General features: G+C 44.5%; 4 protein-coding genes, 1 non-coding gene and 1 pseudogene across 8 annotated transcripts in view; 5 read left to right on the forward strand and 1 right to left on the reverse strand.

Moving 5' to 3' along the window:
* Positions 1-27,148: 27,148 nt before the first annotated feature.
* Positions 27,149-27,637, forward strand: LOC121490365 (annotated as a pseudogene).
* A 53,450-nt stretch (positions 27,638-81,087) lies between these two features.
* On the forward strand, positions 81,088-604,002 carry LARGE1 (LARGE xylosyl- and glucuronyltransferase 1). 3 transcript variants are annotated; one of them, XM_041755794.1, is made up of 15 exons: positions 81,088-81,250; positions 216,772-216,959; positions 314,980-315,281; positions 330,045-330,127; positions 346,182-346,305; positions 379,555-379,726; positions 487,421-487,525; positions 520,498-520,610; positions 522,447-522,572; positions 548,511-548,666; positions 564,773-564,936; positions 574,872-575,150; positions 594,179-594,325; positions 599,897-600,092; positions 602,467-604,002. In XM_041755794.1, exons 2-15 carry the CDS (start codon positions 216,854-216,856, stop codon positions 602,662-602,664), a joined length of 2,271 nt encoding a protein of 756 aa, XP_041611728.1. In that variant the 5' UTR covers positions 81,088-81,250; positions 216,772-216,853; the 3' UTR covers positions 602,665-604,002. The 3 variants fall into 3 exon arrangements, with proteins under 3 accessions (XP_041611728.1, XP_041611727.1, XP_041611726.1); XM_041755793.1 differs by lacking the exon at positions 81,088-81,250 and adding an exon at positions 83,659-83,773; XM_041755792.1 differs by lacking the exon at positions 81,088-81,250 and adding an exon at positions 124,577-124,796.
* Positions 263,478-263,615, forward strand: LOC121492299. The gene has a single exon (XR_005988194.1). It is a non-coding gene; the product is annotated as a small nucleolar RNA SNORA76 (small nucleolar RNA).
* A 117,081-nt stretch (positions 604,003-721,083) lies between the features above and the next one.
* Positions 721,084-1,153,433, forward strand: part of SYN3 (synapsin III) — a 456,205-nt gene continuing 23,855 nt past the window's right edge. The window contains exons 1-10 of one of the 2 annotated variants that reach the window (XM_041755595.1): positions 721,084-721,215; positions 740,088-740,249; positions 757,272-757,732; positions 777,621-777,678; positions 807,983-808,074; positions 866,470-866,626; positions 870,209-870,298; positions 1,100,510-1,100,572; positions 1,147,774-1,147,916; positions 1,152,951-1,153,025. In XM_041755595.1, coding sequence (XP_041611529.1) covers positions 757,422-757,732; positions 777,621-777,678; positions 807,983-808,074; positions 866,470-866,626; positions 870,209-870,298; positions 1,100,510-1,100,572; positions 1,147,774-1,147,916; positions 1,152,951-1,153,025 — 989 coding nt within the window. In that variant the 5' untranslated portion in view covers positions 721,084-721,215; positions 740,088-740,249; positions 757,272-757,421. The remainder of the gene's footprint in view (positions 721,216-740,087; positions 740,250-757,271; positions 757,733-777,620; positions 777,679-807,982; positions 808,075-866,469; positions 866,627-870,208; positions 870,299-1,100,509; positions 1,100,573-1,147,773; positions 1,147,917-1,152,950; positions 1,153,026-1,153,433) is intronic. The other variant, XM_041755596.1, reaches the window with a different exon arrangement.
* LOC121491129 (non-histone chromosomal protein HMG-17-like) lies at positions 729,748-730,020 on the forward strand. Its single transcript, XM_041755604.1, has one exon. The coding sequence runs from the start codon at positions 729,748-729,750 to the stop codon at positions 730,018-730,020; it is 273 nt and encodes a 90-aa protein (XP_041611538.1).
* On the reverse strand, positions 872,188-930,118 carry TIMP3 (TIMP metallopeptidase inhibitor 3). The gene is made up of 5 exons (XM_041755603.1): positions 929,677-930,118; positions 885,698-885,780; positions 877,982-878,093; positions 877,183-877,304; positions 872,188-876,102 (listed from the first exon to the last, which is right to left on the reverse strand). The coding sequence occupies exons 1-5, from the start codon at positions 929,795-929,797 to the stop codon at positions 875,905-875,907; spliced, it is 636 nt and encodes a 211-aa protein (XP_041611537.1). The 5' UTR covers positions 929,798-930,118; the 3' UTR covers positions 872,188-875,904.

Consider the following 1,153,433-nt stretch of genomic DNA (forward strand, 5'->3'; position numbering starts at 1 on the left):
TGGGTGTAGCTTGTCCTTTGCTAAATCATCTGCAAATGTCTCTTATTTCCCAACCAATAGCTATTGGCCACCGTTGCCTCTCTGTCCTAGTGTCCCCTGAAAGAACAAAAGCCAATTTAAATCCTAGCCCTAGGAAATCATAATTAGGAAGCTAGGGCTCTGTTCTCTTCTTCCCTGCTCTGACAGATTCCACAACTGAAGGCCCAGCCTCAGCACAGTGTCAGGAAGGTGGAGACACTAACCAGCGTTTAGATGTTTCAGCCTGGAATAGACACTGAAGGTGGCAGGATGCAGCTTCCGACTCGTCTGAGAGTTGTCAGCACCTCAACCTAGCTTATCATCCCCACGTTGGGCTCAACTCCAGAGTTTAAGAGCAGCGTGACTAAAACATTTGAGGAACCCCTCTGTCCACGGTTCTAAAAATTAACACCTTGGAAGCATCCTTCTTGCTTTCTTTAAATACCATTGACTTCTGTCCAATCTCTGTGAGGAACGCAGAATCCAGTGCCTTGCCTTGCCTATCTTATAAACATTTCTGATAAGGGGGAAGCTTGGTGTAGAAATGCAATAATTTGACCCATGCTGAACAAAATTTACATCAGAATGCAAAATATCCAGTTATTTTAAAGTAAATTATTCTTTTATATTTTTTTATATTTGATGATAAGTTTCTAATTGCTAGCCCATAGGAGATACATATTTAAATGTCAATATTTATAATTTGCTGAAAATAACATCCCTGGCAATTGTTTAAACTTCAGATGAGAATTTTAGATGTCAATTCAAAAACTTCTGATCACATTATTTTCCAAAATTATTTTCAGAGATACTAAGCAAACACATCTGGAGACTGCTGTTAAGCCAAAAAAGAGATATGATAGAGAAAAAAAACATGGAGGTGCAAAAATTCAAATAATTTTTTTAGGTCTATGCTAACTTTTAAGTACCTGTCTCTCCCCAACTACTGTGCAAGTTTGTTCATGGCTGAAACTAATCTGCAGTAGGTATGGATGGTACCCGCCATGTAAGCAGGTGCACAAACATGGAGTCTTCATGTAGACATGACAACTTCTCAAAGCTCAGGGACTACCCATCACCTTCATCTCTTTCCTCTGGCTCCCTCCTCCAGGTCTGTAGACTGCTAGATACTGTTCCATGAGGCAGGAAAGTTTCAGTAGGAAGGCAGTGGTTAACAGAGATTCCTTTGCTCATACCCTAATTAAAACATATTTATTGATAACCTCGATCTAAATATGTTCTAAGAGGTGAGGAAGGCTATGCTGTGGAAGAGTCATTTCAGCCCAGACCTAAATGATTCCAAGGAGCTACTGGTGGGAAAGTCCAGGAAAAAGCATCCCAGGCAGGGTGGAGTGCCGGAATACATTCCTAACACCTGAACATCTTTGACAAAGAAAAGGAAGACCAACATGGCCAAAGCACAGTAAGTGAAAGGAAGAGAGGTATGGAAATAGATGAGAAATGTACTAGGTGGTATAATGCCATGAAAAGGAATTGTAATTAATCCTAAATATTAAAAAAAGCCATTTGAAGGGACGCCTGGGTGGCTTAGCAGTTGAGCGTCTGCCTTTGGTTCAGGGTGAGGGTGGTTCAGCCTGGAGTCCCAGGATCAAATCCCACATCGTGCTTGCTGCAGGGAGCCTGCTTCTCCCTCTGCCTATGTCTCTGCCTCTGTGTGTGTGTGTGTGTGTCTCATGAATAAACAAATAAAATATTTAAATAAATAAATAAATAAATAAATAAATAAATAAATAAAAGAAACCATTTGATTTATATTTTTGGAAGCTCATCCAGATTTCCATGTGAAAATATGTAGACTTAATATAGTATAAGGGCTTTGGGTAAGGTCAATAGGTTACACACACACACACACACGTGCATGTTTTCTTTCCCATTGACACTCTGCTACACTTACAGTGAAGATATTTTGTTTTAAGGCATACACTCAAAATATTGGGGAGAACAAGGGAATAAAAACTTTGAAAGTTGGGGGACACATAAATAACTGACAAATAACTTACAAGATCTAAGATATCAACTCATCTTCTAGAGTAAGGAAATCTGAGGACCAACTTAACTTGAGTAATAGAATCCTCAGAAGGCTTTAGAAACTTTACAAGTAGGAGACAAGGAGATCAAAGAATGAAAGACTAAAAAAAATCTGCTTCAGTTTTTGGATATCCAGATCCCCTTCCCCACTCCACAGGTAAGTGATTGCCACCACCTTGAAAAAGACAAGAAGTTTCATTCTCTACAGAGAGTAGAATAGAGGATCTGCAGTCTTGGAGACATCAGATCCATCTGAGGGCGAGATGTCAAATGAGAAGATTAAGTGAACTTATGTATTTTAGATGCTGAAAACCCCAAGCATGTTTTCTTCTTTTAATTCCAGAATACTAAAAAATAATAATAATAATAATAATAATAATAATAATAATAATAATTCCAGAATACTGGCATTCATATCTTTTAGAAGATTCTTTTAAGAGGAAAATGGGAAAGAAAAGGTTAAAAATGTTTAAGTATCAGTCCTGAATATTCCACAGTGAGATAATACATGTTGTGAAAAAAAAGAGAGAGAGAACAAAGACAATTAAAGAAGGGGAAATATAAAAAAATAGTTTAAGAATATATAAACATAGGGCAGCCCTGGTGGCACAGCAGTTTACTGCTGCCTGCAGCCCGGGGCGTGATCCTGGAGACCCGGGGTCAAGTCCCACATCAGGCTCACTGCATGGAGCCTGATTCTCCCTCTGCCTGTGTCTCTGCTTCTCTCTATCTCTGTGTGTGTGTGTGTGTGTGTGTGTGTGTGTGTGTGTCTATGAATACATAAATAAAGCCTTAAAAAAAAAGGAATTGACAAAGATTGATTAACATTTAAAAAAAGAATATATAAACATAATATTATTTTCCACATTTAAAAATTTACTGAATGCTCAGCATAATGGAAAAAAAATAAACCCAAATCCAATGGCATTATTATGAATGTTCAGAACACCAGGGATAAAAAGATTCTTAAAGATCTAACAACAACAAAAACAACAACCAAGAAAATTCACATACAAAGGCTAAGCAATCAAAAAGTCTTCATACTTTTTAATAGCAATACTGGATACTAGAAGGCAGGGAGTAGGGGGAAGAGACACCCTTAAAATTCATAAGGAAGTTTATTTCCAAGCTAGATTTTTATACCTAGCTAAACTCTCAATCAACAGCCAGCATGGAATTAACCATTTTTTTCAGACATGCAAAGAATTTTTTATCCCCTTCTATGACTTCTTTTTAGAGAAACTACTGAAGAGTAGGAATCACAAAATGGATGGAGAAAATCAACAAAGTAGTTGTGGGATATTAGAAATAGGAGACATGGCTTGAGACAGAGGTGCAAAGAATCCCCAGAATAAATGATAAGGAGGATTCCTGGATGAAAGCTGTGCCCTGGGCATCAAAAAGGCTAGTGGTCCAGGGTGATCAGAGCTAAAGACTAAGAGTATTATTAACAAAGATTAAATAGATTGGAAATACCTAGAATGTCTGTATATCTTGAGAAAAAGGAGATTTGGACAAATGGAAAAGACACAGGATTGAATTACAGATTAGAACATAGAAGGCTATGGAAACAATATCAGTAGTAGCTCTGGGGGAAAATGTTGTACAGAGAAGGAAAAGTAATCCTAACTTAGTACATGGCACATATATGAATAGCATTCACATAGCATGATAACATCATCATGGAAGATTGATCTAACCAAAATTGTAGTGGTTAGAATGGTTGGGGGACAGGAAGATGGCAGGAATACACATGTATGGCGGGACCAATGGGAATTCTTAAACAATGTCTAAAAAAGAAATAAATCAACAGTTAGTATCCAGCTGGTTATTTAGAAACAGAAATAAAAATAAGCATCAAAATTATCTAAAATTTTAATTATTGCTTGTGGGGAAAGGAAAATTGAACAAGAGAGACAGAGAATTTATTTTTTTAAGATTTTGTTTATTTTTTTTTTTTGAGAGAAAGAGAGAGTGAGAGAGAGAAGGAGCAGGGAGAGGGACAGAAGATGGAGGGAGAAGCAGACTCCTCACTGAGCAAAGTTCCCAATCCAGGGCTTGATCCTGGGACTCCAGGATCATGACCTGAGCCAAAGGCAGACATTTGACTAACTGAGCCACCCAGGCTCCTTGAGAACAGATGTCTTATGTAAAAACTTGGTACAACTATTTTACCCTTCAAATAATATACATGAATAATAATGTTTAATGACAGCCAAATGTAAGGTGTACTTAGGTCGAGCTGTATACACATGTTATATACTCATTTAATTTTCACAGCAAATCTAGAAGTTTGGCCTTATTTTTACTTCCATTTTCAGATGAGACCACTAAGACTCAGGGGAGTTAAATAATTACTGTATGATTACAGGGCTCGTAAGCAGCAGAGCTGGGATATAATTCAAGCAAACTGGTTCAAGAGTGACCACTCTTGAATGCTCTACCAAGGGTTCTTAAACTTGTGTAAGCCAGTGACCTCTTTGGCATTCTGGTGAAGCCCAGGGACACCTTAAATGTTCCAGCCAGAAGCAGCAGCATGTGCAAAGGTGCACAGACGTGAGCTGCAGCAGTGTATCCATAGGACCACAATTGTTCAATATTGTTAGAAAGATGCATTTTCCCTTCTCCTAATGTCTTCCCCATGGCCTCTTTCCACCCTTTTACTCACTCTATCCTGGGGGAAGTGAAGTGATCTATCTGATTAGTAAGTTTGGAAAGAATAAAGCAGACCTCCCTATATCTCCTTGCAGGCAAATTATATGCAAAGAGCAGGAGTTCTGTATCTCTCCATATCATGCATTTTACACTTGCTGGTTTAAGACTCCCTGAGCCAGGATTGTCTGTGGCTGGATGGGTAACTTGCCTGGTTCAAGGCAATCAGTTAGTAGGCCCATTCCACACACACAAGCTGTGTCATCTAACTTAGTTCTGATCAGACTGAGAGGTGATATTTTGGTATCCTGGGTTCTTTGAGTTATTTTTCTTGACTTAATTCAAAACCCAGATGAATAAGAATAATACTATGCCCCTCAGAAACTCCAAAAACCATAGCTCAATTAAAAAATATTTTATTTATCTGTTTATTTGAGAGAGAGAGTGAGCATGGGCATATAGGAAAGTGAGGAGCAGAGGGAGAGGGATAAGCAGACTCCTGCTGAGCACAGAGCCTGACTTGGGGCTCAATTTCACGACCCTGAGATCATGACCTAAGCTAAAATGAGGAGTTGGATGCTTAACCAACTGAGCCACTCAGCCACTCACACACAACCCCCTCCCCCCAGCTCAATCTTAAGTAATGATGGGAGATTCAGGCACATATAAAACTAGGGTGGAAAACAGGAAAGATACTGAACAGGGATCTTGTGGTGATTCATGCTTTGGAATTCTGATTTTAACTTGAGGGCAGTGGGAGGCCACCAAAGGATTTAAAGTAAGGGAGTAACATGGCCAGATCAACATGTCGGAAAAAATCATTTGATAGAAGAATGGATTGGAGCCAAGGCAAGACTGGTAAAAGGAAAAGAATTTGAAATCTATAACAATCTGTCCAGAAGTCAGGCTGAGGAAGTAGACACGGAAGGGTAGTTATGGATTCTAGAGATACTGAAGGAATTTCTTTATGAGACTTCCTCATAAAGAGGAATTCCCCCACTCTGCTACACCTGCAGGTGAAAAATAAGCTCTATTCTCCAAATTCCATTTTCTTTGGTTCCTAACTCCCTTATGGTCTTTGTATTTTCACTCTTCATCATAGTTATCTACCTGTGTTTTACTTAACCAACCAGATTGTCACTTCATGACAATGGAGAGTTTTATGATTCATCTTTATTACCCTCACTGACCCTGGTCAGAGTTAGCCACAAACAAATTCATGGAATGGATTCGCCTTTATAATTAGGAAAGAAAGATTCTGGCAAAATCAGTGAAAGGTGAAACTGAAAAAAAGCAGCAATTAGTTATTGCAGCATAACAAACCATTCCCAAAACATAGGAACTCAAAACAGCAACCATATTTTTAGTGCCCACTAATTCGCAGGTCTGATGTGTGGTTCTGCTGACCAGCACCAGGGAGAGACTTACTGGCTGGCCTCAGTCATGTGTCTGTGGTCATCTGATGGGTGGCCGAAAACTAACCAAGCAAGGATGGCTGTCAGCTGGTGGGATGAGGACTCCTGGACCACACACTTCTCATTATCCAGTGCACTAGTCTGGACTCGTCATGGTGGCAAGCCAAATTTCCAAGAGAGCAAACAGAAGGATTCAAGGCCACTTGAAGTGGAATGATAGTGCTTCCTCCGCATTCTCTTGGTCAAACACCAAGTCACAAAACCAGCCGGAATTTGAGAGATAGGCAAGCAGAGATGGGAAGAACTCCAAAACCACACAGTCAAGGGCAAAGATCAGGGAGGGACGGAGAACAGGGAACATTTCTGCAAACATTATACTAGAGGGAATTTTGAGGTACAGCTCTGGCTGCAGTGAAATAATCCCCTTACCAGCAGCAACCATGAGAAAGATTTGCTTGAAGATCATGGAGGAGGAGGAGGAGGAGGAGGAGAAAGAACACTGCAAGTCCTATTCACAATAAATCCAGCTATTGTAATCCCCATTTTACAGGTATGAAAATTTCATCTTCATTCAGGGAGGTACTTTACTCCAGGTTAACTATGAGGTGATAAGTAGCAAGCCTAGAAACATAAGAAGTCACCATATGGAATGGGGGACAGCCAGCTGGGGCCCAACTGCATGGAAAATTTGCCAGAAGTTTCCCTCCTTGTTTGAGAGCTGCAGGAGACTTTTCATATAGGCTCATTTTCCCTGTTGCATCTTTCTCTGTTCATCTCTCTTGATTATCCCTATCCTGGTTAAGTCTATTTCTCAGATTTAGTTTATAATGTTTTATCATAAAAGATCTTTTTTTTTCACTGCTTTATAGAGACATGGAGAGGATTAACAATTAATTTAGTGTTTGCAAAATGCCTCGAGCACCTTGGAATTAAACATGTCATGTGCAAATAAATAAATAAAGGCTTTTGAGTATAGAGACATTGGTCTTCTCTGAGATACATACTCAGGGTATCTACATGCATGCATGCACACTGAAAATCGGCTGATTCCACTAGACAGGGACCAGGTGACCCCAGAATTTGCTCTTCCATGGGTGTGGTATTAGAAGGGAGAGATGAAAGCCAAGATTCCACCATCCACTACATTTTCTATCTGTATGTGAGGGATATGAAAATCAATAGAAATGTTCAATGTTTGATAACCCAAGTATCCCCCACCACACACACGCACGCACGTGCACACACACACACGCTGCTTTCCAGGATCCAATGAAGCTGAGAGGTGGCTGAGCAATGAGGAGGAAGAGAAAGATATGCTTCAAAGTAGAGACAGCAAGAAGTTTGAAGCTTACATAGTGACAATGAACAGTTCATGAACATATTTTGTTTTTGTCTTTTATTTTATTTATTTTTTAGTAGGCTCCATGCCCAACGTGAGGCTCAAACTCACGACTCTAAGATCAAGAGCCAGCCAGGCACCCTTATGAACATGTTTGTTTGTTTGTTTGTTTGTTTGTTTGTTTGTTTAGAGATTTTATTTCTTTATTCATGAGAGACACAAAGAGAGGCAGAGACACAGGCAGAGGGAGAAGCAAGCTCCCTGCTGAGCAGAGAGCCTGATGCACAGGATTTAATGCCAGGACACCAGGATCACAACCTGAGTCAAAGGCAGATACTCAACCACTGAACCACCCAGGTGCCCCTATGAACATATTTTTATGTTGATAGGTAGTTTCTTGGCACTTCCCTCTCCAGCTACTGTGGATAGGACCTCCACCCTGCTACCAGTCCTAGCTTCTTGAATTTCAGCTAAGTGTAGGATCTCCTGAGAACACAGCATTCATAGTAGCCTGAGGTTCAGGGAACCCCTGGAACTCATAATTTACCTGAAATAGGTACATATTTATATTCTGTATGAGCTGCCCTGAAACTATTTAAAATGTATTCTCTTTGTAAAACCCCTTTCAAGTCCTAAACAACTATTGTATGAATGAATTCTTAGAGTAAAACTTATGATTGCCAGGTTTGTGGATTTATAATCAGATAAAGCAGACCAGATGAGAAAAGTCTTTAATTTTTCAACCCACCCCTTCAAACACAGTGCAGTTTTAAATTTTTTCTTTTAGAGAGAGAGAGAGAGTGAGAGTGGGAGAGAGCACAAGCAGGGAGGGGCAGAGGGAGAGAGAGAATCCCAAGCAGGCTCCACACCCAGTGGAGAACCCAATGTGGGGCTTGATCCCATGACCCTGAGATCACAACTTAAGCCAAAGTCAAAAGTCAGATGCTTAACTGACTGTGCCATGCAGGCACCCCAGTACATTTTTAAATAGACTTCCTATTTATTAGAGCAGTTGTAGGTTCACAGCAAAATTAAGAGGAAGATACAGAGATTTCCTATATACTCTCTACCCCCACACATGGGTACCTACCCATTATCAACACCACTCAGGATACATTTGTCACAATCACTGAACCTACATGGGTAAGTTTTACCCAAAGCCCATAGTTTACATTGGGGTTCACTCTTAGCGCTGTATATTCTGTGGGTTTTGAAAATTTATGACGTATATCCATCAGTGTAGTATCACTCATGGTAGTTTTGCTGCCCCAAATCATGGCACATTTTTGGTGAATGATTTTCCCTTCAAGGCTGCTCTTGATTTCACTTTGACCAGATTAGAGGAACAGGAGGATAACGCAGCCTATGAGTAGCCCTAACTTCTAAACGTTAGAAGAAACAAGGGATGGAAGGTGGACAAAGAAACCAACATATGCTGGGCATCTCTAGACACTGGTTAAGTTCTGTTTTCCTGCATTATCTCACTTTAGTCCCCCAGACCCTTTGGGGTAGATGTCTTCACCTACATTTTCTTTATGAAGTCGATGAGGCTAAGTATCTCATATAGCTCTTAAATGGATTATAAACTCCTTGAGGAGAGGACAGTATCTTACTCATCTTCATACCTTCCCATACTTATCACAGGAACTGGAAGAAAGTAGGCACTTGGTACATATGTGCTAAAGGAAAATTAAGGAAAAGGCAGAGGTGGAATTCAAATCCATCCCTATAGGTCTCCAAAATCTGTGCAAGTTTCTAAGAACCAATTTCATGTGTGTGTGTGAGTGTGTATGTGCGCACACATGTGTATTTGTAAGACCATAGAATTTTCATTCTGGCACAGGAAATGCCCAAATATGAAAATCTGCTCAGCTATTTGCCTGTTCCTCCCTTCCTTCCTGAAAATTATCAAGTGAGATGCATCTTCTTTGACTGTATTAGGATTTTTTTTTTATTCCTCTTACACACTTATATTCTCCTTGCCTTTTCTTACTTTCAGAAATCAGCCCTCATCTACAGAAACTGCCAAGAGATCCATTCATGCTTTTTATGGAAAGACTTTTGAGTAAGACCCTTGAATTCTTGGCAAACTACCTGTTTAGATTTGAGAACTATATACAGATAGGAAATTCTCATTTTATGACTAATTAGGACTTTGAACCCAATCCTACAAATCCAACATGACCTTGCCCCATGGCAGCACCTAGCCCTACCTTTCTATCCTCTCTTCCTTATCCTTACTCCCTGGGTTCCTGATACAATGGCCTCCTTGGTGCTCAAAAACTGCACACAACTCTCACCACAGGACTTTTGCACTTGCTATTCCCTCTGCCTGGATCTCTCTACCGTAAAAACCTTCCTTCATGTCACTGCATAAATGTCACTGCATCAAGATCCCATTTCTAACGACGTTATCACAAATCCCTGCCTCTACCCCATCATTTTCTATGCCTGTTTATTTTATTCACTGTCTTAAGACTCCCTGACATATGGCAGGTGGATTTGTTCATTGTCTCTCTTTCTCCCACTAGGATGCAAGAGCTTGATTTGCTCACACTTCTACCTTCAGTGCCTAGAACAAAGCCTGGAAATATGGGAACTCAATATCTTCTGAATAAATGAATGGAATGCCCATGATGGATGGCAAACATGTGTGCCTTCACTCCCCTCTTCTGTGTCCATTTCAGACCTCGCTAACTACTGTAGTGACCATTCCTACTAAATCAGGATAGAGCCTCAGAATCCTCTCTAGGCAACAGCTACCAACCTACTGAAGTGGGCACTTGCAAAGAAAATAATGTGCCTTTCTGAGGCCAGTGTGGTCTTCTGCCCTGGTGACATGAACTGGGCCACAGACCAAGCAGGAGGACCTTCATCTGTCCCTCTAGCTTCAGACCAAGGCCAGACCTAGCCAAGTGGCTCATTCCTCTGTCCTTTTTTCCACTAAGTCCATAACCTAGTCCTCTGACTTGGCCCAGGTGTGTACGGGAGCTGGCTTAGATGGCTCATGAGTGCAAATTACTCCCATCTTCTCCCAGTCTGTGTTCCATGACTTCATTTGTAGCTTAAAATCAGCCATAGTGGCAATCAGCAAGTAGTACAAATAGGGCTTTTTCTTTTCTTTTTGAGAGGGAGCTGTGAAACCAGCACACCACTTCCTAGACCCTGTGAGGTCCAGTAACCAGGGAAACAAGTGCTGTGTTTCTTTCCTTACCTAGAGTGGGAATGTCCCAAGCCACTCATGGGAGACTTCTGTCCCAGGGCCCTAGTCTCCTTTCTGTTTGGTCTTATGAGGAATCTGGAGGTGAGGGAAGATAGGACTTCCAGTAGGAAGCAGACTGGGTCACCAGAGGGCAGAAAGGACAGCAGCTTGCCCCCTGAGAGAAAGCACTTTTTGCCTCTTTGTTCCTTCCATGGAAACCCCTAAGTGGCTGGGACATTCTTTTTTCTTGTTAAGATATATCTATTTTAGAGAGAGTGAGGGACCATGAAGGGTAGGAGCAGAGGGAGAAAGAAAGAGAGAGAGAAACTCAAGCAGACTCCTTGCTGAGTACAAAGCCAAACATGGAGCTCAATCCCATGACCCTGAGATCACAACTCCAGTGGAAACCAAGAGTTGGATTCTCAACCACCTGCACCACCCAAGCATCCCTTGGCTGGGGACACAGATCCCTCCTTCCAAGTAGGGAAGTAAGGTCTGAGAGAGGAAGGGACTTAGAGGGACTCTGAAGAGCAGCATCTGAGTCTGGTTTTTATATGGCCTGCCTCAGAATCCCAAAATTTTCACTACTATAGCAGCAGCCCTCATGTGCTGATCAAACTCAGAAAATGGGATTTAGAAAAATGCATTTCCATGAGCACAACAAAATGATTCATGAGCACAAGTGATTATTAGACTTGCTAACATAAATCAGACTTTCTTGGAAAGAGCATTTAAAATGCACACTCCTGAGTCTCATGTTGGAAGATTCTGATTCGGTAAGTCTAGGGTAGGGCCCTATGTTTTGTGGCTGGATAAAGCTTCCTAGGTGATTTCGATGATATTCCAAGTTAGACTTGGCAGTAAACACGGATTTATCTTTCCTTTTTGTTTTTACTTCGCAAAATGAGCTTTTTTAAAAAATTCCTTACTTTTTGCAAGAGAACACAAGTACTTTTATCAGATAAACACATATTGAACATATAACATGAGCAAACATGATGCTGCACTCATGAAATGGATACTTTTATTGCAGAGGTAGATGCTACTATAGTTCCCATCTTAGACATCAGGAAACTGAGGCATGGAAGAATGAAGTCATCTGTGCAAGGCCACAGAGCTAATGAGGCAAAGCTGGAATTTACACCCAAGGTTATTTGATACTAGAACCTACACCCTTAATCACCAAGCTTACTGACTCCCGAAGACTTCCAGAAATAAAAAGACAAAAAAATTAATTGGAAAATCTCATTGAGCAAAAGGATTTTTAAAAAAATAATAACGAATCTTAAACATTTCACTAACATGTCAAATTCCATTTTTCTGGGTTTTTCTCATAAAGAACTCTGGATGGTTGAAATAGATTTCTATGGGTGGAAAGCAATCAGAATAATTGGTTTGAGTAGAGCAAAGTAACCAATAAATTAGCTTGAACATGACCTTTCAGAGGCGGCCTCTATTTTGTTTCTATTCTCTGGCCCTGAATTGTCGCTTGTTAATTGGTGGTTTGTTCTGCAGTCAGGCTGCCTGTTTCTGACACTGGGTAATGCATTATGAGATAATCTACTTTCTGTGACTTCACACAGTTCCCATGGCAACCGTCAATGCCATTTCCCTGCAGAGTGGCTGCTTCGTTTGTTCCAAATGTTGCAGGAATGTAAACATCTTCAATAAAAATGTCCAGTAACATGACAGTCCAAGCAAAGAATGACATTTATATAATTACAAATGGGAAATGATCTATAATTATCCCAACTTTTCCCCTTGGACTAAACCAGGAGAGATGTAGGGTGGTTTTGCTGTTGTTATTCTAACTTCTGTTTGAAGGAGGAAAAAATAGGGAAAAGGTTTGTTTAACAAGACTTACTTGAAGAGATACAGTACTTCTTTGAAAAGACCTTGTTCATTAAAGCTTTGGTTCATTAGAACCAAGCTGGCAACATTTCTGGAAGGAAAGAACCATATCCATCAACCCAACTATCACAACTATGAGTCGAGTACTCACTGGGAGCCTCAGATGACCTAGATGTCCCGATGTTCAAAACTAATAATCTGAAATTCTCTTGGCTGACAGAGAGAGTTCTTTATTTTTAACTCTTGCTGGCTGGCTAGCTATGTCCTCAAAGTGAGCTCTCCTAAGGAAATTTCTCCCATCAAACACTTTCAGACACAATCCCAAAGTGAAGGAATTCAATGTCTGGAATTTTTTTTCAGCTTTATTGAGATATAATTTATAAATAAAATTTTGCACATATTCAATGTATACAATTTGATGAGTTCGGACATAGTATCTGGATCTTGATAGCACTTTTCAGTGCCTTCTTTCTCTTTGTACATGCTGTTCCTTCTGCCTTGCATACTCTTCCCACCTTCTAGTTCAGTTCATTCCACTTGTTTTTTTTTAATAATAAATTTATTTTTTATTGGTGTTCAATTTGCCAACATACAGAATTACACCCGGTGCTCATCCTGTCAAGTACCCCCTTCAGTGCCCGCCACCAGTCACCTCCACCCCCCGCCCTCCTCCCCTTCCACCACCCCTAGTTCGTTTCCCAGAGTTAGGAGTCTTCAATATTCTGTCTCCCTTTCTGATATTTCCTACCCATTTCTTCTCCTTCCCCTCTATTCCCTTTCACTATTATTTATATTCCCCAAATGAATGAGACCATATAATGCTTGTCCTTCTCCGATTGACTTATTTCACTCAGTATAATACCACTTGTTTTTTAAATCCATGTTCAAATGTCACCTACTCTGGCAAATTGTAGTAGGCAGAATTTCAATATGGCCCCCAAGATTCCCACCCCCTGGTATATTCCCACCCCTGGTGTATGTACTGCATGCAGTCTCCTCCCTTGAGTGTGGGTGATACCTATAAACATGTGGAATTTCTTTCCTACGATTAAATGAATCAAAAGGGAGTTTATCCTAAATGCCTGACCTAATTCGGTTCATGCCTTAAAAAAAAAGTCAATAAAGGACCATCAGTTTCAACTTGGACATGTAAAGAGCTTGGAAATTGACATTCCCATCCTTACACCAAGAAAAAAATTGGACAACATGAAAAATCAATGAATTTTTTGGAACTGTGAGATAACTGAAGGTGTAAGAGAAACTGCCACTCTAAAATCCAGAAAGACAGTCCTTTCTAGAGAGCACAAGTGAGATTTGCTTACCTGAGGCAGAAACCTCTAGGCTCATAAACTGGTAGGAAGACTTAGAAGGTGATTTTGACAAATTGCTGAAGGCTCAGTGTGGACTCGCATGAGAGTAAGAAACTCCTTGGGGCACAGTCTTAAGAGGACCCACACTTTTGTGAGGTTTACATCCAGGAACCCTTCCAGGTTCCAAGATCCCTTCTTGGCTCTGCAAGCAGGAGAGTACAAATTAATCATTTGGAGATATACCAGGAGCCTACTGCATTACAAAGGCCTCCCCTTCAGAAGAGCTTTGCCAGAGCTATCCAACTGAAGGTAAGGGAATCCTACCTACTCCAACCTGCTTCAACATTCCTAGCTCACCGACAGGGAGGAAAAACATAGTCAACAAGGATAAATCCTTCAAGGAAACAGATAGAAAACACTATAGCCAGTGAAAGTTGGGGGAGACAGAGAAGGGTAAAAGCTCTATCACTGGAGAAATACTTGTGAAAGTCACAGCCCCAAGACACAAACCCAGAGAAAGACTGAGATTTAATGGGAAGGTTTAAAATGTTCTCCATTCCTCATACCTTTCCACCACTCCAACAGGGCTCTGGTAAAACAACAGTGGATTTTGGCCAAAACAATGGCAAGGGGCAGACTCTGGGGAGGGTACTGAGGAAAGTCACACAAAAAAAGACATAAGTAAAGGCATTGAGGAGTGGGCAACCTCTGGCACCTGTAGCTATAGCAAACATTAACACAGCATGTCTTCCAGAGAGATTAACCTAAGTCCTTCCACTAAAGGCCTACTTACCTGACCCCCTATTACCTGATACAACATGTCTGGCTTTCAACAAAAAATTACAAGTTTAGTCAAAAGGCAAGAAAAACAGTCCAAAGAGACAAAGTAATCGTCAGAGCTAGACTCAGATATGACACAGATGTCAAAATTATCTGACAGAGTTTAAAATAGCCATAATTAATATATTAAGAGATGTAATGGAAAAAGAACAGATAAGTATTCAAGAACAGATAGGTACTGTAAGCAGAAAGGTGGAAACTCCAGGAAACCATCAAGTGAAGCTAAAAATCGAAACACAGGACAGACATGAAGGATGCCTTCAGAGAGTTCATCAGTTCACTTGGCACAGTCAAGGAATGGTCCACTGAGCTTGAAGATAGGTCAAAAGAAATATCCCAAGAAGAAAATTCAAAGAGGGTGGGAGCCTGGGTGGCTTAGTCAGCTGGGTGTCTGCCTTTGGACGTGATCCCAGGGTCCAGGGATTGAGCCCCACATTGGGCTCCATACTCAGTGGGGAGCCTGCTTCTCCCTCTGCCTCTACTCCTCCCCCTGCTTGTGTGCTCTCTGTCTCTCTGTCTCTCTCTCTCTCTCTCTCAAATAAATAAATAAAATCTTTTTAAAAAGAAAATTCAAAGGGAAAAAAACAAATGGGGAAAAAAAAAACAAGATAGAGCATCCAAAAATTGTGTGACAACATCAAAAGAGATAACATACACGTGACTGAAACACTGTCAGAAGAGAGAGTGAAGCAAGAGAAATGTTTGAAGTAATAATAGCTGTGAATTTTCCAGAATCAACAACACCAAATCATGGATCCAGAGAACATCAATGAGGTTAAAGGAAAACAAATCCCAAAATATCAAAACATTCATATTCAAACTGTGGAAAACCAAAGACAAATAGGAAATCTTAAAAGAAGCCACAAGAAAAATACACCTTAGCTATAGAAGAACAATCATAAGAACCATGGGGATCTTTGTGGGTTTTTGTTTTGTTTTGTTTAAAGATTCATTTATTTATTTGAGAGAGAAAGGGAGTGGGGTGTGGGGGGCAGCAGAGAGAGGAATCTCAAGCAGATACCCCACTCAGCTTGGAGCCTTGATGCAAGGCTCAGTCCCACAACCCTGAGACCACAACCTGACCTAAAATAAAGAGTTGGGTGCCCAACTGAAGTGAGCCACCCAGGCGTCCCAGGACCACAAGAAACCTTGTATCAGAAGCCATGTAAGAAGAGAATTAAGTGAAATATTTAAAATTTGAAAAAAAATTGAAAGAAAAAGCTCACCAACCTAGAAATTTATATCCAGCATAATTTTTCAAAGGGAAGGAAACATAAAGACTTCTCAGACAAGTAAAATCAGAGAAGCTTGATTACCAACAGATCTATCTTGCAATAAATGTTAAAATAAATTCTTCAGGATAAAGGAAAATTATACAGGTCTGAAACTTGCATTATGTAAAGTCTGAAACTTGCATTATGTAAAGAAAAGACGGTTGTTGTAGAAGGAATAAATGCAGGTAAAATAAAATATTTTATTTTCTTAATTCTCATTGACTTAGAATATAACTTATTGTTTAATGCAATAATGGTAACAATGTACTAGATGTTTGTATAATATGGATAAGCAAAGTGAATAACAGCAATATTGCATGGATGGGAAAGAAGAATAACGAATTCTCTGTTCCAAGACACCTGCTCAAGCTTTGAAGTGGTGTCATGTTTTTTGAAACCAGACTCAGGCTGTTTGTAAATGTAGATTGCAAACTATAAATGGAATGTGGGATCCTAAGTGGGATCTTGGAATGGAAAATAATATTGGGAAAACATAAGGAAATCTGAATAAAATATGAATTTTAGTTAATAATGGTTCATTATTGGTTCATTAATGGTGATAAATATGCCATACTCATGTAAGATGTTTACCATAGGAGAAAGTATGTGTGGGATAAATGGGAACTCTCCATCCTATCTTGTGACTTTTCATAAATCTGAAACTATTCTAAAGTTAAAGGGAAAAAAGTGATACTCAAAGAGATTATCCTGCTAGCGTCAAGAAGGAAGAAGCAAAGCTGCCTCAGAGAAGGGCAGGATCTAGTTGCAAGAGCTTTGGTCCTACAACCGCAAGTCACTCAATTTTGCCAACAATCAAAATGAGCTTGGAAGAGGACCCCAGCTGAGAACCATATGTGGCCAGTGCCTTGACTACATGCAGCCTGATGAGACAACCTGATGAGACAGAGGATCCATCTGAGCTGTGTCTGGATTCCTGACCCACAAAAACTGTGAAATAATGAATTTCTGTTGTTTTAAGCTACTACATTTGAGGTCATTTGTTATGCATCAACAGGATACTAATGCACAAGACTTTTCTGACTATTGTCAGGTGTATATGTTTCCCCAAGGAGTACTCATCCCTTTTATTCATTCACTCAACTTATACATATTGAGACCTACTATGTGTCACACACTATAATAGATAATAGAGGGGGTAAGCGGGGTATACTTCTTTTCTTCTCGGAGCTTGGGGTGTGGTGGAAGACGCAAACAAATACCATTGTAGATGCTTAATTTACAAACTATGGTAAGTTCTATAAAGGGGAAAAATAGGGCAGGAGAAGCAGTATTTAAATACTGGAAGATTGTAATACTGGAAGTCTTCTCTGAGGAAATTGCAATTAAGCTGAGACCTGAAAGATATGGGTACTCTGGCCAGACAGTAAGTGGGAGCAGAGAAGGTTGCATGTGCTAAGGTTCTGAAAAGGAATGAATTGGGATATTTGAAGGACTAGGAAATCACCAGCATGATAGAAAACCAAAGACAAAGAGAAAATCTTGAGGGAAGCCCGGGGCAATGGCTAGCATGGCTATCATGAGTGACCACAGGGGAGGGACAGGAGGTACATGTGGGGAGGTGAGCAGTGATGGTCTGGAAGGGGTCTCAAAGGTGGTAGAACAGATGCTAGGATTTCGTGTGGAGGCCTACGAAGCCCTTGAAGGGTTTGAGCAGGAGAGCACTCAGATTGCTGTGTGGGCTTGAGCAGAACATTGAGATGGGAGACTAGGTGGGCAAGAAGGATTACTAGAGATGTGGAAAAAAGAAGGCCTGAGAGTAACTCAAGAGCTGGGGTATCTAGAAATAAGTGGAGTTGATGAGGTAGGAAGGAAGCAGCAAGGCCAAGGAGGATTCCAAGGTTTCCAGCATCCTGGATAAAGGTGAAGAGGGCTAGGGGAGGTACCCACTGTTCTCTGTCTCATATGCCCTTCCCAGTCATCTTGGCCTAGCCAGCTTCTACTCTACCTTCAGAAGCCAGCTCAGTGTCACTTCTAGGAAGATTCCCCTGACCACTCAGCCCCGAGGCTCTTCCTCTTGTCCCCAAGCATCTGGGGACCTTTCTCACAGCATAGAGTGCTCTGTGGCATAAGTGACCAGATACCCCTTTTTCCCACAGAAGCAGGAGCTCTTTAGAGGGAAAATGGTACTTCAAAACTCTCTATTTCCAACTAGAACATGTCTGGCACACAATAATGGTTTGCTGCATGAGCAAATGCAGTAAAAACAAGAACGATTCAACATTGGGAAACACTGCTCCTCAGCACACGGTCCAAATGTGAGTAGTAAAAAAAGCCCTCTGAAACATGAAAGCAAGTGCCTTTACAGGCAAGCCGCAAAGTTCATGTTCTCCCCTCCAAGATGGGACACCCTTGGCCAAACTGAGAGCCAATTCACAATTTTAAGGAATTCAAGTTATCTGGTTTCTTAGTCCAGAACAGATTAGATGAAATTTATGGGAGTTTGTCGCCCTAACAACGAACACAGAGCAGGAAAATAAAATGCACTTGACTGTAGAAATTGGGGCATTTTGCTGCAAAAATGCAGCAAGTAGGTGTCTGAACTCCAATCTGTAGCAACATAATGATGACGAATTTAAAAATAAAGCAGTTGTACTAATGGGCACCTGCATTGTGCTGTCCACAGACAAGGTTCATTCGATCTTCTTAGCAAATGTATGAGAAATTAAGATGCTTGCTTGCAAGGAATTTAAAAAGTAAAATGTAGGAAGTGATGGGGTGGGGGATGGCACAGAGTAAAGAGCGGGGGGAATGTGAAATGGAAGAGGATTTACTGGGGTCTTCAGAGGTAGTAGTGATGGCCTCGTGTAGCAGAAGCATCCAGGGAGACATAAGTATCCTTCTTGGTTAGTGCCACAAAGTTCAATAATAATAATGTCATTGTTATGATTTACCCTTATAGTCTTTGCAGGCATGGATGGGTGTTGGTCTATGCTATGTCTGATTTTATACAGAGAAAATCACTCAGTTGCCTCCCAACTGCCCTGCAGGACAAGTCACACTGTTCCTATTAAACAGGAAACAAGATTCAGGTGAAACAACTCATAAACTAGACAGGATTGAATCCCCGTCTACCTGATTCCAAAATGTCATTCTAGCCACCAGCCTCTTACTGGAAGGCGGGCCCCCACCCTCCATCTCTCATTCGTGTTTTTTAGCAGGAAAGGGTAAGGAAAGCGGGATCACTTAGACCCTGCCTTGGCAAGGTGACCCTTCGTGCTCACACAGGGATAATGAGAGTGATGGTCAGGGCTCCCCTTCAGCCAGTTTCTCTCACAAGCCTACTTCCTCACCACGGAGTTCAGGGGAGAGGCTCAGCGTGTGGCTCAGATGTGAGGTGTAAACATCCTACTGCCTTCTGATGCTAAGGGGTGAACATGTTCAAATAGGCATGCAGCAAGAACGATGGATAGACAGACAGACAGATGAGACGTGATTCCTCAAGAGGCCCCCTGAGCTCACCCAGTCACACAGCCACCTGGATAAGGGGTGGGATGTTGGGGTTCATGCCTCTATGTCTCCTTACTCCATAGATACCTACCACCGCAGCCTTCCTGAACTCCCATCCCTGTTTCTCCATCTCAGCAAGGCCACCATGCAGTGCTGTCAGGATAGTGTTCCCAAGCAGAGAGCTGGGATGATGGAAGGGAGCACACCTTTGTTTTGCTTCTGTCAGGGAGACAAGGTCCCACACTGTGCACTGTCCTGGACATTATCCTGTCTCCAGTAATGTACACTGGGAGGGCAGGTCCAGTCCCAGCTATTCCATCATGACCAGAAACAGTAGTCTGGTCCCTTTATAAACTAATCCTAGGCATAAAATTCACTTTTTTGAATGAAATCTGTCATATACACAGGATATATACTATTATATAGTGTGAAAGATTTGGGATTTCCCTGAATTCAAATCCATGCTATTGGACACAATTCTTTCCTTATAACCTATAAGAGCTGCTTTGTAAACATTAAGTTTAAAAATCATTGTCTATATCAGTCTCCAAACCTCTAGACCAACAAAGGGTCAAAGTGATCCACAGAGGTGTCAGAAAAAAAAAATACTAGAATTAACTTTTATTTTTAACTTCTATTTTGGGTGTTTTATGGTGAAAAAATATATTAGAATGGTAGTACATTTAAATATTTTATAAATAAACAAATCTACATATGTAGTTCAAACGATGTGGGCTTTTTGTTTTTTGGTTTTTTACTAATAGGAATACACAATCAAAATAGCTTAAGGGTCTCTGAACTAGATAGGGGTCAGTAAACTTTTCCTGTAAAGAGCCAAACAGTAAAATATTTCGGCTTTGGAGGCCATATGGTCTCTGTCAAAACTACTAAAGTCAGCTTTTGTAGCATGGAAACAGTCATAGACTATATGTAAATAAATGAGCAAGAATGTGTCCCAACAAAATTCTATTTGCAAAGACAGGTGGTGGCTGGATTTGGCCTACAAGCTGTAGTTTGCTGACCCATGGCTTTGGTGATCTTTTTTTGTTTTTTTTTTTAAGATTTTATTTATGTATTTGAGAGAAAGCCAGAGACAGAGCATGAGCAGAGGAGGAACGCCAGAGGGAGAGGGAGAAGCAGACTCCCCACTAAGCAGGAAGCCTGATCTGAGGCTCAATCCCAGAACCCTGGGATCATGATCTGAGCCAAAGGCAGACGCTTAACCAACTGAGCCACCCAGGTGCCCCCACCCTGGTGATTTCTGAAGATGCTTTCAGCAGGAGAGTCTTTAGGCTCAATTTCAATCTACAAACTGTAGTGGGCCAAAGTGAAGTGTCTCTGGCATCACCAGCTCCTGTATGTTCTTAAAAGGGTGACTATCACTCATACTGCTCAATCCTAACCCTCCACCTGCATACGCAACCCCTTCTTTAACAGCACTGAAATATAAAACAAAATCTCTCCAGCAGTTACAAGGTGATTAAAACTCAGGCATTGGAATTAAACAGAAGCTAAAATCCAAAGTCCACTATATAGAGCTGGGCTCAGGTTAATTACTTCTGGGGCCTCCATCCCCATCACATGCAAAACCCAGACTCTACTAGCTACCCAGTGAGTGTGCCGCACTGATTGAAAGGGATAAGAGGATCAGAAAGTGCCTGGCATGGATCCGAGACATAGCAGGTACTCGGTAAATGCTGAATTCCAAGCCTGTCTTTGCTCTGGGCCCTTTTTGCCCTCCAAACCAAAAAATGGAAAGAAAAATCAGAGTAAGAGCAAAAGGAAAAAGAAAGAGAGAACAATAGTAAAGAAAGAAGGTTTGGTTATTCCTTTGCTCCTTCTCCCACAGGTTTCGCTTCTTCTGCTGGGAAAGCTGTAACTCCTACTTTTGTCGCAAACCAAGGCACCTCCCTCAAGGACATGGGGCAGGGGTAGGAAGATGGGTGGTGGCTGCACAGTTTGTCATGTATCCTTTCCATTAGTGGTCCCCAAAAGGAGGTGTCTCCACCAGGGGTTTTATGTGATCCATTTGGGCAGAGGGAGGAAGTGTTAGAACTTCATTTCATATTTATTTTTCATCTCGTCTTTTCTAAATTTCTACTTTTGATATGCATCTTATGGATTTAATATATTACACCATAATACATGCTTGTAGTCTATCAATAGTTACATAAAGTAAAGAATAGGCTCAAACAAATGTCCTGATTGTGGTACATGATCAAGGAGATAAAAAAACTCAGCAGTTTTTGGCTCAGCAGTTTAGTGCCACCTTCAGCCCAGGGCCTGATCCTGGGATCAAGTCCCCCATTGGGCTCCCTGCGTGGAGCCTGCTTCTCCCTCTGCCTGTGTCTCTGCCTCTCTCTCTGTGTGTCTCTGATGAATGAATAAATAAAATCTTTAAAAATGAAAAAAAACTGGGGAGATCTCTGCTTTAGGGCTTGACGGAGATATTTAGACATCCTATATGTCAGAGGATGCAGGTAAATTTTCTGTGTCTTCTGGGAGTATCCATGTTGTACAAAGATTTTTCCAGTATCATTAATGCAAACACATTTTGAAGTTGAATGCCAAATTCCACTTGATTTTTTTTTAAGTTTAAAGTTCAACATAAGACTTCTAAGAAACTGTAAAAGAGTGATTGTTCCTTCCTTCAGGTACACCCCAGACTACTCAAGAATATGTGTTTACACTATTCCATCTGGAAAGTGAGAGCCAGAGAGACAATGTTATTGGCAAAGGACCTACTTGAATGAAGTTCCTCTTGGTTGTCTGAATCCAACTCATCCCAAAGTACAGTGCGGGGAATATTCTGGAGGCATGCCCTAGAGACTCACATGTGGCTCTTACAATAATATAAATAATCATTTGTTTTACATTTATTACTTATTCCATGACAGGTATTTAATCTGTATCATGTCACATAATCCTCATAACAACATTACAAAGTAGATGTTTGTATACAACATCATGTCGATGTTTTTCATGTAGAAAAAGTATACAAAATGAAACTCTTTTTCTACAGCTAAAGAGCTGCAGTGGGAGGATTCTGAAATGACCCTTCATGACCCCTACTTTTGTATAACCTCGTGTCCTGGAGTGTGAACAAGACCAATAGTTATGATGGGATGTCAGTCCTGTGGTTGTGTTATATTATATGGCAAAGTAGATTTTTGTAGATGTGATTAAGATTCTTAATCAGTTGAGCTCCTCAAAAGGGAGATCACCCTGGGTGGGCCTGACCTTATCAGGTGTGCTCTTAGGGGGTCCAGCAGTCACAAACTAAAGAGATGAGAGAGATGTGCTTCTGCTGGCCCCAGAAGAAAATAATGTGTTCTGCCATGAGCTGCCTATGGCAGTTACATGTTAAGAAACTGCAGGTGGCATTTAGGTTCTGAGTGTGTTCCATGGCCACAGCCAGGAGCAAAACAGGGACATCAGTCCTACTACCACAGGGAAACAAATTCTGCCAATGATCCATTAGCTTGGAAGAGGAGCTCAAATCTCAGGTGAGAATAGCAGCGCCAGCCAGCACCCTGATTTCAGCCCAGTGGGACCCTAAGTGGATTCTTACATCATGGAAACTGTCTGTACCATTTTAAGAAAATGTATTATTTTAAGCCACTAAGTTTGTAGCAATTTGTTACACATCATGGAAAATGAATACAGGAAAACTAATATGGCTAACCAGAGGTGGTACCAGAAATGCAAACCCAGGCAGTCTTGGTGCATTCATTCATTCATTCATTCACTCATTCAACTCTGCTCCGGTTCTGGAAGTAACAGCGGTGAATCATAGGTGTTCCTGCTGTCATAAAGATGCCAGTCTAGGGCAGCCCCGGTGGCTCAGCGGTTTAGCGCCGCCTTCAGCTCAGGGCCTGATCCTGGAGACCAGAGATTGAGTCCCACATCAGGCTCCTTGCATGGAGCCTGCTTCTCCCTCTGCCTGTGTCTCTGCCTCTCTCTCTCTCTCTTCTCTCTCTCTCTCTCTCTCTCTCTCTCTCTCTCTCCTCTTCATGAGTAAATAAATAAAATCTTTAAAAAGAAAAGAATTAAAAAAAAAGATGCCAGTCTAGTGTCTCCAGAACCCTAGTTTTCAGTGCTGTGCCATACTGCCTCCCTATAAGTCAAAGGGGTAAGAGACACAGGTTAGTCTCGCCAAGGAGGAGAGGGATTTCAGGTCCTTGTCTGCAACTTCTCAGGAGAGGGTGGTTTTTTCCAAATAAAAGAATGGGACTGCAAGCCAAGATGAGGTCATGACACCCATAGCAATGGCCACATAGCTCACTTTGCTTTAACTTTTTTCTGGGACTCAGGGAGTCTTTCCTTTATAGACCAAAGAAAGTCCATGCAGGGGGCTTCTGTCAAAATATGTTTACTTATATATTTAATCTTCTCTAATCTGATTTGTTTCTGTGGCTTTTTGTTTTCCTAATCAGTTTGCTATTCTTTTAAAGATATTCAAGATAACTAATAAATCTTCCAATATGGTTTTATTTACTTTTTTTAGTAGATTCACTATTTTGATGCCAGTGCCTGGAGAGAAAGGACTGGAAGGTTGCCATTCGTCTGGGAGGGCTTTCGTCAAATCATGTCTAGGTGTTTAGTGCGTGTCTCCCGCACACCAGAGGCCGGCAACGCAGCAAATGAGAAGAAAGTCTGTTGCCTGCCTGTGTCCTTAGAGACTGGACAGAAAAACACAGAAGTATGAAAACCTAACAGTAGAAACCTCCACAGATGCAGCCATCAAGGCACACCCAGCAAAGCCCATGGGCTTTGGAGCCACCCAGACCTGGGTTTGAATCCCTGCTCTGCACCTCTCTCTACCTCTGTAGATGTAATCATAATGATAGCTACAGCAACAATTTTATTAAATGCCTGCTGTATACCAGGCACAATGCTGAGCCCTATATGCATGTAACTGCATGAATCTGAAACGTACAGTATGTTCTTCATCTTAGAGATGAGGCCATAAAGCACAGACAAGTTAAGCAACATGCCCCCCATTAGCCAGCTAAATCGTGGAGGGGGTAAGATTTCTGTTGAACCCTCTAACCTAAACTCTGGGCTTCCATTTCCTCATTTACAAAATGAGTTTAATCATATCCACTTCACAAGGTTGTATGGAGGAATACGTGAGATAATGCCTGTACTACACTTGCTTAAAGGCAGTCACTTGGGACACATTAGCTTGCCTGTGGAAGCAGCTCGTAGGCTAGAGGGGTGCCAGCAGGCTTCCTGGAGGAGGTGTGGCCTGGGGAGGGTAGATTATGCTCAGAGACTGAGTTCAGAGACTATGTTTTGAGTTCAACGTCATCAGCGCTACCTCCAGTCTGCTCTGTAGGCAGGCTGTGGGCTCCATGCAGAAATGAGAGAGCTCGCCTGATTTAGTGAACAGTGATTCATTCTCTTTCTCCTCCAGGTAAATATGCCTGGTGAACCTGGGATTCCACTCTCTTGGTGCACATGGCTCGGTGCTGGGCACACACCAGCATGCTCAGTCCCTCTGCTTTGCAGAGGAGCAAGAGCACAAATGTGACCTCAAAATATGCCACTTTGGCATGTGGATTCTTTTGAGCTGAAGGGCCATCAAGACCCAGCAGATCCAAGAACAACTTTTCTCTAAAAGAATTTACATAGGGAGCCTAGCACAGAGAGAGAGCTATTACCAGGCATAACTTTTTATCTGAAATGACCTATCTGAATGGCAGGGCAAACATCTAATTACCAAACATCTGCTCTTCTTATTGTTCTATGAATCACCCGCCCCCACTTGGAAGCCCCAGGCCCCTATCCCATTCCTTAGCTCAGGATGGCATATTGGCCACAATTGTCAGACTTGTCCTTGGGTGTCATATTTTTTACAGGGCTCCAGTATGTACGTAATTAAATTTGTTTCTCTCCTCTTAAACTGTCTTATGTCAATTTAATTATTAGAGCAACCGGAGAACCGGAAGGGCAGAAGGGAAATGTTTCCCTGTCTACACAAAACCGCTGCGTTAGGAGGCAACAGGGCCCATCTTGAAAAGCCATAAGCTCTTTTCCGTTTGAATTGACAGAGAAATATTTATCCAGGGTTGCAAAAATCCTCCAGGAGGGCATTACATTCAAAAAGAGAGAGAGAGAGAAGAGGAAAAAAAAAGAAAGAAATTTCTTACTGTATTGGAGAAGCAGTGCTCCCCTTTTGACATTTCATAAGGCATAAATTTAATAGCAACAGAAACCCCAGAGACATGCTGTTAGCTAAACTGCAGGTGAAGGCATATTGCTGAGAACCTCGGGGAGCGCCCTGTCCTTGCCTTTGTTATCCTGAGCACACTTGTCTACAGTGTCTCTGGGGTAGTCTTTCTCCAAGGTTAACCCACCAGGCACTCAAGCTTCCAGTTTCACTTCTTAAAAATGCGTATTTTAATCCACGCCCCTGGCTCCCTTGCAGAACCCATCCTGATAGGCAACACTCCAGGATCTGAATTTAAGAAATCTGGCAGAGCTGTCTGGACCCTTGCAAGAGTCTGTTCCTATTGTTTCTGGCAGCTCCCCCTTGCTCTTTGGTGAGGGGGGCAGTGACGGCCACTGCTATTCAGGTGGTGACATTAGGACCAAGGGGAGGTTTTGAACCAGAGTCCACCATTCCCTTGGTGCTACCAGTACCTCATGGTGGGTTTCAAGGGGGCATCTGCTGTATCAGCTTTAAAAAACAATTTTTAAAAAAACGATTGGGTAGGGTTTGGAATCTGACCCTCTGTGAGATGAATTTAGGGATCTCCTCAGTCATATAGAAGGCGCGGACTTGCTATGTGACTTGAACTTTAGTGTACAAGTGATTTACCTGCTTGGGGGTTTTTGTTTTGTTTTGTATAAAAGTTGAACTTGATTTCTCGTACTAACGTCTGTTTAATTTTTTATACAAAAGACAGCTTGTTTTTTGGACACTGTAGATTCCTAGCCACCAAACCGGGAAAGTCTGATTCAATAGGGAGGGACCCTTGACTTGAATTTCACAAGCCTTAGGTGTGATTTTTTTTTTAATATTTTACTTTTAAGCAATCTCTACACCCAATATGGGCTCAAACTTACAACCCCAAGGTCAAGAGTCACATACAATGTTTTCAGCAGCAGTGCCCACAATAGCCAAACTATGGAAAGAGCCCAGATGTCCATCGACAGATGAGTGGTTAAAGAAGATGTGGTATATATATATTGTATATATATATAAATGGAATATTACTCAGCCATCATAAAAATGAAATCTTACCATTTGCAAAGACGTGGATGGAAGTTGAGGGTAGTTATGCTAAACAAAATAAGTCAGTCAGAGAAAGATAAATACCATAGAAGTTCACTCATATGTGGAATTTAAGAAACAAATCAGATGAACATGGGGGAAAGGAAGGACAAATGCAATAAAGTGAATCAGAGAAGGAGACAAACCATAAAGGACTCTTAACTATAGGGAACAAACTGACGGTCATTGGAAGTGGGGGGATGGGGTCATGGGGTGATGGGCATTAAAGAGGGCACGTGATGGGATGAGCACTGGGTGTTCTATGCAACTGATGAATTACTAAACTACCTCGGAAACGAATAATACACTACATGTTAATTGATTGATTTTAAATTGAGAAAAATGAAAAAAAAAAAAAAAAAAGAGTCACATACTCCACCAACTGAGCCAGCCAAATTCCCCAAAACTTAGATGTGATTTTGATGCAAATGGCTCTGGAGTCACCGAGATGTTGATGCCCAAGAAGAACCAAATCGCCATTTATGAACTCCTTTTCAAGGAGGGGGTGATAGTGGCCAAGAACCTGCCCAAACACCCTGAATTAGCCGACAAGAATGTGCCCAACCTTCACATCATGAAGGCCATGCAGTCTCTCAAATCCCGACACTACGTAAAGGAACAGTTCACCTGGAGACATTTCTTCTGGTACCTTACCAACGAGAGTGTCCAGTATCTCCATGATTACCTCCACCTACCCCCCGAGACTGTGCCTGCCACTCTGCACCGCAGCAGACCTGGGACTGGCAGGCCACCGCCCAAAGGTCTGGAGGGAGAGCGACATGCAAGACTCACAGGAGGGGAAGCTGACAGAGACACCAACAGATGAAGCGCTGTACCCCCTGGGGCCGACAAGAAAGCTGAGGCCAGGACTGGGTCAGCAACCGAGTTCCAGTTTGGAGGTGGATTTGGTGGTGGACGTGGTCAGCCACCTCAGTAAAGTTGGAGATTGTTTTGTGCTGAATAAATCTGTAGCCAGAAAAAAAAAAAAATGGCTCTGGAAGCTGGGATTAAATGTAAAGAGAAAGGACTCTGCAGTCTCTGGGTTAGATTCAAATTCCAACTAGGTCATTTACTTGCTGTGTGACTTTAGCCACATGACTTAACCTTTCTGGGCTTTGGTTTCATCTATTAAAAAATAAAAAACAACAACAACCACAAAAAAACCCTCTGTCTCAAGATGTCTGTCACCATTTAGAATCCTAAACTACCAAATCTTTGGGTGGAAAAGGAAAAGGGACAAGACCCAGCATTTGATGGAGCCCCAGTGATATGCCAGGTGTGTGATTACACCTCCTCTAGGACTCCTTCAGCTCAGCTTTTTCTCCATCCCAAGTCAAAGAGCCTATGATAATCTGTTTGGGCTTCTGAAACGTGCCTACAGGGTAGTGGTTTCTGATTCATATTCTGACACAAAATGTGCATGGTGGATTAATTTTGTTCAACACACCTTGGTGGTTTTGTAAAAGGAAAATCTGTGCAACTGAGTTCATTCATTCTACTGTGTTCCAGACACTGTGGGAGACGCTGGGGACCTCATGGTGGGCTGCCTTTGTGGAGCTGGGCACACTGGCACCTCGATGCCTGACCCTGTGAACCAATTCAAAAGCAGCGGGACTGTCCCATTCAGCCCAGGTTAGGTGAGGCTGAAGGGAAACCGTGAGAGCCTGCTCTGGGAGCTGAGCCGAGCCGAATCCCAGCTTGGCTGCTCGAAAATGAAAGGCCAGCTGAATTCAAAACACCTGCCCACAATAAATAGCAAAATAATAATAACGTGGTATTTAAATGCTGGCATCCAGACTTCTTATCTGCTGTGCAGGCTTGTCGGGAGAAGGCTAAAACAATGGAGGGACCACAGGCACCCCCTAAAACAGAAATACTGAGATACAAGCAAGTAGGTTTTCTCAGATTGTGGTCCCTGGGCCACCGGCCACACAACCAGCTCAGGGAGCTTGTGTTGAATTCATAGTCTGGTCCCCTTTCCCAATGCACTGACTCAGAACTCCAAGAGGGAGGGCTTGTGAGCTGCATCCTTTACAAGACCTGTAAGCCTCCCCCCTCCTCCCACAGTGAGCCTACAGCCAATCTGAGAATCACTATGATCTTGTTGCATTTAATGTAAACAACTTTTATAGTAGACGTGTCTCTCTCTTTTCTGATATTAATGATAATAAAACCAATAATTGGTAATGTGTACTGTGCACTCTCTATCTGCCAAGGAGTGGTATGGATCAGGCATTTTACTTATGACTCATTTATATGCCCAAAAACTGTGTCTTGGTTCTATTGTCATCCCCATTTTACAGGTGGGGAGACCGAGGCATGCAGTTTGGTGACTTGCCCAAGGTCTTACTTATTAGGAATACAGCCAAGATTCAAACTCAGACCCACAGATCATGCAAGAAAGGATCTCACTTCTTGCAAACATGAAACAAAATAAAAGCAAGATGCTGAGGGCAGCGGTTTTTGGGTGATGAAAATACAGAGAGGACACTGCCCTTTGCCAGGGCGGGGCGGGCCAGTGTGTCGCAATTAGATATTTCAGTCCTCTGGAATCAAATCAGCTTGTCACTGGCATCATGTTCTCTCCAGCACGCATAGCACCGCTGGCTTGCTTTCTCGGTGTTGAATCCAAACACCACAGTTTTAGAAACTGCCCTCTTTCCAAGCACCTTATTAATCCTCAAAACATTTGTGAGCTTTAAAAAATTGTGCTAGCAGCATGTGACATGTGCGACAGACAGGCCACAGCTTGCACTCCCCATTTTCCAGACCAGGAAAACTGGGCCGGCAAGCCAAGTTTCTGGGCCAGCAGCACAGTTGGAGGGTCTTATCCCCTCCCTAAAGCCCACCACCTCTTTGGGACTGTGTTCTCACAAAAGGGAAACCAAAACATGGAAACTACAAAGACATCTCCCCTGTCCTCCTTCCGCATGAGTTTGAACGATGCAGTCTGGAAAGTGTCTACAAATATGACTTAGGTTCAAGACCCAGAATCCTAGATGAGAGCTAGTGACACCAGGGACAGGTCAGTGTTTTTATCCAATGAGATCTTTGAAAATAACAAGAATGACTCCGATCTGGGCTGGTTGCAAAGGACTTTTGGTGCTCTCAGGGGTTGTCAAATGCCAGGCAAGCCGGGTTTTGCAGAACAGGCTCCTAAGAAACACCCAAGCCAATTAAAAATGCCTATTTCTAGGCCCTCAGCTAGACCTGGAGAATCAGAATTTCCCGAGTTGGATCAGGAAATCTTTATTTTTAACACACCCCTCCACTGCTCCTGATGCCCAGGCAGGTTTAGAAGGCCTTGAGTCCTTGTCATTATGAATCTATTTATATCCTAAAATGGCAAAGCTGGCAGGGACTTGAGATGCTTTAGTACAACCCCTCATTTTACAGATAAGGGAACGAAGTCTGGGAGGGAGGTGGCCTGTCCAAGTTCCGAGACCCAGGCTGAGTTAACTGCGGCCCATTTAACTTTGAGTTCTGGAAGCAGATCTAATTTCAGGATCAAATTGGCACCACAAAAATACACTTGAATATTAACTTTTTTTAATGGCTAAAAACCTGAGCCAGGTTTCTCATTTAGATTCTTCTATCCAGTAAAGTAGGTAATTTAAGTCATAAGAATAGGTATCCTCACGCCCCATAAAACTCAATAAAGTGATTTCCATCTTAAATGGGTCGGGGGAAGGGGGCCCGTGGAGGATACACCCTGTGAACCTTTCTATTTTTTGCATTGGTCTTCAAGTCCTGAGCAGTATTCACCCAGAAATCAGATCTCTAGCTCCTTACGCAGCTTCCAGGAACTAGCGCTGGCCGTCCTCTGCTGGCCCACTCAATGGGATGGACACCTGTGGCTGGTGTGAGGCTTTCAAACACTGAGTGATCAGATGACCTCCTGAGCCAGGCCTCAAAAGCCACTCACCTGCAACAAACAAAATGCAAATGCATTGTGTGTGCTTTCTTCCTGTGGGAGGTTTGCAAACAGAGGTTGTGCATCTGGTGTGGGGCCTGGGGAGAACACCTGCCCCTAGCCCAGGGAACAGAGTGACTGACAGGAGAGTCAACATGCCATCCTAGGTAGCGTAAGAGCCAACCAGGAGGGCAGCTGCTGCTGTTACTGCCTCAAGTCCCTACCAAGTCCCCTCAGATTTGTCACAACTGTCTTTGCTGGAGCTGTGCAGTCCAGGCCTTGTGTACCTTGCTACTGGCGAGCTGGGTTCTTTCCTGGACACCTGCCTCCTTAAGCCCACCTGAGCCTGCTGGGAGCCTTGAGCCCAGCACGGTGCCTGGAACCTGGTGAACACTCACAAAAATATTTGCAGGACTTTTGAACTAGACTTCCCCTGTCTCATATCTACATGCTTCTTGGGCTGCTTCCAACCGAATAGCTGATGCCAAAGTGAATTCAATTGGATTTTTATCCGACAAGCTTTGAGTACCTGTTGTTTGCCGAAGTGGTATTAAGATCAGTGAAACGGAGGCCCTCCGCGCCAAGAGGGTGTAACTGAGAAGAAAATGCGCGCATGCGTTCATGTCCTCCTTGCACAAGGCAGCCTATGATGAATGCAACTCAGAGAAGTGCAAAGAGGCAGACAGCACAGTGGGAAGATTCCTGCTTGACTTTCTCCTCTTTATAAGTATTTTTTAACAGCTTTATTGAGATATCACTGACATGAAAACTTGTATATATTTAAGATGTGCAACCTGATGTTTTCATATTCATATACATTGCAAAATGATCACCACCATCCAGCTAACTCACAGATTTATCACCATCACGCAGTCACCCTTTGTGTCTGTTGAGATTTAAGATCTATCCTTGGCAAACTATACATTAGATCTCCAGACCTCCTTTATCTTGCACAACTGAAGTTTTGTGCCCTTTGACCAATATTGTTCCACTTCCCCTCCCCCCAGACCCCCTCTCTCCTCCCAGTCGGCAACCCCCATCCTACTCTCTGTTTCTAGAGTTTGACTATTTTGGATTGCACACGTAAGTGAGATCATGCAGTACTTCTCTTGCTGTGTTTTCCTTGGTTTCCTTTGCAGAATGCCTTCGAGATCCAAACATGTTGCAAGGGGCAGGATTTCTCTCTTCGTTCGTGCTAAGTGATATTTCATTATATATATATATATACACACACATACATATCCCATCTTCTCTATCCATTCATCTGCTCGAGGACACTTCAGTTGTTTGCACATTTCGGTAATTGTGAATAATGAGGCAACAAACTTGGGGTACAAACAACCTCCTAACCCACTCCAGGCTGTTTATTGCCTTTTACTAGCTCTCCAGATAGTAAACTCAGCAAGGGTAGGGATCTTGGTTTCTGCTCACAGATCTTGCCAAGTGCCTAAAACGGTAACCAGCATGTAGTAGGTGATTTACAAATATTTCTGACTTATTTTGATTCAGATGGGGTCTGGATTCCAATCCTTTTTCTGCCAAGTATCAGCCACATGACCTAAGGCAATGCTTTTTTTTTTTTTTAACTTTAACTTCCTTATCAATGAATCTGGAATAATGGCAGCTGTGAGGATCAGAGTTTATAAAACAAGTGGTTTTCAACCAATGGCATTAATGTTACTGTGATTATCATATTATCTTAGTGATAAATTTTTGAAAGGCACAGTATCTTGGAAGAGAAGATTATAACTGGCACACTAATTCTACCTTTTAACTATCTATTAGGTTATATCAGCCAGAAGTCACAGAAAACCAACTTATACTGGCTGGATTTTTTTTATTCCTCATGTAACAAGAAGTCTAGAAGTGAATTCATATCAAGGCTGGCGTCTCTATAGTTCTCGTGATGGGGACAAAGGGTAGCCCACCCATAGGTGAAATCAGGCTTGCCCACTGTTTCTTCAAATAAATTTTTATTGAAATATAATTACATTCACTTGTTTATATATTATCTGTGGCTGTTTCTGCACCACAAGGGCAGAGTTGAGCAGTTGTAACAGAGACAATACAGCCTGAAAAACCTAAAATATTTGCTATTTGGCCTTTATAGAAAAAGTTTTCTGAAGCCTGCTCTTGACCATTTTTTAATGTGTTCCAGGTAGCAATTTGCTTTCAAGACAAGGGAGGGAAAGGTGGCATAAGCCAAGCTTGTCCCTTTAGAGAAGAGCAACAGTTTTCCCAGATGGTCCTGTCTAACTTCCTTTTTCACTTCGTTGGTCAGAACGGGGTCACATGATCACCTTTGGCCAAACAGGAACCTGGAAAAGTAGGAGATGGCTGGTTACAACTGCCTAGACCTGAGCTGTCCAATAATGGAGCCACTTGCTGTGCGTGTAGCTGTATACATCCAATAGAGACGTGCTGTAAGTGTAAAACATGCATCAGATTTCAGACTTGATGCAAAAAATAAACTAGCTCATTAATAATTTTTTATTGATTACATGCTAAAATGCTAATATTTTGGACATGTCAAGTTAAAATACACATCAAAATAAGTTTTACAAAAATTGAAATATGCTAAAAAAACATGCTATCAAAATAAATTTTACAAAAGTTACAATATACTACGAAAATGAATTTCTTAAAAAAAAAGAAAAGAAAATGAATTTCTTTCTGCTTTTTAAAATGTGTTTACTAGAAAAATCTTAAATTATATAAGTGCCCTCACAGTTGTGGCCCTCATTCTGTTTCCCTTGGATGGCACTGTGCTAGGCTAATTGTGATCCATTGCCTGAGGCTGGGAAAATTGCTACCTTAACTACAGGGGCACTCTGTCAGCAAGCAGAAAGGGGGAGGAGTGGGGAGGCAGACATTGTTACTAACAGGGTTTGCCATATTTATTTATTGAACAAAAAAAGAAAAGAAATGAGCACCCAAACCATGCCAAGCACTATGAGAGATGATTGGAATAGGACAGAGCAACACAGACATGATCCTGCCATCGTGGAACTTAAAAATCTTCCCGGAGAAGGTAATACTAGACCTGGGTCGCAGAATGGATTGAACTTGGGTAGACAGTGGCAGGCAGTGTTGGCTGGGATGAGTGGGAGGGCATTCCAGAGTGAGGGCAGAGAATATAAAGATGATTGAGGAGGATGGGGATAGGGATCTGGATGAGGAGGAAGGTTTTTACCCCAACCCATTGCCTTTCTCTTCCTGCTGCACAGTAATCCAGGCAAAATCACCTTGTTTTCATTTCCCAGACATAGCATGCACATTCCCACCCCTGAGACTGAGATGTCCTTCCTCATTTTCCTCTCCTCTGTGTTGGCTCAGTGAAATACTTTATTCTTTGAGGCTCAACATGTGCATTCCCCCTCTATGAAAACTTCCTTGATCCCCAGTCCCAGAAATTAAGCTCTACTTTCTTTGTGCTCTAATAAAAATAATAGACTTAGAGTAATAGTCATAAATATCTGTTGAACACTTACTATGTATCTGGCATCATGGTTTTAATTAGATTATTTGAGTGTCATGACCACCTTATTAGGTAAAAATGTTATCCCATTTTACAGATGGGACCACACAGATCAAACCCATGTTGTTCAAGGATCAACTTTGTAGAGGAAGTAATAATAAAATTAATGAGAAGACATTTCCCAGAGTTAAAGAAAGCAAGACTTCAGACTCAAGGGGCAGAAGAACACTGAGCAATTTGAAGGAAAAGACAATCTGCTGATGTTACGAATTTGGGTACCTAGCGCACGAGGTGCTCAGAGGTAACTGGGTCCCCCACTCTTTTCCCATTGTACTACGTGTATTACTATATGAAGGCTGTCTCCTTGCTCTCTTGCCTTCAATGGAACTTCTCCACTATCTGAAATGCAATAAAAGCATCAGTTCAGAATTCATCCTTGATTCTGGGCCAATATTTGTGGTGTATGGAATTGGATGTGCCCATTTCAGAAGATGCCTGTGGTATAATTAGAGTTTATTAGCCTCCGTAGTGTGTGTTCATCAGAAGTTCATCCCATTTGACACAGTTTGGGCCTGTGACAGGCAGCAGCTTTTTAATCCCTGCCAAATTGGAGGGGGAATCAAAATAAGAATCTATCTCAAAGATCCATTATTGCATATAAAATGGGCAAAATGCTAAAAAAAATGTCATGTAACAATCTGTTTGGGTAATATTTGAATGTATTTATTGAAGATGTTGACATTTAAGCAAGAAAATTAGTGTTCATAAAATAGAGTGGACTGGGGATTATAAGAATCTCTGACCAAATAACAAAAATATAGGACTACATAAACCAATCAATTTAAAATTTTAAATTAAAACAGCATTAATCTGGGGTGTGAGATATTAATTTTGTAAGCATGGTTCAGGGCTGGCACTTGGTAAAGTCCAATGCCTCTTAAAGAGTAAACAGTTCACAGGATCATTTGGTTAATCAACTCTTGGGAGATGAAACTGAACAAAACCATTTTACTAGTAAATGAAACATATTTAATTTGGTGTCTCATTCTATGCCAGTCTGTCATTAGAGGGACCTACATCAAAACTTATAACAACAGCTTTCCATCAATAAATGTTTGACAGTTACAATGCTATTGGGTCCACCTTTCAAATTTTCAATTAGGAAGACTTGGCAGATGGGACATATTGATCAATAACATAGTCAATTTTATATTATGGAAATAAATTGATATTTCCACTGTAAAAAAAAAATTTATTTCAGTACCTCAGAATAACACAATTTATTTCCAGCAAGGTAACTGAGAGGAAGTATAAATGTTAAGACAAATAATAGTAGGCACTTACCAGTCCTTTGAACTATACTCCATTTTCAACATCCCTATGAGACATCAGATTTGCTTAGCAACTTCCTTGCAAGAAATTTGTTTTCAGATTTCTGCCTTATGACAGGAGAACTGGATCCAACACTGATCATACTGTTCATCCAACCAGGACCACTGTTGTTGGAGATGGAGCTGGCGTTGGTGGGAGATGTGATACAGAGGAATACAGACACAGAGCACAAATCAGATCCAGAATCAGATCCGGGTATAAATTTTAGCCTTGAACTTGAACACATTGCTGGCTCTCTCTGAAACATATATTCTTCACCTATAAAAGTTGGAATCAACTAGATCTAAATTCAAATCATTTCCCTCCTGCTTACTAACTAGCTAAGAAGCCTTTTTATTGGACCTCTCTCACCTGCTTTCTTCAGTGGACTGCATGGGAGTGAAATGACATGATGTATCTAGGTATCACAGCACCAAGGGCATGCCCTCACAGATTTTAGTTCCTTTCCTCTTCCCTGTGATATGACCAATGGACAAGCAATGCACCAAGTTATAGAAATTTGAGATCTGGATGTGCAAATTGCTCAGTCCTCTTTTTTTTTTTAAATGTAGCACCTCACCTGGATGGGTCTGGAGTCTTAGAAACTTGACTACCCTACATTCTTCTATAAATGGACCTCAAGAGCTTATTTGTAGGTTCTAGCAGGGGAGCACAGCTACCCATATACCCTTGACCAAAGAACAATCCTCCAATATCAGGGAAGGCCATCCACTTTGACTGAGTGCAGGCTTGGGAAGGACACATAAGGAGCAGAGAGGGAGGAAGGGGACATGACCTAGCCAGCCAGATTAACAGAATCAATTCTGTCAACTAATGGGGTGATGGGTGTTGCAGCCAAATCACTCTCACATCCTTCTCAGTCCTTTTAGATGTAGTTTCTTCTAAGAATCTCAGTGTAGACTCAGATATGGAACCATATTAATGTACCAGCTTGCTTCATCAATTATTCATGGCATCTACTTGGTCATTTCAATCTCAGATGTTTGATGAGAAGCAATACACAAGGCATGAGAGGACCATGTAATGACTTCCAACATCAAGAGGGTTAAATCCAACTGGGAAGTCCCTACACAAACTGAGATCACCTAGTCACAACAATCATGCTAATGTGTCCTAGGGGTAAGGGGAGCCAGACTGTTAGGATGTCAGGAATTCTCACCAGTACTCAAGTTCTGCCAAAGTATGTTAGAGAACATTATGTCAGAGTCCCCTTTCCTGTAGTCTCTCTTGCCCATTATGAATCGAGCCACGTTGCGGAGGAGGGAGTGGTAAAGTCCTCCTTCAATTACTGACAGTCTTGTCACCTCTGTAGCCCACCTCAGGCTGAGCTCACCTGTTCTCTCCATTATGGCCACTTGATATTGAAGAATGCTCAGGATCAGAAGAAAGTTTGGCTAATTCCTTGGGACTTGGTTCTTAGAAACCATCTCAAGATGGTCAAGGACATTGGTAGTACAAGGAAGACTAGGAAAAGGACAGGTGAGCTTGTTTGGGAGGGATAGTAGAATGGGGAATCAAGAGTTCTATTTCGGACATGTTAAATTTTCATTCCTACTCAACACGTATAGGGAGATGTCAAGTAGCATTTTAGATACACAAATCGGGAACTCAAAGGAGATCTCTGAAATGGCAAACTGCTGTTATAAATTGGGGAATCATTATTACCAAGAGATAAGGTGAATCTTGGAATTACTCTACATGTCCCAGAGAGTATAGAGACAGAAAAGTAACAAACTCAGGGGAAGGCCTCCAGGAGAGATGGCATGGAAGGATCAACAATATTGAGATGGATGAAGAGAGAGATGGCCCCAGGTAGATTCAGAGATGTGGCCCCAGGTAGATTCAGAGACGTGAAAAACACTATAGGCAAAATATGATGTCTTGTTTGGCAGCTAATGAAAACACTATTGGAAAAAAAAAGAAAGAAAGAAAACACTATTGGGTTTTCAAATGGTATCCCCATGGAACTCCTGGGTTCCCCAAATCTTTCAGAGGCTGTCATTTGGGGTCCAAAGGAAGTTCAGCCATGGGGTCTCAAGTCCCCCTTCCCTGCCTCAACCATAACAGCTCCTTTATTGTCTCTTCTATATTTTTTAACAGAAGATTTTCTGCAAAGATAAAACTTTAAGGCCTTTTAGAGAAGTTGGCTTTGTGATAGGATCATAGGTCCTAGAGTCCTAAGAAATATCTTATGATCTAGATTCTGGCCCTTTGTATCATGTGACCTTAATCAGGTTGCCTCTGGTACAAAAAGAGGCTACCAACACCTCCAATTTGTGACTCCATTGAGAGAATTAAATAAAATTTATATAAGGTACCTAATGGAGTACCTGACACCTAGTAGATCCTCAACCCTTACTGGTTTCCTTCCGTTTTCAAGGGAGTCCTGACTGGGAAAATTCATTCCACCAGACTCACTGTTCTACAGAGTTCTCTGGCATTGCTAGCCTGACCCAAGTGCTTTTTCATCTCTTGGAGAGTTTTCACTCTCCCAGCCTCAGCCTCAGCAACCCTGACACACACATGCTCACATGCATACATGCACACACAGGTGCACACACATGTCCATAGTTTTATTTCCTTCCCAGAGTGTTAAATCTTTGTTTTATTTTAGCCTCCCCCGCTCCCAGTGCAGGCTCCCTCTCACTCCCATAAATTCCCGCAGGTCAGCTGTGTTGGATCAAGGCTTCCCCAGGACCAGTGGGCTCCCAGGAGCTGGACAAAGCCTCCAGAGTCCTCTCTGGGAACCTACCCCTCATAGGAGCCAGGCTCAGATGGGAGGGTTCCAGTGTTCATGAGCTCACTGCAGTCCCCTGGGGGCCAGAAGGAAGGTGCCCAGACAGGAAACCAGGGACCTGGAGAATGAAAGACAGACATTATACAGGCTTAGTAGAAAAGCTATAAGTTGCTGTTTCCTCCCCCGGCAACTTATATTTTCCAAGATGGCTGCAACATTCTCTCCCATCTTGTCTGCTCTTCTACAATTTAACCTTGACCCTCCTCCCTGAGATGTGGGATCTAATTCTCCTGCCCTTGAAATCTGAGCTCATCTCCTGATTTGTTTATTCCCAGTAGAATGTAGCAGAAATGGACTCTGTGACCTTCAAGGCTAGGTCAGAAAAGGCTATGCAGCTCTCACCTGGCTCTCGTGGAATGCTCACTGCAGGCACACTGCCTCCAGGAAACCAGGCCCCACTCTGCGGAAAGGCCATGCCACATGGAGAAGCCACCTAGAGGGGCTCCGGGTGAGTCATACCAACCCAAGTAGCAGGCAAGACCTCCAAATGCTCCCAGCCCCAGGGGTCTGAGTCACCACCAGCCCCCTGAGTCTCTGCAAGTGAATGCTCAATATTGTGGAACAGGCCCAAGCTATCATTCCCTTTGCTCCCTGCCTGAATTCCTGACCCTCACTATCTGTGACCTGAGCAAAATGGCCATCACTCAGTTTTTACATCAGTCTGTTGTGGGTGATTTGTTACACAGAGTTAGTGATGGGAACACAATCCCAAAACATATAACAAGTAAGTGCACACATACACACACACGTGCATGCACACACGCGTGCTCACCCTTGTTTAAAGAAGAAAGAGTAGCCCACTAACTCTATGACTCAGTTTCCCCATCTGTCAGGTGACAGACAGGTGAAGCTCTAGGCCCCAAAGGCCTTTCCTGCGCTGACATTCTGCTTCTGTGACCTTCCCTCCCTTCCCTTTTGTCAAAGCCTTGTCTGAAACTCTTCTATTTCTCTGCGGTGTACAGGCCTGAAGTCTCCCCGGCTGTAGCTGCGTTTTAGACAGCATGAAAGCCTACTGGGAAAGAAACCAAGCTTTGATGGTGGGATTTCAGAGCCAGGAGCTGTTTTTTTGGGGGGGTGGGGGAGAGTGGTTATCCTACGTCTTGGAATTATGGCAGTATTTGTGTATCACTGTTACATAATGAATTATTTATACACAATAACTGTGATTACATGAGGTGTTAGCACGTGCAGATGCTGACTGTATGCTGAGCGTTCTTCTAGGCACACAGCATGTCTTGTCCTTCTAGCCCCTCATGGCGGGAGATGGTCCCACTTCAACGAGCGCTCCCTGCTCTGATACCATGTTAGGGAGCACATGTCACGTGGGGAGATGAACCTACCTGAGAATTCCATACTAAAAGTCGGTCTGTCCAGCCCAGGGGTTTTCAAAGCTTGCTGCAGTGAAACACATTTTATACCCTGACTCATGGTGTTCCTCTGATAAAATTGAATGATGTTAATGTCTTCATTTGCAGGGGAAATATGTTAATGAAGAGGATTTTTTATTTTCTTCCAATTCCTTTTTAAACCTTTGGCATTCACTGCCACTTGCTGACTAAGAAAACCAGCTCAAGCTCAAAGGAGAGGAAAATATTGGGGCAATGAGGAGAATGGGCTCTGGAGTCAGAAAAAAAATGAACAAAGTGAACCAGCCCTTATAGCTGTGTGGCCTTGGCCAAGTCACTAATCTAATGCTTAATCTTGTCATCTGTTACAGGGCAACTACAGTTCCTCCCTCATAGAGTTGTGTCAGGATTAAGGGAGATTATGTATTAAGTACAGTGCCCACCACGTATAAATAGCTAATACAAGTTCGCTGCTTTTATTAATAAACCATTCTTAGATTACTGCAGGCAAATTCAAGATAGAAGGTAATTTTCAAGGTGATTTGGGCCTACTAGAAAAAGTCTCAGGACTAAGGGAATGTACGTTTGTTCATGCATGCACATCTGTATTTTACGAATTAGATAAAGTCTTACAATAAAAACTTCCAAGTTAGTTATTGAATTTTCCACTCTTGTGATGCAAAAATACTCTACTGAAAAATAATATACTGAAGCAGGAAATGCATGGCCATTGGAGCAGAACAAAAGTAGATTCTAATCCTGGATTAGTTACTTATCTTCTCTGAATCTTGGTACAGACACGATGTATTAAGTGCTCAATAAATATTTGTGTCACAAAATTCTAAAAATTATTATACTAATATCTACCTTTTTCTTTTTTTAGGTTTAAATGAGATATAAAGTAAAAGTGCCTAGCTCACAGTTGCGAGTTGGCAAATGTTCATGTTCTTTATCCATAAACTCCTTTTAAGTGCCTGGCATATTTTTATTAAGAAACTCCAAATTTGATCAGTTCTTTTCATTCTGATGAATTTTAATTCCTTTATTCATGCAGATAACGGCTGCTTTAGCTACTAAGATGGTTTTACTGAATATACTCTCTATTCCATCCTAGAGATTAATAACAACAGGCTGTGTGGATAAAGTAATGGTGCTTCTCAGATGAACTCAAGAAGCTATACATATATTAATCCTCCTCCTTGTAAAGGAGTTAAGAAACACCTCATTTTTCATTAACTTAAGAGATAGCTAAGTTTGCTTTTACATGGGCATACACACATGCACACACACACACATACCTTGAATACAGTCTCTTTAGAACCATGGAATCTCAGATGGTCATAGAATCATTAGACTCCCTTCCTCTGGATATAAATTTAGATCTCAAAAAAAAAAAAAAATTTAGATCTCTGTGACTTCCTGAAAGAAGATCATTTGTTTCATCTTCAAAATTAAGGAGTAGTGGGGGAAAGTTCCGGTGATTCTTTTTTAATGCTCAGCAATTTCTAGTCTTCCACTTAGAAGCAACTAAATTCACATCACGTGACTCACCTTCCTGCCATAAATCTGGTGATCAATCTAAAAGCTCCAGTCTGCCAGCCATTTCCTAGGTAACCAACCCCAAGTGACTAATGGACAGCCCATAACAGACAGTAACCAGCAAGAGAAAGGAAAAATCTGTCAGTTTGTACTTTTTTCTCAATACATTTAAATAATTAAAAACACCATCAAGCAACTAATCCATAGGCACAGTGGTGTGTAAAATATGATTGCATAGTGCTTTGCTCCCTTCATTGATTCATTGGAGAGGGGGAAAGAACCATTTCCTCAAGACTTTACTTGTCCCAAAAGGAGTTTCTGCCAACCTTTGCTAACTTTGAAATGAAGTTAGTTATCAGGCCAAGCCTTGTTGAGTGGCTGCATGACAAATGGGCATAAGCTAAGTATTTATGGCATGATCTCGAAGTTTCCTTTCAACCTGGAAGTATCATAAATGGATGATTTCTGGAATATATATTGGATTACATTCAATGATTCAAGAGGCAGGTCTCTCCCACCTAGCCCAGCCTTCAGGTCACGGCTGCCCTCATCGCCATCCTGATTGTCATCCCATGGGTTGCCCTGAGCAACAACCACCAGCTCAACCATTCCTGGGGGTCCTACCCCTCAGACTATGTGAGATGGTAAGCTTGTTGTTCTAAGCTGCTAAGCTTAGGGTAATTGGCTCCACAGCAACAGACATATTCCTAAGTGAACAAGTGAGGGGCACACCATTAGGCACACAATGATTCTTTTTGTTTGTTTAAAGTCTATCTCTGCCTGTGCCGAAAAAAATCACAGATATTGCTATCTCTAGGTGGAGAGATGACTTGCATTTTTCCTTCCAACTTCTCTTTGTTTTCCTACTTTTCTACAGTGAATCATTTCTGTAATAAAAAACAAATGAAGTTAAAAATTTTTAGTAATTCAACAAAGCTTAAAGGTTAAAGCATCCATTGGGGAATCAGTCCTCAGTGAATCCTGGATGCAACATATATCAGTGCATGACCTTTGGAAAAGATATATAATCTTTCTGAGTCCCTATTTTTTCATTTGTAAAATGTTGGTAATGAAAATAATTGTATCTCATTAGGTTTAGGGGATGCTTAAAGCAGATAATGCAGGTAAAGCTCCATCAGTGGAGCAGGTGCTATCTCCACCAGGACCACGTGTGTTGGGCTATTTCAGGAAAGGGAAACTGGGCACCAAAATGTCGAGTGCCCACCCTCATTGGAATAATGATATGAAACATCGCACACTCATTATAAGGATGAAGGAACTACATAAACTCTTTAACGTGCATATCACAATACCTGGCATATAGTTGGCACGCAAAAACTGTAAGCTGTTATTATTAGACAATCAAAATGTAGCCTTTGAGCTACAGAGCAGACTCTAACTGACCACCTACTCAGCACCTGGCCCCATGCTAGGCTGAAGATAGACCAGTTATAATATCACTTAATACAGTGTTGCATCTGCTTATAATGAGATTACAGGATAATGGGAGAGGCAGAGAAATAAAAAATAATAATAGAAATTTGAAATCATTGTGATGAGGACCAGAGCTCTGGGAAGTAGTAAAGTGCTCTCTGCATTCTCAGAGGAGGGAACCATTCACTCTGTCTTGGGTGGCTGGAGAAAACGGAAAGAAAAAGGAAGTCCTTGCTGAAAGGACGGCATTTGAATCAGGAAGATACTCTCCTGCCCATCTGTCCCGACCCTGCACATTCCCCAAGGTGCTTCTTCTGATAAAACAGACTTGCTACTCCATCCAAAATGCAGATTGAGGAATTTGAATAAAGAAAAGTTCTAAACGAAACCTTCCAGGTGGGCAAGTGGTTGCCAAGCAAAGGTATTCTTCAGTTCTTTTTTATTTTTTCTTATCTTCCATCGTCATCCCTACATCATGCCCAGGGAACAGTTTTCCTTCCTAATTAATGGTCTGTCTAAAAGCAAAGGTTTTTCTCTCATTTGCTCATTTGTCATTTCAATAGATAGCCAACACTTATCCTTATCCAGGTGGTAACCCAGGCAGTACTTTCTGGTGGTTGAGCACCTAGGTTGTAAAATCAAGCAGACCTGGTCAGATCCTACTTTTGCCCTTCCTCTCCAGGTGACCTTGGGCAACAAACTCACCGTGTTTAAACATGTGTAAACCAGGGACAAGCACAGTAAACATGATTCTCAGAGTTGGGACACCACATTGGTATACCCTTGCAGAGAGACAGACGTTCAACAAATGTTACCTATATTGTTACTATAAGTGGGATGTGGGTTAGCTGTGCTACTATTCAAAGGGCAGTGTGCATCACCAGCAAAGAGGAGACAGGCTGGAATTTTCAAAAGCCTTTGTTAAATACTAGCAGAGACAGGAAGGAAATACAGAAAATTTGAGAAATACAATAGTTTGACATAATCAAGGACAGCTTCACTAGCCTATTCCATTACTGTTTCTTCAAGTCCTATAATAGTGGCTGGTCCTGTGAAGGTGTTCTATAAATATTTAGTGAGTTACTTAATTAATAATGTGTGTTTATTCAGTGACCATTACCTTCTACAACTCCAAGGGTTATTTACATATGACACACATAGATGACATTGTGCTTCAGAGCAGTAGTTCTCAAACTCAGCTGGACTTTGGAATTACCTGGAAACATTTCAAAAAGACTGAGGGCCTGGGTCTCACCCCTAGAGACTCTGGTTTAATCAGTATGGGATGTGATCTGGGCATCAGGATCTTTTAAAGCTCCCAGGAGAGAATAATGTGCAGCAAAGTGTAAGAACCAATTCTCCAAGTATTCTGCATGAGTTTTGACCTCTGGATTGTGCACCAGGGTCATCCTGTTATTAATAGCTCAAATCCCTGTTCTCTAAGGTATACAGTGAGAGGGGAAACGGGCAGGTCTGCCTGCAGTGGTAATTTATTATGGCTAGAGAGTAGAGAATTGAGATCAGATGGACCCAGATTTAAGCATAGGCCAAATTATTACTAAATCGTGTAACCCAAAGCAATTTACTTTGGCGGGAAGGGTCTCAAAATTCAGAGAGCCGTGACCCAGAGTGCCCAGCAGAGGGTCAGCCTTGAATAACAGCTGTTCATAACTCAGACCTCTCTGACTGTTCCACATGGATCACTTCTTCTGCAGCCTTCTCTCATGTTCAGTCTAAACAAGGAATTAGCAAAGTACTACCAGTGGATGAAAAAAGATTCGGCCACCTATGTTTGTAAATAAAGTTTTATTAGAACACAGCCATGCTCCTTCCTTTATCCTCTGTGGCTGCTTTCAACCTCAACAGCTGAGAGACTCTATAACCCACACAGCCTAGAACATTTACTCTCTGGCCTTTCCCAGAAAAGGTTTGCCTGGCCCTGGTCTAATCACCAATGAAATACATTTTCTGTGCTGTTTATGATAATGAGGATCTACTGTTATTTGAAACCCCACCCCCACATTACGATTTAGGTTCTTTGAAGCCAGACCAGCTCATGTCATTTTTCTCTGATAATTCTATTTCATATTCACTTCTTGCTTGCCAAAGAACTTTGATGTGTGAGCTGTCATTTCCCACAGAGTCTAGCATAGTGTTGAGCAAACAGAAGACACTTGAAAAATATTTGACTGATTGATTGCCTTTCTCTGATTTATTTCAAGCTCTGAGCAATTGGGCCAATGGTTATTTTTGTCGCTGACGTGATAGGTCATGAAGACCATCACAAAACCCTATATCAAATGGGGACAGAATATTTCAAACCATTGTATGAAGTGGCTTTTTTGTAACCTTTCTGATTGTCACTAGTTTCCATCCATTTCTTTATAAGCATTATGTGATTCTTCTCACAAGAGACAGTGCTGTTTCTGTAGAAAAGGACAATATTTAGGCTTGAGCTAAAACCCCAGCTTGGCCATTTCCTAGCTCTGAGGCCTCGGCCACATGGCTTGTGATTCATATCATTTAGAATCTAGATGAGTCAGAAACATGCTTTTCCCTTCACTCGTATGTCTTGGTCTCACTTCTCTACCAGTTCATGGGAAATCATATCGGTGAATTGTCTTTTACGACTGCAGACAAGGGCACAGATCAATCTAAAGTCAAGCAAGTTTGCTAAGAAAAACAGCGATGAGAAGCAAATGTTCAAGGAAGAAGATAAGAGATGTCATGAAATGCACATGCCTATCTGTGAAGCTCTGGAGTGATGTGACATTTCTTGTCATTGATTTGACCTACTTCCAGCTCTCCTATATAATAAATAGCAGGGCATTCAACACTATTAGCTATTCTATTTCTATACATTGTATAGTTAGTTCTAATGATGTTTTCTAGTTATTTTGTGCTTGTTATCATACCAAGAGGACCCACTTTAAAAAATAATAATAATTGACTTTACCAAGGAGATTTCATTAAAAAACAGGCTGAACATGGTCCAACTACTGAATACTGTGGCTAAATGTGAACCTGATGTTGAAGTTTTTAAAGGGGTTTATGTAATTATTTTGAGTTAATACTGTCTTTGTTCCAGATATTGGATGGTCTTTTGTTGGAATTTTATGTGTATTGGATGCTTTTCTCCTGGATAATTTATAAAAGAGCCCTCTGAAGGAGATAATGTAGCCAGAAAGCAAGACCAGGTGTGAAAGAGATATTTTTCAGCTCTGTAAGAAGATGACACTGTCACTAAGAGTTCTGCACACTATTGCAGGTATGAATTGTCTTCCCTACAATCATATATTTCACCACAAAATGAATTTTTAAATTTATATTGGAGTATGGAAAGGTCTTATATTATGGGAATTCACTTCAAATTAAATAATGAACCATGAAAAATTAAACCTGAGAACTCTTCTGAACTTTGATAATGTAAGTCTTGACTAATAAATAACAATAATCTTTCCATGGTACTTACTTGATAATCACAATGATCCTACAAGGTAGGCATGTCAGGTATTAAAAATCCTATTAAATCGAGAAAGAAAGCCTCAGGGAAAGCAGAATCCAGGCATACAACTGGGTTTTAAACCCGTATCTGACTTCACATCCTTTGGGGTTTTCAATCGTTTAGAAATAAGCTATATTCTGCTCCCCAGGAGTCCCGTGTTCTTCTTTCCAACAGTCTATCCAGTTTCTGACTTTTCCCTTGGTTTTGTCCCTCAGCTCTAATCTGTACCCTCCCCTTGGGAAGCATTACAGAATTTAACTTCCCTCTTCATGGCCAGGTATTTTGGCTCCTCACTGTTTTAGGGTAACTGTCCAGCCCTACCCAACTCTGCTGCAAGACCTGAGTCTATTCCTCTCTGCAGGTGTCTGCTCTGATGAAGTGTTTTGGCTGGCAGAGAGAGAGGTGGTGCATTCCATTTCCTCCAGGAGCTTCTGTTCAGAGACGAGTGGTAGAGATCAGAATTCTGGCTGGAGGCTGGAGACACAGAGGGGATTGAGATTACAAAGGGGATATTCTCCATCTGGCAGGTCATGGGAGCCAGTTTTGGTCATTATGGCTAGAGGAATAAGACAGGATTGTTTTCGTGAGAAACTATGTGAGACTGAGCAAAATCAAAACTGCTTTAGAGCCTCGTATTTTCATTCATTCAACAAATATTTAATAAGCAACTACTATGCCCCACACTGTTGATAGACACTGAAGATACATCAAGGAATGAAATAGGAAAGAACTCCTGATCTCATAAAGCTTACATTCTAGTTGGAGGAGCAGGCAATATACATATAAACAAAAATATGTATATTTTAGTCTTCTAACCCTTGAACATGGTATATGTTTCTATTTAGCTATTTTATTTCTCTCAGCAATGTTTTGTTATTTTTAGTGTACAGATCTTGATTTTGTCATATTTAGTTCTAAGTATTTTGTGGTTTTTGCAGCTAGTAAAAATAGAATTTTTACATTTCATTTTCTAATTGTTTACTGCCAACATATACAACACAGTTGATTTTTTTATATTAACCTTGTACCATGCAACCTCATTAATTTCACTTATTATTTCTAGTCATTGTTTTGTAGATTGCTTAGACTTTTCTATGTAAATAACCAAGACATCTGCAAGTAGAGACAATTTTACTTTTTCCTTTCTGATCCTTATGCCTTTTCTTTATCTTGTCTTATGACAAAAGCTAAGATATCTTGTGCACTATTAAAAAGTGTGGTGACAGTGGACATCCTTGCCTTATTCTTACTCTTGGGTGAAATAATTCAATATTTCACTATTAATTATGATACTGTTTATAAATTGTTTATATATGTCCTTTAACATACTGAAGAAGTTCCCTTTTATTCTTGGTTTGCAGGAGATTTTATCATGACTAGGTATTGACTTTTGTCAGATGTGGTTTTGCACCATGTGGCTTTTCTTATTTATTCTGTTAATATTATTAACATATAAATATAATATTATGAATATTATATATGGCATAGATAAGATATAATTATAACATACATAATATGTAATGTTATGAATTATATAAAGATTTAATTAAAAAGTTTTAGTATAAATGCTGTAAAAATTAACAAGTTATACTCCACATATGAGTGAAATCATATGGTATTTGTCTTCTCTGACTTATTTCACTTAGCATAATATTTTCTAGTTCCACTCATGTTGTTGCAAATGGCAAGATTTCATTCTTTTTTATGGCTGAAAACTTTTCTATTGTTTATATATACTACCTCTTCTATATCTATTCATCATGTGGAATTAAACAAAACAAATGAGCAAAGGAAACAGAACCAAAAAAAGATAGAGAAAAAGACAAACCAAGAAACAGACTCTTAACTACATAGAACAAACTGATGGTTACCAGAGGGGAAGTGGGGAGGGGGGGATGGGTAAAGTAGGTGATGGGGATTCAGGAATACACTTGCTGTGAGTAACGAATGTACAAAATGGTTGAATCACTATATTGTATGCCTGGAACTAACATAATGCTGTATATTAACAATACTTGAATTAAGATTTTAAAATTTAATAAAAAATAAACAATTTAGAGAGACTAAGAGTAACAGGAAGACTGTTTCAAACAGTGGGCAAGGAAGGCCTATCTGAAGAGATCAATTTTGAATAAAGACAAAGAAAGTGGAAAAGCAAACTGAGCAAAAGGTTTGAGGAACTATCATCCCAGGCATCAAGTAGTAGAAGATGGATTTGAAGAGATAACCAGGGATTATTTATATCAGCCCTTGAACCCATTGTAAAGAGTTTGGGATTTTATTCTGAGTCCCCTGAGGAACCATTAGAAGGTTTTTAGCAAGACAGCACCATGAACTGATTTATGGCTTTTAAAGATCCTTCCAGCCGTTGTGGAGAATTCGATGCAGGTGTCAAGAGTGGGTGGGGTGTCAGTCGGGACTGTTTTACCAGGCTACCAGGGACACTGGCACCCTGGATTAGAATGGTAACAGATGAGGTGGTAGGAAGTGACCTGTCTGGGGTTTGTTATTGGATTGAATCCAGACTACGAAAAGTCAGGATTCAAGCTGGGTGCATGGCGGTGCCACTTACTGTCAGGACAGAAGAGGATTGGGAGATAGAATCAAGAGGCCTGCTATTGCCATGTAGACATTCACCTCTTTCAGTGAATCCAAAATAAATAACTGGACATACAGTTCCGGAACTCAGGGAAGAGGTAAGAGTAGAGAAACAAAACTGGAAGCCTCAAGAATGTAGATGACACTTAATTCCATGCAGCAAGGTGAGTTCACAGAGGAAAGGAGAATAAACAGAACTGTGTGCTGGGGGATTCCAACACATGTAGAATCAGGAAGAGGAGGAAAGGCTCACAAAGGAAGTGGAGAAGGAGCAGCCAGTGGGTAAGCGGAAAACAGGAGGAGTGGGGTGGCTCAGAAGCCAAGAAAAGAAAGGGCTTTGTGGGAGAGTGGTCCACTGTGTCCAGGGCTCCTGAGAGGCTAGGTGAGATAAAGATAAAAAATTGACCATGGACTTTCAGGAAGTCTTTGGTAACAGAAAAGAACAGTCTCACTACAGTGAGTGGAGGGGAGAACCTAAATGAAGAAGGTTGAAAGACAGAGCTTTATACTGGCTAGGTTGAGGGGCTTGGAGACAGCATGTATAGACAAAGTTTTTTTAAGTCTCACTTCAAAGAAGAGCAAAGAAATTACTTAGTCCTGAGATGGGAAATGAAGCCCAAGGAAGGCTTGTTTAGTTTTGCTTAAACATCACAAGTATTTCCCACATGCTTATAAACTGATGGGAATGTGTCATACAAAGGGAGAAGCTGTTGGTACAAGAAATAGATGGGATCATTGAAAAAGCAGCAGTTTGTCACTAATAGGACAGAATGAGGTCCAATCACAACCCCAGGGACTGGCCTGACCCAGGAACAGGACCAATTCTCCACAGAGGGAAGGCAGGAAAGGGGAAAGTGATGAAGATTGATGGGTAGGTCAGGTAGATGCAGCTCTCTTCCTCCAGATTCCATCATCAGTGGCAATGAAAGAAGAGATGGAGGCATCTGCTGAGTGATGAGGCTGGAGCAGAACTGGAAGTGTGGGGAGGGATGAGATATGATGACACAGTAGCCCAACAGGTAAGAGAGTAAGGGATCAGTGCAGTCCCACTGAACAGCCAGGCAGTGCCAAAGTCTACCTGTGACTGATCATAATTTGAAGTGAGGTCCATCAGCAGAGATGTGCATCCAGGTTCTGCTACTTGGGCTAAGAGGCAGATGGAAAGCTATGTTGGGGGTCTACTGTGCTGGTTGAGCAGTGGAGACTCATAGAAGCTACTGATTGCAGAGGTGGACCGTGTTATCTAGGCTGAGTTAAAAGAGAAGAGATAAATAGTAAAATGGTGTTAGGGTCAGTGGAGGTCTTAATGAGGTGAGGAAAGTCTGTTTGTGGAGAGGGGGTGGGGACACTACCCACATAAACAAGCTGAAAAAGCAGAAACTGGTGGTCAAAGAGTAAGATGCTTAATCAAGAATTGGAAGATGGTTCAGCTATTGCCAATGACAATGTCAGGGGGAACCTCATGTGACAAGATGCTTGGAATTTGGTGGAGAAATAGAGTGAGAAGGGTATGGGAGTGCAGGATAGAGGTCTGAATGTCAGATGGATGGAACTTTTAGCTAGATGTTGTCCTTGATGCCTGCACATTGTCCCTCGGATAGCCATATAGTTCACTGCCCATCACATACACTCTCTCCTAAGTCCTAGCATCACTGCTTCTCCCCCATTCCTGCACTTTATTTTTCTATCATATTTATGGCCAGTCAACATGTTTCATAGGTATTTATTATTTGTTGCCAAGGTAAGGATCATATCTGCTTTGGTTCACAGCTGTAACTTCAGAGTGGAGGGACAGTGGGTCTGAAAGAGACAATGAGAAGCCCCAAGGACATATTTCTTGTCCTCTAGCCTGGTAATCCTTGCAGGTGAGAATTACAACCAACACTTGAGAGGGCCACCCAGAAGGTGGTGTTCTCAGGGGAGTTTTAGCAATGAGAAGAGGGGGACACACAAAAAAGGGGTGACAGGTATAGATGTTTTCTTTTTTCTTTTTTTGGAACACAGGAGGTAAGAGTGAAAGGGACCAGGAAATGAATGGGAAATTGGGTCAAGTTCGTGATGTGGAGGACAATGTGGGGTGTGTCCAAGGGACTGGCCAGAAAGGCTTGGGAGTGTTATGGGTACTGAGGTAACAAGGCGTGGAACACATAATGGGATCAGTGCTGAGGTCTTGGAGAAGGTGAGCTATTGATTTTCATTATGGGGTCCCTTTAGAGTTTAGCTTAGTCAATAGTTGTTATGAGAAATAGATTGTAATGGTCTTGTCAAGCGCCCAGAGATTTCTGGTGGCCTTACTCTGGTGGATTACATCATGACATGTCTCTCCCACCTCTGCACAGAAGCTGACACCCAAGTCCTGGCAGTTTGGAAAGGACTGAGTGGCCCTGCCCTGCATGGGCCTTGGTATCCTCACAAGGGGCATGTGGAGCAGTGACAACTGTAGGGAACCTCCCAGCAGATTGCAGTGTGGTAGAGCAGACTGATGGGAGCTGGAGCAGAAGAGGGTTTCCCCCAATGGCCTACATTCCTGCATGAGAAGATATGGGCTGGAAAGCATCAGAGTCACTGTAATTTGGGCACGAGTGCAAAGTGACCCTATCCCATAAGCACAGGTGGAGGAAGCTAGTGGCCACAGAAGTTACATGCCACAGTCTCCATATGTAGCCTCTTTGCCACACCTTTCCCTAACAACTCACTTCTTGCTCTGGCTCTTAAAAAAAAAATTTAAAAAGGTAAAATTTATGTTTTTAAAAAGCTTCCCTAGAGCAGAGGTGGTTCTTAAGCACTGACATTTCAAAAGATAGGCCAGAAAGGCTTGGAAGTGTTAGGGTACTCAGTTTGTAGAGCTATCCAAAGTTGAGATGTCAACAGAGGAAGTTAGAAAGTGGAGAGCCCAGGCTGCCACTCAAGAGTTGAGCAAGTTTGGCACCAGGATGCCCAGAACAAGGAACACCATTGACTAATTTGAACAAAGGCACCTTATGGGCAAATGGCAGTCCCGAATCAATGAACTTGAAAGCAAACCCCCAGAGCGTATGTCCAAGAGAAAACAGAGTACTCTTCATCTGTATGAAGTGGGAAGGCATTGACATCATTTATAGGATGAAGGATTCAGGTGAAAGGTGAAGAGAGATGCAGGTATTTGAGTGGTTCCAAGGAGTCTCAGAGAACAGCCTTTCGAGCAAGTCTTCCTCAAAAAGGCAATGCATAATATTTTCAATATGTTTACTTTATGTTTCCCTTCACTTTCCAGGGGTGAGGGTTCTAGTCTAATCGATCTTTTCATTCCCAGGACTTGGCCAAGACTGGACACTCAGAATATGCTCGCTGAGCAAAACTGGACGACATGCTGTATGTCATAATGTGAAGTTTCAGTTCTAAGGCAATCCTGAGCTCAAAATTTTATTTTTTTTCAAAATTTTAATATTATAAACTCAGAATGGGTACTAGAAATAACTAACTTTTATTGAGAGAGCCATATGATTTAATCCCCACAGCATAGTCTACGAGGTAGGTGCTGTTAGTACTTTTATAAAGAAGGAGAAGGTGGAGGTGGGGGAGGAGGAGAAGGAGAAGAGGAAGAGATACATACATAGTATTTAGTATGTGACAAGCCCTGCCCTAAGCACTTTTACTTATATTAATTAATTAAATCCTGCTAATAAAACTTTGGGGTGCCTACTATCATCATCCTCATGTTATTGACAGCAAAACTAAGTTGCAGTAGCACATTTAGTAGGTAGCCGAACCTGGAAACCTCCCTGACTCCAGGATCCATGTGATTAACCAAAGTTATCCCCAAATAAATCCTCAAATTCCCCACCCAAAATAATAAACATCCCAGGATCTTCCAAAACATCTATATTGATCTTGTCCAAAAATCATTACCATTCTGAACTCTGAGTCCAAAAGATTCTGTCTTCTTAGGAGAGAAGAGGGTAATAAGAAATAGGAACACGCATTAATGGGAGAAAAAAAATCAAGAGTTTTAGAACTGCTATTTCAAAGGCTGACAGCACCCTTTCAAGGATCCGTGTGCCACCCTCACAGCAAGTGGCTCAAGTATAGATTTCCCATTTGGTCATTAACACCCATTATCTCACTCCCCCCACAGACGCGCCAAATTTACTTTTAACTGCTCTCAGCACTGAGACAGGGGGGCAGGATAATGAGTCTCCACAATGTATAATTATTATAAATGAGCAGAGATAAACTACACCTGTCAAAATAAATGATCGGCATCTTAAAACTGCTGGTTTCTCCATTCACTGTTTTGTAAACTTGAGTTACCCGTCCTTGCTAATTTTTCCTGCTGCTGTTCCCAGGATTTTATTTTTTATTTTTCTGATTTAAGCCCCTAGAGTTAGCTCAGAAGGTGCTCGTCACCTGCAAATTCTTCTGAGGATAAGAGAAAAGCTTGAAGTAAATTGTTCTGCAGGGAATGAATTACTATACAACTAGAGCTCCCTGAAAAGATGTCAGACATGGGCTGGCTCATTGTGACTCTGTCTATCAATGTTCAGCCTTTCAATAATACCCCAATTTCGTTCTTTTTTCCTAAGGTTTCTGCCAAAGTGACAAAAAGACAATGGCAACACAGCATAGAAGTCAAGCTAATTTTAAGTATAACTATATTTAAGGAATGTTCAGCCGACAGTATTTGGGATGCAGAAATACTTATTTCCATAATCTCTGAAGTTCAAATCCAACTAACAAAACTACTGACTCGTCTATACCAGTGTAAAATAACTGTCCATGTGGTTTTTAATGATTGTATACTTGCGTCTTTCTCTTGCAAAATATTTTCCTTACTATCTTGGGTGTATTAGGATTCTCGGAATGTGAGTAACAGAAATAAGGAAGGGACCTTTAGTAGAAGGACAATGAGGTCACTTAGCAAGTCAGAGATAGAACTGAACAATTGGACAGGAAGCAGGGCAACTCAGAGCATTTCAGGAACAGAGACACAGTACTTCCCAGGGAGACTGAATCAGATTCATTCTAGCACCAAGCATTCCTTTGAGAGAAGATCTCATTGACCTCGATAGAGCCATGTGTCCAACTGCAAAGGTAAATGAGCAGGATACGGTGAGAAGTGAGCCTATAACCAGAAGAAGGGAAAATAAAAACAAAAATAAAAGCAAATGGAGTTCCTACCCTGTTTGTTTTGTTACTCCATACAGGAAATGCTTTCCAGAATTAATTCTGGAAATTAGTTCCAACACATTCTGGTTGGTCCAAGATACAAATCTGTTTCCTTTGAGTTCTAAGGTGACAAGAAGCTAGCTCTAAGAAACAAAGGGCCTGTGGTGGTCAGTACATGAAGTTTTTCCAATGACTCTGAGTCCACAGAGATGCTCTCTGTTGGACGGGTCTGGAGATTCAGAGTGTCGGGAGAATAAAGACTTGGTAGCTGGTCTCAATTTACCAAACACCCATAAAACTTTTTTTTTTTAAGATTTTATTTATTTTTTCGTGAAAGAGAGAGAAAGAGGCAGAGACACAGGCAGAGGGAGAAGCAGGCTCCCTGCTGGGAGCCTGATATGGGACTCGATGCCATGACCCTAAGATCACGCCCCGAGCTGAATGCAGATGCTCAACCACTGAGTTACCCAGGCATCCCCACCCATAAAACTTTTAAAAAATATCTCTCACACACCCTCAATCCACTGCTGATCCTGTGGTTGGCTTTACCTTGGGGATGAATACACCCAAGGACGAGATTCAAAACCTAGAATAACCTGTGTGGCACAGCCTTCCCTTCCCCCCAGAACAGATCCCGACCTGCTGTGCCAGGAATTACTTCTTCAGTTGCTGGATCATGGGAGGTCCAGGGGATATATCCCAGCACCAACCAGAAGCTTGCCCTTCATCCCTGGTGAGAGTCAGCCCAGCCTTAGGGACCCTGCCTTCTTGCCCATGGCTGCAGCCTCTTGAGGTACACCTGCAACCTATGTCTCAGAAGCCCTCTGGGAGCTGTAGTCAGAGACTTGGCATCAAGCCATTTTGCTGTACATCTGAATCTGAGTTTTTCTGTTGACTATCTGGGTTCCAGTCCTATTCTTAAGCTATAGTCCCCATGGAGCATCCTGATATTGAGTACAACAGCCACCCTTTGTCCCTGTAACCAGCTTCTATTCCAATAATATGCCAGCTATTGCACTTCCAACCTATGACTGGAGCATAGCCTGTTATGCACCATGTCCCTTGCCATTCATCTATTTGTCTGTTCACAAACATTCCCTGGGGATACTGAGATGAATTAAACCCAACCCTTGTCTTTGAAGAACAAACAACTCTACTCTTGAGCCCCACTTTGTGCCAGGGCGTTGACTACCAGCTCATGGACCTCCTAGAAAGCAACAGCCTGCTTGGACATGTGGGTGTTGCTGTGTTTAGAATGACTATAGTTAGGGGTGCCTGGGTAGCTCAGTCAGTTAAGCATCTGACTTTTGATTTGGGCTCAGGTTGTGATCTCAGGGTCATGGGATTGAGCCCCATGTTATACTCAGTGTAGAGACTGCTTGAGATTCTCCCTCTCTCTCTGTGCCTTCTAAATACATAAATAAATACATAAATAAATACATAAATACATAAATAGATAAATTTTAAAAATCTTTTAAAAAAACCAAAATTACTGAAGCTACACACTACCCATTTGTTGGAAAATCTGAGTACTGGTCACTGTGGGTAGAGAACTTGGATATTAGGACCAGTCCTTCCTTCAGCATCAGGAGATGCTCCATTCCCACCCTACCCCCTAGCTCAAACGAAATTAATTTAGCTCTCTGAGCCACCTCTCACCTTCTTTGGTCTTATGAAATAACCAGGAACATCTAGCCACACCCCCACATATAGCATCCTGAACTCTCCCTGAATTCGTGCTCCATCATCATCATGGGGTTTCTTGTGTTTTCCCTGTTCCTTGGGAACTTCAAGGCTAAGGGTTGTATTAGTCTGTACAAAATGTACATGTTCAGCTTTCCCCAAAGACTCTGCTTTAATATAAAAAGTATGATATTAGCTTAGAGATGTCACCATAAAAAAACCATCACCCAAAATAGGTTATTAATTCAGAAATGCCTGATTTTGAGATGTCCTACTTTGTTACCCTAAATTTCAGACTTTGCTACGTCCATGTCTGGCTGCTAGAAAGCTATCATAGTGTTTGCAGAATACAGAAAATTGGGAGAATTGGCCAAAATGTTTTTGAGGATATGTTTATTTGTCATTCAGATAGAAAGTAACCCCAACAGGCAACATGTCATTTGTGGGTATCAGGCAAATTTTTGGTTTAATTCCAAAGGCATCCAGGACATATAACTGAGCAGCCATCAGATTGTCTTTTTCCTTTGGTTCTGTAGTGAAGGGAAACCTGGAAAGGTGAGTGAGCAACGTTGGGTTGGATGCATCTTATCAATGCATCTAATTAGTGTGCTAAGATGCAAAGAAAAAGCATTTGTAGGAGCAAGTGGCCATTTGTATTCAGTCCTGCAAAGGCCCATCTCCCTGATTCATCAATCTGGACCTTCTACACCCAGTGTCACCTGGTTCTGCCCCACCCTACCCTCCAGGTGCATTCAATCTTAATCCCCCAGGTTTCCAACCCCATCACTCTTTTTCCTGTGGATGGCCATGGTTCATCTCTAAGGCCTACTGTTCATCCCTCTTTTCAAACTATGACCTTCACTGACACTCAGAAGCCATCTCCAGGTACTTTGCCTCTGGATTCTCGGGGTGACTACTTTTCCCAATTCATTTTGGCCACTGGGCCCTAGAATGGTGCTTCCATAAAAAGAATTGATAGTCAAGCATAGTTGTTCTCTAAAATAAGCTAACATTTATCTTTCCCATAAAGACTGGCAATGGCATCAAGCCATTCCCTTCAAAAGAAGCTGTGAAGTCTATTGCCTTTGTTTCTATCTGAGATTTCATGAGGTTTTGTGCAACACAACAACAACAACAATAGCAAAAACCTGATTTGCTGCCGAAGTGGTGAATTTGGAAGGTACGTGGACATTGTGGCTTACCTTTGGTTAGAGCAGCAGGGCCTCCCAGCTGGGTCTTTTGGCCCAGTTCTTGGCTGTTGAAGCCAGCTCTACAAAAAATCCTTGCTGCTTTTGGCTATTTGGTACATTGTAATAATTAGTTGGCAGTTCGTGTGATTGATAATGGAGCTTTTAAAACAGATTTTTTCCCCCATCCCCTTGTAAAAAATTCAGGGCTTAATTGTTCTTTCAGAGCACTATTGGAAGAATTGGGGTCGGGTGTGAAACTCAAAACAAGACTGTTGCCTGTGTGAGAGCTTTTCTGAAAACATTCCATCGTGCACCTGCTTGCTGGGGAATGGAATTTTAGGGGAAGAATGTTTGAAAAGGAAAAGTGATTCCTAGAGTGCTCCTGGACTTAGCTGTTTATAAAAGCAAAGAAGCAAAAGTGGCTTTCGGTTACTTCTTCAGAAAACCTAAACATGATAGGGGGCGCCTGGGTGGCTCAGTCGGTTAAACATCTGCCTTCAGCTCAGGTCATGACTCCGGGACCCTGGGAATGAGCCCCACGTTGGGCTCCCTGCTCAGCGGGGAGCCTGCTTCTCCTTCTCCTGCTTACCCTCCCCTGCTTGTGTGCTCTTTCTCTTTCTCTGTCAAATAAATAATAAAATCTTAAAAAAAAATGTAAACATGATATACCCCAGTCTCACTATGTAAAGCTCTATCAAAGTATGTTTTAGTAGCAAGAACTCTGGACTCTGAATTCTAGACCTGACTGCCCCAAAGACATCATGTGACACAGAATGCATATTCGTTCACTTATTTACAGTCATTTATTGAGTACCTACTATGTGTCAGAATTCTTTGGTAAGTACAATAGACCCCATCTCTGCTCTTAAGAGGTCATATGAACTAAGAATTGGATCCAGCAAGATGGAGACCAATGGTGACCTTAGTAAGAGATATTTTCTATGAAGTAATAGCATCAGAAGCTTTACTGGGAGGCAAGGAGGGGACAATGCTGAAGAGTGACTGTTGGGACGTGAGTTGTAGATAGCAAGGACCAATACACATTTCCAAAATTTCAAGAAGGCAAACCTTTCTGAATTGCTGACTTTTAGAGAAGAGATGTGAAGTGCAGGCCAGTCCCCCTCTCCCAGATACAGCAAATGGATAAGGACAAAATTAACTGCTTGTCGGGAAATTTTTCTCAATGGAGTTTAAGTTCAGGATGATTTAGACTCCACTGTCCTGGAGCAGAATGATTATAATCTTAGTGAAACTTCACCAAAGAAGATTTACCCTCCATTGTCTACCCTTTTGTACTCAGGTACCACTGATTCTCTGCAATGGATCTTGGCAACTACAATGCTCACAATGTAGGCCCTTAAAACACAATCATGCTTGGAGTAGATGCTCCAAGGGCTGAGGATCAGCAGTTTTAACATTTGTGGATGTTGGGCTAGTGTTGGGAAAAATCTTATGAATAGTATTGATAAAATCCTTCCTTGACTCTCAAGCTACTGCTCTACTTCTCTCTCTTTTAACAGCAAAACTTCTCAAACACAAGATATAAAGCACCTAGAACAGTACTTGGAACATAGCAGACATTTGTTGTTAGTATTTTTGTCCCCCAGAATTTAATCCCCCTGCTTCTCTAGTTAAGACTTCAGTGATGGGTGTTCACATTATCACAAGTAATTTTGAATGCTAGACAGGTGTTTACAGAAAGCTAATAAACAGAAATATTTTTTAAAAAGATTTTATTTATTTATTTGAGAGAGAGAAAGAGAGCTCACTAGCGGGGGTAGGGAACAAAGGGGAGGGAAAAGCAGATTCCCCCCCAAGGAGGGAGCCCCATGCAGGGCTCCATCTCAAGACCCTGAGGTCATGACCTGTGTCATGACCTGAGCTGAGCCAAAGGCAGACACTTAACCAACTGAGCCATCCACGTGCCCCTAAACAGAAACACTCTTATACATAGTAGAATTTGAAAAACTATTAAGTTGATCATTACAACTCAGTTTTGCTGGAAGGGGGGGGGCATGAGTGAAAGGCTCTTAAGAGACATGTGTTGGGATACATTCAGCTTCAAGTAACAGATAACATTGACTAACGAATCTAAACAATGAGGACATTTAAAAATTTCAAGTGCAAGGATTCTGAGACAAGGTGGCTTCTGAATTAGTTCAAGGTTCACTGACATTAAGGATCCATATTTCTTCTAATTTTCAACTGTACCGTGGTGCTAGCTTTGTCCATGGTGAGATTGTGGCCTTAGGATGTGCTGCTGCCATTCTGAGCCTTACATGCAAACACAGCAACGTTCCAAAGAAGAAAAGGGATCACTTCTTCCTCTTTTTGTCAGTAAGAAGCCCCCATCCCAAACCTTCAGCATATCCTTCATATCTCATTGGCCAGAACTGCTTTAAGTCATACCCCTAAATCAATTTCTGGCAAGAGGACCATGCCTCAACGGTAGATGTAGACTAATTCGGATCTGCCTCCACAGTTGCGGCTTTGTCTGCAAGGATGAAGGGAGAATGACTCTAACAGTAGGCTCTGCATGCCTTGAAATTCCTGCACCACCAGCTTTGAGACGTTTGCAGAATGGCTACTTTGCTTTAGGGAATCAAAAAATAATCCAACCTCCCGAGATTCCTTTTGGGAGAAAGATACACAGAGTAGCCTAGGAGTGTTTTATAAATAAATATTTAACAAAAAGCTGGTGTTCTGGGCCAGGGTGATAAGGGAGCCGGCTTGGAAATGCTGCCTCAGGCGATTTCCTGCTGGACAAGCCTTTATGGCCAGTGACCAAAAACTTTCCATGGACAATGGACACTCCAAACTTTCCATAAGACCCCCTGGCTAGAAGAATCAGTTCCACTACAAATTTAGTGAAGTCAGACAATATGATATTGTGGTTTATAAAAAGAAATATGGTCTTTTTCCAGTTTCTGGCACAGAGCTCCTAAAACTCTTGGAATTTCCTTAGAAATGAGTGAGATAAAAAAGTGTCTTTTGTTATGTTAATTACATGACTTTTGGGCCTAACCTAAGGATGAGGCTGGTTGCCAAGAGAACCAACCCTGTGGTTAGAGGGTTGTAACTTTCAGAGGGATCTCCTATCCTCCCCCCCAGGGCTCCCAACTTCCAGGGAGGGCAGAGGAGCTGGTGATTGAATCTACAGCCAAAGGCCAATCATTTAACCAATCATGACAATGTAATTGATGTAGGAATGAGTTAGGGGCAGATGGGGCTAGGCAGGGAAGATAAAGGAAAAGGATCCCTGGGTGGTGCAGCGATTTGGCGCCTGCCTTTGGCCCAGGGCGGGATCCTGGAGACCGGGATCGAATCCCACATCGGGCTCCCGGTGCATGGCGCCTGCTTCTCCCTCTGCCTGTGTCTCTGTCTCTCTCTCTCTGTGTGACTATCATAAGTAAATAAAAATTTAAAACCTTTAAAAAAAAAAAAAAGGAAAAGCCTAGAGTCAGGCTCCCATAAATCTGGGGGCTCCCATAAATCCCAAAGACTCCAAATGGTCCAGAGTCAGGCTTCTACCCATCCCAAGGAAACAGAGATAAGACAGTAAAAATGGAAAAAAATAAATAGATCAGGCTCCCTAGATCCAAAGTGTTAGGGAGTATCCCCCTTTGGTGGTTACCAGACAATCACAGAGATTCACCAGACCCCCTAACAGCCATATGTCAATCACTTGAGACAGCACAAAGAAATCTCAAGGCTTTGGGCTCCCTGGTTAGGTTCCCAATAAAAGGCCAGCCAAAAAGCCCTCAGTGGCAACCCTGTTGGGACCATCTCACTTCTGAGAGCTTTTTCTGTATCTTTACTTAATAAACTTTTATCCCTTTACTCACTTTCCTGTGTTGGCAAGATTCATTCTTCAACTCGGTGAGATAAGAACCAAGCTCTCCCATGTTATAATGAAGCCTTCACTAAAACCCAAAAGGTCCGTGTTGGGAGAGCTTCAGATTTGGTAAAGAAGTGGAGATGTGGGGGAAAGTGGTATGATCAGAGAACATGGAAGCTCTGAGTCTTTTCCCCACACCTTGTCTTATGTATCTCTTCCACCTGGCTGTTCCTAAATTGTATCTCTTCACAGTAAACCAGTGATGTAGTAAGTAAAATGTTTCTCTGAGTTCTGTGAGCCAGTCGAGAAAAATTAATCAAACAAGGAGGGGCACCTGGGTGGCTCGGTTGGTTGGGCTTTTGACTCTTGGTTTCAGCTCAGGTCATGATCTTAGGATCATGAGATTGAGCCCTATGTGGGGCTCTGTGCTAGGCATGGCGTCTGCTTGGGATTCACTCTCTGCCCTCCCCCCCCCAAACCCTGTGTTTGCTCTCTCTCTCAAATAAATACAAATAAAATCTAAAAAAAACAAAAACAAAAACAAAACACACACATACACACAAGGAGGAGGTTATGGGGACCTCTAATATCTATCTTCTGTTCAGAAGCAGAGGTGACAATCTGGGCTTGCAAATGGCATCTGAAGTGGTTGGGGGGAGGGCAGTGGTGTAGGAATGAGCCCTTCACCTCCAAGATTTGATGTTGTCTCTGGATAGATAGTATTGTAATTGAACTGAAATCTCAGATGCCTCAAGTACCACCCTCCTCCACTCCACCTCCACAACTGAAATTGGGTGTAGGAACCCAAAGTAGAGAGTGAAACCATTAAGTCTTTCATGAAAATAAACCCCAAATAAATGAAACTTTTACCAAAAACTGGGTTTGCCTTTTGGTGGGTGTCCAGCCAAAAGACACAACCAAGCCAAAGAGTAGGAATAGAAGGGTTTCACTTGCAAAAAGTGAAAGACAGGGATATGTCCCAGAGCAGTGTTTCCTTGAACAATAAAACTGGGAAAATTTGAAGCTAAGAGTGCACACATATTCACAAAGGGGCTTGTGCCATGGGGCATTCAACATGGAATTGGGGCAAAAGTCGTCTTAAGGAGACAGATTCCAGGTCTCACTTGATCGAAGTCACCAGGACTGGCAAGGGTGAGTATCATCGGTTCTCTGGCTCCAATTGGCCCTCTGTTTGATTGTTCAAAGGGGTTTAAATTCCTGCAAAGATAACTCAAGGATATGCATTGTCAGGCCAATCTTTACTTTTGAACCAGGACTGGGAGTTTTATCACTGATTTATTGTTCCCTATATGATTAGGGTAACTCTTGCCCCCCAATAGTGGCTATTTGTTCTTATATTCTTTTGTTCCCTTAAAATCATTAACCACTAGATCTAGTCTTCAGTCTTTTGCAATTTCATCATATCCCAGGAAGTTTTGTGAGGAATGTGCTCTGGGCAAGTAGTGCCATCAGGCAAAAGATCACAAGATGGCAGGGTGGTGGTGGGGGCTCCAATGACTTTTCTTATGTCAAGAAAGTTGTCTCTTCCTTCTTTTTCTGGGAATCCCTAGCTCTTTCTGCTTGCACAATCACTACAACAGTAAGGGCACTGACTTTTTTTCTCCCTAACTGATCCCCCAAGAAATGGAGTGGTAAGAGGTTGCCTGGGAAAGGAAACAGGTCAAGTCAAGGTTTTTCCAAGATGCAGAAAAGACCAGAGGAGAGAATTGGAGAGCTAGAGATATAGCTGAAAATCTGCATCATGCTTTAAAAAACCAAGAAAGAAGGAACTTCCTGCCCAGATCAATTCTGTATTGTACAATAGTAGCATGTCTGTTGCCAGCTAGACTATATAGGTTTTTTTTTTAGGGAACTTATAACCATGTTAGGCATTTGGATCAACATTGGTTTTTTTCTGTGAATGATCACTGAAGTTTTCAAGTCAGGTTTTGTTCACATAATGTAAGCAACATCTCTCCCTTAAACAATGATTTTTATATACTTTTAGACTAATCACTACTCTTCTGAGTTAGTTTTCATAAATTAACGAGTTAAGTACGCTTAAATCTTTAACATAGAAAATAAGATGTCATGTGAATTTTAAAAATATTATTTTTTTATAAATTTATTTTTTATTGGTGTTCAATAAAAAATATTCCTTAGAGTTTTAATGGAAATGACTAAAAAAATTTTTTAAATGACTTTTAAAATTTTAAGTAGAATATCTGGATGTTAAAGCTATAGGTAGATCAGTTTACACCATCCAGCCAAATATCTGTAGTCAAAATATCAATAATATCAGTAGCAATTTCTGAGTAGTCCTGAAACCTTACATTTCACTAGAAAGAATAACCACGTAATTTTGTTAATATCACACACTGACAGAGAGGAGCAAGAAAGCTTCTAGAGAGAAACCACCAGAATTACTAAGTAGGTGAAGGGATTATTCCAGAACAGACTAAACGTAAATTGTACTCTAGCAAAAGAGCCTTAGAGGACTTTTGATATCAATTAATTAAATCATAAAGGTTGTTAACGAAGACAATAGTCACTACCACTTACTGGTCATCTGGTGTGTACCAAGCATCCTGCTGTGAGCACCTACACCAGGCCGGGCTTAGGCTCCATTTCTGGTTAAGATAAGCAGAAATGGACATTTTGGGAAGGAACTCTGTCATGGTGTCCAGAAGGCTAATGAGACAGGGAAACTGAAGGGAGCCCATTTTAGAGAAGCTCCCTCTCTGCTGTTTCTCTGCTATGCCCTACTGACTTATGTTCTATATTTCCCCTCGCGTCTGAGTTAACCAAAGAAGCTCTGTTTCCACTCCAAGGGGGATGCAAGAAAGTTAATCATTCTCCAAGTTTCATCCTAGGCCCCCATATACCTGTTAATATCTACAAAGAATTGGATCCTGAGTATGTTTCAGGACATTAGCTTCAAACCTTGGTCAACACTGACATCAATACCCCCTACCTTTGGTGATTTATGGAATATTACTTATGTTCACCTGACACTCATCTTTCATGGGATCCTATCCTAGATTCAAGCACCCCGGGCTCCTTTTCAATAGAAGACTCTAACCTCAAGTAAGGGGAAAGACTCACTTTTCTGAGTCTCCCAGACATTCTGTCCATTACTTATGCTCTTCAATAAACTCTGCTCTCACTTCCTCTCAGCTGGTATTTGATTTCTACCCCACAGGAAGCCAAGGACCCCTGTGGCTCTTCCTGTGGAATCCCCCTCTGGGTCCTCTTTACTTCACTGGTGAACTGAAACTAAAAAGTGGCAGCAGGAGGCATGGGGGTTGTCTGGCTGGCTCAGCTGGAAGAGCATGCAACTCTTGATTTTGGGGTTTGAGCCCCTTGTTGGTTGTAGAGATTACTTGATAGATGATAGATAGATAGATAGATAGATAGATAGATAGATAGATAGATAGATAATTTTTTTTTAAAAATCCAAAACCAAACCAAAGACTGGAGGAAAAGAAAGGGGACTAAGTAGCTGAGATCACATGACATATTTCAGGTGAGTCCTCTGGATTCAGCAGTTTATAATTGGTCAAGCTGGATCAAGTGGCCACATCTTAGCTGTCAGAGGGAAGGAACACCTGCTCCTATCAATTTCCTTATTGATAGGGGGTGGGGCCATATCCAAGCAAGGATCTTACAGTGGGGAATTTCACCTAATAGGGATATTTAGGTACTGGGCAACCACAAAGATAAGAGTTCCTTTTTTAAAAAAAATTTATTTATTTATTTATTTATTAATGAGAGATACAGAGAGAGAAAGAGGCAGAGACACAGGCAGAAGGACAAGCAAACTCCATGCAGGGAGCCCGATACGGGACTCAATCCTGAGACTCCAGGATCACGCCCGGGCAGAAAGCAGGCGCTAAACATTGAGCCACCCAGGGATCCCCTAAGATAAGAGTTCCTGAAGTCTGCGCCTTCAAGCACCCAATAACCTCATAACACTCCATCTGATATTAAAAAAATAAAATTCTGTTTCCCATCAAAATAGTATCAACTAATCCCTCATACAACTGAAAATGGTCTATGAACTACTCAAAGCCCCATTCATGGTAATGCAGCTCCCTCACTATCCTACAGGACCACCCATGAGTCACCACAATGGTACGTTAAAATAGAAAGAAGCTCAATTCGAAGTCTTTGCCCTGCCTAGCCAGCAAACCAAGGCTTAATTACAGTTTCAGCTTATCCCAGGAATGTGAGCTTTTAACTGTCAACCGGAAATTTCCAGATTGGCCCTAGCGAGGTCATCTGCATGCATGCATGATAAAAACTCTGCCTTTGCTTCCTCTCCAAAAAAAAAAAAAAAAAAAAGATGGCCTGACCTGAAGCAATCTTTTTTTTTTTTTTTGGCTAATAATGTCCTTGCCCCCCTATAAAAACTTGCCTATAAAAACCTTCCATTTTGTACAGCTCTAAGGAGCATCTCGTTACCTGCTATCTGTGGTGCAGCTGGCCTCACGGATTGCCTAATAAAGCCAATTAGACCTTCAGATTTACTCAGTTATATTTTGTTTTTGAGCAGGTATCTTCCTGGCCTATGCACACCAAGCAAACCTGCAGTCTGCCAAACTCAAATTGTTTCCTCTATCACGAAAATCTCATGACTTCATAAATCTGAGGCTTAGATGAGCAGCCAAATAAAAAAAGGCAAGTATCCTTGGAGGCTGGGCAGTGTTAATTGTAATTTATTCGTACCTTCAAGACCATTTGGGGGCTTGTCTGTGTGTGCGTGTGCGTGCGCGCACGCAAGCATTTCAGCCAACCAACCAAGCCATTGATTAGAACTAATCCCACTTGTTTGAGTTTACACACTGAATTCAGAATCTCCGGCATGTAAACCCATATCAAAATTATTTTGTGACTCCTCCTTTCCTCCTCAAGGCTTAAGTTTTAAATTGGACTTCCAGCTCAAGGAATACTGGGACCTGAGTAGTCCTAGGTATGGAGACTGCATAGAAGTATCCATCAAACTTGGGGGTGGGGGCTGCTTTTTCTGGGGTTTAGTGGGAGAATTACTGAGGGTTGGGAGCTCCCAGTGCTCTAAATTCCCTCCATAGCCCCCTTCTAACTCTTGGGGGCCCACTCTTCATAGTAATTTACCTTGTACAAAAGACTTGAGGATGCTGTGAATTCAACAAACACTGCTTTGGTAATCCACAGGATCAAAGTCCGAGCTTGGTTTTCAGCTGCAATTGATAAGAGATTACTTAGCTGCACTCATTGAAAGTCCCCAATTTTTGATTTTTGAGTTTTGAGCCAAAATGGGAAGATTTGAGGAGGTAATTCTGTTTCTTCACATGACCTCCCCTCGTCCATGCATCCCTCATGCTTTTGTAAAGACAAAATTTGACGTGTTCCTATAATAATTGTTAAACATTTCTTTCTGGCCTTTTCCTCTTCCATATCTTTAGCTTTAAGCTTCTTGGCCCATTCCCCCCCCCCCCCCCCCCACTGCTAACTGATGTAATTTCATTGCTTAGCTTGAAACCGCAGGCCCTTCTAACCTCTGATGAAAGAAATCTCAAGAAAAATAAGGAGATAAACGTTCACCTTTTTTGCTTCAGCTGTAGAAAAGCGGATAGGATTTTGTACAATGATGCTGTATGTGCAAATATATTTTCTTAACAAAGGAGTCTTTATAAAACTCAGACTTGAGATGGCTTCCGCAGGCTGGGTCTTACCTTTCACTTCTAAAGAAGCCGGAATTGTCTTTGTCACTTTAATTATTTGCTGCCTGAATAGAATATATAGCATCTAATCTTATAAAGGCTACAAATACTTGTGAAGTTTCTTTGATAAACCAGAAGAGGTACTGATACTTCTCTCTTTATCCTACATGCATGGATGCAAAAAAAAATTAATAAATAAAACTTTTGACTCTGTTGGAGTTCTTATTTAAACAACATTTCCAGACTATTTCAATAAAAGAGTTTCATTGTCCCGTAGCAGTGAACACTCACTAGTCCTTCAGTGGGCACTGCACTGATGGAATTAATTCTATGACTAATTGACATGGTAACATCTGAACATAAATATGTTTGGTCCACACCCCTTTTCTGGCACAGGGCTCCTAAAACCCCTGGAATTTCCTAAGCAAGGAGAGAGGTCCAGGTGTCTTTTGTTATGTTAATAGGCAACTTTTGGTCACCTAAAGATGGGGCTGGTTGCCCAGAGAACCCACCCGAATGTTAGGGGTTGGAACTTTCAGGGGAGGGGTGCAGGGCCGCAGGTTGAATCACTTGCCAATGGCCAATGCTTTAATCAAGCATGCCTTTATAGTGACACCTCTATAGAAATCCAAAAAGATGGGGTTCAGAGAGCTTCCAGGTGAGGGAGCACTTGGAGGTGCGGGGAGAGCAGTGTCCCTGAAGAGGGCATGGAAGCTTCCCGCTCTTTTCCCAGACTTCGCCCTCTGTATCTCCTCATTCTGTTACTGAGTCAGATCCTTTTATGATAAACTAGTGCGTTGAGTGGTTTCTCTGAGTTCCGTGAGCTACTCTAGCAAATTAACCAAACCTGAGGAGGAGGTCGTGGGCACTTCTGATTTACAGGAGTTGGTCAGAAGAACAATCTGAGCTTGGGGGTGGGGGGAGCCCGCATCCAAAGAGGGGGGGGCAGTCTTGTGGGCCTAAGCCCTTACCTGTGGGGTCTCCAGGTAGCTAGTGTCAAAATTGAGGTGGGTTGTAGGATACCCATTCATTTTTAAAGATTTTTAATTTATTCATTTGAGAGAGAGCACGTGAGAGCATGAATCGGGGAGGGGCAGCGGGAGAGGGAGAAGCAGACTGCCTGCTGAGCAGGGAGCCAACGTGGGACTCCATCCCAGGACTCCAGGGTCATGACCGAGCTGGAGGCAGATGCTTAATGAATTGAGCCGCCCAGGCAGCCCTAGGATACTCATTTAGTGTCACAGACTTGCTCTGTGGTGTGGTGGAGTCCGGTGTAGGGGCCAAGGACAGGCTGCCCCCAAATGTGTCACTTTAGCATATTGATTATTTTAAATTAGACGTTATTTAAGAATCAGCCAGTGTAAGGAGAATACCCTGACCTTCCTTTGTCCCCAGGAAGTAGGAAATAAATCTCCCATGTGAAAGGTTACCTTCCTCATACCAGGAGGTGAAGAGACATCCCCATCACCAGAGAGAGAATTTAGAGCCAAGAGGCTGTATAGATAAACCTTGTTACTTTTTACTAATTTACTATCCCAGCCCAAAAACTGTTTAGAATTCCTTCCTAATTGAAATTCCCAAATGTAAGTTTCCTTTGTCCTGTCAATTCCTCACAAATTTATTGTCTCTTTGTCTAAAAAAAATATAAAAACTGCTTGCCTTGGTCGTTGTTTTAGGTCATAATTTTTTTAAATATTTTTTTAAAATTTATTCATGACAGAGAGAGAGAGGCAGAGACAAAGACAGAGGGAGAAGCAGGCTTCTCACAGGAAGCTGGATACGGGACTGGATCCCGGGACTCCGGAATCACGCCCTAGGCCGAAGACAGACGCTCAACCACTGAACCACCCAGGCGTCCCATAGGTCATAATTTCATTATTGGGCCTCCGTGCACATGTAATTACACTCCCCCACCTCCTGTTAATCTGTCTCGTGTCAATTTAATTCTTAGGCCAGCTAGAAGATGGAAGGATAGAAGAAAGTCGTTCTTCCCCAACACCCTCACATGTTGGAATCAGGTCCAGAAACCTAAAAGACTACCATATACCTTAATCTGCTGGAATCCCACAGCCCCAGTTAGCCCAGAAACAATCACAGATTATTCTCTTTACCCTATTGGTCTCCAATTGTCTACTCAACTAGTACCAGCTTCTGTACCAGTGAGTATTGCCAACATTAGATAAGACATTATTTTATTGGAAGGTTATTGCATAGCTCACAGAACTGATGGAAACGATGGAAAAGCAGACTCAGAACAAATGTGGAAATTAAAGGAAATTATGAAGGTAAACCATAATCAAGGCCATGTCAGAAAGAATCTGGTTCGGATGCCACTGTGGGTACTGTCACCCCTAGAAAGCCATTGGTGCTGCTCCCAATTTTCAATTCTACGGTGACCACCAGGAGCAATCTCCAATGGACCTGGGTGTCTGCTTTGCTCTCAAAGGTAAAGTCCTTGATGGGGACATTTGATTAGCTCAACCTTGGTCAGATGCTCTTGCCTTAGCTGCCAGAGAGCATGGAGAGGGAATATCATCCCTGTGATAGATATTTGGATATTTCTTATGTTTCTGGGCTGATCACCCTGTAATCTCTGGGTAATCCACCTCCACCTCTCATCTTCCCAAAGTAGAAATCAGAAAAATTATTTCTTCAGGTTCCTTTGCAGCCTTGGCCTACATATGACCTCAGCCTACCCATCAGTAGGGGACAAAAGGAGGAAAAGGTTTTGTGTGGAGTGTTCTTCATTTTGTGGGGTTGCTGGTTGCAGGGTCAAGTTCCCCATGCAGAAGTGGCATATGAGTCAAAGGAAAAAAGTTGAGTCCCTAATGAGGTGCAAACTCTAACTCTCCAACTTAGTGACAGAACAGCAGTTTCCTCACGAGGCCAGCTCCCCAGCATGGTTTTGGTATCATTCTTAATCTCTTTAGATCATTGGTTCAGCACTCCAATAATCTGTAAATTATCCCTCTTCTGTTTTGTCATCCAGGGTCACTTAGTGTTGATCACAATCAGGATCCCTAGTTGATAATGTATCCCTCTTTATTTTCCACATCAAAAGTGGGGACCCCACTCTTACCAAGACTAAAATAATGGGGATTTCCCTCCAATTAAGAATGGTATTCTGGGGTGCTTGGCTGGCTCAGTCAGTAGAACATGCAACTCTTGATCTTAGGGTTGGGAGTTTGAGTTGCACATTGGGCGTAGAGCTCACTTTAAAAAAAAAAAGTAGCATTCTGACTCTGGTAAGCAAAAGAGAAAAAAAAGACATTAATACTCCAACACTCACAGCTCCCTACATTTGCTATTACTACGCCCATTTTGGAAATGAAATAAATGAAGTCTCAGATCAAACAACTTATGTGAAGCCACACAAGCCACAATTTGTGTGAAGCTGTGTAGTAGAGCTGTAGCTGAATCCATCAGGCTCTTGTGGCCAATGAGCATTCTATACCAGAGCTTTCTAATTCCTGTCTGCTATTCTGCTATTTTCCACTATGACACATCTTTTTGTTAACAGTAAAACACAACACACAGAAGTCAACAACAAATCCTCTCCTCCAGAGAAAGTGCATTATACCTAGTAGTACAGTCTGAAATTTTTAGACAGAGGCATTCTATCAGAAGATTCCAGAAGGTAACCAGACTGCGTCCTTACCAAGAGTTTCATAGCAAACAGAGGTGGGTTTTATTCAGCTTGTTCTTGAGCCAGTATAGCATATTGGCATCCTGGGCAAGTCCCTTAACCTCTCAGGGCTTCATTTTGGTCATCTGAGCAGTGGGGATAAATAGAACCACTTCCTTTGTTCTGAGGGTTGAAAGATGAAATGCATCTAAAGCACTTATGGAGCACAATACTGATGTACATTAAATACTCAACAAGTGTTGGCTATTATCCTTGGGTGACCTTTGATAAAAGCGGAGGCACCGCACAGAGAAACGTGTCAGCTAAGGGTTCGGAGGGAGACCAGGGATGTGGTCGAAGCCTCGTGTTGGTCCAGCCTGCTCCTGAATGTCTACCAGAGTGAATCAAGGCTGTGTTTTGTTTTATTTTTTCCCCAGGGAGATAATAACATCCACCCTCCCTAATTCACAGAGTCATTAAGCGGACAAAATAAGATAATGTATGTACAAAAAAAGAAGCACTGGGAAAGAAAGTTAAGTGCCATAAAGTTGCAAGGTATTGTTGTCCTTGAGGCTGTTAGTGTTTTTGGAAAGCTTTTACCCTGGTAAATAATAAGACATGCCCTTGAAAGCCCTTTAAATATGTAGTCTAAGTATGTTACAAAAAAAAAAAAAATTAAGGGATTGAAATTAGCCTGGGAAAAGGAGGGCTGAAGAGGGTGATATAATTGTTCTTTGTAACTTGAATATTGCCTCCACAAAGAGAGCTGTGATCAAATCGTTTGGTTTCTACCAAGGTCTACACAATAGGAAATTAGTGTCAGGTGCTACTGGAAGAGACCAGGTTTTTTACTCTAAGAAACACTTCCAGAGATCGCATTGGAAGGATTAAAGATGTCATGTCCTATGTAAATGCTACCAGTGTAACAGTTGGGGTCTTCCAGAAGGAGGAGGCCAGTTGGATGCTCTGAACAAAAAAAGATCTAGTGGCTTATAAAACAAGATCCTGACTTTTAGTCTAAAGGTAAGGTGGAAGGGATACAAGTTCCTCAAAATGGAAACCAGTGCCAAGCAACTGATTGGAGGTGGTCCCATAAGGCACCATTATTGAAAGGTCATCCCATTCCCATTGGGAGGGGGATGAAAGGTGATGGGATGAGAGGGAATATTGGAAACCTACACAAAGAAAAATTAAGTTTCCAAATAATCTCCCTGCTTAGTTAGGACAAGGTGTTTCTAGAATGTGGTTGTAGAATTGGCTGCATTAGAAGGTTAAGTAGGCCTTCTAGTATGGAGTAGAGAATGCAGGGATCAAGGGACCAGGTAGACCATCACAAAGGATGAAGCTAGGTTACCTCGCATCTCCTCAACACAGACAAAACTGGGAGACAGACAGAGTGATAGAATATTGTTCGAGAAAATCCCAGAATGTTGTTGAGTTGGATCAGCACTGATTCATGCTAAGTAAGTTCAAGGGACCACACTGCTACTCCATTTGTTCATCTCTGTTGATTCTTTTTTTTTTTTTTTTTAAGATTTTATTTATTTATTCATGAGAGACACAGAAGAGAGAGAGGCAGAGACACAGGCAGAGGGAGAAGCAGGCTCCATGCAGGGAGCCCGATGTGAGACTTGATCCCCAGTCTCCAGGATCACACCCGGGCTGAAGGCAGTGCTAAACCGCTGAGCCACCCGGGCTGCCCTGATGATTCTCCTAAATGCCCTCAACAGCTGTTCATGTCCTGTTCTTCTCTTCAAGAATGTCCTTCCTGCTCAACAAGCTGCAGCCATGCCAGCCAGCCTTCTCTCATGCCAAGTCTTCTTGCTTCATTGTTTTGCACATGCTGTTCCTTCTACCTGGAATATTCTTTTTTTTTTTTCTTTTAAACATAGAATACTGTTTCTATGAGTCCTAATGAGTCCTCACTCATTGCTTGAATTACTCCTACTTCAGATCCCCTTAAATATTCCTTCTTTGGAAAGGCCCACCTGAGCTACAGCTTTGATCCTTTTCCCACTGAACCTCCTCCAGGTTCTCTGTAGCATTTCCCCCAATTAACAATTATGTATGTGTTTGTGTTTGTCTGCTTAATGTTTGTCTCTCCAACTAGATCGTAGCTTCCACAAGAGAAGGAACACGTCTATTCTGCTCACCTTTGGCACCAGGCTAGAAAAGCAGGCCCTCAAAATATCCTGGTTGAACTCATGAGTGTTAGAATAAACTAAAATGTCCCCACTAGAGACACTTTCCATCAGCTTTCAGCATGTCATTTATTTATGTTGGGCAGGGAAGAGTTAATTCATTAGTATTAATGAGAACATGAGTCTAAAGCAACAATTTGGTTAGGTTAATCTGGCTGCCTTTGGTTTGGCCAACCTGCTCAACAAATATGTCCTTTTATGCTCGGTTGAAGTGGACAGTTGTTCCCAGAAGAAGCAGTAGCTAAATTCCCCACTCTCACTTAACTACAGCCGACTTCCACTGGGAGACCAAAGTATATACTTTTCACTAAAATTCTAACGTTTAAGAAATCCTTCAGAAGGTAGTGCTCATAAACAAAGGCCCTGTAACCAAACACAAGAAAATGGTAAGTTGTGATTCTCCTCATGAGCACGAAAAAGCTTTGGCTGATCATACATTGCCTTTCACAACTTTTTACAACACAATAACATGGAAAGGTGGACTTGTCAGTTGAGTTATTATTTATACCAGCCACATGGCTGCTGATAGAGATGAAGAAGCTCAGTCACGAGCCACCTTCATTGGGCCAATAGAAGCAGCAGGAGTTTAAAAGGCAGAGATAGAGCCTTCAGCATAATCCCCCATCCCTTGTCTTCTGATTGAGAAGCTCTAAGTCTCAACTAACCAGAGTCTGGAAGGTAGAGTCCTCACGGACAAAGCAGGATAGGGAAGCAGAGTGAGAAGAACTGGGCATTCTAGTTTTGAGTATCAGAGAGCCTTGTGGCAGGGAGGGACAAGATTCATCTTTAAATGAGCAAGCCACCTAAGATACAAGTCAACTGTGAGGTCAGTGGGGCAGGGAGACTTTGGGTCAGGAATTGTTTGCGCATATCAATCTCTATCTAGCTGTGGATCTGGAAAACAGTTCAAAGCCACCACTCTGAGAATTGAGCTAAGGAAAATCCATCACCAGTGTATTGGTAAACACTGGGTATCGATGGGCTTGTTCTTACTTGAGGATAAATGAGTAGAAAACAAGAACCATATGAGGCCGGTGAAAAATACTGCCGAATAAGAGAAAGGGAAGAATATCCTAAAGACCTAAGGAAAGACGAATTCTCTCAAAATGATTTACTATAGGAAATAAAGTAATACTTTAGAGTCTGCTTAACATCTATAAAACTAGAGCAGAAAGGCCAAGATGTCAAGACAAAGAAAATTAAATTAAAAGGGAGACAGGTGATATAAATAAGAATTGTAAGGAGAGGGGGATCCCTGGGTGGCTCAGCAGTTTAGCCTTTGCCTTTGGCCCAGGGCGCGATCCCAGAATCCCGGGATCAAGTCCCACATCAGTCTCCCTGCATGAGCGTGCTTCTCCCTCTGCCTGTGTCTCTGCTCTCTCTCTCTATGTCTATCATGAATAAATAAATAAATAAATAAATAAATAAATAAATAAATAAATAAATAAAATAAATAAAAACAACGAGATGGTAAATGGCATCTCTATTAAATGACATGTAAAGGCAACAAAATATAGGGAACTAACCTGCATCTTTGCCCACTCCCTCCCCAGCTCTTAGCCCACTTTGTGAACAAGCTTTAAAAAGCTCCTGTACCGGGACACCTGGGTGACTCAGTGGTTGAGCATCTGTCTTGGATGCAGGTTGTGATCCTGGGGTCCTGGGATGGAGTCCTACATTGGGCTCCCCACAAGAAGCCTGCTTCTCCCTCTGCCTATGTCTCTGCCTCTCTATCTGTCTCTCAATGAATAATATCTTTTTAAAAAGCCCCTGTACCCTTGTTCTAGGGCTCAGAGATGTGTCCCCACGTTCATCTCTTAGCCTTTGTTATGACCTCCTTAATTTGTCCTAGTGCTAACACTTTGCAGAGGCAATATGGCACCATAGTTAAGAGCTCATACTCTAGAAATAAACTGCCTGTGTCTGGAATCCAATCCTAATGTTACTGTGCAAATTTTGTAACTTACCTGATTCCTTATGTCCTCATTATCTCATCTGCAAAATGGCCACAAGGATGATAATAATAGTAATTACCTCAGAGGGTTTAGTATAACTATGTGAGCTAATGCACAAAAGTGTTTTGAACAGTGCTAAGTGGATTACAGATCCATGGTAAAGTGATATTCAAATCTTTTGTATTTTCTCTGGTTTCTTTCTCTCTATTGAAAGCGATGGATACTTCCGGATTGATATTTCATTTGAGAATTTTAAGGGATGCTCTAGACTTTGGGTTTTCCCTTGGCTCTACCCTTGACAGCCCATGGAGCTTTTGGATACTTCCTAAACCCTAGTCTGGGCCTAGTATTCCAGATCCCCACCTAAGGGAGTCAAAGTAGAATTATAGATATTTTGGGGAAGGAACTAGAATACATAAGACAGATGTAAACATAAGTTATTAAGAAGCATGCTCAGATTTACTTTGTGGAGGTAATTTGGTTAGCATATAAGAATGGGGAAAGGCTAGTTTAAGGAAGCTGGAGATAATTGGGAGATAATATTTGCAATATTCCAGGTGAAAGAGAAAGGTCTGAGCTAAGGGTATAAGTAAGTTTGGCTGAAGCATTGGAAGGATGCTCTCAGGATAGGATGAACAAGAGTCTGTGACTGAGGATAAACAGTGGATGAAATATAAGTCAAAGTTAAGCATTTCACCCAGCACCCTTTAATATGTTTCTTTCCTCTGTCCACTTGGCTGTGGGCCATGAAAAGAATAAGACCTGTCTTTATTAAAATTCTCAATGGTCAGCATAGTAACTGACACACAGCAGGGATTCAGATACTATTTGTCAAATAATTCTAGACCCAAATTAGCTTTCCAGTCTCTGATCCTTTATATGATTGTGTCACGTTAACCAATCACACCTTCTGTTGAACAGCTTAGTTGTTTCTCATAGCTTCCCTTCACATATGGCCAAACCTTGCCAAACCTGCATTGTCCAACAAGATCCTCCTGCTTTTAGAAGTCTTCCAAAGACCAGATGGAGCATGGCAATCTCTCTCTTCCAGATTCATAGCACTGTTTGTCCTTACTGTATCTTTTAAGAACACTCAAGGGCAATTCTTCGGATTTATCTCATTTTTGCAAAGTCATTTAACTCTTCAAAGTAAATGCTTTGTTCCCTGAATTGGATTTGGAGATTCTCAAGTGTAGGAACACATCTACATTCCCTTTTGCTTGCTCTCCTCACTATGCCCACACCATAGTGTGCCTAGCACAGTAGTAATGTGTAGGTAGTAGCTACACAATAAACCATGAGGCACATGATTCTGAACACTCAGATTGTGTTTTTTAATCTTCTTAAGCAAGTAATTTTTAAAACTACTGTTTAAGATGAGAAATTCTTGACTCTCTACAGGACTGGGTAAAATAATAACAGAAACAGCTCTTCCCTGGCTTCCAGACATGCCTTATTCTGCTACGAGAGAGACTAATTTGAGGCTTGGGTCCGAGAGTTTAACTGGGACACCATGACTTGTCCTGTCCACACAGAGGTTATCAATTCAAATCCATGTGTTCTGTGACTACAGCATATTCAAGCCCAAACATACAGAAATAAAAGCCAAAGGTCCAATTGTCATGGTGGAGAATGGAGCTGTCATGGGAACTTTCAGCCATCATCACTTCTCGAGTGAGGTTCTTTGCCAGAATGTAGAAATGCCAAAGTCAAAGCAAAGGTTCTAGAGGTAGGCTCCAGCTCCCATGATAAAAATGCTGGCAGAAACTATGGGGTAGGGGCAAAAATGGTGAAAGAGCTAACCGAGCAGGCTGAATCTCCACTCCAGACTCTGCAGGAGATTGGAATGATAAATAGATCCTTGTGCAAAGGGTAGTTGTAGTTGCGCAGACCAGCCACATGTGATAGATGGTGGGTAGAATGTGGGAACTGCAGGATCTAGGTCTGTTCACACCAAGTATAAAATAGCAAATGATTTCCAAATGAAATTTCACTCTCTGGAGGAGAGGGAGCTCCTTGTACCCTTGTAGGATCAGTTGTTGTCATATCCAGGAACGGGGAGGATGAGAATTTTTAAGTCTGAGTCTTTGGGAAGCAGCCCCTTTTACATGTATTGGTTAAGATGATTTGGATGTAAAAGAAACCTAAACAAAAACTTACACAATAGGTGGATTTATTGGTTCATGTAAATGAGGGATTCATTGGTAAGTTCTTATTTGGTGCCATCAAGGATCCTAGAGAAGGCCCTATTAATTGATATCCAAAGGTCACTTTCTCCCCTTCTTTTTTGCTAACAAGCTCAGCGGTGTTCCATCTTCAGAAGGGGAATCGTGACTAGCCCAAGACAATCCTAAGGGAGAAATCTAAGAAAAGACAAAGCACTTTCTGCCTGTCTTTTTCTTACTGCTTTGGATGCTGGTTTGATAAAATGATGTTTTAGAGCAACCACAGCCACCCTGTGAACATGAGGCAACACGTAAAACCAACCCATGGAGGATGGTAGAATGATAGACTAGAGGGAAAGATCTTAGGTCCTTGATGAAATCATCGAGCTGCTGTATCACACGTGGACCTGCCTACCTTGAGATTTCCCATTATGGGAGATTATTATTTAAGGTCTTATTACCTGGGTATTTTGTTACTTGCAGCTCAAAGCAATCCTGATTGATATGGATTGATTTTTTTTTTTTTCTCACTCCATGCTCTGATATTCTTGGTATTGCTGTTATGTGTTGTGGCAGCACAATGGCTGCAGCAGTACCAAAGTTTGTATCAGTAGACCTCACAGGCCAGAGGTGATGGAACACTTAGTAGTCCAGCATCTCAAATATGCGTCCCGAGAGTCAACTTGATTGGACTAGCTGAGGTTGTCTACTCATCCTTGAGGTGGTCAGGATATGGAATACATTGATTAGCTTTTGGTATTCATGTCTGCTTTTGGAACTGGAGATAGGTCAGGTTCAAAATAAAATCTGGGTTCTTTTAGCAAATATGCCTTGCTCAGATCCCCAAGGTGATCACCTCCATCTTTGATGGACAGTTTCCATATCAGTGAAGGTTTCCTACCTTAAGCACCTGTACCTCTCTGCTGTGGATATTGTCTGGCCGTGGGAGCGTGGTAGATGTGCTGGAACTGACTAAGGTCCAGGAGCAATGTTCAACAGATGAAGGGATTTTGTGGATAATGACTTCTCTAGGCTTCCTGACCCTTGGGGGGACAATCCTGAGGTATATTCTACATCTTCGCTTGTCCCACACAGTAGCTAAAAGCCAGGTGCAACTATTGACATTTAAATCAATTAACATTATGTAAAATTAAAAATTCATTTCCTAAGTCAGACCAGCCTCATTTCAAGTATGCAATAGCCACTAGTGGCTACTATATTGAGACGGTGCAAATATATAACATTTCTATCACCCAGGTCTTCTGGACGATGCTCTTCTACACATTCTCTCAGAGTGTCCTTATCACAACTAAGCACCCATTGAGCACTGATTAATTTACCCCTGATTGGTCTCTTCCCCTTTCTTATTTTATTCCCACACATCTTCTTTGGGCTTCTTGGAATCAATTTCCAGATAAGCTTCTCGCTCTCAAGTCTTTGTCTCAGCATTTACTTTCTGGGGAACCCTACTTGCATCACACTCTCAGGCATAGGAAAGGGAGGATAGGATATTGTTGGTTACTGACAAATGTCCTTTACACCCTGGCTACTCAAAGTGTGGTCCCTGGATATTGTTAGAAAAGCAGAATTTCACGCTCTGTCCCAGGCCTACTGACTCAGTACCTGCATTTTAAGAAGATTCCCAGGTGACATGTATGCACATGAGGTTTGAGACGTGCTGCTCTATGGGTTCCTTAGATAGAGAGAAGGTGGAAAAAGCAGAGCTAAGAAAATTTCCCCACACAACTATGACTGCCATTTAAACAGTTGTTTTCTTGTCTAGAGCTCCAAAAGATATATTTCATCATCTTTTATTTCAATACTTTGAGGACCTTATCAATGTTTGAATTTATTTGTTTAGTTATTATATACCATTATATTACATTATTATATTATATTATTATGTTATTATATATATTTTTTCATTTTTGTCTTGGTCTGCTCGCCCAATAACTTGAGATCTCCTTTCCTTCCAGGGTGCCAGGACCTCAGGATGAAATCTCACCTTGACCTTTGAATTGACCTCTTCCGCACTGATTTTCCCTTCCTGTCTCCACAAGGCTGTTACATTGCCAGTTAAGCACTTCATCATAAGGTGATCAGGGAGCTATTTACCTGACAAGGTTTTTACTCTGATGGACTTTCACATTCAGTGAGTGAATAAAACCTTCCTTCTAAAGACAATGGGATTCTCTATGTAGAGCCAAGTTTGTTCTAATTAGCTGGCTCTGAGGTTTGCAGTGGCAAGTCTTCCGGAAGTTAATACTGCTATTTTGAGAATACCTGTATGTTGTCTGCTTAATGAACATGATGATGGGAATATAAACTATTTTTCATTCCACTAAGAAAGACTTTATCCTTATTCCCCATCTCACATCTCAATTCTAGACTTGCTTTGTTTTTAGTTAAATTATGTTCAAATCACACTTTCATTAGTGTTAATTTGGCGGTTTTTGCAATGTTCTTTAATTCTTCAGCTAGCAAGTGGCATGTTTCCTGCTTAGATCTGATGGAGGCATTTTATTTTACTCATTTTGATTATTGGCCTGAATGACAGAGGGATGTTTCACATCATGCATTTATACTTTCAGTTGAAATGCGTCTGTATAGAACACCTTTTGCAGATATTTCTCCAGCATTGGTTGAAGGATAACTAGTCGGTTTTATATCTGTGCACCCTGAGTGTTGTTTGATTCTTGATCCTTACAAGGACACTATAACCTTATTTACTGGCAAGATGTGGGAAAAACATGTGTGGCTGCTAAGTATTCTGAAACCTTGAAAATTTGATTGCTAGATATTGAAGTCTACAGAATGATTTGGGCAGCTTTACATATGATCAGGCCTGATACTGCAGTTGTTTGGCAAATGTAACATTATTATTAAAATATTGAAATCCTTCCATAGTGGCTGTTAAGAGCCCCCTGAAATAGGTTCCCTACTTCTCTACCTCAGCTGACATAGCCGTCTCCCAAAATCATACCTTTCTCCCACCACCATTTCTCCAGAACCCAACATCAAAGAATTAGTACTTGGCCTACCAGGCCCCCCAGATTCTGCTCTAAGCGTGGATGCCCCAAGGCTGACCTGACTCCCCATAAGTTGACTGGCAGGTGCCCTGCTGTTATAGGTTGTATAGTTTTCACATCACTCCTTTAAGGATTCATTGGTTTCTCTACCTAGCACTTGAATACCTTTCAAAACATTCAGAAAACAGCTCTGAAATCTTAGAAATGAGTTCTATTTGGAATAGTAAAAGTAATTGGGTTGACTTTAAGATGGTAAAATTATCAGGCCACCTTCATTTGGATGAGTGCAATATTCTTTATGATGATGATGATTTTTTGGAGGCAAGATAAGAATTGGGAAAACGAGACTGGCCTTATATTTTAAAATAATTTTTAATATTTTATTTTACTTTTTTTTGGGGGGGGAGACTCTGGTCTTTTAAGATGTAAAACCCAATCTGCCTCCAGACTTTGCATCATATTCTTATTCCATTCCAGTTCCTTGAGGTTCACAGAAAATGAAACCAGGAAAAGCGGAGGTGACAGCAGGTCTCCCGACTTCCTCTTTGAGATGCCTTTAGGGCCCCCTAGTGGCTATTTTAAGACAGGTTTTTTTCCTTCTTTTTTCTTTTTTTTAAAATTAGGATTAGGTCTCCTTGACCCTGATTTTTTTTTTTTTTAAGACCTTTCTGAATCTCTCCTGTGACAGGTGCAATAACTGTGTGGAGAAAAATATATAACAGTTGGTTTAGAGGGCTCAATATTTTTCACTTCTCAGTTCTTAGCAAAAGCAGTGCAGAATCTTTAGAAATAACAGATATATCACCTTACATATTTTATTCTGCATTCCTCATACTATATTATGTCATAGCTGAAATCCTTTAAGACATTTATATCCTGGTTTGTGTCAAAGGGCTATGCTATAATTCATAGGTAAGTACATTCTCCCTTAGGTTTAACACACACATACACACACTAACACACCTATCCATCCCATTGGTGGGCAAAGGTATTCTTTTAAGGTGAGGCTTCACATAATATGAACTAACAGAAAGGCTCAGTTTGTGGAATATTTCACTCTGACAGCATTCCTATCATTTAGAACATTAGAAATGCCACCGAGTTCAAAACACTGCAACACTGAACAGATAGAGCCAAGCTTTTGTGCATTTAAGGTGCCTATTGACTGATGCAAGTAATTTTTGTGAAATCCTCTAATAATGAAATATGTCTTCAATGTGTTTTATTGACCAGAGTGAATATTGCTCCCTCTCTCTCTATGGTGATATTTTTCTTTCTAAAATCCAATCTAGAGAATGCACTATACTTGGGTGATTATAATGGAGACGTTTCTTTACCACATGCTTATCTTTTAGCTCAGTTCCTGATATTATTCCTTTATTTCTCCATCGCTTGTAAATTTCAGGTCTCCCTCTCCTTCCCGGGTAGGGTACTGACTGTCTCAGTCACGTTACCCTTATTAATATGCTAATCTATTATAATAATGCATTTTACACCACTAATGAAGCGAGGCAAAGCAATGAATAAAAAGCAAGCCCAAATTCTTGCTTTAACTTTACCCGGTTCCAGGGCGGGGGCTGGAGTAGGGGAGAAGGAGAGTGGGAAGGACGGCCGACCCGCAAAAAAATAAAAATGATCCCGTTGTTTTCAGCGCGTTCTAGGACAGAGCTGTACGTCCGAGGAAGAACCGAGCAGCATTCGAGCTAAGAGGACTGGCATTAAACTTTGACACTTTAATGGTCTCGAGGATATCAGAAAATATTTTATCATATAACCGTGTTCTTCTCCGACACGGTTGTGACACTGGCATCAAAACCAGATACGATCTCCTATCGGTGCAAACGTGCAGGGTGAGGCTCGTCCCCGCCGAGATAAGGCAGCAGGACCCCAGCTTCGCAGGGAACTTCTGAAGCTCCGAGAGCAAACGTTTCTTACTTCTTCGCCGGGGACGCTGCTGGGTAACCGCTACCTTCTTTTTGCATTTTCTCCTCGGCTCGGTCTGCCGCTGAGAATAGGTAAACAGCACTCCAGAGCTGGGGGAGAGCCGGGGGAGAGCCGGGGGTGGTGCTCGGGGGTGGGGGGGGGGTGTGGGGGGCGCTGGGGCGGGGGGGGTCGTGCCTGAAGAGGCTGGAGCGAAGGGAGGGGACGGCGGAAGGGTCCCGGCTGGGTCGAGCTGCAGGCCGAGAGCGGGTTACTTGGCGGCAGCCGGGTCCCGAGCGGACCGAGAGCCAAACCTCCGAAACCCTTGGGCCCCCAGCTGAGCCCTGGGGAGCGCGGTCGGTACCGCAGTCCGAGCTCCGCGTCCTTTCCGTATGCACCCCCGCCCCGCACTTTATCTCTGCTTTTGCATCCTTCTCCTGCCCCTTCCCAGAGTAAGGTGGGCTTCCCGCGGCCTCATCTAAGCCCTGGGGCGGGGAGACCGAGGCGCGCAGTGGCGGGGCTGGGACCCGGCGCCCGCCGGGTTGGGGAGGGGTGGGGACCCGGTGGGGGGGGGGGGGAAGGGGACCCCAGAAGCCCTGGGACGAGCTGAGGAAAAACCCGGGAGCTGGATCGCACGCCGGAGCTCCGGTCTCCCAGGCAGAGTTGCCCATCCCTCTGCGTCCTCCCCCTCTCCCGGCCTGCTGCCTCCTCCTTCGGGTTTTCTCTCCAGGCCTCCCCCCGCCCCTCCGCCCCGACGCTTTCCCCCACTCCTCCCGTAGCCTCGGAGCTTCGGAGGACTCTCGGCGCCCCACTCTGGGCTTCAGGGCCGGGAGGCTGGAAGTCCATTCAGGGGGATGTCGCGCGCGGGGTTCTTGTGCCCGGAGGGAGAGCAAGAATGAAATCAGGACCGGGAGGGGCGGGCTGTGCGTGCAAGGGTGTGTGTGTGGGGGGGGCAGAGAAATGCAGTTTCCCCGAAAGAACAGGGAGCCCTGGATCGGATTCTCGGATACAGAGCCCCCGGTCACGCTGTCAAAGCCCTTCCTCGAGGCTCCTCGCCGCCTCCGGCTGCCCCGTACCCCGGCAGCCCTGCTGGGAAGCGGCGACCCGAGTAGAAGCGGAGGCGGGGAAACTTCCCACTTCCCACGACGGCCGCTTCGTACCAGGGGGACTGGACCGGCTGCACGGCCCTGCGAGCCCGCCGGCGTCTCGACAGCGGCAGCTGCGGACCCGTGGCTCTTCCCTTCCCCCTCTTTCCGCCAGGCTGGCCAAGCCCGAGGCGGCCGGGAGCGGCCGGGGCGGGGGGAGAAGGGCGGGGAGCTCCCAGCTTGCACCCTTTCTCCCCGACCCCGGCCGGGATCCCGGCTCCGGGTGTTGCTTCCACCCGCGTGCGAGCGAGCTGGGGAAGCGGGAGGGCGGAGCCTCGCGCGGGGGGCGGAGCCGGGCGGGGGCGGGCGCTCGGGCCGCGCGGCTGCGGAGCCCGCCATTGGCCGGCCGCGCCGTCACGGGGTGGGGGCGGCGCCGAGGCGCGCGCGGCCCCGCCCCCGCCCGGAGCCCGGCCCGGGCTCGCGGTCCCCCCCAGCTGCACAGACATGACACAGACACACAGTCACTGCAGCTGCTGAGCGAGCCCGGCGCTCTGGGCACGCGGCGGCGGGGCCAGCCCGAGCCCGGACCCCGGACCCCAGCGCCCGCCCGCTCGCCCCCCCCGCCGGCCTCCGCGCGGCGGCCCCCGCCTGGCCGGGCGCGGGAGGCGGGGATCGCGCGCCGGCTCCGGCCAGCGGCGCCCGGCTGCCCGCGGCGGCTGCAGCGGCCGCCCAGCTCCGAGCGCCGGGCGCTCGGGGAAGCCGGCGCGTCTCGGAGGCGGCGGCGGCCGAGGCCGGGGAGCGCTCCCGGCGGCAGCGGGGCCGCCCGCCGCGGCTCCCCGCACCCACCGCGCTGCGCCCCGCCTCCGCTCCGGTGACCTTCCCGGGGCGCCTCCCCCGGCCCCGCGCCCCCGGCCCCGCGCCCCAGGCCGGGGCGAGGCCCTCTCCAGCGCCGCCTCCCCGCGGAGCCGCGGGCGGGCGGCGCAGGCCCGGGGGGAGGGGGCGCCGCGGCCGGCTGCAGCCTCCGCCGCCGCGCTCGGCGCCCGGCCCGGTCCGACCGCCGCTGCCCGCCGCCGCGCGGAGCCGGGGCGCCTGACGCCGGGGGCGCGGCCGCGCTCGCCTGGCGGGGCCGGGAGCGGGCAGGCCCTGCCCTGAAGGGGCGCAGCGGCGGGGAGCGCGGGGGGTGGAGCCGGCCCGGCGGCCGCCCCGCGGCTCTCCCCAGCGCCCCCTCCCCGGACCCAGCCCCAGGCAGACGCAGGCCCCTGCCCGCGCGGGGCGCCCCCGGCTCGGGAGAGTCCTCGGGGCGGGGAGCAGCTCCAGGCAGCGGCGCCGGAGGGCGAGCAGGGGGGGACGGCGTCGGTCGGCGCGGCCCGGACCCTCCCCGCCGCCGCTGCCGCCGCGGGCCGCCCGAAGTCCGCGCTTGGCCCCGCCGCCTGAACTGGGGAGCGCCGCGGGGACCCCGACCCGGACGCCCCGCGGCCCCGCGCGCCCCGCTCTTCCGCGGCCTCCCGGTGCTCGGCGGCGGCCACGGCCAAGGTAAGACCCGGGGGTGGGGGGGGGGGCGGAGAGCCGCCGCGGGGGCGCCCTGCTGAGCGGCGCCCAAGTTCCCCGGACCTGTGGCTGCTCCCCCGCGAGGCGCCCCTCGGCCGCCCGGGCCCGCGGCCCCGCTCCTAGGCACACGGCTGCCGCCCGAGCGCGCAGGGAGGACTCTCCCGGCCGCCCCGGGAGGTGGTGCGCCCGGTCTCGCACCCTCCTCGCCCGGGTGCCCGCAGCTTCTCAGCTGTGGGCATCTGTACTTGGGGCGGGGGGGGCGACCTGCTGTCCCTTCTGCTGTCCCTTCTGCTGTCCCCCTTGGGTGATCCCCGCCTGCCTCTCCTGGTGTGATGCTCAGAAGAACTTTTCTTTGCTCCGTTGTAGAGAGTCGAGGCGATTGCGGGCGAGCAGCCGCGGCTTCCAGGTCCCTCTCTGGGACAGAGCAGTTGGGTGGCAGCGATATCTGTAGAGGGAACCTAAGCCGAGTGGCCGTCCTGTTAGACAAAGCTGCTTAGGATGAGTGATGAGTGTGCCGCGGTCCAGCCATTCCCGTGAACGCCTCTGCCGCTCAGGGCTGGTGGCTGACTCCAAAGTTGGAGCATCCCTAAGTTATGTTGTTTATTACCTTCTTTAATATCTTCCTTTTAAAGACTCTCAGTCCTACAAGGCTGTCCTTGCCACTTTGAAATTTATTGAACCTATGAGATTTCCCTGGAACAATCTGATTTTAAATGGGTCACTTAGGAGGGAACAGATTGTCTCTCCTACACTGAATCCATCCCCCGGGTGACCCTGTTTAATGGGGATGGATTTTTTTTCTCGTCCCCGAGCTGGTGTACCTCGGATGAGCAGGTTTCTGTTGAATTCCGAATCCGTGAATTTTGTCACTCAGTCCATTAAAATGATCTCCTGAGGGAGCAGAATAGCAGCTTACATTTTCCGTGAATGTCACAGGAAGTTTTACAGGGTCTTATGTAAGTTCCCCAAGAGAGCACTCAGGCTCCCGCTTTCTTCTTGGGGGATGAGGTGGGGTGGCAGGTGCGGAGGTCACCTCACCAAAATGTGGCTCGGTCCCCTCTCTGACACAGGTGGAAACCCAAAGTGCTTATTCACTCCGTGGATGCAGTCACTTCAGGCTCATTTTTCTCCTTACCTCTCTCGCCTTGCCTCCCCAGGAGTCAGCTTCGGTAGACTTAAGACAAGGGAAGGTTCTAAATTAGGAAAGGAATAAGTGGCGTTTTCTTTTCTCATCTCTCACAAATGGGTGACATGAATGAATTACTCACCGGCATGAGTCCTCACTGGGGATTTAAAAAAAAAAAAACAAAACACCTGGCTTTAAGGTTTCACACATCTTAGTGTACCTTTATATTTCAAGAGTGTTTCACTTCAGTGAAAATTGTTTGAGGAGAACACACATTTATCGAGCCTGGCCCTGTTAATTCCATACCAGGAAGAAAACTAATTGGAGCAGAGAGGCAGAAGTCGTCAAGATTTAGATGTTAGTGGGTTTTCAAGTAGTGGCAAGGACAGGAAACAAATCCACCTAGTAAGATAGGTTTTCAGAGCAAAGATTGGATCACTCTGGAGAGGGCAGTCGTCCACTAACCAGCGTGGGTCCTTTTTCTTCACGTAGTGAAGCGTGTTGGCTTGTGGGTTAACTTTTTCCGTGTGAGGTAGTGCAGATCACATTGTCTTTTAAACCAGAACTATAAGGGCCTTGGAAATGAAAGCACAAGGTTTTCGTCTCCTCGTAGGTCCTGGAGGGCTTGCATCTCGACAGGATGTGGAGGTTCCTTGGGTTCTGGGTTTCTGAGCTGTGCTTTAATGTGGATGCGGAATGCAGGAGTGTCTCCATCCTTCAGCCACCTACAGTGGGACGACACTAGGGGGACTAGTTTTTCTCTTCCACCACCAAGGAAGAAAACACAAGGACCCATGTTACAATAGGCCGTGGTTTATCTTTAGGGCTCATGAGCTTGACTATTTGGTACCCACTGTATGCTTGCATGAATGAGTGGATCCCAGATGCTTGAATGATGGGCCTGATCACATCTAAAGTGTCATTCGGGCAAATCAGGACTGGCTAACTGCAAAGTTCTGAGTAAATGAGGGCTAGACATTTCAGGGGGACAGAACCTCCTGCAGGCTCCATCCTTTGGGCATGTAGGCCATGCTAACTTCTCCCCCAGATGTTTGTAATCAGAACTGCCTTTTTTTGGTTTTGGACTGCACATCACCTGCAGTCTTCATAAAATCACATATAATCATCCATTCTAAATGGAGTCTAGAACCAACTCCGTCAAACTCCAAATTTCTCACCGTCATCCCTTAAAAACACATACGTTGTATTTACACACAGCTAACATTTGACGGTGTGGTTTGCACTTTTGTCTCAGATGCTCTCTGCACTTCTAACAGCATTAAGTCATTAACGTCTAGGTTTCTTCCAGTTGAATTGGAAGATAATTCTATTTTGCTGGAAAAAAAAAAAAAAAAAGCCCCATTGCCCAGGCTTTCCTTACCTAGGTGGTGTGTGTCTTATCATAGCCAACTCCAGCGGCGGGGCAGACAGAAAAGGTGAGAGGCAGAGTCCAAGAAGAGGTTACCCGGTTCAGAATACTGGCACCAAAAAAGGGCAGATGTCCCCAAGATTTAAGTCTCACTGGATTCTAAAAGCCCCAGTTCAACATATGGAATTAGATTCGGTGTTTGGAACCTGTGAACCTGCGTGAGTTATTACATTTTCCTGAACTCAGGGTCTGGTAGGACCTGCATTTTTTATCTTTTACCCATATGTGTAGTGCATATTTAGGTAGTTTGAAGGGAGCTATTGTTGTGGTCTAAGGAGAATGGTCAGTATAAAGCTTTATTTCTGCTATTAAAGCTTTATAGATTGATTCTCATAGGCACAGTATAGCCAAGGGGTAAGAGATTGGAGCAGGAAAATACTATTAAATTTGCCACTGAGCATCAACTTGTGAAAACTGGTTCCAGAAAAGATATATACTGTGGTCCTAAGGCATGAATGAAGTCTTGCGAATGTCAGGGACACCAGGTGGCAGAGGGAGAATAAGAAGTTGAGGTGGAATACTGTTCTACCGTAGGGTCTGTGAATGATGGGAAGGCATCTTGGAGCCAGAGTCGTCAGAGAGTAGGGAGCATGCAAGGTTGGGGGGAGGGATGAGTCAGTCGCAGGGGACTGCAAGCCCCAGGCCACCCTGCCACTGACACACTTGAGTCATACAGCCACCTCACAGAACCTGCTAGTGCTGTTGAGGCTTTGCTACTGTCTTCCAGAACATTTGACATTGAGAGGTACTCGGGTGCTCTGTTCCTCGCTGACCACATTGGCATTTGGGGGGCAGTAGGCAGCTCCATCATAAGTTAAATGTATTTCAGAAGATGTTCCTCCTTTTAACTCAACGAATAATAATTGAACATCTATTATGTGGCAGATGCCATGCTCTGCATGGGAGGCTACAAGAGGTTTCACATTTAGTTCAGGGAAGCAGAAGTCCAGAGAACCTTTCTCATGAGCAAAGTGCTGTTGTGTAGGTTGGTGCAAAGGATGGGTGTTTGCCAGAGGAGTAGAAGGAAGAGAGTCCCAGGTAGCAAGAATAGCGTGGAAACCTTGAAATCTGTCCTGTGTATGGAGAACAGTCATTAGTTAAGGTGGCCGGAAGATGTTCTGGGAGAGGGGAAGCCTGGTGGGAGAAGGGAGATAATTGAATAGGATTCTGAGCTGGGGACTAACTTCCTGCTACATGTCTTCAGATGGTGACAAGAATGGTGTCTGGATAAGATCCGAGAGTACTAGTTGATTATTCCACATTGTTAACAAAAACGGAAAAAGGGGTTTTCTGTTTTGTCCTTTATCCTTCTACATATAGCACTTTGCTTGTTCTTAAAAAAAAAAAAAAAAAAAAACGGTTAGCAATGCAAATAAAGAAAGGGTCCCTTATCAACCATATAAGTCTGCCCTCTTGCGTACGAGAATTCCATCTGGGGCTTTCATTATGTGATCATGCAGCAGTGGGAGAAGTGACAGTGTTAGATGAGAGATGATATAGTATGGGGGAGCAAAGTCCTTCTCTGGGAGAACACATTCCATTTTGTCAGATCGGATTCTGGGTAGAGTTATGGCCACGTTTACACTAGAACAAGGTTCTCGTATTTGAGTCATTTCAGTTCTGGCCTTAACGTTCTTTGCTTTTGCAAAAGGAAGAGTTTAATAATGAGAATGAGTGTGTGTATGTGTGCCTGTGTGTACGTGTGTGTATGTGTGTGTGCATTGTGGGATGAAGAGACTGTATAGTGAAGAAAAAAGCAATGATGTAACTGTTGGAGGATGATAGGGAGAAAGGAAAATCAGAGTTGCGGCAGTGAGTGAGCCCCAGGGGAAAATATATTTAGTTTTTTTCAGAAATAGGAGCCAGACAGTGGAGGAAAAAGAAGGCTCTGTGTGCGTGTGTTCCTTGTATCATCTTTACCTGCATTAAGTGGGAAGCAGGGTGATTTAAGTAAAATCAGGAGATCTGGGCCTAGTCTTGCATCATCTGTTGCTAACTTGCTGTGTGACATTGGAATATTGCATGACCTTTCTGGGCTGCAAGTGTTGTCTCTATACATGAGTTCTTTACCTTGCAACTGGGAATTTAGGGCCCAGAGAGGGAATGGGTTTGCCTGAGTTAGTGGCCAAGCTCTGACTACTTAGGATTTCTAGCTCTGAAATGGGAAGAGGCCTGACCGGTTCAAAGGTATACTCTACCTTGAAATATAAAACACAGGTAGGCAATGCTGAAGAAAAGAAGCACGAAGTCTTGGCTGTGTTGCTTGTATTTCTCTGATCTCTCTCTAATATGTTGGGCTATTCACGCATAAGCAGCCAAACTTGCCCGCTAACTTCTTAAATAATAGGAAAACAAGTTGGTTTTGATGTTACCTATTCTTTGAGAACTACTTGAGAACTAAGTATGTTGTGATAAAAAGCAATGCTGAAAATTTTGATTTTTTTTTTTTTTTCTTCCAGTTGTCTCTTGGGGATTTGGCAAAGCCTGTACTCTAACGTGGAAAAGGGAATCCTTTCATTTGGTCCAGGGTTGGGGAGCAGTTTACCTCGTAGGGCAAGCTCTTGGGTGAGTCTGAACGGAGGGATGTTTGGAAGAAAAATGAATGCAGGAAAGCAATCCTGTAGATGTATAAGTTGGGGGAAAAAGAAAATCAATTTAATTTTATGCCTGCACATCTGTGTTCTAGGAAGAAGGGTGCTCACTACTCAGGCATTGATCTGGCTATAGAGGGCAGTGCTTATTGGAAAGAGGAGATCTGAAGTGAGTGCAACGTAAATATGAGGGTTTATTTATTTATTTATTTATTTATTTATTTATTTTTACATTTACTTCAGTATGGAAGTTAAGTCTAGAAGTGCTCTATTTTAGCAGAATTTAGCTTATAAAATCTGATTTTAAAGGCAAACACGTTAAGTAATTGGGATACAAAGGTTTTTATTTTACAAAAGGGATTCATAAAAGGACCTTTTTAAATTGCTAGCTCCTTTATTGTATTTCAGATTATTTGGTTAAGACAATCATGATGGATGCTTTTGGGAGCCTCATCTGTCACGTGAAACCAAGGATGTTTTTTAATACAAACTTTTCAAATGTTTTAACAAATAATTCCACAGGTTAACCTGCCAAGGACCCTAATATGGAACTGTATTACTGAAAGAAGTCTGGTAGTTGTATCACCTTTCATAACCGCTAACCAGCAGCGGTGTTCTCTCACTCACCCACTTACTTGGGGCAGATTTACTTGTTTGACTGCTCTTCTTCTGGAGATAGCAGTCGTAATGACCCACCTGCCTGAGTTCCTCAGCCTCCTGCATTGAGGTTCTACCTCTGAGACTATATCAAGAACAGAGGTGGTTTAAAAAGTAAATTAGGTCATGGGATGCCTGAGTGGCTCAATTGGTTAAGCATCTGCCTTCAGCTCAGGTCCTGATCTCAGGGTCCTGAGATCGAATCCCAAGTCTCTTGGGCTTCCTGCTCAGCAGAGGGTCTGCTTCTCCCTCTGCCCCTCCCCACCGCTCCTGCTCTCTCTCTCTCTCAAATGAATAAAGAAAATCTTTTAAAAAAACATTTAAAAAAAAGTAAATTTGGTGAGAGCTTCTAGGATTCTGAGTTTTCATTATTGCAGACATGGAATTAATTGGCTTCTGCCTAGGTATACGGGAGAGGTGATAAACATAGGAAATGTATAGAATCATGCTTGCCTCCTGGCTCTTGCTTTGCAGCAACTGCGATATCTTAGGGCTTTTGGGGTTTTTGTTCCTTTATCTCTTATGAAAGTTTCTGGAAAGGAACTTGTTCTAGGAATGAAATAAAATGTAAGGTGTTTGAGGCTCCAGAGGTAATTTGGGGGCATCCTGGCATTGTAGATAATCACAGGCCGGGGCTAGACTGGAAAGTGCCGTATCCCGGGTAATTTTAGCCTCTCTTGTCACATTATGGGGCTGTGCTCTGGACGGGTGGCAAATGAAGATGGAGATGGAGCCCTGACTACCGGGAGAGGTCTGCTCATCACAGAGTCATTTTTTGAAGTACCAAGGCCAATTGGGAAGACAGGGCTTGCTGATCTTTCCACAGAAGCAGTAGAATTTGGGAGGATTTACGGCATAAGTTGGCATGTGGGAATTTCTTTCTTCTTTTTTTAAATTAAAATTCAGCAGGGAATCCTGGGCTCTCCAGTGTGATTCTGTGATTAGGGATTTCCTGGGATACCTTGGTCACCTATTTATTATTGAGTAAGGTTAATGTGTCGATGGCTCCTGGGGAAAACCCGCTCGCCCCTTCTGCTCCTAGAACAGTTTTGTAGACCCTTGATATGCCAGCACTGTGTGTGCACCAGCCTCCTTGACTGTTGTCAGCTCTCATCTGGGAGGAATGGCATTTCCTGGTTGTCTCAGGAGCCAAGAGGGGTGCAGGCAGAGTGATCAGCAAGGTAGGGCTTTTCCCCTCCTGCAGGCCTGGTGCCCAGAGCTTAGTAGTTCTGCACGAAATGAGTAGTGTGTCCTGTGTCCGCATGGAACAATTTGTTTGATGAGTGAACAAGCGGTCATGTTTTCAGTGCTGCAGGGGGAGGTGCCAGGGAAGGAGGGCGAGTGAATACCAGCAGACGCACAGACTCGAGGCCTCTCCAGGAAGATGTTATTTTAAAAATGTGAAGGACATTTCAGGTCAGCAAAATGAATTCTCTTAGGGGTCATTGTTGTGGTTCAAACACTGCTGGCTTTGTAACAAGGCAAGGGGAGTGCAGTACCGGAATGTGTGGCGGCTTTCCTTTGCTCTCACTTTGTGGGGATTTTGACTTTTCTGGCACCAGACGAATGGGCGTGCCCTAAAGCCTGTCAAATGCACATGCCAGGTGGCCTGGAAAATGCTGGAGAAGCGTGGATTGTTGCTGATGCTGTTTCCAGTGCTGGGGAGGGAATTATGGAGTGTGTGGGGTGTGGAGCTGGGGGGTGTGGCTCCCTCTGAGGAGGAGGAGTGGGGGGCACTTGGGACAGCTGGGGAAGGCTGGAGCCCTCTGTCTCCATGGGAAGACCTCTCCACTGCCATCTTGGTATCTCTTTGCCTTTCTCTGTTTTCATGAATCACTCCCTGCTCGGCTTTTCCATGTCGGAAGTTCCCTGCACCAGGAGCAGAGCTTCAGGGTGGGGACCCCACCAGGGTGGGGAAAGACCTTGGACCCCATCCGACCAACACCTTCCTTTCATAGCTGTGGCTGCTAAGGCCAGAGAGATAAAGAGAATGATCCTGAGGGGAGGCAGGACCAGAACCCCAGCTTTCTGGCCTCCCCAGTGGCCCTTGGCTCTGTCCTCTCACACCTGTGACTTCTAGGTGTCTGTCTTCAGCCCCTTCCCTTTGTCGTTCTGCATCATCTGTTCCACACCCAAAAGCGTGTTCCTCAAGTGCCTCCTTGGTGCCAGGCTCCCTTTCATTGGATCTTTCCGTGTCATTTCAGCCTGACAGCAGCCTATATGTGGTGGGCACTCTTACCCACTTGGGGTGTGGAAACTGAGGTTGCTCAGGTCACACAGCTGTGAAGCCTAGGGTCAGGACTCAGCTCAGCCTGCTGTCTCAGTGCTTACCTTGTCCTGGCTTCCCCGCCTGTCTACACTCGCCGTTTGCCCTGGGACTTTGCAGGTCTTCTCTAGTCCTGGCCTATTGGCTGTTGCCTAAAAATGCCCCTTGTTTTCCCCACTTGGGCCTACTACTGCTTCTCCCTTTGCTGGATCAGACTCCTCCTTCCTCCCTCCTTTCTCTGTCTGGTCAAAATCTTTCCTGCCTATAGGCCCCGGGCGGGCACCCTGTCTATCCTTGATGGCATTCCCTTCACTCATTCGACGTCCACTCACTGCCTGAGCCAACACTCCTCAGACAGCGTTCACTAAACACCTGTGATGTGCAGGTCTTGGCTTGACATTGGGAGACGGAGGTGAGATCACCTGCTATCATCAGTAGCCTTGTCTTGGTGAGGGAGGCAAGTGGTAATGAAAGCGCGAACGAAGGACAGTGGGCACAGTGTGCTGGGTAGCATTATATTATGCTTGAGAGAATCAAAGAAGAGAGTATTTGATCTGGGTCTTGGTGAATAGGAGATGGAAGAATGGCGTGGGAGGAGGCATTGCTCCCAAACGCCGACAACTGTGCGTGGCCTCTTCTGCTTGGCCTCGTCCGTGTCCAGATACTTTCCTTATTCCCCCACTTGAGTGTCAGCTCCTTAGGCACTGTGGCCTGGTTAGCGCATCCACATACCTATGGGTATGTCTTGCTAGCACTTAGGAATCCTAAACAATCATTTATGAAATTAAATTGAAAGCCTGCTGTCCTTGCCCTTGAGAAACATAGTTGGAGAGATTTAAAGAATGTGTAATAAGTTAAGCAACAATAGAAGATTCAAACGGCCGGTTGAGAGCAAGAATAGAAACTGCAGCAGTACATACAGTTAATGGTTGTGGATTATTGAAGCTGGATGGGAACTCAGAGGTGGGAGTTTACTTTAGCTGCTTAAACTCAGGAGGTGGGGTTTGAGCTGGGTCTTTGGATGCAGGATAGTTATAAATCTGAATAGAAGAATTACAGGGAGGTCAAGGGGCCAGGTTAGGTCCACAGGTACATATTTCTGGGTTACAGGATAAGCCAGCTTGGGTTTCTGTTAGCAGGGAGCCGGAGATGAGCTTGGCAAGCTGGGTTGGGGGCCATGGGCTCTCAGAAGGCAGGGTGGCTTTTGATCAGGAGACTGATGTATTAAAAGCTCTGTTTTAGGAAGATGAGCCCAGGAACAGGATTGGGGTCACTTTGGAGTAGGGAGAGAGGACGCTGGGAGGCCACTGAACAGGCTTTTGCCATAGTTCATACATGGAGTTTTGGAGACCACAGGGCTAGAGCTGGTACGGTTGGGGATGGAAGCCAAGAGGAGCTTTTGAGCTTTTCTCCGATCCCAATCATTGGTACCGAAGTCTGAGATGGTTTTCTCTGCCCACTGGAAAGCAGCCTTGTTGGAATAAAGTTTACTTGTGAAAGTAACAGCAATTCTTAAAGTAGCGCTTTCTTCCTCAGCTGGGTAGAGCACGGGGATGGGGCTTGGGTGAAAATGTGCTCCCCAGCGCTTCTTGTATTGTTTGTTTGTTTTTTTTTTTTCCACATGAGCCCAGGGTTATAGAACAACCTTATTCCTAGCCTTGGATGACACCCAATAACAGAGAATTCTTTTCCTCATAAGTGGATCCTAAAGCAGCTGTCGTGGGCCGAGAGGAAAACGACTGGAGCTCTGACATCTGGGCTCCCAATCTACCGTAAAAGTGAAGCTGTGCTGTGCTTCCCTCACCACTGGTGTGTTTCTGTGCCTGAGGAAGGCCTTGCTGGGAGATGACAAGAATTGCAGAGGTTTCAGAATTTCAGAGGAGGCCATTCTGGATAACAGAGTTTTTCAAATAGGCTCGCAAGGCTCTCTCATAGATAAGAGAGCCTTTATTTTTAATCTGTAAAGAAAAGGGCTTTTCTTGAATGTTCTGTGTATTTACCCTCACAGGCTTACTCTTGGCCACTGGAAAACTTCCAATTTTCTTATCAGGACCCATAAAGCTTGTTAGGAACTGGCCCCTGCCTCTCTGCAGCCACATCTCCCCCTCCCTCTGCTTCATGCATCTGCAGCCCCTACCTCTTTCCCCTCCCCGCCCCCACCCCCCACACCTGCCAACCTGTGCACAGAGCTCTCCTGCATGATGGGCTCTCTCTCTATCTGCTTAGGACCCTTCTGTTTCTCCCTGAGTGCCTCACTGCCACTTCCCTTGCTGGCCTCTGCTCCTGCACTTTCTGTGCTGTGTTCCCAGGTCTCCAAGCTGGCTGCCTGGCCAGAGTGTGCGAGCCTTTCAGTAAAGAGCACGTCTGAGGACTGGAGGATCCTCAGTGCTTTACCACGTTGCCTGGACCTTGCTGTGTGTTCCATGCGGTGGCAGTGCTGGTTATTTTGGATTTCATTTGCCGTCCAGGCGTAATAACAGCTCTTTCTTGCTGAACGTTGAGGATTCCAGAGTGCGTGTGTGTGTGTGCACACACACGCGTGTGCACATGGGCTTCTCGAGGTATTCTTGAAGGACCTGCATGTCCCTGCTGCTTCCCTTGTCCTGTTGGGTGTAGCTGTGTTGCCACCACCCTCACCACACCCTCTTCTCTCTGCTGCCCTAACTTTGCATTTCTCTGCTTTCCCCATTTTCTCTGATCTTCAGCCTCCTCTTTCTTCTCCTCTTGGGCGTTTTAAAACCCTGACGGAGAAGGTCAGCTCTTTTCCGCAAGCCGCAGGAGGCCTTGTCTTCAAGTGTTTGATTCTTTCTGGCTGTGCTGTTGGTCCCGAGGTGCGGGATGGAGTCTTTGACCATGGTTTCTGTTTACCAGGCTTAACACCATCTGACGTCCTTTGTAGAGAACCAGTTGCAGAGTGGCACTTGTGGTTGATTGAGAGATTATGAGATAGTGATGGGGGAGTGGCTGCGGAGGTTGGATGAACTTGTGGGGAAGCTCAGCCCCAGTGCTCAAAGACGCTTCCCTGGATAACCAGCGTGTTTCTGTTGGCTATCTAGGATTGCTGCTAGTATTTGTGAGGTCCATCTGGGTTTTTATCACGCTGCCCTTGTAAGCCAGACACTGGTGCTGCACAAATAGGTTTGCTTAGCGAATCACAGAAGAGTGATAGATGAACCCTGGGCTTATCAGAGGGCGTGTGTGATCCAGGCCCCAACAACATTTTATAAACTTGCAGTTGGCACGGCATTGGTTTCATGGTCCATGAAGCCCTGCTGCTTTTCCAGTGGTAGTCTGACTTAATACACACCGAGGGATGCTTTCTCTGGCTCTTACTTATTGACATTTTCCTTTTTCTTCTGCTTGGATTTATCCATAACTCCTGTTGAAACAGCATTTTTGAGCTCATTAAATCTGTTAATGTGTGTGTAATGCTTAGGACAGAGCTATACACAGAAAGCGCTCGGTAAGTATTAGCTATTGTAATTGTGTTATTATTTAGAGCTTACCCACATTTTCTCTCCTCTCCCTCACTCCGGGCTCCTCACCCCTGGCTTCTGGTGGTTGCACTTAGTAAACTAAGGAGACCAATGGCTCTAGGGGCAGAGGAGGAGGCTACAGGCTTTGTCTTTGCAGCCCTGTCCAGAGATCTCAGAAAGCTTACAGAGGCCCTGAAGGTAACCACCAACCCTCTCATCACCTGAGGCCATTTTCCCTGAACTCTCTGCCCACCTGGCTCCTTTCTCTCATTGGAAATTTGTGCTCTGATTGGAAAAGGAGATGGGAGCCAATGAATGGTGTAGGGGAGGATTCTTAGCAAGTTGTGCTTCAGAGTATATAAAGTAACAGTAACAGTAATAATGGTGATAACAAATGATAGCAACCATCCTTGAGTGCCTCTTCTGTGCTTAGGAGATATGCTTTCCAATGCATGATGCCTTCTGATTCTCCCTGCAACCCTCTCCTCTGTGTAGTTCATATTACCTATGGGGAACCTGAGGTGCAGAGATGTGGTTTTTGCCCAAGTGCAAAGCCAGAGACTGAATACCAGGTCTGCCCATAGAATATTTCCTCTTAATCTCTGTCCTGTGATCCACTAGCCCAGGTGCCTTGACACTGGGATGTACATACCCCTGGGGATACATGAATGAAGCCTTTCCATAGAGTGTGCAGGTGTGGATGGTTTTAAGGGAATAAATTTTCAGATTTTTCAGCCTTGCATACGGACTCTTCCCTAAAATTAATTGGACTGAGACCATTCCTCCCAGGTCCATGGATCATCCTTCCATTTTCCCAGGCACCCCCATCCCCCTTTATAAAGGCACATTTCTCACCCAACACCAATCTCCCTCTGATGCACTGCTCTTGAGTATCAAACCTATCAAGGGGCCCCAAACAGAGTAACTGTTGGAAGTGGGTGGGTGGGAACCTTCTGCTAATGTGCGCATTTTGCCACAGGGTGCCCCTTTGTACCTTCTCTTGCCTGTTTACACTTGGAGTTAGAAACAGGACATCTGGGCCCCTTTGTGCTAAGGAATAATATAAGGAATGATAGTGCTAAGGAATGATATAAATTTTTCAGATCTCAAAAAAATGTAATTTGCTCCTGAATTTTTAAAATGAATGATAGGTCTCAGATGGTTAGATTCTGTTTAAAAATGTGATGGGAAAGTTTTATTTTAAAGTGTTACTGTTTATAATGTGCTGGGAATTCTGTCCTTAGAAATGAGTTTATGATGAAAACTTCAGACGTCAGCCTAAAAATAGGCAAAGTGGTGCAAGTTTTTCAAATTTCAAGAATTCAGAAAAAGCGCAATAATTGTACTCTACTTCCCCCTAAGATACTGAAGTTTGGAGCGGACTGTCCTTTGGTTAGTTTCTGCCATGGACCCTTAGGCACCTAAATATTATATTTTTTTTTTCCTTAGAATTTCAGGGACATCAGTATCTCTGAAAGCTCATATTTGCAGTCCTGATTAGGCACCCTTGAAATTATATGGGTTTTAGTCAAATGTAACCACACTTGAAATTTTGATGAAACTTTCATATGTGGAGTGAGACATCTGGTTGTATATAGCAGAGTGCCCCAGTGAGGACTGTTTCTCCTCCTGGGGTAGAAACCTCATTCACACTGATGTTAAGGGGTGGGGGAGAAGAGGACTTTTGCTGCTCAAGTAACTGAAAAATAGAGGGAAGCATCAGGTGGTGCTGGATCCAGTCCTCGAGAAGTCATTGATCTGTCCCTTGGCTCTGTTCTCTTGGGTGTCAGCTTCATTCTCAAGCAGTGTCCGCACTGGGGGGGGGGGGGGGCAGGACAGTCCTCAGCCTTACTTCCTACCCACCACCTCATTGCCTCTGAGGGAGAGCATCTCTTCCCTGGTAGAATTGGTGGCAGTCTTGGTCATCCTCTGGTTAGAAGGGTTGAGACCACAGTCCTGGAGCGGGTTGGGGACAAAGCAATGAGTTCTGTTTGAAATGCTCCGAGAGTGGGGAGGGAGTGGTTCCCAAGAGAAGCTGGGCAGACAGAGATCCTCAAATGCTCAGTGGGAAGATTAGCCTGAAGATCTTGTGATGCTGTCAAACTGACCACAAATGCCTTCACCAAAACCCCTTTATTCTCCTGGGTAGGCTTCCCACTGGCCAACACTTTGATATTCAGATACTCATCTGCCCAGTGACACAGTGACAATTAGTGGTACCTTCTCTCCCTGCTTTGGTGATTTTAGGACATCTAAGGATGAAGAACCCCCCCACCCCCACCCCCACCCCCACCCCCCCGTGAGTGGGACCAGGCCTAACCCTGAGGCAGCCCATCCAGGCGCCTCCCATGAATTCAAGCAACAAAAACATTGTGTTTTTCCGAGATAAGAAAACTATCCCCCCCTCGCCCTGACTGGAAAAGTCCCTGAACATGGTCGTGTTGACCTTCAAAGAAATCAATCATGTCATAACCCAAATGCTATGCTACTCCCGCGGTTTTTTGCCTTTAAAAGATGCCTGTAATTGCTAATCGGGGCTCTGCCACCTCGGAGAGCCCGTTTGCGCAAACGTCCAATAAACCCTCTTGCTTGTTGCATCTGCCTGTCTGGGGTCTGAGTCTCTGGGGCGTCCACCGGGACACGTTGGCACCCGTGAGCCAGGGTCCAACAAGGAAATGGTCCCAAATCCCCGATGTAGTGTATTTTGTGATTTATTTTTAATGACCATTACTTCTGTGTTTGGGCTGCTATAACGAAGGACCACAGATGCGGGTGTGTGTGTGTGTGTGGTGGGGTTTACACAACACATTTATTACCCCACAGGTCTAGAGGCTAAGCGTCCAAGATCAAGGTCTCAGCAGGGTTGTTTCTTGAGAGGCTTCGTTCCGATGGTTGTTGTTTCCCTGTGTCTTCACATGGTCCCTATTTGTATGTGTTGTCCCAGTCTCCTCTTAAAAGGACACCAGTCCTACTGGATTAGGGCCCCGCCCTCCCTAATCACCTCATTTTACCTTATCATCTCTTTAAAACCCTGTTTCCAAATACAGCCACATTCTGGGGTATCGGAGGTTAAGACTTAAACCTATGAATTTGGTGGGTTGAGAGGGAGACACAGTTCAGCCCATAACACCGTCAGTTGCTGCAACTCTGTGAATGGGTTCTATTTCGAAAAATAATATTAATGTACCCACCTTGTTTAAAACACAGATTAGTAACAGGTTCACCTATGCGAATGCAGACTCACCATGGCAGGGTGGTAAGTTTGACTCATTTTGCTATTTGGGTATGCTTTTCCCATTAATAGGTGTGGAGAGAAGGCACCTTATAGGTGAGAACTGGCCGTGGGTTTGTCAAAAATGCTTGGGATCTGGTGATGGGATCTGGGCCTTTGGCTTCCTTCACTCCAGCTGCCACTGTTGTTCTGGTTCCAGTAACAACTTCCTGGACATTCCCCGAGGGTGGACTTTGGTTGTGAAATAAGTTTTAGGAATTTTTAGGGAGTGGGCAGGAGGCTGCCCTGAGGCAGGATTTTTCCATTAGCCCAATAGCTGGTGGTCAAAGCCAGTTTCCTTTTACTCTTTCCCTTGGAGCTGGTGGATTATTTGACCTTGATCCCTGTTGGTGTCCGGCCTGTGTGTAGAAGAGAATCTCAACATCCCATATTTTGTGTCTGAGGACACAAGGTTCACAAGTGAGGGGTTTTATGAGTCAACTTGCCCAGGTCCCTAAAGGGCTGCTGTTGTAACAGAAATTGCTTTGCATCCCCACGCAGGGCTCATCTTTAAACTCCGCAGATGACAAGCCTGCCTCAGATTCTCCTTGCTGAGCGGTTGTCACTGTTCTCCCTCCTGCGCTAATTACTGTTTTAACACGGCTCGGGTGTTCGTTGTCTGGTCTGCCTGCGTTTGTAGTGGAACATCCCTGCTGAAAGATGTGGGGAGGAGGCAGCCGCTTGTCAAATTGTAGTTTCTTGGTGTCCAAATCCCAAAAATGCCCCACTGAGACTTTGCTTACCTACCATCCTGAGCTCTCCCTCCTGAGTGCTTTGGAAAGCCCTCTGCTGTGGGATGTGGTCGAAGCATAGGTATGTCCCTGGGAGGAGGGTGAAGTTTTGAAAAATCCATCCGCAGGGTAGCACCCCTTCGTATGCCAGTGTGGATTGCCGTAACTGATTTTGAGATTGCCTTTATGGGAAGCAGATCACAGTCCCCAAGAGACAAGGACCCAGGAGGTGGAAGTTTTGACTGACAGCCCGGTTTCTTGTTGGATGTGCTTTGGCTAGCTCAGCCTTGGGTAAGCGGCCTACTGTCTCCATACGGGCTTTCTGTCACTGCGGTCACAAAGTACCAGCTGGCTGGCCTCAAGCAATGGGAGTATATTGTTGCCCAGTTCTGGAGGCTTCACGTCCAGAGTCCAGCCATCTCAGGGTGTCAGCTGGGCCAGGCTCTCTCTGATGACTCTAGGGGAGAGTCTTTCCTTGCCTCTTCCACCTTCTGGGTTTTGCCTGGACAGTTAGTTACTGGGCAGTCCTTGGCTGTTGCCACTCTGTCCACACGGCGGCCTGCTCTCTGTGTGTTGACACATCGTCTGCCCTCTGTGCATAGCTCAGTGTCCAAATTTCCCGTTTTGTAAGGACACCAGTCATATTGCACTGGGGCTCACCCTTGTGACCTCATTTTAACTGGAATATTCTCTAAAGACCCTGTTTCCAAATATAGTCACATTCTGAGGTCCCAGGGGTTGGGACTTCAACTTCTCTTTTTGGGAGGATACAACTCAGCCCCCAACTCCCTGAGCTTTAGTTTTCCTCCTTACAAGTTCTGTTAACTGTTCCCACTTGTAGCATAAGGTTCAAACATGATCACATCAGAGAGCTCTCTAGAAAATATATCCCCTGAGTGATGGAGGCAGAATGCCTATTGGATGTTAGATGTGTTTTATTCTTAGTTTCTGGTACCTACTGAGCATTTGGACCTGGCACATGACATGCTCTGTGTGATTTTTCAATTAAAAGTCTTTGGGAAGTGTGAATGTGTGATCCGAGCTGCGCATTTGCTGAAACCTGGAGCAGGTTGGCAGTGGACTCGTGAGGGGAGCGCTGCCCCAAGGGTGAAGCAGCCTCAGAGACTGCTATCACCTGCCTTGTCCTGACGCACTGGCCACTCGGCTACTCGCTGCTGCCCTGTGGGACAGTTTGGGTATAAATCCTCAGATTCCCATCCCAGCTCTTGAATCTTCCATGGAGTGCATGGGAATGTGTGGTAGCTTTATTGGTTTGTTTTCATAAGTTGTATTTTGATATTCAAAAGAGGTTCACTGGGGCAGAGGCTAAGAATGTTTTCAGAGTGTTGCTCTTTTGCCTTGTCTTAGTAACTTCCAGTGGTAAGAAAAACAAAAGCTACAAAACAAACACACTAAAGACAACCTTGAAAACCCTCACCTCCCAGAAATTGAAAGGATTTGGAGTCTTTAACTCCTTTTTGTATAGGCTTATGTGTATATGTTGCTGTCTGAAGGCATGTACATCCAGATAATTCCTTGGAGGTGCTCAAGCTGGGCTGAGATCTCACTTCTCCATTAACTAAGTCTTGACGTTGTTCCCATGAACTGGATGGGTGTTTCCAGGGGCTGCCGGTCAGCAATGTGGCTTTGCTGTGTTTCCATCTTCCTTCCTTCCGTCCTTCCTTCCTTCCTTCCTTCCTTCCTTCCTTTTGCTTTCCTTTCTCCATCATGCAGGGAACATGCATCATCTGTGTGTCAGGCACTGTGCTGGGCACGGTTTTGAGGAGGACGAGACGTGAGGCCCTGCTCGCATGGAGGCTCGTTCTGGATGGCCTGTGCTTCCTTGAGCCTGGGATGCATCGTCTCCCTGCTCTCTGTCCTCTTTGCACGCAGAGCGACTTCCTTTGACACTTGGCACCTGCATTTGAGGCTAAAAGCTACCATATATCTAACTCCACTTGGTATTTATTGGGTTGTTACACCAAATTTTGCAAAGCCAGAGGCACCGCTTGGTTAGAAGGAATCCTCTCTCTCAGTCCCAGGAGGCTGCTCATTGGGCTTTGATGATCCGTAAAACCCAGCTCCGTTTCTAACAACGAGAGAGCTTGTAACTTTTTTGCCTTTTCTGAATTTGAGTCCTTTATAGAGTATTCTGAGAGTTGGGCACTGTCAGGCAGATTTTATGTCATGACTCTCGGATGGGTGACGATGTCCTGGGATTAATTTTGTTATATGGCTGTCTTCATGTAGTGCCACCCTCGGAAGCATTAGATTGTGAGAAGTGTTCTTTTCATGGCAATATTTAGATGTGGTCATTGAAATGGAAATTCCTGGAAGGACCCTTGGCGTCCCCACGCTGTGTGCAGGGGTTGACAGCCATCTTGCAGAAGAGTCGAGAGCATTTGTTGCCTTGTTCTCTTCCGATGGGGAAGACCATAAATAGGTCCTGCTGTGGGGAGCTGGCCCAGCCACTTTTATCTTCCCGGCCTCCTATCCACTTCCTGCTGGACAGAATCGAGAGAGGACTTACTTGTTTAAGGGATCTGCAGTGAACTGTCCTGGAAAATAACTCCTCAGAGAAGAGGTGCAGGAGGAAAGGTTTCTACGTGGATGGGAGAAGAAACCAACCAGTGGGAGGTATCTCGGAGAGTTGCACAGTGGGTTGGTTTTATCTTAAGATGACTCTTGTAATGATCTTGTCAAGACAGAGGAGGAATTAAATATAACTACTATTATCTGGCTTAAAGTTCTTCACCATCCCTCTGTGTCTTATAGAGATGCAGACTCTTTTGGGCTCCAGAAGAGTAGACTAACTGGTTTATTTGGCAGATGATGAGACTTCAGCCTGGGAGGTCAAAGGGACCTGTCCAAGGTCACACCAACTTGATGGTGAAACCCTGGTCCCCTGACTTCCATCCTCTTTGGCTGCCTCCCCCCAGCCCAGGCTACCTTCCACAGGATTCGATGGCTTTTTAAAAAGGCAAAGGCTGTTATTGGTCAAGTGCCCGCGCCCCCCCCCCCCCCATCTGCCAGAGAACTGGCCTGGCCCTCCTGGTAATGGTTGGGTACCTTTTGGGTTGTAACGGCCGTGGCCACATCGATGCTGGAAGGAATAATAGCAGGGCTGGGTCTTGTTTTATTTATTTTTTTTAAGCGGGGTCTCATTGCTACGATTATTGAATGCATCTTTTAAAGATGAATATAAAACAGCTACCCTCCCAAGCAAATCATAAAACAAATTATGCCCTTGCCACCCAGAACTACAGAGAAACAGCAGGCTCTTGGTGGCACAGAGAGTAATGGCTGCAATATTAAAACAATGATGAGAAAACCAGGATCCGATAGCTGGAAGGCAGGGAGGAGAACAGTCCCTTAATCCCCCAGGGATAATGGGTCTCAACGACAGGTCCCTGTGATTTATTGTGCTTAATGGACTTGTTTTTATTTGTCCCCTTCAACACAGAGCTTTGTCACTGAAGAGATTTGATAATGGCCTGTTTGCAGTCACTTAGACTCTGTAATAAAGCGCTACATTTTTGGCTGTCTGGAGATCCACTGCTTCATTGGCATTCCCCCTCTGTTTTCACCTTCCCTGGGATGGAGTGAGATAAGGACTTCTTTGCAGCCCTTGTGCATTCCCATCATGCCCCCCAGGATGCTTGGTGGCCCAGCAGGCCTGGCCTGGCCTGCCTTCTGCTCTCTTCTCGTGCTACTTTGGGGCAGCAGGAAGGAACCCTTTATTCTGCCCATAATAACAAATCCTGAGGACTTTGTTTTCATGAACCATCAATGAGAATTTACTGCTTGCAGCTTTTGGGGCAAGCAAAAAAAAAAAAAAAAAAAGTAGATGTGGAAGGTTTTTGGAAAGAACAGGCTTGACCTAAAGGTTGCAGGTGTTTTGATCGAGGTGTCCTGCCGCTTTGCAAAGATGTGTCTCATTCATTCGTTTTGCGTAAGTCACCCTGAAGTTTCATTTCAGCTTCCTCCTGGGTTCTGGGGAAAGGGAGCTCCTCAAAGGACTGGCCTCCTTCCTGCAAAACTGCCCCTCACCTGCTAAGGTTTGGGCAGAGAATTCCCAAAGCAGGAGATAGAGGGAAATGCCTAGAAAAGAGACTCCCAAGTCTCTTCCAATCCTGAGTTTCCTCTCTTGGAGGACCTTTCCTGGTGCCCTGTTAACAGGTCTGGTCAGTGGGGAAGGCGCTCTGCTGTGTGGCAGCCACACTTGGCCTCTAGGGCAGTGTTGGGAGAGACTCTCTTTCACTGTGAGCATTTCTGAACACCAGGTGGGACCAAGTATCTAATTATAGGAAGCTCAAACAGAAAAAGACTCCTTTAATATGCAGAATGATCTGCAAGAGTCAGGAGTACAGAAGGTTGGGTACAGGGATGGTCAGCATCCTGGGCACCTCTGGGTGGGGTGCTCCCCTGTAGGGGGGGTGCTGCAAAAACACAGTTTAGTTTGCACATTCTAGCAGGGTGACCACATCATTGAGGGTGAAGTGGTGCTGACAGTGTTATGTTGCTCTTGGGTATTTAGGATTCCACTCATATGAGGTACCTGGGGGAGTCACATTCATAGATAGAAAGCATAGTGGTTGCTGGGGCCTGGGGAGAGAGGTGAAGGGGTAGTTAGTCCTCAATGGTTGCAGAGTTCCAGTTTGGGAAGATGAAAAAAGCTCTGGAGATAGATGGTATTGACGGTGGCCCAACAGTGGGGATGTATTTAATTTCACCAAACTTTACCCTTAAACATGGCTGCAGTGGTCAATTTTATCAGGTGCATTTTACCACAGTGGAAGAAAAAAGGGTTTCTCTTTGACCCCACCTGCCGACATTCATGCTCTTGTATGGCCCCTTGCGCACCGTGTGGATGGGGCCTGGGTCTTGTTGTAAGCCACAGAATACAGCAGGGGTGATGGGGTGTTGCTTCTGTGATTAGGTTCGCCCGCTGACTTGCTGTGGAGGTGCTCCTGGCTGGCTTGGTGAAGTCAGCATGCTGGGGAAACCTACGTGGCCAGGAGCTGTGGGGTGACCCTTAGCACACAGCCAGCAAGGAGCCTAGCCCTAACAGTCCTACTGCAGAAGGACTCAGGTGAGCCTGGAGGGAGGTCTCCCCCAGAGCCTCCACAGGAGGACACTCCATGGATAACTTGACTGTAGCCTTGCCTGTCTCTAAGCAGAGGACCCAGCTAAGCCATGGTCAGACTCCTGAGCCGCAGGGACCATGAGATAATAAGTGTGTGCTGTTTCAAGCCCCCAACCAGGTGGTAATTTGTTGCACTGCACTAGATAACTAACACAGAGCCTCATGGGAGACTTTAGATTTATCCCATTCTGGTTTTCCCTCCACCCTGGTCAACTTCAGGCCTCCATCTTCCCTTCCTGTCCACTGGGATTGTGCAGACTGTCTGTCTTGTTTGTGTTCAGTTATATTCATTGTTAGAACCCCTTCATCCTTCTGCTTCCTTCCTACTCTCCTCCGGTTTGTGGTTTCAGGGGTGGGACACATTCCCAGTTGGCGAGAAGAAGAGTAGTTTTCAGGGTGATGATGGACTTCATCAGAGACTCAGGTGTACTAACTCACCCACCTGTACGGGTGGGCCCTTCTCCTCATCCCTCACCTGCTTGCTCACTGGCAGTAGCTTAGCTGGATCTTGCCTCACTCAGGTACTGTGCTCATTTTACAAAATGCAGTTAATCAGATTTTCTAAGGTGGCTCTGATTTCAAATATTCTGCCCCCATTCATTGTGCCCCATAAACCATGAAACTGTCCCAGAGACTCTGCTTTGGCATCTCAACTCGTTTTGGACTGGCTCCCTTGCAGTAAATTAGTAAGAGCCACTGCTGTTTTTTGAGCACCTGCTGTATGTCAGACCCTTGATTGATGATTCCCCTTGTGTCTTTCCGTCAGCCCTGGGGAGGTGGCCGTCATGATGCCTGATTTACACAGAAGCACGCCGAGATGCAGTGGGGTTTATTTTCCTGTCCAAGGTCACATGGAGAGCATGTGTGGCCAAACCAGGATTAGAACTCCGAAACTGTCCTCTGTCCTCTCACTCGTCTGGGCTCACTGCCTCGGAAGAGGACTGGAGGTATTCCTGCCAGGTCCTGTGTCCCAGTTTTGCTTGGAAAATAGGGTTGCTGCACACAGGCCACCTGGAGGTTCCTGATAATTTCTTCCTGGTGGACCGCAGTGGGACAATGTGGGGTAGAGGGCACAGCTGAACCCTCAAGCTCAGATAGGGAGGGAGACCAGGTGGTCAGGCGTGGAGGTTCCAGTTGGGCTTGGCAGCCCTGGTGGGCAGAATGAGGAGTCCAATGTGGTTCCCAGCCTTGGCTGTAAGTTACAGTCATCTGGGCTGTAAGTTAGATAACATCTACTGATGCCTGGGCCCCACCTCCAGAAACTTTGATTCAACTGGTTTGGGGTGCCACTTGGGCATGGGGGCATCTAAAACTCCCCAGGAGATTAGCACATGGAGGGCCTCCATGTAGCAGGACGTCAAGTGGACAGAAGCTAAGGGTGGGGGCATAACCCAAACACCACCATACTCGCCCCTCCCCATTTAGTGACAGACTCTGTTTATGGCCTTGGCCTTGTGGAGTCCAGGCCCACGGGATTGGCTTCTAGGAGCCCAGTTTGAGACCCAGTGAGGCAGGCTCATAGTTTGCTATGGATTCCATGGGTCTTAGCACCATACTGCATCTTTAGTGCCATCAACTCATTCCTACTCAATGCACAGTGAAGGGGACAGAAAGGTTGGGATCCACACCCCAAAGGCCTTATGAAGTCAGCTTCTGTGCCTGCATGGACTGCTTCTTGTTCTTGCCTAGAATGAGTGGTTAAAGCTGGGCTGTGCCATTTCCCCCTGTAGCTGGTGTGCCTTTTGATGAGCGGTAGTAAGATTGTAGTCATTTTGTGGATAGGACCTGAGGTTTGGTCTGCTGGAGCGAGTGGCGTGATGAGTTACCCATCGTGGGTGCTGTGTACAGACAGCTTCAGCTGGCGATTGCTTCAAAAGGCTTTTGAGGATGCCTGGGTGGCTCATCAGTTGAGCATCTGCCTTTGGCCCAGAGCGTGATCCTGGGGTCCTGGTATTGAGTCCCACATTGGGCTCCCTGCAGGGAGCCTGCTTCTCCCTCTGCCTGTGTCTCTGCCTCTCTCTATGTGTCTCTCATGAATAAATAAATAAAAACTTAAAAAAAAAAAAAGCTTTTGAGAGTTGAAGCCCAGAGAGCCTGAGGTCTGTTGTGTAAGTGACACCCTTGGTGATTTTTGCCCTGTATTTGTAACTGGTGTCAACAGCACCCCACTGCTTTCTGTACCCCGCTCTGTTTTTTCTTACGTGTGGTGTCACTGTTGTTAATACACTGTGTGATGTACTTGAATATAAGCTGACGGAGGCAGGCATTTCTCTCCCTTATGTCTTGCATGCAAAAGGCTCTTGATAAGTATTTGCTGAATGTGGGAACAAACGGTGGCTTGTAGCCATTGTAGTCATTGGGACCCAGAGGGGGAAATGGACTCATCTAAGCCATTGTAGTCATTGGGACCCAGAGGGGGAAATGGACTCATCTAAGACTTTTTCCCCCCTTGGTTGAACTCTGGGAGGAAACTGCAGGCTTTCATAGGGCAGGAGGAATGGAGAGCTATGGGTTAATTTTCTTTTACCAACCCTCTTGGAGCTGGTGTCTTCTTTCTTAATTAAAATGTATTTTTTTTTTTTTAACAGTTACCTTGTAATGGAAAATGACAGTTCTGTAGGCTTTAGTCTTTTATGTCTTCTAAACCGAGCCCTTTCCCCTGCTGTGGCTTCAATAATGCATCATTTCATAAGTTCACGGACTTTAATGTGCTTCTGCAGAGCCTCTAGTCTCTGGTAGGTAGTTAAATGAAAATTAACCACCGTAGGTTTGATTCAAAGTCACCTCCTCACCTTCTCCTTTTGTATCCCCTCCCTCATCTCATGTATGCAAAACACTGTCACGTTTTTCTTCTTCTAGTGAGAGGGCGTGATGTGTGTGTGCACCTGGGCTCTCATGTGTGATGGATATATCGATTTATTTCATAATCTGAGATCCATGAAAAAAATAACAATGTGTACATACAAGGTTTTGAAATTTTGCCTCTTGAGCTAAAGTACAGGGGAGCCTAGGGACCTGGAACAGACTAATATTTAATGAGAGTGTTGCTGTCTTACCAGGCTGAGGACTCAGAGTGGCTGCCGGTAAATTGTCATGTGTCTTCACAAGGCTCCAAAAGCTACTCAGGTTTCATTCATTCACTTATTCATTCATTCATTCATTCATTCATTCATTCATTCATTCACTCAGTGCCCGAGGATGATTTTTTTTCATGTAGGAAGGCGCCTGGGTGGTGGATGTGATGTGCCCTTTGCATTAATGGTTTCAATTCTTCATACCTTTCTGAATTCTTGGAATTCCTACCTAAAGATTATAGTGTATTTCTGCAGCTTTTGAGTTTGGACTCAACTGTGTGACTTGCTGTGACCGGAAGGGATGATACAGAAGTGACGGTATGTGAGTTCTGACCCCAGGCCTTATAAGACTGGGCATGTTTCCGCTTTTCTTTCCAACTCTGTGCCTTTACCACGAGAATGGCATTCCCTGGTAGCCTGCTTTTCTGAGGAGAAGCAGATGAGAGGCACTTGGAGCAGAGCTTCCCAGCTGACCTGGAAGCCTGCAGTGAGAAGCCAAGCCCACCCTAGATCTGCTGGGTTCCAGCTGGCCTGCAGATGCTCAAGTGAAGATAAATGATGGCTGTCTCAAGACACTGCTTTTTGGGATGGTTTGTTACACAGCGTTATGATGTGACAGGTGGCTGATAGAGGGATATTAATATGACTCAGACATGGATCTTCAAGTTTGGAGTTTGGGGATGGTGGTGGTGAGGCCAGGACAAGATCAGTAGCTCCCACAGGGCAAAGAAGGGGCTTGAGTGCCCTAAGAAAGGACTCAGTAAAGGTAGTTCAAGGAAGGAGAGTCTACTGGGTGAGTTACCAGGGAAGCCCTAACCACCAAAAGACCATCGAGAAAGGGTTGGTCTTTGAAAAAGTGTTCTTTGACAATGTAATCAAAGTTCAGAATAGAGGACCATTGACCGGGTTTCTGAGTTTAGAATAAGTGATGTTTCAAAATTGATTTCTCATCACAGCTAATTGCATTGATGCCAATTTCCCATTAAATATCTTATGACTTTGCTCTCATTGGACCAGAGAAGACTCAAGACTTAAAGTCATATTGGTGTCAGAGAGCAGCATCTCCCTTTGATGACAGCCAATATTTATAAGGCTTGTCACAAAGAACTGCCCAGCATGTATTTGGCATACCTACTGAGTGCCAGGGAGGTGACTGCTCAGCACTTTATAGGGATGAGCTCATGTAAGCCTCATCATCACCTGCAGAGGCAGTGATAGCTACTAATGTTAATTCCATTTTCTAGGTAAATTAATCAAGCCAGAGAGGGTAGGTAACTTGCTAAGCCATGCAGGAACATTCTCCTCCCTGTACTTGTCTCTCCCATGAGACGGTCATCCTCTCCATTCATTCGTTTTTGTACGACTAGCACGTAGAATGATGTTTTGCACACAGTAGGTACTCATATGGCATCTGTTAAAGGGAAAAAAATGAATAAATCTTTTCAGAATGAAGTGTCTGTATGGAAATCGTAGTTGGTAAGGAAACCGGTTTCTGGGGATTGATTCTTATAAAACAATGAGGCCAGGTCAGTGGTAGAGATCCTGGAAATATTTACAGGTATTTGGGAGAGCACAGAAAGGAAAGGTAGCACCTTCTGGAAGTGATGAACTCTGAGATGAGTCTCAGATGAGTCTGAATTCGACAAGGGAGAAGCAAGGGGCTCACCTGCAGAGGAGCCATGCATTTACAGAAACTGTACACACATCCCCCGGTGCCCAGCGCAGCTTCTGGGACATGGCAGGTGCTTGGTTATAAATGTTTGTTGAGTGAGGGAGGTGCTGGCGATGAACCTTCTAAGCTCTTGTGACCAACACAGCTGTGAAAACTTGAGTCTCTTTATCTCATAACCTTTTTGTTTCCAGCTTCCCTGATGCTTGTCACTTTAGGGAAACTGAGGCAGCACAACAAAAAGCACCAGGACCCATTTTGTCTTAAAAATTTGAGGGATTGTTGCCTGGTCAGGCTGGTTTATCAGATAATGATTCTCTTGAACAAAGCGAGGAATTCTGCAGATATTGAATAAATTTGGAATAGCACATGCTAGTTCAAACCTTTACAGACTTGCACCCAATGACTCTCAGATTTTGAAACTATTTACTGATGACCCTCAAGTCGACCCATATCTGAATCCTGGCCCCAGTATTTACCTGTGTGAATTTGGTGACATTCCTTAATAGCTTTCTGAGCCTCTGTTTCTTCATCTGTGAAATAGAGATAAAATCCACATCCTGGAGTTATACAGGTTAATTAAAAGAAAACAAAAAAAGCTTGGATTTTCTTTTTCTTTTCTTTTTTTTCTTTTTTTCTTCTTTTTTCTTTTTTTTAGTATCAGCTACACACCAGGCATTCTTTTTAACCTCTGTGTGAATGGATTCATCCGGCATTTTGAATCCTCACAGAAAACCCTAAGATGGTATAAATAGGATGATGATCCCCACCTTACAAATGAAGTTTGTTCATAGCTGTTCATAGCTGCAGGGCTATTGAGGGGAGAAGGAGGATTTGAACCATCCCCCCACAAAGTTATACTCCTAACCCTTCAGCTGTACTGTGTTCTTTTTTTTTTTTTTTTTTTAAGATTTTTATTTATTTATCCATAGACACAGAGAGAGAGGCAGAGACACAAGGAGAGGGAGAAGCAGGCTCCATGCAGGGAGCCTGATGTGGGACTTGATCCCGTGTCTCCAGGATCACACCACAGGCTGCAGGCGGCGCCAAACTGCTGCGCCACCAGGGCTGCCCTATACCGTGTTCTTAAAAATTAGCAGGTACCCACAGATCTTCAGTTTTCCATCCCCTTCTCTTTGCAGACCTGACCACTAATGTTCTTTGCCAGGCCTGAGGAACCAGTGTGTCGGCCAGGCTGGGAAGGCTTGGCAGGCCCCAGTTTACATATGGCAGACACTTGGGGGGGCCTCCCTTTCAGTGCTGACATCTCTGGTTATTTGGTTTTGCCTACGTGTTTATCATTGCTTATCCCGTGGGGTGGTGTGCTCCACGAGGGGCAGGGACCCTGCCTATTTTCCTGTATTTTTGGCACAGAGCTTAGGACCTTTCCCACTTTGTGAGCACTCTTTATTTGTTTTATTTTTATTTTTTAAGGATTTTATTTATTTATTCATGAGAGACAAAGAGAGGCAGAGACATAGGCAGAGGGAGAAGCAGGCTCCTCGCAGGGAGCCCCATGTGGGACTCGATCCCAGGATCCCGGGATTACACCCTGAGCCAAAAGCAGATGCTCAGCCACTGAGCTACCCAGGTGTCCTTGTGAGCACTCTTTAAATGTCAAATGAGGGAAGCCCGGTGGCGGTGGCACAGCGGTTTAGTGCCACCTGCAACCCAGGGTGTGATCCTGGAGACCCAGGATCAAGTCCCATGTCAGGCTTCTTGCATGGAACCTGCTTCTCCCTCTGCCCGTGTCTCTGCCTCTCTCTCTCTCTCTCTGTGTCTCTCATGAATAATAATAATAATAATAATAATAATAATAATAATAAATCAAATGAGTGAATTGAATTCTGTTCACTTCTCTTCCCTGTTTTCTGATCACTCAAGACCACTCACCATTTTAGACCTAGTTCAAATGATCCCATCCGCTTACAGTGAAACGAGCAGCTTGAGCCTGTATATGTGACGCTGACATTTTATGTGGGTACTTTGGTGAGCACTGGCGGGGTCTCCTTTCTTTCCTGCTGGTGAGTGCCCGTGGGCCCCCCAGAAAATAGCAGACTCAGAGCCCACCTGCCCAGATCAGATATTCTCAGTAAGCACTATTGACATGAGTTGATTGAACAGAGGCCCTCTTTGACTTTTGCCTCTGTTAGAACTTCCAAGGTGACTGAGAGGGGAAAAAAAGAAGTTTATTTAAGGAAACTATTTTGCATAGTTTCCAAATAAGTATTATTCCAGCTCAAACTTATGAATGGATGGACTCCAAACAATATTTTCTTTTCTCCCACTGAGAAAGATGTCCTAGATGGTGCTAAGGAATGCTGGTCTAGGCACAAAAGTCCACCTGGCCCAGGAGGGAGTTAAACTCTGGGACCTTTGCCACAAAGTTGTCAGACGGCTGCACTTGCAAATCTCAGGATTAAAACGGGAAGGCAATACAATTGAATCGGAATGTTTTTCATTTATATTGAATGAAGAGGCTTGAGGACAAGCTCATGTAATTAAAAGGAAAACCTTGATGCTTCTGAAGGGCCCTGGGTAAGAATTCTGGAGGTACTTGTCATTTACAATTCAACGAGTAGGTTTTCTTTGGGGAAATGAGGTAAGGGGCTGCACTGAGCCCAAGCCCTAGGATCCTGCAGGCCTTGATTAAATCCGGAGCTTGACTAAGTGTGTTAATTGACTTTAAGTAAGCTACTAAAAACACTCCTGGCTTTCTTATCTCTGAAATGGGTGAGGTATTTTATGAAACTGACTGGGTGTAAGGACGTATTTGGAGGTGCTCTTTAGGTAGGAGGACCTCCGTGAATGTTAACCCCTTTCTCACCCCTGTGTGTGATAGAAGTACGGTCCATCCATCCCAAACATCATTACTGCATTTATCCACAATACACACACCACATCTGAGAATGGAAGCAAAGTGGAGAGAGAGTTGAAATTGCAATGGGGAGGGATTTCCCTTGAGGGTATGGAGATTTTTGACACATGGAAGGGAAGAGGCTAACTCACTAGGTACTTTGTTTCTCCAAGTGTTCCTCCATGGGGTTTGCAGGTGTTCTCCTGGAGAACATTTAAAATTTTTTTAAATTTTTTTTCCCCATTTAAAATTTCATAAATTGACATTTTGATGTCATCTCAAATTAATGTAAGCATCTTCGGGGTCATCTGCATGACTACCTATAATCAGACTTGCACCAATGAGCCGTTGATTTGGCACCAAGTGATTCCTGTTCAACTGAGTGAAGCTCAGGAAGGAAGGATGGGGATGCTTACTGTGAAGGAGGCCTCTGGGCCATTCGACAGTGTTTCCAGCATCAAGAAGGCACAAGGCTTGAGGCACTAATCTCAGAAGAATCTGATCCACCTGAGCTGAGCAAACCTTCCTCCCTTGGGAGAGTGCTGGTTTAGGTTCAGTGTTGACTGTCACGTTGAGTTAATGTAAACTTACACTGATACTGGACTTTAAAAAAGGCCCAACGACCAGGTACCTTGTGAATTTACTGCCTTCAAAGTTGTGTTAGAGCCACAGGTCCTGGGTGTGTGGCCCTGGCCCTCTGCTCTCTACCTGGCAATCTGCTGTCATCTACCACCACTGCCTTGGAACTCCCCAACCTCAATTTACTTACCAATCCTCATTCTCTCACACTGGCTCATTCAAGCCAAAACTTGCCTTCTCTGTGTGTAGTTTTTTATTTATCTATTTAGAGAGAGAGTGCATGCTTGCAAGCGGCAGAAGGAAGAGGGAGAGAGAGAGAATCTCAATCAGATCCTGTGCTGAACACAGAGCTCCATGTGGGGCTTGATCTCATGACCTGAAATCATGACCTGAGCCAAAATCAAGAGTCAGACACTCAACCAACTGAGCCCCCAGGTGCCCCAACCCTCTGTGTTTTTAAAAGAGCTTTGAGACAGTTTTCTCAAGTTGGTTTTTACAGTTTTGGTGGGATGTTTTGGTTCATTTCTTTCTTGGGTGAATTGCTGGAATGGAAGCTTCCTGAGGGCCTTGGGGTACTTGTTACTATATCTGTAGTACTCAGGACAGTGCCTCGCACTTAACACTCTATAAATAGGTATTTAAATCATTAAAAAAATTAATATTTAACATTTTAATGCTGAAATAACACTGGAATAAAAACTAAGCCAAAACAAGGGTTCCTTGCCAACTTCTTTGCCATACAAGTGGCCCCTGGTAACTCAGTTTGGGGGAACATTGTGTTAGATGGATTGCCTAAGAGAGAATGGCCATACTCTAGGTGGAGGTGGAGGAAGAGGGGACATAGGATCGTATTGGATCCATGTGTACCTGCTGGCACCAGGGAACAGGGCTGCCCTGGGTCCATGTCTGGGGGGTCCAAGAAGAGGGACTTGGTGGCCTGTAGTTCACCTTGGCTGCTTACCTGCCTGCAGCTCACCTTGGCTGCTTACTTGGGATGCTGACTGGGGGAAGTTTGTAATGTAAGCGTACCCTTTCTGGATTGAGTGTCTCCTGGAAGGCCAGAAGAAGGGCAGTAGAAGGGCATTCTTGTCCTTTATGGAGTTTGGAGAGACTCAGGCTTGAGTGGGAAGTGAGTAGGAAATTGTAGCTCAGGTGAACCCACGCGTACCTCTGGAGGGTAGCTGAGCTGTTTATGCCTAATATTCAACTTCTTAATGGGTGTTACTCACTGGATTTCATCATAATTATAACTTTGTTCTAACTGCCTTTTACAGGTCGTAGAGCACACAAACAAGCCTTTTATTGCTCTGTCAATAAATATTATGAGGTCCTTACTACAGCCATGGGAGGTGGATATGGGATAAACATTCCTGTTCTGCAGGTAAACAGACTGAGGCTTAGAGGGATTGATTTGAACTTGGGTCTTAGGACTTTGAGGTTCTGTTACCTCCATGTGTCATTTGGCCATCTAAAGGAAGGGGTGCTTCTGGATTTAAGTCTGGAGTTTCCCCTGCTTGCCCCACTGCTGAGGGTCACCAGCTGGTGATAGGATGACCCAGTAGCACCTTCATTATATTTTAAGCAACCAAGAAAGGGATAGATCCACTTGACTTCATGACAGGCGGTGTTGCAAGTGAGACCCACACCCTTGTGCCATACAAACTAGGTTTGAAAGCAAGCTCTGTCACGTTCTGGCTGGAGTGGATTACTTCTTACCATCCGAGCCTCAGTTTCTTTGTGGATAAGATTGGGGATGCTAATGTTTAATCAGGGCATTAGGATGAGAAGTGTCATCATTTGCAAACTGCCTAATTCAGTGCTCATATACTTAGCAGTTATTTCTATTTCCCGAGGTTCTTAGCCGGCCTTTTATGTAAAAAATTGTGTTGTTTGTTTGTTAGTTTGTTTCTGGTAGAAAGCCTCACAAATGCATGTGTTCTTGGTAGCTTCAGAGAACAGGAACCTAGAGATGCTCCTGTCATTGCACCTCGGAGTCCCCACGTGTGTGATTTGCAGGAGAGGAGAGGCCTCCCTTCCCTGCCCAGGCAGATGAAAGGCTGGGTTGCCAGCCCTCAGCGGTGGAAGCAGTGACCTCAAGAATCTGGCAGCCCTGCAGGACGGTGGCATCTGGCCTTGCAGGGCCTCCCCCATCTGGCCTGGCCCGGTCTCCCACCGATTGATTCCTTGCTTAGTTGTGACATTCCAGCCAAACTCACAGTCGCTTGGATGTGGCACGTGCCTTCTCATGTCACATGCGTTGCTTGTGCTGGCGCCGTGTTAGGGCCTCAGAATAGATGTGGGGTTTGATAAGTGGGCAGCCTCTCCTGGGCTGACTCACCCCAAGCCATTGCTATGTGTGAAGAGTACACTCTTTAATGCCATCAGAGGAAAGAGGTCCTGCAGATGGTGACCCAAGACCACGGTGTTCGCAAATACACAAGTGCTTTGAAGGGAGGTGTTCCCAGCAGCCTGGTCGAAGAGCTCAGCAGTGACTAGTAAATGGTAGTAAGTGGAAGAAGTCGATGTTGGCCGAGACCCAGCGGGGGAGCTGCCTTCCTGCCCTGCTAGGAGCTTCTGCTCTGCACTCGGCCCCAGGCCCACAGTGAGAGGGGTGGTGTGCTGAGGTGTTTACAGCCTAATCATTTTTTTATTCATCATCCAAATATTTACTGAGTACTGCCACGTATGGCACGGCTGTGAAGTGCAGTGGGGCTCTCAGACAACTGAGTGTCCTCAGGAACCTTACATTCCATTGAGGGAGACAGACCAACACAAGTAAAATATATCAAGCCTTCTGTGGTGACAAAAGTCCCAGAGAAGTAAAAGACATTGTAGATGGGAGAGGGAGGGTTGGGGGGAGAGTTTGCAAGTTTAAGTTGCTCAAGTGGGGGTTCTTACAGGTGATTTGAACAAACATCTGAAGAGGTAAAGACATGAGTCATGGAAATATTGGGAGAAAGAGTGGAGAGCAAGTGCAAGGGCTCTGAGGCCATTTTTGAGTTGAGAGACCACAGGAGGTCCATGCATAGAAGGGAGGGAACCTTTTTTTCTTTTAGGGATACAGGGACACAGGATGTTGCATTCTTTCCCTGAGCTGATGCAGACCTGGATTTAATATCATGGAGGCTGCTGAGATTTTCTCACAGACGAAGAATGAGAATCTCCCCCTGCCTCCAAGTGGAGCCTGGTTAGCTCCTGAATCCATAGATGTCCTTGATGTATCATCCAGTGAAGCCAGTCTTGGTCTTCTGCTCCAGCTTGTCCTCAAGGGGTGGGAAAGCCACATGTTGAGGGTCAAGTCAAAGAACAGAGGCTTGCAGGGGATAGGTTGGAATCCTGGTGGGAGGTGCGTGATGTTGGCTTGCTTGGTGACAAGGGAAGGGTCCAGGCAGAAGGTCTCAAACTGTTCGACCAGAGGCTTGTTCAGGTGGTGGGCGCAGGCCACCCCTTTCTCTGCATCACGTAGGACCCTCCTCTGTTGAGGATCATCCATAGGGGGCAAAGATGGATGCATCCCTTCATGCAATCCCTAATTAGACATCCCTAATTCAGGGAGGAGGTGACCGTGACTTGGGCCAGGGGGCACTGCCCGCCCTCCTCATAGCTGGCGTTGGAGGCTGTGTGCTATCTTCTGTCATGTCACAAGGGAAGGGGCTTAGATGCTGACTGAGGCTGAAACAGGCTTCTGGCAACTTTTGCTGCATGATCTCTTCTGGGGTTGGTGTCCCAGCAGGTTGGTAGGGATGTTCTCACCCAACCTTTGTGTCTTACTGATTCCGAAGCTGGTGCACAGTGACGAGTCTTCCCACTGTGCACGTAACTCATCCAGCTGGGTGTCATGTCTCATGGCTTCCCTGGATTTGTGGAGAGGCAGGGTGAGTTGTGGTCCATCGTGAGGAAAATTGGGAGTATGGAGCAATAAATTGAAAGAGGCCTCCATCAGTCTGTTGAAATCCCTGTCATTTTGGGCTCCAGTTCAAGGTAATCCCAGGATAGAAAATAGAACGACAGAAGAAAATAAAAATTGGGACTAGTTTTGAAAGGAAGGAGGGCATATGTACCTGTTGTTGCAAGATGCAATCTCAGGAGTTTACTGGAAGTGCTGTAGCGAGGTCATTAAGGGCATTTCACTGCTCCGTGGGATGTATGGAACTTTTATTTGCCACATGCATTGTTTATCATCATTAGTTCTTTTCTATGACAAAGGTTAGCATTGCTGTTCCATTTTTCCTGATGAGATAGCCTTTGCTTTCCTGGCTGAATTTCATCCTGGCTGAAATTTCAATCTTTCCCCAAGGTTTAACAGTGTTTCCTACTGGCCTGTCTCCTGGTCCCCTTCTGACTGCTGTGTGGGGGGTGAAGTGGTAGCCACTCTGCAAATTCTGGACACAAGTTAGATGGCATTAAACGGATTTCCTTGGCCCTGGCTCACTGGCCTTTTTCATCAAGCAGAAGGACAAGGCGTGTGGAAGAATGGAGGCAGTTTTGCTGGAGTGGGAAGGGTCTTAGCACCCACTCTGGGCCTGTGTCTGGGAGACTTTTCTTCCCTGTCCTGTGTTGCTCCTGGTTGTTGCTGCCTTGGGGAGTTTTGCAGCTCAGCCTCCTGTCCTGGAGCATAAGTCCCACATGTCATTGTCAACCTGTTCATACACAGGTGAGGCTCCTCGTAACCGTTTCCCTAACCCTTAAGGCTCAGCCTTGGTGAAACAGACTCGCAAGTGGGTCTTTGTCGAAATGAGATCCACGGGTCTTTATTCTGTATGTCCTGGAAGAGGGACCTGCTAATTCAACCAAACTTTTTAAACAAGGCGTTTATATTTTGAGGGTAAACTAAACAAACAAACAAACAAACAAAAATAGCCATGAATCTTTGCTGTGATCTTTTGCAGTTGACACATATTTTCATAAAATAGGACCTGAGCTTTTGAACCAGCCTCCCCCTCCCCTTTGAAAGAGGTCAGTTTATTACCTCTGTTTGGGAAACTTGATTATAATTTTCTACCTTCCATTTCCTAGGTTCCTCCCTAGGCAGAGAGGCTTAGATCAGCCTTCCCCTCCAGTTCTCCACCTGCCCGCCCTGGGAGCAGGAGGTGACCTCGCCCGGCGACCTAGCGCAACGACCCGTAGGGGCCCCCGGGCCCACTGCAGGCTTCGCGTGGTTTGCTCGCCAAGCTGGAGAGGAAGTGGGCAGCATGTTGTGTGCGCAGGACTCCTTTCTTGGCCCCAGGGGTGCTCGTAACTATGCTTTTGGAAACCTGGTACATGGCAAGGCATCTGGAATGTTAGACTCTCCATATGGAAGCCTGTTAGGGAGTGTCACCGCGGGTTGGCCTCATGGCCTGTGTGGCATCTTTATTGAGCACGTGCGCACGTGCGCGTGCACACACACACACAGCTGCTTTTTATAAAGTAGAAGGGGATAGTTTGGAAGGGTGACATGATTGTTTGCCATCAGAAGCCTAAAAAGTACACAAACACCTACAGTAAATCTCTTTGTTCGTTCCCCCCTGCTCCTGTGTTTACTGCTCACAAAATGGAGCAGAGACGGGCACCTGTTCAGGAGAGGAGCGTGCCTCCGTCAACACCTGTGTCTCAAGCAAGAGAAGTAGAGGGAATGAAAATGTCAGTATGGAAACCTGTTCTAGAATTTGAAAGCAAGATTTAGCTGAAGGTTGAGATGAAAACATCCTCACCTTTTACATCTGGGAGGGATGGGAGGAGCGCACCCGGAACAAAGAAAACTTGAATCACGTGGGACAGCCCCTGCTTTGATGAAGCCATCAGAGCGAGGCAGGGAGGTCGGGGAGAGTGGGCTGGGCTCAAGGAGGAGGCAGGAGTGTGGTCCTCGGGTCTTGGATGGCGGGGCCTAGGTTGGCCTCATGCAGTGATGCTCATTCTGTGCTCCTGGGCAAGTCTGTGGTCTATGTCTCAGCCGAGCCTCATTGTTCTTACCTGAAAGCTTGGCTTAACACCAGCAATGTCACAGCGTCATGAGGGCGCTCAAATGAGAACGTGCATCAGAGGTCGCTCTGATACCTACCTGCTGTGAAAAAGCCTTGGATGGCTGAGATTTTGGTCAAGACTATCGTTCTTCCATCTGATGTGACTTGGACCCACAGAGCCTGAGAAATATGGCAGCCATGCAGGGTGGAAAAGGCTCTGAGAGTCTGTCTTTTGCTTCAGCTTAAACCTATTTCCTTGGTCATCCAGAGATGCTTTCATGTTAGCGTGGGTGGGCACAATTTGGAGTGCTTGATTAACCCAGCAATTAATAAAAGCGGAGAGGTGACAATTGGTGTTACCAAGCTACAATTGAAAGCGATGCATTTGGCTTCTCTCCATGCAAACAGATTGGTGGAGAAGCCACCCATGGGGAGGAACATCGGAATGCAGAAAAAGGAAGCTGGTTGGAAAAAGTATGCTGAGCAAAATACGGTGTCAAGATGGGTTGCTTGGTTGGTGATTTCTTTCAGTCAACAGATATTTATTGAGTAATTCCTATGTGCCTGATTCTGTGCTAGGAACTGAAGAGACATTTGTGGATAAAGCGTAACTTCTCCTGTGAGGAGCCTCAGACTGGTGATAAGAATGACTTCTAACACTTTGTAGGAAGTACAAGATTGAGGGTGTTTAAAGTTCATGGGGATCAAGGGAAGGAGTGGCTGGTTTTATGAAAAGAGAGAGCAGTATTGACTTTACAGAATAGTGGGTTAAAAGGGTGTTTTCACACAAGGGACTATAGGAGCAAGGGCTCGGAGGCATAAAATGAATGGTGGATTTGTAGTCGATGAGCAGGGCCTGGTTTGAAGGCTAGCTGGGGGACTTGGCACATCACCGAGCCTTTGCATGAGTCAGTTTCCTCATCTGTCAATTGGGCATAAAGACTACACGTCTCAAGGGGTCTTGGGAAGATTCTTCTCTACTTCATGCAAGACACAGCATGCTTGGCCCGTGGTGATCCCTCCTGCAGCAGTGAGCTCCGAGATATGCCCGGTTCCGTGGATGTGCCCAGTGGAAGCAGGACCTGAGACTGGAAATGTCACATAGGGCCTGCTGGGTCAGAATATCACACGTCCTGATTTTACCTCTGCAGACATTAACTGACACCTTATTGGAGCCTTGTCTCCCCTTGAGGTACCAAACCATCTTACCCTATAAAACATGGCCACCTGTTGATGACCCTGGGTGGCAAGGGATCGCCTATTACATTTTCCTTCTCGCCTGGAGGTGATGGCGTGGCATAGCCTTGGAGACATAAATGAGGTGGCAGCAAGCTCGGCTCAGCATCTGGTTGGACATGGGACCTGGTTCTGGCCCCATCACTTGTCAAGTGCGTGACCTCAGGCAGTCTCATGTCCTCCCTCCTGGGTGGAGTTTCTGCACCTGTGGCATTTTGTCTAACTTGTATTTACATATTGAGTGAAACTTTGATCTCAAGAACTAGGATGAAAACAGCCTTTGAAGGAGGGAACTGCCTTGTGGTGGGGAAAGACCTTGATAGGCTACAGTAGTATCGTCCAGTAGAAATAGAGACCACAGGGGCACCTGGGTGGCTCAGTGGTTGTGTCTGCCTTCGGCTCACATCATGGTCCCGGGGTCCTGGGATCGAGTCCCTCATCTTCCTCTGCCTATGTCTCTGCCTCTCTCTGTGTCTCTCATGAATAAATAAAATTCTTAAAAAAAAAAAAAAAGAAATAGAAACCACATATGTGATTTAAAGCTTTCCAGTAGCCACGATAATAAAAAATTAGAAGGTAAAAAGAAATAGGTGAAACAAATTGCAGTCATCGGTTGTATTTAGGTCAGTATAACCGAAGTGCAAACGCAAGTTATTGTGCGATGTTACCTTCTTTATTTCACACCAACTCTGTGAAACCTGGTGCCTGGCTTTCAGTTAGAGCGTGGCTGGGTTTAGACCTGCCCAGGGCTAGTGTGGCTCAGGGCTCTGGCTGCGGAGTCCTGGGAGGAGCCAGAGCCACAATGCAGTGGCTCTTCCTCTCTCTCTCCATCTGTGTCTCTCTCTGCATCTCTCTCTTTCTCTCTGTGCTTCCCCTCCCGGAGAGGGACTAGAAGATAAATGAGCAGTGGAGACCACAGTGGATGCTTTGTGTGATAGGATTTTTGTGGAAAATGAGGACTGGGATAAGTTTCACGGAAGGACACAGAGAAAGGCAGTGCACCAGGAGTGTGCAGAAAGCACGCACATCACAGCAGTAGCAGCTCTGTGTCAAGCACTGTTCTAAGCATCTCACTGGCTCCTCTCATTTCAATCCTCAGGGGACCCTAATCATTTCTCCTATTTTGAGAATGGCAGAATTGACACAGAGAACTTAAGAAACCTACCCAGAGTCACACAGCTGAGGTTTGAACTCAGATGAGCTGTCTCTGGAGCCCTGCTTGTGCTAGTTAATTCAAAAAAAATCTTGGAGGGAGCATCTGGGTGGCTCAGTCGGTTAAGTGTCTGACTCTTGATTGCAGCTCAGGTCATGACCTCAGGGTTGGGAGATCGAGCCCTGTGTTGGCCTCAGGGATTGTGTAAAATCCCCCCCTCCCCCTGCTCTATCCCCTTCTCTCTCAAAAAAAAAAAATCTTGGAGGAACTCAATCTTACAGAAGACTTTGGGCTTCCCTTTGGACTGAGTAGTTTACACCAGAGGTTTAGGGGCAGGAAGGCCCTGAGGATCATCTGGATGAGCCTGAACTTTGCAAGAGTGTTAGGTTTACATCACATGTCAAGTGTGCTGCCCCGAGCACCATTACTATACACAACAGGGCTTCAGTAAATGCTGCTCCTTCCTTTCTTCCCTCAGCCCCCCAAGATAAGCCTGTTTAAAGAAGGGGCTTTCTACAGTTTGCTCACACTAGACCCAAGCCTGGTGCATAGCAGCTGCGTGGTAAATATCTGTGGAAGTCAGTGGGGATGCGTTGGCATCACTGGGTATGATCGTCGAGCCCACCAAGAGCTTGCAGGGGCAGCTGTGCCATGACATATGGGATGGCCTCATAAATACAGCCCTGGGTGAAGAGGGCTCATGTGGAAAGATGACCAGCCTGTTCATATCTAGAGTTCTCACTTCGAGCTGAGGACAAAGGCCAGTTTATGCATCTCATGCCAAAACTTATATATAGAATATAGCATATTCTATAAGCAGCAAAGTTCAGAAAACAAAGTGTTTAGCTTGATATACTTCTTACAAGGGTAGTCCCCCTGTATAACCAGTTCCCAGATCGAGAAATAGGACATTACCAGTATCCCAAAGACCGCCCCCCCCCCCCCCCAGAGTGTCTGCTCTCCTAATGTCTGACTTCATGGACTACCTTCGTGTGTCCATGCTTTTGAGAAATCCTGATGACCAGAGATGTGCAGGGTCAGTTTGTTTCTGTCTTGCAACTCTGATCTTCTCCAGGGTTGGAGTTCTTTTTTTTTTTTTTTTTTTTTTTTTTTTTTTTTTTTTTTTTTTTCAGGGTTGGAGTTCTAACCTGGTTCTTGTGTCTATTGCATGGATGAGACACTAGGCTCACAGAGGTCATCTAGGTCTCATGGTTGAGCATAGATCAGCGACTCAGACCTGTAGTGCTCCAAAGCTTGTGTTCTTGACCATCCCATATCCATAGGTTTCCTTCTATGACATTTTGTCTAAGATCCCAAGGTTGGGATGTTCAGGTTGAGATTTCTGGACTGAGCAATATCTGGGGTGCCTGCTGTGATGCTGCAGAGGAGAGACCAGCCGTCCCGGCTCAGAGCCTGGGATGCTGGATTTATCCCAGAGGCCACACCTTCCAGAGTGCCTTGGCTGGCAGAGTCCATTCTGGGTGAGGTGGCAGGGTGCTTCAGAGGAGTTTCTCATTGCCCCGTGCTTCCCATGCCTGCTTATTGCTGACAAGTATGCTCAGGCTCTGTTGGGGGAAGCGTTTAATTAAATAAAGTCAAATGGCTCACTCCCACCTAAGTCCAAGGTCTCTGTGCCACCAGGTATACTGGTCTCCTGCTCTGGGAGCATGGGCTCTGGGAACATGGTGAAGGCTGCTTGGGGGAGGAAGCTGGAGTGGCAGGCTGGGGAGGGCAGCCCCTGCCTGGCCTGGAGGCCCCTTAGATGGTTGGAAGTGGGCACACGTATTTCAGGCTGGGGAGCATTGCTCTCTCTGTTGCACTGCCCTCTGCCCCCACCGTTCTCCAGCAAGAGGGACAGGTGGTAGCTGTCATTCTGCAGTTGGCCCTGGCCACAGAGAGATTTGCCAACAGTTCTGGAATGGAGATACCCCCCCCAGCCTGTTTGGCCCAGAGAATGCAGCTTGACCCATAAAACTTCAAGCAGGCAGTCCCCTCGGCCTGGCTTTCTCTCCGCTCTGATGGGAGTGGATAGCAGGCAGAAATAGAAGCCATTACGCTAGGCTTGGTGCCCCTCAGACTGAAATTTAATTCAAAAAGGCAAAATAAAATCATCCCTCTGAGGCAATAGTTCTTATAAAAATAAAGCCAATATTATTATAATAATCCTAGCGAGTGAGTTGCTGAATGGTTTACTCTTTGCTGGCTACTGGGTCTAACGTCCGAGATTGAATGGCATAGCTCTGGAGCCAGGCTGTCTGGGGCTGAATTCTGTATCCTCTACTTAGCTGTGTGACCTTGGGGGAGTTACTTGACCTCTCTGTCCATCAGTCAAATAGAGATCTCAATGGTCTGTACCTGTCAGAGTTGTTGTGTTAATGAATTGATTCATGTAAAGCACTTAGATTACTGCCTGACCTGCTAAAGGCCCAATGAACTTCCATGTGGTGATGATGATGGGGATGATGAAGATGTGCATAGAGTTAGTTCTAGTCTCTGGGCAGTATGGTGTGCTAGATAGCTTAGTATTCCTAGTTTACTGACAGAGAAACTGAGGCACTGCAAGCTGCCAAGGTGGAATGTGAACCCAGAGCAGCCCATTGCAGGCTGTCCAGCTAATGGGGTTATTTAATCCCTGAAAAATTAAATATATTTCACAATGCCACCCCATAACTAATGTCTGTTGAGTGAAACACCCCATTTCAGCTGCTACGTTTCCGTTGCCTTAGTGTGTGGGTTGTGTCTTGAGACCTTTGTGGAAGAGCTCTGAGGTCCGGTGAGACTAGAGCCCTGCGGGTGAGATGTGTTTGTGAGACGGGGATGCCTCGGTGTGTGAAGACAGTAGCAGTGGGGTCTTAGCAGTGAAGGCCCGCTGTCCCATCTGTGCCTGTGCGGGGCGTCACTCTGGCTGGCTGGACCCTTCTGGCCTTCAGTCCCTTGTAGGACTCGTCCTCGGAATCTGTACCAGCTCTAGCCAGGTTTGACAGACATGGGAAAGCACTGGGCAGTCTGGGGAAAGAAGGAACCGTTTTCTCACGAAGTTCCCTGAGCGGAGGCAGGAAACCAGGAGCAGAGGGGAGGCAGGAGGGAGGGAGGGGGAGAGAAAAATGCAGTAGGGGTGCAGGATGAGAGGCTCAGGAGGAGGGAAGTGAAATCCTTGAGTATTTGGATTTTTATGGCTTGAGAAGGGCAGGGCAAGCCTAGGGTGGGAGGCAGATCTGGGCCTGGTGGGGAGCGGATGGACTGGGTGCAGGGATATGAGGTGCTGGCAGGGGGCCGCAGGCATGGGAGGGTGGAGAGGGGCCCAGAAAGAGAAGGGATCCTGAGTAGAGTACAGGTGGGGTGCCGGTGGCCATGGGGCCGGAGTCTGCTCTTGGGCTGGGCCCTGTGGGTCACCACCTGCTGCAGAGTTTCTGAGGAGGGCTGCCCCGCCCCCACCGCCCTGGGGGTGAGGTGGGGGGGTGTACCCAGGCCTCCGTGCAGGGCGGGAGCAGGCGGGCAGCACCCCACACCCTTCAGAAGAGGCTACACAGATAAACACGGTGTGTCTCATGAGTCCAGGAACAGCTTGAGCTAATCGAGGCGTGCCTCTGCCGTGTGCCGCTCATGCCAGGGGGGTTAAAAAAAGACAGACTCACGCCGATCCCAGCAAGGGCTTTTTGTGGCGGTGCAGAGATAATAAACCCAAACCCAGAGGCGAGCCGTTCCGGGAGCGAGGCGGGCGCCGGCGCACGGGGAGATCCTGCCAGCTTCTGCGGGCCCCGGGGAGCCGAGCCGTCGCACGCGGCCCCTGTCTTCCAGGGCAGAGGTGAGTGGGCACGCTTCCTGGCGGGGCGATCCCAGTTTAGTGTTGGTCTGCCCGGCGAGGTCAGTCCCGTGCCCCCCCGTGGCTGTGCCTTCGGGCCAGCGTGAGCCGGCCCGCCTTGCCCGGTGCCCAGTCCTGGCAGCCCGGGAGAACTTGCTCCTCGGACGTGGGAGTTCAGGTCCAGAGACGTAAATGGCTCGTCCCGGGCTCATACGCAGCCCTGGTGGCAGCGATGGCCACGCCAAAGGACTAGCGTAGCTGCTAGCTGTGTGCCTGGGCGCCGTGGCACGTTCTTTGGCAGTGAGGACGGTGTTCCTGACGGTCATGGGTGGCATTGACCCTGTGTTGACTCCACGCCTCACCTTCCTCTTTGAAATGGGATAGCTTCGTGGGGTTGTGCTGGGGTTGGGGTCTTCGCGGGGATCCCACAGGTTCACGTGTGTAAGGCATTTAGTGCCGTGTTGGTATTCGTTACCAGTATTAGGTGCCATTGATTAAGCCACTGGAAGGGCACTTGACCTGAGAGCCACTGTTTGCCCTTTATAAAGGGGCGAGTCTGAACCTTCATTCTTTCTGCCAAGCCACACGCTGCATGATGACCTGCCAGCTTGCGGTGTGGAGAGACCCTGCAGTGGGTGAGTGACTGGCCAAAAGTTTGGTGACAGGACACATCTCTGTTGTAGATTCTTTTTCCTTGGCTCCCAGGACGCCCCCCGCCCCTGGCTCTCTCCCTCTCTCTCCCCTTTTCCTAGTTTCCACATCCGTTGATAAAGAATACAGTAGCCCGTTTCTCTGTGAACACGTGAGGGCTACTTTAGCTGAATTAACACTGGCAGCCATCACTGGTTGTCTGTTAACTTTAGGTTCGCAGGGCTCTGACTCCTTCCCCAAAACTTTTTTTCCCAAAAGTAAACAATCCACTCTCTTCCCTCCGCTGGGGATTAGGGATTGTGGAAATTGAACGTTGCTAAATGTGCACCAGGGTGGCTCATGTAGTGAGAAAAATCTGTTTCTGGGAAAAGTTGCAGAGAGAGAAAAAGGGGAGGGAAGAGGAAAGGAAGAGGTATGTTTGCGCAGGGGGGCCTTGAAACAAGCAGGACGCTGAAACTGAAGGTTCAGTTCAGATGTCACCTGTCCCAGAGCCGGTGCTGTGCACTCGGGCAGATTTAGGAACCTCTGCCCTGTCCTCCAGTGGCACCTGTGCTCTGACTTCCCTCTTGGCGCTTGCCAGGATTTATGGCCGTTTGACCACCGCCGTGTCCTTGCTGGGCTGGAGCTGTGACTTTTGTATTCCCCTTACCTGACACCATGCTGGCACATAGTAGGTGCCCAGTAAACGTTTATGGAAACGACTTAGTGTAAAAGCTTGGCAAATGAGGAGCTTTTAGTTCACTCTGCCCACTTAGTCCTGGAGGTACCCTAATTGCTTCTTTCCTGTTTTCTGTTGCCCATATGGACCTGGGTCAGTTTTAACTGCTAAAATGAACTAATTTGAATTTAATTTGAATTAATGGGATGTATGTAAGCCACTGCTCATTTAATTAATTTGTTTATGTCATCAAATGAGCACTTTGAAGGCCCCTAAGTGCAGAGCATTCTGTTTGGCAGGTGGAATAACAAAATTGAGATAGATGCCAAGGATGTGGGCTTTGAAGCTGGACCACCTGAGTTTATGTCCTGGTTAGACACCCTCTTCTGGCTTCAGGGGGTTATAGTGGGTAAAAAGCCCAGATTTCTGGGTCTGAATTTGAATCCTCACCCCACCACTTATGAGCTGTGTGACCTCAGGCAAATTACTTAACCTTTCTATGCCTCCCTTTCTTCTTTAAAATGGGATGACTTCATGGGGTTGTTGTGGGTTAGGGTCTTTGTGGGGATTACACAAGTTAATATACGTAAAGCACTTAGTACCTGGTTGGTATTTGTTCCCAGTATTCGTTGCTATTAGTTAAGCTTCCGTACCGTCATGTGTAAATCTGGACTGTTAGTACCTAAGTCTTCATGGAATTGTGCTGAGAAATGTATGGGTTTCCTGTGGCTGCCGTAACAAAATGCCACACACAGGGCAGCTCAAAAGAAGAGACATCTGGAAGCTGGAATTTCGAAGTCAAGGTGTATCAGCAGGGCCACACTCCCTCTGAAATCCATTGGATGATCCTTCCTTCCTCCTCCTGGCTTCTCGTGATTGCCAGCAGACCTTGGTGGTCTTGGCTTGTAGACGCCTCGCTCTTGTCCTCTGTATCATATGATGTTTTTTCCATTTGTCTTCACATAGTCCTCTTACAAGGACACCAGTCATACTGGCCTCAAGGACCCACCCTATTCCATTATGACCTCATCTTAACTTAATTATATCAACAGTGACTGTTTCCAAATAAGGTTACATTCTGAGTTGCTGGGGGTTAGACTTGAGCATATCTTTTTTTAGGAGTACACATTCAACCCATAACAAGGATGGAATGAGAATCCAGAGAAGCGCTGGACGTAGAACCTAGAACAAAACAGTGCCAGCAAGCTTTAGTTGTGCCTGTCATTACTGTTACTCTGTCGTCATCAACACAACAGCCCTTTGCTGGGTGGCCATGGGAGGTTCTTTGAACATCTTTGAACCTCATGTTTTAACTGTGTTAGTTAAAATACGAGGTTTCCTGTGTATTATCTGTGAATGGTGTGGCCCATCTTACAGGGCCAGCCAGTGTCTCCGAGGTGGGAGGAAGTAGGACCACTTCCTGGAGGGGACCCTGTCATGATGAAGTGAGGCTGAGTTTGTTGGTGGCCCAGACACACGGTGTTTCCCAGGCTTGCTGTCCTTCCTTTGTGGTGGGTACCTGGTAGCCCACTGAAGACAAAGCCCAGTGTGTACCACTGCACAGACCAGGGAAGTCTCCTCTTCCCTCCCTGGGGTCAGGAAGGCTCAGAGGCATGTCCAGACATTAGCCAGCTTGGATTTTCCAGATCCCCGGTTCCTTTTGCAGATAGAATGGGATTTTTTTTTTTTTCTCCACTTGGGAGCCGAACAGATTTGCTACAGAGAAGTCTAGATATCTATGGAAACAGTCCTAATTTTAGCCTTGCCACGCTTAATGCCAACTTGGAGAGTGCTGTCTTGGGTCAGGGCCCAGAGAATGGGGAAGGTAAGCAGGCCTGAAAGGGTCAGAACAAGCGCAGAGTAGCCAGCTGACCGGCCAAAAATGGGAAGGTGCTCCAGAAGTCTCAGGGGTCACAGAGGGACTGGCTCCAAGGAGAGAATGGGTCTGGAGAGAGGGGCTTTGAGAGATGCAAAAGTATCAGAAATTAGTCTTTAGAACCAAGGGATCTCTTTCACCTCCCTGTCTTGTGCTCCCTGTTGAAATTCTGCTCATTTTCAGCCCATGCCAAGACCCTTACTCCACTTGCCCACTTTTGGAATCAGCCTCTAGCTGCCCTGAATTCTACTGCCTTCTTTAATTCTGCTAAAGCGCTTCTGGCAGCCAGTTTTGTTTTAAGGTTAGTCTGCATACCCTGCCAGCCTCTGTTTGTTTTTTCGCCCCTCGAGGTCAGCTGTGGTCACTGTCATGTCCGTGTGCTGAGCCTGCCATGGGGTGGACCTGCAGAAAACGTGAAACGAGTGGAATTAGACATGACGTGGTCTCCGGTTGGCCACACCAGGGCCGGGGCAGCCTGGAAAAGGGCACTGAGTGAATGAGAATATTTAATAGAGTATACAGAGCCCCCTTAAATGGGAAGAATCCCCATGCATGGGAATGGAAATCACTTGTCATTCCATGAGGGACATGCTGGGGAGCATGACAGGCAAGAGGCCCTGCTTGGGGTGCTGGGTGTTTCCTATGATGGGGTGAGGGCAGAAATGGACAGACATCATTTTAGGCCACGTAGGGGACATGGGAGCGTCAGCCCCGTCCACCCAGCCAGCTCAACTCCTGGCAGAAATCATTGTAGAATATCAAACACAGCCGACCCTCAGACATCAGACCTATAATGAGCAAACGTCCGTTGTAACGGTTTGGAAGTAAGGCTTAGGCAGATGGAAGAAGTCCCTGATGTGAATTCTTGTGCTGCATTTACAGATACCTTGTGTTCTTTTCATCAAGATGAAAAGCAACACGATTGTGGTAAAACAAAGAAGGTCATGTGCAAGCGATTGCACGGATCCAGTTCACCTTCCCCTTGAGAGTGGTAAGGAGGTGGGCGAGGCACAGGTTGGCATGCTGACCCGGATGGTGTCAGCACGAGCGGCTTAGACCGCATCTCTCATTGTCTCCCCATCTTGATGTGCTAGACAGAATGTAAACCAGGTCCTACTGAATACTTGGGCACTTATTTAAATGATCTCATTTAATCCCACTAACAACATCGTGTAGCAAGCAGTGTTTCTCTTCACTGTGCAACCAACGGGAGGCTGAGACCTAAGGATTTGAAGTAGCTTGCTGAGGCCCGCCCCACCAGTAAGACAGCCAATGATTCAACATAGCCCCCTTCCGTGACGTTTAGCTGTGTCAGGGAGCTGCAAACCTACCAAAATGAGCTTTTCGGATTTTGTAAGTGGAAACACAGGCAGAGAGGTATGGTGCCATTTGCCACCTCTTGGGAAAGCTCTGCCTAGTGAGTAGTAGAACTGGGGCCAGCGTGCAAGTTGGACCGGCCTGCAGGCGAGTCTGAGGGCTGGGCAGGCATTTGCTGGGCAATGGGATCCCTGCCTCTTGGGTGGCTGCTTGTCCGGCACCAGTGAAAGGCTGTTTGCCTGGTGGGAGAGATGGGTGGGAGACGTGGGTGCGGGCTCCCTGATTGGTTCATCCTCCCAGCCCCCACCCCGGTACTGCGGAGAGGAGTGAGCCGCCCCAGCTGGCAGGGTGAGTCAGAGCGGAGCCCAGAATAGAAGCCAGAGGGCACGTATGTGAAGGCCATCTCTATCCCAGTCATTTGGGTTTTAAAATTCCCGTTAAAGATGATTAAGCTTTTATGCATCACAGTTTGCACACTGCTGTGGGATCATTTATTAGTGTTGCCTGGCAACAGCTCTCTGAGTTAGCCACACCCTCTGGAGGGTAATTAACTGGGTCACCCAGGGCCCAGCTCAGTATTTATGCATTTTTTAAAAAAAGATTTATTTATTTATTTGAGAGAGAGTGCGCACACACGCACTTGCACACGTGGGGGCAGAGGGAGAGAGAATCCCAAGCAGACTCTGTGTGGAACATGGAGCTTAATGCAGGGCTCCATCTCATGACCCTGAGATCTCCACCTGAGCCAAAACCAAGAGTCAGATGCCCAACTGACTACGCCATCCAGGTGCCCCTTACTTGTGCGTTATTGAGCCTTCTCCTAACTCCCTTCATGCTGCATCCTTCCTTCCATCCATCCATCCATCCATCCGTCCGAAGAGCACTTTTCTTAGGCACCTCTTTGGGGGTAGCTTTATATTTGGCAGCATTTTCTCTTCGTTGCCAGAAATCATTGTGATAAACTGGAAATGTTGGTCTTCCTGTTTGTATCGGCACAGTAGCGCCCCCATTTGCTGAGACCCTAAGCTCCAGGAGGGCAGGGACTTTGCTCATTTCTACGCCTCTCATGCCTGGAAGAATGCCCAGCACGTAGGACCTGCTCTGTGAACATTTGTTGAAAAACAGAGTGAATGAACCGAGTGTCTGCTATGTGTTTGACCCTGTGGGAGGTCCTTTACAGATTTTTTCTTCCTTTTTGATTCTCTCAGTAAACCATCTTGCACCATGCCTGTGGCTGCCCCTGTTGTAGGGTGCTAGCTGGCGAGCGCTTACTTTTATCGTAAGCCTTATTATCAGCACTTGCATAGCAGACAATCATCCCTGAAGACTGCCGCTGCTGTTATGCCCATTTTACAGATGAGGAAGTGATGCAGAGGTTAAGTAACTTGCCCAAGTTCACACAGACCCTCTCGCTTCAAGCTGTGTTCCTTTTCCTCCTCACCAGGGCCGGCCGGTAGAACTTTGTAGGTGACAAAGTGTTCCGTACCTGTGCCGTCCAACACAGCAGCCACCAGCCGCAGGTAGTTCCTGAGCACCTGACATGTGTTTAGTGTTACTGGGAGACTGAATTTTTAGTTTGATTTAATTTTAATTTCATGCGGCTAGCGACCTCGCACACCGCATAGCACATAGTTCTTTCCTTTCCTGTCCAATCTGTGCCTATTGTAACAGTTTACCTTAATTGTTTATTACGTGCTGCTGTTTTTTTCAAATGCTTTACAATCGGGAAGTTATTTAAGTTAATCCTCACAACCATAAATGAGCTCTCGGAGGTCAGAGGTCAAGCGCTTCCTCCCACCCCCAGGATTTTTCCGCAAGAAAGTGGTGTAGCTGGATTCTACCCCTGGGAGAAACTGTCTGACGCCAGCGTTTTAAAGGATCTCCCTCTTTGCCTCCTTACTTCCCACATGTCTAGCAATGGATATTGCCGTGAAAAAACGAGGTCTTGTTGTTCTACGTGTTTTTTTTTTTTTTTTTTCTACGTGGTTTTTAATCCCAGACACAATGCTGCCCTCTTCCCCAGCTTTGGAAAGGGGTCAGCCCATATGCAGGTGAACTCGCTGTTCCCACCAAATGACTCATTTAGGTCGAAAACATTTATTTACCTGAAGTGGAGTTGTGTCATTGTCACTCAGAAGAAAAACAAGATGCCAATATTCCTTGCCAGGATGTTCTTTAATGAAAACAAACAGACCAAACCAAACCTACTCCTTGGAGTCCCGGTGACAATATTTCTAGGTCGGGTTTGGAAGGAGAGAAAAAAAATCAAACTGAAATTCTCTGCAGTCCTGCTGGGTGGAGCAAGTGTCTGCGGCCTGTGGGCAGAGTGATGGGACTCTTCTGTTCCTGGCTGCACCTTCCCATCTTGAGGATGCATGAGAGGGCTCTGGGTCAGGGGCCAGGTGGCAGAGGTCGCTGAGTTTTGCTCCCTGGTAGAGGTCGGCATGTTTTGGGATAAAGGTTCATCTGAATGTGTCGTGCATGCTGGGCCAGGGCTGCCATCCATGCCTGTGGCTTTTCCAGAAACCGTGAACAGAATCGGAGGCCGGGCCAGGAATTGAGAGCAGAGCTGGGGCATAGGTGATTGGGGAGAGACGGGCCCGAAGGATGAGGCCACATCAGGACCACAGTTCCAGTACAGCCAGTGGTTGTGGAACCCAAGGGGCCACAGGTCAACAGCCCCTTGGGTTCTGAGTTGTGGGACCAGGAGAGAGGTGGCTGCTGGCCTCCAGGGAAAGCCGTGTTTGAGGGCTTCGACTGACCAGTTACATCTGTGTTCATCTTGTTGCTGCCTCGAGGCGGGCACACAACCTCCTTGACCAGCCCTGTCTCTCTGCTTGCCCACCCATCTGTCCATCCACCCAACTAAAAAAAAAAAAAAAAAAGGGATCCCTGGGTGGTGCAGTGGTTTGGCGCCTGCCTTTGGCCCGGGGCGTGATCCTGGAGACCTGGGATCGAATCCCACATCGGGCTCCCGGTGCATGGAGCCTGCTTCTCCCTCTGCCTATGTCTCTGCCTCTCTCTCTCTCTGTGACTATCATAAATTAAAAAGAAAAAAGAACTGTCCCCTCTGACCTCTGGGTGGTCCTGCTGCCCACCTGACAGATGAGGACCAGAGAGACTTTTCCCCAGGCTACACCTGCTATTGACTAGAGGAACCAGTTCTACACCAGGACATTCTGACTTGGGAGTCCCTAACTGCTGTGATTTCTCTTCCAGGTGCTTAACTTCTCCAGTCACAGCTTAAAAAATTGTTTTTAGGTCTTTTTTTTTTTTTTAAAGATTTAATTTCTTTACTCATGAGCAACACAGAGAGAGGCAGAGACATAGGCAGAGAGAGAAGAGGGAGAGGCAGGCTCCCTGCGGGGACCCCGATGTGGGACTCGATCCTGGAACTCCAGGATCATGACCTGAGCCAAAGGCAGACGCTCAGCCACTGAGCCACCATGCGCTCCTGTTTTTAAGTCTTTATTATGATACAATATACATTACATAAGATTGACCATCTTAACCATGTAAAATGTAGTTTAGTCATATCTGTACATCTGCATGGTTGTATGACCAGTCCCCAGAACTCTCTTCATCCTGCGAAACTGAAACTGTACCCATTGAACAGCAATTCCCCTTTCTGGCCACCCTGGCAGCCACCATTTCACTGTTCATCCCCAAAACTGGGCTGCTCTAGGTACCTTGTGTGTGTGGAATCATGTAGTACTTGTCCTGCTATGTGTGGCTTATTTCATTTAGCATAATGTCCTCAAAGTTCATCCAGGTTATAGCATTGCTTTTGACTGAATGATATAGCCTGTTGTGTATACATCACATTATGTCCACCAATGGGTAGGTGGATTGCGTTCACCTTTTGACTACATTTTGTTGTTTTTATCAATCAGACCAAGGTCACACTTCAGGCTTTGAGCCCAAGTTTCCCTTTGATACTGGACTACTGACTTCTTTTACTTAGAAGCTCTAGGAGTTGAAAAGAATTTTGACACACAAAAGAATGGTATTTTTTGTAAAAGGGCCAGTGAAAAAAGTTCTAGAAATGTTCCCCAAGGCTCTTCAAGGCTCTTCCTGGAAAGTGGCTGCTGGGACTGCTTTCTTTTCTATTTGAGCTTCTGCTGGGGCTTAGGAGGTGGTTCGGAGCAGTCCCAGAAAGTGTGAGGGAGGACGTGGATCAGAAGAACAGTTCTGGTCCAGCCTCCCTGGACAAGTCTGGCTCAGTTCACCAGCTGCAGAAAGCAGCTCTGGATGACCTCAAATCCCATGTACCTGGAGGTTTCAGATGGCCTCAGACATCTGGCTCTGTCTGCATCACTGTTCAAGAAGTACGTTCAACTTTAGTAAGCCTCAGATGGCGTTGGACCATTCAGGTGGTGTGAGATCCTTCTTCTGAGTCCCCACTCAGATAGCACTTCTCCCAGAAGCCTTGTGGGGACCCAGTTACATCACCAGAAACCAGAGGAAGGATTTTTGTTTCTGTTTTGTGTCCCTTTTCTCCGAAAGTGTACTTTTGACCCCCACTTTGTTGGGTTCCTTGTAAAGCTCTTGTCTTAGGTTTATATTAAGACAGTCTTGATGGGCACCTCGTGGCTCAGCGGTTGAGCATCCACCTTTGGGTCAGGGCGTGATCCTGGGGTCTTGGGATCAAGTCCAGCATCAGGGGCCCCACAGGGAGCTTACTTCTCCCTTTGCCTGTGTGTCTGCTTCTTTCTCTGTGTCTCTCAGGAGTAAATAGATAAAATCTTAAAAAAAAAAAAAAAGACTGTCTTGAGATACTATTCTGAAATTAATTAAGTATATTGATCTAACATTATTATCATGACATGGATTTGCAGTCGTAGCTCCTTTGAAGGGGTTAGATTTTTCTTCAAGCCCAGGGCCTGAGAATGGATAGCGTAGCTGTGGGGGTGTCTGGTGGCACAGGCAAGGTCTCCCGTGGACTAAGCCATGATTGCTGTCCAGTCCAGTGTGTCATCAGTTTCTACTTAAAATAAGGGTTTTGTTTTACTGGGAGAGCATTAGTTACTAACTGTTACTGTTGATTTACCAACAACCAGAAGAAAGGTTTAAATACAAGTGTTTTCTTAGCATCTTCCTTGAGAAACTATCTGCAATGGGATGCTTAATTTAGCTTCACCTTTCTCTGACCACATCATTTCTTACGGTTGCGTGTCCAATGGGAATATTTATTGGCACGCATCTATTGAACTGTAGCATTTTTGGGGCTGTTGGAGTAGCAAAAGCTCGTAATGGATTTTTCTCCTGCCCTTGAGGAGAGTCTCTTTCTTTCCATTTCCAGTTTGGAGCCAAGAAGGCAACGTGTGGGTGATGAGGTGCGCTCCCAGACATTGCCAAGCTCTGTCTGCCCCACAAACTTTGACTTTAGATGCTATTTTAGCCTTTTCTTCTTGCTCATGGCAAAACACAAATTGGAAGAAAAAGATGACGACAGGTTCATCCAACAGCTAACCTTAGGAGGGGTCTTGTCTGGTTTTTAGAACCTATGTTGAAAACAAATTCAGATGCATTGGCTATTTGTAGCACACCTGTCACATGCCAGGTAAGACATAGAGTGGTTTCTTTCTTTCTTTTTTTTTATTAAAGAATTTATTTATTTATTCCTGAGAGACACAGAGAGAGTACAGAGACACAGGCAGAGGGAGAAGCAGGTTCCCTGTGGGGAGCCCGATGTGGGACTCGATCCCAGGACCCCGGGGTCACACCCTGAGCTGAAGGCAGATGACTGAGCCACCTAGGCATCCCAAGTGTTTTCAGAGCTGTCTTATTAAATCCTTTCAGATCTCAGTTTTGCAGTCGCATGAGCATCCACCTGTCACAGGGCTGTCCGTGGAGGGGCCAGCAGCCTGGTGCGTGCCTTCTCTGAGGTCAAGGCTCTGTTCTGGTTCTCCCTGCTGCAGACGACACAGTGGCTTTCTCACATGGACCCAGACAGGATTCTGAGTCCCTGTGCCAGAGGAGTTCTGCCTCTGTGTCTTGCTGTCTTTGCCCACGCTCCATGGGTTTCATTATTAACTCCCAGTTAGCTGCAGAGACCTCCGAGGTCTTCGTTGAGGCCCTGAGAGAGGAGTAGCTGCAGAGACCCTTCACACACGTAGGTCCTGGCCACCTTCTGTGTGGAGGGTCGTGTGGCTGCGTGGAGAACATTTCCAGAGGGACCCGGCCACCCAAGAGCTGTGACAGCCATGAATCAGCACTTACTCTGGTTGGACTCTGCATATGGAACCTCCTGGAATCTCTTTAGTGGAAGTCTGGCGTGGGGTTCTCTTCCACCCCCCCGCTTCCTGCTCTGTCATGGGCCGTTCCTCTGCACACCCAAGGGCTGGTCTATAGGAGGCCCTCAGGAAACAGCCTGAGGTAGACGGTGCTTCTCAGAGGGCTGAGGCCGAATCCTCTCACTGTGTCACTTATTACTTGTGTTCTCTTAATCTTTTTTGCCTCAGTTTCCTTGTCTTGGGGTGAGAGTAACACCTCGTGGTATTGCTCCTAGGACTCAGTGAGCAAAAATGTTGAGTGAGAGCCAGGTATTTTTGTTTTATTCACCACTGTATTGCCGGGTAGGTGCTCAGGAAATATGTGTTGAACAACAGAAGGAATAAGGAGTCCGTCTCTAAGCTCATTTCCCCCACTTTGGAAAAGGAGATAAGGGTGTTGATCAGTGGTTCTTAAGGAGGGCTCCTTCCCAGAAATTTCTTGGGGGCCTTTCCTTTAAGCACACAACCAAGCCCTGCTCCTGAAATTCCGACTCCCTACATCTTGGCCTGAGCTTGCCACGTGCATTCTGGAAACAAGGGGTCTAGGTGATTCTCCTGTGCAGCCCTGGTGAAGAATGAGGGGCTCGCTGGCTGCTGGTATCTCTCACCTGATTCTGCATTGGACAGGTAGGGGGCAGGTCATCAGGGTCTCTCTCGGTGCTCACCCCAGCCCCCCACCTTTCACACCCATCCATCGAGACTCAGCTTCAGTGTCACTTCAAGGAAGACTCCCCTATCTTCCTCGGATCCAAAGCACCCCTCTGTGTTCGGTCTCCATGGTCCTGCTCCTGGCATCTGTAATGCCACCATCAGCTAAAATGAGTTTTTTTTGTTTTTTTCTTAAGATTTTATTCATTTATTCATGAGAGACACACAGAGAGAGAGGCAGAGACACTGGCAGAGTGAGAAGCAGCCTCGCAGGGAGCCCGACGTGGGATTTGATTCCAGGACCCTGGGATCACGCCCTGAGCCCAAGGCAGATGCTTAGTCGCTGAGCCTCCCAGGTGCCCCGAGGTGTGTCTTCTTTATGAGGCGGCGGGCTAGTGGAGGGCACAGTCTTGCCTGATTCAACGTGCAGCCTGCCCCCTGCCCCCAGCACCGTCCCCCAGCCTCTTGGACCTATTTGGTACATCATGTGTATTTAAATGTGTCACTGATAAATACATGAATTTTTCAAAAGCTAATTTTACATGTATAAGTCATAACGGTCTCCCTTGAGACTCCTGTCTTATTCAGACCAGTAACAAAGGACATCGTTGTTAGATTTTTTTTTTTTCCTACTAAACCAGGGACATTTAGGGGGAAAAAAGCAATACTCTTCCTTTGTAATTAACCTTGATGATTAGACTATCTTTTCCATTATGTTTTATTTTTACTCTGCCGGAATTTATCAAGTGGCCTCTTTTCTGTGAAGGTTACCCTTCAGAGGAGCAAGGGAGCTTGATTAGAGCACTGGGGGATTTACTTTGTGTTTTTTTAAAAAATATGGAGCATGGTGGAGAGGGCTGATGTGAGCCTATGGTGAAAGGTCAGCGCTTGAGCCATAAAAAGGGACCTTCACAGGGAGAAACTGAAGCCCGGGCTCCCAGGACAGGATTTTTTTTTTCTACCACCAACATCTCAAGTAATTAATAGTCACTTTTATTTTTGAATTTGTTTTATATGTGGCAGAGCTTCCCGACCAATCCCTCATGGCCTGTCATCTGTGCTGAGGGCAAGTTCCTTTTTTTTTTTTTAAAGCACATTAATAATTGCATTCATCAACTGTGACTTTCTGTTAGCTATTTGAGTGTGAGGTTTTATTGCATTTTTTGGATACAAATGGATTTCAGAGTCAATTGCTCAGTGCCTTGGTAAGCTACTTAATCCCTAAAAGGCACGTTAATTTTTTTTGTCCAGCATCTAAAAAGAGTGCCTGGTGAGCCCGGGGTGTGTGTGTGTGCAGCTGGCTACCTTCCTGCCTGTCTGGTTGGGACTCCTCTGAGGACATGCTGAAAATAGTTTCATTTCACACTTGCTTTCTCTTGTCCAAAGATGAACTGAGAGGTGTTCTTGGGGGTAGAGGGGTCCCTGGTGTGTTGTGGCCAAAGAGCAGAAGAAGTTTGTTTTTCTCCATTTGTCCAGTGAATATTTAGTGCCTGCTTCAAGGCAGGTTCTGAGGATACAGAGGACAAAACAAAGTCCTGTTCTCATGAACTTGCTCTTTTCAGCTCAACTTCTTTGGGAAGGTAGGCGTTCTTGCTGCCTTGGGCATACTTACATAGGTTTGACCACTCTGCAAGTAGATGTTATTAGGGATTTTACACACACACACAGATCTGTAAACATGATTCTGGCATGTGGCATTTTGCAAAACAGTTAAGCTGTGGAATTATGCGTTCTGGGTTTGAAAGTAAACCCTGCCTCTTACCAGCTCTTTGGTATTAGACAACTCTGGGACTTCGGTGTTCAGACCTTTGTGTCCTCCTCTATCAAATATGGTTGGATGTACCTCTCTGGATCACCATGATGACCTGTGAGGGGCATAGCAGAGGCCCAAATGCTCAGGGACGGCCCATAGTAGTAGGTTGGTGTGGCAGCAGGGAGGACAAATTTCCCGCTACCCTCTAAGATTCAATGACCAGACCTGCGAAATAAGCTGATAGAATACAAATTAATGGGAGAAAAGTGTACAGATTTTATTGGATGTTGAAAGTTTTACAGGGTATGGGGGTGGGGAGAGGAGGCTTCAGAGAAAGAAGAGAAAACCCCTAAAGAAGCAGCTAGAAAGGGGTTTGGGGACCTTTCAGGGGTGGTGAATTGTGAGAAGGTCACTCTATGGGGGCAGAAAAGGGTTTTCGAGCAGGATCTGCTGGTGTAGATTCCTCTCAGTGCCGTCTGCGTCTCTGATGATAAAGTTGCTCTCTCTTCCTGGTGTGGGAAGAAAGGGCACCTTTGCAGGGAATTTATGCCCTTCTTCCAGGTGGGTAGGGAGAGGGCCTGGGTCTGCTTTTTCTCAGTGCTATCTGCTCAAATAGTCCTTATAAGCCAGAGGAGCATATCTTGGGTGGCATATTCTGACCCTGGTGGTTTAGATACACTGACGTGTTGTCAGCCTCGCTAGGAGTGAGAAGGTGAGACTCTGGTTTCCGAGGTCTGGAGTCCTTCCTGGAACCAGGCTTGCACCAGGATGACCTTAGTTAGATCCAGTTTGTGTTCAGAAAGGTCGCATGTGGCAGAGGATCCTGAGGCCCTCGGGGCTCCCTGGTTGTACCATGTAGTTGCAAGGTGGTCTTGGACGTGTTCCCCACTGCTGCAAATGTCACTTTTCTCATTTCTGAACTGGGACAAGGCTCCTAACTTTTCTGGTCACCTCCTCATCTTCCCTCAAGTCTCTGTTTAAATTTCACATGGAGGAGGCTGCCTCTGGCCACCTGCTTGTCACTGGTGTCCTTCGCTGGTGTGCCCAGTTCCCTTTGCCCTGCTCTGCCTTTTCTTTCTTTCCAAAGCACTTATTGCTTCTAACGCACTGTAGGATGTTTCTTTTTTAATGTATTAGGTTTATTTTATTTATTTATTTTTAAGATTTTTATTTATGAGAGAGAGAGAGAGAGAGACAGAGAAAGAGAGAGAGAGAGAGAGACGGAGACACAGGAGGAGGGAGAAGCAGGCTCCATACAGGCAGCCTGACATGGGACTCAATCCTGGGACTCCAGGATCACGCCCTGGGCCAAAGGCAGGCGCTAAACTGATGAGCCACCCAGGGATCCCGTATTTGGTTTATTTTTAATTAATTCTTTATCCCTTTGCAATGTAACCTCATCAAGGGTCAGGGTCTTTATTTATTTTGTACCTCTGTTGTCTTGATGTTGCCTGATGTAAACAGATGCTGTGAATAGTTGAACACATTATAGAGAAAAGAAAAGAAAAAAGAAAAAAATCCCTAGGAGCTCTGACTGCTGTCTGCGTGGGTCTGGCCTGGCTCCAAAGGCAAGGCCCTGGTGTTTTCCTACTGGACATGAAGAATGTCACAGCACCTTGATATGTGGCAAGGCCACTGGGTGATGGTGGTAGATCCTAGGAGGAAGGTAAGACCACTTATGACTAGGACTGATTGCAGATGAGATGGGATCACAGTGCATTCCACAAAACTGGCCAAATGCTCTTCCTCCCCAGATCATGCAAACGACTGCTATTTATCTTTTTTCTTTTCCTTTTTCTTTCTTCTTTTTTTTTAGATTTTATTAATTTATTTGAGAGGGGGGAGGGAAAGAGTTGTGCACGCAAGAGTGGAGGGGAGAGGCAGAGGGGGGAGGGAGAAGCAGGCTTCCCCCTGAGCAGGGAGCCTGAAGGTAGGCTCAATCCCAGGACCCCAGATTATGACCTGAACTGAAGGCATCCACTTAACTGACTGAGCCACTCAGGTGCCCTGACTACTGTTTCTTTACCAATTACAGCTATAGTCCTACTCTGTTCTTCCTGCTTCTCAGATAAACATTACAAGGGTACATAGTCACAGAATTCCTGCTTTATGACAGCCCCCACCAGAGAGGAAAACCATGCATTTTCAAACCTTCCCCTAAATCATGAGCAAGCCCAAGTTGTATAATGAGTACCTCCTAACATCCTTGTACTGAGACACCCATCATTCTCCAGGATGACTTCCTTGTTTGACTTCAGGTGTGTTCCTGGTAGTCTCTGGCTGGAGGCTTCAGCATCTGAGTGGCCTGGAGAATGAAACTCAGTCACTAGTTATCACTATACCAATTGCGTAGGTTATCATTCATAGATAAAGGGTATTGAACAGATATGATATCTGCTGGTCCTGAGTTTTCTAATTGGCAAAGTGAGAGGATTGACCAGATGGCTCACTAGGTTTTCTTATAGTTGTCACATTCTGTTAACTCCTGAGTATTACTAAGCACTCAGTGTGTGTTGTGCATTGTGGGGACGAGGAAAGAGATAGAAATAGGAGGTTTTGGAATTCCTGCCTGGGTTGTAGCACTTGCAGTCTGGCCCAGTGCAAGATATAGAGCCTCAGATTTCAGTTTTATTAACTGAAAGGTGGTGATGGTGTTGATTCATAATAATATTGATAAATAATGATAATAATAGCATAAAATTCCTAAGAGCCTACTCTGTGTTATCTGAATCAAGGTCCCATGAATTCTCACAATAACCATGTGAGGAAAGTGCTGTTACTACATTAAACATACGAGGTCAGGAAGTCACAGAGAAGTGAAGTCATTTTCCTAAAGATCACGCAGCAAACAGTGTGAGAACTGGGATCGAATCCTAGGTCTCTGTCATTGTTAAGTCACATATTTTGACTTCTAGGCTCAGACTCTTCATCACGACACCGAGGTGAACTAATGTGATGGCTGGATGTTCCGTGGCATGCAGCATGAACAGTGCGTTATATAGTGCATGGTTTACGTGGAGGGCTAGGTCATGCACACCTTCAGTGGTTGGGATGTTAATGCAGGGGTTGTAGGATGCACACCTCAAGGCATGGATGTTGAGAGAGAGGGAAAGCCTGGTGGATGGGGCTGAGGGGGAGAAGGAGGCACCACTCCACAAGACACCGCAGATCTTGAGAAGTCCACAGGATTGGGAGTCAAAGTGACGTAGGTCTTATCCTGATTTTACCACATATGAGCTCTTGACGACTTTTAGCGGCTAGATTTTTAATTAATAAAAAAAAAAAAAAAAGAGGGTCAGTAATTTCTCCCTGCCTCACAGAGGAGGTAACACCTGTGGAAGCACTTTATAAATGGTCCAGTGCTGTATAAGCATAAGTCCTCTCTACTTATGGAGGGGGAAAAAAAAATCCCACAACTCATGTGGTTTCAAGGCATTTCTTGGAACATAAGCCAGGTGCTAAGTGATCCCTCTTCCAACTACCCAAACTTTAGAAAGGAGTGTTGCCATAGGAACCTTGTCATTATTATTCAGCAGATGTAGACTTGTAAGGGTAGAGTATTTTTGAAAGGCCCTTTAGGTTACTTGTAGGGTCTTGGAGGCAGGAGTTGGGTGGGAGGGTTTGCTGTAGGCAGATGGAATTAAATAATGAGGGAAGCCCACAGGGCCCCTCCTTCAGGTGAGGGCCCTGGGATTAAAGGGGCTGCTGCTACCTTGAACCATCTGCCCTATCTCCTCCACTCTGAGTCAGCCTTAATTGTTCAGGGATTTGAATTGGAAAATGTGTTAGCCACATTATTCTTCCAAATAAGGTTATAATGTCTACCTGTGTTAAGGGAAGAGTTCCTTTGGAATTTCAGATCAGGATGATGATAATGGTGATGGTGATGATAGTTAGAATCCTACCACTATCTAGCAGTTATCAGGTGCTGTATTCCAGACACTGTATTGGGTGTGTGTGTTGCATTACCTTATTTAGCACTTACAACACATTCATTGTTACCCCCTTTGTAAATGAGGAAGCAGGCACAGAAAGACTGAATTACCTACCCTGAGTTACCAGCCAGTGGGTCTCATGGCCTAGGTTGGAATGAGGCCCTTCTGAAACCTCAACTTCTAACGTCTTAAGACCCTGCTCCCTGGTGTCCTCCCAGAGAATCCTAGGATGAGAGCTGCTAATCTGGGAGCATTGACTTTGAGACAGGAAAAGGGGGTTTGGAAGAGGTGAGGTCCCTGTTTGAAGGCATGATGCTAGCCTGGGGCGAAGCCTGGATCAGGGCCTTCATCTCTTCCTTGATCTAGAGCAATAATATGCTTGATTTTTCTCCTGATGGATTTCTCCTGGTGTGGTTTCTCAGACACAAGTGTGGGCCCATTTGGTTTAACTGGAAATGACCTAAGCCAAAAGAGCCAAACTACCTGGGTTCCCATCCTACCTCTTCCCCTAGCCGACCATATGACATGGGACTTGTTTTGTGATCTCTGTGTGCCTTTCTGTTTCCTCATGTGGAAAATCCGCTAACAACCGTACTTACACCAGAGGGATGTGATAAAAACGAAAGGAATGAATGTCTTTGAAACTCTTAGGGCAGTGCATGGTGCACTCTGAGTTGTCAGTAAGTGCTACCTGTTCCATGGCTTATAGTCTTAATTTGAGTCTGTTCCAGTGTACTGGACTTCCTGTCCTTACCCCCCAGGATCCGCAACCCCCTGAAAGTATGGATGCTGGTGAAGATGTGGTGAAGTTGGTGGGTGCCGGACAGTGGGGGGGAGAGTTGCTGGTTCACAAGAGACATTTGCATTACCACACACCCCCTCCCAGGTGGTTGGGTGTTCTGTGGAGTGAACCTTCGTGTGTGTGTGTGTGTGTGTGTGTGTGTGTGTGTCTGTGTGTCTGTCTACTGGATTCGGTGTAAGGAGACAGGTTTATTTTAATCAGCATCCTGTCCTGGGGTGACTCAGGAGAAGTCATGTGGCCCAGTGGGGTTTGTAAGTGATGACACAGCATCACCCCCAGCCAGAAGTGGCGCAGGGGCATGGAGGTCATATCCTATGCATCTTTATTTTATGCAGGAGATATGAAGTAGGTAGGGTAAGCAGATGAAGAACACGGACACAGGGTGGGTGGAACAGCGAAGAAAAGGATTGATCATGCAGTTAAGTCCTTTTAATCCTTTTAGATACTCCAGAAGGCAGTGAAGATGGCTCTCTGGCTTGGAGACCGGAGAGGAGAGGTGTTTCAGATGAGTTATTTCTTCAGAGCCAGTTAGGTGTGGATCAAGGACGTGAATCCAGGTTCCTTTGCCTCAGAGTCACTCTGGGATGGACCCGAGGGACTTGCCTCAAGGAATTAGTAGAATACCAGTTTATGCAGAGCAAGAACTCTGGGGCTGCAGGTGGGCAAGCCTTTGGTGAAGCCCCGGGATTTAAGAGCCCGTGCCTGGCAGGGTGCCAGGAGTCCAAGGCTCCTCTGTCTCCATATGGTTCCAGGAGGAGTTCCCTCTCCTCTCTGGCTGAGGCAGAACCTGGGTAGGCTGGGGATGAGCTGCTGGCTTGGGAACAGCTGATAAAGGGCACCTCTTCCCTTTTCTTCATGAATTCTGGAGGGAATGATTATTAACTCTGAGTTATTTAGTGGCCCTTGGGAGGTAGGGAATAGAGCTGCTGGCCAAAAAACTCTTAATGCCTGCTCTTTCTTACCCACTGCCTGTTTGGGCCTGTGAGCCTGGTTTAAAAACCACTTACCCCTCATCCTGTTTCCATCCCTATACACTACATACTTGAGATGCGTAAATACATTTGCCACAAGTGGTATTGGGGGGGCTGATGAATTTATACATAGTCTTTTCCTCATAGGCACTCATTTGTTTATACTATGAACTTCCACAGCAGATACAAATAGTTTCCTGCAGGTAAAAAAAAAACAGACCCCACAGAGGGCTTAACAAAATCTGTGTTCCTGATTTACTTTTGATTGATTATATCTCTGGCTTCTTTCATGGGGCTATTAATTGACTATGGGGAGTGGCTGCTTTTCACCACCATTAAGTCGCTAGTCAGGAGTAGAACAGAGACATGGATTGTTTTGAGGTCCTTCAGATTGTGCCACATAGAAACAGGCTGTTAATTTTGTAACCACCAGTTAGCATTAGTAGGGATGGCTTGAGTTTCTCATTTGATTATGGATCAGGGGCTATGGCTTAGAGTCTCTTTGGGGTAAGGTAAACTGATGAGTGAGTTGAGGCAGCGAAAGATGGAGTCATGCTGGGTTTTTCAAGCAGTTGTTTATAAAAGAATATGTGAAGTGGTGGAAAACAGAATTTGCTTGGCTTTTCCTAGTTTATCACCTGAGAAGGTGTTTGAGACTTTTTAGCAGACTTAGATCTATCACAGAGTGTATCTAGGGGAGCCCTTGTGCAGGTTAGTTGATAACATACAATACTTTAAGAAGTCCAGTGAATTTCAGGGCACCTGGCTGACTCAGTTGGAAGAGCATGTGACCCTCGATCTCAGGGTTGTGAGTTCAACCCCCACGTTGGGTGTAAAGAGTACTAAAAACAATAAATAAAATCTTAAAAAAAGAAAGTCCAGTGGATTTAATAGTGTTGCTTATTTATCGAGGGACTATTTATCAGTCACTTATGCTGCATAAATTACTATCCTAGACAAAGGACAGAATTTTAACTATAAATTGTTATAATGTAAACTGTATCCAATATTGTTACCATGTTAACTGTATCTTATTGTAGTCTGATCTTTAAAATAATATTTATTTACTTGAGCATAGAGTGAGAGAGCATAAGCAGCAGGGAGCAGGAGAAGGCTTGATCCCAGGACCCCAGGATCATGACCTGAGCCAAGGGCAGATGCTTAACCACCTGAGCCACCCAGTCACCCCTGAAGTCTTGATTTTTAAAAAAATGCATAATGTCACATTGTTGAGCAGAAAGTTTCAGGTCAACAACAGGATTTAATACACTCTAGGTAAAAAAAAAAAAAAGGTATAACTTTATGCTTTTGTACATGTGTGAAACATTTTGGAAGATCCACAAGAAACTGAAAAATAGTCTAATATGGAATGTCATAATTAATGGCTGCCAACGTAGAAAACAACCAGATGTTATGTGTTTCCTGATGGAGCTGGAATCTGGTTGAGACTCTGGATCTAACTGGGAAATCAGCAGAAATATGAGAGGCAAAGACATGTGTAAACTGACGGGGGGCAGATATGAAAATCCAGGCAGTGGGAAACTGTAGAAAAACAACTCAGTCCTTCAACAGATTAATTGTAAGGGGGAAAAATGATGGAGCAGTGACTTGGATGTCAGATGGTATTGAGGAATTAAATGTTTTTATTTTCTTAGGTAATGAAACCGAGGTCTAGATTTTCAGAATCTCTTTTAGATGAACATGATGAAATATTTTTGAGTAGATAACAATATATTTGGAGATAGTTTTCAAAATAACCTCAGGGGCATGGGAATGGATAGGGTGGAGCCCAGATGAGACTGGGCATGACTTAGTAATGGTACACACCTGGGTCATATTAATGCAAGGATTCTCTCTAGTTGTGAATATTTGACATTTTCCATCATAAAATTTTTAATGAAGTAATCGTCAAACTAGTCTATTTCCCCTCCACTCCATGTGGAGAGGCGTAGTGAGGTTCATGGTAAGTAACATCCCTGAAATGTTCCAAGTTGGAATGATCTTAGAAAGATGAGCTCGTTTGCTGGCACTGTGCCCTGGGTGTCCAGGGGCTGGGAGGCAGGGAGAGACTCCGTCGGTGGGGCTTTGTGAATCCCACACGTGCACTTTGACCACAGCTGTTCCACTTGTATATTTTATTTCTTGGAGTTTCCCATAAGATTTCACTTGGGACAAAAAGACTTTTTGCTGCTTTAAAAAAAGACAAAGGTTTGGCAACCACTCCCTAACATTCTATTTAATCAGGAAACCGAAGCCCAGAGAGGGAAGGTGATGTACGCAGGCTCACACCGAAGGTGCATAGCCCCAGACCTCTTGGTAGATGTTCTTTGCACTACTCAGTCATGCTGCTGGTTATTCTTTAAGCCTCTTATGCAGGGCCCCCCAGGAAGGTAGATCACCTGCATTCTGGTTTCAGGTCCTACACCCCCCTCCCCTGCCTGCAGCAGAAGCTGGGTTGAAGTCATTCTCTGTGTGCAGAGTGCTGGCTCTGGGCTCTGGGCTCAGGCTCCAGGCTCCCTGACTTGCTCTCAGCCTCAGCTCCTGGCCGTGCATCTGTGCCAGGGAGCCCTGCAGCAGGAGGAAGACATTGAATCTGGGAAATGAACAGTCTTGTTGGGACCCTACACGGGCTGAAAAGCCTGTATATTGAACACTTAATCATTTTTAATGCTTGTTTCATCTGCTGCTCATCTTTATTTGCCTTAGTAAAACCTAGGAGCCTCATAGGGCCCCAGAGATGCCCCCCCCCCCCATCAGGGCCTGGTACACACACATGGAGCACAGCTAGAATCCAGGCTTGTGGCAGTATTTCTGTAAAGTGGTGGGTCCCTCCTACCCCATATCCAGATATCAACCTAGGCAAAGAGGGAATGGGTAAACTAAAAGTATGGGCAAGATTGGTAGGAACAGCTTATAGAATCTCTTCTGTTAATGTTAGACCAGTGGCTCTTAAACCACTATTACCGCTCCCCCCCCACACCCTTCCCCCAAAACCGTGAAGGATAAGGCTTAGCTTTTATCGGGAACCTTTTGGTAGAGATTTGGGGATGGAGAGAGGGTCTTAGGATAGTGAGGGACATCCGGGAGGATGGTGGTAGTGACTTTGGGTGCAGTTTGAATAAGCCCCCATACAACTCTCCTACCTATGATCTCACTCCTCTATCCCTGCCAGTCTTGAGATCTCCTGTTTCATCTCAAGACTGTTTAGCTTTACTTAGAGCTGAGCTTATACTTAGAGCTGAGCTCAGGACTGGCATCCATCTGCTGGAGGCATTATTAATAGCAGTCTTTAAGGCATGCCTTGTATGCTTTGACTCTGGGTTACAGGGATGGCTAGGATCTAGTATGTGCTCTAAGATGCATAGTCTAATAAACTAATGAAAAAATAACACATAGAGGCTCAATTTTAGAGTCTTCACTCCTTGCCAGGCACCATGTTAATTTTTTTTAAGATTTATTTATTTATTTATTCATGATAGAGAGAGGCAGGGACACAGGAGGAGGGAGAAGCAGGCTCCATGCCAGGAGCCCGACGCAGGATTCGATCCCAGGAATTCAGGATCGCGCCCTGGGCCAAAGCCAGGCGCCAAACTGCTGAGCCACCCAGGGATCCCCCCATGTTAATGTTTTACCTGTGTTTGGTAATTTAATCCTTGCAGCAACCGTAAAGGAGAGTCACTATTAGTAACCCCACTTACAGAGGGGGCACTGAGTTCAGAGAGGTCCTGTGACTTGCCTGAGGTCCTAGAGCTCAGAGTAAGTGCTTGGAGCAGGATTTGACACTAGGCAGCCATCTCAGAGCCCTCTTAACCACCATGCCCTACTGCTTTCTGCTGTGGCGAGGACATTGCAGTGTGTTGAACACAGGCACAGACATGTGTATGAGCACAGAGGTGATGGAGAAGCAGAGGGGACCCATGCTCATGAGTGGGGAGGAGAGAGGGAAGTCAGGGAAGGCTTTAGAGTAGAGAGACCCAAGTTGGGTTTGGGGGATTAAATGGAGTCTACCCAGAGAAGCCAGGAGTGGAAATTCCATTCAGGAGCCAGAGCAAACAGAAGCCCTGTTTGGAGAGTGGGAGGTGGTTGGCTTGTGCTGGGACAGAAAACTCAAGTGGAAGAGAGAGCAATAGATGGACACACGGGAGAAGTCCTCAAGGACACCACCTGCCCTGTCCTCCAATTCAGTAGCTGCTAGCCACATGTAACTACTTTAAATTAATTAAAATAAAATGAAATAAAAATTCCAGTTCCTCAGATAAGTCTGAATCCATGCAGCTAGTGGCTACCATATCGGATAGCACAGATATAGAACATTTCCATCAGGGGATCCCTGCGTGGCTCAGCGGTTAGCGCCTGCCTTTGCCCTAGGGTGTGATCCTGGAGTCTCGGGATCGAGTCCCGCATCAGGCTTCTGGCATGGAGCCTGCTTCTCCCTCTGCCTGTGTCTCTGCCTCTCTCTCTCTCTCGATCTCTCTCATGAATAAATAAATAAATAATTTTTTTTTTTTTTTAAAAAAAAAGAACATTTCCATCATTGCAGAAAGTTCTGTTGGAGAGTGCTGGGCTAAATCGTTTTCTTATTTGGCACACACCTGCCAGGCCCCACCTGGCTGGTCACCTGCAGGTGTTGGGACAGAGAGTTTGTTTTGGTTTGGTTTTGGTGGAAGAGCTTGGGCTCTCAGTGGAGGGGTAGGGGGATGGTGTGTGCAGTTAGAGCAGAAGCATCGTATAATTGCTTAAGATAGGAATGTTGGTAACTTTTTAAAAAGCACCGCTCAGATCAGTGTATAAAACTCCCAAGAAATATGTCATTTCCCCTCTTAAGCCAGCAGAGCTAACTAGTTTCGTTAAAAAGGCAGTGGCAATCTATTTTTAATTTTATTTTTTATTAAAAAACACCCTACTGCTTGAGATTCTAATCTCTAACTGAATAATAGGTGTCATTTTAGTGTTGCGAATAGCCAGCAAAATAGCATGCATCGAGGGTGCTTAATAAATAGGATTCGGTGCTTTACATTAGCGTAGGGACAAAAATAGGTCAAAAAGCTTTTCCTTTTTCCTTTTGAGTACAGTGTTCTGACTTTCCAGATGGTGAGGAACCATTTAGAGCTATAAAGGGATTTTGATTTAGATAATGGTAACCTTGCCTAATTTCACAAAATTTATGTTTTGTAAAAGGGACTTGGCTTTCTTTGAAGTTCTGTGAGCAGTGGATCAATAGTTTCAAATGTTATTTGTGACCAAGAGATTCAGTTTGAGGACTTTTTGTGATTTACTCCCTGTGTTTTGAAACAATTTGCCACTATTTTTGGAGTACTTGCTTTCAGAAGATTTGTACTTGAGTCCTGATTGTGTCTCTTAGTAGCTGTGTGACTTTGGGCAAGTCACGCAGTCTGTAATGGGCACCTCTTGATTTTCCAACTCAGCATTTATTCGGCCCTCTCAGTCTTTCTTAGGAAATCTAGTGTAGCCCATGAGCTTTGGAGGAGACCCTTTCGTGCCCAACTTCAGGGTGTGACCTATAATACCAATTATACCTCACTACAGTGATTTGGGTGGGCACAATCAGATGCGATGGGACTTTTGTAGTGACTGTTGAGACAGGTGCATGTATTCTTTTCCTTGAACTCTAGAGGCTGTAGCTGTGCACATCTGCCTACTTCCTACCTAGTAGCTCTGCACTGCTTGGCATCTGCAAATGAGGTCAGTGAGGTTAAGAGCAGAGCTGAGAACAGGAGAGAGACCTAGATCACACCTTGCCTGAGGGCAGATCTACTCTTGGACTTTGTAGATTATAAGCCACTAAATTATCTATTTTGTTTACAATAGTTTTTCTATCCCTTAAACTGGAAAAGTCCCCTTACAATCCTTGTGAGACCTTTTTACACATTCATAAAGGAAAAAATCATGAAAGTATTTTCCTACCACCTAGGATTGTTGTAAAGGTGAAGAAAGGTGATATATCCAGAAGCATTTTCAAAAGTAAAAAAATCATGTTCAGATATTAGATATTTGCAAGAAAAAAAGATGTTAGAACGTTTTAAACCAAATTTTGACTTTGTTCTTTTTGGACAAGGAGCAGCAACTTAGTTTCATGGATCAAAGCTAACAGAAGAGATTAGATCATATTATAACATTCTCAGTATTTTCTCAAAGTGAGTTAACCTCCAAAAATAATTTTAAATGAATATATGTAAAAGTAGTTCTTAAGGACTGAGAGTAAGACTGCAAAAGGATTCTTTATTTTTAGGACCATTTTTGTTTTTCTGAACTAGGTCCTTTTTTAGGGTATTAATTTTCTTAGATTTTTAAGTGGGGCTATCTTTTGAGAGGCACCTATATAGTGCTGGGCTAGCTGTTTTGCGTATGATATCATTAAATCAGTCTATGGCCATACCACCCTGAATGCACCCGATCTTGTCTGATATCATTAAATCAGACACTTTTTAAAAAAAGATGTATTTATTTTAAAGAGTGGGGAGGGGCAGAGGGAGAGGGAAAGAATCTTGAGCAAACTCCGTGCTGAGTGTGGAACTGGACACAGGGCTCTATCTCACCACCCTGTGATCAAGATCTGAGCCAAAACCAAGAGTCACATGCTCAACTGGCTGCACCACCCAGGCACCCCATTAAATTGGATATTTTATATTAAGTGTGGGGTAGGCTAGACTGTAAAACCTAGACACTGTGGATGTGTTTTTCACATTATACATTTTCCTATCTTGGTTTGTATTGTCTCTTAACTTCTGCAATTCAGAGGCATTTTAGAGGCATATTCTCTAATGATCTAGCCTGTTGATCATTTAATAATGATTTCATCTTCCACAAGGGACTGGGGTGAGCAGAGTTTTATATCCTAAACAGCAGAAAGTGCATGGGCTTTGAGGCTGGGTGGATGTGGGTATGAATCTAGAGTCCCCACTGTTGGGTCTGGGTGTCTTCATCTGGAAAAGAGAAAAAAAAAAAGGAAGGCTCACAGTTCTCTGTGGTGGGTTTGTTGTGAGGATTGCAGGGGGTGATGCATATGAAAGCACCTCATGCCTAGTAGGTAATCAGTAATCACTTTGCTTATTTTTTTTCTTCATCTAGATGAGATAGTTTCAGGCAGTGAGTCTAGCTCTAGGGAAATTAGGAATTTTATTAAAGAATCAGTTTGTCCCAGTAGCATTCATCTTTTAATTCTTTAGACTACTAAATAATCTTGTTCTCACACAGATGTTCTATATTTTGAGATCTGGGCATGTAGAAAGAGGAGAATGTTCTCCAGGGATGCTAAAATATATTTATTTGTCCATTCACTTATTCATTCAAATTATAATGGGGACCTTCTCTGCCAGGTGTGAGGAAACATCTTTCTTTCACCTCTCCTAGGTCATTTCTTGACTTCCTCGTAGATCTGTGGACTTTGGGGTCATTTCTGAAGCTGATACTTAGATAAAAGTAGACTTTTCTACCAGAATTCCATGTTTGCTCACTCTTGGGACAGATTTTTCGGTCATGGGAGTAGTCCATTTCTTTCATTTTTTACCCCCTTCTCTTGATGTAGATAAAAATTTGGAGAGCTGTTGGGGGAAAATGGACAGGATAAATTCTGCAGACCAAATCTGGAGACCTAAGAGCTCGGGGGAGAGTGACCAGGAGGTGGAGAGCTACCTGGGGCAGGACTTTCAGCACTGGAGCTGTCCACCAGCCAGATGGGCTATTCCCTAAGGCAGGTGAAGATCTACTGCCAGTGGTGTTTCATTAAAGGCCAGAGGACGATTTTTTTTTTAAACGTTTTTTTGAGATCTAGTGGCTCTGTGACTTACTGAAGTTTGAGTAAAGGATATTCCAGCATCCGTATCCCCAACTTAGAATGTCAGGAGAACCTTGACGTTTAGACCATGTGATAAGAGACAGCCACAGAGAATGGTCTAGAGCAGAGACTAGCAAATGACAGCCTACCAACTGAGCCTGTGAAATAAGAATGGATTTTATTATATTTTTCAGTGGCCAAAAAAGAAAAGAAAATACTATGTCACGACATGTGAAAATGGCGTGAAATTTAAATGTCAGGTATCCACAAAGAAGGTTTTGTTGACACACAACCACACCTGTTCCTTCACTGTTGTCTGTGGCTGCTTCCCACCACAAAGGCAGAGTGGAATAGTTGCAACAGAGGCCATATGGCCCAAAGCCTAAAATATTTACTGTCTGACCTTTTACATAAATAGTGTGCTGATCCATGCTCTAGAGCAGAGCTTCCAGACTCTTCTCACCCGAAGTGTCATGGAAAATGATGACGGTTGCTCAGCCAACTGAGATCCATAGGAGGTGCCCTGCTGTCCGAGGGCTGGAGGACCAGAGGCTCAGCCCGCCTGACATCCTGGCTCACAGACCACCCTGGTCAGGGGCTTCAGTCCCACCTGCGGCTGTTTGATACAGACACCCTCACCTGGGCTTGCTCTTCTCCAGCTTTTTATTTTTATTTTATTTTTTTTAGCATTTAATAGATGTTAATGTTTTATTTATTTATTTATTTATTTTATTAATTTTTATTGGTGTTCAATTTACCAACATACAGAAAAACACCCAGTGCTCATCCCGTCAAGTGTCCACCTCAGTGCCCGTCACCCATTCCCCTCCAACACCCGCCCTCCTCCCCTTCCACCACCCCTAGTTCGTTTCCCAGAGTTAGGAGTCTTTATGTTCTGTCTCCCTTCCTGATATTTCCCAACATTTCTTTTCCCTTCCTTTATATTCCCTTTCACTATTATTTATATTCCCCAAATGAATGAGAACATACACTGTTTGTCCTTCTCCGATTGACTTATTTCACTCAGCATAATACCCTCCAGTTCCATCCACGTTGAAGCAAATGGTGGGTATTTGTCGTTTCTAATTGCTGAGTAATATTCCATTGTATACATAGACCACATCTTCTTTATCCATTCATCTTTCAATGGACACTGAGGCTCCTTCCACAGTTTGGCTATTGTGGCCATTGCTGCTAGAAACATCGGGGTGCAGGTGTCCCGATGTTTCATTGCATCTGAATCTTTGGGGTAAATCCCCAACAGTGCAATTGCTGGGTCATAGGGCAGGTCTATTTTTAACTCTTTGAGGAACCTCCACACAGTTTTCCAGAGTGGCTGCACCAGGTCACATTCCCACCAACAGTGTAAGAGGGTTCCCTTTTCTCTGCATCCTCTCCAACATCCTCCAATTTGTTGTTTCCTGCCTTGTTAATTTTCCCCATTCTCACTGGTGTGAGGTGGTATCTCATTGTGGTTTTGATTTGTATTTCCCTGATGGCAAGTGATGCAGAGCATTTTCTCATGTGCATGTTGGCCATGTCCATGTCTTCCTCTGTGAGATTTCTCTTCATGTCTTTTGCCCATTTCATGATTGGATTGTTTGTTTCTTTGGTGTTGAGTTTAATAAGTTCTTTATAGATCTTGGAAACTAGCCCTTTATCTGATATGTCATTTGCAAATATCTTCTCCCATTCTGTAGGTTGTCTTTTAGTTTTGTTGACTGTATCCTTTGCTGTACAAAAGCTTCTTATCTTGATGAAGTCCCAATAGTTCATTTTTGCTTTTGTTTCTTTTGCCTTTGTGGATGTATCTTGCAAGAAGTTACTGTGGCCAAGTTCAAAAAGGGTGTTGCCTGTGTTCTCTTCTATGATTTTGATGGACTCTTGTCTCACATTTAGATCTCTCATCCATTTTGAGTTTATCTTTGTGTATGGTGCAAGAGAGTGGTCCAGTTTCATTCTTCTGCATGTGGATGTCCAATTTTCCCAACACCATTTATTGAAGAGACTGTCTTTCTTCCAATGGATAGTCTTTCCTCCTTTATCGAATATTAGCTGACCATACATTTCAGGGTCCACTTCTGGGTTCTCCATTCTGTTCCATTGATCTATGTGTCTGTTTTTGTGCCAGTACCTTCTCCAGCTTTTTAAAGATGCCCCAGGACTCAGATGTTCCCAGTCATCTGCATTGCTTTTCATGGTGCTCTTGATGTCGCTTGTGCTGCAATCTCTTTTTCTTTGTTCTCAGGCCCTAGGCCTTTCATAATCTGTTTGAATTAGCCCTTCCCAAAGGTGTTAAGGGCAGGTACGAAAGCGTTGTTGTTAAGAATTTCATAATGTGGTTGGAGAAGCAGGACTTCACTTACATATGTGGAATGGAGGGTATTAAAAGGCTGTCTTTGGTGTGGCTATCATGGGATCTGCTGCATCCCAGCACCAGCTGGTAGAAACGGCCTCACCCTTGTTGATAGGACTGCCCTGGGCATCTGTGCCGATTGCTTTAAGGGTGGGCACCTGATATACTGGCCACTCCACAGAGTCTGGGTGGCATTTCTTGTAGTGGATTAGCAGAAGAACCCGAAGCCTGGTGTGATAATGCTGATTAGTTAAGTATATCTTTCAGAGAATCTTAACTAGAAATCCAGAGCAAGGAGCCGCTGGGTAGCAGGAAAAGAAGCAGAGAGAGGGGAATTCATTCCTGTCACAAATACTCACAATGTTTCTCTTAGGGATGAGGTGCTCTTCTCAGGGTGTGGACAAGCAAAGTCCCTTCTTTCTTGGATGTTACATTCCAGGGTAAGAGAATATAGAAAAAATGCTTCTTAAAGAGAAGTGCTATGAAGGAAATAATCCAGATTGATAGGCTAGAGAGTGGATCATAGGAGGGAAGGGTTAGGTATCAGGGGAGGCCTCTTAGGGCGGGGACAGCTGAAGGCTGCGCTAAAGTGGGTCTGCAAAGATAGGTCAGTAGAGCATTCTAGGCAGCGGGATCAGCAAGTGCAAAGGTCCTGAGGTGCAAGTAAACTCGGCTTGTTCATAGGACAGAGAAAAGCCATTGTATCTGAGATGTAACAGTGGGATATGAAGTTGGAGGAGACAGGGCCAGATCTTACAGACACATGGAGCCAGGAATCAGCTCATGGCAGAGCTCATGCTCCCTCAGCTGTGGTCCCTTGTGCTGCCTGGGTTCTAGCAGCCAGTGCTGTGTTGCTTGGTTGTACTGCAGCTGCTGTTCTGGGGCTCATGGGAGGGGCTTTCTCCCTTTTTTTTGTCCAAGTGTTCATGATACATTGTCATTATCTGGGCTGGCCTCATTAAGTCTCTGCTTTTTTGCAATCTCATCTGAACCACAACTAGTATTTACGATATGCCAGACCTGTCTTCATACTTTACATGGATTTACTCACTTTTTTTTCCCAGTGAGGTAGATAACTGTGCTCATCCCCATTTTACAGATTGAGAACCTGAGGCACAGAGAGGTTAGGTTACTGGTCTCAAGCAACCAGTTAGGAAGTAGGAGGCCCGAGGTTTGAGCTCAGGTGGCTGGATTCTGAAGCATGGGCCTTTCCCTCACCACCTTGTGCTCCCCCTTGAAACCCAGGAGTGCAGTGGAGGCACCTGGCTGTGGAGCCAGGCCTAGGTGGAGCTGGGTGGGAATAGAGGGGATGTAGAATTGTGGGTGAGTGTAGCAGATGAGATTCATCCTGGAGCACCTAAGGTGGCAGGAATTCATGATGTGCATGAAGCAGCAAATGGACGGAAAGAAAAGACAAGGCTTGCCCTTGGTCCTGTTGGCTAGGGGAGCTCTTCTGTTTTCCTAGGGGACCATGAATGGGGAGACCGTGAATGGCACCACTGCATGTCAGACATTTGTTATTGTTTTTAACCCCCAAAAAACCTGCAAAGAGGTGTCTTGGAGAGGTAGAGACTTTTGCCATCATCACGGATCCAGGATTTGAACTTTTGAACGATCGGACTACACTGTCTTTCAACTCCATCACCCCCCTCCCTCCCTCTGTCCAGCCCGCAGGAAGTAGGCTGAACAAGAGGAGTGAGCTGCACTTTACATTGGTCATTGTCAATGTCTTCTGGCTGTGGAACCCTCTGGAGTGGCTGTTAAAATGTGGCCTCTCCCCCAAAAGTGCTCGTTTACGCACATTTGCAGACATATGGTGTTGCATGCACATTGAAGGACTTCACTGCATCTCTTGAATGGGTCCAGAGCCCTGTTCCCATCTCTCAAAGTGAGGCTGGACCCGACAGACCAACCCAGTTGAGGGGGAAGAGGAACAGAGTGATTCCTGACCGCTTGCCTTATGTGGATCCAACAAGCTGTGACCTCTTATCTAAATAGCAAAATTTAAGTGCCTACTTATGTGTCAAGTCTGGGACCAAGAGCTCACATGCTTCATTTAATTTCTACATCCCTAGGACCCTATGTTATGGGTATATAATTTCCTCTCCTTCCTTCCTTCCTTCCTTCCTTCCTTCCTTCCTTCCTTCCTTCCTTCCTTCCTTCCTTCCTTCCTATTTTGTTTATTTGAGAGAGAGCACACACAAAAGCAGGGGGGTGGGGGAGAGAGAAAAGCAGACTCCCCACTGACCAGGGAGCTCAACGATGTGGGGCTCGATCCCAGGATCATGAGATCATGATCTGAGCTGAAGGCAGATGCTAAACTGACTAAGCCACCCAGGCACCCCAATTTCCTCTATTTTAAAGATAATAGAACAAAGCATAGAATTTGAGGGATTGATCCATGCCAGATGAGCTGCAGAGCCAGGAATCTAACTTAGCTCTTAGTTATACTGAATTTCCAAGTAGTCAGGCTGCAGCTAGTGCCAACATGTTCTTAGCATGAATAAACAAGTGCTTGTAGGTATTGCCAGGTCCTCAAATGCCATTTCTTACCTGCCTCTGTTAGGCAGCTCAGATCCTGGAGCCTGGGGAATGCTATTGAATTTCTGGTTCTGTCTTGAATGCCATCGATGCATTAATTAACGTGGCTGTGCAAGCACCTGACACTCCTGGAGGGCCACAGGGATGTGGCGTCCTTGCCACTTGTGTTGCACGCAGCAGTGCAGTTAACCCCTGCTGAGACAGCTCCATGCCATCCAGGGGACTGACAATCATAGGGGGTTTGCACAGATTTGCCTGCCACTAAAGACCCCAAGTGCAGAATTGTAAATGAACAAACACTTAAAGATGCCACATATTGGGTAAATGCTTCTCCAGCGGTAAAATATTACACCAACAGAAAACCCTTATAAACATGTAATAATAATTTACGCATAAGTACCAGCTCTAAAGTGAAATTCAGCTCAATCGAGTTTTGCAAGAATTTTCCCTGGTGGAGAGTGCTAGCCATTGTGTGAATTCTCATCTGGGTGAAGAAAAACAAAATCCATTTCCCTGAGCATAGTTATTCTTTGAAATAGCTTTGGCCTCAAACTTTAGAGGGAAAAATTATCCTGCGTGGGAAATGCTAACTGTATCATTTCTAAAGCTGTAGCTTTGTTGCCGAGGCATATTAACACGATAGAAACTTTTACTCAGGGCTTATGACTTGCCCCTGCCTGATGTTTCCATTTACTTAAAGAAGAGTGAAATGAGTGAGCAATGTTCTTTTTTCCCCCAGCACTTTTCCTCTGAATATTCATTTTTATGGTTCAGCCTTTTTTAAAAAGAAAACTTGAATTGTTTGGCTTAAATGTTCTTAAGTGTTCATCAACTAGAGACCAGAATAAGAAAAAAAATCTTGCTCAGATTCCTAGTGCTCTCCAGTTATTTCTGAAGGTGGATAGTATATATATATATATATATATATATATATATATATATATATATATATATATATATAGGATTACGGTGATCACTGACCTTTCCTTCAGTCATAAGCTCCATGAGACAAGGGGCTTTTTGGTGAGTGTAGTATCCTTAGCACCTTAAAAAGCTCTCAGTATGTAGTAGCTACTCCATGAATGTTTTGAAGTCAATGTCAGATCCCTAGGAAGTGGTAGAAGGAGTGAGGCTTTATTCTCTTGAATTCCACTTGGCGTTGGCGGCAAAGTCTGAGAGGTCTAGTGTTCTCATGGTACAATGACAACTATGCACCAAGACTGACCTCCAGGGCGGGGTGGGGGATGCCTGTGTGGCTCAGTAGGTTAAGAGCCTGCCTTCGGCTCAGATCATGATCCCAGGGTCCTGGGTTCGAGCCCCATATCCGGCTCCTTGCTCAGTGGGGAGTCTGCTTCTCACTCTCCCTCTGCCCCTCCCCCTCTCATGCTTGCTCTCTTCTCTCTCAAATAAATAAAGAAATGCATTTCCTCAGGGTCCTGGGGGCTGGGACCTGATCAAGGTGTCTATGGGGTGGTTTCTCCTGAGGCGTCTCCCCTGGGTGCAGACACCATCTTCTCCCTGGGTCCTCATGCTGTCTTTCCTGGGTGCATATCTGTCCTAATCGCCTCTTCTTAGGAGGCCAGGCAGATTGGATCACCCTAGAGACATCGTTTATCCTTCATTACTTTGTTAAAGACCCCGTCTTCAAATACCATCACACTCTGAGGTCCTGGGGGTTGGACGTCAATTCGTGAATTTGAGGGGGGAGGACGAGGAGGGTCATAGTTCAGCCCTGAACAGGGCAGTTGCTGACTTGATTTTAGCACCTTGTCACTGGTGAAGTGCCATTCAGATGTTCAGGTGTTATGAGGACTTTGAATCTAATTGAGGATATAATGAATGACATGAAAGTCAATTCATTGTATGGGCTGGTATCTTCTAAGCACCTTGGCAAGCATAGTGCTTTTGGGGTTCTGGGGGGTGGGCTTCACTCCACCCCCTCTGTGGGACATGGGGGGTTTTCCAGCATGTGTCCTCTCATTGACAGGACACATGTGTCCTGTGGCTTATTGAATCCTGTGGCCTGCCTTTACCCACCTGAGGCGCAGACGCTCCATGGTACCTACAGGGTCCTGTCTGCCTGGTCCACTAACAGTGGCCTAATGATAGCACTCATTGAGTACTTGGTATTTGCTGGGCACAGTTCCAGACAGACTCCTGTCTAGAGTTTTGGTACCCTGCCCCCCGGGATCACAAAGTATGTGCTGGAGTTTGTATTTGAACCAGGGGGTCAGCCCCAGGCTCCATGCTCTTACCTGCTGAGATATATTGCATACCAGTGAGGCTGTTCTCCTGGACACAGGTCTCTAGGTGCTGACCTGGCCGTAGCTGGAGCCACCAGGTGCAGTCTGGGGCTGCTGCTCATCTACCCTGTGCCCTCTGGGTGGAGCCAGCCTGGTCCCATCCCGCTGGGCTTGCCTCAGTGCAAAAGCCCTTCCTGACTTTCATTCTGTAGAGTTCTGAAATGGAGTACAAGCCACAGCTCCCAGGCAGCTTGGAGGCTCTAGGTCCTGGCTCCATCGGCCACTCACCCCACTTTTGGTTAAGGCTTCATTTTGTTTTAGTCCCTCTGATTGCTTTTGGTTGCCGGACCCCCGATCTCCCTGTTGGGTCTATTCCTGATCTATTTTGTTGCTTATGTGGGAGCTCCTGGGCTTGGACTTTGCTGTATGCACTTACATCTGATCTGTGCATGAGGGCAGAAGATGGCTGGGCACCTCCAGGGCCCTCCCCAGCCCTGGTGGAGGCTCCCTGGTCATCTGGTTGACATGGTCAGTGCTGGAACTCATGGTGCTCTAGTTGGGAAAATGCAACATTATGGGACCCTGGTAAAAAAGGGCCACTGACTAGAGGCTCTCTGGGGAGGTGTTTGGCTCCAGAATCTTGAAAACTGATTTGGAATTAGCTAGAAAGAAAGGAGGGGAGGATCTGCTGGTCAGTGGGAGTGGCAGGAGCAGGAAGGTGAGGGACTTTTGAGATGCACAAAGGAGGGCACTGTGGAAATCTGTTAGTACCAGGACCCAGAAGCCTGAGAGTTGGAAAGGTGAAGGGGGAAGACTCTGGGCCAGGTGGGGAGGGGCTTCGTGTGCAAGCCAGGCAGCTCGAATGTTGTCTTCAGGGGCTCAAGTCTTTGTGTGTGTGCATGTGGTGCATATGTGTTGTGAGGACTCCCATCTCCGAGATCCCACTTACAGCGGTGTGCCTATTTCTAAGTGAAAGGGTCCATGGACTTGACTTTGAAGGCTGGAGGGCTGGACAGGAAGCCACTAAGGAGAGAGGCAGACATAGCACTTGAGTTTTCATTCAGGGATCTTTTTTAAAGTCTGAAAAGTACTTTTCTGATAGCTGTTTGCTGGGAGTCATCACCAGCCTGAGTTTACTCCTGTGGGCCCGGGGACCACCCGAGGCCTGAGGCCGGCATTAGGTCTTCATGCAGCTGCTGCTGAGCTTCCCACCTGCTCGCTCAGCAGCTCTTTCCACTCTTGGCAGTGTTTCATCTCTCCAGACCTCCTGTCTCCTCGTCTGCAGGTGTGCTTCTGGAAGAATAGACAGAAAGGAGGAGCAGAGGGATGGTGCTCAACCTGCACCCCACGCAGGATGTAAAGTACTGCATCACATGTAACTCTTCTTTCAGTGAATTTCTTGTCACTCCTTTGCTCTGTAGCCCCAGAATCTCTGCTAACACGGGAGTAGGATCACCGCCACAATTACCATTACCATTACCACCGTCATCATTACCATCACCATCACCATCACCATTATCATTACCATCACCATTATTCCCACCAGCACCAGCACCACCATTACCACCATCATTACCATTATTACCACTACCACATCATCACCACGACTATCATAACCTTTCACCACTGCCGTCATTACCACCCCATTACCACCAGTATCATTACCATGACCACCACTACCTTTACTACCACAACCATTACCACCGTCATTGCTATTACCACTATTACCACCACCATTACCACCAGCAACACCATAACCATAACCAGCACCAACGCCATTACCACTACCATCATTACCACCATTACCACCACTACCATCATTATCACCACTACCACCATTACCACCAGCACCACCACCATCACCCTTCACCCTCACTTTCAATGTATCAGGATTTCTGGCCTCAGGAATACTTGCATCCCCCAGTATCCTTTATGTCAAGCATAAAGGATATGCTTGACCTCATTTAATTTTCCTAGTAACCCTGGCAATTAGTCACTTGTTGACAAATTCATTTTGCTTTTGAGGAAACTGAGGTATGGGGATGTTAAATAAGTTGGCCAAGATCATGCTGCTGACGCGCAACAGAGATAGAATCCAGATGGGCCCTCGGCACCAGGGGGAGCCACTGCCGCCTCTCACGGAGGAGGCCTGGCCTGGTAGCTGGGGAGGGGATCCAGAAGGCCGCCCACTCCCTCTGCCCTGGATCTGCGTGGCGTTACTTCCCTCTGCTCTCCAGATCCCCGAAGTTTTATGTTCTAATCAAGCGTGGTCAGCACTTGCTCATGGAAATTGATGACACAGCACAACCTCTTTCTGTAAACTTCAGAGATGGAGGGTCCTTTGGAGACAGAGTGGCTGTGGGTCTCAGACCTTGAGGGTGGGGGTACGCACCATCGCTTTAATAAATGAGCTGAAAGCCTCATTGGCCTCCAGCCTGAAGGGCCTCGGTGACTGATGGGCAGATGGAACATCACATCTGTCTTTGGGGTGCTGTTCCTCACCTCCCCACCGCCAGGCTCTCACCCCGGCACTTCCTGCTTGGAGTCTCCATCTCTCGTGCCTTCCTGGGACAGGTCACCTGTAATCTCTCAGGCAGGGGCCTTGCCTGCCTCCTGCCTTCACCCTCCGGGAAGGGTGGTTTCTTCTCAGGATGTCTGCAAGCTCCACGGCTTGGGAGGAGTTAAGTCCAGCGAGGCTGCCGCCTGAGAACCTGTCCCCCTGGATCTCTGTTAGTTTTAATCTTCATTATCTTGAATGACAATGCTGTCAGCACCCGGGAGGGATCCTTGAGCAGCCAGATGGTGGCTGGATTTTTCTGCCAGTCATCAGTTTTCATCTGATTGCAGCGCAGGTGCAGGGAGGAGCTGTTTCTCAGCACTCCTTCAGATTGCCGCTGCTTGAGTAGATTCCTCCAGGGACCTTTCCAGGGACTATTAAGGCTGGGAGCAACCCAGAGAGTTGGGAGTTCACCAGAGAGGTGAGGTGGTGGATTCATAAATAGTTATTGATGTCAACTATATGCAAATAAATAATTTTTATACATTTATTGAGCACCTACTATGTGCCAGGAGTTACCCTAGGCCCTGGGGACCTGGGAATGAGCAAAACCAAGCCCCTGGTCCAGTGGCTCTTCGAGGAAACAGACATACATGGGACACATCAAGTGCAGGAGGTGCTGAGAAGGGAAGATAAAGCAAGGTAATAGCATCAAGGGTCAGAGGGTGACTGGGCCATGATGTGGGGTGGGGTGTTGTCTTGAAGAAGTCTGAAGATGGGGGATGTTTGGAACCCGCCTTGGCCTGTGTTCTTCTCCCTCTAGTCTTTCCGTATTGCTCTTAGGTAGTTTTGATAGTCATTGTGTATAAAGGACTTCTTTGCTTTCCGTCATTCTAGCATTATTACGTTTTCTCATTCATTCCTTTACTCCTTCAGTGATCCTTTACTTAGGATGCCACTGGTGTCAGGTACTACTTTCGGGACCAGAAATTTAAAGCAAATATGCTCCCTTGGGGGCAGCCCCTGGGATATGGGGTGCTGGCATTGAAGTCACCCCCCGAGTTGTCACTACTTCATTGCTGCTGATCGCCAGCACCTCGGGCTCTCCCGTGCCTTCTCTGGCTCACCTCATCGACTGCTCTCTCACCCCTCTGGAGAGTGGTCCTTCCCTGAGAAGAGAGAAAACCCTTTCTTTCTCAGCCAGGCTTCCTTCTGGATCCTCCTTCATGGCCAGGCCTCAAAGCAGAGCCTCTGGGCAAGGCTTCCACATTCTCAGTGTGGCCATCAGAACCTGGCTTCCGTCCCCAAGCATCAGGGAGCTGGTTGTTAAGTCTACACCCGTTGCCCTCCACCCATTGTCACTCCCCCTGAATTGGGCCGCACACATCCTCCCGTCTACTACCTCCTGCAGCAGACGCCCTGCTCCAGGTGCTTCCTGGGACTCCCAGGACTCAGCCAGCTCCTTGGGGACTCCCAGCCTGCTGCCTGTGCCAACACCTCTCCCCCTGCCCTTCGGAGATAGGTCGAAGACCCAATTCTTCACCTTCCCTCCTCCCGACAGCTTCCCCTTAGGCTCCCACCGGTGAACATAGTACTTTCATCCCTGTTGTCACGTTACTTCTTCACACTAACCCCAGGAATTCCCGCAGTACCGAGTCCCATGCCCAGCCCTGTTGTTCCTTTTTGACTTTGTGTCTCCCCTCTCCCAGCCCTCGCCACCTGGGTCCTCTGGAGAACAGTGCTCCTGGGAGGAGCCATGGATTGAAGTAGCTTTGGTTTCCCTAGCTGTGTCTTTTGGGTAATTCCAGGCCAAAAGCTTTCACCTCTGGCCTCTTTTCAGTTGGAAGAAGCTGGAATGTGCTGATTCCCAGGATGGCTCGAGCTTTGATATATCTTAGGTTTGTGACCTGTAAGGTAAAATATTTCCTAATTATCTTAAAATTAGGTAAGAAGAGAACTGAAGTAGGTGGAAAAATGTCCTCTGGAGAGAGGAAGGCTTAATCCCCGGAACCTGTAAGTATTACTTTATTTGAAAATTGGGAAAGACCCTTTGCAGGTGTGATGAAGCAAACTTCTCTCAAGATAAGGAGATAATCCTGGATCCTCGGGGGGTGCCCAAAGTGCAGTCACATGCCTACTAGAGGGAGGCAGTGGGAGATGGTCCACAAATAGAAGTGGGGATGATGATGCGAGGGAGAAATTGGAGCCACGAAACACAAGTCAGGCACTGAGAAGGACAAGGAACAAACTCTCTAGACCCCTCCCTGGGGAGAGCACCACCCTGGGACACCTTAATTTAGGACTTCTGGCCTCCAGAGCTCTGAGAGAGCAAGGTTCTGTTGTTGTGAGCCACCAAGTTTGTATTACAGCAGACATAGAGGATTTTACCACAATCAAACCCCCAAAACAGAAACCACTTTTGTAAAAAAAAAAAAAGAGTAATGAGTGTCTTTGTTTGAAATATGTCCCAGGTGGTGGATGTATCTGTTATTGGCACCAGGGTTTCTAGGTGTAGGACTGGTGGGGTTGGTGGCCTCATCCCTGCCACTCCCCAGCCCTCCTTCTCCTCCCTGGCCCTCCTCCTCTCCAGCCCTGCTCCTCCCCAGCCCTTCTCCTCCCTGGTTCTGCTCTGATGATTTCCTAAGCCTTCTGCTCTGCTTCCTCTCCAAGTGGCACTTTGTGTCTTGTTCTGGTGCCTTCCTCCCCTCCTAGCCTCGCCCACATCCACACCTGCTGTTTTGTTTCCCTAATTGCAGCTGGGGCGTTCAGCGGCTTCCAGTCTCTGTTGGAGACTGCGCTATTGGGTGGTGGGGACAGCCAGGTGGGCTTTGTTGCTCTGTCTCTGTCAGCATCCCATATTTGGGCATTTGATAAATATCCCCATCCTGAAATGAAAAGACTGGCCTCTTGAATGTTCCTTTCTGGGGTTTTTGCTGTAGAGTGGCCCAGTCCTTTGGGTTCCCCTACCCAGCTTTCTATAGTGAGGCCAGTGTTGTCTGCACAGTGGACTTGGCGAATTCCCTGGGGTATTCAGTCATTAGGTCGCTCATTTATTAATCAACTACTAGAATCACAGATCAGAACATTTGAAGACTGGTTCCTGGAGATGATCCAACCTTTTTTCCTCATCTCGCATACAAGAAAACAGAGGCCCAAAGTGTTGCCTCTGAGGGTGAGCGATAATACAATATGACATTAGACTTAGTTTGTGTTGTCCACCTGCCTCCATCCCTCTCTCACCCCTCACTGCCCACACACTGTGCTAAAATGTGTTGGTGGGCCACAGCTGTCATTATATTTAATTTTATAAACAGCTGACATTTATTGAAGCCATACTATGTGCGAGGCACAGCTATTAGCACTTCCCTGTATCAGTCCATTTAATTATCATTAAAACCCAAGAGGTAGGTGCTGTTATTAGTAGAAGAGTGTCTAGGCTTTTTCATTACTCAAGCCTTTAAATTCTGGGACCATCGTTTGCTAAATTTAAACCTCATCTATAAAATGGGGGTCATAGTGCCTCAGGCCCTGAGTAGATATTTATAGGTGAAAGGAGCAAGTGGAGGAACATATAAATTATGGACTCAGAAAAATACATGTAATTAAGAAATATCAGTCAATAAAATGTTCACAAAAGCCAGGGTCCTGTGTGTTTAATTTGAGCCTGTGACATGAAACTTTTGGTTCATTCTTTTTCCCCTCTGGAAAACGAGGATAGCAATATTTAGCTTATAAGATTGTTCTAAGGATTGGATGGGAGAGTGGTATAAGCAATGGACCTACCCTAGTGCATAGCACAATGGCATGACATTGGTGATCACCCAATATTGGGTGGCAGCTTTTGTTTGCTGTTGAGATACCTGAAGGGCAAACGAGGAATGCATTGTCATTGGGCTGTGGGGTGCTCTGGGGTAACTGTAAAAGTCCTGTTCCAAGATCTGCCCTTTGAACAGGACAGCCAGCGTGAAGTACAGATGACTCAGTTTGAACAAGGATATCTTGACCCCAAAGGGCAGCAGAAAGAGCTCTATCTACCATCAGCCCCAGCCAGGAAATTCCTCACTGTCTAATGGGAAGGTACAATGGTCAGAAGGAGCCACTGGCTGGGTGCAGATGCATCTGTCCGCAGTCACACTGTCTATGGGCATGAGTCATTGGCTCTGTCCTCAGATGTGGAGGGCAAGGACAGGGAACAGCATGTCATCGGACCTAATTGATGGAGTGAGTGTTGCTGTGCTTTAGAGGGATAGTTGAGCCTAACTCTTTTTCCATTGTAAGCTCTATGTTAAGTTGGGCAAACTCTATTAACTATTTTTTCCAACTTAGAGGAGTATATATTGACTTCTGCTCTGTACCAGGCACTGTATTAGGTTCTGGAAAGACAAGGAAAAGACATGGTTTCTGTCCTTGGGCAGTTTAGAACTCCTAGGAGACATAGGCAAGGAAGCAGCAATAGCAGGTGCAGGCTGGTACTATGAGTGTATTTACATGCACATGTGTGGGCAAGGCTTGGGCCATGGCCTGAGTAGAAGCTCATGAATTTTTCTCATTGGGAGGCCTCTTGACAGATGACTCATGATCTTGTTTCCTTTTTTAATATATCATTTATATTCATCAGGATGAATTAGGTTATGCTATTTATATGAACAATCCCCAAATCTCTATAGTTTTACAAGGATTTATTTCTTATTCCGGTAACAGGTTCATCTTTGGTTGGTATGTGTGTATGTGGAGGCTTTCTGCTCCATGTTACTCATACTCTGGGAGTCAGGCAGGTCCCACTCCTTGGAATGTCCTAGATCACAGCGGCTGGAGGAAGTTGGGACCCGGGGAATCACTTTCTGCCTCTTAACAGACTTTTGCTTACAGTTGGTTGGCTGCAGGCAGTCACACAGTTGCAGTTTGCTTCTAGCAACTGGGGAAGATTAGACCTACCTGGAGAAGAGGAACCACATGATTACCAACAGCCTTGGATTGTTCTGACCAACTTCACATTTGAATTCCTAAGCTAGAGGCTATAAACAAAACAGTGCATTGAAAGAGGAGCTTGAGAAGGTGGCCAGAAACAAAAGGAGGGACACCCTTGCCCCTAGGAAAAGTATAGGAAAGTCCTGTCTACTAGTGGTAAGATCAGATAGAGCCACTGCACAGAGTTGACTGCCTGGACACCTTTGTAGCCTCCAAGGGCATACACTGTGCTGTTGCAGTGTAGTAGAACTTATTGCTACACAGTGCCTTGGCCAGGCACCGTGCCAAGGCGGGGGATACGTAATTACCTGGGATCATGAAGAAAAACTTAGAATATATTTATTTTATTGGTTGTAGGACTAAGGATGTATCTTTTTACTTAGTTAAAACTAAATGTAACAAAAACAGTAAGCCTTTTGTTACCTAAAAAAGTCACTTAGGGGTGCCTGAGTGGCTCAGTTGGTTACGCATCTGACTCTTGGTTTCACTCAGGTCTTGATCTCACGGTCATGAGGTTGAGCCCCACATTGGACTCCATGCTCAGCTCGGAGTCTGCTTGAGATTCTTTCCCTTTCCCTCTGCCCCTCTCCCCCCATTTTCTTTCTCTCTCTCTCTCAAAATTAATAAATAAAATCTTTAAGAAAGATCATTTAAGTGAAACTTGGGTAAATGGAGGCATTGCCATTTATAGTTTTTCATTTCTTCAGGATAGTTTGTAAGTAAGTGCTTGATTGTTTGAGCAGACTCCAGACTATCTCCCATGTTTGTTTTTTGTTTTTTCCTGTTCATCATGCTTATGATTGTTGGGAATTTCCAGTAATGTGCTGAAGATTGAGCTATTTTGTTGTAAGTATATATGTATACATGCACATGCACCTTTCTATTAGGAGAAATATGGGCTTTAGCAAGCAGAAGGTCATTGGTTAGGGTCAGAGAGGACCTAGGACATAATTTTGGAATAGCCTTACCTATTATCCCTGCTCTGTTCTCTTTCTCAGCATGCTCTTTGACATCCTTTATAAGGTGGCTGGGAAGAAAGCTCCTTAAATATCTTTGGCTCACTTTCCTGGAGATCTGTACTAGCTAATCAGTCAAGCAAACATTTATCAAGCATGGTTTATATCCCCCAAGGCATAGTGGAAAAAGAGAAGTATAAGGTCTGGCCCCCCCTCCCCATGCTCGAGGAGTTTACAACTTAGAGATGGGGAGATAAATCAGTATTTGCCAACTATGTGCCACACACTGTTCCAGGCTGGCATCACCTCATTTAACCCTATAGGAGGCTTCAGTAGCTGCCAGGTTTTTTACTTTAGGATGAAGAGATTGAGACCTGGAGAAGAACTCTAACTTTATCATGCTTCCATAGTAAATGGCAGCTTTTGCATGGGAAGCCAAGTGTTCTCTTTTAAGTCCCGTCTGCCCTTGCTCTGCTATCTGCCAGCCAACACAGAGCATTCAGAGATCCCTAAAGCAGAGTGGGATCTCAGGAGGGCAGAGATTTGTGTTCGCTTCAGCTCTTAGGTTCCCAGTGACTACGTGGGAGCCTGGCTTAGATGCAGTTATGAGTAAGGAAGGCTCCTGCCCTCCAGGTGCGAGCAGTCCAGGCCTGTGAAACTGTTGAGAGGTTCAAGTCAGGGCAGGGAGTCTGCTACCAGGGGCACCGGCACAGGCGAGGGTGCTTTGCGTGTAGCTCATGAGAAGTGCTGAGGGCGTTCAGCAGGGGTGGGACCCGGCGTGACTGGTTTTTAGCCAGCCTGCACCCCTTGAGCAGTGGCAGGAGAAGGACAGAAAGGAGCACGCACCTGAGGTGAGGTAGCAAGCCCCATCAAGATGCCTTATGAGCAAGAGGGGGCTGCATGCAGGTGCCAGCAGCGGTGGTGCTAAGCATGAGGAATACAATAGAGGAAGGAGCCTGGGAAGATCTGTTCATTCCTGGCTTGGGCAACTAAGCTGGTGGTGGTGGACGAGGAGGAGGACCAGATTTAGCGGAAAAGATAATTCTATTTCAGACAGGACAAGGATACGGGCTTGGGAGTCAAACCCCTCATTTTCTCTATTAGTTTTTTTGACTCTGGGCAGAATACTTCACCCCCCCAACCCCTCCCCCCCACTTAGATTCCTGTAATGTGAGAAAACAAATTGTACCTCTCCCATAGAGGTTTTATAGGGATGAAATGAAGTCATGCCCATAAAGCACTTAGAGTTTGACATGTAAGTGCTGGCTGCTGATAATTACTAATAACCAGTAGTTACTAACTGATAAAGAAGATGGATAAAATGTAGCTTACTGCAGTGGAGAATTTATTTTATTTATTTGTGGTTTTATGGTTCTATTAACACAAATACGATGGCACACAAGCTGCCTGTTCACTTTCTTTGCTATGCAGCCTGGCAGGCGGATTGGCCAGCGGGGCTGCTCTTTCCATAGTGGCTTTGGAGGAGCTGCCGTGAGTGGCGTCTGCACAGCGAGATTTGTCGCACATCAGCAGCATGGCTAGCTCCTTGACTTTGTGGGCTAGTAACTTCCCGAAGCTACTGGGCAGTGTGAACTTTGTTTTCTTTTTGCTCCCATAACTAATGCTGGGCATCAAGATGTGGCCCTTGAATCTATGTACCCTATTGTCGGTGTCTCTGCCTATCTGCCAGTTGCATTTATTTTTGATGTATTGGCCTGACTAGTGCTGGACGTACTTCTTGATCCTCTTTTCTTAAGGATTTTGGGCTTCATAGGGGTCCGAGTAGGAGATGGCTGTCACCTCCCCAGGCGGTGCCAAGGAGAGTACAGCAGGGAATTTAGTATCTGGTGACCTCTATTCTCATTTTAAAGAGTTGAGGGAAAATGCTATAAGAGCAGATAAAGGAAAAAAAATCAAATATCTGTTATATTGGCAGGCTCTATGCCAGATCCTATGCTGGATGTTTCGGAAATTTTTGTTACTATAACCATCCCATCACGGCAGGCTGAATAGATCTCAGAATGTATGATTCAAGAGGTTTTTATCTCATTCCCCAAAGGAGTAGGCTGGGGAGAGTGAAGGGTGTGTGTGTGTGTGTGTGTGTGTGTGTGTGTGTGTCTGCTCCACACAGTGACTCTGGCCCTAGTCTTCTCTCGAAGCTCTGGAACTGATGTCCAGCCAGCACAGGGCAAGAGCATAAGCCTCCTTGCCGCTCATGTCCCCCTGGTTAAAATTTAGTCCCAGGGTCACACCTCATGGCGAGGAGGCTGCAAACTCTCTCACCCTGTGTGCAGAGCTTGCTGAACAGCTAGCTCTCTCCACAAAGGGCCCAGTTTACAGGTGAAGAAACCGTTTCTGAAAAACAAATAACGTTTCTTTCAGGATGACTGATGGAAGGCAAGATTCATGTGGGAAGCGAAGATGGATAGTGGGGGATAGGTGGGTTAAGTGAAGTGTATTTAGTGGGATTAAATGATGAATAAAGGAGGCATATCTGTGGTTAAGGTAGTTGAGACAACTCCTGGGCGATGTCCCAGGCCGTGAGCTGGTACCAAGGAGGCATGGCGGTGGAGGTTGTTGGCACCAGGAATTACAGACCAGGTAAACGAGTAGGATGGATGACTAGCCGCAGGAGCTGGAGCCGCCCCAGATGGCAGTATAATTAGAAAGGGAGGGAGAAGCTGAGAGAGCGGGAGAAGGACACAGAGTTTGTGACCAGAAGATCTAAACTTCAAAGACATCATCCAGAGCATTGATGTGTGTGGAGTAACTTACTTGTTTTAGCCCTACCACGGACCTGGTAGGATAGTGGACCCGGGGAGAGCTTTGAGCTCGTGTACCCTGTAGGGGGAGATAAAATGAGTTGTGAGGATGGGGTGAACGGAAATCGACTGTCATGATCATTACTTTTGGATTAAAGAGGTTACGGGGGCCTGTGTAGACTTGGAAGTTGTTTGGTATTTGGATCAGGCTGTGGTGAACAGGGTAAGCACAGTTCTCTTCAAATTGGTGGTTTGTGAAGTTGCTTTTGAGCGCGGGGATGAATCAGTCTCGGCACCTATTTATTGAACAAGTACCATGTGCCCAAACATTAGTGACACCAGTTCTCAAGACAGCGATGAGGTATAACCACAGCTTTGCCCGGGGCCTGCTTGTAGAGAGGACACGCTCCTGCAGAGTGGTGGGGGGACGTCTGAGGGAGTCCGTGGTCACTGCCCACAAAGCCCACCTAGGTTCTCACCTGCCCTGAGTTCTGTGAGCCTTTGCCAAGTCACTGGGCTTCCTGGTCTTGGGCATCTCATCTGTTTAAAAATAAACTAAAAAGCATGGGCAAGGCTTCGTTTTCATTATTCAGTAAGTATTTGCTGGGTCCATCTGTTCAGGTCCACGGGGCACAGAGGGTAGGACACAGAGCTGCTGCCCTCAAGAAGCGAAGGAATAATATTAATATATGCGGAGGGAAAAGGTAAGTTTGTACAGGCTGTCGTTGGATATTTATGAGAACCTCTGCCTTACGAGGCGCTGCTCCCAGGACTGCGGCGGTCGGAGCCTGCCTACTTCCCACGTGCTCTCTAGTCCCATACATTCTTGTGCGGCCACCCTGAGCTCCCCCTCCCCTCCTCCCACACTTCCTTCTCCCTTATTCATTCAAAACATATTCACTGAACACCTACAGTTGGTCAGGCTCTGGAGAGACAACCATGAATGAGTTGACAGGGTCCCTGTCCCCATGGAGCAAACATGTCTTTGGAGTGACAGACTGTACACAAGCCAACGAGGCAGTTCCAGATCTCTCCATACATGCTCTGGATAAACTGGAGACAGCAGTGTGGTGGCAGTGACTTGTGGGGTGACGCTGGACAGGAAGGTCTTTGCAGGGGCGACATCGCATTGAGCCCTGTGGAGGCAGAGGACCTGCCCCGTGACTTGGGGAGCAGCATCTACCATGAGGGTCGCAGCGTGGCGGGGGACAGCAGGGACTGAGGGAGCACGGTGGTGGACGTCTCAGAACTCATGATGGGGGCAGAGGGCATGCATATGGAGACACACGTAGGAAATGTTAGGCCCCTTCCTTTACTTGTCCCTGGCACATAGTAGGTTCTCAGTAAATATTTGTGAAAGGGTGAGTGCATGCATACACACCACCTCTTGGAGCCCCCTTCTCTCCCAGCTGGCTCCTCCAACTGTCCAAGGCAAAACGTTCAAAAGATCTCCAGCTTTTCGCATTGAAATGCCTTGGCTTTAGAAGGACTGGTGGTCCATACACGGGAATAAATCTTGTAAGCTGGCATGCCGACCGCACCACCAATATTGGCTGAGGCCCAGGAGCCCCCCCGCTGGCCTCCTGAGCCCCTCAAGCCTCTGTGCTCCACTTACAATAGGAAAGGAAACACTATTTAGCCCTCACAAACTGGCCATGGTGCCATAGGGAGATTTTAATATTTGTGCTCCTGTGAGTAAGTACGGTCATATCCTGTGTTTATAGGGGAGACACTACAGCACAGACTGTCCAAGGTCAGATTCATTGTGCAGCCTGGGGTCTCATCCCGGATCCCCTGCCTGTAGTGGTGTCCCCCTTCCCGCACACCACACCACGCGGCCCCGGTCTCCTGCCCTCCCTCCTTAGCCTCTCCATCTGTCAAATGTGGATAATGATTTTGTCCTATCTTACCACTGACCCCCTTGATAATATTGACCTAGTGGGAAGTTGTAAGGCAGAACCAGTAAAAATGACAATGAAGCATTTTGCCAATAGAAGGTGTGCTGCTGAATGTTAATTCACAGCGGAGCCTGGCCGTGATGTGAGGGCACATTTATTAGGTAGCTATTTAGCCGGCAGGCCTCTTCCTGCCCCCAACTCGATGAGGAAGCCTGGGCTGGCTCCAGCGGCATGAGCTCCGTCCTCTGTATTTTTGCTGTGTGTCCCTTCTGTGATCTCTCTACATGTGGATTTGGTGACCCTGAAAAAGCTTGGAAGCTCTTTGGGGCCATGAATGGGGTTTGGTAGCCACAAGAACAGTGGACACCATGCTGGGTGTCCAACCATGAAGGCCGGAGAGGCTGCCCCAAGGGTCTCCTGGTCTAGAGAGAAGAGAGGGCAGGTGTGTGATCAAGGGCACCAAGCGGTGGGGAGACCTGAGAAAGATGCCCATGCATGGAGCATTGTGGGCAGAGAGGGAGGAGGCAGCCAGGGAGCCTTCCATAAGGAGGGAGTTTGAGAGGCTGGTCTGGCACAGGGGTCAGGTGCTTGCACTCTGGAGCCCACCTGCCACTGTCTGGCTGGGTGACCCTGGGCAGGGTATTCGATCTCTCTCTAGGGCTGTAAAGTGGAGATGGGAAGACTTAGACCTCACAGGGCTGTTTAGGGCATTAAATGAATTAATATATGCACCAGGTGTAGAACAGTATCTGATACATGAGTACTTGAGATGTGGCACACACGTGTATTCTGAGCAGTGGCGTCAACGTGTGGAGGCCTGTGGAGGGAGCAGACCTGTGAAGGGCTGAGGTGGGTGGGGGACAAGATCCTAGGCATGTGCTGGGTGGGGAAGGCACTGTGTGCCTGCTGGAGGCCAGGCTGTGTGGGTGCTGCTGAGTCTCAGTGGCACATCTTTGACACTGTGTGTGTGCGTGTTTATATACTGTATGTGTGGGTGGGTGGGGGGGTCTAGATGTGTATTTACGTAGACATAACACACATCTGACATTTACCACCCAGCGTCTTAGCTCTAGGGACAGACTGAGGAGAATGACTTGAGGGATAGAAGCCATTAGGGGAGAGACTTGTGGGGTGACCAGCCTTTCCAGGAGAGCATTCTGGAATTCGAGATGGTGGAGTGAGAGTAAACTGTGTCATGGAGTAGAGAGTGATTCTAGAGTTCAGACAGACAGACCTGACTTAGAATCTTGCCCTCAACATTATGTATGGGTACACCTACCTACCTACCTACCTGCCTGTGTATATAGGTATGTATCTATCTACCTACCTACTTACCTATGTATGTATCTACTTACCTACCTACCTACCTGTTTGTCTCTCTCCTATTTATCTGTCTCCATCAGCCATCCATCTGTTGGTATCAGTGTCCCTCTGTCTCTATCAGTCCATCAAACCAAATTGCATCTTGAGGGGGAAAGCCTGAGTGCTGCTCCAGCCGCAGCCCTGTGCTGTTCACCATTGGCCCGTGATTTTCACCCCTTTTGTCCACAGGCCACAGGGGGTACATGCTGTCGGGCTGGAGTTTCCATCACCTAGACTCTTTCTATTTGTGAAAACAGTGCAGGCATCCAAACGCCAGGCCACGCTTTGTGTGCTCATTTAATGAGAAAATCGAATGCAAAAGAGGGAATGTTTGGAGATAATTGGACTCAGGAGGGTTGTGGGTTTTTGGAGGTGATGAGCGGTTGATGGTCTCATAAGAAGTGCTTATGATGGTCTACAAATGGCTGAGCAGCCGGATTCCTGCTTCTAAGGCACATCTCCCCAAGGTCTTCCTCACGTGGTGAACCCTCCTGCCCCCCACTGCTGTGTGAGGCAAGCACTGGCAGGGCATCCGGGTGCCTGTGAGCGTGCACACACCTGTAGGGACATTCCTTGTGGAAAAGGCAGGGGACGAGTTCCCATCCTTTGCTGTGGCTCTGTTTTGAAACTTGGTTTTCATGGCCAGCCTCTTCCCTGAAGTTGCACCCAGTACATGGGTCCCTGGGCTGGATTGACAGGCAGGTGCACTGTTAGATTCCCAAGAGTGGGTCTCAGATGAAAAGAGTTCTCTTTCTCTCTCTCTTTCTCTCTCTCTCTCTCTCTCTCTCTCTCGGTCATAGAAGCCATGGTCAAAAGCCAATCACTCACCCACTTGTCGTAGAACAGATGAAGGCAACCCAGGGCTTTTTCTCCGATGGCAAATTCTCCCGGCATGAGGAAAGAAACATAATTGGAAAATGGGCAATATTCACAGAGCAATTACTGTGCCCGTTAATGAGGTTTACATGAAGGCTTCCAGTGAATTAATGAAGAACAGTGATTTTGGCGTTCATGTTGAACAGCTGGACAGCTTGATAAGGGAGCAGACTAGGAGGGCCCAGGGCTCGGCCAAGGTGATAAGGACTGAGGGAAACTCTCTCCCCAGCTGGCCCCTTCCTCAGTTCTCTCTGGTCTCATTACTGTCCTGGGAGAAGTTGATCGTGGTGTCTGGGCCGCCACATTGGACCTGCCCCACCAAGAGGAGAGGAACCAGTTTGTCTAGGCCGTGGGGCCCCATCTTCCCTGGGCTGTGCTCAGAATCTGGCCAGTGGCAAGCTATTAAGTTTCCTTTCCTCAGGCGTTCTGTTTGGGGGTTACATTACAGTGGTTTTTGGGGGACAGTACGTCTTGGAAATCTCATGCCATTTGAATACTGAGGTCTGAGTGATGGCCCTGTCATTCATGCCTGTGTGCTCCTTGGGCACGTTACTTAGCTGCTGGGAGCTGTGGTTTCCTCCTGTGGAAGAGACACACTTAGACATCAGTGACCTGTTGTGAGAATCAAATGGAATAGTTCATACTGAGTCCCATTCTGCATGTGTTATGTGTTGTGTCAGGTGGGGGTTCTCCAGAAAAACAGAGCCAACAGGACATAGAGAGATCTACCATATACCGTAGGCTTTATTTTAAGAAATGGCTCATGTAACTGTGGGAGCTGTGAAATCTGTGGGGCAGACCAGCAGACTGGAAGCTCAGGTGTTGGGAGTCAGGACTACAGTCTTGAGGCAGAAATTCTTCTTGTCTGGGAAACCTTGTTTTTTGCTCTTAAGATCTTCAACTGATTGGACAAGGCCCACTCACATGATTGAGGCTAATCTCCTTTACTTGAAGTCACATGATAGCACAGATTAACCACATCTACAGAATGACATCACAGCAACATGGAGGCTGGTGTCTGATTAAATAACAAGGGACTATAGAACTAGCCAGGTTAACACACAAAACTAATCATCATTGTCATTGTCATTGGGATGTCAGGAACCTTGAATACAGTATTTGCCCCTGTTGGAGACTATTGGAAATGTGTCATTTGCTGACACTCAGTCAGCATCTTAGCTTTAGGGATAGATTGTCAGGTTGAGGAGAATGACTTGAGAGACAGAGGCATTTAGGGAAGAGTGACTGTCTGTCAGACCAACCTTTCCAGGAGAACATTCTGGAATTTGAAATAGTCAAGTGAGAAGATGTCATGGACAGGATAGCAATATTGGAGGCCAAAGAGACCTGATTTAGAATCTCGACCTCAACGTAGCTTCCTTTCCATCCCACATTGTGATAAGTAATTGAACCTGTGATGCTTTTCAAACCTTTTTTGTCCTTTAAAATGGGAAAAAATAATCTTAAAAGATAAGTTTTAATAAGAGTGTGCAGTATGTTTGGCATAATTTAAACAATCAGCAGATAATTATTTCCCTCCCCGTGTATTTGTTCAGTGTTCATGGAGTTGTTATAATGGGGCATTTGTTTTATAATCTAAGGATTTTCCTGTGAGGGCTTTGAAGCTGGGAACATTGCAGAATGCGAGAGTTAAGGAAAGCTGGAAGTATCTGTCAAGATGGGGACAAGTAAGGGGCACCTGGGTGACTCTGTTGGTTAAGCATCCGACTCTTGGCTTTGGCTTAGGTTATGATCTCAGAGTTGTGAGATCGAGCCACGTCGGGCTTCTCGGAGTCTGCATGAGATTTTTTTCTCTCTCTCCCTCTGCCTCTCTGTCTCTCCCCTCTCAAATAAAAGAAAAAATAAAATCTTAAAAAAAAGGGGGGGGCAAGTATGGCATTCAAGAGTGCCTGAGTTTCCTATGTTCACAATGAAAATGCATTTCAACAGGAGATCTTTGAGGGGCAGAAAAGATGGACCCTCCTGAAGTAGTGCTTCCTTATCCGAGCTGAGGGCTGAGCTGGGGTAGAAGTGGAGTGTCATTTCCTGGTGCTTGTGTCCCAGTGGGAATGGCCGCACATCACCATTTCTGAAGATAAGCGATCACCATGGTCAAGCCTATTTCATTTATCCCCTGCCCTGTTGGGCAGAGGGGATCCTAAATGCTAGACACATCTGTCTTTCACCAGATGTTTGTGTGGGACAGTGTGGGCACCTGTTTCATTTCTGGTCCTTGGTATGTGACTGTCAGAAGAAGAACAGAAAATCTGTGTGATGCTGGTGAATTTCCATGAGCTTGGCATTGTCATCCGGGAAAGCTCGTTGCTTCTTAGAATGACACTTCTGCGTGCACTGGGTGTACTTCAGAACAGGACTACACTAGACGTAATGTCTCCTCCCCGTCCCTCCCACCCCTCATTAAAATGTTGAAATCCTACCTTCCAATGTGATGATTTCTGGAAGTGGGGCCTTTGAGAGGTCCTTATGGTTAAATTAGGTCATGAGGCTGGAGTCCCCCAGAGTGACATTAGTGCCCCCATAAGAGTCACCACCAAAAAGCTCTCCCAAGTGTGAAGTCTGCAGCCCTGCAAGAGAACAGTGCTCTCAGCAGAAACCAGCCATGCCAGCCGACTCCCAGCCTCCAGAACCGTGAGGAATAAATTTCTGTTGTTTCCTTACGCCCCCAGTGTATGTATGGTACTTTGTTACAGCCGTTTGAAGTGACTAAGAGAACCACTTAAATCCAGACTATTCCCTTAGCATTGGTTTATGTACTAACTTGGTACCTCCTAATGGGGGGAAAAAAAAAAAGCTAGAAGGCATGCAGAACCGGTTTCATTAAATATATCTGTGTTTTATTTGTCTTTTTCTTTCTTTGTCTCCTTGAGGAAGCTGTGAACTCCTTGAAGGACAGATGGTTTTCTTTTCATCTCAGTGCCTCATTGTCTAGCCTGGGGCCTGGCATGTTGTCAGGGCACAGTGTACATGTTTGGTGGATGAGCAGACAAACTGTGAAGAAGCTTCTTGATCCACATTGTGTGGTTGGCCTGCACAGCTGTTGAGGCTTGACTGTGCGTCTGGAACGTGATATTCCACACAGAGGGAAACTCAGTAACGGACCAGAGTCCCCAGGGAAACATCTCAGAGGGTCTGATAGATGGACAGAACAGCCTGGCGAGGCCTGCACCATCTGTGCCTCTGACCCGGTGGATCGAAGGTGACCGTGTGATGGAGTGAGGTCTTCCCAATGACAACTCACCCTGCTTGGCTCGTACATGCTGGGAGGCTCTGGTCTGAACTCCAGTGTCCCTTGAGACTTGAGTAGACAGAAGTGGCTTCGTGTGTAGAGGGGAGGGAGCCATCACTTGGACTTCTCTGGAACACGGAAACGCAGAGGAAGGCAGGTGTGGTGGTGTGTTTCAGAGCATGTTGGAGCCTTGCGTAGACTTGACCTTGTGGTCTTAGCCCTGTGGGGCCTCTGCTCTTGGAGTTGTTCAAATATTAAGTGCCCCTGAGTGGGAAAAGAAATGAATTTTTAACATCTATATTTGCATGTGTTAATCATCTCCTGCATTTGCCCAACCAGATTCAACCTTTCAAAATAATTTCCAGATGTCTCTCTTAACGACACCACGTCTCCGTGTTCCTCCTCTACTTAGGTCATCCAGCTGAGCAGGGTTTTTATCTCCCCCTGCTACAGGCCTGGATGGTGGGACTCGCTGCTCGCCTGCCCCACTCCTTCCCGTATCTCCTCACCCATTGTTCCCATGTTTTGAAGGACTGTTCTGAAGCTTGGAGCAGCTCGTGGCAGTCCATGTTAGTGCTAAGGCTCTGACAACTCCTCATCACTTCTTCTAGAAAAAGTCCAACAATGCCACATGTGTTCCCAGTTGGGTTCTGGTTTTCCTGGCCTTAGGCCCTACATCTAAGTGCCAGATCTCAACTTGACCACTCTCTGAATCTAACATACTCTTCACATTCCCAAGATTTGTGAATTTGTTTTTCCCGCTTGAAAATCCTGCTGACTCTTTCTGCCTGTCAGACTCTTAGTCATCCTTTAACACTCAAGTTTTTTGGTTTTTGATTTGGTTTGGTTGAATTGAATCGCATGCAAACGAGCACTAGGAAGGTGCTGGAATTGGCACACTTCTCTGCAGTGTTTTGCTTTAGTTTAGTGGAAATTCTCTTCAGCTCAAGCCATGAGTGCTCCACAAGGGAGCCCAGTTTCTTCATGTCTTTACTCGCTCCACTAAATTGTGTTTTATTAATGTGTGTGATTGTACTGATGCTTGGGCCACTGTGCTAATCACTGATAATTGCCTTAATGAGCTATTTGTAAGAAATACAGTAATACCAGTAGGGATGAAACCAGACCCCACCACAGCTGGTGGTGTAATAGCCCTTTCATTGGCTTTGGGGAAGAACAGCCGGCAGGATTCTGGCACTATCAGGAAGAGCTCTGAGTTACCCACTTTCCCCTGAACACCAAAATTACCCATCTTCCACTGCACGTTAACCATGTGCACATCCGTCAGGAGGCTGGGTTATCTGGGCAGCATCCCAGTGACTCACTGAATGAGGTCCCCCCCGCCCCCCACCATGATGCATGTTCATCAGAGGCCACATGTGGCTCTAGCCTATGCTATCTTCACTCTGGGATCCAGGGTGACCTCTCTCAGGACCATTGCTGGTCATCATGCCAAGAGGAGGGCCACACACTGGTTCTTAACGCTTCCTTCCCCTCTGTCGCCTGTGTGCTTATTTCATTGGCCAGAGTGAGCCACATGGTCAAGCAGGGGCAGAGAAGTTCTGTCTTGATGTGCTCAGGGCTGGAGAACTGGTATTTGAGAATCACCCGGAGCCCACCATACCACGTACAGGGGTACATTGCTCTGCCTTGTGTGGTTTGGTTCCAGGGAGTCAGTACAGAGATACTGTGCTGACACAGGCTTGGGATTCAGTAGTCCTTGGTTCAAATCCTGACCACCACTTACTATGTGATGTTGGTCAATGGCTTAATCTCTCTCAAATTCAGTTTCTTTTCTTATTTTTTAAAAGATTTTATTTATTTATTCATGAGAGACACAAAGAGAGAGGCAGAGACACAGGGAGAGGGAGAAGCAGGCTCCACACAGGGAGCCCAATGTGGGACTTGATCCCTGGACTCGGGATCATGCCCAGAGTTGAAGGCAGACACTTAATCCCTGAGCCACTCAGGCATCCCTCAAACTCAGTTTCTTCATCTGCAGCATGAATATAGCAATTCCTGGGGCACCTGGGTGGCTCAGGGGTTGAGCATCTGCTTTTGGCTCAGGGCATGATCCCAGATCCTGGGATCGAGTCCCGCATTGGGCTCCCTGGGGGAGCCAGCTTTTCCCTCTGCCTGTGTCTGTGTCTCTCATGAATAAATAAATAAAATCTTTTTTTTTTTTTTTTTTAAGAGAAAACAGCAATACCTGCCATATAGGACTGATAAGGATCCCATGAGAGAATGGATTGAAGGCCTTTCTAATGGTAATTAGTAAATGGTAGCTGCCCTTGCCATTTCCTCAGGGGAGCCCTGGGAGTGAAAGCACCCACACCTGTCTATTCAGTAGTTGGTATCCAGCTCTCCCTTGTGGTAGCCACACCTTCATGTGTGTCCAGAGCTCTCGAAATGTGCCTAGTGTGACTGAGGAACCGCACTTTGAATTTTATTTAATCTTGATGATTTAAATTTTAAAATAAGCAGTGTAAAAATATTTTCCCTTAATATACAGGCTTATTGTTCTGGAGATGTTTTTTCCTTTAACCACACATGGATAGTGGGTTTGGAAGGACTCCGTTTCACTCAATTATTGAAAATGCAGCATCGAAATTGAGATGTACTGTGAGTGTAAAATATGCACCCAGTTCTGAATATTTACTGTGAAAACAGCATGTAAATTATCACATTAAACATCTTTATATTGACCACATATTGTTGTGATAATGTTTTGGATATATGGGGTTAAATAGATATATTATTAAAAGTAATTAGGAGAAAATTTAAAATTACACATGGGGCTAGCATTCTGTTGGGTGGTGCTGGTTTAGAGATGCAGAGAATGAGGCTCAAGCCTTATTGGGATTTGTCTGATTATCTGTCTGCCCATCTATCCATCCATCTGTCCAATCAGTATGGATTTATAGATAGCCTCCTATGTGTTAACCTCCTATATGTTAAGCTCTTGGTTATCAGTACCAATCAAAACAGATGCATTCTCAGAGCTCATGCTTAGTGAGGTGGGGGGTGGGGGGCCAATGATACAATCACATACATAAGTATAAGCTGTTGTATGGCATGTGGGACAGTCAGGGTGCTAGGAAAGCATATGACATAGGCCCTGCTCTTTTTAGTACATTAGTTGGTTAGGTGGGGTTAGGGAAGAAAGATTTTCTGACATCTAAAATCAGAGAGGGTTTGGGTTGGATGAAGATGGCTCTGGAGTTGGGAGAGGAGTGTTGCAGGCAAAGGGAAAAGTATGCACCCAGGTCCTGGGGCTGAGAGGGAAACAGCATTACAGTCTCACCGAACCTCTCTCCATCTCATCCTTTTAATAGTTAATTTTCATGGGAAAACACAGAATGGATGGTCTTCTGAAAAAGGTATGAAACCCTGAATCCTTCTGCTGCTTCATCTAAGAGGTTCAAGTCCAGCGCACACTATGCTCCTTGTGGAGCCCATCCATTTTCCACATCTGACTGTGTGCATCCTCAGGTTGGAGCACTTCTGAGTCTTACACTGATCCCAGAGCTGAGCAGTGGGCCTTGCAGCTTATAAATACTCCGAAAATATTGATGAGATTTATGCCTTCCCAGAGAAAGCTCATTACCATGTTATCCCCACTTTTTCATGCTTTTGCACCAGGGGCAGAGGAGGGCTGCTTATGCTCCCTTGAGGACTCCTCTCAGCACAATGGCAAGGCTTCATCCTTGTCTTTTCAGATATGGAGATGGAGGAACTTGAAAAGCAAAGACCTGGTTGTAAAAGTGAACGTTCATTGCACACTTACTACATATTGGTCCCTCTTCTAAAGTGCTTCATGTGAATTAACTCATTGACTCCCCAACAGGTTGATGAAGCTGTCATCCTGATGTTGCAGATGATGAAACTGAGCACAGAGTAGCTAAGAAATTTACCCAAGCTCACACAGCTCAGAAGTGGCAGAACTGGGATTTGGATCCCAGCAAGCCATCTCCAAGGCTTTTACTCCTGACGGGCTGCCATATAGTCCCACCTGCTGCACCACACTGCCCATCCGGCTGTGTTTCTGGAAGTCACATGGCTTGAAAGTGCAAGGAAGAGGACTCCAGGTCAGCTCTAAGTCTCATCACTTCTCTCTGAGCTGGGCAGCTGGCATCCCTGAGAACCTAGAAAGGCCCGAACACTGCTCTGAGGCCAGGAATTCAGAGACGAATAAGCTATCTTCTTACTTATAGCTGGGGAGATGTCCTATTGCAGATGATTTCAATATAATGATATAGCCATGTTCCTGGAAAGTGTTCAAGAATTATTTATCCTCTTCCCGGATGTGATTATGTAAAGGGGTGTTTCTGTTGAAGGTCCTGTAAGCCCTGCATCTAGAAAATGTGCCAGGTTCATTTATAAGGAAGGCTCCAGGCTGTCCTGGAGGCTAGACTCCCAGACTATCCTGTCCTAACACTGGATTTGCTGCAGCCACGCCTGGTTCTCAAATCACAGACCTGTCTGACCCTCCCAGCTCCTCCAGAAAATCTTGCAGGGAGCCCCCTTTGCTTCTATTTTCTTTCCTTCTGGATGATAGGGGCCGTTTACTCTCCCATTCCCTCATCCACCTGGCTGCTCATTCATTTACCAAACACTTATATTAGCCGGCTGGTTTTCTTGGGTCAGGTGCTGTTCCTAGACACAAGAAATACAATGGTCAGTAAAACAGATCGCTGCCAGCGCCTGACCTGGCAAGGGGCAGACCCTAAAGGTCACGAACTATAGGATTCCACTTACAGGAAATATCCAGAAGAGGTAATCTTTTGGTCATTACCAGGCCCTGAGGGAGAAGCTGCCCAGTGGGTAGGGAGTTTTATTTTGCAGTGATAGAAATACTTTGGAAGTAGGTAGGCTAGGTGGCACAACATCGCAAATGCTCTCTGCGACAGGAGATCACTGACTTTATACGGTACTTTGTGTTTCACTTTACTGACTTTAAAAAAAAGGAGTAGAAAAAAAATTCTAGTGAGGGAAGATAAGCCCTAAACAAAGAAGTTCATGGGGGTGGTGACAATTTTACAAATGAAAGAGAAGGGAAGGAGCAGGGATAGGGCTGCTGGGTGGAGTGACTGGTATAGACAGGCACCTGTCAGCAGAGGGTTGAGGGAGGCCAAGGGAGGGTGAGAGCATAGCAAGACAAAAAGCTGGAGGAGCATGTCCCTTGTGTTTGGCGAGTGGGGGGTCAGAGCCCGATGGTTCCCCCGCCACCCTCTGAGTGCATGCAGGTAAGGCACTCCTGTCCCTGGAGTACAGGGCTCCCTGGAGGGGTGGCAGGATTGTATCCCTCTCTGTCCAGCTCCCTTGTTCAAGCACGATGTGGGGCTGTCACGTGGTGGCCCCTGCTAAGAACCGTAGGACAAGAAGAATTGCTTTTTTAAAAAACAGATTTTTTTTTTTTTTAAAGCAAAGAGTTGCAGTCTTACTCCCTGGGGGAAATAAAAACTAGGTTGCTCAAGGTATCCAAACCACGCAGATACACAGCTGGCTCTGTGCAGTGTTCTGTGGCAAGCGGTCCCCAGGTGTGCGCGTGTGAAGTGTTTAGTGGGCTGAACAGCAGTGAGGTGGGCTCTGGGTCCTTTATTCTCATATGTTTTTTCTCATATGTTGCCAGCAATGGAGAAGGTATCTGGTCCTCATAAGGTGCCAAATGCTTGTTTGAGGAATGAATGGGTGGATAGTCCTTGAACTCTGAGCTTAAAGACCAAAGTAGGAAGATCCAGTTTTGTTATTTATTGTTAACTCGTGTTTTGTGCCAGAGGCTTGCAAATGCCTTGGTTATTGGAGATACAGTCCCCGTCATGGGTTGAAAAGCCACCGTATTTTGCACAGAGGGCTCTGAAGGCAGATCTCAAAAAAATAAATAAATAAATAAATAAATAAATAAAATCCAAAACACCTGTGGACAAAGGCAGCATTTTAGGAATCAGCAAATGACTTTTCAGGATGATGACTTAGGCCAATATACTTTTGGGTGTTTCGCCCTATGCAGACCAGACTTAACAGACCCAGTTGGTATCTGTAGAAAGGCCTGCTTGCAAAGTTGGCCCTTGGCTGATGTCTGAAAACTTGGATTTTGGGAGGGTGCCCACCATTCCAGAAGCTGGTAAGAGTGCCTCACTGTGCCTCAACTGTTTATGCAAATGATAGAGCTTATGCTGAACACTGCTTCTCCTGGGAGTCCGGAATTTTGGTACATGTTAGGCAAAGGATGCCCACTGACCAGTCTCCAATAAAAACCCTGAGCCCTGAATCTGAACTTCCCTGGTCGAACTTTGTACATGTGTTGCCAAAGCCTGTGCTGGGTGCATTAGGTGCATCTTGGGTGACTCCAGTGGGTGGGGATTCTAAGCTAGCGCTAAGTTCCTTCCAGATTTTACCCATGGGCTTTTATTTTTTGCTGATTTTGTTTGGTGTTTGCTGTAGTAAGTCAAAGCCATGTGCGTGTATGAGTATATGCTGAGTCCTGTGAGTCCTCTTAGAGGATCATGGAACTTGGGTCTGGTCTCCAGGACCTCTGACACCCCTCTGCCTTTGGTTATTGGCTTTATTAAATAATTAGTCATATCACCTTAGAGACCATTGAATGCCATTGGCATTTACTGAGTCCCGTTTGTATACACATCACATCTGTAAAATGTCTGCATCTCCAGGCTCATTTGCCTTTACAAAAATTGGCACCGCGACATGCTTCCATGAGTGACTTGTTGCCAAGACATTTCCACACATAGGGCACTGTCACAGAGATGATTGAGACAGAGAATCTCAATTTGAGGGAGAAAAATGTAAGTTATACGAAAGCAGAACCCCTAGAACTTTGGGGAAATTGAGTGCCCTCCCGTTTCCATGATGTGACAGTAGTTATAAAGGACAGGCTTAATGCCTCTTGCCTTGAGGGAGTCATACAAGTGGCTATAAGATGCTGGTGGAGTTGAGTGGTTTGGAGAAACAACACCTTGCTCTTCCCAGTATCCCTTGCTCTTCTGGCATTTTCATCAGCGTGTTGATGCACCCAGCTTGTTACTCATCCATTTGTGCGTCTGTCTATCCACTCACCCAGCCAGCCCTGCCAGGCAGCTTGGCCTCTTCCTGAGTGCTGATTATGTGTCACACAGTGTGCCGGGCATGGGGTACAGGAATTAGTTGAAGAGGGTCTCTGCCATCCCTGGAGATAGGCATGAAAACAAGAACTTCCAGGGGGAAAGAGCCAAGGCTCTCCAGAGTCACACAGGAACACATGCCTAGTTTATCCTGGTGGGAAGAGAGGTAGGGTGACAACCCCGCTTGGACTGTATGTGGCAAGGAGATTATCTAAATAAGGGGACCAGTGCCCGGGTGGGTGGGTGGGGGTGTCCTCTGTCCTTGTCCTCATGGACATTGAATCAAAGGGCAGGGGAACGCCCTCCTCCTGTGGGAGTTCCCCAGAGGTTAATTTAAAATTATCTTTTCATTTGGCCTTGAGATGAGTCAGAGTTGCCTTGGGCTCAAGGCTGGGGACACAGCCATTCCCAAAGGAAAGTAACAATTCCCCTCCTTCACCTGCCGGTGGTAATCAGAGGAAGACTCCCGAACAAATAGCCTGGAACCCCAAGACAGGTCCAAGGACTCTTCCCGCAATATAATGGGGCCAGAGCCCTGGAGTCTTCTTGGAGGTTCTGTTAGAGAGTCAGCAGTCTTGAGTTGAAGAAGCCAAATTACTGCTTTTATTTTTGGCTTTGCTTGGGGTCAGAAATTCCTTTTGTTTCTGACTTACCTTTTGTTTCAGCAAGTTGGCCTGATTTCCGTGTTTAGAACATTTTTTCATCATCTCGGCCTCTACGACATTGTTCCTTTGCACAGATGCTTCTTAACTCTGCATTTTTTTTTTTTTTCCAGAGTTAATCACCAGGCCTTTTCCTCTCAAGGCTTTCATGAGGCAGGTCGGAATGAAAGCAGGTGTTCCTTAAGTGAGCAGAAATACCCCAAACCGCAAACACTGTGTGTCTGAACTGCTTTATGTGATACTGTTCAGCTCTTAATTCTTACAGTAAGTCAAGAATTAGGTGCGAGGCTTGCCCTCCCCATTTTACAGTTGAGGAGACTGAGTCACAGGAGGGTTAAGACATTTTTGCCCAAGTGCCTCTGCTCATCTTGGATTAAAAAAAAGTGGGACATGTGAAGCCCAAGTCACAAAACAGAATGGATCAGCTGTTCTTCATCACAGGTGAAAATGTTCCGGGGGGTAGTCTGTAAAGAGGAGGGTGAAAGACCAGGAGAAGATTGTGCAGAGCATGTAGCTGACCGCAGACCCATCTCCAGGGTGGATCAGAATCCCTCTAGACTTGACTGGAAAAAGCTGAACCGTGCACTTCTGGGCAACAGGCTTACACAGACACCTCACCAGAGGAGATGTACAGGCGGCAGACAAGCCAGTGGAGAAGGTATTCCACACTGTTGGGGAAATGCACGGTAGAGCCACAATCGGCTCCCACGCCCCACCTGTTACAGTGACAGGAGGAGCCCTTGCTGCTGAGGACGTGCAGAAACCACACCTTCTGTGGGCGTGTGAAGGGCTGCAGCCATTCTCTGAATCTCTTGGGCAGTTTCTGGAACAGTTAAATATATACTTAACCATACGGTCCAATGATCACACTCCTGGGCATGCATCAGAGAGACAGGAGAACTTGTGTTTACACGTACATCCAGACACAAGTGTGTACAGGCGCTTCATTTGCAGTAGCTGCCAACTGGACATGGCCCCCGTGTCCTTCAACAGGAAAATAATAATAATAATCTTTTTATTTGATACCGAATTTTTTGTTTAATTTGGCACATGTGTATGTTTTTGATACAGCTGTATTTTAGGGTATCATTGATATGTAAAAACTGCATGCATTTAGTCTATGCACTTTGATTAGTTTGGACATATGCATATACACCTGTGATACCATCAGCACAATTAGGGTAATGAAACATCTTCGATTTTGGGACCCCTAGGTGGCTCAGTGGTTGAATGTCTGGCTTCGGTTCAGGTCCTGATCCTGGGGTCCTGGGATCGAGTCCCGCATCCGGCCCCCTACAGGGAGCCTGCTTCTCCCTCTGCCTGTGTCTCTGCCTCTCTCTGTGTCTCTCATGAATAAATAAATAAAATCTTAAAAAAAAATCTTCATTTTCAATAGGTGAATTGTTAAAATGTGGTCTCGCCTTACAACAGAATACTGTTTAACAGTAAAAAAAGAATGAACTTTATGTGTGGAACAGCTGAGGTGGTCTTAAGGGCATTATGTATAGTGGAAACTATCTCATAAGGGTTACGTACTGTATAATTGCATTTATATAACGTTCTCTACATGATAAAATTGCAGAGCATAGGAGATGAGTGGTTCCGGGGGCCTAGCAGGGAGCAGGAGCGTGTATGAGTGTAATGGGTGGCTGGAGGGAGTTGGCTTGGGGGTAATGCAGCAGTTCTGCATCTTGATGGTGGCGGTGGTCACACAAATCTTTACGTGCAACAGAATTTCTTGAACTAAACCCAGAGTTCAAAAAATCCCAAACACTAGTACATGCAAAAATTAGTGAAATCCTGAGGAAGATCTATAATCGGATTGATTGTGTTGTGCTGGTGTTAATTTCCTGATTGTGAGAACAATGATACTTAAGCTGTCACTCCTGGGGGAAGCTGGGTGATGGGTACACAGGACCTCTGTGTACTCTTCTGCAACTCTTTGTGAATCTAAAATTATTTCAAAATAAAGATAAGCATGGAGTTAAAAAACAAAACAACAAAAAAAACCCTGAGAGGTAAATATTTTGCAGACAGAGCATTTGATACAATTTTCGCCTGCAAGAGGCTTACTGTCTGGTGAGCAGGGGTTTGGTTTGGCCACACTGAACTTTCCAAACGGAATGAGTCAGGACATAAGAGAAAGCTGAGCTGCATCGAATGGAGTGTCTTAAGAATTCAAACAGGCAGAAAGTGCCCAGGGCAGCTAAGATAGCACTTCTCCCTGCTTTCTGTCTAAGTGCAGCTCCCCCATGTGCAAACACACACACACACACACACACACACACACACACACACACACATTCAGTGAACTCTTGTCTGCATGTGCCACCTCTGCTGCCATGTGGTCTCATCAGTGGCACCCTTTCTGTTTTCCTTTCCTGCACCTCGAGTCTTTCTGTACACCCCCACACTTTCAGCCAGTGACTCCTGCTTTTGTTTATCAGAATGTTCTTCTCTATATCTTTATAAAGACAGGCATCCCTTTTTGCTTGAGTTCGTTGTCTACTGATTTGTTTCTACTGCCCGGATTAAGCCTTTATTTTTACAGCCACAGTGCCAGGCCATAGTGATGCTCTAGAAAGGCTTCTCGGATGAACAAACAGGCAGCTATGTGCCCTTCTCCAATCTTTTTTTTTTTTTTTATGATTTTATTTATTTATTCATGAGAGACACAGAGAGAGAGGCAGAGACACAGGCAGAGGGAGAAGAAGCAGGCCCCCTGCAGGGAGCCCGATGCGGGACTAGATCCCGGAATCTTGGGATCACGCCCTGAGCTGAAGGCAGACGCTCAACCGCTAAGCCCCCCAGGTACCCCTCTGGTCCAGTCTTAACTTCACAGGAGATAGTTGCGTCCTCCCCACGGGATTATGAGTAGAATACTGTACTTGTATACTTGTACAGCATTCTATTACAGACAGTATTTTGCAAGGGCCCAGGCAGATTGCTGGCTCTCCATCCTGATATGGATCTAGGTGTCATCCGCAATTTCTTGGAGAGAAAGAAGGCTCCAGAATCTGGTTGCAGAATATCCAAACCAGTCATATGGACCAGAAGCCAGAATTCACTGCTGTAGGTGCTTGAGGTCTGTATTGTTATTACTTTTAATTGGATGCAATAGTGTTGGATGGGATGTTGAAAGGCCTGACCTTGAAAGTTCCTTCCAACTCAGAGTCTCTTCGGTTCCACTTGAAAGTGGTGTGGAAAACCCACGTGGAGAACTGTTTCTGAGGGAGGATTTAGGAAGAGTGTCATGGTGGCTGCATGTGTCACCTGCGTCATGGGCCAGATGAGGCTGGGCTGGTGCCAGTTTTCCTTTGTGCATATTCCTCCAGTATGTCAGAGAGCTGGGGGTGGCAGGGACCTGAATGATTACATCATCCCCTCCAGATTAGATCTCTGAAAAATGTGTCAAGATCCTGCATCAAGCACATGGAGCAGCAGTTACCAGTGTGGAACATTCCTGACGCAAAAATGCCATGTGTGTGTCTTGGTACAAAGTGAAGGAAGAGGAGGGAGATTGTCGCCGGTGGAGCACTCCTGGTGGTCACCCATTCCATCAGTTTCCCTTTCAAACCTTAGGAGTTAGGAATACCCAGGAGGTTCCGCTTATTCCTTTCCTGCAGTTTTCTTGTATTCTGTTTTCGTGGATGCTTTTTATTCTATACTATGTTAATTTTTTAAAGATAAATGCAGCTTGTGTGTGTGTGTCTTCACATCGATACTCATACTACCTCAGATACTGCTTGGTACTTTGCATTTATTACCTTTTATAATTCATGCAACACCCTAAGCCTCACGTGCACTGTGTTGCATGAATTATAAAAGGCAATAAATGCAAAGTAACGTGAGGCTTAAGATCCCCATTTTATAGACAAGATAAAATGAGAGTGAGGGTGGGGAGGGATGGTCAGGTGACTTCAGGGTCACAGTCGTAAATGGCAAAACTGGGCTAAGACTCAGGTCGGTTTATCCTCAGAACTGGTGTTGACAGTGTATCTTCAGAAGCATTTGACAGATAGAGGAGGGTCCCAAAACTCAAAGCACTGTGTCTGTTCAGATGACTTTGTTGGAAGAAGCAGTATCTACAAACTGACTTAAGTAGTTCAGAGAAGATACTGGAAGTTCCGTGTAGTTGAGAATCCCAGAGGTAGGGCTGAGTTGAGGTGAGACTTTGTCCTCTTCCCTGTGTCACTTTTCCCACAGTCACCACTGGTTCTTTAGTAACTGGAGCCCATCAGATGCATGCCACCTGGAATCCATCACTGTGGCAGTGGGGCTTTGATGACAGCAATTGTGTAGGTTGACTGGACCCAACCTTAACACTTGAGATGGTGGTGATAGGAACAAAGGCAAAAGAAAAATTAAATTTCCTTGCTACCTACAGCCCACTGACAAGTCCTTGAAACAGGCAGAGTGACCTTCCTCTAGGAGCTCAGCTGCCTCGATGTTACTACTTTGCTAAGAGTGAAAAGCAATCTTAGCCCAAACCCAGGATCTTCTAAATCTAACATATAAAAATTCCTTTGGAAATTTCCTTTATTTCTACCCTCCTATATACGGGTTGGCAATCATCCCCCAAGCACATGACCCACCGATATACATCTGAAGGGTCCCATGACTAAGGTTTTACTAGACAGTAATAAATGACCTCCCAATAATTGCTAGCCCCTCAAGGTCCTGGAAACCTTGCTTCCAGAATTCCTTAGAGACTCACGCTCTCCCTAATCCTCCTCCCCACATGAACGTCTGTAATGGGCCACTCCTCATGACCCCAGTGCAGCTCTTCCTGCCCATAGGTCATGTCCCGCTGCTTTAATAAAACCACCTTTTTGCACCAAAGGTGTCTCAAGAATTCTTCCCTGTGGCCGTGGCTCCAAAACCCAACATCTTCCTACATCAGTGGGACTCCTCTCCAAACCCGACGGGCTGGGTATTCTGGTTCCTTTCAGAAGAGGAAAGGGGAGAAAAGGCAGTTCACAGTGTCCCATGGTCTGCATCTGAAATTGTCTGTAGGAGGTGCAGGCTGAGAAAGGTATAGGGCCTGACAGGAAGGGTCTCCTGCCTCCCCTTTGTCATCTGCCCACTTGCGGATTGACTGGAAATCCAGCCACCTAGTCATCCACCCACCACCATCTGTTGCTCCTGTTCCTTGTGGGTTCCCCCTTTATTTATTTATTTATTTATTTATTTATTTATTTATTTATAAGATTTTATTCATGAGAGATGGATTTTCCTGTTTTATTTATTTCATCTTATGGTGTTCTTTGCTGGCATGATCATTTTACAAGAAAGACACTGTTCCCTGGCACCCCTTCTCCCTTGATTTATTATTTTACAGGTTTATTTTGCTTTTCTTATTAAGAGTTTTGGATTGTTTTCGAGGTTTCTCCCCTCTGCCACCAAGTGTGTTAGAGATCACGGCTTTGTCCAGGTCCCTCCCTTCTAATGTTTCAAATTCTTATTTGTTTATCCTTCACTCCCATTGAAATTGGCTCGCAGAAAAGTTTCCAGTGACATGTTAAATGAAATTCGATAATGCGGGCATTAATATTACCTGGGTAATATCTGAGCACTTAATATGTTTTAAGCATTATACATATATTAACTTAGTTAACAGAACCCTTATGAGGTAGGTACAATTTGTATCACATTTTACGGATGAAGAAATGAAGTCCAGAGAGGATGGTTGATTTGCACAAAGCCACACAGCCTGTGGCTGGCAGAGGCAGGATTTGAACCTCGGTCGTCTGGCTCCATAGTTTATACTCTTAATCATTATGTCTATCATTGTATACACATTTATAAAACCCCATATACATATATCCACTAATGTATATGTGGTTATGATTGCTGCAGGAATCAAATTGGTTATATCTATGTAAACATAAACATAAGTAAGCAGCAGTGATTATTATGACTAAGAGTTAATCAGATATATACTCTATGCCGGGCGTTGTGCTAATTGCTTACTTAAATTATTCTGTGCTGAGCTTTCCACAGTCCTACAAACTTGCTACTCTTATCCTGGTTTTTGAGGTGAAGCTACTAGAGGCTGGCAGACTAAGTAATTTCTACCAGGTGACACAGTTTATAAAGATAGAGTCTGAATTTAAACCTTTGGAAACATCCGTCCTCTTAAAATAGGACCAGCAACTCTTACCATTCACTGAGTCCCATTCCCTGCCAAAGACTGAGGGAAACATTACTTACGTTGTCCTATTGGAGCCATCCACTGGTACTTTGGCCTCCTTTTATACGAATACTACTCCCTTTCGCTCCTGAGATTGTTCTGCATTGGGCAGTTGCACCTGTGGATGCTGGACCAAGGAGGAGACTGAGTGGAGAAAATTAGTGTGACTTCTCCAAGGCCCTGCAGCAGTAAGAGGGCAGGTTGGGTTGGGCTCTGATCTACCTGCTTGAGAAGCCAAGGCTTTCAGCTCTTCCAGCCACCTGGCTCCTCTGAGATTTGCTGCCTTTGTGCTGCCCTACAGGTACTAGAGGAAACTAGGTCTGTGGGCAGAGATGCCCCCTACTCCAGCCCCAGCCCTCGAGGTGCACCTGGGGCTGCAAGTGCCTGAGCAGCACCAGGGCTTTGTCCCCCTTCCCTCCCTCCCTGCTTGCTTGCTTGCTTCCTTCCTTCCTAACTTCCTTCCCACCCAGCAGAGAAGAATCACCTGGCCACTCCATCTTCTGTGGTCCAGTATCTGAGAAGACATGCCCCACAGTCTCATCAGCATTTGCAAGTTATTCACCAATTATGTGCACAGACACATGGGGCCCAACCACGTGCTTCACGCACGTCCCACAGTGTGGGTGCTGGGAAGCATGGGGATGCTGTGGGTTTGGGAAGCTGGGTGGGCGTCGCATCGAGCATAAACTTGTCATCTTCATGCTTTCAACCTGGCAACATCTGAGCCAGTTTTCCCCTCAGCATCCCATAAACTTCCTTATTTTCCCTGTAGTTGTAGGAGAGAGGCCCTACAGAAAACTCAGAAACCAAAATATATTCTTTTGCAAAAAAAAAAAAAGTCCCCACAAAAGCTGCCTTTCTCAATTCCATCTATATTAGTGCTGCTTTACTTTTTTTCGTCGGTGGGGGGGAGGGGCATGAAAGCAAGAGATTCTCACACCTCCCCTTCTTTTATGATTGTGACAGAGAGGCAGGGAGAGGACAGATCTTAAGGACACATGAGGGCTTAAGAATAAGCAGAGATCTGCATTGGGGAGCAAATAATGCAGACGTGCTTTGAAGACTTAGGAGATGAGTTGGAAAAAATTTTTTTTAATAAAGATGTTATTTATTCATGAGAGACACAGAGACACAGGCAGAGGGAGAAGCAGGCTCCGTGCAGGGAGCCTGACATGGGACTCGATCCCAGGTCTCCAGGATAAGGCCCTGGGCTGAAGGCAGGGCTAAACCGCTGAGCCACCCGGGCTGCCCCAGTTGAAAAAATTCTATTTAGAGAGGAGGATTTTTGCATGTTCTCGGGGGAGGCAGGAGGGATTCTGATGCCGTCCACATTCTGGAGGCCAAGCCGCCATCCGGGGCAAGCAGCGTTCTTCACTTCTCAGGGCGCTTGCTGGGGCTCCAGGGTTTTGAGCAGAGACTGGGCAGGGGCGCCTTTCAGTTCCATCAATTACATTGTAATAGAACCGGGTTTGTGTCCCAGCTCGAGTCAGTGGAGGGGAGCAGTGGGGGGGGGGGGGGCGGGGTGTGGCTGCTTCTGAACTCGGAGGGGCCTGTTCCTGCTCAGGTTGTGGAGGGCATCGCGGCTGCCAGGCAGGAGCGGAGACTGCCCTTCCTCACGGAAAGGAAACTTGGAAAAAAGTCCAGTATCCATTCTCAGAGGTGGGGGGTTTGGCGGTTTCCTTTTCTCTCCCAGCTGTAATATTTAAAAAATAAAAATAAAAAAAAGGAAAAGCATTGACAGCCTGGTAGCAGTCCAGGATGGTGAGAGAGAAAAGGGAATTTTCAAGTTCCAGAACATGTTCTCCTGCTCCTCTGTGGGTCACTAGCGTGAAGAATGCCACGCTCCTGAGCACCTGTCCTGGGGATGCCTTGAGCGCTTTGTGGGCATCTCACAAATCTCCAGGGCGTTGCCTGCAGGAGCCTGGCCGGTCCTGGAGCTCCCTCCTCCGGACACACCCCGGGGGCTTCTGTTCTGTTGGAAAGCTGTTCGTGGATGTCAAATAAGATCGTACTCAGCACAGACTGGGCGCTCTTCTGACACCCCCCGCCCCCCGCCCAGCCCACCTTTTCTTTCCCTTTGCTCACGGGTGGGGTTCTGGGGGACCCCCTGCACATAGCAGGAAGGGAAGTGTGTTCTCCTGGAAAACTGGAAAGTGCTGGAGAGTGAAGGAGGGGAGAGAGACTTCTGTGGACTGCGGGCTGGGGGGCTTGGGAACGCCTGCGTCTCCCTTGGAGGGAAAGTCTTGTGTTTTTTGTTCATGTGCTTTATTTTTTGCTTTGTTTTTAAGCAGGTGAGTCTACTGATCTGGTTTGTCATGCTTCCCTTAGAGCACAGAAGAGGTTTCTTACTCCTCCATGTACTCCCAAGATCCTGTCCCCTTAGGTCTCTGAGAACAGATTTTCCTGGTCATACCTTTGCCCTTGTCACATTTCTAATTCCAGAATATCTGCAGTCATAGTACGTTCTGTTACAGAGAGGGGAAAAAAAAACCCAAACCCTGGTGTTGGAGTCGATATGTCTGGGTCTGCACATTGGCTCTGCCACTGGCTATCAGAGGCACCGTGCATGCCACCTAGCCCATTCCTCAAATAAAGAAGGGAACAGGTGATAATAAAGTTTAATTAGTGAGGATTGAATGAGATAATGTGATCTGATGCCAATCCTAGCATGTAGCAGGTGTAAAACACACAAAGATTTTCTTTACCCCTAGGTACATATAAGACTTAAAAAGTATTTTCCCTGGAAAAATGGTGATGATTGTTAATAGTGATGGTGGTGGTGGTGGTAGTAATAGTAGTAGTAAGCCTTTGGCTTAGGTTCCATATGAAAGTCCAAAATGATTTCTATATAATCATCTGTCAAATTATTATATGGAAAAATATTGTGCTACTAATATATTTAGTTATAAACTCATAATATATACTAATAATAATGCCACTTAGTAGCATTATTCCTAAAGAAATTCATTCCTCAAACACCCAATAGCCTAATAATAAGTCATTGTTAGCAAGAAAATGTTCCATATAGGTGAATCTCCAAATGAAAGGACACCTTTTGCCCTTAAGCCGCAAAATCTTCCAACCCAAAGAAAGCCAAAATCACATGACAATATTACAGAAAATGTTCTAAACCCCATCTTTCCCTTCTCAAACACAAGGGACCAAGTCTTATTTAAACTTCTCATAACAAGACTCATTTTGCCTTTGCGCCCTCCTGTCATCTACGGGGATTACCGTGTGAAGAACAACAGTTCTTCATTTGGCCCCAACTGTGGTGCTTTTGTGGTTTCCTGACTGCCCCTTGCTAGTGTATTCTTCAGGCCCGTCATCAGTCCACCCCACGCCTAAAGGGAATGCGTGGAGGTGGCTCTGGCTTTCTCAGGACAGAGCTCATCGCAGGCTTTAAATCTGAATTATGTATCTCCTCACTTACGAGCTCTTCTCATTTACTTCTAGGAAAGAGGTTCCTTCTTCATTTAAAAGCCTTGTCTTCATAGCTACCACAAGTTAAAAAACAGCTCTTCTTGCCTTTATGTTTTCTTACAAAAATTTTACTTGCAGTGCGTACAAAGAAAAGTCACTGCGGTGGTTTTGGGCAGAATTTTTACCTGATGTTCACCTTGAGAGGACATGTGCTTGAGGGCATTTTAAAGCAAAAAAGTAAGGATTGAAACTTCTGAAGTCATCTAAATAAATATTCTGGATATGTATTGCTATGGAAAAAAAATTCAAAACAGCTTTTGGAAGTACCTGTCAATTATATTTCCTGTTTTGCTGAACTTAAGCAGTTGGCATGTCAGATAACTAGATTCTCGGGATGTGGAATTTTTTTTAATCATTGTGATGGGCAGGATAAACGTAAACTTCGGTCATCTTCCACAGAACATAGCTTGGTCTTTCATCGTGTTTTTGAAGACAAAAAGATGGATGGAAATCTCTGGGTGGTATGAATTGTTAAGTGATTCTGTTGGGTTATGAATACCTCAAGGAAAAGAACCATCTTAGTTTTCTTTTTATTCATGTAACAAGTATTTACCTGCTTTTGAAGCATCTGGAACAGAGTTCCCAAGTTGAAAATGTTTTGGACTTAGAGCAGGAAGATGTAGTTTAAATCCCCACTGCATCCTTGACCATTTGGCTTACAGCTCCTGAGTCTTGGTTTCCTTCCGCAATAGCCACCGAGTTGTAGCTACGTTCCAGGTGCCAAGTGTGTGGACATGGCTGAGAACCAGGTGGACACTCGGTCCCTGCCCTCATGGAGTTTATAATTGGCCAAGGCTTCGTGAGCTCTGCCATCCTGTGTTCCTGTTCAGTGGTTGTTTCCTCCACCACCACCCCAAGCGAGCACAGGTAGGGGCAGAGGGAGAGGGAGAAGCAGACTCCCTGCTGAGCAGGGAGCCCAATGTAGGGCTTGATCCCAGGACCCTGAGATCATGAACTGAGCTGAAGTCAGACACTAAGGCACCCCTCTCCACCTCTTCTTAACACCTTATTATTTACAAAAAAAAAAAAAAAATACATTGAGGGTAATGAGAAATGTATATCACTGTCCCTAAGCAGGTAACCAAAGGAACCCACGCTGTGTTAAAGGTTGGCTAGATGCTGCTGCCGACCCAAAACCCTCTAAAGGGGACTTCTTATTTCCCTTTGTCAAGTGTTGGAGGGCTGTAAGGATATACTAGCCTTATCCAGAGGGCCGAAAAAGGAGGAAGTAACTTTCTCACTCAGTTCTTTTGAATGAAGATCTGAAGATTTGCAAAAACTGAATTCAGTACTTGATTTTCTCAGTCTGATGGAGCTGACCTCTGCCTGCTGAGGAAGGCTTCCTGGAGGAGGTGGCCTTTGAGTTAGGACCAGATGGACAACTAGCAGTTGAGCTGGCAAATAATTGAGAGGAAGGGCATTCCAGAAGCCTGGTCATAAAATTGCTTTTTATTGGGTTTTTAAAGATACATTATTTTTATATCTGGTGTCAAATGTGGAAGTCTGAAATTCTAGAAATTAAGGGACATTTCAGAAGAATATTGAGACGTCACCATGAAAACTTGTCTTTAGGAAGATCATAGAAACAAAATGCCCTTTGAATCCCCAGCCACCTCACTTCTTGCTGAGGATGAACAACATCACCCAGCCTACTTAGTGCACCTTATTCCCTGAAACTTTGCCTGTCTGGTGCTTTTCCAGAGGTTTGGGTTAACCAGTACATCAGGGATTTCAAAGATCTTCTCTAATTCCTTTTTAAAATTGGGTAAAAAAAAATCCTATCAGCTTTTAGTTGAAAGTAAAGTGTGTTATTTACTTAGAAGCAAGCCCTATACTCATGGAGCGTAAATTCTGGGGGGAAGAGAGTCATTGATAAAATAACCTTGCAAGTAGGTTAAAGGGAATGCCAAGGTGATAAAGGAGAGAAGGGTCTGGACGGGGGAGAATGTTCCCAGACCCTCTAGAAGGAGTGGGAGAGAGTTAGGCCTCCACTCTCTACAGGGCCTCTCTGTAAGGTCCCAGTACAAACTGAAATTCCAAGGGCTGGAACTGACCCAATGTGACTCCTTCCTTGAAGACAAGTGCCCTTTGGCTGCGGAGTCGTGATTTTGAATCTCCCCCTGAGAGCTCACGGTGGGCCAATTTAGAGAGAGATATTCTGCAGGTGTTTTATCATTCCGATTAATACACTTGAATAAGAGCCTCCGTGTTCCTCTGCATTAGAAAATGTTTTCCTAACAAGGTCCTTATTAGAACTTGCAAAAACTGCCTTCCCGGTCTTCTCGGCCTCTTCATAGTGTGCCCCACTTAGACCCAAGAGAACAGGCTTCTTGAAAAATTCATTTCCTAATGATTCTGAGTTTTATTGTTTAAAGGCATGTTTTTGCTATCTACAGGATTTATTAAAAAAAAAAAAGAGGCTTTCAGAGTTGGCCTGCAGGCAATTTAATGCTGCCTGTGGCTTGCAGCAAGGCATATTTTAAAACATTCTCTGCCCTTCTTCCTTCTTTTATTTCGTATGCCACCCTGCCCTGGTTGTACGATGCAATACAGCATGTCTGTAAATATCTACAGTGTGTTTGCACAGAAATAGTGCCCAAATTGAATCAAACAGCATTTCCTTTCTCTCCTGACAGCTTGGATTTTTTTTTTTTTTTTAAGTGGCTTTGACAAGACTCAGGGCCAAATTATTAAATCACCACGGTGACCCTTTGTGTTCATCTGCCGCTAATGAACTTAGAAAATTGGGATCTCATCTGGCAGACAAACTCATTTTGTTTGACAAACAGCTTAAAAGCATTTGTAAACAAGAACAAATTGGGGCTTGTATTTTTTTTCTCCCACCTGGCATGAGTTTTAGAGTTTTTCGTTTTTAGCGTCTCTGAGGTTTGTAGGAATGAAGCTTGCTTCATACTTTTGTGACTTCCATTGTGTTAGTTGTCAGCCCGGCAGACCACACACGTAGCAGCTGTTCTAGAATTCGCTGGCGTGGTGTATGAGAAAGAGCGCTAGGTGTGTGCCTGAGATATAGTTTGACCAGTCACTCATCAAGTGGCTTCGTCAAGTTGTTTAACACCCTGGCATCCCAGTTTACTACTTCGTAAAATGGATAGTAAAGCCAAATGATGAATATATGTAGTGTGTGTGTTTACATAATGTATATATGTGGTATCTATACTGCTGTATCTACGTTATATATAGATACTATATGGATTTTATAGTGAAAGGGAATATAAAGGAAGGGAGAAGAAATGTTGGGAAATATCAGGAAGGGAGACAGAACATAAAGACTCCTAACCCTGGGAAATGAACTAGGGGTGGTGGAAGGGGGGAGGAGGGCGGGTGTTGGAGGGGAATGGGTGACGGGCACTGAGGTGGACACTTGACGGGATGAGCACTGGGTGTTTTTCTGTATGTTGGTAAATTGAACACCAATAAAAATTAATTAAAAAAAGATAAAATAAAAGATTATTTATTCATGAGATACACGGAGAGGGAGAGAGAATGAGGCAGAGACACAGGCAGAGGGAGAAGCAGGCTCCATGCAGGGAGCCCGACGTGGGACTCAATCCCAGGTCTCCAGGATCAGGCCCTGGGCTGAAGGCAGTGCTAAACTGCTGAGCCACCTGGGCTGCCCTGGATTATTTTTTATATGGATTATTTTTATGTGTAAATACATGTGCATGTCTCTGTGTGTATATAATTGTATGTATGCATATATACATAAATGTTTCTATGTATGCACATGCAAATAAAATGGAGTTTCATTGGAGCTTATTAGTACCTGCAACTATCTCCTACAACAGAAGGACAGATTTCTTTGAGAGACGAATGCCACCTTCATTGTAACTTTTCAACATACTATTTAATCATGCATTGGAATACCTAAACCCTGAGGTAGTTTAAGAAGCAAATTTGGACATTAGAAATCTTTACCGTTAATTTGTATTCCTTCAAATTTAGAAGAAAATTCAGAAATTGTATAGTTAACTGCCAGAGATCCAGCTCTGTAAGCAGGAGGTACAGTGGAAAACAGATGTGCAGGAGTCACATTGTTGGGATGACATTCTTGCTCTGTCACTTGCTGTGTGACATAGGACAGATTGCTTAGTTTCCTTTTATTTAAAATGGGGATAGTATTACCTTATTTACAGGGTTGAATTTCAATAAGATACTGCATGCAAAACTCTTAAAGTGCAGTGCTTGGTACAAATATATTGCTTGGAATATGATAGAAAATACTTCTAGTGATATTCATCAGCAATAAAACAGTTGTTGTAATGGCTAAAACAGAGAAAGGATTCTAATTAAACAAAGTATTGGAGGATAGTGGCTCAAAGGAGTGTGGGTCAGCTTCCCCAAAGATGTGACCCATGAAGGATGGATTGGAGGTTGTCAGAGTTGTCACACACAGAAGGAGAAAAAAGGGAGAAGAAAGTGAAAGATTGTCTTAGCAGTTCAGTATTGATTGGTTTTAGCAACTTTGAAGTTCCTTCTGAGTACACAAGTCATTCCTATCATCTACTGATGAAAGAAGACTCTAATCCCCCTCCACCACCCTTTCTTGCCCATGACTTCCTGCAGAGCCTGGTGATCAATAGCCACCAGGGGACTTAGAGCCACTTCTCAATACTGATTGTCAGAGGCAATGGCGCTGATGCTGCTGCTGTTTCCTTGTGTGACCATGCCATTCTCCCCAGCTAGACTGTGAGCGTTTCTCATACCCAAGCAGATTTCCATGGATATTTGCTTGATTAAATTAACAGGAATTAAAACCTATCTGCCTGGAGTACCTCCAGTAGACGCCTCTTCTTCTTTTCATGGAAACTCATTTCTTAACCTTCTCTGTTTTCCATTCCCTGGCCCTGGTCCACCTTCCAGTAAATCTCAAAGTGTACTTCCAGACTTGTTCTTTTCCTGAAAAACATAGTCCTTGCTTAAAGGGATTCATTCTCCAATGAGAGAGATTCAGACGAACTCACTGCAATATATTTTGCTAAGCTCTACGAAAGGAAATAGAGAAGACAGATGGTTGACCTCCTTATATGATATGGAGGAGATCTCTTGACTTTTAAGAGACTTAGTTTTTTATCCAGAATTTGGGGCCAATAGCATTGTGTCACAGGATGATTGTGTAGATCCAGTGAGACAAAGAACTGTCATGTGCTACCTGACATGCTTATGTCTGGGAATTGCTCAGGAAAAATAAGGGTGACCAGTAGACTCTTTTGTTCTTACAACTCCATTCTTTATCTTGGTGGGGGCTCGTCTGTATTATTAAGCCCCGACCTGATGTGACTGGTTATTTTTTCAAATGAGGTGTAACATATATAAGTTCTACCCTGTTAGATTGTACAAGTCCGTGCTTTTAGGGTATTCACAAGATTCTGTGACTGTCACTAGTGTTTAATTCCAGAATACTTCCTTTAGCCCCCAAAGAAACCACATATTCATTAGCTGTCACCCCCTCCCCCTCATCCATGAGCCCCAGGTAGACACTTTCTGTTTCTCCAGGTTTGGGCTGGGAGATTCTTGAAGGGTCTTTCCCTCTGTCCCCCATCTTGAATGCTTGCAAATCATGAAGTTTTCCATATTTAGGTCCTTTAAACATTTCTCTCTCTCTTTTTTAAGATTTTATTTATGTATTCTTAGAGAGAGAGAGAGAGAAACAGACAGAGAGAGAGAGGCAGAGACACAGGCAGAGGGAGAAGCATGCTCCATGCAGGGAGCCCGAAGTGGGACTCGATCCCAGGTCTCCAGGACCACACCCTGGGCTGAAGGCGGCGCTAAACCGCTGAGCCACCCGGGCTTCCCCCTTTAGACATTTTTTTTTTTTAGACGTTTTTTTAAAGATATACTCTGATTTGAAGATGACAAAGAAGATGAAAAGCAATGGGACAAGAAGGCAAGGACTCAGGTTCCAGACTGAACTCTGTCCTTTTCTTCCTGGATAACTTCTGGGCCTGTCTTGTGCGAGCCTCAGTTTCCACACTTAGATGACTGGTAATTGAATGTGAAGAACCACTCCCTCTCTGAATATTCATTTAGCTTAAACTCAGTGATTTTGAGTCTATGCGTGTTCATATTCATTGGTTTTCAACATGTGCTTGTTCTTAAAGTTTCTCCCTGCTTTCTGTTATCTACTGAGCTGGTGGTGTTTTCCTTTTAAAGTTTCAGTGTGCCATGTTGATGTCAAAATATGTAAGTATGTCATGTGTTGTGCACCCATGTATGAAACAGAGGCATTTTTGCAGGCAGCTGTCTTGTGAGGACCGATGAGATCATGCATGTAAATTAGCACAGGATTTGCACTTAGGGTTAGAGAGCAGTTCTTTGATAGGTGAATGATGGGCTCACCAGTTGGTGTTGGTAGACCAGTTGAACACTTGCCCAGATGCAACTTATTAAACCGGTTGTCCCATGTGATCCCAGTTCAAAGCTTTCCTGATCTTGGGATGGGCCCTCTGAGAGCTGCTTCCTTTCCCTCTTTGCCTTCTCTGACGTGCGGAACATGTCAGTGCGAAATTATAGATTTGGAAAAACAAATGCCATGAGAGGAGCAATTTACCTTATCCTGCTCTCTTCAAGTGGCATGGGAAATGAAAAACGTCCAAACTAAGACGAATTTAGTGGATACCAAAACCACCAGGCTATTGATTCTTAAAGCCAGACAGCACGGTTATGAATTGGGTGATAAAAATGGAAAGCATTTAGCTCGACTTCCAAGACGGGGACAGCTTTGTGTGTTATCACTGCGATTAGGTTCTCCTGACAGCCCCACAACTAATGAACTAGCACTCAGTAACTAGCCGGCTCACTTTATGTGCTGCATCTGTCTGACGTGTTGTGTGAGCTACATGGGAATAATTTGATTTTTTTTTTTTTTTATAGAAACTTGGATGCCTGAGATTTAATCTCTAACTTTAAAAGGTGGCAGGACTGCTAGCTGGAAGTTCTTACTGCAGTTAGGACAGTAAGAGGTTAGAAGCTGTGAATAGTTCTGCACCCTTGCAGAGGAGGGGTTTATAGCTCCTGATGGACATAAAACTGAACAAGCAGATGCCTTTTGGGTGTGAGGGATCAGTTATGGAATCTGCATTGATTGTCATTTGATCCTGAGGCCCAGAGAAAGTGAGTTTCCAGTCAAGTCACAGTGTAATTTGCTGGTTGAGCGGGACTGGATTTCCTGCAGCTTCGTTTCATGTCTTTCCTTCACATCATTTAGAAGGTTGAGGCCTGCGGTAGGTCCAGGCCATCCTGTCCTTCCTCCAGTGGCCTTGGGTCAGTTCTGCTGCTCTCTGACAGGTCTGACAGACCTCTCTCTGGAGACAGGATCCCTGACCGTAGAGGACCAAAATGCCTCTTCCCAACTTTCTGCCTTCGTGGTGGTTTCTTTTCTTGACTTTTGTGTGATGGGGTGAGGTTAACTGTTACTAACTGAATTATATTCACCTTCCCTCCCAAATTCATATGCTAAAGTCTTAACCCCCAGTACTTGAGAATATATTCTTATTTGGGAATAGGGTCATTGCAGATATAATTAGTTAGAATGAGATCATCCTGGATTTGGTTGGGCCCTAATCAGGTGGTGTGATTGTTTCCATATAGAAGGGGAAATTTAAGCCCAGATACACACACAGGGAGGATGCCACATGAAGTCTGGGCTTGTGCTGCCCTAAGCCAAAGGACCAGCAAAGGCTCAGGGAGGGGCCTTGGATGCACCCTTCCTTAGTGCCTTCAGAGGGTGTATGCTGTGCTCATGCCACGATCTTGGACTTCTAGCTTCCAGAACTATGAGATGATATAGGTCCCGCAGTCCTAGGAAATGAATATAGCCACCCACCAAGCAGTTCATACTATAAAAGCACAATTAATTATGAGAAGGGGAAAAGTAAGTAATAGATTGTACCTTCCTTCTTACCCTTTGCCACATTCTTTTTAATTTTCATAGGTAGATACTTGTTGAATTAACTGGATATTGATTCATTCATTCATATTCACTCATCAATATTCATTGTATAGTTGCTCTGTGCCAGATAACATGCCGGGCACTCTTCTACTATGTCTCATCCTGCTTCTACCCAAACTGTGTGTGTGATATGTGTGTCTGGTATTTAACCCACACTGAGCCATGATTTTCTCATCCCTATAGTGGACTATTAAGACATTTGAGGGTTGGGCACCTGGGTAGCTCAGTGTGTTGAATGTCTGACTCTTGGTTTTGGCTCAAGTCATGATCTCAAGGTCATGGAATCAAGCCCTGAATTGAGCTCCACACTCAGTGGGGAGTCTGCTTGAGATTCTCTCCCTTTCCCCTATATTTCTCTCTCCCCTGCTTGCGTGTGTGCTCACTCTCTCTAAATAAATATATAAATCTTAAAAAAAAAAAGTGTTGAGGGTCGAGGGGGATGAAAATATGATCGTGTCCCATAGAAACCAGCTTCGTAGTAGATGCTAAATAGCGCTACTACATGAGCTCCCCAAGTACAAGATTCTAGAAATTTAAAATCATTAATAATAGTAGGATTCCTTATGTGCATAGAGCAAAGGGATTTTGATAACCTTAGAAAAGTCATTCTTCTCAAAGAAGTACTGTACATCCACACTTATAGTGGCATGATTCAGAATTACCCAAAGATGGAAACAGCCTGAATGTCTATCAGCCCATCAGCTGATGAATGGATCAACAGTGTGTCCTTCTGTGCAGTGGAGTATTATCCAGCCATAAAAAGAATGACATTGATACATGCAAGAACAGTGATTGAACCACAGAAACATATGCTGAGTTAAAGAAGCCAGATACAAAAGGCTGATATGGTTTCACTTATATGAAATATCCAGAATGGATGAATCCATAGAGACAGAAAACAAAGTGGTGGTTGTTAGGGGCTCAAGGAGGGGAAAATGAGGAGTGACTGCTTAATTGTATGAGATTTTTTTGAGTAATGGAATTTTTTTGGAGTTAGATCAAGGTGCAGTTGTACAATAATGAATGCAGTAGATGCCATTGAATTGGTATGTTGTTAAAATGATTAATTTTAGGGTGCCTGAGTGGCATAGTGGCAGTTAAGCATCTGACTGTTGGTTTTGGCTCAGGTCACGAACTCATGGTTGTGAGATCAAGCCCCGCACTGGGCTTACACTCAGTGTGGAGTCTGCTGGAGATTCTCTCTCCCTCTCCACTAGTCCCTCCCGCTTGTGCTTGCTTATACTCTCTCAAATAAATAAATCTTTAAAAAAAGGTCAGTTTTATGTTTGAGAATTCTACCTCAGTAAAAAGAAAAAAAAAAGTCATTCTTCTTTAGTCACAAGGATATTTCTGTGGCCCTAGGCAGAGGAACACGGAACCAGGTCAGAATGTCACACTTTGGAGCCATCACACAGTATAGCTCAAATATTTTCAAATTGAGAGACATATCATCTTGCCTCTACTTTTCTGTCTGTCTGAAAGAGGAGTTTTCTTCATGACACTTTCCTTTTTGTGGCTTTGGTGACACTGTGACTTGTCATTGCAGTTTCTGAGCAGGACTGGATCATGGGCCATCCCCAAGCCAATCCTGGGCAAAGGAGAACAGCATCGCTCCAGCTCTCTGAGACCGACCCTGACTAATCCTCTGCAGCTGGGGGCCCCATTCCTGAGCATTGTGCTGCCTCCCTGTCCTAGTCCACGAGGGCTGCTGGAACATAGCACCACAGGCCTGGTGGCTATATTGTAGTAAACAATATTTACTATAATATAATATAATAAATAAATAAACAACAGAAGTTTATTTCTCTCAATTCTGGAAGCTGGGAGTCTGGGAGTAGGCTGCTTGCATGGTCAGGTTTTGGTGAGGAGACTCTTCTAGGTTACAGACCACTGGCTTCTTGTGTCTTCATATGATGGAAAGAGTCCCTTTTAATAAAGACATAAATCCCATTCATGGGCTCCACCCTCGTGACCTCAATTCCTCCCAAAAGCCCTATCTCCTAATACCTTCATATTGCAGATTAGGATTTCAACATACAAATTAGAGGGGAACACAAACATTCAGTCTGTTGTACCCACATATGGACCACATCAGCATTGTGGTAAACAGAAAGGTCCTCCAAACAAGGACATGGCTATTGGGATGGCCCCCAGTTGCGTTGGCCACCAGAAGCCTTCAGGTTGGCCTCTAGGATATGCTTTCTTCTTCGCCTATCCCAGAATTCACCTCGCTTGTAGAGATGTTGATTTTCTTAACCACAGATGTTCTAATTCCTGCCCAGCAGCTCCCAACGGACTGTAGGATGAAGTCCAAGTTCTCCTTCACTTATCATTCAAGGCCATCCAGGCTCATTCCCCTCCACCCAGCCTCTTCCTTACCTGACTCTGGAAGGAGTGGTTGGCTGCCATTCCCTGATTCCATGCATGCCCTTGTACTTTCCTGAGTGGCTCCTTCTGTTAGGGATGACTTCTGTTTCCTTACCATCCTTTTGAATTGTGCCATCCTCCCTTGGCTTAGCCCAGATGTTTTCCCCTGCAAGTCACGTTTCCCTGGTTCTGTCTTGTGTCCTGATCATGGTATCTTTGTCCCCTATGTTCTTAACAAGTCTGCTCAAGGGCAGGCTCCCTGTTGTATCCTTCTTTTACCCTCCACCCCAAGCCCCGTGCCCAGAATAGAGTGTATGCCCTGTAAACATGTGCCAGGTGGAATGGGGATGAGTGTTGAGGAATCAAGAGAAGGTAAAGAAATAGCTACCTTCTTATCATTTGCCACAAGAGATATTTACATAAAATCTCCATAGGCCTTGAAACTGAGGGAAAATAGAGACTCTGCAAGTTAGACACATCCTCCTCCAGCAGTTGGGAAGGCTGGAGTGCATTTAGCAGTCTCCGCCCTTGATAAATGCTTATGCGTGTTTGCTTAAGCAGAATGGAAATGGGAAGCATGCCTGCTTAAATCATCCCTTTCTAGAGTGAAAAATCAAAAGAACGAAGACCAAAACACTCCAATGGGTAGCCTTCATGGATATGATTAAGCGCTGATTTAACATTCAGAACAAAAACATAAAAATCAGCCTTCCTGGAGCTGTAGTCTGACCCCAGGAAAAGTGTGTATCTTCAAGAAGGATCAATTTGCATTAAAGATCTGTTTGGCAATGCTTTGTTGAAAGAGGTTAATATCGTAAGTGGAAATTTCTGATTGCTTCTCGATTCTTTTCCTCCTCCTTGCTCCTCCACCTGTGTTATCCCAGAGAGAGCTCCGGGCTAGAAGTGATATTCATGCCACCCGCCTGTCAACATCTCTATGAAATTTGAGTTCCTGCCCTTGGAAAGCAGAATCTGGGTTGATTTAACAGGTTGGAAATTAAGGGCCTGGGATGCAGATCATCAGCTCACCCCCCACCTCCCCAGGTTGAGGGTAGTGGCTTTGGAGGAAGATGACCACAGTGAATGTGCAGTCTTGCCTGGGCCACTAAATGCTAGGAGCACCCCATTCTCTCCGGTCTTGACTATCAAAAATGTCTCTAGACATTGTCAAGTGTCCCTGGGGTGGGGGGCAAAATTACTCCCAATTGAGAACCACTGTCTTAGAGGCTCACCATGCAGATAAGAAAGAGTTAGGCCAGGAGGAAGAAGCCACAGCAGGCAGAAAGGCAGGGAAATGTGAAGGACACAGTGTCCTTCATCCAGGTGCTGTCCTGCATCAGAAGGTATGACACGGGTGGGCTACGGGGCGTGGAGCCCTTTAATGTCATGCTGAGGAAAACACATTGGATTTGAAGTCAGGAGTCTGGGTTAACAGCAGGCAACCACCTACTCTGTTCCCCAAGCTGTGTGACCTGAGTCATTCAACCTCCTGAGTCTTGGTGCCCTTACCTGTAAAGTGGAGGGGCACAGATTGATTATAAAGGCTGAGTGAGTTAAGACCAGGAGGATGTGTCGGTCTGGTGCTGGGCATCCTCATTGACGATTACATGTTGTCTTCCTTCTTGAGAGCTCTCATGTCCAGTGAAATCTAGTTCTCTTTCCACTTCCATCTGGCTCATGCTGTCGTCTCTCCAGCCTGTGCAGAACCTCCTGGTTTCTCTGCTCCAATTCAGCCTCAGGCCTGTAGCCACACTTGCTTCCCCGAGACAGGGTGACATGAAGGCTCAGAAGATACCTGTACTGCTCTGGGGTGCCTGGGGTGGGGTGGGGGTCAGTTGGTGAAGTGTCTCCTTTGGCTCAGGTCATGATCCTGGGGTCCCGGGATCGAACCCTACGCTGGTCTCTGCTCAGTGGGGAGTCTGCTGCTCCCTATGTGCACGCTCTTTCTCTCTCTCTCTCAAATAAATGAACAAGCAATCTTAAAAAGAAAAAGAAGAAGACACCTGTACTGTTCCACACTGTGGCTCTGGAGCATGTATAACATGGCAAGTTCAGATTGAGTGGTGTGGTGTTCCTGTTAGGTGCACTCTGGATTTTGAGACTCAGCCCCAGTAAAAGAATGTGCAAGAGCCCAGTTGTATTTTATATTGGTGACATGATAAAATGCTAGTATTTGTGACATGGTAGGTTAAATAAAATACATTATTAAAGTTAACTTCCCTTATTTCTTTTTGCCTTTTTAAAAGATGGCTATGGAAAACAGGATGCGTTTTATAAGAGTAGCTACAGTCTTGTCCAAGGAAGCATATGGTTTGGTTCTTCACAAGAGAATCATTTCCTGGTGCAGTTTTGAGACAGAATTTGCTTCATGGGGCAGTTCCATTTTAAAGTACAGAAATGGCCCCTTAAAAGTAGTCACTCATTGGCTAACATGTTTAGCACAGTTTGTGTTTCCCCCTGTAGATGTTAGAATTTTTCCTGTTTAATACTACTTCTTTTACAGTATACGCCATCCTGAGGCAGGACCAGGGCATGGCCATATTTATGAGATCTCTCCCCTCCTTAGTTATGGACTGAATGTGTTTTCCTAAAATCCATTTCTGGAAACCTAACCTTCAGTGTGCAATGGTATTAGGAGGTGGGGCCTTTGGGAGGTGATTAGGTCATGAAGGTGGAGCCCTTATGAATGGGACTGGTGCCTTATAAAGGGGACCCCACAAGCTTCCTTGGATTTTCTGCCACGTGCAGATTCGAGCAGCGTGCTCTCATCAGATGCTGAATCAGCTAGAACCTTGGTCTTGGCCTTCCTACCCTCCAGAACTGTGAGAAATAAACATTCGTTGTGTAAACTGTCCAGTCTATGGTATTTTTCCAAACCAGCCCAGATGGATTAAGATGTGTCCTCCTAACTACTTTGTGGGCGGCACAGCAAGGCCTTAGAATTTGATTGGTCAGGCAACTGAAATCCAAATAATTCATTTTTATGTTAATATTACCTCAGCATCTTACGTTGCTGTGTAATCATAGTTTGGAGATCATTTTGATCTCTCTCGATCCTTGCAGCAACCACTAGTGCTTGATATTGCCATGGGCTTTGTTTCGCAAAAAAGGATGGGAGTCTCTGAGATATCAAATAACTTGACAAGATCCTCTGGTCAATGGGCAGAGCTGATACTTGAACCCAAGACCTGACTCCCCATCCTCTGTAAATGCTGGGAGGCCCACCTGAAATGCAGACCACGCCTTGGAGCTTGCTGCCAACATAACAGAGACAAGATGGCGAAACTCTGTGGCTGCAGGTAGCATGTCCTAACTGCAGAGTTGTGTGAAATGTGTGATTGATGACTGGAGTGGGCGGTTGAGACCCTGGTGAGACCTCTGCCCTTGATCTAGCACAGCATGGTGGTTCTAAGAGTAAAAAGGACATGTTTCCCTGCAGCAAGAGGATTTGACTTCACAGTGGTATCAAGACAAACTAAGTTGGCAGAAATGGGCCCTCAGAGTCCTTTAGAACACAGCGAACTCCCAAGTCTCCGATGTTTGTTCCAAAGCACGTTGCATGTGGCTTTTACTCTCGTAGTTCACATGATCAATTTTTAAACAGTGCCTCCAAGGCCAAATGCCATTCTCCGAATGAAGAAAGGAATTGGGAGCATCAGTTTGACAAGCCCAAGGATCATCTCCAGGAGGGACATGCTTTGGGCTCTGATGTGCTGAGAAGAGAGGGGGGAGGGAGCATCCTGGGGTCAGTCTCCAGGAGGGGTGCCCCAGATTCCAAGGGAGAGGGCCCCCCCTTGTGTTTTCTTCCTTGAGGAGCAGAGAAAGGAGAGGTTACCAAAGTGAACTTGGCAAGTGACCTCAGATGTACCAAGGGATCTCTGAGGGATTCACCACAGCCATAGGGACCTCCCTGAGGTGCTGTGTGGATTCTCTTTGTCCTACTACAGACATTATAGAGTCAGGCAGCAAAATGGTAAGCTTTTGTGTAGAAAGGACTTATCCAAGCAATAGGAGAATGACTGCAAGGTATTGGGTGGTTGAGGCTGTCTGGCATGTTCGTTCACTTGCTTCTTCCCCATCCATTTATGGGATGCCTACTCTGTGCCTGGCTGTATGCTGAATGTAAAGCAGTCATGGTCTTTGCCCAAGGGGAGACTGAAATCTAGCAAGAAAGGCAACCATTAAATAAGTAATCCCTCAGATAATTGTATCGTTCCAAAGCTTGATGAGTACAGTGGAGGGAGAAGCCAGAATATGGTGACAGATGACACAAAGAAGAGGCATTTGGGGCATAAGGCTGACCAAGAAGACCTCTCTGAGTTGACTGCATTCAAGGCCTAGGCTTGAAGAACCAGAAGGACTTAGCCCAGCAAAAAGCAGAGTGATAAGCATTCCAGACAGAGGCAGCACACATGCTAAGGCCCCGAGGGGCATTCAGGAAGTGAGAGGGGCAGTACAGCCAGAGGCAAGCAGAACGAAAGTGAGAGTGGCCAGAGGTGAGGACTGAGAGGTAGTTAGAGGTCAAGCCATGTAGATCCTTACAGATACACCATAGAGTTTGGCATTTATTTTAAGAGCTATGGGGAAACACTGAATAATTTCCAGTGTGATCTGAGTTAGGAGGTGACTGCACTAGGTACAATGTGAGACGATGGTGGCTTGGATTTATATAGTGGCAGTAAAACCGGAAAGAAGTGGGTGTTACCATTGGACAGAATACATGTTTTAGAGGTAAAAATGACAGGATTTGAGGATGGCCAGATTTGACAAGGTATGAGGGGTGAGTAAGGAATTGAGAATGGCTCCCAGGTATCTGGCTTGAGCTTTTATATAGATGATGGTGCTCTCTTAAGGAGGTGGAAAGCTCTGGAGAAGAGGAGATGAGGATGGGGGAAATTGGGAATGAGGTCTGAGGCACACATGGAAGGGGAAGATGATTGTACATTTGAGTCTGGAGGTCGGAGGCCAGAGCTAGAGATACAAATGTGGGAGGCATCAGCCCTTTGTCCATCTCACAGGACACTGGAATGGGGCGTCTCCCCTGGGGAGAGAAAACAAGGCGGATTCCACACTGCACCCTGGAACCCTCCTGGAGTCTGCCATTGGGAAAAGAAGAGGCTTGAGGAGAAAAGAAATGTTTGAAATAAACATCTCAGGTACTAGGAAAGTGAGTTTACTCACTTACCAGATCACTTACCAGAGATCGGTGGTAGCATCTAATAGCACTTGACTGCCCATTTGAAACCAGACGTGAGTAAATGGAACAAATCTGCCTGCTTGATAGTGCAGTTTCCTACCCCAACATCTGGCTTCCCAAGTACAGCGGTGGTGAACAAGTATGGTCGTGCTCATCGGAATGAGTGGATTTTTCCAGGCTAGTACGATTGGAGCGAAGGAGGGCCAAGGGGAGGCGTGCATGCTTGCAGGGGGAGGCTCTAAGAATGAATCATGGCCTCTATGCCGAATGAGAGAGAATATAAGGAAAATCTAGGCCTGGATGGGCAGTGATGAAGAAAGCTTGTGGACTGAGGTTCCAGAGGACAGTGAAGAATTTGTGTGATGGCAGCCTGGGAAGGCTAATGCTGACGTTTGAGATTTGGGAGGTTGTGCTGGTTTTGGTGACACCACGTCTTAGAAGGTAAATTTGGTCCATGTGAAGTGGCAGATATTTTGAACTGACCGTTTCTATCATGGAATCGAGGTGGTGGGGGGAAGAGCTTGTGGGGGAAACTGAGGTCTTCAGAGAATGAGAGGAGTAACCAGGGGTTGCCAGATGACAGGGACAAGGATGGAGAGAATGATGGTGGGCCACAGAGGGACAGGGTGCTCCTAAGAGGGAGGGCCGGTAAGAGCTGGCAGACAGCTGGAAGCCAGGAGGACAGAGGCCCACTTCCCAGCCACTTGGTATTTGTGGGAGAGGTAGGGGGAAGGGTTCTCCTTTGGGGAAAGCAGTGACCCTGGGACAGCTGTACTTTCACACAAGCATTGAGCTGGAATGGAGCCAAGGGAAGTTGAGGATAAAGAGGAATTTACTGATGACCTAGTGAAAGTTCCCCAGGATTCCATAGCAGGGCTTGGGAGGAAGGTGTGGGCTGGCACTTGTCAGAGGGAGTAGTTTGCATAATGAATATCCAGGGAGGCTGCTGGCTGTCACTGACATATTCAGTCATTGATCCATTCAATAAATATTTCTTGATCTCCTCCTAAGTGCTAGATACTGTGCTAGCAACAAAGATAACAGCAGTGGCCAAAGTAGACAAAGTGCCTGCCCTTGAGGCCTTGTGCTCCGGCTGGGGAGACAGCCCGGTCGTCACTTGTGTGTTCTTTTGCACAGAACTGATTTTCTCTTTTTTCAGGAAGCGCTGGAATTTGAGTCTCAGGGTTTCCAACAACTAAATCAGTGTCCTTAGCCTCTCTTGGTCTGCGAGGTGGGCATAATAATGCCTCGGTGGGAGGTGGTGGTGCCATTCAGTCATTCAAAGGTATAAGAAGTGTCTCTGTTGGGAGGTCAGGATGGGTCATCAGAGCCACCTCTAGTCCATGAGATGCTTCTGTTTAGTTAGAAAAAGGCACTTTTCCTTCTAGAAACTTTCCTTCCATTTATCAGGGACCTGTAGATAATAGATAATCGACAAAATCCAGGGATGCCTGGGGGGCTCAGTGGTTGAGCATCTGCCTTCAGCTCAGGTCTTGATCCCGGGGTCCTGGGATACAATCCCGCATCGGGCTCCCCTCAGGGAGCCTGCTTCTCCCTCTGCCTATGTCTCTGCCTCACTCTGTGTCTCTCATGAATAAACAAATAAAATCTTAAAAAAAAAAAAAGATAATCAAAGTCCAGGATGTGATGGATTCCCTAGGGCCCTGGAAGCCCCTGCAGGGGTGAGGTGAGGGAGGGGGTTCAGTTGGAGCAGTGGGAGGCCAGCCTTATTTATGAATAACCGGTTAGTTGCTCATTGTTTTAGTGGAACTGGCCTCTCAAACTGCGATGTGCACTCACATCCCCTGCGCTCTTGTTAAAATACAGATTTCAATCCATGGAGCTGGAGGTAGTCGGCGGGGGGGCAGAGGGGCGGGGGGACCGGACAGACTGCATTTCTGACAAGATAGGACCCGCCACCAGCTGCTGCCTCTGCTGGTGGTTCAGGGACCACATTGTGGATGAATATGGCGAAGTATATAAAGTGTCATCTTACTGCTGGTCTCAGGCAGAGGCTTCAAACAAACACTACAGGGCCTGGATCCTTTGCCCTTGAGGGGTTTTGGTGTAGTGAAGAGAGATTAATGCCAGGAAATGATTAGAAGACAGTCATGTGATCAGGAATGTGCTCCTGACAGGCTTTGGAGTTTAGAACAAAGGGAGGGAGCCTCTCCAGGTCTAGACTTGCAGGGAGATGTTCCATGGAAGCAGGAAGAACTTGAAATTCCTCCAGAGGTCCTGCAGAAGTCCTGCAGAGGAGGAGAGACTGGCAGGGTATTGCAGTTCTGTGAGAGGCCTGGGTGAAGGCATGAGGTGGGGATATAACACTCGCCCTAGTACAGATAATGATAGAACAAAGCTAATGTCTCTGAAGGGTCCGTCTGCTGTAGGACCTGTACTAGGAGCTCAGGGAGGGCCAGCCCTGTGCCCTCTCAGGAACTGGGACAGCATCTTGCAAGAAAGGTTCACTTGGGACTCAGACAACAATATGGGACCAGCAGGATTCACCCAATCTTATAGTTACAGTCGGTGACCTGAATTTGTTACCTGCCCATTGGATCAGTTTGGGCTCCTGAGTGATTGTGAATAGTTTTGGCCATTGGGTTCCTTAGACTTTCTGTTTGCTTCTTTTAGAGATTATTTAGATTGTCCATTCCCTCTTCGTGTGCAATATTTTTAGGGAACTCACACATCTTGAACACCCGTGAAAATTCATTTCTAATGATGCTGATTAAAAGACAACCCCTCGGGGCAACTGGCTGGCCCAGTTGGTAGAGCACGTGACTCTTGATCTCGGGGTTGTGAGTTCAGTCCCTACATTGGGCGTAGGAGCCTACTTAAAAATAAATAAATAAATAAAAGATAACCTCCAGTGTTGATCAGATCTGTATTTGGAATATGAGCTTCTGATAATCTTTCAAGTGGTAGCCAGCCATCCCTGGAGGCTGTATTCCCAATGAGGATCCTACAGATCTTAAATCACCACACCTTGCACACAAAGTAAACCTAACATGTATATTCTTCACTGTCTGCATTCAGGTCTTTTGAATCACATGCAATATAACAAGACATGGCAAGTTTTAAAATATTTTTAAGTTATAAAAACACCTATTTTTTTGGATAAAATTTGGGAAAAATACGTATTCATATATGTTTAAATTATCCACATCCTCTACTCACAGATAACCTATAAGTTTTATGCCTTTTTTCATATATATAGTTATATAGGTATTTATACACATGTATGCAATGTGTTACATTTTACTTTCAGCTATGAATGCTGCTTTTGTGGCTTTAATAAATCATAATTTTTCTTGCTCATGCAATGGTTTGCATACGTGTGAATTTCACTGGTTAAGACGGATGGGAGAAGACAGAATAATAGATGTTTAGGAGGAGAAATTGACCAGTTTGGCCAAGGGATTGGGTGTTGGATTTGAGGCAGGGACATTTTTGAGGTGACTGTTGGTGCCACCTTTTTTCCAAGGAGTCTGTCTCCCACTGAGCAGGCAAAACAGGTTCCAGGCTGGTTTTCTCCCAATAATCCATCAACATTTGCACGTGTGTGGGAGGTAATTTCCAGCCCACCCTTGGTTCCTTCCTTCCTTCCTTCTTGTGTTGATTCCTGTATTGACTTCCTGGAGTAACTTCTGATATAAATTGAGATTTTTCTTTAAAATGTGTTTTTAGTGCATAGAGGTGTCATTTAAAAGTCAAATCCATGAAGGAATATTTTTTACCTGCTGGGTTTAATTTCAGATGCCAGTGTTATCATAAAATGCAAACCACCCTAGACTGTTTTAAAACTTTGGGACAAATTGTGCCCGTTGAAATTAACTTTTGCAGATGGAGCGAGGAGAGGAGGAAAATAAGTGTTTTAAAGAGTTTTTAAAAAATGCTTTTAAATATTAATGTTGCTTGAGTTCAGCTCTGTATATATTCCTATAATCCTCTGAAGTCCAAATTCACCTATAACTTTCCAGTTTTTGTTGTGTCCATTGTACTTTTTTTTTTCTTTCTTTGAATGATAGCAAACAGTGGTGATATATTTAACCCTGGGAAGAAAATAATCAGAAGATTCAGTATAAAGGATTGAGGTTAGATGAGAAGGAAAATGATCCCTGGCAAAGGTAGTTAGAATCAATCAGTTCCTTAGGGAGAGGAGAGCCTGAGGAGGTGTCTCTGCCTTAGGTACATGTAACCTTTGGCCAGTTGACCTTTCTAGGCCTGTTTCTCATACATTAAATGAGGTTGAAAACTAGTTCCTATCTCATAGGTTATTTTGAGAATTAAACAGAAGGCACAGAAAAGATCTTGAGACATGATCTGTGTTGCTTACTGCTCGTTGTCATTGCTACTATTATTATAAGGGTCATTCTTTAAAAAGATTTTATTTATTTATTTGAGAGAGAGCACAAGCAGGGGGAGGGGCGGAGGGAGAAGGAGGAGCAGGCTCGCCAGCTGAGCAGGGAGCCTGACAATGGGACTCGACCCAAGGACCCCAAGGACCCCGAGATCATGACCTGAGCTGAAAGCAGATGCCTAACTGAGCCCCCCAGGTGCCCCTCTAAGGGCCCTTTTAACATGATGGCATCTCCTAAAGGAGATTTGAGGAGGGTGCTTCAGGTTGAGATCACCCATTTGGCAGTGACAGCCAGTGCATACTTGTTGGGATCTGTTTTCTCAAGAAGTGGCTGCTCTTTGGCTCTCAGGAAGAGGTGGGGCCCCCTGCCATATGCTCCATCCATCTTTGCTCAACACTTATTCAAGAGCTCTCTCATTTAAGACTCCAACAGAGAGGGCATTGCTTCAAGAGGAGGGAAGTGAAGCTTACCCAGTTGATGGGGGGTTGCCAGTGCCATGGCTAGTCACGTGTGGAACTGGATTTGAATCCAGAGCTAACTGCATAGCCTCTTGTCCCCAACAAGTTTTTCCTGTGAGATTGGCCAGTGTGGGAGCGATCCTCATTCATAGTGACTCACAGAGTTTGTGTGGAGGGTTTGTTGCCCATGCTTCAGAATGAAAACTTTCCATGGGGGACTTTTTTTCAAATCCACATTCTTTGAAGGGATTTTGATGTTTTGGTTTTACCTTGTAGTCCATACCTTCCAGCCCTGTGGTCATTCATCTGTTTCAGAGGAGGGCCACTTAGAAAATCGTGTCAGGGTGGGTATAGAAGAAAGCCTGGTGTTGACAGTTGAGATTGGCTCCATTAGGTGTTCATTGCTAGCAACTTGCTGAACACAGACTCCTGAAGCTGGGGAGGACCGCTTTTGGTTAGAATCTGATTCCATTTATTTGTTCAGTAGACAGTGATCATCTAGCCTGCAGGTGACAGCAGGATGCTCAGGCTTAGGGAAAGCAAGGTGAGCGGACAGGGTGTCGCTCTCTCGGGAACTGCAAGGCTGATGGGGAGGGCAGACATTCAAGACCAAGACCACATCATGTGGGGTTTAAGGCTCATGGCAGAGGGAAGGACATAGTGTGGGAATACCCAAGGGGACACCCACACCAGCTTTTTCATGGACGTCTGTTCTTTGGGGCTGGGAAGCCTGCAGTGGCTGGTTCTGCTCTGGGAGGCTCCCAACACGGGGACTCCTCGCTCCTTCTGCAGCCAGTGTGACATCAGTGCAAGGAGAGAGGTGGAGACAGATGGCATGGCCTCTTGGTTTATAAATTCCTCTATAAGGCACATGACCTGCAGTCAGATATGCAGGTGAGAGGTCATGGCCTGTACTCTGCCTGCGTTGACCTTCTCCCTCTTCTTTGAACATGTCTCAGCAAGTCTTGTAACCTGAGGCCTGGCTTTCTGCAGGCCTGTAACGGGTTATCTGTGTTCCTCTGCTTTTTCTGCACATTTTAATCATTTCCGTGCTTTTCTGGACATCTTTTTCCGTTTTGAAGGCAGAAGCGATTAAGATAGTCCTTGGTGAGTGTTTTCAGGTCATGAGCTGTGATGGGGATGTGGTTCCCTGCAGATGGTGTTGTGGCCGGTTTGGTGTCCTCTCCTCTGAGTGTGCAGACCCTCAGCCGTCAGTGCCTTGCACAGCTCTCCGTCCCCCTCGTCTGGGACTTGGGAACTGTTCTACTTACCTTGACTGCACATGGGTTAGCCGGCGACTTCATCTGTTGTTCCTCTAAGGTCCATGCCCGTCTCATTCGTTGCAGTCTTGGAGCTCCTGTGCATGTTTCATTTCGGCCTCTCTTGTTAGACTATGTCTCCCAAGCCAACCTGTGTTCCGGTCGTTATTGGAAATGTGGCACCTGGTCAGTGCTTGGTATCTACAAGGTGCCAACTAAGTGCATTGTTAGTAAGTATGTTAGTTCAGGCTTTCAGCTAATCTGTACTGTAAAATACGTGTGTGTGCGTGCACGAGGGAAGGAGAGAGTCATGGTTTTTAATCATCTTTTATTTATTTACATTTTAAAGAGCGTCTCTGTTTTGAGAGACTGGAAGACTGTAGAATTGTCTTTGGGATGGAAGGTTAGCAAGAAGTCATGCACAAGCCACATTTCAGGATCTCGGGGCTATCGCTCCTCTGCAATTTGTATCCATCTACGGTGCTGAGAACTCAGCCCTTCCTCTCTGCTCTTCCTTTCAGAAAGTATTATGAAGGAGGCCGAGGACCCCGTGCTCCGGGCAGAGAAGCGGCGCTGGGATTAGGGGTTGCCACTTCTGAGAGGATGCTGGGAATCTGCAGAGGGAGACGGAAATTCCTGGCTGCCTCACTGACTGTTCTCTGCATCCCAGCCATCACCTGGCTTTACCTGTTTGCCGGGAGCTTTGAAGGTAAGGTGGCTTCCTTACAGGGAGAGGGGAGGAGGGAAGCAAAAGGCCCCTGGCTCTCCCAGAGTCCTGGGAAGCCCCTCCAGGTTGTCCAGTCCCAAACTGTCACTTCATGGAGCAGGAGGCACATGGGCAAGGGGCCAGACTTGCCCAGGTTTACACAGGCAGCAGGACCGAGTCCAGAGTGAGGAGGACAAAATAAAAGCAAAAGCAAAATGAAGTGCACCTGAATTCAGTGAAATGGTTGGGGGGGCGGGGGGCAGGGAGTGACACAAGTGTCAGAAACCAGCTCTGCGAGTTGATCATTGTGTCCATAGGGGATGAAAGTTTTGGGCCCTGGAGGGATGACATAACTACTCATGGAGCCAGATGTTTCATTCATTCTTCGGTCTGTTCATTTATTCACACATTTCACATGTTGTTGTTACTGCTGCTGCTGCTCATGTAGAGCATCCACGCTGATCAGGTGCTGGGGAGGTGGTGATCACAGGTCTGGACGTGCGCAGTGAGGTGGAGACGCGCAGGGCGGCACAGGACCACCGCACAGTGTCCGGGCCCGGCCAGCCCAGTGCGCGGTGGGAGGCGGCTGTGGGAGCTGTCAGGCCGGCTGGCCGCACGATGCGATCGGTCACACTGGACGAGGAGATGAGTGCCGCAGAAGAGCTGCCCTCCCCAAACAAATAAAAACAAACGCCAATCCCTGTCACTTTCCAGAAATCAGTAGAGAAGACAAACCCCGCCATTCCTGCAGCCAGCAGTTCTGAGTGCAGCGCGGCATTGCACTGTCAGAGGTGGTTTCCTGAGCTTCAGGGGGGAGGGGATGGCACCATTGAGGAGGACCCTTCCTTTATATTTACCCCCACGGTTGAGTTCCAAAAACATCTCAGGTGAAAATCCGTCTCAAGGAAGTCACTAGTGTGTTTTCTTTTCCTTCCGAGATTTTATTTATTCATTTTTTTTGGGGGGGGGGTGGGAGGAGGGGCAGAGGGGGAGGGAGAGGGACAAGCAGACTCCATGCTGAGTGTGGAGCCTGACGTGGGGCTCGACGCCACAACCCTGAAACCATGACCTGAGCTGAAATCAAGAGTCGGATGCTCAACCGACTGAACCACCCAGGCGCCCCTACCCTCTTTATTTTCAAAGATTTTATTCATTTTTAGAGGAAAGAGTCACTATTGTGTGTTTAAACATTTCCTTTATGCATGATTTTTATTGACACCTCAAGGCTACCTTTTAATTAGGAGTTCCACCTCACTCTCTGAGATTGACTCAACTGAATATAATCGAGGTGGCACCATGTGCCTGCAGTGCAGGGGAGGGCCCAGTGCCACACCCATCCCTTCCCTGTCCCACACGTCCCTGGACTGGAGGAGCTCCTGTCTGAGCAGCTCAATGGGGTAAATTATGCCACAGCAGTGGATGATTAGATTTTGGCAAAGAGATCAGAGGGAGGAAGGGGAGTTGCTGTTGATCCTAGAAGAGACAGAAGGAAGCATTGTGCCAGGGATGTTGGAAGAGCCCTTGTAAAAGAAGGCTGAGAACATGCCGTGCTGGTCCAGGGTTAGTACATCAAAGTGCTGACTTTGCCAGTATAACTGGACCCAGTAATGATACTTATAGTGTAATAATAATAATAACAGTAAAGGGGATGATTATATTTCAGGCATTTTTGCGGTCAGGTGTTATTGCAAGGATGTTGCACGTGTTGTCTGTTTCTCCATCATAACCCCTTGTAGTAGGTACAGAAGAGGAGGACAAGGCAGGAGTCCTTCAGTGATCTGTCCAGGGCCCCAGAGCCAGTCAGGATGGGCCTGGGTTATTGGACTTGAGATCTGGGGTTTCTAACTACAATACCATGGTGTAGATTGGGACCTCAGTGAGGTAGAAGACTTTGGCAAGGGGTTTGTCAAGGTGTCACCTGCCCTTTCTAAGTGCCTGCGAGGGAAATTGCAGAATTTTGATTTGCAGTCATTGTTGGAAACCCAACCCCAAATGATTTTGGCAATAACGGAACTTAGGGGGTAACAAAACCAGTAAGTTCAAAGGTAGGGGGTGCTTTAGGCAGGGTCGGATCCAGGGGCTCAGGTGATATTTTTGCAGCTCAGTCTCCCTCCTTCCCTTTGCTCTACTTTTCTCTGCCTTGGTTTCTTTCAGGGCAGTTTTATGTACACAGAGGAAGCTTTAGCTTACAACTTAACCTCACCGGTGCCTGTAGAAAGAGTTCTTCATCCCCCTAATTCTGCAATATGCCTCTGATTAGATTGCCCCTGGTCAGTTGTGGTCCAGAGACCAATCACTGTGGTTGGGGGAGGCTGGTGAGGCCAGCTCTGTACCCTCTGCTTCATTTTCATCATAGGGTAGAGAGGAGTTCCCTGACACATGTGGAGTCAGAATGGGGGAAGCGTGGCCCCCAAAGGTAAGTGGTGCAATTTCTCAAAGAGGAGACTGGGAGTTGATCTGCGATATGGAGAATTCATAATCGGCTGTGCTTCGTGATAGGTTGATGTCAGCTGGAAGTCTACCTTCCAGCATCATGCTATCTGTGCCCGCCCTGGCTGATGGAGTGACGATGATCCTCAACTTTGAATGATTTTATTAGCCTGGCAGGTAGATGATGGGAAACAGGGGGGATTAAGGAAATAATACTCTGAGGTGAACTGTGGAGACTGGTGGAGGTGCCCTGTTTATCAACATGATGCTTAATCATAAGCCCTCCCCTGGGGACTGAATCACAAACTGCATTAAACAGGGGCTAGATGATGGGAGCACATTAACAAGCATTCTTGCTAGGATGACAAACAATAGGTGTGTTTTACGGGGTATCAATCTGTAGCTGGACCACAGCATTTATTTCTGGGTGTCACAGTTTAAGAATAATCTAGACACGTCAGCACATCAAGGAGAATCTAGGTGAGTGACAGTGCCAATTCAAACCTTGTTACATACACAGTGGTGGAAGGAATGGGGGCTCTTTACCTTGGAGAAGCTGAAACTCCAGGTGTACATGATCAGCTTCAGCAAGCAGTCAAGGGGCTGTCACCCGAAAGAGAGATGGCCCCAGAATATATGGAGGGACATGGCAGGGAGCCAGCTGTCAAGCTCATCATAGTAAAGGATCACTCTGTCCAAGGCTGGAGTGAGCTGCCCTGAGAGGCAGTAAAACACCTAATGTGAGAGGTGTGTACACGGGAGTGCAGTGAGTGGGCGGGCGGCAGCTCGGCATCAGGGCTAGGTGGACAGGATGACCTGCCTGACCTATCCTGACCCAGAGATCCTGAGACTCTAGGAAAGACAGTCTTTACTGGGAGACAGAGGGTACCTCCTTGCAGCCCCTGCCAGTTTACAACAGACATCAGTGGATTTCCAAAAGAGCCCATGGAGACATTCTTTTCTCTGTAGTTAAACATAACAACTTTGCAATCCATTTATTGACACCCTTGAGTTTTCTGTTTCAATGCAGGTGGAGCCATAAATAAAGGACAGGGTTGCTGCCTGCATTCATGAAAATGCTATTTATACTTTATGCGAGTTTATTTATTTTCCAACCCTGTTTAATTTCAGTGGATCTCCTGGAGATACCGATGCCCTCAGCATAATGTTTTGAAGTTAAATGACACACAGGAGCAAGATGCATCGAGAGTGCACTAGAAAGGGGTGGAGAGTGGTCTCAGGCACCACAACCAGCTGAGCCAGAGAAGCTGGGTGATTGGGAGTATGGTCACTGCTCTTTTTAGGCCTTCATCTCCTGCCTGCTGCATGAAATGACATAAAACTGAAGGGGCTGTTGGGGCACTGACATTCTAGAACTTTCCTAAGCATCTGATGTACATGAATTGGAAATGACCAGAATCTGCCCCAGTGAATGGGAAGTGTGCCTGGAAGAGGGAATCGGCTTCTTGTGATTTGCTCCAGAGTGTGGATCCAGGATCAATGTGTAAGAGTTATGGGAAGGCAGGTGTTGTTTTAATATAAGAAGGAACTTGTGTTGTAATAATTAGATTTGCCAGGTGTTGGAGGCCACCATCTGGGAAAGCAGGTGATGAGATCCCCATTCTCAGAGCTGTTTGTCAAAGGCCAAGTGACCGTTGGTTCAGGATGCTACTCGGGATGGTTTTGCTGGTCCTTCATCTCCCCGCCACGGCCCCGTTCCTAAACCCTAATTCCTTCGTTTCTTCTCCAATCCGCCTTTCTTCCCATAGCATCTCAATGACCATTCCCAGCCACCCATCCTTCATGCTCAAAGAGCATATTTTCGCTTCCTTCTTCTTTCCCTGCAGCCCGTGCTTGCCACTTCCTGTTGAACCTGACTGTGGCCTCTTGTGGCCGCGTCTTTGCTTTCTGCCTCTGAGTGGCCGTGACCCTGAACCAGCCAGTCATGCTCCTCCTGTGTGGCCATGACTGGTGCAACGTCCTGCGGCCTCACACCTGTCCTCCACCCCCCGGAGAGCAGTGGAGCCGGGCTCAGTCACTGTGCCACTCTGTCCCTCTTCTGCTGCGCTGCCTCCATCCCCTAGCATCCCCTCCCCAGCCTCCTGGACTCCCTTCGGGTGCGGTGCGCTGTCTGGTGGCCGCTGGCCTTCCCAGGTGCTGTTCCTTTTCCCTGGGACACCGCTACACTTCTTTGCTGGGCTGACTTCGACCCTTGGGGCTCAGCTGAGCCCGATGGCACCTCACCTCTAGCTAGGTTGGCTTCCTCTGCTGCTGTCTCCAAACTATATACTGTCCTTTCTTCACACCTGCTTTACTTTTATTGTTTCTCCTAATCCCGTCTTCACAAGTGAGCACAACCATCAGGAAGGAAGGGAGTGGTTCTGCTCTCCCCCCCACCTCATCCCTAGGGGAGCCAGGAGAACTGGTTGTTGAATGAGTGAATGAGTGAAGAATGCCCTCTTCTGGATTTGAGTGCTGACAATGCTCACCATTGCCTCCTGGGTTCTCTCCAGACTCCTGGTTGTGGTTTGGGGTCTTTCACAGGCACTTTCCCATAGCCTCTGATTTCCGTCAGAGGCTAAGGCAGGCCTTACTTCTCACTCAGGCAGACCCCCTTCTGTTTTCCTACTTCTGTATTTTTGCTCTTTGTTTCTTCTGCCCAGAATACGGTTCTCTGGTTTTGCACCACCCTTCCTCCCAGCCAGCATCTTCAGCGCCCATGTTCAGCGTGTGATCCCATGTGGAAGCTTCTGTGATGGTACTTATCAAGGGGTATTTTGCTTGTTTGGTGTCTTTCTAGCACTTGCTTTTGAGTTTTGTGAGACAGGGGACTGTTTCACTCATCTTTACAGTTTCAGAGTCTGGGCATCACCCTTAGTGGGTCCTGAGTGTGAATGTAGACTGGGAAGGAGTCTGGATGTTGAAGGAAGCAGGAACCACTGGTCTCTTCTGGGGGCTCTGAGCACCTGTGATTTTGAGATTATGGCTCAGAATATGGCTCCAGGAGCCTCACCTCCCTTCTGGATGTGATGTTAGTTCTGGGACTTGAGGAATTCTGCTTAAACACACATTTATTTGAATTTATTTTATTTTTTTAAAAAGATGTTATTTATCTATAAGAGAGAAAGCAGGCGAGCAAGCAACAATGAGAGAGCCATCACAGACGGAGAGGGAGAAATAGGCTCCCCCCTGAGCAGAGAGCCTGATTCAAGGACTGCATCCCAGAACCCTGGGGTCACGACCTGAGCTGAAGGCAGACACCTAACCGACTAAGCCACCCAGGCACCCATTTTTTTTAAGGTTTTATTTATTGAGGAGGGGGGAGAGGCACAGAGGGGGAGGGAGACTTCCTGGAAGTCTGACTCAGGGCTCAATCCCAGGACCTTGAGATCTGACCTGAGCCAAAGGCAAATGCTTAACTAACTGAGCCACCCAGGTGCCCCTGGTGTTTTGTTTTTTTAAAAAAATATTTTATTTACTTATTTGAGAGGGAATGAGAGTACAAGGAGTGGGGCAGAAGGAGAGGCACTCCCCGCCAAGCAGGGAGCCTGATGTGAGGCTCCATCCCAGGACCCCGGGATCATGACCTGAGCTAAAGGCAGACACTTAACTTAACTGAACCATCCAGGCTCCCTGCTCCATTTGAATTTAGATCATGCTGATTATTTTCTTCTAGAGTCACCTCTTCCCGTGGGTATGTGAGTTTTACTTGCCGGGTGTGGTTCTTTCTCCTCTGCCCATCGAGTAGATGATGTTCAGCTGTTAGTGAATTCCCAGCATGTGGGAAAAGCGTGCTTTTCAGCCATTCAGAAGATTGTTCACACATGCTGCCCTCTGATAATTTATAACCAGCTCCATGCAGACGCTTGGTCCAGAAGCTTTCTATGGTCAGGGAAGTAGGCCGATGCAGGTGTGCGTGTTATTTGACAGCACATGTTCTTCGGAGGATGCAAAGTCCTGAACATTTAAAACCCATGTCATGGGCAGCCCTGGTGGTGCAGTGGTTTAGCGCTGCCTGCAGCCCCGGGTGTGATCCTGGAGACCCAGGATCGAGTCCCACATCGGGTTCCTTGCATGGAGCCTGCTTCTCCCTCTGCCTCTCTCTCTCTCTGTGTGTCTCAATAAATAAATAAAATCTTTAAAAAAAATAAAACCCATGTCATGAGAAGGCACAGGATATTGATTTTTGGACTGATTTCAGCCCGCACCCACGTTATTTAGTTCACTGTTCATGCCATCCTTATCAACACAAATTCCTTCTGAAATGAACGGTTTCTTGGGGTCCTGACATTTGACTTGAAGAGTTGCAATAAGAACCAAGGAGTTGTAAGTTAAACTTTTTTTTGCCTTATGACTTTGGGGGATCAGGGGCACAGGAACCATGGATTAAAGGGAGCTGGTGCTGGTGGGGTGTCTGTTATCCAAGCAGAGCTTACCAGACATGACTGATTCCCCAGCCCCATGTCCACTTCCCTCAGCACAGGACTGTGATGGGATGTTGGTGAGTGTGCAGGGGGCTGGTGAATAATCTGCTCAAGGTTTCAGGACGCCCTGGGGCTAGGGTCTGTGGCAGTGGTGATGCGGCTAGGCCATCCTGCTTTCCTGCCAGTGGCCCAAACAGATCCCTTAATGAGGGTTTTACGGGGTGCAAGAACACGCGGTGCTGAATGAAATGGAAGTGAAATGGAAAGCATAATATACTTACTGGCTGTCTTTAGTATGTCGGAAATGAGGGGCTTCCCTGCTTACTAGCTGTAAGCCTCCGAAGCACCTGAGGGAGGCGGCGGTGGGTGGAGGTCATGCCGCAGGCCCCGGGGCTGCACTCATCTGTGCTTCCTACCTTGGGCCCAAAAGCATCTCCTTAAGCTCTTAGACTCCGAGGGTAGTTGAAATCTGTCACAGCTGTGTTCAGCTGTGAGGTGGTTGCTAAGGTGACCTTTGCTTTTCTTGTGCCAGCTTTCCATCATCTAGCATTATCGGTAGTCCTGCTGGGGTGGAGCAAACAGCCCCTATGTGGCCTCAGTTGGCTGCGCCTCCTGCAGGAGCTTGTGGCTAGGACCTTTGTACCAGGTGTTAGGAAAAGCTGGTGTCTACTCATCAGCCACCTTGTATTAGTTTCCTGTGGCTGCAGTGACAGAGTCCCAGATGTTCGGTGCTGAAAGAACCACAAATGTATTGTCCTACGGTTCTGGAGGTCAGAAATCTACAGTCCAGTGTCATTAGGCTAAAGCCAGATGTTGGCAGGGCTGGTTCCTTCTGGAGGCCCCCAGTGAGGATCCATCCCTTGGCTTTTCTCAAGTGCGGAAGTGTAGCTCCTTCAGATTACTCTTTGACTCTGAGCTCTGCTGCTGGAAATGGTCACATCTCCTTCTCTGTCCTGTCCTCTTAATAGGACCCTTGTGATGGATTTCAGTGGGCCCACCTGGATAGTCCAGAATGATCACTTCATCTTACAAGCCTTAATTTAACTATACCTGCAAAGTCCCTTCTGCTATGGAAGGTAACAGATTCACAGATTGTGGGGATTAGGACATGGACATATTTGGGAGTCATTATTTGGCTCTCCATATTGCTAGGTCCTATTCTCAGCATCCCCTCCATCTTGTGACTCTTTAGAGACAAAACAAAGGGGTGTTGTACCATCTCTTCTCTTTTTTAGATATCTTAATCCTGCTCTAGGAGTTTGGAGTTCTATAGTTTTAATACATAGAAACATCGAGCAGGACTTATTGCTCATGAAAAAGGTATTGAATTCAGATGTGTTCAAACCATTTTAAACCATAATATTTTGTCTGTAACAGATGTTTAACCAATAATGACACTTAAGGTTTTTTTGAAAAGGACAGGAACTTCTGCTCTTTGGGGGTGCTGGTCTTAAAGTGATTTTAGTTATTTTTTTATTTCAAATGCCAATTTAACCAAAGAAGGGGGCATTTCATTTAGAGAGGGCTCTTGACGGTCTCTTAATTTTAAGTAAAATATTTTGTATTGCTATTTTGGAATACGATTTGCTGTTATCACCTGAAGCCGAACATACTCCATGTCCCATCAGTTTCTGTCCCTAGTCATATGCCATAGAGAAAATGTACGTACGTACATTTTCAAAAAACACGTACAAGAATGTTCACAGCATTGTTTTTGATAGCACTAAAGAGGAAAATACTGGAATATACACTCACAGTATAATAAACACAAGTAGTGGCATGGTTATATAGTGAAGTACTACAGAGCAATGAAAATCCTCACGGATACCATTGAGCAGAAAAAGCAGACACAAAAGAGTATATGTACTGTTGGATTCCAATTGTATAAATAAAAAAACCAGACAAAAGTTGGTCGAGGTATAGAGACTGTGGCATGGCCAAAGGAAGACTTTGGGACACTGGTCATTAACTTGTTAACCTGTGATTATACGGGTGGGTTCACTTTATGAATATTCACATTTTCATTTTCACATTTTTCATCTGTAATTCACTTTTCTGCATGTGTTTTCTTATTTAAAAACAACTCTATAGGGCAGCCCCGGTGGCTCAGCGGTTTAGCGCTGCCTTCAGCCCAGGGCATGATCCTGGAGACCAGGGATTGAGCCCCATGTCAGGCTCCCTGCATGGAGCCTGCTTCTCGCTCTGCCTGTGTTTCTGCCTCCTTCTCTCTCTCTGTCTGTCATGAATAAATAAATCTTTAAAAAAAATAAAAACAACTCTACAACTCTTGATAGTTAACTGAATTTGAAGAGATTGTGTGGGGTTTGCATTCTTTTCAGATAAAAGAGGCATTTTATTAACCTTTGGGATTTACAAATCTATGTCATTGTTTAACTTTGAAATTCAAATACTTTTTAAGCATGAAACTTTTCTTTTGGGATATATACTTGACACTTCTATTTAACCACATTTCCTTTTTTTTCCCCCTCCTGATCCACCTTACCATTTGGATACACCCCCCCTTCCTGCCCCCCGCACTCCCACCTTCTGAGGGTCTGATCACAGCACTGATTTAAGATCTGAAATTGGCTCCTGAGACCTTAATTCTGAAAGCATGTTTTCATCACTTTGAGACAAGATCAGTGTTCCTGTCGGAACTCTGTCAGGGACCAATTCCAATTAATATTAAAGTGATACTATTTCTTAATATGGATACCAAACCACATTGGATAAAAGCTCCCACTTGCATTAGTCATCTGACCTGCATCGTTATAAAAACCCTTGTGCCTGGAAAAGAAAGACACTTCTTATTGTAAGCAGCATGAAAACATGGAAAGGGTATGTACTATTTAAGCCATAACCACAGTGGAAAGGACAGCAACTGCTATCACTTCGTTAGACAGAAATTGGCTGCATCTGGCCCGAAATTGTGTTGCACTTGGCCAATGCGCTGCTTTTTACCATTGCTGACTTGATTATTGACCATTAACACGTGGGGAGATTGCACATAAAAATCATGATTTCTGGCCTTCCTTAACACAATGGAAAGATCTAGCAAACCAGACGCCCCTTCATCCTAGTGGCCACTGGCTGGAACTGAGTCATCCCTTCACACAGTGCATGAACACGCCAGTTTGTCACAGTGACATCATTCCCGGCTGATCCCTGAGTCGCTCTGTGTGCTTGCTGTTTTCCGCAGACCCCAACTGAGAAGGAAGAGCTCCTGGTATTTCCTGATGTCACTCATTGACCCTGGCTGGCTCAGTTAGACTTTGCATTTGGACGGCTTGGCTTACTCTGTGCCATGTGCCGGGCTGGGGCTGTGACCTGCATTGTCTCCTGTCTCCCCACAAGCAGCATCATGCTCTGCCCATTTGACAGACAGAAGCCGAGGCTCAGGGTGTTGTGCTCCTTGGCCGAGGCCACCAGCTGGTAACCTTGGGAGCGGGCATTCGGACCCTGACCTGGGCTGATAAGGCCCCCTCCTCCCACACACACTGCTCACTCTCAGTGACCTGCAGATATGGAAACATGTGGCAGAGGAGATTGTCAAGTCTGTACGCTCAGGTTTCAGTCAGGGCAAGGCAAAACCCTGTCTTGGTTGAGAAGACAGACCCTTTTCTGTGGCTAGTGGGATTCTGGTCAGCCAGTCTAAGCAGAGAATTTGATTAGTCTTTTAGGGCAGTTTGCATTTTTGCCTCTGCCATAGACGCCTACAATTAAGAGCAGGAGGGCATTTTAGGATTCTTCCAGGCAGCCTTGCAACCTAAGCAGATAAAACCTTTGAAAACCACTTGAGGGCTTCATCCAGGGCGGGGACTGCTGGGGGAGGGGGGTGAACGTGTACCCGAGTGAGCAGGTTGACAGTAGACCTGGTCCTTGACATCACTGCAGGTCCATTTCTCCCCCATGGAAAGGGGTGCATGGTTGCAGCTCCTGCGTGTTGTGAAGGCTGAACATGGTCCTTCTACGGAGTATGGTTGTTTAGGATGGGTTCGTTTTCTTCCCCTTCTGTTTTCCTGGCGTGTTGGAAGGCTATCCTGGGAGAGATGCAAACGATCACCCACTTGGTCTTAACCAGGCCTGCGGAGGCCACTGACGTCACTGAGAACTGTCCAGACTAAGTTCAACGCCTCAGCCGGTGGTGCAGTTGGAACCATCGCTCAGTCTGTAGCACCACAGGACTCGCTACCCACCTCTTCATATCCCTTTTAGAAAAGACAAAAGAGGAAGGTCACACTTGTTCATTTTTGTCAATCTGCTTTCTCGCACATCGGCAGCACTCCCTGTCTGTGTTGGGGGCAGGGGATGGGGACACAGACCTACACCTGTGGTCATAAATGCACCTGCAGCTGCTGGTGGATCCAGGGTCCATGTTTGCAGAAATGAAGCTGTTTCACATGGGTGTCCTATGGTGAGAACGTGAAAGAGTAACAGGAAAGGACCATCCTCTGATGCCACGTTGAATCACCTCTATAATAAGGTTTGTCTTCTAGGGGCTGTAGCTGAGTCAACACCCCTGGCTCTAATTCCCAAACCTCCCCTTAAATGCTGGTGTCCTCAGCTGAGGAATCTAACCTCTCTGAGCCCAAATTGCTGCCTCTAAAATTGGGGTGCTGCTCCCTGTTTTACAGGGCTTTTGTACAGGTGAGAAGGAGTCCATTGTGCCTAATGCAGAGTAGACTCACAGAGTCGTTTGTGTTCAGCTGTGTTTTATATGCTGACTGTGCTCTCTGAAGCAAAAATCACTTAAGGACTCACCGGAATCAAATGTTTAAGGCTGTGGTGTTAGGCAGTCTGGCACCATCGGGATCCTTATCTTTCCAGGGGGGACCCTCCTCCGATAATGAGGATTTGTCAGTTTTGCTCCAGCAGAGGGCACTCCACGCCCCATCTCCTGCCTACCCGTGAATTCTGCTGGAGCAGGTGTGGGGCATTGAAACTTTGCCCTGATGTCCTGGGCAGGAGGCCTCTCCATGGCCCCAGTATGTAGCCATGATGATTCCGTAGCATGGTGCTGCTGAACAGAAGCTTTCTCACGTACATTTAAATAAGCCTCCCACAACTCCAGTAGGGAAGGCGGTATTCTCAGAGATGAGGTAACTGGGCTTCACAGCCATTGGTGGATCATTCGAGGCCATTGATTCATTCAACAGACACAGCCAGGCACTGTAATGCAACACTGGGGATCGGGCTTTCCATCCCAGGAGCCCGTCCTCTTGTGGCCTGGAGCTCCCTTTCTGGTGGAAGGGGAGAAATGATTAACGGGTAGCTTTCTGCTCTGCTGAGTGGTAGCAAATGCTACAAAGAAAAAGATAACATGGTGAGATGATGGTGAGCATGTCAGGGGAGGGGTGGTTGGACAGTCCTTGGGTGATGTTTAAGCAGAGCCAGGTGGAGAGAGAGAGGAGGGACATTCCAGGCAGAAGGAACAGTGGGATGTGGAGAGTGCTTGACGCCTCTCTAGAAGGGCAAGGAGAAATCCGGTGGGCTGGAGAGGGAGTGGGCTATGTCAGGAAGGTAGGTGGGGGCACCACATGGGGGTGGGCCTTGCTGCTCTGTACTCTGATTCCTTCATCATCCTCAGCAAGTTTATTCCTTGGATCTCCCTTTGGCTGCTAACTTCGAGGAACCTTCGAGAGTGTTTCCTCCTCCTGCCTGGGAGCAGGTCCCTTAGATCTCTGTTTCCAGAATGGCCAGATGAGCAGAATCACCTGGGGCATTTGTTTCATGTGTAGACTCCGGGCCTATCGTGGGGCACAGAGGAAAGACCAGTTCCAGGGCTCTGGCCCGGAAATAACCAAATGCGGTGCTACAGCCCCGGTGCCAGTGTTTTTAAATTTTTTTTTTAATTTTTATTTATTTATGATAGTCACACACAGAGAGAGAGAGAGAGGCAGAGACACAGGCAGAGGGAGAAGCAGGCTCCATGCACCGGGAGCCCGACGTGGGATTCGATCCCGGGTCTCCAGGATCGCGCCCCGGGCCAAAGGCAGGCGCCAAACCGCTGCGCCACCCAGGGATCCCCGGTGCCAGTGTTTTCAACAAGTATGTCGAGTGAGCCTTCTCTTCTGGGAAGTTTGACATGATTCTGGATCTTTATAAGTTCCCTTCTTACTATGGGTGGCGGGTCTCAGCCTGTCTCCAAGGTTCATGGGCTCTAGGACTTGGATTTGGTAATGATCAGGTCGGTGATGACAGCATGGCTTGAGTGCCTGCTGTTTATCTTCTGCAGAAGCCCAGCTTTATGCTTTATTTGTGACATTTAAGTCTTCGTCCTCATGCCGGGTTCCCCGGGGAGATAGTACCTTTGGGTAATACACTGTTTGTGCTTCTGTTCGGCCTCTAGTGTTGGATCACACTCCACTTCCCTCCTTTGCAGAGTTGCCGCATAGATGAGAATAATGGTGCACGTTGCTCAGAAGAGTGCCTGGAGTGCTGGGTAACCTGTTCTTGTACTAGTATCCACCCTAATTTTGGCACCCTGCCCTCTGTCGTCATCTCCAAATCCTTAGTGTTTGGCACAGTCCCTGGTGTACAGTCATTGCCCTGCAAGTGTTAAAGTGCCTACACTGGATAGTTCTAGCTCCTGTTTATGGAGGATTTATATGGGTTCTTTACTCATAGTAACTCCTCTGTTTCTCAAAACCAAGAAAGTAAGTACCGCCAACCATCCCATTTTATAGATGGGGAAACAGAGGCACAGGAGCGCTCAGTAGTGTGCTCAAGGCGTGAGAGCTAAGGCGGAGCCCGGGCAGTCGGTGTTTGCCACGGTCTCTCCAAGGTTCCATTTGCCTCTTCCATGGATGTGATTGTAGATCTTTCCCTCTTCTGTCTTAAGTTCCCTCCTTCCCGCTTCATTCTCCGTGGAGACTGGGAAAAGCCAGCCATTTCCCTTGTACGAACAACCCTTCACATGTCCTTGGAAAGTGTCCTAGACCAAGACTTGGAAGGTGGTAGAGTGTCCAGGTGTGTTTACCTCTTTCTTTCCAAGCCCTGGATTTTCTTTGCTCACCCCTTGGGCTTACCTGCCAGTGGTTTCTGCCTCGGTGGTGGTTGGATGCAGGCTTCAGGGACAGATAAGGGTCGGCCTGTTCCGAGCAGTAGAGCTAACTATTAGCCTGTGCTGTCCCCCACCCAGAAACCATGCCTGTGACTTAATGCTTCCTGGCATGCAGGGCCTGGCTCACTCCAGGGAGATGGGTGGGGGGCAGGCTGGGTTCTGAAACTGTTCACATCCATCCAGAAGTGAACATAGGCAGTCCTGTGTGCTACACATGGGAGCCGGTTCTGCGGTGGCAGTGAGTGAGACAGGTCTGGGTAGAGCAGCGTCTCACCTACGGCTGGATTTCATGTTTTGGATAAATACTCCGAGGTGAGGGGCATGAACGAGTGGATAAGTAAGGATCTCAGGGAATATTTATGAAATCTTTGTGTCCCTCTCACCACCTCTCTCTCTCTGTCTCTCTCTCTCTTTTTAAAGATTTTATTTCTTTATTTGAGACAAAGCACAAGCCTGGGGTGTTGTCAGAGGGAGAAGTAGACTCCTCACTGAGCAGGGAACCCGATGCGGGGCTGATCCCAGGACCCCAGGATCATGACCTGAGCCCAAGGCAGACACTTAACCGACTGAGCCACCTCAGTGCCCCATCACCTTCTCTCTTAATAGAGTCCTGCCTAGGTGGCTCTCTGAGTGGAAAGGATCTGCCTTTTCCCTTTGGTCTCCCCTCTGCCCCAAACAGTCTCAGCACTGTTTTTCAGATGCTTTGATGACAGGTGGCAATCAGAAAGAGACCCTTGAGTTGCATGTCTTCTCTGCTCCTTCGCTTGTTCAGTCCTCAGGTGAAATCCCTGGGCTCCTTCAGGTGCTGAGACCATCTCTCCTGTCCGCCCTTACTGCCGGGTGATGACAGTTTGTGCTGGTGAGCACGGGCGCTGTGTGCTGTTCCCAGTGCATGTGTTACTTTTTGCAGCGCTCCTTTCTGGTAGGTCCTATTCTCGTCCTGCTCCTACAGATTAAGTGCAGGGTGCAAGGTGTTGAGAAGCTTGGCTGGGGTTGAGGAGCCAGTGAGTGCAGACCCAGCCGGTGCGGCTCAGGGCCTGTGCTCTTAACCACACACATAGGCACTGCCCTCCCTTCTGTCTTGGTTGGTAGCATGCGTGTGGCTCTTCCTCTGGGCAGAGCACAGGACCAGCCACAGGGGAACAGAGGAGAGTATGATTATTCCAGGGCATGGGGTTGTAGAAATACAGAAGTGCAGATGTGCTGCAGGTGCTGTGAGAATGCAGAGCTCAGTGAGCCATGTGTGGGCTGCGGGTCAGAAAAGGGCTTTACAGGGAAGTGATCCTGGAGCTATGTGTTGAAAGGGCAGTAAATGTGTCCTGGGGATTCATGAGAGCATTTCATCACTTGGGAAGACACAGTGGAGGGAAACCACCAGGACCAGAGGGAGGTGGGAGGTGTCTCCTGCGCCCCATGCTCAGTCACGGCCTATCAGAGGAGCGTGCACCCGGATGTCAGGATGGAAGGGACATCGGGCTTTGCAGACAGAAACCTCTGGGTTTGAAGTCTGCCACGCAGCTGCTGTGTAACCACAGAGAGCATCTTGCCTTGTCTGTGCCTCTGCTTCTCCTGCATAAATGGGAACAGCACTATCGTCCAGATTTACTACGAGAGCTGAGTGTGAAGGTTTAAGTAGGCACCTGATGCATACAGGGCACTCAGTGAATTGCAACTGCTTGTTTTTTTATTTATTTATTTATTTATTTATTTATTTATTGGGGGCTGCACACTCGCATTATTTTATTTTGCTTTTCCAGCCTGTTTTATTTTTGATGAGATCATCTATCGATCAACTTCAGATCTGTAATTGCAAATCAAATATAATCTAAAAAAAATCTCTGGCACATAGTTGTTGCCCAGTAAATATAAATCAAAGGGTGGACTTGTTGCTAGCAGGGCCTAATGGGAGAAAACACAAAATGAGAACACAGGGCAGTCAAGAGGATCGTGCAGGAGGGTCACCTGGCTGGTATAGGGTGGTGTGCACTTTCTAAGGGGCCTCTCCAGCAGCTCCCAGAGTCCGGCTGGGCTAGCATTCTTTCCCTTAGAGAAAATTAAGATCCAGGGAAGCTGAAGTCATTCCAGTCCTTGGCCTCTAGAATGGACCTCATCACCAAATGGCCATGTGGCAGGTCATGGTCAACTCTGTTTCCTGATCTGGACGGAAGTGATGCATATCTGTCCCCCCGACCTCAAGGAGTTGTTGTGGGGATCAGATAAAATAGTCCACAGAGAAGAAAACTAAGAAGTACGTAAAGCTTAGGAATTGTACTACCAGTTCCTGATTTCCCGGGGTGCCCCTTCTGAGTCCATTCCTATTTTCTAGGAATAAGGAAAATGTCTGGAAACTATTTTTTGGTCCACACAAGGATCTTAGCATAGGAGTCAGATAGAGGAGATGCCTCCTCCCTCTGAATACAGCTGAGGTCTGCAGGGTTGAAGGAGGCACTTTGTCCCAGAGGAGAATTTCTGAAATGATTACATTTGCATTGTAGCTTGACCTCCCACCTTTGCTGTCCCAGCTCTCCGCCCCCCCTCCTGCCCCCCCCCCCCCAGCTTCAAGGCTCTGCTGAAAGCCACCCTGTTTTCCCCAGACCTTTCCCCAAAACCTTTTCTTCCCATCCTTTCGTGTTTGGTCCTTCCTGTGCATTCTCTCTGGCTTGGCTGGGCATTTAGAAGCAGGATCTGCAGTCTGGTTTTGCTTTTGTTTTTTTAAAATTTTATTTATTTACTTATGAGAGACAGAGAGAGAGAGAGAGAGAGAGAGAGAGAGGGAGGCACAGGCACAGGCAGAGGGAGAAGTAGGCTCCCTGTGGGGAGCCCGGTGCGGGACTTGATCCCAGGATCACAACCTGAGCCAAAGGCAGACGCTCAACCACTGAGCCACACAGGTGCCCCTGGTTTTGCTTTTATACAGCTTTATCCACTTATAAATTTGGGAAAAATTCATTGAGGGCATATGAGGTCCCAGGCACGCTTCAGGGTACTCCAGAATCCCTCTGGTCCTTGTGGAGCTTCAGTTTGCTAGGGAGATGGTAAGCAAGAAGTTCACAAATGTGATGACACTCTGCGTGCCATTTTGGGTAAGGCGGGCAGGGAAGGACTTTGACGGGGTGACATTTGAACTGATACCTGAAGCATGATTACGAGTCCGCTGTGTAAGGAGAGCTCACCCACAAAGAGACCAGTGGTAACAGCTCAGAGTCTGGAAAGGAGCCTGGTGTGTTGGGGAATGCTGAGGGAGGCCCAGGAGTCATGAATGGAAGGAGCAGAGGATTCATGGTCTGAGATGCAGTAGGGGACTTGGGCAGACCCCGTGTGGACGTGCCCCTGAAAGGACTTGGGATTCTTTTAGGGAGCCGTGTGCTAAGGTCTTGGAAGTCTAGGGCCAGGCTAGCCATGCGGCTGGGTGTATTAGCCTCCTGCTGTAGGAACGGGCGACCACACCAGTAGTGGCTCTAAACAATGCAGATTCATTCTTACAGTTTTGGAAGTCAGAAGTCCCCAGTTGGTCAGTCTCACTGGGCTAGAGTCAGGGTGTCAGCAGGGCTGGTTCCTTCTCGAGGCTCTAGGGGATCCAATTCCTTGCCTTCTTCAGGCTCTAGGGTCTAGAGGCTGCCTGTGTTCCTTTGCTTTTGACCCCTTCCTCTGTTTTCAGAGGCAGTCGTCCTATTCCAGCCTCTGCTTCCTCCATTACTTCTCCTCTCTGACTCTGACTCTGACCCGCCCAGCTTACCCCCCCTTAAGGACTCTTGGGATTGCATTGTGCCCACCTGGGTCAGCAGGATGGTCTTTCCATCTCAAAGTCCTTAATCACTTCTGCAAATTCCCTTAAAGCAACTTTGTCACAGGGTCTCCAGGGATTAGGACATGGATGTTTGTGGGCTGTTGTTCAGGCAACCATATCAAATTTATATTTCAAAACAGTCAGTCTAGGGGTTGGCCTAGAGCGTGATCTCAGGAGATGGGAGCTTAGGCCAGGCCTCCAGCCAGTTGGCTAGTGTGGTGATACCTGTGAGCAGTGAGGTGACCTGAACATGGATGGTGGCCATGAGGTGAAGCAGAAGTGGCTGGCTGGAGCTTTCTCCAGAGTGCCTGCAGGCCGTGGGGATGTTTGGTTCCTGAAGGTGACAGACGCACGACGGGGAGGGGGGTTAAAGTCTGGTGGACTCGGCTGGTTTGGGACATCTCCGTTGCAGAACGAGGATCTGACAGTGAGTACCCTCAGCCTTGGTCACACCTGGGTGTTGAGACCCTGGAACCAGTGACACACAGCAGTGAGGTGAGCTAGGATGCCAAGGTTGACAGTCTTTGCTAGGAAAAAGAGTGTTCTATGGAGACGAAGATTGGGATGGCTCTTTTCATTTCATCATGAAGCAAAGTGTGGTTGGAATAAGGTAGAAGTGCCAGCTGTGGCTCAGTTAGGTGGTGGCGACGCTGAGGTGTGCTAGGGTGGCAGGTGTGTGGCTCTGGTACCCTCAGACTTGGGTTCTAAGTCAGAGCCTGCCGCTCACCGGCAGTCCCGTGCCATTTCGGATCTGCCACTCCTCCTCTAGGGAGTGGTTATGACAGATGAGCTACTACAGGACTGGAGCCTGGCACACGCGGGGCCAGGGATACGGGGTTCTTCAGTAGTCGTGAGCCGCCTTTAAAGGACAAGGAATCATCTCTGTGACTATCATAAAAAATAAAAAAAAAATAAAGGACAAGGAATCAGAAGGAACACAAGTAGTGTTTTTGGGACACTCACATGTGCTCGGCGCTGTTCCCTGTGACTTACACGGATGGTCTTCAGTCCTCACAGCTTCCCTGCGAAGTTGGTCTCCTAAGTATCCCCACTTACAGGTGAGGAAATTGGGGTACAGAGAGGTTAGGTTACTTGTCCAAGGTCACTCTGCTAGGCAGGAAAGGAGCCGTGCTTTCAGTTATGCTGCACGTCTCCAACGGCAACCCTGGGGGAAATTCTGCCAGCCCTGTCTGACGGATGGGGAAACCAAGGCAGCAGGAAATCACATACCCTCCAGAGAGAGCAGGTTTGTGGCACTTGGCACGTTTTTTGTTTGTGGACAGTTAAAGGCTGAAGCTGGTTCTGCTGGGACTCTCAGCAGGAGGAGGAATCTTCGTCCTCACCCAGGGGACAGGGTGGCAGCCTGGGGAGGGGGTGGCAGCATGAAACCAGGCACCCGTCATCCCCAGCCTTGGGCTCCCGCAGGGGGTCGTCTCAGGACAGCACCAAGTGCGCCTTGTCCCTTCCAGCCACACTCGTGCCATTGGTGCTGCTGCCCAACCTCCCTGTTCCCTGCAGCTCCTCCCCTGCCTGTGGCTTAGCGGGAAATCACAGTCCCAGGGGTGTGGGGGGGCATGGGGGTGCTTCCGCTGCAATCGTGCTGCTCTGAGGATGCCGGGCCCGCAGGACTGGGTGTCCTCACTGGCTCCCTGTGTCTGTGCCTGCGTGCAGCACTCTGGTGCATTTAGGAAAGTCTCCTTTCCAGCAGGCAGTTTGCAGCTGCTCAGCCCCAGGCACCTGACATTTGATCTTCCACTTGCAAGTTTTTCTGTGGGTATTTACATTCCCATCAGCCTGGAAGAGGCTTGGGGAGTCAAACTGGCCCTGGGGCCCCCTTTAAATTCCCTGTGTGTCACGTGTCTAGGGGTCACGATCACTAGCTGAGATGATGCTCCTGTATTGGCCACTTTTTAAATGTATCTTTTTTAACCTACTGAGGGAGGCATGTATCACTTTTTTTTCCCCTTTACATCTAAAAGCTGGGGCAAAGCAGCCTCAGTACTGTAATACTGTTAATGTTTGGCCTGTACCTGTGTGCGCTCTGGGTTCCGGTGTGCTGGTGATTATATACATAGAAAACCTAATGCGTTCGGTGGACACCTTTTGATGATGCTTTGACTTCCTCTGTGAATTCCAAGCTAGTCCCCTTCCTTTGAAGGCTTTCATTACCTAATGAAATGGTTCCAGTTCCCTCTGTAAGACGTGGGTGTAAACATTGTTCCGCACAAAGCCTGCCCTTCCGGATTGTCCTCTACCAATTTCACGGTTCCCCAATCCTGAAGCCAGATGTCAGATGGTGTGGCACTTGGGAAGTCAGGAATCCTGAGCTTAGTTGAGATGAAACCTCACCCAGAGTTTGTGTGTGAGGAGGTTTGGTAGGGAGTAGGGGAGACAATGCCCCCTTTACTGCCTTTTTTAATGACAGCCTCCCACCCCCACCCCATACCAGAGGGAGAATCCGGGTACTTCTGAGGAGGAAAGACCTGTATGACTCCTGCTTCTTTGCATGTTTTTTCATGCATGTGGGGGTCTCCTCTGGATGGTCAATGGATTTTAGAGCCTTTGTTTCCTGCTCCTCTGTTTTCCTGTTAGATGATGGAGCAGATGTTTATTAAGTATTGGGTATGTATTTGATCCTGGACCAGGGTCTGAGAAAGACAAAATCAGGCTAAGGCATGACCCTTGCTTGCCGTTAAGAAAACGTGTTCTCTTGTTAGGTGATAATGACCCTTCTGAAGGTGGTCATTCCCTGAGGACAGTGGGTCCTTGGAGGAAACCAGATGAGGTGATGGGACCACTGTGTAGTCAGGGAGGGAGGTTGTAGGATGATCAGAAGTGAAAATTTACATCAAGAGCAGCGGTCTGTTCTGGAGGCGATAACTCCCTAGGTACAATCCAACTTAACTACTGTGTTAGAAGGAAAGACAACGTGACTCTCCGGGGGCATCAAGGAAAGCTTCCTGAGAACCGTGCCTCTTGGGCCGAGTCTTTTTTTTTTTTTTTGAATAATAAATTTATTTTTTATTGGTGTTCAATTTGCCAACATACAGAATAACACCCAGTGCTCATCCCGTCAAGTGCCCCCCTCAGTGCCCTCCTCCCCTTCGACCACCCCTAGTTCGTTTCCCAGAGTTAGGAGTCTTCCATGTTCTGTCTCCCTTTCTGCTATTTCCTACCCATTTCTTCTCCCTCCCTTTCTATTCCCTTTCACTATTACTTATATTCTCTTGGGCTGAGTCTTATAGCATGACAAGGAAGTGTCATGCTACAAGGAGCAAGCCAAGGAAAGTGGAGTTGAAGGCCACAGCTGACCCATCGTTGGCTGGGGTCATGAGATCGTGACTTGATGGTGCTTCTCTGCTGAGACCGTCTAGTGATGCCACATGTGGTCCCTGAGAGCAATGTGTTTAACAAATTGGTCCAGTGGTCTTGGTAGGAAAAGCACAAATCCCACCTGAAACTGTGTGGTATCCTGCATGGCCTCGGCTAACAGATTTCCGTATTAGCTCATGAGCCTTGTGGAAATCCTGTCTTCTGAAGGATCCATGGAGTCCTTCTCTGTACGGTATCTGCAGTGCTATCGCCTCATCCTCTGCCTCCCTCCACGCCCCCATCTTTGGCCCTCAGTGATTCTGTATTAATAGCAGCGATTAAGCTGCCTCATCTCATCAGGGAGGAGATATTAATCTTCATCAGACCCAGGGAGGAGCTGAGTTTTTTTTTTTTTCCCTGCTCTTCCCTTCCCTCCCCCTTCCCATCCCTCCTCCACAGAGCTCGGGGCTGCTCCAGTGTCTGCTCTGGAATCTGCTTCTGCAGATGAGTTCAGGGGGGTCACTTCTTGGCTTCCCTTGCTCAGCCTCCCTGCATCCAGGCATCGCATGCTGCATGCTGTAATTGAAGCCCACTGTCCAGGGACGGAGGGAGGGGAGGTTGCTCCCTCCAGTGGGAACTCCCAGTCTCACTGTCCTCGTTGCTGCTGGGAAGTTAGAACAGGGCAGTACCACAGCTAGAAGCTGGAGGTTTCTTGGTTTATGAAATCCCATTCAACACTTAGAGAAGTACACCAGCACCCTGTTGCCTTTTTCATTCTGTGTTTCTAGGGTCCATGCTGGGCTTGAGGATCCTGGGTGCCAGGGCCAGGGCCGGGAGGCAGAGACCTCAAGAACCAGAGTTAGGATGGAAAGGAACTATGTCCCAGAGCTCTTCTCCATCCCCAGCTGTTCCCACTTCTGTGAACCAGCTGCCAAATATAGCTCATCGTGCACCAAACTTCTGTTATGGGCCAAGCTCAGTGTTGGCACAGTAACTCATTCACACACGAACTTGCCATATGTGTGTTGTTAGTCCATTTTTCAGATGAGGAAACAGGACTGGGAGGTTGAGCGCCTTTGCTGAGGTTGCGTGGCAAGCTGGGAGGAACCAAAATCCATCGTAGGTTTCTTGACTCCTCCTGTTTTGCTCTGCCCACCAGGGATGACCGTAGAATTTCTTGCCAAAACTGGAATGCTTTAAGGACTGGAAGAGGATGCTAAAGCTAAAATAGGTAGGCTGGGCCAAAAGGCATAAATGGCGACTGGTCCAGGTTAACCAAGAGGCATGGTCTCTTGCTTGTACCACAGCTAGAGACACGGGGATGCTTCCGTGCTGTGTCTGGAAGCAGAGATGGCAAGAACAGACCTCATTCTCTCTGCCTCCCTTCCCTCCCAGAGACCTGCTGGCTTAGCCACAGGCCTGGTGCAGGAAAACCTGATTAGTTTGCTTCTAACAATGAAGAATCTGGAATAACCACCATCTCCTCTGCTCAGCATGCAGCCTTCGTACCCAGGCCACCTTGAAGGATCTATTTAACTCCCCTCACTCAGTGGCATTGGCCTTCTTTCAGCCTCTGAGCACACCCCGGTTGGAGGAATGGTAGTCTGCGCCCTGCCCCCCAGGGGCTCTCTTTGCATTCCACCAGCAATCTTCTTACTCAGAGGGATTCCCGAGACATTAAATTAGCAGACAATGACATTAGCTCTAAGAACCAAACTTGATTACTCGAAATATGAGTGTTTATTATTATAAGGAATAAAACAACCTTCTCTTTATCCCCAACTCTTAGATCAATCATATCCTCACACTAAATTGTATTAACACTGGTTTCCTTTTAGTTGGCAGGGTTGTTTTATTTTTGTTTTTTTTTTTTTTTTTTTTTTTTTGTGCAGATTGTCTGAAAGGCAGGGAGTATGTCAGAGTATTACACACCAGCACAGACAGGTTTGCATGTGAGCTTCCCCATGTAATTTGCTGGCTCTCCAGGCTGTGGTCTAGGAGTGTGAATCCTGCTAGCGGCTGCATCCTATCGTGGCCTCATCTCCCTGGACTCTGCCCATCACTCTGTTCCTCTAACTTGACAGATACTCTGATGCCTTTATATTTGCCCATGCTCTGCTTTTTCCCTGAGAAGTTCCATTGTCCACTTCCAACCCCCAATCCTCTGTACTTGAAACTGTCCCCAATGCATCTCTTTGCCCCTACAGCCCTTCTGGGCTCCCCTGTTAGCGTACTTTGGGCAGAATTGGTGCTCAATATGTGCTATTCATGGGGCAGGAATATTGTTACCTTGTGAACTTGCTGTGAGGTTAAATGATACACTTAGAGAGTGCTTTCCTCTGTTCTTTGTGTTCTAATTAATACTAGCAATTATGGTGGTGGTTGGTAAACTTCTGGGAGGTGATTCAATGTCAATATTCAGTATGTGTCTCCACTGACGTGACAGCTACTCTAGGGTAGGGCCGTACGTCGTATTCTATTTTGTATCCCTGACTACAGGGTACCGTGGTAAGTGTTCCATGAATTCAGTTGAGTGAGTAAGATAAAAGCTGACCTGGGGAGGGGAGGTTTTGAGAAAGATCCTTTACTCCCCTGTTACCTGAGGGCCAGTTTGAGGACCTGAGTACAGGATCTGAGATTAATTGGAAGGGTTCTGGGTCCTATAGGAAGCAGGCGAGACCTGTGAACAAGCAAGTCTGTTCAAAGCACGGTGGGTGATTCCAGGCCGCTGCAAAGCTGAATCTGAGTTTTTCCATGGGATGCTACAGCTTCTGTGAAGAGGGAGGAGGATCCTTTCTTACCTACACAATTTACCTGGAGAAGTTTGGCCTCTCCAGTGCTCATGGGGAGCCAGAGTCCTCTTTGGACATTGAGGCAGAGAACCCACATCTGAGTCCAGTCGTGCCTGAAACTCCTCGTGTAGCTGTGGGCAAGTTACTCCTCACTTCTAGGATCTGTAAACAAGGGGCTGGGTGTTGGAAGAGTTAAACTTTATAAGGATTGTTATTCTAGAACTCAGAGGGATAAAAATAAAAATCAACTCAATGGATTGTAGAGCTCAAATAAACTCATAAAAGCAAAGCTGTAAGACTTTTAGAAGCAAACCTAGGGGTAAATCTTTGTGACTTTGGATTAGACTGGTTTCTTAGCTATAACTCCAGAAGCAAAAGCAAAAATAAAAAAAAAAAATAGATTGGACTTCATCAGGATTTAACTCTTCTGTATATCAAAGGGCACCATTTAAGATGAGACAGCCTGCAACATCGGAGAAAATATATGCAGTCTGATAAGGGACTTGTATCTTTAATAAAGAACTCTTCTAGATCAGTGAAAAGACAACTGGATTAAAAAGTGGGCAAAGAACTTGAACAGACATTTCTCCAGAGAAGCTACACAAGTAGCCAATAAGCGCATGAAAAGATGTTCAATGTCATTAGTCATTGGGGACTGTAAATCAGAACCACCACAGGATACCACTTCACACCCACTAGGGTGACTGTTATCAAAAAGATAGAAAAGAATAAGTGTTGGAGAGGATGTGGAGAAATTGGAACCTTTGTACACTGCTGGGAGGAATGCAAAATGGCACAGCCACTTTGAAGAAGTTTGGCAGTTCCTCAGAAAGCTAAACAAGAAGTAGCATATAATTCAGCAACACTACTCCTATGTATATGCCCAAAAGAATAAAAAACAGATACTCAAAAACTTGTACACAATTGTTCCTAGTAGTTTATTCAAAATAAAGTGGAAACTTCCCAAATGTCTGTGAACTGGTGAATGGATAAACCAAACATGGCATATCCACATGGTGGAGTATTATTCAGCCATAAAAAGGAGTGAGGTATTGATACATGCTACAGCATGGAGGAACCTGGAAGACACTACGTGAGAGAGGCCAGACAGGGAAGGCTACGTAGGATTCCATTCATATGAAATGGCAGGATAGGCAATAAGTAGATAAGTGGTTTCTAAAGGTTGGGAGGGGGGGGAGAGTAACTGGCAGAGTACAAGGTTTATTTTGGGGGCTTATGAAGTTCTAGAATTGGACAGTGGTGATGGTTGTACAACTCAATATATGAGAACCTGCTAAATTGTATGCTTTAAAAAGGTGACTTTTTATGGTATGTGGAGTATATCTCAATAAAGGTGTTATTAAAGATGAAAGTGGAAGGGTACCTGGGTAGCTCAGTCGGTTAAGCATTGGCCTTCAGCTCAGGTCCTGGGGTTCTGGAATTGTGCCCTGCATTGGGCTCCCTGCTTTGCAGGGAGTCTGCCTCTTTCTCTCCCTCTGCCCTTCCCTGCCATTCATGCTCACTCTCTCTGATAGATGGATGGATAGATTTGTTTAAAAAAAAAAAAAAAAAAGATGGGGCAGCCCCGGTGGCTCAGTGGTTTAGTGCCACCTACAGCCCAGGACCTGATCCTGGAGACCTGGGATCGAGTCCCACGTCGGGCTCCCTGCATGGAGCCTGCTTCTCCCTCTGCCTGTGTCTCTGCCTCTCTCTCTCTCTCTCTCTCTCTCTCTCTCTCTCTCTGTGTGTCTCTCTTAAGTAAATAAATAAAATCTTAAAAAAAAAAATGGAAGTGGAGCTGCCATATTTATCCTTTAGGGTCTGGGTTTTTACCCCGTTGTGGGTTGAATGGTGTCCCCAGCGCCTCCCAAAGATGTTGCTGTTCTAATTCCTGGTACGTGTGGATGTAACCTGATTTGGAAATAGGGTCTTTGCAGATGATCCTAAATTAAGATGAGGAAATTAGGGTGGGCCCTAATCCAGGTGACTGGTGACCTTCTCCAAAGAGGGCGTTTGGACCCAGAAACTCCCACTGAGAGAAGACGATGTGAAAACACACAGAGAACACCATCTACAAGCTAAGGGTTGCCTGTGGCCACTGGAAGTTAAGAGAACAGGTCCCCCCTCATGGCCCTTGCAAGGAACCAACCAGGCTGATGCCATGACCTTGAACTCCGGCATTGGGAGAAGAAGGAGTTTCTGTCGTTTCAGCCACTTCATTGATAGTACTTCTTTGTGGCAGCCCTCAGAAATGAATATGCAGCATGTCCATGAACACTACGGCCTTTCTGCTTTTTCCACCAAACCATTTACCACTTACTGTGTCCCCTAACACTTCGTCATTTGATTATTATATTTGTCATATTACGTTGTATTTACTTCTGTTTGTCTCTCTAAGTAGACTGTGATGGGAAGGATTATCCTTGTGTGTTCCTACAGCATGCTGATGTACATGTCCTATAGGAAGGATGGATGCATGCAGGCAGGACTCAGAAAATCTGAAGAGAAAAACCACCTTCTTCATATCAAAGCTCAAAGTTTAAAATGCAAATTAACATTTGAAAGAAAGATCTGTGTGTCTTCTCTACTTGAGTCTCCTTGGCACCAGTCCTCAGGCACGCATTTCCCAGTGTAAATAACTTTTGGACGTGTTAAAAAGTTCACCAGTGTTTAAGTTCATTAAATTAATGTTGTCACTTTAAGCTGCTGAGTGTGGTGCAGGCTGTAAACTGTTCATCGTGTTTCTATAATTCTGCAGCAGTTGTGTCCTCAGGAATGGGAGGTGTGTTAAAAATAGAAGAGTTGTTCTATATTAAAGAGTCCTAGACCAGGAATTCAGTGACTCAGGCCTGCCCCTTAATGCTGCATGGATTTACTTTGTTAGACCTTCAGCTAAACTCAAGTAGCAGGTGGGGGAAGCCAGGCAGTATACAGGCAGGTCTAGTAGAGCCTCCTATGGTTCTGAGTAGAGCCATGGCCCGCTGGGGGTGAGATAACATGGCAGTGGGTCTGTCACCCAGTGTCTGATGGTGTGCCTGGCATAAATCCCCTGGAAATGTTTTAATTTGTGGGATAGAGAGTCTCTAGCTGGAGGAATGGTCTATGTGTGTATATGAGAACAGGTGGATGAACTCTGGAAGCAGTAGGGAGCGGGGCTGATGAGGAAGGGTGGGATCACATATGCTGTAGGCAGAGTTGCTGGAGAGCCATTTGCACGGCTTTGAGCGGGCCTTTCTGAATCGGACTAGGAGTTTGATTGAGCTTATTGGGATGGTTGATGTTTGCCGTCAGGCCTTGCGAGCACCAGGCCCATGTGCCCAGCCTCTGGATGTCCCTTACCTGTCCCCAGTCTTTGATCCTGCTCGGGGCTCATCCCTGCTGACCTTCTGTGCTGGCCCCACTCCTACCCATACTTCAAAGTTCAGCTCAAAGCCCACCTCCTCTAAGAAACCTTCCCTAACTCCCCAAGCCCCAGGAATTCCGTCTTTACCTCCTCTCCTGAGCTTCTTTCTTTGCCTTTGCTTTCTGTGTTAATCATTTAGAGAATGGACCTGGGTTGAGGTCCTAGCCTTATTAGTCAGTGGATTTGTGACCTTAGGCATACGATGTGACTTCCTGGGTCTTACCTTCTTTCTCTGTAAAATGGATATGATTATAATTTCCAGACAGAAGGAATAGGTACACCTCATTGTCATCCTCAAACGATGAACTGGGACTTGATCCTGTTACAGGCATTCATGGCGGGTCCTGGGTCAACAAGGCTCTAAATTGCATTTCTCTTTATGTTCTACTGTCCAGCCCCATTCACATTACTGCAGTGGGGTAGAAAAATGTGCCTTACACACTCAGCTTTGAATGCTGGCTCTTTCTCTTTGCTTGGTTGAGCAAAATATTTCTGGGCCCTTGGTTTCTTCATTGTGGTATGTATGGGGTAATACTACTACCCTCTGTAATGTGGAGATTGAACCAGGTGGGGAATGGATCAGTGCCCAGCCCAGAACGGGGATTAATCAGATGACTTAATCAAAACCAGCCCAAGCTTCACTATTTGAGGTCATTTCTTAAGAGCATTCTGAAGTCTCTCGATTCTTAGCAGCCACCTACACCATGGTTGTCATAAGAGATGGAAGATGTCTTTCTTTCTCTTTGGTGGAGCTGATTTTGGGGGCACTCTCATTTGTGAAGCCCTCTTCCCCTCCATCCATAACCATCTTCCACCTTGTTGTGGCTGCCCTATATCACCTTGACTTTCAGAAAGCCTTGGTTTTGCCACCAGCCTGTGCCATCTGCACTTGCCAGGGCAAGCGGACTCTCCCTACATTGCTTCTCCAAATCCTCTCACATCTCTCAAAACTTCTCTCTTTCCTTCACTTATATTGCCTTAATTTCTTGTTCCTCTGCCATTAAGTAGATATTGATTTCTATTAAGATGAACATCAGGATTTATTGAGTGGAGAGGTAAATATTGACAGGCAGGGAGGTGGGGGGTACCCTCCTCATCACCACTCCATCCTGCTTGCTGCTTGGAAGTAGGCAGGCAGGGTCCTAGTGTGGCATCCAATTCTGTTGCAGTAGGAAGATTGCCTGCCTCGGGCCTGGGCAGGTTAAGAACGCTTAACAAATGGACCAGGTGAAGAGAACCCTTGTATTTGCATCTTGTATTTGAATATTCCCAGTCCTGGCACTGTGCTTGATGCAGGGTGGATGTCAATATACAAAAATAATTTTGGAAGGAAGAAAGGGAGGGAGGAGGAGTATCTAGTAAGGCATTTGGCACCTCCTTCCTTCTCTGGGTGAAGGGGGAGGAATTTAGGATTTGTATGGCTAATATTGCTCTGAGTTTCTGAGTGTGCTTCCAAAGGTAATGTTTCTGCTCCGGTGACAAACAAGTCCTAACAATGTTAAGGCTGGAAGTAAGTGATTGTCTACATCTTCTGAATCTTACAGTTGTGGGGACTGGCTTAGCATGGGGAGGGGGAGTCACGGGGCCATATGCCAATTCTTGGCAGAGCTTTGGCTTAGAGATACTTCCAGTCCATTCACTGATCTTGTCTGTATTTCTTGATTTTTTTTCTCCCCTCTATTTTCCCCCCATTTTTGTTTCAGTCTCTCCTCCTCCTCCTCCTCCTCCTCCTCCTCCTCCTCCTCCTCCTCCTCTTCCTCCTCCTCCTCCTCCTCCTCCTCCTCCTCCTCCTCCTCCTCCTCCTCCTCTTCTTCTTCTTCTTCTTCTTCTTCTTCTTCTTCTTCTTCTTCTTCTTCGCCTATTATTCTCTACCAATTTATATTTACCTGTGAGATAATTGAAAATGTATAATTTGGTCTTTGGTCTGGTTCCTGACACAGAGCTTGTAAAACCTTTGGAATTTCCTAAGGGGTGAGAGGAGCTTCTTTTATCATTATAAGTGGCCCCCTTTAAGGCTACCTGAATTGATGCTAATGAGATTATCCTTGGTGTACCCTCAGAGAGCTCTGGATGGGGAGCTCCTTGCTGGGGGCAACACAGTGGAGAAGGAAGAGGGGCTGGACATTGATTAAATCATTGGCCATTGATTGGCCAGCTCCATCATGTCCTCTGAAAGAACTAAGGGGTTTGTAGAGCTTCCTGGTTGGTGGGCGTCTCTAGGTTCTGGGAGGGTGGTGCCCCTTGAAAACATAGAAGCTTCACATTCTTCCCCCTCATACCTTGCCTTCTTTATCTCTTCCATTTGGCTGTTTCTGAGTTACAGCTTTTAGAATAAACCAGTAATAGAGAGTAAAGTGCTTTTCTGAGTTCTGTGAGCCAGTCTAGCAAATTATTGTGCAATTTGTCTATTGGCTTATGTTGCTACCATTTTGTAGTTAAGAACGTTCCTCACGCTGTACTCTTCTGGGTATGTGGACTTCCCAGTGGCCCAGCTGGCTCACCTGGAAAAGAGAGTATTGTGGAGATTAAATGGGCTGAGGTGTCAGGCCTGAGGATTCTTTGTGGAGAGGTGGGGACCGGACCGTCTTCTGCATTGTATGACGGTTAGTGGTTTCCCCAGCCTCTTCTTGCTAGATGCCAATGGCATCCTGTTGCTGCTCCCCACACTCATGGTTATGATCTCAAAAATGTCTCCATTTATTGCTACATGCCCCCTGGGGGGCAAGATCACTCTAAGCTGAGAACTAGTAGCATAGAATGAGAGGACATCATGAGGTGGTATTAGAAACCTCGTCCTTCTTGATGATCATGCGGTCATATGGTTTATCTGGCAAGCATTTATGTGACACCTACTGTGGATATTGCATTGCACAGACACATGAGGAAGGCAAGCCTGTTTTTGCCTTCTAGAAGATTATGATGGGCTTTGAGAATCACACACCTGAGCATGGGCTTCCAGGATTGCTTTAAACGTTTTGTCCTGACCTGCGTACAGTAGAGGGACAATGTCAGGGCAGACTTGAGAGCAGCTTTCCCCACTATTGACCTTTCAGGGTCTTCCTGAGCTTCTCCTCACTGCTGACCTTCTGACCTCACCCCCAATTCCTATCTCTGTTATACCTCCTCACCCCTTAGCCCATTCTACCTCCCACACCCCCCACCCCACCCCTGCAGCTGCTCTCCTTGTTGGGACCACTACTCTGGCCCCTCTGGGAATGCTCTCACTCCATGTCTGTCCTAGCTCAGTCCTTCACTCCCAAGCGTCTCTGTTCATAGTACATCTTGTAAGAGAAGCCTTCTCTCAGGGCCTTTTATGAAGCAGCCCTCCTCCCTGCACTCTCCATATTTTCTTCACAACTCTGATCACAACTCTGTCTCCCACTCGAGTGTTGACACCTGAGGGCAGGCAGTTTGTAGGTCTTGTTCAGTGTCCCAAAGAGTGACCTGGGCACTCAATAATAATCAATGGATGGATAGATGGATGGATGGGTTCCATGTTGAGGTAGACTTAAAATGACTTATGTTAGTACAAGGTCGCTGAGAATGTGCAGAACCTTTGGACCTCTTGGATCATGACCTGGGTCTTGATGGTCAGTATCCGCTTAAAGCTTTGAGTGGTGTTTGATCTGCTTTATGTCAGCCCTTCCCTTATGTATCTCAAGAGGATTCTTTCCAGGTTATGAGCCCACCTGGATGTACAGATGAGGTGTGAAGGGTGACCCGTGTAGAACTGTGGCTGATGGCTCTGGTTCACGTGTTTGACCCACAGCATTGTCAGCTTCAGCAAGAAATGGTGGCACCTTTGTGTCCTGGGACTCCCTGCACTCTCTGCTGTGCTCACCCGCCCCCATAACCACCACCACCCCCCCGCCGCATCCCACCCATCTAATGCAAGCAGAATTTTAACGTGTGTTGTCATTGATACTCCTGTTGTCTTCATGTAGCATCGTGGGCCAGTCCACCTGCCACTCAGGCATGCTCTGTGGCCCATTTGCCTTTGCTCCCCAGCCTGTGTTTCCTTGTACACTTCTACCCTGCTGGCTGTCCCCCCTACCTGTGCACTGATCTGTGCTTTACCCAAGTCTACCTGGTATCAAAGCTGCTTCAGTGTCTAGGATCCTTAGAATCAGCAGCAGCCTTTTTCATCTTTGTTTCCACTTCCCTACATTACAGGATGTCCTAGGTAGTAGGACTTGCAAGAGTGTCTGCAGAAATGAACCGGCTGGTGGTAGAAGAAAGAGCATGGGTGGCGGTCTCCAGAATTTCTTGGCATTGTACCCCTGTCCTGAAGTTCCTACATGTGAGGCATCCAGAGATGGCCTGTCTCCCTTTCTCCCTGGACCTTGGAGGTTGTGTGTCCCTCACCATGAACCCAGTTCTGGCCCCGGTTAGCCTGGAAATGAGGACCCTTCCCCTTTTAGGAGAGCTTTTTAAAGTTCTTTGAAGTGTGAAAACTTTCTTTCTTGTAATTGCCCCTAATGGCTGTCTCTTTGGAAGAAGCCTTCCTTTGCCTTTATCTGACCTGTCCTATGCTGCCTTCTGCCTCCTGGTGTTCCCCTAGTTCCTCAAGATCCCAGAAGAATCCTCCTCAAAGGCTGTGCCACTCCCTGCTGAAGAGCCTTCTGTGGCTCCCTATTGCCAGAAGAGGAGAGCCAGGCCAGAGGTCACGGGCTTCCCCTTCCTGCCCTCAACATCCCGCTCTGACTTCTTTTTCAGCTCTACCAAAGCAGTTTGCCCCCAGCCGTCAATCCCAGCTCCCGCTCATGACCCCAGCCATCCGCTGACCCCTGTGGTAGCCAGCAGAGGTGATTGTGGGTGTGCGTGGCCCTTATCTGGGTGCTGGACCTTGCGTGGAGCCTGCCACCCCCATCCTTGGCCCCCGTCCTTGCTGTTCTTTCCTCCTCCTCGTTGTCCTCCTACTTCCCTCCACAGTCCTGTGCCTTCTGCTCAGACTTGTTTCGTGTGCTTTTAGGGTTTCTTTGTTTTGTTTTGTTTTTTAAAGATTTTACTCGTTTATTCATAAGAGACACAGAGAGAGACAGACACACGCAAAGGGAGAAGCAGGCTCCCCGTGGGGAGCCCGATGCGGGACTCGATCCCAGGATCCCAGGATCATGACCTGAGCCGAAGGCAGACGCTCAACTGCTGAGCCACCCAGACATCCCATCTCATGTGCTTTTGTGTGTATGGTCTGTCCCAAGGGCAGGAGTGAGTGGTGAATCCCATCACATCTGGCTTAGTCCCACACACACCATAAGTCTCCATACGTTGTCATTTTGTCAAAGCACTTTTCACGTGATTGGTGTCACATTTGTCGTTTTCATGATCATCCTCCCCCGTGGTTGTCGTTAATAACTTTATGGTGACTTTGCGCAGCCAGCATTGTGTCGTCCCCAGGCCCGCTGTTGCACTCGTGCTGCTGTGCAGGAACAGGAGCTGAAAGACAGACAAAAAATGCCACATAGTGTCAGGGTGACATACGAGACCCTCGTGTCCCCGGTCAGCTTCCAGAAAGATAGTGCTCAGACCAGAGCACTGGTTCGGGGCGTGAGGTCTGGAGCTCCTAGGAGAAGACTAACTTGTTCAAGGGTGTCACTGACAGGTGGTAGTGGGAAGTCCAGCATCGGTGTGGGTTCAGAGGGGGCACCGCGCATGCTTACTCTGCACTGCTCTGGTTCCCCATATGTCAGGTGGCTGTGCCGCTCTTCATTTGGGAGCTCAGGCTGGACTTGAGAGATGTTGCTAGAAGACCCTTCATGGAAATGTCCAGGATTGCATTTCCTCTTCATGCTCATGGCTTTGTGTCCTTTCTTGTTCTTTGGCCCAGTTCGTCCCAGCTTTTAAGGGTATATGGGGAATTTCAGAGCTAAGTGACTCAGTACCCAGCACCCGTGATTGTTGAATGTTGTACTTAAAAGACTTACATATTTGGATTCCTACATAGTCTTCAAAGCAAGCCTGAGGAAACTGGTATCTTTGTCCACATTCTACTAAGGAGACCATTGCAGCTCAGAAGGAATGAGTGTTTTGCTCTGGTTAGGTAGCTTGCCCATGGTCACATGGCTGGGGAGCTAAGATTTTGATCTGAACCTCAAGTTCAGTTTTTCCCCCTACATGACACCTGATTCTGCAGTTATTTTACGTAGATAATCTGACCTAATCATACCAGAGTTGTGAATGGGAAAGCCCAGTTACACTGCTACTGTGTCCCACCCCCTTCTGCCTCTGTTTTTTGTTTTGTTAAGATTTGATTTCTGCTTTGCATTTGGCTCTCCGGGAATCTTGTGGCCACAGCAGACCAGGCTGTTATTCCAGCAGCCCTCAGCTTTCAGTGGCCCCAGCTTTTTAGCCACTGTCCTTTGCTCAGCAGCCAGATCATTCAAGCCAAGCATTTTTTCTTTCTTTCTTTCTTTCTTTCTTTCTTTCTTTCTTTCTTTCTTTCTTTCTTTCTTTCTTTCTTTCTTTCTTTCTTTTCTTCCTTCCTTCCTTCCTTCCTTCCTTCCTTCCTTCCTTCCTTCCTTCCTTTTTTTTCTTTCTTTCTATTCATGAGAGACACAGAGAGAGGCAGAGACATAAGGCAGAGGGAGAAGCAGACTCCATGCAGGAAGCCTGATGTGGGGCTTGATCCCAGAACCCCGGGATCACGCCCTGAACTGAAGGCAGATGCTCAACCACTGAGCCACCCAGGTGTCCCTCCAGCCAACCATTTCATTCTCTTATTTAAACCCCTCCAGTGGCTTTGGATAGTCTAAATGTCTCACAGTCAACAAGGATGCTTGGTGTGACCTCTGTTCACCTGGCAGCCTTATCTCTAGCTGGTTCCTTCTCTAACGTTCTACATTTCAACCTCCCCTAAACACAAACCACCTTCTCTACCTCTGGATTGTGGACTTCCAGGTGCACACCTGCATATGCTGACTCAGAAAAGAACGAAAAAGCCCTGATCTGCAGTATTTGCCCATTTCTGGGGCATAAATTCTCCCACGAGGAGGAGCCAGCCAGCATACCACAGGGGTCACGTGGCTTGCTCTTCTCTCTTCACCTTGATGATTCTTGGGTGGTGTTGGGGTTTAGTTCAGATATTGCGTCTTCTAGGATGACTTTCTTGACCGCACCCCCCACCGTCCCCTGCCTGGCAGAGGCTCTATGTTTTCACGTGCCTCCTTGCTCACATTGGTTATAAATAACAGTTATCAGAGTGTATCATAATTGTGTGTGCTCAGGGAGATCTCCCTTCTGTTTTCTGTACTCGGTGGGTGACCACCAGCTGTGTTTTGATTCATTTTATCCAAGCCAATACTAAGTACAAGGTCAAAGACATAGGAGACGTCCAACAAAGGTTTGCTGAGTGAAGGCATGTTTTGACCTTAAAAGGACCTTTGTAGTTAGCTCAAGAAGAGTGTTTCATATTGATGGAAGTCTTCCTGCATATTCTAGTTGCAAGACCTACAGATCTGCTTGAGTTTGAAAAAGGTGAAGGTGCTGTTATCTATGAAACATGAGTATGTGCCCAGAAACCTCAGATTGGGAAATATAGCTCAGTTTCTACCTAAAAATTTGGAGATCAAGGCTTTTACTTCCATATAGGAAGCTCTAGGATCTGTCTAGTTCTAAGTCTCCTCTTTGTCTCTCCATCTTTTCCCTCTGATTCTTTGCTTTCTCTCAGGCCCCCACTCCATACACCCTCCTTTTCTGCTTCTCCTTTATTTATCACCGGGTTCTTTTCTTTCTCTCATTCGTTCTCTTTTTTCATACAGTTTAGTATGGTCTTCCATTCCAACTCCTTGTGACCGTCAGCTTAGGCATCTGCCACAAATGAGAACTTCTCTTTGTTTGCCTTATTTAAAATTTCCATGGGAGGGGCACCTGGGTGGCTCAGTTGGTCTGCCTTTGGCTCAGAGTCATGATCCCAGGGTCCTGGGATCAAGCCTCGCATTGGGCTCCCTGCTCAATGGAGGGGGGTGGGGAGCCTGCTTCTCTCTCTCCCTCTGCCTGCCCCTCCCCCTGCTTGTATGCTCTCTCTCTGTGTGTCAAGTAAATAAAATCTTAAAAAAAAATTCTATAAGAAGAACTAGGAGTGGCTCAGCATTTCTGGTTGAAGCCCCCAGTGGCCATCTTGGACTAGGAATCTTTGGCTGGTGTAATCTGTATGGGGGGAAGATAGCGTCAGGCTGGGACACACAGACAGTGACAGACCTGTCAAGGACGTTTGGAAATAACGTGCTTCCCTCTCAATGGTGCCATCCCAGGCTGAGTAGGAGCTAAAAAAAATGATAGTGAATTGGCTTTGGGGGTGGGAGAGCCACTTCCCTCTCATTAAAATAATTGTGGATCAGGATGGAAGGAGTTCAGTCATGTGGCTACGTGGCCAGCCAGCTCTTTGTTGGCTTGTGTTGTTTCCACCCAATAAGAGCCCAGGTCTATTAAAAATAATCATGGCTTCAGATTCTGTGATTGCCTCTGGGAGTCCAGTCAACACATTAATTAATTATCCTCAGTGTGAACAGATTTCCTCTAAAAAGCCTCCTGTTTATTTTCTTAGCCTCATTCTGTGCCTTCCAATTTGTCCAACCCTGTTCCCCTCATAAATTGGTCACTGTCTTAGATTTCTTCCCAGCATCTGGGCTGGCTCTGTGTAGTGTTGTCTTCCGGTGAGCCAGCTGTGGCTCTGATGGACCTCCCTTTGCCAAGAGTCTTCAGAGCAGGAGACTGGGTCTCTGCTTCGGTCTGTCTCTTAGGTCCATACCTAAGGTATTGAGAGCCTTGGACATTTGGTCTCGGGGGCAGCCAATGTGCTATTTAGGGACAATGAGCTGATGACAAATAGCACATTTGGCTTGGTTAGAAGGCAAGTATAGACAGTACCTGGAATTGTCAGCCATGAAACAGGTTATCTACACGGCAGCATTGTGAACCTCTCTTAAATGGTTTATCCCTCAAAGTTATGCAGGAACCTAGAGATTAGACAGAGAAAAGCTTTAGAGATGAGACGAGCAATGAAAACAGAATGACTATTAAAAGGATCTCCCCAAGGTGGAAATAAAGGGTGAATGGAGTGGAGAGGGTGGGAATGGGGATGGACAGCCTGGCCCTTTGGGAAACCTGACTTTGAAGGAATGTGCTTGAAATAAAATTTCAGGACATGATCAGTCAAGTAGTTCCATGTATGGTTTTAGTCATCTTCACCCTTCATGCATTAAGTCTCCTTTTTCATTTGTTGTAGCAGTGAGAGAAGTCAGTGCCAGTTGGTTTCTTCAGTACAGTCATCTGAGCTTGGGATTGTTCACAAAAGAAGGGCGTGTGGGTCACCAGCCGTCGCAGATAACCTGTTGCTAAGAGCCCTCCTGTCCCAGTACAGGTACTTGAGGGTTCTGGAATGGATTTATTTGGTCCTCAAGAGCTCCTCTGTGGTGTTTTTGGATTTCTGTAAGGTTGTTCACTGACCCAAGGAAGTATTGAGTAGGTTGGAAAAACTGGTTCCCGAGAAGAGCTTTACCAACACTGGAAGGAAGACAGCCTTACTCAGTGGTAACAGCTGAGAGCAGATTTACAGAATATTCTTCCAAAAGAGTATTGGAAAGGCCAATACTTCTTCCAAAAGGCCCTTGGGAGAAAACATTGGTGATGGATTCATAGTTGGAGTCACTAATTGAGATATGTCCCCGCAGATTTGAGAGCATTGCACCATTGGATGGCTTGATAGAATTAATGGAAAAAGGCTATACTGTGAGTGGTGAGGAACAGGAAGGAAGGGAGGGAAGCAGAAACCTGCCAACATGACTCCCAAACGGAAACAACTTTTGGTCTCCTTGGGGAGGCAGAGTATAACATCCATAGCTGAGAGGAGTATCTTGTGTATCCATTAGGACTCATTTGGGTACTAGCAATAGAAGAGCCAACCAACAAGTTGAGGCTCAAATAAGAGTGTATTCCTCTTCCCATATGAGAGCTGGGAGGTGGGTGATGGTTGCCCTCAGTTCTGTGGCTCAATAATGTTGGTCCTTTGAATGGGCGTCTCTACAGGTCTTCTGATCTTCTCCTATTTGCAAGATGGTTGCAAGAACTCCAGGCATTAGCAAACACTAAATATTATCCCCTCTACAGCCAGTTTTTAAACATTTACCCACACCCCTGCCTATATATCTTATATTTGTAGCAAGTAACATGTCGTACAAGCTCAATATATATTTTTTGAATGAGTGCACAGGTGCCAGATAAAATACAAGACTGTTAAATTTATACTTCAGATAAACATATAACAATTTTTAGCATAAGCATCGCATGGACATACTTCTGCTAAAACATAATTGGTTTATCGGAAATTCAGCTCTAATTGGGTATACTGTATTTTTTAATGCCCTGAATCTGGCAACCCTAGGACATGGGAGTGACTCTATGGAGCTAGGTTGGAGGGTTTGCCTTTGTTTCCCAAAGTGAGGGCTATGTATCGTGATCCTACTGCAGCATATGGGTTGAGGTGGAGAGTTGAGTGTAGATTGTGCACAGAGTTGGAACAATTTATCTAAAGGGAAACATGAAATTGGAATTAGTAGTTAGTGATGGAGAATTAACTCAAAATTAAATTGTAGATGGTTTGTAACTCCTTGGAGAGATTTCTTAGTATTGGTTTCAGAGCAGTGAAGAGAAAGCCCCCGCCAGCTGGGATTCACAGCATGTCGACGTGGGTCTCTTTCTCCGTGACATCTGTCTGTGATCACATGAGAGATTTGAGCTCTGTTGGAAAGAGTGACAACTTTAGGCTAGCTTGTCCAGTGTCCCCGGAGTTGTAGACAGGGATCTGATCTTTGATCCTTGCCATAGGTCATGTTGCTGGATCGGAGAGCACAGCAGAGAGAATATCTGAATGGGGCACTTGTTTGAAATATGATTTCCTGGGGTCCCACCCCAGACCTACTGCAGGAGATGCCCTGGAGGAATGGGGCTCAGCATTCTGAGCTTTTAACGAGTCCTCAGGTCACTTTGTTGAAGTTTGAGAGCCTCTGTTCTCAACAGTAGAGGAGCTATGGAAGAGTGCTTTGCAGTTTGAGCAAAGGGCTGTCGTGAACACAGCTGGCCGGGGAAACCACTTTGAGACTGGTTAATGGCCAGATGTTACCCCAGCGTTACCAACCTGCCCTTAGGAACATCCGCTTAAAGCGGTAAGATGGCAGGGGTCTGTTGTACCTCCAAGGAGCAGTGGGAGGGCTCAGGGGCTTCGAAGAAGATGGCCTGTTAGTGTTGAAATGTCTCCCATGTGCTGATGCTAAGATGTGGGAGAAGTCTGGTGATAGGGACCCTGGGTTCTAGTAATGACCGGCCCAGGAAGTGGCCCAGTTAACCTTCTACAGCCACTTTCTTTTCTCCAGACCTCAGTGTCTGGTGGTGCCAAATGAGGATTTCAGAGGAGCAGCCTCAGTTCTGATTCTCTGTTTCCAAGCTTCTCACTCAGAAGGTGCAGAATGGAAGCCCAAGGATTCCTGACAGCCGAGCTGGAGTTGGGGTCCCCCATCTCCCACATAGGCTCTTTCCTCTGTTTTGTCGTTTTCCCCACTTCTCTCTCCACTTGCACAGAAGTCCTTCTGACAGCAAGCCTTCAGAGGATGAGAGAGGTCTATCCAGTGATTTGGATTCCAGAGGACAGCCTGGAGGGAGCCAGGAGCATTGGGGGTCCATGAGCTTCTGGGAGACTGCTCCCCGCCCCCCAGCCTCTATGCATCTTTAGAGACCTGCACTCTGTGCATATGAAGTAACCACCGCATGTCCTTCTGGAATCTGTGGTGGCAGATTGGACTTCAGGACTTAGGTTGGACTTCAGGAGGATGTCACAGAGGCCAGAGTGTGCTTGGAGTGGGTCGGACGTCTGTGTGTGGTTGGTCGGTTCCTAGAGAATTTCCCGGGGGGAGTGACAGGCCTATGTGTGAACAAGATGCAAGAGGAGATGCATGTCACAATCCATTTTACCTGGACTTTGTAGGTTACTTTTCTACCCCCCCCCTTTTTTGGATTTGTTTGGTAAATGTGCATTATAGATCTTAATTTAGCATTTACATGATGAAAGCAGTTGCTGCTTGTTTCCCCCAGTATATTGTGTGGTGTCTTGATCTTGCTCATTTAATCTCATAAAGTAGGTATAATTCTTTTCCCCAGTTTACTGATCAGGCCACAGGCTTAGTGAGGGAAGGGGTTTGCCCAAATGTACATAGGGAAAGAAGCCATGATTTGAACCACTTTATCTGACTCTGGAGCTGACACTAATTTTTTCCAGGCAAGGCCGACTTCGTTTCTGGCCTGTCCCCACAGTCGTCGGACCGGAGAACTTTCAGCTGTTGTAGTCAACTGAGTAGAAAGGTAGGAGCCAGTCCCTGGTTTTCTACGCCATCATGCAAGATGATCCAGTTCATGTTACCAACTGGTGGGGGTTCATTTTTAAACACTGAATGTTACAGGGAAAGAGTAAACAGATCTGTGAGTTTTTCCAGAGAAGGGGGTAAAAAAGCCTAAAACAAAACCATCACCTAGAGAATTAAGGAACTATCAGATTGATACAGTGTCACCCTGGTTTGTTATGTCCAGCCATATGTGCTGGCTGGTTGTGTTTAAAAATAAACTACCATTGGACACCTGGCTAGCTCAGTCAGTTAAACATCCCACTGGGTTTCAGCTCAGGTCCAAGATACCAGGATCCTGGGATCGAGCCCCATGCTGGCCTCTGTGCTCAGCAGGGATTCTGCTTAAGGATTCTCTCCTTCTTCCTCTGCCTCTCCTGTGTGCGCACACACACTCTATCAAATAAGTCTTTAAAAAAAACAAACAAACCACCAAACCCACATATACTGGAGTTGACCCCCAAACCGTAATTGATGTGTTTCCAATAGCCAGGGGTGGTGCCCTACATTCGTATACTTGAGGCACAGCAGAGGTGGGGTGGCTCTCAATGAGAGGCTGTTTGGGGATACATTTTAATTTGGTTCCAGAAGGAAGTGGAAATAGCTCTCTCGTTTTTCTTTATCTGATTCAGGGGAAGCAGGGGGAGCTGGAACCTTTTTAAAAACCAACTTCATCCATTTCTTTAATGATTATCTGAACAGCTAAACCTTCTGGGACTATTATATATAATCGTTCTCTGAGCTGTATCCATTCTCCCAGGTCTGTAGATCTATCTATCCCTCTCCTCCTTTTTAAATAAAACTGATTAATTATAAGAAAATAGATGTGAAATGAAGCTTTGAGCTTCTTAGCAAATCTTAGCCCTCAAGTGATATGATTTTGCTCTCAAGATGAAGAGGTTCATAAAGGGGAGATTTCTAGGACAAACAAAACAAATTAGCCACGGGGATAGGCAGTTTTCAGTGGCTGTGACTGAGTAGCAGTCATCGGCACCATAGATGTTTAAGATATACCATCTGTGAGTACACCTGCCATGCAAGGCAAATTCCTGGAGGTGATAGAGTTGGTGCCATAGGAACAAAATTTAATCTTGACTTTGGTAGAGGCTGGTAAGGAATGTGAGGGCCAAGGTTACTGGTCTTTTCCCCCTGTTGTTGTTTCTACTTTTTTTTTTTTTTTTTTTTTTTTAAGACTGAGTATGTTAGTAGCTTTTCTTGCTGGCCTCAGTAGGATGTATGATACCCATGGTGTGTTCTCTCTCTCCCCCTCCCTCCCTCTCTCCATCCTTCTCTCTCAACTGTTGTGGCTCTAAAACCACTCTTGGTTTCCTCCAGTTCTCTACCTGTTCTTTCTATGTCTTGACCACGTTTGGAGCCAAGTCGAAATTTTCTCATAATTTCCCATTGATGATAGAGTGTGGCTCATCTTGTTGCCTAGTGGCTAGACTGTCATTTTGATGTGCTCATAGTTACTGGGTCCCTGGTCTCTAGGAACACTCCTCTCTTGTGCTCTTCTCCTCTTGAGGTCCTCTGGGCTCAAGACTAATCTGATCCTGCGTTCCTCAAGACTGCTTGGATATTCGGGGACGGACCATCTCTCCAATTCAGGTGGCATCCTTACTGGTCCAGTGCCATTTATGTTCACTGGTAGGCATGATATCCAGGTTTCTTGGCTTCCCTACCGAATTAGCATCTGCTATCTTTTTTTTTTTTTTTTTTTAGATTTTATTTTTATTAGAGAGTAGAGGGAGAGGGACAAGTAGACTCCCTGCTGAGCACAGAGCTCAATGTAGAGCTCAAATCCACAACCATGAGATCATGACCTGAGCTGAAATCAAGAGTCATACGCTTAAACGCTTAACCCACGGAGCAACCCAGGCTCCCCAGCACCTGCCATCTTGTTCTTTACTCCACAAAGTTATTGAATAAGACAATGGAAGTGGTTAAAGCTCTCTGGAGTCAAATTACTCCTTGACACATGGTACAGCTTCTGGGCCTGTAATTTTTGCTACTGTTCCTCCTAACTTGCTCAGTACCTGGACAGTTACATAACCATGGTGCTCTGTTAGACCCAGAACTAGCCATTGTGTAGGGCCAAGGGCAAGGATTATGGTTTTAGTCTCCCATTTGATGCTTTGATTTACTGTCTCTCTTCTGAGAATTTTTTGTTCTTTAATATTCTAGCCTTACACTTATTCCTTGGGATTCCTTAAAGGCTTAACACATATTAATACAATTTGTATTACATTATTCTGCATTCTTACATGTTTTTTACCTCCTTGAATTCTTAGAAATGCCTTACTGTCCTGAACTATTGTCTTCTTCTTCTGAAACTGCCCGTGGTAGTTCTTTGCTTATAGAGCTACTCAGATGTTGGTTGAATGGCAGTGACATCCTCCAGATAGGAAACAGGAACGGTAGAATCAGATGATGGTAAAGTTTTCCTTTTTTCCACCTAGAAAGTGTTTGGCAAGAGAAGAAAGTACATCAAAGTAGGTTGGGATTAATTCTAAGGGCAAAGTTTAATTGGTCCTGGTGGTTTCCATCATTCTGTACCTGGACAGAGGCCATTAATTTCAATGGCTGCTTATCACTGTGTTGTTTCCGTAGGTGCTGCTGTCCCCATCTGGGTAGGAGGAAGATGCACTTTAGAGAAGAAAGGTGTGGGTTTAGGTCTCATGTACTCCTCAGCTGTCAAGCAGCTGTCCCAGTGTGTTACTCCCTAGGACAAAATCATGGAGCTTCATTAAAACTGGAAAGGGTCTTTTGACCTTAACTTGACCATTCTGTCCATCCCTCCATACATTCATGCATTCAGCAAATATTGATCAGGAGACTGATCTGCAAGTTTTTTCACAAGGCACCATCAAGAGGCTCTTAGGAAGCATGAAATCCACTTTGGAGAACAGGCATTAATAAACAGGCTGCTGAGAGTTGTGATCCCACAGCTGAATGGCTTGTAATGAAGGTTTTTAAAAATCGGTGCATTGCAATGGAGAATGGGTAGCTGTGCACAGCTCTGGTGTCTAGACAACCCTGAATAGAGGAGAATGAGTCATGATGATAGAAAGTTACTAGCTCAACGACCAGCAACAAAACAGTTTTAATCCTAGAGCAGTCTTGGCGTGCTTGATGCGAATGACTACTTGGGATAAAGTTAGATCTTAGGTACAAGGCCTACGCTCACTCACTCGGTTTAGACCTGTGGCTCTCTGGTAAGCTACCTAACCTTCCTGTGTGTGTCATGTTCCTCAGTGGTATACAGATGATAATGACTGTTAGGGGTTGAATTTTGTTTCTTTCAAAATGCATAGGCTTGAGACATCATACCTGGTACTTCAGAATGGGACTGTATTTGGAGATAAGATCTTTCAAAAGGTATTTGTGGTGAAAGGAAATCACATGGGTGGCCCTAATCCAGCGTTGGTGGATTACAAGGTGGTGTCCTTATAAGAAGAGAAGATTAGGATACAGACACATTCACAGGGAGGACCATGTTTAGAGCCAGGGGAGGATGTCCATCTGCAAGGCCAGGAGAGAGGCCTGAAAAGAAGCCAACCCTGTTGGCACCTTGATCTGGGACTCCAGCTTCCAGAACCTGTGAGAACACATATTTCTGTTATGTAAGCCTCCTAGTCTGGAATACTATCTTATGACTGCACTAGTAACCCAGTACAGTGACAGTCACCTAAAGAGAGGTGCTGTGATTCAAGAAGGTGTGTAATGTCTAGCTTACAGGATATGCACTGGGCAGGGATCCTGACTAGACCGAGTGAGAGGGGTTCAGGTTGGAGTCCCCATCCAGGTCTCCATGTACATGTTTACCACCACGACCACCTTCTCGGGAGGTAGACTCAGTACCTGGTGCACAGTCCCACTAATTACATTCTTGTTCAAATAGCAATGCCTTTTCTTCCATGTGTGGAGGCCAATCATACCACATTGCTGGGCTCTGTTGAAAATACTTTTTCTCCTTCAGACCATGTAGTTGATGAATTCTGAGCCTTTCATCCTAGGAAATGGCCAAGGGGGTTTTTCCTGAGGGTCCTGTGGGGGGTGGTATTTGGGTGCTACATCATTCTCGGCTTCCAGACATCCGGCAGTTTGCTTAGGCACATCTGCCTTCCCATGGCTGAGGCCCAGTCCAGCTGGCATAAGTGCATTGACAGACGTCCATTTGATGGTCTCCACTTGATTCTGTGGACATTTCCCGAGCCAGGTATGCATTGGTTCCCCTCATTTCTATCTCTGGCTCTCTCAGATGTGCTCACTCTTGTGGATTTTTATGGGGGGACTCGCCCCAGGGCCCGCACAGTACTACTAAAATCACAATAGTGACATCAAGCCCTTGGATGTGTGGGTAGCCAGTGGGAGGCAGCTCCATCTGGAAACTAAAAAGGGAAACCACAATCCTCTTCTTTTACTTCTAGATTTTCCTATATCTTTGCAGGTAGACAGGGCCAAGTAGGGAATTTACAAATTGACACTTCTTTTTTCCCCCCAAAGCAGCTTGATTTTTTTTTCTTCTTCTTTTTAAAATTCCTTTGATTCCAAAGAATGGGGAGCAGAGGGTAAGGTTGGCTGGGAAGCCAGAGCAATTGGAAAAAGGAGGGGGGAAATGATGCATATTTGCCTGGAGTCTTGTGTGTTTGGAAAATCTTGGTTGTATACTGCAAATGTAGCCATAAACCCCAGCAAGACGAACCTATAACCATTTCCAGCTGTTAACACCTGGAGATTTTCTAAGTTATGATGAAAAGAGCATCTCCGGTAAAGCCAAACTTGACTTTATGAATTTTGTTATGTGTGGCATGGATGCTTTTCATACTCACCTGAGCATTGCCTGTGTCTTATTGATGGTGGACACATAGTAAAACGGTCGGACTGCTTGTGCCAGGGGGCAGATGTGGTTTCCCTTTAGCAAATGGCAGGATGGCGAGGAAAAAGGCACATCCTTCTAATGCCAGGATGGTAAGGAAGGGAAGCCAGGGTGAGTTTTTCCTTTTCTCCCTCTGGAGCGTTTCGTGATCAGTCATAACATTATTTAGCTGGAATTGGTCTCCTGTGTCAATTCTGGATATCCTGAGATGATAGTATTCGTGATGATGGAGGTAATGATTACTTTTTCAGGCTGCTTTCAACCTGCAGTATCATCAAGATGTGAGCTGATGGGGGTCTGAAAGAATCTAGGATGGTCACTGCCTTAGGGCAGAAAAGGGCCAACCCATGGGTTTCTATTTGTGCATTTTGAGGAAAAGAACTTCTAAGATAGTAAGTTACTTGTGCAAATGATCTGGGACCCAGGTACCCGGTCGTGGTTTGCTGAATCTTTTCCTTTCTTTAAAGCTATTTGGTCAATCTCCCCTGCTGCCTCCAGAGGGGAGTCTGAAATTACATCAAGTTATTTGTTTTATCATTTATTAGGCTTTGTGAGGCCAAGACTGACTTGCCCCAGGTCACACATTGAGTTACTAGCAGAGCTGGGACTTGAACCTGTGACTTCTTTCCCACCCTGATGCTCTTGCCCTTGTAGGGAGCTCCTTCTGCTTTCTAGGAACTGTCACCTTTCTGTTCCATCTGCACTGGGCAGGGTACCCCTAAGAGAGGCCTTTCCTGTTCTCTCCCAGGCTCTGATGAGAAGGCCCCCTCTCAGTCATTAGAGGGACCACTGGAGGCCTGTGTGGGGACGTGGCCTGATCCTTGTGATCCTTGTTCGTGTAGTGGGGAAGCAGCCCTCAGAAGAGGACAGGCATTTGTATGCAGCTAGGCGGACGGCATTGAAATAAACACAGCACTCATCAAACTACACAGCCAGCACATCCCAGGGAAGATGAACCCAAATGGAATGCTGATTTTTCTCACCACCATCTTTAGAAACCAACTTCCTTGGCACCCATCTGGGGGTAGTAACTGTTCGGGGCAGTCTAGCCTTGGAATGAAATGCTTAGGGTTTGGAGACAGTGCTGTGTTCAAATCCATTTGATGGGTAGGTTTATCATTTGTGGAACTGTTGCGGGAAGTCACTTTCCTGTCTTCTATAAACTGGGCCTATTAATGCCTTGCTCAGATTTCAATGGACTCCCTGCCAGTGGGCTTGGGTAGATGTGCTGGTTTACATAACAAAGAAGTACCCAGTCTAGTTCCTGGTCTCTGGTTGCCTTAATAAGGAAAAGCTGTTATAGCAGTGTGGGATAACTCAAAGATCTGAATAATTCAGCAGACGCAGCAGAACTGGGGGATTCAGGGACTCAGAATCTTCTCCCGGGCCTGTCTCAAAAGCACTCAAAATTGTAAGGATGTGTTGGGGCAGGTTGCTTCACTTGACACAACCTCACTATTCTCATCAACCAAATGGGGCGAACTGAGCACTGTGTGCTGTTGAAATGAGAGCTCGGAAGGGGAGGTGGCCAGCCCCGCGTGGAATTAAGGCAGGGCCCCATCAGCTGCTGGATCTGAGTGGCTGGCGATGCCAGCGGTGCTCTCGGGAGAGTAAGCTGCGAGTTCACCATAAGAACTATAAATTGTGCTTTTACCCTTTAACTCAGTGATTCTATTCTTAGGAATGTACCGTCCCCAAATATAGATCCTAAAAGAAAAGGGGGAGCAGGGAAGAGTGGAGCCTGTCAGAGCGGTTCCTAGCAGTGCTGTTTAAAATAGCTCCAAATTGAAAACTCGGCACGTGCCCGACTCTTTGTCCGCCCTCTGCGGTGCCTTAACGCCACGCCGGGAGCCCTCCGGGGCCGGGGAGGGGGTCGGAAGTGTGCAAAGCACGCCTGGCTTTCAATCTGTGGGCTCTCCACGTGGTGAAGTCAACGAACCAGTGTTTTAACTGAAGCCGAGAGAGGACCAGGGATTGTTTGGAATGGGTTCCACAGCCTGCGGGGCCCCCTTCTCTGGGGGTCCACTGCTTTGGAGGCTGCCCAGGTGCTGCCTTGGAACCCCTGTGGTGCCTGGCCCGTGGCCTCAGGGAGCTGGTGGCGGTGCCAGAGCAAACCCAGCTTGTTCAGATCCGGGGCTGCTTACGTGCCACCTAAGCAATCCCTTTGGCAGCGAGTGACGTTCGGCAAAGGGCGCAGCTGATGGAGGCCCCGAAGAGGTATATGTGGGTGAGGGACGTGCTACACACGCGCAGTGGGTGGGAAGGGTGCAGAGCCTGGAGGCTGGCTGCAATTTTACATTTAGAGGCCTCTCCGTGTGCAGGCAGAGACTTGCAGAGATTGGGGGGCGGATGGCGCATGGGGTAATGGATTAGCTCCTCTGCCTGGCTCTCTCTGATGGGCCCTGTGCCTTGTGACCGCAGCGCCCGGGGAATGGCACTCAGTCACTGGAGACTCAGGGCCACCCTGGCACTTAGGGTGCAGCCCAAAAGGGTGATAAGTGTCCTTCTTCAGAGGATCGTGGGGTGGGGGGTGTCTCAGCAAAGGAAATGTTCACAAAGCTTTTGGCCCCAAGTGGGCATTCAATATACATTGGTTGCCTTCCCCATTCTGGAGGCTCAGGCGTGGGGGTAGGGAGGGAGCATTTGAATGGGGTCTTTTTAGGCACAGGGTAATCATCCATTCATCCAGGATTTTGCAGGAGCAGATGAGGGTGGGAACTCTCAAGGCCCAGTCCTGTCCAGCTGTGTGTCTGCACCTGCACACTCCTACCTGATTACAGCCCACCAGTATAGGTGTGTGTTTTCAGAAACATTAGCATGGCCTTTGGGGGGCCGGTAATAGAGTGACATATTCCAGTAGGTTATTCCTTCTTTTCATAATGTCATTACAGTCCATGGTAAAAGAAATGAGTCCATAAAATGGAGAATTAGACATGTGGTAATTCCTGAGATTTAAGATCTAAAAATGTGACGATTCAGTGCTTTAGCACGGGCAATCTTATTATATCATCCCTCTGCTTAATATCCGTTAGCAGCAGCTCCACGTTGAGGATAGAATGGAAACTCAGCCTGGTGCACAGATCCGTTCGTGGTTGGGCCCCTGGCTGTCCCCTTCCTCAGTTTCGTTTCTGGGTCACTTTAGTTTAGCATTCCTGAGGATGCACCTCCCACGGCATATGTGTATTGATTTCCCAGGACTCCTGTAGGGAATTCCTGCAGACGTAGTGGTCTCAAGCACCACAAATGGATTCTTTCGTACCCCTGGAGGTCACATGTCCAGCACCAGTCCCTCTGGACTGAAGTCCAAGTGGCAGCAGGCAGGGCTGGTTCCGTCTGGGGGCTCTGAGGGACCATCCATTTCTTGGCTTTTTCTTGGCTTCAAGTGGTTGCTTGCATTCCTTGGCTTGTGACCCGTTCCTTCCCCTGCAAAGCGTGTTGCTCCCATCTCTGTCTCGGTGGCACGCTGACTCGTCCTCTGATGCCAGCAGTTCCTGCCTGGCTCGTAAAGATCTTGTGATGGCATTGGGCCCAGGAGGTAATGCAGGATAATCTTCCCACCTCAAAGCTCGTTAATCATACCTGCAGAGACTCTTTGGCCTTCTATTGTAGCATCCCTGGCAACCTCGGGATTAGCCTTGGGCATCTTTGGGGGACCGATATTTAGCTTGACCCAGTGTATTTCCTTGGTCCCTGGACCCTGGACCTAGTGTTCTTGCTGCCTGGGACACCTCTTCCTGCTGCCTGGATGAGACTCCTCCCTATTCACCCTCCAGAACCTAGTCCCCGAGAACTACTCCTAGCTTCCATGTAGGCTTATTTGCCTGCCTGTCCTTGGGGACAGGGATTGCATTGTCATCGCCTTCCTGTCCCTACCCTGTGGACCAGTTGACTGTACTTCATGGACACAGGATGATGGATGCCCAAAAAGCAGGGGCCAGGGCGGGACCCATGCTGCCCACCCTGGAGGCATCCAAAGGGAGAAGCCCTTTGTCCCGATTTCCGCACAGCCTCGTTGGCCTGGAATGCATTTCCTCTTGGGAACTGCAGTCCCTTGGGCCTCAGCGTGTCAAGGTCCCATGTTTTCCTGTCCCTTCAGCTGTCTATTTCCCTCTTTGTTGGGCTGCAGTAGATTAGCCTCGGTAAAAGCGAATAGACAATTTCCTATTAACATTTATATTGCTTTTCTTTTCTATTTCTTGGCGAGGCTCTGAGGGCTGGGATGGCTGCGGAAAATGTTCTTTCATCTAAATAATGTCCCTGTTGGGGGCTGGATTCCGGCTTTTCGCTGGGCTGTGGAGAAGAGTGGGTGGGGTGGACTCATGAGCCCAGGAAGAACTAAGGCATGGAAGCCAATCCAGAAACTGCAAGTTAGAGTCTGTGAATGTATGTGGAGCACCCACCAGGGGTCCATTCCCACGCTAGGTCTTGGTATGAAGAATTAGTGCCTAGTGTTTATGAAATGGGTACTATGTGCCACACATTGTTTCAGGTGCTTTAATTTTACCACCTCCTTGGCTTCTTGGAACTCCCTTGTGAAACATGGGTCCTGAGTTTTACAGGTGAAGAAACTGAGGCAGAGAGAGGTTGCATTTTGTGTTCAAGATTACACTCTAGGAAGTGACATGGGCTCCAGAGCTCCCTGTTGTCCACCTCGGTAACAGAGAAGGCCCAGCCCAGTCCCTTCTCCCCCAAAATGCTCATGGTCTGGAGGTGACATCTGAGCTGCCAGTGCACTCAAAGGTTAAGTGGGAGATCTGCAGGGCGTCTGGGGCTTGAAGGGCAGTCCAGGCAGAGGGAATAATGAAAACAAAAGCAGGGAAGTGTGAAAGTAATTATTTCGTTCAGGGAAGAGTGAGTAGCAAGCAATTCAGGGTAGTGTAGGTTGCTTTGAAAGTTGTAGGAAGGGGTGACTCCATGAGACCTGGGAAGGCAGGAACAGGTGCTGAAGAATGTATTTCCCACTCTGCGGTCAGATGATCTCACCTCAGATCAGAGGTGAGAAGGAGGACGTTGACAAGAGTGCCTCTCTAGCTGTCACGGGCATACACATCTCCTGGTCGTAAGCCTCAGGTGGGCCTCAGAGTCGGCTTCTCTGACCGGCTTCTCTGACCGGCTCCCAGGTGATGCGGATGTGGGGCGTACCTGGGCCACACTGCGGGGGTGCAGGTGTGTGGGGGAGTGGGCTGGGTGAGGATACTTGGAAATGAGCCCCGCCTGGTGCTGTCTGGTGAAAGGGTCGGACGGCTCTGTGATAACGTTCTCAAGAAGCGTGGCAGCAGATGGAGAAGCGGATGGGGGCTTGGGGCAAAGGGGTCCCGTGAAGGAGGAGGAGGAACCCCGAGTGCCGCAGATCAAGAGGAGGCTGGTGGAAATAGTGGTGAACTGGGGACAGTGAGGTGCCACAGCATGTGACAACTGTCCCCAGCAACAGTGGCTTAACCCAGAGGGAGGTTGATTTCTCTCCCACATCCACGCAGTCAGGACGTTGGCATCCTTGGTTTGATGGCATCCTTCCCTTCTCGGGACACTCGATTTCGGCTTTGCCATCCTCAGCGGAAGGTCGAGCACCTCAGCATCTGACGTGGTGCTGGAGCAGCAGTGTCCTCCCCGTAGGCCGGCAGCCAAGAAGGGACCGGAGACAGGCTGCCAGGGTGGGCACACGTGGCCCCCGGCAAACTGCCCGTCAGTGGCCTCCCCGAAGTCCCAGCGCCACACTCAGCTCTGTAGAGGCCGTGGGAGCGAGTGTTTTCTCCGGCTGCTTTGCTCTCCTGGATGTAAGCAGGGTTCTGTTCCTGAGCAGGAAAGGGTGAATGGACGTGGAGTGGCAACGTGGCAGTCCTTGCCACAAGCAGAATCCATGACGAGGACTCAAAGGGCGGGAGGTGTCTGTTGAAAGAATCAGGTTCTTAAAGTATGTTGCAGAGTCACGGCCCCTTAGGTTCACAGGACTGTGACTCTTCTTGTGCCCCTTGTGTGTCCTGGTTCCTTAGGGTGAGTGTCATTCTCCTTGTCCTAGAAAACCTGTCCAAACCTTCTTCCCTTAGGAAGGTCAGCTCCACTGCCACCTCCTCCGAGAAGCCCACCAGGACTCTTGAATCAGAATTTATCCTCCATCATCTGAACAGAGCGTGGTGTTAAGCATCTCTGTGAGCCGTCACCTCATTCTGTTTTGTGTTTTACTTAGTCATTTGCACGTGTACCTCTTTAGGATGTGAGGCACATTCAACTCCCAGCACAGGGCCTGGTGCACAACGCATTCCTAGGACATTTTAGTTCAACTTGCATGAGTAGTTAAGCTTGAGTGCTCAAGCTGATGGCACTGCGTGTTTTTCTTAGAGCAGTGCTTTTCAAACTCTAGTATGAATCAGAATCAGCTGGAGGGTGTATTATACCAGCCTCCCCCTTACCCCGTTTCTGATTTAGTAGGTCTTTGGTGGAGAAGTGGGGGCTAAGGATGTGCATTTCCCACTAGTTCCCAGATGACGCTGATGCTGCTGGTCCTGGGACAACCCTTTGAGAACCACTGTCCTTGAGAAACACAGATTTGCTGCTTTCCTCCAGGGGAACCTGCATTGTAAATCAGGCCTGGCAGTAGGACCTGGGCATTAAATACAGATAAAATAAGCCCAGGGATAAACCAGCAGAGAAATATTTGGGGTCAGGGGTGCTTCAGAGCCTTGTTTCCTAATTTTTCCTCAAACTAATTCTGTTTCATCTAAACCTAGATGCTGCCAATTGTAAGATGCACTGTTACTTTATATAAAGCCAAGAAATTAAAAAAGGCTTTTAATTAAACTGCGACACAATGCTTTCTTATCCTGCTCAATCTTTCTTTTGTACTTACTGAAAGGGCCCTTTTAGACCTAATTAGATGGGTTTTTATCATATTTTACTGCTATGCCTACATATAAAGGAAAGTATTGGCAAATATGTTGGTTCTGGTGTTCCTAAAGCTTCTTTACGTTGAGTCTCACTCTTCAGCATGCTTTCTTGGCTCCTTGTCATTGCTGCCTCTGTTTTGCTGCATTGTGTCTTCTCCCTCACCTTTGTGAGCATCAGATTTCCTATGAATGCCCCAGAGACGGCACCTGTGCCCACTTTGCAGCTCTGTCGAGCTAGCCCACTCCTGGCTTCTCTTTCAGGAATGTTAGTAGCATATCTCATTCTCCACCTCCTCCTGCCCGTTCCCACAACCCTTTGGTTCATAGAGTTGAAAGACCGCCCTCTTCCATGGTCTCCAGGATTTTTTTTTAAGGTTTTCTTTATTTACTCATGAGAGGCAGAGACACAGGCAGAGGGAGAAGCAGGCTCCATGCAGGGAGCGTGACGCGGGACTCGATCCTGGGACTCTAGGATCACGCCCTGCTCTGAAGGCAGGTGCTAAACTGCTGAGCCACCCAGGCTGCCGGATTTTTTTTTTTTTTTTTGAGATTTTATTTATTTATTCATGAGAGACAGAGCACAGAGACACAGGCAGAGGAAGAAGCAGTCTCCAGGCAGGGAGCCCAATGTGGGACTTGATCCCAGGACTCCAGGATCATGCCCTGGGCCAAAGGCAGGCTCCAAACCGCTGAGCCATCCAGGGATCCCAGGTCTCCAGGATTTTTACCAAAGCCAGTGACACCCATTTTGCAAGTTCTGTGAATGTTCTAGCAATGGCAGCCATGTTATACCACTGTTCTGTGGTCCTGTTACCACTGGAGGCTTCTTGATGTCAACGATGTTAGAATGTGCAAAATACTTGGTCTTAGACTCCATAGAATTTTTTTTAATGTTCACGTGCTAGGCACAGTTTTTCACAGTCTATGGCTTTTCACATAACTGGTCTGTTAGTTAGTATTTGTGACGGTTGCCCAAGATCAACATCATGACCTTGGGTCTGCCCTAAGCATGCAAACAGGTCATTCACTCAACTATTACTGAGCTTCTCCTCTGTGGCAGTCACTATTGTAGGCCCTGGGAATACTGAAGTGGAAGATTTTCTGGGGGAATAGTCAAGAAATAGATCTGTAAGATTGAATCACTTAAGTGCCATGAGAGTAGTAAGTTGGGGGTATGCTGGCTGTTAGGGAAGGCTTTTGAGTAGACACTAGAGTGAGGTGAAGGTACATGCTATACAGATATTGGAAGGATATAGATTTGAACCAGAGGGAATTTTAAGTGCAAAAGTCCTGTAGCAGGAATGTGTGTGTCTTATTTGAGGAATAGGAAGTCTGCAGTTTGTTTTTCTTTTAAGATTTTTATTTATTTATTAATGAGAGAGAGAGAGAGAGAGAGAAGCAGGCTCCACGCAGGGAGCCCGACTTGGGACTCGATCCCAAGTCTCCAGGATCACGCCCTGGGCTAAAGACAGGTGCCAAACCTCTGAGCCACCCAGGCATCCCAGTTTGTTTTTCTTCTACAACACTTCTGACCTCAAATGCTTGTTTTTTTTTTTTTGTTTGTTTGTTTGTTTTCTTTCCCCTCACCAGTTTTCCATCTCCAGACAACTAGATATCCTACAATTCCATTTGACACTCACTATCCAGAGTTAGTCCAGACCCTAGAGGGCAAGGGCTCTGTCCCGTAAGACTGTTCCTACTTCATACCCTAGTCACAAGGCCCAGGTTGCTGCTTATACTTTTGACCAACCAGCTATAAATTTGGAGGTTCTCACACCCCATTCTGGACCCCAGAAAACTGCTTTACTTACTATCACTGTTTTATTTTGAAAAAAACCTAAATGGAAGAGCTGCATAAGGCAAGGTGTATGGAGGGAACAAAGGTTATGCATGTGCCCGACCCAGGCATGCTGCCCTCCCAGGACCTTGAAGTGTTCAACAACCCTGGCAGGTGTCTGAACCCTGTCATTGAGGTGATTTTTTTTTTTTTTTTTTTTGAGGCTCCGTTACAGAGGCATGCCTGATGAAATCATTGGCTGTTGGGGCTTAATTCAACCTCCAGCCCTTCTTCCCTCCCTGGAGATTGGGAATGGACTGGGCCTGAAAGTTCCAACCCTCTAATTGTGCTGTGCTCTTTCTGGTGACCAGTACCCAGCCCGAAGCTATCTAGGGGTCCCCAGCCACCAGTCCTCTCGTTAGCATACAGAGGACACTCTGGGATGTTAAGAGATTCCAAGAGATTTTAGGAGCTCTGCGCCAGGAACTAGGGACCAAATATATGTTGATCACAGCAAGGAAGCCAGCTGTGCTGGAGCAGTGGCAGCTGGGATGTTGCTGAGCTGAAATTTCTAGATCTTTGAGCTCGAAGTCTGGGGTTTGTCCACATGCAGGTAAATATGAGAAGCCACTGTGGACTATACCTCTCTCTGTTTCATCTTTTAAGAAACAAATGTCTTGGTTGATTGAGCTCCAGTAGTGAGTAGCTGTTCCACAGCAGAAAAGCGGGCTCATCGCTGTCACCCTGTGTGGCCCAGGAAGCGCCCACGGTGGCTGGTTCATGAGCAGAGAGGTCTAACCAACCTGGGTGGAGGTGACTGCATGTGTGGGAAGGTGGGCAAAGGAGGCGATGAGAAAGCAATACAAATATTTCATTCCCAGGGCATGTTCTCAAAATAGAATACAGGACTTTCAACTCTCTTCTTTGAAGAACATAGCACCAGAGAGAGACTCTGGCAGCACATTCCAGAAGAAAGGACAGAGATCAGGGTTTTGATCTCAGCTCTGCCAGTAATTAGCCATGGGACTCTATCTATTAGAGTTCAGTTATGGACAAGAGAATACATGAATTTAAGCAGAAAGGATCTACGGCCGTTATTGGGTGCAGAATTCCAGGAGAAGCTAGATGCACGGGCTCTAAGCTGAGCTGTGAGGAGAGGAAGCAGACCCCCAGGGAGGCTGCAGTTAAGGAGCCACCGGACCCTGCCGCTGCAGACCACACCCTGCGTGCTGGGGTCCGTGTCAGCAGTACGGGTGTCATGTTTTCTTGATACTCATGATGCTCGGGACTGGACTCAGATCTAATCACAGATGCCTTGGGAAAAAGGAACGTTCCTTGCTTATGCTTGCCAGAAAAGAGTAGAAGCATTAGCAGAGCTGCCCCATCTCCCGATGTATGCTTGTGCCTTTCCAGTCTCCCAGGGTCGTGTCTACATGGTGGAAACCAAGTTTCACAATGGATGTCCGGGAGTTAGACAGGAGTTAATAGGTATAAAAGAGCTTAGAAAGTGTCTGATGTGGCTCTTGGTGTATTTAGAAGAAATACTTAAGACAATCCTATTGTAACTGTGAGTGGGCAAAAGGATGCAAACGGCGGAGGTAAGGTTTCCATACTGCACTCAAAGCAGGATATGTTGGCCCTAGGAGAATATAAAATTTGATAATTTGATAAATTATGCAGGTATAACAGAATATTTGGAGAAACCATTAAAAAGGCCAAAGAAGGGGATCCCTGGGTGGCTCAGCAGTTTAGCACCAGCCTTCGATCCAGGACATGATCCTGGAGTCCCAGGATCGAGTCCTGCATTGGGCTCCCTGCATGGAGCCTACTTCTCCCTCTGCCTGTGTCTCTACTTCTCTCTGTGTTTCTCATGACTAAATAAATAAAATCTTAAAAAAAATAAAAATAAAAAGGCCAAAGAAGTACACTAACACCACCACAAGCAAATCAAAATGGAATTCTAAAAACTGTTTTAGGACCCAGCAGAAAGGCAAGAAAAAAAACCCATGAGATGCCATCACAAGCTCACTAGAATGGCTAAAATTAAAAAGACCATCAAATGTTGGCAAGGATGTGGCACAATGTAATTCCCCTACATCATTGGTGGCAGTATAAAATGGTTCATCCATTTTGAAAAGAAGTCTGGAAATTTCTTCTCAAGCTAAACAAACACCCTCTGACCCTTCAGGTTCAGTTGTGGTCATTGCCAAAATGGAAGATGACTCATGTTCATTGATAAGACCATGAATAATATAAAGATAAATTGTAATAATGCAGTGACTTTGTCGCTCATTGAATAGAACAAAACCCACAACTGGAATGCTTAGCAACATGAATGAATCACAGAAATGTTATGCTATGAAAGAAGGCTTAGCCCAAAGTGTATGCTCATGATTCCTAATAGATGTACCTCCTTATAATGGGAATAAATCAGGAAAATGATTGCCTTTGAGGAGTGCAGGCAGAGATTGACTAGGAAGGGGTTTGAGTACATTATTTTCCATCACTCTACTTTGTGTCTTGAGAGGTGTTGGGTTTTACAAACGTATGCAGTTGTCAGAACTCACCCCATGCATTTCATTATAATAAGGTGCTTTTTTTCCTCAAAAAAAAAAAAACATTATTGAACTTAATTAATGTGTCTGTACTCTAGTGCCTAGGGAATAATGTGCTGGTGACTAACTTGCTGTTTTGAAATGCATTTTTTTTAAATGATGGGTTGATGGATAGATAGGATAGAGCAAGCATGGCATAAGATGTTAACATAGAATGTAGATATGGGGATATACATGTCCCCTGTAAAATTCCTTCACCTTTATGGTGTGTTTGAAAATTTCATAAGGAAACATAAAAAAAAAAAAAAATCAGAAAATCAATAGGATATATGGTCCCTTCCTTTCCTACATCAGGCAGCAGTTGCTTGTTGAGAAAGTCACTCCAGCTGCCTGGCAGTACTTTATGGGATGAGATGATTTTTGCTGAACAGCATAGTACAAAGGACTCATAATTTAGGTGACTGAAGTAACTGGGATTGAAGATGTAGCCTGGGTCCACCCATCCACAGAAGAGGCTCAGTAAGTAGGTACGTAGCCTGTTTCTCTTACTCTGTAATGATAGTCCTGAAGTCCGTGCCAGCCATGCAAAGACTGCGCCAGGCATTTCTTTTTTTTTTTTTTAATTAATTTTTATTGGTGTTCATTTATCAACATACAGAAAAACAACCAGTGCTCATCCCGTCAAGTGTCCACCTCAGTGCCCGTCACCCATTCCCCTCCAACACCCGCCCTCCTCCCCTTCCACCACCCCTAGTTTGTTTCCCCGAGTTAGGAGTCTTTATGTTCTGTCTCCCTTCCTGATATTTCCCAACATTTCTTTTCCCTTCCTTTATATTCCCTTTCACTGTTATTCATATTCCCCAAATGAATGAGAACATACACTGTTTGTCCTTCTCCGATTGACTTATTTCACTCAGCATAATACCCTCCAGTTCCATCCACGTTGAAGCAAATGGTGGGTATTTGTCGTTTCTAATGGCTGAGTAATATTCCATTGTATACATAAACCACATCTTCTTTATCCATTCATCTTTCGATGGACACCGAGGCTCCTTCCACAGTTTGGCTATTGTGGTGCGCCAGGCATTTCTGTGCTGAGGGTAAGTGCAAACTTTTGTAGTTAAAAGAGACCCTGGCAAGGGTAGGAGGAACTACCTAATGCTATTTTATTTATTTATTTTTTTGTGTGTGTGTGTGTGAATTTACGGAACTCAATTTGGTCGTTTAAAAATTATAGCTGATTTTGTAGGTGATAGTAGTGGCCAAAAAGTTTGAGTTGGACAAGGGTTATCATCAACCTCCCTACATTCATTAGTTAATATGCACCCAGTGATTCAAGCATCTTTAAAAATACCAATGATGTGTCTGTCCTCTGTCCTTTCAGATGCTCTGGCTACCCTCCTACAGAGAGGATCACAAGAGGCAGGTGTGGCAACATGGCAGGGATCGTGCTGTTGTGGTGGTAGCTGGCGTCAGGCAGATAGCAGCCTTTCCGAACGGTGGCTGGAAACCAGAGTGCTTAGGGATCACCCCTAAGATGCCATTGCTGAGGATAGGCTCTTTCTCTAGATTTGGTGTCTGTTTATGGAAAGGTGGAGAGAATCTCTAAAATGCTTTAGCCTGTCCACATTTCTTGAAAACATTTCACTCATGAGAGCCTTTCCTAAAATTCCACCTGCCATTTAAGAAGCCACTATGTCACCAAGAAAACCCCATTCCAGAATTCACTAGATCTTCACCCTACTTCATGCTTCTGGGAGAATTCTGGTTTGAGTTCCTAGTAGAGTGCATCTTGTTTGTTTAATTATCGTGAAATAAACATGAAACTTACCACTTCACTTTTACTTTCATGACATGAAGTACATTCATGATGTTGGGTAACCATCACCACCATCCACTTCCAGTAGTGCTTTATCATCTTTTTTTCTTTTTAATATATAAGATTTTTTTTTTTTAATTCATGAGAGACACACACAGAGAGGCAGAGATTCAGGCAGAGGGAGAAGAAGCAGGCTCCATGCAGGGAGCCCAATGTGGGACTCGATCCTGGGACTCCAGGATCATGTCCCGGGCCGAAGGCAGGTGCTAAACCGCTGAGCCACCCAGGGATCCCCTGTGCTTTATCATCTTAAATAGAAACTCTATGCTTATCAACCAATGACACCCCATTTCCTGCTCCCCCAGCGCCTGTCAACTTCTATTCTACTTTGTTTCTATGAATGCCCATTCTGCGTACCTCCTATATGTGGGATCATACAACGTTTGTCCTTACGTGACTGGCTTATTTTACTTGGCAGAACATCTTTAAGGTTTGTCTGTGTTGTAACATGTGTCAGAATTTCCTTTTTAAATCTGAATAACATTCCGTTAGATGTACGTGTAGCGCATTTTGTTTATCCCTTCATCTGTTGACAACCGTTGGGATTTTTTTCATCTTTTGGTGATTGTAGATAAGGCTGCTGCCTCTTGTGCTTTTTCTAATACTTAAACTTCATAGAACGTACATGACACTACACCTGTGGGGTGGTATTTACTTAGGAAAATGTATATTTACATTGCAAACACCAATATAACACTTTCGACAAAATAATGTATTATGATAGGCATTGTTATAGACCAGACACAACAGGCAGAAAATTAGAATCCTTTCTAGAGCTTTTAGAAGCCCGTAAGCCTCAACAAGGTGGGGATGTGGGTCTTGGGTGTTGCTGATACTATGAAAGGTCACTCTGCTGTATGCACAGCAACTGTTTGCTGACAGCTGCATGAGTAGTTTCCTGATCAGGAGGCAACATTTTTAAGTATTTCACATCCTTACGAGAGAATGTGTCACTTCTATACAGGTGTTTTATATTTATGATGACTTCGTTTCATTTTAGGGAATTGAGTGGGAGGGAAGGAGGGAGTCGGGTTAACATGTAGTGCATTAGAAGTTTTAATTATCATTTTAATTTATAATTTTAATTATAATGTATCTTATTTAAAATCATGGGAAACTTGTTCCATGTTAGCTTTTTTTGGAACAAAACATTTTACTTTCAGGAATGAGTTATTGAAATAACAAGGGAGAGGCTTGCCTTTTAAGGTAAGTTACAGAGATGCCTGGGTGGCTCAGTGGCTTGGGACATGCCTTCGGCCCAGGGCGTGATCCTGGGTCCTGGGATCGAGTCCCACATTGGGCTCCCTGCATGGAGCCTACTTCTTCCTCCACCTATGTCTCTGCCTTTCTCTCTCTCTCTCTCTCTCTCTCTATGTCTCTCATGAATAAATAAATACATTTTTTTTAAAGGTAAGTTACAGATATGAGTGTGGAGTGGGAAAGAGACCTGGTCCCCTCAGCGTCCTTAGGGTTGCCTAGAGAAGAGTGAGGTCACCCTTTGAGTCTGTAGCTCTTCCTGATTCCTTAGGGGTCTCTCATTGTCTGCATGTCTGAACCATTTAAGGGACTGGCCCAGAAAGTAGGAATAGTCATGGCCTTTGCAAACACTTGGGAGAGAGCCACCATGATGGGCTGGACACACTGGGAAAGTTCTAGGAGATTGTTGGGGCTTGGTCAATTTTAATGTCCAAGTCTGTATGGAGATTTGTGGATGTGAGCAGAGAGGTACATGTTTTGCTTGCTTGCTGACTTGCTTCCTCCTGGCCCGTGAAGAGCCATATTCCAGTGTGGGGCTCACAAGCTTTCTTATCGTGCAGTCAATATTTGTTGGTGAGAAACTAGTCCACCCGTACTGCCACATCCAATGCTCAGCTGATTCTCTCCATGACCAATGTCACGTGCATGGTTTGTGATGGTAGAGCAACGACAAACCCAATTTTCATCCCCTTTCCCCTCTTTTTCTAGAAAATGGGGAAGCCACTCTTCCCCACTAGCAACCTCTTCTCCCTCCTCCCTCCCCCCCTCTGTCTCTCCAAATACCAACTGGATTCACATTTTGCAGTTGTGGCTTAGAGTATGTGGCTGAACTGTGGAAAACAATGTCACAGAGCCTTTGTGGGGTTTCTGTGTTTCCCTTCAGTATTGTCTGGAGCACAAGTATTCCGTTCTCAAGCCAGAGGATGCTTCCAGCAATGGCCAGGGCTATGCACTCAGCCTGGGCTCAGCACTTGTGGAGGGGCTTCCAAACAGGTCCCCGTGAGCTCTGTTCTGTGGAGTGGTTGTGGCTTTGTGATACAGGGAGAGTCCAGGAGAATCTTGAATAGTTGGATGCTGTGTAGGAGAAGAGGCCAAATGGGACTGTGGGGAGGTGGCCATGTGGGATGTCCCTCCCAAGGCTGGCCTTGTTGGCTAGAGGAGACCCCACTATGCCAGACGGAGATGGTCCAAAAACTGACCTCAAACTTGGTTCCCTTTGCCAGGAAAGTCCTAGGATATTTTTCCTTTCTGTTGTTTTCTCTTTGGTCTCTTTGCCTTCTCACCCCAGTCCACTGTGATCTGAAGGGGAAAGGGTGCTTCTCACTCCGTACCTTCCTCTTTTCTCTGCTGTCCTTTGCTCCTTTTTTTTCCTGTGGTCTCTAGAAACAGCATGGAGCCTGTTAGAATCCTGCCTCCTGTGGAGTATGTGTGGGAGCTCGGGCACCGGTGCCTTCAAGGGTTAACTGGGGATGCAGATCCGCGTATCTGGGGTTGTTGGGAGATCTAGGTAATGACTGTGCTCGCTTAGAACTTGTATAGCCCTGACAGCTGTGTATCATCTGCTGATTCTACATGTGTACGCTTGGTCCTCAGGACTACCCATGAGATAGGACTGTGGTCTTCAGGTCACAACTGTGGAAGCCAGGCCTGGAGAGATGAGCCAGTTCACTGATAGTCACACAACTCTTATATGGTGAAGCCAGTGTTTGCACCCAGCCTGCCTGGCTCCACCCTTCACACCGTGGCAACATTACCCATGGAAGCTTTTAGAACATGGGGAAATGAGGGACTAACATTTGACATCTGTGGGTGAAAGTTATATTTTTTTCAGTTTTTAATTTCAGTTAGTTAACATACATTGTTATATTAGTTTCAGGCAAACAACATAATCATCCAGCACTTCCATACAGTACCCAGTGCTCATCACAAGTGCACTCCTTCATCCCCATCCCCCTCTACCTCCCCTCTGGTAACCATCTTTTTGTTCTCCATTAGTTAAGAGTCTATTTCTTGATCTCTCTCTCTCTCTCTCTCTTTTCCATCTTTGCTTGTTTTGTTTCTTAAATTCCACATATGACTGACATGATATGGTATTTGTCTTCCTTTGACTCATTTCATTCTTTTTAATGGCTGAATAGTATTCCATTGTGCATATGTACCACATCTTCTTTATTCATTTATCAATCAGTAGACACTTGAGCTGCTTCCATATCTTGGGTATTGTAAATAATGCTGCTATAAACATAAGGATGTGTGGATGCATCCCTTTGACTTACTGTTTTTGCATCCTTTGGGTAAATACCCGGTAGTATGATTGCTGGATCATAGGGTAGCTCTATTTTTAGTTTTTTGAGGAACCTACATACTGTTTTCCAGAGCAGCTGCACCAGTTTGCATTCTCACTAACAGTGCAAGAACAAGGTTCCTTTTTGTCCACATTCTTACCAACACTTATTGTTTCTTGTGGTGTTGATTTTAGCCATTGTGACAGGTGTGAGGGGATATATCGAGTTATAGTTCTGATTTGCATTTCCTTGATGATGAGTGATGTTGAGCATCTTTTCATGTGTCCATTCGCCTTCAGGGTGTTGTCTTCAGAGAAATGTCTGTACTGTCTTCTGCCCATTTCTTTAATTTGATTTTTTTTGGGAGGAGTGTTGAGTTTTATAAGTTCTTTACTTATTTTGGATACTAACCCTTTGTCAGTTTATGTTATTTGTGAGTACCTTTTCTCATTCCATAGGTTGCCTTTCAGTTTTATTGGTTGTTTCTTTCTCTGTGCAGAAGCTTTTTATTTTGATGTAGTCCCAGTAGTTTATTTTTGCTTATGTTTCCCTTGCCTCAGGGGAAATATCTAGAAGAAAGTTGCTACATCTGATGTCAAAGAAGTTATTGCCTGTGTTCTCTTCTAGGATTTTTTATGGTTTCTGGTCTCACATTTAGGTCTTTAATCCATTTTGAATTTATTTTTATGTATGGTGTAAGAAAGTGGTCCAGTTTCATTCTTTTGCATGTAGCTGTCCAGTTTTTCCAGTATCATTTGTTGAAGGGACTGTCCCTTTCCCATTGGATATATATATTTTTTTGGCTGGAAAAGAGTATGAGCTTTATTCAGAAGACTGGCAGACTCTTGTCCAAAAGCCAACTCCAAGGTTTCTGCCTGGCCCAAAGATTTTTAAAGGAATTTAGGGCAGTTAATCAGTTAAGGGAGTGCAGTGGGCTGTGACAATTCTTGATTATATGCAGTCTCGATGGTGCCAGCTACAGACTTAATCACAGTGCTTGGAGGGTTGTGTAAGGGGATCTGGTTCCTTGATGTCTCGGGTGGTGCAGGAGAGCCTGGTGATGTTGTGAAGGTGCTCTGTTTTTTTCTAGAAAAGAATGCTTGATTTGAAACCACAGGCTGGGGGGCACCTGGGTGGCTCAGTCGGTTAAGTGTCTGCCTTTGGCTCGTCATGATCCCAGGGTTCTGGGATGGAGTACCACTGCTTCGGGCTCCCTGCTTGGTGGGGAGCCTGCTTCTTCCTCTCCTCTGCTACTCCCCATGCTTGTGCTCTCTCCTCACTCTGTCAAATCAATAAGTAAAATATCTTCAAAAAAAAAAAAAAAAGGAAAGAAAAGAAAAGAAAAGAAAAGAAAAGAAAAGAAAAGAAAAGAAAAAAGAAAAGAAAAAAGAAAAAGAAACCATAGGCTGGTTCCCTTGGAGTGGTCTCAGGATTTGGACCCTTCAGGGCTTATTAGGGCCACAGGTGGGGACCTTCTTTCAGGAACTATGGTAGATCACCAAGAGGAGAAAGCAGCAGAGCTCAGCCCCTGAGAGTGTCCAGACCTCCTCCAGGAGGTGCAGGCTGAGTGCCAACTGCATTGATGCCTGGAAGTCTTGCAGACCCTCCCCACTGGCGCCCCCTATGGGCCAACATCGCCACAGGTGCTGTGACTGGGGGTTCCTGCTACTCCCAGGCCACCATTGGATGTTCTTTCCTGCTTTGTGGAAGATTAATTGACCATATTAATTGTGGGATTATTTCTGGGTTTTCTATTCTGTTCCATTGATCCCGTGTTTCTGTGCCAGTACCATACTGTTTTGATGACTAAAGCTTTGAATATAACTTAACGTCAGGAATTGTAATGCCTCCAGCTTTACTGGGCATTTTTTCAAGATTTTTTTCAAGATTGCTTGGGCAATTCGGGGTCTTTGTGGTTCTGTACAGACTTTAGGATTGTTTGTCCTCATTCTGTGAAAAAGGCTGTTAATATTTTGGTAGGGACTGCATGGAATGTGCAGATTGCTTTGGGTAGTATGGACATTTTAACAATATTTGTTCTTCCAGTCCGGACTGGAAGGCATGGATAGAATGTCTTTCCATTTCTTTGTGTCGTCTCCAGTTTCTGGATGGAAGTTCTTCAGCATGCATTGTGAAAGATGCACATTATGAATATTTAAAAGATTATTTATTCATAGCATTTTCTGTCCATTTTAATTGTCCTGTTTTTTTTTCTTTCTTTTTACATTTCTCATGCCCTTCTCAAATCTTGGGGATTTGGCCCAGCTCCCCTTCCTCTTTCTTTTGATCTTTCCTCCTCTGTGGACTCCCCAGTGTACTCTCTGTTACATTTCCCCGAATGTCTCCACCCACCCTCTGTTTCATGCCTGTCCCTGTCTCTCTGCTTTTATCCATCCTCATATTGCCAAGCCAAATTCAGCAGGGATGGAAGTCAGCCCCCGTCTCACAGCGTGGCGGGAGCACCAGGAGTCGTGCTAGCCTAGGGCCTCCCATTCCTGGGAGCATAGAACAGGATGGAGCGTGGCTCCTCAAGCATTCACCGAGGTGTGCTCTGTATTTATTCCTGCCAGAGGAGCTGCACCACAGATGGGGAGATCCCTGTGCAGGACTCTGGCTGAGAATTTAATCTCCCCAAAGTCAGAAAAGTTCTGAGATGGAATTTTTGCATTCTTCATAACTTAGCCAGACACACACACACACACACACACACACACACTAAAGGCAGTGAATTTGTCAGCCTGTACAGTAACACACGGTTCTAAATATGGGCAGGGTAGGAAGAGAAATGGTTACTGTGGGAACTATAATTTTTAATTTACTGGCTTGGAGCTCTAAACCCAGGGCTTGGTGCTTAATGTAGTGTTTTTACATTTGGATATGTGCTCAGAAAAGTCATAAAACCTGGCAAAGCTAGGGCCAGTATAGGGGGTGGGGTGGGAATCATTGAAGGAGGTTGAGGGGGAGGGCTTGAAAAATTAGGGGATGTGGAACGGGGCCAGTTAGTGTGTCCATAACAATCAGAAGGGAAGAAGCAGACAAATCCTGGAGAGCCCAGCTCACCAGCTTGGGGAGGCTTCATGACCAGCAAGGCTGCTTTTCTCAACTTGCAGCTGAGAGCAAGGTGCAGAGAGTAAGGTGATGTGGCTGGGGAAGGAGGCAGAAAAGGAGCACAGCTCTGGGAGCCAGAGGTCTGTGTTCAAATCCATGCAACATGCTAGGGATTTGGACTCTCTCTCTCTCTTTTTTAAAGACTTTATTTATTTATTCATGACAGACACAGAGAGAGAGGCAGAGACAACAGGCAAAGGGAGAAGCAGGTGCCATGCAGGGAGCCCGACGTGGCACTCGATCCCATGTCTCCAGGATCACGCCTCGGGCCAAAGGCGGCGCCAAACTGCTGGGCCATCGGGGCTGCCCGGATTTGGACTCTTAAAATTGGAGCCCGAAGAAACGAGGAGCCCTTGGGTACTGCTTCCTATGTGCCAGGTCCCCTTTCTCAGCAGGCGAGGGCTAGTCATTCATCCTCATGTCCTCGTACTCTTCTTGTCTCCACTGTATAGAGAGACATTGGGGCAGAGACAGCATCATGGCAGAACTCTACCCCATGCAGTCTGGCTGCAGTTTCTACACCTTGTTTGCTACATTTTGCTGCATTTGAATCCCGACCTTACTTCTTATCAGCTGTGTCATCTTGGGCAAGTTTCTTAACCCTTCTCAGCCTTGATTTCTTCCCCAGAAAAATGAGGACAGTAATCCCCTCTGCCTGTGGTTGTGGTGAATCTTGGGACAGAATGATCATATGGAAGTTCTCTGCAGGCGTGATGTTTTCATGTTTACCATCAAGAGAGGCCTGAGTGCAGGCCTTGTTTGAGGAAGATGAGGAGAATTAGTATTGTGGTATTTTTACTTCTTAGCTGGGCAGCACCCGTGTTGGCATGGGGCCCACCTGACAAACAGATCCTCTTCCTACCTCCCACCTCCCCAGCCTCCCTGGAAGAGGGAGCAGCAGCCCCATGTGCCCCCCTCCTCCCCTCCTGCCATGCTTTGCCAGTACAAGATGTGACTGAACCATCAACAACACCTGCTGGGGTATTTGGGCCTGGCACAGCTTCTGGTGGAGCTCTCTTGAGTGGAGTGGAATGTGGTGCCTCCTTGAAGATCTATTCATTCAACAAATGTTTATTTTGTACCTGCTGTATGCCACCTATTGCTCTCAGCTTGAGGAGTATTTATACTCATGACTAAACCAGATGGTCTTTGACCTCCTAGAACTTTCCAGTAAGGGCAGTGGGTGAGAAATAAATTCTATCTGCTAGCAATGAATGTTATAAAGAAAAAAATTAGCAAGGAAAAGAGAGCCTATGGGGAGAGAGTAGGGTCCGATGGGACCTCTGTGAAGAGGTTGTCTCAGAGCAAACAACTGCATAGAATGAGGGGATGGGGCCCACAGAGATCTAAGGGAAGAGTGTCCAGATGGAAGGAGGGATAAGTGTAGTTGTCTTTAGGCTGGACAGGTCTGATGTGCTCCAGGGACAGTAGGAGGAAGAGGTAGGAACAGAGGTAGGCCAGTGCCAATGGTGTGGGGCTCACAGATGGTAGAAAGGAGATTGGTTTCTGTTTCAAGTGCAATAGAAAGCCACTGAGAGCATGTTGCCAGATAAAATACAGGATGGCCAGTTAAAGTTCTTGTGGATAAACCCTGGATAATTGTTTGGTTTGGACATAACTGGGGATCCTGTATTTTTATTTGCTAAATCTGGCAACCTTACATCAGTGGGCTCAGAGCAGGGGCCTGTTGTGTGGAGAATATTGGCTGGAAGGCATTTTGCAATCAGGGGACCTGGGAGGAGGTTGTTATCCCCAAGACAGAAGTAGAGCTGGTCTGGGCCCTGGTGGCCCAAGTGGAGGTGCTGAGAAGTGTGTGGATATAGTAGATGTTTATGGGACTTGGTAACGGATTGGATGTGTCAGGGAAAGAGGGGACTCAGGCCGGGCTGGTACAAAGCTCTAGTTCATGAGAGTCTACAGGGTCAGCTGTAGACCAGGTTGCCTGCTGTTTACCTGAGCTCTTGTTGAGCTAAAGATTCAAGTGCCTCCAGAAAGCAGAGGAGTTTGCCCTGTTTTTCTGCATTTTTTTTTCTGTGCAGTAAATTTCTTTTTTTTTTTTTTTTTTAAATTTTTATTTATATATGTATGATAGTCACAGAGAGAGAGGGGCAGAGACACAGGCAGAGGGAGAAGCAGGCTCCATGCACCGGGAGCCCGATGTGGGATTCGATCCCGGGTCTCCAGGATCGCGCCCTGGGCCAAAGGCAGGCGCTAAACCGCTGCGCCACCCAGGGATCCCCTGTGCAGTAAATTTCTATGCACTCTGCCTAGATAGGTGGGTCGGTAGGTACTATCATAGATGAATGCATCATCTTTTGAGCACTTAACCTGTGCTGGGCCCTCAGCTAATTGCTCTCCACAACTGATTCCCCCACAACCAGGGGTGGGGTTGTGCTGGGATCATCCACAGCTTACAGCCCAGAAGATTGAGGGTCCGAGACAATGTGGCAAGCATGCTACTTGCTTTATTGGTGTCAGGCTTATTTCTCTGTTCCCTACCATGTGGTGGGCATGTGAGTACCAGATCCATAGTTCGCCCTTGGCAGTGATGTTGTTCTGATGAGGGACATCTCCTAAAGCTGTCCCAAGCCTCAGTACCAGAGTTAGAACTCAGCTCCACAACTTTATATATGGCAGTGTTCTCTGTCTTGAGTGGGAATAAAGACCACTTAGGGAGTTTGTCCAAGATGTATATTCCTGAGACCCACACACCTGGGGTTCTGGTTCAATCAGACCGGAGACGTGGCCCAAGAAAGTGCTTTTAGACAAACTTCCCAGTTGAGTTTGATGTCATGATTCGTAGACTTGGAGAAATGCTATATGACTTTGCCTTAATTATGCCAAACAGAAAAAAACCTCTGTTCCCTCAAATGCCCCAATGGGACATGCTTGGATTCCATCATTTGGGTATTAGGGATGCAATTTTGAATATAGTTTAATAGCACGGGTTACTCCTATTCATGTTTTCAGGGATTTCCACATGCTTTTCATAGATGCCTCAGGGATAGATCTGTATTCGGTGTTTCAGGCAGAATGGCTTCAGGTTTCTTTTGTGAGTTGATGCCCCGTTACATTTGCTCAGCACCAACCCTAATCCCAAGGGTTCCAGGTACCTACCCCTAACCCCTGCATCAGGCTGCTTTTGCCCTTCTCAAACATCCAGGACCTGTGCCAGCTGCCCCTCCTGCTTTCCTGAGCCGATGTGCTCTCACCCCTCCCCATGTGCACATATCTTGGTAGACTTTGGATTGAATATAATCTGGTTATGTACTCATCCCAAGGGAAATGTCTGCTGGTAGGAGCTTGGTGAGGCATGGTGGTTCTGCCTCCAGGCACCCGCAGTTCCTCTAAATGGAGGTGATGTGGGGCCTCAGAAGCATCTCATCCAGCACCTTAAAACAGCAAAGTAAAAAGCTCAGAGCCAGGACTTGAGAAAGTGGGAGGGGTTGGGGGAGAATGGGAAGAATGTCACTGTGGGAGGGCAGGTGGGATTGGAGTGGCATCCTGGGTGAGTATAGGGTGCAGGGAAAAGAAGGTAGTGTCATAGAAAGAGATCTGTGTTTCCTAACTACACGTAGTGGGCTCAGCAACATACTTCTTCATCCCTGGGTGTACTAACGAGGACTTAGCATTATATACACAGTGACCCCCAGTGAGCTAGGTCCTGAAATTCGCCAGTTCCTCATGGGGTCCTGTTTAGCCATTATTTGTCCCCAAATGGGCCACTCAAGAGACTAATGAAGTCCCAGAGGAGTCCTCAGAGAGTGCCTTGAGGGGTCCTCCATGGGTTCTTCTCCTGAATACGTCTTGTTTGAGGGGGTAGGTTACGCCCCGTGGGTTCCAGGGACGTGAAGATGAGAACATGGGGCGGGGAGCCCAGGGCCAATCTCTTAGTCTTTGCCCTCTTATTGGCCTGGGTAATAGTATCATGGTTCTATTTGTTGTCACCGTGTCCATGCTGGGGAGCCCGGGCGGAGAAGGCATCGGGTGCCAGAGAGCAGGAATTCTGGAGAGAGGTGCCCTAGAACACTCCTTCCATGAACACATTCCACATTCACTGGGTGTCCCAGCCCGCAGTGATTTCTGACGCTGCTGCTGACTTAAGGGCCAGCGCGTTCGGTCCTAAATCTTGCTTCCTGTCTTATTAAAGAGCTGCTCACCGTAAAACTGTTACTTTGGCTCAGAATGGTCTGCTCTCCACACCTCCCCGCCCTCCTGGCCTCTGTGCCGAGGGACAGCCATCAGCCTAGAGCAGTCCTGATGCTGTCACAGCCTCTCCCACTGCTGCTAGTAACATGGAGCTGGCTGCCACATGCCAGACTTTGGGGGAGCTTTACCTGCCCTGAACCCTCGGTTCTGTTCTGGTGCCTCTGGACCCATGCTTGGGCATTGCATCACGGGCCGCAGAGATGGTCCCCGCTGTCCCAGTGGTTACAGTCCACCTGCTGAGAAGAGAGGCAGGCCTGATAGATGGCTCAAATACCATATCCACTATGTGGGAGCTGTGTGACGTTCTTACTTGCCTGACCACCCTGTTCCTCAGTCTCCTGTCCTCTGGAGATAATAGTAGCATAGGCCTTACGGTGTTATAAGGATAAAATAAAGTAAAAATTCAGAATGCCTAGTACCGTATTGTTACATAGAAGGTTATAACCCTTTCCCTGTTGTCATTTCCATCATTGTCGTGGATACTCTTACATAGTGGGCTGGAGCCAGGAGCCGTGACATTGAACTTGCGGCTCTTCTTCCTGCTGCCCATGTCCCCCTGGGCTGTGGACGGCCCCCTGCGTCCCTGGGAAATCAAACCGGTTTTCCTTCGGGCTTGGGTAACGCAGCAGCAGCAGGCACAGGCACGCAGCAGAGTGTCTGGCCCACAGTGGGTGACGCACTCACTGGCGCGTTGTCTCCGAACTTCTGCTCTGTGCCAGACTGTGTGTTCGTGGCTGGGGATCCAGCGATTCAAAGATGCATGGTCGCTAGTTTGAAGCAGCCTACTGTTCCCTGAGAACACGGATGTGACCAGAGAGGATTTTGTACAAAGAGATAATTGCTGAAGTGGAAGCTTGTGTGAAGGGCAGCAGCAGAACCTGTTGAAGATGAGCTAACTTCTGCCTGTGGGAATCACAAGACTTCCCATGGATGGGTGTGAGAGGGGAATGAGGGGGGAGTAGAAGGTGGAGGCCTGGCGGCAGGGAAGAGCATAGAGAGCTTTGCCGAGTGACAGGGAGGAAGCCTGGGAGCGGGGAGAGGAGTCAGCGCCAGCTCGCAGCCCATTCGTTCTGCATACCTCTTGGCGCTCAGTGTCTTCATCTTGTCATCTCTTTCCCAAGGATCCCTATTTTCACAGCCCCCTGTGTTATGACATTAATAATCTTCCTTATAATATTATTTACATGTGCGGGGCGCCTGGGTGGCTGACTCGGTTAAGTGTCCAACTCTTAATTTTGGCTCAAGTTGTGATCTCAGGGCCATGAGATCGAGGCTTCGCATCAGGCTCTATGCTGAATCTAGAGCCTGCTTAAGATGCTTGCTCTCTCTCCCTCTGCCCCTCCCCCTGCTTACGCACACACTCGCTTGCTCTCAAAAAAAATAAAAATAAAAATACACGTGCAACTCGGTACAACCTCTATGTAGAAGTAGCTTGAATGAACTATATAGAAAGAGCACCAAAGATTTCCAACACAACTGTAACATTAACAAAAATGATCAACCGGACTGCTTATTGTAATATGTCAGGGGATGCGGTGTTCTCTCCCAGCATCACTGTGGCAGGGTGTTTGGGACGCCTGTGTGCCACATGATGGCTCACGTGATGACTCACTTTTGCTGGTTACTTCCTGCCGGGAGAGCCCCAAACGACTTAGCACCTGATTTGTAATCTGCATGTGGTCTAACTGCATCATTTATGTTTCTGGTCTTTTTCTGCCCTGCTCCTTACCCCAAGACAGTTAAGACAGTGGAAATCCATATTCTAGCACATGTTTAAATTGTCCTATATGCCGGGTACCATTCTGAGACCTTTATGTACGTTATGTCATTTAATCTCCACCACACTCCTTTGAGGTATGTATTATTAGTATTCCTATTTGAAAGGAGGAAGATGGAGTGCAGAAAGTTTCCATGTCGGACCTCAGGACACACGTGTAACAAACTGCAGAGCTGGGATTTGAACCTGGGCAGTCTGGTCCTGAACCCTTGGCTCCTAGCAGCTGCAAATTTCAGTGGACATTTCAACTCCTTTAATAGCTAATAACTAATGACCTATTCCTACTAGTTTCTGCATGTGTTTAGGGGTTGACAACTTGCTAAAATTTAATATTCAGAGCAACACTGCCAAATAGCAATGCTATTTGACAACTTCAGATATAAATCTACCTTAAAGATGTACAAGTACAAATTATGCAATTTGACTTTTAAGTGCTTTTCTAGCAATATAAATAATGAAGTGTGTTGGAACTGGCAGGTATAGTACATTAAATTGAGTGCAATTAAAACACTGTGATATTTTTAAATTAACAAGAAAAAAATAAGTGGCAAAATGAAGAAATCCGAATCTGTCTTTGCAGCCTCCACCAGCTGATAACTGGGTGGGTGATTGCAGAGGGTATTAGTAACATTTATGCTCTGGATTTCAAGTGCAATGATACTCACATTTAACACAAAGAACACTTGGATTTCACTTCTGCGTAATAGGCAGATGACATTTCCAACAACATCATCTTTTCAGTCTTTTTTTGAAAGCAGATGACAAGAGGGTATTCTGAGAAGACATCTGAGTTGAAATAATGACTTGCCTTCTGGGTAATGTCTCAATGAGACATCTGAAAGTCAGGATTCTCTTTGCTAGACACCAGAAGAATCTGTATCTTTCACACTCATGGGTGGGCTCTGCCCTTTCCAAAAGCCAAGAGTCTGTTCATTGGGAACCAGGAGGATCGTACAACTGTTCAGATTTTTCATGTCTCCCAAAGACTTGATGGGGTGGGGTGAGAGCTACTCTCAGCCAGTAGTTACTATACAGCCGGATCAATACATGTTTATCAAAGATCTCCTACATCCTCATCCTCAGTTCTGAAGTTACAAAGGTGTAGACAAGACACCATGGGCTTATTTTGTTGTCAACATACCTGTACCTGTGAATTCACCTGTTTCCCCTAGAAGCAGTCCTCTCCCTTCCCTGTCCACTCACTCCTGGTACTTAACCGCCCTTCATCCGGGTTCATAGACTCCATGGAAATCCCAGTTTTTGAAATTAGGTGTGTGGCCTGCAGCACATTTTTACAGGTGGCCCAAATGGGGATGGTGAACAGCTTTAGAGTGGAACATATCTTCCTAAATTTGGGGTCCCAGTATATTCGTTCACTAGGGCTGCCATAAAAAAATAGCACACACCAATTGGCTTAAACCGCAGAAATTTGCCTTAACATTTCTGGAGGCCAGAAGTCCAACACCAGGTTGTTGAAAGGGCCATGTTCCCTCTTGGCTCATGGCAGCATGACTCCAGTCTTTACATGGCATTCTCTTTGTGTATTTCCAAATTTCTCATTTGATGAGAACACCAGTCATACTGGATTCGGGACCCTCTCTGCTCCTGTATGACTCATCTTAACTGATTATTTCCCCAGCTACCCTATTTTCAAATAAGGTCACCTTCTGAGGAACTAGGAGTTAGTACTTTGACGTCCACATTTGGGAGGCAGGACACAGTTTGACCCATACCAGCCTGTAAACCAGTAGAGCAGCTGGCACATAGAAGATTGGTTCATCCATCCATTGTTCATTCATTGAATATTTGACTGCGTACTTGATGTCAGGCACTGTTTTAGACGCTGGAGATAAGACCATGAGCAAAACAGATTGCTGGATCCCAGGAAGCTCCTATCTTAATTGAGGGAGATAAATCTTAAACTAAAAAAGGTCAGGTAATGGTATGTGCTATGAAGAAAAATGGGAAGGCAGATAACCAGTGGTGCCTGGCATGGGCGCCTGTATGGGATGGAGCGGTCAAGGCAGGTGTCTCAGAGCTGGTGGCATTTGGGCCAAAACTTCCCTGAACCATGAGAAGATCTGGAGAAATTGTATCAGTATGGAGGTGAAGTGCTCAACTGGACATGAAATAGGACATGTTGCTAGGGTTCATTTAAGAAGGTATTTGGGGACAGGGCTTATTTTTAAACACCCTGGGCATATTCGGGAGTGAATTCTAATACATAAGAGGAAGGGAGAACATTTGGGAAAAGCAGTTGGATTAAACTCATGATAGAACCCTTAGAATCTTCCATCACAGTTGATCTGAACACTGGCCTGGAAACCATTTCTGAGGTCCCTCTTCCTGTTTGAATCTTAGTTTCATGGGGTTTCCAAGAAACCCCAAGCCTATCTAGATCTTCCTCCCATCTGTTGCAGAAATGAACCTCTTCTTCCAACGTCTCCAGTGGGCTGTGCATTCAGCCCTGTGTTGAGCCTCCCCTTGTATGGATACATTGCCCTTTCTAAGACTCCCTGCTCCATTGCTAGACAAGCAGCTCCTAAACCTAGCTCCTTGGCCCATGGGGAGATACTTTATTCCCCGGCTTTTTCACTTTGCCCAGCTGCCTATATATCCTTCTGCAAGTATTTCATGCCCTAAATCCGAATCCATGGTTCAGAAGATTGGCTGTATGATAGAATATATTTGGAGGGTTCTGTAGAAGGCTGATTCTCAGATTCCAGCCCATACCTATTCAGTTGGTGTTTTTGTGGCAGGTGCCTGGCAAACATTTTTTTTTTTTTTAACACAAAGCTCTAAAGATAATCCTGCTTTTAAGAATCACTGCCCTGAAGCATTGATGCTTTTTTCCCCAGTGGTCAATTCTTTTATTAGAGCAACATCAAGAAAAGGGGTAAATGGGAGGTCACCTCTCTTCCCACTACAGTGTCTTGGGTATCATGAAACAGAACTGTCTCTGGCATGCCTCAACCTCGTGGTAATTGTGAAGGGTTCTGTTGCATGGTGCACTCTGCTCAGATTTGTGAGGATATATCACATAATAACCACGCTCTCCTCAGATCTCAGCACGTCATTAAGAAATGCAGAGAGATCTGGGTCAGCTCGGAGAAGCAGAGAAGAGAATGAGCTGGTTCTAGTGCTGGTGCTAAAAACAGAACTTGAGCTGAAATTTATTTTCTCATTACTTAAGGACCACTCGGATTGAGAAATCAAAGAAAATGAGCTTTCCTGGTAGGGATCTCCATATCAAAATCTTATATAAAGTGAAGAATTATTTGTGATGCCTGTTATCACTCCTCCCCCGAATGCCTTGTGTACACATTCAGGTGATCATTTGTACTGGGCTATGCATATGGATTTTCAGAGACTTCATTGCACCTATTAGCAACTCCTGTTAGAATTTACTGCCAGCTTCTTGAAATCAAACAGGAGGCCCTTATTTCCATTCTTATTGCCCCCAACGCTGCCCTTCATGGGGATGAAAAGCAGCTTTCCACAATTGTTTAATAGTATCCCTTTACATAAAATAAGACCAGCCACTGCCTTTGTGTTTCTGTAGTTCGGCATATTGGGTTTTTCCATCTATAGGATTATTTTTATCACTCTCACTTGGTCTCTCTCCAAGTCCTGCAGATTCTTCCCGAATTGAGTAAACACATCCCACTTCCCTTTAAGTGATTTTTTTTATTCCAGCCTGGCTTTGTGCTCCTCCGATCTGTCTGCTGTTTCTTTCAGATTGTAGATCGCAGTCATCCCTGCTGTGGCGTTAGACATGTTGAGGTGTGTGTGCCAGTTTCTCCAACACCTGGCTTCTACCTGTGGCTCTGGCATTCCCTGTGTGTTTGGGACCTCAGCCCTGCTCCATGCCTGGCCACGGCTGGTTGGAAAAGGAATGCGGTTGTGAACCACTCCCTAGTTAACCCCCACGCTCATGAGTGACCAACCGGATGCTCCTTCCCAAGAATTTGGACAGACAGACCCCAGGCATTAGCTGTGGATATAGAGCAGGAGAGGATGGCATCAGGGTGGTGGTCAGTGGTACTACTCTAGCAGGTGTAGTTGTTCACGGGTCCGCTGGAGATGTGGCTGTGGGCACCTGTGAGCCAGGAGAGGACACCAACAGGTGGAGCAGGGGAACATTACAGACACCCTGAGGAAAGCAGAGCATCTCTGATAGAGATGCAGAGAAATATGGAGAGGGAGGAGGGAAGAAAGAGAGAGGGAGGTGGACAAGGAGAGCCAACTGCCTTGATTTCCAGTGGGTTTCCATTTCCCACAAGTCTCAAGAGTACTGTCTTCCTACACAGTTCCCATGTGTTTCTGGTAAACTCTGGTTTTGCAGTTGGACACGGGTATAGGTGAGTTTTTGTCTTTGCCCCTGAAAGATTGTACACAGGATCCCACTCGGTGTGGTCACATCTTGTGGTCCTAAGGAGGACCATCTCCTTATCTTCCCCGATCCTCTTCACAGCTGGGTTGTTTCTCCGTCCCTAAGCGGTAAGCCACAGGGTACATGTGGTGAAAAGCCCTAGGACACCAGGAGCCCACCACACCTGCCTTCTACGCCTGCCTCTGCCATCTGGGTGGCCCTGTGCAAGTTGTTTCAGGTCTCTGAAGCTCAGTTCCTCCTTTTGAAAAATGGGAGTCAGTGACATTTGAGTCACAGAAGTAGAGTTTGGGGAAAATTAAATAAAACCCTGGGGAACATTTAATTTTAATTTCCCTCCTTGTGTGATATCCAGGCTCTGTGTTGCTGCTTTGACGGTGGGAAAGAAGACCTGTTCTTGACCTTCAGGGATAGGGGTTGGCATGTTGTGGCCTGCAGGTCAAATCTGGTTCACTTGTGTTTCTAAAAATAAAGTTTTATTGGAACACAACTTTATGTACTGTCTGTGGCCACTTCTGAGCCACAATGGCACAGTTAAATAGTTACAACAGGGACCAGGTGGCCCAAAAAACCTAAAATATTTATTGTCTGGACCTTCATATGAAGTTTTCTAACCCTTGTTCAAAGATCTTATGGTCTCCATGGGAATTAAATCAAATGGTTTTCTAATATTCATGTTGTGTATCATAGACATTAGCTTTTTAATTTTAGTATATAGTTCTGGTCTTTGATAAATATTTTGGCTTTTCACTTATCTAGAACATTTTATACTATTTTCCCCTTCTCTTTCATTGTCTTTATTAACCACTTTCAGTTAGCCAGCAATTATTTTCTTGCCTTTGACCTGTAACTATATGATGTACAGATTTTACCCTCTGGACATATTCTTATATGAAAAGAACTGCATATGAGCAGTGACATTTCTCAGAGGATTTTTGCACCTGTAGCTGGCTGGCTTTTGCTCCTCTGGTTTCATCTGTAGGATCAGATTTCTTTTGGGGAACCTCAGAGCTGTGACCTGAGTTTCTCAGCCAGTATTAGTGAACAGTGAATCTTTATGAGCCACTTTTTGATGTTTTATGCAAAAATATCCTTTGTTACCAAAACATCACCCTACAACTTCTACTGCTGGTGTCTGTAAATGCATAAAAACATAAAACTGTCTTTTGGAATAAGAATTTACATAAGCAGGGCAGCCTGGGTGGCTCAGCAGTTTAGCGCTGCCTTTGGCCCAGGGTGTGATCCTGGAGACCCCGATGGAGTCCCACATTGGGTTCCCTGCATGGGGCCTGTTTCTCCCTCTGCCTGTGTCTCTGGCTCTTTCTGTGTATCTCTTGTGAATAAATAAATAAAATCTTTTAAAAAAATAATTTACATAAGCATTAAAGGAAAAAACAATCCTAAGACTCCAGGCTTCCTAAGAGCCATGGTATGATTAAAATCTTATGGATCTTAGAGACAAATCTTTGTCCAAAACTCTGGCCCTTTACCAGCTCAATTCTCTCCAAACCAGAGAGAATATCTACTTCAGAGAGGTGTTAGGAGGATTAATTGAGAGAATGCATATAAGAAATTATAGTTATTGCCCCGCATATAAACCTCGTGTAGGCGGGGGAGGGGAGTGGTTGTGGAGACTTATGTAGATACCGTGCTCATAAGTCCCTCCCAGTATGGTACCATTTATTCTGGAACTTTCTAAGCTCAGAACTCTTCAGAGAGCATATTTGCCAAGGACTTGGGGTCCTGCTGCATCAGACAGCCCAATGCCCTGAAGCCCCTCTTTGCTCATGCTGCCGCACACACCAGGCACTGTCTTGTTTGGTTGTATGTGTTTCCAGTTTCCCAACTCTACCAACCTCTTTCTCACATTCCGGCTTTTACTTCTTGTCCTTCTGTTTTGAATATTCTTCACCCCCACTTTTGCCTGGTTCTTCTTTTTCAGTTCTTGGATCAGACCTTTGTCAGGCATGGCTTCCCCACACTAACCCAAGTCAGGTTCTACTATTGTGTGAATTTGTTAAGCAAGGGAATGAAAATCCTTTCTGAGCCCTTAATAGATGCTAGTAGGTTTGCTAGGTGCTTTGGAGAGAATGGAATAAAAACCATGTAACTTGAGGCTACCTGCTAAGTGAAATAAGCCAGTTCATAAAGAGACAAATTCTAATTCTGTTTGAGGTCCCGGGAGGAGTCCCATTCATGAAGACAAATTGGTGGTGGTGGTGGTGGTGGGGACGGGAGGCTCTTGTGTATGGGGTCACAGTTCCAGTTCTGCAAGAAGAAAAGCGTTCTGGAAACGGTTGGTGGCAGTGGCTGCATAGCAGTCCGAAGCTGTACACTCAGAAATGGCAAAGATAAATTTTGTGTGATGTTTACTTTACCACCACTGAAAGTAACTTTAAAAAAAAAAAAAAAAAAGGACTAGATTCAAGTGGATCTGTTTGGAAGGCTGCTGAAGCCATAGGGGAGAAAACCCAGCCGGAAATCTGGCATGTAGGGTTGTTGGGAGGAATGGAAAGAATGGGATTGGCTGAGGAGGTGCAATGGCTGGACAACAGCTAAGGACCTGGTGACTGGTTAGTGACGGTGTGACTTGGCAGTGGTGGGGGTGTGTGGCAGTGTTGAGCATGGCTAAGGCTCACCCATTGAGTGGGGATGGTTGCCAAGACAGGGAATCTTGGTATGGTCCCTCACAGCACTTTATACTAATCACACTCACAACTAAATAATTAATTGGGCCATCAGCCGTCTTCCTTGGGGACCTAGAAATAGCACCCAAAGAGAGAACATATCTGCTTTCTTCACTCAGTGTCCCCGGCACCTAGCATGAGGTCTCATCCATTATAGGTGCTCCATGTCCTCTTTGTGAAATGCAGATGGTTTGTGGTTTATCAGATCTGACTTTCCATTAACTGACTTGGTTCTTAGGCTTATTTCTTTTTTTTTTTTTTTTATTTTTTTATTTATTCATGAGAGACCCAGAGAGAGAGAGAGAGAGAGAGAGAGAGAGAGAGGCAGAAAAGAGGCAGAGGGAGAAGCAGGCTCCATGCAGAGAGCCCAATGCAGGACTCAATCCCAGGACTCCAGGATCACGCCCTGGGCTGAAGGCAGACGCTAAACCGCTGAGCCACCCAGGGATCCCCTTTAGGCTTATTTATAATGTTAAGGTTTTCGGGATCAATAAATAATACCCCTCTCTTCCATGTCTGAGATGAGAACAGATGGAAAGGTATGGGACCAAGCACAAAGAGATCAGAATATCACTTTTTCTTAAAACCATTTAGAAAATGAGTATGTCTCAACCAGGCTGACTTCCCTCCTCACCCAAATCAAACCATCTTAGCAGCAAAGTAAACCTCAGGTTCTCCCCCTGGGGACCTGTGGCTCGTGCTCTCCACAGGCTGGTGGACCCAGAAAGAGCAGGGTCAGGCTGAGCAGGCACAAGTCCTTGTCGCAGGTGCACAGTCAGATGTAGGCCCCTCTTTCCCAGGAAGGAGGAAGCAGCAGGTGCCATGGGAGACCAGGATTGCTGTTCTGGCTGATCTCAGCCCCCTGCGGACCCTGCACAGTGAGGTGGAGGGGTTAATAAATACAGGATAGCTGTTCTTGCTGCAAGTTTCAGAGCAAGTAGGTTTTTCTGGGGACGATTTTGGAACTGGCCAAAGTCCTGACCCCCGGACTCTTTTCTATCCTATATATAAGAAGATGAGTATGAGATGCCAGTGGGTCCTGTCTCCTCTGCTGGATGCTCATTCTAGGACAGCCTTTACAAAATCTCTCTTCTTCATTGTTCTTTTCTCTTAGACCCAGCAGACACTGTGATTTTTAATTACTTCATACCCTACTGTTTTCTGACTTTGGGAACCATGAGGGACGTTGGATTGACGTGGCCAGTTTAGCTTTTGGTTGACAAAAGTTTCTTAGCCTGGTGAGAAATCTTTCTTAAGCGTGACATTTTAAAGGGAAAGTATCTTCATATGAAATGTTTTAGTAAATTTGTTTACGATATTCTTGGGCTTATTGTAAAATGCATCATACGTGCAGATAGGAATAGTCTGCATTCTTTAACTCTTAGCTAATACTTTAGGGAAATGACAACATACATTGTTTCAGCTCCTGAATGCATCAAACACTTGAAGTTAAGCAGTTCAGCTTTTTACCAGTAGCACTTTCTCTTTGAATCTAAAAGGTGTTTTAGGGATTAGAGGAATAATAAACTTTGGCAACAGTGTAAAATAAGGAGAGAGGAGGTATTAATAGCCTGCCTTGTGAGTAGTTCAGAGAGAACTTAGATTCATTGTAGGTTGATTAATTTTAGAGTATGACACCTACATATAAATGCTAGGTAATGGTAACTTTTGTTTGTCAAGCATTTTACACTTTACAGTGTGATTTTACTTAGGTTCAGTGGATTAGGTGAAATTGCAAGCGCTGCTTGACTTAATGATGGCTTTCATTGGAGTAGCTCTGCTCCTCTGTAGACCTCACTCCTCAGTGTGGGCTCCGCTCTGTGGCACCCACATGACGAGCTCTGAAGTACAGGTGTTCTGAGAACTGGGGAGAGTCTAGGAAAACTCAGGTGGTAAAACTCAGCTTCTGTGCAACGGGGAAGTTTCAAACTCTTGTGGGTCCCACTGGCCTTAGAATGAAGGTCAGGTTCTGTAATGTACCTCCAAGGCCCCCTGTGATCGCCCCATCCATCTTTCTAGCATCTTCTTTCCCCACCCCCCCTCCCCTTGCCCTATGAAAAATCTTTTGTGTTCATTCTAAGCTCCAGTTCCTTTGATCTCTAAACCACAGGTTCCCACATATTCTCATTTTCTGGGGCCCCTGGTATCACCTTGCCCACAGGCCAGATGAAATACCAAATAGTTTATTGTTTATGTCCTAACAATTCAGTAGCTGTTTGAAAAAGGGATACACATAAAGTGAAGGAAAATTTCACTGTCAAATAGTGATTTACTTACGGGATGCATTATTCTCAAACCTTAGAATCTGACTGGACACCCGTTGCACACTGGTTTCCATGCTGTTATTGCTTTTTATCATGGCAAGTTCTGAAAAACCTGACTTTTCCCAAAATATGGAATGTTGTTCAGTCTAGTGAACTAAGTTGAGCTAGTAGTTCAGGCGGTGCCCGGCAGATACTGAGAATTGCTGTGCTTCTCTAGAAATTTTTAAATATCCCAGGGTGCCCCTGTGGGTTTATTGGGGCACCCTGGGGCATCCAGCACACAGTTTGGGAACTGTTGTTCTCAGCTTTTGTATATGTAGTTTCCTCTGCTTGAACATGTCTCCTCTCAATCCAGCTTCTTGGTGTGCCTGTCCTTTAGCTGTCAGCATGGATAGGATGACTCCTGGAAGTTTTCCCTGAACCTCTGAGAGCTGGGAGGTGCCTCTACAGGCATCACCCTTAGCACACTGTCCTTAATCCTATGGCTTTATCTCTTGCAGAGATAAACATCATCTCTGTAGTTTTAGCTTTCCTTATCTTTCCCGCTGGGTTTTGAGTTCCTCCAGGGAAAGGGCTTGTCTAGTGACTATCATATTGCAGATACTTTATAAATGTGTGAATTGAGTGAGTGACTCACTTATTGGATCTTGTTCAGAATGAGCTTGTAGACTGGAGGAGATAACAGTTCCAAACACTTAAGGTTGACAACTACAGGGCTCTTGTCATTTGTTTGAGGATGTCTTACAAAAGCCCGACCTTAGTGACAGACAGTGTCTCTTGCTCTCCATGACCTCATACCCTCCTTGGCCATATACTGCAGCCCTACAAGCACAGGGCTTCATGAATTATAACAACAAATCACAGCGGAGGTCATTTTGATCCTTTTGCATTTATTCATGTTGTGAGACGTTGACCCATATACACAGCTTTTGGGTTCAGAAATTGGAGGTATAACTTGCTTCAAATATGTTTGTTCTCCCCTTTATAGGGAAACAGATTACATTCCCCGATGGCTCTAACTCCCGGCTTACTGTAGCATTATAGGAAATACAGTTGTGCTGCAGTCATTTAGTTTAGAGGTGATGAGGCTTGGGGACAGTGACCCAACTCATATCAGAAGGAGCAGAACATGGGTTTTACACCGGAGCAGGTGGGAAAGGCCTCAGTTAGCAGATGGTGGTCATCCATGTGCACACTGGTCCTGGACGTTTCTGCTGTCTGTTCCTGGCACTAATATGATTAATATGGAGGAAGAAGGATAACCATTTCCTGTACCAGGCTAACGACTCAAGTGGCTTTTGAGAGCCGTGGGCCTTGTTTGTTTTCAGTTTTGTCTTATCCTCAGAATATGAGAACATTAATGCTGTAATCTACCAGGTGGCTGCCTTTACTGCTAAATTAAATGCCATGGTAGGTGGCCGATGTCTAATAACAGGACTAGTGAGCACAGCGAAGTCCTGTGTGTCTTCACTTAGGAATGTCCCGTCCTATTCCCATAAGAGTCCCTGCTTACCTAGGCCTTTCCCACAGGCATTTTCAAAATAGCCCTATCAGGTAGACCGAAAAGTTTTTCTTTTCATTTGAGGCTTACAGGTGTTAAATTGCTTGCCCAAGGTCAGCACAGCTGATAACTCATTTCTCTTCCCTACTCTGTATGGGCTCTGTTGCTGCACCGGGAGACTTTTCTCACTTCTACCATAACCAGGTGGGCCTTTGAAGGTCTTCCAACACAGCCTGAGGCATCAGGACTCAAGGTCTGCTGAACTGTTTCATGTGGAAGGACAAGGTTGACTGAGGGGTCTGCATAGATGCTTCAAGTCTACTCTCTCGTGACCTTTCTTTGTTGCAAGTGAAGATCTGTTTTTGTGCACCTTTTCACTCCTTAAGTTCTGATGCCACTTCCAAAAGTTGTAAAGGTGATACAAGGCAGCAAAATATACACTAGAAGCAATTGCAGGGAATGTGAACCAGTGCCTCTGGTCCTGGTCCTGACATCGCTGGGCACATGCCTGTGAACCTCTGGACCTCACTTGGCTCACTTAGAGTGGCAACAGCCACAATCCCTTCTCTGCCTACATCAGTTCACGTGAAAGATCAAGGCATGACCGAAGATCCACAGATGCTCTGGACTTAGTCTCACAGTACTTTACCAACGTAAAAGAGTAGTATTTTGTACTAGAAGCACATGGGCGGTTATTTCAATGCCTGCACTCATAGTTTAAAGGAAGAGTAACTTGCCCCCGTCAGATAAATAGTAAGAACTTTAACCAAGCACTTATGTCCTACCTTGCCTTGGAAGTGAAGTGCCTCCTGGGAAATTCTCTCATTCTTCCCAGCAGTACCACGAGGCAAGGGCTCAGTGGAAGCTTCTTAATGCATCTCCACTTAAGAACACACCCAGTACCCAAGCATGCCTCCATTCCCTCTTGTTAGGGAACTGTTCATTGCCCACTGCCTGCACAGTATTGGCCTGCTTTCTAGAACTGTTAGGCATTTGACCCCACCAGTTGGATTTCGTGCTTAGCAAAAATCACTGTAATCTATTTCCCAGTGTGTTATGGTGAATCTTTATCATGTTATTAAATGATACAATTGAATTATTACAGAAGGCAGTTAAATATAAGGGCAGGAAGTAACATGTGTGTAGACAACCAGGTTGTATGTTTTAGAACAATGACACAAAGGCAAATTGCTATAAAAGCAGCTGTCAGAAGCAAGACAACTAAAACAACAGGGGGAAAAGATACAAATATGAAAGGAATTCTGTGCTCTGAAGACTTCACAAATGTCTTTTATGTTCCCCCTAAATTTTAAAGATACCCCAGTGGAAAGCTTTTGACAATTGTAATTTTTTTTTTTTTAATTTATGATAGTCACACACAGAGAGAGAGAGGCAGAGACATAGGCAGAGGGAGAAGCAGGCTCCAAGCACCGGGAGCCCGACGTGGGATTCGATCCCAGGTCTCCAGGATCGCGCCCTGGGCCAAAGGCAGGCGCCAAACCGCTGCGCCACCCAGGGATCCCGACAATTGTAATTTAAGCAGCAAAGGGATGGCGCCTTTTCACGCAAGTGGGCATGTTCTTACAGAAAAGGCCTTAGGTCCCCTGTCAAAAGATGGTCAAAATGAGCGGAGCTCAGGTGACTCATTTGAGTGTCTGCCTTTGGCTCAGGTCATGATTCCGAGGTCCTGGGATCGAGCCCCACATCTGGCTCCCCGCTTGGTGAGGAGCCTGCTTCTCCTTCTGCCTCTCACGTTCTCCCTCTCAAAATCTTGAAAGAAAAAAAAAAGGTCAAATGAATGAATGTTCACAGTAGGTACAGAACCCCGATGATGCTGGGTAAAAGGATTCCTGCAGAATCTTTACTCCCATTTTACAGATGAGGATATCCAGGTGCCAGGAGGGTCACAGGCTTAACCAAGGATGAAGAAACCCAGAGTCGATCATTTATACAGTTTTTTTTTTTATCCTGTTGTCTATTTCTGCCTTTAGAATGTCATGGGTGTAATTTTAGACACCCTGTAAATTTAGCCAGCCCCAGCGGCATCCTTATTACAATCAAGTCGTGACACCTAGAAATGGCATTGGTATTTTCAAGTCCCTGATTTTTCAAGCCAAGTTAAGGACCCTGTCCTCACTATGCTCCTGGGACCCATGGCTTTTCTCTGTATGGCATCCTTCTCTATGGGAGGAGAGACGTGGTAACTTTCCTCCCCTGCAAGCCAAGACAAATGTAACAGAGATACGCAATCAGAGACGTGGAGTTTGATGCTGTTTGCCTTTACTTCTCGCTTCTTCAGGGCTGACGCTTCTTAACCGACAGGTGCAAAGATTGAAAAGTGTCAGGAATACATGAGGAAGATAGAGGCTCTGCTTTTGGAGAAACTAATAACCATTCCAGCCAGTAAAACAACCCAGGTGTGTGCAGGCAAGCCCATGTGCACCCGGCGGGGTAATCAACATTCCTTATAGACGTGTTTCTTGGTAGAATGCATCCTTCTCGGATCTGGAGAAAAGAGGTCTCTTATTTGAGCTCTGGATTTTGACAAATGGCGTATTTTGGGATGTGGGGTTTATTTCTGCTGAATATCTGGCTTGATGAGTGTGGAGAAGCACATGCAAAGCAGGCTGGAGCCCCACCCCACCCAAACCTCCCAGTGCTGCACAATCAGGAAGCGCATTCTCCCTCCCATTGTGGCTTCAGAGGGAAGTGTGCTTTACATATGCAAATGCAGGCCCCAAGTTTCACTTAATAATTATCAGCTGGAGATTCTATTGATGAGCAGCTGAAGCTACTCATCAGGAGAGAAACTGTGAGTTAACCCTTCCTAGTCTGTCCCGGATACTGCAGCCTACCCCCCACCCCACCCCCCAGCCTCTGAATACTCCGGTGATTGCTGACAAAGGTTCTGATTTTCCCCATTCTTCACTCCTCCTGTCTGGCCGGAGTCTGGCAGTCGAGTCTTCCTGACCCCTTGTGTTAACATGCGTGCATCTTTTCCCCTGCCCCCACCTCCTTTCTGTTTTATAGGCTACAGAAGGCAGGATAGATCCATAGCTATTTGCGTGGCAAGACCGCTGGCAGCTCTAGAAATAATGGCCTCTCCCCGCAGCCACTCTCCCGCTTAGGCAACCAGCAGCATCCTTTTCAAAGGACACAGGGTGGCCTGGAGGCAGGGTACCCGGGATGTCTAGTCCAGGATACCAGAAACTTTCTTCTTTCTGCTTTTCCTTTTCCTCTCTGTGTGCTTGTCCTCTGGGATGTCCAGATGTGTACTTGGGCTGCTTTGTACTTGTCACTTGTTCTCGCTGTGGCTTGGCAGCGTTCTCTGGGCTGGTACAAATGGTTTTCCTTGGATTCCCTGAGTGTTCTTTCTGCAGGAAGTTCCTTACTTTCTTGATGTTTGTTGTTACTGTCTTGCCTCTTGTCTGTCTCGTGTGTCTCATGACACCAAAATGCAACTTTCATTTTTTGGAAAGAGAGCTATTTCAGGGTAGAAGGTGGCATGAAAAGATTTCTTTTTTTTCCTTTGGGGTGGGTGTCCATTAGACTTTTGTTCAATCTGGTCATTTTACTTTTGCTGTAAGTCTTGGCAGGTTACTTATACTCAATGAACCTGACTCTTCCACCTTAAAATGGGGACAATAAAACCTACCGCATAGGATTGGCACTTCAGTAAGACAGTGGGTAAGATCCATTCGACTGAAGCAGGTGGTCAGTGAGTGGGTGGTAATCACTATTCTCTTTTGAAAACAAGTTCCCATCCCTGGACTGTTCTAGTCATTGCCTGTATCTATTGATTTCATCATTTGAGACATTTATTGAGTGTCTTCCATGTGCTCAGCTCTAGGCCTTGCATGTATAACAGTGGATAAGACCCATCCACAGAAGACCTCTCCAACATTGAACTTGTATTCTAGGGATGGAGACAAGCAAACAGGAAAGAAAACAAATTTATACTTGGGGGAATTCTGTGATGTGTGCAATGGGGAAGGGGTAGGAGAGAGATTTGGACTGAAGGGTGGGGTGGCCAGAGTTTTCTCCGAGGAGTGGTATTTAAGCAGATTTCCTAATTAAGAGGGTGAAAACCAACAGGAAGGATAGAGGCCCCAAGGTCGGAGAATGCTTGGTATATTCAAGAAGCATCTAAAAGACCAGTGCAGCAGGCACCAAGAAAGCAGAGGAGTAGGTTACTGTCAGAAAGATGGCTGATGAATGTTTTGTGATCTATTGTAGGGTATTCGGGCTTTAAGTCTACAGGGAAGCCATACGAGGAGCAGTTTGAGCAAGATAGCGATGGGACCTGAGAAATATTTTTACATGTCGTCTGGCTGCTGAGTGGCAGGTAGATTGTCTGAAGTAGGGTGGCTGGTTAGGTGGCCCTCGCATGAGTCCAGGTGAGAAGAGGTGGGATCTCACCATCAGTGGTGGTACAGAAGTCTGCACTGGGGGCATAGTTTCAAAGTAGAGCCCACATTCAAATACACTGGTAATGTGGTGTGTGTGGAACTTGGGAGGAAGTTGTTCATGAATGAGCCCTACATGTGTGTCTACATATTGGGGACAACAGTGGTCCCTGGGACAGGGAGCAGGAGGTATTGAGGTGGGAACCCAGGGCTATCATTTGGATATGGGGACATGGGGGACTCCTGAGTCCCTGTCTGTTTCCACAGGGGGTAGCAGGCATAGAAGAAGGCCCACTGTTTGCAGACATTGGCAGGAGACATTTGGGAGGCAAAAGGGGAGTCAGCGTGGCCTTGGCTTTCACCAGCACAGTGTCTGCCCTGAGCACCTGTTGAGGGCATGGAAAGTCACAGCGTGAGGCATGTTACATAAACAGGTATTGCAAGTATGATAAGAGCCATTACCTTAGCCGTTACCCTATTGTCACAGGTTGCAGGAAATCCCATAACAGTAAGAAGGGTGGAGCGACTGGGTCACCCTGGGCCAATGGGAGAAGGGTTCCTAGGAAGGATTCCTCAGGTAATGGGAGAGTCCATGGTAACTCACCACATGACATGGTCCGCAAAGGAAATAGCACGGATCCTTAATACTTGTTCCAGTTGCTGGTCCTATTGCCTAAACTTAGAACAGGGCCTGTGCATGAGAGGCTTTGGGAATACAGGAAGATCGCTGGTTCTCCCAGGTACCCTTCAAGGCCAGAAGATGGAGTCATAAGGTATAGGAAGTTTCCACAGCAATTCCAGGAGGTCCAGAAAGGCTTGTACCAGCTTTCCTCTTGTTATACCCACTCCATTATCTCTGTCTGGACATGGCCTCTGAGGTCACTCCCTTTGGTAAGCCTCTGCTGGATTCTGTAAGGGGCTCATTGCTTTGGGGGCCAGGAATTGAGGTCTTGTCCTAGCCCCATCAAGGCAAGTTCTGGGGCCTCTGTGTCAGGTAGTGCTCCCCACGTCTAAGGCCAGCTTCCTCTCAACTTGCTGAGGCATTGCCTGCCATTGCTTCACAGCTGAGTTGAACTGAGAGTCCTTGGTTTTCTTCTTGCTTTTCTGCTACCGTTGGAATTGCCTTATAAAAAGTCACTGTCATCCCAGGAATAGGACTTGGAAGTAAATAACAAGCCATCAGAAGTAGAGATGGCAGGTTTTGCTTATTAGGTATTAGCACAATATTTTACCCAAACATCTATCACGCCCTTGGTAATGTCTTATCTTTGCCAAGTGCCCATCCTGATAAAGTGTTATTTCTGTCAAGCTGAGCTTCTGATAAAATCGTCTATCTCCCCCTCCCCCCACCTATCCTTATAAAACCTCATACTTCATTTCTGAATTCCTCCTGAGGGATGGTTTGGATTTGTCAGGAATGAGTGAAAAAAGGGATGATGAGGATTTTCCTTCTTTTTTTTTTTCTTGCCCTTTGTTTCCATATAGATACTCATGAGAATTGGAATATAAGTAAGTCAAACTGATAAAGGGGGGTTGGAGACTCTGAAGAAGGGAACAGAAGATTGAGGAAAGGAAGGCAGTCATTTATAGGCAAGGGGACATTCAGGCAGGCTTTTGCTTGTTTTCTCTTGTTTTTAATTTACAATTGAGCTGAGGATGATGGCATTGATTTAGGTGATGAGACAGTTTGCAGGAAAGGGATGCGATTGAGGGGATCAGTTACATTCACAAAAACACTTGCTTCCTTTTCTTTTTGGAATGTGTTAGAATATTCTTCATGGCAGCTACTTGTGCTCTTGGTGGGCTCCGTGGCCATTGCTAACTTTAGCCCATGCAAGTGTGCCTTTACCCACAGGCAGTTGGGTAAGGTTTGCGTGAAGGGCAGCGACTTTGTCTCAAAGTCAGTTGACTATACAGGAAATGAGTTTGTTGGAGGGTCCAGAGAGTATGGTGCAGATCAAGCCAGTCTTCACACTAGACCTGAAATACCAGACACGGGAGTGAGGTGTTTTCTTCTATGTTAATCCTCATTTCTGAGCAACATGGAGGAAGAGAGTCTTTGCTCAGATTTGGCCTGTGCCTGATTTCAGGTAGGCAAACTGAGCGCCATCACAGACATCGGGCATGAAGAGCATTCTAGACTTTGAATGCTATTTTGCATTTAGTTTTCCTCTTCTGGACCCCGGGCATTCCTGAGAGTTACTGTCCTCCAAACACAGAGAATAGCGAAGTCTGAGTGTGCTGGTCGCCTGTCTCTCTCCCTAGGAGAGCAGAGCACCGTAGTTCAAGTCTGATGCAGTTTGATTAAAGGTACACTCATGATATAAAGCAGTCATTCTTTTGGATCTTTGTACAAGAGTCCCTATTCTTCCCCATAGATCTGACTTTCACTGTGATACTCCACCCCTTAAGTAAGATGACCTAGAAGCACTGGGGGAGGATAAAGGAGCAGGAATGGATGGGGCCAGGGTTTTGCTGATTGTGTGGAGTCCTTCCTGAAACAAACACCTATTGCCTGCCAGTGAAATCTTTATCCCTCTGCAATCCAAACCAGATACTCCTGTCAACCCTCCCCATTAAAAAAAAAAAAAAAAATCCTTTTTGGTAAATTAATATGGCTACCAAGAATGACAGTTTTATGGTGAGCGTGGATTCACATATTTAGAAAAGGATAGCTTTCAACATCCTTAGTGTGACAAATGGAAAAATTTTAAAACCTTGCTAGAAAGTCATCCCATGTGGCTCTCTTGATTTGAACAAGATTTTAGTTGAAAAAAATCAAACCTCATTCAAAATTTTTACAATAAAATATTCTCCCCAGCCCATATGATTTGCCACTCTTGGAACGTATTAGTAGGATTTTATGAGGGCTATGAATATTTCATATAAAATAACACATTTATTGCTAGGATTTAAAAAAAATTAGATCAGTGGAAAAATACTTAGGAGATCTTTCATCTTGAGTACTGCCAAGGAGAAAATAAAAAAGAAATTTTGGAATCTTTGTGGGTTAGGGACCATGTTGATGATTCTGGTGAGGATGGCCAGTTCATGCTTTGCAAAGGATAAAGTCATGCTAGTTTTGCTTATAGTTTTGATAACGATCCTACTGAAGGAGATTGTGTTCAACTGTTGCACGCTTACAAAATGTCACTCAAGATACTATGGAAGGGGACACACTGCCTTCCAAACTCAACCACTGGAGACTGCCCCTAAAGCTGGGTGTCTTTGAGGCCATGCTAAAAGCGATCAAAGTCAGGCAGTTAAATGGGTACAGAAGCTAATCAAAGATGTTTGGAATGTGAGTTATGCTCTAACACACTAGTTGGGTTTCCAGATATGGAGTGAATATCTACTTAACATTTTCTGGGACACACTGTGTCCAATAGTTGTTTCCTAAACCACCTTGTGATTTAAGAGAAGAACTGGACCCCGCTGTCAAATTGTTCAATTATATCAGAAATCACTACACACATTATCCTTTGCCTTGTTTGGTGATGATTTGAATGCAACTAACAAAGTCCCTTCTGTCCATACTTAGACTCCTTGGATAGCAAAAAGAAATAGGATTGGCCAGAGTTAGAAGTGGAAGGACTCAGTTACTCTGCTATCAGACCAACTGCCTCAAACTTTCAGAACTTAGGATATGTGGCAAGAAAAAAAAAAAGACATATGAAGCTTTGAGGTCCTTGAACCTAAAGTTTCAAGGGACAAAACACTGACATCATTGCTCATTAAGATAAACTTTGTAGGGGATCCTGGGTGGCGCAGCGGTTTAGCGCCTGCCTTTGGCCCAGGGCGTGATCCTGGAGACCCAGGATCGAATCCCGCGTGGGGCTCCCGGTGCATGGAGCCTGCTTCTCCCTCTGCCTGTGTCTCTGCACCGCCTCTCTCTCTCTCTCTCTCTATCATAAATAAATACAAAAAAATTTTAAAAAAAAAGATAAACTTTGTAGATCCCTGGGTGGATCCCTGGGTGGCTCGGCAGATTGGCACCTGCCTTTGGCCCAGGTGTGATCCTGGAGTCCCGGGATCTGGTCCTGCGTTGGGCTCCCTGTGTGGAGCCTGCTTCTCCCTCTGCCTGTGTCTCTGCCTCTCTCTCTCTCTGTGTCTCTCATGAATAAATAAAATAAGATCTTAAAAAAAAAAAGATATAATTTGTAAGTACTTAAGCAAAAGCCCAGCTATGGATACAGCAAATTGGTGCTAGAAATGTCTTCATTTTCTTGACCTACGCTCTTTAGGACATAAGGTTCTGGAAAATACTTTCATGGAGGAGAGAAGTCAAATTGCATCTAGACCATTATGACGAAACAGAGCCAGGCTTCTTTCTGTGGTTTTGTAGTTGCAAATTCTTTTTAGAAGCTTGTGGGGAACAGTTTTCTTAACTGTTGTGCAGTCTTTGCCAGAAGATCTCCAAGGTCTTTGCTGGAACTCAAGTTTGCTTTGGTTGCCAAGACAACTTTCAGAAAATCACTTTGGGGAATTTTTGGGTAAAATGTTCCCTGTTTACCCCATAACAAGTGAGCAGCTTCTGCATGTTACTACTGCCATTTTCTTCTCCGTAGCAGATCTGGTTACACAGTTCTGGAATTAGGAAGATGTCTAAGCTGAGCCCTGTGTCTTACCCTGATTGTAAACTTCCCAGAATTAGTGCCATATCAGATGCAACTGTCACATGGGCATCTAGTGATCAAAATGTTAAAACACACACATACAACTAAATGTGAGACCTTGAAGATTAAACTGAGTTCTGTCAATTTTTCTAAAGTGAGTTTGGCTGCAATATTTATTTTGCAATTTCAAAATATATTAAAGGGGGTGTGTGAGATTTTTATGTTAATTAAAAAGGAGAGCAATTACAAAATGCTTACTTAATGAACGCAGCCTTATATGGAAGGTGAGAAATTGGAGAATTCATTTGGCATGAAGTGACCTGTTGATCAAGAGATGAGAGCTTGGAACCAGGGAAGCTGGAAGATCTGGCAGTTGGAGTGGGGTATAGGGGGACTGCTTTGGAAAGAGCTTCAGAGGAGCTCAGAAAAAGACATTGACAGAATCAAAACAACCCCAAGCTTGAGATAATTAGAACACCAGGCAGCCTAGCTTTTAAGAAATAGGAAGGTCCTGGTTACACAATAGAGCTGTTCTAAGAATACAGTAGAGACTCAGGCCGGGAAACGGGCCTACGGTCAGAGCGGTGCTGGAATTAATGGTAAGATTATTTCCTCTTAGTAATGCTAAGACTTCCTCTGCATCTGAGCAGTTTCTTAAATTTGCCTTCAGGAGCCAACAGGTATGCTTTATAAAGGAAGTTTATGGTGTCTTATATGGAGGATTGAGGGAAATGCCTAAACCAGTGTTTCTCAAACTTGACTATACAGCAGGACGGCTGTGAGGGTAGCTGCTTCTAAAAATGCTAACTAGATCCCCATTTCCAGAGATTCTGAGCTAATTCACCAGGGTTGAGGCCTGTGTACATCAATATTTTGTAAAAGTTACCCAGGGGATTGTAATGGCAACTAGGACTGAGAACCACCAGCCTAAGGGACCAGGGGATGAAGCAGGAGCAATACAACAATTAGATTAGACTTGTTTGGAGAAGGGACAATTAAGACATTCTGATCTGGAGCATATGAACCTGGTTCAAGATTCTCCCTCTGCCATTTGCTGCTGGAATGACACTGAACAAGTTAACGCATGTGTCTTGTTTTGTTTTGTTTTCCCCTTTCATAATCAAGCTGGGATAGTGAGAATACCTGCTCCGTTACAGTCTTGCTAAGTTAATGAGATGGCACATGTAGCTTCTACACACTGGACACGTACTCACTAAGACTTATGGCCGAGCATTTGTTGAATTCAATGGATGACATTGAAGTAGATGGAGTTGCTTCTGTACAATGCAGTGGGAATAGGGCTGACGAACACTATCCTTGGCATCTGTGAGTGAGGCTGGCAGAATGAGGGAGAGATTGGAAGCCAGTGTTCTTAGGATAAGGGTTCACAAATGAGGGCGTATGGGCCAAATATGGCCCACTACTTGTTTTTATAAATAAAGTTTTATTGAAACAGCCACGCCCATGTGTTATACATTTCTGTGGCCCCTTTTGTATTAATGTGGTCAAGCTGAGTACTTGAATCAGAGACTATGTTGCCTTCAGAGTAAAACATTTATTTTTTGGTCATTTACAGAAAGAGTTTGGCCCCTGTTTTAGGATATGATTAAAAGATTTGGTTTGGGATGGAATGTTTGAAATACAGTGAGAGAAGCAAGTGCTTCAAACAGGAAGAATCTGCAGGCCCTGGTGATGGATATACATAGGGGGATTTTGCTGTATAAAGGTTAAGGATTCAGTGTCTTTGTCTTGGATGGGATGATGCAAGGAGGACAGACGTCCTGAAATCTGGACATGAGTGCAGGATCTGGGTATCCTTGCCTAGAGAAATCTAGCTCTGTCACCACTGGAAGGGGCTGGTAGGAGTCCCCTCTGTGGGTAGTCTCAGGGCTGGGAGGCCCACTCAGGTCCTGACCCTGCCTCTGATAACAAGGCCCACAGTCCTGTTTTGTCCATCTGCAGGTGGTGAATATCATAGCGCTAAACACTAGCACTCTGGACAGATCCAGAGAGATTCAGTCCACACAAATTGATTCAGATCATTACTTAGAATGTTTTAGTCCCTAATTTCTGTCACCACACTGCACGGAGGCTGATTTTCAGTTTACCTTTTTTGTTCTCAATCTTCGATGTTTTGATCCTTAATTCAGAGCATTCATCTCAAGTGGATTCAGAGACTCATATCTGCTGATAAATTCATGATTGTTGAGAATTTTGGATGGAGGAGGAAGACGTCAAATGAGCTTTGAATATTGTCTCCTTTGACATTTTAAAGTCAAGGTGGGCTGAACCACGGATCAACACGAATAGGCATTATGTGACAGAGATGTACCATGTGTACAAATAGACTGTGTATATCTGAAAAATAGAGCCTGGAAGGAAAGGTAATAGAGAAGCAAAAGTCAAGGGGCTCAGAAATGAGGGATCCTATCTGTAATTGTCTTTACATGTCCTGCTTCCTGGATTCGTGGAGTAGGGTGGGGGGGAACAGGGGGAATTTGTGTATCTATCCTAATTAGGCCTGATGCTGGCCTACCAATATACCACACACACACAACACACACCATTTTATATATTGGAACATGGAGTCACAGAGAAGTCCTTTGCCTACGATTATTTATTAGTAAGTAGGACCATAATTTCAATTCAGTTCTTTCTTATTCTGAATTCCAGACCCTTACAACTCTGCCTGACTTGCAAGCAAATTTTCTTGGGTATCTCTCCTTCTTCCCCAGCATTTAATATTATAATGAGGATACTTTTTTCTTTTTTGTATATAATGAGGCTGCTTTTTAAGTAACTGGTAGTTTAAGATTTGCTAGGCCAGTTTTTTTTATGCCATTTTAAAAATTCTAGTGGCCATTTCATCCCTTCTTTGAATGTTTCTTAAGTACAAGCAATGTGGCAGGCCCTGGAGATAGAGAGAGAGACCAGGTATTGGGCAGTGTCACTCAAAGTATGATCTATGAACTATTCTTGGTCCTTGTAGTAGTCAGGGTTCTCCAGAGAAATAGATTAAAAGGATATATATGTGTGTGTGCATAATGAGATTTATTATAAATAACTGGCTCATGCAGTTATGGAGATGATCAAGTCCCAGTATCTGCAAGGTGAGTTGGCAAGCTAGAGACCCAAGAAAGCCAATGATGTAGTTCCACTCAAAAGCTTAGCAGGCTCCAGACCTAGGAAGGGCCAGTGTTTTAGGTCAAATCCAAAGACAGGAGGGGAAAAAAATAAACCCAGTTTCAAGGCTGTCAGGCAGGAGGAAGTTTCTTACTGAGGGGATGGTCAGCCCTTTTATTTTTTTTCAAGGCCTTCAACTGATTGGATGAGGCCCACCCACATTAGGGAGAACAGTGTGCTTTACTCAATGTATTGATTCAAATGTTAAGCTCTTCTGGAAACACCCAGAACAACATTTGACCAAATATCTAGGCACCCCGTGGCTCAGTCAATTTGACACTTAAAATGAACCATCACAGTCCCCAAACTGTTCTGTAGCAAGCCAAGTACAAAAGATCAAAATTGACATTTAAAAACTGCCAGGGGAATTGGACTTTGTGGCAGCCCAAGCATGTGATCAGTGGACTTGATGAATGGGTATAGGCCAGTTTGTTAAATGCAGGTGATGAATAGCATGAGGAGCAAGCTGTGTACTAAGTACATGTGTTAGGGCCAGATTTTTTTTTTTTTTTTTAAGATTTCATTTATCCATTCATGAAAGACACAGAGGCAGAGACACAGGCAGAGGGAGAAGCAGGCTCCATCCAGGAAGCCTGATGCAGGACTTGATCCCAGGACCCCAGGATCATGTCCTGGGCCAAAGGCAGACACACTCAACCACTGAGCCACCCAGGTGTCCCAGGGCCAGATTTTTATCCAGGATTAATGGGGAAGAAAAAGTTGATTTTCCTCCACTGATGGTTTGGGAAGTGCTGGTATGGGCACAACGGTTTACATAGGCCCTAAGTTCCCATGTGACAGGCTTTATAATGACTATGTGTACACAAAGCTAGGGGGAGCGCTCCTGGGAGGGACCAGCAACAGAAAGAGGTCATTGGGGTGTGCAGACCACCTCTAAAAAGGTGGCCTTTTGCTGTCCTAACCCTCCTCTCCATTCAAAGGACCAGGACAAGCCAGGACAAAGAGATCAGGAGCCAGAGAGATGAGTAGTCCAGGAACCAAAGCAACAGTCAGGATGAATGAACTGAGCCATGAGCATGGCAGAGCAACAGGTCCCTTTTGTTCCAAGCAGCTTTGGGTTGTACCTGTCAGCTGGGCCAGAGACACCAGGTCTGTGTGCATACGAAGCCAGGGAAAGTCAGTGCTGAGAGGGCCCTGAAACACATCTCCAGTACGTTCCAGAAGCAGAACCTGGCCAAGGAAGAGGAATGGGCCTACTCAGGATAGCCTACCTTTAGAACAAACCAGAAATGCCAATTCTGCTGTTGATCAAGTACTTTCTATGTGCCAGGTGCAGGGCACAGCATATGTGTTGCCTTTTCTGACATTGGGGCCTGGCATTTATTATTTTGTGTGTCGTCTTTAGTGACAAATCTATAAAGCTTTAAAGGGCAGAAAATGCCTACCATCCTTTAAGAGCTAAGTGTGGTTAAAACCATTTGGGGCCTTAAAAAGGGTAGACTTGATATAGATCCTTGCTACTCCTGGCATTGTAATTGCTTGGGGGGGGGGGGGGGTGTTACATAATTATGCCTTTAAATAAGCACATAAGCAAAGGATTATAGATGTGCAAAATGTGGAGCTTTCAGGGGAGGAGCCAGAGGAGGTGATGAGGTCCCCATGGGAAGCCTGCCTATCCTTCCACTTGGCCTCTGGATGAACTTTGACCTGCCTAAGGCTGAAGGGACAAAGATTCAGAGATGCCACGGATCAAAATAAGCCAAGGTTTGTCGGCCCTTTTTTTCCCATATACTAGAGAACAGCCCTGTGTTCAGAAAGTTTATAGCCTTTAAAACACCCTAATTTTTGGGATCCCTGGGTGGCGCAGCGGTTTGGCGCCTGCCTTTGGCCCAGGGCGCGATCCTGGAGATCCGGGATCGAATCCCACGTCAGGCTCCCGGTGCATGGAGCCTGCTTCTCCCTCTGCCTGTGTCTCTGCCTCTCTCTCTCACTGTGTTCCTATCATAAATAAATAAAAAATTAAAAAAAAAAAACCACCCTAATTTTTGCCATCAACTCATCTTATTCATTATACCACTTACTTTCATTGGCAGCTATTGGAACTATTGCCCAATGAGGGGCAAAGTGCTCAGAGCCTTGTATTTATTTCTCTGTATCTTACTTAAGACTCCCATCGTGTTTGTGAGGTTAACTTTTCTGCTCCCATTTCAGAGATTGGAAAACCAGCGCTCAGAGCATTTAAGTGATACCTCCAAAGAACAAATTTCTAGTTCTTCTTTGTTGTGAATTTTCCAGAGCTTCTGGGACCCTGGTGTACTTCCAGAGCTTACTGGGTTCCTTCCCAAATGTCCCAGGGTTCTTTCATGAGAAAGAAGACCCCTCAGGCCCCAGAGCATCTGTACCTCTGACTCAGAGCATAAAAGCAGGGGCATGGCCCCACACAGTCACGGATATCTTCACTCCAGTCGCAGTGCACCACAAAGGGAAAGCTTAAATGTTGAGCGTCTGTTTCCTCATCTGTAATGGGGACACTGGTTGCCACCTTCTCTTGCTGCGGTAACCTCAGACGTTATCAGCACGAACTACCCAGCACTGCACAGATCCATAGCAGGCCCCACACAAAGCATAACTCTGCCTGCTGCCAGAAACTAGATGCTCATCTTTTCCCACCCCTGCTCGAAGGGTCGATGTCAGTTGAGCAAACACAATTGCTGTTAGTGGCCTATTCGTTTTCATTCTCTGTGGAACTGATTTGGTTTCACCAAACAGGCAAACAGGTTTCAAAAGCCTGGGTCAGAGCTTGTAATTGGCCAGCTCGGTGACAATACAACCCTAATCAACCTGTGATTTTATGTACCCACACACTCAGCCTCGGCCTTTGATCTGTGGTCCTGGGCAGTGGAATTCAGCGAGTCCCATACGCCACAGTAATAGGAGAGGGCCAGGAGCTCAGGCATTTAACCCCGAGGTAATTAAGAGGGAGAAAAATGAGTCATGTTTATGAAGGCCCACAGTCGCATCAGAAAGCCCTGGGCAGAGGCCGAGGTAGTGCAGCGGCACAGGTGAAACCCGCGGGGTATAATTCATCCCTTTCTTTGATCTTCAAGTTTTGTGAGTCACAGAGATTCTCTGGGACAGTTTGGAAGCCCAGTGGGGTCTGAGCAGGAAGAAGAAAAACTCAAAGTATGGAAAAAGAGGAAGGTGGGTTTTTTTTTTCGTGTGGTGGGTTTTTTTCTTTTTTCTTTCTTTCTTTCTTTTTTTTTTTTTTTTTTGGGCAGGCAGCTAAGAGAGGATGATTTTCTAGAGATGTCATTTTTGCTTGGTAATCTCTCAGGCAGCCGTGTTGTAGCTGGATCCTGGGATTTGGGCAGCATAAGAACAGAGAGGAGTGACAGCTTTGGGTTTATCATGTCCCGGATGCACCTGCATACAAGGTGTGGTATGCTAAGTATCTTTAGGAAATGGAGATTTTACAGTAATAAAATTTTTTTAAAAATCCATAGCTCTCTATAGGGCCTGTAATGAAACTTTAAGTGGGGCATGTACAGGCTCAGGCCTAAGGGAGACCTGGGTACGAATTCTGACACCACTGTGTCCTGGTTGTATGACTTTGATGCACTTGATTATTTTACTCTTGGCTTGGACACATGTATCTACCTCACAGCGTTCATCAGATGGTATATTACCATAAAGATAAGTATGATCTGTTGTTCTCATTGAGCTGCCGGCCTTTCCAGGAAACATTTGCTAAAACAATTACCAAGTACAGTATGACAGCTACGTGTTTTTCATAGTGATATGTACCAAAAAATGTACGAACACCCTGAAGAAGATTTTGCCTACACACGGAAGGAGGCTTCTGAAATGGGGTTTTGAAGGATGAATAGGCGTTCACATAGGAAGAACTAAACAAATGTGGCCGTTATTAATATATGTTCCTTTTACTCCTTTTTGCTCTCTTCCACTTTCTCCGTTTCCTCCTTGCCCTCCACCTGTTGCTACTCCTTCATATTCGAATTTTATAGAGAACAAGAATGTCTGCCTGGAAATGTGCCAAGTAGGAAGGCAGGGTATTTAATTAGGGGAAAAAAATCATGATTGTCTTCTTTAGACGGCCCCTTCGTTTTAATCGTGGTAGTCGGTCCTGCTGTGGGCTCTGTCCCCGGGTTCTGCTGTGGGCTCTGTCCCCCGGTCCTGCTGTGGACTCTGTCCCCAGGTCCTGCTGTGGGCTCTGTCCGGGTCTCTTCTCCTGGGGGCTCTGTCCCGGCTGTCTTCCGGTCCTGCTGTGGCTCTGTCCCCGGGTCCTGCTGTGGGCTCTGTCCCCGGGTCCTGCTGTGGGCTCTGTCCCCGGGTCCTGCTGTGGGTTCTGTCCCGGGGTCCTGCTGTGGGCTCTGTCCCGGGTCCTGCTGTGGGCTCTGTCCCGGGTCCTGCTGTGGGCTCTGTCCCCGGGTCCTGCTGTGGGCTCTGTCCGGCTGGGCTGTCCTGCTGTGGGCTCTGTCCCCGGGTCCTGCTGTGGGCTCTGTCCTCGGGGTCCTGCTGTGGGTTCTGTCCCCGGGGTCCTGCTGTGGGTTCTGTCCCCGGGTCCTGCTGTGGGCTCTGTCCCCGGGTCCTGCTGTGGGCTCTGTCCCCGGGTCCTGCTGTGGGCTCTGTCCCCAGTCCGCCCGGATGCCTTTATTCCCCACGACTCCCCGGCGCTCTCCCTGGCTGGGGCCGGTGAGGCCCCTGGGTGGTGACGGACGCGCGGGCGCGGGTGTGGGTGTGGGTGTGGGCTCGGCCGCGTCACCCCTGCTAACCTGGTGTTTCTCCCCCAGATGGGAAGCCGGTGTCCCTGTCTCCGCTGGAGTCGCAGCCGCACAGCCCCCGGTACGCGGCCGCCGGCCCGCGGGAGCGCGAGAGCCTGGAGGTGCGTGTGCGCGAGGTGGAGGAGGAGAACCGCGCGCTCCGCAGGCAGCTCAGCCTGGCGCAGGGCCGTGCGCCCGGGCCCCGGCGCGGCAACCACTCCAGGACCTACTCCATGGAGGAGGGCACGGGCGACAGCGAGAGCCTCCGCGCCGGCATCGTGGCGGGCAACAGCTCCGAGTGCGGGCAGCAGCCGGTCGTGGAGAAGTGCGAGGTAAAGAGCACCTGCGCCCCCGTCCCCCGCGGCCACCCCGAGGGCCCCCGGGCTCCTGCCCCGGGCTCCTGCCCCCGCCCCACCCCGGCTGGTGCCCCGGGCAGCGCTGGCGTTAATGCCTCGGCCCGAAGGTGCATCTCTCACGGACACTGGCCTTGCTGTGTGGCCTGGCCCCTCGCTGAGCCGCTCTGAGCCAGAGTCTTTGCCATCTGAAAAATGGGCCTAAGAGGGGCCCACGCCTCAGAGATGCTAGGAGGACCCAAGGGGTGGAGACGCTTGCTTGCTTCTTGGCGGTTCGTTTTGACCCAGTCAGGGTTCCTGACCCTAGTTGTCATCCGTCCTGGGGATGCCTCTAACTTAGAATACAGAGTTGCGCCTGGACTCGTGGCCCTGTTGGGCAGTTCCCTTGGCCTCCTTCTCACTTTATAATCAGCTTCTGAAGTTCAGGACCAGACATTTGTTGCTCTTCCAAGGCAGTGATGTAACTTTATAGCTTAATAGCTTGCCCCCCACCCCCACCCCACCGTGCTTTCCCTGTTAGTGACTCTTTGGACATTTGGAAAACTTACCACCTCTTCTCCGTACTGTCCTCATCCCACTCATTTGGCTCATTTGTGCATCTGTGCTTATGTCTGCACTGAACACACACACATGCACACACACTCGTTTCCTGCTGCTTCCAGTTCCCAAGGACAGGAATTAGAGCACCCCTGTCAAAATCAAGGCCGCCTGTGATCCAGACGTGCCTAAGTTCATATCCCAGCTCTGGTGGTTTCTGCTGTGGCTGCTTGAGCAAGTATCTCATGAATAAATTTGAGGAAAAAAATTCTGCTTCACACAGGATTTATGAGAAGTAAATGGGATGGGTCATGTAAAGCCACAAGCAGTGCCTGGTACATAGTATGTTTTTAATTATGGGTTTTGTTTTTTTTTGAGAGAAAGTGTGTACGAGCAGTGGGGGTAAGGAGGTGGGCAGAGGGAGAAAGAGAATCCCAAGCAGGCCCCACAGTCAGCACAGAGCCTGATGCATGGCTCAATCCCATAACCCTGAGACCGTGACCCAAACCTAATTCAAGAGTTGGATGCCCAACTGACTAAACCACCCAGGTGCCCCATCAATTATGGTTAATTTTTATTATTTTTAGTTAGATACATTACCTACTGCTGCTTTATTCCATTTCTGGGCCACATCGTCAGAATGAGACTTCACACCCCCCCTGAACACTCCTGGCAAACTAATATGTTCACGTGAGAGTAGTTATTGTTGCTGATACTATACAGTCTGTGACAAGGGAATGTGGGGCTTACTAAGCAACATAGACTCTATTCTGGGGAAGGTCAATGGTGAATGAGGAGAACCCCAGGCTTTAGTAGGATTTCTCGTACTTTCTGAAGCCTGGTTGAGGTGTGGAGAGGTGGACAGTGGTGGATGGAGGCTGTCCGGTGAGGAATGTACACATGAGTATGAAAAGTGTGAAGCAAAGCCTTGTCCTAGCAAGAAAGAATGCAGGACATGGGGAGGTGGTCAGTAAGGAAGCCCAGAGAACCCGAGCCGGGAAATGGTGACACTGGATTATCATTCATCCTTCATTCAGCAGATAGTCACTCAGCCTCTGTTAGGTGTCTCACACTATTCTCTGTGCTGGGAAACATCAGTGAACAAAAAACAGCCCAAACTTCCCTTCTTGTTCTCATGTTGAGATGGGACATAGAGGAAGAGATCAAGAAATAGAGAAATTCAAACGTCAGGAGGTGTTAAATGCCACACGTTTATTCAGCCCTGCCCACATGCCACATCCCATCCGTTCTTTCTTCCACAACCATCAACAGTGGCCTGTGGTACTCAATCTCTCTCCCTTTTTAGATCTTTGAAAATGAGGACTCAGCCGTGTTAGCAGATCCCCCTGCTTCAGGCTGGTCTGGGAGGACCCTAATTTGGGAAACTTCTCTTCTTGCCTGAAAGGCGGCTTGCTTGCTTTCTTGCAGATTCTTTGCTCACAGGTTGTGACCCTGATGTCTGCTCAGAGTTGGTGATGGAACCCTCCACCTCGGTGGGACAGCTCAGAGGGAGGAGGCATATGTACATTATCATGACTCAGATGGACTCAGAATCAAGGAGATGGAAAATGGAAATGAGAAAGGAAACAAAAGGGGGAGGGTGGGGGACCCAAGTGGGGCAGAGGGAGAAATTGGGGCTTTCTTTTCCTACCATGGGCTGTCTGGCCAGCAGCTTCCCTTCCCCGTTCTGTTTTCTGAGAGACGCCTCCCATTTCTGAAGAGGGCTTCTGCCCGGAGCGCTCTGCAGAAGAGTGTAGACAAAACAGCTACTGAAGCTGGGAGACGGGAATCTCAGTCCTGGCCTCATTCCCAGCGGAATAGCTGTGTGGCACTGAGCAAGTTACATCATTTTTCTGTGTCTCAGTTTCCTCGCTTGTAAGTTACCAATAAAAATCAAGTTCCTGCCTTGTTTGTATTATGTCAGTGGTGACAGTAGATACTACAGCTGGAGGCAAACTCTAAAATACTTGTTACTGGCATTAGATTTTACTGTGAAGTATCTAAACCCAACTAACAATGGCTTGACATCTAATTTTTCTTTATGCTCAAGAAGTCTGGAAGCCTTTCAAGTAGGAATGTCCATTTTTGGGATGTGGGCTGCCTTGATGTTTCACTCAGCTTGCTTGACTGGCATTCCCAAGGTCCTCTCAGTGTCCATGATGGCTGCTGGAGCTTTTTTTTTTTTCTCCACATTCCAGTTGGCAGGAAAGCAGTGGGGCTAAGACGGAGTATGCCACCCTCCTTAAATAACATGCAGTTGACATCCACCATCCGTTCCTCTAGGAGCACGCTGGTGGAAGAAATTTGCTGCAGCTCCCATCTAGCTGCAAGGGAGCCTGGAAAGGGTAGATTTTCATTCAAGAAAGCCACGTTCTCTGCTAACATTTTGGAGTTCTGCTGCTAGAGAGAACAGATGTTATAGTCACAGTGAATGTTCTTTATCACATGGATTGTGCCCAGACTTGGTGGTGAATTAGAATAAAATATCAAAAAATGCACATTTGTGGCACTCACCTTAGACCTGCTCATCAAGATTCTCTGGGTGTAACCTGCAAGATATGAGCATTAAAAAAAATTGGTACAAGTGATTTAGAAATAGTAGGGACTGTTTAGAAGCCACTGCTTGAAGCCACAACAAAAATGGGGTTCTCTTCATTCTCATGATCTGATGAAGCACAGGGATGAAGTAGCAATACAGGAATTCAGACCTAGGGGACACCTAGGCAGCTCAGTGTCTGAGACCTACCTGTGGCTCAGGTCATGATCCCAGGGTCCTGGGATCAAGTCCCACATCGGGCTCCCCATAGGGAGCCTGCTTCTCCCTCTGCCTGTGTCTTTGCCTCTCTCTCTCTGTGTCTCCCATGAATAAATAAATAAAAATATTTTTTAAAAAAATGGAATTCAGACCTGGCAATTGTTGATTCTTATCATCTCTTTTCAGTCATTTGCACCTGAGAATTAAAAGCTTTAATCTTTTGTTTTTCTTCTCTTTGCCTGTCTTGATAATGTTACTTCTTAGACCCTGCAAGTTATTTTTGGTAGAATTGTCTGTGCTGAAACCTGGGTCCTGTTCAGAGCTTGCGCAGATGAATTTGAAAGTTGATCTGCTGGCAGCTTCTTTCAAGGTGGTCTCCTCTGGGAGCACATTGACCTTGAGATGCTGACTTAATAGTCATTATTATGATATAGATCAGATACTTTCTCTGTCTGCATCGTTTGGTGTCTTAAAAGATTTTAGCAAAGAAGCCATAGAGGCAAACAAGAAATGTCAGTGGAGTCAAAATGGAAGCCTCCCTTCATGGCGACACTTAGCGATTACAAGTGCTGAAGCCGGTCCTGACACCCTGTCAGAGCACAGCGCCTCGTAACTAAGGACATTGTCATCATTCCTTGTTGCACTGAAACTTCTCCGGGGTATGACAAGTATTTCTTGAAAAGTCTTCTGTAATGATGCCCAGGCTGTCAGTCGAGATATCTGGTGATGGAAACAATGGGCCCTCACCAGTCCTTGTGCCCTCTTATCGTTCCTAATTACATGGCCTTCAAAGAGCTGTCCGTTTTATTCTGGCCTTTCTCTGTTGTCAGGGCAGTGCTGTTTCAGTGATGACTGATTCCTCTGTGCCCCAGAACTTGCAGCAGAATAATCCTCTTTGATTCCCCCGTGGGCCCGCCTGTGTCTGGATATGTGTATTTTTCTTGACTTTCTGGTTCGGGTCTATTCCGAGAGTCAGCTCTGGTACAGCGGAAGTGTCACAGGATCCAGAGTCCAAATTCCTGACCACGAATCTTGCTTTGTTGGTCATTAGTCATATGACCTGGGGTAATTGAGTGACTCTCTTAGAGTCTGTGTCATCCTGTTACAAAATGAGAATTTGTGATATGTTCTTCCCCCTGCAGTTGTGAGGATGAAACGGGTTAGCAGGTGGGAAACTAACTCTGTACGAGCATCACATACCCTTGCGCTGGGTGTTCTTGTTCCCTGATTCTGCCTGACGGACGCTTAAAATGTCATGGCTTCAAACAATACCAGTTGTTTTATTAGCTCTCATGGTTTCTTTGGGACAAGGATTTGGGAAGGGCTATAGAGCTGTCCTGGATTGGTGTTCCTCACACACTTGTCAGTAGTTTGTGGCTGGAGCTGAACAGTGAAGGCTGGAGCAGTGGGCACCGGCCCCACCTCCCTCTTCCCTGTCTATAGACTTGGGCCTCTCAGCATCTATCTGTACAGCTGGTTTGGGCTTCCCTCCAGCATGGCAGCCCCAGGGCAGTTGGTTGCTTCCATGGCAGCTGAAGACTAAGCACAAGTATTCCAGTGACCAAGGCAGAACAGAAACACTTTTCCAGACCTGGCCTCAGAGTCCCATCGTGTCACTTCGGCTGATAGTGTAACCTTTTCATGGACAGAGGCTCAAAGGCTCACCCAGTTTCACAGGGAGAAGCACACACGCCATCTCTCAGTGGGAAGGGATGTCAGGAATTGGTGGATGTACTTTGATACAACAGCGGTTGACACTGTTACAGTGGGAGGTCAGGTGAATGGTTCTCTCTGATGTGAGACCACCGTTACGGAAGTATGTCTCTCCTACTCCACGTTTTGAGCTTCATTTCTTGGTAGTAATGTCATAGTAATAAAAGTTAACATTTACTCAGCCTTTAAAGTGGATCAGACACTATGCTAAAATTTACATAAAATAATTTACATAAAATATCTCATTCAAACCACACAGCATACTTTCTTCATTTTACACATTAGGAAACTGCTAAGAAAGTTTCGACAATTATTTCCAAGTCATGCTACCGGGTGGAGGGGGAGCTCGAATTTAAACCTAAGCAGTTTGCTTCCAGAGCCTGTGCCCGGAGCCCCTGCCTTATCGCTCTGTGAGTCAGAGCACCTGGGATCCATGCTTCCATGAGCTTGGAGCCCAGCTCTCATCTGTGCCTGGCAGATGACTCACCTTACAGGCTGTGGGTAACCGGGCGTGAGGGATGGGGGGGTCACCTTTCCCCTTGGGGGCTACAAGCAGCCCCACGGGGGTAGTCATTACTCAGTAGGTTGAGACAAGGATGTACCTGTTCTTTTAAAAGAAGTTAGGTTGAAAATTGCCTTCCAGATTGTGACTGTGACTATATTTGTTAGCTCAGTGTACTGAGCTAGCTAACAGGTGTACTATTTTGCTTTAAGCAGCATTACATTTAGAAGACTTGACACTTTGTATGTTCATTTTCTGGACCCCTAAAACCACAGTATTTCGATCTATTGCTTTTACTTCATTTTTGAGGGTTTTACAAACTAACTCCTCAGTGGAGGGGTTTGGGGCCTCCCATATTTACATTGTTGTTGGAAGATACTCTTGTCGCATCTGGGTTCACGTTTTATTAGCCTCACAGGTTGTCTTCGGGGCTACCCCAAGGATCTCAATCTGCTAAAGTATCTTCCCTAAGTGTCAGGCCCTGGAGTTAGGGAACATGATAGCTGGAAGGAACCTAGTAGGATTTTCTTATGCAGGGATTTTCAGGAACCCTAGCTCCTAAAGTGGTTACTTAGGTTGCCTCCCCTACTGGAGTCTGGTAGTTAGTTATTGCTTCATACCCAGTTATCCCCAAAACCCAATGGCTTCAGATAATGAACCTTTATTATGTCATACAGTTTGTGAGAATCAGGACTCTGGAAGTAGCTAAGTAGTCCATTATATCTGGAGGGTTCTCATGTGGTTGCAGTGAAGTTGTCTGCTAGGGTTGCAATTATTGGTAGGCTTCTTGGGGCCTGGCAGATCTGCTTCAGAGATGGCACACTAGCGGGCTGGGACCTCGGTTCCTTAGGATTATTTGCATGTTCTCACATTGTCCCTGAGGAGGGGATCCAGAACAAGGCAGAGGCCATAGTTTTATCGTGACCTGCCTTTGATATCATATCCTACTAGTTCTGCCAAGCTCTGTTGGCCATATAGACTGACCCTGATACAGCATAGGAGAGGCTATATCATGGCTACATAAGCTGGCAGGGATCTTTGGGAACAGTCTTGGAGGTGGCTACCATACCATGCCCATGGCAAGGGGCCCTGCCCTGGCTCTTGCAGTCTCATGTCCATACTTACTCCAAAGGAGTCCTGCCCTCATCTGCTTTCTCTGTCATGCTCTCTTATTACATTTTATTTTTTTAAAATGTGCCATTAACAACAACAAATAAAGATGCAACCTTCTCATTTCAAAGATAATGAAGGTAAAATGGAGCAAAATATAAGGTCTGTCCTAATTTTGCACAGTTGCTACCATGGCCCAAATGATGGTTGATTTGATCATCTCCTCCCTCCTGTGTCTTCTGCCCTCTTGTATGGAGGAGGATGAAGGCAGTTCCAACATTTGACAAAACAGAGGGAATCGGGCAGCTCCAAAAGCCCTCCTTTCAGCTGTGGGGGAAAGACAATCCCAATCCTTACGTGAAGGAGAGGCAGGGTGAGGGCAGGAGGAATGAAACTGATGCCTGACTTTCAGGAGTATTTAAGGCTCAAGAACATAGAGTCCAGCATACTGTAAAACTTTTATATTAATAGTAATTGATACTACTGATTGCTGATGCCTATCTTCTGTGTGTACACAATGCCAGATTCTAAGTCCTTTACATGAATCATCATTAATGTGTCATTAATGTGTCTAGCAGACCTTGACAAATTTTTATCCCTTTTTTACAGATGAAGAAACTGAGATCCCAGCAGGTGCTGGTATGTCTTGTAAGATGGGGAGGAGTTTGATATGTGAGGTGAAGCACAAGGGCATCCTGAACTCTGAGGGCTCATTATGGAAACAAGGAAACCTAGTGGAGTCATCCAGCTTGATCACAGCACAGACACTATGAAAGAAGGAGGCGAGGAGGGTGTTGATCACGTCTGCTTTCACTTTTTGTGCAAATATCAGACACTGCACTTGTGCATGTGTTAGCTCCTGGACTCTGAATCATTATAAATTTATAACTAGGGAAGCTTGAGCTTAGTAAGGCCACATAGCTAAAAAGTGCATGTCTACATTTACAAATCTCTTTTGTTTTTAACTGTGGTACAGGAGGCCTTATAACATGACATTTACTCTTAAAAATGAACTGTACATTTCAGTAGTGATAAGTATGTTCACATTGTTTTGCAACAGATCCCTAAAACTTTCCTATCTTGCAAAATATACCTGTTAAACAGCAAAAATTCCTTCATTTTTCTCTCTCCTCACCTCAGGCCCTGGTAACCACCATTCTACTTCCTGTAAATTTGTGTGCTTCAGATCCTTTATATAAGTGGGATCAAATGGTACTTGTCTTTCTGTGACTAGCTTATTTCACTTAGCATGATGTCCTCAAAGTTCACATTGCAGGACAAGACAGGATTTCCTTCCTTTTTAAGGCTGAATACTACTTCATTGTCTGTATATACACGTTTTGTTTATCCACTCATCTGACAATGGAAACTCGGATTGCTTCCACCTCTTGGCTGCTGTGAATAATGCTGCTGTGAGCATGGGTGTGCAAAAATCTCTTGGAGATCCTGCTTTCAATTTTTTTGGATATATACCTAGAAATAGGATTGCTAGATCATATGGTAATTCTATTTTTAATTGTTCTAGGGACCACCATATTCTTTTCCACAACAGGTGCACCATTTTGCGCTTGTGGTAATAGCACACAAAGGTCCTATTTCTCCACATCCTCATCACACGTTGTAAATCTTAATCCATATACTATCCTGCTTCCTCTGCTAGAGAAGTTGACTGCAAACAGATCATCCCAAGGACTTTGAAAGAATACATCATGTGGACCCTTCTCAACCACCACCTTTGATTCCCTGTCCTGAATCACCTCTGGTTTAGTGTGCTGTGATGTTGCATGTGCAGGCAGTCTGCAAAGACGTGTCCTTGGGGCTGGTGCCTGAGGATACTGAGGGGTTTATTGGAGGTGGCTCTATCTCACAAACCTGAGATCATGACCTGAGCTAAAACCAGCAGACACTTAAGCCACTGAACCACCCCAGTGTGCCCCTGTTTTTATTTTTTTAATTGAAGTATAGTTGACAAACAATAGGAGGTGTCCACTTTTGTCTTCTATAGGGTTTAGACAATTCTGTCTTTTGGGTCTGTGGTTTAATATTTAGAGGAAACAGAACTCAACCACTGGCTTTACAAAAGAAGTAGAGATGCTCTGGAGGTTTGTAAGATGATTTTAGGTGGCTCATCAGCAGTATATATTTCTTTCATTTTAGTAGTTACACGTGTGTTTTATTGAGACAGGATAGTACGGGTTTAACAGCAGGGCTGTGAGTTCAACCCCTTGATTTGCCACCCATTGGCTGAGCCATGGGGCCTTGGACAAGACACTTAACTACCATGTCTCACTCTTCATCTTGAATTTTGGAAAACTCTGGATATTAGGAGGACTCTGTACAGTAATCCCTCCTTATCCATGGTTCTGATGTCCACAGTTACCTGTAGTCAGCTGTGGTCTGGAAGCAGGTGATCCTCCTCCTGATGATCCATCAGGTCATTAGTAACCTGACAGTGTGTCAGAGAGCCCACATCATTCCCCTAACTCCATCTCCACACCTAGGTGTTCCATCATCACCCATCATCACAAGAAGGGTGACTGCAGTACATGGTACATTAGGATACTTAGAGGCCACATTCATGTAACCTGTTACAGTATATTGCTATAAATGTTTTATTTTTAGTTACTGTTGTTAATCTCTTCCTGTGCCTAACTGTTAACTTAAGCTTTGCCGTGGGTATGCATTTATAGCAGAATACATATATATAGGGTTTAGTACTATCTACAGTTTCAGGCATCCGCTGGGGGTTTTGGAAAGTGACCCCTGTGTACTACTGTATATAGAAATTCTACACTCCTCCTTGTATAGAGGATTCACCAAGAATCAGAGCAGTTAAGTTACTTGCACGAGGTCACTCAGCTGGCCAGAGGCAGAGCTGTCACCACTACCCAGCTCTCCTAATCTGTCTCTCCTTCTTTTATACAAGTGCAGAGGAAGGTCCTCTCTATTGGAGAGGTATTGGAAATGGATCCTTTGAACACCCTTCATAGTCTCAGTATGATCACAGCTCACATCTTGGTTGAGTTTTTACCCAACATTCTTCAAAGCACTGAGATAGAGCAGTGGTTCTCAAAGTGTGGTCCCTGGACCAGCAGCATCGGCATCACCTGGATGCAGGCAGTCCTCAGGCCCCCACGTCAAACTTCCTGGATCAGAAACTCTGGGGAAGAGTCCACTGCCCCCCCCGCAACCCCCCCCCCCCCCCAGCCCAGTCCCAACCCCTCACTCTGAACAAGCCCTCCAGGGATCATGATGCACACAGTTTGAGAGCCACTTCTTGTCCTCAACAAGCCCTCAAAGGTGAGTAGTGTTGTGTCCCTGTTGTGGACGGGAGGGAATTAAAGCACAGAGGTGTTGAACAACTTTTCCGTATGTTGTTTAGGTATTCAATAAACAGTGTCTGGTCATTAGAGACCCCTTCTCCCACTTGCTTGTCTGATGCACAGCCTGCCAGAGAGGTACCCATTTTTATCTCCATTGTACAGACAAGTCGAGGAGGTCGAGGGACATTAAATGACTGCTCCATGGTCACATAGCAGCAGCTCAGCTTTGACATTGCAGCTCAAACCAGATCTCTTCATTCTTGGTGCATTTTCCCCACAAAGCCACCTCCGCCTCTGTCTCTAGCTGTGTGTTTCTCCCCAGCCACCTGTCCTGGGAGGCACCTGCCTCCTCACCCCTTGCCCCCAGCACAGAAATCTGCAGCTGTCCTCAGAATACGGGCTGAGCCTGACTTTTCATGGCACAGAGGCTGGTGTTGAGATGGATGTCCCCTCTCCCTCCCACCCCACCGGCAGCCTGCCCAACAGGAGGTGCTCACAGTAGGCTGTGCCTGCAGACAGAACGCCCTGAAGAGAGTGCCAGGCCTTCTGTGTCACTACTTCTCATGATGTTGCTGGGGGGGAAGCACAGCGGAGCACAGTATTGATTCCTTCTACCAGGGTCATGCCTTGCCTGCCATCCCTTAGTTTCTTCTGGCTTTCTTTTGGGACATTTTTCCCCTGCATCCATATTTGAGAAAACCACTCTGTGGAGATTTTTTTTGTGTGTTGGGGTAGGGGCAGGGGGTGCAAGAACATGGAGAATGTTCTCTTTCAGGTTCTGTTGAAGGCTGACCAGCAAAGAGCTACAAATCCCAGCTGGCCCTGAATGTCAGGAGTGACGATTGCCCTGGTCAAGTCACCTTTGCTCTTTGAAGCTGCCTGGCATCCCCTTGGTCTAGGCGGGGCAGGCTACTCTGGCTTACGAGGACACTGAGCTTACCATCATAGGAGCCTTCCCAAGCTCTGATGGAATTGTCTGTTTGGTGTCTTTCTTCCTCTTCCCTTGACCCTGGGGGACTGATTCACCTTTCTGTCCTCCAAGCACAGCACAGTGCCTGGCATGTCGGGGATTCTGGAAATGCCCATGTCATGCCTAAATCCTTCTACAAGTCCTAGAAGTAAACGCCTGCTCACTTGACCTTAGTTCAACTACGTCATGTCTTCAGATGCAGCGTGTGGCGTGTGCTGAACTCCAGAGTCAGGACCGAAGGGAGTGAGCAGGACGCTCTGTGGGCTTCCTTGGAAACAACCTGTGATCCATGTGTCTGAGAATTTTGTCAAGCTGCTTAAAATTTATAAATACAACTTAGGCATTCTCAAGTTTGCTCTGTTGGTGTTCCTCTGCCTTGTTTCACCTTAGTGATCAGCAATTTATGTATGAATGCCCCTGAGTCCTCTGTGCTTCCCTTCCAGACACCAGGACCAATGTGAGGCTCAGGAAGAGTCACTGGAACTGGCCAGGAAACTGATGGCACACTCTCAAAGGAGCTCGGAAGGGTTTAAGGCAGGGCACAGGCCTGGGAGTCAGCGAGGGTGGTGGGGCCCCTTAGAGGGAGTCACTACAACCCCTGTGCCCATGGTGTGTGAGGCAGGTAGAGCCCAGGAGAGCCAGAACTCTGGGAGAAGGTTTATGAAAGGTGTGGGGGATCTGACTTGTCTTTGTGCCTTCCCTCAGGCTTCCCAGGGACCAAATTCAACCAGAAACCAGAGCTAGTGGGAACCCAGATATTCAGGCTGTAAAGGTCAGGTGCTCAGGTACAGAGCAAATTAGAGAAGACTAACAGTGAGGTTGGAGTAGCAAATATGATCACCGCCAACCCCCATCTGACCTTTGTGACAGGTTAAGGAGAGTATGATATCTATATAAAATATAGGGAGGAAGGCTTGGGGAGTGGTCAGTGGTCACTGAATCTGATACTCAGACCCTTCACTTTGATGAGAGTCATTGAGGTCGTTGGTCATCTTCAAGTCACTTCACTGAAACACTTTAAACATGGACTTTGTAGCTTCGAAACCAAGTGATGGTGAGACCATATTTGTGACTCTGCTCTTTCAAGGAACATTCATCCCTGTCCCGTTCTCTCCACCCCGAACCCCAACCCCCATCCCATTCTTGGCATTTGCTTCTGTCCCCACAAAAGTTGGAACCATCCAGAACTCTTCCAAGAGCAGGTTCACAGTGCTCCAGTTTTCTGCAATCCTGGGTAACAGGGCCGTGCTGCTACGGCTCCAGATGATGAATTTATTCATGGTGGCAGGTGTATTGGATGAAACTAAAGAGATTGGAAAATTATGTAAAATGTTTGAGAATGTGCACGCTTGTGCTTACATTTAATGGGCCCATTTTAAAAAGCCCCTGAACCCTGAAGCCAAGACAAAGTTTGATATCTCAGAGGCCGCGTGTTTAAATATTTGTGATTCCAAAGAGCCTGATTCAGCCTTTATCCATTCTTGTTCCCTTCCTGGTTATGTCTCCTGCGTGCAAGCGTTTTCCTATTCATTTCCTCTGTGATTTAAATGGTGACAGTTGCATTTCGCATTACAGTCTTTCATCCTGAGTCTTTGGGAGATATTATCCAGAGATAAGCGATGGTGTCTTCGTTTTACAGATGGAGAAATTAAGATATGCACAATATGGTCTAATTTTATGCGAGACTAGGTCAGGCTGGTAGCTCATGGGTCTGAGTTTCCCTCCCCTCCCCCTCCTTTCTTCTTTCTGAAAGCCAAATTTCCTCCCAGCAGCCCTGCGGCTTTTGGGGCAGGATAATTCTCTCTTGTGGGGGCTGCCCTGTGCCTTGTAGGGTATTGAGCAGTATCCCTGGCTTCTGCTCACTCGATGTCAGTAGCCCTGCACACCCCCCAGACTTTGTCAGATGTTCTGGGCAGGGCAAGGGGGCAACTTTTGCCTCCTATCAAGAACCACTGCCTTCCAGCAGAAGAATTTTATATCCTGGCCATCAGAGATTGTGAGTCAATGGGTCTCAGGTAGGAATGGGGCACAGGGTTGTTTCAAAAATATTTCAGGTGTTTCTGATGTACTGTCCAGGTTCAGAATCTCTATTCCAGGTTTGGAATCTCACCTGTCGTAGCCTGAATAAATTTCCCTCAGTGATGTCTTGGGTGGGGTGGTGGAGTAGGCCTGGGAACCATAGGTCATTGCCCTGAAAGCCTGTAGGGGAGTGACTAGGATGTCAGACCTGCTTTTTTCTCTTTTTCTCTTTCTCTTTCTCTTTCTCTTTCTCTTTCTCTTTCTCTTTCTCTTTCTCTTTTCTTTTCTTTTCTTTCTTTTCTTTTTTCTTTCTTTTCTTTCCTTTCCTTTCCTTTCCTTTCTTTTTCCATTTTTTAAAGTAATTATAGACTCCTAGGAAGTTGTAAAAGTAGTACATAGAGTCAACAGAACCATGTTTTGAACTGGCCGATTGGAATAACAGGGAGTGAGTAGTTCTGAAGATGGCCCTTCTTGAGAAACTTCCTTTTATTAGGTATTGGATGCTGGAGGGAACAAATGTGTTCTGCAGTACTCCCAGGACGGAGCGAGGTAGACTGATTTCAGTTCAAGGAAGGCAGTGCTTCGGTAAAAGGTACAACATTGGGAGACATGAACCTTCTATTTTTTGAGCTGTCTTGAGAGGCTGGGTGACTTTCTGTATGGGATGCTCTAGAGCAGGGCTTCTCAGTCTTCATCAAGTTGCTGAAGCTCATAGGGCAGCCAAGCCCAAGGGAGCCAGCCCTGCCTTGGGAGCCTTGAGATCTCACTGGAAGGGATGAGTGACCTTGTCTCCCGTAATTCACTTTCAGCACACCAGGGTGCCAAGGGACCCTGTTTGGGAAGTTCAGCTCTAGAGATCATCATTGCTGTGATTGGAATGCCGTGTGCCAAGCACCATAGACTGCTCTTGGTATCATCCCCTTATGTACTCCATGGCATCCTGTAGGACTTGTGTGTCACCTGATGCCACTTTTTCCCCCTGGACTAAAGGACGGAGCCAGGGTTTGTGTCTGGAGCCTGTGCACTTGACTGCTCAGATGAGATACGCCATGAGGTTCCCTTCAATCTTGCCAGCTCTCAGTTCTTGGAATGATGTCCCAGCTGGGGCCTTTGTTGTTGATGAACCTGTATAGATGTTTATGGGTCTCTGTGCCCAGTCAGGATCCCCTAACCTAGGGCATCTTTTTTTTTTCTTTTTTTAAAGATTTTATTTTTATTTATTTGAGAAAGAGAGAGTGAAAGCAAGCAAGGGGAGGGGCAGAGGGCAAGGGAGAAGGAGAGTGCCCACTGAGCAGGGAGCCCGATGTGGGGCTCCATCCCAGGACCTTGAGATCATGACCTGAGTTGAAATCAGATGCTTAACCAACTGAGCCACCGAGGCACACCACCTGGGACGTCTTGCAAGAACATTTCCCAACTCTGAGCCATCACTTCTCAGTCTAAAATCCCTTTCAGTTCTTTCTTTCAGGAAGTATTTCTTTCTTCTCTCTTGTTACCAGTTGTCACGGTCTCCCAGCTTGGGGGAAGGGGACTCACTGTTTGCTTGTTTGAGCCAATCGCCTCTTTTCTCATCCCCAAAATGTAATTGCAAAGAGCCTTAATGGTTTCCAAATGTTGATAGCTCCATAAACCGATTAAAAAGGCCTTAATAAAATGGTCTCAAGTTATTTTCCACAGCTGCAGACTATGCCCTTTGTTTTCTAATGATCCCAACAAGAAATAAGGGGGATTTTTCTTTTCCACATGGTCTGAAGCACTGGGAAGGCTCTCTTCCATCTGTCTAACGGTTTGCCCCGTTTTTTTTGCTTCCCAGACGATCCACGTTGCTATCGTCTGTGCCGGGTATAACGCCAGCCGTGATGTCGTCACCTTGGTCAAGTCTGTCCTGTTTCACAGGTAAGTGTGGCTGTGGCCCTTTGCAGGCTCATGCCTGTGACTTCCTTGGGGGAAGGGTAAAGAAGAGCAGCATTTCTCATCAGTCAAAGCTGCTGTGAAAATGTGAGTTTTGCCTGACACCCTGGGGATATTATTGGGTTCATAATGTTTAATAGGAGCAATCAGGTGCTATCCCACAATGTGTAGAATTGTAGCTCCTAGACCTAAGGGGACCTTCAGGGACACTCCAGATTTGAGGCTTGAATTTCTTCATTGTCTTCCCTGGCCTGAGATCACCAGCCTTCTCTGTTTACACATCTCTAATGACAGGTTGTGTTACGGACTGGACGATGTCCCCCTAAAATTGTTCTGTTGGAACCCCAGCCCATAGTACCTCAGGATGTGAACTATATTTGGACACTGGTCTTTAAAGAGGTAGTTCAGTGAAAGTGAGGCAGTAGGAATGAGCTATAATCCAGTATGATTGGTGTTCTGATAAGGGGAGGAGTTGGGGAGACAGTGTCACACAGAGCAGAGACCACATGAGGACAAAGGGAGAGGATGCCCGTCTACCAGCCCAGGGAGAAGGCCTCAAGAGAACCCAGCCCTGCTGTCACTTGGTCTAGGACTTCAAACCTTCAGAACCATAGAAAATAAGTTTCTACTGTTTAAGCACCACCACCCCCACCACTCCGCCCCCCCTCCCCCCGCCACCACCAGTCTGTGGTATTTTGTTGGGGCAGCCCTAGCAAATTCATAAGAGTTTGCTTGCTCTATTCCAATGTAGCCTGTCCCACATCTGGGCATCTCTGACCATCAGGAAGTCCTGTCTTTTAGGACAGTAAAATTTTCCAGTCTGTGGATACTAGCAGATCCCCATGCAAACAGCCATGCAAAGGGTAGATTCCTCTTCACCCTGGAAGTGATCCTGCCTCTCCTGAGTTATCTCTTGTCCAAATTAAACTCCTGTCATTTGCTTCTGCTTTTTTTTTTCTTTTTTTTTTTTTTTACAGGAACTTTCTTTTATGTTTTCTCTGTTTGGATTGATTGATATCTGGACCTATCGAGGGTGCATCCAGAATTGAGTTTGTAGTTCTAGCTGGTGTCCTCTCTTCTAACATTCTTACCAAGTGTCCTAAGTTCTAGCTCTACCAAGTTCTAGCCAGTTCTACCAAGTTCTACCCAGTGTCCTTTAACATTCTTACCGAGGGTTTAGATGAAGCTATCTATGGCTGTAGCCAAGATCTAGAAGGCTTTGAGCAGTAGGAACAGCCATGAAAAGCTCTTAGAGCTCAACTAAATGAAGATTAATGTGAAGTTAATGTCCGAATTTAGCTGTCAGTGGCATCAACAGAGATGGGAGGCATGGTGGGTACTCCAGACCTGCCAGCCACGCAAGAAACTGGCCTTTGGTTCCCCTTTCTCTCTCAGACCCCCATCTGGCCCCTCTGTGATCAATTTGGGGGTTCTCTCTCTTAATATTTTTAATTCCATCCCTTTTTCTTCATCTTTGCTGCACCTGGCACAGTTGAGGTCTGCATATTTTCTCTGCTGCTCTTGGTTTTCCAGTCCCCACAGATCTAGCCTCTAAGGCCAGGTGGTGGTTCAGAAAGGCAAATCTGGTTTCTTCAAACGTTTCATTGGCTTCTCCTCATGGAGGGGAGAGAATCAAACTTCTTTACTGTGGTATAGGGACCATCAGGACCTGCCTGATGTCGTTCTCAGCATGCTTTCTCTTTCTTCCCCTTGTTGATAACTTGACTCTCCAGCAACACTGACCTGCTTGTGGCTTCTACCCTCTCCCACATGTGTCCTGCCTGTTGTCTTCACCATGCTGCTCTGTCCATTTCTTCTCTCCTCCCTCTATTTTCCCCTCCCGACTTTGTAGACTCCTTATCCTTCTAACAGGACGCCCACCTGTACCTGTTAGTCAGCAAGAGCCCCCCTCCTCCCAGCCTATAATACCCTGTGCATTTTTATCATTGTACTTAGTATGTTTTATTTTATTTATTCATGTTATGTCTTTTGTAGTAGAATATGGGACTTTTGGGGGACAGAAATCATGCCCAATGTTTCTGTATTCCCATTATCTTAGTGAAGGACTTCACAAGTGTTAAATGCTCAATGTTAAATTGTTTATCTAGTGAATCTGGGAAACTTCATTAATAAATCACCTGAAGATGTATTTATTCGACCAGTTAACTAATCTGCCCAGCTCAGACCTGGTTCGATTACATGGTCCTGCCACTCTATAGCTGAGTGATTTTCAGCAGGTCATTTTAATTCTTTAGACTTTAGTTCCTAGGCCAGTTAACTTTTGCTGTGAATCCGTGCACCCTAAAATTTATTAGGTTGAAGACAGAATTTATTAGCTCAGTTGTTTTTACTGAACTCACCTGGGTGGGTGTTTCTCTGGGGTGCCCTACTATGCCTCTGGTCAGCTAGCAGGTCTGCTCCCCACCCAGGAGGGGGAGGGATTCCCTGCTTCCACCCTCCATCCCCTGCGGAGCAGATAAAAGAGAGAAATGAGTAAGCAGAGTAGAGAACACTGTGGGCTAGTGGTTGGGGCTCTCCCATCTCCTATTTGCTCTTCACAGTTGGCACTGGGATTTCAGTTGCACATCTCAGAAGGAAATGGAAATACCAAAAAAAGAATGACCGAGTAGGGCTCAACCTCACGTTTTCTGTCTTAAGGGGAGATGGCCCTTCCACACTACTCCTGCTGTTGTGTGGTTTTTGAGACTCCCTGTGATTCTGTAGCCTTCATCTGCTGCTTGAAACCAGGTGTTTTGTAGTAATTTCTAAGGCAGTAAAATTTTCCAATCTGTGGATCCTAGCAGATCCCCATGCAAACAGCCATGCAAAGGGTAGATTCCTCTTCACTCTGGAAGTGATCCTGCCTTTCCTGAGTTATCTCTTGTCCAAATTAAACAAGATAAGACAAGACCTGATTGGGTGGGGGCAAGATTTTTAAAAAAATCTTTTTAAAGATTTTATTTATTCATGAGAGACACAGAGAGGCAGAGGGAGAAGCAGGCTCCCTGCAGGGAACCCAAAGGGAACTCAATCCCAGGACCACGGGATCACGCCCTGAGCCAAAGGAGATGCTCAACCACTGAGCCACCTAGGTGCCCCAAGAAGCCCCTTTTTAAGAAAAGAGGATTTGCATGATTTGCATGATTTCAGTTGTGCTATATCTGAATTATGGCAAATTTTGAAGCCATGAAAACGTTTGGTATTGTTGGGTATAAATATTCACATTGTTGCGTTACCTACAAATCAAATAATTCCAGTAGTTGCTGAAACCCTAAGGAATCCCACTGAGTATAAACTTTTATTCCTACAGTCACTGTGTAGCACAAAGATGTTACATTTAAAAATAGCAGATTTGTAATTGGCTGCTGATGGCATGACATGCTTTCGTGGAAGCATGGGGATTTGAGAAGAAAGCAAATTCTTAGTATGCATTAGGAAATTTCTGCACTCCACGTCAGTGACTACTTTATCTTGGTCCAGATGACCACTTAAATCCCTCCCATCCTTGAAATTCTACAAATGAGAATGTCTGTGAATTGATGTGCTGGTGATAATGACTTGAGATATCAAGACAAAAGGACTTTTGAAAGACTTTCCGCTCAGAAAGTCCAGCTATAAATAGCTTCATTGCTTCCGAAGCACGTTATGGGGATTAACCAATACATGATTATAAAATACTTTGGCAAATGAAGTACCTTTCTAATGTTAATAATAATATAATAATAGTGGTGTAGAATGCTTCTTTTGGCTTTCACTGTTAATTACAGCAATTAGATTTATTCTCCAGACAGGATTTTCAGCAAATTTTCATTTAAGGCTTGCTTTGTTTCATCAAATCAATTTTACTTCTGCAGTATGCCTGGTGACAGTGGGCACACTATATTTTAAAAGATAGTAAAAGAGTGACACACAGGCACTCTTATATACTCCTACCAGAACTGGAAATTGCTATAATCTTTTGGAGAAGAAGTTTTATGATGTTATGCCCAAGACCTTGACCCTATATGACTAACTTCAGGGACTGTCTTAAGAGGATAATCCTGGCTACAGGAAATACTTTTTTTAATGACCTATTGCTTACGATCCTAAAAATTTGAAAAATACTTAAAAACAGTAAGACTAAATAATGGAACACCCTTTTGTAGTAAAGCATGTCCTCAGTTGGTCTTAAAAAGCATCTCCTCGTATGGACAAATTGTATGATAAAATGACAACACACTTCAAAACATATGCATAATATTATTACATGGTGTCAGCAAAGCCACGTATATGTCACATGTGTGCAGATGCACATAAACAGAATACCGGGGGCAGGAAGACTAGCCAACACCCTGTGTAAAAAGGGAGTTTTTTGTGTTATGCTTGGAGAGAGAGAAACAAAAATGATCTTGTTTTTGTTTTCTCTTTACATATATTTCTGGTCATCTCATTATGCAACCCCTATGATAAAGAAAAAGGGTGGATGAGAAAAAAATCAATACAAAATATATGTGAACAAGGGTTTACCTAACAGAAAAAAATAGCACATTATGTGTCTGTGTCACCTAGATGGAAGACTATTTCAAGAAAAATTGGGGGACATAACTCCAACCCCATTTGCAGATAAACTGGGAAGTATAGCTGCTCTTCAAGGAAACCGAGCTTTTAGAGAGCAGAGGAAAAAAAAATTACGTAGCCACTAGGTGTTTACCTCCTGGGCAGGAAGGCAGGCCAGCTTGTAAAAATTTAATATTTGTTTGCGAGGATGATCTACTTACTCTCACACTCTACAGCCCTGTTGGCAGGAAGAAGTTGGGTGATTTCCCTTACTTTGCATATCAAGCAGCTGGATTTTTGTTTTGTTTTGTTTTGTTTTTTTAAAACTTGTGCCCCTGAAGAACATGGAAGATAAAACAGCCTATTTGCGCCCAATATCTGCCTCTAATTGTGTTATTGCTTATTCAGGCTTAAACTTATTATAGAAGCAGTTTCTAGATCGTGACGGGAAGAACTTAGGATTTGAATAAAACAAACAGAAGTAGGTACTGATTCTGGTCATACCATCTAAGAGCTGGGTGGCCCTAGTGAAGTCTCTGAAGAGCTTTGTCTTGTTCCCTTACGTCTTAGAGCCCTGTTGGACTATCCTCAGAGATAACCTATGTGAAACATTGTGTGTTTTGTGTATTGAACAAATACGAACCTAGCTCTCTGTGTGAAGTGTTTTTCAGATATGCATTTCATGCTCTTGTGACTCTGTGAGGTGGGTAGTATGATTGTCCCCATTTTACAACTGATGAAGCTATAGGTTAAGTCATAGCTCAGGATCAAAGAGAAGTTACTAGAGACCTCGCTTTGTACCCACTCAGTCTAGATTCAGAGTCTGGGGGGAGAAAAGTTACTGTCTTGAGTATCATTATTCTTTTTATTTTTCTTTTTTTTTTTAAATTTTTTTTTAATTTTTTATTTATTTATGATAGTCACAGAGAGAGAGAGAGGCAGAGACACAGGCGGAGGGAGAAGCAGGCTCCATGCACCGGGAGCCTGATGTGGGATTTGATCCCGGGTCTCCAGGATCGCGCCCTGGGCCAAAGGCAGGCGCCAAACCGCTGCGCCACCCAGGGATCCCTCTTTTTATTTTTCATCATCATTTTGAGTGACCACATAGGGAATTGTTATCATTACTGTGATCTCTGTAATCACCCCTTTATCCCTCTGTCATTATCCTCACAAATGAATAAGGAAACTGACGCTCAGAGGTTAAATAGCTTGTTCAAGGTCACTGGGGAGTCATCACTTCTCCTCACATTCTGACCTGACCTTCCTTGGTTCTGCCAAAGCCTGGAAGCCACAGGGCCTTTTGCTTTCTTTCTTTCTTTCTTTTTTCTTTCTTTCTTTCTTTCTTTCTTTCTTTCTTTCTTTCTTTCTTTCTTTCTTTCTTTCTTTCTTTCTTTCTTTCTTCTTTTTTCTTTCTTTCTTTCTTTCTTTCTCTCTCTCTCTCTCTCTCTGTTTTGTTTTGTTTTGTTTTAGAAAATTGCTCTGTTCCTCTCCCATGGAAAACTTTTCTGATGTGATATAGACTTGTCCTTGAATGTTCCCACATTATCAGTGCCACTTGTCCTCCCTCAAACCAAGAGCTCACATTGAAAAACCCCCATTCTGGCTGCTGTGTTTTTCTGCAGTGAGTTCTATTAAATCGTTAAGGATAACAGATTCACTGAGCATTGGAGGTACTGTCACAGACTCTTTCTTTTTCTAGAATTGCAATTCCATTGTAAACTTAATAATTAAGGATTATTTCAGCTCAGATGTCCCTGTATATTTTAATAAAAGCAGACCCTGGATTGCCCTGTAGGGGCTGTGGCACATTCCTGACAAGAGAAGAAAGAAAAGCAGGGAGAAAGCTGGGGTTTAATCATCTTTGCTCTTTGTATTACCATATTTATTGCATCCCAACCTGGAACAGGGGAGCAGTTAAGGAAATCACAGAGGCAGCAGGAGCATTGCTCATTATGAGCAAAGTCTGCAGGCTCTGCTGAAGATGAAACATGCACTTGCTGCTTTCTTTGTTGTAAAAGTGTGATCTGGTCTGAATATAGACCAGGCTTAATGTCTGTATTGTTCAGACCCCGCCAAGCTACGTGGGACTGGTTGTATATGAAGATGTTCTGGCCTATTCACAAAAAAGCCTTTGCTCCTGGGCTTAAATCAATGCTCCCAAAATGCATATAATTGATGACTGGTATAAAAGACTATTTTTAGATGTTGTAGAAATAAATTTAAATAACATTGAATCCTATATTGAGAAATTATCTTTTTCTGTAAGAAAAAATTCTAAGTTCTCCTTTGCTTGATGCAGTTCAGTTGATATAAATATATTCTTAACATCTGTCTAACTCCTGCTATCTCCCTGTGAACAAAAGAGCAAGGGGTGGGGGTGGGGCCCTTGGCCTTTGATTTTGGAATTTGAGGACCCTATCATTAAAACTATTTCTTACCTTCCTGATTAGGAACTAAATGTAAAATAAGACTCAGAAGTCACACATGGAGAATGAAAGTCCTTTTTATCACTGTTCTGAGCTGCAGGACATTTCTTCAAAATGTGGGCACAGTAGGATACTCTCTCAAATGCAGGCACGGTTGGGCTTTTTCTCACCCCCATTAGTTGGGTTTCCCTTCTGGTAGAGGCCAGCCCTGACACCTGCAGGCCTTCCTGACACAGCAGACCATTGGCTGTATAGCCCAGCTCCCTCAGGAGAGAGAAGCCCAGAAACAGCTGAGCAGACCAGGTCTCTTTCCCTCCCCCAAACAGGCCACTTCCCATCTCAGGCAGATGAGAACGTGTTGGCATCTAATTCACATACCTAATGTTCACTCTTCAAGTGAGTACAGTCCATTGGTTTTTAGTGTTCTCTGACTTGTCCAACCATCACTACTTCATAATGTTAGGCTGTTTTCATCATCTCAGCAAGACCCCTTTGTCTTCATGAGGACTTGCTCCCCGTGTCCCCCTTCTTCAATCCACTGACAGCCCCTCATCTTTCTGTGCCTGTAGATTTGAAGATTCTGGACCTTTCACATCAATGGAGTCTCTCACTGTTTAGTCTCTCATGAGTGGCTGCTTTCGCCGAGTACCACATTCTCAAGGTTCATCGGTGTCATAGCAGGGGTCATCGATGCTTCTTGTATTTGCGTTTCCAATAATACTCCAGTCCATGGCACCACCACCTTTTGTGTATCCACTCAGCACATAGTTGTCATTGGGGTTGTTTCCATTTCTTGGCAGTTCTGGATGATGCTCCTGTGAAGGTTTGTGTACAAGTATGGGTGTCTAACTAGGAGCAGGGCTGCTAAAGAGCTCAGCAGCTGTTAACTTTTTATGCTTAATTTCTGGAGAAATCCCCAGAACCGGTTTCCAAAACAGCTCTACACCATCTTCCAATTCCATAAGTGACAAATGAGGGCTCCAGTATCCCCAAGTCCTCACCAGTACTTGTTGTTCTCTTATTTTAGCTGTTTGATGGCTGTGAAGTGCTACTTTGTAGTTTTGATTGACATTTCCTGGTATCTAATGCTGTCAAGCATCTTTTCTTGAGGTTATTGGCCATCTGTGTATCCTCTTTGAGAAATGACTGTTCAAATCCTTTCCTTGGGCTTTTTGTTTTTTCAAATTTATTTATTTTAGAGAGAGTGAGAGCATGTGAGTGGGCAGAGGGTCAGAGGGAGAGAAAACCTTCAAGTGGAGTCCCCGCTGAGTGCAGAGCCTGACGTGGGGCTCCGTCTCACAACCTGCAAGATTGTGACCTGAGCCAAAACCTCGAGTTGGATGTTTGAGCCACCCACGCACCCCTCCTTTGCTCAGTTTTTAATCAGCTTACATGTCTTTGTATTGTTTGAATTGTAGAAGATCTTTATATATTATGGTTACAGGTCCTTTATCAGATAAATATCTGCAAATATTTTCTCCCATTCTGAGTTAACTTTTCTACTTTCCCGATGGTATCTTTTGAAACACAAACATTTTTAATTCTGATTAGGAAAAAAAAAAAAAAAAAAAAAAAAAAAAAATTCTGATTAGGACCAGTTTGTTTGTGCTTTGGATTTTTTGCCTAAGAGACCCTTGCCCAATACAATGCTAAAAGGTTTACTCCCACATTTTTTTTCTGAATGCCTCTGCTTGTAACACCCAGATACGTGTGTCAGACTATAAGCACATTTGGATCTCTTTGGTTATTATTAACTTGTCTATTTATTTATTCTTTCAATAAAAAATTACTGGATGTTATATCTACAGGGACTAGTAAAAATATAGGGACATGATTATTTACAAAATACAGGTCCCAGTGCCAAGACCCCATCTCGCAGGGAACAGGGAAGTGACTATTTAGTAGACTATAGCATTCATCTGTGTTTTGAGTTCTGAAATCAGTGGGGGACATAAAAGAAGGACACCTGACCCAGTTGAATGGCTTCCTCATCAAGTACAGTGACATCTACGTTGACCACAGAAGGCTGGAAGCAGTTAGCAAAGCAATGTGAAGGTGGTCAAAGAAGAGAAGCAGCATGCACTTGAGCCTGTGGGAAAACATGATTAGTCTCTGACATTGTACCCACGGCTAGGCCCTTGCCAAGCACTGGCATGTAGAGTGAGAAAACAGGAGGATAAGTGCATTGTGGAAGCAGAGAAACTCCTCCCTATACAGCTCACATTCTAGCAGCGGGCAGGAGATAGACCTGCAGATGGATATAGAGAGTTCCAGTGCTGAGAAGAAATAGGGCAATGCAGTGGGGGGAGCCCTTGGAGAGGGAGGGGACACTTTTGATGGAGCGGCCATGGAGAGCCTCCCTGAGCAGGTGGCACTTTATTCCTTAAGAAGGAGAAAGTTGGTCACATGCACATCTGGGGAAGGGAATGGTTGGAGTGCAGGTCTGTGGAGGGGGAGTAAGAAGACATGTGTTTGGAGAGGTGGACCGGATGAGATTATCAAACCTCCTGCTAGCTCCATGCGGGAGGCGGGACTTTATGCATCGTACAATGAACAGGGGGTTATGTGATCATTTCGGAGGGAGTCCTGGGCTTACAGGACAGAGGATCTGTTGGAGGGAGCCAGCTCAGAGACAGGGAGAGAAGGGGAGCATGTATTTGTGAACTCTCACCGAAGAGCAGGTACACTAATCATGCTAACATTTATTAAGTCCATATTCCTTGGGGGTCACTGTTCTAAGTGCTTCATATACTTTAATTCAATTTGATAGTAACAACCCCATTTTATGGATTCAGAAGCTGAGACTCCAAGACTAACATGCTTGTCCAATGTCCTGTCTTTAGTTGGTGACAGATCAAGATGAGAAGCAGCCAGGCAATTTGGCTTTAGAGGCCTGGATCCTAACCAGTGGACTAGGCTGCCTTCAGGGTATGGGATTGATTGGGGGTGTGGGAGGTGGGCGGGGAAGGACCCCTGGTGATGCTCCTGTTTCCAGCTTGTGTGAGGCTGGATAGATGGTGTGCCCTTAGCCCTGGCATGGAATTCTGTGGGACACACCTGTGTTAGGAGACTCTATTTAATAGGTCCTGTGTTGTTTTGGGGGCTAGGCTACCCCAGTGAATGACAGACCAAATGTCTATCCTCATGGAGCTTACGTTCTCGAGGAAAGACAAGTTACTAAACACTCCGCAACTTCTTAGTCACCTGGTGTTAGGAGAGTCGTCATTAGGCCATCATGATGCTCAGTGGCCTGTGGGCATGAAGGGAGGACCAGCTAGTTGGTGGTTGGATTTATAGATTGAAACTTGAGGGAAACATTCTGGTTTGTACAGAAATTTGAAGCAAAGTAGTCTGGGCAGTATTTTCAGGTGCTTCTCCTGTGGCCTCCAAGAGGTACAGTTGACAGGACCCATATTCTCATGATGGTGCTGAAAGTGGAGCTTAGAGCTGCTCTGAGCATCTTGCTCACAGCAGTGAGATCAAGCTGCTGCTGGTGAGCCTGCATGGGGCTGGTGAGACTGTCCATGAACTGGCAGGGTCTCAGTGGTCCCCTGGGCTGGGGGGCCCCCCCCCATGTGTCCTCTGATTCATCATTTGCATATTCTGATGAGGCACACGGACCCCTTTAACAAAGCAAACAGCTAGTTTTGCCCTAAAGATGAGCTAAGTGTCTCTGGATTTATTTTCCCTTCTGGGGAGTTGCTTGAAATAGACCAGAGCAAGAACTTGTAAGGGGAAAGCCTCATCAGATGCTGGCAGCATCCTCCTCTGCAAGCCTATTCCTCTTTCCACGCTGGTCTGTCTTCAGCTCTGTAGCCAGGTTAATGTCTCGAATTACAACTCTATCGCCTTCCTGCTCAGCACCCAAATCTTGTCTGGCTCTCTTTCTCTTAGACAATGAAAGTCATGGATCTTAAGAAGTCACGCACTCTGGCCTGCCCTGCCATTAGGACTTGCACTTTTTCTTTTTATCCTCCCTATTCTTGGCATGCAGTAGGTGTCCAATAAATGTTGTTATATGATCCACCCAAATAAGCCTGTCATTCCTTCATAGACATGCAATATACTTTCCCACCTCTGTTCCTTTCCTTATTCTGTTACATCCTACGGATTGCCTTCCTCCTTCCTCCCATCTCTTCTCATCTAAAGGTCTGGTTTAATTGCCACTTAGTCCATGTAAGCATTGTAGATGCTCCACGGTTGAGAAGTAGGCTCTTCCACCCCTGTAGCTTTTGTGCTTCTCTTTGCAGAGTTGTCCTGTACACTTGTACAGGTTGCTCACCATTCAACCCTAGGGGTACCCTTCACTTACTGTCCATATCAGTCTATACAGATGGCTCCCCAGGAGCTGTGCCATTCCCACACTTTGCAGCTCTGTGAGGTGGCCCAGTGTTAGGGCACAGCCATGTTCCAGTGTTTATGTAGTTATTGGCATTCTCTCTCTGCTTCTACCAGATTGATAGCTGCACCAGCAGAGAGTCCCAGCTCCAGCACCACCTAAACCCCTATTATGCCTTACATGTACTTACTGCTTGATAGCTCTTTGTTGCATGTTTCTTCATTCAACTCATTTTTTGTTTTATGGATGGAAGAACTAATTGAAATTACTTCATTTGAAGAGTAATGCAAAGCAGGAAAGAAAAATCACAGTTTCCTAATAAGTTAGCACTGACAATGGCTGTCATAGTCTGCTCGGGCTGGTACAACAAAATACCACAGACTGGAGATGGGAGGGGGGCTTATAGACCACAGAAATCTGTTCCTCACAGTCTCAGAGACTGGAAAGTCCAGGATCATGGCACAGCATGGTCTTAAGGGAGGTGGGGTAGTGGAGACTGCTTTCTGGTTGCAGACTGCCAATTCCTGTGTCCTTCTATGATGGGAGGAGGGTGAGAGCTCTCTGAAACTTCTTTTATAAAGACACTAATCCCTTTCAGGAGGGCTGCAGCCTCACAGCATACTCACCTCCCAAAGGCCCCACTTCCTGATACCCTAGGGCTTAGGATTCGACATGAATTTAGGGGGGCATGCCATAAGCACTCAGACCATACTAGTGGTTAACATACATTCAAATCTTTCATACCAGGGACTTTATATTATATCACTTAGTCCTTACAATGCAATATTGTTTACTTACTGTTAGTGTTCCTAATTTGAAGATGAATAAATTGAGGCCTAGAAAGATGTGTTAACTTGCTTCTGGTCACTCAGTTAGTAGTTAACACAGCCAGGGCTCTGACCCAGACATTCTCGAGCAGAGTGCCCAGCTCTGAAGCATTGGTGCAGATAATGCCATTGACCGTTGTTGCCTTCTCATGGTAAGGCTAATGGTGACCTGGAAGGAGGGACTTTGGCTTTCTCTTCCTGTTGCACAAGTGTTTGTTGAGCACCTATTATGTGCCAGGCTCTCCTCTGGCCACTAGGGATAGAGATGAAAACATGGTTTTTGTCCTCAGAGACCTCCTAGTAGAGATAAGGAGCCACATGTTTCAATACTTATACAGTGTCATGTTAGAAATGGTAGACAGGTTTTGGGGTGCTTGGGTGGCTGAGTTGATAACATCTGACTCTTGATGTCTTCGCTTAAGTCTTGATCTCGGGGTTGTGAGTTCAAGCCCCATGTTGGGCTCCATGCTGGGTGTGGAGCCAGAAAGAAAGAAAAAAGAGAGAGAGAGAAAGGAGGGAAAGAAGGGAAGGAAGGGAAGGAAGGGAAGGAAGGAAGGAAGGAGAAAAGAAAGGAAGAAAGAAGGAAGGAAGGAAGAAAAGAAAGGAAGGAAGAAAGAAGGAAGAAAAGAAAGAAAGAAAGAAAGAAAAAAAGAAAGAAAGAAAGAAAGAAAGGAGGAAGAAAGAAAAAGAAAGAAAGAAAGAAAGAAAGAAGAAAGAAAGAAACAAAGAAGAAACAAAGAAAAAGAAAGAAATGGTTGGGATGTTTTTTATATGAGATGCCAAGGGACAAGGATGAGCTCAAAGAAGGTGTCCCGGAGGAGCTAACTTGCAAAGGGAAGTCTGAACGATAAACAGGAGTTCATGGGACTTCTAAGTAGGAGGCAAGTATTTTTTGGAGCACATAAAGACAGAGACACATGAATAGCAGGATTGTGTTGAAACAAATATACATAGCTTGGTCTGTTTAGTATTTTCACTGTGTCTAAAATTATGCCATTCCTCCATTGTGGATAAAATTGAAAATTGACAGGAAGGCTTTCTTTTATCCATTCTTGATGCATAAGACTCCATCGTGGCTCCTTTTTTATTTTTTTTTAAGATTTTATTTATTTATTCATGAAGGGGGCGGGGCAGAGACACAGGCAGAGGGAGAAGCAGGCTCCATGCAGGGAGCCTAATGTGGGACTCAATCCCCGGTCTCCAGGATCACACCCTGGGCTGCAGGCGGCGCTAAACCACTGCGCCACCAGAGTTGCCCTCCATTATGGCTCCTGTGGGAGAGGGGGGCTGGTTGTACCAACACGAGAGCTAAATGGACCATCTGTCTTCCCAAGGACTCTGACTAGTACCTCTCATTTAGCCTTCAGGTAAGTCATTGGCTGATAAATATATGACCACCAATCATCACTCAGGCCAACTGGTAGCTTCTTACAGGAAAACTTTTTGTAGGGCTTCCAAGGAATGCTATAGGGCCCTTTCCCCTTGAGTATAGATAGTTTAATGGGAGAATCTGCAGTGTTCAGGCATTCGGTCCCATGGAGAAATTCTGCAGTCCTGTTTGTGTCTTCTGTTCATTTACTCTGTTTATCATCTTTGAGCACCTGTTATATATATGGTGGGTTAGCCTTGGATGATAATCACCTTTGGGTCTAGACTCTTCCATTCAGCTCCATCTGGCTTTGCTACGCTCACCTTAAATTGGTGTGTCCAATCCCAAACCCCTCATCTTCCTCTGATGTGCCTTGCTTTTTGTAACCCCTGTCCTGGAGACATCACCACCAACCCAGGAACCTCAGTGTCCCCTTCTGCATCTTCCACTTCATTTCCCCCCTTTCTCTAAGATCTCTTTTCCTGAAATCCCTCTAGATTCAGCTTTCTTGCTGCTCTTCCCCAGACATGGTCTCAATCAGATCCTCACTTCACATTCACCTAGTCTCCTCTTCTAAATGATGTGTCTACCTCCCTTCCCCTTCTCTCTCCACCATCCATCACTTAATCCAGTCCATTTATTGAACTCCTCCTGCATTCTTTGCACAGAGCTAGATTATGAGGTGATATTTTTGAACATAATGGGCATGATCCTTGACTTCTCCAAGCTCACAGTCAAGTGGGGATCTAGACAGGTAAAAAGGCGACCAAAACCCGAGGGTGGGTGCATGGTACTGAGATAACTGACTATTAGGAAGGGACCCTGAGCCAGGCATGGGTAGTCAGGGAAGGGCTCCAGGAGAAAATGATGGTGGCCCTCAGAACTGAAGGCCGAACAAAAGATAAATGCTGGCTGGGGAGTGTGAAGGGTGGGAGGAGAGGGGGCCAGACCAGGAGATTTGAGAGGGCAGCGATGGTGTGCCTTACCTTGTCCCTGGCATCCTGCTCATCTCCTGCCAAGTAATAGGTGCTCAGTAAGTATTTATCAAATGAACAAATGCATGAAGGTTCTTACAGAGCAGACTGAATCTGCAGTCTCAGGTGAAGAGAGGGCATGGAAAACAGAAGGTCTGTGTCTCTGGAATAGAGCTGGGAAGAGGCTCAGAAGCTGAGAGCTAGGAGGTGGGTCACATTGCTCCCCACACCTCGCTAATATAGTAGGGACTATTTAATTGGGTATTCACTGCACTGCCTCCTGCACTCTCTGCTCTCTCCTCCTCTGCTCTGACCTTAGAGTCCCAGCTAACTGCTTCCCCACCCCCCATGCTCCCAGCACCCCCTGGGCGCCAGCTGTTGTCTCCTGTTACTCTCCTTGGATTGTGTCCATTCTCCCTTTGCTTCCTATCAAACTCCTATATCTTTTAGGGCACTGCTTCCCCAGCTCCTCCACGTCCTCCTGACCCAGTCAGAATTAGCCGTTTTTTGCCTTTACTCTCATAGAATGCTGTGCTGTGGTTGTGGTTGTTAACAACATAATGTGCCACCGTGTGTGTATATTAAATTGTGGATCCTCTGTCCCTATAAGGAGTGTCAGCTCCTTGAGGTCAGGGGAACCAGGTCATTTTCATCTTTAGATTTCCCAGAGGCACTCATTTGTGGTATTATAGTTCACACTGTCACTTCTGCTAGCTCAGTTGTATTTATAAGACTAGAAGGCATATCTGCTATTTATTATCCTGTGTTTATTATTCATATGCCTTATCTCTTCTACTTACCTCATACACAGTAGCCTGATAAAGAGATTTCTCTCAACATTTTACAGAATGAAGAAACAGCAGTGCAGAGGCAGAAGCAACACACTCAAAATCCCCACTAATAAATACCATGACTGGGATTTGCACCCATTTCCATTGGACTCCAGAAGCTTTGCCCTTGTGTAATGCCGGCTATTTCGGATGCTCCCTCAGTAATGGCTGGTTGGCCAAGGGGAATGAATAAAAAAAAGCTCTAGGAATATTAGAAGTTGAGAGTAAGCTGATGTCCGGCGATGGGGTTCCCTGGTGATGCCATCTTGGATGCCTGGGTTTCTTTTGGAGAAGAACAAGCAGAAAACAGAACTCAGTACTGTGCTGTGGGAGAAGTATCTTGTCTGTTGCATTCAGTCTAAAGACTTCATTGTCTGACCACGTGCTCCTGAAACTGATGCCCATACGTCTAGATGGTAGAAATAATGGGCTGGCCAAATTGTTATCTGTGCCCTGCTTAAGATTTTTAGAGACACAAATATGCTATTAGGGTTGGCTCGAATGGAGGGTTACCAATGATTTGACCATCTGAAATCTTGTGGTTGGGTGAAATACCTTCTCTCCTTTTCAGCTTCCGCCATCCTTGTCAGCAAGCATTGGGTTGGTCATGTGCCTGACTTCCTTTCACAGCTGCTGTTAGAAACTGATGGGCACATTACAAGTTAGAAAGAATGTGATTTTGTGGCTGGAACTCCCTGACTCATCCCTCCTGACTCCTCTTCCCTCCACTTCTCACAGGCGGAACCCCTTGCACTTCCACCTCATTGCTGACTCCATCGCAGAGCAGATCCTGGCAACGCTCTTCCAGACCTGGATGGTGCCGGCCGTGCGCGTAGACTTCTACAACGCAGATGAGCTCAAGGTACAGGCAGGAGGGAGAGGTGCCTCCCTGAGCACCGCATGCTGGAAGCTTTTCTTGGTTGTGGCCTTGTAGACTGGCAGTGGTAGAAACCTCAGCTTTCAGCTGGAAATGCCCAGGGTATAACTTAGGCTGTTTGTCACTCAGATCTGATATTACTACAGAAAGCATCAAAGGGACCACTACTTCAGCACAGAATGTGTGCTGGTCTGTGTGGTTCTGGCACAGACCAACTTTCTTTAAAGGGTTTCTTCAGAAGGGGAAGACCTGGTATGCATCTGAAAGAGGTCTTTGGTGGCTCTTCTAGAGAATTCTGCTACCAGTGAGATCAGTGCTAAATTCAGAGTCAGGGGCCTGGGTTTTAATTTGTTGTATTGTCACTTGTCGTAAGATACAAAGTAAATAATTTGTACCTTTGCTGTGTCTGTTTTCTCATCAGTAAAAAGGTGATTATCATACCAACCTCACTGGGTAATGAAAAGGCAGAAATGAGAGAATGTGTGTGAATGTGCTTTTAAAAGATTATGCAACACAATAGTAAAGATTGTATTGGGCCAGAAGTTTCACCGAATAAGACTCATTTGGCCATATCATTTCCTTGCTTAAAAGCCATCTGTACTGCCATGTTGCCTGGATCAGGATTGGAATTCATAGTCTCAAGAAGTCCTGCCTCTGGTTCTTGACTCTTCTTCCAGTCTCATCTGTGTCATTCCTGGAAATTCATCCTGTTACTCAGCTCTAGGAAACTACTTCTAGTCTCTGCTTGAGTCTTTGCTTATGCTGTTCCTTCCAACTGACATTCCCTTCCACCTGCCTTGTCACAACTCCTACTCACCTGCTGCATTGGTACTTCCTCTGAGAACCTTCCCTGACTTCTCCAAAGAAGACTTCTTCAGCAGTCTATCTGCTGGTTTAGTTTAGAACCTTTTTTAATAGGGGAGGGGGTAGGGAAGCACGTCTTACTCTTTTCTGATTTCTGGTGCATAGCTGATACCCTGTAATACTTGTGAATTTAACAAATTGCTGTTGTTAGGAGAACACGTAACTTTGCTGAAATATGTTGATGTTCTATCTCCTATCACCTTGGGAAGGACTGAACACCTAGGCATGGGCTGATTCTAGCAAATTGCTTGTTCCAAACCTCATAAAGCCATTATCTTTTCATTTCAGAGCCATAACATTTTAAATAGATCACAGAGATGCCGGCCAGAGTTTCTGATTTTCCCATATTTCAGACTCTGAGGTTGATCGAGATGTTCAGAATTTAGCATTTGGGGATTGTCGTGGTAATTTGTGTGCCATTCCAATCTATTCTGAGCTAAAATTGATTAACACTCTTAAAAGGGAAAAACAAAATTTAGCAAATTGCTACGCTAATTAAGGTGAAAGCAAGCCTCTCTGTCTCCCAGGGTCTCGGCGCCAACACAGTGGGGGAAAAGCAACGGGAGGGAGGCGTGGCGCCTGGTGCACAAGGATGCTTCTGCCTCCTTCATTGCTCTTTTTTGGGCAATCCTGTGCCATGCCCCTTGCAAGTCTGTGCCCCCCCTACTTTTAAAGAAAACACAAAAGTGGTTCAGCAGAACCCCAAGTTCACATCTTGGCTTGCTGTTGAAGAACCATCTGAATTGGTGTCTGAGCCCTGGCTCAGTCGGGTATTAGATGGGTGGCACAGTGACAGCCACCAAGACAAGGACTAAACAAAATAACACCTGTGAAAGCACAGCAGTGTCTGGAATGCAGCAGATTTTTGAAAAGGCCCCATTCTCCTTTGCAGCCAAGGCACAAAGTAAGATTAAAATGCTCGTGAAATCCACAGACATTTGGGAGATGTCTGAAGGACATCTGAAGGAGTAAGGCACCAAGGACTGTACTGTGCTCCCGGGAACCCTGGGGCATCCCTGAGGTTGAGGTCTTGGACGACATGGGGGCAGAGGGACTGCTGCTCTGACTCTTGCATGCCCACTTTCATCCTGCCGACTGTTCATTATTTTACATATTGGATTTTTATCCATTGGAATCACAGATTCCATGGCTTAAAAAATAAGAATTAAAAAAAATACAATCAGATGTGTTCTAAAAGATACTGTCTCCAGTGTCGTCGTCTTTTCTTTTTTTTTTTTTGTCTCCAGTGTCTTATCCTCTAGCGTGACCTTTGCTACCAACTGCACTGACTACCCTGTTCAAAGTCTCAAACACACCTGCATTTTATTTCCCTTCCAATGAAACTCCCATCTCCCACCATCCTATATCCCCTGAGACTCTTGTCAGAATCCTGTAAGGACAATGAGTATGAAAGCATTTTGTAAACACGATCTTGCCATAACTGATGATCACAGTAGCGATGATTTATATGTGATCTAGCTCTGCAAACCTCAAACCATGGTTTGCCCCGTCCCCGCAGCTTGAGCCTCTCCTGGCCGTAGCACTGCTATATGCCTGCTTAGCTGCTCTTCCAGAACCAAGAGTTCATCTTTTTTTTTTTTTTTTAAGATTTTATTTATTTATTTGAGAGAGAGAGCATGAGGGAGAAAGCAGGAAGGGTGGGTGGGGAAGAAGGAGAAGCAGACTCTCGCTGAGCAGGGAGCCCAATGCGGGGCTCTATCCCAGGACCCCGGGATCATGACCTGAGCTGAAGGCAGACACTTAACCCGGGGAGTCACCCAGGCACCCCCAAGAGTTCACCTCTGACATCCCTCTTCCCTCACCCTGTGTCTGCTCATCCCATTCCTAGCTGGTCTCCATCTTCCTGGCCGCCATCCCTCTCTGAGCTTTTGTGACCTCTCCCCAACACAACAGCAGTTTTGGTCTTTTCCCCTCTGCCCACTCCTCCCCCAGATGTATTCTCCCTCAGCAGCATGAGTTGGCTCTCTCAGAAGCATGCCCAACCATGCCAGTTCCCTTTCCTGTGCATAACACCCTGCGTGGTGTCCTGGTGCTCCAAAGATAGAGGCCAGGACCTGGACTTGCGCTCCTTCTGGCTCCTGCGTCCTCCGGCTCTGTCTTCTACCACAGTACCACCGCTCACTCACTGGATCATCACATGTGCTCTGCTCCTTCCCTCTCACCAGGGGGGCCACTACACAGGCTACTCCTCTGTCTGCTAAACTCTGTTCCCCAGTTGGCCTCCTCTTCCCCATTGCTAGTTAATTCCATGTTTTTTTCACTTAAGCTACATTTACTCTGGGAAGCCTTCCCTGCATTCAGTATCTGATAGGGGACGCTTTGTTGTATGTTCTCATGGGATCACATACATTTCATCACACACCGTGATCTTTCTTGTCTTTGCGGAGAAAACTGGTCTTTCTCGCCCCTAGATAGCTGGTTCCAAAAGGGCCGAGATAGGTCTGCTTTTTATCTTTAATCTTTAATGCCTCCTGTGATGCCTGGCCTATGAAAATATTTGCAAAATGATGATATACAGTAAACTTAGAGCTGGGTCCTTATGAGTAATAAAGCCATTAGGAAGGGGTTTCTTTATCATTGTCAGGGCTCACCACATTCCTAAGGCTTGTTGGGCCTTAAGGTATGGGCGGACAGCCAGGTATTTGTCTACCAGTGACCCTGCAGTGGCATAAATAAGACAGCTCCATCTGTGCTACCCTGTGTAAAGTCCCGAGAGCAGCCCTGGGACAGGTGAGTGTCTTTCCATGAATGCATTAAAACGCCATCCATCAGCTGATGTTAGCAAAGGAGGAAGAAGGGGAGAAGAGAGGGCCCGTGCTGTGTTGTGCAGTTGCATTTAGAAAGCGTGTCTGATGGTACCCTCAGCAGGCACACATGATGCCCCCCACCCCCAAACTGGTGCTGGAAAATCACTTTGTACAGCTGTTGGAAATGGCATTTCTCGGAAACACTCCTGTGGGCCCCTTATTATATCTGTTAGTGCTGGAGAACGGACTAAAAGGGAAGAGGAAATTTATAAGGGATTGGTGCATGATTACAAATGAACTGTAGGAAGTCCGCCGTGGACTGGTATGCTTCTCTTGGTAATGGCCAATTAGTGCAGATTTGCAAATAGTGATCACTCAGCTTGCTTGTCTCTGTGGCCTGTGAAATGCTCATTGGTCTTCTGATGTTTACAGGACCCATTCATTTCCAGCCTCCCAGTCCCCATATCAACAGGCTACCAGGACTGAGCACATTTTTGTACCCAGAACTCCATTCAAGATGCATAGCTCCTCTCACCAGAGAAAGGAAGAGCAGGATGGGGGACTTATTTTTGTGGGGAGCTTTGTAGATGATGGCATGCTGTCACTTGCCCCTCAACGGCAGCCTTGTGGGATGGACTGAAGTTTGATTACCACCATCTCACAGATAATTTATAAATTGAAGCATGGAGTTGAAGAGTATTTGCCTACAATCAGGCAGCTAATAAATGCCACAGCTGCTATTTAACTTTTCCCTTTCCAAATGGAATGCTAGGAGATAGAGGATTGTGTAATTCAGTAGACATGGATGTAGAGCAGATTTGAAGGGAAGGAGGGAGTCAGGGACTACAGCCACCGAGGAACGCATCGGCCACTGTTGAGTTGTGCTTGAACATAGGATTCCTGTTTTCTGTGCCTCAGGACCCCATCAGGCTGCAGTGTAACTTGTGTTATCTATGGGACCCTTGGTATCTTATGTGTGATGGGCTCCTTTTATAGAATGCCCCCAGCTCTGTGGAGCAAGTGCTATTATTATCCCCACCATGCAGATAAGGAGGGCAAGGCTTTGGGGTGGTCAACCAAACCAACCCCAAGTCCTGTGTGTAGCTCATAGATGGCAGAGCCAGGATTAAAACCCAGAACTACTTGACTTCACAACCCATGCTCTCCTGTGTTAGATTTCCTTCCCTGTGGTCTGCTTGTATGTGTGTGTGTGTATATATATATATATATATATATATATATATATATATATATTTTTTTTTTAAGATTTATTTATTTGAGAGAGAGAGAGAATGAGTGTGTGCACAAGTAGGGGGAGGGGCAGAGGGAGAGAATCCACAAGCAAACTGCCTGCTGAGCACGGAGCCCAATGAAGTACTCAATCCCAGGTCCCTAAGATCATGACCTGAGCCAAAACCAAGAGTCAGCCTTTTAACCGACTGAGCCACCCAGGCTCCCCTATGGCTTGTTTTTAAGCTGGGACCCTGTAATTGTGACTAGACAAGGGTCCTCTAAGCTCTCGGTGGTGGTTTTTTTCCTGGTTTTTGCTGAAGAACAAATGCATTAGCATGACCCCTCCATTAAAGGGGATGGAGCTTCCTGCTGTAGATAAAAGGACACTATATTCACAATGCTGCTGAAGTTCAGGACAGCCCTATCACTTCCACCCAAGGTTGTTTTCCAAATGAAGCAGTCACTCTCTGGGCAGTTTCCCTTAAATCAGCAGTACAACCTTGTCAGTTTTCACACAAGACCCTGCATACCAACCAGCCCTTGATCTTGCCCCAGTTGGCCCAGAAAGTCAATCCCATGCCATCAGCTGGGGTGAGAATGAACCCGAGCTTGCAACGGGAAGCTCCTAGGGCCGCAGCCGTTTCATGATTCACCTGTCCAGCTGGGGGTCCTAATTTATCTCCTTTTCTCTTAGACCTGATGCCTGCTCGTTACCAACATCAGAAAGGTTATGAAGTGGGATTCAGGGCTATGGCTCCAAAAAATATTAATGGCTGACTCTAAAAATTGGCTCCCTACTCATCCTCTGTTACCTTTATGCTGGTCTTTGTGGAGTATCGCAGAAGCTCTCTTTAGATAACTGCCATCTTCAGCACCCTGCTGTCCTTTGGGAGACATACTTCTATTGTTCCTCTCATTAGGGGGTGGATAAACTGCTACCTACCCTATCTGTTTCCCAGGAAGATGTGCTTCCTGAATGTTGGACATTTCCAGTTAGGAAGGACTGATACAAATAAGAAGCCCTAGGGATTCAGGGTTCGGAGGAAGCTCGATAAAAATAGCTGTCTTTGGACAGATGAGGTCCAGGGAGGGTTAAGAATTATCCAGGATCACATGTGATTCTTTCCAACACAGTCCTCTTCCCAGAATTGGGTCTGGGTGTTTTGATTGTGGGGTCTGGGCTATCGCTCAAAGGCACTGCACTTGACAGTGGTTGAACACCATGGACCGTCACCAACTCTACCCCCATGGGGCTGGAGCAGGTTCCAGTTAGGCTTGACCTGCAGAGGAAGGACAGAAGTCTCATGGAGGACATGATCTGCTCTAAGATGCCTGGCAGAAGAGTGAGAAGTGAAGTGTGTGTGACCTTTGGAATTGTGCGACTTCACTAATAATTCGGTAATACTGAGAATAACACACAATGCTTAATTGTCTTTTAAAGTTGTTACCTCTAGCCCTTCTTTATTAAAGGTGAAGATTAAATGCAGTAAATGAGGTCTCATAATGGAAAGCACACAGTGCTTGGCACATAGTAGGGACTCATGAATTCTGTGTTTTCTCTTTTTCTATATTTGAAAATGGCTATGATTAACCTCTTAAATCTTCACCCTTGTTTCCTTCTCTCCTTTTGCGTCTCATGTTCTATAGGAGGGCTGACGGGGGTTAAATATTATGTCCAGGTCTGGAAAAGTTATTATCTCCCATTCTCTTCATTGTTTTTCTTGGGCCCTGGATTATCCATGCGGTTTGTGAATATGAGGGCTGGTTCTCTCAGGCCAGCAGTGCACCTCTGGCCTTTGCAATAGGTTCTTCTCTCTCTCGGATAACAAGGTGAGATTGTAGAATGGACATGGGAGTGAAATGCATCTGAAAACACAGTTAGGAGGCTGGTCGTTAGCTTTTAAATATCACACATGGAAAATTGTAAACAACCAACAGAAAATTATAATCTGCATTAGAAAAGAATCTTTGTGTCGATTGTACAATTCACTTTATACACAGGCAAATATTTCTTTATAAAATGGAGTGACTTAATGAATGGGCCCTGTCTCTTTTTGAGAATCATAGAATCTTAATTAGGAAGGAACTTGGCATTCATTTGGCATAACCTTCCACTTTCTTCTATAATATTCTATATAAATGGTCATTAATCTTCTGCTTTTGAATACTTCCAGAGATAAGAGACCATTACCTCCCAAAGGACCTTGTTCCATATTTAGAAACTCTATTAGAAATATTCGCCTTATGCTGTCCTGAAATCTTTTATCTTTTTGATTCTCCCATTGGTCCTGAGCATTAATAAAGACCAAATGCAAGTGTAGATATCATTGTCTGTTAACTCCTGTTAACAGTCTCCTTCCCCACTAGACTGTGAGAACCAGGAGGGCAAGTCCTGTAACTTTTATCTCTATGCCCAGCTCTTCGGACAAAACCTGGTAAAAGTGGCTCCAGGAAATGCATGGGTTTTATGACATGGGACTGCAGAGTGAGTCAACCAGCTGTTTGGAGACCAGCAGATCTACTGAGTCTTCTCTTCCCCATTCTTTCAACCATATCCCAAATGGCAGTGCTTGGAATCTGAGTGACACTTAAATATATCTTTCAACGTTTTTATGTAATACATGGTTTCCACGTTGTTGCCTTCCTTGAATGGGCTCACTTTTTGTCTCTGTCTACTATTCTCTGTGGGCCTTCAGAATACAACAGGTGTGTCAGATCTATGTACCTGACATGCCCCATCAGGAGCAGTCATTGGCCTGGGCTCAGACACTTAAACACCTTTAAAGCAATTAAGTGTCCCCTGATCCACCCTTTCCCTGATCGTGAACATTGATCCCTTCCCATTTTCATTGCTGTGTTCTTCTCGTTCTTGGTTCATTTCCCTCAGTAAAGAAGGAGATGTTTTTGTGTACCGTATTTCACTGTGTCCTCAAGAATCCCCTGCTGTGGAAACAGCACATGTTTGCTTGTATTAATAAGGGATTTATCAGGGCAGCCCGGGTGGCTCAGCGGTTTAGTGCCGCCTTCAGCCCAGGGCTTGATCCTGGAGACCCAGGATCGAGTCCCACATCAGGCTCCCTGCATCCCTGCACGGAGCCTGCTTCTCCCTCTGCCTGTGTCTCTGCCTCTCTCTCTCTCTCTCTCTCTCTGTTTGTCTCTCATGAATAAATAAAATCTTAAAAAATAATAAATAAAAAAATAATAATAAGGGATTTATCAAAGGAAGTAGCAGAATGCTGCTAATTGGAAATACAACTGATACCAAAATATACTTCTTCTGGTCTTTAATACAGTGCTCTTCCCTTGTACCAAAAATCATACCTATCCACAACTTGAGTTAAAAACCAGCAACAGTGATTGAAAAATGTGGTTATAGTGATGGATTTTGACATTATAAGCTCAACCAACAAAAATAAAAATTAAAATAAAAAGACCAGCAGTATCTGATGGGTGAAGGGGATGGGCAGAATGAAGTGGGAATTAGGAGGTTAGGATATATTCCCAGTGAGAATAGGAGTCTTTGCCCAAATGTTTTCAAAGGATAAAAGGCTGGATTTTGGGAGTAAAATGTTAGAGCTTCAGTGCCTTAGATGAGGTATATTTTTTGACATGTTACCCAGAGATGGAGTGGCTGAAGTGGTGTGATGAAAATTAGGAGCTCCTGGCACTTTAAGGCAAGTGTGTTGAGTGGTCCAACCATAGGTTGATGAAACCCAAGAGGAGAGAAGAATTCTATGCATGCAGATGAAAAGGAGCCCTACAATCCAGGCAAAATGGGTGATAGGTTGCCCACATCATGGGACACCCTAGAAACATATTGAGTTATGAGGATTTTAAAAAATCCTCCCTTTAAGATTAATAATAACTCTCATTAATAAGAATTGATTATGTGCCAACATAATAGCTTTACAAGCATAATATTATTTTATCCCCACAGTAAGCCTTGAGGTTAGTATAATTATTTTCACCCATTTCCAGGTGAGGAAATGGAATCTTATAAAAGGAACTTGTTAAAATTATTCAGCATTTTGAACCAGAATATGACTCTAAGTAGTCCAGCCTTTGAGCAGCACTGTCCGATAGAAATATAGTGACAAATCATAGGTATAATTTCAAGTTTTCTACTGGTCACATTTCCAAAGGCAAAATGAAACAAGTGAAAGGAATTTTAATAATAGCATTTTATTTAAACCTATATATCCAAAATACTATCATTTAACAGGATCAGTATTTTAAAAATTACTAAGGAGATAATTTTATATACTTTTTTTCATACTGCCTTCAGTAGTCAATGTGTATTTCACGCATTTAAACTTAGGCTGCATTTCAATGACTCAATGGCCATCTATATAGGGTTGGTGGCTATGAGGAAGCACTGGAGCCTGATTTCTGAGGCTTCACCATGACACAAGGGCAGAGGGTGGAGAGAGACATATCTTTGAAGAATAAAAATTCTGGCTGAGTCTTTTTGCTATAATAATAGATGTCCTTAAGAAAATTTCTACAGCCCTTTCTAAGCAGGGACCTCAGAATACTAGCCACATTTTCTCGTGTATAAAGACAACAGAAAATGATATTCTATGCAAGAGCTCACAAAATATACACCAGTGTATACTTGAAGAAGTATCATCAGTGATTTGCCAGCCAACCATAAAAGTAATCAAAATGAATATTCAGGAATGAGAAAGTCTCATTCTAGAGGGGCAGGCAATGTGTACTGAAAGAAGTTACACATGGGATGATATGTAAATAATTGTTTTAAGTCTATTGCAAAGATGAATGCAAATGCCAAAAGTTGTTCTTAAAAACATACATAAATAACCAAGTAGTTCTGTTGTTTCCATGTTTACCCATCTCGCTCACCCTGTACCTCCCACCTCTGGCAACCACCTGTCCCTTCTCTGTGTCTATGAGCTTGGGGCTTTTCTTTTTATTGCTGTTTCTTTGTTTGGTTCTGTTTTTCCAAGATTCCCATGTAAGTGAGATTATATGTATTACTTTTCTCAGTCTTATTTCTCTTGTAATGCCCTCAGGGCCATCCATGTTGTCACAGATGATCTCCTTATTTTTTAGGGCTGAATAATGGTCTTTTTTCCATTCACCATCAGTGGACACTTAGGGTGCTTCCATCTCTGGGCTATTGGAAAAGATGCTGCACTAGAAAACTAGAGTCCTGATCAGTCATTTTAAAACCAGCTGGGAAGTGTGTATTGGATTTAAAAGCTGCTACATTCCCTGCGTTTTGTGTAACTCAGGTGGGATTCTGTAACCCTTCACTCTGATCATCAGGAGAAAGAAAAAGTAAGCTGTTTCTGCAAAACTCAAAGCTGACCATGGGTAAAGTTATAAATAGAATTAAAACTGAGTTATCAGAGATGAATATTATTATTGCAAGTAAAACAAAGTCTGTGTAATGTAGGTAGGGAGCAGAAACAAAATGAAAAAGAAAAAAATAAGAATGCTGGAACGTAAGATATACATGTGGGGGAAAATGAGCCTTGTAGCATATGCAAAAATTAACTTAAAAATAATCTTACACCTAAATGTAAAGACTAAAACAATAGAACTGATGGAAGAGAACAGAGAAGAAAATCTTAGTGACCTTGGGTTAGGCAAAGATTTCTCAAGTGGGTTATGAAAAGCACAAACTAAAAGAGCAAGAAATACTAATAAATTGGACTAATAAACTGGTTTTTGTTGTTCTGAGACATGAATGACAAGCCACAGACTCAGAATATTTACAAAGTATATGTCTGATAAAAGATTTGTATCTGTAATATGCAGAGAACTCTTAGAACAGTACAAGAAGACAAATGACCCAATTTAAAAATGGGCAGTGGATTTTAAGAGACACATCAGTAAAGAAGACAAGGATAGCCAGTAAATGCCCCCCACCCCAAAGTGCTCGACATCATTAGTCACCAGGGAAATGCAAATTAGGTCACCAGGAGATTCTACTTCACACCCACTACAATGATCAAGATCTTAAAAGAGTGAAAATACCAAGTGTTGGTGAGAATGTGGGACAGCCAGAACTGTTGTACATGAGTAGTCATGTAAAATGGTACATCCACTTTGTAAAACAGTTTGTCCGTTTCTTAAGAAGTTAAACAGTCTCACATTATGGCCCACCAGTACCACTCCTGGTTATTCATGCAGGAGAAATAAAAACATTCACATACAAAAATTTGTATGTGAATATTCACAGCAGCTTTGTTCATAGAATGCCAATGTCCATCAACCAGAGAAAACAATTAGTATATCCATTCAGTGGAATGTTAATTCAGCAGTGAATGTGATATATACAACAGTATCAGGGAATCTCAGAAGTAGTACACTAAGTGAAAAAAGCCAGACACAAAATACTGCATATTATATATGACTACACAAAATTCTTGAAAGCAAGGCAGGAGGTACTAGAACCCAAAGAGTGGGGTGGAAGGGACCACCTAAAAGGGGTATGAGGAAAATGGGGAGGAGGGAGATAGAATTGTTGTATAAAGTGATCGCGTGGTGGTTGCAGACTGTATACATTTGTTGAATCATCGTTCATTTAAAAGGAGAGATTGTAATGTATGTCAATTTTTTTCACAGAGCTGAAAAATAATGCTTAAAAATACTATTCCAGAACAAAACCAACATTACTTATTTTAACAAATGTACATACTTTAAATTTTTTAAAATAAGTTTATATGTAGGATGTCTCAGACATACAAAGGAAAAGAAGGTACAGATGTTAATTTCAGACTATCTCAAAAATAAAGTATATTTAATTGAAATTAGTAATTTCAAATTGACAAGCATGATATCCATAAGAGGAAATAATAGCCATGCTGTTTTCTTTTTTTTTTTTTTTTCTTTTTTTTTTTTTTTTTTTTTTTTTTGCCATGCTGTTTTCTAAGTTAGAAAGCTTTCAAATACATAAAGCAAAAACTGATAGAAATATAGGATATATTGAGTTTCAGCCACTAAAAAGGCAAATCATAATTTTAATGACAGTTTTAAGAATATAATCATTATGAGTAGATATCAAAGCTTATATCCTTAAAATGGAATAAAATTGGATTTTCATGTGTTTTTGGAGAAATTACATAAATTGAGGGTGCAAGAAAACCTCATTAAATTCCAAACCATAAAAATTATACAGGCCCTCTTCTTGGCTACAGTGAAGTAATACTACATCAGAAACAAACTTTTAAATGGGAAGTTCAACACACCTGGAAATTAGAGGAAGGTGAAGAATTTTTCTAAATGCTTATTTAATCCAAAAGGAAGTAAAACTAAAAATTATAGCCTATTTTGAAAACCACAAAAGAGGAATATTTCACAGTAAAGCTTATGGAATGTGCTCAAAGCTGTCATTGGAGATGTTTTAATAGCCTTCAGTGCCTTCATTATTCAAACACAAAGATGATGATAAATGCACCTCACATTCCATTTGATAATTTAAACAAGAATAATGGTGTGGACCTAAGGAAAGCAGAAGGAAAATAAAGTTAATAGCAGAAGTCTGTGAAATAAGAAAAATGAAAAGCAAAACTAGAATTAAATTTTCGAAAGCTGGTTCTGTGAATGAGAAAATGGCAGTCCTCCGGCTAATTTAGGAATGAGTAATGGACTAAATATTATTAAGCTAAACACTAAATAAGGTAGTAGACAACAATGAACATGGAAAACAGTAATAAGATAACAGTAAAACCTAGCATTTATTTGGTACTTATGTACTAGATACAATGCTAAGTATTTTTTTTTTTTTATTTTTTTTTTTCAATGCTAAGTATTTAATATGGGTTCTCTCACTTAATTATCACTCTATAAAATTAGTGCTATGATGATCCCATTTTGCAGATGAGGAACCTAAAACTCGAGGCAGTTTGGCCAAGACATCTTGGTTTGCAGGGGTTGGAAACAGGATCACAGCCTTTATCCTGGTAGTGGGTCTGGGTTTTGATTCCTAGAACATAACACTGTAAAATGCCATCCCCTACATAGGTGTATTTTAATTGTATGTGTATAATACACATTTTAGTATATACTGTATATGTTAGGTATATATAATACACACATGGCATGTATTTACGATATGCATACATTGTATAAATATATAACATGTAATATGTACATATATGCATTGTATATATAATTGTATATAATATGCATATGTTGTAATACAAAGTGCTATAATATATATGTATATATGCATATATACACACATTGTATATATACACATCTATATGTATACGATGTTGTATATAATATACATTTCAATTAGTCAAATTGAAATAGATTTCATTTCAGTTAATCAAATCTACTAGAATTTTCCTTTGAATTTTCCTAGAATTTTTTCCATTTCTCCTTGCCATATACAAATTTTCCTTGCCCTTGGATAAAAATTTTCATTTTTTTTCCTAGTCTGAATGTTTCTCCCTTTAGATTTAAGTCTTTAAATTACCCAAAATTTATTTTTGTGTCTGGCGATATCCTATTTGATCTTTCCCCAAATGCTCAATCTTCACAATAATGGCCTTTTGCTACATAAACCATTCTTTCGCCAAGGGTTGGAAATTCTTTTTGAGCAAAGGTTGATAATTATCCAGAACATAAGATACCACTCTTTCCTTTCATATTCACAGCTGATAGAAGTAACTGCTCCTGGGACTCTTCCCTGCTGAGTGGAGGAAATGCTTCAGCATTCTTATTAAGACTCCTTCATTCAAACATTTACTTAGAGTCAATTATGTGCAAGTACTCTGTTAACAGTGGGGGATAGATAGGGTGGTTAAGAACAGAGGGGGTCCATCCCTGTAATGGATGAGTTGGGCTTATGACCAGTACTTAGGCATTAAAGGTACTGAAGAAATAATTATATAAGAGAAGTGTTTAACAAATAACTATACAATAACAAGTGTTATGAAAAAGGAAACAGTGGCATGACAGCCTAGAGTAGAGCAACCCAAACATGAATAGAATGGTGGGCCAAGAATAGTTTCCTTGAGATTTAGACTGAGCTCTAAACAATAGATGGGGAGGAAAAGTGAGGAGGGAAGACCTCTCTTTCAGGTAACATGGTGAACTAGACATACTAGAATGTTGTATATAACATTGCATATATATATTATATATGCAACATTATATATATATATATATATGTATATATATATGTAAGAAAGAAAGGAAGAACTATCCCAGTAAATATGGCTTAAACAACCTATTCATTTTTCTAATAAATGATTGGCAGTTCCATGAGAGATGGTAGTGTTCATGGGTGTTCTCTTGGGTTCCTCATGGTTACAGTGGTCATAGCAAACCCAGCAAGTCATCTTCTCTCAGGACATTGGGAAGGAAATGTGGGTTCTCTCTGTCCCCATCTCTCTTTCTCTTTCTCTCCCTCTCTCTCTCTCCCTACCTCCCAGGGGGAGGGAATCTTCTCCCCAGAATCTCCCAGCAGACTTCCCATCAGGTGTGCTGGTCAGGATTGTCCTATGTCCATAGCCTGTCTACAAGGGAGACTGGGAGAGTGAGGGTTTCTGTGTTTGCAGCCTTCACAGCAGAGACTAGAAGAGCAGCTCTGAGTAGGCAACCAGTAGAGTCTCTCACACTTCCCTTTGTAGGTTTGTTGTGAAAAGAAAATGCATATTTAGGAAGCAGGGATAACTAGTGTATATATATATATATGTGTATATATATGTGTGTGTGTGTGTGTGTGTATGTGTTGTTTTTTCCTTACTTGCTCTTTTTAATCTGTGACTTCTGAATTAACCACTTTTGGAATTTGGTTTGGGTAACTTTGTTGGGATTTCCTAAGGCAACTAGTCTGTCCATGGGGAAGTTCCCAGCCTCTCAAGGTAGATGGACTACCAGTAGCCCAGGGTAACTGGCTGGCTTGGGAAATCTGACGCTAACTCTAATTAATTCAGCTACCTAGCTGAATTCTCAATTAAGAGGAAGAGGAAGCAACTAGGGTCGGGTCTATACCTTGGTACTAGTCAATCAGTAGATAAGGATTTGCTGAATGCACAAGATTCTGTCAGAGCTCAGACGCAGAAAAGCTAATGTCTTCTGCAGGAATTTAGTGCCAGTGAATGAAATGGAGAGTGGTGCAGTACCAGTCAGTTACCAGCTGGATAGTCAGGGCTGGCTTCCCAGGAGAAATGGGATTTGGAGCTGGGCCTTGAAGCTAGTGTGATTTCCAGAAGTGAAGGGGAAAGAGAAGGGGCGTGTCCATGCTGGGTACATCATTATCCAGAACAAGGAGGGCTTGAGGAAGAGGGTGGAGAGAAGGCGGAAGAGCTTTTTATCAGGCTCTGTGAATTAATGACAGGTTTTCACTGCCCAAAGAAGAGAATACCTTTCCCCAAGCAGGATTCCTTTGTCTGATTATTATCTGCTGAGCTTAGCTATAAAACTTAATACCCTCATCATTGTACTTTTTCTGTCAGAAAAGAAAGAAATGTGTTTCTTTTATCTTCCTGGCCTTCTGTTTTTCACTTAGTAAGGCCAGACCTAAAAAAAAAAGGAAGGAAGGCCAGGTCTTTTGATAGTAGAAGAAATTAATAAACCAGTTCTCCAAGACTATCACCTGGGACTCCTCAGGATGCCCATGGGAAAAAATTAGATTACTTTTACCTTCTAGTCTTCAGTATCCGTATGCCACTATGTCCACATTTGCATTAAAAGCAAACAAATTGAATGTCTACCATATGCAAAATATCTTAGAAACCACTAGGGGAGTTTCTGAGCTAAGATAGTGAATCTACCACCAGGGATGCTCAGGTACATACATGTGTACCTGTGAATTACCCACAGGATACATAAGGCAGAGAGAAACATGCTTAGTAGTGGATGAGTGTGAACCTAACTGGCCTGATATTTGGAAAATTGAACTTTGATTTTACAGTGTGCAGAAACCATTTAAAAAAATCAATGTCCCTGATCTGTTCAGTGGGTTTGAGGACAAAAGGGGAGCTGGATGGGATGAGCATTGTCAAGTTTTTTCCTGAGGTTCTGTTTCTCTTATTTATTAGATAACTTGCAACAGAATGCCACCTCTGTGTGCTAGGGAGCATTGGTAAAATGAACAAGTCAGTCCAAGACCTTGATCTTAAGGTTCAGGACCGATGACCCAGTGACCATATGGATCCTGGGGGCAGGGTGTTGTGGTAGATGAGTAAAAAATAAAGAATACAATTGGTTCATCTACCCCAGACTTGCTGCTTTACACTATGACTATCCCCAAAAAGAAGATATAGACGGGTTTTAATTAAAAGTCTCTTTCTTAGACTGCTTCTTCCCTCTTCAGGTGACCACCGTTAAAGGCAGATTAATTTTTTTTTTTTTTTTTTTTTTTACAGCTGATATGACAGGGTTTGGGACCTGTTGAATGTGTCCGTGGAGGGAGAGAGGAATCAAGTTCACCTCGTAGAGTTCTAGAACAAGCTGGTGGGTGCATGGTGGTCTCATGTATATTGAGGGAAACTGACAAAGGAGCATGCTTTAGTGGGAGGAGCAGGAGTTCTGGCTGTCGTCTAGATAACCACTGGAGAGACGATAGTGTAATGTGTGTGGCTGGGAGCTGTCCAAAATGGAGAAGTGCTGATAATGTGATTTTTTCCCCCTAAATAATTGCATAGTGCAGGATCGTCAGATGTACAGGTGTGTCATTTGTTAGATGAGCCTGGTTGGGACACAGTTAAGTGGATCTGGGGCTGTGACCCAGCAGAAGGAATCTGCTCTACTTTATACAGGGCAGGCGTGGGAGTGGAGCTAATATCTGGGGCTCTGTACAAGAGAGCCTAAGCTTAGGGCAAAGTGTTCAGGAGGATGCTAAGTAATGACAAGTGCCCAGCATGTGGAGCTTGGAGTCCTTGGTTCAAAGCGAAGTTGCATTTAGGATGAGGCTTATCCTCCAGGGAGAGGGGGTGCCTGGGCCTAGTGGAAGCATGGAGTTCTTGCTGGGATAGGGGCAGCCCCAGTCTCAGCCAGCTAATTGCTGCCAGCCAAGAAAGCCCTCCTTGAATTGGCCACTGGGCAATCTTGCTTGTCCAAACGTTGTATTCTTCTCTTTATAAGCCTCATTTAAGTTTTTTTATCTTATTTGTGGGTTTATGGAATTGCCGCTTTTCTTCCTTTAGCTCATGATGCTGAGGACTTCACACTCTTGCCTTCTTCCTCTGAAGAGGTACTTCACTAATTCTGGATAACACAGTATTTTCCAGTAGGTCAAACTGAGTCAAACTTGTACGCTGGTACCAGGATCAAATCAAGATTTCACCTGCTTATCCGTACACATTTTTCAAGGTTTCACCAGTATTTTTTAATGATTTATTTATTGGGGGGCGGGTAGTTAGGGGAGTGCAGAGACAGAGGGAGAGAAATGCTCAGTAGACTCCCCACTGAGCACAAACCCAGCACGCAACTCGATCTCACAACCTTGACTGAGATCATGACCTGAATGGAAACCAAGGTTCGAGACTTAACTGACTGAGCCACCCAGGTGTCTCAAATTTTCACTAGTATTTTTGAACAAGGTGCCTCAGCCATAGCACGCTTGATGTTTTGGGGCAGATAATTCTCTTTTAGGGAGTTTGTCTAATCTTAAGGTGTTTGGCAGCATTCCTGGCCTCTACCCACTAGGTACCCAGTGGCTGTCTTCCCCTCAGGATATGGCAACCACACATGACTCTAGTGTTGCCAAATGCCAGAGAGTGGGCAAAATCAGCCCTAATTGAGAACCAGTGTACTGAAATCAGACAAAATCATGGGTGAGTCTGCTATTGAGGCCATATCCCTGACTGTGATGTCCTTGAAGGTAATGGGGTGGAAAATTCAAGCCACCAACTTAGAGACCAGCCAAGTGGATTTATGTCCTTTTATTTCTGTCATGTAACACATAAGCAGCACCCAGATGTTGCCTGTTCTGGACACATTATCCGTGGACCCCATGGTGATATCATCACTTTACCTTGTTTGGGACACAGAAGGGGCCAGATTCTCTTTCTTCGCTAACTGAAACATGGGAAGCAAGCCAGAGTTATTTCTACACAAAGAGTACTTGGAACTTTTTATGTTTTCATCCCTTGGTACATGCACCATGTCACCAATTTGATTTTGGGGGTAAGCGGAAGTGCCCAGAGGTATCAAACTGAGTTTTCTTGCTGAGCACAATGTACAATACTTCGGTCTGTCAATTCCATCTGCTTACCTTGCTAAAGTCAAAGCATGACATGGGGAGCATCTTCCCGAAGGTCTAAAGAGGTAAGTTTCAATCCTACTACCATTTACTGGCTTTGTAACTTTGGACAGTGGTGTTTTAAAGTCTCAGTTTCCGGGGATCCCTGAGTGGCGCAGCGGTTTGGCGCCTGCCTTTGGCCCAGGGCGCGATCCTGGAGACCCGGGATCGAATCCCGCGTCAGGCTCCCGGTGCATGGAGCCTGCTTCTCCCTCTGCCTGTGTCTCTGCCTCTCTCTCTCCTTCTCTCTGTGTGTGTGACTATCATAAATAATAAATAAAAAAAAATAAAAATAAAAAATAAAGTCTCAGTTTCCTGTTATGTAAAGTGGGGATGTGAATTCTTGCTTAATTCACAGTTATTTCCAGAATCAAATGAAATCATCTGAAAGTGCATTGTAAACTAGAAAATGCTGTGCATGCATTATCCTCATCATTCCTATTATCATTTTTGAAAGATGGACATCATCTTCACAAACTGACCTGTTAAATATCCCTTTATAGACTCAACTCCCTTGGCTAAAAACTCATCTAACTAGGATATTTTCATTGGATTTAACCACTCAGCCAGGCTCAATTCAAGAACCCCAGTGGGTTTTAAATCTGCTCACTACTGGCTAAATAATATGTTTGAAGAGAAAATAGCAAGCAGTGATCAACATCTTATTCATAGGCATAATAGCGCTGCTAAAACTCCCCTTTCTCATCCCCTATTATTATTAATATGCTGTTATTACCTATCGTACACTGTGTCCTAGAGTGTGCTTGTTGCCTTTACATTACATATACATAATACATAAGGCCTACCCTCCAAAACCAGCCATTATAAAGAAGCGAGAGGAAATCACCGATGGTGACAGATGTGGTAAGGCACTAGCGTTTCAAGCTTGCTCACTGTGATCAGGCCTTTATTCTCCTTGTCACGTCATGAAATATTCCTTACTTCCAGATTCAGAATTAACCAGCAGCTGTGAGTGCAGATTCTGTCAGGTGGCCCGGCCTGCTTGGTGCGTCCACAGACATCATCTCTGGTTTTCAGTCTCAGACCAAGTGAACGGTTTTGTCTCTATTTTTCAGGTGTACAATCTAAGAATAGAATTGACCCACATCCCAGTGTGTGTTTTCAAACTCTGAGTACAGTGTTCATTTCTGTATTCTCTGTTGCTTTCAGGTCAAGAATGCTTAAATATTCCCACACCAAGGGGAATTAAAAGAGACATACAACAAAAATACTCCGTATAGGAACTTGACAGTGTCTGTGCAAACAACAAAGCAGAACCAAAGTTATGGAGCTTATGCTGTCATTAATTTGGGTCTTGATTTCCCAGCTAGGAGTTAGAATTGATTGGTTGATTCATTTCCCCAACTGCTGTATATCTCAGGCTTGGTTGCACCTAAGGATCATTTAATAGACTTTACTAACACAACACATTACCCAAAAAGCCATGACAAGGTCCTACCCTCAATTGCCCATTAACATCACTTGTGATCTTGATCAAACCAGAATCAGCATTAGTGCCAGGCCTCACCACTGGCTTTTCCAGGGCAGACCCAGTATAGTGGGATCAGGTGATTCTCTGGTGCAGCCCAGTGTCGGACCTTGCCTCCAGCTGGTTTTCATCAGTGTCCTACTAGTGAAGTTGGCTTTTGCTCTGGGCCCTCGATAGCATCATTCATATAAAGCATGAGCATCAGAGGCTGAGATTTTCTCTGGCATTCTCCTTAGGTGCTAAGGAACAGAAATTAAGAATTCACTGTAACACTCTTGGGACACCTGGGTGGTTCAGTCAGTTAAACATCTGCCTTTGGCTCAGGTCGTGATCCCGGAGTCCTGGGATAGAGCCCCACATTGGGCTGGGGAGCCTCCTTCTACTCCCTGTGCCCCTCCACCCTCTCTCGTGCTCTTTGTCTCTGTCTCTCACTCTGCTCTCTCTCTCTATCTCTCAAAGTCTTTTAAAAAAAATCATTGTAACGCTCTTTTTGGATCTACTTTTTAATCTTCACTTTCTGTTCTGTTTTGGTGTTAACAGTTTTCTTCATAGCATCTTATCTGGTCACTTGCAGTCTTGTAGATGTCTGGGAGACATCTGTACTGGGAGGGTATGTGACTCTCACAGGTTGCATTGACTGGGACTACGTTGGAATGTTCTTTTGCACTAGAAGTACAAGCTCCATTTCCTAATCACCTTTTCCTTTTCTAACTGTACTTTCTATTTCCAGGTGCAATCGGCTGCTCTATCCCCAAGAATTCTAGAAAGATTTCATTTATAGCTTTCACTGCCTGATGATCATTTGAATATCTCATTTGAGTCAGTTTCCAAAATGATTAAGATTTTTGGAATGAGTCAAATCTGATTTTTAGTCCTAGCTCCTGTAATTCTTGAAGATTGTGTGATTTCCTTGATGTCTGTTTTTTAGGGTTATTGTGAGAGAAAGATATTCATAAATTGCTTATCGTGTCTGTTACATAGTGAGCATTCAACAAATACCATATTATTATCATCATAGATATAATAATGCTCTTTCCTTTTTATCTGTGATCTCCTAAGAAATAGGAACATTCCACATTCACTGCTCTTTCCTTAGCGTCTAGTACAGAGTTTGGCACACACAATGAATGTTTAGATAAATGAGTCACTTTCAGAATTAGGTGATTTTTTTTAAGGGGGATTTAGAGCATTAGGAATTCCTTTGATCAGTAAACAAATCCCCAAATGGAAAGTACAGGCTTTTTTTTTTTAACATGTTTTTTAATATTTTTTTTTAATTTTTATTTATTTATGATAGTCAGAGAGAGAGAGAGAGAGGCAGAGACACAGGCGGAGGGAGAAGCAGGCTCCATGCACCGGGAGCCCGATGTGGGATTCGATCCCGGATCTCCAGGATCGCGCCCTGAGCCAAAGGCAGGCGCTAAACCACTGCGCCACCCAGGGATCCCCGGAAAGTACAGGCTTAAATGGAATTATCTTGTGCCACATACCATCTTCTGTAGTACTTTCTAAGGTTGACATTCATTTGCCTTCTGCACTCTCGTGTATGATAAATTCTAAATCTAGACAAGTTAGACATCTATCCTCAACACCTGGTTTCCTTGACAACCCTTCATATAAATAGTAAGGGCCTGTTACAGGGGTGAATGTCAATATAACAGTCTAAGGATTCATGGTCAAGATAAAAATATTTTAAATTACAGTAAGACTCTTGGTTAATGTTTTTAGATGTATTACAAGAGCTGAGTAAAGATACCATCTTTCCTTTGGATGGCCAGTAAACAAGGGTCATTTCGGTTGTCAGCCAAGAGAAATTCTGTCATGATAAGGCTTTCCTTTGGATCTCCACTTTACCAGGAGAGTTTCACCTTCCATGTTGTGTGAGAGAAAACAGTCTTTAAGCCAACTGAAAATTAATTAAGTGGCACCTCTGGTTCACCCTCCTTAACCCACTTTACCTGCTCAAGGTTACCTTCCTGTGTGTTTAGAGTTCAACTGACCTGAGGGGTTCATCTCTGAGGCTGAGACCAGAGAGCTTCACAGGCAAGAGCTTCACCTCCAAAGGATTACAAAGTCCTCTGAAAATGAAAAGCACCTCATTAATGCAGAGCAGCATGGTGCCTCATTAATTGCAGCCTCTGAGGCTGCCTTTTGGAAGGTTCCTGACAGAAGGAAGGTGGTAAGAATGAGAGAGGGGGGATCATGGGCAAGTGTTCCCCTAAAATCTCTAGATGAACTTGGGAACAGATAGCTGTAATGTTTTGTGATTGAACTGCCAGCTGAGTAAATTTATGAAGAACCTCTAGACTTAGCTGATGCTAATATCGGGATTCAGGTATTGAGTTTATTTGTGTTGTTTTGTACACTTCTCTGTTTTGCGCCTAGCTTAGTGTCATATAATCCTGTAGAGCATAGTTTCTCAACTATTAAAAAATTTTATCATCACCCTCTCCCCAGGAGCCTATTTAGGTACTTTTTTTTTCCTAATTGCACCCTTCCCCTCCATGAGATTTTAACAAATCATGGTAATATCCAAGGTTTTTTTTTTTTTCCTCACAAGAAGCAATTTTGCCTTGTTAAGAATGCATGCTGAAGAATAAATTTATAATAACAGGGAAACAAATAAGAGGGCTTTTCCCCCCTCCCTTGCCTTTACTAGCAAAATGATTATCTCCATTCTAACACTTGGAGCAGGAGTTGAGAGAGGATGGGGGGTGGTTTTAGCTGGTTAAGCCTGGTCTCTCTCTAACTCCCAAATCCTGTGTTCTCTCTAGGTCATGTTCTAGATCACCTGTGATGGATTTCTGTACATACAGGCATATAGACACATATGAAGACTGCAGATAAAATGGTTATGACAGACACTGATGAAAACACCACACTATCTAACTTAGAACTAGAATAGTATCAACAAAACTATCCCTTTCTTATTCAGTCCTCCTACCACTTCCAGCCCCCATTAACATAAACCACTATTCTGAGTGCTGTAATAATGCCTTTTGAAATAATTGTTGTCTCTTAAAGCAGTCCTCTGGTGTTTGAAAGGATGAATGAATGATCCATGAACACAGCAGGTTCACCACTATATCCCCATCTCCAGGAATGGTTCTCAGTAAGCATAGCTTGTGTACTTGTATTGTTTTACTTTTTCAAAACTATTCACTAAGTGCCTTCTGTGTGTCAGAAACTGTGCTAAGTATACATACATAAATACATACTGTGCACTATAATAAGAAGAATTGCAGCTTCTAAAAATATTAAGTCCAGGCTACGCAGGAGCTAATGCAATTTTCTCCTCAGTGCATTGAAAAATCTATTAGTTAAGAAGGCAGCTATATTTCAGGAAATTAAACCACTGTAACAGTCCAGTTCACAAATCAGAACTCCCAGTGCTTTGAAATGCTTCATTTCATAACGTAAAGTACTGAGGGATGTTCAGGCAATCCGTAAATGCTCTGGTGACCAATCCCCCCAAGCTTCACAAAGCTAAATACAGAATGCTTCTTGCCAGGCGTGAGAGGGAGGGGTTTTGTTGCCGCTGATATGAGAAGGAATGTGTTTATAGATCCATGATCGCATTCCTCATGATTCATTCTACCTTTGTCATCACTCCAGAATTAATTATGTTTATGGAAGGTGGTTTCTCAGTAGATTTGTGAATAATGAGCATTTCAGGTGGAAGCCAGTTAACTTATTTTAGGCTGGAGTTGTAACCTGTGAATAATATTTACTGATGCTTAGTGTAGAACGCTGTCACCTGAAAAGACCAGCCTGGGGGCTCTTACAAGGTTTCCTTCCAAGTTTCCATTGTGGGAAGATGTGAAATATATAACTCAGCTCTCCTGTTGATACCGGTTCCTTAGAATTTCACTCTAGCCGACCAAGTGTGGTTTTTATGGAAATAGGGTTTCTAAGTTTAAAAAAGGACACCCAGGAAACCTTTGTGGCTTTAGTCTAAACTGCCTGTGAGGTGTAGGGTTATCTAAAAAACTGATCTTCCCTCAACCCTTTCTCGTATTAATCTTTGAGAAAGTTCTTCTCTCCTTATACATCCAACTGCATCAAGTTCAGGTGGTACACTTAAGTTTTGGGCTATTTTATGTCTTGTTTCTACCCAACAGTGATCTGGTTGGTAATCCACTCTAAATGATTCAACCAACAAGACCTTGAGAAATAAGTGTTTACTGTGTCTGCTTAGGATGCCCTAGGGTATAGTCTGGGGACAGCTGCTTTAGGATCTCATGAGGCTCTGGTTAAGAGTACAGGTGTGTGTTTGTTTTTTTAATTTTTAAAATGTTTTTGTTTAAACTCCAGTTAGTAAACATAAAGTGTAACGTTAGGTGTACAATATAGTGATTCAGCACTTCCGTACAGCATCCGGTGCTCATCTCGAAAAGTGCACTCCTTAATCCCCATTACCTGTTTCACCCAACCCCCCACCTGCCTCCCCTCTGGTAACCATTGGTTTGTTCTCTATAGTTAAGAGTCTGTTTCTTGGGATCCCTGGGTGGCGCAGCGGTTTCACGCCTGCCTTTGGCCCAGGGTGCAATCCTGGAGACCTGGGATCGAGTCCCACGTCGGGCTCCCAGTGCATGGAGCCTGCTTCTCCCTCTGCCTGTGTCTCTGCCTCTCTCTCTCTCTCTCTCTGTGACTATCTTAAATAAATAAAAATTAAAAAAAAAAAAAAAAAGAGTCTATTTCTTGGGCAGCCCCAGTGGTGCAGCAGTTTGGCGCCGCCTGCAGCCTGGGTTGTGATCCTGGAGACCCGGGATCGAGTCCCACATCGGCTCCCTGCATAGAGCCTGCTTCTCCCTCTGTGTCTCTGCCCCTCTCTCTCTGTGTCTATGAATGAATAAATAAAAATTTTTTAAAAAAGAGTATTTCTTGGATTGCCAAAACAAAACAAAAAACACCGCAGATTTCTGGGCCCCACCCCAGGCCTGATGAATCCTCACTTCTGGGTGTGGATCCTGGGAATCTACATTTTCTCCCCTTCCCTTATTTATTCATTCATTCATTCATTTAGAGAATGTGAATGGGGTGAAGACCAGAGGAAGATGGAGAGAGAATCTCAAGCTGAGCAAGGAGCCCCACACGGTGCTCGATCTCATGACCCTGAGATCATGACCTGAGTTGAAATCAAGAGTCAGATGCTTATCACACTGAGCCACCCAGGTGCCTGGGAATCTGCATTTTCTGTAGACATCCTCCAAGGTTCTGATGCCCCTGAACTGTATTCTGTTTGTCTTCCTTCCATAGGTTGCTAGAGTATATTCTAAACATGCAGTCAAGGTTCTTCTGTCTCTTTGCTAGTGAAAACCTTTTTCTTTCTTCCCACCATTTGGGACATCGTACAGTGCTCTTTGGCATGGTATACAATATGCTCCAATACTTGACGCTTTCCTGCCTCTCCGTGTTCTTCTCTATCACTTCCAATCCCAGGCTTTACCTTAGTCTTATCAGACTATTGCATGCATGTGCACACATAAACACACACAATTGTTTATATCTGTGTGCCTTCACTGATGATAATCTCTCTCCTATCCTGCTTTTCTCTCAGTGTCTGAGAAACTCAATTTTCAATTCATTTTCTAAGACCAAATTTAAAGCTCATCTCTAACAAACATCTCTAACTGGTTACTCTCCCTCCTCTCCTCTTTAATTGTACTTCTACTAGACAGCTATTATACATCCACTCAGAATACAGCTTAATCCAGTTTATACCATTCTAGAATTACAAATGTGGCAACTAGTTTCCAAAGTGTCCCCCAATAATCCCTGTTCACTAGTATTCTCACCCTCGCCTAGTACCTAACCATGTTGCATAGGGCTGATCTGTATAACCAAGAAGACATTACAAAAATGATACAGTGTCATTTCTGAGGCCAAGCCATAAAAAACACCCTGGTTTCTCTCTTGCACACTCTTTTTTTTTTTTTTTTTTTTTAAGATTTTATCCATTTATTTATGAGAGACACAGGCAGAGGGAGAAGCAGACTCCCTGCAGGGAGCCTGATGTGGGATTCAATCCCGGGTCTCCAAGATCACGCCCTGGGCCGAAAGCAGCGCTAAACCGCTGAGCCACCCGGGCTGCCCTCTTGCTCACTCTTGATCACTCACTGTAGGAGAAGCCAGCTTCCCTGTTGTAAAGACATTCAAGCAGCTGTCCCAGGTTTGCCGTGTGGCAAGGAGCTAAGGCTTCCTCTGGGGAGCCAGCATCAACTGCCATGTGTATATACATGAGCCATTTTAGAAGCCGATCCCAACCATCAGATGTCTGCAGCTTCAACTGACATCTTGACTTTGACATCATGAGAAATCCTGAGCTCGAACCATCTAGCTTATGTGCTCCCAAATCGCTGACACTGAAACTGTGAGATAATAAATAAGTATTGCTGTTTTAAGCTGCTGTGTTTTGAAGTAGCTTATTATGCAGGATTGGATAATGAATATCTGGTAAACCATAGACTTCGAGAGCATCAGCTATGTTTTATTCATCATGGACTCTGGTCCCTAGCCTCTCTTTGGTACCTGGCCCACATTAAGTGTTCTAGAAATGCTTATTTAAATGATCCCAACAGACCAAAAGTGTATTTTGGGGGGTTTTGTTTTGTTTTGTTGCTGGCAAGGGTAATGCAAATGCAGAGGACTCTGTCTTATAGTTATGAATCTCATCTTTCCTGTTGCTTTAAATATCTTTAATATAAACAATGAATAACAAATAGCTAGTACTTCTATATAGCACCAGAAATCTCATAGTCCTATGGAGTACGCACTGTAGAGATGCCCATTTTACAGATGAGAAAAGCGAGGTACATTCAAGTTGAATTACTTGCCCAAAGTGACCTAGCTAGTGAATGATAGAACTGGGATACAAACCCAGGCAGTCAGACTCCAGAGTGCACGCTGTTAATCAGTTTAAAAGCTTGGATTTTAGAAATTGAGCCCTTCCCATGAGGCAGGCACTATGCCAGGCACCTTAGTTCTCCTGCCTCATTTAATACTTTTCCAAACCTTGTATGATATGTATCATTTTCTCTATTTTGTGGGTGACAAGGTGGAGGCTTAGAGAGATGAGCTTGCCAGTCTTGAGATGGTGGAGCCAGATTTAGAGCCTGGCCAGACACCCGAGCTCGTGCTTGTTCTGTGGTCCTCCTCCATGGCATCTCCCAGAGTCCCCGCCCCACCGAGCTCCTCACCCTCCTTTCTCAACAATTATGTTCTGAACATACAGGTTGGTTGCCAAGACGACCACTCTGAAACAACATGAAAGGCAAATGACTTTTCGAACATTCTGCAGCTAGGATGACTTCTTTTTTTAATTTTTAAAAATGTGTCAAGGTGATTTGTAATCCACAGGAAAATGTTGATGTGGGTGAGAAGTCTATTTTGAGCAATAAATATTTCCAGGATGATGGAGGAAAGCTTACAGACTATAAATACAACAAACAACTCCCTAGGAAGAGAGCAGGATATGCTACTATCATCCCTATTATACAGATGAGAAAATTCAGGTTCAGAAAGACCGAGAAACCAGGAATACCCAACTCCAGAGTCCTCATATCTAATTGCCATGAAAAACTGCTCCTTGGTGAATGAAGGTTTGGTTGGAGACAGGCTCAGTCATGACAATACAGGAACCCAGAGGAGTGAAGAGCACACCTGGGCCCAGGGGCAGTGGGAAGGGAGGAGAGAGAGACACTCTCATCATTTCAAAGTAGAATGTCTCCGACTGGGGACTGAGAGATAGAAGAAGGAAACGCTTGGGTCCTCATTCCCCAGATTTCATGTGCTGTGGTAGTAATACCTGACCTGTAGACTTGGGGCAGGGTGGGGCGGGTGCAGGAAAGGTAGCTAAAATGGTAAGCAGAATGCTCAGAAGGCATTGCCTGGCACCCAGGAAGCACTCAGGAAAAGCTAGATGATATTTTCTACTGTTCCCATTAATGGGGCATCCCAGTGCCTCCTGAAAGCCAACATCTTCAAGAAGAAATGTGCACCATTCCTTGATAAAACCAGCCCTTCTTCCGGTCTTTCTCTTGTCTATCAAAGGTCGGCAACTTGGCATCAATCGCATTGAGACATCACTTTCCTCACACCCTGTGCTTCCATCCCCAGGTTACTACCCTGGTCCTGTTTTCTGAGTAACTTCTCTGTGGACCACCCAGCATCAGATGAACCCTAAAATCACTTGCAGCACTTCATAGAAACTCCCCTTGGGGTCTGTCGGCTGAGGAACTGACAGTTTGGGGAAGGTGAATTTTCGCTTGAGAGCATCACCCACTCCCTACTCTGCAAAGAAACCCTGAAAACCTGGGATTGCTTACGCTCCTTTATGTAAGTGCATTAGGTAGGATTTTTGAGCACGATTGCATTTTTGCTAATTAAATCTTAGAACATCCTGCTTAGAATTATTAACAACCATTGCAAGGATAATTGTCCATTAAAAGAAACCTAACTTTCATTTTTATTATTGTTTTAATTACATAAACCCTTTGGTGTGTTCATAGTGATGAAGAACATGCTAGGTTATTGCTCTGCCAGGTGTTGTCATCTTATAGGATGCTCTGGGGTTAAACCCTCCAGGTTTCTGCAATGTGCCTCTCAGGATGGTCTTCTTTCTGTTGACCCCATGGCTTAATGTTCCTGACTGGACTGGAGTTTATTACAGGGTAGAAATGGGATTTGGTACCAGTAAGGGTTGCACCAAGAGACTGTCCCAAAAGGTATACGGTCCAATTTGGAGATCTACCAGAGGAGGCTTAAATTTCCAACATCTTAGTTTGTGATTTTGTTAATAATCTAGGTAAGAAGGGCACTGGGGTGCTGCAGTTGGTTAAGCGACCAATTCTTGGTTTTGGCTCAGGTTGTGACCTCAGGGTCTTGAGATCAGGCCCCGCATAGGGCTTCAAACTCAGTGGGGAGTCAGCTTAAGACTCTCTTTCTCCCCTTTTCCTTCTATCCCACCTGGGTGCGTGCTCTCTCTTTCTCTCAAATAAATAGGTAAATCTTTAAAAAAAAAAAAAAAAAAAGCTAGAGCAGCTGTGTGGCTCAGTCGGTTGAGCATCTACCTCTTGATTTAGGCTCAGGTCATGGTCCTGGGGTAATAAGATTGAGTTCCCAGTCCGGCTCCATGCTCAGTGCCAAGTTTGGTTGCCCTCTCCATCTGCCCCTCCTCTCTCGGTGTGTGTGTGTATGTGTCTCTGTCTCTCAAATAAATAGAAATCTTTTTAAAAAATAATCTATATAAGGATCCTAGGGAAAGATGATGAGAGACTTATTTTCCTCTGACAAAACCATCTTCACTCCTGACTTCCCCTTTACTATCAAAGATAGCATCATTTCCTGCTTTTATCAAGTCCAACATCTTGAATCATCTATGCATCCACGGTGCTGACAGACTATCACCGGGAGAAGAGGAATGGCCTTTGCAGAGGCCAGCTTGGTGTCCACCCTCAGGCTGGATGCTTTGTCATTCTCCCAGCAGTATTGCAGAATGAGTGTTCCAAGCCCCCATTTTGCAGATGAGAAAACAAAGCCTCACAGAGGTAAAATGATGGAACTGGTGGTGTTAAAGCCCGGGCTTTGGGGTGGAACAAGCCATGCTTCTTCCATTGCATTGTCTGGACCCTGGACTTCAGTAGTTATGGATGTTTCTGCTGCTGGTTGCAGGAAACGTCAAAGGTAGGATTTAAACCCAGGCCTGGCCAACTCTGCAGTCATGCACGTTCATCAAACATTTTTTGAGTAATGACTGTGTTGTTACCACAGCAAAAATGACATCGTCCCTGCTTCAGGGAGTTCCAGCCCAGAGCTGGCGAGAGACATGGAAAATTAGACACAGCGTGAGAGCGTGCTGTGCTAGAGGAAGGGAAGCAGCTTGCTCCAGGAGCCCTTGCCCAGCCTGAGGCCCTGGGGAGGTGACGACTGGGGAGGTGCTTTCTAAGCCAAGGCTTGAAAGAAGAGCAGGATTAGACTAAGGCAGGGGTGGGAGGCATATTATATTGTACTTCTGAGAGAGCCATTTATAATAAATGTATCTGCTTCTTACCACACGTTCTTTACCCGCCCCCCTAGATTCCTCAGTTTTCTTTCTGGGGTTTTCTCTCTGAATACAAACTCATTCAAATGCTTCCTTTACCTCTAATTGAACACTCTGACTTAATTGATTATGTATTAAGTCGGGGACTTGGGGCGACATTCCAGCCTGGGCTCATGTTGAGATTAATTTATTCCTGTCGTCCTACTGTTCTGTGATGCATCTGAGTGCCTCACATGTGTGTTAAAAATAAAGCCTAGAGTCAGGGCAATCTAATTAGATGGCTCAACCCAACGCTCTGGTGTTCAGTCTTCACCAAGCTCTCCTGCTTTGATGGTAACCAAAATAGATGAATAAGTTAATCAAAGGTCTGATTAAATAGCACAGCTCTGCAGTGTGGACCCGTGATTGCCAAGCTTCAGTTCAAGCCAATTCTCAGGGGAGAGAAGATGCAGAGCTGAGTTCCAAAGGCTGGAGCTTTCATGAGGGAAGTTTTTTTTTAAAGCCCACTGGAGGCTCTTAGGCAAGGAACCCCCGGCCCTCAGATCTAAGCTGATGGCTAGTTAGGATGCTAACCCCAAAGGGAGGCAGACCTTCCCTCAGCAGGTTCTAAATGGAGCTTTGCATGCCTCACTGAGGGATTGTAGACAAATCACTTATTTTCCTGTACCACTTGTCCATCTACCCGCCTGTCCATCCTTCCATTTGCACACCAACCCAGCCTACCTGTCCATGCTTCCATTTTTGCCCACCCAGCACCTTCTCATAATAGCATTTTGCACCTGTTCAGTAGAAGGCATTGAGCTGTGGTCTTGCCATCACTCGTTTAGTTGAGTGACTGTGCTGGTTGTATTTGGTTTGCCCTTCCCAGTGCTCTCTGGGCCTTCTCTGCCCTACTCTGTGCCCCATGAGGCCACTTCACAGGGCCATGGCTCTGAGATCACTTTCCATCTGCTTCCATTTGGGTTTGCACAGGGGGCGCCCTAGAGGGAGATGGGTGGGTTAGGAGGGGAGAGAGGCTAAATGAGATGCCTCTCCATACTCCATCCTGTGAGATTGCTACAAGTTGGCTTTGACCCTCTACCAGAGTTCACCGTTCCTGCCTGGTGGCTCATTCATATGGCCACTGTCTCCAGATTCCAGCAGCAGTTGGCAGCAGCCCTTCTGGCCTTGGGTGAGAATAGCCCCTTACTCTCCGTCTTCACAGGTGCCACATGTTTCCTTGCTGCTGGCCCTAAATTATGCATACACTTCAGTAAATCGTTCTTCTGTCACCCCATTTCCCTCAGATTACCCAGTCTGAGTGTGCCGCTTCCACCCACACCCTGACTGATACAGTGCTACAAGCGGTAGAATCAACTGCCTTTTGTAAATGACAGACTCTCAGAGAGGCCGAACCCACTTGTTCAAGGTGATGTGCCAATTAAGTGACACCAGAATCTGACTCCATGTGGTGCCTGACTCCAGAATCTGAAGTTTAAAGCTGTGTTGTACCCCAGAGCCCTGCCCCCCTTAAGTATAATGCGATCAGAGAGGCATGGCCATCTAAATGCTTGACAAGCTCAGGGGGAATCAGGAGGAAGGCTGGGAGCCTCTGTGTGCTGAGGGTCCTTTGTGCACCAAACCTTTGAATCCTTCCATCTCCTTTGAGTTTTACATGAGCCATGTGATATAAGTATCATCTCCACTTTACAGGGAAAGGAACTGAGGCTTAGAGAGACCATTGCCTTGTATGGGGCTGGGGTTCAGATTTTGGCTTTGGTTCTGCTTTCCCTTTTCCATGCTGCCCGGGAACATGGTGTCAGGGATTCTTTTCCCAAAACTGACATGTGGTGACCAGTTATATCCATCAGTTTATGTTCTTTCTTTTTTTTTTTTTTTTTCTGGTTAAAATTGCACATGTATTGAAAGGACCATTGTAAAACTGAGGATAAGGAGTAGCTGACATTTTATTTTCAAACAAGCTGAAGATAAACGCAGAACACAAAGTGGGTTTGAGGGATGGGGTGGATCATTTTAGTTACCGCAAGGGTCCTTTGTCATAGCTTTCCTCAAGGCAGCTTCTGTGTGCCTGTTTTCCCACCATCACCAATGTTGGTATGTTTAAAAAGAAGGCTAAGTATTCTTAGTTTTTTCTTTATAATGATAATAGTTGCTCATTTTGAAAAGTTGAAAAGTGTGCTGAAATATCTGTGTGGTGTGGGGTGTGTACACATATCTATCTATTCAGAGAGGGACCCATCATTCCAGAATGACCATTATTAGTAATTTGATACATGCTTCTGTTTCTTCTTTCTGCATAAATTTGGGTAGATATGCTTTCGTGTTGTTTGATTATACATAATGATTTTTAAGCAAAAGTAATTTTAAAACTTGCCTTTTTTCTTTTAGCATCACATGAAAGGTTTTTTTTTTAGTACATCTTAATCTACATGGCTCATAGCCATTAAATAGTATGTTATCGGATTTTTAAAAAGCACGTTTTAATTAACTGTCCAGTTTTGGGGCATTTGGATTATTTCTATTTCTTTTTATACCATGGTGATGCACATCTTTAGGAATAAAACTGGTTTCTCATTTTTAAATGTGATTTTTTTTTTTTTTTAGAACAGTGACCTCAGAATGGAATTATAAGGACAAAAGGGGTGAATGTTTTTTGGACTCTCAATAGGGTGGCCACATTTTCCACTGAAGAGTTCCATTATCAGTGGTAACTTTTTGGGAATAAGTGTGGTTTGGCTTTCGTGGAGGCTTCCCATGGTAGCTAGGTTGGGTCCCTATCCATCATTACTTTCATATATGTCCTGTACCTTTGAGAGCTTTCAGCACGCTGGTATTCTATATTATTTTCAACCTTGTCTTGCATACCAGGTGATACTGAGATGTGTGGCTCTCTGACAGATCTACCCATGTGTGGGACCTTGGTAGTCCTGTTACATCGTACAAGGATTTCAGTGGTGGCTTTCTGTTGGCTGTTCATTACCATCTGTGGCTGTGTCTTTTGCTCCCTAGTGAAGAGTGTTGCATAGCTCAGGATCAGGTCTGTCTGGTATGCTTGAGAACCAGGAGAATGGAGCAATGCTAATTGGCCCAATTGCAGCTCAAAAAAAAAAATAGATAAGCATAATCTTTAACAACAACACTAAGATAGCAATCTTTAATGACAAACAGAATGTGATTTCAGGAAATAGATCTACCTAGGAATAGTTAGGTACTGTTTTCATTGCAAAAAAAAAATTATGATCCAATTTTTATACTTTTATTTTTATAACATATTTTTAATTTCTCTGACAAGCGTATATTATTTCTATAATAAAAATTTTATTTAAAAAAATCCGAGCCTAGCATTAGCAAATAATAGTTATTTCATAAATATTGCTTTTGCTTCCGCTTGATTCAGATGCATTTTCTTCCAATAAACTTCACATGCCAAACTAGAAATTTACATAAATCTTGAAGAAAATATTTATTTACTGAGCAAATTTTAATTGAATACTTTTTATGTACCAGACACTATTTATAATGTTTAATAATGCTTATGCAAAAAATGAATGTAATGATTCTTTATTTTTTCCCCCTTTTTTCTACTCCTTCTCTTCCATGCCTGGTGTAGTCTGAAGTATCTTGGATCCCCAACAAACACTACTCTGGCATTTATGGTCTGATGAAGCTTGTCCTGACCAAGACTCTTCCTGCCAACCTGGAGAGGGTCATTGTCCTTGACACGGATATCACCTTTGCGACCGACATTGCAGAGCTGTGGGCCGTGTTTCACAAGTTCAAAGGTAATCATAGTCCATTTCTCCTGGTATCTTTGAAGGTGTCATCAGGCCAAGAAGAGTGATTGTATTTTTTGTTAAATGTGAGTGAGGTCCATGCTTAATGAGTTCATGCTAATGAAGTGGACAGGAGGTAGAAATGTAGTTAAGTATCAACCCTACTGGTATTTGAAACACATTCGTATCAAACTGGAATTTGTCTGTTTCTTTAGTAAATGAAGAGGTAGTCTGTGTTCACAGGAAGAACCCAATTTAGGATGGTTTATAAAAGATGAATGTCAAATGTGTATATTTTGTGTGCAGATAACTGAGTGTTGACTTACCTGCATTTATCAGTTTTGTTTTGTTTTGTTTTTTAATCAAATGATGCTTTGATTGTTGAGAAGGCCTTTGAAGGCGTAGAGAGGGGTATTGATTATGGTGTTGGGAGATGTACTTAGGGCCTTTTGTTGTTGTTGTTCTTAGGGCTTTTGCTTTCATTAATATTTTGGCTTATAATTTTTTTAAGGAGGTATATAAGTTTCAATTCATAAGAATGTCATAAGACATTCCTTCTTGTCTGGTTAGTTTCTTCTTAGCCATTATTGTAACTCTTGTCACTGCCTCAGGGTGTATAAGATGATGTGGTGAGCAATTGTGAGCCTGGTAGGTGTACTTGACTCTGGCACGGATACATGGGAGAAGTAACAAGTTAGCACAAATCTTGGGCTTTTATTTTAATCCCCCCTCCAGATGTCTTCCTTAAAATTGCATCCTTACAAATTCTTCTCTATATTAAACAAATGCAGTGAGAGATAAATTTGGGAGTAAGATTTTTTTTTTATTTCTTAGTTTTCTCTTTAAAAATCTCATTCTGGCTCTGTTTAAAATCTCTCCTGCTAAAAAAAAATAAATAAATAAAATAAAATCTCTCCTGCTGCTTCCCTGTAGCTCCTTATCCTATGAAGGTGAAATGCTACTCAGTGATTTAAAATCACCACATTTTCATAAATTATAAGATATTCCAGTTGGTTTCTGTTTCCATTCATGGATAGAAGAGTAAATTCCTTACCTACTCAAGTCTCTGCCTGCTTCTTTGGCCAGGATGGAGCAGTGAGAGGATGGAGGGGGAATCTCTTAGCTCCAGGTTAATTGAAAAAAGTCCTCAGCCTATCATGGGGGAGATACCCTGACCCTCAGACTCTTTCCCTTGTCAGGATCAAAATTTAAACTTTCCTTACCCATGTCAATAATGATACTAAGAAAGACATCATTTAGCAAAACTTTTGAGACTGAGTTGGTGTCTCAGCTCTGTGTCTTCATAGAGCGTTGGGGTCTGTCCTTTCAATTCACAAAGAAACTGCAGCTGAAGGCATGCAGAGTTAGAGTTCTTCCCAGAGTTCAGACCAGAATGCACATATCTGTCGACTTCCGTGTACATCTCTTGTCAAGTTCCCCTATTATTTCTGCTTGTTTTTCTGACTACATTGAATGAACTCCTTGGGAATAGGTTTTTGGTTTTGTTTTTTGTTTTTTTGTTTTTTTTTTTCTTTTTTTTAATGAGGGAAGAGGGGCAGAGAGAGCTGGAGAATCCCAGGCAGACTCCCTGCCCAGCACAGAGACTGATGTGGGCCTCAATCTCATGACCCTGAGATCATGACCTGAGCTGAAGTCAGGAGTCAGATGCTCAACTAACTTGAGCCATTCAGGCAACCTTGGGGAACAGTTTTTTAAAAAATAATTCTGTGATACTCCCATTTTCATGCTCATGTCGAGTATTCGGTGATGTGTTTATTCAGCAGACATTTATTGCATCTCTACTGGGTGTCACTGACATGCTGGACTCTGGAAATAAAGAGATGAGCAAGAATGAAAGTTACCACTTCTCCTGGAGGGGATCGGAGAAGGCAGCTGGGAGGGCATCACAGAGGAGGTAGTCATCATGCTCTGACTTGCTTGAGAGAAGTGGTTGTGGGCAGTTAATGCCCACATTCCCCTTTAGGAATAAAGGACTTTTACTGCAGCTGCTGGGAGTGCCACTTGCAGATGGCAATCAACTATTAGTCCCTTGGTGTAGGCCACAGGTGAAGTCACATGCCCGGGGCCATACCCCCCATCCTGGGGAATGTGGAATCTTGCAGGGTCTGCTGTAACACTCCCTGGAGATCCCCCCTCACAGCTGGATTTCTCCCCCTGCCCAGTCCTCTTACCTTCCCTTTCCAGATGCCCTTCCTAAGATAGCTCCCTAAATTAACCTCCTGCATGCTGACTCCCATATCAGTCTGTTTGCCCAGAAACTCAACCTGCAATTTGCATTTAAAGCTACAAGTCTCCCTGGAGAAAGTCTAACTTAGCAAAATCACTGAAACAGGTGGTCACTAATTGTTGCATTGTAGCTAGGAGATCCCATTTATTCTGTGCCAGCCAGGACCTGCCATAGTGCTGGTAGGGTTCTGAAGCCAGTAACAACATCAGTATAATCGTGGTGTTAAATTCCCCAATATCATCTGTGGAAAGGGAGCCGCCCAAGGATTGGGATACTGGGGCAGAGCAGAGTGTATGGGCCAAGGTCAGGACAGGGATGGGGCACTTGAATGGAAGCAACTGAGTTAATGAGCTGCATTTTATTTGTTTATTCTTTTATTGGTTTATTTCTAGCACTTGTTAGGTCCCTGCTGTGCAGAAGAATATATTAGATGCTGCTGTTACCTAAAACTGTCGAGAACACAGCACCTGCCTTCAAGGCGCCCACAAACAAGGCAGGCTGCCTTATATTTTTATCTATCACCAGCAAAGGAGTATAAAAACATCTGAGGTTTTCCCATGCCCACTCTAACTTTTCTGGGAAAATACGGAGATGAAAGGAAAATAAGTAAGCTCTCCTCTTCTCCATATGGTACTCTTTTGGAGGAGGTTGTTTTTTTTGTGTTTTTGTTTTTTGAGGGTTTTTTTTTTTTTTTTTTTTTGTAATTATTTTTTTCTAAACTGTAACAAATAGAAGCCAGGTCATGGAACAGGAAGAAAGCCCCTTGGCGCAGATAGAAAGTTCTGATCCAAAAGGGAGAGTTCTCATCTCTTAAAGGCAATTACAGTTGGCATCCTTCACCGTAAACATTTTGAGTGACACTAATGCAGTTTGGCCTTGTTCGTTTTTCTCTGTTTTACAACAGCAAGTTATCTGGGGCTTTTGTGTTCAGATCACATATGCTTGACTCCTTAATGGCGCTATGAGATTTCCCTCATCTAAATCCATTATGTGGAGACTCTAGTAAGAAGCCTTTTAGTAAAGGCTTAGACTCATCCTCCACCTCTGCCACGGGCAGCTTTGTGTGCCTCTTGGGGATGTCCACATGCCCTCTGAGCCTTGGCTTCACCTAAATGGCAGGTTCCTGCCTCCCTGCAGCAGCAGTCTGCACCCTTAACACCAGCTGCGACTGCTGGAGGATTTTCAGAGCCACTGCTTCTCAGCAAAAAGAATTGGATGTGCCATGGATGGCTGGAACGAGGAGCCACCCAGTCAGTCACATAACTGAGCTTTTAATAGTTGCCAAATTGTTTCCCAACTATTGGGAATGTTGCAAGAATAAGAGAGACCTAGCCCCTCCCCTGGCAAGTGTATATTTAAGTGGAGAGAAGACTGACAATAAACAAGTAAAATACATAATATATTGGATGGTGACTAGAGCTTGCTCCAGAGGAAATTGCTGAGAGCAGATGAGGATTGCCTCTGTCTTTGTGCACACGCATTGTTTTAATATTCAAATACGGTCATAATGGAAGCTCTTACAAAAAAGTTGACATTTGGGATGCCTCGATGGCTCAGTCAGTTGAGCATCTGACTCTTGATTTTGACTCAGGATCATGAAATCAAGCCCTGCATCAGGCTCTGTGCTCAGCATGGAGTTTACTTAAGACTCTCTCCCTCTGTCCGCCACCCCCTCTCATACTTATGTGCTCTCTCTCTCAAAGAAAAAAAAAAGTGACATTTAAGCAGAAACCTGAAGAAGTTGAGAGAATAGTATGCCAGGTGCCTGGAGGAAAGTGAAACAGTGTCCTAGGCATAAGGAACAGCAAACGTCAAGTTTTGGGAGCCATGTGGCCTGACCTGTTTGAGCAATAGGATGGTATGAGCCCGGGACAGCCAGGGGCTGGTGGGTCAGATCCATCTGACCCCAGGGAGGCCTCCTTCGTCAGGCAGAGGGAGAATTGTGCCTTTTCCTTCAGTGCGAACGGACAGCCATTGTGCAGCTTTTAGCAGGAGTGATGTGACCTGTTTGATGTTTTTAATGGGTCATCCTGACTACTATTTGAGAACAAGTGGAAGCAGGGGGAACACTTCAGAGATGGGGCAGCCACGGGCCAAGTGGAGCAGTGCAAGTGAAGACGTCATCATAGTAGGGATATATTTTGGAGGTGGAGGCATCAGGATGTTTTGCTGGTTGGATGTGCAGGTGAGAGAGCAGAGGGCAGGATGCCCGAGGTGTCTTGGCAGACCGCGCCACAACAGCATGAAGAGGATTTGCATTTGGGACCCTTTAAATCTGAAATGCCTAATTGGACATCCACATGGAGACGGTGAGGAGGAGGCAGATAAATGAGTATTTGGAAAGCAAAGGGAAAGTACTATTTCCTAAGGACGTCTTCTGTTTCAGGCACGGATCTAGAAGCTTTATACATTTGAAAAACAGAATAAACTGGACCCAGGAGAGGCTAAATAACTTTTCCTGCTCAAAGAGCTATTCGCAGCAGAGCTGAGCCCTGGACCATCTGGCTGTGGAGTCTGCGCTCTGCCTCCCGCCTCTCCGGCTCCCTAATGGCATGGGGCTGGGGGGCTATGGACCTGGGAGGGTGGCGCACCTTAGTTGGGCTGTGGCCGCTGATCGCGAGTCGTCCACCACCCGAGTGCCATAGGTTTACTGCACAAAAATTTGGAAATGATATCTGATTTTTGCAGTATGAAGGGGCTTTTATGAAAGCATATATAATAAATATACCCCCATAATTTGAACCTTTTAGAAGAAGGCCATGTTCAACATACTATTTTTATTCTGGAGAAGAAATGCCTTCCCTTTGGGAAGAGTATATTGCCATAGTGTAAAGCTCTGGCCTCAAAACAGGTCTGGTAGGAGTGTCAGGCACAGGTGGGCATTACCCTGCTCACCCCCATGGTGCCACAGTATGGGCACATATGTCACACCTGTGGGTATTTTTTTTTAGGAACTAATAGACTCACTGTGGACTAATTACAGCTAACATTTTTGAGCACTTACTCTGTGCCAGCCACTCTGTTGAGCACTTTATGGTGAAACTCATTTAATCCTTACAAGACTCCCATGAAGTAATCATTGTTAATGTTTCCATTTTAAAGATCTGGGAGCTCAAGCTTAGGGAGGCAAAATAGCATGCCCAGCACCTCAGCTCTTAAATTGTATGGCTGAGATTTGAACTCTGATGACCCGACTCTGAATCCAATACCCTTTACCGTGTACCTACACTCCTAGAAGAGCAGATGGTGGAGCTCAGAGTCTCTGTGGAGAGACCTCTAAGTTAAATAGTTGAGAACAGTCTAGGTGACCGCATGAAGCTGGGTGTAGAGGGCAGGCCCAAGGCGATGCAGACTTTCAGAAAAGAGCAGTGTGGAGGCAAAATCAGGGCCTTAGAGAAGTGTGGTTTCCCCAGGATCTGAGAACTAAAATTTTGGTTTCCAGACTTCTGGCCCATCTGCTGACATCCCAGAACATCATCTCTAAGGTAGCTGTGAGCCCCAGGATCTCTGTTCATGTACTCCTCATGGTCATTGGAAGGGCAGCAGAATTGGGGTCACTCTGTGACCATGGGCGGGTTACCTGACTTCCCTGGGCCTCAGTGGACCAGGACCAGTGCATGGGTCTTTGTTGAGGAGTGCATAAGATGATGTGCATTGTTCTCTAAGGACTTTGACCAGAGGGTATGGGGTAACTGTAGGTGTTGCTCAGCTGTGTCTGCTGCATTACCTTGCAGCTTTGTCCACAAAGCCATCAGGGCTGGGGTGGCTCTCAGTGGGAAATAACACAGAAAAGCTGAATATGAAAAACCTTGAAAGTATTACTATTGAGAAGACATTTGTAGAACTTTTGTGATTATAATCACTTGCCTTGAAGGAGTTTTTAGTCACGTTTAACATTTCTCTGGGTCATGTCTCTATTTCTCTTTTTTATTTTTATTTTTTAATAATAAATTTATTTTTTATTGGTGTTCAATTTGCCAACATACAGAATAACACCCAGTGCTCATCCCGTCAATTTCTCTTCTTGTCAAGGCTGCTCTTCTTCCCTTCTCCTCTGCCATCCTCCCTCCTTCCCCTCCTCCTCCTCTTTTTTTTTAATAAATTAATTTTTTATTGGTGTTCAATTTACCAACATACAGAATAACACCCAGTGCTCATCCCATCAAGTGTCCCCCTCAGTGCCCGTCACCCACTCACCCCCACCCCCCGCCCTCCTCCCCTTCCACCACCCCTAGTTCGTTTCCCAGAGTTAGGAGTCTTTCCTCATCATCGGTACTTTTCTAATTCCTAGCTGATTTTCCACTTGGGAAATTCGACGGCCTTTTACATCATGTCCTCCTCTTACACTTTGGGTCTGTTGTCCGTGCTGCCTTGCGCTCACCGTCCAGGAACTAGCTCTTTGTTTCTCTCCTTAGATGTTTGTGGACAAGATAGATGTTCTTGTCCATTAGACAAGCCGAGATGCTCACCACTGGGAGAACACCAAAACAGAATTCTGTTCCTGGCAAAACTGGCAAAGGTGTTTTAATGATTTTTTTTCCCCATTAACTTTGAAAGGGACCTGCTTTCTTTCACTATATTAGAAAAATCCCTTCACCTCTCTGAGCCTCTTTTTTGTTGTTCCATGAACGTGGGGGAATGACACAGCCATCACCACCCTGCATAGGTTTTATTTTGGTAGTTAAGTGGGGAAATGAGTCTGCCTTGCACACCACTTACTCGGTGATAATTCCCCTTACCATCTGCATCTTTGTTTTCTTCTTGTTCCTCAATCAGCAGCTCCTGAGAGTGAGGGGAACAGAAGTCCCTGCCTCTCTGCCCCTCCCCCGTCATCGCTCTGCTTTCCACATGCATTCATTTCATTGATTCTATGTTTGGAGTCCCTAGACCTGCCACAGGCCTGGGTGATCAAATCATAAATAAGGCAGACCCAAGCCTGCTGTCTCGGTTGCTAATTTCTATTAAGTGGTTTTCACATGTCAGGCACTGGGCTCTTACTGAGCCCTCATAAAAGTCTGTAAGTATCTTGCCGAGATGATACAGCAAGTTTTCTACAGAGCCTGGACTGAAGCCACGCTGGCCACCAAGCCCACGCTGTTGACCACTAGATTCTAGGTCCAGCTGAACACACGGTTACATAAAAGCGTGGAAAGTACCTTGAAAGGGAAAATTCAGGGTGAGGTAGCATCATGTTTCAGGGAAAGCAGGCCTGGTCAGGAAGGTTCTGGAGGAAAGAGGCATGGTGACAGTAGCCTCCATGTATTCCCCCAGGGAGGCCACATGCAGAGGCCTGAGGTCCCCGAGAGGATGGTGCAGACAAGCATTGAAAGACACACTAAGTCTCCTCAAACAGACTGGGTGGGCTCCTGCCTCTGGTCCTTTGCTGGGATGGCCCTCTGTGAGGACTGCTTGTTTCCCGATGCTGTGTCTTGCTGCTCCCTGCGAGTCTTGGCTCAGATCTCGGCTTCTCAGCGAGCTTCCCCCTGATAGTTCCCTTCCATCCTGCAACCTGAGATCCAGCCTCTTGCTCCCACCTTGCTCTTTTCATGGTCTTTACAACTCCCATCACCTTCTTGTCTGGTTTGCGAGGATTTATCCAGACTTCTGCTCCACCCTACCCACTAAGCTGCAAAGACCCAGGTACCTGGACGTGCCTGGCTTTACCTGGTCATCGTGAGTCTTTCCTGCTGATGTGTAAATAGTGCCTTTGTCTGTTTTGTTCCTGGAAACGTTTCCAGCATCCAGAACAGTGCCTGTAACAGGTGCTCAGTAAATATTTGTCACATAAAGAAGCAAACCATAAAGTATATGATTCTAGGTGATTTGTGGGTGGGTAGCAGAAATAAGAAAAGTATGAAGGGTCTTATAAATCGCAGTCCTGGGTTGTCTCCACAGGTAGTTAAAAGATGGCTTAGAGGGGCACCTGGGTGGCTCATTCAGTTAAGCAGCTAACTCTTGATTTCAGCTCAGGATCGTAAGATCAAGCCCCACATCAGCTGAGTATGGAGCCTACTTGGGATTCTCTCTCTCCCTCTCTAAACCACCCCCTACCACTGCCACTAGCTTGTTTGTATGCACCGTCTCTCAAAAAATAAAAATAAAAAAATGGCTTAAGAGTTTTAGGTAGAAAACGTATGCTCTGATTCTCAGATTTGAAAATAACCCTTTGGCTGCAGTGTTCAAAAGCTGAGGCAGGAAACAATACCTCGGGAGTAAGTTGTGTCAATATGTGTGGGTTGGCTACTGCTCCAGTCCAAGCAAGACATTGCTGTAGCCTGTAGTAGGATAGTGCCCTTGGGACAAGCCAAGGACATGGATTCAGGATGACCTGGGGAAGTTGAGTGGATAGCACAATCAGTGTTGATTGTGCGAAAATGGCTGAGCATGTCTGGATCTTACAGCAAAGGACTGGGCTGGAGGTATCTTCAAGTGTTTTCTTTTTAAAATAGTAGTCTCACCAGGTTAGTACAGTTTCCTTTTCTGAACTTCCCGATATGTTCTAGTGTAAGGTTTGGAGGTGCTAATCCTGTGGTCCTGATCCTGAAGGGGGAGTGGCGGGATTTGCTGTCCCTCATAGAAGGCTAGTGAGCTATCTGCAAGCACTGAAGCAGGGCGAGGTGCGGTTGGATGGCAAGCCCTGGCTAGTGAGGAAGAGCAGCAGAGGGAGCACAGAACAGAATTGATCCAAGGAAGATCCCGGAGCTCCCTGATGGTGCAACACACACCCCGCCGCTGAGGTCACCTACTGCCTCATGTGGCTGTGCATTCTCGGGCTGGCTGTGCCAGGGTTGGCTGGAGCAGAATAGCCACACTGCTGCCTCCTCAGGAACCCCCCAACTAGGCAGACGGGACCTCTGTCGATCATGTGGCTTTCGTAAATGCACAGGGATCCAGGCTCTTTGCAGAGTGAGCTGGAAGACGCTTGGAGGCTCCCACAGAAGGGGAGGAAAGACAGACTTCTGGAAGTGACTATGAAGTATTTCTTCCCTTCGTCCATACCCAACTCAAGTGTCCACTCCCAGGGTGGAACATAGAGATCCAGGGCCTCTCCTTTGGGGAGCACCATCCTCCATCCTCCTACCGTCTTTATGGCCTTGGTACCATCTCAAATATTTCCTGCCTGTAAAATGGAGATGCCAGTTCTCCGAGGGTATCACTGTGCGGCTAATGTGACCTGGTCCACATACAAGTTGGCTCAGTACCTGACACAGAACAGCACTGTGTAGTAGACTTACTTATGCTGCTGGGACTAGAAGTAGAGTCCTTTTGTTGTCCTTACAGGGAGCCCACTGTTTACATACCTATGATTCAGGATCAGGGGGATCTTGGTATTAGAGGGAGCAGTGTTGGTATCAGTCCCAGCATAAGTAAGACACGCCACCCGATCCTGGGCAAGGGTCCTGGAGGAAGAGTCTGGATTTTGTCCCACCTGCAGAGCACGGGCTATGGAGCTTGAGGGTCCCAGGACTTGGGTTTGAGGCCAGCTCTCCCGGACAGGCGGCACTTCCATTGCTCAATCTCAATAGGAATAATAGTTTGGAGGCAAAATATGTAATTCACCGAGTGCTTTGCAGGTATTCGTTACATTATCTCAGTTCTTCGATGTAGGCTTTTTTCACATTTTGCTGTTTCAAAAATTGGGATGTGAGTTACAAAAGTAATTCGCCTGATGGTCTTTTTCTCCTGGAAAATATTTTGATATATCCTACAATCAGTGGCCTCCTAGAATCCAGAAAATATGGTGTTATTTCTATCAGTATTATTTTCCTAGCTTTTCCTTTTATCTTGGAGTGGTACAGGAAGGATGGAGGGTAGGGAGGGCTGTAGACTGGAGAGAGTGGGCTGAATTGGGAGGTTGATTAGAATCACTAAAAGAGAAGGATTTGGGGGTCTTAGAAGGCCACTCTCTGATTATGTTATTGTATGACCACAGGGTCCTGGTATATTTGTGCCATTGCTATTTTTAGTAAACACCTTCCTAGTGTCTCACGAGGAATAGTTACCATCCCCTGATGGGCCCTTCCATTGTGGAGTGTGACTACATGTTTTCTGGAAATCGTTATGTTGTGGGCATGGAGGATGGGGATGTCATCGAGTCATGGAACAGAAACATTTTAGACTGAAAATTGCAGAAAGAGATAGTGAAAAGCTTAGGCATTAAACCAAGAATTACAGGAAGCTGCTCTGCCTGGAAGTCTTTTCTTGATCTTTCAGATAGTCAGTAAATATTTATTGGGCATCTACTTGGTACCAGACATGTTACAAGCTGTGCTTTCTAGTGCTCAGGCCATTAGAAATTCGTGTGACTAACTCATGCTGCCTTGAAAAAAAATAAATAAATAAACTTCTGGGGGCATTTTAGGGTTATCTGCCACTAATGTGAATTATTTAGGTTGCTCTTCTGTTATTTCGCTGAAATCGGCTGCCTTAAGGCAAAGAGATTATGATTATGAATGTAGCCATTGTGGATGTGTAGAGAGGATAGGGCTCTCCTTGGTCATTCTAGGGGAAGGGCAGGTGAGGGAACAGGATCAAATAAAAGGTACCTGGGACTTAGAGTGATAGTGAGAGACAGGTACACAATAGGTAATGAGAGGAAGCAAGAGGCAAATACCTGTGGAATGGATGTATAGAGACAAAAACAAAGCCCATCTTTAGAACTCTGTGCTCAGAATGGAAGCCAATTTTTTTTTTCTTATTTGCACTGTAAGTGTCTTGACCAAAGGCAGAAGCTCTTTGAATCATCATGAAGGCTTATTCTGGGATGGAGGCCCACTTCTGGTATCAGAATTACCTGTAGGGTCTTTTCAGATCGCACAGATTCAAGGCCCACTTATGTCCTGCACAGTGGCCTGGACATCACCAGTGATTTGAGATTCATTGCCTCAGTGCAGGGTTTCTCCAGCTTGGTGCTATTGACATTTGGAGCTGGATCATTCTTTGTTATGGGATGGGGTCTGGTCCTGTACATTGTAGGATGTTTAGCAGCGTCCCTGGTTTCTATCCACTAGTTGCCAGTAATACTACCTTCCCCAGTTTTAATAACCAAAACATCTCCAGATATCATCAAATGCCCCCTGAGGGGCAAAATCTTTCTCTTTAAGAACCCCTTCTTGGCACACCATTACTGATAAAAATGTGCAGGATCAGTCAGGTAGGTGGTGGTGGTTTTTAGTGTTTGACAATGATGGCTCAAAAGAAGATATAAAGGGGCACCTGGGTGGCTCGGTGGTTGAGCATCTACCTTTGGCTCAGGTCGTGATCCCGGGGTCCTGGGATTGAGTCCCACATCGGTCTCCTTGCATGGAGTCTGCTTCTCCCTCTGTCTGTCGTCTCTGCCTTTCTCTCTGTGTCTCTCATGAATAAATAAATAAAATATTAAAAAAGAAGAAGAAGAAGAAATATGAACTTTTGATAGCTTGTTTATCTGTTCACACCGTGAAGACTCCCAATCTTACACCCTTTGAATGACTTTCTGAATCAGCCCTGTGTTCAAGCTCCTGTTGTTATGTGCTTCAGACTTCTTTTCCCTTGTTTATACTCAACACTGGCCTCAAAAATGCTTGAACTGTAAATTTTCTCTTTTTCTAGGGCTGCAGATAGAGTTGAACAGCCAACAGTGAATTTCTTGTCTCAGAAAGTAAATAAATGCGTTCATTCCCCCTGTACCTGGAAGGATACATGATACCAAGGGAAAGTATGATTGAATTAACCAGACCCAAGTGCATTCATATCCCTAGAAGGCCACGATTCTGTTAGGACCCACTAGAATTTATGATCTTCCCCTGAAATTACAAGAGGGACCAGCTCACTACTCATCTACATACTCATGAAGAGAGGAAACCGCCGTGTGTCATTCTGTGACTATTGCAAGGACACACATTTTTTTTCACTCCTAAATGCATATACATAGATTATTAGCAGCATCTAATATATGACAAGGACGGACGTGGCCTGTCAAGGAAGACAAATAGCTGTTCTCTTCTCCGCACGGTGCGCTGGGCTTGCCCATCTGGAAGAGTGCAGTGGGCAGAGGTGTGTGTGCTGATTCCTTATTGAGATGGATGGAGGGGCCATGTAAGGGAACACTGTCAGCCAGCATAGGACCAGGTAATATCACCAGCTTCCCTAGAAGCAAAGGATATATATATTTTTTTCATTAACAGACATCTTCATTAGAAAAAGAAGTCCGGTTTCTGTTTTTTTGTTTGCCTTTTGATTGGTCTCAGGGACAAAGAGGTTATGACAATTTGGGGCTTTTCTTTTTTATTGCTTGGATAACAAAAGAGGCCCCAGGTTATATTCCATGATGGCAAAAAATCTTAGAAGATTAAAAAGAAGATTCCCCATCCAGCCAATAATCCTTTTTATTTTTGAAATGATGTGATAATGGGTTTTCAAAAACTGAGGAGGCAGCCCTTGAGGGGCTTGGGGGGAGAGGGGAGGAGGGGTTGGTTGGCAGGAATGGAACTTATATTTTTTTTCAGATGAACTTTAAAATTTTGGAACAGCTTTTGATTTACAGAAAAATCATGGAAATAGTACAGAGTTTCTATATACCCTGCCCCCTCTCTCTCTTATTGCTTCCATCTTGCATTAGTACGGTACGTTTTGGGGGAAACATTTTGCCTTTTTGTAAAGTGTCTGATACAATCTAGACTGTGCCTGCAGCCTAGTTGCTCTGTATACATTTGCTCCATTCATCACAATAGTCCTCTGACAGATGGATAGTCCAATCTCCATTTTATGAGAGCAAAACCAACACTTACAGAGGTTGAATAATAGACCCAAATCATCTGATTAGTATGTGGGAGGCCCACAATCATGGCCTCTTTCCTTTGTCAATAATAAGCCCACAGGTTTTTAAGCATTGCTTTTCTGTACTGAAGTGTATGGTTAGTGAGGCGGTACACCTACCTTCATGAAGAGGGCACTCTACTTGAAAATTTGAAAGGCAGACAGCTACTACGAAGGGACTGTGTTGAGAAATAGAAGGGCATGTACCAAGCACAGTGGTGCCACCATGGAGAGAGTAATTAACTTTGGGGACTGGGAAAGATGTCACCTGCAACACAAGATAAATTGGTGTGTGAATTGGCTGGAATATCTCTATGAAAGAAAAGGGGAATAGGCCACTTCAGGCAGGAAAACAGAGTGGTTAGAGTCATGAAGACATGCAACAGCATGGCATGTTGTTGAACTGTCAGGGGCTTCCCTCTGGCTAGAATATTTGTACAAAGAATTGAGCATGGGAGGTGGGTTGGGAATGTGATGGAAGATTGAAAAGTAAGCAGGAGTTAGGTCATGAAGGGGTCTGGCCTTGGCATGCCATGCTAAGGAGTTTGGGCTTTTTCAGAATACTGTGAGAATCTGTTGACAGTCTCCAGGAAGAGTGATTAAGATCAGTCCCCAGTATAAAAAGGTAATGCACTGCAGTGGGAGAATGAGTTGGATAGTACAAAACCAAAAAACAAAATCCAATTAGGTGGCCATGTTGGTAATTCAAGTAAGAAATGATCATTGCCTAAACTAAGGTGGAAGTAGGATGCAACAACAGAATCAATTAGAAATAGATGTCCAGATACAGTGTGGTAGATGAGAGATTTGTAGATGTCTCTTATTTCTCAGTTTAGCAGATTAGGGTGGGAATACAAGAGGAAGAGGTAGGTGTTGGGTAAGAAAATAAGTTCAGCTCTTCTTACCTGTGATAGGGTAGTGCTGGTGATTGATGTTTTAAGTGTAGCAAATTCTTATAATATACTACATTTGTGCTCCACCATGGTAGAAGTGCTGTTTGCTTACTCAGGATCCATAAACATCAACAGAATGTCTCTTTTTCTTTTGAAAACCTTGACTCTTCTTGTCTTAATTGATTTTCAGTGTGCATAAGGGGTGGTGTGATCCATCCTTGGCTGCATGGTAAGGGCATGCGCCAGTCCTGGCCAGCAAGACCCTAGCCATCTCCCTGACTGTGATTGGTTTAGGGAGCTTATGTGCCTCGTGCTAAACCAATCAGAACTAATGAGCACCAGGTCAAGGGTTTCTGCTGGGATGTCTGAGAAGAATTTTCCACTCCAGTTTCTAAACTATGAGGAGATGAGACTAGAACCTCCATTGGTCACTCTACCACTGGGATCCTCGAGACCACCCCTAGATTCTGTGATTTGCAAGGATGATTTGTAGGATTCAGCCTGAGTCATACTTGTGGCTATGACTAACTTCAGGAAAAAAAAAAAAAAACATAAAGCAAAATCATCAAAGGAAAATGTGCATGAGTTAAGTCCAGAGGTAACTGGGCTTAGGCTTGCAGAGTCCTCTCCTAGTGCAGTAATCCAGGTCATACTTCATTCCTCCAGTAATGAATTGAAGCAACAAGTATGAAATGCTCTCCACCAGGAAAGCTCATTAGAAATTCAGCATCTGAGGTCTTTACTGGGGGCTTGTCACATGGGCACCCTCTACTAGCTCATACCAAAATTCCAGACTCCCAGAAGGAAAGCATGTGTTCATCATAAAATAATGTTTACATAGTTTATACAGTAGACCATTCTTATCAAGCAAGAGCAGGGAACCTTCCTGGAACCCAGGTTCACACGTGCCAGCCAAAGGCAAACTTGGCAAGCAGACCTTTTTAAAGAGAGCAGTCTAGACTGACTGGTGCCCCTTTCCTGCACAGCCTCTCTGTCTGAGAGTGAAAGCAAATCTGAGAGCCTAAATGGAGAGATTCCAGGTTACATTTTATTATGTCCCTAGTTCCAGCCATGCCTGAAGCAGATTTCACTTGTCTTATTTCTTACATCAGTTTAAATTTCTGTCATTTACAGTCTTAAGAAGCATGCCGGCCAATAAAACCCATTCTACATAAAGAATTCTTTTTTAACTTCTCTTCCACAAGTCCCCATCACTGTTTTCTTGTCTCAGACGGGATCTTCCTCCGTGACCATGACTGGCCTATAATAGACACTATAAGATTTTCTTTAGGATTTTAGAGAATTATTCTGTCTAGATGGAGAAGGTAGATTTGGAAGACTCTTTATCCTCGAATGTGACCTAAATTAAAGTTTGACCTAGCTGAATATCTCCTTGATCTTCCCTTTTACAAATTACTCTTCCCTGAGAAATTGGCCACAGCTCATAGTAAGTAGTGCCTCCAGCTTGGGCTCTGTCCTGGGCATTCTTCCTTGTTTGGCCTAATTAACGGTGTCATCATTCAAGCGGATTAGGTGTGTGCCTTCCTGGGACATCAATTAAAAAAGAAATCAGTATCTGTCAAAGTGGAAAGGTGACATGTTGAAAGATGAATTTTCTTTCCAGTCTTGTACAGAAGCAGTAGCAAACAAAGGCAATTTTGTAGTGGCTTTGCTGACGTGCACATATGCCAAAAACAGGAATGGGAAGAATGTTAAAAGATCCTGAACTCGTTCAGTGCTTTCTGTTGCAAAGATAAAGAAAGTTCCAAAAGGTCTTTAGTTTGTGAGATGGAGTTGTAAGAGGACTTGACTTGGATGCAGGTCTTTGTCTTGCCATGACTAGCCTTAGGCAAGTCACTCTCCCTTCCTGATCCAAGGGTATCTGTTTGATGAGTATTTATTGAGTGCCTGGTACAGAAGTGAATCTGTAAAATGAATGGGTTTGCCTGGATAATCTCAGTGCTCCATTCAGGTCTGTGAATCTCATACAAATTCACATGGCCAGAAGCAGAGCCAGAATTAACAGAAAGTAGGAGTCTCCTTTATGCCTTTCTTGACCTCATGCCCTGCACTTATCTGCCAGCAAGGCTTGTAGGTACTGCCTTCAAGGTCTGTCCCAATCCATGCCTTGTAGATGCTAGAAAAAATTAGTTCTTGAATAAATAAAATTAGGTCTTAAGCTTCTTTGGCTCCTTGAACTCCATAATACTGTTTTTTCCCCATTGTCTGCTTCCATAAAGTAGAAAATCAGACACCCTGGAGTCTCCAAGGGGACTTGAAGCACTGAGATCTAAGACAGGAATGGAGACCAAATAAGGGGAATGAACCAGTCCCAAAGTAGGGTTCCCACAAGTATTTAGATCTTCTAGAGTAAATAGTGATTTGTGGTTCAGCCCAGCGAGTCTCCTGACAGTGGGCTTCTAAACTCAAGCTCGGTTCTGGGTTCTGGCCTGAGAGAGAGGTGTGGAAGCACTCATGATGGGAGGTAGGCTTTTGAATACTTCTTGGTGCTTTTCCATAGTAGTACAGAATAGGTGCTCATCCCTAACGTTTGCATCTCTGATTAGGTTTTTAGAGACACTCTGATGCTCATGATTTCAGCTCTACATTTTTTTTTTTTAATTTGAAGAAGAAAATATGTTTTTCCTTGTAGAACAGTAAGAAGAGAATTCTATATAGTCAGGACAGGGGCAGGCAGCATAAAGATGCCCTCTGGACATTATTGTAATCGTGAAAGAGCTTCATCTCCAGAGGCAAAAACGAGAATTTACTAGATCCTTTCAAGAACAGACCAGACCGCTCTGTCGTGGGCATCATTAAGGTTCACTAGACTGATCCACTTTATATGTATGCATCATGAATAAAACAATGCACATCCATATCAGCACAAAGAAAATAAAACTCCTTCTGTGTCTGTACTACCAAGAGTTCAGTTGTTAACATTGTAGTATATTTCCTTTCAGACACTTTTCTGTGCGTATAAAATTGTTTATTTTTTTAATAAAATGGAGGACCATGTTGTAATACTGTTTACGTACTATTTTTTTTTCTTCTTAACTACACATTGCAGCATTTTCCAAAATCATGTGCCATGTCATTTTTTATGCTTCCGGGTATCCTGTGGGATAGCTATATTATTATTTGCCAATGCAGGCCTTCTGTTTTGGATTCTTGGGCCCGCTTCCAGCTGTTTTTTGGTATTCTAAAGAAGAGCAAAATGCTCACCCTCTCTTTTGAGCATTGTAAGGCTGTGGCCCTGAAGCTGCTTACATATAGATCTCTGTAGGTGTACTGAGCTTAAGAGTGCAATGTCATGGCTGCAGAGAGTCAAATAGCCCTGTGTTCTAGGCTGAGCCCTGGCTGTGTGATCTTGGATGAGCCAGTTCACCTCTCTCTGCTGTGCATTCTTCATATGAAAACCAAGCACCTTCTCCACCTGTTCCCAGGGGCTGGCCCAAGGACTGAACCTGGTCATTTACCTCTCTCTTCCCTCCACTTCTTCCAAATGGCAGTTGTCTTCAACTGGCTTCAAGTTGGAATTATCTGCGGAGCTCCTTAAGAAGAGTATTGCCCAGGTCTACTCCATAACAACCAAGTCAGAATCTCTCTGGTCTAGACACCGGATATCATGTTTTTACAAGCTCTTTATGTAAGGCCAACATGCCACCAGGGTTGCGACTTATGCCTGAAAGTTTCTGACCTGCGGTTTCATGGCTGCTGCAACAAAAGAGATGTTGTCTTGGCCATTTTGTCATGGGGTTGGTGAGGCAGGGCAGTGTTTGGAGACAGGATTAGAATCCTGGCACTCAGGCCTCCCAGGGAAAAGTGCCAACCTGTTTATTTTGTGTCAAGAGCTCAAACAGTGATCAAAATCCAATCCAACATCATAAATACCAGAAAAGGTCAAGATTGGGCTGGTTGTGGGATCAAGCACACACAGCCGAGCTGAGGTTGGCACTTGGCCAACTCCAAACTCTGAGCTGGCACACGGTGCAGGGGGGCCTTGGCAAGGCCCAGGCATACGGCACCCCAGTCACAGATCGGAGGTGCATGTGGCTCTGTTGCTTTTGCCGAAGGAGGAGAAATGCCATTCTCTCAGCAGTTGTTCTTCTTGACTCATTAGTGTACTTGGCATGCGGTTATTTTTTAACTTCTCTGCAAATATTCGTAGAAAGAGAAGGGGAGTGGAAGGCAGGAGGTGTTAATGTTTACTGAGCTTGTATTTTGAGCAGGCCTTCCTAGGAAGGGACGCCTCCCCTGCTCATGCCAGCCCCAATTCCGTAGTACAGCTGGCAGGCCTGATGTCTCCTGGCTGGCTCAGAGCAGAGGTGGGAATTTTGTCCTGGGGTCAGCAGAACCTCAGAGCCTGTAATTTGTTCCTCAGGACTCCACATCTTAGGAGTTCAGGGGCCTTAGTTAGACCATTTCTGGATAATCACATCTTGACTATGACAGTCAGAAGGAAATCCACTGTAGACTATGTAAAGGTTTTCCATGTGAGTTTGCCAGGACAGCCTAGGACATACTTGAGCGAGTCATTTACCCCAGTTGGCTCACCCCAGAGTCAGTGGGGTTCCTATCGGGATGGCAGTGGAGCAAGTGTGATGTGCAGATCCTATGGGCTTGGAGAGTTTACCTACCAGGCCTTTCATTAATGGAGCTGGCAGGACTCAGTCCATTGGCAGGCCTTGCCTGCTCTTTATATCGAAGTATAGATGGAGGAACGTCAGGACTTTTCATACCTTTTTGACTGTATCCCACAGTAAAATACATTTTATTTTTTATTTTTTTTTAAGATTTTATTTATTTGTTCATGAGAAACACAGAGAGACAGAGAAAGAGAGGGGGAGGCAGAGACACAGGCAGAGGGAGAGGCAGGCTCCACGCAGGGAGCCCGACGTGGGACTTGATACCGGGTCTCCAGGATCACGCCCTGGGCTGAAGGCGGCGCTAAACCGCTGAGCCACCCAGGCTGCCCTAAAATACATTTTATATCACAATCCAAAAGAAAGTGCACACGCACGCGTGCGTGTGTGCATGTGTGACACCTACATACATATGATACACACAGCTGTGTAACTAAACAATATCTCATAAAACAATACTTGACCTTATTATGTCCAATGAATTAAAATATTTCTCTCCTAATTGATTTCATGTATTGTAATTTTTAAAATGCTCGTTGAAACCCACTAAATTATTTTCACAAGCCCCTGATGTGTGGCAAACCCTAATTTCAAGAACATTGGACTGGAAGTTAAGTTGCCTTTTAACTCTGGATTAAGCATTCTGAAGTTCTGCAGAGCTGCCAGCATTCAGAGAGGAGATCATAAACTCATTTTCTAGAATCCGTGTGCTGGAAGGGGCCATGGGGATCCCATTTAGGCCATTCCCTCTCATCTGGCAGACCTCCACTCAAATGAGCTAAAGTGTGGCAGCGTCAAGTGGCTGGCACATAGTAGGGGACTCCATACATCTCATTTACCTTTCTTCCCAGGCAGGTGTCTGGTTTTATTCGTCTCTCTATTCCTAGCAGTGAGTATAATGCTTAGCACTGGGCTTAGCAAATTGATGGGAAAAAAATGAAAAAATGTGGCTCGGTTCTCTTTTCTCTTTCTCTCTCTCAGTAAAGATTGCTCAGTCTGCCTGGATAATACAGTTCGTTTGATCTTTTAACTAACTTCAATTCAGGAGCATGTATTCAGCACCTACTATGTGCCAAGTAATATTGAACATGGAAGTTGTTACACGGTGCACCAGAAAGGGAAGGAAGGGATTCTTGTTCTTCAGGAATTCCCTGAAAAATGGAAAATGGAAAAGAGGAAGGAAGGAGTAGAAGCAACTGCCAAGTAATGTGATTGCTCGCGCAGAGAATTTGCCAAAGTGCTGGGCAGGTATTGAAGACCCAGAGGTATTGAGACACAGAGGTATTGAGACCCAGAGGGAAAGCACCTGATCTGGGCTTTGAAAGTTAAGTAGAAGTTTGTAGGGGGGCCAAGTAGAAGGGAATTCCAGGCAAAAGGAACATCTTGGAAATAGCAAAGAGGAGTATCTTACAGCATAGATCTGGGCCCCAGTAATTGTGGATGTGCCTAAAGCTCCGGGCTCATGGGGCAGCAGGTGTGCACAGTGGGTAGTTAAACACTTGGCCTTGAGGCACAAAACACAGGTCTGAATTCCGAGCCCTTCTTTCTATCTGTGGGAGGCTGAATGATGCCCACAAAGATATCTTTGTCCTAGTTCCTCAATGAAAGTTAACCTTTATGACAGAAGAGACTTTGCTGATGTGGTTAAGCTACAGGCCTTGAGATAGGGAGGTTATCCTGGACTATATGGATGAGCTCAAAATGTAAGGAGGGTGATATAATACAAAATAAGTATGTTTAGTCTTTGTCTTCAGTTCCTGATATAAAGCTCCTAAAGTTCTTGGAATTTCCTATATAATAGGCATGGCTTTATTCTAAAGAGGTTCTTCTTGGTGGGTCTCTAGATGGCTTTAAGATGGTGCTGGTAGCAGGGATCCCTGGGTGGCGCAGCAGTTTAGCGCCTGTCTTTGGCCCAGGGCGCGATCCTGGAGACCCGGGATCGAATCCCACATCGGGCTCCCGGTGCATGGAGCCTGCTTCTCCCTCTGCCTGTGTCTCTGCCTCTCTCTCTCTCTCTCTCTCTCTCTGTGTGTGTGTGTGTGACTATCATGAATAAATAAAATAAAATAATAATAATAATAATAAATAAAAAAAAGATGGTGCTGGTAGCAAGAAGGACCCAAGGCCTGCTTAGAGGGTTGGAACCTTCAACCCTCTTCCCCTACAAGACCCCCACATCCAGGAAGGACAGGAGGCTGGAGATTGTGTTAATCACCAGCCTGTCATTTAATCAATCGTGCCTAGGTGACAAAACCTCCATAAAACCTGGGATTTGAAGTGCTTCCAGGTTGGTGAACACATGAAGGTGCTGGAGAAGTAACATACCCAGAGACCCCTGCCCCTACACCTTGCCCTGTGTCTCTCTTCCAGTGACTGTTCATGAGTTACACCTTTTATAATAAACTAGTGGTAATAAAGCACTTTCCTGAGTTCTGTGAGTCATCCTAGCAGATTATCACAACTGGAAGGTGAGGGTTGTGGGAACCCTCAACTTTGTAGCCGTGTTGGACAGATGTGTGGGTGACCCAGGGACCCAGTGCCTGTGACTGGTGTCCGAAGCAGGGGCAGTCTTATGGGACTGAGCTCTTCAACCTGTGAGGTCTGTGCTGACTCCAGTTTGTGTCAGAATTGAAGTGGGTTGTGGGATAGTTGGTGTCAGCAGGGAGAGTTGGAGAGTTGGCTGGTGTGAGAAGTCCTGCACATCTGGTATCAGAGGTGATAGGACATGAAACAGTCGAGAGGGTCCTAACATAAGGAGGAGACAGAGAGTAATCTGATGGTGGAGAGAAGCTATGTGATACAGAAGAAGCAGGGGCTGGAGTACTGCCATCTGACAGTGGAGGAAGGGGCCACCAGCCAAAGGATGCGGGTACCACTGGAAGCTTAAACAGGCCAGGAATCCTCTGGAAGAATGCAGCCCTGCCAACTCCTAGGTGTTAGCCTAGTCCCATTCCAGAATCATGAGAGAGTACGTTGTGTGGTTTGAAGCTACTATGTTTGAGGTGATTGTTCCAGCAAGTAGGAAAGTAACACAGTGCCTGGGGGGTTGTTTCTAACTAAGCACTGAGAGAAGGGACCCTATTTGTGGGGTTTATCCCTGTCCTCCAGGGCATGGTGTGGCCCTGGCCTGTTTAGCATTCTAGAATTCATTGATAAACAATTGAATGCATGCTCTGTTGTAATTCAGAGGTTCCAGGTGAGAGAGAGGAAAGGAGGGCGGGGTCACATCAAGGAGACCGTGGGGCACCAAATAATCCAGGTAAGACGTGATTTTTTTTTTTCCTTTCTGGTTGACATCCCTCATGTCACACTTTCATGCACATGCCCTTTAATTCTGTTCGCAGAGCAAGAGAACAGCTGCAAACTGTCCTCAAATGGTCTCTTCTCTACCATTAATTTGTTCTTCAGCCTTCTCTTTCCAAGCAAAATGACCCAAATTATTTTGGCTTTCCCTTATTCCGAGTGCAGCATTTTGATGCCTTGCAGATGTTGCAGATGATGGTCCAGAGGACACATTTGGCTTTGTACACGTGTTTTAAGTGACCCACACATACATTTTTTTTAAACGTGAGTTATAAAACATGGCAGATTGAACATGAGTTTATTTCTGTGCCTTCCCAAAGTCCACTAAAATGGAAGGAAAAGAATAAAAAAAAAAAATGATTTAAGTTCACAAGAACAGAGCTAACAAGAGGAGAACAGACCAGGGCATCAGGAAGAGTGGGAGCTGGAAGGCAGACGGGGGACCCGGCACCCAGCATGGCTCTGACTCCACTCCTCGGGGCCAGGCGCTGGAGCGAAGACAGGGAGATGGCCTCAAAGTCTGTGTCCTGAAAGAGAAGACCATCTCCTCCTCTGCTCAGAGCCCAGAAGACTGTGGCGGGCCTCGTGTCCTCTAGACTAGGATTTGGCTTGATGTCTCCGGGAAGAGAGTCCAGCCCAGGAGTTGGGTTCTGACATTGGGATACCCATCCAGGTGCTCACGGAAGGGCATTTTGAGTTCCTGCTCTCAGCCTCAAAGCCAGCCTTGTGTACTCCACTCCTCTAACATTTCATGCATGCCCTGTGAGATTCTGTGAAGAGGGACACTGGAGAGAAGAGGCTTGCTCCTGCTTGTCCAAGTTCCAGTTTGTCAGAACCATTCCAGCAGGGCTTCCTCACCTGGGTCGGCAGTTCATTCCAGCTTCAGTCCATCCCCTCCCCACACTCACGATGTGATGTTCCCTCCTCAGAGGCCTGGGCTCCAGGTCCAATGGGGGAGTGGAGGTAGGGTTTCCAAGCTCCTAAAATCTCATAATCCTAATACCTCCCTTCCTGTCATCCTGCCAGCCCTAGGAATGGCAGTTGTCACTTCCAGGTGCTATTTCTGTGACATCTCAGTGTTTCCTTCTGGCTTTTACAGCCCCGCACACCTGGCTAGCAACCCCATATTAAGCTCCTCTGTGTGGGGTTCCTGTTCCTTGACCACACCCCAAATGATGGACCTGATAAGAGACCAATACCTGCTTTATCACCCTTTAGTGAAGGCCAACAGCTGGGAAGCCCACCCACATGATCTACTGCCCAAAAGGTACAAACGTCCAGTTATAAGATGAAAAAGTTGGGGCAATCCAGGGTATACAGCATGGTGGTTATAGCTCATGATACTGTATCACACTTGAATAGTGCTAAGAGCAGATCTGAAATGTTCTCTCCTCAAACAAATAGCAACTATGTGACAGGATGGAGGTGACAGCAGGTGGTGATGGTGATAGTGGTCATCATTTTGTAGTTTATAGATGTATCAAGTTAACAAGTTGTACACCATCAGCTCACTCACTACTCATCAGTTACCACTCTCTAAAGCTGGGGCAAGGAGATTTAAAAAAAAAAAAAAAAGCTTACCAATGAACTCAAAAGCTAAAAAGCCAAGCCATTTTTAGTGCCTCATTCATATGTACTGTGAAGAGTCAGTACACATTGAAGGAAAATCTCTAATGTAAAAGTCAGAGATCAGTTTTGACCAATTAAAGAAATACCTAAGAAACCGAGATAGGGCAGAAAAGGAGCACTCAGCTTACTTTTGATCTTAAAATAAGTTCCTAAATCATTCTGGGCTCTGTTTTCTTATAAATAAAATGGGGATGATAATACTTAGTCTCTCATGGAACTATGGGGAGCTTCAACCCTGTCATACCAACATCCAGCATCGTTTTTGACATGGCCTGACATAAACATTTTGTTAATAATTGTAATAAGGCCGTAATAAATAGTACTATTATTCAGAAGATTCTTGGGCTTCATATCACTGTTAACAGGGAACCTTGCCATCTTGGTTCTTTTAAATGGCTGTAGGCTCATGAGAAGGAAACACAAGCTAACATTGAACTCCCCAATGTCCATCACTGGATGAACTTTACATTTTCCCACTTATTACTTATAAAAATCCATGAAGTTTGGGTGTTTTATACCTACCATATTAGGAAGCTGAGGCTCAGAGAGCATTGCCCCATTTCAAAACTCCTACCAGCGAGTTAGCTGCATGCCCATAGAGGCAGCCTGCCATGAAGTTTCCAAAGGGCCATATGGGCAGACAGCCTCTTCGTTGTCTAGCTAATTTAAAAACAGGAAGGTGTTCCGAATAGAACTCAGCTGATATGAATAATCCCAAGTGAGGACTTGTTCTTTCAGGCATGGACAGGGCCACCCGGCAGCTGACGACGTTAATAAAATTGTCAGGCAGCTATTAGAATAACTTAAAATTATCCAGATTTTTATAGCTACCTAAAAAGGCCGAACTGCTCCTGTCTTTGCTCATAAAATGAACATCTGTTAGCTCCTGAAAGACTGATATTCATGCTCAGTGGCTGGACCTCAGGCCCCCTGTCGTCCTGGGATGCTCAATGATGTATTGTTTTGTTTTGTTTTTTCTTTTTTTACCCCCATCTCTAACAATGGTCTGTCTTGAGAGCAAATACATCTGCTTGTTTTTACTTTATTCTAAATATTTTTACCTTTTTTTCTTTTATTTTTCACCAATGAAAGACCTTAAAATCAAGCATTTGAGTTCACGAAGCATGTCTTGACCTCTTAGCTATGCTGTGTCTTGCTCTGTCCTGGCTTTTGGTATACAAGTTCATGTTCTCCGTGTCCATTCCTATGGAATTAATAACTGGATGTTACCTAGCAGCCATCCTTGGAGCAGTTGTGCTTGTCGCTATGCCTCCCATCACAGGGGAATGAGTACATACATGTTGTACGTAGAATGGATAAGAGCCTTAGGACTGAAATCTTTCATTCTGAAAATCAGTAGAGTCGTAATGTTATGTCTCAAAATTATCAGAAGTGGCTGAGAAGCCCAGAACTTAAATAAGTATTGATAACAGCAATGATAATCATTTGCAAACAGGGAGTAGAGCACCTACTAGCTGTCTACTTTTGGGTCAGTGACCACTTCTCTTCACCCTCAGTGTTTTTATCTGTACATTGTAGATGAAAAATCTTGCCTTAGAGTGTTGGTGTCTGGATTATTAGAGCTGCTCCATGTGACATACACAGATTGGCACCTGATGCAGAAATAGGGGCTGAGTAAATGGGTGCTTCCTAGTGCCCCAGGTGTTTTCAGGACATATACATCTGTGCATTCACCTGTTGCACACACAGACCCATCCTAGAGCCTTACAGAGCTAAGTATCACAGGTGTTATAGGTGGGGACAAAATGGGACACTGATTCAAGAGCTCCTGGATCTCACTGTATGAGGAAGACCTATGGTTAATACAGTTAGCACGCGGTAGAGTTAAATGAATGGATATGTGTGGCCCTCCTCATCTCCATTATATTAATTAATTATTTAATTAATTCAATAAATATCAAGTTCCTTTTATGTACCAAGCATATCAGAGTTGTATACCACTGCTGCACCCAAATTCATTGCCAAACTAGCTAAAACAGCTTTTGGGATCATCTTGGTGCTCCTGGGCCTTCCGGCCCTTCTGTTATAATCCCTGCCTTACAGGTGCTCAGCCTCTGTGGCATGTGTCCATTGGAAGGAAACTCACCTCACAAGACCGTCTTCTCTGTTTCTGGGCATCTTGAGCAAACCTTATATGAGCCTAAACCACCATGTGTGTTCCTCTCCCTGCTTAGACATATGTCCTCCAGGCCCTAGAGCTGAGGCTCATTGATTCTCTGATGGCTGTCTTTCACAGCTGCCTGCAAGGCTCACCTCCACCAGGCCCAACAGTCTGTGTTCCCCTAGAAAGTGAACCAGGATCTGTCTGGGGTAGCAACACACAGTCACAAAACCAGTCTAGAACCTTATTCATGATCCATCCTGTCATTTTCTAGCTGTGTGACCTTGAGCCAGGGAGTTACTCTTGGAGTTCCTCAAAAGGAAGGTGGTAGTCACAGCAGAATCTAGCTCTGGATAGTTGGTGTCATTTTGTATGACAGTGCTGTAGTTGTGTCCAGGTGTCCAGAAGTGCAGTGCTTCCCAGCTTGATGCGGTCAGGTCTCAGGTTACGGGTGATAATGCTGGCTTATAGTCCAGGCACGTGAGCCTCCCAGCATGGCACATCTGTTAGTAAGAAGATCAGGTGTGAGACCAGACATCAATGCTCTGTCCCTGTGGAATGACTGGATGGGTGGCCGGTCTCTACAGTGCTATGCTTGAAGATGCAGATTTTGCAGGTACTAGAGTCAGGCCTGGATGTTTGTGAAACTGACGCGGTTGTCTTCAGGGGGCACAGGAAGGGCAAACATACCCAGCCTGTCAATACCCATTAGCTGAGGTCATCTAACACCTGGGAAAGAAGGACATTTTCCCCCACATTGTTTTGTCTTTATTTTTAGTTTGGTGGGGAAATATAAAAGCAGTGCCATTAGGAGGCTTACCTGATAGCTTAAAAAAAAATGCCTCAGCAAAACATTATTTCCCAAAAGGAAATTAACATCTTTGGTTTGCCAAGTTCTAGGCCAAATGCCATTTATATCATTGCATTAGGAGAGCTTCTGGCTGCAAGTGACAGCTGTAAGCTATAAGGAGGTAGGGAGTCCAGTGCCTACACAGCAGCTCAACAGCATCCTCAAGACCACAGATTCTTTCCATCTTTTTCCATTCTTAGCATATTGGCTTTTTGTCTCCATATTTCTTGCTTCATGGTTGCAAGAAGGTTGCCATGGCCTCAACCATCTTATCTTCACTCCAGTGTCTCAAGCAGGAAAGAAGCAGCAAGGCCCAGATTCTTTTTCCTTTGGAGGCCCCGCCTTTTTATTCAGAGTAAGAACAGTCCAAGCATACTGTGAACCAAGTCCTCTTTCCTTTGTGGCACTTAGTTCTCTCTGCCCCACCAACAGCTCTCCACATCAGGGCTGCTTTTTTGTTTTCTGTGTGCTTCATTGCCTGCTATCATTTTTGGCAGTGGGTGCCCACTTGGTAAATGCTCTTAACTGGGTTCCCAATAGGTAATGAAGTATCTGCATAAATTAGGAAGATTTTTAGCTATTGTGTTTTGATGGACCTTGGAGGTGGAGTTGTGATTCCCATGGTGCTGGCTGAATCTGAGGGACTATGTAAGCAGTGGGTGGAGAGCAAACAGGTTGGGTTGCCAAAGCAAGAAGCCATTGTGACATTTACTGGCGATGAGCCAGCAATTGAAGAGGGATTGCCATTTCTTCCCCCAAAAACGTACAAGATAACATTTGAAATTCATCTTTCTCCAGCTCTTCGGAGAGTTCTTTTTTGATAAGGCATGGCTGGTAGAAAAGGTACTAGGAAAGGAAAAGAGAGAAAATGATTAGAGAAGAAATTCAGTACTCCATGTTTAGGGAGTGGAGTAAGGGAGGTGGAACAGTGCAACTTTTCGTGGTGGGTGTGTAGTTGTAGTTGATGAGCTTCTCTTTTTTTTTTTTTAAATTAATTTTTACTGGTGTTCAACTTACCAACATACAGAAAAACACCCAGTGCTCATCCCGTCAAGTGTCCACCTCAGTGCCCGTCACCCATTCCCCTCCAACACCCGCCCTCCTCCCCTTCCACCACCCCTAGTTCGTTTCCCCGAGTTAGGAGTCTTTATGTTCTGTCTCCCTTCCTGATATTTCCCAACATTTCTTTTCCCTTCCTTTATATTCCCTTTCACTATTATTCATATTCCCCAAATGAATGAGAACATACACTGTTTGTCCTTCTCTGATTGACTTGTTTCACTCAGCATAATACCCTCCAGTTCCATCCACGTTGAAGCAAATGGTGGGTATTTGTCGTTTCTAATTGCTGAGTAATATTCCATTGTATACATAGACCACATCTTCTTTATCCATTCATCTTTCGATGGACACCGAGGCTCCTTCCACAGTTTGGCTATTGTGGCCATTGCTGATAGAAACATCGGGGTGCAGGTGATGAGCTTCTCTACCTTGAAAAATAGGTTTCTCAGGATTGTCCCCAAAGACTAAAAAACTTCATAAATGCAAATGCTGAGAATAGTGCCTTGCACTTAGTGGACACTCATTAAATCATCTATTATTATTAATATTGGAAATTGTGTGAGATTTGATCCTGTAAAACCCAGTTTGAAGGAGAAGAAAGGAGATAATTACTCTGTGCAAAGATCTTTTGCTAGGACTCTTTTTATTCTTCAAACAGCCTGAGATCGATATTAATATTCTGATTTTACAGAGCAGAAAATTTGGGGGACCCAGAAAGATTAAGCTCTTTGTTCAAGTCCAAAAATCTGTTTAATTTATTCTGTTTCCTTTACTCTTAGGAAACTAGAACTTTCCATCTCCTGGACTTCCTTCTGTTCTCTTTGTATACTAATTAATCAAATACTCAATTAACCCACCATTCAATTAAAAAAATACAGCAGACATGGTGCTGGGAATGCAGAGATAGTCACAGATTTGCTCCCATGCAGCTGTTTGTTCAAGTACAGAAATATCTTGACACCAAAGCTTATGTTTGTTCTGTTCTTCCATATGGGAAACCTGCTTCCACCTAGCCCACCTAGCCCGCCTAGCCCGCCTAGCCCTGCTCTGGGGTAAGGTTATGACTGGTCTTTTAGGAACACCAGCTCATTCTTCCTCCTCTTCCACCTCTTCCTCCTGAGCCTTCTCTCTCCTCTCTTTTTTTCTCTTGGAATTATAGTTCCTTTCAGCCACATGGCCAGTTAAGTTTGTGTTGTCACCTTCCTTTAATGGGGTCAGTGTCTGGGCAGATGGTTGTACCTTCCACTGAGGAGCCAGGGGACCTCAGACTTGGTGGCACTCAGAATCTGGGTGGAAAGGTCTTATAACAGATTATAGGGCCATGTTAAGTCATCTTGATGGTGAAAAATGGAAATAGTGGTTAGATAGAGCTGGCGCTTATCTTTGAGGGGATCTCTGAGCGGCTCCCCATCCCATTGCCACTCATCAAGAAAGAGTCCTCTCAGGATTGATGTCCCTGAAGACAAATCTCCTCTGACTGTGCTCTGTGCTCCCAATGCATCACCTACGTGGGGTTTTGGAGCCTCTGCCACATGATAGTGTCATTGTCACTGAGCCAATGGTTTTCATCGTGTTTTCTGAGGACTGCCAGCCCTGAAGACACATGAGGCTTCCTTGGGAAAACAGATTTCCAAGTCTAGCTCTCTAGGCCTACCAGGATTTGGCCTTGAGATCCACATTTTTACTCAAGTTCATTGGACATGCAGATGCAATCTTTGGGCCATGCTTTGAGAAATGCTTCACTCAACTGTGAGCTGCATGGAAGTAAGTCTGCGACTATTTATCTTTGCAGTCCTAGCGCCTCGCCTGATTATTTTTTTAATTGAATGGTGGGCTTATTGAGTATTTGATTAATTAGTATATAAAGAGAAGAGAAAGAAGTTCAGGAAATGCAAAGTTCTAGTTTCCTTAGAGTAACGGAAACCAGAATAAATCAGTTGCCCTGAAAGATCAGAATGGCCTTTGCAATTTAAGGACTTACATTCAGTATCATTTGTGTGAGCCCTTCCCATCCCCCCGTTATGACTGCACTCCCTGGATCTTGTATTCTGCAGACTTTTAATGTCAAGCCAAACTCTTCATCAGAGAACCTAACTGTAGTGTGAATATATGCCTGCACTGGATTTATTCATCTGACAAATGCTTCCAGACCCTAAGCCCAGCTTAGGCATCAAGTTCTCCTGAGGTCCATTCTTTTTTTTTCTGCCCCCCTTCCAAACCAAGGGTCCATCTCTCCTTTACTTAAGTGCCATCTGTTTCTAGAACCAACCTTTTTAAGAGTTTTGCCTTGAACTGTTTAAACTGGCTCACAACTCCTTTTTTTTTTTTTCCACAACTCCTTTCTTAGATTAGAAGCTCTCAAAGACCGAGAACTTCCTGTGTTATGTACATAGTAGGAAATAAATCTTTCTGGAATAAATGGTTAATGAAGTGACCGGGTTCTCATGCCAGCTCTGCTGCTTAGGAACTGACTTCATCTCCATGCATCTGATTTTCCTGAATATCAGAAAATGAATAAGCAGTGGATTGTGCTGTGAATGGAGGAGATACTAAAAGATGGACTTGGGGCTCTTTTATTATCATGTATAATATATAACAGAGAGAGCAATGGCTTTAGCTCACCTTCCAAAGTTGGAAAGGTATTAGTTAACTTTGCTTTGACTTTTTTCCTCTAGTAGTAATTCTTTAGCAGACATTCATTTACCCAGTCTTTATTTTACTGGGTCAGCCCGTATCTTTTTCTTTTTCTTTTTTTTTTTAGCAGCTTTATTAAGATGTAATACATATGCCATAAAATTTACCCTTTTAAAGTATGTAGTTCGGTGATTTTTTTTTTTTAGTATATTCAAACATTCAAAGAGTTGTGCAGCTATCTATACTTTTAGAACATCTTAATCACACCCAAAATAGATACTTTTGGTCTTTAGCGGTTACTCCCCATAATTCCCTACCACACCAGCTCATGGCAACCAGTAGCCTACTTTCTGCATCTAGAACGTGGCTATTCTGTTTCATATAAATAGCTTCATACGTTATGTAATCTTTTGTGGCTTCTTTCACCTAGCATGCATTTCAGGGTTCGTCCCTGTATAATGTGTATCAGGACATCATTCCACTGGACTGGACAAGTCCTACTCCATTGTATGGATATACTGCATTTTTTGGACGCATTCATCAGCTGATAGACATTTGGGTTGTTTCCACTTTTTGCCAATTAGGAATAATGCTGCTCTGAATATTTGCATACCTAGTTTTGGTGTGGACATACATTTTCAGTTCTCTTGGGAATACACTTTGAAGTGAACTGGAATTGCTGGGTCATGTGATAACTTCATGTTTGACATTTTGAGGAACTGCCTAACTGTTTTCCAAAATGACCATACTATTTGCAAGCCTGTATCTTAGACTTAGCTGTTTGTGTGCTAAGAATACCAATGCCCTGCATCTTCACTGAAAGCCAGATAATCAGACAGGTGAGACACAGGTGGTGAATATGGAGCAAAGAACTGCAGACTCTTCTATCTCTGCAGCCGCTCTGGGCCCCAATGTGGACCCAGTGAGTAGATCCAGTAGGCTGAGTAAAGACAGAGGATCCAGGGCTTTGGGGTTGCCTAGGGACAGATGAAGTTGTTTAACAGTGAAGCAAAGGCAGGATGGTATCTAAGAGGTGAATTTCCATGTCTGGCGCTGCATCCTCATCCCACATCACATGTCACTTGCGTTTGTCTTCCCTTTCTTTCCAGTGACGTGTAGCAGGGTTGCTTGAGAGGCTGTTTCCTGCAGCTTTCAGCTTCCATCTCTCTTTCTACTTTGTCCACTAGTTCAAGGTTCATAAGACCTCCAGTAAGAGGCTGGAGGTCACACCTTCCACACTGCAAATTGTGCTGATACCAAGACCCTGAGATGGCCACAGAATGTGCACAGGAGATTGTTTCTCGTCAAAGGCATGTGTTCTGTGGGCCTCTGTGTCAAAGGATCAAGCAGAGCCTGTTGCCGACAGGTTGAGGGTCCCTCTGTTCGGATGGCAGAGCAGGTAACGAGACCTTTGCAGAACAGGGTCAGCTCTGACTCACATCCTCCTTTCTCCCTGACCTAATTGTGACTTGTCTCAACAGAGGTAGGACTTTCATCTTTATGACAACAACACATTCTCTAATGGAAAGATTCTAAACAAAAGATAAACAAGCATTTAGACCCTTCCTAAATCAGAAGGTTCTGTACACTAAATTGATGAATGCAGAACCATCACAGTGGTCGATGCATTTTAGACCAAATTCTCTGGAGCCCCTCTTGTCAGGTTTCTTTGCCACCACAGACCACCTCTGCCAAACAGAGATAAGTTCCCCTTAGGTACACTGGAAGAGAAAGGGCTCTCTGTACCATGCCTTCTTAGAGCGGGCTGAGCTTTACTCATGGCTTTGTTTGATTTGAGGGTTTGGGTTTTGTGTGGGTTTTTTGTGTTCTACCTCGTGATTTTTGAGTGACTCCAGCCAACTAGGGGGGAGGAAAGTGTCACTTTCAGACCTCCAGAGGCCAATGTGGAATGAGAGATCAGTTTGACCACCAGACCTTTGTTTGGGAAGTCAGTCACTCTGGAAGGCCTCATGTTGGAAGGAATGGGAGACCACAGAAAAGGAATGACTGAGAAGTTACATGAACCTCAGATTGAGTGGGTAGTTCCCTCTGTTTGTGTAAACAAATTTTACATCTGACCCTATACTTGGAGCATTACAGAAGATTTTATAAGATGATGAGAGTGTGAAGAAAAAATAAGTAGATTATAAAGGAAATGGTATGAGCTTTTGCTGGGGGATGGGGGAGTACAAGGTTTGTAGCTACAGTTTTTAAGTGGATCGCATTGGGTGGGCGGGAGGTGTTTGCAGTGATGGGACAGTTCTGTGCTTGCTGGGGGAGTTTCATGAATCTCCATATATGATACAGTGGCACGGAACTGTACATACAGCGTACCGACCTCGCTGTCCTGGTTTGGATATTGTACTCTCCTTATCGAAGATGTCACCATGGGGGAGACTATGTGAAGGTACATGGGACCTCTCTGTGCTATTTGTTTCAACTTCCTATGCATCTGTAATGATTTTAAAATAAACAGTTTTGTTTTTTTTTTAACCTGGGAGGAGAAAAAGGAAAATGGTAATGCAAACAGAGAAAAAGGAAATGATGGGATGGACAGGACAAATAATGACCTAGCATCTAATTAGGCGTAACCTCTATTAGACTGCTGACAAGTGGTGTCATTTCAAACAGGAAGGCAGCCACTGGTGGTAGTGTGGTGTCCGTCATCGAGATTCCTCAAGAGGAGAATGTTTGTGTGACTCATGCCACACACAATGGGCTAATCTCAAAATTATATGCTAAGAACTCCTAGAAATTAATATGAAAAAGACCATATGATCAAAGAATACGAATACATGGTTCACAGAAGAGAAAATACAAATGGTTCTTTTTTTTTTTTAAGATTTTATTTATTTATGCATGAGAGAGAGAGAGAGAGAGAGAGAGAGAGAGAGAGAGGCAGAGACACAGGCAGAGGGAGAAGCAGGCTCCATGCAGGGAGCCCGACATAGGACTCGATCCTGGGTGTTCAGGATCAGGCCCTGGGCCGAAGGCGGCGCTAAACCGCTGAGCCACCCGGGCTGCCCCAAATGGTTCTTAAACATAAAAAAAGACTCCTCTTTCTGTCAAATTTAACAAAAATAATAATGCAAATAAGACTGTATTGAGATACCATTTTTGTAATCTCAGATTCGTGCAGATCTGTGAGTTTGGTAGCACATTCTGTGGGTGATGCTTTGTGGAAGCAGCCCTGTCAGGCGTTGCTGGTGGGAGCACAGACGGGGCATTTGGCAGAGTTGACAAAATTCCCAAAACAGAGAAAACACATTTTGCCCTTCTGCAGAGGTACAGCTCTAGCTGGAACACGGCAAAGCCACTAAGGGCTCCAGGCCCCGGCTCCCCTGCAGTCACATCGCTATGACTGTCCAGTGGGATGTGAGTAGGAAAGGGGTGGCCCTACACACTTGTGTGTGTGCTCACATGCCGCATGCTGGCAGACACAGACGTGTTCTTTCCCTCCCCGTGTGCATGCCATGTACCGATACTTTGCAGGCCCTCTTATCAGGAGTCGTCTCTCTGCATTCCCTAAGTAGCCTGCCCTTGGCACTTCTTTTGGCCCATGGGATGGGAGCAAACAGGACAGGAGCACCTGAAAGTGCTTGAGCTTTGGGGCTCCCCCACTGCTTCTCTTGGAAACCTTCTGCCACGATCTGAACACACCTGGGCAGGCCTGCCAGGAGATGAGTGACTCAGGCAAAGAGGAGCTCCTGTCTTCTGAGCTGCCCTGTGAGGCCTGTCAAGACCATCATATAGTAGCAGCCCCTGCCAATCCACCAGCTGACTACAGATGCCGAGCAAGCTTGGCCAGGAGATGGTCCACACCGAACCTGGTCCAGACAGCCCACCTGAGCCAGGCCAGATTGTCCACCCATACTTTTAAGCTACTGTGATTTGTTACACAGCAGTGCTGATATGGTACACTCCTGAGACCAGATTTCTGAGTGCTGCATGTCATGTGCTCTGCTATGCTATCGTTCGCTGTCTTCACCATTCCACAATCATTCCTGAGATGGCTCATCACTCAGTCTCATTCTTGAGTCACGCAAGCAGTACCAGCAAATCCTCATCAAGACTCTACTTGCCAAAGGCTAGGGACTCAAAGTCAGATGCTCTGGCTTCAAGGAGCTTACCCTCCAGCAAGAGACAAATAGAAACGTTTATTTTAGGCACTGCCAAGTGCAGCAATGAGAATAAAGTGGGAAGGAATGTTGGTATGCCTTCCCTCCGTTGACAAGGAGGGAAATAGGGCACTCAGCGCTTGACATACACTGTTTACAAATGAGCGAAGCAAGTCACAAAGGGATAGCTCCTGTTTTGCGACCATAATCCCATGAATTTCCGCCAGGCCATGTTTCACAGAGCATTACAGAAACCAAGACAGAAAGATAGAGAAAACATAGAGAGTCAAGCAGAGCACAGCCAGGATTAGGATTCAGGTGTGGACTGCAGAAGCAGTCGGAGATGGACTGTGCTTCAGCCTAATGTACCAGGGGTAGATAGGGCATGTGTTCAGGGGGGTGTGAGTTGGAGATGACATCGTTTAGAGCTGCTGTGTTTTCAGAGAAACAGGTCCAAGTTACCAGTTCATTGGGATGCAGAAGGCTGCTCCCTGCATGATTGTAGGACCCAGGGAGCTACATTTTATTCCCCCAACCCCGCCCGCCGCACCCTGCCCATGTGTGGCTCAGGTTCATGGCAGTTTAAGAACCACTGAACTGATGGATGGCCACCTCTTACATGAGTGACAAGCCTCTCTACAAGACAAAGCCAGCCAGAGCAACTTTTTAACCCAAGGAAAATGCTCTTTAATAAATAACATGAAGAAATAAATCCCCCTTTCCTTCAGAACACAACTTGCAAATGCTCCCTTTTATGTCCAACATTAAAACCAGAATGGAAAACCAACAAACAAACAAACAAACAGAATGGGGGCTAGTGATGGAGCCATCCTGGTCAGGCCTCTGAAGGAATGAGTTGTTTCCTTTTCTCTCCCTGCCCCCCCACCCCCTTGTTCTTCTAAGATACTGTTTCTTCTTTTAGTTAAATGACAGACTTCAGTAAAGCAGTAGAAGATGTAAAAATAGCAACTATTCAGGAAAATTCTGGGAAGAATCATCAATTTCTTTTTGAAAATGTAGGAAGTCAAGTCCTCTGGAGTCAGAGATGGGGGAGCCCAGAGTCTGGTATAGAACCCAAAAGAGCTTCCTGAAGCCCCTACAGGGGTCTGGCAGGTGCCTCATTTTATCAGCTCAGGGAACCTGCCTCGGGACCTGGAGCCTAAGGTGAGTTTTAGGGATAACAGCACCCCCTTCTGGTGCAAGTGGTTTTAAACATATAAAACCTCGCAAATCCTGAGCCAAGTGGCGAGCTTTCTGTCTGTGCCTGGGGTAGAACCCCTTGCTGCCTTGGCGATTCTCCTCCCAGAGCCCCCTGGTCTCTTTGGGGTGAGCCCCTCTCTGGGGTACACATGCCCTCCTGACATGTGGGCAGCTCAGGGGCCTGCAGGTTTTGCCAGAGATCACTGTGCCGGAGGAGTTAGATTTCCATGTAGCAACTTAAGCATTTAAATTGCTGGGATTTAATTCTTCCTGCAGAAAACCAGGGTCTCTTCTGACTGGTATCAGGTGGCAGCAAGTGAAACCTTTGTTTTCCTTCTCCTAAAAAACATTACAACCAGCTGACTAAGTGTGATCTCTTCGCATGTCTGTGTCTTGCTAGGTGTATCAGATTGTGATCAGAGTGTGCACCTTGCCCAGGGCCCGAGGCCATATTCTTTTCCCTGTACCAGTTCCCTGTTGGCCCTCTCAGGAATACTCAGCACTGTCTTTACTAGAAACTCTAGGCCTCATTTCTCACACATTGGCCCCACCCTAGTGAACTGTCCATGGCCTCCTGACCCTTAGGTAGAATTTATGTGGGATACTGTTAGGGTCAACATGGGTAGAAGGGGGCCTATCAGCCAGGGTTCAAGCCCGGAGTCTGCCACTTACTGGCTCTGTGACTTAAGGCAGGTGATTTAACCTATTTGGGTTTTGGTCTCCTCATACCTAAGATGGGGCAATAGTGACAGACTCTAACTCACAGGGTTAGTGTGAGAATCCAATGAGCTGATACATGTTAAGTGTTCAGGACAGCGATTAGCAAAAGGCTTTTCAGTTCATGTTCGCCATTATTCCAGCTCCTTTGCTGAAGGCCTAAACTTATCCTATGGTTGTGTTCTTAGTTGTATTTCCTCAAGTCCTATCCTAAAATCTCATGGCCTTGGGTAAGAGAGAGCCCCAGATAACAGCGAAGTCCGTAGGGGGTACAGCTATCTAAAGATAGCAAGGAATGTGAACTTCTAGTTAATTCCACTTATAACCTGCAGGACCTAATTGCTAGGTCTGACTTTGTGGCCTGATTTTTCTAGAAGAAGCCGCTGTGACTGACCCAAATCTACCTCTGCCTTCTTAGGGTGGGCTGTGTCTGATGACACAAGAGCTAGGTGCTGGGCCAGCTCCTTGCCGTGCACCCCATTCCTGAGTCAGTGCCTCTTACCTGGGGTCCACAGATAAATTAGGGTGGTTCTCAAACCCCCTCAGAAATTGTGTGCAGATTTTGGTGGCATTGTTACACATGGGTTGTCACTTTCTTAGAGGGAAGCTGTTGTGGAAGTTAGAACATGTCCCTAATACTTACAGGTGTTGACTGGGAAGATCGGAGACTTGGTGGTGAGGGAAGTAAGTTTGTGAGCACTCCCCAGTGCTTCATCCTGGGGTAGCTTTGTTTAGGAAGGTAGAGTTTGCTTTCCCATGGCTCAGATTGTTCAGCCTCAGGATTACCAATCAGTGCTTTTCACAATTAAGGGGAATATGCAGGGAGGAAAAGAAGAAGCCACATGCTAACTTTCAGAACTAGAGATTTTCATGGGCTGTTTTAAATTATTCACGCTCCCCGTTCCCTTCATTAATGTAGAAAATAAAGAGTTGGCAGTGTTTTAGAGACCCAGGCCCCAACACAAGAGTGTTTGTTTTCTTTTTCAGGCTCCAATAAACATAAAAAAAAAAAAAAAAAAAAAAACCTGATAGTATCCCCATGGCCACTTTCATGGGATTCTTGTCATGACTGTCTCGTAAGTGGGAGACGAAGGAGCTTAAATAGGAAGAAGTAGGGAGCATCTCCCCAGTTATACAGGCATTGTTCTCGAGGGTAAGGTTGGCCAGCCCTCCATGAATGGTATGGCAAGTAGCAGGACTGATTGTGTTATTTGTGGAGCCCAGTACGAAATTACATTTATGACTCCTTTTTCCAAAACTGTTTATGAATTTCAGAGTGGTGACAGCAGAGTGTTAAACCAAGGGCAGAGTCCTTCTCCGCATGGGGTCCTTTGTGGCTAAACAGGACACAAGACCATGAGGCCAGCCCTGGAAGGATGCTGGGTTGCAGAGCTCTTCCCCCCGTCATTGCCCCACTCTGACCTTCTGGACATCTTGCTATGTGTCGCCCATAACAGGCACATGCCAGCCTCTAGGCTTTGTACTTGCTGTCCCTCTGCCTTGGAAGTCGGTGCCCTCAGGTCCCCCTAGAGTCCACTTGTTTCCTTTAGGTTTCTGCTAAGACCTCACCTTTGCGGAAGGGCCTTGCCTGACCACCCTCTTCCAAACAGCACTCCCTTCATGCTCTCTGCACCCTCCTCTGCAGCAGAGGCATGGCTCTCACCATACATATATTTTATCATTTATTGCTGTTCTCACCACAATGAAATGTAACCTCTTGGAGGGCTGGGACTTGGTGGGTGTCACTCACTGCCATACTTTGTAGGGCTCACCTGGGGCCAGCCACGTAGCTGTGACCCGGTATTTGTGAGTACATGAGGCAAAGGCAAGCCAGAGGCAAGGTTTCAAGAGAACGCTGAGAGTTTGCTCTTGACTCAGCCTGCTTTCATCAGTGATATCCTCAGGTAGAAGCATTTCTTCTCTTGGTCTCAATGATTCTGGGTGCCTGATCCTGACTGTTAAACAGAGAACAGGTCTCAGTGTGTAAGAGGCCAAAGTCATTAGTCAGTTTTAAGAATATGCTGGAATATACTACTTTCTACACTGAGTTAGTAGCTGTTGGGTGGGCGAGTTCTGAGGTCAGGTGTGCTGCACGGGGAAGCACGGTGAACTGACCCCTGACTTCAGGGTTCTCAGAACTCTCTGTATGCTGATACGCACTGAGTTTTACAAACTCATTCACACAGTTCCCCAAGCATCTCAGCACAGTTCATCTGGGAGGTATACATCGGGACCCCGCCCTGGTACTTTGGCAGATGCACTGGCCCATACATCAGGAGGCTGAGATCCATCCCTGGACTCCGCCCTATCTTCTAGAAAGATGAAGTCAAGGTGCCCTATCCCCCTACCCTAGGTTCTTCAGTCCATGAAACCAGGGTAGCGTTTCTAATCATTGTATTATTAAATGTGTGCTGGGCAAGCCCAGAATTCCTGTCCAGCTCCCATATTCTAGAAAAGACAATCCTGGCTCTTGTTCTCTGATTGCTGTCAAAATTCTTTGACTCATTTATTCATTCAGCCAGTAGATGTATGCCAAGTGCCTGTTAACGTGCTAGGGACTCTTTGAGCCCCTCAAAAAAAAAAAAATACCACCAGTGAAAATAAACCACATCTCTGCCTTCTGGAACTGACCTTTTCATAGATATCCAGGATGAACAACCCAGCATGGATAGATTTGCTGTGTGTCTCGGTCTTGATGCACCAGTTAGCACTGGAAAAGCCACTCGTAAGGGTGTGAAAGAAGGAACATTTGGACCCAAAGTCCAGAGACCCGGATTACCGTTCAGGCCTCACCACCAGCAAAAGTGGCTTTGAGATCACGAGTTTACGCTCTGAAGTCACACCATACCAGGTTCAATCTTGGCTCTGCTGTTTGCTAAGACCTTGAGCAAACAGCTTCTCAATATCAGCTTGTTTTCTCATCTGTAGACTAAGGCTAGACACACCACCTGCCACCAAGGAGATACGGTACACAAAGCACTTAGCCCAGAGCTTGGTTCATGCTGTGCACATGAGGCTGTCTGTCCATTCATGTACCTCAGACCCTCTGTGAACCTAGGCCAGCCACGTTCCTTGCACTTTGGCTGCCCCCTTCTGTAAGGTGAAGTCTTATCTCAGCACGGAGGTCTGTGTTTCAGACTCCATTTAAATAGCATCAGAACTGGGATGATTGTCTCTCCTCCATGTGTACACTGGCCAACCGAAACATGGCTCTAGGAGATCTCTGGATCTGTACCTGTGTAGAGAGACATATCATATATGTATATGTAAGGCTATTCGTCTATACATATGCATATGCATCATCCTTTGTGTGCATGTGTGAAGGACCTCAGCTTTTAAGTCTGCAGTAGAGCCTTTCTGCTTCTGTCATTGCAATCTTTGGTCAACATTCCATATGTGGAAGTGTAGCAGGGTCAGAAAAATTAATTTCTGCCCATTCCAATGTAAGGATCCTATCAACCCTGTTGTAATCCATGGAGATTTTACTTAATTTCCTCTTTTGCATGTGTTTGTTTTATTTCTGTTTATCCTTTCTCCCCTGGATCTATCATCATCCTGCTTACTATTTACTAATTTTCTTGGGCAGGAGCATCTTCATGCGGCGAGTCTCCATCATCTGCATAGCAATTCTAAGATGCAGGAGCCTGGCTATATAATGGGTGCGGAATAGGGAGCAAAAAGTGCTTGAATTGCTCTGTGCTCAATAATACTCAGATTTCACAAGGGTTAGCCCATTTAGCACACAAAGGAACCTCAGCCAAAATTTAGACATGGGTAGTTTTTCCTATTACCTTGAAATTAGTCTCGATTACCCTTAAATTATTGAAGATTGACCGCCATGCAAAGTGGTTTCTCCTTTCATTAATCTTACTAACTGGCTGCATTTGTTACAAATCTTTTTTTTTTTTTTTTCCCTAGCCAGCACAATTCCCTTTCTGCAGAAAGGTTTTTCTCCTGCAGTGCCTTTCTTTTACATCCCTTACTTTTCTTTTGAGCATTTGATTAATGGTCACACCAGAGCACATCCTGACAGCCGTGCTTCTACCCATATTTGCCCAGCAAAGCCATCTGGATGCAATGTTTGCATCTTCTATTTTCTGGGATCCTTGGGTGTTAGACACCTTCCCCCACCCCCCCCCCCCCAAAAAAAAAACCTTGGTCAGGGTAATATAACACATCTGGCTCAGGCATTTTAAAAAGAGAATATCCAAAAATAACAGTGCATGTGTATGTGTTCCTCATTATTGAATAAAGCCCGTGCATCACAGAATCTATTGGAGACTAGAAACGATTAGGAGAGGTGACAGAAATCCTACATCTTCTACTGCTTAGAGATCACCCCCCAAATTAGTTAGTTAACTTTCAAATTTTCTGAATAATTTTAAAAGACCATTGTCTTCCTTCTAAATGCAGTTCTCATTCTTGCTTTATATTTTCACTTAACATTATTGATCTTCATAACTATCACTTTCGCTGCCTGGGTAATGTTCCATCTAGTGATATATCATCATTAATATTTTAAGACATTCTCCTTATTTTTGGCCAGCTAGGTTGTTTCTGGTTTTTTGAAGATTTACTTAAGACTTTATTGAATTTTGGTGGCACATGGCATTCCTTCTTTCAGATTCATCTTTCAATATCAATTAGCAGAGTGTGATTTTTGGGGCCACAGGTTTGAATTTTCTTGAAGTTCTTAATCTGCATTGTTCGTTTCCTTCTTACAAGGCATGTGCCCCTTCATAGTGCAACCAGTCGTATCAGAGAGAGGCCTAGCAGAGGTAAATTTAATGTGTTAGCTCATAATGAAGTTCTGGCTTTGATTTTTCTTTCACAGGACATTTTTTTAATAATAAATTTATTTTTTATTGGTGTTCAATTTGCCAACATACAGATAACACCCAGTGCTCATCCCGTGAAGCACACCCCTCAGTGCCTGTCACCCATTCACCCCCACCCCCCGCCCTCCTCCCCTTCCACCACCCCTAGTTCGTTTCTCAGAGTTAGGAGTCTTTATGTTCTGTCTCCCTTTCTGATATTTTTGATAAGAAAAAACATAGTGACTTTAAAAAAATTACTTTAACTGTGTGATCTGACCACCAACCAAACAAGTAAATGGTTCCCTTTCTTGGGCCTCAGTCTTCCTACCTGTAAAATAAAGCCATCAGTCAAGACGAGGCACATGTGTGGGTGGTCTTTATAGTTGAACAGTTTGATTAAAGCACTTCTCTAGGTGGAGTTGAAGGAGGAGAGGCTGGCCGTTAAAATAGGAAAAATGACATCCCGTTTCATGGGGGATAAGCAACCTTGACATCACTCAGCTTTGTCTTCAGCAAGCCAGGGTGTGCAGAAAAACTGCCTCACAAGATGCAGTGGAGGCAATTAGAGACGACAAGACACACGCTCCTCATACACACATCCTTCCACCAAGTCCTTTTCCAGGGTGAAGCATTCCATTCCTGCCACAGGGGCTGGATGGGAATATCCCCGCTTTGGAGGAGTTCATTCTCCAAGTGGAGTCACCCCATCTCTGTGAGATTCATCTCGGGGGCCAAACTGCTTAGTTTGCCTAAATCTTCAGAACGTTGGGGGATGATGCTGGCAGAGCTGGAATGCTCTGAGGTTGATGAGGCAAAGCTGAGTCCTGCTTTGCGCTCTGTAGTGGTATCACAGGGAACATGTAGAAACCTCTTTAAATGCCAAGGAAATACCACCCGTCTTGTCTACGTCAGAGCCTTCCAGGTCCTTAACAGTTTAAAGGACACTCAACAAATATTACCACATAGGACACCAAGCTTCCAGATACTCCACATAAGGGCACAGGGGAGCACACATACAGGTACGACACACCCGGGTAGCATCAGCAACGTAACAAAGAAGTAGCCATAAAAGCTGCAAGCGAAGGTACCCGAGTACAGCTGCCACATGTGGAAACATCTGTGCAAATGGGAGCAAAGTCTGGCTGCCCCAGATTGGTCTCATTAGCCATTTAATAGCCCATCAGTGGAACGGGAAGGAAGTCACTTTGTGTGTGATGGATTGTTTGACATCACGCCACTGTCATGGCATCTACTACCTTGAGTTGCGTTTATTAGTTTATGTGCCCATCCTCCTCTCAAGAAGAGGGCCACATGCCAGTCATCAGAGAGCCGGGACCACGTGGCACAGACCTCAGAATCAAAAGCTGTGTTGATTTGTGATCTCTGTGGGCTTCCATTGTCTTACCTGTGACACGTGGATGATGTCACTCACCGGCCAAGGCAGTAGCAGAGTCATTGGTTCATCCTCTGGAGCCAAGTGACATGGGTGCGAAGTTTACCATCACCTTCTATTAACAGAGTGGTATTGGCCAAGCTGTTGAACCTCCCTATGGCACAGTTTCTTCTTCCGGAAATTTCTAACTCCCAGCGTTGTTAATGCTGATTAAATAAGTGTGTGTCAGGTGCTTAGCGGAAACTCGGCACCTGACCAGCAAGGTGTACACCTGTGCTGACATCGCCGAACTGTCACTTCCTTCCAAGAAGGCTGCAGGGTTTAGAACAAATGCCTTCCTACTGCTTGGTGCATGGTGGGGCTTAAGAAGTAGTATGGTTATCATGGTTAAATCCTTCTCTCCCAGCACATTGCCTGCCTATGGCTATCGGTTGAACAGAATCATGAGCTCATTCCTCAGTTTTATAGTTAGGTAGGGGCAGGCACCTTTATTATCGTATTTTTACACATTTTGCATCTTTAGGTCTAAAATGTTTATAAAGAACAGGGTGGGAGGGAAGTCCTAGCATGAAGCACAGGACATTTTTCTAATGGCCAGTTTGTCATTGCGAGGTGAGCCCCAGGTTAAGTAAGCTTTACTCATTTTTTCCTTACTCTCTTTGGGATTCATTCTGTCCAGATGAAAAGCAGGATGGAGCGACTGTAAAATCCTCAGGTTGTGTGGGGGCAGGGCAAATCATTCATCCATTGCACCTTTCGGCAGCAATCCCCTGTATTAGTAAGGCGCCGTCCTCCCCCGTGAGGTGGTGCACACGGAGACCAGCCAAACATTCTGTGGTCGTGGTCGTCTTCTGCTTCTGTTCGCAACAGGTGGGACCGCTGAGATGGGAGTGGAGAACCCGGCTGGGCTAAGGGTAGGAGCGAATTGGGGAGGCCAGTGATTCTCAACAGGTGACCCTGGGATCAGCAGCATTCATGTCACCTGGGAACTTCTAAGGTACTCACTTTCTTGGGCCCCACCCCACACCTGCTGAATGGGAGTTCCTGGGGGTGGGGCCCCGCAGTCTGTGCTAAGTAACCTACAGGTGATTCTGATATGTAGGAAGTTTGAGACCCACTAGGGTAAGCTGAACATTTCAGACACTTGATGCCTCTTTTAAGGACAGCCTAAGGCTTGCGATACCTGCTCTTTTTCCTCACTCCCCAAGCAAATATATACCTGTGACCACACAATCAGAGCGGTAAATTGAAGCCAATTAGCAGCTAAGTAACTGCCAGCACTTGTCACCAGGGTAGTTGTTAGTAATTAGCACTAATGACTCTAGAGAGGAAAACAGTTGTGGTTCAAAGACATCCCCACCATTTGAATTCACTCTGAGTTTTCTCAACGTTCTCCTGCCATGTTTCTCTTTTACATTCAAACACCATCACAGTTGGATGGATGCTTCTCTTGAGACGAGATCACATGAAGAAATAATATGCAGTGGTGTTTTTTACTGCTTGCCAGGATGCGCTGATTGAGTTGGGGTGTATGTGAAAGTTGTGAATCCGCCTTTTGGATGCACCTGCATAATTCCTATGGCGATGTCAGGATGTACATTGTAACTTTCTCCGGGAAGCATAAAGTGATTTATAGGCATGTCAGAAATTGTTGGATGAGCTCACCAAATGACAGTTCTCTCTGAGTTTTGTGAGAATAGAACCAAAGAGAAGAGAAACCAAGAAAGGGTCATTTCCAAATAGAAAGTCAACTTTGTAAACTTTTGAAAACTTTGGTGTTGAGCTAACAAACATAGATTTTTAAGAATATCTTCCAAGAAATGCTAAAGGATACAATTAACCCGATCCTCCCGTTAGCTCCTATGTGAACATGGTGCATGTAGGAGAAGGGGAATGGCTACTTTGGAACCGAGGGGCTCCTTCAGTTTTGCAAGGATCGTATTTTGCACATTCCCAGTTCTCTGCAGCCACCCTCTTGCCTTGCCTGGGGGTGACTCTCCCAGCAATCTTCAGATGGTTGGATCGAGGTGAGTGAAGCTGGATTGAATGGTGTCTGAGATTCTATTTTCAGTGCAGATACTATGTGCTCCACCGTGATCAAAGCTCATCACTGTGAAAGTTTGTGAAGTAGACAGATGTTTAGTTATGTGGGGTCGTGTTAATTAGGAGAGGGAGCATGTTATCAAAGGGAAGGCTGCCTGTTTCAGCTCTGTCTCCTTTCTTCCCTCAACCCAAAAGCGTAAAGTTAGGGGAGTTTGTTAAAAACTTAGGGAGGAGGGAAAAACTGTGTGATTTCAAAGTTCACCTCTTTCAGGAGGTGAGAGCTTTTTCAAACTGCTAGATTATTTGTAAAGACTGAGTCTGAGACATTTCCCATGGGTGTCTGATTCCCATACCACCTCAGTGCAGAACAAGCTGAGATGCCTGAATTTACAGACATAAGAGAGGCTGGTCCTGAACATGCTTCCTGGGCATAATCTTTTTATTTTAATTCATTATGGTAAAATATAACAAATCAGCATTTTAATCATTTTCAAGAATACAGTTCAGTGTTAAGTACATTCCCAGTGATCAACCATCACCATCATCCCATCTTCAGAGCTTTTTTTTTTTCATCTTCCCAATCTCTGTATCCATTAAACACTACCTCCCCATTCCCCATCCTGCCATCCCCTGGCACCCAAAATTTACTAAATCAGACTGCTCACAAGCCCTCAGATCTTTGCATATTCTAATTTCTGTGCCTGAAATGCCCATCTCATCAGCTTGCTAAATTCCCACTCATCCTTAAAGCATCCCTCTGGTGTCACTGTAGGCTTGGTTCTCATTGCCCTTTGTGTGTCTATGGTGTGTGACACTATCATAATGATCAATTCCCTTATCTCTCTGTGACTTCTCTTTTCCCTTCAACCTGTGAGTACCCCTTGCTCTAGTGACTCCCAAATATATGGCAGAAAGCCCCGGTGCATGGTCAGTGCTCAGTATGCTTTGTTGAGCAGCTTGCTTTAATAGAGGCCAGAAAGCCCAGAAATTCTACTAGAATTTTGTGTGTGTGTGTGTGTGTGTGTGTGTGTATGAACAAAGGAGATCCATTTGGGACCTCCCAGATTCCATTACACTATCTCAGCTCCTCCCCAAGTGGAATTTTGCAAGTCGAGTACAGCCTGGGTGAAGAGGAAGGGCCCCTGTGAGATGCATCGGTGATTGTATGGCCCTAGTGCCATATTCCTGCCCTAGGGGTCTTGATCACTGGCTCCAGGAGTTGTATGGTTTCTAAACCTTGTTCAGAATGTCGTTTATTACTGGGTTTAAATGGAAAATTATTCCAGAAGCGACAGCTGCCTCTCCAGGCCTAAGAAGATCTCTTTCTCTGACTTGGAAAAAAAAATGTATTTTATATAGCAAGTTCTGTTCTCAAGGCATCCTGGGAGGTAAAGAGGTTTGAAATGAGATGAGACCCTTCCTCCCTTTAGGGAAGATCTAATGTAAGAGAGGAGTCAGGCAAGTGTCCAGGAGAATGCATACAGTGAGTCTTGTAAGATTGAGAACAGTTTGTAATTATGAAGCATAGGGAATGTTGCTGCCCTGACCCGCACATTCATGCCTACTATGCTTTAGGGCCTTGGGGTGTCTGGGATGATGAGAGCAGTCCCTGGCGAGGAAGGCAGCATGATGATTATATCCAGTGTAGAATGGCCAGTGCTTTGTAGAGCAGAGAGCAGGTTGCTCTGGAAGCAGAGCCGTTGTCAGGTCCATCATTTATTAAGTACTAGGAAGTGAGGGAAGAGAAGGGAAATTGATTCCAAATGACAGGAACCAAAAGCTGATGCTTAAAATGACAGTCTCAGCATGACAGGGAGTCCCGAAGGCCTAGAATGCCCTCTTGTCTTACCCACGTCATGAGTTGGTAAGGCTGTGCACACCCTCAATGGCTGGGAAACTCATTACCTGTCACAACGGCACATTTTGCCTCCAGAGAACACTGACCTTTAAAAGTTCTTCATATTCAGCCCCAAATCTCATTCCGTAACTTCTTTCTTTGTTTCCAGGACTTGCCCTCCCCGTGCAGAACAAATCCCCCTTCCTAGCCATGTGTAATGGACTTGGTGAGCCTCCTCTTCTTCCAGGGAAACCATGATCAGTTTCTAGAGTTTTTCGAGGGGTAGGGATGACATGGGAGCTGGCAAGAGATTAGCAGAGCCCATATGGGTCTTCTCACCTCTCCTGTGATAGTGGTATTAGCTGCTGCTCCAGATAGAAGCCAGGGACGCCTGTGAGAAGCTGACCACCCACAGCCTCAGCTCACCCCAGCATCTGGATGGGCCACAGGAAAAAACCTGCTGCTCTGGCAACCTGCTTCTTCCCTTTGTTGTAGTCCTGGCCCCAGGACTGGCCCCCAGCCCAGGGTCCGTCTTGGCAAAGCAGGATGGGGGAAGGACAGGAGAGGCCGTTGGATCTCTGGAAGCCCTGTGCCTCTTCAGTCCCGGCAAGACTGATGAACAAAGGCTCCTTAGCATTTCTGAGCATTCTGAGTGTTTTAAACTTCTGATTCTGAGCCGTTAGAAATGGAGCAGCTCTGTCCGGTTCTGGGGGCCAGCCATTTGTTGTTTCCTTGCACCTGACACCTTTGGCCACCAGGCACCTTCTCACCTGCATTGCCACCTGAGCTCTGTCTCCACGTCTGAACTAGGATAGATGGCAAACACTTGAGTCCTGCACCACTGGCCAGAACACGTGGTTAATGTACTTTTGATTGGTGTTTGTTCTTGTTTCAGTAATCACAGCGTCCACCTAAGGTATTTTAAATGTGTGTATCTTATGGCAGGTGTGCTGCTGACACTTCACAGGAAATGTTTCATTCTGAAGCACCTTATGAGCAACCCTGTGAGTTGGTGGTGTGGATCTTGCACAGATGTGAAAACTAAAGCTTGCAGGCAGGAATTCGCCTGCCCTCTTTCACATGGCTCAGTGATTTGTAGAGCAAGGATTCAAAGCCCCCTCTGTTGGATTCTGATATTTGAACTCTTAGTCACTGTTTCTTTTGTGTGTGTTTTTAGATGTGTTTCAGATACCGTAAAATTCACCCATTTATAGTGTATCGTTGAATGTTTTTTAGTAAATTCACAGAGCTGTGTGACCGTCACTGCAGTCTATTTTAGAACTTGGACGCTCCCGGGATCCCTGGGTGGCGCAGCGGTTTAGCGCCTGCCTTTGGCCCAGGGTGTGATCCTGGAGACCCGGGATCGAGTCCCACGTCGGGCTCCTGGTGCATGGAGCCTGCTTCTCCCTCTGCCTCTCTCTCTCTCTCTCTCTGTGTGTGACTATCATAAATAAATAAAAATTAAAAAAAAAAAAAAGAACTTGGACGCTCCCAAAGAGACTACCCGTCAGCCATCACTCCCCATTCCTCCATTCCCCCAGCCTGAGGAACTGCTAACCTGCCTCCTCGCTGTGTGCAGTTACCTGTTCTGAACACTTCGTATAAATGGAGTCCTGCATTGCGTAACCTTTGTGTCTGGCTTCTTTCACTTCACCCTAAGGTTCCTCCATGTTGTAGCAGGTGTGAGCCCTTGTTCCTTTTTGTGGCTGTATAATGTTCCTTCATATGGAAATGGCCACATTTTATCTTTTCCTTCATAGCCGATGGACACTGAGGCTGTTACCACTTCTTGACATTGTGAATAAGGCTACTCTGAAATTTGGGTACAAGTTTTTGTGTCAGCGTATTTGCGTTTCTCTTGGTAGATCCCTGGGAGTGCAATTTCTGGGTCATGTGAAACTCCATATGCGACGTTTTAGGAGGAACTGCCAGGCCATCTTCCAAAGTGGCTGCTCCATTTCCCATGTTCTTGACTGCTTTTTTTGAGTGCAGGAATCATGTCTTAGGTGAGCAAACCCTCCTTACTTCATTATTTTAGTTCAGTGACTAACCTGGTGAATTCCAGCTGTACAACACAGAATAGCTAACTATAAAGTTTCTGGGGGGTACCTGATTGGGATCTCAGCTTCGGGACTTACCACTTCTGTGACCTTGAGTTTATCAACCATTCATTCTGTATGAGTAAAATGAATTGATTTGATGCTAACCAATGAATTAATGGATGTAGTGAGACACAGTATATAAAATCCTGACATGGGGCCTAGAGCATTATAGGAAATTTTTCACTTCACTTCAGCTTTTATACTTGAATTTCTACTGTGTGCTGTGAAAGCACATAGTCAGGACCAAAAGAGTAAGTAGTGAAAAATATAGACAAAAGTCCACACCTCCTTGCCTCTTCATATACTTCCTTTCTCTGCCTCACTCCAGAAAGATTAGTGTTCTGTGTTTCTCTTGTGTGTGTGTGTGTGTGTGTGTATTCTGTGTTTCTAGAGTGACTTGTTCTCCCTGCCACCACAGGACCTTTGCACATCCTCTTCACTCACACTGGAACTGTCTTCCCTGGGTTCCTTGGCCAACCTCCCACCTTTGCTTGGTTGATCCTACATGCTCTGCCAATCTCAGCCCTGTCATCACTGCTTTAGGGAGAACCTTGCCTATTCAGATCAATTCCTCCTATTTTATTCCTACACAAGCATCACACGTTCCCCCTTCATAGCACTTATGATAACTGTCATTTGGTATTTACTTGCTTTTGCATGATTCTTTAATTCATGTCCCATATATTCCCACTAGACTCCTCTAAGTTCCAGGAGGGCAGGGCCTGGTGTGCCACTGTCCATTGCTGTATTCCTAGTATCCTGCAAGCAGTAGTAAGCACTTAGTAAATATCTAATGATGGAATGAAGATCTGTTCCTTTCCCAGTAATGACAAACTATCAAAAGTGACTGCTCTGAGCTGGGAGGAGGGCATCATCCACATCGTAGGTAAGTGAGACTCATTGTGCAAACTGCCTGCCACCCCATCTGGATCACCCTGTTCAAGTAGAATATCTGTGTGTTGATGGACAGCCAGGTGTTAAACAGGTTGAGATGAAGAAAGACTTGGAGCACTTCCGACCAAGAAAGAAACCCTGAGTGTATGAGATCAGAATTGATGGCTGCCAGCAGGTAATTTCAGGGTAACTAGCCCATCTCCTGCTCCATAATAAAGTTAATTAATCCTCTGTCTTGTCCATCTTCCTCCCACCCTATGACCACCACCAGCCACTGATTCTCACAGGTGTGTGCATGCAGATTAATGCCCCCCTAAGGTGTGACTCTTTTGGCAGCAGTGATGCGGGGGGCAGCCCCCAACCCTTTCCCGAAGTCAGCATCTTCTGTTTCCTGCTCCTGTTCTTGTGAGGAGCAGCCCCTCTTCTGCTTGCTGCCTTTGAAGTATAAGTAATAAACTTTTACAGATGGTGACAAGAAAAGCCTCATTAGCTTCGTCCCTGACTTGGAGAGTAGCTCTAATCCACTTGCCTCCTGAGTCCAGCTCTTTAATGTATCATTTTCAATCCTGGACCTCTCAGATGCAGCCCTGGAGCTGCTTTGAAGTGTCACCGCCCCCTCACACACCCTCCCCGTTCTCTGGGTTCCTCTTTGTGGCCCAGGAGGGTCCGGGGCTGGGGCAGGAAGCCCTCTGTGGGCTCCCCTGAAACCTTCATCTTGTCACAGGCCCAGCAGTGATCATCTGCCCCTCTCCCCTGAGCTTACACCTGTGCTAGGAGCAGCTGTTCCTCTTCTATCCCTTCTGGGGATGGCAGCTCTTCAGTTAGTTTAGCTGTGAGTTTCCATTAAGCCACTTGCTTGGATCAGCTTCTGTGTTAGCAAGTGCTGAAGTAATAATAAGAGTAATAACATGAAGAACAATAATACATTCCATTTATTGATGATGCCAGTCATTAGACTAATGGCTTCATGCATATTGCCTTATTTAATCTCCACCAGTCACTTAAGGAAAGGGGCTTTTATTATCCACATTTTATGGGTGAGGACACAAACTCTTAAGTAGCTTGCCCAGAGTTAGCAAGGAAGAGAGTCTGATGCAGACACCTGCACTTAACCACCTTCTAAACCGGGAAGCTATGGGACTTCTTTTTTCTTAACAAAAACACACTAGAGTTTTTATATCCAAATGGTCTCCCATGGGACAGTCTGCACTTTAACGATGTGTTCCCCTTCGCTCTAATTGTCGGCATCATGGTCCTCAAAGTGGATTTGTACCTGTAATTGGACAGGTAAGGTTAGGGGTTTTGGAAGATGGAGATGAAGTAAGTGCCTTGTAATTCCTTTGCTGCCTAAAGATGTTCTAAAGCTATAATTTAATGGTCTTTTGAAAGAAGCATCTCCCACTTAGCACCTAACTGTTAACAAAGCTGTGTGCTAAGCACTGGGGATTCAGAGGTGAATTAGACCCACTTTCTACTTTGGACAGCTTACGTGGAGAAAAAAAGAGAAACATATATGCAGATTCATATATTATCTACATATATGCATTATGTATTTTAATGTGTATGAGAACATTGTATAAATTACGTATTGTATGTTTATATATCTAATATCTTGTAAGGCCTGGCATAAGGTGCTCTGGGAGCAGAGAGAGGAGTCATGCTATAAGTAAAGGAAATCCATACCATACTGGCATAAATAATGAATGCATTGCTTTATGTAACTGCAGGTGGCAAATGGGCTTTGGCTCATTTCTCAAAGATTCTTCATCTTTGTCCTCAGGCTGACTTCCCTTTTAGTAGCACATGATTTCTATCCATCCCTGGGGCTGCCAGCTTCCTCATTCATCTCTGAGGGACAGAGAGTCCTACCTTATTATTGTGCCATCTTGGGCCACAGCCTCACTCCTTATCCAATCTCTATAGCTTAATGAGTAGAGTATGCCGCTCACCTTGATCACGTTGGGTCCATGCTTTGAGCAGGGGTGAGGTCAGTTATCTCTAAATTGAATAGCTGCCACAAAATAGAGGAGGGAAGAAGATGAGAGGAAGCTACAACCATTAGTCTTCTACAGATCACCTTTCTTTGGCTTTCTCATTGCATTTAGGGCAGAAAGCCCTAGGCTTGGGGTCCATTCTGACCCCAGAGTCCACCCTGCTAAAAGCACTAGCCTAATTTTATGGAAGGCAGCAAGCAGCAAAATGGCATACCAAAGAGGCTACTCTAAATGTCCATTTTCCCAAAAGTCATATACAAAATTACCTTGTAAACCACATGAGTCTCCGTTTTATAGTCTTTTATTTTTAAAAAAAGAACAGACCTTTATTACCTTTCTTTACCACCCATCTTATTTAGCAGATTTAGAGGTATATGGGATTCTTGGCTTTTTATGAAAATTAAATCATCCCTCAAAGGACAAGATACACCAACCCTTTGTTCAGGATATACTTTCGGATCTTCGGGGAGTTGTAAGTCACCTGGCTGCCACAGTCGTAATTTTAGCAGCATGGGCATCATTAATACACATCTCCAAGATGACTATTCTGAAGGAAAAAAATACCCTAATCACACCTCATTTTCTCCTACCAAGTCATTCTAAGGAGTTCTAGAAGTTATTTTTTATAGAACAATTCCACTCGAGGGACTGTTACCCTTACTTGAGGTTTTGGGAAATAAAGTCAGTGAAAAAGTTAAATCTGACTCCCCTGTACTGTGGGGCTAGTAACAAGCCACAATTCCATCTCTGACCCTCAGCATTCTTAACTATCAGTGAGCACCCAGTAAGCCTTGCTTTGTACAGTGTAGATGAACTGGGATCGAGTGTATAAAAACTCTTCTGAAACACTAAGATTGCTATCATTCGCATTACCTATATTCCATTCTTTAGCAAAGCCTCAGCAAAAAGTTGGAAGTAATTAATAATACATTGTATTGATGTGCATGCCTTGCCTAAGAAGGGTTGTTCTCATTTATTCAATATGTATTGGACACATTGTATGTTTTTATCACATTGAAAACCTGATAAAAATACAGCCCTAAGCTTCTGGCAGCAACCTTGGAAGAATCATCTTTGACATTGTGCTGGATAATTAGACAGCTGGCACTCACATGTCTGGGCCAATTGCCGTGAGGCAGGCATTCTTATTGGAGTTTGCAGTGGGGAGACTGAGGCATAGAGGGGTCACTTCATTTGCCTAAGAAAATAGCAGAACTAGGGTCTGAACTTGACAGTCTTGCTCCTGAGCCTGGGAGTTGGGTCCCTCCATAGACTGCCTCTCCAGGTATCTCAGAATACTTCAGAAAGAGCCCAGTTTTCATGGACAGGAGCAAAAAACAAAACAAAACAAAAAAATCCACAAATCTATCAATAGAACAAACACAAAGAAACAAAACGAAGTTGAATTGATTGTTTTGTTGCCAGATGAGGAGGGAACAAACACACACCATTGAAAAAAAAAAAAAAAGATTTACCAAATAGATGGCACAGGGGAAAAAAATCAAAGTATTTAAGTGCAAAGGGGGGAGGTAGGATAGGAAAGAACACTTGAACTTGTGTTCTCAGGGGCTCAGAATGAGTTCATTGTTTGTACAAAGATTTTGAGAATAACCTAGTTCACTGGCTAGGAGACAGGAGTGGTTTTTTGGGTCCAGTTAGAGGCAGCTGTGATTATGATCCCTGAGCAGCTTCAGCTGTTTAAAAGAAGTTACATCGAAATACAAACTTTAGTTTTGATGTCCCCTAAGCAGGTGTTCCTGGGGGGTGGAAATTTTTCTTTTATACCGTGTAACACATACTGCATGAGATGAGTGAGACAGCCAAGGGCCTTGCCCCCGTGGAGCTTAGACTCCTAGGTGAGGTGAGCATGATAAAATTTGATGGTGATGTGGTAGGAGTCACATGGCAGTGAGGGGTGGGTGCAAGGCTGCTTATGGAGGAAGGAAGTCACAAAAAGTGGGTGAGAAATTCCAGCCCAGAGAGGACACCAGCACTTGCAAGAGGAAGAGTGCTCTAAGCAGAGCAAACTGCAAGGGAAAAGCAGGAGGGAGTTAGTGATGTCTGATGAGGCGAAAGGAAGCCAGTGTCACTGAAGTATAGCAAGTAGGGGAGGGGAATTAGGTGGTCTGCTGTGGGCCTCCTTCTTGGAGGGCTTTCTGATGATCAGGAGGCGGAGGACTCAGGGGACAGAGGAACAGCAGCCGTGGGGCTGGGGGCTCGGATGGCATTCCTGAGCCAAGCTTGGCTCTGAAAACTGCAAGGTGTAGCTATCACCCTGACGGCAGCGCGGTGAGAGGACAGACTTGAGGACCATTTCCTGGCTTCTCTCAGACTTGCCGTGTGATCCTGGAGAAGCCGATTATGTTTCTGCCCTGTGACCTTGTAGAACCTGCAGGTATTTTCAAAGCAGTGGTGGCAGAAGCAAAAGGAGAATCCGATTTCCAGTCTTAGCTGCAGCAGTGACACCAACTGACCTCCTGGCTTGAAGCAAGTTCTTGAATCTCTCCGAACCTCACATTTCTCAGCTGCCAAACAAGTATATTAGTTGAGTTACCTACCTGCTAGGGAGGTTGTGATTACCAGTTGGGGAAACTGGTGGGAAAGCAGTTTGAAACCGTTTAAAAGATACAGGTTTGCAAGCAGCCTGGGTGGCTCAGCGGTTTAGCGCCACCTTCGGCCGAGGGTGTGATCCTGGAGACCCGGGATCGAGTCCCACATCAGGTTTCCAGCATGGGGCCTGCTTCTCCCCCTGTCTGTCTGTCTCTCTCTCCCTCTCTCTCTCTCTCTCATAAATAAAATCTTTAAAAAAAAAAAAAAGATACAGGTTTGCGAGGTACTGATGTTATGGATCTGACCAATTAAAAATATAACATGGCAGCACAGATTCTACTATTTGGATACAGTTATTTATCATGTACAGTTTATTGGACAGTCCCTGCGTTTCGTTAGGCACCACACTGAGCACTTCCACACACAGCTGACCCTTGAACAATGCAGGTTTGAACGGCACAGATCTACTTAACACTCAGATCCATTTCAATAAATACAGGATGATACTGTATGTGTATTTTCTTTTAGGATTTTTCTAAGTAACATTTTCTTTTTCTCTAACTTGATTGTAAGAGTATAGTATATAATGCATATAACATGCAAAATACATGTTCATCAGCCATTTATGTTACCGGTAATGCTTCTGGTCAACAGCAGGCTGTTGGTGGTTAAGTTTTGAGAAGTTATATGCAGATTTGCAAGGTACTTGGGTGGCTCAGTTGGTTAAGTGTCCAACTCCTGGTTTTCAGGTCAGGATTGATCTCAGGGTTGTGAGATTGAGCCCCGCATCAGGCTCTGTGCTCAGTGGGGAGTCTATTTAGGATTCTCTTTCTCCCTTTCCCCCTGCTCGCTTGCTCTCTCTCTCTCAAAATAAATATTTCTTAAAAAGTTATATGCAGAATTTTGACTGCACAGGGGCAACAGCACCCCTAACCCTGGTGTTGTACAGGGGTCATGACTGTACATTAGTCTGTGTTGAATTTCATTAGCAGCTCAGTTACCGTAGACCTGCACACAAGCCATCAGGTAGCATTTAGCCTAAGGAAGCTTATCTTGGTTTATCTTCACAGCAGCACCAAGAAGTCAGTGTTACTGTCTCCATTTTACAGATAGGGGACTCTGAGATGCATCAGTTAGATTCAGCACTCAGAACCAGGCAGCCTATAAACAGAAATGTTCTAGATCCACACCCAGCACTCTTTGGCTGCAGCGCTGACTGACCGTGATGCGACACTGCCTGCCTCTTCTTGACAGGTTTGTATACAACCATAGCATGCTGGTATCTATAAATTAGCCAGTGCTCAAACTTGATTTCTGGGTGAGGAGCTTAACAAACATAGAATTCCCTTGGGCATTTACCTTGTACTTGTATTAAACTGACAGTATTCACTGTCATGCTCAGAGTAGCATCTTTTACATAAGAACCTTTGGTAAGGATGGAGCAACTGTTACCTTCGCTAATAAAAAGCACCTCCTGATTGCTACCCAATTAGAAGAGAGAGGACCCGAGTCAGCAAATCGGTTAGCAGAGCTTCTTAATTATTATCAAGAGAAATGAGAACACTGATATTTATTAGCTTCGTACTAGGCAAATGTGGGCCAAGGAGCCAGGTTACCGGGGGCCAATGGTTAAAACAAAGGCTTTTGAGTCCAATCACATGGATGTGAATCCCAGCCCCAAGATGTGGTAGGTTGGGTCACCATGGGTCAGCTGGGTCAGCCTCTCTCCTCAGTTTCTTCATCTGCAAAATGGTTGTACTGCCTAGCTCATAGGGTTGTTGGGAGGTGTTATTTGGGTAATGGTAAGCCCTTGGGTCCGTACCAGGACCAACAGTCAGAGTAACCTGTCCTCATCATTAGGCTCAGTGATCACCTATACAGATGACACTGAAAGACTCTTAAGAAACACCATGTCCACAGTGGTGTTCATTTGAACAGAGGTGGATTTTTACCAGGAAGGTAACATAGGTTGTTTCTCAATTGGAGAGAGTACATGGAAGTTATTTGCCAGAGCGCCGTGACTCTCCTCACTTACCCAGCCATTAAACATAATTTTGACTTTGATGGTGTACTGTGATATTTCCCATTTTCCCTGAAAATGGGATGTTAGGAGGCAGCGTGGGAGGATATGTTGCCTTTCAAGAAAGGACACACACTGCCCCCCCCCCCCCACTGACCTCTCCTCCCACCTTGGGTCCTCGCCGTGACTCCAGACACTACTCCCAAGCCCCCAGGACAAGGACAGTGTGTCCTTCCATATGGTAAGTAATTCAAAACATTATTTTTCAGTTAAGACACAAACACACAAAATTTAAAATGTACCCAGATGATTATGATAAAAATTGGGACTTCAAAGACATCGCTTGCTTACCAGCAGGCTAATCTGGGCTCTATATTCATTGTCCTGGGTCCCAGGATTTATGTTAGTGAAAGAATTTGCAGAGTTCTGGGAGCATCCCACCTCTAACTTCGGACAGACCAGTTATTAAGTCCTTGCTCTGCTCCCGGCTTGGCTGTGTCACCAGAGTATTTAACTTAGAGATTCCATTTCCTCTGCTATAAAATCGAGATGATACTGTCTTCTACTTCAGTGGGTTTGAGGGAGATTCAAAGGTGAGAACATACCTAAGAGTGTGTGGCAGGTGGCTTACACCCAGTATTCTCTGCCACCCTCCTTTGGCTTTACTTGGCATTCGGGGATCAAGGGTGGCCCGCTCTGTTCCCCAGGCCATGGGTCTGCAGCCCAAGCACCTACTTCTTTGTGCCTCTCAGTCAGAGAGGCTTCATCTCAGCCCTCGGACTATTCCACAGCCTTTTCCTCCATGTTTCTTGTTGATGCATTGGCTCATCCATCACCTGCCAGTGGCCAACCGGTCCCATCAATCTTGCTGTGACTTACTCATCCACCAGCCTTTTCTCTTCTCTGTCATCACCCATTTGGTAATTCAGCACTTTTCTGGCACCCGCTCTGTGCAAAACATAGCATCTTTTGCATCTTTTCAGTTTTCAAATATACCGTGAAACTCTTCTCATCATTTATGGAGTCCTACAGCACCATTGGTGGATCAGCCCCCATCTCAGCGCAAATTATGCATTACACATCTGACTTTACAATGGTTTTGTTTTGTTTGCCCCGACTTTGTCTGCATTTTACAATAATTCAGCCATGTCTTGAATTTCTCTTCTTTTCTGTGTCAGGTTGACAATTTTGCTTAATTTCAAGTAGGCAGGCAGTGCTGGCCAGAGAGACAGATTAATTCATAATTTTCAAAAGCTTTTCAGACCTACCCCAATGCTGGGCACAAAAATGGGGCTGGAGAACCTGTGATTGAGTTCCAGTTCAGATGCAGAGGCTTATTGTCGAGGCAAAGCCCCATGCCATTTCCCCTTCATAGACAAAGAGCTGAGCTCAGGGGAAAGGCAGCCAACCAACACTTTAATTAGAAATAAGTTTTGAGAAGATTCTTTCATCTTCTGAATTTTCTCTCACCTTGAAATGAGCAACCAGCATTGTCTTTTAAATTATTAAGCCCTGGCTGGCTGGCTGGTGTAGCACAATTGGGAATATGCATTCATCTTTTTAACTGTTTTTATCAGAGGTTCTAGCTGACCCTCCACAGGTGCAGGTCGGCTGACCTCAGTCTTCCTATCCACAGATGGCTGTGTGTAAAAACACGGTTCCTCCTTGTGCCTGCTTAACAGTTCTTGAGCTGCATCCATATAGCCACATGTAGTAAGTGGTCAGCTATTCAGAAAAGAGCATTTTCATGCCCACAAGCTTCCGGAGACCGTGTGCCAGCACTGTGGTATTAAGATAGGAACATCCTCTCAACTGCCTTGGAAACCAGGTGCTATCCTCTGAAAACATTCCAAGTCTCAGAGCCCTATCTGCCCCCGGTGGTCCCACATCAGTTTACATGGGACATGGTGCTGCAAGGCTCCGTTTTGTCTGTCTGAGCTGCTGAGATTTATTTCACGTTCTCACAGACAATATATAGGTAACCTAGGAGAGAAGAAACCTGGATGGAGAGAAGTTGTTGCCGGGGGTTTGAAGAATAGAACAGCAGAGAAGACTCCAGAGGTGGGGCAGCTCTGCAGCTCAGGCTGGGAGCAAAGAGCCACCAAAATGTCAGTACTTTTAGGGGCTTTGAAATCAAAGAAGCATCTCTACCAAAACTGAATTGAGGGTTGTAGAGATGGGGGAAGAGGGTCAGTAACCACCTGGAAGTCACTGCAATGCCTTTAGATATGAGCTCTTTCACGAGCAGATAAGCCGTTCAGGATTCCCAGGGACCGTAGCACCCACTGGCAGGTTTACTAGTCGTGCTAGGGTTTCATACCATAGTCAGAAACTAAAAGCACAAGCAGTCCCAGAATGTACTGGATAGCAGTACCTGTACTATAGACAGGCAAACAATTGATTTAGATCAGTAATAGTTATAACAACAACTCCTACTTACTAAGAAGTTTTCATGCTTTGGGTGCTTTGTCAGACACTTTTGCATGCATTGTTTTATTTAAATGTCACCCTAGTGCTTTGTTATGGATGAGCAAGGAGGACAGAAAAGCAGGTCTTTTTCAGATAAGGACAAAATGGCAGGCGTCCTCTTATTCTCTGTGGTAGAGAAGCTGGGCAAGCTTTGTCCCTGGTATTCTGTGAAAGCTTCTAGAATGAATAAAGGAAGATGGATAAGACAGTCCCTGCCCTTCAGGAATTTGAACTCACTGGGACTAACATCTACCTAAATACATAATGTAATATTGTACGATACCAGATGGATGAGTCAAGGTATTTACAATGTACAGAGAGAATTCAGTTGGGAGAATCAGAAAAGCTCCAGAAAGTACTCCAAGTCAGGACTTGGAGGAGGAAATGGAGGAAGTGGCCACGTGTGCAAGGTAGGGAATGTGCATTCCTGCAACGAAGAAAACCTTCATGTATACCCTCTGCATGTCCAGGTTCAGTGACCTTCTGTGTAGATGGGAACACTACCACCCCAGCCCCAAATGTGCTTCCACTACCTTCCAACTCCCAGATCCTCAGCACTTGCCTTCATCTGAGCTACTACAGTGTCCTCTTGCTTATAACGCCTCTCTGCCACTAGAATATAACCTCCATCAGGCCAGAGCATCTGTCTGTTTTGTTCACTGCCACAGCCCCTGTGCTCAGAACACCTCTTAGCACATGGAAAGTGTTCAGTAAAAATCTGGGTAATGGACATTAAGGAGGGCATGTGATGTAATGAGCACTGGGTACTATATAAGATTGATGAATCACTGACTCTACCTCTGAAATTAATATGTTAATTGAATTTAAATAAAAAATAATTTAAAAAATTACTCCCAAAAAGTTTTAAAAATCTATTGAATGAATAAACAAATAAATGGCAACTTCAGAGTATTTAAGAAAATAAAATAATGTCTAAATTTAAGGAAAGTACCTCCACCCCCTCCCCACCCATGTTTATGGTTTCTGTAGGCACCTGTCACCATTTGGCATATTGTATATCTTAATATATTTATTTCTCTATTGTCTTTCTTGTCCTACAACGACATAAGCTCAATGAGGTTATGTAGAGTTTATGTAGAGGTCTGATCTTGTTTTTTCTTTGCTGTTGTAGCTCTAATACCTGGCATAATATTTGGCATTTAGGAGTGCTTAATAAATACTTTTTTTTTTTTCTGAATAAACACTTTTTAAAGGAATAAATTACTCAATGAGGCTTCCTCTGTGGGATTGAGTGGAAGTTAGTTAGGGGTCTGAGGCAGAGGAGTAAGGGTGGGTTTGGCAAACTATAGTCAGCTTGTGAGGGGGATCCTATCCTAAGCTGAGGGCTTTTGATAAGTACTCTAGGGAATGGAGTGCTTTGTGAACATTTTGAAGCTGGGAAATAGGATCATATTTGCATTTCTACAAGGAGCACTGGGTGTGACCAGAGAGAGATTGGAACAAGCTGGAACTTGTATAGTCCAGACTAGGTTATACCTAGAGGGAAGACTCTCTGCATCTGAGAATATTGCAAACCATTTCCCCAAGTCATGATGATTAGCACGTGATTTATTTTTGAGGTATGGCTCCTTAGTCCTGGGTTATCAGAATTAACAGTGTCAGGGCAGATGGTACGGGAGCCATTGGGTTTGTCAGAGTGGCTTCTGTATGACTTTTTAATAAATGTCTTAATTTGATCTGTGCTAATTAGTAAAAGATCTGAAAGTTTAATAACGTTCAAATGGAGCTAAACTGTTAGTAACCAGAACTACTAAAGCTGTCCTATAAAGCCAACCAAATGCCCCGAAAGCACTTTGTCAGGACAACCCAACAGATGAGGACAGCCTCACCCTATTAGCCCTGACAAATTATTGAAAACCTGCTGAAATTTCACAAGTGTCTGCAGAATTAACCCTCGGACCCTTGTGTTGACTTTTCTCATTTCTCCTTCTCATAATGTATTTTACCTCCTCCAGTTCTAACAGAGTTTTCTGCAGTGATGGAAATATTTTATGTTTGCACTGTTCAATGTAGTCACTAGCCACCCTGGTCATTAAGCACTTGCAGTGCAGCTAGCGTGACCTAGGAACTGAATTTGAATGTAATCTAAGTTTGATTTAAATTTAAGTAGCTACAGGTGGCTGGTGGCTACTCTATTAAGTGGCCATCAGATATTTTGGACCAATGCTGTTTTGACATTTCACCAACTCTTGTGTTTTATTTTATTTTTTAAGATTTTATTTATTCATGACAGACAGGGAGAGAGAGAGAGAGAGAGAGAGAGAGAGGCAGAGGGAGAAAACAGGCTCCATGCAGGGAGCCTGACATGGGACTCGATCCTGGGTCTCCAGGATCACCCCTGGGCTAAAGGTGACGCTAAACCACTGAGCCACCGGGGCTGCCCGACTCTTGTGCTTTATTAAAGTTTTTAAGCCCATAACACTCCTAGTTGCTCCAGAAAAAAACTCTTTCTGGGAAACAGAAATCCCTCACCGCCGACATGAGGTCAAACAACTAGATTAAAAAGATTTTATGTCTAACATGCTTTACACACTACCTGACTCATAATAAATGCTCAGTAAAGGTAGCATTGAATCCTGGCCAGTAACCCTAAGCAGAGAGCATTATCTCCATTTTCTGGATAGGGTAAGTGAAACAGAGACTTTTAGAGCAAGTGTCTGTGATGGTGTCCCAGCCAGTGAGGAGCAAGCAGAACAGAGATTCTGAATGTGCTTCCTTAAATCACTGGGTCAGAAAGCAAACTTATTTTCCAGACTTTGGTGTTTTCCTTTTACTCTGCTAAGTGAAATCGCCTCTTCACACTGGCACAAACATGGCATCCTTAGCAGCATGTTCTCAGAACTCCCTTCTTCATTTGGTATACTGGCCCCGTGAGAGGGACAGGCACGTTCTCCGGTTACCCAGCTTGGCAGCTGTAGAGAAACACCTTTAAAACAAAGTGCTCCCCAAAGGTCCTGGTCATAGGAACTCGTGAGCCAGAAAAGCATCCAAAGGGGTGTGTCCTGGGCAAAAGGACTTGGAAGAGAAAAGGAGAAAGCAGTTAGGCTGCTACAGAGCACCCCATCAGGCTGATGTAAATCAGAGCAAGAGGAACCCCAGCTGGAGTGGGGTCCAGGGAATGCAGCACACCTGTGATGAGAACACGAGACCGCTGTCTTAACTCCTGGTGTGAGTGAATTGTGTCTTTCTCTCCAATGTCCATAAGATTCTCTACCCCTATTACCTGGATCAGTGTCTTGATGATAGGAGATGCTCAATAGTTACCTGTTGGATGGATGAACGGGTGAACAAATGAAAAATTTGATGAACATAAGTTTCCTGTTGCCCTAAAGCCCTCCTAAAAAGTGGGGAGGCATTTGCTTCTGCAAGCTTATAGCAGCATAAAAGGACTGGAGAATCAACTCGCGCTGCAGTCACTCCTTTGGAGAAAGTGTAGAAAAGAATGTGTCTGCAGTTCAGATCTTGCCTCTTGATAAAAGTCATAGAGTTACCATAAGAGCACAGTTAATATAACCAAATAAGCAGATTTGATAGGAATCTAGATATATCCTAAATGAGTTCCAGAACTTGTGGCTACAGTTTTCTGAGGATCCTGAAACATTCAAGCCAAGTTTGGGGGCGGGAGCCTTAGAAACCCACCTAATTTCTATCCTTCCCATCAGAGGGGTGGAGGAGGAGATGCCAGGAGTAAATAAATACAACTATGGGGTGGGGGGTGTAATCCCTATGGGACTGGTGGAGTCTGATGGTTGCCTAAGGAGTATTTAAATAAGATTTGGATGACTTATGTGAAAATTAGCTCCCTTGCCTTTTGGTGCTCTTTTTCTCCTTCCTCCTAAAGTTACATTTAATCTCATTGATGGAGTTTCTCAGTCTTTGACTGGCTCTCCCCGTCACTTCTGTTTAGTCCTGCTGACTTTGTCATGGCATCTTGGGAACGCACTGTGCTTGATTTTGATGCTTTGAGATTCTTGGGCTGATTAGCCAGTAGATAAAATTAATGAGATCATCTCAATGAAAGCACTTAGTTAACTGTCAAGGGCTATGCCAGTGGAAGGGGGTGGTGGAGTGGCTAGGGTGGTGGTGGTAGCAGTCAGACACACACCCCGCATTCTCCAGCTTCCTGTTATTTTCCCCATACAGTCTGTATAGTATCAAAGCACAGAGAGATGGAAAAGCTGCCGGGCATCATATCCTTCCGGCCTCCCATTCACATAAGTGATGAAACCAAGGCTCAAGGCGGACAAGCCACATGCTCAAGCTCAACCAGAAAAGGAGCGGCAGAGCCAGCACTGGTGGCCAGGCCTCACGTGCTCCCTCCTGTCCCCCCTGCCCCTTTCCCTCCACCAGTGGAAGCGGCAGACCTGCTGAGGCCGTCACCTGGAGTGATGGTCTTTGTTACTGACACTTCTTTACCAGTAGAGAAGAGTGTTTGCTGTTTGGGAGGTAATTAGGGCTGACTCCTTCAGCACTGCCTTGTCCTTGCGGATGTGACAGGGCAGCAAACAAAACAGATGAAAATCCCTGTCCTGCCGGAGCTTATGTTCTCCCCCAGGAGGACATATAAATATGTAGTGTTTTAGGTGGTGGCACATGCCTGGGTGGCAACTAAAGCCAGGTTGGGGGGGGTGAGAGCGCCAGGGTGCTGGGGGAGGAGTCGCTATGGTCACTGGGAGATGCGGGTCAGAGAGGCCTCACCAGATGGATAGTGTGGTATTTGAGCTCATGATTGAGCTTGGGTGGTAGTCTAACTGAAAACCCAATTTCAAAGTAATAATTTGGTGGAAATAAGGACAAGATTAAAAAAACAGCAAGTGAGCAAGTGAGCATCTAAACTACAGAAAGTCATTGAATACTCACTAAAATGTTGACAATGCCAATCTCTAACTCGTGGGATTATAGTTTTTCTAGTCTCTGTATTTTTATTTCCTACAAGAAATATGTATTACTTTTATTCCAGTATGAGCCCCAGAGAGCGTTCCTGCATGCCCTCCCCCAGCTCAGTTCAAGATGGTGGGGTCCTCAAGGGCCCTTTAAGAGCGCCCCCACTGGAAGATGCAGAAAGTCTTACAAGATGTTGGAAAAGAGGAATATATCATCCTTTAACATTTGTTTTCCAGAAACATTATTCCTTTCCCAAGTATGATTCACAGTAAGATTGAGTAAGTCCTGTTCTTGCATTTAAATCATGATGACATTGGTTGAAGCAAAAAAGAAAAAAAAAAAAAAAGTCTCTTAAACAGTCATTAAGTGGAAACTCCTCAAGGTTAGAGACCATGCCTCATTTTTCTTTGTATCCCCTGTAGCACCTAGCTTCATAAATATTTATTGATTTGATTAGAAAAGGTGATTTGATAAAGTGAGAGGAACAATGGAAATACAACTAATTTTTTTTTAAACCTAAGGATATCAGAATGTCCCAAGTTGTCCATTATCTCAGTTTTTGCCCTGTATTTGGTGAGGTGCACCTTTGAAAGGCATCATATTTACAGCCTGGAGATACATGTATTTGTAGGAATGAGATGGCGGTCATCAGCCCAGATCACGATTTTCCGTGTTCCCACTGTGTCCTCACACATACTCAATGAGTAGGAGAGAATCTAAATTTACAGCCCACTTGGTTAGAGGTCTCGCTGTGCCAAACCACCATGGTGGTTCACCCACTGCCTGGCCAGGCCCAGATGCACACTGAAACTGTCCTGGCACATCACCCTCTCCCCATCTCCAACCTATTGGTATGTCATCCCTGCTTCTAAAAGGATTTTAAAAGCCAGTGGCCCACTATCCCGCCTCCATCAGTTTAACAGAGTGAAGATAATTTAATTGTTTTTTAACGAGGCAGGAGCTTTAGTGCCTTGTGGTTATAATTAAGAGTGTTAGTGGTCATTAGAAGTATCCACTCACTATCGTGGTACAGTCCCTCCCTCAGCTGCTATGGCTCTTGCCCCACCCACTCTCACCTGTCCCCATCTGTCTTTAAACCCAGAGCTTCTGTCTCCTGATGTCTGGCCTGCCTCTTCACTGCCTTATCTGCCTTCCCTCCATCCCTTCCTCCCCTGTCCATGCACTACGGAATGCTCAGTCCTCTGCACATAGGAACACAGCGGCCAGCTTTGCATGCTGTCCCATCCCCCTAAATCAGCGTATCCCCAAGCCTTACTGGACTGCCGGCTATGCCGGGAAGCATTCTCATTAATAAAACGGAATCTTGGATCTCCAGGGTGGCTATGGAAGTACAAATGCCTTTTCTAAAAAGGAGGAGAGAGCACCTGAATTTGACCTTCCACTGGAGCCTTTCTCTCTGCTCTCACTGCTGCCATGTTGCTGGGCCTTAGGATGATACCACTTCACCTTTAATGCCCTGGCTCAAGTGTGATCCAAACCTAATGCAGACCAACCAAGACTTTCAGAAACACGAAAATTTTGCTATTAGAAACCAGGGGATGGACATTAAGGAGGACCCATGATGTAATGAACACTGGGTATTCACTGACCTCTGCCTCTAAAACCAATAGTGCAGGGATCCCTGAGTGGCACAGCGGTTTGGCGCCTGCCTTTGGCCCAGGGCACGATCCTGGAGACCCGGGATCGAGTCCCACGTCCGGCTCCCGGTGCATGGAGCCTGCTTCTCCCTCTGCCTGTGTCTCTGCCTCTCTCTCTCTGTGACTATCATAAATAAATAAAAATAAATCTTTAAAATAAAAAAATAATAAAATAAAACCAATAGTGCATTATGCATTCATTATTTCAATTTAAATAAAAAATTAAAAATTTTAAAATAATTTTAAAAGCAATGGGGAAACGGAATTAATAAATTGAACACAAGAGGCATGACAACAGAAGATAAGTGGTGGTTGGGATGCCTGGGTGGCTCCAGTGGTTGAGCGTCTGCCTTCTGCTCAGGGCATCATCCCTAATGCCAGGATCAAGTCCTGCATTCGGCTCTCTGCAGGGAGCCTGCCTTTCCCTCTGTCTGTCTGTCTGTCTCTCTCTCTCTCTTTGTGCATCTCATGAATAAATAAATAAACCTTAAAAAAAAAAAAGATAAGTGGTGGAGTTTCTGGTGCTGCTGTGGTTGGTTTGCTGCTAGGCCTCGTAAGCCCTGTCCTATCTCACAGTCTCTGCTTTGCTGATTTCCTAGCACCGTGTGGGGAGGGCACCATACCTGTCCCCACCATCAGGAAGCTACACTGTCATTGCAGGAAACAATGGAGCCAACTTTCCATTTTGCTTCCCCACCCCTAAATGGTGAAAATGATCTTTTAGCTCTGGTATCTCTTCTAATGGAAGAAGTTTTCTTTAGGGAAAATAACCCATCCATTAACATCTCCCTGCAGGTGAGATCCTCCTTGAACATGCAGGAAGTGGCCCTAGAAGCTCTGAATCCCTTAGGGACTCCAAATTTTTGACCCTGTTTGTGACCTCCACATCACTCAAAATTGTATTGTCCTAAATGAGGTACCGCCTGACTTTGTATAGGACCAGTTTCTACATTAAATGCCCCCTTCTGCTTGGGTTGGTGGTTGAGCTAAGGGATGGACTTTGCCACCTTGGAGAAAATTCCTTGACCATCCACTAGATAAATAAGTGATAAAGCTGAAGTGAACAGTGGTGTTTTTCTCTCCTAAGTGTCATTTTACCAATAACTATTTGACATATAAGGAGACGAGAGGAACCACAAGTGAAAAATCGGGAGAGTAGATGAGGAAAGGAGACAAAACACCATTAAAAAATATATTGAAAGAAACTACTCTAGGGAAAATGCATATCATAGATGAGAAATAATAGACCAGTATTTCAATATGGAAAATGCTGCTGTAAATCAACAAGAAAAAAAGGATGTTCTTTCCTATAGAGGAAAACACAGAGGCTAATTAACGTAAGAAAAAATTGTACTTCACAAGCAGTCGAAAAAATAAATAGTAAAAGAGGAATTGAGCACCGGCATATATATACCAATGATACTAAAGATAAAAATGTAGACATTTCTTGCTGGAGGTAATATGTAACAAAAGCACTTTTGCAGCACAGTTTTAAAAATGTGCATATATGTGACATAACAGTTTTATTTCAAGAAATTATAGGAGATGAGTTCAAGGAGGTTTTACCATTATTTATAAGAAAATGTCCAAAATCAGGAATTTGTTTAATTTTGTTACATCCATACCACAGAATACTCAGGGAACTAGTAAATGTGGAATACTGACATGAAAAATGACTTTTGATAAATCAACTGTAAAGGTAGGTCATATAACACCTCTACCGTTACCCTATTTTTGTCAAAATATATAACTATATCTCAACATGGAATAAAAGTCTAAGATTGTATTTTAAAATTACCTCTAGGTGATGAGATTGCAGATAATTTTTATTTCCTTGTTTGTGCTTTTTTCTGTTTTGAGCATTTTGTGCAAGAACACTTTTTGGGTCTTGTCATCAGAAATCAGAATGATAAGCATATAAGTTATTGGAGACAGGAGGTTTGATTTACTGAGATTCCATTTTCACGTAGTCTTTAGAGACTGTATCTGTTGTTTAAAGCAAGGCTTGGCTCTCCAATCCTGGAATAGGCTTGCTTCTGGAAAATACTCCCAGGGAGGACAGGAAGCAGTATAGAATCTCCTGTGGGGCACCATGGGGCTCATCTCTCCTCCCCGGGCAGAGAACCAGAAAAATGAGCCGGAGATTTATACCCACTTGACTTCTTGTTCTTATCCTTTTTGATTAAAAAATATATCAAGACGTGAGACGGATGGAAAAACCCATAAAAATAGTTTTACTGCATCATAAAAGGCTTACATTTCTGACATTAGGATCACGAAGGGATTAATTGACACTGTCACTTTGCTTTCCCACTATGGAGAGGGCACACACTCACTAGTATGTCAGGGCCTGAAGAGCGCACACTCTCGCTGGTATGGCAGGGCGCTGCTCTGCAGTCTGTGAAGCCACAGAGGGTGCCTGGTCCTCTTCCCCCAACTGCTGTCCCCCCACTGTGTTCAGTTGAGTCATTGTTTTCGTCTTTGTAGCCCCTAGAGGGGAACCAAGGTCTTGTAGTCTCTCAACTTTATGCATCGCTGGTCCCGTGGGAAAAATTCATTTTTGCTACCATCCCTCACCTTTTGTATTGAATTGCATGAACATTAAATATCCTAATAATTTTGGGGAATAAACAGATCAGGAAATAATATGAGAGCAATTTGATTTGTCAGTGAGTTGTAATTGTTTATAGCTAATTTTCCAAATGGTAACTCAGCTTAGTTTATTCAATTATTCATCTGTTCATTCAACAAATATTTATTTAGTCTCTGTTAGTGCCAGGCACTGTTTTAGTCGCTTTGGATACAGCAGTAGCTGACAAGGGACAAAGGCACTGTTTTTATGGATTTCAGGAGAACTGAGACCAGTTTCTTCCTCCTTTTCCTTCTACCTCTTTCCCATCCCTCCTCCTCCTTTCATCTGTCCATCTATCCACCCATCATTAATTGAATGCTCATCAGGTACCTGGTACTATGGTAGGCATTGGAGGATATAATAAACAAGATTCTGTTCCTGTTCTGAAAAAGTGGAGGGTGGAGTGAGGAAATGAGCCAAGATTAGTGCTATCCAGACACAGACACACACACACACCCACACACACACACCAGCTACAGATCACCTCTTTCCTGGATACAGGAATACCCATCATTGTCTAGTTCCTGCTTCCACAACTCATCTGCTCTGGAAGGAAAGTTGACCTCCGAAATCAGGCAAAAAGAAGTCAAAAGATGTCCCTTGCTGCCAGGAACACACTAGGGAATAGTAGAGTTCTTTGGGTAAATCACTGCTTTATTGATAAAATCCTTGATGTCAACTATATATTGAACAACCTGCTCCATTCCGGGGGTTAACTGGAAGGTGTCAGTCTCAGAAGACTGAAGATTTCAGTGGAAACTCAGTGACGTGGACTGTCTGCATTACAGGAATTCTGTAAAAGGAGAGGGAGAAGAAACAGGCTTTTATTGATCACCTGTTAGATTCCTTCCAAGCATTTTACAGATGTTTCTGTGTGCTATCTCATTTAATTCTCACAGAAATCCTGTGACAGCTTATTATGTTTTCATTGATGAAGAAGTTGTGGTTCAGAGAGGTTAATTGACTTGACCAAGATCACAGGTATCGACCTGCATGACTGAGTCCCCAGAGCTGTCTGCCCTCTTCATTCTTCTGCAGTTAGGGAAGCAGCATGGAGGAGGTTATCTTTTGGCACTTTATTTGAAAATCTCCCTTCTGGCAATTATTTCATCCTACTTGGTATTGCAGCACTGTTTCCTAGACAATTTTATAGAACACAAGATGTTAATAGGTGTTCTAGCCAGAGAAGGCTTCCATGGTTAAATACATTGGAGGAAATGCTAGGTTGCTTCTCTCAGGATACGTCCATGACTGGGAAGCTCGGAGAGGAAATTGTGGCAGGCACTCGAGAACACACAGTGCATGTCCAGTGCTCATGTCCAGTGAAAGCCAGTTTAGAAATATCATTCATTTAGCAAGCATCTGATGAACTAACCTGAGAATGGCACCTAGGGTCTGTGCCTTTCTACAGACTGTGTCCTAGTCCTCTACTCCCCCCAGGGCCCGCTGAACTTGTCATAGTTACAGCTTAATCTGTATCTGAGTGGGTGTATGAAATGGGCCTTGACCTTGACTCTGAAGAGCTGAGAAGGAGGCTTCCAAGAAGAAAGTCCTAAGGCCCCTGACCACCCCCCCCTTTTGTGTAAAAAAGAGGCTGCATGTTGGGGGAAATGTAGGAAGAGTCTGGGTTAGGTAGAGGATTTTGTGGCTATCAGAGATTCTTTCACTGGGCATTTGGACTAGTTTTATTGCAGTGAAATGGATTGTGCAAGACATCGAAAGACAAATGGTGGTCAAAGGCTTTAATCCTCTACTCATTAGCAATTCATTGCAGTACCTAGTGTTACCTAGATCATAGCCATACTGCTTCTAGCCCATTGCTCAAAGTGCAATTATTCAGCTGAGCCCTAGGACTGCAGGAATACACTGACACTCCTATGGGATGTGGTCTGCATCCATGACGGTGGAGTTGTGCATAACTATGGACAAGCTCCTGGGGGTGTCCTCTGAATCCTTTCATGGATTCCTTGGGCATGAAATTAAGGTCCTATGAGGACAAACAGCCTTCATTTACCTTATTCAGAATACTGATAGACAAAATTTTTCCTAATTTTTTGTGGAACCCAAAAGAGCAAGCCTGCATGGTTTCTAAACAAAGGAAGACTTTTGTCAAAGAATCTTCAGAAAGCATAATTATCAAATAGAAATTTTCAACAAAGAGCCCTTTAGAGATTGCAAAATTCCCCCTTCCTTGCAACTGACAAGCAAATGCTTTCTTGGAAGAGACCCATTGGCTTTGCCTTATTCTTGCTTAAGTATTGTAATTATAGCCTGTTGATCCCCTCTTGATTCGTATAAGAAGGAAGAATCTATACATGCAAGTGTCAGGATCTCTCAAACACCAGGTGGGGCTTTTCTAAGAATATTCCTTACAGAATCCCCTTGGCACCCATGGCACTTTGAAAACTAAATCACTGTGCATCTCCTAGCTCTTCTTTTTCATTGCTTTGAAAATTTTTTCTAGGAGAGTTATTTCTACATGACCTGAGAAAAGAGAACTTGTGGCAGGTAAAGCAGCCCCAACAAGAAATTGTTTCTTCATGTCATGGGCAGCCCTGAACCTCCCCACTATCCTTCATTTCAAATAAGCTAAGCTGAGAAGTAGCAGGTGTATTGGGCTGCCATCATGAAATACTATCAATGAGACGGCTTAAACATTTATTTTCTCATAGTTCTGAAGGCTGAGAAGTCCAAGATCGAGATGTCAGCAAAGTAAGTTTCATACTGAGATCTCTTGGCTTGTATGCTACAGCCGTCTTGCTGTGTGCTCATGTTCCTGTTCTTTGTGAGCGTGTGGGGAGATGGGAGGACACAAGTCCCTGATGTCTCTTATAAGGTTATTATAAGGGACTAATTCCATCAGACTGTGGCCCATCCTCATGACCTCATCTAACCCTAATTACCTCCCAAATGCCCTACCTCCTAATACCATCACATTAGGGGTCAGGTCTCAACATAGGAGTTTGGGAAGGATGTGTCAGTCCATAGCAGCATGTAGTATATTACTACATTTCCAAGTAATGTCATTAAAGGTTGCTGTTAGCATTAATGAAGAAAATCCTGTGTTACCACATCCTGACACTATTTGAGTCTCTGATTCTGCCTTCCTTGCTCATGACCTTACCATGAATTTGGGGCCTGCTTAATTAGTACCTAATTATTTCCTATGTGTGGAGATATGGAACAGAGTAGGAGTGAAAAGTTACCTTATTTAAATGACAGCGTACCCTATTGCACCTGTCCAAACTATGGGCTGTAGATGGTTTAGGGACAGGAGAAATGTGGTTTACAAGAATGGCTAATATACACCAATAAGAGAAAAGATAAAAAACCATATGATCATTTCAATAGATGCAGAAAGATCATTTGACAAACATTCATGATAAAAATGTTCAACAAAGTATGTTTGGAGGGAACATACCTTAACATAATAAAGACCATATATAAAAATCCCACAGTAAAAATGATGCAGTGGTGAAAAAGTTGAGAACTTTCCCCCTAAGGTCAGAAAAAAGAAAATATTCAACATAGTACTGGAAGTCCTAGTCACAGCAGTCAGACAAAGGAAGGGAATAAAAGGCATCCAAATCAGTAAGGAAGAAGTAAAACTTTCACTATTTAAAAGATGACATGATACTATTTATATAAAACCCTAAAGACTCCACCAAGAAACTACTAAACTGATAAATGAATTTGGTAAGATCACAGGATACAAAATCAATGTACAGAAATCTGTTACATTTCTATACACCAATCATTAAGCAACAGAGAAATTAAGAAAGCAGTCCTATTTACAACTGCACTAAAAATAATATATAGGAATAAACTTAACCAAAGAGATGAAAGGCCTGTACTCTGAAAAATATAAAACATTAATGAAAGAAATTGAGGATGACACAAAGAAATGGAAAGATGCTTATAGATTGGAAGAACAAATATTGTTAAAATGTCCATACTACCCAAAACAATCTACATATTGAATGTAATCCCTGTCAAAATATCAACAGCGTTTTTCTCAGAGCTAGAACAAACAATCCTAAATTTATATGGAATCACAAAAGACCCTGAATAGCCAAAATAATCTTGAAAAACTAGAGGCATCACAATTCCAGATTTTAAGTTATACTGCTAAGCTGTAATAATCAAAACAGTATGCTATTGGCACAAAAATAGACACACAGATCCATGGAACAGGATAGAAGGCCCAGAAACAAGCCCACGATTATACGGTCAATTAATCTTTGACAAAAGAGGCAAGAATATGCAATGAGAAAATGTCTCTTTGACAAATGGTGTTAGGAAACTGGACCCCTTTCTTAAACCATACACAAAAACTCAAAATGGAGTAAGGACCTTAAATGTGAGATCTGAAATCTTAAAAATTCTAGAAGAGACCACACTCAGTAATTTCTCTGACATCAGCCATAGCAATATTTTTCTAAATAAGTCTCCTGAGGCAAGGGAAGTCAAAGCAAAAAATAAACTATTGGAACTACATCAAAGTAAAAAGCTTCTGCACAGCAAAGGAAAAATCGACATAAGTAAAAGACAACATACTGAATCGAGGAAGGTATTTGCAAACAAAATATCCAATAAAGGTTTAGTATCCAAAGTATATACAGAACTTACACAACTCAATGCTCAAAAAACATCTGATTAAAATGGGCAGGACATGAACATTTCTCCAAAGAAAACCTACAGAAGACATTAGATGGAAAAAATAATAATAAAAATAAAAAAATAAAAATAAATTTAAAAAAAGACATTAGATGCATAAAAAGATGCTCAACATCACTCCTCATCAGGGAAATGCAAATCAAAAGTACAATGAGGTATCACCTTAACACCTGTCAGAATGGCTAATATTAATACAAGAAATGATAAGTGTTGGTGAGAATATAAAGAAATGGGAACACTCTTCTACCGTTGATGGGACTGCAAACTGGTACAGCCACTCTGAAAACAGTATGGAGGTTCCTCAAAAAATTAAAAATAGAGCTACCTATAATCGGGGTGCCTGGATGACACAGGCAGTTAAGCATCTGTCTGCCTTTTGGCTCAGGTCATGATCTCTGTGACCTGGGATCTGGGATCGAGCCTTGTGTTGGGGGAGGGGGTGTTACTGCTTAGTGGGGAGTCTGCTTCTCCCTCCTCCCTGCTCTTGCACTCTTGTGTGCACACTCTTGCGCACTCACTCGCTCTTTCTCCTCCTCGCTTCCTGTCTCCCCCCTTCTCCCTCCCCCGCCTCAAATAAATAAAAGAACTACCTATAATTGAGTAATCATACTAAGTACCCCCAAAATACAAAAAAAAAAAAATTCTAAAGGATATGTGCACTCCTGTGTTAATTGCAATATTATTTATGATAGCCAAATTATGGAAGCAGCCTGAGTGGCCATTGATAGATGAATATATAAAAAAGATATATATACATATGCACACACAGAATTGAATATTATTAAGCCATAAAAAAGAATGAAATCTTGCCATTTGCAACAATGTGGATGGAGCTACAGAGTATAATGCTAAGCGAAAGAAGTCAGCAAAAGAAATACCATATGACTTCAGTCATGTGGAATTTAAGAAATGAAAGAAAGAGACAAACCAAGAAAATTGACTTCTTAACTACAGAGAACAAGTATATGGTCACCAGAGTGGAGGGTGGGTGGGGGAACTGGTGAAACAGGTGATGGAGATCAAGGAGGGCACTTGTGATGAGCATCAGGTGTATGGGCGTGTTGAACCACTATATTGTACACCTGAAACTCATAACACCATATGATAACTATATTGGAATTAAAAATTTAATTAAAAATAGTTAATTGTTCATTATGTTAATTATATCTAAAGCTGTAAAAAATATAATAAATAATGGCTGATGCTGAGTATCCAAAATGAACCAGGACCAAGGTTACATTTTCTCTGCATTTCTCTCTCAATCTGTGTTTGTAACACTCTGCAATGTAAACTGTTGTTATCATCTTTACCTAACAAAGAAGGAAGCTGACTCAGGGAGATGCCAGTTGGCCCTGACCGATAAGGTTATATACGTAGGAGGAGATGAAACAGAGGTTTGAGCCCTGATCGTCCAGCCCCAGAAATCACCTTCTATCCTGGAGTAGACCACCTTGCAGAAAAAAATGCAGTTTAGCTCTGTTCCAATGAATAGACTCTCCCATTCCCTATACCCAAATTCAGGTCTTCTGCCCCTACCTGGTCCCACCCCCTTGTGGTTCCTGAAGGCAGAGATGGGTAGAGTGGTGCAGCCTGACAGAGGCCCTAGGTCTTGGTAAGTAAGCCCTGATATGGCTTTCAAAAACAGATGTTCCTGGCTTCTCACTTCTGTTCGTCTATCTTCTTTTGCTGTCAGTCTTGCCTTGAACAAAATTTCCTTAAGATTGCAGATGAGCTTGGGTGCAGGAGCTTTAGCATTGTGCGGACGGCAGATTTTTCTCTGGGGACACCAGCTAACCCAGAGCAAGCACCCTGTGCTTTTTCTGTGCTCCTTATTTTCCTGGAAGAAAACTCTTGTTGGTTTCCTCTTCTGGCTACAACTTACTCTCAACAGAGAACTGTTTTCCTGTTACTGCTTATTATCTCAAAGCAGATATTCAAGGTGAGGCTCAGGATTACTTCTCAAAAATATAGAAGATATTTGTGTCTCAGAGGTGTAGAGTGAGGTCTCAAACCGGTGTATACAAGCAAACTGGTGTGTATACAAGCAGAAGGCAGGTGCAATGCACAATTTTCCAAGTATAAGTCGATAGGTTTTTATGTCTCGGGAATTGTAAGTTGATGCATCACCTGCCAGGTTTTGTTGCCTTTTAAAAGGCAACTTAAACACAATGGCCAACAATACATGTCTGATATTCTAGGTACAAATGATTAGTCAGATTTAGTGGGTTTGACGTTCCTTTGAAAATCTGTGATCTTGTGATTTTATGATTCCTTACAAGGTAGGTCAGCTTACTTTCCCCCCAAGAAGTGTTGGAGAGCAGCTTTGCAGAAAACTATAACAATATGAGATGCCTTCAAATTGTAGGGTGGTAGGAAGGGGAGCCTTTATATCAGCCACACATTTCTAGGAAAGAACAAGCATGAATATGGAGGAGAGTTAATTTTTGTAATTCTGAAAAAATGGTCTCTTTTCTCCTTTTCCCAGGGCTTTTCATGGGCCAGGCATTCTACATATATGGGGATATTATAAAGAATAATAGATGGTAGGATTTCAAGATTATGTGCATTGTAATATGTTCAGTAGGGGTGTCCAACTCATCCCAGTTTACCTGGGACATTTGCCATTTAGCATTAAGAGTTCTATGTTCTGGAACCCCTTCAGGGCAGCTAGTCACCCTGATGCTTAGAAATGCCTACCCTGGAAGACATGATGTGCTACCACCGACAGGTAGGATTCCTGTGCAGGTGACAGCCACAAATGCAGAGGGATACAGGTATGTTGTAGTGATGACTCACATACTCCAAGTGCCATTGGTTTCATTTCACAAAATGATGAACTCTGGGTAAAATTCCAAACAAAACAGAGTCTTCCGTCTATTCACACACTAATTGCATTGCCGGAAAATTCAGCATATATCAATGTGTACAAAAAAATTTGGAGTTTAAATTCAAAATATAGTTTCTGTACAGATCATCGATATCTTTTCCACTTAAATGAATGTCTACATAGATATTTGAAAGTCTGAGAAGCAAGGGACAATTTTTTTAGTGTGGACTTGTCCTGCACACTGTCAAATATTGATCATCCCTTGACCTCATTTATGAATTTAGCCAATGGTTCCTCTAGTCTTAACAACCACAAAAACCCCTCCCAGATTTCCAGGATAGGAGGCAGTACCTCCCTCATTAGGAATCACTATACTAGATATTTGAGAAGAAATAAATATTTAAGAAGAGAGAATGTATGGTTGGGTCCTTCTGCTATCCTTATTCTCTTATTTTCTCTCCATCCACTACAAACTATAGAGATTTTCTGTGTAAACAACATTCTACAAAGACCCTCGGACAGTCGGCAGATAATTCCCATCTTCATCTCCAAACAGGTTACATTATGCTTGCACATATCAAACCAACCAAAAGGATCAGCCCTCAACTGACCTGAATGGCACGGAATCAAGAATGTCTGCTCAGTTTCTGCTGTCGCTGAGTTGGTTGGGTGTACACTTCTTACCTTTTATTGATCATAAAATCAGCCCAGTGTTTTTTCCCCTCTCTATGTCCTCTGGCCTGGCAGTGGGAGAGAGGGAAGGAACTAAGACCCACACCTCCCTGAGTTGAAGAGATTCCCAGGCGGTCTTGTGTTTGGTCTCAACCAGTTATTCAACGTGGTGCATGTTAGTATTCTTTCAGGTGAAGCATAGTAGTGGGAAAGGAGATGGTTAAGACCCAAGAAATTAGCAATTGGAAGGACGCCTGGGTGGCTCAGTGGTTGAGTGTCTGCCTTTGGCTCAGGTCATGATCCCGGAGTCCTGGGATCAAGTCCCACATCGGACTCCCCACAGGGAGACTGCTTCTCCTTCTGCCTGTGTCTCTGCCTCTCTCTCTCTGTGTCTCTCATCAATAAATAAATAAAATCTTTAAAAAAAAATTAGCGATTGGAGAATGAAAAGACCAATGAGAAATTATTAAGCCCATTGAGAATTTGAGCAGATGCTTTGTACATAGAAGCAACAGTTACAATGGCTACCATTAATAATGATCATTGTAACAGAAATAATAATGTTTTTATGCTTTTGGGGAGGAGGTTGGACTTTTTGGAAGCCATGTAAGGTTGGGCTCTGGCTCTGTCACTTTCCAGCGCTGTGCCCTTAGGTAGCTTCAGCTGTGGGTTTCCTCATCTGAACAATTAAGATCGGGAAATGTACCTCAGCTGCTGGGAAGAATAATTTTTTCACAGCACCTCTTATGAGGAAATAGTAAATGTTATAGCTTGGTGTCTTCTTTTTCTAAAAGAATTACTGATAGGAATTTGATGATTACTTGATTTCAGGACCCTGGATATGTTGCCGAAAAATGGCAGCCATGCTGGAAAAAATTGGAAGTCTGGGTTGTAATGTGCTGAATTTGAGTGGCAGCCACGTTGAAACGTTGGGGGTAGAGCTGGTGATCAGGACCAAAACTCGGATGAGGTTCCAGTAGGAATACACCTAGTGCCAGAGACGTTGATGCAGAGAGTCCCCAGCAACAAACAAAACAGAACAAACAAAAAACAACAGACTTTCTGCTGAAAAAGGTGAAAAGATCACAGCAGAGATGGGGCTCTTGGTGTTCTGTACACTCACCGGCGTTGCCACGTGGCCGGGCACGCACCATTTGGTTCTCTTCATCGGGATCCTCCCCAGGTGTCACTGCCATGTGTTAATAAGCTCCTTCCTCTTTCTCATCTTCACGTTCTCATCTTCCTGTTCAACTAGGGAGATGGACTACACGTGCCAGGCACCCCTCGGCCTCATAGGGACAGGTGGGAAGCTGAGGCCAGGCCCTTCATTAGCAACCACCACAGGCTGAGCCTTTGAAATGTCCAGAGGCAGATGGAATTGAAGAGTTGGAGGTATCGGTAGCATAGACCTCAACCAAAGTGGTTCCAAATGTTGGAATGAGCGCAACCCTTCTCTTCTGCTGCTTTCTATCCACGTAGCATTAAAATTATCCAGAGAGCAAGCAACGAGTAATGAAGTCTGGGTCAGTCCCGTCTGTCTCACAAAATGCCACTTGGAACCAGAGCCTTTTCATTTGACAATAAAATCAATGAATGAAATATCGCAGGGTTGAAAGCAATGCTGTACAGAATTCATTATGGGCGCCGTGTTCCCAAGGATGGAAGGGCTTGGCCCTCTGTACTTTACTTTCCCGTAACATCAACACATCTACTAAATGAAACTTGAACCTTCTGTTAATCCTTCACCTATTCGCTTTTAAACTTAAGTCCTTGGAACAAAAGTCAGAAGGCCTTCTTTTTGGATTCTGCCTCTTTACGACTGAGCTATCATAAAAAAAAATATAGAATTTACATCAGTTAAGGGAAAATGGGACTCGTTAATTAGGAAAACAGATCATGAGATGAGAAGACTCATTCTCATAATCACATCTCCGATGAGCCCACACCATTTTTCTTTGAATTGTTCTTGCATTTTGAGTCATCTCAATACTGAGCCTACTGAAAAGAGTGCCACCGTTAGTACAGATTCAGAGACAGCCGGGTGGCGGGTGAGCAAGAAAAAGTGGCCAAGGGAAGGGGGGTATCTCCAGTCTCCAGTCCTGCTTCTTGGAGAATGTAAGGGAACTTTGAGAAACCTGATGAACAAATAGGATTGGCAAGAGAACTAGCCCTTCAGGTGTGTGTGTGTGTGTGTGTGTGTGTGCGTGTGCGCACATGTGTGTGGTAGAGTGAGGAGAAGAATATCAGGAGAATGCGGTAAGGGCTGGTTCTGCTGCTGCCCTTTGCCAAAGGAAGTGTCCTTTCTTTGGGAAAGTGGGTGAGTGAGGGGATCAGGAAAGGAGGGGGGGATGTGGGATTATACTTAAGGTTCATGACTCATCCAAGAGGTATCTTCCATTTTAATCCAGGCTTCCTATTCCCCCACCGCTTCCACAAATACTTATTGAGCACTTACTATATTCCTGATGCTTCTGGGCTTTAGACAGAATAACCACTCCTGACCTCTCCCTCAGAAGCTCACGTTCAGGTATGAAAGAGAGAGACAAGGGATGGACATGAACATAATAGGTGCTCTGAAGGAAACAGAATTTGAGAATAAGGAGCAGGGAGGTAGAGTTTTATAGTAAGGTACTGGTGCAATCCAGTTTACAGTGGAGGGTGGGTCACAGGACATGAGCATCAAAGCAGGAGGACCGGTTAGGACAGGTGTCTAGATCTCAGATATATTTTGGATGTGCTATTAAGGATGCTAGGGTATGGTTGGTGAGGAAGAGGAAGGAGTCAGGGTTGACTTCCTCCTTTTGGGCTCAGGCAATGTGAGGGAGGATGTGGCCATCACTAGTCATTCTTTCAGCATATGTTTTTTCACATCAGCAACGTGCACTGCACTAGGCCAGAGAAGAGGAGATAGATGAGGGTGGAACACAGTCACTGCCCTCACTGGTTTCACAGTTGAAACGGAAAGACAGATGTGCAAATACACTCTTAGAACAGTGGGACCTACTGGCACACACCTGGAGGTATTTGGTTGAATCCCCTGAACAGTTTCTTTCCCTCTCATCCCCCTGCCACCACGAGTTTTGTTTGTTTTGTAGCAACTGTTGGGATTTTTGCTCTTGCAGATATATTTAAAATACATGGAACATGCTCTATACGGGAAGGAATACATGCGACATTTACACTCTGCTTAAAGAATAATAAATCCAACATCCACGTATCCACCATCAGGCGAAAGGAATAAACTTTGATCAGATCCTTTGAAGCCCTATGTACTCTTTGTCCAGAGTTAAATCCAAAATCCAGTATAATGTTTTATCACTTCCTGGATCTTCTTTGTTGTATAACACCCACATTCTCAAATAATGTGTTGTTTATTCCGCCTCTTTTAACTTTGTAAAAATGGAAGCATTCTACATAAATACTTCTGCAGCATCCTTTTTTTGCTACTGGTAAGCTATATCAACATTGAGCATGCAGCATGTAAATTGAGTTCATTCATTTTCCCTGCTCTGTATGCATAATAAGTCGCACCATATTCCTTCTTCTGTCACAGGTCACTTGGGTTTACCATTTTTGACTCATCCTCACAATACTTGTATGAACATTATTTATATATTTCTTAGGGTGCATACCTCCTGAGGCTTTCCTTGAGGGGTTACACGTAGAAGTAGGTCATAGAATATATATATTCAGTTTGATTAGTAGTTGCCAGTGGTTTTCCAAAGTAGTTGTTACAATTTACACTCCCACTCTAATGATTAACAGTTCCCATGGCTACCCATCTTCACTGGTAATTACTCATTGTTGTTTCACTTTTGAAAATATTTGCCAGTATAGTGGGTGAAAAATGATATGTCACTGGCATATTAATTTGCATTTTTTTCTATTACTAGTGAGGTTGCACTGTGCTAGTATGTTTTTTGGCTGGTTGGATTTTCTATTCTAGAAATAATTTCTTCAATATCTTTGCTCACTTTTCCATTGAGTTGTTTTTCTTATTGATTTGTAACCACTCTTTATATGTGCTGGATACTAAGCCTTTGCAAGTTTTATATGCTGCAAAATCATCCTCTCAGTTTATTGCATGTCTTTCTAATATTTTTATGGTGTCAATTGATACACTGACATTCTTAATTGTAGTGTAATTGAATTTTTCAGACTTTTCCTTTATGGTTTGCATATTTTTGTATTCAGTTTAAGAAAATAATCCATAGCCTAGGCCCATAAAAATATCCTCCACATTGTATTCTAAATTTTTTGAAGTTTTTTAAAAGATTTTTTCATACTTCATTCATGTGGGATTGGTTTGTATAAAGTTTATTTTTTGTGACCATTTGTTCCAACATAATTTTTAAATCAGCTCTCCCACATTTATGCATCACAGATCATGTTCCTGCATATGCATGACTATGTTCCATTGGACTGTGCATCCCTATGTCAGTACCACATCATATTATTACACCATTATAATAGGTCATGGTTGCTGGTAGTGGTGGTCACCTCACTTGTTCTTTTCCCTTTTAAAAAACTTTTCAGGGGTGCCTGGGTGGCACAGTCAGTAAGCATCCCACTCATGGTTTCAGCTCAAGTTGTGATCTCAGGGTAATGTGATCGAGTCCCACGTTGGGCTCTGTGCTCAGCCCAGAGTCTATCTGAGATTCTCTCTCCCTCTGCCCGTCCCATTCTCTCTCTCTCTCTAAAATAATAAATATATCTTTTAAAAATAAATAACTTCTTAAAAATTGAACTATAACAAAAATATAGTACATATAGGTATATATATACCTTAGTGAATTATCACAGTCGTGGCTATTTTTAAATACATGTAAGAATAAATTTCTCAATTTCCATTCATGCACACACACACTTATACACATTGGGACTTTGATTGGAATTTCATTGAGTCAATATCCATAAATCAGTCTGACAAGAATTGTTATCTTTATGATAATGAGTTTTTCTATCTATAAACATGATTTGTTATTCTTTGGATTTGTTGTTCTTTAATATCTTCCAATAACATTTTACAATGTTCCCCATAAAAAGTCTTACACATCTTCTGTTAGATGCATTTCTGTGTATTTGATAGGTTTTGCTGCCATTGCAAATGATATTTTAATGTGTTTTTAATCTATTGCTGGTATATGAAAAGGCAATTAACTTTTGTATATTGACATTATATGCAGAAGTCTGAAACTCTCATTGATTCTAATAATTTATTGATAGACTAGTTTTTTTTTATAAAGTAAAGACTACCTCCAATAATGTTTTTTTGGTTTATTGTTAACAGACATATTTCATATTTGCCTTTTATAACTTTATCTTCTTATTTTCAAACTTTTTTTTTCTTTTAAATGAGAAATGGCTGGATTTTTTTTTTAATTTTGTATAAAAATTTTTCACCCAGAAGGTATGGTCCAAATTGCTGTTACCCATATGGTTGGCTGTTACCCATATGATTGATGTTACTTCTGCCATTTGATTTTGTGCTTCCTATTTGTCCTACTTTTCAGGTTTCTTCATTTCTTCTTTCTTACCTTCTTTGAATTGATTGTAAGTTTTTATTTCTTAATATAGTCTAAAACTAGTATTTTTCATCTCCCCACAAATTTAAAAACTTTAGAATGCTTCATCTATAATCCCCTCCTCTCAAACTGTATGCCTATTATTTAAAGTATGATTGTTTATTTTGCTTTTGTTCTAATTCCATTATGTAGCTCATTGTTGATTTTCAGTTGGCATGTTTTAAAAATTATCAATTTGCTTTTTTCTTTTCTCACTATTCTTTCCCACATTTCAGACTTTCTTCTGGGATCATTTTCCTTCTTCCTTGTAATATATTTTTTAAAATTTCCCTTGGTGAGTATCTGCTACTAGTAAAATCCATCTTCGAGTCTCTGAAAGATGTCTTTATTTTGCCATCAGAAAGGATGTTTTCACTGGATCTACCTGTGTAGGCAACAGTTATTTTCTCTTGGCACACCAAAGATATTATTCCACTCTCTTAAGGCTTGCAACATCTTTATTCATAAGTCAGCTGTCAGTCACTTCTCATTTATACATCCTTTACTTGGTTCCTTTTCAAATATGCCTGGTCATTTTTTAGTTTTCTTGTTCTTTCATCATACTTTTTTCTAAAGATTTTATTTTATTTATTTCAGCGAGAGAGAACACTAGGCAGGGGAGAGCATGAGGGGATGGAGAAGCAGACTCCCCACTGAGCAGGGAGCCTGATGTGTGGGGCTTGATGCCAGGACCCTGGGATCATGACCTGAACCAAAGGCAGACGCTTAACCTACTTAGCCACCCAGACACCCCCCATCATACTTTTTATAGTCTGTATGGTTATCTATCCATACATAACAAATTACAATAAAGTTTAGTGACTTAAAACAAGTCACTTATTATGTCTCATGACTTCTGTTGGGAATTCAAGAAGGGTTTAGCTCTAGACAGTTCTCATTTAGGAACTCATGCAGTTGTAGGTATATGTCAGCATGTGGATAGTTGACTTTTTACCTTTTTTTTTTTACATAAAAAATATTTTATTGTGTTATGGTGTTGGTAGTTTGTTTTTGATTCGGTTATTTTTTCAGCTTATTGAGATAGCCTTGACTGGGATGCCTGGGTGGCTCAGTGGTTGAGTGTCTGCTTTCAGCTCAGGGCGTGATACTAGGGTCCAGGATCAAGTACCACATCAGGCTCCCCACAGGGAGCCTGCTTCTCCCTCTGCCTGTGTCTCTGCTGCTCTCTCTGTCTCTCATGACTAAATAAATAAAATCTTTAATAAAAAAAGATAGACTTGACTTACAGCGTTATGTAAATTTAAGATGTACAGCACGTTGTTTTGATGCACTATACATTGCAAAGTGATTACTATCATGTCGTTCTCACCATTCCTTCTTTGTGATGAGAACATTTAACACCTAATCTCTTAGCAACTTTCAAGTGTGTAGTACAGTATTGTTAGCTATAATCACCCTGCTGTATATTAGATCCCCAGAAGTAATTCATCTTATTCCTGGAAGCTTATGCCCTTTGATCAACATTTCTCCATCTCCCTGTTCCACTACCCCCAGCCCCTGATGACCACCATCATACTTCCTTTGAGCTTTTTCAGATTCCCCAGATAAGTGATACCAGACAGTATTTGTCTTTCCCTGTCTTACCTCATTTAGCATAATGTCCTCAGGGTCCATCTATGTTGTTCCAAATGGCAGGATTTCCCTTTTTATGGCTGAATAATATTCCACTATATACCACATGCTGTTCTTTATGTGTTTATCCATTGGTGCACGCTTAGGTTGTTTCCATGTCTTGACTGTTGTGAGCCTCAGTGAGTGATGCTGTCTGGGGATGCAGATGTCTCTTTGAGATCTTGTTTTCATTTCCTTTGGATATATATATACCCAGGTTTTACCCCAAGTGGAGTTGCTAGGTTATGTAGTAGTTCTATTTTTAATTTTTTTCTGTATGATTTTCTGGTATGCCAGTTTGCAGTCCCTTCAACAATGCACAAAGGTTCCCTTTACTCTACGTCCTTGCCAATACCAGTTACCTCTTGTCCTTTTGATAACAGCCACTCTAATGGGGTAAGGTGGTATCTCACCGTGGTTTGGTAGGCATTTCCCTGATGATTAGTGATGCCACACCTTTTCATGTACCTGTTGGCTACTTGCATGTCTTTGGGACAAAAATCCTTGAGTTCCTCTGCCCAGTTTTTAAATCAGATTGTTTGTTTTTTTGCTATTGAGTTGTATAAGTTCTTTATATGTTTTAGATTTTAACCTCTTATCACATACATGATTTCTGAACATCTTTACCATTCCATGAGTTGCCTTTTCATTTTTTTTTGTTTCTTTTGCTATACAGAGCTTTTTAGTTTGATACAGTCTCACTCATTAATTTTTGCTTTTGTTGCTTATGTTTTTGGTGTCCTACCCCAAAAAAGTCTTTGCCAAGGCCATTGTCAAGGAGCTTTTTTCTCTGTTTTCTTCTAGGAGTTTCATAGCTTTCATTTTCACATGTCAGTCCTTAATCTGACTTAATATTTGTGAGTGGTGTGAGATAGGGATCTGACTTCATTCTTCTACATGTGATGATCCAGTTTTCCCAGCACCATTCATTGAAGAGACTGGGTTATTGGCTTTCAAGCTATATTCACATAGCCGTCAAGTTGGTACCTGCTATGGGCCAGGGGCTTCATTATTCCTCCATGGGGACCTCTCCACAGTGCCTCTCCAGTGTCCTTATCTCATGGTGACTGGCCTCTCTCAAAGTAAGCAAACAATGTGAGGCATTAGGCACTGAAATGAATCTTTCATGGGCAGGGGATTAGACTCTACTTTTTCATTAAAAGAACCATTGCCTATTTCCTGTTACTTCTTAATAGTTGAGTCTGTCTTATGTTCTTCTGTAATGATTTCAATAGTCTTTTGGGGTCATGTTCATTTTGACTTCTGCAGGGCTTGTTTTCTGATAGATTTTCTGACTCTGTGTGTGTGTGTGTGTGTGTGTGTGTGTGTGTGTGTGTGTGAGCGAGCAAGCAAGCAAGAGTTGGAAATTTATCTGTGAGAATTCTTTGATGCCAGGTTCTAAAATACATGCTTCCAGAGAGGATTTGTATTCACAGTAGTTTCAGACCAAAAAGATAGCAATGAATTCTGGCCCCAAATACCTGAGGATAGGTCTGACGTTAAAAACTCTCAGTAGAGACCTCTTTGTCATTGTCTTTCACCCAGACCCATTGTCAGGATAGACAGAGGTCCCAACTCTCTTCCTCTGCAAGGCTGGCTTCACTTCAAGGGCATGACTTCTAGGGGGGTTCCTGACTTAAGTCTTTGTTTCCTAACCTGCTTTTGCAAAGGCCTATAGTCCTAGTCTGTCTTTTTGTGTGTGTGTATTTGGCTCATTATTTGGTTCCCATGCTTGGAATGCCTGTGTGGCTCAGTGGTTGAACGTCTGCCTTCAACCCAGGGTGTGATCCTGGAGACCTGGGATTGAGTCCCGCATCGGGCTCCCCGCATGGAGCCTGCTTCTCCCTCTGCCTGTGTCTCTGCCTCTCTCTCTGTGTGTCTCTCATGAATAAATAAATAAATCTTCAAAAAAAAAAAAAAAACATGCTTAATGACACTCAAGACAGGTTCCCCAGCTCAGATACTGCCTTTAGCTTGCTTACCTTTCTGGATTTGTGCTTTTTTTCTAATCAGTTTTCTTTATTGACTCTAATAATTGTCCTTATGTTCTTTTTTTTTTTTTTAAGCTTTTGTCTGTTTGACAGAGCATGTGAGCACAAGCAGGGGCAATGGCGAGGGAGAGGGAGAAGCAGGGTCCCCACTGAGCAAGGAGCTCAACATGGGACTCGGTCCCAGGACTCCGGGATCATGATCTGAGCAAAACTGAGCAGATGTTTAACCAGCTAAGGCACCCAGGCACCCTGTCTATATGTTCTTATCTACTCTTTTTTTTCCCTTGATGCACACACACTCCTACATTATTATTTTGATTCAGTGTTTTTAGGTGTTTTCTACCAAGATTTTGTTTTTTTCAGGATAAATTGTCCCGTGTCCTGTCAGATACTGATGTCTCTGGGGGGCTCCTTAAAACTACGAATTCTCTGGTGCAAACCAAACTTAGCAAATTAGAGTCTTCTGAGATGGGGGCCAAGTTCATGTACTTTTTAAAAACCTCCCCAAAGGATCATGATGCTCGCTGCTACTAAGAGATAATTATTATAATGAAAACATGGTCCAAAAGCAATGGAAGCACAGCAGGAGAGCTAAATTTGGCCCGTGAAGTTGGGGAAGGCTTTATAGAGGAGGAAATTGCTTTTTACCCTTTTTAAACATTCCCTCTCATCCTCTGACTGTTGCAGTTAGTGTAAGCATCGAACAGCAGCAGTATCCCATGTATCTGTGGGCCGCTGGGGAATGTCCAGAGGCAGCCATCCTCTCACTGTGTAACAAGATTATGTGAGTTGGCCCACCTTGTGGTATGAGATTCCCAGCACTGACTCATGCCTGTCCCCCCATGTGTCCATTGCATGGGCTCAGAGCCACCAGTATTCCAGCTTACAGAGCAAGAACCCACTTGTGTTCTTCTCTGGTCCTACTGAGGCTATGGAGTGGGCTGAGCTGACAGATGCAGCATAAAGGTCAGAGAACTTCAGCAAAGAGGATTCTAGGGAGGAGACAACCCTCAGAATGTTGGGTCCATTTCTTGCATGACCCCATGCTGTACCAAACCTTGTGATGTCAGGAGAGTTTTGTTTGAATTTACTCTTCAGTAACCTGTAAACGGCTTTCACCGTGGACCCCAGTGAATTCCTAGATCCACAGGGAATGGAGATGCTCAACAGTTTATGAGGTGTGCAAATCTAGACTCAGGAAGGACTAGGTTTGAATCCCAGCTGTACCGCTTATTAATAGCATATTCACAGGCAAGGTATTTCAGTTTTTCTGAGCTTCAGTTTCTGTTTGTCAAATGGGAAGGAATATCTATCTCCTATGGTTATTGGAAAACTTATATGAAAATGTATTTTAAATACCCTGTACAGTGTCTCACGGATACTTCTGTTTGTTATTTTTACTATTGCTTTTCTGGTTCTTAAAATCCCTAAGGGATAAATAGGACAAGGATTATTTTCATATTCTTTTCCTGTTTAATAAATTTGATGCCCACTCACTTTATCACACAAGTCACGACCAGATTTCCATGTCCGTGCTGACCCCAGTCCACCCTCCCAGATTTAGTTCCTAGTAATAACAGTAAAAACCACAACTCATTTATTGAACAACTACCAGGCACCAATGTAGATACTTTACATATATTATCTCTATTCCTTGCAGTAACCTGCAAGTAGGTCTTGTCAGCCCCATTTGACAAAGAGCAAACTAAAGCTCAGAGGGTAAAGGACTTTGCAAGGACACAGAAGTGGCCAGTGGCTCAACTGGGACTTGAAACCAGGATTTCAGTGTTTCCATATATAGACAGCCTTCCCTTCACTGTGCACAGCTCTATATGATTGCTACCCTCACCTGGAATGACCTTCCACCTTTTAATCTGCCCACCAAAATCTTATTCATCCTTTAAGACCTAGCGCAAATGACACCTTCCCTATGGGCCTTCCTCTGGCTCTCTTGGTTGCAGAGAATTAGTCTATCACCCTATTTCCATGGGAGTTTTCTTAGGTTCCATTTGGGGCACAATTGACACCATCTTGTGTCTTTCATGCACATAAATGTCTCCCATGTTTATTTGCAATCTGTTCAAAGTCAGTGGTTCTATCTCATTCTTTTTTTCTTTCATAATAACTATCCGTTGTATGTCGTAGGTGTTCACTAAATGTTTATTGAATCAAAGATTAAAAATTCTGTCCAGAGAGGTTGTTATTAGGTTATGTTCTTCACTGTGTTTGTCCTTAAACCTTCTTCAGTGATGCCGTACAAGTGACCGTTAGCAGAAGATAAAGTTGACCCTAGTGCCTAGCTTTGTTGACAGCCATGAAACTTCCCAAATCACAAGTTCACAGGTGAAAGCTTCTGTCTGCCTGAATTGTGTAAGTCACAGAAGTTTATTTGACTGGATTAGATCTCCTGTTCCTTGTCTAGGTCTTTCTCTCTGGCCCCCTTCGGCTTCTTCATTCTCACCTGGCACATTATCCCAAATCTACAAAAGGTGAGTGGACAGCATGTTGAGTTCTATTAGCTCAGAGCTGCAGCTGCCCCACATATAAGCTCTTTAGAATGATGCAATGATGAGAAAGCTTGCACCTAAGTTACTAGGTCACAGCAGTCAAAAATTGCATAAGTGGAATGGAATTAGAATCTCTCGGGGGCTAAAAGGTTGTGTTTCTAACAGGTTCTTCTGTTTCTCTGATGCCTTTCATTCAATGACACCTTAATACAGAGTTAATTGAAATGGAAAACATCAAGCACAAAAGCAAAAAGGGCTTTATAAGATGTTTATGACTTTTCCACACTTTGATTGGGCATACATTTAGAAATCACAGGCAAACCAAAAGCTTTATGTTTGAGAAGTATGAAGAAAATATGTCCCAAATCTTTCCATCCCTAAGAAAGAATACCAGTACCCACGGTACTGTTTATAGTAAAGTAGGTCAGAGTCCTTAGATCAAATGGAAGACCTTTTGGTACAGGTGGATTGGTGGTTGTGCCTGGGTCTATAACAGCTGTGTGGTAACTGACAGCCATAAGATCATAGACCGTCAGAACTCAGAGGGACCTTTGGGATTACTTTCTAGAAATACTTCACAAAAGTGAATGTCCAGGTCTCCGAACAATTGCACCTGGCCTGGAACTCTCATGTTGCTTATTCTAAGACCGTATGTCTGTAGTAATTGCTCAAGTGTCACAAAGATGGCCAATAATATGGGGAGAAAGCATATAGACAAATCATGGCTGTAAATGCAGGTGTTTGAGAGTCTTGAGTTACAGTCCACTGATTATCCTTATGTGACATTTTTCTTACAATTGCCTCCACTCATAATGTTATTTCCAACTTCAGTTATGTAGAGGTAGTACCAAAGACATTCTTCAAGCAACTAGATTTACACTACCTTTCTGAGTTGTCTAATACAATAGCCATTGTTTAGTGACCCACCACTCTTACCAGATCTTTCTCTAATTCAATTTAGTTTTCAGTGAGACAGCTCTTTTCACACTGCTAATTAATTTACATAATATTTACTTAGTATACTTAATTGCAACAATAACAATGTACATAAACAGGTTTTGGAACAACCATAACTCATTCTTGGTTAGCACACGGCCCAATGTGCGGAAACAGGAAAGTGGAGACATCCCGAAGAACTCAGTAGACCTTGTTCTGCATGCCCTGTGCACCAGTCCATGTAACAGACTCCTGGGGGAGAGCGAGAGGGTGGGCAGGAGGCCCTCAGTATAGTGCAATCATTCCCTCCCTTTTACAGATCCAGGAAAGAAAGAAAGGTGACCTGGTCAAGTCTCATAAGCATCATAGTGGCGGACCTTCTGTCAAACATACTAATGGTATCTGGGTGTCTCCTCTGTCTATTGCTTTTAGCAGCAAGTACCTGGTCTAGTGTCTTCATGAATTTGGCCTGCTCTAACAGAAAATCATATGCTGCATGGCACATTTATTTCTCACAGTTTTGGAAACTGAGAAGTCCGAGATCAAGGCATCAAAAGATTTGGTGTCTGGTGAGGGGACTGCTTCCTGGTTCATAGCTAGCGATTTATACCCTACTTCATCCTGCAGAGGGTTTTGGAAGCTTAAATGACACTGTAAGCTATGTACAAGGTTCATTGTATCCTACACTGTTTTTAAAATTTAGCACTGAGCTTCCTGGCAGCCAAAGTAAAAATATCTACTCAGAGGGTGCATAGGTGGCTCAGTCAGTTAACCATCCAACTCTTGATTTCATCTCAGGTCATGAGTACAACTTGTACTCTCTTGCTCTCAAATAAGTAAATAAATCATTAAAAAAGTTTTTCAAATCTTCTCAGAGGACTCCTGCTCCAAAAGAATATATATTATTTCTTTTTTAGTGGACTCAGGTTAATCCTACTGTTTAGTTTGAGAGGAATTTCTCATTGGGGTCTTCCCAAAAGTAAGATTGGCCTGGTGGGCAATGTCCTTAATAAAATCCTTGCAATAAATGCAACGGAAAGTTTTGTGTCCTTCAGGGAAAGTTGGGAAGCCAGCCAAACATGGGAGTTCAGCACAGGCCCAGGCAGTTTGGCTCAATCGTGTAGCATTCTGTGATTCCCCCCTAGTCACCCATAACTGTGACCCTCTCTACCTGCCCTTTGGCAGGACTTCAATAGCATATCATGCAGGCTTAATTTCTGATAGCAAAAGAAATGAGCATTGTGTAAGTTATAGTCCAAATGAATTGAAATGGCCCTAATTTTGACTAAGAGGATAGGAAAGCTATAGCCCTCTTCAAGGGGGTCCACCTACACTTTTAAACTTCTGGACTTAGGGAGTATGTCATTTTTATGCAGTTCTCCTTCCCTCCCTAAGATGGATATTGTTTCCCTCCTTTGATGGCTCTGAAATGTTATTCTGACATACACCATGCAGCCTGATGCCTTCTGACCTATTCATTCTTGAGCAGACTTCAGCCCTAAATAAGGAACACATGTCATCCCAGGCAGATTTTTTTCGCCTGCCACTTGCTACTAAATCAGTGACCTTTTCCAGATTGAGCCTCAACAAAAGCTTTTTTATGCGGCCAGCTCACCTGAGACAGACACTCTGGAGCTGCCAACCGTTCCTTTCCTGGAGGCCTCGGCACTGTAGGCTCCCTGTTCATCTGCCACTCTTTCTTCTTGCCCTCGCATTCCTCTGAGCAGAGGGAAAGATCCTTTCTCCTCAAATGTCACTTCAGCTATGCTTTTCCACCCCACTGTCTTGTCTGGTGGGCTCCAGTCCTTCCTCCCATCACTCTTGATCCCCTCATCTATTTACTGTCAGTGTGTTTCTTAGTACCACTTGGCACTTTACCATGAATCTCTCTGTGGCCTGGCTCCTCCATTGGAATGAATGTGCCAATGAGACAGGGCCTTCAGGTTTTTGGCTTTGTTGTTATTGTTTATGACGCAGAGCCCAGAACAGTGCCTGGCACATAATCTACACTTAATAAATGAATGTTGGATAAATGAATGAGTGGATGGTTAGATGGATGGGTGGGTAGGTGGATGGATGGATGGATGGATGGATGGATGAATGAGTGAATCTAGGTTGAAATGCTGGCTCCTTGTTCTGAATTATTTGCTAACCTACACACACATGCGTCCCCTCATTGGCTGTCTCCACCACTGCTCAATCATTTCTGTGACTTAACCAAACAAAACTATTTCCTATTTTGAACTTGGAAGCCTCCATTTCAGTCTCCATCAGGAAGGATATCATAACTATTAAAAAGCAAGGTCTTGTGCTTTGTTACTGGTGATTTAAGACCATTAGCTAACTGTTATAGGTGTGTGGCCCTTGGCTTCCTAAGGCCAAGGAAGGACTCTCCAAGGGGACAGCAATGAGCAAGCCTAGAGAGTGACTCTGCTAGCAGAACCTCAGTGGTTTATGTGGCATGTCTGCTGTTCAGCTTCTACAGGTGTTGTGTGAGTAGAGTGTGTGGAAGGACCTGAAGGAAGCCGGGGTCCATCCCTACATCCCTATCCAGCTGTTGACGTCAGCAGCCTTCTTTCCCACATTGATCCTAAGCAGCTGAGAAGTACCATTTTATTAAGAAGCAAGGGTTCTGGTCTCTACACAGCTGTGAAATCTTGGGAATGTTGTCTCTCCTCTTTCTGTAACTCAGTTCCACTGGTTATGCTGTGAAAAGGTTAGACTAGATGATTACTAAGGTTGTTTCAAGTGTAGTATTTTTAGCTGTATTAGGAACTTTTATTTATAAACTATTCTAATGTCCTTTTGAAGTCTGCCATTTAGCATGCCTCTGTTATAACACATTTCAGACCACATACTTGGTCACATGCTTTGTCTCCTTGATGAACCTGTGGCCTTTCTGAGGGGGGAAGACCCTGTCTTGTTTATGGGTTTATCACCCAGAGTCAGACCCAGTGCCCAGTACTTGTACATTCTGTGGACAATGTGACTCTGCTGTTTTCCTGCACTTGGTTACCTGTTGATTGAGTTGTAAGCATGCAGTGCAATGTCCTAAAAGACAGGTGGCTTGTGCAAAATTCATAAATCATCCATGTATAAGTTCTGAGAATCTCATCACTCTTGTGTGCCATTTCTAACACTTCTCCAATACAGAAAACTTCCTTAATCCCCTCTCCTTCTCCTTTTATCTTCATCCCAGAAAACCACCACCTAGGCTTTGAGGTCACACTTAGATCCCAGCTCCATTATTAGCCTATGGGAAACTGGGCTACGTGCATTTATCTCTGAGCCTCAGGTTTCTTACCTGTAAATGGGAATAATACCTTGCGGGCTTGGTCACAGGATTAAATGGCCTCTTAGCACAGTGTCAGTGTCAAACAGGACTGGACTAAGCAATGTTAATTATTCCCTCCAGGGCTCAATTCCTCAGAGTTTTCCCAGCTAACCCTTGGTTATTGTTCCTTAGACACTATAGGATGTGATACCTCTTGGAACATCTGTACTCCATTTTGCAAAATAGACTATAAAATGCTAAAAGTCTAGGAGCATCCAGGAACCAACTAAATAAAGTGTGTACTCCTTTTTTTAGCCTAATGTCTTGAAAATAATAGATGCTTAATTCATGTTATGTTCAGGCAGAGGAGACCACACATAGGAAGGACAGGGCACCTGCACCACGTGGCCCTGGTTGCAGATCTTCTCTCTGCTTCCATCTCCTTATTTGGATGAAAAGTTTGGCCCAGGGATGTCTGGGTGGGTAGCTCAGCAGTTGAATGTCTGCCTTTGGCTCAGGTCGTGATCCCAGGTTCTGAGATCAAGTTCCGCACTGGGTTTCCTGCAGGGAGCCTGCTTTTCCCTCTGCCTATGTCTCTGCCTCTCTTTCTCTCTCTGTCTCTGTCTCTCATGAATAAATACATAAAATCTTAAAAAAAAGAAAAAAGAAAAATTTGGCCCAAAATATTCCCCAAGGCCCTTGAAGCAGCTCTGATATCCTGGGCCATGAAACTGCAAAGGGGTCTTGAGGGGGTTGAGATTTAAGGGTACAAAAAGCCTCATCATTGATGCAGGGGTTTCCTTAGACACAGAGGGGTGGGCTTTTCTACAAGACACAGTTTTCTTGCATGAACACTTGTCCTCAGCTCATGAACAGACAAGAATGTGGTTTGGGGCTCAGCTTCCCTGCAGCAGTGAGCTGCTGTGGCCAGCATATTGTTTCAGGGGAATATTGGCAACTGATCTGTCTCCTGCAAGGGTGTATATCACAACCAGGCACTTCAATCCAAAGTTAGTGAAAGAATATGGAGACCTTGGTTTTTCACCAACGATCTTAAGGGAGCCAGTTAGGAACCTCACCATAGATAGAGCATCTTGTGGATGAAAGGTGGTGGCAGTGGTAATGAAGGGTGGTGAGTGTGGGCTTTAGAGTCAAGACTGCTTTACTGCAAATTTTAGATTGAGAAAGAGTCAGTACGTTGACAGTCTGGAATCCTTACCTTTAGATTCCCCATTGGCTCTCCTTGATGCAGTACCACATGGCAGCCTTCTGCTGTTATACAGGGGACACTCCTCTGGCTTCTTGCTTCTTTCTTCCACAGCAAAGCATTGGGGGGCTCAACATTCTGCCTTGGTCTTCTTTCCATTAGCCTCTCCTTCCCCTGAGCTCATGCTCCTAAATACCATTTGTGTGCCATGACATGCAGATCTGCAGCTGGGAGCACAGGCTGAATTTAGGCAAAGTAAGAACTCTTAATTCCACCCAAATTGTGGTATATCCATGCTTTGGAATACCGCTCAGCAGTATAAAGGAGAGCAAGGTCAATGCATGTAACGACTTTAACGACTTGGGCAAATTTCAGAAACACTGCTAATACAGAAAGTCAAACATGGAAAGATCAGTGCTGTTGTATGACTGTGATTCTGTTTGTGTGTAATCCTGGAAAAGGCTGAACTGAACCATAGTGTGACAGAAATAAAATCAGCAACAGTTGCCTGGAGCTGGGGTTTAGGGAAGTAGATCACCTGTAGAAGGGCCACAAGGAAACGTTAGGGTGTCAGAACCAGTCTGTATCTTGCTGGTGATGCTGGGTATGTGACTGCACACAGTTAACCAAAGTTTTGTTAAACTACAGATCGTTGAGCTTATCGAATTTCACAGTACTGCAGAAAACCTTGAGGGAAAAAAGAAATGACTCCATAGTTTGTGGTCTAAGCAACTGGGGAGATGGAGAGAATGAGCTGCTGTTTCCTGATATGGGTAGCCCAGGTGGAAGAGTAGGTGTGAAGGAGAATCAAGAGTTCCATGTGGGATGTCCGAAGTCCCAGATGCCTATGAGATGTCCCAAGCAGAGAAGTCAGATGGGCAGGCGAATTTGCAATTCCGGAACTCAGTGTAGAAATCAGACTGGGATATAAATTCGAAGCTATCAGCATGTGGGCAGTATTTAAAGCAGTGGCCTGGAGGGAGGTCCCCAGGGACACAGCAGGTGGACAGTAGGCTGGAGAACTCTGGGGATTGAGTGAGGCCTCGGCATCCTGGCATCTGTGGGGAAGACTCCGTGGGATAAACTGTGATTGACATACACTGAGTATTACTTCTGTGGTCACTGCATCGTCGTCAGCTTTTGTGTTGGTGAAATTCGCAGAACTTCAAACAATTAGCCATTTTTAAATGTGTGAGTCAGCAGTGTTTTGTTGTTGATAGTGTTATGCAGCTGTCACCTCTCTCTAGTTTCAAGACACTCGTCACCCCACAAGAACACCCCCGTACGCAGCAAATAATTGCTCCCCACCATCCCTCCCTCTGTGTCCCGTTAACCACTGACCTACTTTCTCTTTGTGAATTTGCCTACTCTAGATCTATAAAAGGAATCGTACAGTATGGGGTCTTTTGTGTCCGGCTTCTCTCATGAGGCATAACATGAACGAGGTTCAGCCAAGTTGTAGCACGCATCAGTACTTTGTTCCTTTTTATGGCCAAGTACCTTATTTTGTTATTATTCCATGTCTCCCCACGATGACTCCAGAGCACATGTGGGAGTTCTTGCCTGAGAACTTGTCTCTCCTCATCCTTTACCTGGCTGCTCCTGGCTGCTTCCTCCTCCTCCCTGTGCTGATTTGACTTGTTTTAGGAGGCAAGTCCCACCTCCTCAGAGACTTAACCCACTCCTGGCATACCTCTTTTGTATCCCCCAAGACACGTAGGTAATTTCATAGCGTTGCCTTTACCACCTCTCTCCCAGAGCCTGATTAGCTCCAGACACAGGGTAACTTGTTGTTGTCCCCACAGTACTGTTCCCAGAAGGGAGAGAGCACTTCAGTGCTCTCCAGGGTACATGGAACTGGGAGACCCAGGGTTAGGAGAGCAGCAGAGTCTGCCTCCATTCCTCCACTCACCATCCCCTTAGTAGATCACAAGCACCTCACCTGGGCTGAGGGTACGGATGGCCCTCAGCCCAGGTCTGCCACCTGCACACAGGTCCCTCAGAAGGCATTTGCTGAGCGTGATGTGTGTCTGCAGCCCTCCCCTCTCTGCTCATGCATGTCTCCAATGGGCTATTTCTAAAAGAAAGAAAGAAAGAAAGAAAGAGAGAAAAGAGGAAGGAGCGAATGAATGAATGAATGAACGAAAGAGAAAACTCTGATCACACTGACCTCACTGACCATAGCTGGGGCTGTTCACACTGTCTTCCTTGCAGATGGTGCCCGGTGTCATGGGACCAGATGGTCTCACCTGCAGCTGTGCCCCTGCTTGTCCTGCACGGAGCAGCCTCCTTACCCTGGGCAGGTCTGCCTGCCAACTGCAGTCTCCTCCCCCACCTCCTCTGTGTGGTCTGTGTGTTGGCCATGCTGGCCGTTAGTCCCTTGAGCAGTAGTTCTTCCTCCTGACACCAACCAGTGCTCCACCTCTCTGAAGACACCAAGGGGGCATCCCACAGTTCAAATCTGACATTACTACCCAGAGTTGGCATCAGACCCCATGGGCTTACGGGCTCCGTCCTGCAGGACTGCCTGCACTTCAGACACCAGGCATGAGTATCAGGCCCACCGGTACCCACATCTCCATTCGACTTGGCCCCCGAGTCAGGGCCTCCCACAGCCCCTCTCCTCACGTAGGTTTGCTATTTGCTAGATCACAGGACTCAGGAGCCCACTTTACTTACTACTAGTGGTTGATTATAAAGAGTACAAAACAGGAACAGCCAAGTGGAAGAGATGCCTAAGGCAAGGTGGAGGGAGGCGTGTGGAGGGGCCATGCTGTGCTGAGTGCACCACCCTTGAGCACCCTGAAGTGTTCACCAACCCATAAGCTCTCTGAATCCCATCATCTAGGGTCTTTATGGAGGTTTCATTAGGTAAGCATGGTTGATTAAATCATGGTCATTTGTGATAAACTCAGTCTCCAGCTCCTTTCCCCTCCCTAGAGGTTGGGCAATGGGGTGAAATTCCCAAGCTTCTAATCAAGACTTGGTCTTTCTGGCAGCCAGCCAGAAAGTGCTCTTGGGGCCTACCAAGAGTCACCTCATTATAACAAAAGATGCTCCTATCACCCTTCCCACTCAGGAAATTCCAAAGCTTTTAGGAACTCTGTGCCAGAACGAGAGACCGAGACCAGGTATCTCTGTGTGATGCATCCTTCGCCTTGTCAAGCTTCCTGCTGCAAGGTCTTAACACACACTGTCCCTCTACCTTGGTGCTCTTCCCATCTTCCTTCAGATTGCGATCGGATCTTTCTTTGTTCAGATCACCTTCTTGGCTGACTTCCCCTCTTACAGACCCTGGCAGCACTCAGACCTCTGACCTCACTCCCCCAGACCTTCCAGAGTCACAGTTTCACACTTGTTGATTGGTGTGATTAGTGACCTTGCCCTATGTCATGGGCTGAATTATGTCCCCCAGAATACATATATTGAAGTTCTAACCCCTAATACCTCAGAATGTTAATTGCCTTTGGAAAGAGCGTTTTTTTAGAGAGGTCATGAAGTTTGCATGAGGTCATTAGGAAGGGCCCTAATGTGATGTGACCACTGTCCTTATAAGAAGAGATTAGAACACAGACACACACACAGAGGGATCCCATGAAGACACAGGGAGAAGGTGGTTATCTACAAGTCAAGGAGAGAAAACTCAAAGAAACAACTCTGCCAACACCTTGATTTGGGACTTCCAGCTTCCAGGACTGTGAAAAAATAAATTCTGGCGCTGCAGCCACCCCATCTGTGGTACTTGTTACAGAATCCCTAGCAAGCGTATCTGTCCTCCAAGGCTGTAAGCTACACTGAGGGTGGGGACTGTCTCATGATTCACCCACTGTTGCATCCCCATGGCCCAGCCTGGTGCTTAACCAATATGTATTCAATAAGTATTCGCTAAATGGACAAGTGATTGACCTCATGGCAATGAGAGAACTTCAAAATATGAAGTTTCATTAACCTGACACTGAGTGGTCCAGACTGGTGGTGATCCTCTAGTGTTTTAGTATCTCTGTTCCAAACTTCCTCTGTGTCCTCCCTCATTGAATGAGCATCCCTACATCTCTGTAATCTGCCCGAGGGCCAGTCATAAGAAGACAGATTTGGTCCTCACGCTTTCTGGCAGCTGCTGAGCCACATTGAGGCATCTACTGGCCACTTCCGCCTTCCAGGCCATGTTTCAAAGAATAAAGTTTGCTGTGTCAGGCCTCTGCTTATGTAGACTATCAGCAAGTAATAATGCTATAATCAGGAATACTCTAGGGGAAAAATTGAGTAATAGCTACAGAAGACCCAGAAATGTTTGCTAATGATGGTAATACTTAAAGTTGAACAGTAGTTTATAGTTTACAACATTTTATTTCACTCTTGAAACCATATAGTGGAAATAGGATGGATTTTTACCATCATCTATTTTATTTATTTTTATTTATTTAAATTCTATTTAGTTAACATATAGCATATTATTAGTTTCAGGGGTAGAATTTAATGATCCATAAGCTGCGTACAATACCCAGTATTCATCACATCACGTGCCCTCCTTAATGCCCATCACCTAATTACCCCATCCCCCCACCCACCGCCCCTCCAGCAGCCCTCAGTTTCCAAGAATTAAAAGTCTTATAATTTGTCTCCCTTTCTGTTTTATATTTTTCCTTCCCTTCCCTGATGTTCATCTGTTTTGTTTCTTAAATTCCACTATGAGTGAAATCATAAAGTATTTGTCTTTTTCTCTGAGACTTCTTTCATCTAGCACAATACCCTCTAGTTCCATCCACATTATTCCAAATGGCAAGATTTCATTCTTTTTTTGATGGCTGAGTAATATTCCATTGTATATGTATAATGTGGAAGAGATTGTACATACCACATCTTCTTTATCTGTTCATCTGTTGATGGACATATGGGCTCTTTCCATATTTTGGCTACTGTGGGCATTGCTGCTATAAACATTAGGGTGCATGTGCCCCTTCGAATCACTATTTTAAAGAAATAAAAACTAAAGCTCAAAAAATCAAGTAGTTTTGGTCCAGGACACACAGTTACTACAAATGACATTTGAACAATGACAGGGTTAGGAGCCCCAACCCCCACCACCACCACCACCCTACTCAGTTGAAAATTCCACATATAACTTTTGACTCCCTCAAAACTTACCTACCTGTTGACTAGAAGCCTTAGTGATAATGTAAACAGTTGATGAGCACATATTTTGTATGTTATATGTATTATATACTGTATTCTTATAAGCAAGCAAGCTTGAGAAAAGGAAATATTAAGAAAATCAGAAGAGAAAATGCATTTATAGTACTGTATTCATCAAAAAAAAAATCCACAATGTGTAGGTGGACTTGCACAATCAAACCCATGTTGTTCAAGGGTCAACTATAATTGGAAAAGCCAGAACTTCTTTGGTGGTCTGAGAATCCTACAAACAAGTGCTTTTTCCTGAAGCCCCAGTAGGAAAAGTGAGATAATTTCTCCTAGGCAGTGTTACCAGTGAGACAAAGGAGTGTCCGTGAACGAAGTATCAGAAAGATGCCAACAAATTGTGTTTTTAAAAAAAGGATCCAAGCAGTCCACGGATGGAAGTTATAGCTGGATCCAGGCCAGCTCTGCCCCCCTGGCTGGGGCCTCATCTGAGAGGTGACAGCAGCCAAGCGTCCTGGGAGTCAGTGTGATAAAAGCAGCCTTGGAAGAGAGCCCAAAGGCTGGCCCTGAGTTCCTTTTTAGTTTTTCCCATTTCCAAAGACCAAAGTTCAGGTAAGGAAGAAGAGAGAAATCATTATTTGCGATCGAGCAGGAGTTTTTAAACCATAAATTAAGTTAATGTGGGCCCGCTTGGGACTGACTGGAAAGGGTGGGTGGGGACTTGCTCTTGCATCGTGGCAGATGGAATCGTTATCTGGACCTTTATTGGATTGTAGACTCTGTTCTGAGCCTCAGGCTGTCCTTCTGTTCTCTCTGGGTGCCCCTGGGTAGGAAAGTGCTCCAGCTCAGTGCCCTGGGATTAATGCTGAAGGAAATTAGTCTCAGAGCACCTGATGGACAGCAGAGGACTCTGCAGTATTCTGGACCTACAGCCCCTGGTGGCAGCACAGGCAGGAACAGCTGTGCAGCTCAAATAATCCTTGGCCAGCCTTTCTACCCATTTTCTCCTGTCCTTTGGAGTTTTTCTCATGGTGGTATTTAGGGCAGGAGATGCCTTGCAGATTGTTCCTAACAATGAGTGTAGGTATGGAAACACAGGCTTTTAGGACGCCTGGGTGGCTTGATGATTAAGCATCTGCCTTTGGCTTAGGGCATGATCCCAGGGTCCTGGGATTGAGTCCCTCATCAGACTCCCCACAGAGAGCCTGCTTCTCCCTCTGCCTATGTCTCTGTCTCTCTCTGTGTGTCTCATGAATGAATGAATGAATGAATGAATGAATAAATAAATAAATAAACTTAAAAAAAAAAACAGGCATATGCAACCAAGAGACCTGAATAGAGCCCAACTTCTGGGGTCCCAACCACTTGTCCTTGAAAAGTGATGTACCTTCTCCAAACCTCAGTTTTTCTTCCAAACAATACAGATAAGCACCACACCCACCTCATGGGGTTGTTGTAAGGTACTCTGAGACAACACATGGAAAGCACATATCCCAGTGCCTGGACAAAGTGCTCACAAAAAGGGGGCTGCCCTGAGAAAAACAGGCTCCCATCACAGAGCACTTGTGTGCACACATATACAGTGCAAGTGGAAGAAGAATGTGTATGGGGACAGTACAGCCTGAGGGGCTACTGAGAAAGGTCCTTTGGGCTTACAGTAAAGCGAGCTCACAGGTTGGAAGGGAGCTTTGAGAACATCAAATCTAATGCAGAAACCCTTCTCCCACAGCATAACAGCTGGGTGACCTCCCACTGCAGAGGTCCCCAAACCTGCCGTACATGAGAATTAATGGAGCTGTCTTTGCAGAGAAAGCCCCTAGCCTACCCCGGAGGCTGGGAGGTTAGAGGTGGGGCCTGACCAATGATAGCTAACCCATTTGAGAAGTTCTTTGTAGAGATCATAAAATCCAGAAGGCAAGGACTCTGTTTTCTTCAGTTCTGTGTCTTCAGCAGTTGACACAGCCCCATGCACAGTAGGGTCTTGGTGAATACCTGCTGGATGAGGGCTGAATCGTGCAGCCTCTTCCAGAACCATGCCAGTGTTCAGAAGCTGCTCCCTAGAAAGGCAGCTGGTTTCCATCTTGGTGAACTCTAATGGAACTCTTGCAGTCTTGCTTTTAAGAAGCAAAATCTGTCTTCCTCCAATCTTCACTCATTCAGCCTAATTCTACCTTCTAGAGAGACACAGATTCTAATTCCTCTTAGAAGGGATTATCCATCAGCTATCGAGGTCAGCAAGGATGGGGTCTTTATCTCTAAATGAAATCGAGGTTGCCTGAACAACAATTCAGAACAGGGGCACTTCACCCAGTACCCTCTGGGCAACCAATGATTGACGAATGGGAGTACATGGGTTCTGACTCAAGGCCACGCAGTATGAACCTGAGACACATGAACCTACTCAAGGATCTCAGTGAAGCCCCCTGAAATAGATACCTTTACCATTTTCCAGAGGTGGAAACTGAGGACCAAAGAATTTACCCAGGATTACCGGTCAAATGTAGGAGAGCTAAAATTTGAACCAGGTGAGAATTATATTCACGCTCCAGGAAAGAAGGGGTAACCAAGTCGGAGAAACTGATGTGTAGAAAACACAGCATAGAGTCGGCAGTAGAGTCCCAGGACCAGGTGTTGTGTCCCTAAGCCCCTCATCCCCCTACTCTGGCTCCACCTGTATAAAGCAAGTGGCCCCAGAGTGAGTACTCAGATCTTTGCTGAGCCTATGAATTTCTGTGATCCCAGAGTGCATTTAAGTGAAACATGCAGGTTCAGAAACAGTCCTTTTCAACCCATTCAGAGTTGCTTAAATACCCTTTTGTGTGGCATCTTCTGAGGGGATGCTTGATTATTCCGCACCCAGTAGCCGGGGGCAACCAGGGCAGGCTTGCAGCAGTTCTTTCAGGATGTTTAGTAAACGGCAATGTGATAGTATATGTTTTCCTTATTATTAGCCATCCCGCACCCAGACATGCACTGAATGATACTATTAAAGGCTTTTCTATTTTAAAATAGCTTATTAGAATAAATATGAGGTTGGAAAGTCATTGTTGCTTTCTCTGCTGATACCCCAGACAGCCCCTGGTTATAACATTTTAATATTCACCTGCTGGTATAAGCAGAGCTGTTTGATATGCAGCAGTGATTGGCAGATTCTCTGTGCATCCAGGAACTTTCCTGGTGGTGGGGATACGGAGACAGCCCTAGGAGTATCTGTGATCAGAGCTAGAACTACCTGTCTCTGGTGTTTATTACCTGGGGAGATTAACCTGTAAGCATCCACCCCCATCCCATTCAGGTAGAATACATCAGTTCCAGATGGGCTAGGATGGTCGATGACAGATAGTACTTCTTTTTCATCCATCCATCCACACTATACGGGGGCCTGGGAGCATTAAGCTTTTTAATCAAGGAAGCAAAATTATCAAATTTGCACTTGCAGAATATTTCTTTGTGGGCAGAATGGAACAGCAAGGCTCCCCTGAGGGAAAGGTGATCAAGTGTGATCTGCCAAGTAATCTAGGAAGGAGAGACAGGTTGAGGGGGTGACAGAACAGGGGAGGGGACGAGTTTGAGAAATAGCAGATAAAATCTGTGGGATTTGGTTATGGCAGGGATGTGACAAGCAAGGATTTAAGAGCAGAAGCTCTGAAAAGCAGTCTGAGCTGGGATGGAAGTGGGTGATTAACTTCCTGTCGGTGGTATTTGAGGCCACTGGAGTAGATCCTGTCACCCAGGGATAAAACGTAGAGCAAGAAGAAAAGGGGGCTAAGGACGGGAGTTGGGGAACACCAGCATCCAAGGGGAGGCAGAAAAAGAATATCTGGAGGGAAGAAGACCGCCAAGGGACTAGTGTCACTGAAGCTGACAGGGCTTCAGAAAGTCGCAGGGGGTCAGGGCAAAGGCCAACAGGACAGGGTAGGGGCAGTGGGGCCAGATTTTGCAGAGTCGAGTCTGTGCAGCTAGTGTCAGCCCTGGAGGAGAAATCTTAAACACCAGGCACAACGACCATCATCCAGGAGGAAGCATCTACCTGAAAGTGAGCACTTAACCTCTGTCACCTGATCTGCACATCCGTTCTTGCAGGCAAGGGGGTAGATTCTCTTCTTGCCATTTTGCAGTTAAAACAAAACAAAACAAAACAAAAAAACAAAAACAAAAAAAAAAACAAAGCAAGGCTCAGAAAAAGTAAGACCTCGACCAAGCCATGAGGAGCTAAGGCTAGAACCCACGTCAGTCTGGGTTACAAGCCCTTTGTGTCTATAATTCACCACGCCGCCTCCTCCTAGCTGGTGGGCGATGCCCAGCCCGCCCCATCCGTGCCTGGTGTGCCACACTGAAGCCTCCCCAGGGCCCGCTCCTGGGGCCTCACCACCCCCCACCCCGAGCAGAGCCCTGCCTCGAGCCAAAAGCAGTGGAAGGAGGGAGCGAGGGGGGTTCCCAGCCCGGAGCCATCCGTCTGCTGGCTGCTGACACCGACACCAGGGCCCCAGCAGAATAGCAAGCTTGTTCGCTCTTGTCTGGCTGTTAGTGGTGATGTATGAATAAGCAAAGAAGACAGCTTCATTTTCATAAGTTAACTTGTGCCTCGAGTAAGGGAGACAGGGAACAGTGCACTTAATCATAACCACAGGGCCGCCCAGAAAACAATGACAAAGCCGTTTCTGTTAGTCACGGTGTTTTATTATAATAACTCCTAAGAAGACGAGACAGTGCGGAATGCTGAGGGAGGGGGCGCGCCAGCAGCCCGTGGCACCCCCACCCCCACCCCAGGAGGAGTCCCCTGGGACTTCACCTCTTCACGGGACAGCAGGCCTCGTGTGCTCGCATCACCCAGGCTGAAGCTGTCGACTTTGACCTCTGGAGACCAGATGATGCCGCCTGGCTGCTGAGCTGGGGTTGGCATGACCTGTCTCATGCACTGTCACCAGGGAGCAGCAGGGCCTCTGCGGAGAGGGGTGTTGGGAGGTAGCTCTGTTATCAGGGAGGCCTGCGAGTGTGGAGGGCGGTGTCGATGGGGCAGGTCTAGCCCATCATGCAGCAAAGGATGCAGCAGGCGACCCCCCGGGAGGCGCCCAGCCGGTCCCCCACCGTCCCCCACAGAACCCATTACTTCCTGCCCTCCACTCCTCCGACGTACCGCTGTTTCTATCGCTGTGCGTACCAGCTGCTTCAGAAGTGTTTCTCGCCTCCTCTTCTAGCTGCCTGTTAGGGTGAGGGCCGTGTTTTAGCTGTCTTTGATTCCTTAGTTTGTTGTGTGCTATCTGACACAGCAAAGCCTCAGCCGGTTGCTAAACTAAACCAAAGTCTTAGGCAGAGAAAGGACCTAGGCAGCTAAGGAAGGAGCCAGGGAGATGGCCAAAGCCACAGACGCCTCCTGAGTGCAGGCGACCGGGATAGAACCGGGGCCAGGGAATTCTGGGTGTAATGATAAGAGCAAATACCTCCTGAACAGTTTTACTAGTTTTCCAGGCATTGTTAAGTTGCAACATTTGAATAAGCAAAAAAGCACAAAATTAACTTGTGCCTAGAGAAAAAAAAATTCTAAGATATATCCTATGTGTTAACCTCACTTTATAAAAAAATGAAGAAACAGGCACCAAGAGGTTAGGTAACTTGTTTGAAGTCACACAGCTAATAAGTAGAGGAGCTGGGGTTTGAACCTGGGCAGTCTGGCTCTGGGATTCATTTTCTTCATCACTTCACTGTCCTTAAGAAGCATAACACTGGGAGCGCCTAGATGGCTCAGTGGTTGAGCGTCTGCCTTCGGCTCAGGTCATGATCCTGGGGTCGTGGAATGGAGTCCCACATCCGGCTCCCTGCAAGGAGCCTGCTTCTCCCTCTGCCTGTGTCTCTGCCTCTCTCTGTGGCTCTCATGAATAAATAGATGAAATCTTTTTTAAAAAATAGAAGTAGAAGAAGAGGAAGAAGTGTAACACTGGAGGCTGCCACTGAATTCTGCTGGTTTGTGGGAGGGATTTAGATTCCAGTTTATTTTGTGTTAAGGGTTCCGCACGCGAGCCTCACCCCAGACCAAACCTGGGACACAGCTTCCAGACCTGGTTCAGTAATTCTCAGACTTCAAGGTGCTTTCCAATTACCTGGGCTTTTTGTAATGCAAATGACTAGACCCAATGACTAGAATCCTGTGTGGTGCATTGGGGCCTGGAAAGTACTGAGTGCTCTGTAAGTGATAATCTATTTTTTTTCTATATTTATTTATTGGAATTCGATTTGCCAACATGATAAGCTATTTTTAACTAGCATCACCCAAGCTCACCTGGAAGCTTCAGAAAGAGCATTTTGCCCTCCCTTCATTCACCAAGATCGATGCATACTCCCACTCAGCTCTGTGCAGCAAATCTGGCATCTTCCTCACCCGTGTGGAAAACTGCAGAAGTGTAGTGATGACACCTGGAAGCACCTCTACGCTGGTTGCTCTGCTGAAGGCTTGAACTCAAGGTCTCAATCTCCAGAGAAGGAAGGCTCTGCATGGTTAATCTCAAGTCGTGTTCACCAAATTCCCTGTCTCTCACTTTGCACCTGGGCTGCATTTCTCATGATCATCGCAAACAACTCTTTTAACACATGCCAGCCCTCTTTAGGGTCTAAAAAAAAAATTCCTTAATTAGCATCATGATAGCGGTAATTTTAATATCCACTGGTTGGGAAAATGCAAAATAATAAACAACTACTGAGCCTTTGTTTTGCTTTTTTAGACAGATCCATTAGCTGCTCTGTCAGTGATTAAAATTAGTAGCCTGGCTTTTGTGAGTGGGCTTGTGAAGCCCCTGAACCGTTTGGAGCATTAGGGGCTAGAATGTATTGAGTGCTGTAAAAGTGATAGCTATTTTTAACTATCATCATCCAAGCTCATCTGGAAGCTTCAGAAAGAGAGCAAGCCCATCCATGAGGGTTTCTTTGGAGGTCATCCAGCATAACAGTTAGGTCCTTCTAGAACTTTAACTGTGGTCAGGGTTTTGGCACGATGCCTATCTACAGTAAGTCCTCTAACTTGCAATAATAAGTTGACATTTTGCTCTCACTTTTTTTACCTCTAAATTGGTTCGGTATCTGGGAATATGGGGTTAATATCATCTATTAATTCTCTCATGCTTCCACACTTCTAAATAAGAATTCTGGGAGAATGTGTCAATCTTGGTGAATGAGGGGAGGGCAAAATGCTCTGCAGCTTCAAAGATGTGAGAATACTAATATACTAACATTATGGGTCCCGCAGTCGGGAGGGGTTTACCCACCGGATGTCATATATTTAGCAGACATTTATTAGCACCTGTTAGTGTGTTGGATGCTACTCAGTCCTTGCCGTTGGACTAAGGTAGAAGTGAATATTTACAAATGAGGTGTGGATGTGCCCGTGTGTCACCCACGCTGCCTTTGACAGGGCATAAGTCAGCTGATGGCAAAAAATGCCAGGAGGAAGTACTAAATAGAGCTGTCTCCCGTCTCGTGTGTGAGCAAAGGTAAAGATTCAGACTTAGTGGTGTTCATAGATGTCTTTGTGCTGGAGATGCCCTGGAAGGGATTCCGGGCAGGAGTTGGCCGAGGGTAAGGGCAGTTCCCGCCAAGCAAGAGCCATGTGAGCAAGAGCCAGAAGAGAGAATGCAAACAACAAAACTGTACATTTTCATTTGGCAGGAATAAAGTGTGGCTACTTAGAGAAAGCTTCTGAGGAAGTAGACTGGAGCAGAACACTATGCATAGAATGTGAGAATACAAAATTTGGACTTCAGGTAGCTAAAGATTACCTTACCTGAAATTCAGGTGGCCACCTGAGTTCAATGAAAGATCATTCCCCTTTTGTCATTTCTTTCTTTCTTTCTTTCTTTCTTTCTTTCTTTCTTTCTTTCTTTCTTTCTTTCTTTCTTTTTTTTTTTTTAGATTCTTATTTATCTGAGACAGAGAAAGAGTGAGAATACAAGCAGGGAGGAGGATCAGAGGGAGAGGGAGAAGCAGACTCCCTGCTGAGCGGGGAGCCCAATGCAGGGCTCGATCCCAGGACCCCGAGATCATGATCTGAACTGAAGGCAGACACTTAACTGAGCCACCCAGGCTGCCCCCATATTGTCTGAGCATGCGACACCCTTCATTACACCAAACCTGTGATCATTAGTAATTATGAACCAGCTCCCCTAAGGACTCTGCAGCCCCTCCACACCCCAACCTCCATGCGAGGTTATCACGTGAGCTCTGTAATGAGGTCCCAGCATCAGGACGTGGCACACAGGTTTCTCTGCTAAGGACAGCCTGCCTTTCAGATTTCACTGTTCTATATGAATATCCCAAGCTTGTTGCATGTGGAATTGATTGGCTCTTGCACTTCCTGAATTGGTGATGGGTTTTTCTGAGGGATTCTACAAGTTTTAGATGGGCTCATATACAATGACAAAGTGGGTGGTAGTATTTTTCTCATGCCTCTAATTTATGTATTTGTGCTGGGGTGATGATTTAGATAAGAGCTCGATAAATTGATCAAATAAATTACACCAAACCCACACACCATCGTTTCAGGGAACTGTCATCACACCAAGGAGGTTCTATATCACCCAGCATGGTGTACCGGGAGAAACACTGTGTTTTTCTTAACATGCTGCTGGGCTTTTATTTGGTCAGAAAGGTCTTTATTTCTCAGATTGGCCAATAACATAAAGATTTTAGACCCCAAAGACATCGGTTCACTGCGGAAGACAATGATTATGAGTCATGTGACCTTTAGCAAGTTAAACTGTCCAAGCCTCAGTTTCTGCTCCTAGAACATGGGGATTTTCAATTCCTACCTCAAATGCTTATTGTAAAGGCAAGTAAGACTGCACCGAGATGGTAGAAGGAATCTGGGTGTCAGACAGAATTATGTGCCAGCTCCACCACCTGTCATGTACATCACAGTCCTGGCGAACCTCGGTTTCCTGGTCTGTAAAATAGTTGATATTAGGCCCAAGGGAATACTTCCTGCAAGTTACACAATAGGGTTGTCTCATGGAAGATTGGTGGATCTGATGCCCTGTGTGCCCTCCATAGAAGGCCTGGAATCCCACGTATGGGATGCCCAAAGAACTGGAGAGGGTGACCAGCTCACTTAAGATGCTGAGTTACTAAGAGGACTGGCTCACCTCTGCTGTTGGCTCCAGTAGACCAGACATATTAGAGCCGGGCACTGGGGACAGGGCAGCAGTTCTCCTCTAGAAGACACTCCCCTATTGACATGACACCATGGCTTGTTGACTCAAGATAAAGGGGATATGAGAAGCTTCAGCCAAAAGGGGGCTCTTGTCTATGAGCTTCCACCTCCCTCACCAGGGGCACTTTTGCCCTCTGATGGCAGCAGATGATGGCAGCTAATGCTCAAAAAGCCATTGAACTAGTGTACAGTGGGGAATATTGCAGCTAGAACACTCGAGGTATGCCAGTAAGTAATACTGGTAGTGAGTTAAGGGATGGTTGGACCAATGGTTGGCTGCTTCGTTGGGGATTCTGGCTTTATCACAGAGTAAGTAGGTGACCTCGGGCAAGTTAATTAGCTACTCTAGGTGGCCTCCAAATGGTAGGGCTGGCGAAGTAGGAGTTGTAAATGCATTAATATGTGTGAAGCACTTAGATCAGGGCCTGACACATACTAATGAAAGCCACTGTTGTGATGATCTGCCTTGACTCTATCTCCTGTTCAGTTCTCACTGTTGCATTTGGCTTGGTTTCATCTAAGACCTTTGCTATCTCTGTACTTTACAGGTCAGCAGGTCCTGGGCTTGGTCGAGAACCAGAGTGACTGGTACCTTGGAAACCTGTGGAAAAATCACCGCCCTTGGCCTGCCCTTGGAAGGGGCTACAACACAGGTAAATCGTGAGGGTGGTGCATGGCGGATGTTTCGGAAGGTGGTATGAGGGCTCAGCACTCCTTCTTCTGAGGGAGAAGGAAGGCAAAGCCCAGGAGGAGGCCAACTGGCTGCCTGAATTCTGCAGTGGATAGTGCCTATTCGGTCAACCTTCCAGTTCTTTCTTCAAGCCACAGCTACAGGCACAGTAGCTATCAGACCTTGGCGGTCTGTGGCAGTCTCACCAAAAACTCTCTCTCCTGACTAACCATCAGACCTAGATCCCACTGAACTTTTTTAGGAGTATGCACAATGATCTTTGCATCAACAGGGCCAACGTTGATGCAAAGATCATTGTGCAGTGACAAAGAACCCCAACGTTTCAGCTTCTTAGCACAATAGAAATTTATCTTCCTCACATTCCATGTCCATGTCAGGCCTGCTGGATCTGTGCTCACCATAAGCCGTCAAGATTCATCTGGATTCATACTTCCTCATATAGGGAGGAAATAGCAGATGTCCTATTGATTCTGAAAGTTTCTGGTCAGAAGTGACATCAATTCTGCTAATACTGCTAAAGTATCTCTGTTAATGGTATCATTCATCCATTCATTCTGTATTCAACAACTGCATGTGGAGTCCCTAGTGTGTCCTGGATGTGCCAGGAAGGCCACAAATGGCCCATGACCTCCCAGAGTGTACTGATAAGAAACTTGAGCGGCCTCCCTCTCCTTAAAGCTCAGGGCTGCCAATGTCTGTTGTCACAGTGCTTCTGGATCCTTCTGCCCTCTCCCCTTCTTCCTCTTTGCCACTGCCTTGGCACACTGTTCTCAAAGGATGCAGACATATGATCTGTGTTGGAATTAGAACTTGGAGCTCAAGGAGCAGTAGATTTGCTCAGGCCCAGAAATGCTTGGTGTCTGAGACCAGCTGTCCTGCGGTGGAGCAGGTATCTAGGGATGGCGCCACCTAAAGGGTCCTGGAGACTAGGGCCACGCTGTAGTGGGAAGAGCCAGTCAACTCTAAAAGCTAAGGGTTAGTCTCCAGACAGGTCAGGTACAAATACAAGGGCCCCAGAGCAAAAAGAAATGGATGATAGTCAAGCTTCCCAGAGATGAGAGTTCAGAGATGGAACCATAGCGGGGTCAAAGCTGGAGGAGGACAAGGGAAGTTTCAGAGTCAACATCCTGAGGAGCATGGAGAGATGCCCAGTGGGGAGCCTGGTGAAGGTTGTCCTTTGAGATGGGGTCATTCCTGACCTGACATTTGCCAGAACATCCAGGCATGCCTCACTCTATGTAATTTTTTCATGTGACACCTTGCAGGCATTACAGCCTGGACGTGTTGCAATGGAAGATATTTAACCAGCAGCCTTTCACACACCTCCTGGAGGCTTCCCCCCCCACACACACACACACCCAGGCCTCCCATCTCTGCTGGGCACTAACCCTTGAGTTGCTGGATGGTGAGGAAGTCTGAGGAACCCCCAAGAAGAGGCAGACCGCTCTGAGCAGCAGCTCTCCATTAGCTGGTTTAGAAGTATTTTAATAATGGCTAAGGCAGTGTCTGCATACTAGCTAAGTGTACACCGGGTGCTTTCTAGATGTTCATCTTATTTGATCCTCACACTAACCCACCAGGCAGGTGCTATTCTTATCTCTACTAGTTTCCTATTTATACACAAGAAACTCATGCTGAGAGAGGTTGACGCTCCAGTCTGATCAGTAAGAAGGCTGCCTTGTTAACTACTAACCTTCCTAGCTTGAACTTCAGTGGCTTGGGGATCAAGAATACTGTAACACGTGGAATCCTGGACTCTGTCTTTGAAGCATCTGGAGAGAGGTCTAGGATTTTGTCCATAAGAAGCCTCCAGGATGCTTCTGGAACAGAAAGGTCTGCTCTGAAAAGTGGCTCTGTTTCCCCTCCCAACAAACCTTCCCAGGGGCTTCCTTGGTGCATTTGAGACTGGACCTTTAGAAACCCATGGTGGGGCCAGAGATGCACATACCACTCCTCCTTATTTTCCTTTGGTGAATTATCATCCATGTTGATCTTTTGTAAAAGCCTGGATTCCAACACATTCACTTCAAGCTGGAGACTTGAAGCTGGAGACTTCCTGTGTCTGTTGGGTGGGAGAAGGGAATCTCAGGTAAAGCCTGGTGTGTGTTAAGTTTCTGTCTTTCGTACGAGAATAATAGACAATGTCACATAGAGATGTACTGCGGTGTCTCGAGGACACAGCATCAGGGTCATGGTTATCTGCGTAAAACAAAACCCACTGGTCATCAATCCAGGTTTGCAGGGAGAAGAAAAATGTGACATATGGGGAATTTATTATGACAAAAATGACACGTCCTCCCCTCCTCTCCCATCTTACTTCAGTGTGAGGTCAGGAGACATTCAAGTATCTAAACCACCTCCAGCTCCTACTTGATATGCCAAGGCGCAGTGAGTTACTTCCCTGCTTGCTGGTACTTAAAGGGCAGAGCAGATGAGGAAAGCCCTGTTAGAAGTGATGTGTCCATTTAAATAAGCCAGTGACACCAAGTGATCATTATAAAAGGATTTATGCGACATCAGAATGCATTGGCTTTCATGATGGGGATTTGTTATTTTAAGACTCGGAATTGTACCACACATCAGTGCATGAGTCATGCAGCACTTAGATTCTCACGGAAATTGAGGACTCTGTGGGGAGGGAGCATGCTGCCCTGAATCCCAGCATGTAGCAGGCCTCCACAAGGAGTATCTTCAGCAAGGCCCTGCGTTAAGTCTTCAGCTTGGTGAGGGCGAACTCCAGCAGATCCACACTGGAATTGCAATTCAGCCATTAAATGTCCAGATAGGCTTGGCCACATTGGTTCACTTCCTTGAGTAAACCATAGTTCTCTTCCTCCTAAAATAGGAGAATAGTTCCTAATATGGGAGAATTAACAAAAGAACTAGTTCAACAAGCCAGCCCTTACTGGCACACAATGTGTGCACAGGAAATCTCAGTCTGTCCTCTTGGGTCTCTTCTGCCACCTAACCTTTCAGCGAATGGAATCCATTCTCTGCTTTAAAAAACGGTGATTATATGAGGTTTTTTCTAAAGTCTTCAAAGCCCTCAGGTCAGAAAAAAAGTAGTAAATTTTTTGCTTTTCCCTGAATATAATATAATGCGGTCACCTAACACTTTTTCTCCTATTTCTCCCCTATCTGGAAGGGGTTGCCTTTTCATATTATTTTAGAAAAAGTGATGATTCTACTTCACATATCAGCTTCCTGTGTTTTACTTTAAAAATCCTCAGAAAAAGCAGATGTTTGAGTTGAAAAATCTGCCTTCAAGAGGTTAACTTTACCATTTTCCGGCTTTATTCCTTTTGGAAAGCCATGCCAGCTCTCTGAGCCCTGCATTCCTTTCTGTGACTGGAGAATGATAAGCCCCCACCAGAGCCCTTTGTGAGGCTCCCTTGTGGTAGTGTAGCTACAAGGGCCTGGTAGACCAAAGGGCATTTGGAAGGTGGTTGTAGCTTTTATTTCCCCTCCTGACCACAGCCTCACAAGTAACTGTTTTCACATAATTCAGATTTGGCCCCATTTATCAAGTTCAGCTGTGTTCACCAGGCATCCGACCGGAGACTTTACTATCCATTCTCTTCATTAATTCCTAGAATTGTCATGCACAGTAGACATTCCCATGGAAATTGCCAGCCAGCTTCCTCCTTCCTCTTGTTTTTCTTTCCCAGTCGCTTGCACAAAGCCCATAGGGCCTAAAAGATTAGAGAAGATCTGCTCACCATCTCCCACCCACTCCCCTCCCTTCTTACCGGAGCTGCGTACAACTTAATTCCATCCTCACAGAACTGCTAAAGCCACGGCAGCTGTGGATGACCAGGCAGCCCACAGCACGGGGCCCTCACTCAGGTGGAATTAAAAGGCACCTCCCACATCCTTGCATGGAGATGGGTTCATCCCCGACCACTCTGTCCATCCATCACCTAGGTGCAGGAAGCTCTCATTCACCCTGCATTCAGCTATCTGCAGGACTACCTCTTTTTTTTTTTTAAACAAGAGTATGACAGGCTCGTTAAGATTCAGCACACTTCAGTTCCTATGCTGATGGTGAAAATCTTAAAAACAAACACCAACAAACAAGAGAAAGGGAAGGAAAGCTCCAGGTAGCAGGTGACTGGAGGTGAGGGGGTAAGGGAAGGCAAGCCAGTGGGAAGGAGATGGCTGCCCTACAGAGAGGTCTGTTTGTGTACCATCCCAGAGGTTACTCAAGGACAAGATGCATCCTTCCTGAACTGAAGGACATCATATTAGCCAGAGGATGTGCTTTAAGAAACTATTTAAAAATAAAATGTATCCCAATTCCTTTCAGTCTCCAAGTAGGCCAGAGACAGGCAGATGGAGACCTGGCTCTCCAGGGAGGGAGGAGGAATTTCTCTAGGAATCCATATCCATAGAACAATAAAATGAGGACATTCAAGGACTGACTCACCTCTGAGGCTGGAGGAAAGCGAAGAAGTAGACACCATGGTGATTCCATGGCAGGGAGTCAAAAGGAGCCAACATCTGACCACTTGCCAAAGAACTGCTAAACAAATAGCTTTCATGGGCTGACTAGAAGTGTAGGATAAGGCTGACGCTTTGCTTCGCCCCCGACATCCAGTTTTCTGCAGCCCTAGGCATTTCACTCCATTTTGCAGAACCCTCCTCATCTCTTGGCTCAAAAACTAAGAAATGCTTATGCTCTGAAGGAATAACGTCATTGGATGATTTCTGTCTGTAATAATTGCATCCAGAGAAACTAGCTTTAGATGTAGTTCATTTATTGAGCACGTGCTACTGAATGCCTATTTTCTGGGTAGAAAAAGATTTTTGAAAAATAAGTGATGCCAAGAACCTTCCTTTAAGAAGATTGTAGTTTAGTGGAGAAGAGTTTGCATATCCACAAATGAACTCAGTGTGACTTGAGTCCCTGGAATGATTGAGATTCAGAGTTGAATGTCAACCTTGCATTGCAATAAGCCCAGACCAGCATTTTCTAGACCGATTCCAAAAGGCGTTGCAGGAGATGCTGATACATCTTTAGAAACTATGGAAGATAAGGTTGAGAAATCTGTATGCTGTATCCTTCCCTTAGAGATTCAAGTTGCATATCGGTGTATTAGAGATCCTGGAACATCCAAAAGTAAGGGAAGCTGTTCAACCCAGCAGCACTTCCCACTCTTATTTGATCCTAGAGCTATGGAAATGTTTGAAAAAAATCCTACTCCCACACTAATTCTGAGAACGGGCATTACACTTTTTGGGCTCTGTATCCAAAGCTCACGTCACAGAAGACCTGAAATAAATAGAGTTTGTAGAATAAGCCCATAGAAAGATGCTTGCCATTCGAGGAATGGTTCACTCAGTAGGAACATCTACTCTGTTTTTTACCATTATTTTCTCATCCATCTCCCTGCTGTAAGGATGGAAACATGTTTTTACTTACACCATCTAAGCCAACATCCTGTGTATCATTGCATGTCCGAAGCCATGCACCAGCCCTCAAAACCTTCTTCCCATGTAAAGGAATTCTGTGGGAGATAACTTCCAGACCTTCCACCATCCTGATTGGTTGGCCATTTCTAGGTAGCTCTGACTTCTGTCTGTGGGGGCGACACTCTGACCTGAATGATATGCTCTGGGTGTTACCAAACTGTCAAAGGTCCACACCTCCACTTGGACTTGAGTCCAGTCTTCGGAATCCACTCTTCTCAATCATTCAGAATGCCTGCTTACAATGTCAGCTTTCAGGCTCTAACCCAAAGAAAGTGTATCTGAATCTCCAGAGGTGAAGCCAGGAAACTGTTCCTTTAAAAGCATGTTCCCTGCAGGATTCTGATGCATGCCGAAGTTTGAGAAGCAGCCTCCTGGTACAGAGTTTTATTGCCATTTGCACATCAGGCTCAAATTGAACTTGAGTTCAGCTGAAAAGCTCCTCGAATGACTGCTCAGCCAAAGGTTCCCCATTCTGTACTTCTGCAGTAGATTTATTGACCCAGAAGCACAGGCCTTATATTTATCTCTGGTTGAGTTTTATCTGATTTAGACCAATCTTTGTCTCATTTTATTTGACTTCATTTGAGTCCTCAACTAAGGGTCATCCACAAAAATAATGAAAATGCCTTCTGTTCATTCAGCGAGTGGCCCTCCCCTCATTTTTGTAACAAATGTTTTGAACGCCTTTTTTACCATCCTGGAATAAAATTCAAAGGTTACCTATATATTACACTGTCTACAAATATAATTTCCAAAAAAAAAAAATCAATATAGTGCCCTGGCTATCATTTAAAGAAGAAATAAAAGGAAATTAACTTACTATAAAATAATATTGACTTCACATGTGATTGCTCAGGCTTGGCTGCAGTGGACAACCCGTAGAGCAGTCCGAAGCTTCTATGCCTGTGTTCAAGGTAGAGCCATCTCCATTGCGACTCTGCCAATGCAAAACGGCACCGATGGAGCACGGGCAATTGAAGCTCGATGCGTGCTGTTTGCTGTCTTTGAGATGTTTCCCCAAAGTAGTGAACGTCCCTTGGCAGATCATCACATAGCAAGATGTATCCTCTTCCCTTGATTTGTCCTCCAGGCTCAGTGTCTACCAAAACCATGCAAAACCAGTGCTTAGTTTTGTTTCTGTAAGTAGTGTTAGCTTCAGGCTCAGATAGCTGGAACATCTATACACAACCATAACACACATGTTCGGGCATATTCTTCACTCTGGTGGCCTGTCCTGGGAAGAGGTACTGCTCCCTCCATCCCCCAAAAGCCATGAGTTCAAGGCATTGCACATGTTCAACAGACAGACTCAGGCAAAGCTGTGATCTGCTCAAGAGCTCCCTCAAGGTTGGTGTCAATGATTTAAGATAATGTTCCTTGCTCAGAGGGAGTTCAGCTGGCTGGAAGTATGTAGCAATGCTGCCACCAGCTACTTCTCTCCACTTACCCTTCTTCTAAGGTTCAGTGAAGTTACCCAGTGCTTGTCTATGTCATATCCTGAACCAGAATCTCCTTTAGATCTGCCTTCTAGGTTCCCACCAGAAATCCATTCCCTCTTCCACCCAACAACGCTGTAGATACCCAAGTGAAAGCAAGTGAACAATCTACATCCTAGACCCTCTTCTCTGATATTATCACCCTCAGTTCCCTGCATATCCCTCATTCCCAGAGCCTCCACTCATGTATCGGACGGGGATGGTTGTGTCTACCTCACAGAGGACCGGGTGAGAAGCACAGATGATAATGCCATACGTTTAACATAAGGCATGTAGGCAGCGCTTGGTCCATGTAAGAGTAGCTGCTTTTTGTCATCATTTAAAAGGTGGACTAGGGGACTGCAGGGGTCCAGCCTCCTCCCACATCAGCCACCCTGTGCTCCTGGAGCTCCAGTTTCATTTTTCCTTTTAAAAGACAATATTGCTTATGTTCTGGAAATTAATAGTTGTGAGTTCAAGTGCCAGCTCCATCTGGCTCTAGCTCCATGATATCTGGGCAATGAACCATCTTTATTTATCATATCAGGACTTGAAGAGTTCCCACCTCACAGGGTTGCTTTGAGGACAAAATGAGATATTTATAAAGTACTTGGAACGATCTCTGGATTAATAAATGTCAAATATTAGTGCTTTCCTTTTATATTTGAGGTTCCCAAAGAGGGAAGACAGCTGTAGCTCTCGAGCATCTTTTGATAATAACTCTGTCTTTTGCCCATTGAAGAGATCTGTGCCTGAGCACTCTCCGTCCAGCCCCAACCATCCATTTGTTTATTCACGGGACACATAATCCTCAGGCACCCAGCATGTGTAACTTGCTGGGCACCTTCCTAGGCCCAGGGGACACCCCAGACCAAGACAAAAGGGGGCCCTGTTTGTAGGAGGTCCCTTAATGTGGGTGAGAAGAAGTCCCTGTCTTGTATCCTGCGATGCCACCACATCGGGTGCCCCCAAACTCACTCAGCTTCAGCCATTCAGCCTCTGCTAACCATTCCTTGAATACACCTGTCTACACCTGGGCGCCTCTCCAGCTCCACTGCCTTTCCCTGCATTACGCTTCTCCGTAGTGGTAATTGCCATCTGACCTAAGATAATTTCCCTCATTTTCTTTTTAATTTTCTTTCTTTCCATGAGGATTCAAGTTCCTCAAGGATAGTAATTTCTATTAATTTGCCTGCTTTATCTCCTGTCCCTAGAATCATGCCTGGCATATATTAGACGTTGCATAAGTATTGTTGTTGAATGAAATTAATAACTTTGGAAGATGGTAAGTGTTTTTGAAGACAGTAACCTCGAGCAGTGGCTGTCAGTAGGAGTTGGCGGGAAATTTGGCTCCCAAGGGTAGGTTGGCAGTGTTCAGAGACCTATTTGGTGGTCACAACTAGGGAGATGCTCCTGGCACTTGGCAGGTAAAGGTGGGGGATGCTGCCAAACATACTGCAGTGCATGGGAGGGGCCCCTCTAACAAAGAATGTCCAGTTTAAAACGCCAACACCTCTGAGTTTAAGAAACCATGACATAATGTGATGTCCTGGGGGCAGAGGGGAAGTTGGATTCTTCTAGAAAGGGCTGTTTGTTTAGGGAAGAGTTCTCTGAGAGGACCTTTGATCTGCAGACCTGGAAGAAAGGAAGTTGGCAACAATGCAGAGATCTAGAACAGCATTCCAAAGAGAACAACAAGCACAGCAAAGGCCTCAAGCAGGAGCAGAGCTGGTTGTTTGTGTTCTCATGCTGTCATGCCCTACACCCCTGGGCAGAGACATCAAGTTGACCTTCACCAGTTTTGGCTGATTAACCCATCTCTGGTCCATTCCTGACCCTGCAGGGGTCTGGCCCCTCCTCTAAAATCTAGGAACGCTCAAACCAGAGTCTTCAAGCCTGTGCTTTCAGAATGCCATCAGATTCTCCCCTCTATGCCCTTGGAGTTCTGGCTTGCATTAACACGCTTTGGAGCCATGCATCTGGCCCTGTTCTCCTGCCTGAGGTCTGGGATTTATAGAGATCACCACTAGCCCAGAGAAAATTGTGGCTAAGTGCAGCATCTCTGGAGGGGAGGTAGCCTAGGCTGGTTGTGGCACATAACCCCTACTCTTCCTTGTACACTCTCTTTCAGCCACACCAGCCTCCTAACTGTTGCTCAGGTTCATCACTTGGTCTTACTTGGCCATCTTCTCCAAAGGAGGAGTCCCCATTCCCCCACCCTCATTTCTTTTTCTTCATTGCACTTTTCATCAATGTTATAAAAGATACATTTTTGATTATTCATCGGCTGCCTGTTGTGGTGGGCAGAAGAGCCCCTGAAAGATGCCCATGCCTTAATCTTTGGAACCCGTCATTCTGTTATTTCATGGCAAAAGAGACTTTGCAACCATAATTACAGACCTTAAAATAGGGAGATTATCCTGGCTTATCCGATGGGCCCCAAATCTAATCACAAGAGCCCTCAAAAGCAGAGAGCTTCCTCTACCTGGCAGCAGAACAGATGTTGCAGGAGGGGAGTCAGAGAGATTTAAAGTGTGAGGAGGAGTCATCATGCCATTGCTGGTTCGAAGATAGGACAGTGCAACGAGGAAAGCAGATGGTCTTCAGGAGCTAACACGTGCAGGGAAGAGGGAAGCTTAGTTCTATAACCCCACGCAACTGAATTCTGCCAAGAACCCAATGAGCTCATGAGTAGAATCTCCCCCTAGAAGCTCCCAGGCTGGCCGCCATCTTGATTTTGGCCTTGTGAGACTAAGCAGGGAGCCCAGCTCAGCCCCTAGGTTTCCAACCTGTACAGCTACAAAATAATTAATAAATGTTTGCCTTTTAAACTGTTAACTTGTTAGGACAGCAATAGGAAACTCGTATCCCTGTTTTTTCCCACAAGAATACAAGCTCCTTGAGGGCAACTATCTCGTTTGCTTACTCCCGTGTCCTCTTCCAGAACAGAGAGAGCTCTCAAATATTTGTCTAGTGAACAAATGAATTCCAGCTTCCACCACTCCTGCCTTTCTGGACATGGAAGACAACTTGGAAGGTTACTGGTGGGAAACAGCCCGTGTGCCCGGGTCTGACAGTGACAGTGTGCACATTCAGTAGGCAGACGCTCAGCAGGTGGCAGGTACCTGACACCAGGTATAGTGGAGCCAAAATTAAAATCAAGTGTGGTCCCTGTTTGCACCACCATCTCCCCTCCCCCGTGGGGTCACTACTTGAAGTAGGTGGTTAAGGACAAATATAATGTAGCTGAGTGCTGTGATGGAGGGGTGTGCCTGCATTCCCGAGAGCTCAGGGGAGGCCCGGTTGCATCAGCCAACACAACCAGAGGTGGGGATGTCGGGGTGGACGTACTAGGCCAACAGAGTAGCAGGCCCCCAGCCCAGGCTGGGAGATGTGGAAATTCTTGGCACGGAGAACAGCACATAGTTTGGGCTATTAGTTTAGTCAAAGGTGTCACCTGTAGAGTTTGTGCCCAGTGTATGGGGAGTGGTGAAGAGCCTGAGTCCTGTCTCCAGGAATGACCATACAATGACCATGTAGTGATCACTTAAGCAAATCCCTTTGCCTTTTTTTTGCCTGGCTTTCTTCAATTGCTGGAAAGATTAAGTGAATGGAAAATGCCTGGCAAACAGTAAGCACTCAATAAATGGTAGCTGAGACCCCTGGCACAGTAGTACAGAGCATGGAGGGAGGTGGGGAAGCTGCAAGCTTAGGTAGAGCGGATGTCCAAATGCTACAGAGCCTCTGCGGCTTCACCCAGCAGGCTGGGACATTTTTAAACAATACACAGCTTCACTGCAGGCCCTAGGGAGACACCAAGCACCCTCTCCCTTTTCATTGTCCACATCCACGTCTTTTCCCTGAGCCAAATTCTCATCTCAGTCCTGGGGCCACAGCCTGTTCAGATGCTTTGCAAAAGTGTCCGTTAGCAGGCCCAGGGCACTTAACCCACTGCACTGCCTTCAATGGCTCTAGGTTCCCTGTGGTATCCTAGCAAGGAGGCCAGATGAGAGACCCCCACTCACCGGACTTGGGGGTGGGGGGCTCTCCTTACCCTGAGCCACTAAAGTGTTTTCCTAACTGCATCCTGAAAACAGGGTAAGATTTCTCATCCCCCGCCCTCCTGAGCAAAAGCCACTGTTCTAGAAGAGTTCCTCTGCTGTTTTTTCCTTCATTCCCCCGGCACAGCCTCACAGGAGAGAGTGTGTTTAATTCAAGGCTTCCAGAAGCTGACCTTAAACAAAAAGACTGCTCCGTGACCTCTCTCATTCTGAGATCTCCCCCCTCTCTGAACGATTTTCCTTATAAATGATTCTGTTTCCTGGGTAGCTCTGACAAGAGTCTCATGGTTTTCTTCCCTCTTTGCTAAGTAAGTAAATCACAAAGAGAAACCAAAACCAAAAGCTCTGGGTCTCCCCGGCCCATCAGCCCAGGAGGAGGACAGGGTGCTGGCCCCTCCCAGTGAGAGTGTCCTTACTACGCACGTCCTGAGCTTACCGTCATCAAGCCGCTTCCCCAGGCCCCAGCGTCCTCGCCTGTGGACTGAGAGTAATAACGCTTAGTCCATTCAGGCTGCTGTAACAGAAAACCAGGTGGGGTGGCTTCTGAAGACACCTGTTTCTCACGGTTCTGGAAATTGGGAGGTCCAAAGTCAAGGTGCCAGCAGATTTGGTGTCTGAAAGGGACCCTGCTTCCTGGTTTGTCATGGATGGCCATCTTTGCGCTGTGTCCTTCCATGGCAGAGAAGGCAAGGGAGCTCACTGGGGTCTTTTTTTCTCTCTTTTTAAAATTTAAATTCAATTAGCCAACATATGGTACATCATTAGGTTCAGGTGTAGTATTCAGTAATTTATCAGTTGCGTGTAACACCCAGTGCACATCCCATCACCCGGTTACCCCATCCCTCCACCCACCTCCCCTCCAGCAACCCTCAGTTCCCTCGAGTTAAGAATCTCTTGTGGTTTATCTCCCTGACAACTTCTTAGTTTTCACTCCCTTCCCCTATGATCCTCTGCAGTTTCTTAATATTCCACGTATGAGTGAACCCATATGATAATTGTCTTTCTCTGATTGACTTATTTTATTTAGCATAATACCTTCCAGTACCATCCACGTCGGTGTAAATGGTGGCTATTCATGCTTTCTGATGGCTGAGTTATATTCTCTTGTATATAGACCACATCTTCTTTATCCATTCATGTGTCAGTGGACATCTCAGGGTCTCTCTAATAAGGCCACTAATTTCATCCATGAAGGCCCTGTTGTCTTGACCTGATCACCTCCCAAAGCCCCCCGCCCTTCTTCATACTTTCACACTGGGGATTAGACTTCACCACAGGAATTTGGGGAGCACACATTCAGTCTATCATAAATGCTTTCCCTGAAATGTCACCATATTGCTGAGAAGGTAAAAGGGTACAGATCTGTAGAGCTGAACAAAGTTATCAGTGATTTCTTAATATCTGAGCATATGTCACCAATCCTATACCACTTTGTTACCTATGTGCTACCACTTGCTCCTCCAACCTGATCTCATGTGTTTTTCCAGATTATTTTCAACCATTCCTCATTGTCCCTGTGGCTGGAAACCTTCTCCTAAAGGCATATGGCGTTCACCCTTCATCAACAGGGCTGACTATGCTTGATGTTTGAGAGAGCTGTCAGAGATCAGAAAGTCCCAAGTCATGACATCTTCTCAGAGTATATCAGGGCAGAGGCAGAGATACTGTAAGGTGTAGGTATAGCATATATGTATTTATATAAATAAAACCATATTCTGGCACATAGCAGGTACTTCGTAAACTAGCTCTTTTTGCAGAACCTGGCACACAATAGGCCTTTCAGAAAGAGCAGTTCAACTACTTTAAAATGCCATTATGGACTCTGCCACATGCTATCAGAGTTTTTAGATTACTGCCAAAGAATAGGATCCCTTGAGCGTGATCCCAGGATCGAGTATCAAGTCACAAATCGGGCTTCTTGTGGGGAGCCTGCTTCTCCCTCTGCCTGTGTCTCTGTCTCTCTCTCTCTCTGTGTCTCTCATGAATAAATAAATAAAATCTTTAAAAAAAAAAAAAAAAGAATAGGATCTCTCTGGTTTTATTTTAAACTGCATTGCAGACAAATTTGGACAACCATCCATATCCACATTTGTTGTAAAGGACAAATAGTATAGAAATGCAGTGATGTACCAGAGGCCTGGGTTGGGAGAGCCTATCGTTAAATTTTCAGGCAACAGGAGATCTGGTTGTTAAGCATAACTACTGTTAAAAATCAAGTTATATAAACTTACCATTAGGTAAGCTATTTTTTAAAAGGTAGTAAATCAGAACTCATTTCTTCCTAATATTTTACTATTACCTGTGTTGTGAACGTTATCTACGCCTACTGTATGTATATGGTGGGGACGCTGTATAGTGATGTGCTACTGTACCTCTTTTCAGCTCCATCTGATAGCGTGAAATCTGCCATGGTGCGGGTATTTACACTGTGGAAATTGGCAAACACAAAAATCAGAGCTTTTCTTTCTGGAGATGCAATTGTGAAACATTGTTACCAGCATACCATTGAGATACAGTAATATATGAAACCTCCTCTCCCCATCCCTTCCCAAAGTTAAACCCTGTTAGCTGTGTGCAGTGTTTGTGACTTTCCTCCTTCTGCCTGTGTAATTGTTTCTCTTTATGCATGCATCTCCTTTTGAATTATCAAGTGCTCTATTTGCTTAAAAAATAAGATGCTGGGTATCTTTCTACATTGGTATATAGGGTTGTATTTTCTTTTTAAGAGCTGCATGGTTTTTCTTTTAAAAAAATGATTTTATTTATTCATGAGAGACACAGAGAATGACAGAGACATAGGCAGAGGGAGAAGCAGGCTCCCTGTGGGGATCCCGATGTGGGACTCGATCCCAGGACCCCGGGATCACACCCTGAGCTGAAAGCAGACGCTCATTTGCTGAGCCACCCAGGCACCCTGCATGGTTTTTCCATTTGATGAACATGTCATAATTTATCTCCTTTCCTAATTAATTGGGACTTTAGTTGCTAGGCTCCCCCTCCCCCCCCATTTACAAACACCACCACACATAAATATCCTTTATCTGTTTGCTTGTGCAAACATGTGTATGCACAATGGATTTTATGAAGTAGTACTACTATATCAAACATTTATAGATATTTTAAACTTTTATAATTACAACATGCTAAATGCATTGGTCAGGTGGAAACGGAGCTAATTTTTAAAAGTAAACTTTTTAAAAATTGAACATGTATGTGTGCTTTATTTTCTATGCTGGGAACACAGTCTGCATATTGCAGAAAAATCAGTATTTTATAGAGTAGCTACTTAAGAAGAACTTCTTCTGGACTGAATATGCCCTCGCCCCAAATTCATATGTTGAGGTCTTAACCTAATGTGATGGGTATTTGGATGTGGGGCTTTTGAGAGATAATGAGGTTCAGATGAAGTCAAGAGGGTGGAGCCCTCATGACAGGGTTAGTGCTCTGATAAGAGACACCAGAGGGCTCACGCTCTATGGTCCTCTCCCTCCCTCCCCCACCCACCCCTTCCCTTACCCCCATACCCCTTCCCCTTCCATGGGAGGATGCAGTGAAAAAGTAGTCCTCTACAGGAAGAGAGCCCTCACCAGGAAGCAACCCTGTCTGGATCTTGAACTTCCAGCCTCCAGAACTGTGAGAAAATAAATGTCCGTTGCTTAAGCCACCCAGTCTGTGGTGTCTGTTAAAGCAGCCTGAGCCACGTAATCTAAAACCTAATTGTAGCTTTTTATAATTTAGGCAGGTGGTCTCCCACTAAGGTCCAGCTAGGACTTTGAAGCCAAGAATCACAAGCCAGTGGCCAAGGGAAGTAGAGCCCTTTCCTGTCTGTGGGTAGCTCTGCCTGGCTCTGGTGCCTGGCTCTGGCTCTGGCACTGGGACTAAACACACTGACCAGGCCTATTGAGTGGATACAAGGGGTGGTCATTTTCTGAAAATGTTTCTGCCCTGCTCTGTGAGCCCATGGAAGGTCAGCTCTTGCTGTGTCCCTCACTGACCTCCTAGCAAGAGCTTGCAGGAGCTGTGACCCTGACACCTGTGTTGTTCAGTTTGCAGAGGAAGGAAAGGAAGGTAGGATATGATCCTACCTCTTTCTGCCTTAAGAAAATATTCTGACATTCATTCAGGGCACGGTTTCCCTGAAGACATATTTATGGTGGGCGGCATCTGATTTCCTTGAGGTCTCTCCATTGCACAGTCCCCATCTCTTAGAGTCCCCCCAGGCTTTCCTGTGCACTAGCTCACGTGATCCCCATTTGACAGAGGAGCCAGTGGAGGTGCAGAGCATTTGCTCTGTACCGAGCCCTGTGCTAAGTCCACTTCATGATTTATCTCATTTCATTCCCACTACATCCTTTGTAAAGCTAGCACAGTTATTCAAAATCTCACTTTAGGGCATCTGGTTGGCTCTGCTAAGGGTCTGCCTTTGCTCAGGTCACGATTCCAGGATCCTGGCATGGAGCCCTGTATCAAGCTCCCAGCTCAGCAGGGGGTCTTGTCTGCTTCTCTCTCTCTCTCTCTCTCTCTCTCAAACAAGTAAGTAAGTAAGTAAAGTAAATAAATAAATAAATAAATAAATAAATAAATAAATAAAATCTTTAAAAAGAAAAATCTCACTGTAGAACAGTACTTCAGAGTCATGGCTGCACGCCGGAGTCCCCTGGGAAGATCTTAAAAGCCCTGGTGTCCAGTGCTCACCTCAAACCAATTAGAACGTCTGATGTGTTGTAATGCCTGGGTGGCTCAGCCGTTTAGCTCCTGCCTTCTGCCCAGAGAGTGATCCTGCAGTCCTGGGATCAAGTCCCACGTTGGGCTCCCTGCATGGAGCCTGCTTCTCCCTCTGCCTGTGTCTCTGCCTCTCTCTCCATGTCTCTCATGAATAAACAAATCAAAAAAAAAAAAGAAAAAAAAGGACATCTGATGTGGGACCCTCTCCATCATTAGTTTCTCTAAAACCAGGCAAGTGGTTTCTTTCTACTGGATGGGCCTGCCCCCTTATCTTTCCAAAACCTGTGTTATAAAGACACCCTCGGGCATTTCCACAGCTTTCTTTGGACCTTCCTTCCCTCTTATTTATCCCCTGCCACCTGTTTCCCTAAACATCACCAGATTCCAGGACTCCATAGCTCTTTGATTTTGTGTACCTTCATTCAGCAAAGATATCTTGAGTATTAGCTGTGAATAACATCAGGCACCATGCTAGGCTCCAGGCATACTCTAGTGAAACCAGAATCCTGTCCTCAGACTGCTGTCAAGAAGACCTAGAATGCCCTCCAGATTCATCCATGTTGTCACAAATGGCAGGATTTCCTTCTCTTTTTTTGGCTGAAGAATATTCCTGGTGTATGTGTGTACACACACACCACATTGTCTTTATCATTCATCATCAAAGGACATTTGGGTTGTTTCCCTATCTTGGCTGTTTACAATACTGCTACAGTGGACATGGGTGTGCAGATATCTCTTCAAGTTCCTAATTTCAGTTCCTTCGGAGAATTACCTGTGTTAACTATACGAGGTGATGGATGTGCTAATTATCTTGATCTTAGTAATCATTCTACAAGGAATATCAAATCATCACATTGTATGCCTTAAATATATACTGTTATGTGTCAGTTACTCAATAAAGTTAAATAAACATTTTAAAAAAGACCTAGAAACAATTACAAAAGATTATAATGCCTGAGTGCCCAGAGAGAGAAAGTTCTTCAACTGCAGGGAAGAGGGGGTACAGAGATGCACCTCCCATAGTTTAATTTGCACCCCCTTTGTTGCCTGGATTCTGACCCATTATCTTCTCCTTTCCCCCAGGGGTAACAGAACCCAGCAAAAATGCCAGTGACATTAGAAAGAGAGAGACTAGCCTCCTGGTCTGCCCGTTGCCTTGAAAGCTGTGCCTGTCATCCACCTTTATGCTTAAACATCCCCCATGTACTCCTAAGCCCGCAGTTGCCAGGTGTCCTTTTAGACCGTATTTGACATTTCCCCACAGCAGGTCAGATGTATTTGAATCAGAATGGTCCAGAAGAGCTTGAATTGGTTTGTGGGGCCCTCGGGGGCTGCTACAAGTAAAGGCGGTCTCCGCTCAGACAATTATGCGAGAGAAATTACCAGTCTTAAGAGACATCGCTGCTGCGCTGAGGCAGGCTCGGCCCACTGGGCCCCAGGCATCCGGCACGGACCATGTGCCCAGCACGGTGCAGACAAGCACATCTTTAGCTATGCTCCACAGAGGCATCAAAAACACGACACTTGTCTTCAGCAAATCTAGGATTAAATTAGAGTGGCCAGGCAAATATACAGAGGAAATATTTATTTCTTTTTTAAATTTTTTTAAAGATTTTTATTTACTCATGAGAGACAGGGAGAGGCAGAGACACAGGCAGAGCAAGAAGCAGGCTCCCTGTGGGGAGCCCGATGCAGGACTTGATCTCAGAACCCCAGGATCACAACTTCAGCCAAAGGAAGATGCTTAACCACCTAGCCACCCAGGTGCCCCAGAAACATTTCTTTCTTAATCTTAGTTTACTTGATATCTCCCTGATGTTAACCTGTTTAGAAAAGCAGGGAGTGATGCATGCCCAATGTAGCCAGCACCTGCTTTAGTCTGTCTCAGCTAGGAATGATTTTTACATTTTTAAATAACTGAGGGGAAAAAATGAAAAAAAAGACAAGTATATTTTGTGGTACATAAAAAATATATGAAATTCAAATTTCAGTGTCTGTGAAAGTATAGCTTAGGATGGCTGCATGCTCTTAAAAGCCACACAAACACGGATCCCCACCTCCCAACAAGGAGTTCATGCACCCATGATCCTCCCAGATAATTGCTTATAGGTATAGCTCTAGCCACATGTCCCCTCCCCCCACCTCACAGAAGCAGAAATTTATTTCCAGGGAGAAATCCCACCCTGCACTAAGTAGATCTGTAGGAGGATAATGCAGTTTGGCACCACCGCCCCCCCACTCCTTCCTTCTTTCTGTTTTATTGAACGCCAGAAACATTATCAAGGGAAGGACATTCTCCCCTCTTGCCTGAAAGCTTGGATCAGGGTAAATTTGCACCTTCTTTTTAAATGATTGACACCACAACAAAGCTGGATTAAGTTCTCTCTTCTTTCTCCCCAGCATTCAGTGGGTACCCTGCTAATCCAATTTATAGGAAATCCTCTCCTGTGAACTGGACGGCCTGTGGACTGCCCACATCGGGCTGGCAGAGAACAGATAGGCTCATTCATTAGCGCAGGTTCACACCCCAGAGGGTTACCACTCCAGCGCCTGCTGGAGTCGCTCTGCAGTAGGTATGGGCCTTTGTGTGCCCACGGGAATAATGTTAATAGTCCTGGCTCACATTTACTGAGCACTTGTTATAAATGTGATATTTCGAATGGATTATTATCTTGTTTAACTATCACAGCAGCCAGGAGGTTGTTTCCACAGCAGATCAGCTCCCTCAGGGCCTTTGCACTTGTAGCTGCTTCGGCCTCCTTGCTTACCCCATATTGGCATTGTATGGTCCCTGGCCTCCTGTGGGTCTTTGCTCAAATATCACCTTCTGAAGAGAAAGCCTTTGCCAACCATCCATTTAAAATTTCAATAGATCCCCACCCGAGTGCTCCTTACCTCCCATCCTGCTTTATTGTTATCATCAGACAACATGCTACATCTTCAACCTGCTTACTTACTGTCTTTTCTCTCAGCATCTAGGCTCCATGAGGACAATGACTTCTGTTTTCAGAATGGGTTCTGTATGTAGGTTCGCAACAGACATCAGTTGAATGAAAAAATAAGTGTAATATCACCATAACCGTTTAACAGACTATGAGGAGAAGTTGACAGAAGTTAGCTAACGTGCCCCAGAAAACAGAATTAACCTGTGTCTCAGACTCTCAAGTCTTTACAGTGCTGGCCACCAGCACCTGACCAAACCCAAATCCTTCTCTAGAAATTCAATCGTGCTAGGAAATTAGGAGACAGAACTGCCATTTGTGCCGTTAAAACGTCCCCTTGAAGTTAGCTTTAGTGTAACAGGGATTCATGTTAACAGAGGGGCCGTATCTGGTCCCTCCTCTGCTCTAGGCACTGTGCTTGTTGAAATGCAACTCTCCAGAGTTCAGCGCAACACCAAGGCAGATCATTATACTTGTCGTGAGCAGACCTGCTGTGTGTCACAGACCGTTGGAACCTAGGGTGCAGTCAGACACACGGCCACCCTTGGCAGCTCAGTATGTGGTGCAAAGCATGTATGATGACTATGGATCTTAGTCATAAGTGTAGACTAGGTTTATGAAGGTTTTTTTGCAGCCGGTTTGCTTATAAGGCCTATCCAATTTCATTTCATCGACAACCATCCTGGGAAACACATGGCTTTGGGAGCCAGACAAAACTAGGTTTGAAGCTGAGCTTAGTTACTTTCAACTTTTCTGAGATGTTATAAGGAGTAGAGGTAACGGGCATGCCTAGCACAACACCCGAAGCCTGGTAGGGGTCCAGCAGTGGGCGTGGCCACCCTTGTTAGTTATCAGTGTTATCATTTATCATCATTCAGCTTCTGGGCAGTGAATCCAGTGCCCACAGGTCAGTAGGAAGAACTGAGTTGAGTCTACCTCAGATAAAACAATAGCTCATTATCAAATGAAGTCCCTCTGCTGAGTGGTTTAGGACAACAGTCCTTTGAGTTCTTATGAATACCCGTTTTACAAAGGAGTATAGGGACCCACAGAGCAGTAATGAAGTCACTCTACTTGCCCCAGGTCATATAGCTGATTTAGTAAGCACGGAGCTAACGTGGATTGATGCTGGCACCCTTATTCTTCATCGTTATGCTTGAATCCCCAGACAATCCAAGTGGGAGGCTTGAGAGTTGTTGCTTCCAGTCAGGGAAGCAACAGAAAGTACCAAAGCTGGAGTTGAAGGACTTGCACTCAAGCCCTACTTCTGCTACTGCAAAAGCTTCCTGACATTAGGCCCCTGAGCTTAGTTCTCTGCATCTTGCTCTCCTCATCTACAAAATGAAGAGATTGCTCTAGATGTTGTCCAGGGGTCCTTCCCACTCCATGGGCCTCTCATTCCGCATGCTGCAGATCTAACAGAGTCAGCACACTGTGCCCTTAGAGACCTCAGTTGAGATCACAGCGTTGCCACTCACTAGCTATATGACCTTTCTGAGCCTCAGTTTCCTTATTTGCAAGCTGAGCATAATCATCCCAATTTCACAGAATAGTCCAGGGGATTAAATGATTATAATATACATGTAATAAGATCCCATCAGATGACTTAAGGTGCTCCAGTGAAGGGACTGTTTATGCTGTGAGTTGATGGCACTGAAAGTATCAACAGGGATGCTGAGGCACCAGAGACTCACAGAGGCAGTGAGCTGTTACCACTTCTGGAGCAAGAGATGTGTGTTAGTTTCTTAGGGCTGCCATAGTAAAGTACCACAATTGTCTGGCTTAGCAGAGATAATGGGTTTTGTTTTGTTTTGTTTTGTTTTTTTAATAAATTTATTTTTTTATTGGTGTTCAATTTACCAACATACAGAATAACACCCAGTGCTCATCCTGTCAAGTGCCCCCCTCAGTGCCCATCACCCATTCACCCCCACCCCCGCCCTCCTCCCCTTTCACCACCCCTAGTTCGTTTCCCAGAGTTAGGAGTCTTTATGTTCGTCCCTTTCTGATATTTCCCACACATTTCTTCTCCCTTCCCTTATATTCCCTTTCACTATTATTTATATTACCCAAATGAATGAGAACATATAATGTTTGTCCTTCTCCGATTGACTTACTTCACTCAGCATAATACCCTCCAGTTCCATCCATGTTGAAGCAAATGGTGGGTATTTGTCATTTCTAATGGCTGAGGAATATTCCATTGTATACATAAACCACATCTTCTTTATCCATTCATCTTTCCATGGACACCGAAGCTCCTTCCACAGTTTGGCTACTGTGAACATTGCTGCTATAAACATCGGGGTGCAGGTGTTCCGGGGTTTCATTGCATCTGTATCTTTGGGGTAAATCCCCAACAGTGCAATTGCTGGGTCGTAGGGCAGGTCTATTTTTAACTCTTTGAGGAACCTCCACACAGTTTTCCAGAGTGGCTGCACCAGGTCACGTTCCCACCAACAGTGTAAGAGGGTTCCCCTTTCTCCGCATCCTCTCCAACATTTGTGGTTTCCTGCCTTGTTAATTTTCCCCATTCTCACTGGTGTGAGGTGGTATCTCATTGTGGTTTTGATTTGTATTTCCCTGATGGCAAGTGATGCAGAGCATTTTCTCATGTGCCTGTTGGCCATGTCTATGTCTTCCTCTGTGAGATTCCTCTTCATGTCTTTAGCCCATTTCATGATTGGAGAGATAATGTTTTCTTATAATTCTGGAGGCTAGAAGTCTATGATCAGATTGTCCACAGGGTTGGTATCTTCTGAGGCCTCTCTTCTTGGTCTGTAGTGACCATCTTCTCCCTGTGTTTTGGTTGACCCTCTGTGCCTGTTTGTCCATATTTCCTCCTCTCACAAATAAGGACACCAGTCATACTGGAGCAGGGCAAAGCTCGATCATCTTAGTTTCACTTCACACCTCTTTCAAGGTCTTATTTCCAAATCCGTTCGTATTCCAGGATACTGGGGGTTAGGACTTCAACATACGAATTTGAAGGGAATGCATTTCAGCCCCTAACAAGAAGGAAAGGGAGGAGATAATGCTGCCAGAAGGCAGTGAAGGATAGAGCCATGGCTGCCCAGCAGAAGCAGAAGCTGAAGCTGGAGAAGACACAGGCCCTGTTGGAAATACTGCCCAAACTGGACAGTCCGTGGGAACGGAACACCCTCTCTTTCCAACCCCCCTCCAGTGTGTGGCAGATGCTTCCAACCAGGAATCGGCCCCCAGGGATCCCAGGTAATTCCATCTGTAGGGAAGTGGCTCTCAGGGCGCAGAGAAAAGCAGAGAGTGGAGCCGGAGCAGACAGATGGAGAATATGCCACCTGGAGAGACACCTGGCACATAAGAAATGTTCGAGAAGTGCTTCTTTCCACTTCATAAGTGTAGGGAGGAGAGTGAAGAAGGCAGCTGTGAACCCTACCTACCTCACTGGTTGTTTTGCAGTACCTGCTTTTTCTTTGAGCATGTGAATAATGAAGAGACTTATAGTGCACCCTTCCATGTGGACTCACTTTGTTTAAGTTTGAAATTGCAAAAAGCTTCTTGCCCTTTTTGCACTCCATTAGCTCAGCATTCAGCCAGGCTCCAGCATACGTTCAGCTGGTCAGCATTGCTCGGCCATCCACATTGTCTCCGCCTTCTTGGTAAGTAAATGAGATATGATCTTGTGCAGTGGAGCATCTAGCCAGACTGGTAGGGAGAGTCGGGCTCATTATTTGTAAAAAATTAAAATCTCCATGCCAACAAGCTGGTCAGCAGGTCTGACTTCTATTCAGCGAATAATTACTTTTCTGTACCTGCAAAATGTCGGGCTTCAGACCTCCCAGACAGACTCAGTAGTGCTATCCTCGGTTCTCATGTCTACCTCTGGCTTTTCTAAACATCATAATATATCCCATTTTGTTCACTGGTAATTTTAAGACCCACTTTTTGGGATCTCTATATTCTTTCCCATAGACAGCTCCAGAAAATACTTTCTTCTTGCTGGCAGAGGTAGGCTGGAGAGTCTTTAATAACCACCTTAATAACAGTGGCCTGGGCATCGTCAACAATGTCTCTATTCAGTATCTGTCATCTCCCGAGGTCTGATGGCCTGGCCATGGTAGGCTGGCTCGTCTCAGAGCTGGTCCTATAAGACACTCCATCTCCCTGTGGGTTTTCTGGGTGGCAGGAAAGCCAAAACTACAGCCTTTCAGCAAGCATGGTTCCTCCTGCCATGGGTATTTCTTATCACTTGCTATCTAAAATGGGCAAAATCACTTTACTTTCTACAACCTAATGATTATCTGAAAATTTGCCCAAACCAGAAAAATGGCAGTAATAGTTTTGGCCTAAGACAACAGCCAAGGGCTCTCAGAATCAGGTGGATTTGGGGTCTGGGCACTGTGTCCATTTCCTCGGACTGCCGTGTAACAAAGTGCCACAGACCATGTGGCTTCAATAGTTTATTCTTTCAAGTTTTGTTTTGTTTTATTTTAAGATTTATTTACTCATCTGAGAGAGAGAGTGTTGGGGCCGGGAGGGAGGCAGAGGGAGAAACTCAAGCAGATGCAGGGCTCGATCCCACAGCCCTGAGATCATGACCTGAGCCAAAACCAAGAGTCTCGATGCTTAGCCAACTGAACCACCCAGGCACCCCTCATAGTTCTGAATGCTGGAAGTCCAAACTAAGGTATTGTCTGGGCCACACTCCTGCCCTGCCTCTTCCAGCTCTGGCAGCACCAGGTGGGCCTTGGCTGCGGCTGCATCACTCCAGTGTCTGCCTGATTGTCACATGACCTGCCCTCTGTGTCTGTTCCCATGTCTTATCAGGGCCCGGTCATTGGATTAGGGCCCAGTCCTAAGTAGTGTAGCTCATCCTAACTTGATTATATCTGCAGAGACTGTTTTCCAACAAGATCCTATTCACAGGTCAAGGGGTAGGATTTGGACCTACCTTCTTGGGGGCACTCACCACAACAATGCTTTTCCTCTGCTTGTTATTTGCAAAGAACACTCTCTGGCTAAGAAGATCTATTTGTAGAATCTCCTTGGATCTGTACATCTGACCAGAAATTATCCCCTCATTTTGGCCCAGGAGTCTAGAAGGACCGAGGAAAGCTGAGAGATTTAAAGAGTTTGGTTGGACCAAAGTGGGGAGCAGGGGACAAAGAGAAAGCCCAGGGGAAGAGTCGGGTCCTGAGGAGCCTCAAGTGTTGTTTACTTCATGCCAGTTATTTTACTCTGAGCCAGCCACTTAGCCTTTCTGAGACTCAGTTTCCTCAGAGAGATGAGGATGGGTGGAGGCTTGTATTTGATAATGTTCTGAGGTTTCTTCTAGTTTAATATTCTTTGATGCCACAAACCTTCTTAGCCATATCACAATCTTAACCAAATACAATCTGTCCAGGGATACGTGTATTTTTGAACCAAGCCTGCCTGCCCAGCAAGCACACTTCTCTCTGTTTGAGTACCCACATCACCTGCCAACTCTGGTGTGTAGAGACCATGTGAGTTTTCCATCTCCATATATCTGGTGCCTGGCACGTGGAAGTTCCTCCATAAATACTAATTGAATGGATAAGGGAGTGAGTGAGTGAGTGACCACCAGCCTTTTATGAGGTCTGCGCAGCCCTTTGTTCACCATCCCTGCACACTTTCAAAAACCCCAGCAAATTCAGGCTTCAGGTGGGAGGATTTCCATTTTTTCTCTTTCTCTCTGCTCAAGAGCTTTTGGAAAGGAAAAGATTTTTAAAAACAAAAAGTAGGAGCTTTTAATTTATAGGATCAAAAGTAAGTCCCAGGTAAAATCAGCAGGGGATTTTAAATTAAGTGGTTTTTAATAAACTCACCTTCTGTTGGGTCACACATGAGAAGAGAGCTCTAGCGCTTCAAAGTGGGAGAGAGGGAAGTGGTGATTTCGAGGGTCATTTTCAAGAACATTTCCGGGATGAAAGCCCCTGCATTCCCCAAGCCACTGGGACAGAAGTACGCACAGTGCCCACTTACAGCTTTGTTTCTCTGGTCCAAACCAGCAAAACCACAGGAAGTGCTGAAGGAATAGGGAAACAGATTTGTATCTTCGTGTGTTGGCCCTTGCAGGGCAGATTCCAGGCCAAGAAAATGCAGACAGCCAGTGAGGACTCGGAGTGAAGGAAAACCAATATCCTACAGATTCCCAGGAGGAAAGGGGAGAAGAGGCCCTGGTAAATAAATCTGGGAGATGTTGAATGCAGTAGCCCCCTTCGAGGCTCACTGGGCACCCTGATGCAGCCAATATTGTTTATTTAAACCACATGTGTCTTAAGCTTAATTTACTGACTTAACCCTGTTTCCCACACACCTGCTTTAACACACTGGTTCAGTGTGTGTAGTCACTGTGAGTTTAGGAACGGAGGTTGAATCTGAAACCTGCTCTGATCTCATCTAAAGGAGGCACATAGCCTCCGTTTCTCCTTCTGAACTAAGGAAGCATGGAGTCTGCCTTAACCAGGCCAATTTGAGCCGGATCATTTAGCTTCACTATAGACTGGAAAAACATTGTTTGGAAAGAAAAAGTGGTAGACTTGTTCTGAAACAAAAGCCTTGCATCATGCTGAAGAGTGCCTTCAGGAGGCGCTATGACACACCATGGTACAGTTGAGTGGGCTCAGAGTATAGTTGAGAGGGCCCAGGCACAAAGATGAGGGCCTCCACACCACACACCGGGAGAGATGACATGTCAATTCTGAAACACTTGTGCTGATTGGCATCTCTCTTGGCTGGCAGGCAGCCACCCATGCCCTCATGGATCTGATCGGGCCTCACCCTGTGCACAAACCCTCCCTTTCCTGGCCTCATGGAACACTTGGTCTCCCTGTGAATTTTCACACAAGCAAACTGATCATGGCCTGTGGTCTTCACAGACACAGTCCTTCAAGCATGTACTTCTGGTTTTCCAGGAGCTACCTGACTTGTTTCATCTTGAGACCGCAGATGCAGCTACATCTTGCCATATCTAGTCATGAGCATGCACACGGACATACACTAGGAGGTAGCGTGGAGTGTTTGAAAAGCCACAGATCAGAGAGTGAGACTAATTTTGCCACTCACTAGCTATGCATGCATGAGCCTTGTCTCTTCATCTGCAAGATGGGGATCACTCCATCCACCTTGCAGGTTTGTCCTGAGACTCGGAGGGTCTGTAAGGAAAGCCCTCATCTCTAGTAGGCAGCAGTGTTACCAGCACCATCACCACCTCCCCATCTCTTCTCCCTCTTGCAGTCCCCTGGTAAGAACCAATATCTGGCTCTTTTTTAAAAAGCATTATTTTCTCCCTCCTCTCTACAAAGACCCCCACTTTTCTTTCCCTGACATCTTGGCTACAGAGCCATTGCTGCATATTCAATTTAAAAAGCAGAAACATTGCCCTCTGATCTGCAGATGAAATGCCCTACCGCTGGACCAGATGTTCACGGGAGAAGCCTTTGATTTTTAATTTATTTGGTGTTCGTCTCTCTTGCTCCCAGCACAACAGCTGAAGGTAAAGCCCTGCAGGCCCCATGCCTCCCAATCAGCTCCATTGGGAGCCCCTGTCACATCGAAGGCATGCTGCCTCCGTGCAGAGTGCTGGCCTCCAGAGCGAAGGGCTCGCCCCATGCTCCCAGAACCCCGACAGCAAGTATGGAAATGGGCAGATCATGTAGCAGCAAATGCCAGGCAAAGGCCAAAGTCAAGCTTTTTGGCACCACCATCCCCCTGACAGGAGGAAAGCTTAGTGTCACAATCTTAACTCCGGGCAAGCATTGCAAAGCCAAATCTGCGTCGTTTCAGCTCGAAAGGGTCTAATTTCAGAAGGAGCCATTTTCATCATTTTAACCAGAATTCACTTAAAAAGCTTGCTCCCACATTGCATGCATGCACATAATTTGTACTCATTCTAGTGGGAATTATGCAAGTAGAGTGAGTGATAATTAGACACCTTAATGAGGAAATGTATAGTTTCTGTAACTGTTATTTATAAGCTTTTATGTACCACTTCATATTTTCAAAGGCCTTTACAATCATTAATTAGGCTATCTCCCCAGCACCATAGGAGGGAGGTCAGTAAACAGCTAGAGTTATGTTCTCTCAGAAATGTTGTTTTTCAGCGCTTGTACAATGCGTGTGCAAACTCCTAACCTTTGAAGAAACAGGCAGATTCTCTCATTCATGCGTATCCAAGTAATTATATGTAACAGTCTATACAGAGACTCTTTAGCTGCTTAGGAACATCCTTGATGCACCTAATTTTACTCGGGATAAATTTTCTTTCCTTTATTATTATGTTTTTTGTTCTTATGGGTCTTATCCCTTAGCTGTCGCTTAAGAGTCCGAGGACCTCCTGATCATGCTGGTTGGGATACCATCAGCTTCCTGTTGGATAGAAGACTGAGAAGGAACATGGGCTTGCAGATATTTCAGAATTTTTAAGTGTGCGGGGCATTCTGCACACAAGGGGATTTTAAATATTTTTAGAAAGATGAGTGAATTTGGACTGGGAAAATTACTAGGTATGCATATTTATTAATTAATATTTCTCAGTTCAGCCATATTGAGCATTGCGCTGGCTGTTCTAGATACTTCTTAATGTCATAGGATTTTTACTTTGAGGTAGGAAAGAATAGCTCATGGCATATACCAGATACTTTTAAAGATAGACTTTTTAAGTCCTCATAATCATGTTGGAGTTAATGCAGGATTGTTCCCATATTTTACAGAGGAGGAACTGGGGCTCAGAATCCCAGTGACTTTTTTCAAGAGATGTTGCTGGTAAGAGAGAATGTCAGGACTCAAAACCCTACTGTTTTCAAGTCCACCTGGAAAAACTTGGGGTTTCCATGTTATAAACAGCTTCCTCTTCTGTGATAGTGACAGAAACATCTGTGTTCCCAGAATCCATTCCACAGCCTCAGCTTGAGGATGTGGGGATATTTATTGTACAAATAACCTGTTGTTAATTACAGATTTATGAGCAAAGACCAACGTTTTCACCCATGCTAGACAATTTAATGTGGCCACTTTAATTTTCATTTTTTGGGCGAAGAGAGGGAAATGGTTCATTATCTTTTAAGGTCTGCTGTTCAAACATGGTAGAAAATATTTGCTGTCTGGTAGGCATTCACATCCCTGAGAGGATGAGCCTGTCTGGCCTGACCTTCACGTAGATGATTGTATCCTTTAGCTTTCAGGTTAGATATCATTTATTTCAGGAAGCTTTTCCCTAATGCTTCCCTCCACACTCAGATCACAGTCTATTTCCCTTACTGGATCCCATGCTTCTTACTGCATCTTTTATCTGTCACAGTGTTTGCATTTTTCTCAGTTGCCCATTTCCCTTTCCCATTAGGCCTTGGTCCCTAAAAGCAAGGGCTGTGTTGTATAAACTGCCAAGTTACCAGCTAACCTGGTGATTAATAGGAGGTGCTCAAAACACACCCCAGATGAACTATACAAGAAATAACTTCTGAATGCAGGCGCCATGGTTGGAGATCAGACAGGGGCCCCACTGGTTTGTTTGACATGTCAAGAGAAACTCTTGACATATGGCCAGGTGGTAGGTGCTGGGAGCCCTGAATCCCATGAGCTCATGCTGGCCTGCGTTGGCCAAGTACACATTTGTCATTAATGTTTACCATGAGGCTGTCCTTCAAAACATCGAGACAGGGGCACCTGGCTGGCTCAGTCAGTAGAGCATATGACTCTTGGTCTTGGGTTTGTAAGTTTGAGCCCTGTTTTGAGTGTGTATAGATTACTTAAAAATAAAATATAAAAAAAAAAAGCATTGAGACATATTCCATAGACCCTACTGACACATGGAGGACACAGTCTTCATTAGTTCTAATGTTATAGGATGCAGACCCTTTCCCAGATGGGGCAGCAGGAGGCACTTACCATGACATTGGAGATTCACCTTACTTCTTAGCACCTCACTGCCCACATCTATCCAAAAGCGGTAATAATGACTAGCCGGTCTCCTTTCTAAGAATGTTATGGAGTCAGAGGAGGATAAATGTGAAAGCTCTTGAATACAGAAGCTGACAGTGAAGTTCATAAGCTTTGTAACATGTTTGCTCATGATTTTTTTTTTTTTTGGATTCTGTTTGAATCAGGGAATGGACAGTAGTATATTTAGTAAACATTCTGGGATTCTAAGGAGAAAAACTGCATATTGGCTTGTCAAGTATGAAAAGAAAGAGTTAGTTAAGTGGCAAGTTGCCATCAGGCCATGTTTGCTGGAAGGAATGGTCTGTTGGAAGGAAAAAAAGTAAATCGTGGCAAGATGGTCCTGGTGTGCCCAGCTAAGGAATTAACAGCTTGTTCTTTAGACTATCTAAGATACTTGAGGCCTTTGAGCCTATGAAGTGACTTGATAAAGCGACATTTTAGGTTGGCTTTTCTGAAACAGAAAAGTTGTGGTCACTCCTTTGCTCGAAATCCTTCACTACTCCTAGGTGTCCTCAGCAGGACTTGCCAACCAGTGTGACACCTGTGCATGATAGATGCAAAACAGTGATCCCTTCAGTCCTGGGCGCCCCTGAATGGGCAGCCAGACCTTGTCTCTGGATCAGCCCTTCCAGCCACAAGCAAGTTATAAGGATATCATTTTCTGTGTAAGAAATGACATTGAAAATGGTTGGAAGGCATCCCTTTTGCACAGATACAAGCCCTTCCTGACCCATACCCCACTCACTTGCTCAGGGTCACATCCTGACATTTGTCCCAAAGGGCTCTATTTCAGCTGTCCCACCATCACACACACCTCTTCCCACATGCCCGGTCCTGCTGTTCTGCCTTTGTCCATGTCTCTTCAGACATCCCTGCCTTGTCTGCCTGGCCTGATCCACGCCCTGGATCCTGGCTCACTAAGGCCTCCCTCCTGCATTCTCTTGATAAGCGTTGTACATTGTCACTGTGCACTTGAATCATGATGGTCTGTGTGTCTTCCACGGATGGGCCTGGCCAAGACTGAATGGTCTCCACCTAGTAAATATATGTTGAATTAATATTGAATGAAACCCATGAAACTGGGAAAGTAGGGAAGAAAAACACACACAAGTCCGTTTCAGTTGTTTGCACAACATTGGTGCTTGCTAACTACTGAATGAGTCAACAAAGGAAGAGACACAAAAGCCATTTTAAATATAGACTCCGTGGGACACCATGATGGCCTGAATGTAAGAGAGGAGGAAGGTGGAGTAGTTCGAGATGTTTTGGGACAAGCAGCATCCTCAACACGGCAGTCCTTGTACAGTCTGGGAAGCTAGACCTCAGCTAAACCCTCAGATGTATATCTAACAAATTAGGCTGTTAATTGCAACATTGTTTATATAATAGGAGAAACCTAGGAAGCAGCCCAAATGTCATCAGGAAATGGTTAACTTGTGGTAGGGTTATACAGTGAATGAAGTGATTGCAATGAATAGACTAGATATTGAAATCTTCACATGGTTAAGTCTTAAAGACATAACTTTGGGTGAAATAGAAAATTAGAATTGAAGGTAGGCACTCTGAGACACTCGAAGAAGCAGCATATATTGTTGATTAATAGATGCACAGGGAGTGAAACTATAAGCGCATGCATGGAAGTGAAACCCAACCACCTCGGGGTAGTGGTTACCCTTGGGAAAAGGAGCCAGAGTAAGATGAAGGACCTTTTGATTTATCTGTCATGTTTTATTATTCACAACAAATGTGGCAGTATATTATTAGCATTTATTAAACTGGGGTGGTGGGTATTTGTCATATTAGTTTCTAGACTTTTCTGTTGGATTGAAGGGCTCATGCTTTTAAAAATTAACATCACACAACAGAAAAGGCTGGGTAACCGGGAGAGTAGCCCCACATTTCTGCATCTAGGCTTCTGTTCTAGACGCCCGCCTCTTTTCAATGAGCCTGGCAAACGGTGGAATCACACTGGCCACAGAGGATCTAACAAGTCTTAACACCATTTAAAAGCCTCAATTCTCCGTTCAGTCCCCTGAGACTGATAGATCTCTTGACATCTCTAGAGACTTGAAAATGTACATTAATACCTTCCATCACTGTTTATGGCTTCTACCCATTTTCTCTGTATATTAGAGCATCTATCCAACCTAATTAGAATTAGTTTTGCAGTAAGATTTAATGAAATTGTCTTTTGAGTGTTTGACTGGGATACCCAGTGTTAGATTGGGATGAATTTTCTTGAATCCGTCACTGTTTTCTCTTGGTTTGTAACTATAAATTTTAATTTTCTTTCTCCCCCAAAAAAGCAAATAGTATTTGCATGGCAAATTTCACTCTTTCTAAAAGTGCTTCCATGAACAATTTCAGTGGTGTCCTAGAGCTAGCTTACACTGACTAAGGGTGGGGGGAGTCAGTTGTGTGCATTTCTTCCCAACTGGGTGTTCAGTGACATCACGTTGGTACCTTGAAATCAGCCAGGGTGGGAGTATTTACACCATGGGAATCGGCAAATGCTACCAATCAAGTTTTAGGGTTTTTTCTCTTGAGAGCTTGTGGTTAAACATTTACTAGCCTTCCATTAGGGGGCACAACAGCTTCCTGAGCTGCACAGGGCAAGTAGCATTTTTCTCATTTCACAGATACAGAAAACCAAAAATCAGAAAAGGAAAAAGTCTTGGCCTGAGTCACAGGACTCCAGGGCTGGGGGTCCAGTCTGTGTGGTGTAGATGAAGCGCTGACTTTGAAGCCAGGCAGATCTGAGCTCAAATCTAGTGTAGCTTCTCTGATATACTGTGAATTGTTCAGGTGTCTGACTTAGGCTTTCAGTTTCCCCACCTATAAAATAAGGATGACCATATCTAGCCTGTAGGATCTTGTGAGCATTAAGTGAAAAGATGCATGCAAAACCTAGCAAACCACAAAGGAAACATGCAAAAGAATGTAATTTGACCTTTTGACTTACGAGTGCAGATCTGTGTATTACCCCATTCTTACCATTGCCATATTTTTTAAATTTCAACTCTACTAGACCAAACACCTCTGATGAAATGGTGACTTTATTTTTTCTCCAAATACGTGCCCCTGGAATATGTTTGGTTTGTTTGTTTGTTTGTTTGGTTGTTGTTGTTGTTGTTGTTTTTTAGGTCTCAGAGTTGACATTTATGTGTGATTTGGGGAATCAGTTTCTTTCCAAAAATCTTAGAAATGTATGTACTAGGGATCAACAAAGATCATTTGTCAGCTGCCTAGAGTTTTCTCTGCTGGCCATTCCTCCGAGCTAAGCATCCTGAGCAGGATTGGTGTGGGGGCCCATGGGTGCTACAATTCCATGCACCAAATTAACTGCAGTGGCCTGCGGGGAAATTCTCCTGCTGGCTCCTTGTGTTCTGTGCTCTGTGCCTTCTCTGCCTGCTCCAGCTGACCTGGGAGTGGACAGCTGCGCCTCAATCATTCAGCAAAGCCAAAATGTGCTTTTTTTTTTTTTTTTTTTTTTGCACTAGTTAATTTTTGCCTGAGTGATAAATGTAGTTGTTTTAACATTTTGATAAATAACAGAATACGATGACACCTTCTCTCCCTACACCATCCCCCATTGACTCAGGTCCCTCCCCGTGAAGACTAACAAAACAAAACAAAAATGGAGCTCATCTTAAAGACCTGGCATTAGCACTGCTTTCATTGTACTTTACATATGTGTTGGTTGTCGGGACCAGAGAAGACTTGGGAAGTCAGAAACACTGGATCCAGCTCCTGTGACTTGTCAATAAATGCAAAAGCAAATTGGCCAGACTTACCTAGAATAAAATTGCAGAGGAGCTGCTTTTTATCTATAAAGATAAAAATGGCATATATTGTGCAAACACCTTCCATCAGCTAAACCTCGGAAGGTTATCATATTTCCAGAAAAAAAACATGGGGAAGAACCTAATGCTTATAGGGAATGTACTACATATCAGGTGCAGTCCTAGAGTCTTTTTAAAAATAGTGTGGCAAAATATAACATAAATATACCATTAAGTATAGAGTTCAGAAGCATTAAGTACATTCACATTATTGTGCACCCATCACCACCATCCCATCTCCAGAAAGTGCTAGGCTGTTTTGCCCATCTCACCTAGTGTTTGCAGCAGTCTTGGAGGCTGTTGTAATGTTCTCCGTACACTGAGGATGCTTCAGAGAGAATGTTTAAAGTTTCATACTGAGTCACTGGTAGAGCCTGGGATTGAATCCAGGTGTGTTCATCTCCACAATATGGACAGGTATGCCAGGCTCTGTGTCTTACTACTGCTTTTCCCTCCTCCATCCTATGCTGTTGCCCAGGAGTGATCCTGCTGCTTCTGGATAAACTACGGAAGATGAAATGGGAGCAGATGTGGAGGCTGACTGCAGAGAGGGAGCTGATGGGCATGCTGTCCACCTCCTTAGCTGACCAGGTGAGTGGCCATGTTAGAAGGTACAGTTGTTCTTGAACACCCTTGTACTGTTTCTGAAAGAAACTTGAAAATAGATGGGTCTGAATTATTTTTCCACCGATTGCATGACTGTGCCCTGAGATAGATCTGCCTTATGCTTGTCTGCCAAAGACAACAGCCGAGCTTGTTTGTGAATTCACTGTCCGTTCTGCAGACTTTGCACACTGTATGCCAGGGACGATGCTCAGCAATAGGATTGCAGAGCTAAGTGAAGGAGGCAGTCCTTGGCCTCAGAGAGCTCCTAGTTTATTGAAGCAGACTGATAAGTAAATGGCAGTCAGATGTGCTGAGAGGCGGTCGCTGTCTTTGTCTTGCTGTGAGATGCATAGCTCCACTCCTGTAACTCTGGAGTACCATAGCATATTTCCCAGACAAGATTTCATTTTGCTTTTCTCACTTTTAAAGCAACACCTTTTGCTTACAACCTGTGCTATGACCTTATCCTCCAGGGAAATGCATTTAAATGGAAGGGACAAACTGCCTGGCAGGGTTAACTGACTTCTAATTCAGGCGATCTGAAGAAGCCTATGCACTCCACAAAACCATTAACATAAATTGATAAAAATCCCGTTTCTCATTTTTGCTAGGAAAATGCAGGTGCCTGAGCCTTTGACCTTGGCTCTACCAGGGTCACACATTTAGACTTTGAGTTCCCTTTGGTATAGCTGGCCGTGTTGAAATGGAGATAAGACTTCCCTGGGTCCTCTGCATTTTATCCTTTCCTCTTCATCCAAAAAGCAAGCTCACTCCCATGTTTTTGCTCTGTGTTCAGTGGTCCAATTCATTGTATTTTTGCAAAGTTTTCTAATGCAGAGGAAGCAAGAAACTCTATAGGGTTACTATACTTTTTTTTTTTTTTTTTTTTTTTTTTTTTTTAGCATTCTTATTATTCAGTATTTCCCAAGCAACCAGAAACTAATTTCCTTTTTCAAACATGAGGTCTGGTATAATGAATGAGTTAAAAATTACCCAGGTAGCTGTTTTAAACCTGAGGGGAAAATTGTCCTCCATCATCATATTTTAAGTCAGGTCACAATGACTCAAGTGTGTCCCCAAAAGCTAGCAATTGCATGTCCGTGTCCAATGAGGATAGTTTATCCAGCCATCTCCTTCTGCAAAGGCACATAATTCACCTCCCGGCACCACCTGTCAGCAGCTAGTTAATAAGTATGGCCTGGTGCAGCGAAAGCTTGGACAAAAGCCCTGAAAGAAGGAAAGCCTTCCTAGAAAAGTCGGAGTAGGATTTGGAGGTGGGGGTGTGTACTCGGGTACCATGGCCTGCAGGAAAATAAGGCACATCCATCATCGAGTCCACCAAAAGCCCCAGGAAGAGCTGCTAAAACAGGATCTATAATTTGTCTCAGCCTCTGAGCGAGTGGAGCAACTTGTCATCATGCAGTTTCCTCTCCTGGAGGCTTGGAATGGATGACACAGGGCTCCTCGATGAGGTGGGAAGAGGGGCAGAAAAGTGACTTCATTTAATATAACCCAGCACAGGTAAGAAAGATACTTCCTCTCTGCTCCCACATCCCCTTGCCTGATGGCGCCTTATGAGACCAGGAGAGCCCATGAGCATCAGGTCAGCGTGGGGCATCCCCCTGTCTCTAAGCAAACACAACTGCTTGGTTCTAGAGCTAGGAGAAGCAAGAGGAAATGCCCCCGCAGTGCCAGCCAGCCTACGTTCAGAGCAGGAGGTTTAAGAGAGGCCCTTGCACAGGAGGTGGTGCACTACGAGAGTTGGCATCCTAAGTGAAGCCCACCTGACTGTTTTGACTGTGTCTGGCTTTTATCTTGCAGGATATTTTCAACGCTGTCATCAAACAGAACCCCTTTCTCGTGTATCAGCTCCCCTGCTTCTGGAACGTGCAGCTGTCGGACCATACCCGCTCTGAGCAGTGCTACAGGGATGTGTCTGATCTGAAGGTAAAGTAAGGACAGGCTACATTGGGTGTAGGGCAGACCTTCAAGGAGGAAGAGGAGGAGGAGGAAGGGGGGGGTGTCCAGCAATAGCAGAGGGAAGCTGGATGGGGAGCGCTCTTCAGGGGGATGAATGGCTGAGCTTTTTGTGCAGTGTGGTGAGAGAGATAAGGGCGTCAAAGGGCAGAAAGACTGTGCTTTTCTCCTTTGTTTTTGTTGGTTTTTTTTCCCCTCTTGTTTGGGCTTTCTGGAAAGCATAAGGCCTCCCTGCATAAGAACCAGCTTGCATATGGTTATTCTTCTTGCCACCTGCTACCAGCCGTTTTGGTTCATGTCAGCTCCCCAAATCCAGTCATTTAACTCAAACAAAAACATTTATTGAGGGACTACTCTGTGCCAGGTGCTGCAGACGTGAATAACTTCCATCCTACATTCAAGTCGCTTGTGGCCAGAAGAGAGACATGTGTGAGGAAATGAGCCAGGGGTGGGGGGAGGACATGCACACCAGGTGCTGTGGTGGTTTTCGGGGGGGGGGGGGGTGGCACCAACACAAATGGCTCACTCTACCCCCGCAGCAGTAATAGTGACGGAATCCAGGTGTGTCAGGCTTTCTGCTCAGCGAGGAGCCGGCTTCTCCCTCTCCTTCCTGGAGCTCCTCTTTTTCCCACTATTTCTGTCTCTCTCTCTAGGTACCAAACATCGTAGTAGGGCCTGGAAATAGAAGGATGAACATAGCCATGACTTTTAGGCAACCCACTTGAACCATGGAAACCTGTGTAAGGTAGAAGGGCCCACAGTGACCCCCAACCGACCAGCTGAATACAAACAGGCCCATTAGGTGACCCACCTCAAAATATCTGTAAGCCCTAGCTGACCAGTGGTTACTGACACCCGGACGCAGGTACCAAAGCAGGGAAAATCCATACGTCCCCATACCTCCTCACCCCCCCTTCACTACAGCCCCACCACAGCCTCCAAGCCTGTCTGCCAGCACATGTGTTTGCCTCTCTGGCTATATCAGACAGGAAGTAGACACATGCAACCATAGAGAGCTTAAGTCATTTAATTTTTTTTAAGGATTTTATTTATTTATTTATTTATTTATGAGAGAGACACACACAGAAAGGCAGAGACACAGGCAGAGGGAGAAGCAGGCTCCCTGCAGGGAGCCCAATGCGGGACTCAATCCTAGGACCCCAGGATCACAGTCTGAGCCAGAGGCAGATGCTCAGCCACTGAGCGAGGGAGCCACTCAGGTGCCCCTATGTCATTTAAATTTACTGGCATTGCGATAACAATCATTAAAAGTTTTATGAAAGGAAAAACCCAAACTTTGCTTTCCAAATAAATCCATCTTTTCCAAGTAGCTTTTGGCCCATGTCCACAGGTGTGTGTTGCCTCTTACTTATAGTCCCAATGCACATAGAATTCTGTACTCTTCTGTTAATGCACCACTCCTGTTACTCTAGCTATTTTCAAATTTTCACAAATATAAACTGCTAATGAACAGGCTAAAGTTCACCTTTCCAGCAGTGAAATCACCTAGTTAAAAAGAAAGAAACTTGTTTTTGTTTTCTTATGTACCCGAAGTCCCTTACAAAATGTTAGGGAGTGTTTAAAACAGAAGTACCTCCATCATTCATTCTTTCAATCAACATTTATGTAGTTTCTTCACTATGTCATGTATTTCTTAGACATAAGGAAAATATATGACGTACTCAGGAATATTTCCAAGACTGTCATGAATTGGAATTTTAAAGGTGAGGAAAATAAAATCAATCCTGTAGAAAACACCAAAAAGTACCAGATTAAAAAAAAATTTAATGATTTGAAAGCATAGTCTATCAATCCATAAAGTAAATGAAGTAAGCAGAGGCCAGAAATGATGATAAAGTATGGATCCAGTAGGATAAGCAAAAAGCAACTAGATCTGGGGTGCCTGGGGGGTTCAGTCGGTTAAGTGTCTGTCTTCAGCCCAGGTCATGATCCCAGGGTCCTGAGATCGAGCCCTGTGTCAGGCTTTCTGCTCAGCGAGGAGCCGGCTTCTCCCTCTCCTTCCTGGAGCTCCTCTTTTTCCCACTATTTCTGTCTCTCTCTCAAACAAATAAAATCTTAAAAAGAAAAAGAAACTGGGTCTGACATTGGCTGGGTATTTGCTAATCCTTGGGAACTAAAGGCCTGGTTAAAAGTAGGTAACTACATAATTTACTATATAATTCGAACAAAAGAATGCTATTGTTAGCGACACTGGGACATTAGGCCAGTCAGGAAAATTATATGTGTAACCTTTCCATTGAAAGGCTGTGAGTGGGAATTTGGGTTCCAACCCCAAGGAGGACCGTTAGAAAATCCTTGCTGGAAGTCAGGATCCAGGAAAAGTGAAATCCTCAGTGGATAACAAGTTTAAAAATATCTATAGGAGAAGATGATAGAGGTGTTAATAAAACATTGTTAAATGTTTTATCCTTGGCTTTAGGTAGAATAAGAGGGAAATGTTTCCCCTAAGAATTTCTCATTTCAAGCTTGTGCTCATATTATTTGAGGGAGCTGAGATTGTACGTGTAGGACAAAAATAGAAAGAAAAAAGTGAAAATGTGCCAGGCACCTGGCAGAAGTAAACAGAAACCTGATCTAGAAGAATAGTCTCAAAAACAAGAAAGACTTGAATGAATTCTTTAGATGAAGTTTCAAGAAAAATGAGTTCTCATTCCGTAATCCCTAAACACAAAGGGAAATAAGCCGCCATGAGAGAGGGCAGAAACTATAGAATTATTTTTTCCTTTTTTATATATATATATATATTTTTTATTGAAGTTCGATTTGCCAACATATAATCTAACACCCAGTGCTCATCCCGTCAAGTGCCCCCCCCAGTGCCTGTCATGCAGTCACCCCATCCCTCCCCCCGCCTCCCCTTCCATTCCCCTTGTTCATTTCCCAGAGTTAGTAGTCTCATGATTTGTCACCCTCTCTAATTTTTCCCACTCAGTTCCCCTCCTTTCCCCTATAATCCGTTTCACTATTTCTTATATTCCCCATATAAGTGAAACCATATTATTGTCCTTCTCTGATTGACTTACTTTACTCAGCATAGTACCCTCCAGTTCCATCCACATCAAAGCAAATGGTGGGCATTCATCCTTTCTAATGGCTGAGTAATATTCCATTTTATATATATAGACCACATCTTCTTTATCCATTCATCTGTCAGTGGATATCAAGGCTCCTTCCAGTTTGGTTATTGTGGACATTGCTGCTATAAACATTGGGGTGCAGGTGTCCTGGCAAGAAACTGTAGTATTAAATCTCAAAGACTTTAGGTATGAGACTCATCAGATATAAGACATAAGGGTTTTTATTTTGTGTAAGAAATAAAAGAGAATTAAAATGATGGAGGAACAAGAGAGTCTCAAAGGCAAATGGACCTATTTGGATCAAATAGTCCTTTTAGAAGTAAAAAATATAATTATTGAAATTACAAATTAAATGAATGTTTGAAGCAGTAAATTAGACCCGGCTAAACAGAGAATACCAGAAGAGATGATAGCTGAAGAAATTATCCAAAACCCAGCACACAGGGAGAAAGAGAAGAACTGAGAGAGAAGTTCAGATATTGGGATATGTCTAATTAAACTGTCAGAAGGAGATAATGGAGAAAATTGGAAGTGAGGCATCTTTGTAGTAAGTGGGAATTTTCCAGAACCATTAAAAAGTATCCATACATACAAGCAGTTTAAAGAAAGAGAAGGCTATGTTAGATCTATAGGAGTAAGACTGCAGCACCTTTAAGTGATTTTTTAAATAACTAAGAGAATAAACAGATTCTCTACGAAGACATTGCATGTGTAGAATAAGAGTTCTTAGCAACAACAACAGAAGCCAGAAGTGTAGAAGTAATACTTTTACTGTGCTAGGTGACCACAACAATACATTGTATACCTAGCAACACAAGAGAAAGAATATTCAGATGAGCAAAAGCAAAGAGAATTTACCACAAACATAGCTCTTCAAAGAAACTTCTAAAGGATTTATTTCGGGAATAAGGACTGTGATTCCAGGTCCAAGAAGGAATGCTGAACAGACAAATCAGACATATGTAGGAATTCCTAATAAAAATTTCTAAAAAGTAGTATGTAACTGTGGTCTTAGAAAGGTTATACCTAAAATAACAGCAATATCACATAAGTCAAGAGGAACATGATTAGAAGAATTAAGGTATTCTAGAATCAGTGTTTTGTTGGAGAGGGGAACGAAATAATTTTAGGTGCTAAGGTAGCTGTGCTTGCTAACCTTTTAAGCTTAAGCACTATGAATTGGGAAAAATGCATAATTTATAAATTCATGGTGGGTGAGATGGTGAGTGGAGTAAGAAAAACCAAAACAACCAACCAAAATATCTCCATCTTTAGAAAAAAAGAGAAGAATGCAAGAAAAAATGACAGCATAGGAAAAAGAGAAAGCAAGAAATCAGATGGTAGAAATAAGTCTAAATATATCAATAACCAAAAAAGTAAACTACGTTTGGGGAGGAAAAGACACATTGTCAGACTGAACAGGAAATAGTATTCAACATATGCTCTTTATAAAAGATCTACCTAACACATTGACAGTTAAATGTTGGAGAAGGAAAACCAAGATAACTGTCTTGGTAGCAGACAAAGCATTGGTAGGTGTAGAGATGGTCATTTTAAAAATTAAAAGTTTAAGGGTGCATAAGTGGCTCAGTCGGTTAAGTGTCTGTTCAGGTCATGATCCCAGGGTCCTGGGATTGTGCCCCACATCGGGCTCCCTGCCAGGGGTCTGCTTCTCCTTCTCCCAGTCCCCCTTCTGTGCCCTCTCTCCTCTCTCTCTCTCAAATAAATAAATAAAATCTTTTTATTTATTTTTTTAAGATTTTATTTATTCATGAGAGACACAGAGACAGAGAGAGGCAGAGACACAGGCAGAGGGAGAAAAAGGCCCCATGCAGGGAGCCGTGGGACTCGATCCTGGGTCTCCAGGATCACACCTTGGGCCGAAGGCGGCGCTAAACCACTGAGCCACCCGGGCTGCCCTAAAATCTTTATTAAAAGTTTTCACTAAGAAGATACAAGAACTCTAAACTTGTATACATTTCATACTATGGCATGCATATTAGATATATTCACACACACACATTCAAAGCTAAGTAGAACTCCAGAAAATAAATCGACAAATCTACTATCATAGTAGAATATTTTAATGTATCCTTATCAAATATCGGAAGATCAATCAACCCAAGAAAGTGGATTAAAAATATGGAAGATTGAGGTACACAGTTAAAAATCTTGATTTATTGGGCAAATAAGAAGCCTTGTACCTAACAGAGAATATACACCCTTCTCAAGCTCACATGAGACATTTACTATAAGTAACCATGTTCTGGACCATACAGCAAATCTCAATATGTTTCAAGAAATTTACATACATATACATAAATTTGAACATGTATGTGTGTGTGTGTGTGTATATATATATATATATATATATACATATATATATATATATATATTCTCCATGACACAGTATAATTAAATTAACAGCAGTAAGATTTTTTTAAAATATATTTGAAGGGCACCTGGGTGGCTCAGTCAGTTAAGCATCTGCCTTCCCCATGGTCCTGGGATGGAGCCCCACGTCTGGCTCCCTGCTCAGTAAGGAGCCTGCTTCTCCCTCTCCCTTTGCCTGCCGCTCCCCCTGCTTGTGTGCCCTCTCTCTCTCCCTCTCTCTCTCTCTCTGTCAAATAAATAAATGAAATCTTTAAAATATATATATAATATTTGATTAAAACTGAGAGCATACTTTTTTTTTGTAAATTTATTTTTTATTGTTCAATTTGCCAACATATAGAATAACACCCAGTGTTCATCCCATCAAGTGCCCCCCTCAGTGCCCGTCACCCAGTCACCCCCACCCCCCACCCACCTCCCCTTCCCCCACCCCTAGTTTGTTTCCCAGAGTTAGGAGTCTCTCATGTTCTGTCTCCCTTTCTGATATTTCCCACTCATTTTTTTCTCCTTTCCCCTTTATTCCCTGTCACTATTTTTTATATTCCCCAGATGAATGAGACCATATAATGTTTGTACTTCTCCGATTGACTTACTTCACTCAGCATCATACCCTCCAGTTCCATCCATGTCAAAGCAAATGGTGGGTATTTGTTTTTTCTAATGGCTGAGTAATATTCCATTGTATACATAGACCACATCGTCTTTATCCATTCATCTTTCGATGGGCACCGAGGATCCTTCCACAGTTTAGTTATTGTGGACATTGGAAACCATACTTTTAAATTACTCATGGTTCTAAGAAATCATAATTGAAACTGACACCTACTTAGAACTGAATGAAAATAAAAACGATACATGTCAAAATTAGTGAAATGATACAAATATATGAGGAAATTTATAGCCTTAAATTTCATATTAAAAAAGAAGGGAAAAAAGAAGAAAGGCTAAAAATTAATAAGCCAAGTCTATAACTTAAGATGATAAATAAAGAACATTGGAACAAATTTAAAAAATAAAAGGCAGGGCATAAAGAAGATTGGAGCAGAAATTGATCAACAAATTATTCTACAAAGTCCAAAGTGGGCTTCTTGAAAGGAACTGATAGAATAGGCAAAGCAGTGGCAGGACTCATTGAAAAATAACAAGAGAACTCACCAATAAATAAATAGGAAGCCATAAATGCAGATTCATGTATTCAATCCCTACATGTCTTTGAGCCAATCATCTTTCTGAGTTCTAGAAATACAGCAGAAATTAAACAAAAGTTTTTTACCTTGTGGAGTTTTCAATCTAATATATAAAGATATAAATAGATACAAATATATAATCTAATATACTATGTCCTATATTAAATATAATATATTAAATATAATTATAATAAATTAAATATATAATATTATTATGCTATAATATATAATTATAGGACATATTAAGAGAATGCTGTAGACAAAATTATGTCAAAAGTTTGAGAACTTATATAAAATGAACAAAATCCTAGATATGTATAAATTATCAAAACTGGCTTAACGAAAAAACAAATTCTGGATTATCTTCTAGCCATTAAGCCGTTTTACAAAGTACACAGTATCCCTAAATGATGAGTAGAGATAAGTGCTACCATTTTTTTTTTAATCAAAAGATAATTCCAGGACTCCTGGGTGGCTCAGTCAGTTAAGCATCTGCTCTGGCCCCAGTCATGATCCCAGGGTCCTAGGACTGAGCCCCTTCATCAAGCTCCCTGCTCAGTGGGGAGTCTGCTTCTCCCTCTCCTGCACCCCCTGCTTATGCTCTCTCTCTGTGTCAAATAAATAAATAAACAAAATCTTAGAGTGATAATCAGGGGTCCCTGGGTGGCTCAGTTAAGCATCTGCCTTTGGCTCAGGTCATGATCCTAGGGTCCTGGGATCAAGCTCTGTGGTGGGCTCTCTGCTCAGCAGGAAGTCTGCTTCTCCTTCTCCCTCTGTGCTCTCTCTCAAATAAATAAAACATTTTTTAAAGAGACAATTCAAATTTTAAGTAAATTTCCAGAGAATAGAAAAAGAGGAACACTTTTTAATGCATTTCAATGAGGCCACAATATCCTCAATACCAAAATCAGACATGGAGAGCATAAAAAAGGAAAACTAGGCCTGTCTCACTCATGAGAGGTTTGCAAAAACCTTAAGGAAAATATTAGCAAATCGAATTCAGCCATGTATAAAATAGATAATACATCATGGCCAACTTGGGTTTATTCCAGGAAAGACAAGAGTGATTTAACATTGAAAAATCCACAAGTATCATTCAGCATGTTAATAGATTAAAGGAGAAACAGCATATAATCATGTAAATAGATGCAAGAAAGTGATTTGATAAAATTAGATATTCATTTATGACAAAAACTCATAAATAGTATCCACTGAAAACCTACAGCAAAGTTTTGCTGAGCATCTGCTTAGGGATGTGCTAATTAATTAGTAAAAGAAAGACAGAGAGACCAAGAACACGCATACCTATATGGAAATGTGGTATATAAGGAGGTGGCTTGCTGGGCACTGGAGAAAGAATGTAATCGTCCACCAATGGTGCTAAGGCATCTGATTATCCATATGGAAAAATGAAAACTGATCCCTATCTCATATCATGCACAAAATTAATTCTGATGGATTAGAGACTTAAAAGTGCCAGGCCAAATTAAATTTTTATTTTGAAAAATTAAATAACTGGCCTGTGACCTCAGAATTGGGAAGAATTTCTTTGACAAGACAACAAAAGCATATATCATAAATGAAAAGATCAGCAAATTCAGCTACACTGAAATTAATAACTCTCACCAAAAGAAAAGAAAAAAGACATTGTCAACATATATAACTGACAAAGAACTAGTAAGTGAAATACACAAATAGTTCTTACTAATTAATAAGAAAAATGTGTAAAAGAGTCATTTCACTGAATTGTAAAGAAAACAGCCAGTAAACACTTAAAAAGATGTACAACTCTTTGTTAATCTGGGAAGTGAAAATTAAAACCACAAATAATTTCACCCCCACCAAATTGGAAGAGTGGTACTATCAAGTCTCAGTTGATCTGTAGGAGATCTGTAGATCTCTCCAGTCTTGTTGACAGAAGTGTCCGTGGATCACCAAATTGAAGCAACACTTTAGCGCCATCTTATAAACTTGAAGTAGTACATATTTTGCAATATAGGCCTTGGATGCACGTGGTCAAAAATTGGGAAGTGGGTGAGCTTCAGAAGGAAGCATTCCACATTCAGCTGTCGGGGCAAATATGACAAGACATTGAAGCAATCCCTGGGTTCTCGTAATAAATTGACATTTCTTCACCAGGCAAAAGTACAGGAGACTTCTAAACTCTCAAGTCTTATTTTCATACCAAAAATAAAACCATAAAATTTCTGTAAAAATCAGTGTTACTGAAGATCTTGACAGTCCTTAAAAAAGGAAGGAAACTCTGACATGTGCTACAACGTGGATGAATCTTGAAGATATGCTAAGTGAAATGAGCCAGGCACAAAAGGAAAACTATCGATGGTCTCACTTATATGAGATACTTAAAATAGTCAAATTCATAGAGGAAGGAAGTGGAACAATGATTACCAGGGGCTGGGTTGAGGGGAAAATGTGGAGTTAATGAGTACAGATTTCTATACGAGACATTGAAAGAGTCCTGGAAATGGTGGTGATGGTTGCATAACAATGTAAATGCACTTAGTGGCACTGAACTATACACTAGAAAATGGTAAAATTTGTGTATATTTTACCTCAGTAAAAATAAAATCAAGGGTGAGGAGGACCTTGGTGGATGTCTTGTGCAGATGATTATTCTTAGCAGGATTAGTATGAGTTTCATTAAAGAAACCAGACAGGTATGCATAACATATGGCATAAGCCAATATCTTTGACATGGTATCTGAGAGCCTCTAAATTGACAGTCACAAAAAGGAAAAGTCAAGGCACCATAAAATAGAGAGATTTTCCTCTGTGAACTTTCAACTTGGACATTTTATAAATGCCAGCAAAGCTACTAGGTGTCCAAGTGAAAGTGTGTCACGTCTGCCCATCACAGAAATACCAATGCATTCATGCATTTACTGGGTAGTTACTGTATGCCAGGCACTGTTACAGGCCCTAGTGATGCAATGGGAGACAAAACAAAGTCACTGGTCACCTAGAGCTTAGATGTTAATGTAGCAGGTGGCTACGCCACTTTGACGTTGCTCAGTGATTGGTTAAGTATTGTCACTTTGAACCTGCCAAACAAAATAACTTCTGAACTCTTTTTGGCAGCCTATTCTATGTTTAAGTAGAGGACTTTCAAATAGGAAAAAACCAGGAAGACAGAGTCAAAGCAAGTTAACTCCTCTCTCTCTAGATAAACCTAAAAAAGAATCTGAAAGTCATTTTACCCACTAAGATCTTGTCTAACAAAATCTTAGAATCCTTAAATATACCAACATATAAACATGGGGAGAGAGTTAAGGGATGAAGGAGAGCTGACAAGTCTAGGTTCCACCCTTGGGGCACATCAGGGTCTGGACATTGCCATGGAGCCTGAGGGCCTGGTTCAATAACAATGTGTGTGTGTGTGTGTGTGTGTGTGTGTGTGTCCCTCCAGGCCAACCTGGACCTCAGAGTCCAGGTAAAGGTGCATCTTCTTCATTTTCTTTCTTCTTCCTTCTCCCATCCTTTATGTCCTCCATCATATTCAACGGTTATGAAGGACCTCCTATTTGCTGGTTCCCATGTTCTCCACGGGGAATATACAGATGAATCCTGAACCCTGCCCTCCATCAGCTCACACTCATGCTCCAAAGGGTAGCCCACCTAAGAAGCCCCACCTGTGGGTCACACAAGCTACTGGCACTGGGTCAGCTGACTGAAAAATGTCAGTCCAGGCAAGAATCCTAAAAATAGGTTAACTTTGATTTGCTTATCTCTTCAACCAAGGCCAGATTTTTGTTTTTGTTTTTGTTTTTGTTTTTGTCTTTGTCTGCTATTGCACTGTATTTATCTTGCATGGACACCTTGTTATCCATCTTCTTTGGTTCTCCTGATTCCTTCCCTTGAAGGGGGAGCAAGAATATAAGGACTCTGACAAAGCAGGTGGAGGACAGTCCTGGATTTTGTATTTTCCCATTCCTTTATAGTCTCTCACCCACACCTAGTCTGACAGCCATTTTTTTAAAAGGGATTTCTTTTTTATCAATTGTTCCAAAGCTTTGCCTTGGCCTTTCATGGAAATAGCAACTCTCTTTTTGTATTCACCTAATTCAAAGAATATTTCATTACATTTCTAATTACATCAGAAATACAAACAGCATAGAAGCACACTTGATAACACACAACTCACTCTTGGTAAGCATAAAGCTCTACCAGAGACGAGCTTACTAGCCTTGGGCATCCAGCCTGCCCTGGGTGTGAGCAGAGAACTTTATGCTAAGCAAAGATTGGTTAAGAGAACAACTAGGGGGAAATAAGGGGAAAGAATTATATAGGCTTTGGGATCCAAGCAATCCTGTCAATTCTAATGACAGTCCTGCCTCTTACCAGCTGAAGGACTTGTATAAACCGCTTACCTTCTCCCAGTCTCAGTTACATTTTTAATGAAATGGAGGCCATGATTTTCGGCCCTGTTCTCCACCAGGCCCCATGAGTGCTCATAGAAACACATTTGACTTTACCTCGGTCTTTGTGTTTCAAAGACCTTCATTTTTTATCTTTCAGTCCTAAAGCTTGATGACTCAGCCTTCCCTGGCTGAATCTTAAATAAAAAGAGAAGAACCCAAAGGAGCATCTTTTTATTCTTTCACCAGGAGCACAAATTCTTCAGAGATGAGCAAAGGGCCTTGTGCCGGGTTGGAGAAGGGACAAGGGGAGAGACACCAGGAAGCTGTGTTCTAGTCCTTGAGTCTTCACTCGGCTTTTAGAGAAGGAAGCCCTGGCCGGAAACAGTAGGTGGTGGTCAGGAATTGGCAAGCAAAGGGTCCAGTCCTCGGATCTGTATGAGCTCCTGGAGCCCCAGGGCTGAGCCATGGTTCCTGCTCTTAGGAAGGTCACAGTCTAGTGAGAGGCAACCATTAGCAGAGAATTCCAGGACAGGTGCTGCATGTTGCAATGGAAGGAAGTAAAGGAGCCTACGAGAGCTCAGGGAGGCCCCACTGGGGACAGTGTGATGCAGTCTGTGTCTTGAGGGATTCTCTAGGAGACCTGAGCTCAGTCTTTTTTTTTTTTTAAGATTTTATTTATTTATTCATAGAAACACAGAGAGAGAATGAGAGGCAGAGACACAGGCAGAGGGAGAAGCAGGCTCCATGCAGAGAGCCTGACTTGATCCAGGGTCTCCAGGATCACGCCCTGGGCTGCAGGCGGCGCTAAACCGCTGCACCACTGGGGCTGCCCTGAGCTCAGTCTTCATATCAAGTCTCTTCCTTCCTTGTCTTCTGCCCTGACATCATTCCTCAGCTCCCAAATACCCTTGCCCCCCTCTTCCCAGTCCTGTTGAAACCACCCTTCCTTCCCTGTGTGTGTCCCCAGAGAATGGGAAGGAGCAGAACCCCACATGTGAGTCAGGAACAACAAGCCTAGTGCTGGTAGGCAGGCAGCAGGGAACCACACAGGGTTCCAAAGACATCTGCCCAGAATGCACTGATCCCTTTTGGGGATTGACAGGAAGCAAGCTGTGGCCAAGACTTCAAAGGATGCCATGGGGGTTTTCAGGCAGATTGGGTGGGAATGGTGTGCCTGCCAAGTGCGGTATCACTTAATCTTTGCAAAAGTCTCACAGGGTGAATATTAATCTGTTTTATACATTAGAAAATGAAGGATCGTGTGGATTAAGTCACTTGCTTGCCCAGAATCACACAGCAAAATAGGACTGAGCTGAGGTTTAGACTCGTATCAGCCTGACCCTGACTCCAGAGCCCTTTCCTCTGACACAGGGATATGTTCTCACCTTCATATATTTTCCCAGGAAAACATTTGATGTGAGATAATGCTTCTATAGGATTATTCTGTGTGAGTCCTCTTTGTATTAAATGGCTTTTGGAGGGCTAACCCCGGAGCAGAGGCTCTTAGTATAACATTGTCTCCTTGAAAGAACATTTGAATTTTAAGCAACAGACTCAGAGGTTGGATTTTTGACTGCCACCCATTCATAAAATAGGAGCTGAGTGCACTTAAAAGAAAAATCCTAAGGAAGAGAAAAACCAAGAGAAAACGTGCCATCCATATGGAGAAATGATGTATGTTCCTAGAGGCAATCTGTACCATTTGCATAAAAGGAGTAGCACATAATTCAAGTTTTAAAACATTTTATAATACTTAGAGAGGTGTCAGTTTTCACGTCTTTTGAGGAAGATGAGGGGCCGCCTGGCATTAGCATATCGAGCGTGCCATAGCTGAGCAGACTACCATGAAAAATGAGGCTGGGGAAACCAGCGAGAGGGTAATAAGAATGATGAATGGTAAGGTTGATTTTGGAGGATTAGGATGGATCAGGAAGAAAAAAACACTTGTTTTGGGGGAGAAGATCTAAGATCTACAATCACCACCTCCCACCCAGACCCCTCTTTATTTGAGGCCTGTTTAATTTCATCCTGTGACTCAAGTCCAAGGGCTCTAAGTGCTTTATTGTCTCTAGGCACCACTGTGGCTGGTACACTTGAGGGGTCTCGGGATCAAATAGGAGGTAGCTGGCGCCTGTTCAAGGGGCCTGGCGTTTGGCACTGTCAGTTGGTGGCTCATGCCTTGGAGTCACTCGTGCACCCAGCAGACACTCAGAGCACCCACTGGGGGCCAGGCTGGAGGCCTGTCATTGGGTTTCTCAACCTCCCTCACCAGTGTCCTTGCATGAGAAAGTAGAGAAGTATTCGGCACTTTACGGAGATGTAAAGATTAGAAGAGGCGCAGGTGCGTAAGGCAGTTAGCACCGGGCTGGGAGACATGGAGTAAGCCTCATATACCCTATTGCCAGTAATTAATAATTAGTGATGCTCCCACTCTCTCAGTAATTTTCGGCCAGCTGCTGGGCAAAACATGTAAACGAGGGATCTTCTTCCTCATGCATTCCACTGCCCTCCTTTCACAGGACAGAGGGCCCTGAAGAGGGGAAGGGGTTTCCCGAGGTTAACTGCTGGTTTGGGGCACGTCCTCTGGTGCCCTGATAGTGTGCTGGAGAAGGGCATGCTCAGCACGGGGAACTTTGGATAATTTAAGCTTTTGGTCTTTTGTCTTCAACACTCACCTCTTCTTTGCTCATTAGCTAAATTTTCAGAATTTAACCCCTTTGGGTATTAGTGATTTAAGTTATCCATCACTGGCTTTGTTATACATAGCTGATGAAGTTCAGATGCAATTATTCCCAGAAACATCAACAAAATTCCTAGAAGCAAGGTGCTGCCTCTGGAAAATCTGCCCTACAGTAGCATAGCACTCTTTGGATTATGTACCCAAAGAGTTCTAAGAATTGTTAATGGGATTTCTTTAAACAGCGAGGACCTGGGGAGGGGTGTGGAGGGGAGTTCTGTGTACCGTATATACAAAATGGCATATTACGAAGTCCTGCAGCAAGGAATCCTGATGGGTTTGGTTGATCCATCGCATTTCTACAGAACAGACCACTTGACCATGGAATACCTTATGGGACAGGTTCCTTAAAAGCCCACTGTAAGAAGCACTTCCCTGGATAATCTGGGCTCTCTTATGAAAAGGATTTTGAGAGAGGGAAGGCCCAATTAAGCAGTATTTGCTGGTTGTGGACACCAGGCCATTGAAGTATGTAGAAATGAGGGTTTTGTTAGGTAGCACAGCATTTTTTACCTCAAAATCCTGTAACAACAGAAACAATTTCAAACATCTGTTTTCTAAAAGCTCTATATCACAGGTTCTTTCTAAAAGTAGTTACTACCCTATTCATTACCTTGACATTGAAGGGTCAGATTACAGTTGCGTACTTTTTTTTTTTTTCAAAAGTATGAGCTAGCATACCACTGATAACCATTTTTCGTAAAAACAAACACATAAATCATCTTTACATATGCTATTATAAGGCCTTTGCCATGAGGTGACTAGCAAAGCTCTATATTGTACAAAAGATTTCCATTGTCATTCTTCATGTCATTTCAAAGTGTTATAAAAGTTCTATGATATTCTCAGCCTCACCTTTATAAAAGTAACCAAATTAGTGACATCCAGTAGTACTTGTCTGCCCTGGCTTCAAGGCTTTGTTGCAAACTTTCCTTCAATAATGAAGTAAAGAAATTCAGTATCACTTTGTGAACTCACTTGGAATCCTTTCATTTTTCCAATTAAACAGCTCTACCTTTCATACATGCACTTTCCATAAAACCATTGTCATCACTGAAGTAGGAATTTACTGTTCAGATTATAATTTGTCGGGGACATCTTTCCTTTAGTGCTCACTGAAAAGTTGTTCTTTTGGTATTTCATTATCTAAACCAAATCTTGCAAATAGCATAAGCTGACACACATCAGGATCCTCTGTGCTTTGATTTAACTCTGTAGCAAATCTCCCATGTAATTTGTCTTCATACTAGGATCTTCAGGCCAGCTGCACTTATTTTTGTGACTCTGCCCAACTATATTTGCTGACAAAGGAATTTACTTCATTTGTTACTGTCTTGTGTGCTTTTTCTGTGATTTTTGCCAGGGCAGGAAAAGCAAGTGTTTTCCTTATTGGATTTTATTATCTTTCGTTTTACATATGAAATCCCCAAAGGGACCACTAAACTCTCTTCATGGCGGTTAGTGGAACGTTGTAAAGTTCTACACAGAGTTTCATAAGACTTTATACCTCATCAAAAAATTACAGAGAAAAAAATAATTTAAAAAATTACGGAGTTTTGTTTTCTTATCCTGGATGCTTTGTGTTTAAGTGTCTTGCCAATCATGCATCCTTGTACTAACATTAAGTAGTATCTTCAGGCATTATACACACTTGGGGTGAAGTTCTTCCTTAATGATAGTGGTTGTAAATCCATATTTGAATCTAAAACAAAAAAAAATTTTTTTTGCCAGCTTCTTGTCAGATCTAATTAGGTAGCCATTTCTGTTCTTGGGAACGTAGCTAAAACTCATATTGGAAACAGAGCATCAGCTCGGCTGTTTTCCTGCTGGCCACCTGAGCTGGTCTTACTGGTGTTCACAATCAGTCCATTGCCTTGTAGGACAAGTTTTTAATACCTACTTACTTGGAAGAAGTTTTAGATTTACAGAAAAGGTTGTAAAAGTAGTGCTGAGACTCCCATACTGCCCCCACTCCAGCCACTCCGCATTTGGTGTCCATTTCCCTTACTGTTAACATCTTACATGGTAATGGTGAACTCTCCAGACTGACAAACCCACATAGGTAGATTGCACTTCACTTATCTCCACAGGCTTTAGGCATCTTTCACTGGTGTTTCTGTTGGTCTCCTCTGGCCCCCAATGCTTTTTCAGTCTTTCCATGTTTTTCATGACTGACCTTGACCATTGTGAGGTGTACTGGTCAGGTATTTCATGAAATATCCCCCTCAGGCTTGGTTTGTCCCCTATATTTTTCTCATGATTAGACTGAGGCTATGGGTTTTTGGAGAGAGTATCACAGAGGCAAAGGGCATCCCCAAGGGCATCACATTGTATCAGGAAGGACCTGATTTTCACACATGGCATCACTAGGGACCCTAACTGTCTGTACCTGGTCAGGGCAGTCTTTGCCAGGATTCTCCACTGCAAAGTGACTGTATTCCCCTTTCATGCTTCATTTTTCAGAAGGGTGTCACTGTACCCACCACACACTGGAAAGGGGGAGATTAAGTTCTACTTCCTAATGAGGAGCAGAATCTACATATGAGAGCTCTTTAAAAAAAAAAAAAACATATGAGAGCTCTTCTGTGAGGAGATCTGCTTCTCTCCCCCATTTATTTTTATTTATTTATTAAATTATTTATATCCATGTAGACTCACTTATATTATACTTTGGGTTACCATGCAAGGCTCTTTTTTAAAGATTTTATGTATTTACTCATGAGAGACACAGAGAGAGAGGCAGAGACACAGGCAGAGGGAAAAGCAGGCTCCCTGCAGGGAGCCCGATGCGGGACTCGATCCCAGGACCCCATGATCACAACGTGAGCCAAAGGCAAACGCTCAAGCCACCCAGGTGCTCCAAGCCATTTGTTCATTTTGTGAGGGATATTTTATTTAAAGATTGATATTATTAGATACTACTAAATGTGCTAAAAATAGATATTGAAATTGATGGAACACTCACCCAGGAACATTGAAACCCATCAAAATGTGAGATACACTGCCTTCTGCATTGACACAGATATGGGTGCTCAAATGACACATCGGCTCACTCCTTTTTCTCCATATTTCCCATGCTGCCTCTGTTACAGCAGGGTGACTTTTAGTAGTTCCCCAGCCCGTAAGTACACAGGACTTAGTTATTCAACAAATATGTATTACATGTGGGCTGTAGGCCAGGCACTGCTCTGAGCACTGGTTATACAGTAGTGTGTAAGATTGCACAGGCCTTGCTCTCCATGAGCTTATATTCTAGGGCAGACTGTAGACACTGAACAAGAAAACAAATGGTCAAATTGGTCATTCCAGGTGGTCCAACATGCTATGAAGAAGTCAAAGCAAGTAATCTAAAAGTGACTAGCGCTCATGATCCCAGTTAGAGAAAGAAGACCCTCTTTCTTTCAGTGACTCAGCTAAATGATTCTGTTGACCCCTCTTAGGACACATGTCCACACCTGAACCCATCTTTGTGTTCTTAGGAATGGTCAGAAATGACTCATTGGTCAACCTGAGTCACATGCCCCTGCTTCTGATGGACCAGGCATGACCCATAGCCCCATGAGAATCATGGGAAGAAGGCCATGTCTGGGTCTGCGAGGGGATGACGCAGGACATACAGAAAAAAGATAGAGAGCCAGCACTGAAGGTGTCAGCTGGGAACCAGGAAGCCAGCTGCCTTTCCCAGAGCAGTGATTCATATGGTGCCCACCCCTCAGGGCATTACTGATGATTCCACCAAATTGGCAAAATCCCACTGGACTACAAACCCAGCTGCTCCTCAACCAACCTTGGGAGATTCCCTCAGCTAAAGATTCCATATCATCCCTAGAGGTGGAATCTGCTTCCCTCTATCCTCTCTGTCCCCAGATCAGTAGAGATACTTCCCAGAGGGACACTGTGGGGCTTCTGTGAAATGTGAGTAAAGTCTTAGTAATTAATCCCATAGAGAGAGGGGGAGTACAGGGCCAGTTACATCTGCAAGTCTTAAGTTGGTTGTCTGCAGAGGAGCCACATGAAGACAACACTCGTTGAGGATTCTTAGGCTGTTTGTAGTGCTTTGCCATTTCCTGCAATCGGGTCTGCCAGAAATTCTCCACACATATCAAAATCCAGTTCAAATAGATCATTAACGCCATTTTATAGCCAAAAAAAAAAAAAAAAGGAACTGAAAACATGGAACGTGATGGCCATGAGAGACTATAGCCAGATCTCCTCATGGATTCATGACTCTCCCAGCCCTAAGTATTATCAAGGATATCTATTTTCCTGTGGTCATTTGTCCTCTCCAACCTCCCCATCCTCAGGCAGGGGAAAAAATAAGAATGGTTACAGATGGCAGAACAAGAAATGGTAGGATACAGGACAGGGCCTTCCTTTTCCAGATGAGGATACTAAAGAAATGGATACTAAAGAACAAGAAATGGTAGGATACAGGCTTGTGCCTTCCTTTTCCAGATGAGGATGCTAAATAATCACTGAGTCTGGTCTGTCCTCTGCCCGCTTCCTGGGAAATGAATGATGCACTTTTGTCTGGGAAGAATTTTTTCTTTTCTTTCTGGGACTTGTAAAAACCAAGAACAATAAGAAGCTGTGTAAAAGGAGACAAAGAGTCACCAGAGCCTTTGTGGCTTGGACTCTGAGTTTCAAACCCACTGTTGTTATTTAATAGCCACTCTGGGTAGTGGTTAGGGGTGAGAAAGGAGGAGGATGAGAGCTGGAATAGAATCTTCCACAATTGGCGGGGCGATAGAAGAAGCAGAGTGGATTCCACGGGCAGTGAGCAAACATTGACCAAGCCTGTCACGATGTGTGCAGAGCTGGACACAAACAGGCCTTACATTCAGGGAGCCAGCAGTCTGGGCTTTAAATAGGTACTGGGGGATGGTGTCACTTTAGATTGTCCACCTCTCATGAACTGAGCGCCGGTCTGCTCCAGGCTCTGCAGCAGATGCCTTTACATTTCTTGTCTCATTGATCTTCGGAAGCAGGCAGTATTATTTCCTTGTATCAGATTAGAAAATTGAGGTTCATTTACATCAAGTGGTTTAGGTGACAGAGCCAAGAAGAAGCAGGGGTAAATTTGCTTTGCTTCTGTGCCTAGCAGCCCTCTTTGGTATCTGCTCAGTATTTTGAACTTGACTAGAAGCGTGGGCCTTACTACCTTACTGGATAGCCCCTGGCTTCATCTCTGGGCTTCATCCTGCCCTTCTGCCTCAGGCTGTGACCATCTGTAGTCCCTTGTTTCAAGTCTTGTTTCTCATTCCTCTTTCCGACATAGAGACTCTGTGTTCACCCTGCCTCCTCAGTTGGCAAGGTGGCTGTTTTGTGAACTCAAAACCCCAATTTCTTCTGTAATTTGATGAGCACCTTCAGTATACCTTCTTGTGCATCCATCCATCAGTCCTGGGCTGGACCAACTACAAGCAACAAGGTGGTTGCTGTGACATCCCTTTTGTGGGTGAGGGACTGTCTCCGTGAGACCAGGCAACTTAGTGCAGGCCACCAGCTGATAGGAGCTGGAGCTGTGACTGGTCTGCAGATCTGTCTGCTTGTCCCTTTCTCCTGTGCATCGTAATCCTGAGGATGACAAGGAAAGGGACTTGTGAGACTGTTGTCCTCCTCCTTGAAATACCAAACAAGGGTAAGAACAGAGGGAGCTTAAACTCTTTCAAGAGAAAATGACAAGCTGTTTGGCCCTTACACAAAGAAAGGGGGAATATATTTCCCCATCCTAAAGTCCACATTAATAGGACTTTTATAAATGATTTGCTGTAGACAGACAGAATGTGAGGATTATAGAGAATGTCATCATCATGATTTCCATTCTTGAAGCAAAGGGCAGCTATTGAATACTAACTACCTGCCAGACACTATGGCACTCAGGAAGAGTAATAAGTCATGCTCCCTGCCAGCCCAGAAATTCACATCCCAGTGCTGCCAGGTGCAGGCTTGTAAATAAATAATTACAAGAGTGTGCAGTGAGTTCTCTACAGAGTTAAGTGCAAGAGTCTATAGAGCACTGAGGAAGGGCCCAGCAACTGCCCGGGTGTTACATAGGAAAGCTTACAGTAAGAATCAGAAAACTTAGTTTGCAGAGGCTTAAAATAAGGAGTTTTAATTTCTTAGCTAAGAATTCTGAGTAGCTATAGACATTGGCTTCTAGATAGCAGGATGTTGACTTTCTCATAGTCATAGGATAGCTGTCATGGTTCCAGTCATCACATCTGTATTCACAACAAAAAGGTGAGTGGGATGTGAGCAGAATGGCACCTTCTCTGAACCTTATTATTAGGAAATCAAATGCATGCTTCCTCATGTATCCTTTTGGGCAATCCTGAATCATATGGCCAACCTAGCTGCAAGGGGGTCTGGGCAATCAGAGCATAGGATCATCATGATTAGCTTAGACCTTAAATGGATCAGGATCCATTCACAGATGCTGGAAATTACAACTATAAAGTTAGTGTTCTGTCAGGAATGAAGAATGGGGTAGAGGGACAGACCTACTAGGAGGGAACCGTCTGCCACAAGCGGTCAGGCAGAGATTTACAGAAGAGACATGTATTTGAGCTCAGCCATGGAGGTCACGCAGGCATTCACATGGTAGAGAAGAAGGATATTCTGGGGAGGGGGATAGAGCATATGCAAAGACACACGTCATGAAAGACAGGTTCAAGAAATACTAGGAAGCTCCTCCAGCCTGGACATAGAAAAGAAATTGTAAGCAGGAGTCAGTTTGCAACAGGCTTAACTACCAGGCTAAGGAAGGTCGTAGAAAATCAAGGAAGGTCTTGAGACAGAGACCCATTTTCCAGATTACCCCTCATTCCCATAACTTGGAAGATACACAGCCCAAGTTCTTGTTCACAGGCTCTGATGTCTTAGCATTTTGGGCACTGTAAGTTACTTTTTAGGAACCCTCTGGGTTGTGAGTGCTTCAGAAGCTGAATTTTTGACTGAGCTCTTTCCATAGCCTTGTCCTTGCACCGAGGTCTTGCTTCTACCTTTGAAATGCTTTTTCCTTGATGGGCGATAGAGTCTCGTGTTTCTCCTTTAATCAAGTTGACTTCTGCTGTCCTCCCAGATGATGTTTAAGTTTCCTGAACAGTAATCAATTTCTGTCAATTTCTCTGGCTCACTGCCTGCTGACTCCCAAGTCTGCACACATACTCAGCCTTCACAGACATTTCAGATCCAAATCAGATCACACCCATGGGGCCCCTGGTGCCTGGCAGCTTCTGCAGCCCACCTGGCATGCAACCTGGATGCCTCCTTCTCTGCTTCCTGCCAAGATGGAGGTTCAGCCCCTGTACCTGAGAAGTCCTAAACCATCCTCAGCCTCAGGATCCCAGAGATGAGTGAGGTCCCTGTGCTTAGAAGGGGAGAGTAGGATTCTTTTGTGATCCAATAATTCTCCTATAAATTTCATTCATTGCTGTGATCAGAGTCATTTAATGATTACAGACATGAGAGAAATGAGAGAGAGATCCCAAGTATCTCTGTCTCTTTGGATTCAAATCCTGACTCTCTCACTTCCTAGCCATGTAACTTAGGGCAATTTAGTGGACTGTCCCCACCTGTAAGATGGGATAAGGAGACTATCACCTATACTCTTAAATGAATGTGTTAAATGAGCTATGACAGCGAAGTATTGAGAGCAGTGCTTGGCACATAGGAAACATCCTGTATATGGTAGCTGCTGATAGTAATTATTATTGCCATGCTAATGTGCCTCAGCAAGTAGAGTAAGTTATGATAGTTTCCACCACAAGCCTTGGTAGACTCATACACATTTACCAGCTCTTTGCAAAAATCTATTTCAGGACACATTCTCCATTGTCACTCCCATCTCGTGTGTGAAAGCTTGTCAGCAAATGTCATCTACACCACCAGCTTGCTGCCCCCAAGCCAGCAATGATGGTCCCTCAAGGGACCAGGAAATGACATTTCTCAGTAGTCAGATATGCCCTGATCAAAATTATCAGCAATACTAATCCTGAGTTGGATTTTCCAAAGCAGGCATATGGTTTAGTGGAAGGAACAGTGCCCTGGGAGACAGAACCTGGGCATGACTTCTCCCTTTTTGCTGTGTGACTCTGGGCAGGTCACTTTCTCCCTCTGGGCCTTGGTCTCTTTATATTCAGGTGGCCCTGCCCAGCGACCATCACTAACAATCTCTCTTTTAACATCTCCATAAGAGCACGTAGCACACCTGTAATTTAAAATGGATGGTTAACTTAATGTCCTGCTCTCTCTCAGTTGTAAGTTCCAGAAAGAGAGTCGTGATCCCCTGTCCATCTTTGCATTCACGGCCCCTATCAGTGCCTGGCACGCAGTCAGTGTTCATTGTAATATTTACTGAATGAATGATGTGGTAGAAAGAAAAAGATGAGGGAGCAAGACAGACCTGATTTTGTATTAGGACTGGTTACTTACTAGTTGAGTGACCCTGCATTAGGATCGGCTTCAGCATTATTGTCTGTAAAATGGGGATACCACGTTGTTTTGAGGATTGCATGTGAAAACATCACATGCACGCACACCAACCACATCTAGTGTATAGCGGGTATTAGATAAACATAGCTATTATTTACTTCTCTAGAGCCTAGCACAGGGGAGTGGAGTATGCTGTGTCCTGCTAAGGAGAAAAAGGCACATCTGAATATACATTAAGTTTCTCCCTGGTGAGAGACTAAGATTTTTTGAGCCAGACGCACATCCCTCAGCCTTCTTGCTGGCTTAGCACTCAGCAAGCACCGGGATCTTGGAGTGAGCCTTTGAGTAGGCTTCCCTGTTGCCGGGTCAGCAAGTTGCAGAGGGTTTTGACCTGCCAGCAACCACATCATCTTCTCCCCCTACCTTCGTTCAACCTTTGCTGCTTTCTGTAGAACACCAGGTAGCAGTATCTACCTGGAGACAATAGACAGACCCAGAGCACTGTCCAGGCACAGAACAGAACAAGACATGGTGGGATAAGAGGTGGCCTAGAAGGGGTCGGGGCTACCTGGAGACTTGGGTCCTCATCATAGCCTTGCCCCTGTCCAAACACCCTGTGAGATCTTAGGTAAGCCAGATCCTCTGTAAGCCTCACTGCCCTCATCTGCAAAGCACTCAGCCCATTGATGCCGTGCACAACAGCACTAAGGAACCTGGGACTTCAGGTTTCGCACCGGCTTCGTGTCTCAGCTCTGCCCCTTACCAGCTGTGAGATACAGACAAGCCTGGTACCATCTTTGTAAAAAGGACAGTGGGATCCAAATGGGCTTTATCTGGGGGATTTAATGACACAGTGTCTCCAAAGTCCCTGGCAGATTTGTGCACAAGGAGTAAAGATTTGTTTGTCTGGGGACCCAGAGGCTAGCCCTTATTTTTACTTCCTGTAAGTTTCTCCCTGTTGAGGAACTTCATGTTTCCTGAGTCAGTTGCACATCCATCAGCCTTCCTGCTCGCTCAGCACTTGGCAAGCACCAAAGTCTCTTGCAGTAAAGACATGATCCCCACAGGGTGTGAGTGACACCAGCTTGCATGCAATTATTTTAATGCGTGGCCCAGGACCTTCTCATGCCCGAATTGGTGTATTCTCAGGGGAGAATCTTCCCTCTCCTTCCTTCTCACATCCTTCAAAAGGCACAGGAAGAGAACACATCCTGCATGCTCTTCCTTCCCTGAAATGCAGGCGCCGCCAAGTGGCCTCATTCCAGGGACAGTCTGCTGGCCCTTCTGCACCATCCTGAATGCTAAACCCGCTTCCTTGCTTATTGCTCCGGTGGACTTCATGCTGGCAGGGTTCGGAGAAAGGGGATGCAGAATGCTGGTAGGCAGGCTGCTGCCATCATCTTTGAGGGGAGAAGAGAACCCACAGAATATAGGGCCATCCTGGCTTGCAGGCACTGGGCTAGGCGTTTGTTTTAAGCCTCTTAACTCCTTTGGGGAGTTGGGATTACTGGTTCCCACCTTACACATGAAGAAACTGAAGCCCCAAGGAATAAAACAAGCTGCCCAAGGACACAGTTAGTGAAGAGCATAGAGCATAGCTGAGATTCACACCTAGGCTGGCCTGACGTCCCCGGTTCTTGCTCTGCCCTTACACCATCCTGGTCTTGGGAGGCTGTGGCAGGTATGGTTTGTACCCAATGGGTTTCCCCTTGTTGCCATGAGAAGAGGGACTTGGTCTTGCAGAGCAGCATTTACCAAGCCAGCGTCGAGGGCTGTGGCTGCCGTACATCCAGGAGACACTGAGAGGGCCTTCCACTCTCTACTCCGAATGCTGGCCCTGTTCAGGCTCCTGCAGACAGAATGTGGCTAAAGGAGGGAGCTAGGGAGGAACCGAGCTCTGGACACCCCATTCCTTCTTCTGTGTCACCGTCAGCTATGCTGGTCCCCCCACCACAGGCGGCAAGTCGGGGAAAGGGGAGAGTGCGTTCATATCTTCTATAACGTGACAAGGCATGAGCAGGGAAGTTTTTAAAACCTGGCTTCTCCTGTTCTCCCCGTGTGGACAGAAGAACATGGGCTTTGGAATCAGGTTTATTCAGACTTAATTTTGAGTCCCGGTTCCCATGTTTACCAAGTTTGTGGCCTTGGGCAAGTCACTTCTCCAGGTTCTTCATCTCTAAGATTGCATTCCTCATGCAGGGCACCATGAGGATTAAAAGAAGACTGTGATTATAAAGCTGATGGCAAAGGGTACTCCCGCCCGGCCCCTGCCCAGCCAGTTCCCCCGCCCAGGGCACGAGCTGTCCCTGCTGGCTGCTCTTCTGGCCCTCGCAGCCTGCATTCCTGTCTTGTCTGTTATGATCAGAGCATCATACTCAAACCCAGGGTTAGTGATTTCCCCCTCAGTGAGGTCCCCAGTGCCACAGCTGAGTTCTGACCATGACCTGCATGGGGCTGGGCTCTTCCCGCACCCTGCTCACCCTTTCAGCCTCATCTCCCACACACCTCACCCAGCACCTGCACTCCGGCTGCAGCACCTGACTTTGTATTGTCCCACGGGTCTTCCCTCTGCCGGCACTGTGCCACCACCGTCCCCTCCGTGTTGGCCCCTGCCTCCTGGGGAGCTCTGGTTCATCGTTCAAGCCCCAGCACAGGCATTGAGCTACCTATTCATGGCTCTGTTTCCCATTGACCCTCTCTCCACGAATCACATTCTATGCTCTGTTTGTAGACACATCTCTGGCCAACCACCAGCCAGGCAAGGGCGAGCACCATCAACAGAGGTGGCTGCACCTCTCTCAACCCGGTGCACCCCAGGCACATCCTCACAGGCCTTTCTGGGGTGCTCACCTTGTGCCAGACACTCCTTGCCTGCATTACGTGTATTGACGAGTTGATTTTTCACGGCAGCTGTATGATACAGTGCATCCATTGGCCCTGGCTGGAGGCAGAAAGCATCCCCGTTATTCGAACAGAGTTTAATCTTTAAAAATGGCAACTTAGACATAAAGTGTTGATTTGGTAACTAAAAAAGCAAAAATAGGAAATAGCAGGAAAGAGTTACTGCCCCTGGCGCTGAAGGAACAGAGGGGAGGTGGGAATCATTACATGGGGCTGGCACCCAGACCTGGGCTGGGGGCTGCAGGCAGCTCTGAGGCGGACCAGGAGGTGCATGCTGCATGCTGGAAAAGCTGCAAAATGCTTCTAGCTGCTGCTAAATGAAGGAAGTGTCACTGCTGCCTTGAAGAAAGGAGGTAGGGTGATGCTTGCAGGGACAGGAAGCAACAGGAGGGCCACCTTCCTTTCTCCTCCCCCAGACTCCCAGTCTATCTGGCAGCACCCAGCAGGAGGCGGCTGGCAAGGTAGCAGTAGGGTAGCAGAGTCCCCACCTCAGCATCGCATAGCAGGCTTGGAGCTGAGAGACAGAAGCTTAAAAGCTGGCACAAGCAGGAACTTTTGCTTTCCCCAGTTCACAGACAAGGAAACTGAGGCACAGACAGTTCACTTGCCCAAGAGCAGAGGCAGGATTGGAACCCGGGCCATGTGGCCTCAGTGCCCTTCCTCTTCACCCCTCAGTTGTAAATGGTGAACGAATGAGTGAGCGAGTGAATGGACAGCCCCCCCCCCAATAGTGCTTAGGCCCATGCCACCTGCCTGCCTCCTTGTCACCCCCCCAGGTCATTCACTGGAACTCCCCCAAGAAGCTGCGGGTGAAGAACAAGCATGTGGAGTTTTTCCGCAACCTCTATCTGACCTTCCTGGAGTACGATGGAAACCTCCTGAGGCGAGAACTCTTTGGCTGCCCCAGCGAAGCAGATGTCAACAGCGAAAACGTAAGAGGCTCGTGGGGCCCTGGATGGATGAGCCGCACCCTTGCCCCGGGTCCCATTGGGATGGGGTGGGGACACTGGTGCTCCAGCGTCTCCCCTGCTCCATGCTCATCACTGCAGGCAGAGAGGGGGTATGCTCAGCCCCGATGAGGTGCACTAACTGGCTCCTTTAGGGGTAGTGTAGGTGGAGAAAGCGTTAGGTACAGGCCCCAGGCATAGCTAGCACCTGTATCTTCCTGTGTCTTCGCTGCTGATAATTTTTTCCTACCTTATACTTCATGTGATGTGCATAGAAACCCTCTTTCTTCCCCCAATCTGAGTGCAGAGATTGAGGCACAGCAGGTTGCTCACAGCAAGCAAGGAGCAAGGTTGGAAGTGATTTGAAGTTCTGGGGAGCAGGAAATGGGGAAGCCGCACACTGTCATGGAAGAAGGCAGGGCATGCTGGGTCAGGCTGACCTGGGCTGGCTTTAATCCCTTCCAGTTACCAAGTACATGACCCCCAGCAAGTTACTCACCCTCTCTGTGCTTCCGTTTCCTCAACCACCAAAAGTACATGTAAAACTTAAAGGCGGGCTTTGAGACTAAGTATGGAATTGCATTTAGAGCACCTGGCTCAGCATCTGCCATATGTTAGCTGCTCAATAAATATTTTCTCTCTTTCCTTGACCCTAAGTATTAGAGATAGAAGTGATTGTTCATTCAGTGAACATTTCCTGAGGGCCTCCCTGTTCTGAGCCCTGAGCATGCATAGGTAAAACAAAGGACGATGGTCCCCTGCTGTTGTGGTGCTAATATTCTCATGGGGGAAACACACTTGATAACTATAAATGTTCAGGAAAAATGATCAGCCAGTGGCAGGTGCTACATGGTGGCATATTAATGAGCAGCTGGGCTACTCCACTGGTTTGCAGGGGCCAGGGTGGGGTGGGGCAGAGGGCAGCTTCTCTGAGAAAGTGGTGTTCCATCTGAGTCCTGAATGACAAGAAAGAGCCAGCCATAGAACAGCAAAGGATGAGGGAAATACAAATCAAAGCCACAGTGAGATACCCCCTCACGCCTGTAAAGATGTTTGCTCCCAGAGAACAAAAGATAATGAGAAATGGTTAGATGTAGAGAAATTGGAACACTGTGCACTGTAATACGATGCTGTGGGTGCTGTGCAAAACAGTATGGAGGTTCCTCAAGAAATTACAGAGAGAACTGCCCTATGACCCAACATCCCACTTCTGGTGTGCTTCCAAAAGAATTGAAATCAGGATCCTGAGGCAGTATGTGCATTGCCGTGGTCACTGCAGCATTACTCTTGATGGCCACAGGTGAAAACAGCCCAGTGCCCATCGACATGACAGATGAATGGATAAAACGCCATGTGTGTGAACAATAGGATATTGTCCAACCTTAAAAAATAAGGATATCTTACCATTTGTGACAACATGGGTGAACCACGGAGATGTTATTGTGCTAAGGAAAGAATCCAGTCACAGAAGAATAGATACCGCATGATGTCCCATGTGTGAGACATCTAAAATAGTAAATGCACAGATGTAGACAACAGAATGCTGGTTACCGGGGAGGGAATAGGGGTTATGGGGAGCTGGTGTGTTTAGTGGGTATAAAGTTACAGTTACACAACAGGAGTAAGTCCCAGAGATTTCCTATGCTGCACGGTGCTTGGAGTTAACAGGGTGTGGTGCTCTTAAACATTTTAAGAAGTTGGATCTCGTGTGTTAAGTGTTCTTAACACACACACAAAAAAACTAAGAAACTTCTGGGGGTGATGGATAATGTCTGGGGGTGATGGATAATGTTTATTACCTTGATTATAGTGAAAGTAGCATGAACGTAACACTTCTAAACTCACCAAATTCTTTTCATTATGTTAACTTTTTAATTTGCCATTTAATATGCTATGTTAATACGCCGTCTCCACATTTCAGTAAAGCTGGGGAGAGAGGTGGAAGAGCAAAGGAAGTACATTCCAGGTCGGGGGGAGTAGCTAGTACAAAGGCCCTGGGGCAGGCCACAGCCAACATGAAGACCTGCAGGATGGCCAGTTTGCCCAGGGGCTGGAGCCCAGGGAGGAGAATGGCAGATGCTGAGCATCAGAAGGGCAGAAGGCCGAGTGGAAGGATGTTGTAAGCAGGTGAAAGAGTCAGAATTTCCTTTTATTACTATTATCGTTATTATTTATATTCTTATCTTGGATGTCAGGAGAATTCTTTTAGTTCCCAGCGTCAGGGGATGGTGTCTACGGAAGGTCTGGAGGATGCACTCACCTGGCCCTTTACCAGGGTGACTGGTCCCACGGCCACCCTGCCCTCTGGCATCTGCTCCCAGGTCACAGTGGAGTCCCCTTGAGCTCTGGGCCTTCTCCACATCACCTTCCATGCCTTTGTCAGTGTCTGCCCTTCTCCACCACTGGCAGTAGAGAAAAGAATACCATTAAGCACATGAACTCTGGCTCAGAGTCTGGAAAGCACTTTAGAGGTTTCGACAAATGCTGTGTTCTTCTGGTTTTGCCTTCCTCTCTCTACTCAAATCAGTATTTGCCATCATCATCAATATCTGAGTGCCCATTCGGCACTTTTTCCCCCAAACACTAAATGAAAACTGTTCTCTCACCTTTGTTTTTTCCTACATGGAAAAGACTCAATAAAAAGCCTTGGTAGGATGAAGCCACCAGTTAATTGTTCTATCAGTGAGCTCCCCAAGTGCACTGTTGGGCATCTTACAAAGTGGGACTCCCTTTATAAACTACCCACTTGCACCTCTTTCCCCTGCTGGGTCATCAGAGTGGGGAAGTCATCGGTAGTCCTTCTCCTAATCTGACTGCATTTATTTGTCCAATAAACAATTGGCTGCATTAATGCCAGCCACCTGCCGGACACCTTGCCAGGCCACCCAGGTTGAACTTACAGGCTGACTCCATCCCTATACATAAATCACTTGTCATGTAACAAGTGTTAGAGATGCCAAGAGGATGGTCACCTTGGGTCCAGGGGGGGCCATGAGCAGGAGGGCAGCCTTCCCTGAGCGCTCACCACAGCTGTTGTCCCAAACACTCTGCCCTTGACTGTGCACTAGCCACAACCACCACCTTTGTTTCTTCTGCATTCCAGTCTCATTCCTAAAACAGGGCCTTTGTGCTTGCTTCCCCTCTGCCTGGAACACCCTGCCCCTTAGCACCCACCTGTCTCAAAGGTAGCATCCTCAGAAACTTGCCCCCCTCCCCTAACAGGGGCATCCAGTGATGCTATAAGTCACTGTGATGTGCCCCATTTTCTTTTTATCAGAGCACACACTACTATGCACAATTAGTTGGTTCATGCAATTGTCTCCTATTCCCCCCCATCCCCGAAAAGAAGGGCAGAATATATAAGACCCTTAGAGACTTTGCCTGTCCTGTTCACCTCTGGGGACTCCTTCCTGTAGCAGAGAAGCAAGCACATCATAAGCACTTAACAAATATTTATTGAACGGGTTGAACAAATAATAGAGACAAAGGAAGTACCAGGTGAGGGGAGAGCAGATGGAAAAGCAGGGAGTCCAATGAGAATATGCTGGTAGTCAGTTTCCTAGAGCACAGGCCTGTTAGGAGTGACAAGGAATGAAGCCGACCAGAGGGGCCTTGGCTTTGGTTAGTTTATACTGACCCAGTCAGCAGTGAGGAGCCACCAAAGGGCTTTAATCATGGTCAGATTTACATTTGAGAGAAATCACTCCGTGTAGAGAATACAACGAGAAGGGCAGGTTGGAGGCAGGGAGGCCAGTTAGACCATTGCTACGTCCCAGGCAAAGAGATGGCAATGGGGCTCTGACCTAGGGCAGCAGCAGCAGGGATCAGAGAACAGGTGGGTTGCTTTGTGGGTGCTAAGACAGGGGTAGGTACAACTCCCCCTCATAAATCAAGAGGGTAGGTCCCTGTGCCCTGTTGCAGCCAGGTTCCTCTGGCCAAGCCCACCCCCAGAGAGGGGCTGGGGCAAGCAAAATGTCTGTAACTTTGGGTCCCCGGAACATTGTGTCCTTGGGGGGAGTTCCACCCTCTGGCCCTTTGCAGCATGTCGAGTGTTAGGCAAACACAGCCAGAGGGAAAGCGTAAGATCCTGGATCTGGGCCAAAGCTAAATGCTCCCAGCCCTGGGGGTGAGGTCATTAGAGCTTTGACAAGCACACAGAGGGTGGCAGTGTCAAAGAAATGATGTCGGGAACCTCTTCATAGGACTGCAGGCCCTAGAGGGGAAAGGTCTCCAACAGCAGTGTCTCAGGCAGATAGTCCTTCAAACAGGCACCAGCTGCAGGGCTAGTGATCCAGGGGAGCGGTGCAAATCAAAGTCTGCTCCAGCGAGGGATGCAGACAAGCGGGGGTCATCCTCCCGTGTGAGGAGCACCGGACCAAGACGGCACTTCAGTAGCCCAAGAGAAGGGCATTTCACCGGTAAGGAAGAGCAGGTGCATCACAGGAGACTCCCCGGAGGAGGGAGGATTTGAAGGCTAAGAAAGGTGAACCAAGTGGGAGGGAGGGAGCAGTGGAGACCCGAGGTGAATGGGAACAGGGCACATTCAGGCGAAGGCAATGTGAGGGCATAAGCAGTTGCACAAGATGGTTATTATTTCTTCACCGGGGAGGTGATGATGGTGGTGATGATAAGATGGTGGGCTCCCCTGTCATCACAGATCACTCATTCAGGAGACACGTGACTCAGAGAAGTCATGTGAGTGCTCTGACGGTCACCATCTGATAAATGGGGATGGTGATGCCTTTGTCACAGTGTTTTGTGGACACTTTATGTTAAATCACCATAAATGGGACTCAGCACCAGGAACACAGTGTTCACGGAGGTGCATTTTTTCACAGATCACGATACTGAACCCATCTGAGATTGGGCCCAAACCTGTTGTTCCACAAATGGTCTTCAGGTTTTGTTAACATTTTTCCTAGGCAGGCCTCCAGAGAGGGGAGCTACAGCGTTGCTTAGAGCTCCGTCTATAAGCATCCCAGGGGCTGTCGCTTTAGCTCTGGGCCACACAATCCCAAGTGGATTTCCCACCAATTAAGCGACTCCGGGTAGGAAGGGGAGGCCTTTGGGCTGACCCTCCTGCTGAAGAGAATAAACAAGTAAATTCAAGAAGCCAGTGTGAAGCTACGATGGGAGAAGCAGCCCCCATTTTAGATTCTGTGTTCGGGGTTCTTCCTCTAGGACAAGATGGTTTGGTTTGGAAGAGCAGCCTCCATCCGTGGTTTAGATAGGCAGTAGCTGATGGGACACACAGCCTGTCCTGTCCCATGACATCTCTCCATTTTCCTCAGCAACCTCGCCCCTCAGGTCTATCCAGGGAACCCTGGGACTCCACAGAACACAGGTGGATAAGCCCAGATGTTCTCCACCCCAACTCCATGCAAAAATCCTGCTACAGCATCTCTAACAGGCTTGCATCCGGCCTCCGCTGGAATCCTCCCAAAGACAAGAAGCTCATCACTTACAACAGCTTCCTCCACTGCTGGGGAAAGCTCCAGATGCTAACCCATTCTTCCTCATGATGAGTGTAGTCTTCCTGTCTGTAAGGAACCCATTAATCTGAGTCCTGTCCTCTAGAGCAGAGAAAAATAAGGGCACCCTGCCCCCTGGCATCCCTGACAGCCTGGCAGCTAGGGTAGCATGTTTCCATACATTGGTTATTTAGAAACATGCAACTCTCCCTAAGCACTGTATTTGTAAAGCAATGCTGTATCATCAGGAGAGCCTTGTTCCACCTAAGGGTATTTTCCAGATAAAGGAAGCTCACCTTTTAAAATGCAGAGTTATTAGAATATATACATTTGAATCCATTTGGATGGGAATCTTGGTCAAACACATATGCCCCCTTTGGTAACCTAAGGATACGAAACTCAGTTTGCAATTTTCAGTAAGATCACGCTGGCTAGGCTGAGGGGGCAGGAATTGGCTAGAGGAAGGAGGATGCTATTTATCCTGGCAGGAAATGGCCTCAGACTATCCTGCTTATTCTGCAGATTCCTTTCTGACAGCTGTCACTTTGAGTTCATCAGCTTCAGAACAACCCTTTCTGGGCTCACCTCCCCGTTCCTCCTTCCTCTGGCAGCTGAGGAAAGAAAAACCAATGGTATGTAAGTTGGAAAGACCCAAAGTAGAAGAATCATGCGCTGTTGTGGTAGAAGTTCAATTATGAGACATAGCAAACCTCCAAAATGTGCAAACAAAGCAAAAAAAAAAAAAAAAACTGGACCCCAGTGAGCTTTGACCTGTACGTGGAATTGTAAATCAATGGACAGTGTCTGCAGACTTAGAGCCTCTTTAGCCCGTGTCCACAGCAGACCTCGTGAATCGATGGCCCAGCCCATTCCACTCGGGCTCAGCCCTGTACCCAACATCCTTGCCAAACCACCCTCCAGGAAACCAGTACCAGCGTCCAAGTGATGACACAGGAGACTCCGAAGCCTGTTGAGTCTGTGTCCCTGTGCTAGACGTTCACCACTCTATCTCCTAGCCTGGAGACAGCTCTCTGCATCGCTTCAAGACCTTCCTCCGCTTTTTTTAGCCTCTGCCGATTGGGGTTTCCTGCAGGGAAAGAGAAAAGGAAGTGCAACTTTAATCTTCACCCCAATCGAGGGAGGTAGTCTTTATGAGTCACATTTCACAGATAAGGAAACCAAAGCTCAGAAGGGATGAGTTACTTGCTCAAAGTCAAACAGCTCCTATATGGTGGGCCACGATTGGAAAGCAGGTCTGTGTAACTCAGAAGTGGTAACTGGGGCCATGCTTCCCAAGTGGATGGAGCTCCATGGATAAGATGAATATAATGAGAACTACAGGTTACTTGGTGATGGTTCTAGTGGTTTTTACCTTTACAACCATCTCTTACTCTTTCACAAACCCTGCAAGGTAGTGATCACCTCCATTTCTAGAGGAGGAACTAGAAGCTCAGAGAAGTGAAATCCTAGAACAGGTAGTGGCAGCCCTGGAACTCGTGTGAAGCTTGACCCATGGCTGAGTGGTCTTTGTGCAAATATTTATAACTCTTCGGTCTACACCTGCAGTACCTGGCCTGTACCCCAGCACCCCTGTGTCCCAGGCCTCCTGACTTAATTTTTCTGTATAATATGTACCACTAACTCAATAGATTATATTCTTGACTTCTTTATTTTGTTGATTGTGTCTTTCCCTATGAGAATGGAAGCTCTGTGACTGCAGAGATTTTTACCTGTTTCATTCATCAATATATCTTCATGCCCATAAAAGATTACCTGGCATGTGCTCAATTTTGGTGAACACATGAACTATTGTTAAGTCCTTTTCTTTTTTAAGATTTTATTTATTTATTCATGAGAGACACACACAGAGAGAGAGAGAGAGAGAGAGAGAGGCAGAGACACAGACAGAGGGAGAAGCAGGCTCCATGCCAGGAGCCCAACACGGGACTCAATCCCAGGACTCCAGGATCATGCCCTGGGCCAAAGGCAGGCGCTAAACCGCTGAGCCACCCAGGGATCCCTAAGTCCTTCTCTTGAAGCATCTGTGGAGTGCTGGAAAGATCCCTGTACTTGGAATCAGAACACCTGGCCTGAGAACTAGATCTAGGACTTCAGGGGTAACTCTCCCCTCCCACAGCCTCAGTAATCTCACCTGTGAAATGGTCAGGAACTAATCCCAGCCCAGGCTGTCATGAGGGTTGATGCGGTTAAGGTGTGTGGAGTGTCGCACATCTGCAGGAGGCCTGGTTCCAAATGTGGGCCGAAAAGCTCATCCTGACACCTGAGATCCTGCCTCCCCTCTGGAAGGAGGGTTTCCAGACTCAACTCCCTCATCCTACAAGAGTTTTGGGCAGTCTGTGCGGCCATGTTCCCTGATACCAAGCCCACCAAGAAGAAAGGACCACAGCATCACCGTGGCTCAATTAGAATTTAAAAATAAGACATATATAAGCAGACTCTATAAACACTTTGCAGCATCAGTCTGCACGGCAGTGCCAGGGAACAGATGGCTCTGTGGAAACAGCTGTATCCCAGAGAAACCCCAGAGAAAAACCAGAAAGCATTATTGCTGTCACGTGCAAGCTGCGTGTCACCAGCTCTTTAATCACACGGTGGGCAGCAGAGCCCTCGGGTGGCCAGCACCAGAGCCCTAAGACAGGCTGCCCAAGGCCAGCCTCCAGGGGCCCTCCACAGGCTTGTTAAGCTCTAGAGCCCAAAAGTCACAGCGTTTGCCTGGGAGGCCAGGGGAGAGAAGAGAGGGAAGCGCCATGGGGTCAGGATCCTGGGGAGATGTGTCTGGGCTGCAGGCGCCCCATCGTGGCCTGTCTGCTTTGTTCCCATCAAGCTCCAACTTGTACACATCCCTCATGCACGCCCCTAGGCTCTGGTTGTAATCCATCCAAATAGGTCCTGTCCCCTCGTGTATGTTTGCTTATAGCAGCTCCCTGCCCTCTGCTTCTGGCACACTCTTTCTCTGCTAGCCAGCTCCTTGTACAGTACCTAAGAGGGCAGCCCTGGAGCAAGACTGCCACAGGTAAAATCTGAGGAGTACTTAGATGAGAGTTCAGGCCATATGCTTAAACTCTTTGTGCCTCAGTTTCCCCATCTGTAAAAATGGGAGTCTAACTAGTCCTGCCTGATAGGCTCAGTGAAGACTAAATGACTCGGGACAGCTGAAGAGCTGGGGTCAGTGTGGCACACAGCACATGCCCACACCTCTGCCCCACCCCCATTAAGTTTCGTTGGTATATGAATATGCAGTATTATGATTGCTAACTCACTTGTTTTTTTTAAGATTTTATTTATTTATTTATTTATTTATTTATTTATTTATTTATTTGAGAGAGAGAGAGAGAGAGAGAACACGAGTGAGCATAACTGAGGGGAGAGGCAGACTTCCCCGCTGAGAAGGGAGCCTGATGTGGAATTGATCCCAGGTGCCCCTACTAAGTCACTTCTTTATTCCCCCACCCAGACTGTGTGAACAATTTAAGCATAGAAACTGGGGTTCATTCCCCATTCCTAGCACAGGGCTTGGCATACAGTGAGGGCCTATTGTATGCTGTTTACAAATTAATACCGGTACCCAGGAGGGAGGAGACTAGGCCTTTTCCTCATTATTTCCTTAGAGCCTGAGTGCTAGAAAGATTCTCTCTGAACCTTCTCTAAATAGCCCTAAACCCATGCCTTTCCCCTCCCGTCAAAGAAGGAAAGTGGCCCATTGTTGGCTTTCCTTAGTAAATGTTTTGAGCTTCCAGAACTTTGTTGATTAATACACCCATGAGCTAGTAATCTTTCCCTACCTGTTTGAGTGGTTTAATAAAGCTTCCCCGCTTCATGGAAAGCCACAGGGAGGAGCCCTGAGGTAGGTTTCAGGAGATGTGCGTTAAGAGTCCCAGTTGTCCAAGCAAATCAACTAAGGGCAGTAGGGCAGCCCTGCCTGTCTCACTCAGATATTGGGAGGAACAGATGAAGTCAAGGGTATCAAGGCAACAGAAAACTGAAGGTAAATGTTGAAAGTATAAAGCAGCATTCTGGAGAGTTACTTTACCCACAAGAATCTTCCACCCATGCTGCCAAGGCATCAGAAAGAGCAGTGTCATAAGAAGTAGACTCTTTACTTGGTCCGTGGTACTCAGTCTTCATCACTCACTGGCTAGAAGAGGCAAGCAGGTGTGTTAAAGTATCACAAGCAGTGGTGAAATGGGCTCAGCATGCTAGAAGTGTATTTCTCACATCGGCCCAAATGGATGTTTGTGATCGGCAGGTGGCTTTTCTCCAGATTCAGGGGGCCAAACTCTTTCCAACTTGTGGCTCTGCCCTCCACAGAGCCTTGGAGTCCTCTCCTGGATGCCCTTGCTCTGGCCAACAGAGAGGAAGGTGCACAAGTCAGAGCCTTGAAAGTGGTAACCATAGTAGCCAGAACCTGCCCATATTCCACTGACCAGACTTGGCCAGTTACCTTACCAGAAGGAAAGCTGGGAAGGTAGCCTGGCTGTGCACTCAGGAAGAGAAGAGAACATGAATCTTGGTGCATACAGAAGGTCTCCGCCACCGCAGGGAGTGCATGCGTTCAGCATAGTCCCTGTAGTCATAGAACCATCTAGCATTAGAACTGGAAAGAGCCCCAGAGACTGACTAACAAGGCATTGTAGTGAGTTGATTACGCACAAGAATGTGGGGAAAATACGCCTGGAGGTAATATCCCAACTCTCACTGTGTGACCTTGAACAAGTGGCTAAACCTTTGAGATGATGAATGCTTTCATCTGTAAACAAGGTGGACAGTAGTTGTCCCTAAGCTGTGGAGTCAGCGTGAGTATTAAATGAGAAAGTGCCTGCAAAGCTCCCCGCACGTTCCCTGACCCTACTGAGCGCTTGATCCTTGAGAGCCACTTTTATGAAACCCAAACTCTGTCTTACAAATCGGAGAAATGACTTGCTCAAGGTCACATTGAAAATGAGTGTCAGAGGAATCAGGTCTGAGTTTCCGGTTATCCCCATAACCTCCTGTAGCTTTTCCTGCTTTTGAACAGAGGTCCATTAGCCTGGAGCCATGGACGCACTTCCAACCCCTCTGAATCCTCAGGCATGACCAGCCATCATCTCTGACAGCTCAGAGGTCAATCCAGGCCACTGTCCTTAAGGATGGGAAGAAATAAATGCAAACTGCTTAAAGGGCCATTTTCCTTTGAGTCCAAATCTCCCTGTGCCTCAGCTGGCTGCCCAAAGAAGCAATTTAGCAAATGCATTTTATCTCAGGAGAAATCTGTCTTTTGTTTCTGTGACTTGCTTGTCAGGAAGCCTCCTACTCCCCCCTGGCCAGAGTATGGAGTGTGGTAGCGTTCAGACCCTGTTAATGAAATCCCTCCCTCCAGCTCAGCATCTCCCTGGAGAAATCACCCATAGTTTGGGTGGAAAAGAGGTAGTTTTTAAGCTGCTCCAACCTTCCCCTTGAGATAACATCAGCCATGCAGTCAGCAGTAAGAAGTCCTAGATTAGAATTTGAAAAGGTACATAATGCAATCATAATCACATGACTTAGGTTTTGTGTAGCACTTTACAGTTTACAAAGCAGTTTAACACGCATTAACTCCTTTGAGAAAATTGCAGGGAATTCGTTAAGTACAGAAAAGTATAAAGAAGCCAGTAAGATTCATCCGTGAATTCACCAGGCAGAGAAAAGCTTTGTTAACACTGTAATGTGTTCCCTTTGCTCTATTTTCTGTGTGGCTTTTTGTTTGTTTGTCTTTTTGCTGTATTGGGATCATACTGCATATGCATTTTTATGGCCTGCTTTTTCATGGAGCATTGTGTCTTCCACCGTCTCTTTGATCCTTGCATCTATCCCTGGGGAGAGGAGTCACTGCACTACCAAGGTGTCCCTTATGTGAGGTCCCAAGACTGTATTCTCAGTCTGGAACTGTTTCTCCTGAGCTGTGCAACTAGCAGATGACTGAAACTCTCTGAGACTCAGTTTCCTCCTTTGTAAAACAGAGGTGTGTGCCGAAGGATGAAATTAATAAAGCAATCCGCCTGAAAGCATTTAGCACTGAACCTCATCAACATGATGAGGAATATAACATTAATCACCAGGAAGGCATCTGGTTGGTCCAGAGTCCCATAGATTCCGATATCATATGTTGGACATCATATTTGATGTGCTTGCCACAATACCCAGTGCATTTGGTAGACAAGGGTATTCCCTAGACCCTCCTCCTTAGGTACCGTGATGGCCACAGGTGACCTAGGGGTGTGGATGCCACTGAATCATATTAGTGGTACCATGAAGTTCATAGAGCCTACTTATACCCCCAGGACTGCTGGTAGACCCTCCCGACCAGGTCAGGCCATGCTTTGGTGATTCTGGGTGCACTTCTGTTGGTTATTGTTCCTTTTTTTTTAACATGAGTACATGGCTGGGAGTATATCCAGTAGAGGCTTGTTGAGCACACAGGGTGCTCTAGATGTTCTAGGTATAGGAAATTCAGAAATGAATGGGATACAGCTCCTGCCTTGAGGATCCCACTATAGATGGGTGTTTTTCAGAAAATGGCTCCTGGAGCTATCTATCTTGGAATGTTGTTTCGCCCTAACTCAAGAGTATGCTTGCGTATATAGAGAGAAATCCCTATACATACATGCATTTCTCATGCTCTGGCCACTAACTTCCTTTCTCACAGGATGAGGATAACTTGGGATCCCTGGGTGGCGCAGCGGTTTGGCGCCTGCCTTTGGCCCAGGGCACGATCCTGGAGACTCGGGATCGAATCCCACGTCGGGCTCCCGGTGCATGGAGCCTGCTTCTCCCTCTGCCTGTGTCTCTGCCTCTCTCTCTCTCTCTCTCTCTCACTGTGTGCCTATCATAAATAAATAAAAATTTAAAAAAAAAATAAAAAAAAAGGATGAGGATAACTTCTCTTTTGAAAGCTCATCAAGAAAAACCCTTCTCTCCATTATCACATGCCTGGCCACACCCACCCTCACATGTTCCCTCTCTGTCTTCACTGTGCCAGAAGCCATGCACTCCTGTCAACACATTAAAAACACCACATAGATCAAACTGCACCCTCCAACCCCCACCCCCGGAAACAACCCTGTTTTTGCAGAGAGCTTTGCAGATGTTTATTCTCTAAAAGGGAATAATTGCATGTGCCCTTTTGCAGTGTAGTTGAGAGAGAAGGAGGATATGAATTGGTTGTTTCCAGTTGAGGGGCAACATTGTGGTTTCTTGGTATATTTGGGTTCCTCAAGGAAGATGTGGGGACTGTCTCTGACACTCATGAGACAGAAGTGCTATCCAGGCTCAGCGAGCTCCAGCCTTCGCTGCCATTGCCCTCCTGTCTCCTCCAGGTGGTGGTGAGGATGGAAAGTACCCACCCAGGCGTCTCCATTTCCTAACTCTGATAACAACCATGTAACAGACGATGTCTGCTGTGTCTTTACTCTAAACACTGTACTCTGCATATGCGGGATCTCTTGGAATCCTCCTACAGTCCCCTGGGGTAGTTCCTATTATCATCCCCATTTTTACACTTGAAGAAGTCGGGGCCCAGAAGGGTTAAGCACCTCACCCACTCACCAAAGACTGTGCGGACAGGAGTGGGATAGAACCAGTCATCATTCAGCCACGGTGCCATGTGTGCTTCTTGACCCAAGGCTGAATGAGCATCTTTCCTGGAGAGGCAGCTCAGTAGTAGAAGAATACAGACCCAGGTTCAACCTCCCTGAGTGACCTCAAGATCTCGACATTGCTTTTCAGCTGTCAAATGAGGCTGCACATGCCTCCTGGGGGGGCTCCAAGGAAGGAGATCACACCTACCCAGCACCTTGCACAGAGCCTGATGCATGCTTGTTTGCTGTCTAACACATTTTCAGCCATCACAGACCCTTGAACTGCAAATATAGGAACAAATAATGGGCTTAAAAATGATCACCTTCTATGCATACTATTAGAGGATACAAAAAGAAAGTTAGAAGGACAGGCCTTCTAATTATTATGGTCTTCATGCAGCAAATATTCCGCATGCGTGCAGCACATGAATATTAAGCATCTGTCATGCAGTGGGCACGGTGCTAGGGGCTATGGTACAGTGTCACCGTGTCACCAGGAAAGTTGCCCTTAAGTAATTTCAGTTCAAACTGATAAGTGCTTTAGCGGAGTTATGAATCAAGGGCTCTCAGGGCACAGAGAAGTGGACCAGTCCTACCTGGCAGGGCTAGCAAAGGTCTCAGACAGACAAGGTGTCATCAGGCTGAATTTTGAAAGGTAAATAGAAGGTCCCCTGGTGGAGAAAAGCAGATGAGAGGAGGGAGGGCAGTAGAGAGGGTAGGACACATACAAAGTCTCAGAAGGAGAGAAAGGCAAGTTTGGGGAGCAGAGAGGGCATTGGTGCAAGTACAGAGTACCTGGGGGTGGGGCGGGGGAGCGATGGGTCAGGGAGCAAGAATATGATTGTCAGCAAGAATCTGGGTTTAATCCTGCTGTCAGAAGGGGCCCCTTGGCTCATAGAATATTAGATGGAATAAGAATTCCAGTTTCCTGGCCTTACATGGGTCACACTGTCAGCATAATAGGAATCTTCAAATAGGCCAGGACTTCAAATTTAACATGAAAAATTGAAGAGACTCCCCGACTGCATCCTTGTTAACAGTTAAAAATTTTAAAGGTGGGTGAGAATATCTCATAGATCACTGGATCTCAACTGATCCTCCAAGCAACATTTGGAAATATGAGGCGGGGGGTGGCGGTGCATTTGGAGTTGTATAGACTGTCTGGAGAACTCAACAAGCATTTAGTGGGCTGGGGCCCAGGAGGCTAACTGTCTGAGGATATATTGGACAGGTCACATAATGAAAAAGCTCCCTGCACAAAATCCCAATGACACCATATGGGTTATCTGTTGCTCTAAACTTGTAAAACCTCAGTGGAATACAGGAAGCTGAGCTTGGCTGGCTTTGCTCCCACAACTGAGGCAATTGTGGAGCTCCTGCCCTGCTCCAGGTGTGTCTCATGCTCTAGCAGGCCAGCCCAGACATTCTCTCAGGGTAGTGGTAAAGGCGCAAGAAACACACACTTTCTCCTTGAAGCCTAGTCTCAGTATTAGGGCAGCATTGCTTCCCTACAGTTTTATTAGCCAAAGCAAGTCACGTGACAAAGAGTAGAGATGTGAGAAGGGGTGAAGAATTGAAGGGATTAATGCACTCTTCTGCCATTGCACACGTCTTGAAAAATAAAGCTATAGCTTAATCTATCAAGACAATGGTTTTAACTGAGACAGGGTCATGAAGAAGTGAGTTAATATAATTCTTGTTTATTACACTATTGATTTGGAGATTTAAAATATATACATACACCTTTTTCTTAGAAAAAATGCTCTGTTACATTCAGCTGGGTTAGTAGCTCTAGCCCCACAAACTAAACTACATTCAACTATCTGCCATCATGTGATACACTAGGCTGATGTCAGAAAGAATCTTGTAACCAGCCATGTGACCTTTAGTAAATTCAATTGAAATTGTTTGCATATGTTAAATCCGCCCATTCTAAGTGTATAGTTTGTTGACTTCTCATAAATGTAGACACCCATGTAACAGTGAGTTACATGTAACACTGTCACCATGACATAGAACATTTACATTCCACAAAAGACTTCTCTCCTGCTTCTTCTCAGTCCATCCACTCTGCCGCTACACATCCACTGATCTCATTTCTGTCCCTATTGAAGTCCTTTTACTTTCTCATTGCAAATCTTCATCTATAAAACAAGCATAGTCACCCCTGCCTGGGTGGGACATGGTGGGGTTGGCATGACATGGTTGTATATTGGGCAGCTGCACATCCTCAGACAGATCTGCACATCCAGACAGATCTGGATATTGTGCATCTGCATATGCCGGTGTCACACGCTAAGTCCTTGTTTCTCTGTTGGCAGGTCATCCAGCTGTTGCATTGGTTGGGGTAGGAAGGCAAGTAGAGCCACGTAAAGAACTTCTATAGGCAGATTAAGGGAGCGGGACTTCCCAAGAGCTAGAAAGAAGAAAGAAAAGTGGATGCCAAGACTGATTAAACTTGGCTGAAATGAAAGGAACAGATTTTTAAATTTTGTCCCAAAGACAAAAATTCAGAGCCCGAGGTCATTCACTCAAGGTCTTTTCAATACCTGGTACAGAGATTGGTCTTTTCAATACCTGGTACCTAGACAAGAGAGAAACTCATGCAAAGGTACTGTTCCATTTGGATTTTGGTACCTTCTTCCCTGTTATTTGAAATTATTGTACTAGGTCACCTGTCAAAGCATTTTTTTGTTTTTAAGGAGTTTCTGGTTGCTTATACATTTGTCATTGGTGAACACCATCATTCTCAGCCTAGATGGTGCTTCTTTCCCAGATGGCAAGGACAACTGCCCTTAATTATTGCCTTTTTAAGATTAAATTGCTAAATAAATAAATAACTAGCTAGCTAGCAGAGGAAACTAAGACCAGCGATCCTGTCCTCCTATGTTTGACCCATCAACACAATCCAGTGAATAACCAACTCAGCCAGAGGCAGGCTCCTAGCTCCCTGGAGTTTACCTTCTTGGTCCCATACCCTCCACCCCCCACTTCTCCCACTTTTCAGCTCCAGAAGCAGCTCTCTGAACTTGATGAGGATGACCTGTGTTACGAGTTCCGTCGAGAGCGGTTCACCGTCCACCGAACCCACCTTTACTTCTTGCACTATGAGTATGAGCCCGCTTCGGACAACACGGATGTCACCCTGGTCGCTCAGCTCTCCATGGACAGGTAGGCAGACGGGTCCTGCCCTCCCCACAATCACTACCCTGCAGCTCTATACTGGGTCAAAGGGAAAAAGGAGAAATTACCTTACAGGCGTAGGCTTGGGTCACACTCCTCTTCCTCTCCAGCCCTGAAAACTAGGGGCTCTTGTCTTCTGGTGAGGGTAGTGGTTTTGAAAACAGAAGAATTGATTCTTAAAAATAGAGCTCTATGCAAATTACTTCAAGGAAAAGGGGTATAGTATAGGCAAATACATAATCTGGAAACCACTATCACTGCTAGAAAGTAATTGCTATTTCTTTTCTTAGTATATTGATGAAACATTCATCAAGCCTTTATCAGAAGTACTGACATGATCCCTGCCCTTACATGGCTTACACTCCAGTACACTGATTCTCAGCTTTGGCTGGGGACAAATTGAATCACCTGGGGAGTTCTTAAACAAATTCACCTTTGAGCTCCATTGCAAACTAGTAAAGTAAGAATATTTGTGTGGTTGGACACTCTGGATTGTTTTATGCATTCCAGGGTTAAGAACATGAGTATGGTGGTATGAACAGCAAGAAAATAGTTAAGTAAAATGATTATGTATAAAATTATTATAATTGTGATAAGTGCTTGGAACTGAAACTGATAATAACAATGTCAAGAGAAGGACCTTTTTTAGGTAATGTGGTCAGGAGAAATCTAAGGAGGGGCCATTTCTGCAAAGACCTAAAGGATGAGAAAAGGAGTCAGGAATGTGAGTTGCTGAGAAGAAGAAGAAAAAAATCCAGGTGGATAAAATAAAAAGTACAAAGGCCCTGTAGTAGAAAGGGGGTTCAGGGATCCCTGGGTGGTACAGCGGTTTGGCGCCTGCCTTTGGCCCAGGGCGTGATCCTGGAGACCCGGGATCAAATCCCACGTCGGGCTCCCTGCATGGAGCCTGCTTCTCCCTCTGCCTGTGTCTCTGCCTCTCTCTCTCTCTCTCTCTCTCTCATGAATAAATAAATAAAATCTTAAAAAAAAAAAAAAAAAAGAAAGGAGGTTCACATTCAAAAACATGATAGAAGATCAGTGGCTAAAGGATAGCAGGAAAGTGGCATGAGATTAAAATTATAGAACAAAGTCACCAAAACATTTGGATTTTATTCTCAGTGTGGTGAGAAGTTATTGAAGATATTTACACAAAGTTATATGATCCAATTTATGTTTTGGAAAGCATCTCTCTGGCTTCCAGGGGCTGCATAGATTCAGAGCCCGAGGTCATTCACTCAAGGCTGTACCCTTCCATACCCGGGTGTCCTGTGTGTCTCCCTCCCTGCCTGACCAGCTTTCTCTTCCATTTACACATAGCCCACAGTGGCTCTCTACCTCCAGTTTCCTTCATATCATTCCCCCTCAGCTCCCACAATTAGGGAGTTTGATTGGCTCATTTTCTCTGAGTCACCTCAGAGATGCCCATGCAGCCTGTGGACATGATTCCATGGGACCATTTCTAGGATTCAATGAGTTAATGGCTGTTAGGTGCTGAGAATAGTACCTGGCACGCTTGTTAAGTGTTCAGTAAATACCGCTGGTTACTAGTGGGGAGTGACTGAAGAATGAGCAAACCAATGAAGGAGCAAGTGCTCAGCCACAGAGAGGTTCACATATGGTAAGAAGTAGTGTAGGGGTTGCAAGGAGTGAGTGGAACCTTGCCTCCAGGGACATCTGGGGATGGGCCATGTAGAGCATGGCTTACAGAAGCAGACTCATCACTTTTATGCATCCCACTGTGTATTGGCAAATGCTCACTTGTGGGATTCAGTGGCTCCATCCGCGGGTAGTTTCCTGGAGGTTCTTAGGCCTCAGGACTCCTCTGCAGGAACACGGTGAACTTGCCAAGCATAGCAGGTAGCAGGGAAAGACAAGCTGGGATGAAAGGGAAAAGCCCAGAGCTTCTTGCACCAGCTCCGTCCTGACCTGTATTGTGACCTCAAACAGGGTCTTCCCCTTTCCGTGGCCTCAGATTCCTAATCTGCAACATTCATGAGACCGCTTAGTAGGTATTGTATAAATATCTATTGCTGTGGTGTGCCAGGCTCTTGTGAAGTGGAGGATATTTATGAGAAGACCCAGTTTTTGCCTTCAAGGAGTATAAAGCGTACTCACGTCTCAGGGTATTAGTTACCTACTGTTGTAGAACGAATTGCCACAGACATAGCAGCTTGAGTAACATTGAGTATCTTTCAGTTTGGGGGATCAGGAGTCTGGATGGGTGCTAGCAGGGTCCCCTGCTCTGCTCTCAGGACTACAGTCTAGGTGTTGCCTGGGGCTGTGACCTCATGGGAGTCAGGGTCCACTTCTAAGCTCATTCTCAGTTCTACAACTGAGGTCCCCGTTTCCTTGCTGGCTCTGGCTGGGGTCATTCTGAGCAGCAAGAGGCCACTCTTAGGTCTTAGCTTTGTGGTGCTCTGACAGCATGGCAGCTTACTTCTTCAAAGCCAGCAGGAGACTCTCTGCAGTCTGTCATATGAAAGCAGTGTTCCATCCCATTCCTGGGTTCGACTCACACTCAAGGGAGGGGGTTATACAGGAGTGTATGCCATGGGGCAGGGGTTGTGGAGGCCACCTTAGAATTCAGCCTGCTACAGACAGGCAACAGATTCTTCCTGTAGAGAGATGCTGTGCTGGGAGCCCCTAGCCCGGCTAGGGGGTGGACAAAGAAAGAGACAGGCAGTGTGTCCGAGAAGAGGTTGCCTGCTTGAGTTGGAGGCTGAGTAGATGGGAGGTGGAAAGCACATGGGGAGAGAAGGTGGGTCCCCAAGGTGGAGCAGGTAAAATAGGGAACAAAGAGGCCACCAGGCCCACTGAGAACACAGGCTCTAGTGTGGTTGGAGCTTACGGCATAGGTGAGAAAGCGGAGAGTAGATAGGATGACAGAAGGTGTTGGGGAAACCAAGGCAGGTGGCCCCCTGCCAGCTCAAACCTACCTGGCTCCCAGTGAGGCTCCATAAGGGACTGACCTATAGACCAGAGCCCCAGGGTCACCCCAAACTTCTCTATCTGGCTTCTCACCCAGCCTTCAGTTTGGGTGCACACACTCTCCCACCAAGCAGCACTTAATGAGCTGGCCATGACAGACCTCTCTTCCCATTGCTTCTCCCTTCTCCTGTATGCCATTCCAAATGAAAATAAAATCTAATCCTTGAGTTTCATGCTGAATGATGGTTTAGATGAGTCATCTGTTCTCTGGGCAACACAGATGCACCTCAGTCCCCTCAGATGAAGCTCACGTCCTGTAATCTGCCCAGGTGAGTGAGTTCCAGATAATTCCAGGTTCTCACCTCTCAGAGCATCCCTGGTTTTCCTTGGTCCCATTCATGCCTCCTATTAATACATTCCTTTTATCAATAAAATATGGTGAATCAAGATTAGTAGCCGGTGAGTACCTCCAAACTCAGGAGAAAATAGAAGAGACAAATCTGACATATTTTCTAATCAGAATAAAGTAGCCTGACCTTGAATAATTTGGTCCCTGGAGTCAGACACTGTAGGGTCTTGGTGGCTCTGCCACTTCTTGACCTTGACCTTTGGACAAGTCACCTCTCCAGGCCTCGGTTTCCTCATCTATAATGACAATGGAAATGACAATGACTGTAGCTCCCAGCTAAGGTTGGTGTAATGATCAGATGAGATCATACACAGCCAGGACTTAGCCCCGACATACAGTCAATCAGAGGCTCCCTATCATTGATAGTATCATTGGCCAAAATCTTAATATTTGTGGACACTCGACTTACAGACAAAGAGCTCTGGGTTCAAATCCCACTGGCTTCTTTACTACTCAGCTGGTGATCTTGGGCAAGTCCTGACACCCTTGCTTATCTTTCTCCTTCTACAGAGTTAAAAATATTTGCCTCATAGAGTCCTAAGATTAAATGAAAAGACTATGAAGGCCCTTGGCATATATTTGCATTCAATAAATATGTACAGATCTGAGAACTTTGACCACTGCATCTGCACATGGTAGGTATTTAGGAGAAGTAAAGTGAGGAGTGCCTGGGTGGCTCAGTTGGTTAAACATCTGCCTTTGGCACAGGTTACGATTCCAGGGTCCTGGGATCGAGCCCCACATCAAGCTCTCTGCTCAGCCAGGAGCCACCTCTGCCTACCACTCTGCCTACTTGTGCTCTCTCTGTCAGATACATAAATTAAATCTTCTAAAATAAAATATTTTTTTAAAGGAGAGATAAAGTGATATAGGAAAACAAAAAGAGAAATATGTGAGTTCAAAGTCCAGTTGAACCACTTACTAGCTATTTGAATTTGGACAAGATTCTTAGGCTTTTTGAGCCTCATCTTATCTGTGAAGTGGCAATGATACTGTCAAGGTCACAGATCGATGTCTGGATTTTATAAAATAAGAAGCTCTTAAGTGACCAGTAGGTAGTAGGTCTACATTGAATATTAGTTTCCCTTCCCTTAGTGTTTTTTTCCCCCATGCTAGCTATAGAATTCACAATCTGGAATTTGTGGATTAGAAAGAAAAGTTTTTAAATTATTAACACTCCAAGTCCATCCTTCTGTATACAGTTGCCATCAATAATAGGATACAAGCAAAACAGAGCCCCTCCTTCTAGTGCCAGCTAGAAGCATCCTCCTGGCTGGAGCTGCAGGACACTGGCAGGACCTTCCCTCCCAACCCACTTAAAGGGAAACCCAGGCCCCCCTCATATCTGCCACAAACACTAACCACAGAAGCCTTCCCTTCAAAGCACACCCATCCCTCAGGATGGCAGGCACACACCCCTTAACGCATTGTGACAAGTATTGCCATCCTGACAATACCCCAGAGAGCCCAAGGAGTTCCACACCCTAACGAAAGCTGCTTAGCGGGACATAATAAAAAAATATAGAGCAGTACCACAAGCTGATGGAGATGGTAGGAATCCCTCCTTTCGCTCCATCCTACACATCCAATTATGATGCAGCAGGCTGATTGGTGCCTGTTGGATTGATTTTTAATTGAAGAAACATTTCGGGTGTGTTTGTAAACCTTTGAGTCAGAAGTAGGCCCTACGTGAATGCCACAGTGAATTAGGGGAGCCGGCGCACAGGCTCCTATGCCTGGCTCCCTCTAGAATTCCGTTCAGAAAGAATGAACGTCGCCTGCTACAGCTGTGCAACCAGCAGGTCTCCCCCACTCCCAGCATGTAGGAGACCGCCCTCCCATCCCAGCCGCAGATGAGGATGGTGGATAGGACAGAGGGGGCTGGCCGGGAGGGATCCTGGCCACAGCATCCTTGCCACCTGGCCAGGAGTCGCTTGCTCTTTCGTGTTCCCTTTGACAAAGTCATTGAGGTACTAAGTACTGGTCCAGGGAATCATGTGGTCTTCTCTATTTCCTGTGAGTGGAGGAAAGAAAATGTTAGCTGAGGTAAAGGCGCCCATGCTTCAGATCACCCAGGAGCTTGTTAGTGATACAAAATCTTGGTCCCACCCAGACCTAGTGAACAGGAACCTCTAGAGGGGAACCCAGGAATCTGTGTCATAGTAAACCTCCCAAGTGATCTTGAGCATGCTTAAGTTTGAAAAGCACCACTCTAGAGAGTGAAAGGTAACTCCTTCTCCATGTAACAGCCATAGTGATCTTCTAAAAAATAGATCTTCCTTAAACTTATGGTGGATGGGGTTGTAGCCCAATAAACCCATCATAAGCTGAAAATATTATAAGTTGAAAATGCATTCAATACACCTAACCACCTACCAAGCATCCTAGCTTAGCCTCGCCAACCTTGAATGTGCTCAGAACACTTAACATTGGCCTGCAGCTAGATAAATTCATCTTAACACAAAGCCTGTTTTACAACAAAATGTTGGCTATCACATGCAATTTGTGGAATGCTGTATGGGAAGTGAGAAACAGAGTGGCTGGCTGAGTGCAGAATGATTGTCAAGTGTATCAGTTATCAACCCTTGTGATCGAGGGGCTGACCGGGAGCCATGGCTGCTGCTGCCCAGCACCAGAAGAGAACATCCTACTGCATATTGATAGCCTAGGGGAGAATGCAAATTAAAAACTCAAAAGCACAGTTTCTCAATGCATATCACTTTCGCACCATCGTAAAGTTGAAAAATTGTTAAGTCAACCCATCATAAGCTGGGGACCATCTGTATATCAGGTCAATGTCTTTAAAACTCCCCAATAATTTCCTCCTGTATTTAGAATACTACAATAGTAGTACAGCTGCGTGCTCTGGCCTTCCCTGCCCCATACGACCTGGCCCCTCCCACTCCCCAACATCTTCTTTCCCTCTGCCCCCCTCACTCGCCCATCTTCCCTCTCTTCTTGCTTCAACATACTACACTCGGTTACCCCAAGGGCTGCTCCCTCTCCTTGGAAAGCTTCTTGCCCACACTTCATCAAGGCTGGGTCCCTCTCCTGATCCAAGTCTCAAATTCATGGCCCCAGTAGACCTTCCCTGGCCAGCCCTAAGGGTTACTCCATCCTATTTCCTGTTCTCCTTGCCTCTTCAGCCCTTTGCTCCCTCTGAATTTTCTCGGTTTGTTCTGTGTCTTCTCCCTCCAGCAGAAGGAAGCTCCAGAAGTGCAGGAACCTTTTCTTTCTTGTTCATCCTAGGGTCCAACACGTAATCCATACCTCATAGATATTAAATAAATATCTGTTAGGTGGGTGCATGTTTGAGAGGCAAAAATAGAACCTAAGGAAGAAATTATAGCTGCCACATATTGAGTCCCTGCTGCATATCTCATGGTAAGTAGGCTTGCCCCATAGCAGTAGTCACAAAGTTCCATGAGCACCTAGGGTTAAGCCCCAGCAAATAAGCACTGCTTAACACTTCTTGTGTCCTTTGGAAGCAAGTGACATGGCCATCCCAGAATCAGTATGAGGAGTATCACCAGAGGGTATAGATTGAGAGACAAGAATGATTTGTTGCCATTTTGTGATCTACAGAGGCATTGCTGTCTGCACTGTGCACATGTAGAAATGGAAGCCCAAAGAACCGTCATCCCTTGCTCAGGAATGCTGACACAGCTCAGAGTTCAGACCCACTTCTGCATAACCCCAGAGCCCACAGTTGCACCTCCATACCATGCAATCTGCTCTGCTCTCATCAGCTGCCTTGTAGGGAGTGAGTTCCCCATCCCAACAGAGGCCAACTGACATTCTAGAATTCCTTCCAACCCAGCCTTGTAAGTTTCAGACTTAGCTCTTTCCCTGCCTGCTCCCTTGTCCTCAGACAAAGGACATGAGGTTTCCTTCCTGTAGGCTCCCTGGGGCAGCCCTGGCTTATCTAGACCTTCCTGACATCTCTTTGGCCTTTCCTGAGCCTCTGCCCTCCTCCTCCTAGCGTGAAGTGATGGTGGCCCTTCCGGGAAGTGGAGAAGAGCATGAGATGGAGAGTCAGGGCCACGGGTCCTAGTGCTAACCAGCTCTCCCATTCACTCGCTGAGGGCTCTTCAGCAAGCCATGCTCCCTCTGAGGCTGAGCTGCTTTCTCATAAAGATGGCATAATCAGTTCTTTCCAAACTGAAAATTTTGTAGCTTAGGTTCACCTTTGTCTCTCAAGACCCTCTCTGTCATCTCAGATCCTTGCTGTGCCAGGTACTTTATTTGCCAGAGTAAGAGACCAAGAGCGACTCAGCCCAGAAATGCAGACAAGAGCCGCAGGAGAGGAGTTTAGGGCACAGGTGTGGGGAGACACAACCAAGAGAAGGCTTAAGAGAGCAGTGGGTCTTTGAAGCAGACCCCCTGGGATACTGAAGAGGAGGAGGAATGGGAGGGAATGCACAGAAGCCAAGCCCAAGGGGAGAACACATTCGTGTTTGGGGACACGGGCAGCCAAGAGAAGATCCTTGGGGACATTAGTCCCAGCCTGTGAACAGTCTGTGTGGAACATTGGTCTGGTTCTGGGCACTGGGTTCCAACAGACCGGGTGTCAGTCCAGCTCCCCACCTTTGTAGCTCCGTGCCTTGGAGGAAGTCACTTCACCTCCTTGGGCCTCTCTACCTGTGACACAGTGATGACAATCTCAACGTAAGGGAGTTGGTGTGAATGTTGAAAGCAGTCCCAGTGGAAATGCGGCCGGCACACTCCATGCCGCAGAGAAACGGTAGCGATGTTCTGTGTGTCGCTGTCAGATTTTCTGTGTTACCATCATTACTGTAAACCTCGGTCTGTCGCTGTTGTTCGGGCCCCGGCAGGAAGCTTGATTTTGAGGGAAGAGAGGTCAGAAAGCTTGGGGCTGGTGGCAGACAGGCAGGCGTGGCTGGGTCGTCCTCCCTCTCTGTTCACAGAGGTTCCACGGAACACCTGGCACCACTTCCAGTAAAGCCCACACGGCTGTGATGTTTGCTGCGGCAGCACCTGAGAACCTGGAGTATTTCGAAATGTGTCTCTGTTCTGATGCTAAACCCTTGGCAGAGCTTGCTCCCTGCTCAGAAAACTCGGACACAGAGTTAAAATCCCAGGCAGTGGGCTCTCCACCGTGGGGGCTGGCCTCTCTCCCTCCACCAGACGCACATGCCTCCCACAAGGGTGTCCCCCCCCAAATGCAGAGGGCCGGGCCTGTGGCAGAAGCCAAACACAAATTTCAGGCAAAGTAGGCATTGTGGAGAATGCAGGGCCTCTCAGAAAACTGGCTCCAGTCCATTTGATTATTAAGTGTTATAAAGTATGAGAAATGGAGGGCATTTTACCCTCACAAATCTCGTAATCCTCCGTCATGAAAGAGGAAACAACTCCTGGCTATAGCAATTCACAGAATTACCAAGAGGAAACTCTGAAAGTCCATCGAGAAAGCCATTGATAGAAGATAGGTGTGCCCATTTTCTTTTGTTTAGAAGCAGGGAAATGCATGGAATCTATTTCCTGGTAATTGTCCGGAGAAAGTGGGCATTCCTACCGGGAGACTGCTGATTATGTACCTCTTGCTGGGCAGGGTAAAAAACTGAAATAGGCTTTTGCTGTGTCTGAACCGTAGATCCTACCTGCCAGGCACTTCCAAAGCCTTTGGAGGAAAAAAATCTTCATAGATTTCTCTTCAAGCATTTTTGTAGAATCTTCTCCATTAGAAGCACCTTTTGTCCCACCCCCTCCCCCCAGGCTCTTCTTCCCCCTGCCATAATCCTTGGCACGGTGCCTGTCTTGTAGCCTCACAAAGTCGGCAGGGACCCTGGGGCAGTAAAGGACTCTGACAAATGAAGACAGCATCACGCCAGGCACGCTTTTGTCCCAAGCATTCACGTGTTTTCCTGTTCCCTTGCCAAATACCCAGTGTTCTCGTTTGTTCTCACTGTCTCCAAGGCCCTGGCCCGGTACCCGTCTGTACAGGTCTGGTCCACGTCCAAGAATCCAAGCTGACCAGACATCTGGATCCCCAGTTTCTCCATCAGGGAAATGAGGGAAATGACAGCCATGCGCAGGGTCGTTGGGGGAGTTCTGGAAAGGGTCTGGTGCATAGCTAATGATCACAGTTATTATCACTCATGCTTTAATGCTCCTTGTAACTTACGGCCTCACTTCGGTTAAATCTTCTATGCCTGGTCACTGCTTTAGAAGAGCAGTACAGCTGTTGTTCATCTTTGCTGAGAGAGGAGAGGCATAGGACTTCTGAGCTGGAAGGGGATCTTTACATCATTTAGTGTCATTGTCCCCGGCCGCCGTGAGAAGAGGAGTAAAAGGGAAGGCTTCTAGTGGGATGTGATTCTGTCAGTATCCCACCTTCATTTGGAAGCTGATAGAGGCAAGAACCAGCAAGATAAGTGTTTGGATGCCCCTTTTCCAGATAAAGGAGCTGAGGTTTGGGGATTTGCCCCCATCATGCAGTGATTACTGTTAGAACAGGGATATGAATTTGGAGCTGGTTGACCAGGTTCTGTGGAGGTAGACTCCCACCCCAGGAGGCTGGTGCATGGACTGGGTCCCTGTGGCTCACCTTACCTGTCTCTTCCAGGCTCCAGATGCTCGAGGCCATCTGCAAGCACTGGGAGGGACCCATCAGCCTGGCCCTCTACCTGTCGGACGCCGAGGCACAGCAGTTCCTCCGCTACGCACAGGGATCCGAGGTGCTCATGAGCCGCCACAACGTGGCCTACCACATCGTGTACAAGGAGGGCCAGTTCTACCCTGTGAACCTGCTGCGCAACGTGGCCATGAAGCACGTCGGCACGCCCTACCTGTTCCTGTCTGACATTGACTTCCTGCCCATGTATGGGCTCTATGAGTACCTCAGGTGAGGCCCGGGAGGGGGGACATAGGCTCGTGCAGTGCCAGGACTAGAACGCTCCCGAGGATGGTCCTCTAGTCCAGGACGGGCCCTGCCCAAGTTCACCCAGAGATAGAGCTCTTCCTGCCAGCTTTGGCTGGGCCATCGTGTCCTCATTTCCCTGAACAGGCTGGAACCCCACTTTGCATACTGAAATGGTAGGGGCAGAACGTGGTCTCAGAAGCCTCTCTTCTGCTCCCAGTCTAATGCTCTTTCTGTAGCTGCTATGAAAACGTGTCATCCCTCCCCCAGTTTTGGATCAGATGACCTTCATCTAACCATTCTGGAAAGATCACTGCCTATTCTGTAAAACAAATCAAAGTGATGGTGAAGGCTAGCGTTTATTGAAGTGCTTGCTGAGTGCCAGGCACTGTTCTAAGAGCCTGACAAGTAGGAGTCCATCCCCACCCACTGCAGTCCCTATGCCGGCTACTATTATTATCCTCATTTTCCGGACGGGCGTGTGTGGGGCTGAGATCCTGAGCTGTCAGCCCCAGGTTACACACCCTCGGAAGTGAGGGCTGGGGGCAGCCAGTCCTGCCTGCAGAGCTATATGCCGCATGGCTGTCTCGGCTACCTCTGTGACTCTGCAACGACCCTTCCCAGCTCTGCCCACGCAGGGGGGCAGGCATCCAGTGGCTGGAGAAGGCCCTCGACTTGGGGAGCAAGAAGGCTGTGTGGGGAGTGTGGCATTTACTATGGAATAAAAACCAATCTGAACTGAAAGGCACTGCTGGATTCATATGGCCCTGAAGTCCCCGTGTGGGTAAACTGAAGTCACAAGATGGAAGTCAAGACGTAAATGATCAATTTTTTTTTTTTAATCCTTTGCCGCTGGCTTTTGTCAGCGTGAATTATGTCTGCTACCGGGTGAGTGCTTGCCCGGATCCGGGTACCAGAAGAGGTGGTTTGCACATATGTATTATCCTGCTGGATCTACACACCAAGCCCAGAAGGCAGGCGTGGTCACCCCGCGTCACCGTGGGAACGGGGAGGCTCAGCGCAGCACAGTCCACGTGGCTTGCTCCCGGGCTTGGGCAGCGCCTGGCAGACCCCGGTGGGCTCGCGCACTGCTTCCTGTTTGGCTGGCTGCTCTGGGGTGACTGACCGTCCCCAACAGGGCAGGGGTAGGGCTCCGTCTCTCCCGCTGTCTTGCCCTCCTTCCCTCTGTGTGTCTGTCTCTCAGCCTTCCTCTGTCTCTGGCGCTCTCCCTCTTAAAAGAGCCTCTTCCTCCAAAAGACTGGACACCTCTAGTCCGGAAGCCAGAGCGCAGGTGCAGGGTGAGGCCCCGGCCCTGCTCTCCAGAGCAAGGAAGGCAGCCTGTGTCCTCGGTCCCTTTTCTGAGCCCCGCTTCTTTCCAGGTTATCCTGGGACCTCGGAACTTCAGCCCCTCCCTCCCCTGCGAGCAGGAGGGCCCTTGCGGCCTGGCCTCTCTCTGTGTCAGCCCGACCGCGGGTCAGGGCGGGTCAGGGCGGCGGGAGCATGGGCTGTGGCGCCCCGGGTGATGCCAGCCCTGGGCTCCGGGTGATGCCAGCCCTGGGCTCCGGGAGCAGAGCGTCCCCAGCTCCTGCCGGGCCACCGAGCCCCAGTGTGGGGTGAGGGCGCCCCCGTGTGGCCAGACCTCCCTTCTGAGCCCGATTCTGGGAGCTTCTGAGGCCTCCACACACACAGCCTGCAGGAGCACCAGCTCTGGGAGTCCAGGGAAGGGGGGGGGGTCCCCCCAAAAGAACAGATGGTGGGGGCGAGGGCCACCCTCCACCGAGAAAAGAGAAGCTTGAAGATCAGGCTGCGGCCCATCCTCCCCGAGCGGGGCTCTTCTGCAGGAGCGCCTCAGGGGCCTTCATTCCTAGGAGTTCGGGGTGAACTGGCCCCCTCTTAACAATCTGTGGTCTGCTCCCGGCCTCCAAGCACTATCTTATTATTTTACCTCATGGGCCTCATGTTTCAAAAAACATCACAGACTAACAGATTGTTTCTATGTTCTAGTCCTATGTTTTATTGATCAAAGATGCTCTTAATCTCTAATCAGGACCTTACTCAAGAGGCGATAACCAGTGTCGCCTACTAATTAACATGTTCTTAACGCAGAGTCACCTGAGGCTTGGTTGGCCTTTGCCACCTTGTTACCCCTCAGGGGTTTTAAAATATTGCACATTGCTCCTAAAACTCTGTTGCTGTCTTCACAGGCCCTATAGAAGTCCAGAGACCCTACCCTGAATGAGAAGAAACGATCTTGTCCAGTCTTCCTTTTTTTAAAAATTCCAGTAGAGTTAACGTAGTGTAATATTAGAGTCAGGTGTACAATATAGCGATTCAACACTTCCACACATACAACACTTCCACTCATCACAGCAAATACATTCCTGAATCCCCATCACCTGGTTCACCCCTCCTTCCCCACCCCTCCCCCCACCCCTGCCACCCACCTCCCTCCTGGTAACCAGCTTGTTCTCTACAATTAAGAGTCTGTTTCTTGTTTTCCCTCTCCTTCCTCCCACCCCCATGTTCATCTGTTTTGTTTCTTAAATCTCATATATGAGTGAAATTATATGGTATTTGTCTTTCACCAACTAACTCACTTTGTTTAGCACTATACTCTCTAGCTCCATCCGTGTTGTTGCAAATGGCAAGATTTCATTCTCTTTTATGGCTGAATAATATCCATTGTGTATATACACCACAACTTCTTTATCCATTGACTTTTGATGGACCCTTGGGCTGCTTCCATAGTTTGGCTGTTGCAAATAATGCCACTATAAATGTAGGGCTGCATGTATCCCTTTGGATTAGTGTTTTTGTATTTTGGGGATAAATACTCTGCAGTGTGATTGCTAGATCATAGAGTCGCTCTATTTTTAACTTTCTGAGGAGTCCCCATCCTGTTTTCCACAGTGGCTACACCAACAGGGCAAGAGGATTTGCATTCCCACCAACAGAGCAAGAGTATTCCCCTTTCTCCACATCCTCGCCCAACACCTGCTGATTTTAGCCATTCTGACAGGTGTGAGGTGGTATCTCACTGTGGTTTCAATTTGCAGTTCCCTGATGATGAGTGACGCTGAGCAGATTGTCATGTGTCTGTTGGCCAGCTGGATGTCTTCTTTGGAGAAATGTCTGTTCATGTCTTGTGCCTGCTTTTTTTAGTTGGATTATTTGGTTTTTGGGTGTTGAGTTGTATTGTCCAGTCTTCTTGACACATATGGAAACTGAGATTAGAGAATCCATAACTTGCCTGTCATAGAGTAAAAAGGCATTGTGACTTTCCTTATTCTTCTTCTGCTCCATCCTTAGTATCCATTCATTTTTCATTCATTTAGTGGGTAAACTTTTATAAGGCACCTACTACTATGTGCCCCCATATCTGTGAACCACAGAGATAGGACCTGTGGATCCTAGGGCGGACAGACCAACAGGAATGACAGTTAATGAAAGATGCACAGTCTTTATGTTCTGTGGTGGGGGTGTCCCCTGCCAATGGAATTCACCTCATCTGGAGGTGGAAGGAAGGGACATCCTGAAGAGGTTAGATCCAAACGAAGGCTGTGTTGGAGTCCGCCAGTGGAGATTGCCATGTTCCAAGCAGAAGGAGCTGTACTTTCCAGAGGGGCAGGGTGGCTAGAGCCTTGATGGGGAGAACAGCAAGAGATGATGTGGCCAGAAATGTAAGCTGCGGTGGGTCCCACAGGATTTCTAATAAAATATTCTGAGTGTGGACTCAATGAGGGAGGAGAACAGTGGAAGATCACTGAGAGAATGGGCAGATTAAGTGTTCATTTCAGGAAGATCATTCTGGTTGCTTTGCAAAGGATCAGAATCAGTAGGGCCAGAGGAAGGGGGATAAGTGAGGAGACTATTGTGTTAATCCAGGCAAGAGGCGCCAAGAGCCTGATGCAGGGATCAGAAGCAATAGGGATCAGAAGCAGCAGGTAGACAGGCCAGTGAGATTTGACAGCTGAAGTCAGTAACTGCCTGCAACAGTGTCTGGACTTTGAAAGGGAAGACGGGAATCACTTCCCAGTGCTACCACCTGAGTCTTCTTCCTTTGTAAAGCCTGCACCCAGAAGTCCTGCTTGGTTTGGCCTGTCTCTCATGCCGCCCACCTCTTGATATGCTGTGCCCGTGTCCATCCTGGATTGAGCGAGATTACATGGCATTGACTTTGAGTGTTAGGGTGGACAGGATGCTTGCTGAGGCCCAGGAATCCTGTTCTTGCCCACCCTATGGGCCATGGTGAACTGTGTGACTTCCAGCAATTCTGTTTTTTTTTTTTTTCCAACCCATTTCCTCATTGTCAAATTAAGAAATGAGTTTATATCAAGAGCCATAAATGCAGACACCCGCAAGGGCCAGGACCTTGGCCCAAAGGAGCCAAGAATGCTGAGTGTGATTCTCTAGAGAGACCGTGGTTACCATCTCAGGCTCCTGGCTTCTCGCTACTTCTGCCATGGCATGATCACTCTGGGGAGAGGAGGCAGCAGGGCTAAGGTCCTCATTTTTCTTTTTTAAAGATTTCATTTATTTATTTTAGAGGGTGGGAGAGCATGTGAAAAGGGAGGTTGGGGAGGGGGGAGAAGCAAAGAGAGGGGAACAAGAACAAGCAGACTCCCCTCTGAGTGTGGAGCCCACGGCAGGGCTGAGTCGTACCACCCTGAGATCATGACCTGAACCAAAACCCAAGAGTCAGATGTTTAACTGCCTGAGCCACCCAGGCCTCCCAATCCTCATGTTTTTCAAGAGGAGCTGGAAACTTGGATTTCTGTGTTTTAATTTTTAATATTGACAACTAGTTTTGAAAAAAAAAAACACTATTGAGCCCAGACCAAATATTTCTTCAGGCTAAAAAGAACCTCCCACTCCCATCCTGTGCCACTAGTTTGTGACCTCTGACCTAGATAATTACTAGGCACCAGAATTTTGAGAACTGGTAAGGAATATGATTCTGTCTGAAGCCCCAAATAGGCATGCACCCTTACTTTCCTATGAAGGTAACCATATTGGCTTGCCATTGGCTTATGGAAAATTTTCTTTCAGTGAGTGGGATGCACGTGTTTCTGATCCAAATACTAAAAGTGGTTGTGCTTCGTGACCAGTATTATATCGTGAGTTGGGGATGAGATTAAGGGTACTGTTCACCATGAGAGCCATGGACCCTCTTGGAGACTTTTTTGGCATAGATACCCAACAAAATGCTCTACCCAAACTCTGTCAAGACGTTAATTTTACAAATGATGGTAGTTAGAATTTATTGAGCTCTTCACATGTGCCAACAACCCTGCCAGCTGCTTTGTAAAAATTACCTCTGTGGTTGACACTTCTCTGAGAGGTAACTGTTATCACAGGTGGCCAGATTGAGGCCCCAGAGAGGTTAAATACTCATGTCAGAGGAGGAAAGTGGACCTCCCTCTATGACAGCCTGCTCCCTCTGGAAGGGGCCAGATCACACTCAAAACCCCAGGACACCTGAGCAGGCTGACTCGCAGCCCTCTCCCTGGACCGCCCCCCCCAAACGATCATATCGCCCTTTGGGGGGGGACCTACCTGCTTTCTCAAAAACAGTTCAGCATCATAGCTCACTCAGCGGTTGCTTAGCAGCCAGCTAATATTACAGCAAAAACAAACGGATCAATTGGAAAATAATGAAATCAGTTATTCGTGTGGACACAGCGGCAGAGTTTCACTAAAAACTCTCCTACCCCTTTGCTGGTTTCTTCCAAAGAAGAAACTTGTAGATGTGTGGCTTTCACTGGGTTTCAGAAAAGGATCCAGCAGGGCGTGGCTGGCCTGCACATGAATCCAGGTTCTGGCACACCTTCCCCACGTGTCCCTTGAGCAGCTTACTTAGTCTCTCCAATCCTCTGTTTTCTCAATTAATAAAGGCACTAGTCATAACCTCTCGCAAGGGGATAGTAGGCACTCACCTGGGGTGAATTATCTGTCCCTCACAGAGTTCAGACCCCTACCGGGCCAGGCCGCCACCCCACCCCCTCCCATTGCAGACTGCCAGCTTTAGTATAGCCGGGTAACTTCACATAACCATCACAGCTTTTTTTTCTTATAAAATGAGAAGCTGTATACTTAGGCTCATTTATCTGAAAAAATATGTAGTGAGTACTGTTACGTGCCAGGCAGTGTGCTCCATGGTGACAGTGCTGTCCCTGGAGTCATTCAGACCTACCTTTCAATGCCAAAAACTCCTTACTCATCATTTAGTTGACCTACAGAAAGGTGCTTAACTGTTTTTGCCAAATGGGGATAATACTACTTCTTCCCTCTTCAGGTCCTGGGAAAATTAAACGAAATAGTATTTGGAAAGCACCTGGCACGATGCCTTACAACATGCCTCATTCCATGACATTGCACAGCTGCCATGACCCTGCCCTGGGTGCTGGCGCTGTCACAGTGAGTAGGACAGGCTGGTAGGTTCCTGCCGCATGAGGGTTACATCCTAGGGGCCACTGTCAACTTGCAGTTGTTGCTGCTGTTCTTGTTACCAATACAGAAACAGAGAGAAAAGATACAGGAGCTCAGACTCACTAACAGATGACCCCGTGTGGATGGACAAGGATGGCCTTGAAAAGACATGGATGGTGATGGGCACGAAGGACTAACAGGTGTAAAGGCGTGATATATTTTGACATTTTCAAAGAATGTTCCAGAATGGCAGAGGAATCGAAGGTGGAGTGGAGAGACAGCTCCTCTCAGCTAGGACATTGCATATCCATGAGACTGGGCAGGCTTCCCACCTTTCTCACTAATCCTGCAGAATCTTCATCTTTGTTCAATGCCTGAAGCTTAAAACATCTGCTCTGCTTTGCAAATGTCGCCTTTGCTTTCTAGGGGACACACATGCCACCCTGCATGGAGACTATATTCTGACGGTGTGCAGGAATGACAAATTTCAGTTTCATTCTGTTCTCTCCAGGATGATGGCTCACCAGCCTCCCCCATCAGATTTTCCCTGGCACACACAGCTGCTCTATAAATACTTGTGAAATGAGTGCTGAAATCTGAACGAGACCAGGTAGAGGTAGCACCAGGCACGGCCAACTGGCTGCCTCCCAAGAGCCGTTACTAGGTGGCACTTCCACGGGTTAATTCATCATTTTAGTTCTGCTATCTTGATAACATTTAACGTTTACTGGGCACGTGCTATGTGCCACGCACGGTGACAAGCACGTTGCATGCATCTTGTCATTTAACCTCATATTAGAGACGAGGTGGTTTCAACTAAGTAGCCTGCCCTCAGGCATAACATTGCCAAGAGGACAATTCGCTTATCCTGGGGTTATCTGAGGTGTTCTACACCTAACCTGTTTATTGATCCCATTGCCTGACGGGCCCATCTCCACCACCACCATGATGGCCATGACCATTGTCATGGGTCGTATTGGTCAAGTGCATCTCATGCATTGAAGAACCGCCTCTGCGTGAGATAGCCCATCTGCGTGAGGCAGCCGCGTGAGGCAGCCCATACCCTGCCCCACACACAGGAGGAGAAAACTGTGGCACAAGGTATAAGTTGGTGCAGGGCACCTGCTGGTGAGTGTCCAGCTGGGACCTGCATCCGGGCCACCTGCCCCAGAGCTGCCCTCCAGACTTTGGGGGTCTTGACTATCCTCGCATAATCCACAGCAGGCACCTAACGCAGAGCCAGCACACAGAGCGCTCCGATGTGTGGCCCTGGTTGCTCACAGTCAGCATGGAGCCAGCGGGGTCCTTAATCAAGGGTGAGTAGGGATGTGGCGGGTTACACGAGGTGATGAATACGGACAGAGTCCCTGACATAGAGCATGGCGCTGTAACCCCAGCTTTTCCGGGTTTCTAAAATTTGCCCCCAAAGCTCATTCTAAGCTTCCCTTTCTTCCTCCCCACTCTCTGACTGACAGGCTATCTCCCTGGATATGTTAATACCATGCATTTAGGATCTTGCTGGGGCCTGGGAGCCCCCCGGGCTCTTCAGATGACTCTGCCCATCTCCGACCTCATCCATTATGTGTGTATTTTACAGTCGCACTCTCTGTGGGCAGCCTTCTCACCCTCATTTGCAAGTCTTTGCTGTTGCCCCCACACACCTCCTGGAAGCCTGTCTGCCAGGAGCTCATTTCCTAGGCAACTGTAATCGAGGCTGAGGCTGCGCACACCCTGTTACCTGCCTCTGTGTTCAGGGAGGAAGCAGGACCGGCGGTGCCAGGGCCGGCCTCCGGGTTACGGGGCGCAGGTGGCTGGCACTGCAGCATTCTGCTCCCGCCTCGCCCCGGCCCGAGGGAGGCTGGCGGTCAGATGCTGGAAAGCCATGCGTATCTAGTGCTGTTGAAGCTGGGCAGTTTCAGGGGTGGGGGGCAGCCGGAGACGGGGCCTCTGCTCGCCTCCCCGAGGCACACACGCACACATGCACACGTGCGCGCGCACGGATGCCCTTCCTTGCCCTCCCGGGTTGGGTACATGTGTGGCCGCATCCGCCTGCTGCTCCTCACCATCTGCCAGCTCGCTCACGGGTTGGGTTTGCACCCTGCCCACACACTCGTTCCAGGAAGAAGCCAAAATCAGAAAAGGGTGGGTGAGTCTCAGACGTGCGCCTCAGCCTTCTCCTCCAGCAGGGATGGCCTCAGCCGCGCCCATGTCCTCCTGGACGACATCACAGGACAGTGGGAGTGCACGGCAGCCTGTGAAGGGACAGGAAGGAAGGAGCGCTTCACAGGCGCCTTCTGTGTACCAGGTGCTGGGCTAGCTGCTCGACACATGCTCCTTTTTCTGTGACCACCCAGTCAATGCTCAGAGCTTTCATAAGCGGGAAGATTAAAACGCAGAAGATAAATGTGCCCACAGGCCCTACAGATTAAGTGGCAGGACTACAATTTCAACCCGTTTTGGAAACTGTCATTTCCAAAGGATGATCTTCACAATACCATCTTCTCCTCCATATGACAACTGCAGACTGACTCCTCCATTCCCTCTACATTTGTTGAGCGCCTACTGTGTACTGGAGCTGGAAACCCCGCCATGAGCAAGGTTCAGCCCTGACCTGGAGCCTAGCGGAGCTGACAGGTGCACATTCAGGCAGTCTGCTCGCTGTTACCACTGCTACCTCCCACCATTGCCAGTGAGCTGAACAGTTTTCAGAGAACCAGTCCCAAAGAAGATGCCAGCCAGCCAGCCAGGGAGGCATCAAGGCCAGCAGAGGGGGCAGGAGAGGTGCCGAGGTGCCCAGATGCCAGGAGCCAAGCTCCTCCTGCTGGCTACGCACAAAGCCTTAAGAGAAAGGGTGAGGTCATTCTGGGGTTTCTGAAACAGATGCACATTCCAGCACAAGTTTCTTTCCTGCCTCCCACCCCCTTTAATATAACTTTCACCTAAATCCCCAGGAACTTATGAGAATCACTTGGACTCCTTACAGCTCGGGTTTGATTAAACAGCATGCTCTCTGACATTGGAACGGGCTCTGCAAATCTAAGGCTCTGAAGGCTGGTAGGCCTCCTCTCCTGGCTTTGTGACGGCAGCCCCAGTGCCTTCAGCCCGTGGTTCCCAGCAGTTTGTCACCTGTCAGCTCTGGCCTCAGCCATATTGCGCTGCCACAAAATATCAGTTCAGCCAGTTCTGTTACGGGAGAAGTTTGCATGGTCAGAGATCGAGGATCCCTCACCCCTGCCCAAGGGGTAGCGGCTACAAGAGGTACCCCATCTAGATGGTAACCAGCACTGTGAGGGCTGATGCACAGAGCAATTCCCTGATCAAGTGATTCCACTTCCCAAGGCAAGTGGGAAGATGCTCTCCAGAATTCTGGGACAGAGTTCTTGAGGTAAGGGCAGAGGGAGTGGTCTTAGCGCCAAAGGTGAGAGGAGTTGAAGAAGATGAGAATGGACCAATCTGTCGAGTTTAACAGTAAGGGGACACTGCTGACCTTGGCCAGATTCAGGGGGTCACTGGCAGACTCCACTAGTTTAAAGAAAGGAAATCACCAGGATAGGAGGCCCAGTAAGCCAATAGGTCCATGCGCACGTCTCTGCATCTCCAGACCCTGCCTGTGTCCTGGCTTCCACACCGCCCCCCACCCCGCTGCTGTGAGGCAGGACCTGCCAGGCGGAGAAGCATGCTGGCTGTAGCTCCTGGCCACGGACTCCAAGAGGCTCACTGCTCCAGTTGCAAATTCACCGCATTCATAGACTTGACTCCAATAGAGCCTGTGATTAATGATCTTTCCCAGTTATTTCTAAGCTGCTGCAGCCTTAACTAATACAGTGAGTGTCTTCTTCACTTGAGGAGGAGGATATGATGATGGTGATTGCACCTGCCAGCTGGGTTATAAGACAGCTTGCTTGACCTCTCGGAGCTTTAACAACTTTATCAGTAAATCAGAAATACCAGTGCCTCTGTCGCACGTGGTGATGATTAAAGAAGTAAAGCATATAACATGCTTGAGGGGCCTGATACTGAATATACATACGCAATCGTTATTGCCATTTATTGACCACCTACAGTGTACTAGGCATTCCTAAGAACTTCAGCTCCCCCGAATCCTATGTGCTTTCTCATTTCCAGAACTTCACAAATATTTAGAACCCTCTCCACTGACCTGCTAACTCCTGCTTCTTAGGAAAAAGTGGCAGGAAGCTCTCTGTGACTCTGCACCAGAGACCCCTACGCTCCTGCCTTCCTCCCTCCCCGAACTTTGAGCTCGGTCCCAGCAGAGGTTTTGCCTCTTCATGCAGCGCTGTGCTCCATAGCTATGTCTGGCCTCATAAATATCCATTAATTAATGAGTCTTTTATCTTAGTTCTCTTAACAACCAAGTCTGTGAAATATTTATTATCAAGATAAGGAAACAAAAGCCCAGAGAGTCAAGCAGATTGCCCATGATTACACAATTAATGAAGTAGGGGGAGTTAAGATAGGCTCTGTCATCTAGAAGGTTGTTTTTTTTTTTTCCTCACGATTCAGCCTCCCTTGAAACTGGTGTTCCCCTGGGAGAGAATCAGCCCTCAAATGTGTTGAAATAATTTTAGCTGGCTCCCCTTGGAGCATCAGAATATGTGGCCACATGGATGACGCGATCCCATGCAGCTGCCACGTGGCCAGAGCTGAAGGGCATCTTGGTGCTGGGCATGGATCCGGGGTCACCCCATCCCCTGCCCTGGTCCTGCAGCTCTCTGAGTTTGCCCCCTCCCCCTCACACCCGATAGAGACAGCCTGAAACAGGAGATCATTGCAAAAACCCTTTCTTTCTGTTTAAACCTTACCGTGCTAAATCATCAGAGGTAGATGATTTTTCTCATTTTGTGTTCCCAGAGGTGACACCAGATTGGGTTGGCAGTGCCCAAGCCCACACCCCTGAGAGAGGAAGCATTTGTCTCTGGGAATCCTGACTAGGGTAGCATGCATACAAGTAGAGAGGAACAAGTCAGCTGACCCTGTGAGGGAAACAGGCAAGTAAGTCACGTCCTGTTTTCAGACAAGTGTTACCATCTGTGGGACCCCTAGGGGGGCCTAACTGGAAAACAGCCTCCTGTCCTGGCTTGAAGCTCAGTGTTAAAGGTTAGGTGTTAGGAAGTCTTATTCCCTCTCCTCTGCACCATATGGGTTAATTCTTTCCAACCTCTAATCACATAAGGTGAAATGAAATGTTTTTCACAGCAAAGATACTCATGACAAGGTTGTATGTTTTTGCCAAGTATGAGGTCCCGTTTCTTGGTCAGTTGCCTTGGGCTCCGTAAACATCACTGCTTCCATGCTGACCACCATTGTGCGTTCCGGATGGGGGATGAAGGCCAGCATGGTGACATGGATGCTGTTCCTAATGTGTGACATCGACCCTGCTCTTACGTTGACTGGATTTGTTTCTTCAGAACTAGGGGCAGCGCCTCTCCAAATGGCCAAAGCCCTTGCCCCTACCCGTTAGCTGGTCTCGGCTGCTGCTTCAGGTCCTATTCCGGGCGCCAGCAATCCAGAAAGAAGCCACATTGCCAAAAGCCAGTGGTCAGCCTCCACTGCTCATCTTGACTTCTCAGCAGCGTTTGACAGCTAACGGCCCCTCCGTTTCTTTCCTCTTGGCTTCCTGAAGAGCGTCACTGTCTCCTGGTGTTTCTTTCACCTTATTACTCCCTCCCTTTCGTTCTCACCGATGGCTGCATCTCTTCTCATCCTACCCACCCTTGGAGACGTTCAGTCTCGTGGCTTTAAATGCATTGGCCACTGATCCCCAAAATATCCCCACCCCGCCCTGTCTCTTGACAGGACTCAAAACTCACATGTCCAACAGCCTCCTCATTGCCTCTGCCTAGTTCTCTCAAGCATCTCAAACAAACTGTCAGAAACCTAAGTCTCATCTTCCCCCAAAAGCCCACACCAGAGTCTCAGTTGATGGCAACTTCAGTCTTCCTGTGATGCAAACCAAGAGCCTTGGGTCACCTCCTGTCCTCCACCTGCACACCCCACACCCAGTGGGTAAAGAAATCCTGCTGGCTTTAGAACCAGGCCAGTTCTTTTCACCTTCATTGGTACGATCGTGGTCCAAGCTAACTCAGCTGTATCACCTCGGGAGCCCCCTAATTGGTCTCCCTGCTTCTACTCAAGCAACACTGCAGTCTGTTACCAACACCGCAGCCAGAGGGATTCTTTTAAATATAAAAAGCCCCTCATCTCCTTAGCTCACAGTTCCCCAGTGGCTCCCCATTTCACTCAGTAAAATCCCAAGACCTCTGCATTGGTCTCCTATCGCTGCTGTAACAAAGTACCACAAACATGGGCGTTGAAAACAACACAGATGTTTTATCTTAGAGTTCTGGAGGTCAGGAAGAGAAACCGGTCTCACGGGACTGACATCAAGGCGTCCACAGGCTGTGTTCTTTGTGCAGGCTCTAGGGGAGAGTAGGGGAGAGTGTTTCTTGTTTTCTTAGGGGGATCCACAGTCTTTGATTGGTGGCCACATCACCCTCACCTCTGCTTCCATCGTCCCATCTCTTCTGACTCTGACCCTCCTCCCTCTCTCTGATCCAGACCCTCGTGATTACTCAGATGATACAAGATCATCTTCCCATCTCAGCATCCTTAATCGCATCTGCAAAGTCCAATTGCCATGTGAGGTTTCATATCGTCAGGTTTCTGGGATTAGGACATGGACACCTTTGGAGGAGAGAGGGGTGGTGTTCTTTTGCCTCTCTCAACCTTCAGTGATCTCCAAGACCCTGTGTGACCTGCAGCTCTCCTTCCGCCAGTGCCTCTCTGGCCTCATTTTTAAAGACTCCCCCTGTCCCTTATTGTGCTCTTGTTATTAGCTAAGGCCTTTGCACTGGCTGCTTCCTTAGCCTGGAACGCTCCTGCCCCATATGGCCACATGACTACCTCCTCGCCTACTGCTCACCTCCATGAGGCCTACCCGCAGCACCTTATCCAAAACTGCAACCTATTCCCCACCTCTGGCATTCCTCATCACCCTGACCCAGCTGTGTTCTCCCTCACGACAATTCCTGCTTTCCCACGTGCCCCGGGATTCACTTACTGTGCTGTCTCCCTCCCAGAACTGTCAGCTCCTTGAGGACAGGAATCTCTACCTGTTGCATTTACTGATGTTTCCCAAGTGCCTGTGCAGTGCCTGGCACATGGCGGGGTGTGTGAGGAGACGAACAAGTGGAAAACAGCAGTCTAGTCACACCTCGGCCAACATTGGCACCAGCCTTTGGGACCAAGGTCAAGCCAGCGCCGGAGGATGGGCATGATCAGAATCCCGGCCAGCGTTTACCACTGCTTCTCACCTGCCGGACACAGGCCCTGCTCGGTCCTCATGGACCCCGTGTTGTCACCACCGCCATCATCACAGACACAGAACATGCGACAGAGAGGACAGGCAATCAGCCAGGAGGCGAAACCCAGGCAGCCGGGACCCTCATCCCCACCACCGAAGTGGGAAGAGTTCTGCAGCATGCCACTGTTCCATATTTCTCTGAGATGCTTCCCTGTGATCTCTTCATGTTTCCCTGGTGACAGAGACCGGTCCTGGGACAGAGGTTAGGGTGAAAAGGAGCGAGATGGAGGGCGGGCTGTGTGTGTATGGGGGGGGGTGCACACGTACCACCCACCACTAGGATCAGTCCTGGGGTGTGGTCATACTGAACTGTAGGAAGCCCATCTTTCTAACAGCATACCTTTGGCACCACCCCCATGGTTGGTACAGGAGTCCTCGCTACCCACTCACACTCTCCCCAGCTCACCACTTTTCCCAGCAAAACAGGCTGTGAACTGTTTGCACACTTGACTGAACGGAGAGGAGACACTAAAAGGAAGAAGAGGTGCAGGAGGACTGGGGGGCCTGAAGACAGACGCTGCCCAGTGCACAGATCCCACCACCTCATTAACTCCCCCTCCACCAGGTTGGAGAGGCCGAACTTGCTCTATCTAGAACACCTGAGTTGTTTTTGACCAGAAGAAGGACCCACAGAGCTGGCTGGAGACTGGGATCGAATACACTCTGTTTAAACAGATAAGCAGGTTAGCATCCAACGTCCTGCCCTGGATGCAAGAATCCGTTGTCCTTGCTGGCTCCTCTGCACTCACCCATGTCTGGCAGTTAGGCCCCCCAGGAGGCTGAGCCCGAAAAGGGAAGGGGGCTCATTTGTTCATCAGTTACTCTGGGTCAGTCTCGAGAGTGACTGTTTTTACTTCATCCTTTCAGCAAGCCTGATAAGAGTTGTCATCTCCATTTTATAGACGAGGAACCTGTGACCAGAAGAAGTTGAATATTGTGCTTAAGGTCATAAGAGCATGGCAGGCAGAATTTGAACCCGGTGCCAGCTGGCTCCAAGTCCCGTGTACCTGCTGTGCTCTGCTACACCAGCAGGGTTCGGAACTACTTAGGTAGAAGCCTTTTTCTAAGAGTTCCTCAGTCCAAGAATGCTGTAGTAGGTTTGGGAATATTTTTGAAAGTGTCTCTGGCCAGAAGCAGGGATCTGGCCATCAACCAGGATTCTTCGGAGAAATGGAACCAACAAGACTGGATACTTGTTTTAAGGAACTCTGGGAACTGGCAAGTCTGAAATTCATAAGACAGGCCAGCAGGCTGGAAACTGAGGCAGGATTTGGATGATACAGTCAAGAGGCAGAACCTCTTCTTTCCCAGGAAAGCTCAGTTTTGGCTCTTACATCCTTCGACTGCTTAGATGAGGCCCACCCAATGGTTGAGGGCAAGGGCCTTTATTTAAAGTCAACTGATTGTAAAATTACTTATATCCACGAAATACCTCCACACCAAACTTTAGATGAGTGTTTGGCCAAACGGCAGGCACCATAGCCTGGCCAGGTTGACACAGAAGAGCAACCACTGCAGGCTGAACCATCACAGACCTAGTACTTTACGGGTGCTGGGCATGACACCAAAGACTTCCATATGCACATGTGCTTGTCCCGCCCCACAATATTTAACACGAGCATTAACTCTGAGATTCAGGATGGTTCGAGGGACTTCCTAGGAGGAGTCTTAGAATCAGAGCTGGAAGCCAAGTGTGTCTGATTGCAGCTGCACCCAGTGACCTTCCAGAATCTTCAGTGTTACTCTAGATTTAGCATTCTACAAGGGGTGAATGAAGTGACTGACCCAATGCCACTCAGCTCGTCAGGGCTGGTTCCGGAGATCAGGTCTCTTGGCTCCCAGTCTGGCCTTCTCACCTCCATGTACGGCCCCTCTGTTCCTGGAAGATTCTGCCTTTGAAACACTCCTGCCGGACTCACTTTCCAGATAAATGGTGGAGGCACATTGTGCATCCCTAGGTGGTCAGCAAACCCCCTGCAAGGATATGCCAACAGGAAACTGGCCGGAAGGGTCCGAGCTCTATCATTGCCAGCTCAATGAGCAGATGTGCTCGGAGTCACTGTCCTGAAAACCACTTTATTGCTGAAACAACCTCATAATGAGACCCATTCAGGACATCCATAGCAAGAACTCTTTGGACTGCATCTGAAATGGACCTCTCTAGTGACAAACCCATCTTTGTGGCAGTTTGTGTTTCAACGAGATTAAGGGGAATTTTAGAAAGCACTCCAGAATCTGATGCTCTCTATGCGGAGAGAAATAAGACTTTCTCAGGCTGCACTTTGTAAAACTTGCCACTTACCAGGTCGGTTTACTCTGGACCTATCAGGGTGGTTTGGTTGCAAATAACAGAAACCAATAGTAGGCAGCTGAATTGAAATGAAAAGAAATCAAAGAAAACAAGACAAAAAAAAAAAAACCAGTTGAGTGGTATTTCTTAGGGAATCAAAGTGGAATTTGGAAAACCAATACTTGAGACTGTAATTAACCTGGGCAACTCTGGGCTCTCTGCTGCAGAAGCTCAGAAGCCTCTAGAGTGCTGCCTGACATTAGCACCTGTCAGCCCTGTGGTTTCCAATCTCTGCATCTCTGTTCAAATTTCCAGGAGTGAGAAACCGATTTGCTCAGCTTGAATCCAGTGTCTGCCCCTGAACACTGCCCTAGCCATGTGTTCCTGGAGCTGCTCCTACATGCAGGAGCCACGAGAAAGAGAATCACCTTTGAGCAGGGCAGTCCAAGAAGTGGCTACTGTAACCATGGTTATAATAGCAGTAGAGACACGTGCACATTCATAGATCTCTGTTGTGGATGTGTGTACACTCTTTGCCCATGCTTTGTGGTTCAGTGCTACTGGCTTCCTACGCTTTTTGCAATTATCTTGGCATAATTAGCTGTGAATGCAATCTTGGGCTTTTAGCATCCTGAGACATTTGCGACCAGAATGTAAATACCAAGCAGGAAGGATTCTGGCTGTTTTGTTCACTCTGTGTTTCCAAGTGCCTAGCACGGTGCCTGGCACCGAGTAGGTGTGCTCAGGGATTGTTGAATGAGTAGCAACCACTCATCAGTGCTGGGGTGCTGCTTCTCCCCGCTTCCTGGTGGTTGCAGGGGCTTTTTCATCTGGTGAGTCCACGGATATTCTCTAGACCCTTGTGGCCCACCCCCAACACTCAGAACCAATAGCTAAGGTATCTAGTTTTCCTGGAGGAAAGGTGGTGAACCCTGGTTCTGCCTATGGCTAATACAGGATTGACATAGAAGAGAAGGCTTGGCCATGGATGAAGGCATCTTGGGTGTTTGAAAACTGGGAAGTCATTGTTCAGGGAGACAAGCAGGAGAGGAATGCAGACCAAAGCAGCCTGAGTCAGGCTACTCATCCAACTGGCTAAATCTAGCTCACCCAGACTCTATCTTGGTGTCATCCTTTATGAGTCTCCCCAGAAATAGTGACATCAGGGTCTTATATCATTCGGTATATAGTTAACATAAACCTAATTACAAAGAATTAATTACAACTGATATTCAGAGGATTCTGAAATGACCTTCTGGTCCATCTCAGCCACGCCCTCTCCAGGGGGCACCAATGTCTTCCACCCCCTTAACCAGGGCTGGCTTCTGAGACCTGTCCTTACTCTGACCTCATCATTCACAGACACCAAACCCCACCTTGTCCTTCTCAAACCACCGCTCTGTTCTTGCCCCACACTGGCCTCAGCTCACAAAGTTTTACTTCCTGGGAGCGCTACTCCCCTTTGCAGACCTGTCCCTGCTTGTGCACTGGTTCACAGTTGTGTAGAGTGAGGTGACTTTAGTGATACAACAATAAGTGATACATCTATGGAGGGGCTACTTCTTCCAACATTTTGCAAAATGCCTTCCAGTGCCCTGATTACCCCGAGGAAGAGTGCTTTCTCTACTTCAGAGATGATAAGCAGATAGCCTTTGCTAGCACCGAATCCCAGGAGTCAGTGGTCTGAGCAGGAAGCCAGAGTGAAGTACCAAAGTCATGGCCAAAAGGGATCATTGGAAGATCAAGCCAGGGAACAAGGACCATGTTGTGGTATAATAGTGACCACTTGTTGCCACAAGCCAGCCGTGTGCCAAGTGCGCCAAGCAGTATTTGTATTTATGTTACCTTGTTCAGCCTCTACAACAGCTCCGTGAGGGAGATAGCATTGTCCCTTTTCAGGGAGGAAGAACCTGATGTGGTAAGAGGCTGAATTACTTGCCTGGCAACAGACTCAGTGAGTGACGGAGCCAGGATTCGAACCCCGTCTGTGTTCATTACAAGACTCCTGCCTTGTGTTCCTCTCTAAGCCTTTCTCCCTTTCAAAATGATGGCCACAGAACCGGGAGATGGCAGACAAATCTAGAAGGGCAGGAGCTGGGTCTCAGAGGAGCAGGGCAAGTCGGCCGGGCTCAGAGGTGGGAGCGAGGAAATGCACGGAGCATGCCCCCCCCTCATGTGGACACCAGAGCTCTGTTGTGTTGGGCGCTGGCTATCGAGGCAGGGCTGCCTACTTTATTTTTTTTTAATATTTTATTGATTGATTGATGAAAGACATGGAGAGAGAGGCAGAGACACAGGCAGAGGGAGAAGCAGGCTCCTCACATGGAGCCCGATGTGGGACTTGATCCCAGGACCCCAGGATCATGCCCTGAGCCAAAGGCAGATGCTCAATCACTGAGCCCCCCAGGTGCCCCAGGTCTGGCTACTTTAAAGGCTCAGGGCCTGTGGGACTTGGGCTTGAGAAGTCGAAAAGATGGGACCCAGAAATGCCCAGGTTGGTGGCCATCTCATCAACTTGATGTTGGACGTTCGCATGTGGCCAGTGGTGGTTAGCCCAATGGACTCTGAGGGCTGGACTCCAACCCCTGTGGGTCCCCAGAGACCTGCCTTCTGCACTTGGCTCTGACAAGGACACTCACTGTAAAAGTAAGCCCCTCCTGTCTGGCCTGCCCTCTGTACTCTCCAAAAAGACTCCGCTTTTAGGATCAGAGACAACATTTCTTCTCTGGCCTCCTGAGTGGTATTGGACAAGCTGCTTGGCCTCCATGGGCCTCAGTTTCCCCATCTTTCAACTGAGAGTTTGACTTGGGCTTTCTGTCCTCTCCCCCCACCCCCATGCCAACCACATCCCTGCCCTCATGTGGGAGAGGCCTCATGGGGACCCTGTCTCTGCCTGCCCTTTCTTTTCAGGAAGTCTGTCATCCAGCTTGACCTTGCCAACACCAAGAAAGCGATGATTGTCCCTGCGTTCGAGACACTGCGCTACCGGCTCTCTTTCCCCAAGTCGAAAGCGGAGCTGCTGTCGATGCTGGACATGGGGACTCTCTTCACATTCAGGTGAGTAGCCTCAGTGTCCTCCCCTGGGGGTGTCTGAGGCCTTCCTGTTCCCAGAAGCCAGGCTCCAGAGCCACTGGCTCACAAGCTGGTTGCTACCTTAGACCATCTTAGGGCCAGAAGAAGTGCCACAGGCCCCCAACTAGGCTTTTGGGATATTCTCTTCCCATATGCCGCACACTTCATCTTGTACATGGCAGTGGACATCATGTGTCTGGATGGAAGGACAGGATGCCAGGTAGGAAGTTAGCTCACGCTTTTTGTACTTTACTCAGAGTAGATTCCTGATCCTGTCTCAATTCTGTTTTTGGATTTGTGTGTTCCTTCATTCATCTGGGAAGTGGGTTCGTCCTGTTGGTTACTATTCCCTCGTTCCCTTGTTTTGTGAGCGGTCCAGATACCAAGGTCCTTGGGCCGAGGATGGGGGTCCATAGCTTCAACAACCCAGGGCACCAAGGTGATTCTGGGGTTGAACATGGCAGAGGGGGCAGTCGGCTGTCCTGTTGCCCAAGTGAAAGTTTTTTTTTTTTTTTAAGATTTTATGTATTTATTTATGAGAGACAGAGAGAGAGAGGCAGAGACATAGGCAGAGGGAGAAGCAGGCTCCACACAGAGCCCGAAGTGGGACTCGATCCTGGGACTCCAGGATCATGCCCTCTGCTGAAAGGCAGATACTCAACCATTGTGCCACCCAGGCATCTCTGGTTTGATTTGGTTTGTTTTTTTTTAAGAGTTTGTTTATTGATGAGAGACACAGAGAAGCAGAGACACAGGCAAAGGGAGAAGCAGGCTCCATGCAGGGAGCCCGACGTGGGACTTGATCCCAAGACCCAGGATCACACCCTGAGCCAAAGGCAGATGCTCAACTACTGAGCCACCCAGGTTCCCCCACAAAGTGACAGTTTTGAACAAGCTCCTCGTTGGCCTGATTTTCCAAGCCCCCAAGTCCTGCAGGACCATCGCTGGGGAGCTATCCTGCCACCTGTCCAAAATGCCCAGGAAGCGTGTACGAGTGTGCAGGTGTGAATGGGTTCTGACTCCCGGGAACAGGCTGTGGCATTAAGTCTAGTGCCTGTGGGAGAAGTAGGAGTCCTCCCTGGTCTCTTGACAGAGCAGTCTGAAGAGAGAGCCACTGCCCCACCTGCTCCTATTTTAAAGAGAAGCCTCCACACCGAACAGTGTAAAAACAGCCAACACTGCCTGTGAGTAAACACGTCACACATTTCTAGGCAATCTGAATTTTATTGAAAAGGTTATAATAACAACTTTGGTGTCCATACTACTGTTAAGTTACCAGAAGTTTCTAGAAGGCTCTCTCAAATTTTATTTTGGGAAAGTAACCTGATGAGATAGGTTATTCATTCAACAATTCAGAGATGATTCTTGTTCACATTTCATGCAGATAAACAGAGGAGTGGAGGGATCCTGCTAGAGCCAGAACTCGAACCCCAGCCTTCTCCCTCTATCCAGAATTCTGGAAAGTGACCTGAAATGGTTTAATAACCCCCTAAACCCAGACTTCTTTCTTCCTGGCAAGAAATAACAACTACCATTTGGCGAATATATAACTTGTACCAGACACTGTCATCAGCTGTGTGATCCTCACAACAAATCTATGAGGCAGATACTGTCATTCCCCTTTTACAGACCAAGAAACTGAGGCACTGAGAGGCTGAATAACTTACCTAAGGACACACCACCAGGGAATGGCAGAGCCTGGATTCAGTCCAGGTCTCAGGAGCTGCAAAGACCATGCTTTTAACTCACATACCATTGAACTGAGTCCTGAATGTTCAGTGTTAGATGCAGGTAAAGACTGACGCTCTGAGACCAGATCTTAGTGTGAGCCTCCCACAGACGCCAGAGCCTGAAGGCTCCATGTCCAGCAAATTTCCAGGGCATCTTTCCTCCCATCTCCATCCCCAGGTGATGTAAGAACTCATTTCAAGGCCATGTCTGTGGCAGGAAAGCTGGGGTTTGGCCTGCCATGTCCATGATTCCTGCTCTGGCCAACAGCTCACAGCCATGAGACTAAGTGCTAAATTACAGACCTTCTCCCCCAGCCCTCTGAGAAATTGCTTGTCACCTGCCCTCCAAATGATGAACTCTCAGGTCCCCTCACAGCAGAAACCCCCTCCCACTGCAGCTGGAATGGGAAGCGTTGCCCACCTGCCTCTCCCCTCCCTTCTACATTCTCAGAGTGGGGTCCCTGGACATGTAGCCTCAGCATCCCTTGGGAACTTCGAGGCTTCAGGTCTCAAGCTGCATCCCGGATGCACTGGATCAGGACCTGTGTGGGTGGAACCCAGTGACTGGTTCGCCAGGAGTCTCCTAGGTGATTCTGATACTCAGCTCAAGTCTGAGAACCGCTGCTCAAAGCAGAGTGCCCCCAGATCTCTTCAGAGTGGCCTCCCATGTGCTGTATCCAGGAAACCTCTCATCTCTGTTTGGTTATTTGTTTTTTGTGTCTTGTTTTTGGGGTTTTTTTTTTTTTTTGGAGGCTCCTGGTGTTGATGGTCTCAGAGAACGAGCCCTGGAGTCCCGTGTCTGTGGCCTGACAGTGGTTTCCTTGGGGCATAGTCAGGCTCTGGCGTGGCTTTGGGGCAGGTGAACTGTAATGTCACCCTGTCCTGTGCTGATCAGCCATTCAGCATGCTGGTCCATCTTCAAGCCGAGCTAACGGAAGCTGCCTCCCCACCCCAGGGGACACAGCGGCCCTCCCCCTCTCTTCTTCTTTCTCACACTAGGCCAAGAGTTTGTATTCCAAATAAGATGCCTATTGAAAAAAAAAAAAAAAAGATGCCTATTGATACACGAATATCACTGAGAGTAAGGCCCCTGTGGATTGACATCATATCCAGGCCAAACAAGAGGGAGAAATGAGCACATCTTCATTTTTCGAGGCATCACTATATATCAGACACTGCTCTGGGTACTTTATATGAATTCACATCATTGTCATAAATCCACGAAGGAGTCATTATTCTCTCTGTTTCACCAACAGAAAGAAACGAATAGTAATTATTATTTATTAATAATGTCACCTAGAGAAAGAAATGAAGGAACAGAGGAATTGGGTAAATTTTCTACACCTGCTGAATGACAATTCAAACCCAGACAGCTGGCTCCAGATTCGTTGTTCTTAGCTGCCTTGTTAAACTGCCTCTTAGGGAAGGAGCATTTATTGAGTGCCTCCTGTGTGCCAGCACTGTACCAAGCTCTCTATAAACATTTCCTCCTTCCAGTTCCTTCGCCATTCAGCAAGAGAGCTGTTCTTTTCCCCAGGGGACACAAGAGGGAAGTGAAAGCTGGTGTAGATGGTTTGCTGACCAAACTCCTCTGCTCCTAAGCAACGGAGGCAGGATTTGAACCCTGATGTGGTGGCCCCACTATGCAGAGCTTGAGCTACAGTGAGTTCCTGGCCGCCAGAGGTGCAGGTGCGAGCGTCAGGTGCCAGAGACCTGTAAGCTAGTTCATGAATAGAAGTCAACTCCTTCCCAGCCTGGTTCTTGGATTAATCCCGACATCTTGCAGTATCCCTCCTTCTCACACTCCGTTAAGGGGGCATTACTCTGCCTTTCATTTCCCTTCCCATCGTGTGACTGTGGTTTTGGTGGCGGTTGCTGAATTGATGGAGCTGGGGATTCAGGTCCCTGCCCTCTGCTAGCCTGGCAGGTAGCCCGGCAACACAGTGTCCTGACAGGCCACAGGTTGGCCAGTGCCCATTCAGCCACACTGGGCAGTTCCTGGGTGTCCCAGGGAGGCCCAGCCTCACGGGGTAAGCAGGTGGCTGCGTCCCTACCAGAAAAGCTCCACTCACCACACTGACCACTGACTCTCACTTACACCTCACCTTAGAGCCTGCCTGAGTGGAGGTGGGGCTCCAGACCATGAGCTCCTTTCTCCCTAAAGCTCCCTAACTTGTTGGGGTCCTACCTTTTTCTGTCTTGCTTTCATATTTTTCTACAATGTTCTTTTTCCCTAACCCCTTGCTCTTGAGCCAGCTCTGCTGCTTCACTAGGCTCCCGGCCTCCTGCCATCTCTTTGTAGTTTCCCAAGGCAGATTCCTGCCCACTACCTGCTCTCTGTCTTAGATACCCCTCAGGTTTTTAGATCACTTGTTCATTAATTTATTCACTGACTCTCTGCTCTGTAGAGGCCAGAGAGTGTGGGTGACGGTGACGAAGAGGAGAGATCACCCAGCATAGCAATTCAGGGACCTGGCCCTTTGGCCAGACTGTCTAGGTTTGAATCCCGGCTCCATCCTTACTATTTGTAACCTGATATTGAACAAGTTACAAGAACTTAAAGCTGTAGGTAGAATATTTACAGTGTAACCAATATATAGCAAGTGCTTAATATATGTTTGCTTGTTATGATTGCTGCTACTTGTGGTGATATTCACTTCTGTTGCCATATAAGGAATTTAGAAGCTTTAAACAATACAAGTTTATTATCTCACAGTCCCTGAGGGTCAAAGATCTGGGCATGAGGTGGCTGGATTCTCACTCAGGGCCTCACTGGTGGGAGCAAAGCTCCAATTCTCCAGAGCACTCCTCTAGGCTCCCTGACTTTCTTCCTTGCACATGGAGGACTGTGGTCACCATTTCCTGCTGGCTCTTTGCCACGTGGCCCCACAGGCAGCTCACACATGGCTCTTTGCTCTCTTCCCCCACATCTAAAAGTTCACATGATTCGGCCAGCCCCACGCCCCACCAGTAATTCCCCTTTGTTTAACCCAAAGTCAACTGATTAGTAACCTTAATTACATCTGCAAGGATCCTTTTTGCCAGATGATGTAACATAATCACAGGTTCTGCCTCAAGGGGGAGAACGTTCTGTGAGGGACAGGGTCACTGTGTTCTCTGGTAGGAATAACCAGCACAGACCGACCTGCCCTTAGGTCCCTATGAATGATGCAGAGCCCTCCAGGAAGTCACTTACCCCTTCATTGTGAGAGTCTCCTCTCTTAATGGAGGATGGAGATGACAGACTGGATTAGTTTCCTAGCACTGCCATAACAAGATGTTATAAACCAGGTAGCTCAATGCAGTGGAAGTTTTTCTCTTAATTGCAGAAGCCAGAAATCCAAAACCAAGGTGTTGGCAGGCTCATTCTTCCTCCAAAGGCTCTAGGGAAGAATCCTTCCTTGCTTCTCTCCAGCTTCTGGTGGAGGCTGACCGTCCTTGACATTCCTTGGCTTGTGGGTACATCACTTCAGTCCCTGCCTCCACCTTCCCATGGCATCCTTCTGGTATGTGTGTCTCAGTATCCACATTTCCTTCTTTTATTACTTTTTTTTCACATTTCCTTCTTATAAAGACACCAGTGGTTGGAATAAAGCCCACCCTAACCCACTGCGACCTCATCTTGATATATCTGCAAAGACCCTCTTTCCAAGTAGGTCACATCCACAGGTACTGGAGGTCAGACTTGAACCTATCTTTTTTTGGGTCACAGTGCAACCCACACAAGGACTGTATCCGCATATACCTTTTCTTCCTCCGAAGTAGTAGCTTTGGTGAAGCTGAGCTTCCTTCCTTGTACCCAATGGCTTTTCTCCATGTGACCCAGGTACCACGTCTGGACGAAAGGCCACGCTCCCACAAACTTTGCCAAGTGGCGGACCGCCACCACGCCTTACCGTGTTGAGTGGGAGGCTGATTTTGAGCCCTACGTTGTCGTGAGAAGGGACTGCCCTGAGTACGACCGGAGGTTTGTGGGCTTTGGCTGGAACAAGGTGGCTCATATCATGGAACTGGATGCACAGGTGAGCTGATGGAATGTCCTGGAGCTGTTGCTATGGGGGAAGAAGCTGTGTAGACTTCAGGGCTGAAAGGGGACCCTGGAGGTCAGAGAGCAGAGCATGGAGACAGAACAAGATGTGGTCAGGGACCACAGAACAGAACATGACAGTGCTAATTCTCAGGGCCACTGATTCCCAAATCATTCCTCTTTCTCTACCTTTGGGTGAGAGTTGGATTCCTGAGCAGGACCCAGGCAAGTGTGAGTGTCCTATGACAAAACATTTCATTCCCCATCCTCACCCAATTTAATGATGAGAACAAAAAAAAAAAAATCATCACTTGCCTTTTGTGCCATGTAACTGGCACAAAGCATTCTACAAGTTCGATATAAGGGACACAAGAAGGCATGTGGCTTGAGATGTAGCGCATTATCTTACTCTGTCACTAAAAGCAATGATTTGGGGGCTATGTTTAATTGTGAAACATTTTCATTCATTCAACTAATACTTACTAAACCCCTACTTCAAAAGAAATTGGCAGAATTCTAACAGGATACTCCAGGTGTCTGCGAGCTCTTTCTGCAGACGACCAGATAGTAAATTTGGGGGCTTCGTGGAGCCTACAGGTCTCCTTACTCAGCTACTCAACTCGGCTGTTGTAGTTCAACTATAGACAGTAACTAAACATGGGCGTGGCTGTATTCCAATAAAACTTTATTTATAAAAACATATAGGAAGCCGGACTTGCTGCAGTGTTAAATAAACAAAAGCACAGCTAAACTAATCTGGTTAAATTAGGAGAAGGATGCCTAGGCCTCTCAATCCCACCTTTTTCCCCTTTATGTGTTATTCTCCAAGGCTTCTCCTCATGGAGCACGGGATAAATATCTTTCGACAGGAGCACCTCAAATTTTAAAAAATAAAATAAAAAAGCAAGGTCGGATGCTCAGTACTGGCTACCCCGAGAATCACCTGGAGAACTTTCCAACAGTTCCAGTATGTTTGAGAGCAGTCCTGAGTGATTTTGATAAGCATCTAAGGTTGCAAATCACTGGTGTAGATGGGAGGTTGTAGAATAGTGTCCATACTTAACAACAGAAGCATGACCTTTAGTATCCATTTTTTCAGTACTACTGAAGGTAGTACAATGCTGCTCACAGAAACGTTCAGGCTGCCCCCAACTTCTGCTTGAAGGAAAAGAAATGCCATATTCTTGTGTCCAGCAGTGCAGTGAGGTGAACTGGTTCAAATAGTTAATTTTTTCCAGCACTGAGACCCGGCTTTTGTTTGTTTTAAGGCAATTTTGACAGAACTCTTGAAAATGTCTTGATTTATTTTTCTTTCTTTGCTGGTAGCACAGCCAAACGTAACTTTACCCTTTCCAGCGATTTCCCGAAATAATGAGTACATACCCCACAGGTAATCCAGCACACCTGTAGGGCTAGTGGGATTGGCCAGGTTCTTTGTCCCCACAGGAAAGTCCCAAACAGCTAAGCTCTGGGAGCCCTTGCATTTTCTCTTCAGGATTTATCTTATTCCTCCCCACCATCAACTGTCATTTCTTGCTGCTGTCAGCGTTCCTCCATCTGGAACAGCTACCTTTCCCCATTCTGAGTCTCCCTTTCAGAGTTCATTCTGATCTGCTCTGGGCCGGGAAACTAGATGACCAAAGCTTAGCAGACGTTATGTCTGAAATCAGAGCACATGGGGTCTGAGGGAAGGTGTGCTGGCCTCTCTTTAGAGTTCCATGTCCTAAATTTGTGTCACCTATTTTGGCTCTTTGGAGGTGTTTTATTTTTAGCCTGAATTTCTAATGCTGAGTGGAAGCTACTATACCGTAGCGTGACTTATCATAAGGATGAGTAGGCAAGAGCTTTGTTCTAAGTGAGCTTCTATCCGGTGGGGTCTTTTTTTTTTTTTTATTCTTTGTTTTGGTCCCCTCTTGTGTACTAATCTGTTGAGGCTGTCAAATCTCATCAAGTCCTATGAGAAATCACGTAAACAGACATCATTTAATTGAACAAGAGCGTCTCTCATGGCTTGCATCATTCTAGAACAACCACATGGGCACGTGCTCACATTTACCAAGAACCTTTCATGGGCCAGGAGCTCTGTCCAGCACTATTCCCTACATTATTGGTCATCTTTCAAGGTAGGTATTATTACATTTGCTTTATAGATGAGGAAACTAAGGCAGAGAGAAGCCAAGTAGTTTGTCCAGCGTCATGGCAACAGCCCTGCACTGTCCCTCTCCGGCATGGCTGTCTCTCCATACACCCTCCTTGCTGATGTCATTCTCCACTTCATTCATTCACTTGGTCATCTGGTCACCCACTTGGGCATACACCGTATAGGCCTGAGGGTTCTTGCAAGTGCTCACGCTGCTCTTGTCTTCCAGGAATATGAATTCATCGTGCTGCCCAATGCTTACATGATCCACATGCCTCATGCCCCCAGCTTTGACATCACCAAGTTCCGGTCCAACAAGCAATACCGCGTCTGTCTCAAAACCCTGAAGGAAGAGTTTCAGCAGGACATGTCCCGCCGCTATGGCTTTGCTGCCCTCAAATATCTCACGGCCGAGAACAACAGCTAGCACCAGGAAGTCCGCCACTAGGGAGAGAGACCTCTTCTACAGGGGGAATGCCACTTGCTCTTTGGGGCCCAGCCTTCAAACTCAAAATTGAGCGATGCTTTTTTTGGTTTGTTTTTATTTGTCTTTTTGGCCCAACAAAGCCGCCCACACTATAGAGATCTGAGATAAGGATCCGGCCAGCGTCTCTCTGCTCCACAATCTGACATTCCCAGGATGCAGAAGAATAGCTCATCGACACAGTCTCTTCAAGAATGGGACACAGAGGAGTTCCAGGGAGCAAAGGGGTTATCCGACCACAAAGCCTCAAAACCAAGCAGGTCTTTAGGATGTTCTCATTGCTTTTTAAGAAAGGGGAGTCAGGGTGCTGGGGGTTAGCCATCCCAGGAAATAAAAGCAAAACTGTCTCTTCGTTTGAGGAAACTTTCTTTTGTGTCCTGCAATCTAGCTGTGTATCCAGGGTGAGAGGCAAACCAATGATCTGAACCAACCATTTGGGAAAACCCAGTGGGGACATTATACCTGGTAGGACCTTGAGGTGGGGTTGGTTGGTTCTTTATCCTCAAGGACACTGTTGTTTTGCTTTGATTTGTTTTTGTTTGGGGGGATTTTGTTTGTCTGTTTGTTTTTGGTCTGGGAATCCAAAATAGAAAACCTGATCTTTTAAGGCTCTGAAGGAGAATCCACTGCCTCATCCAGCATGCCCCCATCAGCAGTGGCCCAGCAACAAGTAGGAAAGTCTTTGGCCAATATTTAGACATGGGCAGCCTTCTTCAGGATTATCACCGAGGCCCCCGTGACTTTGAATCCCCTACTCTCCAGAATCCAGGGGCTAAGACAGAGACTGCGGAAATACCAAGACCAGTGGTTCTACAACTGGTCACATATGCTATTGGCCATGACCGGTTTGTGGGGAAAGGGCTCTGAAGGGACTCTTGCGGTGCACACGGAAGGCACCAACCTCTCAGGCTTTAGAAGAACTGCAGTAGTTCACACAAGCCCAATTCTGAAGACCCATGTTTCCATCTGGAGACCTTCGGGAAGAAGGCCTCGGGTTCCTCTGTGTTCATGCCGCCTCCCTGTGGCTGGGACAAGGTCACGGCCTCAGGCTCCCTCTGGGACCTGTCGGGGGTGGGGGCCGGGGAGTTGGCAAGCACCTTTACCGTTACACGGATTGAGGAGACACTGGACTTTTTACCCATTTTCTTGAATCTTCAATATTAATGTTGTGTTTACATTGATGAGAACAAGAGTCCACGCCTACTCTCGGCGACGCTGTTTGTACTAAGTTGCAATGTGACCAGCGAACGCTGCATTCAATAAACGAAAGTACGGACTGTTTCTTCCCCGCTCCCTCCCAGTCTTGTGAGATGATGCTGCCGAGACACATGCCAGTGTAGAGAGCAAGATCCATAAACGGCAACCTTACACTTTCTGTTCTCCCATTTTGTTTTTCTCATCATTCGAACCTTAACCTCGCTCGTTTTCTCCTTTTCTGAGGTTAGATCTCACTTTATGCCCCAACCCTCAAAGCATCTTCAGAGTCTCTCTCCATCTTCTGTCTCAGCGCAGAAGCCAGACACTTTATATCCCAGCTGCTAGCAAGGGAGATCCTGGTAATCACTGGGAGCGAGCCCCCAACCCTTTGTCCTGGTGGTCGTGTGACACTCACAGCACTCGTACGAGATCCTTCCATGTGTTATATGCTCAAGTGGAGATCTCACTAAATGTATTTAAAAAGCTTAGGAAAACAATTATTTGGACTAATCCTCAGATACGGATACATTTCCGTGTGTATGTATATGAATGCGTGTATGCATATATATTTATCATACATATGTTACATATATATAGTATATACGGGGCATGTACATCCCCAAATTAATACACAAATACTATAAAAAGATAGCACAAACATATTCAAAGTACGTGTTAAAGTCCTCTTTCTCCATAGGTGTGTGAGAGCCAGCTCCTGCCAGCTCACAGGAACTTAGTGTGTGCATCTCCTTCCTATGCTTGCGTCTGGTGTTTCATGTTCCTACTTTGAAATTGGCCATGATGAAAGTATTTATGCCATGGCAATCAGAAAACCACAATCAGGTCACCATCACCACCCCAAGAGCTGATGGTTAAACATTTACCAGCACACCAATGCCTTTTTCTCTTCCTTCTGTATACACACACACCAACACACACACACTTGCTCAAAAATTATCTTTTCTAGAGAAGACCATTGTTAATGTAATTTTTTATCAGTCACTACTAGCTACTTAAGCCAAGTGGAACTGTACTAGTATTACTGGTTCCTTGACGCTAAAAATCAATTTTTAATTCCCTAAAGCCTTTTATTTTTTACAGTTCCTGAATCCTGCCCAGCCACCTTGCCTTCCTTTGCCTTTCTATGGGTAGAGTCGTGATCATATAACTTACCATGCAGACTGGGTCACCTCTGAGAATAAGAGAAGGTGCTAAGTACTTTGAGACAACAGGTGTAAATTGGAGGACGATGTAGCTTCATGTACACTGAATTTATTAAAGCCAGAAACTGACTCTCCACACCGACAGGAGAAAATCCTATTTCCCCAAAGACAGGTGCCTGACATAATGAAGCTGGTCTCACTTAAGGTTAGAGCTCAGATGCTGGCTAATGCCCAAGTTCAACACTGAGGCTGCCAACCCAGTGGAGGCTGAGGTCTGCAGAGCCTCAATTCCCAGAATTTACATTAAGAGCAGCAGCTCCTTACCAGCCCCAGTTCACGGGCAGGGGGAGCTTCAGCCCTCAGGGCAGAGGCAGTTCCTACCCATGATGATTCCTTAATCTCAGTTCCCCAGGGCAAAACAAGCTTATAAATGGGTCACCCTGGTGTTTTCATGCTTTAAAAAGTCAATACCATCTTGGCTTTCAGCTGGGAGGAAAGAAAGATTTCTCTCGCTTTAGCCTCCATAATATCCAGTGTCTGGGAGAGCTAAGATTCATTGAGTAACCACTATGTAAAAGGGCCTTGTGCATGCATTAGATCATTGAATCCTTGCAGCAAAACTGCAAAATGAAACCTACTATTTGTAGGTGAGGAAATCGAGTGAGCGCTGGGAAATTAACTTCCCTAAATTCACATCGTCACTATATGGCAGATCCAGAATTTAATTTAAGCCCATGCCTACTTGAATGGATACAAAAACCACATAACCTGCAATGCTGCTCCCTTCCCCAATAAGAAAGAAACATGGACTATTGGCAGATGAGAGGCTTTGAACCTATATAAGAAGAGTCTTAGATTTCTAGTCTTCCTCCTTCCACACCCATCCGGTAGCACACACACAGACCAGACAGCAACCCCTCTTAGATGCTCCAAACCTTGCTATGCCCATAGACTTTCTGAAAATTCATTTGAAATAGACCTGGCAGTCCTATAATCCTAGTGAGATGGCTGGGATCGACTCAGGGGCAGTCATGGATTCCCTGAAGGCTTCTCCTGGGTTACATGGCACAGATAGATACGTTTTAAGCTCCTCTTGGACCTGAACTCAGCTGCTTGCTCCTTCAAAGTGGACTCTGAATGTGTTGAGCTGATTTACAGAGCACATATTTGCTGAGTTGATTAACAGCTTCTTTGTACCCCATCGTGAAAGGACAGACCCCACTTTAATTCTGTTCCTTTCAAAGACTCTACTGTCTTTGAGCTAAGGCTTCATTTGTGGTCACCAGGCCTTTAGGGAGCTCTGTGTTTAGTGGAAAAAACGTGATTAAAATCCCCTCAGACATGGCTTCTGCACACTCTTAGGAAGACAATGAGAGCTGCCCATTTACTGAACCAAGACTTCTGTGGTAGTTGGCAATGATGAGTCTTCACAGCAGCATAATAACATAAGGTATTATCGTCCCTATTCTTTCACTAATGGAACCAGACCTCAGAGAAATTTTGTGAATTGCCCCAAATCACACAGGTCGTTCGTGGAAGTGCTAGAATTTGAGCCAAAATCTGGCTCACTTCACAAATCCATGTCTCCACTCCGTGCTGCTCCCTGTCCATACCACAGTGAAGTCGACTTAGCTACAGGCTTATGCGGCCTTATGCTCATGATACACTTTTTTTCCCTTGCCTTTTCAATCCTAAGTGTTTATTTCCCAATTTAATGCCACAGAAGTTTATGAAATGTCAGTTATCTGCTAAGTGCATTCTAAGACGTTTCAGACCCATAGAATCCTTTTTTTTTTTTTAATTTATTTATTTATGATAGGCACACAGTGAGAGAGAGAGAGAGGCAGAGACATAGGCAGAGGGAGAAGCAGGCTCCATGCACCGGGAGCCTGATGTGGGATTCGATCCCGAGTCTCCAGGATCGCGCCCTGGGCCAAAGGCAGGCGCCAAACCGCTGCGCCACCCAGGGATCCCAGACCCATAGAATCTAATGTCAGAGATACCCTGGTTTCTGTCTTCATTCATTTAACAAAACTGTTCTTAGTAAGTACTCTCCAGTTTGAAGCATGGTTGCTGATATCTGAAAGATAACGGGAGCACCACAAACACACAGAGTTTCTGATTGTGACTATTTGACACAATCGGTCCTTGGTTTGTTCCACCACTTTCAGATAATCTTGAGAGACCATATTTTCTGGAATGAAAGAATGTAGGTCAGTTTCAGAAAAGGATTTCCCAAGGTTTGGAACCATTGCGGCTGGGATGATGTCACAGAATGACTGACAGTTGCCCAGAGCAAGACCCGTCAGCAGAGTCCTGGGTAGGTCATGCTGCTGAGATTCTCCTAATGGAAGAAAGGAGGGGCTGCCGTGGTAGCAGCATAATTTCACTGTACTCCCTGTTCTGTCTTCTGCGTTCCGCTAACAGTTATTGAGCATCCACTCGGTGATCGGCACTGTGACGACATCAGGAACCCGGCGCCGGCAGCTTCCATGTACAGTAACCTGGAGAGCTGAAAAGTACACATAATGCTGCTACAGGTTTCATTTTCTTACATCCATGTAAATAATTTTAGTTTACTGGTTCTTTTAAAGATTTATTTATTTAAGAGACAGCCAGTCGGGGAGGGGAAGAGAAAGAGAAGAGAGAATCTCAAGCCAACTCTGCACTGGGTGGGGGACCCCAATGCAGGGCTCCGTCTCATGACCCTGAGATCACAACCTGAGCTGAAACCAAGAGTCAGACACTTAACCAATTGAGCCCCCAGGTGCCCCTACTTTATTTTTATTTTTAAACTTGGATACTGAAGAGTCCTAAGAGTAATACAGAGAACTTCTGTAAACTCTCCATTTAGATTCACTGATTATTAGTATTTGCCCACCTATGCTTTATATCTCCTTGGCTATATTTTTTTTCTGGAACCTTTAAGAGTAGATTGTAGATGTCATGCCCCTTTAAATCTGAGTACATAGGCATGTATTTTTTTAAAGGACATTCTCATATAACCACGATTCAGTGATGAAATTCAAGAAATTTTAGCTACAGTACAATCATCTAATACACAATTTACATTCAAAATTTTCCATTTGCTCTAATAATTTCTGTGTGACAGTAGCCATGGCCATCCCACACCCGACTCCAGGGTCCAATCCAATCTAAGACACATTGTGTTGTTGCCTACAGTCCCTAATGAGGAACAACTCCTTGGTCCTTTGTACTATGACAATGACATTTTTTGAAAAACACAGTCATTTTTCTAGTGTTTTGAATGAAAAATAGGTATCTATACATAAGGTAATTCATAAAATAGGTATATATATATATAATTTTCTAAATTCCTAATTATTATTATATAGAATATTACATAACATAAAATTGTATGGCAGATAGTGTTAAAGAAGCTGGACCCTGGCATGATCACCTCAATGTGGATGTATGTGCATTGGTGGGATGGTCCAATAGGTAGGACCTTATGGCAGGCAGCACATACTATCATAGGGACACACTGCTAACCCCACTTAAGTATTCTTATCACTAGACAATGAAAGTGATCATTTTCTACTTGCTTGAAAGTCTAGTAGCAACTTTTAAGAGACACTCCTTAGCTGAACTGCTTTGTGTCAGGGTGAATGTATATTATACGTGGATATAAATGTGGACATTTTTTGTTCAGTTTCTCAGAGCTACAAGGAAAAAAGATAAAACAACAATAGAAGAATTCTAACCTTCCCCCCAACTTCATTATGTATGGATGCACATTAGCCAGTTCATTAATATCTTCAACCTCGCCAAAGAGTATTTAATACTCAGGTAGAAGTGAGCAACTTGGTTTCCTTCTCCATGAATATGAAGATCAGCATCTAATATTCAGACCTTTAGAAGATGAGAAACATCTAAGTAGGTGAGAGAAAACTGTCTCACCCGCTGATATCAACAGTGGAAACGATGTGGAAAGACAATGAGTGAGCCCTTTGTGTACACTGGTTTAGTAATCTGGCCTCAGAACAAAGAACGCCACTCAGAAATGCCTGTTTTCCTGGTGGTCCATGATCACCGTGTTACAACAAGCTCATCACACTCGGATTCCAAAGTCCCAGGAGCACCAGCATGCATGATGCACCCTGCAGTCCAGGGTGGCTTGTGTACATGCCGCAACAATGGCAACTCTGAGCTTGGGTTTTCCATCAACCCTGAGTCACTGGAATATAAAAACCTACATCTAGGGGGCACATGGCTAAGCATCTGCCTTCGGCTCAGGTCGTGATCCCAGAGTCCTGGGATCCAGTCCTGCATCGGGCTCCCTGTGGGGAACCTGCTTCTTCCCCTGCCTAGGTCTCTGCTCTCTGTTTCTCTGATGAATAAATAAATCTTAAAAAAAAAAAAAAAACCCTACATCTAATCCAGCAGAAAAAATTGATGGAAGACCCGTAGTTAATCATGTCGTCTGGCAATGGGTCTGTTTTCAACATTCTGATACTGCTCATAGCTACCTATAGCCAATCCCAGCTATCTTCATGCAGCACTTAATGTGCCAGTGTGCTGACTCCTTGCTCCTGTTGTCTACAGGAATCCCATGAGATGAGGGATTATTATTTTCAGAGATGGAGAAACCAAGTCTCAGTGAGATAAAGTCCATGATGAGGCCACCAACCAACACTATTTTTCTGACTCCACAATTTTGGTGGATGGAAGTGGAATGAGTATGGGGCCCAGGAACAATGAGCATGGGGCAGATCAGTGGGCCTGCTGGTCTCCTGTGGCATTCCCACACTCACTGTAGACTAAGCTAGACCCCATGGTCTCCCTCCCTAAGAGTCTAAGTCCTCCTATACTGCTGCTTGAGTGTCATGAACCATTCTGAATGATGCGGGCAGGGATCAACTGCAGTTGGGAAGGAAGGGAATGGAACAGACCTTTGCTGACTAATACATGGTTTGCATTATCTAATTTAACCAGCAATAGAAGGTATAATATAAGTAGTATCTCCATTTTAAAAGTAAGGAAACAGGGGCACCTGGGTGGCTCAGTGGTTGGGTGTCTGCCTTTGGCCCAGGTCATGATCCCGGGGTCCTGGGATCAAGTCCCTGTGGGGAGCCTGCTTCTCCCTCTGCCTGTGTCTCTGCCTCTCTCTTTGTCTCTCATGAATAAATAGATAAAATCTTTAAAAAAAAAAAAAAAGTTAAGGAAACAGAAGCTCAGGTTAAATAAGAACCATGACCATCAAACCCAGATCCATGTGCTCCAAAGCTCATGATGTTTCCAATTATCTTCACTGTTTCCCAGGGATCCAGCCAACACAAAGTTATAGAATCTTTGTTTTTCAAAGGACCTTAGTAGTGAGGATAAGCCTAGTCATCTGCGGGATATGTCTCTTTGGCCTACAACTAGTGCTTCTCTGACTTTAACGCGCTTGGGAATCCTTTGTGAGGATCTCATTAAAAAGGGGATTCAGTGCGTGCAGCCTGAGATTCTGCATTTCTAACAAACTCTCTTGTGGTGCGGAGGCTGCTTGTCCACACACATAAGGTGGTCTCTTCATACCTTTAAGACTCTCAGCTTCTTTCCAGATCTTTGTAGAGCTCTGACAGCATGTCAGGCAGGTATCACTAGATACCTTGGAAAAATCACTCTTCAGGAGATTAATTGATTCATTTTTAAGAAACAGTTCCTGGGGTTTAGCAATATTGCCAGGTGGTGATAATTCAAAGATGATTTAGACACAATCCTTAAGCTCATGGAACACCCCCACCCCAACCCCATAAGAAGACAGGTGTATGAAGAGTGACATATGGGGAAGTAGCAGGAGAGGGGCCAAGGGTGCTATGGGAGCTTGGCAGAAAGAGGTGCTCCTGGAAGCCTCTCAAAACAGATGACGCGTATTAAAGAAAAATTACTGATTGACATTTGTTAAAATGGTAAGAATGGCTTTATTTAGGTGTCAAGATTATTGGCTTTGAATACAGGGGAGATTCATAGACAAGAGCTGAATGGGGGGACTGGTGGATGCAAAATCATGAAGAGGAAGACCTCAAAGGTAGTGGAATTCTTGCTAAACCTCATTAACAGGATTCTTGCTGAAGGCAGGTCAAGGATTTATGCATCACAGGTGGGGGTAACTCTTATTATATTGTTGGTAGGAAAGCAAGCTGGGGTAGCCACTCTGGAAAACAGTGTGGAGGTTTCTCAAAAAGTTGAAAATAGAGCTACCCTACAACCCAGCAATTGCACTGTTAGGGATTTACTCCAAAGATACAAATGTAGTGATCCAAAGGGGCACCTGCAGCCCAATATTTATAGCAGCAATGTCCACAATAACCAAACTTTGGGAAGAGCCCAGAGATCCACTGACAGATGAATGGATAAAGAAGATGGAATTATTACTCAGCCATCAAAAAAATGAAATGACATGGATAGAACTAGAGGTTATTATGCTAAGTGAAATAATTCAGTCAGAGAAAGACAATTGTCGTATGATCTCACTCATATGTGGAATTTAAGAAACAAAACAGAGGGTCAAAGGAGAAAAATAAGGGGAAAAGTGGGGGGGAAAATAAGACAAAATTGGAGAGGGAGACAAACCAAAAGAGACTCTTAATCATAGGAAACAAACTGAGGGTTGCTGGAGGGGAGGGGGGATGCGGTTCCTGGGTGATGGGCATTAGGAGCACACAGGGTGTAATGAGCACTGGGTGTTCTATAAGACTGATGAATCACTGACCTCTACCTCTGAAACCAATAATATGTTATATGTCAATTAAATGAATTTAAGTTTTTTCGAAAAGGTGGGGGTGAAGAACTTAATCAGATGTTAAGGGTGATCAGCTCTCAAAGGTGGGGGATTCTTACTAAGCTGTCTTAGCAGGATGCTTTGCTGCGCTGGCTGGGCTCACCAAACACAGGGAGGGGACCGTGTCATAAGGAGGGTGCAGAGGAGCCTGTTCAGAGTTGGGCCAAGGAGAGAGTCTTTGTCGTGCCTGACAGAGGACAGTCATTGGCCTGAACAAGAAAGCAAACCTGATTTAAGTGGCTCACCCAGCAAAGAGAGACTGGAACTTGCCACCTTTCTTCACCCTGGGTTAGGCCTGAGTTAGGCCATGAACAGATGACAATATGATGTCATCCTGTGGACTCCAAGAGCCTTACCTTCAGGAGTAGATGTCGTTTGTGAATTTCAAACCATATCTCTGACCTTGAACAAGATGTCTCTGGAGCTCAGTTTCAATGTCTATAAGATGAGGCCATTGGGCGTGTGTGTTTTTGGACACAAATTCTGTTCTCCTCTTTGGTTTTGATTTGCTAATGATTTTAGGAAGCACTTGGGTAGTACCGAGCATCTTACATTTAGAAAATTCAGTAAATTAGTTTAAGTAGTAACCCAAGGTAGGTACTCTTACTAGACCTATCTTGCAAGGGGCAAATTGAAGCATAGAGAGGGTAAGTGGTTTGCCCAAAGTCACACAGTAAGTAGCAGTGCTGGGATTTGAACCAAGGCAAGTTGGCCTCAGAGTTAACATTCCTAACCACTATGTCCTACTGCCTCCTTGATGGCCGAAGAAATAGCACACAGTTACAACAGATGCCTCGTTGTGCACTTTCTGTCTTCATGGAGTGTATCCATTTTCTATGGCTGTGTAAAAAAGTCCCACAGACCAGGTGACTTAGAGCAACACACCTTTATTATTTCATTGCACCCGAGGTTCAGGAGTCCAGATATGGGCTGGCTGGGTCCTCTGATCTGGGTCTCACCAGGCTGCAACAGAGAGAGGTCAGCCATGGTATGATTCTCAGGTGGAGCTCGGAGTCCAAGTTCTTTGTTTGTTAGAAGAATTCAGTTCCCTGTGGTTGTAAGACTGAGAGCCCCACTTTCTTATTACTTTTTATTTTTTTTAGTTGAAGTATAACATACAGTGTTCTGTTAGTTTCAGGTGTACAATATAATGATTTGACATTTCCGTACATCACATGGTGCTCAGCATGGGAACTGTGCTCTTAATCCCCTTTATCTAATTCACCCATCCCCCCACTCACCTGCCCTCTGGTGACCACCAGTTTGTTCTTTGTATTTAAGCATCTGTTTTTTCAGTTTGTTTATTTTGTTTTTTAAGTTCTACATATAAGTGAAATCATATGGCGTTTGTCTTTCTCTGATGGATTTCACTTAGCATAATACACTCTAGGTCCATCCATGTTTTTGCAAATGGCAAGGACTTGTTCTTTCTTATGGCTGAGTAATATTCCACTGTGTATATATACCGTATCTTACCTATTCATCCATCGATGGACACTTGGGCTACTTCCATATTGGGACTATTAAAAATAATGCCACAATATAAAGCCCTGCTTGCTTGCTGGCTGGTGGCCATGACCATTTCTTACCAAGTAGAGGACCTGCCAAGTGGTCCTTTCCACGACATGCTGATTTCCTTCTTCAAAGCCAGCAGGAGAAGCTCTCCCTCCAACTTGCTAAGACAGAGTCTGTTACAGGATAATTTAATCATGGGAGTGACACCCCATCACATACCCAGGGGTTGCCCACCTGGGGCAGGGAGGAGGTCTATAGGGCATGCACAGCAGGGGATGAATATCATCAGGACCTCCTTAGAATTTTGTGTGGAGGGGGTGGGGAGGAGGGGTGGAGCCTGATGTGAATTTGTGGCCAAAAGGATTTCTGTAGAGTGAGCCCACTGCCCTTGAGGGAAAAGGAAATCATTGGTTATCATCCTACCTGAAAGGCACAGAGTTCGTGAGAGCGTGGAGGGGCACCCACCACGGGCTGGCCATCAGTTCAGGCCTCCTAAGGAGGTTACACTTGAGCTTAACATTGAGAGGTGGGTAGAACCAAAGTCCTTCCTGCAGAGGAACCCAAGCTGTATTTTTTTCCTTTTCTCTTTTTTTTTTCTGTCTTTTTTTTTTTTCTTTGTAACTAGGCTTATAGATTTTTATTTGTTAGTTCCTTTCATTTCCTTTTCTCTATTTTTCTTTTTTGGTTCAGGCTCCTTTTTTTTTTTTTTTTTTCTTTTTCTTTAGCAGAAAACAGTGTGACTTAAACAGAAAACAGTGTAACTCTCCCAGCCATTCCCCGTGTCCCAGAAAGGGTCTGACCAAATGCAAGGGAGGCAGAATTTCTGGAAGTTATTTTATTTTAATTCTTAAAAACTTTTATTTTTTTGAGAGAGACATAGTGAGAGACAGCATGAGCAGGGGGGAGAAGGAGAAGCAGACTCCCTGTTGAGCAGGGAGCCTGCCGTGGGGCTTGATTCCAGGACCCCAAGATCATGATCTGAGCTGACTGCAGATGCTTAACTGACTGAGTCACCCAGGCATCCCTGGAGGTGTTTTTAGAATGGCCTGGTCCAGTGGCAGTTGTGGCTTGGTCATAAGAGCTCTGTACTTGAGGTCAGACCCACATGAGCTCCTGTCTCTTCCAGACCACTTAACAGCCAGGTGATGGTGAACCCAGTTAGCATCTCTGCCCCAGGTTCACTCGACTGTGAAGGAAAAACTGAAAAATCCTCCCTGTCTCTTAAGATTTTTGTGAAGATTGAAGGCGTTAACGTAAGTGGATATGTTTTACACTTAAAGCACCTCATCCATACAAAGTACTGTTTGTTAGAAAACTCTTCATGCATTTCTCTTCCTTTTCAGCATGTGTGCTTCTTTGAGTGGGGAAAGGGAGCCAAGTGGTTAGTTATCACGAACATCCCTGGAACAGATTCTTCTGAGGCACCTGTCTGAAGCACTAGGAGGAAATGCCACAGCCCATGTGGCCACTGGTTGCCACACAATTTGATTCTCAACCTTGGGAGGGAATAGATCATTTTAGGGATGGGAACCAGAGGCTAAAACAACGAATTCCCAAACTCATGGCAGAGCAGATGCAGTCCTCTGACTCCGGGACTCATTTCCTTCCCACTTCAACACACTGACAGGGCAACTGATGTAAAAGCTCCTCAATGAAATTCTAGAATCAACCGCAGATTTGAGTGTTGTCTGGGTTGGCCTTTGACTCCGGATTTGTTGGAGTTTTTCTTCTTTCTTTAAAAGATTTTATTTATTTATTCATGACAGACACACAGAGAGAGGCAGAGACACAGGCAGAGGGAGAAGCAGGCTCCCTGCGGGGAGCCTGGTGTGGTCTCAATCCCAGGACTCCAGGATCATGACCTGAGCCAAAGATGGACACTCAACCATTGAACCACCCAGGTGCCCTTTATTCTTCTTTTATTTTGTTTTGTATAACATCTTGGCCTCGGTTCATGTTTTCTTTTTCTTTTTGTAAGAAACAGCCTTTTCACACATTCTCCTTCAGAGAGCTACTTTTGAATCACAATTTGAATCTGGGACACAGAAAAATGGTCCCAATGCCTGCTGTCAACAGTTGCATCCAAGGCCATGTCAGGGGTGAGCATACGTAAAGAAGAGCCGAGAGCCTGAGACAGAACCCTCAAAATCCCAATCACCATGGTTCTGTGGATGTTTAAACACTGAAAACTTGGGAGAAAAGATAAATCCAAAGAAAAACTCTGAGCATCACTCAAACATCGTGTGGAGAAACATCTAGTTGGCACAACCAAGCAATCACATCACCCTCCTCTGTGGGCCAGACTGTGTGCCCCTTGAGAGAAAGAGCTGCTGCTGTGTCCCATGACTGGCCCTGTGTCCTCAAAGGGGAGCTCGGGCCTGGCTCAGTGTAAATTGCCAGATGCCATGGAGACCATACGCCTCTTACTCTGAGCAGTGCCAGGTGCGGTACCAACATACACTGGCCACTGATGTTTCATTTTGAAAACACTGACATCCAGAAGGTGAAGTCCCTCCGTTCCATGACAGTTATCCTTACTGGGTACCTGCCTACCCCTTCATTGTCATTTTTCTCTCATTCTCTGCGTTCACTCTCTTCCTGGGATGGGACAGGGATGTTCCTTTTTCTTTAATTAAACGCAGCAAATATTCAGAGAGCCCTTTAGTGTGCTGGCTTCAGCCTCACGGGCGCTGTAAGGACGCGGAGAAGAGGCTCACGGTTTAGCGAAGATGAACACAGAGTCAGGTGGGGGAACACAACTGGACACTAGGGACAGCCGCGACCGCAAGGGAGGTGCCTCCTTCCTGGATGGGGTGGGTGGGGTCGCTGCTTCGATGTGGCCCGAGGGGTCCTCCGGGAGTTGATCTCTGTTGTGCCTGGGAAGCAAGGTGGCCTAGTAGGCAAGGGCTCAGACTCAAGTCCTCGCTCTGAATTCGGGATGGGCCACCTCCCAGCGGTCCTCGCTCGTGGCCTGACTCCGTTTCTGCATTTGGAAGGTGGTGACACGGAGGATCCCCACTTTCAGGGGCGCAGCATCTTCCCTGCGGTTTTCTCTGCCGGCTTCACACGTGTTCCCTCCACGATCCTGGAGTTAAGGGAGAAATTCAGGTCTCTGGGCGGGGCTCGGAGCCCCCCGGGGGGGGGGGATGGGCAGGGGGAGGCCCGGATGGTGGGGGTGGGGGTGGGGGTGGGGGGTGGGGGGCATATACTTCCTGTGCCGGGAGGGAGACAGGGGAGGGCGACACGCAGAGAGGAAGACACGGGGGCTCGCAGACAAGCTTCTCAGTGATGCCAAGGTCGTGGCGGACACCGCGAAGGGCCGAGGCCGGCCGTCCTGGCCCATGAGCACGGGCCGGCGGGACTGGCCAGACCGCAACAGGCCGGCAGGCCCGGGAGGTTCGCGGAAGGCTCCGGGAACACACCCCGGCACTGGGGGGGCGGGGGGAGGAAAAGGGAAAAGAAGCAGGGGCTCGGCCCCCCCGCGGGGAGGCTCCCGCGACCGCCCCGCCGGCGTCGATCCCCCCGCGCGCCCCCCGCCCCCACGTCCTGACGGAGGCCCCGGCGCCCGGGGGCAGCGCCCCCTCTCGGCCCGGCCCGGCCCGGCCCGGCCTGCGCTCGCGGGCGCCCCCTGAGGGCGGCTCGGGGACCTGCCCGAGGCCGCCGGGGACTGGCGAAGGGGAAAATCAAGGGCTCGGTTTGGCTGGAGGTTAAGGACTGCAGGCGGCGAGGTCGCCAAGGTCGCCGTCACCCGCGGCGTTGCTCCGGGAGGCGCGGTCCCGGGACGGCCGCGGGGAGGCGGACCCCGAGGCGGCGCGCAGAGCCCCGCGGGGAGCGGGAGGCCGCCGAGGCGGGCGGGGCCCCGGGCAGGCGGCAGAGGCGTCCCACGTGGGGTCTCCGGAGAGGAGCCGAGGAAGAGGCTGGCGATGTAGCTCTTCTTAGATTCAGGTGCGGCGGGGCCAGCAGGTGGGGAGATGATGGTTATTGAAGACAGTTTGCTCCTCGCAGCCCCCAGGACGAGGGGGCGCGGCGCGCAGGGCCGTGCGGGTGGGCGAGGGCAGGGGCGCCGGGGGACCCCGGGTGGGCGAGGGCAGGGGCGCCGGGGGACCCCGGGTGGGGGAGGGCAGGGGCGCCGGGGACCCCGGGTGGGTCAGGGCAGGGGCGCCGGGGGACCCCGGGTGGGCGAGGGCAGGGGCGCCGGGGACCCCGGGTGGGTCAGGGCAGGGGCGCCGGGGGACCCCTGGTGGGTCAGGGCAGGGGCGCCGGGGGACCCCGGGTGGGGGAGGGCAGGGGCGCCGGGGGACCCCGGGTGGGGGAGGGCAGGGGCGCCGGGGGACCCCGGGTGGGCGAGGGCAGGGGCGCCGGGGACCCCGGGTGGGTCAGGGCAGGGGCGCCGGGGGACCCCTGGTGGGTCAGGGCAGGGGCGCCGGGGGACCCCGGGTGGGCGAGGGCAGGGGCGCCGGGGGACCCCGGGTGGGTCAGGGCAGGGGCGCCGGGGGACCCCGGGTGGGTCAGGGCAGGGGCGCCGGGGGACCCCGGGTGGGTGAGGGCAGGGGCGTCGGGGGACCCCGGGTGGGCGAGGGCAGGGGCGCCGGGGGACCCCGGGTGGGCGAGGGCCGGGGCGCCGGAGGACCCCGGGTGGGTCAGGGCAGGGGCGCCGGGGGACCCCGGGTGGGCGAGGGCAGGGGCGCCGGGGGACCCCGGGTGGGCGAGGGCCGGGGCGCCGGAGGACCCCGGGTGGGTGAGGGCAGGGGCGTCGGGGGACCCCGGGTGGGCGAGGGCAGGGGCGCCGGGGGACCCCGGGTGGGCGAGGGCCGGGGCGCCGGAGGACCCCGGGTGGGTCAGGGCAGGGGCGCCGGGGGACCCCGGGTGGGTCAGGGCAGGGGCGCCGGGAGACCCCGGGTGGGTGAGGGCCGGGGGCCCCGGGGGACCCCGGGTGGGCGAGGGCAGGGGCGCCACGGGACCCCGGGTGGGTCAGGGCAGGGGTGCGGGAGGACCCCGGGTGGGTCAGGGCAGGGGCGCCGGGAGACCCCGGGTGGGTCAGCGCAGGGGTGCGGGAGGACCTCGGCTGCAAGCGCCTGGATTGGGGCGGGTAAGCGGGCTGAGCACTGGCTAGTTGGAATAACCCCAGGGAGCTCTGGGGGTCGGGCTGTGTGGTCCCCAGCCCTCCCGGTGACTAGAGCAGGGGAGTGGCCCACGGTGCAAGAGGCGATGAAGGCGGTGGAAGGGGTGTCCTTGGTCTGCCTATGGAAGGCCAGCCACGGGAGGGGCCGTCTCTCCAGGGTCGTCAGGAACACACAGTTCTTGCAGAAAAGCTACATTCAACCAGGCAAACAGACATCACAAACCTTCCATAGTGGCTAATAATGATGCTCCTGGGTCTTCTCTATGTTCTGGGACCAGAGAGTGGAACTCCGTAACACCAGGAGAGACCTCCCAATTGAATTACCACCATTTGGAGAAGTAAGGATGGGCATTATTTTCAGCACCCGGACAGCAAGTAATTGCAGATCAAATGACCCAAGTGGATAAACTAATTGGAATTAAATGAGATTAATCAGAATAAGCCCTGTTATTCCTGTATCAGAAGTGTCAAGACACCGTTTGCTAAAATGAAGAAGTATATGTAAATGTGTGTGTGCGTCTGCAATGCACACACAAATCAGGCTTGCAGAGAAATAGAAGGCATTTGACTGCCCCGGTGGCCAGGAAAGTGTGACGTGACAAGGGACTGAAGGAATGTTGTTCCAAGTTATTTTTTCTTCCTTTGGATGGTTCATGGATATAAATAGAAATCGAATCTGCCTCCTGTATTACTTATCCTTAACATTATTTGTTGGTGGGCCTAAAGGCAAGGAATGGAAATAGGAATCAGATAAAGCTTTCAGGATTTCTTAGGGTGAGGATACAATTTCTTATCATGGCTTCTGCGGAGCCACAGACTCTAACTTCTACCTCCATATCTAACCTCATCTCACAATTCGCTCTGCCCAGCCGCCTAAAATGCCATTTGCTCCCTCATCCAGCCACCTCAGTCATTTTCCCATTGTCAACTCCCGGCATCCAGCTGAGGAGCAGGTCTCGACCCCCATCCAAGTCAACACCTCAAACTATGCTGTCATGGCACCAAGGCCTTCTCCATAACACCTTCTGCAGCTGCGTCTCACAGGTCTTTATGTGGACATTTGCTCAGTGACTCTCTCTCTGACAAGGTTGGAGGCGCTAGAAGTAGGAAGAACTGAAACTGGTTTTACTCACTGGGGTAGCTCAAGACCCTAACACATAGGGGATCCTAAATAGATATTTGCTGTATGAATGAATAAATGAGTGAACTTGGATTCTCTTCCCAGACCCATCTCTACACAGATTCTCATTCCTGAGCTAGTCACGTTCCCTCTCTGAGCTTTCCTCTCTTCACCTGTGAACTGGAAACACTGATCGTAAGGGTTTCTGGAGCCTCTCCTGTTTTCTGTGCTGTTAAGGGCTGTTCAAAGGCTTTCTGTGCCCTGTGTATGTGTGTGTGTGTGTGGGGGGGAGTGTTATTGCCTAGCCAGCGAGGTCTGTTTCCTCCTTGTGGCAAGGAGAAAAGGGCTTCTTGAAGATATGGGAAGGCTATGGAGGAAGAGGGGACTTGTAATGTTAATGGGTGGCTAGGGAAAGCCTCACTGATAAGATCAGAGACTTAAAGGCAGTAAGAGTGAGACATGTGGATATCTGGGAAAGAGTAGTCAGGTAGGACAACACGTGCAAAGGCCCTGAGGCAGAAGAATCCTTGGCTGGCTAGATGATTAACAAGAATGCAAGGATGGCTGGAGCAGATTGAGTTGGGGAAGAATGAGAAGCAATGAGGACCCAGAAGTCAGGAAAGGAGGTGAAAGAGCACACAGGGCCTGCTGGGCCATTGTAAGACTCTGGCTTTCACTCAGAGTGAGATGACAAAACATTGGAGGGCTTGGAACAGAGCAGTGACATGAGTTTGGGACCTAACTGGGTTCCTGGATGACAGTGAACAGATCAGATATTGTAAATGGATCTTATATTCCCTACAGATGTGAATTCCCTAGAGACCTATATCCATGAATCTATGTCATGCCATAAAGACACAGTCTGTACTGGAGAACACAAATAGACACAAATACGTGCCTCATAAAAGACAGCCTTGGAATTCCAGCCTCTTCTTCCCTACTGCTTTCCAGTGGCCTCCGGGTGTACGGTATATACAAATATACCCCGGCTTTGGAGTAAACCTAGAACTTGAATTTTGTCTCTGAAAGTAATCACTATGAGACTCTGAGCAAGTAATCACTTCAATTCCCAGAAACTTGTCTGCAAAGTGAACACAGAAACGTGTTAATATGCACCACATGGGGCGGGTGTGAAGGTTAAAAGAAAACACACATATAACATCTTTAGTGTAGCACTCGGTGCGTTCCTGGTGCCTAGCACATGCAGGTCTCCTTTCCTCTCTTTGCTTTTAAATGGCTGGAATAATAACTAATATGGGGATGGGAGGCTGGGATTTAGGGTGCATTAAGATCATAACACTACTGTGCCATTATTTTTTTAATTTTTTAAATTATTTATTTATGATAGTCACACACACACACACACACACACAGAGACAGAGAGAGAGAGAGAGAGAGAGAGAGAGGCAGAGACACAGGCAGAGGGAGAAGCAGGCTCCATGCACTGGGAGCCCGACATGGGATTCGATCCCGGGTCTCCAGGATCGCGCCCTGGGCCAAAGGCAGGCGCTAAACCGCTGCGCCACCCAGGGATCCCTATTTTTTTTTTTAAATATTTTATTTAGTTTATGGAGCGTGTGAGAGAGCACAAGCAGGGGGAGCAGCAGAGGGAGAACGAGAAGCAGACTCTCCCCTGAGCAGGGAGCCTGATGCAGGGCTTGATCCCAGGACCCTGAGATCATGACCTGAGCCAAAGGCATATGCTTAACCAATTGAGCCACCCAGGCGCCCCTATTTTTTTTAAGATTTATTTATTTGAGGGAGAAAGAGAATGTGTGCGTGAGGACGGAGGAGGGGGACCGGGGGGCTAAGGGGCAGGGGGAGAGAGTCTTTAAGCAGACTCTCCTCTGAGCACGGAGCTGATGTGGGGCTTTATCCCAGACCCTGAGATCACGACCTGAGCCCAAACCAACAGCCAGACACTCAACCGACTGTGTCACCCAGGAGCCCCAACCATGCTGTACATTTAAAGAGACCTTAATTAAGTTTCCAAACACTACCAGACAATTCTGTGAGCTCTCCAGAAGAGAGATTATTATCCCCATTTTATAGATGGAAAGAGTAAACCCCAGTAAGTTCGAGTGGCTTATACAGGATCACAGAGTGAATCAGTGGCAAAGCAGGGGGTTTGCAATTCACCCAAGAGTTTTGCTTTCGCCCGTTTCCCTCTGTGCTCTTTCCAGCTCCTTCTCCCCAGTGTTTGGCTTCAGTATGTTTCCAAGGTCAACCAATTTCAAAGAATTCAGGGCATCTATGAATGGCTTTAATAACAAAGGCTTTCCCCATAGGTGTTGTCCACACTATGCCTAAGAATCTCTTTTGAAGAATCTCCACATGTGGAAAATCGCATTTGAGGGAGTCAAGGAGCTGTGTGTCTTTAGGTAGATTAATTCGGCTGGAAGAATTACTGCTGATAAATTCTTGGCTTGCCTTGCTGGCAGTTCCCTGCCCAGCTGGTGGAGGAAGTAGCAAGAACTGCCATTCCGGACTTGTTTTAGATCAATAAGAAACAACTGACTGCTTGTCTGGAAATGACAATGAAGGAAGAGAAACGATTCAGCATGGGGTGAAGGGAGGGAGCTCCCCCTCTCCCCAGGCCTGGAACTTTGATAATGCAGATGTCAAACGTGAGGCAAAAAATGAACATGGTCCCAGGAACTGATTCTTCAAAAAAGCAAAATACTTTGGAAGAAACCTAAAAATGAAATCTGACAATATAATTCAAAGTATTCCTAGCCAGAGATGGGTGAGACACCTTGAGAAATTAATGCATTTGCACAGGTAGGGTCTGTGTCTTAAATAGGATCCTTTTGAGTACGAATTTAAAAATCACTCTGAATTAAGTTTTAATCAAGTAAAGAGGAATCTATTTAAAGCATTATAGGATAAATCACAAAATCCAAGGATGGCTAAGCCTCTTTAATCTCAAACAGTAAACTCAGATAACATGAGAAATATTACAGCAACTTATATCGGGCTTCGCTTCTCCTATCTTGTCAGGTTGGAGGGATATAAAATCTTGGTTCTCTGAGAGGACATCCTTGCCTGCCTTTGTCCAAGGGGGCACCAAAGAACAGAAGAGGCCTCCTCAGTTTTTGATCAGCAGTCCTGAGTTTCCACCCATTGCTCCATTTTTGCCATTGTCCTAATCTGTCACTTGGATGATGAATCAGACAGGATTCAAGCTGGCTGTGCACAAAAGTTAAAAACAAAATAGCAAAGGCTTGATTAAGATAAGTCTCTTTCCCTCCCATACAAAAAAGATCCAGCTACTTTGACATGGGAGGCCAGCTAAAATTTAGCAGGAGGAAGGAAAGAATAGAAATTGGGGGGCAAAAATAAAGAAATTGAGGGGCAGCTAGCAGTGTGGTCTTCATGCGAGCCTCTGGACGTGGGGACCTCTGGGGAGACGTAGGAGCAGGGTCCTATTTTCTCAGACTCATGAGGCAGCCCTCCTGTCTGAAGTCCTCAGACACCCTGTCAGAGTGTTGCCGGAACCACTGCTCTTCCAGGCCATTCTAGCCTCTACTTTAACTGGTTGGGTTCCTCCCAATATGCTCCAGGTCCTCAGAGGTGCTCCTCGCTCTCTTTCACCCTCTGGGACACGTAGCACTGCTCTTGAATTAGTTTCGGGCTTTGGAAAAACACACAAACAAACAAACAGGTCATAAAAATACCTTGCACCTATTAGTTCTTTTGTGACATGATGGTAGTTGTTCTAGGGATTTTACATGTTTAGTTCATTGTCACGATAATCCTATGAGGTAGAGGTAGGCAGCATTATCCTTATTTTACAGATGGGACAGCCGGGTGATTAAGTCACTTGCCTAGGTTCTCATAGCCAGGAGGTGACATGGATTCTTCTAAACTAGATGACCTGTCTCAAGATTCTTGCTCTTACCTGCAGCCCTGCACTGCTTCTCCGTTGCCATCAAGCCGTCTTTGCTTTCTGCCCCGTCATGTGGACAGTCAAGGGAGTAGCAATAGTCTAGCTCCTGCCTCATAATGGGAGTGGGGGAAGCAAAGAATACAAATTGAAATTTCCAGAAATTATCCTGCCATGCTTTACTAAGACCTGGAAAGCCATCAGGAGCTCATCTCCTTGGCTCGGTGTCTCCGTCTGCTTCATTCTACACATCTGTCCATTCTCCTCTCACCAATTGATGTTTTACTGTCCAACTATGCTCCATTTCATAACTTCTGAGCTCCTAATCTCTCCACTACACTGGCCAGCCTAAGTTCAAATAGCAATCCCATCTCAGGTCTGAAGTCCTGGGAGAGGGAGTCCAGTTTCCCAGATGTCCATCCTTTGTCCAATAAGCTTTGATCAAGGAAGATGATGGCCTGACATGAACCTTAAATCTGGCAGTGGGTGCTCAGGAGAAGACAGTGACCTTGAGGAGTATCGCCTAGGCTGTTGTTTGAATAGAAGCGTACGTACAAAAAATAGAAGGGGATCATAGCTGAACAACAACAAATTATGGAACCTGAAAGAATATTGCCAGGAAGAGCAGAGGCTGGCAAAGTCGTAAATAATACTGCAGAGGAGACAAAGGCATAGACTCAGTTCTTAGGGCAGATGTTAGAATGTTAACATATGAGAGAGAGAAAAGCCAATGACTCAGTTCCTACTTGCCTTCACTGCCAACAGGAATAATTCTGACAATAAATGGTAGAAAAGCTATCTTTAACCAGATACTTCCCAGAAGACAGAAGATGATAATAAGAGAGCATATAATATTTTTTAAATGAATTCAAATTCTCACAACCAGAATAATTCTATCTCAAGGCACAGGATGTATTAATAAAATGTGTCTATGTTGATGGATCGAAATTTCTGCTCTTGAAGAAATGATTGGGAAAGACAGCTAGGCTGGAAGGCTGGGGGAGGTGTATATTGTTCTGTTTTACCAACAAGGTAAGAAAGGAGATTCTTCCTTTTTTATATGGAGTTTGAAATTAGAACAAGAGAAAACTGAAAGAATTATCATTAAAAAGATGGTTTGTGAACACTTATAATTTAAAAAGATAATTATTAGGAGTTAGCAATGGTTTATATGAATGATTAATTTATTCATTTGTCAAAATATTTGTTGAGTATGTAAGACATGCCAGACACAGAGGTCATGAAAATATAGATTTAGCTTTACCACCAAGCTAGTAGCATTTACTAACAAACATTCAGAACAAACTAGCTTCACTTTCTTTCTTGATATTTTACCTACCAGGCGGGTGGAACATAGGGATACGTTTAGATTTCAGCAAGCCCTTTGAAATGGACTCCAATAGCTTACAGACAAGACAAGGATATTTGGACTGGTTGGTACTGGTTGAACGTTTCCCAAACTGGTTAAATCACCATAGGCAGAGGCTACTACCTGTCAGTCTTATCATGGAGCTTCTCTGAGACTCAGGCATACTGTTTCCCAGCAGGTGGAGAGAAGTGAGCTGAAAGAGTGTATAGGTTCCTTCTGTCTCCAGGTGGGACAATAGGGCAGGAAACTAATCCAGCAATAAGGGTTGGTATTAGAATTTGAACAAAGCTAAGTAATAGCACCTCCTTCTTTAACCCTTTGAGTTGGGTGACAGATGTGAAAGTAATAGGCAAAGAGAGGCAAAGTACCACTTTTACTACCAAGAAAATTTGATGTTTTTAAATGTGACATATCTTTAGGCCAGCTGATCTCCGATACCGAACCCAAGGATAGACACATCCATCCACTTTGTTAACAGGTTAAGATGGACATTGGCCAGGTTGCCAAGTGACAGAGGCCCCTGTTCCATGTTTAGCATGATCTCAAGGGGAAACGAGAGGAAAGCACTGGGTTACTCATGCCCAGTTTCTCCTTCAGAACTCACAAATCTGATAAGTGAGGATAGTTAAGGCCAGGTGTGTTTCACTCGCTGAGCTACCTCCACACAGAAAGACCGTCAGCAATAAAACAGAAAAGAAGAATGTCTTTTAATGAGCTCTGGAAGGACTACACAAGTGATTCATATTCGAAAGAATACAGAAGTCCATCTTACTGCCAAAATTTGAGTGGTTGGCTCTGAGATATTCAACATGGCAGGGGAAGTAGGGCATCATGGGTCCAGGTAGTTAGCAACAGTAGGCAATCAAATTGAATCATGGGTCAAAAATCAATGATGACATTTCCAACCTTGGGAAAGAAGAAATGGCAAAATTGAGGACTGATGTTCACTTAGTCAACAGTCTGTGATTCAAGCTAATTCCCTGATCTGGGGGTGGGGGCTTTCTGAACCTGGTCAGAATTTCTAGCACGAGTCTCTCAATTTCTCAGCATTTGCCGAGCACTTTATTTGTTGCAAGCAGAACACCAATTTTATCTTATATCCAGCTTGATAATGAGTAGCTTGAGACATGTCCAGGTCCCACAATCAGCATATTTCCTACTCTTTATTCCTTCTAAATTGGAAGATTCCAATTCACAATTGTAAGGATATTTAAATAATTCTGGGTATTCAAATAAAACATTTGACTCAGAAAGAATAGATTTATCACTGAAGATTGCTTTCCATGTTCCATTAGAAATAAATACATCATAAGCAAAGTTTTAACTTTCAACTTGAAAGATGAATACCAATTCATTCTTTGGTCGAATGTGTCTCTGGAATATATCTCTAAATGGTTTGTGGCAGCATTGGGATATGATTTTTCAAACATTATCAATAATATATCATCAGTTTCTTTCTCTGACAGTGGAAGAAAATTATTAGCCATAATGATTGAAGGATTTCTTCACAATGTATTCTTCTTAAGAAATTCTAATATTGTGTTCTGAACATTAGAAATTATAATCTTTTAGCTCTGAAATGACAGATTCACTTTATTCAAGATGCTTATTCCAATTTTGAAATATATTAGTTCATTCTAAGTAATTGAAGTGATCAAGTCACAAAGAATTGATTTTTTATTTCTAACTTTTAAAAATCCATTTATGTTTTTTTTACCAACCACTATGTGTCAATATGAAAAAAAATAGTTTTGTATTCACCAACCATTTCTCAACACGTTGCAGTGGAGAGATGTACATATACCGGCTATGATTCAGTCACATAAAATCTCCCCAGTATTTTCAATCTTGGATCAAAATTGAGAGGCCTATTGTTGGCTACTGATTAGTGTCTGTGAATAAAATATTCAAGAAAATATGTGTGCACTGTTGGTATGGGTCCCAGTGTATTTGTACTGTCCTCCTCTTGGCTCACAAAATCATTTTCTTTTAAATTAAAAAGTCTGCTTAGGGCACAGGCTTTCAGTGATAATGAGCTGTTGAACACGCCTCTGTCATATATGCAGAGCACATATTCAAGGAGTTGACTTATACTCTGCATACCAGTAGTTTGATCTACATGTAAAGCAAACTTTGTGCTAGAAATGCATACCTAGTGATTTCTCTTCACATTTTTTACCATTGATAATATGCAGTCTCCAAAAGTGTTATTGGATTAAGGAATTTTTGCAGTTTTCATTACCTTTTTGACTAGTTTAACAGGTTTTTCAGCAAAGGTGGTGATCTGTACATTTTTTAATAATGCCTCTGGACATGTTCTGGACTCTCTCCTACATTTGGATATACAATTCACTTAAATGGTACTAGCAAATACTATTTGGTGCAAGGACTGTGGGGGAAAAGTGACTGGATTAACAAAGAGGTTCTCTTTTATTTAGAAATGTCACATATCTTTGGCTGTCAGTATTTGCAAAGACTTAAAACTGACAGTTCCTGGGGCATCAGAAGCAAATGGATTGCAAGCGCAATAAAATATATTTTCAGGTATGTGTTATTACATTTTACATTTACTTTATGGAGGGCTGAAGATTTACTCATCACTCTATGTTACATGAAGACCTTTCCATAATTTGTAATATTATTTTAAATTTCTATTCACTCTGCATGTATGGAGATCTTTCCATAGCTTACATTTATAATATCATTATGATTTTCATTACTTTTGTGTTTCAAAGAACTACTTAGAGGCAATGATACATTTTTAAAGGAACATTTTGGAACATAAGGTAACACAGTAGAGTAATATTGAAAAGTGAAGCTTTAATGAATGAAAACAAGCACACTGATGATATAAATGATGTAAAGTATTACACTACGGCCATGTGTGGCATGCATACAATTTTTAATGAATGCAATGATTTTAAGAAACAATGAGATTTCTATAAAAAGTATAAGTAATTATAATTCGTGTCAAATATATGAGCAAAATTATTTCCTTGTTTTTATGCCTCCCTCTCTGCCAAACCACTTGCAAATGCATTAACTATTTGGGGTGGGGGTGGGGGTATACTCTTAGCATAGAGATAGGGAAGTGAGAAGGTGAGGGAAGAGGGAGGTCAGGATATGGAATGTGATGTGCTAAGAAAAGGGGCATGTTCCCATGTCATCTTAGGGATGCCCACATCATCAGGAGCAGAAGGAAGTACCCAAAAGGCATGACTGGGCCATCAAATACCAGAGCGTGGGAATCATATTTAATAATCAAATCCCAGAGAAGGGATGGGAAAAGCTTATTGAATCTTGCTTCAGCTTGTACCTTCTTAGGAGCTTGAGACAGGTGAGAGCTGGCAGTAGCTCTGGTTTGTGTAACCTGGAGTCACCAGAAGCAAAGGGAATAAAACAGATCTATTACTTCAGTTGCTGAATCTTAGATCTCAGAAGGGAAGCTTCTCAAATTTAATGAAAAAGGGATATGAATGACAAAAGCAGAACTCCAGATTATCCTGGCAGACTAGAATGAAGTGTCTAAGGCAACTAAGTAGAAATTTGTAGGGTAACACGAAACGTGTCCATTTAATTTCCAAACTCAGTTGCATGAGTAGAAAGGAGACCTAAATGGACAGAATTCTTGTGAGAATGAAAGAGAAGATATTTGCAGGACCACAAATTCAAGAGTACCAATTCAGCATCTAGAATATTAGTGAAACTTCAGTAACATTAATCATTGTGTCCAGACATAAATATGTAAGAAAGTAATGGTAATAATAATGGCTTACCTTTTGGCAATATACTATTAGCAAAAGTATTTCATTCTCTTTGTGTTTTTCCATTGCACTCTGCATAATTTCATCCAAAATGGGATAGTTCTTGTCACTTTATTTATAAGATGATAGCCCTTTGAGTCACCTTCATGAGGTTGTCATAAATAAATTAGATTAAGATATGGGAAGCCAGCACAGAGCACAGAGCAGCTCCATAAATGATAGTAGAGTCTAAAAGAGCTGAATCCATAGGGGTACATGAAAGCATGAGGATAATATTTTTCTTCTAGATTATTTTATCTAGCTTAATCTTCCTAATAACCCCATAAGCTTGGTTCTAGATGCTCCTCACCTGGCAAACTGCTGTATATTCTTAAGGGCTTACATTAAATATTTTTTCCTCAGGGGATGTCTACTCCAGTCCCAAAACAAGGTTCAGTGGTTCCATTCCATGCTCTCATTTAATTCTGTAATTTCCACCTCCTGGTGCTTGTCTCAATTTCTTGTTAACAGTTGTTAATTATCATTACTCCTCACTGGATTACCTACTTTGTGAAGGTCGTGACTGCATCTGTTTTGTTCAATATTATATTCCTAGTACTTGGACAATGCTTGGTTTAAAAAAATAGAGCTTAACAAAGATTGATTGAATGAATGAATAAATAAAATTGAGGTTCAGAGTATCTGAGATGCTAATAATCTCATAGTTTACAAGTAGTAAACGCCTATAACTACACCCATATTATCTTCCTCCAAATGGTTTGGAAACTATGTCCTGAGTATTTACTTTAGGAAAGATCTAAATTTTTTCAGATCCTCAAAAGTGTGTCATATACAAGGAGTCAATTTGTTCTGTTACTTCAGTGAACTAATCTGTATCTAATAACCTATAGGGCAAGTAATTTCAGTTCCAAATAGGAAAACTTTTTTAAAAATCAAGTAGAACTGTCCCATCACGGCATTTAGTACCTCGGGGGTTTCTTGTCACTGAATGTTTCAGAGCAGAAGAGAATAATCACTGATCAGAGATGCAGATGCTGAAATTAGTAGGGATCCAATCACTTTAAAAAAATTTTTAAATTGTAGTAAAATATACATAACATAAAAGTTACCATCTTAACCATTTTAGGTGTACAGTTCAGTAATGTTAAGTGTGCTCACAATGCTGTGCAACAGATCTCCAGAACTTTGTCATCTTGCAGAAATGAAACTCTAAATTCATTAAACAACAACTCTCCAAATCCCCTCACCCAGCCCCTAGCAACCACCATTCCACTTCTTGTTTTTATGAGTTTTTCTACTCTAGCATCTCATATAAGTGGAATTACATAGTATTTTTTTTTGTGACTGGTTTATTGCATGTTGCATACTGTCCTCAAGGTTGATCCATGTTATAGCATATATCAGCATTCTCTTGCTTTTTTAAAAAAAGATTTTATTTATTTATTCATAGACACAGATTGAGAGGCAGAGACACAGGCAGAGGGAGAGGGAGAAGCAGGCTCCATGCAGGGAGCCCGATGCGGGACCCGATTCCAGGTCTCCAGGATCACACCCCAGGCTGCAGGCAGCGCCAAACCGCTGCGCCACCGGGGCTGCCCTCTCTTGCTTTTTTAAAAAATATTTTATTTTTTCATGAAAGATACAGAGAGAGAAAGAGAGAGAGGCAGAGACATAGACAGAGGGAGAAGCAGGCTCCCTATGGGGAGCCCCATGCGGGACTCAATCCCTGGACCGAGATCATGCCCTGAGCCAAAGGCCTGAGTAACCCAGGTGTCCCACATTCCCTTCCTTTTTAAAACCGAATTATATTCCATTCTATGTATATGCCACATTCTATACATCCACTCCTCCATCGATGGATATTTGGGTTGCTTCCACTTTTTGGCTATCATGAATAATGTTGCTATGAACATGGGTAGATAGGAGAGCCTGGGTGGCTCAGTCAGTTGAGCATCTAGCTCTTGATTTCAGCTCAGGTTGTGATCTTAGGGTCATGAGATCAAGCCCTACATTGGGCTCCATGCCTAGCATGGAGTTTGCTTGAGATTCTCTTCCTCTGCTGCTCCCCTATTTGAGCTCTTTCTCTAAAGTAAATAAATAAATAAAACCTTTAAAATATAGATTTAGATATGAATATAGATATAGATATATCTATCTTTGAGGTCCTTCTTTCAATTCTTTTGGTATATACCCAGAAGTGGAATTGCTGGATCATATGGTAATTCTACTTTTAACTTTTTCCATGGCAGTTTTACCATTTTACCTTCCCATCAACAGTGCACAAGAATTCCAATTTTTCCACAGCCACATCAACACTTTACTTTCTGTTTCTTTGATAATAGTCATTGTTATGGGTATGGGATGATATTTCATCATAGTTTGATTTGCATTTCCCTAATGGTTACTAAAGTTGAGGGGGGATCCAGTTACTTTTCATTGTCCTTTCCAATTCTGAGTCTACGATAGTGGATTCTTTGATGGCCATGTGTTACATCAGGCTATTCAAGGCTTTTCTAATTGAAGTTCTAGTGCATCAATATAATAGGAAGTGAGTATTGAATTTGTAAGTCACTGTCAGGAATAGGGAATTTTCATTTACTCATTCATTCATTTCTTTACTTATGCACCAAGACAATGTATTGATCTTATCATGGCAGATCATAAGAAAGCCGTAGGAACACAAAGATGTAGTTATTGATTAGTTCATGTTGATCAAGAATTTCCCTGAGATAAACCAACAGATCAGAGAGTTTACTTACCATAGGCTAGGTACTGTGCCAAACTCCCTAATATGTTAACTCAATCCATAGAACTTACTTGACAGGTAAGATCTTTGTGGTAGGCAGAATCATGGCCCCCGAAAGACATCCACATCCCAATCCCTGGGACTTGGAATTATGTTATGTTACATAGTAAAGTGGGTTGAGGCTGCAGAAGGAATGAAGATTGCTAATCAGTGACTTCGAGATAGAGGGATTGCCCTGGATTTTCTGAGTAGGCCCAATATAATCACAAGGGTCCTTATAAGTGAAAGAGGGAGGCAGAAGAGAGAATATCAGAGTGATATGATGTAAGAAAGGCTAGATTGGCCATTACTGACTTTGAAGATGGAGGGGTTGCAAGTCAAGAAATGCAGGCAGCCTCTAAAAGCTGAGCAAGATAAGAAAATGATTTATCTCCTAGAGCTTCCTGAATAGGAGGCCACTTTGCTTATGAGTCCAGTGAGACCCACTTTGGACTTCTGACCTCCAAAACTGAAAGGTAACTGTTGGTTTGAAAATTGGCCCCCATACACAGAGGGAAGGAAATGATTGAATAAAGAGACAGACCACTCCAGGTTGATAGGTTGGCAGTTCTAAGAAGCAAGAAAATGTAGGTACAAGGCTTTTCCTGGGCAGCTGCAAGAGGAGTAATCTCTTACTCTTTAACCACCTGCCAGAATCTTAAAAGTTTATATAGAGGCCTTAGTTGGGTTCCATACTGTATTCAGTCCAGATGATCTCAAAAACACCTTCCTCTCTCCAGACTATGTCCTTGAAAACAGTGCCTATTATGGGAATGATGGGCAGAACATAAATTCCAAGGACAGAGGAAGGAGTGAGAAGGCGCTGATCTTTAAGATTGAGTTTGTGCATCAACTGAGGATCATATCCTCTTGATTACCTCCTTCAACAGTGATACATCTGTGTTGTCTTAAGTCACAAAATTGGTGGCAATAGGAAATGAATACAGCATTATTATCTATTTTAGATACAGGTAAACTAAAGCTTTGGGAGGTTAAAGGAAATTCACAAGCTACCACAGCTCTGAGAGATGGGGTTCCAGTCAATGTCGAAGCCTGGGCGCCCTACCCCCTCCCTTATGATCAGCTGCTTGGAAAGGATTCAATCTTCTGTACACAACAAAGCCTCCCAGGTCTACTGGCAGACCTGGTCAAATGATGCCATTTTGCAGATTTCATCAACTTGCAAAATTGGAAATTGAGGGTTTGGTGGAATTTTTTTTGAGGGAAGTTGTTTTTGCCACTGTTGTTGTGGTAGTTGTTATCCACTTCCTCTTTTCTCCATACACTCCATGATGGAAAGCATCCAGGTGGCCACAATAGCTCTACCACTTCTATATTCCTTTTCTGATTATTTAACTAATGCATCATCATGTAAGACATGGTGGTCCAGGCCATCAGTGAGAGATCCTTAACTATGGTAGGTCAAGAATGGGGACTCTTTAATTATTTGACTTCCATCTGCCTAAAGAGACTACTATGTGTTTATTCCCTGAGATCCTCAAAACAGACCCACTGCTCACATTCTGAGGTGCTTAGGTTGTCCTGAAAAGTGCCTCCGTCAGTAACTCCCTTCTACTTTGACTCAAAGTGGAATTTTAGATAAAAAGGCACTGGAGGATGGAGCTGAGGAGAAAAACAGCATGATGAGTCAGGCTTGGGTTGATGCTCCAGTTCAGTTCTGGAGAGTCAATTTGCCTCTTTGAGACTCAATTTCCTCATCTGTAAAATAGGGATGTCACCTCTGCCTTATATTCTAAGAGTTTGTGACAAGAATGGAATTAGCTCATAAGTTTGGAGGGTTTGTAAACTAAAGACCACCATGTAAATTCTAACTGTTATAAGTATATAATATTGCAATGATAATACCTACATTTTCACCTGGGATGATTGTTAGGACTCTTACCTAGAATGGGTAAATCCACAGGTATCTGCTAACCCCAAGTACTTGGCTGACTTTGCTACTTACAGAATCAAGAAAGGTGACCTCAAAACTGGTTTTGAATGACCCAACACTTCCAATCTTAAGTATTCACCTAAGAGAAATGAAAATGTATGTCTAACAAAAAAGACTAGTGTATGAAGGCTGATAGCAGTTTTACTCAGGAAAGCCTAAAACTGGAAACAACCAAATTGTCCATCAAGGAATGAATGGATAAAGAAATTTTTGGTATGTTCACAGAATTGGATACTACTCACAATAAAATGTTAGGAAAGGTCACTGAAAAGACATCACCACCAGTTGACCTGTGACCAGTGGACCCTGGCATTTGGAGGCTTTTGACCCCTTCCCCTGTCCTTGGAATGTGGGATCCACTTGCCTTTCCTGCTCCCAAAGGCTTCTCTTAGGACATGGCCTTGAGTATGTGATGCATTGGGGTGCCTGGGTGGCTCAGTCAGTTAAGCATCTGCCTTCAGCTTAGGCCATGATCTTGGGGTCCTGGGATCCAGCCTACATCAGGCTTCCTATTCAGTGGGAAGTTTGCTTCTCCCTCTCCATATGCCCCTTCGCACTTATACACTCTCTCTTTTCTCTCAAATAAATAAACAAAAAAAGAAGGAGGAAATCTGGAATACAAGGAGAAAGCCACATGAAGACAAAGGCAGAGAGATCAGCATGATGCTTGTATAAGCCAATGAATGCCAAAGATTGCCAGCAAACCACCACAGGCTAAAAGAAAGGCATGGAACAGATTCTTCCTCATAGCCCTCAGAACAAACCAATTCTGTCAATATCTCAGACTTCTAGCCTCCAGATATGTGATACAATCTATTTTTGTTGATATGCTGCCCAGTTTCTGGTACTTTGTTAGGACACCCATAGAAACTAATATGTGTCTCTAGAGTTGAGTTTTCAGTCTTGTTAATTGTTAAATCCAACTTATGTTTATTGAATGACATCAAGGTATCCTATACTATCTTAGGCCCTGTGGGAAAACACAAGAAATAAGAACTTTCCTCCACGGGGAATGTATATATGAAAAAAATGGAAAGAGAAACAGTTCTTTCAGTTCCAGCAGGGGTTCTAAGATTGTATCCATGTCAACCAAAATAATATGATTGCTTTAAAAAACAGAGAGCCAAAATACTCATTTACGATGTGCAATCTATCTGCCAATAGGCTAAGAATGCATCCACCAGCCAACACATTTCCATCCCATTTTAAGAAATCTACTTGGGAAGTGCATTAAGATTAGAAGACTGATTGGTGCATACAAATTGAATATGGATAAGGGATATTTTTAACAAGTGCTGGGAGAAGAATGAGTCATCTGTCTCCACCACAGGTACATAACTGCCATGATGTCTTTAGTGAGTCAGGGTTCCCATCACCTAGGAGTATATAATATACTGACCTACTGACAGTGTCTACTTATTATTAATTCTTTCATTTATTCATACATTTAACAAATACTGATGAAGAGCTTTGTATGTGCCAGGCAATGTGCTAAATATTGGAAATTGAACAGAGAAAGACCCAATCCCTACCTTCAAGGGGCACAGTGTAATAAGGGTGCTATGAGGAATTTCCCACTGTTGTTATGAGAACTCAGAGAAGGGCAGCTAAACCAGCCTGGAAGAATCAGGGAAGGTTTTTAAGCTAATGGGATGGGAGTGGGTATGTCTAGAGAGGGGAACATATTGTTTCAGGAGATAGTACTAGGATATGCAAAGGTCCAGAGGTGAGAGAGCATGTGTGTTCAAGCAGCTACTAATGGCTTATTATGGCTGAAGGAAGAGTGCAAGAGAGTAAATTTAAGTGATGTGGCTAGGGAGATATGAAGGACTCTGACCATGTGAGGGCTTGTATGCCACATTAAGCTGTACTTGTGGAAGTATGAGGCATCCCATGGAAGCTGGTAATGAGAATGCTTTGTTGCCAGGACAGAGAGGTCATTATACTGAGTACATAATCTGGGCAGCACCCACCCAGGAAACTGAGTTTAACTGCATGGCAAAGTGAAGAGTATAGGGGGCTCAAACACAGAAGAAAATAAGTAGTGCTGAGATCCAGAGTTAGCAATGGACAAGAAAGAGTTCCCCGAAGTCAATGGCTTTATGATCAATATATAAGAATACCCCTTTTCCCCAGATTGATCCATAAATTCAATGCAATACCAACCAAAGCCCCACTGACACGCTTATTCTAAAATGTGTGTGGAAATACAAGGAATTTTGAATGGCTAAAGCAACACTGAAAACCAAGGAAAAAGTTGGAGGACTTAACCTGATTTCAAGACTTACAAGATTGAGACAGAGTGTTATTGACATGAGGAGAGACAGACAGATCAATGGAAGAAAATGGTCTGGAGATATATCTACTCATATAAGGTCCATTGACTTTTTGGACAAGACACAAAGTCAATCAAACAAGAGTGGGAGGTCTTTTTAACAAATGGTGTAGGAACAACTCAATATTCTTTTGGAAAAAATTGGCAAAGGATCCATACCCAAAATATAAGAATATAAAGAAGTCCTTTAAATCAATGATAAAAAGGCAAATACCTAATAAAAATGGGCAAAGACTTGAAGTAACACTTTAGAAAATAATTTATGAATGGCAGTATGCAAATATTAATCATCAGGAAATTTTAAATTAAAACCACATATTTCACACCCTCTATAATCTAAGGTAAAAAGGACAGACAAAATCAAACGTTGATGAGGATGTGGAACAGTAGGAACTCTCATCCATTGCTGGTGGGAGTATAATATGATACTACTATTTTGGAGAATAGTTTGGCAGTTTCTCATAATGTTGAATACATTTCTATATTATGATCCAGCCTTTCCACTCCCAGGCATCTATTTTCTAAAAATGAAAACATATGTTCCCAAAATGGCTTGCAAATATGTTTTCTCCCATATCAGGAGAAATTTGCTATGCATTTAACTGCCATAAGATTGGTGTCTGGAGTTTATAATGAGCTTCTACAAATCTAAAAGAAAAATGTAAACAATAGTAAAATGTGCAAAAGATATGAGAGGACAATTCTCAGAAGAGAATATATGGAAATATTGTCAACTTATTAATAACCGGGAATATTCAAATTGAAACCACTATGATATACCAATTCATGCTTATGCAGCTGCAAAAAAAAGAAAAAAAACCCAAAACAATAAATAACAACTGTTGATACTAAACGCTGGGTGGCCCATAGATAAGTGAGTGCTATAACCTCTTGGTGGTGGAAGTGTAAATTAATTATTTTGTAAAGCTGGTTGGCTATATGTATTTAATAGAAAGTACTCTTCAACCTAGTAATTTTACCCGTTTCCCCAAATTCTGGCATGAATAAACTACCAACAATGTTCAGTATAGCATGGTGTTTTATTGTTTAAAAAATCTGCAGATCTGTCCATTGCTTCTCTTCTCATTCCTAATAAGGTTCATTGTCTTCTCTTTTTTAAATTGATCTTTTGTTTGATTTATTAGTCTTTTGAAGATAACTTTGATTCGGTTGGTCTTATTGTTTCTTTGTTTTCCATTTCATTAATTTTGACTCTCACTCTTAGTATTTCTACCATTCTATTTTCTTTTGGGATTTTTTCTGTAATTTCTCTTATCTTCTTTATTGTAGCAAGTTCCTAAATTATTTTCAGAATTCCTTGTTTTTCTTTTTTTTTCTTGTTTTTCAATATACAAATTTAAAGTTATAAATTTCCCATAAAGTACTATGTTAGTAATGTCACAAGGTCTCCTGTATATACTGATTTAATTGTTAAACAATTGTAAATATTTTCTAATTCCCATTGTAATTTCTTCTTCAAACCATTAGTTATAAAGATGTGTATTTTCAGTTACCAAATGTGGCTTTAGCAGATTGTATTTTTGTTATTGATTTCTAATTTTATGGCACTGCAAAATATTTATTCTTCATTATCTGCCAAAATCTTACCTAATAGCTACTTTGTGGTCAGTTTTTGCACTGGTTTCTCACGAGCCAGAAAACAAATATATTCTCTGCGGTGGTGAATTCCTCTATTTGTCCATTAGTTCAAGTTTGCTTATTAGATATTTTTAAATGTTCTAAATACTATTAAATTTGGTCTCCTCAATCAGTTTCTAAGAGAGATATCTTAGAATATCTTTTTGTGATTGTAGGTTTGTCACTTTTTCTTTGAAATTATGTCAATTTTTGCAATATGTCAATATTTTGAAGTTCTTCCGTTTAGCCACTAACAGGCTGAAGATCTATTTTGGAATCCTCATTCTCCCCTCAATGTCTAACTTCTATTTCACGTTTTCTTTCTCCATATCCTTTTGCTGCATTCTGGCTAATTTTCCCAGTTTACTTTTTCTTTCTTTAGCTATATCTAATTTAATTTTAACCTAACCACTGGGTTTTTCATTTCAGTGGTTCTATTTTCACTTCCTGAAGTTCCTTTTTTTGCTATTTTTAAAAACTAGTTTTTTCTCACATCTATCAGTATTTTTATTCCATATTACTTTGTTCATTTTAAGTATACATACAGATCTTTTAGATTTACTATATTTTTCCAATTTAACAGAGGAGGGCAGATAAATTTCCTAGCATGAAGGTTCATTTGCTTATGTACTTTGTAATTTTTTTCCCTAGTAAACTCCATTTTCGCAGAATTTTTTTTTTCACATTTCCTTTCTGTTTGAGAATGGGAAGAGGGAACCATAACCCCTTTGTTATGAAAATGTTCCCTCAAAGTAGTTTTACTTTTGATCCTATTTGAACCCTGTCCTGTTGTTTCAATCTTCTTGGGCTAATTTTATTTTTGGATTTTCAACAAGGGCTTCTTGTCATGCAGGTTTTTTCTTACATCCATGCATCGTAAAGGCATGAGTTTTTGTCATCTCATGGATGACTTTCTCTCCACCTCCTCTGCCTGCTACTAAATTATCTGGACAGACAGCAAACTTCCTCACCTCTGATGGCTGTATCCATAATGCATTTATATGGTAGCGAGTTCCCTGTTAGTGGATAGATATGGTAGAAGGATTTGTTAGGAGCTTGAGTCAATCATGATCCAATGCTAAGCATCCATGATAATCTCTGCTTTTATTTGTTACATCTTTCAAAGCTTATCCACATCCACTGTCTCAGTTAACAACGAGATGCCAGTAATTCCATGGTCTTTAAGCTTCAAGCCTTAAATTTCAGATTCCTAGTAAACAGCAGGAGAACAGCCTCCTGAGGCATGCTCAGAAGACACAAAGACTTGTAGATACCTCTTCAGTGCTTGGGACACACTCCGTCTTTTCAAACCCATGGGTAGCTGTCGCATATGCCCATTTCCTGTGGTCTTCTAGCTTTGGGCTGGACTGGCCCTGCTGTTTTGTGTGAAGTGGCAGCAACATCCACCAATACTTTGGTGATTAATTACGGTTCCTTGATCTCAGCCACAGAAATTGTCAAAACTTTAGCTCCATATTCACATTCTGCTGAGAAAAAGTTTGAAATTCAGTCTGGCAGAAAGGGCAGTGAAACTTGCAGGTTGACGTGTAAACTGTAGCCCTAACCCAGGGGAAAAAATGTTATTGGTTTGTTCACACTCCAACACTTGGTTTGTTCACACTCCAACACTTTCCAAAGTTCCTTAAGCAAGGAACACACCCATACACACACGCACACACACTGGCTCATAAATAAAAATAGAACATATGAATTATTAAAAGAAGGGGAACCCAAACTATAGCTCCTGAGGCTATTACTGTGTGGGGTATGAAAACTAGTAGCAGGTTGGGTCTTTCCAAAGGTGGCCTTGATGGTATCTGTCATCGCTTTTTCTCTTCTGCAATGTGACCTTCACGCTCATTGGGAAGTGGAGTTTCTCCACCTGTTTATTAGTTTTCTAAGGCTGCTGTAACAAATTACCACAAATTGAAAGGCAATAGAAATTTATTTTATCATAATTCTGGAGACCACAAGTCCTAAATCAAGGTGTCTGCAGGGTTGGTTCTTTCTGGGGATTCAGAGATGTTCCCTGCCTCTCCTAGCTTCTGGTGGCTGCTGGCAATCCTTAGTGTTCCTTGGCTTGGCAGTACATCACCCCCATCCCTGCCTCTATCACCACACGAGTTTCTTCCCTGCATCTCTGTCTCTGTGTCTCTCCTCTTACACAGGATGCCAGTCATTGGATTAGGCCCCACCCCAATCCAATATGACCTCCTCTTCACTATGTACATTAGTAAAGACCCTAGAAGATAAGTTTACATTCCTGAGATTCTGCATGCATATGAATTTGGGGGAACACTGTTGAACCCAGTTCAACCCTCTTGAGTCCAGCCAGACCTTGTCTTTGCTTCAACTATTAGAATATTGTGGATGTGACTCCGTGCTAACTTCAAGCTAGTTTCTGCTTTCTGCATCATGGAATGTTTGGTCTTGGACATCTTCTATTGGAACCCTACCTTCATGCTGTGAGAAGTACATACCACTCAGAGAGGCCATGTGTGGAGGGGCTCAGGTGGAGCTCCAGTTGAGCTACCAGCCATATATATTTGGTGAACTATCTTGTACATCCAGTCTGGTGATGCTTTCATATGACTGTGGCCCCAGCTGACATCTGACGGCAACTACATGAGAGGTTATTTCATTTCTTAAGTATGCCAAGCTTATCCCAACCTTGAGACCATGGAGCTAACTAACTTTTTTGGCCAAATGACTTTTCCCTTAAGCATTCACATGGGTGGCTCCTTCTCTTCAGGTCTGACCTCCTCAAAGTAGCTCCTTTATCATATAACTTCATTTTCTTTTCACATAGTATTATTGGTATTTTCTTGCTTACCTAGTTGTTTCCTTGTTTTTTATTCTAAGTCTCCTCTGATTACCCTAAAATTTAAGCTCCATGCAGGAGAGACCTGCCTGTCTTGTTCACTGCTGTATTCCCAGCTTCAAAATACTGCCTGATACATAGCTGGCTCTCATTCGGTAACTGTAAAATGAATGAATAAAAAATGACAGCATGCATTTTAAAATTGGAAGGGTTTTGGAGTAAAGCAGATGAGTTCAAATCTTTTTTTTAAGATTATTTATTTATTTATTTATTTATTTATTTATTTATGAGAGAGAGAGAGAGAATGAGCAACGGGGAGGAACAAGCAGACTCCCCTCTGAGCAGGAAGCCAGGGTATGGGGCCTGATCCTGGGACCCCAAGATGATGAGCTGAGTCAAAGGCAGATATTAACCAACTGAGCCACCCCAGCACTCAGGGTTCAAATCTTAGCTATAGTATTTAGTAGTGTCTTTACACAAGTTACTTAACTTATAGGGGCTCAGTGTCCTTTTCTATAAAATAGGAATAAAATATCATCTCAAAGTGGTGTTTGTAATTATTTGATAAAATAATTTATGTGTATTGTGTACAAATATTAGGTGAAAACTCAGCTATTTATTTATATTTTAAAATATACAATTACTTAATCTTATTAGAACTTGATTTTTTAAATTATAAGTTCCCTGTGTCAGAAGTATCATCTCAGAACATATGAAATGACAGGGCAGCAAGGGTGTAGTAAGGGGTCTTCAGCTACCACTTGTATGCCAACAGACAGAGAAGCATTTCCTTTTATCATCAGTGTGGACGTCTTGTTGGGTAGTGATTGATATTAGCTCCAGTCAAGAGCTTGGCCTATGCTTTGGAATCTGGTTCTGCCACTTCTTTGCCTGTAACCAGGGCAAGTTCTCTCCATGGCGCAGTTTTCTCATCTGTAAAATGAGGGCAATCATAATAGCTATTTTGTAGAGTTGATGATAGAATCAAACGATCTGATTCAGATGAAGCTATAACCTAGAACAGCGCCTGGCACACAGGAAGGGTCACACAAATGGTAAGATTGGTTATAACCTCTATGCACGCTGACATTCTCTGAGATGCCCTTGTTCGTAGCTTAGTAGAATGCCACTGGTTCCTTTTCTCTTTTTCCTGATGACACAGTTTTTAGAGCCTCCGCCTATCTACGCTAGGTCTGACTTGCTCTTAGGTACAAAGGGCTTGGCCCCGCCACTCTGAATTTGACAAATTTTGCGAGGCAAGCTCATGCTTTCCTGCATGGATATGACACGCAGCCATTTCTACTATGGAATCTTGTTGCCTTGCTATTCTACTTGGGAAAGAGAATCTAGCAAATCCTCTGTACTTTCCCCTCTTTCCTTAAACTACCTAAGGTTTTATGGTGTTCCTTGTGCCTTAGGCCATTGTTATGGGCTAAATAATGGGCCCAGCAAAGCTCATATGTAAAAACACTAACTCCCAGTACATTAGAAGGTGACTGTATTTGGAGATAAAGTTTTTAAAGGACATCTAAGTTCAAATGAGGTCATTACAGCAGAATCTAGTCCAAAATGACTGGTATCCTTATTAGAAGAGTGTATTAGGACACCACAGAGGGAAAAACCAGCCACATACAAGCCAAGAAGAGAGGCCTCAGAGGAAATGAACCCTACCAACACCTTGATCTTGGACTTCTGGCTTCTAGAATCATGAGAAAATAATTTTCTGTTGCTTAAGCACTCTGTGGTATTTTGTTATGACAGCCAAAAAACCTAGTCAAAAAGTCAATGCAGCCAGCTCTCACGGTGTCCAGCTAGGAGGCTCTTTTCTTAGAGGTCCTCATCAATACCAAAGCTTTGTGTCTTCTCTCATGTTCTCCATTTACCCTCATCTGGGAACACTCTTCTCATCTTCAGCCTGCAACCTCTATGGCATGAACTCACCACACCTTTCTCTATCTCAGAAAATCTCATCATGGTCTGTGCCTCCCACAACACAGACTTTGTAATTTGAAGCCAAAAAAAAAAAAAAAAAGAAAGAAAGAAAGAAAAGAAAAGAGGTAAGGGACTAAAAACAAAGTATGTGGGATGCCAGAGAGAGGAGAAAACTTATGACACCTGTTGTATATGAAGATCCTAGTGTAAATCTGACACAGACTAAATGCTTTGTGGGTCCGAGAGGCTAGTACGGTATCATCATTGTCAGAAGCAGCAGCACCACCACATAGGCTGCTAACAACCTGATGTAGGCAACTCCCTCTACGGGAAGTTTACCACTCCTACATCCTCATCATACTCTCTTTCTCTAGAGCCTCTCAGAATTCCTCCTTGCTTCCTTATATGCTCAGATGCTGGACCTGCCTCAGAAAACCAGCTCCTGATAAGATTTAGCAAAGGTTTGGAAAATGAGAATTTGAATGAGCTGTAATAACTCCAAATTCAAAGCACATCCTACCTTTGAAACTCTGCAGAAGTTTCTAAGGCATGTGAGTTTCCCAGCCCAGAAGACAAATGGTGTGCAGAAATGCCACATGAGGCATGAGCATGGGCTCCTGCTTCCTGCTCTCAGAAAGGTGGATTATATTTGGTGTGCAGTCACTTGCTCATTTTTCTCCATCATCTTGAAGCACAATCACCAAGTTCTAAAAGACATATGAGTCCATAAGTCCCACATCTTGCAAAATGGCTACCATCACTCTCCTGTTTTTCACACTGCCTTACGAATAGCCCCCATTTATCCGTGGCTCCCATGCCACACAGCTTTCTCCTCCCCATTACTGCTTTGCGTTCTTGTCAAATAGACTTCAGTGAGGCCATCATTTTGGGATACACTTTATCAAAGTAATTATGCCAAGACCTGGAATAGAGGAGCCAAAGTGAGAAAGCCGAAGTTTCAAGGCTTTAGAAATACAGGGAGGAAGACAGGACTTATCTAAAACTAATCTTCAGGCCATCTTCTGCCAGATTCCCAGCCCCATGGTGGTTTTATCTTGGTTAGTTTTTTTGTTTTCCTTTTCCCAGCAGATAAGCATGACAGAGCTCATCCTTGCCCTTGGTCCCCAGATGACGTCCACAGACTTGTCATTTGCAGGAAACATTGCAAGTCAGTGGGTGCACTCCACTTTGATGCTGTTACAGTTCTTGGAACAGAGGCATCTGCTGGGTTTTGAAAAAAACCGTCAGCCTGTGCTTTTTCTAAATCATTAAAACGCCATTGGCATTTTGACAAATTGGCACTGATCATCAGGCTCAGCAACTGGGAGCAATCTGTTTTGCAGACTGAGAGAAACAGCTGTAAAACTCTGGCACAAATCTGTTCTATTGTGCTCAAATACATTTTAGGTAGAGAGGCAGATTGGTGAAGTAGAAAAGGTATGGTCTTGAGAGCTTTGGGTCTAGGTTTGAATCCTGACCCCTCTGCCCACTGGCTGTGAGTGGTGAGCAAGCTACTTAAGAATTTTCTCATCTGTAAAATGGGGAAATAAGTAAAATTCTTGCAGAGTTGTTGTAATGATTAGAGATAATACATTTTTTGAGAAAATAACTTTTTAAAAGTGTCTAGTGCAAGGCTGGTGCATCATAAATGGTTTCTAGTGGGAAGGTAGTGAGGCTAACACAACAGTGGCATTAGTTATGGTTGTGGTGATAGAGGCAATAATAGCAGTGGTTGTTGGGTAAGTATTATCAGTGGCTGTTGTAATAATAATAATAATAATAATAGTAATAATAATAATAATAATGTGTGAAAGTGCTGATTTGGTTATGAGCCAGGAGACTTGGATTATACTCGTGATAAAGCTGATAGAATGAAAGGGAGATTGAGAATCAAAGACCTGGTATCCAGTCCCAGTAGTTTCTCTATATTTTGTGAGTAGGTATAGGATTATAGAAAATTGGAAGATTGTATGGTCCTCTTTAAATCTTCATTTAGATGCCCTTCTCTTACCTGCAACAATATGTAAATGAAATAGCAAATGTTTTTTCCTCATTCTGTGTTGTTTAAGTGTTAATAAAAATAATGGCAATGCATGCTAACTTATATTGAGTATGTGCCATGTATCAGGCACATTTTAATTTTACATATATTGCTTCATTAAATTCTTGCAAGTACTATATGAGTAATGCCTTAATTTTATTCCTATGGTTTGGTATTGAGACACAAAGAAATTGTATCTTACCCAGGGTCACAGAGCTAATGGTAGAATCAGAATTAGATCTCAGACCTGCCTCCAAACCTTGCATCTTAAACTTCTGTAATATATTATGAGCTTTAATGAAATCTGTCACAACCTGGAGGTTAGGTCACATACTTTGTGTAATAGAGATTTCTCTTTCTGTACAACCTGGTTTATAATCTATCCACAGCAAGTTAGCATAACTGAGATGCTAAGACATAAGGAGATAGGAATTGTTTTTGTTTATTCAACCACGCAACTAATCAACCAACAGGCAACCCATATCTATTTAATATGTAGTTCTTAAAATGAGACTTGTTTTCAAGGGTTAGTGAATAGTACAACCATTTAGAGGAGAGTGTTAATTTGAGAAGTAGTGAAAGATTATCTTGGAGAAGTTATGATGGGACATTATAGTGAAAGACAGAATGTCAAACTGAGTCTGAACTATAGACAATGAGGAGTTGGACATCTGAGTGGCCATGGCACCTCACTTTTCTCCTTTAGAGCACACTCACTCTTTATGGGGATTATAAACTTACCTATTTCATTCAGTATCTCATAAGCTCTTCAAGACTGTAACAATATCAGAGTTTTCCTGAACAATCCAGGCAACTATGTGTGTCTTCCAACAGGGATTCTCAGGCCAGTTCAATCACCTGCCTGTAATATGAACCCAACCTATCTCTGAGAACAGATTTAATCTGAGAGGCTGGAGTAGGTTAAGAATCTGAAATCAATCCTTATATATCTGCCATGGGATTCCCTTCTTTTTCTAGAAAGAAAAAGATCGTTCTATTTTCTTTGGGGGAGGGGGATTCTAAGTCCATAAGTACTGGTTTACAGTGATTTCCAGGGTCCTTTTAATTTGATGCTCCATGGGGACAAGGCTTGGACCTAATTACTCTAGGATGCTCACCAATGTACTGTCTCACCACTGCTCTTGAGTATGAGAGCTGGCATTAAATTCTAGGATGGCAGTTATTTTAGTAAGAACTTTGAGATCATTTTACTGTTCTTTGGTCTCTATTGCTGTTTATAGGAACTCTGCAGTCAATCTAATTGTAATTCTTTCTAGGACAATCTTTCTTTTTCTCTTAGTGTTTTTAAGGTTCAGAAGTTTTACTGTGATGTGCCAGACTATGAGGTGGCTATATTTTCTCTTCTCAGAACTCAGTGTGCATTTCAAACTACCTTTGTTTATTTTAGAAAAATTCTCAGCCATTATCCTTTTATATATTGCTTCTCTCTCATATTTTCTATTCTATAAAAAATAAAATTCACTCTTTATATTTATATTCTTTATATTCACTCTTTCTGAAATTTCTATTACATGTACTCTTAAATGTTCTTAGGTCCTCATTTAAAAATGGGTCATAATTTTATCTCTCTGTGACATAATCTGCTTTATTTCCTGAGGTTTATCTTCCAGCTTATTGATTCTTTATGCAGCTGTATCTAATGTTCTACTTAAATCCAGCATGCTGTTTTCAATTTTAATGCCTATACTTTTTGTTCTTCACAGGTTTTTTTGCTTATTGTTCAAATATGCATATTATTTTGTGCATACTCCTTCTTTTTAAAAGATTTTTGAAATTTATTCATGAAAGACACAGAGAGAGGCAGAGAACATGCAGAGGGAGAAGCAACCTCCCTGCAGGGAGCCTGATGCAGGACTTGATCCCAAGAACCCAGAATCACAACCTGAGCCAAAGGCACTCAACCACTGAGCCACCCAGGCATACCATACTCTATTTTTATTTATTTATTTATTTATTTATTTATTTATTTATTTATTTATTTATTATTTTTTAATAATAAATTTATTTTTTATTGGTGTTCAATTTGGCAACATACAGAATAACACCCGGTGCTCATCCCGTCAAGTGCCCCCCTCAGTGCCCGTCACCCATTCACCCCCACCCCCCGCCCTCCTCCCCTTCCACCACCCCTAGTTCGTCTCCCAGAGTTAGGAGTCTTTATGTTCTGTCTCCCTTTCTGATATTTCCTACCCATTTCTTCTCCCTTCCCTTCTATTCCCTTTCACTATTATTTATATTCCCCAAATGAATGAGAACATATAATGTTTGTCCTTCTCCGATTGACTCATTTCACTCAGCATAATACCCTCCAGTTCCATCCACGTTGAAGCAAATTGTTTGTCATTTCTAATGGCTGAGTTCTATTTATTTTTAAAGATTTTATCTATTTATTCATGAGAGACACAGAGAGAGAGAAAAAGAGACAGAGACACAGGCAGAGGGAGAAGCAGGCTCCATGCAAGGAGCCCGACATGGGACTCGATCCCCGGTCTCCAAGATCAAGCCCCGGGCTGAAGGCGGCACTAAACCACTGAGCCACGGGGGCTGCCCCCATACTCTTTATTTTTAATATGATTTCTGTTTTATCATTTTTGTCTCTACATATTATCTTTTTATTTTATTGCCAGCTTGTTTTCTTTTTTCCATGTTGTGTTAATTCTTTTTATTACCTGCTGAATTCCCTATTTCCCTTTGATTTTTAATTTGCAATTGAATAGGGAACTCATGTTCAGAATTTTTCCCCCCCTGTGGTAGGTCCATGTGTCCTGGAAGTATTCTTGCAGAGTGGTTTTAAATTTTTAGCTGTTTAGTGTGACCTTGTAGTCACACTAATTCCAAAACAAATTTTGCCTCTATTTCCTATTTGGGTGTTTTCTGAATTATGATAATAATAAGAATTCAGGTCACCTACCATGTGTGCTTCGGCTCAACATTTTTTAAAAATATTTATTCATTTTTATTTTAGAAAGAAATAGAGTATGCAGCCAGAAAGAGGGGGAGAAGGAGAGGAAGAGAATCTCAAGCAGACTCCTCCCCACTGAACATGGAGCCTGACGTGGGGCTTAATCCCACAATCCTGGGATCATGACCTGAGCCAAAACCAAGAGTCGGACACTTAACCAACTGAGCCACCCAGGTTTTTTTTTTTTTTTTAACATAAAGCAGTCTTTGGGAACCTCAGAAATGCCTGGGAAATGCCCTGGCTTTCCAGCAAGTTCAGGATGAGTGCTTACATTATTTGGTTATCTACAAATGAAGGCTTACTCTGAAGTTTCATAAAATGAAGGATATACAATGTCTATCATTAAAACAGCCAGCAGTGCCTAGCACACCTTCTTCTCCTTATTTTCCTGAATTTTTTGTCGACTAAAGTATGCCCAAGGCACCCCACAATTAGAACCAAGAGGGAGACAGCTTCTATAGCTCTGCTTCCAGGCACAGAGTGGCTTCTGTAGCTTTGCTAAGCAAGTCAGGATCAGCTGCCTCTCCTGGCTAGTCTTTATCACACCCAGAGCTATATGACCCAGGGACACCTGTTCCCTGACAACCAAGCAGATGCAGGAAAGCAGTGTCTTTTGTCGGGATGCTGAGCAGAAGCTCTCTCACTGAGTATTGGACAGCCCTGACAACCGATGCCAAGGGGACTTCATCAGCAAGTGAGAGTATGGAATTATCTGGGTTTCCAGACAGTGACTTGGCAGGTGCTAGTTCCCCAGTAGGGGTCATGCTTACCTAAGCATTTCTTGCAAAAGAAGAAAAAAGTCTCTTCCCTCTTCCAGACAAATGACTCTGAATAATTGTTCTGATTCATTTCCTCTGGCTGGCAGGTGTGGCTCTGTCTTCTTTTGATGGAGTTGACAGCTTGTGAGCCTGTGAGCCTGTGGCCTACCTCTCCAAGTTGTTCCAGACACCAGCTCTTCCTGTCCTTTTGCTAACAAGTGTCACAATCTGTACTGCCTTTGACAAGGCCTGCGGGTTGCATTATTCGGCTGGCACCAGGGAGTTTCTTGGATCTTGATTCAGCTCATGGTGGACCCCAGGACCTAGGGCAATGCTTCCTGAAGCGTGATATTTGCACAATAGTTAATACATGACATGGTTTTCCATGGTGTGAGGTTCGAACATTTTAATAGTAAAAAGATACCAAGATGCTGTTTTTCATTCAGTTAGGAGTTTTACTCAAAGCATTTAAGGATAAAAGTGAGTCAATTTAAAGAATACTAACAATATAATAGTTCTGGAACAACATGGGTGTGGGGAAAGGCACAAAGGTGATATATGAATGAATAAATTTTAGACAAATGTGACTCAGCGAGGATGCTGCACTATGTATACATGTGTGGAATTTATCCATTTATCTATTCATTTAACAGCTTTTTTGAATACCTGCTATGCTAGGCTGTTGCAGAGATGGGGACTGAACAGGGATCCTGACCCATGGCTGGGCTGCATAAGCATTAGTAAATTGTTTGGGAATTGGGTGAGTGGTATTTACCAAACACTGGTAGGGTCAGGTGTTTGGTAGTTCTGAGAAAGATATGGTATCTGAGAATACCTAAAAATATCCTAAAATAGGACGACATAAGAGGCTGGTCTGTACAGAATGTGGATATCTTCAGATAGATATCACCATGGATGGCTCCTGGAGCCCAAACTGAGTCACAGGGCAAAGCCAATCCAGTAAGAGTCTCTGAGGGACTGGACAAATTTGCATGAGGGCTGCTTCCAATGAGCAAGGGAAGAAGGAACTTGGTGTATGAGTGTGCCCCTTTCCCCTAAGATGGTGTAGGACACCAGTCCTTTTAACTGGCTCTGCCTGAAGGATAGATTGTACAACTCTAGAGGGCGCCAGTCTCATCTCAGGCATTGTCTATTTGCACCCAAATTGTGCCAATTTCTGGAAGATGATAGTAAACTGTCTCATTCTATGTAAATCTTCATATTATGACCATTTTCCAGTAGCTGGATGTAGATTATCTTAAGGAAGAGGTGCCTCTGGCAAACCCCAAGCTATTTCACACTGGGAATCTGGTTCCTTTTGATCTGGATTTTGCCTACCATCAAAATTCTTGGCCCATTTTTTTCTCATGGCTCTACCTTGCCCTTCTGGCATTGATTTTTTTGAGGTTTTAGGAAGTGATTTACTAACAGGCTACTTTCTCCACCTGAGAGATGGGCAAAAAAGTCAGATAGAGATTAAAATATCACACTTATTACTAATGAAGATGAGTAAAATGGACCAAGCCTGGGGCAAAATGGTCTTGCTAATTAACCCTGAGTAAGACATGCTTATTCATCCTGACACTGGCACAAATTCTTCACACTCACATCCTCCCCTGATAGGGGCAGCAGAGAGCAGATGAAAATATGCACATGGGCAGATCCTGAATAGCAGAAATAGGGAGGGTCTGGAAACTCCATAATAAGTCATTTTGCTTTCTGTGGGAAAAAAGGCCAGGAATGTTACTCGGATGTCCCTACTCTACAGAGTGATGTGCAGATTCAATGCAATCCCTATCAAAATTCCGATTGCATGTTTAATAGAAATAGAAAAGATAGTCCTAAAATGTGCATGGAATCACAAAAGACTCTGAATACACAAAACATCTTGAGAAAGAAGAATGCTGGAGTCATTACATTTCCTGATTTCAAGCCATAGTAATCCAAACAGTATGGTACTGGCATCAAAACAGACACATAGATCATTGGAACAGAATCGAGAGCCCGGACATAAACCCATGCATACACATATGGTGAATTAATTTATGACAAAGGCACTCAGAATGCACAATGGGGAAAGGACAGTCTCTTCAATAAATGGCATTGGGTAAACTGGATGTCCACATGCCAAAGAATGAAACAGGATCCCTAAGTTACACCATATACAAAAATCAGCTCAAAATGGATTTAGGTCTTGAATGTAAGACCTTGAAGCCATAAAACTTCTAAAAGAAAACATAAGAGGTCAGCTCCTTGATATTGGTCTTGGGAATATTTGGATTTGATACCAAAAATAAAGGCAACAGAAGCAAGAAGCAACAGGTAGGCCTATATCAAATTATATTTACCTTTTATAATTAACATTTTCTTAATACAAAGAAGAAGCAAAAGTTTTTGCTTCAAAATTATGTCCTGGCTTTCATTCATCAAGTAGCCCCTCACAGAAGAATATCCAGACTGTCAGGGGAGAGAGAGTGAGAATATAAAAGAAGAAGAGACTACACAGCCATGTCACCTGGGTGTTTACAGTTGACCTGCTAGCCAAGTGAACAACATAATATTTGTAACTAGAGTTGTATGTTGAAATAGCCTTTTCAATTAATTCCTTTTTGCCCTTCACTGTCTCTTTTCAACAAGGGCAAAGTATTGAGCAGAAGAGAGATGCCCCTTACACTTCTGTTTCCTAACGGTGGGAGATGTCCCCTCCTTCTACATCTAGGTGTGTGTGATGAGGCGCAAACTCCTAGATGCCCCATGGGACGTCCTGCCTGACCTTCCAATGTTTCAGTGTTTCCCTCCTATGGGAGTGGGAGAGGAGAATGGGGCAGATCAGAGTCCAGAATCCTTGCTCTCCCCACGCAAAGCAGGATACCTCTGTCCCCTAAACAGCAAGGGACTGCATGCAGCTGTATTTCTACGAGAGCAAGCATGAGGGATTCAGTTGAAAGCTTTTCTGGGAGATGGTGAGACACAGAGGAGGGCAGCCGGCACGGGCCAGGAGAAGGCACCAATCCAGAGACTTATTCTTTTTTTCTGTGTCTGCACCCTCCGCTAAACAGCATTAGACTTACCATAGTGGTCTCTAGACAGCCTCAGTGCTGTGCTCAGGCAACTTGAAACTCTCCAAGATTATCCCTCAATATCTGCTTCAGATTCAGTGGAAAGAAAAACCAGGGTCACTGACAATTTTGGGGAGGCATCAGGACACTGAGAATCTATGCGCATGCTCTCCTCAAATGAAAGAGGATGAAGGCAGGACCTAAATTTTCTTCCTCTTTCACTCTACCACATTTTTCAGCTGTCGATGTACTCTGCTTCCTTTCTCTTTGCTGACTCTTCACTCCCCTGCCTTTCCTTCTCTAGTGTTTTTATCTGGTGTGATTTTCTTCTCCCTTGACTTTTCCACATTTTAAACCACCATTAAAACAAAACGAAAAATAAAGCTGACAAAAGAGCAGATAAATATTGTTTTATAACCTAACCTCTGAGCCTCTAACAGTATTAGCATAATATCTTTCCCTAGAGAGACAGTCATTTTGAGAAAACAGCTTGAGCTGGCAGCAAACTCAATAAATTCCGTGCTTCCCGAGCGGTACGTGACCTCACAAATCCAAAAATGGCCTTTCTTTGTCTCTTTCCATTAAGAGAGGTGAGCAGTTCTCTCCCCAGAGTCCATGGTAGTGGAATTCAGGGTTGAATCAAATCCACCATCAGTTGGATGATCCTAGGGGTTATCGGTTCTCAGAGAAGGCTCCACAGAAATCAAGCTCACCACAGACTTTTATTAGAAAGTAATCATAGGGGACCCCTGGGTGGCTCAGCGGTTTAGCATCTCCTTCAGCCCAGGGCGTGATCAAGTCTTGGGATCAAGTCCCGCATCGGGGTCCCTGCATGGAGCCTGCTTCTCCCTCTGCCTGTGTCTCTGCTTCTCCCTCTCTGTATCTCTCATGAATAAATAAATAAAATCTTTTAAAAAGAAAGAAAGTAATCATAAACTTTTTTCTCTTCCCAGGACAAAGGCTACTTGAGGGGGAGGATTCAGGTTGTTTATGAGAGATGTTATTGGGAACGACTGTCCCTGGTTAACAGTGGGGAGTTTGACCTTTACTGCCTCTCAGAGCTTCAGGCCAACTACCTCTCTGTGGACAGGCTGAGCAATAAGTCCAGCAGGCATGGGGTCAGAGTTCTGGCAGCCTTAAGAAAAGCCTCCAGAATGAAGAACAGCAGAGGGCCATTCTAACAATGGCTTAATGCCTTCCCAACTTAAGGAATCCTAAATGGCGCCATGCAATGGGGTTTAGGGTACCCGTACTGGATCCGGAATCCAGAAGACTACAGAAGGTGTGGAGTCCTTTTCTGCATCACTGCCCTGTTGGCTCGTACTTTTGTTCACTGACTTAGGCAATGCTTTTGGAACCCCACTCTATGAAAAGACTATCTGAATTTTTTGGACAGCATTGCTTTAAATTTAAAGAAATTTCTCAACATTTAGCACACACCACATTTTTCTGGGAGATTGTTAATGATGCAGATTTCTTGTCACAAATACTAGAGATTTTAATTCAGAAAAACCTGAGGAAGGTCCTAAGCTCACATCTGTTACAGGCACCTCTGACTTTACCCCTTTCTCAATTCTAACGATTTTGAGTTTTTAAGAATCTAATTTCCCATTGTGTTAAAATCCTTTTTACCTATGCCTCTTCTAAAAGCCTTGTATTATCTATCACGAGTACCGTGTCTCATTTATTTTTATATTTCTGTATTATCTTGTATATAGTAGGTACTTAAAGTTGGCTGCATGGAATTGTGCCTAACACAACAGAAGGAAGACAAATTGCAGCATCAATGCCCAGAAACTTCTCATGGTGCCTAAGCTTGGTGAACCCAGAGAAATTCATACGAAAGATGGGGCCCACTAGAATATTGAACATGAAGGAAAATCTTACATGCAAACACTTCACTAGGGAGCATTGTCTCAAGGGAGTAAGGGAAATGGGGCTGTGTGGCAAGGAAGGAGAACAGAGCTGGCCACAGCTTTTTAAGGGGCCAAGAGGTTACTTGGTTTCCAAGGTCGTGCTCAGAGACTGCCTAAAATTACTGTCTCCAAATAGCCAGGGAGAAGAATTTTCTACTGGATTCCATCTCACAATTAGCCAAACATGCCTATCATTGGCTGAATTGTGCCCCCTCCCCTGCCACTTAAATTCATCGGTTGCAGTCCTAACCCCAAGTACCTCAAAATGACTGTATTTGGAGATAAGGCCTCTAAAGGGTGATTAAGTTAAAATGGGATTTTTAGGGTGGCCCTAATCCAGTATGACTGGTATACTTACAAGAGGAGATTAGGACACAGACACACACACAGAGCAGAGACCATATAAAGACACAGGAAGAAGGCAGCCATCTACAAGGAGAGAAGAATCAGAAGAAACAGCCAGTTAACACCTTGATCAAAACTTCTAGCCTCCAAAAGTGTGAGAAAATAAATTTATGGTGCTTAAGCCACCCTATCAGTGGTCCTTTGTTACAACAGCCCTAGCAATCTAACATAATGCCCACAGGTATCAACTCCCCTACCAAAGGAGGGAGCAGCAGAGGTATCAATGGAAGGAGGTACAGAGCATGGGGAAGGCCTGTGAGCACTTGAAAATCAGAGAACACACCTCCCGTCTGCCTGCCTGAGGGGCCTACCCAGGTGAGCCTGTGTGCACACAAGCACTTGGAGTTGCTCAGTGGGAATGAGGGTGAAACAGGGAAAGCATGCATGGTGTCCTTGCCAGGCTTGAGGCAAGGAGTTATCAGGCCATGCCTGTGAGTGATGTAAGGGCTGGGAACAGCTGGTCTGTCGGCAGGGCAGGCAAAGCACAGTGAAGGCGAAGACTGGGTTCAGCAAATATCAAACCTTTTCCTCTGTGGTTTCCAAAAATGCAGTTCAGCCTGGTGACCTTCCTGTAACGTCATTAGGCACATGCGATAGAAAACCATGCCTTAGCCAGTGCAAAGATGCACACAGGCAGGGTTCCACTTGCGACTTGCTCTTATAATTTTCCAGGAAATGGGACAATTGACAAATTTATTTTCACCACTAGATGTCACCCTGGTGCCACCCAGGCTTCCACTTTCACTAGGGCTGTGTTAGGCACAGGGGCAAAGAGGGTCTGGGCAGGGCAGGTCCTGTGGAGGCCTGCAGAAGTTTGGGGCAGGGTAAACGACCAAGGATGAGGAGTTAAGGGGAAGGGGAAACGGACAGACTTCTGGATTTGGAGCACACAGTTCTGGAGTACTTTACTGTAGTGTTTCTCAACTTCAGCTGCACATCAGAAACTTCTGAAAAGCCTTAAAAAAAAACAAAAAACAAACAAACAAACAAACAAACCTGAAGCCTGGGTCTCACTCTCAAGACCCTCTGTGTAATGGGATGGGTGTAAAAGCCCTCCAGGTATTTTTAAGAGCCAGGATTAAGATTGAGAACCACTGCTGCAGGCCATTATTGTGAATCCTGATATCGCATGTAAAGCAAATATTCATCAATTGAATCATTACTGAAATGTACTCTGGGAACCTGCTTTTATGAGCAAAACAGAATAGAGAAGTCATTGGAATTGACCCCCATACCATTACATTTTCCTATGTTTGAATTCAACTTGAAAGATACCTATTAAGTAGTCATTTTATGTCACATCCTGTATGGAATGCATAATGTACTATGGCTCTGAAGAGTGCCAGTGGGGGAGGCAAATTACTATAGATTCCATCTGCTGCCTGTGTAGGTGTCAGCTCTGGAAAGCTAGGGTTATGGAAGAGAACCATAGAAGGCAGTTACAAAATAGAAACTGTAAAGAAAAGAGGTGACCAGGTACACGTGATCTTTTTTGACATGTGTTCTCTGAAGGATGCCCAAACTTCCAATGACCATCACACTAGGAAAGCCTGGGATGCAGTACAAAGAGTAACGATGCTTCTGACGCTACAAAGAACTATTACAAGGACTAACTAGAAGAATAATGATGATGTAGTCACTGTGGACTCCTCCTATTACCTGCTATTAAGGAGCCCAGGCACCTTCAAAGTGCTAGCTTGCTTGAAGTCTAAAACACCCAGGCAAGAGGAAGGGATGGACATATCCTTATTTTTGGGGAATGAAGTATTGAGGGAGATCTGCCAGCCTGTTCTACATGCTTTGCAACATTTCCTTGGATCTCATTTTCTTGGCCTTCCACTTCTAAGTCCTCACCCTTAATTTCTTTTTCTAGATCATCTGCATCTAAACAGGTTTAGCAGAAACTGCAAGCTAATACCCTAAAACTGAGCATAATGAGCAATGAGCATCCTGCATTATGAGCACTGCACTCCTCTCCAGGTTTATTATGACGAGCACCGCCCCCCCCCCACTACTATGACCAGCACCCATTCATTCCCTCTCCCATCTATAGAAAGAAAAGACTAGAAATTTGACAATGATTGCCTCAACTAACTGAAATTTGTTAGAATATGGAGTCATTCTATTCAGGGGGGAAAGGCTGAGTTTTTTTCCCTCTTCCCTCTCCTCTTTATGGCATTTACTCCCCACCAAAGTCAAACTGGGGAGTGTTCTGGAAGGACCATTTATAAAGCCTGCATATGGGGATGCCTGGTGGCTCAGTGGTTGAGCATCTGCCTTTGGCTCAGGGCGTGATCGCTGGGTTCTGGGATCGAGCCCCGCATCCTGCTTCTCCCTCTGCCTGTGTCTACCTCTCTCTCTGTGTTTCTCATGAATAAATAAATAAAATATTTTTTAAAAGCCTGCATGTGCCTGTAAGATGGAAGCCCAGCATCCCCTTGTCCTGTGGACAGCTGCTGGAGCAGTGGCTTTCCCGTCTTCCCCCTTGTGTCTGTTTTATTCGCCAGCTTTGTTGAGGTATAATTGACAAATCAGAATTGTACATATTTAAGGTCTATAACTTGACATTTTGATATATGTATATATGTACACATTGTGAAATGATGCCCGCAATCAAGCTAATTAGCACATCCATCACCATACATAGCTATCATTTTCTTCTCTTCTCTTCCCTCCCTCCCTCCTCTCTTCCTTCCTTCCATTTGTGTGTTGTGTGGTGAGAACCCTTAAGATCTAGCCTTTTAACAAATTTCAGGTATGTGATACAGTATTGTTAACTATCGTCACCATGCTGTACATTAGATCTCCAGAAGTTATCCATCCTACAGAAGCGAAAATTTGTGCCCTTGACCAACATCTCCCTGTTTCCCTCCTCTGTGTATATTTGAGTAAGGGGAAAAGAAAGAAATGGATTGGTAGCAGGGGGACGAGAACAGCCGGTAGAAGAGCAGCCTGAGTCCTCACTTCCTGGTGTGGGTCACGTGGAAATCAAGACTTGGCCAGAGCTGAGCCTGTCTTGCCAGCAACCCCTCCTTCCCACCTGCACAGATCCTGACCAACAGGTGAAACTCGTAGTAATAAGTACTCTGGAGTGCACCCCCTGGGGCAGGTGTTTGGTCAAGTCAAAAGGTTCTCCCACATCCAGGAATCATGCGCTGGGGAGTCCTAGGGACTCGCAGAAGCTCTGAAATATGCAACTCAGTGGAAGTCCAACATAGGCAGGGAAGAACCGTCAACCGTAGCTACCAAGAAAAAAATGATTTTGCCACTTTCCTCTAATTCCTCCTTTGAGATCCTGATCTTGGAGAGGTTCAAAGCATCCAAAGAAAGGGGGGAAGATGTATGAAGGAGAAGCAAAAGCAAAAAGGTCCAGTCCCCAGTGTGCATGGCAGGTCTGGGCTGGTGGAAAGGGGAGATACTTTGAATTGGATTTAAGAATAAGATTTTAAATCTGGGGGACCTGGGATGGACATTTTAACATCAGCAAGGGTCTGGAAAGCTGTGAGATCTTCAGGAAAGGAGCAGGAAAGGAAGAACCAATAGCACTTTTTTGAAAACTGAAGGGCAAAAGATAATCTTCTCTTGTAACCCACCAAGTACAGGCATATCTCATTTTATTGTGCTTCACATAAATTGCATTTTTTAAAGATTAAAGGTGTGTGACAACCCCACCTCAAGCAAATCTATTGGTGCCATTTTTCGGACTGTATTTGCTCACTTTGTGTCTCTGTGTCACATTTTGGTAATTCTCACAGTATTTCAAACTTTTATTTCAAACATTTTGTTATTATTATTGTATTTGTTATGGCGATCTGTGATCAAAATCTTTGATGTTACTATTGTAACTGTTTAGGGGTGCCATGAGTAGTGTTCATATACAATAGTGAACTTAATTGATAAATGTTGTGTGTGTTCTAACTGTTCCACTAACCAGTTGTTTGCCCTTCTCTCTCCCTCTCCTTGGGTCCTTATTCCCTGAGACACAACAATATTGAAATCAAAAGCTAGAAATGATTAAGCTTAGTGAGGAAGGCATGTCAAAAGCTGAGGCAGGCTGAAAGCGAGGCCTCTTGAGCCAGTTAGCCAGGTTGTGAATGCAAAGGAAGAGTTTTTGAAGGAAAGTAAAAGTGCTCCTCTAGTGAACACACAAATGATAAGAAAGCGGAACAACCTTATTGCTGCTATAGAGAAAGTTTGAGTGTCTGGATTGAAGATCAAACCAGCCACAATATTCCCTTAAGCCAAAGCCTAGCCCAGAGCAAGGCCCCAATTCTCTTCAAATCTGTTAAGGCTGAGAGAGGGGAGGAACCCGCAGAAAAGTCTGAAGCTAGCACTAGTTAGTTCATGAGGTTTAAGGAAAGAGCTGTCTCCATGACATACAAGTGGAAAGTAAAGCAGCAAGTGCTGGTGTAGAAGCGGCAAGCGGCAGCAAGTGACCCAGGAGATCAAGCTAAGATCATTAAGGTGGCTACATTAAACAACAGATTTCAATGTAGTAAAACAGCTTTATATTGGAAGAAGACGTCATCTAAGACTTTCAGAGCTAAAGAGGAGAAGTCGATGCCTGGCTTTGAAACTTCAAAGGGCACATTGATTCTCTTGTTAGGGGCTAAAGCATCTGGTGACTTTAAGTTGAAGCAGCCAATGCTCATCTATCATTCTGAAAATCCTAGAGCCTTCAGGATTAGGCTAAATCTGCTCTGCCTGTGCTCTAGAAATGGAGCAACAAAGTCTAGATAACAGCACATCTGTTTACAACATGGTTTATTGACTGCTTTAAGCCCACTGTTGAAATGTACTGCTCAGAAAAAAAGATTCCTTTCCAGTTATTACCACTCATTGACATTGGACCTGGTCACTCAAGAGCCCTAATACTAATGGAGATATACAACGAGATTAATGTTGTTCTCAGGCCTGCTAACACAACATCTATTCTGTAGTTCATGGTTCAAGGAATACATTTTGCAAGGTTATAGCTGCCATAGATAGTGATTCTTCTGATGGATCTAAGCAAAGTAAACTGAAAACTTGGAAAGTTTTCACCAGTCTTGATGTCATTAAGAACACTTGTGATACATGGGAAGAGATCAAAACATCAACATAAACAGGAGCTTGGAAGAAGTTGATTCCAACCCTCATGGATGACTTTGTGGAGTAAGTACCTGGAGATGTGGTGGAAACAGCAAGTATTCTAATACTTCTAGAATTAGAAGTAGAACCTGGAGGTGGGCTGCATTGCTGCAATCTCATAATACAACTTGAACAAGTGGGGAATTGCTTCTTATGGATGAGCAAACAAAATGGCTTCCTGAGATGGAATCTATTCCTGGTGAAGATTCTGTGAAGATTGTTGAATGACAACAAAGGATTTAAAATATTACATAAACTGAGTTGATAAAGCAGCAGCAGGGTTTGAGAAGATTGACTCCAATTTTGGAAGAAGTTCTACAATCCTATCAAATAGCAACACATGCTACAGAGAAATTGTTCATGAAAGGAAGAGCCAATCGATGCAGCAAACTTCATTGTTGCCTTATTTTAAGAAACCGTCACGCCCACCCCAATGTTTGGCCACCACCCAGTCACCAGCCAACAACATCAAGGCAAGATCTCCCACCAGCCAAAAGACTATGACTCGCTGAAAACTCAGATGATGGTTAGCATTTTTTTTTTTTAGCAATAAAGCATGTTTCAATGAAGATATGTGCATTGTATGTTAAACATAATGCTGTTGTACACTTTAAAGACTATAGTGTAAACATAAATTGTATGTTTATATAAAACATATAAACACTGAGATATGTAAAATTCATCAACTTGCTTTATTGCCACATTCACTTTATTGTAATACTTGCTTCATTGTGGTTGTCTGGAACTGAACCTGCAATATGTCCGAGGTGTACCTGTATAAGTGTTCTGATTTTTCAGTCAGTCAGTCAATAACTTTTGCTCATTATCCAAGACAGGACAATCCTGAAGTGAGTCTTACCATACCCTCCCCATTATGACCACCTTAGTCCCGTCTCTCCCTTCATCTCTATACTTGTGACAGGAAAGTTGTTGTTCTTGAAGTTGATTGAGGGATAGGAGTGATGTAGAAATTTAAGAGCTGGGTGAAAAAGAACTGGAGATTAAATACTTGGAGATACATTTTATAATTAAAATTGCTTTCTGAGGTTCCCTCCCTTCTTTTGGTGATTAAGAAGGACATGTTGCCTGGGCAGCCAGAGGAGATAATTCAGGCACATATTTAACCTCCAAATCTGAGTTGCTGGCATGTTCAGAATTCACTAGAAATTCAGTTATGGCCCTATTGGAACACATTTAACTGACCACCTGTGCTCGAGGATAGAAGAATTAAAAATTTTTTAATTAATTAATTTATTCATGAGAGGCATAGAGAGAGAAGCAGAAACACAGGCAGAGGGAGAAGCAGGCTCCATGTAGGGAGCCTGATGTGGGACTTGATTCCGGATCCCGGGATCAGGACCTGAGCGGAAGGCAGATGCCCAATCGCTGAGCCACCCAGGAGCCCCTCAAGAATAGAAAAAAACCTTTTTCTTAATCCTGTGTGGCTCACTGTCTTCAGATCCACCTGGGGAATGGACATACAAGAGAAGGCAATCAGAAAAGCTCATTGATAGGGAAGGGTGAGTTAAGAAAAGCTGGATCCTAACTCTGGGAAACGAACAAGGGGTAATGGAAAGGGAGGTGGGCAGGGGTTTGGGGTGACTGGGTGATGGGCACTGAGGGGGGCACTTGGCGGGATGAGCACTGGGTGTTATGCTATATGTTGGCAAATTGAACTCCAATAAAAGAAAAGAAAAAAGAAAAAAAGAAAAGAAAAGAAAAGAAAAAAGAAAAGCTGGATCCTGGGACGCCTGGGTGGCTCAGCGGTTGAGCGTCTGCCTTTGGATCAGGGAGTGATCCCCGGATCAGGCATTGAGTCCCACATCAGGCTCCCTGCAGGGAGCCTGCTTCTCCCTCTGCCTGTGTCTCTGCTTCTCTCTGTGTGTCTCTCATGAATAAATAAATAAAATCTTAAAAAAAAAAAAAAAAAAAGAAAAGCTTGACCCTCCCTTGCTTGTTCCCTCAAACTTGCTCCTGGCACAGTCATTTATTTGCACCAGCAGCTGCATAATAAGGCTATCTTCTCTCAAGTGAGACATCCCTTTTCTGTCTCTAGAGGGTGCTCCGAATCCACTGATCTAGACAGAGGCAGCTTCAGAAGAGCCAGAGCAGGAATAACACAAAGGAGCTGAGAGAGCTTCCCTTCCCCTACAAAAGAAAGGAAAAAAGGAAAAAAAGAAAAAAAGAATATAGAGCAAAATCTTCCTCCTTTAGGGCAAAAGAATCAGTGACCATTGGTTCTCTGGTCTGTTGGCCCACAATATTTCAATGATCACTGGGCCTTCATTCAACAAGCATTTTTGGAGACAGAACTGATCTGTACATTCTTCAGTGCCAGATGCCAAAAGGACAGCAGTATTTAAGAGTGGAATAAATACAACTATCATTAAATGTACATCCATTTTGTGTGTCACTCTTTTCAAGATGCTTTACCCATACACTGTATCTTATTCTCACAGCTACATGACATGTTGAGTTTTATTGCATTCATTTTATAGATGTGGAAATTCAGTTGCAGAGAAGGTGAATAGCCTGCCCCCCCCCCCAAAAAAAAACTGCTTTTTGGTACTGGAATAAATTTCAAATCTACGGCTTCTCCAATACACCGTCCAGCCCTTTTCTCAAAATCTCAAGAAGTCCATAATTGAGTAAAGTAATCAATGATTGACACCCTAATGCAAAATAGCAATGCATGATACAGAATTTTAAATGCAGCATATGGAAGATCTAAAAGCAGAAGAATCTCAGGACTACCTGACCTCTGAGGCCATGCAGTCCAAAACACAAATCAATGAGTCAATCTTCATCACGTATTCAAAGGGGCTTCTTCAGCTTGTTTGAATGACTCTACTGAGAAGGAATCCACTACTTCACAAATATATCCTTCCACTGATGAACTACTCTGTCAGAAAAATTTTCCTCATGTGACCCCAAGTCTGTTGCTCTGAAACATTGAACTAGCTCCTAAAGCCATCCTTTGCAGCTATGCAGGTACAGGACCAGTCTTCATTTAATACTGCAACATTTCACACGTTGCATGCCCATTGAGCTGGCCCTACCCCTAGGATTTCTCATCTCCAGGTTAATAAACAAAGTCCCAGTTCCTTCTCTATTGCCTCATATGACACAGGTTTGAGACTTACCCCCATTCTAGTTGCCTTATTCATAGCCATTCATAAAGGTGGAACCAAGAATGAGCAGGTATCTATTCATCACACACACATAAAACAACTCACCTCTGTCCCATCCACTGCAATTGTTTCCTAGACTGTTTCCCTCTGGGATCATTGTGCCCTTCTCAGTGCCACTCCTCTTTCTAGAGCATAGTGGCATGTAGCATTTCTGGGTTGTAATTATATCTCCACATCTGTTCCTTGAACAAGAATTTGAAGGCAGGAACTAAATCCATCTTGACGGTCTTAACACAGTGTCTGGAACATATTGGATGCTCAATAAATGTTTCAGTTCTCTCATGACAGAGATTTTGTCTATTTTGTTCACTGATGTGTTCTCAGCACCTAACCAGAGCCTGGCGCTAGTTCTCAAGAAATATTTGCTGAATGAATGCGTGAATAACTCAATATAGTGTTCCAGAAAAAAACACTAAATCATGAATTCTTTTAAATGGTATCTGCCAAGCCTATACTACATGTGAGGCATTATTCAATTTAAAATAATTCTATAAATGCAACTCAGTGTATCACTTCATTATTTTGACTGATTAATATGATACAACAGTCTAGGTTGTTTACAGTAAAGACAAGACATTAGTCTCTTTTTTTTTTTTCCAAGAGTCCTCAGTGAAACCATCCCTCTCACTTACACTCATGACAGTGTTTGGAGGTCTAGAGGCAATGTTTTAGATTTATTTCCAGCGCAATTCAACTTGCTATTTTCATTCCTTCATGCCAGGCTATTGATAGTTTTGTGAATCCCAGTTTTCTATTATATAATCCATTTGTTCTTCTCCTCAGCCTTGGTGTATCCTGAGATTTGATTAGAGGGCTATCAATGCTGTCATATGAAACATTGATAAAAATGTTCAACCAGAAAAGACCAAACCTGGAGCACCTTCACAGAGACCATTTTTCTAGGTTGACATTGATCTATTAGCATTCTTAGGACACAGCCATTCAGCTCATTCCACTCAGTGGTAATGTCATCAGTATTTTGCCATTTGTTCACAGAGGCATAATGGAATTTTTGGTAAATGCTACACTAAAACTCGCATGCCCTGTGACTCTGGTAATCCTGTCAGTGATTTATTTATGAGCAAACAAACAAATAAGGTGAGTTTGGTATGATTTGCTGTAAATAAACCTCTGATGTTTCTTTGTAATCACTTTTATTTTCCCAGTCTTCATGTACTATCTTCTTGGTATTCTTAGCTAGAAACTCTCCTAGAATTTCCATCAGGCCACCAACTATGGTTTATGACTTCCATTTTCTGCCTATATTTGAAAATGGGCACCATTTCCCTATATCCCCAGGAATCCAGTCTCAATACCTCTATGATCACTAAAGCTGTTCAAACAAATTAAGCTGCCTTTGAACACTTAATGCTAATTTTAAAAAGGGCAGGGATATAACCTGAGAAAAGTATTCACAATACTATGACTGAGGGCACTGTTTATGTTCCCTACTCTGAGAATCTGCACCAGACCATCTGCTGGCAACTCACTGCCATTCCCCACTGTGTCCCCTCTGTGATCGTCCTTGTGTCACAGGGCAGAAAATTATGAAGGCAGGCCACGTATTCCAGAGTCCCTAACAACTAGTTTGCCCATGAGGAATTTTCATAAATTTTGGAAGACTGGGATGGATGGATGGATGGATGGATGGATAGATTGATTGATCATAGGTAGTCACTGCTTCTTTGGAAACAGAAGATGTGTGGGCTGCAGCAGATGTGAAATTTTGAGTAGCCTCCAGGCATTTTCTTGCAGCTCACCCACCACAGCACTGAAGATGTTTGTAGTTACTGCCAGCAGCTTCCTGTTGAGGCCCTTAGCCTTCCTGATTGCTTGAAAACTAGCAACATAACTGAAAACTGCCACCTTCCTTGGCTTTTTTCCCCCTCTGGTTCTTACTGCAGTTTTATAAGCATCTAATCTTCTATATAAAACCCCTTACTGCTTACAAAATAGGGAGTGTTTTCTGTTCTTTTAATCAAATTCTGATAAAGGATACAATCCACCTTCACCCTATGTGAACCTTATGGAACTGACAATCAAGGTATCATTTTCTTTCTTGCCCAAGAACAGGTTTCTACCTCAGACTGGCCAATGTACCCCATCCTCTAGTATAGTGATTGATCCAGAGGTAAGTATCTAAACCAAGCAGAGAAAATAAAAAGAGTATTTTACCTTTTGCTATTAGGTCATTGGAAAACAGATTTCCCCTCCTCTGCATAATGGACTGTAAGGATGTAGGGCTGGGAGTGCCAGTGACTCTCTGACCTGCTTCAAAGAAATGCAGCCAACACAAGAGGAAGGCAGGTCTAAAATATGGAAAGAAAGTGTCTTGACATTGCAGAAGCCCCGAAATCCAGATGATTCTGAAGCCAGATGTGTCCTGGGACTTCCGATTTATATTGTCAATGCCCTCTGGCCAAATATCCCCAGTGATGCACCTGCAGTTGAACAAGTTGGGGTTCATGATTACTGTGGTGGGAAAGGTAGGACAGGGAGAACAATGGACTGTTTCAGTAAAAGGGCTTTAGAAAGGATATAAAGGATTTGACATTGGTTGTGTGATTTGGGGAAGGATATAAGGACGTGGGCTTTGCTCTAGATTGGAGATTGTCAAGAAGCAGGGGTTGTTTTCTCCTTGGATATCTTACTAACTCTTATCTACAAGGAAGTAAGACAGGAGCAAGGTTGAAGGAGGAATTGGAAAAGAAGCAGAAGTCACTCCTATTACTCAGGATGTTTGATTATTTTTATGGTCATGCTTTTATCTTGTTCCATGTTAGTTATAGAGTGACTTTGCCTACTATTGGCATTTCTGTGAAATTGTTTGAGTTCAACAGACCTAGCTAAGTTCCAGGCTGGCTTCTAGAACACCAAGACCTCTCTGCCAGCACCAGGGCAGCTTCTCGATGTCAGAGATTGCTTTTCTTTTTCTCAGCATGCACTCAACTAATGTTTATTAAATACCAACTATATTCCAGGTACTCCTGGATATTGACATTCCTGAGAGAGACATATAATATGTACACAAATAAGATGTAATAGGTAATTACAGATTTGGTTAAGTTCTATACAGTAAAGAAATAGTATGACCTTCAATTACTGAGTAACTTCCAGTGGCCATTTTAAGTAAGATGGTTAGGGAAAGACTCATTGGAAAGGTGACATACGGCATGAGACATGAAGCATGGGAATAAGAGAGATGTTTCAGGCAAAGGGAATAGCAAGTGCAAAGACCCCAGAGCAGACAAAGGGCTTGGGAGAACTCAGAAAAGGAAAGGAGATTTGTATGCCTGGAATATGGACAGCAATAAGGTTAAGACCAAATAAGAGAAAGAGTCAGGAGGCCAATCATGCCAGGTCTTGTAGGTTCTTAGTAAGGACATTCCAACCTCCACTCCTTCTGTCTCCATAGGATGCAACTGGACTAAAAGTTCTAGTGTCCTCGTCTTTCACCTACCCTTTCTTTGGAGGAGCAACTTGTCCAACATATGACTTTTAGAAAATGAGCCTAGCCTTTCCTTCTCTTCTTTAGCATCCAAGGTGCCTAAAGGAGGCAGATATTCTCTGTTCCCGCTCGCCACAAATTTTACATGGTCAAGCCCTTCAGGAGAAAGCCTGAGGTTGTCCACATCTGCATATGAACCTGTAAATCAGACTGTCTCTTGGGTGCTGTCTTAGCAACCTCCTGTATTAGTTTGCTGGGGCCACCATAACAAAATATCACAGACTGGGTGCCTTAAACAACAGAAACTTATTTTCTCACTGTTCTGGAAGCTGGAAATTCCAGATCAATATGATTGGGTTCTACTGCATGCTCACGTCCCCCTCTCTTCTTCTCCTCCTCTTCCTCTTCTTTAAAGATTTATTTATTTATTTTTAAAGATTTTATTTATTCATGAGACACACACACACAGAGGCAGAGGGAGAAGCAGGCTCCGTGCAGGGAACCCGATGTGGGACTCGATCCTGGGTCTCCAGGATCACGCCCTGAGCCGAAGGCAGACGCCCGACCACTGAGCCATCCAGGCATCCCTAAAGATTTTATTTATTTATTTGAGGAGGGGTGGAGAGAATCTGAAGCGGATTCCACACTGAGCACAGCCCAACTCAGGGATCAATCCCACAACCATGAGATCATGACCTAAGCCAAAACCAAGAGTCAGACGCTTAACTGACTGAGCCACCCAGGTGCCCCTCTTCTTCTTTGTAAAGACATCAGTCCTATTGGATTAGGGCCCCACCCTTATGAATTCACTTAACCTTATTTACCTCTTTAACAACCCTATCTCTAAATACAGTCACACTGAGAGGGCTTCAACATATGAATTTGGAAGAACACAACTCAGTCTATAATTCCCTCAGATTTCAACCTATTTCTCCACAGACGTATGCCATATACTCCAAACAAATGTATGGAAAATATTTATCTATGGCTTCCTCAGTTCTGAACTCAGGTGGGGAATGAAAATAACATGTTCCAGGCTACCAAAAACCCTCACATAGACCAAGGTAAGGCATAATAATGGGACTGTTTCATGCAATGGGAATATTTCAGAGTTTAAGCAGGAAAACAACACAATGTGATTTATAAGGATTAATCTGGCTACTGTGTGGAATATCCATTTTAAAGCACTAAGTCTTTTTTAAGCCCAGGTGACCAGGTTCAGTTATAAGTGTCTTAAATTACTGAATTTGTCCTTACTACCACTCCAGAGATTGATGTTGTTATCCTCATTTTGCAGGTGAAGAAACTAAGATTGAGGCAAGTAGCCTCCTTAAGGTTGTGCAGTTCTCTGGATCAAGCCAGAACTAACATTCACTACATTTAACCCATAGTTAAAAATGAAAATCACATGGAAACAAGTTTAGATGGTTGTTTCAAAAGTATGAAGAATGAGAGAGAAGCTATTAACAATATCTGCGTCTGGATATGATGATGTTAGCCACCATAATGTAGTGCAAAGAAGCTGCAAATAGCAGTTAAGAGCACATGCTCTGGAATATATGTATAGATAATAAATAAGGGACATCAGCACTTACTATTTTCCATACACTGTGCTGAGTGTTTCACAGATGTTAGCTCCTTTATTCTTCAAAATAGATCTGCCTGCCCTTAAAATCCCATTCTTTTCCCTCTATTGAACCTTGCCTGGACAACTGACATTCTTCTAACAAAATAGCATAAGGATGAGACTACTACCAATAATATTACTATCAGTTAACAGTCACTACATACCAGGTACTGTTCTAAGTTTAACATATATTAGCTAAGTGGGTCCTCACAACAATAGTGGGTACTATTCATATCCCCATTTTACAGAGGAGACACCGAGGTACCTGGTTATGTTACTGTCTCAAAGACATGAGTTTAAAAAACAACAACAACAACATGGATTTATTAAGTTGGAGAATCAGGTTTCAAACCAGAGCACAGCTCCGGTATTTGAGTGCACATTCTGGTTATCATCCTCCCTAAACAAGTGAAAACAACTAAGGCTTAGTGGGGAGGTTAAGTACCTTTCCTGAACTAACAAGTCATGGACATAACTGGGTGACTGTGCACAGCTGCTTACATTCTCTTGGCCTCAGTTTCATTAGCTGTAAAATGGGTAAACCCTACATGCACAATAAGTTTGGGGTGATAATTATTTATTTTTATTTTTTAAAATTAAATTAAATTAACTTAATTTTTTTAATTTTTTTTTAGAGAGAGAGTGCATGTGTGCACACTTGTGAGGTGAAGGAGGGGCTGAGGGAGAGAGAGAATCCTAAGAAGGCTGCATGTGGGGCTTGATCTCATGACCCCAGGATCATGACTGGAGCCGAAATCAAGAGTCAGATGCTCAATTGACTGAGCCACCCAGTGCCCCTGGGGTAATAATTAAATGACATAAATATGTAAAAGGCTTTATGCCCACTTCTTGCCACAAAGTTAGTGCTCAAAATAGTCCCTATTGATAGCTTGAGAGTTTTACAATGAACATACATTCCTTCAAAATCAGCAAAAACAATAAAGACATTCCCATTTTGAATTGAATGCCTAAACAATAAGACTTGAATGCATTTAACAGAACAAGACACACTCTCAACATTTTTTATTTCCTCCAACCAATGTTAGCTTCCACTCTCCTGACTCAATGATTAATTTTCCTGGCAGGAAGGACAGAGGCAAAAGAGGACTCTGGTCATAGGTTATACTTCTTCTGTGGACTTCTTGAACCAAACTAAAATAGCCTTCCTATCAACCTGGCTGTTTCTGTTTCCAGACCTCTTCAAAGGGGCTCTAGTCTGCCCACCCCACCTGCCTCATTTTGAACACCTCTTTTCCATGTCCTACTTCTCAGGAGAGCTTGCCACCCAGACACATTGACCTCCTTAGACAATAGCTCTCCTCACTGCTCCACTTCCTTCTCACCAGACCATTTGTACCTTTTAACCAGGATTTCATTTTCCAAAGGGTTTTTCCTTGTAGTCATTCATTGGTTGCATGTGTTACATTCTCTGAGTGCATCCTGTGACAATGGCTGTCACCGCCAATGATGACAAGTGCTCCTACTCACTACATGGCAGACACTGTGCTGTGTGCTCTATGTGCATGATTTCATTGAATCCCTTAACAACTCTAGGGCTAGGGCACTATTATTATCCTCCATAAATAGTTGAAAATAAAAACAAAAACAAAATGAAGTCTTACAGAGGTTCAGTAGCCTGCCCGACACCACAGAATGAACAAGTGACACACAGTCGTCCACCTTCCTCTATACCTGCCACCACTCCCAGATCAAGCCTGCCACTCCATCACCTGACTGGTTCATCAGCCACCTGACTGGTTCATCAGTTTCCTAACTGGGCTGCCTGTCTCCAGCCTTGACCCTCTGCAATCTATTCTCTACTCGGGCAAGTTGAAGTTTTTAAAAACATAAATAGGCCATATTGCTCCCTTGTTTAAAACCTTTCAGTGGCTCCTCATTTTTCTTATGATAATATGCTAAGTCCTTATATGGCTTTGAACTATGTGGATTAGCTTGAGCTCTACAGCCTTAATTATTCCCCTTGTCTCTTCCCCATAGCCTACGACCCACCTCCATTAGACTTCGTTTGTCCCTAGGCTTTGCATGGTCCATGCCCTCAGCTCAGAAAGTGTCCCTTGCCTTCCCCCCGGATCCCTGAGAGAAAATAAAGGCATCTCTCCTGCTGCTCTGCTTCATACTTCCTCCAAAAGCACAGGAATTTCCAGGTAATTTAATGCATTTGCCAGGTTTCTACTGCATCGTTTAATTCATCCTCACTCCTCTACAGATGAGGAAGCTGACCTCAAGTGACCCGTTCAAAATCCTAGTTCTAGCAAGCGGCAGAGTAGGGGTGCCAGCTCATGTCTGTCTGCCTCCAGACACTGATCTTTCCTCTGAGCTTTGTTGCCATGACGTTTGTTGAGGTTAGAAACAACAGCAGGTAAACACGGGTACAGCTGGAGGGAGGGATTGTCTATGAGGCTGAAACTAATCTAATAAATGGAGAGAAAAGGCATTTTAACCTATGCCACTGACAGTGGGAAGGTCAGGAATTGAGTTCCAGCTGGAGAGTGGGTTTCTGCTTTTTGACCGAGAGTAATTTCCTTGTCTACCTTTGTGTGACTACAATGACAGAAGCTGTTTTATTAATGCCCTTGGCAAAGCGCAGCGAGATGATCTGTCCTTAGCAACGAAGGGGTATCTGAGGTCAGTTCTAAAGAGCCAGAGACTCAACAGGGCACTTGCAGGAGAACAGAAAGGAAATTTATGAGGCAGGCAGGGATCCTGAGAAACCAGGGTTCTAGAAACTAGCTCCAGAGGCTCTTACCACCTCTCCCACAAAACTGAGTTCTTGCTCTGCTTTAGGACTTTCTCATGTACCATCCAGCTTTAGTTCCTTCCTTTAAAAATATAATAAAAGTGCTACTACTGCACAGGGTTGTTGTGATTTTCTTGACATCATTATAGTAAAAGGGACTAGCACAGTAGCTGGTACATAGGCAAGTTTTTGGGTTTTCTATAACTTATCTATATGCTGTCACTGTCCTACTCCCAGAGAAGTGAATTGAGAAAATGCAAAGATTCCTGTGTAAGAGGGAATGCCTGAAGCTTTGGGCCTCTGCCTGCACCTAACTTGCCTGAACAACGCTCATCTGAGTCCCCTACTCTCCTATCTGAGCATCAATCAGCTTGCAACCACTGAGTGCCCCACTATTTGCCATGCACTGAGAAAAACAGAGATGCATGTAACCGCTCATTGCCTACCGGCCCAGCAGATGGACAACTATCCTTCTCGTCTGCTAGGGCTGTTTCATCTATTAGGTTCCATGGTAACAGGAGCTGGGGCCTACATGCTTTCCAAGGGCCCAGGGAAATCCTTGAGATAGCAAATACAAAATTATTGGCTCTGAAATACAAGAGTGGTATAATTTAAACTAATAAATGTTTTGGTTAGTGTGTCTACAAAATGCATCATATCAACTTTTATAATTTTTAAACAACTTTTATAGTGTCATTTTATAACTTATCATATATAAATTCTATTTTATGTTGGACATGGGGGCAATTTAGTATGACTGAGCTGAGGAACCAAAGTTAGAAGCCCTAAAGTTAAAGAACAATTGTACTAGGACCCCACAATGGACAAACTCCATCTGCTTCCCGATAAACCCTCACTCATTTGGTTTTCTTTCCAGAAATGACTCCTCCCCACTTTGCAGCTAGTACTGATTGGCACTGGGCAGGGCCCTCTACCTCCTCAGAAAGCTGTCCCCTCTTGGCTTCAGCACTCTATCACTCTCTGTTAATATGGTCCAACTTCACAAACCCTGAGCCTACCCCTGGGGGCTTCCTTCCTCATGGAGAGAGAGCTTCTTTGTCTCTGAAGATCTCACCTTTGCATGAGGGATGTGGATAAATCCACACAAAAGCACAGCATTAAGCCAAACTTCTAATGGATGGCAGGTATCCTCTCTGGCTTTCTCTGTCTGAGAATTACAGGAATTTGTAGGACCTCTCGTTAAAGTTCTGGAATCTCTCTTGGCTGGACCCATTGTCTTCAGAAGGTGCCTTGATTAGGGCATGTCTCTGTAAGGTCCTCTATGGATAGGGGGAAATCAGGTAAGTTTGATAATAGCTACCACCAGCTCCTCCTAATTGATAATCAGGTCTCCAAGGGAACTGGTGCTTAGTGTGTGATAAAAGGCTCAGTGCCTTGCTCTGTCTTTGGCCCAATTCAGTTTAGCATTTTTTAAAACATGCCAGACGCACATCATACAGTTTTATCTTTATATAAGCCTTCCTTTTTAGCAGAGCTTTTACATCTCTGCCTCACATGGAATTTTCCCCTTTGTTGTTTTTATTATCTAAGCAATGCATATTTATTATGGAAGAATTAGACCAACAGATAAACAATGACTCAAGCCACCATTACGTTGGCATTGTGACTGATGATCAAATCTGCCACGATAGCAGAATGCCAAAAGCCTTCTGCCAGATGGTAAACAACTTGGGTAGAAGAGCCAAGTCTGCAGCCAAACACTGTAGGAAGGCATGGACTGGGGAGTCGCCCTGGTTCAGACTTGGGCTTAGAACCCAGCTCTCTGTTTTGCTGGCTGTGCAGAAATCCTTAGTGGGACCATTTGGAACAATAAGGACATCCATTGGCCCATATCGATGGAAGCTTGAGGGTTAGCTTAATCCAGTAGTGTCTGTGATTCCCCTGGCCATGCCCATCCCTTGCACCATGGGCACCCACCCTCAGGCTGACGGCAAGAGGGCTACAGCAACCCCCCCCCCACATGTTGGAGGACAAGATTATCTCCTGCTGAGGATTTCTCTAATGAGTGAAGACAATATTTGCAGAAGGTGCAGAAAACTTTCCAGTGTACCTTTTTGATCCAAATTTACACTCAGCTAATCCTGTGGCCAACAGAATGCTCTGCACTAGTTGGCTTAGCCTGGGTTCTCCCGCTGGAGACTGGGATATGATTTCCATGATTAGCTGAGATTAATCAAGCCCTGCCCCTGCAGATGGTGTGGACTAGACATTGGGAAGTCGACAGCAATTCTGTGGTCTTGGACAAATTACTCCAATGAGCATGGATACTGTCGCTTATAAAACTGGAATAGTGATACACATTGTGCGGTGGAGAACACCTGAGGTAATTCATATGAAATGGCAAAACACCATGCTTGACCTTTAGTAGGGGCTTAATACGTGAATAAGTGTTTGATGAATCCATTAATTAATTAGCCAGGGTCTTGAAGGTGACAATGCCCAAGTAGATTAACATTCCCATTTGAACCCAGAATCTGCAAGTTCCTGACCTTGGAAACATGACTCTCTCTCCCCAAACCTCAGGTTCCCCCTAGGTAACATGGGTCAACAGTGGGTCAACACTCATTAGACATTATGCTTGACAGGCACCATTCTAAACAATGTACAGGTAGAGTCTCATTCAATCTTTTCCACCACCCATCATCTTGGCATTTTCACGACCTCACTATAAAAGAAGACGACTGAGGTACGGAAAGTTACTTGCCTAAAAGTACCAATTTATTAAGTATGGAGTCAGGATTTTAATATAAATAGTTTAGCCTCAAAGCATAGCTTCCTGATAATTAAATTCTACTGCCTTTCAGTAATAATAGATCTATCTCAGGGATTTTTGTGGTGATAAACGCGGGGGATCCCTGGGTGGCTGTACAGTGCTCAGAAGGCTCTGTAAACATTTTGAATTATTATTATTTGAAACATGTGGTAATGAAAGAGATTTCTATGTAAGCCCAAAACTTCCACTCCACTGTAACAATCATCCCCCTCAAACTTTTTGATTCATTACTTCAGAAAATACCTATTGATAGTTCAGTCAATCATTCCCTTGAATTTGATGAGGTTACATGACCCTGGTGGTTCTCCTGTTCCCCAAGGAAAAAGTCCAGTTTCTCCCTGGATTCGGCCCTCACCATGGTGCACCACGGAGCCTGCTCACCAGGCCTGCACGCTCCACTCCCTTTGTTTCCTGTGGCGGAGTATCACCTGTCCACCCACCATGCTGACTGACAAACTCCATCTCCTTCAGCTGAATCGCTCCTTCCTCTGTGTCCTGGAACTAGTGGGCAGAGCCGTCTGTTTGTAGAGACTGTAACTGATTTGTTTCCTCTGTTTACCTGTCTCCCTCCTGGTCCTGGGATGGGACACTGTGTGCCAGTCATCTTGATACAGAGCTGGCACATGATACAATATTTGTTGGATATGGATATTTGTTGGATATTTGTTGAATAAATCCCCAAATCACAATTAGGATAAATACCCATTAAACACTGTGTACAAGGTAACATCCTAGGTGCTTCACATGCTGATTACAGCTGTGGTTATGAATGAAAAATGTGTAATTTACACAAACTGATGAAAAGGAGGGGAATCTATGTGACAGTATAATCTGACTGGTGTTTTTGTTTTAATAATAAATTTATTTTTTATTGGTGTTCAATTTACCAACATACAGAATAACACCCAGTGCTCATCCCGTCAAGTGCCCCCCTCAGTGCCCGTCACCCATTCACCCCCACCCCCCACCCTCCTCCCCTTCCACCACCCCTAGTTCATTTCCCAGAGTTAGGAGTCTTTATGTTGTCTCCCTTTCTGACATTTCCTACACATTTCTTCTCCCTTCCCCTATATTCCCCTTCACCATTATTTATATTCCCCAAATGAGTGAGAACATACAATGCTTGTCCTTCTCCGATTGACTTACTTCACTCAGCATACCTTCCAGTTCCATCCACGTTGAAGCAAATAGTGGGTATTTCTGACTGGTGGTTTTATACATATATTTATTATATATGGATGGATACATGTCTTATTCGTCTTCTGGATGCTTATTTTTATTCATGTTCCATGTGTATATCTCGAACTTTACTTATTTAATTTTTCAAGTATCAAAACAAAAACTTGAAGGTGAAATATCTCATTAATGAGAAAATCACAAAATTAAATGATGCCTCATGGTAGTATTTGGAATATTAAAATATGTAATTAAATTTTAATATTTGTTTTAAATGTGGTTTAAGATGCAATGTCTTAAATAAATGTTTAAAAAATGATTAAAAGGCATATTGGAAGTGCTAGCTGCAGTAAATATATTGGATGGTAGTAAATATATTGGATGGTAGTAAATATATTGGATGGTGATCCTAATAGGACTAGAATCTTCATGCATAGGCATTATTAAATCTTTTACTCTTGGGATTAAAAGTTTTCTCAGTCAAGGGGTGCCTCGATGGCTCAGTCAATTAAGCGTTGGACTCTTAATTTTGGCTCATGTCATGATCTCAGGTTCTGAGGTCGAGCCCTGTGTCTGGCTACCTGCACTGGGCATGGAAGCCTGCTTGGATTCTCTTTCCTCCTCCCCTCTGCTCCACCCCTTCCACCACCAAGCATACATGGATGCAGGTGCGGGTGCGTGCTCTCTCGCAAAAAAAAAACAAAAAACAAAAAACATTATCTTAGTCAAGTGGCCCCTGTCACTGCATGTGGATGATTTTTCTTTCAATTATGGGGATACTCAGGGGTAAAAGCCATCCTGAACTATTTTTGCTGTCTGGAGAAAACTATATGGATATTAAAATGTTGGATCATCTGAGGAAAATGAATTTTGACCTCTCCGTTCCTTTCATACTGATCTCTCTCTCATTAAAACTTTTGGTTGAGGTGGAGAAAATCTAGTATCAGATCGAAGCCCTCTTCCACTTGGACTACTGTGGACTGTTTCCATTCTGAGTTCCTTGTGTGTATCTTTTAATCAGGGCTTAGTGAGGCCATTTGTGCTACTGGGTAACTGCTTTTTTAAGAAATTTTATTTATTTATTTGAGAGAGCAGAGTGAGAAAGAGCACACATGAGCAGGGGTAAGGGGCAGAAGGAGAGGGAGAAGCAGACTCCTCACTGAGCAGGGAGCCCAATGCAGGGCCCCAACCCAGGACCCTGGGATCATGACCTGAGCCAAAGGCAGATGCTTAACCCACTGAGCCACCCAGGTGCCCCTACTGGTCACCTTCTTGTTGTTCATATGTCTTGTTCAAACTCTTGTTTGCTGGACAGGGAGTCTTTGAGAGAGACTTTCTTTTTCACTTCTCATCCCCAGCTGTCTCCCAGATGCCTGGCCCAATAAATCAGTGGATGCCAACTGGCCTGGTTCATGTAAGTAGCATCTGCCATGGGCCATGTCAGCATTCCTTTCTCCACATTTAACATCCATGCCAGTCTAGGACCTGACAGTGAACCAGGAGACCTGGCAATTGGTAAGTAACTCAGATAAACTGAAAGAACTCCAGAGCCAGAGGGAAACTTGAAAATATGTGGACTTAAGTTTTTATCTTGCAACTGAGCAAAAGGAGAGCCAGAGGGGTAAAGAGCATTACCTGATTCAACACAGCTAGTCAGCAGGGAACCTGGGGCTAAACCTCATGTCACTTGGCTTCCAGCCCAGGCTTCTCCTCCCTTGTCACCATGTTTCCCCAGCTCAGAGGGATGTGTGCCTTCCCTTTATACTAGCACAGAAAGTTTCCACACTATGAAGTACCACCATGCCATCTCCAGGAAGGGGAGCTTGCTGCCACCTTGTCTTAGGAGAGCTCATTTTTCAGACTTACAGCTCTTGGCATAAACAACCTGGGGCCTACGGGGGATGTTTCTTACAAGGAGCTGCAATGCAGTGATTGTTCACTCTGAGAGCTCTGACTCACCCCTTTCTCAGCCCCTGGGCTTATTTTAGCCCCACTTTCTGGAGGAGGAAATGAGAACATGATCCTGTGGGAAGAGCCCAGGGGCCTCCAGTTCTCACTGGAGGCTTCTGGCAGCAACTTGCAGCTCCAGCTTCATTAGAAATCCACAGCCAGAGGCTCCTATAGAATTAGGGCTGCTAGCCTGGCCAGGTTACAGTGCACCTGCTTTAAGAAAATCTGCCATCCGGAAATGAGAATTAGGCAAAAGGGATGAATTTGAAGCTGATTATTGACCTAGCAAGGAGCTTCTTTCCTTTCTTCATTAAATGTGGAACAGTAGAATGAGCAAGGCTGTTGGGAGTCCCTGCTTCCATTAATGAGCTATAAAACCTTGAGTTTGGGATTAACCTTTCTGAGATTGGGAAGTTGGGGGTGTGCAGGGGAGGAACCTTGAGCTGGGTCTTGAAAGACAAGTAGGGAGGAGGAGAGGGAGTTAGAGCTGGGGGAGGGGTAAACACAAATTCCCAGAGGTGTGAAAGTACAGGGAGTCATCTGCAGCAAAGGAAGAGAACCTGGATAGGCAGAGTCTGGAGCAGTCTCCTCCCTCTTCCCCAACATAGCATGCATATTCCTGCCCATACACTTTTCCTTAAATCAACCCCCTTACCTAAATGCTTTCCCTGTTCTCTCCAATTACCAAATCCTACCATCCAAAGCTTAGTTGGGTCACTTCTCAGGGCCTCACATGACCAAAATCAAGGTGTCGACCAGGCTGTGTTCCTTCTTGGATGCTCTGGAGAAATAATGCACTTCCAAACTCATTGAAGTTGGTCAAAATCAGCTCCTTGTGGTTGTAAGCCCGGGGTTTTCTTTGTCAAAGGCTTCTCTGGGCTCCTAGAGGTCCCCCATGTTCCTTGCCATTTGGCCTCCATGGGCTGTTTATAGCATGGCTGTTGCTTCTTCTTCCAGGCCAGAAGGAACATATCTCTCTCACTTCATCCTCAATGACCAAGTGAAGAAAACTTTCTGCTTTTGTTTGTTTTGTTTGCTTCGCCATGTGGTTTATTATTATTTTTTTAGTAATGCACATTATAAGCAAATACACATTATATATTTATATAGATTTCAATTTGAAAATTACAGATTTTATATATATATATATATATATATACACTAATTGTCATAGTTATTCAGTGATTTGTTTCTAAAAAGGTTATAGTAATTCCTATTACCATTAGCAATGTTTGAGAGTATGCAACTCTCCATATCCATACTCACAATTGAAGATAAGAATTTTAAATGTTTTGTTTGGAGAAAAGTGACTGTATTATTTTAATATGCATTTGTTTTACTGAGAAATTTATCATTTTCACATGTTTCTCGGTTATTTGCACTTATTTAAATTTCCTGTTTATCTTTTTTATTCATTTTTCTCTTGGGTTATTTATCTTTTCTTGTCCATTTGTTACAGCTCATTTTTCTACTGTAGATATTAATCACTGAGGTATCATTATGTGACCATTTTTTTCAACTTATCTTTGGTTTTATGACATCAAATATATCTACATGTCGTTAATAACTTCTGGGTTTCCAATCTTGGTTAAGATCTCCCCTGCCTGAGATTATACACAGTCTCTTATACTGTAGAACAATTTTATTATTACTACACTTATGTGTGTAATATATCTAGAAGGTCTCTTTTGATGTTTTAAGGGCAGGATCCAATTTTACTTTCTTCCACTTGGATAGCCAGTTGTCAGGACCATCTATTAAGTTACCCACACTTTTTCATTTGGTAAAATCACTTTAGTCAAATACTAAATTATCATATATGATAGGACCTACTTTAGGATTCTACATTCTGTTCTACTGACTGATAAGTTAGTCCATAGCTATGTCAATGTCATATTTGTGAGAACCCTCTGTTTTCAAAGTGCCCACTTGAATAGGTCAATCTCCCCTTGAGCTATCCCCCTTTCTTAAAATCAACAACCATGTAACACAACCTAACTATAGGAGTAAAATCTAGCATGTTCATAGTCCTGGACATAATATAGGGTGTGCACTCCAGGAAGCAGGAATCTTAGGTAACATTTTAGAATTCTGTCCATAATACCCTCCATGCTCTTTTCTATGGATGAAGGAGTTTTGCTTTCAGGTCAGTTTCTGAGCTCTCTGCTGTAACCCAAGAACTGGACAGATTTCCACCTAGAAGCAGTGAGAGCTACAGCCACACTTTCTCTCCCAGCAGGTGGCAATATATGGAGAAGGCTAGGAGTATATGCTTTCTGAAAGGAAGTGGGCCTATGAACATCAAGACTGGAGGAGGAGGATGTCAGAGGAAACAGCTGACGAGTGAGGGATGGGCAGGTGGGAGAGGCAAGTTCTGGGCCTTACTACATGAGTGGGAAACAGGAAGAAGCAGGTAGGGAAGAATCATGGGCTTGGTTTCAGGTAAAGATTTGATGGGAAGATGAGAATGAGGAAAGGAATCGGGAGTAACAGGGAAAAAAGATCCTAAGAAGCACTGCTCTGAGTCACAAATTATATCCTCTAAGACACTTATTAAGAGAAGCCAGTACAGGGGAGCCTGGGTGTCTCATCTGGTTAAGTGTCTGCCTTCTGCTTGGGTCATGGTCCCAGGATCCTGAGATATAGGCCTGCATCGGGGTCCCTGCTCAGCCGGAATTTTGCTTCTCTCCCTGCCTCTGTGCACCCCCTCCCACTCATGCTCTCTCTCTCTCTCTCAAATAAAATATTTCTTTTTTTAAAAGAGAAGCCAGTAAAATATAGATTTGCTTTTAATGATGTTAATACTGGACTGTCTTTCCTTGACTAGGTCTGTGCAGAGACTGGGTCTGGTGACATATCTTTCAATTGCATATGTAGGAACTTTATCTTACTGTTTAAGCTACAAGCCGGATTGCCCTATAATGTCAACAAAAATACCAAGCTGCAGAGTACAAGAGAGGCATAGATTTTCATAGAATGTGCCATCTTTTTCTTATTAAACAAAGTACATAATATCTCATTCCCAAAGACCTATACTGATGCCAGACAAATGCAATTCCACCTAGGAGCCCTTTTAGGTAATGATAATCACTGTGCTTCCAAGTCCCTAGTATAGGGTAGATACATGAGAAAATATGCCTTGCAATAAAATTTGCTTAATAAATATAATCATTAACACTTACAAGACACTTCCAAAGTATCAGACATTATAAAATATTATTCTATCTGGATGATAGAAACTGTGGCACAGAGAGGTTAAGTAACTTGCTCAAGTTCACACAGCTAGTAGATTCTAAAGCCAGGAATTTAACATGGGCATTCTGATTCTTTAATCCATGCACTTGTATAAGCCATGAACTTCTAGTAAGGGACAAAGGGATTAATATATTATGTGTCCTTTTTTACCTTGAAGAAAGAAAGAAGACCCAGGATGGGTGTGGAAGGAGTTAATGCAGAAGCTTCCTGGGCACCGTCTCTTTCCTACGAGTACTGGCGAACATGCCCTGACTTCTTAGTCTCTGCTACTAAAGGGTGGCTGGTGAACCATCAGTGTCAGCATCACCAGGGAGCTTAGTGGAAATGCATATTCTTAGGTGCCACCTCCAGACCTAATGAATCAAAATCTGCTTCTTAAAAAGACCCCCTCGGTGATCTCTATGCACATTCAAGTCTGAGGAAATAGGGCTTGAGCCACATTACCTAGGCCCATGCAGCAGCTTAAACTTCCTGCTGTGATGGGAAAGTCCTATATCTGCACTGTCCAATACAGTAAGTGCTAGCCACATACAGCTAGCATGACCAAACCAGTGAATTTTTCATTTTATGTAATTTTAATAAATTTAGATTTAAATAGCTACACATGGCTAGTGGCTACCTTTGTGAGCAGCAAAGATTCTAGATTTGTTGTTTCCCCTAGGTTTATTTCCCTATGATCCAATAACCCTTTGTGAAGTCTTATTTAAAGAGCTTTGCCTTGAAACAGCCATGTTAGGGAATATAGTGGAGGATTTTGTGTCTCCTCTTGGCTTGGGTCAGAGCATTAAAGGAGGCCAGGAAGGAATTCCATGGTCTGACTGACCTTGTTGCTTGCCTGACACACCTATGTGCTTCTTCAGCTGTCTGTGCATTCCACGCTCACATAGGTAATATCATCTTCTGGTTACTCACCTGTATTAGCTGCCAAACACAAGCTCTCTGAAGACAACAGCCAAAGCCTGATTAATAAGAGAAAAATACACAAATTGTATTCATATGTGCAGCATGCATACACACAGGAGAAATCCAGTGATGAGTAACTCCAAGGGGTGATTAGAACTTGGACTTACATAGCATCTTTTTTTATGATTGTATTTATTTATTCATGAGACACACAGAGAGACAGATACATAGGCAGAGGGAGAAGCAGGGTCCCTGGAGGGAACCTGATATGGGACTCAATCGCAGGACCCTGGGATCATGACCTGAGCCAAAGGCAGACGCTCAACCACTGAGCCATCCAAGTGCCCTATCTTTTTTTTTTTTTTAACTTAAATTTAATTAGCCAACATAAAGTATGTACTTAGTTTCAGATGTAGTGCTCAATGATTTATCAGTTGGGCATAACACCCAGTGCTCATCACGTCACATGCCCTCCTTAATGCCCATCACCATTTTCTCTTATTAATCTGTCTTTGGTCAGTTTAATATACAAGTCTTCAGCAGGGCCTCCTAGAAAACATAGAGAGTAGAAGAGAAAAGTTTTCTTCCTCCCCTACATGTATCAGATAGAAATAAGTGGTACAGAGAAAAATAAGCATGAAAGGTAGATAGGAGTGTAAAAGAGGAGGGTGGTGATTTAAAACAAAAAAAAAATACACTTAAAGGGTTTCATGTACCTAGTTATTTATTAATAGCTACCATATGATTGAGTTTGCCACTATATACCATGAGCATTTGAAGCACTTGACAAACATTATGTCATGTAATTTTTATAGTAACTGACAGAGTGGTGGTATTCTTTCAGGTGAAGAAACAGACAATCAGAACAAGTGCATCCACCTTCCTCTCACCTGACCTAAACGCTTGATTTTTGAGTTTGCTATTCAAAAGATATGAAAAGATCTTCTAGGAGCCACTGGAGCTCCTAATGCTAAAATTCAAAGAAAATGAGTTAATTCTCTTGGATAGAAGTGTCTTTAGAGGCCATTAAGACACAGTACTCTGTGCTGACTTATGCTATTCTTGGGGAAAAAATCGAATTAAATTTGATTATCTCTTTTGCTGCCCCCTTCCTCCATATTAATAGTTTAATATGCATGATAAGTGTTGTATGTGCACCGTGGGGCTGTTTACAGCAATTGGTGAAGTGTTTAACATTCTAAAGAAATTAACTGTTGGTAAAGAGGACTCCAGAGACAGAAGAGTAAGAGATAGATAGATGGGATGTCTGATAATCCTGGTGTTCTGGAACGAGGATAAATGAAACAGTTTTTTTTTCTGGTTCTCCTCAAAACTCACTGATCGCTCTCATTTTCTTTCACTATTATTTCTTTCTTTGCTGTGGATGTTCCCGAGGTTTATCTCTGGCTATCCATTCCTCCAATGCTGCACTGTCTCCATTGGGCCTTCTCATCTACCCAGTGTCTCAGGAGGCAAGGAGAGGAGCCTCAGATGAGAAGCATCAAGAACCCAAGACCACCCAAGGTGGTATTTAAACATATACCCTTCCATACCCTTCCCTTTCCTTCCTTCCCATTTCCTTTCTTTTCCTGTAGGAAATCCAGAGATTCCAAAATCATTAAGAGAATTCTTTGGGGGTGCCCCAGCCTTGCCCAGAACAGAACTAGAATAATTTGGCTCCAGAAAAAGAACTGTGATCTGAATATGGCCAGTCACCCCACTGCATGGACTCATATACATTCAAAACCCTGCAGAACAGCCAGGAGGCTGCAAACCAAATGAATCCAAAAGCCTCTGGAGAGTTCCTTGGGGATGCTCTGGCCTTGCCTGGCACAGGTTCTAAAACTGTGTCCTCTGAATCTGGATGGACTGGTAAAATTTCATAAATAAGTGACTGATTGACAGCATGCTGCTACCATCTAGAAAAAGAAACATGCCTGGAATAAAGCAACATACAGAAAGAAGCAGAGCAAAGAGAAAGAGAGGCCAGATAATGTAGCATCACTGGGACTCTTGATCCAGCCATGCTTGAAGCAAGACTATCCCAGGACTTTCCAGTGATATTCTAAATAGAATTCAAACCTCCATCTTTTTTACTATTTTGTTTTAATGTGGCTTGAATTGAACTTTCTATTTATTACCATCAAATGAATTCTAACAAAATTTCCATCTATGTGTAGATGACCTCCAACTGGACACCTACCTATGTCTCTTTCTGGAGCTTCAGACCTGGTATTCAGTGACAAACTTATCTGGATAATTCCCTGGAAATCCTTACAACTGAACATGGCACCATCTGAACCTGCCATCCCTTCTCCCCTACTTTTGTCCCGACCCATGATCTGCTTCTATGTCAGTCTTTATTATCCCAGCTCCCAATCACCTAGTTTCCCCTTTTCATTCCCCGCACACAACCATTCATTCATTGAGCTGTCCTCCAAAATAGTTTTTAGAGTTCCTTCTCTCTTCAATTCTACTTGTAGTTCCTTGAGTCAGCTTACCATCACCTCTTAGCAAAACTTCTGAGTTGGTCCCCATTCTCTGTTTTTTTCCTGAGTGTAGCCTACAATCATTCTACTCTGTAGATATAAAACTGTCTCTCTGCCCTCACCCTACCACTCTAAAAGTCTTCCATGTTACCCCATAACTCTCAGGATGAATTTCAAATCCTTTAGCATGGCATTCAAAGTCACTTATAGCCTTCCCAGTCTCCATCCCACTGTGCCCACTTTCCCCTCCATATTCTATGTTTTTGTTGTTCCCAGAATATTCCATGCAAACTGACACCTTTGTGCTTTTGCACAGGTAAAACTGCACCTGCTATCAGTACCTTTCTCTCTGCAGCCATCTCTGACCACATCTCTGAATCTCTGAGTCAGAATTAATTGCTCCTTGTGTACTCCCTAAAGCACTATATATGAAACTTCGTTAATGAAACTTTTCCCACTGTGTTATAATTAATTTCTGTCCTATGTTTATCTCTTTCACTAGACTTCTGAGAGTTCTGTGAGCAATTGAACAAGAAGGACTTATCCACTTTTGTATTCATGAACTTAACATAGTGTCAGACTTAATAGATGCTGAATAAAAAATACTGACTTAAATTGAAATTGAAGGTGTCATTGACACCATCTCTCAGCTTACATATTTCATGTTCCCTATTCACAAACAGTCCTCATTTATTTGCTGGTCTTTGTATTAGGACATACACCTTTTTTTTTAAGATTTTATTTATTTATTTGAGAGACAGAGGGTGAGTGAGAGCAAGAGAGAGCACAAGTGGGGGGAGGGACAAAGGGAGAGGGAGAGCAGACACCCTGCTGAGCAGGGAGCCAGACCTGGGGCTCCATCCCAAGACTCCCGGATCATGACTTGAGCTGAAGGCAGAAGCTTAATCAACTGAGCCACCCAGGCGTCCCAACATCTACACCTATTTGAAAAGTTGTAATGTGCTATACATATAGGGCAGAAACATAACTTACTAAGCAAAACAAACAAAAAAAGACATTGATCAGCTGAGTATTATTTGGTCATTTTATTTGGCCTCTGCCAGAGCAGGAGGAGGAATACTGAACAATATTTAGTTCCTATCCTACATCTATCACTTACTAGCTGTAGCGAATTGTAAAGATAAACACAAATCTTCCTATCACTATATTCTTGCCCTTTTGTAAAATGACCTTGAAGCTCCTCCCATCAAAAGGTGGGTGCTAGGGCAGCCCCGGTGGCGCAGCGGTTTAGCACTGCCTGCAGCCCAGGGCGTGAACCTGGAGACCCAGGATCGAGTCCTGCGTCAGGCTCTCTGTATGGTGCCTGCTTCTCCCTCTGCCTGTGTCTCTGCCTCTCTCTCTCTCTCTCTCTCTCTCTCTCTCTCTCTGAATAAATAAAATAAAATCTTAAAAAAAAAAGGTGGGTTCTATTTTCTGACTCCCTGAATATGACTTTGTGTAATTTGCATTGTCCAATGAGATCGTGGTAAATACGATGCAGGCACAGGTTGTAAAACACTTGAACATTAGTTCTTCCTTGTGGTTCTTAGAAATTCTGCTACATGAATAAGCCCAGATTAGTCTACTGGAGACATAGCCCAATCATCTCCACCACCCCAGCTAACAACCAGCACCACCTGAATGAGGTTATCCTAAAACAACCAATTCACAGCTGCAGGAATGAGCCCAAGCAATACCAGCAGAAGAACTGCCCAAGGATCTCAAGTTACATTGCCAACCTGCAGGAATATCAGCTTGTAAATGAGTGTTATCTTAAACCACTAATTATTACGATGGCTATTATGCAGCAAACACTAACTGATACACTAGCTATGTGACTTGAGGAAGATGTTACTCTCTAGGCCTGAAATCCTTTATAAATTAAAGGGGATAGCATCACCATCCTGGCTCACAGGACTGTTATGAGGGTCAGTTGAAATATGATTGTAAAATCCCTTTCTAAGTGAGGATCAATTTATAGGTATGGCATTTTGGGGGATATATTTAATCAATATACATATTCAGCACTGCTTCAGGCTCTCTTTACAGTTGATGCAAAGTGTACCCGGTCTAAGACCAAGTATTCCCAGAAGCCAAAGCCAGCTTTTTATTTTATTTGCTCAATAGTATACACAGTATGAAGAAAGAGACTCATTAATAAGTGAGTGTGGCACTATGATGAGATTCAGGATATCTGAAGTTACTGGACCCCAAGGGCATTTTTGAACTCTGGGGACTGTCCAGAAGGAAAGCAGGGTCTGCCATCTTTCAGAGTCCCAAGGAAGTATTGTAAAGACTACCAAGAGCCACAAGAACAAGTATCAATATTCAAATGCTTTTCAACCAAGTGCTTGCATCGTATTTGCTACTGTCTCATATGGTCAAGGCTATGTTCAACATAAATCATGTGGTCAAGGCTATGTTCAAGGAGCATATGGTCTCTACCTCTTGATGGGAGGAACTGAAAGGTCACCTTGCATAAGAGTGAGAATAATAGGATAGGAAGATTGTGCATCGAAATACATTTTGAATACCAAATAACTAATAAATTATTTCTGTGTCCAATATCTCAGCAACCTAAAGACTGGGTGTCATCCGCATCTCACAAGTGAAGAAATAAAACACAGAGAATAAGGGTGGGAAGTGGGGACTTGCTTCAAAAGATCCTACAGGTCTATACTCTGTGTAGATGCAGAGAGTAAAACCCTCACTACTGCAGAATGGGAACAGGACCCTGTGATCCTCAGGTAATGGGGGTCCCAGCTAGATGCTAACACCCCTGAACTTACTGCTAGGGAGGTCCTGAATTAGTCATGAGCACTCTGGCATCAGAAACTCTGGTAGGTCTATTTAAAGCTATTTAAAGTTCTTACTCGGGGTTAGCTCAGGATTGTAAAAGAGACAGGTACTTTATGGGGAGGAAATGAGGGCTGAAGCCACATCTTATTCTCCTCTGAAACCTCAGCACCTAGCATAGGACTAGCATAGATGAGGGCACACAGTGAATGAGTGTATATTGAGATAACTTATTCTTCCTTTTACTTGTCATTTATGCCTTCACCATTTAATGAGCATTTTTATGTACCTCTTATATGCCAGGCAATGTCAATACATAAATATATAAAAACTAGTGTTCTCAGTAGAATTGTGTCTCCCAAATAAGATATTTTTAAGTCCCAACCCTCCCCAACCTGCAAATGTGACCTTATTTGGAAACAGGGTCTTTGCAGATATAATGAAATTAAAATGAGGCCATATTGTCAGATTATATGGACCCTAATCCTGTGACTGCTATCTTAGAAGCGAAAGGAGAGGGAGACTTGCGTAGAGTCACAGGGAAGAAGGTCATGTGACAACAGAGGCAGAGATTGGAGGGATGTATCTGCAAACCAAGGAATGCCAAGGATTGCCAGCAATCACCAGGAGCTAGGAAGAGGCAGGGAAATATCTTTCTCTAGAGCCTTCAGTGGGAGCATAGCTCTGCAGACACCCTGATTTTAGACTTCAAGCCTCCAGATCTGTGACAGAACACACTTCTGTTGTTTTAAGTCAGTATGTGGTACTTTTATGGTAGCCCTAGAAAAGTACTATACTCTGTCCATTCATACTCTAGTGGAGGAGACATGAAGAGATCACTGTAATAGAATACATCAATTATAATGCAATGGAGCTATGTGCAAAGTGTTTTAAGAGCATGGAGGAGGGAGTAATAAACTTTTCCTGAAGGAACCAGTAAGTCCTCATAAATAAAATGATATTTGAAAAGGATCTTAAAAAATGGATGAGAATTCATTAAGCAAAAAACAAAACAAAACAAAAAACAAAACTAAAGAAGGTTATTTCAGGCAGGGTTGGCAGCATATAAAGAGGATATTGGAGGCTGGGACTTGAACAGTATTTTTAAGGGATTGAAAATAATTTTAAAACCACAACTAATGGGGCACTGGGTGGCTCAATCATTTAAGTGTCCAACTCTTGATTTCAGCTCAGGTCATGATCTCAGGGTTGTGAGATCGAGCCCTGCATCTGGCTCTGCACTGAGCATGGAGCCTGCTTGAGATTCTCTCTCTCTCTTCTCTCCCTCTGTTTCTCCTCCCTCTTTGTGCATATGTACATTCTCTCTCACTCTTTCTCTAAAAAAATATGAAGAATAAAAAGAAAAGAAAAGAAAAGAAAAAAGACCACAGCTAAGAGGAGGCTGGTTATAAGGTAGGGAAGTTCCACTGAAACAAGAAAGTGAAGTAGGCAGGAGCCTCTTGATTGCCAGGAGAGCCATTGAGAGTAATGTCATAATCAGAGCACAGGGAGAACTGGGGTTGAGACTGGAGACAGGGCCCTAGATAGGAGATTGCTAAGTACAACAGTCCAAGCAAGAGATGAGGAGCTCTCAACCAGGATGGCAGTGAGAAGGGCTCAATTTGGCTAAATAACCAGTCTTCATATTGGTCCTGATATGCTGCAGCCTTTTTCCCAACTCCCCACTTCCCACAGCAGAATGGCTACAGCCCTTCAGGGACAGTGTCTGCCCTTATCCCTCGGCCTCAGATGGGCAGTGAAAGTCATATTCATTGCAGAGCTGTGTCCATGATGAGAAAGACAGTTCTAGTGACATCCTTTCTGCCATATTATAAGGAAAGAGCCCGCTCTCCTGGATTTAGAGTAAAGGCACATTTTGTTACAAGGTTAGGCAGCCAGAATGTAGGGGAATCACTTCATCTACTCCTTCCCATAGTATTTGCCCATGATATGACTCCCTAAATCACCTCTACAGCCTCTAAGGAGCTGGACATTGGACCAATGAAACTTCTTCACTGTATTTTTTAATTTGCTGAAGGAAATAAAACCCCTATAGACTCTACATATCTCCTATTAAGGGATTAGAAGAAAAGCATAAAGAGTATTTCTGCTAGGGACTTAGGAGGTTGTATTTTATGAGATCAGGCTCTGGAAATAAAATGTTACAGAGGATGTGGGGAGGGAAGTGTTGTCAGAAGTACAGAAGAGATTTTCAATAATCAACTTCGAACCCTTAAAGATTCCAGGCAACTATAAACTCATCAAACTACTAAATTTTTGCAACACATCTCTATCTTCACTTCACAGATAGAGAAACAAAGGTTCAGAGAGACTAAACTATTCTCCAGAGCCACACAACTATCAAGGGGCAGTGCTGGGATCGGAACCCATGCCAATCGGTTTCAAAGTCTTCCTCCTTCATTATATGACCATCAGGATACAGGCCAACACCCAGTCCAAAGATGGGATGTCTCTGTTCTGATCTTCTCCAGCCAGGCACATCCGGGCTGCCTTCTGGCCATAAAGTAAATAGAACTGGAGCAGAGTCAGAGGAGAAAGAGCAGAAATTGCATATATTTGTCATACAAGAAATGACAGCAGGAACTGGATATTGGCTTGCGGAAGAGAAAACTCTAGGGATGTGGCAGCTGTCTTCAAATATTTGAAGGGCTGTCATGAGGAAGAAAAATTAGACTTATAGTCTGAATGGCCTTCAGGGGGTAGAAATAAAGGTGATGGATGGCAGTGACAGGCAGTCAGATACCAGCTTGATGAAAGAGAGACTCTTCCACCAGGCAAAACTAGAAAGATGGGTTACCTTGGGAAAATGAGAGCACTCTGTCACCAGGGTATCCAAGAAAAGGCAAGATAAGATGACTCTATGCTGGCAATGCTGTGGAAGGAATTCACAGATTGGTGAGCAAGAAAACTCCATTCCCTTAAAGGTCTCTGATAGCTCAGAGAATCCAATTTTGAAGTCTATTTATACTCTCAATGCCTGAACTGATTTGGAATCACTATGCAATTAGTAATACTAGGCCACAGTCTTCACAGTGTCCTACAAGGCCCTATGTGCTATGGCCCCACCTCTGTCACTCCACTCCAGACACATTAGCCTCTTTACTGTGCTTTGAATAGACCAAGTACACTACCTCCTCAGGACCTTTCCAGTGGCTGTTCCATTTCCTATCATACTCTCCTTCCAAATAACTCTGTGCTTATTTCCCTGGCCTCCTTCAATTCATTTGCCCAAAAATCCTATTCTCAATGAGACCCAATCTGAGAATTTTGTTTAAAATTATTTCCCACCTCTGTATCTGACAGTTCTAATTTCCTCTAGTCTGTTCAATTTTTTTTTCATAGTGCCATAATTTTCTAACATCCTGAGGATTTTGCTTATTATGCTACTGTTTACTGCCCATTTCCCTTTACTAGAATGCAAGCTCCAGGGAGGTAGGATTTTTTTTTTTTACTATTTTGTTTACAGTTGACCCCCTAAGCACAAAAACAATGTCTGACACAAAGTAAGTGATTAATAAATATTTTTGGAATGATTGAGTGAATGAGATTTTCCTTTCATTCTCACTTTCTGCTTCTTGGGAGGAGATTCTTTGGTAAGCCTAACTAAAGAGGCAGAAATTACTTAACAAGATAACACAGCTAAATTAAGCTATGAAATATGGTCAAAGTCAGCAGGAAGATTAAATAGATATTCTATCCTGCAGAAAATGAAAGACTTATTGCCGCTTCCAATGATGAGCTGGAGCTTAAGGACTTGTGATTTCTTAAGTTAGAACCAGGACACTGTGTGTCGGACAGAAGGATTAGGGGGGAGGTAGATGGAGAGAAATCATACAAAGAAGGAAATTCCTGGAAAAGACAGTCTCTTCAATAAATGGTATTGGGAAAACTGGATAGTTACTTGCAAAAGATGAAACTGGAAACTGGACCACTTTCTTATACTATATACAAAAATAATTTCAATGGATTAAAGACTTAAATGTGGGACCAAAACCCAAAACTTCTAGAAGAAAACATAGGCAGTAATCTCTTTGACATTGGCCTTAGCAGCATTTTTCGAGACAGGTCTCCGTGGGCAAGGGAAACAAAAGGAAAATTAAAGTACTGAGACTACACCAAAATAAAAAGCTTTTGCACAGCAAAGGAAAAGGAAACTTTTGTTTTGTCAACAAAACAAAAACACAATGTACTAAGTGGAAGAGGATATTTGCAAATAACATATCCAATAAGGGTTAATATCCAAAATATGTAAAGAACTTATACAACTCAACACTCAGAAAATGGATAATCTGATTAAAATGGGCAGAGAATCTGAAAAGACATTTTTCTGAAGCAGATACTCAGATGTCCAAAAGACACATGAAAAGGTGCTCATCAGGGAAATGAAAATCAAAATCACAATATAAGAAATAGTGAAAAGGATTGTAAGGGAAAGGAGGGAAAATGAGTGGGAAAAATTAGAGAGGGTGACAAAACATGAGAGACTCCTAACTCTGGGAAACGAACAAAGAGTAGTGGAAGGGGAAGTGGGTAGGGAGATAGGGTAGCTGGGTGACGAGCACTGAGGAAGGCATTTGATGGGATGAGCACCGGGTTTTATTCCATACATTGGCAAATAAAACTCCAATAAAAAAAAATATACAAAAAAAAAAAAAAAAGCACAATGAGACATCACCTCTCACCTGTCAAAATGGCTAGAATCAAAAGGACAAGAAAAATCAAGGGTTGGCAAGGATGTGGAGAAAAAAGAACCCTTGTGGACTGTTGGTGGGAATATAAATTGGTAAAAACACTGTGGAAAACAATATGGAGGTTCCTCAAAAAATTAAAAATAGAAATATCTTATGATGCAGTAATCCCACTACTGGGTATTTACACAAAGAAAACAAAAAATACTAATTCGAAAAGATAGATGCACCCCTATGTTTATTGCAGCATTATTCATAATAGGTAAGTTATGGGAGCAGCCCGAGTGTCCATCAATAGATGAGTAGATAAAAATCTGGTATATTTACACAATGGAATATTAACCATAAAAAGAATGAAATCTTGCCATTTGTAACAACATGGATGGACCTAGAGGGTATTATGCTAAGTGAAATAAGTCAGAGGAAAACAAATACCATATGATTTCACTTATACATGGAACCTAAAAAAACAAAACAAATGAATAAACAAACCAATAAAAAAAACGGACCCTTAAACATAGGGAATAAACTGGTGGTTGCCAGAGGTAAGGTAAGTAGAGGGATGGGTGAAACAGATAAAGGGGAATAAAAGGCACAAAGTTCCAGTTATAGAACAAATAATTCATGGACATGAAGAGTACAGCATAGGGTATATAGTCATTAATATTGTAATAATGTTGTAGGGTGACAGATGGTGACTACACTTACTGTGGTGAGCACTGAGTAATGCATGGAATTGTTTAATCAATATGTTGTACACCTGAAACTAATATGACATTGTATGTTCATTATATTTCAATAAAAAAAGAAAAGGAAGGGATCCCTGGGTGGCACAGCGGTTTAGCGCCTGCCTTTGGCCCAGGGCGCGATCCTGGAGACCCGGGATCGAATCCCACGTCAGGCTCCCTGTGTATGGAGCCTGCTTCTCCCTCTGCCTATGTCTCTGCCTCTCTCTCTCTCTGTGTGACTACCATAAATAAATAAAAAATTAAAAAAAAAAGAAAAGGGGGGTACCTGGGTGGCTCAGTTGGTTAAGCATTCAACTCTTGATTCTGCTTAGGTCATTATCTCAGGGTCATGAGATTGAGCCCTGTGTCAAGCTCCACACTCAGCTTGGAGTCTGAGTCTGCTTGAGATGTTCTCCTCTCTCTCTCCCTTTACCCTTCTCCCCACTTGCACTCTAAATAAATAAATAAATAAATAAATAAATAAATAAATAAATAAATGGAAATTCCTAGGTGTTCATCCACAGTACATTCAGCATGGATGATAATCATCATTAACCATTTACTGAGAGCTTACCAAGTATTCTTTAAAACAATTTATAAGGGTTATCTCACTCTTTTATCAACTCTAGGAGTTAGGCCCTGTTATATATTATCCCCAAGCTAGATGACAAAAATGAGCCATGGCAAGTTAGTTAATGGGCCCAAAGTCATACAGCTGCTAAATCCTAAATCCTAAATCCTGAATCTTAAATCCCTTGGCAGCTGAGCTGGGTAGTCCTGCTTACCATGACACGGATACTTTCTGATTGGTGTGGCAATCAGCCTGAGACAGATTTCCCACTGGCAATGACAAGACAAAAACACTAACATTTGGACAGCGTTTTAAAACTTATAAATAGAAATATTTTTATTTGATCCTCACAGCAAATATGTGAAGTATTGTAAGCAGTCTATTTTTCTTTTTTTTTTTTTTCTTTTTCTTTTTTAAATAGGCTCCATGCCCAGTGTGGAGCCCAGCATGGGGCTCACACTCATATCCTTGAGATGGAGACCTGAGCTGAGATCAAAAGTCAGATACTTAAATGAGAGCCACCCAGGTACCCCAATAAGCAGTCTTTTTTAAGGAGGAGAAACCTAGCACACCCAGCTAATGACCTACAGAGTAAAGATTACAACCCTAGTCATTTGGCCTAAGCTAAGGTCTGTTGATTTTCTCCATCATACCATGCTGCCCTCATGGTTCAACTACTCCAACCTCTAGAATCCCCAGTAGTCTACTAAAATTTGGACATTGTCTCTATACCATTGATCTTAGATTAGAGAGGAGTTGAAAATGGTGCAATTATGTTTAGGTCTCAGTTTCCAGGGTTCAAATGTAAAGTTGGAGAAAGATATATACCTGAGTCAGCTAATTCTAAAGATGGTTGTTGACTGCATACAGTGTGTTCAGTCTGTGCTGTCCAGTTCAGTAGCCTCTGGTCACATGTGATTTTTTAGCAGTTGATACTAATGTGCTAATGTCACTGAGGAATTAAAATTTTAATATTATTTGATTTTTACTACTTTAAATTTTAATTTAAAAATGGAAACAATATAAAATACTTTCTATTAAACATAGAAACATTGTTTCAGTAAAAGAATACTTCACTTTAGCTTTTGCATTGCCTAACACAGTACTGTTGTATAGTAATGTAGTTATCGGGTAAATGGATTGTTTCCACTAACACACATAAACACATCACTGGTCTAGTTAAGGCTGATGGATTGATTCAGTTTGAATGATTTTTTTTCTATACATGCAATATTATAATGTTTCTTAGAATATTTTATGCTGACAGCTCCAGCTACTGTGATAATTATGTGAATTTTAATCAATAATTAAATTGAAGTATTTGCTACTATTTTAATGATAATACCATCAGAATTATTTATTTATTTATTTATTTATTTATTTATTTTTATTGGAGTTCAATTTGCCAACATATAGCTTAATACCCAGTGCTCATCCCATCAAGTGCCCCCCTCAGTGCCCATCACCCAGTCACCCCACCCCCTGCCCACCTCCTTTCTACCACCCCTTGTTCATTTCCCAGAGTTAGGAGTCTCTCATGTTCTGTCTCCCTTTCTGATCTGATATTTCCCACTCATTTTTTTCTCCTTTTCCCTTTATTCCCTTCACTATTTTTTATATTCCCCAAATGAATGAGTGGTTTTTTAATATAAAGAATAAGTATGGAGAAATTTTAAAATTTCAAAAAAAAAAGCAGACTAGTAATAAAGAATTAAGTGGAAATGCAAAAGCTAATACTATGATCAGAATAGAAAAGAAAATAGGAGATTGGAAAAAACTTTTACAGGGAATGGCAATTGCAGTTTATTGTAACAGAATAAAACAAGGAAGCTCTCTGTTTTATTAATAAAAGATAGTAGACAATATTAGGAACACTTGCAGCAATATGGTTAATTTGATAAGATGTTTCTTTTCAATAGTAAAAAAAATAATTGACTAAATCACCTAATATCAGAATTAAGCATTAACCAAAAAATTTTAAAGATTTTTAACAGAATCTGAGCTTGTAATTCTGGCAAGCCATGCAAGACAAATTATTTTTTTTAAGATTTATTTATTTATTTATTTATTTATTTATTTATTTATCTATTTATTTGAGAGACAGTGAGAGTGCTAGTGCATGCAGAGGGAGGGGCAGAGGGAGAGGAAGATAATTTCAAGCAGACTCCCATGGAGAACAGGGTTCAATCTCATGACCCTAAGATCATGACCCAAGCCTGAAACCAAGAGTTGGACCCTTAACTGACTCAGCCACACAGGTGCCTCATATACAATACATACACAATACAAATTCTTACATACACAGAACCATTTTTGATAGTAAAATGAATTGTTATTGCATTTATGAAATTTTTTTTAGAAAATTATGAGGAAAATACTAAAAATGAAACTTTTACAAAAGTGGAAGATCTTCAATTAACACACCAAACAATTGCTGACAGACTGTAAGACCTTTCTAACAATAGCAAAGATCAATTAATCCAGATTTGAAAATTTCAAGTATTTTTTTAGCTTTTAATGGTTGGTAAATATATACTGCCTAATACCCTGTGTACATGTTGTCTCAAATTTATAATAAATGTTGTAATTTGTATATGCAAATGTAAATGTTCAAATTTATAATACACAACTTAAAAATCAAACTTGTGGCATATTTTTAAACCTTTTATATCTGTCAAAGAAGAATTTTACTTAGATGTAAAATGAAGTTCCTATCATGGATGATGCTCTAGCTAAAGATTTAAAAAATAATTTTGATTTTTTTTTGGAATTTTGAACAAGAGACTGATACTTTAATTTTTTTCACTGTATGATTTATGCTGAAAATATTTGGACTGGGGATCCCTGGGTGGCTCAGTAGTTTAGCACCTGCCTTCGGCCCAGGGCATGATCCTGGAGTCCCAGGATTGAATCCCACATCAGGCTCCCTGCATGGAGCCTGCTTCTCCCTCTGCCTGTGCTTCTGCCTCTCTCTCTCTCTCTCTCTCTCTCTCTCTCTCTGTCTCTCATGAATAAATAAATAAAATCTTTAAAAAAAAAAAGAAAGAAAATATTTGGACTAAGGTTATGAAGCATACTCTATAATAAAGTAAAGTGTTATGTTTGTAGTTGTTAAATTCTTTAGTGTATATATATATATATATATATATATATATATATATATATAAATGTTGTGAATCATTGCCAGTTTACAGATCTGTTGAACAAAACAGAAAAGCAATGAAGTCAATGATCTGTTGGGGGTTTTTGCCAGTACTTATCAGTTGAGCTTTTTTATATAAAAATTTACTGTATTATTAACTCTAATTCAAGATTTTCTTGAAACAAAATTCAGTAAGTCAAAGACAAAAAAATGTCAGTGTGACACAATATCATACTACAAAAGAACAGGGGAAATTTGAAGTTTCATGGAAAAGAAAAGCTTACTTGTGACCCAGCAAAACCAGTGTGAGAATTTGCTGAAATTAAAACTTCCATTACAGAGAACAACAATAATTTTGTGCCTTTTTCTAATGGGAATCAATACGCAGAAAGTTGTCAGTGCAATTAACAAAATTATGTGCTTTGGCTGCAAAAATGACAAGAGAAATTTGAAGGTTTTTTTGTTGTTGTTGTTACTGGTAAATTTAGAACTGCTTTTCAATTTACACAATATCTTTTGAACCCACTGCTAACACTGAGTTGACAGAGGAGTTGGTGGATGTATTGTGCACATAGTTTTGAAATGGATATGTTTTAGCTTGAAAGTCAAATTAATTGTACTAAAGATGATGAGCCACTTTTTGTTGATGTGGATTTGAATATTTGAAATGACATATTTTTAAAAAATATTTATTTGTTTTAGAGAGAGAGAAAGAAGAGAGAGAACATGAGCGGGGCAAGGGAAGAGGGAGAGGGAGAGAGAATCCTCAAGCAGACTCCCCACTGAGCGTGGAGCCTTATGTGGGGCCTGATCCCAGGACCGTGAAATCCAGAACTGAGCTGAAATCAAGAGTCAGACATTTAACCAACTGAGACCCCCAGGTACCCTGGAAAATTATATATATATATTTTTAGTTTTCTTTTATATTTAAAAAAAATATATATATATATTTTTATTGAAGTTCAATTTGCCAACATACAGTATGACACCCAGTGCTCATCCCGTCAAATGCCCCCCTCAGTGCCCATCACCCAGTTACCCCATCCTCCACCCGTCTCCCCTTCCATTGGAAGAGTTAGGAGTCTCTAACTTGTCCATTTCCCAGAGTTAGGAGTCTCTCATGTTTTGTCACCTCCTCTAATTTTACTCACTCATTTTCCCTCCTTTCCCCTATAGTCCCTGGTTTCACTCATACGGGGAATATAAGAAATAGTGAAAGGAAAATGATATTTTTGAATTTATATCAGTTTTTTAGAAAACTTTTAAGAATGTTTGGAACAGTTTGAGCATGTGGTTATACTTTTTTGAGAATAAATTTTGTAAGATCTAAACATAGATCAAGTATTTCTGATGAAAATGTAGTTTCTGTGTTGACATGGCTGTAAGCACAAAATACTCACCAGATTCTGAAGATTTAATGTGATAAACAGAATGTAAAATAGCTCGTTTATTATTTTCTACACCAATTATGTGTTGAAATGGTAATGTTTTGAATATATTGGGTAAAGAAAAACAATTATGAAAATGAATTTCATCTGTTTCTTTTTACTTTTTAATGTGGCTACTAGTAAATTTTAAATTACATATGTGGCTTGCATTATATTTCTGTTGGAAAATGCTGAATTAGGCAAAGAGGATATAGAGGTAAGACCTAGTTCCTTCCCTTAAAAAGAAAATGAAGCACAGAGACAACTCATGGTAAAACAATATGGAAGCTAAGTGATAGAATCCAAAAGATGTGGAAGAAGTAACAGGACGAGTACCTAATTAGATTGAGGAAAATAAGGAAGACTTCTTGGATGAGGTGATAACTGGATATGACCTTTAAAAGAGGACAAAGGGGACGCCTGGGTGGCTCAGCACTTCAGTGTCTGCCTTCAGCTCAGGGCATGATCTGGACCCTGCTTCTCCCTCCGTTTATGTCTCTGCCTCTCTCTCTCTCTGTGTCTCTCATGAATAAATTTAAAAAAAAAATAAAAGAGGACTAAGGATTATATAAATGAAAAAAAAAAATAAAAATGGCTTTCCAATGGAGTATTTATTATAGGCCAAGGCCTGAAGGGGTAAAATAGTATACTCATGTGGGGAATGAAAAGCAATATGGCTTCTGAGGGTGTAAAATGTGAGAAGAATATGGCCAGAGATCAGGCTAGAGGGGTCTGTTGGATCATCATGGGCCTAGTAGAGCATGCCTGGATTGGAACTTATTTTGCAGATGAATGGTACACTTTGCCAGTAAATTATGTAAACTCTAGTTCCAATAGGTTTTTTTTCTTTCCTAATCTGTTTCATTGGGGAGGAGTGGGCACGCTGTTCATTTTCACTGGGGGGTTGAATAGCTCAGCTGCAGGAAGCTTCTCTGCACCTCCCTCTTTTTTTTTTTTAAGACTTTATTTATTTATTCATGGGGGGGGGTGTGTGGCACAGAGACACAGGCAGAGGGAGAAGCAGGCTCCATGCAGGGAGCCCATCGTGGGACTTGATCCAGGGTCTCCAGGATCCCGCTCTGGGCTGAAGGCTGCGCTAAACTGCTGAGCCACCCGGGCTGCCCGAGAGATGAACTCTTATTGGGCAGCTGGTTTTATGTTAGTAGATTCAGACTATCCCCATATAACATATTTCTAACTCACATGGCTGATATTTTGGAGCCTGAAGCCTTACATTTCAGCATTTACTTATTCCAGTGATCACTCTCTGATATAATACATATTTGTTTGTGGTTCAGTTTTCCCCCTTGGAATGTAAGTTTCATGAGGCAGAGAGATTCTGTCTTGTTCATGACTGTTTCCCTACCACCTATAACAGAGCCTTTCAAACAGTAGGTATTCCTTAAACAGTTTTGAATATATAGCACATTAGATAAGATGGTGGTACCTACTGGCAGCATGTCATATTGCAACCTAGCTCTACTGCTTCTGCAGATACTAGTATAAGACACTAAAGAAGCCAAATTCCACCAACAGGGCATTATTATTTCTGATTGATGCTGACTTAACTTGCTCAAAAAATTAACTACAGCAAAAAAAAATTAAAAATTAACTACAGCAAGTGGAAAAGTCAAGGGAGGAAAATGCATATCTAGAGAAATGAGGCAGCCTCGTGTAGTGAAAGAAAAAAGATTTTAGACATGGATTGTCAGATTTCAACTCTCAGCTCAGGCTTTTACTTGCTGTGTGACACTGTGCAAAGAAACTCACATAGCTGAGCTCAATTTCTTCGTCCTGTAAAATGGGTAATAAAAGCAACAGTGTTTTGACATTGGAAATAACATATTGAGAGTGTGTTCTATAAAGGATAGCTAGTAATAGCTTCAATAGAAGACTGTAAGAAAGAAGAAAATGGAGTGAATGATTTGCTTTTCTGTTACCAACTATTCCACCTTCATTTTGGTCTGGGAGGACCCTTCCAATCATTCTCATGCCCTTGCCTTTTCAGAGAAGTTAGTTTCTTTGCTCATCACATTAGAGGCTATTTCCTGGCCCTGTGTGGTGAGTGAATAAGAAGATGCATAGATTGTTCAGGCTGATGAGACCAGAAACCTCTCTCAGGAGGTTTTTCAGGCACTAGAAATCAATATCTATTGTCAAGCAGCTTCAAAGTGATTATCTTGAAATGAATGGTCATGCTTCCTTTTTAGGTCACCATCCTCCTCTTATTCAAAGGGTTGGCTGTAATACATTAGGTTCCTAATTAAGAAAGATGATGCTCAGCAAATGACTTTTTTTTGAGCAGAATACTAAACCACTGGACAGTCTTGGAGCAGGTCTTCTGGCTTCCACACAGAGACAACATATGTGGATAGAGTTGGTGCTGCCTTAATTGGTAGTGGTGTAGGGATTATATTTCACTGCTCTGCTGGGAGTAATAAAGACTGATGTTATAATCAGTGTGACAGTAAAGAAATGGAAACAGAATCTGAGCTGCTCTGCTATTCAACTAGAGCCGGTTGAAAAGGAAATGGATACTGCCCCAGCTGGTTGAAAATACAGATCCTCCACCTAATAGTAAAAATACCCTTGGTAGAATGAAACTGGAGCCTACATCTAATGATAATAATAATATCTCTGTAGTGAAGCCAACCTTGATTCATTCTTGGTCTTTCCTTTACTACCTGTTTAGCCTACGGTATATTGCTTAGCCTCCCCAATACTTGGTTTCATCATTTATAAAATAAGACTTTGAAAAATGTGTTAAATAAATAAGTTATCACAACTGGCAAAGTTTGTGGCACAGAGAAAGCTTGCCAACAATGTCAGTTTCTTTCTCCCTTCGCTTTCCCTATGTACTGTTCAAAATGTCTTTTTAAGAATTCAAATTCAAGGGATGCCTGGGTGGCTCAATGGTTGAGCATCTGCCTTTGGCTTAGGGTGTGATCCTGAAGTCCCATCGAGTCCCACGTCAGGCTCCCCGGGGGAAGTCTGCTTCTCCCTCTGCCTTTCTGTGTCTTTCATGAATAAATAAATAATCTTTAAAAAAAGAAGATAAAAATTTAAATTCAATTAGCCAACACACAGTACATCATTAGTTTCAGATGTAGAATTCAGTTCCTTGCATACAACACCCAGTGCTCATCAAAACATCTTTATATTTTCTACAACTTCCCAACCCATGGCCTGGATGGACATGACACCTGGGGGCTGTAGAACTCCTGATATTATATGTAAAATGTTCTGTGAGTTTTGTCTTTTCTGGTGAGCATGTCTGTGGTTTTCAGCAGATTCCCAAGGGGGTTTTTAACCCCAAAACACAGTGTAAAGTCACTGGTCCATATTTTTCTTCTATGGTCTGGTTTCTGCCTCTCTCTGCACCTTCATTACCTACAATTTTCCTCCTCATTCATTATACTCAAGCTATTCTAACCCTTTCTCTGTTCTTCAAGCATGCCACACTCATTCCTACCTCAGAGCCTTTTGCTTGCAATTCTCTCTGCTCCCTAGATGTTCACATGATAAACTCAGCTCAAATATTACTGCTTGAGATGGTCCTTCCCTGATCTTCCAATCTAAAGAACTCCCCACCCTGTCCCATTCTATCATATGTATCATTAGTCTATGCAGGAAGGATATAGACTGCTGCATAGACTGGGGGGTTTAAATGAAAGACACTTATTTCTCACAGTTCCAGAAGCTGAGAAGTCCAAGATCAGGGTGCTGGATGATTCAGTTTCTGGTAAGAACTCATGGGTTGCTGATGGCTGCCTTCTCACTGTGTCCTCACATGGTGAAGAGTAATCACTCTTTTTCTCTTCTTGTAAAGCCACTAATCCCACCATGAGGAACCCAGCCTCATGACCACATCTAACCCTAATTATTTCCCAAAGGCCCCAACACCAAATACTATCACATCGAGGGTTAGGGCTTCAATATATGAATTTTAGGGGGACATAATCCAGACCATATCAGTATCATTGTGTTTTATTGGCTTCAAAGCCTTTATCCTTACCTTGTTTATTGATTCACTCCCTTTTTTATTTTATTCTTTACCCAATGCCTCAGAGGGTGTAGAGGAATGTACCCTTCACAAGCACAGGAACTTAGTCTTATTCACTGAATCACAGGAATTAGAACAATAATTGGCACATAGTAGGCATGCCAATTACTGCAAGAATGGATGGATGGATACCTGGACGGATGGATGGATGGATGGATGACTTCTGAGTGTATCCTTGTGATATAGAAGAAATCTTTTTTCTCCATTTTTCCAGATGAAGAAACAAATTTAGACAGATTCAGTGCCTTGGAAAAGGTCTATGCATAGTTAATAGGAGCAGTCTCTAGAGCTGACCACTAGAGTTGAAATCCCAGCTTTGCCACTTAAAAACTAGGTAATTTTGGGCAACTCACTTAACCTTTCTGTTCTTCAGTTTTCTCATCTGTAAAATGCTGATAATAATAGTGTATTATGGTAGCCTTAGAGCTGTTCATCAACATTCTGGTTCTCTTCTTTCAGGCACATAGTAAGAAATTTCTTCCATGGCCACTTGAAGTTAGGACTTGAGCAACTGTGTCATTTCTACATGGAAGTTTTTAAGAGCTCATGTGTGATCTGTCCTTTTCTTTTCCCTGCCATGAAATGTGAAACATTCCAGATAGATATTTTTTTATTAGCTCTGGTCCTGGGGTAAACATAATGTGGAACCTACCAAGAACATAAAGCATGAGTTAGAAACAAACCACTGGGATTTATTTGTTATTGCAGCTTAACCTAGCTTAGCTATATATATATATATATCCCCCAAATCACTGAGCTCTTATGAGGATTAAATGAGTTGATTAAAGTATCATGTCTAGAACAGTGTTTGGCACGTGTTAAGTACTACATAAGTAGTTATTATTATTATTATTACTCAGTTAAGGTTGAACCTAGGACTGGAACTCAGGTTTTCTGACTAGGATTATGATGTGATTATCACTACATTTTGTTATTCCACAATCTACAAAAGAACACTTGACAGGGAGAAGGGAAAGGATAGGCAGAAGTCTTACCCACACCTGCCAGGTGCCTCTGGTTCTAAGAATCCCAACCCTGGAAGGATGATTGCTCCTGAAGACAAGTTCTGAGCACATGCAAGAGCAGGGTCACCCTAGCCAATGATTTCAGTTTGGGGAGAAGAGCAGTGACCCATTCCCGTGGTTTTCTCCCTCAGCAGAGCATCCTTCTCATCATTTCCTTTCCTTTTTTCCTTGGGGTCCAGAGTGAAACTGTGCCTTGAGGGGAAATTTCTAAGCAGCACTAGTTGGCTGGGATGTTATCAGCAGAAGAGACAGTTGAATTTTTGAAAGGAGAAGGTCACTTCTTGTCAATCTATTTTGTGAAGAAACTGAGTTTGGTAACTGTGTTGATGCTTCTGGAAAGCTGGGACAAGCCTGAAAGAAGATGATAGTGTGTGGTCCAGTCTAGTCCATATGATCTTTAATATAACAATAAGGAATTAATAAAGTAATAAAGGTTGTGGGTTATAAGAGTGATAACTAGCTACTGTGGGGTGCTTCTAAGAAATATGCCAGGCCCTGCTTCAAGTGATTTGTAGACCTTAACCCATTTAATCCTCACTGCACTATCAGGGAGTTATTAGTTTTACCATCCTCATTGTATGGATGAGAAACTGAGAGACAAATAAGCTAAGGAGGTTGCCACTGGTTACGAAGTAGAGCCAGGATTCAAATCCAAGCAGTTGGGTTCCCGGATCTGTGCTTCCAATCACCATGAGGTACTCTCATCTGTCTCACACTTCCCTGCCTTTGCCTGTGCTGTGTGCTCTGAATTTTTAAAACTTACATCCAGAATCATCTCACTGTGGAGCTTACCCTGACTTCTCCCATCCTCCCCTTTGAAGCTGTCACTTTTTCTTCTGTGACCCTCTCTGCCTTTATTACAACAAATTTCACACTAAGCCATGAGTACAGAAACTACATCTTAATAATTTTAGCATCCTTGGTATCTGGCACAGTCCCTGGCATAAAATAAAGGTTAATTTATTGTCAATGAATTGCTGCGCAAAAAATTGAAAACCATGAGTACATAGAAGATGGTAGACATAGCAACACAGAGTATATAGACTCTGGAATCTGACTGTTGAGCTTCAACTACCAGCCATTAATTTTCATAACACACAAGAATGACCATGGGAATTTTTATTTTATTTTTTTGTGGCTCAGTTTGTGTGTCTATACAGTGGTAATAATAACACTACAAACCTCCATGGGTCACTGCATGGATTAAATGAAATAATGTAGCAAAGAACTTAGCCTGCATCCTGGAACATAATAAGTTAATGAATGTAGTGCTCAATGTTAGCTCCTCCCGCCTGAGCATCCTGGAACATTTCACACTGAAGGTGCATTATAGCTATGCCTATCACTGACTAATGAGAAAATAGCTCAGACGAATAAGGCTAAATGATGACAACTTGGCAGACTGAGAGATGTAAGCCAATCTATCTGTAAAGCTGCTGTACTCTCGTAATTTAGTGCTTGCCCAACAGCAATCAGCACATGCTTAACATTTTTCCATTCAGATGGATGGAGGTTGAGCAGTGAAAAATGGGGAGAAAGAAATAACCCTGAGAAAATTGATTATATCATTACCAGTTATCTTCTGGGACCATAATAATGTAGCTTTCATTATTTCTTTTATATGCCAGTCTCTTACTGCAAATTGAAAATAGTACATGCAATTCAGATATCTCTGAAAAGAAGCCTAGTTTTGAAAAGAAATGGAAGCAAAACAATGGTGTATAAGCACATCCAGCCTGATTGGACATGAACTACAATCTATTATATTCAGTGTGCAAGTGGAATTTGAGGTGAAGAATGTTCAGTACTCAGGGTTAGACTATTAACCCAATAAACTCAGAACAGATCATAAAAATTATTTTAATATCTGGATTAGACGTGAGACAGTAAACTAAAAAGCATAACATGTTCTAATCTCTGTGTCAAGATTAGTAGATAAAATATAGCATATGTTGGGATGCCTGGGTGGCTCAGTGGTTGAGCGTCTTCCTTCGGCTCAAGTTGTGATCCTAGGATTCTGGGATCAAGTCCCGCATCACGATCCCTGGGGGGAACCTGCTTCTCCCTCTGCCTATGTCTCTGCCTCTCTCTGTGTCTCTCCAGAATAAATAAATAGAATCTTTTTAAAAATATAGCATATGTTTAGGACCTACATGCTAATTGTGCTTACTGGAAAAGGAATGGAAAAAATACTGCTTCCTTTCCTATTCCCTCAAGTAAAAAGGCAGAAATATTGGAAATTCATCATGTTTTCTGTGAGGCTATTATGGCTCAATATTGAAGGAAGATTTTCAATGTAAAAATCCCCCTTGAGCCACCACTTGATCATCTATAGACAATGCTCCTTCCAGACCCAGACTGCTTTCCATGTTACCAACTTGGGGAATCAAAAATATTGAGAAATAGTAAAGTGTTGTGTTTAAGGGTCCAGATTTTGGATCTAGATAGCCTAGGTTCAAATTGTAGTTTTATTTTTTAAAGAATTATTTATTTATTTATTTTAGAGAGAAAGAGAGAGAGAAAGAGTGAACGGGGGAGGGACAGAGGAAGAGAAACTCAAGCAGACTCCATGTAAGTATAGAGACCAATGTGGGGCTTAATCTCATGACCTGAACCAAAACCAAGAGTCAGACACTTAAATGACTGAACTATCCAGGCACCCCCAAATCTCAGTTTTAAAACTGCTATGTGGCCCTGGGAAAGTTACCAAGACTCTGTCTATGAGGTTCCTCACTTTATGATGGAGATAATAGGGATGCCTGGGTGGCTCAGTGGTTGAGCATCTGCCTTTGGCTCAGGGCATGATCCTGGGGTCCCAGAATTGAGTCCTGCATTGGGCTCCCTGCAGGGAGCCTGCTTCTCCCTCTGCCTATGTCTCTGCCTCTCTCTGTGTCTCCCATGTATAAGTAAATAAAATCTTAAAAAAATAATGGAGATAATAGTAGCACCTAGATCGTGATACTGTTGCAAGGAATTAGTAAATTAATATGTCACTTACATAATAATCTCCCAATAAATTTTAATCATTATTATGTGTCTTGACTATCTCTTTCATAAATATCCTTAACAAAAGGCATGGAAAGAAAAAGTATAATAACAAATAATGCATAGCACTTTCAATGTTACAGGTTCAGTTTTGAGTAGTTTTTGTATATTAACTCTTTTGATCTTCACAGTAACCTTTGAGGTAGTCTTACCAGGTAGAGGTGAAATGACTTATCTAGGGTCACACAGATAGTGAGTAGCACACCAGGGTGTGAACTCTGACAGTCTGATTCTAGAGGTCTCATTTTTAAGTGTTAAATGTATATTCACTTCTTTTGAGCACTATGCCTGAATGTATTCACCATCCACTCAAAAAATATTTATTGAGAATCTACCCTGCACTAAGTACCAATCTACTCTGAGATATGTTACTAAACAAAGAGAGACACAGGGTCTCTCTCCCACATATTTAATATATTTAATACATACTTCTATATGTATTAATATATATTAATATATATAATACATACTTCTATAGATATACTGTTTCTTTTAAGCTTGTCTATGTTCATTTTATTCATAGGGATAAATACTATTTTCCAGGTCTATAACTCTTTATGAAGTCTAAACATTTGGTTTTGTTTCTTTTACCTTTCCCCTACCAGCTTAAAGTATCCACCTTTGAAAGTATTCACTAATGTCTTGTACAATTCAGCACCAGGGACAGCAGACAAAACCTATTAGCATTAGGAAGATATATGAAGTTTTTCTCTCAGAATTCATGAAGATTTGATACTTCAGAACACACATGCAGACACACACACACATTAAATATTCAGAAAGATCTTAGGAAGAATCCTACAAATTATCAAACACATAAGTCCCTGGAACAGTGAGGGAAATGTGCATCCACAAGGCCATACATCTGAAGCCAAGAACTAAGTTCCTAGGACTACTCTAGTTACAATTAATCTCAGTGCACTGTCATCACCAAGCAGAACTGTATATATTCAGTGACATGGATGTGGAATATGGTGACAATTCCTTAAATAGGAATTGAGGAAGAAGTCAAATACTCTGGTTTAAGCTCCAGAGGAATCCTTATTCACTCAGTTAGAAAGATTCATTTCCTAATAATGTTATCTATTATTTCATATTCCCTATATACTTCCTAATATATTTGAAAGCATGGGTGGAAAGAAGTTTCAAGGTTCATTAGAGGAGAAACAGATCCAAGTTACTACTGACTCTGCCTTACACACTACATTTTTTTTGACATCATTCAGTACATTAGAATTCTTTCCGGCCTATCAATGTTTATTAGATTTGATGCTGCCTAATTCTGACGTCCCAAAGGAAGGTGACTCACTCCCAGTAAGTGTGTTATCAGTTTCTAAGGACATGTCTAATCTGGATGACATCATCTTGTCTGGAAGATACATTTTAGGTGGACAGTTCCACAGCTCATGAAAGAAAAACTTTCCATTTGCTGTGTTTCACTAATCCCATTCCATTAAAGCAGCTATGAGAGCCTGAAAGGAAAAAGAATGTGATCCTGTAAAGGAATATAGAATTATAGATTTAATCACTCAAGACTATATTTATTATAATAATCAGTGCAAAGCTCTTCAAGGAGTCTCTTTTTTTTTTAAAGATTTATTTATTTATTCATGATAGAGAGAGAGAGAGAGGCAGAGACACAGGCAGAGGGAGAAGCAGGCTCCATGCACCGGGAGCCTGAAGTGGGATTCGATCCCGGGTCTCCAGGATCGCGCCCTGGGCTAAAGGCAGGCGCCAAACCGCTGCGCCACCCAGGGATCCCAAGGAGTCTCTTTTGATATAAATAAGGATCACCCTAAATCTTTCTCCTCCGAGATACTTTCAACAATTATCCAAGTACTAGCATGTAATCATGGAAAGTTACTGAAGTCCTCTGGGTCTCAGTCACCTCTTCTGTGTAATGAGGGCTATTTGACTTGTGATTCCTCATGGGGGCACTGTGAGGAATAATGAGATAATTTGCTACCACATGGTATAAAACAGTGGCAAGCAGAAGCAGAGGAAATGGGGCACAGGTGGCTGACTCATCTAAGGGGGCTGACATACAGATTTTTAAGAAAAAGAATGAAGGAAATCCCCCTAAAGACTGGAAGAAGGACTTTCCTTGTCACTGCCAAGAAATTTCTTCAACTACTCAAATGTTAAAAAGCCATGAAATGGGACACCTGGGTGGCTCAGTGGTGGGATGTCTGCCTTTGGCTCAGGGCATGATCCTGGAGTTCTGGGATTGAGTGCTGCATTGGGATCCTGCATGGAGCCTGCTTCTCCCTCTGCCTCTTATGAATAAATAAATAAAGCCTTAAAAAAAAAAAGCCATGAGATTTGAAGTAAGAACTGTCCTTAAATTTCATCTCTAGGACAGATTAGCTACCATATCTCCCTTCTTCTCCAACTTTTACTTCTTCAGGCTACAAAAAATATAATTATTTCACTGGAATATAGTTACCACCATATATTGGTAAAGGATCTAGCTAGGAGGTGCCTGGCTGGCTCAGGGTTGTGAGTTTGAGCCCTGCATTGGGTACAGACATTACTTAAAAATAAAATCTTTAAGATAATAATAATGATAAAAAGAATCCAGCTAGTTACTTGGATTAAAAAGGTAGTTAATAGTGCAGGCTCTAACAGTGATTGGCTTAAATTCTGGTGCTACCACTCACAAACTGAGTAACTTTGGGCAAGTTCCTTAATTTCTCTGAGCCTGCATTCACTCATCAGTAAAAAGGGATAATATCAATAACCCTCTCATGAGGATGTTATGAGATTAAGAATGTTAATAGGTATAAAGCACTTAAAATGGTATCCGATACATAATAAGGACTCAATAAATGTCACAATATAAAGAACATGCCAACCAGACATAAAGTAGTCCAGGACCTTCAGACAGGTACCCTCTTTACTTATTTCCTAGACAGAAGACTAAAGCCAGAGAATTTTTATATCCTTTGTAGATCTGCTTATTATGAAACCATATCTTATTTTTCATTTTTTTATTTTTCTTAAGGCCATTCTTTGCTCAGTTGATGATAACTGTGATCGTGATTATGAGGGCTATTGCTTCAAAGATATTTTATTCTAAATCACAATGATGTATGAAGAAGTGAATTCAATGGAAGTAAAGGAGAAGTGGAGGGGGTCTGAGTGAAGGAGCAGGAGACCAAGCTATAAAGAAAAGTGAAGAAGAAGGCATGAAACAAAGCTTTGTGCTCTTTTCCTAACATTTACAAATACTAACCTAGACCTCTGTTGATTCAGCCAACTTGTCATGCCTTCCTGTTGACATGAATCCAGGACATAGAAATATAATAGTAATCACTAGAATGAGCAGATAATGGACCTGGAAGAGCTTAAGATGAGAAGGGGAGAGAGATGCAGGAAGGACGCCTCTAGTTAGGCATGATGAGGGGTCTGAACACCCTCATGCTACTGTGGGAGGATTATAGGAATACCATAGGAATACTATTATAGTGGTTGTCTACAGAACTGTGATCTGTAGTATAGATGATACCCCCAAACACATACATGAAGGATACAAGATTTATTAGTGTGTCCATGTTCCCAGCCTCCATATCCTCTATGTTACCCCCATTAAACAATTTTTCTTATTTGTTCAGCAATCGGTAGGGTTTGGTTTGCTATTCCAGTTACTATGGTTTTGTGACACAAGTTCAGAAGAACAGAAAGAATGTGAAAAGAGAGACAGGTCTAGAGATCCAAAAGAAAGGAAAAGAAAAGAAAACAATAAAAGCTGTAGGGGTTAGGTGTTGAGGTCTGAGGGATTTCATGAGGATGGGTTCTATAACACCCATGGGGTGGGATAGAATGGAGAGGATTTTAGAGTTGTTCTAAGTTGTAAAATGGACTCCTATTATTGTTTTTTTCTTTTCTTTTCTTTTTCTTTTCTATTATTGGTTTTCAAGAGGGCTAAGTATAATTTAAAATTCCTTTTGACTGCTAGATTAGACTTTTTTTATAAAAAGATTTTATTTATTTATTTGAGAGAGAGAATGAGTGGTGGGGTGGGGCAGAAGGAGAGAGAGAGACAGAGAGAGAGACAAAGAGACAGAGAGAGAGAGAGACAGAGGGAGAGAGAAGCAGACTCCCTGTTGAGCAGGAAGTTGATGTGGGGCTCAATCCCAGGACCTAGAGATCATGACCTCAGCTGAAGGCAGATGCCTAAGCCACCCAGGGCCCCAGGATTAGACTTTTATAAATATTACTTTATTTAGAGACTGATGCGGGGTCCAGTATTCAGGGTTATGGATGTGCACACTAAAGTCTAGAACTTCATTCCCATTCACTAAAGACATGGATTGGGACACACAAGCCCCTTTATCCCATTAAAGGCAAAAGGAATGGTTGGTGAAGGCAAATGAGAAAATATCAAGTTTTATTTAAACTTTGAGAATAAAGTTTAAAGGGAATAAAACAAAATCCTCAGTCTTTTCTTGAGCAGAAGCAGGAGGCATTTCACTATCACTTCTAACCCCTATGGGGAAGAAAAGTCAGTCAATAGATGACCTGTTTAAATTGGATGGGAGCTGACATGATGTGCACATCATCAGGGAAATTAACAACTCTAAGAATAGGAAATGTATATCCCTTGAGACAGCTGCAAGAAAAATTACTCAGAAATGACTGTGCTGGGGACTCACAGGGAGTGCAGCTGGAATAGGAACAAGCCCTGGGGTTTCTGAGACCAGTGTTTGACAGCCAGGACTGTAAACAGCCTTCACTGGCATAAGCAGAGGATCTGGGGCTATGAATGTAGTCTGTGGCGGGTGGCACTGGGCTGGGACTTAGACCCGGGACAGAGAGAATCAGAGCTGGCTTACAGAGAAGATAAGGTTGTGCCAGGCTGGGAATTGGCTCATCACCCACTAAACGTTAGCCCAGCACCTGCCAGTTGGGCTACACATCAGAATCTCCATGGACTATCTTTAGAAACACACATTCCTGCACCTTATCTGTGGAGACTCTGATTCAAAAGATCTCAGATAAAAAAAAAAAAAGGTCTCAGATGAGGCCTGGGCATGACTCTTTCATAAGCTTCTCACATAATTCTGGTGAAGCTTATTCGCACACCAGAATTTCAGAACTGCCAGTTGAGGCAGTCACAACTATTCTTTTTCTAACCAGACCATTAATGCAATGATTCCATTTGTCATAAGCTAGTTAATTAGGGGCTTTTTTTCATTTCCATAGTAAACTCTCTTCAGGACAAGATGAAGAAGAGTCTCATAACCTCTCTTAAATGACTATGCAATCTTCTTCTCTTCCTCCTTCTCTCTCTTTCCCTCCTCCTCCTTTTTCTCCTCCCCCAACCCCCTTTTCCTTCTTTTTAGTTTCACACCAAACACAAAACAGAGATTTAATGTGTACAAAATCTACATCAAAACATAAATGGGCTTTACCACATAGCTGTCTTCAAGCAGCTCTTGAGAGACAATCTTGTAAACTCAGAAATGCATGAGGGAGTCATGAGTGTTTTGGGAGGAGGCGCTGAGAGGTGGGAACAAGAAGCAAACATCTCACCAGTGTCAAGTAGAGATGGTTCCCATTAGGATTTGTGCTATATAGTACCCACAGTGCTCCAAGCTCAGTTCAGAGGATTCTAACAGGATCAGGAAAGTGGGCTGGTGGCTCAGGTGCAGTGAGACCAGGGGCTTCAAGGTCCCAAGTGGCAAGAGTCAAGAAGAGCCAGTATATGAAGGTTGGGGCTGTGATGTCAGGTGGCCAATTGAAGACACATCATCTGTGATTGACAGCGCAGTGATTCCCAAATACCAGCTTCTGGACATCAGAAGTAGTCAAGGAACTAGTTCAAAATACAGACTCCCAGACCCCACCCCAATTGTGTTCCTTGCCACTCTCTCTCTTATTTATAGTATTCATTTAGTCAGTGCATAAACATGTATAAAGTGGCTACTCATGATCACTAGTCTGCTAACTGCATGAGAACAGGAACTGCATCTGACTTGCTCAGCCTCAGTGTCTATCTAGCATAGTGCCCAAAACTATAGCCATTCATTTAAAAAAATGCAGTAAGTGCTTACTTTCTACCAAGCTGAGCTAGGCACTAGGACACAGTGATTAATAAGTATGCTCCCTATATTGAGTCTAGTGGGGGAGATAGCCTAGGGATCAATAAGTTACATTAACATGACAAGCGTTTAAACAATATACATAGATATTTCTTACCTTCTGAATCCACCCCACACAGGAGCCAGGGAGATTATCCTAAAACACGAATCCAGCCATGATATTGCTTAAAAAGAGTCAATAGTTCTCCTATGACCCCTCATCCCAAAGAGGGTCTGTAGACTCCATGAAGATAGATGTCTAGAAAAGAAAGAAGTTTGCATGGTCAGATAACTGTGGAAGACTGGGATAAATGAAACAAAATGAATCAAGTTTGTTTAATGCAGGATTTTTCAGAAACTGTAGAATACTAAGGAGCCTTTTAAATCTCCAAAAGGTAAGAGGGGGGGAGGTAAGTAAAAAAATGGGGAAAAGGAATAGTATTCAGCACATTCTCATTCTTATTTGATTGTGACCCTTTTGGGGCACATCTTAAATAACCAGCGCTTAGAGAACAAACTTTGGAAAATTCTTGCTGACCACAACATGTCCAACATTCACATTAAGCATCATAGGGTCCCCCATAATCTCCTGCCCAAGCCTCTGCTCCCCACTCTGCTTCTTGAATTTTTTAAAAGATTTTATTTATTTATTCATGAGAGACACACACACACACACAGAGAGGCAGAGACACAGGCAGAGGGAGAAGCAGGCTCCATGCAGGGAGCCCAACGTGGGACTTGATCCCGGGACTCCAGGATCACGCCCTGGGCTGAAGGCGGCGCTAAACCGCTGAGCCACCCAGGCTGCCCGTGCTTCTTGTATTTTAACAAAACGAAACTCCTGGTTTCCAAGCCTTTGCTCACATTGTCTGCCCCCCAACACACACACACACACACACACACACACACACACACACACACATTCTTCAAGCCCTGAAACATCCTCCAACACACATGGAATTTGCCTGAAGATGATACATGTCCTTGAAAAATCAGTTCAGACATCAACTCCACCAGAAGCTTTTGCTGTTCAGGTGCTTCTTCTGTATGTGCTCAGAATGCTCTGTCACAATTCCCACAGAGCAGTGTGCTGTATTATTGTGGTCCTGCTAGACCATGAGGTTTTGGAGGGAAGGAGTCTTTATGAGGCTTTATCTCTGCTCTGCTATACTGGAGTTTCTCAACCTTGGCACACTTGACATTGGGGCTAGATGAGTCTTTGTTGTGAGAGGCTGGCCTGTGCATGGTAGGATATTTAGCAGCATCCCTGGCTTCTACCCACTAGATGCCAGTAGTGCTACCAGTACCTGATCCCCCTTCCCCCAAGATGCAAGAACCACAGAATCTCCAGACACTGTCTGATATTTCCTGGGAGAACAAAACCATCCCTCATTGAGAATCACTGTCCTATATCTGGTGTAGTGCCTGGTATTCATTAAACAAATATTTACTAAATATATACTACTTGTCAGGCCTGTGCCAGGCACAGATAATACAACTGTGACCCAAACGCTTGCCCCTGCCTATAATCTGCAGGAATCAGGAAGTAAACATACATGATTATGATTGTAATGATAACCATAGTTCTATGAAAGTTGAGAGAGACTTGTGTATTTTGTTCATTTTTATATCTCTCAGCTCCGAGGACAGTACCTGGTACATCGTAAGAACTCAATAAATATTTGTTGATGAAACATATTAGCTAAAATTTACAGAGCACTTATAATGAACCAGAAACTATTCTAAATCCGTTGTGTATATTAAATTAATTTAGCTCCATAATGAAACTATGATATTCTATTATCATACTCATTTACAGATAAGAAAACTAAAACATACAAATTTTAAGTAACTTAGCAATGATCATGTAATGAGTGCAAGGTAGAGCCATGACTTGAACTCAGGCAGCCTGGTTCCAGAATCCAAGCTCAAGTGCCCCACATGTTCCTGCCAAGGATGACAAACATTGATGGAACCTTCCTTGGACTGGCATAACAACAACACAATAAGTTGTTTCTTTTATCTCATCCTTAGCACCATTTTATTTGAGAAAATGTAAAGCACAGAAAGGCTAAGTAACCTGAATTCTCCCATAAATGGTAAGTGCCTAGACTGGTTTTTTTGTGCTCCATCTGACCATAGGGACCTGTGCCCTTGACCACCATGCTATACTGCCCCAAATATGGAAGCATAATAAATAATGATTAGATGACTGAATGAGGAATGGTCTACATGCTTTCTGCATCCCCCACACCACCAAGCAGAGAAACTAACATAGATGATGCCCCCCCACATGATTTTTTTTAATGATAGCAGTGAAGTACAAGGAATGGGACACTCAGTTAGGGATCAGATCTGACTTGTCCTCCTGATTCTGCCTTTGAGTTGCTGTGTGACCTTGAAGACTTCATTTCCACACAACCAGGTCCCCATTTAGTTATCTAAAATGAGAGGTTTTGGATTTCCTGAGTTCCCTTCAGCTCTTTTGCTGATTCTAGTAGCCATAGTCCTGAGTGAACCTGGAGAGCTCTCTTTCCAATCACAGACCAACCAGGTAAAGCTCTTCCCCTGACTGTCTTGATTGGTTTGCTCACCTCCTGTGCAGGTGCTGTTTTGGTTGCCTGGTAACACAGTGATAGAGACTGCCAGTTCCCAGAGGAGAAATTAATGAATGAGCAGAGATATTCACACTAGGAGCAGTGGCTACAGCCAGAGCAGCACATTGCAGATTTCATAACTCCACCTGTCTGGAATGGGCTTTTCACATAATGCTGATACAGCAGCCTAATGGGGATTCTGGAGGTGGCAAAAATCCTAATGCACAATCCTATTTCCCCATAAGGAGGTGACTCTATCACAAAAATTACAAGCACAGAAGTGTGTTTTAGTATCAATAATAAAAAATCTCCCTCTGCTCTCTTCCATGTAAAAGACTACTGTTTCTTGTGTTCCATCCTGCCTTTAAATCCAGGTTCTGTGCTACTGGACAGGTCATATAAATTGGAATTGATCACCATGATCACTCTGAAAAACAGGCAGAACAGAAATTCAACAGATAGGGAAGTCTTTTAAAAAGTTCAGAGCAATGAACAGAAGTAATGTAGACCTGGGTTCAATTCCTGGCTTTGCCACTTATGAACGGTGCAACTTTGAGTTAGTTTCTCCATCTGTAAATTGGGGGTAATATATCTATCTCAAAGTGTCACTGAGAGAACTAGGTAAGGTAGTAGAAGCTGAAGCACTAGTCCAGATGCTGGAGTATACATGCACAATTTTTATCATTATTATTGTTAGTGTTTAGGGTCACACACCACTTAAATGACAAAATTGGGATTTGAATACAGGTCTCTAGTAGGGCCAAGGCCAACTTTTGTCATTATTTCATTCCTTCTTTGAAAGGAAAAGTCATAACCATGCGTTTTTTCGACAAATACTTACAAGCCACTATGTGATGGTGTTGAAAATGATACTAACTCTTACACAGAGGTTTTTAGACCAAGCAGTGCTTTTGCATGCATCCTCTCACTTAATATAATGGTCACTTCTCTGATGTCTGGATGGAGATCATTCTGGACAAAGCAATTGTCTGCCTCTGGAAGTTAAACTCTCCTCTTTCCCCAGGAGCTTGAAAGCCAGGAGAAGCGTCATCCCCCAGTGCAATGGAGCCAGCCCAAGGGCATGCTGGCAAAAGCCACTGAATTGTGCGCTTAGGTTCCTGATCCTTTATGTATGAGTATGTGATCTTAACAAGTTCATTTACCACTGTAGGCCTTAGTTTTCAAATCTGTAAAATGGGAATCATGTATATGTGTATCTCTCAGAGTTGTTGGTATAATTCAATAAGCATATGACTGCAGAATGCTTAGTACAGTACCTCCTTGGCAGCTGCCACCATGAGGATGACAATCGGCATGATTCTTATGATTCTTCCAGAGGCCTGCCTGCAATATGGGTACCTACCAGGGAAGGTGGGCCTAAGTGAAATACTACAGTCAGCCCATAATCTCTAGGGGTCATAGGAAAAAGAAGAAAGTGAAAGAGGAAGGGGCAAAAGGAACACCTTTTACTGTCTTCGTAGCTGGCTCCAAGAGGGTAGGGTCAGAGGCAGGTGCCAGACTTGATTGATACTGTTGCAAAATCCATGGTCCATTAAAACACTTGTAGCCTGGGAGCACCTGGGTGGCTTAGTCCGTTGAGCATATGCCTTCAGCTCGGGTAATGATCTCAGGGTCCCGGGATCCAGCCCTGCACTGGGTTCCCTGCTGTGCAGGGAGCCTGCTTCTCCCTTCTCTCTGTTCCTCCCCCTTCTCGTGCATGTTCTCTCTCTCAAATAAATAAATAAAATCTTAAAGGAAAAAATAAAAATAAAATACTTGTAGTCTGGGACAAATAAGAAGCTAGTGGTGCTTAATGTTAGGCTACACTCCTCTGGGTTGCAGTCTCTTGTAACTCAGGGATCAAGGGATCTGCTCATTGTTTGAACTCTAAATGATGAGATCTATGTTGTTCTTTTTGGAGAAATCTTGGATTTGATCATTTCAATGCAAGTAAAATGGGAGCACTTGAAGACCACTTATTATGTGCCAGGGACTGCCCTAATTTTCTATGTTTTAATAAATTTCACCCTCCTGCGACTCCTGAATGTAAATTTATCACCCTCTCTGTGTAGATAAGGATCCCAGGCAAACAGCTTGCCCAGAGTCAAAATCTAAGAAGTAGCAGAGCAAGGATTCAAACAGTCTAGTGCCAACTTTCATGTTCTGAACAGCTACAGTTACTGGCTCTCCATGTTGTCAAAGGAAAAAGAATCCATTCTCTGTCTTGCCTGGTTATTCCTCTGGTGATTGAGCTTGTCTGAAATGGCGGGGGTCTATATAGAGGCCAACCTATGTAGAGTTATTATTCTGTGGGGTTTAGGAAGGAAGAAAAATGATGTGGAAGGGGTAGGTTTTGTTATGTCTCTGTGCTGACAGACTCCAGACACTCAAAAGTGGTGGAAACGGACAGCAAGCAAGAAGATTTTAAATTTTTTTAAAGATTTTTATTTATTTATTCATAGACACACAGAAAGAGAGGCAGAGACACAGGCAGAGGGAGAAGCAGGCTCCATGCAGGGAGCCTGACATGGGACGGATCCCGGGTCTCCAGGATCACACCCCAGGCTGCAGGTGGCGCTAAACCGCTGTGCCACAGGGGCTGCCCGCAAGGAGATTTTAATACAAAGAAGAAAAAAAAAGTGGGTTTCCCAATCCCATGCTGGTCCTAAGTCAAATGCAACTCTACTGAAGTTTTGGTAATGGCCAGGCTCCTTGGTTAAGCTTCACAATAGTCCTGCAAAGCTGATTATATTACCTTATTTTATAGCTGAAGCACCCAAAGCTTGGAGAAGTAAAGACACTAGCCTGAGACCTTAAGCCAGACAAGAAGCATGGGCCTGGGACTCAAAATCAGCTCAGCAGTGCTCAACCTTGATTATACAATGGTATCACTTGGGATGCTGACAAAATACATACCTACTGGTGAGAATATATACCAAAATATAAACCAGTGATGTGAATTGCTGTCTAGGTGTCTTCATGGCCCATCCTGCAGGAGCTGGTCTTCTTTCTGCCTCAATACAGCTGCTTCCCAGTGAGTCGTGAAGGCAGATGTATTAGAACATTACCTTGAAAGTGACTTGATCAGCTAAAACGTTCAAGCACCCTTAATTACAAAGGAACACCCACTGACATCTGCCTCCCCTTAAGGGGGACTCCAAGGATTTGGAAACTTATTTTTCTGGTTGCCATGACAATCTTTTGCAACGTCAGCAAAAATGCTCTGTGTTACAAACAGGCAACCATAAAACCACTCAAAATCTTTAGCTCAGAATTTGTCTCAGTTCCAGACCATGCCATGCCCCCTCTGAGCCTTTACCTAGACTCTAGAAAAGAACTGTAGATATTAAGACCTTCTAAACACTCCTCACATTTTACTAGGGGTAAGAGATGAAGGGAACTGCCTCACGTCAGGGAGTAAATTAATGTTTTCAGATTTTCTTTTATTCTATACCTCACTTCCTCATCTTTCTAAGACATTTTTTTTTTTAATTTTTATTTATTTATGATAGTAACAGAGAGAGAGAGAGAGAGGCAGAGACACAGGCAGAGGGAGAAGCAGGCTCCATGCACCGGGAGCCCGATGTGGGATTCGATCCGGGGTCTCCAGGATCGCGCCCTGGGCCAAAGGCAGGCGCCAAACCGCTGCGCCACCCAGGGATCCCTCTAAGACATTTTTTAATCTAAAGATAAAATAGGTGAAATTGAAAAGTTCTCTCACGTTTATCTTTCTTTTTTTATAAATCAAATTTATTTTTTATGCTTTTTAATTAATTTACTTTAAAACAAAAATTGTATCTATTTAAGGCATACAACATGATTATCTGCATATACATAGTGAGACGATTACTATGTCAACCCTCTTTGGATAGGCTCCAGAGGCTTTATACTCCTGTAGGTGATAAGATTTTACATTTTAACTTTCAGAGGCTTATTTGCATTTGTACCCTCAATCAATCTTTAATTATAGCAATTCATCTTTGTGCAGATTTAGGCACCATGAAAGGTAGAGAGGATGATACACTGGAAAATCTTTCTTGTCATCTTAAAAATCTTGCCATTGGCCGCCTTAGTAGTAAAGTGTCTAACTCTTGGTTTTGGTTCAGGTCATGATCTCAGAGCCATGAGATCTAGACCCACCTCAGGCTTGAGCTCTGTGCAGGGTCGGGATTTTCTCTCTCTCTCTCTCTCCCTCTCCTCCCCTCCCCCTAGCCTCGCTCATGCACGCACATGTCTGTACTCTCTTATAAATAAATAGAATCTTAAAAAAAAATCTTCTTATGGTTGGATAACAAAATTAACTCTGCCCTTTTTGGCAAGTATGAACAAGCCATAGCTGAATAGGTGTTCCAATAGAGTGGAACTTTCCTGACTTGGGACCTGGGTTCCACCTGCACTCTGTCACTCACTAGCTCTGTTACACGATATCAAGCTGTGTGCGTTAAAGGCACACATGGCCTTCATTGTCAGACAGCATTTTGAGTTCTCACCTCAACTTTGTGCTAAGTGACTTTGGGGAAGCCTCCATTTCCTCTATGAAATGGAAATATTCTTTCCTTAACAGGGTTGTTGCTTTCTGGGTATGTAAAGCACTTATCACAGTGCCTGGTACACAATAATCAATAATCAATAAATGATAGCTATTATTACTTTAATCCATTAATACTATCTAATCTGCCTACCTCACAGGAGAGCATATGAAATGAGGGACTTTGCAAACTACAAAATTTACATGTAAAGGGGCTTATTTCTACAGTTGTTTTGTTATTATAAGGACTTGCTCACTTTTTTTAGATCAGATAAGAATAGCAGATCGGGTTCTTCTTATCAAAAATAAATAGCTTTTTAAACCACCACCACCACCACCACCACCACCCTGTAGGATTGGATTTCTCAACTGAGTGGTGAGACAATGTGTACACCTGTCACTGTGGGTGCATCCATATGTATGCAAATTCCTGAGCTGAATTGTTCCCCAGAGAAAGGATCCTATGATACAATATGTTTCTTTCCTTCCTGGGCCTGTCAAGATTCTTGGTTAAAAGTAAGAGAAATAATGTAGGCTGTTAACCCAAGAAGGGGATTTAGCAGAGATGGAACATTCACAAAATAAAATTGGATGGGGGATGGGATGGCATGAAGAATCAAGCTTGGGAAACAGGCAGAAATCAAAGGAATTTGGAGGTTGGCCAACAAGATTCATGACCAAGCAGTAACCACTGGCCCAGCCTCTTTTGGATGCTGAGATGCTGCTGCCATAATCAGTCTGATCAGTCTCACAGCCCATCTCTTTCTCTCCATCCGTGTCAATTTCTGAAGAGACAAAGTTCCAGGAGTGTGCATCTAATTGGCCCAACTTAGGTGACATCCCTCAAGTATTTTTGGGGACTGAGAGAAAGCAAGTCATGGAAGGATCTGGCCCTGGGAATTGCCAGGTCCTCACACAATGAAACACTTCCCCTAAAGAAATGTGGAGGTATAAATATCTTCTAGGAAGCCACCTTTGGTCAAATTATTATTTCATTGATAAAGAAGGTGCAGAGAGGTTGTTCAATGACTGTGTGTCAAGTCTTCCAGCTTCCAACCCCATATTCACTCACTCTCTTACAAAACCCAGCAATTTATAAAGTCATAAGCTCTTTCTCCATCTTTAAGCAACACTCAGGTGGGGACAAAGGGACTGACTATGGAGAGTCATTATCTGTTTTCAGATTCTTTTTATTACATAAGCTCAGCACATAAGAATAAATAATGCTGGAATGCAGCTGACCTCCAATACATGATGGGAGAATCTCATTACTGCAAAACCCTTGGCGATAAATATAGAGAACTGGCTATGATACATTGAATTTTCAACAGAAACCATTAAACACTTCTGCATCTAACTGCCTTTTCTTTTCTTACTCATAGTGCAATAAAAAATAATTTTCCATGCCATAATTTGCCTGATTTTTTCCTCTACACTTCCATCCTACTTCCTGTTTCTTCTCTTTGTTTAAAACTGATACTAGTGAAGCTTTTTGAATTTATAGACCCAGACAAGAACACCCTTTCCATTTTTTCCCCAAGCAACTCTCCTGTGCATATTTGAAAGCCAATAGTTTTTTTTTTTTTTTTTTTTGAAAACTACATATAAGTCCAAATCTTAGAGTTGGGAGGTATCTTAGGGGAGCTCTTCTCTGACATCATTTCACAGGTGGGGAAATGGAAGCTTAGAAAGGATATGGCAGGTGGGTAGAGGCAGAGATGGGCCAAATACCATCAAAGACTATACTGGGTTTTTGAGTTGAGATTTCCTTGATCCTCTTATGTCCACGATTGTCATTATCTGGGTGTGAACAGAAACTTAGGAAGAATCTGAGGTATTGCCTAATACAGAGGTGGAAAGTAGTAGCCAAAGGGGCAAATCCTGCCTGTACATGGGTTTGATTTTGCTCAACATTCTTGGCTCACACAGTCCTTTAAATTTTTTTAAAGTTAATTGCCAACATGTGAAAACCTGGAGATTTAACATCATTTGGTTTTCTGACCCTTTAATAAAACTCAGACCGTCTGGCAACTCAGGGTCCCACTATATGGCAAAAATGAGTTGTTACTCAGTAACAATCTGCCCCCCTTAAGCAGGTACACACATCTCAGTATGCCACAGTCTCTACCCTGCCCTGCTCTATCACAACTTGCCAACTTCACTTGTTACATTACTGCCTGTCACCAAAGTTTGTGATTCCTGAGCTAGTCTTACTCCCTTAGTTACTACAGTTGGGTCACTCCCTCCTGTTGACTGAGGTCACTTGCTAAGGGTAATGCAGTAAATGGAGATGTTGGAAGACAAACTTCCAAGGGCTCAGTCCTTGGCTCTCCTCTCCTCTCATGATGCCTCAGGTCAGAACACTACCCCGGGGAACATCTCCAGTCCCAGACTCACATCTGTGCTTTACACTTGGGTATCCAGCCCTCACTTTGGGCAAGTTGCTTAAGCCTTTCAAGTGCCTTCATTTCCTCATCTGTGATATGGCGACAATGAGAGTACTTTTCTACTATATGATTATTATGAGAATTATATGTACAATTGGCTAATATATGCAAAACAATAGAGAACCTGACACTGTTGTTGTTGTAAGTTGCCTCATGGGTCTTTAGAATGTGCACGGTAGAGCTTTTAATTTCCTTCTGCCTCCAGCCTGTTCCTTCCTAGTCTCCATGTCAGTAACAGCACCATTATCCCATGGATGGCTTGAGCTAAACACCTGGGAGTCATTCTTTGTTAATCTGTTTTCCTCATTCCCTAAATCCAATCATCATCAAGCCTATCCAGGATACTCTAAACATGTATTTCAATTGGTCTCCTCTCTCTCTCTCCACTGTCACCATCTTGGTCTAAGGTGATGTCATCCATTGCCTGGGTTTCTGCAGATTCCTCCTGTTATGCACTGAACTATGCTCCCCCCCAATTCACATATTGAAGCCCTAACCCACAATGGGATGGTATTTGGAGATGGGACCTTTGGAGGGTAACTAGATTTGGATGATGCCTTAGTAACTAAGGGAGTAAGACTAGCTCAGGAATCATGAACTTTGGTGACAGGCAGTAATGTAACAAGTGAAGTTGGCAAGATGTGATAGAGCAGGGCAGGGTAGAGACTGTGGCGTACTGAGATGTGTGTACCTGCCTAAGGGGGCAGATTGTGACTGAGTAACAACTCATTTTTGCCATACAGTGGGACCCTGAGTTGCCAGTGGGGACCTCATGATGGGGTCAGTGTCCTTATAGGTAGAGACCCGACAGAACTTGCTCTCTTTATTTCTCCCTGCCCTGGAGGATACAGGGAGAAGGCAGTCATCTACAAGCCAGGAAGAGAGCTCTCAACAGAAAAGGCCACGCTGGCACCTTGCTCTTCACCACCAGAACTGTGAGAAAATACATTTCTGGTGTTTAAGCCAACCAGCCTTCCGTATTTTGTTACGGTAGCGTGAGCAAAACACCTCCTAAACTGACCCCCTGCTTTGTCATGCTTTCTCTTCCAAAATCTATTCTCCACACAACAGCATATCTTTTAAACATGTCATGGCCCTCCCTCCCCTAAAACCCTTCTTCGGTCGCTTATTTTTGTCCTTCCAACAAGCCGAAGCTCCCCGGGGTGGCCCTCGGGGCTCTGGGGAATTCCGCCCCGGCCACCTCTCCAGCCCAGCGCACCTTGCCCTTGCTCGGCGCTCCGGGCCCTCCTGGTCTCGGTTCCGGCCGCAGAACCACGCTGCATCTGCTGCCCCCTGCCGGCCACGCTCTTCCTCCAGCCGGGGAATCCCGTTTACATTTCAACTCTCAGAACAACTCCCACCTCCCCAGGTGGCCGCAGGGAACCATCTTACTCAGAGCGTCCCTGACCCCCTTTCTTATTTAAAATCACCTTTCTCGGCCATTACAATCTGACGTGATCTTCTTCGTCTCCCTGCATGTAGCTTGCCCCCACCCAGGCCCCATGCAAGCTACAGGAGGGCGACAGACTTTGTCCTGTCCCTGTGGCACCCCGGGCGCTGGGTGCCCACCGCACTACCTGAGACGCGCGCCGACGGTGCGGCCGGGTTTCTCGGGGGCGCCTCCTGAGGTCCTGGGAGGTCAGGTGCCTTTCTCAAAGCTGGCTTCCAAGGGCGCTGCACTCTTCGCGCTCCCCCAGGGGCGTCGGGACGCTAGAGAGGCAGCACGATCACCGCACTCGGCTGCCTGAGCCAGGGGAGGGAGCTCAGAGTCTGGGAGCAACTTTCCCCGCGTGGAGCGGTGAGGATCGCTGCGGGGAGGGGCGGCGGGGGCGGGGCCTCCGGGGGGCGGGGCCTCCGGGGGCGGGGCCTGGCCGCCCGAGCCAATGGGGCGGCGCGGCGCGGTGCGGCGGGGAGGCCAGGCGGCGAGGGGAGACGCTGGAGCGCGGTGGGGCGCGGAGGCTGAGCTCGCGGGCCCGGAGCGCGTCCTCAGGCGGGCGCCGCGGCCGAGCCACCCACCTCGCCACCCCCCGCCCCGGGCGCCGGCTTCCTGGCGGCTCGCACGGTAAGAGGGGCGCCGCCGCGAAGTAGACTTTGTGGGGCTACGGAAACTGGGAGCCCCCTCCTGCCCTCGGCGCCTCAGACCCGGCTGCCGGCGGCGTCCTCGCGCCCGGCCGCGTCCCCCGCGCGCCGGCCTTGTGCCCGCGGGAGGCGGGCGCGCGGAGGGCGCGGGAGGGAGGCGACGAGCCGCCGCGCCGCGCGCCCTCCCGCAGCTGCCGCAGCCCGGCCGGGCCCGACCCTGCGACCCTGCGACCCTGCGACCCACAGGTCGGCGCGCGGGAACTGCCTGGGGCCCGGGAGCCTGAGGGGCGCGGGACGGCGGCATCCGGCGGGACCCGCGCTCGGCCCGGGTCTCCGGAGACTTGAGGACCTGTTGGCCCGGGGCTCGGGGTCAGGTGTGTCGCGCTGTCGCCTCTTTGCCGCCGCCCTGAGGCGCAGGAGGTCTCCGAGCGGCTCCCGGCGGAGCTCGCCCGGAGACTGGCCCTTCGTACCGCGCCCCACGTATTTCCTTATTCAGCATTTACCCGGCTCCCCCCGTGTGTGCCAGGCGCTGTGCTGAGCCCTGAGGCGCGAAGACGGGCCTTGGAGGGGCGCCTGGGGCGGAGGGGGGCGGTGGGAGGGACAGTTACCCAACACGAGTACCGGGCGCACGAGGTGGAGAGCGAGCCCGGAGGGCTTGGGGCGGCGGTGTGGACTGGAGGAGTCGGAGGGTCAGCCCCGCTGAGAGCCGGGGGGAGGGGGTGCAGCGGGAGGGCGGGGGGGGAGCGGGGATTCCAGAGAGATTTTCTTGAGCGAAGGTTAGGGAGCCGAAAAGGTCCATCTCCCATCAGGTGATCGCGTAGGACCAGGGCTTACTGTGGGTAGGAAATGGGCTGTCGGCGTGCAGGGAGGGGGCCGATCCACGCTCAGGCCTTCGAATGCAGCCTTGGACTGCCTCGGATTCCGTCCTGGGATGGGCTGCAGTGGAGGAATCCCTCTGGCAGCTCTGTGGAAAATAGGTGGAGCCTGGAGCAGCGGAGAGCTGGTAAGTGTAGCTGCTGTTCAGACTTGGGAGTGAATACTCTGGGTGGGGAAGACCGTCGCAACTGCCCAGGAGCCCTGCTCCCCGGCCGCTGGGCATGCATTTGGGCCAGGGACTGTCGTCCGTGTGACACTTGCTTCTGCAACCTGGGGGCCATTTTAATATTGTTTCTGGAGGCTTGGACCTCAACCTTGCTATCAGGGATGGGCCCTGGAGGGTTGGGAAGGGTACCGCTGCCCTTCTCTTTCTGTCTTACAAAGGCTCAGTCTCAACGGTGAGAGGTTGTAAAAAGCAAGGTGTCACCCGAGAGTCAGACCAGACAGTCACTTTAGCTATGTGCCTGGAGGATGTAATCAATCTTTCTGAATTTCAGTTTTCTGATTTAAAAGGAAATATAACTACCTTTATTAGGTCAGGTTCCCCGGAAAAAAAGACTCAGAGATTCTGAGGTTTGTCTGTAGGGGAACTTTGGGGGAGTAGTTTCACTGATCCAAGGTGGGTGAGGGGTGAGAAAAACAGGATTGGGCAGAGGGAGAAGTGAATCTGTGGTGCAGTGCAAAAGAGGCCTCAACTGAGGCATGGGGGGGGCCAAGCCTTTGAAGCCCCATGTTGACCAGCCAGTAGATGCAGGGGTGGGGCATAACTTTGGTTGTCCCTTCAGCAAGACAGTTCCTGAAGAAGGACTCGGCCAGCACTCCTGGACGTGGAGCATAGAAGAGTAAGGAGCCTTGGTCTTGGAGGGGGATTGAGAACTGTACCGCAGCAGCCACCTCTGCAGGGTGGCCTTGGGAAGTAAATGTAACAACTTGACAGAAATTGGTTAGCACTACATCTGGTGCAGAACAGGCATTTAAAAAGTGTTCCTTTCTCTCACCGTTAAACTTCTTGACTGTGTCTGAAAGTAGGTTGGGAAGTTAGAGCTGGATAAATGGACGTTTTAGAGGAAAGGACTTTTAACAATAATAATAGCCACAATGACTACCACTTCCCGTTATTGAGTGCCTGGTATCTATATGCATTCTCTCCTAGTTGTCTAGTAGTATTCTGTGTCAAGTATTTTTACTCTTATTTTATAGCTAACCCAGTCTTTTCCAAAACCCAACAGAGTATGTGTCCTTTTGCCATAAAATAATAGCAGTAACAACAGCAGCAATCAAAATAATGACTTGTTACACTTTATGAAGTGATTTTATTGGTGGCTTGTTAATTAATTCATTTATATATCAATTATTAATTCAACAATGTGCATTGAGTGCTTCCTAAATGGCAGGGTGCTGTCCTAGGTACTGGGAATACAGTGCAGTCTATCAGGGAAGAGACAAGACATTAAATGCTTTGATTTTTCAGGAGCAAACATTTAAGGATAGAACATCCCATTGCACAACCAGGAAGGAAGTGATAGAGAGTAATTGGCCCTTTTCCCGACTGACTTTCTCATTCTTCAGTTTTAGTATAACCTCCTCAAAAAGGCCTCCTGGACCATCCTGTGTGAGGCAGGTCCCCTCCCTTTTACTCTCCTCTCATAGTACTTGTTCATTCATTTCATTTATTTCCTCGTTAGTGGTCCTCCCCATTAGACCGAAGGCTTCAGAAGGTCACATATTGCTTTATCCTAAGATCCCAGCACAGTGATTAACACATATTTCTTGAATGAGTGAAATGAATGAGACGTCTATCTGCTTAACAGAGTGGCTAGGGGAGGTCATATTGAGGAGTGATGTTTATATTGAGATCTGAGAGATGAGAAGGACCCAACAATGCCAAGCAATGCCAAGATTAAGAGGCAGAGAGAGCAGCTTGTTCAAGGATCATGAGGTGGAGGAATGGAGCCCATTGCGATTGGGGAACAGCTTGAGATGAATTTGGAGCAGTAGACAGGTCCTTGGAAGGCCATTCTGAGCTTGGATTTTATTCACAGTGAAAGATCATTGAGGGGTTTTAAGCCTAATAATGACTTTGTCCGTCATGCCGCTTGGAGGCAAATTCCATGGTGAAAGGTGTTCAGTAAATATTGTTAGAGTTAATGGATGATCTGGTTCATGTAACTACCAAGTGAAAAACGGAGGAGGGAGAGGAATGGGTTTTTATCACAAATTAGGAGTTAGATGAGAGAGAAATGTTGGTGTCTTTGCTACAGAACAGCAATGGTGTTGGAGAAAAGTAGAAGGACTAGAGTTGTATTTGGTTATAAAACGGACAAGGACTTGCTGATACATTAGGTGTTGGGAATAGAGGAAAGGGAAGAAGAATCAAGGGTAACCTGTGGGTTTATCGCTTAAGATTGGGTGGATGCCAAACGTCCATCAACAGGTGAATGGATAAACAAAATGTAGTACATACTTAGAGTAGCATATTATTCAACCATAAAAAGGAATGAAATGCTCCTTTTACTACAATGTGAATGAACCTCAAAGACATGCTAAGTGAAAAAAGACAGATACAAAAGGTCATATGCTGTATGATTTCATTTATATAAAATGTCCAGAGTAGCTAAATCCGTAGAGACAGAAAGCAGATTGGTGTTTGCCAAGGACTTGAGGAAAAAGGGTAAATGAGGCATAACTGCTTAAAGGGTAAACAGTTTCCTTTGGGTTGATGAAAGTATTTTGAAACTAGTTAGATGTGGTGGTTGTACAACATTATGAATATACTACATGCCACTGAATTGTGCATTTTAAAATGGTTAATTTTGTGTTATATGAATTTCATCTCAATTACAAAAAAAAATAGATTGGGTGGTTGAGAGCACCAATAACAGAGTAGAGGAGACTGGGTAGGGAGCAGGTTGTGGAATTCACGTGCTGTCTTAGAGATACCCATGAGACATCCACATGGAGCCTAGGGGGAGGTCTGGGCTGGAGATATAAATATGAGAGTTGTCAGCACTTAGATGTCAGCCAACAAAATGGATGAGATCTAGGGAGAGACAGTGTAAAGGAGTACATCACAGCCTGGATGGTTCTTTAATTTGGCCTTCATACCTACTTATAAGGGAAGTGCTCTTGTCTTCATTATCAGATGAAGAAACCAGCCGCCTTCCCTTGGCTCCCAAATAAACTTGCCCGGAGTCACTTTGTTTATGTGCACCTTATGGCTTTCAGGGCTTTGCTGTTCCCATCTTGGCATGATGCCATTTAGAACTCTAGCAAGGGCCTTACCTCCCTTCTCCCTCTCCCTTCAATCCAGACTGAGTACTCACAAATGGCAGGCACTGTGCTGGGCATATGTTGGTGGAGAAGGTAGAAATGGCTCTAATTTTGTGGAGTTTACCCAGTAAACAAGCAGCTGCAGTCCACTGATATAGGGGACCTTAGGAGCCTGGAGCAGGGGCATCTACCCCAGGTCTGGGAGTAGGAGGAGGCTTCCTAGAGAAAATGGCAGCTAAGCTGAGATTTGCAGCAGAAGGAGAAAGATGGAGCCCTAGAAAGAGATGGTTCTCTGGAGGGCTCATGATCCCTAAAATCCTGCTATGGGAATTCAGTGTTCTCTTCATTCCCCAGTTCTTCACAGGTTACTTGCATTTTCTAACTTATTGTGAGGGTTTTCTGTATTTTCTATAGCCCTGGAGGCAATAAGCAGACAAATGGCTTAGTTTGACTTCTAGTGGGAGCTTCAGAGGGGTAGCCAGGTAGAGTGCAAACAGCCAGGTTTTCAAAGCCAGCCTCCATCTCTTGAGCAAGTGACTTATTCTCTCTGAACCGTACTTTTTATACCTATGAAATGGAGCCAATAATGTCCATTGCTTAGTGTAGGAAATAAATGAAATGATACAGTAAAGTATTGGGTACATAATAAATGCTCAGAAAAACAGTATCTCTTTTATCTTTTGGAGAGGGAGATTTTCTAAATAGACCAGTAGTAGTCCTCGCACTCTATACGCTATTTAAAATACAGATACCCGTCTTCCCTCTGAGGGCTCTATGGTTCCAGATGCAGCACAGTGATCTGTATGTTTAGAAAGCAGCCCACATGATCCTGGTAAAAACAAGTCCAGGAACCATTGGCTTTACCAAATACTTGAGTCATTGCTATGATGAACATGAAAGGGTTAAGCACCTAAAAGCAGAATTTTTCCTTCTAGGAATTATTAGCCAATGACAGTGCTGACCGATGATGTAATGGCTTTGGCTGGCGCTCCATTGGTTAAGTGTATTGTTTCTCTCCCTGCTTCAGCTGTGTGAGGAGCAAAGCTGGAGCCCAAGGGTTAATTATTCTGTGGTAGCAGATAGATCTATTTTTTTTCCATTCCTCTTCTGCTAGGGGTGAGTGTATAGCCCAGCTTAGCAGATTGTTGCCCTTCTCCTTCCAATAAACAGCTGCATCTTCCCCCTTACCTCCTCCCAAGCAGAGCACATGTCTCCGTAGTACTACAGAGGAGGAGGAGGGAGAGGGAAGAAGGAGGAGGAGGAGGAGGAGGAGGAGGAGCAGCAGCAGCAGCAGCAGCAGCAGCAGCAGGAGGAGGATCCTTTAGGGAGGAACCTTTCAAAGTTCCACGCGGCAGTCTCTCCTTGCCACTGGGTACGGGCACAGCCCCCGGCTGCCCTGGCCTGCAAATGTCCCCCTGGATGAATTGCTAAACTGCCACCTGCTTCTGGGCATTGTTCAACCTGTCAGGATCCTCAGAATCAGGAGGTGAGCCTAGGGTTTCCGGAAGAGGGAGTGGGCCTAGCAGGGAGGAGCTCTAGACTAGAGGTCTAGAGAGAGGGAACAGCTCTAGGCTGAAGGTCAAGCTTAGGCTCCATCTGATAGCCCTGGCATGTGGTGTGAGCTTGGGCAGGACTGTTTCCCTCTTTGGGTCTGTTTGGTCAAGTGCACAGTGTGAGGCTTGGATTAGGGATATCTAAATTCTGGGAGATACTGGCCACAGTGTCTGACCAGAAGCTATAAACAAGCATGTTCTTGTTGTAGCTTTCTATCAAATGATCTCTGTAGTTGAATGCTTTGCTCCGGCAATCTTGGGCAGCAGTGGAATGTCAGGTGAGGGCTTTCTCCCTGGAGCCAGCTATCACCCAGGCCCCTCCTCATATTGTCTGGATTCTCTCTTCAATGCCCCCACTCAGCTGAGCAGCCCTTGGTAGACTCTGGGCTGAGGTTTCTCTAGAAACATCTGAATGGTCTCAGGGATTTTGATCATGTCCTTTGAGGGGAACTTTGGGGTCCTGACCCTTGAGTTATCGGTGTGCCTTAATTTGGCTTTCCTAGTTGTCCTGTGCTGGAGCTCCTAAGGTAGGAGAATTATTTTTGCATTATTGGATAGCTTAGCTGTGACAGTTTTCTTGTGTGTTTTTAGTGGGGCATAGATTATTGCCCCAGCCTGAAACTTCTCACCTTGCCCAAAGAGGTCCTAGTGTAAGCATGTCAGCCTCAAGGTGTAAATTTAAAAAAGTAGAAATGGGGTGGAGTGGGGTGAGAAGACGGTGGCTAAATAACTGGAAAAGGCTGATGATAAAAAACTCTGACCTTCATTTCATTGTAATTCAAGAAAGCCTGCATTTTACAGATAGGCTCTGATGCTACTTTCCTCTTGCAACACTCCAAACAATACAGAAATAAAAGTTCTGTTATTTTTATTTTTCGGAATTTAGTTATGTGTGGGGAGTTACCACTTTCCTTGGGGAGAGTAGAGACTTCAAAGTGTTCTGTGTCTTGTATAACCCTTGGTACCAGCTGCCCTGTGTTCTGGGTCAGGCTTTGCTGCTGAAGAACATATGGGCCCTTGGGCAAGTCGCTGTGTCTCTTGGAGCCTTGTTTTCTGCATTTGTCAATCACAGGGTCAGGAGGGAGTTGGACTGACTTTTAGAACCCTTATAGCTCTGGCTGTCTGTGCTTTGGATCACAAAAAACCTTTGTGATCTGAGGCTGTTGATGAAGTGGGTTGGATAGGTAAAGAATCTTTGAATAAAGGAACATGCAGCATGGGTCCTGTAAGTGTAGGGCTGTACACATGTTTTAACTCATTTCACTCCCTCAGTAGCACTGGGAGTAGATGGAATTAACCTCACTCTACAGATAAGAAATTACTCAAGATCATCATACAGTAAACGCTGAGACTGGTATTTGTGCAGGTGACCATACTGGGATGGTGGCACGTCTTAGGATAATGAAAGGGCTGGAGCTGGAATCCTTACCTACCTTTGCTTCCATGCATGCTCTTCTTTCTACTATAAAGCAAGTACTGATTTTAAGATTGACTAGTCTGGCCAGATTAATGTGAACTATCCAGTTTAATATCTGGGACAGCAGAAAATTAGGGGACCCTGGGTCTGGAGGTGAATCCTTTGGACAAGGCTCTCAATTTATAGCTGAGAAAAATGGAGGTCCAGAGAAGTTAGGTGACTTATTCTCTGTCACTCAGTGAGTCAATAGATGGCAGGGATGGAGACCAAGACTCATTCACTTAGGTCTTTGAAGGTGTATTGTTATTAATGAGTTTTTTTTTTTTAAATCTTTATCTGAGAAATTTGGCATCATTTGAATTTAGCTATTCTCACCTTTGTGTATTCTCACCAGAATTTGTGAGATTTGTGTATTTGGCTCCTTTGAAGTGCCAAAGGGTTGAGGTAAGAATCATTGAACACTTTACCTGCGCTTGGCATTGTGGCAGGTGTCTGAAACATGAAAGAAGAGTGGTAAGCAAGCTGAGTATGAGATGTGGCCAGTTTCCTTCAGGAGCCTCACAAATGCAAGCTGTATTTCATGAGAGTCTAACTCACAGGTCAGCAATCCTTCTTATTTTTTTTTTAAGATTTATTTATTCATGAGAGACACACAGAAAGGGAGAGACACAGGAAGAGGGAGAAACAGGCTCCATGCAGGGAGCCCGATGCGGGACTCGATCCCGGATCCTGGGATCATGTCCTGAGCCAAGGCAGACTTGAGCTCAACCGGTGAGCCACCCAGACATCCCAGCAATCCTTCTTAGTGGATGAACTGGGTGGGACTCTGACCCCTTTTCTTGGTAATGGCTGGCACCTAATTTATACCACTACAGGAATATTTGCCACATGACATGTGGTCTCTGTTCTTTGTCTTTCCAACTAAGCTGCATGTTTCCCAAAATGTGGAATTTAATCAGTGGGGCTGCCTAATGGGGAGGTAGATGTCAATGTCTTGGATATGCAGAGATGTACACTCAGAAATAAAAAGCTATCAAATGATTATTAAGGGCAGCCCTGGTGGTGCAGCGGTTTAGCGCCACCTGCAGCCCAGGGCGTGATCCTGGAGACCCTGGATCCAGTCCCATGTCAGGCTCTCTGCGTGGAGCCTGCTTCTCCCTCCGCCTGTATCTCTGCCTCTCTCTCTGTGTCTCTGTGAATAAATAAATAAAATATTTTTAAAAAATGATTATTAAAAAGAGCAATGCAGATACTTGACTCCTTCCTTGATCAATGTAATGAAAGAGTCATCTTGGAGCAATGTGAAGAAGAAGAGGCGAGAGCAACCCCTGGATCAGCCAAAGCCCGTGCACCGCTGCATCCCCACGTACAGTGCTTATGCCCTGCCGCTGTCACCACCATGCCCAAAAGAAAGGCTGAAGGAGATGCTAAAGGAAATAAAGCCAAGGTGAAGGATGAGCCACAGAGAAGATCTGCAAGGTTATCTGCTAAACCTGCTCCTCCAAAGCCAGAGCGCAAGCTTAAAAAGGCCCCTGCAAAAAGGGAGAGAAGGTACACAAAGGGAAAAAAGGGGAAAGGTAATGCTGGCAAGGATGGAAATAACCCTGCAGGAAATGGAGATGCCAAAACAGACCAGGCACAGAAAGCTGAAGGTGCTGGAGATGCCAAGTGAAGTGTGTGCATTTTTGATAACTATGTACTTCTGGTGACTATACAGTTTGAAATACTAATTTTTTATCAAGCTTCATAAAAATACAGAGAAAGAATCATCTTAATACCATGCTTCAAATATCCTAATGATTATTACAGGAGAGAGGAGTTATAAGTTTTCTGCAGGGCTGAAGGGCAAAGCTAGCATGGGTGGAAGTTGGAGGGGAGCAGGTAGCAGATAAATAGAGGGAGAGTATACTGATGGTGGAGGCTGTCCAGTGGGTAAGTCCACCTTCTACACCTTTGTCATCAAGATGTCATGTGCAAACTAGTGTGTAAAACACTGATTTAGAATAAGAGAAGTAGCAACACAAAGTCTATATGCAGTTGTTTGGGTCTTTCTACTGCTTTGTCTTTAAAGTAATTATAAAATTCCTCACCTGCATGGGGTAGGGGATGGAGAATTTTTAAGTGTCCTTGCTTGCTTGTAGTTATAATGCTATTCTGTTCAGATAAACAGTCTTTAATACCATTAAATGTGTTTAACAGTTTTTTTAATGATAATGAAAATTAAGTGAAATAATATGTGTAGAAACCTTGAGCCTGGGAACTGTTACAGAGTAGATGCTCAGTATAATTTTACTGAAAAGAAATCAGCAACTTGCTTTGCATACTTGTCTATGCTGGTCTTTGAAAAGTTTTAGAGAAGAGCCTGGCCACCTGTGTCCAGGCTGGCATTTCCTATTTGAGTTTGGCATGTCCTGTTTGGCTCCTCTGCATAGTGTTCACCCTCTTACCTCTGAATACTGCTTCTAAAATCCAAAGTAAAAAAAAGAGTTTGAAAGCTTCATAGACCTGAGTTCAAAGCACTAGTTCAAAACATTACCTCGTATATCATTTTCTGGCATTGGCCATGTTACTTAACCTCTCCGTGTTTTTTTTTTACTTATGAAAATGGGATCAGTATACCTCACCTTGAGGGTAGATGGAGGCTTAAATGAGAACCTTTAAAGAGTGCCTGAACATATATAGAGTAGGTGTTCTGTAAATGGCTAATTTATTTGTTCTCCACCGAAAGATGTTACAGAGACGTGTTTTTTTTCCCCTTCAATCTTACCTCAAACTTCTTTGCCCACATTAGTAGTATTTCTGAATAGTTTTGTATAAACTTTCAGGAAACCTCATGTGACATTATTTTTAGAATGCCTTTGCTTGCAGCCTTATTCCCTCCTCACTCACCTTCATGGCTGTCACCTAACTAAGCACTCAGAAGGGAAATGTTGTGTTTAATCAGTTGCAAAACTCTAGTAACTGATTTAAATATTCTGGTCTGGAATGCTCTTTACTCAGGGGCCAACTGAGCAGGTAATTTGAGGGGTGCTCCCCTCATAGCTCCAAGTTCAAAGCATTGGGGAATTTCATCATTGAATTTTCATCCCTTGGGTTTTTGTATTTATCCATTTAACAAATATTTATTGAGTTCTTATACTGTGATAGGCAGTGTGCTAGGTACTGGGATCAATGAACATACAGACAAGATGTTATATTCTGATGGGGGAATGGAAAATAACTACAAAACAATTAAATTATAAGATGTCAGTGGCAAGGGCCATGAAGAAAAATAAAACAGTGTAAGGGTATAGGAAGAAGGCCATATAGAAAAATCCATTAAAAGTCTCTGAGGAAAGAAGAGAAAATGAGTGAAAATATCAGTGAGGATGACAGAACATCAGAGACTCCTAACTCTGGGAAATGAACAAGGGATAGTGAAAGGGGAGGTGGGCGGGGGATGGAGTGACTGGGTGACGGGCACTGAGGGGGGCACTTGACGGGATGAGCATTGGGTGATATGCTATATGTTGGCAAATTGAGCTCCAATAAAAAATAAATAAATTTAAACAAACAAAAAAGGTCTCTGAGGAGTTGCTATTTCAGCAGAGGGAAAGTTTGAGAAGGTATAACTAGAAAAGTACCCAAAACCAGGTCTGGTAGGGACTCATGGGCTGTAGTGAGAGGTTTGCATTCTATTTTTCCCCAGAGGCTTTGAGCAGGAAGGTTACATGGTTTGACTTATTCTTTTGGTTTTTTTTTAATTGCCATATAGAAATTTGACGTTGTTTTGGTGTAGATTCATGGAAGTACCAATACCAACATCACAGTGAGGACACAGAACAGTTTCATCACCCAGAAACTTCCTCCTAATGTCCCTTTGTAGTCACAAACTCCCCGTCTCTGACATTTGGCAACTACGGCTCTACTTTCCATCATGACCATTTTGTCTTTCTGAGGATTGTGAGGTCAGGGGAATCATACCATATATAACCTTCTGAGGCTGCTTCATTCCCTGAGCACAATGCCTTAGAGATTCATCCATGTTGTTGTGGGTGTCAATAGTTTGTTCGTTTTTGCTGGATACATATTGTGTGGTTGTACCACAGTTTGTCTATTCATTTACCCTTGAAGGACAATTGGGTTGTTTCCAGGTTTGGGCAGTTACGAATAGAGCTGCTATAAACATTTGTGCTCAGGTTTTTGTATGAACACACATTTTTGGATCTCTAGGATAAACACCCAACTGTTGGATCGCTGGGACATAACAAAAAATTTGCACTTGATTTGTTAAGAAACTGCCAAACCGTTTCCAGTGTGGCTTTACCATTTTGCATTCCCATCAGCGATGTGTAAAAGCTCCACTTACTCTGCATTCTTTTTTTTTTTATTTACTTATTCCTGAGAGATGCAAAGAGAGAGGCAGAGGGAGAAGCAGGGTCCATGCAAGGAGCCTGATACGGGACTCAGTCCTGGGACTCTAAGGATCATGCCCCGAGCCAAAGGCAGATGCTCAACCGCTGAGCCACCCAGGTGTCCCGTACTCTGCATTCTTGTCAGCACTTGTCATTGTCAGCATTTTTCATTTTAGCCATTCTAATAGTTTATTATTTCTTTCCATGGTTTTAATTTGCATTTACCTAGTAGCCAATGATATTGAATATCTTTTCACATGTTTATTTGCTATCCTTATATCCTTTTTAGTGAGGTTCTGTTCAAGTCTGTTACCCATTTTTTAAATTGCTGTTGTGTTTCTTACTATTTAGTTTGGAGTATTCTTTATATCTTGTGGATATCAGTGCTTTCTTGAATATGTGTTCTGTAAATTGTTAACTTGTTTTTAAGGAATCATTCTGGATTCTGTGTGGGAGGGATGCTGTAGTGTGGAGGGGTGGAAGCAGAAGGATCAGCAGCAGATTATTGTAGTAGTCCATGGGGAAAGATGATGGCAATTTGGATTAAAGTCATTTGGATGTAAGAGGTGAGAAGAGGTAAAAATCAAATAAACTTTTGAAAGTAAAGCCATCTGAACTTGATGATGGGTAGAATGTGAAATGTGAAGGAAAAGAGATGTCAAGAATGGCTATAGTGATGGAAGGGCTGAGAATTTAAATATAACTCAGGTATGGTATCTGCCCTTAAGAAGCTCTCAGACTGGGGATCCCTGGGTGGCGCAGTGGTTTGGCGCCTGCCTTTGGCCCAGGGCGCGATCCTGGAGACCCGGGATCGAATCCCACGTCGGGCTCCCGGTGCATGGAGCCTGCTTCTCCCTCTGCCTGTGTCTCTGCCTCTCTCTCTCTCTGTATGTGACTATCATAAATAAATAAAGAAAAAAAATATTTAAAAAAAAGAAGCTCTCAGACTAGTAAAAGGAGACTTACTGTAAGCAGTTTACAGAATACAACCGAGTGTGCTCAGAGAGATCATGTGAAAAGAACTAGGATATTGCAGGTGATGGAAAATTTACTAAGGGTAATATTTGTGAGGCCAGCTCTCTGGACAGCCACTCTCAGACTTCAGTGTCTGTAAGAATCAGGTGAGAAGTTTATTAGAAATGAGCTGGTTAGGCTCCTGCCCCAAAAGTAAGAAGCCTGTGGTTAGCAACACCACAGATCATTCTGTGTAGGGGATTGGTTGACCATTACGAGAAACCTTTGGGGGAACTGGGAGGACTTCAGACAAGTGATGCCAGAGTTTCAATGTTCAGTGGGAATTATGACTTGAAGGAAGCTGTGGAGAGGGCAGCCAGGCATGGGTTAGCTTTTGTGGGAAGAGAAAGAGTAAAGGCTTGGAAGAATGATAGAGACTGGCTGGATCCTAGAGTAGTATAGTATAGGTGGGGTGATGATGATGACTATTGACCAGAGAGCATGTGTCTGGGAGTTAGTGATGAATCATGGAAATTCCTGTGCTCAATGAGTCTAAAGTTGTTGCCACCACCCAGCAGCTGCCCAGGTACTAACAAGAGGCCTGCCATAGTGAAAGGTATCTGGCAGTCCAGTGCTGGGTGTGCAGAGTGACTGTCTCGTGACCAAGTGCCTTTGAGGAGAGAATGAGCCAGCTGGGGGTACTGTGTGTAGAGATTTGCAGAAGGATGCCCTGTCTCTAGGACCACACTGGGTCTTCTTTGAAGCTTACAGACTCTGTATCTCCTGTTCACACATGATCTTGCCAACTTACCAAGGTTGTTGAGCCCCATCTTCCTGTAGCATGACTACTACTCACTGTGTGTCAAGCATAGTTCAAAACACTTTACACGGATTAACCCATTTAATTCTCCCAACAAGCCTGTGGATGAGATAGAATGGCTATTTCTGTTTTATGATGAACAACTGAGGCACTGAAATATGAATGACTGGCTCTAGGGTGCAGTGCTACAGAGTAGAAGAGCTGGCATTATTAAGCAAGTAGTTTTGACTTCAGAGCCCATGGTTTTAACTGTTATGTCACATACGCCCTCTGGGGGCATCTGTAGAGGGTGAGAGGCTGGAGAAGCCTGAGTGGCAGCAGTAACACATGCGCTGTGCTTACAGTAGCCCAGTCCTTGGGCGACATTTGTGGGGTTTTCCCTGCAGGTACTATTTCAGTAATACACTTTTATGTCAGAAGTTTTCTTCTTTGATTTTAGCTTTTGGGTTAAAACTTACTGTTTTTATTCTTTCTTGTCTAGTTAATAGCAATATGGTATATCTATTGTGAAATTTGAAAGAGTAACATAAGGTGTTGTAGTATCATGATGCTCCTTAAAATTGTTGTTATATGTGGAACTGTTTGCCCATACACTAAATGGCCCCAGGTTATTTTAGAGTTCTTTTAAATCTGTCTTTCTCCATAACTTCCTGTGCTTCAAGCAGCTAGCGTGTTTTCCTACAGCAAAATTCTTTCTGATTTATCCCGTCTGTTTGGATGAAGTCAGGGAAGGCAAGCGACCAAATATATGTGCATTGTTTACTAAGGAAAAATCAATAGGCTCTGACTAACAGGCTTTTCTTCTCTTTTCTGTAGATTTCAGAGAGAGGTACAATAAACTGATGGGTCTGAGGGCACTCCCACTTTCTTTTCTTCTTTCTTTTCTTTCTTTTTAAGATTTTACTTATTTATTTATTGGGGGCCATGGGGGGGGGGGGAGATTGGTGCTAGGATCATATAAGCCAAAGGCAGACACTTAACTGACTGAGCCACCCAGGTGCCCCTTTCCTACCTTATTTCAAGGTTCTAAACTGCTGCTGTACCAAATTTCTGTAGACTGGGAGTTTAAACAACAGACATGTATTTCTTACAGTTCCAGAGGCTGGGAAGCCCACAAGTCAGGGTATTCAGTGTATTGGGTTCTAGTAAGAGCCTTCTTCCTGGTTCATAGAAGGCCATCTTTTTGCTGTCCTAATATTGTGGAGAGCAGGAAAAGAGGAAGTAAGCTTTCTTAGTGTCTCTTCTTAGAAAGGCACTAATCCAATCCCATCATGAAGGCTCTACCCTCATGACCTGATTATCTCCCAAAGGCCTCATCTCCAAATACCATCATGTTGGGGATTAGAGGGGTTCAACACAGGAATTTGTGGGGGATACAAACATTTACTGCATAGCAGTTGAGTAGTTGAGTTTGCTACACTAGAGACCTCCAGACAGTGCAGAAGGAGTGTGTAGTGTGATCTAGGAGAGTTTTAAAGTTCTCTTGGCAGAGAGAGAGCTGGAGTTCTAGGGAGGCTTCTGAACCTAGAGCTGAGTTTTGAAAGATGAATGGAGTACACTGATCCCATGGGGTGGGGTGGGGCTTAGAGAAGAATAAAATCAGATGCCATTCCAAGAGGCAGGAACAGCATGTACAAGAACACATGGCAAGTGAGCAGATATGTGTTAGTGAATGTAATGGTGCCACATGAGGCTGGAGACAAAGCTGGCACAGATCAGAAGGGGCCTCAGTGCTGCATGGAAGGGCTTGGGCTGACATCAAGGAGCAGCTGCTGTGTTTAAGTAGGGTAGTGACCTGGGCAGGTTTGTGTTTTTAAAAAATGTCTCTGACAGTCTATGCTGTGGAAATGCATTTGGAGGAGACCTAAATATATGCAGGGAAACCAGGAAGTACACTTCTGCAGTGGTCTACGCAAGAGATTACATGTCCGAGCTAGAAGTTGAGAGCGATGAAGTGACTGTCAAAGCTTCCCTTTTATTGAGCCCCACATCCAGAATAATCTCCTCTGTTATGGGGCTGTCTGAAAGTAAATTTGATATGGTCTCTGTCCTCAAAAAGCTTATAATACAGAAACATCTAAGAAACCATTGGCAGTGCCAAAGATGGATTCACTAAGTTTCTTTGATTCACGAATGTCTTTTGAATGTTTTCTATGTACCAACCCTTTCTGGTTGGTGCTCGAGATGTGGCAGTTAAAAAAAAAATCAACAAAATTCCTGTCCTTATGGGGATCACGTTCAAGTTGTAGGGAGCACAGAAAGGAGACACGACAAAGGTAAGATACATGTTATGTGACAGTGGGTATTACAGACAAAAGAGGGAAGGGGGAGAGGGGTGTTGGAAGAGGGGCTGCAATTTTTTAAAAGGTAACATTTGAATAAAGAGCTAAAGGGGGAAAGGGAATGGTATCCTAAATATACAAATATAGAGACTAAAATACCTTTCTGGAGCCATCATAGTGTAGCAACTTTGAACATGAGCTTTGGGAAAAGGCAGACTTTAATTTGAATCCTGGCTCCATGCCATGCTGGCTGGGTGACCTAAGATATGTTATTTCACCTCCTTGAATGTGGATTTCCTTATCCCTAAAGTAGAGATTGGTGACATTCATCTCCCAGGATTGCTGTCAGGATGGAAAGAGATGCTTGCTTAGTGCTGAGCCTGGTGCATCGAAAGTGCTCATTGTGTGGTACATACTCAATGTTAGAGATGATTCTGGTAGAGCATCACCAAGGAAAAGGGCCCTGGGAGGTACACCAGGGGGTCTGAAACAGGATTTCCTGACTAGGGCTCTCAGCTCTGCTGTTGTAGAACTGAGCCATGGGCCCTGGGGGCAGAGAGGCAAAAGTTCCAGAACAGCCTTTTCAGTAAAGAGTACAGGAGAGCCTGGAGACCCAGTGTCCTGCCATGTTGTGTGGTCCTCCAAAGTCTCTGCATCTTGGGAAGGATTCTGTCCTGAGGCAGGTCCCAATTCCCTGGGAAAGGATGTGAGAAAAGCTTTATGTGCTTTAAAGAAATAATGGAGGTGAAAATTGGTGGGTGTGAAGGCGAGTCTGGCTTTTGTTCAGCAGTTTTACTGGTGAGCACAACAGAAATGGTTGTTTTCTGCGGGGGCTAGAGGAGGCAGCTGCCAAAAAAGCCCTTCCTTGCCTGCGAGTGACAGAGGAGAGGGCTGCTCTCTGGAAGGAGTCGGCAGCAGCTGCTGGGGAATCTGGGTGGAAATCTAGGATATGAAAGCTCTGCTTCCCGTGGGCGCTTCCCTCTGCCTGTCGCATGTCATCAACCATTGGTATCATGGTGCCTGCCTGAGGGGGGCATTACTGCCTCTTGGCTAAGGCTAGCCATTTCCCAAGACTGCTTTAGGGGGAGGGTCTGGGAGCAGCAAGCCACTGCAGAGCAGGGGAGTGAGTGAGAGTACAGCATTGGTTGGGATTCCTCTAATCTAGTCCTTTTTCCTTTTTCTCATTGTCCAAGTCCTCTGTTTTCTTTTCATCTATTCTGTTTCATTATTTTATTTATCTACCCCTCATTCTTTTTCTTCTTTTTCCTTCCATCCTCATTTTCTTCTTAGATTTTTCTTTTTTCCCCCCTTTGTTCCTCCTTTTCATCTATTCATTTGTTAATTCATTATTAATCCATCAAGCATGTTCTCTGCACAGTGCTAGCCCGGGGCACTGATAACACCTTCCCTGCACTCAGGAACTCAGCTGCTGCAGTAAGAGGGAGGAGGGGAAATAAACAGGCAAAGCCTGCAGTGAAGGACCTAGACCCTAGAGTCAGACAGACCTGGTTGGAATTTGCTACTTACTCATGTGTTATGTTGGGCAAGTTACTGAACCTTTCTGAGCCTCACATGCTACAGCACTCAATCAGAGTACTAGACCCTTCTTCCTAGGATTGCTGGGAGTGCAGGAGGGAGTGCAGGTAATGTGCTTAGCAGAGTATCAGGCATGGAGCAAGAATTCAGGCAATGTTATTAATATATTCTGACAAATATTATTAGGCATCAAGATAAAGGAAGGGAGAGAGAGGAAACCACTTTTCTGTGTCTGGTTCTTGCCCCTGAAAGTAAGCATCAAAGATATGCAACAGAGTTCCTCAGTCCTCATTTTATAGATAAGCAAAGAAGCCTGTGAGTAGAGAGGTGACCTGCCTTGGGGATGCCTAGGGGTACAGTAGAGTCCACCATCTGGGTCGAATCTTCATACCACACAGAATCCTGGTGGCAGCTGTGCAAGTTACTCTACCTTTTGGGCCTCAGTTTCCTCTGTATGTAAAGTGGATGATAACAAAGGATTACTATTAGGACTAATTGGTTTAATATATGACCAGGGCTTAAAACAGGACCTAGCACCTAGGAAATAGTATAAAAATATTAGCTGCTATTACTATTGTTATTAGGATTACTGTCATCATTTTCACTATTGTCAGGGTCACACAGAAGGCCAGTGGTAGTGGTCACTACTCACCTCCTTTAGTGGAAATATGTATGCTAACCTTGCCCATACCAGCCCCTTTGTGCGAGCAGCGAGGCTGCCAGCTTTCCTAGCCTGCAAGAGGGAGTTATGTCCCCATAATTGCAGCTGAGCCCGCATAATTGAGCTGTTCCCAGAACCTTCTGAACCAGTGCCTGGATTCAGGCTCTCTGAGGTGAAGGGCACTGCAGAGTCCGTCACAATGCTGCCCAGTAGGTGTCAGGTTACAGGGAGTACCCCACTGAGGTTTAGCACCAGGAGAGTTAGGGGAGAGTAGGCCAGCAAGCCAGGGCTGTGCAGTCGTTGAAGGGCTGCATCTGGAGACAGACTAGACTGATGTAGAGGCAAGATTGAATTTTGCCACTGACCTGGTACATGGTGGTCTGCAGGTCACTTCACCCCCTTCAACCTTAGTTTCTCATCTGTAAAGTGGGTTAATGGTACTATTTGCTTCACAGGGTTCTGTGAGGATTAGTGAGATGATGCTTGTAATGAGCTCAGTGCTAGGAAGCAAGTGGGTCACATGGTGGCTATTACTTTCTGCTATTTAATAGAAAAGTGCTCCCTGTCTGGAGAGGGTGAAGTGAATGACTGGGAACTAGGCATTGATATGCAGAGAATCTTATATTTTAATTGTAGTAATTTGGAGTCAGAAAAAAAACACGAGCTAAAGACTCAGGAGACCTGTGTTCTGGGCCTGGGCTAGCCTCTACTTCATTGAGTGATCCTAGATAACTCTCTTCCTTGTGTGTGTAGTCTCCCCATCAGGTAACAGGTCATGGGAGTGGGGCTGCCACACTGCTTAGTTCTGTGTCTTTCACAGGGGCCCTCTCCAGGTCCAGACCCTCCAGGTAACTGTCTCTGCCCATGCCCCCCGGAATCCCAGAGTTCTTTACCAGATACTTCCTCAGTGTGCAGTGTGTCAGTCCTGCATCCAAGTGCTGTGCACGGTGCCAGGATGAGAATGAAGTGGGCAGGGTCATGGGGGAGTCTGGCAGGAAGTGAACCCACTCTCAATATAAGGAAAATGCTGCAGGATAAGGGAAAAAGATGCACAGTGGGCCCCCCCCTTATCCGCGGTTTCACTTCCCGCAGGTTCAGCTACCTGTGGTCAACCTCTATCTGGAAGCAGATGGTCTCCTGTGGTAGCGTCAGAAGGTCATAGCAGCCTCTATGCTGTGTCACCATACCTACATCATCCGCTTCACTTCTTCTCATCACGTAGGCATTTTATCATCTCACATCATCATAAGAAGGGTGAGTACAGGACAACAAGCTATTTTGAGGAAGAAACCGTGTTCATATAGCTATTATTACAGTGTATGGTAATAATTGTTCTATTTTATTATTAGCTATTGTTGTCAATCCCTTACAGTACCTAATACATAAATTAAACTTTATCATAGGAAGAAAACATAGCATAGAGCGTATTTGATACCATCGGTGGTTTCAGGCACCCGCAGGGTGTGTAGGAACATACCTTCTGTGAATAAAGGGGGCCTACTGTAGTTGGTGAAGGGCACTAGGGTCAGTATTAAATGGAATGGTCAGGAAAGGACGCTGAGGAAGTGACATCCTGAATGACAAGGAGGCGGCAAGGGGAAGACAAGAAAATTCTGGGCAGAGGGAAGAGCAAGTGCTGAGACCTGAGGGTATTGGGGCAGGGATGCTAGAGAGTGAAATCAGCTTGTTTGAGAAATAGAAAGGCCAGTTTGGATATAGAAAATGAGCTAAAGGAAGGGAGTCCAGGTGATGTGTCTTTTCCTCCCCTCGAGGCCGTGAAAGAAGCTTGAGTGCTATCCAGACCACAGTGGGGACCACTGAGGGGTGGGAGTCACAGCAGGGAAGCAGGTGCCAGGGCAGGAAGGGCAGAGGGGAGCTTCCTTGTTGGTCCAGGTGAGGATGATGATGGCTTGGACCCTAGTGGTAGCTGTGGAGTTGGAAGAAGTAGATGCACTCAGAGGCTGTGTTGGGGAGGAGAGTTGATGGCCTGTGGAGGGTGGCTGGAGAGGGGAGAATTATGGGATCTTCCCACATTTCTGTCTTAAACAACCAAGTGTGGTATTTACTGAGATGGGAAGATGAAGAGAGGGCAGTTTGGGGTGGGGAGATGGCAGAAAATGGAGTTCTGTTTGGGATCTGATAAATTTAAGATGTTTCATAGCATGCTTTTGCTGCTCTCCAGAGTAAACTTGCTAAATTACTCATTAGGATGGCACCTGCCTGCCAGAAGCACCGCCAGGCTGGCCATCTGCCCTGCCAAGCTTAGACAGGAGGCTGCGGACACCTGAAGGTGATAGGATTGGATGTGCAGTACTCAGCCTGGTTTCCACGGGCTGTGCTCTTTCCCTGTCTCTCTTTTCCTACTTCTGTCTCTCTCTGTCTCCCTGTCTCTCTCTTGCTCTCTTTCTGTCCCTCTCTATGCCCTTCTCTGTCTCTGTGTCTCCCTGTCTCTCTGTGTGTGTCTCTCTGTGTGTCTGTCTCTCTTTTACCTGTCAATAGCTTCGTTTAGATGTTCCAGATAAAGTTGGCGTTTCCTTTCATTTCAGTCCTTCTTCCTTTCTCCAAGTGAGCCTCTCACTCTCAGAGTGAGCCTCTCCTGTGTCTCTAGGAAGAAGGTTATTTATTTGGCTCTGTGTGTTTTCTGATCTGGCACAGGAAACACCGTGTCTGGTTCCTGGACTGTAGTAATGCTGGCATCTCTTCTTGACTCTGGGCTCCCAGCTGTACCTACTACTATCTCTAACTCAGTGATTCTGTAGCCAGACAAGGTCCCTCCCCTCAAACCACAGGGACAAGTGTGCACAGGGCTTTGCAGGGACACAAAGCAGCTCTCTTAGTCTTAGTTGGTTGGTGAGAGTAGTCATGGAAGCCTCCCTAAGGGAGAAGGGAATGAGCTGCATTAGAAGTAACCAGCTAAAGAACATAGAGCGAAGGGAAGGTCATGCCAGGCAGAGGGAACAGAGATGTAAAATCATTGCATGGGGGCCAGGGCGTAGGTGACCAGAACTCTGAGCAGCTCTATACACTAAGCTATGTTTATGGAACCCTAGAAGAAGCCAGATTGCAGATTCAAGGAAGCCCAAGGTACCGTGACATGAGAGAAATCAATAGGCCCATGCCCCAGAAAGCCCTGGGTTTGAATCCTATTACCATTGAGGGGCAGTGCTGCCTAGTGATTAGGATCATGCTCACAGGAGCCTGGTTGCCTGGGTTTGAATCGAAACTCTGCCTCTTAGCAGTGTAACTTTGGGTCTCATTGTCCACTTTTGTAAAGTGTAGGTGATAATAGCACACCTACCTCATAAGACTAGAGGAAGCATGAGTTAATATGTGTCTGGTGCTTAGAACAATGCCTGACAGAACTGTGATGATTATTTACAAATTGAGTGACCACATAAATTCCTTATCATTTTTGGTCCTCAGTTTCTTCCTCTGTAAAGTGGGGGTAATGGCACTTCCTGAGCAGGATTCATATATATTTATATCCTGGAAACAATAGCACTGTGTTTGGCACTTCATAGCTGCTCAGTAAATGATAGCAGTAAGTTTTTTTTTTTTTTTAAAGATTGTATTTATTTATTCATAGAGACACACACACACAGAGAGAGAGAGAAAGAGAGAGGGAGAGGCAGAGACACAGGCAGAGGGAGAAGCAGGCTCCATGCAACAAGCCTGATGTGGGACTCGATCCCAGGTCTCCAGGATCACCCCCTGGGCTGCAGGCGGTGCTAAACCGCTGTGCCACCGGGGCTGCCCGATAGCAGTAAGTTTTACATTACAAGCCCTATAGAAGGGAGTTCTGCATGGACTAAGAAATGGTATCAACTTCCAAGTCCCTTTCAAATTCAAAATTAGGAGCAGCCAGGTGGCTCAGCGATTTAGTGCTGCCTTCCTCCCAGGGCGTGATCCTGGAGAGCCAGGACTGAGTCCCACATCAGGCTTCCTGCATAGAGCCCGCTTCTCCCTCTGCCACCTCTCTCTCTCTGTCTCTGTCTCATGAATAAATAAATAAAATCTTTAAAAAAATTCAAAATTAGTTCCTGAAAAAGCAGCTCTGATTTAATGGAGAAATGGAAGATAAAGAATTAGGAAGAAAAGAAGGAAAGGAAGGAAGAAGAGAGGGACGCCTGGGTGGCTCAGTGGTTAAGCACCTGCCTTTGGCTCAGGGCATGATCCTGGAGTCCCAGGATCAAGTCCCACATCAGACTCCCTGAATGGAGCCTGCTTCTCCTGCCGCCTATGTCTGTGCCTCTCTCTCTGTGTGTCTCTCATGGATAAATAAATAAAAATCTAAGAAAAAAAAAAAAAAGGAAGGGAGAAGAGATGGAGGGGGGAAGGGGGAAGGAAAGAAAGCCTCCTTGGAAACACTCTTTGTAAATGGGACAAAGACAAAAAAGATGGAGTTGATGCCACCCAACTTATATTTTCTGAGCAATCCCATATGCAAGATGAAGTACTGGCAGCTCTGCTGAGGGTATCATCAAGGAGGGTCCCCCACTGTATTCTGCTGTTCCCAGCCATACTATGCACCCCACTGGCATACCCAAAATCTCAAAACCTCCTGACTTCATACAGAGATAATCCAAATGTGTTTCCTGGCCTGTTGCTGCAGAGGGAGGTGTGGGCAAGAGGCCCTTCAGGCAGGTGCTGCTCCAAGGGCACAGGCATTGGAGAACAGAGACCCACAGTGATTGTGCAGAGACTTGGATATTTCCTTGAATACTATTTTCCCCATTGTATACAATAGCCAGGTTTTCTCGACAAGATCAGGACATAGGGGCTTTCTGAGTTTTCACTGGCAGGGATTGAGGGAGCAGAACATTCTCCCTGCAGAGAATGCAGAGCTTGGAAGTGGCTAGCCCTTGAGTTTCCAACCAGGTAGATGGGCATGGCAGCCATAGCTCTAGGAGTTGCAGATGCTCTCCCAGGAGTTAGGAAGTAGATCCTCCTGGGGGAATGCTTGGGGGCCAATCCTTGAAAGAGGGCTCTGGGACCCCAGTCATAGATTCAAGGCAGAGATTGGATACCACAGTCTTGTTGGATTACTGGGGGCTGATGAAGTAGAAACCCCAAATGACCACAGAAAAGAAAACCTAAGCAAGGTCAGCCCTTGGGCCACTCAGATATTTAATGTTAGGGGTAATAGGCAGTGGTATTTTGACCTCAGGATTATACAGGAGCCTGGGGTGCACATGGACAAGCTCTCTGTGTAACTGCAGGAAAGGTGATCTGGGGACCCGAGAAGTCCCAGCCTTTGCAGTTGGTTTTAGAAAAGTGAGTTAAACCTAACCCCTTTCAAACAGGGCCACAGGGAGCATTGATTAGAATTTTCTCAGGAAATAGAGAAAGAATCAATCAATTAATTCTATTATCTACTGAGGTTGTACAAGGTGCTATGGATACAGAGCTGGAGTACAGACCCTGCCTTCAGTGATCCCGAAATCTAAGCCAGTCATTGCTGTATTAGGAGCCAATACATGACATACAATCACAAACTTGATGGTATAGATTGATAAGCATTTGTTTTATTCATGCTTCTTCAAGTTGACTGGGAGCTGACGCATCTTGGTGGGGCTCATCTGGATGACTCTAAGGTACTGCTTGGGTCTAAGTCTTCTCCAGGTGTCTCTGTTCCTCATCAGATCCACAGGACATGTTCTCATGGCACTGGCAGAGGTACAAGAAGGCAAGTGGAAACATGTGATGTCTCTTAGGTCTGTGGCTCAGAACTGGTGTACTATCACATCAGCCAAAATTAGTCACATGGCTGAGCCCAAAGTCAGTGGGCAAAGGAGTCACTCAGCTTCAAGTGGAAACAACTGCAAAATCACTTGACAAACTGTAGATTCTGGGAGAAGTATAGAATTTTAACGAATAATTCAAACTATCAAATTGCCCACCCCAACGTAGGTGTGTTCATCTATGTACAAATCATGAATATTTTACACATATACTGTAACCACAAAATGTACACACAAAAAAGAATTTAGATTGAAAATTTGGAAATAAAAATTCAAACAATTTTTTACATACACTGCAGTGCATCATTTTGAAAAGCCTTAGGGGATGCACTTCCCATTTTGGATGTTCTGATCCAGAGAAGTATTTCTCAAAATGTGGTATATACAACAACTGCAGCAAATCATTTGATGAGCTTGTTAAATGCTTATTCTGGGCTACTTTTCCAACCTACAGAATCAGAGCCTCTGAGGGTGAAGCCTAGAATTTGTATTGCTAGGAGCTCCAGGTGATATGGGTATATAATAGTTTGAGACTTGTGAACCAACAAAGCAGTCAGCCTCTGGTGGAAAGAAATTGAAAAGTGGTTTCCAAGAACATTGGAATACCCCCCTTACCCATTCTGGAGTGTGCTAGGGGTGGTCAGGAAGGCCGTCCTGATTGAGTGGTGCAGGAGGTGAGTACTGAAGGAAGGGGGGATTTAACCATGATGTGTGGAGAAAGCTGAGCCGGGCAGAGGTCTCTGCATGTGGAAGAGCTGTCCTTGAGAAAGGACCTGCCATGTTCAGGGAGCCCTATGGTTAGCACATGTGGAGCAGAGGATAAGGAAGGCATCCTGAAGAGTGAGTTAACAGATAAATAAGGCTGAGCCAGAGAAATAAAAGGACAATGGATTGGGGGCAGAAGTGGTCTGATCCAAGCTGGAGGTGAGAGGGCTGGAGTTTCCATGCCTGAATGTGAATAAGATAAGGATCTTGGAGGCCATGGGCAACCACAGAAGAATTTTCTGCGGGAAGTGACATGATTATATGTAGGCAAGGGATTGGAAGTGGAAGCAGGTATGCAAGCTGTCACACTTGTACCCCAGAGAGATGAGGGTGCCCTGGCACTGCTGGGAGGAGAGAGAGGAGATTGGATGCCAGAGTTGTTTAGAGAGAATCTGTTGAGCACTAGAGAAGCACCAAAGGAGAACTGGGGAGGTATCTTTGAGGGTTGAGCCTGAGGGCGTGAATATGAAGTGGTGATGGAAGCAGAGCTGTTCACCCTGAGAAGTGGGGTTTGCCCAGAAGGGTCCACATTCTAGATGATCACCAAAGTGGGTACCTCTCTGGCCCCAGTTTAGAGTGAAAATCCCTGGAAATAATATTATGAAACACACCCCCAAACTACATATTGTTTATTTTGTAGTAAGGTAACATTGCTAAAAATCACCTTTATTTATTTTAAGGGCCTATTATGGGCAGCAATCACAGACGCAGCCCAAGATGGCCATTTAGTTCCAGACCTCAGGTGATCAGGAGCCGCTGTTTAGATTTTTAGCATGACCTTCAGATAAATGTCTAGATCAATCAGAGGCAAGCCAGTGTGATTGTCAGGTAACATTAAGCTTGTGTCTCAATCCTGCCTGGTGCTGCCTGGAAAGCTTTATAAATTCTGCCTGTAAATAAATCCTGTGGTTATTTTGTGGGTAACAGTTTTATATATAGTTGCTTTATAATTGTAGGTTAAAAACTTGAAGCTGCTTGATATAAATGCTCATGTACATGAGTATATTTTTGTGACCCTGTTTTGATATTTCTCCATTTGAATATATTTTGAATTGAGGTGGGTGGTCTCAAATAAATGGAAGACTCTCACTTCTCTCAATCCCTGGGAGACTCTCTTCCATATAATTTCCTGACATCTGGAGGTGCTCTCCAACAAGGGGAGGGAATTATTGATACAGAAGCCTCTCTCACCCACAAATCCTAGCTTTAAAGCCTGAATCCTTGGCTGGGGGCCCACAGTGTCCCACCTGTGGGAACAAGAGTGTTGCCACTCACAGGAGGTAAAGGCCTGTGTGAGTGGATTTGAACTCAAAGACAGTGGATACTTTCATGTAGATGTGGCTGAAACAGAGCTCTGCAGATGAAAGACCCCGCAGGTCTGTCTGTAGGTGGAGATGGAGCTGCTCCCTTGGCAGAGATGCAGGTTTGACCTTTTTTCAGGAAGTTAAGTATCTCTTAGCTTTGCAACTTGAGTGGCACAGCCTCTGGATTCTCCAGCTCACCCTAGGCTCCCACACCGCCAGTGCTCATCAGTATATTGATGAAGCTGAGCCCATGTTGTCTCCATGAATTTTTAAACTTTCTGCTCCTGCAGAAAGGGTTTTAGCAGCTGTTAATTACGCAAATGCTAGTTCCTAATGGGGAAGGAGGAAGAAAAATCTGTCAGCATTCACTGAACAGAAGCTGGAGAGAGAATTTATGATCTTGGTGTGTTTACATGAGGGAAGAGCTCACCAAAAATTAAATCAGATATTCCTTTGTATTATTCCAGCTTAGGCTTATGTGTCAGATGTTCTGATAGTTACTTTCCTTGTATATAATCGTATTTTTAGTCCTCACAAACAAAAGGTGAGTGTGGTTTAATTTCATTCATGTTATTTTAAACAAATTCACTCAACAAATATTTATTGATCCCCTACTACATTTTTCTAAATGCTTGGGATATAGCAGTGAACAAATCAGACAGTAATCTCTGTTCTTAGGGCACTTTCTATCAGAGGGAGCAGAGAATCAACAATAAGCAAAATAAATAAGTATATAGCTTTTAAAAAAAAAAAAGATTTATTTATTTGAGAGAGAGAGCAAGCACGCAGAGGTGGAGAGGGACAGAGGGAGAGAGAATCTCAAGCAGACTCCCCGCTAGGTAAGGAGCCTGGCACTGGGCTCAGTCTCACAACCACAGATCATGACCTGAGCCCCAATCAAGAGCAGGACACTTAACTGACTGAGCTGGTGCCCCCCAAAGTATATAGTTTAATGGAAGGCAATGCATGCTATGGAAAAAAGAACAAGTGGAATGGGGAAGGAGAGAACCAAAGTACCAGACGGTTTAACATTGGGTGGTTAGGAGGAGGCCTCACTGAGAAGGTGACATTTGAGCAAAAATCTGAATGACATGAGGGGGTAAGCCATGCAGGTTTCTGTAGCAAGAGTGTTCCAGGTGAAGGAACAGCCAGGGCAAAGGCAGCTCGTGAGCAGGAAGTTCAATTGTTGGAATTCATCTTCCTTTATTTTCTAAGTTATATGCCAGGCCTCAAATGTTCTTTAGCTAATGTCCCATTTTAAGAGATCCAGGTAATAGCCCCTGAAATATTAAGCAAGGACATTTGCAGAGCACTTTAAAGATTAAAAAGCAATTCCATGTGGGTCGATGGAAATATTCTGTACCCTGGTTGTGGTGGTGGTTACATAAATGAGTTAAAATTCATAGAACTCTACACCCAAAAAGTCTATTTTACTCTATGTTAGCTTATAAAATAAATATTTTGAAAAGCAACTTAATACACTTTATTTTGTCTGCTCAGAGACCTGTGAAGTAGGAAGGATAAGGATTAGTATCCCTGCTTTGCAGATCAAGAACCTGTGGCCTGGCTATTACTTAGTTGCAAGAGGCAGAGTTGGGTCTCAAAGTCAGATCCTTTCCAAAGCCAGTTCTTATGTAAATACTGCAGTCTCTGCCACTTTGTCTCCCACACTAGTGCTGACCATACTGTTTAGACCTTCAGGCAATGGGACATGCACAATGTTAAAAAACAATCAGAATAATAACAGCAGCTAACACAGATTGCCCATCATATGCCAGCATTGTTCTAGATGTATGTAAAGTCACTTAATGCTCACAAGCATCCTGTAAGGTAGATACTATTAGACTATCCCCACCTTACAGGTGAGAAAACTGAGGCACAGAGAGGTTAAGAAGTTTACCTGAGGCCACGTAGGTACTAGATCGCAGAACTGTGATTAGAACACAGGTCCTGTGGCTCCAGGGTCTGTGAGCATAACCTTCAGGCTTACTCCCTCTGTCCTGCAATGTCCAGCCCCAGAATGCTGAGGCAACGATAGTCTTTAACCTGATCTTGGTAGAGGTCTTGCACTTAAGAACCCCCCCTTTTTTATCAGAAAGGCATTATATTCTTTTTAGTTTAAGGTTCACAACAAATTAAGGGGAAAGTAGAGATTTCCCATATATCACCTAACTCACACACAAGTGTAGAATTTCCCACTATCAACTTCCCCACCTGAGGGTACATTTGTTACAATTGTTGAATGTACACTGACACATCATAATCACCCAAAGTCTGTAGTTCACTTTGTGGTTCACTCTTGGTGTTGTATATTCTATAGGTTTGGACAAATGTATAGTAATGTGTATCCATCAGTATGGTGTATGCTACAGAATATTTCTGCTCTCCTAAAACTCCAGGTGCTCTGCCTATTCAGTACCCACCCTTGCCCCAGCAACTCCAGGCAACCACCGATCATTTTACTGTCTTTGTAATTTTGCCTGTTCTAGAATGTGATATAATTGGGATTACAATTATACCATATGTAGCATTTCAGACTTGCTTCTTTCACTTAGTAATGCACATGTAAGGATCTCTGTGTCTTTGCATGGCTTGACAGCTCATTTTTTTTCCTACTGAATAATATTCCATTTTCTGGATTACCACGTTTTATTTATTCATTCACTACTGAAGGACATCTTGGTTGCTTTTAAGTTTTGGCAACTATGAGTAAACCTGCTAATATAAACATCACTGGTGGGTTTTTGCATGGTCGCAAGTTTTCAGCTCCATTGGGTAAATACCAAGGATCATAACTGCTGGATAATAAGAGTATGTTTAGTTTTACAAGAAACCACCAACCTGTCTTCCAAAGTGGCTTTACCATTTTGCATTCCCATTAGCCACATCTTACCCACATTTAGTGTTGTCATTGTTCCATTCTAATAGGTAGTATCTTGTTTTAATTTGTATTTTCCTGATGACATTCAAGGTGGAACATCTTTTCATAGATCTTATCTTCTGCCTTTTACCGTCTTTGGCCCATTTTTAAATTTATCAGCATGTGAACCAAGACTATGGTAGGAATGATGGAGAGGAGTAGATGATATTAAAGATGTTGGGAGAGACAGCAGTGACAGGGCCTGGTGACTGAGTGGCTGAAATGGTGAGGGTCAAGGAGTGACTATGAGAGTCCAGTTTCTGGCCTGAGTGGACAAATAGTGGTACTTCTGGGAGGAAGTGAGGGGTGGGGGCCCAAGTGCAAAAACTCATTTGAGGAAGTGAATCTGCAGTGTCTGTGAGCCATCTGAGCACAGGTGTTCACTCTCCTATCCAGGCTTATCAGTTGCTCATCTTTTCCCAAAGTAGCCAGTGTTACTTGTGAGGCAGCTCTTATTCTAATGGAGTCTTTTTCACTTTTAAAAAAGATTTTATGAAAAAATAAAATAAAAAAAATAAAAATAAAAAAGATTTTATGTATGTATGTATGTATGTACGAGCATTGAGGGGTGGGGGCAGAGGGAGATGGAGAGAATCTCAAGCAGACTGCCTGCTGAGGGTGTGGGGTGCTGATGCAGGGCTCAGTCTCACAACCTAGACAGAGATCATGACTCAAGCAGAAATCAAGAGTCCAGTGCTTAAATGAGCCACCCTGGCACCCTGTCTTTCCTACTTCCATGCAAAACTTGTGTCCCTATGATTTACATCTTACTTCTGTGTTGTGGCTCAACCGACAGTTCTGAGAAGTACCTTATTTTTACTCTTCCCAGTAAAGTCTTCCTTCCTGCCACAGCCCCCAAGAAGGAAGCTTGCAAAAGTTATTTTCTGCAAGTGTTTTTTTTTTTTTTTTCATTTTTCCTTTCTGGTGTGGCCACTCCTGCCCTCTAGTGGCCATTTGTGGGGCAGCATGGGGCTGTGTACTCCGCCTGGCTTACACCATTCTGTCCCAGAGAGATTTCCTACCCTTCTTTTCCTCCTAGAATCCTTCTCATCCCCACCTTGTCTCACTATCAGATTACATTTGACACTGAAGAGATATTCAGTGTCCAGTGGCACAAGAAATGAATGACCCACAGAATAGGAAAACACATTGCAAACTGCATAATCCAACTCGCTTCTTTCACACCCAAGGACCCCAATAATGGCCACAGCCTCCTAACTGGTCTGGCTGCTTCTATTCACACCCTCTACAGTCTGTTTTCCACTCCGTAGCTAGGTTGACTAGTCCGTGTCTCTCTGTTGCTTATTTTTGCACTTGAATTAAAATAGAAATTATCCTAAGTATGGCCCTTCATGATGTTGTCCCTCTACTTCTCTAAACATTTTCTTAGAAAAATCTCCTTCTTGTTTCCTGATTGGGCTGCCCTTCCTTCTATTCTTCAAATATACCTAGCTCTTTCCTACTTTAGGTCCTTTGCATATGTACTTCTCTTTCACCTTATCTTTCACGACTTAGCTGAAAGGTCATCTCAGAGAAGCCTTCCTTGGCCCAACACCACTTAATCTTTATAAAAGCACTCTATATTCCTTACTAGCACTTGCTGCAATCGAGGAATGTTTGTTCACTTTTTTTTTTAAAAAGATTTTATATATTTATTCATGAGAGACAGAGAGAGAGAGAGAGAGAGAGAGAGAGAGAGACATCGGCAGAGGGAGAAGCAGGCACCATGCAGGAATCCTGATGTGGGACTTGATCCCAGCATCGGGGATCACGCCCTGAGCCAAAGGCAGACACGCTCAACCGCTGGCCACCCAGGTACAGGATGAGCCTTTGACTAACACTGGAGTTGGTCAAAGGATAATGAGGTGATTTGTCTGCAGGTGTGGAATTCCCAACAGTGTAAGATTGACCAGAGTTCCCAAAGAAGGGGTTGTTAAATAATCTCTGAAGTCCAGTCAATTCTAGTATTTTATTAACTTTTCTATCCAGTATATTAAAAATGGAAGAGGTCCAGATTGAATAATGACTCAGTAGCTCATGTTGGACTAATCCTTTCATAGTTGATAATTATAAACTTTGGGTACAGTATTTGGGATCCCTGGGTGGTGCAGCGGTTTGGCGCCTGCCTTTGGCCCAGGGCGCGATCCTGGAGACTTGGGATCGAATCCCACGTCGGGCTCCCGGTGCATGGAGCCTGCTTCTCCCTCTGCCTGTGTCTCTGCCTCTCTCTCTCTCTCTGTGACTATCATAAAAAACAAAAACATAAAAAACAAAAACAAAAAAAACTTTGGGTACAGTATTTAAAAGAAACCATCTGATTTTCCTGGAGAGAAACAAAAGTAGGTAGAATCTGGGGAAGATATGACCCTTGAAAGAAGAGAATCAAACCCGCTAAGCGAGATCTACATTTATGTGCCTCTTTTCTTAAAGCATTCCCCAGTCCACATGGCATGGAGCAGCTAAACCAAAGCAGAAAGCTGCAGTTGTATTGGTTTGACAGGTTAGCAGAGTATAGGCTAACAAAGTAGCTGGAAAATGAGGAAAGCTAAAAAGATTCCCAGCTCCATCAATAAGTCTGACTGATGCCTCCTTTAAAACTGTATTGCAGTTCAACTCATTTCTGTTTTTCATACTTTCCCACATTTGCTAATCTTGGGAGCACTCTCCAATAAACTTCTCGCTTGCAACTCACCATAGCAGAGTTGGCTTCCTGGCTGAGGAAACTGACTTGCAACAATCCAATTGATATTTATGGAACATTACACTGAACTGTAGACTACCCATTCAAGTGCAAATGGAACATTCATTAAGATAGAGCTTACTGAGCCTACATGAGTTTCAATGAATGTCAGAGATGTCAAAAGTTTAGAACCTTATAGATTATGTTCCTTGCTCACAAATGAATCATATTAAAAATAATAAATTATCTGAAAGAGTGGTGGAATTTGAAAATTAAACATGTTTAAATAATACATGAGTCAAAAAAGAATCACAAAGAAATTAAGAATAATTTGAATTCAACCGTAATGAAAGTTATGAAATGCCAAGTTTCTGAGATGTAGCTAAAGCAATGTGTAGAGGGAAATGCATTGCTTTAAATGCTTATATTAAAAAAGATAAAAGGTTTAAAATTAATGGTTTATATTTCTATTTTAAGAATCTAGGGAAAAAAATCAAACTCTTAAATCCAAAGGAAGGAGAAGAAAGGAAGTAATAAAGAGCAGAAATGAAATACAAAACAAACAATGGAGAATATTGGAAAAGCTGCAAATTGATTCTTTAAAAGATTAACAAAATTTGTAAATTCCTAGCAACACAAATTAATCCAAAAGAGAGAAACAACAAATTTCTCCTATCAAGAATATCAGGGAAAATATCCTACAGGGAAAAAGATCCTCCAGAAAATGAAAACATAATAAAAAAATTTATGAATAAGCTTATGCCAGTAGATTTCAACAACTAAGAATGGACAAATTGCTTGAAATCACATATTGCAAATACTGAAATAAGAAACAGAGAATATGAATAGATTTATAAAACAGATTGAGTTCATTATTAAAAACTTTTCCATGAAGAGAACAGCCCCAGATGGCCTCGCTGTTGAATTCTTCCAATAATTTAAGAAAAAAGATAATACCAATATTACATAAACTCGTTCAGAAAATAGAAAAGGCAGGAACACTCCCCAGCATATTTTGTGAGCTCAACATTACCCTGGTACCAAAATCTAGCAAAGAGATTACCAGAAAAAGAAATTATAGACCAGTACTTTTCATGAACACGGATGCAAAAATCCTCAACAAAATATTATCAGATTGAATCCAGCAATATATAAAGCTGGTAATTAACTATAACCAAGTGGATTTATCTCAGGAATGCAAGTTTGGTTTAACATTGGAAAATCAATCAGTTGATTCACCACATTAAGCAAATAAGTGATTTTTAAAACTATAGTCTTCTCAGTTGAAAATCGCTTCGCAAATTCAACATCTGTTTCATGATAAAAACTCTCAGGCAACTAAGACTATTAAGGAACTATCTTTGATAAAGTGCATTTACAAAAATCTACAGCTAACATCTTAGTAATGTGAATTAGTGAACATTTTCCCGCTAAGATTAGGAAAAGGTAGGTACCTACTTTCATCATTTCCATTCAATAGTGGGATACTAGACACTGTAATGAAAGAGGTGAGGAAAGGAAAGGCTTTAAGGTTGGAAAAGGAGAAGTAGGGACGTCTGGGTGGCTCAACAGTTGAGTGTCTGCTGTTGGCTCAGGGCGTGATCCTGGAGTCCTGGGATCAAGTCCCACATCCGGCTCCCTGCTTGGAGCCTGCTTCTCCGTCTGCCTATGTCTGTGCCTCTCTCTCTCAATCTCTCTCTCTCTCTCTGTCTCTCATGAATAAATAAATAAAATCTTTTAAAAAAAAAAAAAGGAAAAGAAGAAGTAAAGATGTCTCTATTTGTAGATGACATGATTGCTTAAATAGAAAATTTTAGGAAATGTATAAACAACCACTAGAAACAATAATTGAATTTATCACATCAACATATTGACAACAATTGGCAAATATATGATACTAGCAGAAAACAAATGGAAATTGAAGCTTAAGGAACAGAGTCTTAAAATGCCACCCCCCCAAAAAAAACCCAGAAGAAATATTAGGAATCAGTTTAACAAAATACGTGCAACACTTCTATATTGAAAATTACAAAATATTTCGGAGAGAAACTAAAGAAGATATAGTAAGTAGAGTGCTCTATCATGTTCATAAAATAAAACATCCAGTAGTGTTGAGATCTTATTTCTACCCAAACTGAGCCGTGGATTCTGTATAATCCCAAACCATATCCCAACAGACTTACATACAAGTTGATTTTAAAATGCATATGAATATAGGACCTAGAATACTCTAAACAATCTTGAGAAAGAAAATCTAAGTTGGAGGACTCATTTTGTCTGATTTTAGGCCTTTAAAGCCGCAAAGCCATAGTAATCAAGGCTGTGTAAGGACAAACAGATCAATGGAGTATAATAGAGTGCAGAAATAGACCCATACATACACAATTCATTAGTGCCAAGAAAGCCACCAAAGCAATTCATTGGAGAAAAAATAGTTTCATAAATGGTGCTAAAAAACTGGATAAATGAACCCTACCTCATACCACTCGAAAAATCAAGTTCAGCTGGATTATAGACCTAAACAAAAAAGCTAAAACTATTAAGTTTCTGTAAGAGATTAGAAGACAGTATCATCGTGATCTTGGGGTTGGCAAAGATTTTAAAAGCAGATACAGAAAGGTTTAATGATAAGGAAAATCTGGACTTCATAAAATTTTAAATTTGTTTAAAACATCTGCAGATAAATGTAACAGATTTCATATATGTACATATAAATATGTATCCCTGATATGTATATGTATATATATTTGTATGTACATATAAAATACTCCTAATCAAATAATCCAAATCAGTAATAAAAATATAAACAACCCACATTTTAAAAATGGACCAAAGACTTAAACCGACACTTCACAAAAGAAGATATGTTAATGGCCAGTAAACCCATGGAAATTGCTGAACCTCTTTCAGTATCAGAAAAAATAAATTAAATTTTATACCCAAAGGAATGGCTAAGATTAAAGACTGACAGCAACCAAATGTGTTAAGGATGTAAAGCACTGGAACCCTCAAATGAAATATACAAAATAACACAACCACTATGGGAAAATTTTGGTGGTTTCTTACAAAGGTAAACATATTTCTACCCTATAATCCAATACATTCACTTCTAGATATTTTCCTGAAGAAAAGTCTCCCTTTCACTCTCTCTCATTTTCTCCCTTCTCCCACAAAAATGCTTAAATAACAAATCCCCGTAACAATCATATTCATAATACCCTCAAACTGGAAACATTTCAAATATCCATCAAAAGGAGAGAGTGTAAAAAGTTGGGTTTATTCATCCAGTGAAATGCTACTTGGCGACTGAAAAACAAAATGGCTATTGGTATGTGTAGCCTAGATGAGTCTCAAAACCACTCTGTTGAAGGCAGAAAGCCCTTCACAAAAGATTAGTGCATATAATTACCTTTATATGAAGTTTAAGAAGAGGTAAAATTATTATATGGTGACAGACATCAGAAGAGGGTTTGCCTATAAGAACGTGTGGACTGACCAGAAAGGGGCACAAGAGAACTTCCTGAGGCAACATAAATATAATAAATCTTATACCAGTTACTTGTTCAATACCAGAACTCAAAGAGTTGTACACTTGAGAACTGTGTATCTCAGCGGAAGTAAATTTCACTTCAATAAAACTATAATCTCATAAAACTAGAAGGGATCTAATTGTATCGTTTAAATAATCATTTTTCTCAGTGGGATATCTGGATTTCAAGTGAATAATCTGTTTTTTATGAACTTATTTTTTTCTGTCCAGAAAAGTAATATATATTAGTCTGCCTGGGTTGCCATCACAAAATATCACAGACTGTGTGGCTTAAAGAACGGAAATTTATTCTTACACAGTTCTGGAGGCTGGATGTCTGCGATCAGGGTCCCACTATGTTTGGTTTCTGGTGAGGGCCTCTTACTGGCCTGCAGACAGCTTCTTTCTCCCTGCGTCCTCACCTGGTGGAGGGAAAACAAGCTCGTTAGTGTCTCATTTTATAAAGGCCCTAATCCCATCATGAGGGCCCCACCCTCATTACCTTAACTACTTTTGTTACCTTCCAAAGGCACTATCTCCAGTTACCAGCACAACATTAGGGGATTAGGGGATTAGGGCTTCAACATGTGAATTTGGGGGATGCAGTTCAGTCCACAGCAGTATACTATATTTTCTATACTAGAAAATTTTCCAGATTTTCTAGTATACTAGAAAAAAAAAAAGTATACTAGTGTATACTAGTATAGTATATACTATACTATATACTAGTATATAAAGTATACTAGTATATACTAGTATATAAAGTATACTAGTATACTCTAGTATACTAGTAAAAGAAAAAAAGCCATGTCATTGCATTACCAAAATATAATTAGTTATTATTCCAATGTATTTGATTTTCAGAGTTATTTTATCCTTTATGTGGTAGTTGTTCTGTCAATAAACTTGGAGCGTGAGTTTTTTAATTACAAATGAAAAGTTTTCTGTGGTACTAAAATTTCTTTATATGTACCCCTGTCTAATAGCCACAAAAGTTTTCTACTGCATGGCTGTGCTGTAGTTTATTTATTCATTATTTTGTGACTAAAGGTTGGAATTCTTTCCAGTATTTTGCTAGTATCAGTAATGCTATGAAAAACATATTTTGTGCAGGAGGCTTTTTCTATAACTGAGATTCCTTTCTTGGGATAGAATTCCAGAAAATGGAAATTATAGGTTAAAAGGTTATGCTCTAATTACATGTTGCCAGATTCCTTTCCAAAAGGATGTCCCACTTTATACTGCCCCCAGTAGTGGAGCAGGAAGATGCCATATCTGTTTGCTCTTAAGGGGAGGAGGTCATTTCTACTAATGTGTGTGTTGGGTTGTTTCCACAGGTTAGCAAAGACAGCTGAAGCCAACTTGTGCAGGATTCCCCTGGCTCTTCTGGCTTAAGACCCTACCACCTCTTCTCCCCGGCATCCTGTGTTCTGGGCCTCAACCAGACAAGTCTGAGTAGGAACAAGCCATCTCTTCCATCCATAGCCATGAATTTCCTCCGGCGGCGCCTCTCTGACAGCAGTTTTGTGGCCAACCTGCCTAATGGCTACATGACAGACCTGCAGCGCCCAGACAGCTCCACCAGCTCCCCTGCCTCCCCGGCCATGGAAAGGAGGCACCCCCAGCCCCTGGCAGCCTCCTTCTCCTCTCCAGGATCCAGTCTCTTTAGCTCCTTCTCCAGTGCCATGAAGCAGACCTCACAAGCCCCCTCAGGGCTGATGGAGCCTCCAGGTCCCTCTGCTCCCATTGTTCAAAGGCCCAGGATCTTGTTGGTGATCGATGATGCCCACACAGATTGGTAAGCCAAAATCTACAGGTGCTTCCACCTAGGCGCAAGAGAGGAGATGGGGCTTATCTCAATCTTGGAGGGTAGTGGGGGTGGGGAGCTGAGAGGCTTGGTGATATTACAGATAGGCCGGAGGGAAGGAAACTGAAACGATGTTTACCATGTGGCTGCTGTATGCCAGACACCATGGCACCTTCTTTGTGCTTTACATTTACGGTCCCAATCCTTTACCTGCAAATCCAAAACCCAAAAAGCTCTGACAACTAGAAAATATATTAAATATTTTATTTATTTATTCATGAGAGACACAGAGAGAGAGAGGCAGAGACACAGGCGGAGACACAGGCAGAGGGAGAAGCAGACTCCCCTCAGGGAGCCTGATGCAAGACTTGATCCCAGGACCCCAGGATCACACCTTAAGTCGAAGGCAGATGCTCAACCACTGAGCCACCCAGGCATCCCTAGAAAATATTTTACAATCCATTTGGCAGCAAAGCCTGGTCTGAGGGAAAGTGAGACTATAATAGTCTTCATTATACTACTCACTGTGCTTGACCATATGAGCTACTGCAATCTTGTTTTACATTAGCTATGGGGGTGCTGCCCAGAGCTCACCACAAGTATTACATAATATATGGTATGTGTGCCATATTACCTTCCTAAAAATGGAAAACTTTAAAAATTTGAAATAACTCTGGCAAGTTGCTTACTATCTTTCTGCCTCAGCCATCTTCCATCCATTCAATTAGGTTGCTGTGAGAGTATAAGAAACCAACATAGGCCCATGGTCCTTATCTAACACCCTTAGGACCAGAGTGCCTAATTTTGTATCCCATCTCTTCCATGGACTGGAAGTCTAGCTCCGGAATCTATTCTTCTAACACCAAGTATGGGCAGAAATGATGTGCCTTCCAGCCTCTTGTTAGGCATGCTGAGAGATGGTTAGCTCTCCAGAGGCAGAGACTGGGCACGTGTGTCAAAGTCATTGCAGCAGCTATCCCCCGAGTAGTTATTGAGCACAGCTGAGTACAAGTCACAGTCTTAGGTACTCAGGTAAGTGATGAACAGACCCTGCTTGCGTGGATATCTGGCAGTTGGAGAATAAGGTCCTATACCAAATTTTTGGTAGAGATAGGTGATAAATATTATTATCAGTCCTAGTTGGAAACATAGAACTTGCAGTCCAGGAAATGAGTCCAAATGTGAGACATGGAAGCACTCTCTCCAGGGCATTTCTGATAGTAGACCCCTAAATGGTCATGGGGCCAGAGAGCGAGGTTGTATGCGTGTCTCCAAAGGCTGCCACATCACAGGTTCTCAGTAATTATGTCTTAGGTAAAAAAAATTAATGCATTCAGTTCACTGAGCATGCCAGAGGCTCTGCTATTCCTACATGCATGTGTGTACTCACATTTATTCCTTGAGAAGTTAACTCAGGTTGGGAATGATTGAGCTTGTGCTTTGGAGTGGGAGATATTTATAGTATATAATACATATTCAGGACAGTCAACATGGAAGCATGTTCAGCAGGTGTAGACAACAGTCTTTACTTTCCTGCTAAGAAATCAGTTCTCCTTAAGCAAGATGGTCATATGCATGGCCTCTTTTCTGATCCAGTCTACATTGTCTTCAGTGTTGCTTGAAGCCTGTCATTGTGAAGCCTCATTTATCTGTGTCTGTGCTTAGGTAAAGCACCATCTTTAGGTTCTGAGTGTAGTGGTTGATTTCTGCAGAGATGTTGCTTCCAGGCATTCTTGCCTGTATAATCCTGCTGCCTGTCTGCCCAGTAATGAAGATGCCTGCATGGCCTTTGCAGTCCTCTGTTTCTTTTTAACCCAGTGCTTGACCTTGATTTTGAGCATTCTCTGCTGACTGTGTTATCTTTGGCTTAGTCAGGGTTTGCCATGATATGGTGGCAGTGGTTGGGGGGGTTATTTAAAAACCTGTTTGTCAGGAAAGTTACTTTCCTGTGTGGAGGCTGAGGCTGATAAATGACAGCACAGTACAATGGTGAGGAACACAGACTTCAGAGCTAAGCTGTCTGGGTTCAGATCCCATCTCTACCCCGTTGTATCTAATTGAGCTTCGCAAGTTACTGTACCAAATGTGAATAAAATAGTACCTACCTTGTAGAGTTAATGTATGTAATTGGGTTAAAATCTGGGTTAATATAAAAGTGCTTAGGATGTGTCAAGTAGACAGTAGGTGATACTTAGGTGTGAGTTACTATTGGAGACTATTTGTGACCTTCTTTGCAACATTAAACATCTTGATGACAGCCCCTCATGGGCATGTTTATTTAATCTCTTCATCCCCAATAATGGGCAGAGTGGATTAGGATTTATCCTGTTGTACAGTTTTCTATTAATCATTCGGACCTGTTAGCTCCTGAGTGATAAAGTTGGGTCTTATTAATCTGTCCTCCTGATGTCCATGTGGTAAGTAGTATGGTGTAGAGGCACAGTAAATGAGGTTGAACTGCAATGAATGGCCTCACTCAAGTAATATTTATTATTTTAAAAAGTTTTTATATAAATTCCAGTTAGTTAACATACAATGTTATATTAGTTTTAGGTGTACAGTATAGTGATTTAGTACTTCCATACATCATTCACTGCTCATCACAAGTGCACTCCTTAATCCCCATCACCTATTTCACCCATCCAGGTAACATTTAAATTTTGACTTGGATCTTCCATCTCTAATCCACAGGCATGACTAATGGATGAATTACAGGCTGTGCATACTGATGGGTGACAGGATTTTAGCCAGAGGAATGTCTCCTGGTATTTTTCAATCATGCCTTTTATACTTACACTTCAATCAGGTCTCGAAAACAGCAGTCTTTTTCTTGCCCCTCAGTGGGTAAGAACAGGGAGAAGGGAGAAACTAACACTCATTAACTTACCTGGGAGCTGCCTCTGCATCCATTGGACATTTGTGATAGAGACTTCCTGCCTGCAGGCACATCAGCTTTTCCTGCAGGACTCCATCCTAGATTCTTCTCCAACTTCCTATATTCTCTGAATCTCAATACATTCCCAGCTTTCTCCAGATCTATGCAGGCAGCCTGGGAATCCCAGTCTTCCTTTGCAGAGTTCCTGAAGGATGCTGGTCCCCTGCCACCAGGAGCCGCCAGCAGGTGGCGAGCCAACCCCACTGTCCCAGGCGGCTTTGGCAGAGCCTGGGCTGCCTTGGTCAGCCCCCGCCCAGCCCCTCCTCCATTGTGCAAACTGTCTCCTGAGAGGAAGAAGTTGCTAAAGGGGAGAAGCCAGCTCACAGGGCCCCCTATTTACCCCCCTTTGAGATGATAATGAAGGGGGAGATAGCCACTGTCTGGACTGAGAGTGAACCCACCAGGAACAATGCTGCTCCCTTTTTTCCTTCTCAGCCCCAGATCCTTTGTCTTCCATTCTGGGTCCTGGACTTGCCTGCAGAGTCAAGTTTCCTTATGGTGAGGGAGTTTGTGGGGAAACCCCCACCCTCTCCCTCCTAATGGGGCCAGCTTGCAGATCCTCTGAACCAGTGTGGGCCCCCCAAGGACTATCTGATACCTGCCCAGTGACCTGACTTTTTATCCTTGGAGGAGAAACAGAGGGCCCCAAAGTTACCTTTGCTGAGATAAACAACTCATGGCTGAACTTTGTAAGATCCCTTTGTAAGATCACCTTTGGGGGTTGGCCCTGGAGGTGAGCCTGGCTAGAGCAGTGGCGTTTGGGGAACTTTGGACCAGCTCAGTAGTAGGTCTGAACTTAGGTTGGTGTCCTCTGGGATTAGGGGAGATCAGTCAGTCTTGAGAACCACAAGGGAAAGGAGAAATAAATAAATGGATTTCAAGCTCAGTATCTTTCAGCCCTACTATTTGTCTACTCATTCTCCTGCCTAGAAACTTCTAGCAGCCTCACTGGTCTCAGACCTCCAGTCTTGACCTCTTGGTTACCTCCCATGTTACCACAAAAGAGTCATCTTTTTGAAACACAGACTTGATCAGTTTGCTCCCATCGTGCACCCCTCGTTATAACTCTCTGTTGCTGCATCATTGCCCTCAAGTTCAGATTCAGTCATCAGCTGGCCTGCCTCCCTCTAATTCTGTCTCTGGCTCCACTTCCTGCTGTACTATTTATTCTGCAGGAATAACAAACAACCTGTACTTCTCAAACACACTTGCCTTAGCACATTCTGCTCCCTGCTACCTGGAATACCCTTCCCTATCTTGTTCACTTGTCCAATGTCCATTCATCCTTTAAAAGCCTGCTCAGGTGTCACTTCTTCTGTGAAGTCTTCTCTGGCATGCTCTACCCTGCCAGCAGTGCTAACAACCACCTCCTTTATACGACTTAAACATATGTCATTGTGCTATAGTAATTTCACACTGTATTATCATTGACTGCTAGGTGGCTGTCTTTTCTGCCAAAACAAGGCCCATGTCTTGTTCTTCCTTATATCTCTGGTGCTCAAAACACCGTCAGTGTTCAGTTAGCATATGTCATTGCCTCCACTCCAGTCCAATGAGGATAACTTTTAATGGGTATAATGGGGCCTGAAAACTGCCTTACCTTAGGAGTCAGCAATGTAATACATATAGTTGAGGGGTTTCTGTTTTTACTCACCTAGGTATAAAATCTTGGCTCTTTATTTTCCAGTATGTGAGGGTAACTATGAGCTGCTATTTCAAGATCATTAAAAGAAAGTTGGCACAAAGTTTTATTATTACCCACAGAATGTACCAGAACCCCAGATTTGATTTTGAAATCAAACACTGAATGTGACCAAAAAACAAACAAACAAAAAGATTGCTTATAATTGAGTTTGGGTTGGATTTACCTGTCTGCTCATGATTTTACCTACAAGATCTTCAGAGCCTGGATGGAGTTGAGGAGCGGGGTTGGGGTGAGGTGATAGAAGCAGCTAAGCCTTTGCCCCCAACCCCTCCCTCTAGTGTCCTGTGGAACTCTGGCTCTCCTCTCCTCTTACCTCATCCATGGCCTTGTTCCCAGAATGTCTGCTATTCCATTTCAACAATGATCTATTGTTACCTTCCCTTCAATTCTCCACCCTTCTCTATGTTTCTTTTTTCTTTTATTTGTTGGGGAGGTAATGAAAAAAGTATTCTTGGTTTGAAACACTCCTCTCCTACTGCCCTTCCAGGCTGGAGTGTATCAGGCTACACTGTCCTACTAAATAATGATCGGTGATACCCATTAAACCATCTGGTGCATTTCTAGATTCACCAAGAGATGCTTAATGATAATTTATGTCCCCACCACCACTCACCCCACCCACTCCCAGATGGTGTCTTTGTATCTCAGCACCTACAACAGGGCAGGCAGTTAATTAGGAAATGTCTGTTGATTGAATGAGTGACTTCGGAGGTGATGAATTATTGGTAAGGACAGGTAGGTGTGGTGACAATGAAACTAAGGAGTGAATTTGGTGACATTCTGAAATCCTTTTTTCCCCTCTTATCTCATTCTTTTTTTTTTTTTTTTAACAATAGAGCCTAATATAAATACTCCTAGATTTTTTTTTTATTTATTTATGATAGTCAGAGAGAGAGAGAGAGAGAGAGAGAGGCAGAGACACAGGTAGAGGGAGAAGCAGGCTCCATGCACCGGGAGCCCGACGTGGGATTCGATCCCGGGTCTCCAGGATCGCGCCCTGGGCCAAAGGCAGGCGCCAAACCGCTGCGCCACCCAGGGATCCCTCTTATCTCATTCTTAATTCAACAGAAAGTCACAGTATTCACATGAGAGCATTTGCCCCTCAGAAATTGGCAAATGCTACAAAACACAGGGCTTTCAGTTCTCCCCCAGACTACTGGTTATTAATCATCTGCCAACACAGCACTGGTTGTAGGTACTTCCTGAGATGCCCAGGGGGCATAGTATAGGCAAGGAAGCAGAACACAGAGACCATACCCCTGCTCAAAGAACTGTTGGGTGGCTAGGGCTGGGACTTGAACAGGACCCGCTTCTTAAAAGGAATTTCTGGCACCACAGCTCCTGGTAACCCTCACAGAGGACTTCAGTGTTTGGCAAGATGTAGATATTAAGAAGTCTTGGTTGAAAAAACGAATGAACACCCAAATGAATAAACTATGAGCAATTTGGGGTTGGGGTCATGTTTTCATCATTGTCATGTGGCAAACATTTGTGTACTTTCCACCACCAGACATTGTACTAAGTAGTTTTCATAGTTTTCTAATTCAATCCTCCCAACAACTATATGGAGTACTTTTACCATTCCCATTTTAGAAATAAGGAAAACTGAGGCTCTGAGCCCAAAATTGAAACAGATGTCAGTGGCATCGGGGACCCAGCTCAGGCCATTCTGGACACCCCTGTTCTCTCTGCATTTTTCCCCCTCCTACCTGAGCATAGGCCCTTCTGTGCTGTGTGAAGCCACTGGCCTGCAGAGCCTGCTCAGGAGGCTCGCACATGTACACACACCCACACACACCCAGTGTCTGAGAGTAATGGGAGGAGACCGGGTGGCAGGACTCCATGTAACAGCACTGTGGCCAAGCACAGGATCCCAGTGACCTCACCCTCAGAGGAAAGTGCCCCACCTCAAGCCAGGCAGCCCCACCCTACTGGAGTCCCGTGGGCAGCTGGAACGATCTGGTGCCAGGAGGAAAAGGAGTTCCTATATCCATCCAGACACTCGTGATCTCAGGTTTGGGAATTGGATCCTTCATAGAAACTGCCTTTGGGCTATTATCTTCTTTTTAAGGTTCCAACAGGATCTTTTCTGCTTTCTCCTGCTGTGTTCCCATGTTAAATGTGTAATTTCCTAGCACATTTCAGACATGATGCCTACGGGAGTTAAAATGGGAAGGAAGATGAAATGCAGAGAGCTTGGGGCTGGCAGGCTGCAGGTCAGGATTGAAGCTCCAGCTTTGCCATCCACCAACTCTGTGGTCTTGGCCAAGCTGCTTTGCTTTGCTTTGCTTTGCTTTGCTTTGCTTTGCTTTGCTTTCTTTTCTTTTCTTTTCTTTTCTTTTCTTTTCTTTTCTTTTCTTTTCTTTTCTTTCTCTTCTCTTCTCTTCTCTTCTCTTCTCTTCTCTTCTCTTCTCTTCTTTCTTTCTGATTTTATTTATTTATTTATGAGAGACACAGAGAGAGAGAGAGAGAGAGAGGCAGAGACACAGGCAGAGGGAAAAGTAGGCTTCATGCAGGGAGCTTGATGTGGGACTCCATCCCAGGACTCCAGGACCACACCCTGGGCGGAAGGCGGCACTAAACCACTGAGCCACCCGGGCTGCCCTACTTTACCTTTCTGAACCTCAGTTTCCTTATCTGTAAAGTGGGGACCATAATGCCACTACTCTTGCCATTCCATGGAGCTCGCAGAACTGTTAAAGCCTCCAGTGAGAGCACATTGTACCTTCCCCTCACAAGTGTTGTTCCATATGTGCAGTTTGTTTGCCTGTGCTGTGGTCCTGTGTCAGAGCATAAGCTCCAGGAGGGTAGAGCTTAGGGTTCCTTTGTTTGAACACCATATTCTCAGAGGCCAGCATAGTACCTGGCACAAGGTAAGGCAGGATACATGAATGTTTCAATTAGTGAGCAAATAGATGCTCTTGCCAAAGGCTGATATTACTGTTAAGGAAGAGTTCAGGATCGAGGATGCCCTGGGGAGAGTCTCTCTCAGAGAACACAACTGCCATGGAACTCGAGAAGACTACCTAAGGTCCACATGCTATGCCCAAGGCTCCCCTTCCTTTTTGTACAGCTGGGAACTCAAAGGCTCCAGCTTCCACTTGAGGGGCTAAACTGCCAAAGGTTGCTTTGACTGAAGGCATGAGGGCTTCAGGGCATCTTGGCAGGCCCCTCGAAGCCTTGCAGTGGACCTAATTGGCCCCATGGTGACCAGGATATTTTGCTTTCCATTGTGCCACCTACAGGGGGTGTTTGGACTCAGAGCTGGTGTCACCTGCAGTACCTTTGGGGTAGGGTTGCTGGATTCAGAAAAAAAGAAAAAAGAAAAAAAAGTCCAAAATCTATAAAGAACTTATTAAACTCAACACCAAAGAAACAAACAATCCAATCATGAAATGGGCAAAAGACATGAAGAGAAATCTCACAGAGGAAGACATGGACATGGCCAACATGCACATGAGAAAATGCTCTGCATCACTTGCCATCAGGGAAATACAAATCAAAACCACAATGAGATACCACCTCACACCAGTGAGAATGGGGAAAATTAACAAGGCAGGAAACAACAAATGTTGGAGAGGATGCGGAGAAAAGGGAACCCTCTTACACTGTTGGTGGGAATGTGAACTGGTGCAGCCACTCTGGAAAACTGTGTGGAGGTTCCTCAAAGAGTTAAAAATAGACCTGCCCTACGACCCAGCAATTGCACTGTTGGGGATTTACCCCAAAGATTCAGATGCAATGAAACGTCGGGACACCTGCACCCCGATGTTTCTATCAGCAATGGCCACAATAGCCAAACTGTGGAAGGAGCCTCGGTGTCCATCGAAAGATGAATGGATAAAGAAGATGTGGTTTATGTATACAATGGAATATTACTCAGCAATTAGAAAAGACAAATACCCACCATTTGCTTCAACGTGGATGGAACTGGAGGGTATTATGCTGAGTGAAATAAGTCAATCGGAGAAGGACAAACAGTGTATGTTCTCATTCATTTGGGGAATATGAATAATAGTGAAAGGGAATATAAAGGAAGGGAAAAGAAATGTTGGGAAATATCAGGAAGGGAGACAGAACATAAAGACTCCTAACTCGGGGAAACGAACTAGGGGTGGTGGAAGGGGAGGAGGGCGGGTGTTGGAGGGGAATGGGTGACGGGCACTGAGGTGGACACTTGACGGGATGAGCACTGGGTGTTTTTCTGTATGTTGGTAAATTAAACACCAATAAAAGTTTAAAAAAAAAAAAAAAAAAAGAAAAAAGAAAAAAAGAAAAATACAAGATCCTCAGTTAATACTTAGATAAATAATGAATCAGTTTACCTCATGCAATATTTGGTATAGACTTATAATATATGCTTAACATGTTGTCGGTTAAGAGTTGTCGGTTTATCCAAAATTCTTTTTTTTTTTTTGGTTTATCCAAAATTCTAATTTAATTGGGTGACCTGTATTTTATCTGGATAATCTATTTATGGGGGATGGCAACAGAGAGAGTTGCCGCATCTCGGCCCTGGTAACACAGTCCCAGTGAGAGGCTGGCCTTTGCACTTCCTTGCCTTTTGGTTGGAGAACCAAAGCAGGCCCCCACATTGATCCCATTCTTGAAGGGCAGCTTTCCCCTCCCATGACAAGGACTGAGGACTGTCAATTACCAGCAGGGAGGGAGCAAAACTAGTAGAGAGTCCCACGGCCTACTGCCTGGGTCTCTTCTCCTTCTCACTGCGTGACCTTGGGAAGTCTGATCTCTGAACCTCACATTCTTCAGCTGTGAGACGGGATGATGGTATATCTTTTGTGAAGGGTCATTGCAAAGATTAGAGATGATGGCTTGGCTAGGGCTGGTACAGGGGCTTAACTTGTCATAACAGGCACTGAAATGGTAACTGTACTAACAATTAATTGCAATTACTAATTGCTGATGAATATAATGGTGCTGGAAGCCAGGGGGAAGGAAGCCACTTGGCATGCTTCTCAGTTCAGTTGGATAGGCTCAAGGGCTGTCTTCCAGAAGCCCTGGAGGAGGGATAGCTGGATGCTGGTAAACTGGCAGGCACTCTACTGTGAGGATGAGAAGATGAAGGCCTGGGTTGGTCCCCCCTAGACTCACTTGGGGGTGCTCACAGCAGAGACATGCACCAACCTATTGAAGAGACATGGCTTTGGGAAACAAAATCCTTACATATCCCCCCACCACTTCCTCTACCCCTAAACCTTTCCTTGAACAAGGCAGGCCCTGGCTGTTGCCAGTGGGGGAATGTAGGGGTGGAAGGGAGAGGGAGAAAGGAAAGGCCTAATGTCACCTTCCTCCTCACTTCGTTCACCAACTCACATAGGCCACCCAACACCACCTAGAGTGGCTCTGGACTTCTGGACTTACCCCTCCCAATTTGGGCACCTGGCCTGCTCTCCTGCCCCTCCCCCTTGCCTCCCTGGCCCTGGCCCTGGTGCTGGGGAAGGGGAGGGGCCTTGGGCATTCCCCAGCAGCCTGCCTAGTCGCCTGGAGACAGGCTCCGTTTTCCCAGGCCCGGCCCCTTTTATCAGGGAGACAATGTGCGCACACAGTGAGGGCCTTGTGTGGCACCCAAGCCCCAAGCCCTTTGACTTGAGGAATTTTTCAAGTGCTGACCTCTCTCCGTGAGGTCTTCCTGCTGTCCAATCCTGAGGCCTGGTGCCCCTGCTGCTTCCTACCCAGCTCTTTCAGGGAGAGAAGCAGGAGGTGGGGGGGGTAGGGGAACAGTGAAGAGCTGTCTCTCCCCTGGTAGAGTCTTCACCCTCTGAAACTGGCTAGAAAATCTGGGGGAAATGTCTTTGAGCAGAAGGGAATGTGGGGAGAAATTTGATAGATGCTTTTTCTTCTGGATTACTCCCTTCTCTGCTGATGCTGGATCTTAGTGGAGTCACTCTTCTCTCTGGGCCTCAGTTTCCTCATTGGTCTAATGATGACAGACTAAGATCACATTCCCCAAAAGACTGTTTCTATCAGAACAACATTCAGATTCCCAGGCACCACCCTACACCTTCTATATTAGGTAGAGTTCTTTGTTTGCAAGAAAAAGAAATAGACTTAGGCTGACTTAGTCAAAATGGGGATATATTGAATGTGGTAGGCTCACAGAAGCAAAAGAAAATATGAGGACCAAAGTCTCGGAGAGACCAGGACCCAGGGCTCCACGGGGATCTAGGCGGCTGGGACTTGTGGGCAGCCTTCTCTAGAGAAGTCAGCTCCTGCTTCCCTCCAGCCATGTGCCTTCTGCTCACATATCAAATTCCTGGGGAAGAACAAACCTGGCTGGTTCCACAGTGTGTCCTGGGACAGTCCAACCAAGACCATGTGCTGGAGAACTGTTTGGTTCCTTCAATGCAAATGCAAATGGAGGTGCTGTTGCTGGATTGGTACAGGACAGGCCACACTGCCATGTGCCCTTAGAACCACTGAATCAAAATATCTAGAGTGGAGCTTGGGAAACTGTATTGTTTTTAAATGATGATGAGCCAAGTTTAGAAACCATTGAGTTAGAAGACTTCTTTTCATGTGGCTCCCAACTGGTAGAGCCAGGAACAGTGGGGCCACCTAAGCAGGAGATCTGTTTCAGTTCAATATATAGAATGGGAAAGTCATCCAAAGATCAAGTGGGCTGCCCATTGGGAGTGAGCCTCTCATCATTTGCATGTTCAGGTACTGGGCTGGCCATTTGGGGAAAATGTTGTAGAAGAGCCCTGAGTATAAAGGGATTGACCTATAGCCCTTACAGGAGGCTTGAGCCTAAAGCTTTGTGTTTTTTCCTCTCTGCCTTTATGTCTCAGTCACTTCTCTGGTCTTGCCTTGCTTTTCTCTGAAGAGTTCAGCTGTTTACCTTGTGAATCTCTCCTCTCCCTCCAAAATGTGGTTGTCTTGCCCAGGTCCTCTGAATGACCTTTTCAGTGTAGTCCCTCAGATGCCATGCATGGCTTTCTTAGCAATAGGTGTTCCAGTGCTGGAGTCTACAGACTTCACCTCACCTCATGACAGCCTTGCCTTGGGGGAGGCAGGTCACTGGGCAGTTGCCAGCCTCATTACAGAATGTCTCTTCTCCTGGGGCCTGTGGAAGCCTGCCTGGGATGTGTTTCCTTGGCAGGAGGGATGCTGTCTGTGATGGCAAGAGAGAGGATGGTGTTTTGTGTTCATTTTCCTGACCTCCCACCTTGGATCTTCAGGAAGGGTAAGGATGCGGGTTTCCTGAAGATTTGCACTGAGCTAATTGCCAGCTTTACAGGACTTTGTTAACTTAGGAATTGCCTGTGCCACTACTTCCAGGCAGGATGGCCGGTGACTGAGGGGCAGGTGGTAGGAAAAGGCACAGGCATAGAGAAATATTTCCCTGCTATAAGGAAAACAACAATACATGCTTTATGACAAATGGTATCTGCCCACTTGGTTTCAGCTTCAGCAAAATGATGGCGCGTTGGAGACTGTGTTGGGTGTGAGAACTGGTGTCCCTTCTGAAGGTAGCAGCTGCAATTCACTCACTCAGTTGTTACCATGCAGGAGTAAAAGGCTGGTGTTGCCAAATCATTGATTTCTCAAGGGCAGCCAGAAATCTGAATTTTTTATATGAATTTACTATTTTGAAATTATAAGTATAAAATTTAAGTCCAAATTAAGACTGTGGACTTCATGAAGTTTACCAGTTGGTAACTTCTGATAAAGAAGACAGGAGTCAGGATGAATAATGCAGTCTAGCCCTTCTTCTGGGTCTGTCTCCCAGCTAGATGATAGGTACTCTTTTGTTTAGTGCAATACCTAAGGTCTAGCACAATGCTGGGCACAGAGTGAACCTTGGATAGATGAGTGGATGAATGAATGGATAAGTAGTTGTATAGATGGATGGGTGGGTGGGTGGATGGATGGGTAGGTGGGTGGATGGATGGATGGATGAATGGATGAATGGATGGACAGATGGATGGATAAATGGGTGGATGGATAGAGGGAGGGAGGAAGGATAGGAGGGAGGGAAGGAAGGATAGAAAATGACTTTTCTCAGCCTTTTTTCTTCTGTTCCCTGTCCTTTACACCTTGACAGGGCCCACACCCCCTTTCTAAATCAAACATTCGATATTCTCATCGTCCCCTTCTCATCCTCCTTATACCATCTAAATCCCTTTTCTGGAATGACCAGATATTAGTCACTTGCACCTTGTATGAATTACCTTTCAGTATATTACCTTTCCCATGGGCATTTCCCCAGGTTGGGCTCTTAGTAGATGCTCATTAAATGTTTGCTAAGTGAACGGCTTAGCTTTCTAAATGTTAACAAACTCCTTTGTGTCATAAAGATTGTGGACTTTCAGATATGTATAGGAATGAGGGTGACACAGTGTAGTGTCTCTGGTAAGGAAAGGGGTAAAGACTGAGATGACTGATATCTGTAGTCATGGAGAGTGGGTGGCAGATGACTTTGTTTGCCCTAAAGGCCTGTACTGGGGAGAAAGAGGAGATCCCAGGGAGTAGTCAAGGCAGGTTTCCATTATGCTAGACATGAAGCAGGAGTTCCATTTAGAGCAAGGAAGATACTGCTACTTCCTCCTCTTAGAGAAGAAATAACATGTCACTTCCCCGGGGACACACCCAACTGGCCTCAGCCCTCTACCCATCCTGGTGAAGGTCAGAGGGGAAAGGGATGAACATTAAATGCCTGCCATGTGTCAGGATGTGTCAGGGATATTATTCATGGGCACATATAAATGAAACAGGCTTGGGAAGGTTGATGCCTGTCTGAAGCAACATAAGGAAAGAAATAGCAGAGCTAGATGAGACCTAAGTCTGTCTCCAATGCTAGCAGTGCCCATCCTACCTCTTTACTTGGAAAAGAGAAGTTCCATCTTTCAGCCCACTGGTGGGCAGCATACTTGCTAGCACATTTTTGGCAGCTTCCCAGAGTCCTCCAAATCTGCATCCTCATTTAAGCCTTATGCTAACCCTGTGGGTAGTCTTCCTGTCCTTATTCTACAGATGAAGAGGTAAGGGCTTGTCCAAAATCATGTAGCATTTGCCCCAGCTGCCAACTCAAATCTAGGTCTTCTGCTCCATGCCTGTCGCTCATTTTTTTCTGCACCTTTAGGATATGCCCCAGGAGAATTCATCACCTCCCTAAGCACCCCAGCACCTACCCATTTTGTTTACCCTTGTCTGTGCCTTTCACACATACACACACAGCCAGACCCTCTCATATTCATCTTGGTGGCCCTTGGCCTTGACAAAGAAGAGGCCCCAAATATCGGATGCAAGGATGGATGAACTGGGCCACTTCACAAGGGAAGTAGCCCCTGACATTTAGACTAGACTGGGTGTACCTTTTTTGGGCTGATGTCCTGTGTGGTCATTGTCCATTTATGAGTCTCTCCCTCCTGTTAGGTGATAAGCTTCCTTAGAGCCTGCAGGCCCTGGCCCATAATGATGATCAATAAATAGGTGTTAAGCGTCTTCCAAAGCCTTCCCTGACCAACCTAAGTCAGATCTCCCCTACTCTCCACATCTTATCCTCTATCACTTTGTGCATTTTATTCTTAGTACTCACTATTTCTTTTTCACCTGGTTGGTTTTCTGACTTTTCTGGGAGCATGAGCTCCACAAGAGCAGGCACCATGTCAGCCTTTTCGCCTTATACCTAATAGGGTGCCTGGTCTGTATGAGGCTCAGTACATAGTGGTTACATAAGGGAGTGAATGGTGACCAGATCTACCCATAAAAATCTCCTTTCCTGTTACTGTCAGAAGCCGATGAGGGGACATTTGTCATACTCTGTGGCGTGGAGCTCTAGTTTCTTACCTCCATAGATCTTTATGAGGGTGCAAGGGGCCTGGCCATGTCCTTCCTCTGCCTGATTTCACTGGAGTTCCCTAATTGCAAGGTGGTATGGAGAGGCTGCCCCATCACTGGAGGATCCCCTCTGGGAGTGGGAAGGGGCCAGGCACATTAGCTATTTTTCAAGTAAATAATGGAGCTAGAATGGATCTCTGAATTGGACCTCTGTGTTCAAAAGTCCTGCTTTTGCCTCACCTCCATCCAGCCTAGGTGCCATGTGATTCTCCTCATCTTACTGACTGGGAAAGCCTTGAGCATGTCTGCCTCCAGTGGTTTCCTGCATGGTCCATACTCCATCTCCCCCTGCTTAAGTCCAGGCCATGAATAAGCAACCAATATGTTACATCAGAAACGTGAGATTCCCCTCCTAGGGCCAGTTCCCTGCATCCCTGCCCGCCCTCTCCCTACAGGGGTGACCTGTGGGAAAAGGGCTGTGTCTGAGACAGAACATTCCTGACCCCTCCTCCCTGGGAAGGGCATAGCCAAAACCCAGCCACATTGACTCTACAACCCAGACACATTTATTAGGAGGGTGCCACTTGGACACAGGTGGATCCTGTTTGTGCTAATTCTCCTCTTCCTTCTGCCCCTGCTGTCGCCATGAAAGAACTCAGTACCCACTCCTCATAAATCTCTCTCACACACCACATCCCGCCTCCCCAAACTTGGGATTTCCCACCCCAGGCAGCACTGGTTTTATAATATTCTCTTTCCTGGTGCCTCTGATGTGGCAGTAAAATATGAGACCACCCACAGAGAAGGAAGCTTACTGGAATCAAGAGTTTCCCCCACCCCCTTCCCAAGGCCAAGGCCTGAGTGATTGGCTGGGATATTCAGGGAGCTCATTATGAGAATAAACATATTAGGGCAGTAGGAAAAGGTCTGTATTAGGGAGACAGCCTTCAGGCACAGTGAGGCCATCAGTTTTGCCTGAGGTCAAACAGCCAGGCAGTTAGAAAGGCAGCAACCCCAACCCCCAAGGCATCTAGAATTCCAAACCATCCCTACCCTTCCCTCTGCCAGACAGAACTGTTCAGAGGCGGCTCAAGCCTGAATGAGCCCCCGGCAAGGAGGCAGCAGTCTGTGTGGCCTGTCAGGAGACAGACTTCTGACTCCCAGCCAGGCAGGGGGATGGACTGCCTGACCCCCAGCTTTAGCCCGAGTCCATCTGCCAGGCTCTGCAGTAAACATTCCAGAGATGGGCAAAACAAGTGTTTCTCCTGGGAAGGTGAGGCCTTGTGAAGGCCAGAGCTGCTTGGGTGGTATTGTTAAAGGGTAAAGTGCTCTGGGTTCTAGTTAGAATCGAGTTGAGGGCTACCAGTCAGTCATTCAGGTTGGACGCTGTACAAGGACCCCACATCATAATCAGTGCAGAATTGTAAGTGTATTACAGCAGTGTACCAGTAGATGACAGTAAAGTGTCTTAAGGACAGAGTATGCTGTGACTTATCCCTGGAAGACATTGTTCATTTACTCAGTGAGCAAACATTTGTTAAGCATGTGCCTTGTGCCCTGGCACTTTGTACCAGATACCGGATGCAGTAAGCATTGAGACAGTTTCAGGTTTCTAGAAGCTCACAGACTAGGTATGTGGGTGCAAGGTAAAAACAAACACCATGCAATCACAACATGGAATGATATGTGTTTTAATGGTTGTTAGTATAGGATGCTGTATGGAACCCCAAGGAGGAACCCCTAACTCAGCCTCATTGTGGGGGGGCACTCTCAGGGAAAACTTGATGGAGGAGGTAAGTGAAGATCTTGGAGACAGCCAGGCAGAGAAGAACAAGAAGCCATCCTAAGCAGAGAGAACAGCCTGTGCAAAGTTTCTGAGGCGTCAAATGTAGGATGAGGCTGGGGAATCACAGGAAGTTGTGTATGTCCATGAGGTGGGCAGAAAACCAGAGGAGAAATGGGCCAAGTCAACAGGGTCCAGATCATGAAGGACACAGAGGGTCTGAACAGAATCCCAAAAATCTTGAAGCTTAAGATCTAACTCACCATAACACTTAGAGATTTTATATGTCATTGACAGAGACTTCACCTGGAACGTGTGGGGACTGATCCCCACCATTTCTTCTCTCAGGGTTCATATTAGAGTCAAATAGGAGGAAGGATGTAAAGGTACTTGCAGGCCTTATATACCAACGGCATCTATTTATTATTATCACCACCCATCACTCGTTGCACTGATGGAACAGATCAATGTGATGTGAATCACATTTCTGTTTTGCAACCTCTGTGAGGGCAAGATTATGTTTTATTTGTGGATCCCCACCACATAATACCCACAGGCACAGAGAAAACATTTAATAGTTCTTTGTTGTTGATTCTGTGGTAGGCCCTGGGCTGTGTACTTTGGAGCTAAGAATGTGCAGGAACTGTTCTGAGTGCTTTTATGTATCTTATCTTGGTTAGTTTTTACAGCAACCCTGTGAGTTAGTTACTAGTAGTAACCCCACTTCCCAGGTGGGGAAAGTGAAGCACACGGAGGTTGGAGGTTGAATGAGTTACCCAAGGTTGCACAGTAAGTGGTAGAGCTGGGATTGCATCCATGTGGTTGCCCTGAGTTAGCTACACTGTATGTATTGCCTTGTTGCATAGAGAATCAGGTGAATTTATCACTACAGGCTTGGCTATAGATGTTATCAACCTTGACAAATGAGAAAACCATGACCCAGAGGGGTTAAGTACCTTGGCTTAGAACATGTGGTGAGTGAGTTGTAGAGCTCAAATTTTGCCCAAGTCTTGCTTTTTCAGGTGTACCAGTGATTGTTCTCATTAGTTACCCTCTGAGGTCTCTGAGTACTTCTTTTAAACCCAAGCTAGAAGGAACCTTGCTTAAGTCTGATTCTAGCCCTTACCAGCTGTACCCCTTCTGACAATGGAGGAGGTCTCTGCACGGGACCTTGTAAATGATACCTTAGACCATGCACTGTATACACAGAACCCTAGAGTTCCTTGCCCAAAGGGACCCTGGCCCAATTCCATGCCCTGTGGAGACCAGTTCCCTGATTAATCCTCCCAAGGCACAGTTGAGGGGGCATGAGTGAGGAAATGAAGCATGACACATAGGCTGGGCCATCCATGAGCCTGCACAAAAAGCCTAGGTGGTGCAGGATGGGCCATCCATGAGCCTGCACAAAAAGCCTAGGTGGTGCAGGACAGAAAGGAGGGTGGGAGGAGGATTAGGGAGGAGGGTAGAGACCAAGATATGGCGATCCCCATGTTGCCTTGTTCTGAGTAGAACCCTAAGAATTCCACGAAGTGTAAATTCTGATCCTTCCAGATCATTATGAAGTTGTATTTGTCAAGGAAGACAGAAATGTTTTATTTAAATGTTTGCTGGCTTTATATATCAATTATAAATATTAGACATATGATACATAGGCCTTCATTTGTTCTTTTGCCCCAGGCTCCACAAATATTAGAGGTGGACTTATCCCCGTGTCTGCAGTTGGCTGACGCTACCTTTAAAGGTTTGTGATAAAATTCACAAACTAGGTGGAAAGGTTCCCTTTGCATGAAGCCTCACTGCCCACACGTTTTGTCAAACACCATGCCTGAAAGAAAAAAGACCACATCTTCCTTTCAAGTCACAATAACAGCTCCTATCCCACTAAAGTTTTGCCTAGTTGACAGCTAAGTCTGTCAACATTGTGAGAAAAAGTAATGTTAATATTAGAGCTATCAGTCAGTGATTTGGGCAGTCTTGGAAAGAAATGAACTCCATTGTCATCAACTGAGTGTAGATAGAAACTCTTTGGAAGCAGGCAGACAGAAGTTTGGTCAGAGAATTTGTAGAAAGGATTCTTTCTTTCCAAATGAAAGGTTGAAAAAATAGCAACATGGATGTTCCAGGAAAAAAGAATAGGAGAAGAAACTAAGAAGATTGTTAGATGACTACTTACAAATTATTGATTTGAACTCAATCACATGACCACACCTAGCTGAATAGAGAGTTGGGATATTCATTCTTTTGTGTGTGTGTGTGTGTGTGCGTGTGCCAATCCATAAACTCCCTTACTTTGTGAAGGGGAGAATGGGTATTGGAATAAAGAGCTGTCTCTTTCCTAGAAAGGTTTATGGAAATGCTTAACACAGTGCTCAGTTTACAGCAAATGACTAAGAACTGTTAGTTTCTTCATACCAAAATCCAAAAGAGCAAATGGAAACTTTTATTACTTTTGTCTTATGTGTGGGAGGACATCTAAACCCAGAGTACCCCAACATATGCTGCTATTTTTTCAAGCTTGAACAAAAACATAGATGTGGAATTAGAAGAACAGGATAAAGTTCTTTAGGCAAAACATTTTGTCTCTCTGGGTTTTGGTTTTCTTTTTTATAGGTTGGAAATAATAATGCTTTCTTCATGTTGGTGGTTGGAAGCATTAAAGGAGAAAGGCAATATAGGTTAAAGCCTACAGCACAGTTTCACAGAGTAAATACTCAACGAGTGGGTTTTTTTCCCCATCTATCTCTTCACTTATTTATTCATTCAAATATTACTTGAGCTCCTACTGTGTGTTAAGCACTCTGGTAGGTGTTGAGAGTATTTGTTCTTTACTTCAAGAGGCTGTGTTATATAGTATATTGAGACAGAAGAATTAAACACAGTTACTGATTATAACTAATTATAATTGTAATAAGTACTATGAAAGAAGAGTATGAAAAGAGAATTGATATGGGAAGAGAGATGAGGGGGCCAAGATTGGGGTGCTTATAGAGAAAAAAATGGGCAAGTGGATGGATTTGGGAAATAATTAGAATGTAGAGTTAGTGGGTATGGGGAGAGAGAGAACAAAAATGATGTCTATGTTTCTCCCTTGAGCAATAGGTAGATGGGATGCCATTTACTGAGAAGATAGAACTAGGGGTGTAGAGGAAAGATGATGGAAAGATGGCTGGCTGGCTGGCTGGATAAAGGGACAGATGTGGGCTGCTTCATTGGACAGATTGACAAATGGACGAATGGGTGGACAGATAGATAATTCATGAAGTATATAGAGTGTAACTCACTAAAATAATAAAATAATTCTCATTACTTATGTAGGATTCTTTATCTCATTTGATCTTTAAAATAACCCTTAGAAACATGTCATGCAGGTATTAATATCTTCCTTTTACATATGATAAAATTGAGGCAAAGGGAGGTCTAGCCACCTGGCAGAACCAGAACCTGAGGCTCCAATCTTCCCATTCAGTATTCTTTCCCTTCTTGCACACAGTACATACAAATAATAAGAAAATCAGTCAAGGTAGGAGGAGAGAGCATGAAGGTACAGATGTGTCTGACATGCACTTCTTGGGGTAAGTAAGGCCTTTGGAAGAAGGAAGAAAACAGTAAAGCAGTCTGCACTCTTACTCAGTAGCTTTCTTCCTCTCTTTCACAGGACCAAGTATTTTCATGGAAAGAAGGTGAATGGAGAGATTGAGATCCGAGTGGAGCAGGTAGGTTGGAGCTAGGTCTTTTATGCTATCGCCTTGATGTTTTCCGTAGGGGAGTCATTCCCAGGAGCAGCCTTGATCCTCATGTTATGTGGCTACAATGAGTCAAGATTACCAGAAAATCCTGGCTTATACATGAGAGTTTTATTAAATTCCAGAGTCATTTAGCTTAATGGTTTTTGTTTTAGCAGCAGAACCTTTCTTCAAAGGAAATCTCAAGTAGGATGCCATTGTGCAAAATAGAGACAAGTAGAGACAAGAGAACTGATGAAATGGGCGCGGGGAACCCAAAAGTCTGTCTGCTCCGTCCTGCTCCACTTTCCTTCAATTCCCCCACAGCCCCCAAGGCATCTCCTTGGAACCACTGGAGCCAGAGAGCACAGTGGGTTTGAATCCTGGCTCTCTCATTTAATAGGTATGGGGCAGGTAACCTAATTATTCTATGCCTCAATTTCCTTGTATCATTGTTGGGATTAAATAATTTAAAACCTCAAAGAGTTATGAATATTGGCTCTAATATCAACATCCAGGCACCTCATTTATTGGGAAAGAAACACAGACTTGTTCAAGGCTACATAGGAAATCTGTGGCAGAATTGGGACTAGAACTTATGACCTCTAGATCTAGGGCTCCTCCCATTCATTCAGTATATGCCAAGCATGGTGCTCAGCCTTAGGAGAGCTAAGGCTCAAAGCATGGGCTCTGGAGCCAGACTTTAGGTCTGAATCCCAGTGCCACTCCTTACTAACTGCAACTTTGATTGGGCTGTACTAAGCTCTTTGCAGTTCAGTTTCTTCATCTATACAATTGGGTAATAATAGCATCAATTTCATAGGGTGGCTATGAGGATCAAATGAGTTAGTCTCTAGGTATTTGGAATAGCACCTGGCATATACCAGGCACTTAGTAAATGTTATTCATTTACCATCATCATCGATGTCATCATCATCATCATCATAAAAGACAAAGAGTTAAAAAAACAAACAAACAAAAAAAAAAGACAAAGAGTTAACAAGATAGACAAAGTCCCTACTATAAGATGAAGTCAGAAAAGTGCAATAAGAAAATAGAGGGTGTGACTTTTTTTTTTAGCATTCTTTGAGTTTAGTGTGTTAGAGGAACAGAAAGCCTTTCTGAGTATCCAATTTGAGTTGGCTTAGTATTAAAACACCTTAAACTTGAATTTCAATTTGATCCTGTGGCTTTCAAGTCAGTCCAATGTCTACTGGTTTTCCTTCCATGGCAAAGAGTAGGTTATTTTTGTTCACTTAACAAATATTTGTCAAATGTCTACTTTGCTAGTTCACTAATATGTGGGGAAGGAGGATATAGAAACAGAGGCTCTGTCCCAAAAAGTTTGTGGTTTAGGAAGGGAGGCAAGATAAGTCTTCACAGAACCTCAGTGCAGGTGGAGTCCAGGAAAGAGAAGTCCAGACTTAGTGCCAAGGGCAGCAGAGGCCACAGGGAGTAAGAATGGCTCTGAGGAGGAGGTGGTATTTAGAGGGCATCTTGGAGGATGGGTAGGATTTCAATAAGTGGATATAGCCACATGAAGTGTACATGAGATGGAGCAGTGTGAGCAAAAGTAAGGGGGCTGAAGAATAGAGTGTGTGGAATGGTGAGATTCCAGTTTGGTTGACTCCAAAATAGGGCACATCATCTTCTCCTAGCCCCAACTTACTTGTCCTCCCAAGTTACCTCTCTCAATAAAGAGTGTTACCCTCTACCTTCCCATTAGTCAGAAACCTGCACAGGCTCCTGGATGCTTCGCCTCCCTCCACCACTACACCCATTCAGCTACCAGAACCTGTTGACTCCACATTCCATGTCTCCAGTCCACGCACTTCTCTCCATCCTCATTACCTAGATCCTCAGCTGAACCATCCTCAGCTCTCATCCAATCTTCCTCATCAATAGCCTTCTAACTCTTTTTACCCACTTCCAATTTATTTTTATTATTAAAGCTGCAGTGATCTTTCTAAAAAACCAAATAGATTCTTTAAAGTGTTAGCTTTTTTTAAAAAAAGATTTTATTTATTTGAGAGGGAGAGAGAAAGACAGCATGAGCAGAGGGGAAGGGCAGAGAGAGGAGAGAAACAGACTCCCCACTGAGCTGGGAGCCCAATGTGGGGCTCGGTGTGGGCTTGATCCCAGGACCTTGAAATCATGACCTGAGCAGAAGGCAGACACTCAACTGACTGAGCCACTTAAGGCCACTAAAGTGTTAGCTTTTAAATCCGTTCCTCAAAGACTCTTCCTTTCACACCTTGATCTAAATCCGCTAACTTGGTTATTCCCTATCATAGCACCCAACTTGGCCTTCTTAGCCCTTATCCATATATTTAGGTGTGAAATTATTTGCATGAGCATAAGGACCATGACTGTTTGGATCTCACTTTGTTAAGTAGCACACGGCCTGGCACATACTAGAACTAAAGAAATATTTGCAGAATGAATGACTGATAGATTCCACAGATTCCAGGCTACTTGTCAGTTTCCAAGGGAGATAAATCATTGCTTCTTAATCCCCCTCAAAAATCTGTTTTTTTCATAAACCATCTGGTAAATGCTCAGTTGCCAGTTCAGCCAGTCCTGTCTCATCCCATTCATGAAAACCCCAGAGACATGTTTTAATTTTACCCATTTATCTCAATGATGCCCCTAGCCCAGCTTATGGGTATAAAATCTATAAGTAGGAGCATCATTGGGAATTGCCCTAAGAATAACTCACTCGGCTCTGGGGACACTCAGCCAATTATGAAGGCTACAGTCATACTGGAAAACATTGGCTAATTTAGCATCATCCTGATTTCTAGCCATCCCCCTCCATAGAAGCCAGAAGGCAAATTAGCCAAATAGCAGGTTATTTGGGCATTTTTCCCTCAAAGACATGCCTTCCTAAAGTCATCTTAGAGTCTGAAATGATTGTTTTTTCCCATATGGATGAATGGTTGGGTCACATAAGCAACCCCCCAGGAATCTCACACGTATCCTCTCACACTTAGGAAAAGTCTTAGGATGGAAGCCACTGTTTAGTCTGAGCTGGACTCACATTTTGGAAGTCTGTCTCCCAACTAAGGGCCAAATTAACCAGATAATTGCACTGTCTGGGTTTTGCTGGACAGAGCAAATGAGTTAGTTGTGGTTGGCCTAGAGGAAGCCTCCGCCTCTTCTCTCCAGCCTCTTCCCCCCAAGTTCAAAAACTGCTTGCCTCAGCACTTACAGAGCCAGGAATCAAGAAACCCTGGGGAGGCTGGGAAGGTGTGTGTGTGTGGGGGCTGCATCATGTTTCATTCCATTACCCAGAATGCCCTATTGGCTCTGTGGGGCCTCACAGCAGTGTCCTTGGAGGGTCTAAGACGTTTGGGCCAGGGTGGTTGACATGTCAAGTTCCTTTCTGTTTATATTTGAGCAGAGGGCCTTTTTCTCCATAGGTACAAGTCACCCCTCTATGGGACTAAACAATGAGGTTGATGAATGGATTAATATTGAATAGACTCAGTTCTGAGAGATGAGCAGACTAGGACTTGTTGGGACAGAGCCTTGGACTTCTTTCCTCTCTAATAAAAAAGACTGCGATTACAATGGTCAGTCTTTCCTCAGGGATAATAGAGGTACCAAGGCATAAGCAATGACAGTGTCCTGCTCTAACAGATGGAAGGAAAGACAAGAAGGTGAAGCATCTGACCTTGGCTCCAATGGAGGAAGCTGGACAAGCCACAGATTTACATATGAATGCCAGTGGCTCCCTTGGAGTCCTGCTCCCCCTGTGATATTGGAGTTGCAATAGGGTTAGGTCGATGTGTGCAGATCCCAGGAAAGGTTCTTGATGCAACTGCTATTCACCTTCTGCTCTTTATATATTTCCTCAACTCGGATGTCTTAGGGAAGCAAAGGTGGGATTTTTTTCCCTCAACATATGTAAACACTCTTATCATAGTTTGGCTATTGTGGACATTGCCGCTATAAACATTGGGGTGCAGGTGCCCCATCATATCATCAGTAGATTTGTATCTTTGGGTAAATGCCTAATAGTGCGATTGAATGGGAAGAAATCAGAGGGAGACAAACCATAAGAAACTCTTAACTGTAGGAAACAAACTGAGGGTTGCTGGAGGGGTGGTGGGTGTGGGGGTTGGGGTACCAGGTGATAGGAGGGCATGTGATGTGATGAGCGCTGGGTGTTATATGCAGCTGATAAATTACTGAAGTCTACATCTGAAACTAATAGATGTGCTATATGTTGGTTAATTGAATTTAAATTTAAAATAAATAAATAAAATAGTTTAAACACTCAAAACCATCATGTATATAATTTTGCATGCCCACTTCAGCTTTCCATCCACAGTTCTCAATGGGTCAACCTTTCTTAGAATGAATCTTTGCTGTAGATGTTATATTGACCATAAAGATCATGTGATATTTCAAGAAGTAGTGGTCAACAAGATAGAGAAATGGAAGTTGGATGTTAATTCAGATCAGTGAATTGGTAACAAGTTGAACATTACCCCCATTAGGAAATGATTACTTGATAGAGATATACCTTGAGAGAAATACATGTAATGGCAGAGCCCTTGGCTTTATTCTTCTACTTAATTAGAGACTTGTCAAATTATATTTGCTGATGACTTGAAGCTGAATAAGAGAATATGCCATGTTAAGCCTGATACAAGCGAATAGAAGGAGGTTGCAATATAAGGCCCTATGGAAAAACTCAGCTGAAGAGGAGCAAGATTAGGGAGACTTTGCTTATTAAAATCACAAAGAGGGGGAAGGGGATCCCTGGGTGGCTCAGCGGTTTACAGTCTGCCTTGGGCCCAAGGCGTGATCCTGGAGTCCCGGGATTGAGTCCCGCATCGGGCTACCTGCTTGGAGCCAGCTTCTCTCTCTGCTTCTCTCTCTACCTCTCTCTCTCTCTCTCTCTCTCTGTCTCTCATGAGTGAATAAATAAATAAATAATCTTTAAAAAATCACAAGGGGAAAGAAAAGACCTAAGATTTGAACAAATTCTTAATATCTGTAGAGGAAGTCTAATGTGGAGGTTAAGATTGTGACTTCAGAGTAGGAGGGACCAGAGATGGATCTCAGCTCTACCATATTTTTTTGTGTTGGCCTTCTATTTATAACATTTATATGCACGTTTTGTCATCTGAAAAATGAGAGTAATAATTTCTATCCCCTAGAGTTACTGTGTCGATTATATGAGTCAGTGTAAGTTATATGCTTAGCGTAGTTTCTGGCACATATGTTAGATGCTCAATAAACTATAGTTATGGTTGCCGTTCTCCCAAAACCTGATACCTCTTTAGGCTGTGTTATCAAAGTACAGCATTTAGAATCCAGGAATGTGCTGGTACATAAACACACATGCACACACACACACACACACACACACACACACCCTTACACCCCTACACATGTATACTGTCCTGGTCAGACGCTAGGGACAGATCCAGTTTTGATGTCACATCATAAGGGGGTATTCCACAGAATGCCTTGTGAAGAGAGTGATTGGAGTCAGGGGAATCTGACATCTGTGAGCAAAGGGGATCAGTATAAGGAACTGAAGATGTTTAGTCCAGAGACAAAGGTCTTTCAGAGAATCCCATCTACTCTGTGTAGTGTCTACTACCTGAATAAGTAGGTGAAAATGGTAACAGTTACCATATGTTAAGTACTTACAAGATCAGGCTGGATGTTTTTCATTGTTGAATTAGCACTATCATTGCCTCCATCTTAAAGAATCTGAGACTCAGAGGGAGTAAGTGGCTTTCCCAAGGTTGCCCAACTTAAAATTGGCAGGAGCTTGTCTTTGAACCCAGGCAGTCTGACTTCAAGGCCCTCCTATATTAATCCACTGCATTTTTCTGCCAGTGGTGCAGGTATTTAGAGCCATAATTGAATGTGTTGGTTAAGTCACATCCATAATCTTATTCCGGCCCCACCACAACCCTTTGAGATGGTTGCTATGACGCTCCCTGTTTGGCAGATGAAGAAAATGAGGCTCAGAAAGGTTCCATAGCTAATCTGAAATGAGTGATAAAAGTTTCACTTGTGAGTGTGCTGGAAAAACCACCCCAGATTGTCTCACTGGGGTTACAGTTCAGGCTAATAGTACTATTCTGCAAGAACATGGATTTCAACTTGGTATGAACAGAAACTATGAAGCAGTACTGAGTAATGATAAATGGGCCACGGCCCTTGGTAGGTGCAGAGTTCCAGTAGAAACTGGGTTGATGAATGTAGTGAATATTTTGTAGGAAATTTGGGTACCTAATTGGAGATAACCTTTGTTATTTTTCTCTTTTATTTATTTTTGGGGTAAAGATAATATATACAAATAGCAAAAGTTGAAAAGATTAAAAACGGTATCTAATGAAAAGGTCACTTCAACTTTGCCCCTACTAATCTGTTTTCCTTAACCATCCATAAACTTCATTTAACCATTATCGCTAATTCCTTGGGCACCTTTCTAGAGAGGTTTTAAGTGCAATGACCAAATATATGTGTATATGTATTTTCCTTTGTTTTTCATAAATAGTAGTTGGTTTGAAAAACAGAAACCATTGTAGGTATTTCGGAAGAAGATTTAATGGGAAGATTATTTATAAATGGTTCAAAAGGGAAAATCATATTACCCAGAGCCACAGCAGCCCTACATTCACTGCTGCTGTTGTCACTACCACCATGGCCAGTGGAGAGCCATGAGTCTGCCCTCCCACTGTGCTGCAGGAATTGCCACCAATCTGCTGTATCTGCAGAGGCTGTCAGTGAAGCTTCTGTAGCTACCACCAGAAGCAGAACAATTGCTATCTCCTTCTTAACCTGAACTCTTGCATAAATGGCTCCCATTGTTAGAAATTAACTGAAACCATGTGGCAAAAGCATCTGGGATATGTAGCTTTAGGCTTTCAGCCCCCATAGTGCAGGAAAGAGGGATGGGTGTGGGACTGAGTGGCAATCAACAGTGAGCAGCACAGTCCATTCTTTTAGCTGTTCAAGGTCCACACATATCCTTCTACATACCTGTACTGTTCTGAACCCTGACTTCTCACTTAATATACTGGTTGTTTCTTCCATGAGAGTATGTGCAGAGCTGCCTCATTCTTGTTAATGATTGCCCGGAGCACCGTCATATGGATATCCAGTCATTTATATTCCATAATTTTACTATAGCAAATAATGCCAAACCTGTGTCATTGCAGACGTCTATTAGCATACCCATAGGATTCCTTCCTAGAATTAGAACAACTGGTTCTAAGAGCAACGCATGCCATGAGTGCTGTCACGCACCTGGAATACAGGGCTTTCTGCAGCTGCTGGCATTGCTACCACCCTCAGCAGTTAGCTCTCTTCTGGAAGTGGCCCAGATGAGGACAGCTGCCTTGCCTAAGCTCACCTCTCTTTCCTGATGGCAGCTTCATTCAATGACTGGGCAATGCAAAGACCTTGCCCACTTACCCCAATTTGGGACAACTCTGAAGGCCCATCCCAGCTTCCGAGCTCTTTGTGGAATTGACAGAGGCCTTTGCTGAGGTAGCAGTGCAGCCTGACTTCTCCTTCTGCCCAGTGCTGCTGCTTTCCATTTTCTTCTCATCTGATAATGGTGATACCCAGAGCACTCCCTGGTAAGCCCCCCACAGGCTGGTGTCTATCTCAGAGTATACCTCCCACTATGAGTATACACTTAGGATCCTGATAGCTATTGCCAGATCGCCCTCCATAGAGGTTGTATAGATGATCTATAAGACCCTTCTGATGTGGATTTCTAGGACTGTAATTGACCCATGGGTTCTGGTGTCCAGCGTGCACAGAATGTCCTCCTGGTTTCAGCTCAAGCATTGATGCTGAACACTGAAGTACTTCATAATTTGCTCTTCCTATTTGACCTTCTTGTGTTTGAAATTCACCGGAGCTTGGCGTTTCTCTGCAGGGCTGAGTCCGGCAGAACTCTACCCGCTCTGATCCACTAAGCCTTGTTTTGTTAACACAATCCTGCAAGATTTATTTGTTTGGCTTGGCTTACCCTGACCTCAGACATTCTGTTTTGTATTATTTTTAAAAGCGTGCAGGTCTCCATGGAGGCCTTTTTCTTTTCAAATCTAAGAACCAGCTGGGGGAATGAAAAAAGCAGGTGGGACACTAGGGCATATTAGCTGAAACATAACTCATTAGAGGAGCAAGTGTGTCTTTTCTTAACCATGGCATTATGAATGTGGGTGAGTTAATCACCATCCTGGCTCTATCTTTAGGCCCACTAATTTAAGAAGACAACAGAGAAATGGAGAAACAATAGCAATGGTGATGGTGGTTAACTTTGATTGAACATTTTCTGTATGCTGGGTGCCATGTTAAGTGCTTCCAGTGCCTTAACTCATCCCACATGATGTGCCTATTGCTGAGGAAGCTGAGGCTCCAAGAGCTTAGATAAATTGCCCAGCCTGGGTCACACAGCTGGTAAGAATGTGCTGCCGCTGGGATCTGAACCTAAGTCCAGCTGACATCAGGGGCCTGCTTAACCAAAGTAGATCTAGTAGAGTATATGTTGAGTTTTGAATTTGTCTTCATTAAGCTCTTTTTCAGTTCCCCTCTTGGATCAGGTTCCTCAAGCACATAATCCCACCGTCAATTCCTATCTTACCTTACTCTTTTGATCTGCTGGATAAATTACAATTTCTTAGGAAGTGTCCTTCTAGCAAAAGACTCCTCCTTTTCTCGCTAACCCCGGTGGCTCTTACCCATCATTTGATGTTTCTGGCTTATTGCTGGATAGTCCTCCTGTTAACAGTTCTGTTTGTTCTTTGTTTTCCTCAAAAATAAATTATTACTATTTGTCTCTAAGTGTAGTGGTACACTTCAGACTATATTAAGACTATAATAGCCCTGACTCTGGAGTCAGACCAGGGTTTGAATCCCAGCCCTGCCACTCCCTAAGTGACCTTGAGCAAGTAACCTGACTTCTCTGTGCTTCAGTGTCCTCAAATGTAAGATGAAAATAATAATAGTAATAATAATAACCACAAGATATACCTACAGAATTGCTAAACTCATGTTTCAGTCTCTGGGATTATTCAGAAATGGAAAGGATATAATTCATGCTTAAAGAAGTTTGTTGTATAGTTAGGGGTGGATAAGAAATATAAAACATTCATGTTTATGTGTGTGTTTTTATTATTTACATATATTTCTAATCATATTTCCCCAAACATATGGTGTTCAACTGGCATCTGGTGCAAACTTCTAACTTTTCCTTGATAGCAGATAGTACAGGTCCTGGTCAAGGTATTCAATAAATGTTTGTTGAGTGAATGTGTGAATGAATGGATAGTGTGGTACAGTCATAGTAGGGTAGGGCCAGAAAGGGACCTTGGAAATCATCTAATCCAACCTGCATGTTTAATAGCTGAGATTCAGAGCAGGGAAGTGAGTAGACCTAGCACACACATCAATTATTGTAGTTCCATGTAGAGACCCCCTGGCTCCCAACTCCCATATCACCCTTTTTCCTACTACATGTCTCCACTTGTCAATGTTATCATTTATCTTCCCCATTTAAGAAACTATTAGTGTCTTCTGATGGTTTTGGTAGCAAACAAGTTAATCTAATTCTGTAGTCAGGAAGTCCATGTTTTCCACATTTACCCACAAGATGCCTTCTCCTTGTGAAGGCAGGGGTGCTAGGATGGATTCTGAGCCACAGCTAATGGCCGAGGCAAGCTCCAAATAATGAGGGCTGGAGGAAGATTGAGACTATGGTTGGATGAGCCCTGCTGATCCTAAATGCAACAGGGACTGCTTTGTCACTTGGATAGTTCTTCATGGCCTACCTCCCTGGTTTGGCTATACTACTCATTAGCCACTTAATCAAAGACGAGAAGAAAGGATCCATGAGAACGAGAGCAAGTCCATCTTCTTGTGCTGGGAAAGCTGGCTCATAGTATCATAGCCTCTACCTACTCTGATAATTTTCCTGTCCTTGATGCCATCTCCCTCCATCAATATCTGCTCTGCCCCCTGGTTATATCATAGATAAATGTGTCTCCAGTGGAAATTAAGCAGCAGTTCTGAAGGAGAACTTAATAACCCTTTAACTTCTTGAGTGGTGTGTATTAAAAAAATAAACAGAATTTGACTTCTCTCAGCCTGCTTCTTAATTCAAGAAAACACTTACTGAGCACCTGCTCTGTATTTGGCCTTAATGACAGCCTTCCGCTCTCATGGTATTCTCCTTCTGGTGGAAAGATAGATATTTGGGGGCAGTGACTGTAATACATTAGAGACCTGTGCAAACCTTAGTGAGCACAGAAGAGGGATTGCCACCGTTGCTTTGGGACATTCTTAGGAAATGCTTCATGGAGAGGTTAATACTTGGTGGGGATTTGGGGAAAAGAATTAGCTTTGCATCAGGCTGCAAAGGAGGCAAATGTGAATACCAGGCCTCCCAGCTCAAGAACATACTCAGCTTGTCACATGTGGGGAAAATGACTGGAGTATAGGGTGCATGAGGAGTGGGAGTGGGAGATAAAGCTGGAAAAGAAACAGAGAACAATCGCTTTGGGGTGGGCTTTGTGCAGCAAGGTAAGCAGCTGGAAATCATGTCATAGAGGCAGTGGGGACATACCTGTCAGATTTTTAAGCTGTGGAGTGACGTGATCATGTTTTCATTTTAGGATGCACATGCTAATAGTGGTTTAGAAGATTGGCTGGGTAGGAGTGGTGGCCTGAGACTGCATGTAAATCCCTGCCACATGGTCTTTAGCTTCTCTACCTGCAACTTGCATTTGAAAAGGGACAAGATGACCTACTTTTTCTTTAAAGCAGAGAGGATGGAACCAGAGCCACACAATGTGTTTGAGCTAGCATCCCATAAAAGCAAGTGCTGTCAACTGCTTCTTATTCACCACCTTTGTCCCAGCCACTTGCCCAGACGCAGTTCACTCCCTACATTCCACTTTACTCTCAATCTACCTAAGCTCTCGCCTTGTGGTGCCTTCCACTGCTTATGATTACCACTCCTCTGCCCACTCCTCTGCCCACTCCTCCCCACTTTTGCCCCTCCTTACACCCTGTCTGGCTTTGTCCTTCAGCTTTTGCTTGGCTAACTTTACATTTACTGCCAGCTCTGCTGTCAATCTCTACCATTTAGAGTCTGGCTCACTCCCTGATGAGAGGAGCTCCCACTGGCTTCACCCCAGCCCTGCCAGCAGCCCCTGCCCGGATGTGCTTACACACAGGATTTCAGTAGGAATCAAGGGTTATTAATTAACCCAGGGTGGAGCCCATTATGAAACATCCCAGAAAGCTGGAACAAACCAAAGGGACTTCTGAACTCGCAGCAGGGAAAAATGCCTTTTAATTGACTGGGATGACTTCACCACAAAAATCTGTCTAGCTGTTATGCTAAACTGGAAACTAATCTATTAGATTGTCTAAGGAATCTTCCACCCCACCCTGACCAGAATCTCCCGAGGAGGGAAGTCAGGCCCGCACATAAACAGGACTTATGCTTTGAAATGGATTCTTTTGGATCCTACCCAGACTGGCTGCATTTTCCAGTCGCTGGGAAAGAGAAGGGAGACTGGTATCTGAGAATAAGTTTGTATGTCCTATGGTGTCTACCTTTAATATCACAGGGGAGATTTTTAAGGTACTGCATACTTTAGAATTCAGCCTAGGCTGAACCTGTCTGGGACCACTTCTCTCAGGAAGTTTAGAAAGTGGCATGAGAGTATTTCCATGGATGGTGTTGTCTTGGACTTGGAAGGGACTGATAATAGCCACTGCCTAATCCCATGCTTACATGCCATGCACACACTGAGCACTTCATGTGGATTAGTTCATTTCATCCTCATAGCTTTCCTGTGAAGAGTAAGTATTATATAGTTTCTCAATTTCCAGATGAGGAAATGAAAAGGGTCAGAGAGGCTATAAGGCTGCACAGCCTACAGGTGGCAGAGCCGGAATTCACAGTCTAATTCCAGATGCTATTTTAGCAGGCAAGGTTTATTACAGGAAAGTGAAATCCAGGCATAACTTGGTGAATTTCTTCTCATGTGTAGAGAGAGCTGGCTTGTGCCTGAGACTTGTTCCAAGGGACACAAGCATGGCATCCAAGCTAGTCCTTGCCTGCCTTTCCTTCTTCATCCCCTCCATTATGTAGCTTAGATTGTAGTACTAGCAAACCCCTTGTGGCTCCTTTCCTGTCCTAACACCATCTTGTATTTACCCCATCTATGCCTTTTCTTATGGAAATCTATCCTCCTGGGACATGCTTTTCCAAATTTTGCTTGTTTTCAAGATTTAGCCCTGGTATTATTTTCTATTCTTCCCCTGACCACCCAGAGGAGGCAGGGCGAGTTGCTCCTTATCTGTGTTCTCACACACCTCATGCATATGTCTATTATTACACTTACCAGATTGCTTTGGAATTACTGGTCCACCTGCCTATCACTCCCCTTAGACTCTGGGCTAATAGAGAACATGGATAGTACCTTTATTCATCCTAAAAATGTTTATTGAGTGCCTACTATGTGCTAGAGCTACAATGGTGATTAAAAACAGATGTAGCCTCTACTGGATAGAGCTTAAAATCCAGTGGAAGAGTCGGACATCAACTGCATCTTCAGTCTCTCTCTCTCTCTCTCTCTCTCACACACACACACACACACACCCCACACATCTCATAATTACAAGCTGATTAGGAGCTGTGAAAGAAAGATTCACAATGTTATAATAGCATCTGTGGGTAGACTACCACTGGGCACTTGTTTGCATACATAGTAGGTGCTCTGTGTACTCAGATACATGATCTGTGTCACTTAATATCTCTAACTTATCTGTGATAGGGAAAAATGAAAAAGGAACAGAAAATATTGGATCCACCAAAGAACGTCCCGGGAGATAGACTCATTCAAATATCCTTTTGCCTGGTAAACAACACAGGTCAAGCACTAGTTTGACACCAATGATATAGGAAAAGCAGTGATACAGTATCATACAGGGAAGGCAGTGCTTGACATTAAGTGAGCCACCATCTAGGAGTTTACCTCTATAAATTCATTTAATCTCACCACAATTACACCAAAGAGACACTGATGGAAGTAAGACTCAGCAGGGTTAAGTGTCCTGCCCATGGCTGCATAGCTAGTAGGTAGGAGAGGTGGAGGCTCCAAAGATGCTCTGGAGCCCACACTGCTGACCCTACATCTTACTGCCTTACACCCTCCTGTAGAACTGGGACTCATCATGGCATATTTCTTTGCTCTAAGTCATGATGCTGGTAATAGTAGAGCCAAACTACCCCCACTTTGTCTCCTCTATTTTGAAGTCTGGCATTGGAGTTCCCAGGAGAAGAACTTGACAGTGATAGAAAGGTAGCACCAGACAGGTGGCAGAACTGAGCCTCATCTTGGGGGATCTGGGGTTACACGTTGGGGTTTGGGAATGCATGTTAAAGGAAGGAAGGAAGATTGGCTACTGCAGGTCCGCTGTGTACTCTTCATCACTCTCCTGCTCCTCACATGTTTCTATATTCAGTCCTTCAGCAACACCTGGGGTGTGAGTCTTGTTATTGTCCAGATGAGGAAGCAGGCTAGGGGACGCAAAGTAGGTGTTTGCAGAGTTAGTGGCAGAATTATGACTGAAACCTATATCTGTCTGTTTTGAAAGCCCATAATTTTCCCCTTAACTCACCTGTTGCCTAGCCAGACCTGGAAAAAAGGCTTGCTTTGTCTGGCCTAATGCAGTTTTTCTGATTGATTTTCTCGTAGACCATAGACAGACAGCCCATCTGGGTTTTTTGACCTCCCTCTATCTGTGTTGCTGGAACCTTTTTCTGATCCCTGAGCAATAGCCCTGAAGTTCCCCTCATGAGCTTATGGGTGGGTTCTCAGCCTGTTTAAGATAAAGTGAACCAAGTGACCTCCCACCCACCCCAGTGGACCTACATTCTGTCCAGACAGGGAGGAGACCAGCAGCCCACCCCTCTGGCTGCCAGGAAAAGCAAGGGAAACGGGTGAATCTCCACTGACTGGGCCAGGACATACCAGGGCCCCAACTTTGCGTTCATTAGACAGAACTAGGTTTTGATCATTTGTCTTAATTTGCTTATTTTTGTACAGCCACTTTGGTCTCCCTCTGGCTGCCTTTGCTCTCTAGGCTCCTTCATGTCTATGGGGATAAAGGGGCCAAAGTCCTCAGGCAGCACCAAGGCTCTTCCCAACCTGGGACCCTCCTGCCTTTCTCACAACCTCTTTGCCTCTTTCTGCTCAGTGCTGCCCCCAAGAGTCTTTGGAGGAGCCAATATTTAATTTAGATAGTCTCTTGTTTATAGCAGCTTTCCCTTTGGTGCTGCATCTTGGTTTCCAAAAATGTTATTTCTATGAATATCTATCCATCCGCCTCTTCTTCCATCCACATACCTATTTGTTTATGTGTTCACCTTCTCTCTGGAACCTAGGTCTCTCACCACTCCTTTTTTTTTGTAGTCTCAAAGCAGTTTACAACTAGCCTTCTTTCCCCTGAATACCTTCATGAAATTTAGTATTTCATAGTACCAATAATAGCGATAATAGGACTTTTGTATATTAATCACTTGCTGCACACACACACACACACACACACACAGCTCTGATACTCTGGCAGGAGCTTGCTATACATACCCTCACTTCATCCTCACAGTGACCTTGTAAGTTGTGTATTACTGTCACAGGTCCCACCAAGCACGTTTAAGTTGGCAGAGCTGTTTTGAACCCCTGGTTCCCAAGCAGCCCATACTCTATAAAACACTGTATTTTCCTAAATCTCACTGCTAACTCACCCCTCATTCCTGGATATGCATCTACTGCCCATTCTGGTTTCTTCTAACCCTTGCTTTAAATGCCCTTTGCGTATCTTTATTGGGAAATGACACTGAGATTCTGGAAGCTAATAGGCTCATTTTTATTAATGCTTATTACTACTGTATATTTTACTTGTATAGAGAAAAATTTATTGTTGCCTCAGAAGAAAGAAAATAGTTTGAGACAGTTCGGTGTGATGGACGAAGCTGTGCCTTGGATCAGAAGAGCAAGGGATCGAATCCTGACACTGCCTCTTATTACCTGTGGGACTTTGGGCATGTGACTCTGTGTTCCAAACTTCAGTTTCTTGATCCAAAAAATGGAGATGATGATAATAGCAGTACTATCAGCACATTGTAAGAATTTGATCAATTTTCATTAAGTCAGAGGGGATCCTGGATCTAGGTTGATCATTTGTAAAAGGAGGAATTGGCAAATGCATGGAGCACTTTCTACCTGCCAGCCCTCCCCCAGCCACAACAGATACCACTGCTCAATGAAGGCATGCTTCCCAGCCGAGCTTAGGGCAGCCTCATTATTCTTCACACAGCAGCCAGAGCTGGCAGTAAAATGAAACCCATTGGTGACCCCAGAGGAACTTTCAGTTCTCACATTCTGTGGGTTTAATCCAAGCCTGCTTAGAAAGGATGGCAAATTATGGATAAGGTGGTTGAATCCTGAGAGATGAGCTCAGCTAGTAAATATATGAAGGGAATGAAACCAAGAACTCCGAACAGCAGACCTCTGAATCCTATTCTGGTGATCCGTAGCCTGGAGCTGTCTGCTAGAGCAACTGTTTTCCGGTTGTATACTTTAGAACCATGGTCTTCCACGGGGATACCTAGGGTTACCTAGGTAACCTCTAGGTACCTGAGCATCTTTGGAAAAGCAGGGGCAGGGGGAGGGAGGGAGAGGGAAAGAGGAAGAAAGAAAGGGAAGTGAGAATGAAAAGGAAGGGAGAAGTAGGAACAGGAAGAATGAGAGAAGGGAGAAAGCTTAACCATTCCTTCTTCTATATCAATAATTCACAACCAGGGGAGATTTTGCCCTCCAGGGGACATTTAGCAATGGCTGGAAACATTTTTGGTTGTCACAACAGGGAAATGCCACTGACATCTATGGGTAAAGGCCAGGAATGTTTCTAAACATCTTAAAATACACAAGCTAGCCTCCCACAGCAAAGAATTATCCAGCTCAAAATGTCAATGCTCCAAGGTTGAAAAACCCTGTTCTAGAGAGAAACAACTCAGAGATGACACCTTTTGTGTGGCGAGTCCTGTTGTTCCCTAAAGATAGGTGATGGTAGTATAATTTATAGTGGTGAGGGCTTCCCAAATCAGACCTCTCCAAAGAAACTTCACCTTCACAGTTCCTTTTAGTCAGCATCGTAGCCTTGGAACAAGGACAGGGCAAGGGCCTTCTCTCCCATTCTTACCTGACCAAAGACAGTGAGGCAGAAATTCCTGTGACTTCCCCCAAGATCACACAGCTAGGAAATTCCAAGAATGCAGTTGAAACCTAGGTCTATCTTAGCCCATGCTGAGTGATTTTGCAACACAATCCCACATAATAAATGTGTCCCCTGGCTTGTACCCAGTAGCTCAGCAGAGGCCTAAAGTCTGTTGAAATCTTTAAGGGCTGGACCAAGCCTGTTGTAAAAGTACCAGGATTTGTTTTAGTTGAATATGGTAAGATGCAGAAGTGACTTACATGAATGATCAAGTTCATTGTATTAGTAGTCCTCTAAAAGTAGGGATGTCACACCACTTTGGGGGACCACATGAGCACATGGCCAGTCAGGAGGCAGAAGGAGCTAGGGGGAAACGTGGGCAAGAGCCTTTGTTATGGTCTTGCAGGAAAGAAAGGGCAAGCAGGGTAAGCAGCCTTATGACTGGCTAGTTGGAATAGCTTCAGCAGGCTCTGGGGTCTAGGGGGCTGTCCTTGGTTTTCTGGTACCTGGCCTTTGAATCTTAGGGGGATGGTCGCCTGGAGTGTGAGAGCCCCATAGAGCAGGTGGTTGGCACATGGGCTTTGGATTGGTTTTGGCTTGCATTTGAAAGGCATTCTCTGTGGTGAGTTATTTACCATCTCTGGGAATTGACTAAAATTCCTGTGAGAGGCAGTCTTTCCAGGGTCAGCAAGGCCTCAAGATGTCAAAACATCAGAATACCGAAAATAAGACATGGTTACTACACCTGTGTAAAATCCAAAGCCTCACCATACTACAGCTTTTTTTTTTTTTTTTAGATTTTATTTATTTATTCATGAGAGATGGAGAGAGAGAGAGAGGCAGAGACACAGGCAGAGGGAGAAGCAGGCTCCATGCAGGGAACCCGACAAGGGACCCAATCCCGGGACTCCAGGATCACACCGTGAGCTGAAGGCAGGCGCTCAACCGCTGAGCCACCCAGGCATCCCTATACTACAGCTTTTTAATAGTCTTTTAAAACAGGACTCTTTTATTTCCAATTAAATCTTATATATAAACCTCACATTTAAATAAATTAAAATATAAAAATTACTGCTTTTCTTGATTCTTAGCTGGAAAACCCTGAATCCTTTGAACCTTCAGGAAGTGACTAAAGCCCCCTCCTTAGATGGCCTCTTCAGAGGTAATTCTCCCGCAGTAATCCTACCATGACCTCCAGGCCCACTGCTCCCCTTGCCTCAGGTTGCAAGAAGTCTAGTAGAGTAGCTAAGAGCAGGGAGCCTGGAGCCAGACTGCTTGTGTTCACTTGGTCTGTAACCTCCCAGCTGTGTGACCTTGGGAAATAAATGCAGTGTCATTGTACTATAGTGCTCCCAGCTATAAAGTGGGCATAATACTAAGAGGACCTACCTTAGGTAGTTACTGTCCTTAGAACAGTGGCTGGCACATAGGAAGGGCTTAAAAACTATTATTCATTTTAATCATAATGTAAATATAATTTACTATATGAAATTATAAATATATTACCACTGGAAATACCAGTGGTATTCATAGAGCTACCTCCTCTCGTCCTATTACGGCTAGTCAGTAGTATCACTACTTTCATTTCTGCTTTTCCAAAGACTACAACTGCTGCTTCTACTTTTTGCCTCTGTTGCTCCTGTTTCTCCTACTATTGTTTCTACTGGGATAACCACTGCCACCACCACCACTGGACATTACTACCACCGAGTAAAAGTAATGTCAGCCAGGTCCTTAGAGTCAAAGCAGGTGTGAAGGTGCAAAAAAAGGCATGATCCATCACTGCTGGGCCACCAGTGACACACTCATCCTGTTTCTCTTATACCCTTTTTGCATTCCCCTTCTTCTGGGTTTAGGGGAAGTTATTTATGAAGTCTCCAGACATGTGGGGCCATCATTAATGAGGCTCTGTATGTGATTCTAAATTGATGAGGTGTTTTTTTGGCACTGGATATGGGAGTGCCATTGTGAGTTAGCAGTGCAGAGGTCCACCCTGCTCCTGGAAATGGACAGAAGACCCCCCCTTCCCTTGGCTTCTTGACATGGGAATGCATTGATTTCAGGTGACTCTTCTTTCTTGACACTGCCCCTTGCAGTCCCCATTGGGAGATTCGGTTCAGGTTGGCCCTGAGCCCTATCTGGATCATGCTGTTTTGGAACTACTGGTGCCCCTGGGGAAGAAAATGAGCATCTGAGAAGAACTTGGCCTTTAGAAACCAGAGTCCCTGCTGAGGAAAAGGAATCGAGGAACAGCTCCTTTGCAAAGAGGAAAGTGGCCCTTGGTCTCCCCCTTCCTGAGCCCAGCCTTAATTTGGAGATATTTCACAGTGGACTTCTGAAGGGGTGACTGGTTCCTACCAAGCTGCCTTAAAGGCTCAGAGCAGAAACCTATGGGGACTTGCAAATCAACCTCGGGAAGAGAAATTAGCTATGTCTTGTCTCAGAACTCCCAAAGCCTGCTCCAAAATAAACACATAAGCTGTGCCGGCAGGGAAAGCTTGGGCCTTTTTTCTTCTTCATTTTAGAAACTCCATGTGTGCATTATTTTAAATAGGCGCCAGCACACGAGGCCCTTTTAACAAGATTGAAAACAGATGGGGCCTCAGGCTGTTCAGTAGCTCTCAGAAATGAACATGGGAAGTGCTAAGCCATCTTGTGTCCAGGCAACGTTCATTTTCTCCTCGAAGCATCAGTCGGCCAGGCCTCTCATTCCCAGGGAGCACAAGTCTGCTTCCTGCATCAGGTGTGTCAGCCAGGGGAAGGAAGTATCTCCTTTCACTGAATATTTCCGTGTTTGCATTTACTTAACCCTTTGGCAGCTTGGGAGAAAGGAGGATTGTGCTATCCTTGGAGGCCCCAGGCTTCTGGAGCTGGTAGCATTAGATTTACCATCCTTATTATCAATGGGATTATGATCCTTCATGGTTCACATCTCTCCAAAGGCTCCCAGTCTTGCTCCATCTATTAGCCAGAGTCCTTCCCATAGCTCTAGACCCTTCGTGGTGTGACTTCTCTGGCATTCTTCCTGCCCTTTCCTGCCTTGTCCTTGCTTACTCTGATCCAGGTACACTGGACTTCTCACGGTTCTTTAAAATCAAGGGACAGAAAACAAGTGTTGGTGAGGATGTAGAGACATTGGAACCCTTGTACACTGATGGAAGGAATGTAAAATAGTGCAGCCACTGTGGAAGACAGTATGGCAATTCCTCAAAAAGTTGCACATAGACTTACCATATGATGAGCAATTCTACTTCTGGGTGTATAACCCAAAGAACTGGAAGCAGGGACTCAAGTAGATGTTTTTAAATTCATGGTCATAGCAGCATTACAATAGCCAAACGTAGAAGTAACCTAAGTGTTCGTTGACAAATGATGTGTAAACAAAATGAAATCTATCCATACAATGGAATATTATTCAGCCTTCAAAACTTGAAAAGGAAGGAAATCCTGACAAATGCTTCAGTGTGGACAAACCTTGAAAACATGCTAAGTGAAATAAGCCAGACATAAAAGAACAAATACTATATGATTCCACATATATTCACATTGTAAATATACTTAATGCCACTGAAGTATATGCTTAAAAAACAGTTAAAGTTGTGAACTTTATATTTGGTGTATTTTACCACAATGAAAACAAACTTTAAAAAACAAGTGAGCACACTCTGCTTTAGGACCTTTGCTCTTGCTGTTGTTTTTGCCTGGAACCATCTTCCCCAAGGTATCCTTACCGTGGTTCTTTTTTATTTCTTCTTCTTTTTTTTTTTTTTTTTTAAAGATTTTATGTATTTATTCATGAGAGACACAGAGAGAATGCAGAGACATAGGCAGAGGGTGTAGCAGCTGCCTGGCAGTGGCCTTCACGTCTACATCTCAGTCTCCAAGCCCCCAAATTGTCCATCATTCCTCTGGGGAAATGTGGGGAAACTTTCACACCTGGTTTGCTTAATCCTATAAATACACTTTTCTGAACATTCAGCAGAAAAGTGTTTGAACATGTGGAGCAAGCTCTGCAATGAGGAGAAGTAGAGAGAAGCAGATGTCAGGGGGACATTAACCATCATTCTCTTCTGCATAGTTAAGCTGTGGTCTTAAAATTCCTGAACATTTGCCTGATCTGTTGCAGGAGCAAAAGTTTGTGGCAGGTGGCAAAGTTCTTTCCTAGGTCTCTCAACCTTAAAAGCTCTAGGGGCTGAGGTGGTGCCACCATTCTGTCCCCCTAAAGGCTTCCCCTCCTTCTCTTTTCCCTTCTCTCTCATTCCCCTTCCCCACTTTTCTCTACCCCCTCTTCTTCCCCTTCTTCTTCATTTCCTTCTTTCCCTGAAGACATTATCAAAAGCTTTCACTTTTTTTTCTTTTAAATATTTTATTTATTTATTCATGAGAGACACAGAGAGAGAGAGAGAGAGAGGCAGAGACACAGGCAGAGGGAGAAGCAGGCTCCGTGCAGGGAGCCTGATGTGGGACTCTATCCTGGGTCTCCTGGATCAGGCCCTGAGCTGAAGGTGGCGCTAAACCGCTGAGCCACCCAGGCTGCCTGCTTTCTTCACTCTTGTAGCTGATCTGGCACAGGGAAAAGGACGGATGGGCACAATGGATGTTTTTCTTTGATTCTCACTTGCTGTTGTTTCTTGCGGGTCCAGTTTTTTTGGGAACCGGAGCAGGAAAGGGTGACTAGCAGGGCAGAACTAGGGCATGCCTGGGTGCTCTGGCTGACATCCACCAGAACCCCACCTTAATCTCTACTCAGTGTACATCTAAGCCCTGGAGAACAAGCAATACTGGGCCGTGAAAAAATTTCCTTAGAAATCAGAGTGCCACATTTACTGGTGATTTTTTCAAACTGGACTTCTTGAATTCTTTCATTACCAAATATGATGATGATGGCGGTGGTGATGTTGAATCTTCATCATTATCTTCATTGACAGTGTGAAGATGATAATGTTGCTTATGAGGATGGTGATGGTGCTAACATCTTAACCCTGTGATCCAGACGAAAATCCTTACTGGGATCAATCCACTGTCCTCTCTCCAACCTCTTCTTTCACTCACTCCCTCACTATCTCTGTTCCAGCCACACTGCCTGCCTTGCTGCTCTTGAGCTACATACATAATGCTCCAGCCTCTAGGCCTTCCTCCTTCCTATTCTCCCTGCCTGCAGACCCTTTCCCCCTCTTATTGTAGGATTTGCTCCCTCCCTTTGCTTGTAGCACTGATAAAGTGCCACCTTCCCATGACCCTCCTTATTTGACATAACACTCACCTCCCAGCACTCTGTCCTCTTACCAGAATCTGTTTCTTTCCCTGACATATTGTTTATTGTTAATGGCCTATTTTCCCCACTAGATACAAGTTCCATGAGAATGGGGAGTTTTGCTCATTTGTGGTCGTGTCATTAGATCCTGTCCTTGGCATAGTAGCTGTCAAGTGCATGAATGAATGGATGAATGGAGTCAGAGTTGTAGCTCTCTTGCTCCATAACCTTGTGATCTTGGCTGAGTCATTTGTTCTCTCTGCTCCTCAGTTTTCTCGTCAGCTAGTGGAGATACTAATACTTAGCCTCATATCAAGAGGTTGTTGTAATGATCCAATTAAATAACATAACCATGATAGCTAACATTCATTGTGCACTTATTTTTGCTTATGCACCTTGCTAAGGGCTTTTATCAATTCATTTGATGCTCACAATTACCATGGGAAGGCTTATTTTATAGACAAGGGACTGAGGTATAGAAAGGCTAGCCTGCCTCAAGTTTTACAGCAAGTAAGGCATAAGAGCTCACGGACTCGCGGTCTGATTCTGAAAACCAGCCTATACCAATCACTTTGTAACCTGCAAATCACTGTTACTGATTTTTTTTTGTTTAGTTTTTAAAATGTGGTTAACTCCATCTGATTTTGGATTTTCTATTACTTGAACATTTAAGAATTTAGGGTTTGTCATTTTAACTTTTCCTGTATTTTTATATTTATTTTGACATGTTTTTATGGATTATTGCTCCCTGCCCTGCCTTCTACACACACACACACACACACACACACACACACACACACAAAGCATTATGTTTTGATGAGCTGAAGATACCTTTGCATCTACACATTGTAGCTGGGTGCTTTCACTGAGATGCCAGGCACTGCTCCTGAGTGAGATTTCCTCATCTGGAATGGGCCACTAAGAGAGTCTGCAGACTCTCAAAGCCTCTTTTGTCTACAAGGTGAATCTGAACTGGTGGAAAAGACTTCAGATGCCAGGCAAGGAAGTCACTGAGCCCACTGGGCCCTCAGAACTAAAAACACAGCCTGTGCCGGGAAATCTACAGGAAGCAGTTCTTGCTGACAGCAGGCCTTGGGCCACCTGCCAAGTGTTTGCAGGAGCGGGGCAGTTGGAAGAGGTAGAGTGGTGAAGGAGGGGCAGGGACCCATGGGCTTTGCTGACATGGGAAGGTTTGAAAATTAGGGCAGCCACATGCACAAGCAAAGCCCAAAGCCAGCCAAGCAGCCCTTTAGCTGACCCAGCTCTGTGCAGTAGAACAGAGTCACCTCTAGTAACCCACTTGGTGCAGTGTGAAGGATGTTGGCCTGGGTTTGGGTCCCAGCTCATATAACCATTGGGTTGTAACTTTTAGAAAAATCACTTTGCCTCCCTGGGCCTCACCTCTGACATCTACAAAATAGACATTCATTTATTCAATGATATTTATTTGAGCATTGTGCTGTATGTCAGGTACTGGTTTGGGTGCTGGGATAGAGCCATAAATGAAACAGACCTCTGCTCCCTGCTCTGGTGAGAGAGATGGACAATTAAATACTAAAGTGGAATGGATGTAAATCATGTCAGATGGGGAAAAGGGTACAATTATGTCATTGGGATTGAATGTCATAGGGAGAGTTCAAGCAAGGAAAGGGGGCATGGAGTACAGCAGGTGCTTTGTAGGGAGGTGCCTCCTGGGGGTGCCACTGAGTAGAGATGTAGGTGGAGTGGGAGGGTGCCCTTGTTGCCATCCCCAGGAAGCTCTAGGGGTTGGGGGACTGGAGCCTGGAGTTTGCTCAGCATGCTTGACAATGGGAAGGTGACCAGTGTGGCAATGGCAGAGTCAGACAGAAGTGGGGAATAGGGGATGGTGGAAGGCCATATCAAGGAGGTCATCAGTTCTTTAGTGTCTAAACCACGTTGGACATTAGAGACCAGGTAGCGCTTAGGTTTTTTGTGTTTAGTGCTACTTGATTATTGTTGTTGTTGTGCGTCCTTCTAATGAGTCTCTTAGACGTTAGGAGACTCTGTGAAAGAACTTAAGACATGAAGAGGATCAGAGTACATGCAGAATGCTGATTGTTTTTAAAGGAATTTGTTAATGACACAGTTTGGTTCCCAAGAGTAAACATAACAATCTGTTAGGGATTAGAGTGGAATTTTGATGATAACTTGCTAAAGGATGCAGGAATGCCCTAATCCTACCTTGAAAATCACCACCCCTGTTCTAGGTTCCTAAAGTAGCCAAATACACAGGGAAGAATAGCAAATAAGTCCTGGAATACCTTTAAGCTTTAGCTGGCCTGGGCCCCCCACCCCAGTGCAGGGCTCTTTGCTAGAGCTGGTGTGAATCCTGCAGTTAGGCTCCAGATCATTTGTGGATGTTATTTATTAAGCATGTGGCTGTTATTACTAAATAGACCCAAGGTATGACAAACACAGTTATGAAGAGAGAAAGCAGGACATCTGGGACTTTTGGCAATCATAGTTTACTGCTGCCAACTCATGGAAGAGAGAGCAGTAGAGGGAAAGGTGGATGCTGAGATGAGCATCTATGAGGAGCTACAGGCAGAGGAGAGGAATCGACATGATGACCACCCACATCATCAGGCACTTAGCTGCAGAGAAGCCAGTGTCACATGTGGTTGCCTGGCTTTTCAACCTAGCAATGACCTTGCCATCTGTCACCTGTAGCATTATGATACCCTGACCTGCAGATTAACAGTTCCTCTGCATAGGGTGTAATGGGAAAGGTTGGAGAATGGGGCTGAGGGTCAGAGGTTGACCACCCAGCATTAGAAAAGGTACTGGAGGCTGCCCACCTTCTCCTGTCGACTTTGTGTCTGTCTCTTTCTCTCTCTTCCTTCTGAAAAATCTGTGATATGCTTAAGGCTTTGAAAAGGGACACACATTCTAAGGTTTAAGGGTACAGTCTCGACCAGATGGGTCTTTACAAACTGGCAGGAATTTCTAGTATCTTATCAGCCATCCTTGGATTCCAGAACAGTCTGTCTGCAAGCTCCTTGCCTTTCTCAGGAACTCTGGACAACATCTTTTTGTGTCAAAAGCCTTCAGTCAGGCTTCATGGTCAAGGCTGAAAGCTGCCACCTTTGCATTCCCACACATTCTTGGTTTCTTGAGCACATTCCCATCAGTCATCCAATTGCAAGTCCCACTTTCAGTTTTTCTCTCATCGATCTGTTGGCCTAATAGCATCCTTCAGCTTATTGTAATGATGACTGCACACACCATTTCCATTCTATCATCAACATCATAATCACCATAGATGCAGTTATTAATAAGCAACCATGAATACCCCATGCTTTCAGTAATATTATCTACTTGGCATCACGTGCTTGCCAGGTACCAGTTCCAGGGAGAATACCCTACGGGTAGCCAAATACCCTATGGGAAATTGAATGCATTCTGTCTTTTTCCCTGTGTGCATGCGTGTGTATGCTTGTGTGTGTACATGTCCATGTGCGTGTGTGTTTCAGAATGGGACATGAGTTTAATTATAAAGAGGTGCTTATGTTGCCTTCTGATCTAGGGAGTTGTGGAAGAGATTTTGTTAGTGGATAGGATTCCAACCATATCTAATACCTGTAACAGAGCTTGGAGACTAGAAAATTCTTTGTCAATATTTGTTGTTAAATATGTAACCACTCCCCTCCACTGAAGCCTCTAGTGTTTTCCAGCGGCTTCCTACCCCCCCCCCCCCCCCCCCACACACAAAATGTTATACCCTACTCCCTGGAACCTGTGAAAATGATATTCAAAAGGGACTCTGCAGATGTGATTATAGTTACAGACCCTAAGATAGGGAGAGTGACCCTGATTATTCAGGTGAGCCCACACAAGCCCTTAAAAACAGAATTTACTCTGGCTAGAGAGAGAAATGTGGCAGAGGGGAAAGTTAATAGATTTCTAAGAATATGTGACATACAGTGCAAGGGACCTTAACTGTCTTGGAGAGGCTTCCAGCTGACACCAGCAAGGAGGCAGAACCTCAGTCCTTCAACCACAAAGAGCTAAATTCTGCCAACCACCTGAATGAGCTTGGGAGCAGTTTCTTCCTAGAGTCTTCCAATAAAAGCCCAGATGATTGACACCTTGATTTGGGCCTTGTGAAGCCCACAACAGAGAAACTAGCCAAACTAATATGGGCTTCTGACTACAGAGCAGTGAGATAATAAACTTGTGTTGTTTGAAGTACTTTGTGGTATTTGTTATGAAGCATGCATATATGCATATACTTTGTGGTATTTGTTATGAAGTATGCATACATTTGTTATGTATACATATGTATGTATACATCATATACATAGATGAATGCACTATACAATGCACAGCAGAGTTCAAGATCCTTCTGGACTGGTCTCTGACCCACTTTTCTACCTCTGCTTCCTATTATTTTCCTCCATAAACTCCATGCCCCAGCTACAAAAGACATGTCACCATTCCATTGATCCAATAGCCCTGTATTCTTACCTGTGCTTTCATTACTAGATGCTTAGATTGGGCCTTTCCCCTCCTTTCTGCCTGGAAACACCCTCCTCAGTGTTATAGGCTAATGGATCTGGCAATGGACAGTTTCAGAAGGCAAGCTACATACATAGCATTAGTAGATATCTGCTTATCACAAATAAAAATAACATTTTATTTAGCAAGCATTTTTGAATACCTACTGTGCTCCTGAAGCTGGATATGAGGCAGTGAAGAGCTTTCTAACAAAAATATTGCTTGGCATTCCTTTTTCATAAGATGTGATGTGATAATAGATTTTTCCTTCAGTGATAATTGAGGGATGCTAGTTGAGAAATAAATATCTGTAAAAATGAAAGGCACTGTAGATGTGATAAAATGAAAGGCACTGTAGATGTGATAAAATGAAAGGCACTGTAGATGTGATTGACTCAGTTGATTATAACTCTTTCATTTTAAAGATGAAGAGAGGGCAGCCGCGGTGGCTCAGTGGTTTAGTGCCACCTTCAGCCCAGGGTGTGATCCTGGAGACCCAGGATCGAGTCCCACGTTGGGCTCCCTGCATGGAGCCTGCTTCTCCCTCTGCCTGTGTCTCTGCCCCTCTTTCTCTGTGTTTCTCATGAATAAATAAATAAACAAATCTTAAAAAAAATAAAGATGAAGAAAATTACAGTGGATAGTGAAGGGTTTGCCTGTGGTCATTGTCATTAAGTCATTGTCAAATCCAAGGTTTAGATCCCTGCCTCAGACAACAAGGCGAATTCCTTTCCCACTATTCTTTGATTCTTCCATGTACATGTTTTTAAAAGTCATAAACAGGAAATCTCAGGTAATCCAACACTTTCAGGTATTGTTGTGATCAGTGTTGAAAGCCTCCCACACCAGGTCTTAACAAGAGCAACAAAATACAAAGTCCCTATATGTGCGTAATACTGCAAAAATCTACTTGTCTTTTTTTTTTAAGGTTTTATTTATTTATTCATGAAAGACACACACAGAGAGAGATGCAGAGACACAGGAGAGGGAAAAGCAGGCTCCTTGCAGGGAGCCCGATGTGGCACTCCATCCGGGTATCCAGGATCACACTCTGGGCCGAAGGCAGGCACTAAACCGCTGAGCCACCCAGGGATTCCCTCTACCTGTCTTTAATGATGTCTAGAGACAATCTCCCACAAATGTATAACATGACTATTTTCCCTTTCAGAACATTCAGCTGGTTTATTTTATTGGGCTGCTTCCCTCTTAGAATATTATACTACTTGATATCAAGACTTACTGTAAAGCTGCAGTAATTGAGAAAACTTGGATCAGACTCAAGGATAGACAAATAGATCATATATGAAGTCACTTGATGTTTGACCAAGGTATGGTCAAAAGTAGAATTTAATCCTTTCTTTAATGCCATTAAAGAAATGCCATTAAATTGCAAGGTATGCAATTCTATTGGGAAGGAATAGTCTTTTCAATAAATAATTGCAAAGTATTTGAATAACCATTTGGAAAAATTGAACCTCAAATCTTACACAAAATATTAATTCTAGATGGATTACAGATGTAAATGTGCAAAGACCCTATTTCTAAAAAAGGTCATATTTGTGGGTATCAGGGTTAGGGTGTGGATATATCTTTTGGGGAAGACAGTTCAACCCACTGCAGTTTCTACATGAGCTCTGAGGCTCTTCAAAAATAGCTGTTCTTTGAGATTCTACCGAGGACCATCATGCTATCATGAAGGAGAAGTATTTGGATACCTCTGTGTTCATATACAAGTTTTGTTTGTTGAAATTTTTAAAGAGTAAAATATAGAAGAGTGCCCTCTCTTTACTACCGTGGCTCTCTATGCTTGGTCCAATAGAGGCTTGCTACCCCTAACAACCAAGGCATTTACCTCCTGTAATTATTCATAAACAATAACTGGGAAATAACTCTAGAAATCTTGACCTGAACATGATGAACTTCTAACTTGTATATCTAAACCTGAGTGTGTCTTTTTTCCAGATATCTCTTTCCATTTGGGCAGCAAGACAGCCCATGAGGCTTTGCCACCTTGGAGTTGGAGATTCTATCATTCAAGATTGATTTATTCCTTTTCTTCAAATTTTTGGTGCCCAAATGTTCTGTGTTGCAACTTTCTTCTAACTTCTTTTCTCCACACAGTCAAGCAACAACTTTTATTGCTAATTCTTTTTTGTATTCTCACCAGTGAAGTATCTTAAACATGATGGGACTGAATTTTTAGGGCCTTAGACTTAATAAACAGGTCATTACCACTATTTACTAATCTGGACTCATTAACAGAGCTCATTGCTTTTCACCTTGCCACGACATAATGAGGCTATTAATTAATGCAAGAGACATAAGTGTCCTGGGTTTTCTTTAATGCCATCTGGGGAGATGACTAGGTCTTTGGTCATAATTCTGTTAAATGTTTCCAAGGGGATACATTTCAATCACTGTGAAATGATATTTTCCTTCAATATAAACTTGCTTTTCTCTTAAAATGGGCTATTTTAAGGTCCCTAAAATTCCCAGTTGTAATCCACCTGGTTCCTTATTCAGCTAAACAGTGGGGGTAGTGGGGTATAGCAGTTAAAAGCATAGGCTGGAGGTCAGACTGCCTGGGTTTAAATCCCGGCTCTGCTACTTACTGTGTACATTTTGCAAGTTATTTAATCTCTCTTTACCTTTTTTTTTTTTTTTCCAATCTGGAAAAGTATGAGGATTAAATTAATTCATACATGTAAAATGCTTAAGACAGAATCTGACACATAGTGAGTTTTTCATATGTAAGAGAAGTTATTTATATTCATTTAATCCTGAGAAATAGCTTTTGGCATCTATTGTGTAAGAGGCACAGTTTGATAGTATGCATTTTCTAGGATGGGGTTACAAGTTGAAGTGTCTGCACCCTACAAAATTTACATGTTGAAATCCTAAGCCCCAATACCTCAGAATGTGACCTTATTTGGAGATAGGATCTTTATAGAGTTAAGTGAGGTCATTAGAGTGGACCCTAATGCAGTATGACTGGTGTCCTTATAAAAAGGGGGTCTTTGGATATGGAGACATGTATAGAAAGAAGACAATGTAATGAAAAGGGAGAAGGTGGCCATCTACAAGCCAAAGAGAGAAACTTGAAACAGATTTTTCCCTCACAGCCCTCAAAAGGAAGCAACCCTACCAACACATTGTTTTTGGACTTCTAGCCTCCAGAAGTGTGGGAAAATAAATTTTTGCTGTTTAAGCCACCTAGTGGTGGTACTTTGTTATGGCTACCTTAGGAAGCATGGTTATGATAACCTGGAATCACTGTCCCCAGGGAGTATATAACCTGGTAGAAGGGATGTATTCCATAGGGCCTTGGTCACAAGCAACAGAAATTCAGCAGATCTTGCTTAAACAAATAGGAAAACAAAAAGATTAACTTATAAAGATACAGATGTATTGCAGTAAAGCCTAAGGGCAAGATTATAGCTGGCACATAAACATCAAGACTACTCATCTCTTGTCTCTGCCCCTCTCTTAGAGACTGTGACATTTTTCCCTCTGCCTCCTTGTTTTCTGTACTTTCCCAATCCAGATAGCAGAAAACATGGTCTTTGGTTATACTCAGGGTTTGTATATTAAATACAGCCTGTAGAAAGAAACTGTGTGAATCACTCAGCAGTTTTAAATTCTAATACAAGGGCACCTTATTCCTCCACCCTGGGTCAAGTGCCAGCCCCATCAGCTGTGACTGAGGGGCTGAGAACTATTTCAATGCACAGCTCTGGTGCTTCTACTGTAACCATGTAGGTGGATGAGGGAGGGGCTATGACCAAAAGAGGTAGCAGTGGACAGATGATGAGGAGGACTCCATTAACAGTGATAAGCAAGCACTAGCTGTGATGCCATACTACTGCATAACCTGAAACTGGAGAAATCTAGGGAAAATGTTATATTGAACAGCCTTTGGCCTCATGTAGTCCTGAAGCTGGAGTTGCTTCTTCCACTTTCAAGAAAGTAGAAATCAGTAGTGGCTAATAGCATGGGTCTGTGAATCGGAGACATAAGAGTTTCAATCCAACTTTGCCTTTTACTATGTGACCTTGTACATAGCACCATGCCTGTGCACCTTGGATTCCTCATGTTTCAGAAAGGGAAGTAAAACATTATCAACTTCCTAAGATTCAGGTGAGATATAAGTGTATACTTGGCACATACAAGTACCCAATAAATGTTAATAGTTTTTAGCATCATTATTTTTTTATGAATCCTTTTGTGTTTTGCTTTCTCCTTCAGGCTGAATTCTCAGAGTTGAACCTAGCTGCCTATGTTACTGGGGGCTGTATGGTGGACATGCAAGTCATGAGAAATGGGACCAAGGTTGTGAGGTAAGGAGGACTGAGATATAGAAAACCTTCATTTGAGAGGCATGTGTGTGGGTACCTCACAGAGCTAACCCCTCTCTCTGCTGCCTCTGACCGGACTCCCACACCACATGTACTTTCACATACTGAGTGTTACTTTCAAAGAGTTTTAGGTGTTGTTGCGATTGGAATTACTAGCCACACAAATAATATGGAGAAGCAATGGTGGTGTGCTGGAACGAGCCCTGAGCTTGCAGAGAAAAGACTGGAGCATTTATGGCTTTGTGACGCTATTTCAGGTATATTATTTAGTCTCTATTACCCTCAGATTCCCATCTGCAGCATGACGATTGCAACACTCAAGTAAGAGACATGTATGTGAGGGTGCCCTGTTCATTCTAAAGTGCTATACAAATGTAAGGGTTTATTAGAATGAGCTACAGCCTGCTTCCAGCATATGGCATACTAAATGTTCAAAGAATCCCCTCCTAGGACATCAAACCTAAAAGTACTGTATATACCATTTTCCAAAGAATCTGTTTATAATGTATGCTGAGCTTGAAGAGGAGTAAGGGAATTCTGCAGAAGCCCAGAAAAGTCAAGAAAGTACAAATCAACAGAAGAGATAGAATTGTGTTATATACTTCTACCTATTAACATATTTCTACCTATATTTCTAATATTAATATATTAACCAGAATAATACAGACCAGGTCTCCTGAGAATTTAGCTGGGGGAGAAATAGGATTCAGATTTGGGGAAGTAAGGAAAACAGAAAGAACTTTTGAGGAAGAGGTGGCATTGGTTTTGAGCCTTGTCAGTGGTAGAATATGGGCATTCTCTGCGTCATAAGGGTAGGAAACAGTCTTTGTAAATGCAGACAGGCAGAAAAAGAGAGCATGTTTGGAAAATTATGATAATTCAACTAATTCAGCCATCATTTACTGAGAGACTACCATGTGCCAAGAAAGACATTATTTGGCTATTTCTAATAATGATGGGCTAGATTATTTGGACCAACCTTGCCACTGAAAACAACTTAAAAAACTGGTTTTAAATAATGATCATCTTGAAAGTCTTCAAAGAGTTGGCAAGACATTAAGGAATTACCAAGAAGAGAATAATGAGGAAAAGGAAACCCAGAAAGATGAATAAGTACAAAAGTTACCTTTTTCTTGAGAGCATTTGCGAAGTCTAGCAAATTTGAAAATTGATTTTGATAGCCTAGCAGGAACAAGGGAGACAGAGGTCAATGTCCAAGGCCACACAAGGTGGGAAAAGTAATGATAGCCCCCCCCCAATAAGCTGAGACCCCAAAGGACCACATCTTCAAGATAAATGAGAATTATAAGTACATGAGTCCTCACAAGTAGTTGCAGTTTAAATTGCAGTTTGATTGAACTTCTAGGGAGCCTTAAACGTGGTTTATGGTGATCCCAAACATGCCAGACATAAAAGCAAATTGTATGTAGAGGAAGGTACTTTCATCCTAGGCTTGATAAATTTTTTTTAGAATAGCTAGCATAAAGCCAAAGATAACCAGGCACAGACACCATGAATGAGAAGAAACAGAAACAATAGGCAACAGAAAGAGACCCTGAAAGATGTAAGGTACTGGACTTATCAGAGAGCAATTCTTTAAAAAAATAATAATTAAGTTGAAAAAAATCAGATTTGAAGATATCTTCTAGAAATATAAAACAATAGTAATAAAAAGTGACACAACCATTTTTTAAAAAAACAAATACAACTTCTAGACTTGAAAACTGTAATAATCAAAATTGTTGGATGTGTTGTGTTTAGCAGCATATTACACACCATTGAAAACGTGATAATGAAGTGAAAGGTGAGCTGAAGAAATCTAATGAAGCACAGAGAGAAAAAGAGAAATGCAGGAGAGTTGATCAGATCTTTTGAGAAAATCTTACATTTAAACAATCTCAAAACGAGATGGAGCAGAGGCAATATCTTAAAAATTGATGTTTGAGAATCTTTCAGAAAGTTACCAAACCACCAAAACCAGAAGCTCAGCAAATTTCAAGCAGGATCAATAAAAAGAATTATACACCAACACGCAATAGTGTAAGTATAGAAAGATGAAGAAAAAGCATCTTAAAAACAGCCAGAGAGAAAAAGGCAGATTCTTTATTGGAGTAACAGACTGAAAGCTCCCAGGCAGCAGTGGTAGAATGACATCTTCAAGATGCCAAAAGAAAATAATTGCCAAGCTCTAATTTCATCTTCAGGGAAACATTTTTTATGAATAAAGGCAAAAATGAAAACATTTAGACAGAGAATACCCTCACTAAGGGAAGAGTTTAAAGAACATGCTTTAGGCAAAAAGAAAATGATTCTGGAATAATATAGAGCTGCAAAAAGATATGTACAACAAAGAAGGTGGTAAATATTAATAAATATTGTCTTCAAATAATATCTATAATAATAATCTATAATGTCTTATAGATTTAAAAAATACGTGAAGAATTAAAATACATGACAGTAAGATAGTAGGGACTGGGATAAAATAGAATTAAGGTGCTCTGAGGCCATTGTCTTGTCAAGGAGGTAAGAAAACATATTGATTAATAATAGGCTTTGAAAAGTCAGAGATGAATGAGGTAGTTATACTGGGGTAATTATGTAAAAAAAAAAAAAAAGAATGCAGTAAAACTTAAAAGCTATAAGGGAGGGAGGGGCACCTGGGTGGCTCAGTCAGTTAATTCTCCAACTCTTGATTTTAGCTCAGGTCATGATTTCAGGACCTTGGTATTGGGCTCTGCATTGAGCTCTGTGCTCAGCGTGGAGTCTGCTTGTTCCTCTCTTCTGCTCCTTTCCGCCACCCTGCTCTTGCTCTCTCTCAAATAAATACATAAAGCATTTTTTTTTAAAAAAAAAAGCTATAAGAGAGGGAAAAGAAGAAATAGTAAAAGAAGACATGAAAGGCAAGAAAAACCAACATAGAATGTGTATTACAAATAAAATAAGGTGGTAGATTTAAATCCAAATATATAAGCAGACTGATATAAATGGCCTGTACAGCAGTGCTGGTTATAAAGTACTGAAAATTTTCTATACAAGTTGGTCAATAGCTTCTGCTCATAACCCAATGAATACCTTCAGCTACACTTACCCCATGGATGGGCATGACCACTGGGCTGCTCTTTTGTTCCCCAGTTCACCACACTTCTGTCCTCAAGCACACATCCTTATTCTTCCCATGGTCAGAGGATGCCCAAACATTGTAGGGAAGGCACACCCTTGGAAGCAGTGGTGGAGAGAGAAAATGCCTGGTTTCTTCTGTCCCTTCAAGGCTATAAATGTCTGAGTCCACTGGAGTCGCCCTCTCATGGTCACTTGTGAGAACTACAACCTTCAGAAAGTATCCTGTAAGTTAAACTATTTGCTATCACGAGTATATATCATTAATTGCATTAAGTATAAAAGGACTGAATGCTGTAATTTATAGGGCATCTGCATCAGAATTTTCACAGTAGATTTTTAAAAATCCAGCTATATTCTATTCAAGATATTTATCTAAAACATAGGAATATAAAAAGTTTGAAAGTTAAAGGATGGAAAAATATATATATATATACCATTTAACTGAAAAGAAAGCTAGGTGATGTAGCTGTACTAATATCAGGGGGGAAAAAGAGATTTCCAGGTGAAAAACATTACTAGGGCAAAGGAAGTAATGTATTATCATAAAGATAAGAAAGAGACTAATTTTAATTTTTTTTTTAATTTTTATTCATTTATGATAGTCAGAGAGACAGAGAGAGAGGCAGAGACACAGGCAGAGGGAGAAGCAGGCTCCATGCACCGGGAGCCCGACGTGGGATTCGATCCCGGGCCTCCAGGATCGGGCCCTGAGCCAAAGGCAAGCGCCAAACCACTGCGCCACCCAGGGATCCCAAAAGAGACTAATTTTAAATTTATGAGCACCAAACAAATGCCTCAAATTATACTTCAGAAATTATCAAATTTATCTGTGCTTATGCTCCACTCCTCTATCTGGGAAAGGAACTGAATTGTCTTATTTTGTAATATATAGAAACGAGAATGTCCATCCTATTAGACCTCAAATTTGGCTACAGATTAGAATTATCTAGGAAGTGTTTTAAAATTCTGATGGCCAGGCAATATGCCAAACCAGTTTCGCCAGAATCTCTGAAGGTAGGATTTGGGAATCTGTAGTTTTTACACTCCCTAGGTGTTTCCAGTGTGTAGGCTGATGGAGAACCTCCCCAGAAAGCTCTCACATCGGCCCTGCACTGGGTCTGGGTCAGCTGGGGCTAAGTGTGCTGCCTGACACAGAGACAGGGAAAAGTGCCATGTGATAATGAAAATAGAGTGAAGTGATGTATCTACAAGCCAAGGAAAGCCAATGATTGGTGTCAGTCACCCTGAGGGAGGGACAGGCATGGAACAAATTCCCTGTCAGCCCTCAGAAGAAACCAATTCTGCTGACACCTGTATTTCAGAATTTTAGCCTCCAAAATTGTGAGAGAACACTTTCCTATTGTTTTAAGCCATCCAGTCTGTGGTACATTGCTTAGGTGGCCCTAGAAAACTAATACAGTAGTGCTTTCCAAATTTTAAGTGCCTGTCAACTCCCTAAAGACCTTGTTAAAATGCATATTTCCATTCATTAGGTCTTCGAATAATAGCACCTGAGATCCTGAATTACCTACAGGCTCCCTAGTGAAGCTAATGCTGTCAGACCTGAAGCCTCAGCTTGAGCAGCAAGGGTATGGGCAAGCTCCCAGAGGCTGCTGGTGTTGGTAGAAGACCATACCTTGAGTAACCAGAGCTGTGAGGGCAGTGCCAATATAGCCAAAGCACTGGGTTCAGGGTCCATGCGGCTGTTGAGATTTATTCTGTCCAAGTCCAGGATGGTGCTTACAGTTAGCTGGACAGCTTGTTTTGGCAAGCCACAAGTTCACAGACCTGAGAGAAGGTGCATACAAACCAGGTAGCCCCAGCCCAACTCACGATGTATCCTGCAGGAAGGGACGGAGTCAGTCGGAATCTTCCTCTGCCACATAGTACTGTTTCAAGCCCAGCTGTGGTCTACCAAAGTAGGAACGTTGAGCAGAGTTCTTGACTTGCAATATACGCTTTCAAAGAGACTTAGGTGTTGCACTGAAAATGACTTTAATCACTTTCAAGTGTGCAGTATGAGCAAAGCCTACATTTTCTGAAGTCATGCTTATAAGAAGTGCCTTCAGAAAAGTTGACCAGAATGGATGGTAAAGCAGACCACAGCTGGTTTTCTCCAGCATCCATCCTTTCTACTCTGAGGCACAACATCTAGATTTTTCATATGGGTGACCCCTTCCCAGTATACAGTCTGTGTGGTGTCTAGAGCTGATGTCTTTTGGTGTCAGACTGAATCAGAATATTGTAATGGGATCTAAGACAAGCCAATGAGGATCCATTGTGAGGCTTTTACTGGAACCCTTGGGTGGGAGACACAAGTGCATTTTGCTGGGGCTGCTGAGCTGGTGGGACGGATACCTCGAGCTGCTGGTGGCCATCTCTTTTTTCCCTTGAGGTTTTGCTAGGGTTGAAGCCAAGGCAAAGGAAAGTATAGCCAAGGGAGGGACAGAGAGTAAATGACCCGATGATGTTATTGAAGGCCCTGGATCCAGATTCATCTCCAAACCTTAGCCAAAAAAAATCCCTTTTTGATTAAGCCAGCTTGAATTACACATACAAAATTCATGAATTTTTATTTAACAAACACTTTATAGCATTTCCTACGTGCGAGGCACTGTTCCAAGCACTTAACATGTATTGACTCATTTCATCCTTTCAGCAACTCTATAAGGTATGTACTATTATAATCCACATTTTCTAGATAAGAAGGCTGAAGCACCAGTGAGTTGGGTAATGGAATCAAGGTCTCCAGCCGGTAAGTGGCAAAGCTAGTATTTAAACCTAGGCAGTTTGACCTCAGAGCCCGTGTGGGGCACCACTTCACTGGACCCACCTCTTCAGCAAGACTGCTTCATAGAGCTGCTTAAAGAGGCAGTATGTTCCTCCTTATGAGTGTTGTGCAAAAGTACCACAGCCATCTGGTAGGAAAATATTGAGAAGATTCATGCACCTGACTTTTAGTCAGTGGGAATTTACTGAAATGAAAGGACACTAATTAGTGTCCTTAGATAAACATGAAACATATGAAAAAATAAAATTCATTGATAAAGTTTAAGTATTTGGTCAGATGCAGAATATTCTAATAATGTAATACTGGTGTGTAAGTCACTTTTAATGCTCATATAATATTTCGTCTTTTTTTAAAAAAAGTATCGTGTCTTTTAAATGACTATTTAAAAAACTATAGCTATAATAATTTGTTAATGATATACAATATAAAAAGATGTGAATTGCAACCTCAAAAACAAAATGTAGGAAGAGCGAAGTACAAAAGAATCTGTATATGATCAAAGTTAAGTAGTTATGGCTTAAAATAGACTGTTATTAACTATAAGATGTTTTATGTAAGCCCCATGGTAACCACAAAGCAAAAACTTATAGGAGATACACAAAACAGAAAAAAGAAAAATTCAAAACATACCACTGTAGGAAATGTTCAGCCATAAAGAAACACAGCAAGAGAAGAAGAAAAGAACAAAAGAACTACAAACCAGCCAGAAAACAATGAACAAAATGGCAATAGTAAGTCCTTACCTATTAATAACGACTTTAAAAGTAAATGGATTAAATTCTGCAATCAAAAGACAGAGTGGCTGAATGAATTAAAAAACAAAAACAAAAACAAAAAAACCCCCAAGATCCTGCAATACGCTGCCTATAGGAAACTTTAAAAACACTTATTTTTAAGATAAGATAAACATAGGCTGAAAGTAAGGGGATGGAAAAGGATATTCCATGCTAATGAAAACCAACAGAAGTGTCACTATACTTATATTAAACAAAATAGGCTTTATGTCAAAAACTGTAACAAGAGACAACAATGGACATTATATAATGATAAAGGAGTCAGATCATCAAGAGGATTTTGCAAATGTATTATATCTATGCACCCAACATCAGAACATCTAAATATAAAAAGCAAATATTAACAAGTCTGAAGGAAGAAATAAACAGCAGTTCAATAATAGTAGAGAACTTCAGTACCCTTAAGTTACATCACTAAGACAGAAAATCAGTAAGATAACATTGGACTTGAATTACACTTTAGATCAGATAGACCTAACAGAAGGACACAGCACTGCATGCAATTGCAACAAAATATATATTCTTCTCAAATGCACAAGAAACATTCTCCAGGATAGATTATATAAGTTGGAAAATAAATTTTAGCAAATTTAAGAAAATTGAGATAATATCAAGTATCTTTTTAGACCACAATTGCATGAAGCTAGAAAAAAAAAAAATAACAGAAGTAAAACTAAAAAAAAAAAAAAAAATCTGCACAGCAAAGGAAGCAATCAACAACATGAAAAGACAACATTCAGAATGGGGAAAATATTCGCAAATCACCTGTCTGGTAAAGGGGTTAATATCCCAAATATATAAGGAACCGATACAACTGCAGAGCAAAAGACCAAATATCCAAATTTTTTAAATGGACAAAGGACCTGAGTAGACATTTTTCTTTTTTTTTAATTTAATTTTTTTATTGGAGTTCAATTTGCCAACATATAGCATAACACCCAGTGCTCATCCCACTAAGTGCCCCCCTCAGTGCCCATCACCCAGTCACCCCAACCCCCCGCCCACCTCCCCTTCCACAACCCCTTGTTCATTAGTAGATGTTTTTCTAAAGAAAACATACAAATGGTCAACTGGCACATGAAAAGATGCTCAACATCACTCATCAGGGAAATGCAAATCAAAACTACAGTGAGATACCATAGCACACCTGCTAACATGACTATTAACAAAAATGGCAAAGGGTAGCAAGTGTGGGTGAGGATGTAGGTAAAAGGGAACCCTCATGCACTATTGGTGGGAATGCAAATTGGTGCAGCCACCATGGAAAACAGTATGGAGGTTAAATTTTTAATAAAAAAATTAAAAATAGAGTTATATGGATCAGCAATCCCACTTCTGGGTATATATTCAAAGAAAAGAAAATATTTTGAAGCGATATTTACACTCCCGCGTTTATTGCAGCATTATTCACAGTAGCCAAGATGTGAAAACAACCTACATATTTATCAGTCGATAAATGAGTAAAGACAACGTGGTATATATACAATAGAATATTATTCAGCCTTAAAGAAAAAAAAAAAAAAGGAAACCTGCCATTTGCAACAACATAGATAAACCTGGAAGACATTATGCTAAGTGAATTCAGACACACCAGGCAAATACACATGATTTCACTTGTATGTGGATTCTGAGAAAGCTAAACCCAATAGCAACAAATAATAGAATAGTGGTTATTAGGGGCTGGCAGATTTTGGGGAATGGGAAGACATTGGTTAAAGGGTACACACAGTTATAAGATGAATAAGTTCTGGGGACAATGTAGAGCATAGTGACTATAGTTGATAATAATGTATATTTGAAATTTGCTGAGTGAGCAGATTTCAAGTGCTCTTAGGAGGGAAAGTGGTAAACTATGTTAGGTGAGGAGAATATTAGCTTGGTTGTGGTAATCATTTCGTAACATATACATATATCAAAACATGTTTTACACCTTAAATATATGCAGTTTTTATTGGTCAGTCACACCACGATAAAGCTGGGGCAGAGGAAGAGGCAGCACTTGGATTTGAACCGTGATTTCTGATTCAATGCCAAGTGAATTTCCAAGTGTCTTTATGTCCTGAGACTCTGTTATTCTTTTCCTTACTCTACCCACGTCCATTCCACGGCCTCTGGCCCTGTCAAGCCTACCCCAGACTGGCATGTGTGGACTCTTGAGTCTATACAGGAAGCAGCAGGACTCAGAGATTTCTCCAGACATTGAGTGTGGTGTAAACTCATCCTGGGTATAGGATGTGTGTGTTGCTCTCCATCAGAAATGTGTTGCTGAGAATCCACTTCTTTGAGCCTTCATTTCTTTATCTGTAAAAGGTAATCATATTTTACATAGTTTGGCTGAAAAGTTTATTCATTTGTTCCATAAATATTTATCAAGGGCTTGCTAGGTTGCAAGCTTTATTCCAGATATTGAGCATTGTATCAGATGGGGGCTAAGCAGAAAACAGAATTCGCCCACAAATGGTTTATATAAATATTGTAACGAAGGAACCACTTACAGAGAGTAGTGTGTGGGGCTAAAGAAACGTGATGCATCCAGAATGTAACAACAGCAGGAAGCAATTATCATCCCTAGGGATGAAAGGGCAGGAGAGGAAATAGAATTAATAGATTTAATCTAATAGGTTTCACCTAGACTTGAGCAGGAGAGTCCCGCACTTGAACCAGCAGTGGCGGAGGAACACGGCTACCTCCAGAGTCATGGTACTGAAGCAGGGTGGGCATGAGAAAGAAACACCACCACCCTTCCCTCCCCTGCCCTCCAGGCTCCTGCTGGGGCCTCAGTTCGGCCAAAGAGAAGCAGAGACCGGTGAGTGGGATTGATGCCTTCCACAGATGCCCCACAGCATGAGGGTAGGAGGCTCAAAAAGAGACTAACTCTCTTAGGAAGTCACCACTGAACAAAGCAGACCAAGTCTCTGTTCAAGGTCAGATTCTAGTGATGTTTTATAAATAGCAAAGTATTGCATACAAGTTGGTTAAATCATCAGTAATTATAGCAATTAAAATGATAGAGTCCCTTACTCTGGTTTCTGTCAAATTCCCAAACTAGGGTGCGCTGCCAGGCAGCCCGAGGTGCTTAAGAGCAACCCAGACATCCAGGTTCTCAGTAAAGTTGCAAAATTCTATTTAGAAGGCAGAGCAGGGGCCATCCCAGGGCATGTTAAGATTCATGCTTTGTGATGGCCGTGGCCGTTCTGGGCCCAAATTCAAGACTGGCTCCACAGTGGAGTGATAACAAAGGGCAGCCGTGCCTATACAGACAGATGGGATTCAAAATGCAGGACAGGAGAAATCAGGAATGAAAAATACCCAAGGAGGCAGACATTAATGAGGCCCCAGCCTAATTACACAAGCCCTGCTCTCAGTTTCCAGCATTAGGCAACACTAAATTACAGGCACCCGTTCAAACCACAGTGGCTGATAATGTGCATCCGCTCATTAGAAGGTCAGACCTCAGAGAGGGTTGAAGAGAGGAGCCAGAAAGCATAAGTAACACAAGACCTTGAGGAAAGGCATCAAAGACTCCGATATTCCCCCTGGTACCCACCCTAGTCTTAACCGTTTCCAGGGAAGATGCTTGGGGCAAGACAGAGATGTGTCAACCTGTCCCACAGGAGAGGATATTTTATTCGGTCTTCGAAGTCTAGAGTTAGAAGAGTCTCTCTTCCCTGTTCTTTGTGTCCCCATTTTATAGATGGGCAAACAGTAGCTAGGAAGGTTGGGAAGAGGGTGATTTGTTCAAACCTCCTATCACATTAGCTCCTGATCAGCTCTCAACTTCCCTGTTTCTGTCCTGGGAACTCTCAAACACCCCATCAGAGCACATTGTGAAACAATGTTCCTTTACTCTTTATTTCACACATAATTGCCTAGAGTCTTCTGACCCTCGTGAACCTAGAATTTAAAATTCCACTGGGCACCTGGGTGGCTCAGTCAGTTAAGCATTTGCCTTCACCTCAGGTCATGATTTCTGGGTTCTGAGATCTGAAGTACCTCATCAGGCTTTCTGCTCATCAGGGAATCTGCTTCTCTCTCTCCCCTTCCCCACTGCTCATTCTCTCTCTCTCTCTCTCTCTCTCTCCCCCCCCCTCCCTCCCTCTCTCTCTTTCTCTTTCTCTCTCTCTTTTTCTCTCAAGTACACACCAGCAAGTATTACGAAGAGTGAAGGATCTGCTCCCACCTCAGTCCCTGTGCCTGTTTGGAAAAGTTCTCCCTTTAGCTCTCCTAAATGGTTACAGACCCACTGAGCGTTCCCTGCTTTCCTTTCATTTATTCATTAAAGATGTGCCAGGCACAGAGGATACCACAGTGAACAAAATAGACAATAGCCTTTGTGGAGCTGAGATCTAAATTGCAGAAAGTGGAAAACAAACAAATAAACAAATATGCATTCTAATGGCAGGTCATGAGAAGTAGTTGAAGCAAAAGAAGACCTAGAGAGGGACTGCTATTTGAGGAAGTGTGAGCAGGGAAGGTGACTTAAATAGAAATTGAAATGAAGTGAGCAGAGTGAGCCCTATGGAGTGGGAGGAGTTTCCCTCTCTCTTGGTGGCAGACATGCACATGGGTGAAGGTGAGGGATAGCTGCCTGGGGTGGGTCCAAACCCCACCTTCCACAAGCCTCAGGGCCCTGGACCTCTGCACCTTTCTAACTCTTGGTTTCCCAGTCTGTAAAGAGGGAAGAAGTGGTCGTTACTCCTTGAGTGATTTGTATGAAGTAGATAGAGCAGGGCCTAGTGCAGTCTTTACACTTGTTTTCTCCATCCTGAAACACTTCTGCAGATATTACCATGCCCTACCCTCTCACTTTCTTTCAAATTCCTGATCAAATCCTGCCTCCTCAGAGAAACTTGCCAGACTGTACTATCTCTGCTCTCGAGGCCTGAGCACTTTTTTCTTTAAGCATTTATTCCTGCTTGAAATTATAGATGATTGGTAGGTGGCTAGCTAGCTAGACAATAGATAGCTAACGTAATATAAATAAGATGTAATCGATTTTATTGTATTATTTTCTAGGACAGAAGACTGTAGGCAGGGACTTTGTTTTGTTATCACTGTATTCTCAGGCCCTAGAACACTACCTATCACATATAATAAGGTTCTCAATAACTATTTGTTCAGTAAGTAAAGGAATGAACCAGCCTTCAACTGATCATTATTGTTTAATTCCCCTGTCTCCCACTGGACTGGACCTTCCTTGAGGATCAGGTTAAGGACTCTTTTTCTGAATTGTACCCCCAGTGCCTGGCAAAGTGCCTAAATCTTTGCTGAAAGCATTCAGGACCAGCCGACTCTTCGAATGAATAAGAATCCCACAACTTTGCAAAGTAAAAGCAGTAGCTTGCACTGGGCGCGGACTTGCTGACCAGCACACCGCCCACCTCCTCCTCTCCCTGGGAAGGGTTGGGGTCTGGGAGGCCAGAGACAATGAATCATTGAGGGTCCCAGCATAGCAGCCTTGGAGGGGGAAGGCTCCGATCTATCTCTTCACCCAGGGCCTTTGCCCTCACCACTGCAGGAGAAAGCAGGATCCCTGGGGACTTGCAGAGGTGGGGCGTGGGAACGGGAAGAAAGCTGCATAAGAAAGAGACAGTGAGAGTCTGTAAAGAAATGCCAGGCTCTGCTGCCCATGCGTCTCCAGCCAACGGGCCGGCGGCAGATCTGCCAACTCCCCCAGGAGAAGGAGCGGCACTCTGACAGAGAAAAACAGTGTGGCTCCTGATTCCCAGAATCACAGAAATTGGGGGTGGGAGAGGTCTGCAAGACCACCAGCCAGCCCATGCAGTCTTCTGCACCTTCCCACATGCTGTAGCCCCTCCTGGGAATGGCTCTGGTGCTGGGTCCCATTTCATGTTCCCTGGGGGGACCCACTCCCAGCCTAACAGTTTACTGTGGAAGAAGCTGCACATGGGGTGCCTGGGTGGCTCAATCAGTTAAGCATCCGACTCTTGATTGTGGCTGAGATCATGCTGTCAGGGTCGTGAGACTGAGCTGCACATAACTCCGCACTGGAGGCAGAGCCTGCTTGGGATTCTCTCTCCCTGCTCTCTCTGCCCCTCCCCCACACTTGCTCTCATTCTCTCTGTCTCAAAAAAAAGAAAGAAAGAAAAAAGAAAAAGAAAAGAAATTGCCCTGATGGTCACTTCACCCTTTTGGTTTCGGTGTCCTGGCCTTTTCTCATTCCTAAGCAATTACTTTTTACTGAAAGGCTACTGGGTACCCGGTACTTCTCAGTGGCAGGTAATTTCATCTGCTTTTGAAAGAAATGGACACTTTGCAAGAAGGGGAATGCCTAGTTGGAGGCCACACAGCTAATGAGTAGAGGAGCAGGGTCTACAGTACTGTGATTTTGTTATCATACAATCCTGCTACCTGATTGGCACAGCTTGATATCAATACCGGGGAAAACCTTAGGGTCAGAGTCAGGTGGTGGTCTTGGGTTCCAATCTTGACTCCCCACTTGCTCTTTGTATGGCTGCATGAGGAACCCCACCTCCTGATTTCCAGGTTTTTCAATTGTGAAATGGAAATAATGCCTACTTGGAGGGACTAAAACAGGGTAGGTCTGCCACCAGTGTCCACTCTCCAAATGCGCACTCTGCCCCTTCCTCACCCTGCTACCCCATTACTTGTCTTGCACACTCTCTCCTTCCTGGCTTCTCAGGATAAGCCTGGTAGAAGGAGGGAGGGAGAGGAGGAGACGATCTAGGACCCCCTCCCCACCCCAGGCAACATGGTAGATCGAGAAGAACCCCACAACATGCATGCAGTGATCATTTATTCTGCTAAACTGTTTTCAGACTCTCTCTCTGCATTTAAGCAAGTCCACCTGCTTCCTGAGGGTGTGTAGATCCACTAATTCAATGACTTTCCAGTTTCTTGTGAAGGTGATGAATTTGGGAAACTTCTGCCCTGCTTATTAAAATGCAGATGCTCAGGCCCCATTAGCAGAAAGCCTGATTCCTGGGCAGGGCCCAGGAATGTGCATTTTGTCGAGCTTTCTCTACTAGATTCCAATGCCAGTTCCTTGGACCCCACTTTAAGAACCATCGTACAACCAGCCAAATGGAAAGGAGCAGGAGGCAGACAGCTGCAACACAGGATGCTACATGATTTTATTTTATGTAGTTTTAAAATAAGTGAAAATTTTAGTGACATATACTAAACATATTTGAACTTGCTGAGAAGTTGTAGGTTCAAAGTCTGTCTCTAGCACTTACTGCCTGTAGGGCTTTAGAGCAATAATTATTTCCTCTCTGAGCTTGTTTCCTCATTTGTAAATGAAGGACAATTGGTAGAATCAAAGGAGGTCATATATATGGTCATATTTGATAGACTATAAAGTCATATATAAACATCAGATGTTATATTAAGATGGGCAGTTTTTTTCTGGGACATTCCTACCATGGGCCAACTCACCTTTCTGGGTCTCATGGATTTCTGCAGTACCCTCCTCACTGGTCTCCTTGCTTCTGCCATCACCCACGTCTCAATTGCTATATAACAAACTTCCCCATAATGTAGTGGCAGCTTATAGCCACAACCATTTTTATTTGCTTGCAATCTATGGGTCAGGAATCTGGACTTGGTCAGGCAGTACTTCTGCTGCAAGCAGTGTTGGTTGGGCTTGCACACAGCTTGTGGTTTGGCTGGGCTGGAAGGCCCAAGTAGGCTTCATACTCAGGCTTGGTGCCTCAGTGTCCCTCCACCTGACTGACCCCTCTTTCTCCACATGGCTAATCCACTTCCTCATAGGAGTGCAGTCTCAGGAGAGTCAGACTTCTCATATGGCAGCTGGTTTTCAAGAGGTCAGGTTACAAGAGGGGTGGAAAGTGTCAGTGTCTTCAAGGCAGAGTTAGAAGGTACACGACATTACTGCTGCCATGTTCTAGTGGCCAGAGACAGGCACAGGGGAAAACTGGATTTAAGGAGACACCATCTCTTGATGAAAACAGCAGTGGAGAGTCTGAGGACACATTAATCCCCCTTCAATCCATGCTCCAAACAGCAACCAAAGTGATTCTTCCAAAATTTAATCAGGTACCAAGCCCATGTTTAAAATCTGCCAAAGATTTCCCATCCTTCTTAGAGTGATATTCACAGTCCTAACCATGGTCTGCAAGGCCCCTACAAAAGTGTTCCTTATCTGTCTCCAGCATGAAAATATAAGCTCTTTGAGTATACGAATCTCACCTGTTTTACAAGTCACTATATCCCTAGTGCTTATAATAGTGGCTGGCACTATTTTGGTTGAATGAGTGACTGATTCTTATATTCCTCCTTTTGTTTTATTTTCTTTGTTTAAGCCCACTTCCCTGTCACCAGGCTGAGAGGTCCTCAAGGGTAGACATGTTGCTTTCATCATTGCAGCTAGCTGGCACCTAGCATCGTACGTGATAACCATTGGGCTTGAGTCCTACCCTTTGTTTGAAGCCTCAGGCTTACGCTTTTAGAAATTCTTATTGTCCTCCTTTGTTCTGAAACATATATTGATCTCTTACTATTCTCCATATAATAAGCTAGTGAGTTACATGCATCTTATCATTTATTTTTTTAAAGATTTTATTTATTTATTTGAGAGCAAGAACAGAGAGAGCGAGAGAGCACGAACGGCGAAGGGCAGAAGCAAACTGAGAAGCAGACTCCCCACTGAGCAGGGAGCCTGACTCGGGGCTCGATCCTAGGACCTTGAGATCATGACCTGAGCCGAAGGCAGACGCTTAACCAACTGAGCCACCCAGGTGCCCCGTAACTTATCATTTAATCCTCAACACAACTCATGATATGATTATGTCCTGTTGTGATCCCCCTATTACAGATGTGAAAACTGAGTCAAAGAGTAGCTGAAAAGTTTGCCCAAGGTCACACAGAAAGTGGAAGAGCCAGGATTTAAACCCAGGCAGGCTAATTCTAATGCCTGCTCTTAACGGCTAAACCATACTGCTTCCCACATGATGTAATCATTGATTGTGGCTGGTCTGTTTGGTGCCATCTTATAACCGTTCTGTGCTGGCACAGCCTATTTCCCCAGTTAACTCAAGTTTGTATCTTTCAATATTTTAAGCCCACTATGTCACTTACACTGTGCAGGCTGTTGAATTGTTCTGTGCCTCAGTTTCCCTGGATACAAAACAAAGATAATTACAGTGCTTAGTGCAAGGCCTGGTTGAGGAAATGAAATGGGCTTATTCACATAAAGCACTTAAAACAGTACCTGCCACAGAGTTAGCTTTCAACAAATCTTACAGTTATTGCCACTGATTTTCCCCAAAGCATGAAACAGCTTTAGCACTGGGGCAGCACTCTGATAAATACTTTTGCCTCTGCTAATAAATGGTGAGATGTTTTTACCTGCTGTGAAGCTACCTGTGTTTTACCATCGCAGGATGTCCACTACCACCACATAAAGAGCTTTTGTGTCCTGACATGCTTTCCGATTCTTTACATTGTCATACTCATTCTTTCACATTAGGCTAGTGTGAACCGAATGCCTGTCTTGTGCCAGGCTTTCTGCAAGGTTTTTCCAGTACACTGTGTCACTTTATATGCTTGTCCCCATATCACAGATGAAGAAATTGAAGCCCTCAGAGCTTATGTAACTTGCCTAAGGAGCTCAGCAAAAAAACGAAAAACCTAACTGGTCCTCCCCATTCTCCCTGCCCACTCCAGTCTATTCTGTACATAGCAGCCAGGGTAAGTTTTCCTTTTTTTTTTCTTTATTTCCTTCTTTCCATCCTTCCTTCCTTCCTTTCTAACTAATAGACTTTAATTTTTAATTTTTTAATTAAGATTTTTATTTATTTATTCATGAGAGACACATAGAGAGAGGCAGAGACACAGGCAGAGGGAGAAGCAAACTCCTTGAGGGGAGCCCAATGTGGGACTCGATCCTGGGACTCCAGGATCATGTCCCGAGACAAAGGCAAACGCTCAACCACTGAGCCACCCAGGTGCCCCTAGTCTTTACTTTTATAGAGAGGTTTTAGGCTTACAGCAGAATTCAGCAGAAGGTACAGAAGATTTCCCAAATACCACAGGTGCACAGCCCCTGCCACTATCAACATCCACCACCAGAGTGTTACATTTGAACTTACACTGACATGTCATAATCATCCAAAGTCCTAGTTTACAGTAGAGTTTACTCTCCTTGTTGCACATTGTGTGGATTTTGATAAATGTATCATGGCATATATCTACCACGTATCCTATAAAACAGTTTCACTGCCCTAAAAATCCCATGTGCTCTTCCTATTCATTCCTCCCCCCACCCAACCCCTACCAGCCACTGATCTTTTTATTGTCTCTATAATTTTGCCTTTTTTAAAAAAATTTTTTATTGGAGTTCAATTTGCCAACATATAGCATAACCCAGTGCTCATCTCGCCAAGTGCCCCCGTAGTTTTGCCTTTTGCAGGATATTGTATAGTTAGGATCATGCAATGTGTATCCTTTTTATTTTTTTATTTTTACTTTTTAAAATACTTAATTTATTTATTCATGAGAGACACAGAGAGAGGCAGAGACACAGGCAAAGGGAGAAGCAGGCTCCCTGTGGGGAACCTGATACAGGACTTGATCCCAGGACCCTGGGATCACGCCCTGAGCTGAAGGCAGACGCTCAACCACTGAGCCACCCGGTCGTCCCTGTGTACCCTCTTTAGAATCAACCTTTTAATACTCTGGTTTGATCATGTCACTACGTCAGTCAAAACCCTTTCATGAGGCTATGTGCTCTAGTCCCTGCCCACCCCACCCCGGCTGCCTCCTCAGTGTCACCAGCTTTTCCTCAGGTCTTCAATCCATTTTTTTCCAATCACTGGTCTTCACAAATTCTGTTCCCTCTGCCTGGAAAGTTGTTTCCTCCCTATTTCACCTAGAAAATTTCTGCTCTGCTTTCAGGTCAAGTGTCACTCCTCTAGAAAAACCACTTAAACCCTCCTATATGATATTCACTAAACCTGGTCCTCAGTGGGCTTGCAGCCAGTCTTCATTACGTGAAAGGACCTATCTCTGGAGCTATTTTAAGCTCTTACTATGTCTCGGGCACTGTGCTGGGCACTTTGCATTTGTTATATCTAATTCTTACATCCTCCCTGTATGATCAGTATGATAAGCTTGGGAAATTGAGGCTCAGAAAGGTTCAGTATCTTACTGAATGTCCAACAACTCACAAGGGGTGGGGTTGGCTTTTGAATCCAGCTCTGGCTGAATGTAAAGATTATGTTCTTAAAACGATACCACGCCCCCTGCCTTTTCTTAATGCTGGAGCCAGTGCTTGAGCCTCTGTTGGTGGCAGGGCACAGGGGCTCTCTGGGTGGGTGGGCTGGTGACTACCCATTTCCTTGGGTCAGAGGTCAGGGGAGAGGTTGTTGCCATTTTAATAACATGCAACAGCAGCTCTGCAGTTGGGCAATTGGAGCATTTGTTCACCATATGACGGTTTGGCTTCCATTCAGCTCCCCAGAGAGAGCCATACAGCCATCTTTTATTACCACCCTCCATGCTGAGAGAAAAAAACATAAAGAGATAAAGTGACTGTGTGGCTTGCCTTTGCTTTGGGCGCTCGGGATTACCCAGAGCTTCCTGACTGCACAGCCTGGCTGCATGGTCCCTCCTCTCATCCAGGGCTACCACATGCATCAGGGCAAGTCTGAGACCATCCTTTGTCTCTCATCCAGCCAAATTTATGCTCTCCCTGTGCTTCTCTGTACCAAATACTAAGGCAGGAGAAAAGTAAGGGTCATTGTGTAAGATTGTGTGGCTTGTGCACTGCTTAAAGGCATGTGGTACCCTTGGAAGTTCTGCCTTTTCTCTCTGTTCACCTGTACTTCTGGCCTTTTTCTGATTTACACAAAGATGTCTATGTCAGTAGGAAAGGCTGGTGAATGTGGCATGGAGAAAAAAAACCCTGTCAGATAGACTTGGGCAACCACACATCTCCCAGTCTCTGCTTGGGACCTTCATTCACTAAGATGCCCAAACTCTGGACCTGTGATACCAAAATTCATATGGGCATAAATTACTGTAGTAATCATTAACTTCCCTTCCACCTAGGCTTAGAATTCCTTATGCAGATTATTATGACTAAGACTCTGACCTTCAGGGTCAATAGCAAAGCAGTTTGTGTTAAGACCACAGTCTGTGCAGTTGAGCAAACTTGGATTCAGGTCCTCCTTCTGTCATTTATGAGCTGTGTGACTTAGGGTCACTCACTTCCCCTCTCCATGCCTCAGTTTCCTCACCTGTGAAACAGACTTATGCTTACAACGATTAGATATATAATTTATGCAGTCATGATAAAAATGGCTAACTACATCCTGCTGCTGTTATAGGGCACTTTTATAGAGATTAATTTCTTTAATCCCCTGAACAACCTATTTTCCAGATGAAGAATCTGAAGCATAGAGAGATTAACCAACTTGCCCAAGGTCACACAGCTGCTAAATTGGTGAAGCTGGGATCTAAATCATGGCTCTCTCTTAACTCTCAAAGTAATGCACGTGGAAGTGAATTCCAGTGCCTGGCACAAAGAAAGTTCTCAGTAAATAAAAGGTATTGCTTTTATCAGCAATGGCACTGGGTCAGAGGCTGCCAGGGCATGAGATTCTATAGATCAGCTGTCATGTCATGTGGTTCTTGAACCCCATTCCACAGAGGTACCTCCTGGTCTCTTTCAGATTGTTGGGTCTGAGGGCTGAGTGGGCAGGATTCCCTCTCCCCCCTTCATACTCCAACCATCTTTATCCAGAGAATCAGTTCCAATTTCATTTATATATTAAAATTCCAAGTGAAAATTTGTTTTTAAAAGAGCTCTGCTGCCAAGCAAGAGTTTAAAAACACATGGCCCACCTTAACCCCTTCATTTTTAAGTAAATATGCCATAGAGAGGGGAGGTACCTTGCTCAAAGATATGCAGCAAGTGAGTTGAAGACCATGCCAGGACAGAGCTACTTCTTGATTCCCAGAGCAGTGGCTTTTTGCTAAGCGTCCTTCAGGGTCTTGTTTTTTGCTAAGCTTCTTTCAGGGTCTTGGTTTTTTTTTCCTCAAGTGCAACCTGGAGAATGTATTTTGCTCACATTTCCCGGAGCCCCTCATTCCAACACACTTCCTCTCAGTTTCTGAGCACACTGCCTATGTCTGTGTCTGACCTGGGTGCACCCTCTCATGTGAATGCTGACAGGTGCTCCCAGTCCCAGGCAGTCTGACCCTGGCACCACCCTATTTCTCAAAGGCAAGTCCATGAGGCTGACTTCACACTGCTGGCTCCATCTCTCGCTGTGCAGGTCAGACCTGAGCGCAGAGAGGAGGGAGGGCTGACAGGTTCATAGTGTTAATGGGATACATTTGAGAAATGCTAAACCAACAGTGTTTGGAAATTCAGGCCAGCAGCCAGGCACAGAGCCGGCCAAATTTCAGCTGTGGTGGGAGGGGGTGGTTATTCTGAGGCGGAATTAGTGTCTTTTAAAAAACTGGATGAAGACATTGTTTATTCAAGACCCTGGGAGCACAAAGATAAAACATGCATAATGGATTTGGGGTCTTTCAGCAGACAGCTCTCCTAAACTGTCTCCATCATAACAAAGAGTTGCAGCCATCCGCTGAGGCCTATTCAATGGCCTGTGCTTGCTAGCTGTGCATAGATCCTCTTCCCCTGTGGTAAACTGTATGGCATAGGTTAGGAGGCTGACGTTCAGAGAGGTGAAGGAACTCATTCAAGGTCACATAGCTGATGGGTGAGAAGGAGCTAGGATTTAACCAGGTTTCTCCCAACTCTCAAATCTCCATTCTTGATTGAGACTAGGTCCTAAGGCTAGGATCCTGCCCTCTAGTGTCAAGGGCAAAACAATTTAGGTGGAGTGTTTAACCATTGGATTTAGATGAAGACCATTGAGATTATCTAATCTGGGATGGACAGCATACTGGGTACAGATAATTAAGACATCCTTAGAACACTTTAAGCCTTCCCATCAACTTAGGCTATCAGGGCAGGTTACCATAACAACAAGACCCTGTGAGTCTTGGGTTGTAATGGATATGACAGAAAGGCTAGACATTCCCAATTAGGGACCGTCTAATTGTTCCTCTAGACTTGATCACAATATGATATGCTAAGGCTTGAGCATTCATTCATTCAGTGAACATTTATGGAGCACCTTCCCTGGGCCAGGCATTGTGCCAAACTCTGGGAAACAAGAAAGTATTGGCATTCATCGAGGAGTCTGTAGCCAGGGAGTGTTGAAAAGTAATAGTCTTCAGAGACACACCTGAGTGCGTAATCCATCTCTGTTCCCTTAACTTTACTCTCTGAGCTTCTGTGCTGATCACAGGGTATTCTACAGTGGTTGAGGGTTGGGCTTATCAAACTTTATCTATTAAGGACCAGATAGCAATTATTTTCAGCTTTGCAGCTTATATGGTCTCTGTCACTACCACTACACTTTATCATTGTGGCATGAAAGTAGACCTACATAATGCGTAAGTGGATGAGTATGGTTGTGTGCCAATTAAACTTGATTTATAAAAACAGGTGGTGGACTGGATTTGGCCAGATTTGGCCTATGGGTTGTAGTTTATATACTTACATACTTCTCTGGTTAAAAGAGTATGGTCTTTGGAGTGTGGCTGCCTGGGTTCAGATTTTAGCTCTGCCTTTTACTGGTTGTGTTGACCTTGGACAAATTATAAAACTTGTGCTTTATAATTTGTGCTTTAGTTTTACCATATATAAAATGGGGATGATTTCTGACAACAACGAGGTTGTGAGAAATAAAATAATATTTGTAAGGTACTTATAAAAACAGTGTCTGGCATATTGTCAGCCTTCATAATCATTAGCCACCCAGAGGGAGATTAGTGTATGTGAAACAGTAATGGTATTAATACCTCCCTTTTGGGGCCATTGTGCTAAGGGTGATATCATTTGTTATTGTGAGCTTCATTAGGGCATGCGTTTTTTGAGTGTTTTGTTTTTATATTATTGCCCTCTAATAAAAATTTATTTACAAAAACAGGTGGCCAATCCATAGACCATAGCTTGATGATTTGGTTTCTTTAAATATTCCATTTAAATATTATTTATCTTGATTACTGAATTTTAGGGCACCTCTCCCACAAGTTTTATGCCCAAGTTGAATGCTTCACTTACCTCATCCTAGTCCTGGGCTGGCCAGAGCTTACTTAGAACAGTTACTGGCACATAGAGGACATTCAGTGAAAGTCTGTTTAATGCCTGAAGTGCCTGGACAAAGAATCCAGCATCCAGTGGGTTTTCCATAAATGGAACCTCCCTGCAGTGTGTGTGTGTCACTGGGATTAAGAGCTCCAGTTTGGGAGCCAGATGGCCTGGGTCAGTATTTGGATCAGCCACTTACTGTGTGACTTTTAAAAGTTTCTTAGCCTCTCTATGCCTCAATTTCTTTATATGTAATATGAAGCTAATGGTAGTGCCTATACTATAGGGATGCAGTGAGGATTTTAAATGAGTTGATCCATCTGGTGTTTAGAAGAGTATGGGCAGGTGGTGAGCACAAGAGATATTAACCTTTCGATTATTTTTTCCCTGCGTTTAAGGATCACTGATGGGTAAAATGGCAGAAATGAGTAGTGCTACTAAGGAAGAACTGGGTGTAATTATTTCAGAGAAGTGGGGTTTTCACTTGTTAAACCTTGGTGAGCGTCACAACTGTCTAATGAGCTATTCTAACATGCAGAATCCTGTTCTTCCCTCCCGAGGATTTAGATTCATTATGTTGTGGCCTGAGAATCTCCTTTTCCAACATGCCAGGTGCATGTGATGCAGGGGGTCCCAGGAGCACACATTGAGAAACTCCAGATCTTCGGTTTCCAGGGAATGGCTTCTCTCAGGCCTTGCAGCTTCCTGAGAACAGGCAGATCAGCCACTTCCTGTCTCCTTTCCTCCCTCCTTGTCCCTGGAGGGGGCTCTGCTTCCAGATGGGGTCAGTTCATTTCAGCTGCTCCCAGGCCTGTCCCCAAGGCCTCCAGCTGTGCAAACCTCTGGCTGAATTGTCTCAGAGACTTGTCAGCTAGTGTGTTGAGGGCTCTGTTGATGCCTGCCCTGCTGCACGCCTCTGCTGAATATGGGACCTCTCAGCCGGGGGCACCCTGCAAGCTGAGCTTTCCCCAGCAATCTGACTGTTATTCTTGACTGTCAAAGGGCAGGATGCCAGTATCTCTCCTTCAAGAGCTGGGGAAGTGAGAACAGCTAGAAGAGTTGGGCAGAGCTGTGCCTAGAGTGGAGCAGGGGCAAAGGGGAAGGCATGTGGGTTCAGCAGCCATACAGACCTGCTTTACATTACCTGAGTGGGGGCTTTGGATTAGTGAATTAATATCCATGTGCCTCTTGTATCACTCTTCTTTGCACAAGGACATTCTTGTCCCCTTAGCAGAGCTCCTATGAGTGTGAAATGAAGTATGAAGACAAAGCACCTCACTAGTGTCTGGGATGCAGCAAGTGCCTGGAATTTAATTGTGCCCATAGAGAATCAGTAATTGGAGGCAGGTCAGGGGAGATAAAGTGGAGGTTTTCCCTCTGCTAACTGACCATCTAGACTCCATGCCTCGCTCTCTAGGATGTTTCTTAGTTTTGACGTGTAGTAGTTGTCTTCCCAACTAGGTTGTAGGCTCAATGAAGTCACAAGCTCACAAGCTAACAGAATATTCTACATCGGCTTGCCTCCCACCTAAAGCATATTGAATACCAACTTTTTGTGAAAAGCAACTAACAGTGAAGAATTCCAATTGCTCTTTTATTTTTCCCAAGAAAATCTTATTCCTTTTCATTTTGTGACTAAATGAAATAATGTGGAAAAATGACCCATCCCGGAACCAAAATAATTGCTTTTTTGAATGAGATTATAGCAAGTTATAGCTGACAAGAAACTCTCAAGTTCATCTGATTCCACCCTGTGGGGTTACAGATGAGAAAACCAAAACTCAGAGAAGGGAAGTGGCTTGCGATTGGGGGATCCTCCTCTGAATCACAGAACATAGAAAACTATGAGAGTGTCTGTTTTCACAGTTCTCCCAGGCATGGTACATAACTCGTACCCTTGCAGACGGATAGGAGAGAAGTTAGCTCATCACATACAAGGATGCCTTTGGATTAAGGGCTTAATTTTCTCCCACAACTGGTTGAGAAGGGTACCTCTTACTATATAATGGGTACCAGAGCTGTGGCTAGCCCAGACACCCTCCCATAGTGGATGAGAGTCACATCCCAGTGGTTAGTGGTATGGAAGAAGGGACTGACCCATCACTTGCCCAAATGCTTTGTAAAATCCAAAGACCCTACAAACATAAAGGGCTCTTTGTTTATTTGGAAGAGGGTGGAAAACTACTAGATGTAAAGGCGAAAGGCCTCTAAAACACATGTCCCGGTCTTATTGTGTATCAGAGTAGGCTGATTGTTGTGGGAAAACAAACTTGGTGGCCTGATGCAAAAGAAGCCCATTTCTCACTCAAGAGTTCCATGTGGCAGAACTTTGTCAGTTTACTCAGGTGCCCAGGTGGGCCCCTCTCATCTTGTGGCTCCATCCTCCCTAGGTCCTCAGAATCCTCTGCAGGCTGTCTGCATCTGCTAGCTGATGAGAAGGAGAAGGGAGCAGAGTCTATGGAAAGATCTAAGTCCATGCATCATTCTCACTAGCATTTCATTTCTTCCAGAGGCCTGAACTCAGCCACATGGCTGCCCCCAACCATAAGGGCTGTTGGGAAATGTAGTCCAGCTTGGTGCCCAGGTGGAAAAGGAAATAAGTTTGGCCAGCAGGTATTTATTTCCTGCAATGCTTTGTAATTGCAAACAAACTTTCTGCTATTACCCATCTTTAAACCCAGGGAATAAGTCCTGCTTGCAATACAGGATTGTTCCAGGGATAAAGAGACATAAAGGCTGTCATGGTGCTCAGAAGCACTGCATACAGGTAAACTTCATTGCCTCCTGAATGCCTGGCCCAGAGCCAAGTCTATAGTAGGTGCAAAACAAATTTTTGTGGACTTGCTCGTCTTCCCACCAGCCTCCTGAATGCATGCTTTGCCTCCGCTAGCTAGCATTTGATTCACACACACATCTTTTCGACAACTTACCCATTGCAATCACTCATTGCCGATTTCCCCTGCCAGCTATGAGCTGGAACACAGGAAGGGTTTTATCTGAAGCCTGAGACATCCTGAAAGGATGAGGCCTCCCTTCTTGGGTCCCTGGAAGGCTGCCCATGGCACCTCACATTCTTTTCAGCCTAGCGGCCGATGGTAACCATGAGCTCACTGAGGGGCTTCCGCAGCCAGCTTCTGCTGCTGATGCATGAAGCTCAGGGCTTGTGGTCTGGAGACCTTGGTTATTTTCCCTGATCCCTCCATGAACCTCGATGTTACTCAGAAGGAGGAGGAAAAGGCCCCAGAGATGCTGTCAGAACTTGATCATCAGGGTGTACCTAGCTCACCTTACCATATTTAAGTGAGCGTTATGAATGTTTAAGACAAAAGTCAACTCTCAAATAGCAACAGTAGTAATAGCTTACACTTCTGTAATGTTTACTGTGTGCTAGGCATGTTAGCTTAGTCTCCAAGATAAGCCAATGAAATGGGCATAATTATTTTGCCCATCTTACAAAAAAGAAAATTGAGGCACAAAATGTTCACTGGCCTTACCCAGAATCAATCACAGAAGCATTCCTTTGGTTAAGACATGGACTCTGTAGTTCACTGTAGTTCTCACTACTTCCTGATGTCTCCCAGACAGAGGCTGAATGTCCATTGCCATTTCTCTGTACAAAAAAAGGCAGTCAGAGTGTGATGCTTTAAGACCATGGACACTGAATCCAGATCACCATTGTTTAAATCCTGGCTCTGCCACGTTTCAGCTATGCAAACTTAGGCAAGTAATAAACCACTCTAAACTTCATCTGTAAAGTCTGTCTAAAATCACTGGCTCTCTGTGCCTCCAAGGGCTGTATTTAATCTAGGCTACTAATGTGCAACTTCTGACTTGAGACATATTCAAATCTACTCCATTCGCCAATAGAAGTGCAAAGGAACCTCTGGCAGATGAAAACAGATGTGGAAATTAGAGCTCAGAAAGTTCAAGTAACTTTTCCCATGGTCAGTGACAGTACCAGACCATCCGTGAGAAGTTGGGTCTATAAATCTGCCCACCAGCTGCATCATCCTTTGATGTGCATGTTTTATAAAAGGCTCTGTTCCCAGAATCTGTGGTGGATGTGTTGGAACAACCTGCACTTACTTGCAGGGTAACTTTAAGCAAGGTACTTCCTGAGCCTTCATTTTCTCATCTAAAAAATGGGCTAATAAAAACTGTTTTCCATAAGGTTGTGGTCTGGAGGGGTTGGCCCATCGTGTCTGAAAAACCCGTTTTGCCCTCTCACCTTCAGAGAATATCCTTGGGCACAGCCAACTCCCACCCATCTTGCTCATTCCCTTTTAATACTTACTTGCATTTAGAAGCCCTCACTAGCTAGGTTTTCCCTCAGTCAGCTCAGCCTGGGATTTGGGAGCTGTGTGGGCTTCCCTTACAACATTGTTTAGAAATGGCCTATGCCCGTGCTTGTCTCCCAACACCATCCCAGACTCAAGGGCTGCAAATGTCTTGCTCAAGAATTTATCTCTAGCTCCATGCCCTGGGCTCCTACAAAAGAAATATGTGTTGGGAACAGCAACAACCCAGGGGGTGACATGGGGTGTGCCTCCATTCCCTTCCTGTGGTGGGGAGTTTGAAGCAGAGCTAGAATATCTTCCCTGACTATGCTGTGCAACCTCTCAGTTCTTATAGGGCTTTCTGGGCCTCAGCAGGCTGCACTATTACATGGCTCTGCTCTCCTCAGAAAAACAAAGATGCTGGGAGGCAGGAACCTGGTTGTCCTTCCCTCAAGCAGTTTCAGCTCTAGCTGGCAAAGCTGTGCCTGGCTCAGAGAATGATTGGGGACTTTGTGAGGCAGAAAGTCAGTGTGGCTATTGGGTTACAGAATACAGCATTCAGAACTAGGCATACCTGTGTTTGAATCCTCGCAGGATCACTTCCCAGCTGAGTGCTCTCAGCAAGTTACTGAACTCTCCTGGCCTCAGTTTTCTCATCTGAAAAATGGTAACTGACTTCCGAGGGTTGCCCTGGGGACTAGGAATTAAAATCTGCGAACTTCCAGTGATAAGAGAAATAAGGACTAGGGATGTAATGTACAGCCTGATGACTATAGTTACCACTGCTGTGTGCTATATATGAAAGTTAAGAGAGTAGATACTGAGAACTCTCATCACAAGGAAAATAACATTTTGTATTTACAGGAGATAATGGATATTTACTAAGCTTATTGTAGTTATTTCATGACCTATGTAAGTCAAGTCATTATGCTGTACATCTTAAACTTATGCAGTCCTGGATGTCAGTTACATCTAAATAAAACTTGAAAAAAATCCCTTGAGCATTTAGAATAGGATATGGTACATAATGAGTGTAATAAAAATACTTGTTCAATAAAAATCTAAGCAGGAAAAGTAGGGTACATGATCAGTCCCTGTGAGAGAAGCAAATGGTAGGAACAAATGAATGGGAGCTGTGTGATGATAAAAAGGAAAAAAAAAAGATTTGCTGAGACTAAAGAACCTGGCTTAGGGCTGGAGGATGGAGAGGGTCTGCTTTAATGGCAGGAAACAGTAGCAGCTAACACTCATGCACCTTCGACTCAAAGCCAGACACTAGTACGTTTTTACCATGCATTTGCTTACTCAGGACTCATATTCCCAGTGAGGAAACAGGTGTTCAGGTATCACCTGAAGACTCAGCTGGTAAGTAGCAGAACTGACATTTGGACCCAGATAGTATAGGCTCTGAAGCCCATTTTCTAATAATTAACCTATAGCAGGAATGCAGCCTTTGGCCTTTCACAGCACTGTTTTAGTTGACTGTCAGGTACTTGTTACTCTACTGGAAGACCAACTCCCATTCATAAGTGCCTTCTATGAAGCACATGGCATCTGCTGTGCTCCCATACCCACCTAGACTGATTAGCACTGCAAACTTTAACTTGCATCATTTTGTATCTCCTGCATTTGTCTCTTCATTCCCTAGTACTCATTCATTCAACATTTTTGAGTGCTGTGTGCTAAGTACATATATCAGATGCTGTTGCTACATCAATAAACTAGACAGACATTTCTAGCCCTCATATAGCTTAGAGTGAGGTGGGCAAGGGAAAGATACTACTCAAATAATCAAATGTACCATCTTAGAATCTAAGTAGGAAAGTGTTAGGCACTGAGTCTTGTCCAGCAAAGATTCTCAATACTTAATAAATGTCAGTGCATTGTTTGATATGGGGTAACAATAATGGAAGTATTTACTCCCAGGTCTTTATATCATCAGGGAAAAAAAATGTATTAGGGACACCTGGGTGGCTCAGTTGGTTAAGTGTCTGACTCTTGATTTCAGCTCAGATCATGATCTCAGGGTCTTAGGATTGAGCCCCACGTTGGGTTCCACACTCAGCACAGAGTCTGCTCTCTCCCTCTCCCTCTCCCTCTCCCTCTCCCCACCCATCCCCCCCAATAAAATCTTAAAAAAATATGTACTGAGTGTATGCTATCTGCCAGGCATTCCAATGGAGAACTAGGGATGAGACAAGGAGTATATATATAGCCATTGTCCTCATAGAGTATACAGTCTAATAGGAAGGCTGACGTGTAATTTAAAGCCTAATCACACAATTACAGAGGTTTGTGCAAAGGGCTGGATAGAAAATACTTCCCACATTAAAATAATATGGCATAGATTTTATTTTTTTCACTGTATATCTAGAAGAATGCCTGGCACATAGTAGGTATTCAGTAACTAGTCACTGAATGAATAAATGACATGATATTTACCCTAGGTTTTGAAGGATAGATAGAAGTTTGTCAGGAAATTTGCCTGGAACTGATGTAATGACCAAGATGTAAGGGATTCCATCAGAGCTGAAAGATGGAAGAATCTGTGAACAAGGATCTATGAAGATGGTCCTGGGCTGAGTGGCATTGTAAGACCTATTCCATTTTGAACCCTCTCTTGACTCAAGTCTATCATGAAGTCAGTCTTCATGCATTGGTCTCAGTTTTGATTGTAAAGTTCCATCAGAGACGGAGCCAGGAGATCACATTCTTTCAGGCTGTTTTAGCTGAAAAAGAAGTTGTTATATTTCACTTCCTCATTTTACCCATAAAGGGGCTGAGGCTCAAGACTTGTTCAAGGTCTTGGGCTGGTTAGTGACAGGGCCAGGACAGGAAGCAGGGTTTTTTTTTTTTTTTTTTTTTTTTAGGAAGCAGGGTTTTAACTCCAGGCCTGTGTTCTTTCCATTCTGTGAGGGCTTTCCAGGCCTTTTAAATTTATTATTTTTATTTTAAGCAACAGAACCTTTTTTTTTTAAACTAAGTAAAAGCTTACATGGTAAATGCAGAACTGCCCTGGATAAAGCCACATGGAGGGCCAGTGGTGGACCCGTAATCTCCATCACGGACCAGTTCTCCCCTTTCTACCAGCACACTCCTTCTTTGATAGAGACAGTTAACATTCTCCCTGTCTTCTGAGGATGAATGCTGTCTTGATGCCCTAACTCCGTTCCCTCTTACAAAAAGATCTTTTCTCCTAAGTCTCACTTCAGAACCAGTGTACTGTAGATAATACAAGTTAAGCTCTCAGTATAGCACCTAGCACAGTAAGTGTTCAAAACATGTTCATTGTTACAATTTTTATTGTGGATTTGGCTCGGTTCATGCAAATGAGAGAGTGGAGAAGGGATCTCCTGCTCATGGGCCACCAGCTATGAAGTGGGTGCAGGACGAGACACTTACCATACCTATCTTGGTTGATCTTCTGAAAGAGGTCAGTACTACTGTCTGTGTTTCACAGTGGAGGATACTGCAATTCAGACAGGTCCACTACTTGCCTGTGGTCACCCATGTAGTAAGGAGTAGGCTAGGAGACAAGTCCAGGTTTCTTAACAGCCTAAAACCCTCTGCAAAACACACACAGAGACTTACACATACACACACACACACACACACACACACACAGTGAATTCAGCATTCTTTGTCAGGCAAACTGCTATTTATTGTTTCATTCAGCCCTGATATCAATACCATTCCTCCATCAAATGAATATTGAGCACCTATGATGTGCTAGGCACTCTAGTAAGCCCTGCGCCAAGCATAGGCAGGATAGATGGGAATGGACAGCACATGAGTAATCACACGTGTTACTTATTATTACCAAAGGAAGAAAAAGAGAATGATTTCAGTCTGTGTTATTACTCTCCATTATACAGATGACGAAACTGAGACTCAGTTAAAGACCTGCTCAAAATCACAGGGCAAATGATAATAATTGAAATTCATCATGTGTGTTAACTACATGCCAGGCATTTTTCATGAACTCACTTAAATTCTCTTAACAACTCTATGAAGTACTGTTTCTCTCTTCATTTTCCAAAGGAACCTGAGTCATAGAGCATGAAAGTAACTTGCCTAAGACTGCAGGGCTTGGAAATGGTTGAGTGGGGATTTGAACCCCAGCAGTCTGGCTGCAGAGCCTACATTCTCAATCCTTTAAATCCAGATCTGATGGACCCCACTGCTGCTGTTTCTGCAGGAGGAGGGAGCTAGAAGCAGGTTCAGAGTCCCTGCTCTTTTGGGCATCCTGGACCTCTCTCTGAGTGTCACTGTGTAACTGTCATATCTGAGAGAAACCTGCTCCTGGAAAGCAAGGATGCCCTTCCTGGGAAGTGACAGCTCCAAAACAGTATCCTGCAGCACAGCTTGATCCATGAAGCACTTCCTTGAATAAGTGGTGCTCCCCAAGGGTGGACTTCAGATCGCAGGTGATCAGAGGGAGATTCATGCTTCAGGAATCTGAGACCTCAGCGGAAAAGAAATCAATGTCTGTGCCACCAGTGTACCTTTAGCTCACATGGGCAGGTGCCACGCCCACGCACTCACATTCCTCAGGGGCACAGGTGCTCAGCAGTTAAGTAGTCAGCTTGGCTGAAGTGGGGTCAGAGCAGCTCCTTCACAGCCTGCCTGGCCCAAGGGGCGTAGAGTTTGGAGGCCCAAAGAGAGCCAGAGAGCGTTCTCTGAGATAGAAGTGTGTTAAACAGGACCCTCAGTAAGGGGGTAGGCCCCTTTCAGGGGACCGGGATGGGGGTCGCAGTACAGGCTCCCAAACATCACCAGAGATTATATGATTTCTGAGTTACCACACGGTGATAACGTCACACACTTAAAAAAAAAAAACTGTTTTAGAAAAGTTAGACAGTATATTTCCTCTTGCCACATCCCATGTGAGCCTCACAATATATCCACGGTTTCTCATCTGTGAAATGAGAATTATGCTCATTATGTAATACAGTGAGGATTAAAAGGAGACCAGGTTTGGAAAGAATTTCACATAGTATTTGCCCTTTCCTCACAAAATTGTTCAAATTCATGACAATGCTTTAAAATTCATGACAGATACTGTTAAAGGATGTTAGAAAGTAATATCTTTTGCTGTTTTACATTGTCACAATATCAAATCCTGAAGCTATCCCCAAATGCTTTGATTCTTTTGTTAACACATAATAATGGTTTTGTCATCCACCAGTTTATCTGGGTCTTCCTTGAAGGCTGAGTTACGTTTTTAGCCTCCTCTCTCTCAGAATAATGAGGTGCTAAGTTTACCTTAGAATGGAAGAAGTAAAGGAGTCTCCCTTTTTTCGGTTGCGGATGTTCAATCTTTAAAGTTTCAGTGTCATATTTGTATATGCATGTGTTTCTCAATTTCCCAACCAGATGCTCAAACCCCAAGGATCTGACCCACGTTTAATTCTTAGGTATGATTAGCATTTATTGAGCCTTCTATGTGCCAGGCACCATTCTGGTTGCCTTACATGAATTCATTGAATCCTCCCGCCAACGCTATTAAAGAATCCTGTTATGATCTCTACTAGCAAGGAAACTGATACACATAGAGACTAAGTAAGTGGGTGGTGGAACTAGGCTCCCAAGCCAGAAGATCTGGGCCCAGAATCCCTACTCTTTGATGATAATTCTACTGTCTTCTTGAAGCTGCTCACTCAGAACCCCACATTAAGAGGCACTGGGAAATATTGTGGGTTTCATTTAAGACTATTCCCGTCCCCTGTCTTACTCTGATTGTATAGCTGAGGAAATGAGGCTCAGAGATGTGAGCTAATTGGGTGGGTCAGGAATGCTTTTATTGCATGTAAGAGAAAACCTGATGTGTACCAGTGTAGGCAATAAAGACATTGCTTTTTCTCACATAATAAGGGTCTAAATGGAGGTGTGTCCACATTGGGTGCAGTGAGAGATTTTGCTGTCAAGGATCTAGATTTTGCTTCTTGTTTTTATATCCTGCCATCTTTAGCATGTTGGCTTTTTATTCTCATGTTGAACACCTCAGTGTCTCTGTTAGTCTGAGTTCTCCAGAGAAACAGAACCAATAGAAGCAATATATAAATATGTATAATATATGTCACATATATATTATGTACTGATATGTATAGATTACAAGGAATTAATTCAAGTGATTATGGAGTTCAAGGCGTCCAAGATCTGTAGTCATAAAGCTAAAGAGCCAGGAGAGCTAATGATGTAGTTCCAACCAGTATCCAAAGGTTTGAGAAGCAGGAGAGCTGATGGTAAAAATTCCAGTTCAAGTCCAAAGGCAAAAGGAGGTTGTTGTCCCAGCTCAAAGTCAGGCAGAGAGAAAGCATTGTGTCTTACTCAACTTTTCTTCTATTCAGGCCTTCAACAGATTGGATGAAGCCCATTCACATTGGGAAGGGCAATCTGCTTTACTTAGTTTATAGATTGAAAAATTAATCTCATCCAGAAGCACCTTCACAGATATAACCCCCAAAATACTATTTAACCAGATGTCTGGGCACCCCCCATAGCCCAGTCAAATTGACACATTAAAGTAACTGTCACAACCTGTCCCAACTCAGCTGCCATAGTTGGAGAAATCGTGTCAATGTTTGGGTCAGGAAGAAGAGGTCCCAGGTGGCTCTTTTTCTCTCATGCCGATTCTGTTTAAGGGAAATAGAAACTTCCTTAGAAGTCCTTCCCAGATTTCCTCTTTTGCCTCGTTGGTTAGAATTGGGTCACACAACTAGAGCTATATATAAGGGAGGTTGGGAAAATTGAGTATCTGACTTTTCAGCCTCAACAATAGAAGGCCAAATGAGAAGGAGGAGTTTCTGAGTCTGCCATCCACTAGCATCTATCATGGTGACCTGTGTAAGGGCACAGGTCCATAATAGAAATTTGAAGTAGGATCCTGGACCATTTACTCTTTTTATAATATGTAAAGGAGAATAACATTTTATTCTCTAGACTATAATTTTACATCTAAAACCCTCATTTCACAATTCTTTCAATTTCTGTTTTTCACCAGACCCTCGCTCCAAGCCTATAAATGTTTGTTACAAGGTGAAACTTTCAGAGGATAAAATACACACAAACAGGCCAGTGGCAGGGGCCCAGGATCTAATCCTCCTCTAGAAGAAGACTGTCCAGTTGAACAAACACTGAGTGCCTACTATCTGACTGTCATAGTAATAGGCTGTGATAATGTTGTAAAAAGGAAGATACTGCCTATGCTCTGGATGTGTTCCCAACTGGTAGAAAACCAAGTTGCAAAACAAATGTGGGCCGTTGGGGGACTGAGGGCCATGAGAGAGAAGTGTATGAGATACAGTAGAGCACAGCAGAGAGAGGCCTGTTCCCCTGCAGGGCTCAGGGAAGGCTTTCATTACCAAGAAGGTGATATTTGAGCCGAGTCTGAAAGGATGAGTAGATATTTGTCAAGCAGACTGGACAGAAAAGGCCATTCTAGGCCAAGGGAGCATCATATGCAGTGTGGTGTGAACCTGTCCGGTTTCCCTGACTCTGGAGTGAACATGCTCCTTCCCCACACGTGTATGTATAATTGTGAAGCTATAAAGTGCTGACACCAGCATTCTCTCCCCACAGTGTCTTAATTTCCAGTCTCCTGCACTTAAGCACCCAACCAACCGAAATTTTAAGTCTCTACTTAAAGGTGGACTCCTCCAGGAAACTGTTTCTGACTGTTGTAGGCTTCCCTTCTCTATGCTCCTGTGTTATCTCTGCCATTTCTTTGTCATTTTAGCAGTCTCTGTATAAATGTGAGTGCCTTCCAGTGCTCCATGACCTCCCTGACAGCAGTCTGTGCCTTGTTCATCTCTACATCCCAGTGCCTGGTGTTATGCCTGGTACCAGTTATAAGCCAATAAGTAGCTGAGGAATGAAGAGAATAGGCAAGCCCTGGAGGTGGGCATAGCAGACGTGCTATTCCTACATACAAATGAGAGAGCTGAGGTTCAGAGCATTAGGCCTGTGGTCTCACCGGTGGTAAGTGACCCAGTGGGACTGGAACCCAGGTCAGGTGATCCAGTTTTGTTCTGTTTTCACCATGCTGCCTCCAGAAGGAAGTGGGGCCCATTTTTCATTTTGTAAAGACCAGGAATAGATTCCAGATTATCAGAATTCCTAGCCATTTCCCAGTATCCCAAACAGTGACACCTCCCATATTTCTCTCTAAATTCCCATTTCTCCTATTCTGTAAACTTCTCCTCTCCTCCCCCCCCCCCTTTTTTAAGATTTTATTTATTTATTCATGAGAGACACAGAAGAGAGAGAGGAAGAGACACAGGCAGAGGGAGAAGCAGGCTCCATGCAGGGAGCCTGACGTGGGACTCGATCCTGGGTCTCCAGGATCATGCCCTGGGCCGAAGGCGGTGCTAAACCACTGAGCCACCAAGCTGCCCTCCTCTCCTTTTCCCTTAACCTCACCTCTCTGAATTCTGGTTACGCAGCCACCCTTCCATCCCCAACTCCACTTCATAAGTGGGCAGCTCTTCCCAGATGGTCTCCAGTCTGTAACAGGCTGGCATTCCTGAAGCATCTGGATAATATGAGGGCAAAGAACTGTTCATCATCTTCCTGACCAATATCTGCATTTCCACTTTCTGAAACTTTCTGATCAGAAGGATGGATAATAGGAGATGGGGCAGGAGATGATTCTGAGGGCCCTAAGTGGCTGTGATGAACAAGCCACATTTAGGATTCTCAGGAATTGCTAGACGACTTATTTTTTTTTCCATTCCTTCCAGATTTATTGAGATATAGTTGACAGATGGTATCATACAAGTGTCACCTGACACAGTGATTATTTGATATATGTGTATGAAATGATCAAGACAGTAAGGTCAGTTAACATCTCTATCACCTTACATAGTTACTATTTGTGTGTGTGTGTGTGTGTGTGTGTGTGTGTGTGTGTGTGTGTTGAGAACACTTAAGATCTACTCTCTCAGCAACTTTCAAGTATACAGTACAATATTGTCCATGGCATCCCCAGAACTTAATTGTTTCATCCTTCCACCCACTATTGCATAAGAGCAGGGACCACATCTACCCTGTTCAACTCCTCAGCTCCCAGCACAGTACCTGGCACATAATAGGTGTACAGCAAAGCTTTGTTGAATAAGAAAATAGTTTTTATTCTTAGCTAAAAAGTAGTCTTCAAGCAATGCCTGGTCTTCATGTAATACCTTTTATATAGACTTAGAATTTACTTCCAATTGTATTATCTCTTCTGATCTTCACAGTATTTCCGAAGTAGTTGTTAGAGTCCCTAGTTTGCATGGAAGAAAAGTGAGTCTCAGAGAGCTTAGTTAACTTGCCCAGAATAATGCTAATCCAAGGAAATGCAGCTTGATGCTTGATAAGGAGGTAAGTATTGAGCATCTGCTGCTTGTCTGAGTCTGCATGGCCCTGAGAATGGTCCCCTATATCAGGCATTATCATCTTAATGGTATGATTTTTAGAGATAAACCAACTAAGGCACAGAGAGTCTAAGCAACTTGCTCAAAGCAGGAATGGCTGAGCCAGGATAGGAACCCAAGCAGGATAGCAAAACCATCCATTTCTATTATATTCTTTGCAAGGAAATCTGCATATAAAGGATGACATGTTTTAGTGGATGCTAGAGACTTTGCAGGGAATACCTGCAGAGAAGAGGGGTGAGAAAAAAACCTGAGCAAGTAAAGAAGTGGCAGGATTCTGAAGCCAAGGAAGATACTAGAAAAATCCACTGGAATTCAGTGCTGGCAACAGAATATACTGTAGGAATTTTTAAGCAGAAAGGAACTTACTATAAGGATTTAGACCACCATTGAAAGGACCACCATTGAAAGGACTAGAGAAGTGGGCTCCAAGCTGGGCCTCCGGGAAGCTTCTGGAGTACCACAGAAATGACCCACCAGATGTTTCAATTCAAGAGCATTTTGACGTCACTGGGATTCAGAAAGCCAGAATCTGGAAACTTCTGCCGTCTCAATGGCCTCTCAGCACCCAAGAAGCTGGAGCAGGGCCCCAGAGAAACCACATTTATGCCTCCAGAAACTCGTCTGCCAGCAGGGAACAGAGGGGGCAGGGAGATGATTACCATCTCACTTCTGCTCTCTGAAGTTCAGCAATTGTTCCAGTCAGCCAAATCTGATTTATATTCAGAATCTTGGCCACAATAGAGTCAGAAATGATGTTCCCAACATTTTATCCTCTGCAGAACAAGCAGACACACTATCAGGAGGGTAGATTACAAGTTGTGTGAGCATCCACCCCAGGAGGCACAGAGAATCTTTGATACATCTCCATACCAATGGGACAGTAAGAGCCAGGAAAGCTATAATGCCTCCTGGCTTGCTACCATGTAGCAAGTAACCTCAACTCCATAGCTCCCTGGGGAAAAAAAAGCCTAGTCAAAGAAATGACAGATTTGGAGAAACTACTGCAAACTATGACAAAGGATTATTACCCTCATATTTAAATAGTCCTTATAACTTAATAAAGATGAATATCCCAATTTAAAAATAAATAGGTAGGGGATCCCTGGGTGGCGCAGCGGTTTGGCGCCTGCCTTTGGCCCAGGGCGCGATCCTGGAGACCCAGGATCGAATCCCACGTCAGGCTCCCGGTGCATGGAGCCTGCTTCTCCCTCTGCCTCTCTCTCTCTCACTGTGTGCCTATCATAAATAAATAAAATTAAATTTAAAAAAAATTTAAAAAAAAATAAAAAAAATAAATAGGTATAAACCTAATTCATTAAAAAGATTGGCCTGTGAACAAATAGGTAAAAAGATGCTAAATCTCAATAATTATCAAAGAAAACATAAAGGAAATGAGGAGACATTTTTTCAGATTCAAAAAGATTAAAAGAATTGATTTCATGCTGCTGAGAGAGTAGAGGAAACTGGCTTTCCAATTAACTATTCATATATAAATGAGATTTTCCAATGGACAGGATAAATTTAAATGTTCTTTGATCCTGTAAGTTCCCTACTAAAGACTTTGGTAAGGACAAAGTTAGAAAGCCCAAACAGAGTAGTAGAGGCATTCTTTCCAGGACTGTTTTTGTAATAACTTTTAAAAATTTAAATGGGTACCACATATACTATGTTGCCAACAAAAAGGTTTAGATGTTTACATTTTGGTGTGCAAAGATCTCTATGAAATAGTGCAAAAAAGAGATTGGGAGATGGCATGTTTGTATAATTCCATCTTATTTAGAAATATGTGCACTTATATGTATGTTTACATATTAAAAATATGGTGGGAAATACTTTGGAATATCAATATTGTCTCTGAATCTTGAGAGTACTGTATTCTTTTACTCTGTTTCTTATATGTTGCTGTGCTGTTTTTTTTTCTTTAACCACGTCATATTTATTAATAGATAAATCCCTTTAAAACTTTTTTTCCCCCCTTTGAGAGAAAATTTGGGCCTTGTAAAGCTTATTGGGCACAGTCACTGCCTTTACCCTTCTCCAGATACTTTAGAAAACCAACCTTCTAAGGCCCCTTGAAGTATGGGTGTTTAGATCTGTGACATGGAGCTTGGGGCCATGGGATTAATTAGAGTTGGTACAGGAGGAGCACTGAGGGAGGGAGATGTGCTAATTTTAGCATCTCTGATAGTTGTTCAGGATTCCTGTAATGTCCCCTCACACATGCTTAGCTCTGTCCTGCAGCCCCCTCCCCAGTGATTGCAGGGCTAACACAGGCAGTAATAGACTTTAGATTGTAACAAAATGATCAAAATCTCTGCTGCTTTAAACAGAGGTGTGTGACACCTTTGGGTGGCAGGTCTGGCAGAGCTGGGGCCCTTAGCACTCACCCTATTTTGAGGCTCTGCAGTGAAGCCCCTGGAATGCCAGCCTTCCCTTCATTTCCAGTATCTCTAAGACAGAACTCCCCATCATCCCTGCACTGAGCAGTACCTCCTTTGCATGAAGTCATCCAGCTCAAATCCTCTGGCATTCCTGCTCCACCCCCACTGTTACTTAACTTCTTTCACTCTTTTTCCTCTTCCCCTTCCTCAGGATAAGGATTTAGAATATATTATTAAAAGTACTCTTTGTTGGGGTGCCTGGGTGGCTCAGTTGGTTAAGTGTGTCACTCTTGATTTCAGTTCAGGTCTTGATCTCAGGGTCATGAGTTCAAGCCCTGCATTGGGCTCCATGCTAGGTATGGAGGCTACTTAAAAAAAAAAAAAAGAATCATACTTTGTGGGCCCTTTATAGATTCATAGAACTTTATCTCTTAAGTGACCTTAAAAATAGTATAAGGCATAATAGATTTCTTTTATTTGGTGTCTATTAAATGCCAATCACATTATATATGTATTGCTTTAAGATATTGGGATGGCAATATCTTAAGATTTAAACAGCTACTGACAAAGGAAGATATATAAAAAATGGCCAATAAGCCCATGTGATGACTCCAAACATCATTAATTACCAGGAAAATGCAGGTAAAAACTATAATGAGATATCGAATTAAAAAGACTAACAATGCAAACTATTGGCAAGGATATGGAGCAACTAGAACTCTCATATACAGCTTTTAGTGTGACATGGTACTGCCTCTGCAAAACAATTTGACAGTTTCTTATAAAGTTAACTATATGTTTCACTATAATCCATCCATTTTTCTACTGGATTTTTCTCCTAAGAGAAATGAAACATGTCTACTGAATGACTCATACAAGAATTTTCCTAGCAACTGTATTTATAATAACCCCAAACTGGAAACAACCCAAATGTCTATCAACTGGTGGATAAACAAAATATGATACATCCACATGATGGAATGCTTCTCAGTGACAAAAAGGAACAAACCATTGAGAGATATGTATTAGTTTTCTGTGCTGAGTAACAAATCCCTGCACGTATATTGACTTAAGATAACACATATTTATCACCTCACTGTTTCTGAGGGTCGGAAGTGTGGGCACAGTTTAGCCATATCTTCTCTATGACTGCAATCAAGATGTCATCCAGGGTTTGGATCTTATCTGGAGGCTTGACTGGCAATGGAACCACTTCCAAGTTAATGCAAGTTTTTGGAAGAGTTCTTTTCCATGTGGCTTTAAAACCAAGGCTTTTTGCTGGTAATCAGCTGAGGCCACCCTCAGATTCTGGAGGCTGCCCACAGTTTCTTGTCACATGGCCCTTTTCATAAACTGTTGTATGATATGGCAGCTTGCTCCTTCAAAGCAAAGGGAAAAGAGAGTGAGTCTACTGGCAAGACAGAGACTTATATAATATAATGTGATCATGAGAGTAATATCTCATCACCTTTGCAATATTCTAGGAAAAAGTCACAGGTCCTGCCTATATTTAGAGGAGGGGATCATATAAATGTAGGAACACAGGAAACAGTAGTCATGTTGGGCTACCTTCCAGTCCATCCTCCATAATACACAACACAGAATCTCAAAAATATTACATTGAGCATAAGAAGCTAAACACAAAGGAGTGTGTAATTTATAATTCCACATTTATGAAATTCTAGAACAAGCCAAAATAATCTGTAGTCACTGAGAGATCAGTGTTTGCCTAGGGAACAAGGGAATGGAGGGGATTGACTATAGAGGTCACAAGGCAAGTTTTCAGATAATACAAAGTACTTATCTTGACTAGTGTGATGGTTAGATGGGCATATACATTTGTCAAAACTCATCAAACTATGTTTTAAATAGGTACATTTTAGTTTGTGCAAATCATACCTCTGTCAAGTATACTTTTAATGGCCATATGAATTTCTTATTTTTGTCACCATTAATCTGTGAGGAAACTGAGGTGCAAAACTTTTGCATAGTCACACAGCTGGTGAAGCTGGAATTCTAAGCCAGATCTAACTGCAAAATCCATTCCCTTTTCCTCTATCCATAACATCTTATTTTCCTGCAAGCCACCACTTTCACAAAGGAAAAAAGTAGAGGCCCGGAAGGATAAAGAAACCTATCCTAGGCCTCGCATAGAGAGTCAAGAGAGTCTCAAGTTTGTGTTTTCTGATTCAGAGTCAAGAGTTCTTTGTAATGCTAGGTCTCCATTTGTCCTGCCAGACTCCATTAAAGCCTTGTAGCAGATTTTAAGAGTTATTAATACATTTTTAAGTTTATCCATATGTGTCATTATAAATACACTTAACAATATTTTTCTCTTAAAACACATAATGCTCTGAGCCGATTCTTTGAAAGAACAGCATATGGTCATCCATGAAAATAAAGGTTTCAGAAGGTATGCTGTATGCTGTTGGTTGCTTACCTTCTTTCTTTCCTACCAAATACTGAGTCTATTCAGATGTTTGGTGGCCATATGCTTCAAGGAAACATGGGTCCGTCTCTGATGACAGGGCATGAATCTTGGTTCCTTTCAGCCAGTTGTGGTCATTTTGTTCCCACTGAGAGATGTGTTTAGGTAAGAGCCTGAGATGCAGTTCTGACCAATGAGGCCTGAGAGGCATGTGCTGGGGGATTCTGGGAAGTCTACCAGGCTTCTTAAAAGTGATAGAAGAAGGGGGCCCTTTCTTGCAGGCATGAGGGTATGACCCAGGGATCTTGAGGCTCATTGATAACATGAACGGACAGTAGGAGGACAAAAGCTCATCCTTGAGAGTAAGAGTCAAAAGGATATAAAGCATTTAGGTCCTTGAGGATGATGTTGAGCCCCTCATGTACTCACCCCTGTGACTCCTTCATCTCAGTGATGTAAATAATATGCTTTTTTAAAAAGGTTTTTTTAAGTTTATTCATGAGACACACACAGAGAGAGAGAGAGAGAGAGAGAGAGATGCAGAGACACAGGCAGAGGGAGAAGCAGGCTCCATGCAGGGAGCCTGATGTGGGACTCGATCCCAGGACTCCAGGATCACACCCTGGGCCTGCGCACTGAGGCACTCAACTGCTGAGCCACACAGGTGTCCCATAATACGCTTTCTTTATTGACTTAGTCATCACTGTTAATTTGTAGCCCAAATCATCTTGCATACAGAAGATATAAGCAGATACTGTCAAATATCTTTTTTTGCACCCAACTCTGTGGCACATAAGATTATTATAAATACTTGTTGGCACTACATTACTTTCAAAATTGTATGGCAGGCAATTGATGTTGTATATGCCAGGATTCGTTTCATTCTCAGAAGTGTTTGTAGATAGCTACTGATTAGAAACAACCTAACTGTCCATCTGAGATTGGGTAAATAAATTAGTAAAAAGCCATATAATGAGATACAATTGGAATTAAGATAAAGGAGTATCTCCATTTGTACTGATAGGAAAAGATTTCCAAGATGTGCTGCTATGTAAAAAAATAAGAGAACACTATACAGAAGTCTTTGAAGTTCATGGTCATGGAAAAGCATCTGAAACTCATTGCCAGGACTGTGGTAGTACAGGCAAGGAACTTGGAAGGTGGACACAAAATCCTAAACAGAATTTTCACAAGGGGTGGGGCCACTGAGGACATTAAGTGATAATGGTATTGTAAGAAGCCTGTTGCTATCAACAGCAGGAAATCTGTGGAACCCACTGATGGATCTACAACATGGAAACAGCTAGTGAGATCTGGCTCTTGAGGGAAAGCATTAAGGATCAGGTGGGCATATAACAGGGCTGATGTATGTGATCTAATATACATGAATTCCCTACGTTTAAGATATTAAAGAACTTTTTTAAAAAGTCATATTCATAGAAACTCTGGTGTCACAAATAAATGCTACCTACCTGTCAGTATCAATATTTAGCTAACGTAACATTAATCAAGAGCTCTCTATGTGCCAGGTGCTGGCCTCAATTCTATCCGGATTGGCTTATTTGATCTTGTAGTAACACTATGAGATGCATGTTATTGTTGCCATCCTATTTTTTACAGCTGGGTAAACTGAGGCATCAAAGTGTTAACTACTGTTCTAGGATCATATAGTTGTTAAGTGGTAGAAGCAGGAATTGAGCCCCAAGTCCACACTCAGAACACTCCACTAGTCAACCTCTACGGTTATTAGAAAGATTAAATGAGCTCATGTGTGCTTAGCCAGTGTTTGCCTTAGCCAAACTCAAAGAGTAGTCTATGCACCAGCTGTGTTAAAAATTTGTTAGAAATATCTTTAAATTCTTAGATACATTGGCCAGGTTCATGATCACTGCACACTGACATGTCTCTTGGATGGCATTGAGCATATGAAGTCCCACCCAGCAGAGGAAGGAATAAACCCATGCCCTTGCCAAACCTTGGGAAACTACCTAAGTATTGTATATATAGTTGCTACCTTGCTTTCTTGTTTAGCAGCCATTTATTGACAAGCACTCTGGACTAGGCAGGAAATTAACCTCTTGTCAATCAGTTGTATCTGACGTGATCTTAGGAAGTACTAAGACCTGACGATTCCCAGTCTGGCTGTGTGATCTGTGCATGCCAAAACCAGCTGAATAATTCATCTGCTCAATTTAGCTGCTCTATGGGACAAAGATCTCAAACTCCTTCCTTCCTCAGTGTCTGTCATATCATAGATGCTTAATAACAGTGCATTGAATGAAGATGCCATCAGAGTTCACCTGGGTGGTAGTTGTCTTTTTTGCAAAGAACACCTAACAGAAGTTCTCAGCCTTGGCTGTCCATTATAATCACTTGGAGGGCTTCTAAAAATCCACAGCCTCAAGCCAATCACATGAGAATATCTGAAGGTGGGGGAGGAGAGGGAAGGAAAAGGTGTGAATAGTTTTGAGAACTCCCCAGGTGATTCCAATATGCTGCCAAGATTGAGGACCCCTAAGCTAGAAGGAAAAAGGCAAATTGCAGAGGATTGACTTTGGCAACAGCCAAACCAGCAAAGTCACAGTTTGAGATGCAATGGGTAAAGCCCAGATGGCTTCCTCGAAAGCTGCTTCATCCCTCTACATCTTTGATGGGCATGTGAGCTGAGCTGGAAGCAGCCAAGATCCTGTCTTTAGAAGTTCCTGTGCATAGTGAAAGGTGCAGCTGGAAGCATTTATGCTGGAAACCCTGACTGGGTGATAGTCCTAAAAATTATTGCCATATGTCTCCAGCAGGGAGAGCAGGGCCCATGTTTGTTCCCTCCACCCTCCACAGCCTTGCCTCCATCAGCTGCTCAGTCTTCACCCATGGGGGCCCCTGGAGTGGCTCCATTTAGTTTAACAATTTTATGGAGCATCTATATTTCTTGCAATAGGCCAGGCCCTGGAAATACAGATATAAATACAACATCACCCCGTCCCTGGTGGAGTTCACAGCCCAGAAGGAGAAATGGGAAATAAATCTACAACTAAGATGTGGTATGATAAGGGCCATGAGAATAGTACAGAGAAGAGAGATCTTAGAGGAGGGGGTGAGGAAGGGGCTTGAGGAGGCTCCAGAAGCTTCTGAGTAGTGGTAACAACGCTGAGGGTTTTTTCTTTTTCTTCTGAAATGTTCATATATATTTTTTAAAGTTTGGAAGAATGTTAAACACGTATAGTTGAACATATCAATTTTAAAAATATTAACATTATGCCATGCTTATTTCAGAGCCTTTAAAAAAATTCTAAACTACTTCAAGCATAGAAAAAGTACAGAGAATACTATAACAATCACCCATATACTGAGGTAGTTGAGCTCCCATTCTGGAGCCAGGCTACCTGCCTGCCGTGTGACATTAGTGAAGTTACTTAACTTCTCTATGCCTCTGTCTTATTTAAAAAAACAAAACAAAACAAAACAAAACAAAAAAAACAAAAAACCACCGCCCACCTCAAAAGGTAATTGTCAGGATTAATTAAAGTAAATCTTTTAAAAAGACAGAAGGTCCTCACACACACTATGTGCTTAATAAACACGCTTATCTGTGTATTAATGACTCTGCTTGTTGAATCTTAACATTCTGCTCCATTTGTTTTTGATATTTTTTATAAATAGGAGCTTCCTATTACACATATTTTTAAAGAAGCCTCTGCATACCTCTCCTGTTCTGACTGCTAAGATAGAATAAAGTTAGCCAGAGATCTGTGTGGGAAAGTCTACCACAAGGCCCAGGGCAGGGCAGAGCAGACCTGGACTTCTGAGGAAACACTCTGGTCTGGCCAGAGAGGAGGATGACCTCTGGGCAGGGGAGGAGACTAGAGAGATGGCCAGGGCACATCAGGGAAGCCCCCCAAGAGCTCAGACACTGTCCACGAAGCCCATGTAGGGGCCATTTCCCTTCGCAGACCTCATATCCAACTGTCCCTTGCCAGGAAATCCTCAGGGTGTCTTTTAATTGACTCCCTGCAAAACATCAACAAAACAATGAAAAATAAACCTCACCCACACTTGCTCCTCAATCTGGAAAGTTCCACCATGTATGAGCTAGCTTTGAGGAAAGTGGGAAGACCCACTGGGGCAGCAGGATGGGAGCTTAGCCTCCCTGAAGTTATTGCCACCTGAGTGCCCCAGAGGCAGGAAATGAGTGATTTAAGGCTGTAGCCCAGCCCAGAATGTTTAGCTTCCCTGGGCCCCATGACGCTTGCACTGAGCAATTACCTTGGGGAAGGGAGTCTTCCTTGGAACTGTGTACCCGCCAGGTGGATACTCATGCTGAGTGAGCTGATAAGAGGGCCCCCTGACTTGTTCGATAGTTAACCTGACAGAAGCACATCTGTGGCTTGTCAGGCATGGATATTTTGGGGAAGCCTTGGGTACAAGCACACACTACCACCCAGCCTGGGTTGAAAATGTGTTCTGTCACCTCCCAGCAGTACCATCATCTTTTATCTCAAAATGGGCTGTCCCCTATCTTCCCCTCCCCTCCACTGCTTCAGCATCCGTTCCAGCCGCTGCTGAGGAACAGCTGCTCTGAGGTCCATCTCTCATCAGCTGCCTTATCTCCCTGATGAATAATGTTCCCCTTCCCTGAGCAGCAGCCTGGCAGGAGGCCCGCCCTGAGTGGAACAGGCTGCTGACAGCCCTTGGAGCCCAGGCAGCTGTTGGAGAGCGGGATGGCCCCCTGGCCCCTGCCTGGGGTGAGGGCTGACCCCCACCCCCACTTCACAGAGACCTGCCACCTTGAGGGCACCCCCCACCAGCCCTAGCAAGCGTCAGCTCACAGACTGTCCCCAGTTGCTAGGGCACATGGGGCTTTCAGGGGTGGGGACTGAGGAAGATGCGATTTGTACCTTATAGCACAAACCTCTCTGTACTGCATGTTTAATCACTCCAGGGCTCAGTTCTCCACATCTGCAAAATGGGCTAATTGTCGTGGTGTATAGCTGGCTGTGGTTCTCTGCTCCAATCCCCTTTGCCAGCCAGTGCACCCATCCCCCAGCACTGTGAGTGCCATAGTAACAGTTGTTCCTCTAGCTTCTTCAGAGCCTTTGGCTGATGGGCTGATGGCAGCCGCATCCCTGAGATAACCCAAAGGCTAACTCCCTCTGCTACCCTTCCCCCTTCTGTTAGGGGAGTTGGTAACTGAATGATCCTGGAGAGGTGAAAACCCAGGCCTCTGCCCTCAAGGTGGGACAACTTCTGAGCCAGCCCCACAGATGGGTCCGAGACTGGGCTTTACTCACAACTACACCCCTTTCTGTCCTGTTTCCCTCACCCCCTTACAGCTCTGCCTCAAGAGCACACCCTCCCTCCATGAATCACAGCTTTTTAGAAGCTTGTTTTGGGCTTGGGTCCTAGGGGGCCCAGCCCTAGATAAGTACCTACTTCACAGGGGCTTTATGTGAGGATTCAAGGTGATAAGACTTGAAAAGCCCCTTGTAGGAGCCTGGCACTTGGCAAGTAGTAGCTGATCTCAATTCTTGTCAACTACTGCGGCATGACAGAAGGTCATAACGGAACTCGGACAGACAATAGAGGTAGGTGTTGAAAGCCTTGATTCCAAGTCTGGATTGGAGGCTGTCATCCCAGGAAAGGACCCTCGGAGGTCATTCAGCCCAACTTTTTTTGTTCTGGTGAGGAAACTGAGGCCCAGAGAGAAGCAGCAGTCTCTGAGACTCATGGTAAGTCAGGGGCAGAGCTGGACTGGATGATGTCTTGCTTTTTTTCCCCTCACTCTGCCATTTGGCATCTTCAGGCCCTCTTTTTCCTGCCAGTTTTTGAAATGTTTGTTGACTTTAGATAGTCTAGGACCCTGAGAAGTAAAGCCAGAGCACACTTCTTTTCCGTGTAGATCTCTTTAGCACCTACTATGGACTAAATACCTGCTAGACACTCAGGGAAGGATTCACAAACATATATACCAACCCCTGGTTGTTGCAGAGAGCTTCACCATTTTCATTGTGAGTGTGTGTGTATGTGTATGTGTGTGTTGATTAGTGAACTCTAGCTTTCCCAAGAAGTGAACAATACCAGCCCATTCTACAGGGGAAATATTAAGAGCAAGCTTTTAAAGACCATTCAGAACAGATGGGTGGGCAAGGAGATTCTTGACTCACTGTTTCCATATTAAGCACTTAGGAATATTCTTAATTTCCATAGTGCTCTCTCTGAATGGTCCTTTGATACCCCTTTCATCTCCCCCAAGTCTGTATGGAGTTGCAAACATGAGACAGATCATGGCTTCTAGGAGACAGCTGTGGCCCCACGTGGTTGGAATATAGAGCATATCCTGGGGGATGGCCACAGTGGGACTTGAGAAGTAGACCAAATCCATGCCGGATGCAAAACTTTGTGTATCATTCTACTTCAGTCTGCAAACACTGAGCAACATCTAAAACCCACTGTCCAGAACAGTGACACGCTCAGATGTGGGTCCTACAAAGATCTCTCTGGGCACTGTGAAGAGGAGAATTCTGTCCTCAGTAGAGGACACCTTTGAACAGGTGAAAGGTGAAGTAGGAGGCCACAACTTGTGAGCTGTCAGGAGATATCATGTGGATAATTTCCACATGACCAAGACATGAAGGTGATGGGAATGGAGGATAAGGAGAAATCACTAAGGAAGTGGGATCTGAGTTGAGGAAGTCTTCAAGGGGCAGCTTCCCAAGCATGAGGAATGGTACAGACAGCACAATGTGAGTGGATAGAAGATGAATATGGAGGGAAGCAGAGCCAGGGGGCCGGGCAGAGGATGTGCAGCTAAGAGGAGACCCAGGCCACTTTCTGGGGAGCACTGGATGCCTGGTGAAGAAGTAGGCACTCCCACCAGTAGGCAGTAGAGGCTGTTGGAGGGTTTTGAGCAGCAGAGTAACATGAAGAAAGTAGGGTTTGAAGACCAGTCCAGGAGTGGGATACCAAAGAGGTTGGTAGTGGGAGAGTTACTTTCCTAAGTTGAAGATCACGTGCCCTGTCCAGACCAGTTGGGATTGCCTACCCAATGTAGTCCAGCATTTTTAAATGGAGAGATTTCATGTGAAAGATCTCACATAAAAGGCAGGTTTCCGGCTTCAGGTGAAAAACAGAGAAATTGGTGAGACCAGAGCAAGTATTTCCACGTGGCTGCTGCTGTCTGCTGGAGTCAGGTGGCCATGGTCCCCTTTAGGTGTAGCTTTGGGTTTCATGAGCATTTTCCCATAGAAATCCTGCTTTATTTATTTTTGGTGCCAGTCTGCATGGTGATTTTTAAAACTTCTTTTTTTTTTTTTTTTAATTTTTTTTTAATTTTTATTTATTTATGATAGTCACAGAGAGAGAGAGAGAGGCAGAGACACAGGCAGAGGGAGAAGCAGGCTCCATGCACCGGGAGCCCGATGTGGGATTCGATCCCGGGTCTCCAGGATCGCGCCCTGGGCCAAAGGCAGGCGCCAAACCGCTGCGCCACCCAGGGATCCCAAAAACTTCTTTTGAATGAGTCATCAACATTTAAGTTTTTGAGAATTTCATATAAATATCCAGATTTGGGCCTTAACACAGTCATTAGGGCCACCTGGGACCTCATTCATACATGGCCATAAACACTAGAGCTTATGCAATTCTCCCATTCACCAGCCCCCCCCTCCCCCTTGCTCTCTACAGAGGCCTATGTTAGCTGCCATTTATCAAAGAAGTTATGCTTGCCTACAGAAAAATGAAATGTTTCTTGTACTCAAGTCATTATCAAAAGTGGGAAAATGAAAGATGGAGTAAGGTGTATGCCAAAAAGGCCAGAGAGTGTGTTGTGGAAATTAAGAATATTTCTCTGTGTTTACTATGGAAGAGGATATGTGTAGAAGGATACCACCGAAGACGCTACTAGAAAAGGCTAGCCAGCCCTGAGGTCACCTGCTTGGGCCCTGGCATTTAGTTTGGGAGTCCCTGGGGTAGAGGCAGGGAAATTGAGTAACACTCAGCAGTCAGGATTCTGAGCCAGGCCCTGTGCTACACAGAGGAATAAAGTGAAGGATTGTGACCCCAGGGAATGGAATCTGGGGATCTATTGAGGTATCCTGGGAATGAGACAATGGGAGGTACATGAGAGTAACGGGGTACACTTCTGGAGGGGACAGCAACATTGGTGGGTCCTTACACAGTTGGTGTCAGAAAGAATTGCAGATGACTTCAGGGTGACAGAACCTGGGCTCTTGGGAGCATGGTGGGTAAGAGAAGTCAAGAGATCCACTTTGAGGGAGGCTGATAACTTGGGACCTGGGTGCAGGGAGTTTGAAGTGCTGAGTATTCAGGTGGGTGGACAGTGCTGGTTGCATGGTGGTTATTCATGTTGGCTTTGAATCACTCGAGTCTCTTGTGGACGTTGTTCTTGCTTTGCTTAATCTCTCCATGCCTTAGTTTCTTGAAAATACTCTCCTCCATGCAGGATCATGATGAGGATCAAATACAGCATAATTAAAAGTTTAAAGATGATTCCTGGCACAGGGGAAGTGCTCTGTAAATCTGAGTCATTTTCACCCTTGCCTGTGAGTACAAGGTGGCCAACGTGCTGAACAGAGATGATTCCATAAGCAGAGAACCAACGTGGAAGCTTGGACAAGAGCCACAGGAAGAGAGAAAATGATGAAGTAAGGAGCCAGGAAGAAGCAGCTGGGAAACAATGGGAGAGGGTGTCTTTGAGGCAGGGACGAAAGATTTGGGAGGGGAGGACAAAGATCATGCTACAGAGGCCATGGAGGAGCTTTACAGCAAGAATTCACCACTGGGGGAAATTTACCCCCCAGAAGACTCTTGACAATGTCTCCAGTCATTTTTAGTTGTCACAACTGACCTTGGGAGTGCTATTTGCATCTAGTGGTTGGAGCCAGTTATATTCCTGACACCCTACAATGCACAGGACAGGCCCCCCCAAAAAAAGGATTATCCAGTTCTCAATATCAATAATGCGGAGATTGGGAAACCCTTCTCTAGAGAGCCAGGAGGTTCTCAGATTTGACTCATGGTTACATCACACAATGTGTGATTGTGGCGAGTTTCTTAACTATTCTCTGCCTCAGGTTTCCTTGTTTGGAAAATGAGGATAACACCTGCCTCCTGGGACTGCTGTCAGACTTCAGTGAATTAAGATATAGAGAGGGCTTGGAATGGAGGCTCATGGTACATTAGTTGTCATTAGAAATCAGAGAAAGTACTGAAGGGGGGCACATGGCGGGATGAGCACTGGGTGTTATGTTATATGTTGGCAAATTGAACTCCAATAAATAAAATTTTAAAAAAAGAAGTCAGGGAAAGTGAGGGCATAGCAGAGCCCATGGCATCTCAGTTTGACATTTTAGAGTGACCTCAATGTGGTTTCATAGAGGTAGAGAGGAGGCTGATCCAGATGCAGAGGGTTGTGGAGATGGGTTCATGGGAATTGGGGCTGGCAGGCTTAGACTGCCCTGTCCGGCAGTTGTAGGAATGGAAGAGAAGAGGCTAATTAGATGACTGCCAGGCCAAGTGAAAGGGCTTGCTTCACATTCATTTCTGTATTGATGCCAACCTAAAGTTTTGGCTGATGTCCAAACCATATTGTAATTGACCCTTGAACATGTGGATGTTAGAGGTGCTGATCTCTTGCACAGTCAGAAATCTGCGTATAACTTGCAACTCCTTAAAAACTTAAGTACTAATATCTTACTATTGACCAGATGCCTTACTAATAATGTATACAGTTAACACTTGTTTTGTATGTTATGTGTATCCTATACTATATCCTTATCATAGAGTAAGCTAGAGGAAAGAAAATATTATTAAGGAAATCATAAGGAAATACATTTGCCTTATTGTACTATATTCATTAAAAAAATCTGCATATAAGTGGACCTGAGCAGTTCAAACTTATACTATTCAAGGGTTAACTTGGTCAACGGAAATTTTCAAAACAAAAGACATCACCTGTAACCTTACCACCTTAACACATTAGGAAGTTTCCATCTCCTCTTCCAGGACCAGCATTTTTACTGTGTGCCCTTTTCTATTGTTTTATGTCACATGAAATTGTCCCATAAGCATTTTCCATGATGTTCCATCATTGTTATATTTATCATTTTTTTTCCAAAATTAAGATAACCTCATTGTTTTTTCCTGGCTGTTAAAATGCTCTGTTCCCCCCTCCTTTGAATGCAGATAGTACCAAAACGTCTGAAGAAGAATATAACTCCCATTTTCTACCCTACCCTTCAGAGATAACCAGGCTAGCATTTTGGTAAATATCCTTCCAAACTAATCTCCATGCATTTATTGATGTGTTGATTTGTTAATTCTTTCATGTAAATATGAACATTCCTTAACCGTCATTTCATTTTCAGCCTTAAGGCAGAAGTTTCTAATTGTTGGGGTTGGGGTTGTTGTCTTGGCAAGTGGGGAGGTGGCTGTGGATGGGCACACCCAAGAGCAGAGGAAGTCAGGAAGCTCAGAAAGTGGCTAGGAGGAGGAAATGCTGACTAGGTGTGTGGTATACCCGTGTCCTGAGGCTGCTGTGTCCAAGCACCACAGTCTGGATGTCTCAAGCAAGACAGATGTCATCCGGCACAGTTCTGGGGGCTGCAAGTCTGTAACTAAAGTGTCGGGAGGGCCACACTCCCTTCTCAGGGATGCAGGTGAGGGTCCTTCCTTGCTTCTTCTGAACTTCTCATGGTTGCCAGCAGTTCCTGGCACTCCTTAGGGGTGTAGACGTATCATGCCTGTCTTTGATTCCTTTGTCACATGGCATTCTGCTCTTCCTGTGTGTGTCTGTGCCCCAGTTTCCCTCTTCTTCTAAAGACACCAGTCCTGGGATGAGGGCCCAGCCTACTCCAGTGTGACTTCATCTTGACTGGATTAAATCTGCAAAGACCTAATTTCCAAATCAGGTCACATTCATCAGTAACAGGGAATAGGACTTTTGTTTTAATTTTTTTTTTTTTTTTTTTATTTATGATAGTCATACAGAGAGAAAGAGAGAGAGGCAGAGACACAGGCAGAGGGAGAAGCAGGCTCCATGCACCGGGAGCCTGATGTGGGATTCGATCCCGGGTCTCCAGGATCGCTCCCTGGGCCAAAGACAGGCGCCAAACCGCTGCGCCACCCAGGGATCCCGGAATAGGACTTTTGTACCCCAGTGTACCTTTTGGGGGGACACAGTATAACTCATAACATGTAGGATCCCTGGAGTGATGGAGGAGAACGGAGCAGGGACAGAGCAGTGAGGACTCCTCTGAAATGAAAGGGAAGGAGGAGACAGAGAGACAGAGATTCTTGAGGCTGAGAAGGGAGATGAGGAAGCCTCCTTCCTCCAGCAACTCATGTCTGTGTTTTATTAACCTCCTAGTGGTTCACAAAGGGGGCCCTGGGATTCATCAGAGAGCAGCGGCCATCCATACGTCCCACAGGGCTCCTTCCCCACCGTCATCATACTGTGCAGCTGGCAGCTGCCGTGCGGACCCCACAGGCCTCGCTGCAGCATCCTGTTGTCTGCTCCTTGCCAGACTCTTGGTTGGCTGCCACCTAATTTCTTTTCAGCCTGGACTAATTTCTTGCAGTCCTCAGGCTGGCAGGAAGCATCCCTAATTCTCAAAGCCCTTCCATATGGCCCTCCATCTGCAAAGTATGCACAGTCTCCTCTGTTGTATCCTTGTTGCAGGACAGTGGTCCACAAGCCTTCAGGAGCATGGAGACCATTGCTGTGTTTTGATCTCCTCCCTTCTTCTCAGGACACCTGTTTTTGCTGGTGTCCTCAGTTCTTTTGGTCTCCTTTTTCCAGATGCCATACCCAAAGTTGAATTTTCAGAGGTGGAGGGGGACAGAGGATTGAGGAGTGTGGTGACACTTCTGAGGAAACTTGAAGCCTCTCTGCTGGTGGACACTGATATCAGAAAGTCCACAGCATTCCCAGGTGTGCCTGGGGTCAGATCTGAATGTGATGGGTAGCATGTGACCAAAATGAGCATCATTGATCATCACACTTTGTCATCTAGAATCTTGGGGAACAAGGGACCATTACAAAATTACAGTCAAGTGGCTGAGAATAATGAGGCTTCTGATTATTAACTTAGGTCCCAGGCAAAGCCTAGCCAAGATCTGTTCTTGCCACCACAGGTTTCTGCATATTTGAGGGAAACATTATACTTCTCTGATGGTTAAAAGTCACTCAGCCTTTGGCGTCCTGCCTCTATACACTGCCTGAAGCATCCCATAATCTCTCGGCACTGCATCACCTGTCCCATCTCTGCCATTTAATTATATGTTGTCTTTGGTTTCCTCTCCAATACTGACAGCCACTTCTGAGAAAGATCTGGAATCAGGAACCCAAATAATATAGCTCATATTAAGTCCAAAGCTGAAAGAACAAGAAAAGCCAGATACAGGCTCCAGCCAGGATATGGGGTATTGAAAGAGGCTTTCTTGCCCAAGTATGAAAGATGCAGGGCTTGGACTCAATGGGACTATCGAGACAAGGAGGCAAGAAGAGGCTCATGAGAGCCATTAGAACTTCTTACCCAGCCTCATCTCTTGCTACCACCTCATCAGACCTTGTACTCCAGCCATGTAACAATTGCAAACTTTGCCACTTCCTCCCAATATCAGAGCAAGAGTAATGACAAGCACTGACCCAGTTCAGCAGTGTAGACATCAAAGGGAACTTAATAGGTCAGATAGCTAAGAAGAAAAAGATGGGCACAGGGGCTGTTCCCTTTACCTGGAACACCTGCAAAATGCTACCCATGTGACAAACCCATACTCTTCCTTTAAGACCCAAGCCTTCTGGCACACGCTGATCCACCCCCACCCCCAGAAAGAGTTGAATGCATCTTTGGTCCACCTTTGTACGCTGTACATGCTTTTGTTATTTCACTTACTTCCTGGTACACTTCATGAATCCTAGTCCTTTAGAACTTCACTCAACTCCTCTTAACTCAATCCTCTTGGATTGTGGGTGTCCTTGCTTTCAAGGATCATGTCCTTCTCATCTCAAGGTCTCCAACCTCTACCGGGGTGTTTGGCCCACTGTGAGGGTCTGAGAATTGGTGGCTACATCCTTGGATGTTGGGGTGATATTAGGATGTGGCCATTCCCTGGCTAGAGAGGGTGGAGTACTGGGTATGAAGAGAGGCACTTCATGCCATAGGTCGCCTGGCTCAAGTCACTAATTTCTCTGTGTTCCTTTCAAATCCCTCATACCACAGGCTGTCAGGAGGGACCCTGTGCATTCTATGTAGCAGTAAATTGCAGCATTTGAACTGTAACACATTCCTGGTTTGCCCAGATATATCACTCATAGAAAGTGTTTATTTTTTCACACATTATACCTGAGAATGTTAAGAGGTCATAAGGTTCATCTTGAATTCCTTGGGGTTAAAACTTTCTTGATGATGCTAACCTATCTCTGGGAATCAGAGCATGTTCCCTGGTAAAGCAGTCCCTAGTTGTTAGGATCACATGATATATCCTGGCAGCTCTGGCTATCAGCACCAGCTCTCTTTTCTAGAGCTACAAGTAAAGAGGTCCCTACCTTTTGCAGTGGTCATTTCACTTCATGCCCATTCATTTTCCCCCTCATTTACACATGCATTCATTAACTTAGTCATTCATTTAAAAACATTAGTATGGTCTATTTTGTTCAAGACAAGCACTTCTGTTCTCATTGAGCTGTCATCTTTAGAGGGAAGAGCAGATAATAAAAAACTAAACAGATCAAGAAGAAAAATAAAATTGCCACAAGAGCTGTGAAGAAAGGAAAATAGGGCAATATGGGATTTGGGGCAAATTTCAACAGAATGAGCAGGACAAGTATCTTTGTGGAAATGAACCTGAGCTGATGAGTAAGTGATGGGAATGAGACCTCTGGGGCAACATTTGGGGAAAAGCATACAGGAAGAGAGAGTTAGAGGAAGAGGAGGTATAATTGTGGCTCAGTGAAGGTGAAGGAGAGGCAAAGGTAGAAAGTGAGGATGGAGAGGTGGGCAGGGGCTCTGTTGCCATGGTAAGAAGCCTAGGATCTGCTCTCATAAAGAGGAAGACTTCAGAAAGCTTTTAAGCAGGGAAGGGCTATATAATTTTGAAAGAGCACTTTGAATATAGCATCTTGAGATAGATCTCCAAATCCTTAAAGACAAAAAGGAGGTGACCACTACTTTTATTTTGAAGAATCAGAAAGATTCCAATTGAGAGATTAGTTTTAGAAGTCGGAGAGAAAGCACGTTATAATATTTGGGGCTGGTATTGGGCCGTCCCAGGACACACCCTCGGATACTCCTCTTGGAAGATGATCTTTGGAAGGGTACCCTCTTTCTCTAGATAGCCAGATTTCTCCCCCAGGCTATGTCTGTCTTATGAGTTCTCCACAAACAATGAAAAAACTGGCAAACTAACCAGCATGAGACCTTTGTTTCCTCCTGGGGCAGAGTGGAATTATCCCCAGTGAGACACCAGGTTTGCTGCCGCTTGTTGTCTGTGGGAGAGGCCAGACTGCTGGGAGTAAGGGGTGTCTCATTGTGAGAACCAGGGCCCTGGAGGACCCTCTGATTATCAAAACAGAGAGAGAAATCAAAAGGGAAAGACTGTAGATTTGACTAGGTGGGAATGGAAAATGGGTTTATATGGTTTTTTGAAGATGCACAGACAATAGAAAAAAAGACAAGCAGACAGCTAGTAAAAATATTGCCATACCAGATGATGTGATAAAGTTAAAGGGAATCACCCTATACACAGAGCTCTGTGAGCAGACTTTTACAGAAAAGAAAATGCACACGGTTAATGAAAGTACTTAAACTCACTAAAGTCATAGAAATGCAAACTAAAACAGCAGTGGGGATACAGGGTATTTTGGGGGGAGTTGCTTATCAAATTAAAAAAATGTATTTTTCAAAAACTGCTGTGGCGGTGAAGCCATAATGATATGGACACTGTCATCTGCAATTGGTGGCTTACACCTTTAGAAAGGGGGCACATTTGGATACTTAAAAATTTTTCGTGCCCCTTAAGCCAGTAATCCCACTTCTTAAAATTTATTTTAAGATAGTTTAAAAATGAAAAAAAAAAAGATAGTTTAAAAAGGAAGGCATTGGTTTGCATGCAAAGATGTACATGTATGAAGTGTTGGAAACAGCCTACTTGATAATAGTGGATGATAAGTTGACTTCATTATGGTATATACATTCAGTAGACTGTTAGGTGGCTGTCAAAAGTGATATTTTGGGGGACGCCTGGGTGGCTCAGTGGTTGAGTGTCTGCCTTTGGCTTAGTGCGTGATGCTGGAGTCTGGGGATTGAGTCCCACATTGGGCTCCCTGCATGGAGCCTGGTTCTCCCTCTGCCTCTCTCTCTCTCTGTGTCTCTCATGAATAAATAAAATCTTTTTTAAAAGAAGAAATGATATAAGGGATTTTCTCTGAGTCAAGAATTACAGATAATTTTGTTTACTTTGTGTTTTTGAAGTTTTTTTTTTACACAATGAACATATATTCCTTTTCAAGTCATAAAGAAACAGAAAATGGTTTTTTTTTGTTTTTAGAAAATGGTTATATTTTGTTAGTGCTGTCTGTTGTCATCAGATCCCTGTTAGAGACACAACATTCCTTCCTTCCTTCCTTCCTTCCTTCCTTCCTTCCTTCCTTCCTTCTCTATTGCTGCAAGAGCCAGTGAAGTGGAGCACAAACAGCAAGAAAGCCAGAGGAGAGACCTGGGTGTTACCTACTGCTCTGGCATGGTTTTGCCTGGGACACATCAAGGCCCTGCTGTGGTCCTTTTTTTTTCCTTTGGTATATTTTTTATTGGAGTTCGATTTGCCAACAGATAAGCATAACACCCAGTGCTCATCCCATCAAATGCCCCCCTCAGTGCCTGTCACCCAGTCACCCCATCCCCCCGCCCACCTCCCCTTCCACCACCCCTTGTTAGTTTCAGCTATGGGCCTTAGTTTCCCCATCTGTAAAATACATTAGTTGGACTGGTTCAGCTCCAAGAATGCAATAAGGATATAACCATAATAATTCCAAGCTTCTAACCCAACTCTGACCCTAACTACAGAGTGACATGATTGACCATTTCCATGAACACAACAGTGTCAGCCATACCCAAGATACCACCATCCACCTGGCTCCCCTGGGATGAGTCACAACTTAATGGGGGGGGATCTCTGCCATTTTCTTTAGGGATTAGGGGGTGATTTTTGTGTACATCATTCCTTCACCACGCACTTATTACACCTCTGCTCCCATGGCGCCAGGCCCTGGGGTTATACAAGAAGACCCAAGCTCAGAAAGATTGAGAAATGTCTGCACCTGCAACACATTCTTTCCTTCTTTCTCCACTGGGGCAAGTCCTTTCCATTTGACCATTATTTTAAGTTACATTCAATTTATTTGAAAGAGAAACAGTTTATTTGAAGCTAAATGTCTAACTCTTATGATCCATAAGCCAAATGGATCATACCATTTTGAGTATAAACCACCTACATACTGTGAAGCTGATTTTCTTGTGTGACCTAGAAGTGAGGAATCTTGATATAGATGGATCCTTGGGCAGTGTGAGTAAAACAATGTTTGAATTTACCTGGAGCCATGTGATGGAGAGAAGAGTATATGCACTTAGAGTGAGATCACCTAGTTCACACATGGCTCTCTTATTTCCCAGCTTTGTGACTTGGAGAAGTTCATAACTTCTCTGAGCTGCATGTTCCCATCTGTAAGTGAGGAAATAGTCTCGATCTTACCCAGGTCTGCTTGTGGGTACTTATCAGGATTATGTCTCCAAAGGGGCCTAGCAAAGAGCCTGGCATATTCTTGGCCATCACATTAATGCTCTTGCTGCTTTCCAGAGGTTGCTACTTTGGGACAAGACATGTTTGAAGTATATAGGATATATAAAGCATACATATTGTGTCTATATATCTGAGTGCATATACATACCATGCTGCATGGTGGTTGAGAACTAGGGCCATGAGGCTGCAGGCACCTGACCCTGCCGTGTACCTGCAGCATGTCTTTTTGAGCAAGTGACTTAATCTTTGTGAGTCTCAGGCTGCTGTTGACACAAAATGAACAAACCTTTTAGAATTTCTTTAAAAAAAAGAGAGAGAATTTTATTCAAGCCCAAGTTAGGACAGCTGCCCGGGTTACACAGTCTTCACAAAGAAGAGAGTGCTCTGATAAGGGAACATTTGATGTAGGTTTCTATACATATTTTGCATAAAAAGTTGCAAATTATTAGACAAAGAACATTTCAGAAAGTTGCTGGCCTATCTTAAGTTCCTAATACTGGCAGGGCTGTATGACTTGAGTCTTAGGGGAACCAGGAAGTTTTTTACTTTTTCTTATCATTTATGTTCAGAATACTCCTTTTTGATTATTTTCTTTAACAAAGCAGATATCCACTATGTGCTCTTGGGGCAGAAATAGAGCCTGTACTTTGAGGTTTTGCCCAGTCATTTTGACCTTGGTAAATGTCGGAGTATAGCTTCCCTGGGAGCCCAGGAGCAGGACCCACAAACAGTAAAAGTTGAAAATTTCCTTTATCAGTGCTCCTCTGTAAAATGGAATTGCTGGCAGCATTGCCCACGTTCTTGGGCAGTTATGAGGATTCAGTAAAGTAATATGTATTGCCTAATAAAAATGGAAGTGTATTCACTGAATAATTTCATACATTTTCCTCTGATTGTAAATGAATATTTATTCAATGTAGAAAATCTAAAAAAAAAAAAAAACCTAAAAAAGAGACATGAATAAAATATGAGTTGTTTTCAGCCCTTTTATTTTGTAGCTGCTGTGTGTTTGCATCTGACTGTCCCCATTCACACTCTCCCACCCCATCCTCATTCTGAACTGAGAGCTCCTGGCTGGCCCCCACCATGCTGGATCAGTGCTATCCTCAGCAGGCTGTGGCCCGTTGCCCTGGTGTTTCAGCAATGCCCCGTGTAGTAATACTGCTACCGGCCCCTCTCTTTGCAGATCCTTCAAGCCAGACTTCATCCTAGTCCGTCAGCATGCCTACAGCATGGCTCTGGGTGAAGACTACCGAAGCCTGGTCATTGGCCTTCAGTACGGAGGGTTGCCTGCCGTCAACTCCCTCTACTCTGTCTACAACTTCTGCAGCAAGCCCTGGGTGGTAGGTGATGGGTCAGGCTGACCTAGAGTGAAGTGGGTGGCAGTGGGTGGCCTCCCAACCCTGAAATGGGCCCATCCTCCAGCATGGAGGCCTCAGTAATGGGTCTTTTTTAAGCAACTTAATTGGACCCCAGGCCTCTTCTGTTAATTATTGCCTAGCGAATATTCTATAACAACATAGTATGAACATAGTATGACATAGTGTTATCTTATAATAACATTAGTGGTATACTGTTCTTACTAATATTAAATTAGACCATTTTTGTTAGCAGTGGGCACTATTTATTGAGCTCTTACTATGTACCAGAAAACCGTAGCTGCCCGATGCTCAAACTCTTGCTGTCCGGTGAAATGAACATCATTACTCCATTTTGCAGAAAAAGAAGCTCAGCTTCAGAGCAGCTAAGGAACTCACCCTGGTCATGTAGACCAGGAGGGGTGAAACCAGAACTCGAAGCCATATCTCTCCAACCCCCAAGACTTGATTTTCCCTGTTTTGTAGTCATTAATTTAGTTCATCCCTTGATTTATTTGAATTTCCATTCAAATGTTACCTGTAAGAGAGACTTACTAGGATACTACCCCTCCATTCCCCCAAATACTCTCGATACCCTTATCCTGATTTATTTTTTCCCCAATAGTTATCTCCATATAGAATGATAGATTTATCCATTCTTTTGTGTATTATCTGTCTTCCCCCCCTAGAAGTAATTCATTCATGCAACAAATATTTATTCAGCACCTACTATGTTCCAGGCACTGTTCTAGTCCTAGGAACATGGCAGTGAGCATATCAGACCATAATCCCTACCCCATAGATCTGGTATTCTAGTGAGCAGGGGCACATGCAGTATATTAATAAACATCCCAAATATATAATAAGTCATATAAACACCAACAGGGAAAATAAGGCAGGGAAGGGAGATAGGAAATATGGAGCTGTGGATATGTACAGCATGCTCTGTGAAGCTCTAGCCATCTTGTCTCTTGTTTCCTTCTGCTTGGTCTCTTGGTGGTAGGACAGTGATTAAGAACAGGGGCTATGGAGCCTGATTGCCCAGTTCCAGGAGCCTCAATTTATGAGCTGTCATCCTGAGCAATTTGCTTAACCTCTCTGAGTTTATTTTCCATATTTGTAAAATGATGATAATAATAGGGTCATCCTGGTAGGGTTATGAATGAATACATTTGGCTGGCACAAAGTGCACACTCAATACATGGTGACAATTATATTCATTCAGTAAATATCGAGTGCCATCAAGGTCTCTGCAACATTGGCATTCAATATTTATTGAATGAATATATACATTAATTTAGTATATATGAATAGTTTTTAACCACTGTTACCATGGCTCTGGTCTCCTCATTCTACCCTGAGATCTTTGGCCCATGGCATCCCATATTTGATGTCACTGTCTGGAAAGGGTCTCGATGGTATTGGCCCACACCCCTTGTTTTTTGATGCCAACATCATGATGATAGCAGCTACTGTCCATCAGCACTGTGTGCTGTGCTGAACCCTTAACATACATACTGTATTTGATCTTCAGAACTACCCTGACAAGTACATATTGCTAATATCTCCATTGTATGGATGAGGAAATTGGAGGTGGGCATCTCCAAAACTTGTGTGCTTGATTATAGACTTATTTTCTCTCTCTCTTTCTCTCTCTCTCTCTCTCTTTCTCTCTCTGGACTTCAGCATCCTTATCTGTAAACTGAAGGATCTCCCGTGATTTTTCATATTTCTGAGGTCCCTCAAGCCCTCTAAGTGGACTCCCTGTGGGACCACATCTGCAGATTGTACCCCAAGAGTTTGCAGACCAATTCTAGCCTGATGCAAAAAGTTACCCATTCTGTCTGAGACATTAGTGTTGAATTACATTAGTAATTACATTAGTGTTGAATTAGTGTCAATCTGGTGTAAGACTTAGCACCCCTGCTAGCTATTGGTCATCCACCTTAGGCCACAAACTGTAGCTTACTCCTTCTTCCTGATCAGAATTTACCATACCTTTTACACTTATGGCCACCAGGAGTTCCCTTTGTTTCTGGGTAAATTCCAGGCTCCTTGTTCCAGCCTTTAAAGGCTCCCAGTGGTCTCTCATGAATCACCCTCCATTGTCATCTCTCATTGTTCCCTGTACCCAAGGCCACAGCTATGACAGCCACTCTCTCCAGGACACTAGTCTCACTACACACCTGGAGTACCTTTCCATCTTCTCTTGTGTCATCTGCTCCAGGGAGTCATCCTGACCCCTACTCTGTCCCTCTTCCAGGCCCCTCAGTCCCCTTGCTTTCCTCCAGCAAGACATCATTATCTCAGCCATCTGCCCACAATATCTCCCCTCAAGGCCTGGTCTCCCATGCTCAGCTTGTTCCAATATTAAAGCACAGTGCCGAGCACAAAATGAGCTCCCAAGGGCGCTGAGTGGTGTGGGGTAATGGAAGAAAATGTAAGTCCAAGGCCTGCCTTCCAGGTGCTTACCCTCCAGCTCTGGGGATGGCAGCTACCTCTATGGCAAAATAAGGCAGTGCTGAAACAAGAGGAGCCAGGTATGGAAGGAATACAGCTCAAGCAGTTGGAAGTGCAATTGTAAAAGCAGAAAACAACAAAAAAAAGAGTTGACTCTTGAACAGTGCAGGAGTTGGGATGCCAACACCCAGTGCAGTTGAAAATCTGTGTATAACTTTTGACTCCCCCAGAGCTTAACTACTAATAGCCTACTGTTGACTGGAAGCTTTACCAATAACATAAACAGTCAGTGGTCTGTTAACACAATTTAATATTATATGTATTATATGTTGTTTTCTTACAATAAAGTAAGCTAAGGAAAAGAGAATGTTATTAAGAAAATCATAAAGAAGAGAAAATACATTTATAGCACTGGCATATAGCATTTATAGCATTTCAGTATTTACTGAAAAAAAGCTGTGTATTTAGTGGACCTGTGCAGTTCAAACCCATGTTGTTCAGAGGCCAACTTTATTTGTGATTAATAATAATATCTAACATTTGAGTGTTCCTAGGGACCAGGTACAGCTTTTCATACATTGTGTAATACTGGATCTCTTTTTTCTCCATTTACAAATGGAGTGACTTTCCAGGCTACACAGTTAGTAAGTGGTAGAGAATTTGAATCCATACACCATAACTAGTGTACACCATAAACTGTCATGCAGTACAACTTCTCTAGAAAGGCTTTGTAGGCTGGGGACATGGTCTACACCATAAACTGTCTACACCATAAACTGTCATGCAGTACAACTTCTCTAGAAAGGCTTTGTAGGCTGGGGACATGGCATGAATGTCAGCAGGTGTGAAATGCTGACAATGTAGTAAATGTTCACTAAATGTAATTTAGCTGAATTTGGTGCCTGACAGGAATGAAGGGTTGATGCACCTAGACGATTGAAAAGATGAATTTCCAGCCAAAGAATCTGGTTTTCATCCTGTAAACAGGGACTGACTAGTGCAGCTCAGCTCAGAATTATTAGATACTTGAGGCCTGAGATCGAGTGGGAAATCCCACCATACTGTATAAAGATGATTGACCAGTACTCTTCCCCCCTTCTTTTCTAGTTCTCTCAACTCATCAAGATCTTCCATTCCCTGGGTCCTGAGAAGTTCCCACTTGTGGAGCAAACATTCTTCCCCAACCATAAGCCAATGGTGAGTGGCCTTTCTTACTCTGATTACCTTTATGATACAGAATGAACACAGATGTCCATGTTTTCCATCCCTTTGGATGGATGAGTAGGCTGAGGGGCCACTCCCTCACCACCTGGGCTCTAGGGAAGAGCTGTGATGTCCTGTAGGAATACCTGGCTTTCCTAGGGAAAGGATTAACTCTTTGGGTAAAATTTCAGGTAGCACGGCAGATGGCAAAGGTAGATGGCATTCCCTGGGACGCCGGGTATTGTCAGCAAATCTGGGAACAATCTGAGCTGTCATTTTGGAGCCAAAGGTTGGTAATAAGGATAAAAGATGTTTCAAAGTTTGGAAGTTGTTTCTCTTGAGCACTGGGCAGACCTGGTTTCAACTCTTATTTTAATAAAAACAGTAATATTTTATTTGTGTTGATTGTTGAAGAGCAGTTTCTCTGTATGTTCTCTTTGCATGTTCACTTTTGGATGTACCTGAGGTTGTCTCTGGGAAGTGGTTGGAGCTTCACTTGGAGCACATGGTAGAGCCTTTCATTTGGAGGACAGCTGGGTGGGAAGGTTAACATCTTTCTGAATAGGGTGGTGAACTCTCCATCCTACAACCAGAAGAAATTGGGTGGAAGAGTTCTGTGCAGCTGGAAATAACCTGTGATGCATCTGCTTGTGTGTTTTGGCAGTCTTCCTAAACTGATCAAAGAAATGCAGGGCCCTGGCCCCATGCTTGCCATGTAAGGAATGTGAATCTTGGGAAACAGGGTAGTTAATAGGGTATCCAAATGTCTCAGCTGGGGACTGTGGCCTGTTTGTAGAATCCCAAGCTCAGGCTGCTGACCTAGAAAATTCTCTTTTGAGACAATGATGGATAGGACTGTAGGCTCCAAGAAGGAGCAGTCTAAACAGGCAGAGAGGTTTTTCCATTGATTATCTTTCCCTTCTATCTGATCTGGTAAGAGTCATCAAATCCAGGATATGCTGCTTGGATAAGAAGGGTTTGTGGAACCTGGCATATTCCAAAAAAGCGTGAACACCGTAGAGAAACTTCAAGGTTTATTAGCAAACCAGAATGAGTTTGAATCCCGGTCTGCCAGCGTACTAGGTCTTGAGCAATGAATGGTCTTGGCTTCCTCTGAGTCTTGGCTTCCTCTGAATCTTGGCTCCCTCAGCTGGAAACTATGGAGGACAGTGGGGCAACCTCATTGGGTTGTTGAAGTTTAATGTAATCATACAGAGAGAGTGCTGTGCCTGATATACAATTGGTGATCAAAGTAGACTAGCTTAAAATAGGGGCAAAAGTTATACCCTGGAAAATTGTCAACAATGGGATGAAAGTTGGGTGAGGGGTCTGCAGCCAACCAGCCCATTGAGGATGACAGATCCAGTTGTAAGCTCTGAGAGGGGCTCACCTGCTAGTGGGACCTCTTGAGTTCCTGGCATTCCCAACTAGGCCAAGCCATAGTAGGAATTCAGGTAGGTATTTGGCATCAGGTACTGATATTTGCTACCTTTTGTTCTCACTTCTGTGGTGTAAGATTCTTAGGAAGAACACAGGGAAAGCCATACCAGGGCTTCCGACTGGAAATACTTGTACTACTTACCAATAGTTAATTAGATTGAGATCCAGATTCTGTAGAGTTATGGAGAACCCTGACCATGGAATCAGGGAGCAAGCTCAAGGCTGGATTAGCAGTCAGAAGGAAATCTAGAAAGCCTCTCCTGAAATCGCTCCTGTCTTGAGAAGGGACTGGAGCTGGGTAGGCTGAAGCTGTAGAAGTGGGTGAAGGGAGGGGAACGTGCATGGGCCTGCAGCCAGGACAGGAGGGACCAGCTTCCAAAGCCCTCTGCTGTCCCTATTACCCTTAAGGACAGTCAGGATAAACAGGCAAGAGACTACAGGTGTGTGATAGAAATAAAACCATTTTACTGTTTAGAATAAAGGACACACTATAAAAAGTGAACATTATGCAACATTACAGACAATATACATTCACGGAATATAAAATTCATAAATAACATGGAGGAAAACTGTAAACAGTGCTACAAAATTTAGCAACAAATACATTCCTTCCAGATAGGGTTTTCTCTGGTTGGTTTCTCTCCATCACTTCTGGGTCTCAGGACAGCAGACTGGCTAAGGGGAAAGGTGAGAGCCTGGGAGAATCTATGAAGCCCCTCCCCTCAAAGCAGGACCTGACCTCCTTCACAACTCCCAAGAGCCAACTTGGGGATTGTTGACATCCACCTCCCCTACACTCCCACATTTTTTTTTTGCTTATAGTCATCAGATTTTTAAAGTTTTTTCTTTGTGTAAAACTATTGTAGTGATCTTTTTCCTTTTGGTAGCCAGGAGACAAACACTTGGGTGCCAGCCTGGGGTAATCCATATTGGCGACCATCAAACACAAGATGAAAGGCTGGAGCAGAGGAGGGTACTATCTCCCAGGAGACCACAATGTCTCTGAGACAGGATTGTTCCAATAAGTCATTTGTTTCTTTAATTGCTCAAGAATCATCATATGAAAAATGGTGCTCATGGGCTGTATCTCAACTGCCATGATATAGGCCTGGAGCTGAGTGACAGTAAAGGACAAGAGTCTCCAGCATTATCTACTAACCAGATGGAGCACAGGTCTGAGAGGAGAGAGGCTGGGTATAGTGCTTTCTGGATAGGGAGGCAGAAGAGATGGCCAGATGAGGTCAAGAGATCTTGGAATCATAGCTCCCATGGCCCTGGATTTTTAGGAGAAATCATGGCTTCCTAATTGGGTGGTCAAGTTGGGGACAAAGAATGGGAATGACCAGCAGACTGCCCAGTGCCAGTTGATACAGAGCAAGGACATGAATGTAACTTGCTGTTTTCTCTTCCTACTTCCTACTCCAGAAAGCACTGGGTTGCCAACAAAGGGAGGAGGTTGGATGAGTCTCAAGTGCTAGTTGCTCCTCATTTCTCCAGTTTGCCAGTCAAGCTGCCTGGACAGTAGAAGTATTTTACCCTCCATTCCACGTTAGAATTTGATTCAGGAAAATGGCGGCATGTGGGTTTCATTTTTTTTCTCTTAAACACAATGTACACATATTAAAGCCTACACATGACACAAGATTTAGCAAAATAAAACGTTCACGATATGATTGAAATACGGAAGTGTCTCAGCTACATAAATGATTTTAAATTATACAGTAAGTGAACAGGTGAAATAAACAAAGCTATAGCTTATAGAAAGCTCAAAAACCGCCCTCTGCCAACATTGCTTTGCAAAGGACCCTTTTTTGCCCAGGACCTGCTGTTCTCTTTACCAGGGCCTGACAGATGGGACTGTGGTTCCACCAGCATTTCTGCAAGGAAACTTCAGATATGACTCACTCTCAGGCCTCACCCCAGGTCCCGCCTTGTGTGAGTGGAGGTGGCCCCACCAGGGACCAAGAATCACCAATGCTTCATGGAGGGGATGCTGATGTCCATTTGTGGGAGGGCACTTGTATGGGTTGGGTCAGGGGGTCCACCTTATAAGACTTCAAGGTTGAAATCAATAAAATCTCAGAACACCAACGCTGGGGCTTACTCCTTAAAAACCACTGGTCTGCTGACCTCAGATCCTTTTGCTTACACTGCTGCATTGAGAGAGACAAAGCCTCCCATTTCTCACCTGCCAGATGGCATGATCATAAGGTAAAAGATATAAGATAATAAAATAGATCCCACAGAAGCCAGATGCCTGTACTGCCTTCCCACTGAGGAGTTCTGCCGAACACCTTGCCTGGGCATTTGTGCGTGTGTGTGTGTGTGTGTGTGTGTGTGTGTGTGTGTGTGTGTGTACGCAAGACATCACAATGTGTTGTCTGCTTTTTTTTTCTCCTATTTCAATTGGCAGCTGTTTCCTAAAGTGGAATGAACTGAAGATACAAATACTAAGAAGATAAATACCCATAATCTGAAAAAAGAGAGCAATCATGTTAAATGTCACCATCCTACCATCCCCAAATCAGTAAAATATACATTATCACCTACTCTTGGCATCTCACTTTCAACACTTAAACTTAAAATACTTTTATTTAATCGGATAACTTATATTATAGTTTTATTTCAAAAAACACAACAAAAACTCTACAGCGGATTGCAGAGTCAGGCTTCCCCAATGACCACCGATTTTAATCCCATGAGGTAAGGACCTCAGGAATGGTGTTCGCCCACCAGTGAGCTGGGGCAAAAAGAGCAGGCTGTCCCGAAACCCAGGAAAGTGGCCATCTAGCTGAGGCAGGACACTTTGCAGCTTTCCCTCCTGTGCCCAGACCCCTGACCCACACTAACTCTCATCTCCCACCTGAGCTAAGCCAATAAGGCAGTTAAATGAAGGCCCCAAACATGAAGCAGGAGAAAAGGAGAGGGACAGAGGTCAAATGACCCCAGTTAGAAGGATGTTGAGGGTGTTCAGAATTTCAAATTTTAATTAAAATGAAAAAAAAAAAGTCAACTTGGAATGTCATTCATGATTTTCTTCAAACAAGCAATGACAACAAAATAGAAGAGATTATACTACTGGCATATTTAACAGCATTGAACAGAATTCTGTGTCCTGTAAAAAATTAGCTTATGTCCCCGTGTGGGTATATGCAAATGTGTATACAAACACATCCCCCTAGGTGAGCTAAACCCTATTTTGGAAATAGTACTCTCTACCCAAATCTACTTGGCTATATCTGTGGATAGTGTATGGTGCATGTATTCCTCCAATTTACATAAAGGTAAGCTCCTGGCCAAATCTACCAAAGAGTTTTCCAGGAGGAAGTCTTGTGGGAGATAGAGAGAGGAAAGACATTCATCTCAGTCTTTCACCTGAGCTTTTGTACAAGGCAGGCAAATTGCCTCCTAACCTCAGGCAGATGTTTAAGTCTTCATCAACTAAGAAAGTTCTGGTCTGGCTGCTTACCCCAGACTCAGAAACATCTGGTCAACCCAAGCGGCACTGGGCTGGGGGAACTGTGTGTGCTGTATCTTCTCAGACCCTCTCCTGCAGTCTCTTTCTTCCCTCCCTCACTCTTATGTGCAGACACAGACAGACACAGTCTGGTTGGGACATGCAGTAGCATCTCCTCAGTGTATAAGATCTTCTGTGTACCTTGAGTCTATCTGCTTGCTGCCCTGGACTGCTCCTAAAATGGTTCACCTCTTAGCAACTTCCTTGTCTGTGTCTTTTATGTCCTGGGGTGGAGAAGGGCCAAGAGAAAAGGATCTTGGAGATGGTGAGGTGGGGAAGAAGAGAGAGGGGTATGTGTTACAATGCCCAAATGGGATAGTTTTTCGATTTTTGTTTTCCTAAAAAAATAGATTATATTATCACGAAGAAGAGGCGTGTACATTCCTCATTCTTCCTGGCATGGCACCAAAAATTCCCACGTGGAAATGGGTGATGTCAAGGCCAAAAAGAACGGGTAGGGTGGGGCCAGGAGGATGGTTCCAAATAAACTCCATATGACAGCATAGACTTTTCCTTAAGTGTTCGAAGTGCTAAATTTGCAAGAAAACAGGCACTAATGTCATTGTCATCATCTGGGAAGAGTTAGTGTCCGAGGGAAGCTCAGCGAGAAGGGAGGGAGGTGAGGTGGGGCAGGGTCTGGTGCTCAGGGGTCTGTGGCATTGATGATGCTTTTGTCTGGGGGCGCCCATCCTCGGTACCAGCTGCAGTAGCCACCCTTCTGCCGGATGCAGGCATAATGTTTGGACTGGTAGCCAGGGTAGCCAAAATTGGAGAGCATGTCGGTCCAGAGGCACTCGTTCTTGGAGGTCACAAAGCAAGGCAGGTAGTAGCAGGATTTGATCTGCAATTAAATAACAGCCAATGGTTGGTGGGCTCTGCCATGGTGGACCCAAGCCTGGTATTTCCTCACGTCTGGATTCACACCAGTGTAGGTGGAGCCTAGGCACATCACTCCCTTCGTAAAATAGAGTAACATTCACTAACACTTACTAAGTACCATTGTGTTCCAGATATTCTGCTCAGTGCTTCTATGTTATTCTCTTTAGTTCTCATAACAGACTTATTTCCTTTATAGATGAGAAAATAGAGGTTCAGAGGGGTTAAGTAACCTGCTCCAGGTTTCACAGCCAGAGAGTGGTGGAATTAAACATTTGAGAGAACTTTTCCTTCTCAAATGGCAACAGGCAAGGATGTGTGATCTCAGCTGTTGTGGGAATCGAGGAAGTAAGATTAAAGCATAAAGTATGGGCATCCAGCTACCCTAGGAGAGAAATCGGACTCAGTGAGCTGTGTGACCTAGGGCTAATTAACTTAAGCTTTCTGAGCCTCTGTTTTCTCATCTGCAAAATGAGCAGAGTGGTAATTAAAACCATACAGAGTTGTTATGAGAATTAGTGAGAGAATTGTGTCGCTCACTCCCACAGCAGGAAAGCTGTGTGCCATGGCGCTGTGCTTGAGTCAAGGAGTTGGGCCTGATTAAAGAGTGACCTTCTGCAGCATGTGGTATCAGCAGTCCTGAGCCAGCTCGCCCACCTGCGGCAGGGGCCACCAATGAAGCAGCTGCCCTGGTAAGCCCACTTGGGACTGCTTGACAGGACCTGAGCGTAAGGATCTTATATCTGCCACAACCTTGAACTACAGGAGGGGCCAGGGGTGCTGAAGAGTCCTTGTGCCCCAGCAGCTGCCAAGTGGGCAGCATGGAGACACCAGATTCCAGCAGAGAGGCATTCTTCCCCTGCCTTCCTCATCGTGAGCGATGCCTGGGAGCAACATTCCTTACCACCCTTGTGCAGACCTGCCCTTCTGCCCTGGCCTGACATGTATGTCCTCCATACAAGGGCTCGGTGCCCAGTACCGCAGGAACTGGCATTTCTGGGGCTGTGAGCCAGCACTACCCCTGCCTGCCGTCTCCAGGGCTTACCTTGCAGTTACAGCCCAGGTGATACCTGTAGTTGAGCCCCTTGCGCTGGGAGAGGGTGAGCTGGTCCCACCTCTCCACAAAGTTGCATAGTCCTGTGTACATCTTACCATCATAGACGCGGCCTAGAGGAGAAAAGAGGACAAGGGGAGAGTTGTTTTGTCCAGAGTCCAGCCACAGGTGAAAGAATTCTCATGTCCTTAGACCAGGTACTGTGCTAAGTACTTGCCAGTCCTATGATTTTATTTCATCCTTCCCAATACCTTTGAAGCCAAAATCTGCCCCCATTTGCAGAAGATCTTAAACCCATGAAATTCCAGAGCCGGGATTAAGGCTAACTCATCCCTTCTCTCATCAGTGGTTTCTTGGATTTGGTCTCATTTTTTCCTTTTCTACATTGACTGCTTGAAGGTGAGCAGCTTTCAAAGATAGACCCAATAAATATGTTGACTATGAGGTATAGAGGAACGGGTACTAGCAATATATATATATATATATATATAAATCCCTTTATATATATGAAGTAATGAGAAACTGCAAAACTAGGCAAAACAAAACTACATTTCCTCCATGGGGCCAGTGGTGGGGATGAGACTAAACCCAGCCTCAATGTAGAGCTTTGAGTTCCCACCACAGGTCAAGCAAGGTGCACTCTACACAAGATATTCCTTACAATTCACTGGGCATGTGGCCAGGGTCCTAAGGATACTTCTGGGCCTACTCCTCCTCCTCTATCCTTCTGAAGTAAATGACTGGTGGACCTTAGCCAAACCCTGGCCTAGATGCTAGAGTTGGCTGTTACCTGTCAGCAGGTACTGGTACTTGTTGACCTCTAGCTTAAGGCCACAGAGACTTTCAGAAGCTTCTGTGTGGATGTACTGCACGTGGGGCATCTTGGTGAAGCCTCGGTACATCTGTGGGCAGAAGGAATGTCATGAGAGAAGGACCAGGGCTCAGAAAAGAAAGCATGCTGTCATGTATTCTGTGGAGATGTGACTCCCCTAATCTACCATAGTGTGGCCAGTCACTGACTTACCCACCCCAGGGCTTTCACTTCAGATAAAGCCATCTAGTCTCCTCTTGTCTGGTGCCTTCCCAGAGAAACCTTCCCATCCAGCCAGTCACAATGCCCATTCCAACATTTCCACAACACTGTACCAGATATATACTCTTCTCATATCCCAACACCTTTTCAGAAATCCAAAGAATTTGCTATGAAAGGGGTCCTGCCTGCCTCCCCAACCTTGGTCCCCAAGTTCTAAGAAGGTAGCTGGCTAGCCTTCTAATGACATCTCTGTGACATTTCTCAGTGTATAAAAGCATTCCACTTACATTCCCCTCATTGTTTCCTCCCAAGAACTGATGGAAGTAGGTATTATTGTACCCATTTTACAGACAAAGACTCAGAAATTCTGTTTGGTTGATAGAAGTTGAACTCAGGCCAGTATTCTCCATGCTTTTCTTTTTCTGAGCATCTGTTGAAAGCACTGGGTTCCTTTACCCCAGACAAAGCATATAAACACATATACAAAATTTCTCGATTTTTAACTGAACATTTTATAAAGTTGAACTGAATGAATATGCTGATATTTGGCCATTTTTATCTACAACATAATCTAAGACGATGGTTCTCAATGGGAGGCAGTTTTACCCCCACCCCAGGAGACATTTGGCAACGTCTGGAGACATTTTTGATTGTCACAGCTGAGAGGCAGGTGGTGGTTGCTACTGGCATCTGTGGGAAGAGGCCAGAGATGCTGTTAAATATCTCCTGATGCACGGGACAGCCCCCACAGCAAAGAACTATCTGGCCCCAAATGTCAGTAGTACCAAAGTTGAGAATTACTCCTCTAATATTAACCCACTTAATCCCCATAACAGCCCCACGAGGCAAGAACTGTTTAGGCTTATTTTATAGATGAGGAGCCTGAGCGCCAGACAGGTAAAGTGGCTTCTCTAAGGCCATACGGTTGGCAAATGGCAGAGAGAGGATTCCAGGCCAGAGAATCTGCTCCAGAATCCATGCTCTTAACCATTATCCTATGCTCTCTCTCACTGTGGTCTCACAAGTTCATGCCCAAAGGCCTCTGATACAGGCAAATGCTATTTATAGCTGTTGTGCCTCCTTTATTTGCATGTGCTCAGAGCCACTGGTGTGAACATAATGAAGCTGAACCCGCATGGTGATTCCGTGTCAAGACCACGAGTCTTACACGGGTTCAGACCTGTTGAGAAAACTCTATTAACTGTGTGTGAGCTGGCGAGGTTAGGAGAGGACACCAAGGTATGGCCCAATCCCATTATCCCCCTGGTTCTCAGAGCACACAAGCCCTGGAAGGCTGGTGCTCTCCAAGAGTTTACAACAGGACAATGTCTCTCCCTTAGTTCCTGGCATGCGTTATTAATTTACTTATGGTAATTAATAAGAAGCCAGACATCCTCTCATTGATGTCTCATCTAAGTGCCTCCCATTTGTAATAACTGCCTGGGTTTTCTCCTTATTTTCTTTCAAGTGGGGACTGGCTGGTGGGGGTAGGTGGTCCACAAGGACCTCCACCATCATAGAGGGTCTGCTGGACCCACAGAGTTTGGGAGCCTCTGCCTTTTTAAGGGGAACACTGTTCTAATTGTGTGCAACCATCAGTGCAGATGGTTTTAATTTACCTGGCCTCTCTTTTAACCCTCTTCTCTTGAGAGGCTCACCAGCTGAATGAGGAAATGCAGCCAAGCACTGTGAGAACTGCTGTCCACACTCAGTTTTCAATTATGCTGCAGGGGATCAGGGGCGGGTCAGATCGTACATACTCCCCACTTCCTCAGTGATGGATGGTGCCTCTCTGGCTTTAACAGGAACCATGCTTAAGAGCACTGCTGTGTGCATGCCATTAAGTGGGCCTTCAAAGAACATTCCTTACACTCTCTCCTGTGCCCAGCAGCATCTCCTCTGGAATGGCTCTTCCTTGAGTTCCTGGCAAATGCTTCAACTCGGTCCTCACGTTAGGTCCTTTGGACCTAGGTCGTTAGAGCCTCAGTACATCCTTGTCAGTCTTTCCCCTTCATGTCCTCCCTGCTTCATGAGTGAGGATTAAGGCCCTGTGTAAGGTCCAGTGACTTCAGCTGCTCAGTTGAGTTCTCACTCCTTTTGAATTAGGAGGAATTTTGATTTCAACATGGCTTATAGCACTTGGATGCAGAATCAAAACTTTAATGCACTGTGAACAATTAGGTCTGACAAGCACAGTGCTGTCTTTTAGGGTCAGTTCTGAGCTTAACAATATGGTAAAGCAGACTGTACTCATTTTGTTATCTTTTCTTTATAATAATCCCATCTTGACCTAAATATTGACCCTGAAAGTATCATTAGGTCTATATTCATAGAGACTGAGAATTGGTTTGACAAATTTAGGAGGGTTGTGATTGGTTTGTAATGTGCTGACGACATCAGAGAATCATAGAATCTGATAATTGGAAAAAACGTTAAAGGTAATCTAATCCAGTTAAAGCACTGGAGGATTAATGGTAAACTCAGGTTCTGGAGACAGACAGCCAATCTGAACGTTGTCTGCCACGTATTAGCCACTTGGAAAGCTACTTAACCTCCTTGAGTCTCAGTTTCTTTACCCATAAAATGGGACAAAGTATTTACTTCATAAAGTGTTTCTGAGAAATAAATGACTTAGAATAGTACTTGGTGCACAACATTCGGCAAAAATTGTCTTAAAACTAGCTCTACCGAAATTCATATTGGCAAAGGAAAAGGTTTGGTCCTCTGCTTTCTATGTCTCTTTGCCCAACCTTATCTCTTAATGCAGGAGTTTAAAGCTGATTTGGAACTTAAGACTAAGCAGGTTGTGTTCTCTCTTTCTCTCTTTTTCCAGCTTTATTGAGGTATGATTGACAAATAAAAATGCATATATTTAGGATGTAATGTGATGTTTTAATGTCTGTATATGTTGTGAAATGGTCACCACAATCAAGATAATTCACACACAGAGTTACCTTTTGTGTGTGTGAGATTCTCTTAGCAAATTTCTAGGATTCATTAGGGGATTATTAACTATAATAATGCACACCATGCTGTGCATTAGGTGTCCAGACCTTACTTATCTTAGTTCTGTAGAAATGGAACTTTTTACCTTTTGACCAACATATCCCCATTTCCATCAACCTCCCAGCCCCTAGTGACCACCACTCTGCTTCCATAAGAAGTTCAACTGTGAGTTCCACTTTTTTAGATTCTACATAAAAGTGAGCTTATGCTGTATCTGTCTTTCTGTGTCTGGCTTATTTCCCTTAGCATAAGGTCCTCCAGGTTCATCCATGTTGTCACAAATGATAAGCTGTCCTTTTTTTAAGGCTGAGTAATGTTCTATCATTTCTAGACACATACCTTATTGGATTCTATAAGCCTCTGGGCCTTCCCTCTTGGTAGTATGTACACAAGAGTTTGAAGAAGTTAGCTTCCCTTGAGGTGAAGGGACAAATAATGTAAGAAAGAAGTTTCTGAATCTGGGGGCTTTGAATATTTCTTATAGAATGGCTGGTCTTTACTTTGACAGCACGAAATAATCACCATTATGTCAAGTATTTCTGGCATGCCTGCCAGAGATGAGCACTGTCCTGAATGCTCCTTTACATCATGAACTCCTTTAAACCCACAACTTATTCTCATATGCAGACCAAGCAACCGAGTTTCAGAGACATTAGATACTTGACTGAGATACCAAGTGTGCTATCAAAGTCTTTCTTTCTCTATAAGAGAGAAGTCTTTTTCTTAAAGAATAGGCCGTCTAGCAGGGCGGCCAAGCACGTGAGAATGCAGGCAGTCTCTGTTGAGGGCTAGCTGAGAGACCCAGGCCAGAAAGAGTTACAGGCATCAAGAAGGAGGAGAATGGCTCCCTGTGGGCTGGAGAAGCTTCCAGCTGGAGCTTCAAAGGCAAGACCTTGCAATAGTGCTCATTTGATTAGATAAAACACTAAAGGAAGGAAGTCCCCAGGGACCAAACATTCCAATTGCCCAGCAAATCTGTCTTGCCCAGAGTCAGGACATGCAAAGCACATGACCAGTGGGCCTCCCCTTGGGACCCCCGCCCCTCCAGGACCATCTAGGACATAATGTTCCCCACGTGTTGTCCCCTACTGCGCCAGTCTGGGAGCATATCTCCACTGCACAAACTGCAGCTCCTGGCAAAGCAGACTGCTTTCTCATGGTCCTGATAGGAGATAAGGTCCTGATAGATTAAAGTAATCAATTCTGGCAACTTCTTCCTTTGCGCTATAGCCCAGTGCCTCTGCTCCAGCTAATCGCCAAGTATGGGTTTGTAATAAGTTCCCCTAACATTCAAACACTACCCCACACACACACCTATGGGTCTCTGCCCACTCAAGACAGGGCTATGACATTGACCAGAGGTTCTGGAATTAGCATATGGGATTGGGGCTGCCCACCTTTACTCCAGGTGAGAAGTTCAAGGGGGAGGAGGTGGGAACTCTGAGATAGAAGAGAGAGGTCAGACAGGGTGGCTCAAATTCTCACGTTCTCCAAGCTCCTTTAGTCCTGTTCTAAGGGAGCCCTTGCTCACTCCATCTGACTCTCTTGGGTAGACTCTCTAATCCACCAGAACAAAGCCACCTAGGGACCAGTGCCAAAATTCATGCAGGCTCGCCTCTGGCCTCTCCTCCTTCCCTCCTACAAAGAGTTTTCAATACACCCTTTGCAGGATGTTGCAAGTCAAGAGCTACACTGCTGGATGACAAACGGGCAGACCCAAGCTAACCTCTTTTTGTTCCCCGGGGGAACTATATACAAATGGGGTGGGGTAGGCCCCCAAGTGCACAGGAATGATGAATCAGCCTGCTGCTCCACTGCTCTGTAATCTCCCTGTTGGCAAAGGCTCTATAGCTTCCCTAGTGTCTGCCACTTTCTAGTCCTATGAACTTGACTGTTACATAACCTTTCTAAGTCTCAGCTGCTTCACCTATAAAATAGAGGATAATGTGCATCTACTTCATAGGATTGTTATCAGGACTGATCTGTGCAAAGGTTTAGCAGAACACCTGATACACAGTAAATGCCCAGTACATGTCACTTGAATAGAGTCTTATATTCATTATGACAAATATTATCTTGGTATCCCCAGCTTGAAGCACAGTGCTGATCACAGCGAGAGTGAGAAGGAAGGAGGGAGGAAAAGAGGGAGGGAGGTTGGATGGACTACTCCCATTCCTATACCCCATGCCTGATTAGTAGACTGCTCCCTGGAGACTAGCAGAATTCAGTGGTCTCTCAGGACAGAAGGGCAATGACCCTTCTACAAGTTATCTAATATTGGGATGGTAGGAAGGGCAGAGTTAATAAAAAGGCATTACATAGTGATTGATGATCAAAGTGAGACGGCAGGGAGATTTGGTGAGCCATGTAAAGAACACACAGGATTGGGAAGGAATCCCAACACCTTAGCTTGGGAACCAGATCTGTCTTTAATTAAATGCATGACTGATCAAGTCATTTCCCCTGTGAGCCTGTGTCAGAAGTAAAACAAGGAATTTTACTTTCCAGCTCCCAGCACCCTGGTTCTATGAGCCTGGGTGAAGAATAGTGGATGGACAGTGTGATGCCACCAGCCTCAGAGTGGGTGTGTGTGCTCTGAAGCTGATGGGTGAACAAATGCAATTTGGCCTCTAAACACCCCCCAGCAGCTGGCCTGACACCAGTGAGGGGGGGAACAGGACATTCTGCCCACAGGAAGGGCATCTGATCATCCTGGTGTCCAGGCCCTGAAGGAAGTAGGGAAACTAAGCAAGCTTAGGAACTACTGCCTCCTAGCTCTTGTCTCAGATCTGTTGGCCACATAGTGTCCATAATGTGATGGATTGTTCCAGAGCAGGAGGGGAGTGTTGCCTGAACCTTTGTTTTATCTAACATGCTTTGGCATTTGTTCACTAGCTACTGGGGGCTGTACGATGGGGGTTTCTTTGGTTGTTGTTGATCTTGTTGACTCCCTGCTCCACACTCTTCTCTCCCCATGGCCATCTGAAGACATAAGCTGGTCCCATGACCAGGCTTGGGCAGCCAAGGGCACCTAGCCAGGGCTGACTCTGGACATTACATAACCAGAAGGCTGTGGATATTTCCAAAGTTGAATCCGAAGCAACAGGTTCCACAGATATAGTACATCAAACCTCAGGCCTCAGGATGCAGGAATAATGAGGCCTGGATGTCTGCCTCCAGGATGGTCAGGTACCACCTATGGGCTCTCCCCACCCGCATTGAGTTCCACCTGGGTGTCAAGGCTTGTCTCCTTTGGGGAGTTTTCTGGCCAGTAGGTCTCACTCTCCATTTCTCCCTTAGGTGGAGAAACATCCACCAAGTCTCTTTTGTGTGCCAGGTCCTGTTCTAGTTTCTGGGGATGCAAATGTGGGCGGTGAGTAAAAGGGCTGGCAGTCCACTTAGACCTGAGCACACCCCATTTTAAACTTATAGTTAGTCACACATATGTGTCTTATGTGTCTTACGTCTTCTCTCCTGGCCTAATTGTACTTCCTTAACGTAGGAACCCCATCTTTCTCTTGGCCTCTATGGCTCCTGGCATTAAGTGCTGTTTTTTGCCAAGGTGGAATGATGGACCAGCTGCTGAGCTATTCAGAGTGAGTGAGTGCAAATACTCCTTTCCAGCACCCAGAGTAGCTCTTGCTTAGAAGAAACACCACACATGTCCCAGGGCACTTAGAATCCTGAAATGCCTGAGCTAGAAGGGCTTTTAGGGGCACCAAGCTCAACCCCATACTGTTACAGGTGATAGAACTGAGGCCCAGCAAGGGGGGATCCCAAGGTAAGCAGGCTATTTGGGAGTGGAGCTGAGGCAAGGAAACAGGTTATGCAGGTTTTACATCTGAGGTTCTTTTTGTTAAGATGGACTTCCTTAGTGGGCTTCAGAAAGTTAATATGCTCAGGAATATGTTCAGTTATACAAATGTGCTTAGTAAATGGTGCTAACCAGATGGGATGCAAGATCTGGGAAAGACAGGGAAAGAGGGTGCAGTTCCTACTCCCTCCGGGATAAGGTTCCTGTGGTCAGCCAAAGTTCAGTGTAAGGATTCAAAGAATTAAATGTAAATTGTAACCTCAGCAACTGCGTAAGACCAGTAGGCACTATTGAGCTCAGAAGAGCCTGTAAGACAAACTCATCCCATCCTCTCATTTTGCAGATGGATAGACTGACACCCAGAGAGAGGTGGTGACTTGGCCAAGGTCTCACAATTACCAGGGAACAAGGCTGTCTGCCCTCTGGTTCCAGAGTCAAGCCTCTTTTCAATGGTTTCTAAGGGACTCCACCTGCACTGGCTTTAGGGTGAAGCAGCCACCTTCCCCTCACTACCTGGCATCCCTTTCTTCTGCCTCAGCAATGTTCTCTCCAGCAGTGGGGAAGGGCTATGCACACCCACCTTGCCTCCTCTGGCTAGGACTTTACTGGCAAAAAACCCAAGAGCTCTCCTAGAGCGGGCTTATGTCACTCACCTTCATCTGCTTGATGGTGTAGACCAGCGTGCCAAAGGGCCCCTCCTTCACCAGCTTCTTCCCTACCACCTTGGCCCGGATCACTGCAGAAAAAGGCAAGATACAGACAAGAAGGAGATTAGGGAGGCTTGAACCACATCAGAGACCACATCTCAGGTTGGGTGCCTGGAATTGCTTTCTTACCTCTGGGCCAACTTGAATAGACGATTGTGTTTATAAAAGCAAGAATTCAGATGAAAGACCCAGGGGTTGGGAGAGGAATGGAGGAAAGAAGGAAAGCAGTCATCATTCAACTTAATTATCCCAAATATTCACAATTGCCGACTCTGGAAATTCCTAGGCTGTACTCACCCCTGGAGGAGTTTCTTGAATCTCTGGTTTCACCATAATCCAAAATCTACTTCTCTTGTTAGAGCCTCTTGCCATCCCCCCATTGTCCATCTGATAGTTGCATGGTTTCCCAGACCTATTCTCTTTCTACCAGGACCTCTTCCTAAATGCTGCCGCATTTAGGGGCTCTTCCTTTGCATGCCCAGGTCCTGACATGCCTGCAGGGTTGCAGTGCATCCCAGCCATTCCCCATGGCTGCTCAGCATTCTGATGGGGCCCTTGGTACCCAGCACTTAGATGGCAGGGAATGCAGTAAAGCATAGCTCAATTAGGATGTGATAGAGGAGGGAACAGTTGGGAATAGGGGCTCAGGAGTCAACCGTTCTAACCCCAACTCTACTCTATGGCTATTTTGGAACTTTGTTTCTGGTCTCCAATTTCCTCTTCTGTAAAGCCAGGATAATGGTGGTATCAATCTCCTAAATTGGAAGGATTAGGTAAGATAATGCAGGTGAAACACCACCATGTCTCCAATGTGGAATATGTTACATAAACATTATTACTATCATTATCATCATCAAAAGTGGAATGGGCTGATCCCGGAAGAACTGCTGCCATTAAAGTAGCTCCCATTTATCACATGCTGTGTGCAGTAGTACATTTCATTTATTCACTCCTCAAGTCCACTTACAAGGGCAGTATTAACATCCATATTATACAGACAAGGAAACTGACAAAGAAGTGATGCCACTTCCTCTTCTGAGCCTCAATTTTCTCCTCTGTAAAGAGGGTGTAAGTCTACCTACATCAAAGAATTGGAAGAGGATTAAACAAAAGATCTTATGAAATTTCTTAGTACCAACGTCTGGCAGAAAGGAGTTGCTCGGTAAATATTAATTGACTATGAACAGGAAAATAATTAGATCCAATGTGAGGAAGGCTGGAAGACAGGCATTTATTACATGCAGTGAAAACACAGAGAAGGGAAATATTTACTTTAGTTTATAAGAGGCTGTGCATTCTTTTTATATTTTATAGGAAGGAGAAGCACCCAGTAGCTGTCTTCAGATATTTATAGAACTTGCACATGGAGAAGTAATGGACAGATCTTAAGACAATTCAGAAATTGAAGAGAAGTTGTGTTCATTGGCTCAACCAAAAAAAAAAGTCATTTAATAACTAAAACTGGCAACACAAGGGAAGGGGCTGCCATAGAGTGAGAATGTCTCCATCAAGGGGTTCTGGAAGCTCTCATGCTAGGACTTGGCCCAGAATGGAATGGATTTTGCATGTATAGCAACCATACTTTGAGTCACAAATTGAACTCTTCCAGCTCTAAGATCCTGTCACCCTTTTCTTACCTCCAGTTGCACTAAGCCCTCAAAAAGAGTAGGTACCCAGTAAATGCCTGTTAAACAGAATACCCTTCACTTACACACACACACACACACACACACACACACACACACACACACCTGCCCACCCATTCTGGTAGTTCTGTTATCCTTCCCCATTTCTATGTTTCTCAATTAAGTGACTCTAATATCTTAATTTGAACAAAACAAAACAAAACAAAAAAACCTTTTTTAGGAACCAATCCTGCCATCCCAACTGGATTCTGTCCTGTTCCTCCCCAAACAAGTTTGGATTCTACTCTTCCAGTCAGACATGAAGTCAAGACCCAGATGAATCAACAGCCCCTCCAGACCTTCTTGCCAGGGAGGCTAAAACACAGAGCCCATTGGCGAAGTTAGTAATTTAGCCGAGGCAGCTCAGATTGGGAGGAGGTGAGTGGCTGTTTCCAAGTCTGCTGTAAAAACGAGAGGTTGGCAAAATTCCAGGCCAAGCTCCCTCAAGATTCTGCCTCCACTTCTGTGTCTAACTTTGTAGCAGCATCCTCGGCAGGGAGCCAAGCTCCCAGAGGCCCAGGGACTATTTCCTCTACAGTAACTCCCACAGTCAGGTTGTAACAGCTTAACTGTTGGGCAGAGAGCATATCTGCCAGGACTTTACTATTGATTCTTCCTGAATTGATTTGGCTCCATCCTCCGCTGCTTCATTAACACAGAAGGTAAACTAGCAAGTTGAGTCTCTGCCTTAGAGGGGAAGAAATAGCAAAAGCAATTTTTAAAATAGCAACTTCTACCCTTTCCTGGCTCAAAAATGGCTGGACTTCTTTTAAATATAACATGTCATAAGCAGACCTGTCCCATAATACTAGGTACTAGGTACTTCTGGAAGCTTCTGCATACACAGTGAGCCAATTCCTTCCTTACCCTGAAATGGCCTGAGCTTGGAACCTTTTCATCTGAGAATAGTTCAATGAAAAAGGAGCAAGTTTCTGTAGTCAGGAAGCCACATTTGAGTTTCAGTTCCACCATTACTATGGCCTCAGGCAAGCCCCTGTGTCCCCGACCTCCTTTCTCCTAAATCTTTCTGATTGTCTTGGTCCAATGCCCATCACGTGGCTTACAAGTGATGTCCCTAATTCTAGTGGAGCAGCAACAGAGCAGAGCATTGAAGAGCCAGGGCTCTGGAGCCTGACTGCCTGGGTTCGAATCCCAGCAGCAGTGCCACATGACCTTAGGGAAGTTATTATGCCCTTCCTAACCTAGAGCAATTCCTCATTATCCTCATGCTGTGAGGGTTACATTCAGGCACTGAAAACGCTGTGTTTGCTGTCACCCCTGTTAGAGGACCACCACCACTGTGACTTCTGTTGTTACTCGTCTATCTGAGCATCTTTAGTTTCTAACATACACCATAAGCTAAGGCCTAGGAGTTCTCTCTAGGATGGGAAGAGAGGCAAGCTCCTCAAAAATATCTGGCCATGTAAAATTTTAGGGAGGGAGCACACATAAACTGGTCAGAACAAACATAGAGGTGTTTTTAAGGCTGGAGCACTCACCAGACTTAAAATAGGGACCTGTCCTATCTCATCACCCAGATGTAACCCAAGAGCAGCCTACCAGGACCAAACTCGATCACATGGCTATAGTCCAGAAAGGCTGGTGGAGAAGGCCTAGCAAAGAGGCCACACTAGTGTTTTCTTTATAAAAACTAAACTGAATTAAACCGAACTAAAATTAAGTAACATTCTGCTCTCTCAAAGAGATTCACAACGTCCTTCCAGAGTCAAAACACCAACCAACTTCAAATCTGCCCATTAGGTCTGTGAATTAGTATGTCTTTATTTGCTTCGGTTTCTCCTCTGCAATGCAACTGTGTGCTATTTTGTACTTTCTTATTTGGCAATAAGGGTGCTCCTGAGGCATTTGCTGGCCTGGGGGGCCACAGTGGGCAGGGAAGGTAAGGAAGGTCATGGTTCTCCAACAACAACAGAAGACAGTTTCCAAACTTAGACTGGCAGCATGTGGTCTGTTCCCGCCACCTTGGTGGAGTGGCTAGAAGCCAACTTTACAGATGGGCTGGGCTAACAAAGGTTTTCTTTATTCTCCTTCACGATGGAACATGGCCCCATACTGTCTACTCAGTGTCCCCCAGCAGCTAAACCAACATGGGTGTGAGCTGGGTTGGTGTGCTGGTGGGGGTGATGACGAGAAATAGAAGTTCCATTTCCTGCCTCCACAGAGCAGTCTAATGGGAAGACAAAGTTTAAAAGTTCATGGCTAGAGAGCTAATCTCCAAGGTATGAAAGCACAAGTCAGAGAAAGGGGCAATGGTGGACAGCCTGAATCTCAGTCTTGGAGACTCTTATGCTCCTGGGAAAGGAACCTGGGCTTCCAGGGGTATGGAGATCGGAGGAAAACAGAGTAGAGTATTTTAACTTAAAAGTCTGTAAGGAGGGATCCCTGGGTGGCGCAGCGGTTTGGCGCCTGCCTTTGGCCCAGGGCGCGATCCTGGAGACCCGGGATCGAATCCCACGTCGGGCTCCCGGTGCATGGAGCCTGCTTCTCCCTCTGCCTGTGTCTCTGCCTCTCTCTCTCACTGTGTTCCTATCATAAATAAATAAAAATTAAAAAAAAAAAAAGTCTGTAAGGAGAAACTGACCAGGCTATGTGTGCTTATGTAATTGGCACATAGATCTGTAAATATGTGTAGGGTCCTCTTAAATATATCATATACCTGAGGATCCAATTAATAATTTTCTTTCTTTAAATAATTTCTGTGGGGAGAGCTACTAAGAGTTTACAAAAACACGAGAAACAAGGCACATCCCTTCCAGAAATATAATTGTATGCTGCTGGACCCCACCTCCATCCATAGCAATGTAGAACACAAGCAGCACAAGTTTTGAACAAAAAATAATTCCAGTGGCAAACAAGACTCAGTTTCCAGTGCAGCTTACTGCTGTGTCCAGAAATTGCACATCCGCGACTCATCAGCATATTCAAACGGGGACAAGAGCCCATGAGAAAGCCCCTGACTCTCACCCTCTCCTCCCACCTCCCATGCAACCACCTTCAATCACACCCAGACCTTTCTGCACAGATCTGATGGTCAGACTTTCCAGCTAGCAGGTTGGAAGGCAAAGTTTGGCTGGGTTTTGGATCAAAACCTTAACTGAATTAATGTATATCAACTTAGACATGGATTCTGCCCGTCTTACATCTTAGGGTCCTGTTGAGAGCACTACAGATCCTCCCCAGGGTAGAGGAGCTGATGCAGCCATCTAGTGAGTGACATACTTTCAGTACCACACACATGCCCCCACCATACACACTCTGTCCCATTCCTGTCTCTCTGAAGGCCCTGTAGAATGATTTTGCTGACTTGAGGTATGGTTTTTAGGAGGACAGTGAGGCTAGGTAAGGCACATGTAGCTAGCAGGTAGAATGAATTTCTGCAAAAGCAGAAGTTACTGTTAGTGTCAACCTGAGGAAGGGGAATGTTCTTCTGATGGGATCCTAGCAAGCAGGATCTAGGTAAGCAGAAAGGCCCAGACTGTGGGCTCACCTGTCTTCCTGGATTTGGACTAGGAAATAAAGAGCAGTTGGGAAGTACCTGATACTCACTTATGTTTATGTCCTGGTTGCCATCCACATGGGCCGCCCTGGGGCTGAGAGCTCATGACAAAGACAATAAGCAAGGGACCCACAGCAAGGCAGGCCCACAGCCCATCTGGCTCACCCCGTTAGGCAATTCCCTGGTCCTGTGCCCCATGGAGAATCCTGCATTTTAGTCAATCCAAAGAGGGCAGAGCCAGGCTCCCTTGCTCCTCCAGCTGCCCACCCATTCATTAACCATCAGCTCCCTGCATTTCATTACATCACATCAGTAAGTCTAGAGGAGAGGGAAGGACTAGAACACACCGATTAGCCCCTCCCCTGTGCCCACAGGTGCTTGCATGCCATCCTGCTCTGTTCTCATGATAACTCTGTGAGATGGCTATTACTGTCCCAGTTTTCCAACAATGAAAAAGAAGATCAGGTACCCTGAGGGTGGTTTTGCATCCCAGCAAAACAAAAAATTGGTGGGTCCCCCAGGAAAGTAGACTGCCTGAGGCCTTTTCATGGGATTCGTACTGATTGCAAAACATTTCATAATTTTCTGTACCTCCCCAACCCCACTGTCAGCTCTGCTAAGGATCTGAGAAGTGTATTGGTCCCTAGGAGGAAGGCCCCCCTGATAAGCCTCCAGTGACCCCCATCCCTTTGACCACCCCACAACTCTGTCCCAGTCACTCACACACACATGCCCTCTGATTAGTACTAAGAATCTGCAAGTAATCACCATTAGCAATAGAATGGAATATCATCTGTTTAGCATACTGTGCTCCCCACCAAGGCTTTTAAGGAAGAAAATAAAATAACTTAGAAACCACAAAAACCTGACAATCCCTGAGGTTTCTCACAACACTATGAGTCTGAGGTTAATTAGGCTGATTAATTAGATGAGACAATGTATATGTAAAAAGGCACTTTGTAACCCTGAAGCTAAACAGATGATATACTATTATGTTGCTGATGGTGATTCTTTGTAGGTTCTTAAATGTGCTAATCAGAGGAAGACAGCAAGAGACCCAATTCAGCATTTCCTCATCCCCTGAGGATCTTTGGTATCTTATCCACCTCCAGTGACCCTTTCCAGAGTTCTTCACAATTTTCTGCTGCCTCTTTGGGGACACTTTGATGATGTCCATCTTTGAGGAAAAGGCCTTAGGAATTAAGGGTGGGTGGCAGAGATCTGAAGGCCTGCCCTAACTGGATCTTTCTGGTTTCCAGCCCATTTATCACCACAACCCCAAACCCCAAAAAGCCTCTCTACAAAGACCCGGAGGTTAAAAGGTCAGATCAAGAAAGCCCCTGGAGAAGTGGCTGTGAAACACTGGAATAAACAGGCATGGAAAAAAAAAAAAAAAACAGGCATGGAGTGCATAGGCCTGGATGCAGTCACTGCCCTGTCACTGTGTAACACTGGGCAAGTCACTTCCCATCCCAGCTTATAAATTGGGGTGATGATTACCAACCTCAAAAGCTTCTTTCCATGACCTAAGCTCCTTTTTTCACTCCTCCAAACAGCTCTCGTCAAGATCACTTTTGACCTCCACGGTGCTCAATCCAGGCAGTGGTGGGTTCTTCGTCCAACTCTTACTTACACCCAGCTTGTGGCTTCATACCATCCATACAACTGGTAGCTCTCATCTTTGTAACCTCCAACCCAGAACCCCCACGATGTGAGTCGACATTTAGTGTATGTTTATACTTGAAGGCCTAATAAGACATCTCCAACTCAACCCATCCAAAACCGAGCTCCTGAAATGCCCCTCCCTCAGCCCTGGTCCAGTTACCTTCCTCATTTTGGAAATAGCCCCATTCTCCTACTCCTTGTTCACCACCCCAAATACCATGTCAGGGCCTTTGCCCTTGTAGATCCCCTGCTAGAACACTCTTCACTTCAGTAGCCACATGGTTCCCTCCCTCATCAACTTTGAATATCACCTGGCCAGGGGGCCTCCACCATCCCCCATCCCTTCCTTCATGCCTTCCCTGTAGCCCTTGGCCAGTGTTCCTGTGCTCCACAGCCCTGACCACCATGACATAGTCTCTATCCATGTGCTGTTCTTTATTTTACTAACTACTGTTGCCTGAGCACCCAGAGGAAAGCCTGGCACCTAGCAAGTCCCTACTATGTATATGCTGAATTCATGAAGTTAAAAGGGCCACATGGAGGGTGATTAAAAAAAAAAAAAAAAAAAGATAAATAACTCCCCTGGGTAAGCTCTGGCCTATGACCAGAGTTTCTGAGCCATATTCCATCAGAAGGGGATAATAGCAGGTCTCAGTTCATAGGGCCAGATAAACATCTGTTCAAGAATCATTTACAAAGTACTGTGCTAGGCTCATGGGGACAAGGAGATAAATGAGGCCCTGAGGAATTCAGGGGCTGGGTTTTAAAAGACCGGCCAGGAAATAGGTAAATGATATTCAAATATAGCAAACACAGCAGTCTGAGTAAGAACAAAGAGAGGGCAGGGCACAAAGAGGGGTGAGGCCTGACCAAGGGGAGGGGCATCTGGAGCTCCCCAGAGACGACAGCGGATCTAGGCCTAAGTGCATCCCAGAGAAAAGATTCAGTTTGCTTTATCTGAATCCAGAGGAAGCAGAAGCCTGGACCAGATCGGGTGGGGAGGGTCTAAGGAAGGAGCTGGGAGGGAGGCGGAATCTCAGCCAGACTCTGAGCAGAGCCAGGACTGACTTCCCGCCTTTCCAGGAGGATGGCCCTGGAGAACAGGAGAGGTGCAGGGAGGGGCAGCCAGTGAGGAAGAATGCCCCTTGGAGAAGTCTCACCATAGGCTCTCCCAGAGTCCTACCCTGATCCCCTGAGGGCACTTCTCCTTGTCAGTTTCAAAGGCCTTTTTTGTTGCTGTCAAAGCCACGACCAGACATGGAGATGCACTCCCAATCAAGATAGGGAGTCTCCAGTTCAAAGCCTGTCCTGACTAACTCTTTCCGTTAAGTAAAAATATTAATCTTGGTTTTATTTAAGCAGGTTTTTTTGGCACGGAATGAACCCCTGTGGCTAAAAATAAACCCAAATACACACACACACTCAGAAAAATCTGGAGAGCTGCAAATCATTTCAACCCAAGTTTCCATCTCAGAGAAAGCTATTAAAAGCGGGAGGATATTAAAACCTCTCTGCACAGAGCCTCTTTTCTCAGGGCCTGCCTTGTGTTCTAGGGTCCTCGGGGCAAGGCTGTCCCGGGGATGCCCTGTCCCGGGCCTCCTGGCAAAGGAGGAGGAGGGGCCTTTGTGAGCTTCTAGCTCTCACCTTGCGAGCAGTGTGGGTTTCTGCTTGAGCAGTCCAGGAAACATGCTGGGGCCTCAGCCTACGTCAGCTGTGTATGAAATGAAGGGGCCCAGAGCGGCAAGCAAAGGGAACACAGGCTCAGAAAGGTCAAATTGTCTGGAACTTTGAGATTATCCGAAAGGAACACAAGCAAAGTCTATAGCTTACCCCAGCTTTCATGTTTTAAGTGGCAATCTCAATTGTAAAGTATTAAGAGACAAAATGTAAGAGTCACCACCTAGGCATATGTCCTGACTTGGTATTAATACATTTCATTTGCGGTATAATCATTTTCAAAGTCTGCTACCCTCAATTTCTTCCTGTAGCCACAGCCAGTTTGGGAGTATGGATCACTTGACCCAGGACAGGGTAAAAGTCCTAGTACTGGTAGGTTCCTGGATTCAGGGCTGACTTACTTGGGGAGTGAGGACCATCAAAGAAGGGAGGTGGTGTTCTTGTGATCTGGATTTCTAAAAGGTTGGTAAGGTGACTACCCTGAAGTATCCACTAAGCTTTCGAATTGTTGAGGCTTTCGTTGTGCCAAGGGCAGCCAGAAGGGGAATATCAGTACCCCAAAGCACAAGAAGTAGGAAGGGAGATGCTTCCCTATAGCTTCACCCCCATTCTCTCAGGAATAGATGGGATCAACAACCCTACCCACAGTTCCCCCAAGCCTCCCTTGGTTTTGCAATGTAACAGGATTATTTTGAATAGCACAGTGATATATACAGGGCTCTCTGGGGTTCGGTCCTCATCTCAAGTCCCACCACTGCAAAGCCTCTAGCATCCCCTATTGCTTTCCCCCACCCCACTACGCTGACCTGTCCTGTGATGCCCCTTGTCTCAGTGACAATGACTTTTCCCCAGTCATCTGCCTACACATCTGTTTCCCTGCAAGACTCATGTAACTGAAATGCCACCTCCTCCAGAAAGCCTCCTGCCCACCCCAGACCACACTAAATCCCTCCTGTCTTCTCAGCTTCCTTTCTTCCCAAAAATGTTCTACTTTAATGGTCAGTTGCTTGGCACTGCTTAGCCTGAGTTACTAGACAGTAGGCCTGTATCTATGACCCCAGCACCTGACAAGGTGCCTAGAATATGGCAAGGCTTCCCAAAATGTTTGTTGAATGAAGAATGAGGCTACTGGAGGGAATTAAAGGTAATATAATAAAAGGAGACAGAGATGGCTTCAGGTTCAGGCTCTTGGAGTATGGGTCAGGAGTCTGAGTCCCTAAAGATCATCCAGAAAAGAAGAGAGAGAGGCATATAAAAGTGTGATCTGAGGGATGCCTGGGTGGCTCAGTGGTTTAGCGCCTGCCTTTGATCCAAGGGCATGATCCTGGGGTTCCGGGATCGAGTCCCACCTCGGGCTCCCTGTGTGGGGCCTCCTTCTCCCTCTGCCTGTGTCTCTGCCTCTCTCTCTCTCTCTTTCTCTCTCTCATGAATAAATAATAAAATCTTTTTTTTAAAAAAAAAGTGTGATCTGAGAAGCTAAAATGGGAATCTCCAAATGCTGAAGATTCATATCTAAAAAGAGGTGAGTCATGGGGTCCTGTTAGAAGAGGCCCCAGTTAACAAATGCCTGTGGAGGTAGAGCAACCAAACTCCACCAACAGATGAGAACCCAAGGCTCAGTCTCAGAAAGGAGGTCAGTGAGACCACCTTCTTATTCAGTCCTCCTCCCTCCTCTTCCTCCTTCCTCCTCTTGTCTCCTTGCTCTCTTCCTCCTTCTCCTTTCTCCTCTTCCCTCCTCCACCTCCCTTTCCTTCCATCCTCCTTCCTCCCCATCTCTTCCTCCTTCTTTTCTTCCTTCCTCCTTCCTTCCTTTCTGGTCCTCCTTCATCTTTTTTTTCCTCCTCCCTCCTCTACCTTACTTCCCTTCCATCTTCCTCCTTCCCCATCTTCTCCTCCTTCTAACATGAGTATTTGGAATAAATTCATTCATCCACTATTATTTCAGAAGTGTTTGACTACATGCCTCGGATCCTCTGCTTTGCCTTGGGGATTCAGCAGTCAGCAGGTAGATGAGGTCCTACCTTCAAGAAGCTTATTTCTGTCCTGACCCAAAAAAATAAGTGGTTGTATACTAGGGAGCCACAGCAGCATGTATTGGACACCCCAGCCTAGCTAGGTAATTTCTGTGCTTTGGGGTATTGACATTCCCCTCCTGATCACCCTTTACAGAGCAAAAGCCTCAGCCATTCCAGTCATGGTTAGTGAATACTTTGGGGTAGTTGTCTTACTAGCCATTTAGAAACCCAGATCACAGAAACACCATCTCCCTTCTACAGTGGTCCTTATTCCTTAGGTAAGACCCTGGTGGTACTATGGATGCGTGTTATGGGGAGACATACTGCCTGAGCTAGGATTTGAGAAGTCAGCAAGAGTCAACCAAGAGAAAGAGAATGAAAAGGCCTTCAGCTCAAGAAGGGAGCAGAGGCAAAGGCCTCAGACCTGGAAAGCCTAGCCCATCAGAGTGACAGAAAGTAGGGTGTGTGACAAGGGGCGGGGGACAGTGGAGGCCAAGAGGCAGGCAGGAATGCCCAGCTTTGTATAGACTGGGTCTTGCTCCAACACATGTCATTTCTCAGGTGGGCAACATGTGCCCAAATGGGTGCCTGAATGGTCGGCTGATAGGAGAGCCTCAAGAATCCCCTAAAAACAAGTTCAGTCCTTGTTTGCCCCACTTTGCATCAGACCCACCAATGGTCCCATTCCATTTCACATTTTGTTTCTGATCTTCAAAGTTAAGATTTAAGGAATCCCTGTCTTCCCCAACACCCTCCTCCCAAACCCTTTAACCTCTCCCAGTGGTCTTATCTTGGGTGTTTTGGCTGGCTCAACTCAGCATATGCCAGAGCCTAGGAGGCATCCCGACCTCTAGAAAGCTCTACCCCACTTGGTTCAAAGGCACTGACCTGTTCACTGTCATGCAGGCACATAGGTCAGGAGTGCTCAGAACACACACCCCTGCTAAGTGCTCCAGCCCTCCCCAGGGGCCCATGGGAAACTTTATCCCACACAAGAGGCCACCAGAATAGCAGCCTGGTCTTCAACCATGGACCCTTTGAAGCAGTGCCCAGAAAAATACCGTGCTGACGAATGGTTCTCAGAACTTCGAGCTTTCAGGTCAGGTCATTTTTGTGAGACCAGAACGGCTGGCAACATCTCAGGAGCTGTCTATAGTATTTTATTTTTCTGCTAATTGGGATTTTGTTTGCTAGGAGAGTCGAGGGACTCCAGGATAGGTCCAGGAATGGAAAAGCCAAGGAACTGTGAAGCAAAGGGACCTCCCTCACTTGTACAGCAGACCTGCAGATGTGTCTTTGCAGACAGACAGTGAATCTGTTCTCAAAATGCCGTGAGGATGGATGGGAGACTTTGTTGTGGTTTGAGTAAGAAGCAATGTCTGCTCTTCTCTCTGTCTCTGAGGATTATTTAGCACAGACCCCAAAAAGAATGTGGTACATTTATAACTTACCGTTGGGTAGCTTTTAAAATAGCCAAGTCTTCCCCCGTCTCTCTTTAATTTCCCTAACTTCAGCCAGGAAGACTGTGGACACCAGGTGGACACAGCGCGGGGATGGGGGGGGGTCCCATAGAAAGCAGGTGCTTCCCTGCCCAGCTGACTCAGAACCTTCCAACCAACTCAGTACCCAGGTAGTGGACACTGAGGCAGAAACCGGTATGAAGAAAAACAAGGCCAGACTATAGATCTTCAAGCCCCAAGATAGTTATCAAAGGTAGCTAATGTTGAAAGTGTGGAGGGATGGCTGGAGATAAGATACAAGTCCCTTTAAGGAAGCCAACCTTTGTTTTAAGGAACAGAAAAAAGTAGACTGCTAACAGCTGCCCTCTTTGGTCAAAGTGGGTAACAGCAAAATGATAAAGCCTGTCCCTGGTAGTTGCATACAGCCTGCCTTAGCCTGCCAATGTGACAAGAAATGGTGTCAATGGTTAAAAAAAAAAAAAAGAGAAAAGACTGACCACCCACCGAACACCTTCTGAATGCAGTCCATAGTGCCTTAGCCTCTTGTGCATTTAGTAACTATTTCTTGAGTGGCTACTATGTGCCAGGGTCTGTGTCAGGTGGACACAGGTGGTGGAAACAGTGAACAAAACAGATGCACCTTACAAATATTATAGCTAAGCCTTAAAACTAACTTGCAAGAACATTATTTCCATTGGGTAGATCAAGAAAACAAGACTCAGAATAGACAAGAAACGTGTCAGAGGTCACATAGCAAGAAATTAAATCCGCAAATTCCTGCCAGCAAAGCTCATCTTTCTACTGCTTGATATTTCACAAATCTGAAACAATCAGCCAGTCAAATGCATCAGACATGCAGAATAAAGGAAAATTCTCAAGGCTTAGTTATCAGGGAACGCATAAGCCATAGATGGTGAGAACCTTATGGTGGGGTTAACTCCCCAAAACAGAGAAGTCCAGTAACCAGCCTAAAGCCCCATAGTTTGGGGGTGGGGAGCACAGGCCTTAGCTCCAAGGAGAGTGGCAAGGAGGAGACAAGTCAATTTTACTGAACATCTGATTGGCAACCCTGGTCTAACAGCTCAGGTGCAAGGCCCAGGGCCTTTGTACATGTCATTACCTCTGCCTAAGACCTTCTTCTGCTCCCCTTTATTTGGCAACTCCTATTCATCCTTCATATTTCAGCTCCAAGGACACTCCCTCAGAGGAAGCTTTCCCTGACCCCTCCCTCAACATCAGACTAAAACAAGACCCCTGCTAAATATTGTCATATTCTTTAGTTTGAGAGTTTGTTTGGAAATTCATTTGAATAATATCTCATTTCCCAGCATTACACACTAAATTGGGATCATGACTTGTTTTGCTCATCATTATATCCCCAATACCTCACCCAGTGCCTGGAACATAGTAGGTGCTCAGTAAATGGGTTTTGGGTGAAGGAGGATATCTTTTCCATCCTGGCACCTATTCATTGCATCCTGAAAACCTCCTGCTCCATCTTCCTCTACTATACAGCTGCTTTACCCACTAGCTACAACTGTCCAAGGCCAGTTCCACATCTATGAGTTGGACAAGAAGAAATGTGTTGAGTTTTAAATGTGGAAAAGAAAAGAAGGGGAATAGAATAAGCAAGGGCATGGTAGTCAAACTGAGTCTAGAGTGTGAGAAGTAACATAGCTAAGGGACCCTGATGACCCCAGCTGGCAAGAAGCAGAGGATACTCATTAGTTCGTTCTACCCCAAGGAAATGTGAAGTTCCCCGGGTGATAGGATCTTGAATGGGGGACTTTTCAGGACTGTCTCACAATCTGGGTCTGTAGACAATGATGCTGCTTCTCTGTCCCCAGGATCCTCAGCCCCTCAGATCCTCACTTGGTACAGTTCTGATAACCTTTCACTGGCCATGCTCAGGTGTATGAGTATCTTGGATAATGGACTTCTGAACCCAGTCCACTGACTCATTCCAGTTGGGCAAGATGCATAAACTCTTCAAGCCTCACTTTCTTCATTCTGAAGAAAAGAAACTATTACATTTATGAGGATGAAAAATAATGAAGATGGAAGCCACCTGGAACCCAAGCCCCCTCTTCTCCCTATCCCCCCAGTTACTCCCTAGTGTGCAGGTTTATTCCTTCCCAACAGAGTTGCCCATGAGCGCAATGAGACCACTGAATGTTAACATAGATAACCTCAAAGGTGGTTTTCATATCTCATGGGGATCTCTGTCCAGCTGCTGGGATGGCACCCTGCACCAGACCATACCTGAGTCATGTTTTCTGGTTCTGTGAACTACCTAAAGTGCCCGTCTCCCAACAAAGTAGGGGTCTGGCTGCCTTCCGCATCTCTCCTCCTCTGAAGAGGGCTGATAACACTGCATGTGCCTGACCATAGGTAGCCCTGTTGCTGGATGCTGGGCAGCCCTCCAGGCAAGTTCCCATGCCACAGAGCATCCCCAGCACAAATGACCTCCCCTGACCACCCCTGCCATACATCTGAAGGCTGTCAGGGCTTCCTACTCCGTCCATGGAAATCTCACACTCAAAGGTGGGCTAAGATAGTCTCTGAAGCACACCCCCAACCAGTGCTCATAGATGTTCCTGACTGGAGTAACACAGAGCCAATAGGAACACGTTATCCTTGATATGCCAGGGCTCTCAGAGAATAAGAAATGAGAATATCAGAGATGAACACGTTTGGCCAGACACTTCCACAAAAAAAGCAGAATGGTCACTGGGGGCAGTGCCACCTTTTCCTACTGATAAAAATACTGTTGTCATTAATTGTAATGCTAATTATAAGACTGTGGTTAATTACAGTAGTTTCATCAATTAAGCACTTACTCTGCACATTCAGTGCGAAATGCATTACACAGATTTGAACCTCGTTAAGACCTTATACAGTAAGTCTGTCATTAGCCCCATCTTGGAGAAACTGAGGCTTGTAGAGAGTAAGTGACTTTCCAAGATCATGTAACTAGAAGTGGTGGGGCCAGCATGCCAGTCCAGGGAGCCTGACTCTGAAGTTGCTGCTTTTCACCACCGGGTCCTACCTCCATTGCAGAGCACACGTTTGACTACAGTGCAGTGGGACAGGCACACTTTGCAGGCTTGAGGCTCTAGGTTGGGTGAAACCTTCACAACCATGCAGTGTAACCTCCTCTGAAATTCTGTACAGTCTCATCGCAGGATTAATCTAGCAACTATGCAAATATCTATAAGCTAGGTCACCTAGCTGGTGCCATGTTGAGCCATATTTTGACCATACCAAAATTATTTATGCTGCCTCTCTGTGGCCTTCCCCCAACTGGTTGACATTGTAGGCTTACACAAAACAAGATATTTGAACAGCATGGTCATATTCCCTAAATTTTCTTCAGAATAAATATTTTCATCAGTTTTTATGGCTCTTCCCCACCTATGATGTGATTCCAAGTCTCCTTCCATCTCTGTCTCACTCAGGGCCTGTATCCCTCTAATCTGTTGGTGTGTGTGTGGGGGGGGGGTGAATTAAAATTTCCTAGGGGTTGCTGCCCAGTGTGCAAAGTTCAAAGAGATTCACCTTCCTCACTCTGGATCCTTTTACAGCTGGCAATGCAGTCTAAGACTCTACCACCAGCCATGAAAAACTCCTTAGCATTTTCAAAACAGAATCTGCCTCCCAGCTTTGACATTATTTAATAAATAACCTACTCCACTAAGTAACTGCACTTATTTGGGTTTGGAATTAAAAGGACTTTTTTTTGCGGGGGGAGGGTCTTATTATATAGAAACTATTGAGTAATAGGAAGAATTCTGGGCTAGCAGTTGGAAGCTAGGTTATCTTTCTGGTTCTTCTATCCATTTGCTGTAATTCTGATAAATCGTGACTCTCTTAGAGCCCTAGTTTTTTTATTCTGCATAAGGGAGAAGTTGGACTGGATGTATCCTATGGTTCCTTACAACCTAGAGGTCTCAGGTTATTTTAGCACCTCCTTTTAATTCCCACATGTCCCCTGAGTTCTACTTTCTCTTCATCAGTAATGATCCTAGATGCCATGTCCTCCCTGTGTTCCGGGTCTAGAATCACATCTCTGAAAAGTTCATCAAACCTAAATAAGTAATCAAGATGCTTCAGGTGCCTCCTCTGGCCTTGCCTTAAAGATCTTCTTTCACCTGTTCTGTGTGGACGATTTGCCCTAACCAGAACTGGCGACAGTGGCAAGTAGGAAACTGACCCCTAAGTCAGCCAACCTGGTCCATCCGCTACCAGTCTGTTTTCTTTATCAGCCACTGCCTGTTCTTGCTGCTATTGTTTATGCAGCAGTCATCCTATTATCTAGGCTGACAGTCCATCAGGGAGTTTATTTTCCCCAAATTTAAACAAACCTGGGGTAATCTCAGTGGTTAAAATACATTATGGGAACACTAAACATTAATGCCATTTAGGGTCAGATGGATCCTGACATTAATGCCAGGTAGTGTCTCCTGCTCTGCATGGCCCCATCCCTACTGACAGAAGGATTCTAAAGACTGCTGAGCAGAGGTCTTCTGTCTTTAATCCCCCCAACTGTATATTGATCCAAGGTAATAAAAATGCTTCCAGGATGGCATCTCCATGGGGACTGTGCTCTAATAATCTCACACATACCACCTGGAGATATGCTATATAGATAAAGACATAGATATGCTATATAGATAAAATTCAGCTACCCTTACCCTGATGATTTAGTTTAAGTAGCTAAGACAGTGATGGAAGAGATAGGTTGATTCTCCAGCCCATCCAATGCTCTGGACAGTTCACCTCCAGTTTCCTGTAGAGTGGGACAGGGTGCCATCTGCCCCCATAATCCCTGGATGGCTTATTTCAAATGCTCCTTGAGGTCCTCAGAAAAAGCTGTTTTTAAAAGAAGAGAGAGCTCTCTTTTCTACCCAGGTTTGACCCCCAGTGCCCCTTAAGGATATACTTCAAGGCCAAGTTGCCACCTTGATTCCAAACTTCAACTGCAGTCCAACCTGAACTCACCAAGCTGCGTCCCAGCCCCAGAGGTTTCTGTCTTTGAAACAAAAATAATATTCAATATTTTTCACTCTGTCAATATTTTTACCTTCATCTCCCTCTTGCCACCATGCCCCTGGTTGAGGAGAAAAATAGATTTTTTTTTTTAAGGCCAAACAAAAACAAAACTCGGTCCAGGCTAAGGCCAGCAGATCGTGATGTTCTGGACGGATTTTGCTGCGTGCCAGCAAAGACTGTCAGCAAGATCTACAGGAAACACCTTGCAGAATCCATTGGGAGAAGCAGAGGCCACCGAGAAGTGCAAGGCAGATACACTTTTGGTCTGTGTGACTGGCCTTCTAGGTCAGGGTACAGGAAATGGCTGTGGGATTCCAGGCCTAGGAAGGGCAAACACACAGCTATGGCAGCGGGGGCGGTGGGGGGGAGGGGGTTGCAGATCCCTCTGGTGTTTTCCATTGGGAATTCCTTCGACTTGCATATCTGTTCCCATCTGCCTGTGCATGATCTGTGCTGAGGGGACCCAATAAGAAGGGTCTAGGCGGCTTCCCAAGAGTCTTCTGTTCCAGGGGACAGGCAAGCTGTGTTTTCTGTGAAAGAGGGATGTGCATCGCAGTGGTCACAAATGTGAGGACTTGGGCACCAAAGAAACTAGAGTTGAATCCCAGCTCCAACTTGTACAAGCTATGGACACTCAGGCAAATCATTTAACTCCTCATAGGCTTGAGAGTAGAGATGTCATCAGGTCTGCCTCAGAAGGTTGTTGTGAGGTTGAAGTGAGGCATCCAACCTGAGGAACTAAGCCGAGTGCCGGGCACACAGTAACTTCTCAATAGACAGTGGTGATAATTATGATTTAATGATAGCCCCCCTTTCCCAAGGCAGTGAAGAAGCTAGAGGGTGGTAAGAGAAAGAACAAAGCAGTCCCAAGAAGAGAGAAAAGAAAATGCAAAGTACTAGCTGGGACCCATATGGGGCATTGCAAGCTCACAGCCTGGCTGCCAGCTTCCCTCTTGTGAAATGTCGGCTGCCCCACTTACTCTTGTTCAGGACATTGCAATTTCAGATCAGGTTGAAATGAAGGACATTAGCTGGTATCAGTCCAAGTGGAATGAACACCCCAGAGTAGTGCAAGAGACAGGGAGAGGAGGCATTGCTAGAAATGCTTATACATAATTAAGCCTTTCAAGGTCACATCTCGGTCCCTTTCTACCCAGGGACAAGGGGAGTTGGTTGTGCCCAAAGTGGTCTGTCAGAATGTGTGGGTAACCGTCCCTAACCTTCCACGCAGAGAAGCCATGGGTGTGGGAAGCCAGCCCTGATGTGCAAAGTGAGGATTGAGAGCCATGGAGTTGGCAGGCCTGCTCGAGCCCGGGTCAGCGGCCAGAGCTCGACATTGTTCTGGCCGGAGGAGGGAACAGCCAGAAGCCAGCATTCTGTGGGGAGGCCATGGTAGAGTGAAGGCCAGATGCAGAGCAATTAGGATATGATGGAAACAAGGACTGTTTTCCATGAAATAGGACGTGGGCAGCCCTGCTATGGTGGGCATGCTGGCTAGATGAAGCATCTAGCACCCATCAATCCTCAGGTCAAACAGCAAACCACCATGTGGGTACAAATGAAGTGCCAAGGGCTCCTGTCTACCCCTCTATCTCTGCTGTAACGAAAGTGCCTGTTGGGATCCAGCTGGGCAAAGGGGGCATGTTTCCTTACTCTATCTATTGTTTGGTAGTCATTATGGTAAAAGGACAATTATTCTTTCAGCACCACCAGGAACAGTAAGCTGGGGGCATTCTTTGAACCACCAGAAGTGATCAAGAAAGGAAGGTGCAGATTAGAGAGGGTACCAGTTTTAATGTGCAACACAACTCATGCCTCTCTGGCTTGGGACTGGAGTCAGCATTGGTGGTTGGGGCTGCTAAGGAGTGCCCAGCTGAATTTAGCAGTTCCTTTTTTTTATCACTGTTTCCTCTTCTTCAGTGATACACTTGGCAGGTAGAAACATGCCAGTTTCAGCTAGTGCCTTGTGCCAAGTTCGAGTTCACTATAGACAGTAAGCCAGTCGTCTCTTCCCACCCCTAAGGCTACTTCTGGGGAGGTGGGCAAGTAAAGACTGATTTGCCCCAGAAATACTTGTTTTTTTTCTCCACTTCCCCATCATAGGGACCCCTAATAAGATAGGGAGAGTCTGAATTTCCTTATGTGACTATCTCCCCACAGCTTGGCCAATGGACTCTTTTGCCTCAATACCATTTCCCTCTGCTGGCCCCAGTATGGAATCTGGGAAGGCTCAAACCAGTGTACTGATGAGCCAAACTAGAACTGTGTATGGTTAAAGGAACCATAGGAACTGTGTATGGTAGGGTGATAGACTATTTCCCAGGGCCAGCCCCAGCAAGCCTGCAGTGGGTAGGCAAGAACTCTGGCTGAGTTGGGAACTGTTGGCTCTAGCCACATGGACAACTAAGTCATGAAGTAGCCTTTTGGGCAAGTTACTTCCCATCACTGGGAAGCAAAGAGATTGAATAAAAGTGCTTAAAAGTCTGAGTCCATATGGCCCTGCATCTGGTCAAGAAGGCTCATCTAGACAGGCAGGAAAAGCTTCTTTAAATTCTGGTCCTTCCTTCCTGGGTGGGCACCATTTGGTGAGTGGCTGGCTTGCTGACCTCCTTCTGAGGCTCTCTAACACATCAGCTGACAGATGGTAGAATGTCCCAGAGGCTTGTATCCCTGAAAGATCTCCTGCTTCACATCTACATAAAATAATGTTGCCCTGATAGGCTGTTTGTTCCTAAGTGGACTGTAAGAGCTTTCATTCTTGAGTTTCACCCACTCTAGGCTGGGGCATAGGAGCTAAGTTGGAATCCAGCATTGCTGGTCACTAGCTGGGTAAGCTGGGACAATACACTTCAGTGGTCTAAGCCTCAGTTTCTTTGTCTATTAAAGAGCATTTGTTCGGGGCACCTGAGTGGCTCAGTCAGTTAAGCGTCCACCCTCAGCTTGAGTTATGATCCCAGGGTCCTGGGATGGAGCCCTACATGAAGCCCACTGCTCAGTGGGGAATCTGCTTCTCCCTCTCCCTCTCCCCCTGGCTTGTGCTTTCCCGAGCACTCACTCTCTCTCTTTCTCTCTCTTTCCCAAATGAGTAAATAAAATCTTTAAAAACAACAATGGCAAAAAAAAAAGGGCATTCCTTCATGCATTTAACAAATTAATATGTTTCAAATATGTTCTAGGCAGTGAATAAGCAAATGAGGCCTCTACTCTCTTGAGTGCTTAAATAATGATGTAGAAGACAGACAAAACAATAATCTGATGTCAGGTGCTAGGAGAAGAGGATAGAGAATGGTAGTGGTGGGCAGTGATATTTAAGATAGGGTAGCCAGAGAAACCCTGTCTGGGAAGGTGATAATCAAGCTGACACCTTCATGATGACGAAGAGCCAGCCAATGAAAATCTGAGGACAATACTTTCCAGCGAGAAGGGCAGCAGGTTCAAAGACTGAGATGAGGACAAATTTGGAACCTTGAGCATTCAAGGAACAGCTAGAAGGCCAGTGTGGCCATAGCAGGGCAAGGGGGAGACAGAGGCCACATCCCACAGAGCCTTCTAGAACTTGTTTAAGGAGTTGGGAAGCCACTGAAAGGCTTTGAGGACATTGCTGAAATCTGAATGACATTTTTAAATGGTCATTTTCGCTATTTTTGAGGGAATGGATTGGGGATGGCTGGAGTGAAAGCAAGGGAATTCATAATAGTCATAACCACCCCTTCCCTGCCTACCACCCAAGGTAACTGTAAGGTTCCCATGAGATTCATACTGACACCTAGGAAAGTCCAGAAGCACAGGCAGAGATACGTATCCTCACATGTTTTTAAATCCATTTTTACAAGTAGGAGCTTGTAGAGCCTGGCACCAGCTATTTGGAACTGTGTTCCTGTATGGATTTCAAGGAAACAGGGTAGGGCGGCAGATTCTGCCTGCCTGAGCTACGCAGCTGTCCAGGCCCAGATGAATTCACATATTTAAACTGGGAGCCACGCCTGGCTCTGCTCTCGCTGCTGATGCCGGACAGCAGTAAGCTAATACCCAGCAATGTGGAGAAGCTGACACTCCATGCAGACTTACTCGCTGAATTCCTGGCAAAAGATAGCTCATCTCTCCTGGCCTCACTTTTCAAGGCTGGGAAGGAAAGAGCAAAAGAAATGGAGATTTGTTCACTTAGGGATTTTTTTATTTCAGAGTGGCCCTTTGGACGGATCATGATCAGTCAAGTCCGGGCTCCCCGAGAGAACTCGTCCCAGTGCTCAGAGAAGCAGGGCTTGAAAGCATCAAGGGTTCCAGCGCTTTTCCTTCTGCTGGGCTTTGGGGCACTAGATTGGAAGCCAGAGGTGTGGATTCAAATCCCATCTCTGCCTCTAGGTTTCCTCAAATGTAGTTAAGAGATGGACAGCAACACCAATCAAGGCTGTTGGTAGGGATTGGGTAGGAAAGCCAATGTGAAAACGCCTAGCTGAGTGCCTGGCTTCATTCACTAACTCACTCACTGACTTCTTCCAGGTGATAGGCTTTGGGCTGAAGAGTGGACATCCTGGTGCCTAGTCAATGTTGGCAAAATCTGAAGATGCATAGCTGTATTCTAGCTAAAATGGAATACTATCTAAAATACCAGGAAGTTCACAGAGGAGAATAATTAGCAGGATGACATGTACTGAGTATCAAGTTTAAAAAAAAATATTAACTTCTCAGAAACTCAATTCCCTGTCCTCCCTACAATAGGGACACTGACATCTCCTAAGGCCTCACAGCTGGAACTTGACAAAACAAAGTGTCTTTTTTTTACTGCGGTTCCTGGTCCACACTCTACTTTTTTGTTTCCTGGGACTTTCTCTATGCTTTTTACTTTCTTGTGTTACTTTGTGTGTGTGTGTGTGTGTGTGTGTGTGTGTGTGTGTGTGTGTGTTACTTCTTTTTTACACGAGTAATACAACTTAAGTAGGGAGGGAAAAAAATGGTAAAAAAAAACCCACTATATTTTTTAAAAGATGATTCAAATTACCCAAATTTCCACTATCCAGTTATAACTATGCTTCAAAATCATCTGTTACGTTCCAGACCTTTTCCTATGCTCATATAAACCTGTTATGTTTCTCTCCATAATCTATGATAGAATCATCTAGAACATACTTGTTGGTAATCCTGGGTTTTTTCAATCCCAGTATGGCAGTCCATATAGTCCCGCTCCATTCCTTTGAAATAGCTGTGTTGATTTCAATTGCATAGATACACAACAGTTAGACATTTTTATAAACAACTCTATGATAAACATCCTTGTGTGTTTATGTATATGTACAGATAAATAAAAGTTCACATACATATATACACAAAACATCCATACATATATCTTAGCATACTTGTCTAATTATTTCCTATAGATCTAAAATTATCAACACTTTTAAAACTGTCATTTTTACATTAATTGAATCCAGGTCAGTAGACCCTTCCCACTCATGAGCCAGCTACTTTGGAAATACCTAAGTTTTGCACTGAGCCTCACTAAAGAAGCATTGGGCACAGTTTCCTACAACTCACTCCTACCTCCTCCCCATCCTCCCAGCCACAGCTTCTGTCCCTACCCCACCATGGCCAGCTGGTGATCAAGCCTGAAAGAAATTCTATCTGCCTGAGTCCCATCCCTTTTCTGCCCCATTGGACCCAGGCTGCTATTTCACATTTTTTACAGGATCTGAGTCTGAGTACACATCCCAGGACAGGCAGGGCCAAGAGGAGCCAAGTCTTCTTTTTTTTTTTTTTTTAAGATTTATTTATTTATTTATGATAGACATAGAGAGAAAGAGAGGCAGAGATACAGGAGGAGGGAGAAGCAGGCTCCATGCCGGGAGCCTGACGCAGGACTCGATCCCGGGACTCCAGGATCACGCCCTGGGCCAAAGGCAGGCGCCAAACCGCTGAGCCACCCAGGGATCCCCGGAGCCCAGTCTTCTGTGTCATAAAGTCACTAGTCAAAGCTACCTCCCCAAAACAAGGTCTCTTCCTGCCTCTCTGTGCCCCTTTCTACTCATAAAAGCTCTCACTTTTAATGGGCAGTTTTAGTATGCTGCATGGGTAGGGAGCATCCCTTTTCATCAAAGAGTGAATGCAAACTGCCTTCCCCTCTCTTAGCTTAGTATCAAAGGCATTTGCCTCCAACACTGGTCCTGAAGCAAAGAATGACATCGGAAGGAGAGGAAACAGATCAGAATGTTTCTCATGAAAAGAGCTATAAAAATAACACATTCACCTAATTAAAAGTAACTTTTAATTCTGTATGTGTACAGGGAACCTACACCATACACGCATACCTCTAAGTAATCTGTACTCAGTGATTCTGTTTTCTGTAGCAGCAGGCATCTGCTGTCTCCATGCTTTCAGTCCCTGTATGGCTCAGGAGCTCAAAGATACAACGTGTGATTGTCTTAGATTGTGCCCAGCCCCCCCCCCCGCCCCTAGAAACAACCCAGCTCCTCCGAGGCTGAACAGTGATTTATGCCAATGCTGAAGGAAGACCCAGCGCAGATGGAACTTTTGAGATATGGCACTGTGGTTTAGAGGTATTTCAGGGCTCCCTGACTTTCTAAATGTAGCTCTTCACCTTTCTATGTGGTGACTTCCTAAGGGGTCCCTCCATTGCCTTTATATCCAGAGGTGCCACAAGACCTACCCCTGCAATCACCTTGCTCAAAGGACTATAGGGACAGCAGTTTCCTGGGTATGGAGATGGGGGCTCTGAGGTAGAGTGACTTGCCCAAGATTCCATGGACGATGGAGGGTTTTGTGGTAACTGCAACCCAGGTCTTTTCACTCTGAGTGTACTATTCCCTCCCTGCCCCTGAAAGCCGTGAAGTCTCTCCTGGCCTCAGCTGGTCACCAGCTGCATATCCAGAGCCCAGCCCTCAGGCCCAAGTTCCTCTCTTGGTGACACTTCTTCTTCCCTCCATCTCTTCTTCCTGCTGCTGGTCCCTCAGCTAGTCCCATACTACACTCCTCCACCCCTGGCCAGCTCTGTGCCCATCCTTGGCATCCTGGCTTTTTCTGTGCTGAGATATAGAGGGCCAAGTGCATTCTGGTTTCTCAGATGTTGACTCTCTGGCAAACCCCCAGGTACAAATCTGGCGCATCTATTTAGAAGAGAAGCAGAGGAAACCCACACCGCCCATAGCCCACAATGGGAACACCCCCTCCCTGTATCCCCTATGGCAAGTGCCAGGGGCCCCCCTCCCCGACTACAGGTCCTGCAGAGACCAGGGGAAATCTAGCACAGGTCCTCAAGAGTGGGACAGATGGGCAGTAGGGGCAGAGGACATGGTAGCCCCTCACCCCTTGGAGCCAAAAGTGAGAGCCCAGGAAAGGCCAGGCTACTATTGGCTTCCCACAGTAGTACTCTAGATCCAATCCAGGGGATCAGCTGAGTCCTTACTTTCCCACCATTGTTCTTTTATCTGATTCTAAAAATAATGTGTCACCGTTGTGAAATTTCATTTTCCTGAAAATAGTGCTCAAAATTAAAATCCCCCCAAATCCTGCAACCCAGAGGTAACTAGTACTGATATTTGGTATCTAGATATTCAGACTTTCCTTTAAGCATCTATATATATATTCAAACCTTTTTTTTTTTTTACAAACGGTCTTCTCTTACCCAAAAGTGCAACATGGGAATATTCCCACATCAATATTTAGAGACTATTCCAAGCTATTTTTATGGCTACCCAGTTGTCCACTGGATGAATGCACCATGATTTAAGCAATCCATTTATGACAGGCATTGAGATTAATCAATTGTGTGTGTGTGTATGTAATTATGAACGATGCAGCCGTGGATTCCATTGGTTTATTATTCATTTGAACTAAATCTCTAGGAATGAGATTGCCCGTTAAAGAGTATGCACAATTTTGAGACTTTTGATTCTCGGGGCACACTGTTCCCCAGAGACGCTACACCAATTGCTTTTCCCATCAGCAATCTGTGTAGGTGAGAGACCAAACTCTGTGAGGATGGAAAATACAGATGCCTGCATTCCCCAGTCCACCCAGTCCAGGGACACTATCTGGAAATCCCCAAAGGCATTAGCATTCAACAAACTCAATACTGGCAGTTAGAGAAAGGACAGAGCGGAGGGGCTCCAATAAGTTCCGGGGCCCATATGAGGCTCCCTCTGTCTCCCCAAAGTGTGCCTCTACTGAGTGGGGCATAGGGTGACAAGAGGGACTCCATGGGGCAGTGATGAGATCTGGCCCAGAAATGTAGTCACTGGAAGCTGCCTTCCCTACTAGCTGTGTGACCCTGGGGAAGGGCCTCACCTCTCTGGGCCTCTCTTTTTCCATCTGAGCTGTCTGACATTCTTAATTCTTTAATCTCAGAACCAGCTTTTTAAGACCACAGTGGAGGTCTACACCCCATCTTCTCTCCATTCACTGAGTCATTTGCCTTTGATCTCTCCATTATATCCATTTATATAAACTACCTCCTTGAAGAACCACACCAACTTTTTTGGCTTCTGTTTTTATTAGCATAGCCCTGATGACATCGTAGTGGCTTGCGAGAGAGAGAGAGCAGCTCTTCACTGGAAAGTAAAGGACGTGCTTTTCAAATTCAGCTTTAGCTCAGCATTTGCGAGAGCCCAGGCACTGCTGACATGGCTCCCCCATCTTCCCATCGGCCCTGCATTATAAATGGGGCTCTTCTCATTTGCAGTTGGGAAAACCAAGATTCAGAATTTACATTTCAGTCAAACTTACCCCATGAGTAAAAAGCAGAGTTGAGATTCAATCTCAAGTCTGTTTGACTTCAAGCTCCATCTCTTTCTAAGCTTTCCACTGTCTGTCCAGCCAGCCCTATGGGAGGAGCCTTCATGTTCAAAGACATGGAATTCTCTAATGCAGGGCTGAGAGTTGGAAAAGCATGAAGTCACCTGGATTTCTCAGTTTGGTCATGCTTGGCTCAGGACCGTGAAGCCAATTAACATGTCTCTCCCTATCTTTTATCATCTATAAAATGTGCAGTAAGAGAATTAATTAGCAGTATCTGGCAAAACCTGCTCAGCCTCTTAAAAATCCATACAGTACTTCCCATCCAGTAAGTAAGCAGTAAGTGTCCTTTCCTCCTTCCAAGAACCAGCATCTGCAGCCCCAGATTACAAATAGGTGTGAGCAAGCTTCTGTGATTTCTACCCCGGAACATAACCCAAATCTCCCAGTCCACTCCTACCCTGGTCACAGGTGCTTCCTGGCACCTAGTGGTAGCCAGGTCCTGGTGTTGCAAGGGGCCTGTACCCATCCCTAAGCAAGCATGTTGCAGAATCAAGATGTTCCAATGAAATAGGAGTTAGGAAAAATCTCTGGCTGACTCTGAAGGCTGTCTCTCATCCTAAAAGTTAATAGAGTTAAAAAAAAAAAAAAAGCCAATGACCTGGGTGCCCATTGGTCCCTGATGTCACATCTTGTCCCCAGGCTCAGCTTTTTCAGGTCCCCAGGTAGTGCCAGGGGCTGCAATAGAACAGGTTGGCAGGCAGAGTGGACACACACACATGCACACACACACACAACGGAGAAAGAAGGGAGGACTGGGGAGTAGGCTGTGGTTGTGCTCAGAGGGAATGAGGATGGCCTTGGGCATAGAGCCTCAAAGAGTGCCTGGCCAGAAGGGAGGTCTGATTCCCTGCCCTTGCTAAGCCAGGAGCAACTGCTACCCTGCACCTCATATGAATCAGAAAACGGCACCCCCGCTAGGTGTCAGCAGCCTGCATCACACACCACACCGAAAAATACCTCTAAGGTCCAGTGCTCTTGGGCTTCAGGAAAACAAACAAACAAACAAACAAAAAAAAAAAAAAAACAGTTGATGGGTTTCCAAAGAGGCCATGAAGTAAGATGGGTACCACAGAAAACCCATCAAAGAACTTCTCGTGGGCCCATGGGCAGAAGAGAAAGTCAGGCAAGGCATGGGCTACAAGAGGACTGATACATTGGCTTCTCCAGAATCCTCTTTTTTTGGTTTTCTGAATCTTTGAAAACCAAAGATGTGGTAGGAAATGAGGGCCCTGGAGCATGCTTCCTGCACATCCTCAATAGTCCAACCTGGAACTATGGAGAAGGGAGAGCAGAGCCATAGCAAAGAGGAGACAGGCTGAGCAGCAGCTTCAAGGGTGGGGGCCATGGGTCATTCACCTTTGTGACTTCGGTATCTCTCCCAGTGCTTGGAACATAGTAGATGTTCAATAAATCTTTATTTAAGGAACAGATGTGCCCAGAGCAAATGTATTCTTGGGACCTTTACATGGTCAGGAAAGCCATGTGCCCAGCAGGAGGCAGCCAGGTTGGGAGATGATGGTGATCAAGGCCCATGCTTGGTGGTCACAGGCAACCATGTGGCTGGTGGTTGAAGAAGATAGCAATTGGGACGCAGACTTCTGTGTGTTTAGCCTCCCACATGGGGCCAGGCTGAGCTTGGGAAGGAGGCCACAGGTCCTGCCAACATGGCACCCAGCCCTCTCAGTATCCTGAGATGCCTTCTCTTTAAGCCTCTCCAGCCCTGTGGCCCCAGGATCTACAGCCGGCAGAGAGGCAGCTCCTTGCAGGCGTAACCCAGCACCGGGCCAAGGGGGAGGTCAAGCCTCTTCAAGCCAACACAGATTACTTCCTCTTTCACTGCCTCATTCTCTAGTGGAAAAAATAAGAAAACAAAATTCCCCTGAGCAACCTGAAACCTTGTGACCCCTCTGGCTAAGTGGCAAGCCCCAGCTCCACCTTAGTCCCCTCCACTTTTCTCTGGCTCACCTATGCTTAAGCCCAGAGGCCAGCCTCGGAGGTTATTTATAACTGTCAGAGGAGAAGGAGGCAGGAAATAGGAAATCATGAAGGAGGGGGCCAGGAGGAGTAGCAGGGGCCAAGTGACCCCGCTGGCTTGGATCCTCTGCCTGCCTGGCCCGTGGCGTCAGTGCCCCATGACAGGGCTTCTTCCCCAGCTCACGCTCCTCCTGGCCCCAGAGCCCTGCCTCCTTCTCTCTGGCCAGCCACTTCTTCCTCAGGCCCAGGTGGAAGCAGTTTCATCCTGAGGCTTCTCTTCAGTCTGGCCACAGTCACATGAGCTTTTCCAGCTGGAGTTAAGGGCACAGGAGCTGGGGGTGGGATAGGGACCACCCAACCTTTTACCTCCACCAGCCCCACCCTGCTCTCTTTCCTTCCGTTTTTTGTTTAAATACCTTGAAAGCTAGAGTATGAATAGTCAAGACTTGGGACCAAGAGGCCTTAGAGTCCTCCAGAATTACATAGCTAGAAGGAGCAGAGCCCAGCCTGGGGCCCTATCTCTTGGGGGCTCCAACCCCTTTCTCTGTGTCTCCATGCTGTCCTTCAGAACCTCAGCTAGCCAAGACTCTTCTGGTACAAATATGAACATACTTTATGGGCTGCATAGGCTAGGAGTGTCCATACTTGCATACCCAGAGCCATGAACTAGGAGACGGAATTCCAGTTGGCTACCTCAGATCCTGTGTAGACTGAGGCATAATATTCAGCATTGAGTTCATGCACCAAAACATTCCAAGTGACTGCTGAATTTGCAGTGCCACTAAACTTCCAGACAATTTTGGATTAAGTTAGGTTATTCTTGTTTTGTTTTGTCTCGTTTATTTCTTACTTTGTTTTAATACATCATCCTCAACTCAGTGATTCTCTAAGACAAGTGTTCTGAATTGGGTGGATAGGAAGTGATTATAGATGGCCTTCAGGAAGGTGTCAGAAACTCTAGAATTTGTACGTATAGCTTTAATTAGATTCTCAGAGATGCTCCATCCATGAACTGATTAAGATGCTCATCTAAGAGAAGCATAGACCAGAGAGGTGAGAGTTCAAGCTAAGACCAGTGGGGGATCAGGGGTGGGTATATCCCCTCGCTACCTTCTTTCCACAATACTTGTCCCCTAGACTCTCATGTCTTAAATATGTCACATTCACACCAGCCACAGTTCCCTTCCATCAAGTTTCTAATGGTATCAATAGGATACTAGGATTTTAAAAATCTGGCATGTGCTCAGAACTGAGCCAAGGAAGATTGTAACACAAGTCATGAACAGAGGCTGGATCCTTAAATCTAGCCAGTGTTTGGCCTTTATTAAAGGTCACTCCTCCCTTCTTCCTTTTTCTTCCAGCCCCTATAAAGTGCCCACTCACTGATGAAGCCATTCTGTTCAGCAGCCCAAGATGAGCATCTTCCCTATGCAATGCAGATAGTATCTCTTACTTTCTTCTTCCCTCCTCAGCATAGTACAGGCAAATGGAAAAAAGTAATTTTGAAGAATCTTCATGTGAGCAGTGTCTTACCAGTGGGACTTAAAGACATTTCTGGGAAAAAACTTGATCAGGGAAACCCTGGATTAAACAGAACTAAACAGGTTACTGTGCAGCAGGACTTCTCAGAGTCTTTACTATGCTAATGGTCATTGTGCATCTCCAAGAAGGAAATACAATAAACAGCTTTCCTAAGTGTGTTGGCTGAATGAACATTTCTTAGGACTGGTGTTTGAAAGATCACACCCTGGGAAACACTGCTTTAGGCTTTCCCACAGTACATGGAAATCTTCCTTGCCCCTATCCTCACAACTCACCTGATAAATTACAAGAGGTGGTGGTGCTAAATTTCTGCCAGGAAAGCAACCTCAATTCTTCCAAGCCAGACAACGAGGTAGCCTTCAGGAAGGACCCAGGAACTCGGAATTGGAGAATGGATAAAAAGTCTCAAGACAGATTTGGAGGTTCCTGTCTTAAGGCTCCAAGGAACTATAATCTGCAAAGTGTTGTAGAGAACACCAAAGTCATGATAATAGAACAAAAGGAAGTAATTCCTATCTTTCTAGCCTGGTGGGATAGCAGGCAACAAGCAAACTGAATTTGTCTTTCCTGACATTCTAATTGCCTGTTGTTCACCTGGCCCAAAATAAAAGACATTGGCCTCAAGACAGCAAAAGCAGACAAATAAAAGTAACACAGATCTCCAGCCTGTAGGAAGACCCAAGTAACCTTAATCTGAAGTTCTTTTTATATGACCCATTTTCAGTATTTGTTTATTTCTGTACTTTACCTGCATTTATTGAGCACCTACTAGCTGGGATGGCCTGTGGTCAGGAATGCCCATCAATTTCCAGGCAACAAGGCTATTTTTAGTTTTCTGGTGTCTATTTAAAGAGCACTAATCCTCTCAGCATCTCCCTCCTGCAATTAGACTCATAACCATTTTCCAACCTGGTACACTGACCTCGCCCAACTGAGAAGGCAAAATGGACAAGTGTTCTTCCCACACTGTTGCATAGGGCCAGGAATTTGGCCTTTGAGGGTTCGGGCAGCCTGAGAATCAACCAAGCCAGAGGAGATGTGCCTGCTTTGCCCGGACCCTTCAATCAGTGCTGGAGTCCAGAGCCTCCTTTGCTGGTTCTTACTGACAGCACAGTGAGGCAGAAAGTACTAGGAAGTCAGGAGGGGTATGATACAGGCAGCAAAGTGAGACAGTAAGGGAAGACCCTGGACCAGGGAACAGATGTACCAGCCCAAATACCAACTTTGCCATTGCATGGCTGGCTGACTTTGGGCATAATTTGTAATTAAGAGCTTGGACTCAAGTCTAGCATCCTGGACTCAAATCCTGGCTTCATCATGTACTAGCTGCATTTTAGGCAACTTACATAGCCTCTCTCAGCCTTTTTTCCCATGGTGACAATAATGATAATAATTCCTAATGTGTAGGTTTGTAGATAATAGTAAATATATATGTATATGAAGTTCTTAGAATAGCTGTCAATAGATATTAACTGCTTTAATATTTAATTCCTCTGAGGCCAGGTTTCTTCATTAGCAAAATAGAAATCAGAGTGCCTTCTCATTGGGTGATTATGAGAGTCTAAGGAGATAATGCATGGAAAGGTCATGCAACATGACTCCATAAATGTTAAATATTACCAAATGTTATTATTTTTATTCTCTTTCCAGCTCCATCTCGTAGGCCAAACTACCTCTTTGGATCTTAGTTTCCCCATCTGTCAAGTGAGAGCACTAGATCACATGGATCCTACAATATCAGAGCACAGGGGTTCCCTGCACTGGGACCTACATGGCCTGAAAGTCACTTGCCACAAAGCTGAGTCAGGAGCCTCAGAGCCTTGATTGGCCCAGTACACCTGCATTTTCCCCACGTTTTTGTGCACAGCTCATTAAACAACTGGAAGGAGAAAAAAGATGCCTTGCATTTGCATGCATTCTCTTGACCTGCACCGTCCTATTCATGTGGTGGCCATTAACCAGAGGGGGCTGTTAAGCATTTGAAATGTGACTAGTCCAAACGTAGATGTGCCTAGAGTGTAAAATACATACTGAATTTCAAAAACTTATTAAAACCTTACTAATAATTTTGTAATTGACTACATGTTGAAATGATATCTTGGATAATATTGGGTTAAGATAGTATTAAAATTAAATTAACCTATTTCCCCCCCTTTTTTTAATGTAGCCATGAGAAAATTTAAGATTACATACATTGCCTGTGTTTGCAGCTCTCAATATTATTTGTCTTGGTCAGTGCTAGTCTAGCCTTGGCCTTTCTGTCCCCCTGCTTAGGAATCTCCCAATAAGAAACTCTTCTCCAAGGGATATAGAAGGAATTTGAACTATTTGGGGTTAACTTTTTTAAACAAAATAAAACACAGATGTTGACTATCCAGGTGGGGCATTAAATTTTAAGAGCCTCCAGGAATCTACTCTGGCTTAAAGGGGCCCTGAATAAATAAAATCCATCAAGCCAAAGCATCCCATGGTGTTAGCACACTCATGAACACCTGAGGTTTGACATCTGCACTCTGGTTGCCCCAGCCATCTCTTGTCTTCTCTATCTGAAAAGTATGACTAATGGCTTGGGTTTCATTTTCCAAGACAATTACCACTGTTTAGCATGCTATCCTAGCAGCTTAAGACAGCTTTTTCTTATGGAGCCGTTCTGTGCTTAACATGTGAAAACTGATTTCTTTTGTCTTTGTCTGTCTCTCTCTCTCTCTCTCTCTGATACACACAAGAGCTAAGTACACAATTGCTTGGGAAGGCTGGAATGAGATCTTTCTCAAATGTCATTCAAGATACTTTTATTTCATGCCTACTGTGCATCAGGCAATGATCTGGTAAGATGTGACTCTCTGGATTACAGCTGGCTCACCATCTAGGGGGAGGCACCAAGTAGTAATAATATGATGACCGACATTAATCAAAACCCTCACTACATGCCAGGCAGAGGGCCAAGCCTACAACTCCCATTATCTCCATGAATTCTCCTACAACGCTAGGAGATTAAGAGTACTGTTATGGTGTAGTCCATTTTATAGATAAGAAAAATGAGGCTTAGAAAGATTGACTTGCCTGGGATATACAGCTAGCTACTGATGGAGCCAGAGTTTGAACCAGGCAGTCTTAACTCCAGAACCTGTGCTCTGAACCTTCTCAGGAACTGTGGAAAGTGCAATAACAAACAGAAGCAGTATTCTCTGGTAAAACAGAGAACAAGGTACATCATTTTGCCTGAAAAACCAGTTGGTCTTATTTGCCAGAGACCCTAGAGCCTGAAAGAAATTCAGACCATCTAGACTCAGGGTCACAAAACTGGTAAGTCACAGGGCTGCATCTGGCCCAACGACATGTTTTGTCTGGCCCACACACATATGCGTGTTTCTCATTAACTGTGCCAAAGATTTAAAACTCAAAAGATTTCACATTAAAATTTTGGATATCGAGCTTTTCCTTTAAAAAACGGAAATCTGGTAATACTACTAGGCTCACATTCTGAGAGACTGGAGCTGAGTACTAGCTGTCCCCTTAAGAAAGTACATGGATGCTTCAGCTCACCACAGTTGCTACCATGCTCTGGTGCCTCCCCCACTGCAAGGCCAAAGGTGAGCTGCTACTTAACATCACATTTGCCTATTGTTCTGTTATTTATCTTAGAATAAAGAAATACTTTTAGTACCCATTGATCCTTGCACAGTGGGAAAACAAGAGACAAGGTAACCACATATGTGTATATTTGGTAGAACCGAGTAATGTTTCCAATGTTTCATAGGCAAACATCCAGCTTCTATGACTGGCCTCTTTAGGCATTAGGGTTTGTGCTCTAACCTAAGTGAAAGGTAAGAAAACCCAGGCCAAGAGAGAATCAGGCAAAGAACAAACTGGAACTCACATCTACACTTGACTATTTCAGGTGCAGGTTTTTTGCACTGTACTCATTTGCTCAGAAACGTACCCTGAGAATAATATGAATAATATGGATTCTCTTGCATCTCTCAGCCCTTCTGGTAAACATTTGTATCAAGAAGCTACAATCATGGGAACTTGAGGGTTTCTGTCCTATTGTCAGAGAGGGGAGTCGATTGCAATTGCCCACGAGGGCACATGTTTGATCTGTGGGTTCCAAATCTCCCTTTTCATTCATGTGAACTAGGTTCCAGCAGATCACACACATTTTTAATCACAGGTCTTCATGTTAGCCAGGCTTTCACAAGAGAAGTCTTCTCAGCTACATAGGTTTGAGCCAAGCCTTTAGCCAAATTTCCTGGAGCAAGGGACTGCTCAGATAGACTATGGATCTGGAAGACCTTGTTTTGATGAATATTGAGTCTAAATCCCGCCTCTTATCCATCAGCTTCAGTGGTGGTGTTAATGGGGATCAGAAGAATTTTTACCACGCTCTCCAGACATCAATGACAGACACCAAAGTGACCTTAATTTTAAATTCTAGCCATCAACTAGGTCTGCGAGGTTGCTATCTGTTTGGCAAATCAGCTCTTCTCCAACAGGAAGTTTGGTGGTCAAATATGTCATCCGATAAAGTATGTCCGCTCATTAGTGGTTTTGTTCAATTGAAGCCCTCATCCACTTTTACAACCACAGAGATCCTAGCTCTTATCTTAATAGACATATTTCTAAAGAAGTTACCTTCTAAAAGGTGTTGTTGATAGATGTAGGTACTCAATTATTCAGCTAGACTAGAGAGCCCCTTTGAAGAGAACTTGACATATAGTAAGTATTCAGGAAAATACTGTTACTAGAAGTATATGTGAAAAAGATGCATATATACCACATAGAGCCAGTACTGCTCTTTTACAGATAAAAGCCTGAAATCCAGAGAAGTTGACATCACTAGGGTGTTTCCAAAACCAGATGGTGACCCAATTCTAGAACTCAAGTGTCCTGACTCTAAGCCATTGCTCACTCCTGTACTCTGTGCATCTCCTAACCCCAGCATAGACAGGGGTAGATGGGGACAGGGAATATGGACTCGACATCCAAGTTCAGTGTCACTGATCCATTTCCCAGGCCCTCCCCAGCATCTTCCACCTGTGCCTGTCAGAGTCTAGGAATATAGAACTTGGCCTCCTAGTTCCACGTGTGGGCTGTGTGACTGAGCTCTGGAATCATACTAGTTCTCACTCTCCACATCTGTTTAACGAGAACAGTGACTCTCCCCATCCTGCTTTTCTCTGGGGGATGTTGTAATTCTCAAATAAGATCAAGTGGACTTAAGACTCTAGAGAACTTGGTTATTGGTTTCAGTGTTTTATGGGAGGCAGTGTGGTTAAGTGGGAAAACATTAGACTGAGGGACAGGGGTCAAACAGCCATGATTTTGAAACTTAGCCCCTCTTTATGTGGCCCAAACATCACATCTCTCCAAGCCCCATTTTCCTAACCAAAAATAAAGTGAGAATACTCATTCTGCCATATAATGTAACAGCATAACTAAAAGCTAATATTTCTTGAACTTTCAGTATGTGGTAGACTCCGTGCTAGACATTTTCCTTGAGTTTTTTCACTTATTCACTAACCCCATGTGGTACTATTATTTCCCCTCATTTTGCAGATGAGCAAACTTAGGCCAGAGAATTTACCCAAGCTCATGAATGGCAGAGCTCACAAGAGCTACTATGTTTCCAAATTTCAAAGGCTATGAGTCTATTCATGATGATCAAGACCAGGTTAAATGGAAATCCCTCCTAACTCATGAACCATAAGCACTTCAGCCAAACACTGGTGATCCATTAGGTCATGAAACCATGTCCTCATGAGGTCTGACCCAGGTCGTAAGGCTTGCCTTCCCATGCCTTGATCTGGGGGATTGAAGGAGCCCTGAATTTCTGAATGAAACAGCCCTTCTCTATGGGCAACTGGGCTGTCAGATGCCTGGTGCCCCCATTTGAGAGGGACGGGGGTAATTGCCATGTAATATTTAAGGTCTCTGGTTCTAGAATAGCTGTGCTCTGCTCAGGACTTCCCCCCTTCCTTCCCCACCACCCCACCCCCCCCATCCATCCCCTGTCATTCAAGGGGACTCTGTTTTTCCACTGGCTGAACTTTACCTTGGGCTCTCTGAGGCCAAATCTCACAGCTTTCCTTCCCTTCCCCACCCCCACAAAAAGCCAGGTGGCCAAAGGCCTGGGAATACTTAGCATCTCTCCTCTCTGCCCTGAATGCCACTGTTAGGTGATAAGATTTACGTGAACATAAATCAGAACTGGGTGTTGGGCAGCACGGACCATTCCTTCTGTGGCAGCCAAACCGTCCCAGGCTCGCAGATGGCTATAAATGAATCAGGAAATGTTCTCTAGGCCCCCCTCCCTTCTCTAGACACTAATTTTTTAGCAATCAGGCAAAAACTCTTCTGAGTTCCAATACAGCTGGGACGGACACCTTGTGACCTCCTGTCAAATGCTATTTAGTGAATCCCTTTAGCTAGGATCAGTACATACTTGTCTACTCCAGCCCATCAGAGATTAACACAGGAAATCAAACCCCTGAACCCACATCACCTGCTCTGGAAGGGTATGAAGCTTAACCAGGACATATTGGCTACCTGCTAGCTCTACAAGCCTGTTCTTAGTCCTGTGGGTAAACAGGGAGATGGCAAGAGTAGTGAATGCGTGGACCTGCTTACATGGAGAAGGGATGGTAAACTGGTATAAAACTAAATGACTCTAAGAGGAGTGAAGAACAGTTATCTACCAAGGGTCTATAAGCTATTTTTAGCACTTCAGTAGGCCAACCCAAATCATATAATAAACCATCCAGTCAGTCACCCATGAGAAAGCTTATCAGGCTTAATAAGACACCAAGTTTCATTGCTTTTGACTGCAGTTAGTTTGTGTATTAGCTGATTATGTCAGGAAAAAAATGGCTATTATCAGCCATTATAATTATATTTTAACCGGTTTTCATGGAAAAATCATTGACATACAAAATGTGGCAGGTAATTTTTCCCAGCATTGAGAGAATTAGTAAAAATCATCCTTAGCATTGAAAAGGCTGGTTCAGTGGAAGGAGCACCCGGATAGAGATTAGAAATAGGGTTTGAGGCTTGGTTTCATTAGAACCACACAGCAATAAAATTGGGGGCAGCAGGGGAGGCCAGAGCTGGAGAGGCTGGCTATGGAAGAACATCAAAGAGAAGCATAATAAAATAAAATAAATTTAAAAAAATTAAAAAGTATTTTTAACAGCAGATAATCTTAAAAAAAGAGAGAGAGAAGCATATTGAGTGGAACCCTGGCTGTAGAGAGTCAAAAAACTAATGTAGAGGAGGTTCCAAAAGATGTTCCTGGGCTATAGAGTCATAGCCCTTGGTCTATGCTGATTTGGATTACAAATTTTGGATGGATTAAGCAAGTTTAGATTCTATTTCTTAGAGGTGTGATCTTGGACAAACAATTTTACCCTCTAGCCTCAGCTCACTCACCAGGAAGCTGGGATGGGCCATGTCTACTTCACAAGGTGCAAGGATTTTCTTACAGTGCCTGGAGTACAGTAAATACACCTCAGGGAAAGGTGGTTATCATTTTGAGTGATCCCCTGGTGGAGTGGTATTTAGAAATCTCCAGCTTTTTTCTCTGGGAGTATGAATGGAGTATTATGGCCAGAATATGCGACTGGACTTATCAAGTAATGCAGACAGTAGAGCAGGTACCTTCCCTCTCAGAGGGTTTAGATGGTCCCTCTGGGTGGTATACAGCCCTTAGATCTTTTCCAGCCCAAGAATGACTCACTCTGGGAATTTTCCATGCAGCTTTGGATAATTTGGTTTTTACTAAAGATAGTGTTTTTAAACGTGTTCAAAATTTGAGCAAGGTGTGACTATTCTTCTATGCCAGTGCCAGGGAGTGCATGGGGAAATGGGACCAAATGAGACCTGGAGAATGGGAAGTTGATGAGGGTGTTCAAAACCCAGGGGACAGCATGGGCCAAGATCCAGACAGAGAATCTGAACAGCAGGAGCTGGAAGAGCCAGTGATGAGAGGATGATGAAGACGGAGGCAGGGGTCAGACTGGTCCTCATTAGAGCCATTTTATGACACTTCATCCCAAGAGTTCAATGAAGGGTTTTTTTTTTTTAATCAGGAGAGTGGAATTGTCTGTCAAACCAGACCTTTTAGTTGCTTTAGTTCCTCCAGTTCCTTTTAGTTCCCATAATGACTCTGGCATCTTCCTTGGCTAGAAACCACTGTGCTTTCCCCTCCACAGTCCATCTCCAGTCCCCATGGCCTCCCACCATTCCCTCCAAGCATGATCCAAATGCAATAGCAAGGGTAGTAGGGAAACAAAGGGATAAGTCCCCTCACTGTCACTATGAGTCTGGCTAGGACCAGTCAAGAAGGGGATATCTTTAAGTCAGCAAATAAAACCCTGCACACATGTCTTCAACCCTGCAGCTCAGCCTAAACCTGAGCTTACAACAAAACCCCAAAGTCAAGCAACTTAATCCAATGAATGGCCCCCTGCTTATTATGAAAGCAAAAATATAAAACCATCTACAACTGAATGACTCCCAAACTGCATCAAGTTAAGAGCCATGGCTTTCCTGGAATGTAAGCCTCTCCCTCCCTATAAAAATACTCCTGTCAGCTTGGTCTAAGTGGCCTTAATTTTGCTCCCTTCCAGAGGGACAAAAGGATAAGCAACAAGAAAAAAAAACATAGAAAATCAGTAAAAATTATAAGCTGTTTTTCCATTTGAGAAAGGCATGTAAGTCTCTCCAGGACAGGACTATAATACTCCCTCCATTCCTTCATGTTGCACATCCAAAAACAACTATGTGAACAAAGCCACTCTGGAGGGCAAACTAGCAGGTGCTGTTAAAATTTAAAATACACCTACCTGTGTCCAGGAATTCCAGTTGTATATTTGCTATAAAGAAATATTAGCACACAAGAACCAGAGAAGTAGACAACTATTTTTTGCAGTGCTCTTTGTAAACATGAAAAGCTGTTAGAATCCTAGACATCTATCAGTAGGGAAATACATTCTACATACATTCTATACTTACAGGGATATATAGTATAGTAATGTAATAGTATAGAGTAGTATATAATATACCATATTACATAATATATGGTAATTAACATCTAATATAGTAGTTGAGTATATTTTAGAGCCAGCTCACTGGGGTTTAAATATAGGCTCTGCTGTAATCCTGACAAAATTATCTGATTTTTCTAAGCCTCAATTTCCTCATCTGTAAAGTGGGAATGACAGGAGCATGCTTGCCTCAGAGGACTGTTTAGAGAATTAAATGAATTAATGCATGTTAACTATTTAGAATAGTGCCTGGCACATAATAACCACTCTCTACCTGTTAGCTTTTTATTTTTTAAAAGATTTTATTTATTTATTCATGAAAGACACAGAGAGAGAGGCAGAGACATAGGTAGAGGAAGGAGAAGCAGACTCCATGCAAGGAGCCCAATGTGGGGCTCGATCCCAAGACCCTGGGATCATGCCCTGAGCTGAAGGCAGGCGCTCAACTGCTGAGCCACCCAGGCCTCCCTACCTGTTTGCTTTTTAAAATATAATCCCATGGAACACTATACATAGGATGAAGTATATATGTGTATTAACTGGGAACAAGCCCTAATACATGTTGTTCAATTACAAAAAGCAAAATGCTATATGTGGTATTCCACTATTTATGGTATTCTATCATTCATGTATTAAGGGAAAAACTACTATAAATTTCTCTTGGGTACCTATATATATAAATGCATAGGGAGGAAAGGATCTGGAGAAGAATCTAGAATTAGAGGAAGTGCTCAAAACAAAGGTTAGCCTTATCTAATTTTAGATAGATAGATGATAGATAAATAGGTAGATAGATGGATAGATACACATGTACACATAGTTACATACACACATGGATGTCGAATGTATTCATAAGATAACTTTTGATTTTTAAAATGTGGAGAAAACTTAAGGGCCACGGTGTTGCAAGTTATTATTCCCCTTTTATAAAAGAGGAAACCAAAGCTTAAAGACATCCAATAATATGCCTAAGTGCGCACCGCCAACAAGCCCCAGAGGAAGGATTTAAGCCTAGCTCTGCCCACCCCACGACCTTTCCACCACCCCACACTGCCTCAAGGCTGGCCACCCAGGAGTTGATGATAACAAAAGCTAGAAGAGTTCTCCTTGTCCATACTGGCTGGAATGGTAAAAGCCAAATGCAATGGAGAATTGTGTTGTTGTTTTTGTTTTTAATTAATGAACCTGTTGGAATGTGCCATTCAGCAGTGGAGCTGAATGGTTCCTGCTGTTCCTGCAAAACAAACAAAAGTCCCTCCACCCAAGCCACTTCTGTGGCCACTTTTCTAGCCTTATCTATCCAGGGATTGTGAAAGGGACACAGAACTGTGGGAGAGGCACCTTCTCCAGCTAGCCAGGACCCAGTCTCTGATCTTCCTGCCACCACACCAGCCATCTACATAGAGTGGGCATCTTGCCCTGGGCAGCCCCAACTCATCCCCATCAAGAAGGGGAAGAGTCTTGAAGCCCATGATGTCTTGTCTCCATTAGCTTTACTTCTCCCTGGATCTCAGTGTGATAATTTAAGTCATTGTTTATTTTGACCTGGTGGTTTTGAGAATCTCTTTCAGTTCTAATAGCCAAAGAACATTAGAAATTTTCCTTTTTCTCTATTTATGTCCTAAACTAATAATAATTTTTCCCTTCCATAATATGGTATTTACTTAAAACCTCAGGTCATTTTGGCTCTTTTCATATTTTTAACAAAAACTTTCCCAAATCAATAAGTAAAGCCTTCTTCGAATGTTAACCCTCCATTCCCTTTCAGTCCAAGGAAGGGTTGTTTTCCTTAGAATATTAAGGGTAAATGAAAGTCAAAAAGGTTTTGAAGAATTGCCTAGCTAAGAATGAATTCGCCTTACCATTTAGTAGCTGGGTGACCTTGGGCAAGCACAACCTTTCCTAGACTTGATGTTTTCCATCTGAAAAAAAATCGTTGTGATACCTACTCTTAAGGTTGCTGGGTGGATGAAGGACATGGAATTTATGAAGTACTTGCACCCAGTAGGAGTCTGAGAGGTGTCCCTTCCCTCCTTTGTAGAGCAGCTCTCCTCTTTCTGTGGTTCCCAAGATCCGGACAGCCTGGGTCCTCTCTGAAGTCCGATCCTTTTTATTTTCCTTCAGTCACAAAGCCCAGTGTGGATGTGTGTGTGTGTGTGTGTGTGTGTGTGTGTGTGTGTGTGTGTGTGTGAGAGAGAGAGAGAGAGAGAGAGAGTCAGACAGACAGAGACAGAGAGAGACAGAGAGACAGAGAATGGGTCTGGCTTCTTTGAAAATGGCTTCTTTGCTAAAACCACAACCTCAGATCTGATACCAAAAGAATCTGCTGGCACTGGTCCCTGTCAAAACAATTCGGAGATATCCAAGGACTGTCCTCCAGGGCTGGCAGTGGGCCCCCAAGCTGAGCCTCACTCGTGAATTCCCAAGAGGCTCTGGAGTCAGGCCCCCAACACTCCATGGCACAGCCCCATTCCTCCATGCAAAGGAGGCTGGAGAGAAGGGCTTGGCATTCTAAAGCAAAATTCTCTCTCTCTGCTGCCTGCCTCCTGAAGAAACCACACAACCACACACACACACACACACACACACACACACACCAATTTTCAGAAAGCTCTTGGCACTGCCTACCCCTTCCTGAGCTGGACAGAGCTGCTGGAGCAGGATCTGCCCAGCCAAGGCTGCCTTCTTCATTCCCAGCCCCCTCCCTTCCCTCCAGAGTCAAGGTTTTGTCAGGAGTTTCAGGGGTGCTGACTGGTGGGGAGGGGGTCAGAGATATCCTGGCTGCTGCCAAGTCCTTTTCTTTCCCCCACAGTATGTTTTATAAGCCGGCATGTAGTTTATTCTTCTCCTAAACACTTCACTAGGGTGCAAGGCCTGGAGTTGCCATAGAAACACCTTTTAACTCCTCCCCACCCAGAAAGCAGTGCCAATCCCCAGGGCTTGGGAAGGGGGCGGGGGAGAAAGGCAAAAAGAGACACCTGTGGATGAGGAGAAAGGAGAGGGAAGGTGATGGGGGTTCTTTAGACAAGGCCAAGTCGGGCATACAGTGCTTTGCCCAGCAACATGGCACTCCGCCATGAAGAGAAAACAGCCAGGAAGGTCTGGGAAGAGGAAGCGGGTGGTCTGGCTTGAGCACCTTTAATGGGCTACAGCATTGATTGCTGGGGTCATAAGGGTCAAGGAGAATGGGGAGCTCCTACACATTTCTTTCAGCGTGATGGCAGGCAGAGCTTCAACCCAGACTGGAAAGGAGAAAGGCTATATGAGCAAGGAAAACTGGGTGCCACCTACTGGACACTAGCAGGGTACTGTAAGGCAGCGGAGGTCAACAAGCAAGCAGCCCACATCCACACCTCCCATTTTTAAAAGCATTATCTCATCCCTACCACTAGTGCAGTGCACCAAACCCAGGCAGAACAGTTCTGGATTGGTGCCAGTGTATCGAAGATTTTTGTTTGTTTCTTTTTTATTTTTGCTACCACAATGTTCTGGTCTATGGGTACTTCCCAGTAACTTAGCTTTCCTCTGGGCAGTTTATTGAGGGCAGGGATTTGTTAAATAAATCCAGAGAAATTACAAGAAACTTTCTGCATCAGCCCAGACCCACAGCAGGAAACCTGAGTCGACCAGTGCAACCCATTAAAAGCAGGGTCTCCTTGCTGCTGTTTCCACTGTTCTCTGGTGAACTTGCAGGGTGAAAACCCAAAAGCCAAGGGCAAGGGGGAGTCATGAGGTCTCACTCTCCCCACACACCAAAAACTCTGAGCAAACACCCCCAAGCCATTGTCAAGCAGAAGAGGGTACCCTGAGTCCACCTGTCAGCCTCCTGACCTCCTCACTGAGCAAAACCAGAGCCCAGCGGCAGCAGCAGCTCCCAACACTATTCAGGTGGGAATGTCACCAATGGGGTAAGGAGGAACAAGCCAAGTAGAATTTGGGTGGGAGCAGTCAAAGAAGGAAGAAAACCTTCCAGGCCTCAGGCAGCCCAAAAGAATCCTTTAGGCAATCCACAAACCAAAGGGCCAGCTGGATTCCCCTGGGGAGAGGGAAGGGTATACAACATGGGCCCCAGGAAACCTCTAACAAGGGTGACCCCAGGTCACATAAACACCCATGCTTGCCAACTGGACTGACCTTCTGGTCACCACAGCCACCTCCCTGACTTCTCCTAGGCTCAGCAGGGCCCACCAGCAGCGCCCCTCCCAACTTCAGCTGCCTTCCCTGCCAGGCTCCTGTCTCCTCCCCCTCCCCTGCAGCACACTTGTGGAGGCCCTCACCCAGGACCCAGTGGAAAATTTTCCTTCTTCTTTATGACTTAAAACACACACGCTCCATTCTTCACCTCTGAATCGACACAGGCAGAAGAGGGCAGCTAGACTGTGCCCCACCCCACCCCAGCCCGAGTACACACACACACACACACACACACACACACACACACACCCCGCAGCAGGGGCCACTGGACTTGCATGCTTTATGAGCTGGAAAGGAGAGAAGAGATGTTTTCCAGCTGCTACTCCACCTCTGGCCATCCAAACACAAGTGTCCCAAACACTCCCCAACAAGTTCTCCCAGGACACTTGTGAGGCCCTGGATTAAAACTGGTTCTACTTCTTACTGAGTCTCTAATCAAGACACAAAGTCCAGTTTGGAATTGTCACCATGATGCGATCCTTGGCATCTTTGTTCTTTTGGTGACAAATCTGTTTTCCACTGCTCATTCTCCCCCTCCCCACATGCATTCAAGCAAAAAAAAAAGAAAAAAAAAATAACCTTCCTGTGAATTCTCACAGCTATGTGATAAGTGATCCCTCACACACGCCACCTCCTGCTTGCTATCAACACTCTCAAATACAGTTCCTCCGGGAAAGGGTCAACCCACAGCTTTCTTCTCATTTTTCCCCTTAAATCCACTCAAACTTGGCAGTCTAAGAAGCTCATTTAGCCTTTGCCTGGGAAGTAGGAGGCTGGGTTGGGTGTCAATGAAAAGAATAAACTAAATGGGTGCAGGAGAAAATGCAAACTCAGAAAACTTCAAGATTCTCCTGCAACTTTGTGCACATGGCTGGCAACTTTTTTTAAACTATTGAACAACTCAGTACTTCAGTTAGTTGGCATTCCAAGTTTTAGGAAAGCCCTCCCACCCTTCTCCCCCAGCTCTTCTCTCTTGAGAGTGAAAAGGGAAATTTTCCAGATGTCAAAAGGACCAATAGGGGCCTCACGCCCTAAAATGAGAGCAAAGGTTGCAAGGGGTTCACTTACCACCGTAGGTTTTCTCTGCAGGGCATCTGCCCCTTCATCTATGCCAGACCCTCTGACTGAAGAAACTGAGTTTCTCCCCCCTGCCCCCATCCCAAGCTCAGTCAGAAAAAAGGAACGGGACTCGCTACGCCCTCCGGAGCTGCACCCCAGTCTGGGCTGCAGCGCAAGGGCACCGCAAAAGCGGGCACCGCAGGGGCTCTGGCCGGGACACCCGGAGCGCTTACCGATGTCAGAGTTGCAGAAGGCGTCCTGGGGGTGGCTGGGCGAGCATGTGCACGCCTCGGCGCCCCAGTGCCCCAGGCTCCAGCTGCCCAGAAGCACCACTAGCCCGAGCCAGGGAGTCATTGCCGCTGTGGCTGCTGAGGCTGCTGCTCGCCTCTCCAAAGTTGTCGCGCGCGCCGCTGGAGGGGCCGCTGCAGCCCGAGCTCGCCTGCCCGGGCTTGCGGGGCAACTTTGGCTTCGGCGCGCTGCCCTCGGGGTGCCCAGTGGGGAGGGATGGGGCGCAGCGAGGCTGTCTCGGCGCTGGCGCACGACTCTGCGGGCCGGCGGTCTCTCCCGGGGAAGGAGCGGGAGCCGGGGCGGAGCAGGAGCAGCAGGAGGAGGAGAAGCCGTCTGAGCGCCCGCCCGCTGCCCGCTCTGCGCCGCTGCCCGGCGGCCGAGAGATATAGTGCGGGTCCCCCCGGGCAACTCCTCTCGGGCACTCGGGGCCCGCCCCCTGCGACCAATGGCAGAGCCGCATTACCTCATCGGCCCTCCAGAGGGGCGGGGCCGGGGGCGCGGGCCGACGGGGCGGGGCGGCCCCCGGACCGTTCAGATCCTTATAGGGAATAATACGGCTGTGGGCACGGGAGCGGGTGAACCGGAACGCGCCTCGGACCTAAGCTTGCCAGGTGGCCCCCGGAGCGGGTCCCCGGGCCCGACCTCGCCAGTGCTCTGACCACACGCCCACCCACCCTGCTTGCTCTCTGAGCGCTTCTGACCCAAACCACCCACCACAGCACCAACTCGTCCTCGTGTCACCGGCGGCCCTGGCGACCCTGACCGCGCCTGGTGGAAGGGCTAAGGACAAAGGCTAACTCTCCAGCTTCTCTGGAAAGAGCAGGGTCAGAGGGGAGAGGACCAGCTGACGACCCACACACCTACCGTCCGACTTTCCTGGATGTGAGGGAGCCATCTGCCCTTTGGAGCTGGCTTTAAGGGACTGTTGCGCAGCACCCCCACCCCCACCCCACTTGCCCAGAGTAAACTGTGAAGTCACTCAACAAACACTGTTCTGAATGTTGGAATGAGCAAAACAAAGTCCTTGCTTCCATGAAAGTCGCAAGCAGTGCATCAGTGAATTCACCAATATGCCAGGTGATTTTCTATGATGATAGTACCATGAAGAAACAAAACTTAGTAATGGGTTAGAAATTACTGGATGATGGTGGGGGGGACTGCTTTCTATGGAATAGTGAGAGAAGGTATATCTGAGGAGGACAGTCTGGCTGAGAGGTGAGCAAGGAGAAGGAGCAGGAGGAAGTCATATGGAAATCTGGGAGGAGAAAATGCCAGTTAGGGAGAACAGCAAGTGCAAAGGCTCTGAGCTTATTTGAAAAACAATGAGTAGAAAGGGCAGGAGAAAATAGTAACCCCACCAAAGCCAGACAAATCTCCATCCTTCAGCAAGGAATTGGGGGTGAATTGATCCAAAACTGGGGTAACTTACACTGGATTCTGGAGAACTATCCAGGATCTTAGCCTACTAGCCATAATGGATGATTGCTAATAACTAATACTATGACTATCCTTATTATTAAGGAACATTTTGATTCTGCCTTATAGTTTCCATGCCACATTTCATTATATCTCACAATTTTTTTTTTTTTAGATAGGAAAACACAAAGTACTATTCACACTTTCTAGATGAGGAAACTGGCACAGAACGGTGACATGACTTGGCAAGCAGCCAGGAGCTCCATTCACTCATTTGCACCTGAAGAAGGATTTTATTTATCTGGACTAAAGCAGTAATTAGCTATCACCGTGCAGATGCCCTTTTACAGCTGGAGACTTCTGTCCTTCTATTCTTGTGTCTCTCTCCCTTTCTCTCCTAACTCATTCTGTTTAGGAAGGTCCTTGAATGTTTTGAATATAGAAATGCCAAATGTTTGGAACAAAGTGAGGACTGGGAATACTTCTCAGAAATGCAAGTTCAAGTTCCTTCTCAGAAACTCTCTTTAAAAAAAAAAAAAAAAAAAAAAAAAAAAAAAAAAAAAAAAAAAGAAACTCTCTTTACACCTCGGATAAGTGGCACTGGGATGGCAGAAGCAGAACATTTCATTAAAAATGATATTTCCAGGAACATTTTTTAAACTCCTTTGCCCCTGCTCCTGAAGAATTGTAGCTATAAGGAAGGAACCAAGTTTCCACATTCTCCTGCCCTGTCCCCTTCCTAACTTCTAAGCCCCTTTCCACCTTAACTCTATAGCCTGGCCCAGATAGTTCTTTCCTTCTCTCAATGTTTACTTCAGCACTTAGCTCACTGTTTCATAGAATATAATTGTATCATTTCCCCAACCACACTAGAAATACTTTAAGATCTGAGATATTTAGCCACACTGCTTTTTTGGCCCTCTGAGTATAAAATGGGGTCCCAGGAGACTTGGGTGTGGCTATGGCCAGCTGCCCAGAGAGTCTGAAGCAACAGACACACTCTAGGGACCCAGGTTGAATGAGGGCATACTTGGTGGGATTTGAGAGTTTTGCTTATCCTTGCATGGTGCCAGTCATGTGGAAGGTTTTATAAGCCTTTCCAGACCAAGTCCGCTTTGAATAAGCAACTTATGTGATAAAGGCCCTCTCTTCTCTTTTTACTTTTCACTTTACGGTTTTGTCCAACATGCCAGTATGTTCTCCAAGGGAAGGCTTGCCTAGAACATGAGTATCAGGCAGGTAACTTTTGCTCAACTTCAAGCAGCAGGTTCCTTATAGAAAGCATCTGAAACATTTGATTATGGCAACTACTTAATTATGTAAGCATCCAGAGTAATCTGATTGTTTTTCCAGCTGAAAGGTAATGAAATTGCCTTTTGGTTTATTTCCTCTTGCACCTAAACTGGTCCATGCAGTGTCTTTGCAGTTTAGCTTCCCTTTCAGTTGCAAAGCCCTCCCTAATGTCTAACCCAAGGGGACTCCCCTCTGCCCACCCATGAGAATTCCGTTCAGCCCTCACCCTGAGGAAAAGAAAGAACAAGAATCCTTGTGAAGGAGAGCACAACTGCCAGGGTCAGCACCCCCAGCAAGCAGAGCTCACAGGCATCAATCTGGATGTCATGTTGTCCTTAGACCTAATAATATGTAAGAATTACTTTTTCAAGACTATTTTATAAGCTAGATGGAGCAGACCTGCAGCTAGTGGTAAGAATGACGATACTGGCTCTCCCACTTTCTCTTGACAGCTAAGAATAAGGATAGGTTTATAAATTTCAGAAGAACTACAGTTTCAACATCTCTCTGAGCTGTCCTCAAATCTACCACGCTGAGCTGATGTTCTCTTCCCTGGAACTTTTCTAGGGAAGGTGAGTCCACCCCTTTCATATCAAGTTACGGAATACTGAAATCTATGAGAAGTCTCTCATAGACATTCAGAGGTTCTTAAAAAGGACCTCAGAGACTACCCATCCAACTTTATAGGTGGGGAAGATAAGGTTCAGACAGGTGAGAAAATTGCCTCTCACGGTCATCTTGTGGCAGAGCCAGGATTACTTTACAGTTGCCTGATTCCTTAGCTGGCTCTCTCCCACATTCCTGGGCCTCAGTCCCCCCAGCCACAGCACATGACCTAGTGCTTGCATCCTAGTCATGGAAACTCCAGCCATTCAAGGTCCTGAATCTGCATGTCAGATCTGTATTTCAGGAATTTGTTTCAGTCTCTTTGTATGGTGGATAACACATGGAGAATCCCGCCTGCCACCTGCCCTGGCTAAACAGTTCTCCGTCATGATAATAATCACCTCTGAGCCAATCAGAACAAATACCACTCTGTTCTCGGAGGTTTATCTCTTGTGTGTTTATTTTTTCCCTTTCTAAATTATTACTTAATACTTTTTAAAACATTCCAAACAGATTACTGCAAAGAAATGCATGAAGCTTTATTTCTGGGAGACAAAAAGAGGCTGGAATGAGGGGGGGAAAAAAAGACCTCAGATTGGTTCGATTGTTGCTGCAGAAGAATAGTTGCTTGCATGTGTGGACAACTCACCTGGCCATACCTCAATTTCTGTGTTTATTGAATGAAATCTATAACTTAATGGTCTCCAAGATCTCCTTTGGCTCAAAAAGTCAAAGATTCCATAGGAAACTCTCAAGGACAAGAAAGATAGACCTTACCCTTTAAACAGGTTTGAGACAAATCGAATATGCCCAAGACTGAAGCACATCCATCAATCTCTCAATCAACACTTATTGAGTTCCTATTCTGTTCTCTCCTCCAAGGCTCAGGCTGAAAACAAAGATTGTGATGGTGAAGCCATAGGAGAGACTGAAGCCCTTGTCTCTGATAGGGCCCTGTTTAAATTACTTGTTTATCTGTCTGTTTACCTCTTGGATCATAAGCACTAAAAGGTCAGAAAATACATCTTTTATTGCCTTTATATCTTATTCTCAAAATTCACTAAACTACTATTCAGGGTTTTTTAAAAGATTCTATTTATTTATTCATGAGAGACACAGAGACACAGGCAGAGGGAGAAGTAGGCTCCATGCAGGAAGCCTGATGTGGGACTTGATCCTGGGACTCCAGGATCAGGGCCTGGGCCAAAGGCAGGCGCTAAACCACTGAGCCACCCAGGCATCCCCTACTATTGCAGTTTAAATGCCTCCTCCTCCAGAGAGCCTTCTTTCTGTCTTTCTCCCCCAGTCTTCATCAGTCACCCACAGTGGATTTCCACAGGACCCTGTGCTCCTTTCTTTCATACCACTTAGCTGGCAATAATGTGATTGTTTATCCATCTCTTTCCCTTCCGGGATAGAGGAAGCCCCTCGAAGACAGTGTTGGTAACAAAGAAGTCAACAAGTACTGGTTGAGTGAGTCAAATTGATTGGTCCCACCAACCCCTTCCCACTTACTCTGATAGACAGGTGGTAGCTCCTTGGAGAGCTCACAGAGCCTTATCCCTCTGGCTGGTGCTAGGGGGCGCTGTAAGCCAGAGAACACCCATTTCCTCAGCCTGCAGTCTCCGCCAGTCTCACTGAGAAGGTGGGAGAGGCAGTTCCACACTAGTTACCCACTCTGAGTGGGTGAAACTAACCCCTCCCATCTGCAATGGCCACAGAGCTGTCGGTCAGCATCCCGTCTGGGTCCGCAGCTGCCCAGCTCCTCCACCCCTGACCTGGCCACATGTCAACCAAAGGGGAGACATGCTCTCAGGAAGCTGTATACTCATGAATCATGGGTTTGGGGGGATTGGGGAGATCTGGGAACACAACAGACAATGTCATGATCCCACTCTTTCAGGGCATAGCTGGCCTCTGGAAATTAAACCAGGAGAAGGTGCTGACAAGACATGTTGTTTCTGTTGTCTCATAAGGAAACACCTCTTTTCTTCCCTTCCTTTTCCCTTCTAGACCCTGGCCACAATGCCTTCCCCCAAACCCACAGTCCTCATCTGAAAGTCATTACATTCAAAATAGCCCTTTTCAAGCAACAGACAGTCCTGGTCCACCCATCACGATGAGCCCTGGCCAGACCCTCAGTGGGGTTGCTGCCCAGCACTGGGAATTATGAACCTGAGATGGTAAGCACTTCTGGTTCTCTGTGTGTCTGGCACCAACTGGGAGTAAACACCTTTTCTCACTTCCATCTGGAGCTAATTTCATGGCAATAAAATTGCAGAGTGTCTCTTGCCCTAGCTCCCCTTAGTCCTGCCATGGAGTGAAGACCCCTTAGTAAGAGTCTCTGGCTGCATACACCTAAATCCTGGGCTTTTCGCATTTCCTTCTACCCTTTCTGGCTTAAAAATATCTTCTGGGATTTTTAAGCCAGAAAACACATGTGAACTGTAGAGACATTTTGCTCCCTATGTTTTCTGGTGGTGAGAGATGAGAAACAAAGTTAATATTCCAGCTCTGTTTTAAAATTTTTAATTATTTATTTATTTATTTACCTATTTGTTTTCAAACTGACTATGTGCTCAGTTGGTCAATTATTTCTGTGAAAGGTAATACTAAGTGGAGGGAGACCTTCTCTTCCTTGACCCTGTCTTAATGTTTTCCTTATGCTGGTGGAGTTCATGTGTTTTTCCTTTAAAACTGAGTAGCAAAAAAATAAAAAAATAAAAAATAAAATAAAACTGAGTAGCTCCTTTGTGGTTTCTTTGAAGGTTGCATGTGCAGCTTTGCAGAGAAGATGCATGTGAGTCTCCGCTGGGTGTTCTCATGGCTTGGGAGGGAATAGGATGGACAGTATGCCTGGTCTCCAGTCCGATGAGGCTGGAGATTCTGTCTCTGGCAAGGCACTTGAGCTCTCTTCAAGAGAACTTGCTGGAAATGAAATTGACCTGTCCTGTGTGATGGGGATGTTCCAAAGAGTGTTTGACACCGCTGACCACATCCTTCTTCAAACTTGGCTGCTGAGACTCCAGTCTCTCTGGGTTTTCGATTTCCACCTCTCCAACTGTACCTTCTGTCTTCTTGGCAGACTCTTTGAACTCTTCTTGTCACTAGAATGTAGGTGTTTCCCAATTTTTTGTCCCTGGCTGCCTTCCCTTCCCTTTTAGCCTCTGCATTCTCCCCAGCTAATTCTCTACCCTGGTTCTAGCTACTTCTCTGACATGTGCACAGGAATGGGCACTGCAAGCAGCATTATCCCCCTCAGGCCCAGTCTATAGCCAGCTTCCCTCTGGATAATTCCACTTGGAGATCCCATTGCCTCCTCAGACTCCACTCTTCCCCCTGATGTGGTGTTACCCATACCCGCTGAGGACACCACCTTTCACCAAGTCCTGTGATTCTCACTCCACACATATCTTCCTATCCTCCCTTTCTCCACATTGCCACCATTTCTGCCTTGGATTAGGCCCATGTAGATTCTCTCCTGACAATTTCAGTAGTCACATAACTGGTCACCCTGTCCAGAGTCTTTCTCTGTCAAATGCAACTTTTGCCCTACTGCTCATGTAAAATTTTTCAGATATAAATTTGAAATCATCCTGTCCTTTGCTTAAAATGATTCATTTGTCCTCCATGGCTTTCTGAACAAAGTCTTAAACCCCCAAAGAAAAGCATACAAGGCTCTGTACTGTGATCTGGCTCTTCCCAGGGCCCCACCTTGGGGGACCATTGCCATGGAATACAATGTGATTGTTCCCCCTATAGTTATGCAACAGTAGGCCCTGTCTTAGCTTATCTCTCCAAACCTATGCCCTCATTCCCATCTTCTAACCCAACATGAGCTTCCAGCTGTCAGTTTCCTGCCTCTGAGGCTTATTCACACTATGCTCTTTGCCTGGAATCCACCCTCCACCAATGTTTTCCCCACCCTCCTCCGTCTCATCTGCAAAGATTCTCTTATCTTTCAGGATTCAGCTAGAGTCACCACCTTGTGGATGTTTTCCTGAGCCTCTGTCTTCCTCAACAGAATTGACCTCCTCTCCTTGGCCTCTCTTCCCTCATTCCTCTCCCACACACATCGTAGACTCCAGATTTCCACCCAGTACTTCCCACACTCTGTTGCCCCTAGTGGTTGACATGTCTTTCTCTCCTCTTGACAGCTTCTTGGAAGCCCAGCACAGAATCTGCACATCGTAGGCATTTACCAAATATTGAAAGAATAAATAATCAATGAATGGCTAGGGAAGAAAAGATGGGAATGATCAGAGTTATTATCTTCACAAATTCACCATTACAGAGGTTCTGGAATCTGGCTTCTTAAGTCAAGAAACTCATTAAGGTTCAGTCCCCAGACTTGATCAGTCCCGGGGATACTATGATTCATAAGAGACTAGCAAGCCAACCACAACTCCATTGTCTTTGCTTCCAATGAAATATTTGTCACATAGGTTAAAGCACTCATATCAATGTGACCTCCATATTTTCCCCCTTAGAATCATAGAGGGCTTTGTGTGAGGCTAGTTTCTCATCAGAAAGTTGCTTTGCACCTGAGAGACACCTAACTCTGGGAAATGAACAAGGGGTAGTGGAAGGGGAAGTGGGCGGGGGGTTGGGGTGACTGGGTGATGGGCACTGAGGGGGGCACTTGGCGGGATGAGCACTGGGTGTTATGTTATATGTTGGCAAATTGAACTCCAATAAAAAAAAAAAGAAGGTTGCTTTGGTGTATATGGAGTCAGAACACAGGGATTGAGGTCATTGTAAGTAGGTTTTTTTCAGCTGAGATACTATAGAATTTTCCTCACCAAACTGAACTGAAGGCTTTGCCACAGGTATGACAATGTTCACACCCATGGGCAAGAGCCCCTCTTGCTGGAAGGTGACAGTGCTGACACATATTGCCAACTTTGGACTCTGGTCTTCCCATTTCTCTGCTCAAAACTTGCCACTCTTCACTTCTTTCACCCAGACTTTTTCTGCACTGGGAATATTACAGTCCATTTGGTTTCTGTGTTTTAGATTACAGTCACCATTCTATGATTCCTTCAGGTCAACTAGTTTGGGTTCTAGACTTTGAATGCTTCTCTTACTGTGTCTTGATGTGCTACCACAGACAGCTAATCATATATGTGGTGTGTGAATTTATGGCTTTGGGACTCAAAAGACAAGTAACCTTCTTTCCAAGTTGTGGGTGGACTCTTCGTTAACATTGCTCCACTGACCATCTCTATTTGCCTCACATCAGCTCTTTGGAGGAAAGGGGCAGGATTCTCTCCTTTCACCCTGCTTCCTTCAAATATTCCCCAGACACTAATTAAGTGTTCACTGCTACATGCTAGACACTGAAAATCTAACAGTGAACAAGGCACAGACCTGCCCTCAAGGAGTTCCCAGTCTCATTATCTCTTTCTCTTGTGGGAGAGTAAGACATGAAAATAAAAGTGGGTGGTACAAACTACAACTAGAGGATCAAGTGTGCCATGAGATCATAGCACTGGGTGACCCAACAAAGAAGTGGGAAGGTGTTTGGGAGACCATATTTTGGTAAGAGCTAGAAAAGAACTGTAGGGCACCAAATCCAACCCTCTCATTTTACAGATATAGAAAAAGGCCCGGAGAGGTAGGGTTTTATATAGTACTTCATCATCTTTCCATCATTCCATGCCTCTCTAATTTAGTGTAAATAATTCTTTCCCTGCCCTGTAATATGCATCAGCTATAGTATGTAAGCTGAAAAAGATTTCTAAGACAAGAAAAAGGGAGGAAGGGGACTCACATTAGTTCAGTACCAACTATGGACAAGTCATTTCCAATACAGTATTGTTTTCAATCCTCACAACTCTTGATAACAGGTATTACTTTATGTCTGCATTATGGTTAAGAAAACAGGCAAAACCAAAAAAATAAAAAAATGCATATCTGTGTTCACTGCTGCATTATGTACAACAACCAAGATGTGGAAATAACCTAAGTGTTATTGATGGATGAATGGATAAATTAATTGTGATACACACACACACACACACACACACACACACACAAACAAAACATGGGAATATTATTCAGCCATAAAAGGAAAGAAATCTTGCCATTTGCCAAACAACGTGGATGGACCACATTTAATTTCTCACAAGCAAGGAAGAGGCAGAGCTGTGATTCAGACCCAGGGGCTCTGTCCAAACCAGTACTATTTCTGGAGCCTAAAAATCACTATACCCTCAGGGTCATCAGGACATTGGAAGTGCTAATGATTTCCTCTTTGTCTTTTGGGTTCTCTATAAGGGCTCAGAGTCCTTGATCATTGTTGTCACCAAGCAGAGGGAGTCACAGTGCCTCCCACTGAGGGTTGGAGAGGAACCTTTATCAATAGGGAGGTGAGATACATCTCTTATTTTGCCTGGTTAGCAGTGGAGAGAAGGCAGAAGCAATCACAGAGCAGGCAATTTCTGGGGGTATAGATGTGCCCTTTCTTACTCAATAATTTGGATGGATGCCACAAGAACATCACATTTGTATTACAAAGAAAGGGCCCTGAATCCAGAAGCAAGCTGATAGAATACTAATCAGTACATTTTTAACAGCCATTGAATATGGCTTCGTATGCACTGAAATTTCAAGCATGAGATTGAGGCAATGTACCAGGTTTTTCTTCTAGTTCTGCTACACACAATATCTGAGTGACCGTAGGTGAATCGATGAATCCCCCATTCTTCAAATGTAAAACCAAGGGATTTGACTTTATGATCTCTCTGAACTTCTCAGTGGAATATTTTGGAAGGAGACTGACAAAGGGGTCAAAGATCAACACCTGTGACATCAGTAAAACTGGCTTTTAATCCTTCACTTGTTCCCTCTGACCTTTAACAAGTTCCTTAACCTCTCTGAGCCTCGGATGTCTAGTGGTAAAATGGAGGAGAGATTCTTACCTCATACCTCATTCATACCTCAATGGAGGAGGATTTTCATGAGGATCAAATGAGGTGTGGTAAGTAAGGCATTTGGCACAGTGCCTGGCACATGATAAATTCTCACCGAGAACCTATATGCGCCAGGGTGTGACCCTACAGGTGTAGGGGTGAATGAGGCCTCTGCCTTCAAGCAGCCTGTTATCTAATGATCTGTGTTGATTAAGGATGAGCAAACTCCCATATCCCCTTTGACCATGTAAGTAATACCCAGAGAACGGATGGGGTATAAGGAAGAGGAAAAGAAAACAAAAAAATTATAATAATAGTTTCTTCTTACAGAGTACCTACTGGGTGCCAGGTGTTCTTCTAGGCAGCCTGTGTATATTAATTCATAGCAAAAACTGTGAGGTAGATGGAATTATCCTCACCATCCCTGTTTTCCTCACATACAGAAACAAAGGTACGGAGAGGTTCTGTAACTTGCTCAAGGTAGCATGGTCAGGATACTGCAGTGCTGGGATTCGACACCAGAGCAGCCTGACCCAAGAGCCCATGCTTTTAACCATGGGCTTTTAACCCACTAGCCTGCCTTTTCCCAAGGAAGGTGAGCAGGCAGAAAGTAACAAGGATACAAAATGGCAGACGTCCAGTGCCTGTTGCCAATGGGTCTTCTTTCCCAGAACGCCTCATAAGAACATAAATCAGATGTGGCCCCCATCGGAAAAGACACTTAGTAGGGCAGAGAGCACCTCTGCAGGCCTTCCTGGAGAATAATACTCAATGGATTCAGTGGGATTTGCAGCCCTCAGAACACTTGTCCAAGTCCCATCTTGTCCATCTACAACATTTCTCCCTAGTTTATATTTATACTCTGTAAAGGGAAAGCAAGCATTTAATTGAAATTGGTATTTTCTAGGGTTAACTAATAAATAAATAACACTGACTGAGCACTTATTATGTGCTAGGCCCTGTTCTATGTACTTGACAGATATAAATCTATATAACTTCTACAATTCTATGATGTAGGGGCTGTTATTATCATGCCCATTTTATAGAAAGAAAAGCTGAGGCACAAAGAGGTTCAGCAACTTAGCTGAGACCCCACAATTAATAAGTGGTAGAACCAGAATTTGAAGTATAGAGTCCAGTTCTATGCTTCTCATTACCTCTCTGTACTCTGATGAATGGTTGAAAACATTTTGTAAACACTAGCTGGTATTGTCACTCTGCTCTCATACCCATGTTCATGCTGTTTCCTTGCCCTGGAGTGCATTTCTTCCTCTCACCTGGCTACCTCTTACTTGTCCAAAGGGCTGAAGAGCAGGCTTTGAAGCACCCACAGGCATGATGGAGCCAGTTTACACTGGTTTATGAGAGCTTGATTGTTAGATTTTCTGGATTTTTTCGAGTCAGTTGTTAAACACAGCCATTATTAAAAATTTAATTACATCAACTTATAATCAAACAAATCATATTAAAAATGTGGTAATGAATACTTAAAATTCATCACTTCCTAATTATTTCGTTGCATTATACTCTCATCTCTAATTTTGAGGCTATGTCCAGCTATTGTGTCTGTGTGGTGGAAGTATTGTATCCTGGCGGGCTGTGCCAGGTTCCTCCCAACTCTGCATTCAGTGACATCACACGGGTAACTTCAAATTGGCCACGATGGGTGTATTTATACCACAGTGATTGGCAGATGCCACAAGTCAGGCCTTTTGTCCTGGAGAGCTAGTTGGTAAATATTCACCCACACACCACTGCCATTTCTTAACTGTGTGATCTTGGACAAGAATTTTCCAGTGCCTCAATTTTCCCACCTAATAAAATAACGACAGCATTAGTGCCTACCTCACAGAGTTGTAAGGAATAGACAAGATGATGCATGGAAAAGATTTAGCAGAATGTGTGGCACAGAGTCAGCCATCGATGAATGGCCGCTGTCAGTGTTAACAGGAAGACAATATTATTATTAGGCATTGTCTCCTACAAGTGGCCTTTCCTTCCACCCAAGCTGGGAGCCACCCATCAGAGATGAGCTCTGACTTGAAACTCACTGCACTTCTTTGGGATTATCAGTTTCTGTGGCCCACTTTAGAAAGTGAGCTAATGACAGAGGCGAATTGAGTTTTCTCTTTTGAGCACTTAGCACAATACCTGACACTCAGTAGGTCCTTAGTAAACTGTTAGATTAAATTATTAGTGAAGGAAGAGTTCAGAAGTACTGAAAAAGATCACTGAATATCAGAATTAGGACACTTGGAAGCTTCTCTAATCACATTACAAACTTAAGAAACGCTTCTTCACTTCCAAGCATTACTGGAATATTCTGTTTAGGGTTCATGCCTTGGGAGTACCTTATAATGAGGTCATTTTGGAATTTTAAAAACTAAAATCCCCCTGATTTGGTGCCCAGACAGACCCACCACACACTGAACTCTCTTTATAAAGAAGTTCTCAGTGTATAAGGTATGGAGCCCCTATGATAGTCTTAGCATGTCAAGTTAGGGATATGACCTGTAATTTTCCAAACTGCTTGAAGGTAGCTAGAACTGCCTCTGCCTCAAGTATTTAGAAAAAAAAAAAAAAAGATCTTGATGTCACATCAACAAACTCTGAAAAAGATTGCACATACCTGGAGTGCTTTTCAAGGTCTGGGAGCCAGTGATTGGAGGCAGTTTCAGGGGGAAAGGAGGGGAGAGGCTGAAGGCATGTTGAAAAATCATTTTTTGTCTGTTGTTCCTTTGTATGAACTGGTCGCTGGCTTATGCAACGCCCAGTAATTAAAATGGCTGGAATGCTTTGCATTTTTACAGCAACGTGAAGGCGGCTTGGAAGCCTGGAGCTAGAGCCAGATGGAGGGAGGCCCAGTGATCCTACCCTGGCTGCCCCTTGGCAGAGGTGGCTGGCATCTGTCTTGGGGTGGAGGGGCTGGCAGGGAGGAGGGAGGAAGTCAAAGCAGCTAGGAGTAACTCCCACTACTCCCTCCTCTGGGCAGGTGCATCCAGGTGCACCGCCTCTAGAATGAAGATAGGCACAGACCACCCACCTTCTAGGAGTCTTAAATGATTAGTGGTGCTGCCTAGAAATGATAAATAATGATAAAGCTATCCTTTATTAAATATCCACACTGTGCCAGGTCCCATACTAATAGCATCGCATGTATTATCTGCCTTCACACACAAGAATCAGATGTCATTCTTCTGCTTAAAGCTCTTTATAGATCCCTAGTGCATTTAAAATGAATTATAAATGCCTCACCCTTTCACAGCCAGTGTGCTGTAGTCCTTGCTCCTACTGCCCTTCTATTCCCCACTCTCCTTCAAGTTTACTGTGTTCTCACTGTGCTGGGAGCATGCTTTCACCCAGCTGAGCTCAGTCCCTCTCCAGGACTGCCCTGCCTCCTCCCTAGGCCTTCCCCCTGTCTTGCTAACACCAGCTCCTTCTTATTTAGCTTCCAGCTCAGATGTTTATCATCTTCTCAGAGATGTCTGCTATGGCTAAAATAGCACAACCACCTTCGCTCCCACATGGCTCCCATCATCCCATGTTTCAGATTTTTTTTTTCAGTATTCATCACTATCTGGAAAAGCCTTGTTTGTCTATTTATCCACTGTCTTTTCCAACTAGAATGGAAGTTCCTTGAGGTCAGGGCCCTCATCTGTCTTGCTCACTGCTGTATTTGTAACACCTAGATCCATGTTTAATAAATATCTGTCAAGATAATGGACCTTTACAACAACCCAGCAAGCTGGACATCATTGTCCTCATCTTCCAGATGCAAAAATTGAAGCTCAAGGAGATTAAGTCATTTGCCTGTGGTCATCCCATAGGAACTGATGTCACCAAGGTCTAACTCCAAAATCCATGTTTTGGAATAAGTATGAGCAACCTTCCCCCATGGACATCTACTTTAGAAAATAGGGGAAGATGGTATCTGTATTTCAAGAGCAGGAACCAGCACTCAATACTGTTAGCCCTTTAGTAGTATAATGATGGTGGCACCAAGAAATGAGGATGTAAACTCCTGATGGAAACCCACAATCCTGGTGTTCTAATTTAAATTCTGCTACCTGTGTGACCTTGGATGAGTTCATTATCCTCTCTGGGTACCGTTTGGAATGTGCAGAGAGTTTCTGCTTCTTCTCCCCAGCAGTCAATTACACGATAGTTATGTGAAGTCCCAGCATTCCCATGTCTCTCTCCTGCCCTGGGGTGGAGAGGCTGGTGTGTGCATGGATCACTAGAGTGGAAGCCATACCTTGGGAGAAGAACGCTGTCCCTGACCAAGGGCATCTGCCTGCCTGGGAGTAACTTCAGGAATAAGCAGCTTGTGTTGAGAAGCTGGCTTTGAAGCCTTCATGGGTGTTGGAGGATGGGCAAACATGGCTGAGGATGTCGTCACTGCTCCTATCATTGTTCAAGCACTGCCTTCCTGAAAAAGCCTGACTGCCCAGCCTGGCCTTTTAAACCTCAGCATCTGCCCCAGCCTCACTCCCACTCCGACTTCATTCTCACGAAAAAAGACCTGTGCCTTCCTCATCATGACACAAGTTGCATCTTCTTTCTACCATTGGCTTTTTAAAAGGCATTTTATTTTGATGTAATTCCAGTTTACAGAAAGGTTGCAAGAATAGTTCAAAGAATTACCAGATAGATACCTTTACCCAGATTCCCCGAATATTAACATATACTGCATTTCCTCTTTCCCACCTTCTCTTCTCCCTCCCCTCTCTCACACACACTTTAGACACACACACACACTTAAACACACACATACACACTTAGACACACACACAATTTAAGAGTAAGCTGCAGACATGAGACCTCTTTACCTCTAAATATTTCAGCGTTCATTCTGTAAACACAGAATTCTTGTAAACACAAGGCTGCTCTTCGCTTTTGAAGTCCAGAGCAAGTCAGCCCCTGGAAGTCAGCCCCCAGGGCTTGCATTCCAAACCTCAACTCTACCTGTTACTAACGGAATGCATTTATGTAGAAGCTTTCACTTTTCTGGACTTCAGCTTCCTGGTCTATAGATAGGGGACCCTAAAAGCACCTAACTCATAATACCAATGTGAGAATTCTTAAGATACCCTGTTTTGCAGGTTCAGCACTGCAACATAGAAAGTAAAAGTGCACAGTAAGTAAATGGGCCGGTGTTTTGCTAGAATGCTTTGGGTTTTTTTTTCTCTTTGAAGTTGTTTGGATTCCTTGGATTTCTCCCTCTCTTTCAGGCCAATTTTCTTTAAAAAAAAAAAAAAAAAGCAAGACAGGTTCTGTTGTTGATGCACCCCCTATTTACTGAGCACTCATGCTGGGTCTGACCATGCTCTGGGTACTGAGATACAGCAGCGAATAAGACAGATGCAGTCCCTGGCCTTCGAGCCTGTATTTGCATGGTGGAGACAGACAGTGGACATGAAAACAGATAGATGAACCATTTCAGTCACAAGTGCCATGAAGAAGGTAAAGCCAAGTGACTGGGAGCCAGAGAGTGTGCAGGGAACTCCTTTAGTCAGGGTAACCAGAGATGACTTCTCGGATGAGGCAAAACTACTAGCTACTTTTAATCTAAGAAAATGCCTTCTGGGAAAATGTCAGACACAATTAATTGCTTGATAAATGTTCCCTCATGATTGAATGCAAGGTAGGATGCATGAGAGTTTTAAATCCTCCCATAAGAACATAATAATTGGAGCATGCCCTTCTCTACCATTTGTTTGGAGCCATGCACCTTCCATATATTATCCTATTAGCCTTCCTGCACTTGTGAAGCAGGTGTCATTAGCCTCATTTAATAGATGAGGAGGCTGAGGTTCAGAGAAGCAAGTTCATTTGCCCAAAAGCAAAGAGAAAGTAAAGAGGGGGGCCTTTGACAGCACAGAGCTACAAAACTCCACAATGTCAGCCTCTTACTACTCACAAGTAAGAAAATGGCAGGTTTTCCTTTGAGGGAAAAGTGCCACCCTGGTGTTGGGAGGCATGGTTCCAGCCCTGGCTCTGCCACCTATGAGCCATGGAGTCTTGGTAGAATTGTCCATAACACAGCGTAGTACTGGTTGGTCCCTCACCAGTCCAACTGTAACTGGTAAACTCACATGTTGGGGTTTTTTTTCCTTCCTCTGACTCCTCTTTAATGGAGAAAAATAACACAAAGAGGGAAGAGAATTAGGAGGAAAACAGATGGACTGCAGTATCAACCACCCCAGGTAATCACTCTTGGAGTCAGAGAGTGGGTCTGCGGTCAGAGGGCAACACAGAAGGGAGATATGAGTCCTCTGCCTCGTGACACCCAGCGTACTTTGTACATGGCAGTAGGGGCTCAAGCCCTACTCTCGTATGAATGGGTGCCTTTGTTCTCTTATGTCAATTAGAAGAGCCCTGACATTATTTCATGGCCACACCTTATACAGCAAGCAAACAATGCCTTCTGTGATATGCTGTTCAATTTCAGGAACTCCTGTTTCAAGTAGACCACTAACATATTAGAGAGTCCAAAGTAGGGTGAATGTGGGAGAGTTACTATTGTGGTTAGTTGACTGTTTTAGTTATCTACTACTGTATGGTGATATAACCCACACTTAGTGGCTCGTTTAAAACACCACACATTTCTTATCTCCTGGATTCTGTGGGTCAGGAGTCCAAGCCTGGCTTTGCTGGGTCTTCTGCAAGGGCCATAGTCTAAATGTTAGTGGGGCTGCAGTTTCATCTGGGACTCCACTGAGAAATAATCTACTCCTTTGCTCACATGCCTATTGGCAACATTCAATTCCCAGTTTCTCTCTGGCTGTAGGCTGGAATTCACCCTCAGGTCCTTGCCATGTGACTCCACAAGGCAGCTTACTATAGGGCAGCTTGCTTCTTCAAAACCATCAGGGAAGCATCTCCTCTCAAGACAGGCATTGCAGTCTTCTACAATGTGGTCACATAGATATAATCACATGCATCATCCTGTCACCTTTGTCATATTCTGTTGGTGAAAAGCTTTTCATAGGCCCTGCCCACACTCAAGGGTGGGGAGGGATTATGCAAGAATGGGAATGCCAGGAGGAGGGGATCATGGGAGCCACATTGGCTCACCCTCCAAACAGAATGATCAGAGTGTTGAAAGCCCTGGAAATCACGGACTTAAAATCAGCACTTAAAATGTTTAACCTGGGAAAGAAGAAAATAATACTGACAAACACTAAAGACTTTTAATATATCAGTTCACTTGACCCTCATACAATCTTATAAGGTAGATATTGTTATCATCCCCATTTTACAGGTAAGAAAACTGAAGCACAGATAGTTCAAGCAATATGCCAAAGTGACACAGTTTTTGAATAGTATTGCTGGGAGTTGAACCAAAGGAGTCTGCCTCCAGGGTTCATGCCCAGTAAGGATGAGGTTGAGTTCCCCCAAAAGACTCTAGGACCAAAGGCTAAAAGCCACTAGGTGGTGGATTTGGGGCTTATTATTATAAAGAGCAAATAAAGCTGTGAGTTCTAGTGAAGTTTGAGCTCCATGTCATGGGGGAGTGAGAGGTGTTTCAACAGAAGGCTGCCCGACCATATTGCAAAAATGATGTGGAAGGGATTCCTGCATGGCAAAGAATGCTGGGTAAGATATCCTTTAAGCTCTCTTTAAATCAGAGGATTAAAAAAGATTTTTAAACTGCAACCTCAAGGCCAGAGTTGGTCCACAGATGGCTTTTCTTTTGTTTATGCAGCACTTTTGTTTTATTTTTTAATCTAATCCACAATTTTTCAGAAAAATTCCAATTTCCAGCTTCTCCTGAAAACCAGAAGCTCTGAATCCACATTGCCAGGGTATAAAAAGCAGGTGCTGAGGAGCACCTGTCCGGGTTAAACTAGGAAAATATGCTCCTGCACATCACAATCCCCACCACTCCCTCTTGTCTCTTCAACTGAGGCTACAGGTCTGTTATTTCTCCTACTGGCCTGTTTCAAGGCCCCAGGCTGCACCATAAACTCCTGGGCCAGGCATTCAGGCTATATAAACCATGGTCACAGGAGGAAGCTGAGGTGGAGCTAGGCTTTAGTGACTATGTGAGAAGTTCAGCAAACATAGGAAGGGAGCCAGAGTATGAAAGTATTAGGGGCTCAGCTTCTGCTGTGAACGGATACCATGCTCCTCACTTCACTGGGAAAGACAGTTCTGATCCCACTGGTGCTTTGGAGGATCTGGTGATAACCTGGAGAATAGGACTAACTCCTAAACATCTTCCAGTGCCCAGATCCATAGACTTAAGGGAAGCCAGATTTTTTGTGTTACAACTACAAGACCTGAAAACCCATTTGCTTTCTTTCTTATTGGGGAATTTGCCTTCTGAAATCATTTTAAAGGGGGGAAAACAATTTTGAGAAAAATAGGAAGGAGAGGACTCATGGAGGGAAAGCTTGGCTGTGAGGTAGATTTCTTTGCTGGTGCTTTTTTGTTCTGTTTAAAAAAAGAAAGCTATTTTTCAAGAGAATAAAAAGGAAAAGGAGGGAGGGAAGCATATTCAGCTGCAGATCTATTCAGAACTTTAAATCTCTGCCCAAAGTTCCAAGGCAGCCCCTGGAGAAAGGAAAATGCATCAGAAAAGGAGCTAGGAAACCCTCAAATAGCAGGTGGGTGCCCTGGCCCCACCTCAACGCATCAACAACAATGATAGCTAACACTTACTATGTACCAGATACTAATAGAAGTACTTTATTATAGATTCATTAAGATTCGGTCCAACCCTGTGGGGCAAGCACATTATCATAATCCCATTTGATAGGTAGGGAAGCTGAAACCCAGAGAGGTTAGGTAACTTGCCCAAAACCACACAGCCCATCAGTGGCAGAGCCAGGATTCCAACTCTTGTAGTCTTGCTGTAAGACTTGTGCTGTTAACCATGACCTAGTTGAACCCTCAAGGACTGATTGAGTAGGCACATAGGAAAGGCATTATGCTAGGTATGGTGCGGGGGAGGTGAGAGGGAGCAGGAGGGAGGCATGAGGAAAGAGCAAGACCCTAGTTGAGTCTTTGAGGCTAATCCACTTTCTGGCAAAGGGACCTTGAGCAAGACTGTGAGCAACTGGGCCTTGCAGGACATGGAAATTCCAGTGCCTTATACAATTAAAAGTTTATGGAAGGAGGGAGAGAGGGAGACCAACAGGAAGGGAGGGAGGAAGAAAAGAAATAGAAGCAATAATTAACAGTTAGAATAGTAATAACTAATAATTAGCTAAGCAATATGCAATAACTAATATAATAGTTAGAATAGCTCTTATCAAGTGTTTATTAGGCCAGATACTGTCAAGTGCTTTACACACATTATATCATTTAATACTCATAATAACACCCCTATGATGTGGTTAATTCTATTACTTCCATTTGAAGGCTACAGAAACTGAGGCACAGGAAGTTCAGGAGCTTGTCCAAGGTCATGATGCTGGTAGATTGGAGAGCCAGGATTCTGACCAGGTGGTGTAATTGTAGTGCCCAGACTCTTAGCTGGTAATGAAAACAGTAAATATTTGAGGTCAAGGTGTCATTCCTCCCATTCGCAGGGTACTTGGTGGATTACAAAACTCTTTGCGGTGAGGTTTCCAAGGGTGGAGATGGGGACAGAAATTTCCGGCGATTTCTGGCGAGACTCAGCCAGTGAATCTTAGCTAACATTTAGGTGCAAAATGCCAAGGCATGCAGAAAAGTGGAACAGAAACCAGAGCAGCCGATGCTGCACAGCTCAGAGGCCTTTTAGCGGCCTTGTCCTCTCAGGCATGGGTCTGACTTGTACAGCAGCAATACACTGGTCTTCTGTGTTTTTACTCCCCAGGACACACTCTTGAGACTCCCATCTCTTTCGCTCCCTCACCCCCCAGGGCCAGCTGCAGCCCAGGCAGTTTCAGCCCAGCTCAGCAAAGCACAAACCAATTGCAGTGTCCCATAACTAGTGAGCTGGTGGCTGCTTAATTTGTACCCAGGCAGGTAGGCAAAGGGAAACAGAATTCAAAGCAGTAAGCTTCAGGAGTTCAGTCAGGGCACCCCTCCCCATGTTGGGCTGGGCAATGCCGCAAGCAGAACACAGAGGTTTGCACAGGCACAGCCTTACCTTCCGGGGGCCTCTTGATTCCAGCTCCCCCTGCCGTGTTTGCTCCTCTGCCCTGGTTCTCCCATTGCAAAATGGAGCCCCTGGTACTTGCCCAACCTGTATCATCACTGGTACTGAGGATTGAAGGGGTCGATATAAATGACGTCGCAGCTCTAATCTGCAAAATTATAGCTGGCAATACAGCTGGTAATATTTTTCCTATTTAATGCATTTCCTGGAGAGGAAGTATGTCTGGGGTGGGGGTGGGGGACATAGTGTGAGAGTCTCATAGACCTGAGTTTCATTTCCAGCTCTGCCACCAGCCAGCTGTGTGTCCTTGGGTAAGTCATTGTGCTTCTCTGTGCCAGGGTTCCCTCCCTTGCCAAGTGAGAATAATGCCCACTTCAGAGTCACTGTGAAGATTAACTAGATAGCACCCAGCTCATGGAAAAAAACGTAATGAGGAGTAACTAGTAATTCTTTGCCTCACATTCCTAGTTCTCTGCCATTGTTATTCTCTTAGGGCTGCCTTCTCAGAACTCAGGACCATATCAGAATCATGGTTACCAGCCAGCACCGTGTATCAGTCCTCTCTAGTACACATCACATTGTACATTTATCTGGATGATTACTTGATTAACATCAGCTTCCTTCACTAGCCATATGGAGGCAGAGACTGTGTCTGCCTTGGGCCATCACTCTAACCCCACTAACACAGGCTTGGCATATAATAGGTGCTCAGTAAATATTTGTGGAGTAAATTAACAAAATAAATTAGTGCTCCAATATACTGGTGTATTCCATGTGTTTGCAAGGGAATGTTACAGATAGATCTTTGTTATTAATAGTGAAAGTCCTAGAATTTATTCCTTTTTAAGAAATAATGAAAGCACGCTCAAGATTATAATGGTGTCCTCCTCTTTTGCATTTTTTTCAACATGCTTTCTTGGGTGGGGCTACAGTTAAATGCAAGCCCTGGGGATTACATTCCACCCAGCATAAACCCATGAGAATGTCTCCCTCAGGAATGTCATTTGTCATTGGGTCTGATGGAAGCAGAAGGTTGAAAAATGTGGGTCTTACAATACAGATCCCCATCCCCTTTGCTTGTAGCCTCTAGAAAATTGGTCTAGAAAATTGGAGACAAGAGTGGCCTGTTTCTCCCTCAGATGGCGTGAACGTTGAGAAGTTAATACTTCTAAGATCCTGGGCTGAAAGCAGAGAATTATCTGCTTCCTGCCATAAAACTTCCTGCCTTGAGATGCTGCTTATCAAACTGTTAACCCTAACGTGTCTTGAGCAGACAGGACCTGATAGGAGAAAAGCATTTTCCTCTTGATCTGGCAGCCTACAGACCTCTACTAGAGCACATACTACCCTTTGCAATAATTCACAGGCTTTAGGCAGCGTCCCTATGAACTTTTCATCTAACAGTTAACTTTTCAGTACATTATGTAGTATAAAAAAGTTAGCAAATTAAATCCACAAATTCATGGATATTATTGCTTAGATAAACCCAATGCTGGCACTTACAAGAAAAAAAAAGAGTCAATGCAAAGAAAATCCTAAGGAAATATTAATAGTTAACTGTTACAAGAAAATGGCAGAAATTAATGTTAATAGCTAATGCATGAGTTTCAGGAATGCTGCAGTTATTTTCTTGTTTCTCTTCCCATTAATTTGTGAGTTTCTTTGGGAAAGAGACTGTCTTTTATTCTTTTTATCTCAAGCACTAGTACAGACCCTGGCACATAGGAGCTCAACAAATCTGGTGGATGTGGGATGTGTGGGTGACTGAATGGTGGGACAGGCTTGGCATCTTGGGCTCCAACAAATTCACAGAGGTTGGGGTCTTCCCAGGGCATTGGGGACAACAGTATTTCTGTGTGATAATCAGCAAAGGGAGGGTTGGGCTGGCTCCAGCCCATGAAATAAAGCTAACGTGCCCAAATGCCAGCTTCCCCACTTTCAGGCTCTCCCCTAAATGACTCTAAAGGAGTCATTACGGTCGGGTGTACAGAAATTCTGTGATTCTGGGAGGGGTTAGTTGGAATTTGAAAAGTACAGGGAAGGCAGGTAGAAGGAGGTGCTACTGAGCTGGGGCAAAACCAGACTCCAGCTTGAAGGAGTGACACTTTGAGGTCTAGTGATCACCTATGCGGTCAGCACCATGAGTGGCTCTGGGTGGTGACATCTGCGAGGTCACCCATGGGCATTTCAAGCTTCCCTGTGTGTGTGCTGGGGGATAATTTATGGAGTGGCTTCTACTGCTGGGGTCCCTACCTACCCCAGAGCAGTGGTCAAGCAAGGCAGCCTTGTCCTGCCCAGCCAGGTAAGCAGATTTGCTTCCACTTTGAGTTCTTATGCCTCCCCCTAGGATGGCACTTTACAGTTTACCAACGCATTTCATGTCCTCTGTCCCATCTGATTCCCCCACAGGATCCTAGAGGAAGCCACTTAGGGTGGTGCAGAGGGAAGGTGGGAACCAAATGCTCAAAGCCATGAGGCTCTGTAGAAGGAGCACCACTTCTACAGGAGGGCAGGGTGCTCACCTCAAGGTGGCCCAGGACATGGGACTTGGAGCCACAGCCTTGTGTTCAAAGGCCAGCTCAACTAGGCACCATCTGGGTGGCCTTAGGAGAGTTAGCCCTCTTCTCCAGGATGCAGTTTACTCTTCTATAAAATGGAAATATAACAATATCTGCCTCCCAGGGCTGTCGTGAATATGAATGACAATTATTTGGCACATAGTAAGTGATCAGATTTCATTACCTCATGATTACTTTGAGGATTTATTAAGGTACTGAGTATGTTCACTTCCTAGAGTTCTCATGACAAAAATACCACAAACTGGTGTCTTCAAACAACAGAAATTTGTTCTCTCACGTTTCCAAAGTCCAAAAGTCCAAAATCAGTATCAATGGCCTGGAACCAAGGTATATGCAGGGCTGAGCCCCCTCTGGAGACTCTAGGGGAGAATTCCTTCCTTGCCTCTTCCAGTTCCTGCCTGTTGCCAGCATTTCCTAGCTTGTGGCTATATCTCCCCAACTTCTGTTTCCATCTTCGCATGACCTGTGAGCACGCATACATGCTTGCGTGTGTTAATTCTTCCTCTGCTTTCCTCTAATAAGGATACATATGATGGCATTTAGGACCCACCCAGAAAATTTAGGATAATCTCCCTGTCTCAGGATCCTTAACTTAATCATAGCTGCAAAAACTATTTTTCCAAATAAGAAAACAAGTTTTAGGGTTTAGGATGTGGGTATCTTTGGGAGACCATTTTTCAGCCTATCACGTGGCCCTTTACAAAATATGCTGACCCTATTCTAGAAGGATAAGGAAGCCACTCCCAGGCTGGTCAGCTCCTACCTTCTGACCTGCCTTCTGGAGGCCCCACATTTCGTTCTCCATCTGTATCTCGCCCACACCAGGGTTCTCCATTTTGTTAAACACTTCCTAGGACTACCTATATCTTCCTCACCCCTGCCCCCTGCCCCTTGCAGAAAAAAAATAATGATAATAATAAAACAACACCAACATCTGCAACATTTTTTGACCTCTGGTCCTACTTTTCTCTCTCCTGTAGCCCTGCACTGTCTTCAGGAACAGAAGGAATGAGAGAGATTTTAGCAGACAAGTTTTGTTTTCTAGGCTAGGACCCTTTCTTTACCTTATTTTGTAGGCTCAAAGGCATTTCCGGATGTCCTAGGAGGATTTTACTTCATTCTCTCTAGCTGAAACTGATCTCCTGGCATTCTATTCCATCTTTGCCAGCAAACAGCCACCCCTCCCAAGGTTAACTGCCCCAAGCAGCAGTTTGCTAAGAAATGTACTCTGCTTCCTGTTTCAAAGTCTGATCATGGAAATAGATATTTGTTCATTTCCAGGTGTCCTCCTGGGCTGGTAAAACTAGCACAAACAGGGGATCCTTGGGTGGCTCAGCGGTTTAGCGCCTGCCTTCAGCCCAGGACGTGATCCTGGAGACCCAGGATCGAGTCCCACATCAGGCTCCCTGCATGGAGCCTGCTTCTCTCTTTGCCTGTGTCTCTGCCTCTCTCTCTCTCTCTCTCTCTCTCTCTCTCTGTGTTTCTCATGAATAAATAAATTTTTAAAAAATACATTAAAAAAACTAGCGCAAACATGGTGATCAATAAATGTTTACTGTGGGGATGAATAAATACCACACAAGCCCACAGATTCTGCCCCATGTAGACTGTGAATCCATTTGCACACTCCACAGGCTTGACAATGAACAAAGGACATTGTCCATCTTTTGATGGGGTATGTGAAATGGCTAATCAAGTACACTGGGTAGGGGCATCAAAGTTCTGGGGATCAGTATATCACATGACACTCCCCTGCAAGGGGGCAAACAGATACAATTGTCTTTAGTTTACAGAAAGGAAACTGAAGCTCAGAAAGCTATGTCATCCATAGGTGACAGACTTGGCCCTGGCAGATTGGTCCCATTCCCCACTAGCATTGTTTCTGCTGACCTGGACAGGGTCCATTGTTGTAACAGGCAGTATGAGGGGTGTCCCAGGAGGTGGCTTGACTTGGGAGTTAGAAGGCTGCTTCTGATGTCTTCTCCATCACTAATTCTGTGGGTGAACTTTTTCTCTCTGATACCTAGTTTTCAGAATTTTACATCTTTGTGGGGAACAACTTCAGGAGACCAGGCTAGTTGCATCATCATCATCATCATCATCATCATCATCATCATCATCATAGCTATCATTTAATGGAGCACTCACTGTGCTAGGTGCTATTCTATATGCCTTACATGGTTTAACTCATTTAATCCTCATAGCATTCTTATGGGTGTTCTTATTATAGCCACCTTACAGAGGAGAAAACTGAGACACAGAACACTTAAGAACCTTGATTCAGGCCACACACATATTAATTGGAGAAAATGGAGTGTCAGGAATAAAGAAGTTGTTATATTATATAGGTGGGTAAGGAAAGGTCTCTCTGCTGAGGCTGACACATGAAGAAAGGCAAAAAGAGAGAGCCATGTGAATATCTAGAAGAAGGGTTTTTAGACTAAGGTAATATCAGGTGGAAAGGTCCTGAGATGGGGGTGTACTTGGGTGTTCAAGTAGCAGCAAATGAGCAGAGGGAACGAGAGGGAGGAGCAGGAGGTGAGATCAGAGATAGGACGGGGGTGAGGAAGGGCAGATTGTGCAGGACCTGTAGCTTATGGGAAAGAATTTTTCTTGTATTCAGAGTGAGATGGAAAGTCATTGCAGGGATCTGAGCACAAGAATGGCATTCAGCTTAACATATGAAAGCATCCCTGTCTGCAATGGGGAGAAACGGTGGTAGGGACAAGGGCAGAAACAGAGAGAGCAGATGGAGGTGATTGCAATGATCCAGGAGAGAAATAGTAGTGACCTAGTCCAGGGAGGTTGTAATTGACATGGTAGAATGTGGTCAATTCTGATTTTATTTTAAAGAGTGGCTTATAGAATTTGCCAGTGGATTAGATGAGGGATATAAGAGAAAGAGAAAAGCTAAGGGTAACACCAAGGCTTTGGGGCTGATCAAATAAAAGGAGTTACCATTCACTGAGATGGGGAAGTCTGCATGCCAAGCAGGCAGAGGGGTTGGCTGCTGGCATATTCCACTAGCAATGCCTATTAGGCATCCAAGTGATCCACTTGGAGATGATGAAGAAGTTGAATCTAGAGTAGAGGAAGAGGATTATCTGAGGATATAAATTTGGGAGTCATCAATATGTAGATGATATTTAAATTCATGAGACTGACTCAGATCACTATGGAAGGCAGTGTGAATATAAGAGTATAGACCAGTGCGGCAAAATTTAGAGGTCGGTGGCACCTGGGTGGCTTAGTTGGTTTAGTGTTGTCTCTTGGTTTTGGCTCAGGTCATGATATTGAACCCCATGTCCCAGCAGGGGAGTCTGCTTGAAGATTCTCTTCCTCTTCCCTTCCTTCCATGTGTGTCCATGTGCACATGTGTGCTCTCTGTCTCTCTCTCTGTCTCTCGCGCGCAAATAAATGAATAAATCTTTTTTAAAAATTTAGAGGTCAGGAAGATGAGGAGGAATCAGCAAAGGTGACTGAGATCAATCAGTGGGTGAGAATCAATACAGGTGTCCCAGAAGCCTAGTGAGGAAAGTGGTTCAGGGAGGTGGAGTGATCAACTATGTCAAATGCAGCTGCTTGGTATAGTAAAATGAGAGTTGAAATTTGGTCATCATATTCAGCATTATGGAGATCATTAAAGACTTTGACCTGTGGATGGATGGGAGTGAATTCAGGAGAAAATGGAAGAGGGGAAGCAGAAGTATAGACTTTTTGCTATAAAGATGAATAGAAAAATTGGGTGGTAATTGGAGGAGAATGTAGGATCAAGAAAAGGGCTCTATTTTTTTTTAAAGATTTTATTTATCCATGAGAAACAGAGAGAGAGAGAGAGGCAGAGACACAGGCAGAGGGAGAAGCAGGCTCCATGCAGGGAGCCTGATGTGGGACCTGATCCCAGGTCTCTAGGATCAGGCCCTGGGCTAAAGGTGGTGCTAAACCGCTGAGCCACCTGGGCTGCCCCAGGGCTCTATTTTTAAGGGAGATATTACAATAGCATGTTTGAAGGATGATGAGAATGTTACAACCATATAAAAAAAAGTTGATACAAGAGAGAGAAAAGAAACTTGTGAAGTAATGTCCTAATATTGCTGAAAGAGAATGATATCTGGAACACAAGTGAAGGGTTCTCATGGGTAGGAGCAGAGTCCTCCAGAGGAACATGAAGGAAGGCACAGTATATCATGACAGATAATTGGAGGATGAGTAGATGTGGCAGTAAGAGCTTCAGCAGGTCTCTTCTGGTTGCTTCTCAAGTGAAGCAAGGTCTTCCTCACTGAGAATCTTGAGTGGAAGGGTGTATTAAAAGTATGAGAAGAAAGGATACAATGTTAAATAGTTGCTTAGAAGAATGGGAAAATGAATGTGCTAGGGACTATCCTAGGATGACAGAGCTGTCCCAAGTCCTCAAGCTAATGGTCATGTTCCTCTCCAGACATGTTCAGATGTGGTATATTCCGATCACCTTAGCAGCTGAGGGCAAGATAAGATGCAACAGAATGACATGTGTAAGTAGGAAGGAAAGATCAATTTTGAACACATGTTTGAGTGCCTATAGGATTAAGCGGCCTGGAGGCGGTGGATTATATGTATGATCTGGATCTCAGGAGAAGGTCTGGGATAAAGGTAACATCATCAGCAAAGACAGAGTCATTGAAACTGAGAAAGTAGGTGGGATGTCCAAGAAAGAAGTATAAAGAGAAGAGTATAAACTTGGGAAACACCTCCATTTTAGGGGGTGAAAAGAAGAAAGCATTCATCAAAAAACAAAAACAGAGAAAGAAGCTGAAAAATTAGAGGAGCATGTTTTTTTCCTGAAGCCTAGAAATGAGACAGTTCAATGAAAAGGAGAGAAAATCATTCAGGGAGGCTGGAGAGGCAGCAGGGAGGTGGGAAGAGGAGAAAGGCTCCTGGGTTTGCCCAGAAGGAAGCCAGTACTGGATTATCTCAGAGCACTTAATAGAAATGCAAAGAAAAGGAACTTGTGAGCAAAATATAAGGGGCATGAAAGAAAAGACCTAAGAGAGCTACATACAGATAATAGGAGCTTTAGGAAGAGAAAAAAGAGTTACTGAAAGAGATACTTAAAAGATAAAATAGAAGAAAACATTCCTGAACTAAAGACCTGAGTCATCTGATCAGAGGGGTTTTCTAAGGTCCTAGAAAGAATAATGATGAAATAAATACAAAGACAAAAATCTGATGATAATTCTGAGCTCCAGAGTAAAGACAAAAACCTGAAAAGTTTTCAGAGGAAGAAAGATTATATGGCTACTTACAAAGGAAAAAGAAGGAGACTGGCAACAGACCACTCATCTGCAGTACTGGAGTCTCAAAGACAGTGGAACAATTTTCTCAGATTGAGAGAAATATATATTATATAGGATTCCCTTACCCACTCATAATGTCATCCATATTAGAGGGGCTCTAAGTATACCATCCATATATATACTCTTTCAGAGGGAATGACTTAGGGATATACTCTAGTGAAATGAAAAAATTGAACCAGAACAAAGATCTCAAAATGAGGGAAGACAAAGCATACAAGTAAATGTGTGTGTGCATGTGTGTGCGTGTGTGTGTGTGTGTGTGTGTGTGTGTATGTATGTATGTATTTTTTTTTTAAGTCACCAGCAATTCTTTGAGGGAACAATCCTTGGAAAGTAGTGAGAGCAAAAACTGGGTTCCTCAGAGTTGTAAAAGCAATAGCTAGAGAATACTAGAATTCTCTAGCAATAGCTAGAGAAGAGGAATGGATATAAAACAAGAAGGGAAGATTACTTAAGAAATCAAAAAATACTTGACTTTATGTATAAAAGCAAAGATCAAGCATGTGTGTAGGTAGAGAAGGAGTTGTGAGCAGGCCAAGGTGGAATGTGTACAAACATATGACAGTCCTGAGACACTGTCAGGACTAAGCCATTGCTGGTGATTTGAGAACAGGATCCCTTCATATTATGGAAGGCGCAGGCCTTTGAGTAGCTTGGATTTAGGAAGGAGGGAGAAATACTGGAATGGTCAGAAGGAGAGAAGGAAGAAAGGATGAGGGAAGGGAGAGAGTTTCAGGAAACTGTTGTCTACAGATACCCAAAGACCTGTCAGAATTGCATGCATAGGGGTGCCTGGCTGGCTCAGTCAGACAAGCATGCAATTCTTGATCTTCGTGTCATGAGATCAAGTCCCATTTTGGGTATAGAGGTCACTTTAAAAATCTTAAAAAAAAAAAAAAGAATCGCATGCATAAAGCATATATCTTAGTATGAGTGTTTTTAATTCTGTAATCTAGAACTGTAGCCCAGTTGATGAATCTTTCAACTGGGATCTATTATTACCAATAGACACATAGTTAAAGTGACCTCTGATTGAAGGGTACAAAGGACCAATCATTGTTTGAGGAAGGATTCATTAAAGCATATCTGAAAGTCATGGACTGGGCACCTGGGGAAGAGCATCAAGACATTTGGTTCTCAGTTGGCATGGCAAAAGTGGGAGAGCCCCATGACGGCTGAGATGGGAGCCTAGGACAAAATCAGATAACTTTATAAAACACCATTGCATAAGGATGAGGCTGGCTACATGTACTCTTAATGGCATTATGAGCTGCAGAGATTCAAATCTTGGCTCTCATTCACTGTGGGAGCTTGAGAGAGTGATTTCACTTCTTTGAGCATCAGCTTCCTTATCCATAAAAGAAGAGTATAAAAAAAATAAGAGAATAATACAGACCTTGCAGAGCTTTTGGAATATCACATCCATGGTTGTTACAGAGGGTCTACTGTGTGCCAGGCATTGTTCCCAAGGCTAGGATTCCTTGGTTAAAAAAACAACAACATTCCATATTTCTCCTTCCTGGAGTTTCTATTCTAGGTGATTATGAGAAGGAGAAGAGAAGCTGCCATTACAGAGCCTTTGGCATGAAGAGAACAAAAGGTGCTCAGTAGATACCACTTCCATCCTATTCCTTCCCAAAGTGACTTTCACAAAGGCTCCATCACCCAGAAATAGTGGGCACCCACCCACCCATGGTGGGCAGAACTGCATGGCTCTGAAGACCTTCCCCCAATTTCCATTCCACAAAGATGCAACCTTTGTTGATTATTAGCAAAAATCCTTGAAAGCCAAGCTCTCCCATTTGGACAAGGAGCTGGAGGAGGAAGCCTAGTGCTTGGACCCACCCCCCCAACACCCTGCTTTCCAAGACCCGAATCTCAAGCCCAGCTTGTAAAGGATTGTGAAGGATCATTCTCTACAGGTTCTCTGTCTCAGGTTTGGCTTCTTGCCTCTCCCAGACATTCTTCCCCATGGCCTGTATTTTGATGTGTGAGCTCTAATCACTTAAAAACACAGGATTACACACTCAAGTAGTGTGTGTTCTTTAAAAAAAAAAATGCAATCTTTGTATGTGTACAAAGGGGTGCACAGACCCCAGCTTCCTTCTGGCTCCCTTTCCGCAAGCCCTTTCCCAGTGCTTCCCCTGGTCAATGTGCCTGGTCAGCGTGCCTAGCCACCTGGGCCCAACTCTCCCCGGGGGCCTTCCCGCATGTGGCGTGCCCCCCTTGCCATGTGACTCTCCTGCGCTGTCACCCTCTCACTTCAGTGGGCCTGTCATTTTCTCATTATGGTCACCACCCCAGACCCAAACTTGTCCTCCTCTTTCCTGTTTCCAATTAAACCTTGTCCTATCAGGAATCAGATCACGATGTTCTGCGGTTGCCAGAGAGAATGACAGCATGCACGCAGAGGGGGGGGATTCCCACTTACTAGCCTGGTAAGCTTGGCCAGAGATATTCTGGGGGTGGGTTAAAAGCTCTGGAGACCCCAGGGCAGATGGAGTGGGCGAGTCATTTGTGGTGGGTGTGGGCGGGGTGCATTTTCCTTCCTTGTCTCGTGCTTTCTTTTCACAGCTGTGGTTCCCTGGAGCCCTAACATTCCAGTTCCCAGAGCTAATTTTAGGTTCTTGGGACTGGCTTGTTCTAAGTGACCCTGGCCCCCGCCTTTCCCCTTTGCTCGGCATATTCATTCCGACCCTCTGGCTCACACAAGCCGCACTCTCTTGCTGGCTCTCAAATCAGTGAAGAGTAATTGTAATCCAGGTCCCCCACCAGCTAGAAGACCCTCAGGAAGCAGGAAACTGAATGGAGGGGGCGTGGAGTGGGAGTCCTGGAAGGACAAAAGAGAATGGGGGTGGGGAGCAACTTCCTGCCTCCCAAATAAGGAGATGATGTTTATTGCACTGGTCCTGAGCACAGGACCTTCTTAAAGCCTTTGAGAGGACCAAGGGGCAGAAACGCCAATGAGGACAGACAGCTGGATGCCTGCCACCTGCTTCACCACTGCTGGTCTCCCTTCAGTATTTATGCAGCAGGTGAACCTGGGCCTCCTGGGGTGGCTGAGTTCCTTTCTCCCTGGGTTCTGCAATCATGACAAAAACATTTTATTGAGTTTTAAAGTAGAAGAAACACATGTCATCTTCTTGTGCCTCTGATTCCACAGTGGGGTGAGCCAAGGCCTGGAGATAAGACATGACTTCCCTAAGGTCGGGATTGAGTACAAGGTTATGTGAAGCCAGAACTGGGACCAAGACTTGAACCACGGCCTCAGGCACCTGGAGTTTCTTTCAGGCACCAAGCTGCCTTCAGCAGTGGTTCTGTTCATTTCCTATCATTTGGGAGCAGGCCACCAGTTCCTCTGTCACGAGCAGCAGGGAGATTGGGTACCTCCCTCCCAAACTTACTTTCTCAGCACCGCCTTGACCTGGCTGGCTCTTTACTGAGGTCCTAATGGAAGCTCTGGGAGGAAGTACTCTCCTGGGGAAATGAGCACCACTGGCTGTGGGTCCCACCTGGGGAGCTGTGACCCCTTGGGACAAATTCCATTCCTGAGCTCAATCTTTGTCTCTGCTGATTAGCCAGGAAAGTTGATCAAGAATTAGATCTTCTACATCAAATTTTAGAGGCATCAATAATTAAAAACCCTCCCTGGCTATTTGCAGCAACTGTCCCCTTCCTTCAAATTCTCCTGTTGCTCAAACTTTTTTTTTTTAATATAATTTTTTTAAAGATTTTATTTATTAATGAGAGACACACAGAGAGAGAGGAGGCAGAAACACAGGCAGAGGGAGAAGCAGGCTCCACACAGGGAGCCCAAGGCAGGACTCGATCCGAGGTCTCCAGGATCAGGCCCTGGACTGAAGGCAGCGCTAAACCGCTGAGCAGCCTGGGCTGCCCTCAAACTTGCTTTTCTATGCCTTTTTCTCTCTCTCACTTTCAGCTGCACTCACTTCCATGCCCTCTGTTTCAGATCCTGGGGTTTCCTCACCTGGACAAGTAATAAGTTCCCCCTGGGATAGAATCATCCAGTGACCTCTTGGGGACCTCTCAGTTTCCCAGCCACTGGTGACTCCAGCCATTCTCTTGATGTACTGGATCACTGAGGCAGTACCACATGGCTAACAGCATGCAGACAGGCTGGGTTTCAACCCGCTGTGCCTCACTTTCCACATCTGTAAAATGAGAATAAGCAGTATAGGGCTCTTGACAAAGATTCAATGAGTTCACATGATGTATACAAATATAAGAATTCATCAAGCAGTACTCTTAAGATTAGATCATTCTATCAACTTACTGTATATGTTATGTTTTTTAAAAAAGATTAAATGAGTTTATACACTTAGTTTATACATTTGACTCAGTGTGACAGATAGTAAACACTCAATAATGATAGTTGTTATAGTAGCTGCTGTTATTTAACCTTGGCTCTCTGAGGACTAAAATTCATTCCTCCTAAGCATTTAGAGTAACAGTGTCATATTTGTCCCATGCTTTCCCATTTACCAAGCACTTCCTTGTGCATCCTCTCACTTTGGTTTATCACAGCAGATGGCTTACTATTTTCCCCCATTTTAAAGATAGAAGAAAGGTTCAAAGACAGAGACTTGCTCTAGATCATGCAGCCCATAATGGAGAACTAGGATGTACACCTGTGCATGACTCTCGGGTAAGGACTTCCACCCCACCTTGCTCTGGCCATCAGCAACTCTATTCACAGATCCATCCCAACTTACTGCTTACAAATACCAGGTTCCCTGACCCTGGGCATCTCTATGTCCTTCTGGAAGTGACCTATGCAAGGTCCTGTGGCTTAATAAACCAAAGCTGAAATAGAACCCACATCTTCCTATCCACTGGAAAAAAGACAGTCTCCTCAATAAATGGTGCTGGGAAAATTGGACATGCAGAAGAATGAAACTAGACCACTCTCTTACACCATACACCAAGATAAACTCAAAATGGACGAAAGATCTAAATGTGAGACAAGATTCCATCAAAATCCTAGAGGAGGGGATCCCTGGGTGGCGCAGCGGTTTGGCGCCTGCCTTTGGCCCAGGGCGCGATCCTGGAGACCCGGGATCGAATCCCACGTCGGGCTCCCGGTGCATGGAGCCTGCTTCTCCCTCTGCCTGTGTCTCTGCCTGTGTCTCTGGCTCTGTCTCTCCTTCTATCTCTCAAGAATGAATAAATAAATAAAATCTTTAAAATAAAAAAAAAAAATCCTAGAGGAGAACACAGGCAACACCCTTTTTGAACTTGGCCACAGCAACTTCTTGCAAGATACATTCATGAAGGCAAGAGAAACAAAAGCAAAAATGAATTATTGGGACTTCATCAAGATTAAAAGCTTCTGCACAGCAAAAGAAACAGTCAACAAAACTAAAAGACAACCTATAGAATGGGAGAAGATATTTGCAAATGACATATCAGATAAAGAGCTAGTATCCAAGATCTATAAAGAACTTATTAAACTCAACAGCAAAGAAACAATCCAATCATCAAATGGGCAAAATACATGGACAGAAATCTCACAGAGGAAGACATAGACATGGCCAACAAGCACATGAGAAAATGCTCCGGCATCACTGTCCATCAGGGAAATACAAATCAAAACCACAATGAGATACCACCTCACACCAGTGAGAATGGGGAAAATTAACAAGACGTGAAACAACAAATGTTGGAGAGGATGTGGAGAAAGGGGAACCCTCTTGCACTGTTGGTGGGAATGTGAACTGGTGCAGCCACTCTGGAAAACTGTGTGGAAGTTCCTCAAAGAGTTAAAAATAGAGCTATCCTATGACCCAGCAATTGCACTGCTGGGGATTTACCCCAAAGATACAGATGCAGTGAAATGCCGGAACACCTGCACCCCGATGTTTATAGAAGCAATGTCCACAACAGCCAAACTGTGGAAGGAGCCTCAGTGTCCATCAAAAGATGAATGGATAAAAAGAAAAATGAATGGATAAAGAAGGTGTGGTGTATGTATACAATGGAATATTACTCAGCCATTAGAAATGACAAATACCCACCATTTGCTTCGATGTGGATGGACCTGGAGGGTATTATGCTGAATGAAATAAGTCAATCGGAAAAGGACAAACATTATATGGTCTCATTCATTTGGGGAATATAAAAATTAGTGAAAGGGAATAAAGGGAAAGGAGAGAAAATGAGTGAAAATATCAGTGAGGGTGACAAAACATGAGAGACACCTAACTCTGGGAAATGAACAAGGGGTAGTGGAAGGGGAGGTGGGTGGGGGGTTGGGGTGACTGGGTGATGGGCACTGAGGGGGGCACTTGGCGGGATGAGCACTGGGTGTTATGCTATATGTTGGCAAATTGAACTCCAATAAAAAAAATTTAAAAAAAAGAAAAAGAACCCACGTCTTCTGAATTTCCAGTCTGGCACTATTTCCTCCACAACCTTTTGTCTTGTTGGCCTGATTACAAATTTAGAGGCATTAAAGACTTTTTTTTGTTTTTCCCACTGAATTAAAGGAACCAAAGTATTGCATCAGGAATTGGGATATATTATAGCATGGGTGAAGAACATATGGACACAGGACAAGAAGGTTACAATTCATATTACACTGCTATCACTACAGTGCCTATCATTCAAGTCACTTGTTTGCACTATAGAGTTCTGGGGTGGACTGGGGCAGCTGTTGAGAGTCCTCGCTCCAGTTACCTGAGTCCTTCAGGAGTCCCCAGGACTCTGCTTTCAGGGTTTTCCCTCGTCTTCCACCCCCACCTGGACAATCTCCTAATGCAGTTATTTTAAGGAAAGTTCCACAAGGCAGAAACCTCACAGGATCACTGATGTTTAAGGGTTTGGTTCTTCCTGCCTCCCATTGGAGACTGGTTTTGAGGTTGTTTCGCTGAATCACTGGGCAAAAAGTAAATAAATAAATGAAGGAAGGAAATCTTGCTCAAAAAGAATTCTGTTGCTTCTCCAAAAAAAAAAACAAAGCATCTCTCATCATCAAAGGAATATGCAGGACCTGGCCTCTCTGGGACTGTACTTCATCCTAGCAGTTCAGAGGCACCCCCATCAGAGAAGAACTGACCCAACACCCCTTGGCCATGCTCAGAACTGGGATGCCAAGCCTCCAAGGCAAGCTGGCTATGTGCCGGGGCCTCTGTGTGGCTCAACCTTGCTGTTGTCCTCTCTCCCCTGCGAGGTAGGAGAAGAACCAGGAGTGACCTGCCCCTGGGGCCTGATATCTTGTGAATGTGCTCTTCTTCCTTTGGGGGTCACCACCTCTTCTGGAGACTTGTGTGCATGGCTTCCACCCTCCACCCCTTGTCTCTTTCTCATGTCCTATTACTTCTCTGGGCTCCTCCCACCTCCATAAAGATAAAAGGAAAGCTCTTGATAACCAACTAGTCCAATCCCAACATCTTGCTGACATGGAGACTGGGGCCAAGAGAGCAGCTGCAGCTGACGCTGGGATGTGTAGCACCTTTGTGCAAAAAATGTAGGAATAGAAAACAGTCAGTGGACCCCAATACCCAGAAGCTGGCAGAGCCACCATACTCTAGATGGGAGAGCTGGCTGGGCCTCCCTGTGCCCTGGGAGCTCCCATGCTAGAACAAAAGGGCAAGGAAATGAAAGATTGAGAGAAACTTTCAAGGAGAACCCTTGCAGCCACCTGACCAGTTTTGAAGTCCATCACTATGGGTAGAATCTTCCTAAAGCATCTCACTGAGCATTTCTTGTCTTGCTCAGAATCATTCTGTTGCCCCCAGAACCAGTCCATCCTCAATATGCCTGGCATTCAAGGCCTCCCAACATGTTCCCCATCTTCTCTCCCAGTCCATCTTAACCCTGCCTCTCTGAACCAGTGGTAGGAGCAGAGGAGCCCCACTCTGTGCTTAATGAATCCCAGGAGCTAGGTATTGGGGATCAGGTTGTGGAGGACATATCCATGGTGTTCTGTGTGTTCCTCTGTCAAGCTGCCCCATTGTGGTGGAAGGAAGGCCAGCCCCAGCAGGCACTGCCCCAAGCTCACTCTGAGATCCTAGTAAGCAAGTCACTGGCTGTCTCTGAGCCCTTCCCTCATGTGTAAGATGCTTCCCACCTCCTCCCAATTTTTGGAGATTTAACAGCATAGCTTCGGGAAAAATAAAGCTCCTGGTATGTAGGATGTGCTCAGTAAATGTTTGCTTCTCTCCTTCACCTGAATGACAGGGTGGAGGAGCAGATGGAGGGAGCTCAGTCTCCTGGAATGTTTGGAGGACCTTGGGGATGTGCGAGGCACTGGCCTGTGGTGGGCAAGTGTGGGTGGAGAACATGGCTCCTCACCACCACCTCTGTCTAGACAAAGGCCTCAGAATTGCTGAGTCTCAAGGTTGAAAGGAACCACCTATCCAAAAGGTCAAGTAGTCTAGTCAGAGGCTGATTTGAAAACACTCTTCTGTTAGCTTTTCCATGATCTAGAATTTCATCCCAGCTAAATCAGGACCCTGATTTTCATTGTCAACTCATTGTTGCTGAATTCATTCTACATGCCTCCAAGCTTTCCTGTATTTGGTCACTTAATCCTCTCAAATCAAAGCCCCATAGTATGGCCATCATTTCACTGTGAGAGAATTGAAGCTTTGGAAAGTTAAATAATTTTCCCAAAGCCACACAGCTAATAATTTCATTGTAGAGATATTTATTGAGCACCTAGTTTGTGCTAGGTAGACCTGAAAACACAGCAGTAAACAATGTAACCTGTATCTTTCTGGATTCTGGATCTTTCCACCTCCTCTTGCTTACTGCCTTTTCCATCTGGACACTACAACTAAACCAAGGGCTTGAATAACTTAGAAAGATATTAAGAGGTTGGGAAATAATCTTTGATTGAAGCTTAAAAATGTTAACCGTGGTTCTCCACAGGGACAGTACTGTACAGTACAGTTTGGAAACTGGCGGGAAGACTTTTGGTTGTTGTCACAAGCAATGGGCACTTTGTGGGAGGGGGCAGGGATGTGCATGGAACAGTCCTGCATCCAACAGGGCAATTGACCATCCCACCAGACACAGATGAAAACCCACTTATAATACCCAAACTTAGAACCTAACACCATATTATTTTGTACACAGAACATTGGAACAGGGAGCAATTTTAGTTTATACACCCTACCCCCTACCCAAATGTAACCACCATGTAAATTCAGGGCAGATTCCACTTTGTGCTGTTGGAGCCTTAACAAGAGTTGTTTTAGCAAATCATATCACCAATGACAACCCCACTTCTGGCCTTTGAGTTGCCAATTAAAAATCCAAATCAGTCCACATTTGTAGATGTTAAGTTCATGACTGTTTTATTCATAAATGCAAGCATCAGACTATTTCATTATGTCTTCCAGTGTAGTCATGGGCAAATGTTTATAAGTAGTAACATGTTACTTTATTATAAGTTATTTCTTTTTAGTTTTTATTAGAAATTATTTCTACTTGATTTCTCTTATATATTACACTTAGGGCATCCTGTTAATTTTTAAAAATTGTGTGTGTAGATTAACCAGGAATTTCATTTCAACATAGGGCATTACATAATATCTGTGAAAGAAAGGAGCATGGGTATGAGAAGGTGGGTGGAGCTTTGTAGTAAGAGAAGGGTCATGTGTGGCCATGAGCTCTTCCTTTTTCATCTATCACTCTATTGAGGATGGAGTGGGAGCTGTGCTTCCAGGACTTGGAGGAGACATGGGCATGATTACCTGGCCATGAAAGCAGTTAGTCATTAAAGGAAATAACTGAATGGAAAGGGCAGAGATTAGTGTCAAAAGATATGAATTTGAATATTGGTTCCGCTACTTACTGAAGATAAAACCGGGCAAAATCTCCCTTTGTTCCTACATGTTAGAGGGAGCGCCTTGAACCAGAACAGGTGATCATTGTAACATTCTGTGGCTCCAGGATCAGTCTTGAAGGGTTCTCAAAATTCATTATGCTTCTGGAACAGTGCAGTGGGTCTGGAGGCTGGGTGGTGGGGAAGTGGTAAGAGCATCCACCCAGTTTGAACCTGGATATGCCACCTTTGGGAAATGCTGAAATGACAAATGGCATTTTATTTCTCTTTTAGTTTTAGCCTCAGTAAAATGGGAATGAGAATGGTCATACCTTTTTGGAGTTAAGATGGCATTTTGGGGTGTAACAAAATCTGAAAGGGTGCCGAGCTTAGTAGTTCTCTGTAAATGTGACATGTCAATTCCGTTTCTTCAACCTCCACACCTTCTTAAATTCCCCTGACCAGTTCCCAACCTCTGCCCTCTGCTCTGCTCTCCTGGCCCTTCTGTCCCAGGACAGGACTGGAGAGGGAAGGAAATGGAGTCGTGCTGAGTCTCCATCTTGTCTCACATGAAGGGCAAAGGTTAGAAGTCCCCCCACGCTGGGGAGTTTCCACTTCCCTCTCTGGCCAGCTGTGGGATCTATGGGGAGAAAAATGACTAAGATAGGGAGAATTTCTGGAGTTCCTCTGGCCCTGGCCCAAAACCCACCCATGGGAAAAGAAGAGGAAAGTAGTTTGTCAGCCTGAAGATTCTGGACAAAGGCTTGGCTGTTGGGAAATGGAGACTCTCACCTCCCTTTCAGCCAGTGCTCAGAGTGCAAAGGTGTAAGACTATATGCTATACTCAGAGAATCTTTGAGAACTTGCTGGAATTCATAACGTAGATCCAAGTTAAGGAAGCAGGATCCAGGTGGAGGAACTAAGACCGGCCAGATATAGAAGATCCTTGTTTGCTCAGAGTTGGAGTATTTACGTGGCAGGGGATCTGTGGCAGCAGAGGATGGCACAGTAGCTTTGGGAATGCTCACTAGTCCAGGACTGGGAAGACAAGCAAGTTGTAGGGAAGCAGGAAGAAACAGACATCTGCCATGGACAGCCCCTCTCCCGCAGTGCCCCCTGTAGAGCACCCCTGGCAGCAAGACCTTCAGATGAGGGCTCCTCTCAAGGAGGCCAGCTCTGGAAGACTTGTTCCAAAGAGGTGTGAGTGATTCAAGCCAGCTCTTCCAGAGGCCACTTTATCTCAACTGGCATCAAAACTCTTCCAGGGGAGTAGTTTGCCAACTATGCCATGCCCCGGGGAAGCATCTTTGGAGGAAGGGGAGGTTGAATCAACAGGCCCTAGGCCTCTGACCCTAGGTCACATTGTACATTGGTGACTCAGACTTAAGGGGACACACTGCTGCCCACAGAGACCCACCTTCCAGAGGAGACCAACAGTAAAGGAAGGGCATGAGTGACTCCAGGCATGGATGTGGACCTGGGGTATCTGGCAGTGGGAGGGGCAAGTCTGTCAGCCCAGGGAGGTGGAGGTGGGAAAAGTTTCCTAGAGGAGGTGAGGCCGAGAAGAACCTGGAGGAACAACAGGGGATCAGCTGGTTGGAGAACAGGAGGCCATTCCAGGCAGAGGGAGCAGCTCCTGCAAACACCTGGAGGCACCGCCCACCACTGCTGTTTAGGGGCTTCAAGCGGTTGCAGGAAAATATAGGGATGGAAAGAACCATGTTGGAGTTAGACATGCCTGTGTTCAAGTCACTGCTCTGCAGCTCATCACTTCTCTGAACCTCAGTTTCTCATCTGTAAAATGGGGATGATTCCTCACCAGTTTAAGCTCTGTGAGGATAGGCATCCTGTCTCTCTTATTTGCCCAAGGCCTAGAACAACACCTGGCGAGGTGATCCGTCAGTCTGTGCTGAATGGATAAAGGACACAATGCCTGTGAAGTGTCCAGCATAAAGTAGATGCTTAAGAATAAAGAAAGTCTTTGAAGTTGGGATCATAGAGCATAACAATGTAAATGAGAATGGTAAAGTGATTTGGACCTTGGATGCTGGTGATTCGGACTTTTTTGGTAAGCAATGGGAACAGTGGAGAATATGGCGGGCTCCAAAGCCACCAGGTATAAGCTCCTGCTAGGGAGTCTGACTGTGCCTGAGTCCCTTCCTGAGGTGGAGCCAGCCCTCTCAAGACCCTTCCCCCAGGAAGCTTCCCATGAGTCATTGTCACAGGGTGGTCAGGGTCTTCCTGAAGCTCCTCTGGAGACAGCCTGAGTCAGGAATTGGGAATTTCTGGATGTGATCTAATACCAACCCTTGGAGTTGGTCCCTGGACTCAGAAGAAGCACCCGCCTGCCTTGCCTGACTTGAATGTCACAGACCCACAGGACCCATAATCATTCATCTTTCTGTGCACTCTGATCTACTGACCCTGTCCAGCTCTAATGTTTGGTTTGCTATTGAGAAGGGAGGGCTTAGGCTGAGATGGGGCAGGGCAGTACTGCCCTCTGTGGCATGTCTTACTCAGGGCTCCAGAGGCTCCTTTGGCCATAGCTGTAAGTTCTGGGGCTAGGTTCACCACCATAAGGAAATCCATATTGTTCAGGGCCAACCCCTAACCTTTCTCATGGCTTAAATGGCCCTGATTCTGCGGGAGGCCATGACTTTCCCCAGAGTTCTCAAATTCTCCCTTGATAAGTCCTGGGCTTTGACTCACCTCCCTTCATTTGTCTGTTCCTCCCTCTACTCCTGTCAGCAAAGCCAGCTCATACACTCCCCGGGCAAAAGGTGGCATCCACCACTGCTGGCACTTCAGCCATGCCCATGTCATCTGTGTCTCAGCCTGTCCTGGATCTGGAAGAGACTGACAAAGGAAGCAGGACTCCAGAAGGAATATAAGTTATTAAGCAGGGGTATAGACTGCTTGGTTGTCTGCAAGATAGGAATAATAGGGCCCTTTGAATGTTGCTTTGAAGATTGAGAGGAGGCCTGGAAAGGGATAGCAGAGGAGCACATGGCAAGCACTTAGTAAAAAGATAGGTAGTAATAATAGTAGTAGGAGTAATAGCAGAAATAGTATTAGTAGCAGCAGCAGTAATAGTGGTGGTGGTAGTAGTAGTAGTAGTGGTGGTGGTGGTGGTGGTAGTAGTAGTAGTGGTGGTAGTGGTGGTAGTAGCAGCAGTGATGGTGGTGGTAGTAGCAGCAGCAGCGTTAGTGGTGGTGGTGGTAGTCATAGTGGTAGTCACAGGACAGCAAAACAGCAGCATCAGTAGCAGTAGTTTTTATGATATACTGATATAGAATTAGAGGCACTAAAGAAAGAAAAAGGTTTCACAAAGATACCTAAGGAACTGAGGTCAGGAAGTTCAGGCCCTCATCTTTGTCCTGAAGAAAAGAAACGAGAGGGAGGCTAGATCCAAAGATACAGGCGATCAATCAGTGGTGACGCCATGGAGGGAAGCTCATAACTAAGCAACATTCTGGAAATGAAGAGGACAACTTCTTGGTGAGGAAGGAGGAAGGGATATTCTGAACTGAGTCACTGATCTAGAAACAGCAACCCCTGGGTGGCTGAGGGACAGACCCTGGCACCTAGTATACAGCCAGTGCATAATAAAGGCTTACTACTGCTCCTGGAGTTCTGTTTAGCAAGCATTCACATTAATGATTCATCAAATCATCATGTAGGGGACCTGCAGTTGTGAGCCCATTCAACAAATATTTATGGAGTACCCAAAAAGGTCTTTTATTACAGATTTTCTTTAGAGCAGTTTCAGGTTTACAACAAAATTGAGAGGAAGGTACACAGAGTTTCCACATACTCCAGCCCTCCCACATGCGTGACTTCCCCTGTTAACAGCATCACACACCAGAGCATTACCTGTGTTATGAAGGATGAACCTACAGGGACACATCATAATCACCCACCGTACATCATTTCCAGTAGGGCTCACTCTTGGTGGTATATATGCTATGGGTTTGGACAAATATATAATGACATGTATCCATCATTATAGTATCACAGCATAATTTCACTGCCCCCAAATTCCCTGTGTTCTGACTGTTCATCCCTCCTCTCCTTCTGTCACCCCAGCAGCTACTGACCTTCCTTACTGGCTCCATAGTTTTGCTTTTTCCAGAAGATTATATAGTTGGAATCATATGGTATGTAGCCTTTTCAGACTGGCTTTCTCCACTTAGTAGTATGCATTTAAGTTTCCTCCACATCTTTTTATGGCTTGATATATAGTTTCTTTTTAGTACTAATTACTTTTCCATTGTCTAGATGCACCACAGTTTATTTATCCATTCACCTACTGAGAGACATCTTGATTGCTTCTAAGTTTTGGAAGTTACGAATAAAGCTGCTATATGTGCAGGTTTGGGGGTAGACTTAAGTTTCAGCTCCTTTGGGTAAATACCGAGGAGCATGATTACTGGATCATATGGTGAGACTATGTTTACTTTTGTAAGAAACCACCAAACTGTCTTCCAAAGTGGCCGTACCAAAGGAAAAAGGAAAAAAAAAAAAAAGTGGCCGTACCTGCATTCCCACCAGCCACAAATGAGAGTTCTTTTTGCTCCACATTCTTGTCAGCAATTGGCAGTGTCAGTGTCCCAGATTTTCACCATTCTAATAAGTGTGTAGTGGGATTTAATTGTTGTTTTAAGTGCATTTCCTTGATGACATATAATGTGGAGCATCTTTTCATATGTTTATTTGCCATCTGTCTATCTTTTTTGATAAAGTATCTGTTAAGGTCTTTGGCCCATTTTTTAATCAGCTTGTTTATTTGCTTACTGTCGAGTTTTCAGAGTTCTTTGTGTTCAGGGATATTAGACCTTCCTCAGATGTATCTTTTGGACACTCACCATGTTTACCCCTTACCTCACTGTTCTAACTTATTAGTCTCCTCTGCTCATTCCTTCACATTACGTGGGGCCCGGCGTCAGACCTCAACGCTATCCTCTCTTCTCTACCTGCACCCACCCCTTTACTCCTTTCTCAACCTTGCTGAGTATCATGGTTCTAAAAGCCAAAACACCAGACTTATATATCCAAGATTGCTATGCATTAGATGTCTCCTCAGGACATCCAACAAACAGGCATTCAAGCTCACATGTCCAAAGCTGAACTTCTGATCTTTTCCCCCAAATCTGTTTCTCCTCAGCATTCCCCCCATTTAACTTAGGCAACTCTCTTCAACCTCAAAACTGTGTCTTCTTCAAGTGCTCCTTCTCTCACTACCTCTTCTTCCTAATAATTGAATCCATCAGGAAATCTACAATCCTTCTATTTAAGGATTATATCAAAATCTATCCAGAATCCAGGATCCTTCCATCTCTCATCTGGCTATTGTAGTCCCTTTCTTTTTTTTTTTTTTTTTTGTTTTGTTTTGTTTTTTGTTTTTTGTTTTTTTGTTTTTGTTTTTGTTTTTTGGTTTTTTTTTTTGTTTTTTTTTTTGTTTTTTTTTTGTTTTTGTTTTTTTTTTGTTTTTTTTTTTGTTTGTTTGTTTGTTTTGTTTTTTGTTTTTGTTTTTTTTTTTGTAGTCCCTTTCTAACTGGTTTTTCTGCTTTTGTCCTTGCTGACTTTCAGTATTTTCAGCATATTCAATATATTTATATAAAATATTCAATATATTTCAATATATTCAAAATATTCAGTATATTTATATTCAGTATATTCTCAGCAGAGCAGAATAGCACTGAAAAATGCGGGTTCACCCTTCCACTGCTACAAACCCCCAGGGGTTCCCATCTCACAGAGCCAGTAAGGCCTTACTGCCTGTACCTCCTGTTATTTCTACACCACTCTATTATTTCTCTGACCTTATCCCCACTATGTGAAAGGGATTTAGAGTAATAGGAGTCCAGAGACCAGTTATAGTTTTTACACAAGAGATGTGCTTTAATTTTAGGGCCATGGCTCTGTTCTCCCCTATCTAGAATGATCTCCCAGGTATCCTTGTGGCTCTGTCCCTCACCTAGTTCAGATTTTGACTCAAATGTCACGTAAAAAAAAAATTATTTGAGGAAGAGAGAGAGAGAAAGCATGAGTAGGGGAGAGGGGCAGAGGGAGAAGCAGGCCTCACTGAGCAAGGAGCCCAACATGGCCCTTGATCCCAGGACCCTGAGATCATAACCCAAGCCAAAGTCAGATGCTTAATCGACTGAGGCACCAGGTGCCTAAATGTCACTTTCTCAAGACCTTCCCTGGCCACACTACTTTAACTTGGTATTATCCCAGTCCATGGCATTTTCTTTCTTTTTTTTTTTTTTTTTAAGATTTTATTTATTTATTTGATACTGAGAAAGAGAGCGAGCTCTCGCACAAGCAGATAAGGGGAGAAGCAGGCTTGATGCAGAGCTCTGTCCCAGGACCCTGGGATCATGACCTGAGCTGAAAACAGATGCTCAACCAACTGAGCCACCCAGGTGCCCCCATGGCATTTTCTGTTGCCTTTCTCTGCTTTAGTTTTCTCTGTAGTTCATATCCCCACTAATACACGATACAATGACATTTATATGTCTATTATTTCTCTCCCACCTAGCCTACCTTCTTTGTCATTGTATCCCTAGCACCTAGAACAAAGCCAGCACATATTAAGTGTTTAAAGAATGAGTTTATTGGGCAACCTTGGTGGCTCAGCAGTTTAGCGCCGCCTTCAGGCCCAGGGTGTCATCCTGGGGACCCAGAATCTAGTCCCACATCAGGCTCCCTGCATGGAGCCTGCTTCTCCCTCCACCTGTGTCTCTGCCTCTCTCTCTCTCTCTCTCTCTCTCTCTCTCATGAATGAATAAATAAAATCTTTTTTTTAATAAATAAAATCTTAAAAAAAAAGAATGGGTTTATTAAAGATACCACTCAGTGTATTGACATCACTCCCAGCTCCTCTGATCGTGGTTCATTGCCTTGAACTCACTTGTATGTATTGATTTTCATTGTGCTTAAGTGAAGTCCTCAAACTCTCATTCAAATACATGTCTATTTGGCCCTGTCTAGTTGCCCTCCAGAAAAGCTTGACATCCCAAGTTTGACTTGGGACTAGTCACTTTGTTACTGTATCCAACCATATTTCAAACCCTACCAAATTAATGTATTTCAGAAAGAGGCTAGGTTGGGGGTTAGACCTACAAGTGTTGCCCAGCAGGGATCTTTAAATAAAGCTAAAGTGACATAGTCCAAGAGAGATAAGGGACAGCTATTTGGAGAGGGAATTAGGGGGAGAGAGATGTCCCCAATGCAAAATGTCCCAGAGATTTCAATAAACCACAATGCAGGGAAGCATAGGAAAGTGAACCCAAAGGTGTGCCATAATAGAATTCTAGTCTGGGACTCCTGGGTGGCTCCGTGGTTGAGCATTTGCCTTCGGCCCAGAGCATGATCCCGGGGTCCTGGGATCGAGTCCCACATCTGGCTCCCTGCAGGAGGTCTGCTTCTCCCTTTACCTGTGTCTCTGCCTCTCTCTTCATGTCCCTTATGAATAAATAAATAAAAATCTTTAAAAAGAAGAATTCTGGTCATCCACTATCCACTAAGACAGAACAATGCCATGGGATGGCTCAGGAAGACAAAGGGAGACAGGGGCTATATGTGTTCTGAGCCAAAGATCAGAATCGCTAATGTTCCATCTGAGGTGGCCCCATGCCATCTAGAAGCCACCTCTGTGCCAGTGAAAGATATAGCATGGGTCTGTTTGCCCACAGCTACCCTGTTCCTTGTTTGGCAAGGGTACTTTGCACACAACTCAGACAATCTCAGCACCTTCCAAGTTGTGTCATGATCATATCTACATGGCAGTTGGTCTCCTCCCCAGAGTTAGTGAGCCATGGGGGTTCATTTTGATGCTCACAGGAATAAGCCCAGGGGCTGTAATATAGACAGAATTCCTAAATATTGGATGCATGAATCAATGAGTGAATGAATGGATACACATATTCCCCACTCTAAGGAAGGGAAAAAGAGAATCAACGTTATTATTATTGGTGTTAGATGCTCTTCATTGAACCCTCATTGTACCCATGTTCCTGTTTTCTCAACAAACTTCAGAAGGTAGTTGCTGTCAGCTTTGTTTTATTAATGAGAAAACTGAAGTTCAGAGAAGATATCTGCTCAAGGTTACACAGCTTATCGCTGGCAGTACCAGCATTTAAAACCAGGGCTGTACTACCCCAAGCCCGTGCTCTTTCTCTTGGGCCACCTTCTCTTGAATAAAAAATTACTGAGTACCCACTGTGTAAGCTACTGCAGTAAGACACCTCAGGTAGTTTGCTCTATTTAATCTCCATATTTTGAGATCCATGTTATCCCTTTTTACAAATGGTAAACCAGGGGTCAGTAAGTTTACCCACATTGCCCAGATTCATCCAACTGCTAAGATCTGGATTAGAACCTGGTTTTGACTCCAAAATTAAGCTTTTTCCACTGCACTACAAGGCCCAGGATGCAAGGCATGGCCAGGCTGGTTGACTCCTGGTGATGGTCATAGGCTGTTGCTTCTTCCTTGCAAGTATTAGCTTCATACTGTCCCAGCTCTGCAAACTGTAGCCACTGTACCCTCACCCTGAATCACAGGAATCAGTAACCAGGGCAAGTCCGGAACAGGTCAGTCTCCATGTCTAGGGAAACAGAGCTAGCAACATGCCCCTCCTTGGACAATGACTCCTGGGTTCTAGAAGCTACTTACTGCATGATTCCTGCATAGCTGCTGAGGATTAAATCTTAGCAGTATACTGGGTGATTGAGAGCTCAGGCTCTAGAACTTAAGTTCTTGGGTTCAAATCTAGTAGGCTACTCACTGACTGTATGGTCTTCATTTGATTCCTCATTCCTTCTGAGTTTCATTTTTCTCATCGGTAGAATGAGGTTAGTAGTAGAACCTATCTCATAGGGTCACAGATCAGATTAAGTGAGACAGTGTTGATAACAGGCTTGAAACAGTGTCAGCCACTTTTAATACACATGGGTTAAGAAAAACTGAACAATGGGATGCCTGGGTGGCTCAGTGGTTGAGCATCTGCCTTTGGCTCAGGGTGTGATCCTGGATTCCTAGGATCAAGTCCACATCAGACTCCTTGCATGGAGCCTGCTTCTCCTCCCTTTGCCTCTGTCTCTGCCTCTCTTTCTGTGTCTCTCATTAATAAATAAAAATTATAAAAAAAAAAAAAACGAAAAACTGAACAATTCATTAAGCCATGGTGAACAGGAAAATAATCTAGAGCTCTCTCAGAGATCATCTTGCACCTTTATGTTGGTCTTAGAAGAACACTGGATCCAGAGTCCAAAGATCCAACTTTAGATCTGGCTGTGTGGCCACCTCACCTCTCAGCCTTTTCTACTCATCCAGTAAAGAGTTGTGGTGATACTAGAACCTGCTCTACTTAGCCCTAGGATTCCCATGAGGTTTAAAGAAAATAGTAGATGTGAAAATATTATGTAAAGCATAAAATGCTGGAGAAATTTTATCTATTGTGTGAAGATGGTTTTTCTTTCTTGTCCCCCACCCCACCCAGGCTCTCGTCAGCCAGCAAGTCTACCTCCCACCCTTTTTGGCTCTCAGCTGCCCTGGAATCTCAGTTGGCTCCCAGAAAGGATTCAGAGCACAGCACAAATTGTCCAAAGGTTGCTTCCAAAGCCTCCGGCAGCTAAGCCTGGCCCCAGCCCTTCCTCCTTGAAAATATCTGGCCTAATGGGAAGGAATGTGGGCTGGCAGTTAAATCTCATTCATATCCACAAGCATCCATTGAGTGTCTTCTCTGTGCCAGGCTCTGGGCACTGAGAATCCAGGGTTTGAGCAGGATGGTCTCTGCCTTCAGAAGCTCATAGTCTAGTGAGGAAATAGTCACATCACAGACGAAGACAATAGGGTAGGGTAGCACTGTGACCGGGAGCGCAGAGGAAGCACTGTCCACCATGTGGGAGAGAGAGACAGAGAAGGCTTCCTGGAGGAAGGGGGACATCTGACAAGAGCCATACCCCCACCCAAGCATGAGTGAAGCCTTCACCACACTAGAGCCTCCTCACCTTGGTGGTCACAGATTTGTCAACACTCTTAAGATGGAGAAGGCTTTAAAATATTATTTCATTCAGCTGTCATTTTAAAGAGGCCCAGAGAGCTGAGGTGGCTTTCTCAGGTCATCCAGCTAGATCTGCAGGACACGTTGGGCAACTTTTATTTGCTCTTCTTGAGCATCCATTTGCAATCAGACCAACTCCCTGGAAAAGGATACCAACTGGTCTTGAAAATAAATCCAGAGGGGGATTCTTAGAGCTCCCTTTTCTTCTGCCCATTGTCCTTGCACAGCTCTTTACAGTTTATACGGCCTATCATATGCCTCTGAGTCCTCCAGGTGAAGCCATTATCATTGAACATATTTTATAGGTAAGGAAACAGGCTGGACAAAAATCCCTAAGATGCAATTGTGAAACTGGGAAATTAACTTCAAAAGTTAGAGAACCCTGAGTCAACATCCTGATTTGACTCCAAACTGTTAAGTCCATTTTATTACTAAGAAGTTTGTGACTGTTTCCTTGCACACTTCTCTTTCCTCCTTTCTTGTTCTTTTATAACATTGCCTTCAAAGAGGCAGAAATCACTGGTTGGCATGTGGCTGAATGTGGTATCTGGGATGTTTCTATTTCTTCTGCTTTTTGGTCCTGCCTGTCATCCTTGTCCCTTTATCCTTAGCTCACTCTCTCTCTCTACCCCCCCATTCTCTCTTCCTTCCCTCTATCTTTCCCTTTTTCTGCCCTGTCTCTGCCTCCCTATCTCTCTCCCTTACTCTATCCATCTCTTCTTCTTTTCTCTCTGTGTCTCTGTTTCTGTCTCTCTCTGCTCCATCTCTGTCTCTCTTTCTTTCTCTGATGTGTATGTCTGTCTCTCTGTCTCTGTTTCTCCTTTCCCTCCTCCTGGTCCCTTCCCCTCCACAGAAAGGCTGTGCAGGTACTTGGAGGTACCACTAAGCTTTGCTCTGACTAGCCCAGGGTTACACAGTTGCTGCCTTTTGCAGAACTTTCTGGCTTCCCAACCTCCAGTTCCTGGGCCAGTGAGAGAGGAAGCTGCCAAGAAATCTGACAAAGCCCTTGCCCAAAGCTGTGCATTCTCTTGGCAAGAAAGGAAAGAGGAGTTCCAGAGAAGAGACAAACAGGAGACATCAGTCAGCGACAGTCCCCCTTCCAAACCCTCCCCTGAACTTCTGGTTTGAGGAAGGGTGGAGTCCACCCCTGCAGATGTGCAGCAGTTTGCAGGAAAAGGCAGTGACTTCACAGATGGCCTAAGCAAGGGGAATGGAAGTCAATATTGGTAAAAAGCAAAGCGCATGCTGTTTATCTGCTCTGGATGGAGAGCTGGGCCCTGGGAGCTCAAGGTTTAAAGAAAGAAGAATAGAATCCAAGGTGACCCTCATCCCTGCCAACTGGTTCCAATCCTGGATCCTCCCCCATGTCCTTCCCAGGCTCCTAATTCCTTACCTGTCTAATAAGAACCATCCTTCTTCCCTCCTAGAGCCACAGTAGCAGTCACTTCTCTAAAGTACCCAGAGCAGAGTGTAGCAGGTACTGGGCACACGGTGCACACTGGTCCCTTCCTCCATCTTCCAGAAAGTCTTCCTGGAAAGCCTGAGTCCCACTACACTCCCACTTTCTGCTCCCTCCAGCTCGTTGTTGATCTATACGCCCAGCAGTCGTCCTCCAGACCACCTCACTATGGCTCAGGAAGTAGCCACCCCATCATCATCCTATCATCATCGTTACTGCTGTTCCCATTGTTGGTGTTAGTCCTCAGACTGTTTGCTGCTGACATCTTGTTCCCTTGACAACATAAGGAGCCATCACTTCTTGTAGACAGGGCTGACAGGGAGGCACTCACCACAGAGTAGTGGGTGAAAGCGTGGACATTAGGGTCAGCTAGGTCCAGGCTGGATCTTCTCTACTTATTAGTTTGATCTTCTCTACTTATTAGTCATGTGCCCGGGCAATGATGTAACCTACAAAATGGACATCATGAAAGCTGGATTGGATTCTGAAGATTGAATAGATGAAGAGCTTAACACAGCAGGCACACAGTAAGCCCTCCATGAATCAGGGATCTGACTTTTAGCTGTTATTACATGGCATTTTAGGTCCCTTGGTACCTAACACAGTCCTGTGTATAAAGTGCTAGGCATTCAGTAAGTAAAGATAGAAAGAATGGTGCAGCTGTCACAGATCAATGGCTTGCCATGGAGACTTTTCTATTACAGTTTAGCTTGGACAGGGGCTACTGGGAGTCCTAATACTCAAACTCAGAATGATTTCAGGAGGCAGTGAAGTCTGACACCCATTTCCACATTTAGAAGGGAATGATGAGGCCCTGAAGATGGAAAAATATTTACTCAAACTTCTTATAAACATGTTCATAGAGTTACTTGTTTCCTATTAAAATGAGAGAAGGTAGTATCTGGGCTTTGTGGGTCCTTAACTTCTGAGGGCAGGGTAGTGATGTACAGATGTACTCTCTGACAGCAGGTTTGCACAGAGGAGAGAGAGTGAGAGCAAGGAGTGGCCTGGGAGGACGAGAAATCGGTCACCTCATTAATAATCGCTTCACCAAACTGGCAAAGTATATCCTATTCTCTCTGAGAAGTTCACTTGCTCAAGATCATGCAACTGGTGGTGCTTAAGACCATACAATTCAAGATCCCAGCTAGTGAGTCAGGATTCCAATCTGGGTATGTCTGACCTCAGAGCTGGGTTTTTCATGATACCTACTGTCTCTGGATGTGACCTAGTATAAAAAGAGCCCCAAAGGGGAGGTTTGGACCCCAGGAAGACCAACTCACCACCTTCCCCTGCAGGGTGCATCAGATTGCTCATTCTCCAACCCGGAAGGAACAGGGCAGAAGAGGAAAAAGTTGACAGCCCAGGTGGGCCTTCAAGCTCATCTGTGCTAATTGGAACCCATGATGAGGGGTAGCTGAAGAATCTTGTCACCTGAGACCCAGAGATGCTGACAGCCCTCTTTTTGCCTAGGGTGGGAAAGTGGCTTATTTCTGCAGCTCTCATTTTCAAACATACAAGCACCTTGGTGAAATTCATGGAACTCATGAGATTTATATCTTCCCAAGCAGGTTGGCATCAGCCAGCAGCAATAGCTGGCTCAGCCATCAGCCTCTCTCCTCTGTCCTTTTCTTCCCCTAATGCTCCTTCCCTCTTCACTGCCTTTGGTCTTGCTTCCCTGTGTGTGCTGCCACTGGTTAAAAGGGAATGTAGATTACTAGCTGGCTTGGGGCACCAGGATGGCTCAGGGTTATCTGCAGGGGCCAGCCAAAGGTAATTGGTTAAGTCTTGTCCTGCTGATGAGATTGTTCAGAATCAGAGTGGAATATTAAGCATTAGACCACTATGACTTCTGTACCATGGGCCCCAGCCCCACCACTCCCTCCAGCAAGCCATAGGATTCCATCAGCAATTTCCTGTATTTCCCAAAGCTACATGTGAGTCATACCATTATACTCATGCAGGGGATTACTGAAATAGCTAGTATTAAAAATACCGACTATCTCATATTGATCAACTGATGGATAATTGTAGAGGTCTTTGATTAATCCAAAGGGTTTTATTGACTTGCAATTATTCATTATTATCTAATAGGCAATTAGCTATGTTCCTTTGGGTAAGTAAGTTACTTAATGTCTCTGATTCCTCCTCTAAAAACAGAATTATCATACTTCACAGAATCCTTGTGAGGATTAAATGAACTAATACCTATAAAATACTTAGAACACTTTCAAGGACCTGGTGACTTTTCATTGTTAGCTGTTTTTGTGGTTAGCATTGCTATTAATGTAATAAGTAGATGGAATATCTTAAAGCACACCATGCATTCTAGGAGAGTTGTCAATAATGTACACTGCTCATTTTGTGGGTAAGAAAATCAGCCCAAGGAAGTGAAATGGGCTTTGGACTCAGGTAGAGCTGTATTCTAATCCCAGCTCACCTGCCTCCTCACTGAGCGACCTTGGATGGCTTACTTTTCTACTCTGACCTCTATATCCTCATCTGTAAAGTGACATAAGACATATGTCTCTGCTTGGTCCAAGAGTAGCATTCAAACAAGTTTCCATGGTGATGATTTTCACGTTCCTTCCCACCAACCACTCCTGACCTTTCTCCCCTTGTCTTAACTGCTGAGCTAGCCAGACAGGTTGACTTGAGCCAGATCTTTTGCCCTTCTGTGGTATGCTCTTCTGAAAGTTTCTGCAAGACCCCATGAGAGCCCAAGCTGAGGCCTGGGGTCTACTGTAGGCTGTAAGGTCAAGTGCCAGGAGCTTTAACTTCCTGTTTGGTAAAAATGGGAAGTTTTAAATTAGCAAGATAATTATGTGGGCTAAAAAACTAATTTAGTATTTGCTTTATCTTATTTATCAAGTAAGAGTTCAAAGCCCTTTGGCTTGGGATACTGCTATAATGGTCAATTACAGACCTTGGGGAAGATGTTCCATAAAGAGACCCATATAGTGAATACTGTCTCCTGCTAATTTATCTGTTGGCGAATAAAAGGTCTGTACTGATCCTGAGAGTTCTGTTTAATGATAAAAAATAGAAGCTGGGACGCCTGGGTGGCTCAGCAGTTGAGCCTCTGCCTTCGGCCCAGGGCATGTTCCTGGAGTCCCAGGATCGAGTCCCACGTTGGGCTCCCTGCATGGAGCCTGCTTTTCCCTCTACCTGTGTCTCTGCTTCTCTCTCTCTCTCTGTGTCTCTCATGAATAAATAAATAAAATATTTTTTTTAAAAAAAGGAAGCCTGTCCCACAAGGGAAGAGCACATGCTACTCTGGTACAATGGTTAAGAACTGAGCTCTAGAGTTAGAATCCTTGGATTTGAATCCGAGCTCTGGTACTTTCTACAAGTGGCATAACTTCCCCGTTTCAGTTTTCTCACCTATAAAAGAGATACAATTGCAGTGTGGGGGCTGAATGAGTTGACCAATATAAAATGCCAACAGTTCCCATGTGTGTTACCAGCCCATCATTGTCACCTCTTTTCCACGCCCCTTCTCCCTCGTGTTTTGGTGAAAGACATTTGGAATCTCTTCTTGATGCTAGAATAGAGAGCCAGAGCCTCCTTTGTTCTCAGCCACCTAGAAATAAAGTTAGCTGAAGCCAGAATGGGAACATTCATCTATAGCACTCACCTTAGTGGGACTGTTATCTTTAGCTCTCAGCAAAGCCCAAGGTTGCAGTGGATTATCAAGGTCATCTCATCTGACCACTTTGGCTACTGGGTTCTATTTGCTAACCTCTCTTCAAAGCCCCCCACCCATCAGTCTTCGAGTGCTTTCAGTGACAAGAATTTGTCACATCCTGCTCTTCCCTCATTGCCCTTGAGACTGTGTCCAAATTCCTAAGACCTCTTCACTTTGTCTCCAGTTGTGCCCTTTCCCATAAGCCTTCGATTCCAGCCAAAATCCAGGTCTCATTTGTAAATGCTGCACTGTTTTCCAGCAACATTACTTTGCATGTCCTATTCCCTCTCTCTTCCCTTCCCTGACAACCTCCTACATATTCTCTGACTCTGATCAAAATCCATCTCCCCCAGGAGCCTTACCAGCTCCCCAAAGGGCTTCAGGGTTCCATTCTCTGAATTTCTCCTTCTGTTTACATGTCTGTATACCCTACTAGTGGCAACCTCTTAATTATTTTCAACATTGTACCCTACCCCAACCTAATTTGACACTAGCAAAGAAGAGGTACCTAGAAACTATTTACCCAGTGAACACATGATGACTGAATTGGCTGGTAATTCCACCCATTGGTGCAAATTTTATCCCTCTTTACACAGCTGCCCTTAAATATATGAAGACAGTCCTCTAGGTCCCTGGAAATCTCTTCTCTAAGCTGACATCCCCAGTTCTGACACCTTTCTTTATATGATATGGTTTCAAGTCACCCTTCAGCCTTCTCACTCTCTCCTAGACAAATTCCAGGTCTTTCATGCTTTTCCCAATGTATGTCTGCTGAAGCTGAACCCTAGGCCCTATGGTGGCCTGGCATATGTAACAGGTGACAAGATTGTCCCCATATGAGCTGGGTATGAAGTGACTCATATCATGGTGAAAGAGTACAGGCAATTAGAACCAGCTGGACATGGATTCAAACTCTACCTTGGGCATCCATCAGCCATTAAACCAGAGGTGATACTCAAAATTTTTAACAACTGCTGGCCCAGGAATTGACCAGTTAGCTATAGCTTTATAGAAAAGTCTGAAAGCCCCTGAGGTGCCTGGTGTTAGTGTTTGGACCATAGGAGGGGGGAATGGCAAGGAGGTAGTCAGAGTGGTAGCTAATTAATAACTACTACTGAAATACCTGAATAATTTAACAGCTGGTATGCCAGGTGGCTTTGAGTACTGGATATAACCAGATTCAAGTGACTTCAATACTCTGAGCCTTGGTTTCTCCATCTGATATGGAGTTGGAGGTAGTACCTATTGTTGAGGTCTTTGAAGGGACACAAAAAATAACACCCTTCTTTCCTGACAAAATTCAGAAGTAATGAAGGAATAAAGAGAAAGAGTGATCAGATGGGAATGAAAATATCACCTTTACTACCGGAGAAAGATTGGAAGGTTTGGCTTGTATCTGCAGGTGAACGGGCTCCTCCTAACTGAACCCAGAATTAGACCCACTCACTTTCAAGGTTACAGGCTGCACTGGACTAGGTTCAGCCTCCTCCACAGTGCAGTCCCCACTTACCACTCCAGGCTTGTCTCTGCCATACCTCGTGTTCCAGCCACACTGAACTTTCTGACAGTCTCTAAACATGCCAGGCCCTCCCATAAGCCCATGCCTTGCCTGCTGTTCTTCATGGAATGTTCTGTCTTCACTTCTCTGACTGAAAACTTCTATTCATTTTTGAATACTAGCTTATGTATCCCTTCCTCCAAAGCTTAACTGTACGTATAAACTTAAATTGGGGGCTCTGGACATCATGCTTAATCCTGGGGGCAATTGCAAGCAAGCTATTCAGAATAACCTGATGGGATTCGTTTTTACAGGAAATCAGATTTCATAAAGAACTTTCCTCATAGTCATCATCATACAGCAAGAGCTTCATTTTGGCACTCTACATTTACCAATGCGTAGGGGGAGAGGAAGTCTACTATGGGGCCCTTTTCTTCCCCATCCAGTACATTTAAAGGCCTTTCAATTTCGTTTTTTTTAAAAGATTTATTTATTTATGATAGACAGAGAGAGAGAGAGAGAGAGAGAGAGAGAGAGGCAGAGACACAGGAGGAGGGAGAAGCAGGCCCCATGCCAGGAGCCTGACGTGGGACTCGATCCCGGGACTCCAGGATTGCGCCCTGGGCCAAAGGCAGGTGCCAGACCGCTGAACCACCCAGGGATCCCCAAGGCCTTCCAATTTCTATTTTCCATTTGAGCCCTGTATTTCTTGCTCCTTGATGAAGGAAATGTGGATTCTACTTCATGACATAGTGTCCACACTTATGGGAGCAGGCATTTTTTTCAGGCTTGTTCAGATGTTTGCATTATCTCTGCTAAAGGAATTTAGCTTAGACCTGAGAATTCTGCCTCCAAGGGAAAGTGTTTTTTCTCCTAGGTCATTAACAAATTCAGAGCTCAGTATAGCCCGCATATCTCTTAACTCTGTAAGTAAACCAGAAAGTTAAGAAATTTAAGGAATTGTCAGATGTAGAGTGCACAGTGCCTAGGATAAAGTTAAACATTAAATAAATGTCAGTAGTTGTTATCATTACTGTATTCATCAGGATAATTAATGTTCAAAGGCTACAACAGGCAAACTCTTAAAATCTCAGTGGCTTACCACAATAAAGACTAATTTCTTGCTCATGTGATATCTGATTTGAATCAGGCAATTCTCCCCAACCAGGAGCTACACTATCTAGAACATGGGCCTCCACAGTCACCACAACAGGAAAGAAGGGAAAGATGGAGGAGGCACATCAGCTCTTAACTACCTCCATCTAGAAGTGATACCGCAATCCCTTTGCACATAGTCCATTGGTCAGAACTGGTCAAAGGCCCCAAGCCTGACTTCAGGGAAGGATGGGAAATGTGGGGAGCACTGGGGTATATGATAATTAATGTGATTTCTGCCATAATTATCTAGGTAGGCAGGAATAGGTTTGCTTTCTCACCCCATTTCAAAAAGGATTTGGGAACAATGAAACCATATATAAAGAAGATTCAAAAGGCTTTGCTCAGTCATATTACTTAGCACCACTAACCCTTAGTTTTCTCTTTGGCAAAATGGGAAATCCTAAGAGTACCTACTTTGTGAGGTTGTTTTGGGTCATGAATATGACAATATATAGGACCAGGCTGACCTATTATGACTGCTCTGTAAAAATATTAGTTGGGTCTGGAGCTCTAGCCTTTTGGTTCTATAACATCATTGAATCTCCTTCAAATTTAGTCTACACACAAACCCTGAACTGTTGTTTGTAGTTCTCTTTCTGTGCTTCTATAGCTGGTTTTGGGGATCCATTGGTTCATTTTCAGAGAGCTGTGCCTGCTTGCTTAATAGTGTGAGCAGGACCTAGCACGTTGCCTGGCCCTAATCTGGTAATCACTACATGTTTTGAGTTTGGCATTGAAGAATGCACAGGCTTCAAGCCCGTAAGAAAGGGGCCCGCTGGGTTTTTGGGCCTCCTTCAAAGGAGGCTCCATGATATGGGGGAGATCTGGGCCCTTGGATTCCCTAAATATTAAATATTCTGCCTCTGACTTGCAGTGTAATGCTGATCAAATTTCTTCTATTTCTGCCCCTGTTTTTCCATCTGTAAAATGGGAGGCAGTACAGCATGATTCTCAGGACATAGATTCTAGAGTCAGATTGCCCTGGTTCGAACATTTGTTCTAATTTTTCCCCACTGTGTGTCTAGGGAGAATTACATTATCTCTCTTGAGCCTCAGATTTCCTGCCCATTAAAAGAGCATACTAATAATTCTTACCTTGTAAGATTGGTATGAGGACTTGGGGAGAAAATTTGTACGAATCATTAGCACTGTGTTTCACATGTATCCAGTAATGTTGGGAAGTATCATTAAAATGAAAGGGTAGGTATTCTATACTACAAAGTACTACTCATCAACAAAAGAGAGTGAACTATTGATACCAACAACAATATAAATGAATTTCAAAACCTATGCTGAGCAAAAGAAGCCAGATGCAAAAGTACAAACTATTTACTTCTATTTTTATGAAAACTCTAGAAAAGACGAAACTAATCTATAGTGGCAAAAAAAAACCAGGTAAGTGCTTAAGGCCTGGAATATGAGTCTGTGATGATTAATGTTACATGTCTACTTGACTGGGCCAAGGGATGCCCAAATGGCTGGTGAAATACTCTTTCTGGGTGTGTCCCTGAGGATCTTTCCAGAAGAGATTAGCATTTGAATTGGTAGACTGAGTAAAGGAGATAGCACCAAAAAAAAAGGGCAAATTTGTTCTCTTTACTTGAGCTGAGACATCCATCTTTTCCTGCCCTCCTTGTTTGGCAACTCCTGCTTCTGGGACTTCCAGACTGGGATCAGAACTCACACCATTAATTCCCAGGCTTTCAAGCCTTTAGACTTGGGCTAAATTACAGGATCCAGCGTACAGATGGAAGGTAATGAGAGTTCTTGCCTCCATAACTGCATGAGCCAGTTCCTATAATGAATCTCCTTTTATGTCTATCTGTATATATCCTATTGGTCCTGTTTTTCTAGAGAACTCTGAGTAATTTGGGGCCTCACTGTAAAGGGGGCACAATGGAATTTAAGGGTGATGGAAATGTTTTATTTATTTATTTATTTATTTATTTATTTATTTATTTATTTATTTAAAGAGGGAGCAAGGGACAGAGAGATAATCTTAAGCAGCCTCCATGCCCAGCACAAAGCCTGATGCAGGACTCAATCTCATGACTGAGATCATGACCTGAGCTGAAATCAAGAGTCAGGAGCCTAACTGACTGAGCTACCCAGGCGCCGCAAGGGTAGTTGGAAATGTTTTTTATCTGGATTGTGAGAAGTTACATAGGTGTATCCATTTGTCGACAATCATAGACCTGAATATTTAAAACCAATGCTTTTATTGCACATAAATTATACTTTGGCAAAGTAGATTTAAAAACTAATATAACAAAAAAAAAAAAATTAAACGGTTGGACTAGATGACTTCTAAGTCCAATTCTAGGAGATCCTGCCAAGTATGGGCCCTGCTCCGCCCAGCAAATAAGACTTTCAGACCAGGGGCGCTTTTTGTCTGTCCTCCCTTCCTCTGGGCCTCTGCCACGTCTCTGCACATCCTGGTCCTATTTTCTACCCTCAAGCCAGCCCACTGCAGCTCTCTGCTGTGTCAGTAAACCAAGATAAGGTTGTAGGCTGGAGTGGTGTGAGGCCCTAGACATGAGTGGGAGCCCCAGTTATTAGCTCATAATGGGGATGAAAATGTTGGCAGCATCCCACTGCCATGGGGCTGGAGGACCCAGTGACCCTTCAGACTGCTAGGGCCTGCTGACCATGATTCACAAGCCAGCATGGGAGGCAGCAGGGGAGTCAGCTGATGGTGATGCTCCAGGATAGGGCCTTCTTTTTCTGAACATTAGCAGCTATGTCAAGAATAAGTCAGAGCCCCCTTTAGCTAATCAGAACTCCCAGAGCCACCAAATCCCAGAGCTAGATGTGGAGGGAAGCTGGAAAGGAGATAGGAATGTTCCAGCCTGTGCTAGGTGATTTGCACAAAATCTTTTGCTTCCCACTGTGATATTATGGGTTTGAACTGCTGATCACAGTAATAGTAATAGCAGTTAGCATTAATCGAGGATTTACTATGTGCCAGGCACTTCCTAAAGGACTTCATATTCATCATCTAAGCTAACAATTATGTGACATAGATACCATCATTATCCTCATTTTGCTGGTTAAGAAATTGGGTCAGAGCACAGAGAGGTTAAGTTAACTTGCCCAAGGTCTCACAGCTCTAAGAGTCAGATTTGGGACTTAAACCCAGGTCATCTGATACCAGATCCTACAGAAAGCAGATGCTTTGGTGTCCTGCCCTTCAACATACACAAAATGAGTTACTAGACCAGAGACCTCTGTGAATCCTTCCACAGAAGAATCTAGTGGCAGAGCAGAGGCTGCAGGAATGTGGCCTTCCCCCACTTCTGCCTCCCAAATCTTGCACAGGTGCATGTAATCAGGGAAACCCAAACCACACTTAAACCCTAGCTCTAAAGAAGTCTAGGGATGTAGTTTTAGCTTTTCCTGATTCTTTCAGAACAGGCAGACACAGTTCTACTGGAAAGTGAATGGATGCTAAAGACCATATTACCCTGAGAGTCAACTCTGAGAACTGGGAATCAAAGGCCATGGAGTGGATACATAGAGTATTAGATGGGTCTCTGGGTAAGAAATAGCAAAAGCCAGTGTTAGGAAGTATGCTTAAACAGAGATTTAAACTAAGACATATCAGAGAATATCTCATGGCATCCAAAAACAACAATAAGTCCAGAAATGGTCTGGAACCGGGAAACATTATCACCTCTGGTCTCAGCCCTGGTCTGTGCATCTGCTTTATTCTTCTCCTGCCTTGAAGATGGGATTCCTCTACTTCTCAGATCCACACAGCAGGAAGCATGGCTGTCCTTGCAAGGCCAACCTCCCAGAGTAATTGTTTGTCAATCTCTTTCTCTCTCCTTCCACTAATTCCAAGTGCCCAGGGTATAGATTTGGTTGGGCTTGGGTTAGTGCCTGCCCCTGGTCATATGTATGAAAGCTAGGATAGGTGGGAATATATTGTACAAAACAGTAGGTGCGTATCTTCTCTCCCCACCGATTCCCTACCACTGGAAGTAAAGGTGGGGAGTTAACACACACACACACACACACACACACACACACTATACACCATTCACTGGCCTAATCAAGGCTCAGAGGTTTTTCAGATTGCTCCCATGTGAAAATATGCCTCCAAGCTGTTGACATTCAGACACCAGACAAAGGATTACATCTGTTTACCCAGCTCAGGCCCTTTATGGCAGCAGATTCAGCCACTCTCTATACACCCACAGATCACAGCAGCAATAGCCCTAGACAATCTACATTTATTTTTGGACCTTTTCTCACTCAGATGACATCTCTATAGTCTTGGCTCTTTGTTCAGCTCAATCCTGGCTTCTGGCCCTTTAGACTAATTGTCAGTTTTTGGTTTCCACACTCTACATCTCTGTTCTCTCAACCAGGCTTTGACTAGGCTTGGGCAAGTGATCCTATAGTGTCCCTTCATGTCAAGTATCCTCAGGAAACCCATCACCCACTACCTTAAAACTGACCTCCAGCTCTTGTTCTCCAGCAACCTGTCTGGGCCAATCTGAGATGCCCAGGTTGAAGACTTCAAGAACATCCGTGGGCTTTGGCCATTTGTATTTGGCCAAACTCTTGGGCTTTGGTTCAACATTCTGTCAGTTTGAAATCTGTGCCAAACCTTGTGCCAGACAACAGGACACAGAGATGAAGAATATAAGGATGTTGCCTTCAAGGATACCACAGATATGGCAAAGGTGGAGCTCCAGCAGGCACTGACCATGTTAAACATTGGATAGCAATCAAGAACCATCTACAAGGAACTGCTCTCCTAGGCCCAGACAGCCAAAGGAGAACTCACGATAGCCCAGAATGTCAGAGATAATTCTGATCCTGGCATAAGAATCTGGAAGATAAGAAGTCTTTGTTAGTTCCTCCTCCATGGGTACAATGAGGTATTCATGCTATTCCCCTCGGGACTTGGGAAGTCTTTTAGGCCCAAGAAAGGTCCGTGCGTCATCATAATTGTGTAATATGGCTGCCTTCTTTCCGCCCCACCCCTTGACATATCCTGGTCAGGCAAGATAAAGTTCTCTTGATGCGCTTGCTTCTGCGGCCACCATCAATCAAGCTTCCTTCAGTGGCCTTTGATTTGGCCTTCCAAAGAGCTGGAAATCTGGGGGCCACTTCCTTCCATCGGTCTCAACCCCTGCTTTTCTGCCACCATGTAAAGGGACTGATTCCATTTAAAAAGCACAGCCTCAAGTTTAACCACCCTGAGTTTGAATCACTTACCAGCCATGAAGACTTGGACAATTTTCTTAACCTCAGGACCTCAGGATTATGTTTCATTTTGTTTTGTCTTTATCCAATGTGTAAAATAAGACTTAAGGAACAGCTTCATAGAGTTGATGGCCAGATTAAATAAAACAGTACATGTAAAGTCCCTCAAGCTTTACCGGACACCTAGCAGATGCTCAATAAATATAGTTCCTATTTATAGGTTCTAGGTTTGGTGAAATAAATGGACATGGTCTCCACATTCAAGAAATTTAGGATATTTATCATAAAAATAGATGGTTCTTTATCATAAATATGGATGAGTAGGCCTACCTGTAGAATTCTAATCTATAAATTGGACAATAAGATCTACTCCACAGGATGTGTAGGCACTGTTAACCCCCACTTTACTGATAAGATGATGAGGCACAGAGAAATTGAGTGACTCATCTGTGGTCACAGAGCTGGGAAGTAGTAGAACTGGGATTCGAACTACCCTCTGGCTTCAGAGCCCATGTTCTTGCCACTTCACTCTGCTATCTGCATCATCTTGCTAAGCTAAGTGAATGTGAGGAGTCACCAGGAAGCAGAAGGTAGTAGAAAGAAGGTCAAAAAGAAAAAAGAAAAAAGAAAAAAGAAAAAAAGAAGGTCAAATTTGGAGTCAGGAAGGTTGGAATCTGACTTCACAATGATGGTGGCTGTGGGCAGATTACTCTGTTTCCTTATTGGCAAAATTATACCAGGCATAAACCCTGTCCAAGAGTTCCTATATAGATTTCACTAGGCCCATTGGTTCAATAAGTGGTTGTTGGAAGCCTACAGTGTGCCAGGCACTGTCCTAGGTGCTGGGAATGAAGCTTTGAACAAGAGACATAGCTGGTGTCAGATCAGGTCCCTGCCCTGCTATCTAATGAGAGAATAAGATTGTGTGCTTGGCAGTATTTCCCAAACAGAAGTTTGTCATTAGTATTAAGCAAATGAAAATGTTTGCATCTCTACAGGGACTGGATTAAAGCAAAACAACAACAATAATAACAACAACAGGTGCCATATATTAAGCATTTTCTCTGTGCTAGGCACTATGTTAAGCTCTTTGTGTGGATTTTCTACAGCAGTCCCTTCAAAACATTGCATAGAGGCATGATAATAGGTTCTCATTTTACCAAGGGAAAAAACTGAGGCCCAGAGAGGTTGTTAATTAGCAGCCAGTTGAGCAGTGGAGCTGGTTTTCAAACATAGGTGATCTGCCTTCAGAGCCTCCAGTCCTAAACATCACACCATATGGCTTCCACTTCATCTTACTGCTGCTTCTGGTTACTTGTATCAGGAATATATTTAGAGACATCTGGAAGTCTTGTGAAGGGCTTTATCTTTAAGTGTGGGGAATTTAGCTCACAAGCCTCCATTGTCTAGTCAAGCCTGGCCTTGATCCTGCTCTTACTTTAGACATAAAGACAGATGCTCAGCTGCAGGTCTGGGGAGCAGAGCGCCATGGCATTCACTGGCGAGGCCTCCCAGAAGTTACCTCACCACTGGTCTTTACATCACTGCTGGCCAAGCCAAGAGCCTGGGTTGTGTCCTGAATCTAAAAGCCTGACCATAGGCTTTTATGAAGCTGTATCTTGCTGAGAACTTCCTGGGCATTACCTCACTTGTCCTCTATCAGCTTCCCCAGAAACTGTGGCTGGAAGCCTCATCCTAGATTTATAGATTGTGGAGCTACAGGCTCCAGAAAAAGGAAGTGACCTTTTCAAGGTGTCCCAGTACAAATGGGTACAGAGATGTGATTCCCAATCCCAAAATGTCATCTGCAGCGTTAATGGCCAGAGACCTCAAATCGCACCACTAGGGGCAGCAGAGATCAAACAGGAAGTCTGTATTCCTGACTTAATCCAAGACCTTTTCCCTGCATGGAGCTACATTCATTCTTTCACTGAACAGATATTTGTTGATCACCTACTATGTGCCTCAATAGGCACTAGGAATAGCAAGGTGGATAAGGCAGATGCAGTTCCTGCCATTACAGAGCTCAAAGGCCAGCAAGGAAGAGACCTGGTTAAGAAGTAATTACAACTGTAATGAATGTTCTGAAGAGAACAACACTGAAGACTCTGGGACCCATATCTGGTGACCTACCTTGTACAGGGGATCAGAAGAGACCATCATTGAAAATGATGTTTATGGGGCAGCCCCAGTGGCGCAGCAGTTTAGCACCGCCTGCCGCCTGGGGCATGATCCTGGAGACCCGGGATCGACTCCCACGTCAGGCTCCCTGCATGGAGCCTGCTTCTCCCTCTGCCTGTGTCTCTCCCTCCCTCTCTCTCTCTCTCTCTCTCTCTCTCTCTCTCTGTCTCTATGAATAAATAAATAAATCTTTTTAAAAAGTCCATGATCTTTAAAAAAAAAAAAGAAAGAAAGAAAATGATGTTTATGGTGACACATAGGATGAGGGAGATTGTTTCCAGTGAAGAGGAGAGAGTGGTACTCTAGGCAGAGATACTACATACAGAACCAGAAAGAGGTTCATTTGAAGAAACTGAAATATGGTGAAAAGGACAGTGGCAAGAGATATGACTAGTGGGTAGGTACAGACAAGATGAGGAGGACTTTGAGGTCTGTATTATTTTCTGTACTGCATAACAAATTACCACACGTTTATCTGCTTAAGACAATACACACTTATTACATCAGTTTCTGTGGGTCAAGAGGCATCAGAACCCAAAACTTCCAGCAAATCCTGAGCGAATATGCTATTCAGGGGTGGGTACGTGTTAACCAAACACATTATTGCATAAAAGTGAAATGCGATCCATATGGTTAACACTTAAATCAGAACATCCTTGAGGACGCCATCAATTCTTCATCTTCCACCAAGATATATAGGAAATCTAATTGCAATCAGAATGCCAGCCTCTTAATTCATAATAATAGTGTCTGCTGAAAAAAGAAAATCCTGGAATCTTCATGTCCAGGACATTCTCTGAAAGTGGAAACACATGGGAAACCACAGCATACTCAGGTGGCTGTTTAGCAATTGTCTTAGAAGTATCAGTGATGGGAATTAGTTCGACAGAACCAGACTAAGATATCCTGTTGCAGCTACTTTATAGTAGGTTCATTAGGGCCAATGGGATGAGACATTTTTGAAGTATACCCTCAGTAAATGGCAGCTACTATGACAATGACTATTCTTTGTTTTAATATCACATCCGAAGTCATTAAACTAAGTAACTTCCAAGTTCTCTTATAGTACTGATGTACTGTGGTTCCAAAAGCAGCTATTGCTTATCCTAGGGTATAGTCCAGAGCCAGAGCACACTGCCTCCTGAATAGTAGAAGCCTTTGCCATCACCATCAACATCAACATCATCGTCATCATTAGTAGTAGTAGTAGTAGTAGTATAGAAAGCAGTCATTATCTAGGGAGTTCTGCCTACCTTTAGGACATGCTATTAAGTGCTACTGATATTATCCCATTAAATATTCACAGTAACTCTGCTGGGTAGTTATTCTTGCTCTCAACATGCAGATGAAGAAGTAAGAAACTGAGGCTCAAATAGGTAGTATAGTTTGACCACCAAGGAAATGAAAGAGACAGAATTCCAATTGCATCCAACCCACTGCCACTCTGCCACACAGATAAAATGGATCATGCTTTGCATATGTTCTGAGCAAGTGCATGCTGTAAATTCAGCCTCTTCTCTCCCACTCAAGAAAGTAGATTGGATTGCAAGTCAGTGAGAATGATGTCATTATAGAGATCATCTTGAACCTACTTTAATTCATTGAAAGAGGAAGTATTTATACAAACATTGGTAGTTATTAATATGATGACTGCTGGCTTCCCAGCAGGTCCCAAATACCTGATAGTCCCCATCAGTGTAGTCCTCAGTTATTCTAGAGGGTCCCCCAAAGATGCCTTACATCTACCCATAAAACAACCTATCAGCTGTCATCATATGTGGGTATCAGTCACTTTTTTCTCTCTGTTTCTGCCTTCCATATTTATGTCCATCATCCACATGGCCATCTGGAGTCAACTTCCCACTGAGCTGGGGCCATGCTTTCATACCCAGGTCATGAAGTGGCACATTCATTTACTCATTCATTCATTAATTCACTCAACTAATATTTATTGATAGTCTACTTTGTGCCAGGCATCATTCTCAAGCCTGGGGAGAGAATGGTGAATAAGACTGACAGATCCCTGGGGAGAGAATGGTGAATAAGACTGACAGATCCCTGTGTAACTAATATTCTAGTTGGGGATGAGAAGAATAAACAATTAACAAATGGGTAGCTGAACAAATAAGAACATTTTAGATAGAGATAAGAAATACAATGAAAATAAGACTGCCAGGGTGGAGAAGAACTAGATAGGATGGTATAGAAGACACTGTTGATGCCTCACCCCACATTTCCTTGGCCCATCTTTGACTTCACTGGCAACTGCAATGGTCAATTCCCAGGCACAAAGACATCCCACTTGCCTCTCCCCATTTTTCCTTCTGAGGGCGTTTTCTGGTGCCACAGGATTGTGCTCCAGCCACACACAGAGATTGACTACTCCAGGGCCAGCCTTTAACCAAGGAGGCAATAGCCAGTGGATAAATACTCTAGCATCTCCATCTCTTGGTGGGACAGTTCTGAGACATGTTCTACATGATATCCCAGAGGTCCCCAGTGGGACTGATCCTTGGTTTCCTATAGAAGTAGCCGACTCAGTAACACCCTGTTAACACACCCATCTCTCTTAAACTGTTCTAATTCCCTCACTTGTGCTTTCTGAGATCACTTCAAAATAAGCCACCTGCACCAAGTCTCTTTTAATGTCTGGTTGTAGGGAACCCAGGATGGCATCACTGAAAAAGTGATGTTTGAGCTGAGACCCAAATAATGTGAAGTACTCAAGATGTCAAGATCTGAAGAAGAGAATTTTCCAGGAAAACAGAGGAGCAGGAGCCAAAACCCTAAGGCTTGAAGGAGCTGGTGAACTCAGGTTACAGAGAAGGCTTGTGTGGCCTGAGCACAAGGACAGATAAGAGCCGGTAGGAAGTAAAATTGGAGAGGCAGGGAAAGGCAGGCCATGGCAGAAAGCTTGGATTTCATCCCAAGTTTAATAGAAGCATTGGAGGATGGTAAGCAGGACCTGATTTGCATTTGGTGCATTGTTGAGAAGAGATTGTGGGATGGTGTAAGTAGAAGCAATGGCTACTTAAAAGGCTAGTTCTGCTGTGACCAGTCTCAGAATTGCCCTTAAATGGTTCCACTGAGTTTTGCCTCTCAAAACTCCTTTGACGATGCAAGACAGAGGCCAGACAAACCCAGATGTTCTTCTGATCTTCTATTTTCCTAAGCAAGGTATCCTCCCAGCACCTTCCACCTTGCAAAACATAAGCTCCCATATATGAAAACGCAGATTGACATAGGCGTATATAGTGAGGGAGGGAAATGTGAGCTGTATCAACAACAGCCAAACCACAATCCCTCGTGTATTGCTAACAAGGGTGTCGCCTACCTTTCCTCCAAGTCCTGTGTCACACAGTCTGCTATCATGGCTGCCATAAATGGCCATGTGACAAGTGCCACATGACACTAAGGTCAACATGGATCAGAATTAAGAGCCCCTCTAAATATTCCAAAAGAGTCCACATGGGGTAATTAGTGAAAAATCTAGACTTTATTGAATATCTCATAGGAAAGGTGGAGAAGAAAGCTTACATTGCACACCTCTGTATTCCTGTTTTCCCAAAGACTCTCTCCTGAGATAAGAGAGAGGTGAAAAGGAGGCAAGTGTCAGGGAGGAGCCAGATCAAGCAGGGCCCTTTTTTTTTATTTCTTTTTTTTTCTCCCTCTCTGATTTCTTCCCATTCAGTTTTCCCTCCCTTCTCCTATGATCCTCTGAGCTATTTCTTATATTCCACATATGAGTGAAACCACATAGTTGTCTTTTTTTAATTTAAATTCAATTAGCCAATATATAGTACACCATTAGTTTCAGATGTAGAGTTCAGTAATTCATCAGTTGCATATAATTCAGATTCAGATCACTACATTTATATTTTGGGGGTAAATACCCAGTAGTGCAATTGCTGGGTTATAGGGTAGCTCTATTTTTAACTTTTTGAGGAACCTCCACACTATTTTTCAGAGTGTCTATATCAGCTTGTATTCCTACCAACAGTGTAAGAGGGTTCCCCTTTCTCCACATTTTTGCTAACATTTGTTATTTCCTGACTTGTTAATTTTAGCCATTCTCAGTGGTGTAAGGTGGTATCTTATTGTGGTTTTGATTTGTATTTCAAGCATGGCATTTTATGTCATAATCAGGAGCACTCGTTTTGTTTTGTTTTGTTTTGTTTTGGGGGATTATGCTAAAATAAGACCCAAACTACACATAACAAAGCACAGGGCTGAGATGGCCAAGGTCAGATTAAAGCGCACGACAAATGCTGACTATGTGTCTAAGTTTCTTGTACCTGCTGTAACAAATTACTATCAACTTAGTGGCTCAAGCCAGCATAAGTGTGTTGTCTTGCAGTTTGGGAGGTCAGAATTCTAAAATAGGTCTGCAGGGCTGGTTTCTCCTGAAGGCTTTAAGGGAAAATACCTTTCTTTATCTTTTCTAGCTATGGGAGACTGCCTGGGTTCTTTGGCTTATGGCTTCTTCCCCCACAGTACTCTAACCCCTCTACTGTCATCTGCCAGTCTCTGCTTCTGACTCTGATCCCCCTGCTCCCTCTTTTGAGGGCCCTTATACATTGGGCCCATAATCCATAGTAATCTCTCTGTCTCAAGATCTTTAAACTTAATCACACCTGCAAAGTCTACTTGGGCATGTAAGAATATATTCATAGGTTCTGGGATTTAGTTTGTGAACATCTTGGCGGGGAGCAAGGGGCATTGTTCTGTCTACCACACTAAGTAAGTGTGTTTTTAGATGAAGAATTGGAATGTAAATTTTGTGCTGAGTTTTATTAAGAAATAAATTGATTCTAGTTTCGGCCTCAGTTGGCATCCTAGCACTAGCCAGTCAAGGTGGCAGCAAAAGAGTAGGGACAGGTCTGTGCAATGTCTCTCCAGTCCTGGGAAACCAAGGTATATGCTACTGTCAATACTCAAAAGCAACAAAAAAAAAGTTGTTGCAGTAAAAAGAAACCTCCGGACCTGGGTTCTGATCTATTTACATAATAGGTGTTTGACAAATGTTGGCCCACTATTCTCAGAAGGTGTGAATGAGTATTGCTTAGGAGCAGTGAATTAGGTACTAGAAGACGCTCTTTCCTTGCTCCACCACTCCTTGCTGGGTGACTTAGGAAAGTTGCTTCCCCTCTCTGGGCCTCTGTTTCAACAGATACAACATGAGGGGCTTCCAAAGAAAAGAGCAAGTTTGCTCTAACACTAGCCTCCCAGGTTTCTAATGCCAGCAGCCCATCTGACCACCTCACCTTGAATTGACCGGAAAATATCATGCCCACAAGACGTGGCATTTGCTGTCACATGGCTACATAGGGCCTGCAGCACTAGGGCCAAACTCCTGAGGCCCCTTCACGTGGCATGACCAACAGCTCCCCCATCCCTGGGACCTTGGGCAAGGATGCAGGCAGCAGCCGGCAGCCACAAGCATGTGCTATTTCTGTGGTTTCTACTTAGAACAGTTTCCTACTTCAACCTGCCAGTTCCTTAAAAGCATTAGGCTGAGGTTTTGCCGAATGACTCCACTCTATTTTCATAAAGGGGTGGAGGGGCTCCTCCTGGGAGCCAAGCCCAGAGCAGGAATTCCACATGAATTAAGGGTATAGAAAGCTTGGAAGTCTGTCTCCTGGAGAAAAAGAAAAATAGCCTGGTGGGTGGTGACTTTCAGAGAGTAAAGAGAGTTTTTCCACTAGCCAGGTTCATGGGCTCAGTTTGCTTAGGTGGCTGCTCTATTCCTTTCTCTGGTCCTCATTTCCCCTGTTACATGAGGGGCTTGGGTCCCCCCTCTACGTTCTAGGCACTCCTAGGCCTCTCAATTAGACTGTTCGGTATAGATTAAGGTAATTTTAAGAGTAGTAGCCAATACTTCTATAAAATTTTCTGTGCTGTTCTAAGCACTTTATAAATATAGTTTCTCTTCTCACTCATAGTAACCCTCGTAAGTGGGCACTCTTACTATCCTCATTTTACATATGAGAAACAGAAATAGGGTTGACAAGTCAGGATTTGAACCCTGGCAGTTTAGCCCAAAGTCCACCCTGCTAGCTCTCTTAAAATAAGACCTTTCTGGAGGCAGACAGCTTAATATTGGGAAGAATGCAGTCGAATTAGTCTCAGAGGGCCTAGGTTTGAGTCCTGGACCCATTTTGTGGGTGGTCTTGGAGGTGTCACTGAATTCTTTGGAGCTTCAATTTTCTCATCTATAAAACAGGGCCATTGTCCCCAGGCTGATAATCTCCCAGATCTGTGAGGAATCTGAGGTGATGATTATTCATAAAGAAGCTCAAGAACAAGATAAGCAGTCTCCCAGCAGAGAGTTTTACTATTGTTATTATTCCCATAGAAGCCTCTACCCACAGTTCCCTCCACACTCCCCCCCACCACACCCCCCAGGCTGCTTCCACTTTGAAGGGACTCTGGGAGGAAGGCCCAGTTGACATCCTAGCAGTTCCAAAGCCCACTCCCTGGCCTGGAGGTAGGAGGGAGGCAATGCCTTTTTAGCAGCCTTGAGTCAGAGCCTACAGTCCTGTGAGGGCTGGGCGTCTCCCCCTACCCTGTGAGTTTATGTGCAGGCATCTGTGTATGTGCATCTGTATGACCAGCCTTGGCCACTGACCCCAGACATCTATCCATCTGCCTTCTGTCTAAGAGGCCTCTCCAATTTAATCCACCCAAACAGAACTCTTGATTTCCCTCTTGAAACCTGCTTCTCCTGATCTACATCTTGGTAAGTGCTACAACCATCTACACAGGCTGCTCGGGCTAACACCTTCCAGACCTCTTCCTCTTTTATGACCCATATCCAGTCCATGAGCAAATTATGTTGACTTTCCAATTCTATCCCCCTGTTTTTTCTGACTCTGCTCTCTCTTGTCCATCATGCTACCACCACCATGAGCCAGGGGAGAGATAATGGTTTCTCTCCATCTTGTGGTTGGTCTATCCCAATAGCCTCCAACAAGACTCCCTGTGTGCACTTTGCCCCCTGCCTCTTTCACATCTCTTCCTGACATAACCGGAGGGATCTTTTGAGAACACAAAACACTTCCTGTCAACCCTCTGCTTATAACTCCCCCGTGGCTTACATAGTCAAAAATTAAACTTTTTACATGATTTAAAGCCCCCTTGGGAGGTACTTAACTGTCTGGCCTTATCTTGTACCACTCTCCCTCTTCTTGTTCATTTGCTCCTGACACACGGTCCTTCTTTTGTTTCTCAAACAAGCCAAACTCATTCCCACCTCAGGACTTTTTGCATCAGCAGTTCCTCTGCCTATAATGCTCTGCCCTCACATATTTCTGTAACTGGCCCTTTGTCATCACCTAGATTTCAATTCAAATGCTACCATCTCAGAGGGACTTCCCCAACTACCTTGTTTAAATATGTTTCCTGCTCCCAACCACTCCTCTCAGAGAGATACCTCTCTTGGCTTCATTAGAGTATTTACCATCATCTGACATCATTGTGTTTATTTCTTTGATCAGTCATTTACCATCTGCCCCCATTGCTAGAATGATCATGAAGGCTCAGATATGTGCATTGTTTTTTGCAGTTGTATCCAGAGTGTATCTCCAGTTGGAGTGGGGATCTTGCACATGAAAAAGACTCAGTAAATATTTGTTGAATGGATACAAGTTAACTCTCTTGGTTTCAGTTTCCCCATTAGTAAAATGAAGAAGGAGAAGGAGACAAATCATTTGAAAAGACCCTCCTGGTTCTAACTCTGGACTTTCAAGTTCCCATTGGGATGATGAGTGGTAGATGGATGGATAGATGGATGGATGAATGGATGGATGGATGGATGGATGAACAGACAGATGAATGATTCCAGGGGTTTTATTGAAACCACCTAGGACAAAGGGAGTATCGAGAAGAAGATGGGGAGAGAGAAAGAGGGTAAGTAACTCCACTGCGAGTTTGCTTCATCTATACCAGTTGAGAAAGGGGCATGATTCCTTCCATCCTTTCTTACCCTACATACCACCTTTCCCCATGGCTGCACTGGGAAGATGGCAGCAGCAGCTGCCTGCCCAGAGCTCCACCCAGAAGATAAAAGGAACCAAAGGAATGTGCTGGCAAGGCTGGTGTCCCTGTCTCCTCAGGGGTGTAAATGGCTTTCCTGCTCCCACAGGTTCAAAGAGCACTTCATTTCACAGCAAAAGTACAGCTAATGAGAAACAGATTTTCTGGCTCTGGCCACAGCACTGAGAACCCAGGAGGCAAAGGAAAGCCCCCAAGAACCTGGATATGAACATCTGTACCACAGGGCCTTTTCCTCTCCTTCTCTCTCAGGCCATCCAGCTGTCTCAGCCACAGAGGAAAGGGGTTGTTGAGAGGTGGGGATCAGGACAAGAGCAGAGTCTACATATAGATGGTTGAGAGGGGCCCTCAGGAGGAAGGCTTCTGAACTATGGACCTTCTAATCATTCTGAGTTGGGTTGGTTTTTTTTTTGTTGTTGTTGTTTTGTTTTGTTTTTTTGGTCTGGAAGCCAAGTTGGGCAATACCTAACAAGAACAATAGTTTCCTTGTTCTTGGGGCTGCCAAGGTGCCAGCTACAGGGTAGCCCAGTGGGAAGGCCATTGGCTTCAAGGCCACAAGACCTGATTAATAGACTCTGGGCCTTAGTCTTCTCTGCTGTCTATTGAGCACACTGGTAGTGATCACTGAGAATCCCAGAATTGCTATCCATCATGCAGTGCAAATAACAGGTTGAGGCCCAGAAGACCTGGGTTCTAGCCTTGGGTCTGCTAGGTGTATGACTTTGGGCAATGCAGACTGGGACAGTAAGTCTTGGATGATTCTTTTAAAAGAGCCTAAGTTCAAATTCTGGTTCTTTCTCTCATTTTTCTGGTAGTGTTTGGGCAAGTTAACTTGGCATCTCTGAGCCTGTCTTCTCATCTATAACCCACACCAATAATATCAACTTCATGGGCATGAAGTGAGGATTAAATGAGAAGAGACACATAAGCTACTATACTAAGTAGGTGCTTAAGGACAAGGATGGAAACTTGTTTGCTCAAAGATCTTAGAAGGAACAGAAAAATCTGTGCCCAAGTCAGAAGACAAATCCAGGTTGGACCCATGGCCAAAAAAATCCAATAAAGGCAACAATAGTAGAGTGATTGCAATGTCACATACTATAAGCTCAGAATCTTAGTCTCTCCAGAACAACATGTAGGGCAGGTACTACTGTTTTCCCCCAATAGTTAGAACCAGGACTTACAGAGAGAAAGTTGGATTCCAGAATATATGCTAAATCACCTCTTCTTCAAAGCTTTTCCCTTGTAGCCTTCTCCCCCAGCCTCTGGGTGCCTGCCTACCTCTGGGGGCCTAATCCGTGTCCAGTCTTCAGTGGGCACAAAGTTCCCAATCTAGATCATTAGCTCATCCCTTTTACCCATCTCACTTTCCAGGGTATTAGAAGGAGTATTTAATTCATTCAGCAAGCATTTCCTGAACACTTACTATATGTTGGGCATTTGAGACACAACAGTAAACAGAACAGAAAAAGAAAAATCCTCTGTCCTCATGGAGCTTATATTCTGAAGGGGTGGGAGGAGGATAAAATGAACAAATGGACAAATAAAAAGTCACAGTTTCACTGGCATTAGTTTGTTAAAGATTAGTAAGATACTTATTTGTGGGGTCCTGAAATAATTTGGTTCTTGCATTATTCACTGTAATGTTTAACACTAGCTATGTACCAGGCATCATGCTACGAACTGAGATTTAAAATATGAATAACGTATGTATCTTGCCTTTGGTGAAATTCTATGCTAAAAGGAGAGATCAAAATATTACATAATTGTAATACATGGGGCTAAGAACTGTTCTGGAAGAATTTCCCTCAGTGTCTCAAAGAGGGGATGAGGGAAGAACCAGGAAAAGTCTGAGAAAGGCTTCACAGAGAAGATAACATCTGAGCTTGTCCTTAAAAGATAAGGATGAATTCACCAGACAGAAATGTAGGGAAATACTTCCTGGAGTAAGAATAGTCATAGAAGGAAAAATATGCAAAAAAAAAGGGGGGGGGCAAAAATATGCACAGCATGTTTGAGAACTCAGAGTATACATTCCTATGTAGGTAAAGAACAGGATGAATGCAGGGGAGAAATGAGACTGGGGAGTACTATAGGAACTCTAGGTGCCAGCAGGTAAGTAGTGAAGAGTCATGGGAGATTCTTTAAGAATGTGACCCAGTCACACATGTATTTTACTTACCTGTCTTCATCATCACTAATCCTTTCTTCAGCTGTGTCTAAACTGATGCTAAACCTGTTTTGGGTATACTTAAAATGGGTTATTTCATCTTTTAGTTCTAGAATTTCCAGTTGATTTTTTGTCAGTTTCTTTTTTTTTTTTTTTTGTCAGTTTCATTTCTCAGTAGAAATTTTTCATCTTAAAAATTTTTTTCATCTTTTCCTCTATTTCTTTCTTTTTTAAGTAGGCTCCATACCCAGTGTGGAGCCAATATGGGGCTTGAACTCATAACCCTGAGATCAAGACCCGAACTGAGATCAAGAGTCAGGTGCCCAACCGACTGAGCCACGGCACCTCCCCCCTTTCCTCTATTTTCTTAACATATGAATCAGTTATTTCCCAGTCTGTGGCTGGTAACACCAATATATGGATTGCCTAGAGTCTTTTCCTCAGCAGACTATCGAGGGGAGGGCAGTGTTCCTTCAAAGGGTATGGTGGACATGATTGATATATTTGTTGGGGCAGGATCTGGAGAGATTCTGATGGAAGAGGGCAGGACAGCAAGGAGGATTTCAGAAAGGGGATGTGGAAGAATGTGGGTGACAAGGGTGTGGACTCTCCAGCCTGGGCCCCCTCCATAGTCATTGCCTACCAGCCAGACTGGGAGTAGTACAGCATCAATCACTTTCCCCTCCACCCTGCTCCAGCTGGGAAAGACATCCTGGCTGTGTAAACTAACCTTATGAGTCTAATTCCAAGAAGGCCAAGGAATTTGACAGGAAACAACACAAGCTAGTCGTCTTAGATCTCTGTCTGGGCTTGACGTGATTGGGTCTGAAATAGCTACAGAGAGCTTCATTATTAGACATTTTGAACCCACAAAGATACACACACGTTTGCGTGCACAAACAGGAAGGTTTAATACAAGGCCACCAAAGGGGTAAGGCCATACAGGCCTCTACACAGGAACTGAGACCAAGGCTTCAATTTCAAGTCAGATCCCCAGTGGAGGGTGTTTGACAGGCCTTGTCACTCAGATTCCAAAAATCTGTCTCCACAGCCAAGAATCCTTCATCTCTGTCCCCACTCTCCATCTTGACTATTCTTGTGCATTGCAGGCGGCTCAGAGGTGGCTGTTTTCAAGTGCAGAGTGAGCCATCTCTGCCAAGAGCTTGTCTTGCCAATCACTTCCTTGGCCCTGGCCCTCAGCTCATCCAAGTCTGACATCACCCTTAACCCCCCACCACCACCCCCAGAATAAAGAGCCACCTCAGAGGCTGTGACTGCCAGACCTAGTCCCACTCTGTCCCAGACATTTCTAGCTGACAACTCATAGACACAGAATCCCTCCCAGCCATATGCACAGCCCTCACTGCTCAGGGTGGTCTGAATACTCCAGATTTACTCTGCTGGGAGCTTGATCATCTGACATGGGAGGGATGGACGGTGTCAGGTGCTGGTCCCCCAGAGGCTAAAGGGTCCTAGCCCTCATGCACCCAGGAGCCTCAGGGGCCTTAGAGTGGTCTTTTCTCTTATTGAGTCTGGAATGAGTGCTGCCTTAGGTCTGAGGTAAATAGGAGTAATCACATCATGGACTCAGGAGCTGGATCTTGCTGACTTCACTTACTGGCTTTGTTGTTCCTAGCTCTGTGGCCTTGGGCAAATTGCTTAACCATTTCTTCATCTTTTTATTCTTTATGTAAAGTGGAGCTAGTTACCTTATAAGGTTATATTAGGATTAAATGAGTTGATACATGTAAATTTCTTAGAACAAGTGCCTACCAGCTAAGAAGTTGCTAATAAGTAATATCAGGAGAGGCAAAAGGAGAGTAAGTAGTTTATAGGGACAGAGTTTCAGTTTGGGGAGATGAAAAAGCCCTAAAGATGGATGGTGGTGAGGGTTACACAACAAGGTGAATGTATGTAAAGCCACTGAACTATACACTGAAAAATGTTTAAAATGGTAAATTTTATGTATGTATGTTACCATAATTTTTTTTTTAATTAACAGCTGTTATTACTTGAGGGGCTACACCTTCAGGTCCTCATGGGACTCTGAGATAAAAATGGTATTTTTGCTGCCAGGAAGGGGGAACAGCCTTCTCCTTTAGTATGGAATTTAGGTTTCTCATTGGGCTCCAGCACCTTTTCCCACAAAAGACAATTCAGCTCTCAAGTCTCCAGGGGTTCCACCAAGAAACTTGGTTACCTAGGGAGCTCTCTGAATTGCAGACACTTGGACACACATACACACAGACATATCAAAGAGATGGACACATAGAAACATGCCCAAGGAGGCAGACAAGGAAGAGTTGCAAAAGGATGAGGTAATCTAAGAAAGAACTCTGGTGTCTGGAGATGGATGTTCCAGGTAAGACCCTGAAGGAAATTGGATGAGATGCGGGTGGAGTGACCAACCACATGCTCATTACATTGTCCAGGTCTTGATTCAGGCTCTACCTACTTGGAGTAGCCTCTCTGATCCTCTCCAAACCCTTCTAAACCCTCCCATGGTCTCAGCCTTGGCTAAAGGCTCCCTCCAGCAGAGGGCCCTCCCTGCTTCTCTACCCCCTTGAGGGCCCATTGCATCAAAGCCTCAATATATTCCTCAGCTCTTGTTCACCAATTGCTTTGTGTATTCCTCCTCCTTAAAGATGGGAGCTGTGGCTTTTCTTCCCTGCACTCCTCTCCTTGCACACTACCCCTAATGGAGCAGACCTCACCTATGCCTTTTTAAATGATGACATATGGATGAATTTTTTGAAATACACACACACACACACACACACACACACACACACACACACACACAGTGTATTTGCAGGAACACCAGTTCCATGGGATATCAAGAGGTATTGCAAGAAAAGAGGGTTCCATAGTCTAATATATTTGGGAAATACTGAGCTAAGTAAAGTTAAACAGGTTTATTTATTATAGAGGACATATCAGAGACTATAACATGCTAACAATTATTTCAGTAGTGTGTTGGAGCCAGCTCTTACCAGCCCATTCGGCACATCTCTTCCCAGTTTCACATTCAGTGATGCAACATTGGTAACTTGAATTGGCTTTGGTGGAAGTATTTACACCACAGAAATCAGCAAGCACTACAAATCTGAGATTTTGGGGGTTTTTTTGTTTGTTTGTTTTGTTTTTCCAGAGAGCTGGTTTACCAGCACATTACTAAATATCACTTCAGGAAGAGATTACAGGATGCAGGTTTTCCTAGTGTATTTGACCATAACATTCCTTTGTCCTCTAGTGGGAAGCATCATGAGAGAAGTAGTGTTCCACAGAACATTTTATGGGGAAAGTTGTCCTATACAAAGATGCTTTAACCTAATGCCAAGGGAGATGATTCAGAGGAACTTATATTAATTGAGCCTCTGCTGTGTGCTCAGCAAGATATTGGTACTTTATGTACATTATCTCACTTAATTCTTACAACAACATTGGAAAAGCTATAAATATTGTCCACATTTTGCAGATGAGGAAACAAAAAATCAAGGAATTTCCCCAACTTCACACCACCAGGAAGTGGCAACACAAAGCCAGTCTCAATCAGGGATTACAATGTCTAATGGGGGAGTATTTGCAACGAGATTTAAGTCATTTTAGAAGGGTTTGTTAAATGATTAGTAGACATAGACAAGTCATGAGCTGTACTTAGAATCTAGTCATCTAGAATTGCCAGCGACACTTCTAGAAAATAACAAAAAAGTTACTGAAAATCTCAGCTGGCCCATATCTTGTCTTCTTCCTACTTGTCATCTGCCATGGGCTGACACTGCAGAATACCACAGATTTCAGAATCTCCAGGGCACTTAAGAAAAAATGCCCAGGACCTGAACTCAGCCCTCCCCCCAGGGCAGTTCTCACCTGCAGCCAGGATTGAGAACCACTGAAAATTATATGGAAAGGCCCTTAGAGACCAGCCAGATTAATTCATTTTAAAGATGGGGAAACTGAGGCCCACAAAGGGGAAGTGGCCTGTCCAGAACCATACACCAGTCAGCTGCAGAACGTTAGACCAGTGCCTAAGCTTCTTGGTCTCTGGGTGATTCCCTTTCCACCTAGCATAAAGGGTCTTCAGAACTCATTGCCTGGGATGCCTGGGTGGCTCAGCGATTGAGCTCCTGCCCCTGGCTCAGGGTGTGATCCGTGGTCTCAGGGTCAAGTCCCACATGGGGCTCCCTGCCTGGAGCCTGCTTCTCCCTCTGCCTTCATCTCTGCCTTTCTCTCTCTGTGTCTTTCATGAATAAATAAATAAATAAAATCTTAAAAAAAAAAAAAAAGAACTCACTGCCTAAAAGAGATTATGTCAACTGAAACCCAAACTTATTTTGGATAACTGAGAATTGGTTACTTTTCCACCAAGGAAGAACTAACCTTATCAGCTAACAGTATTCCAAGTGCAATGGGAAGCGCCTGGAGAGTTTCAAGCTCACAAACCACACCAGATGTCCTAGGAAATACATCAGAACCCCCAAATCACAGTCTTATAAGCTAAGGAACTCACCCCTGTCAGGCTGATCATGGTAAGACCAACCCACCTTTGCTGCAGTGACTTTTCTTCCCATCATTAATTAATTAATTTGGTCAATCAGTACTGGCTTACCTGGAAGGCATTGTCCTTGACAGCCCTACAGTGAGCAAAATATACTAGACAAGTTCCAAGGAGCTTACATCTAGTGGGGGAGAAAAACAATAAAAATTAATCATATAATAAGAAATTGTGGAACATTTTATGTGGAAAATAAACAGTAATGTTATGAAGAGTTTTGGGGGAGGAGGAAGTCACATCAAGTGAGCTAGTCAGGGCAGAGGGAAGAGCAAGTGCTACGCTGGTTGGGATTATCAGGCTGGGGTTAAAAAGCCACAGGGACCAGGATATAGGTGGGAATCCACATGACTACAGTCACGTTACCAGGCCAGAGTCCGTGCTGGAGAGGGGAGGCAGGTTGCCAAACTGAAGAGCCAGCATCGGATACCTCATTAGAGGATCCAGCAATTCTTGTCCTGTACCTTATTCTTCACTTGCCCTGACCCACAGACTAAATCCCAGAAGCATGAATTTCCAAGATGTTCCAACTTGGTTTTATTCAAGATATGCAAGTTTTAATGAAATTGAGTGAGAGGTCCATTTTGGCCAGTCAGGTGGATGAAAAATGAAAATGATGGGTTATATCCAGGAGTAGTGATCAAGCCTCTTGAGTTGCAAAGAACTAAGATTCCTTCAAGTGAGTTTCTAAGAGGGAGTTTCTGAGAGGGCATAAGTGATTACTTTGGAGGACACTTACACAGGAACCTAGAGAAGAACAAGAAAGCCCCTGGGAAATGCAAAAATCCTATTTCTCTATTAACACACACAGTTACTCTGCTCCTGACTCTTCTTGCAACCAGTTCCTTACTCCTACTACTTTCCCCTCCTTCATTACTTTGACCCCTTTGTCCTCTGTTTAGTTCATGAACTTTCAGACTTACTTCCCACTGCTCATTGATACATTCCTTCCCTCTCCTCAAAGCAAATTCCCAAAAGAGGTCTGATTGGCCCCAGACCATTCCTGTTTGACGAGTGATTAGACACCCTTGGCTCAGGTGTACACTCCTGGTCCAATCAGCTATAGCTAACTCAGCACTGGAGTATGTGAGGCTCTCATAAAAGTCCTGGCTGCACAGCTAGCTAGTGTATGGTGACCAACTCATCCCAGTTTGCTTGGGACTTTCCAGGTTTTAAAACTGAGTTATGTCTCAGGACCCTCCTGAGTTCTGAGCAAACTGGGACAGTTAGTCACCCTATGGTTGTGGGTGGGACAGTTCCCTCTGGAGTCCTTGAAGGACAGAGCAACAGACATCTTCAGCATGTCAGTGGTAGAGTATGAGGAAGTCAGCATTTTTTTTTATCCACTGATGGTGGGAGTGAAAATTGTTATGACCTTTCTGGGGGAAAACCTGGAAATATGTGTGAAAAGTAAAAAATATGTATACTCTTTGACTTAGAAACACTTCAGTGATTTCTCCAAAATAATCAGTCCAGAGTGCAAAGATTCCTGAACAAAACCATTCATTGAAGCATTATTTATAAAGGTAAAATAATGGAAGTAGCCTAAGTTAATTACCAACAGAGAATCAGGGAAATAAAACAGGATATGTCCAATGAATACTTTGCGATCATTAAAAATAATAATGTGCCTTTCTAAATGTTGATGTAGTATTTTTCTAGGAGGTATTCTTAACAAAAAGGAGATGAGCAAATATTTATCATTCCATAAATAATTACATTTATGTAAAAAGGGGGGGGAAGTACATTGAAAAAAGTCATGGAAACATCCCAGTGGTGAGATTGCAGATGATACTCATCTTTAAACTGTTTTACTTTTTCTGAATGTTTTTCAATGCATAATTATTATTTCCATATTTGGATTTTTTCCCATTTTTTAAAAACATAAAACATCCTGGTCCAACAAATCTGATGAAATGGTGTTTTCACTCAAAGATGTTTTTATTTTCCAATTTTGTTCTGGTCCATTAATTTTAGAACACATAGAGGTTTGATTCAGGTTCCAACTGATCCAGTTGGGTTTGGTTTTTTTAAAAAACAAAAACAAAGTTGATTCCATCTGAATTGCGTTTATAGAAAATTAATATTGGGATTTGGTTAAGGATTCAACCAATCAAGTGGTTGGTTCCTATTCTTGGTTCACAGTTTATGCAGTTCAAGTTGTTCCTCAGAATTCCCACAAGAACCCTGAATAATTGGAATGAAAGCAGAGAGAGGTTTGAAAGCCTGAATTATCCAGAAAATTGTCGTGTCTCTCAGCCTGGAAGGGCCTGCAAGCAGCCATTTCCCAAAGGCACAGAGCAAAGCCACAGCTGGGACATTTCCAGACTTATTGGCCTTAACCACATTGTGGCTAGAGCCATGCTGCCCCGGGACCTTGGTGTCACTGCTCTCTTACCCTCTGCTTGCTCCCACATGGCAGGAGCTGGCCCTTACTGCCCAACAGTGACTGGGGGCTTCCTTCTTCTAGGCCAGGCCCTTGCATGGTCACCCAAAGCAGTTTGATTTGGGCGGCACAGCCCAAGGTGAAATTCCTGCAGCATGAGGTCATTCTTCGGCCATGCTGTTCATGCAAGGTCATGGCTTACTTGAGGACAGTGAGAGTGGTGACCAGAGGCCTCACCAACAAAAGCTGCACTCTGCTCTTTTTAATGCTTTTTGTTGATGGTGGGAACCCTGGCTCTATGGAGAACTCTTAGAAGCAAGAGACAAGTGTGGTGAAGGTCAGTTCCTGCCTCAGGCAAGCTGCTTCCATGAAGTAGGCTAGGGCAGCACACTCACCCAGCTGCCAGACAAGGTCCCCAAACATCCCACTCCTTCATGCTTTCCTTGAGATCATCAAAGCCTTAGCTGGAATGGTTTTAGAGCTGTGTTACCTAGAGCCACTAGGTGGGTGACCTTGGGAAAGCATCTTCAGCTGCACCTCAGTTTCTTCAGCTGAAAGCATCTTCAGCTGCACCTCAGTTGTGAATAAGCAGAGAAGCATACCTCTTTCCTAGAGTTGGCATGAATATTATATGAAATCATCTTTCTGGAATCACCTGCCACATAGCCTGCCACCAGCGGAGCCCCAGGGACAGTGGGAATGGTCCACCTAGGGTGCAGACTATAAGGGGCGACACTGCCTATAGAGAATTTACAAGCCATTATAAAGCTAACTAAAATCTGGTCTGCCTCTTAGGATCCCCACCTATCAACATCTCTAAACAATGTCAGTGATAAATACTGTACATCATCCATGTTGACAGCTTCAATCATTCCTCATACTCTACCACTGACATGCTGAAGATGTCTGTTGCTCTATCTGTCCTTCAAGGACTCCAGAGGGAACTGTCCCACCCACAACCATAGGGTGACTGTCCCAGTTTGCTCAGAACTCAGGAGGGTCCTGAGACATAACTCAGTTTTAAAACCTGGAAAGTCCCAAGCAAACTGGGATGAGTAGGTCACCATACACTACCTAGCTGTGCAGCCAGGACTTTAATGAGAGCCCCACATACTCCAGTGCTGGGCACACCACTGCTTGCCACAGATGGCACACTCCACAAATGGCAGATACTTCTCTTGTATTATTGGATGTTAGAAACAATATATAATTGGCTCTCATTCACATACAATGATAATCCTTTATTTCAGATGTGAGTACTAAGCTATAATAGATGGGGAGATCCTGAGAAGATCAACTAATGGTTCTAAAGGTTTGTTTCTCACCTGATTTGCAGAACACTGGCAATGTACAGAGTGTTTTCACAGGCACAACCCCTCCTAATGCTCGCATGGCCCTCCTAATGCTCGCATGGCTCGCAAGTGCGGTTGTGCCCATGTTATAGATAAGGAGACCGGCCCAGGGGCATTTATGGAAATTAGACACAGTGCTTCCAAGCCCCTTCCCACCAGCCCTCTGTGGAGCCCAGGGCTTGAAGCATTGTCCCCAGAGATTATCAGTAGGGAGAGAGCAAAACAACCATAGCACTTGGGGCTAGTTGGTAAAGAGAAGAGAAAGGGGGAAATCCTCCTATTTCCTATAGGGGCCCTCCCACTTACCTCGTTTGGGCATCCTGGAAGCCTCCCAGTTAGGTTCTCCCCAGTTCACAAGAAAGAATACCAAGTCTCTGGAAGATAAGATTTACTTACCTGGAGGCAGATGGACAAGTAAGAGGCAGAGCCCAATAATGAACCCTGGTCAATGTGAGACTAACACTCTACATCTCCCTCTTACCTCAGTGACCCAACTGGGTCAAGGGAAGGGCCTGATAGCATGGTTGACCAGAAAGAATGAAGATTCTGAGCTTCTAAGTAAGGAAGTATTTGGAAAAAGGAAATGCTGAATCCCATGCTTCTCAGAATCATAGTGGTTCTGAGTTGAGGTCTAGGGACAAAAGGTTTTCTCCATATGCCCTGGGTTTTTCCTGCCTTACACTCCCACGAGTCCCTGATCAATTGTGTGGCAAGTGCCCACGGCTTCTGGGGAGGCAGAAAGATATGTCTGTATCTGCTCACAGATCCTGAGCTTGCATAATTTGAGGGGGGATTGATCATCTTCATTCATTTGTCCCATTAGTTCATTGCCCATTGTGGGTTACTATTATTATTATTATTATTATTATTATTATTATTATTATCATCATCATCATCATCATCATCGTAATATATGCTCATGTAAGATTCAAAAGATACTGAAGGGAAGTCACCAAAAAGCAAGTCATAGAAGGAGATCATCTTAAAGGGAGAGTGAACATCCCAATATGTGTACAAGGCATAGGAAGCAGCAGGAGGAAGATGGTCTGTTGGAGAAGAGAGGCAGGGAGGCCAGGAGAAGTGTGCAGACTTCCAGGGAATTACAGGGACCAGGGAAGAAGTCAAGGGTCAGTAAAGCTATGAAGTGGGTGATTTTTGGAGGGGAGAGGTGAAGAGGGAGCAGGTTTGGGACAAGATGCAGGACCCTCCTGAAGATGCAGGACTCTTCTGGAGAAGGAACAAAAGCAAACAGAGGCGGTGTGATAAGAATGGCTGGTCAAAGGCCAAAGAGAACCTCAGTACCAAAGGGCTCAAAGTCAGTGAAAGAAATAAACATCAATTTGGTGCAAATTAACTCCTCAGTCTCCCTCCTCAGATCCTGTATCTTTTCTCCCAGTAGCCCCATCTCTTCCCTTCAATCTCTTCTTTACGTCTTAAACTCCCTCTTCTGCCTGGAGAACTTCCTTTACCGTTTCTTTTCATACATATTTGCTATCAGTGAATTATCTCACCTTTTGTTGATGTGTAAAAGTCTTCAGTTTGCCTTAATTTGTCAAAGATAATTTTTTGGGTACTGAAACCCAATTTGACCATTTTTCTGTTGCAGCATTCTGAGGACATTGTCCTGCTCTCTTCCAACCCATATGGCTCCTGCTGTCATTCTGCTCTTTGTCCCTCTTTGTACTGAAGATGTCTTTTTCTCTGCTTCTTAAATTTCCTCCTTTTCACTGGTTTTCTGAAACTTAATTTTAAGTTCCTCAGTATACTTGTCTTTATGGGTTTTTTTTTTTTGTATTTGTGGTTCACTGAGCTTCTTGTGCTTAAAATGTCCATCAAATTTGGAATGTTTGCCTGCTGATTTTCAAAAATTTTCCTGTACTCATCTCTTCAGGGATTCCAATTACACATATATTAGACTGTGTGATATTGCCTCATGGCTTATTGAGGCATTGCTGTCTTCTTTTTCTCTCTGTGCTTTAAATCAGATAGATTCTGTTGCTACATCTTCGAGTCCACTAATCTTTTCTTCTGCAGTTACAATCTGCTAATCCTATTTAATGTATTTTTTCATCTCAGATATTGTGTTCTTCACTCTAGACATTCCAACTACCTCTTATTTATATCTTCCATTTATTTCTTCATCACATTCATGTTTTTCTTTGTATCCTTGGACATATAGATAAGACTTATAATAGCTTTTTAGCAGTGCTTGTCTCCTAATTCAAACATCTTTGTCATTTCTAGATCTGATCATATTTATTGGTTTTTCTCCTGGGTATAGTTCATATTTTCCTGCTTCTTTGCTTATCTGGTAATTTTTTATTGGATAACAAATACTGTGAATTTTATGTTCTTGGGTGCTGGGTTTTATTGTATGTATTTCAAGGGCATTGGATTTTGTGCTGGTGAGCAGTTAATTAACTTAGGGTCAATTTTATCTTTCAGGGAATTTCTTTTAAGCTTTATTATGACATCTCAGCCTTTATTTGGGGACTAATTTAGTCTACATTATTGAGGTGTTATACCTTTAAGGACTCTATTCATTGCCTTTGAATTACAAGATTTTTCTGCCTTGGGCTGTTCAGAACACAAACTATTCCCATCCTTGTGTGAACTCTAACAATTGATTGGCTTACTGCTTTCCAGTGTTTTAGCCCCCATATCTGGTAGCTTTCTTTCATGTGTGCTTAGGTCAGTATTCAGTCAAAGATTCAAGGGGATTCCTCTGCAGATCTGGGGATTTTTTCTTTCTGTCTCTTTGTGTGTGTGTATGTGTGTGTAGAGTGCCCTCTTCTTCGAGTGTCCTGCCCATAAATTCTAGCCCAGCATCCCTTAACTTCATTCTCTGTCTCCTTAACTCAATGACACTGTCATGTTCTGTTTCAGTTCCTCCTTCCTATGCAGCCTGGGAATTGGCTCCAAGCAATAAGCTGGGACAATCATAGGGCTCACTCTGCTTCTTTTTTCACAGGGACCACAGTTCTTTGCTGCCTATTGTCCAATGTCTGAAAACCGTTGTTTTATATGTTTTGCCCAGTTTTCTACTTGTTTGCAGGGCTAGGACAATTCCTATAACAGTTAAATCGTTCATGGGTGGAATCACAAGTCTCCATTGAGACTTTTTAAAGCAAGAGGGTGAACAAATAAAATGCATATTTGAAAAAAAATCAGTCTCACTGGTTTGTGGAAAATGGAAGTGATAGCGTGTTATAGATGGCCAATTCTGAGTCTGTTGAAGGCAAGAGATTCTGTTAACTAACATTCAGAGAAGCATTGGTTAAGATGGGACAAATAGAAGTGTATTTAAAATGTTTTGAATTTACAGGACTCCGTGATTGATTAAATGTGAGAGGTTGATGGAGGAGGAAGTAATTATCAAGGATGACTCCCATTTCTGGAATAAACAACTGAGTGAATTATAGCATCACATACTCAAGTAGAACAATGAAAATTTGGGATGAAAGACCATGAGTTCTGTTTGAAAAAATTATGTTGCCTGTGAGACATTCAAGCAGTGATGCTGTGTAGGATTCTGCTCTGGAGCTCAAAAGAGGGATCTAGGCTGGCGCTGCTTAATATTATATAGTATTTAAAGCTACAGAGGATGGATAAGATGTTTTTCACTTAATGCCTAGAAACATTAGCCATGTAAGTGTTTCTCTAATCCCCTTAAATTGTAAGATTTTAGGAGTCAGGCTTGGTTTGTTTTCTCTTTTGAATCCCGTCAAAGTGCCTGGCACATTGGCTGCACATGGTAGGTAGGTAGGTTTTAATTCATGTTTGTGAAAGAGACAGTGACAGTCAAGGAAGGGACTCCTTCTTTCATGCTGTGAGCTTTCCATTGCCTCCTGGTTGTCTAAAAGGTTGCCTTAAGTTTCATTGTTCTTGTTTGTTTTTCTAGTTGCAGGCAGACTTTTCAAATTAGCATGTTAGTCATCAGCAGAGGGTCATGACTCTCTTGTTCATAATAGGGCTTGTGTCATGTCAACTTGGGTCTCATGTCCTATCCTGGAGCTGGAGTTGGGACCGCTATGCAGGAGGCCACATTCCTTCCAGGGTGGCTGCTGTCCAAGGTTTTGGCTGCTTGGGGAAAATCTTTAGAAGCCCCAAGGGATATTTATGCCTTTGGATTTCACAAATTTCACATAAGCCTAAGACTCTCAGATTCTCCTTGGTCGATCTGAGTTAACCCTGAAAATTGCTCAAAGGAGGAAAGAGATAAACCTGTTTTAAAAAAATATGAAAGCCTTAGATTTCAAGCCTTAGGATTGCAGAAAATTTTAAGCATTAAAAACAGTTTAATTTGATAAGAGATTCTGAATTCTGGGTCTGAGATTCATTATACAATGTTGAGAAAATAACCTCCTGTCTCTAGTCTCCAGTTTCCTCATCTAAAACTGGTAAGATTGGGACTAGATGATCTCTAAGTGCTCCTCCATTTCTGACATTAGAAGAATTTTATGTGCTGGATAGTATGAGTCATAGACCTTGCTTCAAGGTGTTTAAAATCCTAGAATTGAATTGAGGGGCAGACTGTCCCTCTGATACATAAATAAGATATCTTATTTTTGCAAATGTGCTTATATAAAAATCTGGAAAGGCCTTGTACATTGAAAACAAAAATTTCACCTTAGACTTCACAATGAAAACAGTTTTTAGAATCTTAGAACTTTATCCTGAAATGAATCATATATATATATATATATATATAATATATGGATATTATATATATATCTTGAAGATGAAAAAATGGGATCCCAAGAGGGGATATGACTTGTCCAAGGTCACAGTCAGTCCATGATTGAACCTAACTCATCTACCCCTCCCCTCCCCTCAACCCCACAAAGCTATTTCTCTACCACCCCCCCTCCTTTTGGCACCACATCCTGTCTCTGCAGCTCTGCTGTCTCTGCAGTGGAACATTCCTTCACATAGGGGATTAAAAGAGCAGGGGTGGAATGCTAAATCTCCCTGCCCATTGGCAATAGCTTCTTTCCTGAACTGAACCCAGCGGGCCTTGGCTCAGGGGAAGCCACCAGTCCATGTGCAGCCCTGGATTGTCAGAACCAACTTCAGTCCACATGCCAGGGGCTGTCCATGCACTGTTCTCTGTCAGGTAAAGCCCCCCAAACAAATGTTCTGTGGCGGGGGCACTGCTGAGTTTGGGTGCTGTCCTGGAGCCTTTCTGGGCCAACTCTGTCAGTGTGCCCCGCCAAGCTCAGTGGAGCCATTGGAGACCCTGGGCCAAGCTTTGTGTGAAGGCAGGCCAAGTTTCAGAGTGTCCAGCGCCAAGGCTCAATGTCTGGTTCAGTGGAGAAAGTAAGAGGTCCAGACGCTTCTCTCCAGTTGACCTCTTCTTGGCTTTCTGACCTTGGACCTCAATGACCTGTTAGGGCCTCATGACCATGTGTGGATAAATGGATACAATGTCATCTTGCCATCTTTGAGCACATTATCCCATCTTACTGAGTATTTACACAGTCTAATGTCTCATATCTTCTTCATGTACACAGAGGATAAATAATGTTTATTCTTTATAGTTAGCTCTCATCTACCCATTAGAGAGTAGTATTAAGGATATGGATGCTCTAAAATTCTTCCAATAACATTGAGTATTTCCAAAACCATTTACAACTGCCTAAAATGACCCAGGGACTCTGCTAAACAAGCTTAGCTTAGCTCTATTAAGGATAACAGAGCTAATAATACACCATCACTGCCTTCAGCAGGCTTCCTAATGATGAAGAAAAACAAAGATTATTATTATCTATAGACCACTGGCTTTTTTTAAAAGATTTTATTTATTTATTCATGAGAGACACAGAGAGGGGGGCAGAGACACAGGCAGAGGGAGAAGCAGGCTCCATGCAGGGAGCCCAACGTGGGACTTGATCCCACATCTCTAGGACCACGCCTTGGGCTGAAGGCGGCGCTAAACCACCCAGGCTGCCCTAGACCACTGGCTTCTAAGGAGGGTAGTTCCCACAAACAGAAGGACTTGGGTCTGGAATATCTAGGACAAGTCCTAACTGTTCTATGGAAGAAAGAGTGAGATTTTACAGAGGGGAAGAACAGATGGGGAAAAGAATAGATACAAGCTGGCAGAATAGTGTCCTGTGTGAAGTAAGAGTAAAGGAGAAACTTTGGTTAGCATTTCAGCCAAAGAAATGGGAGAGAAACTGTATTGAGTGGAAGCTCATGATGCTATGTGATGTTAAAATCCCTTTAGACTTTCCCTTGAGGTCCTTAGTAAAATCTACCATATGCTTCTTTTTCTGAGGAATATGAAGAGAATTTTTCAAAGTCTTATGTACTGGAGAGCTTGAGGCCAAGGCAGCGTGTTTAAGTTATCCATTGCTACAGTAATGGTGTCTAACAAACAACCCCCAAACCTCAATATACAGGAACATTTGTTTATTGTTTATCAATATGGCATCAACTGAGGCTGGCTAAGAGACCCTTTTGATCCTTTTTGGTCTTGCTCATATGTATGGGGTCAGCTAGGTGTGGGCTGATTCAGGGTAGCCTTGACTGAGTTACCAGGACATCTTGGCTTTACTCCATATATCTCACTTCAGCAGCTAATTCAGGCATGTTCTCATGTTGATGGCAGAGTTATGGGAGCTCAAGCAGAAATATACAAGTGCTTGTTCAAGTTTCTGCTTGCTTTGAGGAGCCTAATATCCCATCAGCCAGAGTCAGTGAGATGACTCAGAATAAAAAAGTGGAAAATATTCTTTGCCTGTTCATGGATAGTGAGTGACAGAACTCCACATAGTGGCTGTTCCACTGAGGGTTACTTAGAGCAGAGCCCCATCTGACCCTCTGTGGACATGTAGCATGAGCAAGAAATCATGTTTTTCTAAAGATAGGAGATGCTAAGATTTTGTTACTGCAGTAAGCCTAGCAAACCTAGCCTGTCATTACTGATATAATCATCTTACATTGATGGCTTATAATGTACTAGGTACTATGTTAAGAACTTTATGTACGTTTGTTATTTATTCATTCAACACATATTGAATGTCTCTTTCATGTTTAAGATTGAACTCCATTCATCTTTATAACAACCCAGCAAGATAGATATTATTTTATCAATGTTATACATGAAGAAACTGAAACTCACATTGCTTAAAAAATTGTACAAGGTCATACAGCAAATGGCAGAGCAAAACTTAAACACAGGTATGTTGGATTCTAATGATCAAGCTCTTAGCTAGTCTGTTCTACTATTTTTCTGGGGACTGTTCATTAAAAAAAAAAGAAAAGACCTTGTCACAAGAAGTGGATTTGAATATAGTGGTCGACTTAGATTAGAACATTGAAAGCGGGGAAGAGTCATTTCCCTGGTCAGTCTTTTTCTCCCTCACCTGTGTTTGATCCACACCTTAATCCCACTTAATGTCCATGACTTTTAGCACCAGCTGGAGTGGTAGCACACCTGGCATCCTCTTCAGTGAGTTCTGTTTCCCCAGACAGAGATATTTTCTTTCCCCAGTGTCAAATCTTACAGCCAAGCTGCAATGAGACATATTGGTAAATGTTGCCTTGGCAGCTCTAAGAAGCCTGCTGAGCCACAGCCAGGCTCTAACCAGACCTCACCCAGGGGAGGGTTGAATCATTGCAGGGAGACAGGAGACACAAGCCTTGAACCAAACCATGAGAGGAAGAGAAAGTGGAGAAGAGAGCATGGAGCAGCCCTCAGAACAGAGAGGAGATAGACAGATTCAGTTGAGAATAAAGAAAGTGGGAAGAGCAGTTTTTACCCAAACAAGAATTCATTCATTCTTTCATCCACAAAGCATTTATTGACCATCTACTTTGTTAACCATCATGCTGGGTGCTGGAAAATATCAAAAGCTTAAGTCATGGCCCTCATCTAGAGACCACAGATTACTATAGGAGAGATAGACATGTAAACAAGTTACAAGATGTTTACTGTACTCCCTGCTCTGAAGCCCATTGAATACAACACAAAAAATGAAGAACGGAAATAGTAAAGAAAATGTCATCTTCAATTAGGAAATCACTATGGGGCTGAGATGATTAACTGCTTGCCAGAGTTCATTCTTGTCTTTCCATAATAGAGAGGAGTGGACAGGGGACAGCTGCCCAGGCAGAGACCACAATTCCCAGTCTTTCTATTGCATTTTGTTGAGCCATGTGACTAGTTCTCATAGTTGGAATGTGAATAGAAGTGGCCAAGATGGATAAGAGATAGTGAAGATCTCTTCTCGTCTCTTCTCTTCTCTTCTCTTCTCTTCTCTTCTCTTCTCTCCTGCATCAAGCTTTCTCTCCACCTCCTTGTCTCTCCTCTTCCTCTTGATCCATAGAGGGACCTCTAAGACCAGCAAAGTAGGAGTGCAGGCTCCTGAATCACCATGTGGCAGGCTGCCCATTGACCAGGAACATCTATATCGGACTGCTACGCAAATGAGAAATGAACTTATACCATGCTAAACCATTAAAAATTGGGGGTAGCGTTGTTATGTTAAAATAATGTTATTTATTCTTAATAAAATAGGCTAGGATGCCTGGGTGGTTCAGTGGGTTAAGCATCTGCCTTTGGCTCAGTTCGTGATCCCAAGGTCCTGGGATCAAGCCCTGCTTTGGGCTCCTTGCTCAGTGGAGAGCCTGCTTCTCCCTTTCCCTGCCTACCAGCTCGTGCTCTCTTTCACTATCTCTCTCTCTCTCTCTCTCTCTCTCTCTCTTTCTCTCAAATAAATAAAATATTTAACAAAATCTAAAAATTAAAAAAAATAGGCTAAAACCCATACATGCCACATTCAGCGAAGCTTGGACTTCATCAAAGGAAGACAATTAAAGGAGTCACATACATTGCCAGATATCCTTGAAAGTAATAAAGAGGATCCCTAAAAGCCAAATAAATGATCATTTGCTGGAGAGCAAAGGAGCAGAGGTGGGGGTAGGCCATGGAAGAGTGAGGTCCCCTATAATGACTCAGGTCCACAAGGTGGGAGGGCAAGGGAGACAGGGCCAAAGGAGGTAGCTAGTATTACTCCTTCATCCCTGACTCCCACTCCTTAAATGTCTTAGAAGTGGAGCAAAAGAGAGAGAGGGAAACAACAATTAGCCTTGCAGCTAATCACTGGAAGAAATACATGGGACCCAGCAGGCTTGGATCTTCCTTGTAATCCATACAGACCTCATCCATGGAGGGATGCTTGAAAACTCAGGATAGATGCATTTCCAGGGCAGAACATACTTGGTAACAGATCCTGAGACAAGAAAATCAAAGGTAATCTGTTGGCAGCCCAGCTAACTCCCCCATCCTATCATTATATCCCTGAGAAAATAACAAACCAGAGTAAAACATTTCCAAAGTCAAACTACAAATAAGCAGACAGGATACAAAAAAAAAAAAAGAAAGATGAGGGACACTTGGGTGGCTCAGCGGTTTAGCGCCTGCCTTCGGCCCAGGGTGTGATCCCGGAGTCCTGGGATCAAGTTCCACATCAGACTCCCTGCATGGAGCCTGCTTCTCCCTCTGCCTTTGTCTCTGCCTCTCTCTCTCTCTCTGTGTCTCTCATGAATAAATAAATAAAATCTTAAAAAAAAAAAAAGATGATTTCTATACACACACAGCATACAGGATCCAATGTGAAAAATATTTTTTAAATAATATAACTCTTATAGAGAGAAAAAATTAGCATCAGCAAGATATGGAATTCATTTAGTTGAGAGAAGAGCCAATAATATAGGGAATAGGGATTTAAAAATGGAAGAAAGGGCAAAATTATAAAGACAATGAAATAAAATAGAAGGCAATACTTGCAAGTATACATACCAGGCATTCCTAAAGAAAAGAAAAGAACAATGGGCCACGAACATATTCAAAGGCATTACAGAAGAAAACTTATGAACTAAAGAAATGCCTTAATCTACAGAATAATGGAATTTTGATGGATAATATTCAGATAGTAAAATTAGGAAATACTCTAAAGGAGAAGTCAAGCTGGCCTGTGACTGTACAGTAGAGTGCCAAAAGATATGGTAGTGATGGACACAAAATTCTAAAGGTAATCAGTATGTTCTCAAATTTGGTAGCCGGTCTGGTTGTCTTTCATGTATAAAAGTAGAAAAAAAAAAAAAAGTAGATGAACGGCTAAAAAAGATGTGATATATATTTTTATATATATACAATGGAATATTACTCAGGCATCAGAAAGAATGAAATCTTGCCATTGCAACAATGTGGAAGAAACTAGAAAGTATTATGCTAAACGAAATAAGTCCATCAGAGGCAAGTATCATATGACTTCACTCATATGTGGAATTTAAGAAACAAAACAAATGAACATAGGGGAAGGGAAAGAAAAATAAGATGAAAACAGAAACAGAAAGGGAGGGAAACCATAAAAGGCTCTTAAATACAGGGAACAAACTGAGAGTTGCTGGAGGGAGAGGTGCGAGGATGGGGTAACTGGGTCATGGGCATTAAGGAGGACACATTATGAAATAAGCATGGGTGAATAAACAGGTATTATATCCAACTGATGAATCACTGAACTCTACCTCTGAAACTAATAATACACTATATGTTAATTAAATTCAATTTAAATTTTTAGAAAAAAAAAAAGAAAAAAAGTAGCTGAAGGACATTTACCAACAGACTCAGAGAAAATAGTACATAGCACTCAAGTTTACAGGGAAGGTCAGGGGGTGGAGGACTTGATAATAAAACCTAGTTCCCCCCAAAATATATCAAAAATACCAACTTAGGAATGAGTAGTGAACATTATATTCGTTTAAATATAGAACGAAGGCTGAACAGCTGTGGAGATTATGATCACAGCACAGAATGTAAATGTTCCAAACCACAGCAGTACACAGAGAAAAGCTTAGCCAACAACAATGGTAGAGGAAGGATGTGAAGATGTATACATACCCTGAATTCTATATCTTTGGTGGCAGAATGTTTGTGGATTGGATACAGAATAAAATTGATAAATCCAGATGTTTATGGATAGTGTTTAAAGTTATAAGGGTGATGACTTCAAGGATTAAAAACAGACTATAAACCTTCCAAGGCACTAGAAGAAAAGAGGGGGTAAAAAAAAGAAACCTCACAAATAAGACAAAAGGGGGGGTAGAGGGAGGAGGAGAAGAGAGGGAGGAAGAAGGAAGGGAGAAAAAAAAGGAAAAGGAAAAGATTACATGTAGAAAATAAAGTAAACCTTTTATTAAAAAATAAAATAAGATGATGGAATTTAGGTCAAGTACATCAGATAGAACATTAACGTAAAGTGTTTTTCTGCAAAAATGAAGATGTCCAATAAGGGAAAAGGGCAAGTTGCAGAGCAATAACTTTATATGAACGATTTTGGATCAAATAACTGACTGTATATACCCACATCCTCATATATACTTGATTATAAAAATTTCTGGAAGCCCTCCAAAGAAATTGCTAATAAGGATTAGCTTTGGGCAATTGTGCTTGAAGAATGGGCAGGGGGTAGGGGAGAATTTTGTTCTTCCCTTTATACAGAAAACATGTGTTAGGTCTGTGTTTTAAAAAGTAACTTAAAATCAAGTAAGTAGAAGGCAATATGAGAAATGCCATCACGGCAGAAATGCCATCATGGCAAAGGGCTTTGGGAGGTGACAGGAGGGAGGAACTAATTATGCCCAAGGTGCTGAAAAAGGCTTCAGAAAGCAGATGACCTGTGAGCTGGGCCTTAAAGAATGACCATCAGTTTTTGAGTACAGATCAAGCAGACAAATCAGAGGCTGCAGAGACAGAAGTATGCATGTTTTCCACAAATGAGGAATTTCCCAGGGTGGTGGGAGCACACTGCATGTGGGTCAGAGCAAGGGTCTGCTCCTCCCGGTGCCTGAATGCATGCTAATTGACAAACCCTGCAGAAGTCTCAAAAGAAAGCAACAGAAAGAAGGGGCCACTTCTGTGTTGAAGTGGAGGCTGGCCATTCTCTGAGCTCTGGCGGAAAGGCAGGCATGCAGAAGTGGTTTCCCAAGGCTCCCCTACACCCTTGGCTGCACCCCCCTGACACCCTCAGGCGCAGGGAGGGTTGCACAGCTGATTCTGAAAGGAAAGCAAGAGGTTTTTTCCTGATCTTGAATCAAGCCATGTGCATGTTCCAGAGTCTAGAATATGGGTTTGGGGACTGGAGCCCCCAGCAAGGACCCCCTGGTCAGATTCAGTGAGACTTCAAGAAGGGAAGGAGAAGTTCTGGAGGAGACAGGAGAGGGCACAGCCATGGCTGAGAAACCAAATGTGAACTAGGAGCTCATCCACTAATGCATCAACCCCAGGCTCCCACTTCATCACCATCTTGGCTTTCCCTGCAGTGTGAGCACACTTCTTCCCCATTCTATAGGGCTCAAATTCAATGCCACCTCCTCTTTCCTGGTAGTCCAGCCTTTTGTCCTATAATGTTGAACACATTACAACATTTAGAGTGAGCCCCCACATGAATCCTCCCACATGGGCAGCAGAAATGAAGGTAAAGTGGCCTCTGTTCTGAAATCAGAACCTACCTTGGTGCCCTTCTCTAATAATCTTTAACTTCTTACACCCTGCTTTCCTGGGAGTACCTGATCCTCCTCTGCTTGCCAGAGCTCCCACCTAACGGAGGGATGCAGGACAGGTAGAGAATCCTCCCTTCCAAATCCCTGCTTGACATGCTGAGGACAGTGCAGAGAGTGAATCTAGGACACTGGGAAGCGGAAGGGGCTCTTGAGTGCAGGAACATGGTGAAACTGCTGCTCCCTTTGTGAGTGGCTGGAATCCAAAAAAGGTCATAACAGCTGGCCTGAACCCATCTGAGCCCCAGGAATCCAGGAAGCCCAGAGCAGTGAAAAGGGGGTCAGACAGGAGGTTTGTATGGCGGAAAGCTAGACAGTCAGCTCCCTCATGAACCTGCTTAGTGACCTTGAGCAAGTGGCAATCTCAAGTTTGCATTGTCTCCCCTGTAAGAAAAAGAACTAAGAACAGTTGAAACTTAATAAAAGGTAGCTGCCATAATGTTTGTTATTTAGGAAACAGAGAATGCAGGTATGGATCCCAATTCCTTTTGTGCCTTGCCAGGGAGATGCCCTGAAACAAACTCAGATCCAGGTGGCCCCCAGGCCTTTGGGTGGGAGAAGCCACCAGAGCAAGAGTCACTGGGCAGGGTGAATGGCTTCCTCTATTTTAGTTGCAGTCCTCGTGATGCCCCTTGACATGGAAATCACTGTTCCTATTTTACAGATGCATCAACTGAGACTCAGGCCAGTTGTCACCCAGTCACCCAGCTAAGATTTGAACCAGGTCTGTCTAGCTTTAATGCCCAGAGGCCATTCACTTTCTACGTCTGACTGGCATTCATCCCAACACCTAAAAAGGGTGCTTTTGACACTTCCCTAGACTAGATCTTTCAGCTGCCCAATCTTAGCAGAGACCCTCCCTTCCCTAACCCATGTTTCTGATCTTCTATCTCCACCAACCCCAGCCCTACCAAAAGCTAGAGAAGGGGAAAAAAGAAATCATGTTTTTAGTGCCTCTAATTTGCTAGGTTTTTCTACCACTAACCCTAAATGAGATATTACCATTCCCACTTTACAGTTAAGGAAACTGAGGCTTGGGGCCTCAGGTCAGTTGCCCAAGGCCCCAGCACTAACATCATAAGAGCAAAGACTCAAAGCTGGCTTTGCTCACTCCCAGGCCCTTATCTGAGGCCACTTTTCATGGGACACCAGCCCATACTCTGCTCTTAAGGACTGCCTCAGGATACACACAGGACTGAAAATAGAGAGCCAGAGCCCAGCATGGGAGGGTTCCATCCAGTTAGTAAATTGGAAAGCAAGCATGGTTAGACAGTCCCCAGGTGGTGAACTGGGGAGGAATGGGGGCAATAGGCGATAGGCCTCTGCCTGAGGGCCAGGTATAAAAAGTCTTTCTGAAAAACTGGGTACAGAGACTTGGAGATAAAACATGGGCTACCATCCAAGCCTCAGGATTTAGGAGTTGTTTTCCAAATTCCTATCAGAAATCCCATAATTAAACAGGATTGAAAGCTGGTCATTACATTCAAAGCAGCAGACAGTGGGGATCAAGAGTTTTCAGACTGCCCAGAGCTAGCTAACAAAGGGAAAAATACTTCTCTTTCCCCAAATGCTAACCAAATAGCATCTCCCCAGGGCAAGACTTCCTGCCACTGGGGGGAAAAAAATACACACACACACACACACACACACACACACACACACTCACACACACCAATTCTGATTTGGGACACAGCAGAAGTCAAATATCCATTCAGCCATCAAGCCAGAGGCAGAGCAGAGCAGAGTCCTGCTAGGCTCAGGACTTAGGGAATGGGGGTTTTATGTTCCCATGTGCCACAGACCATGGAGCCACTTACTGGCCCCACTGATCCTCAGTTTCCTCATCTGTAAAATGGCCAACATGGAAATGGTATTGAAAGCTCCATTGGATGTTCTGATGTCTAGAGGTGTACAAATATAAACAAGTATTTACTCAATATCAGCGAGTAAATATTTATTGAGTGCTGTATCATGCTCTCTGACAGTCACTGGGATATAAAGAGGTTAACGAGACACATTCTTTGAGCTGACGAGACACATTCTTTGAGCTGAGGGTACCCTGAAGTCTCATGGAGCCAGTAGATAGAAAACAAGCAAAAGCAGTTTGTTATGGAACTGTGATTATGCTGAGTGTTATAGAGGTGAATCACAGGATGGGCTGACCTGGGAAGGAGTCCTCAAAAAGGGGCCATTTGGCTGAGATGATAATAATGAAAATCACAATAGCTGTTACTTACATAGTACTTAGGATGGGCTGGCACTGTTCAGAGACCTGGAAGGTTAGTTGGGATTAATACCAAGAAAAGATGCATAGAGAGAATTCCAGACACATGGAATGGCATGGACAGAAGCCCTTAGAGGGGAGGAAAATGGCAGGCTAAAGGGGCTGAAAGGCTGGAGGAGAGAGATACAGGATGGGAAGTGGGGCCTTGCAGCATCTTATAAAAGTTGGAAGGCAGAGGAGCAGTGAGACTGGAGAGTCGTTATGAAGCTATTGCAGTTAGGTGGTAGTGATGGAAAAGAAGAGAAACAGGATATATGCAAGATGTATTCTCGAGGTAGACTTAATAGGTCTTCATCCCTGACCTGTACCAAGGGTAACACCCAGGATTCTGGCCTGGGTACCTGATGGGATGCTAGCACCAGTTCCCAAGTTGGGGAAAGGTAGAGGAGGCCAGGGATGGTGAGGAAAATCCCAGTTTGGTAACAGCATGGTCTGAGAATCAGAATCCCTTTGCTCTAGTTCTGGTTCTGCCAGTACTTACTTAGGTGACCCTGGGTGAGTCACTTCACAATTATCAAAGTCTTATGTAGCATTTAGACTATATTACCTGCAACTATCTTTCCAAGCTCTAACATTTCATGGTTTTACAGCATACATTTCCAGTGGGTAGCTTGGGGGCTAGTTTCAGGCCACAGGAGAGTTTTATCGACCCACAGAGAGTTTATTCATTGGTAAATTCCCATCACAATTCAGATTTCTGGCTTTTCTTTAAAAAAAGAAGATCCACAACACTGGGTCTGAATCAGATCCCCATGTGGTGACAGTGAGCCAGAGTTGAATGGTAGTTGCCAGTTTGGAGAGCCTGGGCTCTGCCTCTCACTCCATGCCCAAGGATCCCACCACGCTCACTCAGATGCATAGTCTACTTGAGGACTCAGAGTTCAGGGGTCATAATTCAGTGTGTTAAAGCACAGGAAAGTTCTTTGTAAGGTGCCTTGTGCTATGAAGTGTGAGTCCTACTGGCAATATTTAAAGATGTTGTGCTTCTTCTTTTTGAAAAAAGCTTGAGGATGATGGAAGACAACAGAATTAATAAACTCTTTCAATAGAAAGTAGCAGAATATTCAACTCCAAGTATTTTTTTAAAGATTTATTATTTATTCATGACAAGCACACAGAGAGAGAGAGAGAGGCAGAGACACAAGCAGAGGGACAAGCAGACTCCATGCAGGGAGCCTGACATGGGACTCGATCCAGGGTCTCCAGGATCACGCCCTGGGCTGAAGGCAACACTAAACCGCTGAGCCACCCGGGCTGCCCATCAACTCCAAGTATTTAAGAGAAGAAAAAAATTCATTGGTCCTTGTATCTCAGAGTCCCAGGGGTAATGGCTTCAGGCACAGCTGGATCCAGGGCTGGAAATGATGTCACAAGGGTACCGTCACTTTCTCTTCTCCCTGCTCTGCTTGTTCCTGCATCAGTGTTTATGGGGAAGACAAGAAGTCTTCTGCCAGGCCCACCTGTGTTAAAAAAAAAAAAAAGGAGGGGAGATACCCTCTTGACACCATATTTCAAAATTTCATAAAAGGACTCTGATTGTTCTTTCGTGGGTCATGTGCCCACCACTGGATCAATTATTGTGCCCAAGAGGATGCAGCACTCTGACTGACCACAGTTGTCAGGAAATCCACCATCATATTTGATGCTCCATTAGGATGCTATGCGGTGGGAAAGCGGTTGTTCTCCTTGGGAATGTATAATAGCTGCTCAAAGGCTACTATGGAAGAAAGACATTGTTATGAATTGAAATGTGTCCTCTCAAAAAGATATGTTGAAGTCCTGCCCCCCAGTACTTCAGAATATGACTTTATTTGGAAATAGGGCCATTGTTGAAATTAGTTAAGATGAGGTCATATTGAGTTGGGTGGGTCCCTACTCCAAATGACTGGTGTTATTATAAGATGACCATGTGAACACAGAGACATGGGAAGAACACCATCTGGTGATAGAGGAAAAGAGGTTGGAGTGATGTAGCTGCAACCCAATAACACCCAAGATTGCTGAAAACGACCAGAAGCTAGGAAGAGGAAGAAAGGATTCCCCTACAGATTTCAGAGGGAACATGCCTCTGACAACCCCTTGATTTCAGAAAATTCTAGCCTCCAGAACTGTGAGACCATAAATTTCTGCTCTTTTAAGCCACCTAATCTGTTACAGCAGCACTAGAAAACTAATATAGTAATGCTAAGCAGAAGAAATTATTTCAGTACTGGCTGAAGGGATAAAAAGTATGGCCATAGAAGGCTTGAGAGGAGAGCATTCCAATAAGTGGCGTGGCCAGCCTGATCACCTGTCTTAGGATGTGGAGGGTGATAAAGATGGAGAAAAGGTGCACCAGCGATATCCACTGCACTAGTCCTCTCCCCAACAGAAGTAGAGCAGGACCATAGTATTGATGTGACCATGAATTATTCCACTGGCATGACTGAGACAAGTTCACTTTCATCACTGCTTAGTATGAGTCACCATTCAGGAATTTTATTGGCTCAGCTTCCTGCTCTCCTTCAATGGCCTGCCTCCCTTATATATGCTTGTCTGGTCTTGTATGGATGACTTTCCAATCTTTGGAGAAAAGACCCTAATATAGACATTTTCAAGGGCTTGGCTCTGCTGGGAAGAATGGTATCAACTCCTTCAGGTGCATGGTGCAAGTGTCTATTCTTAGCAGAATGTGTAATAGCCTCTTCAAGGTACATCCCAAGGGCATGTTTGCAGAATGATAACACAAGGGGACTACAAGAGAGTTCCACCTGGGTGTCTCCCACAGATTTCTTCATGTGCCTCTGGAAGGGCATGTGCCTAACCTGCAACCAGGCTTCTACTCTATCTGTTGGTAGAGAGATAGCATCATCCAGAACAAATTTTCTGAATGGCCAACAAGTGTAAAATAAAAACATTTTCTTTCTACTGAAATTCTTGTTTGCATTCAGGGATATCAAGCTACTTAACTCCAATCTAAGTGCTGGGGCTAATAAAGATCAGATACAGGGGCGACTGGGAGGCTCAGTTGGTTAAGTAAGCATCTGCCTTTGACTCAGGTCATGATCTCGGGGTCCTGGGATTGAGCCCTGCATCAAGCTCCCTGCTCAGCTGGGATTCTGCTTCTCCCTTTCCCTCTGCTCTCACCCCCACTCGTTCTCTTTCTCTCTCTCTCAAATAAATAAATAAATACATATATACAAACATAAATATTTAAAAAAATAAAGATCAGATACAGTCTAAAGAGGTAATGAACATGAAAGCTTGGCACTTTCTGGGTGCTCAGTAATGTTACTTCCCTTCTTACCTGGCTTCCAAGACCTGCCACCCTAGAAGGGGATGAGTCACCCCATATCTCATGCCTGGGGTATGGTGGTCACCTCCAGGTTTTGTCTTCCTGCTTCCTCCCTTTCCTCTTCCCCACAGTCTATTCATTCTCAATACAGCACCTCCTTTCAAAGTATAAAGCAGAGGACACTCCTCTGTTCTAAATCCTCAAAAGATGCTACATCTGACACACAGCAAAAGCCAAAGTGCTATAGGGCTCTACACCAGAGTTCCTCAGTCTCAACATTATTGATATATGGATCAGGATAATTCTTTTTTAGAAGGGAAGGGGAGTTTCCCATGTACTGTAGGATGCTTAGCAGCATCACTGGCCTTTGTTCACTATATGCCAATAGCATCTACCCCTCCAATATTGTGACAATCAAAAATGGTTCCAGACAAATACCCCCACCCCCAGGGTCAGTATCATCCTTGATTGAGAACCACCATTCCACACATCTGCAGCCCCTCTGATCTTGTTTCCTATACCTTCTCCCCTCTCACAACACCAAGCTACATCGACCTTCTTGCCATTCTTTGAACCATCACGTAGGTTCCCACTCCAGAGTCTTCGTATCAGCTGTTTGGCATGCTCTTCCCCAGACTGAGTTCCCCAGACTCTTTCCCCAATCCTACACGACTGTCTTATTTCTTTCAAATATTGGCTTTAATATCACTGTCTCAACGTGACTTCTCAACAACTTTATTTTGAAACTGTGTTTACTACCACATGATCTCAGGACTCTCTAGCCCCTTCACACTGGTTTTTTTCCCCCATACCACTTATTACTTTCTATTACTTCATACCTTTTTTATTCTGTTTATCATTTTTGTGTATCTCCTTCCAGTAGACTATGATTTCTATAAAGGCAAGGGCTTTTGCTATATTCACTTGCATCTTGATTCCTTAGAGCAGTTCCTAGCACACAGGAGGTGTTCGATTAATATTTGTTGAATAAAGTGACATGCCACTGAGAATGGTGAATTGAGTCAGCAGCTGTGACAGGAAAAGCATAATCTTCCCAGTCAGGCAGAGATGAACTTCAGTCTTGCCTGGTCACCTACTAGTTAGGTAACCATGGTTGAGCACCTCTGCTTCTGTGAGTCTTGGTTTTTTCATATGGCAAATGGGATGATATGTAAATTCCATAGCTGTTGGGAAGAACAGAGGTTATATAGGTGAAAGCATTTAGGACAAGGCACATAGTAGGTGCTCAATTATTTCTAAGATTATTATGACAAAAGTGGGTAAGCGAAACATGGAAAAGACTGCATTGTACTGAGCCCTACAGGGTGAGTAAAATGTAATAAATGAAGATGTGTGGAGAAGAGGAAGAGCCATATTTGCTGAGCTTCACAACTTTCTTCTAGAAATGGAAGGAGTTATTTTGTCCAGCCTACATGCCTGGAACTGGGATTTTTAAACTTATTTAAATTCAATTAGTTAACATATAGTGTATCATTAGTTTCAGATGTAGACTTCAGTAATTCATCAACTGCATATAACACCCAGTGCTCATTATATACAGAAGGAACCTGAAGAGAGGAAAATTAATTTTGGAAACTCTTCAATTCTTGACTTCAAATGTTGATTTTGAAATACACCATGAGCCAAGAGAGGGCAATGAATGGAGTTGGAATTGTAGTTTGGACATTGACATTTACAACTCTGAATAAATAGGAAAATCTGAATCCAAAAGGATGAAAACCATCTAGCAAGTTGAGTAGAAAAGGACAGCCTCTGAAACAGGGAGTCAACCTTGACCTAAAAAGAGGCTTTATTGGGTAAAGCAAGTAAACGATTGGCCAGTCTACACAAGCAATGCTGTGAGAGTGCCATCAGCCAGATTCCATCCCATTCAACAAGGTGTATTGAATTGAAATATACAATGATCTGGGAGGATACAGAGAAACATAAAACATGTACTCTGTCCTCATGAAGCTTACAATCTGTTAGGGGAGACAAACAAGAAAACAACACATTTTACTATCACAGAATTTATTTTTTTAATATATTTTTTACTGGAGTTCAATTTGCCAACATATAGCATAACACCCAGTGCTCATCCTTCCAAGTGCCCCTCCTCAGTGCCCATCACCCAGTCACCCCCCCCCCGCCCACCTCCCTTTCCACTACCCCTTGTTCATTTCCCAGAGTTAGGTGTCTCTCATGTTTTGTCACCCTCAATGATATTTTCACTCATTTTCTCTCCTCTCCTCTCCATTTCCTTTCACTATTTTTTATATTCCCCAAATGAATGAGGCCATATAATGTTTGTTCTTTTCGAACAAACACTCCGCATAATACCCTTATTATGACTTATTTCACTCAGCATAATACCCTCCAGTTCCATCCACGTCAAAGCAAATGTTGGGTATCTGTCGTTTCTAATAGCTGAGTAATATTCCATTGTATACATATACCACATCTTCTTTATCCATTCATCTTTCTTTTTTTATTATTGAAGACTTGCACTCATTTATTCATTTAACAAATACTCTTAAAGGATCTACGAAGTGTCAAAATTTTCAGCTACATCCTAAGGATACAGTGTTGAATAAAACATAACCTTTACCTTCTGGGAGGTCATAGCCTCCTACCATTGCCTCCATGAGATTACACAAATTAAAATGGCCTTGTGTTTTGGGACTACTGAAACAAAAGATGTGAAGAGAAGAAATGATAATCTTTTGAAATGTTATTACCTGCCTGCCAGGCACAGTAAGAGGGGTATCCCTAGCTATGCTTTCTTTTTTATATATATAAATTTATTTTTAATTGGTGTTCAATTTGCCAATAGAATAACATTCAGTGCTCATCCCATCAAGTGCCCACCTCAGTGCCCGTCCCCCAGTCACCCCCACCCCCCACCCACCTCCCCTTCCATCACCCCTAGTTTGTTTCCTAGAGTTAGGAGTCTTTCATGTTCTGTCTCCCTTTCTGATATTTCCCACTCATTTTTTCTCCTTTTCCCTTTATTCCCTTTCACTATTTTTTATATTCCCCAAATGAATGAGACCATATGTTTGTCCTTCTCCAATTGACTTATTTCACTCAGCATAATACCCTCCAGTTCCATCCACGTCGAAGCAAATGGTGGGTATTTGTCGTTTCTAATGGCTGAGTAATATTCCATTGTATACATAAACCACATTTTCTTTATCCATTCATCTTTCGTGGACACCGAGGCTCCTTCCACAGTTTTGCTATTGTGGACATTGCTGCTATAAATATCGGAGTGCAGGTGTCCCAGCATTTCATTGAATCTGTATCTTTGGGGTAAATCCCCAGCAGTGCAATTGCTGGGTCGTAGGGCTCATCTATTTTGAACTCTTTGAGGACCCTCCACACAGTTTTCCAGAGTGGCTGTACCAGTTCACATTCCCACCAACAGTGCAGGAGGGTTCCCCTTTCTCCACATCCTCTCCAACATTTGTGGTTTCCTGCTTTGTTAATTTTCCCCATTCTCACTGGTGTGAGGTGGTATCTCATTGTGGTTTTGATTTGTATTTCCCTGATGGCAAGTGATGCGGAGCATTTCCTCATGTGCTTGTTGGCCATGTCTGTGATATTTCTGTCCATGTCTTTTGCCCATTTCATGATTGGGTTGTTTGTTTCTTTGCTGTGGAGTTTAATAAGTTCTTTATAGATCTTGGATACTAGCCCTTTATCTGATATATCACATAGAATTTAAAAGAAGTGCAAGAATTCAAGCAGAGGCAAATTACTACAGGAACATGGGGAAGGGGGTGAACAATTCTGCCATAAAGAACTAAAGAAGACTGCATGGATAAAGGTTGCATTTGAGCTGGAGCCACAGAAAAGCAGGAGAAATATCTGAGAACTTGACTGGGGCGAAAGATTTGTCCAAGGAACCATAGGGAGCTGTGGTTTAGAAATAAGTAAGTAATCCTAACACCTGCCTTCAAACATAGAGCTTAAGGGTCATTTTTCATTCATTCAATTATAAAATATTTACTGAATCCCTCTTATGTGTAAGCATTGAGATGCTGAGGATATAGTGGTGAATAAAATAGACTAGGGCTCTGCCCTCATGGAGCTTGTATTCCAGCAGATGAGACAGAAAAGAAAGATTTGGACAAATGAACAAGATAATTTCAGAGAGCAATAAGCATCAAGAAAATTACTGTGGAAGCTTGGTTCCTCTCCCAAACTCTCCAAGTAGCATTTCAGTAGGACAGAGTAAGGAGTCGGGCAAGAAGCTCAGAATATTACAGAAATTTTCCTCCTCAAGGAAACACAAAGAAGAAACATTCTTTGGCCCTTCTCACAAAACACTAGATAGGAAGATAGGATCGCCTGGGGAGAGTGTAGAGGGCTCATGAACGCATGTGGAGCTGCCAGCATTAAGATTTTAGATAAAGCAAGAGAAACCAGCAAAGAAGATCAAGGCCAGTATGGGAGAAGAAAATCCAGAAGAGTATCCTATCGTACAAGTCAAGAGTTCAAAGCATTTTCATGAAGGAAGGCATGGCCCCTGAGTCAAAACACTTTTGTGGAAAGAAGAAAGAGAAAGCCTTTGGGAGACATTCATGATCTTAGCAAGAGCTCTTTCAGTGGAGCAGTAGAGATAGAGATGTGTTAGAGCTCATTGTCTTGCTGGGGCTAATTGTTAAAGGATCTTTCCTGGGTATGGTGTGGGTATCATGTGGGATCTGACATCCTACACTTTGAGATATTTGGGAGTAGACAGGAAAAGTCTAGAGAGGGGAAGGGACTCTGGAAATCCCAATAAATCTCTGCTAGACTGGACTGAACCACAAATGCCTGGATACCCTGGTCATTTCCCCTACTTCACCAACCACCTCGTCTCCCATTCTAGGTCCAAATTCAGTTTTGATCTGCCCTCTACAACTGACCCTTGCAACAGCAAATCCTTGTTGGAATGCAGCCTTGAGTCTTCTCAGCTCAGGCCAACACCAGAAAATGCCTGTCCACTTGCCAAAGTAAACCCTCACTCTAACCACACCTGCTTTTCAATTCCTGGGAACCTCCTGATTCCCTCTGAGGACTCACCTTCCTTATGACACTAGAGCAGAACTGAGCTCTTGTTAGTTCCCCTAATAGTGGTTTACATCTCCTTGACTTTGACCTGACTATGTCTTTGCAAGGAATGTGTATGGATTTGTGCGTGTCCATACATGCAAGCACATGCAAAACACTTCTGCAACTTTCTATTCACTCAACAGATCTTATGTCATTTGGATACAACTCTAATCCACTCCTTCTAATGGTTTCAAAATATTCCTTGGTGTGATTGGACTGCAGTTAATTCAACCATTCTGCTACCAATGAGCCTCCCAAATCTTCGGTGAACAAGGGTATGGTAAACATCCTAGAATGTATATCTTATATACATTTGGAAGGTTCTTATCCTCTTGGAACACTTCTGCTCATTGTTAAAAAGTCTCTCAGGAGTCTCTCCTGAAAAAAAGCATCATATGTTGGCAAATTGAATTTATTTTTTTATTATTTTTTATGTTTTGCAAATTGAATTTAAATATTAAAAAAAAAAAGCATCACTGATTACCCAGAAAGAGTGAATCCCTGCCCTGCTCCTCTATCTTCCTAGTCCTCTATGCTTACATCTCTGCTATAGCGTTTTAGGAGTATGTTGAAATTTCTCTTAAGTGTATTTGACAGGAAGCTCCTTGAGTGCTGGGACAGTCCTATTTAATCTCAGAATCCCCTGAGTCTAGAACAGTGCCTGCCTGCTGCAAGATATGTCTGATAAGTATCATATTGAATTAAATTGCAAAGAGTTTGAGCTTTTGAAACCAGACTGGCTGGAGTTTGAATCACCATGGTTCTGTCACTTACTGTGTCACTTAGCTTCTGAGCTTAATTTTATCCTCTGTGTAAAGGAGGAAAATAATTTGTGTAAGTTGAATAAACTGGGTAGAGTTGAGATCATGTAGCACTTGGCCTGGCATATGGATGGTGTTAAAAAATGGATGGTATGACTCCTTGAAGAAGGAGGCCAGATTGAGACTGAGTTGGCACTGGGCCCTTTTGACACACCTTCAGGCTTTGCAGATAGGGAAACTCCCTAAAACAAGCTGACATTTCCCTGACAAATGCGGAGAGAAATCTTGTAGGTGCCAAGCTGTCTGGAACCTGTTGCCATTCTTCTAAATACCAAATCACTAAGTACCCAGGTGGAGATGACTGGTTTCCAATCCTTGTGACACACCTTGATGGACAAGCATTGTGGACATTACTCAAAATTTCTCTCCAAGCCAACACATTGTGCTTTGAAGGTGAGGGGCAATGAATATTGCTTTTGATACACATGCAACTGGGGCAGGAGCTGGATCCTTAGAGGAGATCTTAGGCTGGTGTCATCTAAGATACCTGTCAGGTGTTGATCTAGATGGGGCATTTGCTATTTCTTTCCCTGTTTCACTCCACCTTTTCCTCAGTTTCTATTCTGGGGGCTTAAGAGTGTCCTGGATCATTGAATAGGGATTGATCACACAATGGCAATTTGGCAAGAGGTGAACAATGACTTGAGGGCAGATGTTTCCTCTGCTGGGCAATCCATCTGGGTCCTTTATAGGACAGCAAAATCAGGTTACCTGAGCACTGATTTAGCTTCTGGCCCCTCAGGGGGCTTCCAGGCAGAGGAAGCTTCTGCCCCCCTCACTTGGTCCCTGCCTGTGGTCTCACTTCAGCCCTCATCACTGTTACAGGGCAGTTTTCATCAAATGTGCAGTAAGAATAAAAAGAACACAAGCAGGCAAGTGAATATGTCACCCTTCACTTAGCCATCATTTAGCTTAATACTCATCAATGTGGCACCACCTTTGATCTTGGATTCCATAGCAACCTTCCCCCAAAGCTATTACTCATCTCTGTAGAGGGTGTCCCTGGATGCAAGAGAAGAAATTTGATGTTCTGGGGCCAGGGTGAAGATGCAGAGTTGCATAAAGCACATGTTTCTAACATGTCCACTGTCTACCTATCATACCAGACACCCACCATCATTTGACCCCGGAATCACCCCAGGCTCAGCTGCTGGACAATTCCAAGTGGCCACCCTGTGATGCCTGTAGGGAATATCGCAGGCACCTGCTCCTGGCTCTCCCCCCTGGGGGACTCAGAATTAGGGTAGTTTCAGATAGAAACTAAGTGTTGTGCTAGGTGAGGGTTTCTTGGTGTTTTGTCAGGTCTGGAAAACTATATGACAAGGCCTGCATATAATTTCTTGATAAAGAAACCAACCAACAAGATACAACTTTCCACTAACTGCCCAGCCTGGCCAGGGCCCAAGCAGATCTCTCCAGCCCATTCAAACTCTAGCAAACCTGAAGGTCTCTTGGGACATTGCAGGGATTTTTCTTTTTTCTCTTCCAGAAGTCTCTATTGCAACCATAACTTTTTATTTCTTATCTGAGAAAGGAGCTTGGAATAGAGGGAAGGTGACCTTAGGAGTCAGAGAGACCTGTGTTCATAGCAGGATCTACTCCCTAGAGCTATTGTAACAATTGAAATAGTGTATACAGAACATCTATGAGTTTGGTTCCTGGTGCACAGGGAGGTCTCAGTCAAAGCTGAGGATGGTGGTGATGTTGATGATGACAATGAAACTGTTACTCAACTATCACTATGTGTGTATTTACTTATTGATTACCTAGGCTATGTACTACATATATTCATATGTGCATATAAATGCCACCATTCTTCTCCTCATCCAGTTCATTTCCACCATCCTAGCCACCCTTTGATAAAAGAGAATGATGAAACCAGAATCATTTTATCATGTTTCTGTGACATCTCAAAGGGTCCCAATAATTTCATTCCACTAATTGGAGTGGCAAATCCCTTGACCCTTTATCTGTAGCCTCCATCATTTTTCCACTGAACAAATATTTTTTTGTGAGTCTCCTGTGTGCTAGGTGTTATTCTAGCAACTGGGATCCAATAGAGAACAATACAAAGTTTACAGTCATAGTGAGAACATTTTGATAGGGAAGACAGATGATAAATATGCAAACCATAGTCTGTTTCTTTCTGTCAGGACCACTGTCTTTGTGGGAACGTCCCTTCCCCTGCCCCCATCCCAACCCCAGCTGCAGAACCATTCCTCAGGGACAGATGGGCTGCAAAGCTGGCTTCATCAGAGCTAGAAGTGTACAATTCACAGCTTGGAAATCTCAATCTCTATTGAGCCAGAAACTTGGAATCACCTTTGCCTCCCCTTTCTCCCTCCCCGTCACCTCCCAGAGCCAGCCTTTCCCCTCACCTGGCACCCAAATCTCACTGCCACTGACAGTTTATGTAACACTGGGATGAATCTGAAGCTCAAGTGGCATGGTCAGACATGAGCTTTGGGAGGCTCACTGTGGCTATCTATGGACATTGCATTCTAAAGGGATAATACTAAAGGCTGGAAGGCCTTTGCTGAACCCAGGCAAGAAAGGCTGAAGATGTGATGATATGGCTCCTGACAGCTTCCATAAGTTCTGGTGAGCTGTCACATTGCCCAACATCAACCAGGAGTGAGGGCAATGATAAAATGATCATGAGCCGATGCCAGACTGAGATTGGCCCTCATATCCTCCCCATCTCTTGCCTGGGTTTCAGCGATAGCCTTCCAAGCCTTTAGTCTTACCCTTTTCAAATCTAGCATCCAAAGGTAGCCACAGCAAGCCCTCCAAAGCTCACATCTTGATCATGCCACCTGGGCTCAGTATTCGTAAGGGCTCCTCTATGCCCCCAGGATGATGTCCAAACTCCTTGACACCATCCTGCCTGATTAGGCCCAGGCTCATTTCTCTAGCATCACATAACCTCTCTTTGACTTACATAGAGTAAATCTTTGGCCATATTGAAGTCCTGGAGCATAACTTCTTCCTTTCACCACCAAGCTTTTGTATGTGCAATTCCTTCTTTCTAGAACACCCCAACCCCTTGTTCATCTGACTAATCCCACTTTATCCTTGAACTCTCAGCTTAAACACTGCTTCCTCCAGAAAACTTCCGGCTCCGGAAGTCCTAAAGAGGTTCACCTGCCAGGATCTGCACAGCACCCTGTGCTACTCTATCATGGTGCTATATCAAATTTGCCTGTTGGCTCATCTGCTTTCCCTACTAGATGGGGAACTCCTTAATTTAGGGGAAATCTCTCATGTATTGTGTCTGGGACATGGAATACAGACTCAGTCATTTCATCCACGTGCACTGACAAAACAGTGATTTGCATCAAGGCCCATGGTGGTGAGGGTCCTGATTGGTTCTGTTGGGTGAACAAACCTTAATTCATGCTACTAGATCCCTTTCAGGAAGGGAGGACAGTGAATGAAGGAAAAACCACCTGGCTCATCCCTCTCCATTTCTGACACAGTGTCCTATGCATAGAGACCTCCTCTCTTCTCTCTCCTTCACCAGGTCTCCATAGAGCACCCCTTTTTCCAAAACATGACACTTACTTTGCCAAAGAACTTCTCACCTATTCTCAATCCCAAGAGATTTTGTTTGTTTTTCTAAACCTCCTCTATTGCCTGGAGGAAAAAGGAGTGTTTTCATTTTGTTTTGTAACATCACCCAATAGGGAATCCACATCACACTCTCCATACAGGTTCATGTCATGCCCAACTTACACGCCATCCGGGGCCCACAGAAAGACAGGACTGGGCCCCAGCCTAGCCAAGTGATAAAACAGCCAGCCACTTTTCTCTGCCCACATCAGTGTCAGGGGCCAGCCAGTCTTGGCCTGATGGGAGGGGACCTTCTCCACAAAGCTCTCTTTCTCTGGCCATTTCTGAATTATATAGAATTCCCAGGGAGGGGCCTTGGTCTGGCTCCTCCACCAAGGCCAAAGGGTTCCCCAGGCCCCACCCAGTTTCTCAATGTGGGAACCACCCAGCTGGCTGCCTCCCTGGCTCACAGGCTACAGAGAAAAAGAAAAGGGCTCTTGAGAGTGGGTTTGAGTTCCCACGCAGGAAGGTGCCAGCTCGAGACAGCATGGCTTTGTGCTTGACAGAATCTGTCCTCTTACCAGGCAGAGGGAAATCATGTCCTTAGGAGGGATCAGAAAGACCAGTGAGGATGATGGAGTCATCCCTGCCCCAAGCAACAAACTGCAAACATACCTGCCTTTAAGGGGAGAAGGCTCCTGACCCAAACTTAACTCTGAGAAAAGCTGTTCCCAGCCTTCTCCAAGACTACCAAAGTTCTCTCAAACCCCACACACCAGAGTTTCTCTCTACCTTAGTAACTGTTGATTCAGAAAATATCCCCAAACTAAAAAATACAATACATCCTAATTTTGTTCCTAATCTACATATATTTAAAGATAGAGAGATCCCCGTAGATGGGCAAGATACTATGTATAATAAGACTTATGCATAATAAGACATGCAGATCTTTTTTCATAAGTGCAACACCTCGGAGGTATACAGATTACACTTTGTCTTCTGCCACTAGTAGAAGACACAGGCTATAGCAAATGGGAGAGCAAAAGCAAAGGAGACTAGAAAGTCCTAGACATTTGTTTGGACCTTCATAATCATTATTACTTCTCTCTGTATCAACTGCTGTTCTCTAGAATTTTAGGCTCAAAGCCTCAGACAGTTCCCAATGTGTATAGACTCATGGACATTCAGAACTTGTAAGGGACACATGAGATCATGCAATCCAACAAACTGATGATTCACAGTCCACCATATGTGTGTGTATGAGTGTATGTGTGGGGGCGAGGGTGTAAGGTGTGTGAGAGTAAGTACATCTGAGTAAACGTGTCAATGTGTGTATGGGTATGAGGATGTTTGTTTTTGTAGGGAATGGAAAGAAGGCCTAGTGAGGATCCCAAACACCCTAACCGATACCCCCAAGAACTTCTGTAAATTAAATTTAAAACTTTGAAAACAATGGAGCAAATTCAAGCTAATTTAATCTCACCACTTTACAAATGTGGAAACTGTGACCTGCTGAAGAAAGGGATGTGCCAAATAGTTTTATGTTGTCAGAGCTAGAAACCAGGTCTCCTGGGTTCCAACTGGTCCATGATGCTTTGCTGCATTACCAGTAGAATCACTCTCACCATTCTTGAACATCTGTAGTATTCACCTAAGGGGTATGCTGTCCAGGTTCATCTCTTTAGAAAATGTGCCCACTCACTTATGCCCTCCTACTCCCCAGTCCCTACACGTATCTCATTGCTCCAAATATTTATCTCACCATTCATTATGAAAGTAACACATACTCAATTGTATACAATTCAGTCTCCACATTATATTAAATCCACATAAACACATTCTGCAGGAGTTCTCTTGCACAGCATACTTTCTGGCAACAACTGATTGGTCTCCAGGGAGAGCAGCTGAACTAAGATGGGCCAGTCAGAGTTCTTCCCTGAGAGTACTGACACCAGAATAAAGAAAGAGAGTCATCCCTTTCTATTCTAAGCTGTAAAATTCGTCCATGAAGACCTGAGGACTCAAGTCCTTCTAGCTTATTGCCTTCACTCCCTTCTTAGTTTCCTTATATGCAAAATGTAGATATTGATGTATTATGACCCAAGATGGCTGCTTCTGTCTCTGCCATCACATCTGCATTTCAGCCAGCAGGAATAAAAAGGCTAAAGAGGAAAAAATATTTGTGTCATTTCCCCCTTAAGGAATTTTCTCAGGGGCTGTCATATGACACTTCCACTCAAATCTCACTTGCCAGAAAATAGTTATATGGCCACATCTAATTTGAAAGGAGCCTGGGAAATATATCCTTGAGTCTAGGAAGCCAAATATATGACTATAAATTAGTAGCTTTTTAACCATGGAAGAAGAAGAGGCTCGATATTAGAAAATAATGTGCCCACCATTATTATCATTTTTACTTTTAACAGTTCTGCCATTTTTTCTAGTGGTTACTTCAGCTGTTCCAAGTGGGAAAGGTGGTTTTCTCAGAACCTGTTCTCCTTTCCCCACTGTCTTCTTTGCACTTAGTGTTTACGACTCCAAACTAGTGGTTTGCAGAGATGAGGAGAATAGAATGAACCTCACTTGGAAGTTAGGGCCAAACAGATCTGTTAGAGAATTCTGGAACAGAACCTATGGTTCAGTTTGTCTCTTTCCTAAAGAATTTTGGCCCTAACCCTAGCCAGGCTGCTGGCTCACAAGAGATGACAAGCTAGAAAGTGTGAATGACTCAGTTCCTACACATGCTACTCCCACCCCCATTTTATTAGGGAAATATCTTCTGACAGGACCTTCATAAGGGCAGGTCTGATCCACTCATCATGCGTTTATTTATTCAACACATAGTTTCTTTGGAGGCAGGATGGTGGTTAAAAGGACTAGCCCGAGTCAAATCCTCTGGGATTTGAAACTACCTGGTTTCAAATCCCAGATCTACAAGCCTGGGGAAATTACTTAACCTTCCTATGACTTGGTATCCTTATCTGAAAAATACAGATTTCTGTACCTGCCTCATAGGACTTTGGGAAATTATAACAGGTAACCCAGATCAGACATATAATAGTAAGAGCTCAATAAATGCCAGCTATTTTATCAAGTGCCTACTAGGTGCCAGGATTGTGCTAAGAGTGTGGGAAACATAAGAGTGAGTCCTTGCAGTTATGGAAACATAGGCACCATAGGCTTGGAGCTACTCTGGATCCAGTGGGAGCAATTGGCAGCAGCATCTGAGCACTGAGGCCTTTTATGTAGGAAAGAGCAAGATCCTGGAAGCCAGAGGGGTCATGGGAAGCAAAACACCCTACTACCTTTTTCTTTTCCCTGCCCTCCTCCCTAAATAGATGACCTAAAGTGTTTGTGTGCACCATGCGTTGAGATGGTCCTAATTCCACGCCCAGGGAGTCCCTTTACATCAGCTCTGCAAGGGTCTGGCTGCCTCCTTGAAATACCAGCAGCTTGCAGCAACACCAAAAGCCAGAGAAAGGAAAGAAGGGGGGGGAGGAAGGAAGAAAAGACAAAGCCAATTGTCATTTTCTTTGAAAAGACAATAACAATGAACAATTCTACTTCCACAGTGTCCCTTTTTTCCCATAGTACACAATTGATTACTTTAAAAGAAAAAAAAGCTAATTTAGAATCTTGACATAAGCTTTATTTTCTGCATCTACAAGGTGATCTTTCAAACATTTATCTCATTCCTCATTATAATAAAAGTAATATGTACTCATATAGAATTCAAACACTGAGAATAAAAGTAAAAAGCAAATTGCACATACATACACACAGTAGAGTCACACCAAACACATTTAATATGCTCAGAGGAAAGAGAAGTGAAGAGAGCCAGAGATAAGCAATTTAAGTAGTGCAGGAAGTTCCTCCCTCCTTTCTCCTCAATGAGCAAATACTCAAGAGGAGGCCCAAGAAGAGAGATGCATCCCCTTCTGTTCCAACAGGAACTGATAATAATTGAGGGACAATTATCATTTTACAACACAGTGGGTAGTTCTCATGCAGCGTAGCCCCATAATACAGTCTAATAGTTATTTTATCTGGTGGTCAATGGAAAGACAAAAAAATCTGTTTTTCTTGGAGGAAAACATTGAGAGATGATGGAACTTTTATACTGTCTCTTACAGGTGATATTAGGGGATTTCCAGGGTAGTTTTCACCATGTGCATCATTCTGATCTTACTGCTCATAATTTAGAACCAAATTCATAGAACATACAACCCCTTCCCCTCCTTCCTTCTGTCCTCCCTTCCTTTCTTTTCTTCCATTATTCTTTCTTTAAAACCAATGAAATAATACCTTGCATACTATTTGGCAATTCTCACCTAACAAATATCTTGATATATGTTTCCATCATCATGGAGTAGTCTATAGAACTAAAGTTTATTAAACCAGGCCCCGCTGACAGTACAAAAGTGCTACAAAGTCTTGGCACACATATCTTTGTATTGCTCAGGATTTTTGTAGGATAAGTTCCTTGAAGTGCATTGCTGGGTCAAAGGGTATGCACATTTTAATTTACTAAATGGCCAGTTGCCAGATATATACAGTGTGTGCTCTGGTGTATATTCACTTTCTTCCCCATAAGCAGTCATTTAAAGGCTCTAACTTGTTTTTTATTTTTTTATTTTATTTTTTTAGTTTTCTGGAAGAAGAGTAGATCAATCAAAGTGAGGGAAAGTAAAGGTCAAGGAAGGCTTCTAAGAGAATATGACTGTTAAACCAAGGCTTGAAAGATGGCCTGATTTTCAACACAGATAAATGGGCAAAGCACATTCCAGGTAGAGGCTAGAATATGAGGTCAAAGAGGCTCATGGGGCATGGCTGAGTGGTCCATTATATCTGGGCAAATCATTGGCCATAGGTCATCTTTGCCTTAGCTCTCATGAAAGGCTCAGACACTTGAGTAAAATGCACAAAAACATAAGGAGTTACATTGTTTTGAGAGAGAGAGAGCATGAGTGGGAGAGAACAGATAGAAAGAAACAAGCAGACACCCCACTGAGCAGGGAGCCCAACATGGTGCTCTGTCTTAATACCCTTGGATCATGACCTGAGCAGAAGAAGGCAGAGGCTTAACTGACTGAGCCATGCAGGCACCCCAAGTAGTTACATTCTAATGGGATAAATGAACATGGACAATGGACAGAACACAAATCCAACTAACTACATGACATAATAAATGGTGGTAAGCACTATAGGGAATAAGGATCAGAGAAAAGGGACAGAGAATGTTTCTTGGGAGAGGAGCAGGTTACAGTCTTCAATAGGTGATCAGGAAAGCACTCACAAGAAGGTAGGGGGTGAGGGGATTTTTTTCCCTAGAAATCAAGCCCTACAGATTTCTGGGGAAAGAGCATTCCACAGAGAAGGTACAAAAGGAGAAAGACCTGAAGGTTTGAGAGACTCTGGTAAATTTGAGGAAGAACAGGGAGATCACGTGACTCGAGCAGAATGACACAGTCTGACATATAGTTTAAGGAGATCATTTTGGCTAACAGATGAGGGCCAAAATGGGGAGATCAGTCCAAAAGTTATGGGAATAATTCAGGTGAGTGATGGTAGTGACTTGGGCCAAAGCAAAGCAGTGAGGGTAGGAAATGGCCAGATTCTGGATATATTTTGAAGGCAATATATCCATAGGTTTTGCCCATGGTTTGGACACAAGATGTAAAAAATAAGGAGTCAGGACAACTGTTAAGGTTTTGACCTGAGCAGTTGGCATGATTAAGCTGCCATTAAGTGAGGTGGGGAACACTTTCAGGGCAAAATTTGAGGTCTTTAATGTGTGATTCTTATTAGACATTGGAGCAGAGATGTCCAGTAGGCCATCAGATATGTTAGAAGGAATTCAGGGAGAGGTCAGGGCTAGAAATATAAATAGATGAGTCATTAGCATGTAGATTGTTTTAAGACTCATTAGACTAGATGAGATCACTTAAAGGAATGAGTGTGGACAGAAAAAAGAGAAAAGGTCAGAGAACTGACCCCTGAGACACTTTAATGTTATAAAGGTGGAGACCTCCCTTAGGAGGTGGAATGTGGGAGGCCAAGCAAAGCAAGTATTTGATTGACTATTGTTGCTAAGTCAAGAAAGATGAGGACTAAAACACTGCCCACTCCATCTTCCCTGGAACACAATGTATTACTTTTAACCAAGTGCTGGTCAAGCCTCCCTGGCCTGGGATGGAAAGCATATCACTTTGCATATTAGCCCCCATGTACTGAGTAGATGGTTTAACTTCCATAGAAATATCTTATTTCCAAGTCCTAAAGTAGGATTCCCAACAGAAGGAAGAGTACATATCATGTGCAGAACACTAGACTTAAGAATGGAGTCAAATGACCTGAGTTCTAGCCCTGGCTTACCCATTTGCATCTTGGGTGACCTTGAGACCACCTCTAGCTCTCAGCTTCTTCAAATGCAATATGGTGGATGATAAGCAGAGGAGGCCTGACCAGAGTACCACTGAGATGCTTTTCGTATCCGCTACTCAAAGCTATAATTCAAAGACACTTCCCTCTCTCTCAATCCAGTCTAGCTACGTAATTTGGAGGCTTCCTTGTTCAAAATGCAAGAAAAATGTACCATTGAAGGTACTATAACATAAACTTTTCCTTTCTTCCACGGTCTCTCTAACTTGTCATGTTTTTTTTTATTTGCTATTTAACATGCTAATTACAAATGTTAATAAACAAATTTTTAAGTATTTATTTATTTATTTATTTATTTATTTATTTATTTATTTATTCATGAGAGACACACAGAGAGAGAGAGGCAGAGACAGAGGCAGAGGGAGAAGCAGGCTCTATGCAGGGAGCCCGATGCGGGATTCAATCCTGGGACTCCAGGATCAAGCCCTGAGCTGAAGGCAGGGGTTAAACCACTAAGCCACCCAAGCTACCCAAATTTTTAAGTTATTAACATCAATTTTACCACTTGCTTTTAGACTATGCAATGCCAACTTTATATGGATATATAAGAGCGTTTAGCTCATCCACAGAATCAATGAAATTACACAGTTCATTATTCATAGCTCACATAGGCATATGTGTATGTGGCTGAATAGTGAAAATGTGGCACAAAACTAACTCACCTGTTTTATTCCACTTCTCAATATGTGTGCATTCTACCAACATTCCCTACTTTGGCTGACTGATGAGTAAGGAAGGACTGAAAAAAAGAACTACTGGTTGGTTGCCTTATCTTTTCCTTTCCTTCTGTGTTATCATTTTCAGCAGAAGTTGTTGGCCAGCAGGAAAGACTATGAGAGAATTTCTTGGTTGTTTTTCTTAGAACCCCATTGTCTTCTTTCTGCATTTGAAGCAAGTGCTGGTTCATACAGCAAGCGTGGCCTCTCAGGGTTGTCAGCACTCCCTACTTATTCAGCGGTAGATGTCACACACTTAGCTTGTACTCCACTTTGAGTCTCACTGAACTCCCATGCATCACAGGTCCACTGGGATTCCATTCTCATGGGGCATCAAGGAGGCTGTCTGCGAACAGGAGGACAAGGAATGGCAGTGGACATGCACATCGCACATAGCCCCTTTGCTCATGTACATGCTCCATTGTCACCACTTACTCAACACAGGCTCCAAGGTGAAATTATTAAGGACTTCAGAGTGGCAATAGCAGAGACTTAAACCAAGCACGAGGCCCTTCTGAGCGTGGAGCTCTGTGCACCCACTTAGGACACACACCCAGGAAGCCCACCCTACTGTAAGTCTCCCTCTGCAAATACCACCATGGCACTGATCACACTGCCCATGAGGCTTGCTCTTTCTTGTCTGTCTTTCCCATTAGACTGCAAGGCATTGATTGGCTCAGTTATAGTACCAGTACTTCGCACAGCACATGATGCATAGCAGTTACACATCAAATGTTTGTGGGAGAAGTATCACTATAAGAACAACTCATTCTCTAATGCCTAGCCCATAACCAATAGTGGATCTTTTCCTTGACATTTCCCATCTCCTCTCATGTTATCCATTCAGCATCTTCAGAAGCTAAGTCTGAAGGGAGAATAGACACTGAAACAGAAAATTCATTCATCCATTCATGCAATCAGTAGCCAGCACAGTGCCTGGCACATAGCAGATGTTCAATGAATATTTGTTATGAGTAAGACACAGTAAAGTCTGATGGAGAAGGCAAATAATTCAGCATTGAAAATGCAGTCCAGTGAGTTATATTACAGAAACTCATTGAAGGCCCTATGGAGACAGAAAAAGGACAGCTAACCCAGCCTCAGGGTTGCTCAGAAGAGGTATCTTCTTAGAGGATAATGTGCTCTGATTAGAAAGGCCTTCCAAGCAGACCAAGCAGCACATGGGAAGGCCTCACGATATGCAAGAATATGTCTACCTTGGGCACTCTATACCTTTGGAGCCAAATGTGATGGAAGGGGCAGTGAGAGATGAGGCTGGAGAGAGAGGTAATTAGGACACTGTGTAATAAATGCTATGACAGGGGAACAAAGTTCTCTATAAGAACAAAAGAATGAGCTGCTAATTTCTTATAAGGGCAATGACAGTTGGACTCAGTCTGATGGATGAATAGGAGTTTGCCTCAGAAGAGTATGCATAGCATCCTAAATGAGGAGAATGGCGTAGAGTAATATAAGAGCCTTTTGTCTTTAAGAAATGGTAAGAATTCAGTGTGGCTCAAGTGGGGAGGGTGCTGAGATGCAAAATAAAAATAACAGCTCACATGTATTGAGTATTTACTATGTACCAGGCATTGTGCTAATGCTGTTGAATTAACTCATTCCCTCTTAATGACAATCTTATGAAGGTGGTATTTCTATTATCCCCATTTTACAGATGGGGAAATTGGAGGTTAAGTAACTCGGTCAAGGCCCCCGCGCTAGTTAAGTGGCATATCTGAGAGTTGAGCCCAGGTCTATGAGATTCCAAAGCACATGTTTTGAAATATTAGCTATCCTCTTCCCAATGTTGTGTGGCACTAAAGTCAAAGCAGTCAGACAGCTTTGGAGGAAAATGGTGAGTTTAGTTTGGGGCATCCAAAGAAGGTGCTGAGAAGGCAGCTGTACATATATATTTGGAGCCCAGGAAAGATGAACAGCTGTAGCAAAGATCTGGGAGTCATCAATAGTTTTTAGGCACTGAAAGAAAGCATGAGTGTGGATATGGGCCTAGGACAGAACCCTCTAGTGCTTGGACGTTTGAGAGCCAGATCGGAAGCAAAGAATGCCAACAAGGAGAAGCTAGAGAGGTAGGGAGGCAAAACAGAGGGGTGCAGCCTGCAAGCCAGTGGGCACCAATGCCACATGCTACAGAGGCAGCCAGTCAGAACTGCAGGACTGCAAAGCGGCCTGTAGGTTTTGCAAATGACCTCACAAATGACCTTGTGCAGACCAGTTTCCTGAGACTGGTAGATAAGGAGAAAGAGACAATTGATAGATTTATAATGAAATTTAGTACAACTTCACACTTTTCACTATTCCTGAAAAAGAAATTCATCCTTTGTCAACTACATTTCCTGATTTGGGGTACAGGAAAATGCAGTCACTACAGCAAGACATCAGCTGTAATTTGGCTGTGCAGTATTTGGCAAGCCACTTACTTCCCTTCTTAAGGCATCAGTTTCCTTGCCTGTAGACAAAGGTATTGGAAGAGACATACTCCTAAGTTTTCTCCCGGATCCAAAATTCTATTCTCCTCCATTCCAGATGCTCTTCGGGGATGCCAGTGTTGATGGGGAAGGTGAAATAGGACTCAGGTGCAGGGAAAGAGAAGGGCCCCCTTTAACTGCTGCAGCTGCCCCATGGGGCTTGTTTCTTCTCGGTCTTGTTTGCTCCCTGGTCCTCCAAGGGAGCTATTGGAGCCAGTGATGAGAAACACATGTTTCTGGGCAGCCCTGGTGTTGCGCAGTGCCGCCAAGGGGAGGGCAAAAAAGAAAAGGAAAAAAAAAAAAAGAGAGAAAGGAAGGAAAGAAAAGAGCTTTGGTATTCTCAGCCTCCACAGACAATTCCCCCATTGATGTGCTGTGAGTCACGGCGGGCCGCCAGGCCATCGCGGTTTCTGAATCACTTCCTCCAAGAGGGGCTCTCCACTTGTTCCCCTGGCTTTGGCCAGGGCTGGAATGCAAGGAGGTTGGGCCCTTCAGAGTGCCTCTGACTGCTTTCTTCTTTGCTATAACTCTAGCAACAGAGGTAGAGGTGCCAGGTGGCAGGACAGGGGGCCTCAATGGAAGATGGTAGAGGAACAGGTTGAACTTGCTATTCCAACTGATAGACCCTCTTACAGCACTAAAACTCATGCCTCCCTCTCGAGTGAGATGGAAATGAAGTAAAAACCCAGATTAAAGGCCACAGTTTCCTGCAGTGGGCACCAGACTCAGCCAGATCTGGATTTTCCATCTTCTCCACCTTGATTCTCTGGGTATGTGAACAAGGCTGATCTCTTTGGGGCAGAGGCAGACATAAAGTTGATCTTGACCATTCCTTCACAACCCAGTTAGGGTATTTTAGACTGCATCTCTTCATCTCCCATCTTTTTCATTTCCATTGTGGAGGACAAGGATATTAACAGTCCAAGATGGCCTCACCTGAGTAATGATATTCAAGTGAGAGTCTGTATTAAATTCTTGCTTAGGATAAACATCGTTCATTCAACAAAAAAATTGTGCTCACTCTGAGCCAGATTCTGTGTGGGCATCAGGGATTCTGAGAGGAAACTGACATGGTTTTAACTGGATAAAAGAGAAAGACTGATGAATCAACAATGCAAATTCAATATGGCAGGTGCTCTGGTGGAGGGGTACAGAGGAGATCATCAAACACAAACTTGGAAATGGGGGAGCTCAGGGAAGGCATCCAGAAATATTTGTTGAATTGAATAAGGCAACATTTTAGTGCCATTTCCCTTTGTCTAGCCAGTAGTGCTTTTCATCCCCCCAGGACTTTCCAGAAGGTCAGTACCTTCACTGAACACTGGAGATAAGACCTACTCTCAGCCCTTATGAGATGAAGTGGTCTCTCTCCTCCACGCCAACAGAGGACACTGTTTCCCAATGACCTCAGCCATTCGGGAATATACTAGAATGCCGCCATCTTGTGGGCAGGCTGAGCCATGTTCATATTACAACTCTATGCTCCTGGGGCACTTATCAGAGATGGGTCGACCTGAAAGCAATGCCTCTGATTGCAGTTACAGATGAAGGGTAAAAGCAACACCTTTTAAGAAGTCCCTTTGTCCACGTTTAGCTAGCTGGTCTCTCCTTAAAGAGGTGGTTTTAGATAAAAAGCTTCTTTAGAGCAGGCACCATATCTTAATCTTCTCTATGCCTCTCATTGCCTCTACCAGAAGATAGGAAAGTAATAGGTGCTCAGCGCATGGATGTTAGATGGAATCACTCACTATAAACAATCAGCCAGAATAATAGTGCCTTGTCCACTGTGTCCCTAGCACCTAGCACAGTGCCTGGACCTACAAAAATATGTTGAACAAATCTGTGAAATCAGACTCTTGAAAGTAAAGCTCTAGAAACAGCAAACATTGTTTGCTGGAGGAGAATAGAGACCTTGTCTCTATTGTCTACTAGAACCTCCTCTTTCTTGGGTGCAGCACAGAAAGGGACAATGATTTGCCCAAGGTCACACAGCTAGCCTTAGAGCTGGGACTGGTAGGCGCGTCAGCTGACTTACCATTATGATTGCGTGGCAGAGTCAGCCCACACTTACATGAGAAACAAAGTAAAGCAGTGTATCTGTCTAGAGCAGGCACTTGTCTAGAGTTATACCTGATAGAAGAGCTTTCCAGTGGGAATTTCTGAAAAATCTTCACAAGGACTCTAATACTGGCCTGTGCTTCTGCATAAATAAGGAAGCTAGCTAGTGTGCTGAATATAGAAGTGAAGGATATCTGGTAATCCAAGGAATATAGAAATAGCTGAAATGCAGTCACTAGACACAGAGAATGTTATGCAGAAGGTGCCACAGCCATATTTTAGGGGCCACGTGGGGCCTTTGCCTCCCAGGAAAGCTTATAACCCATGTCCTGATGGTGTATGAACTTGAGCTTCAGAGTGGGTAATGGTTATCCAGGTGGAAAGAGCAGCTTAGCCCACATGTCAGAACAAAAGATCTGGCTATCTCCCCAACACACCCCCAATGACCTCATTCTCTCCAGGTCACCCTCTGCCCAGTGTCACACGGATTTTTCTAACAATCCCCTGCTTAGACCATCAGTGGCCCCCCATTGCCAACAGGACACACTCCAAATACCTTTGCCTTCCTTTTTCATCTGGCCCACTCCACCTCTCTAGCCATATGTTTCATCCCTTACCACCTAGCCCTTAACACCTTGATCACACTATTTGCCTTCCAGTCCTAGACTCACCACCACTCATTACCACTGTGACCTTAAGGAAATCACTTAACTCTCTGCACCTTCATTTCCTCATCTGTAAAATGGAGATCCCAGTAACATCTACCAGACTGGACCATTTGAGAATCAATTGAGTTCTGTGTATGAAGCCTCCAAAATAGTGCCTAGCACATGTACATTGTCAATATATGTTAGGGATAGTTACTATTACTATCACTAAATCCACCATGCTTCCTCCCTATGCTTGAAAAGTCTTTCCCTACCTTCTCCGTGAGATGGACAACAGCTCACCCTTCAAGAACCAGCTCAGTGTCCCCTTTTCAGCCACAGATGAAATTAATTGCACCCTCATCTTTGTATACAGCCTACTGCAGGTTCATAGAAAGGTCATTGACACCCTGAAACTCCCCATCAGTTATACAGGGGTAATGGCATCTATGGATCATGATGCCTCATGGATCAGATGGGTAACTCCATAGTCGTGCCACTGGCTGTACAAATCACAAAGCCCTTGAAAACATGAGAGATGTGTATTTTTGTAATTTAAGAAGGAATGTCAGCTGCCCTGCATCCGACCTGACAGAGCAGGGCCAGCCTGTCCCTCACTGTGGTGACCCAAGACCCAGCCTCCAGCGGCAGTGCCCCTCCCTCTCATACACACTAGGTCCCTCTGCAGCCCTGCTCACCCATGCTTGCTTCCTGGGTGCTGGCAGCTCCTTGCCCTCCCATTCCGGGAAAGGCAGGCACTAATTGTTGTTAGCACAAAGAGCCTGGGGAGCCCAAACCACCTCTGCACTGCCCCCTTCTTCCTGTTTCCCCCAAATTCAGCCACCCTGGCTGCCCTCATCTCCCCAGTAAGTTTCTGCCTTACCTTTAAAAAGCATTTTTCTTGTTTTTGTTTTTTTACTGTATTTGCCATAAAATGGAAAGATCCCCTCCTGGATCTCCACTCATTCTCCCTTGCTCCTCCCTCCTCCCCCACAGCTTGTTTTAATGTCCTTTAATAAGCCTTCCTCCATGTACTCATTAAGCATTATGTGAAGCATTTCCTCTCTGCAAGGCATTGTGGGAGATTTCAGCAATGAAGAAGATGCAAACCCTGTGCTAGGTGGAGTGGAGGGGCAGCAAACATTTGTTGAGGGTTCTGCTCAATGCCAGCACCATGTCAGATACTTAGCTTACTCCCCTGAATTTGCACGCCTTGGAGTAGATTCTATTACATAATCCCCACTTGATTGCAGACACGACTGAGATTAGGGAATTTACCTGAAGTTATACCACTACTCACTGGCAGAGATAAAATTTATTTTTTTTTTAAATTTTTTTTTTTAATTTTTTATTTATTTATGATAGTCACAGAGAGAGAGAGAGAGGCAGAGACACAGGCGGAGGGAGAAGCAGGCTCCATGCACCGGGAGCCTGATGTGGGATTCGATCCCGGGTCTCCAGGATCGCGCCCTGGGCCAAAGGCAGGCGCCAAACCGCTGCGCCACCCAGGGATCCCCAGAGATAAAATTTAAAACTTGCATCATTTCCCTAAACCGTACCTTCATGTAGCACATGGCACAGTAAGAGAGGTGCATACAATAACTGATAAGTGGGATCCAGAGCCCAGGGATAAGCATTCTGAAGGCCGTGTCAGGTCAACTATCATCTGTGTCAACTATCTTTGCCAACTATCATATATGCCCAAAATTGCTGAGTTTCTCCCATATTCTTTAGCCTCAAACTTGCTGGAGAGAACTACAGATCGAGCATTTGAGTTATATGATGTCTCCCTGTTCCCTAAACCAGACACCAGAGGACTGGGTGGCACCAAGAATGCTAGCAAAAACTTACAAAGAATGCATCGCACATGAGAGTGTCGAGTAAATGCTTTATGTGCGCTAACTCAATACAACAACCTGATGAAGTTAGTACAATTATTATTATCCTTTCAGTGATAAACAGGTAGAGTGAAGAAACTTGCCTAAGATTACACAGCCAGGGGGCAGCCCAGGTGGTTCAGTGGTTTAGTGCCGCCTTCAACCCAGGAAGTGATCCTGGAGACCTGGGGATCGAGTCCCACGTCGGGCTGCCTGCATGGACCCTGCTTCTCCCTCTGCCTGTGTGTGTGTGTGTCTCTCTCTCTGTGTCTCTCATAAATAAATAAATTAAATCCTTAAAATAATAAAAAAAAAAAGATTACACAGCTAGAAGTGGCTGAGCTGGGATTTGAGCCCAGAGAGGTTGGCTTTGGAAGTTGGGCTCTTAGGGACTTTACTGTACTGCCTCTTAATGGTTTAAAATGCAAATACTCTATGGATGGGGCACTTGCTGTGTGCTGGACACCGTGCTAGATGCTGGGAATACAGTGACAAATAATTCCACATGGCCCCTACCCTAACATAGTCCTATCTCAGGGGAATCAGCTAGCTATAAACTGGCAACTTCAATGTAGTTTGACCAGTACCCTGGAGGCCAGTGGGGATGAGGTTAGGCGTGGGCTCTAGAGTCTGCCTGAGTTAGAATCTCTGTTCCTCCACATCCCCATGGTGTGATCTTGGGCATGTTAATAAATGTCTCTATACCTCTGTAAGGTCAGTATCTACACCTCAGAGCATCATTCTGGGAAGGATTAATGAGATAATATGGAGAGTTGGTTACCCTAGTACAACATATTACTTAGGTTTGATTCCTGATTCCATCACTTGCTAGCTAGGTGACCTTGAGCATATTACTTCTCTGTGCCCCAGTTCCCTCATCTATAGAGTGGGAACAATAGTATCTACCTCATAAAGTCATCATCAGAATAGAATGGGTTAAGGTAAAACATGGAACCTGTGGGCACTTATTATAGGATAACTCATTTTTTAAAAATATTTTATTTATTTAATTGATGGAGAGAGAGAGCATGCATGCACAAGCAGGGGGAGCAGCAGGCAGAGGGAGAGAGATAAGTAGGCTTGATCCTGGGACCCTGGGATCATGACCTGAGCCAAAGGCAAATGCTTAACTCACTGAGCCACCCTGATCCTGATAGCATCCTGATAACTGTCATTAATAGTTGAATCTATCCTCCCATATATCACCAAGTGTTACCACTAAATCCACCATGCTTCCTCATGCTTCCATCTCTTTGTGCATGCTGTTCCCTATACCTGGAATGCCACCCCTGCCTTCTCTCTCAGATGGACACAAACCTCATTTTTCAAGGTTCAGCTCAACATCCCCCTTTGCTGCTTCTCATAGCCCCTGCAGGGGAGGTTATTTATCTCATCTTTGCACATACCCCCTGGTTTCCACCACCCTCCCTTGTGCCTGGCAAAGACATGGGGCTAAATGCTGAGGAGTCTGAGACACTTTTTTTCTACTTCTACATTGAATTGTGTTGCTTAGGATCACAGAGGATTGTTAGTGGACTCTAAAGTTTAGTAACAAACTTGAAAATTAGATGCCATATAAGGGAGTTCTCAGAAACTGTCCCCAAATATAGTGTCTATCTATTATTGAAGATGCAGTTTAACCCATTTTTAATATTACTATTAGGCCATTGTGTAATGTTATATATTGGGCTATACTCTAGGGCATGTTGTTTTCTAATACAAATCATTTATATTCTGGTTGGGTATATTTTGTTTGTTTCTGAGATCCTGAAGAAAGAATTAAAACAGGTATTTAGCAGGAACTGAGAAACAGTCTTACAACCAATCCTACATTCTGTCCTGTCATGGCACCACCAACCCACTCTCACTGCACCACCAACCCGCTAAGATCTGCCTGGATAAGACTGTCTCTAACTAGGCAGACTGAATGTGAGTGGCCCCTGGCTGAAGGGTCACTTGGCCCTGGTGGCAACAACCTTCCTTGAGCCCCAGCCAGCTCTCTACTTCTAACTAGCTTCTACACCTCCCCCCTCAGGTACTTATGGAGGCCTCTGATTCCTTTCTATGTCACAGGAGAATTAAAGGTGTCTCCAGAGGGCAGACTCAGGCTCTCTCAGGCTCAGGCTGACAGGGTGGGAGATAGTGGAGGTGGAGAGGATGTCTGTGAGGTGGTCTCTTCCCAGAAGTCCAAATGAGAATTGGGCAGAAGCCTCCCACCTTCCTCATCAGCTCTCTCCTCAACCCAAAAAGGTCCTCAGAGATGGTACTTCAATTCAAAGGTGATGCCCAGCTGCTCACCAGCCCCTCCCTCTGCTTCTCTCTCTCTCTCTCTCTCTCTTTCTGTGTGTGTGTGTGTGTGTGTGTGTGTCCTCCTCCCACAATCCCTTGAAGTGGAGAAGGCCAACTTTATTCTTCTTCCTCTCTGGACCTCCCTACACCATGTCTTTCTCCGATGGGCATTTGCCATTATGGTTCAGCCTAAAAAGCAACTTATGCACCACTAACTATAATATGAGCTAGAAAGTGGTAAATGCCAAAGACATTTGATAAGGGACAGGAACTGGAAAATTCCAAGGAGTGGACCCCACCCCTAGCATAGAGAAGCATACAGGTCAACAAGGAGGAGAGGGCTAGGCCCAACATCTTGGGGCAGCCTGTTTTAAGCTGGATATTGACCTACGACCAGAGGAGAGAGAGAGAGGCCTTTCCAAGAGTAACACAGCAGGGCAAAGGCTCAAAGACAGGAAGGCATGAGGCAAGTGGTCCTGTTGGGATGGTTTATGGGGGACATGATGGGGACCAAAGGAAGATAAGGTAGGAGCCAGGCCATAGGAGGCTTTGAATATGGAGTCAAGGAACTTGATTTGGGGGTTGCTTGAAGAAGTTGCCAATGATAGATTCACTTTTTAAATCAGGTAAGACTGGAGCCAGGCTTTGAGAAGGTGAGAAGATACCTGAATGAGCGGATAGAGTTGAGAGTAGGAGTTAGAGTCCAGACAAAAAAAAAAAGATGAAGGGGAGTAGAATGGTAAGGTGCGTGAAGGATATAAAATAGACAATAAGTTTGAGGCAACCTGGCCAGTCCAGACTGCTCCTAACAGACTTACCTGGTTGCTGTGACAGTCTAATGTCTCAGACATGAGCCCAGCAGGAAACATCCGGGCATTGTAGCTCCTGGTATGGGTCCCAGGAGCTGGCGTTAAAGCCAGGACAGGCAGGTCCTCTGCACCTGTCCAGGTAAGCAGATTCTGGAAGAAGTCATGGGCAAGGCCAAACAGGTACTGAAGGTTTGGTGTTACTTGCTCACAGAAAATACCTATCTCTTTCTTACATTCCACGGGCCAGAGAGCAAAGGGTGGGAAAGGAAGCCAGGATATGGAGACAGATATGTTTCCTAAGCACTCACTCTAATCAGCAGGTACTATTTGCATATTAGAAAACGTGGGGCTCAGAGATGTTGAGCAATTTTCTCAATGTCACATAGCTAGCACCCCAGTCTTTCTGGCTACATCCACTCAGGACACTGTCTTCTCCAAAGCATGCTTCTCACCTCCTGACCCCCAACCTATCTCCTCCTGCATCTCCTGACTGAAAGCTCTCTGCCATGGAGGAGCAAACTAAAATTGTCTCCTATTGGAAGCCCTTCCACAAAAACATAGTATCAGCCTGGTCCTTGCAGACCCTGTGCCAGGATTTGGTTGGAAGTAGGGTCCCAATATCTTTGTCTTAATTTGTTTTCTTACCTTCTTCTTATTTTTTTCTTACCTTGTATTTTTAAAGGAAAGGGAAAAAATGTACAGGGCTGGGAAAAAGCAGTGACGGGAAGGCAACTTGATAACTGATGATTTTCTGAGTGCTTCAGCCTGAAGGAAGCCAACAGCTGCAACATATTGGTTACATGGAAATCATTAAGTCATTCTGGGAAGGAATGACAAATGTGTGTGCCTGTGTATATATGGTAGACATGTGTTTACGTATGGAGTGAGGCACCCACAGAGGGAATTACTTCAATGCTGCATCCAGGCCAAGAGAAGAAAAGAGAAATTCAAAGAAAGCCCCATTGCAGGAGATGATTCTGAAAATCAAATTATTGTTTAACATGAAGCTTGAGCTTAAAATTTAGGGGAAAATCATCTATTCCTTGACATCTAATCTGATAGGGCCTCCCTTTATCAAGAGGTGGCATGGTGGGGTGAACCAGCCTGGACAGGGTGTGAGGAGATCTCACAACTAGGATGTGATTCTGAGGAAATTTCTCTCCCCTTTTGGGTCTCAGTTTCTCAAGTGTAAAATGAGGGAGTTTGACAAGGTAATCTCTGACATCACTTCCTGCTCTGACATTCTGTCAATGGGCAATAAATTCTTAGAGCATAAATTCTGAGACTGAGCTACTGCTCTTAAAACAGAGCTGCCCGTTCCCCTCACCTCCACCCAAAACAAGGGTTTCCTTTAATAAAACCAGATTTCTATATAAATTTCATTTGCTTAGTTGCATATATATGTTTGCATTCACAATTATGTTATGCCCCAAAACTAACTCCCCAGGGTATAAGACAAAGAAAAACAGTTAGTTACTTCCAACAAAGGCGCTTACTTCCCAGACCTGGGTGCACAGAAGGACTGAAGCATATCATGGTTCATGAGACAAGGAATTACATTCTTCAGTCTTGGCCTCTGAACTAGTAATATATGGACCTGGAGGTGCCTGAACCCTCATGAGGTCTGTCCCTGGACCATAGAGAAAACTGCCTGTCCATGCTACTTTAAATGTGTGTGTTGGGGTGAGGATTACAGGAAGCAGAAAGCAGGACATACCTAGTTGTTGGTCAGACATAATTTAATCTTCTTGACCCTAAAGGTAGATACAATTTTCATCTCTGTCTTGAAGTAAGTGGCAGAGGGTGGACCCAAACTGGTTCTTCTACATTCTGGTAAGTATGCTTTTAACCATAACACTCTAATGCAGGGTCTCTTAACCTCAGCATCATTAATATTTTAAGTTAAATAACTCCTTGTTGTGGGAGTGTTATGGACTCAACGTTTTCATCTCCCCAAAATTCATATGTTGAAGCCCTAACCTCCAATGTGATGGTATTTGAACATGGCATTTGGGCTTTATGAAATAATTAGATTTAGTTAGGTGAGGAGGCTGGTACCTTCGTGATGGATTCGTGCCCTTATAAAAGTAGGAAAAGAGAGATTTCTCTCTCTGTTCACATTCACACACCTGGGAAAGGCCACATAAGCACACAGCAAGAAGGCAGCTGTCTACAAACCAGAGAAGGCTCTCACTAGGAACTGAATCTGTCAGCGCCTTGATCTTGGACCTCCCAGACTGCAGAACTGTGAGAAATAATTGTCTGTCACTTAAACCACCCAGTCTCTGGTATTTTATTATAGCAGCCCCCAGCTGACCACAACAGGGGACTGTCCTTTGCTTTGTAGAATATTTAGAAGCATCCCTGGCCTCTACCCATTAAATGTCAGTATCAATCTCTTTAGTTGTGACAACTAAAAATATATCTGGATATTGCTAAATGTCTGCTGAGGGGGAAAACTGTCTCCGGGTGTGAACCACTATTGTAATATCAAGCCCACGATAGGAGGAGAAAGGGGCCATACAACACCATACTCAAATTCAAGTCTAAGGAATGAGTCCAGAGATATAGTTGGGTGTGGCATCAGTAGCAGTCAGGAAAGCAGAGAGTAGGTCAGGAACATGTCAAGCAAGTCCATAATTTCAGATATGAACAAACTAAGATAGTCAGAGTACTCCCTTTGTGGTGAGATGTTAAGAATGGCTAAATTAGGGCAGCTGGGGTGGCTCAGTGGTTTAGCGCTGCCTTCGGGTGATCCTGGAGACCCGGGATTGAGTCCCATGTCAGGCTCCCTGCCTCTCTCTCTCTCTCTCTCTCTCATGAATAAATAAATAAAATTAAAAAAAAAAAAAGAATGGCTAAGTTGATGGAGTGCCTGCCTGGCCCAGTCAGTAGAGTATGTGGCTCTTGATTTGGGGTTGTAAGTTCAAGTCCTACATTAGACATAGAGTCTGCTTAAACACCCACACACACTCACAAAAATGGCTGAATTGGCATACATCTGAGCAGGCACTGTTGACCCTTAGTTCAAAACCTTTTCATTCATTCACTCAAGAACTGTGTGTCAAAGTCTTGCTCAGTTCCAAACAGTAAGTTGGCCCTGGGAAGCCAAGATGAATGAGCAGTGCCTTCTAGGAGTGTGCATTCTGTAGAGAGAAAAGAATGTTAATAATGACATTGGTAATAACAACCTACCCAGATGTCAGATGGAGATCTCCTGATCCTTTAGATCTAAGAAAAATCCCTAGTCCTCCCTTGGATTTTTGCTAATCCCTGGTGGACTCATCTTCTCTAGTACACGCAGTCTTTGGGGCACTGGCATCCTGCATGCCATCATCTCACAGCACATCAAACAAAACATCAAGTTCAGCTGCTTCTCCCACTCCCACCACAAACAGCAATCTCTCCCATAGGAATGGTGTATTTAGTAAGTGCATGGACAACCATAATCGGGTCCCAGGAGGGGGTCTCATATCATGACACAGAGTCTTCCTTGTCCTCCCATCTTCATCCTCAACTCCCTTCCAGTTCACCAAATCTCCAAATCTCATTTTCCTGTGCAGGCCATTCCCTTCCACCCAGGAAGCCTTGGCTCTAGCTGACTCCGGGCCCTTAGGAGGTTTACCTTCCATCTCAACCACTCACCAAAGTGTTTTCCCCACAAAAACTTCCCTCCCTAAAGAGAACTATGAAAGCAGCTATTAGAAGTTAATAAATAAATTCATACCAATGTATTAGGACTTGGTATTCATAATATTTTGGGAGCTCTCCCTAATGTTAGGCAAAGTGCTTAATGTGCATTATTTCATTTAATAATAGAATAGGACTATTACAATCCCGTGCAGTAAACATACAGCCGAGTAATTCAGACCATACTCTAGCATTCAAATTTCAGTCTAATAGCTATATGACCTTGAGTTTTTCACTTCACTGCCCTGTGCCTTTTTCTCCTTCATTTGTAAATGGGAGTAATAGGAGTATTTCCTATTCCTGTTAGGGTTGTGGTGGAAATTGAAAGAATAAACAAAGGTGTAAACTGCAGAGAACAGTGTCTAGCACTTAGTACATGCTCAGCAAATGTTGGCTGTTACTTAATCACTGAATAATTAATAGAGGGATTTGGGATTGAGTATGCATATGACAGGGACAGATCTCAGAGCAGGGAAAGGGGGTAGGGTTCTAAAGGATGAGCAAGAGTTTGCCCCCAGGAACATCTGATGCTCTGAAATTTATGAAATCAAGCCCTGCTGGTCATGCCTTAACCTTGTCAGCTTTCCCTCTTGGCTTTCCCCATCACTTTCTCATTCCCACAAGGTTCAGTGAGACACTTGGGAAAATATTTTCCAAAATAAATTTCAGTCATTATTTGACCCAAACCACCCGATTCTGTGACCCAGCCCTGTCTACTAATGTTACCACCCTGTCCCTATTTAGACTGAGGTTTTATAACTGCCCAGCCTTCTACCAGGGCTTCCCTGTCCTACCACCTCCTGCCTGAGTCATCCTGTGATGTCACAGTCCTAGCTTTATGATGTTGGCCAGTGTGGTTTCAGGAATGACTATGGACGGGAACAGCCTTAGGCCCAGCTGTGAAACCAGTCACATTGTGTTCCACTTCCCACCACCCCATTCTTCCATGATGTAGTGGAAAGATCAAGTTCTGAAAGTCTTAGTTACCTCCAAGCTCTGTCTTCTCCCTGCGTGACCGTGGACCACAAGGGCTTTCTCCAAGTCTTAGTAAGATGGGAATGTTTGAGGATCATTTTAAACACCTAAGAAAAAGCATCTGTGCAGGTACATAGTAGAGGCCATCAACATCTATCAACACAATTCTTGTTCATTAAAAGCCACTCCAGGGATCCCTGGGTGGCGCAGCGGTTTGGCGCCTGCCTTTGGCCCAGGGCGCGATCCTGGAGACCCGGGGTCGAATCCCACATCAGGCTCCCGGTGCATGGAGCCTGCTTCTCCCTCCGCCTGTCTCTCTCTCTCTCTCTCTCTCTCTCTCTCTCTCTCTGTGACTATCATAAATAAATAAAAAATTTAAAAAAAATTAAAAAAAAAAAAGCCACTCCAAAACTCAGTGGCTTAAAAAAACAGCCACTGGGTGGGAATTAGCTGATGCAGATGGGCCCAGCAGGTCTTAGCTCCACATCGACTAGCAAGCCAGCCGAGCGGTCCTCAGCAGGGCAAGGGCAGAGGGACAGGAGGACCCACCTGAACACACAAGCATGTTACTCCACTGTTGGCCTCATGCCTACTAGCATTCCATTGGCTAACACAAGTCACATGGCCACATCCAAAATTAAGGGCGGGGGGATGATACTCCTCCTTAGTGAAGGAAACTGCAAAGGCACCTGGCAAAAGGGTGGGATACAGAGAGGGGTGAGGAATTAGTAACAACGATGCAACCACCAACAACATATGGTCAGGACATAAATGTTTCCTTATTTCCAACTTCATTCTGCCACACACACATACCCAGGGCCTCTTAGTTTCATGTTCATCCAAACTCACTGCAAGGGGGAGAAATAGGTGAAGGGGACTGAGCAGTACAAATAGTAGTTATAAAATAAATAAGTCACTGGGCAGCCCGGGTGGCTCAGCAGTTTAGTGCTGCCTTCAGCTCAGGGTGTGATCCTGGGGACCTGGGATCGAGTCCCACGTCAGGCTCCCTGCATGGAGCCTGCTTCTCCCTCTGCCTATGTGTCTGCCTCTCTCTCTCTCTCTCTCTCTCTCTCTCTCTCTCTCCTCTCTCTCTCTCTGTCATGAAAAAATAAAATCTTTTTAAAAAATAAAATAAAATAAATAAGTCACAGGTATGAAAAGTACAGCATGGGCAATATAGTCCATGATATTGTAAAAATGTTGTGTGGCAACTACACTTATTGCATAGCTATTGTGTAACATATACAGGGTTGAATCACTATGTTGCACATCCAAAGCTAATATAACATTTTGTCAACTATACTTCAATTTTTTTAAAAGGGTTTTTTTCTTTAAATTCGATTAGCCAACATAATAGTTTCAGATATAGAAATCAGTAATTAATCAGCTGTGTGTAACACCCAGTACTCAGTCACATCACATACCCTCCTTAATGCCCATCACCCAGTTACTCCATCCCCCCACCATCTTCCCTCCAGCAACCCTCAGTTTGTTTCCCAGGGTTGCATCTCTCATGGTTTGTCTCCATCTCTGATTTCTTCCCATTTGGTTTTTCAAAAAAAAAAAAAAAACTCACTGTGAGGAAAGAATATAAAATTCACAACCTCATCATATAAGCAACCGGTATGGGTTGGATAGCACTTAAGTGTTCAGAGGGTACTTTTCTAACATCACTACCACCAACAACAAAAATCATACTTGTTAGTATTTACTGTGCAGCAAGCTTTGTGTTCAGCCTCTATTCTATATGTTTTGTATATTTAATCCTTACAGCAAAACCCCATAAGATGGTACATTCTCATTTTTCTTCTTTTTCTTTTTTTTTATTTCTTTAAAATCAATTAACACATAGTGTATTATCAGTTTCAGACGGTGAGTTCAGTGATTCATTAGTTGCATGTAACATCCAGTGTTCATTGCATCAGATGGGCCCTCCTTAATGCCCATCTCATTTAATGGCTAAAGAAACCAGAGCTTTGAGATGTTAATCAACCTCCCCAAGGTCATACTCCAAAGGGGCCTTACAAAGTCAAGTCTCAAGTGCATCTATATTGCACCAAAGCTGTGTTCTTCCCATTTATACCTTTGAGGACAGAGTTCTAACTAGGGACAAAACTTCAAGGCAAGTGTCCCCAGACTTCAGTCATCAGTCACAGCCGGTAGTTTTTACCATATTCATGTACTACCTATAACTGTAATGCATACAATTATTGATTATTCTTTAAATTTGATCCATTTTAACTTAAATGTATTTTATAAGAAACTCTATGTGACCACCATAAATGGAAAACCAGCGTCTCCTGCCTTAAACAAAAGAAGGTTTACAAAAACAAAGCAACATTATGAAATTCATGCTGGAGACCCTTGTCTGCTGTGAGCTCCAAGAGCAAGTTAGAAGTTGGCAGGTGTGGGGAGGTAATAAAGAACATGAAGCTGAGATTCTTCTTGATGGAATCTGAAGGCTAGAAAGGTCACTTCGAGAGTAACCTTCTCATAATGGACTCCAGTCTACAAAGTGCTACATCTAAGCATCACCAATATCCTTGCAGGGACCACCAAGAACTCCAGCCCAGCCTCATATACCTGCAACCTTAGAGGAAGAGCCCTCAGTAGGTTCAGAAAAGACTACCAAGAGATTTTCTTGGAGGTCCTTTGAGTCCTCTCCCGCTGACCCTTGGGTTTGGTCTTCATAGACTGGGAGAAGGGGCATTCTTGATAGCCTCTTCCAAAGGCAAAGGCCAGTTTTCCTCATGACATAGAGAATAAGTGGAAGAGGCAAAACAAGTGACCAGACCAACTGCAAGCCTGTAGTGGTCATGGGGACATACATACCTGAGCTGATTCAAGTCCAGAAGAGGTCCACTTGGTGGCCCAGCCACACAGGGCAGGGGCTTTGGGGGAATTAGCCCTTGTCTTTCACCCTGATGCTTCTTACTGTCTGTGCAAAACCGCTTGCCAAAAATCCCTCCCAGAAGCCCAGCAGGTCTCCACTCATATCAACCCACCATTAGCCTTGTCTCCTCTGAAATAGAACCACAAAGGGAAAGGGACATTCATTATGTGCTGTCCCTGTACCTCTGCAATATCCACCTCTGTTCTTCCCACCATGTCTTTGTTTCTCAGACTCTGCCCACAAAGGCAGTCCCATCAGAAGTACCTCAGCCCTTCACTCAAACCTAGGAAAACCTCACCCAGAGTTTGCAGAGCCTGAGATCTTCTTGAGGTCCCCCTGTCTATAACACTGCATTTGCAACCCTTCTGGAGCACCTCTTATAATACATTCTGCTGTCTTTATTCATCTATTATCCCAAAAATGTTTGTGCAGATAAGTTCTCAGGAAATGTTTAAAACTCAGATATAAGCCTTTATTACAACTGCCAACACCAAGGAAGCGTGTGAGTAGGAATCTCAGTCCACGGCAATCCCTGGTTTAGTCAGATGTAAGAAATGGAACTGGATTTTTCTAGGGTTCAACAGATTTTCTACTTCAAGTACTGTCATGGGCAAAACCCAATCAGTTTGAGGTTCTCTCCCCTTCTCCTAGAGCCACACCAGAGTTTTGGAGCTTTGGTTAGTTCCAAGGTATTGGGGAGGGAACAGTTAACATCAATGTCATTGGTCCAACTGGCATCCACTGAGATGTCCATCACCTGTGGAGTGGACAGTCCACACAGGTTGAATCCAATCAATTCCATTCCTGTGGTCCCTTTCGGGACCTTCTACTGCTTCTGTGTCCCTGTGGAAGTCACAGGAATCTTTCTGCTCTTCTTAGACCTCTCATTAGGCACAGGAAGTTCTGCTGAAGGCTCCATCCACCTAGACATTTTATACAACCATTTTTTCTCTAGAGCCTTGCTGCCTCCCCAGTGATGTAGTTCTGCCAGAAAAGAGTGTTCAGGTCCCCTCTGCCACCTGGATCCCACAAAACCTCTTTGGGATTTGCCACCTGTCCCCCAGGGCCCATGTTCTGGAAGCAGGGTAGAGCTAGCTCCCTATTCCCTTCCCCACAAAAATATCCACATTTATGGCTTTACCTCCTCATCTCCCCTTTCTCCCAGACAGGGGAATTCTTTTTCTCATCTCAGAGGTGAGAGGCTTTGCTCTCATTCACCCCATTTCTCCCAAATCTATGGCCTGCTATGCCAAGAGTGGTGTGGGTTTTCCAAAGGACTTAGGCTTTGAAACTCAAAAGCCAGAAGACACTTCCTTTTCTGTGTTTTTTGCTGTCACATCCCTTTCCTTAGGCAGTGACCACAGAACAGCCAAATGTCTCAAATCAGAGAGGATCTCAAGAGCAAAAGGACAAACCAGAGCAAAAAAAAAAAAAAAAAAAAAAAAAAAGTTAATTTTTCAGAAACATTACCCAGTCTCACAAACATTAAACAAACATGAAAGCACATGTGACTTTTAGAGCAAATGGTTAAAGCAGCCAAATTTAAGATACAAGGAGATATTTTTCTGCTGTTCCTACACCCTTTGCTCTGTCTCTCTCTTTTTTAAAGATTTTATTTATTTATTAGAGAGAGAGCACGAGCAGGGGGATAGCAGAGGGAGAAGCAGATTTCCTGCTGAGCAGGGAGCCCAACACGGGGGGCTCCATCCCAAGACCCCAAGATCATGACCTGAGCTGAAGGCAGATGCTTTTTTTTTTTAATTTATATTTATTTATGATAGTCACACACACACAGAGAGGCAAAGACACAGGCAGAGGGAGAAGCAGGCTCCATGTACCGGGAACCCGACGTGGGATTCAATTCCGGGTCTCCAGGATCGCACCCTGGGCCAAAGGCAGGCGCTAAACCGCTGCGCCACCCAGGGATCCCTGAAGGCAGATGCTTAATCGACTGAGCCATGCAGGTGCCCCTCTTTACTCTCTTTTAACCTTCCTACAGCCTATTCTTTGCCTTTAGGAAAGATACTGGGTCCCTTGTATGTGACTTTTTAATTTCTAAGAAAAATGTTCCAGTGTGTTCACTGTCAGAACACACACACCCCTTACTTATTTTTTATTTTATTTTTTACCTCTGAGCCCTTTCCCAGTCCTCCATCTGTATTAGAACTGGAAACATCTTCTCCACCCCCACCTTGCCATCCTCCTATCCCCCAGTGGTTTTACACCCTGACGTTAGAAATCATTCTCAAGAATTGAGCTTGGGGGACTCCTGCGTGGATTAGTTGGTTAGTATCTGACTTTAGCTCAGGTCACAATCTCAGGGTCCTGGGATCAAGCCCCACATCAGGCTCTTTGTTCAGCGGGCAGTCTACTTCTCCCTCCACCTCCCCTCCCTTTGCCCGCGCTCTCTCTCTCTCTCTCTCACATAAATAAATAAAATCTTTTAAAAAAAAAAAGAAAAAAAGAATTGAGTTGGGGTTTGAGATGTGAGGCTCAGAGGTATAGAGACTCCATGATTCCTTAGACTCGAACCAAGCTCTCCCCTACTGCCCCCACTTTTGGAGGACAGTAAGAAAGAGAACTCCTCAAGGCTTCGACACTGGGAAGCCCCCAGGCTGCCTCCCCAAGAATGGAAGGCGGGAGGAGGCCAGAAGTAGAGAGAGGCTCTTCCTAAGGGGATTTCTTTACTTCCTGGCAGGCTCCAGGACACAAAAAAGTTTGTTTAGACGAGAAAGGAATGTCATTGATTGCTTGTGGTGGTGAGGGGAAAACAAAAATAATCTGCCCAGCAGTTCACTCTACTTCCTGAGCATGCAGGCCTAGCAAGCTCCATGCTTGTTTGGACTGGAAGGGATTCATTTGGGAGTGTTAAATGGAGCCAGAGTCTGCTGAAAAGGCACCCCCAGGACACCTGACACTCACCTGGCAGGACAGCTGCCACCTGGCACCCAGAAGAAGGATCTTTATTCTTTGTTATAACTTTTAGGAGTGGAGGAGGTGCCTCCTCCTCCTCTCTCCTCCATCAGAATCTGGCCCGGTATGTATGGCCTTACATGATTCTCTCTTTTTTTTTTTTTTTTTAAACTTTTTTTTTTTAAGTCTTTTTATTTATGATAGTCAGAGAGAGAGAGAGAGAGAGAGAGAGAGAGGCAGAGACACAGGCAGAGGGAGAAGCAGGCTCCATGCACCGGGAGCCCGACGTGGGATTCGATCCCGGGTCTCCAGGATCGCGCCCTTGGCCAAATGCAGGCGCTAAACCACTGCGCCACCCAGGGATCCCTGATTCTCTCTTTATGTCTCTTATCTCCCCAGTAAACTGTGGGCTCCCTGAAGGATAAATGCTCAGTATATGTTTGAGGAACTGAACTCCGCCTCCTTTTCTTTCCTGCCACCATTTGTCTTATCTCTTTTCTTCATCACAGTCTCTCAGTTAATGCTCTGAACAATCCTATATGGTCAGTACCGTTATCCCTATTTTATAAATGAGAAAGCTAAGCTCAAGGTCACCTTCACCAGCTAGTAAATTATATTGGAGCTTTAAAACACTGGGATTTGAACATGGGTCCTTCTGATATCTTCAGCTAGAGCACTCCCCGTTAGTCCCTCCCCTGTTCTATTGTCCTCCTTTATGAGCCTGCTCTGCCTACCCATGCATACATCTCTAATTCTCCTCCTAAATATTCTTACACACCTTGATTGTTGATTTTAAGGACACTCTGGGCCTCCAATCTCTGGGATGAGATTATTGGGTGGCACAAAGAAAGTGTGAGCATAAATTTCATGCAGCTTTCTGCTCAAATATCACCTTCTCAAAGAAGATTTCCCTGTTCCTTCTTTTTAAGTTCATCTTGTAAAATGTAAATCGCATGCATATTGGAGCATGCTCCTAGTGTATCTGCATAGTAATACAAGTATAATTGTTAAATAGGTAAACACAAATAACCTCATTCGTTGAGATGCATCTGCAAATTGTTTTTATTGCGCATCTGATCAAAAAAACTCAGAATGGGACACTGACCAAGGTCCAGGCACCTCACAGCACCCTTCTGGAAGATGGAGGGAATGCTTAGCCAGAAGCACAGTGAGAAGCTTTCCAGGGGAAATGCACTGGAAATGGGGACTCCCATCTTTGGAAACCAAGGAGGAGCAGTCTGCATCCCTGTGAACCCAACACTGCTTAATTTGAGAAAAGAGTTTCTCAAAAGTGGGACCCTCCCCCTCCTTCAGAGGGCACCTGTTTGGCTCTTCTTCTAACAACTTTATTGAGATATAATTAGCATACCGTACACTTCACCTGTTTAAAGCGTGCAATTCAGTGGCTCTTAAGATATTCACAGATATCTTGCTACCATCACCACCTTCACCTTAGGAAGATTCCCTCACCCTGAAAGGAAACCTCGTAGCCATTATACAGTCACTCCACACTCCTTCCTCTCCTCTACTCCCCAGCCCCAAGCAACCGCTAGTTTGCTTTTTGTCTCTGTAGATTTGCTTTATTCTGGACAGTTCCTATAGATTGAATCAGACAGTATGTGGCCTCATGTGCTTGGCTTTTTATTTTTTTCCACTTATAATCTTTTCAAGGTTCATCCATGTTGTAGCATATGTAAGCATTTCATTCCTTTTCAGGGTGGAATAATATTCCTTTATGTGGACATATAACATTTTGCTTATCCATTTGTCAGTGAATGGACATTTAGGCTCTGTCCACCTTTGGGCTAATATGAATTATGATGCTGTAACCACTTGCATACAGATGTTTGTGTGGACATATATTTTTATATCTTTTGGGCATGGAAGGGAAAGGAAGGGAATTATTGGGTTAAGTGCACTTGTTTAAAATGCACATTCTTGGGCCTCCAGAACCTCTGTAGCAGACCCTGGGAAGAGGCCTAGAGTGCAGTTTCACACGCTTCCTAGGAATCTAGAAGTGCATTAGAGCTTCAGAACCACTAAGCACATGAGCCCCACCACTCAGATCACAAGTCAGAAGGAAGCTCACCCTGCCTGACAGCTTGTATTTTAATCACCACTCGCCGACATTTGTGAGCGATTTATTTACACTTTTCTCTTACATGATCATGCCGTGAAACCACATTTAATCCTCACAACCGGTCTGAGAGACCAGTATGATGGCCTCCATACTGCTGTAGAAAGACAGATGAGCTGACGCCCAGGCACACCCAGCTGTAAGCTGCAGGGCAAACCAGGGCTTCCTGACTCGAAGCTCTGTGCTTATCCAGAGTACCTCTTCTCTGTTTTCTAAATCAAGGATGAACCCATGTGCTATGACAAGTGTGAGTATGTTTATGGAGACTGTGAGGGGCCGGGGTCTGGAGTCCTGCCTGCTAACCCCCTTCCCTATCCCAACAGTGGCCCCTGCAGCCCCTTAGTGGGACCCCTAGTGCTCCGAGGAACCTCTCTAAAGGTTTTAAGCTAAATGAAATAACCATTTCATTAATTCACCAAACATTTCTAAACAACTGCCTTGGCAGGCACTGTAGTAGATTCTGGGCACATTAAAAAAAAATTGTTCCCAAGGGGCTTATAGTGTAGCAGGGGGTCAAGTAACAATATAAGTGATAAATTTTGATACCAGCAGTTCATACCTGGGAGTATGGGCAGGAGAGGCAGCTAACATGGCCTGGGGATAAGAGGGAAGTCTTCCTGGAGGAGGTGAGGCCTTGAACTGGAACCTGAAGACAAGATAGTCTTTTAGCATGTAAAAAGCACCATGTAGATGAGTGCTACAATTTCCCAGATGTCCCTGTTTCAAATATTTAGCCTCATTGCTACAGATATGCCCTGATTTTGGTTGAGAAAATTAAGTCCGTGGGATGATGCAGTATCAGCTATGAATAAATATCTCCCTCTATCAGACTCACTGGGTATTCTGATCTATTTGTTGCATCCAATGTCTATGGAGCCCCCAAATGTATGCCAAATACAGTACCAGACTCTGAGGATAAAAATAAAGAAGATGGAAGATAGAAAATAGATAGGCAGACAGATGATGGATGGATAGATGTTGGATGGATGGATGAGTAGATGATGGATGACTGACAAATTAGGAACAGGGAGTTGAGAACATGTGAGTGGTTCTGATCAACATAATTTCTGCCCAAAGTGTGGGATGGAGGTGAGCAGAGGATTCAACATGGCAGCATAGAGGGCCCATGGAACCCAATCTAGGGAAACCATGGAGGGCTTCCTGGGGAGGAGGCAAGACCTAGGGGCAGTCCTGGAAGATGAGTAGAAGTTGGATGAGGAAAACAGTAAAGGGAGAACAGGCAAGCAACAGCATGAGCAGCCCCAAAACCCCTTGGGGTAAAGAAATCACCAACACATGTACTGTGGAAGGCTGCCTGAATTTAATAGGGGAATAAATTTAACAAGGGAGTACATTTAATGAGGGAGTAAAGTGGTCAGATCTATATTCCAGAGCCTAGTTAAAAATCCTTGTCAGGGATGCCTCTGCACCCTAGTCCATCATGCACTGTCTGTGTCTCCTCTGTGAACAGAGGAGCCAGTATTTTTACTCAGTTCCATAGCATGTAGCAGGAGATGCTGAGAATCATGAATTGATTTGGATAACCATGCTCCTGTTGAGTTGGGCTGTGTAGCATAGTGATTAAGAACATAGATTCTGGTGCTAGACTGCCCACTCAGATTTGAATCTTGGCTCTGCTATTTGTCAGCTTTGTGACCTCAGGCACAGAGGTTACTTAACCTCCCTGTGCCTTGATTTCCTTATCTGTGAAACAGGGATAATACTAGTCCCTACTTGATAAGGTGACTGTGAGAAATTAATAAGTAATTACCTCTGGAGTTCTCAGAACAGCACCTTATAAGCATTCAGTAACTGTTAGCAAGTATTACTTCCATTCTTATCTCCTACAGCTTTCCTCCCAGAATGTTCTGCCCCAGGGACAGGGTCTTGACTGTCCTCTAAATAGGCTGTCATTCTTGAACTGTCAGTTACTGCTCACGCTGCCTTTTCCTCTCCTTCGTCCACAGGTGTCCAAACCTGCTGTCCTCAGAATCCCACCAAAGGCCATCCCCAGCCACCAGGATCCACCCCCCTTTTCTTAATGCTTAAGCACTTGGGACCAACCTTGCTTTGGGGGAATACTTAATCCAATACAACCTTATTATTCCCCAAAGAGGTCAGGGGCTTGGGGAACCATGAAAATGGCCTGGCCTTGATTTCAGAAACTGTGGGATGGAAACCATGGGCTCTGCCACTTACTGTCTGAGCCAAAAACAAGAGTAATAAAATCATACCAGCTTGATGGAGTCAATGGGTGTGTCAAACCAGAAAATGAATATGAAGGGGTGCCTGGCTGGCTCAGTCAGGAGAGTGTATAACTCTTGATCTCAGGGTTGTAAGTTCAAGCCCCACATTGGGTGTATAGATTACTTAAAAATGAAATCTTTTCTTTAAAAAAAGAGAGAAGGGTCTCCTGGGTGGCTCAATGGTTTTGCATCTGCCTTTGATTCAGATCCTGATCCCAGGATCCTGGGATTGAGTCACATAGGGCTCCCCGCAGGGAGCCTGCTTCTCCCTCTGCCTATGTCTCTGCCTCTCTGTGTGTGTCTCTCATGAACAAATAAACAAAAATCTTTTTTTTTTAAAGAAAATGAATATGAAGTGCTTTGTATAAATAATAAACAATACGTTAGATATTACCACAGGCCTGATGCTAAAAGCTTCACAATGTCATATCAATTAAGCCTCAGCAGGCCTATGTGCTATTTTTGCTCCCATTTCACAGACAAAGAAACAGAGGTACAGAGCGGAAGAAGTAAATTTGTCTGAAGTAATACACCTCTATGTTGAGGAGCTGAGATAGAACCAGAGGGTCATAGCTTCACAGCCAACACTCTTGACCACTATTTAAACTGTCAAGTGCTGGCTACATGATGGGCTTTGTATTATTATCTATAACGACCCAATGAACTCATGGAAATGAGTGCCAAAGACATCCACGGCAGTGCCTTACTCTTATGCATTATATAAATAGGAAATGAAATTAAGAAAACACAGTGAAGCAGTGATTGCCCTGGCCTTTTGTTTATTTCTCCATCAGTAATATAATCAACCCTTGAGCCAAACTGAGAAATAAATAGGAGGAAGGTTAAGGAGGGTTTTTGCCAGACAGCTGTCGCAGGGCTTGAGAAGGCTTCTACCCCAGCAATGAGCTTCCTGCCCCAAGCCCCTGAGCACAAGACTATAGATTCACAGTCATAAAATCTTAGGGCAGGAAGGAACTTTGGAGATCATGTGGCCCTTCCCTGATCACAGATAAAAATGCGAAGGCCTCCAAGGGAAGGTATCTTGCCCAAGGTCACAGTGTTTGTTTCCTACTAATTTAGGACTTACCAAATACTGCATGCTCACAAATATAGTCACATTTACAGATGAGACCCCGAGACTCTAAAAGAGGGAGTAATTTGCCCCAGATCACATAGCTACAGGGTGGCAGATCTGAGATGCCGGATGCCCAGGCAAGTGCTCCAGCCACCTTAGCACACTATTTGGGGAGGGGGAGGAGGAGACTCAGAACCCCATGTCCAAGGTGCCATTTCCAGTCTCTTCTTAACACCCAGCTCCAGTGGCCCCAGCGATCCACTAATCCCTATTACTCCCACGTCCCAGAAGCCAGTGCCAGAACACCCAGGCTCCACGATGTGCCTTATGATATGGGAGCACCCCCCCTCATATACCCCAAAGCCCCTGCATTGTGCAATGAACCTACCCATCCAAGTGGTGCTGTAATACCTTTATCTGTCTAGGGCAACCCCCATCTGCCAACTATAATGTCTCTCTGGCGCCTGGTGAACCAACAGAAGGGGCGACATGATCCTGGCCCTTTGCTATCTGGCTTGTTTTTGTAAGAAGGAAAAATAAGAGCCAAAAGCAAATTCCTCACTTCCTAGACCATTCATTCCCTGCCTTTGGTGGCATAAATAGGGCTCTGGCTTGGGCAAAGCAGACCTTAGAATAGAGGTGCTAGAGTCTGATTACTCTGGATTCAAATATTACATCACCTTCTGTTGCTGTGTGACTTGGGCAAGTCACTTACCCTTTCTGGGCCTCAGCATCTTCATCTATAAAACAAAAATCTTAACAGTGCCCACCTCATAGGGTGGTAGGAAGATTAAATGAGATAATGAATATAAAGCACTGTGATGCCTGGCACACAGTGGCTGTTCAATAAAAAGCATAATTACTCTTGAACCTTAGGAAAGACACAGCACCTAGAAGACTGCTCATCTTTGAAAGCCTGGCGTTGTATCAGGTGGTTTCCAATGGTCCCTCCTGCTATAAGGATCTGTGACTTATTGGACTCCATGTAGATTTTAATTCTCTTCTGCTTGCCCCTGGAGGAACTTCAGGATCCCCCTTCTTAAGCCTGGAGCAGAGCTGTGCAGGAGATGTGCTCAGGTGACTTCAGGGCCCAAAAGCTGAGGATTTCAAAACAGGTGCCAGAAATGACACCGCAAACATCATCTGGCCTTTGAAGGATCTTAAAAATGCCCCTCCAGCTAGGGTTAGAGTTAAGGTTGGGATCAGTGTTACTCTTTAATTCAGGGTCAAGTTTGGCCTTGAGAGTCTCAGCAGTGTGGTGAAACACACCTGTATCTGGTTCAGACAGAAAAGTAAGGGGACACACTGCAGCCCAGGAAGGAGCCACGGAAGACAGGTCTCATCTTCACCCTAGCAGCAGTAAGAGCCTACTGAAGCATTTTAAGCAAGAAAGGGTGTTTTAGAGGGAACTTTCTGGAGTTTTGGGAATGCCCTGTATCGTGATGGTGGTAGTCACACAGCTGTGCACATACGTAAATAGTTTTGGAACCGCACTCTCTAGATATATTCATTTTACTGTATGTAAACTATACATCAACTTTTAAAGTATTATTTTATTTAAATTCAGTTAATTAACATATACCATATTATTAGTTTCAAAGGTAGAATCCAGGGATTCACCAGTTGCAGCACCCATGCTCATCATATCACGTGCCCTCCTTAATGCCCATGACTCAGCCACCCCAGCCCCCCCATTCACCTCCCCTCCAGCGACCCTCAGTTTGTTTCCTAGACTTAAGAGTCCTTTATGGTCTGTCATCAACTTTTTGAAGGTGTGCCCAGAAAAGTATGCCCACCTAGTAAGAGGCAGAGCCAAGACTCAATCCACAAAAGGCCAGGATTAGGGGGAGACAAGTGAGGTAGGATCATACAAACACAGGGTTGGATTCTGCTTTATTTAAAATGTCAGTATTTTGTTCATTGGGGATTTACTTGCATTGAATTATATTTTTAAAAATATTACTCAATGTATTTATTTTGATTACTGAGTTTGGGACACCCCCTTCTATTTTGTATCTGTGGCAAGAGCCTCACTCTCCTTACCCTGGTCCAGGCCCTGATGATCCAGCCGTGGCCCACTCCAGGATGCATGCTCTTAACCACCCCACAGGTGGCCTCCTTTGCCCAGCTGGCCTCACCATCATGGTGGTTCAAGGAGCTTTGAAGAATATATTAAGAGGTACTTAGACTGAGGAGCTGGCCAAGAAGGAAGATTGCCACAGAGACTCCCAGGGAGTGGCTCTAGCAAAATTTACAGAAAAGCATTTAGAAAGTGTTTAAATAAATCTGTGGATGACAAAAAGATAGTGAGAGAAGGGGAAGCAATTTGGGACCAGGCTGGTAGCAGGGGCTAGCAGCTCAGGGAACAAGTGAACTCCCACTGGCCAATATCCACCACCCCTGCCCCAGAACACCATGCTGCCTGCTCCAGCAATTCCGAGCTGGCTGTCCCAGGGACCTGGCCCAGGGAGTCTGCCTTTCGGTTCCTTTCTTAGCAATGTTCATAATCATCAACCACTCAACACAAACGTTTGGAGTATAGTTCTTGTGTGTGTTAAACAGGATAGCAAATGCTTCTTTGCATTGGATGGCGCTTTAGAGTTTGTAGATGCTTCTACACATGCTGCCCAGATGTCTGTGGGCCCTTTCTCCTGGCCTGAGATCTAGATCTCATTTTCTTGAACCTTCATCCACACCATCTCCCAGGAGATTGACGCCAATCCTGGAGGACCAAGGGTGCCACTCTGCTGTCCCTGAGCCCAGGCCCTCACTGGAACCCGAAGCAATTCCTGAGGATACTGGATTTCACCAGCAGTTTGGGGGGCACAGTGGAAAGGCACATGCCTGGGAACTTCAGCTTCCATATCCCAGGGTCCAAGTTCCTTTACCTTCCTGGATTTCCTGGCGAGCCCCAGATTCCCTTTGTCACAGGCAGAGCGGTGCCTCAGTCCCCAGGTGTGGGGAGCCCTCTGCATCTAATTCCCTCCAGTGGGCCCCAAAGCTCCCCTGGGCCTCCCCTCAGAGAGAGAGGAGTCTCTGCTCCCCTAGAAAGGCAGAGACATTTCAATTTCCATTTCAATTAGGAAAACTGAACACACACCAAAGCAAACATTCCAGTGACAACACAGGTTGTAGAGGGAGAATCAGGCATCTCCTAGGTGGTAGATAAAGATTCGAGTGATTTTTCATTTTCTTTTCTTGTTTTGTTATCAGAGGAACTATGGAGCCCACCCCTTAGGTCTCCTCTTCAACCTTCTTTTCTCCAGCCCCTTCTGGGCTACAGTTAATGAGCACTGTGAAAAATATATGTAAGTCCTCCAGGGCAGGGTAGATGACTTGCTGCTCCAGTCAGACCCAGATGCCTCCTCCTGAGGCCTCTACCGGCCTATCTCCCCTCACTGCTCCTTAATCATAAAGAGTTTACTTTGTGAAAGAAGGATTCAAACATGTAAATTATATGAGGACACTATGTAGAATATTCTAGGAACACAAACACCACAGGGAAGGGGGAAAGGCAAAAGGACTTGCTGTCTATACCATGGGGCCTTTTAAAACTTTGTCTTGCCTGCCCACTCTCTCCAGAGGGCAGAGGCCCAAGGCCAGCCAAGTGGGCAGCAAGTATGCTGAGCAGAAGCTGTCGGTCTTCTTTAAAGATACTGATTCCTGCGGAATCAGGGGGTCCCTCTGACCCCTTGGAAAAATATTCCTCCGTGTTTGTCCAGGAAGACCCTGGGGGTAAGAAGACATGAGTACATGTGTGTGCTCAGTCTGTGAACCTTTCTGTGAGAATGGCTATCGGAGTTTCCAAGCATGTCTCTGTGTGTCATGTGTCTGGATATCTTGGTGTGATGATGTGTATATGGTGTGTGTCTTGGGGCATAGGGATCTCCACATTTCTAGATAGATGTGTGTATGTTTTCCTTAGCCATATGCATGTGTGGCTGTCCCTCTGTTGTTGAGGTCTCAGCATCTGGGACATGTGTCTCTGTGTGCCTGAGGAAGGTGCAAGTCGAGGGGTGTGTATGTATCTGGATGTGCAGGTATGCACATGTGTACAGGGACTGGGTGCATGAGGACTTACAGAAGCCACAGCAAGTGTACATGCTGTCTTTGCAAAGCAAGCCATCTGTTTTCCTGGTTTTGTTTTTTCTCCTCCCCGTGGGCTCCAGACCCCACTTGAAAACAAAGGGAGCTTAAAAAACGCAGCCCTTCCTGTGTTCCCAAATGTTCAGAATGCTGCGGTGAGCTCACATGGTGCCAGCTCGGATGCCCAGCCCTGCCGCTGCTGCAGGAAGCCACCAGCCTGCTGGGCTACCACCACCCACTTACATAACCCTCCAGGGAAAGGGGTGGGCAGGATGGAGGGGGGCACACCTCACTGTACCCCAATTCTTGAGCCAGCATTGGGCCCCACAGGGGACCTGACAGCTCACATGGGGGCATAAGTATCACTGAGGTCTTCCTCCAAAGAGGAGGGCTCCCTGGGAGTGGTGGGAGGGGAGATGCATGGAAATTATTACTAAGCATGTGTCCAGGGACTTTCCAGTTTACCATGTCCGTTCCAGGCAGAAATCAGCATTTTAATCATGCAACACACATTTCCTGAACACCTACTATGTGTCAGACACTGTGAAAGATAAGAGTACTCAGCTCTGCACCCCCAGGATTTGTGTCCCCTGTTTTCCCCTCCCTGCGGCTTCTCTGTGTCCTCCAATGTAACATGAGGAGGTTGAGCTGGATGTCTCCAAAGCCTTTTCCAGATGGACAACTCCATGATTCTTAGTACAACAACTTGATGACTCTGTGCTCCCACGCTGCTTCTCCCTTCACCATTCCCTTGTTGGAGCAGGTCAGCAGTATCCCCTTCCCTCCCACCTTTGCCCAGATGCTCATCGCCTTTCCTCCCTTCCTTCCTTCCCTCTGCAGAACAAGCTGTCAGTCCCTTCACTTGGAGGTATAAATAACTCCTCTCCCTTGTCTACACTTTCAGGGGTTCCCAGCCTTCATCTTATCCCAGCTCCTGCCAGGCCAGTCAAAGCCTCACAGCCCTCCACCCATCTCTCCAGTCTTAGGTCCCACATCATCTCCCACCTGCCTCTGCACCCAGCCACACTCTGCTACATGCACACCTTTCTCCCCACCCCAGCCTTTCCTCAAGCCATTCCCTCTGACTACCTGGAACACTCTTTCCTCCCCACCCCAACCAATTTCCATCTTTTGAGATCCTAGTCATCCTTTGAGGCCCATCTCAAACACCTTATCTTCCTTCCACCAGGCCTTTTCCTGATTCCTCCTGTCCCTTCCCCAGGAGGTAGAAGCTGTCCTTTTTCAAACCTTCCAAATGATCCAGAAAATTTGGTCTTTACTTCTGGTCATCTGTGTATTTGTCTGTTGCCCACAACATGCCTGAGATCCTTGAAACTATAAGTCAGAAAATGTATCTTTCTCATGCTTGAATCCCCAAGCAGTACCTCTCTCACAGGTGGTCAGCAAACATCTGCACAGTACAGTGGTCTGGATGCAGCACTCAGCCACAGAATGTTAGGAGCTGAGTATTCCAGGTGGAAAGAATGGCATTCCTGGGGAAGGAGGTGGGCAGAGAGGAAAAGAGAAGCCTCAGAAATCACAGCCCAATAGTCAAGCAATTAACTGTCCCCATGATGGGCCTGAGACCTACAATGCTTCCCATACCGAAAAAGGGCCTGCAACTGGGGAGAAAGATTGTGAATGCTGAAGTTTCCTGTGTACCCCATCCAGATCACAACTTTTCCAAGGAACAAAAAAGCTAGGGAGTGTCATGTGACAAGAAGACTCTGGTCCTAGGGTGGTGGGCCAAGGGTGGCAACCGTGAGCCCCTCTAGGCCAGCAAGTGCCTGGAGCCAGCTGGAGATCTCACAGGAGTGAGTGTTGGCAAACAGAATTACCTGCCCCAACCAAAAGGTGCTGGCCCTGCCTCCAGAAACATGGGTGCGTAGGTGGCCAGATCCCTAAGATTATTCAGAAAAAGCCTCATATCCAAGTTTCTATATAAAATCTCCCACTTTATGAGTGTTGGCAACTTATATAATTTTAAAAAATCAACAACACAGGTTAGGCCAATGAAATAGATCTACAGGACGCATTCAGCCCATGCACTGACAAATCCAGACCACTGCTAAGGTCCATGCCAAGTGTACTGAGTAACACTGATTGTGAATGACTCCCTGCCGAGGCAAAATCTGATACCCACTCAAACTAGAGAAAATGCCTCCTGTTCTACTAAACCAACCATGGGTGCCCAATGGGAGCCACCGAGGGGTAGAAGAATGTCTGGAATGTCTTCATGCTCCTTGAAGCCAAATCCTTGCTCACCCTGAGCATCATGATGATGCTACCACCTCCTTCACACTGGCCTCAGTCACTGACCTGCCCCTGTGAACATTCAGGATTCCTGTCCCCTGGCCCAGAATTTTCTCACTACCTGGTGTCACCTTTCTTTTTGTTTAAGGGTAAGTTGTGGAGTACAGGAGATGTTACTCTGGGTATCATAACCCAAAGGATGGAAGGAAGGTTTGGATCAGCCCCCAACCTGCTGTGACTTGAACAAATAATTTCCTCTTTCTGAGCTTCAGGTTTTCCTCAGCAGATTGAGTGGACTGGACTAGAGCACCTCTGAGCTGCCTTCCAGCCCCTGGCAAAGGAAGCATTAACCCTTGATTACATGAGGACTGGGCCCCACATGGTGGCAAAAGGGAATTCCTGTTAGCAGTGCCCAGGCCTTGCCCCAAACTCACACAGCCATGTCTTCCTGCAGGTGTCTGGCCACCGACGGGCCAGCCACAGTCCCTGCTTCCCTTTGCAAGAAGTAGTCACACTTAATATGCAGTATGGCACAGGCATCACCATTGGAGGGCTGCTGGACAGGGCCTAGAGGTGTTTACTGGTAGGAATTATGAGGAGTTGGCCCAGGGAAGAACCCAAGGCAGCTGGAATGGCAGAAAGGCACCCCAGCAAATGATTACCAATGGAAATGAGTCTTCCAACATTTTAACAATGGGTATAGCCAGGCAGGTGCATGTCCACTGACCCATACTCAGCACTTGTCAGAATGCTGCCCTTCCTGTGTATAGCAAGGCAGACCCAGATGCTGGCAACATTTTGGAAAGTGAACCCTCCTCTCAGCCTCTGGGGACCTCACGGACCCCACTCCTCCCTCACAAGCTTGCTTCACTCCAGGGCCCCCACCCCAGGCCTCCCTGGGCATTGGCAAAGAGCAGGCACCACTCCAAATCCTGACTTCATGCTGACCATCAAATCCCGAAGCCAGGGAGGGAGCAATGATGTCATTGTCCCTGTGTTTCAGAAAAGCAATAATCAGACTCGGAAGAGGATCAACTTTCAAGGCAGAAGGCCAAACAGTTTATCTTGGCAAAGGCCTCCAAGGATTGCCTCATAGAAAGAAAGGGCTGGCATGCTCATGAGCATCATTTATTATGGGAATCTGCAGTGTCCTTGGAGTCAGGAAAACCTCCGGGGCCCTTTTGAGTTGGAGGATGTCGAATCTTAAACAAATGACCATTAGTGTCATTTCTTCCCATCAGAACCCTCTCTTGGGGAGGGAGGGGAGCACCTCAAAGCTCAAGGTGGAGTCTCTTTCCGACAGAGTTGTGCCACCCAACCCTGGGCTGGAGTCCCCTCTCGTTATTATAAAGATGTCACCAGTTTTCTCAATTTGAACAAGTTCCATGAAGGCAGAGACCTTGCTCACTACTGTATCCTGGCATCTGGTACGGAGTTGAGAAATCTATCGGTATTGGCTGAATGAATGGCAAGGAGGAAAGAGCAATGAATTGGGAAGTAGTGTTCCTGGATCCCAGGCATCAGGGGTGTATCCAAGTTCACCAGCGAGGCTTGGACAGGCAGGTGGGGGGAGAAGGGGTGTTGCCATTGATTGGCGCAGGTGTGTGTTAGGTATTTTCAAGGATCTATCCTTTGATAACCTTTGACTCCCTTCTTCCCCTGGATCATAAATCTTGTCTTTGCACTTCTGCTAAAGTCATTACGCTTACTCTTAGAGCCATCTGGTCAAGCCTTTTAGGTGAAACACTGTGGATAAGGCCCCACTTTGGGCAAATATGTTCAGAAAGAACAAGTCTCTCCACCACCCATCCTAAATTATACTTCTGCTGCACTGTAATCTGAGCTCAATCACTGCAATGACCTTGAACATGACACTTCACCTTTCTGGGCCTCAGTTTCCCCTTCTACAAACAATACATATTAAGTAGAAGTGTCCTATGTTCTTAACTTTTAGAGGGCAGTGTCTCAGACCCCTTTTAGAAACAGAAGAAGCCCATGGAGCCTCTCCCTGAAAAATACAGTTTCTCACACGTAGAGAGGAACATTTTTGCACCTAGTTTCTGGAGGTCCACAGCCCCCTCGCAGCTGGTGACAGAGCCCAGGGTCAGAGCCTTTTGGACATGCTGAGCTACGAGTCCCTCCTGGCTCTGAGTTTCTGGAATGTTAACCCAAATGTGGCTGTAAGAAAACACATTCCAGCTGCCCTTTCCCCAGGTCACCTCAAGCCCCCTCTGAGCTGCCCCTCAGAGAAGAACTTGGGCTTCACTGATGGCCCCAAACACAGCTGGCAGCTTCCTCAAGACCCAGGCCTCAAAGCCATAAAGGTAGGCCTCACGGAAATGAGGCAGGAAGCAAAAGGAACTGCAGGCAGCTCAGCCTAAAAGGAATTTCCTCCTCTGCTTCTCCTTAATTTGGTCTTTCAAGAGCTTGACAAAGGTGGGGATGGAGGAGGGCAAAAAATGTTGAGAGTTTTTTTTTTTTTTCTTATTGAGGCCCAGAGAAAGAGGTGGAGATGGGCCACAAAACAGAGAGGTCAGGCATGGGGACACAGGGCAGGGGACACTGACGAGCATGGGTGGGGCCTCAGTGCATTCTCCAGGACAAATTGGACTTTTCCAGCCCGCTGGTTTTTGAAAGCTATTTCCGAAGCTGGACTAATCCAGCCCAGCTGTGAGATGATAAGTAAACAGGACCTTTTGTAGAGGTTCAGAAAACCCCTTCTTAGCTTGTACTCACAGAGCTCACTCTGTCCTTTCAGCAGGGAAGGCAATGAGGTGTCAAGGGCAGGTAAAGTTGAATCTGAGTCCAGGACTCATGCCTACCTGTCACCACTCTCAAACTTGGCAAGTGTCACCTGGACATCAGGATAGTCACACAGATCTGAGTCCAGATGCCTGTTCCTCTTCCTGTTAGCTGGGTAAACTTAGGTGTGCTTCTTAATCTGTCTGAGCCTCAGTGTTCCCATCTGCAAAACAGCCATAGTAATACCTACCTGGTAGAGTTACAGGGCAGAATCAGTAAGAAATAAAAGTGAAAGTCCTGCAGGCAGTGCTCAATCCAGAGTTGGTCCTCAGAAGATGCTACAGGTCTCTCTTGGCCACCCCCATAGCTCCTTTATCCTTCTCTCTGGAGTAGAGATTAAGATATATGGAAACCTTGAGTGAATTAGAAAAAGAGGCACCCCCTTTAAGGGGGAGTGACTTGGAAAAGGCTGCATTCCTTCAAGCTGAAAAGCAGTCTTCACCCCCCAGATGCATGCATGGCTCAACAACCGGGTTCCTATTCTCACTCCCCTCAGCCAGGCAACCTGGTGCCAACCACCACCCACACGGCTGTGTGCAAACAGCAACCACAAAATCCAGGTGTCCTGCCTGCCCTTGGGCTGAGATTTTTTTCTATTAGAGCTCCAGTCTTTTAGCAAAGTCATTGATCCCCTTTTGAAATGCCTGGCAAGGGTTAAAATTGAAGCAAGACATTTTCACCTGGGTGTAATGAGTTCTTTGTTCATTCCTGCCCTAGAGGCAGAAAAAGACAAAGGTAGCTAGGACCCAGCCTTACCTGGCACCCAAGACCGTGCTGTCCTGCCTCACTATCCTAAATGGGCTGCCTCTGTCCTTCAACACAGGTGCCTTAGCAAAGGAAACTCTCCTGCTGCTCTCATGCTACGCCCCAGCACACAAGGCTCAGAACCTAGCATCACTTTTTGCTGCACTCACAAGGCCATCCTGGATTCAAGGGGTTGGAGAGATAGACTCCATCTCTTATTGGTGGGACCTGTCAAGTCACACTATAAAGGGCATGGGCGCAGGAAAGCCAGTAATTGAGAACATCTAGATCATACCATGAGTTGGGACCGTGTCTCATGCTGCTGGAGCCTGTTTTCTAAGCCAATATTTGAGATTTAAGAGTTGATAATGTGACACAATATTTTCAAATGGGGCTGTCTAGGAGGCATGGTCATACTTCCATCTCTACACCACGCTAACAGCCTGGCCCAGTAACCTCCCCTAAACACATGTTTACTGGTTATCTGGCCACTTCAAAACCTGACATTTTAAACAGGAACAGAATGCCTATGTACATTTTGGAATCAAAGGCTGGTATTTATTAGCAGGTCTTGAACTTTATAGGATTTCAGATCTAGAAGCTGTTTAAAACAATACCTTTTATTCTTTTATACAAGAATAAAGTTAAGAGGTAAAGTGACTTAGCCAAGATCACATGGTCAGAGAAACCAGTGTTTCTCAAACCTTAATGTGTACACAAATCACCTGAGCATCTCATTAAAATGCAGAATCTGAGTAGTAGGTCTGGGGTGTGGCTGGGGTTTAGCATTTTTTTAAATATTTTATTTATTTATTCGTGAGAGACACAGAGAGAGGGGCAGTGACACAGGCAGAGGGAGAAGCAGGCTCCCCATGGGGAGCCTGATGTGGAACTCTATCCCAGGACTCTGGGATCAGGACCTGAGCCAAAGGCAGATGCTCAACCACTGAGGCACCCAAGCATCCCTGGGTTTAGCATTTCTAACAGGAGCCCAGGTGATAGCAATGCCACTGGTCCCAGACCCACACTTTGGGTGCAAAACTCAACACATAACAGATTCCAGAGAGAAGGTGGTAGGTAAACACCTGCATTTAGAGCCTTTTTATTCTTTTTCATTCCTTCAGTTACACCCATTTTACCAATGAGTAAACTGAAGTTCAGAAAGGAGGTATTGGTATTGGACCAACTCCCTGAAATTTTTCAGAAGAGGACCCACTTTCCTCCATTCAGTAAGCAGTTGTCAGAGAGGTGAGCCCAAGGAGCTATGGACCTCTTTGAGTTTCCAGTTCCTCAACATAAGGGTGTTCTTCCTGGCTGAGGCCTTGGGCTGTGGGCCATATTTTCACTTGTTGGGGACTAGGTGCTGGCCCAGGGGTCTCTAAGTCCCAAGAGTTGGGATTGTCCTGTCTGGTTAGTGATTTAGGAGCTTGGCAGCCTCTGTTGTTCTATTATGTGGCCTCTGAACATTCCGTCCAACGAGCTTTTGGCATGCCATACATTTTCAAAATGAAAGGAGGAAAAAATGAACATTCTCCTTGCTCATTTGCCTAATTTAAAAGCATCAAGAAGCCTTTTTTAGAGGGGGGAGAAACATCATCCATCTGAAATGGAGGAAGTATCTCATCAAGGAGCCAAGAGAGAGATGGAGACATAAGTTTCAAGGGCTGACATATTAATGGACAAACCCTGTGCCTGATTTGTTTTTTCCCATCCCCTTTAAGCTCAGAAATCATTGCCTTTTTGGAAGCTCTTGAACTGAAAGGAGATTTCTTTTTTCCTAAGAGGAGATCTGAGCTCTCCTCACCTACCTCTGGCCCCACTGTCCTGCAGTTTCACATCAGTTCAGACCAACCCACAGACGTTTACTGAGGGGCCACCACGTGTCAGGTGCTGTGCTGAATTTATTCTTTCATTTCTCAAAGATTTAGTGATCAGAGACTACCCCGTGCTGTACATTCACCCATTCATTCAACAGTTGGCCACTGCCAGGCATCGTGCCAGCTCTGAGGATAAAGAGCAGCACAGACTGGCCACACCTAGTTTAGCCAGAGAGACAGTAAGAATTCTTACTGACATATCATAATAAGGAATTACCTGTGAAAAGGAGCCATAATAGAGCCTGATGCTGGGAAAGTGAAGATAAAGGAGATCTTGCTCACGTCCATCCCTCCTTTCTGTCCCATGGCTACTGACTTTGCTTGGGTCCTCCCTGGTGGCATGGCCTAGGGACAGTGTGGATGAGAAGCTAACCTGCTGTCTCTAGGCCTGGGACTTCTCTGTGTCCCTGGAACTGATGTGAGAGACAGAGTGGTCCTCTGCCAACCTGGGCAAGATGTTTAATTCGGTCTTGGATTTTCCTTTGCAAATTAGGGATAACAGTAGCACTAGGACAGGGCTCTCATGAGGATTAAATGAGATGTGTCCATTCAGCTGCTGTGCAGCCTGCCTTGTGTAGACATTGAGTAATTGTCAGCCTCTATCATTAGTGGCCAGCATGGCTCCTTCCTTAAAGGGGGCCCCACATCCAGAGACACGTCCTACTCTTTGGTACAAGGTCCCAGTGTCTGCTCAGATCCTAAGAGTTTTACCTTTTGGGAGAGGTGGTGGAACTTTCCCTGCTCATCCTGAGCCACAGGCTTTGAAGGGCTTCATAATGGCTCTCGGCAGTGCTGCCCTGGACTCCCGCTCGCCCCACATTCTGACTCTCCATCCAAGAAAGCAAGACCAGGGAACCCTGCCCCCTTCCTTCAGGGTCCCCTCCATAGACTGGGTAGTGTTGCTCCCCTTCACTTCCCAGCTGGTTGCAAAGAGTGCTCCCGTCTTCTCCTGCTCGCACAGAACCCTCGTCAGCCAGCACTCCCTGGAAACATCTTGCAGGCCAGTTGAGACCCTGGGTGGGACTCACAGCTTTTCCTTCAGCTGAATCCACCTGCATACCTTCAACAGAGGGCCTTTTGGAGACGTTAGGCCCCACTGCATGCCCCTGACTATTGTTAGATGCCATCCCAGTGCTGCCCGGGCACCCGCCCCTTCTCCCAGGGGTGTCAGGGGGCCTCCTCTGTACCACCCGAGAGGCATGGAAGGGACGGTAAGAACAAGTCCCAGACTGGCCCTCCTCAGCCCACATCTCCGCGTCTGCAGGCAAGTCAAGGTGGAGAGTCTGCCTAATATCTTCTCTGATTATCTGGGCTTCAAATTGCCTAATGGCCAGTGTTTGAGACCAAGATCCCTCCTTTATCCGAGTGAGCATTCCCCCACAGCACAACTTCCCAAATCGAGTGCAGTGTTTCCACCTGGTGGCTGTTCTTACTTTCAAACAGGCAGAGCTGGCATGGAACCACGGCCAGATCCAGATGGCTGTGGCTGTGCCTGTTGTCCGCCCTCTCCTCCCTCACACTCTTCCCTGTCCGTCTTCACATTTCAAAGGTTGTTGTTTGGTTCCAGTGGAAAATGCACATCAGCACTGAACACAATGTCTGTCTCAGGCAACCCTCCCCCTCCCCCGCCCCCAGTAAAACGCAGGCACAGTTTTAAAGCTTCCCACCGTTCTTCTTTATGGAACAGTATTTTTTTTTTTTTTCAACATTTGTCTGACACTTGCAGGATAAAAGCCTCTTTGGAGGCAAGGGGCTGCCTCCATGTGGCAGGCACAGCGTGTGTTCCATTGAAGACGTATTTTAAAAAGTGGAGAAGACAGAGGCTGGGGCAGAAAAAGTTCTGAATTGGCAAGGGGGCCTCACCCCAGAGTTTAAGGGTTGGTTGGTTGGTTTCACAGATTCATTTTGTAGCCTCAAGCAAGTTACTTCTCTCTGCATCTCTGCTTCCTTATTGATAAAGCAAGGCAATGCCCTCCCTCTTTTACATCTCATTAATAACCACTGAGGCCCAACAATGCAGAGACTGAAGGGTGTTAGTTGGTGACGTGACCCAGCACAGGATCTCTGCCTCTCTGGCCTGTTTCCTCATACAGTGAAGGAGCTCTGTTGTGCTGACTGATCCCTTCCCACGCCTGAACCCCTTTGGTGGGACAAAGTTTATCTCACTGTCAGATCAGACAAGAGACACTGGTATAAGGTGATAAAGTGGAGTGGTCTCTTGGTGGCTGGGGTGACCCTCAAGGGCTATCAGATCCCTCCACTGTGTCCAAACAGAGCTCCCGACTCTAGGTCAGGAAAGAGATAGAATGACTGTCGTCCATCACTCTCTTTGGGCTCAGATTCGTCACCTCAGGGCCTTCCCTATTGCCAGCAGACATCCATTGGCTGCAGATTTTTGACCACGTGGGTAACCCTAAATAAACCTTTGCCATCCTTTAGCATGGAAGCCTAGATTCCTCTTGGCAGGTGTCACCTTGGAAAGCCTGGAGCAGGGAAAGAGGGAGACGCAGCAGCAGTTGGACAACAGCAGGGGGTTAACAATAATACCGACAGTCAGCATGGTTCTAGCCAGCCCCACATGCACAGCTAAGTGCTTTACGTATATTAACTCACTTTAAACCCCAAGGCAACCTATGCGGTACATAATATTTTTAGCCCTATACATCAATGCAGAAATTGGGGCACAGAAAAGTGAAGTAACTTGCCCAAGGACTCACAGCTTAGCCATAGTAGAGCCCAGTCAGTGCTCAGCACAGGCAGCTGTACTTAAGTGCTCACTATGCGTTGCAGCCTCCTCCATACATGGAAGGAAGCAGGACGGAAGGGCTAAAGAAAGAGTGGGTGCCCTGCTGGGGCCTGAATAAGGATAGAGATATACTGGGCACTGGAATGACAGGAGGTTCAATGCAGTGGAGAGGGCATCTCTAAAAGTAGCGCAGTCAGTACATACTGATAATGATGATGGTGGTGATAATGACAGCGCCTAATATTTTTACAGCTCTCAGCTCTGTTTCTACATTCATTCGGTGAATTCTATCAACAAATACTGGACACCTGCTGCGTGTTGGGCAAACAATGAACAAAATGAACATTGGCCTTGCCCTCATGGAGCTCAACAAATAAACATGAAAATAAACACTTAAGGGCAATCATGATTTTAGCTTTGTTGGCAGGATTATAAATTTTATACCTCAAAGCTTCCTCTCTGGATGGCTTCAAAGTTAACCATGAGCATTTGGGAAATTAAGCTCATTTTTAGAAGGGAAAAGGTAATGGTCTTATAAGGGGAAGGGAGAACCAGAGATTATTTTCTATTATTCTGCTCATGGATACCCAAGACTAACATTTCTTGAAACTTTCTTCTTTGGCTTCTAAACATTCTTCTTTCTTGGCCTTCTCTTTATCAACTTGTTTATGGGGTGACAAAGTCAGTAAGAATGTGCTAGAAGCTGAAGTCTTGGTCGCCCCAATAACTGGACTAGTGATCTGGCTCAGGCCTTCTGCTTGCAAGGGCTGAAGAAACAGTGGGGAGTAGAGCAGACAAGGTTTCATACAGGATGTAGATACCTGCAAGCCAGTGTTGGTTTACCAGTAAAAAATCATTTTCCCTCCCAAATATTATATGTTTGTGAGATGCCCAGCTGGATATTATCATTCTCTCTGATCCAAAGTATTATTGTTGTTCATTGAAACATGCTAAGACATTCATTTGCCTTCATGGTTTGCAGTCACTGGAAACACATCCAGGCCATTCTAAGATATGTTTAAAAATCAGACACCATCCAGACAATGAAATATTATTTGGCAGTAGAAAGGAATGAAGCCCTGACACATGCTACAGTATGGATAAACCTGGAAAACAGGGTACTCAGTGAAAGAAACCAGTCACAAAAGGTCGCATGTTGAATGATTCCATTTATATGACATTTCCAGGATATACAAATCTATAGAGACAGAAAGGAGAGCATTGGGGGCCAGGGGCTGGAGGGAAGAGCACTGAGGAGTGACTGCTGATGGGCATGGGGTTTCTTTTTGAGTGAGGAGAATGTTCTGGAACTAGATAATAGTGATAAAATATGCACAGCTCTGTGCCTATCCTACATTGAATTGTATACTATAAAAGGGTGAATTTTATGTTCTAGAAATTCTAACTCAATAAAGTTGTTATTAAAAAAAAAAGTCATGGGCAGCCCGGGTGGCTCAGCGGTTTAGCGCCACCTTTGGCCCAGGGCCTGATCCTGGAGACCCGGGATTGAGTCCTGCGTCGGGCTCCCTGCGTGGAGCCTGCTTCTCTCTCTGCCTGTGTCTCTGCCTCTCTCTCTCTCTCTCTCATGAATAAATAAATAAAATCTTTTAAAAAAGAAAAAAAGCACAGCTGGGTGGCTCAGTCGGTTAAGCAGCTGCCTTTGGTTCAGGACATGATCTCAGGATCCTGAAATTGAGCCCCGAGTCAAGGCTCCCTGTCCAGCCAGGAGTCTGCTTCTCCCTCTCCCTCTGTCCCCCCACTGCTCGCTTGTGTGCTCATGCTCTCTCAAGTAAAAAGTAAAATCTAAAAAAAAAAAAAAAAGTCAGGCAGCATTACTGTACCTGTGATGGGTCAGATCTCACTGTATTAAGTGAAAGATTATACAAGATTTACAAGACAAAAACCAAGTGATATGCAATCATCAGAGGTTGAGTATATTTCTGTACAAGAAAATAAGTACAGAGACACCCAGGTGGCTCAGCGGTTGAGCATCTGCCTTTGGCTCAGGTCGTGATCCAGGGGTCCTGGGATCAAGTACCACATTGGGCTCCCTGGGGGGAGCCTGCTTCTCCCTCTGCCTGTGTTTCTGTCTCTCTTTGTCTCTCATGAATAAATAAATAAAATGTGTTTTTTTTTTAAAAAAAAAAAAAAGAAAAGAAGTACATAGAGTCATTCTATGTAAGGAATATCAGATCAATCCATTAATCAACTTAATGATAATTTTTACTTAATTTCAAAGCAAATTTTTGCATTAAATAGTACAGAAATGAAAACTTTAAAAGAAATGTTCATAACTGCATCAGGTGGTAATTAGGGGGTTTTTTAGTAAGTGACTGTGCCAGTTCAAATTATCCCTGGAGAATCTCTGGCTGGGATTCAGCTACAGATAGCATGTTTTTAACATACAAACTCAAATCTTCACAATAACTGTAGTTGCTGATGTGCCTCTTCCCATTTATAAGAAAGGCAACAAAGACCTGAGAGGCTAAGAGACTTGCCCCAGGGTGTGCCCATAGGAAGTGACACCAACAGTATTTAAACGCTAGTCTGTCTGGCTTCAAAGCTTGCATTTGTTCTTCTTCCTCATGCTGTGGCATTCCACGAACACAGCTTCCCCAAACCAGAGAAAGTGGTATTATCCCTTTGCTCACCGTCCCAAGTAAGCAGTGCTCATTCTGTACAACACCAAGTATACCTTTAACCAAAACTTTAGATTTATCTTTAATCTTAAGACATTACATTGTGAACATAAACTGAGACACAGAAATGCAGACACCGAAATAGTGCAATTATTATTTAACTATCTTCTGAAGTCACTGAGAAGAGGAGCCATATTAGGCTCATCAGACTTGTAAGGAGGGGCTTTCCCCACCTGGAAATGAAACTGAACAGCCTGTAAATAGAAGAAAGCTACATGGAAAAGCCAAGGGCTTGGAAATGCCATGGCAGCATGTCCCCACAGGATTCAGAGTGGTCGTAGACACTTTGAGTCGTTCAGATGATCCCAGAGCCACAGTTTCACTGGGGATGTTGTCTGAACTGTGAACAGCACCCAGGAGAATCCTCATGGGAGACAGGCTGACGGCCTGAGCCTGTTTGGTGCCATAAACATCATAGTAAGAACAAGAAAAGCATATCTGCAGACAAATATTGCCATCCTATCGCTTTGTTTATTTTTGACAATTCCGTTTCTCAGGGAAACAGGAAATGTAAGAGAAAGGAATGTTTGTATTTTGGTAGGGTAGGTTTAGTTTAATTTTTCTAAATATGCCACCAGTATTTTTCCAAGACACACTAACTGTAGGAGGAGGTGAGGCAGAGGGTTCAGAGGTGGGGATTCCAAGGGCAGAGAGTGTTAAGCTGGCCAGTGAAACCACGGACCTCACTCAGCAAACATTTCCTGGGGCCCCTCCCGCATGCCAGACCTGGTCTAGGGCAGTTTTGAGAATGAAGAAGGCAGGCTGGGTCTCTATCTTGGGTACCTAGGTGGGTGGAGGGACGGATGACTGAGGTTAGGATACTGGAGGAGGAGAGAGCATTTTGGAGGGGAAGTTCACGAGGTTGCTCGGAAATGTTGAGTTGGAGGTGCCTGTGAGACTACCTGGGGGCTGGTTCAGGAGGCAGGTTTGTGAGGAGAGGCCCCAAGCAACAACAGACACAGATCCACAGCTCCTTATGGAGCCTACAGTCCAGTGAGGGAGTTATACATTTGTCCAGCCATCACACAGATGAATTAAGAATAGCAGAAGTGCTAGGAAGGAGAAAGTGGTGAGCAGGCTGTGACCTCAGCAGGGAGGTGAGAGCCAGCTTTTTGAGGAAGCAACATCAGAGCTGAGATCTGAAGAATGGCTAGGAGGAGCAGGGACAGTGTTCCAGTCAATGATAACAGCATATGCAAAGGCCCTGTGGCTGAAGAGAATAAAGCTAGTATCAGGGCCAGAAAGAAATCCAGTAAGGCTGGGACAGAGAGGCTGAGGGGGGAATGTGGGTGAGATGGGGGTGGGGAAGAAGGCAAGGACCAGTTCACACAGCCCTGTAAGCTGTAGTCTCAACTTGTCTCATTCATCTAGGTGGTAATTTATGAGTTTGTCAGAACAGGATAGAATTGGAAAGGACTATCAAAGGTCATCTTATCCATTCTTCCCCCTCCAGACAGGAGTGTCTTTGTGTGCAGTGCTTACATTCCAAGGAGATTCTGTCAGATACTACATACAGAGGTTAAGGTTTATCAGGCAGCTGTTGGGATATTTCTGTTCTCTCTTCTGAATGAATCTTTTTTGAATGCCCCAAACAAGCCCTGTTTCTGGGCTGCCCCATTTCTGTCAAAGGCTTCATCATGTTCCCTGCTCACAACCTGGGCATTAGGCTTCCTTCCCCTCTTTTCTTCCCTTCCTGTATCTGAGGACTGAATGAGTCCTATCTATCAGCCTTTAACATCCTCCCAACCCAAGTCCCCAGGATCCCAGATGTGAAGGGAATAGGAACCAGTGTGGACCACCACCCTACTCCATGCCAGCTCAGACATTTCCTAATTTAGTGTAAGCCTCTTCACTGGCCGTGAGCATTTAATGACTGACATCTGTTATTATGTTAATTCTTCAATGATCTTCCTGTTTGGCAATTGAGGAAATTGAGTCACAGAGTGGGCAGTGGCTAGCCCAAGGGCTCATCTCGTAACCAGAGGTGTTGGAGCTAGATGTGAACTCTGGGGGTCCTTCTGGCTCCAAAGCTCATGCTATTCCTGCCACACCCTGACCTGCTTGGTTATTATGATAACCAGCCTTGTCTTAATGAGTCTGCTGGCCTCCACCCACCTATCCAGTCAAATCAAATGAGTGGACACCATTTCTGGGCACATGGGAAGCATTTGATGGTGCATAGAATGACTATCCAAAAGTAGCACCATGTGGAAGCAGGGCAGTGGGCTCTGGCCAAATCCTAGCTCCCCCACTTTCTTACTGAATGATCCTAGGCAAGAAATTTCACTTCTATTGGCCTTCATTCCCTTGTTTGTAAAATGGGGGTAAAAATAGAGTTATCTCATAGAAGTGTCAAGAGATTTAAATGAGGTGATATACATAAAGTGCTTAGCACCATGCCAGCTACATTGTAAGTGCTCCAAAAATGGAGCTGTTTTTACTATGACCTCCATAAGAGTCTTCCTGAACCTAATTTGTATATGTCTACCTTCTGCACACAAACCCTCAATAGCTGCCTAGTACCCACAAAATGCACCCCCTAAGCTTTCTGCTCCCCAGATTTCCATCCTAATTCACTCCGCTTCCCCAACAAGTGCCTGCTGAAACTAACTTTATCAACAGTTTCTCCCCAAATTCTTTCTGACTCTGCCTCTTTGTACATGCCATGTCTCCCCACATGGGAGGCTTTGTCTAATACCCATCCAACAATATACTACATACACAGCATCTACTAGATCCAGTCCTTGTGTGGACCCTGGAGATACAGTGGTAAACAAACCGTAAGAGATGCTGACCTCTAGGGAACAAACTGAGGCTGCTGGAGGGGAAGGGGGTGGGGGAAGGGGGAGGGGTCACGGGGTCACGGGCATGAAGGAGGGCACGTGATGGGATGAGCACTGGGTGTTCTATGCAACTGATGAATCACAAAATTCTACCTCTGAAACTAATAATGAGTAAATAAACAAACAAGCTAATCACGGTGTTTTATCAGAGCACCTATAGGGGAGTGGAGAGCTGGACACAAAGGAAATGGACATATAATTACAGTTGGTGCCTCCCAGTATGAAGGGAAAGTTCAGAGTGCCATAGAGAAGACAACAGGAAGCACCTACTTTATTATTTTCACATCTTTTTTTTTTTTATTTAAATTCAGTTAGCCAGCATATAGTATTACATCATTAGTTTTAGATGTAGTGTTCAATAATATAAGCACCTGCTTTAGACCAGTGACCAGGGGAACACTCTCTGGAGACAGAGCATCTCAATTGCTACCCCAAGTGTGGGAAGGGATTGGCCTTTCTCAGTCTTATGTGTGTCCTGCACAACACAAAACACAGTGCCAGCCGCATGGTTCTAACTCATCTAGTGGCCACTGAATTGGTTTGAATTAATATTATTTTATTGAACATTAGGCAGAGTCTTTCAGAGAAAGAGATCAGCATATACAAGGCCCTGTGGCTGGAAATAATGTGGCCCATTTAGTAAAGAGCTGAAAGTCCTGTGGGTTGGTGCATAACTGGGAGGCAGAGGTTGGAGTGTAGGAGGGAGACACACAAGACAAAACTGAAGAAGTAAGCAAGAGCTACATCAGGCGGAGGCTCACAGGCTTGGAATGAAGGCCCAGCTCCTCATTGGAATCTTTCCAGACTTCTTTAGTCCTTGCTTTCCTCCTCCAGACTCTTCCTGGCCTTGTTTTCTCCATACTTAGCCAGGACCAGACACTGAAGGCGTTTAAATCTCTAGAGACTCATGAATGCAGAGGGAATTGCCTCCTTCTGGGGAAAGTTGCACCAGACCACTCAGACCCCAGCCTTCCGACTCCATGGCTTGAAGAGGAGGTCGCTACAGTGCTGATCTGGGCTCCTACTGTTCTGACTCCAACCCCTCCAGAGAACAGCCAGTATGAGCACTGGGCCACCCCCACTTATTTTGGCTTCTTGGGAGACTCTTTTGAATAGGGCTCTTATCAGGGTGGGGATCTCTGGTTTCAAAAATTGATCTGCCCCTTCTAACAGGATGTCAGGCCTCTCACGCCATTGGGCAGTGCTGAACTCTGGAGCAGCCAGGGCATGTGAGCAGGGACAAGGAGCCTGCCAGAGGCTGGTGGGGCCTCCCATCCCCAAGGGGACTAAATAAAGCTATTGTTGGGAAGAGAAGAGAGAAAATAGCCGACAAGATGTTTTTTGTCCTCTGTGACCTGTGTTAGAGGAGGGGCTGGCATGTTGCAAATGATTGGAAAGGGAATGGCCTCTGGAACCTATTTGAACAGCTCAGGAAGAGAAGGAGCTGGAAAGGGGAGAAAAACTCCACCATTCCTCACCTGTCTGACCTTGGACAAATGGCTTGCCTCTGATCTCCTATCTGTCTCATGGGGCAGGGAAGATGCTACCCTATGTGAAATACCTAGTAGCATTCCTGGCTGTGACAAAACACTCCATAAGTGCAGTTGTCATTAGCCTGGAAGATCACATGGTGGGAGGTCTCATCCACAGTTACAATACCATGGCACCCACTCTCATTCCCTGAGCTCTTAGAAACCACTTAAAAAACCTGCCAGAATGTCTCCCAATTCTACCATTTCTCCCCTTAAAAAGTTCTTGGCCTGGTCTCTAGGAATTAAGACACTTGTTTGTAAGGACATCTGTACAAAGATATTTTGTGGTCTTGCTTAGTAGTAAGTAGTAAGTAGGTCTCAGTAGTAGACGAGAGAGAGGGAGAATGTTACACAAATGTCAGTTAATAGGGAAACATATGAAGAATTGTGGCACCTGTGTCCTGTGGAACACTGTGAAGCTTTAAAACCATTGGGTTAGAGATGTACCTTCTGACGTGGGAGAGGAAGTGTGCATGGCATGATATTCAGTGAGAGGAGCCATTTTAGAAAAAAACAAATGTCAACCTTGACCATATATGTGTATATGTGTTTGCAAAGATAGAGCATGAAAAGCAATAGGCAGGAGTACCCATTAGACATACCAGGCAGGTGAGATCAGTTACCTCGGCTGGGAAATGGGGGTGGGATATAAGAAAAATAAAAAAGATTGTGGCAAGATAAAAGGAAAAAGCTTAGGGTATAATATTAAATTGAAGACAGGTGTAAAATTCTATCTCTAAGATGATTGCAAAATGTCCCATTTTTAAATTGGATATATAAATGAAGATTATAAAATAATACAGACCAATACAAACACTGACTTGACTAGATGAGGTTGGGGACAATCCTTATCTTGAATTTCTATGGTCATTTGAAGATTATTATTTCAATTTTTTAAAGCATCACTTTAAAAATAGAAAAGAAAAAAAAATAATAAAAATAGAAAAGAAAAACTCTTGGGAGTGCCCCACTTTCTCCACCATCCCCAGCCCAGCCCAGCCTCAACCCGGGGCACTTGGTGTTGGATGTAATCAATTCCAAGATGGTCTGTGACCTGTTGGTAACTACAGATACAATTCATCCTGTGCACAGTGAGCAGGTCACTCTCCTGTTCTAGAACTGAATTATTTTCCCCCACCCCCCGCCAGTCCAAGTGACCTAGACTCTTGTCTTCAGCCTTGAAAGCCCCCCAACAACCTGGCCCCACATTGCCTCTTTCTTCTCTGCAAAGCCTAGAGCTTTACCAACCAGTTCTAAGAAGAATGCTGTTCTCGAGATGCCTGGGTAACTCAGTTGCTTAGGCATCCAACTTTTGGTGTTGGCTCAGGTCTTGATCTCAGGATTGTGAGTTCAGGTCCAATGTTGGGCTCCACGCTGGGTGTGAAGTCTACTTCAGAAGAAAAAAAAAAGAATGCTGTTCCCAACTAAAGTAAAAAATGGCAATGAAAATTTTCCCCTACCAAGAAAATGCATTTGCTTTTAAATAATGTTTCAAAATACTTTCTTTGAAATTATCTTCCTACAAATTTTCAAATTTTTCTACATTGACTTTCTGTGTCTTGTAAATCTAGACATAATTTCTCATCCCATTATTTCTGACAATGAGTATATTCCTTCAAGTTTAGTTAAAATGGTGGAAAAGGGCACTTAGTTCAAATATATAATTCTATTCAATCATGTCCAAAGTAACTTTATTACAGATAAACTCATTTTAAGTATCATAAAATAATTCCTCCCTTCTGGTGGGTCTTTAGAGCTCATGAAAATTAAGACACCTGCCATGGGAAGACCAAAGTATTCTGCACCATTCACCCCTTCAGGTATGCTGAGCCTTCCATCCACCCATCCACAGCATACTTGTCCTTAAGAATCCTTGTCAAAGCCTTCCTTTCTTATGGAGACTTGCTCAGGATTCCATTCCCCACCCAGGTTTGGCCACCATGCCACCTTATTCTGCTCTTTGACTGTACAACCCACCTCTCTAAAACAAGAAATCTTGTCTCAATCTCCTGTGTCCTACACAGCATAAAACATGGTGTCAGCCACATACTTCTCACTCAGTGAATTGATTTGATTTGATATTATTTTATGGATCGTTATGATTAGAAAGAATTTATTGTACGCTAGGTATGCATGTGGTCCCCAGGGAAGTGTGCCTCGATAGAGAAAGTGCTTAATTGAGAGTCAAAACTCATGATCTTGACTTCTTTTTTTTTTTTTTTAAGATTTTATTTACTTATTTATTTGAGTGAAAGAGGGAAAAAGAGAGCATGAGTAGCGGAGGGGAGGGCAGAGGAAGAGGGAAAGAGAATCTCAAGCAGACTCCCTGCTGAGTTCAAATCCCAATGTGAGCTGGATCCCATGACCAAGATCATGACCTGAGCTGAAATAGAGATTCAGATGCTTAACTGACTGAGCCACCTAGACACCCCAAAACTCATGACCTTGACTTCTCATTCTGCTGTTGTGTGGCATGAAAACAATCACTCCTTACTCTTTGGGCTTCAGTTTCTAGGAGGACACAGATACGTATTAGTTTCCTAATGCTGCTCTAACAAACTAAGCTGTCAAAAAGAACGTCTTTTTATTATCTCACGGATCTGTAGATTGGAAGTCCAAGCTGGCATGTCAAGGTGCTTTACTTAGAGTCTCATAAAGCCAAGATCAGAGTGCCAACACACTGCATTTTCCTCAGGAGCTCAGGGTTCCCTTCCAAGCTCATTCCTGTTAGGACAGAATTCAGTTCTTTGCAGTATGATACACCTCAGGTCCCCACTTCCTTGCCAGCTATCAGCCAGGGGCCACCTTCGGCTCTGGGAGGCTACCCACATTCCTTTTCAAGTAACCACCCCATCTCAAAGCAGGAACAGTGTGCTGAGTCTCTCTCCTGCTTTGACTCTCTCTGCCTCCCTCTTCTGCCACCAGCCTGAGATGGTTCTCTACTCTTAAAGGCTCATGTGATTTGATTAGGTTCTCCCAGATATCTCCATATTTTAGAGTCACATGTGACATATAACATAAAACAATCCTTGTGTGACTTTATTTGACAATCTCATCACATTTGCAGCCTCCAGAGATTAAAATGGGATCCCTCGGGGAGCATTCCTAGAAATTCTACCTACCACCACATGGCAACATGGGGGTGAAGCAAGATAATTGCTAAGTTCTTTCAGATTTCCCTTCGTGGCCTTCATGTCACCCTCTGCCATACTATCACAGACTGCCAAGCAACAGCTTCTGTTCCTTCCTCCATCATCCAGGCTTCCTTCACCTCTGTCCTCATTCCCACAAAACCAGTGTTAACTTCTTCCTTCCCTCAGTCCTGCTCTACACTTTTAGTTTGAATCTCCCCTTGGTGCTAAGCAGTTTGACAGTCCTTATTTCATTTCTTCTTCCCCCAACTATCAAATGAGTTAGGCATGACCATTCCCACTTTGCAGATCAGAAAACTAAGTTTTGGAGAGGCTAAAGATCTAGCCCCAGACTAGAGAATAAGTTTAACTCCAACATCCACGTTCTTTCCAATATCCATCAGTGTGTGGAGAGATAATGAGGCCGGGAGAGGTGGAGGGGAAGACAGAGCACACTGATTTCCCCTCACCTCACACTCCACCTTAAAATGAAATGGAGACCTCATCTCAAGCCCCAGTAGTGACCCAGGCAGTTCTCAAACTGCTCGAGATGTCCAGAATCTGTGAGTGGATGGCCAGGTGTGATGACTCTCTTTGGGAACAAAGGCCACTTGGTGAAAATATACCCATTCATTCCACCTTACATCACTTGGGTTGGTGAAATATGTCTTTCAACCTCAGGTGTTGGGACCTCTTTCAGTGCCTATGAGAGTGTAAGTCAGTGCAACCACTTTGGAGAGTTAATTTGGCAATATCTGGCAAAACTGAGAAAAGCATTGCCCAGCCCCAGCAATTCCACACCTGTGCATGTGCCCTGGGGAAACTCCCCTTCAAGTGCAGGGAGGATGGAGTTTGAGAATGTCTGAATTAATATTGTCTATCATTGGAGAAATAGAAATTGCCTAAATGTTCATCAGGAAAGTGGGCAAATGGTAATGTGTTCATATAATAGAATACTATGCAGCAGTAAAAATGAATCCAAGCTAAATAGATGAGCACATGTGAATCTTACAGACATATGTGCTAAAAAAAAAGATTGTCAAGAATCTTTTGATTCTTTTGATATCACTTACATAAAATTTAAAAATGTGGAGTGCATATTGTTTGAGAACCATATGTAATAGTTAAAATATGAATAGATGCAAGGCAATAATAAACACAGAATTCATATAATGATGATTGCCTCTGGGTGGAAGGGAAAGGAGGGTGATAAGAAAGTATATCAGGGACTTCATCTATGTGGGCAGTGGCTTATTTCTTAAGTGAGGTAATATCTACAATATCGCTCTTTAGGTCTTTTTTCATATGTGAAATATTTTGTAATAACTATTAAACTGACAAGTAATCACCACCAGATGCTTACCCCAGAATAGTAAATGGAAAGAGCAGGAAGCAAAAATGGATATTCATTATACTTCCAATATAGAACAAATGAAAAAAATGTGGATTACCAGCAGATAATACACCAAAACTGTTAAAAGTCTGGAGGTGATCATTATTGTCTTCTGTATAATAACAACATAGTGCTTTATTATATTTTCCAAACTTTTTATATAATGAGTACATATTTGCTTTTGAAATCAAAATAAAATATTGCCCTTTAAAAAAAAAAACATGTGTTTGTTCTCTCTAAGCACTGAGATATGATCAATTTTAGCCTGGGGGAGCCTGGGTGGCTCAGTCAGTTGAGCATCTGACTCTTGGTTTCGGCTCAGGTCTTGATCTCATGGTTCATGGGATCGAGCCCCACATTGGGTTCTGCACTCAGCGGGGCATCTACTTGAGGATTCTCTCCCCCTACCCCTTCACCTGTCCCTCCCCCACACTTGTATGCTCATGCTCTCCCCCTGCATCTCTCTCAAATAAATGAATAAATCTTAAAAAAAAAAAAAACAGCCTAAATAAGGGAATTTTTTTTTTTTTATTCAGCATCTACTGTAGGAAGCCCTGATAGGCTAGATCTTAGGAGAAACCGTTCATGTCAGGCTTCAAGTCTGACAGGCCCAAGTTCGAGTCCCAATCCACCCCTTCTCAGCACCTGCCTTGTGTCTCAGTGTTCCTGTCTATGAAATGATGACTAAAAATCTTCCCTGGTTGCCTCCTGGAGCCACTGTGTGGGTAAAATGAGATGAGATCCAATGGATCCATGACCCACAGCAGCCCCTTTCCAAAGCACCTACAGCATCGCCTCCATGTCAGACTATACTCTGGGCACCAAGAAAGAAGATCCGGGTTCTTCCTCTCAAAGCAGACAGAGGGTCAGGACAGACAGCACTGCCAGAACCAAGTGACAAGCCCCAGGATAGACAGCACAGAGAGTACAGAGAGACAGCACAGAGAGAGGACATGATTACCCCTGGCTGGGCTGATCCAAGAAGTTATTACTAAATAACTAGAAGGGATAACCTTTGCCCTCGAGCACCTCCAGACAGACTTGCAGACACCAAGTAAACACATCTCAAACAACATATGAACAGAATGAAGGAGGAAATGTATAGCTAGGTTTGAACCTGGTGCTCTCACTTCCTAGCTGAGTGACCATGGGCATGCATAAGCACCTAATCTTTTGAGCCCCCTCTCCTCCTCTATCATAAGAAGAAGCATGCATGTCTCATAGGTCTTGCTGAAAAGATTGGTTGAATGAAACACAGATTCCACTATCAAGCACCTTCCCTGGGTCAGGCAGTGTTCTTGGAGATGAGGATGCTACAGGAAACCAACCAGACAAGTAGCATGACTCTCCAACGGAGATGATACAGGGCATTTGCTCAGAACAGTGCCCAACACAGAGTGGCCAATAAATGCACGTGCCCATGGTGGGCATGACAACTATTATTAAGAAACCTCATAGGGCAGCCTGGAGAAGGCTTGGCAGGGGCGGGGAAGGGGCATGCATTTCCAGATACGTGAAGGTTTTTTGAGGGATAATATAAAGCAGAAACGTGATGGGAGTAACAAAGGTGCTGTTCATTGGGTACTTAAAACATAAAGGTTTCATGTGTGATAATGTGTTTGATTGTCATAGCAACCATATGGGATGGATACTCATCATCCCTATGTTACAGATGAGGAAACTGAGCCACAGATCCATGTAGAGCTTGTCTGAGGTTGCCCAAGTGATAAAGCCAGGATCTGATACCAGTCAGTTTGCTCCCCCCTGCCATCTCTCCAGATTGGTGGGTTCCCCAGCCAGGCTGGGTTTTAAGAGCTCAGAGCTCCTTTCGGAAGCCAATTTCCCTGGCATTTCGGGTGTTCAAGCTGCAGCAGGATGACCATCTGTCAAAGCGTTCTTGTGGGGATTCCGAGTAGTATCAGATGACTGGATCTTTCTACAGAACAGATGGTGCCCAAAGTCTTGGTGGCAATACTCTAGGATGCTAATGAGTGATTTCCTCTTATCTCTTACAGCTCACAGTGCCACACTTCCCTGTGGTGGTCAAGCTGGGACACGCCCATGCCGGAATGGGAAAGGTATGAGAAGCTGCTCTTACACTTGCATTCACACTCATGCGGCCTTCCCAGTCTACTTGTTCCCCTCTCCCTCTGTCCTCTGCCAGCCTCACCTTGACTCAGCCACCCAGAACAGTGTGAGAGGAGCCCAGGATGCAGGACGCACCCTGTATTCCCCACCCCACCTTCTTCTGAGCTCCTGTGGCACGGAGCTTCTATCCAGCCCCGTCTGTACCCTCTGAACCCTACCTGGAATTGCTAGCTAATTGTTTCCTGTAATTGTGGATTTGGAGAAATCCACACGAATGTAAAGCATTTTATAGATGGTGATTCTTTTGTTCTCATCATCATTTCCACAGCTGCTCTCTAAGCTTATGTCTTACTCATCTCCCCACCACCCGCAGGGCCAGAACCTAGAAGGAGGTGAAAATACATGGCTCCATGGAGGAAGCTCATGGAGTCAGTTAGCTTCTGCAAGAGTAAATCACATATTTCACCCAGTCACAGGTGATATATTTGTCAGAATTGGTCAGATCCTTTCAGTTGCACTTGTAGAAACTCAAATCAGGAGACAAAAGATAATCCATTGGTTCAAGGCACCAGGAAGTCTATGAGAGTTCTTGACAGGTCTGGGCAGAGCTGGATCTAGGAGCCCAAGCAAGGCCAGGAGAGCTTGGTCTCCTGTATTTCTTGACTCTGTTCCTCTCTGCCTGGTGTTTTCTTCAGGTAGTTAAGATGGCTGTTGGTGGCCTTTACTCTGGTCCCCAAACTCACTTCCTGGAGGAAAAAAGATGGTGCCTTTCCAGGCTCTCTATAAATCCCATAGAGGGGCACTGATTAACCTTTCTTGGGTTCCTGTGCTACTAACATGCACGTGTGGAGATGTGGAGATGTATGCAGCCCCAGTCGAACCCACTGGATCAGGGTGCTCACAGGAAAGGGAGACTTACTCCTAAATAAAAGGAGTGGGAGTATGGGGAAGTGTGAGGGCCCCCACAGGCCCACCTCTCAAGCCTCTGACTCAAAGAGATAAAAACCTTGATCTGAGCAGGCACAGCCCAAACATAAAAAATCCTGCATCTGGCACCTTTGTTCTTCCCCACCCTGTGATGCCTTCTGTGTCATCTGTTCCCACATAAACTGCATGCCCTTCAGGCAGCAAAGAGTGGAAAGGGCCGAACAGGTTAGGGCATGACCCCTAGCTCCGATATTTGTGTGAATTTGTACAAGTTGCCATCTGACCTCTCTTGGCCTTCTCTGTCGAATGGTGATGATTCTAACAACCGTCTTTAAAATAAATCCTCCCTCTAAAATAGTACATCTTCCTGAAAGTACACACCACGAGGGCAGGGGTCTTGCCTATTGGTCCACTGCCATATGCCTGGTGCCGAGTAGCCTATCGGTTTGTTGGGCAAGTGGATGAATGAGTGATTCCCTCTTTAGATGTGCCCTTGTGTCTGTGCCCTGCTCCCCATCCTCCTAATGCCTCCTGCACCTCTGCCACTGGGCTGAGGCCCTTCCACTCTGCTGGGGCTGCCCTTGCCTTAGTCCTCAGCGACCCTATGCTGCTGAGTCAGCAGGCACCTTTTGGACCCTATAGGAGCTGACCTCCCTGTATCTCTTAAAGCTGCTTGCTGTCCCTTCTGTCCCAAAACTCCTTTTCCAGTGGCCCTTGACTCATGCTTCTCTCCTGGCTCTCCTCTGTCTCCACCACTGCTTCACGTCTCCTCCATGTTGGTTTCTTGCTGTACCATCTTCAATGTGTCTGTGCCAACAGCACATGCAATCTGAGCACTCATCTGCTCTCTTGGCTTCTACAGCCACCTGCACGCCAACAGTCCCCGGGTTGCATTTCCCATCCAGACCCTCAGCTCTTATACCCAGCTCCCTCCTCTACATGCTCCCCTTGTCTCCCATGAAAACTTATCCCGGACAACCTGCACTCCCTCTCGTCTTTCTCCTCCCCCACCCCCTCCTGTGGTCTTCTCTACAGCAGGAACCGCCAATTCCTCCATCATCTCAAAACAGAAATCTGGGAGTCATCTTCCTCCTCCATGTCCAATAGGTCATCAAGTCTTGTCACTTGCCTTTGTTAATGTTTCTCAAACCCATCCCTTTCTTTCCTCCCACTGCCACCATGTTGGACAACTCTGGGAAAGTTAAAAGAGTTCCCAAGAATTAAATTCGGTGTCTAAAGCTTCAAAGTATCCCAGACAGGAAATATTTAAAGAGACTGATGCAATGCTTTGGGGAAGGGGTGCTCTGAGAAACTCAGGCCCAAAAGGGACTCCCAGAGCATGGAAAGAAGGCCATATATCCAAGGATAAAAGCCACTGGCTAGAACAAACTACAGTTCGCCGAAATGCTGACACCAAGGGAAAAGGGCTTTTCTCCTTCAGTTTGGAATGAGAAAACTATCAGGGATGGCCTGGGCATGCCAACTGAGCCAATGATGTCATATTCGTGTCTGAGAGGGAGAAAAACAAAATTGGTAACTTCCATGGTACTTCTGCTTCTCTCAAGAAAAAAGATTGTCTTCCTGGAGACCAGCAAAGAGAACATTCCTAGGAAGAAACTAGTGAAGAAGTTGCCAATGGACTCAGTGTTGTTGGAAATCCACCTACGTCCCTGCTGATCCACCCTCAATTATATTTTGCTGCTTTTGTTCATATATATTGATTAGTGCCTACTTGGTGCTGAGAATCAGGAGATAAATAGGACCCACTTTCTGCTGTCAAGGAATTGGGGAGACAGGCAGATAAATAGGTATAATATGTGTTGGGGTTCTGATAGGAGAGTGTGTGGTGAGTACGAAGATTGAAGAAAAGAGCTTAATTCCACCTAGAAGATAGAAGAGTAGAAAGAAGTTCCATGCCTGAAAATAGAAGGAGTTCTAACAAACAAGAAGGCCCCAAAGACAAGAGATGGAATGTTGCTCTCTTAACAATGAATAGAGGCTGTCACAAGGCACAGAAATCAAAATATAGGGAAATGCTATGCAGTTTGGAGAGCATTTAGGTAGGAGGTAATCATGGGGAGCACCAACAGGTTCTTTAGAAATCAGTCAGACTAGACCAATGGTTCTTATGGTGTCTGTGGGGGGGGGGCGGATTCTGCCTCCCATGGGGCAATTCTGGTTGTCACAACTGGGGATTGGGTAAGTACTACTGGCATCTGGCATCTACTGAGTGGAGACCAAGGATGCTACTGAACAGCCCGCGATGCCTAAGACAATCCCACAATAAAGAATTCTACAGCTTAAAATATCAATAGTGTCTGAGTTGAGAAACCCAGGAGAAAACTAATTTTATTTCCTTTGTTGAAGGTTTTACCAGTCCAGAAACCAGAGGAAGCAGTGGTTATTATAGAGTTTAACATGCTTCAAAGTCTGTTCCAAAGAATTATAATTATTCAAATGCTAAAGCCTATGTTGGTCAAAGAGGCTTGGAAAATGCTGTGTTAAAGTAAGTTTTTAGTGTGGAACTTAGGAGTCCTAAATTTTCTTAGATACACTGTTGGGGTAAGAGAATATGAAAGATGCGCTGAATTTCCCAGACTTACCTGACCACAGAAAACTTTGGCTGTTTTTTTATTGTGTCCTTTAATGAATTTGTAAGAACTCTTTCCATATTAAGCACATTAAATCCTTGTCATGCTGTGCAACTCTTTTTCTCCTTTTGACAGTTATGTGTCCATTTTATTATTCAGTTTTTAAGCATTTTTAAAGGTTTTTTTTTAAATATAGTCAAATATTTCCATATTTGGGAGGCAGTGTGTTATAGTGGCTAAAGGTACTGATTTGAATATAGGTTACACACCTCGTCATGAGATGGCAAGTAAAAAAAAAAAAAAATATATATATATATATATATATATATATATATATATATATAAAACTTCCCCCAAGGTTTCTTCATATTCTTCATACGTACAATGCAGATAATCCTAGTAACAACCTCGTAAGCTGATTGTGAGGTTTAGGAGACGTGATGAATATCAAGCATATAGCTCAGTGCCTGGAACACAGTGGACACTTGATAAATATTATTTATTAAGAATGTTCAGAGGTGCCTGGCTGGCTAAGATAGTGAAGCATGTAGTTCTTGGTCTCAGGGTCTTGAGTTTGAGCTCCGCAATGAGTGTAGAGATTACTTTTTTAATTAATTAATTAATTAATTAATTAATTTTTAAAAAAGAATGTCCAGACATGCTTTGGGGACCCAAAATCCAAAATTGAAGTCAGTAAAGAAGATATGACTAAACAGCATCATTTGTCAGAAACTGTATTTCATTTGGCTGTAGTTTCAGTATGAGTCAGATGAGGAGTTGCCAAAGCTACTAAACCATAAATATGCAATAAATAGATGAAAATGGGCTCACCCTGATTAGTCATTAGGGAAATGCAAATTAAAACCACAATGAGATGCCACTATATAACTACCAGAAGAGCTAAAATTAAAAAGATTAATAATGCTAAGTGTTGGCAAGGACATGGAAGAATTGGAACCTACACACACAACTACTGTAAGTGTGAATTGGTACAACTGCTTTGGAATATAGGTTGATAATATCCACTGAAAAGTTATACAGTTCTGTTAAGTATAGCCAGCCTAAATGCATGCATATGCACACCAATATTTATGGAAGCTTGTTTATAATTGTCAAAACCCAGACACAGCCATTAGTAATAGATGAGATAAATTATAGTGTATTCAGACAAGTGGAAAACTTTCAGCAATGAGAATGAATGAACTACAACTATATATAACAACAGGCAGGTATCTCACACACTTATTTGATTGAGTGAAATAAGTCATATACCAGAGAATCCCTATTTTAATGGTTCCATTTATATAAAACTCAAAAAACAGGGAAAATACACCATAGCATTAAATGGGATACGTATTTAGATGATAACATTTTAAAGGAAAACAAGAAAATTATTACCATTAAAGGAAAGGTTGCCTTTGTGGAGGATGGGGGGTGGGACAGAGGAGGAGGCAGGAATGAGTAAAGTTCTAGTTCTTCACTTGGATGACAGTTTGTGGATGTTTATTTTGTGATAGCTCATTGGACTGTTGTTTTTGTACTATGCAATTCTCTGTATATGTGTTATATGTCAAAGTAAGAGAAAGTTTAAAAAATGTAATCCACTCTTAGGACATATTAATGGAGCTCTAATAATGAGAACATAGTGAGAGTCCTACACTGCAATGGTCAGTCCATGGCCAGAAGATTGTTTTGGGTTCTGGGCCATACATTCATTCTGGATGTTTGAGAGAGCCATTAACAAATGAGACAGTGTCACCAGCATCTGCAGAAACATGGAGAATTATCATGGGCACCTGGATGGGACCAATTCGAAATAATATCTAGCAGGCAGGACTGGGACCAAAGTTAGGAGGAAATGAACAAATGTTAATTGTGTCGATGATGCAAATTTCTAACGATCAGAGGTGAACATTATTGGAATGGACAATCTTTTAGGTAAGAGGCTCTCATCAATGCAGAGTTGCAGCAAAGATGAATGCTCACTGGAGAGTTTCAAGAGAATTTAAGCATTGCATGAGCTCTCAGCCTGAGATGTTTAAAACCCCTAAAACCGAGACAAACCTGTGTGTATATTTTTAGTGTATGAGTGTGTGTTTATGTGCAGATACAGTACAAACTTTCTGGGTGGGAAGGGGTCCATAGCTTCTTTCAGCTCCTCACAGGGGGATCTGTCACCCTTCCAAAGGTTAAGACAGGGATCCCTGGGTGGCTTATCGGTTTGGCGCCTGCCTTTGGCCCAGGGCACGATCCTGGAGTCCTGGGATCGAGTCCTACGTCGGGCTCCTGACATGGGGCCTGCTTCCCCTTCCTCCTGTGTCTCTGCCTCTCTCTCTCTCTCTCTCTCTCTCTTTCTCTCTCTATAATAAATAAATAAATAAATAAATAAATAAATAAATAAATAAATCTTTACAAAGGTTAAGACACCCCAGAGACGATTCCTGCATCTCTTCCAATGATGAAAGTTTGTGGTTATAATCAATACTGTGAGTAGTCCATTGAAGGGAATGACACAATATCATGTTACTATCAGAGGATTGGAAGTCAAGTTCAAGGCCAACTGCCAGTATAATGTGCTAGTATAAAGTTATAGCATCTGGAGTCAAGGTTTTGAGTTTGGGTCTAGATTGGCCATTTCCTGGCTGTGTCCTTGGGGATGTTACTTAATATCTTCATACCTCAATTTCCTTGTCTCTAATAGGAGGACAATATTATCCTCTTGGAGGTGTAATGAAGATAGAATAAATCACAAGAGCCTTGGGAGGGTGCCTGGTAAACACTCAGTGAATGGGAACTTTAAAAACCTACTACAAATGTAAACTGTTATTGTGATTACTTAACTGCTTGTCTCGGCAACATCCCCAGGAGAGGCCAAAATAAAAGCTAACTCCACCCTTGGGAGTTGCCTTATCCTTATTTCTTAGATTCACAGACTCTCTGGGCTTGAGTCCTGGCACCTCATCTAGAAGATAAGGACATGAGGCCTCAGAATGGAGAAGCCCTTGCCCAAGGGCCACACAGCAAGAGAGCATCCCCAATAACAGAGCAGGAAGGGAAAGAAAGACCTTTCAGATTCGGCCATATTCCATACTTTAGAGATAAGAACAGTAATAATAGAGGCACGGTTGGTTAAGCATCTGCTTTTGGCTCAGGTCATGATCTCAGGGTCCTGGGATCGAGCCCCACGTTGGGCTCCCTGCTCAGCTCCCTCTCCCTCTGTCTGTTGCTTCCCCTGCTTGTACTCTTTCTCTCTCAAATAAAGAAAGAAGATCTTAAAAAAAAAAAAAAAAGAACAGTAACAATAATACCAACCTAATAACCCCAATAATAATAAAAGCTAATGCTTTATAGAGTTTACTCAGTGCAGGCACTGTTCTAGGGGCTTGAAATATATTTACTCATTGAGTGTAATCTTTATAACTACCCTGTGAGGTAGGTATGGCTGGTGCCCCCACTTTACATATAAGGAAACTGAGACACAGGGAGTAGGTAGTGGAGTTGGGGTCCAGTTCTGGACAGTCTGGTTCTACTGCCTGAGCTCACAGAGGTGAAGGACATCGACATGGTCATAGTCTCATAAGTCCAGACCCAAATATCCTAACACTTTCCCCTGTGGCACAGGGTTTGCTGTCCTTCTAAGGCTGGAGTAGTGAGTGACAGCATTTGGGCGTCCCTGCATCTGGTCTGGAGGGTCAAGGTGGCAGTTCCTAAACTCCATGTTTCCAGCAGCCCAGGTGTCTCACACACCCACTGAGCCAGGGCTGCTGCTGTCATCAGTTCTGAGCAACCCAGACTCTGGTATCATCTCTTGGACTGACTCATACAGCAAGCTTTTCCCACCCTGGTCTGCTTTTTAAGTAGGAATAGTGGCCTTCCACAGTTTGGCTGTTGGATAGTGGAGGAGGGAGGAATGAATAAATGGACAGATGGAACCCAGGGGAGCAGTTAAGAAAACAGAAGGTTAGATACCTAGGAATAAACCTAACCAAAGAGGTAAAGGATCTATACCCTAAAAACTACAGAACACTTCTGAAAGAAATTGAGGAAGACACAAAGAAATGGAAAAATATTTCATGCTCATGGATTGGAAGAATTAACATTGTGAAAATGTCAATGCTACCCAGGGCAATTTACACATTTAATGCAATCCCTATAAAAATACCATAGAGTTTCTTCAGAGAGTTGGAACAAATAATCTTAAGATTTGTGTGGAATCAGAAAAGATCCCGAATAGCCAGGGGAATATTAAAAAAGAAAACCAGAGCCGGGGGCATCACAATGGGAGATTTCAGGTTGTACTACAAAGCTGTGGTCATCAAGACAGTGTGGTACTGGCACAAAAACAGACACATAGATCAATGGAACAGAATAGAGAACTCAGAAGTGGACCCTCAACTTTATGGTCAATTAATATTCGACAAAGCAGGAAAGACTATCCATTGGAAAAAGGACAGTCTCTTCAATAAATGGTGCTGGGAAAATTGGACAGCCACATGCAGAAGAATGAAACTAGACCATTCTCTTACACCATACACAAAGATAAACTCAAAATGGATGAAAGATCTAAATGTGAGACAAGAATCCATCAAAATCCTAGAGAAGAACACAGGCAACACCCTTTTTGTACTTGGCCACAGCAACTTCTTGCAAGATATATCCATGAAGGCAAAAGAAACAAAAGCAAAAATGAATTATTGGGACTTCATCAAGATTAAAAGCTTCTGCACAGCAAAAGAAACAGTCAACAAAACTAAAGGACAACCTACAATGGGAGAAGATATTAGCAAATGACATATCAGATACGGGACTAGTATCCATGATCTATAAAGAACTTACTAAACTCAACAGCAAAGAAACAAACAATCCAATCATGAAATGGGCAAAAGACATGAACAGAACTTTCACAGAGGAAGACATAGACATGGCAAACAAGCACATGAGAAAATGCTCCGCATCATTGGCCATCAGGGAAATACAAATCAAAACCACAATGATATACCACCTCACACCAGTGAGAATGGTGAAAATAACAAGACGGGAAATAGCAAATGTTGGAGAGGATGTGGAGAAAGGGGAACCCTCCTGCACTGTTGGTGGGAATGTGAACTGGTACAGCCACTCTGGAAAACTGTGGAGGTTCCTCAAGGAGTTAAAAATAGATCTGCCCTATGACCCAGCAATTGCACTGCTGGAGATTTACCCCAAAGATACAGATGCAGTGAACTGCCGGGACACCTGCACCCCGATGTTTCTAGCAGCAATGTCCACAACAGCCAAACTGTGGAAGGAGCCTCGGTGTCCATCGAAAGATGAATGGATAAAGAAGACGTGGTTTATGTATACAATGGAATATTCCTCAGCCATTAGAAATGACAAATACCCACCATTTGCTTCGACGTGGATGGAACTGGACGGTGTTATGCTGAGTGAAGCAAGTCCATCGGAGAAGGACAAACATTATATGGTCTCATTCATTTGGAGAATATTAAAAATAGTGAAAGGGAATAAAGGAGAAAGGAGAGAAAACGAGTGGGAAATATCAGTGAGGGTGACAGCACATGAGAGACTCCTAACTCTGGGAAATGAACAAGTGGTGGTGGAAAGGGAGGTGGGCAGGGGATGGGGTGACTGGGTGATGAGCACTGAGGAGGGCACTTGATGGGATGAGCACTGAGTGTGTTATGCTATATGTTGGCAAATTGAATTCCAATTAAAAAAAGAAGAAGAAGAAAACAGAAGGTTCCCCGGCACCTGGGAGACTGCCAGAGTGCGCGACAGAAACCAAGCTGAGTGAGAACAGGAGAGGGGAGCCAGCCTGCCAGATGTTCCCGGGGAGGAGTGTTCAAGGTCCCTGCCAGGCTGTGAAGAAGGACAGGGAGGGAGCCCCATCCACTCCATTGCCCTCCCTCTCAACTCCTACCTCCCCCATGTCCTCTCTCATCTCCCCTGCCACTCCCTTGAGATGACCACTGGCCTCATTTATTCTCTGCTTCTCTTGAGCAAGATGGACCCTTAGCAGAGATCAATCAGTCCTTTACACCTTAATGAAAATTTTAAGTGCTGTGCTCCCTTTTTCAGAGCCTCTGGCCTGAGGTTGTCCTCTCTACAAGCACAGTATATACCATCCATCCTCATTATGCATGGATTCCGTATGTACAAATTCAGCTACTCACTAAGATGTACTTGTAATGCCAAAATCAATTCTTATGGCACTTTCACGTTCATTCACAGACATGTGCAGAGCAGCAAACAGTGTGCATGTTCCCAGCTGAGGTCAAACAAGGCAACGTTCTGCCTTCTTGTTTCAGCTCTTATGCTATAAACAATGTCCTCTTCTCCATCTATTTAGAGCCACACTTACACATTCTTGCACTTTTTCGTGGTGATTTCATTGTTTAAAATGCCCCCCTGCCCCACCCCACCACAAGTGTAGTACTGAAGTGCTGTCCTGTGCAAGAAGTCCTAAGTTCAAGAAGGCTGTGATGTTTCTTACAGGAAAAAAACGTGTTAGATAAGCTTTGTTCTGGCATGAGTTATAGTGCTGTTGGCTACTGGTTCGATGTTAATGAATCAACAATATATATTAAATAAGATGGCTTTAAACAGAAGCACACAAAACAAGGTTATGTATCGATCAGTTGAGGAAAATGTTTGTGACCAGAAGCTTCCAGAAACCCTGCATTTCCCCTAGGAGCAATGGTTCAGTATTCACTAAATCAGTATTTGCTGCAATCTTATAGAACATAACTACCAGAAATAATGAGGTTTGACTCTGTGCACCCATGTGCATGTGTGTGTGTTTGTGTGTGTGTGTGTGTGTGTGTGTGTGTGGTATTTGTATATATGTGTGTATATCACATACACACACATATATTCTGGAGTCCTAAAGGTCTCTTTCTTCCTTTGGATCCCAAAATGCCAAGATCTAAGAACAAACAGAAGCAAACTAAAATGGTCATTTTATGACTGTATCTACCGATGTTTGTCATATTGAAGGCAAAGTCACCTTGATCATCGACTCATTTTTCTTATGAGAGTGTCAGGCTTAGATCTCTCATGGCGGCACTTTCTCTGCCAATTTCCACATCCTTGTATTGCTCTTGGTTGGCCTGGGTCAAAGAGACCTGAGTCCTCCTTGTTCTACTTCAGAGGCCAGCAGTATCCATCTGGGCAAATCATTTAAAAACATCAGTGCTGTCATATATGTCAAATATTCATGGTTTTCCTCATCTGATAGCTCAGAAGAATAATAGTGAGTAAAAATGTTAAAAGTAAGTGTGAAATGGGAAGTAAGTAAAGGAGAGTATGGGCTTTGAACTTAGACCTCCTTGGGTGCTCATCTCAACTCTGCCATTTACCAGCATTGTGACCTTGAACAAATTATTCTACTTCTCTGGGATCACTCAAAGCAGACTAGGTGTGAGGATGCACAAGGAAAAGAGAGAGGGTGTTAACAATTCTGAGTACCTATGAGCCAAGACACATGCCTTCAACATCTCCTCTGACCCTCAGAAGTACTCTGAGAGGTCTCCCAGCTTTGCAGAAGTTCCAAGAGTTGTTTCTCCCAAGGTCATGGGTAAGTGCTGGAAGCAGGATTTGAATCAAGTCAGCAGGTCCTTCCGCCCTTTCCTTCAGGCTGCCTGGGACACTTGGAAACTCACTGGTGGAATCATCTCTTTTCTTGATAAGGCGACCCGCCAACTTCATTGGAGAGTTGACTTATAAAGAATTTCACAGGCCTCCACCCAAAAAAACATGTCAACACCTTGGAGACCAGCACTGACCTTTTCATATGAACTGCTCTTGTCTGGTGGGCTGATCTCACCCCAGGCCTGAAGCCAAGACCCGGAACACTGATGCAAGACAATGAGAAGGAGAAAAAGAAAACTATTACTCCTGGCACTGTGTTTTAAAGACAGTGTTTTACCCCCATCACATACAAGACCTATTTTGTCAAGAGGGACAGAAGCCCAGGAACAGATTGATCTGGAAAGAATCAATTACCTGCTTTTGTGGGTACTCACCATGCAAGTCTTCCATGAAAAAGAGAATATTCTTGAACTGACAGACATTGAAAAGCAGTAAGATTTCCTTCCTCTCTCTCTCTCTCTCTCTCTCTCTCTCTCTCTCTCTCTCTCTTCTCTGTTTCCTTGACCCATCTTGGTTTTGTGTGAAACAAAGACCAGAGAAGTCATCCCCTTAGGAGCCCCTCAGATAGAGGAGGGCACATGTGTTGCCTGCTTAGGTGGGAAATGCTCTGTATCATTGACCACAGTGTGATTACTGGCTCCTTGCTTTTCTCCTGGCATTAGACAGTCATGTACAGTTTACAAAATACTTGCACAATGGAGGCCTATTCAAGCTCCAGTGGTCGTTTAGGGTGGGTAGTGCTATCCTGATACCCATTTTTCAGATGAGACAAGCAGAGATCAAGGAGGCAACATGCATGATTCACACAAGGTTGCACACAGCCTGCTGTGAAGGCTGCACATTCTCTCCGCTGGTCCTGGCACCCATGCTGAGAAGAGGGCTGCCTCCAGGCAGTTCCACTGGGCGCACAGCCTGCTGTACCATCCTCAGGCCAAATATGCAGGTGTAACCCATTTCTACTGTTGGCAGGCAGGAGAATCAATGTCTTGAAACAAGCAGAGGCTGCCTGCCTCACTGAGCCTCCAGCCTAGGGTAGCCTCCTACCGAGTTTCTCACAGCCAGCCACAACTCTGCCTTTTTGGAAATCGGTCCACTTAGGGGCAGCTGGTATTGCTGCTGACAGGTGGCAGCAGCAGGGTTGTTTGAGAAAGAAAGCCAGAGAAGGAAGGAAACAGAGAGCTTATTACATTTTGAAGTGCACATGTGTGTATGCACATGTGTGTGCACGTGCTTGTATGTGCATGCATGTGGGTGCATGCATATTTGCGGCAGGGTAAGTAGATGCCTTAAACACAATTATCAGCAGTCTCTACTAAGCCTCCTCTGGGCAAGCGAGATGCTATTGGCAGACCCTGTCCTCTTGCCTCAGCTCCAGACCTCTAGTTCCAAGAAGCCTCCGAACCAACACCCTATCCTCCAGGATCAAGGCCAGAAGATGCTAAGGAAGCAGTGTGGTGGGACAGTGGATGCTGCTCAGGCCCTTTCATGTCATGACACTCGTAGGAAACGGCTGTGTTTAGAGGATTCAGGGGGCTCATCAATGGAGGAGGCCATTGGCAGCTAACGAAAAGGGCCAGGGGCCTTCAGCCACTCTAAGGGATGAGGAAACAGAAGCAAGGGCACCCAGAGATGCTCTGGGTGATGGACCAACTGAGTGTAGCCCTGAAGTCAGACAGGCCTGAGCTCCTCAATAGCCTTGCTGCTCAAAGTGAGCTCTGTATAAGGACTGGTAGCCTCAGCATCACTTGGGAACCCCTTCAAAACAGAACACAGGGCTGTCCCCACACCTGCTGAATCAGATTCAGCATTTTAACAAGATGCTCAGGGATCCACAGCTGCTCTGCACACTTAGAGGATGCCAACTCAGATGCCCACTGGATCCAGGCAGTCCCAGGAATGAGTCAGGAGGCCCAGTAGGGGCTGTAATGACCCACAAAGGCCTGGCCATCTTGGATGGGCCACCACAGCTTAGCCCCAGCTGGACAAAGCCCTGAGACACCACACCTGATCATCTGAGTCTTTCATAAGAAGCCAGTTCTCTGGGGCCCTGATATGCATTCCTCTGATTTTAAACATTGGCAACTAATTTTAAAATACTCAAAACACCATGTAGGCTGAAGAAAACATATGTGTTGGCCACTGGACACCCTTGGGGTACCAGTTGGGGTCTCCAACTTCAGACCATGAGTGTGGTCTTGATCTCTTTCCAGGGGGCCATGCAGCCTCAGGGTTAGGGCCACAGGTCATGCAGTAGACCCACAAGTTCAAATCCCAGTTCAGCTACTTCTTAGGTATGTTACTTTGGTCAAACACTTGGTGTCTTATTTTCTTATCTGTGAAATGGCCCTAATAGACCTCCCTAGTAGGTGTGGGGTTGCCTTGCTGACCAAGATAAAGCACTTGTAAAAATTTGCAGATACTTAAGAGATATTGATTCACTCCCTCTAGAACCTAAGTGCTTCTTGCATTTTCAGCTGCTTCCAGATCACTTGTGGACCTTGTTAAAATGCAGATCCTGATTCCCAAGGCGGGGGGCAGTCAAGGAGGGCCTGCCTGGGAGTCTGACAAGCTCCCAGGTGATATCTGCACTGCTAGTCCATGTCAACTAGTCATGCTAGTCAGGGCTCAGCAAACTTTTTCCATACAGAGACAGATGGTAAATATTTTAGGCTTTCAGGCCATATGGTCTGTTGCAATTACTCCACTCTGCTCTCGTAGAATGAAAGCAGCCCTAGACAATACGGAAATGAATGAGTGTTCCAATACAACTTTATTTATGGACACTGAAATTTCAATTTCATATAACTTTCACATGTCATGGAATATCACCCTGCTCTCAATTTTTTTTTCTCCAACCATTTAAAAACTCTTCTTAACTCACGGGCTGCACAAAAATTAGCAGAAACCCTCCAGCTCTAGTTGGAGACCCCTGCTCTGGGTCATCTTAAAATCTGAACCAGCCTCCCTTGCTGGATTATAAACTTGCTTGGTGCACAAGCTGCACCACGGACTCCATCTCTCTTCCTGGCCAAGGCCAGGCCCTTTCTTCATTGTGCACAATGCACAATGAAGAAAGGGCAGCTGAAGTGTTGCCTTACAGAGCTGACACTTGTCAGCTGCCTCCCTTCCCTTCCATTCAATCTTGCAGTCACGTTGTAACTCTATAAACTTGCAGGAAAAAGAATCAGTGACCTGGGAACTCAGGAATAACAGAAGGAGTTTTGATTTATGACGGGGAAGAGCAAAGGAAAGGAACCAGCGAACTGATAAGCAGGATAATTAGGCAGTTCCCTAAGCAGTCCATCAAAGACTCCCTGTTCCCATCACTTCCCACCACTCCTTTTGACACATGACCCAAGCCAGCTGGAGCGAGGACATCCTTTGGGCTCCAGGTCTCAGCCTTTGGAAGGATTGGAGGAAGAGAAGACGCTTTTGAAAAACTTAAGGCCAAGGGCTCTTGTAGTCATTCAACGATTGCTAATGGATTTGGTGCCCAGCCGTTCTGAGTTGGGGACTCAGTAAATGTTTATGAATATTTTGGCAAATATTTATGAACATCTGTTATGTGCAAAGAGTGGGCTAGACTCTGGGATGGAGAACTTTTGGTTAAAATCCAGAGGTAAAATTAAATAAGCCTGTATGTTAACTACACTGAAATTAAGATCTTTTAAAAATCAAGTAAATAAAATTTAAAAAATAAATGAATTTTTTAAAAAAGATCCTGAGGTGAAAAAAAGACATGGCTTCTGAATGGAAGGAATTTATACACAAAACACATAGGCTCACACTAGACTATAGTCTAGTGTAGAGCTTGGCAAACTACCACCCACAAGCCAAATTCAACCCCTGACCTGGTCTTGTTACTAAAGTTTTATTATAATATAGCCCAGTCCATTTGTGTGCATATCATCTATGGCTGTTTTCGAATGACAACATCAGAGTTGAATAGTTTTTATGGTCCACAGAGCCTAAAATATTTATCATTGCACTTTTCACAGAAATTGTTTGCTGATTCCTGGTCTAGTGCAAAGCTTTACCAAAAATTTGTTTAGCAAACCACAGTAAGTACTAGATTTTGTCTTACCAACTGTTTCTCAGATATTAAACATATGCTATGTTAAGTTTAACATAACAAGAATAAAACTTGCCTTTTCTATGTCCAAGGCATTCTGATATGTATTGTTCCAGTCTTTTATTTTTTTAAATGTTGGTTGTGACCCATTTTAAACCCACAGTTTGAAGAATCCTAGTTCACTAGAAAGCACAACATGTTTACTCATTCATTTATTCAAGAAATATTTATGGAGTGCTTTCTACATGCCAAGGACTATTCTGGACACTGGAGATGCAGTAATGAACACCGTAAAGTCCCTGGCCTCATGGAGTTTACATCCAGTGGTGGGAGGGAGACAAAAAAGAATAAACAATTAAAAACTATGATATGTCAATGATGAGAAGGACTCTGAAGGCAAAAGAAACAGGATGAGGGACACACAATGATGGGGATATTAAGGGAGCCTTTCTGTGAGTTGACATGTGGAGCCAATGGGCATATGGTGGTCAAGAGCATGGCAGCGAGGGAAGAGCACACACAAAGCCCTGAGGCAGGGCCTCTGTGTGGTCCAAGAACAGGCAGAGGGCCCATAGGGCTAGAGTGAGTGCTTGAGGTGAGAAGTGGCATGAAATAAGGCCAGAGAGTTGGGGAGAGGTGGGAGATCATGTAAACAGTTGACTACATTCCAAGCCAATGAAGTAAAACTTTCAGCAGAAATACCAGCCAAGTGCTAAGAAGGGAATCCAGATAAAATTGAATGAAGATGGAGGGGGAAATGTCATTCATCTACTCATTTGTCCAAAAACCAGATATTGTAGGGGTGTGTAGGTACTATACTGAGCAACAAGCTTCCCCTTCAGGAAGCTCCCTTTCTAATAGAGGTGGCGGCCAACTAAGCCAATAATTAAGTCATGATAGAGGGAAATGCCAGGGGGAGTGAGAGCATCTTCACGGGGTACCAGGGCGACTGAGAGGAGGCAGAAGCTTTAGCTGCATCTCAAACAATAGGGAACAATAGGGACACACACTTCAGGTCAACAAGACTGAGAAAAGCATTCCAGGCAGCAGGACACACACACACACACACACACACACACACACACACACACACCACGGCATAAGGGCCCAAGAGAACATCACAAGCTGCCAGATGTGGCAGGTTGTCAGGCTTAGTAGTGCTTAGAAGCACCCAGAAAGCTCCAAAATTATACCTCTGCCTGGGGCCCACCCCCAAAGACTCTGTTGTGATTGGCTGGCATAGGACCCAGTCACTAGCATTTTTTGATCCTGGATGATGGTAACACAAAACTCTGGGCTGGAGTGAGACCTGGACAAGTAAGTGAGGCCAGAGAGGGGACAGGGCCAGATCCTAGATGCATTTTATGCTGCACTCTAAAATTTGCACTTTATCTTCTAGCTAGGAGGGAGAGCCACTGATGGGCTGTAAGCAAAAAATGGGCATGTTTGGATTTGTACGCAGTAGTGTGAGAACAGAGAGGAGTGGGGGAAGATTAACACCCTTCAAACCCAGAAACTGTAGCAGTGCAGAGAAGAAATTAGGGTTGGAACCAGGCAGAAACCAAGGCAGTTTGCAATGAGGTAAGGACATCATCCAGAGATACAGGAAAATCAGAGCAACTGGATACTGGGCAGGAGAAGAAAATTAAGAACATGATGATTCCATTTACTGAAATGTAAAATCAGAAAGGACGGGCTTGAGGGGGAAGATAGTGAGCTGTTTTCAACATTTTGCATTTGAGGTACCTGTGGAAAAGGACAACCATAAGAATAATCACAAACCATCCATGGAGGCCTCATGAGATGCTAGGCCCTGTGTTTCATGTGTGTGTCTCACATTATTATTACAACAGCTCTCTGAGGTGGGCAGTCTGATTATCTTCCTTTTGCAGAAGGGAACACCAAAGCTCAGAGAAGCTAAGTCAGTGGGAAGAACGATGCTATCTGTGATTGTGTACCTAGGCCGCTTCGCACTGAGCTGGGCACATGGTGAGCACTCAGAAAATGTCACTCTAGCCAATTATTCGTATCTTCTCTCAACCATAGGAAGGAGATATGGGTCAAGTCTGCAGAGGAGGGGAGCCAGTTGTATTTCAGGGCCCTGTGTATATATAGATGTATATATAAATGCCTCAGTGTGTGTATCTATATTGCTAGACCCAGTCTGTTGCTGCTTTTTATTTTTGGCTCTTTAATTAGGCAACTCAGATGCTTCTTGATCTTACTCATTCTCAAGCTCGATCCCACACCCACCCCATAATTATTTTATTTTGTACATTTCTTCTCCCAAAGTTAAACTGAGGCTACTCACATTTGTTCTGTTCTGCGAGGAAAATTGTGTGGCTGGCCATGCAGCCAGAGTAGGTTTTTTTCTTGTGGAGAGAAGGGAAACTTTATTTACTTTTTTAATATAGCTCCTCTCGCCTATTCCAATGCCAAATAAACAAAGCTGCTATTCATTTCAGCATCTCCCCATCTCTGTCGTACCCAGAGTCATTTTATCAGCAGAGCCTCTTGGGCTGTCTCTCTGAGAGCCTGGAACAGCAAATAAGAATGTTCTCAAAATGTGCTGTGAAAATAGAATCCCGTTTAATGAGGTCACTGAGAGCAAGCCTGTTGCTTTCTTGGTCAGGGCAGGAGCAAACATTATGTTTAAAGTCGTGGTTGGAAAATGCTGTGGCCTCAGCAAAAAGCCTATCTCTGGTTCATGACTCAGGGGCAAAGATCTGAGACAGCTGGAAAGATAACTTAGAATCAGGTCACCACTCTCCCAAAGACCCCATCCTCATGCCTAGGACCCCCAGATGATATACCTGTCATGTCCTGCTCTTCCAGCTAGCACCCCTCAATATTGCCCCTGTGTCTCATTGATAAGCCCCCAAGTATCAGGTTGAAGGTCTAGAGCCCAAGCTTCCATCCAGTGCTTCCTCCCCAATGACCTGGCCCTGCTCTTTGGTCCCTGAGCCTTCTGTCCAATGAACGATAAAAGCATTCAATATATAAACTATATCCATGTGGAGCCACTAGGATGAAGGGAGATCTAGATCTCATCCAACTGGTCTCCTTGCATGGACCCATCCCCCAAAGAAGGAGCCCCCAAAAATCTCCATGGTGTCCAACTTGAAAACCACTCCCTGAGGTCAACAGAGTGCCCAGTGACCATCCGTTTGTTCATTTATTCTTTAGGAAAATAGTTCCCAAACACCTACAATGTGCAAGGAGCAAGGGATATAGTAGTGAATCTAAGAGACAAGTCTCTGCTCTTTCAGAGCTTTATATTTTTGTAGGGTATATAGGCAAATACAAGAGAATTTGAGAGCATAATAAGTACAAGAACATAAGCCAGGGTGGTGCAATAGAGTATGAACCGGGAGTGGAAGAGCTACTTTAGATCAGATGATCAAAAAGAGGCCTCTCTATGCAGAGAAAAGGGAACCCTCTTACACTGTTGGTGGGAATGTGAACTGGTGCAGCCAGTTCTGGAAAACTGTGTGGAGGTTCCTCAAAGAGCTAAAATTAGACCTGCCCTACGACCCAGCAATTGCACTGTTGGGGATTTACCCCAAAGATTCAGATGCAATGAAACGCCGGGACACCTGCACCCCGATGTTTCTAGCAGCAATGGCCACAATAGCCAAACTGTGGAAGGAGCCTCGGTGTCCATTGAAAGATGAATGGATAAAGAAGATGTGGTTTATGTATACAATGGAATATTACTCAGCCATTAGAAACGACAAATACCCACCATTTGCTTCAACGTGGATGGAACTGGAGGGTATTATGCTGAGTGAAGTAAGTCAATCGGAGAAGGACAAACAGTGTATGTTCTCATTCATTTGGGGAATATAAATAATAGTGAAAGGGAATATAAGGGAAGGGAGAAGAAATGTGTGGGAAATATCCGAAAGGGAGACAGAACATAAAGACTCCTAACTCTGGGAAATGAACTAGGGGTGGTGGAAGGGGAGGAGGGTGGGGGGTGGGGGTGAATGGGTGACGGGCACTGAGGGGGACACTTGACGGGATGAGCACTGGGTGTTATTCTGTATGTTGGTAAATTGAACACCGATAAAAAATTAATTTATTAAAAAAAAAACAGCATTTGGGACGCCTGGGTTGCTCAGTGGTTAAAAAAAAAAAAAAAAGAGGCCTCTCTGAGGAGGTGACAACAGAACAGACACAATGAGAAGGAGCCAGCTATGTGACAGATCTGCAGAAAGGGCTTTGCTGGCAGAGGGAATGACAAATACAAAGACCCTGAAGCAGCATTGAGTTCTGCAAGTTCTAGGAACTGTAAGAGTCAATAGGCAGGTGGCAGGAGATGAAGTCAGAGAGGTCAGCAGGGCCAACGCACGTTGTGCCTTATAGGCGCAGGGATGGGTTTCCTTCAGATGTTTCTGGCGCCCACCATGAGGGTGATGTGGTTCCCTGCTGAAATAATGAGAACACATTCCTTTGCCATAATGCAAAGATGCTGGATGGGGGACCCAAGAGCCCTAACTTAGAAAATCCTTTCCTCCCTCCAGGGTTTTCCTCTCTTCCTTTGCCTTTCCAGAAGCTACACCACCAGAAATGACCTTGTCCCTCTGAGGTGGCTTCAGTTTTCTCTCCTGTAACATGAACTGACTAGGCAACATCAGGACCCTCCTTTCCCAATGAAATCTTACATGGAGCTTAAAATTATGACAGACACAAAAGTATTATTGTATTAGCTATAATTTTATTCTGAAACTTTTAATTTAAAACATTTACCACTACGTCCATCAGGAGAACACTGAAGGTCTTCCAATGAAATTGGGCCATATCACCCTCAGCATCCAAATTACCTTAATGTTTTGTGTTCTTGCAGACCACAGTTTTGAGAAAATCACCAGCATTTTACCAGCTTACTCTACAATCTCAGGTTACTTTCTGAATAGAAAAGACTTCCACCAAGATGGAAGAAGTCTTAACTCTGAGGGCTCCACAAAAAACAATTGCCTAGACAGCTCAAGTAAATGTATATTAAACATCTGAGTGTGTTTTTTTGCATGCTTTAAAACAAAGCTTTTAAATATTTTATTTTAACAAAACAGTAATCCAACGTTTATTGCAACACTCCAGATCCTTCCATGGAACACTGAAAAATAGCCAGTATGAGTCAGCTCCAGGACACCACTGCTCCCAGCCCTCATACATAGTTGGTGTTTCTGTGTAGAGCCCCCTTGAATGCCATCACCCCAAAATAGACACCTACAGTGACACACAAGATCCTGAGGCCTTGGGCTGGAGCCAGGGGTGGGCAACTAGACTGGGGTGGAGAGCAAAGGACCAGAAGCACAAGACCTAGAGTACTTAAGTCCAGAGGCTAGTTTATTGTGAGAAATTTTCCAAGTGTGACCCCAGGGACAGGCAGGGTGACACCTTAAGTCAAGTCTTCCCGAACTTACCTGCACTTAATACATTTAAAATCATACACTGAGATACCCCACCCCCATGGGACTCATCCTTCGACTTGGCTAAAGCAGCTTCTCCTCTTTAAAGCCTTCTCTGTCTTCCTCAAGCATGATGATCTGTCCTTCTGCCCTCCTTTGAGCCAGCTCTGAACCTGACACAGCTCTCACTCATTGCACCATCTTATTGTCCTACAGTAAATGTTCTAGGCTAGACTTTGTCAGCGTTCTAGGCTAGACCTTGAGAGCAGAAACCATGATTGGAGCCCCAATCATGGGGCCTGATATTTTTGTTAATTTACTCAGTAAATATTAATTGAGCCCCCTTCTATGTGCCAAGCAGTGTTCTGGCCACTCTTGGTGTTCTCTCAGTGGAGAACAAATCAAAGTCCCTGCCTTCATGAGGGTTTTGATTCTGGGAGACACTCAATATATACTGAATTATTTTCTGATAGACCTCTGATTACTACTCTTAGAAACACTAGGGGAGGAAGGATTTCATTTTATTTTAACCCCAGCATAGAACTGGCACATAAATAGAATCACCCTTCATAGTCTTTTTTTTTAATAGACTTTATTTTTTAGAACAGTTTTAAATTCACAGCAAAAGAGAGCAGAAGGTACAGATTTCCCGTATACCCTCTTCCCCCACACACGCATAGTTTCCCCCACTATCAATATCTGCCACCAGAGTGGTACATTTGTTACAATTGGTGAATTTTATTCAGCGCTAAAAAGAAATGAGCTATCAAGCCATGAAAAAACATGGAAGTAACATAAATGCATATTAGTAAGTGAAAGAAGCCAATCTGAGAAGGCTACATATTCTATGATTCCAACTAGATGACATTCTATAAAAGGCAGAACTGTAAAGACAGTAGAAAAGATCCTGGTGCCAGGGGCTTGGGGGAGGAAGGGATCAATAGGCAGAGCACAGAGGATTTTTAAGGTAGTGAAGTTTTCTGTGTGATTCTATAATGATGGGTACATGTCATTATTCATTTGTCAAAACCCATAGAGTGAACCGACCAATTAGTGAGCTCTAATATAAACTGTGGATTCTGGGTGATAAGGATATGTCATTGTGGCCTTATAGTCTTTTGATTTTATTTTTTATTAGGACTTTGGGATATCTGAAGGCCTATTAATGTACCATTGTCATGATACATTACATATGCTGGTTACATATTTATCTACTAGAACCCCTTTGTATCTTAGGCCGAGTTGTTTCACAGGTTAGGCAGCCCTGGCAAGAAAACGAATAGATGAATGAGCTTGAAATTCCTGGAGACAGGAGGCGAAAAAGGCCCAAGGCTCTCCCCCACCAGTAGCCAGCGCCCTGTATGAATCCCAGATCCTGGAATGGCGAAGGCTCACTGATTAGCCCAGGATCAGCCATTCTCACTGCTCACTAGTTATTCTGGGTGTTGGGTTTCATAATAAAGAAGATAAAGTAAGAGAGGGGAAAATATAATGATAGGATGAGGTGGTGGAGAAGGGAATACAGGGGGTGGGAGTGGGAGCAGAGATTTGCTCCTACACAGACTAAAAATACCAAATTCTAGAAAAACTAAAAGGACCCTCAGTCTTCTCCCTGAAGCACCAATCCCTAAAGATAGGGGACTGTGGTCATGATTTATAACAACTCTACAGGTTATGTGTTCTGTTCTTTATCCAGCATTTTAAAAACAATACCTCCATACATATTCTCTCTCTCTCTGTCTCTCTCTCTCTCTCTCTCTCTCTCTCTCTCTCGCTGTTTCTTTTTTTTTTTTTTTTAAGGTTTTATTTTATTTATTCATGAGAGACAGAGGGAGAGAGGCAGAGACACAGGCAGAGGGAGAAGCAGGCCCCAAGCAGGGAGCCCGACATGGGACTTGATCCCAGGTCTCCAGGATCAGGCCCCGGGCTGAAGGCGGTGCTAAACCGCTGAACCACCCGGGCTGCCCTCATGCTCTGTTTCTTAAATGAGTAAATAATTTTTTTAAATGCCATTTAAAAATATACTTATTAAAAAATAATAATTTTAAAAAATAAAATAAAATAAAAATATACTTATTTAAGCAGAGAGAGAGCACACGCAGAGGGGAGGAGAAGAGGGAGAGGGACAAGCAGACTGCCTGCTGACCAGGGAGCTCAATGCAGGGCTCAATCCCAGGACCCTGAGATCATGACCTGAACCCAAGGCAGACACTTAACCTTCTGAGCCACCCAGGCGCCCCTTAAGTGACATTTTATGTGACAGTCATAAATTATGAGTTTTATGGGCCAGATCATTTTTCCTAATACACATTGAAAATAAATAGCTGTTAAAATTTAAATGTTCATCTGGTGTACCCTTTAAGTCATCCTGTAAACAAGTCACCAGCATCACACACGGGGCCCCGTGACACAACTAGCAGAGAGAGGTCAGGGGACCTGGCACTGAACAGACTTGGAGCCAGTCTTTGTCTTTGATTTTTGAGCAGCCAGGGCAAGTCACCTGTTCTTCCCTGGCTGTCCCCTGTTCATCTCTAAAGATGACAGATGTTGACCAGATGCCATCTCAGGTCCCTTCACACCCTGAGGCTCTGAGTTGTTCATTCTGTAAGGGTGACACACCCAGGACAGAGTTCTCACAACCCTGCCCCTCCCCTCCTTCCTGAGATTCTCCCTACCACCCTGTCACACCCCCTTTCAAGCCTGCACAGATCCAACCCCCAAATTAAAATTAAGTTGTTAAATTAGAAGAAAAACACTCTAGTTTTCCCAGACCTCAGCACAGCCCTCTTACACCCTTGAAATTCTTGAAATTTGGTGAAGTGAGTGATACCCTTTGCCAGGGAGGCACATCCCAACCCACGCAGAAGAAATCTCTTTGTTTTTGAAAGATGTTTATGATGACCCTTCATATCTCAGGCTTTCACAAGGGAGCCAGGCAGACAAGGAGTCTAACCATTCCCAGGCAGCACCCCCACTCAGTGTCCTCCTCCACTGTCTGGCTGTAGATGACACCCCCCAAGACCTTCAGGAAAGTCAGCAGGTTTCACACCCTCCCTAAAAAGGCAGTGTGTGGAGGGAGGGTCGTTAAGTACGGTGTGTAATTGACCACAGAATCTGCACATGAGCGAGATTCGGTTCGGCATTGCTGTACCAACCCACCTTCAGCACAGCCCCTAGTAAAACCTCTTTATAGACAGCTGGCAGAGAGGCCTCCACAGCCAGAGAATGGGAGCCACCAGGTCCAGAAAAGTAAAGGAAATAGCCTGAATTCTATCCGTGTGTCTCAGATTTTATGAAATCTCCAGTACATTATTATCCAGAAAAGTACTTCTAGTTAATGATAGGCAGGCTATATCCTCTGCTTTGTGCCAAGTGCTGCTGAAATTGTTTACATTGTTTATTTCACTAAATTTTTGTAGTAACTCTGTGAGGCATGTATTGTTATAAACCCAATTTTACAGACTAGAAAATGGGAGTTTAGGGAATGTAAAAAATTTTCCAAGCCCACACAACTGGTAAATAGTAAAGCCTGATTTCCAGACCCAGCTGTGAAGCAATACCTTCCATTTGTAGGTCATTTTGCATCTTTTAGTACTCTATGCACATCATAATAACCGTCACTTAGAGAAATAGATAGATTATTAATTAGACAAAAAGATATAGAGTTATAATTTCTGATTTTCCCAATACTGTGAGAATAGATATAGATATTATCACCTCCATTTTACACATGAGGGCATTGAACCACAGAAATATTTAAGAACTGGTTCCAAGTCATGGCATTTAAAAGTGCTTAAGCCAAAATTTGAACCTAGATCAGCCTGACTCCATAGTTTGTGCTTTCACTGTGCTGCCTGCAGAATTTCATCTGATTTTTCTAACAACTTTGTGACTTCTGTAAGAAAAAAAAAAAAAAAGTGTGGTATAGTAGAGTCCAGATCCTATGAAATGGAATTCTACAAACCTGGCCGATTGCTTAGCTTCAGGAGGTCCCTAAAAATTCAATCAATGCACAGTCATACATCTTCTATCACTTTCTGGCTTGTGTGCTTCAAAGCACTTGCACACTAGCTCCTTCTTACCTGTTTACTACCTGTCTATCCATCAAATCACCTCTTTATCTATCTGCCTATTTATTCTTTGCCACTCTAACTAAAATATTCCCTGTATCTGTCTTACTTATGACTGTATTCCAGTACCTAGCACAGTGCCCTTAATAAGTATTTGTGGACTAAGTGAATGAGCACATGCTCAGAATTAAATGACTAGTAAACACCCCAAGTGGCAGAGAGCCCTGTGTAAGTTCAAAGGAGGAAGGAGAAACCTTGAAGTGGACCAGAAAGGCTTCCTAGGGGAGAGGAGATGGGTTTTAGGGCTTTGTTGGGGGGAGTAGGTATTAAGCAGAGGAGCAAGGAGAGCACCCCAGGAAGGAAAGAAACCAGAGGAAAAGCACAGAGAGAGCAGGCTGGCATCCTCTCATATCCTGAGACAGAAGTGCCTCTGAGCAGCTAGAAGCAAAGTCTGACCATGCTTCTGCCCTGGGAGGCCCAGGAAGACCCGAACAGCTTTGCCCTTACCATGAGGAGCTTGAATCATCCACAGGACTTTATTTACCTATGACTGACTAGTCCCCTCTGAAACTGGGGATCATCCTCATTAGTGAGCTTCCCCCCACCCCACTTCCATTTGTGTATAAAATGGTCATGGCTCTGACCCAAACCAGGTTGGCAAGAGCAGGAGGGAACAGGGAACCCACGTCAGCAAGGGGCTCAGCAAACCTGTTCTTCCTGGGGCTTCATCAGTTTGGGAACATGGAGAAGTAAAAGCAGCAGGGTCTGGGTCCAGACCGTCTTCCCACTTATTGGCTGTGTGACCTCAAGCTGGTTACCTGCCCTCTCTGTATCTCATCAGTCCCATCTGGGGATCTGAAGATAGTAATCCCTGCCCCCCATGACTTTAGGATCAGAACCCACTGTCCAGAGTGGCCACCTGCTCCCCTGGTCACACAGTGGGCCACGTCAACTCCACATGTTCAACTTCAGTACATCCCAATTTTATGTAAATCACACCAAGGCCCAACACAGAACATTTCTCTTTCCCTTCTGTGTTAAGAACAAAGAGTATGGCGAGAACCATTCTCATCACACACATCTAATTCCAAAGACCAGAAAAGGAGAGCATAATGTATCTCATTCCTAATTTTTTATGAAGATTACACATAGAAATGATAAACATTTTTATATATTAGATTAAATAAAATATGTTCTTAAAATTAATTTCATCTGCTTTTGTTTTCCTTTTTAATGTGGCTGCTAGAAAATTTAGACTTACTCATGTGGCTCTGGGAACAGTGATGCCTTAGACAGTCACGTCCACTCCCCTGGTCCTACCTGGATCCCAGCAGTTCAGCATGGTGATAAGGAGTGCAAATCCTGCAGCTCCACGGTTGGGTTTGAGTCATAGCTTGGCCACTTGTTCACTGAATAACCTTGGGCAAGTTATTTAGAACAATGCCTACATATGGAAGGCACTTGATAGAAGTTGTTTCTTCCCACAGAGAGGCAGCCCTGGGAAGTATTTACAGCTGAGAGCTGTGAAATCAGACTGCTGGACAGGCATCCTTCTTTGCCCACTAGCTGTACGGCCTTGAAGTTACTCAACCCTCCCCATACCTCAGTCCCCCCATCTGCAGCCTAGTAGGAGTGCCATTGGGAGGGACTCCCAGCCTTGGCTGCCATGTGGTAGCATTCAGCAATCAAGTTCTATGATTCTGTGCCCTCGCAGCCCCTCCCACCCACCACATGCTTCTCCTGCATCTCCCCCCTCCTCTCTCCTCTCCTTGTCCTGCCCCAGGACAGCTCAGCCTCTCTCCCAGTCTCATTGGTGGCAGTCACTGTCCAAATGATCTCCAGCCTCCTGGCTGGCCCCTCCAGTGCATTTTCCACTGTGGCTGCTGAAGCGCAGGTCCTCGATCCTAGAACTAGCTGCATCACTCCTCGCTTGAAACCCAACAGTGGCTCCATCTTGCCCACAGGTAAAGCCTACAAGATCCACCAGGGTCCGCCAGATCCTCCAGGTCCTCTCAGCACAGACCCCCTCACCCCCTCCCAGAACTCCAGCCCCACCCAGCTCCTCTCCAGTCCCCAAACATTCCAGGCTGTTCAGGCCTCTCTGCCTTTCCCTCCTCCTTTTATCTTCCATGAGTGCCCCACACCTGTGTCGGACCCATCAACACCAGACCCAGCTCAAGAGTTTCCTGAACTTCTCCCCAACCCCTCAGTGGATGTGACACCCTCTGCTGACTTTGTGCCCATTCTATGCTCATACTGCCCCCTGGGGCGCCTGGGTGGCACAGTTGGGTGAGCATCCAACTCTTGATCTCCGCTCAGGTTGTGATCGCAGGATCATGAGATCGAGCCCGGTATCAGGCTCCTTGCTCAGCGCAGTGTCTGGGTGAGATTCTCTCTCTCCCTCTGCCTCTCCCCCGTTTCCCACTCCCTACTCACACACGTGTGCTCTCTCTCTCACGCTCTCTCAAATAAGTAAATTATTTTATTTTATTTTATTTTATTTTATTATTTATCAGAGAGAGAGCACAAACCTGAACAGGGGGTTGGGGCAGAAGGAGAGGGAGAAGCAGGCTCCCAACTGAGCAGAGCCTGATGCAGGTTCAATCCCAGGACCCGGGAATCACGACCTGAGCCAAAGGCAGATGCCTAACTGACTGAGCCACCCAGGTGCCCCTCAAATAAATAAATAAATCTTAAAAAAAAATCTGCTGCCCTATCTCTCAGTACAACAGTACAGCCTGAGGACTAGACACAGTTAACTTACTCGACTTACCTGTAACACCTCTGAGTTGGGTATTAATGACCATATTACAGTTCAGGGAACTAGAAGACAAAGAAATGGAGTAAACCCACCAAGTCCTTGATGAGCCAGAATTCAAAGCCAGGCAATCTCGCTTCAGAGACCACACTCTTCACCTCAGTGTATTTTTTAAATTGAGATATAATTGATATATAACATTGTGTAAGATTAAGGTGTATAACATGTTGATTTGATGCATTTATGTATTGCAAAATAATTGGCACCACAGGGTACTTAAAACCTCCATCACATCACATAATTATCATTTCTCTTTTGTGGTGAGAACGTTTCAGATCTACTCTTAGCAACTTTGAAGTAACCTAATACAGTATTGTTGACTCTAATCACTATGCTGTACACTAAATCTCCAGAAATTATTCATCTTCTAGTTGCATATGTGCACCCTTGAGCAACGTCTCTCCAGTTCCCCACACCACCCCCAGACCCTGGTAACCACAATTCTGCACTCTATTTCCTCACATAAGTTCAGCTTTTTAAGATCCTATGTACAAGTGAGATCATCCTGTATTTGTCTTTCTCTGACTTATCTCACTTAGAGTAATGCCCTCAAAGTCCATCCAAGTTGTTGCAAAGGGCAGGATGTCTTTCTTTCTTTATTATTAGCTGAATAGTGCTCCATTGTGTGTGTGTATGTGTGTGTGTGTGTGTGTGCGCGCGTATGCACATAAAATGTCTATCCATTCATCCATGAATGGACACTTAAGTTGCTTCCATATCTGGACTATTGTGAGTAATGCTGCCCTGGATTTGCTTTTTTTTTTTTTTTTCATGAGATACAGTGGTGATGGCTGGGCTGACTTGCTTTTATAACCTAAGCTAGCATGGTTAATTTTTGAAGTCAGGAGTTCAGAGAGGGAAAGTTACTTGCCCAAGGTCACCAGGGAGGTCTCTTCCCAGCCAGAAGTGGAGTCTGAGTCTCATAGCTCTCAGTGTTCTTTTTCTCATTTTTTTGCTTGGTCCTGTGTCTTTGCCACAAAAGCCCAGGTTGACGCACCCCAACAATGGGCCGGAAGGATCCTGGGCACTTGCCTACAGACGTGGCCCGAAGCAATGAAATATCCACAGTGAGACAGAGAAAGAGCACAGCCATGGGAGCATCTGCTTTGTTTGCTTGGCTTGGTGTGTTTTCATTACAAACAATCTGGAATCTGATCCTGCCTGGGAGGCATGAGGCTTCTTTTATTCTCCTGTAGGGCAGAAAAGAGAGTAGGGTGGAGCAGCTTAGCTAACAAGTGCTGACAGGAAGGCAGAACCGGTCAAGTCCAGGGTCGGGACACACTCCCTGTGGAAGCCCAGACAGAGGGGATGCTAGCCAGGGACTCCCGGGGGGGTGGGCAGGGGGGCGGGACGGGCTGTCTGTCAGGGCCTGTCACTCAGGGGGCCATCATTTCTCAGTGAGTAATGCCCCTCCAGGCCAACTGAGTAATGCCTCTCCAAGCCTTGCCTGAAGGTTGAGAGTCCTCACACCCCAAAAAGGAGATTTACTGCAGATCACATTGGGCAAGAAAAAAATCAGACCTTGAGGAGCTCTGCGAGAGAGAGCCCACAAAGTGGGGCTAGCAAGAAAGGTAGAAAATGGCAGGAGATTCCAGTAGGGCCAGGGGAATTTCTGGCAACTTCTTTAAAACCGCTGGTAGTGGCGCTATTTGTTATTCATTGTGCCAGTTCTCTTATGAGAAACCATTGAATAAATGCATTTCAGAATTAAGTGTTAGGGGACCAAAAATTTGTCTCTTCTGCAGAACTGGCCCCCTTCCCTTTGTCAGATATCAGAATCTTCAGGTCCCAGCCTGGAAAAAGCATTAAAGGTCATCTGCCCACCTTGCGCTTGACTTTGCTTCTACAGCCAGTCAGCTATGTTGCAGGCTCTGTGTGAGGTGTTAGCATATTGTAAGGACTGTGAAAAATAAAATGTAACACCTCAGTACGAATAGAGCTACCAAACAATGTGGCTTAGGTGTGCAGGCAAATGGGTTTCTCATTAGTGAACCCCAGAATTAGAATTACCCATCAAACACAGACAGTGTTGGGCTGCCTCACGCTTCCCCACATTTGGGGCCTGACCTGAAAAAAACTTATAATCTGGGAAGCAGAGCAGATTACATGCTGTTTGTAGGAAAGACAGCTCCCAAAGAGAATGGAGAGGAGAATTGGCGGGGCTACTTACTAGACTTGCACCATTTCTCCTCCAAACCCACTGATGGAGTAGGTCACTCCCTCTGAGGAGGACTGGGTGGCCAGGGGCAGATGGGCCAGGGGTGTTGCTCCCCTCACATGGAAGGACTTTGGAAATAAGAGATTTCCCCCCGTAGCTTGTCCCCAGCCTACAGTTACTCTCTTCTGAAGAAGGACTCAGGGGCCCCAGGTCCCTTCAGAGTAAATTTCCACCTCAGATAAGCCTTGGTATGAATATCTTCCTACAGACACACCCACAGGCCAGCAAAGCAGGTTTAGGCGGCCAGTAGCCACTAAATGCATGCACCTTATATCAGGATCATTTTGGCTAGAAGTGACAAAAATTCTACCTTTATCTGGCTGAAACACTCTGAAGACCTGGGGATTAGCATCTCAGTGAAGTCATCAAGGTCCTAGGCTCCTTCTGTCTCTGCTGGCCGGCCTCGGGCTCAGCTTCATTCTTGGACATGTCCCTTGTCCTGTGCAGGCTGCCTGTGGCATTCTGGGTTATATGCCCCATGCTTCCCTGCTCATATCCATCATGGAGTAGGATGTTCTCTTGCATATGATTGGGATTCACAGGTCCGTCCCCAGACCCCAGAGAGAGGAGTGCTGTGTTCTAAGTAACTTAAGATAATCAGTATCTACCTTTTGTGTTGGGAGTAGGGTCAGTTCCACTGAACCCCGTGGCTGGGTGGAGGGAGTAGAAACCTAAACAGAATGGATGGAGAAAGTGGGGGAATGGATGGTGGGCAGAATCTGAGGTGAGGATTTGCTACAGGGTGTTTACTGGGGTCTGCTCTGCCAACAGACCACACTTGGGAATACCAACTTGAGCAGTGATGGAAATAGGATTGAGGGGAGTGTGAACTACAAGGTGATTACAAGAGGGACCTCAGTTGATCCCACAGGGGTCCTAGAGCTGAGAAGGCCCTTCAGAAGGTCACAAATGGTGGCAAGAAAGCCAGGCCTTTGAACTCCTGCACCAACCAGTCTTGCACATGGGCTGCCCTAGGAACATGGCATGAACTTGGGCAAGGCCCTGCCCCTTAGCTGAGGGCAATTCCTGGAGTCACTCAGCCATGAGCCATCAGCAGCCAGCATACCAGACATCAGGGGAATGAGCACTTCTGTCCTGGAGGGGGCATTCAGGTGGCACCTGCAGCATCCACTGCAGAAGGCAGCAACCATCTCAGAGGACCTCCGCTTCCATACCTTCTTTCCCTGCTGGGAAGTCAAGATGGAGTCCTGGGATGACATGGCAGTCCCTCCTTGATGCCCTGCTCTGAACACCCCAGGCTTCCCTTCAGCAGCCACAAGAGAGAATCGAAAATGAAGGTGCTTTGTAAACCACACAAGCAAAAGAAATTCTGAGCTTCTGGGACATTTGCATTATGATTCCCATCCTGCCTGGTTTCAGTTAGTTGTTTCTGGTCTGCTCCTTTCCTCAACTACATTCCACCCCATAGCTCCTGGCACAGAGGAGGCACAAGCAGGCATGAGAGAAGGTACAAGTCTGTGTTGGGGGAAGTCAGGCAAGAAGTAAGGCAGAGAGGAGACGCGGGGAGACAATGGGAGGGAGGGGCTTAGACTCACTTTAATGAGAGAGCTGATGAGCAATCGTATGGCCCCTGAGTGACCACCCTGCTCATTCTCCTGGAAAGAAGTTAAGAGTTCTGGGGACCCTAAGCCCTGCTTGGCTTTCCAAACAGGATGGCGCTGTGGAGAGCACTCAGGCTCCCCTGGTTCTCCTGCTACACCCTGTCTATGCCTCACCCAGTCACCTCTGCTGGTTCCCTCTCATGTCCCTGATCCCTAACCTCTGGATCCCCCTCCAGTTCTCATCTTCCTCCATTGGCTATTTCACTCAGTTCCATGGCGTTCCATACCACCTGCATATCCACAACTTCTCAAATTAAATCCCCAGGGGAGTCTTCCCTTCTGAACTCCAGACTTTTTGTAGAAATGTCCACCAGGACGTCTGACCGTGGATACAACTGGGCAGTTGGGTTTTCCACAGCCTTTGCCATTTGAGAAGGGAGCAGGGGAAGAGAGGGGGATCCATGCTTCCAGCTACTCCAACCAAAACCCTTAAAGCCATTCTGCAGTCCTGCATTTCTCTAGCATCCTACCCATCAGCAAATCCTTTCCACTCTGCCTTCAAAACTGTTCTAGGATCTACTGCCCTGGCTCAAGCCACTGTCATCACTAATCTCTATTATTAAACTAGACTTTTAACAGATCTCTTGCCTTTTTAGCCCTTGCTTTGGTCTCCTCATAGCGAATCTTTTATTTTATTTTTTTTAAAGATTTATTTATTTATTTATGATAGACATAGAGAGAGAGAGAGAGAGAGAGGCAGAGACACAGGAGGAGGGAGAAGCAGGCTCCATGCAGGGAGCCCGACGTGGGACTCGATCCTGGGACTCCAGGATCGCGCCCTGGGCCAAAGGCAGGCGCTAAACCACTGAGCCACCCAGGGATCCCCCAAAGTGAATCTTTTAAACCATAAGTCAGATCATGTCATTTCCCTACCCCAAACCCCCTCTGGATCCCCAGGTCATTCAAAGTAAAAACAGAAGTCCTTGTGTTGGCTCTGACATCCTTGACTTGCATCCTTCCCCACTGCCCTGACTTCCCTCCAGCTTTCTGGCCTCAGCCGCTTGGCTGCAAGCACACCTGCCTCCTTGTGACTCGTTAATTAAACACAGTCTCAGTGCTTGCTCTTCTGTGCCCAGGGTAGGCCTGTGACTCCTTCCTTTGCTTCCTTCAGGTCTCTACTCCATACCCCTTTATTAGGGAGGACTCGAAAGAAAACTCTGTATGAAATAACATCCCCACCCTAACTTCCAGAAAGCCCTACCTACCTTAGCTTGGTTTATTTTCCCCCATAACACTTGTCTCCACCTAATATGTCATATATCTGTCTGTTAATTTCTCACCCAACCCTGCATTGTATCCCTGGTGCCTGCAACAGTGCCTGGCTTATAGGAAGGGCTCAGTAAACACTTGTCAAATGAATGGCTGGGCTTTGGAATCAGACATACCTTGGTTAGATCTCAACTCTTCTGTGTGCCAGCCCTCTTCTGTGTGTAATTGCCTGCAGCCAGTTACATAACCTTGCTGGGCCACAGTTTTATCATGTGTGAAATGGGAAAACAATTGTTCTTACTGCATAAGATGGTAATGAAGACTGTGTGAATTAATATTTAGTTGTTAGAATAGCACCTGGCACATAAAAAGCACTCATTAAAGGTGGCTGTCATTGCCCATCATTGTTGTTACTACAGTCATCATCATTATGTATTCACAGGATGAGACACATGGTCCCAGCCCAGTGCCCCACCCCAGCCCCCAGCCTCTTCTTTCTAGCCAGAGGTGGAGGCAAGTGATTCAGGTGGTGGCAGCCTGCCCTGTGACTCAGCCCTGAGTCAGCCACATCGGGGTCCCCTGGCATGGGCTGCCTTGGCCAGGGGGCCCTTGGGTTGAATCATCAGGGCCATGATTCCAGCTGGGGGATACCTTGGCTAAGGAGTTCGGCTCGTAGAGCTTGCCCTCCCTGGATCCTTCCAGGAGGAGACTGGGCACTTGCCCCATTGTGTGCTCAGGAACTGCACTTTGCCAGCGCAAGTCCATCTGTCAGTAGGGCTTGAAAAAGAGCCAACAAGGATAAGTGGGGAAAGGAAAAAGTAGGAAGAGAAAAGTCACTTCAATCTTTTGCCATTAAACAGGGCAGGATGGTGTTGTGAACAGATCATAGGGCTCTAAAGTCACCAGGGCTGTATGTGAGTCTCCATCCCTCTTCTTACTAGCTCTCAAGGTTACTGGGAGAATACACAGTGGACAGAGGCTGTCTTCAAGTCCCAGATCCCTCATGAACACTTTTCAGTGACTGTTGTAAAAGGAAAGGAGGTATTCCCTGTCTCCCCGTCCTTCCCACCTCCTTCCCAGGAAGGGAAGGAAACAATCTCATATGTCCTTCTTTCTCCTTTTTAAGATTTTATTTTATTTATTGATCTGAGAGAGAGAGAGAGAGAGAGTGTGTGTGTGTGTGTGTGTGTGCATGTGAGTGGGAGGAGGAGCAGAGGGAGAGGGACAAGCAGATTACACATTGAGTGTAGAGCCCCATGCAGGGCTCAATCCCAGGACCCTGAGTCGAAATCAAGAATCAGATGCTTAACTAACTGAGCCACCCAGGCACCCCCTTCCTTCTTTCATTCAAGAGCCCTTTATTGAGCACCTGCTGCATGCCACGGGCTGTGCTAGGCACTCGATACAGAAGTCATGAGCTGGTAGGAGAGGCAGACAGTGTATATAAATGAGCAGTTAATACCTGATTATTAAAAAAAATTACCTGATTATAAACTGTATTCAGTGTGAGGCAGGAGAACAGGCTGTTAAAAGAGAAAACAACACAGTGGAGACAGAAAAACCGGAGTGGTACCATTTAGACAAGGACAAGAATGGCAGCGAGCCAACCATATGAGCCACACAGGGAAGAACCTTCCAGAGAGAGAGAATAGCGCATGCAACAGCCCAGAGGCAGGAAGCATTTAGGGAGTGCAGGAGACCCTGTGTCAAAGCGTCACAGGCCAGCGCAGAGTGACAGATGTGGCTAGGAGAGGGCCAGGTGAACATGGGGCACCCTCTTGAATTTCCCTTTTCTGATGGATCCCGGGCTTGCAGTGCCTACTCCCACCACCTCCAAACGTTGCCTTGTAAACTCTTTCCAGTCTTCTAGCTGTTTACAGAGACCGGGCTTGTGTGAAGACATCATAGCCAGAAGCCCTTAGAGTTGTTTTTCCAGTTTAAATGAGATAATACATATAACCTATGTAGTACCATTCCTGACACAGTTAGTGCTCATTAAAAAACAGATTAGAACCCTTGAAACACTGTGTGAAAATACTGAGAGAAGGAAAGCCCCATAACAATCTGTGAGTTGTTGTATTGCCATTTCAGAAAGAAGAGAGAACTTTGAATTTAAATGCATCCTTCTCCCCCTGACCATTACAAAGGGAATTGGGTGGCCTCTGTCCCCTCATGTGGGAACCCTTCCCCGCCCCACCCACCCTCAGGCCTCAGGGTCCCTCCGCTGCATACCCAGGGCAGTCTTCTGTTGAATCGTCTGTTCCTGTAACTATCTCTTCCATGGGCTGTGAGCTCCTCAATGATGGGGACTGGGCCTTAATTATCTGTTTAATACAGCCCTTGGATGACATGTTATTTCATTTCAGGTATGTTTAAGGACCCTCCTAAATACCGAGCTGACTCTAAACCACCTTTGCACTAAAAACATGGTCCTTTCAAGCCACTATACCATCTTAATAAAGTGTAATATGCTTTTAATTTTCCTAAAGTGTGGACTGGTTTGAAGTATAGATTGATTCATTGGCTATTTCCGCCTCTGTGGCTTTCTCAAGACCTCCGGTTTCCATGAGGAGCAGGCAGGCTTTTCGCCAGGGATATTGCACCAGAGGTTTGTGTTATTTACTGCTGGGGAGAATGCCAAAAGTAATAACATTAGACCCACGATTCCCAAACCCTACATTCAGATACCCTGGGGACAGCATGGTATATTTTGAATTTTCAAGGAACAGCAATTCTAGACATCTGTCAGACACCGTGCAGATTGCTAGCCGAGGTAGTTCACAGTTTCAACAGCAGATTACAACATGTTCCTCTCAGTGACATCACATCTTTACAAAGCTGGGGTTTTGGTGGTGGTTACGCTAAAAAAGTAAGTACTCTATGAAAATCAGTGTGGAACAGGAAATGAGGGTGATGGTGTCCAGTTCGGGACCAAGGTCAGGAATTTGTGCAGTGCCCAACAAGTGCACACATCGCATTAATAAGTAATTGTAGTTACTTTAAAGGAAGTAAAAACATTATGCGAATGTTTTCCAATTACCAAGTTGTTAGGGCATAAGTACTTAGTAAGCTATTTGGCTCTAAGTACTTAATAAGTGAAACTGTTTGATATTTCTTTTGGCCTAAAATGCCGTGAAATAATTCCTAAGATGGAAGCCATGAGCCCAAGAAAGTCTGAGAACTTCTCCATTACATTATAGTGACTCCCACTTACCTCTTTTAGGCTTTCGATGCTGACCTCAGGAATTAATTCTGAGCTAAACCCTAAGCATGGCTTAACATTAATGACCTACACACACAACCTATACTTAATCCTGCCTCAAGAGTCTAGGAGCTGCGAGACTGGTAAAAATTTACTGGGAGGAAAAACAGAGATGCAGCCCATCCCTGTTCACCCCATCTAACTAGTTTCTTAATGAGCGAATACCACTCTGGAATGAGCTGGATGCACGCCTTCCTGTTATAAAAACAGAAAAACAAGCATCCATTTGTGTGCCAGGGTTACGGTTTATTATCTCAGGCTAGGAGTGGCCTGAATCTCCAGCTGGCCCTGTGAGCTGATTACTGCCAGAAACACCACAGAGCAAGTGTTCTGAAGCTGCAGTTATTATTGTTGGTAGCTGTCCTCCCAGCTCTTAGCTTATTCGTAAATAACCGCGTTCAGTAAATTGCCTCATGTAGTTAGTTATCTTTGTTTCAAGAAAACAAGGTTGTCTGGGCCATCACACCAGGAAGGAACATGTTCCACACTGAACCTTCTATGGGAACTTGATGGAGATGGATTTGGCTAGGGTGAGCTGCTGGTCACATTTGCATGAGATGTGTCCTAGGCTATTGAAATAGTGCGGTGGACTTCAGTCACTCATGTCTCCTGGACGGGTTGATTCCAGACCATTTTCTAGGAAGGATCTTGGCCCCAATCCCTGTGTTCATCTGTATAGGGAGATAGGGTTGCCTGTGTTCAAGCATGAAACCCTATGTTCCCTCAGCTTCCACGAGAAGGTGTTACAGTTCAATTATCCGTTGTTTGTGAGTCTCTTTTCCATGGGAACCATCAGCCTCAGGGCCACTGCACCTGCTTTTCCCTCCTGCCTAGGCTCCCTGCACTCAGCTATTACCATTACTGGGCTCTTCATCCATTCTTTCAGCAAATATTTATTGAGTTCCTCCTGTGTGCCAAGCACTAGACTGGGGTGTTCAGGGTATAGGAGGGGATGATAATAATCATAACAGTTAACATTTACTAAATTCTTGTGAGGAACTAAGCCTTCTTCCAGACCATTTACATGTAGTGTATTATTTAATGCTTGACAACAATCCAATGATGTTCAACAGTAATCCAGCAAATTATCCACATTTTGTTGTGGATCAGCTCCTTTATATCACCAAGGTACCCAACATTTTTCTGATAAGGAAAGTGAGACACAGAGAGGCTAAGTAACTTCCTCCAAGGTCACGCAGCTAATAGGTGATGGACCTGGTGTTTGAGCTTATATTCTTAAACACTGTTACATTGTCTCTCTAGCAACACACAGAAGGCCACTGGCCTTGTTGGCTTTCATTACTGTGGAGGAGAGAGACAATAAGCACGTTAAGTGATAAGTAATTTGAGATCGTCAAAGGTGGTAAGAAAAGAAGTAGTAACAATAAACCAGGGTAATTGGGTAGAGACTTAAGAGCGGGCAAGGAAGAGTAGCTGCTTTACATTAGGTAGTTGGAAACCCCTCCACTAAGGACTCATCTGGGCTGAAACCTGAAGAAGCTGGCCTTGGGAAAGTACTCAGGAAAATTGTTCCAAGCAGAGGGAATAGCAAGTCCAGAGGCAGTGAAGCAGAAACAAGTTTGGCTGAATGCAAAAGAGAGATAAGCAGGACCCAGATCACATAGGGTCATGCTTTGTGACCTGGGCTGCACACAACTGCCTGAGGGGCTTCTAAAAATACTGATGCCTTGGCCCACACCCAGAGATGCTAAGGAAATCAGTCTGAGGTTTGGCCTAGGCAAGAGGAATTTTAAAAGAAGATGGTCGCAGTGGTCCAATGACATATGATGGTGGCTTGGACCAGGGTGGTGGCAGTGGAAGTAGCCATGTCTCCCCTTCAGCCACTGCTCCCTCCATAGGGGATTTTAAATGGCTCATGGCTGGTGTCTCTCCTACACAGACCACCTGTGGTTTACAGGAAGTGCTCACATTCTTAGCCTGGATAGACCAAAGTCTGGGGTGCCTAACTGCAGGTAGCCTGGGAGCACATCAACTCCAGCATACCAGCTCTGCCTTGCTGCTCAGACACACATCAGCCTTGTCCTGCTGATGCTCTTACCAGATATATCAAGAGGAACAGTAGACTGGCACAGCTTTTTCCAAAGAAATCATCACCTCAAAATCTCACATCTCCAGCCACCCAGCCTTTTAAGGCTCACACAATTATGGGGGGGTTGCAGAGTAGGCTGGTAGGCTGAAGATGCTGAATATTGATCTATTCAGGCCTTCAACTGATTGGATGAGGCCCACACCGATTATGGAGGGCAATCTGCTTTACTCAAAAGTCCAGAGATTTATTTTATTTTATTTTTTTATAATAAATTTATTTTTTATTGGTGTTCAATTTGCCAACATACAGAATAACACCCAAGTCCAGAGATTTAAATGCAAATCTCAACTAAAACCCCCTCACAGAAACATCCAGAATATTTGACCAAATACCTGAGCAGATGCATCTTATATCATCTTACACTATTATATTCATAGAATATTTCCAAAAGAGTACAAAGAAATATTTTCACCAAGGGGCTTGGAGTTTAGAGTAAAAGACATACTTATTTTTCCCAGATATTATTTTTATATCTTTGACTTTATTTTTTGCTCTGTGAGTATATGTATTCATTTCTCAAATAAGAAATAAACTATAAAAATTGGATCAAAATGATCACTGGGTTGCATTTATTGGCTATCTGTAAAACTGCCTTCCTCAAATCATACTTTAAGGAGATGACACAAGTACATGAGCCTACCCTAAGGAGTATCATAAGAAACATCAAACATCACGGAGCATTGTTGACATTTGTTCCATATCACAGTGTCCTCTATAGGAGGAGCCCAGGAGATGCCACATGAATTTTAATTCCAAAAATGGTTGTGGGGTACCAGGGTGGCTCAGTCGGTTAAGCATCTGATTCTTAATTTCAGTTCAGATCGTGATCTCAGGGTGATGAGATCGAGCCCCGCATCAAGCCCTGCATCGGGCTCCACACTCAGATTCTCTCTTCCTCTCCCAAGCTTTCTCTCTCTCTCTCTCTCAAATAAATAAATAAATCTTTAAAAAAAATTTAAAAAAAGAATGGTTGCAATTCTCTCAGGTATCTGCTTGCATTTCCTCTTCAGGAGACTGAATTTGTGTGACTGACCAAAGTTTCCTACAATGAACCCTACAAAATGGGGTCACATCTCTAGTCAGATATTACCAGATAGGTTTTTAGCCTCCTTTGAAGGACAATTTTACATTCTCACTCTTACTTGTCTTTCTCTTTTAGTCCTGCCTTTGCTTAACCTTTTACTACAGAAATTTTCAAATATACACAACAGCAGAGAAAATAGTAAAGTGTATTCCCAGGTACCTGTCACCCAACTTCAACCATTATTCACTGAGTCAGTTTTGTTCTACATACTCCTCCACACCTCCTCTCAAACACCACTGAATACTTTTTTGTTTTTTTAAGATGAAATATCATTTTCGTTCTATAAAAGTCATCCTTCTAAAGTGTATAGTTTAGTGGTTTTTATGTATATTCACAAGGTGGAGCTATCACCATTATATAATTCCAAGATATGTTTATCACCTCATACCCAGCAGAAGTCATTCTCCATTCTCCTTTCACCTCGGCTCCTGGCAACCCCTCATCTACTTTTTGTCTCTATGGATCACCAGATTATTTTAAAACAAATCTCAGATATCACATAATTTCACCTATAAATATTTCAGTATGTATTTCTAATACATAAGGACTCCTTTCTTTTTCCTTTAGTATAGACAAATATCATAGGATACCAAAAAATAGTAATAATTCTTCAATATAATCTAATATGTAGTCAGTGTTCAATAGTTCCCTATTAATTGGTTTGTCCTCGTTGTATCCAAACAAGGGCTTCATACCTGCCATGGATGGGATGACATGAGTCTCTTTTGATCTATAACAGTTCCTCTTCCTGTAGTTGATTGGTCACTTATTTGTTAGAAGGGGTTGGGGGGAGATAATTTTCCTATAGGATTTTCTACATTCTGAATTTGGCTAATTACAGATCCACTGCGGGTTCACTTATTGCCTGTACATCCTATAAACTGGGGGTTGAATATAGAGACTTGATATGACTCTGGTTCTGGGTTTGGCAAGAATACTTCCCAGTTGGTAGTAGGTGTTTCTCTTGCACATCTGTAGACATAGTCGTGTCTGACTGTCTTTTGCGATTTAAGACTGATCTGTAAATTCAGGTGCTGTCTGCCTGACCAACACATTAGGAAGTTGGCCATCAGCCTTTCCTGAAGGTTTTGCATTGATCACTGCTGCCTAGATTCATTCTTGCCTTAGGGAGATTTGCAGAAGGATGATGCCCTAGTTCTCTTACTCCTTCCTCATTATTTAGCTGTGATTAATCTAAAAAGAATTTTTCCTCATCAAGTTAGGTGATTATACAGGAGGTAGATTTTGTAGCTGGATGAATAATTATGTAAAGAAATATGTAAATAATTATGAAAAAATCCAAAAATGAGTTAAAGAGAACCAACTTTTACTGAGTATCTTCTAAGTGCCAGACACTATGCTAGATAGTCCTTTGATATTCATTATAATGTAATTTAAAAATCATAATAATCTAGGGTGCCTGGGCAGCTCAGTCAGTAAGAATCCAAGTCGTGAATCTGGCTCAAGTCATGAGCTCAGGGTTGTGAGATAGAGCACCACATCAGGCTCTGCATTAGCAGGGAGTTTGCTTGAGATTCTCTCTCTCTTCTCCTTCTGCCCCTATCTCTGTTCTCTCTCCCTCTTTTTCTCTCTCCCTCCATCCCTCCAACATAAATAAATATAAATAAGTTCTTTTTAAAAAATAATAATCCTACAGGACATTTATCTCATTTAACAGATAGGAAACTAAAACTCAGAAAAGTGATTTAAATCAGGTCAAACAGCTAGAATTAGGTATAGGAAAGGTGCACCAAAATTATGAATGACCTAGAGCTGAGAGGGAAGTTAACAGGTTAGATGGCAGAGTCAATATCGGGGAACGAAGGGACAGATGGAAATATAAGAGCTTTATATTTACATAGGAAAATGTAAAGTCCTGCTCTGGGACTGAATCCACTCAGGTTCACACTCGGAGAGATGTGAATTATCAGGATCTTGTGTTTCAAAATGAGTGGGAAATACCAGAGAGGGAGACAGAACATGAGAGACTCCTAACTCTGGGAAACGAACAAGGAGTGGTGGAAAGGGAGGTGAGCAGGGGGGTGGGGGTGACTGGGTGACGGGCACTGAGGGGGCACTTAACGGGATGAGCACTGAGTGTTATGTTGGCAAATTGGACTCCAATAAAAAAAAAAATGACCTGGAGACATTAGCTTACAACAAGCTCCATATGGATCTTAGAAAAACTAACATTGTATTAAGCTGCATTAATAGGAGCAAGTAATGAATAGGCTCAAAGCTCCATTTGGATAAAAATCATAAATCTCTTTTTTTCTTATTGTATCCTCAGCCTCCGGCATAGTATCTGGAAAAACAGTCAGTAATTATCTGGATATAATGGGCACTCAATACAACACCTGGAAACACTTAGATATATTTATTCAATCATTAACCAAGTCTATTGGGTGCTTGTTCCCTGAGTGCTGCTATTGGTGCTTGAAATCCAGCAGTGCTCTTGCAGAGCCAACATTCTAGTAGAATGGTAGGGAAGAGGGACGACAAATAAATAGAGAATGGTGTGAAGTAGGGGTGGAAGTGCCATGGAGAAAAATTAAGCAGGGCACAGTGGATGAGGAATGCTGGGTGGGAGGAGTTGGGACACATCTGAGCATCAGGGAAGACTGCTCTGAGCAAGTATGTGCAGCAGAGACCTGGATGAAGCGAGGGTGTGGGCCATGCAAGCAAGGAACAGCAGGGCAGGCAAGGAACAGCAAGTGCAAGTGCTCTGAGACAGGCGTATGCCAGATGCATTCCAAGCAGAGGGAAGTGACAGTCTTCTACAGTCTTGGCTAGTGAAACCACATCTGGAGCTGGGTGTGATTCCAGGCACCACATAGTTTAGGAGATTGTCCAATGAGAGCATTTCAAGGTAGTAAAGGGTCTAGAACCTGCTCGTGTCAGGGTGAGTTGAAGAAGACAGTATCTTAGGCATACCTGGCTGGCTCCTCAAGTGCGTGAAGAGCAGACACAAGGCTGAGGGCTGAGACTTACTCTTCATGACCAGTAACTGGGACTACTCATTTACTCCAGGTGTAATATACAGTAGAACAAGTTCCCCAAGGGGAAATTCACTTCCTTGCCCGGTAGTGAGCTCCCTGCTCTCAGAGGTGTTCAAGCAAATGCAGACAGTCTACCAAAGATGGAAAATGACTCTCCTGTTTCAGGCTAGGAGACTTCAGAGGTGAATCCCATCAAGGAGATTCAGAACTGTAACCCGACTCCTCCCACTTCCCTCCCTTTCCATCATCTCTGTTTCCATGCTCCCACCGTGCTTACCCTCAGGATGAAAAACACGTGTGCACACAAACACATAAGAGCAGGTACAGGGGATCCCTAGGTGGCTCATTGATTAAGCACCTGCCTTCGGCCCAGGGTATGATTCTGGAGTCCTGGGATCGAGTCCCACATCCGGCTCCCTGCATGGAGCCTGCTTCTCCCTCTGCCTGTGTCTCTGCCTCTCTCTCTCTCTCTCTCTCTGTGTCTCTCATGAATAAATAAAATCTTAAAAAAAAAAGAGCAGGTACAGTAGGATAGAGGAGAGGGAGAGTAGTCAAGGAAGGCAGAGAAAGAGGGAAAGAAGAGACAGGGAAGGGGAGATGGGGACGTGGGAATGAGGCTTCCGAGTTAGGGAGTCCTCAGTGACCCCATTGCAGGTCCCCAGAGCAGCAAATGGTAATTTTGAATCACAGCTCATTTAAAGCTTCCGGTGTTCAGCTTGTCTCTGTGAACATTTGGAGAAGTTTCCAGCTAGTAAATACAGCCGAGTGCCAAGACTCCCTCCCCAGCTCAGCAGCCACTTCACCATCCCTGTGGCTGCCTGGCCTCGTACCCTCTGATCCCGCTGTCCTTTCGCCTGAGGACCATGCCAGAGTCCCCTCCAGCACCCACCACACCCTACTCCAGACCCCCTGCCCGCCTCTCTGCAGTTCCTGACTTGCTCAGAGTCTCACAATCGAAAGATAAACCTTGGAGCCCCTGGGTGGTTGAGTGTCTGCCTTTGGCTCAGGTCGTGATCCCTCGAGCCTGCTTCTTGCTCTGCCTCTCCATCTCTCCCTTTGTCTCTTATGAATAAATAAATAAAATCTTAAAAAAAAAAAAAAAAGATGAACCTCTGAGAGCCCAGGATCCAGGCTAAGCAGCTACAGAAAAATTCACCTTGTAAAAGACAGGTTTTCCTGGGACACTGTTTCTTTGCCTTTTCCCAAACTCCTGTATTCTGTCCACCTCTCTACTCCCTCTCAAGTCACAAGTGAATCTTTAACCAGCCTTAAATTCAGTCCAGCAAACATGCTGGGTGCATCCGTGCCAGGCACCTGTGTTATGACTGGTTGTCCCCAAGAAGCTGGGAGTCTAATGGGAGGAAGACATGGGTGGAGCTGGGTGGTGCTGGGGTGGAGCTGGGCTTCACAGGACCCAGACATAGCACAGTTTGAAGACCCTCTCTAAGGAAAAGAACTTAATATTGCCAGGACCATAGGCCAGGGTTTGTCCTGGGGCTTTAGAAGGGTCGGTATACACGAAACCTGGATTATATCCTCACTCCTAGAGAGGGCAAACCCCAAACCACCCAGAAAGGTACACAAGGAGAGGTTGGGCTGACCACAAATTAATTAGCTAATGAATTCACTAAATGCCTCTGTCTACACTGTCTCTCTTTGATCTCTTTTGTCTATCCTGTGAAGAGATGAATGCAGGCATGATGCATTGAATGAATACTTACTTAGGGCTCCTGTAATAATTGGAACAAAGTTCAGCTGTGTAACAAACACCTAAGGTGGCTTCAGTAAGCCAGGACTTTCTCTTTCACACATGGTCTGGGTGAAAGCAACCCAGGGCTCTCATAGAACTTCCTCAGTTTTAAAGACCCAGGCTCCTTCCATCTTGTTGATCATGCCTTCCTGGGGTGTTGCTCTTCAGCCACAATGTCAAAGATGGTCTACACTGCAGCCAGCAGGAAGAGCAAAAGCCCTCCCCTGCCTGTTAGTAATAGGCCTAGAAGTTCAGACTCTGCTTCTGCTTGCAGAAGCAGAAAACAGGGTCACATGGACACACAGGTGCCAGGGAGATGGGGGAGTGTAATGTTTATTCTATGAGAGGTCATGTGGCCCCAGATCGGGGTGCTTCATGACTGTAGAAGGGAATGGGCATTGTAGACAGATAGAAGTGTCCAAACATCCTGCCATGTATGCTGTGCTGTCTAGGAAACTGGGATGCAGAAGGTCTGGTACTTTCCAGAGCCACCCAGTGGCAAAACTGAATTAGACAAGCTGCCCCTGCAAAGCTTCCCCCACAACCACCACCCATTCTTTCATTCTGGTACCTCTAATTCTCCTGGACGCCAAATATTGACTGAAGATGAAACACTCTGGTCATTAAAGATGAAGTTGGAAGAAGAGGAGGCAATAAGGTGAAGAAATTGCAGAAAGAAAGAATCAGAAGAGAGTAGTGATGTAGAAACCAAGTGTCAAAAAGTTCAGCAATTTCAGATGTTGTGGAATCCAGGATGCTAATCAGGGATGCCTGGGTGGCTCAGCAGTTTAGTGCCTGCCTTTGGTCCAGGGTGTGATCCTGGAGTCCTGGGATTGAGTCCTACATCAGGCTCCCTGCATGGAGCCTTCTTCTCTCTCTGCCTATGTCTCTGCCTCTCTCTGTCTCTCTCTCTCTCTCATAAATAAATAAATAAAATCTTTAAAAAAACAAAAAAGTAAAACAAAAAAAAAACAAAAAAAGTAAAAAAAAAAAGAATGCTAATCAAAAGAAGGGTATTGTATTTGCCAGTGAGGAGGTGACAGGTGACCTTGGCCAGCTCAGTTTCAGCAGAGTGATGGGGAGTGAAATTTGAAGATGGCAGGTTTAGGGGTGAGTGAGAAGTGAGAAGGTAGAGACAGAGAGCAGTGAGTACTTGGATTTTTGAAAAGCAGGAACAATTTGAGGAGAATGGAGGACCCATGATTGGACTGACCCAAAGAATAATGAATCTTCAAGGCAGAAATATAATTTGACAGCTTTAATGAAGACCAAAATAACAGTGAGTTAAACAAGATTAAAGTTTACTTCTTTCTCACATAAGAGTCTGAACATGCACAGTCACGGGCAGACTGGGGACTCCATGGTGTTGGGAATCCAGGATCCTTCCACCTCCTAACTCAGCCATCCTCAACATGTGCCTTCCATCCTGTGGTCCGAGGACCTAGCCAGGTGGAAGAGGGAAAGGAGAAAAGGAAGATTCCCTTTGTGGTAAAGGCACCACCCAGAGGTTGCTCATAGCACATCTACTCACGTGTTCATTGACCAGACTCTGAGACTTGGCCACATCTATCTATGAGGGAGACTGGAACAAACAATCTTTAGCTGAGAGACTAGATCCCCAGATAAAACTAACAGGTCCTATTATTGAAGGAGGAGAGGGCAGTGAGCAGTTAGACTTAGAAGACCTGGAACAAAGGGCAGCTTCAGCCGTGAGTGGGAGGAGCACGCTGCAGCCTGGAAGAAAAGGCAGGAAAGCTGGTGAGCTTGGGAAAGGATGGCAAATAGGACTCTTGCTTGGTCACTTTTATTTTCTCCTCAAAGTGGGACTTAGTGTCATCACTGAGAGGCTGGGACTCTCTCAGAGAGCCAAGAAGAGAGAAGGTATGCCAAGCCTTGCTCCCCATCATTGTTTCCCATCTGTTAGGTTGGAACAGCAGGCATGCACTTGTAGCTGCCCTCAAGATGGTTTGGAGAACAGCTGTGCTCTTGGACTCCTGAATTTCATTCCCAGCTCTGTGCTTAGCTGCCGCATGGCCTTGGACAAAGCAAGAAATAAGTTTCTGCATCTGTTAAATGACCATAATAATGCCCACACCGCCCGCCTCACAATCCCATTTTGTGTCCCATGAGAGAGCTGTGAAACTTCTTTGTAAGTTGTGAGGTTGTGGGTGGGCATCATTCTGCAGGGATGGAGTGGTCAGGGCACTGGTGAGTCTCCAAGGGAGATAAGAGAGAGGCTAAGAGAGATTATAAGGACAGCCTCCTGTGCAAGCTGCCCCCCCCACCCCAACACCCCCCCACCACCAGGGGATCTGGGCTCTGCCCACCTCTGGCCCAACATTAGACCCCCTTGTGCTGTCCCGGTGAGGGTAACAGGGGAGGGGGCAGCACTCTTAACTGTCCACAGCTGGTGGCAATCAGCTTGTGTCCTGTCTTGAGATCACAGCCATAGAGCATTGGCCTCGTCCCCAGCATTGGCCTTGGAAGTTCTCCTGGGACCTCCCCCTGACCCCAAGGCACCACTTCATGTTCCTGGCCTCAGCCCAATAAACAGTGAGTGTCTCCCCCAGGCCTTTGGTTGGGCACAATTAGCCTTTTCCAGTGTATATGCACGTGCACACACACACACACACACACACACGCACACACATACACACACACTGCTTACAAGCACCGCATACAACACGTCACACATACATGTACCCCCCACAAACTGCACATACATGCAACCCACGTGCACATGCCCAACACATACATAGCACATGGACGTATACATGCACTTTCTTTTTCCCAACCGGGCTCTACCCCATGTCACATTCAACCCACTGTACAACTCGCCATGAAATCCTCCATGTAAGTACTTGAGGGATTTTTCTAAAACACAAATTAGGCTACTTTCTTGTTTACACTCCTCTACTTCTTCCAGTGGTTTTCCAGATCCTTCAAGCTAAAATTCTAGACCCTTACCAAAGCAATTGAAGGATGCTGAACTTGGGGGACCAAGGTGTGTTTCCTGACAACCCTCTTCAGCCATCCCTCATCCTGCAGGCCAATCACCCAGTCTGAACCACTTGCACAGCCCTCGTCTCCGTGTGGCTCCTCCTGCCTCGGCTTTGCCCATCCCCTCTATCCTCCAGAGAAATGCTCCTGCTGAAAACTGTACTATTCCAAACCCTGTTCAGAGCTTACCTGTTCTGTAAATATTCTCTTGACAGTCCAAATGGAATGTTCTCTTCCTCATCTACAGGTATGTATGTAGTAGAATGACCTGTTCTCCCTGCTAAGCAGGTGACTTTCTCAAGGTCACTCTATTGATAGAACACTGGGTCCTGGCATTGGGTCTGTGCTCCGTGAATACTGGTGGCTGGCACTCACCCCCTGATCCTCCCACACAGATCAAAGTAGAAAACCAGCATGACTACCAGGACATCACCAGCATGGTGGCTATGGCCAAAACCTATGCTACCACTGAGGCCTTCATTGACTCCAAGTACGACATCCGCATCCAGAAAATCGGATCCAACTACAAGGCTTACATGTGAGTCCCTGAGCAGGGGCTGGGTTGCTGGGAGGAGAGGTGGGAGGAGAGTGTAGGAGGAACAGCGATTAGAGATGCAGGTCCAGCCCTGTCTCCTCCACCGCAGGGCAGAGACCCTTCAGCCCATTGTTATTCTCCCTTTATGGCCTCTTTCTGCCCTTCTTCTCCAGTCAGTACGGCTAAGTGCTGATGCTTTCTCAGAGCTTATCCCAGGGTCAAAATCTGTCTACCCAAAGAGAGCTATTTCTCTCAAAGGAAGAAAGATACTTGGCATGTTTGGGAGAACTTCAAGTATCCATGGGATGTATATCATAGGAGACCAGACTAAAAGAGAAACTTTGAGGACAAATCAAGGAGGGTTTTGCATGCCTTGCTGAGGGTTTTGGGTTTTGTCTTGTTTTCTTCTGAGCAGAGAAGTGGCATGATCTGACCTGTATTTATAAAAAGCTGGCTCTGGGGCCACAGGCTGCCAAGGGGTTTCTCTAGAATTTTTAAGACCAATTAGGAGATTACATCAGATTTCTCCAGCTGCAAGCAACAGAAACCACATCTGACCACACTGATGGAGTTTTCAAAAGGAAATTTATTAGAAAGCCATGAATGATCAGAATCTCTGAAAACAGTTGAAACCACTCAACTGTCAATTTCAGAAATATTAGGATTTAGGGCAGCCGCAGGAATCTGGGTGGCGAGAGTAACAATCTTCATGGTACCCCTACTGGAAAATGAATCTGCTGGAATCATTTTCAGTGCTGAACTCAAGGTTGTGATGCCATGGAAACAGCACTGATGAACCCAACTTGGATCACATGCTTGTTAGTTAGAGAATGACAGAAAAACAGTATGGAGAGTCCCACCAAGATAACATACAATATGGGCAGGGTCATCCCCCAATGGGAACAGAGATGCTGTGACAAAGGGAAGAGGAAATGAATGCCAGAAAATTCAACACATTCACCCCAGAGGTGGTTCTGGCACAGGATGCCTCACACTCGAGCTGCTGCGGTCGTCAGAATGGAAGTTCTTGAAAAGGTGGGAGGTCTTATCTGCTCCAAGGCCTCTCTGTGTCTCACTTTGGAATGTTGTAGATTCCCCTTGAAGGAATCTACCCCCAGAGAGCTAACCTGTGCCAGGTTGCCAAGCGTTAATGGAGCACTGGCTGTGCACAGGCTCCTATCTGAGGGCTGCAGTGGCTGGCTCTGGACAGTTGGAAACCTCTCTGTGCGCTTTTGTGCAGTGGAACTCATGCTCTAGGTCAGGGTTAGCAAACCACAGCCCACAGGCTAAATCCAGCTGCTACCTGTTTCTGTAAATAAAGTTTTATTAACCACAGCCAGACACATCCATTTATGCATTATCTAGGGTTGCTTTTGCACTACCTAGATTGCCTCCACTATGGGTCAGCAGAATTTTTCTATAAAGGGCCCAATGGTCATTTTAGGCTTTGTGGGCACACAATGCACAGCAACTACTCCACTCTGCCATCACCTGGGGAACTGGAGAAGATGCAGGCAGTTGACCTATCAAGGAAAGCTTCCCAGGAAAGGGGTGGAGCCAGTCCTCAAGGAATACTTCTGTCTTGCCCATTCCTCTCTTCCACCCCTGAGCCAGGCCAGACCTGTTCCTGCTCTCAGATACCCTCAGAGTCATAAGGTTGGCTCTCCTCTGCCCCCTCTGCGTTGGGGAACATTCCAGTGCAGCCGTCCGATGCATTCCTGAGGCCTCCACCATCCATCATGATATCATTTCCCTCCTCTCCTCATTGTTCGTGTTTCCACTTGACATTGACGACACCTTGTCCCAGTTTCACTTCTTGAAGATTAGCTCACTGCTGCATTCTTTATGCTGAGCCTTTCTGCCCTGGCAGCTCCAGTTTGTCATTAGTTATGGATTTTCCTGGACCCTGGGTTGGCCCCTGTCCAAGGGAGGGGGTCTGTGTCAGACCTCAATGTAGACCACCCTCTCTGCCTGCCACCACCACCACTACCACCATTACCAAGCCCGCCGATCATTCAGCCTCCTTTCTGGCCCACTTCCTGCCCTATATTTCAAGGCCTTTGTACTTGTTGCTACTGGGGTGTCCCTGTTACTAGGGCCTCTCAGCAGACAGAGCCAGGAAATACATATGTGTGCCTTAACCCATGCGTGCACATGTATCCAGCTCTATCTAAAGCTAAAAAGAGTTCATATTGACATCTCCGACTTTCGTCGGGTACCACATGATTCATTTCAGCCTTCCCAGATTGCTTATCTATAACTTCCTGCTCCAACAGGGAAAACCTGGCTCCTACCATCTGCCATCTATTTACTTATTTGTTCAGTCCCAGTACAATTGCAGAACCATTAACTTGGAGCCCCGTGGAAAAGAGCTTTACCCACGGCAGTACAGTGCTCATGCACAGCTCCTTCTATGGTTAGTCAGTCAGCCTCCACTCCCATCTAAGGTTACTTGGGTCCACACCTTATCACCCGCCTCTACCCTCTTCAGCAAGGAGGTCAACGTCATACATTTGCAATATAGGTAGACTTTTCTGTCACGGTCTACATTCTGTCCCACATTCCAGTGGCTGAATCACCTTTGGGCCAAGTGACTCTTTTCCCCCAAGCCTGGGATGGGCTCTGCCATGGAAAGTCATAGTTAAGAGCTTGGAGTTTCTCAGATGGGGATTGGTGGCTTCTGTCGCTCAGTGAGAATGGTAATCACAGTAATATCTGTCTCATTAGTTCTGTGAGCCTGAATGAACCAGGACTTCTAGAGCCCTTAGACCCAGGTCTCAGACAGAGAAAGCCCCCATCAAATAGCAACTCTCACTATTATTATTTTCTTGGCAGGAGAGCAATCTGGCTTGTGCTCCTGCTGCCTCTGGCATTGCAATGCCTTCTTTTCTTGTCTCCAGTGACTGAAAAATAATGGTAGTGCCCCGAGGGCTAAGCCATTTATGGGAATATTTCCTTTAGTCCACACAATGTGGAAGGATGGAGATCATTCCCATTTCACCAATGAAAAAAATAAAAACTCAGAGATACAGCAAGAAAATTATGGAAACAAGATTCAACCTTGCATCTGTCTGACTCAAGTCAGTTTTTCCCTTCTCTTACCACCATGCAGATCCTGCTATGCCAACCCTACCACCCTCTGAGGCACATTCATTGGTTCCCTTCTGGGGTCATGTTGAATGACTCTGGTTTCTCCTTTGCTTTCCCAGAGCTCTTCACTCCTTTGAAACTGGTCCACCCTTCCAGGTAATGAGCAGCCTTAGGATGGGGTCATCTCTGCATACCAAAACAAATCTAAAACCCAGGACATAGAGCAGCCCAGTGAGAGTTTGCTGAATTGAATTGAATCAAGCTAGGCTGAACTGAACTGACATAAAGCTTATCAACATCACTGTGCCCCTTAGCAATTCTAGCTCCTGTTGGCCACCATCTATTTTCAGCATCTTCTGTTTTCAGATACAATTTATTTTCTGTTTTAAGAAGATATATTCGTGTAGCAATTTCTCCCACTTCACCCTTTAATCTCAACCATATACCTTCCCTTACATGCCTTCCCTTGGCCATAAAATGAAAAACTTTACCTCTGCCACTTTGCTTACACTCATTCAGTCTTTGCTGAATCCAGATATGGCACTGGAGATTATTTGTCTTTATTTTTCCCCTAATATAGTCCCTTACCCAGTAGTTAGTTACTAGGTATCTACTACTTGCCAGGTCCCACTGGACAGTGTGGGGACAGGGGATGAGTCTAATAACATTTCCCCTGCCCTAGGGAGACTGGACACTAAAGGAGTCTTTCCAAGTGAGATAAGCATTACTAAACATTGGTTTAGGGGCATCTACTCTTGTTAGGGGAGGTGGGCTGTTGGAAGTCACATGTCATATGAAACGTGAAGGATGAGTAGTCCTTAGGGAGGGAAAGATGGAGACATAGACTGAATCAGGCAAAGGGAAGAATGTGTGCAGAAGCCTTGACATAGGAAAAACCCATGGCATTGGAGCACTGCAAGGGAGGTTGGTGTTGCTGGAACAGAAAAGGAAAGACGAACCGAGAGAGTGTTGAGGCCAGAAGGCCTTCCTGCCCTTCACCATGAAAAAATTATCACTTCTCTCCATGGGTCATTTTTCCTACATTTTGGAGCCCTCAAGAAATTCCAGAATCATGAGTGGCTCTATTGCTTTGGTTCTCCTTTTCAAAAACAAGAGGCCAAAGCTTGGAGCATTTCATCTGATGGTGTAGACATTTTTAAAATTTAAACTTTAGAGGCACCTGCACCCCAGTGTTTATAGAAGCAATGTCCACAATAGCTAAACTATGGAAAGAGCCCACTGACAGATGAATCGTTAAGAAGATATGGTCTATATATACAATGGAATATTACTCAGCCATCAGAAAGGATGAATACCTACCATTTACATTGACGTAGATGAAACTGGAGAGTATTATGCTGAGCAAAATAAGCCAATCAGAGAAAGACAATTATCTTATGGTTTCACTCATGTGGAATATAAGAAACAGTGCAGGGGATCATAGGGGAAGGGAGGGAAAACTGAATGGGAAGTCATCAGAGAGGGAGACAAACCATGAGAGACACTTAACCATAGGAAACAAACTGAGGGTTGCTGCAGGGGAGTGGAGTGGGGGGAGGGGGTAAGTGGGTGATGGGCATTAAGGAGGGCATGTGATGTAGCACTGGGTGTTATATGCAACTGATAAATCACTGACCTCTACCTCTGAAACTAATGATGTACTATATACGGTCTAATTGAATTCAAATTTTAAAAAATGAAAAAAAATCTTTAGATCTCAAAGAAATCTAGAAAAAGATACATAAGATCCAACAAATAAATAAGATAATCAACATAAAGGAAAATAAAAACAGGCAAATAAAGCTGGGGACAAGACATGTACCTAATGATATACACCAGCACGTGAGGCAGGTATTCGAATTGGAGCGTCCTAAGAGCCAAAGCAAATAAGGAAAGCAGAGCAGTGACAGGGGTCCTAATGCCCTCAGTGTTATTTTTCTGATACAGGCGAACATCCATCTCTGGAAACTGGAAGGCCAACACAGGCTCTGCCATGCTGGAGCAAGTGGCCATGACTGAGAGGTAAGAGACAAGGTGTGAGAGGGTGTGGCACCAGCCCCAGCAGGAGGTGGGGGAGGAGTACCACAAGGGGCCTGTAAGGAGTGCCGCCTCACCCTCCTGCCAGTGCTTCACCACCCACAGAGCACGTTCCTAGGCACGTCAGCTGTTGATTGCGCGGCAACCTGCAGGGTAGATATTACAGTAATCCCACTTCACAGATGAGAGAAGAAAGTTCAGAGAGGGAAAGTGACTTGTCCAGGGTCACAGAGCTGAGAGTAGATCCCTGATGTCTTAACTCCAAGTCCAGGGGTCTTTCCAGCCCTGCCCAGCTATTACGGAGAGAGCAGGGAGTCCTTACCAGTCCCCTCTGTGCTCTGACAGGTACATAAAAGCATCCTTATTAGGGCACCAGGGCTACTGGAATGTCCA

Source organism: Vulpes lagopus, chromosome 5 (assembly GCF_018345385.1).
Source record: "Vulpes lagopus strain Blue_001 chromosome 5, ASM1834538v1, whole genome shotgun sequence".
NCBI lineage: Eukaryota > Metazoa > Chordata > Mammalia > Carnivora > Canidae > Vulpes > Vulpes lagopus.

Excerpts from the sequence above, each read along its gene's own strand:
- LARGE1 (XM_041755794.1), top strand. The coding sequence starts at position 216,854 with ATGCTGGGAATCTGCAGAGGGAGACGGAAATTCCTGGCTGCCTCACTG. Across the intron at positions 315,282-330,044 it reads CGGTCGTGGAGAAGTGCGAG|ACGATCCACGTTGCTATCGT; the intron begins GTAAAGAGCACC and ends TTTGCTTCCCAG. Across the intron at positions 487,526-520,497 it reads TGGAAGGGGCTACAACACAG|GAGTGATCCTGCTGCTTCTG; the intron begins GTAAATCGTGAG and ends GCTGTTGCCCAG.
- LOC121491129 (XM_041755604.1), top strand. The coding sequence starts at position 729,748 with ATGCCCAAAAGAAAGGCTGAAGGAGATGCTAAAGGAAATAAAGCCAAG.
- TIMP3 (XM_041755603.1), bottom strand. The coding sequence starts at position 929,797 with ATGACTCCCTGGCTCGGGCTAGTGGTGCTTCTGGGCAGCTGGAGCCTG. Across the intron at positions 885,781-929,676 it reads CTTCTGCAACTCTGACATCG|TGATCCGGGCCAAGGTGGTA; the intron begins GTAAGCGCTCCG and ends CTTTTTCTGCAG. Across the intron at positions 876,103-877,182 it reads ACCTGGGCTGTAACTGCAAG|ATCAAATCCTGCTACTACCT; the intron begins GTAAGCCCTGGA and ends ATTTAATTGCAG.